Source organism: Aspergillus lentulus (assembly GCF_001445615.1).
Source record: "Aspergillus lentulus DNA, contig: Alt12, strain: IFM 54703, whole genome shotgun sequence".
In the NCBI taxonomy this organism is placed as follows: Eukaryota; Fungi; Ascomycota; class Eurotiomycetes; order Eurotiales; family Aspergillaceae; genus Aspergillus; species Aspergillus lentulus.
This window is the reverse complement of record NW_028322115.1, coordinates 47-966,556: the sequence shown is the minus strand read 5'-3', so window position 1 is coordinate 966,556 and position 966,510 is coordinate 47. Positions and strand designations below refer to the sequence as shown.

Here is a 966,510-nt window from a genome sequence, read left to right as displayed (position 1 = left end):
GTCTATTATTTATGATCCTTCAAAAACCTAAGGAATCATCCATTCAAAGCTCTAGTAAGAGAGGTAGCTCTGGTATATGTTGATCAGACTGAGACTGGCGACGTCATCACGTCAATTGGCTCTCACCGCCTACCAGAATCAGCATAGAATCCTTGTGTCGCGCGACAGTCTGTGGGGTGCCTCAGGCATTCACTCTGGCTGCCCAATTCGGACGGAGGAAAAATCCGGCGTCGAGTTACAAAAGGACCAGCTACGAATTCTGGGGGTACCCTCTGCAGAGTTCCAATTTACCAATTGCAGTATCTTCAAGAGATCCGCGCTTTGAGTCGCAAAGGAACAATCTAACGTTTCAGGCTTCCTTGATTGACGGCTGGAGTCTGCTTCCTTCCAGCCCAATCTTCGCAGTACTTAGCCTTAGCGTCAGTTGCGCCCCACGAACCAACTTTTTTTTCTTCCTTCTCGTTCTCCCGCTCTTTTTCGCTCTGCCCACAGTCCTCTATAAATAATAACCTCCGTCAACCTCCAACGGCTGCCTACTCTGCCCGACGAGAACAATTTCATCAATTCTATATCCCTGACATTGTGAGAAACTTGTCTTATTGCTGTTACTTCTCTGTCTTTGCCGTTCTCTAATTTTCCGTCATAAAAAGGCGACCGCTCTCGGACCTTGCAGTCTATCTTTGCTCTTGCAGATGTCCAGAGCTGTGGCCTCGCGCTACGTCGTGCTGTTTTGAGCTCGATTTGACTTTGCCTTCCATGAACCCAAAGGACTTGCTGCGATTCTTGTCTAAGCCAGCAAAGTAAGCCTTTCTCCTTCTCCCCCATTTTCATGCGCTGGGCGCTACCGATCGCGTCGTGGCCATGACCCCTCGTCAGGCACACAGTCGACTGTACTGACTCAATTGTTCCTCCAGGCCTCGATAACACGACTCACGTCCAGAGTCATTTCCTTCCACGTTTCCAATTATCTTCTCGTTTCTTTCCAAAAAAGCAGATACTCTCGTCTGCTAGACCCGATACTTTGACCGGTATCGGTATCTTCCAGTACGAGGGTGCTCGGCATATAGTCACAATTCCTTTTTCAAGAGGCTTTTTCCTCCTCTCCCTGTCCTTTCGCCCTCCCTAGCATTCCCTTCGGGCTTGTGTTGAATTTCGTCCATCTGGCCTGTGTGCCATTCTCTTTATCGCGATAAAGGGCCTTCTCTCTCAGGCGGACATAGCCCCCCCTGTTCGTCTGGGCAGCAGATAGTGCTTCCTAGGCTTCTGTGTCTACGGTCAACTACATATACACCACTGCGCTGCTCCTCGTTTCAATAATCGGTCTCGCACCAGCATACGTCACACAATTCATTACGTCAATCAGCGGAAATGGTCTACATCGGCATCCCCAAGAACTACACGGCTTCGCCGTCTTCCTTTGCCGGAACTCCGTCCTTGACGATCAATTACCAGGCGACGCAGGATCTTGATTCTACCAATGCTTTTGAAGGTATGTCTACGCCGGTGACGTGTCTGAAAGCAGCATTGGGCAGAGGCTGACAGTCCATAGGTCCAGAGAAACTCTTGGAGGTGTGGTTCGCGCCTTCCGCTCAGGAATTAGGTCCGGCGCAACCTGCCGGTCTGAAGGCTGTGCCCGAGGAGATCTGGAAGGACATGCTGGATCTCGTCAATTGCCAGGTCCTTTCTATTGTCTCGTCCGAGGATGTGGACGCCTACCTGCTCTCCGAGTCCAGCATGTTCGTCTGGCCTCACAAACTCATCCTGAAGACCTGTGGTACCACCACTCTTCTGTCCGGTCTGCCACGCATTCTCGAGATTGCTGCTCTGTTCGGTGGCTTTCCCAAATCTACCGCTCCTTCTCGCGGAATCTCCGTCGCCGCCGCGCCCTACCGCGTGTTCTACAGCCGAAAGAACTTCCTGTTCCCCGACCGCCAGCGCGGCCCTCACCGCAGCTGGAGAGATGAAGTCCGGACTATGGATAGACTCTTCCTCAACGGCAGCGCCTATATGATTGGCAAGATGAACGGCGAGCATTGGTACTTGTACCTGACCGAACCTCATACCATGCTCACTCCGCCAACGAGCCCGGGAGCGAAGACTGAGTTTACGGAAACGGAGACCAAGGTCCTCAGCATACCTCAGGGCGCTGCTCTGCAGACTGATACTGAGGATGAGACTTTGGAAGTCTTGATGACCGATCTGGATGAGGAGAACGCCAAGCAGTTCTACCTCGAGCATGCCACCGCAGTTGCGGAGACCCGTTATCGCAACTTCGATGCGGAGAAGAGTGACCATGTCGATGTGTTCAGCAACACTTCCTCCGATATCAGTGACCTGGACTCCGAAGGAAGCCGAGTTCTGCCTCCGGAATTGACTACCGAGGGCCACGCGCTCGGAACCGTGGTTTCTGAAGCCTGTGGACTTTCCGACGTCTATCCTAAGGAGAAGTATCCCGATTCGCGCATCGATGCCTACCTGTTCACACCATGCGGCTTCTCCGCCAACGGCGTGATTCCGCCTCCTGAGGGAAGGACTGGAACCCACTACTTCACGGTGCACGTCACTCCAGAGCCGCATTGCTCGTATGCGTCCTTTGAGACCAACGTGCCGCACTCGCAGAACGGCCAGACTACCGCTGGAATCATCAAGCAAGTGGTCGACATCTTCAAGCCTGGCCGCTTCAGCGTGACTCTCTTCGAGGCCAAGCCAGCGCTGAGCCAGGTCGAAGACGAGTGGAAGGAAGCCAAGTACCTGGCCGCTCGTCGCACCGCCAAAATGGAGCAGGTGGAGGGATATCGCCGGGTGGACCGGATTGTCCACGACCTCGACGGCTATGAGCTTGTCTTCCGCTATTATGAACGCCTGGACTGGAAAGGGGGGGCCCCTCGGCTGGGAGAGGAGAAATTTTGAAGACCAAGCCATAGCACGTTGAGAAATCTTTCCTTGCGGAATTTGGTCGGACATTCTTTTGAGATCGGAAATAGTTGCATTCTACATATTTTTTTTTTTGCTTCTGTCCATTATTCGCTGAACAGCCTTTGCTCACCTCATTTGAGCTTGCAGATAATTCGTCGAGAACATGAGCGTTCGTTTCGTGTACAAAGCTCATTGACTCCCTGTACTGTCCCTTACTCTTATGATTTTGCATTGAGCTACCCGAGCTTTTGCAATGAACATCTGATTATAATTCGTATACATACTTTCTTTCATTTGTATGCGAAAGATATTCTATCTAGAATATGTATCCGAGTTCAAAAAAAGTAGGAATCTTCGTAACATGTGTTGATCCGGTTGATGGCCAGCGCCAACTGGCATCGATTACGGATCGGCAGACCTGCCAGATCGGTCCGGAGTTTCTTTCTGCTGGGGATCACATCGCAGCTGCCGCATACCTTCACGTTCAACTTTCATCGACTCGCTGCGCCAAAGCTTGACCGCGAATTTCTAATAATTAACTACAGCAATTATAGGCATTCGCTTACTCTCCTTGTATTCTACCGCGGTCAAGTCTGTGGAAGAAGCAGGAACAGCACGGTCAGCCAGACGGCCGACTGATATCAAACCAACGAGCAATCTCCGTCAAGGCGAGCATCAACCAAGCATCCAAAAGCGCCTACAGGGGCTCATATACTTGACTCTTTTGTCTGCTTTTTCTCTATATCACACCACACAATGTCATCACCGCCACCTCACCCAACGCCGACAAATCCCCTCAAACGGCCCTCCATCTCCTCCTCCGCCTCTCAACCTCTCGGCTCCAACCCGAAACGACCACGCATGCACCCCCTCCGCCAGACGTCCTTTCCCGCCAGTATAGACAATGACCAGCGCACATTCAGTGCCACTAGCGATGCGGGCAGCGTGACGGGCAGTTTCACAGGTAGTCTGGGCGGCACGAGCGCGGACGGGGTGTTCCTGGGGGCAGCCAAGAAGGGGAAACGCGGGCGCAAGAGTAAAGCCGAGAAGGAGCGGGAGCGAGAGCAGCGGGAGGATGCGGCGAGTTTGCGTGGGGAGGCGCGACTGGGGTCTGTGGATGCGGATGGAATGTCGGTTCGGGCTGGTGGGCCGGCGAGGGGAGATGCGGCCGGGGACGATGGCGACGAGGATGAGGATTTTGATGATGAGGGTGAACTGCTGAGGGGTGAGGAAGGGGTGACGGATACGGAGGCCGAGAAAAAGAATCTTGCGTATGTTTTTTGTCCTGTTACTGACACTCTGTGCTTCGGAAGGCTGACGTTGGATTTCTACAACAAAGTTTACTGGTGGATGCGTTCAATCCTATTCAGTCGGAGCGATACGATTTGTTCAAACGGGCCAAGCTGCGCAAGGAGACTCTGCGGCGAATTGTCAACCACGCGCTGTCCCAATCTGTTCCCGCCAGTGTTGTGACAACCATCAACGGCTTTACCAAGGTCTTTGCGGGCGAGATCATCGAGAAGGCAAGGACCGTTCAGGCTGAGTGGGCTATTGCGCATGATCAGGCTGCGCGCGCTGCCTTTGACGCCGAAGAGGCCGAGGCTGAGGCCAGGGCAGCTGAAGCAGCGGCGAAGGCAGCGGCATCCGCTACGCCGGCGACGGGGGGTCAGGGACAGAGCCCACCGCAGCCGTCGGTCAAGAGGGAGCACTCGGACAGCAATCGCTCAACCCCAATCCCTCCTTCATCGTCATCTCCGATGCCGCAACAGCAGGCTTCGCAACCGTCCACGCCATCTCTATCTGGTCTTCCGCAGCAGCAGCAAGAACAGCAACACCCCCCAGCACGACCGAAAAGAGAATTCAAACCGCCGCCTAATCCTCACCGGGGCCAGCTCCTCCCTTCTCATCTTCGCGAGGCATTACGACGGTACAAGCGTGATGGCGAGGGCGGCGGTGTCGGTTTCTCGGGGTTGAGTATGGGCAACTTGGGAGTGAGGGGATCAGTCACTTGGAATGCGGGAAGTGCTGGAGGAAGACGAATCTTCCGATAGTACGCCTTTCTCAATCTCTCTTACTTTTTGACAATGATGACATGATCAAAGCACTTCGGTTGTATATAGACATACTCTAATATATTGTAATGATCCATCGGACGGCATGGTGTTCATCATTAATCATGTAAGCGTGCATAGGGCTACTGTCCCGCTTGTTAAAGGACTGGCTCGTCCCGAAAGACAAGTACACTACAGGCGATTGAATTATTCTTACTCGACCGTGCATATGCTTGCATTTATCTCTAACCTGATAGCGACATTGTCCTCCAAGCTCCCTAAACGGTTGATACCCATCTGCACCTGCAACATCTCCTTACATCACGAAACCATCCTCCCCGAAAGACCACAATCCAGTAGTGTCAGTCGATCAACCTATCCTCAACACAATCAGCTAAAGGCCTCCTCTACCCAAGACATAGTCGACTTACCTAGCACGACGCAACGAGCCACTGCCAGCCCAGATCTAGAAAGGAAATCCAAGAATATCATCGTCGAAGCTGCGACGGCGACGGACAAGACGAACTCTCTGCGGGCCGTGGATCTCGTTGTGCTCGCGAGCGTGCTGATCGAGGTAGACCTGCACCTGACGGATGAGCACTCTGAGTACATCCACGATAGCGAGGAGAATGATGATCTTGGCGGCTGTGTGGAGGAAGAAGACCAGGCTGGCGTGTTTGGTCATGGGGGATTTGAGAGCGATTAGCTCGGTGGATGTTTTATTCATTGTGTCTGTGCTTGTTTGGTCAGTCTCTCTCTCTCTTACAGAGCTGAGGCTGGATGAATGGTGTCTTGCTCACTTACCTTGAAGAAATATGTGTGAGTCTGCTTTGGTATGATGGCTTAAGCCGAAGTCGTGATGATGCTCACAGGACTGATTGCTTAGGATAAGGATTTGCACGCTGCTATGCTGTAGTGATGACTGCTCAGGGAGAAGGGTAGTAGTCTTTCTCTCCGATGCTATCAGAACACATCGTTTGTTGTGGGAGAATAGCCTTTGGGCTCGGCGTAACGGTCACGCTCGTTGCCTGACGATGCGATATGGGCATACAACGACTCAGCGAAATCGTCTCGCCTGATTTGCCGGTTCCCAATGGTAGTGAAGGTTTTTCTTTCATGGTGAAAATGAGAGAATCAGACGTCCAAGCCTGCACTGTTCATTCATCTTCATTTCCTCCTCCTGGATGCCGTACTTGTCTCTTTGGATTCTTGCACGCTCAATACATGCAAAGAGGCCTTTGACTTGGAATCATCCTTTTTCTTTGTCTTCTTCTTTGTCGTGCTGTATTTGCCTGTTGCACTCTATCCAAAATGTCTGACAAGATTGAGGAAATCCATGAGATAGAGGAACCAACCCAGAGCCAGAGTGAAGAGAATGGCACTTCGTGGACCAAAAGAACCCATGTCCAGCGCGTGGAACGTCCTCTGCCAGAGCTTAACTCGAAGAATGGAGACACTTGGACGTACGATGAAGAAACGTACCGCCGAGGAGGCATTCTCATCCCGGTCGAGGTCCCAAGCGACGCCGCTCCGAGTGACAACGTGGACGTCAAGAGTGCAAGGCTCATTCTTCTGTTCGGTAAGTTTCCATACCAAAGCGTAGGCTCAAGAGAAATCCCTTCCGAGTCAGGTCGACTAATTTAATTGTATCTTCATAGGCCCCCCAGCTGCGGGAAAGAGCACTGCCGCAGCAAACGTGGCCGCCGAGCTTGGATTCATTCACATTTGTCCCGATCAAACGATCGAGCGTCTGGGGGAGACAGGACCGTACATCGCTTGGCTGGCGGTTGTCCAGGCCATTGAGACAGAGGGATCTGTGCCGGCCGAATTGCTGTTTCGTCTGCTGAAAATGGACATCCAGAGACACATGGAGTTTGGAGCGACTACCTTCATCATTGATGGATGGCCACACTGCTCCGAGGACTTCACTCTGCTGCACGAAGTGAGTTACCCGTGACCATTGGCTCTGTAACATCCCATTCGCCTTGCTTCACTTTCCCATTAGCAGACATTGACTCGAGATCGTCTAGACCTTCACTATCGTGTCAGCTTTTCATCTGTACGCAACTCAAGACACGCTTGAAAAGCGCACCATGCAAAACCCCATGACCTTTGATGAAGGTACCAAACGCCTCAAGTCCTTCCGAGACGGAATGGTGAGATATTACCAAGAGCTGGGTGATCTCCTCACTCTGGACAGCTTCAAAGACGTTCTGATCCCGGTACGTATACAGCCACGATTATCGAGAATCTGACAGGATCCAGGGCTAACTCCCTATGAGATGAGCGCCGAACACGATTACCAGGTCTTCTACCCACAGATCAAGTTCATCATCGAGGTAGGGATCTGGCACCACAGCTTTGCAAAAGGCGTTCATTGACAATACATAGAAAAGACTTGCTCGGGTTGAGGCTGCTTCGGAACTCGCACAGACTGAGACCTCGTCGGAAGAGCATGAGCATGAGCATGAGCCCAAGCCCGTTGGAGATGAAAACCTTGAATAGGCGTGGTCGTTGATCTTGTCTTCTAGGGAACAGCCACTGTTTCTTGATTGAGTCGTTCTGCTCTTGCACATTTTGACGAGCTTTTCCAGCCTGTCTCAGGTGAGCATATTGGCATTGGCCTTTGTGATATCTCGTGTGATTTCAGAATGGAGGATGGCTGCCCGTTGCTGGATGTTGAATCCGAAGCTCTCGTCACTGTTGTCGACTGCAACGCAGACTTGCTGTCAAAGCAGCCTCTTTAGGATAACGAATGAAGAGATACTGTATTCCAAGGAAAAGATCCTTTACCGTAGGAGAAAATACAAGAAGATTAAGCGCCTCATATTGTACAAGTTGCAGATGGACCGTCACAGCTGATACAGCAAAACCAAGAGAGAAGAATTACCCCGATGCTCACCTTTGCTTGACCTTAAACGCTGAGCGTGCCTTTTCTCTTTCGAGCTCCAAGGCCTTCAGGTGAGCCTCGCGGCGAGCATGATTCCTCTCCTCCCGCTTCCAATCCTCTTCCTCCTTCCTTCTCCTCTCGTAGTCGGCTGCCAACTTGAGATCCTTCTCGCCAAGTCGAGGAGGCTCAGCGATAGTCCCATCCGCGTTCTTCACGGGGGCCTGACCACGAACGGCGTCCAATTTCTCCGTCGTTTCACGCTTGATGTTCTCTTTGGCTTCCTTCAGGTTGTTCAAGGCGCGATCAATAAAACTAATCTCCATACTATCAGGAGACTTGTGCTCTTCCTGAATCATCTTGGCTCTTTCGGCCTCCAGATGCTCACGAAGCGTGCGGATCGACTTGCTCTGCTGCGAAGCATCATGACCCGGGGACTGACCGTTTTTAGGCTGCCTTACAGGGATGGCGATGTTCATCGATTTTCTGAAGGTATCGGAGCCGAGAAGGTAGGCTTGGCCCAGACCAAATAGACCAGTCGTCACGAAATAGAGCTGAAGGGCGCTGGGGAAGAAAGCCATGAAGACAAAGGAGAGGGCAGGCAACCCAAACATGAGGAGCCTGCCTAACGTTGTGCCTTGGAGCTGGTTCACGCCATTTTCGCCTCCTTTCTACACAAGGATGAAGACATTCACAGTCAGTAACCAAGCCAGTAGCCCAAAGGATGAACGTCGACTTACCCGGATGCTCAGGTACATGAACAAAGAGGACGCAGCGGGGAGTATGAAGTATGGGTCGGCAACGGTAAGATCCTTCAGCCAAGCAACGGATTCCAGGGCCAGCCCGGGCACTGGCAAGGCTGCCATACCCTTGACGACTCTGTAGCAACCGAAACCAAAGGGAATCTGAAGCATGGGAATGAAGGACTTCCATGCCACGATGCCTTGCTCCTGGTGAAGCTTCTGGATTTCAGCTCGTAATTTCAACATTTCTACTTGGTTGCCATCCTTTCCGCGCATAATCATCTGCTGACGCAGAGGTTCCGTGATGGGCTTGATATTCAGCATTTTGGTCGAGGTGTCCACGGCGCCCAGCGTAGGATACAGAAGTGCTAATCGGAGGAGAAGACCGGTTCCCACGATACTTGCCCACCAGGGCAAGCCTCCCCACATGTGGATATGTTCAACGAAAAATTGAATGATTGAGGACGGGCCCCAGCCGTAGTCGAGCCCTAGGTCTTTGAGGTATCCGATGTGCTCGGGGATCGAGCTGAGGTCAGCGGCAGACAGATCAGAAAGGTCAGCTACACCCATATCGGTAGGAGCGTCCGACAAGTGCTCGCTCGCAGTGGCATCGGTTGCGGAAGATGTCGATTTGAATCTTGCGGAGATGACTCCGGGTATGGAGGCAGCGGGCTTCCATGATATTTTCCCGGAAAGTGTCTGGGTCGGCCCTCCATAGCGTACAGGGAATCTTGAGCTCTGCGGTCTAAACGAAGAAATCTGCAGTATACCGGGTCAAGTCAGCCATACGTCTACTTGCTTGCCGGCGGAGAAGAGGATATCGGGGGACAAACCGATCGGCTGGAGCGAGGGAAAGCAGTCAAATGTTGTCGAGCAATGGTGGGAATCCCACCACGCCCCTTCAAACCAGCCCCTGCCAGCATTGTGATATTTGGCCGCAGGAGATACCTAGTGGTTCACGAGCGACGGCGTTTTAGAGTGAAAAAACAACGGCTATATCCGCTGCCGACTCGCGGAGATTGGACTTTTTCGCGCCAAGACTTGTTTTCTGCCGGGCGGCCGGAGTTTGTTCCTGACCCTGATATCAATATACGTCCGAATACTACCTGGGCAACAAGAGAGGAAGAGGATTATCGTCCGTGTAGAATATCGTTTAATTTGGATGAATAATTCCACACCCGCAACGCACAGCAAAAGATGGACCGTGTCTTCGATATGCAGAAGTCGAATTGCTTCGCCCGACGCCGTCCAATCTGACCTACTGCTGGTGCCTTTAGGAATCTATGTACACATATACGCAGCCCATGCTGAAGACAGAAAAATGAACAATCGACTAATGGACCACGAACATTGGATATCAAGAATTTGCGCAGAGAGAAATCTATATTTGGTGCCTGAAGGCGCGCAATCACTCCAATGATGTAGTATCTTGCAGACTTCCGGCTCTAGGCTGGCGCCTCGATGGAAGGTCGCGAATCTCCATGCCCGGTCCCATGGGCCTTGACCGTCGATAAGTAGGGAAAATCTAGACGAGACAATGATCAGTCCAGTTCCGTTGGAGATGAATCAATGTGCATTGGCGGATAATCGTAGGGAGACAGATACTGTACCCCTCAAAGCGATTTCATGGAATGTACCTTTGTGTTAGACCAGCCAAGGCGAAAAGCAGCCTCATGTGCAAACAATTCTCCAAATCCCAGCATCAACCCGTTGACAAAAGGGAGGATCAAATTGATCGCCGCCCCCCGCAAGATGCCCCAGATCGACGGAGGCTTGTACAGAATCAAGGGCGAACTAGATGCCGACATAGGCGATGAAGCTTCATGATTGGCAGAGTAGATTTCCGAGTCTGAGGGAACCGTCAGACCCGAGTCGTAAAGCTCGACCCTTGAGTGGGAGTGCTCGTCGGCCATGCTGCGGGGAGAAGAACGCCGGTTGAAGGGAATCGAAGCAACAGGAGCTCGTAGACGGTAGAAATCGGGCGACTATCGAGGATATACCTGGCACAGCTTGATTCTCCAGTACCCGATCAATATCTCTTTGTACCTTGCATGAAAAACCGGATGGGCGAGATGGTGTAGTTGTCGCAGCTAGATGATCAAGGAAGCTGCATCGCCTGCACCTGAAGCCAAATCGTTATGTAAGCGAGAATAGTACCGGGTTACGCAATATTAATGTCGGTCAAAAGCCAGCGACGGAGGACTTCCTCTTCCCATATTTCTAGCTCAAATTAAATCCCGATAATAGGGACTTATTTAATATCTAACATATTTGCACTAGATGCAGTTTTGTAAGATTAGGGTACTTTGCTGACGGCCAACAGCCTCTTGTTTTTGTTGATAGTACAGGTAATAACAATAGTAGTGTTCCCTGCCAATAGGCGGAGCTTCATGAACCGACCATATTTCGAGTAGAGACGATGCTACCAGAGGTATAGGGGACAAATATACATGCAGTAGGTACAGAAGTCGCAAATTATGCTAATATCTAAGATCCAAATTCGATAGCTCGAGTAGTGCAAGTCACAGATTGTAAGTAATCAAGCACCTGAGGCATCAACATCTACTGCGTACACCGGGAGAACTCTTCGTCCGGATGACCAATCAGGCAACAGTGACGTATCCTCATCAGCGCGGTGTTTGTCCCTCACTGAAATCGGAGTCCAGTGATAGTTTGGCATTCACTAATTCCTTTTTCCCCGGTCACACATTCATCTCACACTGCTTTCAATATCTCAGTCCGGTGCTCTTCAGAGGCTACACCTTTCTTTATCCCAAACTCAGCGCTCGATAACTGAACCGAGCTGTCAACTCATATCCTATCAAGATGGAGCGTAACCCCGCCGAGAACGATGAGGTGGTTTCTCAGTTCTGTGCAATGACAGGCACGCGTCCTGCAGAGGTAATTCCTTCGCGCTGATCCCGTGTGATGTCTGAGGAACTGTTTCGCTGACAACTATATTCAAAGGCGCAAGAGTACCTGGCAGCCAATGGGTGGGATATCGAGGCAGCGGTGACAGAATTCTTCGCGGAACAAGACGAAGCCATGCAAGGTGCAAACACAGTTGGTGGTCGGTCTCTTGGAGGAGCAGATTTAGCTGCATCAGCAGGTCGGTCACTAGGCGGCAGCTCTTCCCAGTCCGGAACTGCTACACCGCAGCAGTCTTCCTCTTCATCGCGCAAACCGACCTCTAAGAAGAGATTCGCAACGCTCGGTGATTTTGCATCTGGAGGCGGCGATTCGTCCGATGAAGATGACACAGAGAATCAAGATTTCTTTGCTGGTGGTGAGAAGTCAGGTCTGGCTGTGCAGAACCCGGATGACCTCAAGAGAAAGATCATCGAGAAGGCCAGAAAGTGAGTCTTTGTCTTACGTGATTATGGTCAAAGTTTGACAGAATATCTGACGACTACGTATAGAACTCAGCTGCCGTCTTCTGATGAACCCCAAACGAGACGATCCCACTTTACCGGCACTGCACGCACTCTTGGCGGGGACGACGCCCCCAGCCGGGTCATAGAAAGCCCGAGTGCGCCTACACTACAAAGACCCCAACGAGTACAAAGAACGCTTCACTTTTGGGCGGATGGATTCTCTGTCGATGACGGCGATCTCTTCCGTTCGGATGACCCACGAAATGCGGAAATTCTTGATGGCATCCGACAGGGCCGTGCCCCGCTATCGATCATGAATGTACAACCAGGTCAAGAAGTCGATGTCGAGATCAAGCAGCATGAGGAGAAATATGTCAAGCCTAAGCCGAAATACAAGCCTTTCTCCGGAACAGGGCAACGACTCGGCAGCCCGACTCCGGCCATCAGAAGCCAAGCCCCTTCTGAGGCTCCCGCACCTAGCCAGCCAAGCGCAGAGTCAGTCAAGCCTGACGTGGATGAGTCGCAGCCGATCGTGACCCTACAAATCCGACTTGGTGATGGAACTCGCCTAACATCTCGATTCAATACCTCGCATACCATTGGGGACGTCTATCAGTTCGTTTCCGCCGCCAGCCCATCCAGCCAGAGCCGTCCCTGGGTGTTGATGACCACGTTCCCGAATAAGGACCTTACGGACAAATCTGCTGTCCTTGGTGATCTACCTGAGTTCAAGCGAGGTGGTGTGGTCGTCCAGAAGTGGCAGTAAGCTGCTGTTGTGGAAGTTATGGCTCCTGATAGATCTGGTGTCCACCTCAACCCATAGAAAAGAGACACTTCTCTTGCAGGGAATCATATTGTGATCTCCTGACAGAATTTGAGCCAATGACACGATTTATGTAATCCCGATATGGACGAGTAAATAGGAATTCTGGTCAAGGACGACTCGCATATCACGAACGTTCCTGCGCACGTGGACTTTAGAACTAATGTCTTTTTCCTATCCATTGCAGCTTGTAGTCGAGTCGACGATATCTTATCTATAGACGACATACCTCTCGTAAGAGGTAAATAGGTTAAAACGAATCTCCGGATTGATAAGCAGTGTTCCCCACATGGCGGGATGACGCAGAAAAAGTAAGTGAACTGCGAAATCGGCCGTTTCGCCATCACCTTTTCCTCTGTCTCCGAGTAGAAATTGAAGTCTCACACCTTCAAAATTGTCAGATAGCCGGCGAGAAATGCCTCTCGACGGAGTCAAGAACATTGTGCTGGTGAGTAGCGTTTTCCCATGTCATTTCTTCCTGTCCAGCACAAACCCCTCATCGCATCTTATCGATAACGATTCCTCGCCTATGAGGGATGAGCAGTAGAGGTATCCATGAGCCATACTGGGGCAATACAGGCTGTTTTGACTGAATCTGAATTGCTTCTGCTTTGAACGACTTCTTCGGGAATTGTCACTGACGCTCGGCGAATATGTAAAGGTCCTCTCCGGCAAAGGTGGCGTCGGCAAATCTTCCGTCACCTTACAACTCGCCCTCGCACTCTCTCTTCAGGGTAAATCCGTCGGTATCCTCGACATCGATCTAACAGGCCCATCCATCCCCCGCCTAGTCGGACTCGAAGACGCAAAGATCACACAGACCCCGCGCGGCTGGCTCCCCGTATCGGTACACCCGCCGGCAAACACAGCACAAGATGGCGCACCACCGCGGGGCGCATTGCGGTGCATGTCTCTGGGTTTCCTCCTACGTGATCGAGGAGACGCGGTGATCTGGCGTGGGCCCAAGAAAACCGCTATGATCCGCCAGTTTCTATCGGACGTTTCCTGGGGTCCCACGGATTATCTGCTCGTGGATACCCCGCCCGGCACGAGCGATGAGCATATAGCGTTGGCGGAGCAGCTGTTGACGCTGGCTTCGACGGACCCGGCTGTGGCGTCTACGGGCCGGCCGCGTTTGGCGGGTGCGGTGCTTGTGACGACTCCCCAGGCCGTTGCGACGTCTGATGTGCGCAAAGAGGTCAATTTCTGCGTGAAGACGCAGATCCCCGCGCTGGGTGTGATTGAGAATATGTCCGGTTACACATGTCCTTGTTGTGGGGAAGTGAGCAATCTATTCTCCAGTGGTGGAGGTAAGGTCATGGCGGAGGAACTGGGGATCAGATTTTTAGGTACTGTGCCTGTGGATGTCAAGTTCGGCGAACTGGTTGAAGGGAAGATGGTTGTTGATAGTGACTCCGATGAGGAAGATGGGGCTACACAGGCTCAACAGCCGGAGTCCGTCGACAACAGGCCGCTTGTTGAGCGGTACAGGGACTGCTGGTCATACTCTCGATTTGAGGAATTTGCGAAGACATTAATATCTCACATTGAGGAGGAAAGCGCGGCGAGTTGATATCCTCTAATGCCTTGAAATGAATAATACTCTTCATCACTCTTCATCACTAGCCTCGTTTGTTTTCTTTTATATACCACTATTGTGACGCAATCAAGCGCATTACCAGCCAAAGTCTGTATCGTCTCGAAGCTTATCTTGAATGAGACCATCATCCGATTACTTTCACATTGCTCAGTGGACCTCTCAACGACTGCGCTAGGATAGATGGCACAGAAAGGAAAGTTTCTGGTTCTTTGACTTCCACAGATCAGGCCACAGGAGATTTGAGAGAAAGAAGCTGAGCAATTTAATGGATTGAACATTATAGAAGGGAATAACCGTACAGAATCAATGCCATCAATCATTGATGTCTAGCCTGTGCTCCTTGACGGATGCTGTTCATTCTGTCTCTCAAGCATGGCACGCAGCAGCTTTTCAGCGGATTGAGGTTGACCGTCTTGAGAAGCATTCCTAAGCCAGTTGAACAGCGCTTGCACATCTGTCAGTACAGACGGTTTATCTGACTGTCCACGATCCCTTGCTGTGGTATCACCGTTATCCCCTGCGGACAGCTGGCCTTGGCGAGAGTCAGAAGGAAAGGTGTGCAATGAATGTCCGTTGGCTTGTGCCTCGAGGAGGATCTCTGCCACAAGCGCAGGTGTCAGGATACTCTTAAGCTGGTCCTCTGTGATGCGTTCGTTCTGCTTCCCGAGCAATGTCCGACCGTTTGAGTTCGGCTTCGACATGAATTCCCTAGTCGCAGGCAATGAATCTGCAACGGGGTCTGAGGTATCTTCATCAAGATCGGCAGGGTGCGCGAGGACAGACAAGCCCTCTGCGACGGAGAACGGCACGAATGAGTGATACACCATTGTAGAGGGCGTGATTGTAGATGGTCCGGTCTGTTCTAAATAACGATATTGAGGCACAGTGGTGTAATCCCGCACGCCCATGACACTGTTACTGTCATCGTCAAAGATTATCACAGCATCATCAGGTTGTCTTTCATGGCCCGAGCTGGCTTCCTCGACAGTCAAGAGACCGCCAGGGGGAGCCCGAATCTCTCCCAAGGGTGCAATATGACTCCCATACTCGTTGGCCAAACTGAGTTTGCTACGGCCGCATATTTCGCCAATCGTGTCCAAAGTATTTCGAATTTCAGGCTCGATGGCTCGCAGAATGCCATCGATACTAAAGTCCTCTTCCGAGGGAAGGCTTGGGCCACGCTTTGGCGTTCCAGACCGAACTGAAAATGGAAATGACCGCCGTGAAGGCATATTGGATGTTCCTCCAGTGTCATCTGTGATTCCAGAATATGCCCGAACCAGTACTGGCTGAGACGCTAACGTCGAGGACCGATTGCCAGAATGACTGGCCTGGCGATTGATCCAGGACAGAGGTCTGTGACTCCCATTGATTTGACGTAAGGCAGTGGTGCGGTATGCCCGTGCGGAATTATCTAGAGCAAGGCCGTAACGGCAGGAGCTTGCTTGATGAGATGGACCAACAGTCTCGACCACCGGACAGGAGTGAGACGGTGTGAGCTGTGACCATCTCTGGCGGGAGAGTGAGGACGATAGTCGGACTCCATCATGGTGGGATGACACCCTGTCTGACCTATAATCCATTATCAACAAAACAGGGTCCACAAAAAATATTAAGAAAGTTTCGATTTCTGGTTTGTTGTCAAATCAACCCATCAGTCAAGGACGATTCTATCCAAATGTATTCGTCGTACCTGTGATGCAGGAAGACGGGGAGGGAATACGGCCACCAGAAAAACCCCGCCCTCATGCTGATTCGCAGCTGCGGCTGATCCTCCAACAGTAATGGGGAGTCGAGCAGCTGCCAAATCACAGCATGTATAAGGCAGGACACGTATCTACGCTCGAGGTTCATGCGAGACGATCAAACCTGCATTGGCCATGAGAAAGAGTGCCATGTTGGCATGTATCTGAGAGACTCGGAAGACTCCAGTGTGAGAAAATTTCCAGGTAATGGTAGCTCCTTCGGATGCCACTTTGCTCCAATTAGTCGGATTTCGAAAAAAAATAATGTAGTAAGACAATGCGTTGGCATGCGACAATGACAGCGATTCCTTGTGGTATCACTTATCCATCTACTAGCGGACGGATCAAGCCACCCGAGGGGGGCAGTTATGCGGACGGGTCGTTGTTGCTACTACCTACTACTACCAACTCACAAACAACATGTCTTGAGGCCTTGATGAGCCAACCGGCTATGCTTCCAGTCATTACTCTTTTATCTGTGTTTGATATTCAATCATCATTAATCTGCACGAGGGTTCCTCTCAATCCAAATGAACAGGTTTCGTGTATGCAAACACTCCGTGTATAAACCCCATTGGCTCCCCCGCCCAAGACACTGACAGTTCATGCTTATAGTTTGACGACTCCGAGGAGTCGGCCTCAGATCTTGACGATGATACCTCCGACCTGCCATTCCCTGAGCCTCTCACTCGATCATCATTCCTCGCCCCCGACTTTAACCCCGCAGACTACCTCTCGTCCTTGACCAATCGGCACCAGAGCCTCGAAGACCTCCGACAAGAACTGCGGAATTTAGACCAAGCGCTCAGTCGGGAGTTGTTGGATCTGGTCAATGAGAACTACGGCGATTTTTTATCTCTTGGCAGCGCATTGCAGGGGGGCGAAGAGAAGGTCGAGCAGGTTCGGGTTGGGCTGTTGTCATTTCAGAGGGAGGTTCAAGCTATACGGGATAAGGTAGAAGCGAGGCAAAGCGACATGGAAAAGCTCTTGAATGAAAAGAGGCGACTAACAGGGCATGCGAACCTCGCTCGGGCTCTGTTAGACTTCGCAGAGCGTGTTGAGGACCTGGAGAAACGTTTGATGATTAGCGATGCACCGGCCCAGTACCGACGCGAATCGGCTAACGGATTCGAGACGGTCTCGGACCTGCTGGACAGCGAGAGTGAGGAAAGTGACGAAGAAGATCTGCCCACCGGCTCATCTGCAGCGCCGCTGGTGTCTCTGCGAAGACTGGAAAATCACATACAAAAATACGTCTACCTCACCCGACTTGCTTCGCGGATTGGCAGTGATCATCCATTTTTACTTAACCAACGACCCCGATTAGCAAAGATCAGGGCCACGGTGCTCGTGGACCTGAAGACAGCACTTGAGCAAGGCAGTCATGCTAGAGTGAGGCGGGATACGAAAACGATGGCCGTGTTGCGACTCTACAAACTAATGGGCGAGGATACCAGTGCAGTAACTGCATTGAAGAACCTGAAGATATAAGCTTCTCCCTTGTGCGTTGCGCGAGCTTCATTTTGCATAGCAGAGGCGTTTAGGATCAGGCTTGAGCTTCTAGAAATATATGTTCTCAGAAAACACCATTATGCACCGTGCTGTTCCCAAATAATAACGTCATCTGTACAATATACACCCAAGAAAATGGTCCAAAGAAATCACATATGTTACAAGCCGGTCAAAGAAGCGGTGTCAGGGGAATTGTCGGACTTGAACTCTCCATTCAGACTGAAGCCCGGGCCGTTCGTCGAGCTCAGAACCTGGTGCTGGTTAGTACGGATTGCATAATCGCGAATCATAAAGCCCGACTTACAACTTCGTAGATCTCCTTCACAATACGATCGTTGAGGCTGGCCGCGTCCTTCTTGACCTGTTCGATCGTCGCGCGCAAATTGTCTCTCAATTGTTCGGGGGAGAAGGCCAATTGCCCAATCGGTAGTCGAATAACGGCATCACGCTCTCTATATACTGTACCACCACGGAGCATCTCAACTCTAGCGGCTACATCTTCGACCACAGTACCGGTTTTGACGCTTGGCATCAAGCCTCTGGGACCAAGAATCCGGCCCAACCCGGCTTTGTTCAAGGCGTCCAAACTGTCGGGGTGACATATAAGGCGATCGAATTCAATTTTGCCTGCCTTGACCGCATCGAATACGTCCTGTTCACCTACCAGAACAGCTCCAGCGGCGCGGGCCTCCTTCTCATGTCTTGTTCCAGGAGGGCACACGACACAGATTCGCGATTCGGTCTGGACGGAGTGAGGAAATCGGAGCATGTTACGGATGACCGGCCCGTCACGTTTTGTTTTCAAACGGATATGGATTTCGTATTTGGAGACAGTCGGTTCGCGACCAACTTCGAAGGCGCGGAGATATCTGCAGTGAAATAGCCAGAGATTAGCGAGATACGCGAGTGAAGCGCCTCAGCCCAGACAATATCTACCTTATGGCATCGCAGAGCGCGAATTGCTCAACATCCTTAAGATCTTTCTGCTTGAACTCCCGGGGACCCTTCTTTTCCTTCTTGCTCTTCGCCTTGGCCTTCTTATTTTGGGCCTGAGGATTGCTCTTGGCTCCTCGCACCTGTTGGTGAAAGCTCGAGAGAAAAGGCGCCATTGTTCTTTGACGGAGAGGCAATTGACATGTTGAGAGAATACTTCTTGCCGCCGACGGCAAGATCGAGCCGAAGGAGGACATGGTTTGGAGAGTTAATTGATGCGAGCCTTCTTCAAACTCCTGGGAGACGGATATGTTTTCTTCTCCGAAAGCTCTCTCTCGGCGATGCGGGCGGAGAAACGTGACGCCGGCGGAGTCCCTTTTGAGTCAAATGCCCCTCCATACTGCTCAATTTTTGGGGAAACTCAACAGCCCACTTGTTACGCTCTCGGACGTCGATTTCACTTGAGGCGATTTTGAGGGCCGCAATGTCTCAGTATCAGCTTACCCTGGCCACCAGGGCCAATCAGCCCTATGTGCTTCCTGTCCTGCTGGTCGCAACTTCTATCAATGAGGCACGACCAAGCCCAGTGATATCGATCACCTATGAGGATACTGCGGTTCTTCGTGAAGGAGATAAGGCCGTCGTGCAATATACTGGTGCCAGCGGTAATCCTGTCTTTGGCCTTATCAATGCTATTCAAGAACTCCGCAAAGACTTCCCCTTCCTGAACAGCAAGGATGAGAAGCTGGTAAGAGGCGCCATGGAACCTTACCGTTGATGAGCACTGATAGGAGATGCTAAGACATATTTTCTAGGAGAATGAGTGGCTGTCTCAGTTAGAAGCATTTGCTCCTCTCGATTTCAAAGCCCTTGACCCTGAATTGCAGCGCCTCGATACCCACCTCCTGCTGAGATCCTTCGTCGTCGGTTACTCTCTCTCCACGGCCGACATTGCCATTTGGGGTGCCATCCGAGGCAACCGTGTCGCAGTGGCCGCGATCAAGAAGGGCTCACTTGTCAATGTGACTCGTTGGTTCTATTTCTTGGAGGATCTTTGCCCATGGGCCACATCTGCACTTGAGGCCTTGAACCAGGCTGCGAGAGAGAAGAAGGCCGCCAAGGCGAAGGAGGGAGCCAGCTACGACATCGCTCTTCTCAACACTGAGAAGGGAGTGGTGACAAGATTCCCTCCCGAGCCTTCAGGTTATCTTCACATCGGTCACGCAAAAGCTGCACTGCTCAACGACTACTTTGCGCACGAAAAGTATAATGGCACTCTTCTTGTCCGCTTCGACGACACAAATCCTTCGAACGAGAAGCTTGAGTTCCAGGACGCGATTATTGAAGATCTTGCTCTCATGGGTATCAAGCCCGACAAGATGAGCTACACCAGTGACTACTTTGACGAGCTTTACCAGTACGCTCTTCAAATCATCAAGGACGGCAACGCCTACGCCGATGATACCGAGAAGGAGGTCATGGCTGAGCAGAGAATGAATGGAAAGCCCAGCAAACGTCGTGATGCATCCGTCGAGGAGAACCTTGCCCGTTTCGAGGAGATGAAGAAGGGTACCCCTGAGGGTCTCCGTTGGTGTATCCGAGCCAAGATGTCTGTCGATAACCCCAACAAGGCCATGCGTGATCCTGTCATTTACCGCTGCAACCCTGCCCCTCACCACCGCACTGGGACGAAGTGGAAGATCTATCCTACCTACGACTTCGCCTGCCCTATCGTCGACTCAATTGAGGGTGTGACCCATGCCCTCAGAACTATTGAGTACCGCGATCGCAACCCTCAATACCAGTGGTTCTTGGACACACTCAAGCTTCGCCATGTCCAAATCTGGGATTTCGCTCGCATGAACTTCATTCGCACCTTGCTGTCTAAGAGAAAGCTTACCAAGCTCGTTAACCAAGGCGTCGTCTGGGGATGGGATGAGTAAGTCTACCTTCACTTCAAATAGATTCTTGTCTTACTAACGATATCAGTCCTCGTTTCCCCACCATCCGAGTAAGTAACAGGCCCAGTCATGCTTGCGGATCCCCTTCTTCATCCGTCATTTTTGATTGTCTCACCTATTTCCCATGGACTGTTAACCTCCCAGGCTAACCATTTCATAGGGCATCCGACGAAGGGGAATGACCATCCCTGCTTTGAGAGAATTTATCCTTAAGCAGGGACCCAGCAAGAACATCACCAACCTTGACTGGACTCTGATCTGGGCAACCAACAAGAAGTACATTGATCCTGTCGCACCTCGTCACACTGCCATTCTCAAGAAGGATATGGTCAAGGCGATCGTCAAGGGAGGCCCGGCTACACCTTACACGGAAGAGAAACCTAAGCACGGCAAGAATCCTGCAGTTGGCATGAAGAAGGTGGTTTTTGGTAACACAGTCATTTTCGACCAGGAAGATGCCAAGGGCTTCAAGCAAGATGAAGAGATCACCTTGATGAGCTGGGGCAATGCCATTGTCCGTAAGATCGAGACCGATCCTACCTCAGGCATCGTCAAGGAGCTGGAGCTGGAGCTCCACCTGGAAGGTGACTTCAAAAAGACCGAGAAGAAGGTCACATGGCTGTCTACTGAGGGACAGGACCTTATTCCCGTTGAATTGGTCGATTTCGACTACCTCCTCAACAAGGACACTCTGCAGGAGGACGATGTCCTCGAGGATGTCCTGAACAAGAACACCGAGTTCAGAGAGGACGCTGTTGCTGACTGCAACGTCGCTGAACTGAAGGAAGGTGATATCATCCAGTTTGAGCGCAAGGGCTACTACCGTGTTGACCGCGCCTATGCACCGGGCAAGCCGGCCGTTTTGTTCAACATTCCCACTGGCAAGACGGGCAAATAGACGAATAGTTAGATATTTGGGACTATGAAGCCATGCATGGGTCTACGACGATGTAGATTATAGAAGCACAACGAAAGAATCGAATTCATACTGTCAAGATGCTGAATCGTTGCCTTACGACAGGTCTAAGTATTATGAATTGCAAAAAGATAAATACTTATTAGTTATCCCTTCTTCTTTGCAGCAATGATAACTTTATGCTCCCTAAGCAGCTGAACACTTGAAGGAAGCTTATGGTTCTTTTAAGGTGGGCGCTATCTATACGCCATATACTAGTTGCCGTGGTCCGTGCATGATCTACAATCTCCATCGCTCCACTTCATTGATGGATCATCTTTTTCACCACATATCTACTACGAGAGGTATCAGAATTTACCTTAAGTTTCTCCCAGCTGCAGTGGAGACATGATTTCACGAAAAGCCAAAGATGATCTTCATGACGTCGAAGACAATACTACCTTACCTCTTGAGCGGACACGAGCCATCCGGCGAGAACCGAGAGCGTTGTTCCATGGCTTACCAGTTGGTCTGTGGTCTTTTGGGTCTATTTGATCGCCCTTTTTCTCTTCCTTTCGCCTTATTCGCTTTGGATCTTCTTCGTTGCTTTGTAGGAACTCCGTTTACTGTATGTTTCTACTAAATCGGGGGTTTATCTTCGCTCACAAACTAGCGGAGGTAGACCTTCCTTTCAGTTCAGCGCCAGACCAGTACTGATTTCTATGACGAGAGACCACACAGCATAACGAGAAGATTACGTCTAAACCATGGCAAGATCATATAGAGTATCATAATTTGAGTTCAGAAAGCCAAAAGGGCCCCATAAAACTGAACTATGTTAGGTTTAACTGAACTATGTTAGGTTACATACAACAGCCCGGATCTTTCGGGAGCGCTAAACTGGCATTGCAACGGGCTGTCTGGTACTCGACAACATGCGTCTCTTACCCCTTGGGTGTACTCTCACTGATTACTATCTACAGGCCAGCATCCTACTCCACAACCCTATCGATGCCATCCCCACACACCTCTTGGTGAGCCTATCGGGGTCTTGAACAAACCTGCGCAGCAAGAAGAAGAGGAACAAGCTTCAGCGATAGCTTCATCCCGATTCGTCACTTAACCGCTGTCTCCATCGTCTCCTGTCAAGCTTCCGTGGTTCCCGTGGGGCCTATGCCGATGGTATCCCACAGCTCAAAAGGTTGAGAGATCACAGCAGTGTAATGCTGTTTTCGCTGCTTTCTTTGAGTTAGTCGACTCTCATGGTATTCCCGATCCTAACCAGAGAAATGACCGGGACGTATGGGATACATTACTTGCTTGGGGACTACCTAGGCGTAGTCTGGAAACTTCAGCGGGATATGCCACGGTGCTGTCTCATACGTCAAGACCATCAGCAATTGCCGAATCACCAGTCAGTACCCCTAGGTTACCCGTAGCCTCTGACTGAGGTTGAGGATACAGCTGCTAGCAAAGGTCCTGATTAGCCTGCTCTTCGTTCCGCCCCAAGCCAGTCTGTACTACGTCAACATTTGCTGCCTTCGAACGCTGCTTGCTGGCCAGGGTAATGACCTGCCCCAGGCCCCTGCCTTTCAGGAAAATTGGTCATTATCCTTACATCTTGCGTGGGAGCGAAGGGGAGTTCTCTCACTAACATAGCCCGTCGTCTACCGCTCTTTTCTCCAGGGCCTTGCATTGCTGCATCTTTTAGGGACTGCGTTTCGTTCTCTACTTCTTTTAAGCCAAGGGAACCTGGGCTTGGAAATTCCTTGAAACTCAGGGACGTCGGTTGCAGGAGGCCTTTTTTCTGACGCCCTAGGCACTAGGCAGGTTGCAAAGGAGCAAATATGGCTGAACAAGCTCCCTCTCAAGGACAAGGTCAAGGTCAAGGTCAAGGTGATGTCGAACGCGGCCCATCCCGTATCTCTCAACAGTCTTCAAGACGTATCTCCCGTGTGTCTTACAAAGAGGATTGGGCGAACCTTGACGAGTATGGCAAGCTTGTGAAGTATGTCTCGACCTACCGCGAGCCTGGAAGGGAAGAGGGTGTCGAGGAAGAACAAGTGAAGCGAGTGTGGTACGCTCCTTGGAAGAAGCGCAAGGTCAAAGTCAAGCAAGTAGATAAAGAACCGGGCCAATTCCCGCCAGAATGGCTCATTACAGACATTCGTCAAGGCCTGCCCAGCTCGGAAGTTCCTGTCAGACGTCGCGCCTCGGGATGGAACGAACTCACATCTGAGAAGGAAAACCCGATCGCCAAAATCCTGTCCTATTTCAGAGGCCCAATTCTCTATGGTATGACTTATAACTTCGATTCGTCAGGAGTTAAGAGTACAATGATTCTAACCCTGCATCTTCACAGTCATGGAGTTGGCCGTCCTTCTTGCGGCAGGTCTGGATGACTGGATTGACTTTGGCGTCATTATCGGTATTCTGTGTCTGAACGCCTCAGTCGGTTGGTATCAGGAAAAACAGGCTGCCGACGTTGTTGCAAGTTTGAAGGGAGATATTGCAATGAGAGCGACAGTCGTTCGTGACGGTCAGCAACAAGAGATCTTGGCCCGAGAGCTTGTTCCCGGTGATGTGGTAAGTGGTACTCCAACATAGCATAAGCTGTCTTTCCTTCATACTACATGCTAAAGCCCCTTTCTAGATCATTGTTGGTGAAGGTCAAGTGGTTCCTGCCGATGCAAAGATTATCTGCGATTACAATGACCCCGACGGTTGGGAAGAATTTCAAAGAATGCAGGAACAAGGTGATCTCAGTAGCACTTCTGAGTCCGATATTGAGGAAAATGAGAAAGAAGGCAAGGAAGGGGAGGATGAACAGCAGTCCTCCCGAAAACGCAGCCACCCCATCCTTGCCTGCGATCATTCGGCCATTACAGGAGAGTCACTCGCCGTCGATCGTTATATGGGTCAATTGATCTACTACACGACCGGTTGCAAGCGCGGCAAGGCCTACGCAGTTGTTCAGACCGGTGCGAGGACTTCTTTCGTTGGCAAAACCGCCTCCATGGTTTTGGCAGCTAAGGGTGCCGGGCATTTCGAAATTGTCATGGACCAGATTGGTACATCCCTTTTGGTTATTGTCATGGCATGGATTCTGGCTGCCTGGATTGGAGGCTTCTTCCGCCATATCCCCATTGCTTCGCCTCCCCAGCAGACACTTCTTCACTATACACTGTCACTACTGATCATCGGTGTCCCCGTCGGTCTTCCCGTCGTTACCACCACCACTATGGCTGTTGGAGCAGCTTATCTGGCAAAGAAGAAGGCTATTGTGCAAAAACTGACTGCGATTGAATCACTTGCTGTAGGTTGAATTCTTTGCTCCGGAATGGATTGAATAGCGTACTAAAAGCAATGGTCACAGGGCGTCGATATCCTCTGTTCTGATAAAACCGGAACATTGACGGCCAACAAGTTGAGCATCCGAGAGCCATATGTGGCAGAGGGTGTGGACGTCGACTGGATGTTTGCCGTGGCAGCCCTGGCATCATCTCATAATATCGAATCGCTTGATCCCATTGATAAGGTTACCATTCTCACGCTCAGGCAGTATCCTAGAGCAAGAGAGATTCTTCGACGGGGTTGGAAGACCGAAAAATATATCCCATTCGATCCTGTTTCGAAGCGAATCGTGACCGTGGCCACCTGTGATGGAATCAAGTATACCTGTACCAAGGGTGCCCCCAAGGCAGTGCTTTCTCTTACCAACTGTCCTAAAGAAGTTGCCGATGTCTACAAGAACAAGGCGCAGGAATTTGCCCACAGAGGCTTCCGATCCTTGGGTGTTGCGGTCCAGAAAGAGGGAGAGGATTGGACGCTTCTTGGTATGCTTCCCATGTTCGATCCGCCCCGGGAAGATACCGCGCATACGATCAATGAAGCCCAGAATCTTGGAATCAGCGTCAAGATGCTTACAGGTGATGCATTGGCTATTGCCAAGGAGACATGCAAAATGCTCGCACTGGGAACCAAGGTGTATAATTCCGATAAGCTCATTCATGGTGGCCTGAGTGGCGTCATGGCAAGTGATCTGGTTGAAAAAGCCGACGGCTTCGCGGAAGTCTTCCCAGAACATAAATACCAGGTGGTGCAAATGCTTCAGGAGCGAGGACACCTGACGGCCATGACCGGTGACGGAGTGAACGATGCGCCATCGTTGAAGAAAGCTGATTGCGGTATTGCGGTAGAAGGCGCAACCGAGGCAGCGCAATCTGCGTCGGACATTGTGTTCTTGGAGCCTGGATTGTCTACAATCATTGACTCGATCAAGGTGGCTCGGCAGATTTTCCACCGCATGAAGTCCTACATCCAGTATCGTATCGCGCTTTGCTTGCACCTGGAGATCTACCTGGTCACGTCCATGATCATCCTCAACGAAAGCATCCGCGTGGAGTTAATTGTCTTTCTTGCTCTTTTTGCGGATTTAGCTACTGTGGCAGTAGCCTATGATAATGCCTCCTTTGAACTTCGTCCTGTGGAATGGCAACTCCCTAAGATCTGGTTCATCTCCGTGCTTCTGGGCCTGCTGTTGGCGATGGGTACCTGGGTCGTACGCGGTACCATGTTCCTTCCGTCCGGCGGTATCATCCAGAACTGGGGCTCTGTCCAGGAAGTCCTGTTCCTGGAAGTCGCCCTCACGGAGAACTGGCTCATTTTTGTTACTCGTGGCGTTGAGACTTGGCCGTCCATCCACCTGGTAACAGCCATTTTGGGCGTGGACGTCCTGGCAACCATTTTCTGCCTGTTCGGTTGGTTCACGAACGAGACAATGCCGACCAAACCGGCCGACTCGTTCGTTGAAACCCGCAACGGCTGGACCGATATCGTCACCGTCGTCCGTGTCTGGGGCTTCTCGCTCGGTGTGGAGATCGTCATTGCACTCGTATACTACATGCTCAACAAGTTCAAGTGGCTCGAGAACCTCGGCCGCGCCAAGCGAGACAAGGGCGATATCAAGATCCAGAATCTGCTCGGTCACCTGGCTCGGTTGACCGTCGAGTACGATCAGCCCGGTCAGCCCAAGGGTCGCTTCTTCCTTACATCCAGCAAGGAAGAAGAGGAGGCGGAGTAGATGCAGTTGATCTAGAGGTTGGCTAGGTATAAAGATGTGTTTCTTCATATCTGCTAAGGTGGACCGTTCGTCTGCAATAGCATATCTCGCCTATTTGTCACGAGCGAGGATGCGTACTTGAGGTGTGTGGGAAAATAATGCTAATATGATGATTTGAGGGCGAGGAAGAGAGTGTAGTGTGGTTGTGCAATAATCAGTAATACTTGAATCGTTGGAAGAGGGTAATTCCTTATACCTATGTTGCACACTCTAATATCAGAAGCTTGGATGATACTTCGGATTACTATCGTCTCTAGCCCTACAGAACTTATGATATGTAGATTTGTGATGGTGAACGTATACATCCTAATTTAGACACGACGGAAGCGCTCCCACAGCTTCTCCAGATCGCTTCCCATGCGTCTCTCTGCTTCCTTCTCCATGGCCCGTTTGGAAGGCAGAGTCCTCTTGGACACGGCAGCCCGGGATTCCTCGCGGGCCATTTCAACTATGTAAGATCATCAGCGCTACGCCCAAGTTCAACATTTGTAGGGGGGAAAAGATTCATACCGTGAACAAAGACAGCAGCTCTCTTGCCGCTGAACATGGCATGCGGCACGTTGGTGCTCCCGTCGCTATTGGCATCGCCGACAGCGAAAACACCCGGCAGGCTCGTCCGCATCCCATTGATATTAGTGTCGATTTTGTTATCCTGCATTTTCAGACCCAAATCCTCGGGAATGGACGAGCGCTGCTCTGAGGGGAAATTGGTGATGAATGCATTGCGGATGACGGAGGAGCCGTCGGCGAGGTTAACCCTGAAGATATCGAACTGGCGGCCCTCGTCATCATGGACGTCCTCGCCGTTCTGCAAGCGCTCAATGGACTCGATGGTCTCATTGTTCAGCACGACATTGTATTCCTCGAGCTGCTTCTTCCAGTTGGGGTACTTGTCGGCCAGCTTGGCCTCGGCCTCGGGCGTCTGTGTGCCGTTCACGAAGGCGATGATGTCCGTGTTGAGCGTGTACACTTCCAGCACGCTGCCCACGACGTCGACGAGGGAGCCCAGGATCCCGAACGGCTGGTCGCGGTGCTCCCAGCCGTCGCACCAGGGGCACCAGTACACGCCTTTGCCCCAGGCTTCGTCCAGCCCCGGCGTCTCCGGCAGGATGTCCTTCATGCCGGTGCCGAGGATGAGCTTGCGGGCTGTGTAGGCTTCGCCGGCTACCGAGGCATGGAAGTAGGTGGTGTTCCTCTCCTCGTCGCTAATGACGCGGACGGAGTCGACCTTTTCGTTCACCCAGGTGGTCTGGTTGTACTTGGAGATCTGGCTGCGGGCAAGTGCGCGGAAGTCGCTGGGGACAGCTCCTGGGAATACCAATGTTAGTCTGCAGCTTCTAGAAAGCTGGGGAAAGGGGGCGGTTACCGTCGTTGCCGATGACATCGTGCATGTTCCTTGTCGGAGCATTGCGATACTCGCCCGAGTCGAACACGACGTTCTTGCGGCGTACCCGCGACAAACCACTGGCGGCGCTCAGGCCAGATGGGCCTCCACCGATGATCATCACCTCATAGTCAGTATGGCGGACTGACGCCGCCAGAGCGACGGTGAGAGAGGTGAAGAGGGTGTACAGAAGAGACGTGGGAGCCATCCTGACGACACGGTAGAAAAGCGATGGAGGGAAGGGGGTGAACAGCGACCTGGGAACACTCTATCTATCCGTCTGGGTTCAAGCACCGTTTAAATAGGCAAGCTCAGCAGGGATGGCCAGAAGTGATGCAAGATAAGTGGTAGTCGGGATCGCAATCGACACGACGACATCGTGCATCCACCCTTTTCTTTCTTTTTTCAAAACACAACCAAGGAAAGAACCTCAGCTGCAGTGGCTGGCTGCGAAAACGGATCGACATCTGCACGCCAGGATCAGAACTTGGAAGTCGATGGCATTGCATAGTTCGCACGGGCGGGTCTGTCACATTGCTTTTTCTCCCTGATATCCACTTTGGTTTACTTATGAAGTTATCCACAGGCCGGCTGGCCCTAAGCAAAGATGCAACGAATGTCAGACAGTGTACAGGGCAGACACAAACAGATCTTGTGCAAAATAGTTTAATGGTGATTTCCTGGCGACATACATGACGTAGCTTATAGGTATCGCATCAGAGGGATACCTGCCTTTGTTGCTCCGAGCAAAGAGAGAAGCATGCATGTGTGTGACAGATCTACAGTTTGCATACAAAGTAACCCCACAGCAGAGTAGCATTGACTATTGAGGGATGATCAGCTTCAACCGAAGAAGATAATGCATTTAACAGGGGCTGGCTGGTACCGCAAGTTCGCAACGTGTAGCCAGTCTAAGTTCGAGGAGGCAATATCTGCAGGAAGATCGGCAGGGCTGAGAATCAATAGTTCGGCCCACAGACTGCACATCTTCCAGTAGCCACACAGCCTAGTTTCCAAGCTAATCTGGGTGTGATCACAAAGTACGGAGCAGATAGATTGTTCATTCATGTCTTTTCATTGAGTTTCATTAGTACTCCGTACAGCGTAGGGACACCAAGCATGATATATTCCGGGATGGTGAACTAGTCACAAGTCGCAATCCAGTCGACTGCACGGTCAAGGCGATATTCTTACTGACTAAGTTAATTAATATCCATGCACGCATTCAGCAGCACATCAATCACTTCAAGATGAACATGGCAAAAATATACATATAAACAACCAAACCCCTCCATATGCAGATCTTCGACTAAACATGTGCAGATAAGAAAGTCAGATACCGAGACCAAGCAAGCACCGCAGCTCTTCAAAACCAGCCGTAAGGTCGATAGCTGAACGAACGGCGAACGCGGGACGCAGTCTTGCCCAGCGCTTGAACGACACCGTCGAGGAAGCCCTTGTTGCCGTAGGCCTGGGTGACATCCCACATCATCACGCCGCCAAAACTGCTAAAAGTCTTGCTGTATTCGATGATCGGCTTCAGAGTCTCCACGGGCACGTAGCCTGAGCCTGCTGCCCCAGTGTTCGCCGGCACGCCCAGGAATACCTTGGCCTTCTTGTTCTGAGAGACCGTTTTGGCCCAGTTGTCCCAGACGTCAAAATTGAAGCTATTCTGCTTGCTTGCTCCGGCCTCAAACGAATTCAATCCACACCAGTTGTTGTAGAACTGGACGAACACAGCGTCAATGGACACCGGTCCATTGAGTATATCCTTATCGGCGGCGTCGGGGTAGGGGCATTGGGGTGCAGCCGTCAAGAAATATTGTTTGCTATGATCGGCATCCATCAATTCGCGAAGCCTGTTCGCGAAGGGAGCAACATTACTGACAGAGGCTTCGAAATCAAAGTCGAACCCGTCTACTGACGCATTCCCGAACGGTCGACGGGCCGTCATGTTGACGGAGGGAGGCCCAAAGGTCTGCCAGACCAATTCGGCGCCAGCCTTTGCAGCGGATTCTGAACTGAAGCCTCCTTCACTGTATGTTGCCCCACCAATAGAAAGCAGAATGGTCTTTCCTTTCTTCTGACACGTCGTAATATCCTCCCTGAATGGGTTGTTAGCGTTTCAGTGTAAAAAAAGCACAACAGCGCGGAGCTCACCCAATCTGAGGGCATTTGTGAAGGTTGGTATCTTGGAAGAGTGTACAATTGTCGTTCGCATTGGAAAAGTTGATTTCAGGAACACCACCCTGGCCGTTGATTTTCATGAGAAATGCGAGTTCAAAAACCTGAAACCATCGTGAGTCATAGCATCATCTGAGCGTTATATCATCCCATACATCAATCTTAGGGTCTAGTGAGGTTCGCATCAGCATATTAGCCTGGGAGTATAAAAACAGATTGACCCACCATCACAGTAGTACGAAAGACGCTGCTGCGCCAAATCTCCAGTTCCCCGAAACGAATTCTGACCTGTGACCGATAACGCGTTTACCAGATCAGTCGAATATTCCCAAAATCACACGGAAGGTTGAGACATACCCCAGTATACTGCGACGTTGGAGGAAGACGAGAGATCGAGTTTGGCGTACACTCCTACCAGAGAAGCTGCCGCAGCCGTCAAGGCAAGAAGTTGTGTTCGATAAGACATGGCGGAAAGGGCAGACAGATTGACTTATTCCCAGTCAAAGCTTGAACTGACCTGCCTACGGAGTCAAAAGAGCATAGGCAGTATTTCAAACGATAGGACGGGGCTGAAGGCAAGCCACCGACGTCCAAGTGCACACTGGATGATCTGATAGAATGGATATCAGTGCTCAGTCAAGCGATTGTCCGAATCGACATTGCTAGACATACTTATAGCTCATTATTGCCATTGTAAATATCTGTTGACCGAGCCTGTTTCCCCTTCGACTGACCAGACATTCCTTCCTCCTGGTGCCTTCGATTTGTGAAAAGTGTCATACTCTCTGCTCATCAAAACAGAATGCCAACTTCGATCAATAAACCTGTTTTTCAGGCGTCTAGTGCTTTCGATCGGTGCAGAGATGAGCCATGGCATGGCATTCCAGAGGGTTGTCGGGGGACTCATCCTGTCTAAGGAATGCTGGACTTTCTGTTTCGGGGTCTAAGCTTGCAATATTAGTGACGACTGACGACATATGCTGACGACGCTCGTAGTTGCTGACAAGCTTAGATAGAAAATTTGACGATACGGACTGAAGTGAGTGCGCAGTTCGTCAGTGGAGTCAAGAAACGTGGTACCGTATCAGATCTCCGCGAGGGCCACAAGAGAAATATGCGATAGAGAGTGTCTCCGGTATGATGACCATTAGATTAGGTCAAGAGATTAAAGTGCAAGAGCTCGAAAACATGAATGCAGTAGCTGTAGTGGTGGTTAACGACTAGACGAAACGGGATGAAAAGCGATGAGTGTAGTTTCGAAGGAAGACGGGATTTGTGTCCGATATGATTTTGCATTACTGAGGATTAAACAACATATCATGCTCCAAATCACATGGCCCTGGCAGATCACCGGGGAATGCCAATCACTCTCTCGGCGGCTTCATCGTTCGACATCCCGGGGTCAATGACCCCAGCGACCTTGAGGACGTCCACAACCCCGTCCACAACCTTCCGGTCCACCCCCCTTGTACTGCTGGTAAATCTGACATCCTTCAGCCACTCCCTTGCATCTTCTTCAACGTACGTGCAACCCAATTCTCCTGTACCCAGGAGCCTCACAACTTTATCGTGATCGGCTTGGAATTCCTTGATACCTTGGTCCAGAACATGGAACAATTGCTGGAGTTTCTCGTCATGTTCGGGGTCAGGGAAGACCGAGGTGGACGCGACAATAAGCCAGGATGGCCATGGGGTGAAGATCTCACCGATCTTTTTCAGTGGCGGGTGAGGCTTGTCCGCGTCCGCGTGGAAGTACGGCTTCGTGGTAAAATGTTCCCACATGAAGAACTCAGCCGCGGGCGTGGGTTGATCGGGATGCGACGAATCGTACCCCGTGACCCCATTCCGCAAAGCCTGGAACGGACCCAGGACAGCCGGTGTTAATGAGTCGGGCTTCCAACCTTGCTTTTGTGCCAGCACAAAGGACATGATATGGGAGCCACTGTGAGTCAAGTCAGCCATCTATGCCGAGGGACCACGACCAAGGCAACCCAACTGACCTTCCGAGGCGACTGACACCAACCCTCTTATCCTTCAGATCTGCCACAGTGTGAAGCTCCTCTCTTTCCCGGCCGGTGATAATGGCCCATCGCAGCGGTGTATCAACCCAATGGCCAACCACCTTGTAACCCCCCGAGGCAGCATCCTTCTGAGCCTGCTGCTTACCAGCCAATCCAGCAATCCATCCCTCGGTCAGCCCAATTGCGACATCAATCTCCTTCTCCCGAAGGGATGTGATCATGTGCCCCGTTCCAGAAGGGAACGGAACCAACGTGATCTTGAATGGAAGAGAGGAGGCTGCTGGCGAGCGAAGGGCCAGGTGGAGAGGAGCGAGGTAGTGCTCTACACATTGTCAGAGAAGAATTTCAATATAAGTATCGCGATAAATATGCGACGTCAGTCTATTGTCGGTTGAGCATATTTTATGTGACGGAATCATCGGCACCGCGGGTTGCGTCCATTATGTCAAATGACAAGCAGAGCAGATGATGGGAAAAATGAAGGCGATGATAGGGCAGGATTACTTACCAGGCACGTAGCCAATTCGGATTGATGCCATGATTGTAAGTAGGTATGGTCTATCGCCAGGAATAGGCGAGCGATAGTGATATTACTTTTTATTTAACCTCTCACTTTTGACGAGTCAAGACAACTTGAAGCTTGTTTTCTTAAGCAGCGGGGTAACCGCGGGGAGCCGATCGTATCATGGCCCGCGCTAGCAGTTATCAGCAGTAGTCACATAACAATGGAGTAAAGCCTGTCATACGGATCAACCAAGTGAAAGAATTAAAGAATTATTAATTGCAAGGAAAAGCACTTGAATTCATTGATATTAGGTCAATCGTGAATTTGTCTATTCGTTCTACATATCTATTAAGTTGACCTCCTACGCAAGGTCTGTATTAAGTATATCTACAATGCATCATGCTCTCGTGCGCATTATCAAAAGCTGTCATCATAACTTAGGTCATCCGTATGTCTTTCTCCTCGGCTGGCCAGCTGGCGGTGTTATGCCTAGGGCCGCCTGCAGCCCTGAGTGTATGCCGCGCATACATCCAGAATTGTACCCCGAGGTAGAGATCACAGACACACTGAAACATACCGCACAGCCGGAAGGCCCAGGGAATCACTTCTTTGCTGCAGAAGAAGTAACTCATTTTCATCACATCACCAAGAATCCAAGCTACCAGCACCGAAACCCGGAATCCTTTGCACGAACGAGTCCGGTGATTGGCAATGATCTGAGGAAGAGGCAGGATAGCTTCTACAGCCAGACCAGCATAGCCCAGTAGGTTCACGTAAAAGTCCGACCGAGCGATGGGCGGCAGAAGAATCTGGACGAATGATAGCGCCCCGACAAAATAGGCCAAGCACATCCAGTACCTATGTAGACCCAAAGACCATTAGCATCAAACCCGCAGGCCACGCTTAGAAAGCGATCGGGAACAAGACTTACGGCTTTGCGGACTTCCACTGCCAGAATTCGTATGGTCTGGCAAACCCCTTCTCGTCCAAATTGCTAAACGGAACATGCTCCACGCTATTCTTGACTCCTGGAGACGGCCGATTATCCAGTGCAACTTTGAGCAAGACGATCTGGACCCCAATCATGATCACGGCTTGTACGAGCAGCGAGAGCGAGTAGTAGTGACCAAACCAGTAAAACACCCTAAAGACAGGAATGTTAACGTCATCGTGCCTTGAGATGAGCCAGCCGCGGTAACACAGGTGCCCTTCTTACTTGAGGATGGATGCGACAAGCATGATCAAAGGGATATCGAGGGAGAAACCTCCGGAATTCCTTGATCGATGTATACTGAGGATCTGATCCGTATAGGACGTGAGGGGGGAAGTAATAAGACTATTCCACGCAAATGTCCGCAGTTAGCATTCCAATGCCACTTGAAGATTGAGTTGCACCTCCCCAAAGAGTCTGGGTTACGATAAATGGGAACGTACAACAAGGGGGCTCCATATTCAAGAGCCAGCGATATGAGATACATGGTGTATCCGATCAGTGAAAAAGAGTATCCGATGTCCAGAAGACGGTTGTAGTAGTTGATCGAATCGCTTGCTGGGTGCTCTTCGCAGTAAGCGGGACCTCGCGGAATTTCGAGAGGATGATGATTGACCGATGATATAGGGGTCGCCAAGAAAGAGATGGTCGAGGAGAGGATATGACAGGATCCGATGGACTCAAGAGCTCTCCATGGAACGAGGATGTTGGTTATACCGAGCAAGTTGAATCCAAGACGCTTGTCTGCGTATCGCAATGCGCAAAATAATAAAATGGGGACAAAGCCAAGCACTGCTGCAGAGATCAATCACGAATAAACTCCTTGGAAAAACATGTGCCAGGGCCGAATGCGTCTTGTCTTGTTTTGGATTTTCTGGCGGATCTGCTTAGCTCAGCGGCTCCATAACGCTTACCTATTATGGGTTAGGGCACTTCAATGAACCCTGATTGCCTGGAGCTTCAGGCATCACATCCTACGGTGGTTAGGATATAAGATGAGCTGAGATTTGAGCTTCGATGTTGTATTATTATTCCCTGTCGCTCGCACTAGCACCATGGAATGCACGTAACAGAATATCATTCACTTTGCATAGTGTATGTTTGTCATTCCAATCATGTGTATATACTCCGGTTTAACACAAACTCTAGAATTCAATCTTCCATGTCTTTCCAATGCCAACATTGGGTTTCTTCACGACAGCATACGCGGCCTTGCCTGCCTGTTGGGCGTAATACTCCAAGGGAGCGGTAGAAGCCACCTTTGCACCGTCTTCGATGACAGTCACGGATGCCCTTCCTTGCCACTCCGTGGGAGCGTCGACAACAACCACCTTTTCAACCCGGACATTCGCCATGCTCTTCAGGTAATCGGCTGTCTTCGAACCCTTGATTCCGACGTCTTCCGACGAGAGGGTAGATTTTTCAAATTTGAAGCGGCGCTGTATGTATCCACCCTGCTCGTAGTTGAACGTCTCCCCATCATCAACATAGAGTGTGCCTTCGGCCTTCCCGTTCTTGTCGAGGACGATCACAAGTGTATAAGGATCCCACTTCATCAGCCCGCTGCTCCGACGTGCGCGGTCCTTGCGAGGGATAATATGACCACCCTGCATCAACAACGGGACCTTCTCAATGGGGGCAGGCACCGTATGTCTCTTGCCCGCTCCTTGGTAGACAGTATAATCATAATAATCGTAGTACTTCTCATCATCAGCGATGTAGATGTCTGTCGTGGTGGCACCCTCCGCAACCACAGGTTTGGTCAGCAGGCCAGTAGATCCAAGGTAGAGTTGGTCATCGATGGCAAAGCCTTGTTCGTCCGCCGGGTGGACATAATACTGGGGCCGGACAATGGGCATTCCATTCACCGAAGCTTCATGGAATGCAGTGTACCAGGCAGGCAGCAGTTGATATCTCAAACGGATAGCCTGGGATATGATCGACCTGTATGGTTCTGCGATCAAGTAGGGCTCTCGTCTGCGAGTGTCAATGTGCGCATGCGCACGGAAGAAGGGATACCAAATGCCGGTCTGATACCACCGGGTCAAAAGTTCCTTGCTTGGGTTCTGGAAAAACCCGCCAACGTCGGCACCAGCAAACGGGAACCCGGCAATGCCGTTGTTCAATACCATAGGCAAGGATGCGGCCAGGTGTTCCCAGGTGGCTTGATTGTCTCCCGTCCACATGGCAGATACCCGTTGAGCCCCGGCGTAGAATGATCGGGTCAAAACGAAGGGCCTAAGGACCACGCCTTTCTTTCGCTCCAGCAAGGCCTTGTATGTTGCGTTGACAAAGGTCAGTCCGTTGACATTGTGCACGTCGCGGTGTTCCCAGTTGCCATAGTGTATATTGTCCTTGGGCATAGTGGTTTCCGGTCCATTGAAGACGGAAGGTTCATTCATGTCATTCCAAATAAAGACGTTCGGCTGGGTGCCCTTAAATTTGTCGTACTTGAACAGGCCAGTCCACCATTTGATGGCTTCGGGGTTGAAGCAGTCCACCCAGTGAGAAGAGCCAGGCCAACACCAGCCGTCGTAGATCTCCCCGTCCTTATTCTTGGTAGCTAGATTATTGCTCTTTAGCTCTTCAGAGATGGAATATCCCTCCTTGTTTTTAATGTGCGGATCAATGATCACCACGAGCTTGCGCTCAGAGTCATCAAGCTGCTCTTCCATACCCTTTGGGTCAGGGAAAGTCAGAGGGTCCCAGGTAAAGTACTTCCTGTCATCCGTGTACTCAATGTCGAGCCAAATCACGTCGTAAGGGATCTGATACTTGTCAAACTTGCGATCAACTTCCTTGACATCCTCGTCCGTGACATAGTTCCATCGGCACTGATGGTAAGCGATAGCGAACTGTTGAGGTAACTGAGTGTAGCCGGTAAGTTCACCGTAAGTTTTGCTGATCTCTTGCGGAGTGGGACCCAAGAAGACAAACAAATCAATACGTCCTGATTCGGAAAACCAATGGGTTTGAGTGTCTGTCTTCGAACCTATTCCAAGAGAAAGAGGGTTGGCCGAGGACTTCGACTTGACAATGTCGACCCAGGTCTCCGCAGCGTTGAGCCAGAAGACACCCACAGTAGAGTTCTTCTTGTGGGCCTGCATGAACGGGATGGCGCCATAGAGGGTCATGGGGCTGTTGAGCTCATACTCAAAGACGTCTGCATTGTACATGCGATAAGGTTCCGCATGGTTTCCATCACCGCCCCTTCAAATTGATCAGCCTTGCGTCTCCAGAGTGGCGGGGACATTTAACACCTACCTAGTTTCCTTCAGGGACATCGAGTCGGCATGCTCTGGAATCCCAAAAACATGGCTGTAGCCAGGGAATGTGATGTCCAGGCCGATACTTTCTGGACCTTTCGGCTTGGAGTCGGTGTTTCCACCAAAAGTCTCCTCCCACCAAGTGCTTTCATCTTGCTGAGATTCTGATTTTTCCTGAACACTGTCACCCTCTGCCACATCCACCTTCGGCCGCCAGTGTTCCACGTTGAGGTAGCCCTTGTGATTCACTTGGACATGGCTCTGGCCATCGCGCTGAAAATCGACGCTGAACGGCGCATGGCGAATGATCGCCTGAAACTTGTTATCCGGCCCGTACAGTACCTTTGTGAATCCAGTTTCGGATTCTGTGTCCACAGCGGCAGTTTTGCTCGAATCCAAACCACCCACCAGCGCCCATCGCTCTGCTTCGTTGTATCGCTCTTTGCGCACTTGGCTGTTGTGTCGGAGGTCAATTTCGCCCTTCATCCGCTTCTCTTCGTCGACCACGATGCGCGTAGCTCCAGACTCCAAGAAAGAAATCACAAGTGGCAGCTTGACTTTCTCATTGGCAGATATTGACTTGAGAATTGTCCCTTGCAATTGGCCATCTTTGAAGTGAATTGAAGAGGGATCGAGTTCATATGGTGAATTCCAAGACGCGCCTTGGGCGGAGACGTCATCTGCGAAAGCTCGGTTCCGCTTACAGAACCCGGATTGAGAGCATTTCTTGAAGTTCTCATGCTTCACAGTAACTGGCAGACTTGGTCAGATGGCGGTACCATTGGAATACCTTAAGTGCATAGAGCTCACCTCCGGGTACAACAAGACACCCGAGAAGGACAACCAACGCGAGCAATAGCGTCCATCTGGAGAGAGACGAGCTGCTCGGGGCCATTTTTGAGTGAACCGATGCAATCAGAGCCACTCAACCTCTGAGAGTACCGTAATTTACAAAGATTTCTGTGCTCACCTGCATCTACCAGAGCGGGAGGCCAACACGAACAATGGGATAGATAACGCAGGTGATGATTCCAGGCTGGCCAGATTGGCAGATCGGGGGGGATTCGGGGTAAGCTAACCGCCTACTTGGGTTAGCGTGGCGCTAGTACGGAAAGGACCTAGGCAACCTAAGGTTAGGCATCTTATTATATAATTAGCTCTTGAAACTCGAAACCTGAGGCATACAGGCATCCGGGCTGCCCCTCCTGCTCCACTCGGTCTTGCAGTCCCCTCCTTATAATAATTTCGCCAACTCACCGAAAGTCTAACTCTTCTTCTTTTTCTCTGAGCTGTCAACCACCTCAATCGTTCTTTAGTATCCCCATCATCTCTTATCAATCTCTCAAAATGTCCAACGAGCAGACGTAAGTTACATTTCCATCCCACTTCCAAGCTCAATCCCAAGCTTTCCCCTTATTCTTCTCCGACGCTGCTTCGGGGTTGTTCCTTTTATCAGTGCGAGTAAAGCTAATAAATTCCTGCAGCTTCATTGCCATCAAGCCCGATGGTGTCCAGGTATGAGGCTATGGCCGTCTTGCTTATGTTCAATGGTCTGTACACCTTGAATGAGCACGGAACTGACTTGATCATCCTTTAGCGCGGACTCATCGGCCCCATCATCTCTCGCTTCGAGAACCGTGGGTATGTATTCTGGAGCTCAATGGCTATTGCTTGCGCTAATTGTGCACAGCTTCAAGCTCGTTGCCATGAAGCTGGTCTCTCCTCCCCAGTCCCAGCTTGAGCAGCACTACGCCGACCTCTCCGACAAGCCCTTCTTCAAGGGTCTTGTTTCCTGTGAGCTTCCCTTCCACATCCGAAACTAATGGCTTCTTTCTTTGTGAAGGTAACTAACCACTACATATAGACATGCTCAGCGGCCCCATCTGCGCCATGGTCTGGGAGGGCCGTGATGCCGTCAAGACCGGCCGTAGTAAGTTTCCATCAATCGATGTGTTCCAGACATGCGGCGAGCATATGCTAATGGTGCGACAATAGCCATCCTCGGTGCCACCAACCCTCTTGCCTCCGCTCCCGGCACCATCCGCGGTGACTACGCTATCGTAAGCTCTTTTGAGACCTCAATATCATAGTTTGTCGCTGACATTGCATTAGGATGTCGGCCGCAACGTCTGCCACGGTTCCGACAGCGTCGAGAACGCCAAGAAGGAGATTGCCCTCTGGTTCAAGCCTGAGGAGCTCATCTCCTGGAAGAGCGCCGCCTTCGACTGGATCTACGAGAAGGCTTAAATTTCTCCGTTCGACCTTTTGTCTGGACGTCTGCTATCCGTTGCAGCTGAGGTTGTAGGAGGCAGTGTATGACATACATCAGAAAAGTCCCAGGAGAAATAAAAATATACAGAACACCTATGGTGCCAATGGCCTCACTTGCGTCTCGTATCCTTCGCCGGAATCTGGGAGTAGTGCAGATAATTACCCGTTGCGGAGATTTGCATAGAAGGTTCCATCACAAACTACTTTTTCCCAAAAAAAGCTCCGACGCCCCTGCCTACCGGAGCGAGAACAGATCTCGCAAACCATGGCGTTGCCCATGCACTAGCGACTATCCTTATGGGTAGTAGAGCTTTCGTGATTGCATAGGCCGTCGCGAACTCAAGCACAAGACGAACGCCTTTTCTGTCTTCCGGTCTCAATTGAGATTGACCGGGCGATCCAGTAGTAGAATCATTGCCCGAAGCAGACCCGTCGGACTTCACAATATCCACGTCAGCATCCTCCACCCAACCTTTCTTTCGCAGCCAGCGACCGAATCGTTGGACTCCTTCGTCAAAGCCGCTTTTTGAGGTGAAATCCGGCAACCAATCTCCGTAATGGAACGAAGCGACCAGCCCGAGCAAAGGGACAATGGCTGTAATCTCGTGTAGTATCAAAAAGGACGTTATATGTGTACCCGGGGCCCCCAGTAACGGGTTTGTATAGGAGCGTAAAAACGGCGGAAGACGATCATTCAGCCTGCGGAGACGAGAGCGGTAGTCATTCGGACCTGCTGAGGGCGGTGTCGCCAGGCCACGCCGCAAGCACGAATTGGAGCGCAACGATGGACGAAAAAGACGCGAAGTCGAAGTCGCTAATGAACGCCATAAAGCCATCTCACCCAAGCTGTCAATACCTAGTTAGACACGACTTGGAGTGGTTATGGCGAGTTCAACTGAGGTAGAGAAGGTTTATTGCTGGCTCTTGGACAGATTTTCAGTTCTAACTTCAAAAACAATGGCAGCGAGAGGTCAATGCCATTTCTGACTCCAGTGAGACCTCAAGGCTGACCCTTGATTGATGATTCCTCGCCATCTCCAACCGACTCGTACTGCGACATCGACGGAGCTTGGACAGGTTTGTCTTGTTTGCATTCTGCACAGCCATATACAATGTAGTGGACAGGACTAAGGTGTTGTTGCGTATCGGAAACGAGACATTGAAGAATGCTCATTAACAATCAGATGATCCCAAGGCGTAGCAAGTGTCATGGTGTATCCCCTAGCTTTCTGGAGAAAGAATGAGCTGTAAAGGGCGTCGTCAACCTCTCGTTGTACTGACCATAATCGGCAATCGTGCGTGTTTCCGTATCCGTTGATCGGAGGGGCCAAGTCCATCCCTCCCGCATGCGCTGGCTCAAGTTCTCCTCCATCAACTTCAATTATCCCCGTTATTTTTCTCTCCACAGAGAAGAAATTCGGGTCAAGATGGAAAAGATCACAGACAAGATCGCGGCATTGCCGCCAAATGAGAATTACTTTTCGCTCGAATTTTTCCCTCCCAAGACGCAGATGGTGGGGTATCCCCGCACTCCGCTGACTCTTCTGACGATGCGACCAGTTACTGATGATATTTTGAATATTGTAGGGCTTCTCCAATCTAACGGCTCGTTTAGAGCGTATGTCACAAGCGCTACGTCCCCTGTTCGTTACTGTCACTTGGGGAGCCGGTGGAAGCACTGCCGCCAGGTCGCTGGAACTTGCAGAGATCTGCCAGCGTCAATTGCAGTTAACCACATGCCTTCATCTAACATGCACAAACATGAGTCGAGCGTTGATCGATGAGGCCTTGGAGGAGGCCAAGGTTCTGGGGATTCGAAACATCCTGGCGCTTCGCGGCGACCCGCCACGCAGTGAAGAGTACAACATGCACGGAGAAGATGACAGCAACAAGGACTTCACATTCGCGGTGGACTTGGTACGATACATTCGCAAGAAGTACGGTGATTACTTCTGTCTGGGCGTTGCTGCGTACCCTGAGGGGCACCCGGTCGATTCTTACCAGGACGTACAGGATCCAGTGAGGGATCTACCATATCTGGTCGAGAAGACCCTGGCCGGTGCGGACTTCATCATGACTCAGTTGACATACGACATCGAAGCCTACACAAAGTTCGAGGAAATGCTACGAAACCACGAGTCCGGTGCTTTTAAAACCATCCCGATTATTCCTGGGTTGATGCCTATTCACAGCTACAAGATTCTGACAAGAACGACGAAACTGAGTCATGTCAAGATTCCACCACAGATCATGGCGAGTCTGGAAGCAGTGAAACATGATGATGATGCTGTGAAGCGCATCGGCGTGGATGTTCTCAGTGATTTGGTTGAGGCTATCAAGAAGATACCCTGCCCTGGATTTAGGGGCTTTCACTTTTACACCTTGAATCTTGAAAAGACAGTTTCTTTCATCATCGAACGATGTGGTTTGATACCTGATTATCCAGAAGACACCAATGCTGTTGTGGACGACGACTACACTACTGCTCCCACTGGAGCTCAGAATCGTTCTCTATCCCGGCGCAGGGCTTCGTCCGTTAACTCACACCCACATAACCGTGTCATTGTCGACAGGTTACAGGTGCCCTCAGACGGGTCATCGAGAGCATCAACACATGAGGCGCCCGCCGCTAGCGCTGGAATGCCTGCGATGCCCCCAGATCGCAACACAACGCTCCAGATTTCGGAGGGTCAGGGAGCGCTCGGCAGAGAAGCGACGTGGGACGATTTCCCTAACGGTCGTTGGGGTGACGCTCGCTCGCCGGCTTTCGGAGAGATTGATGGGTACGGCCCTTCACTACATGTTTCGGGCGCTGTTGCGCGGCGCATCTGGGGCTATCCTGTGTCCCGCGAAGACATAAGTGCACTATTCCGTCGCCATGTCTCTGGCGACCTCTATATCGTTCCCTGGTCCGAAGGCGGGGCGGAAGAGAATAGCAGTGGCTTGAATGCTGAGACAGAAGTCATCCGACCCGAGTTACTGAAGCTCATTGACAGCAAAGGCTGGTGGACTCTGGCATCCCAACCGGCTGTCAATGGCGTCCGAAGCGACGATCCAACCTTTGGATGGGGTCCTCCAGGCGAAGGATTCGTCTTTCAGAAGCCATTCGTTGAATTCTTCTGTCCTAGCAAAGACTTCCAGACAGTGCTCAAACCACTCTTTGCAAAGCACGGACATGAGAAGCTCGCATGGTTTGCAACCAACGTGAAGGGCGAATTCGAGTCCTCTCTTCCCGCTGACCCTGCCCATGCCGATACCATTGAGATGAATCCCAACAACGTCAACGCTGTGACGTGGGGTGTCTTCCGCGGCAAGGAGATAGTCACTCCAACCATCATTGAAGAAGTCAGCTTTAGGGCCTGGGGCGAAGAGGCGTTCCGTATCTGGGATGAGTGGCGCCGGGTCTATCCCCGTGGCACTCCGACCGAGCGCCTTCTTGAAGAAGTCAAGAACGACGTTTGGCTTGTGTGTGTCGTGGGTCAGGACTTTGGAGCTGGTACGGAAAACGGGTCGGAAGAAGAACAGCAGGAGACGAAGTGGATGTGGAATGTGTTGATTAACAGCCAGTGAGGTCTACAAGTACCGAGTTGCACGACCATTGTACACTCGACCGTGACAAGGGAGAATTTTCGCGATGTTCATATCATGTATGCTCGTCCTCTACCCGGATCAGAAATGTAGTTCTCTTGTACTTATGTGTGAGATGGACATAGCATGATATAGATTGAATGAAGTGTGAATATCTAATGACATGAATGCGGTGTTAAGATTGTCTAGACTTTTCCTTGGATCATTCGCAAGTCAGTCGATGTGTGGGCGATTGTAGTACGTTACCACCACCTCGCGCCACCGTCGTCGAATGACAAATGCCTCGATTCTGAAATAGAACAAGACCAACGCCACGGCGCCAGAAGCCTGAATTACGCTACTTTTCGGACACCTCTCTTTTTGACAGGACAATATATCATGACTGAAAAGAAACCACACCGGATCTGAATAATCTAAGTGGAGGTTTTCTGCGCAAAGCCATGTGCCTCTAGACCATCAGCGCCCGTATCTGGCGTGGCAATAGACGATTCCGACTCTGCGAATTTCTCCGCTGCGTCGTCGAGACGACCATACACGCGGGGGAAGCGTCGGGGTTGGTGCGGTCCAGCTGCGGGGAGCTGGTGGCCACGGAGTCTATATGCGGAAGTATTAGTTGATCAGGGTCAGAAGATGGCTGGTCCTATGCAAATCCGTGAGCTATACGCACCTGGGGCCTTCGCCGGTTTTCTCTGGTAATTCTGGGGCGTAAACTCTTTGAAACACGTCGGCATCTGTGTCGAAGGTTCCTCGCTCGATGCTTGCTCTAATAGCGGAGAAGAACTTGTCCATGGTGTGGTGGTTATGGATCTGGAGTAATGTCCATGCGAGCATTTCCTTTGCGGATAGTAGGTGGTGGATGTAGGCGCGGTGGTGGTTTTTGCATGCGTAGCACTCGCAGGACGTGCTCAAGGGTGCTGTGTCTACTTTGTATGACGTGGACCACAGGTCGAACGCGAGAGGTCGAGGTTCGCTTGCAGTCGTCTCCGCCGTGGATGGGGCTGGGAAGGTGAAATCCAACGCTATCCCCGCGTCCGAGGTAGCCCCCAGGAAAGGAATGGTGAAGATATCGGCGCCGAGAGATACCTGACGCAGAATGTCGTGTGGTGTAGCTGGATCACTGAAGAGTAGTCGGGGCAGGTTGCCTAATTTTTCCGGGAGAATTGATAGCGACGCCGACTCGTGCAATGCGAGACCGGAGATGTGAGGGCGTAGCTCATGCTCAAGGTCGGCCAGGTAGAGCGATTGCTGTGTGTTCTCAAGTGGCAGCACAGGCGCAAAGTATGCTGATTTTGACCGATGTTCTTCTGGTACTGTTTGACCATAGAGCTGCTCCGTTGCATGCGAAGTGAATGCATGGGTTCTGTCAGCCATCTTTACCCTCCTCTTGGTGCCGGGAGTTTGCCCCTGGGCCAAGTCTGCTAATCCCACCACGATGTCCGGCCGTAGCTTCCGCACTGCTTTCACATATTCGCCGGCCTCTAGCTGCCTGAACCCGACCGACGTCAATATGGAGATCGAATTAGGCGTGTTGTTCGGGGGACAGGCTATCGAAGGCACCCGTCGCGGACCGAGAATGAGCAGGAAATTCTCAGGAACACTGATGAACTTGCGCAAGGCCGACTCATGCGGCGCAGCTGGTACATTGTATATCGGGGGCGTTCCCTTCCGGAGCGGTCCTGTATTTGCTTGCTTTTCTATGACTGATCTGAGCCCAGGTGGGCATCGAACATCGTCAGCGTCTATCTTCCTTGCTTAATGCACGTCAGCGTGGACATGGACCTACAATCCTCGAGACCAATAAACAGGCTGCCGATCGCAGTCTGGTCGCGCATCACATCATGCGCAATATGAGGTACAGCCCCTCGCGACGTGAGCGGAATGTAATTGGGCGTCGGGATAGCTTTTCTGCCCGCAACAGCCAAATTTCCCAGCCGCGGGGCTAGGATCGGGGCAGTTGCAGGACTGAGGAGAGTGAAATTGACCATCTCATCGGGAGACTGCGACGATGCTTCAGGTAAGCTCATGACGATCGACAAGAGTGAGCTCGTGCCAATGTCTTGCGTTTGCGAGTGGTGATCGTGTTGAGATAGAAAAGGAAGCTGGAGCTGAACGATCGACGGTACTAGTTAATGCTAGCAATCGATAAATCCGCTGGACTAGACACCGCAGTTCGCTTTGTTTCTCCTCCGCGTTTTGTACCACACGCATCAGCCCAATTCTCCACTGTTCTCAATCACAATTAGACAGTATTGAATTGATACTTCAAGTGATATTACCATAAGCAATTCGGACAAGATGAACAGTCTGCGGAAACGTGGAGCTCTCATTGTTGTCGAAGGCCTGGATCGAGCGGGCAAATCCAGCCAATGTGAACGTCTACGTGACTCGCTCCAAGCATCAGGGCACTCTGTGAAGTATATTCGGTTTCCAGGTATCTATTTCTCCTCAACTGTGCAGGGAAACTCCCTTTGCTGATCGCGCTTTAGATCGAACAACTCCCATTGGAAAGTTGATAAATAGCTATTTACAAGGCCAGTCCCAAGCGGACGACCATTCCATTCATCTCCTCTTCTCAGCAAATCGCTGGGAGATTGCGAAGAGCATTGAAGATGATATAGCCAACGGCATCACTGTCATAGTAGACCGTTACTCCTACTCTGGTGCCGTTTACTCGGCTGCAAAAGGCAATCGTAATCTGTCGCTGGAGTGGGCATGGCAGCCAGAAATCGGATTGCCGCAGCCGGATATGTGCCTCTTCCTCCGCATATCCCCCGAAGAAGCAGCGAAGCGTGGCGGATTCGGCGTCGAGCGCTATGAGAATGAAACTATGCAAAACCGCGTGCGCGAGCTATTCCAAACGCTCTTTGGCCTCCAGCAGGGTGATTCTATTCACACAATTGATGCCGGAAGGTCCTTCGATGCAGTGTCGCAGGATATTATGAAGATAGTGACAGACTCTATCGAGAGACTTGATGCCATGGGGCCTTTGAAGAGGCTGGGACCACTCTCAAACTAAGGCAATGGCTCATGTGTCCCAGCAGAATTCGGAAAAAGGAAGCTCTTTCACAGAATTTCAGCGTCGTCGCACTCGCTGTCCTCGATAACAGTTTCTAGTTTCGGGGCAGCTTTCAAAAGGGCCTTCAATCGAAGATCCGCGTCTGAGTCTGACTCTGACGCCAATCCCTCCCACCAGTCTTCATCCAGAAGAAATTCATCTTCGGCATTTTGACCGAAACGGTCATCTAAATCGACTGATACGGATCTTCGACGCGACGATTCAACCTTGCCAGTCACGACACTTTGTTTTCGATCATCTCTTCTCTTCCGTTTCAAAATTTCCAACAGCTCTTGTTTTGCGCGACTCCGGAAGCTCAGCTCCTTCATCATCAATGGCCACTCGACAGTGGCCTCACATGCAGGACAAATTCCGTGCCTTGGAATGAATTGATTTGGCTCCTGGGCCGCATCAAGGAACTTTCTCGATAGGCATAGTAGATGGCAGGTACAGTGGCATTCTGCCTGTGGGCAGACAGTTGTCAACTCTTCCTTTGGGACGATTTGCCCCTGGCATACATGACAGCGAACATCTTTTGGGTCGTCGAGAAGGAATATGGCTTTCTCTATATAGTCTCGGATTGTGGCATAGGTTATCTTGGCATTTTCAACGCCACCAAACTTGATGTCATTCCCACCGGCGTGTGCGCCGATCTCAGGACAACTCCCGTCCAAGATGACCTTGACAGGGCTTCGAAGACGAACATCGACTCGATCATACCAAGCATTCCAGGATTGATAAAGGTCGCCCGAGAAAAATCTTATCTTTAAAGGCCAGTGTGAGAAGTATGTCGACCTCAGCAGGCGATGTAAATCGGAGAAATGGGTGTCCAAGGATCTCGGGGGACGAGGACGTCTTTTGCTTTTCTTAGGTGTCGCCTTGTCTTTGGACTTAGCCGAGTCGCAGTTAGAATCGAGAGACTCCGGATCCTCAGATTTCGCTTTCCTCTTTCTCCTGTGCTTGACCTCTGCAGGAGCCGAGCTTTCCTCTGATCGTAAGTGGCGCGAGTACCAAGGATTTTGCCAAGCCCATCTTTGGGAGCGTTAGATTCTGTAGGCAAGATGACTAGGGAGAGACGTACTCAAACTGCAGAGCTGCGAGGCGGCTCGTAAACCCTTCGACCACCAGAACCATCTCCCACGGCCTCAGCTTCTCGGCGGCAGTCCGACGAGCGCCGCCCTTGACGACGCCATTGTGCTGAATCAGTCGTCTTGCAGGATTGGGCGTGGACCCGATATAGAGAGAGGCATGTCTCACAGTCGAGCGGAGTAGATAACAGCAATAGAAAATTGGGATAGGCCTTGGATGCTCTATTTGGATGTCATCCATGGCACTGTTGTCAGTATTTAGGAATCGGAGGCGACGTCTGATAAACAGGTAATTTGGCCCTAGTACTCCGTATTTCAAACCCTTTCAAGCTAAGGCTACGGTTCGACATTCCTTTCAAACAACAATAATGACTAATAGCGATAAATACGCCAGTCTTGTTGATATCAGGTTACTGTTTATTCTGTTATTGATGGTCCAACATCAACAAAGCAAATCACATGATGAGTGCAGATAAGCATCACCGCTTCTGCCTAAGGCATCACATCATTCCAAACACTGAATATTACTATTACGCACCATTAGCTGGAAATGACAAGAAGAAAGCCTTTCGAATTTAGCAGAATCTGCACTGCCAGCCTGCAGGTAATTACTATACATGTGTAGAGTACCACCCTATTTTGCTCTATAGTGTTACGGAAAGCTGCCTGCAGATTCATCCAAGCCTTGGGTTACCAGGGATAGGCTTGAAATGAGATGTGATGTGAGAACAAGGGAAATAATGAGTCAGTCAAGATGACGATATAGAGGCTCTTCGCGAAGCAACAAATTGCCGCGGCCCAAGTATATGATACTGTCATTTAAGGCTTTTTCTGAAGAAGAAGAATGATGATGATTTGTAGTCGCATGCAGTCCATGGTTGGCGGGTCATGGAGATTAAGCACACGTCGATATCCAAGTAACGCAGGGAAATACCTCTTGTAAGGATACGACGACCATACCATGAACCTCAGTCAGCTCGGATCACCGAGGCTTCGCACCGAGGCTTCGAGTTTTGTATGGAGTATACCCCCCGTAGATAGATTACAGCCTCCTGCTCCACCAGAGATCACTTAACTGATCGAAGTCCGCATAGCTAACAAGCTAAGGTACCTCAGGGAACCAGGAGGACATTTGCAAAACCCCACAGTGACCCAATCCTTGTACCTCGAAAGTGAGATATGTATCGAAGTTCTTTACCTCGACTTACAGGCCTCGTACGGTTAGTACGGGGGCATGTAGGTCCATACATTAGTCCTCTATTGACCTGGGCTGATGTGGGCAGGTGTGCATGTGGCTAAGGTAATGTACCTAGACTACGAAATTAACCGCAGAAGGTGGCTTAATCTACAGCCCACTCTTCATGCGAAGAGCACCTAATAACCTGATAACTCTCCAGCCGATGATTAGACTCTATTAGTCAACATAGGAGGTCTTGCCAGTCATTTAAATTGGTACCTCAAGACCTGAACTACCTGTCCGTTCTAGGTCACCTTATCGTCCGTTTGCGGCATATTGTAGGTAAGATACAGTAATGTAATGGTTGGTATTGTTTTCATCTGTAATTAATACCCGTATATTTACCGTTTTGGTTCTGTATCCTGGAAGGGTTCGCTACCAGCCGTAGGTACTATCAGGTCTCATTCTTACTCAGGCCATTACTACGACTACTATGAGGCTGCGCAAAGCCATGATCTCCCTTTCCGCTTCGGGGCGTTGTCCACTTAATCTCCAGTGATTTTCCTTCTTTTTTTTGCTTTTTTCTCGTAGTATTCAGACCTTGTCTCAATATTATTATCATTTTCGTCTTTTCCTTTGAGTGTCCGGAAAACCGTACTTCAGTTTTTCCTTCTCCTTTTGTCGTCCTGCTCCTACAAGTTGTAGTGCTAGTATATATCTCATAGTAGCGAGGTTGATAGATACACTTCCTACATCAGCCTGACCAGCTCATTACTATGTAGTATGCGATAGTAGTGAGATGTGTTTTAATGACTCTACGCTTCCTCATCTGTAACTAGTATTAAATGTTAACTTCACTTTATTATTCATTCATTCATTCATTCATTCATTCATTGATTGGGCTCTCGAGACTACCTGAGTAGACTGCTTCCAACCACCGTACTCCGCTGTCCTGACCTGCCTGCTTGTTCCCTCTTCCGAGATTCTCCACACTAAACCCTCCCGGGACCATCTCGGCCTCGCCTTTACTTCTCTCTCTCTTTCTCTCTTCCTTCGCTCGCTCTACTAGTGTCAAGTACTATTATTTCTCCGCCTCGATCATCACCATTTGTCTCCTATTTGCTGCCCATTTCCTTATTCAGAGGACACTCACTATTATACAACAACCACGGGGACAATTATCGTTTGTGTTCGACTCTTCCTTTCATCTGATTTAGTCCTCAATGCGCTTTTCGCATCGGACTTCCTCTCCCTTCCGTCCGCGATAAAATCACGCGCAACATTACCTTTTGTCCCCCGGCTAGCTGTCGTTACCTAGAGATGGTGGCTCCGGCCTCTACGGGCGCGATTTCGACAGGCGTACAGCCTCCAGCGAACCGTCAGCCCACTCGATCGTCGAGCACCCACCCGTCGCATTCTCACAATGTACCCTTGAGCGCTCGAAGGTCGGCACCCCTCGACTTATCTACGGTCGAGCGACGAGGACAGCCCAATGCTCCTCGAGAGCCTAGCAAACGAATCCGTCCACATGGCTTACAGGAAGCTCCGACGTTCCGTCCGACAGAGGAAGAATTTAAGGATCCCTTGGAATACATCCGCAAGATAGCGCCCGAGGGCAAGAAATATGGAATCTGCAGAATCATTCCACCAGAGAATTGGCAGCCGCCGTTTGCGATTGACACAGAGGTATGCGAGTTGTAATTCTCATCCCTGTGCTCGCTTCTACACACCCTGCTCCCTTCCGTAATTCTTTGAGGCCACGGGATCACCATCTGGGAGATCCGATGCTAACATCCACCGTGTTCCAGCGATTTCACTTCAAGACACGTCGGCAGGAGCTTAACTCGGTTGAAGGAGGTATGCCCCCGCGTTCAGCCACTTTCGCTGCCGGTGCAACTCCGCAGCCTAGTTCTGACCCGGACTCAGGAACCCGTGCAAACTTGAATTATCTCGACCAGCTGGCCAAGTTTCACAAACAACATGGCACCAACCTGAACCGATTTCCTAGCGTGGATAAGCGTCCCTTGGACCTATATAAGCTCAAGAAGGCCGTCGAAATACGTGGCGGGTTCGACCAAGTCTGCAAAATGAAGAAATGGGCAGAGATCGGGCGTGATCTTGGGTACAGCGGCAAGATCATGTCCTCCCTGTCGACCTCACTCAAGAATTCGTATCAGAGATGGCTTCAGCCTTACGAGGAATACCTCCGGTTGGTCAAACCGGGAGTGCAGCAGCAACTGGAGCTAGAGCATGGTGGTCCGTACACGCCGTCTCCGAACCAGTCGCCTATGGCTAAGAAGCCCGTCTTGTATGACCACATCACACCATCCGCTACGCCCCAAGCTCCTCCGAATATGCCGGCCGCTGGTGGTTCCAATGTTACTCCAAAGGAAATTGAAGCCACTCCTGATAAGCCCACCCCTCCAGTGGAAGCCGCGGCCCCTCGACCTATTATGTCCGGCTTCACTCCTGTCAATGCCGGTGGCGGCGGTTTTACTGCTGTCAATCGCTCTCCATCTTTCGTCGCCGTTAATAGCGGCCCAGTTGTCAAGAAAGAGGCTGAGACAGGCTCGCTTACGCCGCAAAGCGTTGCTGAACACCCTCAAAGTTCGACGCCTGTCCCCAACGGCAATGGAAGCCATCCCATGAAACGCGCCATCAGCCATGAAAGTGGCTCGCAGACTGAAGGTGGAGAAACAGACGCAAGTGGGCGAAGAAGCAAGCGCCTTCGAAAGGGTAAGCATATGTTTTATCGACGTTTGTCGTGGCTTGATTTGTCTGACTTACCGCTAGATGCACCACCACCCACCGTCGCGGGTTCACACATGAGTCTCCTCCGTCCTGCTCCGCCTCGGGCACGCAAAAGCGACAGTCGGAAGATCGGCGATGTAAGCATAAAATCTCGGGATCATTGAATGTGTAACACTATTGACTCTCCTTAGAAATGCGAGGTTTGTGGCAAGTCCGAGGATCGACCTTCGATACTTGTTTGCGACAGTTGCGACCAGGGTTACCACAGAAACTGTCTTGATCCTCCTTTGACGACTATCCCCGAGTATGACTGGCACTGCCCCAAGTGCCTGGTCGGCACAGGCGAGTTCGGGTTTGAAGAAGGCGGAGTTTACTCGCTCAAGCAGTTCCAGGAGAAAGCAAACAGCTTCAAGAAGAATTATTTCGCCTCCAAAATGCCCTTTGACCCGGTGTTGAATACTCATCGGCGAGAGTCTGAGGACGACGTGGAACGCGAATTTTGGAGACTGGTCGAGAGCTTGACTGAAACCGTCGAGGTTGAGTATGGTGCCGACATCCATTCGACCACACACGGCAGTGGCTTTCCCACGATTGAACGCAATCCCCTTGATCCCTATTCAACAGACCCCTGGAACTTGAATGTCCTTCCTTTCCATGGCGATTCACTCTTCCGTCACATAAAGTCGGACATCTCCGGTATGACAGTTCCTTGGGTTTACGTGGGCATGTGTTTTTCGACATTTTGTTGGCACAACGAGGATCACTATGCCTACTCCGCCAATTATCAGCATTTCGGTGCAACGAAGACTTGGTATGGTATTCCAGGGTCCGACGCAGAGGCATTCGAAGAGGCCATGCGCCAAGCGGTTCCAGAGCTTTTCGAGGGTCAGCCTGATCTACTTTTCCAACTCGTCACTCTGATGCCACCCGACCAGCTGAAAAAGGCTGGTGTTAACGTATACGCTCTTGATCAACGGGCTGGGCAATTCGTCATTACCTTCCCCCAGGCATACCATGCTGGTTTCAATCACGGATTCAACTTCAATGAAGCCGTGAACTTCGCCCCTGTTGATTGGGAGCCTTGGGGCGCAATGGGCGTTGAGAGACTCCAGGCTTTCCGCCGCCACCCGTGCTTCTCCCACGATGAACTGCTTCTGACGGCAGCCGCTCGGGATACTTCGATTACGACGGCTAAATGGCTAGCCCCGGCTCTTCAACGGACATGTCACCGAGAGGTTGCACAGAGAGCAACATTCATCCATCGACATCGTGAAATCGCACCGCACAACTGCGCACTTGGTTCAGCGGACTCGTCAGCTTCTGGTGAATGCCAGCTGAAGTTTGTGATTGAGGAAGAAGATCTTCCGGAAGAGGACTACCAGTGTCAGTATTGCAAGGCGTATACGTACCTGACTCAGTTTCGTTGTCACAAGTCTGGCAAGACAGTGTGCCTGCTGCATGCGGAGTCTTTTGATTGCTGCGGAGACTCGCCCTCTCAGCGGCTGTTAGGCCCAGACCATACGCTGCGTTACAGGATGAGTGATGACACACTGAGAGCCCTCGTGCAGAAGGTCCAGGAGCGTGCCAGGATCCCGGAAGCGTGGGGGGAGAAGCTTGACAAGGTTCTGGAAGATGAGCCGAAACCCCAACTGAAGGTCCTTCATAGCCTACTAAGCGAAGGTGAGAAAATCCCATACCACCTGCATGGTCTCCAAGATCTCGCGGCCTTCGTCCAGCGCTGCGATAAGTGGGTTGAAGAAGCAACCAACTACATCACCCGGAAGCAGCAAAACCGGAGGAAAAACGAGAAGGCTTGGCGCAAGAGTACTTCTAAGGCCGCGCAGCTGGAGGAACGTGATCGTGAAGTTCGCAGGATAGAAAACATGTACGCCCTTCTTGCAGAGGCTGATAAACTTTCCTTCGACTGTCCACAGATGGCGGCTCTGGAAGAGAAAACCCGCGAGATCGAGAAATTCCGCCAGGACGTTAACGTTGCCCTTCTGAACCCCCATATACGGTCGATCCAGGAAGTGGAAGAGTTGGTGGAATCGGCTCGCAATTTCAATGTGGAAATACCCGAAGTGGAAGGATTGGAGCATATTCTACGACAAATGAGGTGGAATGATGAAGCGCGTCGCAAGCGTGATCAGTACATGACTCTTAAGGAATGTCAAGAACTCGTCCAGGCTGGCGAACAATTGGGACTCTCCGAAACCAACGAACATCTCAGTCACTTCAAGGAGTTGTGCCGGCACGGTGAGACTTGGGAAGCGAAAGCGAAGGAGTTGATGTCTGTAGAATCGGTTCACTATCAACAACTCGAAGCGTTGTCTGCGCAGGCCCTACGCTTTCCTGTCTCTCCTGAAACGCTCTCGGCCGTTGACGCGATATTGACCAAACAGCGTGAAGCGCAGAAGAAAATACAGAGTCTATACGAGCGAAGCAAGAATCCAGACTTCAGAAAGCGTCCAAAGTATAAAGAAGTCCGTGAACTGATGGATTCTCTGGAGGCATTGAATAGCCGGCCCACGGGAGCAATTGACCTGGAGCGCGAGCAGAAACGTCACGAAGACTGGATGCGAAAGGGGAAGAAACTATTCGGGAAAGCCAACGCCCCTTTACACATCCTGAAGTCTCATATGGAGTATGTGGAAAAGAGGAATTCTTATTGCTTTGATTTGGAAGATCGCTGCCGGCCACCTGTGGAACCCTCATCCCGAGATAACACCCCCGACGGTCTTTTGGAGAACCACACCACGACAACCACCAGCAGCAGCATGTGGGGTGGTGGGAAGTCTCGAAAGCGGGATGTCTTCTGCATTTGCAGGCATTCCGAGGCTGGGATGATGATTGAATGTGAGGTCTGCCATGAGTGGTGAGTGTATACTTTTTCTTTACCTGTAGCTCCAAGCTGGCTGACCTGGAGTCATGTAGGTACCACGGTAAATGCTTGAAGATTGCAAGGGGCAAAGTCAAGGAGTTTGACAAGTATACTTGTCCTATCTGCGACTGGCGTCAGAAGATTCCCCGAGATGCTGCTCGCCCCAAGCTCGAGGATCTCCAGGATTGGCAGGCCGAAATTCCAGGCCTCCCTTTCCAGCCTGATGAGGAACAAGTCTTGGAAAATATCATCAACCAAGCAACTACCTTCCGTGATTTTATACAAGGCTTTACCAATGCGGCCTGCACAACGACGGAAGAAGTGCCTACGTTAATTTTCTACCTGCGCAAGATCGAGGGCGCCGAGGTGTTGTTGGCGTATGAGACGAATTTCTTCCGCCAAGAAATCCATAAATGGGCACCTGTTGCGCCGGAGCCGCCACCAATACTGGAGCAGTCACTGTCTACGCGCAAACCGCGGCCGACAAAGCAGCAGAAAATAATGGCGCAGTTAGGCGTCGAGCGTCCAGAAGACCTTCCTCCTCATCTGCGTACTAAGCAACCGAACCATGCGAAGCGAAAGTCTCTCGAATCGCAGACTCCTCGACCTGCAATTCTACAGCCTACACCTCATACTCCCGGTGAAGACTCCAATCGCACCGGCCCAGCTTTGACTCCCATGACGGATGCACAGAATCCTCCATATCCTTTCTCTGCCAATTACTCTCTGCCTGCTAGCGACTCTACTCCGGCATTTGCACCTGGAGCGTCGGCATTCCTGCCGCATGTTTCAGCGCACTCTCCTTCATTCCCTCCGCGATCTCCATCACCGCATCATGGGCTCGACAGCGCTCTGTTCAGCTCCCCTCGCTTTAATCGAGATCCTACCGATCCTCCAGTAGTTGACGTTGACAATCAGGACCCTTTTAACAGCAGTCCTCGACACAATCTGGATGATGTTTTCGCGGATTTGACGAACCAAGATGCGGAGCCCGAGCCAGAACCGGAGCCTATGGAGAACACGCACGCTAACGAAGCATTGGAGGCCCTCGATGCAAGTAATGGCGGGGACCACTCTGACGCCATGCAAGACGAGTCTCCTGATACTGGAATAGATGGTGACATGAACGGCCAAGCCGACGCCGGAGATACAACAGAGAGTTCTTGATATGACCTTACAAAATGTTTTCACGAGTTGAAGCGCTGTTCCGATTATATTCCTCCATCCGGCATCCTTTCTGATTCCACAGATACCTATCTCCCTTTCCACACCTGGATTTACGCGCACCATATGGGGATGTGAAGTCCACACTGGGCTTGTTTTTATTTTTAGAAGGGCATTCTTGCGGCGTTTACATCGGAACCGGCGACTTGTTGCGGCGTTTGTTATATGCCGGTTCTTTTTCCTTTTCCTCTTTTCGCTGATGACTTCTCTGCTTGTTGATTTTCTATTTAATGATGCTCTTTTGAACGCTTCATGTGCTCTGTACGTTGGTTGCTGCTTTTGCGCATGGTGGCGCGTATGGTGTATGAGGAGGGCGGGGAGTTGGGTCCTTTTTTCACTTGTGTTGTTTATTTCTTTCGGTGTCTTCACGGTTCTATATACTCTTACGGCCCCGCGGAGGCTGATCCCTGATGGATGACGAGTGAAATCACATTGTTTCTGTGATGCTAACATCCTTCAGCCTCTCTGTTTCTTCGCGCCGATTGCTCCCTTTGGGCGCGTTCGATGTAATACTACCCAAAATACCTTATCTGTATTTCTTATCAATAGAATCAAAGTTCTAATCTTACTGTTTAATCTCTTGCCGCTATGATTCGACCATGTCTGCATAGGCGCTTAACGCGGCCTGTCCCCCAGTGTGGATGAAAAGCACATTCATGAAGTCGGGGCGTTCCCGGTCTCCCGGACGAAGTGACCAGTCTTTTGCCAGTTCCCCTTGCTGTACCCAGTGCGAGAGTCCACGTACGACCTTTGAAGTGTATACGGGATCGAGCATTATTGCCTCCCGTTTTGCCATCATGTCCAGCGCCGTGCTTGTCTGTGCATCTAGAACACCATATGCGGTGCCAGCGAACCGATCATCAAGCCGAACATCCTCCACGGAAATGTCCTTTTCGGCATCCAACCCAATAAGAGCAGCTGCGCGACGCGCAAACGTCAGCACCCGTTCCTCATGGTACTCCCGACGCTTGGTAGGCGAAGTCAATATCCCAATGACCTTGCGAGGTGGTTTGCTCAACCCGGTTCTACCTTCCTCCTTCTCCAACAGCTTAAGCCCGGCGATCAGACCGCCCACTGTACTCCCACTACCACAAGCAACAAAGATATAATCAAAGCGCCCACTCCCATCCAGACCCTGCGCCTGCTCCTGCATCGCAATCTCAAACGCACACCGCGCATAACCCAATCCACCAAGAGGATGCAGACTCGCCCCGGAGGGGATCCAATACGGCGCCTTGCCCTGCGCGCGTATCTCCGCCAGAATCCTAGGAATTGGATCCTCCTCGCCGTCTGCGGGGACAGTCGACGACTCAAGCATCCTCACCTCCGCACCGAGGAGACGGACAACTTGCGGGTTACCCGTGCGTAGGAACGAGGCTTTATCGGTTGAGGCGGCGAGGCCGCCGCCTGTGCCTTTGTGTAGGACGACGACTGCATCGAGACCGAGTCGCTTCGCTACCGCGGCGACCTGCACGGTGTGGTTGCTCTGGATGGCGCCCTCGGTGACGAGGGTTGGTGGGGGTCCATTGGGAGCGCTGTGAGAGGCCCGGATGTCGGGGATGATGTATTCGAGCTTGCGGTACTTGTTCCCTGCGCAGGCGAGTGGAGATGAGTGGTCTTCTCGTTTGGCGTAGAGGGAGATATACGGTGTTTTGTTCTTGTTGTTACTGCTGTTGTTGTTGTTGAGGTATGTGGATAGAAGCGTGAGGGGGTGAATTGGGGATGGATGGGGGTATAGCAGAGAGTATCGAGGAATCTGAGCAAATGCTGCCGGTAGAGGGACTGCCATCTCAAGGGTAGACGTAGAGAATGCGGATTGTTGACTACTCGTAGGAATTGACCGCGATATATACTAGAGGTGTTTCACTTGCTTGTACACAGAAAGGGTATCTAGATAGCTGATTAGTTGACTGAAAGAGAATATACGCAGGAATTGAAGCTTACCATGCAAATTACGATGTCATAAATATGTACACTCATCCACAACTGATGCCAGACCTGGCATTGGAAGGTCTTTGAGCCTTTGGATGTTGTCCATTGCTGACTGGGCGGTGTCGTTTTGCCGATGATGTCAATCATCACGAGCTTCCCTTTTCGGACTTTATTGACTTCCACAAAATCCTAATGCAAATGCGAGTAGAATGGCTCGTTCGCCGCCCTCTTTACAGAGTCTATTACAGTTTCTGAAGAAGGCACGTCAGACACATCTGAATTTCATTTCTGGAGCTCTGTCATCCTCCTCGTGGACAGAGACTCCCGTCTACGTGGTGGGAAATCCTTCTGCCGATCTTGACTCCGCCGTCTCCGTCATTGTCTATTCCTATTTTGCTCATAATCGCATTCCAATTGACAGCCCTCGACCTCATATTCCCCTGATAAATCTACCAAATGTCCCCTCTGGTCCAGAACTGCGCAGACTCCGTCCCGAGTTCGTAAAGGCTTTCTGCCTTGTTACTACAACCCCCTCAGTTGGGGGAGAGGACGTATGGGATGAGACCCCCGAATCTGCGGGAAGAGTTCTCCACGAACACGTTCTCACCGTTGCAGACTTTGCAGCCCTTCTAAGGCAATATCATGCTGAGCCCACGGACCATCGGATAACCGCAGATGCCACACTCCTGGACTGGAACGCACTACCCCACCGAGCGCCCAACGGCCAACAGGGAAAGGGATCGATAGATGGCTTGCCCTCCGTCGACTTCTGCACGGTGGGCTGCATCGACCACCACGTGGATGAAGGCTTTCTCCCGCCCGCCGAGTCCCTCCCGCGCGGTCAGCCGCTGCTTGTGCGGCCCGCTGGCTCCTGTACTTCGCTTGTGGTCTCGACACTGCGAGAGCTGGACCTCTGGCAGGCTAACACCGAAGGCAACGCCATCTCAACTGAGACGATGCAACTCGCCAAGCTCGCCCTGGCCCCTGTTCTCATTGACACGACCAACCTCACCGCCAAGGACAAAGTCACCGACGCTGATACAGACGCGGTACGATTCCTGCTCTCCCAGATTGACCAGTGCAAGTCTACACCCGGCTCAAGCTGGGACCGGGACGCCTTCTACGAGCAGGTCCTCCACGCAAAACAAAACAGCCTCGATTTACTCACCGTAGACGAGATCCTCGGCCGAGACTACAAGCAATGGACAGAGACGGCGCACCAGGACTCTAGTTCCATTCAGATCGGCTTCTGCTCGATGGTCAAGTCGATCCCGTGGATCGTACGGAAAGCGGGCAGCCCGGAGGCGTTCCTGGATGCCCTGCAGGCGTTTGCAAAGCGCCGCGAACTAGGGATCGTGGTAGTCATGACGGCGTTTACATCTGGGCAGGACGGCAGGTTCTGTCGCGAGCTGGTTGCCTGTGCTCTACACGATGGGCCGGCGGTTCAGGCGCTGGAGGCGTTTACTGCGCAAGCTGGCCCGCAGCTGGGGTTGCAAGAATGGAACTCGGTCGAGGGCGACTCTGAGGATCATTCGCAGGCTATCAGGTCTGCTTTCAACAACAGTGATGCCCCGGTATGGAGGCGTATCTGGCTTCAATATGATGTGACCAAGAGCAGGAAACAGGTCGCTCCTTTGGTGAGAGATGCCGTTACAGGTCAATAAGAGGTCCTATGAGTCTGGAATTTGCATTCATCGCAAGGTTATTGATGGCAGTTGGCCACCTTGTCCCTCGAATGTTGAATGTCTTATTTCACACAATGATCAATTCTCAAGGTCTCCATTTCCAAGGTCTCAATGGTCTGCACACGCAAAGAGGAAATCTATCATTTGGCTTGCCGCGCCTGCGACAAGCATGCTCAATTCAAATTCAGACAACATGACGGATGCACATACAGAATGATAAAGAAAAAAGAGGTCTTACATGCCAGAACCGCTCCCCATGACCATTGTCCCATTAACTCCAAACACGTAAACGCAAGTACGTTTACATCAGTAGTCCCATCAAAAGAATGGAAATGTAAAAGAAAATAAAAGGAAAAGGGGATGCAGCAGAAAACCAGATGCAACAGATGAACAAATGCCATGCTCCAACCCGGTGTAGCCGATGCAAATGCAACCATGGCGTAAAGAGAAATACAACGAACAGTTGGCCAGAAATGCGAAGAGGCAACTGATAGTCATGTCGTCCACAGGCCATGACTTGGCTCATAAATTTGGGCGAAAGAACAGTCACCATATCAAGACATAAAGGCTTGTCGTATCTAGAAACATTCCCATTCACAGAAAACACACCACCGGGCAACGCGGTCGGCGAGCACGAGGCCTCTCCAGGTCCCGCGCTCCCCGATCTTGATCACCGTCTCCCACACGCTGCCATCGGCGGCGGGATCCGAAGAGTCGCTGCTGATCATATGATCTGCCTTGCGAGTGAGCCGGAGGATCTTGCCGGATGGCGACTGGATTGCCAGCTTGGCCGGTTTTTCCCGCCCGGACGATGACCTGGTGGACGATATGGCCGACGTAGAAGCCGAGAATTCGTTGGAAACTGCAGAGACCGAAGACCCGCCTGCGGAACTGGAAACCATACTGAGTGCACTTGCGGGCCGGGCAAAGATCGACGGCGAGACGCGCCCAGTAGGACCCGACTCGCTGCCGTTCGTTGGAGAAGGCAGCGAGGAAGGATGCTGCCGCACAGCAAACACGAATGTATTGTTGACCGCAAGTTTCGCGCACTGAGGCTGTATGATATATAGGTCGTGCCGTTGAGCATGAGGTGTCGGATGGCGTAGGACAAACTCATAGGGAGGGTTCTCGCCAGTGTGGATTATTGGAAGGGCAAGTGCCAGCGGATGGGGAATGTCTTTGCTTGAGTGCATCAGGCCCTTTTTGCCGGCGTAGATTTTGACTGTGCCTTGACCTTCGTCACCAGGCAAAACAGCTTTCACAGTGAAGCGTTTCTGGCCGCCGACCCAGTCTGGCTGCACCAAGGCACGCTTGCGAACAACCTCCCCACTCTCAAAGAAGTCACCGTCGGCATCCCGAGCGAAAGCGGGCGCTTCGACTTCTGCCGCACATTCCACGTCCGGCGGCACGAGAAGGCGGATCTGTAGAAGCTCCAGTCCGTCAATTCTGATCAGGCTGGTATCGTAGTCAGGAAATTGCAGGTTCATCTTGAAGTAAGGTGGGCAAGCTGTAGGAAGAGCCAGCAACACATCTGGCGAGATGGGCGGACATATGTGTTGCTCCTCTGGATGCAATGGCACATGGGTATAGCAGATCTCAAGCGGACGAGCCAGGAAATACCAACTTTCGGCTGTTGACGAGCCACTGGTGACGAATTGATTCCTTCGCGGGTTGGTCGGGTTTGCCAATGCACAATCGATAACGCGCCATTCGCCATCCACCAGGACTGTATTCCACCAGTGGTTTGGCCGCGAAAGACTGTCCAGCTCGAACAATTCACCGGGTGTTTTGAGGAACCCTTGCACTACCTCCGCGTGAAGACCGACTGCCGCGCACATTTCCTTGACAAGGAACGCGACTTCCTGAGGACTTCCTCGTCTCGTTTGCAGAATTCGTTTCAAGTCAATTCCGATCTCCTCTACGGGCTCGTCCCAGGCAACTTTTTCACTGACCCAAGTGAAGATAGCTCGCAATCTCTGAACATCGCTCTTGTAAGGTCGGCACACATAGCCCTGCGCAAGGCTCATCGGGTTGGTCATTGGTGGAAGGCTGTTGACAAACCGAGCACTTTTATCGACGAGGCTCAAGTTTACGGTGTTGAAGTTGGTGGGCTCGCTGATCGGCAGCCCGTCAATACTTTCATCACCTTCGGCGGTCTCATGAAGCTCCTCCACAGCGTAGATCACAGGATGGTCCATCATTTGGCAGCGCTCGGCTCTTTCGATGCGTTCGTTGCGGCTCGGCGAGCTTGCTCGATTCACGTCACGTCGAACCTGCACCCAGTCTACCGTGCCAGCCCCTGCGTCGCGAATCGTGTCGCGTCTAATCGGAGACATTGCCCTGCCTTTCGTAGGTGAATAGGATCCACCACTGTGTCCCACGGCGATACTGCTTCTGGCATTAGCGGCACCGGTCTTGGCTGATTCGAAAATCTTCTTGAAAAACCCATGCTTCTTCGCCTTTGGAGTCGATAGCCCGCCAAAAACAGCGGTGGATTCGCTGGTATCGGCAGCGGGTTGAGACCACGGTATAGCAGATGAAGCGCCTTGCCGAGAGGTGTTGTGACTTGAGTGGTATGATATACCAGTAAGAGGTGTCTCAGGCCGAGGCACGCGTGAAACATCGCTGAAGCCTCTTGAGCGAAAGGTTTCCATGGCTGTATTTGGCCTTTCATTACTGGTCGTCAGTCCTCGCCTGGCATAGCTTCCTGCACTTGTTGCGCTGAATGCGCCCGCCGACGGGCCACTCATCAAGCTCTGGCTCGTTTGTTCTGTGCTGGCTGTCATAGCCGTACTGATACTTTGCACTCCGCTTGAAGAAGTGGTGGTACTGGATTTCGTGTGACTTCGATTCAGAGCGTCTTCTCTCAAGTCCTGCCCCGACCTTCGACTTCTAAGGTATGGATACTGCGCAGGGATTGAGTTGTGCCTTCCGTGGTAAGCGAGATGCTTAGGTGGCGGAGGTGGAGGCTCTTCGTCATCCTCCGGTGGCAGTATGTCTTCCGATCCTCTGCGACTCTGTTCCTGCATCTGACGCAGCCGGCTTTCCATTCTCTGTACGTAGTTGTTCAATTGCGGCGGCCCGTCAAGGTAGTGGTCATGGCCGTACATGGTATTTCGATGGATCTGACTGTCGCGGAATTGATAATCCTGTTCACCTTCAAAACCGAGGGATGTCAAAGGTCTGTGACCATGCCGCGCAGGTCTGCTGTCGCGAAGGCTATCAAAAGCCTCTGGAGACCAAGGATTATCAAATACCGGGGCTGGCGAGGGTGAATGGGCTCCCCGCGACAACCCCATGTCTTCCAAGGATGTCATGACATCTTCCATCGCGTCGCGGAGAGGTGACGGAGTGTTCCCATGGGCGTCCGAATGAGCAGCTGGAGATGGAGTCCTTGACATGGCCACGTAGCGGTCATTCATATCCAGATGCGCGGGGACACCCATGTCCATGGAAGGTCGCCGGTTGACTGCAATTCGATGCGGAGGGGGAGGAGGCGGCGGCGGCGACTCCTCGCGCTCTTGAAGCTGCAACGGGGAGATCTCGTGCGACGGAGGGTGGACTGACGGAGGTCGAGCTAGCGGGGTCTGCCTGACAGGCACGGACGGCGGCAGAAGATCCATATCATCTGGGAGGCGAGGGGACGGCGCGCGGGACGGAGGCCTGGAGCGCGAGACACTCTCTCTGGCTGGAACGGGACTTTGTGGTGGAAGATCGGCGACCGGCGGCGCGCGGGGGGAGACCCCACGGGAAGAAGGCCTATGTTGCGAGGGAGGTCTGGAAAGAGAGCTCTGGGTTTTCACCGCAGTAGTTGGTGTGCGCAGAGGTTTGACACTCCGCACACGGCTGCCGTTTCGAGGTGGCGTTTGCGGAATTGAGCTTGAAGCTTGTGTCGTCGTCGTTGTCGCGCTCCGGGCCAGCTCCGCCGGGGCCAAAGCTTCCTTGTGAGCCTGAAAGGGTTTTCTAAATACAGTCTTCTGCTTCTTCGGAGCAGAAGTGGGATTCGTGATTGGGGAGCGTCCGGCAGGAATCATGGGACTCGTTGCTCTAGTGACAGGCACGAAATCTTCACCCAGAACCTCCACGAAATTGGATGGGAAAAGCCCGACCATGCGCCTGTCACGGCGCAGACGACCCATCCACCATTGCCCGTCTCCTGCATTCAAACACTCAATAAGATCCCCCTCCACAAAGCCAAGATCGCGTTTTGTTTCACCTCCCCATGAGTAAATCGCACGACACCAGCACGGGAACCGCGTAGGTAGCTGAGGTGCCGCGGGCGACATTGCGGCTGGGGTGCCGGCGCAATGCAGCCCTGCCTTTGAGTCCGACCGGAAGATCTAGGAAAAGCGTGTACAGTTTTAACTGGTAATCTGCAGATTCTGTATTAGTACACAATAGTTATGCGGAGAACGACGAGTACTCCGTCCGAAGGTTTCGAAAGACGTACCGTGGTTCGAACCAGTACTAACAAATGAGTGGATATTATTAGGACCCATACAAGGGAATCTCCAAAGTGTGCATGGTAGGAAGGGTATAGGAAAGTATAGAGGGGCGCGATAACAGACAGCTACCAAGGTGTCCCAATGAGAGGGGAGTGAGGTAAGGATGTGATAGATCAGATCGATAAGGACAGGGATCGGAAGAATAAAAGGGGAAATGAGACAAGGAAACGGGATGGAAGCTGTGGATGCTGAGAGAGTACGGCTCCGTACAAAGGGAGAGAAGGGAAGACACACCGAGCGAGACGGAGGGAGAGAGAGGGAGCTGGCTGAGCTGAGCTGAGCTGAAGTCACGGTGAGGCCCGATGGCTGTTTTGGTGTTTACGTGGGCTCCCGATTGGGCCTAGCGCCATATGGTCTCCCTTATCGATAAGCTTAATGTGCACGTCCTCATTAGTATCCTTCTTCCCAATCATCACCCCCAGAATACAGAGGAGATCCCTTCTATCTATTTATTGAGTTTGTCGATAGTTCATCTTTCATCGGATGCACCCTATCTCATAGATCCAAGCCATTTCAGAGGTCCCAGAACTGAGGCATGAGCGCAACGCTCTAGAATCTAGATATGTCTTCAAAGTCGATCCATGGTTTACAGACTCCGCTTCCCGCAGGTTTACCCATGGACAGCACAAGGCCGGGTTCCGATGGAGCCACAGTGGTGACCTGGATCGGGTACTAAGAGTGAAACAGCAATTGCCAGAACTAGTGGCTGACGTACTACTCAAAACAACATATTCGACTCCGGTTTTTGGTGTCAGCCTGAAGTACAGCATGAGAAAATCTTCACGGAGCTTTATAGTGGGTCTAGACAGCCATGAGGTATCATTATAGCCAAGCAGCAATTGGTGGACAGTACTAAGAAATGTACAGAAAAGTCCGATCAGAACGCGAGTATGCGAGGCCGTCACAAGATGAAAGAAGGAAAAACAATAAGGAAATGCATCCAGAGGCAGTTTATAGTAGGTATTCACGAAATGACCACGTGGATAATACAGTCAGTATTGTACCCCGGAGATGCATGGGAATCCAATTCGATCATCAACGTTAGATACGAATGAAGTTCGCAATGCAGAAAATGCCAAACTGCTCAGGGAGTATGACACCCATAAGCTTGATTACAGAGGCACCTCAGAGCTAAATCGCAATCCACTGCCTCGTCCTGAGTACCCGGAACCGTTGTGATTATTGATCCCTGGGCTGGTTGGACGGCTATTTGCCGCTGTCCACTTCGGACTTCGTGGCTGCGTGCTCGTTGACCTGGTCGAAGGTCGGTTCTTTCGAAATTCTCGCAGCTCATCCTCCTTTCTACGCAACAGATCTTCGCGAGATGCGAGCATAGCTTCCAACTCTTTGACGCGCGCAAGATGTCGCTGTTCATCACTTTGAATGTTAAGTTCTCTGAGACGGCTGGCATCGCCCGCAACCTTGCGCTTCAAGGACTCATTCTCCTCTTTAAGCTGCAGGATCTCGTTCCCAGACTGTGCAGCCACGTTGGATGCGGTCTGGTACTGTTCGCGTGTGTACTCTGCTTGTTTTGCCTCGTATTCTGCTTTTCGCTCCAGGGAAGCATTGTCTTTGGTCAGCCGACGGATCTCCTCCTGTGCTCTTTCCAATTCTGCCATGCTCCCTCCTCCGGCCTTTAGAGCCTCCCGTGCCTTTTCGAGCTCATGTCGTAAGTGAGTGCGCTCATCCTTTAGTTTTATAATATCTTCCTTTTGCTTCTCGAGTCTCTGCTCAGACAGAACTTTGGTTTCCGCCAATCGATCACGCTCTTGCCGCATTTTGTGTAATTCCTTCGTGCGACTCTCATAGCGATGTTGGAGTAATGAGAGAATCCCTTCTCGTTCTTGTAGACGAGATTGTGCATCGGCCAAGGCTTTTTGGAGTTTGTCAAGCTCAGCCGCATGAGATGTTTTCAACTGCAGCAGATGTGCCTCCAAAGCCCGCAGATCATTATCCAATGTTTGGCTGGGAAACTTTATGGATTCCTTCGAAGCTTCCGTAAATTGACTGGCTTCTTGAGACTCTTCCATCCTCGGCCTTTTAGGTGTCTGTTCAGTAGTATCTTCCACCTGCTGAGAACGTTAACCGGCCAATTCACAATTGAAAGAGGATGGAGAGTGACTAACGAATAAACGCTTTGGAATCTGCGGGGTAGGCAAAAGCGCGGTTTCGGGTTGGTTCTGATAAGGACTTAACGCGGAGTTGAGCTCATCAGAGCTTACGATGTGGAGTGGTTCGATAGAAGGTAAGGACCAGTGAGCATTGAAATTGTCCGAAAGAAGACTCGACATGATTTCTTCGGAATCTTCGTAAACGCCTAAGGCATCATCCTGCAGATCGCCTACCACGCCTCTGAGACGTGAGGTGTATTGAACCACTAAGCGTAGACGCTGAGGTTCTGGGTAGTTGGCAAAACATAATTGAACATGCTCGCTGGAGTTTGAGACAAGCAGTCGAATCACGGGCAGGAGGTTCCCATGTCGAGCATAGGTTGTTCGCATGTGTTCGACCGAGGGACTCTTTGCGTTGAAGGAACTGTCAAGCGCGATGATTGCAGCCGGGGGTTTGTAAGTCTCCATAATGCCATCGTCGATTGTTGACTGGATCCCAAAACTCAGTGATTCTTTCACCATGGAGACTTCCAAATTCGTCCCAACTCCCATCTCGTGGCGAGGCCTGGTGTACGAAAGGCCCTTCCCCATAAGAAAGCGCTCAAGTATCTTCAGAGTCTTCGCTCCGTGCACCATGATAACCAAGTGCAGATCACGGCTACTAGCATTGTTGATCAGGTATCCCAGGAGTAAAAACTTTGCGCTTGAGTATTCAGCCCACGCAGCCTCTTTCGCTAGGTCCGAATCCGAGTCCTTAATATGTTCGGTGATGTTCAGATCAGGGTGGGTTGAAGCATTGCTCAAGCGCTCAAGTAAGCTATTCATTCTGGGTATCAAACGCTCTTGCTGTTCACCATTTAGATGTTGACTGGCGAGATGGAGGGCGGATTGAACTCACCTCTATCCTGGACGTTTCGGCCTGAAGCGCGAACGTCTTAAGGAACTCGTCGATGCTTTGAGCTTCGTCTTTCAATATTCGTTCATAATCATCTTTGACCCTTGAATCCATCGGGAGGGGGACGGCAAATTCTGATGGCCCAAGCTGGACAGAGCCTGGAATCACTTGCTCTTGATGGCTGACCGTCAAGGCGCTGGGTTGGATTGTCTGCAAAATAGGTTGTTGAGGAGGACCCATTTCCGTGGGTCGTACCAGCAAGCCGGGATCACTTATTTCTCCCTCCGCGTGAGCTGCGTGTGGAGCACCTTCTCTGTCGACCCTAACGCTAAGAGGTGCCGTAACTTCGGGTATGAGCAGCGAGGGCGATGGTTCAATATCTCCAGCCGAGGACGGAGTGACGCTAGCATCAGCGTTCAAAGGAGTCCCAGGATTGGTTTTCGCACGTATTTGAGCATGTGCATTTCGAATCTTTTCCAATGGCGTCGAACCCTCGTATTGGCTATACTTCTCCATGGTCTCCGCCAGAGACGGAGTCTCCCTGTCTCCCCTGCCAGCATCCATTGCCACGGCTTCAGTAGCCAAGGATGCCGAGGCCGTCCGTTTCGAGGGTGCTGGTTGGGGGGCTAGACTTTGTCCAGGTGATTGACCGGCGTTCTGCGACTGATGTGAAAGAACCGTCTCTGGTACGGAACTTACGTGACGAACAGTGTTGTTACCGGCAAGACTGGAACTTCCTGGGATGCCTAGAGCTGTTAGCCTGGTATAGAATAATGAGAAGTGCGAGATCAACAACCTGCTGACCAGGAAGTACCTGATAACAACTGAGAGCCTAGGCTGCTGGAGTTAGATTTTTGACTGATTGCGATAATTGATGTCTGCGAACCCGAACTCTTTGTACCCGAGATGACGCGTGTACCCTGGCTTTTCGGAATATCTGTCACGGAAGGTGGCGTCTCCGCTACCTCGTCCACTGGTCTGTTTCGGTTGCCAAGTAGTGCTTGAGAGGGAGTCTGGGTAGCGCGAATAACACTCGAAACCACCTTAGATTCAACAGGAGAATTGGACTCTGTGAATTCGCCAGGAAGTCTATATCTGGACGGTATCGAGGATCTAGTAAGGTACTCGAACACACACCCAGAATGGTTTGGTGTGGTGACGGACAAAGGAGGTCTGTGCTTGTTTTCTTTGGAGGCGCCTGGTCGGGGAGCTTTCAATTCCTGGGAGAAAGTCGGCGCCCGATCGGGTTGCGTTAGCACTTCGCTAGTATTCTCCTCTAGACGTGGTCCTTCGTCGACCGGTACGAATAATGGCGAGGGCGGACGGTCGCCAGATCGCGGCGGCTCAATTCGGCTTTCCGCGCTGATAGGGCCGGGACTCAGTGAGCTCCGACTTTCGCAGTGGGAGTCAGTTAAACAAAATGGCGATGGATTATCGGGATGGTTTCTGGACAGGCTGTTGTTCGTCTCCTTTTTCTTGTCTTCCCACACTTTTATCGCGGCTTCGTTGGCGTTTTCTTTGGGTTCCTGTCCGTATGTACCCCGATTAGATGACTAGCACTTTGCCTTCAAGCGACAAGTGTTCAAGACAGACGCTTCGCCCAACTCACCCACGTCGGCGACCAGGGGCCCTCCCAGTCAATAAGGTATTGTGATTCGGTTTCGTCTAGGATGCAGTTAATGTACCATTCGTCTTCGTCCAAGCTAGATCTGCTGTCGTCGTTCTCGTCGTTCTCGTCGTTCTCGTCGTTCTCGTCGTCACTTGACGAAATGACATAGACGTGTTTCCACCTTTTCTTTCTGGAGTTATCTGCAGGGTCTGAAGATGCGGGTGAAGCGGCTTTGCGCTTGCGCCACATCATGCGCGTTCGATGAGCTCAGCCAGTTTGTAGGAATCCATGACGGAGTGAGAGCTCTTGAAGTGTAAGAAAAGATGGCGGGGTTAAATATGAGAACTAGTTGCTGAGTCAGTGTATTGTTGTTAGAACAAAGGAGGGACCTATTGACATACCGAGCATCAATGGGCCTTTCAGAATAGAGAGGGAAAGCGGAGTGAATTATTTAAGTATGAACAACTCGGTCGACAGGGAGCTACGCGGATGATCGCCAACACGTGATAGGCTTGCGCTTATCAGTACCCAACTCCACCCTGATAGCTTCAGTGTCGTGAGTCGTGACTCGTACGGAGTATAGCTCGATTCACAATACACGGAGTTATTGCAGAGGAAATCAAGAGGGAAGTTCTGTCTATGGTCTATTCAGTTATATACATGGTTCATACAACATCCCTATTCTTGCCTTTCCTTCCAATCCTCATCGTAATCGAAACCAAGTTCGGCGACGGATTTGATATTGCGACGCTCCTCGCCCTTCTCAACGAAGGCCCTTCTGATCTCTGGGAACTTTTGTCGCATCCACCTCTGCTTCATTCCCCAGTAATTGCAGTGCTTGCCATGGCCGTTATTGGCCAGACCTTGGCGCGTTTCGGCCATATCTGCCCAATCATGAAGGAAGTTCATATAATCAGCATCCAAAGGAAAGTGCATCAGATGGAATTTTGTGACGTCGCCTTTTGTGGCGACAGTGGATTCCTCCCATTGTTTCATTTCTGCTATGGATGGCAGAGTAAGGCGTCCTGACCAAACCCGGGCATAGACTGCCGCTTGATTTTCCGATAACGGGAACGGAATCACTCTCTGGGGAAGTACAGGGAATACGAGGGTAGGATTGTAGATGTAGAAAAGATGTTGATAGGTATTCAGCGTCCTGCGGCCGTCACCGATAACAGGCGGGTTGAGAGACGATAGGAAGGGGAATGAGTACAAGTAGCCGGTACAGAAAACAATGGCATCGATGTCCATCTCAACCCTGCCATCTGCGAAGCGTACTGCTCGTTGATGAGAGTCTGGCGGGAGAAATTCCACGATTTCGGGGAAGTAGCTCTTGTCTGCGGGAGTAGAAGGCGTCAAGTACGACTCTGTTCGCTGAGAAACGAGCACTTTGCCCTCGCTCACGCGGTTTATTTGAGCTCCGATGTCTACCGCGGAGGCTGAACTTCCGACGACAACGACCTTTTTGTCACGAAATTGTTCTGGAGCATCGAAGTACTTGGAATGGGAAATGACGCCTGGATATTTCTTATTCCATGGTTCAATGCCTTTGATGTCTGGCAAGTATGGCACATCAAAATGCCCACTGGCCACCACCACCGCATCATAGGTCCCGGTCTGCTCAGCCCCGGTACGCAGATTTCTCGTTGTCAGCGCCCAAGCCTTCTTGGTCGGCTCTTCTAGTCTGACATCAAGTACTTGAGTTTCGAATTGAATGAGGTCTTTAACATCTTCTGCATATTCTTCCAGATACTTCTTTACTGTCGAATGCTTCGGTAAGACTTGGCAATCAGCAGGGAACGGTTTGTCAGAATACGCCATCAGTTCTTTCGGGATATTGGTATCCAGGGTGCTATAGATGGGAGAAGTGAAGATGAGCTGACGGGTCTTCTCTGTCTCCCCAGATCGATACCATATAGGCTCTTCAAGTGGACCATCTGGGTTCAATTGCGGCACCCGGGTCACCAGGCCTGTTTTCAAGGTACCGGGAGTATAGTTCCAGACTCCGCCAACTGAGCCTCTCTGTTCAAAGACATCTATCTTATCAAAGCACTTCTCAGCGAGGAGATATCTAGTTTATTGTAAGTAAAGAATTAAGTAATGTGACCGTAAAACGAGCCACAGTATCGGAAGTCCTCGTACTTTACCGCAGAAAGACCAGACGGCCCGGCACCGATTACGGCTATCCGACGAACGGGCAGTGAAATCGTCATGGTCAGGGGCCTGTTAGGATGAGTATAGGATAGATCTGATACAAGGAGCATCAGACGGACTGCAGTCCGGCTCCTTAACCGAGTGAGACCAGGATGCTAAGGAGACAAAAGTAAACCACCCGCATCTCATCGGCGATTTAGCCCCGCTGATGACATTGAGATGCCGTGATTCGGCATTTGGGCGTCCGATAGAAGGCTCCAGCCAGATATACTGCAGACAGGATCGTTTGCGCTCATCTCCTGTTTCATTTAACTCCAGAGACTTTTTGTTTGAACTTACTCAGTAGCCCCTAAACCTTCACGAGCCATGTGATAGCCATGCTTTGAACAATACAGAAATTACGTCTCCTTTGGGGTTGGAAGAGCTGTCGTATGGTATTATTACAAGGATAATACCTGCCTCAGTGATGTAACTTAAGAGCCTTCCGAAGCTTTACGCAACAAACACAGGAAAATCATCGTGTGCTCTCCCCTTGGGATCGTTGGTCTTCCAATCCCAAGCACATTGTGCTGTTGCTTTAATAATCTCGGTTTCTTCTCCACAGATGACTTTCTGACGAACGAGCAAATTCCTTCAACAGCAGGGAAAATGCAACATCGTTGATCAAGACCTGATCAATTCCGCTATTCCGCTCCGCGGCCGCGACGATGAATTCCCACGAACAACCTCCGATTTCTGAACCTCTGCGTTCGACTGCCTTACCTATTGCGCAAATCTCCCCAGAAGTCCATCGAATCTCGGAAAAGTCAATACACGCGATAGTTACCCTAGTATGGCCTTACTCGTCGTCGAACAAATGTCTCAGCCTTTTGTTAGCTGAGCCCGACTTCCGCCTCCGACGAAACAATGGTCAAGTAAAAGTGGTTTTTCGTGGACGTGCTGCAGAAGCGGTAGCCAAGTCTCAAGTTGGGATCGGCGACCATGTGTATCTAGCCCTGGCTGGCTCAAAATTCGTGCCCAGTGAGGCAGTAGCGCAGACGCCTGGGAAGTGCGTGTCTTGGGATGTACAACTTGATGACCGCGTGCTACTTGAGGTGCGTTGAGCGCGTAGCAAAGAGGGAACAGCAGTGTAAACTGATCAGAGCTTTAGATCTGGCGTTCGTCTCAACACTTCTCGACCGTGAAACTTGACCCTTCTACAGTTCCAACTCAGAATATAGAAGATGCGATTGCGCCGCCAGCTACACCGATTGCTAATGGACGTGTTGAGCGTGGCGAGGCGACTTTAGCTACTACACTTGAAGCTTGGAGATCTCCCGCCTTCGTGGAGCGAACACGTTCATCGTTTGGTGGTCTCGTGAATTCGGCCTATGATCCGTTCGCTGAAGAAGATGGTTTTGTTCCTGGCAAAGGCCGGAAACGACCTCGTTTTAGCTTTCGAGGCACTGGTTGGCGTGTGCTTGACGAACCCGCAAGCCCCGGAGAAAAAGAGGTACCGGCAGATTGGACGTGGATGTTTGAAGAAGATGGAACTCACGACTCCGATATTGGTGGAGAAGACCATATAGACAGCGCCGCACTGCCTCAAGAGATTTCTACAGCGCCTACTAAGGTGCCAAATGCTCCAGAAGGCGCCGATACTGTCGCAGACGTCGACAATGAATCACTTGATGTTGGTTTACTGAGCACAGAACGAATGACCGAACGGCCAACCAGGCCAAGTCCTGAAGTTGCTCAACCACTACGTGCGCCTGGATTTCCCCAGCACATTGCCAGACAGCCCTTTGCAGGTTCCGATTTCCAATATCCAACAGACACGCCACGCCTGTATCCTATTCCTTCTCCTGGACTGCCGATTCCATCACCACTGATCACAAGGTCGAGTAGTGCGCGTGACTACTTTCCACCTGTTGCTTCCAATGTACAAACACCATTAGATCAATCCGCTGCAGATGGAGAAGATGTGGAGATGACTGAAGAAGAAAACGTCGTCATATCGAGGGTCCAGCCTGACGTCCCCACAAGCCAGGAGCTCCAACCGCTTGTTACGACTCCTCAGCAGGTCGTCACAAGGAATAAATCGGATTTCACGTCTCAAAATGCTTCTATCAATCTGGAAGACGGTAGTCAAAGGAGCATGGAGGGTACTTCAGCAGCCAACGCCATGCCCTTCGAGGATAGAGAACCTGCGCAACACCCGGAAGACGTTGAGAAACAAATACCCAACGTCCCGCTGGGCTCTGTGGATCAGTCGTATGCGGAGAAGCCCGCCGAGAGTGCGAGCCGCGATATTAGGGACGTCATTGAGGAAGAATCAGAACAAAGTGACGTCAATCAAGAGAGAAGAGAAGTCCAGGACGAAGAGAGCAATGAAGATAGCGAAGATGAGTTGGAAGAACAGTCAGCAGTGGAGTTAGAAGAAGAGTCAGTTGAGGAGGAAGAGGACGAATTAGTCGAAGAGTATGGATATGAAGATGTTCAAGGACAACGAAGTCAACGACCACCCGATGCCTTCGGAGCCAATGACTTTCACCAAGATGGTACAAGGCGTTATGAAGACCCCCAGGTCGAGGAGATTGCAATTGGTACCAATAGAGCGCTGGAAGACGATGATGTGTCTGATACCGGTTCTGAGGTCTTTCCAGCTGCAGAACGACAGGCTGCTGAGGAAAGTGGGTTTCCCCATAATTTGGAAGAGGAGAGCGGCGAAGACGAACACGAAGGTTATTATGAAGACGAAGGAACGTTCGATGAAGAGGACATCGAGGGTGGAGATGAGCGGGTGGAGGTACTGGACGAAGAAGAGGATGAGGATGAGGAGGATGAGGAGGATGAGGAGGATCAGGAGGACGAGGATGAGGATGAAGATGAAGAAGAATCGGTGCTTGAGGACGAGCAAGAGGCGTCCGAGGATGACTATGACCGTGTGGATTCTGAATCGGAGTCATATGCAGGTGCAGATTCCGCAGCTAGGCTGGAGAAAGTTGTTCATCCGGAAGTCATCGTCTTGGACAGCGACAGCGAAGACGAGGCTGTTGTCAGTGCTCCGACGAACGCTCATATGCCATCGGCCGAATATACTGCTACAGTTAACGATGTAGAGTCATCTGCAACATCAGCTGAAGAGGATGATGTGCATGACAGAAGCTCTGTCGGTTCAGAAGCAGAAGAATGGCCCGAAGATGAGCTGGCTGAAGATGACCAAGTGGGGGATGACGAAGCGGAAGGAGAGTCCATGCAGGACGAGATAGCCGTGCACGATGATGCTGAAGATGAACTCATGGAGGATGCGCCTTCAGAGGAGGATTCTGTAGCAGAAGAGCCAATCGAAGTGCAGGCGGATGCCGAAGAAAATTCGGCTTTGGCGGATCGAGTGCAAAGCGAAGTTCAGCAGGAAGCTGATATTGAAAACGACTTGAGCTCCGAGACACCTATCGAGGTGCTACAAGCAACTTCGGGTGCACCGCAAAGCCCAGAGGGTCAGGACACCACCGATTTTCGGGTCTCTGTCGCGCAATCTACGCAAGGACCTTACACCGATTCTGTATCTGGTCCGCGGTCTCAGGATTTAGCAATTGGTCCTGAGCTGTATCGACTAGGAGGTACTGGCGAGGATGAAACGCGCAGTCCGGAGACCGATGCTCACGCTGAGCCAGGGCCGGTAAAGCCCAGCTTGGAGGATGAGGGTATCAGAGAGCCATTCTTCGATAGCGCTGCCTCCCCACAACTCGTTGACAGTTCTGCAGAACTTGCATTTCCAGTCCAGGAGCCTTCACCTCAAGCTCCACAATTGGTCACTCCGGATGCTTCACAATTGCCTGCGGCTAGGCATCATCTTCCTACCGCCATTCCAGTGGGTGACTTCCCTCCGACACCCGAACAGACACAGGAGGTAGTCCAGGGTCTCAGTACACAAAACGATGGTCATGCCGATGCTCCGGAACAAACGGTTCTGCACATATCCACCACGTCCGTAGAGACTGGTGTTTCATCAACAACCGAGTATAATGTGCAAATGAGTCCGACTCCGGCCGAACAGCAACGGCAGACGCAGACCGACGGGGCATCTTGCCATGATGAAGAGTATGCGATGTCTTCCGTTGGAGACGAAATCCCAAATGAAGTCCATGATTGGGGGGTCTCAGCACAGTCATTGGAACGAATGTCTTCGGCTGTAAATCGTGACCATCCCGGTTTGCGAAGCAAATATTCTTACTTTGCTCCTCTTGCTACGCTCATCGACCATTACAATTCGCTGATAGATACAATCTCTGTTGTGTCCGAGATTTCTCCAATCAGTCGGGCCACTACAGGAAAGAAAGATTTTACATTGTCACTCCAGGTTACCGACCCATCGATGGCAGGCACTATCGTGTATGCACAAATATTTCGCCCGTACAAATCTGCACTTCCTTCGGTCAAAGAAGGCGACGCCGTATTGCTTCGCAACTTCCAGGTCAAAAGCTTCAACCACTCTATGATGCTGGTCAGCGTCGACACTAGCGCATGGGCTGTTTTCCACAACGCCAGCAAAGAAGCGCAAATTGCCGGCCCTCCGGTCGAATACGGCGATGAGGAAAGCGCATACGCCATTGACCTACGGCAATGGTACCATGAAGTTGGGATCGCCATGGTAGCGGATTACCAACTTCAGGCTTCGGTACTGACGGCTAGCAGAGAAGCAACACCTGTCAGTAGTGTTGCGCACAGTGACGCGGGTAGCGTTGACTCGGCATCTCGAGAAGTACGCGGGGAATCATCTGTCTCTAACAGAGGCTCGAAACGAAGGAAATCCCACCGGAGGATAACAATTCATGAATTGAGGGATGGAAGACGGTATGCCGAGGTCGGATCGCCGTCCGACAAGGAAAGTATACATGAACTTAGGGATGGGACATTATATGCGAATCTCTGATCAACGTTTTGGTCTTGATAATCCTGTGGTGTATTGGTTCGTGGTCAGACAACATCGTACTGGAAGCTGGCTTCTTGGAGAATGGTGATCAAATGACCCACCCCCATCATAGGCTAGGAAGTAAGGTATTATTATCAAACAATTTTGTTCGCGAGTATCTGCGTCATTAAATTCCCCGGTCTATGGCTCTGTCCTCGTACGCTATGATCTATAAGTATTACGGTCTATACAAGACACTGATATATACAGCATTGCTGAGAGGCCGTGAAGAACTTGTAAACCTGGAAGAGACACCAGAACCCCTACATCTTTGATTCTTTCGAAGTGATGTAGTCTCCCGTGATGGCTGCCCTTATGAGCTGGTGAGCTATGGCGGTAGGAGGAGGAAGTCTCAAACCACCCTTGTACTCGGGACCAGCCGTCTCTCCCAAGGCACTCGTTCCAATCCTCAAGGCTTCCTCCACCTCCTCGATTTCGAACCACTTTGCATCCTCCAGCTCAGGGTCATGCAACAGACTAATCTTCTCATGCTCTGGATCGCTGACTTGAGCAATTGCACCGATCATAAGATTGGCCGGATACGGCCATGGCTGAGATGAATGAATTACGACACGCGAAAGCGTGACACCAGCTTCCTCCCACACTTCTCTCCTAACAGCGTCCTCGACGGATTCTGCGGGCTCAATAAAACCAGCCAGTGTTGAGTACCAGTTCGGCGGGAAGCGCTTGGAGCGGCCGAGGAGAATCCGCTTAGCGTCGGCCGAGAGGACAGCGACAATGATTGTTGGGTCAGTGCGGGGGAAGGAAAGATTTGACAACGTGGTGCGAGTGTTGCACTCAGGTCGCGCCTTTCCTTGTTCTGTGAGAGCGATATCCGTCGGCGGACACGCACGTTTCGTCCCCGAATTCACGGAAAGGGTAGGATAACCGCAGGTGCCGCAGAATGTATTCCGGGTGTTCCAGTCAATGAGCGCACGGGCCTGCGCATAGACGGCAGCTGGATGTTGCAAGTCAAATTAGTAGGCTTCTCACTGTTGTCGTTGTTGGTAGTTCACATACCCTCGTCCGCCGAGAACGTCATCACCACTCTCGACTGGTAGAAGCTGAGGCCCTTAGCCTCCATAGTGCTGATGATGTCCTTCGCGTGGGCTTGCTGCTCCTCCGAGCCTTTCGGCGTTACATCCAAAGCGAAATAAGGAGCTCCAGTGTAGATTTTGTAAGCCAGACCATCCTGTTTCCGCGTTTCATCAAGTCCCAGGAAGATGAGCTGAGCACTTGTCTTTCGAGAGTCAAATTGCTTGATCATCTCCTCCTCCGACTTGTCGAAGGAGTCCTCGGGCACAAGTTTCCGTACTTCGTCATACCTTGCGTAATATAGTTCAGAAGGGCTCTTGGTGAGAGGCGCAAGGTCTTTCAACAGAACAAAGCGAGTAGATGGATGCTTAAGGGCGGCTGAGAGGAACGTATGTTCAGTGCGCAAGAATGAGAGACGGTTTAGAGGCGAACCTGTAGGTGTCAGTTAAATATCCAGCAAGCAAAACAATTATGCCACAGAAGAGATCCTCACTAGAAAAGTAGTTCACTGTTTCTCTTCCGAAATGCCGCGAGAGCATTGAGTCAGCCAGTATATGGGCGGGTGCGGGGATCTGGGGACCGTTGGACATAATGCTGTCGCTGCGACGAATTTCGCTCGTCTTTGCAATCCTTGACGTATATTAAAGATTCGTCTTTCTGAGGCTTGAGAATGATCGAGTAGGATGGAATCCAAAATGGCAACCCAATAACATCACACTAGCGCCACTCTTTCTCAGCTGTCCCTCATAAGGTTAACTTAACAGATAAGAGATGATTAATCATCTTGTTATGGCCGAGGATGAGCACAGCCCAATTCCGGTTGAAAGAGCTCGTAATTATTACCGTATATGGGGGATTTCCGCCTTGAAATTTCATAATTTATGGTAATGCAGAAACAGCCGCGGGGCACAAAAGAAACTAAGCTACGGTAGGGAAGCTCCCCACACACGTGATCTGCGTCATGGTTACTTTCCGCGCAGTCTCCAATATTTCTTATCTGATACGCATTTGCTTAGCAGAGGGTGGACCTAGCTGAAGTGGACTCTGATCAGGCATTGTGCTATCTTTGTAAAAGGTATCTGTTCTTCATTGATGGCCTGGAAATGCTGCATCGATATCTTGCTATCTCCTTTGCCAGATCTCTGAGCAGGGAGTTCAATGCGAGCATTTCTTGGTTGGCAATGAGTCTTTATGTGTACTTCAGGACTGACATATAAGTATTCTCCCTAGGCGTCCATCAGTGTCTCAATTTCTCTGGATACTGAAGCTAGTTCAACTGGTAGCCTGAAACCTGCAACCTGAGTCACAATGGGGCATCTTGTCACCCTTGCAACATGGTATGTTCCTGTCTTTGATCGATTACTTCTATTCTTGCGAAGGATTAATGCTAACTTGTTCTCTTGCAAAGCTCTCTTAACCAATGGGCTTTGGATTTTGAAGGAAATGCTGAACGTATCATTGAGAGTATTCGGCAAGCCAAAGCGGCCGGGGCTACTCTACGTGTTGGTCCGGAGCTCGAGATCACTGGTACGGACCGAGCGCCGTCCCATCTTTCACCGAATGGTTGTTAAATTCTCTCAGGATATGGTGTTCTCGATGGCTTCCTAGAAGGCGATACGTTTCTACACTCGTGGGAGATGCTGGCTCGTATCATTGATCACCCAGACTGTCAAGACATTGTGGTTGATGTTGGCATGCCGGTTCGTCATCGGAACGTGCGATACAACTGCCGGTGAGTTGGTTTCTACTCTGCTGGAATTGCTAAACTAACTAGCGTAGTGTGATCTTTTACAACCGAAAGATTATCCTCATTCGCCCGAAGATGTGGCTTGCCAATGGTAAACTGTTCTTCTTGCCTGTCTTTCTTCTGCCCACATAAGTACAGCTTTTCACTAACTATGTTGCTGCGAGATCAGACGGGAACTATCGAGAGCTTAGACATTTCGCCCCATGGCAGCGCCCTCGCGAGATTGAAGACTATTACCTGGAGCAGATTGTGGGCAAAATCACCGGCCAATATAAGGTGCCTTTTGGTGACGCGGTCATCAGCACACGGGACACGTGCTTAGGGCTTGAAACCTGCGAAGAACTTTTTACTCCCAATGGGTACGTGCTGACCTATACCGCTGTCGATCAAGTTCACTGACTTACTTGAATCAAAGCCCTCATATTCCGTACGGCTTGGCTGGTAAATACTATCTCTGGTCATTGCTAAACAATCAATTGCTCACATTACCCTCCAGGCGTTGAGATTATTTCGAACTCGTCAGGAAGCCATCATGAGCTGAAGAAGCTTGACACTCGCGTGAATCTGATCACACAGGCTACTAAACTGGTAAGCATGTTGCTTGTGTGCCTTCTAGTTTCACGAACTGATACACCGATATAGAGCGGAGGCATCTACCTCTATGCCAACCAGCAAGGTTGCGATGGTGATAGGCTTTACTATGATGGCTGTGCAATGATTGTCATCAACGGGAATATTGTTGCCCAGGGTTCTCAATTCTCCCTGAAAGATGTGGAGGTCGTTACGGCTACTGTTGATATTGAAGAAGTCTGTCACCTATAACGGTCTTACTTTTGTCCCTGGTACTGATGTCGGCAGGTTCGGACCTATCGCGCTAGCTCTAGCCGCAACATGCAGGCTACCAGGCAACCTCCGTTTGTTCGGCTTGATCTCGACGTACGGCTTTCCCGTCCGGACGATGATGCCGATCCTGGCCTTGTGCCATCTGAGCCGATTTCACCAAAGTACCACGCTCCAGAGGAAGAAATTTCCCTCGGCCCAGCTTGTTGGCTTTGGGACTATCTGCGAAGAAGCGGCGCTGCTGGTTTTTTCCTTCCCCTTAGCGGAGGTATTGACAGCTGTGCTACAGCTATTATCGTACACTCTATGTGCAGAGAAGTCGTCAAGGCAGTCTCGGAGGGCAACCAGCAAGTTATCAAAGATGTCCGTAGGCTGTGTGCCGAACCTGAGGGCTCGACCTGGCTTCCCAGCACCAGCCAGGAAGTATGCAAGTAAGTTTGCTCCTTGGACATCGGCTCTTATGACTTTCTTTGGACATAACGAATATTAACATTGGTCTAGCCGCATATTCCACACCAGCTTCATGGGCACCCAGAATTCCAGTAAAGAAACAAGAGAGCGTGCCAAAGGGCTCTCCACCGAGATAGGATCCTATCATATCGATTTTAACTTTGACACTGTTGTGACTGCTCTCACGAACTTATTCACTGTGGTCACGAATTTCCAGCCCCGGTTCAAAGTTCACGGCGGTACTGGAGCCGAAAATGCGGCGTTACAGAATGTCCAAGCTCGTTTGAGAATGGTCCTGTCGTACTTGTTTGCTTCGCTGCTCCCAACTGTTCGTCAACGTCCAGGTGGGCTACTTGTGCTCGCATCTTCCAATGTAGACGGTAAGAGATAGTCTTGACTTCATCGGTTGAACGTTCAGGCAGGTTCACTAACAGCTGTCTAGAATGGTACGTGCGAGAGGTGATGCATTAAACAGCCGAGCAATTTTGAGTTCTCCATAGCTGGTCCTGACTAACTTAATCTAGTTTGCGTGGCTACCTGACCAAATACGACGCGAGTAGTGCCGACGTGAGTCAATTCCTTATCTCAAGTCGAGAGAGCTTCTGTTCGGGACCTTGACTAAACAAATCGTGAAATAGTTGAATCCTATTGGGTCGATTAGCAAGGTCGACCTCAAAAAGTTCATCGCCTGGGCCCGCGATTCATTCGACCTTCCAATTCTGCACGAATTCTTAACAGCAACCCCAACCGCCGAATTGGAGCCGATCACAGCTACCTACGTCCAGTCAGACGAGGCGGACATGGGCGTGACATACGCGGAACTAGGCACATTCGGCTACCTACGCAAGGTCGCAAAATTGGGACCCTGGTCAATGTACGAGAAGCTGCTCCACGTCTGGGGGAACGAGTACAGCCCCCGCGAGATCTATGAGAAGACTCGGCACTTTTTCTACCACTACGCTATCAACCGGCACAAGATGACTGTCTTGACGCCCAGCTATCATGCTGAGCAATACTCCCCTGAAGATAACAGACACGATCTTCGCCAGTTTTTGTGTAAGTTACTCTCCCAGACTGAGTGTTTGTTTGCCTAGGTCAACGCTGACTCAATGTCAACTAGACCCCCCGTTCACATGGGCCTACAAGAAGATGGAAGAGAGTGTCAAGTACTGGGAATCCAAAGGGTGGACTGCTGGCAAGGCACAGAAGAAGAGTGTCAAGGCAGACTAATAGTGCCACGCTTCCGACCTGCTTCCACAAACTGTGACATTTGCGAATGTCCACAGTATTGGCACAGATGTACAAGGATGAAGAATAGAGGATTGATTGGGTTTGGCAGTCTGGATCCTCTCAATATAGCTATATACTTTCACTTAATATCTGGAAGAAAATTTTTGATTATGATGCAATGATCCGGCGCCAATTTCATCCACTGTTCATATATCATCCACGTAATGCGGCGCCCAACACCAGAGGATAGTAATTGAAGTATGATATGTTCAAATCCTGAGCCTATTGCAGAAAGGAGACGAGAAAGAATGACAAGAATGAGACAAGGAAAAAACGCCAGCAAACGCTAAATCCAATGCGAACAATAAGACAAAAGAGACGAATTCGCCCCCCGGAAGAGTAGTAGTATGATGCTCTTAATCTCAGTCTCTCCAAAACCAGCCTCTCTTCTTTTGATTCTCAAGAGCCTCCTGACCAGCAACCGAAACTTGAGATTTTTGAGGTGGATTCATGACTTCAACCGATTCATTTGTCTCTTCCCGGCCATCCGCAAACCGCTTGGTCTTCACCGTCTTGGTCTGGATCGAGCCGTCAGGAAGACGAATGCGCTCTGTCGACGTCCGGGTGGAAACTACGTAGGTCTGTTGTTCTGTGGCCGAGCCCGTTGGACTTGTCTCGCCCGTGGTCGATAACGCCGATGCCGGGTGGGGGGCAGTCTCAGGAACGGTGTTCTTGTCGCCATCAGAAACGAGATCTATCCAAGAATCGGTATCTTTGCTCGTGCCCTCTTTCTCGAACGGCTCAATTTCTTCCTTCACCCGTCGTCTCTCCTCCAAGAGAGACCGCAGGAGGGGACTTTCGTAAACTCCTTTAAAGAAATCGCGCTCGCGCGCTTCGATGTCTGCAAGGAATTGGTCGTACATGTCCAGTTCGGTCTCGGGTGCGGACTTTGCATCTTTCCAACTGGCCTCAGCCGGTGTTTGCTGTGTCGGACTTTCACCAGGTGGAGAGCGATCCTTGTCTGTCGGCTCGACACTCTCGAGCGTGATCCCTGACCAACCCTGGCCATCCGGCCCCGAAACATACTTCCACCGATCGCCAAGACTGCCGCGTTGCACCAGGCCCTTCAGCCATTCGGTCCCGGATTCTTTCTTGACTAGTGTTGTACTGGGTTCGCGGTCCAGCATCGGTTTTCCGTTCTCGAGTCGAAGAAGATCCTCAAAGGCCTCACGCCACTGCGGCTCGGCAGGGTCGCGTTCAGAAGAAGGCTTCAATGACGACATGAGTGAAGAGAACACCCCTCGCTCTCTGTGTGCTCGATAGGATGCCTGACGCTCCAAATGCAGTGGTGAGTACGGGCTGAACATCAAGTATGCCAGGGGCCAAGTTGCGGAGTCGTCGTTCAGCATGTTAAAGAAGAATGGCTGATGGAAGGGATGAAAGAAGCGGGAGAAGAAGTGATCATCGAACCAGAATCGATCGAAGAAAGAGTCGAAGAAGGAGTCAAGACTGAAGAAATCGAAAGGTCTGTCGGATCTCCCATGGTGATGTGTATGCCAAGGATCATCAGACCGCGGCCACCGAGAGCTCGCAGGTGGCTTGTCGTCCTGCCCTATGTTGTCTGTGCTTCCAGAGGCGCCCGTCCCAGAGCTCGACGGATATTCCCCTTCCCTGCCTTCGCCAGTCTGTCGCTGGCGGTAGTTGGGCTCTCTATAATTGTTTTCTTCGGCGAAGATAGCCCAATGATTTGAATGAGGAGCGGAGATCGAAGATGGAAGGCCCATTACAGACTGCAGCATGGACGAGATCTGTTCGTCAGCATAACGCCGGAACGCAACAAACGGGTTGTGGTCGTGGACTCTTTCCGAGGATGGAGCAGGGTTGTTTGTCCTGTTGATGTCTTCTTCTTCGCCTGCCATCGTGTTGAAGATTGGATATTCGGCGTACGTAGTTCAAACTTGCATCGAATGTGTAGTGATGTGAAAATGACGGCTTATTAACTGTAAGATGCCTTCTAAATCGGCCGAAGCTGTTGGGGATCGCCCCACTTGTCGTTCAATCGTAATCACCACGTGATGTCACGCAAAACACAACAAACTTTCGGTTCCTTTCTGCGTATTTCGATCGAGGACATTTACAGTGAAAACGATATGAAATGACGGAAATATTTGTCTTTTCCAAGAAGTACACTAACTACATACGATCTCATCCAAAATGACATACAAAGCTTGGCACTGGTAAGGACATGCTCGGAGATTCAATTGCCGTTTGTTGGGAATCGGGTAAGACATTTATTATTGCAGCTCTACTAGGCAGACCCACCCACCTTGATTTAGAGCTAAACGCTAGACTAACGAATCGCTCAAACCATACTTCAACGTCCGAGGTTGCAGAGTACTCGGTAAATAGACAAATTATCCTGAATTGAGTCGCTGTTGTGACATGGAACGCCAGTTGAATTGCAGGACCGGAGCCTACTTATCAGTCTGCGAGCCCGCTGTCAATTGGGGTATAGGCCGTAATGGATTGATTCATATCAAAACACTCAGTTTCTATGGGACCGCAGTCTCATAGGCGAGGTCGGTCGTGGAAGTCCTTCCATGCCTCTTCGAACCCTGTCGAGCGAACCCACATTGTATTCATTTGATCACCTTTGGTTGAGTCGATAGCTATTGCGAAGACGGTCATCAGCGAAGCCCTGAAACATGGTCTTAAGAGTACAGCGTATCCAGGTGTCTGCCTTACCCATGTTTGCAATCTTCAGCCACATATCACCGGTAATCAAAAGTCCTAGCTCTTCTGCTCGAGCCTCAAACGGACGACAGACTTTCTCGCCATTTGCTAGAGCTCTGACAAGCTTGGACAAATGACCGTCGTCGCGCGGGTGCACACTGCTCTCATGGAAGATTGTTTTCCAGTCGTTCGGAGCTTCATATGTAGTCACTTCTTCTAGCAGCAAATTGGGAACTCCCCGGGATACGTAGAACACCAGATCTGCACGGCCCTTCCACTCAAGCACGCGCAGCTTGGTGCGGGTATCCAGATACGGAAGAGTGACGATCTTGGAAAGGAATATCGAAGAAGTCACACAGTGCATCAAGAAGAAGTCAAGCTTGACCTGCTTTGGCGGACGCTGAGCGGCACCTGTAAAGTAAGCTGCACAGATAGTTAACCATCTTGCATCTGGAAGCTCATCATAGAAGCGGGTATGAACTCTTGGGGGCAGCGATACTTACCGACTAGATTGAGGAGTTCAGCAAGCTTTTCCTCCATTTGCTCTGCGGAGACGGAAACTTGTGCTGCATACTTGATCATCTCATCTGGTGCTCGCTTCAAGACGCCGTCTCTGATTTTGTTCCCATCTTCCCATTTGACGGATCCGGCTAGTTTCTTATCAGCGCGGATTTCGTTCAAGATTTGCAGCATCGTTTTCTTTCCCGGCTTGCCGATCCCTCCTGCGGCCTTCTCTACCGGTAGGAGGTATAGCCGACCAATCCAATCCTCATGGACTGCGGTCTGTGCGAGAGCCTCAGCGACAATTGCGGGCTGGTCGAACTCAAGCCCGAATCCAAGGTGAATCAGCGGATGAAGGAGTCCTGACATCGGTGTCAATCGAAGAACAACATGAACGTCTGCATGTCCACTCACCTCCAAACAGCCGCGCAAGCATAGTCTCGGCGCACTCGCTCCCTGAAAACAGATACTCGTTAAGCACATCCGCCACACCTTTCTTCTCAATCTCCTGCTGAAAGAAAGCCAAGTAATTGGGAAAATGCTTTTCATTGCCGAGGTGCTGCTGGAACTGGGTCTTGTCATGCATCGACTCAACTACACTCTGGGTGGTCGGCAAGACAGGCCGCTGATACGTCTTATTGTGATCATAAGCAGCCCTGATCTCATCCGGCGTCGCACCGAGCGCATAGATCGTCAGAATATGGTGGACAATATGATCTGTGCAGCAGTAAAGGCAATATTAGGTTTCAATTGCTCTGTCGGTATCAGAACTCCAACCCGCAGACTCACTATGAAATCCGCTCTCGTTGAAGAACATATGGTGCTTCTCCAGATCCTCTTGCAGCACCTCACTTGCTGCGCGCGCAGAGTCCTCCTTCAGTTCGACGTTGAAAATGCCCGAGTTGGCCGTCGACAACTGAATCTTCCTTGCCGTAGCCATCGTTGAGCTGTTGCGACTGACACTCGGACCAGGTATGTTCGTTGATGGAAAAGAGTACCGCGTAGGGCAAGACCTCGAATATGTACGCTTAGCCGCAGCAGCCGAAAAGCTCACTCGTGTATCAGACACTGAAGCAGCAGTCGACACTGTCCTGGAGCCGAAACGCAATGGACCTAATATATCCTTTCTCTGAAAGACGGACGAACGAGATGTTACGAATCGATGACAAAGATCAATGCATCTAGACCCCGTTCGCGGTGGATGCATGAATAAACCGGCATATGACCCTGCAGATCATCAAGCTGTATTTGTCGTCCGGGGACAAATCAAAGCAATCACTATTTGTTATTTGACTGTTCTAGAGCTTTGATAACATGATATTCTCCTCTTGCGCTCGAGCGGGGGTTCGGCATCTCGGGGCTTGGATGGCCGACAATACGTCATTTGAGGTTATTGATATGTCAGCATCTCGTACAATTGTTGTAGTGTGAAGTTGACAGCGTGGGGTAACTCCTCATATTCATGCTGCTGCAGCGCATGATGCTCAAGGAATTAGCAAGCGTGTGCTTCCAGATCTACGAAAAGATCCTAGTTTCAATCTTGTTGCTTACGATTCGTCTCCATGGTAAGGCCTAGGGTTACATGACGGAAACTTCCAATGTCCAGCTAGAATAGAACGATCGGCCAGCTCACTCGCGAACTTTATGTTATCATAATATGTATTCGAAATGATCTAAGTTCATTCTGATTCAGAACGCGAAAGGTTGCAGTCTCCAGTCTTTATGGCACGAGTTGTACGTAGCCAATCACCGAATAATATCTTGAAGCTCCTTCTTCCGCTTCAGGCGTTCACGTTCCAATTTTCTGAACAGCGGGTGGTGGCCTGCTTTGTCCTTCAATTGCTTGTTCCTACTCTTGTTGTACTCAATATAGGCCATATCCTCGCCACCGGCCAGTCCACTAAGGGTCGCTGCGCTCCTCTTAACACCACCCTTGGCCCTACCCTTCGGTCCGCCAGAGCGCTCCGAGAACAGATCGTCCGTGACGTTCTCGACCTCGGCAGACGTCTCGTTCTGCAGCATGACTTCCTGTAATAGTTCGCGGCGCTCGGCAGGGGTGGCATATGCGAGCCCTTCCAGATTTTCGATGCCTTGGAGATGGGTGATGACTTTGAACGCATAGCCCTGGTCAACGAGGAAAGCTTGCCGTTTCGATGAATAGAACATTTCGTCAGTGTCCTTGGACACGAGTGAATAGAAGAAAGCATTGAAGCCTTCGTCATTACGGCGCTTAGCTCGCAGGATTCGACCGAGTCTTTGCGCTTCTTGACGTCGGGAACCGTAATGTGAGGAGATCTGAATCAGACAGGTGGCTTCCGGCAAATCCAACGATGTGTCTCCAATCTTGGAAAGAAAAATTGTGTTGACTTGCTCATTGTGTTGGAAATTTTCCAAGATCCGCATTCGTTCATTCTGGGGAGTTCCACCGTAGATATAGGCTTTGTTTAGTTTGAGCGCATACCGTTCAAGAGCGTACACGTTGTCAGAGAACACAATGACCTTGTCACCTCGTTTTTCGTGGTAGTCAATCAGGAACTGGCAGGCCTGGAATTTTCGAGGGTTCATGATGTAGAGTAAAGCGGCCTTTCGAGACTTTTCTCTCATGTATTCCGTGTAGAATTCCGTGGTCATTGGACACCACACCTCAGCGCACTGGACCTTGGCGATATGACCTTGCTCAGCAAGTTCCATCCAATTAGCCTCATACAATTTGGGTCCAATCAGGAAATTCAAATCCTTGATCTTGTCGTCCTCACGCAGCAGAGTCGCGGTCAAACCCAGCTTGCTTTGCGTCGCAATGGCCGAGGTGACCTTCCGGAACATGGAAGCTGGCACGACGTGCACCTCGTCGAGAATCATAAGACCCCATTCGCGCGATTGCATCCAATCCATCATCTTCTGGGCATCGTGCGACCGAGCTCTTGTCTGAGATACCATTGAATATGTCGACACAATGATGCCGGTGGATCGACGAAACTTCTCTTTGTTGTCGGAGGTGAAAATTGCAATGTCACCCGGGTCGATATTTGACCAGCGCAAGAACTCATTCCTCCACTGGACAACCGACATGGAGCTCGTGCAGAGAACAATCGTCCCCTTTTTGATCGTGCAGGCAGCCGTGATGCCTACCAACGTCTTTCCCGCACCACATGGCAGAACGATAATGCCACTCTTTGCACGCCCGTTACCGAACATCTTACTCAAGCTCTTCTCCTGGTAGCTCCGAATTCGGGCATTGGGCTTCAGATCGATATCCAAAGTCGGGTTTATTTCGTCATTTCGGAAATCATACTCCTCAAGGGCGGGGCAGCCCATGGCCTGGCAACGCGCTTTGACAGACTCCACAGCTTCGTTCGGAATCTCAAAGCTATGCACTTGGGCTTGTTCATCGTCGTCATCATCATCGCGGATAGCGAGGAGAATATCATCCTCTTTACGCTCTTGGCCCGGGACACCGTTCGCTGGCTTTTCCTCCGAAGTCTGTTGTACACCAGCAGCATCCTTGGTTCCTGGAATCACAAGCCCACCCATTTTTGGAGCCGCTTGCTGGATGATCCCCTCAGAACCATTCACTCTTTGTTGCCCAATAACCTCATCTTGAAGGAGCATCTGAAGCATCGCAGGGTCCGTACTTTCGACAAAGAAGCGGTTGTGTTTCAAAACCACCTTAATCTTTCCGAAGGACTTGGTGAAGTCGATAATGAACGACTTGACGGTATCTGGCAGTGGCGTCTTGGACAACCGATCAAGGAAGTTGATGATGTCAGTGGGCTGCAGGCCGACGGACACGGCCGCATACAAACTGTTACCAGTCAAGCGGTATTCGTGCAAGTGCGTCGGGCGAGAAAGAGGTTCGGCGATCGTGGTCAGAAAATCTTGTGCCTGAGGCGCCAGTGGGGAGAAACTCTCCAGCGTGATGGTGCCTTTCAGCGGATCAATCCACAAAGGACGGTTCGCATGGTCCGGTTTCAGGGCGAGCGAGGAGAAGTCTTTGTAACCAAAGTTCGGATCGTGTTTCGAAACAGACGGGTTTTTCTTGTTGCTGAAAGACTCGAGGGAGAATTTGTCCACGACATCTGTATAAGAGACTGTCAGCAATCTGGCATCGCCTGTTACAAATATGAGAGCGCTTGCCTTTCAGATTATCGTCCTTCTCATCCACATAGTCCGAGTATTCATCGCTGCTGCCGACGTCCTCAATCCCCGGCACAGGAGTCGCGCGTTTCGAAGCCCTGCTTGACCGACCGCCTAGCTGATGGTCAGCCTTCCATCCAGACATATTTTGTCACTGGGCCCATACTGTCTGTAGCCTTGCGTTTAGGAGGCATGACGTTTGAAAGTTTTCTTCTATTCAGGGAGTGCTATATATCGTCTATGCTATAGAGTGTGGAAATCTTCCGTGAACGAACGAAACGAGTGCAGATGCTCGATGAGGCTACCAGCGCCTCAAAGTGACTGTTCGGGAGGTAGTCATTCCTCAATAAGCTGCAAGTCGGCAGACAGCTTGAGTCTCTAAGACGAGTACCGAGGCGTCGAGATGAGCGATGCGAAATGCGCAGCGAAGGCGATGATGAGGGTGAAGAGAAGATAAAGGATGAGAGATGTTAGAAATCAAATGGAAAAGAAGCATGACGCCTTTCTTCTGTGACAGCCTCAGGCAATAGGCAGGTGGCGGAGTACGAGAGCTCTGCGGTGATTGGTCGAGGTGGAAGTGGCCTTCGGCCGGTTGACGTAGTGAAGATCTCCGAGCTACCGTAGGTACTTCGATTTCCCTTCATCGGTACTGCTGCTTTAGAATTTTCACATATTGCAACACGTTCAAGTCACATTTTGAAAATGAATACGGTGCGTACTGCTCTAGGAATGGACATCGCTGGAGAAGAATATTAACATTGACTCTGTTGGGGTTCTCTTGATATAGATTCGATCAACCTGGTGAGCAGATACTATCTGCACAGTTCCCTTCAGCAATTGTAGAGAGAAGGAGACGCCTTGCTAACTTCAATTCATCATTGGCATGTCAACAGGGTTGGCTGGGGAGCTCTTTGCGTCGGTAAGTTTCCCATTCAATTTTTGCCTCGCTAGTCAACAATTGCAAGTTATTCGAAGAGTACCAGCAACTGACAAGCCTGCAGCTGGCGGCGGAGCCTACTACTTTGCCAAAAAGTCAATAAATGCAGACCGTGCATCCAGATATGAAGCAGAATTGAAGAAGAAAGCGCAGCTGGCCGCGATGGAAGCAGAACACCGACGCCAATCTACTCTCAACGAGCCGATCACCGGACCGTCAGAAAACCCCAGCTTGAAACGGGCGAACATGGCTCGCTTCCAGAGTGCTGCGGATGATGTCGCTTCCCCTAGTGCAGAGGCAGGACATGATCCTGCACCGACCCGTCACGAGCCTGAGACAGAGGCTGAGCGGGTACTCGAGAAAGGGAAATATGAGGCTACTCAGCCGTTTCGACCTCCGAAGGGCAACCGACTCTAGAGCGATGTATTGATTTTGTTCAGCGAGGGCACCTCCGACGAAGATGTATGAGGAAGCCACCTAAACGGTTGTAATAATACACCGTCGATGGATGTGATAAGCTATGTACCATATTCTCCGTGTTTTGCTGCTCTCTCTCCACCTCATATATCATCCTACCACCAATGACTGTTCTTACCGAAGACCAGTGAGAGTACAGGCATCATGTCATCATCCAGATGCATCCAATAGTGAATGCAGTTGGTCACCATCAGCCTGGATTGTGGATTAATGTTCTTGTTTAAGACGGATATTGTGTCTTATTTCCAAAAAAAAAAAAAAAAAAAAAAAAAAAAAAAAAAAGTAATTGAAAACAAACTGAATATTCATTAATCCCACTGCACCCCATAGAAGCAATACCAGAACACCAGTAACGCCCAACAACTATGCATGGCCTGCCCTATTAGAGTCCCATTGACCGTTTCATATATTTGCGTCAACGCCGCCAGTAACCCGCTGACAGCGCCCTCGGAGGGTAAACCGGAAGACGTAATAACGATCCCAAAATTGAGGGAAAGTAGCTTAGTCGAAAGTTGTCAAACCCCCATAGTTTGTGCACTTCAACGAGCATGGAAGCAAAGGGGTGGATGTGGTCTGAGACAACATCAGTATTCTGATTAGCGAATTGGCGAGTTCAGAGTACAGGGAAAGTTCACTTGTTTGAATAAGTCTTGTCCTTTTCGCCGCGGAAGCTCTCCAGCGCCGGAGGTACAAAAGGGAGAAGCACTGCAGAGACAAGACAGGAACTGGCTATGAATCTGGAAGTGCGGGTGTCTGGTGGAGGACGGCGGACAGAGAAATGGCGGATTGCTGGACGGATGGGGATTGAAACGGACATTTTGACGATGAGCTTAAATAAGGAAGGTTGTTTGCGTTGAATGGCTCTGTTGCAGAGGTAGAGGATCAGGATCGTTATGCCTTCTTCAGGCGCGTTTGGTTGTTTCGGAAATAATAAGTGTGCTGCTGGTGGAGGTGTATACTGAGGGATTCTGCGTGTTCCGCGTGGGTAGTATCGAGAGAGACTCGATAGTGATTCTGTAGTCTGAGAAAATGCGAATAATACAAGGGACAGCCGAGATTATATGAACATCATATCATGGGTTCTACATGCCTAAATATAAATCACTCTGAGCCTCTCAGGGTACTTACAACATGCAATCCAACCTCAGTTGCAACCCTGGTGGAGAGAGACTGCGGGGATCCATCAACAATGACCCACTTTGAGTGATGATGGCAGGGGAGGAAGAGTGGCGTGAACTTGAAAAGGGGAGGATAAAGTCCCTCGCGAGCGAAAATTAATTGTTGTAAATGAAGGCGGAGCTGGTCCGCGAAGGTTAGAGTCAGATCAGATCATCCATCTGCTACACATTCGTCGGCATATGATCGGAAGGCGGGGGCCGAGTGGTCTCACTCTTTCATAAGTACCTCGAGCTTCTTAGTGATGGAGACGACTTGTGACTTTGGACTCTTCATGTCTGGTACTCTAGATACCTTGGTGACAACAACAAATACGACATCCAAGGTAGCTTTTTCGGATCCTAACACCCTACTACCATGCTCCTGGCCAAGTACACGTAATGGAGGTACATCCTCACGCCATCGACAGGCAGATGATGGTGAGATCCAGCCGAACGAATCATTGCGGGGCCGGCGAGAAGCGTGCTGTGGCTGTAATACCAAGGTAGACATATCGTTCTGATACTTAGGGCCATGCAGCCCATGGAAGCTGTTGAAGCAATTCTCGGCGAGTCATGGCTTAGGGCTGATGGCGGAATTTCGTATTCCGAAACTAGCATGTGTTGACAGCATCCATTTGGTCCATTATTGTTGCTGATGAATCTGTCGAACCTGACTCATCAGTGAAAATCATATCATCGAAAGGATCTTTGTATCTCGAGGTTGGTGGCCTTGAGAGTTTCTTTTGGACTGTGTCTCGTAACTGTTAGTGCCTGAGGCATGCTTATACCTCAACATCCGAGGTGATCATGCCATTCTCTACAACTTACAACCATCTGGGGATTCAATTCATGTATCCTCCGAAAAAAGACGTGAGCGATATTAAATGAGCTCTGAGAGCGCCCACGTTCACCCTTGAAGGCCTTCAGCGTAGATGGATTGAGAAGTGAGAGAGCTATTGAGCAATGTAAAGTCAGGTCACGTGTAACAGAACGGATCCCGCAATCGAGTCCGAAACGTCGCTTGGAATCATATTCTTCAAGCTGACAACTCTCCTGTTCCTCTCCTACTTACCACAGCAATGGCCTCTCATCAAGTTGCCATTGCAAAGGCATCCTTTTCGGCTGGGCTTTTACGCCCTGACCCCACTTCCGTCCCGCGCGATGAAATCACTGCCTTCCACACTCTCCTCGACACGGCGCTGTCGCATTGCTCCGTAGCGAACATCCAGGTTTGACTTGTCGAGTCCTGCCCGTCGGTGTTACTGGAATACTAAACTTTTCACTCCCGACGTGTATTAGAAATGCAAGACATGGCTCTTGAATTATGTCGTCTCGTCATCTAACCGCGTGGGTGTCTGGGCAAAATACCTGGTTGCTTTGTCCAGTTCGTTTACCAGCGGGGAGAATGGACAAACGTCCAAGCCGGCAGAGGCTCGCCCTGGCACCTCGTCAAAAAGGAAGAGGCTGCATATTCTGTATCTGCTCAATGATCTTTTCCATCATACCAAGTACCATACGGATACCCCTGCAGCGTTCTCCACCCTGAGTGGTTCACTACAACCGCATATCGTGGAACTTCTGGGTTACGCTGCATCCTACGATCGATCCAAGAACCCAAAACACCACAGGCGCTTAGACGATCTACTGGACATATGGGAGAAAAATGGGTACTACGGTGCCGACTATGTCAACAAGCTGCGCGAGGTTGTCAAGAACTCGGCTGTGTCTGGGCCAGTCAAGTCATCCATCGATGTGGAGCAGAACAACACGGACACGATCAACCGACCCGTAGAGAAGAACGTCCCTTTTGTGATGCCGTCGTCCCACGGAGATTCTTCCACTCCCTATTATGACCTCCCAGCCGGCAATCTTGTCCCGCACATCATTCCCGATTCGACGGTTCCCATACGCCCAGATACCATCAAGCCTTTGCAGTTCCTGGCTGGACCAGCGGACGAGAAGCTGGTGACGGCGCTCAAGGCATTTCTTAAGGATGTCGATCGGATGTACAACTCGGGACAAACAGAGCAGAAAGGGACCGAAGTAGTGGACATTGATGAAATGGGCCAGACAATTATCCGAGATAGCTCCACGGGAGACATCGTGGGCGGTGACACGTACTACGGATGGTCGCATGCCTTTTGTCAGCAGATGAAAGAAAGACGAACGAAGGGCAGCTCCAGAAACCGCACTCGGAGTGGCAGCCGCAGCCGCAGCCCGTCAAGGAGACGCCGCTACAGTGGCAGTTCAGAGAGTGACGACAGCCGATGGAGGAGCTCAAGCTCGCGGAGCCGATCGGCTCCGCGCAGACATGAAGCTAATGACCGGCGTTTTGACTCTCGGTCCCGTTCTCCACGAAGATCACGGTCCCGAGAGAGGTCATATTCTCCACGCGCACCGTCCCCTCCTCGATATTCACCCCCTGAACACCCAAACCCCCAGTACAGCAGCACAGGGCCTCAGGGATTTCACTCTTCTCGCCCTCCGCCTCCCCCGCCTCCCCCGCCTATGCATTACCCCCCGGGCGGGAACGTGCCGCCTGGTCCACCTGCGTTTCCGCCACGGATGGCACCAGGCGCTCCCCCGCCTCGCCCACCAAATTATCAAGGCCAGTGGCCTCCGCCATTGCCATCGATGCAATATCCTCTGCAGGGCTCGGGGATGAACCCGACTGCATTTCCGCCACCTTTTAACGCACAAGGACAGTTCCCTCCGTGGAACATGGGCTCGGCACAACCGATGCCCTCGGGGTCAAATCACTTTCCTCGGCCTCATCCTGGGGGACAAGGACGAGGCACGTCAGGTCAGTGGAACCAATATGGTGGTGGATACCCGCCGTCTGGCCGCGGCTGGAGGTAACACTAGGCGGGTCATGAATCTGCTGTACATTACCTTTACATTCTGATGGTGCACGAAATATATTTTGAACGAGTATGACACTCCAGCAATCACAATTGCGGGAGAGAAGTAATATTACAATTCAGTCTCCAAACCTTGCAAACTCGGTATAATGCTATAGCACATCAGAATAATGTAAGAAATGCAACAAATTGGCTGCAAGCACGAAAAAGAACGCTCGGGAGAAGAACAGCGGGCCAATGGATATCCTCACCATGGCCCGCCCACATCATACTATTCCACACGAAGAACGCTTTATGCCCTCCCTCATTTCATCCATCACAAAAGTCCACATTAGACCCTAGTCGGCATCGCCGTCGCACTCGCCCTCGAGGAAGACGAGCCCATCAGCCCGACGCCGACTGGCGTCGGACTAGGCGTAGCAGACTGCGACATTATCATGCGCTGGTACTCCAAAAGCCGCCTCTGCTGGCGCTCGATCGCCTCCCGCTCATGCTTCTTCGCGAGCGCAAAGTCCTGGCAGGATGTCTGCATGAGATCGCCTCCGCCCTGTGAGAAAGTCAGCTCTCACCAATTCCCTTCATTCCATTCCCGTCCTCGCGGAATTGAATGCACTCACAACAGCCGAAGAATCACAGCACATGACTGCATTCGCGCAGTCGGTTTCTGGGGCCGCGTCGCGCATTTTCTCGCCTGTTCAGCAGCACACGCGGTCAGACAGGCTGGATACACCGAATCATAAAAGGAAAGAACTTACACGACAAGCCGACTATCGAGCTTAGCTCGATGGCGCCCACGAGCGGAACGATCATCCCCAATGGCTTGAGGAGGTCGTCGCCTACCTGGCTGAGGGTTGTACAGCATTGCTTGAATTTGTTTGCGGGGCAGGAATTAGGTCCGGTGACTGTTGGCGTGGGTAGACTCGCTGACCCTGTTGACGATGGGGTTGATTTTGATGCGCTGGTTGAGTTGGATGCGTGGGAGAAGGGGACTGCGAGTGTGGTGGAGAGTGCAGAGAGGGCGCAGAGGATAGTTAGAGGACGCATCTTGGTTGATAATCACTCGGTTCGTGAGTCGAGGTTTTAGTTGGCGCGTTGGCGAGTTATGTTGGATTGAGACGCGAGTGAGTAGGTAGGAGGTCTGAGAAATATACAACCGTTCGAGGCGGGTTTTCGAAGGGAAGGCGAAGGTGAAAGGTCGAATCGGTTAGTTGGTGAAGGGGTCGATTGTCCGAGACATTGCAGGTAGAAGTGTCGTTATCCTTGTTCAAGGTTGGCAGAAGCAGGTGTTTCATTGAACTGTGAACCATACCACAGTGTTTGGATCACACGTCCAAAACAGGTATGGATGGACGTCAGTGGTATAACCGCGTCTTTGAACATGTATTTTGTTTCTATGGAATGTTGTCTGAATCCCGATCTAGTATGAATGGAATGTCCGTGAGATCCATCGGGAGCTGCTCTGACGGCAGTGTAGAGATCGGGATCTGAAAGCGAATGAGAAAATCACAATTCTGGCATTGAAGCAGCAACTTTAAGGTATATGACTGCGACTATCCTGTGTCTCTACAAGGCGCAGTCTCTGATTCTATCAAGAGCGGAGCTGTCGCTGTTGGTTCATGCTTATCCCTTCCATACATCCCGGAATAGAGTCACAATGGCTAGTGGTCATGCTTACTGCAAGGTGAGTGATCGGTCGAGTCGGCCACCCTGCCCATGCAAGGGACTGACTACATTGACCAGAAACTCGAGCCCTCCCCTGGGCCTACGTTTCGAAACGATACCTACAATTGGTTCAGCGTCGACCCTAGTTAGCCCGGAATGACCCAATAAGACATTAATACCATGCATAAAACCTCGAGCGCCGCCCTAGATTCACGAATAGTAGCCGCGAGTCACATAGAGAACACATTATGAGCAGGAAGGTCGTAGCATTGTAACAAGAAATAGTCAGTAACGGGAAGACCAGTTCCCTTCGACCCAGAACGACCAGAAAAATCACGCTGGCAGTAATAAAACAGTGTTTTATACAAAGATCCAACTCTCTCTCCTCCTGAGAAGCTGAATCATGGACCAGCAGAGATATCCTGGGATGAGGTGCTGTTGTACCAAATTTGTTGATTGACTGCCTGCTGTCAGAATATGAAGACATACACCGAACAGCTACAATCAATAGGTGAGTGCGAAACGGTTAGGTGCCTCTTTCAGGCCGAACGAATGACAAGAAATGAATATGACGAAAAATCATAGTAGAAGGGGGGAACGGTTAGCAACTGGGGAGCCATTTGATAAAGCCACCTTGAAGGGATTCCCAATCAACCTCAGAAAGAGGTTTCGAAGGAGAAAGTGAATTCTGTCGGAGATGGTTGGTTTCTACTACGCCATATGCATAAGATGCCAGGAGGCATCTGAGAAGGGAAAAAATAAGCATCGTCGGATCAAGTGTAGGAAACAAACGTGTTCTAGTGGTACGGAAAAATCAAAAGGGGGCGATGATCTCGGCGGCAGAGATCGAGAAAACACGCTTGGAAAGGATCGCCTCGCTGTCGCTAGAGTATTGTAGAACGCTTCCTCGCTAACTCGTCAAAACGCCGGAAAGATCGACTAGGAACAGAGTTCCTGGACATTGAAGCTTCCCATTAAAGCACCAACACTTCTTCCATCGAAGAAAGAAAACACATCGCATCATCATCGTCATCATGGCTAGTGGTCAACGACATATGAGAGGAATTGGATCTCGCAATACCACCCCGTAGTCGTTGTCGCGGCCCACGAACATGGAGATTCAAAGTCCTGTCTTCGGTTCGCCAGCGTGCTTCACGGGCTGATGACCGGGTGACTGGGAGTTGCGATGGTGAGAGGCTCCCAGAGAGGTAGGAGCTGCAGCCTGACGGGCCAGCACACCACTGGTTGAGACACCACTATTGCCGCTGCTGTCGCTACTCTGGCTGCTGCGACTGGGGGGAGGGCCGCTGTCATTGCCCATGTCCAGGAAGGTCGACATACGTCGCTGGGTATACTGCAGCATAACGCGGTTGTAGTCTTCAATAGACATATTAGGATCCACCGATCGTTGGCTTTCTATGTGGGTCTCGCCCGGAGGTCGACATCCCCCTCCGTCAACGGGGAAAGTTGGGTCCGTGTTCTCGGGTTGCTGCATGGCCGCGAGTTTGCTTTGCGTTGTTTTCTATGAGACGCTGTCAGTCTTGTTGATATCTATCATTCTCCCAGTGCCTTAGCCACTCTACAACATATCAGCCGGTGATATGGGGGGGTTGCGAGGGACAGGATCGTCATCGTCGTCCATGTTGTCGAGTCACTTGCTAATGACGTGACGTAGACGGTTTCAGATGTGCTTCAGCCCCTGTTGCTGCTGCCACTGCTAGTGCTCCTCGACAGCAGCAAGAAACAAATAACAGAGAGAATGCCGGGAGGAGGGGACGGAAAACTTGAGTGGAACACGATAAAATTTTGCCTGCTCACCTTTTCCGCGAGAGAGTCAGCAAGGGGGACAAGTGCCACAAAGTACGAAAGAGAGGCGGTTAGACGGCCTCGAAGTCGTGAGAAGCAGCGAAGAACAAGACGATGTCAAGATGAGGATGAACGGGATAGTAAGGAAACGAAGCACAGGATGTGTCAGGAGGGGAAAGACACGCAAATACCCTAGGGTCAAGATATGACTAGTACGGATGTGGCTTGGACACGGGGTTTTGATGCAGACACAGAATGGGTAAGACAGATGTCACTTGAAATATTCTATCTTCGTGCATCAATATTTTCGAAGGTAATTCTCGAGAGTAAGGGCATATATCCCCCTTCGGGTCTGATATGAGATCACAGTCCCAGTGACAGTCATTCCCCAAAGGCAGAGGGTAAGAAGGAGCTTGACTGGCATATCTCATCTGGACCCACAGGCAGGCGAACCATCGATCAATACTCAAATCGGGGGGATACCCACGTCCAGTATCGCTGGAGACTAGAGTCCTCTGGGGCTCGAATCGGATGACATCATTGGCCAGGACGTCCAGCCGACAGTACTGACACAAAATTAGACGAAGAAAAGAAAGAAGGGAAAAGGATATTGGATGTCTTTTTTTTCTGTTTGCTCGGACTAGTCAGTAATAATACCATCGACGGGACGCTGTCATGTAGTTAATCCTTTTTAGGGGCACTGTACACTGAGAATGGCTGGGATTGGCAATAATAACAGGCTCCACCACAATCTTATGGGTTGGCGGGACCCCCAGATGGTCTTACGGGGGACAGGAATGAGGTCACTGGAGGGTCGGGAGTGGACCACAGGAAATTGATGGCGCTTTTCGATCGACAAGACGAGGCAACCCGTCCCTGCAGATCACCACTGGGAACAATTCTGTCAATGCGGTCGATCCGTTGTAATTGGAGTCTCTGAGGCCCAGATGGTGGTCGAGGCAGGCATTCAAGAAAGTTGCTGAGAGATTGTTGTCTGCATGGTTATCCGCGCGGAGATGAGTGCCTGGAAGCTATTCATGATCCTACCCAGGCAAACTGTGTTATCCGTTCTAAGAAACATAGGACTAGAGGTGCCAATGAATCGAGTTTAGTTGTCATGCTAAATCATTAGTTCAATGCGCGTTTGATCCTGATGGCTCCGTGCAGTGTATTCAAAATAGCTTGAAAGCGAGATAAGTGTTCCTTGACCCGTTGGGGAGAACTCGTCTGTTGAGGGACGAATAGGAAGCAGTCCATGCAGAGAGTATCCCGCAACAAATCGAGTATAGTGTCAGGCTCATGGCCGTTAGAGGCCTAGAGCTATGCTGTAAAACAGGTGGATAGGCCGCATAGCGAAGACAGATTGGTACTGCACAATTGTGCACTGACGATTCATCAGGCAGACCGAGAGATCAGCCAATGTGAGGTTGTCAGGGTCGGTTGGTCAGTTCGCTCGATGATAACCTAGGCTACCTAGGTAGGCAGGTGGATGAAACAGAGAACTGTCTGTGGTTGAAGCTGTACATCGGACCCCTCATTTCTCTTGGTGCTTCCTGTGCATGAATTGAAGATGACATGCCTGTGTCTGTGCTGCTCTACGCCATCAGCCTGGGTGAAGTTTCGATGGACTTCCATCTTGTCGTTTCTGGTGGTGGAGAAAAAGCACGAGCCTGGGGTGTCTGGAGTTACTGAATGATGTCATGTGGCTTGTGCCACAGCCTACGGGTACATTAGGTATACTCGGAGGAGATGCTACCTTGTATATCTGCAGGAAGCCAATGACTCCTGTAGATGAATAGAAATATGAGCATATTGAATATGAAATCTCGATCTCTATCTACGACATTTTGCAATAATTGGAAGACTGAATGTCTTGGACCCAGGAGCTCGGAACTGTTGACAACGATGATCAGTGTGCGTAGTATGGATACTTACCTACCGCAGCCACAACCTTTGAGTTTGTCAACACAGTGGACATCATGCAAATCTGGAGGCGATACTCAAAAGAATCTTATGGCAACAATTTTAAAGTTAACGGTTCAATATACGTTGGTAATCCCCGGCCAAGCCATGTCGGCAAATGGTGAATCTCGCCTCTCCGCCCAAGATAGTTAAGCTAGTCCAATATATATTGTTCCTTTCCCACCCCGTCCTTCGCAACCCTTTTCCGAAGCCAATAGAAGCCGATGGTCTTCCCTTCGGCCCGTGGATCGTGGACCGTGGAGAGAAAAGTAAGAAAGGAAAAACAAAAAGAACAAGAAAAGGGAAAAGATGCAGTAATTTTGCCACCTTCCCCCCACCTCGCTCATGTCTGTCATTTTGTCAGCGCATCGCCAACTTCCGCTCGCTAGGGAATGCAACGCGGATATCCTGACTGATCTGCGGCCTACAGCTGTCAATACGTCAGTAGTCGACATCGACATCGACAAATCTCGGAGACTGGAGTTGAAGCACCTAACCTAATGTGGTCATACACTTACATACTAGTTTCATGGCGCATTCGCGACCTTCCGATGAATTTCGTGGCCCATCAGTACAGTACCAGCGGACGAGGCTAATGACGCAGAGGAACCGCTCTAGGAGACGTTAGCCTCCTACCTCCCTGCTGGGTCTTTTGCTGATTGATTGGCACCAAGAAAACCCAAGTGGGAACGGCACCATATTCGAAAAAGGGCAGATTGGCATGTCCGCTTGATCGTTAGCGAGGTTCTAGATTCCATGATGTTCGTCTCGACACAGCTGTGGATGTTGCTGGAATCGGATGAAATCAGCGGTATCAGATCTCCCCCCGGTGAGGCAAGTCACTCTAATCCTACGCCGTACCATCCATCACTGTTCGCTTCTCTGAATGCCATCTTTTCATATCCCGAGTCCAAACCGGAGTTCATTGGACCACCCCAAGAGCGTGGTTATCCACTGAAGATCCAAGTTAGAAACCTTTCGAGTACGAATGGTATTTCGTAGTGTAGGTAGCACCCAGACAATTGTCATGATTGTCGTAAAAGCTGTAGAGCAATACGGTCCCAAGCACCACTTATGATGTCCCTGATGATATCACACTGTTTGGGATGGATGAAGGGTGAAATCACTGCGCGACGCAGAATTTTGCCTAGCAACAACACCTGAAATGGCAGGCCTGTAGGACAACGTCATCTGCTGGAGTACTCCGTACTATTATTCTCTCTGACTTCTTGAGAGGTATTCACTGAGACAACCCGAGACACCTGTAGCCGGACTGCTGGGATGGTTCAATTTCTCCAACCTCAGTGGGTCGACTTTAAGACCAGTACTGGAGTGATACAGAGACTCTCCCTTACATGAGAAACGAGAGGATGTACGGATATCTAACGGTAAGTGAAGTAAAAAAGGATGAAGTTGAAAAGAACAGAGATAACAAAGGGGAAAAAAAGTAAAGCGCCCGATGGGGGGCTCGAACCCCCGACGTTCAGATTAACTGGATGGGAATTAGCAATGTGCGAAGGAAGATGATGACTAAGAGGGGTACGAACAAGTCTGACACTCTAGCCAACTGAGTTAATCGGGCCATTAGATGGAAAGTTCCGAGGTTCTTAGACTTGTAAGGTACCAAGCTAGGCTTTGCTTTGCGCATTGACAATATTTGCTACCTACATCTCTCTCTCGTAGGGAGAATGTATCGCCTGAATTTTGGATGGTCGATAAGGTACGTTAGTGTGTGGGTTGTATGGTATACTTCACATACTATATCACCTGCATATCTATAATTTTCTCTCAAAACTCGCGCAAAGGCTAATGGGAAAAAAAAGACCACCATTACCTCAGTAGGCAATCAGTATGATGGAGAGGGCAAAAATGAAACTCGCCCGATGCGAGGGTCGAACTCGCGACTTTCAGATCTCTTACCATAACTGAGATATCATTAGCGGTGGTTTGGCGGATTATTAATCAGAACTAAGAACTTACAAGTCTGACACTCTAACCAACTGAGTTAATCGGGCTACATTGTTTTTTGCGCTGCCAGAAATATAACTACATCTTATGAGCAGCACGTAACTCTGATTAGTCTGCTTTGGTATCGGGATAGGTGTAGCAGTAGCAATTTGGTGTGAATTGAACACCCGACAGAGATGAACAGACCTCGGTCGTCCTAGCTTATTTGCATAACAGATTCAGGCCATCTTACTCTTTGAGGAAGCTCCTTGCGAAAGCGCGGTCAAGAAGCCCTAGAAGCGCTTCTTCTGGAACTTGGATCTCAGCAATATCAAAACGATCGACCGGTTTATACCATTTCGGATACTTCAACCCATCCTCCTTGCTTGTTTCATGTCACTCCATACACGCAACAGAAAATATGCGCCCATTTTTCATCGATCCGCTTTCCAGCAATAGCGGGTCTCGGATATTGCTAGGTCTTTTCATCAAACCAGGACAAGGATGGACACCCAACACACACTGAGGGTGGGAAAGTTGTAACACTTGTCCCAGAGCTTCCTTGCCAGGCCCATTCGAAGTTCTTCTTGTTCTGTGGGTTCTCCCCCATATTGAACAAAGCTGATCAAGCAGGCGACGGTCATGTATAATGTGAGCGACAGGAAAATGTATTCCACCGCACGTGTATACAAACGCTCAATGGAGCAAACATTCAGGGAACAGACGCTCAGCGAGCTACTCTATGTGGTATGCATTAGCATACCACTATTGTATGGATATAGCAGCTACAGTACGGCATAACTGCAGAGGGTTTGGGTATAGATGCAGGCATGGGCGCAGCTAGTCTGTAGTATGGTCACTTGTCACACACTTAGTGCGCACTCACCTTACTAGGAGAATTATGCCTCTAGTACTGACTGTATAATAGTAGGTAGAATCAGGAGAATAAATAGGTTACTATCCTAGATTGTCGCTATAATTAAATCACTTTACTAGTTTCAGTGATAGCTGGGATGTTGTCATCAAGATATAATTAGGTATATGCCTCTGTGCATTGTGACATCCCAAACCTGTTCCTGGTCTGGGGCTTCTTGACATTGACTTTTAAATAGACAGACAGACAAGACTGAATGTTTCCAATGCTAGGGCAGACAATTCCACTGATGAGCACATGCTCTAACTCTACGCATTATACTGAAACCACTCATCTTTATTCTCTACATAAGGAACACCATCTGACCTGATTCCTGAGGAAGATCGCTTCGCCGTCTTGCCCTTCTCTCATAGATTCCTCCTTAGCCGCTACTCTGTACACATCGTTTAGTTTCGTTGCCCTGAACCGCTTATGGATCCAGTGAGGTCATTCCTTACATACCTTGTTGTACAGGTATTAGTTGAAACCGGATGGAAAACAAGAGTCGGGAAAACCCCATGAGCGTTACAAGGTGCGCACTAACGCGGAACATGATATCTTTACCCCATTTAGGAGTACGAAAGCTTGCTACGCAATGAGTTTCGCCCTGCTCCACCCAAGGGCTAGAGGTCGCCTGGTCATCGCTACCTTCGTTTGTAAGAGAAACAGGCTTCAGCATCAAAGGTGCGCTAATTCTAGAACCTATGACAAGGGGATAGATACAATAGTAGACACCACAATTCAACTGACAAAACCATATTATTCATGTCATTCATCACACGTAGCCTGCAAGGACGTCAGTCAGATGTGGACTTGAATCAAGGAAGGGAAAAAAACAATAGATTCAAATATGATGCCGGCTTCCATGGCCACGTAAGCATGGGAATACGTACCTTTCCGTGCGCCCTGGAAGAAGAACCGAACAATAAACACCTGCAGACCAGCCATGGACACCATCATCAAGCCCTCAATCACACTGAAGTTGAAGATCCGCCTCTCGGTGCTGCGAACCGTGCTGAAATTGCGGTTCTCGCGGGTCCGGAAGTACTTCTGGTTGCGGGCAATAGTCGACAGCTGAGCGGATAGTTTGTAGATGGACTCTTCGAGGGCCGATGCCTGCTCGGGACTGGCACCTTGTCGTGAAGGCAATTGCGCGCGCTCCTCATTCTCGACCTACAATAAATCTCCGAGTTAATCAATGAGCCCCCCGATATAAATCGTGCCACTGTGTATCCAAGGACCCGAACATACAGCAATCTCAAAGTCGACCATTTTCTCCGCAAACGTTGACATCTCATTGTTGAAGCAGAATCGGTACTCTCCAATGCTCTGAGCTGTGAAGACAAAGTCGCCTTGCCGTTCCTTGGTTCCGTCTAGGATAACCTTCTCCCCAGGGCCAACAACTGAATAATCGACATCGAAAGAGCCGCCGGATTGAACCTGGAGTCAACGCATTATCAGCCATGTTTTCCGTTTATCATTTTCTTGCGCTTGTCATTTTCTGTTCCCAGGGGTGAGAAGACGGAGAGCATACGGCGAAATAAAACGCAACCTTGGCATTCCTCTGGTCAACATAGTTATAGAAGCAGGCCTTCTCGTTGGCCTCGAGTCTGTACGTTAAAGCGGTCGCCGTCACGGTCGAGACCAGAGTGGCCAGGAGAGCTATCAATACAGTTGAGAATTGCATTGTGGGTTAGGAAAGAGAAAAGAGGGTCCGTGGTCAAACGGGGCGGCTCCCTTCACAAAAAAACAGTTGACTCCAAACACACGCGACTTCAACGGAGCTCAGGAGGAGTGGGAAGTTCTGGACAGCTTTGCGTTCCGCCGCCGTTTGTTGTGTTTGCAGTATACCACAATTGGACTAGTCCCCATCAGGAAGCTTATTTTTGTATATGGTCCTCCCCATAGACAGATGACAACAGGCGTGGAGTGATAGGTGCCATACTAAAAAAACTATAATACTAAGAGCTCGCGAAGAAGCAGACTTGGGCGGTTTGAAAGTGCTCAAATCCTTGTACCTTCTGCAGGAACGGACACTAGGCCAACACTGAAAGAAGATGTAAACAGTATAAGAAAACGCCAAGCCTTAGAAGTTGTTGGCACAAGAGAGCTACAAAGCCCAGCAGACCTTGGAAATATTCAAACAAGAATATGGTATTTCTCAAGTATGAGGCATCAATAGGAATAGCATGCGTGCTATCTATAAGCATAGGTTTGATGGTCGGAATTGTCGCCACCGAGTACATCGCATAGATCACCTCATCTATCGAATGAAAAAAGACTCGCTCCTGCTCCAAAAGCTCCGGCTTTTATTTACATGGTCCAGTCCCAGCAGATCGTCGGATTCGCCAACAATGTCGGAAAGGATATCATCTGCGATGGTCACATTAGCGCCTCCATATCTTGATTTTGGAAGGGAAATGCATGACTTACCATCATCTAGATACCGCGGGTTAGAATACATTGACTTGGGAACGACAGCAAATTTGATCTTCTCAAATTGTTTGCCCTTGATGCCGGTTCGTTTGGAGAGTCTCTCCTTTGTTTCCTTGAAAATCTCGCCCTGAAAGGTGTGAGCACTAGTGAAAGCCAAAGGCACAAAATGGGATATGCATACGGGTTTCATGACAAACTTGAACGGGATACCATGCGGCCTGCTCGGCTCTCGGTCAAAGCTGAATGCGTTGATTGTCCGTTCGCCGTCCTGCATCTGAAGCTCTTCCTCGGGTATCCTCTCGGCGTATAAAGTCACATACTCATTGATGCCAGCGATCTTAGCATCTTCTTGGTACTCCTTGTAGATTTTGCCGCTGTGGGCCTCGAAGATCCGCATTTCTCGAACCACATCATCTTCAAGATTTGCCTTTTTCTGCAGACCCGCCAGAAGATCCGCGAAGGTGCCGTCCCGAGGCACTAGGACTTCAACCAATTGCTGACGTAAAAATGAGCATAAATGACCCTACCGCTCGATGATAGGGCAAACTTACCTCTTTCACAATGCCCTCGGCGAGTAATGTTACTTTCAGTGTAGTTTTCGACTCGTAATCACTGAGACTAGTCTCAAGGACTTCGTAGTATAGTGCATCTTGGCGATGCATACTATAACCGTAGCCACTGACCTGCCCACTAAGGATGTGGTACAGCGTTTGGTTGGCCTGGTTAGGATTGCGTTTAATGAACTGCTTGGGCTTTCCGGTACTAGCAAGAACAGGGGCGAAACGCAGGTGAGTGGATTCCACGTTGAGGTGCTCGCCGACCTTCTTCGAGAACTGATCGTATGTCATCTTTCGGCTCAGAGTGAGAGTGAACTCGTCGCCATCAGTTGCTTTGATGGGAGCGAATGTGATATTTATCCTGTTCAACAAGTAGTCATAGTACTGCCTTGCATCCGTGTATAGTGCAGTAGATGGTAAGTCGGATTCTTTGACTGTGCGTTGGAACGTGATTATGTCGCCGTCTTGAATTTCAGACTGCTGGAAAGTCTGCTTCGGCTTCATCACATCGATCATGTTGTGCTTGATTTCCTCAAAAAGCATGAACTCTGTCCCGGCAGGCCAATTCATTTTCTCGAGAATTGTCGGGGCGAGTTCTGCGACTTTCTGATTCTTGCGGACGTATACGGCACCGACTCCAGAAAGAGTCTGAGAGGGGACGTCAAAGTTCTTCAAAAAGACGAGAACAGAAGTACTGCTGTCAGGCCACGAGATGGTTCCATCCGCAGATGGTTGCCCAACTTCCATCCAGACTTTGAACGGGTTCCCTTTGGTCCCAAATCTGCTGTAGGCGTCTTCCACCGTCATTTCTGGGTCTTTGATGGCTTGGTCCGGGCGAGTCGTCTTGTTTTGACGGTTCACCATCACCCACAGCCTGATTTGGTTTGCATTCAGAGCCCGTTCTTCCGCAAGCTGCTCTACGAACTCGCCAACCTTCTTAGCCCGGAGAATCCTGTACTGTTTCGGCAGGGCAGGATCGCCGGCCGGTAGGTCCGTGCTCGTCAGATCGAATCCATGATGTGACTTGTACGACTCGTCCGATAGAACTCCCACATTGATATACAGGTGAGCCTCTTCTCTCTCCTTCTTTCTGCGGAGAAGCTCTGCCCGCTCCTCTACTAAACGCTTTTCTAATTCAATGTCAAAATGTCTGCTTGCGGAAGAAGAGAATGCAAGGGCTTACCAATGTGAGAAGGAATATCGTCCTTTGTAATCGGTAGAAGGACATCATCCAGGCGTGTTTTCCGAATATAGACCAACATGTAGGCATTCATTGACCGTTTGGTCGACAGACCCCGTGTATGTGGTTGCCGGACGCCGGCCGCACCATTGGATAGTTCATATTCACCACCATAGTTCTCCTCAAGTACCTCCTTGTCAGTGGCCCGGGTCACACGGTCGTCATCAAATTTGTACCAATGGCCGTCCTTGGTAGGCTTCAAGAATGCGTAGTAATGGCCAGCGTTCAGATCACCACTATGAACGAGAACTCCGTGCAGCTGATAGATCCACGGTTCTGATTTGTCGGCAGCATCAGAGAGATATGGAGTCGCGTCGAATTCCATGGGGAAAGCGTGACGATCATTGATCTTCATCATTGCATCGCGATTAATGTCATATTCGAAACGTTTCAGGTGCAGATGAAGCACAGGAGGGAAGCTCTCGAAGATGACACCTTTCTTGGCATCTTGCAAGCCGTAGGGGGAGCCTGCATCGTACTTGTTCTCGCCCTCGAGGGTTTCCACCTGAATGTAGTCCTTGAAACTGTCGTCAAGTGTCTTGTTGCCTCTGACATTGAGTTGGATATCCCAAAAGTCTTCCACACGCGACGATTCGTAGTCGACGTTAATACAAGAAATATAAGTCTTCGTCTTGCCGACGAAAAGTTCAGGCAGTGCCTTCTCTACTGGTGTCGCTTTCATCTTCTCTTCCAATCTTTCCATGAGCTTTCTGGAAAGTTCCTGGACATCTTGCTGTTCGAAGATTTGCCGCGATTCCCAGCCAAATGATGCCGTCAACTCTGTTGTCGAGACAGAGTTTTCGCTCGTTTGAAGATTGTAGAAGAGCCTCTGGAGTGTCCAGGCACTGTTCTCTCGCGTCGCTTCTTCTTCTGTGGGAATTTGGTACACGGCCTTCAAAAAATAGTCAATATCTCCAAAAGATAACTAAGGAAGGAAGCCCTTACCTTGCGGAAAGCATTTGTGAAATACAGGGATTGCAGCAGGGAGTTGAGGTAGCACGTTGCGCCCTGATTTTTCAACCCCACCATGCCAGTCTCCTTCTTCGAGTCGTAACTAGGTCGAGTAAGCGTCATGCGACGCTGACTTATTCAAGGCAGTACATACTTTTGAAAACTGTGCCAGAGTACCCCAGTCGGGTCCTTCACAACACGCACGTAGGCAGTGACTTTAGCTTCATCATTCTGTACCAGCGGGACTCCACGGCCTTCCCACGGCATGTTGAAAAGCCTGCGCAGCTCACAGAACCTGGTAAAGCCCCAATCGCCCTCGTCGGCATTGAAACGGTGCGTAGCGACTACATTGAGGTTCAGAAGGACGAAAACAAGAGAGCACAAGGGCCAACGAGGTACATACCATGAGATACGTAAATTGATGGGTCATTGACGTTCCACAGTACCAGAGCAAACTGGACGCATGCATACCAGTTTTCCGGAGGCTCTTTTTCCCAGGCATGCTCCAAATAGAAAGAGGCATAATCGACATGATTTCCGTAAGGGAAGAAAAGAACCCGCCTGTTAAGCAAATGTCAGACGGCGAGAGCAACCGGAGTGCTTTTCAAATCCTCTACTAACCATGGGAATCCCCCACACTGAAATACTGGTCCATGTTCCTTCTTTTTCAACTTCCGCCAATCCTGGATGTGCCATGTGTGGTATGCCTCGTCCGCGGTTTCCAGGTCCGGATCCTTAGGAAGTATGCGCGCCATCATTGCCGGAACTATACCAGTGCTTAGTACAATGCCTTCGAGTCATTGCGAGGGACGAGGTGTGTGGATCTAGGCGCCAGCATTGACTCTTGGATATTCGACCCTTGCGCGAGGACCGAGGTAACGATCCAAAGCCATCTTGAACAAATGTGGGAAAGTGTATAACATCTAAATGGCACGGTAGACAATCTTACAGTCATCCGCAAGGGGCTCTGGTTCCGGCTCCTCTGATCCGGAGCGAGAAACCACGACATCATCTGTCCTGTCATTGTGATACTGCTCATATTCATCGACGAGCATCTCATTATCCGCAACCTATAAGACGAAAAGTACACATGTCAGATATTGGTAAATAATGTCTCAGCGACTCTGGATTGTTTCTCTTCTTTTTTATGCGGAGTCAGAAATGAACGGGGCACTGACGTTGTCCATGAAGAAAGAAAAGTGCGCTCAAGCACGTCACCTGAAAATACCGGCACTCAAGGACGCGTTGGGGAGCTACCCAGCAAGCAAACAGAGGAGAAGGCGAACAACAGTCAGAACAGTGATAAGATGAGAAGAATATGAATAAGAGAGTGACACAAGACAATGAGTAAGTGGTGAAAAGAGATCTGAAGGACCAGATTCCGGTTCACAGGAGATGAAGCTAGTGGCGGAGTTCCAGAACCCAATAAAAACAGGTGGGACACTTGAGACCGCCTATGAATAAGGTCCGCTGCAGAGTATTGCTCCAGTACAGCAATCTAAATGTAGCACCTGCAGAAGAGAGGAATGAGAGATTAAGTGCTTGATTTATCAATGTAGCTGATGTTCTACTGGTCTGTCTTGCATTATCACCTGTGTAAATTCTCACTTAGGTAAGATTAGGACAGGTTATAGATGTCTCAAGCTTGACGGTATAGTCGGGTGCAGCGACCACCAAGGCGTTAAAAACTATGTTATTCTGTTATCTTTTGACTCTTACTCGTCAGAATTTCCCAGAATCTATCATCTTGCACCTGGTATCTCAGAGTGAGAGCATGAGAAAAGAGAGTGCACAAAGGTAGACCAACAACTGGCTACACAGTGTTGTCCTCGAAGATTATGTCACTCGTGATGCAGGCCCCAGACAAAAGCCGAGGAATAACCAAGCACCACGAAGTACTAAGCTGGGAATGGATGCTGCAGCCACAAGCCTATCTAGTCATGTGGTAGGCTGTGTAGCATGGATCAATCATTGTATCTCATCACGTAATTCCCAGGTGTCTGTACTTTATTTCATACCAGAAACCTGACATTGGCTTAGTCTTCTAGAGATATGCTCCGACAGTGATAGGATGTAAAGTGATCTTCAATGCTCTTACATTGCTGTTGATGCTGGTTGCTGAAAATCAACAAAGCAACTGGAAGTCTTCATGGATAGTGTCGACGTCACATGTCAGGACAAAGCACTCACCGCCCTAGATTAACTGTCTGTCACTGGCACCTCTACTCACCTACTCATAATTTAATTTACATGTCCAGCAAGATGTCATGCCACCAGTGAGAGACAAGAATTGTTGGTAGCTGCTAATTGCAGATGAGCCATGTACGGAAGACGCTATATCTATCTTATACTGGTCAATCGTCCCGGCTGAGTCAACATCCACTGCGGAGCGATATCCTCAAACTTTAGAAGCTCCGTTGCGCCTTGAGTCAACCGCATCATGCAGCGAAATCAACCATTTCGGTGTTGGCATGCGCTTCGACTGAGTTACAAACCTCGAGTACGGTGCTACTCCAGTGTTGACAACTCACATAGCCCGCCTCCGTGGAGACCTGGCTCCGTTCTCGACGAGTATGCAATCCTACCAGCATAAGTACAACTGCTGCTGACTCTATGCGTGACAGATGGGTCGAGCGCGAGATTCGGCCTATTAGTCTGCGGCAATTGACCTTCTTTGGGCGGACCTTAACCGAATCACGCCTTATCAGTTCGGCCAACTATGTGCGAACAGAGCTGCCAACCAGGTCAGTATGCGCTTTCCCCTTGCATGCCTTGAGCCATGCCGGCCTGACTTGCGTTTGTGATTGCCAACACCAGAATTGCGCATCGACTGCGAGACATCCAGAAGCTGCCGTATGTGGTTGTAGCAAATCCACATCTTTCCCTTGTATATGAGCTCTACTACAAGGCATTTGAACGGTTTCGCGTCATACCGGAGATCAAGACTCTAGAGGATAACGAAAGATTCTGTGACATCCTGCGTAAGACACTCAAGGAGCATCTCGTCGTGATTCCGAAATTGGCAATGGGTGTTTTGGAGTGTCGGGATCTTGTAGCACCAGGCGTGATGGATCAATTTATGAACACTCTCCTTCGATCGGTATGGAGATCTCCAAAATCGGATGTTATACCGCTCTTGCTATGCGAGTGGCTAATTTACCCACAATCTCTAGAGAATTTCCCGTCGGGTCATTGCAGAGCAGCACTTAGCCTTGACAGAGACTTTCAGTTCTCCCTGGCACTTCCCAGGCTCGCAGGACCGGACTGATATGAACGCAGACTTTGTTGGCGAGGTATTTCTCAAGTGCAATGCGAAAGAGGTGATTGAACGTTGCGGGAAGCTTGCGCAGGATATGATGCGGCAAAGCTCGGGAACAGATAAGATCCCCGAGATCCTTGTACAGGGACATCTCGAAGCAACTTTCCCGTATATTCTGAGCCATTTAGAGTATATCATTGGCGAGCTTCTGCGCAACTCCATCCAGGCTGTCATTGAAAAATACAGAGAGTCTTCCGAAAAGCCTCCGCCCATCGAAGTTCTTATCTGCGAGGCGCCACAACATGTGATCATGCGAGTATCGGATCAAGGGGGGGGATACCCCGTGAAGTTATGCCATATCTATGGTCCTTCGACAAAGGCCCTCTGAGCAAATCACGACTCCAGAATTTGAAACAGGTCCCTGCGATGGCAGCTACGATGCAAGAGCTGACAGTGTCCAAGGAGCGGAAACACGCCGACAGGGAAACATACCGAGAGGGTTCCCTTGACTCGCTCACCTCTCGTCCACCTAATCTACGCCTTGGAATTGGCCTTCCTATGAGCAGGGTCTATGCAGAATATTGGGCAGGCAGCCTTGAGTTACATAGCCTTGAGGGCTATGGAGTGGATGCGTTTTTGCAGATATCAAAGCTCGGCAACAAAAACGAGCAAGTCACCACAAGAGCATCCATTGATGCTGTTTGATTGTTAGGAGTCTAAAGTGCGGACCCATTACTTGCACCTCATGTTACACTTTCACGTCACACCTCACGTTTGTTTAGGTTGTGGAGAATTTGGAAGAAGCATGAGTCGAGGGAGTTGAGAAACTTATCGGAGCGACATGTAACGGCACGTACATGGGCGCACAATATAACCACCTCTGTGGAGTACAGAAATGTACACTCATATAGCACATCCTGGCTAGCACTTTCTGTCTAGGCATGTCCAAAACAGGAATATCCCGTAGCAAATAAATGATCCGCGCTCGGAACATTGCGGGATGACATCAGTGCTTCATAAAGGCCAATATGTTTCTGCCTTCAGCCCTACCGGTCAAGTCTCAAGCTTTTGGACAATTGCGCTGTCCTAGTTTTGGCCTATTGTATGATTGAATCATACTTCGTTGGTGGCGTGGCGGTTGGCTGCTGATCCCTCTTTTGCCTTCAAACATACAAAATGAAGCGTCTCAACTCCTCTATTGATGACAACACTCCAATCTACGTATTTATATTGTTGTTCGCAATCCTATTTCTCAGCTTCCTGGGAACGTCTTGGAGTTCAAGCAGATCATCAGTCAAATCATCAGAAACTTAGCAAAGTAGACTCTCCCTGGACAAAATGGCAGGCACGGCGTCAATGCTCTGTTTGATTTTGGTCACTCTCTTCAGTAAGTCTCCTGTCACTCTTCTTTACACAGACGAAATCCCCATCGATCAGACGAAGTCTAGCCTATTTGGTTGATTTCGTTCAAGTAGTATCAACAGGAAGGATCATTCTAACGTGGATTTGATTGCTAGTACCTCCTCTCGGCGTACTTATGATTTCGGGCTGTAGTGTGGACTTCTTCATCAATATTCTGCTCACGATCCTAGGGTGAGTGAACATTTCTTTAGGTTTTGCAGGCGGTACCTTCTCCATTTGGCCGTGCTTTGATATTTGAGGCGTATGGAATAGTCTGCTGATAGACATAGATATTTCCCGGGTCATATCCATGCTTTCTACCTGGAATACGTCTACTATCACAACAGCAATACGGACCCAATGACTCGAAAGCGCGCTCCTGGGGTGTATTCGCAACGTATTCTGCAAGGACACAATGAAAGATCATATGGTAGCACTGTTTGAGCGGCTCATCCCACTACGGCCGATTCAGGACAACAGCGACCGATTCAGGATACGAATGACGAACACTATACGGACTACCACAGGAAGAGTGTTGGGGATTAATGCTCAGATAATGACATGTTACTTTGTGTATAAGTTTTCCCCTTTCTACACCTTAACCCGGCCCAGCCCTAAATACCATTTTCATTAAAATTTCATTATTATGGCCACTTTGGTTTCACGTCTACATTATTATATTTTCTTACGGTTCTGGACGACTCGAGAAGCTTATAATGGATATCTCAACAAATGAGACTGGCAATCAAAACTGCCCTTCATTGTTCATTGACATACTGCTAGACTCTAGGCCGTCTGAGCACCCGATGCAGCCGCCTTAGTAGCAGAGGCCTTGCTTCCCTTCAAAGCAGGAAAATCAAAAGCCTCGCTGTTGACCACAGTACCGACGGTCCGGGGCACAGCACCAGAGCCGGGACTCCACCACAACGCACCAACCCAGGGCTGGACATTCCAGCCCACAGAGAGCGTCACGTTCCTGCGCTCCGCGAGCTTCCCTGTAATGTCACTGATCTGGTACTTAGCCCGTTGGTTGCTCAGACGGAGCACGCCCGGCGCGAGAGTCTCCTTCTTTGAGGCCGAGGTTTTCTTCGAGGCGGAAGTGTTCCGCTTCTGGTTCTTGCGGGCCGAGGAGGACGATTTGGCCGGGAAAAAGCGCTGGCGGAGGGCATTGAACGAGTAAGGCGATTCAGGGGCGGAGATGATGGTGTCCCAGATGATGGACTCAGAGTTGGGAAGAAGAGAAGACTTCTTGTCGGAGGACGAGTACGAAGTGTAGACGTAGACGAAGATTTGTTTTGTGTTCCAATTGAAGAGCGAGGAGAGGTCTGAGAGGTCTAGATTTAACTCAGGAGTCGCAAACGGAGTTTATCAGATACGTACCAGCATTCAGATCGAACCTGATCTGCGCATACTCTTCCTTCTTGGTTGAATAGTAATTTGGCCGGCCCTTGATCCTACCATTGGAAAAGCCATTAGCAACCAACATCCGGATGGAATCAATCATCAACAAACGTACACCTGGACATTCTTCAACGAGACCTCAGCCTTCGCGTCATGCGCAGGATACAGCAGCACTGACAGTGCAGCGACTCCAGCAACAAACAAGGCGACAGTGGTGAAGAAGCCGAAGACGCCCTGCGCTCTGTTCAGGGACGAGTGCATCTCGTTTAGTTACACCGGGTACTCCAGTGTGATGAGCTGTCTTTGGTTTAACGACTGGTCAATTGAGAACAACAAGTTAAATCAGAATACGGCTTAGAAATGAACAGGAGGAGCCAGCGTCCCCGATGATGCCAAGGGCAAAGCGGCGCGATGATGCTTGAAGCCACATGGGCCTTTTCGATGCGGGCGGTCAATAAACAGTGGCGCAGTTACTCGCACTAGCAGTGTCTTATCGATAAGCGGTGGGTCTCCTCTTTCTATCTCAAGGTTTCCCCTCATTGAATCCATGAGACTAGAGATGAGATCATGAGGCTATGAAATTGGAATTTTAGAGATCCTTTGTTAACAAGCATCTCCTGCCGCACAAATCAGTAACCGTTGCAAATATCTCAAATTGCGCCTTCTTTTCAAGCCGCAGCCCGGAAAAGTTTCTCTCCCCAAGCTCATCCTACCAGCTCTACCTTACCGTCATCTACCGTATGAAGGAAAGAAGTACCACTGAGTACACCAGATAACCAAATATGGGCGACCACGTCCTCTTTTTCTACGGTGAGCTATTTGCCCACGACCACTGGCCCTGCACATAACCCAACGAACATCACTCGCCAGATGCCTCTCCCACTTACCCCAACCAGTCCCTCCAGCACACCAACTGCGTAAACCCCCAAATACACAAACCCGTACTAACAAACGCAACCCAGGAACCCTGATGGCCCCTCAAATCCTCCACAGAGTTATCCACGGCCGCCCGGACCCAGAACCCTGGCAAAAGGGCATGCTCTCATTCAAGCCCGCCATCCTGCACGGCTACCGCCGGCACCGCGTCCGCGGAGCCGATTACCCCGGCATCGTGCCCTGCCGGAATGATATTGAAGATTCGACAGGAGACTCCGGTAGCGCCTCGGTACTGGGGACTGTCGTATCTGGTTTGACGGACGGGGACGTACACCGGTTGGATGTCTTCGAGGGGTCAGAGTATGTTAAGGAGAGGGTGAGGGTGCGGGTGCTGGCGGAGTCGCTGAGTGTGGGTGGGCGGCAGGAGGCGAGCATTGCGAAAAACCCGGATCGGCACCTGAAGGATGTGCTTGATGCGGCTGGGGCGGAGTTTGCGGATGAGAGGGAGGAGGTGGAGGCTTTGACGTATGTTTATGTGGCTGGGCAGGATCGATTGGAGGATGCGGAGTGGGATTTCGAGGCCTTTAAGAGGGATAAGATGGCGTGGTGGGTTGACGCGGACGAGAGCGAGTGGTGACTTGGGTGAGTCGGACGAGCATGGACGCAGATATCGAGGGTATTTAGATATATCATACTATAGAGAACAGCCAGCATAGAGCTGTTGACTGCCAACCTAGATCATCTTCGTTCCGGAAAGTCTTATTTAAGGCAACTTGAATACATGCCCATTGAGCTTTATGATGGCGAAGGTGACATCATACGTATGCAGCTGAGTGCTCATATCGAAGTAACAAATAACTCATATGCAATGCTTGGTATCTCATGCATCCCGCAAAAACAAATGACCTTCCCTACCCGTATCATCCGAAACACCAAACAAGAGAGAAAATCGTTTATGTCTGCTTTCAATGTGAGGTATAATCCGCGTCCTCTCAAGTATGCTCAAGCCCTTTTCTTGAGCGACCTCGGGCTCTTTCGAACACCATCCTGCTTCTCTGTTGACAACCCCGGCGGTGGCGTCCCAAGGACTTGAACCTCAACAATGCTATCGTCCGCTGATTGATGAGGTATCTGTATTTGCTCTGCGTCGTCTTCAACAGGTTTTGCACCCTGAGGCCGAGATCGCGCTTGTCCGCCTTGAGAGTCTTCGACGTGAAGGAGACAATGTGACGTGACATCCTCCTGTTGGACTTGTTCTTGACTGTCCGGGACCTCGACAACCTCCTTGCGCGTAGTGCTCCCTAATGTACTTGCTGCCAACGTTTGAGGCGTTGATCTTTTCGTTTTCGCCTTACTATCTGGCGTACCATCTCTGGACGAGCTCCTAGTCACGGACCGCGACTCCCCTAGTTTTGCCTTCTGAGCAGGCTCTAACCCGGACTTCTCAGGCGGTGGATTTCCGTTAGGCGACTTCTCCGATGCATCCTCCATATTCTCAACTGCAAGAACGGTCTTGTCTTCAGAATGTCCAAGGAGATACGATATTGGCTGTCGGTCCGCCATGGTAGCCCTTTCAGCTGCCTTCTCGCGACTCAATTGTTCTTGTTCATCATACAATTCGTCAAGAAACTTCCGCAATCGAGAACGAAGAAGCCCTGATCTTAGAAGAGGCCAATCGTCCTCCACTCTCATATCTCTTCGGAGCAATTTCGTCACAAATGTGTCCGGATCCTGTACGAATTTCTCCACATATGCGAGCAGATAGAGGCCACAATCCGAGTAGTTGGGCTGCAATGGAATTTCTTGAGCTTTCATCCCCTTGACCAGGGTTGTGTCAATATCGACCCCACGTTTGGATTGGGCCTCTTCCCGGAGATAGTTGCGCAGGACGCTGATCGTGGGGGAGCGTGACAAGTTTAGTGAGTCAAACGTGATGACCGTCGGCTGCCATACTTCATATCTTGGACCATGGCGCTTTTTCTTTGGCTTCCGTGACTTCTGACTTCCTGAGACCGAGAATTGGCTGGCATCTTGAGAATTGATCTGCTTGGAGGGCTCCGTATTTCTTGGAGGACTCGAGAGCTTTGCGGGAGAGGATACCGGGTTCTCCTCTTTTTCTGGCCACTCTTCGTCAGAAGCAGGTACTTCCAGCTCCCCCCTCTCCTTCATCTCCTTTTGGTCCAACAAGCTCATGGCAGCCAACGACTCCCTTGCCAATTCCTCTTTTTCCGGATTTGGTGCAGAACGAGCGCCACTTTCAGTCTCTCCGCTGTCGGAAGGTATGTTCCCAACAGCCTCCGGCGTGTTCGGATTCTCCGAATCGTCACGCTTTGGTGGAGCTGAAGGCTCTGTATCTCTTTCCGCAGGTTCGTCCACCACCACTTCTTCCTGGGCAATCCCCGGAAGTTTTGGTAGATTGCATATGATCGCAACATACCAATGCGCTGCTTCATTGATAGGAACCACGATATAATCGTAACTGAATATGTCGACATTTCGCGTCCATTTTTGAACGCCTTCGTAATTGATGCCTTGCTTACCTCTAGGCGGGTTCGTAAGTGTTGCAAAAAAGTACGAATTGAAGAAGTAGACTCTTTTTGAGACTTCCTTGTTGTTTCGTTCCAGATGATCCTCCAAGAAGCGTATGTAGAAGCCGATCAGGTTGTCGTTCAAGAATTCGTTATCACGCAGTCGTTCAAGATCTTGACCGTCAACTTCAGCCTTCTTCTTGCCGAAACGCGGGTATACAAGTGGCCTATCAAGTCCATTAATCCTGCAAAGCAATGACTGAAGCGGATAGTGTTCAACAGACCTCTGCCACTTTTGGGAAATCTTTTGACATTGCTGTTGAGGCGAGTTTTCCTCTTCATCATCGCTGCGACGCCAGGTTAGCAAAATTTATTTCTAGAAGCTAGCTCATACTCACGAAACCACTGTTGCCGGCAGCATACGACGCGTTGTGGACCTTGTTGCACGACTGGAAGCTGTGGTCTCTCCTGTGTACTTCTTGACTGGTATCTCCACCGCCTCTTCAGTACCCGCTTTAACAGAGGTTGCTTTCATCGCTTCATCGGAAGCTGTTTCTCGGAACTTCTGCGCAAGTCCAGAACTTGAGGACGAGTCTCTTGGACCGGATTGCGAAACTACGTTAGATTTGAGGTCGTTTTGCAATGAGGCTGAAAGCTTTGGCCGTTTCGGTACTTCAACTGTGGTCTCGGAACCCTGTTCGGGAGCCCTCGCAGTGCATGATCGCTTGATTCCGTTCAGATACCTTCCTGAAGTTTTCGTATTTTCGTTTTTTTTGAAAGCATCATCCATCCATTTACTAATTTGGTGAGCATGGATTAACAGCTTCAGTAGGAGAGATACGTACCCATCCTTTTCCACTACTTTAGCTCCACTGGCAGCGAGTAATGTGGAAAGGTCCTCCTTGGCTTCAGAGGATGTGAGATCTATATCCACCGATTGATCACCGGTACCTTCTCTGAGAGCGAGCCTAACTTTACAGCTTGGCGACGTCCCTCGAAAGATCTTGAAAACTTTATTGTAGGGTATCTGAAACGAATTCGCGGGGTCGGGTCCGGTCATTTTGATTGTCTCATTGATTGGATCAACATGTACCTCGACGGTCTTGTCGCCCGAGGAAGGTCCGGTGGTAGTACCGAATCGAACAGAGGTTGCTTGAAAACACCGGTCGGCACTAGGACGTGTCCCAGATTTGGTAATCTTGCGCTTGAATTTTCCTTGATGCGACGAAGGGACGAAGACAGTCGGTCGGATGTCGGCTGGGGAAGCCTTTCTTTGGGCCACTTGCTTCCCAGCGTTGAAGCCGCCCCTGACGTCTTTCTTACGAAATTCGAGGGAAAAGTCCTGGGCGGGCTGCACCGTTGCCGCCCCTTGCAGTTCATCTGGACTTTCTCGCGACTCTGAGTCTCTTCTTTCATTCGTCGGATGACCGTGAAGGGATGGACTCCCGGGCCTATCGAGTCGCTGTGGCTTTTGTATCTCAACACTCTGAAGAACTTCATGCTTCACGCTCGGTATTGAAAAGCGCCTTTCCCTGGCAGCGTTTTCAGTGAAGCACTGCTCGAGTTCGTCCTCCGGGGAAAAGCGATGGCGAAATCTCTTGGCCCCTAATCTGGGGCTAACTTGCGACCTCGTAGCCTTCATATTCTTCTCAACCTGTCGAAATTCATCAACTGCGTTGCGATTGGATCGTTTTGACTTATGACCTTTTAGTGACTGTTGGCTTGATCCGGGCGACAGACGTGCGGTGTTTCCAATGACCGACGACGACTCAGTAACGGAATGTCCTGTTTTATTATCATCGGAAAGGTCGATGATACTTTCGGTTGGAGAGCTTTGAACATCTCGACGCCGGCGCTTTACGGGTCTCTCCGAAAGGTCCTGCTCTAGAAGGGTCTGCGGACGAGGTATATTGACCCCAGATAATGTCTGATACCCCCCGCGGTTTCCCTGCATTCCCTGTGCCCGTACCGGGCCGCTCTCTCGAGCTTTGGAGGAGAGCTTGTCCACTGGTTTCAAGACACCCTTGACATTCTACCAATACTCAACGTCAGTCCCGTCATAAGAGAATGAACGCATTTCGAGAGCACCATACCTGAAAAGGGTCCCTCTTCTTAGATGTCTGTCCTGGAGTTTTCTTGAATGTCTCCCCCGGCACTATCGGTACTCCATTCGGACTTGGACTAGAAGAGAGTCCCAGGGTCAGCTCCCAGCCGCACAAATATTCCCGACATATAACAGCTTCTTCGTGACGTACCGTGTAGAATAGGAAGGGAATAGTCTCTGCTCGTCCTGGCGCGAAATGGCGCGGTCCCGTCGCATCGACGCATCTTGTGTAGACCTGTATCCTTCGTATAAGCGTTGTCCAATCCGTATCCAATGAGTGAGGTTATATTTACAGACGACTCATCCCTAAACGTAATCGAGGAATGGTCTGACGTAGTAATAAACGTACAGGTCGAGTTTCTGAGGAAGGTGGAAATCTTTCGGCATAGCGATGGAGATTCTAAAAGATCCAATGAGTCTCGTTGCGTCGCTGCAAAGGCAGAATGAAAAGGAGCATGTCCAAAGCGTATCACGATTATTCAATGTATACGCAGGAGGATATAGGCAATAGGAGAAGAAATTAGAACAATTGAAAGGGCATAATTCCAACTCACATCGGAGCCTTGAATAAGTGGTTCAATCCCGGATTGAATGACAGACTCCAAAGACCCTAGACGAGGAGCATCGCTTACGCCGGACACCTGAGTCCGCTGTAGCTCATCAGAGGTGGCATCTGATGGCGGAGCGGGGATGGGGTTCTGACGATTTGAGCGGCGACTGGGAGAAATCAGCGGAGCCAGAAACTCTGATATTGTCCCCAAAAGTGGCATGTAAAGAGAGCAGGTTCATTAAAGTTGCGGAAGATCTACCATACTCCGGATTTCATGAGGAGTGGGCAAGAAATAATAAGACCGGAAGCAAGAGGACATTATTGGAAGAGACCCCGGTATCATATCTTGCATGGATAACAACAAAGGCGGTCGGCCGGTTATTTTCTGCCCTGCGGGTGAAAAAAAAAAAAAAAAAAAAAAAAAAAAAAAAAAAAGAAAAGAAAAAGCACGCGGAAGCTGCAGTGATCCCGCATCGTCATTGGGTGGAGATCATTTGAGCAAACAGACCAGGACTACCTACAGAGCGTGGGTAGTAGGTACCTTACACGTAAAGAATAGCCTCTGATTTAGGCTATCCGAGCATGATCTCATAGAATCAACGGTAGGCTAGTAGTGTACGGAAGCTTCGTGTGAAATTATGATTTTACATTTTGCGCTTGATCCAGCGCTGTCCGTTGACCTGCATCACATCTCGCATTGCCCAAAAGAAATGAGAAAAGAAACCATGAACCACGAGATGAGGAAGAAGAAGAAACACAAGTTGAGAAATGAGAAAGCAACCAGAAAGTCAGCCGCAATGATTCGCCCCAATGCCCCGAGCCCAGAAACGTCCCAATGTTTTCGTCTTCCTTACTATACAGGACCATTCAATGAGAATCAAACCATGTAAATCAAGACGCCGCTGCTTTTCCTTTATCTCCCATGGACTCGTCATTCGCTGTAGGTCTTCGTCGGTCCCCTGCGAGGTGGTGGTGATGATGGCCCGCGTTTCCGGCCGCCTTCTCCTGGCGAGCCTGGTCAATTGCGGAGCGCTGAGCAATACTGTCGTCGTGGCTCTTCCATACAATGTTGGTGTCGGCCGGGAAGGCAAGCAGACGCTTGATCGTCTCCCTGCACAGAGTGAGCCGCGGCCCTTGCCAGCCAAGAGTGAAATATGACGACAACTTACCTGATCTTGATGTTGCGCCCACCGTCAATCCGGGTCCAGACACTCAACACATCCTCTCCGCTTCGTACACTGAGAACAGCGCCACAGACCTCATCGCTAGCCTCCGCGAACTGGTCACCAATCATGCCCAACAAAAGATCCTCCCAATACCGGTCAGCAACCCCCTTCTTCAGCCGAACAATCCACTTTCCACCCTTCTTATTGGCATCGTCCTCCCATACAGGACGAATGCCTTTCTTGAAAATGTGATAGTCAGAGACGGTCGGAAGGAGCGATGGGCGCTTGAGATGTGTGTATATAGACCAGAAACTCTCGACCGAGGATATAGACGCAAGGGGAATGGTCGACTTCTCGTAGTCAGAGTACTTGGGCGTCGGGGGACGGTACCAGATCACCCACGTAGACTTCAGAGCATGCTCCTTCGGACCCGTCAAGGAGGAGGCTGAAGCCTTGGCCTTGACTTCCGCTGCCGAATCCTGCTCCGAAGCTGTCTCTCGCTTCTCCCCCAGCGCTTTGGACGAATTCAGGTCTGACGCATTGGTGCCAGGCGTCTTGGGAGTACCAAAGGACGCGAATGCGCCCGAACCCAAGCCGAATGCGGAGGAAGCGTTGGTGGAAGGAGAAGACACGCCACCCGAGAGGGGGGATAATGCATTGAAGGGATTCGATCGACCGCCGTGCGAGCTATCCGGGCCGAAACGCTTTGATGTGTGACCGCGGGGAAGATCGACTCTCGCGCCACCGTCCTTTCCGTCGGTTCCTGTCATGGACAGAGACAATTTGGCGGAACTGAAAGACACACGACACAGGTTAGTCTTGCGCCTAACGGTATACCTTGCAAATGACGAAAATCCTGGACATACTTGGCCCTGCGAGTCCACAAGTTTGCATTATCCATGGCGCTAGTTAATCAGACCGTCGAAAAGCAAACGGTCATCAGGGAGAGAAAAAGGCGCGGCAGGCGGATGCGAGGAGAAGCTGCTATCGCAGGGCGAAACCAGGACAAGCGGAAAAAAGAGTCGGCAATACCAAGGCCTCAAAAAGAAGGCAGGAAACGGCCGGAAATCTGAAAAACAAGAGAAAGCTAATGGGCGAGAGCGATGCTAGGTAAAATAGACAAACAGAAATAGTAAAAAAAATTCGTGATCGTAATCGTTAACGAGGTGTGTGTATGTGTAAGTGTGCGAGATTGTGCGTGTGAGGGGAGAAGAGGTAATGCGGGTTTACTGTAAGGTAGGTAATAGGTCAAGTAGGGCCGATTTCGATGGAATACTAGTAGTAGTAGAGCAATAGCAGAGCGAAGGTAGGGTGTAGAAGCCTAGACGGTAGTGGTAAGGGTGGTGATGGTGCTGGTGGTTATTGTAAGTATGTAGTAAGTAGGTATAGAGTCTTAAGAAGATGCAGACCTCGAAAGCAGAATCATCACCACTCAAGGAACTCAAGGGCCGTTTCCACTGCCCAAAATCCGCCGGTTATTGGCCTTTCACGTTTCCTTCGAGCTCTGCCGCTCCCCTCCTCTGGCATCCAGCCAATCATCATCCGTCCCGCCCTTCTCCGCCCGCACTATCGTTTTTCCTGCTTTTTTTCCCCCTTCTTAAAAGGAAATCCTCTCTTTTTCTCCCTCTTCTTTTCTTCTTCTTTAACCCAAGACCACCGACTCAAATCATCGCTGGCTGCGTATCGTTCTACCGCTTCCACTGCTCTGGCGATTCCGATGAGTGCGTCGAGATGAATTCTCTACAGAATCCCCGCGTCTAAAACCATCATCACGAGGGCTTTCCAGCTACCCATGATGCGGTGATGACCTGATCGACGGGACATTCCACCCTCTAGAATACCCCATTTATTTAATTTGATCCAATATGATTTGGTTCCAATTGCAGCAGCTATGCCCCTTCTTGAATTTACTCAGTGGTAACAAATAACGATTCATGTTCGTTTGTAGAGCCGGTGCGTGTGTTCCTTTCCGTCCTCCACCGTGGGCCACGTTGGCTTTTCCTGTTGTCCTCCTTGCATGCATGACGAAGCACTCGTACTCTGGTAATCCGAGGTGCTCAACCGCCTTTATCCTGCTGTAATGGCCTGGCTGGTTGAGCGTGAGGTTCAATGGCAAAGTCTGATTGTCGCAGGAGGTCAAAACACTTCATGACTGCGTTTTTGTTTCTTCATTTCTCTGTTGCTGACAAGGTCGTTACGTAGTATGTAACTTCTGCCCTCCATTTTTCTGGATTCTCTTGGTGCTTCAATGCTCTAATTATATGACTCGTCGCTCTTAACATCTTGCAAAGCGACGGAGCATAAGCGTGAGGTTGTCCGCCTCTCATCCGCTGCTGTCATCTACCCATCTACCGGGGAAAGAGTATGATCATCTTTAATGTCTCTTACAATAATTCGGATCGAATTGAAGCTGAGTCTATACATTTTGCCTGTCACGCAGGCTCGCCATTGTCAATTCGTAATAGAAGGATATCTTAGCTAGATCGAATCCGTAGATCCTGCTCATGTCACCCATTAAACCACAGAATTAGAGTACTTTCTCTCGCTCCCTCTTCCATTCAGACAGAGCAGGCGAGATTCGAAGCAGGATGTTTGCTCGTAATGTGAAGACGAAAGTCTCATCAACACCTGACGCCTGTGGCGAGTCAGGCAGTGGATTATGTAGTGTCGCTTATGTAGTGTCGCAACGACAAAGACAATTCCATGACTCGTATGGAGCATATATGCGGCGCAGAAGAGCACAAAGCATGAAACTACTGTTTAGTAGGCTGGGCCGAGGGCTGCGGGTTCTCCTCCACGTCTTGTCTGACGCGTTTCGTCTCCCTTTCGCTTTGCGGAGCCGACAAAGCGGCTTTCCTTTTCTCTTTATCTTTCTGATACTCTGCGCGACGAGCTTCCTTGTCCTTCTCCTTGCGCAGTGCTTTGGACTCAAATTCGTGCCAGTCGCCCTCGATATTTTCCAACCTGCAACTGTTAGTCATAGTCCAACTGAGAGAGATACTTAGCGAACTTACTCGATAGCTTGTTGCGGAGCTGGCTCCTCTGACACAAAATAGGAGTGCGTCAGTACTTCCTCCGCTGAGGGACGCTTTGAAGGATCGTATCGGAAGATCTGAGAAACTAGGTCCAAAGCCGCTGGTGACAGTACTTCGCGGTATACGTCTTCAAAGGCTCGCTTCTTGCGCTCCGTCGGTCGCATGAGCTCAAACCAGGGCATCTCCACAAGGTCAGGCCATTCAGCCCGCGTAGGCGTTCCAAGAGAGGCATAGAGCTTTTCAAGCTGACTGATTTCGCCCCCTTCTCCGGGAAAGACAGCCTTCTTTGTAAACAATTCGACAAACACACAGCCCGCGCTCCAAACGTCCACGGCAGGACCATATCTGGTCTCTCCGAGAAGAAGCTCCGGTGGCCGATACCAAATCGTAATCACACGGTTGGTGTAATCAAGTTGGCGGCTCTTAGAGAAAAATCGCGCCAATCCGAAATCTGCGAACTTCAACAAGCCCCTATTGCTGATGAGGATATTTGCTGCCTTGATGTCGCGGTGCAGAACGCCCCGGTGGTGGAGGTAGTTCAAGCCGTCAAACATTTGCTTGGCGAGATCCTTCTTGTGAGCAGCGGTGAGGGTGAAGGTCGGGTGATTAATGAGACCTGTGAGATCGTGCGAAAGGTATTCGAAGACCATAAAGCACTCATTCCTCTCCACCATAACTTCGAGTAAACTGACCACATTATGGTTGCGAAGGTGCTGGAGGAGCTTGATTTCTCGGACAGCCGTAACAGGGAACCCGTCTTTCTCGCCTTCCATACGTATCTTTTTGAGGGCCACCTTCCTTTGGGTATAGACGTGTATTGCCTTAAAGACTTTTCCGTAGGTGCCAGCACCAATGACGGACTCGTTACCTGGCTTTCGGTAATAAACGGAATCGGACTTCGCGTACTCTTCTGGGAGAGTAGGCCGAGGCTTTGGTCGGGTTAATACCCGGGGTTGCTTCACGCCTGGAGAACGTCCCCGAGGACCACGAGGTGGACGAGGGTCCTGCCGACGATCATCTTTCCTGCCTTCGTGTCGCTGGTCAAAGCGGCGATCTTCTTTTCGGTTGTCGCGAATATCTCTAGGCTCACGGAAATCACGCGACTCTCGTCGAAAATCTCTCCGGTCGCGTCTCCCTCTGTCCCGATCACGATTTCGGTGCCGATCCCGGTCTCTGTCTCGATCGCGGCGGTCAAAGCGTGGTTCAGGTTTGAATCGCGGCGGTGGACCGAGAGGCACTCTGCTGCGAGGAGGCTCAGCAACACGAGGTGGAGGTTCTCGAGCCTGCATCCTCTGTGCCAAATCTGGAACTGGCTTGGGGGCAGGGGCAGGTGTGGTTTTGGCTTTGAAGGCGAAGCTAAACTTGCCGCCTTTATTCGGCGTGGAGTTGGTGTCGGACGGTTGGGTAGGTCGAGACATCTTCTGAAAATCCCCATCCTCGGAACATGGTTTTGAACCTTGATCCACGCCTTGTAGATCTCTGCTCGGAGACCCGAAAGCGTGGTCTCTGTCTCCCTCCCCTGGGAAGCTCTGCTCTTCTGCCGCTGGGAGAGGCGCAGGACTTTGTGAGGGCTCCGCATGAGTGGTATGAGGGCTGGGAGAGCCGCCGCGGCCGCGAGCACTCCATTGGAAACTGTTAAAACGGCCTCGCCCGGACGGCCCAGTATTGTAGGATGAGTGACCAGAGCCAGAAAATCGCCGGTCGCGGCCATGATTTTGGAAGTTTCCACGATAACCTGAATGCCCACCACGGTAGGAAGGACCCGAATACGATTGAGGATGGTTGGCTGGACCAGTCGGCGGAACTTGACCCTGATTGTACTGGTCTTGCGAGCCGCCCTGTGAAGGATAATTGTTTTGACGATATGGAGATGAATGTGAAGGCCTGTTCGCAGCGTAGTGTTAGCCTCGCGCTAATGTTGATGTGCTTATGATTTAGTCAAGAAGAAAGCTCACCCTTGCGGCCTGTGATAAGGAGATTGCCCACTCAGACCCGCACGTCCTCCAGGGTGAGGTGACGTAGATTGAGGGGATCCCTGGTAGGAATTACTTGATGGGCCGTACTTTGGTGAGGTGGAGTATTGACTCGTGTCCGCCTGTGGTCGTGAGGGGTGAGAGCGCAGGTTATTATTGGCATTCAATGCCCGCTCTCCATGGAAAGGGAACGTTTCACGCGCACTGGGGTCTCCGTCTGCAGGGACGCCGGTAATTTCAGCATCGAAGCTGGGGACTGGTCGTGGGGGGGATGGAGATCTGAAGGAACTGTCCATCGCAGACTGAATTGGCCTAGGATTCATTGTTGCGTCAATCCTGGAGCTGTGACGCGAGGTCGCTGAAAATCTTGAACCAGCTGAGATAACGGAATGGCGAGAAGGCGATCGATGGCGATACTCTTGGTCGATATCGCCTGCAGGGTCCGGGCTGTTAAATCGCTCGCGGGGGTTCCTCGGTGACCTGGGGCCACGTGGAGGGGACTTGAGACCCTTGAAGCGATCGGATTCCTTCCTACGCCGGTCTCTTCCTCTTCTAGGAGACCTTCGACGCGCCCTGCCACGCCCCGGAAATCGTCCACGTTTTTTATGAGGGTAACCCCGATCGAATTCGTCAAACTGCTCCGAGGCTGGATGGTGATGGCTAGGGTCTTGTCGAGGTGAGTAGGATCTCACTGGCGACGGACTCTGCGTTCTCTTTCGCTTGAATGGAGGAGGTGCAGATGGAGAGTTGTCCCTTCGATAATCTCTTCCGGTCGGTCTCTCGCCTTCCAAAGGCTGAAGCTCGACAAGTTGGTGATGATCTTGATTCTGGCGTTGTCTGGGCTCAGAGTACTGCAGACCGGATGAACCACGCGGAGAGGTGTTATTGGGAGAGAATTCACGATATGAACGAGTTCCTCCAAGCTCTGATTGGGGATGAGCACGCGAAGGTGGCGGCGACCGTAACGGGGGAATAGGTGCGTTCCCTTTGGACCGGCGACGACGCTCTCTGTCGCGGAATCTGTCCCTCCCTCTATCACGGTTCGACCCTCGAGGCCTCTGCCTTCCTCTGTCCCTCTGATCTCTGGTATCGATGGGGGCGCTCCACTGGTCTCTCAACAGCGGACTGTTACGGGACCCAGCCATGAAAATTTCTTGAGGTGCATCTGGCTTTAAAAACTAGTATAGTATGAAATAAAGGCAGTGGGCATGGGATGAACCCGCCGACTGGAGAACGGATGAATTAGCGTGTAAGTGTGATCGTAGGATATTCCGGTGGAGCCTTGTCCTTCGTCTAGTCAATTCGGAGCGTGTGTCGGCCGCGTTCACTTTTGGTAAGTTTAGTTGGGCGGGAAAGAAGCATGAATGGATAATGCGGAGGGTGGTTTTTCCGAGGTGGGAAGGGCCCTAGTTGGGAGTATATCACTGTGAGTAGTGCGCAGTGACGAAAAAAGAAAGAAAAAAAGAAGTAAGGGAACATGAGAAGGCAAGCTTCTCAGTCAAAGGTAAGGAAGGATTAGTGGGGAAAGCCTGGGTGGAAAATCCCCTGAGAGAAGACGCACCTGGGGATTTCGCTCAAACAGAAAAGGCCACACTTGAAAATTATGTGACTTGGTGAACAGTAACTGTCACGCCGACCAGTGACAGTACTGACTCTACTAGTTGTTCATCTATGGGGTAAGGTGCTGCGTGGGAAGTCGTTCGAGCCATCATGTGTACGCCTGGCATAGCACGAGTGCACTTGACGAGTCGACAAGCTAATACTCCGCTTTTCCCACAGTTGAGCTTCCACTGCCGAGTTCGCCTGACACACTGTCGGATCTACTACGAATGTTGCTCGTTGAACCCTGGCTTCAAGCAGAGGGCGATGGAAGACCGAGTCACCATAAGTACAATGCTGCTGCCACGGGTTTTGCTCACTCAGCTCGGGCAGCATGAAACACTGTCCTTCCATGAAGAAGGCCCCAATTATGCCTCGAGTTTGGCCGGTACCATCGGCTAGAAATGGCAGAGTCTGGAGATCGTTGACTGCCCTGTTTCTCTCACTCTTTGCTCTTTCCGTGTCTTATACTCTCCCTTAACCAAATCTCAGGAAAAATGTGATGCCCGAGCTGATACTTGTGCGTCATTCTTTTCCAGATGGTCAGCTTCCAGGTTCTTCCCGTGCCTGGCTCAGGAGCCTCTTGCTGCGAAGACATCTTTCGTTGCTCCAATGGTTGGAATAAAGCCCCTATCTACGGCAAGCAAAAGACAAGCAACGGACAGCGTGACCAGGGAGACGCTCAAGCACGTCTAGGACTAATCCTGGGCAACGACGTCTGAGTGTAAGACCATGGCCCTCCCTGGTTTTGTTAGTACTTGATCATCAGCCTAAGCTGCAATGAAACCCTCAAATATAGTCGGTTTTAATCCGCTGCCACCCGTATGCGCTCAGTGGACGAGACATCTTCAGCTGTGCCCAGAAGGGACAGCCTGTCCGGAACTTCTTATCGATCCAGAAATTGGGTGCATCAGCAGAGTGATACTTGGTCTTTGCTGTTGATATCTACCCACGAACGACAAAAACACACAAACAAGTCGACATATCACCTAGATCATCCGTCTTTTACTGCGAATATTCGCATGTTGGTGAACTTCAGGCGAAGCCGGTAAACCAGAATTTGACTGATAAACGTACAGTGGAAGCTCAGTATACTTAGCCGAGTTCCTTGTCACTCCGTGAGAGACTGTCTGTGGAGTTGATCTGTGGACTAGTCTTTGTACTAGCAGTCCTCACATCTTGAATGCAACCATGTGAGAAGCATACCTGGTGAATAATCACTGAAATAAACGTGGGTTTCTTGCATGCATGGATAGAGGGATAAAATCAAAAGTGAGAACACGAATTGGCGTAGAGAATTCAGTCCTCCCAGGCAGCGTCGTTGCATTTCAACGTCTTGGTTCGTGGTGTTGATGTGCGGAACAACGGACACGGTGGGTTGGGTCAGCGCAGTGCCGAGGACTGCCCGGCTGGCGACCATCGACCATCCTAAATGTGACAAGCATCAGAAACAGATACAGTAGTATTCTCCCCTTCTGATCCGAATTCTATCTTATGGTGATATGCCATATCTTGGAACCTATTGGCAAGTATACGAGATGATGGTTGATGGTGTCTGTGGGGAGAACGTCAAGTTGTGGCTTCCATTCCTGCTCCGACTCGCGGAGACAAGAAAGACCGCTCCGACGGCACGTGATTTGACCTCGGCCAACCCCCCTCCAACAGCTGTTGACGGAGGATGGTTGAGTACTTTTCTCATCTTAACAGGTCTAGGTAATTTCATACAAAAGATGAATCTTACATGGTGCTATTTAGAAGTATTGAGTACTACTTACATCGTCCGCTTTGAAAGAGCGATACCATATTCACACTGACAGAAACCGCCGGAACCACCCACGAAGCTGCACCGATTCTCCCAATCTTAAGTCATCACCTACATGCTTTGAACATAACAGGCCTGGTTGTACCTCAGTCATGCAGTCGTTCAGTCATGAAGTCATTTCACGTTCACGATCTGCATCCAAGGCAAGTTCCCAAACTCCTTCATGATCTCCTCATGCCACCTGTATGGTGAAGCATCCTCCTTGGGCTCAAGCCCATCAGATAGAATGATGTCCACGTACATACGCTGCACGTCAAGGTTCCGGCCTTTGATCTCCCTCAAAACAAGCTCGTCCGGTCGCTGAAATTTGACATTTCTTGCCATTCGGCCGTATCCTTCCCACTGTAGAGAACCAACTTCATTAGGTGGCACCCCGAAAACAAACAAACCCGCTTCATGTGCCCGGGGGATATACTGCCAGCGCACGTATGCCTTGAGTGTCTCGTAATGCGTAGTCAACGCGCCCTCCCTGAGTACATCCGACAGCAGAGTCAAGCTGGGCTGGGCCATGAGCAGACGTCTCATGCTACCTTGCTTTTTCCTCGCGCGGCTGTCCGTGAAGAGCATATCCAGCTGCACGATGAAATAAGCTGCGAGGAATAGATCGTTGTCAGTCCACAGTGTCTTCTTTCTGATTGTCCAGGTCCGACGTCTGTTGTCAGGAATGTCCATCAAGAACCAGAGCTTCTTCACAACCGTGGCACATCTGTTGGGCAGTTTCCAGCCCTTGTCAGCCATGCGCTCCATGATGTCCTTGACGACCGCCTCGCGGAACAAGATCATCTTCAACCACCGAACTGAGGGTATGATGTAAGTTACATCGTTCAATTTCAGCCCGGGTGGCGCCGACCAGCGATCACAAAGTCGATTATAGCAAAGAAACGGAAATGTGCACAGTGATTCGGGCGCTTTCTGTGCCGCCTTACGCATGACGATTATTGCGAGAACGCTCCTCACAAATTGATGGACACGCTTGCAGCTAAGATGCAGATTGACCACATCCTCTATTTCAAGATAATCAAAAACCAAAAACGCCAAAGACGGATGGCAAATGAGGGACTTGAGCATGTTGTAATTATGGCGCCTGCTGCTTTTGCTTGCGTTGCGAGTGTGCTGTGCGGCGTTGTTTGCGCTCTGCGCTGCGGCAGCCGGTATGGCCGAAGACTGCCTAGTGTCTGTGCCATTGGATGCAGACCTATGCCCGCCGTTGGGAGGCTGAGGCGCAGTATGCGGTTGGAGAAGCAGACGTCTGTGCCCGGTTGCCTGGAGTACGGTCTTCCGAATGCCAGTATGGTCAACTTGATTTGCAAGGACCTCCTCAGGCTCAGGAGACTCGGTTTTGATTTGGGGTGCTTTGCGCGACAGACGCTGTGGCCCAGCAGTCTTCTCAGGATTTCCATCATGTCTCGCTATCATATTATTTGCGGGCAAGTTCACATTTCTTTCCGCTATAGTCCTTGCGGGTAGAAAATATGGGCCTTGAGGCTGCCGCCCATTGGGCTGCATAACCGCTGGTAAGACCACTCTGTTTTGAGCAGGCATGTTTGCATCCAAACCAGCCATTGCTGCTGCGTTAGGATGATCTCTGTTCAAGGGTCGTTGAACATGAAATTGGCCAGCTTCCTGTGGCATCATAGGCCCAATAGGAGGACAATGACACTGAGGTGCTCTAGCGGCTTGAGCAGGGATACCAGGTGCAACAGCAGGATACGGAACACCAGGTGGCGCCGTAGGTGCCGGTACATTGGGTATGTTCTGCTGAACAGGCAACATCGGAAACGGGTGAAACACGCCGTTGAATGCCGCGGGAGGTATGACAGGAGCATAAACACCTTGGTTCGTTATCTGCACCAGTGGTGGGACGGCTTGACGTCCATGCTGCGGTGGTCCTCTCATCATGATAATGTCTTGGGGAGCCACACCTGCAAGGATCTGTTGTCTGATCAGATATGCCTGCAGCGCCTCCTGGCCCGTCAAAGCAACTCGCTGCGCTGCGGCTGGGTTGGCGTTCCAATAGGGGCCCGCTTGCATTGCCGGCACGGCAGCATTCGCCGGTTGCTGTGGACCGGTTTGAGGCATCTGCATCCTGCCACCTGCCTGGGCCAATGTCGTGTTCTGACGAGGACGAGGATTGGCATTCGCGGGCACACCCCGGTTGTTCTGCGTTTGGTAGTTACTCTGATCGTTTTGTGTCTGCATGTTTGTGTTTGATGGCTGCCTCGGGCCTGCTGCGCGCTCTCCATACCCCCTGGAGAGGAGGATTAGAGCTTCGCCGGCCTCCAACTCATCAGGAGTGCGTTCAGGCCTGGTAGGTGCTTTGGACTGTTTGAGGTCCGCTAAATATACCTGTTGTTAGCGGCAATACTTTCCCATTTCATGAGCACCTGGAGTCAACTCACTCTGAATAGTTCGTGCCATTGACCTTTACTCCTAGACACTCGGGTGCGATGAAGGCAAAGATAGCCTAGTCGTAGGTAAATGAGCACTGTCTATAGGAGATGCCGAGCAAGATACTGACTTGAAGGAAATGTTTGTTAAGAGATACAGAGGATGGGTAAAGGCGCGTCAAGAGAAGAGCGATAAACAAGGAAGAGATGTAAACAAAGGACTCGAGATCCTCGTGCAGTGAATTTTGACGCGCGCGTTGAAAGTGAATATCCAGAACACCAGCACCTGACTAAGACCAGCCGTCCAAAGCACGATGCTTGAGCCCTCACTACTGCGTCACCACAGTTGGAGATGGCAGATCTCCGTTGACATTCACCTTTCCAACTGAAGGTGGTTAGAGCACAAAATGGGCCATGGACGGTTTTACCGTGTTAGGTATCAATCCAAGAAGATGCGTATTCATCAAAAAGTTTTGTAGCGATGAGCTTATAGTATGCAGAATATGTAGTAGACAAAGTCAGTTTCTGAACTTGCAAGTGATTGCAGTGTTGAATCAATCAAACACGCCAGCCAAGCGACTAGGTCCGAGTCCAACATCGAGGATATGGTATATAGGACGCCTAGATGTTAGTGAGGATCTGTATTTCGTTCTATCTGTCTTTGTCCTGGCACCCATCAACAATCCTCCAGCTCTGTGTGTATAAATAAATCAAAATTCGTAAGATGCCTCGAAGATCCGGACCAACAAAGACGGAAGAGAAAATTATACATAGTATTTGCATATGCAAAGATGAAGAGGGTCTTTTGTGTGTAATAAGAAAAACAGAACTCCTTGTTCACGACATCATCCAGGAAACAGAATGCCAACACCCGACGACCTGTTGAAAGGTAACCACCATAAACTCCTTATGCAAATCGTTAATGTCATCCACTGTTAAAATGGGGTAACAAATCCTGAAAACCCAGATATTCTGAGTCAGTATGAGCGTCACTTTCTATTGAGGAGCGTCAAGAACTCTTCCCGAGTCTTCGCGCTGGACCGCATGCAACCAAGCATACAGCTGGTTGTCGTGGTGCTGCTGGTCTTCTGTACACCACGCATCACCATACAAAGGTGGGAAGACTCCATAACGACACCAACGCCGCGGGGCTTCAGAACCTCCGAGATGGCGAGGGCAACTTGCTTGGTGAGACGTTCTTGCACCTGAAGTCTTCGGGAGAACATCTCCGCCAGTCGGGCTAGCTTAGAAAGACCGAGCACCCGACGGTCAGGGATGTATCCAATATGCATCTATATCCCAAGGAATTTCATCAGTGGACATATTCGAAAAGCATGGATGACATTCTTACCTTTCCAGTAAAAGGTACCATGTGATGTTCGCAGAGTGAGAACACCTCAATATCCTTGACAATGACCAGCTCATCGTGGTCCTCATGGAAAACTGCTCCATTGACGAGATCCCTGACATTTTCTTCGTAACCTTTGGTGAAATAGAGCATAGCCTTGGCATATCTCTCGGGGGTCTCCCGCAGACCTTCTCTCTCCGGGTCCTCTCCAATGCATTCAAATATGGTTCTTACAGCACCTGCAAGTTTCTGAATGCGCTCTTCAGTTTGTTCAGGAGTAGATTCCAAACGTGCTCTCGTGCCGGGGCCTATTCAGAAGTCAATTAGACAGCAATCCAAGAGCCAAGCCCACGATAGGGACTTACAAGGCCAACTCAACCCGTCGAAGTCAATTGGAGGGTTCGAAGTGTACGGGCTAGACGGTCGACTGGCACTTGCCGGGGGGGTTAAAGCACCGCCCTCATCTCTGGGGTCTCGTGGGGGATCGCTCAAGGTAGGCCTGGATGAAAAGGATCAGCTTTGTTCTGTTTGATCAGCAAGAGCTGATCTACCTGACAAGGCCTGAACTCCGAACAGGTCCATTATAGGTATCGGCGGCATCGCTGACATGATGAGGTTCTATTTCCGGCAAGTTGAACTCAGCGGGGATGCGAGGAGCAAAAGAGGAGCGGATAGATGAGTTTAGACTCTCGCGCTCACGAGCGTCACGACCGCCAGTGGTATTGGAAGGGTGAAGAGGAGAGCTACCATTCAAAAGGTGAGATGGAATAGCAGACTTCGGCTTTGGGCCTGGAGGAGGAGATCCGGAGCTCATGGCTGATCCTGGAGGTAATCGAAGATACAAAAGTGGAGGGGCGATAGGGAGGGTGAGATTTGTTGTGGTAAGAGGATCGGCCGGACGGCGCCTTGATCACAGAGTCAATCAGATGGGTAACCGAATCGAGCGCTCAGAACAGGACAATAGAGGACGTCCTAGATTGAGCAAACAAGCAGCGAGGGAATAATAATCATCATTTATTGCGAGGAGAGGGAGAGGAGGGGGAGAAAGTTCAGGTCAACGGTCGGCGTTTTGAATTACTAGGCCGTTAGCTAGTAATTCTTCTTTTTCGGAGGAACTAGACCCCTCCGAAAGTCGTCCAACGCCGATCTGATTTCATCGGCGACTCTCACCGCCTGGCTCAGGAGACAAAATGATTGGTGCATAAACAACCGTTGGAGAGATAACTGCAGGCGGGGGGTTTTGGCTAGTCCCAGATTGGCGTAGTTCTGGTTAGATTAGTGGCCTGAGGCCATTGCCTCCTGCGCTGATTACTCTGCTTATAACACTCAATTAGTCAATTGCTCATAGGATTAGTTGACTCATCGCCTATGACATGCAATGACGGTCATTATATTGCCTCCATTTGAGTCTTGGATAAGGAACAATGTGAGATGGAAACGAAACATCAAGTTCTGTCCTGAATTAATTCAAGCGTATATATGGCGTGCCATCTGCCATGCATGGTTGCAGTAGCCTCGGCATGCCCAGGTATATGACGGCAATTATTGTTATCTTCAACAATGAGAAGTCAGATATACTAGAAGTGTATGGATATCCAATTGAGGGGAAAGGAGTGTCCGACTCTTTTACGGTTTGGCCTGACCTGTGCTTGGTTCGCAATGGATATCTAGAGAGGCATGATCGAGTCATATAACAATTCTATATTTCTTCCACCATAGACGATCGAATAGTTGCTGAGTTACGAGGAAGAGAATGGCACCCCGAATTGTCCTGACCAGGGGTGGCAGATAAGGCCAGTCTAAAACTCGGTTGTTCCCCTGTTTGTTTTCGCTACAATTTCAATCATCGAAAGGAAACGTACCGGATACATTCAGCTTTTTTTCCCTTTCCTGAACGTCTTCGCACTTGATATTTTAACAATTGCCCTAATATGCACAGATATGCTGTATACTGTAGACAATGTAATTGACTAGACCTCACCGTACAGGTATCAATATTCTGGAGATCATCCTCCATCAAGTCTCTAAATCAGGGTTCCAGCTCCTCGGTTGGCACATCCTCCAAATCCTTGCCAACAATCGCATCGGCGACCTTCCATACTTGGAGTAGATTGTCCTCGGCAGCAGAGCAAAGAACCCACGGATCGTTCAGATTCCAACTGAAGTCAGAAATGCGGTTGGTATGCCCGCCGTGCTGGAAGAGACTGCACAGGAAATTAGTATCGAGTAGACGAACAATAGAAACGATGCTAGATTGACATACAGCTCTGGGGGGCCGTCTTGGGCATCTTCAGGAGTCTGTTCCTCGCCTGCCCTACTGAGATCCCAGAAAGCGATCTTACGGTCATAGCTCGCGCTGGCCAGAACAGCTTCTTCGAAAGGATGCCATGAGATTGAAGTAACCGAGTCAGTGTGGCTTTCCAACGAGTGCAGTTTAGTTTTCAAGTTTCGCAGATCCCAGAGACCTATCGTTTTATCGGCAGATCCCGTTGCTAGAACGGTCTCGGCGGCGGGATTGAAAGCAATGGCATTGATGGCGTCGCGGTGTTGACCCTCTGCAGATGCAGCTGCACGAGTTGTCTCTGATTCTCGAATGTCGAGAATCTGAAGAGTGATGTCATCGGATACAGTGCCAATAAGGGACGAGTGAAGAGGATGATACTGAACGTCGTTGACGATGGACGAGTGGTGAGTGTAAGTTCTGGAAGGCTTCAGTAACTTGTTGCCCTTTGAATATGTCGTCAAATCCCTGTGTCAAACGATCAGTTACCAGTGCAAGCAGAGCGAATACAACTTTCTTACCAAATTCGGACAGTCTTGTCCTCGCTACCGGTAACCAGTTGTCCCGCAGTATGCGGACTCCAGCTGAGACCGAATCCTTCTTTCGTATGGCCGATGAGCTCCATCTGAGGGTTGACTTGGCCCGTTGGCAGACTCGGGTGTTTCGAGCGATCCCAGACCATGACCCTGCCGTCTGTGCACATGGTAGCGATAATGTTGGGATTCTGTGGCTGATACCGGGCCTTGTTGACTTCACCCTTGTGATCAATCTTCTGCACGATGTTGAACTTGATTTCCATGGGCGCCTTCTTAGAGCTGCCGCCATACCCTCCGATTTCCCCGCGCTCCTCATCGTAGTCGTCCGGATTGGGGGCAGATGGATTGGGGAGTTGGACATGAGCAATTTGCAAGTAATTTTGCGCATCGCTGGAAGTGTGTGTGCCGATCAGTAGGCGATGAGTAGAATACGGTTTATCCGGGACCCTGAAAACGAGTCAGTATATTGTTGCGCGCGAAGCAGATGGACGATGTACATACTCTTGCTTATCGGGAAGCCATTGTGTTGTGAGTGTGGGCCATTCTAGTGCTGTGCTCAGGATCATGTCGTAAAGAAAAGGTGCATTCTTCTTCCATGTCTTGTATTCTGATCAAGGTCCGCATTAGTCACAACTAAGCGACGCCAGTCAACGAGGTCGATCTAGAATACCTTCGTTGATAATCTTCTCCTCCGTACGCTCTTCTTCCTGTTCCTCATGCTCCTCAACAACGGCTGCGACGAAGAATGTCAGTTATTATCGCACAAAGAGAGGTAATTCGGAGGATGTACCGTCGTCGTAGGGCTCCATGATGTCCTGTTGGTGCACGGAATACTTTCTGAAATCCAAATAGACTAATTCAGCCCGCAGAAAAGCGAATATCAGGGTGATTGGCAAGGTATAGGAGCTTCAATGGGATCGGAGTAGAGCTTTGACTTGTGCATCGAGCTCTCACACTTGAGAAACGCGACCTTCCCGTCGGCAGCGCGTTAATTGGCGCCGTAGTCGGCCATTCCACCTTAGGACTAGCGGCTTGGCTATATGGCCTCGGAGCCGGCTCTACTCCGTAAAGGTCGCAAAGCGGTCACTTGGAAGAGTCACTGCTTCAGATTCATTATCACCACATTATTGAACTGCTATTCCTCTAGAAGGCGCCTCAGCCGCCTATTTCGCTTTTCTAGGCTTCCAGTGCTAGTATTTTTTTCTTTTATTCTTCGTCTTTGTGTCTTACATTCCCTGAAGATACCCAGTCGTTCCTTTTTTGTCTACGACTATATTACCATTCAGTGAATGGTTCGCCTCCGAGCTTGGGTTCTTCATCGAGTTTTGACGACCAGTTACGACGAACGACGACGACAACTGTCTGCGACGCTGCCGCGCCTGATTTGACTGACCAACTTCATTCTTATTAGAATACACTTCGCATTCATTCGCCATGGGTGTTCCCAAGTTCTTCCGCTGGCTCAGCGAGCGCTACCCCACGATCTCCATGTTGATCGCGGAGAATCGGATACCTGAATTTGATGCGCTTTATCTCGACATGAACGGTATCATTCATAATTGTACACATAAAGACAGCGATTCTCCCACGTTTCGCATGACGGAGGATAAGATGTTTATAGCGATCTTCAACTATATCGAGCATCTGTACGGCAAGATCAAGCCAAGGAAATTGTTCTTCATGGCGGTTGACGGTGTCGCTCCTCGCGCGAAGATGAATCAACAGCGTGCGAGACGGTTTAGAACAGCCCTGGATGCTGAGGTTGCAAAGGAGAAGGCCATAGCCCAGGGAATAGAGATGCCGAAAGAGGATCCATTCGACAGCAACTGCATCACTCCCGGTACGGAGTTCATGGCAAAGCTCACGCAACAACTGAAGTATTTCATCAACAAGAAAATCTCAGAGGACAAAGATTGGCAAGGGGTAGATATTGTGCTGTCGGGTCATGAGGTACCGGGAGAAGGTGAACATAAGATTATGGAGTATATCCGGCATGCGAAAGCGCAGCCAGGGTATGACCCCAACATTCGTCACTGTCTCTATGGTCTTGATGCGGACTTGATCATGTTGGGCCTTCTTAGTCATGATCCTCATTTCTGTCTCCTTCGTGAGGAGGTGACATTTGGTCGCCAAGTCCAGAAGAAGCCTAAGGAACTTGAGCACCAAAACTTCTACCTCTTGCATCTTTGTATGGTTCGAGAATACCTGGAATTGGAGTTTCAGGAATTGGAACAGGAGGGAGTTCTGGATTTTCCCTTTGATATGGAACGGGTCATCGATGACTTTATCCTGATGGCTTTCTTCGTTGGAAACGATTTTCTACCTAATCTTCCTAATCTGCACATCAACGAGGGAGCCCTCTCGCTAATGTTTAAGATCTACAAGGACGTCTTGCCAAAAATGGGTGGCTACGTCAACGAGGGAGGTGTCATCAACCTGAAGCGCCTCGGTATGCTTATTGAAGCTCTGAGTGATGTTGAGTTTCGCTTCTTTGAAGCCGAATACTCTGACGCGAGGTGGATTAACGCCAAACGGAATGGCGTCGAGAACGGTTCTGAGTTCCAAGAGAAGCCAAAGGGTTTGACTCTCACGCCAGCCCAGAAGGAGCTTTTCAAAGAAATCAAAAAGTATGTTTTGAACAGGCCTGAGAAGGCATCAGGTTCAAAACCCCTAGATCTTCCTCCCACACTACCGGCTCGTGATCGCAAGTTTGTGGAGCAACTTGCAGACGACCTGCGACTACCGTGGACCACAGTTGCGGACGAACACGGAGACCGATTCATCAGACTTCAGCTGCCTGCCAACGAGGATGACGACAGCGAAGAGGAGGAAGATGAAGAGGCGTCTATGGCCGTACAGCGTGTCATTCGGAGATATGACAATGCGAAGGTCCAGGAGATTTCCCCCGAGGAAGCCCAGAAAGCAGCAGAAAAGAAGTACGAGGAAAAATTCCAGGACTGGAAAGACAAATATTACATGAGCAAATTTGGATGGGGTCTCGACAATCACGAGGAAATGCGGAAACTGACGGAAAATTATGTGCAAGGTCTTCAATGGGTTCTGTATTATTATTACAGAGGCATTGCGTCTTGGCCCTGGTTCTTCAAGTATCATTATGCGCCCATGATTTCTGGTATGTGCTGGCTACTCATCTGAGATAATAACCTTTCTTCTCCCAGTTGTTACCACGACTTTCCTAAGCATCTCACTCTTTTGCTGACCATGACTAGACGTGATCAAGGGTCTAAACGCGGACATGAATTTCAAACTGGGCCAACCGTTCAAGCCTTATGAGCAGCTCATGGGTGTCTTACCTGACCGAAGCAAGCAGATTGTGCCTGCCGCGTTCCGGGACTTAATGACGTCCCCAGAATCTCCCATCATCGACTTCTATCCGCGTGATTTTGAATTGGATATGAACGGCAAGAAGATGGAATGGGAGGCTGTTGTCAAGATTCCATTCATTGATGAACGTCGCCTCTTGGAAGCTCTTGCCACCAGAGAGCACCTCTTGACCCCGGAAGAAAAAGCGCGAAATGGGTTTGGAGTTAGTCTCAAGTTTACTTACTCTCCGGAAGTGAACTTCACCTACCCTTCATCTCTCCCTGGTGTCTTCCCTGATATCCCCAGCTGCCATTGCATTGAGAACATTTTTGATCTGCCTACCATGGATGGCTTGGAACCTTATATTGGCTTGGTCGAGGGTGTCCAGCTTGGAGCGGCTGCATTGGCTGGTTTCCCAAGTTTGAAGACTCTACCCCACGTAGGCCAGCTTGGTTTCCACGGCGTGTGCGTTTTCCAACAGGAGAGTCGCAACGAGAGTATGGTTATCACTGTACTCGACCCGGGGAGCAGATCGAGTATTGAGCTGGCTAAGCAGAAGCTTGGGAAGCGTGTCTTTGTCGGCTACCCCTTTCTGCAGGAAGCTCTTGTCATCCGTGTATCTGATGAGCTGTTCGATTATCTCCTTCCGGAAGGAGAGAACCATGTGGTTTCCATTCCTCACACTGAGGCCCAAATCGATCAGTGGAAGAAGAAGGCAGATAAGATCGAAGGGATGTACAGCCGCAGACTTGGCACTATTATTGGCCCCGTTGAGTCAATGGTGCACGTTCAACTTCTCAAGGGTCTGATCAAAACAGACGAGGGTGCTACAATCAAGGAATTCGCCGATATTCCAGGGCAGGAAACCGACTATGCGCTACAGCTCGTCGTGGACGAAGTTATCAACCCCGATGAGCGCTTCATCGAACGTGATGCCCTGCCCATCGAGAAGGAATTCCCGGAAGGCTCGCGTGCCTTTTTCTTGGGCGATTTCAATTATGGTAGACCGGTGCACATTACAGGACATGAAGACGGCAAGGTTAATGGGTTGATTGCTGCAATCAAGGGCCGCGAGCCAGAGTTTGGGAAAGATCGCGCTAGAGAAGCGGAGAGGCTATGCCCCTATATGCCCTCATTTGCTATTGCTCGCAGCCTGCGTTTGAATCCATTGGTATTGGCAAAGATCACCTCCTCATTCTCTGTTGACATGGAGGGGCAGCGCGTCAATCTGGGTCTGAATCTCAAGTTCGAAGCGAGAAAACAGAAAGTCCTTGGCTACTCCCGTCGCGGGGAGTCTGGCTGGGAATTCAGTCCGAAGGCAGTCGATCTTCTCCAGCAGTACATGATTAAATTTCCAGAGTTCATTGCTGGTATCCAGCGTAACCCTCAGAAGGACCGTTACCAGCCGGCAGATTTCTACCCGGAGGACGTCGCACTTGTGAAGATGAAGGAAATCAGAGATTGGCTCAAAGCGATGGAAGCCAAAAAGTTTGAGAGGGTTCCTCTTGAGGCTGAGCAGTTGGATTCTGATGTTGTGAAGTTGATCGAACAGGACGCGGATCAACTTGTGCAGAGTCAACCTCCGATGCAGCCTAAGAAGATCAGAGGTGTCCCCCGAAGCGCGCTTCTGCGGCCTTCGGATGTCGAGCAGCGTTTGCAGAATCAAACTTTCAAGCTTGGAGATCGTGTGGTCTATGCTCAAGATTCTGGTAAGGTGCCCATTGCCACTCGAGGAACAGTTGTCGGCCTCACTCGGACGCCCCGAGCCATGTTGCTTGACGTTGTCTTCGATGTTTCCTTCATGAGCGGAACCACTCTGGGAGACCGCTGCTCGCCATTCCGCGGTCAAACTGTCTTGGCGTCGTCCGTTCTCAATGTTTCCTATCGTCAATTACTCGCCAGCACACGGGCTGCCGCCAGTCAACAGGCACAGACCCAACCTCCGCCTTTGACTGTGGCAGGATACGGTGCTCCGCTTGGTCCTAATGGGCTGGGCCAGCTGAAGGAGGCTGCGGCTCCTCCTCCATTGACCAACTCATACCGTGGCGCTGTCTCGGGCTTGGGTAATACACGAGGAAATGGTGCTCCTCATAGAGGACGTGGAGGTCGCGGTGCCGCGAACGGAGGATCGCCGCAAACTACTTTACCGTTCCGCCCCCACCCTACCAGCGGTGACGGCGCTGAACAACGCGGCGGCAGGGGTCGTGGAGGCATGTACCGTACTCGTGCGGGGTATGTATCCGTGGATAACAGCAACCCCGAGGCAGGTGTGATCAGAAACAACCCTCACTTCCGGCCTCAGAATTACTCCCAGGTGCCGCCTCCCAAGGCATTGAATCGTGGCAGTGGACGTGGGGGCCGGGGCGGTTTCCGCGGGTCGGATAGAGGAAGCGGGTCCAGAGGAAGGGGTGGTCACCGAGGAAGAGGTGCAGCTATTGTAAACACTGAGTAAACGATGTGTTATGGTGCTCCAGTTGGACTTTTAACAGGGTATCATATCTCGGTTATGGCATGGTTGGGTGTTGACGGTAACTTGTCTGTCATTTGACCGGCTTTGTGGCATAAGGCATAGATGACCATAAACAATTTACTGTGGAGAGCGCTCTCCTGTACCAGAGTCAAATGTGAACCAACATTATTCTCTTCCATAGTTAAGTCCGAGAGGTTATCATCTGTTAAGCATTTTCCCCCCACGGTAATCCGCGCTCTGGATGTGGAGAAATATCCGCACTCATAGTTGGGACGATCGACCAACCGGATATTGCAGTATCTTTGGGGTAGCTCTTTGATGCGGGGGAGATATGCAGGATGGTGCATTGTCTATTATTGCAGTGGTCTTCTTCTTCATTCAGCTGAACTGACTCTTTTCTATAATTACCTGTGCCATATTCCAGAAAAGTATACAGACATGGCATCTGTAACCACTCTCCCCACCTTCGACAACCTCACCATCGACCCCTCAGGGCCACCAGGGAACGCATGGGGTCTATTTGGCAAGCACAACGAGCTGGGGATGCTGAACCTGCTCACTCCCGAAACAGTGCGCAGGGCAGCATCAGAGGAGATTCGAGACGGCGTACGATTCTCGCTTGATCTGCCACTCGACCGAATCAAGAACCCCAGTTTCGGGCGCAAGCCGTTTGCGCAGGAGTTGGTCAACAAGGCGCCACGGATTGTGAATGATGATATCCTTGTCTTCAATACGCAGTGTAGTACGCAGTGGGATGGATTTAGGCATTATGGTAAGCTTGTGCCTGACCACCAGTACGTTGATGCGAGTTCGAGGAGTAGGCTGAGAGACGCACTGCGCGGTAGGGAACCATACACATAAATGCTACTTTAACGGGCATTCACTGGGGGACTTGAAAACCTCCCCTGTGATAGGGATTGACGGTAAGTCTGCCTTACACAATCCGATACACTTCCAACTCATAGCTCTAGCATGGGTCAAACACGGCGGCATCGTCGGCAGAGGCGTGCTAATCGACTACGCCTCGTGGGCAACCAAGAACTCCATCCCTCTCAGCCCCTTCACCACAACCAAGATCCCCATCTCAGCAATCAAGCAGATCGTCAAAGAGAACGATATCCGATTCCGCCCCGGCGATATCCTCTTCCTCCGCACAGGCTTCACAACCGCCTACGACAAGCTCTCCCCGGACGAAGAGCTGGCCATCTCTCAGCGTGAAACGCCTCAATTCGCAGGACTCGAGGCCGGAGAGGCTACTCTGCGCTGGCTGTGGGAGAATCAGTTCGCTGCCGTAGCGAGTGACTCGCCTAGTTTCGAGCCTTCACCCATCGCGGGCCCTCAAGGTCCGCCGGAGTTTCAGCTGCACCAGTGGTTGCTGGCAGGCTGGGGGATGCCTATTGGGGAGTATTTTGATCTCGAGGGAGTGGCGGAATATTGTGCGAAGACGAATCGGTGGAGTTTCTTCCTGTCGAGTGTGCCGTTGAAGGTGAGTCAGCTTGTTATGTTGTGCTTTCGAATAGTGGGTGAGTGGGTTGTACTGACGAGATCGATCTATACCAACAGGTTCCTGGGGGCGTGGCGAGTCCTCCTAATGCGGTGGCTATCTTCTAGTCATTTCATACATATATCTTCATATAGGGAGATCTGATATAATGGGTCGGATAGTTGAGACAATGAAATGTTTCATTTGTATTCCCTTCGTCTGCGCTAGGTAGCATGGAAAATAACCGAAATAACGGAGATGCCAGTTCACATAGGTGCCCAATAAATGAGTGGTAATTCAAAAATTCAAAAATTGAAAGCAATATCCAGTCTGACCATCTATCCTTCGAAAACTCCTTCAGGAAACCATACGTCCAAGTGAAAACCCAAATCTCTGCCATCACTCCAGTCTCCCCTATCAAACGACGTCTCTCTTCTTGAGAAGAATTTTGGCGTGCATGTTGGGCATAATCTGCTCCCCAAGAGTGAGGTTCCTCGGTCTTCTGTTGTTGTCATCCTCGAACTTGAACTCGTAGTCTGCAATCAAGCGACTCAAGATCGCCTTGTTCGTGTTCGCAGCGAAGAAACGGCCAGGGCAGGCTTGTCTACCGTAGCCGAAATGCATGTTTGATGGACTGATGCTGACAAGGCTTGTGCTTCTTGCTTCGGGACCTTCGCACCAACGGAATCCTTTGAAGGTAAGAGCATCCTCAATAATAGAGTCATCCATACCCATGGGTTTTGAAGGGAAGCAGATGTGCGTGCCTTTCTCGAGAACCAGGCCATCAGAAAGAACCATCTTCTCCATAACCATGCGGTGAGTAGACACTGACAGGGGCAAACTGTTAGCATAACGAGTACAACGCTGCGCATGAAAAAGGATGCACTCACGTTCTCCAGTGGGGTTGAAACGCTGTGATTCTCTCATAAAGCTGTCCAGGCGACGCTGAGAGGCGAACGAAGCCTGAGTCACCTTGTCCCACCCGTCTTTCACAGTCTCGCGGACCTCCTCCCTGAGAGGCTCAATGTACTCGGGTCGAACCATAAGATCGTAGATAGCATGGGTCATCAGCATAGAGCTCGTGTGGACAACAGCCAAAGCCATCACAATAAGCAACATCTGAGAGATGTTGGCAGGGTCCTTATCGAAGCCATCCTCTGCAAGGTCCATCATCCACTGAAGAAAATCGTCCGGCTTCTGATATGCGGGATCATTCATTTCTGCCTCGCGACGTGCCAAGATCATCGGGATGAAAAGCTCTTTCTGAACGAAGCGCAGCTGAGTGCGGAGTTTCCTGACGCTGGGAAGCACCTTGGCAACCAATGGACGCATGAAGTTGGGGAACGGACGGAGCAAAATAACAGTGACCCCGAGATTGACCGTGTAGCTGGTGACTGTTTCCAGCCACTGTGGGTTGCGGCAGATGCTCTCTCCAACAATCACGCGAGAAGTAGCCCGAGTGACAAGGCCCAGGATCATGTCGTAGAGGTTGACCGGGACCCAGTGATCTATAGCGGTGGTCAGTCTGGTGCTTACCTAGCTGATGAGGATTGAGTTGGACATACCATCACAGTCAGGCACTTCAACCTGGAATGCGAACTGAAGTTCATCGAGAAGACGAGGAAGAATTCGGCCTTGAAGTTGCCTTTCGTCAGCCTTAGACATTCAAGCAGATGTATACAAAGCATGTACTTACCGATAGCTGGAGTCAGACCCTTGTGAACCGTCTTCACAGGTAAATGGCTATCAACAAGAACATTGGTGTATTTGCCAAGGATGTTCTAATGCGAGGCGTCAGTTTATTCTTACCTCAAAGTTAGAAAGACCGCAACATACCTCGAATTGCGCATCGACGCCGCTGAGCTTGGATGGAGGCAAGTGACGAATCTCCGGAAGATACTTTGGAGGCAAAACAAGCAAGTCGCCGTCCGCTTTGAGGACACGGTAGGGCTGGTCTCTGTACTGCAAGGCCGGTCAGCTGAGAATGATGAGAATGACAGATATGAGCGGAAAAACAGGTAAGTACCTTCTCGTAACCGTACTTGATCAGGTAAGGCGCCACGAAAATGAACATGAGCCGGTTAATGAAGTCTGGAAGGAAGCGACTGAACCGGACAGTGGGGATTTCGGCTAAGGCCTCGCCTGGTGGATAATGATAGAAATAGAGAGACGAGGAGAGTAGTAGGGCAAATGGCCAACAAGGCAGTTCGAGCACCTGGTCAGCCATGACTGACAACTTGACAACCTGATGGTGCGAGGCTGTGCTAATGATGTTTCATTCAGCGATCGATCGATATGATGAAGCGCTATGGGGGTATATGAGCAGAGTAGTGGCGTAGGGTGAAGGAGGTAAGAAGAGAGAAGCTCGCGAGATGCATCGATAGGGAAGAGTATTTCTATGTGTGCAGCAAGCGAGGCAGATTGAATGAGCAAACGATCAGCCACGGAGAGAGCCGCTAACGAAAGGAACTAGAATGCTCGATATGTCCAGAGCAGTGAATGTTGTGCTAGATATGCAGTTACCAGACGGCATATTTCCTTATGTGAAGTCCCTAACGGGCATATCCGCATAACAGTGAGCATAAGTGAGAGCCGGGCTCATTACTTTCCGCTATGGTGCTATTGAATGAGAACGTTGTGGAAGACAAATGTCCAAGGACGAGCTTGCTAGATCATCAATAGTCTATTTGAACGGATATGCTATTAGCACATGCTATCCAAGGAACAACAGGGCTATACAAAAGACTCCAGGACTTTTACTTGCTCCCTTTTCCAGGTATATCAAAACAATCGAACGCCAGACGCAGATGCAAGAAGAGAAGATGAGAATGCGAGAGGAAGGGCAAATGAGGTGTATATAGGTACAAGACGAAGTGAATGAGATCATTCGAGGCCAACCCATTCCCCCTCCTTATCGTCACCATCTGCATCAGACATGCGCTCATCCTTGCCGTCCATGATTATAGCATCATAATCCTGAATAGCTTTCGGAGCGCCATTCATTCTATCTGCAAGTACCGGTTTCGAGAGGAGATAACTGAGATCGTACACATTCTTCTCCGTCAACTTCCTCAAATTCTCCCGAATGTCATCAACAGCCCGCTGTATGGCACGCAGTTCTGTTGCGAGCGTGCCTGAGTTATCCTTGAAGTAGCGACCATGGATGCTCAGGAGAGATTCAATCCACCGCAAGTTGAACTCCAGGTGAGGCGTTTCTTCAGCAGCCTGGGCTACGAACCGCAGGAAGCGAGAAAGGTAGACAGTGGGCAGTGCGCGTACGACAAGAGAAATCTCTGAGGGTGGAATAGCCTCATAGACTGCGCGAATCAGTTTCGACTCGTTAAGACGGAAAGCCATGACCAGCGCTTTCAAGAACGTATTGTCATCGTCTGCTGTGTTGGTCGAGTGCGCCTTCTTGGCAGCGTCAAGGGTGGCAAGGATAGTGGTGGGAGTGATATCGATATCGAGGTCAAACGGATCGAAGACAAATTCGGTGTCCAGACTGTAAACTAGAAGACCTTCCGTCGAAGCTGCACAAAATGCGCGCCCGGTTGGGGAGAAGTCGACTGCAGTGACACGCACTTCGGGTCGAGTCTTACGCGTCCCAGCATCGCCACGCTTCGCGCCGGGAAGGCTGCGGTCAATGCGATCTTCCAGATCTGAGGCTTCGCCTGTCTCGTCAATGAGACCTCGAGGGCCAGCCTCTGTCAAATCACGACTATTCAAGAATTCCTGGGTGCCGTCTAGAGAAGTGTTGACACTGACTGTGTATTTCTTCAGCAATGCGCCCGATCTCACATCATACAGGCAAATGTGCTTGCTGTTGCCTCCAGCCAGGATACAAGAGCCGTCAGCGCTGTATGTGATGCAATTGAAATGTTTGGTTGCCGCTGAGTTCGCGGCCGTCACACGATCGCCCATCTTGCGGCCACCGGACACATCGCGACGACCGTCAATGCCTCCTTCCTGGACTGCGTTGTCCACAGACCAAAAGGTCAACTGACCGTCAAGAGTAGATGCGGCAACCTGCTTCCCGTCAGGCCGGAATGCCACATCCAGAATATCTGACATGAGCTGCAAAGGTTCGCTAGTCTGCGTCCTTCCGAAAATGCTCCATACTCGGACAGTACGGTCCCAGCTACCGCTAACTAGATGGTTGCCGCCCGCCGCAAACGCGAGAGACGATACGGGCCCTTCGTGACCGGACAACTGGTCAAGAAGCTGTCCTGTTTGTACTGACCACACGTGGATATCGAAAGAATCCGGTGACCCGGCGCAAATGACCTCACCACTTGGGTCGACGGCAAGAGAGGTGAAAGACGTCCGGGATGGTGCAGTGAAGGTTCGGAAGTTGCGATAACGAATGAGATCCCATGCCCTCACTGAGCCATCCAGAGATGCGGTAAATAGAACACTTCCTTTCTTGGCAAACTGGCATGCAGTGACTCCGCTTGAATGCTCAGTGAATGTGACAATGCAAAAGCCGGACTTGACATCCCAGACCTTTACTTTTCCATCATCCGCGGCAGTAACGATCTTTTGTCCATCTGGGGAGTAGGCAAGAGCGTTCATCGAGTCCAAGTGGCCCTGTTGCTTCAAGATATAGGATTCTGATTGCCATTCCCACACGAGCAATTGACCATGCTTCGACGAGCCAAAGGCCAACCACTCACCGGACTTGTTGACTGTCACGAAGTCGATGTTACTCTGAGAAACGCTAAAACGGGTCAACCTCACAGTTCGCTATCGGATAACAAGAGTCATACCTCAGTTGATGGATCGGGTTGAAGTCCGGCAGATCGTACAGGCCGAAAAGGCCGTTGGAGAAACCTACAACCAAGAGATTCGAGGGGGCGTGAAAAGTAGCACAGTTGACCTTGGCGTCGTTCTGCATGAAGTAGTCCTTTTTGACAATCCGCCAACGAGCTTCGGCAATATCTTCCATCGTATCCGAATCTTTCTTAGTCACGTACTCCCACCTGAAAAGAGCTCCATCCGAACTGATTGTGTAGATCTTGGATGGTGTCAGCAAACGAATCTTGTAAATATTTCGATTCAACTTACGGATTCTTGATCCGCTGTGAAATAGGCTGCCTTCACGCCTTGACGATGGCCGGCCAGGGTGGTGGGTTCGAAGCCTTCTTCCGGATCTAAACTCCATATCCGTGCTGTGAGGTCTTTGGATGCCGTAAGGAGGAAGCGTGAGTCTCTAGACCACTCAATATTCTGGATGACATCGAAATGGGCGGCGAGATCTCGGTGCAGAACAAAGGGTGCGAATTCGATCTCTCCGTTATTATCGGTACCTGGGGTCGATGGTGTGTGCCAGATCTGCAACCGTCTTCCCACTCCGACAGCGAAATGACGACCCGTTGACGAGAATTTGAGCGCAGTGACTCGATCTTTAAAAGAGAAGTGGTGGATTACAATCCTGCGAACGAAATTCGTCAAGATAGCACGACCATTCTCGTCAACGGAGAGGAGAAGGTTGCCGCGGGGCGAAAGATCTAAACGATCGATATTGGTGCGATGAGAGAATGGAAGTGTGTAGGATGTGTTCCTTCAGCACGGCCATTGAGTTAGCTCAAAAGATCCGACGAGTATTCCATAGCATGCAAGAGACCGAACATACTGGACAAGGTCGAAAACTGTGACCTTATTGCCTACTGGGGAAAGCAAGCAGTTTCCATCAGGCGTGAAGAGAAGATTTCCTTTGCGATATACCGTCCCCAGAAGGTTGGAGAACTGCGATTGAGTCAGAACTGCGGTCGCAAGGAGGGAAAGAAAGAAAGTCACCTTGAAATCTGTCTTCATTGTCTCTGATAAGCGTGCGTAGCTTCTCAGTCTTCGCCTGGAGTCGATCTTCAAAAAAATCGTCTTCCTAAACGGGCGATAAGAGAGCTGATCATTTGTTAATCCGAGGCCGAAGACGCTAGCTCCAATAAGGACTAGCGCTATCCGGGGCCTAAAGGTCACGTTTGCTTGTTTGCTGGTGTTTGCTTCTCCACCGGGTCTGTGATTCAGGGGCAGCAACAGCCAATTCCAATCCATACCAGACCGATCCATACCAGGGAGAACGTTCTACTACTACTGCTGAGACAGGAGAGAGAAACAGTCCCTTTCCGACGGCTTTTCTCCCCTCATTCTCTAGGTCGTCTTAATCAATTGACTTTTGATTCGCAACAGTTGTCAATTTTAATCAATCAGTTGTCTTCTAATCCGATTTCACCTCCATCTACCTTCCCCCTTTACCATCATGGCCACGACTTCGGAAACTGCTTCCCCTATTGGCATTGCCAACGTAAGTACTCAATCAATGCTTTGGGGATGGATTTGAATGGAAGAAGAGATTTTAACTAGTTCTTTATGACAACAGCTCCCTAATCAGCGGTGTGTACCAACTGTCACGCAGCTTCGATCAGCCGAGAATGAAGCGTGGATAAGTCTAACTGAAGCTATACAGACACAAAATTGTCGCTAAGCGGGGTGCGGCTTTCACTATCATGGTCTGTCTCGAGCCAGTCAGCCAAGATGAAGCTGTATGCTGATTTCGAGTATAGGTTGCTGGAGAATCGGGATTGGGAAAAACCACGTTTATCAACACCCTGTTTTCGACCACTATCAAGAACTATGCCGATCACAAGCGTCGCCATCAGAAGCAGATTGACCGGACGGTTGAGATCGAGATTACTAAGGCAGAGCTAGAGGAGAAGTTCTTCAAAGGTTAACTTTCGATTCCTCACCCTCGTGAATGGTTACTAATGTAATGATGCGGCCGAGTACAGTCCGTCTAACCGTCATTGATACCCCCGGCTTCGGCGACTATGTCAACAACCGTGACTCCTGGCAACCAATTATCGAGTTCCTTGATGACCAGCACGAATCGTACATGCTTCAGGAGCAGCAACCCCGCCGCACAGACAAGATCGATATGCGTGTTCACGCCTGCTTGTACTTCATCAGACCCACGGGCCACACTTTGAAGCCTCTTGATATCGAGGTCATGAAGCGGCTGAGCTCTCGAGTCAACCTTATTCCCGTTATTGCCAAGGCCGACACTCTTAGCCCTACTGATCTTGCCCGTTTCAAGCAGAGAGTGAGACTTCCGGATGAATGGCCTCCCGTACTGGTAGATACTGACTAGTCCAACCTATTCTAGGTCAAAGCTGTTGTCGAAGCCCAAGGCATCAAGATCTACACCCCTCCTATCGAAGAGGACGACGAGCACGCTGCCGCCCACGCTCGCAGTCTGATGGCTGCTATGCCCTTCGCTGTGATTGGATCCGAGAAAGATGTGAAGACCAACGACAACCGGGTAGTAAAGGGTCGGCAATATGCCTGGGGTGTTGCTGAAGTCGAGAACGAGGACCACTGTGACTTCAAGAAGCTGCGCTCTATCCTGATCCGCACTCACATGCTTGATCTCATCCATACCACCGAGGAGCAGCACTACGAAGCCTACCGCGCACAGCAGATGGAAACAAGAAAGTTCGGCGAGGCCAGACCGAGAAAGCTGGACAACCCCAAGTTCAAGGAAGAGGAGGAGGCTCTGCGGAAGCGTTTCACCGAGCAGGTCAAGGTCGAAGAACAGCGATTCCGCCAGTGGGAGCAGAAGCTCATTTCCGAAAGAGACCGCCTCAACAAGGACCTGGAGGCCACTCACGCTGCGTATGTGCACCTCTTCCTGCAATCCTTATTCTATAAGGAAGTATGGAGACAGTACTGACTGAATACAGAATCAAAGCGCTCGAGCAAGAAATCGAGGCGCTGCAGGGCTCGACCACCCGGAGTCACGGACGCCGTTAAATTGGTCTCGGGCACCTTGGGTACGGCGACGAATTTTGAACGCGCGGTGGAAAAAGGAAAACTGCTTCGATTTGATTAATATTGTCTATTCTTGATTACCCCTCGAGTTTCTTTTCGGCCTATTTTTTTTTTCTCAGCATTCGGGGGACAAACATATTTGATCTAGGCCGTTTGATGCGCTATCTTCCACTGGTGCATTTATTATGCTGTATCATTTCTTTAGCCGCTGGTAGCTAGCGATGATCTCGTTACATCCTTGATAATAACCCATTTGTATTCAGTAGCGTGTCAATACAGAATTAATCTTTGCCCATGATTTGGTTATACCTTAGAGCTACTATATAGGAAGCCTTATCTGGTGGGGCTTACTTCAAGCATGAGCGGGTCGGTTCGAGGTGACATAGCTCTCTTCGGCGGAAATAACAAAGCCTCTCCGCAATTGTTACTTCTAAGGCGAGAACCTTCGTTACCTAAGATCTACCTCTTCGTTGTCCTTCATCCCTATCTTACGCCGAAAAATCTGAGCCATCAATGCCGGCAACAAAACAATTTCCCACGAAGCTTGTCCATACTCTCAAAACGCACAATGGTGAGCTTCTGCCCCATCCCCTAGCCACGCTCTTCATCAACTAAGCAGTTTCAGGACCGGTAAATGCTGTGACTTTCTCTAGCTATCCAGGCACATATGTCCTCACTGGCTCAGCTGATCGCGCCATTCATCTCTCGCGCGCCATCCCGAACAACAGCTCTACCACTGGTCACGAGACAACTTCTCCAATCCAAAAATATGAGGCGCATGGGTACTCAGTCCTGGACGTGGCTGTCGCAGCAGACAATGCGCGTTTTACAAGCGTCGGCGGAGACCGCCAGGTATTTTTGTGGGACGTCGAACAAGGAATCACTACACAGCGATGGACCGGACATAACGCCAGGGTCGAGGCCGTACAGTTCGCTGGCGAGGGCGATTCCGTGGTGGTATCTGGTGAGTACCCTCTCGAGCCTTTCCTGTCTATTGCTGTAGTAGAACAATCCGCAATTCTGACTTTTCTCGCAGGAAGCGCAGACACAACCATCAACCTGTGGGACACCCGGTCCAAATCACACAAGCCTATCCAGACCCTCACCGAGGCCGGCGATACCGTTTCCTCGCTACACGTACACATGCCGACGTATTCTATCGCGAGTGGCAGCTATGATGGCCGCGCTCGCATTTACGATGTCCGCATGGGCCGAACAACCGTTGACGTCCTTGCTCACCCCGTGACGAGCGTCCGGTGCTCTGCGGACGGCAATGCCCTGCTGGTTTCTACCCTCGACAGCCGGATCCGGATGTTGGACCAAGCAGACGGAAAGCTGCTCAAGGCTTTTGGGGGCGAGGAGGGTCTCGAGCTAGGCCCTACTGGTGCGAGGGTGGCGTACCGCAATAGCGAGCTTAGGATTCGGTCTGTCTTTGCCAAGGGAGACGCTGTCGTTCTTAGTGGCAGTGAGTCGGACAAAGGTGATCCGTCGCCACAGGCTCATGTCTTTGCTTGGGATGTGCTCAGTGGAGAGATTATTGCAACTGTCCCGGCGGGGGGTGGAGTGAAGGTTGTTAGCTGCGTAGCATGGAATGAGAAAGGAGGCTGCTGGGCTGGGGGCTGTTCCGATGGTATGTCAAACCATGTCAACCTTTGTACTTGTATGCATAGACTGCTAATAATGGTTCTTTGCAGGCAGCGTCAAAATCTACGGCTGAACGAGAAGAGGATCCGGATCGTTGTGGCCAACCAGGGAGCTCCTTGTGACATCGACTGCAGCTTTGTCAATTCATGCCTTCCAGCGGGGACGACACAAGGTTACCTTCCCTACCTCGCGTGTATCCTGAAACAAAAAGTTCTTCAATGGCCTGCGATCCGAACCGACACAGATCCACCGAAGCCATTCTCCAAGAGCACCAGATTCAACCGCTGGCCGCCCACCAAAATAAATTAATGAGGCCAGCTGCAAGGTCAACCGGCAGTCCATCCCCGCGCACAGAAATGTCCAGAACGTCATGCAATACAAACCCCTTTCGGACCATGCAGCCGAACACCGTAATCTGCAACCTCTGTCGCGCACGCAATCAGCCCTCAGCTCAACGTCCACATTGCAAACAGAGCTACATCGTCCTGTCAACCTGGCCAGCTGCTATTGGACCACTGACCCGCTGGCACATATCGCTGCGTAGTGCATAGTGCATTCTGCATATCGGCATCGGCATGATTCTCGTCAGCCGTCGCAAGGGGATTTCTCTCTTCGGATCACGGCTATTGATCCACGAGTGTGGTAGGCTAGGTCTCGACCATGCGCCGTGCTGCATACACAGCAAATGAGCCAATGATGAGGCTGCATGGTGACGTGTCAGTACCGGACGCCGGTCGAGTTTCAAGTTGCAGACCTTTGTTTGTCTACCCGGTAGACGAGATAGCTACTGCTGAGTCTCAAACTGGACTTGGTGCGAAAGATGCTGAGACGTCACTGATACTGCTGCACCTCGTGGCGATTGTTTGCTGAAGCCATCTGGCACCATATCATACGTTTCGAATTGGAGTGGATCTTGCGATATGCATGTACTGCTCGCCTACTGGATGGTATTTGTTTCATTTCACTTTACATTATGCATTAGTAGGGACTGTACCTTAGTCAGACAGGGAAAGAAAGAAAATCGCCATCATCCATCTGCGCATCCTTCACACAATGTCATCATTTCCACCCAAGGGTATCTTCTGAGTAGAGTGTTTTTCTGCAAGTGAGTTTGATATTATACAGTAACCGTGCATTCTCGTCCAAAACAGTAACCAACCAAGATGCACTGTGACCCCATTCGACCGGGGTAACATGATTTTAACAAACTTCGATAAACACCAGAAACCTTTTTGAGCCAACAATTCCGAAACGCCGATTTGCTGTTTTGTAGTTGATCAGATCAAAAGTCAACGCGTTGAGGATATCATTTTTTGAGTCATGCAGCTGTCGTAAGTTTTTTTAGGTTTCGCCGAGCAATTATAGACCACAGAAATGGAGGAAGACGGCGACATGGATGTGACTAAAGCAAGGGTCACACTTCGAGCACACCAGCCGGTAGGTCCGGTTCATGGCTTTCGGCCTCGAGCGCATCCATTGCTCGATGTAGTTCGTGTTCACCGACAAGGATTGTCCCTGCACGTGCAGTGCTAAGGAAGCTGATCTCGACGGCCTCCAGAGACGTGTCAAGGTCTGGCTGCAGATGATGGGTTGAGAGTGTGAACGGATCGCCATTGGGTGTTCGGTGCGCGGGATTCTGAGCAGGGGGCCTGACTGGTCCTCCAGAGTCCACACTGGACGAGAAGTAGCGATTGAGAGAGCTTTCAGAGGAGAAGGCACCGTTAAAAGAGTGCGACAAAGCAATGGTCGATGCTTCGGTGCTTTCATCCCAGGCGGCATGTGTAGCGTCGGCCAATCGACTGGCAACACCGCAAACAATACCGGTGGCCTCAAGAGGGAGTTTGCGTAGATCCAACGTGATAGGGACGAGGATGTCTTCCTTGGACCCCAGAAGCAGGCTTGTCTCATCAGTAGACTCGGCAGACGAGGTACCATCATTCAAGAATCGGGGCAGGAGCCGCTGTTCCAACAAGAGCGAGGCTGCAGGGTCGGCAGCTGTCAGAGTGAGTGAGAGGAAGCGTGGTCTGTCCACAACCAGTGCAGTCGTCAGTGCCGTGCGGAGGATTGATATTGAGCTAGCATCACTGCTGTATGGGTGATGGGCCGCACATTGCACCAAGCGAAGGGATCGATCGACAGACGGCACAATTTGGTTCTTCCGCAGGGAGGCAAAGGTTCGTCCCTGCAGTTCGTCGAGTGTCGAGGGAGGAGGAGTTGCCGGCGGAGAACCAAGACTACTCGCGGAACGAGATGAACCCGGACTGCTATAGCTGCTGTACTGACTTTGATTGTGATTTATGAAAGCCTCGGTGGTGATTTCGAACTGAAACCCTCGCTTCTCCAACGCTTCAATGACCTGTGCTTTACTGCGCAGCGGCACAATGATGTAGTCGGAAAAGTAAGTGGAGATAAAGAAGATAGAACTGCGAGAGTAAAAGTCAGCAATCGTCATATAAACGGAACGGAGTTCGGGGACGTTCATACATTCCTGCCATCGCTAGAGGACTCGTCAACTCAAGCACGCGTTGGCCAGCTTCCAGACCCTCGCCGTACACCTGCATGGCTATGAAATCGTCCTGACTGATGGACAGGCGGCTCTGGGTAGAGGCATGGTTTTGAACGAAGTTATCGATCATGGGTGCAAAATACTTGTTGGCAAGCTGCCTAGGGCACATGATGGAGCATTCTACCGGGGTGATAGAGAAATTCAAGAAGGCGGGTTGCGCATGCTTGAGGCCATCTCTGGAGCCGTTCTTCAAGACCTCCACATGACTCTGGTCAACGGGGGGTACCTCGTGGAAGAGGACCTGTAGTATCGGAGTCAAGAAATACGGGTAGAGATCCAACGGTATATGCACCAAAGCCAGTCGGTCGTCCTGTGCCTCGATGGTTGTGGTTAGTAAAACAAGCCTTGCACAACAATAATCTATACGGATCATCCTGACGGGAGATGGATAGGCTGATTGATGAACAGCAAGATGGAGACTTACCATAAATTGGACGTGAGCAGAAATAAGAGACAGTGAATGATCCATCATTGCTCCCGGTCAGATAACAAATGATATCAATAGGCTGTTCCGTGGGATCCAATGCTCGGTCTTCCACAAGCTGGATCCTAAGGAAAAGTGAGGTACTCTTGATATGAGACCTCGAGTGATTTGAAAGTATAAGCAGCGGAATCGAACTCGTAGGTACAGTCGGGGGAAGATCCACAAAGAGAAGGCAGTAGGTATGGAAAGGCCAGTTTGAAGTTGTACAGATGAGGCTGTCTCAGTGGACAGTACAGTTGATGTTAGGGCAATAGGCAACAGTGTCACTGGGACGCGAATGATAATGAAAGAAACGGGTATAAATATAGATCCGAGTAAAAGCCAGATTCCATGGAACAAAGAGCGCGGCACACATCAATGTAGTAGTCGTTTCTTTTTCCTCCTGTATGTTCTTGATGGCCCGAAGCCCTGTGTCTTCATTGTTCTGGTCTGCGGAGTGGAGTTACGCCATTGTTCGGAGAAATGATAGGATCGAAAAGAGCCAGCACGCAAGAATGCCGCGATGTTGACGATGTTATTTTAAAATGTAGACTGGCAAAAGGGTGTAGGATCGAATGCAGTTTAGATGATATGTAGGCTGTAAAGCAGAGCGGAGGAAGAACGGAAAGGATGGATGGTTGTATCTCCAGTTAGTGGTGACTCAAAGTGGCCTTCCTTTTTGGGCGAGGGTAAAGTGCATTAAGGTTCTTCTTTTCGCTTCAACACCAATTGATTCTTGCCACACTCAGTCGACGTTCGCACTGGACGGAGTACAGAATGTTGAATCTGAATTTCTGATAAATCGATTCCAAGAATATGGGGAAGCAAAGGAGGTGGTTAAGAGGAAAAAGCAAAGAAAGTCTTATTCTTTCTCTGCCAGGAAGCTCCACTGTCGAGTAGATATACCGGGAATGGGATAATGAATGAATGAATATATATGATTGTCTCTGAAAGTAAAGAGTTGAGCTAGTGATTCTTTATCCTCACTTATAACCTTTTCAGCAAATCCCCTCTGCAAGGCGATTCTCAGCAGTGACTGGTCCAAAGGGGCTCTACGTAGTTCCTTTAGGTCAAAAGGTAGACTTTATCTCCAGCTTTTATGGCTCCACCTTCGCTGCTTATCAGAGCCATTATCAGTAAATTATTATTCCCAGCCATGACCGTGACCATGACCATGACCATGACCATGCTGACCAGCAAATCTGCGTCCATCGCCACCCCGCGCTAGGCGCTGCTTCCGTAGTTTTACTGTGGGGGTCATTCTAGTCTATAGGAATAATAATAATACTAATAATAATAAATACTTAGATGATACTAACTAAATAATAGTAAGAAAGTATAAGCTCAGAATAAAATGGTGCGTTATGAGTTATGACCCCCTCCCCCAGCGCACGGTTCGAGGGAGCAGCTGACGGTGAATGGTTGGTCTTCCTGTTCATCCGCTCCCCGCATTTTTCCTCTTTCCTCTCTGCTCGATTTGCAGGGTGTTGTAACTTTCTGTGAGGTGGCTAGTCAGGCACCACACTCGCTTGCTATCAATCCATTTGCTGTCTCTGGCGCATACATACACATCCATCAATCAATCCTGCATACGGCGTATTGTGGCAAGCCAATGGATGGGGCTAGGAAGGAAAATGGGCTAACTGCTTGTCCCCCCTCCACCATTTTCTAAAATTTTCGGGGAGGTACTGTGATGGACTCGCTCCATTAGGGCACTCTATCTGTTGGGGAAAAGCTCCGACAGCTTGGGAGATACGAGGTAGTTCTATTTAGTGAGACCATCACCAAAAGGGTCACCGTGACACAGTCATTTGAACAAGGTGGAGTCAGTGCTCGAATAGTCAAACTTATTCCTCCTATCTACTAGGTACACTACTCCGTACTACCTCTACTAAAGACCTCATCACGAACAGGGGGATCCATCAGCAACATCAACCAACTCGATCAGGAAATGATGCCATCGCAATGGCGCCATCTTAATGCTTTAGACTGCATGGAAAAAAAAAGTGTAGTGCCTAGTCTATACACCTCCTCACTCGAGCTCATCCCGTCTCAGAAGTGACACAATCCGCTAAAACTCAATGCGCCATGCAGCTGGACTGTCATATTTCCCAATCCAATCCAATCCCCAACACCTTTTGCGATTGCGCTTGAAGCGCTTCAATCAGAATCTTACTCTGCTGTTCAATGCGATCGTTGTTTCATAAGTCATGACTATTCAAGCTAGCTAGCTGCAAGGTTCGCACGGGCTTGCCGAGTCGGATGATCATTCCTCCCTAACCCTACGAACTGGTATCTTCCTGTCACTCGCATCAATGATACTTTGGTCTGGTCGGCGACTGGCCAATCATCCATCCCTCATGGGCGATCATCCGGTCCATCCCTGTTGCTGCTAGGACTGCCAGGTGGGTGGTGCTGAGTCGCTGCAAGAATTACAACTGTCTATCTGTCTAGCTATCTATCTCTGTCTGGCGACCCCAGATAGCATCCCCTCTTTGCGATTATACCCCATTACTCCATCCCTCCTCCAAACGTGGCGCCATCGATGGGGAGTTTCAGCTCCCTTGGGGATGATGTAGCCGTGCAGATAGGGAAACGCGGCACCGTCACGGAGATAAGGGAAATGGGGTGTCGGGAAATCCTCTCATTTGCATTTTTGCAACTTGGTGTAGATATGTTCATGTTCGTAGTCTCAAACATGGAAGCGATGTATCACGAGCTCTTTTCTTGGAGTCGATTCTTCTTTATTTAGATTCAGAGTGTTGATAGGAACAGGATTACCCATGCTTCGATCGCCTCTCCTTGCTTTCTAACTGCAACCACAAAGCGATTTACCCATCAAATGATAGCCTTTTCAAAGTAAATATGGTTCCCCTTTCGTAGATACAACGTAAGGACAAAGACTGCAAACGCCCGCAATGCATGAACCATCTCCGAATAGGTGGAAGTCAGGAGGATACACGAGACAAGATCCCAGGAAAAGAGATGTACGAATACGCGGATACGCTTTAATCATCATCGACTCTTGCGCGCTTCGACCCCCGATCCTCGCGCTCGACTTCCTGGATCCCGTAGCGCTTCTGTCCGGCTCCCCCGGTTACGTCGGCGATCATGCTGTCGATGCCAAAGGGGTCTGTTGTGTCTTTCTCAAACTGAACGGGACCGTCACGGGTCTGCGAGGAAGGATAAAGTCAGCTGAGTTGTTTGACTACACGGTGATAGTTCATGCAAGGTTTTCTACGAGAAGGTAAAACGAAAAGGGAAATGGAAATCTCACCTCAGCCTCAGCTGCGCCACGGAAACCTTCTTTGGCCTTGCCCAGAACTTCGAAGCGATTGGTTTTCTGAATCTTACTCATCTCTCCTTCAGCTCCCTCCTCGTCATCCACATCCAGCTGAGCCCGAGGTCGGTAAATGCTGTTGATCGCGTCCTGCGCGGCAAACAACGGCTTATCGTAGGGATTATCCTCGTTGAACCCGGACTGCATGCCACTTGTCTGGTTAAAGAGCCGAGAGTCCCACATGGACTCGGATGTCTGGGTGGGCTTGGCTAACCCGAGCGCGACCTTCTCCGAGATGTCACGGTTCTGCTCACGGGCCATCATCTGGATTCGTCGTTCCGTGCCCATACGAGACTGGCGCAGCTGTCGCTCGGCGTCCTGGCGGCGCTCGCGACGAATGCGCTCACGCTCCCGAGCCGCTTCCTCGTCATCGCTGGGCGTGGCAGACCGCGAGTAAGCAGATGGACTGCGGCTGACACTGCGCGTGTGTGACCGCGCACGAGAATCGCGACGGCTGCTTGCGGCTCGCTCCTCGCGGGCCTTCTGCGCCAGGGCACGGAGATGCTCCTCCTTCTGGGCCTTCTCCTTCTCCGCCAGCTTCTGCTGCATTTGTGCGCGCAGCCGTACCTCCTCACGGGCATGTCGGTCCGCGGTAAACAGGGCTTCGGCGAACTGAGCGAACTTGTCGTTGATCGTAACATCCTGTAGTCCCCGTCCGTCCGCAGCGAGACGCTTGTCCAGAGGGACCGTGTAACCCTTGGGATTTTTCCAGTTCGACACGGGAGGTGGGATCCGCCAGGCCTCCTGGTCTTCTGCCGTCAGCTTTCGAGGCGGAGAATGCATAACGGGCGGAGGTGGCGAGGGCGGGCCGCGGGGGATCTTCTTGTGCTTGAACTTGGGCGGCTCCATGGGATCCTGCTGTCTCTCGACGATCTTCATGATCCGATCGTTTTTCCGCGTAGTATCTCCCATCTGGTTGGCAGGCGTGTACCGGACAAACGTAGGCTCTGCCCTCCGACCACCCCTAACGTTCTTCGGCTTCTGCGCCGCCACAGCGCCCTCGACCAGGCTGGTCAGCGCATTCTTGGTCTTCTCCATCTGCGCCTCCACCTCTTCCTCCGATGGACGGTCTAGGGAGATTTCTCCCATATCCACCCGCTGTCGGAGCGGAATCAGATCCTTGAAGGAAGCATGGACGATGCGGTTCTCGCTGTGACCCCGGCGGGCGATCGCGTCGTACTTGACTTTTCCCTCCGCGTCAACCTGCACCGCAAGCGCGTTCGATGTCGACGCAGTACCCTTGCGGCCCATGTCGAGGGGATACTGTGCGACCAGAATCTCGGGGAACGCGCCACCGTCGCCGAAATCCTCAGGTGCTCGAGGTCGCCATCCTGCACGGTTGCCATATGGGGGAGGACCGGTTCTCTATACATCGTAAACCAAGATAGTCAGCACACAAGTAAAATAAAAACTATTCTGAAGTGTAGAGACGGATTAACCCACCCTCAAAACAATCTGAGTCTGATCAATCTGGTCGGCGCCCACGATCCGCGGACCACGGGGTTGGGCATGTTGAGGCACCTCCTCATCCTCGCCGGTATATTTCGGCTTTGGTAAAGACTTAAAAAGTCCCTCTGCAATGGATGTCATTGTCGAAAGGGGGCAACGGTGGAAAGGGTGAATGACGTTGATGGTCAAACTTTTGGATGGCGATGATTGCTTTTCGTTTGGCGGCCAACAGGCGGAAGTGCGCGAGTGGTTTGTGTGACCTACCGTAGTAGCTATTCTTCCTCACAGCAATCGCCTGCAGCCCTGGACGACTGAGAAGACTTGACTGATAGCTAGAAGTTATAGGATTACTTATTTGATTATACACTTGTGCTCTTGCTGACAATTTCTATAACTATGTAGTTGTGATATTGTACAATGTAACATACCAACAACACCAAGAACAAAGTGACTAGTCTCTCAATCCTGTCCAAATAGGGATAATGACATGTCTATGGTACTCACTAATTATATGGCCATATCGAAAAAGCCAAGTCTTGCGGTCTTGAGGATGACGATAATTTGAGCGGGATAAGGGTGAAAAGAGGGGAGAAGATGCGATGATTATAGGAGTAGAGACAATATAAAGAGAACGCTTTAGGATCAAGCGAAATCATCAGATCAAATTGATCAGATCTCGTTCAACCAACTAGATGTGTGCGCATAGGACATGCAATGCCCTCCGAATCGTTTGCTTCCACGAAATGCTCTTTTCCCCGATATGTATACCAAATCTTCAGCTTCTTCGGGAGAAGAGGCGCTGGATCGTAGAAGCCGAGAATTTGGAACTAATGAACGGTTAGTGAAGTCCATAATAGTGTTACTGCACGGTGCTGACCTTGACTGTGTCCTTTGTTATCACCAGCTGGCCGTGGTCCACCAACGCAGCGACAGGTATCGTCACATCGGCGATCTCCAAATCCTTAGCGGCATTAGTGCTGTCATTTGTCCACCTCTTCGGCGACGGATAATGGCCATATTCAGCTTTGGTGATGACCAGACCACCCTGCTCTTCCTCCCTCGCTTGCCGCCGGTGTACATGTTCGGCCATAAGTTCGATTGCCTGTTGGCTTTCTGCTTTCTTCTTCGGAATCAACCTCTTCAGCTGCTTATGCCGCCGAGCAATGGCGCGGCGGCGCTGCCTGCGTTCTCTCGGGCGGATGTATCCAAATTCTAGCGCGCAGTAAACCGCCCAGGGCAGGATAACTGCAAGCGCGGCGGCATCTGCATTAACAACATCCATTGGACAGACCGCAACGGGGAGGGAGACCTTCTGCCCGAGTCTGCTCCAGGAGGCTGTCATGACGAGGCCACGGCCTCCTTGGACACCGACTCCGAAGCCGACGCGGGTGAACCTGCCAACCTGGCGCGTGCCGGAGATGTTCCAGGCTAGGGACAGGTCAACATTCACCGAGCTCCGGACTTCAACGCGCACAGACCGAGGCTCGCTTGCGGGCGGCAAAGAATAATGGCCCTCGGAGCTCCACTCAGAGCGAGCAAGCTCGCTGGCTGCCTTGCCATTGAAGATATTCCGAGCATAGGTGAAGGACAGTCCTGCTTCCTGAGGTGATGCAGTGACCACCGCCTGCCAAGACTCGGCAGCATTTGCCTCGCTGCGCGCTTTCCTGCGGATCTGTCTAAGTTCAGCTTCCTCTTCATCCTCCTCCTCCGCCGCCGCCGCCGCCTCCTGGTCCTCGTCGTCACCCAGCACAACTGTATTCCTGTTTTGTTTGGGGACGGACAAGAATCCCAGCTGGAATTGACTCGGCTGAGTAAAAGCAGTCATTGATATGGCCGACTCTGTATCGAGCCCAAGGTTGGCAATCGGGCTGAATAAGACCTGCAGCACCGTTGGCCAGGAGATGGTACCACTGGACCAAGAGCAGAAGGCATGCTTCCTCTCACCAATCTCCTTTGTCACCTGCATTGCAAGTATAGGTGGCGTTTTTAGGAGCGAGTTGGCGATAATGGCGCTCGTGTTGACCTGGAACGGTTTCGTTCCTGGAATCGGCTGTACTGCTGTGGCAATAGTTCCTTGCAACAACGGAGTCGGCAGGAGTGCCGCGTTCAACGCAAAGGCCGAGTCTCGTAGAAAAGCAAAGGGGCGCTTGGCCAGGATCCCTTTCATGCTCGCGACATCTGCAAAGCGTTGGCTTATGCCGGCGCCCAGACTAATGTCTCTTCCCGCAATGAACAGGGGTAGAGGAACCTGCTGAACAGTCAGAGAACAATCCAGCATGATTGCGGAAGGCAGTACATCTCTGAACATACCGCTCGCATCATCATCTCCCCGTCTTCGAACTGAAATTGCATCTTACGGAAAGAGCGCCGGAGATTGCCAGAGATACCTGCATTGAACATAATCTCCGGCCCTTGAGCCTCCTGATATGAATTGACTTTCTGGTGAGTCGATCTACCATCAGGCTCTTCGTCATCGTCCTCGTCCTCGGCCTCTTCTTTTCCAAAGAGAACCTCCGACGTGGGAAGTGGCGCCTTAAACGAGTATCTGATAGCGTAGGAAGACAAGCTGGGCGAGGGAATATGGATATACACCTCCCCGGCATCCTCGTCAACCTCAATCATGTTGGACGCATCAACTCCGAGAGTCAGCGAGCCCTGTCACCGTTCCACGCCGCAATCAGCACGACATCACGCGACAAACCCAAGCAAGACAGCAAAGGGGAGGGACAGGGGAGAAAAGAACCCACCCTACTCTGGACCAAACTATTCAACACTTTCCTCTCCCGCCTCTTCATTGTCTCCAAAAACCACCCCCGAAACTCCTCCGGCGTCTGAGCCCTCACACCAATCTGACTCTCCGCCTCTCCACCCCTTCCCATCGACCCTCCAGCACCCCACTCCCTCCGCACCCCCTCCGCCCCAAGGAGATCATAAACAACCCTCTTCTTCGGGTCAAGCAGCGTCTCGTACGCCTCCTGGATCCGCGCAAATTGTCGCTCCGCGGCCTCCCGCAGCTCCGCAGGCTGTTTATCCGGGTGAAAGCTGAGCGTGAGATTGCGGTACGCGGAGCGGATCTCCGCATCGCTAGGGGCGGGAGTCCGGCGGAGGCCTAACAGGGCGTAGTAGTCCTCCTCTTCGGCGGGGTAGGACATGATCATGCTGTAGTCTGCATCTTCATTCAAGTAATCGTTATTTCCGGAGGCGTCTCTCGTCAGCTGGGGGTGTGTGTCATCGGTGTCCGCTCCCCCTCCTCCTCCTCCTACCCAGTCCTCGCTGGCGGAGGACATCGTAGCTAACGCAGCGCAGCGCAGCGGACGCCAGAACGTCTAACCAGGCCTTGATACGTGGGTAAGAATCGCGTGCACAGATTCCACTAGCGCGTCCAGCACCGGCAGTCCATTTTCTTATCTCGTGGAGAAACCGCAATTGTACTGCGTGACGTTTTGTGTCCGATTTCCATTCATTTCTTTGCTTCGATGACGTCGGGAGAAAAACAGTGCACGGCGGTCCGGGATGCCGTTGCTCCGTCTCCGCCTTTGTTTTCGTCCTCACTCCTCCCTTCATCTTCGTTATTTCATTCGTCCTGTGCGGTATCATCAAATAAGATGCAACTTGTCTAAAGCTCATGTTAACGGATGTAGTGAGTGACGTTTTGACATTTGGAGTATCTCGTTAATATGAGCGTCTCGACATAGAGGTGAAGTCGAAAGTAGACTGATAAGTGGATGGGCCTGAAATCCGAATGGATACTGGTTGAAATCGACTTTTATGGCAAAAGGCAAGCTTGAGTGATAGTAATTGAAGTAGTTGCTCTATTACATTTTCATATAGGGGTTCAGAACACGCCATGCGACCGCCATAATCAATGGTGCTTCTTCAAAAATGGATAGCTCAACTTTTGACGCCGACAGAGCAAAACTTGGCTGCATTTCACATTACTGTATTGAGTAAGGATCTCAGAACAGGAGGTGCGATCATCATCTACGAATCATCAAATACGGATATCATACGCAGAAATCAAGGCTAAGGCAAACCAGTGCTACTATTCTCCATGTCTTTGAATCAAGCGTTAGGTAGACATCAGATTCATCAATAGTATACATCATCAATGCGCACAGCAAAACAACCCCAACCCGTAGTCATCGCTTAAAAACCGCTCAAGCATGAATTTGATACGCCTTTTGGAGCTGGCAAGATATATGTCATCGAAATCGTTCACCAGATAGATATTTGATTTGGAAATGGAGTCGGGTTGAACCCGGGGATTGGTCACGAGGAAGGAAAAAGTCGTGTCTTTTAATACAGGTCGTAACAGTGCAAGGTGCATGGACGACGACAAAGCAGAGTACAATGACCTCTTTCAGTCCGTTTCTCTGATCCAGAGTATATTGGATTCTGTCAATGAAGTGTCTTCCGGCCCCAACGCACTGAATAGTCTGTCATGGGGCAGAGCGCCATAGAATAGATCATCGGTGATTGGAGACTGCTGCTTCTGGATCCGGCTGTCCAAGGAATGACCTCTCGCAGCAAACACCATCTTCTGGTCCAGCTTGGTCGGGTCATGGAGGATTTCCATCAATGGCTCCAGACGAGCCTCGATGAGAGACACTAATGGTAGCGAGCTCTCCCAGAAACGACCCAGCTCCTTGACGGCCTCAAGGCCACCTCTGATGAGCTTGACGCACTCAGGCATATCAGCTACCAGCCCAGCTGCACTAAGGATATCGACTGCGGATAGGATCACATAACCTAAGAACGGGTTGAGAATAGTCGCTTGCGGGGGTGCGGAGTCAACGGCGATCCGCGATGCGTCATATTCACCCGTGTAATGTGCTAACGCGAAAGCAATCCGCAGGGTCTCTGCCGCATGGGTCCTGGCCATGCGGACCTGCCTGCTCACAAACTCCGCGCGATAGTCCTGGCCACGCGCATGTCTATTCAGTTTCATCATTGTTGCATGATATAACAGATGTATCGAGAAAAATGGATCGGGTTTCCTTGCCCGAAAGCTTCTCTCCATATTCAGGGTGCTGAATCGCAAATGTTCCGGCAGCCTGGCAACCCAAGCGTCTGCACGCTGGCAGATTGTGGTATAGAATTCCTCAAAAGGTGTAGTGGATGACTCCATCGGAACCAGCGATAAACGGAATACGTGATCCGTTACTTCTCCCCAAAGAGATACCATTTCTATCAAGAGAGCCATAGCACTCAATTCTGAAAGCTCATCATCGGTTGATGCGGGCGGCTGGTTGAGGAAGCTTTGGAAATATGGTACAGTCGTATATTGCTGAGCCTCGAAGACTTCTTCGCGACAAGGCATTCGAAGATAAGCCGTCTGTGAGGGAATGAATGCTGACGTTGAAGAATAAAAACATGACAGGCGCTAGACAGAAAGACAAAAAATGGTTAGCTAGCTATCAATGTCGAACTACGGTGGTCGCAGGGGAATAGCACTCACATCCATCAAGAAGGCGACCCAAAATGTCCTACGACGGCATTCTATTAGGGCCTGGGGATGCAAGCCATACTCGCAAACCCGGTCTCGATCCACAATAACCCCTCCCAACTCAACGTTATACCGCAATCCACATACAGTTCGAACTGCCGCGCCAACCGCATCCCAGGACTTCTCTAGAGCACCGATGGCGTAATACCAAAGACTCATGATAATCCGAGATTGTGCGAGCTGCAACGAGAGGTTATGACGACTATGTTCCACGGCGTAGCGGGCCGTGCGTGAGGCCCTTTTCATGGCCGCAAGCCTGTCAGGCCGGTCCGAGAAAATCGCTCCCAATGTCATCATTGAATAAAGAAGCATTTTGTCCTCCAGCGATTTCGTATGACACGACCTTAACCACAAGAGAAAGCGCCTTCGGGGAAAGATATAATACAAGCTGTCGTTCACGTAAGTGAAATAGTTCTCGACGTAGTGAGTTGTAAGTTCTGCATCGTTTTCGTAAGGATCGGTGTTCCACTCGTGCGCAAGGGGATCGTGAGGGTCCAGATCTCTCATTTCCATCAAGATCTCAGAGTAATCAGGCGTAGCACGGGCTGAGTTGCCTTCCACAGACCGTCGGTTCAGATCCTCAACGCCAGTAGATGGTCTGCCGAGGCTCTGTCGTCTCGATCTGTAATGTGAATCCGAGTCCAAACTAGGTTCGTGGGCACTGTTGATGGCAGGGGGTGTAAGCATGGAGGCGTCAGACATTGGTGACTGTGAATTGGTGCCAGGTAGGGATGCAGAGCTTTCAGAAGCCCTTACGGCGGAGTAGATCGAGTTGGCAGAGCTAGAAGGATGATGGCCGACGAAGGAGGAGGAGGAGTCTCTCGTGTCGTATCTGTTGCCATGCGTGTTGGCTTTCGCTGCTGCGCGGTGGCCTCGTGGTCTGTAGGGCCATTTCATCAGCATCGAGATTCTCTTGGGCAAACAAAAATATCTTGTGTCAGTCACTTACGCGCTCTCAAACCGGCACTCCCTTCCCGACTTCTGACATTGGTCGCACTTTGGCAGATTAGGTTGGCACTTGATCTTCTTCTCCCGGCAGGTAAGGCAGGCTTGTGCCAATCTCTTTCGCGGCTTTCCAGCCTTAGTCACGCCCCAATTTGCATTCACAGGCACACCGTCAATGGTCTTGGGACAATGGGACCCGTCAGCGTAGATGTAACACCAGCCTTCACCCTCTATATACCGCTCGTCGACCACGTGAGGGCGGACTTGGGCCGTCTGTTGTTGATTTGCTGCCCCGCTTCCAATCTCGGGAGTCACAGGTGATGAATTGTCTTCCCTTAATTCCTTATCATGGCTCGCACGACCCTGGGGTGTAAAGGGAGAGTGGTGCGCTTGTTGATGTGGAACATCTGTACGAATACCAGCTTGCATACTAGCCTCATTTCCGGCTGTGTAGATAGACATCTGTGAGAGAGAAGGCAAATTTCCGGCCGTCGGCCGCGAGAAGGGGTCTGCGCGGGCCTCAGGTCTTCCTTGAGGTGTTCGTGGAACAAGACCAGTATCATGGTGGCTCGCCGTATGGGGACTCAGACCGGGCTTGGGGCTTTCGCCTGTAGGATGGTAAAAGCTGAACAGCCGTGAGCGATGGGGTGACGCCGATTGGCTCGAACGAGAGGATGGGGTCAACAGCTCGCTGACGGAAGGAAGCTGTTCATTCATAGCTGGCTGGTGTCCATGAGCGTTTGAGCCGAGTCGGGAGTCTCCTTTTCCTTCCTGATTTCGCCGGGACAGAAAGGGGTCTGTTCCAAATTGCAGAGACTCCATTGTGCGCGGTGGGGGAAGTTGGTAGGGATGGTTTCCAGATACTGGCTCGTTAGCTGAACGCTCTGGTTCCCTTTCCGGAGAGTTTCGGTCGGTAACAGGTAACATACGCCCGAAAGGTCCTACATAATAGGTCGACATGACGTTCATGAATGGAAAGCTGATCTCGAAGCAATCTAATGTAGAACGCCAGATAACAGCAAGTCTTCCAGTGTCGATTTTGCGAGGATCTTGAGGGCGGGGTGGAGGTAAGGAGAGAGGGCCGGCGGGCTGCGAGATTCGATCTTAACTGTCCTGAAAGGGAAGGATTCTCGAGAGTTATGAAGCAAGCGAGCGACAAGGGAACGGGTCTTGAATGGACGAAAGAAGGACGACGATAATGTTGGATCTGGATACGGTCTCCTTCCCCCGGCTGCTCGTCTTGATATCTGATGAACAAGGGAGTATTTGTGTAATGAGCACAAGCTCTTTTCGAAAAATACCCTCCGCACAGCTTCTATGGCTTTGTCTTATCCTAGGAGACACAGTATCGTCTCAATGATCGACTGAACCAGAGCCTCTGACTGCGAAGAGAAGCTTGCACGGAGCAATTTAATAACTCCTCAGAGTAAGGCAATGTTGACGATGTGGTTATATTATCGAACCGAGTAAGCGCCACGAGAACTCAAAGTAGAAAACCCACATACACACGTTGGTAGGTGGGACAGAAAGAAGCACGAGGCGACGGATGCATCTAGATGACCATGATCATTGTGCAAACGGTCCTGAAACTTTCCTGGCGAAACGACTCCTCCATAGCAGGGTTGCTGCAGAATCCCCGTGGATCGTCCGGAACTTTGAGCAAACAGTGCCGCAGAGGATGATATCGGATTGTGGGTCAGAATTACTTGCTCCAAGTGCATTCAAACCATATCCCAACCACTCTCTCAAAGCAAAGGTCAGGCCAGGGGACCGGGAGGATCGACTTGGTAAAGGGTATTAGGGTAGTATGACTGTATGAAAGAAGCGTTGCCCAGCTGCAGCTGGTGACAGGGGTTGTAAAAACGACAAAACACAACAGGAGGAGGAGAAAGAATAATGATTAGAGGAAGGAAAAGTCGCCTGTCGGTAGACTCCGTGTCCAAGCAGGACAGTGAGCGAGGAGCAATAATCGCAGCCGGAATGACCAGAGTGTCGGGATTTCTCTTGTGTTTCTTCTTAATTATCTTCTTCCTCTCTCTCTTCAATCTCCCGTTAGACCCTCCTCCTGTTTTCTTTCCTTTCTTTTTATTTCTTTTTTTCTTTTCTTTACAAATCTGCCCGGAGAACCAAAGCCGTTGAGCCTTGGGAGCCGCTCATACGTACCTCAATGACTAGGCTTTCTTGGGGTTGGTGAGGGAGATAACTACCACTGAAAGGAGTTAAAGAACCCTAAGTAGCAAGAAATAGCGTCTCCGCGGTAGATCTTGACGGGACGAGTCAGAGGATGATTTGCTACAGGGAGTCCAGACGTAGTGGGTTGTAGTAGTGGCTCCGGGAAGGCTTTCTGTTGGTGCTGGAAAGGATGCACTGGTACAGGGTCCCCTGTAGAAGACCAGGGTAGGGGAGCGGAGTAGACAAGCGAACGGAGGCGGAGGGGTGTCTTGAAAGGAAAATGTCAACGAGAAAGAGCAGGGAAAAATTGCGCAATGTTAAAAAAAAACGAGTAAGGGAAATAGGGAAAAAAGAAAAAAGAAAAAGTTATCCCAGACAGCAGTTAGATAGACAAGAAAAGGAAGGGGAAAAGATAGGTGTCAGAGAAGTGGTCGGAAGAGAAAGTGAGTGGAACGGGTACACTGGTCAGGCAGATGGGGGGGGGGGGGCAACAATTATTGCGGTACATCATTTCAGGTACAGTACAGAGTAATGAGGGATGTATAGCTCTTGTCTTTGTTAGTGCTAGGCCAGTCCAACTAATAGTGATAATAATAAATAATATTCTAGTTATCATTTCTGTTAGTCAAGGTATTCTCGTTGGTTGACGCAAATGCCTCCATACTTAGGAGATCACCCGAGACTTGTAAATATCTCGTCCTTGAAGGACAATCAGCTTGATGGTCGACTATTTCCCATTCCGAATAACGTCCCAGTGTTTGAATTCCAATGGGAACAAGGTGGTGTTGGCAGATCAGACTGATGTTCAAGTATCCGCAGGGGCTCTCAAACACGTCGATAGGCTAGAGAGCAGTCGAGTTGAGATAAGACGTGTACTTGATTTCAGATCTTGATCATGCAATTCACTGCGGAGTACCTCTCTATAGTTACTTAGTATTCCCATGACATTAATGTCTACGTAAGATCATGTTGTTCCTGTACCTTGAATATGTAACCGTACGCGTGTCTACATCATCTATTGGGATACACTCCTTCTTGTTAGGTAGGTATCGGAGATTACAACTGCAGTCTATATCCTTCCATCTACAGCAGAAGAAGAAAGCCACCAAATGATCGCGTAATGTCAATTACTCTGCCCATTCCTTCAACAACCCAAGTAAGCAACATCTCCGATCCAGCATTTGCCTTCCACAGAACGGAGTATCTACGGAGTAGATACCTAATGAGCATCCTCATCCCCCAGGTGGAACTCAGTTACGAGCCTGTTCCTTGGGAACGGCAATTGTAAATAACTTTGTTCTTATTGCCGACTAGTCTTTACCATGCCGGACTGTTTTTTGGCTCAGGGCACGGCAGTTCAACTGTTCCTCTTATTTACAACTTACAATGCAAGCACCTTTCCATCGTCGACTCCATAGCTGTAACCTTGTGCGCTTATTATCTACGGAAGACGCAGCCCATGGTAACTGCCGAAGTGTGTAAGAGGATAGTTTCACCATGACATGGTCCGAGTGAATGTTGATTCAATTTCACGCCACTGACTATGGAGGATCCATTATTGTCCACTTCAGTATCGGCCGGACAGCGGCTTTCAGGTTACTTATTTGCTTTTGGATTGGGGGAAGAAATTCTGAACGTCGATGGAGCCGATGGGGAAGATCGAATCCTGAATCCATCGAGAACAGGAAGTGGTGCTCCGTAGCTCCTCGGCCAATTCAACCTATCCGGAATTAGGCTCTTAGCTGAGCCAGATGCCCACAGGCCTACAGGGCTTATCTTTAGACTGGACCCAGAGCTCTTGCAATCAGCCATTCGGCGAAATACCTCCCAAACCCACTGCCAACTCTAGTATCGGGCAACCGTCGAAAGTGGGCTCAATCCAACTTTCGAAAGAGTCCAAAGGTATTGAGAATTCGGACTTGGGGTTTGGGCAAAGATCCTTGGCTCTCACTTATTTACTCACTGTTTGTACTGGCTGTTATGATTAGTTACTGCCTCTGCGGAGTAATCTCAGTCTTGACTCTGAGCATTACTGTACTTAGGTCTACGGCGCACATCCCGGAGAAAGGCCGGCTCTGAGGGCCAGGACGATCCGATCTGCGTGCCCGTCCGTCATGATATTCGGAATTTCCGGTCCATATCCCGTTTCCAGTCTTCTTCAGTCTCTTTTCTTTTCTTTCTTGTGTCTGAACTTTGACCAATCGTCATTGAGTGATCTGACAGCATTGTCTTAATAGCCTCAAACCACCAATTTTGGTGACTGTGATTGTCTCACCGAGCTGCCATGCTCATGATCGTCGCTCTCGGTGACAAATTCCGGGCGTGAGAGGCTCAAGGTTTCAGACTCCGAAGCCTAAACACCAACCATGGTCCCGAACTCAAATGGGAGTTGGAAACTCAGAAACAAACCAGAAGAAAACTAGCAGAACATCAAACCATCTGCCCAATCTGGATAAAGGACCGCTTGCAACCAGCATCATTGGTGCGGTTAAGTCCACCAGATCCAGTTTTCCCGAACATATACCGAAATTTCCTAAGGACAGAGGAGATCTTTTCTTCAAATGTGCACAATTGCACCCACAAAAGAACCATATATTCAACCGAGTTCTGTTGATTTCGGCTTGATTATGGACATTCCATTATTATTGTCCGAATAAACCAGTTGCAAATTTCTAAGCTTAAAAGGGCGACATATTTCGCCAAGGATTATCTAGACACAAGGTCTCGATGCGATTGTATTTACAATCAACACTTAGGGAGTAGATCATGGACTGACTCCATTTGACTACTGCATCTGCCGCGCATATACTCCTTGTTAGCGGGAGCTGGTCTTCTCCATCTACACTAGCAATAATCTTAAAGGAGAATCACCTTGTCAATCTATTTTCCTAGATTGGGCCTTAATAAGAATACGAAATAACACCAGCGATTCGGAAGAATCACAGCAAGCCTCTTTCTGCTTCTTCTCCGAAGGGATCGTCGAGCGCGCCAACGGTCTGAGACAGAAAGTTTAACCATCTTTGGGCCAAGGTAATATTAACAGAACTGGCTAACTGGCAATAACAAGAGGCATTGTGCACCCGTCACTACGGATACCAAATGTATTGGAATACTATCCGCATTCCGATCCTCGGCCGTAGGAATTTAAACAGTATCAAAGTACGCAAATCGCATATGCAGCCATGAAATCTTCTTATCTAATACATACCCCGAAATGAATTGCGCAATCAATCTTTAATAAATAATTAATCTATACCTCAAGGTCAAGACACTTAGCCACCTGTCCAGTTCCTATAGATAGAGACACTATCCCTATTCCCCTAGAGCAATCTAAATTTTAAAAGTTAAACCTCTGCCGAGAATGAGTCTAGTACTGTCCCGGCTTAATGTCAATGTCGACTGGAACTAGATCATCAACTAAACCAAGCGAGGTTACAGGTGTTGTTATTATTCTTTTTGCCTCGCACTTTGCAGCAATTTACGAGAGTACAACCTCGGACCAGGCATAGTAATTTCACCGAACCGAAGCATTCTTCCGCTGCCGCTGCGGAGCTCTTGCGGATATTCAAGGAAGGTAAATAGTTTGAGCCTCGGATGCAGAATAATAACATTGTCTGTTTGGCAACGTACAAGGGCAGATCTGATTACCTAGGTAGATGAACCCTTACACGTGTGCTCGAGTCATGATCTGACTTAATTTAGAGAATTATAGCCCACAACGAACGAATACTACAAACGAATACCACGTACTTGATTGTTAATATCTACTACCTTATGGATCAGTGAGCACTGACTCTCCACCCTTGGTAAGACTGTATGAGAGTAGACGGTTCTGAGGATCCTAGTACGTAGTAGCTGCTGCCAACATCCGCAGTAATATCGCCGCGCATGCACCATGTCTGATCCTCGGCTCCGTTACCCCCACTGGCACATAGCAGTTACTAGGGTCTATGGTCCACCAGGACTCCTGAGTCCTGACGTCCCATATGATCAAGGATCTTGGAGCTGTGCTCAGTGCTTTGCATATTGGCTAGATTTGCTAGACAGCAATCTAGGGGATTGACTACCGCTGTTGCCGTCCAGGGTCCCGCATGCCTCCATTCCCGACACGGAAACTTCACCTTTTCTCCATCGTGCCCCATTCGAATCCGATTCCTGCTGATCAATCACTTGCAGTCTGCACCGTAACATTGCTGGGTGATCTTTCATGATCGCAAAACCGTTGCCGACATCCCGACGGCGGATGGAGTCTCCCGTCCTTTGACGCCATGCTGTTGCACACCTCTGCTGGTGATCGTACGGTAGCGTCGGTTCGAACCATGCTGATTCCGAAGCCTCGCAAATTGCAACGCTCATGCAGTGACACTTACGTCGTGACAGTTGATGCTATGCTACTAGTACTTCGTAGGAGCTATGATGTTGGTTCGTTCCTGATCCGAAAGTATTTGTCAAAGCTTGATTCGAGCATCGGTTCTCCGCCCTCTAGTCCTCATCCCTGCAAGCAAACAGACTTTTCTGTCTCTCTGAGAGCATGTGAAGATGGCGACTGGACCAGGTCCTAACATGTATGAAGCAAGTACAACCTGGATAATCAAGTTTCACTTGAAGTACAAACTATAGACTTCCTTCGAGTTACGGCCTCGGAGCCGTCTCTGGCAAGCAAATGGGCGGCATCGCATTCATCTAGATCAGACCGACACTGAGACCTGATCGACAGACAGTCCGAACCGAGCTTGACCAGAGCTAATCAGTGATCACTGACGGACAGTACCGTCAGGCGTCAGGCGTCAGCTAGTGTCACCGAGGGAATATTCAAGTGCCTCGCTATCTATCATAGTATCATCTAATATGCCGTAGTTTCAGACAAGTGTCTAACCCAAGACAGATGACAGACATGCTGATCTCGCTCTCATCAAACCTGGTTCGGCCCCAGAGTTCGAGTTAATCCACGTATAAATTTACTCAGTCATAGCCAGTTTGAAACGGGTCCAGCTTGGCATCCAATGATCCAAAAGCTCTTCTAGCTAATCGTTTGTGGCCACTACTAGGTAAGGTAGCAGCCAGCAGCCACTTAGACGTCTTGCCTCCACAAGCGACTGCCATAATTGTCGTCAGTGTCTCACAGCCAAATACTCTACCCAGTCCCCATGGATATCCGTCCTGCAACAGCTCAACAACGACAGCATCTCAATGTAACATGAGAGATAGCACCCAGCCGGTAATATGCGATTCTCTGAGAGAGCAATTTACCCGGAGCCAGCGACTGTCGACCAGGATCCAGCACGGCTACAGACTACAGCAGACTAGATACGTGCTAGTTAGTTACTCCGTAGTCCGTACATATGAGCCCATCAAACCATATCCATTTGTGGCCAACTGCCCGGTGAGGCAAACCAAATCTGTACCTAGGATCCATGCAATTGCATACGTCCGCAGCACCGGCACCATCTAGTGCCTTAGGTTGCGAAGCAGCCATCCTCTAGTCTTCGGGCCCTCGTATCAACAACCTTACCAAAGACGCAAGACGCATTGTGCCCTACGGCGCAGTCACTGTCAATGTCAGCGTCAGCGTCAGCTCAAAACACGGACACACAAGCCGAACAAGCTGAGCTGAGCCACGGCATGCACTACAACCTCCAAGTCTCATCTCATCGGCGAGTAGGCCCGTAAGGAGGGGAAGCAAACAGCCAAGGCTGGATCTGAATCTGAAGCACCGCAATCCCCAACCGTCGATCCGAGACTTACCTACCCAAGGTCTCTGGCTCTGACTCTGACTCTAAGTCTGGGCTCTATCCACCTTAGGTACCAAGCGTGAGCGTGCGGGCCAAACAAACAAGAGAGAGGTAAATTTAAATAATCATCGGTACTTTTCCGTCCCTGCACGAGCCAGGACAGAGCTCCAACGGCTACGCAGTCCCGAAGCAAACCGTCCAGACTCTGCCCTGCCCTGGACTTTTGTTAGTTGTTACAGTCGAACACAGACAGCCGCCAAGGGGCCACGATCCGAATCCGAATCCTCCTGCTAGCCCAGTCCGTCCTGAGGAGCCAGTCAGAACTCGGCATATATATTAACCTGTTAGTTATCCCAGACAACATCCTAGACAGACCTGACAAGCACAAAAAATGGAAAAATTTCGAATTAGGGAAAGGCGGGGGCACGGATCAGCGGTTGTACATATTCTGAGGTACATAAATGCATGGTAGGTATTGTTTTTTCTCCTGTGGTTATGAAGAATATACATGAGACTAGGTACGGAGAATGACCGGATGGGGATGTCGCATGCGCAGATGCTAGCAAGCAAGAATAGCTGCCAAAGCCTGCGCCAGAGCCAGGGTCGCCGGTGTAGATGCTTGTGATTGTGGGACTATATATAGATACCTTACCTCGAACCGAAGCAACGTTGTTAATATGTTAGTCCTAAGAGAGGTAAATTATCGGGAACCATCGGCCGACTAAAATAACCGAGCGTCTGAACGACCGTCGGGGCTGTCAGCACCCTGTTTAGCTCGCTGGATTATATGAATATGTCGCATCCATGGCTATAGTCGTTGGGTTGCATATGTCGGTTATATTAAAGCCTAGGCAACCTCCCGTGCAACTCGTATGACGAAACACTCTGGAGCAGAGTCTAAAGTTGATTGTGTGTTTTGTGTTTGCCGGTCCGCCGTATACCCTTTCAGTATATGTTGCGAGTCGACAGCTACTTTGAGACTTATTTGAAGGGGATATGGACCGGGATTGAGAGGATTAGATTGCTTTGGATAAACACGGTGGCAGAAGCTTGGTTTACTTACTCCTGACTTCAGTATCCTCTTCTCTGGATACAGGTTTCAGTTGCATATGTTTGTCAATTAGCAAGCTCTTGTTGGAGCTTCGAAAATCGACTTTTACGCAGATTGAAAAAGAGAGCTCATGTTACAATGATACCAGGAGTTACTCATACTCAATCATATTAACATAATGGGTATTGCAAAAGCATAGATTCATTTGCGATGGCTACCTTTTTAACCGTAGTAAAAAACAAACTCGTGTCAGACCCTAATCATCCCAGACCAAATTTACTCCTCGTGGAGAGTGTTCATGAACTCCTGGGCAGGACGAGCAGGCTTCTCCTCAGACTCAACAGGCTTCTGGCCCAGCTTCTCCTTGGAGAAAGCAGCGGCGTAAGGGTTGAGGCGGAGCATGACCTGCTTGTTGCGCAGAGGGTTCTTCTTCTGCACAACGGTACGCTTGGTACGAGCCTCGCCCTTGGGAGCGCGCAGCACGGACTGGATTTCAGAGGAGTTGATCAGGCGGGCCAGATCGGCGTTGGCAACGAGGTTCTGGGGCAGGACGTAGTCCTTCTTGAGAGCAGCGGGGGTGGTGGTGCTGCCATAGACCTGGTCAAGGGCCTCGAAGGCGGCAGAGGTCCAGACGATGAAGCGACCGAGGTGGCCACCGGGGGCGAGCTGGAGGAGGTTCAGGGAGAAGACAGAAGAGGTCTCAACACCGGGGATGTTGCGGAAAGCACGGACAAGCTCCTTGCCGTCAACCTCGGGGTTGTAGACGACGAGGGGACCACGGCGCTGGCGGAAGCGGCGGTTCCTCAGCTTACCCTTACCGGCGCGCATCTTCTTGGACTTCTGGACCTTGACGAGTTCGGCGCCGGCACCGACAGCCTTGAGCAGGGCAACGGCGGCCTTGGTCTTGGCAATGGCGGCGTTCTCGAAGGTCTTGGACTCAACGACCAGAGGAACCTCAGGAACGTTGGCAATGCGGTGACCGCGAGCAAACAGGAGAGAAGGAACGGAAGAAGCAGCAAGGGCGGAAGCGGTAGCGAAGCGCCTGTGCAATTCGTGTTAGCCTTTCATCACTCCCAACCATCTCATTCGAGCGTCTCTTCTCCGACCGCTCGATTCGTAGAAAAAAGGATTGCATACTTCTGTCCCAGGTTGACCTTCTGGTGCCACTTTCTCCAGACCTTGGTGGGAGCGAACATACGACCGGAACGGCACTGGTTACCGAACGCAGCCTGACCAGCACGGTGAGTACCACCACCAGAGACACGAGGGATACGAGCGACGGCACGACCTGCACTCAGAATAAGTATTCTGGCAAAACCTCCCTCTCAATCTCTCCAAATCGAGCAAATTCAACATACCGGTACCCCAGGACTCAGCGGAGGTCTGTTCACCAGCCTTCTCGCTCACGGCATAAGGTTGTCTCTTGTTCTTCGCCATACCGGTGTGAACCTGCCTACAATCACAAAGTCAGCCCAATAACTTTCTCTCCTCCATCCCCTTTCCTCGCGTCATTCTCCTCTCCCCCTGTAATTTCTGGATTGCGGTAGGCATACTGGACGATATCAGGACGGATGGGCGCAGTGAAGACAGCAGGCAAGGGCAGAGTAGCCCCGCTGGGCTTGCCATCAGCCGTGGCGATAGTGACGGTAGGGCGGGACGCCATTGTTGTCGACGGTGAGCTGGTCGTTGTCGTCGTTTTCGGAGTTGAAGATCGAGTCTCGAGCTCACGATGTGCTGAGGGAAATTTTCGCTTAGCCCGCGCTCCCGCGGTTGGTGGGTGCGAGAAACCCTAAACCCTTCCTTGCCGTTTTTGGTTGGCTCGCTGCCGAGCGCCAAGACATCCAACGTCCAGCTGTACTCTGTATTCTGTACGATTTGGAACAACCCCAAAACTCATCAATTACAGGATCTGTCCTTTCAGACTCGAATAACAATGATAATTGATTTGATAATGAATCAGCAGATAGCATTTCTAAATTGCGAATTTCTGTATCCTAACCTGCTGTTGAGTTTGAACACGATTTGCGATCTACCAGGCGACATTGTGCCAAGACAACAGCAATCTATTGACCGACAGGACTTTTGCTTATGATCAAGACACTATCCATTACGGAGTACGATCACAGGGAGTAGCTACGAAGTTTTTCAAGATGACAACAAAAAGCGTCAATTGCTCATTTCTATTCAAGTATCGCTAGCAGACTCCCGCCTAATAAGCCACATTCAACGCCAGGAAATGTTCTTCATTGCTTAGGATGATACAGGAGCCAGGATAGGCAAAGAATGAGATTGACAAAAAGAGGGTCCATTGCAAACTACACTTGCAAACGGAAACGAAAGTAGAGAAATTGTTTTGTCGCGTCAGACTTCTTTTTTGCTGAGCCAACGTATCTGATGTTTCCATATCTGAGAGTAGACGATTGCTTGTCGCCCGAACCAGCGGAACACAAACACTCTCTTCCCATGAACGTCGAGCTTAAGCGTGGCGGTGGCCACCGTGAGCGCGCTTCCTGTGGCGCATGGCGTTGATCATGCGAGGCTTCAGAGCTGTGGCCGAGATGGCGAAATTCGCGTTCTGGCCGACGGTGCACTGAGTACCAGCCGCCATCTGCTGGGTCGCGGTCCATTGACCGTTGGCGCAGCGCTGGAAGGAAGAGCCATCGATGCAGTTCCAGAGACCCTCGGTGCTGCAAGAGCCAGTCAAAGCTCCAGAGCTCGAGGAAGAGGAACCGGACTCGGAGCCACTATCGGAAGGCGCAGACGAGGGTGCTGCGGACGTCGTAGGGTTCGCAGGGACGACAGTAGCCGAAGTAGGAGCGAAGACACCGGGAGCGCCTTCAGACTCGGCAGGCTCGCTGCTGCTGGGTTCAGGCTCAGCGGTGGGAGTAGCAGTAGCACCGACAGTTGCGCCGACGCTGACGCTGGCACCGGTACCAGCAGGAGTGGAAGAGGAGGTTGAAGGGGTGGAAGGAGAGCCAGAGCCGGCGCCGACAGTCCACGCGGGAGTACCAGAGCACGCATCTTGACCAGCGGGCTGGAGGTTGCTCGGGTTTCCGTCGTATTCGACAACATCACCGGGGTTGGGGAAGCGAATGTCAACGCCCTCTTTGGTGGTGCAACCATTGATGTTGGCGACGAACATGGCGGGGAAGTTGGCGGAGCGTTTCTCAACCTCGACCTTCTCAGCGACAGGGGCTGCATCCCGCTTGCTGGAGCCGCCGGTGACCGTGATGGGAGCACAGTTCATGTACATCTCACGGTTACCGATGCGGTTGAACCAGGTCCAGGCCAGAGTATATTTGCCAGGCTCAATACCCGCAGGGATGGTGTAGTTGAATTCGAACGGATCCGCGACGTCAGCACCACCTGACATATTGCCGTCCACGTTGGCGGGACATCCACCTTCAATAGACTTGATAACCATCCACTTGGAGTCCTTGGAAGGCTTGAGGTCGGTGGTCAAACTGACCTGGCAAGAACCACCACCGTGCGTGGCGCTGCCGGTGAAGGTCAAAGGCATAACCTCGCCGATCTGAGCGATGGTCTCCTGGGAAGGAGGCACGAAGGCGTTGTCCCGGAGCTTGCAGGGGAAGTCACTTCCGTCAGCAGCGAGAGGGGAATTGTTGAGGCTCGAGTCGCTGTAGGGAGTGGGTTGCCTCATCTTCATGTGAGCTTCGACTGCAGAGGCACCCAGCATGGCAACAGCCACGAGACCAGACTTGGAGAACATCATTTTGACAAGGGAGTGTCGGTTGTCCGACTTTCAGAATGACTGTTTGACAGCTGAAATGAAGGAGGGGCTGCAAGGCTCTCTGATCGTACCAGACGATTCAGAAATTCTAGAGAGTGGAAAGTGTGAGCTTTCTAGGGATAGAAGTTAGCCAAGGAGGAAATCTCGCGAGAATGTTGAGCGATTTAAAAGTCCTCAACAGCAACACCTCGTCATTGGTAAGATGGTGACAGTAGTCCTCTAGCCCGCCTCTATTCATATGCTCCACAGAAGACCAACAATAGAGACCGGTCACAAGGACATTGCAAGAGACAAGAGAAGACATTGAATAGGGGAGTAAGTAAATAGGACAATACCTTTTGTAGCGATCTCAGAAGAATCAGCGAGACCGTTGAGATGTCTCAGAAAGAAAAGCTTTGTTGTTGTCTGACACTTGTGTTTCTCTGCTTGCAGGAAAAGGAATGTAGGGGTTTGCCACAGGCAAAACACCAGAGTATCAAAAAGGAATGAAGAAAAGAAAGTCAGGAACTGGCCTGTAAGAGACTGTCGAACAGTGGTAAGTCTGGAAAAACCGAAGCGCTCAGCGTTATGAGAAGGAAAGAATGCGAAGAGAGATCATTTCAGCATTATATAGAACGCATTTACTTCACTGACTACCGTAGTGGGGTTAGACATCAGCTGCCAGTAAATCGATGCGATGAGCGCAGTTCCACTTGGTCGATTTCATTTTTTCTACGAATCTCCATCTCTGCAGGGTTCTCGAATGACTCGGGTCCAACAATAATCCAGCAATATCGAAAGGCATTACCAAGTAGCCCCAGGCGAGCTACTCCGTACTGCCGTACAGGAAGAACATCTGGATCCTCAATGGATGCAACAGGGACAACCTGAAACATCTAACAACACGAAACTCCACTCGCGCATTTTGTTCTGCCGATCTGTAGAAAAATTTCAGGTACGCAGCGGTAGCATACGCCAGCGGATTGGAATTCTCAGCCGGACCCCTCTGCGAGAGATGCGCGCTGAATCGACCTGAGTGGCTGATCGGGTTTGCCAGGGGAGAATGTGCATTGACGCATTGTAGCGAGTCAGCGATCAGCATGCTGAGGGCGCCAAGATACCACAGGTGCTTTTGGCCGTGGATGTCGCACCATTACCCAGGTGCAGGGTACCTGACCTTAGCTCGAGGTGCACATTGGCTGGGGACGTTTGGCTGTGGGCGCTTTGCGAGGACAGCGATGGCAAACAGCGCATCGCCGGCCAATCAGATTGAGAGTCCATGTGTCTTTGCCTATTCTTGATGATCCTCCGTGAATTATAGTTCATTTTTAGAGGGAGACAGCGGGACAATGTCCAGACAATGTTATTATTAAATAAATTATTGTCTATGGTGAGGTAGTATTTGTTACTGATACTTATTCAAAGAGAAATATGTCAATGGTTAATGGCATTGAAGCTAATCTCATTTGACCAGCATATTGCGGATAGATCGAGTGAATCAATATCGGTTCATTTGACAGGATACACTTGGCAACCAGCACTCCAAACCTACGTGAATCTGCAATTCTACCTAGTGCCAAAGAATTATGATGGATGACTCGAAATCAGGCAGTTACTTCGCTTCGGAGAGGAGTATACCCCTCTAATGACCATGCCACAAAGCCGCGGTGACGGCCCCATTTAACCCCAGGTAGATTTTACATCTAGCACTCTACAAGATGTCTCACTTTTCTCGGGCCACGGGATAGAGTAGCATCTGAAAGTCATTAGATACCCAGATAGAGTATCAACGTTGCATAGAATTCAATTGCTCAAAAGATTGGTCGACATATCCTGGTCCTCGACATAGGCTGTTCGGTGCTCTCAATGGTGCGGCTTAGCGCCTTCTGACGTGGACTCGACTTTCCAATGTTAATTACAGCACCATGGCCTGCAAGTTGATGTCAATGGTCATAAATTTGGATTTGCCAACAGCAAGGACTGATCATGAGCACTATCTAGATAGGTCGACAGAATATTAGTATGTATCTAGTAATTTCATGTCCAGCCTCCTCTCCCAGCCATGGATCAATTCTCCGCATCCGACCCATGAAGTGAGATTATCTGGAACCAACCGACGGAAGTTTCAAGGCATCACAGATTCAAAAGCATGTGATTTCAAGTAGAAATTAATACCAAGAAACACATCTCGCACGAAATGAGGCCATGACCAAGCGAAAGCGATGTTTCAAGGAGTCGGGTTGCCCCTATTGGAGACTCAAAATCGCGACTGATGAGCTTGTGGAGTCTTGGCAAGTAACCTCATGTTTCAGATAGATGTTTCCAATTACCGTGTGGTTCCTTCCCGCCGCTTGTTGCCGATGACTCGGTACTTGTTTCCTCGCTAAGAGAGGCTCATGATTTACTGTGCTCAAGATGAGTGCCCGGTAAACCGAAGGCAACTGATACAGTAGTGGGTGGCTATCTACCCTTTGGCGACATGATTCATTGACTGATCAAGTCAGATGATCGAGTCTCGATGCGAATAGCATATCTAAGGCAGGTGTGAGTGTCGCTGTGCTGTCAAAACTACGGTGACATATTTCGATAAGATGGGTCAAGTTGCGATGATTGCATCTGCACAATCAGGCTGCAGAGTGCCTTGTGCGACCAGCGGATGTATCATTTGCATCGCGTCGGGTAGGCAGGTACCACATGGCCATTGCAGCCCATTTACCTGTCAGGTACCGTGTCGTGTTGTACTATCGTGGCCACTTCCATCTATTAGAGTCCAGCTGGCAAATAAACGTGGTACTTCCCACTCGTAGGTTCATTCAACTAGAAGTCGACGCACTACTCGTGATTAATTTCTTCGCCTTTCATGTGATGTGGAGTCATGAGCTCCCAAATGTCACCTCAGGCCATGAGCCCAGTAGGCACCAGTACAGCATCGAAGAGTACTGATCTGGCTGGCAAGGTCAAGACCAGACTGGTCGCTAAGCCGTCCCTAGCGTGTTCGTCTGTTTCAGCGGCTGCGTCGAGGTGAGAACTCAATTGATACATTGCCAAGTGGTCCCATAATCGAACGGTAGGCAGCGTTGGTATCAAAGTCTTCAATTTTCCTGGCGGAAGTGAGCCAAGCTCCCAGACTCGTCTAGATCGTCAAGGTTCTGCTTTGATTATTTCGCCCGACATTGCTGTGGATCAGCTCAGCCGTTTCGTTGATGGTTCGACTGTCCATCAAACTGTTGCATTCAGACTTTATGTCATGAACTGATGGAGATCTCGTGGGCCATGCACTGTTCTTTGATAGAACTGATTCTTCCCCTGGGACGCTCGTCAGGAGCAGCCGTAACTCCAGTAGACAACTATAGCTGAATGCCGTGGCAGCAAATCCGCCGAATGAGCCATGTCCTGCGCAGAGGAAGAGCAATCATTTCTTCCCTTTCTTTCGACCCTTTTCAGCAGCCCCTGTAGACCCCTTGACGAACCCACCCTTGATCAACGCATCCCGACCGACGGCGTTGATGATTCGAAACCGGTCCGGCCCAAGGAGAATCCCACCGTACCATCGCGATACGACGACAATCACATCCCACACATCCATCAACTGCATGAGGTGGAGCAGTCGCCCACCGGCAGCCGTCTCCCCATCATCGTCGCAGTCCTGCACAATCATCTCTGCGGACTCGCCCTTCCCATTGGCTGGTTTCTGCTGTCTAATACGCCAAGCGCTGATATTGTGCGTCGCAGCAGCAACCTTCTTATCCGTTGCCAGAAGATGGTCCAGATACCCCTGAGCCTGCTCCAAACTGGTAACATGTGCAGCCCGTCCCACAAACACCGATTTCTTCTCCGTCACCACATCCGACAGAACCCAGTCGGGGGAGCTGTCCAGCCCGAATGCATCTTGTAGTGACAGGGCGGCGATATCCTCTGCGTCCAGCCCATGGGATGCCCTTGTCTCTGCCTCTGCTCCCTTCTTCTCACTGTCCTGGTTCTTGCTGCTGCTGCTGCTGCTGTTGCCGCCCAAACTGAGGTCTCGGAACGCCTCGACCGCCTCGTTGATGACATCGAACAGGCAAACTGCGCCAGTCTGGTATGTCCTCCCTACAATATCCTCCAGTACATCCACGGCTATCTTGCCCTCACCGCGTGCACCGGTCGATGCCGTCCCGAGAATTTTCGGCGGGGTATCTGGGTATGACGCATCGAACCCGAGGAGGAAGGATAGATTGGGATGATCGGGTATTTGCAGTTTGACCGTAGTGTTTGATAAGTCGCCGGGTGCGGAGCCGCCCAAGTCTAGTGTTGAGTTGGCTGTGGCTGCTGATGCTGATGTTGCTGCGCGGTGTACGGTGATGGTGTCAGGTTCGTAAATCGCATTGATAGCTTCGATCTCTTCGGCGAGATCATTATTCGAAAGTGACTCAATTCCTGATGTCATTATGCCCGTAGCCTTAGCAAGAGGTACTTAAACAATTGCTCGAAGCGAAGAGACCGTGAGACGTAGTTTTCTTCATAGTAGTGATCAGTTTGTGGTCGGATGGTCACATGACATGAGCTTGGGATAGCTTCCACTCTGCAATTGTTCAAGCAATTATGGATGATTGCTCAGTGGCATTATGCAGACAGTGTTAGTATTCTGACTTCAGTGCATATTATGTGTTTTCAAATCAACGATGCTCATTTCAGGGGGATGGTGGTGGCCGGTTCACGGTTGCTTTGGCATTCCATTCACTCTGCGAACATATATTTTTGGTGTAGAGGTAAGAAACTACATGTGCAACATGCTAATATCCATTATTCTCAAGGATGACTCGATCACGCTTTTGTGAAGGAGAATATCTCCCTAGAGGGATCTTGACTGATAATGAATCGCTAACCAATTCATCTTGATGCTGTCATGCACAATCAACAACCAACTCCCATCATATTTCCCACGCCTTCTACCTGCAAATTCCTGAACTTCTGCGATAATTCCTCAGTACCATCCAAGCCATCCAGATCCTTCCTTTGCCAGAATGCGCGAAAACCCTCCACCAGTCTGCGGGTAATCACCGCCACATCCTTTTCAGGCATCGGGGCAAAACATAATCGGAAGTACTGCCAGGCTTCGTCCAAGGCCTTCTGTGAGGGCGCAAACAAGTCGCCCGGAACTATAAGACACAAAAATGGCTCCTGTGTCATGTGCACCCACAATGCCTTGGACAGCGTTTCAAGCGAATATTTGTCATACAGAGGATGGGTATTGAAGAGTACCTTGATCCAGACAAACATACCCCCCATGGGCCAAGTGAAGTCATACATTCGAACTTTGTCAATCACCTCCCAGCCACTTTCCTCGCTCGACTCAGAAGGCTCCGACCCATCGCCTTTGATGAAATATTTGCCTTCTTCAAGACTGATGCACATGGCCTGCATGCGCCGCTCGTATGACCCTCGAAGACCCTCAAGCCAGCGAACCCAGCCATCCATCTTCCAGCCTGATCTACTTTTGCTTTTGGGACCTTTGACATCTTCATCATATTGTTGACCTAGGATCATCCCCGCCACCATGGCCTGGACAAAACCGGATGGGAATTGTGTCGAAGTCTCAGTAAGACGGGTGATCCTCTCGATGACGGCAGGCTGTGCAGTAATCCAACCCAAGCGGCAACCTGGCGCAATGGTCTTCGAAAATGTGTCCAATCGGATGACTCGTCCATCTGTGTCTAGAGACATAAACGATGGTACAAGAGAGTCCAAAAACGGGTATCCGGACGAATTTCCATGAGCATTATAATTTTGCGTGGTAAGTGACTCGTCAATGGGTGTGTTACGGTAACGAGCCGCCATTCTTTGGGCAGATGGATACTGCAAATTCCAATACGGATCGTCCTCGACAATGATAATGTCGTACCGCTGGCATAGGCCGTAGATCTCTTTCCTCCGATGGATTGACATTGTGCCTCCCGTGGGATTTTGACCAATCCTGCAGCCGCGCGAGAAAGGGCGGGATCGTTAGCTGCATGACGTGCACCAAGTATTGCGACAGCCAATAACGAACTTGACTGTTGAACTTACGTGATGGTATACAACAAATGAGGACGACGTCCTTTGCGGTAATCCCAGTTTACGAGAACATCGGCCAGACCACCTTTGCCGTATGCCAGTATACCTTGGGCATCCATAGTGACCGCGGCTATGTTGAGGCCACGAGGCCGAGCTGTTTGTATGGCATTCATGTAAACAAACTCCTCGCAGAGGATGCCCTCGCGCTGTTGAATCGGGTCCCTATCTGGATTCCAGGTGTTTGTGAAAGTTTCAATAACTTTGTTGAATCCGTCGGTCGCACCGCAGCTGAGCAGAGTTTCTGGACCTCCCGCATACGGCACATTGGGGTGAAGATGCTCCCTTGTGAAATTCCGAACGAATGATGCCATAGGAGGCAATCCCTGAGCCGTGCCGTACTGCAGGGCAGTGGTGATGTCGATTTTCTTTTCCAAATCGACCGTTTTGCTCTCTTTGGGGACAACTACGCGGGTTGGTGATTCTGTATCCTTCTCCGGCGCCGATTTGCCATTGTCCGGGTTAGGGTCGAAACGCTGAGGATGCGCAACGGCAGCTTCTAGTGTGTCATACGGGAAATACGAAGCGTGAGGCATGCCTGGAGGAAATGAGTGAAATGCATTGATTAAACGATACTATTAGAAAAAGCTCGCCCTGCATACCGCCAGAGAGGTTTCCCATGCCTGGGATCACATAGTACTTGTATAATCTCTTGAGATTACTCGACTCACGCCGAACGGTAGTAGAGGAGAAGTGATGCGACAAGTCCAACGGAGCAGAGAGCTCCATTTGCTTCAACCGAGCCATCGTGAGCAAATTAAGCCCTTTCACAGCAATTTGAAAGAGGAAATGGTGGATGGGGGGAAAGAAGGACAAGCGCCATGTCAGCCAGGGGATAAGAAGAATCAGGGCAGCCTTATAAAGGAACCATGGATCCTGCCCGTTATCTCCTACTAGTCAACCACGGGAGAATCATCAGAAATGTCATGATTGATAAGCAGCTTCAACGGTTAGATAGTGGGCCATCCGGGGGCGCCGTTGCTGGCCCCCCTGCCTCTTGGCCTCGGCAAATCCTACGGAGTATCTATGAATGACTCGTGGACGATTGCTAATTCAGTAATTATTAGCCAGAGGAGCAAAATAGGTTCAGTCGAAAGAGTGTCCACACTCAACGCTCAATCTGAATGAACAGTCGTCCCAAAGTCAGATATGATGACCGTTGTTGAATTGCGCAATGGTAAATCCCCGTAAGAACGTGGGGTGATAACGGTCAAACAAGCCTGACAGCATTATATCAACCACTACGGAGTAGATGTTAGGGTCTACTTGGCATATCTAACCAGTGTTGATGTGCGGCAATGGTCTGCAATTATATTACAACTGCATTGTGCTAAGAATGATGCAGATCTGGGGAAATTCAAAGCTCCACATTTTTCATATGTTGATAGTCACAGTACCACTCAACCTGTTTGCATAAGCCGATCTGTTTAACTATAGTCCTAGTCCTCCTGTACGGAGTAGAGAGCTACTTTATTCTTCTTCAGCAGCGAATGCTAGTAAATGCTATTAGCCTACTACTTCATCCTGATCCTATCCGAATATCTCTCTTTGCCACCTCCATGGAAATGTCTTCGCGCCACGAGCTTAGATAATCCAGTGTGATAGGCCCATCTCAAGGCAGGTGACAGCTGATGACCAAGGTTGCTGTCGATCTTCAGTCGAACAATGACATCCCCATCTTGTCCAACTCTCACCTTTCTATCGTTCTATCCTTTGGAATAACCCAATATACCCTCATTATCATCTGTAACGTTGGAGGACATGCCTTTCTATTCCACAAGAGAATGAGTAGTGTTCTTTCACTGGCTGTGAAATTCATTCATTCTACTACTAGTCCTATTGACCCCACTCCGGCCATCTTATCGACTTAGATCGATTAGCCTTGTCTTTCCGCCGTCTCCCAGTCTTGATATCTGTCGCTGGCTTGATATTTGTGTTATAGAGCCATCTCACAATGATTGGTGAAGGTCCGGAGGACGGTTCTCGAGTCTATATCACACCAGTTCTCGACTCTGAGAATCGTGCGACCGATCCCGATACTTCCGACGACTGTTTGCTCCCTCGAGATGAAGAGGCCGGCCCCAGTTATGTCCCCGTCTGGTTACGGGAATCCTCCAAGTCATTTCGCTGGGGCTGGGTACCTCTGCCTATTCGAAAAGTTGGACGCGCTACTGCGAATTGGGTGAAGGGTCCGAATCCTCCACATTCGCTGCTGCTCAAACCGCTATTTCCACAAATCCAAGAGCTTCCGGTCCGGTGCCTGAACCGATTGTTCCCTAAGCGGAAACACAAGATCTCTTTACTTGTACTCCTATATATTGCTTGGTTTACTCCTTGGACCCTTGTTCTGCTTCACTCTCGTTCGGCTGGCTACATCGAGGGATATGGACGACCGCAAACCCTTTCGTGTTCGACGACTCTTTGGTAAGGCTTCCTTGCTTGATTTGTGTTTAAGAGCCTGTTCTGACAACCTATCAGGGAGTATGGAAATGGATGCGGTCTCAACGGGAACGACTGCCGTCCCTTTTCTGCCTCAACCATTGCTTTCCGTTGCCCGGCAAACTGTCACGATGTCAAATTGTTGCAACCTCACACCGTTGGCAACCAGACTTACAGCTACCGAGGACTAGTCGTCGGAGGACCACAACCAGATTCGTCCGAGCCCGGTGTGTACCGAGCCGACAGTTTCGTGTGCCAGGCCGCTATCCATGCTGGGTTCATCACGAACGCAGTTGGCGGCTGCGGTGTTGTGAAGCTAGAGGGAGCGGCACACTCATTCCCCGCTTCGAAACAGAATGGGATTCAGTCCGTGGGCTTTTCGTCGACTTTCCCAAAGGCCTTCAGCTTCGTCGACCTGGCTTCGTCCCAAGCTACTTGCCCTCCAGATCCGAGATGGACTCTTCTGGGCATAACCATTGCCGCCCTCGCACTTCTGTGGCTCTTCTCGACGTCGCCGCCGGTCCTGTTCTTCAGCACCTTTTCCATGCTCTTTTGTCAAGTGGGATTGGTGTCTGATCCGCCCTCAATGCCCCAGTTCACTGACCTTGTGTCCACTTTACTTGCGCGATTATTACCGGCATCGTTCGTAGTCTACGTGCTGTACAAGTATTGCGCGCGTCCTCTCCTGACGCCGCTTTCGCAGCCCAAGTTCCAGTTGACCAAGGCGTTCTTATACCTGCCGCCCGCGTTCATCGGCGCCTTGAACAATTACACTTTTGCGAGACTGATTCCGCTAGAACGTCTGACCCCTCACGATATTCAGCGGCAGCCGGGAGCGAAATTGGCGTTGGCTCTGGTGATTCCGACCGTTGTCATAGTTATCCTCAGCCAAGCCTGGCAAATCCGCCAGGGTGGCTTGATGCCGCATTATCTCAAGGTGTACTGCACCATGGGTCTCATTCTTTTGATTTTGCTTCCACTACCAGGGCTTCGCCTTCGGATTCACCATTACATTCTTGCCATCCTGCTGATGCCGGGAACGGGAATTCCCACGCGACCGTCGTTGATCTATCAAGGACTGCTACTCGGGCTATTCATCAACGGTGTGGCGCGCTGGGGCTTCGCATCCATAATTGAGACACCGGCAGCCTTAGGAGAACTACCGGGGTTTGACGGAGCCAAGGGTTGGTGGGGGGCAACATACCCCAACATCACCGATGCGTCTGTCATGATTTCGCTTCCTGATGCGGGCTCCCATGAGTATCGTGGCAATGGTAATATTACTTTCGAGCTATGGGAGAGAGAACGCATGGCTCAGCTTGATGTCGATGGAATCAGTGTTCTGGTCAATGACGTGGAACGCTGGCGAGGGTACTTGGACGAGGATAAGCGCGGAGAATTCACCTGGCACCGACATGGACATAACGGCCTCGAACTGTTCCACGGTCCTACCATTGAAAGTGACCCGGACGCCGGCGTCGCTGTCACCGATGTGAAGGATGACGACAAACCCGAGGATCTCTTCTTCCGCTTCGCCTTCCTTCGAGGAGCTGAAGCGGGCAAGTACGGACCAGCAGGGGTTTGGCTTGAAGACGGGTCGTGGCTCCCACCAGCGCCCCCGAAGGCTTAGATGTGATAGATACCCTTATATATCGTACCTTGGTTATGATTCGACGACAAAGACTCGGTTAGATGGTCCAAATGATTAGATCATGATGAAATGATTGGATATTAGGTTCTGTTCGGCTGATATTCGTTGACAAGATCATAAATTCTTTGTCCCGCGTTTGTATCTCAGTTGATTTCGGTCTATCCCCGCATCCTTCTCAAACAGTCTAGTAGCAATATTTTCGTCATACATCTATCCATTTACTCCGTAGTTTACTTTTTCAAGCACAACCTGTCGCAGCAGCTCCCACCTCGGTCGGATAAACCGCAGTCTGACCCGGCTGCTCACACTGGCAGCTCGCCGTCGTCGTAGGGATCCCCTCGCTCGCACACGCCGCCGGCGAAGTAACGCAATACTCGTCGGTGGAGGTCGCAGTGCTCATCCCAGCAGGACAGTTACTCGACGGCATGCAGAAGGTATCCACAGTCGAATGCCCAGGCAGCAAGGTCATACTGTACCATTGATCTCTGGCGCAGGAGCATGACACAACTATCATTCACCATTAGCCTTCCCTCTTCGTCATCCTGGACCCGCAAGAGGAGCCAGGGGTTGCGTAGGGACAACTCACTACTAATCGTCGTGCTAGTCGTCTCACCGGCAAGCACACCCTCATACAGCGTCGACGTCGACCACGGGATCCCGCCATTCGAGCACTTGGTTGTAATCCAGCTCGCGTCCACGGGGTAGCACGTCGAGGCCTCGATGCAGTGGCCTGGGTGGTAGACGCCTGGGAAGAAGCCCGCGGAGCAGGAGATCGGGGGCGGCGCGCTGTAGCAGTAGGAGACGGGGGTGCCCATTGTGCAGTCTGTTGTGTGGATGAGGGTGGAGCCGGGGCCGCAGGTTGGGGTTGAGGCTGCGGGTGTGGTCATGGGGGCTGCTGTTGTTGTTGCTAGGGTTGTTGGTGTTTGGGTTGGGGTTGGGGATGGGAGGGTTGAGGCCGAAACAGCTGCTGCGGCTGCGAAGAGGAGGGAGAGGATGGTTGTGGTCATTTTGGTGGTGTTTGGGTTTCTTTACTGGATTAACGAGTGGATTGGTGTGATTGTGAGGGAGTGATTATGAGGGGATGTTGTCTTTTATATATAGGTTGTTTTTGTTTTCGTTGAAGGTACCAGAGTAGTAACGCAGAGTAGTACCGAGCTATATTCGGCTCAGTCGCTCAGGGCTGAGAGGACGAGTACATCCTTACGAGCTTAGCAAGGCAAAAAATGTCTTAGACATGCAGTGCCAGGGCTGTGACGGCAGTTGAAGCAGGCTGTCGAAGCCACACACGTTCGACGCGTTGATTGGAGCGTTGGTGTTGCAGGATTGATCGACGGCCAAGACTGCCCGACACAGGTTTGTGGTTGGGTGACGGGGTGGCCGGGTGTCTCACTACAGTCAGCTTGTCATGATGCTCAAATGATCCAGTAAGAAAACCATAATAGTACTATTTTTAAAAGCCCCCCAGGCCGAAGGGAAATACCGGATTTCTCCAGTCTTGATTCAATTCATATATCCAACAGGACTTATCAGCTCATCGAGCGAATGAACATGACGCTGTCCAGCCTCCTCCCTCAGGGACAAAGCGGTAGGTTGCAAAATGTACAGAAAAAGTGAAGAAAATTGACAACAGGAAGTTTGATAAAAAAAAAAAAGGGGGGATATCCTGAAAATCAAGACGCGAGAAACATAATCTGACGTTAGTCAGCATCCCAAGACAGCCCAATACGGACTTGAGTCAGATGTTCTTGCAGAGCTGAAACATCAGGCAACAAGAACAGGGTATCCTAAGTAGAAGATAGAAGGCGCCTAGCTCCTTTGGTGAAGGTGGCCGTGGCCATGACGCTTGTGGACGTGGTGAACATGCTCTTCTCTCTTCACTGGCGTGTCCGTGGGAACAGTGACAACAGTCGAGACGACACGGGTGGTGGTGCGTGTGGTGGTTGACAACGTCTCTAGGCTACCAGTACCGGTCCCAAGGATGTTTTTCTGGCCGTCAACCCAGACGATAATCTCCTGCTCGACATACACAACCGCTTGAGTGACGGCACTCTCAACATAGGACGTGGTTGGAGTCGGTGTCCAGGTCGAGGTCGGCTTGCTGATTTGCAGGTTGTTCCCAAATGCGCTGACATGGAGCGACAATTCCGCAGAGGCCGAGGCAACCGCGTGAGTGGCTGCACTGAGCGCGCTGGACACCACGGAGCTGACGGAAGCGGAAACATCGCTGGCATAGGCGGGCCCCCACTGGACTGCGAGGTGGTTGGGAAGACCGCCGCTAGTCAAGGTCACCTTTTCGTGCTTCAAGGCGGGGGGCATATCGAATGTGCACTGTTGTTGCTGGTCCTCGCTTTGAATATTGAAAACAGCACAGTCCTCAACCTCACCCGAAGGATTGGTGCACTGCTCCACTGCCTGCTGCAGGACCCCCGATTCCCAGCCCTGCATGAAATCGCCATGATAACCGTATCCTGTAGGGTCGCCGTTGGCGATAACGAAGTAGCCTTCCTTGTCCTTGAACGCATATGTATCCCAGATGCTCTCGTAGAAGAGAGAAACGAGACGTGTCTCGAAGCCCTCGGGACATGTCCCGTCCATAACCAGCGAGGGATAGGCCACGTGTGACTTGTGATCATCCGAGTCGACATCCTTGCCGTTCCAGCACGAAGGGAACATCAACTCGAACCGGACACCGTCGGTGCAGTGTTCGTCCAGATACGTCTTGTTGGGAAGGAAATGGCGGCCAAGCGAAGGTTCGGGATCTAGAGCGTAGTTTAGACAGTTGAAACCGATCGCCTTCTGCCGAAGAGCCTCCTGCGATGCTTGCTTGCCTGTCCATTCCGACTTGGGAGGGTCAGGGATCGGCCAGGGAAAGTCGCGCAGGTATGTGTCGCCAGCAATCATGCGGAAGTTGTCCGGGAACGCGGTCACGTTCTCTCCGTAAAGCAGGTAATAACTGTTGTCGGCGCATCGTCAGCTAGTGCCTGCGTTTTAACTTGGAGACCACACTTACGCGAGCATGCCTCCAACCTGATTGACGATTTCAGCATCGCCATTCTCATGCATAAAGTAGAGCGCTGGAATCCAGTACGCGGACTTGTCCTGAGTGACGGCGCACGAGGTACAGCTGGACGCTTTCAGGTCAGCCCCGCTAGCCGACATAGAAAAGCCTATCAAATATGAGCATCTATACAAAATCGAGCGCGTATAAAGACCATCCCACTAACCGCCAGAACCATGAACTGCATGCACGTGGGACGAAGGCTTGCCAGGATCCATGAGAGGGTCAATTCTGGCAAGACCAGTCCGTCCACGGCAGGGAAGACGCCAGAAGGCGTCAGTGAGACCGGACAAGGCCAGTAAACCGGTCACGAGGCCGACATGCAGCCTCATCATTCGAGCCATAATAGTCGTCGTTTCTAGACTGTGGTTTCAATTGTAAATGAGCGGATCTGACGTCGTATTGTAATGAGCGAAATGGTCGGCTAGAAGCGTCACCAGGAGCAGTGAGTATGAGCCAGACACAGAAATTCAAGCAAAAGAGCGGAAGAAAGGAATGAAAGGCTCAAAAAGAGACCGTTCGCGTTGTTGATGCCGTGGAAGTCGGGGGTACATGAGGTGCAGGTAGTATATCCGACTACGCGCAGCAGCTGGCTGGAGATAGTAAATACCAGGCAGTCCAAGGCCAGACATCAACGTCAACAACAACAATAACAATAACAATGGCATAACTTGCACATTGCACATTCAAGGCACAGCGCACTGACCAAGATCTAGTCAGGAACATGCCCCACGGTACAAGGGAAGAGCTTGAAAATCGTTTCAACCCAAGTGGTTCATCTCTGGAAGTGGAATGTCCCTTGCAGCGAGGGTGGACCGTCACATTCTTCGTTCCATCACAGCCCCACGAGGCGTACCAGGACAGTATAGAGAAAGAGAAAGCATGATCAAAGAGCATTGGCCAGCTTGAAAGAAAGGGGACAAGGAAGGTAGAGCAAATGGAAAAAGGTACATACCCTTCTGTCGAGGGGCTGTTCTTATTGGACTTGTGTTTGTTGTATTGAATTCTTGACGGACGGAAAACCGGATAGTCGATTCGATGTAATGTGGACGAATGAGACTGGAATGCAGGACCTTTCAAAAGCCCTTTATGGAGAAAGTTGCTTGGTTTAAATTCCGAAAAGCTCAGTTGTGCTCTCAGACCAGCCGCTCACCAGAGGCGTGTGAAACGAACGATGGGAAGTGGGAGAAGCAACGCTGCGATAGAGAAGGACTGAAATCCGAAGAGAAGTAGTCAAAAGAGTGGAAAAGACGACCAGAGCGTCTAAGAATGAATGAATAAAATAATGAGCGAAGGGGGAGCACAAGGGATGGTCGCAGGTCAAGGTAGAAGAAGACGCAGAAGAAGGGAAATGAAACCAGGGTCTATGAAGTATGTAGCATCCTTTCTGTTAAATAAAGCCAACTACGAATAAAGGAGAAGACGTATGGAGTTCAAATGAACTGTCTAAGAGCCTAATTCAATTAGCTCTATGGAAACGATTGTGAGTCTTGGGTCTGAGCTTTTTTAGCGGTAGCAGTAATAATTTGTAGTCGCTGGCGATATCCAAATCCAATCTCCAGATATTAATGAGCGGCATCGCCAGATCATTACGCGAAGACTTTTTACCAGGAATCCTTTCACCTGTCCCGTGTGCACTCTTTACTACTATTATTATTCTTCTCAAATCACCCCCTTGTTTCTTGTCTTCTCCTTGAGCAAAAAGTTTGAAGACAATACGTGGTCGTGCTTGGCCTGGGACTGCTAGGAGCCCAATAGGCCTTTGGTGTTTGACCAGAGCGACAATCACCCACACCAGAGTCAAGCCCACGATATGATAGGAAGACGCCGTATCATGACATCCACTGACCAAGACTCCAAGCTGCTCAACAATACCAATAACTGACGACGCAGACTATCGCCGACGCGTTCCCAACAATGGGGCGCTATCGAGCCGCGGGGGTTTGGGAAACGGGATCGAGGGGCTCGGGGAGGGGGTTGGGTTGGCTGGAAAACTATTTCTGAGCGTTAAAATTGATGTGAAGATCGTGTTCAGCGGGTCTTTATCAATGAAAATTGACTGATAAACTCGAGATGATCAAACAGAATAAAATTAGGAGGATGATTCAAAACTGATACACATGCGGCGTTATTGGTAGGCGTTTCAAGACACCAGCAGATGCTCTCTTAGCGAGATAATCAACACACTACCGAGTAGATTAATAGACACTAGAGGCGCTGCGCCCCCGACGGCGTCTTAAGCGATCTCCACCTTGATTAAATAGTGTGTGCTGTTCTTCATGATTCATGATTCAGAATTCAGAATTCTTGTTTGTTGAAGTTGCAGACTTGCATGCCCCTGAAGATCGTTGATACTACCCGCCATTTGAGGATCAGATTCTCAACGTTGATGGAGCCATTAATTTCTTGATCTGTAGATGCTCTGATCATCATGTCCCATGCCAAAGTAGCAAAGGAACAACTCCAGGTACTCGTGGCGCAGATCGTAAGATGATTCCTTTGTTCCTGACTAGTGGGAGGCAACAGAGAATATGACTGGTGATTGGATATTGTTCACGCAGATTGATGCTTGGCGGCGGTTTTTAGCGGTTTCATATTTGCGCTCATCTCCCTTTTTTTCCTGATTTCCTTGCGTCTATTTTGCTCTGGCTTCTGAGAGTTTGTTAGACTCAAGTCTGAAACACAGTGACATCAGTGCGGATTGATGGGGCGCTTGCCCAGTTGGCGGGCTCTCTTGTATGGAAGGAGACATAAGTTATTATTGTTGATTCTGCTATACGTCTCCATAGTGCTCGGCTTCCAGGAAGTTCAAAATCGATGTCGCCTTTGAGATCTCATCGATCGCGATGCATGTCTCAGTTATTCCAGAAAGCCACATCGCGAACGGTGGACCAATTGCACCATATCTTGATATACACAAAACAGCCTCCATCTCGCTGACGAAGCTTGATATAGACAAGCACTCGAGTCAATCCTGATCTGGGTGTGAGTCAGTGAAATCTTATCCCCCCATAGCAGTGGATGAGCAGTGTGCTTTACCTATGATGCAGCTATATTTATTCTTGCCACTTCCCGCTGGTGGCATGTTACCATAAGATGTCTTGCCACAAGCTGTTTCACTATACTGATCGTACCCTTCTCCATGATTTAAATATGCTTCGCTGTTTACAAATCCTTGGGCTCGCAACTCCGGTCAAGTCCTTCCCCCTAAAGCCCCATGATCACTACATCCTATTTATATCAGCCAAGCCCTGACACAGCGTTTGAATCTTTCTTCGTTTCGCGTTGCGCTCATAAAGTCAGACCAAGGTCTGGAGGGTTTCAGCCCCAAACGCTGCTGTAACGCTTCGCACTGGCTCTATGCTGGCAGATCCTTGTCCAGCATGAAAGATTTTGGTATACTGTGCTGCTGTCCTTAGGGTCATCAACCTCCTCTCGTTTGTCGACCAATCCTGCTCAGTAGCCTCCACGCGTGTTGGCCTCTTGGACACCGATACCGTCTTTTTCTATAGTTTCCGTTTAGCCAAGAAAAAAGTAAGTTACTTTATGAAAGTTGACCGACGTGACTGATCAGGCCACTGATGAGGGGCTGGGACCTGCCGCACTCCTTACATCCTCGATCTCACCAAATGGAGATTCTCTCCTCAGCACACTGTCCCAGAAAAGCCCAGTCGTCGAAGACCCTCCTGTTCAAACAATTTTGTCTTTCGTTACAGGGAAACATGGCCATATAGCGATTAGCGGCCCCGTCTCCGTTCGGGGAGCACTATCCCAAAATAGTAATGTTGTCCCAGTTCATCCCACAACGAGCAGCTGCAACCACGAATGAAACAGGCATCTCCGTATTCTCGGGAGTACCCGGGATGCTATTGTTTGACGTGACTACGTTTCATACGATATTGTTGTGCAAGAATAATGAATCCTTGCATGCGCCGCCCTGCTGTTTCTAGAGCAGAGTCGATGGCATTCTTCCTGCTCTGTGGTCACAGCCTACAACTGTTTCAGTCGAACATGGTAAAGCTGGTCGAACAGTCTGCGAACGCGAAGTCTCTAAGATCTGAGATCTGCAGACTTCGCTGTAGGCTTTGCCTTAGTCAAGGTAACTATTGCCTGCCTTGGCATGGATCGTTGCCTGCTGTGTTAGTCTGCTAGCCTGCGGGGAGATTCCGTAACCTCCCCTGTCTAGGTATTCTGTCACGAGATTACAAGCCATGGGATCAATTCACCACAAGGTCCACCTTGGAACTGAAGACAAGCAATGCCAGAATAACAGCGAGCACTATGGAGTCAGGAAGTCGGTATCTTGCTCAGCGTAATTGGAGGGAAGCCATCTAGGAGTGAGTCCGCAGGTATTGACCACTCGTATCGAGATGCATGAAGAAACATTCATAAGCTGCTCGGGGAACGGCACTACTTAGTCAATGTTTTGTACAATGCCGTCATCGCCTCGGAACGTACAAATCAGAGACCTGGGCTGCGGTGAGATCCGCAGACACCAGTCTGAAAACTGCAAAGCGTGCATGTTGGCGCCGCGGGAGGCTGGAGAAAGCTCGGAACTATAGCCGACAAAACATTAATGCCTCCGTGTTTCTTTAACACAGCATACAACGTGAGACGCTGATCAATATGAGCATTTTCAGTCTACTGGTCTCAGAATGCAATTGTAATTGCTGGCAAGGGTCATGTCCATATCATCTTGTGAAAAGCGCACCAGTGCCGTGACTCGTGAGGATTGTGTCGGCCCGAGCGAGCAATCTGCTCAAGGCCGAGCCGAATCTCGTGGCGGATCACAACTCCCGAATACCAGCATACATGGGCGGAAATGACGTCCTCGCACACACAATCGAGAGACAGTAAGTTGGCACCAATACTTCACTAGCAGTCCACGGATCCCTTATTGGCGATAGAAAGACATTGCAAGTGCGATTATGTCATCCCGTAACCAGTCAAAAAATTTTGCAGTGGAGCCACACGCAGCAGTGGAGAGAAGCGCCACATCTGGAGTAAAAATCTTAAGGATCAGCCAACGATCGTGGTAACCAGACATATGCAATCAGAGTCGCCCTCTCAGTTGCCCCAAGGGATATCCTATCGGAAACCAGGCAAGAGATCCGCTAGGCTTCGTCTCCGTTTCCTCTATTGGCTTCTACTAACAAAGGACAAATGAGAATGCAGCGGTCCTCTCGGTTCATCAATTCAAAGATTTCTCAAGACTATGACATAGTTTGCATTAGGAAACTGTCCCTGGACAGCTGTATGCAGTTATTTAGGATCAAACAATCAAACGCTCAGCAGTGGGGAAGTGGGCACTGTACTCCAAACGGAAATGAGCAGTGCGAGCACTATCTACCAGTGAGCATGAGCATGAGAATATCAGCAAAAGTCTTTCACTGCTTATAAACTCACCTTCATCCCTCAATCCCATTCTCATCTCTCTTCCCAATCCTCCCCTTGCTTCTTTTACCCCCTCTTTACCTCGCCCCTCTTCTCCGCATACCTTTCCACTTTAGCACTGCAGTGCAGGCTCATCCTTTGCTGCCTTGATCGCCTGTGACACAAGGCTTGTCTAGCAGTTCGTTCTGGTCAACACTTTCCGGCTTGTTGATAAGTCAATCAGACAGACAATTGGCAATATCGGTTTCGTAACCTTGTTCCCGTCTGGTATCTTGTATCGTTGTACCCTGTATCGCCATCTCGATATTCGTGTCCGCCTGCGACACCGGTTCAGTCCTATTTGCGTCTCCGGCCAGCAGTGTCGACGCCCATAGCAGCAATAACATTAAGCTATCCCGCAGCGGCCACCTTGTCCCTCCCAAGTCGAAGGCTTGTACGACGATACGCAACAACCCCTTATGCGACAGTGATTTCGGTCGCCCCATTCAAGGCTTCCTATCGACGCCCCACGCGGATACCCCAGCAGCTCGGCCTGGAATTCCTCATTCGACTCGAGTGCTATCCGTCCTCCATTGTCTTTGCTGACCTTCGCTTGCAACAATGAGCAACCTTGATCTAGAGAAGAAACCGAGCGTCAAGCCGGGGTCTAGCGACACCTCGTCTGGATGCGACGATGCCGACGCGATTCGACTTGCTGAGATGGGCTACTCACAGGACCTGCAGCGCAATTTTGGCGTGATATCTCTCATTGGTATTGCGTTTTGTATGTCCAATTCATGGTTTGGTATCTCGGCGTCCTTGGTCACTGGTATCAACTCCGGCGGCACAGTCCTCATCGTTTACGGTCTGCTGTGGATCACTTTCATTTCGATGTGTGTTGCCTCATCACTTTCTGAGCTCGCCAGTGCCATGCCAAATGCTGGAGGCCAATACTTCTGGGCTAATGAACTGGCACCCAAAAAGTACGCTCGGTTTGCGTCCTATGTCACAGGCTGGTTTGGCTATGCTGGGGCTATTTTCGCCTGTGCCAGTGTTGCTCTGAGTCTTGGGTCTGCTGGTGTCGGCATGTGGCAGCTTGGTCATCCTGAATTGTATGCTTGATAATCCATCGTCCCTCTTCTCTGCCGAAATGGCATCTTGCGCGTCGGGCTGACACTCCAGTTCAGTACGGTTGAGCCATGGCATGTGGTTGTGGCTTATGAGATTATCAACTTCTTCTGCTACCTGTTCAACTGCTTCGGAAAATCGCTGCCTTTGGTAGCGAAGGCCACCCTGTACATCTCATTGATCTCCTTTCTGGTGATCTTGGTCACAGTCCCTGCTTGTGCCAAGACCCATCCCAGTGCATCATACGTCTTTGGTCACTTTGTCAATTCCACAGGATGGAAGCAGGACGGCATTGCGTTTATCGTTGGCCTGATCAACCCGAACTGGATCTTCGCCTGCTTGGACTCCGCAACGCACTTAGCGGAGGAGGTACCTCACCCCGAGAAGAACATCCCGATTGCGATCATGGCCACAGTAGTGATCGGCTTCGTCACTTCCTGGACGTATTGCATCGCCATGTTCTTTGGACTCAACGACCTGAGCAAACTGTTGAGCACGGCAACCGGAGTCCCCATTCTGGAGCTTTACTACCAGGCTCTCCAGAACAAGGCAGGCGCTATTGTCCTTGAGACCTTGCTGCTGGTCACAGGCATGGGATGTCTAATTGCCTGTCATACATGGCAATCCCGTCTTGCCTGGGCGTTTGCACGCGACTGCGGGTTGCCAGGCCACAAGTGGCTTGCTCACGTCAACAAGACTCTGGACGTGCCACTGATGGCACACACTGTGAGCTGTTTCATCGTTGCCGCATTGGGTCTGCTTTATCTAGGATCGTCTACTGCGTTCAACAGCATGGTGACAGCATGCATCACACTGCTGTATCTCTCGTACTCGTGCCCCATTCTCTGCCTCTGGTATCGTGGTCGCAATAACATCAAGCGTGGACCATTTTGGCTGGGTAAATGGGGCCTCGCGGCCAACATTGTCACCATAGCTTGGACTGTTTTCTGCCTGGTCATGTACTCATTCCCGGCGACCATGCCAGTCACAACAGGGAGTAAGTGTTCTCTTACGTTACTCAACCGTAAAGCCCTTTGCTAACATCCTCGACAGATATGAACTATGTTTCTGCAGTGTATGGTGTCGTCGTCGTCATTGTCCTGATCGATTGGTTCGCTCGAGGCAGACGGTCTTTCAGAGGCAGCCAAAGCTGTTTGGAGGATGCAGCGGCATCTGAAACGGAAACAGAGCATTAAGTATGAGGTTGAAAGAGGGCTTGTCATTTCTTGATAGCGTTTATGCTTGTTTCTTGAGGCAGAATTCGACTGTGCCAGTGAGCCCGGAGCTCGAGCAAGTCATGGATCAATGTATATAGACGATACCCTACCGTGTTACATAGAGAATCAATAGACTGCACGAGTCCAGAATGAGGAGTTCATCTGCGTAATCCCAAAGCAATGCCCCCCGTGAGCTGACCGTTCTCGTAACAAGGACCAACTCTCTATCGAATGGAAGGAGGCCTACAACGCTGTAGCCTGTACGGGTCGCTGAAGAAGAAAAGAGACGTAGGAGAGGAGCAGAATGAACTCCAGCGACCTTGTGACCGATAACTATTCCTGTTCTGGTCAATTAATAGCCTGAGGTTGTATCCTTATCAGATGGAACAGTCACTACTCGACGTGACCACGCCTTAGCTCTAAGACGACGTAGGTGCTAATGAAGGGTTGGTATGAGTTGTGAGATGCGGCAGGGGAATTCTTTCAGCTTAATAGCTGTATTGGTATATCTTTCGTCAGCGTGAGTTACACTGCTTGAAGTTCTGGATGTCTTGATAGGATTGTGGTGGTAGAAATTAACTAAATTTCCATGCCCACAGCCAACTGGTGAGCTTCCTACCCGTACAACATTTAGAAGCCAAAATATCCCTATCTAATGGCGCATAGTGTCTTTTCTGATTTTTTCTGAAATCAGCATGAAAAGAATGAGTCTCATTGCGAACAATATTCCATTTTGAGGGCTGTGGAATTGTTGACAATTGATTTCCGTACAGTGGGGCGCATGTTAAAAGTTACGCCGTACCACACGAAAAAAATCTCTCATTGCGCTGGTTATTCACGGCCAACGACCGAAACCTTGAGACTTCTGCTGTACGTAATAGGACAGCCGTTGGTTGGAGTAACTCCAATTCTCCCCAGAATGATCTGAATGAGAGCGCTTCTAGAACTGATCCAAGGCTGGATGAGTTCTTCTCTCTCGTAAGCTTATGACTTGAATGAACTTTGTGCCTGGATTCAAATACCGTCACCCCGCAATCAGCGTCCCGCTTGTGTGACGTGAGCAATCATCAAGAGTCACTAAGACAAGTTCTGAAGGCGAACTTGCATGTAGAATACTTTGGAGACTGCGATTATCCTTTGACGCATCAAGTGGGCTTGTCTGACAAAATGACGGCCGCAGAGGCAACCATTCCCGAGCTGCTCGAGGAGCAAGCGGACTCGGTCCCCGAGTCCAGAGTCTTGATTATCATGACCGGAGGGACGATTTGCATGAAACAGTCGCCGTCAGGGTTTGTGCCAGCTCGAGGATTCCAGGAACAGTGCCTGGCCCGCGTGCCTACTTTCAACGATGGCTCCTCCTCCGCGATGATGGACGTTGTGGTCAATGCAGCGGGAGAGATCAGACCTCATCCGAGTCTACGAACGCCGCAGACGTTGTACGGCCGCCGGGTGAGATATACAGTGTTTGAGTTCGAGGAGTTACTGGATAGCAGCTCCATCGACGCCAAGGGTTGGACCGAGATCGCACGGACGATCGAGCGGAACTACACACTCTTCGATGCCTTTGTCGTGCTGCACGGCACCGACAGCTTAGCATATACGTGCTCCGCGCTGAGCTTCATGCTCCAGAACCTCGGCAAGACGGTCGTTCTTACGGGAGCACAGGCTCCGATGCTGGAGCTACAGAATGACGCTACGGATAACCTCCTGGGTTCTTTGGTTGTGGCGGGCCACTTCGTGATCCCGGAGGTGTGTCTGTATTTCAACAACAAGCTCTTCAGGGGCAACCGGTCGTGTAAGGTGGCGGCCAGTGACTTTGCGGCATTCGACTCGCCCAACTGCCCGCCGCTGGCGGTGACGACGTCGATGCGCACCAATGTCAACTGGGAACTTGTCAACCGGCCAAAGAATATCGAGCACTTCAGCATTCAGACAAATCTGGATACCACGCACGTGGCGTGTCTTCGCATCTTCCCTGGCATCAAGCCGGAGATGGTGGACGCCGTCCTGAAGCTTGAAGGACTCCGAGGATTAGTACTGGAGACCTTTGGCGCGGGAAACGCACCGCACGGCCAAGACAATGCCATGACTAAAGTCCTCGCCGATGCGATCAAGAGAGGGATCGTGATTGTTAACGTCACTCAATGTAAGCTCTCGTGCAGGGAATTTGCTACGAACGATGCTGACCACAACCAGGCCTGACCGGCAGCGTGAGCCCCGTCTATGCGCCGGGAATGAGTCTTTCCCGCGCAGGCGTCGTTGCAGGTCTCGATATGACGACAGAAGCCGCTCTGACCAAGATGTCCTACCTTCTGGCTCTTCCGAGTTCCACACCCCAGTCTGTGGCCAAGGCCATGTCGGTCTCGCTTCGCGGGGAGTTGACTGAAGTGTCGCAGCCGATGTTCCGCCACCCTGACGGTGCGCTTCCGGAGCGGGTGCAAACGCTCACCATGCTGGGATACGCGATCGCGCAGGGAGATTTCGAACGCGTTCAGGAGATCTTCAAGATCGAGCATCACTGGATCTTGAACGACGCAGATTATTCCGGAAACACCCCAATCGTACGCATCTGTCTATCCCTGGGTCTTCAGAGAATGAGCTAACGTGTAAATCGCAGCATCTTGCCGCAACCTCTCCGTCCGTCGAGATCCTCCGCTTCCTTCTGCTGCAGGGAGGGTCAGTGCATATTCGAAACCGCAACGGGCGTACACCGCTGTTCCTCGCCGCCAATGCCGGGCTATCAGAGCATGTCCTCTTGCTGCGCAAGTCAGGCGCGCATCTGCATTCTGATGAACGACAAGCGGCGGAACTCCTTGCACGGCGCAGGCCCGCCGTTTGGGGTCTAGCCGGTATTGGACCGAGGGAAGTAAGCGACCGCGAGATGGAGGAAGAGGACGAGTCGCTTCTGGGACGACGAGAGATCCCGAGTCGTATGCTGTTTGGGTCTGCTCCGTGATCTTCTAGACCATTTCTTCTCCGCAATAGAAATAGCGTGGTCAGTCACTTGACCTGTTCGTCTGGTTCTAGATTAGGGGCATGACTGCTCCTTTATCCAGCTTAACGACTTATAGACGTCTAACGATACTAAACTATAGGATTTAGTGAACTTATTATAACAGTTTAGTGCAATGGTCCTTCCAGCCCGTACCTGTCCAGAGGTGTAGTGTTTCAGGCAGAGTCGACCCTCCAAGGATTTATAAAGCAATATAAAAACGTGACTAAGATCCGCGGAGATAGTCATCCCCAGGCGATAAGCCTGATCGCCCTAGCCAGAGGCAAATTGATAAGATTGCGTTCTCACTCTGCAAGCTGCAACCTTTTCATTTCTACGGAGTAACTCTCTTCGATCCTCGTACCTATCTCGAGAGCCTACCCTAACAGTCCAGACACAGTTACAGTTTACAGTTTACACTACAGTCTACTCAGTCTAGCGGCTAGCTCCTTGTTGTCCGGGGAGTACCTTACCCCGCATCCGGGAAATGCAGTTATGCACCATCAGGAAGATAGTTCGATTTACACTTTCCAGCCCGGCCAGTAGAGACGGAACTAGTGGGAGTACCTCGAGAACCGGTGATCGAGCGTGTCATGTGGTTGATTACGAGTTTTCTAGATGCGAACTAGCCCGTTCTACGATGTTACCTATCGGCGCTGATAATGATATTACCTGAGGTGATTTCGTGATTAATTGATTGATTGATTTCTTCGTGGTGCGATTTGGATGGGCAATGGTGAATTCGAGGATGCGACAATTGTCAATGACGAGATGAGCAGCCAGAATTGATGAAGATTGTGTCATTGCTGTATGGGATGAGGATGAAGTTGTTTGTTCCAGGTGGAAGGTGCCAGCATTGAGAGACACCGTCGGCAGCAATGAAGAGGAACAATCAGCTTCGATCCGGAGTCCGGAAAGGAGCCGGAACGACTGCTGTAGGCTCTGGACTTGTCACTTGACCATGAGCCATGACGATTAACTAACGTTAGGATTTTTATGCTAATTGTGGGTTGAATATCCGCTAGAATAGACACCTGTAGTTGTTTGATGCTTCACCAGAGTATCAAATACCGGCGATTGATGGATCAATAGTCGATGCCGTGCAAAGTGCAACAGTGACCTCGTGGGTAATTCCAGCCCAAGATTGGCTGTCCGCTTATCCCGGCAGGCTCAGGATGGACGCCGGATGGGTCTTGAAACAAACGTGCTCTGGAAGGAGGATTCTGCTGGTCCTTGTTGGATGATGTTCGATATTATTCAGGCTCTTGAGACATAAGAGTTAGAAGGAAGAAGCTCTTGGCGCAATTGTTGATTAGCACCAGGACCCAGGTACAAAGTGAGCCTGGCTAGCGATGGAGTATGCATATGACAAGGGTCCATACTTGGAACCCACGTTGCAGCTTGATGCTGGCTTGCTATTAGGAGGTAAGAAAACCAAAGATTCTACATAGATTATCTAGCACATATCAATTCAATGAGGTTGAAGTCGAGCAACCTGCAATGACTCCCGTCGTCATAGGAAAGTCCTTGAATGCTGATTGGCCAGCAGGTCGATCACCCTACAGCAAAATACAGACAACCATCAAAAATATGCACATTATAAGCATATATTCCTGGCGCATGAATAATGCCAGCGTCGAAAGACCTATTGTTTTTTTATGGCAAGTCTTTCCTAGCAGTGATATGATATTATTTATGGATACCTACTCCAAACTCCAAATTTCAAAGTTGCATCGGCAATGTCTCTGCCAGCATCCCTGAGCATCGCAGTGCATCCCGAGTTACGTAAATTAAAAGAACGTGTATGGCCCAACGTGCCACCACTGCCTTGATTCCAGCCAGCATCTCAGACTTGTCGGTACCTAGTAGTGAAGATTCTGGTGAATTCTGCCCTCAAAGCGCGGTTATTGCGATCATGCACCATCGACTCGAATTTCCTGTCTAGTCCTGCTGCCCACCTGCCATCCGGTGCGTTGTCGCCGGTGCCATTCCGTCTTGGGTCCAGATTCATTGATCAATCGGACCATGTGGATTCTTTTACTTGAATGATAGGTAAGGTGCTCGTCGTAGCAACTCTTTGGTACGAAAATCAACATAGCGGGTACTCTACCAGCCCACGTTTCTCAATCAGGGGCTACCTGTAGGCAAGTGCGAGCTTGTCAGAACACAGATAGATAGTCCAGTAGACAGACGGAGTGAATAAGGTGCTGCCCGAAGTCAAATCCTATTACTCGATAGTTTCAGTGGTTCGGACCTGAATCGGAGGCAATGGTGACAAACCGCGACACTCTATGACACTGAATGAGAGACAACGACGATGATTCTCTGTGATTCCTTCTCTCTCATCCGAAGTTTCTACTAGTAACAGTCGATAATTGTTGGCAACCCCAGACGATCCCAATCCAGACCAGTGACTAGTGCCTCTAGTATTATTCTTAGTGGGAAGGTCTGAGACTCTCAAGTATTGACCCATTCTGTAGATGGATAGCATCGGTTCCTCGCAGATTTCAATACACGTCGCAGAGTATATAAGCCCAGTGTGTGTTACAACAATAATTTCTGCATTTTCTGCAGCCAGAAACCCCCTATACTTACACCCAAAGATCTCTTTTCTACTCGAGAACAAAGAATAAGGACAAGAACATTTATATTGCATCAGTCCATCAGAAAAGTGGGCTGCGAATCTCGGAACCGACAGGCGCTTTGCACTGGATCCACGGCCAGCGTCATTTTTTTTTTTTTTTATTTTGAAATTTTTCTACTTTGCTCACGGGGTCTGGAGTCTTTTTGCGAGTGCTGATTTTTCCCCTATCAATTCTAGTGCGTGACCCATTTGCGCGCTTTATTATTTGCTTAGCTCTATTTTACAGTATTAATGGGTTTTATTCTTTGGAGTAGATATATGATTTAACGACGGAGTATACTTAATCGCTTGGGCGCTGGTCAGCATCGGCCGGATTCAACGTCACCAGAATCATTACCTTGGGGGCACGGAGAAGACCACCTTGGGAGCGGCATACGACAGTTGTCTATGTTCTTATTTCATTGCACAATTCGCTCAGCTGATTGCGGCAGTATTTTATGGTTGCGAGAACCACGTTGAGGGGCATCAATTGATTCCCATTACTACATCGCCCGTACTACTACTAAGGTACTATCAACTAGTTATACAACTACTGCCCCCCTCTCCTCCTCCGCCGATTTACCCCACCGTGACTTTTTTTTCCCTTCTTGCCCTCATCTTAGTTTTGATGCGGCGCCTTTGGGGTCGAGGATTTCCTTTTCTTTCAAACACTGACTGAAGGCTCTTAGAGTCAATCTTCATACACAGAACGATCATACGGGCCATTGTCTTCCTTATAGAACCGCTCCAGACCTACTCCAAACCATCTTTTGCGGTCTCCGATCTCCAGACTCACCGTTACTCTATTGGGTCAGCCTGATCCTCCGGCTTGCTTCCCCTTCCGCCCCTTTCTACCCCGCATCCTCTATTTCCGCCCATCTCCTTCCAGCCGACATCGTTCTCGGGGTTGAAGAGCTCGTCGCTTCCGTCTGACTGTCGCCCGTCCCGTTTCAGAGATCAGCACTCCGAATGACACAACAAAGAAAAACTATTGCCGTCGTGAATGCGACGGGCCGTCAGGCTGCCTCCCTCATCCGCGTCGCTTCTGCCGTCGGTCACAATGTTCGAGCTCAGATCCATTCCCTCAAGGGAATCATAGCAGAGGAGCTGCAAGGACTTCCCAATGTCACACTCTTCCAAGGACCGCTGCTCAACAACACCGCGTTGATGGACACCCTGTTCCAAGGCGCGAACCTCGCGTTCATCAACACAACATCACAAATGGGGGACGAGGTCGCGATTGGAAAAGCACTGGCGGATGCTGCGAAACGGGCAGGGACCATCCAACATTACATCTACAGCAGTATGCCAGATCATTCGGTTCATGGCCCGTGGCCTCCCGTACCCCTATGGGCTCCCAAGTTCACCGTCGAGAACTACATCCGACAACTTGGACTGCCTGCGACGTTTGTGTATGCAGGAATTTACAACAACAACTTCACAAGTCTACCCTACCCTCTCTTCCAGATGGAGCTCATGCCGGACGGGAGCTTTGAATGGCATGCGCCATTCGACCCGGACACTCCATTGCCTTGGTTAGACGCCGAACATGACGTGGGGCCCGCGCTGCTTCAGATTTTCAAGGACGGGCCCAAGAAGTGGCACGGTCATCGGTAGGTTACCCGAGAGAAATACCCCGGCCATGGGAGAGAGTTGCTGATGGTTCTCTGTCGCACAGGATCGCCCTTACATTCGAGACCCTATCCCCCAACCAGGTGTGCGCAGCTTTCTCGCGCGCCTTGAACCGTCCATGTCGTTACGTGCATGTCCCCAAGGTTGAAATCAAAGTCAACATTCCTGCCGGATACCGGGAACAGCTGGAAGCCATCGAGGTGGTCTTTGGGCAGTGCAACGCGCCTTATTTTCCTCAGCCCGAGTTCTCCCGTCCTGCGGCCGGTTCGCCCAAGGGGCTGGGGCCTGCCAATGGTAAAGGCGCCGGGGCGGGAATGATGCAGGGCCCCGGAGGGGTCGTCTCACTTCGAGTCACCGACGAGGCTCGGCAGCTGTGGGAGGGCTGGAGAGACATGGAGGAATATGCGCGAGAAGTGTTCCCGGTAGAAGAGGAAGCCAACGGGCTGGACTGGATGTTGTGATACAAAGCACAACTTGAATCATCGCTCCAATTTTCCAAGCGTGCACTCATTGTTGCACTGGAAAATCGTTGGCGAGTTGTGGAACACCGTCGGGGTGCCTGTTGAGAACGCACCCCTGTCATCAGCTGATAAGAAAAAAAATATACCCCGAGGCCGTTGCGTCCAGTCGCTGAATGAGACCCGATTGGCTCGATACGGAGGTTGCATTGTCTATGCGCCACTAACGATGCTGTGCCCCGTCCTTATCTCTCTCTCCGTCTCACCTCCTCTTAATCATCATCATCATCATCGCCTTTTATCCGCTCTCACAAATCAATTAATTTCCAACCGCATTGCTGGCGAACGGGTTTCATCTAACTTTCTTGGAGACTCTCATACATGAAGGAACCACGCACACAGCTGCCAAGCAGACTAAAAGCCCTGCTCACTGCTGACCTTGTGCTTGGATGAAAATGGATGTCACGAACTCTCTTTCTCTATTTAATGTTCTTTCTCTGCGCTATGACCGACTCATGAAAAGTTGACCGCAGGTATCGCTGCGGTTACGACCTGCCACAAAAAGTTCTTGTCCTTTTATTAAGTACTATATTCCCCTCTGGAGTTTGGTAACCAAAATCTCATCTTGGTGGCTGTTGTGGCTCTTTAGTTAAACTGTACTCTTTTCTCAGTCAACCTTGACTTATTCTCACTTTGGCCTCAGATAGCATAGCTCACGGCTGAATCTTTCACTTCAATTTAAACTTCAAATTCATCCTCCGTGCATCGCGTCAGGAACACTAGAATACGTACCATAACCGGGAGACTTACCCCGGTCCCAATTCAGGATGAACCAGCCCACAACTCATCCCATTTCCCCGCAATATCTAGATCTAGTAACCAAGGTGCTTAGTCTAGTGGCAATATAATGTAGTCAAGATAAGCGAAAAAGCAACGCCCTCTAAGATTCATGGGTGATAGTCTAAGGTAGTCTAGTCGGGTACGGAGTTGAGCCGAAGCCTGCCTGCCCTCATTTCTTTTTCCAATGTCGATCATTGCGTGTGGTGTGGCGTGTGGCGTTTGGTAATGAGAATCTTGAGTCAGGGTCATGTTGATACTTCTCAATCTCTATCCATGGATGAAAAACCGGGTGTTTTGATACTATAGGAGTTTGTACAAGGGATTCCTGTTGGTTGTTGGATAATTCGACCGAGGTAATGGTCAGCGCGAGTTTGAGACGATATCTCTTCTTTCCTTGGGTCTTGTAATTCCGTGTAGTCTGATGAGTGCTACGGTTTCGAATTTGGTTGTTATCGCTCAAAGAAGAGTAAATTTACACTGATGGATCTCAGGCAGACCGATTGTCGTGCAGATGTGACGTGTACCAGGGCATTATGTCAATGCTCAGCTGAATCATGATATCCTTGGTACTCAAACTTGAGAGACTAGAAAAGAGAGAGATACAGGTATATTCTAGAGAGGTACCGGTATGAGATCGATAACGTAACATTCCTCACATTCTTCTCATCTAAATATGAGGTATACAAATGAATACCTCTGATTGGCTCTGTCCCTTAGTCAGGAACAGCTCCAACGGTGACATCACCTGACCCTAAAGCGGCCATCCGCCGAGTCGCGAACGGGACAGGAAATTATTGCGATTGCCCATCTGCTCGGCGTTACCTTACCTTAGCAGAAATTTTTTCTACCCCTTCTTCTCCAACTTTTTCCTATCCCATCTGCAACTGATTTTTCACTTGCTTGATCTTGACAATCTGCTCAATTGATTGCTCTATAGCCCTGTACCCCAGCTCGCTCACTGTTCTCCTTCATCTCCCCCTTTTCTCCTAGCTTATCGCTCCTCATCCTTATCGGTCATCATGGGTGCCGAAAACGGTCAGAAGTCGCTCTCTGAGCGCATTGAGATGCCTGAGATCCCCATGGAAGTTGCGCGGGAGTTTGCGCTCCTGGAGCAGAGATTTATCCGCGCTGAGACCGACCGCTGTAAGTTGCCCTCGCCATTCATATCTCCTTGGGTGTTACGCGTCCACCTCATATGAGCACCTGAATCTAACTGTTTAGTGCGCCGGTCTACTGTTGAGAACCGCCCCCTGTGGGAGAAGCGTAGCGAAATCATCTCCAAAGTCCAGGACGACTTCTGGGTTCGCGTCCTCTCCCACGCTCCCGCCGAGATCGACGAATACATCCAGCACTCCGACGCCGCAGTTCTGGGCTCCGCTTTGAAGGACCTCACTGTTGAGAGATTCGAGGTCGACGAGAAGGGCAATGGCGAGCCCCGAAGCCTTCGTTTCACCTTCGTGTTCCGCACCGGCGAGGAGAACCCTTTCTTCGAGAACGAAAAGCTCGTCAAGGAGTTCTACTGGCGCAAGAAGATCACCAAGACTCCCAAAGGCAAGCGCAGGACATGGGAAGGCCTCGTCTCTGAGCCAGTTCGCATCAACTGGAAGGAAGGCATGGATCTGACCAAGGGATTGCTCGATGCTGCCTGCGATCTGGCCGAGGCCGAGAAGAAGGGTGGTGACCGCAAGAAGCTCCCCGAGTTCGAAAAGCTCGCCGAGAAGATGGAGGAGCTCGAGGCCGCTGCCATGGAAGATAACGATGAGGACGAGGAAGACTTCCCCACCCCTGCCGGAACCAGCTTCTTCGGGTTCTTTGGTTACCGCGGCAATGTTGTCTCCGCCGAAGAGTCCAAGGAAGCCAACAAGGAGGATGATGAGCGATTCGAGAGGGCCCTTAAGGGAGAGAAATTTGATGATGAGGAGGATGACGATGACGAGGAGGACGACGAGGAAGACTCCTTCGATGAGATTGAGATCTTCCCTGACGGCGAGGACCTTGCGATCGCTCTTGCCGAGGACCTGTGGCCCAACGCTCACAAGTATTATGGTAAGACACTCTGCTGTAGAGACGATGCGACGGTGTGACTGACTCGATTCCAGGACAATCTTTTGAGATTGGCGATGATTATTCTGAATTCGATGAGGACGAACTCGAAGATGAGGAGGACGAGGAAGACAACTCTCGGCCCCGCAAGAAGGCCAAGGTTTAAAGCCTTCGTCCTGCTTTGATTTCAAGTAAAATGCCATTTCGTTACTTTCGTGCCCATGGGTGGATATCTGATCTCTAATCACAACGCGATTACCAAAATTAGTAGTAGCACGAGGACGAAGATGAGAGCCGCGATGCAGAATGAAGACATTGTATCTAATGAACCAAATGATTAGTTAACTGCTTTTGACTACGTTCTCCCGGAACTTTATGCAACGAACAGACTGAGTACACTTACCTTCGTTCTTTCGCACGATGTGCTTTATCCGTGACATCCCGTTGCTCAACTTGCCCCCAACCCTATCAGCCAATGTATCCACCTCGTCGATCATGACTGCCTGCTCTTCCAGTTCTCTTCCCATATCATCTGCCTGTTGTCGTAGGTTGCCCACGGTCCGAAATACGCCGTCCAGCTGTTCATCTTGTTCATGCATCAGCTCCATCTGCCGCTGCTGCTCAAGAGCAGCGTAGTAATCGTCCCCTCGATCATCCGCCGAGGGTGACAGGACATTATCAAAGTCGGCCGGATTGGGCAGTCCTGACGTAGAGCCTGTAGCTGCCCTTGTGCCGCCAGCTGTGTCGGCAGTTGTGACGACCCTCTGCAACTCCTCTCTCATCTTCTCAACCTCATCTCCAACCTCGTCCACTAACTTTCGTCGGCGTGCGACTTCTTCGATTTCGAGGCCATATCGGTACGGGTCTTGCTCGATTGCGCGGACACTCTCGACGAGATCATCCAGATCCGCGGTTAGGTCTGTCAGCGTAGCCTCGAGCTCTGAGCGGGCTTGTTGGAGTTCTGGATTTGATGGCGATTTGGCAAGAGATCTGATGCGGAGGTATGAGGAGAAAAGGGGTCTGCTGGATCGCAGCGTCGATAGGACATCTCTATAGCCGGCGAATGGTTAGATTTCCTCCGCCGAGTCACCTAACGCGGGTGAAGTAGTCAGGCTTACGCTTGTACTTGAAGGAAAGGGTCTGTGCTATCCATGTTGTATATACCAGTAGATCAAAAGGGCACAAATAAAGACTAAGTAGAGCAACTGTAGGGTCGCTTGCTAGTTCAAAAGGTACGATTGACGTCGTGTTTAGATGAGCTTGAGTTATTGACACCAGTCCAGAGAGCTGGATACAAGTTGGTTCGGCGGTGTGATCAGCGGTAAGTCGGGCACCTTCACGTGACACCTCCAGTACTCCAATTTCAGCAAGACAACTCTATTGTCTAGGTAGGATCTATACGACAAACGTGTCAGAGTGTATTGAAGTAACCCATGGTAAAAGCACGATGGAGACCAATATGCCTTTGATTCCACATCTCCTTTAGATACTTCTCCGCTGCTCGGTTGAATTCCCGCCCTCGAGCGTCAATCACTGCCGGCTTCACGCTCCAGCTGCGGACGCGGCGTCTACAGTCGCAATCGTGACATCGCAGCTCCAGGTCATTCTCCCACTCCTTCCAGTAACTGTCCAAGGGATCCGCAAAGCGACACTCTCTGACGCCAGCATCAGTAGTCTTGTCATCTAGATGACAACATTCCTCTTGAGGACTTAGAAACAGCTTCGCTAACGTCCTGGGCGTTTGCTTCAGGATGAACCATGAAATCAGGCTGTATTCGTTTTTTGCATCCCGGTACCAATCCTTTGGGCCGTGTCTAAGAAGCATGCGCTCCATGAGCTCCCGCAGCATTCGTAGAGCAGCGTGAAAATCAATTTCATTCTGTTCGTCAAGATAGCTCCTCAAGCAAAGCCGTTTCCTGCCGATTTCCGCTTCCACATGCCCCCATTCCAACACTGCGTAGATATGTTCGATATTCTTATCGAATGTCATCGATTGGCTCCTATGCTCTAGAAGGTCGTTGTACAGGTCCGATCCCCAAGACAGTACTAGACGCCGCCCAGGGCCATAGGTGGCTGGTTTCGTCCCATCTTTCACTTGCGGCATCTCGGTATCATGATAGGCATCTGCAAAGTGAAAGAGCACATGTAAGCCCCGTTCCAGTGTTTGTGCGAGTTGCAATTCAGCGTTGTAATCCATCTCAGGATTTCCGTCATCAATGTACGGGCCCCATACAGAGGGAATGATACGCCGTGCTAAATGACTTGCGGTATGTTGACGGTAAATGAATCTTGGGATTGTGTGCACTGTGACAGGTCGCTGGCCGCCTGTCTGCGGATCCAGTGTGATAAGAGGAGCAAAAGCGTTGATATTGTGCAGGCGCATGAACCAGCGGCAGATATGCGGCTCGATTGATCCAATCGTCTCATATGTCGATTTGTTGACAAGGCGGAGGTTTAAGACCGCGCTTATGTCTCCGTTTATGATAATTTGGTATAATACATCAGCGACACGGCCGAATAAGTCTTTTGTTGTACCCATTTGCGCATCTGAATTCTCCTGCATGTTCGCAGGTTTAGCACAATCTTTGGTTTTCCCAATCCCAAGGCAAGAGATCAGATTACAAGTTATATCTTACCTCGACACGGAAGTCCACTTATGTAGGTCCCAAGATCTAACATTGCTGTTCGAGATTTGCACTATATCCAATAAAGTGGCCAAACACATTGGCCCTCCTTGCAGCAAGGGGATTATGAGCTGATGTGTACAGTGTACTTGGGCAAACGATTATAAACGGTGTGACGCGTTGAATTTCTTGAGTGCGTTCTTGGCTGTTATGTTTCTGTCGGGAGGATTGGGTATGTTATGCGGGTCGTCAGACGATCACAGCTTGACTGGTCAATTTTCAAAGTGAGAACTCAAAATAAAACCTGACCCTTACCGGCTCACAAAAGATCTTTCCCGTGGGGGAAATTGAGTTCACTTCAGAGAATCGCAGGCTCGGCCACGCCTCGCGCCATGACAACGAACAGATCCTCGTAACGAGGTTCGCCGTTCCGTCGCTGCATGTTCATCAATGCCACGGCTCCCTTGCAACATCACACGGAGCGAAAGGAACATCGCGACTGAAAGCTAAAGTGCCTAGCTCTTCCTATATGGTCGGCATACAGAGTAGGATCAACAGTTTGACAACAACTATCGCCTGATGGACTCAATAGTCCGCCCATTAGTTGTCAGAGTGGCTTGGCGGGAACAAGTCCCGGAGCATGCGCTACCGTGAGGCATAAGAGAATACTCGGAGTACGGCGTACGTTGGATCCTCAACTCTGTAAAAATCATTATCATAATAGGACTGACGGCAAAAGGGCTTGGAAAGGTATCGGATCTGATGTCTGCTGGTGGACGAACTGTCTCCATAGTTCGGTTTAAACTACTCTCGGCCTAAACCCAATCGGTAATTTCCCCTCAGGCACAAAATTTCTGGAAAAAGTTGAAATGTTTCCCCGCAATTTCTCCATCTCCAATTTATCAAGTCAAAAAAGAAGCCTGCCAACTCAATCGGAGTTAGTTGGCGGTTTCATGAGTGTATGCGACATCCATAGCGATCTGCCTCTGACTTCTATATCCCCGTTCAGCGCACGCATGCCGCGTCCTCGACCCCTCCCACTCCCCGAGGAGTGGACAGATCCCGACGCTTACGTTGACGCCCTCCTGTCCTTCACGACCTCGTCTGAGCTATTCATCCATGTGTGCGGGGGTGTACATATACTTGACTTTCTGACTCGCGAACCCGATTTGTACGATTCACTTCTGCCACTGCAGTGGCGGACATTCTTCGAGAAGCACGACATTCAAGATATACTAGACCTATTGTTGAGAGAAGATATACCACCGCTGTTGCAGCAGAGTTGCGAGTTCTCTGAAAGCGATCCGAGTCGAGATGTTGACGCTAGTTGGAGAGGGCAGCCTCTCCCTCCAATCGACCTTCTGCAATACATTCATCAGATCCGTCGTCTCAGCCTGGGGAGAGATTTCACATCAAGACAGTCGGGCAAGGTGTCGCTACCTCACCATCTTGCGGTGGGAATGAATCAGAAGAAATATCACGAGGTTGCGCACTTTTCCAAATATGTTAATGATCTATGTGACACCGTTGCGGAAGAACGGGGCGAGGCCATATCGCACATTGTCGACTTCGGATCAGGCCAGAACTACCTTGGACGGACCCTAGCAAGCCCTCCTTACAACAGGCATATAATTGCAATCGAACGCAAACACCAGTTTATCAGCGGCGCGAAGGGTATGGATATTCATGCAAAACTGGCGAAGAAGCAGAAGAGAATCGTCTACAAGACCAATGGCAGCAGGAACCGCAAGGGCTTGGAGGATGATCAGGATACGACGCCGTCCACTCCTGAAGTGGAGGTAGTTGAAAACGTACCTAATGATGCTTCCGCCGAGCCTGGCGCTGGCGACGGTGAAGATAGCACGTTTTTCAACGTTTTGCTGGACATTGATATCCAACCGGACGAGTGGGGAACTAGTCCTTACAAGAATGGGCCACCCAAGAAATTTGTGGGTAAGAAAGAAGATGAACTTGTGCTCAAAGGAGCCATGGATTACATCGAGCACGAGATCAAAGACGGATACCTGGAGCCTATAATCAAGGATGTGATCAAATCTCAATCGTCAGAGACCGAAGGCTCCCAAGGCTCCGTCGTTGACCGAAACTCAAGATCCGAGGGAAAGGCAGAGGATCCTAACGTCATGGTCATTTCCCTTCACTCGTGTGGCAACCTTCTTCATCATGGTGTCAGATCTTTAGTACTCAACCCGTCTGTCAAAGCTATCGCAATGATAGGATGCTGTTATAACTTGGTGACTGAGAGGCTAGGCCCGGCCACATACAAGCTCCCCATCCTCCGCACTCAACATCCGCGCTTGACTCAGGATGCCTGTGCGTATGACCCTCATGGGTTCCCCATGTCGAAACGTCTGGAATTGTATGAACATGTCAGTGGGACTGGCGTGAAACTGAATATCACCGCACGTTCGATGTCTCTACAAGCACCCTACAACTGGGGCAGAGAAGATAGCGAAGCGTTCTTCACGCGGCACTTCTACCGAGCCCTTCTCCAGCGCATTTTTGTCGACCGTGGCGTGGTAGAGAAGCCTGTTAACCCGACGGACCTCTATGGTTTGGAGACTGGCGGTCCTGATGCGGTAGGAAATCCTTTGATTGTCGGCTCGTTGCGAAAGGCCGCTTTTACGTCGTTTTCTGCATACGTTCATGCCGCAGTGGCAAAGCTGAGCAAGGACCCGCACAATGGAGAGAAGGTCAAGGCAAGGATGGCCGGTATTACAGAGGAAGAAGTGAAGCGCTATGAAGCGGAATATTGGCCCCGAAAGAAGCATCTTAGTGTCACTTGGGCTTTGATGGCTTTCAGTTCAGCACTCGTCGAGGCCCTCATCGTCGTGGACAGATGGCAATTCCTACGTGAACATGACTCTGTCAAGGATTGCTGGGTTGAGCCGGTTTTCGAATACAGCGAGAGCCCTAGGAATCTTGCCGTAATCGGAATTAAGAAATGATTCCGTGACCTGTTCTTGGCAGAATACTGGACGAATACACGCTTTGACGGTCCGCCGTGAGACATTGGGACGACAGCTATTCATGGCCATCCATCTAGCATGGCAGCGGTCGCATTGCCCTTCATGACGCATAATCGGTGTTCTCATTCCTAAGCTGGACCAGGCACAAAGCATGGAGCAGAGACGAGCTCCTCAAGACGGCTCATCGCGATGCGGAGGCCCGATGCGCGTATAATACCGCGAGGCGACATAAAAATAGACCCTGCACTTTCTGCGAAACCAACAGAGCGACGGCCAGCTAGAGGTCTCCTGAGTTTTCTATCATCATTTATGTGGAAGAAGGGTAGAGTTACGATTGATGACTGTATAGACATAGAGTGCGATAGAGGTCCTTTGAGACTTTATACCAATGCATTAACGAGCAAATGGCAAACGGATGCTTCTTTCTCTTCCGATGTGGCTATCACTCGAGATACATGGTCAATTGCCCCCACATTCGGGGGTGTATTTGGTGTGGTTTGAGCTGTCGACATCGTTAACTCCTTCAGCGTCATCGTTGTTAGGAATACCGTGGTACCCCAAGAAGACAGTAGTAAGCAAAGTGATGACTGACTGGGTGCCCGCCTTTTCGGAGTCCGCGGGTTCCGACGCCACTGTCATTCCGATACCCAAGGCAACACAATTCGCAATTTGACGATAGCAAGACTACTTCATCCTCATATGTGCCGAGTGCCGACAAAGATACTAGTCGCTCCAGAGTCGATATGGCTGACAAGCAACAAATGGAGGCCGAGGGAGCCGAATATGACAGGAAGGAGCTTCTCAACAAGCGCGCGGTGAGTGCAGGGTAGTATGCAAGGGATTGGCATTTGCTAACGAGCTGCAGTGTGACCAATGTCGTCTCAGAAAGGTATGCTAACTGGGGAATTGGTGCCCTGAGCGCTTGGGGTCACATTGTATTGCTGTTTTTTTGAATTGACCATGCGTACTATCGACAGATACGTTGCGATAAGCGATCACCATGCTCGAATTGTCGCAGTGCAGGAATCGTCTGCCGCTCAACAGGTGCAGGGCAGAAACCCAAGGAGGATCGCAGGCGGGTTCTAATTTCTAGCCAGTAGTAAGTAGGAGGCATTTGGCCCTGTCAATGCTCTTGTCTGACTTGCTACAGCGAGAAGAAGATCGATCTTATCGAGGAACGTCTGGGTAATATTGAAGAAGTCCTTCTTGAGTTGAAATCTAGCCTTGCTCGCAATCCCACTACCGCTGAGCAGTGCTACCACGCGACTCCTGTCTCGAAGCAAATGTCTCCAGATACATCTGGCTTCGCTTCCAATACAACAGCCGCGTTGGAACATGAGTCTGGTACTGGGTTTGAGGGCAACTCATCCCTCGCGGCTCATTCCGCCTACGCAAGTGCGTTTCTAGAGACCGTCGTTTCGCGAAGCGCGCCTCAAGTTTCTACCCCGAAGATCAATGCAGCGCTCGCGGCACTAAGGCAGATCGTGAACATGCAGAGTCACCCACCTGGGTCTTCGTCAAAAGACGTTCCATTGCCGAATCAGAAAAGCGGCCGGAGTTCGAACTTGCGAGACTTGGTCATGCCCCCAACTGAGGTGGTTCTGCCAATTTTGCGCCAAATAAAAGGTACTTTTCTCCAAGCGTTCCCATGATCAGAGTGAACAAGGTTGACGCATAGCTAGAAAATCTTCCTTTGGCCTTCGCATGCTACTTTCCTTTCCTCAGTGTTGATGACTTTATCCAGAAATGCCGCGAGGTGTACTTTGCAACAGAAGATTACTCTGACGCCACTTTCATGGTAGTTAATTGCGGCTTGTATCATATCTTTCTTGAGTATAGCTACTTTGCGGAAAGTCCACGGATTCGAGACGATTACCAGAAGTACATCCAGCTTTGCCGAAAAAATTTCGAATCCGTGCTAGCAAACTTGACATTGTTGATGCCGGCAAGACCGGAGTTAATTGAAGCGCTTACCCTGGGAGTAAGCTATTCGCTCTCGCTGTTGCTCAGCCAAGTCAACTAACCGTTCCTTCTCTTAGGCTATTCATGCCATTGAAATATCCAAACCTTCGTTTGCCTGGACGCTGACGTCAAATGCAGCTCGGCTGTGTCAGAATCTTGGATATCACCGGAGTTCATCGATGAATCAGTTTAGCGACAACGAGAAAGCAAAAGCGCTTCCGCTCTTTTTGTGTGTTTACTGTCTCGACAAGGCTCTTTCACTCAGACTAGGACGTGCATCATCTATACAGGATTATGATATTACCATCCCTGAGGATTTAGGAGGGCACGAAGTCGACGAACCTTGGAGAACAATGTATCATCTATGGGTGAAAATCGCTGGGATTCAAGGAAAGGTTTACGAGCAGCTTTACAGTCCGGCGGCTTTAAGTCGACCGGAATGCGAAAGGGTACTTTGCGCTCGTCAATTGGCGTCGGAGATGGAAGTAGCCGTCATGGAACCATTCAAGGTAGGCATTCCGTGGAGATCAAGTCACCACAAGGGAAGCTTTTTGATTGACGGATCCCCAGGAGCTCGAAAGGTCGTCTCGTCCTCTATCGGAAACTGAAGGCTTCTTGATTAAATCGGATGAAGTCAGCAGGTTGGCTATATTGACTTTAATATACAGAGCGATTCCTGCATCAGGGGCATCCACCACCACTTTTGTAACCGAATGCATAGAGACGGCACGGGCTGCATTGGAGTCGCATCAGGTTTGCATGACAAGTTTGAGGGAAAGTAACGAGGCTATGAAATGCTCATATCTGCATTGGTGAGTGTGTCTTGTGTTGTCTTGGTGAAAAGATGTCCTCTTTCTGATGATTCTTCAGGTCCATTCTCTACTCGCCGTTTGTCCCATTTATAGTTCTCTTTTGCCACGTCATTGAGACTTCCTCTCGAGACGATCTCGCGAGACTAGAAGACTTTGTGTCCTCACTCGGACCTAACTGTTTCCTTTCCGAGGCCATCACGAAACTACATAGCCTTTGTCAAGTACTCAGCAACGTTGCGACGCTATATGTAGAGGCGAGAGCACAGGCCCGGATACAGGAAAACCAGGATCTAGCATCTGTGGGTCAGGAGTTCGATACATATCTGAGTGCTCTTGGCTTGGCCCCTGCATCAGGAGGCGGCGGTTTCCGTTGGAATACTGCTGCGTCGGATTCTTTGGCAGCAAGGTCTATGCCTGCACTTGAGAATAGTATGGAAGGACATGACCTTCCAGCTGGCGTCATACCACAGACACAACTGGGAAGCTGGTTTTCTGGAAACCAGCATATGATGGGATTGTTGGAAGAAGATATGTCATTATGGGATCCGGCTACATGGCCTTACTCTTGAAATGTGACCACAGACGAAATCGGTCGTACCGAGATGATTCGCTTTAGATCATATACACTTGCCACCATCGACGATCATCTCCGTGCCGTTGATGAAACTGCCCTCGTCACTGGCAAGGTACAAACACATATTCGCCACATCATCTGGGTCGGTCAACCGGCCGAGGGGCACATTTCCGATAAACTTTTCGCGGTTCTCAGGCGTGTCCTCCATGCCGGTGAACATGGAGAACAGACCAGTCCCAGACAAGAGGGGACTGACTGTGTTGACGCGGATATTGTGGGGACCGTACTCAGCCGCAAGCCCTTTGGTGGCCTACTGTTGTCAGCTGGTAGAGTTCAACAAAAGTCAAGCACAGGAGTCATACATTGGAAACAGCGCCCTTGGATGCATTGTACCACACCAATCCCGGTCGCGGCCTCGAGGCTCCAGTGGAGGAGATGTTGATCATAGAACCTCCTTGGCCCTGCTGGATCAACCGCCCCATCAATGCTTTCGATGCCAGGAAGATGCTCCGAACATTGACATTGAACACACGTTCCCACTCCTCCTCGGTGACTTCTAAAGTGGGCTATAGGGCACGGACGTCAGCCAAGGGGCACCTTAATAAGATTCACACCGACATCACCCATCGGGAACAGGCAAGCCGTTGTTCATCTGGTAATCCGAACCTTATTCCTGTATGTAGTTCCGGCATTGTTGACCAGCACGTCCAATCGACCGAACTTGGCAAAGGCAAGATCCATGACATCGTCCCAATCCGAAGCGCTCGTGACGTCCATCTTGTGAAAGACCAAATTTTCGGGATTTTGTGACGCAATCTTCTCTCCGTTCTCAACATTGATATCGGCGACAATCACCTTGGCGCCCTCCTCACCGAAGCGCCGAGATATGGCCGCGCCGAAACCCGAGCCTCCTCCTATGCCTGGTCAACGAGACTTCGCGGTATTGCAGTGGTGCGTGGGGAATCTAAGGAATACCTGTTACAATGGCAACCTTGCCCTGAAGACGGGCACCGGCTGGAGCTTTGGTCATTTTGATTCCAGCGTATCTTGAACCAAAATAGATCGACAGTGGTACAGCGTATATAGCGTATAAATAAAGGCAAAGACAAGGCGCCATTTATATACCCAAAGCCTATAGCAAAGAGGGGTTAACTCGTGCGGAGTCACCACGGCGCAATGCCGACTCCCGAGTCGATCCTCAGCATCGGCAGTCTGTACCCCTTTCTCCCATGAATGGTACAACCCATTCAGGTCCACAAACTTTCGAACCTACAAGTACAAATCCAAGAAGTTATTGCTCTTGATCGCAGTTGAAGGTGGCGTGATACGACAACAAACAATGCCAACCCTGCGGGGTATTTTCTCTCATACATCCATTTCCCCGGGAAGATGGCCGCAGCCCCCAACACCTCCCGGAGTTACTCCATAGCCGTAACTTTACCATGGACGATTAGAAACTGAGGTCAGCCATAGTTTATATCAGTCGTCTCTCAGGTGTGCCCAGGCTCGATTATCCGATCTGTCTCAATTCCGATTAGTCTCCAGACCAGTCTTTGGTATTCCAGTGTCCTTACTCCTTACGCTTTGGCAGGCGCAGAAGGAGTAATTATTAAGCATTTCATTTCCAAAGTATGTTCAATCCTCGTGTATAGAATAAGTACAATGTTATGTTCGTAGTAGAATATTCATCGGTAGAAGTAAGAAAAGAAAGAATAAAGATGGTGAGGGTATCATCCGCGTAGCCAATATTAACCAACCCAAGCCTGTACCTCCTTTCGGCCCCTAAACGTAAACGCCTGTAGTTTCTGTTGACAGACGCTTAGTGCGTCGTCACCGACGTCGACACGTCCACCGTCTTCATAATACCCATAGCCTCCGACGGGACGATCCGCCGCGACGACGTATCTCCCCGAATCGACGTCTCGATCTTCGGATCCCCCTGCGCATTGTGCATGAGGACCTCCTGATCGGACCCGGTATCCAAGTAACTCATCTGGTGTTTGCCGCGGCTCAGTCTCCGGTCCGTGCGGCTCTGCTTCGTCACTTTGCTGAGTTCGTGTGTGGAGGTATGCGTTGCTTTGTTGCTGGAGTATTCGTGGAGGACTCGGCTGAGCAGAGCGGAGAGGGACGGCAGGCAGGCGCAGATGACGCCGATGGCGATTTCGGCATTTCTGCGGGAAGGATTCGCTGTTAGTCCTTTTGCCTGTGTGGTGTCGGGGAATGAAGGCGAAGAGGAAAAAAAACGGGAACGCACCCAAACATATTGATCCGCATAAACGAATACGTCCCGTCTTTGGACTGGCCGGTTTTGAGAATGAGGATGAGACGGACAACGCTGGATGCGCAGGCGAGGCCTCCGGCGCCGAGGATGCCCATCACGCGCAGCTTCTTTCGCATGGCCATTTGCAGGCTCAGAGTTAGCGGGAGCGGCAGGATGAGGATGATCATGTCGCTGACGACGCTGACGACTGCGTCGGCGAGGATGATTGCTGACTGGTCCAGGCAGGTGCCGTTTGTGTTTTCGTTCCAGAATCTTGCGATGGGATTGCAGATGCGGATCTTGACGATGACGGCGGGGATGTAGTAGAGTAGCATGATTACTAGAAAGACATAGATAAAAAGAACGGCTTTGCGGTAGGGACTAAAGACCCTGGTCATGATCCAGAGAAGTGAGATTTTGGTGAGAAATGCCGTCGGTCCGTACATGACCATTGTCACGTAGACGGTCTACGGTGGTTGAGGTTAGGGACTGATGAATCTGGTAAGAGATTGGGGAATTGACCAGACCTTATGAAAAGGGATCAGGTAGGAGTTTGGCACATCACTCTGGTGCAGTCCTCCTCCATAATGTCCCACTGCGAGCTGTTAGCTGCCAGAGTTGCAATTGGAATTCAAATACTAACTGATGAGGGAGATGATGGAGTACATGACTCCAAGGAACTATATCTCCCACCAACGTCAGTATGGATGGATAAGTCATAAGCGAATGGCTACAACTGGTGAAGGAAATTGTATACCCAAGCGCCCATGCAAGTCCCTGTATGATGGTCAGTATCTCGCATTGGATTAAGCAATTTTTGACCACGCACAGTCTTCCTTCCCGAACCCATTAAGAATGAATATCCGAGTGTAGACTCGCAACCCGAAGAATACAGTCATGGCCACGATACATAGTATCTGAGTCGCCGTATTCCAATTCTGCATCGACGTGTCCACGGTATCGCCAACATCTCGCCCAAGCATCACTGCGAGAGCCATGGCAATGGCTCCCCCGCGGTACACTTGAATAAGAGATACAGTATCTAGTGCTGGATCCGATTAAGGAAATCTTGAGCGCGGAAAAGAAAGGACATTAAGAAGGAATCATGACCTGATGGATCACATAGGAGTGATATTTGTATGAAACAGAACTGTGGACTACAATTCACCTATGAGGGATGCGCTAGACCTTCATCTAAGAGCGTTGTCTGTGTCGATTCTCCATTCTTCAAGATCGATTAGGCAGTTCCCAGCTCCACACCCCTGACCATCGGGAGAGTCGCCTATTGTCCAGCACCACCAGAACGGTAGACTCGACGATCGACGTTGACACGGAAACTCTTGGCCTGTCCTTACAGAAGTTAGCTGGAAAGTTCCCTGCAGTCCGGTCATACGACAATACATGAAGTAACTGACGATCAGGGTAGTAAAAGTACTGGGATGATCTAGTTTATACATCAACATGGAGGTGAGGATTTAGTGTAATGATACAATTATGTTTGACAAATTAATGAAATGCTCCACAGTGTGTTGGGCTTCCTACCGACCCGTAAATTTCTACAATAGAGGCAAGTATTCTGTGTCAGCAGGGGCAGCAGGGCAGCATTGACGAGATTTATCTACCTCTTGTCAGACATGAGCATACTGAACTATACTTTGAGTAGTTAGAGTTTTGACCGTATACCATATACGGCAGGACGTTTAACATGCCAGGAACGATCTAATGAAGTCCACATAGGAAGGTCGTATTGCCTTCGACACTCAGGATTCTGGCAGGATTCGGCCGGTCTTAAGACAGCCAGGCTATCTTGATAGTCGGCGAAGACTGCCTAGATACACGGGACGGGCTTATTCGCAGAGAAGAGTCCAGGCAACTTCCAGGTTATCAGCCAAGCAAAATTGATTGGTTTCAATAATTGCTCAGAGCAGGGCTAAACAGTCGTGGAAATGACTGTTTTAGTCAATTTGGCTGAGCTGCTGGTTTTCGTCCTACAAACAGAGAAGCTTCAGAGACTTCACTCTTGCTGGAGATCTGACCCTATTCATAAACTTATGTTGCCGCTTTCAATGGTCCATGCATTTAAGATGAGATCTATGGTACTTTGATGGTTCATCGAGATAGCAGAGCCATGGTAGCACAAAGTGCAACCGTGCAAAGCATGGGCCGATGGCAGTCAATTCATCAGAGGGAAAACGCCACCAGCAGCCACCCATTCCGGCCCCCACCACAAGAAAAAGCAAAGTCAAACAAAAGAAAAGAGAAGGAAAATGAAGAATGACAAAACGGGATAAAAGACGGTGATCCTTGAGGTTTCTCTGACAAAGGCATTATCATGCAAGCTTCATACCCCCTGTTCCTTAGTATCATTACGAAGGATCATTTTTAAGACCAACAATAGGGCAGCCTTAATACCAGCTTACCCCACAGCGGGGATCGGATCCCACTTGCCGCCACCGCGCCGCCGCTAGGCTGTGTCCTTTCCTAATTGGGATAAAGAAATGTGAGCTACCATTCACCGGCGAGGGATGAAACGGTAAGCTTTGGTATTACACCAGTAACTTTGGTGACGGTCGATCATTGGGATCCCAATCTACTTGAGTTTACGGTGATATAATCCGTCAGATTCGCTTAGGAGCTTGACTTCCGGCATATAATACCATCAGCATTCTAAAATGTGTGGCTCTCGACGGACGATACTGAGGACAGTACTCTTGAGAGTAGAGAAATTTCAAATGTCGCAGTAGTCTCACTACTATTAAGACTAGTTTCGGACGATAAACTCTACCCGCCTGACATTTGTCGATCACTTATGAAGAACAGAAACTGCCGGATTGACCACCACAGACCAGGATGGCGTGGTTTCAGGGCATGGGGCCGTTTTTCAGGCTTCTACAATAGAAGCTCACATCTTGCTTCCGAGGTGTCGTTCTTTAAGTCTCTCGTAGGTTCTCATCATAATTCCGAGCTGAAACAGGTCTCAGTTTAGTGTCAACGCCGGAGTCTGTCCTAAATTCCCGAACTCCGAGGTAAGTGCTGAATGCCGAGTTCCAGTCGCGTGTCTCTGGCGGTTTAAAATTTTCAGTCTGCAGGAAATAGGGAGACTGTGGACCCCTTATATGCCAGGCAGGTCCAGACATTAAAGTACTGAAGATGGTCGCTGCTTTTTTGCCCACAGGAAGTTCCACAATGTATGTCTGTGGTTTTGCATTTGGGGTTTCACTTGGAGCTATCAATTGGAGCTATTGCTTGGAGTAATACTCCGTAGAGGTTGCATACTCTTCTCCTATTCGAGCTGTCCAGGACAGGAAGGTCATTCTGACTGTTGCAATGCACCACAATAGACCAGTGGATAGTCTCGACTGGGCTTGGGGAGTGGACCAGTGACTGTGCTCATCTCGGTATTTACTTATAGCCTGAACGGTGAGTAGTGCTCCGTTGAAACGACTAGCCTACTCTGTACATCGACTTCCGTCTGTGTAGGAACTACTCCGTAGTAGGGGCATCATCATGAATCTGATACGGAAACAATTGCAAAGCTTCATGTTAGACATAGTTGTCATTCCTCGATGTCATCCCAGGGATTGTGGTTCACATGTCATGCCGCTGCCTTACGTAGTCTGGCATCGTCGAAATTTTCTTAACGATCAGTCGATTCTTCCCTATCAGTACATAATCTAAAAGATTGCCATCATATTTGGAGGAGACGACACTCCACCAGGCATGTTCAAGGGCACCGAGGCGACGAAAAAACTCCAGCGCTGGAGCTCCTGGCATGTGCGCGCGAGCGCTTCCAGATCGAAAAGTTCTCCTATTTATCGGTAACACCAACCATTAGCACTGCACTTTGAGTTGCTATCTCAGTAATCAGAGGGTTGACTTACCAATTGGCATTCCCCATCCGGCAAGCACATACTCATGCAAGAACACATCAGGGTTCTGTGGCGGATAGACCTGTCATATCACGCAACGTCAGCCAAGTCCACATCTTTTTTTGGTTCAACGGTCGTGTCTCACCTCCCAGCTGATCGCATCACTAGCGATCGCCGCAAACCCAGTATTCCACAGCCATCGAAGCACTTCAGTGGTTGCTTCGACTCCGGCGTGCTCTGGGCTCGGGTTATCCGAGTACTGCTGCTTCTGCGCATCGGTCATGATAGTATCCCATTCCTTGGTGACCCCGACCCGCACAAAAAGGATATCGCCCTTTTGGAATGTGATGTTGCATTCTTTGGCAATCTCCAAGATGTCCGACAAGCGTACCTGGTGCGTCGAGAAGGTGGTATATTTGATCCCCTTCTTCTCTGCCCATGTCGCGTAGTCAATCAAGACTCCTCGTCCTAGTTTCATACTCAGTAACCAGGTTCCATTGACATGTGAATTGAAGCTTACCTGCAATTCCCTCCTTCGCCCAGTGCTGCAGACCAATTCGGTCGTTCTTACGGTCATTAATCTCCTCAACCGTCGTGCCGCCATAGAATACACGCTCTTTCTGACCAGGGACAGTTTGCGAAAAGTGCCTTAATCCATCCCATTGACTACTCTGCTCTGAATAATGACCGTTAGCCCCTGAAACTTCAAAAGCTTGGCAAGACCTACGAGGATTCATCGTATATATATCATCAAACGCGACTCCGCCAAGCAGCGGAATGATCTGATGATTGCAGGGCTGTCGGTTCAAATTCGGATAGTCAAGCTTCGTCATATCCCAGTTCATTGTGACTCGTCGGCCGGTCTTGATCTCAGCTGCCGCTGCCTTGGCCACTACCTCTGGTGTCAAAATGGCGAGTTTTCCCAGTCCCTCTTCATGGCTCCCCGGCTTTCCGACCCAGACTTGTCTAGGGTTGGGGAGTTCATCGAAAGGGATATCCCAGGGAGAGTGACTTCCCATGATGCGATTCTCCAGAGGTGAATTGGGCCAAGATATATGGAAGACAAGACTATTCAATGTTAATTTTAAGGTCTATAGCATGCAGGGTTCTGCAGCATTCTACTTCTATCGCGCACTAGCCGGAGTAACTATCAAGCGATGGAGGGGTCAAGGAGGGGAAGCTGGTCTTAGTCTGTAGGGTTGAATCAGATAAAAGCGATATCAGCACTCAACACTACCTAAGCTCAAAGTACGAACTCCGGCGTACAGACTACAGAGTCCGGACGCGGCATTTGGAAGCCGCTTTAAAATTTTATACACCAATTGAGCGCCAATTATAATTACGAGCAGCTAGCTGGTAAAAACCAGGATCCTCTTCTTAGTGCATCCTTGGGCGCCTCTGAGAGCATGTTGCGCATCACTTGGAGTATTTTAAAGTCTGCGAGTACTTTCTGCGACTGATTCAAGTCCTGACTCCTGAGGCATTTGGATCGCAATAGGAGCGCTTTGGTTTGCATAGCATGTCTCTTGTCAATAGTCGTCTCTAGAACATAATAACCAGCTTGATTAATGAGCGCCAAGCTACACTATGGAGTGTCTAGTGTATTAAGGTACTCTTGAGCATACGAGGAAGGTGAGAATTGCGCCAGGTTCTCGCACGATGGGAACTACTGTATTGTAACAACAATACAAACAGTGGTAAGGTAATGTAATCGAACGACCGGGATGGAGTGGGGACGGATGTCAAAGGGCGGAGCCTGCAAATTATAGAAATATATGATTGGCTACATTGCGACGGCAGACCCCAATAAGTCTTGACGAGACTCAGTTTTGGCCCCTCTGTCTCTGTTAATCATTACCAGACTATCTTCTAGATGCATGGGAGAATGTACTACGACTGAACGGCTGCAGTCTAGCGATGGTCTAGCAGCAATCTATGCGCAAATAGCGAAGGACTCAACCTTCTGCACCGAACCCTCAAGGCTTAATCCTTCCTTTCTCATCAATCTGCAGCAAGTGGACCGCGACCCCTCGTCTCCTTGGCCAATGATGCACACAGTATGGAGTCATTTAACGCAAATCAGGCCATTCTCAAGGCTGGACCGACCAGCGAGGAGCAAGTGCAACCAGAGGGGTGGAGGGGAGAGCTCAAAGCTCCGTTCGCTCTCGCAAATCAGTCTCTTCAGAGCTACTGCAGGGCAATAGACGAGACTATGATATTGGACGCTATGGCAGCATGCATGACTTGAAAGTTTTTGAGCATTCTTGGTGCTCGGTATCAGGATTTTCGGTGTTGACAAGCGAATCGCTTCTTATCTTCACGCGGAAGCTACCTCAGTCGTAACCTCTCCCGATTTGATATCCCTTCCTTTCCCCCTAGAACCGTACTCGAACTGTCTAAGTGAGGGGCTGGATCAGAACTGCTGTGAAACCAGGAAGTCCGAGTTCCCTCGTTCAAGGCCCGCCCGGTCTTTTCCGCTTCCTGCAATCTTTTTTTCTTCTTTGTGATACAGGTCATATTTGCAGGGGTCAATTCCTGCATTTGCGGCTCAGCTTGGATAGCTTTGTGTATCAATCAATTTTGACACAGTATGGGGACTTTCGGTTCACAGACCAGTACCTATAACAGGCTGGTCACTATATTTGTAGCCATTGGGTCAATGGTCAGTACCCTGGATCCATGGGCTATATCGGATATCATTGCGTCAGCTAATCTGCTCTCCAGACCTATGGTTACTGTGCTTCCGTCATCGGTAGTACAATTGGGCAGCCGGGATGGTATAGCTTTTTCAAGCTCCCTGCCGAGGGAGAACCGGGATATGCCTCGATCACAACGCCGGCTATCTCTACAGCTAATGGTGTCTTCAGCGCCGGAGGTGCTGTCGGCACATTGTTCATCATGTGGTCGTGCGATTACTTCGGTCGTAAGGTGAACATCCAGTTCGGTGCCTTTTTCTCGCTCTTCGGTGGCGCGCTTCAGGCTGGCGCAAACTCGCTCGCGTATGCCCTAACTCGCATTCTTGGTCAAGGCATAGCTGACATCCCGCAGAATGTTCCAAGCGGGTCGGTTTGTCTGCGGTCTCGGTATCGGTATCCTAGTCACGGTGTGTCCCATGTACCTTTCGGAAATGTCAAGCGCGTTTCGCCGCGGCTGGCTCGTCGGTCATCATGCTATTTTTCTGGTCTTTGGTTATATGCTTTCTGGTTGGGTTGGTTTCGCATGCTACTATGCCGAGGGTATTGGTTCGTTCGGCTGGAGGTTCCCGCTGGCCCTTCAGTGTCTGCCGCCTCTTGTGCTCCTCATCGGATCGCCATGGCTTCCGCGCTCTCCCCGTTGGCTCATCTCAAAGGGCAAACATGAGGAAGCCAAGGTCGTCTTGGAGCGGCTTCGTCAGTCCCCCGATGACCCGGACAACCTGGTCGCTAAGGAGGAATATTACCAGACTGCAGAGCAGATTCGTTTGGAATCTGAGAGGCTGTCCGAGTATGGCAATGTGTGGAAAGCAGTTGTGAAGAAGAAGTCGTACAGAAAGCGAATGGCCATCGGGTTCCTAACTCAGTGGGGAGCAGAATTTGGTGGGCCTCTGATCATTGTTAGTCGTCGAATTGTCAAGATTGAACCTAGGACTTACAACCTGATAGAACAACTACGCTGTTTTACTATACACGAATCTCGGCATGAAGGGCGGTATGCCTTTGCTCCTGAGCGCGGTGTGGTTGACGACAGCTGGTGAGTACATGTCAATAAGCTTTGGGTGCATAGCTTACACCTGCAGGTCTTATCTACAACCCCTTGGGTGCTTGGCTTCATGACAAGGTCAACTCGCGGCGCCGTATGTACATCATCGGTTTCGTTGGAATCATTATCACCACTTCATGCTTGGCTGCAATGACTGCCGAATATGCCGGCACAACAAACAAGGCCGGAAACGCCTTTGGTATTCTTTTCATATATCTCTACCTGGCGTTCCAGGGGTAAGTTTCTCCGCAGTGCTTGTGTTGTGCAACACTAATCAATGTAAAGAACTTTCTGCGACACGACCATGTATCTCTATGTCTCCGAGATCTTTCCAACTGAGATCAGACCTATCGGCATGGGATTCTCTCTTTTCGGGCAGTTTGCCGGTATGTTCATCTCGGTTGTATGGTCCGACAGCAACTAACAAGCATGCAGCTACCCTGGTTTTGCTTGAGACTGCCCCTATGGGCTTCAACAATATCGGCTGGAAGTACTACCTTGTCATCATCTGCTGGTCTGCATTCTTCATCCCAGGTAAGACTAACATGCAAGTGCTCGACGGACATCCAACTAATACCTCAAAGTCATCTACTTCTTCTTCCCAGAGACCGCCCGCTTGACTTTGGAAGAGATCGCGAAGAACTTTGGCGAAGAAGTTGCCGTTCATCTCACCGATGCGACCGACGAAGAGAGAGCCCAGCTGGAGCGAACTTTTGTCGATCGGAAAAGCAGTGTGCCATCTGAGCCAACTGAGCCGACCAAAGTGTTTGAGGCAAAGGCTGCTTAGAGTCTGGATATTGACCTTGACATCAATTATCGATCGTTGACATTCGTTATATAGTAGGGCCCTTGTTGAAGGCACAAAATTCGCTGCTCACAAACCGAAGTACAGTTGGATTTTGCTTTCAAGACAGCTTTACAACATGTCTGTACCGAGCTCCGCTTCGAGGATGGATCAAACATAGATCATATTATAACATCGACAGTCATTGGATAATGCGGGCGAAGCTACCTTTACTTTCCTTTTCTATTGATAGAAGTGATACCTATACCCTCTTTGATGTGTACACATATTAATATATCAGAATGAAGGGCTCGGAGTCTGTTTCCAGGCAGCCAAGAGACCATTTCTGGGCCGAGGAACCAGCTGGACTAATCCAGGTAAATGAAACACAATTGTCTTACAATTCTTCAGTCACACGTCCCTGATGCTCAACGGCCAAGGCTGCAGAATTCGGCCTTCCCGCTGGTCATTATTATTGTCCATGTTTCAGACAGCAACAATTCCTTCATTATCAAGTCGATAGATATCACCGGATCTACATCATGATTTCCTTCTTGAATGTAGACCTGTCTAGCGGTCTAATTTTAATGGCATCCAAACAATGGACTAACCATACTGTGCAGAACGCATCCTTCTTGGCGACGGTATTCTTAGCATCGCCACTATACAAGTGACCTCATGTCTCACTTGATGTGGAGAAAACTGGAGAAGCATGATACTATCGCCTCGACTCTCCAGACCACCTCAATCCTCGGTTGGCTTCCGAGACATAGGAGAACACAGGGTATATAAGGAGCTTCAGGACCTCTACCGATAGCATCGCAACATCAATATCAGCACCTCTCATCTCAACGAAAACTACTATACAGTCAATCAACAAGCTATCAAAATGAAGCTCACCACCGTTCTCTCTCTCGCCCCCCTTCTCGGCGCCGCAGCCGCCCAGGGACAACAACAAGAACCCTTCACCCTCAACGTCCGCTGGTCCAACAGCATGGGAACCCTCCAGGGTCCCGTGAACGCCAACGCCGGCGCCTTCTGGGTCGGCAAGCCTACCGCCCCCTTCTGCCCGGAGACCGTCAAGGACTGCCCAGCCGCCGTGAACACCACCTCGTTCGTCTCTCAGGGCTCGAAGCTGTTCCTCAACGCCGCTGTTCCCGGCGGTCAGCAGGGTATGTCCCCATTTCCCCTTCCCCCATAGTATTTGGCAGCGTTAGCTAATGATGGTGTACAGTCTACTTCTCCCCCGAGGGCGAGCTGACCTACACAATCCCGCACAGCGGAAACATCCCCGACGGCTCGCTCACTGACCTCCCCATCATGAAGGACGGCTTCCTCAACCCGTTCCTGACGCTGTGGCTGTGCTCCGTCGACAAGGACGCCAAGCAGTGGAAGGTTTGGGCCGAGTACACGAATGGCACTACGGGTGCGATCACCAACAATGGCTCCAATGGGCAGAATGCTTGCACGAGGATGTCGCTCGAGGCAGAGCCGTATAACGGAGAGAAGGCTTGGGAGTTCTAAGCTGAAGCCGTTGGATTCCTTAAGCGGAGCTGGTAGCTGTTGGGGTGTCAATTTGTGAGGTATTAGATAGATAGCGAGTTACAGTAATAAGATCAGTTCTTACTACATTGGTATAGTTTCTTATTGAAACACCGTGGTAGTTGCATTAAGCGTTCGAAGCAGACAGAGTCTGTTCTCTACATCTAGCTAAGGCTACCTATGGCCTATATTTTGATCACCTTATTATTGCATGGCCAACGGGATTCTGTCGGCACCGCGAGTATAGCGACTTGACTAGCATGGTAATAATATGATTGGTGGCTGTTATGTTGAGTCGTCGCAGCAGACTGGGTCATCTTATCTGATTATGCCGAGTCTGGTAGAAACCTTCGCATGGAACCATATCGGGCACCAAGATGTCTTATTAAGATCCACACAATGAGATCTCATGAGGCATCAATGACTACACTCACCCAGTGAACCTGGAAAAGATTTCCTTCACCCGGAGTCATTTTCGGAATCCTTGGGCAGCATGACACTTGATGGAGGGTAGCACAATGCGACGACACAGCCTGAATAAGGTGCTTGATGAGACAATTAAACTTTCGAAAGCACAAAGGAGCGGCAGATCTCGTCGGATTAGGAATGGCATCACATAGGTAGCATGTCGAGGACAGGTGCCTAGAAAGCGGGATCCTCCCTGCTAGGCCGACTCAGAGACTCAAAGCAAACCCCGGAGTCTTCACTTGCGGAATGCTCCCCGAATGACGAGAGACAAGAAAAGGGAGGATCCGCGCCTCTCCGTGATGTGGGAGAGCGATTTCCCAGAGGAGAATCCTCGGAGGTATGTGTTCTAATAAGCTCTCGGGAACCGGGATAATTTTTTGGCGAGGCCGTAGTAGCTGTTTGAAGTTCAGACACGCGCAAGGAGCTGCCATGATGGACTGCGCGTGTGAGACAAGAGACGACTCACATATGACATGGACGTGGATGGCCAAAGTTCCAAACACATTCTTCACATGACCAAATTCCGGATGTTTTCGATAAGGTATTCGAAGAAGGGCTAATTGCTGTCACTTACGATCCTGAAATAGTTCTCGTCGTCACGACTCTGCTTACTGACAAGAAACGGCCTACCAAAGAGAGTTATCGCTTTCAGCGAAGACCATGGAAACAAGCTCGAAGAAGCCCATGGCAGAGATGACAGCCAATGGCTTCGATGGCTCATGGCTGTGCTCAGGCCCACCACAAGGACGGACGGCGATCACGGAAAGCAGGATCGACCTTCTGCATTCGAGAATCAAGGATATTGTTTCAGTCCAACCGATTCTGCGGGATTGCAATCAGCTGAATCAAACAAGGTGGTGAGGCCGCTTTGGATGGTGGAAAGTTGATAACGCAAGAGTGGACCTTCGATCGCACTTGGCGTTACATTGACTTTGGAGGAACAGAAAGCACCAAGTCCTGCCATGCGTTTCACCGCGACCGTGAGTCTATGACCTCGAGTCTTAAAAGCTACTTCTCAACGGGTGCCAGAGGTAAGTCCTCGCCGTAGTTACTCCTGAAAGTCTCATGGTATGGTAGATGATTGATTATCTGCTCCGTATGGGGCCAGAACAGTGAATCGTCACTAGAATTCCGGCCTCCACTAAAATACGAGGAGGCCCCTGAGTCCAGGTTTTGGTCGCAGTTGACGACTATTGGTTAGATAGTTCTGCTGCAGGGCATGATATATCCTCTTCGAATCAGAGACAAGCAGCCAGACACTTCTTTCAGCGTAGACTCGGCATTAGCCTGCTTTAGTTTCGCAAAGCGATCCCGCTAGAAATCGGCCGATAGCGGCCACGCATGATTGGGGAAGAATCCGGCAATCGAGGATGTAGAATAAATGGTAGAAAGCAAAGGAAGTCAATGGAGGATTGCCCCAATACATAACTACTATTGCTTGTCGCGACTCGAGATGGGTGCGGTAGAACCGCTGACGAGAATCTGGATCCGAACATCATTTGTTAGCAACCGTGGGGGAGAGTGGCCCACTGTTCCCAGTCAGACACGGGTACGATCGGGGCTTCAGGCAAGTGGGAACTGGACGCCTCGAGTCTTCCAGGATCGAGTCGAATCACGAATAAGAATAGCCGAACGAGGCATTTTTCCCTTTCACACATTTCTGGGATGCGGATTCTGGACCAGTCGCAATCAGCCGGGCCTGTGTGATTCTAATGCGATGCACAGGGTAACCTCCACTGACTAGACTAAGGCACCGGTGGTCATGGATCGTCTTGCCAAATAATAATCATCCACGAGGCACCAGGACCACGAGGAGAAATTGGCACAGCATGATCACCCACTAGGGTCGATCATTATCACCATATCGTCATTCATCCTCATCCATTGGCAATAGCTCAGGTCCTGAACGTCGAAACTGGTTTCGGGACTGGTTCTGGAATTGGAATTGGGAGCATACGGATCGACTCCATCCGTGAGGCTGATCATCGAATTCCAAGGACAGAAGTTGAGTTTGTCCGTCAAGAATAAGACTTGGAGATAAGACTAGGGGTGACTCGGGTGAGGAGTGAGGACCGCAGGTGGAAACGAACAACAAAGTTTGACAATCTTCCGTAAATCTTAAATGGGCTGTTAAGAGGTAGGTACTTCCGTAATAACAATAGTAATAGTAATAACAATGGACTCATGATGAATGCTTTGAGCTGAGCTCAGTACTCCGTAGTCCGTACAGCGGTCGGGGACTGACTCCCCAGAAATTGTCCCCTCCCCAAGAATAAGAAAAGTAAGTGATGATGAGCATGAGCTTCCTACTCTTCCCCCCGCCCGATCCGGTGATTCGCCGCTCATTTCTCTTTCTTTCTCCGACACAACATAACCTCCTCATCACTGCAAGTGATTGCAACTGATCCCCCCTCATTATTATCTATCTATCTATCTATCTACTACTTCTCATCTATCCACCTCCTCAATATTTTTCCATCCGATTCTTAGTATTTTTGGATGGTGTGTCACTAAGTTTGCCGTAAAAAAGTATCCCATCATCCCGGTCTCATCTTTTTTGCTTCTGTCGGGATTCCTAGCTATGATTATTACCGTTCGAATCGATCGTTAATTGTGCCCCGATTTTGGCTTATTATCATTATTCTCCGGTCAAACCACTGGTCTCCTCTACCTCCTCCCCATTCTCAGCTTCATGTCGCTGCCTTTTAGTTCGGTATCGTGACTCTCCTTCTCATGGAGATGCATACAGTGGTGTTACCCCCCGGAAAGCCTGCTCCTCCGCCAACTGCGCAACCCCAAGCCGCCGCGGCTCCTGCGCCAGAAAAGAAGAAGCGCGTGCGTCGATGGCATCGCCGTGGGTTTACAGGTTGCTTAACCTGTAGGCGACGTCATGTTCGTTGCGACGAGGCCTCTCCTTCATGCAAGAATTGTACCCGTTTAGGCCTCGATTGCGATGGAACTCAAGGTCGAATGACTTTCAAAGTGTATGGCCCATCGCAAGGTGCACAAGACGTGTCCCAGAGCCCGAACAATAGCAACGCGGCAAATGCAATAACGGTCAAAAATCAGCAATTGGATATCAAGCATGTCAAGCAGGAGCCCCAGGACGATAAGGATGATCTCGTTGATGGCATAGTGATTTCTCCGACGACCATTACCGACTCGGCTCCGGTCAAATATCGATTCCAAGACCCCATGTCTCCTTCAGGCTTCATGCCCTCGTTAGATTTCGTAGAGGGCCGCTACTATACCCATTTCATCGAACAGGTCGCAACGTTGCTCCTTATCTACGATAATTCGAATAACATCAACCCGTTTCGACAATACTTTCCCGAACTCGCTCAGTCCTCACCATCCGTGGCAAGCGCCATGCAAGCGCTTGGCGCGTTGCACCTCGCAAATACATCCACAGGCCCAAAGCGCAATGTACATTTCCAACAAGCAATGGGCAAGTATGGAGAGGTGGTAAAGACCTTTAGGACGAGGTACACACATCCCGACCACGAAGTTCAAATCACAGACTTTGCAACTTGTCTCTTGCTGTCTTTATTTGAGGTAGGTAACTCCGCGACGGCACCAGTCAGCTCCTCGCTAACCTTATCTGATTTAAACCAGATGATGGATTCCGGACATGATAATTGGGCGATCCATCTCAAAGGCGCTCGCGAGATCTACAAATCGTTATTTTTATCGAAGAGAAGCGACCCTGCAAAAGAGGCCCAACGGCTAGCGGAATCGAATCATCCCCTTCGACATTTTCTCATTTCCCTTCTTTCCTATCTCGACGTCGCGGGCGCATGCAATACCAGCGAAGGCACTGTAGTGGAAGGAAGCTACTGGAGGACGCATGGAGGCGGATGGGAATACAATCTAGGCACCCCGAGTCTGTCATCGTCCACACCCGGCGATGACCGGTTGAACGAGCTACGGCAATGCTGGTCCATCATGATGGAGATTCAAGCCGACATTAGCGCTTTTGGAAAAGCGAAACATGAGAAGTGGCTCACGCCTGCGCAACAAGACGTCATTTACGGTGACTTGCTGAACCGCCTCGTTCAATGGCGCGCAAATGCACCGCAATGCATCCAGCAGCTAGGCGAATTAAACGACGAGAGCCTACAACAATACCAATACCCGGAAGTTATGGAGTATGCCGGATGTATCGAGGCCTATGAGAAAGCGACGATCATCTTCTTGCACAAAGTGATCGCGGCTGAACGTCCCGATCGTCCTCCCCAGACACCGTTCCTGCAGGTGCTGGCCACTCGCATACTCAATCTGATCAAGAAGCTGGCGAGAGATGTAGGCCAGTTGGCAGTGATGTGGCCGCTCTTTATTGCAGGGCGAGAAACCCGAGATGAAATGCAGCAGAAGGCAGTCCGCCAAACAATGGTCGACTGCCAGCGGTTCGGATTCAAGGCACGTCGGCCCGATACCCCGTTGCTCAAGTTGGCACATGAACTAACTTGTTATATAGAATGTCGATAAAGCCCTCGAAGAACTAGAGAGAGCCTGGTTTAAGCAACGCGCTTTCCCGGAGGGTTGGGTCGACAGGATGGATGATATTCGCACATCGATCCTTCTCCCGTAGATGGCTCTAGGCCCACTGGATTCTCGGCGCCACTTTTTATTGAATGCTTTTTGGTACTGGTACCAGCATGGCTCGGACGGAAAATTTCAGTTGATTCGTTCCTTTTATTAGCGATATGTGGGTTGTTTGGGTTACTTTTTTCACGCTGGCGGGCGTTTGGTTGGGCTGGGCCCTCACGACTTGATTCATGGATTTCGCTTCCTGGTTCGTTTCTCATTTAAGGACACCTGGGTGTCTGGTTATCGTATATAGGACTGTTATTTACTGGTGGGACGGAAGGAAGGACATATGGGATCATTTATGGAATGGGCAATAAGGAATAGACAGGGTGTCTTTGTTCACCATTACCACATTAGCGCTCTCGAACTTGATATTTTTTTTTTCCCTCACGCTATATTACATGCGTTGCTGAAACGCTTCTGCAGCCACCCAAAATGACGGCTAAATAGGAGTATATACTACTTTTGGATAATGTACATTCCATCTCATTCGAATAACTTTTTTACTGAGCCGCTGTTCCCTCATGCTGTTCCCTTCTTGGCGAACCGACTTCCTCTACCGTCTCGGAGACGGCACCCTTGCTGTCAATGAAATGCGAGATACGGTTCCGGGGTAACCAGGCGTCCTCGGGCATGACGAAGTACGAGATGAGAGCGAGGATCGTCACGCCTGCCATGATGATGGGGGCATCTATTCACAAATCACATTAATAAACCAGCACAGTCTTGATTTACGAGGGATAAATGATGCGGTATCTTACAGTTCAGATTCTCCCCCGTCACGGGAAACGCGTACGGAGAGAACAGAATCGCAACGACCCAGGCATTCCAGAACACGCCGATGAACTGGAAGGGCTTGCTCAGGCGGCCCAGACTCCATTTGGGCTTGGGGAAGCGCTTGGGCGTGCAGAGCAGGCGGCCGAGGCAGATGAGGCCGTATGCGGCGGCGCTGGGGACACCGGCTGCGGAGACGAGGGATGTGAAAGCCACGCTTGATGGGAGGAGGGTGCAGGTGACGAGGGCGGCGACGGTCCAGACGACGACGACGGCGTTGCGGGGCTGGCCGTTGTGGACGCGGGAGACCCAGCCGGAGAAGGGGAGGACTCCGTCACGGGCGACGGCGAAGACGAGACGCGAGGCGGCGACGATGGCGATGGCTGTGTTCTGCGGAAGGGTCAGAGTTTGCTTTTGGGGGGTGTGGTGAGTGAGAGACGACTTACAAGCCACAGAGCTACAATGCAGATGATGTTCATGAAGACGTGGCCGCCTTTGCCGAGGACAACGGCATATAGGGACACAAATGGCTGGGGGGAGCCAAATGAGAAGAGGGTATCGGCGTCCGGCTGGAAACATCAGTAACCTATGCGTACATGAATCGGGGAGAACGAACCGCGCAGAAGAGGAAAAGGATGATCGTCGCCAATCCGCCGACTCCACTTGCGACTGTACTCCAGAAAATACCACGAGCGGCTGTAACTGACGCGTTCTTGGTCTCTTCCGCGACGTGACCCGAGGCATCGAATCCAATCAAAATACCTGCAGTTGCCAGGTAGGAAAGACACCAGTTCCAGGCTGGCGGGGCACCGGTACCGTTGTAGGTGGACATGAAGGCTTCGTGGGCAGACCGGAAGCCCCAGGTGTCATGAGCGCCGATCGGAAGCCAGATGATGTTCAGCACGAAGTCCAGCAAGACCATTGAGGACGATAGGTAGAAGACGAATCGGAAATATTTGGCTAGAAGAATCAGTACAGACTAAACAAGGATTATCACGATCAGCTGGAGCTACGCACGAGGCAAGAAATTGAGCAGTGCAGCCAATGCGAGCAAGATCTCGGTACAGATCCATTGCACTGCCCGAAACTTGACATCACTAGTGTCAGTGGGAAAGTCGACATTGAAGACTGTCAACTCCTGTTAGAGATAGGTCAGCTCGGCCCCTGGTTACCTGGTGAACACACTTGCAAGCTTACCGAGAGCATATAGTTCACAGCGGCCTGAGTGTTACTGGCGCAAAAGGTAGTCCAGGCAGTGGTACTCCACCAAGCAACGGTGAAGCCAAGAAGTCTTCCAAACCTAGGACCGCCAGCTTCGGCAGCCCATAGATAGATTGAGCCTGCAGACGGGGACGCAGAGCATACTTCCGCGATGACCGCGGCGGTGATGAATGTGAAGACCATAGTAACCAGATAGCTCGTCCTACTCATTGTCAGTTTCAATGTATCTGAAAGAGCGCTCCTGACTTACCAATAGGCTAGATTACCACCAGCTGCAATACCAGTACTGAAAGTCACACGAACTCCACCAACGAAGTAGAGCGCAGCTGAGCATGGTATGTCAGTGATGCTAGGGAACGAGCGCTTTGACAAGAGCATATCTCACCAAATGTCGTCGAAAAGTTCTCAAGGAGAGTGTATGTTCGATGAAGCACCTGAAGAGCGTTGTAAGCACCAAAGCTCCACCTATTATATTGTGGACCGGAAGCATACTGGCTTGTAGCCCATGGATTTCTGCAATTTGAGTCAGTATTGATATTCTCACTATCATTATTGCAGTTCATCTCCTTGCTCGCAGGAGTAGAAAGTCTATCCACTAACCAACAGAGCCGCATCATCTTGCGAACTTGTTTCGCTTCTGTCTTGTTCACCAATGACAGGGACCTCATCTGGGTCGACCAGAAGGTCTGAATGGTTTTGGGTCGTGGGAGCCATGGCTGTTGTAACGCCTTGACGAAAGACCTCAAGTAATGACAGTGTCCAAAACCCTCACTCCTGAGGCTCAAAGAATACAAGAAGGAAGGAAAATTGAAAATCAAAAATTCCAATATGTTATCGTCTCTTCGTAGATGATTTGAGTTTTGTGGATATCTTTTGCACGTCCCGCCCAGGACCTGCCAACCCCACTGTTAGCGGCGAGGAAAAGTTTAAACGGCAAAAGGATATGCAGGAGATAGTCCTTGGTTCGTTTTGGAGAGTTCAAAGCCTCCAATATGCCGCGAACTAACGAACAACTTCATTTGCCGAACGAGGTAAGGGCCTAGAAGAAAATTCTTCACTTACTCGCTACCCAGGACTACGTTGAAGCCTTGTCTTCCAAGCTTCGATTCGGACCCCGGAGATGTCTGGTCCGCAGGAGATTCAACGACTGAGCACACTAAAAACGAGGCTAGGGACGCTGAGGCCAGAGCACTGCTTTTTCTTTTTTTTTCGTCTTCCAGCCAAAAAAGCCAGGTGGTGGAGTCTCCAATCAGAGCTCACTGGACGGAGCGCACGTCCGTGGGTCATTACCCGGGAAGCTGTCCCTTTAGGATCAAATTTGTTGCATCCTCGAAATGAACGACAATGAAGCCAAGGGGAATCTTGTCATTTGCTTTCTCAAGCCTGTTGGATTGGCTCATCGCCATTGGTGCTTTTTCAGCATTATGCTCGTCGAAAGGACTGGTTTGGCCATCATCTTGAGGCCCTCAGATTGAATGACAAGAGCTGGAAAGATGCGGGACTAAGACTGGTTGAGCCGATCACATCATCGACAGTTATCGCCCCACCAGTCATGAAAGACAGGACAGCTTGAGATCATATAACCCATCTTAGATTGTGCAGTATAGTCATACGATGGACTAAACTTGCATTGATTTGCAACAATTCGATGGAACCATCATCTTCAGTATCATTTGTGCTAAGAGGGAAGAATACAACTGATGTGACCGTGAAGCGTCATTAGATCAATAAATCACGTGATATACACTGAATATCAGTTATCCTACAATCAATCGCCGTTCTCTTGGCCCCATATTGACAACTTGAATAGAAGTGCACATTAAAGAATCATTGTCTCAGATGGTCTGTTGGCTGAGTCATTGGCTCTCATTTTGGCTTTCATTCTGCCAGATGAAACATACAAATTTTACAAGCCTGACATATTTGGCGGCCCCATTGCTGGGCTACAACAAGTCTGCGGTAATTTCTCCTCCAGGATGATTATTCAGGCCACTGCTGCAGAACAGCAGTTACTGCCCGGCTAAAGAAGCTCTACTTCTCTTCGAGGATGAACTTGGCAAACACTTTGCGGCACTGACTGCTAACAATAGCCCCCAAATCAATAAGGGTGAAGGTCATTTGAGCTGTGCTTCACTCACATCGGATGGAGAACACTTTGAAAGCAATGTCTGAAGACGGCATTCAGGCAGTGAATGACAAAGAACCCTCTATCTACTAGGCTATGACCTTCCTCTATCTCTCGAACTCTCCTCCATCTACTTCTCCCACGCCAATCAACGACGTACACTCCTCTTTGACCGAAGGACTTCGCAAAGCATTACTTCAGCACAATGTCTGAGATTGAAATTGATATCAAAGTAAGTCATATGCTCATATCCTCATAAACGCAATGATTACTGACTTCCAATTCTCGTCCAAGCTCACGGGCTTGCCAGAATTGGTCCTTGGCGGGTTGCAGGAACTTCGCAAAGAGTACATCACCGACTCTGACGGCCCTGAGGTCAACGCTTCAGAACCTGGACAGCGCTCTGTCAACTGAGACTAGAAATTGCAAGGGACAACTCACAGAAGACCGTTCGCGTTCTCAAAAAGGAGAAGAAGAAGATGATAAGGTCACACAAAGTGATGGCCTACATCAACTCAGCCTGCGAACGGTCTCAATCATTGCTTGCATCATACTTTCCGTTTGATATGGATGACTCCAGGTATGAGAGGCAGGTCACATTGACTCTAAAGGTCACCATCAAGCCGTTACTTGCGAACACAGATGCCGCTACCAAGATCTATGTGGTGAGTTATCCAGCTGCTTGGGTGTGTGTATCTCTCTGAACCGGGCCCTGGGACAGGATATCGACGAAGATTTCTATTAAAGGCTTGGTACATTCTGGCTACATTGCCTGGCCACATGCGAGTGCATATGACTCTGTTATGTCGCGCCCTCTTCGTCCACAAAAAGGGTTTTATGGAGTCCAATGAAGGAAGGCGATACTTCAGGAGAGACGCTAAATACCCAAATCGAATTTGAATACTGTCCTCCTTCAGAGAGCTTTATCTTTCGTATGCCATGATTGATAATCTTGCGAAGTACACGCACCCTTGCAATGAACTTACTGGATCTGATCAAATGGCGAGGCCAGAAAGCTCCAGGAGATGAGTCAGGAGATTTTTTGTAATAAACACAAGACTTCCTTTCCAGCATTAATAAATGGAGGTCAACAGCAGTATATTCTGCTTCCACTTAGGTCGTATCTCGCATGTCCGTCTTCATCCAGACACAACATCAACAGTAGGCGACTCGGCCATCTTACCAACTTAAACGCAACTCCAAAAAAAAACCCTAGCTTCAAGTCCCAGCTAAAGGCATCAAACACTTGAGAACTCGTTACTTCGCTTATGAAACACTTAGGAGAACTGCTACCTACAATCCATTTTTGAGCTCTAAAATTGATTCTGTAACTGTTACTGAACGGATACTTTCAGCAAACTTGTCAATAAGCCTTGGGCGGTTGCCGAAAGATCCTAAAGTGCGTATTTCTTTTTCGTTTTTGTGCATATCTGATTGCAGTTGTACTTACAGGAAAATGAATCAAGTCTGCCGATTCGCGTGCAGTCCATGACTTGCGAGGGTTTGATATTCTGCCTTGGCTTCTTGTTATCGGTACTTGATACAAATTATAGCTCAATCGGGTTTGTGCATAGGAAACCACGATGTAGCCCGTCTACTCATTTGACGAGAAATACTTGAATCATCCGAAATACTATGGGAATAACACTACATCTGCATTGATCTCATGGCAGACAAACACTCTTGTATTATACTGACTATGTCATGGTGTATATAGAGCATGCAGGCATATACAGCAGATATACAGCAGATGCAAAACGAATAACAAGTCATATCAAATAAACCCAAAAGCAACGATTCCTGCAACACTCTCACTTGCGTGCCTCAAGTCCAGCTTTGATGGCTATTCCTAGTTAGCATTTGCCCAAGAGTTGACAATGAGGAAACTCACCATCACAAGAGGCTTTCGCATCTCCAAACAACATCCTCGTACCAGGCATGTAGAACATGGGGTTGGGCACGTCGGCTACATTCTCTTAGTGATCCGTTTCGGACAGGGTGAAAGAACTTACCGTATCCGCTGGACATGCCGCGCTTCATCACAATGACTTCCTTGCTCTTCCAGGCATGCAGGACCGGCATGCCAGAGATCGGAGAGTCGGGCTCCAAGGCAATAGGGTTGACGGTATCGTTTGCACCGATCACCAGGGTGACATCTGTGTCCGGGAAGTCGTCGTTTATCTCATCCATTTCGAGTACGACTTTGTCGAGTCAGCCCTTATTGTCTGGAATCTCGAAATGTGTGGCAGGACTTACTGTCATATGGCACTGAAGCTTCGGCGAGAAGCACATTGCATTGTCCGGGCATGCGGCCAGCTGCAGGATTAGGTCAGTCAAGATCCTCTAGAACCCGCTGAAATGAACTGAGATGAAGGAACGTACCAACTGGATGGATGGCAAATCGTACTTTGACGCCTTTAGCGCGCAACATTCGGACGATTTCTGCAAGCGCGTATTGTGCCTTGGCCACAGCCATGCCATAACCGACCACCTGGAGCACAGTCAGCCTTGAGCATCGAAGAGTGAACATCAACATACAATAATTACGCTCTCTGCATTTGATAGGGTCTCCACCGTATCGTCCACCGTAACTTGAGTAACCTGGCCCTCGATCTTCTTCTGACCCTGTTGCGGGGCCGCAATGCCACCGAAGAGGACATTGGTAAGAGATCGATTCATAGCGACACACTAACTCCAGTCAGCAACATCCGCGGGTAAGAACATAAAGGCACTAACCATGATGTACGACAGGATCGATCCGCTGACCCCAATCAACGATCCAACGCTGGTAAGTAGTGGATTGTTGAGCATAAAGCCCTCGGCAACCAGAGCGAATCCCGAGTATGCATTAAGGACAGTAATAACGACAGCTACATAATGTTAGTGACCTTCTCCAGTGTGATGCGCGGGGGCATACGCATATCAGCTCCTCCAATGGCAGCAGTGGTCGTATAGCCTTTCAGGAAGCTTAGGACGGTATTTGCACCCAAGCACGTAGCAGCAATGAGCGGAGACGCAGGGCCCATCGATACAAAAGCTCCCATTGTCGCCAGGTTTGTCCCAAGCAAAGTCGAATTAATAACGTGGCGGCCGGGAAGAATCGTGGGTTTTGACGACATGCGGCCAGCAAGCTTCAGGAAAGCTACAATGGAACCTGTAAACGTAACGCCACCTGTCCAGCGTCAGTAGTGTATCAATCACCTGAATCTGGGATCATACCAATGAGAACACCAAGATACGCAGTCACCATATGCAAGGTTGAAATGTCACCAATATCAGCCATCACGCTTCCAATACTTGTCAGGACAGCAGCCAGACCGACGACTGAATGAAGGGCCGCCACAGTCTGAGGTAAGCTAGTTGGGGTGATGCGGCGCCCAATTAATGCTCCTGTAAGAATGTGAGCCAAATCCTTGTAGTGACCATAGATAAGTTCAGCGAAACAGGCATAACATACCAACTAGAGCACCACCACCAGCCATTGCTCCGAATTGAGCCAGGACCTCTGGTGAAAATCCTACAGCAGCAAGAGATGCAAGTATACCAGAAGCAACTCCCAGAATACCAAGAATGTTTCCACGGCGAGCAGTTTGCTGGGAAGCAAGGCCGGAAATCGAGCCTGGTTGCCTTTAGTACACGGATCGGAACGTTCGTCACAGCTCCACTTACTGATGCAGAGAAGAGTGCTGACAAGATAGCCAGCACTCACTAAACCAGCCATTCCAGTGGTAGCTGCTGCTATGAATCCACCACCGAAGATAACAGCGGGTATCGCGTAGAGCCATGGATATTCGGGCGGGTCAGTCGGGCCTATATGACGGTAAGTGCTTCATCTTCAATCGGGGTGAAAGACTGACGCTTGAACATGTCTAGCATGCGCTTGGTTATAACAAAGCCTCCAGCAACGTTCATCGATGCCAACAAGACCGAAACCGCTCCGAGAGCTTCAGGGATCGTGCTAGGCGTATAGCCTCCACCCATGACGAAAAGACCACCGATGCCGACCATGCCTAGAATCCATGCGTGAGGATGCTACAATAACACTTTGGAAATATCATACCTACTCACCTGAGATTGCATTTGTCACACTCATCAAAGGAGAGTGGAGAGCTGGAGCAACACCCCATACAGCACGATAGCCGACAAGACCGGCAAGCCCAAAGGTCATCATGTTGCTCATGAAGATGGGACCAGTGGCTTTTCCTAGGGCAAGTGCAGTTCCCATACCAGCTGTAACAGTTGCAACATCGCGAGTAGCCTTTTGCCAGGGTGTGAGCGATAACTCGGCTTGGTCCTTGGTTGGAGTCGCAGCAGCTGCGGGTTTAGGTGGCGGTGGTGCTGGTCGAGGAGCTGGGGGTAGTATCTCGCCGTTGAGGGTAACAATAGAGCCGCGCACAACCTCGTCCGACAGGTCAATGCCGAACGATTTCTCCTGCGGTGCCATGGATAGAAGAAACTTGGTGATATTGTTCGAATAGAGTGTGGATGCTTGGGTCGGGAGGCGTGACGGGAAATCAGTATACCCTGAAATGGTCAGCATGAATTACTGAGATCGGACAGGGTTGAACTCAAACTTACCAATGACAGTGACACCGTTGTAATTGACCAATTGTCCTGGAACCGTTGCTTCACAGTTACCGCCAGCCTCAGCTGCAAGATCAACAATGACAGATCCAGGTTTCATGGCAGCGATCATCTATTATGAATCAGCTCGTGTCGCAAGGACGAGGTTGGGAATCACTCAGACCTCCTTGGTAATGAGTTTCGGTGCCGCCTTGCCTGGAATCAGTGCTGTAGTGATAATGATATCAACGTCACGGGCCTGTTCCATGAAGAGCTTCATCTCTGCGTCATAGAATTCCTTGGACATTTCCTTCGCGTATCCGCCCTGGCCAGCGCCTTCTTCCTGAATTTCGACCTCGATGAATTCGGCACCTAGAGATTGAACCTGTTCACGGGCAGCCGAGCGTGTATCAAAGCCACGAACAATGGCGCCTAAGCGACGGGCCTATGCATCGTTGGTAGAGAACTTTGACTATGTCAAGCAGTGCGGACCTACCGCAGCGATGGCGCTCAAACCAGCCACACCAGCGCCAATAACCAAGACCTTGCTAGGAGGTATCTAATGCAACAATCAGTAACAGCTCCCTTCTCGTGGAGGTGAACAACCTTTCTAAGAAGCATGGGTTAGCAGGTCAATATCTCAATGGGTTCCGCATCTCTTACCCAGCAGCTGTAACTTGACCAGTTAAGAAACGACCAAAGTGGTTCGATGCTTCTAAAACAGCCTTGTACCCGGCAATATTGGCCATAGAACTTGCCTCCCCGTTAGCATCGACCACCTTTTGATCTGGTCTGCTCGTAAGCCCGTGGTAACTCACCTGAGGGCATCGAATGTCTGGGCACGAGATATCCGAGGAATCATATCCATGGCGAAGGACGTGACTGCGCGTGACGCAATAGCCTCCACCAACAGCTTATTCTGGGCAGGATACAAGAACGATATCAGGGTGCTTCCCTGGCGGAGGGCTTCGACTTCATCTATGGGGCCCTCCTGTCGGGGACTACGGACTTTCAAGACGATATTACTTTCGGACCATACAGTAGCTCGGTCGACCAGGGTAGCTCCGGCTTGTTCGTAGGCCTGGTCATGGATCTGGGCTTGTTCACCGGCGCCGCGCTCGACTAGTACACGCGAGAAGCCTTTCTTCAGTAGCAAGGTCACATTCTGTGGTGTGAGAGCCACGCGGCGCTCGTTGGGCCATGTCTCGCAGGGGACGCCAACAGTCAGCGAGGAGTATGGGACAACGGGTACATTTGACGGGGCAGAGGCGCTGCTCGCGGTTCTCTTGGTGATTTGCGACCACGGAGGGATGAAAGGGAGCTTATGGTCGTTGCTCTGGCGAAGTAGGTAGCATACCTGTCGTGTCTGAACCGCTGAAGCTCAAGCAGAGTTAGTACTCTAACAGCAGACCCTTCAGTACCAAGAGAGCTGCTTACAAAGATGCTTCAGGGAGAAAAATGACTTCCAGGGGTGGGATCTGCAAGCCGCCCGAGACGGCCCCAGAACCGGCCGCAGGGTCAAAGGCACACTCATCGTCAACATCAACTACTCGAGGATATAGTGTCGCGAGCCGTCCGACAGAGATATCATTCCTGGAATTCCCAACCCATCGACAGAGGAAAGGGCGTGCTGCAAACCAAAGGTAAGATGGAAGGGAGGGGAAGGTCGGTGGTAAATAGTGCGGAGTCGACGCGGATAAGAGGTACCCGACCTATACAGGGATAAAGGAAGAGGTCAATCCGCGATCCCTAGAACTGATTGGATTAGGTGCCTACCTTTTGATACGCGCTGTGACTCTGCTTACTTGGCCCCGGTCTAGCGATAGGAGCGACGCAAATCGAGAACGAACATTGGATGGAGTCTGGACGGACTCCCGCAAAGAAGGGGAGGAGGCTTCTGGGGGTTGCTGGGCGTGGCGGGGAAATAATGATTGATCAGGCGCGACACAAAGAATGAATTCCACGAGTGAATCCTCAGGAAGAGGTGTGATCTATCCAGACTGATCATCCTGATTGGTGTGCTGCGCCCCCGTACTGTACATCAATCGATCGATGCAACAGTGGCTGCCATGCATAGTATCCATTATCCATATTATTCCTTGCAAGTCCAAGAAGAGAAAATGAGGGGAAAGCTGGGGATCATGTGGGGAAGTTGCCGGAGTCACTCCACTACTACTATTACTATGCTATGGATCCACACAATTACTGGGGATTTATTATCCATGGTCATCAAAATGATACTGCCATCAAAGGCCTGAAAATGAATATTTGAAACGAATTGGAAATGTTGGCATGGTCTACAAATGTCAAGCTTCATACCTGTAAGACCCTCATCGAAATCATCCCGCAGGTGATACAGACCCCCACAGTCCCGCGTACTGACAGACAACTCGCCGATAAGGCAGCCATTTTGGGGCAGCGACTCATATGCATCCAGTCTTCGATAAATTCAATGCCACAATTGTCCAAGTGGAGAATATGCACTTGCATCGTCTCACATTACTGATTATACGTGTTATGGACGGGCCACATGAAACAGCATCCCTAAGACCAGCTGACGAACTACTCTTCATAACAGCGACATACACTAGATGCTTCCGTCTGAAGACTTCGATTGTTGAACATTTGGTGAAGACATCAACGAACAATCGAAGCCACATGTCAAGCACACAGTGCCATGCTGGTATCTCCATACATTATTCAAATAGTTCTGGATGCGGCTTCAAGACCGTCAGAACTATGTATAGAGACAGCCGGATTTTCAGCGAAGAGGACTGTTGCTTTCAGGGCTTAGACATGACCACGACAGTTGTTGTTAACTGTGTACTCGGCGTAGGAGCTGATATAGTCAACGTAATGGCAGGTTCTGAAGGAATGAACGTAGTATGCCTCTGACAACATCAAGGATTCCACAAGAAGGGCGACAGAGCATTTACTCCGTATATAGACGTGTGTTCGATCAACTCATGGTGTATATAAGTAGTACATAGTACCATGGCAGAAGAGCAGGAAAGATGAGCATCATGATATTTACAGGCAGTATTGCCAAGCATAGAGGGCGCTCTGAGACATCATTCTTTTGTCAAGACAGTACTACAAAGCAGCTCAAACAGGGGGCATCTACCATGAAAGAAATATGTCGTAGTGCATCTGCAACGTCTACACCATAAAGTTACTACAGGACGTCAAAGCGACCCTCCTTTTGCGGATACCAGCAGACAGCGCATGGGCTTCCATTAGCAAACAGAATGAAAACCTTCAATTCAGTCCAGCAACGGATTCGCCAAGTTGTGTTGCAGAGCTTAGAAGGTAACATGGACAATCAGTTGAAGAGAGCATGGCTATAGAATATGCACAGGATAATGATTCCTGTGGTTATGGCTGGAATGGTAGGTCGGCCTCGCTAACTGTCAGATTGTCTACGACGATTGCTAATCTAAGGAATATTGTACGCGAGATGAAGGGAGCGATGAGAAGCGCTGCACAGCTCAATATATTGAAGCAGAATAATCTTCATTCCAATTCTTGCACTTTGTCATGGTAGTCGATGACAAAAAAGGACTCCAACCTCAGTCCAGGAGGCATCCAGCGATGATTGATCTAGTCAATAGACATTATACAAAAAGAATTAGACAATAGGGTAGACAGAAGGGCAGTACAGTTCAAAACCAAATTTCCCCAAATCAGAAAGCCGCCATAACCAAATTAAGGAGGATATCGCTTGAAGGGTAACGCCTTTCGCCAATAAATAGAACCCAAGAGTGAAGAAAAGAAATGGGAAAGAAGCAAGAATGTAAAAGCCATGCTACGATCGATGGTTCCAGATGCTAGATTTTCTCCTCCCTCTCAGCATAAAGCCCATGATGCTCTTAGCGGTGGACTGTTCCTTGCCCTCCTGCTTCGAGAGCTTGCTGCGCTTCAGGCTCTTCTTTCGGCTCATAGTAGACTTTCCTGCCTGAGCGACTGGCTCAGCTGCATCCATACTGTGGATGCTCTCCACTTCCGATCGAAGGCTGCTGGAGTAGGATGACTTGAAAGAATGCATGGTGGAGTTCCGCACTGGAGGGGGTGGGCGATAGCTGGTCGGCGTGGGTGCACTGCTGTTGCTGTACACAGAACCGGATCGGTCACGACAGAAAGTCGGCGAGGAATAGTAAGGAGTAGAATTTTGAAGGATAGGAGAAGGAGTGCGACAGGTTTGTAGCGGGGATGACTGTTCAGAGCTCACGCGCGTGTGGGATGCGGAGGTGGATGCTGTGCGAGTGTCCAAGCCCGCAGATGTGGAAGCGTGTCTGGCGTGCGAGAGTAAGACGCTCGCACTACTCAAACTTCGCAACGAAGGGGGGCGTCGGAGGGATTCGGCGGGTAAACGCGAGCGTACCGCAGTATATAGTGAGGGCAGTTTCTGCGCTGGTGACGCTCGTGTACCGGAAAATGTCCTAGAGCGAGAGCGCGGCGACAGGGGCTGGGGAATCTCGGGGACTTCGGACAGCGACTGCATCGCGGCACTAGACTTTGGCATCTCAATGCGTTTTAACTCCCTAGCCGATCCCGATGAGCGCCCGGCTACCGAGACACTGTTGCGTTTGAGCTGCTTTGCATTCGCTCCATCAGACTCGCCTGTGCTAAGCAGAGGTTGAGACTTGGCTGCCTGTCTGAGCGAGTAGATACCCTCGCAAGCATCCTCATCGGAGGCGTTGCTTGAGCTATGTTTGCAAAAGCTGTCTTGCTTCTCGTCAGCCGACGCAACAGGCTGGAAATAAGATTGCTCGGGACTGATTTGAATTAAGTGAGGTTTGGAGATAGGTTCCACATATGTGACCTGCTCAGCCACGAGGACGTCGGTGTCTTCCACTGAGAAGACAGAGGTGGGAGTCGGCGATCTCATCGACCGAGCAGCCGATGATCCGGGCGACCCCGGGGGCACATAAACAGTTGGCTGTAAGAAGATTGGTGACTGAAGTGGTGACATTTGATCCGGAGGAGGCAGCTCGATAATCACATCATCATCGTCGTCGTCGTCATCGTAGACGATGGAGTCGGTGGCAAAGGTTGCATTACTGCTTCGCTTCGCTGTATCTATTGATACGGGACGCGACTTTCTTCCTCTCGACGGGTAGGGAGCAAGTAGCCGGGCAACTTGACGGTTCTCTGGCTCAGGCTCAACGCCGCGAGATAGCTCTTCCGTACTCATATCAGAAAACGTCCCCGTAGTGTCATCAACGGGTGAGAAAGCGTTATCGTGTCCACCATGTTCCGACTCTGATATCTCTTCCTCGTCCGACTCGTAACGTCGTGGCAAGAGCTGCTGGTTTGTGTAATCGAGACTGAGAGAATCCGCGGATTGGTACATTTTCTATGTGAAGGTAGAATAAGAAGATGACCACCCAACAGGCCACTGAAGGAGACTTCTTCAAGAAAATAAGGCAAGAGATTAGTAAATGGAGATTGAAGAAGTCCAAAGGTCTCAGATCCTGAAGGTCATCAAGGGTGGACAAAGGAGTGCAGTATGTCAAAAGAGCGTGGTGATTGACCCAGGGGAACAGGGGAAGAGAGCAGTAGTTCACGGGATATAGACAAGGATATATTAATTCTGGATATTTTCTATCTCCTCTTGTCCCACACGGGTCGGCATGCTCTAAAGGAGTGGATCCTACCCTGGAAGGTTTTTTTTTTGAACAAGGAGGAGACCACCCTCGATGCCATCAGATTATACAACCGCCAAAGAGGACGGACTAACAAGAGCTCGGTCCACACAGTCGGGTTAATCAATATCAGCGCAAAAATCGAGCAAACAGCCGTTCACACGTGCACTGGAGAAGAATTGTTGCGTCTTTTTTTTGCCCTCTTTTTCTCTTTCCCTTTTCTTTTTCCATGCTGGGCCAGAATCAGGACAGACTATGTTGGAACTGTAATGGACAGTGCTTACGTCGGCGGTTCGTCCTTGCTGGACTCCTGCAGGACAAGGAGGGAACCGTTGCCTCAAGATTATCCGGAGAGCAACCCTTGCATTTGGAGTTCCTCGCTAAAACCCTGCATTATCGCCGAGCCGAATTAAAAAAAGAAAAATAAGGCTGTGAGAGTGTGAGCGTTAGACCATTTCATGTAAAGTGTCATTGCGCCAGTCATCAGAATCATATGGGGCACCACGAAGGTTGGAGAAAATTCGACGTATCAAACGTGAGCTGTCATTTGATAGGAGATCAGAGGTCAATGCTTGCGGAGCAAAAAAGTCCAGGGATAGCGTATTCTTAATGCAAGCTCTTAGATTAGGAAAAATTTGGCGGCAACAGCTTGATTGCAGGTCTGCATTGTCCACCTCAACGGGCATAGGAAGGACGTTTGGGTAGCGCTAACAGGCAATCCTCTCAGACATGCGGATCTAAGACAGGAAGATGGACTCGGCCAAGACGCGCGCTAAGTAATTCGGGCCAAGAGCCGGGGCCATGTGGTAGATAGGCTGTACTACTTTGGTACGGAGTAGAGAAGTTTACATGTTCTACCCTCTTGCTGATCTGCCTGTCTTCATGAGAAAGTAAGAGTTGCGTCGCTGATGGAGAAGAAATGCCCAGTTCGAAGTATGATCGATCCACAACAGGTTGAGCGATGTGGACTGGTGGACTGGTGGTCGAACTGCCTTCTTGAAAGCCCGTTTGCCTTCTTTGTCCGTGATCAGTTCCTTCGTTCTCTGCCCTGATTCTCATGTCGATATCTCAAGCCACCAAATGCTCTGACCACCCATTATCATTCCACAGTTGCAATTGGATAAGTCGGGATTATCCGGATGGCTCCACAAAGCCGCGTACATACGAAGCAGTTATACCGCAGCATTAATGAAGTACACAGCAGATAGATAATAGCAGATCATATCATATCATATCGTTCTGGCAAAAGCTTGCCGAGTGTGATGTGTAAGATGTTCCTGACGAGTTGCCAAGGTAGACCCGCTGCTACACCATTGTGGGGCGTCTTTTAAGTCAAACGCACCATCATCCACCATCCGCCCAGCGAAAGCGAATTATCCTCGAGTCCGGTTGTTTTTCGATTTTTGGGCGGGCGCATATTTGTGATTTTCGGCTTATTTTTGGGCACATCGAGACGACCAAAAGCTCGACGGAACAACCGAGAACGAATAGGAGATTTTGAAAGCTCCACGGTAGATAATAGCTGGATGGCCTCCCTGCAGGAAATCCATCCCAACCCTTGCAGCAACCATCCAAGTGGACTCGACTCTCATCACTGACAAGCGGCAGTATGGCCAACTTCGGATATCCCAGCCGGATACGGCGGTTTCAGAAAGTCTTAGAGTGGTTCGCTCGCAGTTTCGAACTGTGTCAAGACAGAACGATGCTGAACTTAAGCGGAAAAATAATTGAACACCAACCGCAATAAACCTAGGTAGCTAATTGGAAAATCAATGGAAAATCATTCAGGTCTGAGTGATCGAAGTAGAGATTCTGGCTCCGTGCCGACGTGTTAGTAAGATAAGGTAGGGACGATACTTTCTACGGTGGCTGGTCGGCACTCGTCCGCATCGTCACTCTCTTCAGCGCCAAGTGTAACAGACTGACTCAGAAACTCTACGTTCCCTGTAGTAAGGAAATGGTTCTGGCTGCTGAACTCTCAGACCCTCCGAGAAGCGAGGAAAAAGCAGGTGGGATTGCAGATGGTTCGTTGTACTTACTTGCACCATTGGTACGTGTCCAACTGTGGTTGCAGTGTGAAACATCATGGTGCTGTGGTGCATCTGGGGGATGTGCTTGTCCTTAATGCTGCATTTGCCAAGGACCTACGCAGCAGACAACATAAACCATCCCCTTTTGTTGTCAATCCTGATAGTCCCAATGCCGTGCTAATTCCCCAGTGGATTTCTTGCTTGAAGCCTTGAACGCTTGGTGGCAGGAAACATCATTTCCCCCCCCCCCCACCAATTCTTGAGCGTCGAATATCGAATAAGACGATATGGAGTACATGGATGCAAGCTGTAGTGGCACTTCGCATTTTACGCTTTTCTCCTTGCGTCAACCTCCTCCACGTCTGCCGCGTCCTCGATGACCAGCACTCCTATCTCCAGCTTTACCGTAGTATCAAAAGCAAAACCCAGCGTGTTGATCAGCAAGATCATCATCAACAACGTCCGCTTGAGCGTTGAAACTGCTGTCATTTACCAATGAACGGCGGATGATCATGCATACATCACAATCACTCCAACTGACGCAGATAATTCCCAAGTAGCCATGCATACTTGGATCTATCATCTGCACCACTTGATCGTGGCGTCGTGGTTGCTAACAACAAACTTGATTTCGTATGTCATCAGATGGCTGGTTGAAACGTCCGTAAGCTATCGAATCAGAACATGTCATCTCCTCTACGTTGGTAGCTGGTACTCTATTTCCTCCTTGCTGCTCAATCGAACCTGTATAAAAGGTTCTTCAGGACGACCAAGTGCCGTAGGGTCTCTGTTCTCTTTCTACACGGACAATCACAACTGCCACTCCATACGTCTACAGCTTCCAAGGTTTCGGACTCTTCCCCTGAAGTTCCCCGGCGCAGAAGGCACTACCGAATTGCAATCAAATAGTGAACTCATATCCCGTCTCCCGAGTATCCAGTAGAGGCCCCAAGCTACTGTACCTGACACATAGCTCCCCCCCGAGGACCGCAATCCTAGCGCTTAGCGACGTTATTCTCCACATGATGTCCTAAGAAAGCAACTATCAATTCCAATGCCTTGAGCTTTGCCTCTACCGGCAGGTTCTCCGGCAATCCCCTTTTCTGCTAGAGTATGGCGTAGAACGCGGATACTGACCGTTGAAGCGTGGGTTATACAGTGGCCTTGGAAAGACCACCGTTGACGCTCAAAGTAGATGTCTCACCTTAGTCCTCCGTAGTCGACGAACTAGAATTTGCTAGATTGCCCACTCTTCATCATCCAAATGGTCATGTGGGTATCCATTGTATTATTCCGTCTATCGACCTAGAATGATTAGTATCTCATACTTACCTATCATCGCCCAAAGTTTGTCCACGGGCGTCACTGAGCCTACAAGAAAATCAGGATTCCTCCTTCATACTCTCAATGTCAGGGTCTACAGTCCCTTCATGTGCCTACATTCACCTTGGAGACATGGATATCCTCGTTGGCGCCGAGGGATGAAAACCACAACCCAAGTATGAAGGATGAAGTCGCCTAGTTAAATCCTTACAATCCTACTATTCACCCTTCACATTCATGCTCTCGTTAACCACGCTACATGCCACACCCTCCTCATCATGTCTTCATTCCACATGCCATGCCCCTGCAGGATAATGTCTCAAACCCTACCCTTCACCCCTTGCTACGGTTCAGTCCGACCTGTCACTGTCATTCCAAGTCCACTCCAACCTATCATGACCACGGTGCAGAGTTGAATATAGTGATATAGACAGCTTTAGGTATCCTTTTTCATCTGACTTACTCCATACCCACACCTACACAAACACCGTAGGGAAACCGACCAGGCACGAAGTACTGAGCCCAGAATGCAGGTACCAGGTTCTGATTCAGCGTCACACATACGCATCCAGTCCAGTCCCCACGTTAACGTCAGTGTCAATGTCATTAAGGACCATGCCCTTGCTTGCCTTGCTCGATTCCCAACTCAATCTCAGCCGGCCTGATCTCTGATAACCATAACCATCGATGACAATTGTCCAGAAATCATGCCCATCCAGCACCCAACATTTCCCTGAGTGTCGGTGTCACCATGATGAAGATGGCTATCTGCCGTTGACGCCTTGCGACTTTTAATCTCACACTCTCTCATCTCTCATTGCTATACCAACAGACGAGCGCTTGTTATCTACCTCTCCCCAAGACTCGAGACCAAAGACGCGCGTACCCGAGTCGCTTTTGGGTATGCTGAGTTCTTGGAGAATAATGATTCACAATGTTGAGGCCAAGGGAAAAGTCTCGACCATAGGCTGTCATGACAATGTCGATCGAGATAGCGATCTGTCACCCCGATGCGATGAACGGTTTCTCATCCATTCATGCATGATGTGGATTGTTCAGAATGCATACGGATAGATACCTCTAGGCGCTAGTATATGGTAGAGATAATCCTTTATACCTGTAGATAATCTTGGCCTGTAGTGTTAGTATTATCTGACTGTAGGTATATATATATTTATATATCCTATACGTAGGCATTCCCAGGTGGCTATAACGAGTAGTCTAAGAACGTTATAGAGTGACATAGCTAGAGCATAAATGAATGTAGAAAGCATTATCATTAAGAGCTCTGTAAACTGCTACCAGCTATAAATATGAAATAGCAGGACAGCATTCGGTTAAGAGCATTACAGCTCAACCCACGACGGGCCTCAGATCTATATGCGACCAGACTACAACATGATCCAATGTACAAAGGACACAAGGTATATCATCACCATTACATTTATTTACCTGTCATCTATAGATACTAGAATAAAAGCAATTATGAATCACAAGCGTGAATAAGAGGACAGAAGGAGGAAATAGCTGCAACCAGCAGCATGACATGAAAAATCACAGAGGAAGAAAGGTAACGCGTAAAATACAACCTGGAGACCGTCAGAGCAACTATACCTTGTCGCTCTGCCAAGTCTCTGGGCAACGAACTTGCATTCCTCCCCAGACACTCGTAATCCACCCAGTGCTGGCCCTGCACCTGCCCATGCTGCAAAGTGACACCGCCATATGAGCTCATTGCAATGCGAAAGCGACCAGTATCGTAAGGTCATTCATTAAACAGTGATAAAAAAAAATCTAGGCAGCAGAAAAAACATCTCTGAAGCAAAAGTAAATGGGCTCGGATTTTTTGTTTCATGCGCACGAAAAGCGGTTCGCGTGGTGTCGATCATCGTCAGGGAGTTCAGACCAGTTGAAGATATGAGGCACATGGGACGATCTTTTAGGAGGTATCTTGAAGAGGAACCGCTGAGGGTGAGTTCGACCCTTCAATCACCCATAAACCGCTCCGCATCTAAGCCTTGCGAGAACGAGTGGCAGGCCCATTGGAGCGACCACTTGCCACTGCCGCTCCGTTCGGCGTGGCGCTGCCATTGGCAGCAGGAGTGACGGAGGGGACCTCAAAGTTCTTCATGTCAACCAGGGACTGCTTTCCAGTGTTGCGACGAGGGCGACCAGTCTTGGCGGTCTTCTTGTAGGTGGCAATGTAGAAGGAGATGAACAGGAAGAGGTAAGAGCTGATGATAGCAATGCCGGAGAAAGCGGCAAACTCCTCTCCGGCACACTTGCCCATGTTGGGAGCCCAGGGGAAGTAGGTAGAAGAGAAGTAGGTGTAAGAAGCGAAGTAAACAAAGCCTAATGTTTAATTAGCATGCGTGTGTGACAGAGGCATATTTCCGGAGTACTTACCAAGATCGATGACGAACTGGATAATCTGGAGACGGGTGATCCACTCCTTCCACCAGATGCGAATGCCACGAGCACTTTGGAAGTAGTACCAGTACATAACAACGTGAACAAGCAGATTGATATCAATGACAACCCATTGGACAGCAGTCAAACCGATAAGCTGAGTGTAGCACAGAAGGGCGGTGGCACCATGGTGGTAGGTATGAAGGAAGGTCAAGGGCTTCTTCTTGAGGAACAGGAAGACGGTATCGAGAAGTTCGAGGTACTTGGTCAGATAGTTGAGCTGTCTCTCTGTCAGTTGGCCAGCACTTCAAGCCTCGAGGTCAGAAGATCACTTACATAGTAAAGGACGATGAGGGGCTGGGTCCATCCACCCTGGTGATCGCAAATGGTGAAGAAAAGACCATGTCTGTAGAGCGTAGGCAAGAGCTGCTCAATGAAGAGAGCGAGTAGAGTTGCGCTGATCGCGGTCAGGTAGAAGTTGTGGATCATAAACAGTGCGTTGAGCTTGAAAGCCGGGCGGTTCTTCATCAACTCGCGACCACCGAAGATGATGATGTAGTAGGCCACGAGCGCAATCGCTGTCTCCTTGAAGGTAGACATCGGCGTCACACCCTCGACAAACTTGAACTCACTGGCTGGGTAGCCCACAACGACCTCGAAGGCCTTGTCGAAGATGGGCCATAGGTGAATACCAAATGGCCGATCAATTGTCGGACGGGGCAAGTTCTGCAGAAACTCGAGCGCCATGATGAATACTGCGAGACGTATCTATTACCGAAATAGATCGTAGATAGTGGACAGTACGGAAACGTTCACTGGAAAGGAACCCCTTAAAAGCGACCCCGACTTTTTGTTGGTGCCGTCAACGCGGCGAGCAAAGAGCGCAAACAAGAAGAGCACTCAAGGAGTGACTAACGAAGAGAATATTGCAGAAGAGAAAGGGAAGTAGTAAAAACAGGAGGAAGAAGGAGAATAAGAAGAAGAAATACGGTGCAGGAAATCTGGGAGGTTGCAATGAGATAGATAGAGGGAAGAGAAAGTGGAGTGAGTTTTTTTGAGGACAGCGATGAGACGAGTCGTGAAAGAGGCTGCTTCCTTAGGCTGGTACAGGTAGGTACCTTAGGTTTGTCCGCAAGGAGAGAGGAAAATCAAAAGTCATCGAATCAGAAGCGCCCAATGGCCGATCGTCCCCTTCTTTTTTGGGTCTCCCGGCGTGTCCGCAGCCGCCCAACAGGGACTAGCGCTGCCTCGGTCGCCTGAATATTAAGGAAAATAAGGGGCACTTTCCAGGTTTCTCTCTTAGCGGATCATGTGCTTCCGAGATTCCGCGTGTATCCAGCACGCAAAATCATAAGTATTATTTATGTAGATTCTGCATCTTCTGTGTCCATATGCGTAGTGAGGATGAAGAAGGTATTTATATCAGTCCATTGATCCCACTCCTGGAGTGTCACTTTCGCTATTGATCCCCATTCGGTTGATATCATAAAGGAGCACGGGGATCAGTCGTCTCGAACCACACATCAAGCCGGCTTTCACATGCTCGATTTGCCAAGTATCACAAACAATAGTGCAAAAGAAAAGTCGAAACTGAAACAAACTCGATTTCAACTGGTTGAAGCTATCTTGGCGTTCTCAATATCATTGCTCTCCTACAGTTGAGAACTGACTGCCATGACTGGTCAAGTAGCACAAAAAGAGAGTCGACGGTAGTACCATGGTAGAAACTTTGAGCTCGTTCAACAATGGGGCGACTTGTTTTCTGGTTTAAGCTGATATCCACATGTTAGCTGATCGAGAATTAAAGGAAACCCGGACTAGCTAAAAAAGAGGCTTGCGATGTGATGCTTATGTTGCACTCTAGGTTTCAATGGCCAAATGACTGCGAAGTACGGAGTAGGAGGAACGGACTAGGCCATATGTTACATCCATTGATGTTCGACTCCTACTACACATTCGTTGCATTGATTACTTGAAGTATCCAATGAGTTACTACACTGGACCTTTTTGTATTTTCGGCTTCTGGCTGGGCCATAGTGGACTTGAGACATGCAGTGTTTCGCCTCTGACGAAACGTCGACGCAGCAAAATGTTGATCAGAAGACTGGAGTAACCCAAAATTTTAGATTCCCAAAGGAGGCAGCATGTATTTCAAACTGACATCCAGCGTTCAGGCCAAATGATAGCCAGTGACACGTTCCGTGGTGGTCAAAGTGCGTATCAATCCGGCTATGCTGTTGAACATATTCTTGCAGCTGGGCTGGTCTTGTCCGCGGGCAGCTGCATCGACAGAGCAATGAAACTCAACAAAGACGCTTTGATTGGTTCGTTTCTGCCAGGGGAAAGACTAATCTTTGGAAATCAGCAATAATGCGACGGATGACATACATACAGGCGATAGCTTGATGGTTTCCACTAGTCATCTACCTCTCTAGATGTGAAATTGCTGGTCTGTTCTCGGAATAAGGCTACAACTCACACGGTAGTTACACTGGAAAGGCTGATGCTGCTAATTGTTGCATATGGTAGAACGGTGAATAAAGTTATCAACTCAATGCCGAATAACCATGGTCAGCACTGAGGATTTTGACGTAGTCAAAGTAATCAAGATCTCGTCCATCAGCAACTGCCCAGCGACTGAAAACTGATGATATAACAATTGACCAATCAGATACCCCAATTGCATTGACCATGTTCTGGCCAATCAGAAATAACAAAATGCAATCAAAGCCGGTAAACAGCCTATATGCCTGAGGCAGCTACAGCGTCGGGCATGCACGGGAGCCGCAAATGGACCAGGTGTGGTCAATCATGACAGCGACCGGAGAAAACCTGAGGCATCCACAACCTCACACCACCCGCAAAATCCTAGCGGCAGCCGGCTTGTCCTCTGACTTCCAACCTCGTCTACGTCTTGCCGTCGTCCTCCACTCCACCCAAAAAGCACGTCTATTCAACCACCCTCCCCTCCCATTTCACTCCTCTCGCAATGGCGTCCCTGTCTATCTTCCGTGTTGCGACACGCGCCGTCCGCCCTTCCGGCCTCATCAGAGCTCCCCAATTCCCCCGGTCCCGCGTGAAGGTCCCGGCTGCTCTCGCCCTTAGCCGTCCTAGCTTCAGCACCACCACCAAGCGTCTGTCCGGTGCCCACGAGGATGAGACATACGAGGAGTTCTCTGCTAGGTATGCTACCACCATTAGCCAGCCATTGGGTGCGATTTGAGCAAGGAAAGGCATGAAAGGGCGATCGCAGGGAACTTCTCCCCCGGATCGGATAATACTTTGTGATGCCGATTCCCGACTTGGACGAGCAGCCGGTTAATTCTGGGAAATTGTCACACTGACTCGGCATTGGACAGATTCGAGAAGGAATTCGACGGCGTTCAGGATGTCTTCGAACTCCAGGTAAGCCTGACCTGACCCTCTCGCACATACGGCAAATTCGTGTCACATCACCATCCGCTCTCGAAATCATATGATGAAGAGTAGCAATTCGCAGAGTCTTCTCTCGTCTCCATGATATGTGACGCTGATCAATTATCCGCTACAGCGTAACCTCAACAACTGCTTTGCCTATGATCTCGTCCCCTCCGTTGAGGTCCTCTCCGCTGCCCTGAGGGCTGCCCGCCGTGTCAACGACTTCCCCACTGCCGTCCGGGTTTTTGAAGGTGCGCCTCTTTCTTTTCTTCTATACACACAGACACTCATGTATTTGTACGTCAACAGGTATCAAGGCCAAGGTTGAGACTCAGGACCAGTACAAGCAGTACCTCGAGAGCCTGGAGGGTCTGCGCCAGGAGCTCGGTGTTTCTCTGCGGGAGGAGCTCTACCCCAACGAGGAATAGATGCGTTTGTTCCAGACAAAACACCCACAAGAACTCTGTCTCTTTGTTAAGTTGATAAGATAGGAAAGCTGTATACATACCTTAGAATACAGTTGGAGAAGGTCTCCACGGTCCGGTTGGTTGCTTAATTATCCATTTCTGACCTGGTGCCTGTCGACTCGGGGGTGAATGGAGGTGCACATGTGCTTTTCTATACCAGTGCTACTATTATAAAGCTTGTGACATTTGCGTGTACTCTGTACTATTGAGGATAGCGAAGGAATCTGAGAGGTTGTCCTTTTTCTACTGTCACCAAGTAAAGGCCCGAACTCAAGATGTACATTCGACAAAAACAAACTAAGAAAGACTTTGATGCCAAATCCCATTAATTTCTTAGTACATGGAGATCGATTTGGATATAAGAATATAGGTACAATGAAGGCCGGTCCAGCGATCCTCTCAAGGTAGCAACACACGGCTGACATATAAATGACAAGTATTAAGACAAAGAAAATACAACAAGAAATTCAGAACCACCCCCTGGGAACGCCACTATGATCTTGAAAAGAAAGTTTTCAAGCACTCATCGTCATCAATGTTGGGTATGATATATGGTATGGGTCATGACAGCTGCCTCTGCAGTTATACAACATTGCATGCCATGAGACGAATCTTCAAGAATTAAGAAAGAAACATTTTCATGGGTTAATGCATTCCCACATGCTTGAAGTAGCTGGGTCTGCAGTCTTCCTTGGCGAGGAAGGGTGCGCCCGCATAGAATTGCCCAGGGGTGCATTTAGAGCATTTGGGTGAATTGGGACAGTTGTAGTAGGGAATGTGGTTGTATCCAATGTCTCGGAACCTGGGGGAGAAAGTGAAAGTTAGCTTTGAGCGTCGGCTCGATCAAGTAACAACATACCAGTGAACCTTGGCTGCGTCCGCAAACAGTCCCAACCCGATCGAATGAACGGGAGCGTCGCCCCATCGCTCGTAGAAGAAACCACCGGCACGGTCAAGATGGTTGAAATAGGCATCGTACTGCTCTCCTCTGAAGAAATCCAAGTCGCCGATCTCAAAGTTCGACCAGAAGTGGCAGGTAGAGTATCCGTTCGCCGCCTCCGTGTGGTCTGGCCGCAGTGAGTCGTCCGTCAACCATCCCATCATGTTGTTGCTGGAGAGATAAGAAGGGTTTGCAGCCAGGAACTTCTTAGTCTGTGGCCAGAGGGTGCTAATAGTTTTGGGATCGTCGAAAAGATTGATGGTGAAACCATAAGTGAGGTTTCTATCCTCCATGAATCGGAACACATCATAATCAACGTTGCAGAAGAACTGAACCTTCGGCTCAACACGCCAGTAGTACTTGTAGTTCTTAAGAGCGGGATGCTTGTAGAACATGCCACTGTTCCACCGGCACATTTGATGATACGAGAGCTTGTCGCTGTACTGGATCTTCTGCTCAGTCAGAATCGCCGCAGACTCGCGGAAGAGTTCCATGTTGATCCATTCCGGAGGGTCCCAGTGTTCCTTTGGCACTTGCTCTGGACACTGTGTTAGGTTCCTTTCATTGAGTAGAAATAAGATTGGGCGCAAATACCATAATAGCACTTGGCCTTCGTCTCTGCTTGTGTGCGCTTTTTGAATTCCTCCGTAAAGGGCTTGTCGTTGAAGAAGATCCAGGGGTAATTGAATTTGCCATTCCAGGTCCGCTCCAAGTCTTTCATCGTCGGAATAAGATCGTTCAGCTCTTCATTACGGACGAGGGAAATGAGAGCTGCGTTCGTGCGGGCGGAATGGGCGCTGTCGGGGGCGTAGTCGTTGCCATCGGCTCGCCATAAATGACCTTCGGGTTCGCCGGTCGCTGTAAAGGTGATTCCATCAGCAAGTGCGAGAGTCGCGGAATTGAAAAGACAAGTACTAAGCAAGGATTCCAGAGAAACCCAGGTGAGACTCACGATCTAAAAGGGGATCTCTCTTCATGCCATTATACTCTTTTGACCCCTTACTAATGAAGGATGGGCCGTGACTTTGGTTGACCTGAAAGATCAGAAAGAGACACAGTAGAATGCATGCTGCACCTATCATGCGTATAGGCCTCGCCACAGCCATCTTGACTGCTAGATTCCGAAAACCGATAGCCAGGGGGAAGTACGAGAAAAATTGGCTGCTGTCGTCGACTTCTTCCCTCCTCTGGCGACTCTATCTCTGTTGGACCAGATGCCGCTTATCCCAAAGAAGGATAGCGTGACAATAAATAAGCAACACGTCACGTTCACGGAGCAGGCGGAGAGAGACATTCGTCTTGACGTCTACAAGCCTGGATGCCGCGTAACCCGGGGCTCGATCCAAGGTCCTAGGAGCCACCAGAAGGGGTTGTCGATGAAACAACGATGGGGGATCCTCGGGGAATATTTCTCCTGACTTCCAATTGTTACGCTTACTTGTTGCAAATGCAACACGCGTCGACATGACTCTCCCCGAGGATATTGGTGTGTTAACGGATGAGCTAATTTTGGCTATCACAAAGATCGATCCTACTGTATGGGGTACTGTCATTGCTTTGAGCGCTCCGCTGTTGCTAATGTTAGCATCTAGAATACATCACGACTCAAACATCTAAAGCATCGTGTCGAAGACACGCTAAAATCCGCCTCTCATGGCCGGACTGACCAGTTTGCAGTCTCAAAACAGCTAGAGGGCCTGCAGGAGAAATTCCAGGTTCTCAATAGAGATGATCTCGCGGACGCACTCCGGAGTCGCTTGACTGAATTAGATGAACACCATAGCTCCTGGTTTCCCGAAATATTATCTTTCCTTTTACAGCTCTCTTCTCGCCCTGCTGTGTTCTCGCGGGTAGACCGACTCCCAAAGCCCAAGGTTGATGAAGACGCGAAGCAACTCTCCTGGACGGAGTTGGATGCTTCGGGATCCGCGTATTGTGATGAAGATATCTGGGAGTGTGTAAACTTTGATGCAGATTCCTCATCCGAAGAAGATGATGATCTTGTGTCTTCGGGGCGCAGTGAGGCCTCAATCCCGCAGACCCTTCCTTCCAGTCCCGTTGCCTCCGAAGAAGACTATGAAATTCCTGATGAAGTCTTCTCTCCTGGGACCGATGTGGTTCTTGTGGATTCCGTTAGGGAGGCACAATTCTGGAGGCCTAAGAAGCATGCAGAACCCAACCAAGTCGAAAAGCTTTCCTGCCGTGTGGTCACGGAGCTTCAAATTGTAAGAGAAACACTGTTTATGTTGCAGGGTTTGCCTACGTCTTTATTTTGGCGATTCGATGACAACATCGAGGTCGATCGACGGTATGCTCTTACACACACCTCGGCCGAGGCCCTGTCCTCGCTTTTGCGGTCATTTAGCATGATTGGCGCCAAGGTAGATGTTATAAGACGCTTCATCAAGATCACCCAGGTTGTTCCCTATATGCAAACCTTTCACCGATGTGTTGAGGACTGCTTGAACCAATTCGACGCGTTTTTGTCGGAAGTGCAAACTCAGTGCATTTCGCAGGGAGCCACTTTTTCCGTCAGCCTACTACAACTGGCCGAAGACGTCCGCAGCGCATCAGCGATGCTCGTGCTTCTGGCCGATTTGATCTCCAATCTCAAGTATAACTCTCCAGACAACGGTGTACGGTGTCTTGACCTATTGTACGATGTGGTATGCATGAAGCAAGCTACAGGGGACGATGACGAGTTCAGATTTCTGGCAAACTTGTTCTTTTCATGTCTCGGAACCTACATTCGTCCTATTCGTCGTTGGATTGAGGAGGGACGACTGGATTCAAGAGAAGGGATATCTTTCATCATAGACCAACGTGGCGATAAAGATCTGCGGTCCCTTTGGCGCGAATGGTATGCTGTGGACGACTCATTTGGGCTTCCACAATTTATAAGACCTGTTGCTCAAAAGATCTTCACCGCGGGTAAAAGCATGGTCTTTCTACAACACTTGAATGCTCTGGAGACTCTCGAAGACTCGAAGACGATTCCACTTACCTTGGAAAGTATCTATGGTGATGACTCAAGCTCCTTACTCTGCCTTCCCTTTGCCGCCATATGTGAGTCCGCTATTGACAAGCTCGTGGAGGCTAACCACTCCTTTGCGTCCGATTTGCTACGAAAAGAGCTTGACCAGCAATGCGGGCTGTGGAAATCACTCCAAGCCTTGGAACACATCTACCTCTGCAAGGACCTCAGTGTGTCCGCTATTATCGACAACAAGGTCTTTGACCTCATGGATCGCGGCAGAGGCGCCTGGAGCGACAGGTATCTCCTCACCGAACTCGCACAGAGCGCGTTTAGCAGCATGTCTTTCATCGACCACTCAAGAATAATTGTCCGCTCGCACCAGGATCCGCAAGGGCGCAGCCGCTCAGTCAAGTCCCTCAGAACCATCTCATTCGATTACATCCTCCCCTGGCCCATCGCGAACATCATCCCCAAAGACGCCATCCAACGCTACCAGCGCATCTCGACATTCCTGATGCAGATCCGCCGAGCAAAGCACTTGATCGTAAAGCAGCGTTTGAAACATACCAATGAGACGGACGATTACTCCCATGACAGGAGCAGCAACGCACTAAGCTATTCTCTTCGGCACCACATGCTCTGGTTCCTGAACACCCTCTACAGCCACATCACGGACTTTGTCATCTCCACAGCGACAGAATTATTGCGCAAGTCCCTCTCCGCCACCAAGGACGTCGACGCCATGATCGCAGCGCATCGCGCTTACATGTCCTCACTGGAAGACCAGTGCCTCCTCTCCAGCAATCTATCACCTCTCCATCAAGCCACAATCAACCTCCTAGATCTCTGCGTGTACTTTGCAGACATCCAAGCCACACGCTACGGGGACAAGCTGTCCGATCAGAGAACGCCGACCAAATACGCCAAATTTTCGCAAAGCAGAAAGAGTCTCAGCAGGAAGCATCAGGATACATACACCGACGACGCGGTACGAAGTGATTATGACGATGACGACGATACACAAGACGAGTCGGACGAGGATGTTGGCAATACCACCAGCATTTCCTTTTACGAAGCACCCTACGCGCATCGCCTGAGGGACATCAAAGGCCACTTTGACCAGTTGCTTGCATTTCTGGCCGCTGGTTTGAAGGGTGTGGGGCGCGTGGATGGTCAGATCAGTTGGGAGATCCTAGCTGAGAAGCTAGAGTGGCGTAAGAAGCGTTTGGCTGTTTAGTGCCGGTCTTGTTCTTATAAAATGAGGCGCGATGACTCTACTAATGATATGATACCTTGCTATGATATCCATGTTGTTTTGCTGTTCAATGGTTTGGAGGTCTACATGATAGAATATGAGCGATATGGCTTACTCAAGGGGTGCAATCCGTAATTAAATGTTGAGAAATCCCTGTTGAATTCATCATAAGAATTTGATTTGATCATCCTAAGGCCTCGGACTCATCATGCAGAACATAACGTGTAGATGATTTTATATACCAAGAAAAAGTACCCTCCCGATCAGTTTTGGTTTTCGCTGTACATCACATCACGCCCCAATCTTGGACCAGACAAGAGAAAAAGAAAGGCAAGTCGCAAACGAAATCCGCACGTTTAACCAACCCATCTTCTGGCGCTGAAGAACACACGGCCCCATGGACCAATGTCACCCCATTCTTCAGCATTAGGAGGCAGCCAGCTGGCAATACCGCCCATCACGGTCCGCTCGGGGTGAGGCATGATGGCCAGGACACGGCCGTCGGCGTTGCGAATACCGGCGATACCCTCGGGACTACCGTTGGGGTTGAATGGGTACTTCATTGTGGGCTTGAGAGTGGCGTTATCGACGTACTGGACGGGGGCCAAGCCTTGACGAACGAAATCCTGAGCGGAAGTTCCGGGAGCCGCCGCGAACGAGGCGCGACCTTCTCCGTGAGCGACAGCGATAGGCAACGAGGAGCCGTTCATGCCGTGGAGGAAGACGCTGGGGTTGGCCGGGTCTGGATCCGATATACGGACCATGCAGACACGACCTTCGTACTGCTCGCTGGCGTTGCGTTCGAAGCTAGGCCAGTTGGATGCGCCAGGAATCAGTTCCTTCAGACGGGAGAGGAACTGGCAACCGTTGCAGACACCGAGGGCAAATGTGTCGGGACGCTGGAAGAAGGTCTGGAACTCTGTGCGGGTATTCTCGTGTAGCAGGACTGACTTGGCCCAACCCTGACCGGCACCGAGAACGTCACCGTAGGAGAAACCACCACAGGCGGCAAGACCGACGAAGCTGGACAGTGAGACGCGGCCAGAGATAATATCGGTCATGTGGACATCAACGGCAGAGAACCCGGCCACATTGAAGGCAAAGGCCATCTCCGCTTGACTGTTAACACCTTGCTCACGCAAGATAGCCACACGTGGCTTGTTGCTGAAGGGAGACTTGAGGCTGGTGAGAAGGGGCACGGCCCGGTCCTTGGGGTCGAAGGTGGGGTTCCATGACAGACCGGGGTCGGTATCGTCCAGGATGTTCGAGAATTCCTGTTCCGCGCAGGCGGCGTTGTCACGGATCTTCTGCATGTGATACGAGGTAGTAGCCCAGGTCTGCTGGAGGTTTGCGCGGTTGTTGCGGTATACAAGACTGGCCTTGTGGTAGATGGCGAGGTTCTGCTTCGGCCTTTCGGAGACACGACCGATCTTGTGGATCAGGCCAGCAGGGGGTCCGCAGGTGGCAAAGCAAGAGCGGAACTGAATCTCATGCTCTTTGCGCACCTGGAAGACCGCACCCAATTCTTCCGTGAAGAGGGTCGATACAAGATCTTGTGTGCTGTTGGTGGGGCAGATGTTGTCCAACATAATTTCCACACCGCAGCGTCCGGCAAACATCATCTCCGCCAGAGTAGTGAAGAGACCACCATCGGACCTGTCGTGGTAGGCCAAAACGATGCCTGCCTCCTGGAGCTGCTGAGTAGCGTCGAAAAAGTCCCTAAAGATCTCCACATCGCGGAGATCAGGGCATTCATCTCCAACCTGGTTGAAGACTTGAGCCAGGGCTGAGCCGCCCAAGGTCTTTCGGCCGAACGAGAGATCAACGAACATCAGAACGGTCTCACCGACATCCTCAACACTGCGGAGGGCCGGTGTCCAGGTCTTACGGAAATCGCCAACGGGCGCGAAGGAAGAGATGACAAGCGACATAGGGGCAGTGACCTCCTTGGACTCCTTGGTGACTTCATCGGTCCACTTCATCTTCATTGACATGGAGTCCTTTCCAACAGGAATGCTGATGCCAAGTTTAGGACACAAGTCCATACCGATAGCTTCAACTGCCTCGTAGATAGCGGCTCCCTCACCGGGGTGGTTACTAGCGGACATCCAGTTGGCAGAAAGCTTGACATGGTTCAGGCGGTCGACCAAGTCCGCAGCAGCAATGTTCATGAGGGACTCCGCAACTGCCATTCGAGCCGATGCGGCCGGAGAGATAAGAGCAAGAGTTGGCCTCTCACCCATGGCCATAGCTTCACCAGTCTTCATTCCCTGAACCAACGCAGTAGCCGTGACGGAAACGTCAGAGACGGGGGTTTGCCATTTTCCAACCATCTGGTCCCGAGCAGTAAGACCACCCACGGTGCGATCGCCGATTGTGATCAGGAAAGACTTGGAGCCTACAGCAGGCAAGGAAAGGACACGGTTCGCAGCCTCGCTAATCAGCTCGACGCGGTTCGGCGCAAGGGAAGGAAGGTAGCTGGTAAGGCTGGCATCGACGGCGGGGAGTTTCAGTTTGCGGGAGTCCACAGTTCTTGTCATCCGAGGAGGCTTGCCAAAGAGAACTGACAAAGGAAGGTCGATGGGTTTGGGATACTCGGTGGAGTCTCTGTCAAGGAGGATGAGTCTCTTGTCCTCCTCAGAGCCACCCTCACCACGGCCAACAACCGAGAAACCACAACGCTCACGATGAGCGATGGCGGTGAATTTGTTCATGCTTTCTTCGCCAACTGCGAGGACATATCTTTCCTGGGCTTCACAGCACCAAATTTGCATGGGGCTCATGCTCTTGTCAGCGCTATCAATCTCACGAAGCTCAAACGTGGCACCGAGGCCGGAATCGTGAATCAGCTCGGGAAGCGCGTTGGAAAGTCCACCGGCACCAACGTCGTGAATGAACTTGATGGGGTTGTTCTCCCCCATGGCCACACAAGCATTGATAACCTCCTGAGCTCTCCGCTGCACTTCAGCGTTGCCTCTCTGGACACTAGCGAAGTCTAGGTCGGCAGATCCTTCACCAGACGCAATGCTGGAAGCGGCGCCTCCGCCCAGTCCAATAAGCATGGCAGGACCTCCCAGAACAACGAGGTAGGAGCCGGGCTTGACGGTCTCGGGTTTCTTGATAGCATGCTGTGGTCGGACTGTCCCAACGCCGCCAGCAATCATAATAGGCTTGTGGTAACCACGAACCTCAGTCTGTCCGCTACCGACGTCAATCTGTGTGAGGAGAGTACGGAAGTATCCAAGTGTACAGGGCCGACCGAACTCATTGTTGTAGTGAGCGCTGCCAATGGGAGCCTCCAGCATGATGTCCAAGCTGCTCGCAATGTGGTTGGGCTTGCCAACATCGAGCTCCCAAGGCTGCTTCAGATCCGGAATCAGGAGATCAGAAACGCAGTATCCAGCAAGACCGGCCTTGGGCTTGGAGCCTCTGCCGACTGCACCCTCATCACGAATCTCTCCACCCGAGCCGGTGGCAGCGCCAGGGAAAGGAGAGACGGCAGTGGGATGGTTGTGAGTTTCGACCTTAGCCAGGAAGTGGACGACCTCCTTTGTGTGGTTCCATTCGCCGGTGAATGGGTCGGGAGCCCAGAATGCAGCGTTGGGTCCCTCAAGTACGGCGGCGTTGTCACTGTAGGCGCTAACGGTGTGTTCGGGGTGCTTTTTATGCGTGTTGCGAATCATGGCGAAGAGACTGTTTGGCATCTGCTTGCCATCGATAACCCAGGAGGCGTTGAACTGCTTGTGACGGCAGTGCTCCGAGTTGACCTGAGCGAACATGAACAGTTCGACATCAGTAGGGTCACGGGCGAGAGGGCCATTGGGCCCGTAAGCATCAGCGAGATAGTCAATCTCCGATTGTTCCAATGCCAACCCTAGCCGTTTGTTCGCTTCTTGTAGTACTTCTTTGGGAGACTTGTCGCTGCCGTGAAGGGGGATCGTCTCGAGGGGTTGAGGAGCATGTTCGGAAAACATCAGGTGCAGGTCGGGCTCGGTTTGGCTGAGCAATTGGGTCATCCGATCATGCAGAACATCTTCGAAACCAGGTTTGAACTCTTGTGACTTCTCACGAAGACATGAGATCTTGATACCCCGCTCAATGCGCTTCACGTACTGACGCAAGCCACAAACATGCGAGATACCAGTAGCTTGGGAACTCCAAGGGGAAATCGTTCCAGTGCGGGGAAAGACATAGAAGACATCGAAAGAACCGTCCTCGGGACCGAATGAGGCGGGAACATCGGTGATATCGCCGTAACGGAGCAACTGCTCCAAGACGCCCTGTTGCTGAGCATCCAAAGGTCGTTCAGCGTGGACGTAGTGGATCCACTGAGCTCGAACATCCTGGGCCCCGATGCTGGCTGCAATTGCCCGTCCACGAGAGTGTGAGAAGGCAACCGAGCCTGGGATGGCCAAGTATGTGGAATTGGTGGATGTGGAGGCCATTGTGAAGTGGCACCTTTTGTCCCCTCCTGTTAGTATTTTTTTCGCTTCCGCGGACAACAGGATGGCGAACCTGAGGAAGACAGGGAGACAGGAAGATGAGAAAGACGGATATGTGATTCAAATCTTCACAGAAGTGCCAAAGAGACACTTCTAACGAGAAGAATCGGCTGGAGCACCACAGCGACGGGGCGTTGAGCTGCTGGCCGTCGTAAAATTACACATTTGAGTCAACTCGAGTTCTTTTTGGGAGGCGTCGAAATTCCAACCCCGCGCTAATCCCTTTCCGGCTTATCTCCCAACGCTCTCTGCTTATCAGTCATGTGACTCCTTCGGACTAACCTGGGCCAGAGGATGCCTCAGGATTCAGCATGTCTTCCTCCTGTTAAGAAATTAAAGCTCATGGGTTACATCTTAGGAGTCGGCATCATTTGCATCTTGCTCAATGTCTAGTGCCCAAGACTCAGAGCGCCAAGTGAGTTTGTTACTATAGAAGCCCACGGTCATGGCACTGAGAAGATCCTCCGTTTGTGTCCACTATCCCGCATCATTTAGTGGAGATGGGTGAGACATGGGGAAGCAGAACCGGTCTTCTAATACACAAAGTGTTCTCGACAAGAGAATACCAGGCAATGAGATGATATGCAAAGCAAAGCATGTTTTATATCTTGTTAGATTCGGAAGAAAGTATGAATCTTGTGGCGGTACAGACACAAAGGGCTAGATCATCGGCTTTGACTGTCGATCTATCAACCACAGGCTCACAGGGTATTGAATTTAACCATGATTCCGAATATCCAGCACAGACCTCACTTCAAACCTTGCGTGCGACTTATATGCCTTTGAGGCTTGATCACAAAAGCCAAGGGTTTCCAATAATTATTCGATAATAATGACAAGACGCATAACTTACTCGAGCGAATGCATGACTTATTCGAAGACATAATTTACCTCTTAAGGAAGGCAAACCCGCTTTGCCATATTGGGAGAAACGTTCCGACGTCACATCAACCGTCCGATGCCAAGAATTACTGGCGGCGGAGCTTCCTTGGTGGTGGCTCTTTTGGCAGCAAATTTTCTCGCCAACATTCATGGCCGAGTAATACTAGGTATAATGACAACATAATTGCAGTTATGCCAGTCTTTGAAAACTTTGTTTTAGTTACAAGCTGGATAATTGTCATATTCCATATCTATGACTTTTGCCAAGAAACAGTCAAACATAGGATGTTGCTTCGTAACCTACAGAGTTTTTAGGGTTGATAGTCCTCTCAGTTCTCTAGGATGTCTTTAAAAGGAAGACATGAGCTCTTAAGTATGTGAGGAGCCCTCCGACTATGCGCAACATTGTTTTCAATAATGGGGTTCCATAGATCTAGATGATTTGGTGCCCAAGGTCCAGAATACACAGTGCAAGCTAATCAGACCCACTTCGCCATAAGCAGGTAACTTGACCAGGCTCATAACTGAGAGGGAACACTGAAACAGTCCTGATAAGTGGCTGATAACAATTCCTGACCGACCTTGGTGGTTCGTGCTCTTTCTGAGCCGAGCTTCAACAAAAATTGCAGATTGCATAGATTGGTGATAGAGACGCTCACTTCCAATGACAGAATATGGGTTCTAAGTATCAGAGGGACAACTGGTCATGTCGATTGAAGAATTTCCACTAGGAGCACTCCGTTGAACCAGCATTCTGTACGAAGTACAGCTGTATTCACCCGTCTCTTATATCCTCTCTTGTTATATCGAAAAATGTGTCCGAGGGTGATTTCAATGCCTGGCTTGAACGGACTTGCGCCACAAGGCTATCAATCAAATGTTCGCTTGATCACCTTTCTTCCATCGTTTTTGCCTCATCCAGATTTGGGATGCTTTAATGGGGGAGTATATTTACCCCTGAGTAGGCTGAGTGTCTGCCTACCTAAATAAATGTCAAGTATAGGCTCTAGTCTAGACTCTATCTAGTATCGAGAGATAGAGACATGGAAAAAAGCCCCCATGGTTGACAGCGGGACGTCATGATAAAAGCAGTGGCCTCGAGGCATATTGCCTGAAGAGGTTAGTAGGTCCACTGCCAGATCGGGCAACCGAGGGACCGCCGAGGCAGATCCGGGACAAGCTGCCGTCCTTGGTATCATGCTCTACGATGTTGACAATGAAAGATCCATTATTACTCCTTTCTTGCATCTGGCCCGCCGCCCTCCCCGACTGGTTCCACAGGTTCGATTTCAAATGGTAAAAATGGATCGACTCAGCGGTTATAAGTACTTGCTAGGATCCTCCTGGATGTATCTCCCGGTTACCGACCCTGCTCAGTACTACATCTCCATCCTAACCAGGATATCTGAGAGTCGCTAGTGCATAGCTCGACATGTCGGACCAACAACACCATCAGGATGCCACGCGAACCCTCTCCTTGGGAACTGGCCAGGGTCAGTTCGACCCCCTGGACCTTCCCCTCCGCCAAGTAACCAATGATGCGAACATGGAAGAGTACACCGCGGAGACTGCGACGGGAGAGATCATCAAGCCAGTCAAATCTTCCGCTACCGGCAAGGTAGAGGACTGGAAGCTGGTCACATTCAAAGTCGATGATCCCGAGAACCCAAAGAACTGGTCCAAGGCCTACAAATGGTACTGCACTATGATCGTCTCGTTCACATGTTTCGTCGTCGCCTTCGCCAGTAGTGTGATCACGGCCGACCTTGAAGGGCCATCCGAGGCCTTCAATGTCTCCCATGAAGCCAGTCTTGTTACGGTTACGGTCTTCGTCATTGGTTTTGGTGTCGGTAAGTCTCAATGAATAGAATCACTGGGAGCTTGTCCCATGCTGACTGACTTCAGGCCCTATGGTGTTTGCTCCTCTTTCGGAAATGGTTGGACGTAGGCCTGTTTACGCTGTTACACTCCTGATTGCGGTTATCTTCGTCATACCTTGCGCGGTTTCCAAGAATATTGGTACCCTTATCGTCTGCAGAGCTATCGATGGTATCGCGTTCAGTGCTCCAATGACGTTGGTCGGCGGTACTCTGGCTGATCTGTGGAGGAATGAGGAACGTGGTGTCCCCATGGCTGCCTTCTCTGCCAGCCCTTTCATCGGTCCTGCTATCGGTCCTCTTGTCGGTGGTTATCTCTGCCACGCTGGTTGGAGATGGCTTTACTGGATCCAGCTCATTCTGGCCTTTGTTGCCTGGGTCCTGATTACTTTTACTGTCCCGGAGACCTATGCGCCAATGATTTTGCAGAAGAGAGCAAAGAAATTAAGGAAGACTGAAAACGATCCGAAGTACGTCACAGAGACAGAATTGGACGCGCGCCCCATGGGCGAAAAATTGCGTATCTTCCTCCTCCGCCCATTCCAGCTCCTGTTTTTGGAACCCATTGTTCTGTTCATCGCCATTTACATGTCCGTCTTGTATGGCTTGCTATACATGTTCTTCGTTGCGTAAGTTGGCACTGCCTTGCGAGTATTTTCGAGGACTGAACTGACAGGCCATTTCTAGCTATCCCATTGTCTACCAAAAAGGAAAGGGATGGGGCTCCGGTCCTACTGGTCTGATGTTCATCCCTTTGGCCATTGGTGTCTTGGGTAGCGCTGCCTGTGCTCCTCTCGTCAACAAGCACTATCTTACACTTGTTAAGAAGCACGGTGGAAAACCTCCAGCTGAAGCGCGTCTGATCCCTATGATGCTTTCATGCTGGTTTATCCCCATTGGTCTCTTTATCTTCGCCTGGACGTCCTACCCCAACATCCACTGGATTGGCCCTTGCATTGGTGGCTTCCCCGTTGGATTTGGCTTCATCTTCTTGTACAACTCTGCGAACAATTACCTCGGTATGTTCTCTTCAATTTCCTCAACGATGGTATAGTACTAATTGTTACCACAGTGGATACATACCAGCATCAGGCAGCCTCTGCCCTTGCCGCAAAGACTTTTCTCCGTTCCATGTGGGGTGCTTCCACAGTATTGTTTACGGAGCAGATGTATGACCGCTTGAACGACCGATGGGCCAGCTCATTGCTAGCCTTCATTGCCCTCGCTTGCTGCGCGATCCCCTACGTCTTCTACTTCAAAGGCGCTTCCATCCGTCGGTACTCGAAGTTTGCCTTCTCCGACGACGAGGAGCAGCAGGGACCAGGAGAGAAGCACTAGAGATCTCGGATGCATAGCTCCCTGCTTAGGGTTCGAACTTTCGAAAAATGTTATTCCATCCCCATACATTCTTTACTAATTTCCATTCGGTTTATTATGCATGTTTTGCTGGGGTTTATCTTTTTGGTTACGATTCTGGTCATCTGAATGGCATACAAATGGCATATCAAAAAAGCGGAGTCCTCTGGGTTTGTTTTCGGAAGCATTGATAGATATCATATACCAATTACAATATTTAGATTAGTAGATATTTTATTCAACTAGAGAGGTACTTCTTTTATTCCTTTTGCTCCTATGTTACTTATTTGCTAAAGGTCTGGGAACATCGCCATCATTATTTCATGTTCGCGGTTTCAAGACGTCATCCCTTTCCTCTTTTGGAGTTAGGGTTGGGCTTCCCCGCGCCAATCACGTGCCGTGCTGATTTCTGCTTAGTAACATTGGGTTCTCCAACTCGGCAGCTCAGGCCGCCCGCACCACGGCTTTCTCCAGATGCGACTGCTACCGTGCAGAATGCTGAGGACTGTGGCTTTGAACATTTAAGTCTAGGTCTGTTACTGGAAAGTGATGTATTTCTCTTGACCTGACTTCCTGACGCTGCCGTCGATTGATACATCTCGCGCCGCATCCGCTCCTCCGCTTTGCTCCATGATCTCCGAGGTTGGCTCAGCCGGATCTCTCATCGAATCTTTATAGCCACAGAAACGCACATAGCACTCGGGAATTTCTCAATAGAGTGCCGATCTTGATATTTCCAATGGCGTCCCCCTACCCAGCCTCAATGTCGTTCTCACCGCCCGCAGCCGGCTCTGACATGACCGCCGCTACCTCCCGATCCGTATCCGACCTCCCGCAGTCCCAAGTTGACGCGATTATCCGAACAAAACGAAAGGCGCGCGAACCTAAAGCCTGTTATCCCTGCCATGCACGCAAAGTTAAATGCGACCGTAATCTGCCGTGCGACGGCTGTGTCAAGCGCGACCATCCCGATATCTGCTCGTACGAGCGGCCGTCCAAAAAAAGGATTATAGCGAGTTCAGTCCCTCCGTCATACAACGACAGCCCCGCCGGAGCCTCTCATCCCGGTGTGCCAGAGCATACGGTGTCAGCTGCCCAGGAGGAGCCTCGTCTGCGGATCAAGCAGGAAGCCGGGGCAAGTCGGATTAACTCCTTGGGATCGGGGAACCGTATATCCATTGCGCGGGAGGAGTGGGACAATGTTCGCAACAGGCTGAAGGAGATGGAGAAGACTATTTCGAACCTACGAGTTGGACTGGAACGGGCCGAGGAGGGCCCCGGTGGGATCCTGGAGACGGGCAGTGCGCATAGCGCTGATGGGAGTAATCGGTCCAAGGCTGCTTCTCCGGAACGGGAGGGCATCCATGCAGCGAACACGTTGGGCGAAGGCACTGTGCACTTGGGATCTCGATCCGTCCTGGCGTACATTCTCAACAACAAGTCCGGGTCTGATCAGCTCCAGGCGCTCCTTGAGGGTGGGATCCTGCCGAAGTTGGGTCTCGACAATGAGTCCGCTACATATCCGTTCGTTGATCTGTGGTCTTCGGATATGTCGACATTTGACATTAGCGCAGTCTGTAGTGCGCTTCCAAGTGATCAGCAGTGCAAGGAGTCAGTTCTTTACCTTTGGCTGGGATGCTATGGGCCTCGTTGAATGCTAACAGATGGCAGATTTTTCTTCTACTATCGGGACGTCGCAGGCGCCATTTACCCTGTCATTGAGGATATCCAGCAGTTTGAAATGAATCTCGATCTTTTATTACGGAGTAGAGCATCTATGGGCGGCGTATTCCGAACGGACACGGATCAAGCACAGCGGCCTTTCGGTGTGACTATAGCCTACTTGGGCCTGCTCTTCGCCGTGCTGGCTTCCGGCTGTCAATCATCTGACTTGCCTGGAAAAGAGAGAGAACTGACTTCTCAAGTCTATGGTATGTTTCGAATTTACACTTGCGCGATCTTTCTGACTCACTACTCACTGAATATAGTGTGCTGCTCCTACCAATGTCTCCGGATGACCAATTTCCTATCGCAACCTACCATCGACGCCATTCAAACTCTGCTGGTGATTGGTAACGTGTTGTCGTACAATATGAACCCAGGTATCTCTTATGTCTTGCTTGGTGAGTGAACCCGGGGATCTTTTCTGTGGACTCGTGGCTGACTGGCGTCAGGCATGACACTTCGTATGGGGCTTGCGCTTGGTCTCCATGTAGAATCGAGTCGCTTCTCACTAGAGGAGCGCTACCGTAGACGACATGTTTGGTACAGTCTCTCAGCTTTAACCAAGGGCTTCTAACATTCTGCTAATGCTGTTTAGGTGGTCTATGGCATGGCAGGACAGTCATTTCTCTCTCTCTTACGATCGACCGTCAACCACCGCCGTCAGTCAGCCTGATATCGCGTACCGCGAAGACTCGAAGCCCGGGGAGCTTTCGTACTTTGAAACTCTTTGCCGCATAATCTCTCTGGCCCTCGAAGTCGTACGCTCGCGGATGCTTAGCTCTCACTCGCAAATGAGCTTTAAAACCATACAAACTTATAAAGAGAGGATCCAACAAATCATGATTGAAGCCAAACCGCATTTGCGTGACCGCAAGTACTGCCTCTCATCGACGGAACATTTGGAAAGAGTTGTACTGAAGCTGCATTCTTCCTACTTTTCTTCCGAGCTGCTGCGTCCAGCACTCAAGTCCCCACCCGAATCGAACGATCCAACTACCAGCAGTATGCGCGCTGACTGTGTGAGGAATCTGATGACAACTGTCGAGGCATACATCGAGATGCATACAATCAGTTCTCATGCGTCCCGCTCCTGGATTACTTTGCAGCGAGCGATCAGTTCAATGTTCCTTCTAGCAGTCACGGAGGAGTCTAAGACGGACCCTCAGTTTTGGACCCTGTTGCGCCAGCTCAAGAACATCATCGGCGAACGCGCCAATGAAGAAGGCACAGCGTACAATACAGTTCCCGGAGCTGCGAACATGACGGGAACTAGTCCTGCTGCTCTTGACCCGACCTCTCCAGAGTCTGCTCCCATACCGCTTGAGGCGCAGACCCAGTGGGCTAAGCCTTTAACCAAGACCTACCGTGCTTTAGAAAAGCTAGAAGCTGCATTCCTTGGCAACCGCGCTGCCGCCCACAATGGCAGCTCAGCATATCGGAACGCCTCAGCGGGTTCAGCAACCGCAGCCAATCTTGTTCCTCCAGTAACTGTCGGTGCTATGACACCTAGCATTGGGTCGCTGCCGCCTCCGACGCCTGAGAGTTCCACGAGTGGGGAATGGACCATACCTACTATCCTTGACCGCGCGTCCGAGTACATTCATCCTCCGCTTTGGAGCTGATTTTGATGCGTTGGACAACATGTTAAAAGCATGATAGTCTCTCCTACGATACTAAGTCTTTTTTTGCATTGATGGGGGTTTATGGGTATGCACAGGTTTTGTGGTGTCATTTTTTCAGATCTGTCATTCCGATTACGGTCTGTCTGTTAGGCGTTCTGATGGTTCGACAGTTGGATGGCTTCCATGTTATGGACCATACTGCGTGAGCACTCATCGCGTTTTAGCATTTTGAATCTGCTTTCGAAATCTTATTTCATATCAGTCAATATGAGTCTATTGTACACGCCAGCTTCATCATATGACAACACACAAAGGATCTGAAATGTTTCTTTTATGAGTGATGTACATCTAATGAACCGCCCTCGCCGGCTTCAGGTTACCAACGCGGAGGGCAGATCACCATCCTGCACGAAGTGTCTCGGCAACCCATCCGACAACGCCAGAGGCACCTTCCCGCCCTCCGTGATCTCAAGGAAACATCCATGGCTCCCTCCTCGGGTCCACTCACCGTCCCCATGCCAAGCACATATCCTGTGCGTAAGTCACACACCATGCTGGCAAGATGCGCAGACGTCACACATCTGCCGCCAACCCCAGAACAGATCCTAAGCGCGAGGCTCGCTCAGCAGCGCCGTGGACGCGTCATGCTCCAGGTCGACCTTCGTCCTGATGGCGTTGTTGAAGTCAACAACATCCTGGAGGTGTTTCCGCAGCGAGACGCGGGGTTCGGCCAGCGCGTCCAGAGTTACGATAGGGGAGATGGTGGTTCCGAAGACTTTGCCCTTGAGTCGGCCAAGAGAACTTTCAAGACCTTGGATGTCGCGGGCTGTTCAATTCGAGGAGGACTGTGAGCTATCTCTCTGTCTGGATATTTTCGAAGCGGAGGGGACTCACTGCTCCAGTTGTTCAGAAGCGCCCGCCTGAATATACGCTGGCCTGCCTCCTAGCACATTGGGTTTGAGGATACTGGGGTGATGATGCCACTCCAAAGGGATGTTGTTGATGGAGAAGTGATGGCTTAAGCTGGCAAAGTCATGGCGGTCTCTGTGTTGATGTTGTGGGTATTAAGAGAAGTGAGCACCATGGTAACAACTATCCAACGTTGAGAAAACATTAGGTTTTAGTGTACCGTGCCTCGTTTCTGTCCACATCCCCATCGCCCGCTTTTTGTCTCCTGTTCTATTTCAACTCCCATCGTTTAAGACGCCTTGCTTTCCATCACTCACCCGACAATTATAACTGCTATCAATTAATATGGCCCTTTACAAGATAGCAAATCTCCTTTATGAGTCGCCGAATTCTGTTTCCGCAGAACTCGATTCAGTTGGGCGACGAGCAAACGCTGAAGCTAGACTACCGACTACACTGACAATCACACAACATGCACTCGAGGATTTGGACTTTAGCGGATTTTTTTACTACTAAGTTCTATTAATACTTCTAAGCTCATTCACGGACGAGTGTTCCTGCGTTTTGAAGGGTATAGCCGTGGGATCAGACCTGACAGCAATTGAAAGTAAATACAGAGTGACCACCCAAGCCCAATGACTGCTTGTCTTACTCCTTATGCTCCAAGACTATAGCCATTCTGCCTAATCATCACAAGTGATGATTATTCTTCGTGCGGTTCGTTCCTTGGGATGGCCCGACTCATTGGACTGGCCATGCAGATGTAGTCAGCAGTGTCAGCTTACAGCTGGCCGATGAATTCCTTCACACTCGTACTCCTTCGCGATCAAATATCAGATCAGTACCTTACTTTCTAAGCTCAGTCGGTTCAACAGACTTGTCTTTGGAGTATTCGCGTTCGTGGTTGTCAGAATCGCATTATTGACTACACTCAACGATCAGCATCCCAGTCTGAAACAGACGAGAAGTTGTCCTTCACCATGTCGTCTACCCCGCCCAAGAAGTACTACAAGGTAGCTGTTTTACTCTTCGAAGGAGTAGACATCCTTGATTTCACGGCCCCTATGGAAGTCTTCACTCATACATCCCACAACCGAAACCCGGATAACCCGGACAGGGTTTTCCAGATCAACACCATTGCTCGATCACGAACAGTGAACGCCAAGAAGGCCCTCACGGTCCAGACGGACCTGCTCCTGGAGGACGCAATGCAGGGCCTCGCGGATTTCGACATCATGGTTGTCCCTGGTGGGCCACCATCTCTTCTCAATGCTCTCGTCGCGTCCAACCCCCCGGAGGTAGACCTTATTCGCAGCTTTGCCACACTGCCTCCCAAGACGCCCGATGAACCGCGTGTGCTTTTCTCAGTTTGCACCGGAGCGTTTCTAATTGGAGCGGCTGGACTTATGACTGGGGTTTCAGTCACGACTCACCATCGTGCCATTGAGAAACTCCGGGAGTTCTGCATCCGGGTAAATGGAGAAGGGGCTCCTCCTCCCGAGGTGTCGCACAAGCGCTACATAGATGCAGGAGTTTTAAAAGTTGGGTCCGCCAGGCTCCTGACGGCGGCAGGAGTGAGCAGCTGCTTGGATGCATCCTTGTATCTCGTTAGTCAGTTGACCTCCCTTGATATGGCAGCATTTATCTCGCGTGTGATGGAATACGACTGGAAAGGGCAGCCTTCTGAGTAAGAAGTCTTAGAAGAGGTGATCTAACTCTGGTACAAGCTAGCTGAGAGTTCTTTTGGTGAGGGATGAGTTCGATGCGTTCTCGACCCTCCTCTATTGTCTGTTGGAATTAAAATTTTGTCTGAAAATCTTCTTTCAGCCTGTTCTGTAGAGTCAGCCTGAGTCACATTTCTACAGGATCGACCCTAAATCCTGGTACAGCCTCTCTCCAGTAAGACAGTGAGATCGTGCTCTCGAGAGACGGTCTCTGCGTATCTGCTACTACATGTGGGCACAGCCCGGCGCCCCTGGCCAAGGGCCTCGCCCTGGATGCTGTGCTCGTAGAGAACGTGGCGAGCGTGTAACCCTACAGACAGCTCAAACAGTTCCACAAATCTGCAGCATATCTGATGACTGGGTCGTCTTCAGCAGCTGAAGCGTTCAATGTGAATTTGGCCTGACAGTGACCAGACCCCTCAAAGGCGCTTGGCTCCGCATTGGGTGCCGTGAGACGACGCGCACATGGGTTTGACTTGAAGGCACTGGCAGATATCTCGTTTGGCAGAGCTGAGGATATCTGCCTAAGCAGCTGCAGGTCTTGTCATCTCCCAAGGCTCTGTGTCAGCTACCTCGTGTTCTCTTTCGAGGCTTCTATCGGATGAAGGTTCAGCTTCACTGCCATGCCCGGGTACAGAAGGCACGGATACAGCTCAGCCTCCTGTAGATTTCTTCTCGCACTGGGATTATTCAGCTATGGATGATGCTGACTGCCAAAACACAAGCAGAGAGGGTGTGCTCGTAGCGTATGAGAGAAACGCAAATACAGAAAGGGATGCTTGTTAGTCAACAATGTCACAATGGTTCTGAATCCTCCGCTCTTTCGACGTCATTGATGATATAGCTGACGAAGATGCGTTCTTCTCACTACGTCTCGCCTTGTCTCTTGCTTTCTAGAAAGATATAAAACCGTGCATACCGACGGATTGAGCTAGGCCGAAGTCACCCTCGGAAGTACAACAACATAGTACACAACATACCAACTGAGAAACCAACTCATCAGTCTTTACATAGATTATCATTCTTCAATCGTGGTTCACCATGATCGCCATACTGCAGAACCCACAGGACGCTGCCGTCACATATTCCGGGGAGCCACAAGAGAATGACCTACTTGGCTCGTATGGAACAAAAGCCCTCAACGTTGAGACGACTGAAATCGCTGCTTCCTCCTCCTCCTCCTCCGAAGCTCCTGAGGATCTCACTGAGGAGCACCATCTCAGTGAGTCCTCTCTGCAGCAGCCGTTGAGCGACGTTGATCGGCACGAGCACCCTGCCGCAAACGGAAACACCGAGTTGGACATTCCTCCTGTAACCGTCTCCACCCCCGAAAGCAGCGACAATCCGCTTGTTGAGTCAAAGGAGGCAGTCCTAGTCACGTCCAAGCATGAGGACAAAGAGACCAAGGATGACACGCCGTACCTCCTAGCCGAGGCCCTCGAAGCCACCAATGGAGAGGAGAACAGTCCCATCTCCGAAGACAAAGCAACAGCAATTGCTGTCTTAAAAGTCGTCGAAAGTTATGGGGTGAATTTTGAGAAGACTGGCGAGTCCTGGCAGGGACTGACCTCGTTCATTCCCACCGTGGTTGAGCAAGTCAAAAAGCGGGAGCCGGTTCGCATGATCCTCCCGGCTTTCCCTTTCAAGTCCCCCAATGCTCGAGACAAGGTCTTGGGTGTGATGCCAGATCTCGGAGAGGAGCTAGCGTTATATCATCTGAACGGCTTGTGCGAGAACATTGGAAGAGTCTACGAACCAGGTGCAGATGTATATATCAGCTCGGACGGGCTCGTATACAATGGTAAGTCTCTTGTACTCACTACGGCTTCAACATGCTAACCATAATAGATATCCTGGGGGTACCTGACGAGACTGTCTGGGAATATGGAGAAGCCCTCCGCCGGATGGCCGTTGAGAAGGAGCTTCATCATGTCAAATTCATCCGACTGTTCGAGCTTCTCGAGCACCCCTGGATTCCTCTGACCAGCGCTGAGCAAGCCAAGTCATACTATCTGGCACATGCACAATGTCTCCGACGAGAATTGATGTACCGATTCGAAGACCGCAACTTCGACGCTGATGCGGCCATCCGCAGTGACAATGATACCTGCCTGACATATCGCGGGTACATCAAGTTTCTGACCAAGGACCTGGCCCCTCAAATGGACACGCAGTATACAAGCAAAAAGGCCAGAGCGGCTCATATTGCCCAGATTGCCCGTAGTATGATCGTCCGCGGAAAGATGTTCGCTGCTGCCATCAAGGCCAACCGCGCCGATTACGTCCGTCTCTCCATCCACGAGTCAAACGGAGCAAAGAAACTGTCCATCTCGCTCGTCCCACAGGTCCGAGGCGCCCTCGGGTACACACCATGGCATTCGTCGATTGCAGTGGGCGCCGACGGCACATTCCGCACCGTTCATGCGGAAGATGTGCGTGAGACGCACGAGCTAGTCTACAAGAACGGCCAGCCATACTACTTCCGCGAGAAGTCCAAGCTCTTCGACTGGGTCGAGGACGGCCTGCGGGTCAAGTTCGAGCACCTCTACCCCTGCGGTCTCGTCATCCGGCCCAGCGACATTGACGACTCGCGGCCCCCTCCATCCATCCGCGACCTGCCAATGCACAAAGTCCGCCAGCTCTCTAACGGACTCTCCCCGGTCGTCCTGCGCGGCTTCCGAGAAACCCTCGAAGAAGAGCTATACGTCCAGAAAGCATCCGAGCTCGGCACCATCCTCCCCTGGAGCTTCGGCATAATCCAAAAGGTGCGTGACGCAGGCCGCACCGATAAGCTCGGCAACAACGTCACCTCCAACGAGGCGATGCCGATGCACTACGACGGCATGTTCAAGTTCGAAGAGGAGACAGACCCCGTCACTGGCGAGGTGAAGCGCGTCCAAAAGCCACCAGGCTACCAGTTCTTCACCTGCCCCGCCACCGCACCCAAGGGCAGCGGGTACACCCTCTTCGCCAGTTCCCGGCTCTTCTTCCGCTACCTGCCTCTGCCGTGGACTGCGGAGCGGCTGCAGAAGGTGACCTGGGCCATGGACAACGACGGCTTCTGGGATGCCAAGCTGAAGAATCTGCCTCTAGTGGTGCCGCACCCTGTCACCGGGCTGCCATGCATGCGCTGGCATCAGCCGTGGGATTCCACCAAGACCAAATTCTCGACCTGCGCGGTGACTATCGAGAACGACGAGCAGGGTCTTGTCTCGGTGGTTGATGACCTGACGTATGACTACCGGGTTTGTCTGCGCTTTTCGTGGGAGCAGGGTGATCTGCTTGTCAGTGACAATACGGCCATGCTGCATACCCGGACTGGGTACAAGACTGATTGTGATCGGGAACTATGGAGAATCCACTTTGACTAGTGTTCGCTAATCTGTTGGGGTGAGATTGCTTTTGTGCAGATCAATGGCTTCTGGTCACTGAAGTATCTTTGTTGATTCTCTTCGTTCCCTTCTCATTGCATCCCAGTTTCTTATTGTATTAAGCAGTCAGGTAGATTGTTTCCACATTCCTTTAGTACTTAGAATCAATTTCTGGAAAGGTCTGCAGGGCACGTTCTCCTTATATCTATTCTCAGAAAGCCAAATAACTTTTGGCGTCTCATGGCAACTATTAGATTTGAATTGAGCGTCAAATGTGAATTGCTCTATGCATCGAGGGAATACAGGATGCTCTTAAACCGCAGAGAAGAAATGATCGTCAAAAAAAAAAAAAGTATTTATTCCAAATTCATACAAGAAAGTGGTAAGCATTCCAATCCAGCCATCAGGGGCCAGGGCCTTGTCACACCATGTGTGGTCTATACTACATACCTCATCCGTCCAAATTTTCACAAATAACATCACATAAACATAGATACGTAAGAAGCATAGAATCAGGGTTAAAATATATATGACTCAAAGCATCATGGACTGAAAACTGTCCAACGATGACGACTGTGAAGGATGCAGTGGACAGAACGGAGTCGAAGACGGCGCGTTCATCCATTCTACGGATGTTCCTAGATCAGAGGATTTGGAACTGCGGTCTTGTCTTAGGCAGTGGCATCCTGGATTTTGCAGGTTTAAATTTCCGTTCAACGTGCTTCTGAGGCCTGTGGAGTCTGCCGCGTTTGCTCCTGTGAATGGTGTTGGGGAATATCCATGTCCATGCGGTATCAAGATGATGGCCTTGGGATGCGAGGTTGCGCTACCCAATGTTTGCATAATATGCGGTAGGGAAGCCTCTTTAGCAAGACAAAGTAGTTAGTCAGTTATCAGTTGATATTAGGACAGTCGTCTCACCTGTCGCTACATAGTAGTGAGGGCAGTGTGGATATTGTTGGGAGCCTGGAGGGTCAGGATATGGCGAGTAGTTGAATTCATTCGGAGTGTGAAGCCCCGTCATGCTTAAGGATGCGTCTAAGCCAAAAGGACTGAGCTGAGACGATGAGGAAGAAGAGTTCAAGAGAGTAGAGGATGATGAGGTGGCGGAGCCAACCCCGTCGGCGAGACCAAGGTCGAACGGCAGAGGTGACGGTGGGGAGGGCAAAGGGGACGAACCGGGCATCTGGTCGAGTAGGCTACAGCACGAACGACAAAGACTCGAGGAGACGCTCCGTTGGGTGGCATTCGAGATTACTGGATCTTCTGAAGCAGAAGCCAACGGGCTACTATCAAAGTCACCTTGCGGCTTGGATTCCATCATCGACGCAGCTGAAGGACTCGCTTGGTCCCATCCATTCAAAGTTGCAACGGCTCTGAGCTCGCTAGCGATAACACGTTCTTGAAGTTTGGCGATCCTGTCCCGGATCTTGCGGCCTATTGACTGGTGAGTAAACGGATGAGGAGAATGGGATTAACAAGACACATGTTCCACTGACGATGATTCCTCTGGGATAGCCGATTTTGAAGTCTCCTTCGTTCAATAGCGTCTTGCTTCTCGTTCGAGGAGTCATCTTTGGACTGCTCGTCCTTTGTGGTCTGTGAATGCATCGCTCGCTGATAATGGCCTTTTGACCTTGTATCTTTCGTTTCTTTCAATGAGGCAAGTTTTGAGGCAGTAATTAGCCACGAGGTTTCTATACAGGCCCACCTATGTTGAACAGGCGCCGCCCTCTATACCTGCTGCTCAGAATGAGGAGGATTACGCAAGAAGCCTCAGCACTCAGCGATGATCAGCCGCGCCAAGTTTGTATTAAAAGGATCAAGGACTTCCCTGCCGTTACTGCATTCATTTATAGCTGCCTGACAAATATTTTAATTAACGTACCTATGAAGTTTCCAATGCGAGCCGGGGCTATGTAGTCGACAAGTCAACACTAGTCATCCTGGAAGTAAGACACCCCTGGGGTCTTGACTGATGCAAAAGTGTTAGGAGCGATCATTGGCTCGGTAGGTTCTCTCAATGGCAAACGGGGCGGTTCAGGTGAGGTTTGGCATTACCTCATCCATTTACGAACGAATCATATTGACCATATTAATATCAGCGGCCAAGGCTACTGATAATGGCAGCTGCAATGCACTGCAGAGCTAAAGAAGTCAAGGGCCCGTGAGGCCACGCGAGTTCGTGTTTCTCTCTGGCCAATGCAACGTCGTCCCATTTTCGTATATCACAGCCGCGACTAGTGCAGTTGCATTGTACCCCATAGGGACTATAGATTTGGGGTCTGACGTTCAACCATTGTAAACTCAGCAAGTATCGACGTCTAAAAACGCGGATGCTCCGATCTAGGCTGGTGGTGGCGCATGAACATCAGACCAGCCTCCCTCGTCTGTACTCTTGAAGATTGTCGGGAAGATCTTGTCTCCTCATTTCAATATGGCCGGCTCGAGGCCGCAGATCCGACGAAATGGCGGCCTTCTCGGCGTGGTCCGAGAAGTCAATGATCCCAAGGTCTTCATAGAGCGATGCATCCTTGAGACGCGTCCACATGACGGTATGACATACAGGATACCCCTGGTAAACCATAGAATAAGCCTCCTGCAGCTCGCAGGATAGGGAACACTCAGTAAATACGAACTTGTATCATAAAGTCTGATTCTCTCCCAAGGTTGATCGTGTTGCACAGAGAGTGGCCGGAGTGAAAGCATTCAATCTGACATCATCTTGGAGAGTTTTTGGGATATGGCTATGGGCTCAAGGGTAACCCATAAAATACCTCGTATACCCAAGGCTCGGCTCGAAAAAATATTGGTCAAGCTGGAAAATTCAGATCCGTGCCGCGGCCAGGCAACAGTGCCGCAGTCGAGAGAACTATCAAAAAAGTACGAGGCCTTGAACAGCCCAAACAGGACGCCCTACAACAGTTTCTGACAGGATTCACCAGTGTTCAAAGAGATCAACCAATTAGCGCAGCTAGCAGGCAATCTGCCGTCAGCTAACATCCTCGTGTTCGTTCGTTGGTCAGTTGAATACGCGAGACGCGTCAGTAGCTTGATGGAATCCGAAATAGACGGTTTGAAGCATAACCATATTGTTGAAGAAGTGCCTCTGAAGGACCTCTCCTCCGAGAAGTCCGTTGCTTTCCGATAGTAAGGCTGGATAAGATGGCGGGGATCTGCCCACCATAGATGCAAGTAATCGGTCGAGGCTTCAACAGCCTAGACTGCAATCGATCTTGGCAGTGGAACACGAATCTGTGTGAGGGGCACTCGTGTCACCAGCTGATGATGAGAAGCTGATACGAATATGTCTCTAAAAGCCAAGAGCTGAAGAAGAAGGAGCGTGTCTTGGAATCGTATCTCACCCTACTTCTCGTACTCTGCGATCCTTTGGTCATTAGTAACAAGTTCTAAGTAAATTGTAGAGGCTGAGTGATACGTATGGGATGGATGGATTCAAGTGCAGTAGTAGTATGGATGATAGGATGAGTGTCTAGTTGATGCTGAGAAGGGTGCAGGGAGGAGTTGTGACAGGACAAAGGAAAGGTTCTTACAGGGGCCTTAAGGCAGCCATATTTGCCTGTGGCACCAGTTACTTATTTCTGGCCTGACTTTCTTACAGCCTCAAGTCTCGACTTCTTCGTCTTCTTTGTTAACCGTTAAAGAGTGACTGTTTTCTTCTGAATCAATCGACACTATTTCCAGGCTCTAAACAGTCACTTTAATTATAACTATAAACTCTGACACTACAAGAAAACATGCAGGCAATCCTTGAGACTGTCAGTAATCTGCTTCCGTATCATCTCCTCTCATATGGAGCTCTTCTGGGGACAGAACTCTTTCAGGTGAGGGCGCAGAACTCCCTCGAGTCCATCCCGATCATGAATTCGAATTGACACGTCGTCCTCTTAGAGCTTTGTCAACACTAAAGTCTGCTACCAAGCCCTTCCCATGAAAGAGTTTCTCGCTCTCCAGAAACGCATCTTCCCAGCGTATTTTCGCTGTCAAGTGGGATTGGTCGTTTTGACTGCGGTCACTCGGCCGCCTTATAGCATACTCTCTTTCTCGCAACATATTTGGGACTCTGTTCCTTTAATTGTGGTGGGTGTCACCGGGGCCCTGAATTGGTTCGTTTTTGGCCCCCGGACCACGAAGACTGCTTTTATTAGGAGGGCGCTTCACGGTAGGCTATTATCCATAGTCTCACTTACAGGTAGCTGACTCTGCAATAGAAAGTGCCATGAATGAAGATAACCCTACTGCGACGGATCCAGCGAAGCTCAAACAGGCAAACAAAGCATTTTCCCGCAATCATGCTATGTCAATCCATCTGAATGCGATTTCCCTTGTCGCAACCGTTTGGTATGGGTTTGCATTGTCGTCAAGCCTTCTGAAAGGGCTGTGATCGAATGGCTTCCGTAGACTGGTGATCTGTTCAGTCAGACCTCCTATCAGTATTGACTTAGCTACATGGGCGAGGGATTTGTATATATATGACTGAAGCATGAATGCAACAATCGCAACTCTTTCTATATCTGATGGTCTCGACACTGTTACAGTTTGAAAGTCAGTGGGAAGGATAACCCAACTTTCTGAGACAATCCATTGTGAAACTAAGTATTGAATCTAACTTCGGCTCAAATAAACAAATGGCAGAGAATCACTCTTGCAGTCGCAGTTCTAGGATAGTCCCCGATTCAGGCCCTCCGTTTGGAGTTTTCCAAACCTTCTCCAACACCAACTTGGGACTGACCATCTGGAACAAATGGTTCCACTGCTCCAAAGTTCTCTCCTTTCCATTCAGAGCAACAAGCATGTAGAGATCAAGCAGGTTATAGAACCGGGAACTCTCCTGACCCAAAAAGCTAGGAACGATCGCATCGTCAATGAGAATCCGCGACTTTCCCGGTTCCATTGCATCCACGATATTCGACAAGATCTTCGCACAACGACTATGACAGTTAGCTACACCCCTTCTTTCATATTTGCGTCGACTAACCTGTCTGGATGATCATGCAGGATGAATCGCAAGAGATACACATCCGCCCCCTTGACCGGCTGCTCATTGAAGAAATCATGCGGCATGAACTCGATTCTATCTTTGACCGCTTTGGGGACACCTTCTGCCTGACCGGCTTCTAGCATAGACACATCGTCTTGCACGACGAAGTTCAGACCAGGGGCCTTCTCTGCGATGCGTACACTGACATGGCCCCGGCCGCCTCCCACGTCCACTACCTTTGCCCCCTGTGGAAGAGACTCGAAGGGGAACATATCCTCCGTGAGGGTCTTCATGATCTCGCTGCCTGCCATGCCGAGGGCAAAGCGCTGGCCGCGAGCGATATCCTCGGTGTAGAAGTAGTCGAAAAGGCCCTTGTTTGCTACGAGGATTAGCACGAATCGTATGACGTTGGGGTATACTGGTATACTCACTTTTGAAAGCAAGGCTAAAGGCAGTGTTTTCTGGGTCATCACTTCCCTTCCAATCAGTCTTCTTGAGAGAATCGGTGAAATGCGCTGCCATGCGCAGTCCATCGTCACACCTAGCGGAGTCAGCTCAATCGTTCAATTTACGGACCACGCCACTCACGCATGACTGATGAGCGCTTGCACAGGAGGCGCAAGGAACTGCAAGGACACTCCGTTGTGAATAAACTGCTCCGGCGCAATCTCATCAAAAATCAATCTCTGCGTGCAAACACGCATGATTCGCTCTGAGGGTTGTCAGCTTCGACTTCACAAGCTAGGTCGTGGGCGTCGCATACTCAGAACATCCTTCGAAGCACCCGTCGCCTCTACAATCTGATCGAGAGACGTCGGTTCAGGCCCGGGAGCAATGATGTCGTAAATTCCCATGTCCAGAACGGCACCGACGCACGCGGCGTCGAGGAACGCCATATTCTGGAACATGAGCCATTGAACCGGACCCTGGACCAGTGCCATAAGCCGTTCGCAGAGGCGCAGGATCTTTAGCCGGGCCAGCTGCGCGCCTTCATCTTGGATGATCTCGGGAAAGGGGTTGTCTAGGTTGGGTCGTTCGGCGCCGATTGTGTCCAGCCTTCCGATGAAGGTTTCTACCGTGCTGGAGATGTTGACGGCGAGCTCGTACAGGTCGTTTGTACGGATGGACTTGGGGTCTTGCTGTGTGGACATGGCGTTGGGTTCACGTCGTACGATGAACTATTGATTGTTACAATTTCTGATAGTGATATCCTGGCTACCGGAACCTAAGTTAACTTTCTTATATGCTCTGGAGGCTGGAGGCATATTGGCTATCCACAGAGTATCTGCAAGTATAGTCATAGCAGTCATCTTGACTCCGCTTTATTCGGCTACTATCGTCATTGTCAGCCCCGTTGCGATTACGCCTGCGGCTGACATGGATTGCTTAGTATAAATCATGCACTCGCATACAAGGTGGCGTCCGTATACACCGCGCTGACACAATGGACCAGCTACAGTCAGCATTGGTCGCAATTCGTACTCTGCTGACACAATAAAATGATGAATTCATCGATGAATGACATAGCTAAGCGCACCCTATCGAGTTAACAGTAACAATCATCCAACATCCTCAATCCAATCTCATTCCAGACCCAACCAACTCAACCCCTCAAAATCTCGGCGTAAACTGCAGCTCCCTACCAAACCAGTCAGGTACATCAGCTACACCCCCAATACACAACCACACGCACACACTAGAGAAGTAAACTCACCTCCGAAACTGCATCGCCCCAGCCGTCAACATCCCACCAACAATCAACTTCGGAATCCCCGGCGGGAAAATCGCCCTCTCCTTCGGCTCCAGGCCCCGAAGAAGATACACAGCCGTCCACAAATGCCCATAGACCTTGACATCAGCCCTCCTTCTCTCCTCCTGCTTCTTCTCCAGACCACGAATAGTCTCAATCGGCACCTTGCGGCCTAGCTGGTTGACGAGGTCCTCTTCGAGATCGTACTGCTTGTCAGTTAGTTCGTGCAGGTCTGCGAAGGCTGCTGCTATTTCCGTAGAGAGGAGCTCATTATGCTCGGCGGCAGTGGCTAGCTGCGCCTCCAGCGCGGTGATACGCTGATACAGGACATCGTGTGCGTCCTTCTGAGCTAGGAAGCGGGCATCGTGTTCTGCGAACACGGGGAACCAGATCTCGTCGATGGAGGTGAGTTGGTCGCGAAGGACGTGGAGGGTGTACTTTGCATAGGTGGTGAAGGCGTCGATGTTTGCTGGTTGGACTGTGGTTGCGTGCTCTGCGCAGGCTTTGAGGTTGCGGCGGATGACGTTGTGGATGGCGAAGAGGGCGAGGCTTGAGGAGACTGTTTCCTTTCATTCAGTAGGTTCCGTATGTAGAGGTAGGATGGAGGCTAGAATACCGTGGGGATCTTTGAGATCGAGGTCCTCTGCTGAGAGACGGTCTTTGTGCATGTGTAGAGCTTCGGTGGCCATTGTGCTAGACTTGGATTTGGTTACGGTCAAGAGATGATGGCCTTAGTGCTTGCTGTTCGTCAGTTCGTCAGTTTCGAGGTCATATATGTTTAGGTAGTTTTTGAGATGACATCAGCTCGGATTTGCTGACTTGGGATGCATACGCTACTACACTCATCACCGAGTACGATCAGCCAGACGAGTCTTAGGTCATGATTTGTATGCGAGAATGCGTTTTGCCAAAAATCGTGCATACAAGAGACAGAGGACCGCCACCACCCATCTATCCACTAGCCTTTACAGACAGAAATCAAAGACATCAAAGACATCAAAGCAAAGATGATACTCTACTACCTCGCCTCAATTCCCCTCACCCTCATCCTCTACCTGGCATGGTACCTCCACGTCCCGTGGGATCTGCCCTCACTCCCCCGAATCCCCTTCTACGTCTCCATCCTCGGCCTCTGGAGCTCAATGGGCCAAGACGAGATCTACGAGCGCTGGCTGCGCAAACCCCTCGAAGCCCACGGCGCCGTCCTCATCTGGTTCGCCGGCCGATGGAGCATCCTCGTCACCCGCCCGGACCTGCTAACAGACATGTTCCGCAACGAGGACCTGTACGCAAAAGCAGGAAGCCAGAAGAAGATCCCCTGGTCGGTGATCGCGACGCTGGTCGGCGACAACATCATCAACTCGCACGGCGACACCTGGAAGCTGTACACGGGAATCATGAAACCCGGGCTGCAGAAGAAGAACTTCGACACCGCGCCGCTGCTGATCAAGTCGCGCCGGTTCGTAGATGAGATTCTCGCCGAGCAGGACGCCGCCGGTCGTGGCACGGGCATTCTGGTGAACACGTACGTCCAGCAGTGGGCGGTGGATGTCATGGGAATGAGCTTTTTGGATCTGGACCTGCGGAGCCTGGAGAAGCCGCATGGCGCGGTGCGCCTCGAGGCCATCCAGTCCGTGATCAAGCTAATGCTGTTCCGGCCACTGTTCTTCAATTTTCCCGATCTGGACCAGTTCGCGTGGCTGATCAAGTCGCGGCAGCGCGCGTACGAGATCATGCACGAGTTCGGAGATACACTCATGGCGGCGGTGTTGGGGCATATCGACAGCGACCGCGAGAAGGGCGTCAAGCCCGCCGAGGAGATGGTCGTGCATATGCTGGTCGACGCCTATCGCGACGGCAGACTCACCGAGAAGCAGTTCAAGGATAATCTCAAGATTGTGTTTCTGACAGCGCACGAGAACGCGCAGCAGCTGGTTAACTCGATGTTTTGGGAGATCGGGAAGAATACCGTAGCCCTTCCCTTCACCCTCACTTGCTCAACTGCAGCTGACCTGGTAATATGATTGAAGGAAGTCCAGACCCGCCTCCGCGGCGAGATCCTCTCGACAAACACTGCCACTCCAACGTCCGAAGTCGTCAACGCCCTGCCCTATCTCACAGCCGTCGTCTACGAACTTCTCCGCCTCTACCCCCCCGTCTCACAGCTCATCAACCGCGTCACGGTCCGCCCGGCGATGCTCGGTAACGAGATCCCGATTCCGGCAGGCACGTTTGTGGGCTGGAATGCATACGGGGTGCACGTCAACCCGGCGATCTGGGGCCCCGACGCAAACGAATTCAAGCCGGAGCGATGGGGCCGCACGGTGGGTGAGATGCATGCGCGGTTCCGCCGGGAGACGGTGCGCGGCACGTATATCCCCTTCAATGCGCATTCCAGGAAGTGCCTCGGGCAGGGATTTGTGTTGCTGCAGATGAAGATTCTGTTGTTTGAGGTGCTGAGACGGATCGAGTGGACGGTGGATCCGGGGTATCGGTTGAAGATGACGCCGGTAAGTCTCTTGAATCGGCGCAAGACAAAGAGGCAAAGTACTGATGCATGACAGGGCGGGATTTTGGCGCCTCTGGGATGCCGCGTGATTCTGAGTGAGGTCAAAGAGTGACACGCAGCAAAGGAGCTGATAGACATGAGGATTCAGGTGAAAGCATAGATTAGGTAAAAGATAAGAAGATATACAAACATCCGCATACTGCTAGCTGAAACCATGGTATCGTAACGCATCAATTTACCTCTCATCACACGCTCTGTCGAGGTCCTGTCAACGCAAACATCCCCAACGGCTTGGTGCTGAACGCTCCGTTGTAATTGACTCCTCCAACTTCCGTCTTGTAGTTCTTATCCGCCAACACAAAGTCCACGTCCTTCATGATCGTGACTAGGATCATAAACGACCATTCCCAGGCGTAGCGCTTGCCAAAGCACTCACGCTTGCCGTTGCCGAAACCCTTCTTCACACCGGACGGAAGTCGGTCGTACTTCTCGCCGACCATGCGCTCGGGCTTGAACGCATCCGGATCCTCGAAGACCTCCGGGTCGCGGTTGACGGCCGCCAGCAGCGCAATGAGCGGCTGCTTGTTGGGGACCTGGTACTCGCCGCCTGCGAGGAGAACGGGCTGCTCCAGATCTGGAATGGGCTCGATGTTGAAGCCCGGCGCGGTAGCGGACAGACGCAGCGACTCACGCAGGATGGCTTCGCAGTAAGGCAGGCGGGCGAGATGCTCGTGCTCGAGCTGGGCTGTTGGGCCGCCGACCACCGCGTCGATCTCCTCGCGGGCGCGGGCGATTTCGTGCGGGTTCTTCATGAGATAATACAACGCGAAGGAGACGAGGTTGGCGGCCGTAGCGCTTCCAATGAAGATGTTGATGATTTCGTCCAAGTGCTGGCTCTCCGTGAGGGCTTTGCCGGTCTGGGGATCCGTGCCGTGCATAATGGCATGAAGCATGTCCTTCTTCTCGGTCGAAGCAGTGCGACGCTTAGCGACGATCTCGGCGGCGTAGTCGCGCATGGTCTTGATGTAGCTGTCGAAGCGACGCTGGTAGATGAGCCATTTCAATAGCTTGGGGCGGGTAGGGCGACGCAGGGCTTCGAACGTGGCAGCCTCCATGGCCTGGAGGACCGAAGGCTCTGGCCCCTCGAGGCAGTGGATCCGCTGGTCAAAGAAGCAGAGCATGTTGGCGGCATGGTTCAGACGGTCCATATCATTGCTGACGTTGATTCGCTGCCGGGGGCCCGCAGTCCATTTCTTAACCAGATCTGAGGCGGTCTCGCGCATTCCAGCAAAAGCGTCGATCACGGCCTCTGGGGTCATCAAAGGGGCCATGATCCGGTGGGCAATACCCCAGCTTTCCTCATCGTGGTACGCAGTAAACAGACTGTCATGGACTGCCTCGCGGATTTCCTCAATGGGGCCGGTCACACATTTGCGAAACCGTTTCTCATCGCAGATCTCCTCAAGCAGTTTTGCGCTGGTGATGAAGACAATGTCGTGGCCAAGAATAGTGATTTTGAAAATTGGGTCTGTTGAAGAATAGTGTTAGTAGTGTTCGCGGTGATTGCTGCCAACTGGCAACCGGTAAATACGCGGGAAACACACAAAAGTTCTTATTATTCACCGCTAGTTTATTGAAAGAACCCCAAGTATTGCCAGGGCTAATAGAAAACAAATTTCCCAGGATCGGAAGACCTGAGGGGTGAGGAATTGGAGTCGGCATATTGTCGTCAGGTGTATCACTCAAACAAGAGAAATTCCCAAACAAAGCTGAAAGGAAACTGACCACGTAGGAAGGGGATACAGCGACTTAAATCCACTACACTTCCCCCAAAGGCCTATGACGGCAGATTCCTTTGCACCTGCTAGCTTGTTTGTGTAACACATCCCCAGCTGAGCTCACCCTGCATAGCTGCATCACAATCCTGGCGATGATTGGTCTTTCAGCTGTGAATGCAGATCTGGATCGCGATGATCCTTCGATAGTGGGAGGGCTCTGCCGCTTTTGGTGCCCTTGGAGACTCCACCAAGTCCTCTCCGAGACTCCTACTGGAGGGACTCGTCTGCTGCACGGATCATGGTTCGTCACGGGCGCTCGCTCCTCGCTTTTGGAGCAGCCATTCAGAATGGACGGATTGTCATAGCGGACTGCTGTGTTTGACAAAGTGACATCGAAGAAGACAACGAGGAGAAGCAAGGGGAAAGTCGGGTGGCTGGGCTGTCAGCTTAGAGGTATGACTTTATCAAAAATGGAGATCAAGATTATATCCCACGAGATTGACACTTTGACAGCGATGACTTGATGAATTAACCACGGTTCTGTTGAAGATAAAGGGTCAATGAAGGAACGGACTGCCGCTACGTGTCACTAGTCTACCAAGTAATGCCTCAGGTGCATATTTAGCGTGCCCTCCGCGGCAGACATCTCCATTCTCCTGTTGTCTGCAAGAAAAGAAAATAGGCGAGAAAGAATCTATTTGGTATCATCGAGAGAAAGAAAATGGCTCTAATACAATCAGTGGTCATTGTCATACGCCAAAATCCGTCTTGCTATGTTGCCCAGCTCGCTAAGCACTTCAGTATCCAAAGAACCAAAATGGTCAAAATGAGTCGGCAGCGGTAAAGTCAAACATTCGCTGACTCTCCAACAACGCAAACGATTCGTATCGCAGACCTCGTTCAGCCTGGTGCGGGTCGGAGCCCTTCGGGATGGTGCTGTTCCACACGCTCTCGTACCCGTCGAAGAGATGACGCCAATAGCACGCCTCCGCGGCTTTGGTCAGGTATCGTTCGCGAAATGTCTTGACGCTATTGTTGGCAATGTGGTGCGCGACGCTGGTGTCCTGCATGAGCGGCTCCAGTTTGGCGGCCAAATCGCTAAAATCGCGCTCCACTTCCACGTAGTTCTGGTTCGGTCCATCGGCTGCAAGGAGATAATGATGATGCTGTATGTATTGTAGCTTATGTGCCACGATGACGGACTTGCAGGCCTGGCGGTATTTCAGGGAAGCCGAGTATGAGCGACCTGGAGCAGTAATCAGTATCATCCAGACGAAAAGAGGAATCCAGAAGACTTACCCTCCACGTGCGCGATAAACATATACTGGCAGTGATCCTCCATACTGAGAACATTGGTCCGATCCGGCCAGCTGACTTGCTTGACATCGCCCCACGGCTGGTCGCGCGCGGCTTCGATCAAGGCCCGTCGCAGCTTGGGTGCAAAGCTCGGCTTACCACGCCAAACCAACTGCTGCTTCTTCGCTTCCCACGGAATATCGGCCCGCTGGATTCTCGCGACCACTTGGTCAAACGGTCCGATCGCATTATCTGGATTGTCCCAGGCCCAGTAGCCAAAGTCAGGCATCAGCCAAACCGCCTCCTCGTTTGCCGCGCGAGCCAGGGCCCAAACCGGATACTCAGCGCTAGTCACATCTTCCACCTTATCCTCCACCGAGAAGACGAACTCGATGTCGCGACGGGTACTCCGTAGGGAATCGGCGACCAGCGCACGATGAATAGCACTGAGCACGGCCAGGATCTTTCGTCGGTGGTCCTCGCCCTTTGATCGGGCCGCGACCACATACAGCTCCCCGCGGAGAATGGCCGCTCTTGCCATGCCGGGCTCCAGTCTAATCCGATCGAGATCCTCTGCAGCGAGTGCGCCGTGCGAGCGCCAGTAAGTCACCGCGCGAAAGACATCTTCGTACAGACCGGGAAAGGCAGCATCGCACTGCTGCCGACTGAGGCCCTCATTGTTCCCATCCCGCTCGTACTCGAATACCCATTTCGCTGATGGAGTCAGGTGTGTGCTCAGGCTGGGTTTGGAGCACGACAGACAGCTCGCGCATTGGAAGGTGGTCGAGGTCTCGCAGGCGCAGTGACCGGCAGGGATCAACTGCGTGAGGAGCGGGTGTATATAATCTCTGTCTGTATTCATGCCGTACCACATGGCTACAATAAAGCCCACGCTCAGAGCACCGATGACGTAAAACAAGCAGAGGAGAACCCCCTGCCGCGGACGCAGCAGAGAACAACTCGGGAGCACCATCGCCGATGGGACCAGGACGGACGATTCAATTCAGAGGGCGGGTTTCATTGTAGGTTCGCGGGGTCGCCAGTTGCAAGTCACAATCGCAGCAGGCAGAAGAGGACGGAAAGCGAGGGGAAAGAGGTTCTCAAATGAGGAAAGAGGCAGCACCAGGCTCGCTGGGAGTTCCTGTCTGAGGCGCCGCCTTTGGGGCTAACAAAAGGGGATTTTGGCCCCATGCTAGAACCGTAGCTTAGAATTATTAGCGAAGGCCATTGCCACTATGTTGGCCCTATGGGTCTCACAACGCAGCCTCAATGGAGAGATGGAGACCCTGACGCCTCGCTTTGGCCTCTTGGCCCCTTAGGGGTCTGAAATTCAATTATGAAACAGCCACCGCAGGCACAGTAAATCTTTCCATGAGAGCACTGATGGACAAGCTTTCGTGGGTCATCTGTTGCTGGTTATGGCTCTCAGTGGTTGAATGGACGACGGTCGACTCCATCCATCCAAAATGTTATTTGATTCTCGACCATTCAGAGCATCGCACAGGGGCCTAAAGTGAACAAGGTGCGTACGTAAACGCCCAAAGTTAGTGTCCACTATCAAACGTCGTGGCGGTGGAGTTGTTGGACTCGTTTCTCTCTGTTGGATCCAATTTGGAGAAAAGACAAGGCTCTTCGTTTGAACACTGAAGAGGCTGTGTGCAGACTACAAATCAAATCAAATTGATCATATTAGCTCCAAACAGACAATGAATAATGGCTTGTGAAATACCATACCATCATAGTCTTCATTGATAATTGATTTCGTCTAAACTGAGACATGTAGAGTAGCCAAGCTGCGGTGGAGTCAGTCCGTTGATCCTGTGGTGATCGCAATTTGCGGGTGACAGTAAGGCTGGTGCCTGTCAGTCTACAAAATCTTGAACTACATCAAGCGTCTTAGAACTCTTATCAAAGGATTAGCCTATAATTTTTATCTGAGATAGTTCCTCTATTATTGTTGTGTTAATTCACAGCAATACCTCTCTAGATTGTAGGTAAAAGAGGCAGAGGAAAAGTGCCCGAGAGGCTGAAGCTGAAACAATAATGCGGCGGCTCGTTCCGTCTACGGAGTATATCAGACTAAAAGGAGCCTATCCAAAAATACACCCTAGGATCCTGATGCCTAACAGGCGTGATACGAGGAATGTGGAAATGTACGTATCTCAGGCCTAGACTTCAAAGTCCAGTAAAGGAGTGACGCTGGCCGATATAGATGGTCTCGATGACACCACTGCGGACATGACTCTACTGGTGATGGTAATTTGATGGTAATCCTAGTGAGAGAAGATACCAAGATAGAGAAGCTGGCATGTACAACCAGCACTACAGAAAATGGAAAATAGGAATGTCGCGTCAATCTCCATCAAGCAATCTAATGACCAATGGAACCAAAAGGAAACCTTGGGTATATCCATCAAAACGCCCAGTTGCAATGCACCCAAACACACCCCACCATCTATCAAACATGGTCACGCATGATCACGAACGGGCCCTGGACCCTCGACTACGAGCTCCAGCCGGCCCAGGGGTCTCAGTGGCCTCAGTGTCGGGGCTGAAATCAAGTCGTCGTCTTCCTCGCCCGCCGCGAACCCGACTCATTGCATGTCGTAGTAGCCCATCTGCCTCGTCATCGAGCTCCATCTCCACCTTTTGTTCCAATGTCTCCGTTGCAGGGCCCGTGGTCGGGACACTAGCTTGAGGGACTTCATCCGTCCATTCTTCCTCCGTCATGCCACGCCGTCTTGATGCCTTTCCCTTGCCCTTGTCGCGCGAACGAGTCGAACTGCGGCTGGTGGTCACTCGCTCAAAATCCTCTGGTGGTGCAGACTCCCCCTCATGACCCTCCAGAGCCCAGGTCTCCAAAGCACGGGAGAGAAGAGTGCCAGCGATACCCGCGCCGCCAGCCGCATCCCCGCCTCCGCTGGCCCCAAGGACGCGAACGGCTTCATGAAGAGCTGTTACCGCCTCCATGGTCCGTCCAAGTTCCAGCAGCACAAGGCCACGCGATGTATGAAGTGATCCGATCAAGCCACGGTCTTCGTAGCCCCCAACACCCGACGACGCGACACCCGAGGCGCTGCTGCCAGTGCCGCCCAAAAATGGACCGTAGGCGACGCCTGCCCCGCCCGCACCGATCCGAAGGCATTCGTCGAACTCAGCAAGCGCCTCGGCTAGTCGTCCGATACGGCGCAGTGCGTGACCCAAATTCGCCCGTGTAGCCACCCAGGCACCCGGCTCACAATGAAGTGCCGTCGCTAAAGCCAGCGATTGATTAAATAGCTCTACAGCACCCTCGAGATGGTTCTGGTGATAGAGTACCACACCGAGTTCGTTGAGAACCAGTGGGTCACCGCCATGGGCGTCGCCGGAAGGGTTAGCGGGAATGGATGGCACTGTGCCGGCAGCCGCACCCGTGGACATTGCGTAGGCGGCAGACAGGTACTCATGGGCCAAGGACATGTTATTCAGAGCCAAATGCTGCATACCAAGGAACAGCTGCGGTAAGTGGCTGCCTTGGAACAGCCGAGCGGCCGTGCTGTATGCGGCTATAGCTTGATCATGCTCTCCTTCAGCCGCAAAAGTATGTGCAAACCCAATCCACGCGGGTGCAGAGTGCGGATCCAGCAAGGATGCTTTCGAGAAGAACCGCCGTGCTTCGGCAATCTTCGACACAGACAGATAGTAGACGCCAATCGCAAGGTACGTGTACGACTCCTCTGGCGCATGGTCGGCCAGCGTGTGAGCGAGTAGGAAGAGCGCATTTGTCGCACCTGTTTCGTATAGGCAGGCCAGATGCAAAGGGTAAACCGCTGGAGGATGCCCGAGGTGACTTAGAGCCGGTACATTGGGTGTGGTGCTCGCCTCCGTGGCCAAGATCGAAGATGTCAGCTCAAGCGCCTCCGCAAACCGGCACTGGGTGTAAAGAGCTTCAGCCCGAGAAAGAAGAATATCAGGGTTCTCTGCAAGGTTGTAGTGCGTGGACAGGGTCTCGGTCGCGTCGGACAGGATGGCAGGCGACGAGTACTTCGACAGTCGGGTTGTGTAGAGCATCTTGGTGAAATGAGCCGCTTCCTGTGCGACAGACGGATCGGGCGAGGATACCGCATCAAAGTCTAAGGATTCCAGAAACTCGAGCTCTTCAGCCGGCGACATGAGCGAGTTCTTCATCAACTGGTCAAAAGCCTCAAAGCACTGCACGTCAATGCGCACAGCGTCTTTGTAACAGTCACGGGCGCGATCAAAGGCATTCTGCTTCGCAAAACAGAGTCCTCGCAGGTAGCACATCGCCGCCTCAAACCGAATGTTATTCGCATCCTCCCTTTCCCTCTCCTCATTGCGGTCAATCCGCGATGCTGTAGTCTTGCCGTTGCGCAAAGTGAGGTGCTGCAGCTTGCGACGGCTGTTGCTGCTGCGGATCAAATGAGTCGGGTTATGGTCGCCGAGCACTGACAAGGCCTGTTCAAACTGATTCTGTTTTATATAGCAATGGCCGGCGAGATAGCGGCAAGCGGTACTTCGAGAGATGAGATCTTTTCGAGACAGGAGGGCCAAGGCGCGCGTGTAGTTGTTGTTAGAGAAATGGACTTGGGCGAGCCAGAAAGCATCGGAGTCGCTGTCTTGAGAGCACATTAGCTTATTACTCTTCCAAGAATCAGTTCAAGTCGACTCACTCGTCAATGCGAGCACTTTGTCGCCGATGTAAATGGCAGCATCGTGTTGGCCTCGATTCAGCGCATCCTGGCGCCAGGAGCGCAGGAACTTTTCCATGACCAAGCACCGATCGTAGAGCAAGAGTCAATCGCGACACGAGAGTACCGAGAACCACCGCAAGGGCAAAAGCACATTGAGGGTGAGCAAGAGTGTTCAGTTGTATTGGTGGAGACAGTGGCCAACACTGTGGAATCGGGCAACTTGATTTCGAGACACAGACAAGTGTCTGCAATTCGTGATGGGTATTCGCTTGCGCTCCAACTATCTTCTAATGGGAGAAAGCAGGAACAATTTGCAGTGCTGGCTGCTGGAGCAATCTTTGTGCATTACCATCATCGATGATCTTCTGTTGATCCAAACGCGTCAAAATGGCCCGTGCATCCTGCCTGATCGGGTAATCTGTATCCTTAACACTTTCTTCAGTTTAAGATAGTATAGAGTGCGCATGGTACCACTCTAGCTATGAATCGATCAATATAACAATGGAGAATCTCTAGACTTATGAATAAAGTATGACTGCACTTTCTCCATGTCTGCTTCCTCTGGAACTCTAGGCAGACAATGTACATGTACAATATTCTTTATGCTCATTGATGATTAATAATATCATGTGACTTGTGCATGCCTTATCGCCGCCTTGTCGCCTCCAGCATTTATCTCTCACACTAACTTGAACATTCAAGCCAGCATCTGCTGATCAGCCACCTTACCTTCTGTCTGAGGCTCTTCGACAGTCTCACTTACAAATATCTTTCCTACGCAGTCGCGATAATCAGACTAGCACCACAGCGCAACCATGTCCGAACGAAAAGTGCTCAGGTACGTCTAACCCACATCCCAAAATGAACCCAGAAACCATCTAACATCGCGCAGCAAATACTACCCTCCCGACTTCGACCCGTCGGCGATTGGCAGGACGCCAAAGCACCTGAGACAGACGGGTCCCAAGGTCATAACCGTGCGTCTCATGGCGCCTTTCTCTATGAAATGCACTCACTGCGGTACGTCCTCCTCTCCGTGCTCACCCATACAGTCAGCCCATACTAACCCGTACAGGCGAATACATCTACAAGGGTCGCAAGTTCAACGCGCGCAAAGAAACCACCGACCAGAAATACCTCAACATCCCCATCTACCGCTTCTACATCCGCTGCACGCGCTGCAGCGGCGAGATCACCTTCCTGACGGACCCCAAGGCAATGGACTACAAGGCGGAAAAGGGCGCAAAGCGCAACTTCGAGCCATGGCGGGATGCCAAGAACGATATCGAGGAGACGGAACAGGAGACGCTGGACCGGCTGGAGCGCGAGGAGAACGAGGAGCAGGAGCGGTTGGAGCGGGATAAGATGGCCGAGTTGGAGGAGAAGATGCTCGATTCGAAGCGGGAGATGGCGATCGCTGATGCCCTGGATGAGATCCGGACGCGAAATGCGCGGATCGAACGAAATGAGGCGCTCAGTGGCGATGTGGCGTTGTCTCATGTTCGGAATGAGGTGGATGAGGCGCGGTTGAGGGAGGAGAAGGAAATCGAGGAGGCTGCCCGCAGGGCATTCACGACGGAGACGGGGGAGAAAGTGAAGAGACTTGTGGAAGAGGATACAATCAGTGGGACGACTCCGAGCTCGAGTCAGACTGACACACCACCTCCGCCCTCATTCGCTAGGGTTAAGAAGCCCAAGAAGCCTCTGATCAATGGTTTAGGCATCAAAAAGAAGCCCAAGCCGTCTCTGATATAACTGTATATATACGCCGATTTTTGTGAGGGGCAGATGAAGGTTGCAGGTATTTGGCGTTTCCGTTTACGGCTATGCATATCAGGGGATCCTCCGCACAATAACTTGTAGATACCAATTATGATACACCTATTTCAATTGAACCTATTTCGAAACACATTAAGAAAAAGTGGCTGCCAATGCAATGCCCTGTAAAGTTCAAACACTGGAAAGAACTGCAGACAAACGTGCGAAAACGGAATGTGATATCATAAGCATATCCTCAAGTAATCAAATGTGTCCCAGGGCGCCACGCTAGAATAAAAACTAGTAGAAAATCCAAGTCCAAGTATGCCCTTCAACTTTTCCCAAATTCCTGAGACCTCCTCCGCGAACCAGATGCCATCCCCTTGAACCGAGTCAAACAAACGCCAGGTGAAGAGTACACGATAGAACATGGACGAAGCAGAAACCAGTCGACGTACGACTAGAGGTACGGCATCCAGAGTGCATCACAAGATGCCAGGTGCTGAGGATTCACTGCCTTGGAGATCAGGTCGATGGTGGTTTGGTTGGCGGGCAAATTGCCCTCTGGCGGGCTGGCCAGGCTAACAGCCCGGTTGACAATGATATCACTGTTGTTGTACACCAGGTCACGAAGCTGTTGCACTGGAAGTACACCGCGATGTTGCGCTGTGGCCCAGAACATCATCTCGTCACGGACGAAGATGCTCAGTTGCTGCTCGAGCTCATGCCGCGGTTCGGTGAGGCAGCGGGCGATCGCCATCAAAGCGCAAGCGAAGAGACCTTCAGTTGCGATTGGTCCCATCAGTGTCTGGATATTAGGCGTAAAACGGAACGGCACCTGTTCCGGGTTGTAGAAGAAAGCCTTTGCAGGGTTAATCGCTGGTATCAGCTCCGTGCCCCAGATGTCACCTGTAGATCTGGAGATCATTATCTTGTTGGGATACCGGTTGCCCATATGCATCACATAGGTCATAAATGCGATAGCCGCGTATTGATAGGAGAATTGGCGACGGAACAGCCAGAAATTTGCAAAGTTGGGATACGTCTTCTGGAAGTAGTCCTTCACAATCGTACTGGGCACCCATTTCTCCTGAATGGCCGTGAGAATCTCCGTCCGAAGAACCTGCTGCTGGTCAGGGGTGCGCTGGGATATGTTAGCTCGTTCCACCATTAAACAATATGTTTGACGTACATTTTGCTTCGTCTCTGCCAATGACCGCATTTTCTCCATAGTAAACAGAACAGGTTCATCCTTGCTGGTTCCCACTCGGCGGCAATAGTCCTCGAATATGCCCTGCATAGAAATGTATGAAGGATCATCGCGTACCAAGCGAATGTGCGGCGCGAGGGGAACCATAAGCGGGAGATGGAAATAAAGGTTACGGCGCCGGCTTTCCTTGCGTTTGCCAAGAAGCCCGTTGAAGATACGGAAGAGCTGCAGGATGCGCTCTTCTCGTCTACAGTGCCGAGCTGCGGGATGTTGAACAGCGAACGGATGCACGCTACCGTCATGGCCACGAATCTTGAGCCGACGATGGCAAACGCCAATACCCCGGACAAGATCAATATCTGGCAGGAACCTGTCGATGCGCACGAAATCCTGGTTCTTGTCCTTGTGCAGCAGATATTGTCCCGGCACCTCTACTTCATCAAATTTCAAGAAGCGGAACTCGCTCAGATGCGGCGAATACGTCTCCAAAAATTGATACTGGCCGCGTCGATCCAGCTTCTCCTCGAACTTGTCACGCCAGCGACGCAGCTTATGGATGTATTCGTACATGGTTGGCTTCTTGACGACGAAATCGGCTTCGAATGACTTGCGAATGTGTGCGGGGAGAATCGTTTCTGCGAAGCGTGTGATATTGGCTTCGGTGGCGGCAGGTAATTTAAAGTCCTGGGCGTATGAACCGGGCATGCGACCCACGTAGGCCAATCCATCGTTAAGCAGGGCGACAATGAGACGATAGGCATCCTCGTCAGGGGGGCACTTGAAGTTCTTGTGAATCTGGTCGACCATTGTCTCCATCGACAGTGCAAGCAAGGGGAAGGCAGTCTTCAGGCCGGACATGATTTCGTCCGAATACTCCCAGGGTTTCTTAAGAGGCTCCTTTTCTGGCTCGGTGGCAGCAGCCTGGGCCTGCTGCGGCACGCCGTTCTGCCCAGGCACTTGCAAATGAGCCTGTTGGTGATTCTGAGGTTGCTGCATTTGTCCTTGCCCTGAACCTTGGGGTTGTCCAGGAGCTGCACCAGAGGGTTGACCTTGTCCTTGGGGCTGAGGTTGGCCTTGAGAGGGTGATTGTTGCTGGGCCTTGATCTGGCCCTGACCTGGACTCTGGCCTTGGGGCAAACCTTGTTGCTGGCCTTGGGCTTGACCTTGAGATGGTTGGCTAGTCTGACCCTGAGCAGGAGTATTTGTATTAGCAGGTTGATTACCCTGTGCAGGAGAACTGTCGGCCGTCGCTGGAGAGGGCTTGGTGTGGGGCGAGGCCTGCTGCTGCCTAGCACGATTCAACTTCTCCTGCTTCTGGTCATGCTGTTTCTTGATACTGAGCATGTCCTCCCGGTTCGTACGGAGCAGGAAGAAGAGCGCCTGAGGGTACAACTTCGCTATCTTCACCAAGACTGCCTTGCAAAGGCGTGCTTCGCGATGTGACAGGCTCGTAAGAAGCTGCGGTATGAAGGTAATCCAGTACCAAACAGGGGTGTCTCCCTTGAAGTTCTCGAAGGCTCCAGCAATTCGTCCCTCTTCATTGTCCAAGCTGAGAAGCCAGAGAATCCGGCTGAGAAGTTTTCTAGACTTCGCATTCTTGTAAAGGCCGGCAGCCTCAAGGTAACAGCTAACCGCATTGCTAGCCAGTTCATAGTCTGATGGATCGGCCTTGAAGCGTTGATCACTGTACTGACCCCATTCAGACCAGGCCTTTGCGAGTCTCAAGTCGTAGTACAAAGCGACTCCAAATGCCTCATTGGCCTCATTGACATGGTTGAGCTTGGCCAGGAACATGCCTTTGAGGGTGTAGAACTCTGCCTTCTGTTGTGCGCCGAAGTAGTTGAGATTTGTGTTGTTGATTACATCCAATCCACTGTTGAGTTCCTTGGGATTTTGATAATGACACTTTGCCTGTTCTCGCAGCTTCAGGAAAGCCTCTTGGATTTCAATGTTCGGTAGGGTGTAAATCCGGCTGAGCTGGTTGATACAGACTTCGGGCATTTGGTGCTTTCGAGCAACATGGGCGAACCTGTTGATGATCCATGCTGTCTCGTGATAGCCACGATAGGCGTAGGAATTACTCGCCACGTTGTTCGTCTGTGGGGGCAGTAGACTTAGGTACGTCGCGTTGATGAGCTGGAAAATATGCTGGCGCCAGGTGACAAGATCCTGCCAGGCGTTAATATCGTCCCAGAGATTCGGAAGACGATCTCGCCATGTTCCAAGCAGCAGCTTCAACTCAGCGGACTTGGTGTCCAGGTTTCGCTCATTAGTTTGGGATAAGCTTGCACAGATATGGCTGGCATCATGAAGCTCGACGAGAAGTTGGAAATGCTGCAATATCGGAATATGGGCATTTGTAATATTCTTCGGCAGCTGCAGCCATTTGCGAATGGATAACTGGATCGACTCATCACACACGCCATTGAAGTCTTGCAAATTCTCTTTCTTGAGATGGAACTGCAAAAGCGACATGAAAGCTTGGAAGAAAGTCCGCCTGGGCGTAGGCGCATCGGACACAGATTTGATGAGCGATTCTATCTGCTCCCGATTGCCTTCGCTTTGCCAGTTCTCGATGTTCCTCCAGGCAGCCTCCAAGAGGAGATCATTAAGATTCTCGTGCTTGGCAAAGTCGCTCAGAATCTCCCACTGCTGCAACTTCTGGGCGCAGATCAACCAGTGATCTTCCCACAGATAGTATTCGCCTTGCGAAAATGGCATTGCACCGGACCGTGCCTTGATCTGAGCATTTTCGTAAAGCTGCTGGGCCTTATCCCACATTCCCTGCTGTTCATATGAGAGGGCAGCGTTGGTTTCAACGAACTTGCATCGACGCCGCCAGGTACCATAGAAGAAGTCATCTTCTTGTAGACCCGCATATACTTCTACCAACGCATCCAGGTTACTCTCACGTACAGTCGGGGTATCAATGATTGGACTTATTGCGGTTTCCTCCAGATAGCTGGCAGCCGTGTACCACGCGTCATAAGTCCGACTGAGGTACTTCATCACATGAGGAGGGATTTTGAATCGAGGCTTGGACCTGACGGCACCTTCAAGCAGAGCTTGCACAACATTTGGCCTCTTGTCCAGCTGTCTTTGATGGTATTCGCGCGTGATGAGTGTCACCATGCCCTTCTCCAAGTCGATACGGTCCTCCCTGGACAAGGTAGACCAGAAAATCGGGAACAATGTGGTCCACAGACTGTAAGCGACGTTTGGGTCCGTATGCTGGAGTTGGCAGAGTGGTTCCATCAAATCTCGAGTTCTCACGTCGCCTATATCGGCTATAAATCGCTTGCGATCGGAGATAAAAGCCTCCAGCTGAAGATCGACCATGACATCAGTCTTCCTTGGGTCTTTTTCAGCATTGCTCAGAAGGAAAGACAGAGGATAGACGGTGAAATCGTCAGGGTGAAGCCTAGCCGGTGCTGTCATGTCGACACATCCCAGTATGAGATGGGAGGCTTGAGCGAGCCAGAAAGAGTCCGCGAGAGTGTCCCAATTCTGGCAGGTAAGGACATAGCTTAGCCGGGAGCTAGCTAGTCGGGTCAAACTCCGATCGAAGATGTTCATGAACCGATTACGCATTTCAACATCCTGCGCTCTAGTGCCAATCAAGAATGCATGCTCCAGCCTAACAGTCAGCTCGGTGCGTGTGATCTTAGAATCTTCGTATATCCTGATCACCAGATCCAAGAACTTCTTCAGCATTTTCTGGTCCGATCGAGTCTCAAAAAGTAGCATCTTGTGTAAGACGGCAGTCTTCTCCTTCAAGGTTGGCCAAGACTCCGTGGAATGGAAAATCCAGGTCTCAACCATATTCAGTACTTTAGTGCAAAGAGCCTCATTCTGTGACCTTTCCACTAACTGCGCAAGTACACTCAGGAAAGGACGTCTTTGTTCACCGAGGTGGGACATGCGCACGGAGATCAACTGGATTGTCTTAAGAATCAGGTCAACCCCGATTTCATAATCCTGTTGATCAGGCGGATTCTCTGCAGGTTTGGCGGCTCCGGGTGGATATTGTGCTTGCTGGTTGTTCGTCGATGCTGCAACGTGCTCTTTCGCCAATTTCTGGGAGAAGGCCTTCATAACTGGGACAATATGGGCATCCATCTCAGCTGGTTTGTTCTTTGAAAGCGTCCAGAGGATGTTGAGACTCGAAATGTAGTTGTTGGCCGAAAGAGTCTCTGTCGCGATGGCCGACAGGTAGGTGACAAATTCAGAGGGCGAGTTCTCAACATCCATAGCGTCCTCCTCCTCCGGTTGATCTTCCGGCAGAGCATCAAGAACGCGACGTACCGGGGGCGGCAGTTTGGGAGAGATATCCATGCTATCCTCTACGCCATGAAGAGAATCCTGAATTTCCGGATTGTCTGAGCGCAAGGGCTTCTCGAATAATTTTTGAACGAGCGGAAGACGAGCAGTGATCCATTCATCGGGCTTAACCGCGAGAAGCACACGCACGACTTGCAAAGCATTAATCATGCTCGTGATGTGCTTCTCGTCAGGCTTGTCCGCCTTTTCCCCGGCAAGAATTGGCTCAGTAATCTTCTGATACAACTCAATATCAAGATCGCCCCAGTACTCAGGAGAGAGGAGATTCCTCAGCAAGAACACGGCTTTCTTAACCATGTCGCCAGTCAGGATGGCCGGCTGCTGTGGCTGTGGTTTTGACGAAGGTAGCTCGCGGAAGCGAGCAGCTGGAACGGGAAACCTCTCGGGTACGGTTGTAATGAATGTAATCAGGTACTTCGTCATTGCAGCTCGCAAGTCCGAAGGTATGATGTACTCAGTGCGTTCGTGAGAACCAGGAGGACCAAGCGCTGCAGAAGGTGAAGATGTGTCTTGCGTATCTTCAAGTTTGCGCTTCCTGGCATTTGGCGACTCCAAGATGCCATTGGTCATAGCAGTACGGCTGCTGGTAACCCTCCTCTCTTCCCAGTGCCAAATCAGACCAATTAGATTCAGAGCAAGCTTCTTGCTTTCATTATTCGAATTCGGAGGTGCCGCAATTTTGATCAAAGAGGGAACAATGAGTGGAACGAAGTGCTCTCTAGACTCGTAAAAGAGATCGGGATGCCGCACAAGGAATTGAAAAATGCTCATGACTTGTTGCAGATTCGCAGTCTCTTCCGCTAAGATGCGTCGAGGCCACTTCGCCCACAACGGATACCGTGTGTCGGGTGCCTGAGCATTGCTCGTTGCAGACATTATCCTCGAAGGCAAAACGGGCGCCAGAACGTCAAGAGCCTGAGTGACAAGGGCTTTGCCCTCGTTTTGATGTGCTCGCAACAAAGCGACGTAGACCTGAACCACAATCTTGAAAGGTGTCTCGTAGTGGGCAATGAAGTAACTGATGAGGACATAGGCACCATACTTGTTGATTATATCTTCAAGCCGAATGTAATTCCAAGCAAACTTGATGATGTCCTTGCGAGAATCTTGAACGGTCTGATGATGGTACTTGATCAACAAAGCTGACAGCTGGAGTAATTCCATGCGTGAATGGTCCACGCCAGCTTGAGTAGACTCCTCACTCAAATCAGCTAACTGAGGCCTCCAGAGACGGCTCTGAATAGATTCGGTCATGCTCTTATCCATCAGCTTCGGGCTGTTGGAAGGGCTATTCCATGTTGTTTGGACATCCATGGCGAATATTGGGTTGACCAGATTGTGGAAGGCATACGTTTTCGTCTTCTGCGAGCAAGTTCGTTGGCCGTAAAGATCGAGGCAACGCATTATCACTGACCGCCGGTAGTCGATGGATTCGTTGGTGATGATGTGGCGGTAGATGAACTTGGGGAATGCCAGCGTACGCTTCAGTTCTTCTGCCGATAGACCGTCTATCAGGTCAAAGAGGAAATCCAGGTCCTGCACCGACTCGGACAGGTAAATGGTGAATATCTCCATTAACTGGTCCTCCGCTTGCTCCACCCTCAGACGTTCGTTTGCTGGAAGCCGATCACTGCGCAGCTTTCTCTCAAGATCCCGTCCAGCATTGAGCAGCATGGTCTTAAGATCGGCGTGCGAGACCAGCCAGCGCTTGGTGGCCGCGTACGAGCAGACAGAATGCACGACGTAAATACCGTTAATGGCAGCAGTATTCCTGCCATCGGCTGAGTCTTGTCCAAAAACAGCTGACTTGAAGCCCTCGGTGTCTGCTACAACTGCAGCACGCAACGCCTCACTTTCCGGGTCCGCGAGAATCTGGCCAAAGAATCGTCCGAAGCGCTCCTCTTTAAAGCGAGCTTGGAAGAATGCCAGGCTCTCCTTGGGATAGCGATTGAGATACTTGACAAGCGGTTTCCGGAACGGGCTGTTAGACGTCCGGCGAAGCTTCTCTTCCAGTTCCAACACTTTATTCACAAGGTGCTCCATGAATGATGTGGCGGCTGGAGGAAGAAGGTGGAATATGTTGAAAATCGCGGTGACAATCTTGATTGTCTGATTCTGCTCGACAAGGCTAAATGATACCTTTTGCAACACCGCATCATCCGCTATAACCTTCATGTGATCCAACAGCCGGGCACCAATCTCGACCTTGAAGTAGTTTGTCAACAGGGTAAGGAGGCGAGCAAGGCCATCCAGTCCAGCCACACTAAGGCGTTTGGGATCCTGTAGGTTCATGAGAATTGGACGAAGGCCATTCTGAAGTAGATCCTTAGGCAGCTTGTTCGTCTGCGTGAGGACATCCCTGAGACCTGCGTTGGCCGCCTCGATGACATCGTGGGATCGGGAATAAAGGGACTTGAAGAAGACGGAGATGATGCGCGCACGGCTGGTGTTCTGCGGTGTATTTGCGAATTCCGGAAAGCTCATTGCCATCGACAGCAGACGCAGGCAGGCCACACGGAGATTGACAATCATTTCCGCATTCTTGAACTCATTCGGCTTGGATGCGAGAGACTCATCATCAGCATCTGCAAGGGCAAGGGACTCTAGCATCAATCGGTTCAGTGGCTCATTGAAGGTGACAATGTTGTTGTGGAGGCTTAGGCAGAAGGTTATGGCATCAATGAAGCCGATCTGAGTGGGAAAAGGCAATGCCCGCAGAGGCTTGTTGAAAATCGACTGCAGAAGCCGGTCTTTGACGGGGAAAATGAGCTCGTGTACTTGACAACCAAGCACCTCGGCAATCGTGGAAAAACTCCTTCGCGAAGCCTCACGAACATGCTTGTTCATATGCGAAAGCTCGTAGACAAAGAAACCGCAAAGGGACCAAAGTCGACTCTTCTCGTTCTTCATGTCATCCTTGGACACATTCTTGCAGCATCGTCTGAGAATCAAGTCCAGGGTGTCCCCCGCACTGACTCGAGTGCTAGCCGGCAGATCAGCGGGCGTATCCTTGATAACATACATCAGTGCCCGTGCGAATTCGAACTGTTTATCAAAGAGCCAAGAATCCCCAAGATCAAGTTTGGTTGCGAAGAGGTGGATACCCAGGCTGCCTCCGGCCTTGGTGAACCATTCCTCGCTATGACAACTATGGCAGAAAACGCGACCCAGGTGCTGGAAGAATGGCAGTTTCGCAACTCGTTCAGATGCTCCAAATATGATCCCCGCGGCATCCTTCATAACCTGCATTGCCGCCTGAGCGCCATCGCGGACACGATGGTTATCTGATGAGAGACTTTCAACGATTGCTTCAGCGAGAATCCGCGAGTCCAAATACACGGGACCTTCTCCACTGTGGACATCAAAGGGCTTCCGATTATGTCTGGCTAGCGCGAGGGCCCTTCCGACTTCGACAACTGCAAAATGCTTGCAGACATCAGCCACGAAGGCGGTTGCGCTCTGTTCGATGTCTGGAAGGGTGGTGGCGAAAATGCAAGCTTTCAGGAGCTGCTTCAGTGTGCCCTCCTGCGCCAACTTCTTCGCAATTGAACTAGACCTCTCAGATTTGTCCAGGATATCGGCCATGGCTGTAGTTTTGCCCTCGAAGAGGTCATTAGCGTGCAAACGCAAAAGAGCAGCTAGATCTTCCGGAACATTCTCATGACCAATATAGAGCTTCAATTGGGAGGAGAGCATGCGGAATGCCTGTTGCTTATAGTAGCCATCAGAGGCCTTTGCGGCGGCCGTCTTGGGAACCTCCATTAACTTCCTGATCGCTAGGTCCACCCCAATTGAGCTGGGGAACGGCCGTTTCTCACTTGGCCCAATGAGCTTGATATCGAAGCTTGGTGAATCATCAGAAAATTGCTCGAATGTAAGCTCAGGCGGATGGTTCAAAAATTTCCTGTTACGGCCGCCTAGCTTGCCCAGAATTCGCATGGTTGTATGAGCGTGGAAATGATTGTAGGGATGCGGTCGCAAATGATCCCATAGAGCAGTCATCAATTCGTCCATAATGGGAGCCATGATGGGGTCCAGGTAGTCAGCCGTGAGATTGTCAACGCAAAGCTCAAGGGTTCGCAAGCCCTGCCCTACAAGGTCTGAGTCTGCGCGCAATGCTACAACGATAGGGCGCATTAGGTAGCTCAAGTGAGGCAGAAGATGGGACAAACGCGCGGGCACAGTGAGCGTCAGTTCGACATAGAGATCACGCTCTTGCGGCCTTCGAGCAGCCAGTAACAAATTGTTGAACGTCTCAAGGAGCATCTCCAGCAATGGAAGGATTTCCTTGTACAACAACTCGAACCGGCCCCCGCCAATACTGCGAAAGAGTGACCGCAGGAGGAGGAAGTAGTTCATGGGTTCTTCAGCGGTGACTGATAGCTCGATACATTTCGTGACGATCTTGGTTACATGAGGGTGCAGTACCTGCTCATTCTGGACGGAGAAGAGGGTCACGGCCATGAAAGAAAGCTTGAACATTCTGAGGAGAATTTTCGCTTTCGTCATGTCAGCAGTCCCCACTTCATGGATACGATCCATGAGGTACTGTAGCACCATCCCGGAGAATGCAGGAGAAGTGGCTTCGCTGGCGAGGAAGAATTGAGGCAGGTGAAGCAAAGCCCCATGCTCAAACATGAGCTCATGGAGATAAGGGATCTCGGAGTGAAACACCTCGTGGAAGGTGGCCGTATCAATGCAGTGGAAGACTGTCCCAAAGCTCTCCAAAAGCTCTTTCTCTTCCCGCGACATAGGCGCCGTATACTGACTGGCAAGGAAATCGAAGGGGGAACTATATGTCACTTCTGGCGCAGGCTGATCGACGCCATAATATTTGAAGACACGCGCTCCCTCATGGAACAGCTTCTTGATAACCCGTACTTCCTCTGCATTATAACCGTAAGAGACTTCAGGCCAGTTGATCGGCACGTTATTGGGGTCGATCTGAATATGCTCTGGGTTGCAGTTTTTGAGCTGATGGAAGATGTTTTTCAGTCCGTTGATGAGGTTTTTGAACAGGAAGATATTGTCCGAGACAGGGTCTCCTCCACGATCACGAGGGTTCGAGGTCTTGATGGGCGATGCCGAGAATATATCAATCTCATCCCAATCTGGAGGGTTCTCCTTGTCCGCGAGATATCTTTCGGAAGAAGGCTCAATGTCTTTCTTGCCTGCCTTGTACGCCTTCGACACCTTGACGGCATTATCAAATTGATGATTGATCCAAGCAAATTTATCACCAATAGCATCTAAGATCATGATTAGGAAATAACGGGCCTCGCGCTTATCGTCTAGCTTTGCAATCCTTTCGGCCATGTTCAAAAGCAACTTAGCACTCATAGTCTGAAAGCTTGTTCCCGGGAAATCATCGTGGAGATTCTTTGTGTAGACTTCGACTGTTCGCCGAATCTGATCGCGAGTGAGGTGATCTCGGACATGGTGAATAAGATCTGCAAGCATGCTGTAGGCGAGTGGCCGCATCGTCTCGTACACAGTTAATCCATCGCCGATGAGGGTTCTCTCGTCAAGAAGTTCGTCAATCTTCTCCAGGAAGATCTTCCGGTAATTAAAATTGATAATGTGCCGGATGGCCACAAGAAGTTCCTTCCTGGCGCTGGATTTCTCCCTGGGGCAATCTTGCAAGAGTCGAACCACAACGGAAGGAAGCGTAGGGAGAAAATCCTGGAGCTGGTGCGCATACATACGGAGCAGGTACGCGAGAAAGCTCATCGTCTTCACTTGTGCTGTGATGAATTCGCCAAAGGCAGCCCGATTTTTGATTTCCCTACATACGCCTGTAAAGATTGTGCCTTGTGCTGCTGCCTCCGCATGCGCGCGCTCCTGCGGCTTGGCTTGAAGGAGAAGAATACTCTTTATCAAAGGCACGAACAGCTTCACATTGGCCGAAACTGAATTCCGATGCGTCTGGAAGATGGACACGACGATGATTGGGCACTCCGCCAAGACCTTGAATGACTGCATACCCTTGAGCAGGACATTGCTGGATTGTTGATCGGGTCCGAGATCCGACACCGACGTGGCAGGCGAACTGGGCCGAGGCGACTGGAAGTTCTGTACTGAAGCACTCGGTGTTGACGGCATTCCAGACGGTGTAGCCTGGCTTGGGGTATCAAATGTATCACGGACGACCTGTTCCATCGTCTGAAACATCTCTTGGATGAGTTCCAGGAAAGGCTGTACACGGGCAGCTGTGGCAGTTGCTTGGTTCCGCTCCAGATCCATGATCGTCTTCATGCAGAGAACCGCATTCTCCTCATTCTCAATGCGCACAAGATCCATAAGCAGGTCAACCATATCCGCAGCGTAGGGTTCGACATCAGGAGAGGCCATTGGCAGTCGGTGTAAGGTTTCGAGGACGCAGTTTCGTAATTTCTAGGACCGAGACACCCATATGAGTTCCAGTTTGGGCAATCTCCCCAAATTGAGAGGGGAAAGTGCGCGGAGCTAAGGCGACTTACCTGTTCGAATGACAAGTTTGTGAACACCGGCTCGCCCTTCAGAATATTCTTGAAAACTGGCCATAGCTTGGAAAGGAAAAGCGGATAGCTTGCACCAGAGCATAAGGGCTCAATGTTGTCTCGTAGCTCGACCGCGACGTTGGCTCGGATTTTGATATCTACGTCGCAAACTGGTTAACACAGGTCGAATGGCGCATATCACTGAAAAGATTTGCGCCTCGAGTGAAACGGTCTCGTAGTCGGTCTAGACAGCTATGCATTGAGGTAGGAACGTACCAAGCTTATCGTCGCCCAGCTTGCTGGCGTATATATCAATGCTTCGCTCCATGGCTGCGGTTGATCCCTGGAGGAGAAAGTATCAATATGTCGAAGGAATTGGATCGCTGCCAGGCCGCGAGGCCGGCTAATTATTGAAGAGCCAGCACAACCGGTTTCGCGTGCCCTTCTCACATGCGGGACATCGAGGGAGGAATCGTCTCTCGACTCGCTCGACGGAAACGCTCTAGCTAGATGAGCAAAAGAAACACGGTCGTTAAGTCATTAAATTTCCCCGCTTAGTATTTGGGGTGATAATCAAAGGGAAAGTATTCGCTCCAAAAGAGGGTATCAAGAAGTAGGGGAGGGGAGCGTGGAAGGAAAGAAGAATATAAGACCTCAGACTCATGCCTTGGGAACTCCCAGAGCAGAAAGCTGTAGAGCAGAACGCGGGTATCGCAGAGACCCCGAAGGAAACACTAGGCCAAATTAGGAAATTTCGGATAACTGTTTCCCCGTTCCGTCTGCCGCGCGTCTACTGCGGTAGTCGCGTCACATAACCTATCAAGACCAACGACTACATGTCAGTGTGCCTGGCCCTGACTTTACCCATTGAAGGCACGTGCATCCGCAAACAATACGAGGAAGCATACGACGGTCCATAGAGTGACTGGAAGTCTTTATTATGGGAATTCAAAAAGTTGAACCGACAACTAGGTCGATCAAGCGAAACGCCATTCGCACCCGTTTTCCAGACCCGAACAGAGTTCTAATAGTCCAAATCAAATGTCCGCTTGGTCAATTGCGGGGGCTCTATAAGCCTCGCGCACTGTGAAGGATATTGAAAGTCATGTACAAAAGAAAGAAGAGGGGTGGGAAAGAGGAAAGCGACCAAGGCAGAAGGCCCGCACGGGTGAACGGCTTGTATCGTATGTCAAGCCAAACAAAGTCAAATACACTTTCATCGCAGCTCATAGTCGCTATGCCATCATTGCACAAAAAAGAAAATCTAACGGAGTAGTCATGTTACCAAACCGACCATCACTTGAGAGAGTTGCTCCGCGACAAAAACGATACGGCGTTCGAACCAGCCGACCGTCGTCGATCTACACGCGGTCGAATCTCGCTGCCGCTACCACTTCGTCGCCTTCGCGTATAAGAACCGTCGAGAGAACCTCGGCGCCGTCTCTGGAGCAAACGGACGTTTCAACGTTAGAATCACGCTTGCTAGACGCCGAAATACGCAGAATCTTAGCAACATATACAGAATGCCACACAGAAATCAGAGTAGATGGTCCTCGATTAAGAGTGACAATCACACGAGGCAAACGCGGACACAAGAGCAGTCAGGGTAGGATGCTACTTACCGTAGTGGTTGCACCCTCTTTCCGCTCCTTGTTTGCCGCAGAATCTTCCAGTTTCAGGGCGTTGAGACGCTTCTGATTATCCTGAGCAAGGGCATCAACCTCATCAACTTGCGCTGGCACTTCTGCAGGTGGAGCTGGTGGCGGTAAGAGTCCGTTCTTCCTTTGCTTGGCTCGCTCCAAGACCTTCTCCCATCGCTCTTGTCGAGCTTTCTCACGCTGCTCGGCGCTGTTCTGCCGCTCATTATATTCATGGGAACATTCGTCAAATAGTTGAGGGTTGATTTCCATGAACATCTTCATGGCGTTGTACACCATGCTGTGAATTGTTCTATGAGAGGGTAAGTATGTTAGCGATTCTGACATAAGAAGTACATCCAAGACTCTGATGAGCAACTTACCTATTCCAATGGCCCTTGGAGTTTTCGTAAAGCGGCGCGAACATAATGGGTAGGATCGTCTCCACATTGTCACTGACCAAGTTGCAGAAATACTCATTGTTCCAGAAGTAGAGCGCCCGTTCCGCGACCTGGAAATGAGGACTTGCAACTGACTTGGCCAGTTGTTGAAAAAGAGGTACTTGAACCTTGGCAAATTCCGCCGGATCCATGACTTCGAAGATATCTTCCACTTCGTTGAGATACATGACCTCCTTCGTGCTGTTCGTCTTCGGCCAGTAGCGTAGCAAGCCCAGAACGACCTAAAATCACAGTTATCAGGAGAGCTGTGGAAGGGATACCACAACGAAAAAAAGCCTCACCTCTTCAGTCAAGGTAGAATCCTTTTCAAGAAATTGGACGATGCAATAAGCGAGTTGTGGGTGATACATGCTGAGACTCTTGACTTTGTGTAAGGGGAGCAGCACCCGGGTCAGGAAGAGCTTATGCTCCTCCTTCAGAGGCAAGGCAAATCCGTTGATAATTGACCCCAGAATTTCTAACAACTCGGCTATACCGTTGAAGCGCTCTGTCTCGTACGTGAATTGGAAGAAAACGTTGTTGATGGATCGACGGATATAAGACCGCAGATTCAGGAACTTTCCGTAAATCCGATGCAAAGTGGTCTTGAGGAAATCCCGTTCCCGAGGGTCTTCCGAATCGAATAACTCCAATAACTAATGACGATTAGTATCGCTGTACGTGGTTCTCAGGGGGGAAAGAAAGGGCTTCGAGGATTCAATTGTACCTGGAGGACAAAATGATGATCGATATATGCCTTGGCGATGTTGGTGTTGAAATCTTGACTCTCGATAAATCGCAAGAAGAACTCATATACAACCTGGATATGCGGCCAGGCCACTTCCAGGACCGGCTCATCCTCTTCGGGATCAAAAGCCTCGCCTTGGGGGGTAACTGGGGGAGGGATGGGTCGAAAGAGATTTTTGGCGAACATCTCGACCACTCGAGGGTACATGGGTTCGGTGATCACTGAACGGTTATTCGCCACGTAGTCCAGGAGCTCGTGGAGCGCCAGTCTCTTGATCTCCTTGGACTTCATGTCGGCTGTAGGATCGTTGAAGTCGAAAATGATGTTGCACTGGTCAATCTTCTGCATGAAAAGCTCTTGGCGCCGATTCGGTGGCACTTCGTGGAATCCGGGAAGTTTCTCCAACTCCCGTTGGCGCTGATCGGAGATATCGAATCGCGACGAATGCTGGCGCTTTGGAGTCCGAATCCCCTCCGACAGATCCTTGGGTGTAGTCTGGAGGCGATCAAAGACATGAGATTTTCTCGGAGGGGCCAAGTCGCCAGGCATCGTCTCTGCGGCACCAGGGGGAGGGACATGCTATGGAGATGGGAAAGTCAGCACTCATCGGTTGTTCCATCGATACAGTCACGGCGCGACCCCAATGTCTCCGACGGACGTTGGAGCGTTGCTAGGAAACTCACCGGCGGTGCGCTTGGGCTGATGATAACGCTAGGCGCAATCGGCTGCCCTTGCTTGGTCGGAGTCCCCGCTCCATTGTTCACAGGCTGTCCAGCGACACCTGCACCATGCGGAATATAATGCTGGCCAGCGGGGTACACTCCCGCTTGCGTGGCATTATCCGGTGACTTTCCCCTTATATCATTTACAGAGGTCGTAGATGAAGTCGGCGTGCCGTGGTTCGGAGACGCGGATTGCTGGGCCTGGTGAGCGGCAAGGGCGGCCTGATTCTGGGAGTCTTTCTTCTTCGAGGACTTATTGGCTTCTTTTGCCCTCGACAACTGCTCATGCTGAATAATTATTTTAGCCAGGAACTTGTGGTATCGCAGTCCGTGGTGGTCGCCAGGCATCAAGGCGGGGAGGGGGGCGGCGATCGTTGAGCAGACTCACCACTCTCTGTCTGAAACCCTTCATTGTCAAGACTATGTAACCAGCCACATGTACTCGGTCGAGGTTCTCGATGCCAGTGCAGCAAGCTGCCGCACACTAGCAGGAGGCGTTAAGTCGGGCAGCGCGAGCGCAGTTCAAGGAGGAGCCACAGCGTGATTTGTTTATGTTCGGCCTGGGATGACCACATGAGCATGTTCCAACCACAACAGGTAGAAAGCGACGGTGAATTATCAATCGAAAAATTGCAGGATTTCAAATCATTCAAGTCGGAAGATCGAAGATTTCGGACCCGAAAACCAAAAAATAGGAAGTGGTGGGTTGAACGAATAACCCCAGAGTTGAGGGTCAAAATGGGGGGAAGCGGTAGGTTAAGGAACAAGCGGACAATTGTAGCACCAGGGGCAAACAGAAACGTTGAATCCAGTCACAAGAATCCATTGCTGCACAACTTACCTCAGTAGAGTATTCCAGAATCTGACAATGCGGATATCGAAGCCGAGTGGAGGAGACTCAAGTCTGATCAGATAGATCTCTCAGTTTTCTTTCGGACGCGAACCCAGTCGGTTTTCGATAGATAGATAGTCAGGAGCAGCTATTAGGTCGGTTTGGTTTGGTCTGCTTGGGCCGATCGTCTGTCTCCTTGTCGCTTAGCGGCTGGCTGGCTGGGAAGAGCGGGGTGGGTACAAGAGCCCCAGAAATTAAGATGAACAATGCGGCTTGCAACAAGGAATGAGATAATAAAAGGTTATTAATATCAAGAAGAAACCGTAATATAAAATCTCAGGAACGGCAATTGCAGAAGATTGCTGCACGCTGAAGTAGATACACAGTAGAATGCTAGCGATTGTTGTTGTGGTGGTCCTTACAACGGGGATGAAACAGACTGTCCTGTCACCGGTGGCTGAGGAGCGCTTGGGCTGGTAAATCTGCAGAAGTTCACACGACACAAGGACAGACGCTGCAGGTATCCAAGCAGTTGTCTATCTACGGAGTATCTACATACTATCTAGACCTCACTGCTCACACTGAATAGATCGCAGTCTAAATCAGAGACCGGTTAGATTAAATCACACTCGAGGGACAGAATCTCTCAGTAACGTCTGGCCTCGAGATAAGTCATGTGACCCGGCAATTCTTAATCACCAGTAGAGACAAGGTCCCAGGGCGATACCTCAAGATTAGATTCAGCGTCACTATAGACATCGTGTATCAACTGTCAAAGTAGCCTTCCATATGTCTAGTCTCACAATTTGAAAGACTAGTTCTACCATGTGGAGTTGGCGGATTGCCGATTCCAATACATCACCAGGTCCCATCCGTTATCCAGTGGAAATATACATATCTCGCCTCTCCTTGATCACGGCTTCATGATTTATCCTTGACGCCAACATTTGGTGACGATACAAGGCGTGATGGAGGATCAAGAATTCTCAACCAGTCCAGACAATATGATGGACCAACAAGGGACAAGAACAGCACCCTACTACTCAATCCCTGCTCGTCACATCGTCAGCGTGGAGCACCCAGCCATCATCAAGGACGTCGACAAGGCAATTGACACTCTACAAGGCAATGCAGGCATCTCAAAGGTAACATTGCATCTACCATAGTGCATTAAGGAATAATGCTAACAAAATCAGATTCTGAACCCCCCAAAGGCTGATACCCGAGCCAAACTCTTTCTGCGGCCAGAGGATGCCATGTCTCGACCACTGCAGTCGACGAGCTCGGCTTCAAACAATATCCTTCTCAAAGTGACAGTTCCCAAGAGGACCGGCCGGAAACGTAAGAAGGGCTCGGATGAACCGTTCTCTGGCGTTCCTGTCACGACTGTCCATGAACAGCCTCAGCGGAGGAGTGCGAAGCAGCTACTCCGAAGTCTGAGTGACAATGTGGGCAAGTATAGGGTTGAGCCGGTTGGGATGGTTAACCGGACGCACGTGTTTCGGGGTCTGTATTGCCATTGCCCGTCTTCATGAGAGACAGATGATTGATACGTCCTCTAGGAATGCCCGACTTTGTCTACTCGACCACCGGGAGCGCATTCACCAATCGATTCCGGGAGCAGATACTCTCTTTTGACTGTAAGCATTGCATTCCTGGATAAAGAGTGTCATGACTAAGATTGAACCAGATGATAAGATGAAACAGTTTGATATTGACATGAGCAAGGGTGCCACATCCAATGTTGATATCATACCGCCGCCCTCTCTCAGTCATGGGGATGTCCCATTTACCTACATGTATGCCTCTTGCACCACATGTCCATTCATCAACACTAACCGAGCCAAGTTACCGCCAAAATCCAACCGTCCGACAATCAGTCGACACCTCCGGCAACCTCACCACCGTCAACACCTCCCAAGCCGCCAAAGTGCACACCTATCTACTTCCCTTCGATGCACCCGTGCCCATCAAGCCGCGCGAAAACCTCGCCCCCATCGACACCCTCGAGCCAACCCTACGAGAAACCATCGCCCTCGTCGAAGATCTCTTCAAAGAGCGCCCAGCCTGGACCCGCCGCGGCCTCCGCAACCACCTCAAAACCCCCGAACAGCGCTACGCCCTCCGCCACGCCGTCCCGTACGTAGGCTATATCTTTCGCTCCGGACCCTGGCGCGACGCCATCATCAAATTCGGCCACGACCCGCGCACCTCCCCCACCTACCGCATCTACCAAACCGTCATGTTCCGCATCCTCTCCGGCACCTCGGAGCTCGCCCGCGATGCCGGCAGCGGCAGACGACACACCATCCCACGGCCCAACGAGGTCCCCACGGGCACCGACGCCTTCACCCCCTTACCAACAGACACACACCTCTTCACCGGCACTCCGCCCCTCCCACCAGACGGCCGGATGTGGATGTTCTGCGACATCACCGACCCCCTCCTGCGCTCCATCCTCTTCCCCGATCCGCAACCACAAGGCTTCCTACGAGAAACCTGCGAAATCGCTGTCGATGGCTGGTTCGGCAGCGGCACCATCGGAAAAGCCAGGACGATCATGCGCGCCAAAGTGCAGAGCATGCTCGACGGCCGCGCCGCCGACGAGCGCGAGTTCGCCCGCGTCCTCCGCTTCCCGGACCATGTTGCGCCGGATAGCTCCCTTGCGGACTTCACGCTCGATCCCGAGGGGATTTCCTCGCGGGAGATGCAGCTGGCGACTGATATCCGGGCGTCGATTAAGGCGTCCTGGAAGGGTCAACTTGATGCGGCGGGTGCGAGTGCCCGTACAAATGCTGCTCCTTCGGCGGGAGGGGTTGCTTCTGATGCTGCGCGCGAAAAACGCGTGCAGTGGAGCGAGGATGTAGGCGAGGAAGAGGAGAGCGAGGGCGAGGGCGAGGAGGAAGCGCTGGAGGAGGCGGAGAGGCTGGAGGCTCAGGTGGCGGCTGCCGCGGAAGCGGTAGAGGCTGCTGCTACGGCGGCGGACGAGGATGAGGCGAATGATCTCGACCAGGAAGAGTCAGATGCTGCAGAGGATATGGATGTGGACGAACCGGCAAGGCCATGATCCACTTCTCAAGGTGTTTTGCCCTAATTTGATATATTCTGCATTGTGACTCCGTAAGAAGCGGGTATTACCCAAAATCGGGATCGAGACCGCTGTCTTTAGCATATAATAATAGGCTTAGGAACTGGGCGGCTATGGTGAAGATGACGAGAGCCAAAACACTAAGCAGAACTGCAACAAGGAAGCTAGGCAGGAGTGACTACAAGGATGATTAAGGAACTAAGGTCGTCATGACGGACCCAATTGCTGATTATGGAAAGAAAAGAAATGAAAAGATCAGGAGAGGGCAAGAGAGGGTATCCAAATTCGAACAATTCCAGAAACAGGAACCATTTTCTAACGCCATGCAAATGTGTCCAACCCGCTAGTTCAAACGCCGGTGCCATCCAGACTATTATTAACAGAACAAATGATTATTTCAAACATTAATTAATCAGGCCGTTGATGAAGAGAGCTCGTCGCTGGGGTAGCTCTCTGTCGCCTTTTCTGATTCATCTGCAGTGCTCTGGCTTTCCCAGATCTCAATTTGTGCCTCAGATTTTGTAGACTCTGTAGTCTTGGCGGGCTGCGTAGCTGCAAGGATCGAGGATATGGACGATACACTTGACAACTTTGTCCGAGTGGGATGCGTAGGGTTGCGTGGAAGGGGAGGTAGGGTGGTCTTTGTTTCCGAGGCGGTTTCATCCTCGTCGTAAACCACGGCATATGAGAAGGCATGGCAGTCTTCGCCATAATAGTCCGCAGCATTGAGCTCACCGAGCGGAGAGCGAGACTCGTCCGTCATCTCAGTCTTTCTTGAGACGGAAGTCTCTCGCTCACGGGTCCGAGACAGGTCAATTCCCAACTCAGACGGGGGAATGTTCTCCTTGCCGCGACTTGACAATTCCGCCTTGCCCTCGTCATCACTGATATCCAGCACGCAGGTGGAGTGCTGCATCAGATTGGTCATTTCTTCCTGCTCCGAGTCCACGTAAATCTCGAAAGACCAGGACGCTGGAGTCTTAGGGGCGGCCTGGGTCTTGGGCTGCACATTGCCCAATACTGTCGCGATGGAGAAAGGCCGGGATATACTCTTTCTGCCTATAAGCTCTGGCCGACTCTTGCTGATGGTAGAGCGACGAGCAAATGCTTTGCAGGATTTGCCCTGAGGCGAACGGCCGACAGGCTTGAGAGCTGGAGTAGATTTTGGTTTCGAGAGAGGCGCCTTGAAGGTTGAGGAAGGCATGGGAGAAGTAATGTTCGACTTCACGACGGTCAGAGCCACACGAGAGGTCTTCAATGGCTTGGGAGAGTATTTGCTGGGATCATGGTCTTCTTCGTCGCAGCCGCGCTTTCGCTTTGTTGACATGTTTAGGGTGGCCGGGTCAATATTCTCCGCATCAACCTCGGCCAAAGGCTTCCTTTTGGCAGGGGACGGACCTAACGTGAAGCAGAGTGTTAGAAGGACGTTGCATGTATGGTCAAGGGCCGAGGAAAGCTATACCATTTTGCTGGTTCTTGATGTTCATTTTTGTCTTAAGCAAGGAGCGCATACGCGGTGCGTCGAGGCTGGCAAAAGGCTGCCGCATTGTGGTAGGAGTCATAGTAAGGGCGGCCATACTTAGACGGATGCTGAAACGAATCGCACCCGTTGAAGATCTTGCTGTCAAAGCAAGAATGATTTCTTTTCGATATTAACCAGGTCCTATCTATTATAACAGTCGAATGCGACCGAGGGAGTAAGACGGAGCTGTGGCTGCCTGGATTTGTTTTGATTTCGCGGAAGTGGGGGTCCGCAAGGGATTGGCGGTCTAAGCTGATGATCCCGGCTGATGGTACTGGTAGATAGATAGATGATAGATGGATAGATCTATCGATCAGAGAGGAAGTAAATGATGATTGGAGCAGGATTAAGTGTGGCTGCGACGGAGATAATACAGCACGGTCTTGTTGGATGTATGATATGGTACGATCTGATACTGCTGCGGATGTACAGGACGGGAGGGATGGGAGAAGACCGTGGTAGTGAGGATGTGAGGATTAGGAGGATTAAAGAAATTAGCGATCAAGAACGAGGCAGACGAGGCAATGCACAGAAGATATATGGTCGGTGAGGAAGTATGGAGGATGCAACAGAAAAGAAGAGGAGGCAAGGGCAGCAGACAGGGCAAATTCCTGGCGATATTGGAGGGCAGGAATTGTTCTGATTGACAGGTACAACGATGCAGCAAAGGGATGCTTCAACGGCGAAGAATGAATGAAGTAGTAGTATGATAATCAGAGATTGATATCATCTTCATGCCTGGAGGAGGGACGAGGGATGCAGCGAAGTATTTGAAGCGTGTCTGATGGACCTCCTCCACTCCACACTTGGACCGTGATCGTGATGGAGCGCGTCATGTTCGTGTTGGATATCCTTCAAGTAGTTTTAAGGTGTAGGCTGCCTGGTCCTACGACTAGACTAGATTACAAGCTATGCAAGGCGCGCACCTTGTATTATCAATTATTGAATCAGCATCTCATTGGACTCTCGAGGATCCCACGACTCCAGACAATCCAATTATCCTTCTTTTCATAGTAGCTTCCCCTCACTTCCTCCCACCATCTGCTCAATAGATGAAGGCTGTCGACGTGCAGCAAGTCGCGTCAACTCGTGTCTCTTACTTTTCTTCATTCATTCATGATTCAACCCTTGATTGTCTTGGATCATCCTACAGAATAGATCTCCTATCACCCTTATCTTCATGGTAGCCGTGATAACGACACTACTTCGTAGATGACTGTCAACATAATTGTAGATCATCAGTATGGGTTCATTAGTTCTAACAAAGATAGTCCTCAATGACAATATAGGTAGAAACATAGATAAACTACTACTACTTATTCAGTATAGTACTCCTAGGAAGTACTTGATGACCACGACTCCATCCCTTCGACGCGTCCCACGGACTAGATACCAAGAATTAAACCTCCTCAGCTTCAACTTCCAAGAATCAGGAAAGTCAGATCCCAATGCGTCCAGCACGTCGCGTCCTACTCTCGCGCACTGTCATCCTCTGTTTCAGCCCCTTCCTTGAGCAATGCCTACTTCCACAGCCATGATTCGGCGTCCACCGACTCTTAGTCTTCTAACTGCTTATCTCAGAAACCGGGCGTCCTTGCATGCATCAGGTCAGAATATAGGCAGACTGTATCCATCGCTCAGCAGAAGCCGCATCTGACTCGGTTGAGAATCCATGCTGATTTGTCAATGACACGGTCAAACTAATAGACCTAAAATTTAAGTCGAATCCTCGGTTGTTCTCAGCCAGTGGTTCCCTGCGGGACGAGAGACAATATGAAACGGACGACGGACAACTCATCCCCAGCGGCTGCATCGAGACTATCGTGATTTAGTTGAAAAGCGTCATGGAGACGCTAGGACGGTCTGTCTATTGCGTGTATTCTGACTCTCGAGAGGTAGTCGAGCTGGAAAGGGTAGATTCTTACGCGCTGGCGATTTGCCGCCGTTCAATTGATCTACTCTTGAACGTAGTGTGTAGGCCTAAGAGACGAGCACCTAGTGCTGCTGCACTGAAGAATGAAGGCTCTGAATGCTCAGCTGTTCGTTCCACAGCCCATCTCATTCCTACTAGAGTTCCTAGGAGTAGTTTTCTTAATGCCCGCCACTGATCGTCGTTCCCGATGACCTGTGGTCTGTCACCCGGTCTTATACTTTATAGTCATTTGCCCCATTTTTCAGTGTTCTCGTGCAATGGTATGGTATGTATACACGCTCTCGATGGAACTGCAGTTCACCGCATACCAAGCATCGTCATATCTCGTTCGCCCAAGGAATGCTGTCCATCGCTCCCTGTCGCTCTACGCATCGTGCTGCGGCGCGGGTCGCCAAACTCATCGCCTTGTCCATGACCTCTTGATACCGATATGGCTTCTCCTCTGCAGCCACGTCTTGTCCGGCTTTGCCACTCGCTCGTCGTGACTCGCGCCAGCGCGCCACTTCCACGGCATATGCACCAAGAAAAGTATCCCCGGCCGCCGTGGTATCCAGCACCTTGCTGACCTTCGCGGCCGGAATCTGTTTCGTAAACCGATTGACTCCATCCGCAGGGCCAGACGTCCCCGCATCCGTCGCACTATACCAAACGCCCTTGGACCCCAGCGTGATAAGCACATACGTCACGCCCAGCTGGTGGAAGTACCGCGCCACCTTCTCGTTCTTGCTCTCCTTCTCTACACCGGGGACAACCTTGAGCAAGTGCTCCTCAGACGGACTCATCAGCCCCGCCTCCGTCTCGTTCATAATAATATGGTCGACGGCAGTGTACACTTCCTCGGGCAGTCCACCAGGCGGCGCCGGCGCAGGGTTATACATGACGTCCGGACCAGCCTCGATCCCCTTCTTCCCCTGCGCTCGATTATTCGCCTTCCACGCCCTAATATCCCGTAGAATGCCCACCACCGTGTCAATGGGGATCTCGCCCTGCATGACAATCACATCCGGCACCGGCGCCGCAAGCCCCATCCCCAGCACGTCCCCCGTCGCGCGCATCCCCGTGTAATTCGCCCCTGGCGAGAACAGAATCCGGTTCTCCCCGCCTGCAGACGAGTCCACGATGATCACCGCGACCCCTGTATACGCATCCTCCACTACCCTCACGCGCGACGTGTCAACGCCGGACCTCTCAAGCGTGGGTTTCAGCAGCGCCTGGAAGTGTCCGTCCAGGGCGCCCACGGCGCCGACCATCTCGACTTTGATCTCCCTCTCGGTATCGCTCTGGTTCTCGGGCTTGGTGGAGGTCGAGGTCGAGGACGGGTTCCGCCGCGACAGTCGCCCGCATGCGACGGCCTGGTTGGCGCCTTTCCCGCCGGCGCTGGTGAAATATGAGGATGAGGTGATTGTCTCGCCTGGTTCTGGGAAGCGAGGGGTTACGGAGACCATGTCGGCGTTGAGGGAGCCGATGACTCGGATTGTAGGTGCCATGGTTGTAGTTGTTATCGATTGTAGGAAGGGACTCTATGTTGTAACTATTGTCAGGGCGGGGATGCGGGGTGAGTATTGTGTAGATCGGTGGGTCTTCGAGACGGTCAATTCAAGACGTAGCGATTGACTAGGAGAGGACACTTACATTATAGGTATTATATCAATATAGATTGTGTTTGCTGGAAGGGTTGCAGTCTTGAAGAAGGTTCTCCGTAGAATCATGGAGATATCGACTCCGTCATCGACGGGTTGCTGCGGTGGGGACCTTTTGCGAAGCTCCCCACTTGGGTTCCTCTCAACAGCAACCCGCAGTCGCTCAATAGAGAAATACAGTAGCTGGGCAATTGTGTCTCAGGCTGCAAAGTACCGAGCTCATTCACTCATGGCGGGATATATTGATCTAACTAGTCATGCAAATCCATACCGAAAGAAGCTCATGCGCCATACACCGTTTCAAACCCCTCATGCCCAAGTATCGCAAGGTCAAAATGTACTCCTTCCCCCTCATTTAATACATAACCCTTGATCAGAATCAGAGAATATACGCAATTGGATTGCCGCGTCTTCGCAACATGTCCAACGAACTAAACACCATGACGATAGACCTGTGATCCACCAGAGCGGATTTGGATCGTATCGCGTCTCTGGAGAACCACTAATGCTCTGTTGAGAGCTTGCTCAGTGTAGCCTCTGCCATCGACGAATTCCCGTCTCAGAGTGGCCAAACTCGTACTCCAGCCAATGGGGAGACGACGCTTCAGCTCATCCTCGATCTTGCTGACCTCCTCCATCAGCTCTTTGCTGCCCTGGCCTTCACCTTGTGTGACTGCATCCATTGTGGAAGCCAAGAAGAGGCGGATGGCTTCGTCGACATGCGCCTCGGTGGCGATTGGCGACAGGCTTAACTTGGCCAATGACTCGGTGATACGAACAATGGCTTCCAATTGACGCACGGTGATGGGAATGGAGGAACGGGTGTTAGCATCCATCTCTGCCCGATGGACCTGCTTCCGGATGGACACAAAGTGCGAGGAAAGCTTCTCCGCAGCTTCGGGTGAAAGACGCGGGGCACACCGGCTAGGTTCACTTCTTAGCTTGATTTCTAGTTTGAAAATATGCGGTAAAAGACATACCTTCGACAGTAGCTGATGTAGCGCTTCATCTTCTCCAACGGAATCTCGGCCTCGACTTGTTCCTCGATACCTCTGCCACCCATATGGACTCCCATGACGTGCCGGGCAATGTTCTCGTCACGATTGCGGTCGTGGTCATCGCGAACGATGAAGATCATATCGAAACGTGACAGAATGGTCGTTTGAAAGTCAATGTTCTCTCCAGGTGTTTTCAAGTCATCGTATCGGCCAAATATAGGGTTGGCAGCCGCCAACACCGATGTTCGCGAATTCAGAATGGTCGTGATACCGGCTTTGGCAATGGAAATTGTTTGCTGCTCCATAGCTTCGTGGATGGCGACCCGGTCTTCGTCGCGCATCTTGTCGAACTCATCGATACAGACAACACCTCCATCAGCCAGGACCATAGCACCACCTTCTAGATAGAATTCGCGCGTCTGCTGGTCTCTCTGTACTGATGCGGTCAAACCAGCCGCTGACGAACCTTTACCGGATGTGTAGATAGCGATGGGGGATACTTTTTCAGTAAACTTCAGCAATTGCGACTTGGCAGTACCGGGGTCACCAAGGAGCAACACGTTGATGTCTCCACGAAGCTTCATCCCGTCGGGTAGAATCTTCTTCGAACCACCCATGAGCAGGCACACGATGGCCTTTTTGATGTCCAGGTTACCCCAAATAGAGGGGGCAATGCTCCTGGCGAGAGCTTCATACAGATCCTCTCGGCGACTAAGCTCCAGAAACTCCTGCTCTTCTTCTTCGGTGAACATGGCATTGCCCTTTGCTGTGTGGTCCAGATCGGTGCTGATGCCAACTGCCCGCAGATATGGGTTGCGAATAGCCACAGCTCCGTCTTTCTTGCCCCCCTTGGAGTAAATAGAGAAAATACCCATCACTGTGCATCGAGATCCAGGTACAACTCGGTTGGCCAGGTATCGATCGGCCGAGATGAGGACGTGTCTGGGCAGCTCACCCACCGGCACCTGGTCGGGCGCTTCCTGCAGTTTGAGAACTTGCTGATCAACAAATTGGCATTTCTCGTGGGCAATCACATAAGGATCGAGGGGGCACTGCTCGCCAGGCTCTTCACCGGGTAGCTTTTCACGGCCACACCGTCTGGGAAGCGTTAGACCAGAGAAACCGCCTTCCACTCGGATGTTTTCGCTGTGGTCGCAGCCCTTGCACCGAATGTGGACAACCGTGGCCTTGGATGATATTGTAGACGCGCCAATCACAATTCCTGGAATGCGAACAAGGTGAGAGATGTTTGTAGCGTTCAGGTCCCGAATGGAGATGTGTGATGCAGATGAGTGAAGCAAGAGCTGGTGGGATGGAAGGACAATGTCTCTCTGAGATGGATAGACAATTCGCTGAGTGCATTGTTGGAGAGCTGCCTCGAACTAGAAAGGAAGGGATAAAATGGTTAGAGCCAGCCGTTCTAGACAGTCCGAAGGCAATACTCACAAGGGGGATGATATCGGCAGGCTCAGTTGTGAGCTTGTGAGCGAGCTCCTCGTTGTACGATATTAAATGGGCAATATCAATGTCACAGTAGTATTGCTTCACGAGAACATTCTGCCGCAGTTGATCACTGTAAATTCGGTTAGTCTGTACAAGGTTTTATTGTTCATCGGGCAAAATACCGGTAAATAAATGCGTTGTCAAGTTGGAACTCCAGTACAAACTCGCGCAACCTTGCTTGGATTTGTGTGCGGGACTCTTCTGCGCCATCTGTGCTGGGAGCAAGAACGCTCAGAGTATAGGGAGTACGTCTGTCCATATTGAAGACAGCGATAGAGGCTGATGGGAAAGGGGAAGATTGAGTGGATGACGGAGCACCTCTCTATCAAGGAGAAGATGCGGACAACTTTTGCACAGTTAAAACACGAATGCAACGCGTCGCGTTCGACCACGCGTTAATTGATTTTGGCCTCAGGCAGACACAGGCTTTGGCCTGAGCACCGCGGCGATGCCGGGAATATGTTCACCCGATACCCAAAACAGGCCTAGGTGCCGCGGCCTCGGGGCCTGGCGCCTTACCCGATCAGGATGCGCTGTCATGATCCCAAAGAATGAAGCCCCGTATCATTGCTCGGTGGAATCTGGGTGACGTTGCGGCCTGTTTTCCTTGTGTCTTTTCTTGAAGTTTGGTCTCTTCCCCCGCTATTGACAGGCCGACTGCGCAGTTGAAACATCGTTGGTGGAAAGACGGCTGCTCTGTCACTTCTAGAACGATTCGAACAGCTGTCCCCGTGTCATGTTAAGATAGTGTTACTCTCCAACTTCTGGCCGCCGGAGTCGGTCATTAGGCCTGTACGCAATGTCCTCTATGAGCCCACGCAAATCGATCGACAGCTTGGCCTCGGGTATATCCACGCCTTCGATTTCTCAATTTTCGCTCAGTCAGATCGAATCTCCCCGTGCTCCGCCTCAAAAGTACCCTTTGCGAAGAGGATCAACTGCCAGCTCTATAGCTAGCATTGCTAGCATTGGAGGGGTGCTTGATCCATCCCAACACCATGGTTCAATCGCGGAGTCAGGACAAAATGGTGCGGAGTCTCTGGTCTCTCATGCTTGTTCTCATCACTAATCAATGCGCCGTGCAGCAATTTCCACCCTTCTTCAGCCCCCTATCGTCCGCACAGGTCTTGTTCCACATACCGCCGTAGCATCTACCGGGTACAAGCCGCCCAGCACACGAGATATCCCTCCGGTCACATTGACAAATATTCCCCATGTTGACTCCAAAGCCTTTCAGCCGTACCTGTCGCAGGTTGGGTCACTGTACGAGGTGTTTCAGCAGGCAAAAGAGTCTACGGCCGACCAGGATGCTCAACTAGCTCGGGATGGCAAGACTGCTTCGAGGCCAGACGAGCATGGCTCTCTGATGCCCCTATCTACGGAGCGACGAGCATCCGTGCTGTCGACGAGTTCCCGAGCAACATCGCCTTTCGATCCACGGGGCAGAAGGCGGTCATCTGGTCGCGGCCGCGGCCAGGGCATCACTCCGCTGTCTGTAATTCCGCCGGTCTATTTCGAGGATGACTTTCGCCTCGAAAACCCTCGGACGTTCGACGTCGTATCTGAGAAGTCGGAAGTTGTGAGACCGCCAAAGCTACCTGGAAAGGACGGCCAAGGGACCATTGAATCGGCCGCTGAGACAGCAAACACCGGGAGAAAGGCGCTTGCCACAAATGCAATCCTCCAAGAAAAACTCTCGTGGTACATGGATACTGTCGAGGTCCACCTCATCTCTTCCATCTCGAGTGCGTCTAAATCGTTCTTTACCGCGCTGGGCTCCCTGCGTGAGTTACATTCAGAGGCTGCCGATTCGGTCAAAAGGATACAAATCCTACGGAAAGATCTTCAGAAGATTGACCGTGAGATGGCGTTGGGTGGTTTGAAAATCATCAATCTGCGACGCCGCAGGGAGAATGTGCGAATGCTTGCGGACGCGGTATCCCAGCTGCGAGATGTGGTTCAGTCAGTTGCCCGATGCGAGGAATTAGTGGAGAACGGGCAAATCGAGGAAGCTGCAGACAGTCTTGAAGAAGTGGAGCGATTGATGGCTGGGGAGCAAACTACCAATAGCGGCGAGGATGGTGCGTCTCGAGATCGATCCAGGAAGCCGATCGACTTGCGGAGACTCAAGGCCCTTGAAGGCGCTTCGGATGACCTTGCGCAACTGAGATACCGGATAGGCATAGGATACGAGAACCGTTTCTTGAATGACCTACTTGGGGACTTGCGCAAACACGTCGAGAATGTGCCCTCGGATGTGACACTTCAACGCTGGGGCTCCTCGCTCCAACGACAACGCGGAGCGCTGCGCTCGGGTGCCTCGTCATCCCCAGCTTATATGAAGTTTGACGAAGACGTGAGATCACGGCTCCTTACGAATCTAATTGGACTTGCCCGTGCGCAATACACGACACCAGCAGCGACGTCGTTCAAGACAGCAGTTCTCCGGGAGATGAAGGGCCTAATCCGCAAACATATGCCTAGCTCCAGCGATGATGACAACGAGTCGGTGGTGTCAGTCTCTACGCACAGGTCCCAACAACGTAGTCAACAAGAGAAATCATCCATACTGGCTCGCAACCTGCGCGCTCTAGACTCGGAGGATGCCTACAACATGCTTATACGAGTCTATACCGGTATCAGCGAGTCACTGCGGAGACTTAGTGTTCAAGTCAAAGTACTTCTCGACATCGCCAGTGGGCTTGAAAATCCTGCGGCTGCTGGCCTCAGTTCACCCCCTCGAAGTCCTGACCCACAAAGTATGACCAACCCTATGGGTTCTCGGCTGCCAGCGACGATTCAAGCGCAGGACGAAATCTTGCAGGTTCTGGACATGTCCAGCCTTCTTGGACAGGCTGTTGATATTGCTCAGTCACAAGTTACAAAGGTATTGAAGGTCCGGTCGGAACAGACATCTCAATTGCCCAAGGAGGAGTTTCTCCGCTACTTCACACTGAATCGACTTTTCGCCGACGAATGCGAGGCTATCTCTGGGAGAAGCGGCACAGCCCTGAAGACTGTTGTCAGCAACCAGATCCGCGACTACATTAACAGATTTGGGGAGAACCAACGGCACCGTCTCGTCGACGTGATGGACTCTGACCGATGGGACGCGCGCGATTTTGGAGAGACTGAAACTGCTATTCTCAGCAAAATTCTCGATGCAAGCACCAAGGATGTTGAAACCTGGTTAGCTGCCTCTAGGATCTGGTCGCCGCAGCAACAGCAGAACGAGAATCCGAGACGCGATTCTGCTGCTACCAATGGCGCAGGCAAGGACAAGGTGCGCAGTGCCGTGATCGATGAGCAGAAGTATATCCTTCCCGAATGCGCGGTGGCGATGATGAAGAGCATTGAGGAGTTCCAATTTCTTATGGCCAATATTCCAAGCATGATACAGGATATCGCCCCTGGTCTGTTGGAGTCATTGAAGTTATTCAATTCTCGATCTTCGCAGCTCATTCTTGGTGCTGGAGCCACCAGAAGCGCGGGGTTGAAAAATATTACCACAAAACATCTCGCTCTCTCCTCACAAGCTCTGAGCTTTATTATCGCGTTGGTACCTTATATAAGGGAATTTGTGCGACGGCATGCTCCGTCCAGCCCCCTGATGGGCGAATTCGACAAGGTCAAGCGGCTGTACCAGGAACATCAGTCTGGGATCCACGAGAAACTCGTCGACATAATGAGCGGCCGGTCTTCTGTGCACGTCAACGCAATGAAGAAGATTGACTGGGATGCGACGGCGGGAAATAATGTCAACCCATACATGGAGACCTTGACCAAAGAAACGGGCACACTGCACCGTGTTCTGAGCAAGCATCTGCCGGAGATGACAGTCATGATGATCATGGACCCTGTGTTTAGAAGCTACCGCGATCAATGGACCCGAGCTTTTGAAGAGGTCACCGTCCGCACGGAAGCCGGTAAACAAAGGTACGTCGCTTGTGTCAATTTCGTGTCCATCTGTTCTAACCACTCCTAGGATGCAACGGGATGCCGAACATTTTCAGAGCAAGCTAAGCAAGATCGACGGCTTCGGAGACTTGGGACAGCGTCTGCTTGAGTTGGTCCAGGGCAAGAGTACTTCCTCGCCGGACGAGAAGCCAGCCGCATCAACCGAGTCACCGAAGGAATCGCCCCGGGAGAACAGCGAAGAGAGTTCGAGGAGTTCTTCTTGACCTTAGGACGCATGGCATGGCATGGCATGACATGGTAACTTTACTGTCCGACGGCACCGCTAACCGCCGACATGTTCATAATATTAATAAGGAGGTGCTACAGTGCTGGGACTTGTATATATGATGCTACTACGTCCTCAACCCACGAAACACATATACTTCATCCATGATTTCATATAGATTTTATTTCATCAATGAATTGTATACTTTACAGTTGAATCATAACGAAGCCCTCGCTTCAATGAATGCATACCATACAGACCAGATCAGATCAGACCAGGCCCAAACGCACCGCGTAGACCCAGACCCAGACCAAACTCCAGCAAAAACCCGCATGCCGGTTTCCCCAAATCTAACACACTCGAAGTCAAATATTACGCCTTATGCGCACCAAGACCCTTGTTCTCGCCTAGGGTACGAGGCTCATGACCGCCCTTGCCGCTCGAGTGGCCGGGGGCACCGCCGCCGCTGTGCATGCCGCCGGCAGGGACATCGGGGAGATCAGCCGTGCGGTTGACGCGATCGAGGTGGTCGTTCTGTTGTTCGTCAGTAATCATACTTTTCTTGTGAATGTGAGACTGGGGGGTGCTTCAGGTGAAGGTGGACATACAGCAGAGTTGGTACCGTGGACCTTTGTCTCGCCGGCCTCGATGGCGTTGTCGGACTGGGGGATGCCGTTGTCGTATTCTGCTCCGCGAGGCATGATTTCGTTATCTCTTTGAAGGTATGTAGATCTGGAAGGTGTTAGCTAGCTGGTTTTGATTGAGCGTTTGCGTGGGATCCGTACGATATAGAGAGTTGACGAGAGGATTGGTATTGTAGTGTAGTGTAGTGTAGTTTGTGGTCTATGAATTGAGTTGAATTGGAATCGATAGTAGATGATGCCAGCAGCACAGGGACTTCCGGGCTCTATATAGCTCTCTCTGAGCTCGATGGAACCGACCGACGTGGTAGATATTCTTGGTCGTAGTGGAAGACGACACTGACAGCATCATGAGGTCATTGTGGAGCGAGGACGAGAACCAATGACTTCATCTGTCCGGTTGAGGTACGATGACAACAAAGTGAATTAGTCATTGATAGAGGGTCTGAAGGGTTCCATTACGATATTTGAGATATATTTGGTAGGTTAAGAGGTATGATTTGGCAAATGGACACGCGAATATGGAGCTAGATGATTTGAGCATGTATCGTGTTCGGTGTACCTGATGCTTCAGGCAATATTACCCCGCCAACTGGCAAATACACCGCAGATAACTTCGACATAGATCTTTTGCCTGAACAGTTCAGCCACGCTTGGTGCAGATAAGAACCGACAACTCGTGAGCAGCTGAGCATGCGTTGCTTGACTCGCCGTCGAGATATATCATATGCTGCATGCGCGAGGAGGGATTATGCAGGAAGGGTAAAAACTGGACCGTCCTCCATCTCACCACAACCTAAATCATGTAGTATGACACCTACCAATCCTTCCAGATAAGAACCCTACGGATATTACTTAATTTGAAGGGGAAAAATGCCCTCAATGAAAGCCATCATCCTGCATACCCCCGGCCCCCCAGCTGCTCTCAAACTCACTCACCACCCCATCCCAATTCCTAAACCAGGTGAACTCCGCATCAGAATCAAAGCATTCGGCCTCAACCGCTCTGACCTCCTCACCCGGCAAGGCCACGGCCACCACCCCATCACCTACCCACGAATCCCCGGCATCGAAGCCGTCGGCATAGTCGATGCAGCGCCAGGCCTAGAAGACACCTTCCTGCCGGGTAGCATCGTAGCGACCGCCATGGGCGGGATGGGGGGTGTTTTCGACGGGGGCTACGCCGAGTACACATGCGTTCCGGCGGGGCAGACGCAGCTCCTCCGGCCCAAGACGACTCTGCCATGGGAGATTCTCGGAGCGATTCCGGTGATGGTGCCGACGGCGTGGGGGGCGCTGATTCGGTCGCTGGGGCTTAAGGCCCGGGATCGGTTATTGATACGTGGGGGGACGACGTCTGTGGGGCTGGTGGCTGCTGCGATTGCGAAGGTGCATGGGGCGTATGTGGCCAGTACGACGAGGAAGAAGGAGCGGGAGGCGATGTTGCTTGAGAATGGGGCGGATCGGGTCTGGATTGATGATGGGGCGGTTGCGGAGCAGATCCGGGAGGCTGGCTCGGGCGGTTACTATGATAAAGTGCTTGAGCTGGTGGGTGCGGCTACTTTGGCGGACTCGCTGCGGTGTGTGAAGAAAGGGGGTGTTGTATCCCTGGTTGGCAGGCTGAGTGAGAATGGGGATCAGGAGAAGCTGGATCTGTTGGAGTTGATCCCCTCCGGGATCAAGCTGACAGTGTACCGGGGGACGTCTGAGGATTTCATGAGCACGCCGCTGGATGCAGTACTGAGGCTTGTTGAGCAGGGAAGTTTGAAATTCAAGTTAGGACGAGTGTTGCGGATGGAACAGATTGTGGAGGCCCATCGGTGTATGGAAGAAAATGAAGCGGAAGGGAAGATTGTGATTCTCCCTTGAGGTAGACGGTGCAACAGCTTTCTTCTCATTGGACTTTTGACTATAAACAGATTCTAGATATAAAGTAGATAGAGGTGATGAAATAGAGCACTTGGATATCTATATTTCTAATGCACACCAGGCTCCACATCCATTTTCTATCCTCATTAGATCTGGCATCTTTCGGGTAGGGGATCAAGCTGGGCCAGATCTTCGTGCTCTGAAGACTGGAGTGTGTAAACGACAAGAGAAACAATAGAACAATAAGGTCAATATGCATGTTCCTCGTGCGGTTCTGCAGCGGCACCACCAGGTATGCCAGCGTGTGACCACCGACTGGCTCGAGAAATCCACCTGTATCAGTTTGGGGAAGGCGAAAGTATAACGGCGCTCTAGATGGAGTCGTTGGTGCCTGAGCCATGGAAGCCCCTGATTGATTCCATCGAGTATACGCGGGGGAACCACGCCGTTGTCTTGGTCGCCGGTACCTCTGCTGTGCCAGGCAAACCAGGCATGGGCATGGTCTGGCAGCATTTCTCGATAACAAAACGATTACTGTGTACTGCACCTGAGTTGGTTTTCACGGGTATGTGTTAGTTATGCTTTTCATTGAACCTGCTAACTCTCGTTGCTTTCGTCATTGTGGGATCGGAGAACCTCTCAGACGAGGCCCCATGTGCAGTGATTCGCAGTCAGAGCAAGATCTATACAGCCTGCGGCGATGGCAATCCCCTTCATCAGTGCCATTGACAATGCGGCAGTCGCTTTTCGAGCCCTGGCAGAACCCCAATCACACAACTGTGATCACTGCATTCTAGGACCAGAGCTTTCTCGTATGATCAGATAGCCGAGAAGCCGATTGCGATCCTGGGCCGACAGAACAAAGTTATTTGGGAGTCAGGCTTTTTTGAACGGCACAAATGTACCTGTGTAGCTCATGCCTCTAACAGTCAGAATAGTTAAAACATAAGTGGTGACCATGGTACCTCTCTATAATGGTGCAAGAATCAAACACGCTAAAAGTGGTCAAAACCTGATTGGCAGAAAAAAGTCACATGCTATGATCCTGACGGGCGGATCATGACATCATAACCCAGCAGCTTTCCCCAGATCTGCTGTCCGGTTGTCGAGCGGGGGATTCTTAGTTAACAGTTAGTACCTGTGAGGTATGCTACTATGATGCACCATCATTACAGAGCCATGATCAAAAAATGACATGACCTGTTGATCATCAATCTCTCGTTGGATTAGTTCTGCGATGGTGGGAATTCGAACGATCGACAGTTTTATGTAGGAGGGCGAGACCCTTGTAGTGGCAAAGCTCAAAATTAGCGCCAGTTACGGAGGTACATTGAGAGGTACTGCATGAAATAAAGGCGCAAAGCTACCATTGTACACCGAGAACATTTCTGGTCTACTCCGATGCAAATTAACACTGCTACTAAAATAGTCAAGTACTCAGTACTCAATTGTGGGAACAGAAAATAAAAGTAGTATAAAAGGCAGAAGAACAGTGGTTGCACAGACACAAAACCCTGGTCAAGCTTGGCCGGGCTAAGGTCCAAGGCCTGCAAGAACGGTAGCCTCTCTTCCTTGTCCTTGGTCTAGGTGCGCAACCACCCCCCAACACTTTTAAGCAAGTAGCAGGACAGTACATTAAAAAGGAGACGAACTAAGGGAGTGCAGAAATCTTCTTTTTCTTGTCGTCAGATAAATTACTGGCATTCCAAGTTTTATAACTCTACCTCTTCGCTATATTTTGAACTCCCTTCAAAACCTCTTTATCCCTCCCTCTTCTCTTGCGTTCCTCGGGTACCTGAGACAAGACGAACCTCACCCGCAGCTGAATCTGGACAAACGCAGAACCAACCTCCCACACTAGACTAATCCCCGCCACTCGGACCCCCGCACGGTCGAAACTACCTTTTCTTGGAGAAGGGAGAAAGGAAGACGGGAGACGAAAAGCTGCAGGTTCGTGCCTCTTCCATTTCTTTTCCTCAGCGCCCACCTTTCTCTCTTTGTTACCTTTGACCCCAGCTGGATTGTGCTTCGTGCTGGTCAGCTCTGCCTGAGATTAGCTTCAATTATTTTCTGCTTTGATTCTTACGATATTGCATACTCCTACACCTTCTAATTCACAATTCAAGGCACACAATGGACAGCGAGGATACTGGCCCCGACCCTCCCAAGAGAGATGTGCGCAACCACATTCTCTTTGAGATTGCTACCGAAGTCGCCAACCGAGTTGGCGGTATTTACTCGGTGCTGAAATCTAAAGCTCCGGTCACTACGGCTGAATATGGCGATCGATACACCCTGATCGGCCCTCTGAACCGGGCCTCTGCAGCCGTGGAGGTCGAGGAGCTGACTCCCTCGAATCCCCGCATGGTGGAGACCATGAACTCCATGAAGGAGCGTGGCATTGACATGGTGTATGGTCGCTGGCTGATTGAGGGTGCACCCCGGGTTCTCCTCATCGATACAGGAACTGGATACAAGTACCTGGATGAGTGGAAGGGCGACCTCTGGAATATTGCCGGTATTCCGTCTCCGGCGTCGGATACAGAGACCAATGAGGCCATTGTCTTCGGTTACCTGGTGGCATGGTTTTTGGGAGAAGTACGTGCGCTTCCGTGGACGTTGGCAGCAGATTGAGCTGCAATGCGATGATGCTAATTGATGGCCTTAGTTTATCGCTCACGAACGCCGGCGTGCAGTAGTCGCTCATTTCCACGAATGGCTTGCCGGTGTCGCCCTGCCCCTGACCAAGAAGAGGCACATGGATTTGACCACGATCTTCACGACACATGCAACTTTGCTTGGTCGGTATCTTTGCGCCGGATCTGTCGACTTTTACAACAATCTACAGCATTTTGATGTGGACGCCGAGGCTGGCAAGAGAGGCATCTATCATAGGTACTGCATTGAGAGAGCCGCCGCGCACAGCGCGGACGTCTTCACTACGGTCTCCCACATCACTGCATTTGAAAGTGAGCATCTACTCAAGCGCAAACCGGACGGGGTGCTTCCCAACGGATTGAATGTCAAGAAATTCGCAGCAGTGCATGAGTTCCAAAACTTGCACTCCCAGTCCAAAGAGAAAATCAACGACTTCGTCCGCGGCCACTTTTATGGCCACAACGACTTTGATCTGGACAACACACTCTACGTTTTCACGGCAGGTCGGTATGAATTCCGGAATAAGGGAGTCGATATGTTTATCGAGGGCCTGGCTCGTCTCAATCACCGCCTCAAAGCTAGCGGGTCCAAAACAACCGTGGTGGCCTTTATTATCATGCCCGCGCAGACATCGTCGTTAACCGTGGAGGCCCTCAAGGGTCAAGCTGTCGTCAAGTCCTTGCGAGATACAATCGAGATGATCGAAAAAAGTATCGGAAAACGGATGTACGAGCGCTGCCTAGCCTGGAAAGAAGGCGAAAACATGCCCGACGAGAAGGATTTGATTACAAGCCAAGACCGTGTGCTGCTGCGTCGGAGACTTTTCGCGATGAAGCGGCACGGACTGCCTCCGATTGTGACGCACAACATGTTCAACGACCATGAGGATCCGATTCTCAACCAAATTCGTCGGGTCCAGCTTTTCAACTACCCGACGGACCGTGTCAAGGTCATCTTCCATCCGGAGTTCCTGAACTCCTCCAACCCTGTTCTGCCTCTGGATTACGACGACTTTGTCCGTGGTACGCATCTGGGAGTCTTTCCATCGTACTACGAACCCTGGGGTTACACGCCTGCAGAATGTACCGTGATGGGCGTTCCAAGCATCACCACCAACTTGTCCGGTTTCGGCTGCTACATGGAGGAATTGATTGAAAACTCCTCCGACTATGGAATCTACATTGTGGACCGTCGCATGAAGGGCGTTGATGACTCTGTCAATCAGCTGACCGAATTCATGTTCAACTTTACCCAGAAGAGCCGGCGACAGCGCATTAACCAAAGGAACCGCACGGAACGTTTGAGTGATCTACTCGATTGGAAGCGTATGGGGTTGGAATATGTCAAGGCTAGACAGCTGGCTCTAAGAAGAGGTGAGGAAACTCATATCCCCCAGCCTTTTACTTGACGCTAACTCCAAGTGTAGCCTACCCTTCATCCTTCGATGGTGCCGAAGACTATTTCGACGTCATTGGAGGAACAGAGCAGAAGCTTTCGCGTCCATTGTCAGTCCCCGGGTCTCCGCGGGATCGATCTGGAGTGATGACTCCGGGTGATTTTGCTACCATCCAGGAAGTCAAGGAGGGTCTGGACACTGAGGACTATGTCGCATGGCGTCTACCGTTAGTCTCCACCTGAATCAGGGCAATAGACAGGACATCACTGACAAAGACACAGTACTAGCGAGGAGGAAGAGCCGGATGACCATTACTTCCCGCTCACTCTACGGACGAAGAAGTCTTCGGACCGACCTTCGTCGCCACTGGATAGCATCCCCGTTAACGGTGACCGCTGATTCCGATGGCAAGATCGACGGGTGATCGCGGATCCAACAACTCCAATTGAGCATGATTGAAAGGATCAAGTCACCGGCAGCTGTAACCCCACTAATTGGCGATCTGCATTTTTTTCATTTCAATTTTCATTGTTTTCTCTCATTCTGCATCAAACCTGCATGTCCTCTTTCCTTGTTCTCTGGATTATCATTTCAGCTACGTGCTATATTTCTTGGAGATGATTGATGTGGACATATTCGACCAGACTGTTTGTTGCGTCAATCTGATCATGATCACCTAATGTTTGAATGCCGTGCTGCTGCTGAATTCTATGTCATGTCTGCATCTGTTCATCGTGTCATTTGTGCCTTGCTCACTACATAGCGTGCTGTTTCATTGTTTCCCCTGGAATATCCATACTGGTGGATTCTATGTCAACGGAGATGAGACCTTACCCTGAGAAATTGCATTTGTATGTCTCGAAGTGTCTACTGTAATCAAGTATCTAGTCACATTAGCTGGTATGTCGACTATTTGAGCAGTAATATGAGCATGATCCATGGGGTTGCAAGGATACTCTCATATTTGCTTTGCGTCCCAGCATTCCCTATTGGAGGATTCCGTCATTTATTCACAGGGTCTGTCCGGCAATTATCGGATTGGAGAGGAGGAGGGGGCCCACGATCATAGTGATGTGATGAGAACGGTAATACTGCACATACCTTAAACCAATCAAAGTAATTGATTGTTTTCGTAGCCCACAGTGGATAGTAACCTTGAACTGAAGTAGTGGGAGTCATCCCGGTGAGACTGATATCTGTGGTCATGGTGGGGTAATCGGCCTGCTCCCCTCCGCTCTGCTATTTCTACCCCTCGTCCTCCTCCTCTTCATCTGCATCACCATTCCATTACTCTATTTTCGCTTCACCGTGTCAATTCATTGATAGAAACTTCTGACATCCCTCTGGTAGGACTCACCATGGGGCCGCGCAGTCAGGATGACCCTCGGGGTCATTTTCGCTAGGGGTTGATATGGGTCAAGGTATCGTACATTGTATAATAACAGTCACTGCTCGCGCATGACAGGTGTTCGATCTAGGTTTCTATCTGAAGACTGGTGCTTTCGTTCGGCATGCTCGACCCGTCTGTGGTCATTTCGACCTAGACAGGCTTGGATTCCTCGCATACCGATTGACGGCCCCAGTCATCAGACAGAAACCTGGTCGTTCTGAGATTATACTGTCATAACTTGATCTAGATAATACTAGCGAAAGGACATGCGTGGCACTGATTGTCCCCCTACCCCCTTTATGAAAGACGAGGGGGCTTGTCTCTCTGTTTGCTGACTGATTCCAGAACAATTGCAATTGCCGTCAAGTGAACCCGTGTCAAGATGTCTACTGACAAGATCACCTTTTTGACCAACTGGTACGGCTTGCAATTGTTCTGCCACCGATCTCTGTTTGGCGTTGTGTGTTTGTGAGACCAGCTTGCTAAGTGGTCTGTCTTGTGTAGGCACGCGACGCCCTACCATGCCCCTCTGTACCTTGCCCACAGCAAGGGCTTCTTCAAGGAAGAGGGCCTCAAGGTTGCTCTTCTGGAGCCTAATGACCCCTCCGATGTGACCGAGATTATCGGCAGCGGCAAGGTTGACATGGGCTTCAAGGCTATGATTCATACTCTGGCTGTATGTGGCTGTTTATGTCGTTGATGGTTTGATGCTTACAGTTACCCAGGCTAAAGCTCGTAACTTTCCCGTCACCTCGATTGGCTCTCTGCTCGATGAACCTTTCACTGGTGTTGTCTATCTCAAGGATAGCGGAATCACCGAGGACTTTCGCTCCCTGAAGGGCAAGAGAATCGGCTATGTCGGAGAGTTCGGCAAGGTTTGTCTTGTCTTTTCCCTCTGGAAGAGGGACATGTACTCACTGCGGTATTATAGATCCAAATCGATGAGCTCACCAAGTACTACGGCATGACCGCAGACGACTACACTGCCGTCCGCTGTGGCATGAACGTCACCAAGGCCATCATCCGCGGCGACATTGACGCGGGTATCGGTCTCGAGAACGTGCAGATGGTCGAGCTAGCCGAGTGGCTTGCCTCTCAGAACCGTCCCCGCGACGACGTCCAGATGCTCCGCATCGACCAACTCGCCGAGCTCGGCTGCTGCTGCTTCTGCTCCATCCTCTATATCGCCAACGACGCCTTCCTGGCCGCCAACCCAGACAAGGTGCAAAAGTTCATGCGCGCCGTCAAGCGCGCCACTGACTACGTCCTCGCGGAGCCCGCCAAGGCCTACGAGGAGTACATCGACGTCAAGCCCATCATGGGAACTCCCGTGAACCGCAAGATCTTCGAGCGCTCATTTGCGTACTTCAGCCGCGACCTGAAGAACGTCCAGCGTGACTGGGCCAAGGTCACCAACTACGGAAAGCGTCTGGGTATCCTCGACGCGGACTTCGAGCCCAACTACACCAACAAGTACCTCTCCTGGGACCTGGAGGCGGACTCGACCGACCCGCTCGGTGACCAGAAGCGCATGGCTGAGCTGCAGAAGCAGGTCGCTGCTGAGGGCGGTTTCAAGCGCCTTCCCGTGTCTGCTACTGCTTAGGAACTTTTCTCTGGGTAGTAGGACTTGATGTTGGACCAACGATCTTTTATGGTTCAGATAGCTAGTCAGTCGCTCAGTCGCTCGTTAGTCTCGCGTGAGACAACCAATGAACAATCGATTGAAATAGCTGTAATACGTCTTAGGTTTAAAGCCTGATGGCTTTTTGTCCGCCTGTTGATGTAAGCCTATCATTGCGCTTTGCGAGATTGCCTCGAGTCCATTGAGAGGTAGGTATCAGTAGCACTAGAGTAGCATATAACTCCAGACTGCTCAATCATCACTATCAAACTCCCTTCTCGAATCCGAATGCGACAGTCGCTCATTCCCCAACAGCGAAAACTCAACCCCCTCGACCTCCCCCTCGCTAAGATCATCCTCATCCCCATTGAACTCATCAACAGGCTTCCACCCACCCCGCTCCCGGTCAGTCTCTCGGGCCCCAAATCGCCGCCGGAGAAACCACGCACACACAGCCAGAAGAACAGCAGAGGAGAATCCCACAGCAAAGAACAGGAACGCGCGCACATCAATCGAGGACGAGCCGTCGTCGCCGTCCCTGTCCCCCGGGCCGACGGCGACTTCCTCTGACGCTGGGTCCCAGCGCATCCATGCCGTCGCGCCGAGGATCCGGCCCGTAGCGTTGAGGGCGAGGACGCGCAGGTAATCCTGGGATGTGTGCGCGGGGATTGAGATGATAGTTTCAAACCCGGATTTGGGGACGGCGGTGAGGAAGGTTATTGACTCGTCTTCCTCGGTGGGGTCACGCGTGTCCGAGCCCTGAAGGACCCATGTCGCGACCTCTGTGGCTCCATTCCAGCTGACGGCTGCTTCGTAGCGGTACAGTGCGAGATCTGGGCTGGTGCGCGGGCGGCCGGTCCAGGCGTGTTTGAAGACGCGGTAGGAGAGGATGTTGCCGGCGCCGAAGGTGGATGCCGGGCCGAAGTGGACGTGGCAGAGGACGTCGCCGGCGAGGGTGTACTCTGTCCAAGCGGCATTGGCGCCGTAGCCGAGGAGGACGTTGCCGGTGTCGAGGAGCTGGACGGACCCCTGGGACTGGCTGCTGATGGGGTGCGGGTTCCAGTACTCGTGTCGGACGCGGACGGTCATTTGGTGAGTGTCGATGTCGAGGTAGAGGCCTCGGCTGGTGAGGCGCGGGGCGCCCTCGCCGCGGGAGGCGTTGTCGAAGAGCGTGATGGCTGTGCCGTTGTCGCGGAAGCGGGCGTGGTGCTGCCAGGTGAAGTTTGTGGCGGCGCCGGCGGAGAGGTCGTGGAAGTCGTTGTGTTTGCCGCCGAGGCGCCAGATGATGTTGCCTGTGTGGCCGTCGATGTACGTGAGGCAGCTCATGTAGCGCGAGGAGACTAGGAAGTTGCCCGCCGCGTCCTTGTCGACGCTGTTGATGTGGAAGAAGTCCCAGGGGAGGTCTTTGGAGTCGCCGGTGCCTTCGCGGCCGCGGTAGCCGTCAGTGAGGTTGAAGTGGTCGGATGCGCGCCACTGGAAGAGCAGCTGGCCGGTCTCGATGTCGACCTCTTGGAATGTGCCATCCCATATCCAGCCCTTTTCGGGGCCGCTTGCAGACCGTAGATCTGCGGGGACGACGTCGTAGACGGTGAAGAGGGCGGTTTCATCCCTGGTGATATGGAACTCGTGGAGGTCTGCCGGCAGGCCGTTGGCTCCCCGGACGGTATATGCCTCTTCGTAGGCCGAATCTATCTATACGAGGATTGGCATCTGCCGCCTGTCTACTTAGACACAGACACAGGGCTTACCATGTAGTATGTCCCGTCGCCATGCCCCACGATCCCATCGTTGCCCACCCAGAACGTGAGGTAGTCCTGGCTTTTGTACGTGTACACGTTCACGTTGTACGTCTGCCCGTAGTGTTTCGTCCAGACCAGGTGACCATCCTGATCGATGATCATGGGCCCCGGATTTCGCACCGCCATTCCTCGAGGCGCAATCAGCGTGTATTGCCCATCCTTGCATTGAGGATTTGAGTCCACATAGTTCAATATGGGGCCCATCAGAGCGGAAGAACGATATGTCTCCGTGGGCCATTGTCCCAGGTCCCCAGCTTCAAAGCGACTCGACTGGAAATACGGTCCGCGATCTGCTTGTACAAGAGTGAATGCCGGTGCGACGGCCAACCATGTATGCCGCAGCCTCATCACATCAATCAAGAAAGGTGTCCAGGATATGGTACAGCAGACCGCGGCCACTAACAGGGTATCGACTGTCCCGAAGCCAACATGTTGGTTGGCTCATATCTTTAGAAAGGAAGAGAAGAGAGAGACATAAAAAGGCAGTCGATGGCTCGAGCGGCCAGCGACCGAACTGCGACATCAAAAATCGGAACTATTTCGATAGACGCGTGGACGTCCACGTCTCCACGACAGCAAGCACCATCTCGTCGCCTAGGTCCACCCATTCGAAGCCGTCCTGTTTCGTCGCTTATAATGGACTTGGATGGCCTGCAGTTGCCAATGATTGTTATAATCGACGCAAAGTCATTCCATCTTCCTTGATTGTCTGCTGCTTGTCTCATTGAATCGGCAATCCCAAGATTGTACGCCGAGCGGGTATCGCGTGGCTGGGTGGAGTCAAGATCTCCATCTTTTGGATTAATCAATACGCTAGAGCTTTAGCGATGGTTTAAGGAGCAAGCGAGAAAGCGGTGGCAGCAAGATGGACTCTATCTGCCAATTGTGTTTGTGCTTGGATGAAGCTACTCTCTGGGTCAGTGCAAAATGATGACGACGATGCTTAGGATTTCTTTGATGACGAGTCCGCCAATATCTCAAGGCTGAAGCGCACGACTTCTGGAATTGACTGAGGCACTTCTGGTTTGGAGTCGCTGAACTGACTGTCTCACGGAGCTCATTAGTTGACGACAACTCGAGGAGATAAGAATGCGCGATGGAGGCCGAGTCCTGGAGGTTGCTGCAACTGTCTGCTTGCCGAAGTTACGCGGAGCACTATGCTGCTTTTCCTTCAGCTACCTTCGCATTGCAAACGTTCTCTTGCTCTCAAAATGAGAGGTTATCAAGCTGGTCTTCTAATACAGCTCTGTTATGATGCGCAGCTTCTCAATCAATGCCCTCCGAGGAGGAATGAGAAGAAGCCTGCAGCAACCCGCTTAACCTCACCGAGAGCGCCTTAACACGCCGTTTTCTCCTGACGCCACATTGGCTGAGACAATGACTCCAAGGTCAGAGTGGCTCAGCCTTCATATCGCCTATGTGATTGCCTCGCCAGTCGTCTCTCATCCTGGCTTCTTCGGTAGGGCCGATTTCAAAGCCAACTGACGGGCGCTGATCTCGTCATTGGAGGGACCAACACTGCTTGAGCGAAGCAAACAGACTGATTTCGAATTACTTTCACTTAGGTGTTTGCCATTGTCGAAGCAAGTGGGCATTCATGCGTTAGCACGACTACTCGCGACAGGTCCCCAGTCCGCCAACATCTGGCCCATCTCCTGATCAAGTACAGTTCATCCCTTGCGGCATTGTGCTAGATCAAAAGCCTCTATAAATGCATTAAATATTTGTATCAAGAAAGCATCTGTCTAACAACATGAGCTTATGAACTGTGTATACATGCAGGTTATAGCACGTCCTGTAATCATTAGCTGTTCTATGTGTTCGGTGGGGGTATGAAACTATATGAATCAAGGCATGGTATTAAAAGACAGAATGTAGCATGCCCCATACTTTTAGTGAGACTACTTGGTGCGCTTGTAGATCTTGCCAAGGAATGCCTCGAAGACCTCTTTCTTCAGGCCCTGACTTTCGTCAATGGCTGCGATCTTGCCGCGAAGCTCACCAACGGTCTTCTCCTCATACTCCTTGTAGACCTTCTCCAAATCGAGTTCCTTGTAGAGCGCCTTGACCTTGGCCTCAAGCTCGCTGTCCTTGCGGCCGTAGGCGGTATCGAGGAGTTTGCGCTGCTCAGTGTTGCAGCGCTGAAGAGCTTGGTTGACCAGCCATGAGCACTTGTTGTCCTGGATATCAGTGCCGATCTTGCCGATAACGGCCGGGTCACCATAGGCGTCCAGGTAGTCGTCCTGGACCTGGAAGTACTGACCCAGCGGGATCAGGATGTCGTGGGTCTGTTGAAGGTTCTCGGGGGTGGCAAGTTCGAGGTAGAGCAAAGCAAGAGCAACGGGAAGGTAGAAGCTGTAGTAAGCGGTTTTGTAGGTCACGATGAACATGTACTTCTCCATAGAGAAGTTGTCCAAGTCAACCTTGTCCTCAGGGGCTGTAATGAGATCGCACAGCTGACCGAGTTCCGTTTGCCAGGTGGTCTCGTGGAACAGCTCAATGAAGTCGACGTAGGCAGGGTGAGAGCGGAAGTGCTTCTTGAGGATAACGTAGATGCCGGACTCGAGCATGAACGCGTCGTTGATAGCGATCAGCCCAACTCCGGGGTGGCGGTACCAGCACGGCTGGCCGCGACGAGTGATCGAGCCATCCATCATGTCATCGCTGACCAAGAAGAAAGCCTGGAGCAGCTCGGTCAACCAACCCAGGATGCTGAGATGCTTGAACTGCTCGTCGGTCAGGGGCTTCTGCAGTAGAGCGAGGCCGGTATCTGGAACGGAGAGGCCGCGGTTGAGCTTTCCACCAGGAACATTGACATTGATGACCTATTGAAAGAACATCGGTTAGCTTCAAGATCGTTCCGAGATCAGTTGTAAGCGAGCGCGTCGACCGGGGGCTCACCTGTTCGAACCACTTCAACGCATTATCAGGCAGATTATATTTCTTAGCATGGGCCAGGAGATCTTCAGCCAATGTGGGGAAAACAGCCTCGAAGGCTTCACGACTGGTGGTAGCCGCCATCTTGCTTATATTGAAAGTGTCTTTGGAGAACAATGCGAATATCTTCGAGCCCCTTTTTAAGCAATTGATGTTGCAGATTAATACCAAAGAGAGGGGCGGAAATAATCTACGATAACGGAAGCCCCCCTCGGAGATGGAAATTTGCAGTATTTGCACTATTTGATCTGTTTGCTCTCTAGCTCAAAGCGGGAAATGGCCCAATCGGGAAATTTGTCAGTCAACTATGATGATGATCACTCCTCTCTGTATTGTCAGATTCTCGCTCGCAGCATTTGTGGTCTTTAGCTGCTGAAGTTGGAGATAATACGGCTGTCATTACCAGTAAACAGTCTGGACTTACATGGGATCAGCAGCAGCTCTCTCGTGATCATCTCAACCTCAACGTTGCGCGTCGGCCATTTCGCGATTTCGAGCAAGGCGCGACAATAGACTCAACGCGACGGTTGAGATAGCTAGCGCCGCTCTTGATCCGCATGAGAGACGAATGTGATAGCGACCTAACTACCAAGGAAGAAGCTTCCCCGCGCGCCCATCGACGTATGCAGACAAGCCATCGGAAGCAGTCCATGCGATAAGATCTTGGAGGATCCTCAATCCTGACCAAGATGGCGGTGAATATAACGGAAGACAATATCAAGGATCTACAGTATCGATTCGAAGACGCGACCATCAAATGCTCCGAGCGATGTCTTTACCAATCTGCCAAATGGTACAGGCCAAGATTGACCCTTTGCTAAGCGCTAAACTGATTTGGTCTCCTCAAACACAGGGCTGCGGAGATGCTCGACTCCCTCCTGCCGATTGATCAATATGATACAGATCCCGACTCGCCAATGGAAATAGCCGATGCCGCTCCGACTCCCCAGAATCCTTACCTTCGCAGCCAAGACCGTCTCGAACTTGCGTTAGAGGCCCAAGAAGCTCATAAATATCTGTTGGCGAAATCCTACTTTGATACGCGCGAGTATGACCGCTGTGCTGCTGTCTTCCTTCCACCAACCATACCCCCTGTTCCACTCTCCAGCACATCACTTCCTACGACATCGCCGAAACCGAAAACGAGACAATCATTGACTCCGCAGAAAGGCAAAGCCAAAGCTACTTCGTACTCGAGTGTCAAGGAGAATAGCACGGCAAGGAATCCATACCCCAAGTTGAGTCAAAAGTCACTGTTCCTTGCCTTGTACGCCAAATATCTAGCGGGGGAGAAGCGGAAGGATGAAGAGACCGAGATGGTGCTGGGCCCGGCAGATGGCGGGATGACCGTCAACAGAGAACTCCCCGGCTTGGCTTGGGGGCTTGAAGGGTGGTTTGCGGAGAGACGAGAAAGAGGCCTGGAAGAGCGCAACCAGGGCTGGCTGGAGTATCTTTACGGTGTTGTTCTTCTAAAAGGTCGTAATGAAGAGGAAGCCAAGAAGTGGCTTATCAGGAGTGTTCACTTGAACCCATTCCACTGGGGTGCTTGGCAAGAGCTGAACGATTTGCTTTCAAGCACGGAAGACGTATGTTGCCTTGCTGCTGATTGATCTGATGGCAGTTACTGATCCTTCGCGCAGCTGAAACAAATAGTGGACCTTCTCCCTCAGAACATCATGACCCTCATCTTTCACGTTTATTGCAGCCAAGAGCTCTACCAGGCGACCGAAGACACCTACCAGGCCCTCTCAGAGCTCGAGACAATCTTTCCCACCAGTGCATTCCTAAAGACACAAAAAGCGCTTCTCTATTACCATTCGAAAGGTTCTGTTCTTTCCATTCCTGTCGCTGACCTTAGGCTAACTATCCGATTAGACTTTGAAGAAGCATCACATATATTTACAGAGATATTGATAACATCCCCTCACCGTCTTGACAGCCTTGATCATTACTCCAATATACTTTACGTCATGGGAGCGCGTCCACAGCTAGCCTTTGTCGCGCAGGTCGCAACCGCCACCGATAAGTTTCGCCCTGAAACATGCTGTGTAGTCGGCAATTATTACTCGCTAAAATCCGAACATGAAAAAGCCGTGATGTACTTCCGGCGCGCCCTTACACTCGACCGAAACTTTCTCTCGGCCTGGACCCTCATGGGCCATGAATATATCGAAATGAAAAATACCCACGCGGCAATCGAGTCCTACCGGCGGGCCGTTGACGTGAACCGCAAAGACTACCGTGCGTGGTACGGGCTGGGCCAAGCGTACGAAGTGCTGGACATGTCATTCTACGCCTTATTCTACTATCAGCGCGCAGCAGCGTTGCGGCCCTACGATCCCAAAATGTGGCAGGCGGTTGGATCCTGCTATGCCAAGATGGGCCGTGTTGAGCAAAGCATCAAAGCGCTCAAGCGCGCCCTTGTCGCCGGTTCATATTACGCAGACGATGCCTCTCAGGGCGGTGGATTGGGCGGACCAGGGCGCAAGATTCTCGACCCCGAGACCCTTCACCAGATTGCCACCCTCTACGAACGGCTCGGGGATGAAGAAGAAGCCGCCTCATACATGGAGCTCACGCTACAGCAGGAAACTGGGCAAGGGCCCGAGGATGAATCCTTTGTCTCAGACAATGACAATGACGATGACCAATCCGGCGGTGAAGGTCAGCAAGGCGCACGGCGTGCTCGACAGTCCTCTTCGTTCGGCAACCAGAACGATAGCGAGGATGGTACATATCATGGTACTGGTGTGACGGCTACGACATCCAAGGCACGTCTGTGGCTTGCGCGGTGGGCCTTGCGCCACGGTGACCTGGAACGAGCAGATCAATTGGCGGGTGAACTGTGTCAGGACGGAGTCGAAGTTGAAGAGGCAAAGGCATTGATGAGAGACGTCCGGGCCAGACGAGAAGGGGGTGGGTAATTCCAACGGGTTCATCCCTACGTTGACGTACTCTTTTTCTGAAGTTTAGCGAGGGCGTTATGTCGCAGAATGGGTAGGGTATAACTTGATGTAGACCAATATGACGCACACTCATGGCCGAATATATAGCGGACAGCATTGCATGTTAAGGAATCAACCTCGTCTGCATTCTCAGCGTGACGTATACATATACACATTACAGTCTATCCTCCAGTGACTGGCTGGCTTCTCCCTTCAATCGTCTTATTATATACACATCCGACCGTGAGCATATCATTCCATGACTCGCCCAAAAAACTCATGTATATAAAAAGCTCTCCAGAGAGTCCCTCCAAGCAATAACAAATCCCTAACTCCTTTCCTAGGGGTATAATATGAATGCAACATAAGGGATGGATCAAGAACTCAAATCTCCCAAATTCCCCAATTCACGGCTGTCAAAGGTTATAGCGATATGCGGTGCTCTCACAGCGCTCTGTGGCCTAATCAACTCCCGTAGACATAACCGTTGACCTCCTTCACCATCCACTGGGGTCCCGGGTATCTCTGAAACACAAACGTCATCATTCGAGTTCTCAACGCCTGTCTCTGGGCTCCACGATACGCAGGCGTAGAAGTATTCTCTCCCGATAGTCTCCCACGTCATGCGAAGGAGAAGCCTGGGGTCGTCTAGTCTTGCCTTGAGAGTGAGCAATTTGGCATCAAGAATGAAAATCTTGCCGTTTCGTGGAGATTTACGTCTGTTGGATTTGAGGGCTGTTGAGACCTGTTGGCTGAGTTCGAGAAGAAGGTTCCCGAGCGAGCCTTGCGATATTGTTGCTATATACAAGCCCAGGGCAAGGCCATGATGTACCGTACTGGGATTGGGGCTCCTGGTAGGATAAAATGGTCTGTTTGAGCATACTTTCTGTACGAAAGTCTGAATATCCTTGGCGAGATTGGAGGAGTTGGCGGGGATTAAGCTGTTGGCAGAGTCATCATGAACCAGGTCCTGATGGAAGCATAATGGAATCATTGTCAGCGGTGACTCGATGCATGGACGTTGGTTGCAAGAGCTAGGAACGACAGGAGCGACACTGGCAGCATGATTCTCGGCGAGCTTTCGGCGCTTCCTCGGTTGCAAAGGTAAAGTTATGGAGGTTGCTTGCACATTTGAGGCATTCGATGGAAACATGATTCCATTCTCCTCGCCGTAACTAGAACTGTTACCTTTGGACGGGTCGGAGGAAGACTCCTGGTTGTGTCTTGTACGACTTTTTTGAATGGACGATAAGTTGTCATTGCTTCTCAGAAGCTTTCGAGGCGGCTCGAATGGTTCCGGGGACGATGCAGCTGTTGTCGAATCATCCACGAAAATGGGAATGGGATCTGCTGGTACACGCCCCTCATCGACGCGATTCGATTCCTGGAAGGAGTCCCTCAATGAATGTTGCGGTTGGGTTCGAATAACAGTCGTGGCGATAGCTTCGAACGACGATCCCTTGCTCGGGCTAGATGCTGTCATCGGACACGAGCTTGTCCCAGAGGATGTCGTCTGTGACTTGGTCACGATATAGTGCGATGACACCTGTCCTTGCTGGAGCTGTCTTCTCCACTCTTCCTCTTGATGCAAGTCTTCTGCTGGTACCATCCGAGCTTCTTCAGCTAATAGTTGGAGTTCTTGGTACGAGGCTGCCTCTTCAAATGACCTGTCCAGGAAAATTTTTTGAACTCGAGGAAATCGAAGTGTAAAGTATCTGGCACCTGATGGCTTCTCGAATCCACCTCCCAACATCTCGACCACGAACGGTTTCTTGAACACGGTATTCATGTCGGAGAGACTATCCTTTCCAAACTCGATCCGGAACCCATGACCTGAATCCAGACCGCAGGCACCAAACTGCCCAAACTGATTGAGAATTTGCATACTTTCCAGGCTCATGGAGTTATGGTCAATGACATCCATAACTTGAAACTTCGGCTCAGCTGCGGACTGCAAGACCGCGTCTTTGTTGACCAGACAGCCGATGTGAAAGTGTGTCCAAAATATCTTCGTGGATAAATTCAACGCAGCAGCATCCCGAGAGTCATATTTAGCGCCGATTAATGCCAGGTCTACGGTGTCCCCCAACCCTGGTATGTAGTCCTTCTTGAGCTTGATCCAGCGACCAGCGGAGCCGTTCCCTGAACCAGGAAAGATGGAGATGTAGGGATCTTCACAACCTTTTAGGACGAGTCCTTCCCATCTTTCCCTAACTGCCTTCGAGAATATTGTTTCGAGACGAGACCGACCATCGGGACGGGAGAATTCGACGATGTGTTGCTCTGCAATGTCCGCATATCCATCTATTACTTTGACAACATCCTTTAGAAGTAGTCGTCGCTCGCGATGTGGCTTCCTAAGGCAGATGTCGTCATCAAGAAGCAGAATGTCGAAGAACACAATCATTAAATGCTCGTAAGTTTGCGGTCTAGCGCAGGTCAGCAATGGTTAATGCCGTGTGCTTATGCTCCTTCACTTACGGGGAATCATTGTCTATTCCAATGTAGGTGCCTGATCGAGCAATGAATTTGCGCAACTTATGAAAATCTGCGATCTTGCCGTGGTTGTCGCTCCAGACAAGTATTTCACCCTCGAGGATGCACTGGCGAGAGACTTTGCATTCAGGCTTACCCATATTCAGGGCGTCCTTAATCACCGAGAGGATTCCCGCCCTGTCATCGGTAGAATCCTTGCCACTTTTGGAGAAAATTTGGATGGGATTGGGGCGCTTGGTGAGGTCAATGTGTATCTGGCAGTATTCCCCATCATACTTCCTTTCTACGCTCATTCGACGACGGCCGATCATTTGGCAGCAGTGTTTGATACTTCGCGCCTTATAGTACTCGGGCCGGCCTACCTTGGTCCCAACCCCGGGTTTGAGATGCTGTATAGCCTGCATACACAGATCTTTTGCGAGCTCCGGAATCGGGTTCGGTGGATAGTGGCTAAGAGGTTCGGAAGCAAGCATTTTTATAGCAGAATCGAAAGAATCCTGGAAAAGCAGCAAATGCGGAAGCAGGAAATGAAAGCTTTTCATCGTGAGCTTTGTCGGCAACACAACCGGATGATAACTCTTTAGGATCATTCGAGTAAGCCATTTTGCGTCTCTACTGCTCATGCGCCGATATAATGGTCTCAGCGTATCCTCGACGTCGACCGCGCTATGCTGCCTTCGGACCCGAGAACCGGAGAATCTGCATCGGGAAGCAATCCTGTTCAATGCCAGGTCTATCTCTTCAACAGTCACCTCCTGGCCGCTGATGATGTCGAATTCCGCTTGTCGCATGACATTTTCTACACATTGTCCCAAGTCGGTACCTCCCGCGACGCGCCATTGCTCAAGCTCCTGCCGTCGATCAGAACCTAACAGAAGACAACGGCCTATGACCCTTGAAAGATTGGTACACTGTAGCCAGTAGACTCTGTCCGTTCGTTTCTCTGGAAATATGCATGACAAAAGAGCTATTCGATCCGTGTCGGAAGCATGAATCTTTTTGACATGCTGGGCAAACCATCGGATCACGGCTCGATGATCAGGATTCGAGACTTTCGCTGCGGCAGAAGCCTTCAAGACTCTATTGCGCTCTAACTCTGAGAGTAAATCACACAGGTAGGTAAACTTGAACACCATGAATGGGTATGAGTGATGGTCCTATCGTGGTTGCCGCTTCCTAGGGCAAAGACCATGGGTGGACCTAGGGTTTGAGGGAGCTTCGCAAGGTGTCTTTGGCAGGCTCACAGATGGCAACCACATGCCTCTTGGGTGATTTCGTGCGATGAGCAGAATTTGCGACGTCTCCTGAGCGAGAGAGAATGACGCGAGGCCAAACCGTGGGCGCGTCCATGGGTCACGAAAACACGTGACCCTGTACCAGATTCTTTGAGACTCTACGAGATCGTTATATACTTATGTTTTTGGAGAAAGATTGCATTTCTCGATGTCAATCAGTTCTAAATAGAGTACATAAGGCGCAGGGCCGTCATAGTCATGTTGAGATAAAATAGTAAAACCCAATCAATACCGTCCCAACGAGCAAGTTAATATCATATGCTCAAAGAGAAGAAGACCGCTTAACTCCAGGCTTTTACTCTAAACGGACCAAACCAAGGAACGAAAGGCACAATGAGCAGAAGGATCACAGAATACCCTGCTTTTGCAGACTGTAGCAAGTTAGCATCGTTTTGCTTCTTAAAGGAAAGGGAAACGTACTCAAGGTAGATCCTTTCTGGCATCACATTACCCTCGGCATCCTCCATCTGCACCACGTTATCGCGAGAGTCCCGTTCCTTCTTACGATCCTGCTCAAGTTTCTCCCACAGTTTGATAGCGTCTTCAATCCGGGTAATTTCTCGGAAGAGATTAGTATTCGACGTGATTCCCAGACACTTCAAGCCGAAGATATGTAAGGCTTCCGAAAAGTGCTTGTCGAAAGCGCGCCGACCCATGTAAACGAAGTTTCCGCAAATCTCACAAGGATACTCGACGCCCAGGCCGTGCAGCTTGTACAGCCAGTAAGGAATAGGCTTGCCGTCCCATGCCAAAGGAAGCTTGAGTGGGTTGTAAATCCTCTCGTCCCCTTCATCATCGGACTGGTCGTTGCGCCCAGGACCGCCAGCGTTTTCAAATTCAGCCATCAAGGCCTCCAGTTCCATCTGCCGCTCGCGCTCAGTCATGCCCTGCCTCCGCTCAACGTTGATACGGGTCGCCTGACGTTCAGGATCGAGGACCTTGGCTAAAGAGCGAACTCGATGCTCGCGCTCCGCAACTGCGCGTTCTTTCAGACGGTGGGCCACAGAGGTAGTGCCACCAACTGACGGTGGTGCACCCGCGCCTGAGTCACCTGCAGCTTTGCGAGCTTCGGCGGCCCGAATGTGCTTCTTGCCACTCAAATGATTCTTATAAACGTTTTCGTTCTTAAATTCTCTTTCACAATCGGTGCACCAGATGCCTTCCCCCGAGCCTTGTGTCTTTGGAGCCTGAGTACCATTCTCAACGCTGTCCTCTGTCCATCCAGGCACTTGGTTTGCTGCCCATTGCTTCTCGAAGTCTTCGTCAAAGCTTGCGAAAAGTTTGTCGAGATCCTGCAAAGGTTTTGTGCGTTTGATAAAGCTTTCCAAGTAGCCGGCAAGCTCTCCGACATACTTGAAGTACTTGTCCGATATCTTATTCGTTCGCTTGATAAGGAGATGTGGGGGTACGAATGAGTCGAACACGTCGAGATATTGAATGTATGTAAGGCGCTTAACCCCGGGAAGGTTCAGATAGTCCTCGTGTAACGTTGTGAGATCCAGAAACTGTCCGTAGGCCTCCTCGCCGGAGAACATCGTGTCGATTTCTACTCCCGTCGGTTCGCCCTCACCAGGTTGACGGCGCTTGTAGGCTCTTTCGAGGTTTTCAACCGGCTCATTAGGATAGCGCTTGTGGAAGTCCTTGATCTCGTCCAGCTGCCGGTAAAACTCGTCGAACTGCTCACCAGTGGAGATGGTTTGGATCTCCTTTTCGCGGGCTTTGTCCGCATCTTGATAGATTTCGAGTAACCTCTTCGACTGCTCTTCTATGCGCGACAAGAAGTGAGCAATCTCGTGGTCGCGAGCAAGGCGCTCCCGAATCTGAAAAAAAAACCAACAATCAGCTCTGACCAATGTAGGCAAGACAGACGGATATCTTACGTTACGAGGTTCTTCAGCGACGCGGTCTGCGATTGCTTGTTCTAACCTCTCGAGGTCCTCATGGATAAATCTCTGTTCTTCAAGAACCATGATGAAAACACCTGCGGAACGGTCTTCCCTTTAACGAGTGTGTTTATCTTCGATGGCCTGGACGTTATGCGGCAGATTGGCGCCGCTTTGAGCTTTGCGGCGAGTATCATCACGTGATTACGGCAGTGGCACTCGCGCCGCAAACTCAAGTTGCGCTCTCGAACTGTCACTCCTCCAGGCCAACATCAATCAAGCTGATCGCAATCTCTACAAGCTTCCTGGAACAGACAAAATGGCTGACGGCATTGATCGACGAACAGATGGTATGCGGTTGATGGATCTTTTGAAGAGATATGGGCTAACGGCGCAAATTCAGACAGGCTGGAGTTCAGCACCTCGAAGGAGGTCACGGTTGCCCCGACCTTCGAGGATATGCACCTGAAGGAAAGTCTTCTTCGTGGTATCTATGCTTACGGCTACGAATCTCCCTCCGCCGTCCAGTCGCGAGCAATTGTCCAGATTTGCAAGGGTCGTGACACGATCGCTCAAGCGCAATCCGGTACTGGTAAGACCGCCACATTCTCGATCAGTATCCTGCAAGTTATCGACACTGTTGTGCGCGAGACACAAGGTATGTCACTTAACACCCCTTTTGTACCGGTTGAAGCGATCCTAACCAGTATCAGCTCTTGTTCTTTCGCCGACCCGCGAACTTGCGACTCAGATCCAGTCGGTCATTATGGCCTTGGGAGACTACATGAATGTACAGTGCCACGCTTGCATTGGAGGCACAAATATTGGGGAGGATATTCGGAAGCTGGACTACGGCCAGCACGTTGTTTCGGGTACACCAGGCAGAGTCGCGGACATGATCCGTAGACGCCACCTGCGCACTCGGCACATCAAGATGCTGGTCCTTGATGAGGCTGACGAACTTCTGAACCGCGGTTTCCGTGAACAAATCTACGATGTCTACCGCTACCTCCCTCCTGCTACACAGGTCGTCGTTGTTTCCGCCACTCTCCCCTACGATGTCCTCGACATGACCACCAAATTCATGACAGACCCCGTCCGCGTTCTGGTCAAGCGTGACGAATTGACTCTGGAAGGCATCAAACAATACTTCATCGCTGTTGAGAAAGAAGAGTGGAAGTTCGATACCCTTTGCGACCTCTACGACACGTTGACCATCACGCAGGCCGTGATCTTCTGCAACACCCGCCGGAAGGTCGACTGGCTGACTGATAAGATGCGCGAAGCCAACTTCACGGTATCCAGCATGCACGGCGAAATGCCACAGAAGGAACGCGACAGTATCATGCAAGATTTCCGCCAGGGCAACTCTCGCGTCCTTATCTCCACCGACGTTTGGGCTCGTGGTATCGACGTTCAGCAAGTCTCCCTTGTCATTAACTACGACCTACCCACCAACCGTGAGAACTATATCCACCGTATTGGTCGAAGTGGTCGTTTCGGAAGAAAGGGTGTCGCCATCAACTTCGTCACCAGCGATGATGTGCGGATTCTCCGTGACATTGAATTGTACTACTCTACCCAGATCGATGAGATGCCCATGAATGGTAAGTCCCTTGGCTTTCACTCGCTTTTAACTCTTGAATGACAATATACTAACCCCTGTCTAGTCGCTGATCTCCTTTCCTAATCGACCCTCATCTTGATATTTCCAAATTTTATCACGAAAATCTGCCATCATTCCTGGGCCATCTCACCTTCCATCAAAGACACTACCCGATGGACTTACCAGTGTGCCTCGTTGCAAAATACCAGGAAGAGAAGAGGCAGAACCAGCGCGGGGGAAAGGGGGAGTTTTACCAGAATGGTAAGCTTCATTGTTTACCTTCCAAATCAGATTCCCAAGGATGAAAAGTGCGAACTGACATTATCTATTCAACTAGTTCATACAAATTTTGACGGATATCAGACCCATCACAAGAAAACACCAGGGTCATCTGATCCATGACAAGTTGTAAAGCATCAATCTCGTCTATTTTATCTCGGAGTTCAATCTAGTCATTCGGGGATCTTGCTTCCTTAGCTGGTTTGGGAATACGATGTCGATTTGAATAATGCCTTAAGTTTTTCTGGTGCCTGGATACTGGATAACATAAAAGTAATTTCGTTGATGTCCATGGTGATTGTAATCCTGAGCCCACCGGCCCAATAATGTATGCGAGGATTTTACGATAACGATAAGGCTGAGCAAATGATAAGAGAATTATGGATTTCCTTGATATTTCGCAGAGAAGAAGCCAATGTCTCCAAATACACTTGCCTGACCCGTTCCTATAGTTCGCCGCAACCCGCCGAGTCTTTCGAGCCCACGAGAAAGAAAAAGCCAAAGAGAAAGCATTGTATGTAAGCTGGTGATGATGTATTCATGTGCAACTGCCGACCACGAAGCAATCCATCAAAATGCTCGCAGCGAATGCAAAAAAGAATCTGTGAGACCAAAACCAGGGCGCCTGCTTCCTATATCATATGAAACCACAGCCAGACTAATGATGTGTATATGCTGTTAAGAGTGAAGAAAATACTGAATCTAGGAATGAAGGGGCGATTCTGTGTCTTTTCGTTGAAGGCTCTTAGGATACCTTCTTGCGATGCCAGCCAGATCTTAGGGATGAAACAATTTCGCCGAGCGGGGACCAGGGGAATGTGCTCAGAAACTTGACGTTGATCGTAGTGCACTCGTGCGTGCGGAGCCATTCACTGATACCGCCTCGCCTTTGCTAGCTGGGGCATATCGCTGCATGTCACGTTCGCGGGTCCAGCTAGAGTGTCCGTTAGACGATGTCGATAGAGGTGGAGGAAAATATGACTTACATTCTGACAAAGCAGTCATCACCTGCAGATGCAAACATGCCAGGATTTGTAGGATTCCAGGATATCGCGTTGACACAACCTGAAATATGACCCTCTAACGTTTCTACTAGCGTACCATTTTCTTTGTGCCATATGTAGACCCGTGAATCTGCAGACTGTCAGCCTAGTACATGCATGCGAAGGCGGGTAAAAGACTCACCTTCGCTGCCACTGACGACAAAGTTTTCAGCTGCGCCACCAAAGGCACTTCGGATGACGAAGTGACCCTGTTTTTGTCCCTGAAAACGCCTGATAACCTCTGTAGTATCAAGGTCGATCAGCTGTATCTGACCTTCAGACAGGTTCACGAGCATATATCGTGAGTCTCTGCTGACAGCTACAGAAGTGGGTTTGCTCTTCAGTGCGAGACAATATTCCTCTTCGTGAGTCGCAAAGTCATAAACATGAATCTTTTCCTCGACATCCGCAGCGATCAATCGGCGTCCGTCGGGAGTGATGGCGCAATCTTGAACCCTGAAGCCACCGTGCCATGTATACAGAGGATCGCCTCGCATGCTCCAGTGACATAGTTGGGAGCTTAAATCAAGGGACGCGGTCACAAAGGACTCTCCATCTGCAGCCCATACGGCAGCCGTTACAGGCTGCCGATGATGATTGATGGTCAGAAGGCAGCGGCCGGTCTGTATTTAAGTTTCAGTTAGAGACGATAGAGGGATACCAGAGATTAGTGAAGACATCCATACCTCAACACTCCAGACGCGTGCTTTCTTGTCCTGAGAGCACGTGATGAGTTTGCTATCGTCCGGACTCCAACTGACGTGCGCAACACCCTCCTCGTGCTTCTCCAACTGCCGGTACACAGAAAAGTTGGTTGTGTCATAGATGTATACGTGACGGTCCCGCCCTGCTGTGACCAACTTTGAGCCGTCATGGGAAAATTGGCAATACCAGACCTCGTCTGAATGCTGACTTAGTTCAACACCAGTTCGAAGTGGAAAATCATTTCTATCGCACATATGGTCCGAATATAGCGACGGAGGGGCTGCAGTATTATGATATAAGCAGCGGTTGATTTGATTTTGCTTGACATGATTTAGCAAAATTGCAAGACGGTTGTTTGGAATCATCACGGATGGAGATATGGATTCTGGAAGGAGATCAGCACTAGGGTCACCCGATGCCCACGAAGGTTGATATCTGTACTCACTTGACAGTTCAGATAATAGCCGCTCTCGAGAAGAGCTTATGGGCCCTTCCCAGCCAGCTTGGTGATGCAGATGCTCAGGAGGACACATCAACAAGCTACCAGTCCGATCAGTACCACTGGAAATATAGGAGCTAGGGTAGGGTCTTCTTCTGAAACTCACCTCGAAAGAGCATGAAGACGCCCAACGTCATAGTTGAGAGGTGTCAGTTCGTGCCGAAGCACGGTCAAGGCCGAGCCAAGGTCTCGTGCTTCTAACAATTCAAGAAACTTTTGTTGCCGTAGGTAGAACAGCATCTCATTCTTCTCAGCATTTTCCACCAATAGCAGCTTCTCTGTGGTTGCAGGTTTCCCAGAGCTGAAGCCTGTATCTCGCACATCTACATCAGGTGTGAATGATTTAATCAGGATATCCTCCGCCTCAGCCCAACACCCCTCAAGAACTGCCTTCCTGAATATACCAACTGCCGGACTTTCCAGCTGATAGCCGCTTTCCATGGAAAGTAGCGAGGCAGCCCCGTCGTATCCAAGCTCATACAGACTTTGTATCAGTATCCTAGTCACTTCTTCTCGGTCGTGCCCGAAATAAGAGGAAGACCTCTTTGACGTTTTCGAGGAGCCATTCTTCTGAGTTTCGCCATTTGAGGATGAGTGTGCTGGCTGGCTGTTGGAAGAGTGAGCGAAAACTGTCTTCCGCGACGGAGATGCACTCAGGCCGTTTGACGCCTGGGAGAAGCCATTTGCACTCGAGATACCATCGGGCCGCATGTTTGCCAGGCGCCTGCGCTTGGGGGACGGTGGATGTTCTTCCGGCGAATTATCAGACTGAACCGAGGCCTGTTCCTGACTAGGCGTATAATTTCCCGAAACACCTCCTGTTCCCCCAGTGAAAACAGAGGTGTCGATCGTACTGAAACGTCGACGTCGGGTACCAGCGGATGTATGAGGATTGTCGATGGAAGGTGCTGTACCGTTACTCCCAGCACCTGACTGTAGCCGGGATGACGATGGGATGCCGTCTGTAGAGCTCCTCGGAGGAGGAGCGGAAGTAAATGACGTGGGCTCGAGTGGGATAGGAAGGTTGGGGCGGTCGGGAGCGACGGAGGAGGGTGTATTAGAAGAAGAGTTGTCTGCCAGGTCGAAGATCGGTAGATCTGCCCTTCCTCCTGGCTCTGGAGCAGAACCAGGCGAGCAGATCTGAACCAGTGGCGGGTTCACCGATACTCGCCGGAAGCTTCAGTTTCACGTGGAAGCTTGTCACAGGCCGTCAAGCTCGACGATTCCTGTGTCCCTGAAACTGGATTATTGATGTCTTTGTTGTAAGAGAGAAATCCAAGTTGTAGGTTTATCTGAGCAAAGAGTGGAAAGACGTCGATCGTAGACTCGATGGGCGGAGGTCTTATCGGGGCGTGAGAGTGAGACAGCGGTCCGGGGGAGGGGGAGCCCAACGGGACCGGTGACGAAGGGGGGCACTAAGGAGCTGGAAAATGGCTGGACAAAGCGGAGCAGCGTGGTTGATAAGCTGCGAATGCACGAAAACAATTAACCACAGCGAAGGAGGAAATACGTTGCAAGGAGAGGTGAGGTGGAATAAGACGCCGATTTAGTGAAGGTTGAGGTTGAAGTTGAAGCAAGCGCCTGATCTCCTCCTCGGTCGTGGGGCGAGGACAAGTGACTCTCGCCTTGGGGGGACGAGTAATGCCCATCTCTCAAAGTCTTATCACTGTGAATGTCTACAAAATACCTTATGAACTACTTCCTTCACAAGAAATTACGTCTGTGATCTTGAGGTTATGATCTCCATTTCATGACAGACAAGGAGCCCATGACCTCCAATGTTGCTGTTGGAGTCACAGTCCGGCATGTTTGCGGGAAAAGAAACATCATCACCATCATACGTTAGCTTTCTACTCCCGATACAATTGAATCTTCGACATCTCTCAATATTGTTCTATCTACTGCCTCGGAAGTCGAGAGACTGCTCTTAGTCAACCGGACAAACAGAGGCAAGTTCAGGGATGGCAACGGTCGGAAAGAAGCTTAAACAGGTGCATCTGGATCATCTGAACAGGATCCCGTTGATAAGCTGCACCTGACTATCCAGACACTGATATCACGTTGAAGATAACATCTCTGGTCATTCATAGGTGGGATACAGTAGAGCTACGGATATTCGAGGGGAAGGTGATGGAGCTCATTCAGCACGACACATCAGCTGCCCACTCAGTGCTGTTGTCTGGTCACGTCGCGTCATTCTCCGTTTGAATCGATGCTGATGATTGTTTCAAGCGTTCCTGGACAACTTCTTTCACAAATGGGCAATGTCCAAGTCTATGTTGCCTTTTGGGTTTTTCACCTTGCCATCAAATCACTATTGTACGAATCATCGATGAACTAACTATGAGTAACCCCGCCTACTTCCCGCTCCTTCTTCGAAAGTTGGGGTTCATCGTTGGATCTCAAGCCATCTGGTACCACTCCAACATACCCAGGTCGCAGTACTATTCCTGAGACAGAGAGACAGGCGTCTCCATTTGCTGTTGGATTCTCTCTGGCAAATTATCCTTTAGACGACCTCCACGTCTTACCCTTTGAGAAGGCGAAACCAAATGGAGTCAAATTGCTGAGGTTAAGTGACAGATATATCTCACCAAGACAGACCGGCAGGAGCATCAGGCATACGTTTCAGAACAACGCCTCGTATTTTGCACCCAGGGTCAAGCACATTCCACCAATTTTCTAACCAATCAAACCACATTGAATGATTCGATTTTCGGAATGCTTCACAGCGGCAAACCACAATGGAATGCGCCCTCTGACCTCATCATGATGCTGGTCTAGAACTCGGCTATTGCCGCCGCAAAGTATATAACCCTCCAGCCGTGGCCCTCAATCAATTCCCACACGGTACCCATCAAGTTCCCAATCAGGATACTCGGATTCCACTTCCTCTGATCAATTCTACTTCTTGAACATCTTATTGAACATCTTATCCATAATGGGAGACACCTGCACCTGCACTAGCTCGGGAGACTGCCCCTGCAACGGACCCCAGTCCTGCACCTGCAGCAACAATTGTGCTTGCAAAGGTTGCGGAGTACGTATCTCTTGGACTATCTCTCAGGAAACTGGTGAGGTGACATGATAAAGGATGGATATGAGGGCTGACCTGCACTTGGGTATAGAAGTAAACCTTTAGTCTTTTTGGTAACTGCAACGACGTGCAATTCGTTCGAGTAATGCTTGACGGGTGGTGACGATGATTGGAATGTGGAAAGTCTGTACTATACCTATACCATATAATCAAATACCATTGTGATTTCATTGTTTGATCTTGTCCTAATTGTAATTCTCGAATGGTGTAATAGGAGAGTCTCTATTGTAGGCTAGTCCAGACGCACATATACAGACAGTAGAAAGTAAGAGCTGTAATTCTGTTCCGGGACATCTGTATTTTTTGTAGATTCTAATTCTTACCATCCAAGGCTGCTCGGGATGCCATCAAAGCGCCTGTAATGGTAAAACATACAAATGGCGAGAGCATATACATAACCTGTTAGCTAGTTAGCATTCTCTCAATCTACTTCAAGAGACAGGAGTTCCTTACAGTCAGAGTCTTTGCGACAGCCATCTTTTCTGCTTCTGATATCTTTGCCAGTTCCGCAAAGCCTGATATCACCAATGCAGGAGGCCCGGCTGGCATCAACATTAAGCTGAACCACAAGATTGGATCATAGCGGACAAGGGCGGTTCGTTTGGCCAGCATGTAGATGAGAGAGATGCTGATCCTGTAATTTCGGCGGTCAGTGCTGGGTACAGCCAGCGTCTCGACACCAAGCACTCACGCAGGCCAAATGACAAGGCGAACCAGGAAAATTGTCACGATTGCTTTCTTAGGTATCTCCCCGGAATTACCACTGGCCTTCATCCTCTGGAAGCTAGCGCCCAGTTTTCCTCCCACAACAAAGATCTGCAAGGTCGTGAACAACTTGCCAATATTCTTAACACTCGACGTAAGCCAGGCGTTGAAGATCCCGCCTTCTTCGTAGGGTCTGAAGAATGCTCTGTGCAGCTGAGGGACGAGACCAAGAGTAGCACCGATGATAGTGCATAAGATTGCGACGTCGGCAAACGGCGACTCGAACGGCGCCATCAGTTCCTGCTTCACACGCTCGGGCAAGAAAGCCGACACCCAGCGGCCTACACGCCTGAACTTGCCAGAGACCTTGCGCCGGGCCTTTTGCGCGCGCTCCGGCAGAAGCGAAGTCTCCTCGCCGGCTTCCTCCTCGTCGTCGTCTGCGTCGTCGCCGATATCACCCTGTCCTGCTTCAGCGTCGGTGTACTGTGCATCTCTCCCTTCGTCCTGGTCGTTGCCATTCTGCAGCATTTTGGGTCCAACGGCGTAGCCGATGGTCTTGCTGACGACAGCGCAGAGGAGGAAATAGCTCTGAGCACGGGCAATTGCGCCGGACATGGAGTCACCTTCTTGAATAATTAGTTTCAAGCTTCCCACGCTCTCAAGAGATTGTAGGAGGAGCAATGGCAGCGAGGTTGTGTTGTTGAATGCGCATGCGGGCGTTACCCAAACTGGGAGTCCCAGGCCTCGTGATACAGCGTGAGCGAGTCCGATCGAGGCAGAGGTGTACACAGCCGCCCAGACTGTAGATTGAGCAATCAGTTCTCTAATTGAACTACTATTGTCGGTGAAATTAGGGACTGTGCGGTAATGCCTCACCTAAGACAGGAACATAATCCAGGACAATGTCCGCGTGCAGTTGTTCGCCTAGATGGACAACAATTAAAGCTGGAAGAAAGAGCTTCACGCCCAGACCAGCCATATCACTTATCGAGCTCTCCTTCACCAGTCGAAGCCGTTCAGCTATGGCTCCATAGCTCATGGTAAGGAGGACCGAGACACATGCTTGGAGCGCACCGAGGAACGGGGTGATAATTGGGCCCTCCAGCATGACGGACTACAAGGAATTGATAAAGCTCCGAGAAATTAACTTTGGCTTGTCCCAATGGCGTGTTGATGTGCCATTGCATGTTTTATGAACTTATCCAATGCTTATCCAATTCTCACTGGTCGTGATGGATGTCGTCATCGTGGCGAAACAGAACAGGGGCACAGTGGACCTGGCCTCCAGCTCATGCGACAAGTTTCCAAGTCTGAACAGCTTGGTCTTACTGTCACTGCCATGGACAGGCTTCCATGAGTCAGGAGACCTCCAATTAGACATGTTTCTTCATCTACTCGGTGGATATGACCAGTCCTAAATTCACAGGACATTCTAACGCAACTCCGCAGCGAATTTACTCGTAACAGGCTTGCCTTAAATCTGCCCTGGAGAAGTGCTCTGCTTCCCATCCCAAGGTTTGAGGACTTCTAACCCCTGTTGGAGAACGTGCCTTAGAGACGTCGTAGTTTATTCAGTACGTGCATAATGCTGCCCAACAGTGTGCCAGCAGCAACAAGAGCAAACAGAAGACCCATGAGCGCCAGAAACTCTACCCCACGCTTGGTCCGCTTAAGTGGTTTGCGTTTCCCCAGTCGTGTGGTACGAGTGTAGAAAGGTACATATTTAAATTCGAAGAATGTCTCCCCCCCGAGCCCTTCGTCCTTGTCACTGATTATCTTAAAGTATTTCTTGCGACGAAACTATGATCCATCAGCACAAAGATAGTCGACAGTTAGTGACTGAGCAAGACACGCATTCTCACCTTAATCATTGCTTGGTCAATAGAGGGGAGCAATCTGAAAGTATAAGCAAACCACATCCCTACAATGCAGTATCCATATACGAGCGCCTGGTAATAAAGGTTGGGCCGCGGAATACCGAGCTCGTCAGACAGCTGCTTGCCGTTGAGATGCCGAGCCATGGCCTCCATGAACTCCCTGGATGCGTAGGTGGGGGGTGTGTTTTCAAGACTCAGGATAATGTTTTGCGCCAGGACCTTACTCATCTCGGTGGGATCTATCTCCGACGCAAGGAGGGATTCCATCATGGCCTTAGCCTTAGCCCTCGTCTCGAGGAATTCATGCGGCGTGCCCATATAGTACGCCACCAGCCGCCACAGGGAGAGGTAGTCATCAATCTCTCGCTCTCGCAGCAGGATACCCTGCCGAGGCAATCCAATCCAGACTACACTTGTCGAAAAGGTATTGATGGTGGCTATGCAATCAAGGTCATTAATAGGAACGCCGAACTTGTCGACATCGTAATATTCAGGCTTGTTCTTGACCAGGTCCAATATCCTTGAACGGACAGCGGCGTGAAGCAACCGCACTCGAACCGATGAGGCGTGACCAGCTTCTCCTGGTCTCATGGCATCGACGGACCCGGCGACCTGAAGAACGTGCTGAAGGGTTTCCAGCATCCTGCGTCGTGCGACATCTGCGGCGAATCCTCCAGTCCTTGCTAAGGTTTCGACGATGCGTCCGGACCCCCTGCCGCAATTGTTAGTTCAGATTCATTGCTAGTATCGCAATAAGGACTCAGACATTCCGCCCAATAGACTCTGAAAAGTAAGCTATATATAAATGGTGTTGACGTTAGTCCACAAGTTGAGTCTACAGAAAAATGTTCCAATCTTACCACGTTGATCACTGCCATTCCATAACGGTAGAATACTTCTTGTCCTCTCTTAATCCGTTCCCAGTCAACCCAGTCAGGAACGGTGTTGATCTCATTCCAGAATTCTTTGATCTTGAGATCATCGTCATGATGCTTTTCGAGCAAAATGTATAGGTCTCTCTTTGCTGGCTTGGACGTCGATCCTTCGGTCTTAGTAGTGTCTCGATGAGGTACAGGCGATATTTCATTTAGCTGTTGAAGACAGTCATTTGCAAGCTTGTCATAAGTGAACATCAGCGGGTGTAGCTGTTCCGCGGATCGATGAAGATCGCTCCATTCGAACTTGTAACCCCAGTATTCGCGCACATTCTGGGCTTCCTGGCTCGATGAAATCATAGCTTGTAGCACAGCAAATAAATCTTCCCCCTATGTCTCGATATATCATGTAGCGTGCTGTATTGTCATGATATAGTGTTCGGGAAAGGTTGTTTCCTCTGAGCCATCCGGCAACAATCTGAAACATCCCTCTCATATATACAGCGCTGCTGGCATGCACCTGCTCACATGAGTTGGAAGCCCGAAGGCCATGTTTTCCGACGAGCCAAACCAAAGCTGCTACCCATGGATAGGCAAGTCACTAGCGGCTAGGCGGCTTTGCGGTTCGACATGTGAACGCAAGGAATGGTAGAGCAGAGTAAGGATTCTGTGAGTGAAGTTTGGTTGATCCTATGTATCTGATCAGTATACAGCCCTTGAATCCTACTCCACTAGTTCCATGATAAAGATGGACTAAGGAGGCAAGTTGAGTTTCCTGACCAGAGCTGTGGGTCTGCCCCAGGCACCTTATCATTTTCAAAGGCTCTTAAGACGCAGTCCAATCTATCGTACTTCTTCAGAGCATTACTCCAGAAACTGATTGCTGTAAGGTTCAACCTTCTGTCCCTTACCATCTACTTACTGACGGATCAGCAGTCACAAGGTGTGCTCTTGGACTAAGTTCACTCGGATGATTTTAAGCCTTACAGTGTTTGAAAGTGGTGTTAGTTGCAGGTAAAAGATTGCATTAAATATTCTGTTAAAGCCCAGGAAAGCTCCTTCTACCCGCGAAGTGCACCAGCAAAATCTGAAAGTAAACGGCCAAATGCTAGATAGTGGTAACAGAGATCATGGTAATCAGCACTTGTTTTGATTTAGTGCCAATACAAGACTGGGACAAAGACAAGACCAAGCCCGCTCTGTAGGATGGCTGAGTAAACTTACGATCCCATCGAATCCTGTGGTAGTTTGAGCGCATTGCAACATATGTATCTTTCTTGTATCAAGAATCAATCCCGCATACAAATTGATGCTGGGTTTGGGTAGACCTCGACTCAAAGCACGCCCCTCCTTGCTGGACCTGATTGCCAGTCGCGGCGTGGTTGATCTGTCCGAATCCAAGCCGTCATCACCGCCCGGGCCAGACGAACTGCCACCGCTCCCCGTTTCGCCCACTTCAACGACCTCTAGCTCCAGTAGCAGCAACAGCAACATCGAGCTCCCCTCATCCCCGTCCTCTTCATCCATACACACACCAGTTGTACGAATAATGGCTCCTTCTGGTAAGGACAACACTGGTGAGGACCAGCATGGCATTATTTTCTCCATATCTGGCCCCGTCGTGGTGGCCGAGCACATGATCGGCTGTGCCATGTATGAGCTGGTAGGTCATTAGTGACGCTTAACTTCAGGATATTGTCGAGCTTAGTTTAGCTGACTGAAATTTTTTTTGCTACTTCAGTGCAGAGTCGGACACGATCAGTTGGTTGGTGAGGTCATTCGACTCGATGGAGATAAGGCTACCATTCAGGTATACGAGGAGACAGGTACAGCTCCGCATCTACACTATGACGAACCGTTACTGGCAATTACGAGTCTAACGTCTTACTCTTTCGCTCTCTAGCTGGTCTAACGGTTGGCGATCCTGTTATGCGTACGGGCAAGCCTCTCTCGGTCGAGCTTGGTCCCGGTTTGTTGGAAACAATCTATGATGGTATTCAGCGACCCCTGAAAGAGATCGCTGCTCATTCGAAGGGCATCTACATTCCCCGTGGTATTGCAGTGAATGCTTTGGATCGCAAAAAGAAGTGGGACTTTAAACCCGGCAAGTTCAAGGTCGGCGACCACATCACCGGTGGTGACATTTGGGGTACCGTCTTTGAAAACAGCTTGTTCAACGACCACAAGATCCTCCTCCCTCCCCGCGCTAGAGGTACCATTACCCGGATAGCTCCCGCTGGCCAATACACCGTTGAAGAGAAGCTCCTGGAGATTGAATTCAACGGACAGAAGTCGGAACATGGTATGATGCACTCTTGGCCTGTTCGTGTGCCCAGACCGGTCAATGAGAAGCTGCCGTCCGATGCGCCCTTCATCGTCGGCCAGAGAGTGCTGGACTCTTTGTTCCCCAGTGTACAAGGAGGTACTGTTTGTATCCCGGGAGCTTTCGGTTGCGGAAAGACTGTCATTTCTCAGAGTGTCTCCAAATTCTCCAACAGTGATATCATCGTCTATGTCGGTTGTGGTGAGCGGGGTAACGAGATGGCGGAAGTTTTGATGGATTTCCCAGAGGTACGGGACCTGAGACTCCTGCCAAGATGATCGCACGCTGACGAGTCTCTATACGTAGCTGTCCATCGACGTTGAAGGTCGCAAAGAGCCCATCATGAAGCGTACATGCCTGATCGCCAACACATCGAACATGCCCGTCGCTGCCCGTGAAGCTTCCATCTACACCGGTATCACGATCGCCGAGTACTTCCGTGATCAGGGAAAGAACGTGGCTATGATGGCGGACTCTTCCTCTCGCTGGGCCGAAGCTTTGCGTGAACTTTCTGGTCGTCTGGGAGAGATGCCTGCGGACCAGGGTTTCCCCGCCTACCTAGGTGCCAAGCTCGCCTCCTTCTATGAACGTGCTGGCAAGAGTATCGCTCTCGGAAGCCCCGAGAGACATGGCAGTGTCAGTATCGTCGGTGCCGTCAGCCCTCCCGGTGGTGATTTCTCCGATCCCGTCACCAGTAGCACGCTGGGTATCGTGCAGGTATTCTGGGGTCTCGACAAGAAACTTGCTCAGCGGAAACACTTCCCCTCGATCAATACATCGATTTCATACAGCAAGTACACGGCCATTCTGGACAAGTTCTACGAAAAGCACCATCCCGAATTCCCACGTCTACGTGACCAGATCCGCGAACTGTTGTCCAAGTCTGAGGATCTAGACCAGGTTGTGCAGTTGGTCGGTAAGGCGGCCCTCGGTGACTCAGACAAGATCACCCTGGACGTCGCAGCCATGGTAAAGGATGACTTCCTGCAGCAGAACGGTTACAGTGACTATGATCAGTTCTGTCCTCTGTGGAAGACTGAGTATATGATGAAGGCTTTCATGGGCTTCCATGATGAAGCCCAAAAGGCCATTGCTCAGGGGCAGAGCTGGAGCAAGGTCCGTGACGCCACAGCTGACATTCAGACCTCTTTGCGTAGCATGAAGTTTGAAATTCCAGACAATCAGGCAGCAGTTTCAGAGAAGGTCAGTCCAATATTTCCCATTGAAATTGGTAGTCTCTCGCCACTGACAAATCTACACAGTATGAGAAGATCCTTCAGACCATGTTGGAGAGATTCGCTTCGGTGTCGGACGAGTAAGGAGACGAATGTCCGGAGAGGAGATACTTTCTTTTATGTTTATTAGAAGCCTATATGTAGCAAGTTTATGTCTCTGTATTTATTTGAGTTGACTTTTCTTGTTCCGCAAGCTAGTGCCGACTGTCGAGCCCTTTGTGACTTTCTATACACTTGATTTTTGATTAAGGGCTATATCCATGTGCACCTAAATGGCACCAAGTTTATCTTGTCTCTCGCGCCAATTACTTGAGCGGTTTTGTGTAGAAAAGAAGTGGTAGAGATGGGACATAAGAGTCTCCATATCGTAAACTACCCCATGATGTGTACAGAACTTGATGCCTGTTGGTCGCAAAGCTGGTGGCTGATGTTAGGCACCACCGTAAAAGCGGTCTCGGGTGGCCACAGCCACATGACGGGTGCAGCGATGGCTCTCGTGAGCGACAACGTTAGTTTGGACTTCTGTAAAAAGATCGTTCTCCGTGTATTTCATAATAACTAGTACTGAAGACCTTTATTCCTAGGATAGATACAAGGAGTGTCGCCTGGCCGCTGCAGTGTCCATAAGTTGGTGCTATCATTCCTCCGTTGCCCATCTATTTCTATATTGATCTGGACCACAACCGAAACTCTACACTTGGCCGCAATCCCAACTCTTCCCGCTCTTTCCTACCCACAATCACCGCTTCCTCCAAGCGAAGGCCATACACTCGAGTCTCGTCCTCTTTGAATCGAAATCTTCTGTTCTACTGCAGAAATATTCTGTGCGATCGCTTTCTCTACACAGTTGCCAACCATGGCAAGCCCGACAACAACCTCGTGCGCAAGCCCCCCTGTTCCCCCGAGGCCAAGCTCCGGAAACATTAACTAACTTGTATGATTGTGGGCAGTATAAACGTTAATGATCCCGGCTTGATTTCACTGGTGAACAAGCTTCAAGATGTTTTCTCGACAGTCGGTGTAAGTGTCTCATCCACAGTTTCGAGATCTCTCTGCCTTATTCCTGCGAGCCCCTCTATCCGATACTGACACCGCTTGTCTGGTTAGGTTCACAACCCCATTGATCTGCCACAGATTGTAGTGGTAGGCTCGCAATCCAGTGGCAAGAGTTCAGTTCTCGAGAATATTGTCGGAAGGGACTTGTAAGTTAAATGTTCCTGCGCCTGCGTTCGATGCTGTGAGTCGTCGCTAATTAAGGTTGCCCGCTCCTCCAGCCTCCCTCGTGGATCGGGAATCGTTACTCGGAGACCCCTCATCCTACAGCTCATCAACAGACCTTCAAGAAACTCGGTAACGAACGGAGTCAAGGAGGAAAAGCTAGAAACTACGGACAGCGAGGCGAATGTCGACGAATACGGCGAGTTCCTCCACATCCCCGGACAAAAGTTTTACGACTTCAACAAGATTCGCGAGGAGATTGTGCGGGAAACTGAACAGAAAGTCGGTCGCAATGCTGGTATCTCTCCAGTGCCTATCAACTTGCGAATTTACTCACCCAATGTCCTGACCCTCACACTGGTCGATCTGCCCGGTCTCACCAAGGTCCCAGTCGGCGACCAGCCCAAGGATATTGAACGGCAGATTAGGGATATGGTTCTCAAGTACATCAGCAAGCCCAACGCGATCATCCTGGCGGTTACCTCTGCCAACCAGGATCTTGCCAACTCGGACGGATTGAAGCTGGCGCGCGAGGTGGACCCCGAGGGTCAGCGCACTATCGGCGTGCTAACCAAGGTCGATCTGATGGACGAGGGTACAGATGTGGTGGATATTCTTGCGGGCAGGATTATCCCTTTGCGGCTGGGTTACGTCCCTGTGGTCAACCGTGGCCAGCGTGATATTGAGAACAAGCGTCCCATCTCATACGCACTAGAGCACGAGAAGAACTTCTTCGAGAGCCACAAGGCTTATCGGAATAAGGCTTCGTACTGCGGAACACCGTACCTTGCCAGGAAGCTGAACTTGGTATGTAGTATTGACTGAACCATTGTCATCGGTGGATTTTAGCTGACCCTCCGTTCTCTAGATCCTTATGATGCACATCAAGCAGACTTTGCCCGATATCAAAGCCAGAATTTCCTCGTCTCTCCAGAAGTACACGGCCGAGCTCTCCCAGCTTGGCGACTCGATGCTCGGGAACAGCGCCAATATTATCCTGAACATCATCACGGAATTCAGCAATGAGTATCGCACGGTTCTGGAGGGAAACAACCAGGAGCTGTCTAGCATCGAGCTTTCTGGTGGTGCCCGTATCAGCTTTGTGTTCCACGAACTGTATTCGAACGGTATCAAGGCCGTGGATCCATTCGACCAGGTAAAGGATATCGACATTCGGACAATCCTTTACAACTCTTCTGGCTCGTCTCCTGCGCTTTTCGTCGGAACGACCGCCTTCGAGTTAATCGTCAAGCAGCAGATCAAGAGACTGGAGGATCCCAGTTTGAAGTGCATCTCGCTGGTTTACGACGAACTTGTGCGCATTCTGGGCCAGCTTCTGAATAAGCAGCTGTTCCGGAGATACCCCATGCTCAAGGAGAAGTTCCATGCTGTTGTCATCAGCTTTTTCAAGAAGTGCATGGAACCGACAAACAAGCTCGTCCACGATTTGATCTCGATGGAGGCCTGCTACATCAACACTGGACACCCCGATTTCCTCAACGGGCATCGTGTAAGTGACCTTTGGTTCCAATCTCTTTTGTAAGCGATCCTGACAGAATGCAGGCTATGGCAATTATCAATGAACGCCAGCAAGCGAGCAAGCCTACGCAGGTGGACCCGAAGACGGGCAAACCTCTGCCTCCTCGTGCAAACAGCCCGTCGGTCGATGCCGTAGCCGCCGCAGAGAACAGTGGTTCTGGATTCTTCGGCAGTTTCTGGGCATCCAAGAACAAGAAGAAGATGGCTGCCATGGAGCCTCCTCCACCTACCCTCAAGGCATCTGCCACTCTTTCTGAGCGTGAGGCTACAGAGGTCGAGGTGATCAGTAAGTTTCGAATAAAGTCTGCTAAGACAGCAAAATCTAATACGCGGATAGAGCTTCTTATCACCTCCTACTTCAACATTGTCAAGCGCACCATGATTGACATGGTTCCCAAGGCCATCATGTACACCCTCGTTCAGTAAGTGGCATCGACACCTTCAACTGATCTTTGTGCTAATTTCTCGTTTCAGGTTCACCAAGGATGAGATGCAACGTGAACTGCTGGAGCAGATGTACCGTAATAACGAGCTGGACGAATTGCTCAAGGAGAGCGACTACACCATTCGCCGACGGAAGGAGTGCCAGCAGATGGTGGAGAGCCTGAGCCGCGCCAGCGAGATCGTCAGCCAAGTTCAGTGATTGTCCAACGACACCCTAGCTTGCCGGCCCCATTGCTCCCGTTGATTCACTTGCCATGCCTACTGGATCTTCCTGGACTTTTTTGGAGCGGATTCTTGTGTCGGCTTTGAGGAGTTATATCCTACGTTATATTCTTCACGAGGGCTTCTCAAGGGCTCTAGAGATGCATGTCTTTCCAGATGTCCGGTTGTCAAGAGATTCTATACCACGAATTTGTATTGCCTAATGATTGCTGTGGATGATTCTTTTTTCGTTCTTGGTTTGTTAGAATTAAGAGAGACGTTTATGAGTTCAGCATGATATCCTTTCCTTAACCTGTACATATCACTGAATAAATCCTATCGCTTGATTCTATCATTTTCTGACTTTGACTACTTTATTCACCTATTGTCCGTCCAGGTGGCGCAGCTATTGTGTATTCACCAAGTGTACCTGAGGGATAATGTGGCTGAAAGATTACTAAATTGTTACAAGAATGAATAACACACGTCAGCCTCACTAAAATAGTTTAGCGCCAGCTGGTTAAGGTGCAGCACGTGTCATTATAGCGCTCAGTTAGCGTCATAAGAGTAGCCAATGAGCGTTCAGCATCGTGAACTGCAGAAAGTATACTGATTAGGAAGTATATCAAGTTCGGATTGAACCTCGACACGGGCATCTTGATACTCAGATTTGTAGGAAGAGACAAGAGAAGTGAGAACTTATAGATAATACAATTCAGTGAGGTGAAACATGTAGTGAATGGTGGGGTTAGCGCAGATGTCTTCTTATTCTCTCTCACTTCCTCGTCTTCGTCGTCATCCCCTTCCTCTCTTCTCTATCTGCCATCGAGGAAATTAAGATACCTCCTTATTCTCTTGTCTTTCTACTGCATTTTTTATTGCCTTACTGCTTCTCTGAGCTGGTTACGAACCGAGTCATCTTTGCGCTGTATCATTTGCCTCGTCTCCGCAGTGTTAGCAAGGTATGCTTATTCCGATTCCGCTGCTGCCGGTGTCTACGTAGCATAAGCTAACAGGACCCCAAAGACCGGAGTAATCTCTCTAACACATACAGTCTCAAGTCTAAACCTCTATCATCTACGGTAAGAACGAATCGAATCCTCACTCGATTCGGAGCAGATACAGATAAAGCTGATATATATCCACCAGAACCCGGACGCGGGCAAAATGTGCGAATACCTCCCCGTCTACCACAAACCCACCGGCTGCGTTGCCTTCCCCAAGCACGTGGTCGAAGTGAAGGTGTACCTCGCCTGCTTGGAGATCACCAGTGACCCGACTGGCGCGAAGGAGCGCTGCGAGGACAAGGACTGTCATTTGGCTGGGTCGCTTGGCTCGACTCGGACCCGGGCGGAGTGTCCTCATTGTCTTTGTCCTCCTTGGGGGGTGATTGAGCCGTTGTATATTGTAAGTTATTTGATATGAATTTGGTTTTGGGTTGGTGCTGATTTTGGGGGTAGGTGATTAGGGACCAGGAGTTTGCTTCATTGATCACTCAGGGTGGTTTGTTTTGATTGGTTACAGAGCAGGGCCCGATCTCGATGGATGGAGCGATAGGTGCATGGTTGACATCGTGACGTCTCGTTGGGGTACCATTTGTGGAGCGAAGCTTGGGTGTGATGCAGAATGATGATAACGGCCTTTTGAATCTAGTTGAGCGTGGCCTGTAGCGCCAACAATGAGAAACGTCTTATGAACAAGAAAGCTGCGTCTATTTTGTAGTACTATGGCGATAGACATAATGCCAGCCTTCCTTGGCCATGTCCGCGCGGACCCGGTAATTCTCCTCGGCAATCTTCAACAGCCCCATATCCATATCCACCACAAGCACGCCTTCCTCTCTCCCCATCTTACCCACGGGCCCGACAATGGGGAGCGTGACGCGGGACATCCCGAGGAACTTCTCATCGGCACCCGCCGCATTGACGAAGACAACGGCGCAGGTATTCTCGAAGCAGCGAGACGTCAGCGTCGACTCAAGGAAGAGCGCTTCTGAGTCGGGGTTGTATGATAGCGCCTCGGGCGAAGCATCGTAACGAGTCCCTTGGTGGTCCGGTCAATCGTTAATTCACAAAAACAAGAAGAGAGAAGGGTCCACATACAAAAAGTAGGAATAATAACCACCTCCGCCCCATTCGCAATCAGTTCCCGGAATGCCTCCGGGAACGCCAGATCCCAGCATATCAGCAGCCCCACTTTCCCAATTGGCGTGTCGAATACCTCGTGCGGCGCTTCACCGGATGAGGTGAGGTGAGGCCGCTCGGGATGCCAGATGTTTTTCTTCCGGTAGGAGCCGAGAATGCTGCCGTCGTTGGAGATGAAGTATGCCGTGTTGTAGAGGCTGTAGCCTTCTTTCCTTTCGGCTTGGCTCTCGTGTCTTTCGACGATGCTCCCCGGGACGAGGCAGACATTCAGCTCCTTTGCGAGGGCTTGGTAGGCGGATAGGTACTTCTTATACTCGCCTGCCTGCTCGGCCCACAGGGGGTCCTCTGGAGCCCACCCGTTTAGATGGTATCTAGTCCGAATGAGTTAGAGTTCTTACGATGCCTCCTGAGTAAGGCAGACCAATGACTTACTCTGGTAGAACGGCTAGCTCGGCGCCTTGCGCGGCCGCATCCCGAATGTAATTGCATGCTCTGGCGTGGTTTTCTTCAATTGCGAGGTCCTGATGAATTCAGACGTTAGATCAAGCTTACGGGGGGACTCGGAGCGAATAAAATTCACGGTGCGCTCCAGATAGCAGTCACCGTGGTGCCCTTGGTAGTGACGTAACTTGCCTTGATGTGCCATTGGATCACCGCGACTCGACGGATTGGTGCCATTTCGGACGTTGTGGGTTGGGACACTCAATACGCGATTCTGAGAGTCTTTCGACGATATGAATCAGGGGGATGTACGCGATGGGTCGATGTACTTAGCTTTAAGGAAGTTGGAGAATCCGGCTGTTGGGGTAAGCTGTGGGGTTGAGCAACTCCATACCCCGCTTCGGGGTACCTCTGCCCTACGGAGTACTCAACCGTCAGTTACATCCAGTCGTCACCTTCGTAATTGCTGCCAACAAACAATCTCGCCTAGATGGCTATGCCGGTCGGCCAGCTGGTTATCCGATGCGAACATACTGAGAGTTGAAGCAACCTTTTGCCATGACCATCATTCAAACAGTGACTTGACTGGCGCCGAATAAGCTTCGAATGACTGATTTCAGGAGAAAAGACGTCTCATTATCATAATATTATTCGGTCTATCTAGCTTCATAAGTCATACGTATTAGTGACCGCTTACGCGGTCGTTCTTAAACAATATGTCGTAACTAGGCCATCGCTCCAGCCACCGAGAAAGTCGGCTTCTTGCTCACGCGATATACCAGCCTGTCGGTCCAGAAATGCGAAAAGACAGCATGAACTGTTGGAATTCCACCAAAGACAGTTCCTGCAATAGGAAAGCAGACGCGCTCCGCTAGCTGCGCAGGACTCCACCAGACCCGTTCTGAGAACCCTGCATCCGCCACGTTTGCTTCTTGCATATCTGTTTTCCGCGTGCGCACACAGAGTGCATGCCATGGCTCGTACAGGAAAATGCAGATATTCATTCCGATAAATGACGATGCGCGTAGGAGGTTGGTAAGGTCGAACGCCCACGCCATGGTTGGATGGAGGGAAGCTGGAGGCGTCAACAGAGTATAGATAGTAGAGAATAGCATGAGTATGATCAGATGGCAAGGAAGGAAGTGAGCTTCCCAGAGCAAATGTACCAGGGCAAGGTGCCTGGGCCGGAAGAACAGGCAGCGGCAATGAGAGCGAATGTAGCTGATGGTACGCCGTGCGGCAAAGCCCGAGTCAAGTGCACCCCACATATGCCTCAATGCCTGTCGATAACGGGCGCGGCAGGTATCCACCGACCGTCGCCAGCCTCGTCCAGTATCACTTGAGACGTTGCACTGGCTTGCGGGGACGTAGACCGGGCGAGTGATCACGTTGCCCGCAGTCTCAAAATAGCACTTGAGCATCATGTGCATGTCCTCTCCGATCGCAGTAGAATCACTGTCCCAGCCACCAATCCTCTCTGCCAGAGACAGCGGCAAAGAGTACACCGATGTCGGGATTGAAACGCACGTCCCAGGGTACGTGGTGGACAAGCCGGCGAAACCCCAAAGCAGATCTGCGCAACGGACCAGAACCGGGGTCTCGTGCGAGTTACGGTCAAAAATGATAGGGCAGCAATACAAAGTCCGATCTGCTTCTGAGATGTACGCATAATGTAGGCGCCGGATCTCTGTAAAGTAGTCCTGCCAGAAATGCGTATCGGCTACAACTCGGTTAGCGCCATAAATTGACCAGACAAAGGGACAACACGTACCATCCATAACAGTAACAATCACATCACAATGTCCCGAGTCCAGCTCTGCCCTGTGCACTTCCATAATGTGTCGGGCCGCAAAGGCCACATTTGAGCTCTTCCCTGCTATTTCCCCAGGTAAATTCGCAGGGTGGAAGGTAGCATGGATATGGCGGAAGGACGGTTCGAATGCTGATGCCAGCTTGGCTGCTTTTTCGGCGACCCCGGCTTCTTTCTGCTCCATTGCGAGGTATATCTGATTTGCAAGGTCCAATATTAGTTGCAGGAAGCCCGAATAGTCTCATTCAACCCACCTCATACTGTGTCCGTGCCCGTGGGTGGCTCGCCAGAACATCCAGCGTAGTCCGCAAAGTATGTAGATCCTCACAATAGTTCGGAACAATTATCGCGTGAATGACCTCCAGTCCATCACAATCGTGAGCAATGTCGCTCATCAGTGGATCAGATACATCTGAATCCGTGTCTGTGAGCGTTGAACTGTCCGAGAGCCACTTATCTTTGTCCACAGAAATGCGAGGTTGCGCGACATTTCGCCGTTGCAGGGCCTCCTTTGTCTTCCGTGTGACACTGAAAAGGGCCCATGCTAGACGCGTGGTAAAGGCGAACATGCTGACATGGACAAGGACGGTGTATATGACAAACAACTGCTGGGCCAGGTTGAGATGGTGCGGCTGGCTTCCCGGAGAATCTTTCGGCGATGATGGCAACGGGCCCTTCCATTTCCAAAAGGCGACTGCATCGCTGGAGGTCAACCGAAGAAGTACAATCAACGCAATAATACTGAAGCCAGGCAAGCAGCGTGATGCCCAATGGAAGACCATTTTGTGATAAGCCTGTTTAGTAAATACCTGCTGCAGAGTCCTTCACCCCGCAGAGGGGGGAAACGAATCAGTTCCCTACAAGAGGCCATGGTATATAACCGTCAAGAAGCTAAGAAAAAGGGGCCTTGGACAAAATGGCCCTATTACTCATGACCTCCACAGGGACACACTAAGGTAGCGGTCCGCTGGAAGCGCTGGAGTATATTGAGTATAAGGGCCTGACGAATGGACCATTGACAACATCAGAATAAGCATCATGGCCCTATCATTCGACGGTTCAGCTCTAGAAGGCTGTATATGATGATCAGCAATAGAGACAAGGTTCGTTAGCTGTGGTAATCATTCGAATCTGATACGGACATCAAAGCGCCTGCGAATGTTCAGTGGGCTGTGATTTTCAGGCGGATTAGCAGAAGCACCGTATCAGGTTCTCTCGCTTGAGTCAGCAGGTCAAACCCCTTTTCCACGTGCCTGGCCAAACTGGAATGAGGTGTTAACCATGAGCGGCAAGGACTCAAAAACGGCTTCAGAGTCGGAGGCTAGCAGAAGAAAGCTCCTTAGCAGTCCTCTGGGTGACAATGATCGGGCTCTTTCCATGCTAGCAACGCTCGGATCGGCTGTGGACTCTCTTAAGCTTTGAAAGCCAATAAAACAGGGTGTCAGGAAGGGGTCAGTTTCAGACCGTCTGTCCAGCATAGCACTCTCTATGTGAGTCAGACAAAAGCCATGAACATCCTTTGACAATCATCCCATGACCATTCGGAGTATACTCCCGAAAGGGAGACCATCATTTCCTAGGCGCTGTGAAGTAGTTTGGGCAGGCAACAGTGAACTCGACCCCGTGCAGTAGTGTCTAAGTGGAGGAGTTGAAGCGCAATCGTCGCATACGAAGTAAAGAATGGCAGCCAAAGCAGCGCCTGAGGCACACACATAACAGGCTTTACCCTTTTGGTAACTCGCACCGGCTACAAGAGAGGAATGGAGCCGGTCCACGTGTAGATCGCCACGCTGATTGGCTCGCTTGTGTATCTTGGGCCAATAGGCTCGAGCCAATGAGGAAGCAGCAAAGACCGCGTGGGCCAGTTGATGGATCAATTCAGTCCCTTGTCAGCTTCTTATTTCAACCCGTCGGCTTATCTTTACTCATCCAGCATGCTGATCAAGAGGGTAGAGGGTCACAGGAGGCTTGAGAAGATTAGGAAATGCACTCCATTCAGCCGAATGCTCGAGTCGGTCATGGTCCTAGTGAGTATATGGATTGACCCGTGGTTATGTCTTGACCCAAGATCCCGCGATAGACGCTCGCCCACTTTCAGGAGTATCTCAGCTGCTCCGACTCAAGATGAAAACAACCCAATTGCCTGTAGCTAGATGTCCAATGACCTTCAAGCAAATACTCACATGCAGCCAATCTTGCCTTAATCTCTACTTACACATGTCTGCTGCCACAGACATGGCTAGACAAGAGTTTGACGCTCTCAGACTATACTTCAATCACGGGGTGCATGAAACTTAAGGAGTAAGCGAGTTTAACCTGTGTGACCAGTCATGGTGCAATAGATTTAGCTGGGATTCAGGTCACTTACAGAAGAGCTCGACTGTCCTGACTACTAACTGCTAGAAGCTTCTTGATCTCGGTTGCAAATGTGAAGGCAACGTTATCTCAACACGAGCTGATACTAGAGGGCTCTAAACGTCTATCCAAATATCTAACAGTGGGTGAGCGAATGGCTGCGGCAATTTGCATCTTCGACAATGATAAACAAGCATAATTCTCCGGGTACCACTGGAGCCCAAGTCTACCCGAACAGTAAATCAGGCGCATTCTGTGGTCGAAGAAAGGGGTGGCGGTCTACATCACTAATGAGAACACAGTCTCAAGTCTCCCTGATTACCCCGCTGATGGGCCACAATGCCGCAAAACACCTTGTTGGGATATGTATAGATGACCCTCGCCGGACCCGGGTCTTCCTTGGGTTTCTTCGAGTCAAACTTATAGTCGTGGCCATCAGGGAAAGTCGGGAACTCCAGGAGGTAGTGGTCATCCTTGCCCATGCCGTTCTGGCTGTGCTTCGGGGGACGGTCACAGTCGGCTTTACCGAACTTAATGGGCGTTCGACCCTTGATGAGCTTCCCATCCCCGTCGTAGCCGTTGGTGAACCAATGCGGGTAGCTGCTACCAGTCTTGCCGTCGGAGAGAGGCGCGTGGTGAGAGTTGCTCTCGGCTTTGGCTTGATTGTAGAGAAGCCGTTTGTCTTCCCATTTGTTTGTCTTGGGATTCAGCTGTTGGTTGATGCAGGTCCAGGTCTATGGGTTCATGTCAGTTATCCTCTCGAAGGCCTCTTAAAGCGACGCTTACCGCACGAGTGTCAAGAGGCGAGGGAGCAGCTAGAACAGACACGGCTGTGGCAGCCAGCAGGAAAAGGTTTTTGATTGCGACCATCTTGGACGTAGTCAGGACGATTTTGACGATGTCATCCAATTTGATTGCGACAAGCGAGAGGATTCAGCAGTTTTTATATCTGGCATTGCTCGTTCAAGAGATGGGATTGTCCCGAAGATGCGTCTTTTGTCCCCTGCGCACCTAAGATGATTTTTGGTGGACACCCCTGTATGTAGAGGTAATTGTTGGGGCCAGAAGACGCCCCTTACAGGGTAGATCGGGCCTTGGACTGTCAAGTGGAGTGCGAGCTTTTGAAGTCAATGTAACATTGTAAGTTTAGAGACATGAGATGTTTTATCCTTGTGGTCAGTTACCTAATAAAGAGAGAAGGCATGGCCGTAAGCTGATGGAGCGGATCATTGACCCAAGCTTCATGCATGTCAGCTCTGAAGACTAGGCCTGGATTGCAACATGTAAGAGCTGAAAAGCGTACTGCCTGACCCTTGCAGGTGAGACAGTGAGCATATTCCAAGGGACACAACATGTTGGAAATACCTCGTTGTTGCCTGATTTCATTTTTTGGCCCCAAGTACACATGCCATTTGAAACACGACCTGATGTCAGATTCCAAGTAGACACCGTCAGAACAAATTGCGCCTCCAAAGAACTGCAACAGGAATACATCTCTACTCATCTCTACTTTAATTTTCTTTTTCTGTGCTTTTTGCTTCTCTTGTCTCCTTGTTGTGGTTCATATCACGCACTCTGTCACCCACCGTGTCTTCTTGTTCCCCGCTTTCTCCTTTATCACACCCGCTAAAACCATCATCTTGAACTCCAGAGTAAAGGCAGCTACTATCTCACTATGACTTCTCTCCATCTCGAATTAAATGACGACGATCCATGGTTCATCGAGGAAAAAATCTTTAAAATCCTGCAGGACTACCTACAAGATCCCACCGCATCCCCTGCAGCCGCAGCTCAAGCACTAGATCGACTGTTTCCTGCGAACCGTCCTGACGAGGATCAACCTGCAGACGAGCCCCGCGAGGAACCGGGAAGTTTTCTCTGGCACTTCTGGGGGGTGGTTCATGATGTGGCCCGGCAGATCCCCTACACCGCTCCTGAACAAGACAGGCTCGCAGAGCTGATCAAAGCCTTGAAAGGTCTATCTTCCCAGACCAAATCTGTCTACCTGGCGGCATGGGACTATACCTTTGACTTGTGGGGAGATTTGCCGTTGTTAGGTCCCACGTTCAGGGAGATGTATGATTGTACGTGTAGATTCATGCGAGCCGCTGCATCGTGATCTTCCCATTGACAGATTGATAGGTATGGTCTTGGATGATAAGGAGGAGCGTGAACATTGGCAGAGCTTGAATGCTTATGCTGCTCGCTTGACTAAAGATGGCTTAGCTGATTTGATCCTCTTCGCGAAATTTGCAATCGAAGGAATGTTAGAAGAGGATTTGGAGCACCGGCTCGCCGATAACGATCCCGGATCTATTCTGGAATGTAGGATAGCTGCGGCAGCGGAATGGGTCATACACTGCGGACAGAGACTTGTGGCCGAGGAAGATGAAGGGATTAGTATGGAAAATTGGCAGAGGTGTATGGAGAGGTTCAGCAGCGTCCCAGAGAATGCTTCGATGAGTCCACAGACTCGGGAAAGAGCTCAGAAGGCAAAGCAGGTTATGGAGTCTCTACACCCGAGATGAATATGTATTTTTACTGTAACTCGGCAGGAGATGTGTGTGTGCCATACGAGGTAGATTCGGAGATGCGATTGCGACAAATGCTCACAAGATCTCACATCTAAAAAAAAAAAAAGAGAAACATTCTATTTCCAGGAGAAATCTGCCCTGAACATGTTTCTCCACGAATTCATATGAGGTCATTGTCTATCGGGCATCACAAGGTCGCGTGACCCACAGCTGCTAGTGACGCTGTCTCGGGATCGGGCGCCAAGAGAGAAACAAGGAACAAGACCCAAGAAAGACTGCGGCCAGACCTCGGGAACGCCGGCTGCATCTTATAAAGTGTAAACCTAAGTTAACTCTCGAGGCCTGAACAGCAACCTAAAATGGCGCCTCTAACAGCTCAGGAGATCATCGCTCATCCAGCATATGAGACTGTAGACTGGAAACTCCCTCCCACCACCTCGGGACGGGCCCTGGTGGCTCAGAACAGGCGCGGGGGCCCGATCAACCTCAACTACGAGATCCATGGCACGGGACCCGTGAAGCTAGTTGTCAGTATTTCATCGCTTTCGTGCGTGCAGTAATCCCACTGCAAGTTATTCTCAGGAAAAGTACGATGCTAATTCCTATCAGTGGATCATGGGCCTAAATGCCGTCCTGAAAGACTGGAAGCGCCAAACCAAGTACTTCGGCCACCTCAACGGCTCGAAATACTCCTGCCTTGTCTTCGATAATCGCGGGGTAGGCCAATCCGACAAACCCACCTGCTTCTACTCCACAAGCGAGATGGCCCGCGATGTCGTGGACCTTGTCAACTCGCTGGGCTGGATCGACCTGAAAGCTCCCGCGACACGCGCCATCCACGTCATCGGCGCCAGCATGGGCGGGATGATCGCCCAGGAAGTCGCAATGCTCATCCCGGACCGACTCGCCAGCCTGACGCTCTGCTGTACGGCTCCGCGACTCGTGCGCACAACGCCCTTCTTCGAGAACCTGCAGCAGCGCGCGAGCATGTTCATCCCGCGACATGTGGACGTGGAGATTGACCGCATCGCGGCGACGCTGTTTGCGAGTGAGTTTCTGGCGCAGCCGGATACGGAGAATGAGGATCCGGTGTTGAATTTTCCGACGAGGAGGGATCGCTTTGCGGCGGGGCATTTGAGGAAGAAGGCGGATACGGAGTCGTATACGCCCAAGGGGTTCTTGTTGCAGGTGACTGCTTGCTACTTTCATCATAAGTCTCCGGAGCAGTTGAGGGCTCTGGGGGATGCGGTGGGTAGGGAGCGGATCCTTATTTTGCATGGGACGGAGGACCGAATGCTTACGTTTCGTCATGGAGAGCTTTTGAAAGAGGAGATTGGTGAGGGGATTACATGGAAGGGTTTTGAAGGCGCCGGGCATATGCTGGGGTGGGAGACGGAGCATGAAGTGAATCAGTCGATACAGGAATTGGTGGACCGGTTTAGTTGAGGTTTGATTAGATCTATTGTATATAAGCTGCCCTATACTCCAGAAGCTGAGCTTTTCCATCATTCTTAATTTAGTCCCTATGTGTTCTTTGTTTCAGGGATTGATGCAACGCAATCATAGAGAAAAGCAAAGAGGGTCTGTGCAATCTGCAGAGTCCTTAATACTAACCAGAGAAAGCGAATTTTGAGATTGGATATGATCTCTTTGCTTACCTGTTGTGATGCATCCGATAAACACGAGGCAAAATAGTAGGGCTGTGTAACCACCAAGCCCCCTATCAGTCACCTGCCGCAGGCGGCTGATGACAGCCTCAGATGCTCCTCAAGACGCATGCTCATCTCATCAACTCACAGAACCTTTCATCTGACCTGCCACTACCGATCACTTGATAGTCTGACATTTTGAGCCTCCAAGTAGCATAAATACCGGGCTTCTTCCAATACCTGTCCTTGTCCATTACCACCTACAACTCTGTCAAAAATGGCAGAAGTCACAGATTCCAAGGAACTTTCTCTTCGCAAAGGCGATTACCGCCCAGCAGAACCTGACGATCTACGGGCTCCGTGCCCCGTTCTCAACTCGCTCGCAAACCACGGGATCATCGCACGCAATGGCCGCAACATCACCGCCGCCGAGTTAAAAGCTGCGCTACGCTACCTGGGCATGGGCTTCGATGTCACCGCAATCCTGGTCAACGGCGCATTCAAGGTTCACTCTAACGACCCGAAGAAAGGGGCCCGGCTCGGACTACGAGATGAAGACCAAGTCAACGAAGACGGCGTACCCGTTCTGAACCTCGACCAGGTCGGCCGACCTCACGCCGTGGAGCACGATGTTTCTGTAACCCGACAGGACCGCGCGCTAGGCGACTGTATGCGCATGAACCCCGACCTTCTGGAGCAATTCCTCGCGGCTCCAAAAACAGAGAGGGGTTTCAGTGCGTCGGCTTTCGGTAAGTATCGCAAAATTCGATACGACGAGCAGAAGAGAGACAACCCGGCCTTGGAGTTTGATAAGATCAATAACTTCAGTGGATGTGCGGAGCTGGGAGCGGTTCAGTGTATATTTGGTCGGGGCTTCCCGTATCGTGTGCCGGAGGAGTATATACAGGTGCTGTTTGGTGAGGAGCGTTTACCCATCGAGGAGGGATGGAAGCCGAGACGATTGCCGCTGTTGTTGCCCGAGCTTGCGCCTGTGATTCTGAGGATTTCACATTTTGCGTCGCCTTTTTGAGATTACTATTGATTAGAATAAGCGGTGGGCAAGACTGAGCATTTGAGCGTAGTTATGCTGAGTAGCCATTGGCGTGCAATGAAGACTTAGCCTTCGCAGTCTGTTGCATGAATGAGTCTGACCGCTAATAGATTGACTTCCGGGGAATTTTTTCCTTTTCCCCGTCAGACATGTCCTGCGCTGATCACTTTTGTACTGGTGCATCGGATCAAGTCGTTATTTCGAAGACAACCCGTTTCTCCGATCTGCTGCGAAGTCGCTTGAGCTCAGCCACTTACCGAAGCTAGCGCGCCATGCTCAGGAATAAGGTAGCTCAAGTTGCTCAACCTAGTGCTCAGTTCTTGCCAGCAGTAACAGGGCAGTAAGGTACCGGCTAGGGGTACTTGGGAATGATTTGGCTTCCCTGGGCCTGTCGGAAAGTACCCAGTGATGCGGGCCGCAGCAGAACAATCTAACGAATAAACCTTTAATCTCAAAAAACTTTAGAGGTGGCTCCTACAATATGGAGAAGAGCATTTGTCTGCTCCAATGTCTGTAAAGAGTGATATTTCATGTAGACTCTAGGGACATACCTAGGTAGACTGAAACTGTTTGTGCGCTGTAAAGCGCAACAATAAATTACAGGTCAAAGCTTAATCTATTTAGAGTGCGTATTTGTGGTACCGAGAGACAAGTGCATCCCCCCCCACTTGAAACGTCCTAGGCAAACTGCAAAAGGCATGATGGAACTGAACTCCCAGGTCACAAATCAGAGTCAAGGTATTTTTATTTGTATTGAACGTAAATTACCGTCCCTGAGTTTTCACTGCTCTTAGGTGTTTCATCAGTATGTAGTGGAACTATCTTGAACGAGTTGTTATCAGTGGCTTGCATAGTGTATACCGCCTCTATTATGATGTCCATCAATCTATCAATAGCAGGATTGATATTACCCAGGGTGATCAACATCATGACAGCAGCCTGCAGGTATTAGCGTGGTGATATATGCACAAATCCTTGTATGGCCATGCCGAGAGCACAGCCGCTATCCAAGCGGTGCAGCCAAAGACCGTAACGATACATTCCTCAGGCATGCCAGATGGTCCAGTCCGGCCGGTCGCAGCCATCACAGTGCTGACCCGATGGTCGGGACTGGCCATCCCTCGGCCGCTACCGCTACTGGTAGGTGTCTGCACTGAACAGTCACCTATGGAGTGCTTCTCTACCTTAGGGGAACATGGAACAGAATAATACACCAAGCTTGCTCCGTACTGGATTTGTTCAAGTCTGGAATCTGGATTTGACTCCGCAGATCCACTTAAATCAACGCCCCCAGTGAGCGATTAATTAATAAATTATTCGGTTCCGTCGTCATGTTAGTTAGCATTTATTTTGATTTTTGATAGGCAAAATTTCGCACTCCCCGTCTAAACCTATTCCTGAACCAACCCCGGTCTATCGCAATTTTCTCCTTAGTCTTACGACTGGCCATTGCCATTTCTTCTCCGAATTTCCTTTCCACTTCTCTTCTTCCCAAGTTCTACTCTTTTCTATACCTCTGAGTACTGAGATTGGTTTTCTTATGCCTTTTCTTGCCTCTGGGGCCACCACAATTCTCAATTCAGTTCTGCCTGGTTGTCCTGCTCCACAATGTTCTTGGCTTTTATGACTGCTTGTCTTCTCCTGAACTACTACTTTCCAGTGACTCGAGGCTAACACTGGCTGGTTCTGGGAGTTGTTCTGCGCCCATAACTTGCGCGCAGCTTCGGAGATTTGCAGTGACGGAATTCGTGCGGTAGATCTCTCGTGTGGCGGCGGATCAACGTCCTTTCAACCCCAACCCCTCCTCGAAGAACATTACCCCGTTTCTTCGTTTTCAGGGAGTCTCGTCGACGGCTTATTTGACCGCAGAGGTTTCTTCGTGGACAGGATCGGGTGGTCTCTGCGAGACGCCCGCTGTCCTCCAGTTCCTGCCACAATGTATACTCCGGTGCTTCGGCGGTTGGCTTCGATGAAGTCCCGCATTCCGCTGATAAGCGGGCTTCATCTCAACTTTATCTCAGTGCATTACATCTACATCATCGCCATGACACTGATCACTTCCATTATGCTGTATCCAGGAGGTGATCTTGCCTATATTGACATCCTCTTCTTCTGTTCCGGCGCGGCAACTCAAAGCGGTCTCAATACGGTAGATTTCAACAAGTTAAAAACGTACCAGCAGGTGATCCTCTACTTCAGTTCCATGCTCACGACGCCGATTTTCATCCACTCCGTCCTCGTCTTCATCCGGCTGTATTGGTTCGAGAAGCGGTTTCAACATATCGTGCAGGATACTCGAACGATGCGTTCTACCAGAACGAGAATGCGAACACTGAGCCGCGATAAGGATGCAACTTCGTTGGGAAGGGAGGAAGCTGGTATTAGTTCTCGCCCGATTGTTGTGCTGCGCAATAATACCCAGGGATCCAATGAAAGAGGCCGCGAGGCGGCTGCTGGAACCCCCGAGTATGGATCGACTCCAGGCTCGCCTTCCCGATTGGATAGGTCGGACAGTTCGGAGGTTCAGACAGGTGGTCCGAATAGCACCTTAGGGCTCGGCTTGGGCAGCCTTCGGGTGCCGACGCAGTTGGATCCGGAGCATCACATTGCTTTCCTGGAGAATCAACGGAAGAATAAGGGGGCATTGCGCATTCCCAGCCCTCGGGAGTACGACCGTGGCGGTGTTCCCGAGGTCCTGGAGGAAGCAGATGATGAAGGCGAGGGATCCAAGCGGACGCATAGCAGCGAATCTGACGACGAGAGCTCTCGGAATTCGGAGGAGTCCGACCAAGTTGGACCGCTGGAAGGGCCGCACATCACCATCAACGAACCGGACATACAGCAGACGAGAACCAGAAATTCGACGTTCCCCCGTCTAGACACACGTCCCACTTTTCGGGACACGAAAGATCTGAACGATACATCAGCCCTGGAGCGTTCAAGGTCACGACGCCCTACTCTTAGCAATCTTGTTCGCTCCTTGACCCAAGAACGGGAGCGTACAACACTTCCATATCTCAGCTGGAACGCTACTGTTGCACGAAATTCTAACTTCGTTGATTTGACCGAAGAGCAGCGTGATGAGCTGGGAGGCATCGAATATCGAGCCTTGAAGACTCTGGCCATTGTACTCACTTCTTATTATCTCTTTTTCCACATCCTGGGAATGGTCTGCCTCGTCGGTTGGATCATGACCACTCGCTGGGGTCAGGTCGTTGAGCAAATCGGACAAGGTCGTCCTTGGTGGGGCATCTTCACCGCGGGATCTGCTTTCAACGACGTCGGCTTCACGCTGACCCCGGACTCCATGACCTCGTTCCAGACAGCTATATTTCCTCTTCTCCTCATGACTTTTCTTATCATTATTGGCAACACCGGCTTTCCCTGTATGCTCCGGTTGATCATCTGGGTTCTGTCGAAAATTGTCCCACGCGAGAGCGCCGTCTGGGAGGAGCTCAAGTTTCTATTGGATCACCCTCGCCGATGCTTTACCTTACTTTTCCCGCGAAACGCGACCTGGTGGCTGTTCGCCATCCTCGTGGCGCTGAACGGGATTGACTTGATCTTCTTTATTATCCTCGACTTGAACGATCCGACTGTTACCTCTTTGTCACCCGGCATTCGGGTACTCGACGGCCTTTTCCAAGCAGCATCCACGCGGACTGCTGGATTTGGCGTGGTGAGCGTAGCGGACCTTCACCCTGCAATACAGGTCTCCTACATGATTATGATGTATATTTCGGTTTTCCCCATCGCCATTTCCATGCGAAGAACCAATGTCTACGAGGAGAAGAGTCTCGGCATCTATGCGGGGGATGACGAAGACGAACCACAGGCCCCCCCAAGTTACATCGGGTTCCATTTAAGAAGGCAGCTGAGTTTTGACCTGTGGTATGTCTTTCTCGGGCTGTTCATAATTGCCATCGTGGAGGGCAGCCGCCTACAGTCAAATACCGACTATGCTTTCCAGATGTGGGCAGTGCTCTTCGAGATTGTTTCCGCGTATGGTACCGTTGGCCTGTCGTTCGGATATCCAGGTGTCAACACGTCTTTCAGTGGCCAGTTCAAGGTTTTGTCAAAGCTCATTATCATTGCAATGCAAATCCGTGGTCGACACCGTGGTCTCCCATACGCCCTCGACCGTGCAATCTTGCTTCCATCGGAATCTCTGAAGGACAAGGATCTGCAGGATGCAGAGAGACGAATGCGTCGGCGGGTCTCCAACCTCAGCGCCATGTCTGGGATGGACCGTACTCATTCGCAAGCGCGGACAGAGAATGGTGTCGCAACAGGCGCCGAGGATAAGGACAGGGGTGCAGCGCAATGGACAAACGGGGACAATATCATCCGCCGGCACTCGACAATGCGGTCGCAAAAATCCCAGAGATCCCAGCGGTAGGAGTTTGTCATTTGAAAGAGGGATAGACCAGTGCTCTTTAATTATATGGGTTGCCTGACGCGTTTCAGGTGTCTGGTGCCGTACTGTTGGGGTTGCACATATTATTCGAAGTCTTCACATATATATGAGGGATTTGTTTATTGAGCGTCTGTTATTTGGCGAGGCCTTATTATTATTGTTTCGATATCGTCACGGCGGGAGATCCTGTCAATAAATAGATATGGTTGACCACTTACCTTTATATATTGAGCAACACAGCTGGCTGTTCATAATCATGAATTGTTCCATGTTAAAGCTCCGAGACATCACTACACATTGATTAGGGCAAAATAGTATGTTACAAGGATCTGCCAGTCTTCTGAAACAGCTGAGACAGAAATTGAGATCGTCCAAGGCTAGCCCAGAATTGTATATGAATAGTCGGTGGACCACTCCAGGCAGCAACCATTGAACTGAATCTCAAGATAAGGTATGAAATCTGCAAAGGACTTTACTCGACTTTCTCTGCCTGTGTAATTTCTGTCCTTGACTTTGAAATTGGCTGACATCGAACGCCAAAATTTGCAAGTTGCACTGCATGACGCAAACGGTGCTCCGTACCTGTATGTATACACATCCTTAACAACAGTAGAAGTCAACTCCAAGGCGTGACATTTTCCGTTCCCAGTTACACCATGAGGGGCCTGCAAGGGTGAGTAAAACTATCATCAATATCTACTAAAGATTCGTTGGAATTACGACATGGACGTTATATAGGGTATGGTGTATTATGATCTTATAGCGCCGCTTTGCAGTAATTTTCTGATGTTGACTGGGTGATTGCTTCCCACAGAAAGGGCTTGTTAGTCTTGGCGGAAGCTTCGCTTTCTCTCTCGCCCTTGCCTCGCCCTTGCCACAATACAGAACACTACCGTAGTACCTCGGTTTTGATGAGCAGTCCGTCGAACAATTACTTTGTTACTTTCTAACTGACGACGCCTTTTTTGGGTGGAACCGACTTCTGGATTTGTTGCCTTGCAAAAAGCAAGAATACAGTGCTGTATGAAATGTACTTAATGTCAGGTACCATGCCTGATATGGAAGCCGTGTCTGTTTTAGGTCTAGCGTCAGGGACCACAGTGCATACATTGCTTGTTTCAGACGGTTCCCACGTCTGGTGGACACTTTTGGCTCTCTGTACGGAGTACACCTTATTTGGTTGATATAAGATTGAAAAGAAAACATGAAAGTGATCCCTGAAAGACTTCATATTGGGCCAAGTGTACAAGACTGCTTGACTCGATCCTAGATCACAGATTGTGCAATGTAGCGTATCTCGTGCTGCTGCATGCAGCCGTGCATGCCGGCTTCCTAATTGGGATATGATCGGTGGCAGCTTCTCATGTTGTGCATGACGACATCCCTCGCTTCCTCGCAGCGTCTTTCGTGACAGTCCACCTCTTCCATGGCCAACTCCATCCATCATACACTAGCTCAGCACTGTTCGAATTCAATTACTGATATACTTTGCGTTCTGACTCCCCGATAATCGTGTACTCGCAATAAATCCGCAGCATATGGCTGAAAAGCCGTACACCGGCACCGCCGACGACTACAGTCGATATGGCGGCGTCTCAACGCAGGTCGCTCATTTCGGAGTGGATGAGCACCAAGCGTCAAAGCCTGCTTCATTCGGCGTTCAAGATAATTTTTCGTCTGAGGCCTCCAAGCCGTGGTGGAACCCTCACGGTTGGTCGCTGCGCACGAAGCTCATTGCGGGCGCAGTGATTGTCGTAGCTCTTATCGCTGCTATCGTAGGGGCTGTGGAGGGAACGAGGGCCAATCGGTATCCCGACTATTCAAGGCTTGACTATAGATTGTTGGATACGTATTCAGGGCCGACGTTTCTGGACAAGTTCAATTATTTTTCGGATAAGGATCCTACGAATGGATTCGTGCAGTAAGTGTTCCCTTCTGCTTTCTATCTTGGGGAGCTTGGGTTGATTCTCGGCCAAGATATGTGGATAGGATCACAGCTGGAAAGCTGAATTTGACCTATGCTACGGAATCCTCTGTCGTTCTAAGGGTAGACACATCTAAAGAGTCTCCCAGCAATGGCAGACGGTCTGTTCGACTGGAGTCGAAGAAGTCTTACGACACTGGTCTTTTCATCTTTGATATCGTCCATACGCCTTATGGCTGCGGGACATGGCCCGCCCTGTGGCTCAGTGATACGTACAATTGGCCATTGAACGGCGAGATTGACGTTGTGGAGGCGAACAACGGAGGCACTGAAGGGAATGCGGTCACTCTGCATACGACACCCGGTTGTGACATGCAGGCCAAACGGAAGCAGACAGGGCATGCGCTGTACCACCAGTGTGACAATAGCACGCATGGCAATGCGGGCTGTGGCGTCCAAGCTCCACCTGCCTCTTATGGGCCCGAGTTCAATGACAACGGGGGAGGTGTAAGTCTTTCTGTCCGGGGCGGTTTCTTTTCCCCATGCTAAGAAAATCAGGTTTATGCTCTGGAGCTCCGCACTGCTGGCATCCGAGCTTGGTTTTTCCCTCGAGGTTCGATCCCGAACGACGTTTCAGATAACATCCCGGATCCATCAACCTGGGGAACTGCCTTGGCCGACTTTCCTAACACCAACTGCGATATTGGGTCCCATTTCAGCAACCAGAGTATCATCGCCAATATCGATCTCTGTGGCCAGCTGGGCGCGCAGCCTCAGTTCTACACTCAGTTATACAACTGTCCGGGCACGTGTAGCAGTTTTGTTGCGCGCAGTCCTGCCAATCTTACCGAGGCTTACTGGGAGTTTAAAAGTTTCAAGGTCTATCAGGCTCAGTAGTGTGGCGCTTTCTGCATTTTCACGGCGTTTGAAACAATGGTTGGTGATGATTTGACTCTAAGGCAGTTTATGTCCCTTTTCACGAATAATGGCGTTCATTCAGGCTTTGGGTAGCCACATAGTCCCCTGTCATGCAAGTCGACGAATTGTATAGATTGTGTTGAAATGCGTTTGTCTCTTAGATTACTGACAATGCCACGACAAGTTCTATGATATTCCTTGGCTCGGCATATTCACCAGATATTGCTGAGTTGAGATATTAATAGTGGTGTAGATGAGATCATCAGCTGCGATTGCGCTATCTAAATCTGTCTTGGATTGATCCAGTCGGCATTTGCACATAATTCATCAACTGCGTAGCACCCATGTCTAATGTAGCTAGGTAGCATACAAAGTACGAATACTCATCTGAGTTCAAAGTGCTGCGGTACACTGGAGATTTGCATGGAATCATATTGGATATTTATAGGTCACTTGGATTTGTGATATATTTCTCTCGGCATCATACCTATGGCCAGACTAGTAAGTACACTGGGATTAAATCACCAAGCATGTGTCTTGATCTTGAATGAATACGATGGAGTCATATCATTCTTGATGGGGTAGAGATCCCCTCCTCCAAACTTCATATCCCAGGCATAGTACTCGACGTTCACCTCCTCGCGGGAAATGTCCGTCGTGACGAACCCATTAGCAGCAGACTACGAGTTCGCCCCCAGCCACTTGGTGTAGGGGGCCCAGCGGCAACCCATAGTTACAGTCCCCAGCCTGGGGATACCCCGCGCCGCCGGCGAGAATAAAGTTCGTGTTATTATTGTAGAAGTGCGCGAGACAGTGGTCGTGGCCGTTTTTGAGGAGGACGCCGCCGTGTTTCTCGACGACGGCGATCTGCGGCGCGACGTCGGTGTTGTTCGTCGCTGCGGACATGTACCCGTGGTGGAGCTGGAGGAATTTCCATTCGGCCTTGGAGGCCGCGAAGGTCTGCTCCAGGAACGCGACCTGCGTGGCCCGCTCGGCACGCGTGACATTGCTTCGTGTAGGAGTTTTGGTAGACGGATGTGCTGGCCTGGTACTTTTCGACGAAGCAGTCCAAGTCCAAGTCCACGACTACAAACGTCGCGGTCCAGTCTGCGCCGTGTGGGTTGTAGGTGTAGTATGGCCGGCCTGTGGTGCCGAAGTACCAGTGTGGGTCGTAGAGGGGCGCGACTTTCGTCTCGAAGTCTACGCCGCTTTGGCCCTTGACGACGTCGTGGTTCCCTAGGCATTGGTACCAGGTGGCGGTGTCGAAGACGCCGCCGCAGTACATGTCTACCCAGACTTTCTGGAAGCGGATGATGCCGCCGGTGGTGAAGTCGACGCCGCTGTTGTAGAAGTTGCCGCCGACGGAGAGGAAGGCGCTGCAGTTCTTCTTTTCGCAGACTTTGCCGATGTAGGCGGCGGTGTCGGCTGGTCGAGGGTTAGGAAAGCAGGCTTAGGGTTTCTGAGGGGCTGGTACTGGGACTTGCCTTGTAGAGCTGTCGCGTTGGAGATGGCGGCGCGATCGCCCGGGTCACAGTCGTTCTGGACCTCCCGGGGGATGGTGATGTTGTTGGCGATCAGACGGGGCATGACTCCGTTACAGAATGATAGGGGAGCGGGTTTCCAGCCTGTCCAGCCAAAATCTTGTATATTGTTAGCATGCATGAATTCGATTGCGGTACATGGTGCCGTAGTGTCATACCGCCGATGACACCAACGTCATTTTGGTAGGAGCAGAGGAGGCCAGGATGGTTGAGACCAGGCTAGCCAAAGTGAGAGTCATCTTCTTGAATTTTGCCATGACTATGGATGTGAGATGACTGAGAAGAGATATGAGCGGTGCGGATGTGTAGAATAACAGCGAGATGATCGACTGCACGATAAATACCTTTTCATATCACGGTGGGATGACCAGTCGAACGACATCTACGAGGCCCCTGCGGGGAACTAGACAGCGTTGCTATCATCGCGATGATCTACCGAAGCTCATCCCATTTGAAATTTGATGGGATACCCAATGCAAATGGGAAGTAACTTCCCCTTTGTTGTGGGAGTAGTTAACCTTCGACGGACGCCGCCATTGCCAAACCCCAGCAATCCAATGAGCTTGGCAAAGCTTAGAACGTGATCGAAGAACACTGTTGCCTGTTGGTGTACAAGAGTATATTACTGCAGGAACCGAAGTGCGGGAAATAGTGCCGGGTTGGAAAAAGCTTGATCTTTGGAGACGGCAGCGTTGGCGTAAGAGTGGTGCAATATCGTGCTCTGACTGCTCGAGTCCAGTGCCTTGGTAACAGACTATCTTACCGTGAGATTTGAGAAAAGGATAAAGCTAACGGCTGGAATGAACAGATTGGAGATTTGATATTTGCGCACGCCTTGGTATCAATGTTCACTTTCCCGTCGGGCCTTGAGGATTGCCATCTCAGCTAGATGATAGAGGTCGCCCATAAACTCTTCCACAAGTCGGACCTGGGCGGTAAATGTGGTTGGCGTCTGCCTCCATATATGCTTCCCAATATGTCCAAGTACTACTCTCATCAAAGATAAGTCAGTTTCGCTTCGGTCCTCTAGAGGACACATCAGGATATTGGAGAAAAGGTGGATGGCAGATGTGGAGAGCTCTGGTAAGCAAAACCTTTCAGAGATATTAGTATCGGGAACATTGATCCAAACATATGATTGGTCGCCTACAAGAGAAATTGTCCCTCGCTTTGTGGATCCGTTTCCAGGAACTTTCGTAACACAGACCGACTGGCTGCTACGCTGAGGGCAAGACTCGAGCCCGCCGCGCGGGTGTCCTGGTTCCGAACCCAGGCAGTGCACCGGCTGCTTGTCTGATGGATGGCAGCCATGCAGTAGTGGTACTGCATTTCAAAAAGGAAATCGGCCATGCGATTTTCGTTCTGTCTAGGTAGGCCCGAGAACGTGGGCACTGAAGCCCGCCATTCGTCCAACGCGATGTCCAGGCTGCGAATGGTAGCTAGGAGATCCGCATCGCTTTGGCGCTGGGCGGAGAAGGAGTATAGGCCATGATAGACCTTCGACTGGACTAGAGACAGGCGAATGAGGGTGAGAAACATACTGTGGTTGTGTTGATGATAGAAAGGCTGCAAGCTTTCCAGCGGGCCAGTCACCGTCTGCATTCGAGGAAGCGTTAGATCGCAATTCGTCACGTCGATAAAGGGTTGAAGGCCTGTGCGCAAGCTGAACATCTTGTCGAGGGTGAAACAGATCCAAAAAAGATTCCTGACGTGCATTTTTGCACTCAGAGTACCGCCCTCTATATCCTCGGGGTAGACGTTGCCTTTGAGGTGAAAGACGAAGCGTGTGGCCGTGGACAACATAAGCTCTATACTGAGCATATCTCCAGATGTGGCCTGACAGCAGAGGCACTTTTTCTCAGACTGTTAGCTAAGTATAATTATCAAGGTTCCCATACACATGTGAGCGATTGAACTAGAACGATGGTCTTACCAGCATGGTCAGTGCCTGCAACCCGTCCAATGTTACTGACTCGTTGAGCATCTCTGGTAATAGATCTTGAGCCTCGCGGGCATATTCATCGGCAGTCACGATTTTGTCAACATGCGGTTGACCGGCAAAGAATGAACTCAGGGCCATAAACGCAAATATACATACCCTGGCGCTGGAAAGCCCAGGCGAGATGTCTGACAATTCATTTTCGTAGGCCGCTCGGATAGTGTACTCAAAACATGTTCGGTTAACAAGAGGCAAGACCTGGCCGCAAATTGATTTTTGAAAAGCCTCTATCTGTTCGAAAAGAAGCGATTTATCAGGCAGTGATAATCGTCGGTCGCCCTCGGTACGTTTCTTAACTAACCGCGGCCAGGTAATAGGCCTCATGCTGCAATATCGGTCTAGGAATCCATCCTCGCCGGTACGAGCTCGAATCCATTCCAACCCGCTTGGAGAGAAGAAAGGCAAGCCATTGAATGCACAAATATTCCCGAGAGTCTGTCCAGCAAGGCATATATCGGTCCCGAAACCTTGGGGCGCCACAGCCTGGGGACCGCACTCTGGAAAGGGTACTTCAGGCAGAAGTTTTCTTTCTTCAAGCCATGCAATGGGCAATGTTAGTATAGTTGAAACACTCAATGTTGGGGTAGATATGAGTTGTGTTCAATACAGACATACCGTGTCTCATATGTTTACTTGCATGCGGGGAAGGCGAACTGCTGCTGGAAAATCGAGTCAATACGGATCACTATCGATGTAACGTAACTGTCAGGTATGAATAGAAATGGGATATAAAAAAAGCCAGAGTTTCATACTTATCACTCCGAGTTTGGCGTGAGCATGAGCGCGAGGAATCTCGGTTGCGCGTGAAGGTACAGGGGATGTTATGATGGTAGCACCAGTCACACTGGGGCGTTGCGCGGTCACATTTGATCTAGATGAAAAATGGGATACCAGATCCCACTGGTTAGAAGAATTTCTAGACTTTTCAACCCGTAGTCGGGCGCAGACCTTCTTGATGCTGCAGGAGTCGCAAGCATATGTACGTCGGGTACGGCGTGGGCGGTTGGCGCCATCATTGCCATTCACCCTTTGAATGGGCATCGCCCTTGCGGGATGATTCATATTGTTTCGACCAGTAATTATATCCCAGGTGTATGGTCACACTCATCTAAGCAGGACAAGTACCCGCAATGATGCTACCTCTGTCACTCTTCGACCAGTGGAAAACAACCGCATCTGAGAAGTGTGTTGGTTTCCTCCTCAGCCAAGTCCATCCCAGCTTGGAGAAACAGCAAGGTCCGATTACTCAACAACGATGGTTTATTTAGCGCACTTACAGATTGAGGTACGTCCATCGCTCAGCTTTGCTCAGTACGCCGGGATGCAGTACGCCGGGATGACGAGGAAGCGGAACCCGCTTAATCATCGGCTTCTGAGACAGATGATCGACTGATCGGACAGTAATGGTTGGACAGTGTGGGTCCTAGATTAGCAACGTGCGTATTCCCGAGCATCCAGAAGAGATGGTGGACAGTTCTAGGCGTCGGGACCGGGAGAAGACATAAATTTCGACCCGACCGCCGAACGATCTATTGTTGATTTACCCGACCCCAAAAAGCTGCATCTTTATGCTCATTCTCCAGTTGGCGTCGGGGTTATCGTGGGAACGCGCTGAGTCAGCGGAGTTGTGGCAGTGCCAAGCATTTACTAGATCCCCATCCAACTACTTTGTGTACTCGACTACCAGACCAACGTGCAAGTTGCAAAGTCTATCAGGCAATAGTACTTCGTTAAACCCTGGGTGCTTTTGATTCAATTGGAAACTGCGCCTCTCGGTCCCGGTACCTCGATATCTCCGATTTGACCTACAATTGCCCCCGAAATGGATGAAAGACCGACTATCACCCTCGCGGTGCCACCTGTGTATCCGTGGGATGACTTCATATTCCTAATTCTCGGAGAAAATGAAGGTACAAATGTCCGTTGGACTTGTCGGAAGGGTAGCTTCCGGACGAAGAAAGGCGAACGGCCGTGACATTATAATACTAGTAGTCAACTACATTTCCCGCTCAAGGCCTTGGAGATTGTTATTCGACAAGGAAATTGAAACAGAGATACTGGCTAGTTGATCGGTTCTGATTGCAATCAATACTTTTCCCCTATTCCTTCACCTTCCTGGGTGTATCAGCGGTCAAGCACGACCATATCATGAGCGCCCCCAGTCAGGACAAGTACTTACTTGAGGATCCTGGATCTCAAGATGAGGAAACCACTTACGAATCTACGGTCAGATCTCCCATGGACCTTATCAGACCAGATGAGACAGAGAACCTGAGGCGGATTGCCACCCAGCAGTCGGAGAAGTCGCGCAGACGGTCAGAGGCAGGCGCCCCAGATGTGCATACCACGCCCGCTGTAGCGGAGGATGACCCTGCGTTGGATCCGCAGTCAGTGGAATTCAATCTGGAAAAGTGGCTCAGAACTATCGTGGCAGACGCTGAAGGGAGAGGTCTTTCGCCTCCACAGGCCGGGATTGTCTTCAAACAATTGAATGTCTCTGGATCTGGGGCCGCTCTTCAGCTACAGGACACGGTTGGTTCGACCTTGGCGTCGCCCTTTCGACTCCCGGAACTGCTTCGCCAAAGGCATTCTCCGTCTCGACTGATCCTCAAGTCCTTCAATGGCCTGATGAAGAGTGGCGAGCTGTTGCTGGTGCTTGGGCGTCCAGGAGCAGGTTGCAGCACCTTCCTCAAGACACTCTGCGGCGAGACTCATGGACTTGACGTTGATCCGACAAGTGTTCTACATTACAACGGTACCGATGTCTTCTGAACTATTCCCTGCTCCTATTCCTCCTCACTAACGGATCTTTGAAGGCGTCTCTCAAGCACGCATGATGAAAGAGTTCAAAGGCGAAGTTGTCTATAACCAGGAGGTAAGCCTGCAGAAATCGTGCTCGCACATGCGCTTGCGCTAACATCCACTGTTCTTCCTTGCAGGTAGATAAGCACTTCCCCCATCTTACTGTGGGACAAACACTCGAGTTTGCAGCCGCCGCTCGCACTCCCTCACACCGGTTCCGCGGTATGTCCCGGGACGAGCATGCCAAGTACGCAGCACAGGTAATTATGGCGGTATTTGGCCTGAGCCATACCTATAACACGAAAGTTGGAAATGACTTTGTTCGTGGAATCTCCGGAGGCGAACGCAAACGAGTCTCGATAGGTATGTTCCAGTCTGTATCTGCTCTCTTTCCCAGAGGCACCGCTAGTGTGCTAACTTACGAGTGAAGCGGAAATGGCTCTTGCTGCTACGCCTCTCGCAGCTTGGGATAATTCCACTCGTGGACTGGACTCGGCCACCGCTCTCAAGTTCATAGAGTCTCTCCGACTACTGGCCGACCTTGCAGGAACTGCGCATGCCGTCGCAATCTATCAGGCCAGTCAAAGTATATATGACCTCTTTGACAATGTCACCGTCCTCTATGAAGGGCGTCAAATCTTCTTCGGGCCAACGTCCGCCGCAAAGAGCTTTTTTGAACGGCAAGGCTGGGAATGCCCTCCTCGACAAACGACAGGCGACTTTCTCACCTCAATCACGAATCCGCAGGAACGACGCCCCCGCGCTGGTATGGAGAAAATCGTTCCCCATACACCAGAGGATTTTGAGAAGTACTGGCTCCAGTCACCAGAGTTTCAACGTCTACAGGAACAAATTGAGGAATTTGAGACCTCACATCCCCCAGGCGACGATGAGAAAGCTGCCGCTCACTTTCGAAAGAGGAAGCAGGACGTGCAGTCCAAAAACAGCCGGCCAGGATCACCGTACCTGATCAGCGTACCAATGCAGATCAAGTTGAACACGCGACGAGCATACCAACGATTGTGGAACGACATCTCCTCGACCCTATCAACGGTGATCGGTAATATTGTCATGGCCCTCATTATCGGTTCCGTTTTTTATGGATCCCCCGACACTACAGCAGGCTTGTCATCACGGGGCGCAACGTTGTTTTTCGCAGTCTTATTGAATGCATTGACAGCGATGTCGGAAATCAACAGTCTGTATTCCCAACGCCCAATTGTTGAGAAGCAGGTGTCCTACGCATTTTATCATCCTTCAACAGAGGCAATCGCCGGAGTGATCAGTGACATTCCAGTTAAATTTATCCTTGCTGTGGTCTTCAACATCATCCTATACTTTCTAGCAAACCTTCGCAGGGAGGCATCACAGTTCTTCATCTACTTCCTAATCACTTTCATCATCATGTTTGTCATGAGTGCGGTGTTCCGGACCATGGCTGCGGTGACAAAAACAGCTTCACAGGCAATGGGCCTCGCTGGCGTGTTGATCCTTGCGCTGATTGTCTACACCGGCTATGTCCTTCCAGTGCCCTCAATGCATCCTTGGTTCGAATGGATCCATTATATCAATCCAATCTACTATGCCTTTGAGATCTTGGTTGCAAATGAGTTCCATGGCCGTGATTTCCCATGCGCCAGCTTTGTGCCAGCTTACGCAGACCTCTCTGGTGACAGCTTCTCTTGTTCTGCTTCTGGCTCTGTAGCTGGCCAGACCACTGTGAGTGGTGACCGCTATATCTTCTACAACTTCAAGTATAGCTACGATCACGTTTGGCGGAATTTCGGAATCCTGATTGCCTTTCTCATTGGCTTTATGTCCATCTACTTTCTGGCTTCAGAGCTGAATTCGTCCACCACCAGTACCGCTGAGGCATTGGTCTTCCGGCGCAATCATCAGCCGGAGCATATGCGTGCAGAAAATGTCAAATCCACTTCAGATGAAGAGAGTGGCGTCGAGATGGGTTCCGTTAAACCTGCGCATGACACAACCACGGGCGAACTGACTCTGCCACCACAGCAAGATATATTCACGTGGCGTGATGTTTGCTATGATATCGAGATCAAAGGGGAACCACGACGCCTTCTTGATCATGTTTCCGGCTGGGTTAAACCTGGAACTCTAACCGCATTGATGGGTGTAAGCGGAGCAGGTAAAACTACCCTGCTTGATGTCCTGGCGCACCGAACCAGTATGGGTGTCATTACCGGGGATATGTTCGTTAATGGAAATCCCTTGGACACGAGCTTCCAGAGAAAGACGGGATATGTTCAACAGCAAGATCTCCATCTTGAAACCGCTACTGTGCGGGAATCATTGCGTTTCAGTGCCCTACTGCGTCAACCACCTACGGTCTCAATCCAGGAGAAATATGACTATGTCGAAGACGTAATTCGCATGCTGAAAATGGAGGAATTCGCTGAAGCCATTGTTGGAGTCCCCGGCGAAGGATTGAACGTCGAACAGCGCAAGTTACTGACCATCGGCGTGGAACTTGCTGCAAAACCGAAGCTACTTCTTTTCCTCGACGAGCCGACAAGGTAAGCAGATAACGGCGTCTCATACTTCAATGAATTTGTCTGAGCTAATGTTTGAATTAGTGGCCTTGATTCGCAGAGTTCATGGGCTATTTGCTCATTCCTGCGTAGATTAGCTGATAGCGGGCAAGCTATTCTCTGTACCATCCACCAGCCAAGCGCCATTCTCTTTCAAGAGTTCGATCAGCTACTGTTCCTTGCCAAAGGTGGCAAGACTGTCTATTTTGGTCCTGTGGGGGACAACTCTCGCACCCTACTTGACTACTTCGAGTCAAACGGGGGACGGAAATGCGGCGAATTAGAGAACCCTGCGGAGTACATGATCGAAGTCGTCAATGCCAGAACCAACGACAAAGGACAGGATTGGTTTGATGTTTGGAACCAGAGTCCTGAGAGCCGGGCGGTCCAGGAAGAAATTGACCGCATCCACAAAGAAAGGAAATCCGCTCACCAAGAGGATGATGATCAGGCGCACACCGAATTTGCGATGCCTTTCTGGTTTCAGTTGTACGTCGTTTCGCGTCGTGTCTTCCAGCAGTACTGGCGAATGCCGGAATACATCGCCTCCAAATGGGGTCTGGCTATCATGGCTGGCTTGTTCATCGGCTTCTCCTTCTTCGATGCCAAAACATCGCTAGCGGGCATGCAGACAGTCCTTTACTCCTTATTCATGGTTTGCTCTATCTTTGCATCTCTTGTTCAGCAGGTAAGAACCAGATAAACACGTCCCACTGCGGATACCATGATATTAACTTCCTTTCTAGATTATGCCCCTATTTGTCACCCAACGATCATTATACGAAGTGCGCGAACGACCCAGCAAGGCGTACTCATGGAAGGCCTTCTTGATTGCCAATATCGTGGTGGAACTCCCATATCAGATCGTCATGGGGATTCTCACCTTTGCCTGCTACTATTTCCCCGTTGTGGGCGCCAGTCAATCACCTGAGCGGCAGGGACTGGTTCTTCTTTACTGCATCCAATTCTACGTTTACGCCAGCACCTTCGCCCACATGGTGATTGCAGCAATCCCAGACACGGAAACTGCCAGCCCGGTCGTCGTCCTCCTGTTCTCAATGGCGCTGACGTTCTGTGGCGTAATGCAAACCCCATCCGCCCTACCGGGTTTCTGGATCTTCATGTATCGCGTCTCGCCCTTCACATACTGGGTCGGAGGCATGGCGTCCACGCAGCTCCACGACAGGAACGTCGTCTGCTCAGCTACCGAACTCTCTGTCTTTAACCCGCCCGCAAACCAAACCTGCTACCAGTACATGGCCGAATATATGAAACTTGCCGGTGGCCAACTCCAGAATCCCGATGCTACCTCCGACTGCAAATTCTGCTCCTTGACCGTTGCAGACCAGTACCTTGCCGGGAGCGAGATCGAATGGTCCCAACGCTGGCGCAATTTCGGGATAATCTGGGCCTATGTCGTGTTTAATATCTTCATGGCGACGGTCTTGTACTACCTTTTCCGGGTTAGGAAGTGGGATCTTGCGAGCATTAAGGCGAGGTTCGGGAGGAAGTGACAGCTTCACCTTTACCTGGTTTGTTGGCTCCTCGCTCATTTGGACGTGTTCTTTCTTTTCTTGTCGTCTTTCTTTGCTTCGCTATTTCTGTCCGTTTATTATTCTGACTTTGTACTATTCACATTCGGCGACGCGCCATAATCACTTACAAGATAGACTTTACTTCCTTTACTCAAACTGGTCTTTACCTGTTCTCTCATGAACTGGCCACTCTATGATATTAAAGACTCTTCGCAGCTATCAGGGGCAGGTACGGAAATCGTAATAGCACTGTTAAGGGCTGCAGACTTGTGGGAGACATCAATACGATACGGCCATTGAAAGTGGCATGTCTCAGGGGATCGAGAGGGTAATGCACTGGAGTTAACATTTGAATTGCATTCATTGAGTACTCCTACAGGGTATCAGATGTACATTGCATGGAAATCCGCGTCGATATGCAAACATGGAGCTGAAGCCAGAAAAGAGGAAGCAAATCAAAGATGGTAAAGACCCGAAATCCAGTTGTATGAGTCATGATGACACCAACGCCAGAGTGCTAATGCGCATCGACAAGTGGAAGCAAGATCGTTATCGTTAAATGGTACTATAGGTTCCGTAGCAGGCTGCCTTCGGCGAACGGGTTGGGGGGCGTGAGATCCAGCATTGGCTTCGAGGCGTTCCGGTCGCCGGTGGCCACGCCGTGGCCGACTGGGCCGCTGCTTTGTGCTGCAGCGAGCTGAGCGGAACGTGCGAGGAGGCTGTTTGCGAGGAATGGGCCCTCGGAGGGTTGCGCATTGTCCACGGGAGTGACTGGGGACGCAGGCGCAGTGTGCTGGTGTCGCTGGTTGCTGGTGCTGCGAATGGTGTTGGAGCGCTTGCGGGTCTGCGTTTCTGTAGTCGACGATGGTTCCGCTGGCACGGGTGGGCGTCTCCAAGTTGTTGATGGCGGGACGGCGATGGCTCCCAAGGGCTCCGGTCCCGTGGCTGCATCGATCAATGGGACGCCCGGTTCAACGGCAACGCCTCTCCCCTTGCGAGCGTGCTGTGGAGGTTCTTGGTAAGCCGGAGTCAGGTCGACCAGCGGTTTGCCTCTGTTCACAGACAGAGACCGCTTGACAGCACCAGCACCCATGTCCGGAGCCTGCGCCGAGGTCATCGTGTTCGACCGACTGGCTGGCTGGCTGACTGGACCGCGACGTGTGCTCATACTTCCGACCAGTCCATGAGCAATGAACGGCTCTTCGTTGGCCCTCTTTTCCTTCTCTTCTCGTTCCTTCATAGCCTGTTGACGTTGCGTATATGTGCGACCCAGAAGTCCTGATGAGGCGAATGGGGAGCCGTCGGTAGGCTGCATTGCAGTGTCCGGTTCCGCCAGGGATTTCGGGAAAGACGATGGTGGCGGTCCACGCTCGCGCGAGCGTCTCGGTCGCGAGAAGATATCTTTGGTCTTGCTTGATTTGTGCTGGTCATCAGGTGAAGAATGCTGTGATGGCGCTCGCTCTTGCTCCGCAACAGAATCCAGATCCACCAGGGGTTTGAATTGAGGTTGCTGACTCGACTTGGAATGAGAAGAGCCAATCCTCTGCTGATGGACGCTTTTGACCTCCTCGTCATCTTCACTCTGGGCTGCGCCTTTTTTGTGAACGAGATACCAGCTGCGCCATGTTTGCACTGCTTGATACCACTGCTCGGCGACTGCCCTGTCATTGGTAGAGAAGAAGTGGACAAAATTCTCCGTCGAGAGGAACATGCTCGACTTTTGCTGACTCTTGATTGCCTGACAGACCTTCTTTGGTGGATCAACGTTCTTTCTCAGAAAATCCGGCGTGGGAGAATAGATATCAAAATCGGAAAGATGGCAGGCATTTGTTTGGTCCTTGCCATGTTCCTTTTTAGAAACAGTGATCTGCCCATCCGAACGAAGGGTGACAAAGCGCTTGTCCCACTTACGGGGCCGTTGTGAGTAGTAGATGTGCACTGTTACATCCGCGGGCGGCGCGATCGGTACATTCTGCGCTTCAAGCGGGCGCAAGGACTCGATGCTTGCCGCAGGAACAATAATCAATGTGTTCTCTCCATCATACGCCCACGAGTTCAGGATATCCCTCACACACTCGTATCTGCGCAAGGGCCGCTCCAGCCCCAGCTGGCTAAATGACTCCATCATAATGAACTTTGGGGGATCGATCTCACTTGTCAGACACTCCGAGGCAGCAACTAGCAGATCTTGAACCCGTGTCGACGGCATGACGGGCATCTTGGCCGACATCCTCCCATATTGGACCAGAACGCTGCGCTTTCCTGAATTCACCGCAGAAAGAGGCGCATCCACCCCAGTAAAGTGATTTCCTGTAGGAGGCTCTGGAGACTTGACGGCGGACGACTCTGTGCTCGACTTGTCCTTGGGTTTAGCAAGCTTCATTTTCTCCTTGAACGATCGACGCTTCGGCTCAGAGGTTTCGTCCGACCTGTGATGCCGCCGCGACCCCTCCTGCACATCATCGTGCTTGCGCCGACCCTCTGCGGTCCGCGGAGTCACTCTCCGATGATCTGAAACAGCTGGCGCGGGTTTTGTAGTTTCCCCTGTTAAGCGAGCCATCGCCTCCTGCCTGTGTCTCTCGCGCTCAGCTTCCGAGTCCTCAGTGGCCGCGGCGTCATCACCGAACGGGTTCGTTGTGGTTTTCGTAGGTTCCGTCATGCTTCGAGCCATCGCCGGTACCTGCGCTGCTGTCGCTGCAACAGTCTGATCCTCGGGAATGCGCCCCGGGTTGTGGCCGTTCAATAGCGTTTTATGCAACGGAAGGGCTGGGGCCGCAGGCTGTGCCGTCATAGCAGGGGCTGTCGGAGCGCGCTGGCGTCGGTATCGGGACATGCTTCGATTGATTGAATCAGCCGTAGGTGTCGTCCCACAGTGGAGTCTAGTCGCAGGAGCGCTGGGGGGGCTGGGGGCAGAAGGGATCGAGGTATGCAGCTGCTTGGGCTGCTTCTGTGTGGCTGCTCTTCGGACGGATCGATAGCGGGAGAATTTCAATGAGCCCTGGTCGTGGCCAGCCTCCACGCTGGTGGTCTGCGTTTCCATCGCCATGACGATGGGCTCTCCTCTAAGGCACGTTTCTTACACGGATCGTCTTGTAGGTGCGGATTGCATTGTTTGGCATCGACGCGCTTGTATTCAGAGTGTGACCAAGTGGCCAGGACAGTCAGTCTCCTCGATGGACAGGCTCAGAACAGTGCTCGTTCCCAACGGTATCAGAGATGCTGTAGGCCGTAGGTTGAGTTCCGAAGCCAGGCAAAAGTAAGGAGAATAATATCGAATTGGTTGGGAAGACGGTCGAAGGGAGGAAGCGAGGGAAGGAAAAGTGAGAAATGAGAGGGGGGGGAAATGAGGCGAAAAGGCAAATAACTCCGGCACAACAAACCCCTTGGATGCTGTAGAGATGTTTCACAAATGCTCAGGCATTCCCTGTCCTGTCAACTCAAGTCAGAGAAGCCCTAAAATAGAAGAAGAGGGCTTGAAACGAATCAGCGCGACAATAATATTTTATACCATCTACGGAGTACACCGTAGATAGAGCACGAGACTCCGATGGCCAGGATTGCGGAGGGTCCGACACTCTATCTCTTTTGGGACCGGAGATTAATTAATATAAGTTAGTTACTGACAGTTTAATTACTGCGACCAGTCGCTTGGCGTCGCTTCCCTTTCATCAAGGATGGCGCAGAGAAAAGAGTCTTAGACGAATACTGCGCCTTTACCTCCAAAAGAGATGCGTTCATCGAGGGGCATGACTTATCTATCTATACTATACGCAGAAATCCTGATTCCAATGGGAAAGAATTCCGGGAACGGCACAGGGAAAAAGACGGCGAGTGGCTGGAGGAATGAAATCAGGCACTATCGATGTACGATCTAGCGTCATCATCTTGGCAGCAATTATTATTCTCAATTATTGTTTTGAGCTCAATCTACGGAGAATATCTAGGTCTAAATCTAGTATCTATGAGATGGAACTACTACTGATCGGAGATCGTCCTGGTACCTGACTTGCAGGCTCACAAGGCCGTATTGCAAGGACATGAGAGGATGCGATACGGATCGACATACCCACAATCGGGTGATTAACATAGTGACTCATGACACATCCTGCTATGTCGGTTCGCTCAAGAGCAATTGACTTGGATCATTTTCTGGATTCAAATCAGAGGTTGGTTCGAGTCTCTGGTTGTTCATTTGACTCCGTGTCGTACAGCCCCGGCTGGGTTCCTGCATCGGTCATTCTGCCCCTGCGTCCGTCTTTGCATAGAGCGGAGGATCTATCTACTGTGCCTTGCGACGATGCCCATCATTACTTCGTTGCAATATAGTCTTTATTTTCTAGCAAAATGCTTTTTAATCATCTCATATTGATCGAGGGATTCCGTCATGTCCCCTTGTCCTTGGGACAAGTCAATCATTTCTTGTATGCTCCCAGGTGCTTCCGCCTACATCCAGCATTAGTTCTAGCCATGGTCTGAGAGGCCACATACAGCAGGTACTTACCACCATGCGACAAAGTCGGTCGTCTGGACATCAATGCCCAAATCCTTTAGCACCTTGGTTGAGAGGTGTGTATCATACGGCCTCTGTACAGATGCGTTTGGATCATTTCCTTGCTTGTTCCTGATCATCCCTACCAGCGAAAGACCCAGGACCTCCGCAAGTTTCTCGCAAATTTCGTACTTGGTCATGCGGTCTTCAGACGAGAAATGAAGAATCTTGGGGAGTTCGTGGATTCGTGACCTCTCTTTGAGATATTTGATGACAACGTCACGGCACACACGAGCTACGTCCTCGGTGTTTGTCGGGTAGCGCTGCGCCCAGTCGTCCATCTTGATACCGGCGTTCTCATCCTGAGCCTTCCAGACCGCATCGATCAGAGTATTCACGGCGCTCTCGGAGTTACTCTGAGCAGTACCATACAGCAGGGGCACACGGAGAACAATCCCTAACCCGGTATCCTTTGTGGCTTCTAGCACCGCGATTTCGCCGTCTCGCTTAAGCTGACCGTAGTAATTCGTCGGGGAGGGCTCCGCATCGGCCTCGTAAGGAGCCTCTCCCGCCTTTCCGGAGAAGACATAATCGGTTGAGATGTAGACCAGCAACGCTTTTCGGGCAGAGGTCTCTTCTGCAAGAGTGCGAGTGGCATCGACATTGACCCGACGAGCTTGCTCGGGGTTCTTATCACATAGATCCGGAGATCGGTTGGCGGCGCCTAAACCACAGTGGTCAATATCAATTGCAGATGTAATGAGTGTGCTTCGGTGTCGTTCGCATACAATGGACAACAATCTGCGGTCTGGTTTGCAAGATCAGTCCTCAGCTCAAGAATGAATACATCGGAGCATCGCCGATGAACACTACAAAAGAATCAATGACAATGCAATGGCACTAACTTTGCTTCGTCCAACAATCTCTTGATATCCTCCGGCTTCTCCAGATCCGCCTTGAGAATCGTCGGCGGGGTAGCTCTAGAGTAGCCTTGACCGACAACAAAGCAGCCAGAATGCTTGAATGTATTGAAAACCTGACGGCCCAGCAAGCCGGTAGCTCCAGTAATCAAGACAGTAGTCGACATTTTAGTTGCACTTCCGTTCTATCGGTTGTCTGGTTCGAATTGGGTGCTGGAGGCTTATTGAAATAGCAATCCCAGAATTCCCCTCTGCCGTTACCGGTCTGCTGTGTCTATCCACATGACGTAACGACCCTCATTACGTCCTGTTCCAGAAGATGCGCAGAAGATCAACGCAGGAACAATAATGACGAACTACTCTTAAAGTTGAGCGTACAGTCACTTGATCTATGAGAGGAATAGGGAAGATTATGCATATCCCTGAGGATCTGGCTGCGCTACTGAAATCGCAAGGACTAGCAAGCAATTCGCCTCAAGGTCATGCCTTGGAATGGTGCAATCGCCTAGAATATCAATCGGTCAACTTATTGCAAGGATAGCTTGGCCTCAACCTTGATAGCTAATAAGAATTACTCTCTGGCGTTGGTTATAACAGAAGATCATTGCTCCTGTGCCTATCTGCATGGTATTGCTCTGAGAAGCTTGACAGTTTCTGCCCGTAAACCGCATACGGGCGACCAGCGAGATGTCTATAATCTCCACGTCAAGCCAATCTTTTCCAACTTGATGTCAATTACCTGCATGGCTGGCCCTTGACGGCTCCTTTCACCCCACTCTCCCCTCTTAAGCTCTCGAAAAAGTTGAGACTGTGCTCATAGTCCACACTATCATATCACGTGATCTTACCAACTCATTTTGTTGTGATTCCATGCGTCGCCGATCGTCACCGCCTTCGCCATGATGTAGGCAGTACGCCAACGGTGAGCATTTTGGATCGCCGGGTCCTCGCCGACTTGAAACTTATCGAATCTCCCATTGTCGGTGTCAGAGACAATGTCGAGCGCCAGAAATCTTTCGGTTGCCCTCCGACGGGCGCGTATACCCAAGCCTCGCTGTTGGGTGCGCCCCTTCATCGCCAACGGTGCTTCTGTGCCGGCCACAAGATCTTTTAGTGTCAGCTCCGTTGTCGGAGGGAATGCGACAAGAGAAATCAAATACACCACCAATGCCTACCCCGAACTCAAGCGCAACCCCAGTTTCGCCGAGATCACAGAACAGGATGTGAAGTACTTCAAAGAGCTACTTGGTGCTCAATCGGCTGTAATTGATGGAGTGACAACAGATGCTACGGACGATATCGAACCATTCAATGCCGACTGGATGCGCAAATACCGCGGCCACACGAAGCTCGTCCTCAAGCCACAGAACAAGGAGGAGGTTAGCAAGATTTTGAAATACTGCAATGAGAAGAAGCTGGCTGTTGTTCCTCAGGGAGGTAACACCGGGTTGGTGGGAGGTTCCGTGCCTGTGTTCGACGAGATCGTCATCAATACTTCACGCATGAACAAGATCCGCTCTTTCGACGAGGCCTCTGGTGTGCTGGTTGTTGATGCCGGTGTCATCCTCGAGGTAGCTGATCAGTACCTCGCGGAACGCGACCACTTGTTCCCCTTGGATTTGGGTGCAAAGGGTTCGTGCCACGTCGGAGGAAACGTCGCAACCAACGCCGGAGGGCTCCGTCTGCTGCGTTACGGCAGTCTTCACGGCAACGTGCTTGGTCTTGAAGCGGTCCTGGCGGATGGTACTATCGTCGACTCCCTATCCACTCTGAGAAAGAACAACACAGGCTATGATTTGAAGCAATTGTTCATCGGCTCTGAGGGTACTATCGGTATCGTCACTGGCGTCGCCATCTTGTGCCCCCCTCGGCCCAAGGCGGTCAATGTGGCCTACTTCGGGCTCGAAAGCTATGACCAGGTTCGCCAGGCTTACAAGGAGGCCAAGGGTCACCTTTCCGAGATCTTGTCCGCTTTTGAGTTGATGGACGGACGCAGCCAGAAACTCGTTCACGAGTCGACCGGTTCGAAGTACCCGCTGGAAGGGGAGTACCCTTTCTACTGCCTAGTCGAAACGAGTGGTTCCAATGCCGAGCATGACATGGAGAAGCTGGAAGGCTTCTTGGAGCATATTATGGGTGAGGGAATCGTCGCCGACGGTGTTCTGGCCCAAGACGAGACACAGTTCCAGTCCATCTGGCGTTGGCGAGAGGGCATTACAGAAGCCCTGAGCCACCTGGGCGGTACTTACAAGTATGACGTCTCTATTCCTCTGCCTGAGCTGTACCAGCTCGTGGAAGACTGCCGTGAGCGCTTGACGAAATTGGGATTCGTGGGCGACGATGACTCTTTCCCAGTCCGGGCCGTCGTTGGCTATGGCCATATGGGCGACTCAAATCTCCACTTGAACATTTCTGTCAGGCAGTACAACAAGGAGGTCGAGAAGGCCATTGAGCCTTGGGTGTATGAGTGGATCCAGAAGCGCAACGGCAGCATCAGCGCAGAGCATGGGTTGGGCCTTGCCAAGAAGGAGTTCATCGGGTACAGCCAGAATGACACCATGCTCAAGTTGATGAAGCAGCTGAAGACCTTGTACGATCCGGTAAGTCTAACTCATTTCAAGACATCTTTCGAGGTTGCTAATAATCTTCTAGAATGGGATTATGAACCCTTACAAGTACATTTAGGCATCAAGCGCTTGCATGGCGTTAATATTTTCTAGCGGGTACGAATTATTGAAAGTATAGATAGATCTTTATGACATCAATCGGCGAGTCTGACATCATGGATGTCCTTAGATGGCCTTCTAGAATATCAAGGATTCGATAACCCCTGTAGATCTCTGTACCCTTACTGCCTTAATGTACCTTACGGCCCTAAAGACTAAGGTAGGTACCTATCATCTATCTACCTTAAGGTACCAGTGGGGCATTTTCCCTAAGCGGGCAAGCTCCACTTTGCTGCCTTAGGCGGCTGGGCGGCGTTCGTTGCCCAGCGAACCATGGGAAAGGTGCGGCTAGCGACCACTGGATGTGATGGATCCCAAGTAGATACAGTACTTGCCTCCCCTTTCATCCAGCTCAATTAGCTGTTTTCTGGTCACTGGGGGTTTTGAGCGTGCTCGACTTGTCCAGATCGGCCATCGAATCTTGCCGGGGCAAGAACTGCTGGTTGAGCTGTGCGAGTTGCGCCCTTGTGTTTTCCGCTCGTTGTTGTGTTTTGCGTATCAGCCTCGGATCCGGCCACCCCCCTGAGCTACGACTCGGGTAGCATCGCGCAACCATGGAGGGAGATATGGCCAGTCGGTATCAGATGATGGAGGAGCTGGGAAGTGAGTGGTTACCAACCGCCCGAAAATTGCAATTGGCATTTTACTGACGAGGGAATTGTTGCCGGCAGGTGGGAGCTTTGGGACTGTGTACAAGGCTATTGAAAAATCTACCGGGGAGATTGTCGCGATTAAACATGTGCGTTCTCACGAGTCTATGATTTGTTTTTCCTTCTCAATTGACCGTCTGGAATGGGATACTAGATCGACCTCGAATCGAGCGAAGATGATATTCAGGAAATACAGCAGGAAATCTCCGTCCTGGCCACATGCGCAAGTCCCTACGTGACGCAGTACAAGGCGAGTTTTCTTCGGGGACACAAACTGTGGATTGTCATGGAATACCTGGGCGGAGGATCTTGTCTCGACTTGGTAAATATATCAATTGTTCAAGTGTTATTGGAACTTTCCGATCGCTAACTGGTACCTAGCTGAAACCCGGTGTCTTCAGCGAAGCGCATGTTGCTATTATCTGCCAACAGCTGCTACAAGGCATGGAATATCTACACAGTGAAGGCAAAATTCACCGCGACATCAAGGCTGCGAATGTGCTGCTCTCCCACACAGGAAAGGTCAAGTTGGCCGACTTTGGGGTTGCGGCGCAGCTTACCAACATCAAATCGCAACGCAATACCTTTGTCGGAACCCCATTCTGGATGGCTCCGGAAGTAATTCAACAAGCTGGATACGATTATAAAGCGGACATTTGGTCACTGGGGATTACTGCGATCGAGATGATCAACGGAGAGCCACCCCATGCGAGTACACATCCGATGAAGGTTCTCTTCCTCATTCCAAAAGAGCCGGCCCCTCGACTAGAGGGGAACGAATATAGCAGCGCTTTTAAGGACTTTATCGCCCAATGCTTGACTAAGGACCCGGAGCGGAGACCCAGCGCGAAGGAGCTTTTGAGACATAAATTCATTCGCAATGCAGGGAAGACCGAGGCGTTGCAGGAACTCATCCAACGGAAGCAAGATTGGGATGCCGGCAAAGGCGTGAGGCAGAACGTCAAATACTATGCGGAGTCTCTGTGAGTTCTCGCCCTTGGGCATTGAGTTGTCACATTCGCTAATCATATTCACAGGAATACTATCACGCGGCTGGAAGACGACGATGGATGGGTCTTCGACACTGTCAAGGCACCTCCCACGTCGATACCAGAGGATTCGCACGACCTAGCATCTGATCGGGATACACGGGACCGTTTGTACGACGAAGCCTCGGAGTTGGTGGACAATCTGCACATGTCCACTCCACCTGTCCCGCCGAAACATGCCTCAAACTCGACCGTGCGACGAACTCCAGCAGCTGACAGGAGTCCCTCTGTGCGACGGCCGAAGCGACGATCAAGTGGTGTAAAGCAGCCCCTGGGCGTCGACTTGACTTTTGGCAACAGCCCGTCGACAGTTCGCCAGTTCCGTCGGGTGTCGACCGGGCCCGACACCTCGTACAGCAACCAGTACCAAATCGCCGTTGATGAGAACGCAAGCCCTAAGACAGTGTATCCGGATTCGAACAGCAAGGAGGCTCAGCTAGGGCGTCGGGCTTATAGCAAGGCTGTCGGCCTTGCTTGCCAGGAGGTCCTTGGCACTACTGCAGACCAGGAAAAGAGAGAAGCCATCTCAAGACTGGCGGAGGCCTGGAGCGACCTGGAGATGGTCGACCCCGAGGGCCTATACCATATTCTCAAATCTATGAATGAGAAACTTCAGAGGTCGGTAATTACAGATTCGCGTGTCCGTCACTAGCGTGGCACTGACTGACTTTCACCTCCTTTTCAGTGATTCGAAACTCGCAACTCTCGTCCCGCAAGCTCCACAACCCGAATCCCCACAGAGACCACGGCTCGTTTTAGCACAAAACAATCCACATCTAAAGAGCCACCGTCGCCGTCAGTCTGCAGCAGCGCCAGACTCCAATTGGCAGCCGGCGCAGCTGTCTAACCTTCCCGGTCAGCAGGTGCCGGGAATGGAACACACCAAGCAATTATCGGATGTTCTTTACCAGCGTTGGTCCGACGGCCTTCGTAACCGCTGGCCTGGAATCTAATTCCATCTATCTACTCTTTGGCTGTCCTTGCTGGATCACTTTGTCTCTCTCGCTGTATAAAAGGTTCTGGGGCGTCTCCGGCTTCGATATATGATCTTCTTCTCTACCGGTTTGCTGGTTTGCTATTTTTCTCGGTGTCTTTGGCATACAACTGTCGCTCTCAATGTTCTCACTAGGGGCGTTCGTTTCTTCACTTGGCTTTTTTTCTCTGATGGGTTGAACTGCTGGCCGATGATACCCACTTCGAGAGTTGTCTGTCCTTTGCTGCGGTGGGAGGGCATGTATGGTAGATTATCTGCCTGCGGACTTGACTTCTACTCAGCAGCTGAGCTTGTTCTCTCTCTTTTCCTGGTTTGCATAAGGATTGGTTCTGGTGTTCCCATTTCTTGACTACTTTCTGGTGAATCTGTTAATTCTTCGTGTGTGACTATCGGAATTCCCCTGTCCAGCATTGTTTGTGTGATTACCTCTACTTCTGTTTCGTCATAGACCCTGTGTCCTCGAGTGTCCTGCGTTGCGGAGCACCTTACTACTTCTGTTCTCTCTGTCATATATGTGTCGCTGGTCATTAAATGTAGTTACTGAGATTCATTCCTGTATGTTGTGTTTGTTGAGGCGTGGGTATAGCGAGTCTTTTGCAAAAATAATCATAATCCGGTGTATTCTGTTCATCGACCTGTCTGTCGAGCAATCTTTCGGGATGCGTTTTCTAAAACCTCAGATTCCACCTTAGAGGGAGGTTGCTCGGTGCATACCGCTACATAGCGCAGTATTCATCAACATCAAGCCGCAAAATGAGGCTTCCTGAAGAATCATCCTTTATTGCTGTGGGACTTGATTATGACCGACTTAAATCAAGATGGAAACTGCCAATTGGAGCCACCGACCCGAGGCGATCGTGCCCCTGAATGGATGAAACGCGGCCGTCGAGGCTGGAGGCGGAAAGGATGCGCAGTGGGAGACCCGCTGCTTTCCTGACGTCCTCCTGAGTCGTCACTCGGCAGGCTAAAGGCTAGCTAGACTACGGGGAATTCTGGGCCAGGCGGTCTGTTAGTTTTAGTCAATTAGACTGTTAAATTAAGGTGGACTGCTTGGTTTAGATGGGGGAGACGAGGCTGTCCTCATATCTGTCCAGGTGATGCTGTTTGGCTAGACCTCTCTGCATAATTTCTCCGAGTCTTTCTTCTTTCTCTCTTCCGTGGCTTCATTTCTTCGCTTTCTTCTCATCAGTCCATTGCTATTATTTGGCTGGCCAACCCTCACGCTCATTTTTGTCATGATCGATTCACTCCCTTAAGTACAATCGCTTCGTTCTACAGTTTATTCTGCCCCAAAGATGGGGAGCTCCCCGGGAACGGGCGACGCGGAACCTGCGCCGGAAGCGTCCCAAACAATGTCGCCATCATTCCAAAGTCAGCGGGAACTGCCAGCTGAGGCTTCACCTGTGATACAACGTCGTCAAGAAATCCAGCAGAAGCGATCGTCTATTCCCCCCAGACCAAACGGTGCTGCTCGCCACGCAAAACGTCTGACCCTCAACTTTCCTATCAACGTTGTTCCGGGTCTTGAATCCGATCCTAACGTCACTTCCCCTGAATCTATGACACCTGCCACATTCTCGGCGGCCCGTCCATCTCCCCTCCCTGCCGCTGGAACCCCGGTCGTGTTCGACGATCAGGATGATGGCTCTAGCCTTCTCACTGCCATTGCGTCACAGGAACGGAAGGTGCTGGAACTCCGCGAGGAGCTTCAGCGGGCGGAGGCGGAGCTGGATACTTTGAAGAAACAATGGGCTTCCTCGGAGAAGACGAAGAAACGCACGGAGATCAACCACCGAGCGGAGCCGCTGCTTCCTCTGCGGTCGCCTGACCGCGCGACCCATGACGAATCGAGCCAGCATGGTAGAGAACGCAGTGCAGGCACCGCGGATGGCTCTTCGGCCGTGCAGGCTCGACGCAGCCGCGATCTTGAGCGACGCCAAAGCCTACGAACCAGTGTAAACAGCGGCACCGTGATATCTGCGAATGGACGGCGGGTGTTCCAAGGATCTCATACGCGGGCATTGTCGTTGCTCTCGCCCGTCAATGGTCCGGGTGTCAACCAGCAGTTTGGTACTGATGCGGACGGCAACCGTGCGACCAGAACGCCGCGGTCGGCGACCTTGCCTTCTGTTGAACGCGCTGCAACGACCGAGATGAACGAACGGCCTACGGAGGATATGATCTCTCAGTGGCGGAGGACCATGCCGCCCCCGTCTCGGGAGGCACTGGTGCGTACCGGTAAGCAGATGGCTTCCGATCTGAGAGAAGGTTTGTGGACGTTCCTGGAGGACATTCGACAGGCTACGGTGGGAGAAGAGGGAATCAATGCCACTCAGTCGAGAGGAGTGCCGCCCGCGCGGAAACGAGATTCCAGCTCCGCGTCCCGAAGCAGAGACCGGTTGTCGGTGCATGGAGGCAAATCATCGCGGTCACCGTCGTCCTCGCGGGGCAAGGCGGCAGGGACACAATTATCTGGTAAAGACACTGAATCGGCGGACATAGACGTGTCGTTCTGGAGTGAATTCGGCATTGATACAGCTGGGCAGAAGTCCACGAAAGCTCGCGGAGCCTCAAATACCCCACGCGGGGCGACCGAACAAGAAACCTCCAACAATCTCGACGTTGAAGAGAACTGGGATGACTGGGATACTCCCCAGCCCAAGAAGACGCACACCCCTTCGTCGAGCCGCTCCACGCTGGAGTCCAAGCATGACCAGTCTCCGATGACACAGAACAGTAGCCCTCGTACAAGCGGCAGGTATGCTATTTAAATTGCACCAGGCTTGAGACTCGCAGTCTGACTGATTGATATGCGCTGACTTGGATTAGTTTTGGAGACTGGCGCGCCACACAGGATGACTTCGTCCCCGACCCCAGCGTATCAGATGGCATTCCCTGGCCTGCAATCACCAAATTCGCTCCCTCGAAGCTCACCCGGACAGCATCCAATTTGATGGCCGAGTGGGAGCGCAGTCTTTCACCCTCACCTGAGAGAAAGAATCGAACGAGCTCTTCGCCTCTCAATAAGGACGATAAAAAAGACTGAACCCGTCCGTGGGCTGTCCTACTCCATGACCCTTGACCTGATACATGTTTCTGTCTACTTCAGGCTACACTGTAAATACAAACATATATGGACATGCACTCTGCCTGGCTGGATTGCATGGACCAAGTACAAAGTAACGCAGGGCTACGATTATCGTTTGAATACCCTCACGACCACAGCGTTTTCTTCACCAATCTCGTGGATTTGCCATTCTATGACTTCTTTTCTTCGTTTCTTTTGTTACAAACGTGTTTGACGAAGCCCAATTCCGACACGGATTATGCACGGGGATATTATGTATACATATGTCGCTTTTATATTTCTATAAATTTGCAATTTCATGTATTAGAGCCAAATCTTCTCCAGCTCAATAAATGTCTCGACAATATGTGAAGCCGAACATTGTACAAGGTCATGTGACATGCGCTTTTGGCCGCTCTACCCTGCCGTGAAATAAATTTGTTTTCGCCATCTCCGCAAAATGTCCGAGGTTGATTATCTGGAGTCAGCAACCTATTTCCATTTAGCGACTTGATTTTCTCTTTTCTTTGCTAGAATTTTGCTCGCAGAATCTCTGCGTATACATTACAATATACAGCACTTGGGAACTTCTACGCCGAGACACACCCCAAATCCAACATGAGTTTCCCAGGAATGACTCCGCCCATCGGCGGTATGGGAGGAGCAAACAATATGCAGGGCATGAGTGACCAGGAGCAGGCAATGGTCAAGGCGGTTCGTATGCCGACCTCATATTCTACCGGGCTACATGCTAACGTGGAACACAGATGCACGCAGCAATGGAATCCTGTCCCGTCAAGACCGCCATCTCCGGTACAATGGGTTTTGCGCTGGGCGGTGCCTTCGGCTTGTTCATGGCTAGTGTATGTGTCCACGCCCCCGATTCAAAAATACAGAATACAAGTATCTGACCGTGCTCTACTCAAATAGATGTCCTACGACTCCGCATTCACCCCCCAGGGAGCCGCCCTCTCCGACCTCCCCTGGCGCGAACAACTCCGTCGCGGCTTCAAAGACATGGGCGCCCGCTCCTGGTCCTCGGCCAAGAACTTCGGTATTGTTGGCGCCCTCTACGCCGGCACAGAGTGCTGCATCGAGGGCTTGCGCGCGAAGAACGATCTTACGAATAGCGTTGCGGCCGGTTGCATCACGGGCGGGATCCTCGGTGCGAAGGCGGGTCCGCAGGCTGCGGCTGCTGGCTGCGTTGGCTTTGCGGCGTTCAGTGCGGCGATTGATGCGTATATGAGGATGCCGTCGGAGGAGTAGTGCCACTTGCTTCGGTTGCTTCTGGTTTGAACAGACAGATGGTTGCTTTGCAAAACGTGTATAAACATTGGCGTGGCGTTGGGTTGTTGTCATTGTGATTTGATTGGGATAGATATAGGCGGCATCTTCGGCGTTCTTGGGGTTTTTTGTTTCGTCGATGCGGATGAGGTGATTGTCCGCGTGCATATACTCCGCTTCTGCGCTTTGTGCATATGTTAGATCTTGAGTGGGCGATGGCTTGTATGGTATGGGTGCGACTCGCGACTCAGGTGTACAATACGTGATACAGTTATAGAGGGTGTGGATACAGGCATATACTCCGATCTGCATGGCTACCATTACGCTGTATTGTTGACCTTGCGCAGAACCAGTAGAAAGCAAAGAAATAAATAAACTACAATATCAACTTGATCTGAAGAAGATTATAAAAGAACAGAGGTTTTTCTGTCCTATAAACAGCATGACATTCTTTGCCCCACGAGACGCACGTCGGCTTCACCCATGACGTAGGGGGCAACACTATATATATTTGCATACCTCTCGAAGGTACATGACATCCCCAAACACGTTGTCGATAATGTCAACTGCGCCAGCTAACAGCCTAGAAGATGACCTGTACGGTAAGTTTCCAAAACGTCAAGACGCGATCAGTCGTAACTCAATCTACGGAGTAGCAAATCGAGCATTCTGTCGATAAGCCGCTGAACCGGGAGCCGCCCGTCAAGCAACTGGTCGCGAGGTATGTTTCCCTCCTCGACTGTTATCGTAGCACAGTGGACGGATAAAAATAGGACAATGATGCTAAAAGTATGAAGCTTCCTCACACCATCTGATATCTCCTACGATCGGAACCATGGCCCCATCCCCCATCTCTCAGCAGACGCCCATAAAGTGCACATCGACGGCTTAGTTTCGCATCCTCTCAGCCTATCCGTCCAGCAACTCGCAAGCGAATTTCCCCAGCATGAAGTCATCTGTGCGCTGGAATGCGCTGGCAACCGGCGGCACACGATGCGCACGATGCTGAAGGAAGTACAGGGGATCGACTGGGGGGATGCAGCGGTCATGAATTGTAAATGGAAGGGGCCGAGATTGCGGGATGTGTTGCTGCGCGCGGGGGTTAGGGAGGACGGGAAAGGTCTGCATGTGGAGTTTTCGTGCTATCAGGTGAAGTGTCAGGAGGATGAGTGGTTTGGCGCGAGTGTGCCGCTCGAGAGGTGTTTGAGGGAGGATGGGGATGCGATTCTTGCGTTGCAGGTGTGCTTTCCTCGTTCCTTTATCGTGCCTTGAAGTGAGACTGACGATGGAATAGATGAATGACGCTCCGCTTCCCGTGAACCACGGGTATCCCGTGCGAGTTATCCTGCCTGGCATTGTCGGCGCGAGGTGGGTCAAGTGGCTGGACCGCATCACGGTCTCGGACCACGAGTCGCCGAATTTCTACCAGCAGCATGACTACAAGGCCCTGCCGCCAGCGGCGGTCGATCAAGAGTCAGCGCAACCGTTTTGGGCGCAGACCCCCGCCATGTCGGATATGCCTATCAACTCTGTTGTGGCGGTTCCGGAAGATAATGAGACGGTTCCATTGTCGAGTTCTGGGGTTATGGAGGTGAAGGGGTATGCTGTTCCGCATGGTGCGGATGGACCAGTTACTCGTGTGCAAGTTTCAGTGGATGGGGGGACGACGTGGGTAGATGCCAAGATTGAGGAATCTGGGGAGGGGAATAAGCGGTGGTGCTGGGTGTTGTGGACTGCAGCTGTGTGTCCTGAAGTAGGAACAGGCAGGGAGGTTTTGAGCCGAGCTTTTGATGCTGGTGGGAATGTACAAGTAGAACACTCGCAGTGGAACCTGAGGGGTGTCGGGTATAATGGGTACGGGCGAGCGCGGAATCTGACAATCATTTAGTGCAAGGGCTTTCGAGGTATCCAAGAATGTATGGCAAGGCCAACTCTTTGATTGACTGAAGGACAGAAATAACGTAAATCGTAAGTATATTGCACTGGTCTATCACTATACATACAGCCAATCATGGCAACACAATGTATTTCTCCAGGTGCTTGGGAATCGAGCTCCTGAGGCCCTTGCTCTGAAGCCAGGTGTTGGAGAAAAGCCGGTCAGCATACCGGTAGGCACCATCGCACAGAATGGTCACCACATTGCTACCCTCGGGGAGCTGCTCGGCGACCTCCTTGGCGGCGACGACGTTGAGAGCGGAGCTAGCGCCCAGGTAGAGTCCTTCCTCATCAAGGCAGCGGTAAACCATCTCAATGGACTTTTCGTCGCTGATGGTGAGCGATCCGTCGAGCAGATCGATGTCGGGCTGCAGGTTGTCGGTGACACGACCCTGGCCGATGCCCTCTGTGATACTGCTTCCGCTGCGCTCGATCAGGTTTCCGCCGCTCTGGATGTAGCTGTGGAGAACACTGCCTGGAGGATCGGCAAGGAAGCACTTCACGCGTCCATCGCTGGCGGTCTTGAGGTACCGTGTGATACCAGCCAGAGTGCCTCCTGTTCCAGTAGCGCATGTGAACGCATCGACCTTTCCATCAGTTTGAGCCCAGATCTCGGGTCCAGTGGTCTCAATGTGGGCCTGGCGGTTGGCGGTGTTGTCGAACTGATTCGTCCATACGGCGTTTTCCAGCGACTCTGCGTGTCTGCGCGCCTGGTGGTTGTAATTTTGAGGATTGTCAAATGCAACAGCGGGTACAGGATAGACCTCAGCTCCTAGAAGACGCAGCAGGTCGATCTTACCCTGCGACTGAGTGTTGGGCATGTAGATGACAAGCCTGTAGCCTTTCGACCGGCACACATGCGCCAAACCAATACCGGTGTTGCCAGCTGTCCCCTCAACTACTGTACCGCCTGGTTTCAAAAGACCTTTCTCTTCGGCATGCTTGACGACGAATAGCGCCGCCCGGTCCTTGACGCTGCCACCGGGGTTCTGGAACTCGGCTTTGCCGAAGATATTGCGTCCGGTTTCCTCAGACAGTCGCTTCAGTCGGATGAGAGGGGTGTTCCCGATAGCTGGAAGGACAGAGGCTGATTAGCATGCTGCAATTGCTCTACCACCGTGAGATGTCTCTTATACCTTCCGTCAAACCGTTTACAACGCCCTGAGCTCTGGATACCCGCTCATGGTAAGCGGTCGATGCCTCCACGGCGCGGAGGGCGGTTGTGCCAAACCGGCGTACACTTTGTCGAAACATGCTTCCCATTAGACCACAGGTACTCCAGAACACCCGTCAACGGTATGCAAGCCGGCGAAAGACGAAATGATTTGCGAGTATAAGAACCCCAGATTCTCGGACGCCGAGGATCGGCATTAGTCATACTTGGTCACGTGAACTATGGCGTGATGAGGTTTGTAACAAGTAGCTGGGCGTATGGAGCCAGCCATTTCCTCTTCTGTCGAGTTGGTCTTCGCAATATAACATGACTTTGTATATGACTGATACGAGAAGAATCCAAGCAAGCAGTCTGTTTCGTGGCTATGTCGTTGTTCAGGTAGATGGATGTTTGTACCCCTCCAAAATCCGTAGATGCATGGAAACCACGTGCCCAAAGCCCTAGCCCTTATCGTAGTGCTTCCCGTTTGGGCTGTTTGTTTATCCTTTGGGCCCCGTGACGGCGATCTGAGTTAGGAGTGGTACCTCCGCGCTGCTGAAAGACGATGGTCCATCTTGATCACGACTCTATCCATCCACGCAACTAATACTATACAGCAGTAAATGAGATGCAAATGACTGTCTGAGATGATCCAAGTCTTGTTCATTTGACAGAATCTCACGCCACCCCTCAACAACCAAGATGCCTGGTCGAGTTTCCGCCCGTTCGACCTCTGCGCCGACACGCAGGTCGTCGGCTCAGCCCTCAGCATCGGGAGGTCGCGCCGCGTCTGTGACCCCGTCGTTTGTGATTCCAGAGGAACCTGCTCCGCCCGAAGCATCGCCTAACCTACGTCGCGATGCTTGTTTGATTTTTGCCGACGCCCAGCGTTCAACGACCGGTCATCGAAAGCTCGTGGTGCGATTAAGGAAGCTGCAGGAGATTTGCTGCGGAATTTCTGCGAAGAAGACGAAGAAGGACGGCAAGAACCCTGAGGTTCAGGAGGAGCTTTTATTGCCGAGCGAAGAAACCGTTCCGGAGAAGGAGTTCAATGTGGAGGTTGGTCGCTGTTTGTTGCGGATACTGCCAATAAAAAAGACCGAGCCGGTTGGCGATCGAATTCTGCGGTTTGTTGGAACTTTCCTATCTCATGCGACTGAGAAAGATACCGAAATCCTCGCCTCCGGAAATGACGAGGACGACATGCAAACTGTCATCGAGACCCCAACTGCCCGTCTGGCGACTCATCTGATCAGCGTTGTTGTGCCGTTGTTGTCGGCAAAGGACAAGATCGTGCGTTTTCGCGCGACACAAATTGTCACCCACATTGTTAATTCTCTCGAAACGATCGATGATGACCTCTACCATACCATTCGACAGGGACTATTGAAGCGAATTCGAGACAAGGAGCCCTCAGTGAGGGTACAAGCGGTGCTGGGGCTTGGGCGCCTGGCAGGAAACGAAGAAGAAGATGACGATGATAACGACGATAGCTCCAAAGCCCTTCTTGAAAAGCTCATTGACATTATGCAGAATGACACCAGTGCTGAAGTGCGGAAGACCTTGCTGCTCAATCTGCCTCTAGTACCTGCAACTCTCCCTTATCTGCTCGAACGTGCTCGAGACCTCGAAGCAACTACTCGACGAGCCTTATACTCCCGCTTACTCCCCACCCTGGGTGACTTCCGCCATTTGTCGCTTTCCATGAGAGAGAAACTGCTTCGCTGGGGCCTTCGAGACCGAGATGAAAGTGTTCGAAAGGCCACTGGAAAGCTGTTCTACGACCGCTGGATTGAAGACTGCGCTGGCACAGCCAACGATTCTGAGAATGGCCCTTCCACCCAGCGTTCTCCCCCAAACATCCCGGCACTGCTGGAGTTGTTGGAAAGAATTGACGTCGTTAGCTCTGGAATGGATTCCGGAATCGCGCACGAGGCCATGCGCAGTTTCTGGGAAGGCCGCCCCGACTATCGAGAGGCGGTTGTTTTTGATGAGCCATTCTGGGAATCCTTGACGGCCGAGTCAGCCTTTCTTCTACGATCCTTTAACGATTTCTGCCGTGTCGAGAACGAAGGAAAGTTCGATAGTCTCGCCGACGAGAAGATACCTGAGGTGACAGCCTTCGCGCATTTTTTGAAAAAATACATGACCGAGCTTCTACAAAGGAAGAAAATGGCCAAGGATACTAGTGAAGCAAACGATGACGACACGGTTGAGAACGAATTTATCGTTGAACAACTATTACATATCGCCATCACACTAGACTACAGTGACGAGGTCGGCCGCCGGAAAATGTTCTCTCTCCTTCGCGAGTCGCTAGCCGTGCCCGAGCTACCCGAAGAGTGTACTAAGCTCACTGTCGAGACTTTGAGATGTGTGTGCGGACCAGCTGCTGCGGCTGAGAGTGAATTCTGCAGTGTTGTTCTCGAAGCTATTGCCGAAGTCCATGACACTATTGTGACCGAAGATAGTTTTGTTTCGGCCAAGTCTGAAATCAGCGATGCGACCTCCAGCCGCCAACGGTCTGAAACCCCGGCGGACAGCGAAGCTGAAGTTCCCTTCAATAAGGAGGAGGCAAAGGCCAAAGTTTTGCGCGAGATCGTGGTCAATATGAAATGTCTGCATATCGCGCAATGTATGTTGCAAAACGTGGAAGGCAATCTGCAACAGAACATGAACCTGGTTACTATGCTCAACAATTTGGTCGTGCCAGCGGTTCGAAGCCACGAGGCTCCGATTCGTGAAAGAGGTCTAGTGTGCCTTGGTCTCTGCTGCTTGTTGGACAAGGTGAGTTCTCTATACATTAACATATTTGCCCAACAAAGTGCTGACTCGTTACTTCCCGGGTTCACAGACTCTCGCCGAAGAGAATATGACGCTCTTCATCCACTGTTATAGCAAAGGCCACGAAGCCCTGCAGGTCACCGCCTTGCACATTTTGTGTGATATGATAACGACGCATCCCTCGCTACTCGCCCCTGTCCCACAGTCTGACGGGGAAACCGTTTCCCCGCCAGCATTCCAGAAGCCACTGCTCAAGGTCTTTGCAAGAGCTCTGAAGGCTAGCTCTCCGAACAGTGTCCAGGCCGCTGCCGCCACCGGCCTTTCAAAGTTGTTGCTCACTAATACTTTTACACCTTCTGGAGCAAACATCCCACAGGCCATTCAGGAGTACAACGAGTCTGCTGTGGAGACCCTGTTGCAATCTCTCATTGTGTCTTTCTTCCACCCACGTACTCGGGAGAACCCGGCCTTTAGACAAGCGTTGGCCTATTTCTTCCCCGTGTACTGCCATTCCCGTTTGGAGAATACCCAGCACATGCGAAAGGTGACCGTTCCCGTTATCCGTGCGGTCCTCAATGCGGCGGAGGAGTACTACTCCCTAGAAGCCGAGGAAGATAGTGATGGCGAGATTGATGAGACTGTTGGACAGAGGGAGCTGAAGGCACTGATGGCAGGTGTCGTGGGCATGCTTGCGGAATGGACAGATGAGCGGAGAGTGGTGGGCCTGGGAGGAGAGAAGATTCTTGCGGGCGTTCCGACGAGCTCCAGCCCCTGTGGATTCGTACACTTGGCCCTGGTGAAAGATATTTTGGAGCGCGTTCTGGGAATAAGCACCGGTCCCAACCGGTGCTCCAAGGAAGAAAAGAAGCTTCTCTTCTCATTGTTGAGCAAGCTTTATATATCACCTCCTGTGGTACCATCCCGATCTGGGTCTAGGATGCCCGAAGGCGATGATCAATTCCGCTCCAGCACCCAGAGTGCCAGTGGGGGCGAAATCTCCCCTGAGAATGTGGCTCTTGCCCAGGAAGTCAAGGAATTACTGGACGAAACCATCCAAGAGGGTGTCGCGGCCGAAGCAGCGGGTCGAAATGCGCTTGTGAAGGTCAAGAATGCTGTTCTCAAGCTTCTCTCAGCTGCGCAGGGCACCAGGTCCGACAGTGTCAGGCCGCGCGAAGGCACCGAGGAACCCGAGAGTGATGCCATGAGCATCCGCTCTGGCAGTGTCCGGCCGTCCATTGAGCACCCAGGCAAACGCCGGCGGATGTTCTCAGTAGAGCCCAGCATTATGGAGGAGGATGAGAACGATGACAGTCGAGGAACGATCATCAAGTCTGAAGCTCATGACGACTGAGGGCGTAAGCCCCTGGTGCTTGATTCATTTCTTTCTGTTGCGGCGTTGAATGATGGTCATGGGTTGAGATGGGATGGGTTATGACATGGTTATGAGGTTTCATGTAATTATTGATTTGGTCTATTGGTGTATATGATTGACGCTGCTTCATTCCAATTTATTGCACCTCTTGGTTTCAGGGATGATCTACTTCGATAACCTCATGACTCGTACGGTGAATGCTGACTACTAATGAGATATGACTACACGACTATCAAATAAGACACGCAAAGGTGTCCCTCGGATACGAGACTGGCCGACCCAGGGATGGGAGGTTCAGTTGAAAGACACTCAGAAATAGGAGATAGGTTGCCTTTGATTGATTTTAAATAACCTTGATAATCGAATGTACTGCATCAAAGCATGGGTTGTACATCTCTCCTGTCCTCCTTGTCTAACAAGTCTTCGCGCGTTTGCATTTCGTTGCTGGCATTGTTTTTGCAGTAAGATTGGATTCATAGATTTGTCCAGTCTTAAGTGCTCCATCCCGCTATCTTTCTATTTATATTTCAGGTTTTATGTTGCAATTCTCTTCTGACTGGTCAGGATAAATACCTCTTACACTAATCATATATACAAGGAGCATTTCTTCTAGTGGCCTAGCTGATTCCCTGGTCCTTTCTGTTGAGACTAAGGACCAGGGAAGAAACCTGTTTGCTACTTAGATTGGTACTTTTGTATGATAGACACTGTCATAGTGTAGATACCGTTCGTCCCACCTACCCGGCAAGGATTGACAACTATATCAAGAAATAGAAAAGGAGACCTTTGCTAAATGCTTTTTTCCCTTCCATATTATTTAGAGTCAGACCAGTTACCAGGTCCTCTTCCCGAGCAACATGAAATGGATCACGCAGCACATTGTCTCCTCACTATCCGCAACCCAGATTATGGTGGACGTCTTGTCATAATTAGAGACCTGTATGTTGTCAGATACGGGCCATATGTGGCTGAAAATGAGGGCTATGCGTTGCTTTCTATTGAGCAGGAGCTTTCCATCCCGGCACCACGACCCTACGCTATGTATCGACAAGTTCTATATCGTCATGCAATATATCCCCGGGAGTACCTTGGGCCAGGTATGGCCCTCCCTTTACGAAAAAGATAAAACTGTTCTGCTCGGCCAGCTTCGATCCATCTTCGCAGACATGAGATCGCTCCCTTCCCCCCGATTCTACGGGAGTGTGACACAAGGCCCTGTTCCCTTTCGATACTTCTTCTCGCGAGAAGGGAATCCCGCAATCACCGGGGTCAAGATAAATATACTGGTAACCTTCTAGTGGTCTGGCTAGTTCCGGGGTACTTCTGTTGGGACTAAGGACCAGGATGGAAACCTGTTTGCTACCTTGGATAGTACTTCTGTATGGTAGAATGGTGTACAGTCTAGTCATCCGCCTTATTAATTTCATTACGCGAAGGGCGCTGACCAGCTGGAACTATCTACAATACGAACTTTAGTTTCAGATTCCCATCATGCCATATGTTGGCAATTCACTCGTTTACTGAGACTATTCAACTAGATTTATGGCACTGGCCATCACTCGTCTGGGAAGCAGCAAAGACACCGACAAGAAAATGAACCAGGTATTCCAATATAAGTACATCAGTGTCCTCCGGGTTTATCCTCGAAAGGCCATGCCTTCTTCCACATCACCCGCTCCTCTGGGGTTGTTGATTCTCGATCTAAGAACCGTTTTCTGGCAAGCTCAACTCGCCTGACAACTTCATCATGATCGCCAGGAGATACAGCTCTATTCTAGCTTGTATACACTCCTATTTCGTCAATCACTCGTGCTTTCCTCTCGACGTCCCTCTCCCATTTAGCGTACTCCTCATCCTGTTTATCCAGGTCATGTTGCGTGTAGTTCAGGGGACATGATACATGTGGATTGCCGTGATTATTCTCCCCAATAAGCTGCTTCCATACATCATCTCTCGTGAGATCAGCAAGGAGCTTTTGGACATGCGGCTCCCCATCGTCAAATATCGACCCGATTAGACTTAGTAACTCAGATTGCAAAGATTCGCGGTACTCAAATGCGCGAATCAAATCTTGGGCTTCTTTATAGACTTGCGTCTCATAGTAAAGCCAGAGTGTCTGTGCAAGAAATAGCTCCGTAGCAGCCCTTCCATCTTGGACACTAAGCTCTTCGATATTTTCTGGCAGACTAGGCTGAATGCACCGCTCTGGCTTTGGACCGTCATACTCTATGAGCGACGGATGATGGTCGACAAGAAATATCGGATAAACAGGGATTGCTTGCCAGTCGATGATACTGGCTATTTGGGTAGGGTTGTCCTTGTCAACGAATATGTTGTCTGTGTGTAGGTCGTTGTGCCAGATGATGCCCTTATTGAGTGCATCGTCTTTTGGTGGGACATAATTGATAGATCTTGAGAAAGTCCTGTAGGACGGAGACTTTTGCTTCTTTTGTAGGACGGTAGCCACCGGGCCCATTGAAGATACCCTGTTGGCAATTCCGAGGAAATTCTGAAAATTTATTAGCTATCTATATAGATATTCCTATACTAGCTAATACTTACTATCTAACTCTCCTAGAGCCAGCCTGGTCATAGTAGTAAGCTTATAATAATAAGGACATAGACATAGCACACACTTATTCAGACAGGCTAGTTCCCGCTGAACCAGCGCCTTCATGGTGCTCTCCGTACTTGACCCTGGTAGGAGATGGCACCAGCCCAACTAGCACGTAGTTAGAGAGATGGTATACCTTACAGGGTCCCCTATGCACATCGACTTCCCCTCTTCTGTCATCAAACCACGCGCGCTCTGTTGTCGGGCCGATTGCGAAGGTATCATCAATCTAATACTTTCGGACTCTGAGACGTCTCGACAGCGGCATAATGAACCGTGAAATAAAAATCTCGCCCGAGAGAGTGTGGAGGTGATGGAACCGATCTGCTTCGTTATAGACAGTTTGTCCCGCGGCTTCAGGCTTTCCCACACGCGACCAAGCTCGATACCTTTGGCCTTCTCCATGATGATATACTCTGAGCCTAGCTTACTCCCGACAATCCGGGAGCAATATGAAAGGACTCTAGGAATAGGAAGTCGAAAATTATCTCTTGCCTTTAAACAAGGTAGCTTAACCAACCTATTTTTATTGGTTGTTCGTTTCGTTCGAAACTGTGGGATTTCGCACATATTGCATTGTTGCCACTTCTGACGCAGTAGTATAGTGGCTAGCACCTGGGTTTGGGATTTGGGATCTTAACAACTAACTCCAGTCCGTCCTGCATGGTGACAAGGAAAGCCTCGTTGAAGTTTCCCTCGGGCAGCTTCGAGACGTTGACGCAAGCCGCATTGTCTCCGGCGGCTTCCTGCGCAACTTGTATTAGAGCATCCAGGTTCAATGAAACACATTGCTTCGCAGCTGCTGTTCTTCATTCCAAATCCATCGCTGAGCTGAGTAGGTGTAGAGGTCCTCCACATTACAATCTAAGACTTTGTGAGCATGCGACACTTACTGTCATGAAGACACGATACCGGATAGTTTTGTTTCAGAGATCTGCCCTGTCCGCCTCAGAACAGACAGTGGTCGAGAAACAATTGCTTGTAAACGTGAATAATCAACAATAAATGGAAAGAATTGTTTCTTTCCGATGCTTAATGGCATTTCAAGTGTAATTTCTCCCCAGACTGTAGGATTGTCATTCAGTTCTCAAGGATTCTAACCTCAGATGCTGTATGAAAATGCTAGAAAGAAATGTCTGCAGCAGCTGGTGTTTGGTCTTTACAAGAAAGTATGTGACTGTCCAGGTGGACTCGCAACAGGAAGTGATGGACGTGGAATCTGAGATTGATAAGATAGCTGGTCTTTGATTTGTCAAGTATCAGTTCGAATATCCCAGTTCTTTAAAAGCTGCATTGACGCGGTACCATTGATAGTCTGGGAAGAAGACTGTGGCATGATAACAGCTGAGAAGACCAGGAGCCATAGTTCTAGCTATTCTGGCTTATAACCGCAGAAAAGAGAGATGCCGATTGTTTAGTAATGGCTCGGGATAATTGCTCTTGCATATGTCAGTCAGTGACAACCTTCCCTACTCGTTAATGAACAGCAGTCGATACCCCTCATCTTAGTAAGGATATTGTGTCTCTGGTACTGACAATAAGATGGAGTAGAAATAGGAGAAATGAATACCTGTCCAGCTTACGGAGAACTAAGTGGTCTATTCCAATCATTACAATCCACATGTTTTTTCTTCGCACCGTTGTAACTTCCTAGAACCACAAGATAAAACCACTATCTTCATAGCGTATCTAGATGAATTGGGATTCCTGATTGCTTCCGTTCTGATGCTTATTAGCTGCATTTCTGATTTCTGTCATTAAGTACTCCAGTAAGCTAACTATCCATGTGTGTCTGCTGTCACCGGTGTAATCTCCACTGTGTTTCCCCTCAGACCCGAAACTTTTCTTTTTTTTTTATTTAATCTCGACGCTCCACCACACCACTAAGAAACCACCAAACGGACTCGTCCTTTACTACAGGCTACCTACCTTAACTAAGGTACCTTGACCAACTACTGCTAGCTTGGCCTGGGGCCTTTCTCTTCCCTTCTCTCACCTCTCACTCTCGCTCTCTCCTCTCAATCTCCCCTCCCCTCAATCCTACTTCTCCTTACCCTTCACTTTCTTGTCCTTTTTTCTGCTTGTTCATTTTCTTAATTTTTTTTTGTTTGCATCTTAAATCACGACAGTTTATCTGTTCGTGATTTAAGGTCCTCTGCTTATCTTTGCAGAGACTTTTTTTGCCCACTACTTTCCCCCAATTCACTTCCGTCCCGTCGTCCCCTTTCCGTCGCCGCTCCGTTGGCAGTGAGAGTGGAAAGAAGACAACAATCTGAGCGATGGCAACCGTCTCAGCACCTACCCCTAAGCTGGATCGCTACATTGTCATCCACGTCGCAACCACCTGTGATGAACATGGCGTCTACGTCACCAAAGATTCTGCAGAGGTGATCGAATTGGGGTGGATTCTGTTGGATACCAAAACCTGCGAGGAGGTGGGCTCATTCTTTCTGAATCAACAACACTCGGCCTTTTTCCCTCTCCTCTCCTCTTTGCGCCTCACTCCCCCTTTCCCCTCTCAGTGCCTTGGCCAACACCACCGCTGTTCGTCCGCCTGTCGCTGACTTGGACTTTTGTTCCCTCCTTAGCTTCATCGCGAAAGTGTTCTCGTCAAGCCCGTCAACACTCCCATTACGCCTCTTTGCAGTAAGTGGTTCTTTTCCTTTTTTTTTTTTTTTTAATCTAATCATCTACCCAATTTCAACCGAACACGCGTTCTTCTTGAATCGCGACTCCCCCTGCCCCTACACCGTTCCCATGCACTGGATGCATCAGTCTGTTGGTTCAATGGCTGACAGTGTCTGACAGCAAGCCTTACAACTCTGACATGGGAACACGTCCGCTCGGCAGGTACCTTCCGTGACGCAATCAACCGCTTCGATGCCTTTGCCCAGGAACACCTCATCAGCAAGAATCTCGAGTTCGCCTTTGTGACGTTGGATTCGTGGGATCTCCGAGTGCAGTTGCCCCGTGAGGCTCGTGACAAGGCTGTCGTTCTTCCCCCATATCTTCAGCACTCACGGACCTTTGACCTCCGCACCGAGTACCAGAGATGGCAGACCCATCACCCCGAGTCTCTCCCTTTCGGCCCCAGCTCGCTTTCCAACATCTGCGCTGCGCTTGAAGTTGAACCTGTTCAGTCCTCCGCTCCGATCAAGCATAACCTCCCGTTCCACCTTCAGGCATTGGCCCCCGCCTCTCCTCGTCGGGCAATGGAGGAGGCTATCACTTTGGCTCGCGTTCTCCGCGGCTTGATTCGCAAGTCGCAGCCGCCGCACGAGCACCCGGAGATCTTGACTCGACCCATGGATGCCAGAGCGGATGTTCGTGCCTTTTTGACCGAGCGCAGTAAGGTCCTCCATCTGAGCGGTCTGCCCCACGACACTACACAGTCGGAATTGGAAAGCTGGTTCACCCAGTTCGGTGGTCGTCCGATCGCTTTCTGGACTCTCCGGACGCCGGATCAACACAAGCCCACTGGCACGGGCTTCGCCGTTTTCTCTTCCCACGAGGAGGTATGTACTCTTCAGCTTCTCCCTCTTTTCTCTATTGCATGATCCTGACACCGGGTGGTAGGCTGCTGAAAGCCTCTGTATGAACGGCCGCGCCTTGAACGAGAAGGCCATCGAGGTTTCACCCTCATCCAGTCGTGTCCTGGACCGTGCTGCTGAGATCTTGACTCCCTTCCCGCCGTCCAAAAACCGTCCCAGACCGGGCGATTGGACCTGCCCCTCCTGTGGCTTCTCCAACTTCCAGCGCCGTACGGCTTGCTTCCGCTGCTCGTTCCCCGCAATGGCTGCGGCTCCTGACCCGATGGGTTATGGAGCTTACGGCTACGGTCCCCCATCCATGATGCCCTCGCACATGGGCCATGGCCACGGAATGGGCCATCCTCGTGGTATGGGTGGAAATGGTGGGGTGGTTCCCTTCCGTGCCGGTGATTGGAAGTGCGGTTCCGAGGGCTGTGGCTACCACAACTTCGCCAAGAACATCAACTGCTTGCGTTGCGGTGCTCCTCGTTCGGGGGCCGCAGTTGTCGCTGACTCTGCGTTCCCCTCCCCCATGGACCCTCCGGCTGGGTTCGGCATGGGCCCCAACTCCATGACCAGCACCCCTGCTCCCGGTCCCTTTACTTCGGCAGCCGGTGGATTTGGTGGTTTCAACCAGCAATTCGCCGCGCCCCCCAACAACTATGCTTTGCCTTCAGGTCTTGGTAGCGCCCCTGGGGCCTATCCACCAATGGGTCAGATGAATGCCGGTTATGGCTCCACCAATGCCTCGCACACGACCTCGTCTTTCTCCAACCCTGCCACCCAGGCTGCTTTCAGTGGAGCTGATCACACCACCTCGACGAGCGCCTCGAATGGCGGATTCTATGCGACAGACGGATCAAATGATCCATTTGCCTTCCTTTCAACTGGCTTGGGCGGCTTGACCGTATCTGACGATGCCCACTCCCGTCGTAATGGCACCGGCGCCAGCAAGTCCCCTGCTTAAATAAAGCGGGTACACTTCTTTGGGTAACGACGAGACCACAGATGGTTTCTCATCAGCCCGATTCCCCCTCGCCTCAGTGGTTTGTCAATATGGAGGTCTGAGTCTGTTGGTATATGTAACGGTTGATATTCGTTGAATGCGCGTTTGTATAAGGGAATCTGCAGTTCTGGTGCATTGGTTGGGAGGAGCAGGCTGGTAGCGTGTCGTCGTTTCATCCTCGTGTTTGTTTTTTGTTGATCTTTCACAATTGTCTCGCAGCCTTTCTGGTCCACCACTTTTCGGCATGTTTTACTATTGCGTCTTTGGAAGCGATGTTTGAGGGTATAGAGAACTGTCTTTGGTACAGTCAATGGCAGATGGGCAAGGGGCGCTTTTATTCGTCGATTGTCCTTCGACTGGTTTTGATCATCATCCTTCACTTTGGGTCGGTTTGAGCTTCGCGCATTCTTCTCATGGGGCATCTTTCGACGGAGCGTTTTTTCTTCTCCAACCGCATGACTTCGCTCGAGCATTGCAACCAGTGGTGGACGCTCAAACTTGGCATTGCATTCTAGATATTGCTGTTTCTTCTGCACTCGGAATTACTGGAGAATCATGGTATTGATTACGGATGGGATACAATGGGATGGACTCTCGTTGGGGGTGTTGGGGTATTTCTTCTGCGTCAGCAAAATTTCAACACATTTGGGACACATGTGAGGCACAAAGATCGGGTATTGCGAGTGCAAGAAGATTGTTCTATATGTCTATAATTCCTCTGTTCCTCTCATGTTGTCTTTTGGCCAACATTGTTTACAATATGAAAAGTCGATGTTATGCTGTAAACCATCTCTGGAGGATTGCTTTACCAGCACGATTTGGTGCAAGAAAGATTAAATCACGATGGTCTGGGCTGGAGCTGTTCGAAGCATTCGCATACTTCCATTGATGTAGCATCATTAATTTTAGCTGAGGAAGAAGATAGAATGGCTGTTTAATGAGTTTGGACTGTCATATACCTGACATGGAAGCTTGGCTGATGTAGCAAATAGCCGCGCGCCAAGCGTCTGAGAGCTCTGAGGCAACCGCGGGACTCGCGTTCACCTCCATCCCGTCATCACCCCAAGGTCGGAGATACAATCCTCAGCATTCAGCGAACTACATTACGAGCCATCCATTTACGTCCTCGCCAACCCTTTCTATCGCCATTTCTTTCATTCCGTACCTATCTCCTCTAGACGCAGCACTTCTCACAGCCCACAATGTCGGGATATGACCGAGCTCTTTCAGGTAAGGCAGCTTAGCTACCCTAGCTACTTGCATCATTGGTCTAGAGGACAGCTTATTCTGACAGAGATATAGTGTTCAGGTATGTTCTGGTATATGCCAGAGCTTTAGAAACAGCTTTCTGACCATAATAACAGCCCCGACGGGCACGTCTTCCAGGTGGAATATGCCATGGAAGCTGTGAAGCGAGGTAGGTCAATCTGGCTTCTGAAGCTCCCAAACTTCATTCTGTTCAATCTCACTGACTTATCTCCGTGCTGAACAGGTACCTGCGCTGTCGGAGTAAAAGGTAAAGATGTCGTCGTCCTGGGTTGCGAGAAGCGGTCTGCCCTCAAGCTTCAAGATACCCGCATTACACCATCGAAGATTGCCCAGCTGGACAGCCACGCCGTTCTCGCTTTTGCTGGACTGAATGCCGACGCCCGTATTCTCATCGACAAGGCCAGATTAGAAGCCCAGTCGCACAGACTGACCGTCGAGGACCCCGTTACCATCGAATACATTACCAAATACATTGCTAGTGTGCAGCAGCGGTACACACAGAGCGGTGGTGTCCGGCCTTTCGGTATCAGTACTCTGGTTGTAGGATTTGATCCAAATGATAAGGTGCCTCGACTATACATGACCGAGCCTTCGGGGATCTACTCTGCCTGGTATGTGACTTCTTGGCTTGAGGCGAGTGATTTGGTTGGGTTAGGAACCGTGCTAACTTGGATACTTACTCTACAGGAAAGCAAATGCTATTGGTCGTTCCAGCAAGACCGTGCGCGAATTTCTTGAGCGGAATCACCAGGACGATATGGACCGGGAACAGACGATCCAGCTTACCATCAAGTCGCTGCTGGAGGTGGTGCAGACCGGCGCCAAGAACATTGAGGTGGCTATCATGGCTCCCGGCAAGACGATCGAGATGTTGCCTGACGACCAGATCGAGGCCTACGTCAAGAGCATAGAGACGGAGAAGCAAGAGGAGGCCGCGAAGAAGAAGACTGGCCGGACCGGAACCACAACGGCGGCCATCCTGACGCGGCCCGGCGGTGGAGAGACCGGGGAGTCGACCCGTGAGTCGGCTGACTGAGACTCTATACGGGACATGTGCAACTACAAGACCTGACTACAACTTTCCTCCTTAATTCATGAGACTTGCGCAGCGTCATGCTCCTGAAGAAATGGGCACTATATTGTAGAACCAACGAGTGTGCAACAGGTAGTCTATGATGAATCTGTTGGGATGCGGAGAGAGTGCAAGCATTAGATCGTAATTTTCGTAAACCATCGTGATCGATCCAACTCAGCCTAGCCGATCCGATATATCCTTGAAATTGAATATTGACTTTTCCTTGTGTTCCCGTACACGGTCGTCCTTGATCATTCTAAAGCGCGAAAAGTCAGCATCGTCCATCGAGCGCACACAACACTATCTCAAAAGCAGCACCAGACGGAACCAGACGGAAGGAACATACCTAGAATCAATCCGAGCATCATCACCCTCAACCTGCAACGCAGCCTTGGGCGTAACAGCGTCGATCACAAAATGGTTATCGCAGTGCGGGCAGTACTCGTCACTACCGTAAACATCAGCACCTGACATCCTCGCCTGAGAGCCCCTCGGAGTCACAAGTGCACTCCGGGCACCCCTGGGCCACTGAGCATGAACGCACCTCTCATCGAACTCCGTCGCGTCCTTCCGGAAACACTTCTTGCACTTTTTACAGGCAAATATCTGCGGATAACGATTTAGATCTAGGCTGATTTTTGCGGGTAGCGGGGGTTGTGGGTGTGGGAATACCATTTCGGTGGATTTGGTGAGCGGGTGGGTTTCTTGTTCGAGGTGGCATTCGGCGCAGTCGAACCATTTTCGGCCTGGGGGGATGAGGATGGTGAGTATTGAGGATAGCTACGGGTTTTGCGAATGCGTGTGGTGTGGTGTGCGTTGCTTACAGCAGGGAGAGCGGATGGCTACTTGGGCGTTGAGGACGTGTTTGCTATGCGGTGGTTAGAGGAGTAACGATACGGTGGTGGTGATTGGAATGGACGTACCACATTGTGAGGAGTAAATGAGTGTGATATGGAATGAGAGTGAGGATTGTATGTCTATGCTCTACTTCGTAGAGAGGTTGACTAGATAATTGATAGAGACTAAAAGAAAGAAGCTAAAAATAAAGGTCACCGTCTTGGCTGATAGAATCAGAGTACGGAGTCTGGACGGAGGTATTGTCAGTGATGGATCGGATCGCAATTGTTAGGTTATCGTGGTCATCGTTATGGATTGATGCTCAGAAGAGATAGATCTTCATTCCCTTCCTTTTCAACTCTGGCCTTTGCTCCTCTACTGCTCTGCTTTCCTTCATTGATGCTCCCCTCTACTCCTCCTCAACCCCCCACTTGTTAATCGTCATCCCTTTGACTCTCCACACGCTTTTGCACCGCCCCCTGTCTACTTCTGGTCGATCTTCATCCTCGCCTTTTCCCCGAGTGCTCATCTCCAGCTACTATCTAAGTATAACTCCAGCTGCGGCTCAAGATCTTCGTCAGATGACTTCTGGACGGTCATTTCTCCTCCTCAGTTTCCTTTCTCGATCCATTCTCGCTCATTTATACCCAACGATCTGCACCTGACTTCTTGACCTGCCCGCCACCATATTTACTTCGAGTCTCTTCTCGGCTACTTGTCCCGACTCTCAATACCGCGACATAGAATAATATTGCACCGGACGCAAGGTTCGAGATTCGACAAAGGCCTATGATTCGTATCTCCCCCCCCTTCCTGCGCGCGATCTCTCGTTGTGGTCATGGAGGGAAGCGGCAAGGACAAGGACGGCACGGATAATGCTCCCATTGTATGAGTTGCGCTTCCTATGCGAGTGTATGAGCATCTTTTACTGATCCTGAGAATTTCCACAGAGACCGGTTTCCTCCCTTCTCTCACATTTCGAGAACCTGTCCCATCGCCGATCACCATCCGCCTTTACAGCTACGAGTCCGCATGATTCGACTCCCTTCTTGAGGACGCCCGAACCTGTCGACGAGGTGCGCTCCGCGCGCGCTTCTCTCGACCTTTCTCGGGCTCAATCTCCATGGAATGCGACGGCAAACCCTCAGAATGGCCAGCGGTACGATCGGACAAATGGCGGATTCTCACGGCGAAGCGGCTCCCCAGGAAGATCTCCAGGCAGGAGGCAGAGCAGACCCATGTCGATGATGTTCCACTCGTCGCCGCAACTGGCACCGACTTTGACGGTTGACTCGCCGCGATCACCTCCGCGGGGATTTGGATCCCAAAACCACGCTGAGCATACCGTCAACTCCAGGATGTCCCGCAGTCCGCCGGACCCCTCCCGGGGCTCATTACCGCCGCCGACCAACCGACCAACAACGCCCAATTCCTCGACGTTCCAGCAGCTGCCTGGTCATTTGTCGCCAGCGCATTCTCATTCGGGGAGCTTCATCGGTGAGAGTCCGCCCGATCGAAAGCAGAAAAGCTCTTCGTTGCCTCCCCCCATCGATCGGGCGGAGAAGCCGAAGGTCCCTGCAAAGCCGGCAGCCTTAGCTTCCCATGAGAGCGCAACTCTGGCACCCAAACCAGAGAGGACAACGCCGGAGGATCGGATATCACCGTTCAGCACGCCCCCGGGCAGTCCCGAGAAGCCGTCCGTCAAACCATCATCTTGTGGACGTCCGCAGATGCCACGCTCTCCTTCTCGGCCGACGACTGAACCCCCAAGTCGTCAATCGTTCGATGACAGGAGCCCTGTGCCGTCTGCGCATGCTCTTCGGGATGCGCGCGAGCTTGGCTTTTCGCGCAGGAGACCCATCCCGGAACCGACGCGGGACATGAAACCACTGATGGTACAGGTCCCACCACATCCAATGAAGCAGACGGAGCCCTTGTCAGCTGCGCCGTTGTCAGCTCGCAGGCTTCAAGCGACCGATACTACCACCGAGCCTCCCAGCCTCCCGCCACGGCATTCGTCGTTGGCGCAAAGGAGTGGCGCATCTCCGTCTCGGCCGTCGCTTCATCTGAACGGCTCTTCGCATCCTGAACCATCGCCTAGGCCGCAATCATTCCAACTGCCCCCAAGGGAGGTCCAGACGCCCACGCAAATACACCGACAGCCGTCGTTCTCCAGAGATGCTAAGCCAGGGCAGGCGCCTTCTGTTCCTGAACGGCAGTTGGCCCGCGCGGACACATTCGGACAGGATCCCGCGGACGAACCGGCAATCTCGCGGACTGATTATCCTGACGCATCAACAACTAATCGTCGACCGCCTCTTCTTAAGAATGGACCGAGGGAGATCCATACAAGATATGACACTCGTTTGATGGATGTATGCGGCAAGCATGTGTGTACAACAGGTTATTTGACGCGGGTATGGGATCTCACGAACGGAGAACAAATCATGAGTCTCAGCCACGGTGAGACTGTGAAGAGTCTATCGATAGCATTCAAGCCAGGTACCGGCCTGGAAGATGAGGGCCAGCGACTATGGCTGGGTATGAGCACGGGAGAAATCCATGAAGTGGACATCTCCACTCGATCCATTGTAGCAACACGCTCCTATCCTTCGCGTCGTGAAGTGATCAAAATCCTCCGACATAAAAAAGAGATGTGGACCCTTGACGACGAAGGACGATTGCTCGTCTGGCCACCGGATGAGACTGGGACCCCAAATCTTCAGTACAGCTACCACAACCCCTATGACCGAGTCGCCCGGGGACATACATTCTCGCTGGTTGTCGGAGATACATTATGGCTGGCCACCGGCAAGGAGGTCCACATATATCGGCCAAACGCACGTGACGATGCCTCATTTAAGGTCTTGAAGAAACCTCTGGGCTCGCAGCACACTGGCGATGTCACGTCCGGTATCTACACGACTAGAGATGGGGGCCGTGTGTACCTGGGCCATGCGGATGGCAAGGTTACCGTGTACTCTTCCACAGATTACGCTTGTCTAGCAGTCGTCAATGTAAGCGTTTACAAGATCAACTGCTTAGGCGTGGTTGGTGATTATCTTTGGGCGGCCTATAAGACCGGCATGATCTATGTCTACGACACAAGGACCAACCCGTGGGTGGTTAAGAAGGATTGGCGAGCGCATGATGGCCCAGTCTCTGGCTTCCTACTGGATTTCAGTAGTGTCTGGACCATGAACCGTCTGCAGGTGACTTCGTTAGGAGACGACAATTGCATTCGTCTCTGGGATGGAATGCTGGAGGATGATTGGCTAGGTAAGTTGATATTCCTTCATGTTGGATGGCGGAAAGTGAAAACTAACGGCAACAGAAACCCGCATGCAGAGCAGGGACGTAGAATTCTGCAAGTTCCGTGAGATTTCGGCAGTCATTGTGACATGGAATGCTGGGGCTTCTACGCCAGGTAGTGTCCGCTCCAGCAACTTCATTCAGGAGGCAATTCATCCCGAGAATCCACCCGAGATTTTGGTCTTCGGCTTCCAGGAGCTTGTGGATCTAGAGAACAAGAAAATCACAGCTAGTGAGTATACGTCTCGGCTGCCTCGGTTGTGCATTTTACTGATTCGTCTTTAGAAAGCTTGTTGTTGGGAAGCAAGAAGAAAGAGAGCGGAGAGAAAGAACATATGAGCCGTCAGTACCGGGTATGGATGGAGCATTTGACTCGCTGTATTAACGACTGCATGCCCCTCGAGGAGTCATATGTTCTTCTTCATTCAGCGAATCTCATTGGTCTCTTTACCTGCGTCTTTGTCAAGCACAAGGAACGACAAAGGATCAAGAACATCGGCGCTGCAGAGGTGAAGCGGGGTATGGGCGGATTGCACGGAAACAAGGTATGTATTGAGGGACTGCGCCGATTTGGGTCCGTTTACTGATTGCGTAGGGTGCCCTGATTCTCCGCTTCATACTGGACGACAGTTCTTTTTGTTTCGTGAATTGCCATTTAGCAGCCGGGCAGTCACAAACGGCGCACCGCAACAACGACATTGCAGCCATTCTTGAATCCGAAGTGCTTCCGGTAGAGAACAGCCTTACCACTCGGGCAAACCACTTTGTCAGCGGCGGTGATGGCACGATGATCATGGATCATGAGATTTGCATTCTGAACGGTGATCTTAATTACCGGATCGACTCAATTCCACGGAATGTAATCATTGAGGACATTCGCAATAACAACCTTGCAAAGTTGCTCGAGCGAGACCAACTGCTGGCATCGCGACGCAAGAACCCCGGCTTCCGACTCCGGTCATTCACGGAGGCGCCCATCACGTTCGCGCCGACGTACAAGTACGATGTCGGCACGGACGAATACGACTCGAGTGAGAAGAAACGGTCCCCTGCGTGGTGCGATCGCGTACTCTACAGGGGCCTAGGTCGGATCAAGCAGCTGGATTATCGACGACACGAGGTCCGAGCCTCCGACCATCGGCCTGTGAGCGCATCGTTCAAGCTCCGCGTCAAGACCGTGCTACCGCAGGAACGTGCCGCGGTGTGGGAATCATGTCAGCAGGAATTCCAAAAAGAGAAGCGGAGGCTGGCTTCTGAAGCTAGGTAAGCTATTCCCACTGTCTTCCTGTTTAGTCTTTACTGACGTGCGTAGCATTGAATACCTGATCAGCGTCCTGGGGACAGATCCTCAGCAGGCGCGAACACTGATTCTAGGCACGGGCAGTCAATGAGCCGTTGCCTAGTTTTTTCTTCTCGTTTTCTTGCATTGCGTTTCTTCTGTGGTGACCAGCTTCTTTGGTACAGGTAAAAGTTGGTCGGGAAGTGAAGTGTATAAGACGGTTTGCTGCGTCGCGGTGTTGTTACTGTGCTGTGCTGTGGTCTTGTTGTACGACTAATGATTTCACGATAGACATGTATCATGAAGAGAGCCCTGGGCGGTAGATAGATTCACTGCTATGCAGGCAGGTGATTAGACAACTGCATTCTGATCATAATTTTTCATTATACTATTTCATGCAGACATTACAACCCCCGCAAAGATAACCATAGACAGTGGTAAACTCCCAGCCCTTGACCCTAAGGGCTGCAGTCCATACGTCACATCAGCATATACGGGCTTATCCGGCTGTCTAATGCAATGTCTAATGCCCAGCTAGTCACAAACATGCATTTCACCTTCTCGTTTCAACACGGTATACAGTCCGTGCTCCGCCTTTCAACCCGCACGGAGTATCTGCCATGCAACGGTTACAATATATTGCCGAACTAGACATAGCGCTAGCCTCCAAAAGCCAGAAGCTTAGGCTGTATTCTCCAAGAGCAGTCATCCCGGATCTGGTTGATTGGTTCGAGGACATGATGATCAGCGATGATGTACATCCCTCGGCGTCACTTGTCGCGGATGCTTGTTCGGTGGTCTGATGCGGGGAATGTTTGCTATATACATACTCCGCGTACGGCGTACCTCTATCAGTTGTGTCCACACTGAGAATCAGATCGAGGGGGCTTGACTTTTACTTCGTTTTTCTCTCCATTAGGTATCAGGGAAGCAGTCAGTCGACATGACGAGGTTTCTCTCTCTGACCACTGCAGCTGCAGTAGTAACCCTCGCTCGAGGAAGCAATGCCCTTGTTAGACCGGGCAATGTGGTAAGCTGCTCTTCTCTTCCAACATCTGTACGAGCGGGTCTGAGACTCAGCAGGGAAAACTACCAGCCCTAGGCTGGAACTCGTGGAATGCGTTCGGCTGCGACATTGATGCGGCCAAGATCATGACTGCCGCGAACGAGGTCGTCAATCTGGGCCTGAAGGACCTGGGATACGAGTATATCAATAGTGAGTTGCCTCGTCCAAGTCCTACGATGACGTTGGTGTTGACCGGGGTAGTCGATGATTGCTGGTCCGTCAAGAGCGGACGGGACGCGAGCACGCAGCGCATTATACCCGACCCTGACAAGTTCCCTGAAGGTATCTCGGGCCTAGCAGACCAGATCCACGATCTGGGGCTGAAAGTTGGGATTTATAGCAGTAAGTGGGAGCCACGGCTAACAGATACGTACATATGAGCAAGGGACTGACAAATGAAGGTGCTGGGCTGACGACTTGCGCTGGGTACCCTGCCAGTCTGGGATACGAGGACATTGACGCGCAGGCATTCGCAGAATGGGGTATCGACTGTATGTTTTGTCCCAAGACTTACATCTCAAGGCCCCTAGCTAACTAACCCGCAATCAGACCTGAAGTACGACAACTGCGGCGTCCCCTCGAACTGGACCGATGCGTACACCTACTGCGTCCCAGACCCGGGCAGTAAAGCTACAAACGGGACCTGTCCCGATAACAAGAATCCCGCGCCGGCGGGCTACGACTGGAGCATGTCGTTGACAGCGGAGCGATACAAGCGGATGCGCGATGCGTTGGTCAGCGTGGACCGCACGATGCTGTACTCGCTGTGTGACTGGGGTCAAGCAGACGTAAACGCCTGGGGCAACGAGACAGGCAACTCCTGGCGCATGTCTGGGGATATCACTCGTAAGCTCACGCCCGGCGTGTGCCCATACATGTGTCTATTATCTAACCGAGACCATCAGCATCCTGGCCCCGCATCGCCGCAATTGCTAACGAGAACACCTTCCTGATGAACTACGTTGATTTCTGGGGCCATCCTGACCCAGACATGCTGGAGGTCGGCAACGGCAATCTCACACTAGCAGAGAACAGAGCACACTTTGCGCTCTGGGCGGCGATGAAGTCGCCCTTGATCATCGGGACTGCGGTACGTTTGTCTTTGCAATAGGATTTATCAATATAGTGGACATGTACTGACTTGATTGTCAGCTCGACTCCATCAGCCAGGACCACCTCGCTATCCTCTCAAATAAGATTTTCCTAAAGTTCCACCAGGATCCGGTGGTGGGCCGTCCTGCGCACCCGTACAAATGGGGGTACAATCCTGACTGGACGTTTGACCCTGCTCATCCGGCAGAGTACTGGTCCGGCGCATCGTCGACGCTGGGTGGCACGCTGGTGCTGATGCTGAACTCGGAAGACACGAAGCAGACGCGTACGGCTGTGTGGAATGAGGTTCCTGAGTTGAAAGATGTGCTCAGGAGGCAGGGAAAGCGGCGCACTGGATTTCGTGTGACGGACGTCTGGACCGGGAAGGATTTGGGTTGCGTAAGAGATCATTACCGTGTGGAATTGGAGAGTCATGATGTGGCCGCATTGGTTGTTGGGAGGACATGCTAGATGGTAGAATCTCTTCAGCCAAAGTGCCGACGGTTCGTCTGAGGATGTCCAGTGAACACTCTGTTCATAGTCCTCAATTATCCAGTCCACTCTGGACTATCATGAAGGGACTTTGTGTAAGACCTGCGTACAAGCAGATGTTTTCTATCCAACGTATATCGACACTCAACGGAGTGCAAAGGGTTAAGTCCCACCAACCTGATGAATAGCATTCCCGCTACGCTATCAATCGTACCCAAAACAATACCTAATCCATCCATCAACAAAGCCGAAAGTATTCCGCGATTTGCATCAAGTCCGAAGCGATACTCTTCTCATCCTCCACCCACTCATCAACAAGCATAGTCGTCAAGTCCTGTGCGAACTCGGGAAACTCCTCAAGAATATGCCTCGGGAAATTGGGATCAAAGTGGCCCCTTTCGCCATGGCTGTGTAAGGCATCCAACGTAAAATCGACAACTACATCACGCAGAAGCCGATGGTGTATCGAAGTCGTTGTATAGACTTCCCTGACAGCACGAGGGTATACGGTTGGAAACGATGCTTTTCTGAGAATCTCTGCAAACTTCTCCTTGGCCAGGTACTTCAATCCTCTGATAAGAAGCCGATCCGCGAGGAGGAACACGTGTATATGAACAGAGAGCTCACAGCAGTGGAGACGATCTGTAGTTCCATAATGTCAGGAATGCACCTGCTCCGGCGTTAGGGCCTGGACTGACCGACAAGATCGCCCGGTGGGCTTTGTCCTTCAGCTAAGAACGATGTAGGAAAATCATAATCCAGGTAGAAGGTGTAATCGCTTGAATAAAGGTAATCGAGCAGCAGAAGGACGATCAGCGGGTGGTCAGGGAGCCTGATTCGCCCCGTGCAGGCTTCCTGCAATATCGTGGTCAGAAGGCTTGCTTGTTAGAGACGAGGAAGCAACTCGGTAACCAACGGAGAAATGCGAGTCAAACACTTTGGCGAAAAAGTCGGACTGTGAGCAGATGATTGCCTTATGGGCTGGAAAGATATGACCACCGCAAAGAATCAGGAAGTCGCTGTACTTGGGGTTCGCCCTCAGACTGTTTGGACAGGTTTCCTTAGTAGATCTATAAAATTGTGGCCTCACGGAACTCACGTTGCGATGGAGGAGGACATCTCGTTTCTGCGATTGGTTTCTGCGGCCACTTCTCGCTCTGATGGATCCTCCTCACCGTTCGTTCCATCCAGAGTGTTATCATTGTCTGAAACGACTGCAGCCATCGTCTAGCTGCTCTCAAGACAGTGGAGAGGGTTCGAGATCGCAGATTCCTGTCTAATACTGACCGTTCCGAGAGGAGATAACCATAGTGAGATCGTGCTGATATTGGGATACCAAGACAGAAAATTAGTGGAGGATGTAGGTGGTACAAGCGAGTCTAAGAAGCGAACAAGGATGAAGTCTATTTCGGTACCATAAATGGAAGGAGGTTGTCCAACCTTCCGGTCCCAAGATCAAATCCACGTATCGTAACAACAGCTCAGGACAATCTTTGGTCCAAATGTCTGACCCAAGAGAAGTGTCTCTGTCGTGGGTTCTAGAGATTCTCTTTTAGCTCCAGCGCTTTGCTTCTGGGAGATGAAAAGAAACACGCCATCTATATGAAAGCCCACGATTCAGCAATTCAGGGTATATCATTATGCCATTATTCCGTTTTGGTCATATATCACTTATATCACATGCGCACGTCCCCTTGGAATGATCAGCAGAATCACCGCCACAAATCTTGCCGACTTTGACGCCGCCAGCCTCCACTACTCTTCGGGCGATCCTCATCGACGGGTACGGCGAGAAATCCGCCGAATCCATTTCCGACGAGGACACTCTTCCTTGCGTCTCCTCCCCAGGATCGACTCAATTGTGCGTCATGGAAGCTCACCGGCCGTGTCGTGCTCTCCCGCCGGCCGCGCGTCTGAGGCGGCTCGTACGGAGTAAAGTTCCATTCAAGTTCGTCCAATCCCTTGCTGTACACATTGAGGGGCTGCGAGAGACCGCCAGCAGGGATTTGCGGGCCGTTTTCACCACCTCCGAAGATCCGAGGTGGAGGTGCAAGTAGCAGCGCTTCTGGGAAGCTGGCGTCGCGAACATACAGATCGCGTAAAGCTGGAAGACAATTTGACATTAAAGAAGAGATCAGGTAGGTATAGTATGAGGCTGCAATAGGTGGTAGACCATAAGACGTGTTCGAAGAAGTGATCTCATAGTGCAGCATGTTGAGCGACGTGGACGCCAGGGGCGGCACCTGTTCAGTGGGAAAGGATCGGGACACTTCTTGAATGAAGAAAAGCCCTTGCAGACATGGCGCTGATGCTAGAATTTGATACAGAGTGGATGGAAGAACTCCGGTGGCCGACAAAGTCAGATAATGCAATGATTTGCGATTCACAGGAAGGGAGAAGAACGCGGCAAGCCCGCTTGCCGTGACCTTCGGGGTATCTCGAAGTGTAAGCCGTTGGACGGCGGGGAATGGAGGCAGTGATTGAGAATGTCTAAAAGCGGAATCATCAAGCCAAGGGAGGTCTTCCAACGTCAATTCACGCAGCTGGGGGAAAGCGCCCAGACCAAAACGAAGAATGTTGGGCTCGATTTGCAGTCGCGACAACTCCAAGATTTCCAAGTTCATCCACAAGCGGGACCCAGGCAACTGCGAAAAGCTTCCTTCGGAGCCATGGCGATAGGCCATGCGGCGTATATCGGGACAACGGGCCATGAGCTCTTGCTTCAGGGCAAGACATGTCGGGTCATCGCTGTATAGGCCAGCCGGCAAGTCCACGTATCGGAGGTTGGGGCACACCGAGATCGTTCGGGCAATGCCCGCCTTATTTGCTTCACGCGTCATGTACGGCATTCGCAGAGACAAGACCATGTTTCCCAGCTCATCCGAGTTTCGCACTGAGCGCATGAATAATTCCAACCGGGCCTGGGGTGCATCAATGGGGTCGCCATTGCGGTCAAAGAAGGAACGGCGCTTTCGCCTGGCTGCCAGTTGGACTTCAAGTTCGCAGTAGTGGACGGCGTCGATGCGGACATGGGAGTACCTGTGTATTGGGATTCAAATGAGCAACGAGATCAAACGACACGGAACAAGAGTAGACCAGAGCGGAGAAACTTACAATACACTTCGAGCAGCCGGATACCACCGCTTGCACACCACAGCACAGTGTGCTAGGTCGCGCATGTCACAGAGCATGCAGCCATCCTCGGTCATGGACTCCTCCGAAGTCGCATAGCTGCTGTCCGCTGCATGGGGACAAACAAAAGCAAAGATTCGCGCCAGAACCGGAGGAGGAAGAATCTTGGTGAAATCTCGCCTTAACGAGGGAACTGGGGGGACACTATGATCGGGAGAGATGCGGAGATGTTCATAGCTGGCCGCATTCCCCGCACGGCTGTGGCTCTTGGAACGCCGTCTGAGTCGATTAAACAAACCCATAATGATTATGATATTATTGCTAGAGGCGTTTTGCGGAGTGGGAGAAAGACGACATTGATAAGGATTGTTGGGTTAGAGAATCACCAAGGGGGCTGAAATTTGAAGAGTGATCAACTGGAAATTAAATAAAGATGAAGGAGGGGGAGGACCGGAGGATCATCAAAACTAAAGGATAAGCGAGGCTGCGAGACAGTCGGTTATGATTGGGACATGCACTTGTCTTAGTGAGTTGGATTATCGGACGACCTTGGAGGATTGGACAGTTGGAAAGCAGAGAGATAGATAGCCCTTTCTGATGTCTTTATCCGTCGAAATTCGGGTTCATTTTTCCATTGAGTTTCGACCACGGAGTAGACAACGGCAGACGGAAAGTAAGTTCGTCTTTTTTGACGGCTGGAGGTGTGATAATGTGATTGGGACCAAGAACGATGGACACGCGCTGGAGGCTTCTTTGTCGCTGGTCTTGGCTATTTGGCTGGTCTTGAATGGAGGAATGAAGGATTCTGATATTCCCCTTTGGGCTTGTCTATTTATATCGGTCCTATCAACGAGGTCACTATCCTAACAGTACATTTGCCGCGCATGAGTATTTCAACGTCCTTGTCGATTAACAGCTGTCAAATTGTTTGACATGTACAGGGATATCCAGCAGCTCTTTCAAAGTTTTGATCCGACATTCAAAAGTGATGCCGATTGCCAAGCTAGGAGCTTTGTACGAAACGCGGGCGGGTGTTTCAAGTTGGCAGTCAGAACTGGCCGATCAGACTTAAACCAGTGGGGTTGTAAATGAACGACGTTTCAGCCTTTGAACCGTTCCTTTCGAAGTAGCCAGTCATAGTCTATATTATCCAAGTTAATCCAGAACCTTTTTTTGGGTCAATTAATAATCAGACAACATAACTGGGCTGGGGATCAGTGCAGCATTTTGAGAGCACGTGAGCAACGACAGGGGTCTAGATAATCGTACACTACGAGGTATTCTCGCGAAAGTGTTGAAAGGTGGCAGGAGTCCCGTTATTAAAACAATCTTGATCGATATCACTAATTAGTTAGTTTTGGCTGCTACGCTAGCCATCGACTTTAACTCCGATGCTCACGTGGCCTGATCGTCACCAGTTGGCCGGACTCGCTCGTATGAGGTCAGATTGGGTTTGAAATCTGCAGGAAATCAAGAAACTTTCATTCGATTCTGGGGAAGCTTGATGATAAGGTTATGTCTATATCCATGGAAGTCCCTGATATATTCAGCCGTCAATCAGGGAAGTCAAGGCATGTATGTCCAGTATCAATTTGCCTGACATCGTCATGATGTCATTCAATCATGATTGAATACATTCAAGAATGCCATGAAGGACCTGATTGTCCATGGTATATAAGCCGGTCCAAGAGAGTCGCATCGAACAGATTGAACATTGTCCTCTCTGGAAAACATTCATCTTCATGCTTTGCACAAGGTTCGCAACCGCTCGTTGTGCTACCAATTGGTCATTCTCGACTGCAATTCGTTCAGTTAAGCATCAACAGACAATCAAGCGGGTTTACCTGACCAAAACTGCTCGGACTGCATCACAGTATCGTTTCCAGGTCAGGCCATTTTCAAAAATAACAGAAGATATGCCAGCGAAGGGATCGTCAATCCCCAAACCCAATGTTTCCAATGCGTCATCTGAGCGCCCTATGGAGAATGAGGAATGGAAACAACGTCCTCCGTATCTGATTCAACCCCCCGAGGAGTTCGGTCCGGTGAAGTGGCGAGCCAAATGCCAGTGTGGTCAGGTCACCTATAAGATTAGTCGAGAAAAGCCGCTCAAGGCCAAGTACTGTCATTGTCGAGGTTGCCAAGTCATGCATGGTGAGTAGTCCATGGCATATAGTCCACACAACGTCCAAGACATTGAGAGACACTGACCTATTTGCAGGAGCTCCTTTCCAATGGGCTGCAATTTTCCACAAGTCTGATTTGACATTCGACAAGGGAGCCCACGGTCTCTCATTCTATTCTTCCGCTCACAGCACGAGAGAATATGAGGTTCCAACAAAAGTATCATGTTCATTCTGTCGGACTCCCATCATGGATGAAGGACGAAATGTATGCCTCATTTTCCCAGAAGCCATTGTCGCCGGTGATTCGGACGAGGAGCGCCAGAAGTGGAGGGAGGCTTTCGCACCTGAGTATGTCATCACTTCTCAACGATTGCCATCACAAATTCCTGGCTAACTTTATCACGCAGTTGTCATATTTTCTACGACAAACGTTGCATAGAAATCTTAGATGGCAAAACTAAGTGGTCAGGGATGGATGAAGAGAGTGATCTCGTGGACGACTATGGTAATAAGAAATCAGAATGAGCATATATAGTACATATTTCAATCTATATGTTGGATCTACTCATAAATTTTTTTGAATGATATCTTCAAGATTATTCATGTCTGTTTCTATACATCCATTCCCGCGGTCTGCCTATACTGGAGTGCGGAAGCCAATGAACGCCATCAACGAGAGCATGTTCCTCTAGCAACATAATCTAATTACCGATTTATGCTAGTGTAAACCTAGCTGTCACAGTTTCACTCGGGGCCCTGGACCGCATTGGGAAACTCGTCCTAGAAAATGGCCCCAAGGTGAGCTTGTGATCGACACTATCACTGATTATTCGGCTTCGGCTTCTCACTTGAGACAACCATGCATGATGAGCCGTTCTGATTGCCTTCAGCTGCCATCCATCAGCCAATCTCGTCACTTGGTTCTTGGTAAGCTTCTCATTAAAGTAACTAATTTCTTCACAGTATTGGCACCTTGGAATGTAACGCGAGCCGTTCAATCTAGGGGCATCAACAGAATGTTACCTTCTCTTATGAGCTCTAGTTCACACTGGGATCTGTCCCTTTAGACGTTCATCTGCGGGGATTTAAGAGATGAGATTTCCTCTGCACAGATTGGATTTGATGTATACTCCTCATCCTGGGCAGCAACTGTGAACGGGTACTAAGAATTGTAACCTACCATGTGGTCAAAACTTCATTTCGTCAGTCTTGCTGCACTGTCAGCCAGGTTGGCAGCAGCAGTCACCCAAATCACAGACAATGAGATGAGCAATCTTCTGAGTCAAGGAGGCGTCGAGCTTGCAGACCGTTACGCCCCGCTGTGGTTTTTCGGTCAAGCCCAGAACCAGCCTCCATGCTATCCTACATGGGCCTTTGGGGGCTCTCCCACTTCGCCTGATACCTACGATGACGCTCACAAAACACCGGCCGCGCCACAGTGTGACTATCCCAATGTCGGATGCAAGTGCCGCAACCCTGGCGTGGGGATCGGTAACCGGGGACCGGCGTTCCCAATATACTTCACCTACAAGAGGTGTAGTGACACTGAAGTGCGGGTGGTGTATAACCTGTTCTATGAGAAGGATGGTGCTGAGGTCGTCGGTATCGAAACTGGTCATGATTAGTGAGTATATTGAACTCTCCAAACGACCAATCCGAGGAGCTAATAGGGTCTAGTGACTGGGAGAGAGTGATCATCATCCACTCGAGAGACGCAAACAACATGTGGGCGCCATCCCGTGCCCTTCTCTCTGCGCACAGTGGCTACCATGACCTTGCATGGGGAGATATCCAGAACACGCTTACCACCGACGAGATCAATGCCGGGGACGCCAAAAATCCCAATGGTGTGCAGAATAACGACCATCCAAAGGTCTATGTTGCTTGGTCCAAGCACGCTCACTTTGATGACCGCAATACCGGCTGGAATGATCCCATCAGCCAGTCAACGGATAACGCGTTCCGCAGCGATGACTGGTGGTATTATGTTGACAAGAGCTATTATGTGAGTTCTTCGTCTGTTTCTTTATGACAAGTTCGGAGTTGTTGACAAGCACCAGATTCTGTCGGACGATACCACAGCTGCTGGCAAAGCTCTCGGGTCTGCGAACTGGGGCGATGCAACTAGTAACCCTCCTTCTGTGCATGCAAGTGTGTGCTCTGCGCCATGATAGTAAATGATTCTGTATGAGGTTGGCAATTAGGTCGAATTGATCAAGAGTCCTACTTCATCTGTGCGCAGCCAGTCTTTGGGGGCTATATATACAATAATGCATCATCGCCATAAAGTGCGAGTTGTGCAATCACCATTGACAATAGCTGTGTGAGGGACCGACCCCGTAGTATGACTTTGCCGAATGACGTCGATGCCCAAACCAGCGAGATCCCCACCGTCGCAACTCGCAACTCAACAGTTGACTCCAGCAGACATTTTATAAAGCGACTGTACAAACTCATACTTCAAACGTAGCTCAATTGGCTCCGAACCAATCAATCATTGAATCCCTCGTTATCAATTCCAATCTACCACCCATTCGCGCTCCAAAGAACCCCGCAACACCATCCCACCAACCAAAAATCCATCACCTAACAGCATCAACCACCAGCTCCAACCTCAACTTCAAACGCGAAGCAAAATGTCCTGGTTCCAAAAAACCTTCACCCTGCCCCCTCGCTCCCGCGGCTCCTACCTTATAACCGACGAAGTCCTCTCCCAACTCCCCGAAATCCGCAACTACAAAGTCGGCATGCTCAACCTGTTTGTCCAGCACACCAGCTGCGCGCTCTCGCTGAACGAGAACTGGGACGAGGATGTGCGCGCCGATATGAGCGATGCGCTGGACCGAATTGCGCCGGCGGATCGGAAGGGGAATCTCTATCGGCATTCGGCTGAGGGGGAGGATGATATGCCGGTATGTTTTTCTTTCCTTTCGGTTGTGAATTGAGTTGCGGTGGCTGATATTGGGCAGGCTCATATCAAGTCCGCTCTTGTTGGGGCGTCGGTTAATATTCCCATCACGAACGGGAGGTTGGCGACGGGTACGTGGCAGGGGATTTGGTATTTGGAGTTTCGGACGAGTCGGCACACGCGCAAGGTTGTTGCGACGATTCAGGGTGAGAAGGCATGACTTGATGGAGGGGTGAACAGTACCTGGGGGCGTCTGTGATTGTCTTTGAGCGGATGGTGACAACTACGAAAGTCACTAAATTTATTAGTGGATGTAGATGCATGGGCGCTACGATAGCTGTGGAAATGACTTGTTGATAGTATATGAATGCTTGGTGTATATATCATAGCCGCAGATAAACCAAGCGGTATGATCCAGTCTTATGCCCATCGCCCTAAACGGAAGAACAAGTCGGATCTAGAAGAAGTGAATCTAGCAGTTCATTGATCTGGTACAAATCTGTACATGAGCCCGGCAGGGCTAAAGAATATCAAAACAATTCATCAACGCCAACAATGAAAATAACCGTTCTTCTACCGCTGCTCGAATGCACCTTCGGTAACACGTTGCGTCTCGTTCACTTCAGTGGCCTCACCGGTGGGTTCGAGCGGGTAGCTGGTAGCGGGGAGAGACTTGAGGTATGCACGGTGCTGCTCGTGGGCCTATAGATCATTTGTCAGCGTGTCCATGCTCCAAATCCAGAGGAAAAACTTACGAAAGGAAGACCGCAGTAGCCGCAGGTAGCAATCTCGGGCTTGTCAGTGTTGATGAAGATACGGGGGTGACCCAATGGGCCGCCGCCTCCGTCACAGCTGACGATTCTCTTGTTGGTCCAGCGCACGGGCTGCTTGTGGATAAGTTCGATGGCGGCCATGGGTTGAGGCTAAGGGATCCATGTTAGATATATTTCATGCGTCCACGTTCCAATGAGTTCCTGCAGAAAGTCCGTTACACACCTGAAGCTCCATGATGGTCTGCTCAAAACGAGGACCGGTCATAGCCTTTTCCCGAGGCTGCTGGCTAGCGGCCCATGTAGTGGCACGGTTGGGGGCCTGAAGCTGGCGGTTACGCTCGCCGGCCTCGGGCTCCTCGCGCATGGGAGCATCCCATACACCCTGTGAGTCGGTAGGGGTGGCATTGGTGGCAGAGACATTGGGCTTGGGAGTTCGCGGGGTCGGGTCGTTGGCTTGCATGTGGTTCTCTGACAGGCGAGGCACGGTTGTTGTGTAGCTGGCCCGCGCAACGAAGCGGGGAGTCCATGCCGTGGAAAAGGCCGCGACGCGGCTTCGAGCACAGGACAGCATGCTGGGCAATTGAGGTCCCTGGTGGCACAAAGGAAAGGTGTGTATTGGGCGGCGGAGGGCGGAGGTTGTAGTCGGGATGAAGGGTGAGGTTTGCGGGAGCTCGCGCGGCCGCTTGTCTGACCAATGGGAGCCGCCCCTGCGGCTGTTACGGCGAAATTCTGCCGCTCGCGATGAAATAATTTCTTGCCTGTTTCGGTCACTGTTTTAATGTGGTCGTTGTTTCTGTTTGAGAAGGCCTCACTCGTCAAGCCAAGTTTAGGAATTGAACCAAGTACTACCTGCTCAAGGGTTTGATTCAGATTCACGACTTCTTTGTATATGTTATTTGCGTCCTCTTCCATTCAGAAAGCGTCATCATGCCTCCATCTACATCCTCTGGCTCTAAGCCAGAAAAAACCATGTCGTCGCGTTTACTAACTATGAAGGTGCGCCAAAAAATCAATATCCTCTACAAATTGTCCCTCGGTTAGACTGACCAAGTATTGTACAGTTCATGCAACGAGCTGCTGCCACCGCTGCAAGCAAAGAAACACCGCAGACTTCCTCCGCCGCAGAATCCACCACTTCAACACCGAAGCGACCAAGGCTTTCCAGTGAGGGCATATCGCAAAGTCCCGGTGCAACACCATCGTCAGATTTAGAAGCTATCTCGGCCGCTCTCGCGGCTGAGGAAGAAAAGCGAAGGGAAGCCATCGCGAGGCAAGCTGCAGATGCTGGCGAAACTGAATGGGTGCTCGACTATTCTGGAGCGGAAGATACGGGCAATGAGTATGCAGCACAACCTCTTGTTATTGCTGCGGACTCTCTGGACGCGGACGACGATGATCTGGCCTACGGTGGTCGACAGGCGTATGGAAATTTCAAACGCAAGAACAAAGTCGAGGTTTGTGATTGTCTTCGTTCTACTACGATTATATATAACTAACAGTGCTATCCACAGCATTCCGATGCTAGCGCAGATCCGACGGATCCCGAACACATTAATTCCATGATCAACAAGGCGAAACAAGAAGCCAGACAGAGACCTGTGAAATTGTCTCAGCTATCAAGTATTTCTGGAGGCCGTCATAGCTTTGGTGGGGGTGACAAATCGCAGAAGAAGCGGAAGCATAAATAAATTGATCCCTCGACGACTGCTTATCAGCTCAACTAGGCATGCTCGGTGCTCAGGGGTGTGCTAATCGTGGCCAAACGATGCCGAACCCTGGCTTTCTGTCTAAATTGCCAATTGCCATGTGTTCAGGAAACAGCTCCCTGGCTATGATGTGAGGCCCGCGTTTTCCACCTGGTTCACTCGTTCTGGGTCGGACTTCTTGAAGATGATGGGTACATCTTCAAAGCCGAATGAATACTCGTGGACTTGACCAATAGACCCGAATCTTCGAGTCCTCGGGAGCAGTGAAAGGAAGGGAACGAAATCCGATTTCGGTTCGCACATTTTCCAGCAATGTTGGCATGATTTCCACAAAATGCGCCGATCTTGCGTCGTACGGAGAGCACCTTGTGAAATTCTCCAAGGCATCACACGGACGAGACTGCAATGGCGAATGAGCCTTATCTGAGATTGACGCCTGCTTTCCTCGGGTTAATGTTGTCTATGCCCATAACAGCGATCACCTTACTTGAGCAGCGGGACCTTTAGGGTCACCAGTCGAATGAAATCCTCTTCGATAGGTTGGAAATAACGCTGCGACGTGCATATCTCCGTCGACGGACTGTTTGGAATCAATGCCCAAGGGACGCACGCCCTTTGGCAAAATTGAGCGTGCCTTGTCAACATGAGACGTCACTCGAACCACGCGAGATTGCTCCGTCTCAGAGGATTCCATGCGACTAAAACAAGGGCAAGGCATTTTCTGTGGGACTACCTCTTGCGTCTCAAATCCAATTGAACTATAGGAGTGTGAAGGCAGCGACGGGTACCATGATGATCTTATAAATTACCAGCACTTTGTGGTGCAAATTAGTTTGGTTCGAGTTGCTATGTTCCTACAAGAGGCCAGCATGATGGCTTGATGCACCTCAACATGATCTGTTGTTTGCCAAAGCAAACACAGGGGCAGATTCAGAGAGTTCAGCTCATGTCGAACCGATCTTGGCCTCCTAAGAGAGCCCTGTCCAAACACCCAGCAAGTGTCTGATTCCTCGAAACATTCGTTTGCTCAATCCAAGCTATTTATATTACAGAGTCTATAGTTCCCTCTAGAACGCGGCACAGATCCCTGGGGCTTGCTTTTAGTCCCGCAGTCGTTTACAAATCAATACCTCTGTAGACTAGCCCATCGCTTCAAATCATAGCTTGGCCTTCTCTTCCCTCTCTTTCTTCTGCCAGCTCTTTTGCGTAGCGAAATTCACTGCCAGATTCCAAGCCGCGACGCCTACTCCCAACGGCGGTGCCAGCAACAGAACCCACGCCCACCACTTCGGGCTCGATGCCTTAATCGTCTCCATCGCCTTGCTGACCTCCCTCTCCAGGTCTGCCTTATCCCCATCGTTCCACACAATAACCCCCCTCGCCGACCCCGTCCCCCGAAACTCCGCCTTCTCAACTTTCCCACGCACATCCCCCTGACTCCTCACCCGATTCTCCGCATCCTCAGCCGACAAATGCGGATCCCGCGCGCGCAGCCGCGCCATCTGCACCGCCGGATCCCTCACGCCCACAACCACCACCGTCCCACAGATCAAGTCCATCCCGCTCTCAAACAACAGCGGCACGTCAAGCACAACGGCCCAGTGGCCGCGCACATAGTAGTACATCAGCGCCTTGTAGATCTCCCACCGTACCGCGGGGTGCACGATCTTGTTGAGGATCATGCGGTCGCGCTTGCGCTCTTCGCTGGTTCCGAAGACGCGCCGGCCGAGGGCCGGGCGGTTCAGTGGTCGTTGTGAGCTTGTGGCATCGCTGTCTGAGGAAGGGAGGAGGAGGTCGGGCGTGCTGGGGCCGAAGTAGTTGACTATTGCTTTGTAGGCTGGTGTGCCTGGTTCGACTACCTGGCGGGCGAGAAGGTCGGCGTCGATTATGGGGAGGGAGTATGGGGGTGATGAGAGGAGGGCTGAGACAGTGGATTTGCCGGTTGCGATGGAGCCCGTTAAGCCGATTATGAGCATTGTGTGTTTGTGTTTGATTGTTCCGGTGGACAGAGGGGGAGTTGTGCTCTGCGGCGGCGAGGCGGGTTGATGCGGAATCAATCTATTGTCTATGGAACTGACTGGAGTTCGTGAGTTGTTGAATAAGTTGACTATGTAGATCGTCAGGATGTCGTTGTTGTGAATGATGACGTTGAATGTTTACGGAGGTAGAGTTGGAGGTGATTTCGGGATGCGGGGACTCCCGTCAGCCTCGGCCGAAGTATGTCTCGGATAGAGAAGCTGCTAGCTATCACGTTTACAATCGTGAAGAGTAGGAAAACTCCACCAATATTGAGTTACCGTGTATACGTCTTTCATAGAGTAAATAGGTATCATCGAGAGGATATTACAAAACTATCGTCACTTTTCGTGAGGCCGCACAGGTTCGTCCAGAACAGCCATGTGGCTGGGTGTTGAAGGGGAGATCGTGACACCACACTTCTCAGCTCCATCGTATCTGTGACGACAAATCCAGCCCATGAAGACGATGTACCGGAGCGGGGCCATGTCAATTAAGTCCCCCTAGAAGCTCGAGGACGTTCCATTGGTTGACCTAGACTGGCACGTCCATTTTGAACCAGCTTGCAGTACAACCAGAATGAACCAAAGTCAGGCTCTTGCTCTCAGGCAATGCAGGCGCTTCTTAGCCGCCAGTCATGGCAGTACGGCGAAGTCTGCTTCTCAAGAGCACAGGTACTCGACGCAGGTCCGGAGCTAACTGAGATTGCAGTAGCAAATCTAAGCTTAGGTCTCTGGAAGGCCTGTACTGGGATCTTGCTGCTGGCCCTTCCAACCAATGTACGGCCAACCCTGTGGAAGAGTTGAATACGGCGGCAGCACATAGCGCCCAGCGCATTCCCTCTCATTCGGACATGTCAAATCGCATAAACCGAACACCTTGCAATAGCATTCTTCCGCCGTGGGGCAGTGCACTGGTCCCTGGCCAAAGATCACTGATGGCTGTTAGCACCGCATTGCTCTTCAAAGACACTGTGACGCAGGGGCCGGGGGTCGGAAACATACTATGCCACGAGTACTCCATAATCCGTCCACTTAGGTCATCCTTGAGGGGCGTCTCCGACAACCACTTCCTGAACCGCACATAGTCACTCTTGGGCCGTTGGCGGACCTTCCAGCTTGTGACTCCAAACTGCGCGCAGCATGATACTCCAACCTCGTCCGGTACATCAGCACCAGGAAACAGCTCCATGAAGCCGTTCTTGAAATACTCCCCCGCATGCACGTCGTCACGGTGCGTATCGGTGTGCGGGTGGATCTCCGCCGGACATCCGAGAGTCCACGCACAGCGCAGATTGACATAGCCTTGCTTTTGGAGATAAGGCACTTGGAAACGACGGAGCATGGGAACTCCATCGTAGTAGGGATCGTCGTTGTGCCATTGAAAGCGCTGCGAGTGGATGAAAAGCATCACGTCCGGCAGACGGTCATAATTATCAATTATGTATCTATCCTCTGCAATCAGTACTAGCCTCCGCGCAAAGGATAACAAACCAGAGCAAACCACATACGTCAAATATACCATAGACTCCCGTCCTTTGTTCTGCGCCACGGTCAACTCCGCATTCTTATCGTCGACCACGTAGACGCTCTTATGCCAGTCCGGGAAATTCTCGAACAACCATGAGGTATTATCGCTCTTCATGCTTGCGACCACCATATCTCTCTCGATTCTCTTGGTGTCGTGCGACGGGGATGCCTGCCCCGAACGCGAGTCCCGGTTCGCCGCTTCATCGTGTACCGGATGATGAGCCGAGACCGCTGACTCTCGGTCCGTGGAGCTTTTTGCAAAGAAGAGAAAATATAGAGCGTAGATGATGACAATTGTGAAGAAGATCGCCTTTTCCTTATTGCGACGGCGCGGGCTCTGGACTCCGCCGCCGAAGAACAGCATGGTTGTAGACGCAGGTGAAAACCCGAGAGTGGGGGCTTTAAAGCAATTCCGCTATTACTGATGAGAGAAAAGTATCAGCAGCATGGAGCAGCGACCATCGCGGCGTGTTGAACAGATGTTGAAAATGCGCAGAGTCGGCTCTCTGGCGGAGTGGCACAGGGTTGTAAGGGTGGATTCAATTGCGTAAAGACGTTCGAAAGGATTGCGCGCTACTGGTCGTTAATCATGGCAGAATTAATATTATATTCAAGCAAATGAGCATTTAGTAAGTATGCACTCCGTCGAGCCAGCTTCCACCAGCCGATGATCAGATCAAGTGGATGAAGCTGGGGATAAACTCCAGGTGTCCAAGTCCAAACCAAACAAACTTCCCCCAGAACCACACCTGTCCACTATGTGGAGCCAGAGATGTGTACAGTTTATTCCTACCAACTGACATAAACCCCAGTATAGAAATGGTTGCTTTGCAGGAAATAAGTCATCAATTCATTCCTCGTTCATGAGTCCAAGCCTAAGCTATGTTGGCCCTTTTATATATCCAAAAGCTGTTATATACTGCGATTATTGACAACCATCAATATGGCCGATATACCAGTTATGGGCCTCAATGCTGGTAGAATCCTCTCCCGCATTTCCACCACTTGAGTCGATTCCCTGGACGACCGTGACATCAGACGCCGTGACAGGAGCGTCGTCACCGCTCGTGATCCAGTACTCTGGGCTGATGTGGCTGAAGCCAAAGACTCGGGGCGGGAGTCTGGGGACAATATCGTTTGTGTGTGTGACACGGTAGTTGGAACCCTGTCCGGTGATGAATGTTGCCAAGGCCTTGTTTCCAACACGGGGGGATCCGTAACCATACTTCACAATCAATTAGTCCCATTACGCCCTTACCTGATTGACAAGGGATGACTTACCAGCTGAACAGGAATCCCAGCTTTCCGCAACGTAGCAGCCCCCAGTGTTGCAAGGGCAGCGCCGAAGCTATGTCCAGTAAAGACAACGGTATAGCCACTGTAAGTTGCAAGGGCAGAGTTGAGCTCGGTCGTTAGTGCATTGGCAACGACTTCCCAGGACTTCCAGAATCCCCCGTGTACCGCGCATCCGCTGCAGACATCACTGAGACTGTCCAGACCAAAGTCCAGGTTCGCCACCCAGGTGTCTATCGTGCGACTTCCTCTGAAAGAGACCACAAGTAGCTTGTTGGTGGTGTCTGCAACCAAGAAGCCTGCCACGTCTCCATACGCGGAGTCACTATCAACTCTGTTAGATATGCGAGCTACTCATGCATGGGATCGACCTACTCGTAGAACTCCGAAAGGGTCTTAGTGTTGGCGGCCTCAACCAGCGGACAGTTTCCAGAAGAGCACGTCAACTTGGTACCCGTGGAATTGATGTTGTTGGTACAATAAGAGGCAGCAGAGTATTGCGCAAACAATGACAGGTTTTGCAGCACCGACGAGGACACAGCTACTTGGTAGTTAGCACCACACATAATCCAATCGTAAAAAGCGTGGGACATACCTCGCTCCGCCAACCTTGCTGGCGCGGCAGCACCCAGCGCAGCGAATGCCGCAACAGCCAGCGTACAGACAGACTTAAACTGGACCATGATGCCTAGTCTATACTCAAGACAACCCTTTCAGAGAAAACGCAGGCAGACTCTGCGCGATAAGCCCCCAGAAGACGACACGAGACCTGGATCCTCATCCTCAGCGGTCTGCAGGAATGCGGAGAATTTATACCCAGCCAAAGCCCCCATAGCGACTCAATAGTCGCACTCTCCACTCTCCAATGTTCATCCCGCCTTGCTCGTCAGCTGAGGGCATTTCTCGCGAGCAATCCAGGGCGGGGTAGATAGGCCCAGTCAGCCGTCAACCAACCGGCCTCATTGTAAACAAGGCCCAACGCTCCTCTGCGGCCAAGCTGACACATTCCGGGCGATTTCCCCATTCCTCGCTGACTCGAACAGGATGTTGGCCCGTCGCCAGCCATGAAAAAAAAGAAAAGTACTGGATACTACTCCGTATGCCAGGGTGCTAAAGTAGCGTGTGATGCTCCCCACCAATCCCGGGATAATCCCCGCAGTCTGCAGAAGCCCCAGACGTTCCGAAGACTAGAAAGGTGTGAAGAACGGGAAGATCAGTAAGCCAGGCTTGACGACGTGGGGCTGATTGGTCTAATTGTTGTTTTCCAAGGAATATAGTTCATCGGTGGCCGGACTCCGGCAAGAGGAATCAATCATAGACTCCATTCCTGGCTCTCTAGCGGTGACAAGTGATGAGAAAAGATGGCTGGCGGCTAGCAAGAAATGGCTCACGCCAAGTTCCGGGCCAAGTCATCCTACCCGGTGGTATTGAGGAATCACGCTGGCGGTGTGGATGGTCCATAGCAACTGAATGGTGGAAGATTCCTCGTTGCTTGTGTTTGCTGCAGGGGAAGGGCCAACCATATGGATTGTCTTAGATTGTCTTATACGAGGTGTCGTCACAAAGCATGCATGGCGCAGGCTGAGTCGTGCTGTCTAAAGTATATAGCGTCGGCATATGAATTCCAGCAGTCCTCATGACCATGTACGAGCGGTGGAGCACATGAAGCCGAGACTCGAGGAAATTGACTTGCCGCGCGTATGCGATGCAACAGTACCTATGCCGTCCAACCTTGACCACTATGTAGTGAGGCACTTTCCACGTGGTGCTAGAACGTACGAGGCGACTTGGCCGAAGCTACTCGGGGTCTCATCCAGCTTTGGATACCAGCACCTATAATTCACTGACAAACCTGATTTTGACTTCTAAAGGATACCCTCAAAATCCATCAATTGATGCTCGAAATGCAAATTATCCATAATACCCAGGGAAGGAAGAAGCAGGAATAAACAAGGCATACATTCGCTCCGTAGAACGCCGACCATGTACAGTAAGAAATCATATCTATCTTTGATGGCAAAGCTAGATGGGAGTTACTAGGCGGGGTAGTATCAATGCTGTGATCCAATTAGTTTCTACACTTGATGGGCAAAAGACAAATGGAGCCAGAAAGATATCATGCCGACATACCGGATCATTCACTGGATTGCAGGACCCTTGAAGGCCTTTAATGCTATCACTGCGCGTTCTCCCCTCCATTCTCCCCACCTTCAGTGTAGTCCGTCATACCGGCGTCCTGCCCGTCGTTGGTTTCGCCTGCGAGAACCTTGGTCCGCGGGATCTGTTGCTCGGGCAGAGGCGCCCCCGGTGTGGCTGCGACAACATTGTCGTTCTCATCGACGAACTCAAAGTTATAGCGGGATAGCAGATGGGGAATGGCTGAGAGTTGCGGGCCGTAACGCGCCGTATTGTCGTACAGCTCGAATAACGGCACGGCGAGCAGCTTCATGTTCTTCGGGACCGAGAGGACCTCTATCATGTTGCGGTTGGTTAGAACTCTCCTAAAGAGTCGGAAAGACCTAGTGAAACGCGCAAACTTACTCTTCTTAGGGAGCTGAATGAAGTACAACTTCTTACACTCCTTAGGCCGCGTTACGTGTCCCGGGAGAAAAGGATACATAAAGGTCTCGAAATTCGGCCGCCACCACTGCGCAAGCGTATCGCCAATCTCCCAGTCTTCATTGACGCCTTCACCTGAGAATTGGGATCCCACGGGCGCCAGACGCTCGTTCAGTCGCTTCTTGAATCCTTCAACCTCGTCATCCTCGAAGTGAAGGTAGTCACCTGGTCTTTAGCACGCGGAGCATTAGTTTGAGTTCGTTCGCTGAGTTTGGGTAAGAGGTTCGGGTTGGCTCGCGAGACTAGTCCAGCTCGAAACCTAGCACGACGTACAACTTGAAGAATGCGTTTGCGATCTGCAGCATCAGAACATGAGGGTGGTTGTGCTCGTGGCAGACAAGGACACCCTCGCAGGTCCGTCGCATGCCATGTTTCTCGTAGTGTTCCTCCAGACGCTTTAAACGAGCTAGGACTGAGGGATCCTCTTCGGGTTGTGTCTCCTTGGTGCCGAATGTGTAATTAGAAAGGGGGTATAAACGGATAGTCTTGGGTTGCTGTGCGGAGAAGTCTTTGGGAATGATAGGTCTGATAGGAGTCATACAATCAGTATAAATAACGAGCGCAAAAGGAAGACAGGCAATAGAACCCCAAGGTGTAAAGAGGGCAGGGTCCAAGCCAGAACTCACGGATGAGAGCTTTGCATCGACGTTGCTGTAGTCGTTGACATTCTGAATGAGGTATATTCTAATAGAATCCAAACTTGTTTTCTGTGGTCCAGAGGCAAGAAGTTCCTTGGAATTGGAGGTGTTTATATGTAGCTTGCTTGTCGCATGTCGAAGCTCTGTTATGTCGCAGATCGGAGCTGCCCCGCGAAAACGTTCGGCCGGATTCCGGGTGTTGCTTAGGTGTAACGACGTGACAACAGATTTCGATGTCGACCACTGAACCAGATTTGCCCTTGGTATATTTCAAGAGATGCCTTTTATATCGAGGGATGTCCGCGAGATTGGCAGCTATCCTGTCACTTCTAACAAACGGCGCTGTAGAGGATCAAAGATGATATGATGATATTGACGAATCAGGAAAGACACTATGCTACAGGACAGTCTTACGAATATGGGTTGGATTGAATCATTCCATTCAAGGTTTTCTATTACTAGAGCATGCTAGTCCAGCCTCCAGTGTACAGTATGGATCCTTCCCAAGAGAAGAAGAAAGAGATACATAGTATAGTAAGTGCAAAGAGTCAATAGAATCGAGGGGTTGCAAGTCAACTATTCGCCCGCCTGCCATCATCACGCATTAAAGTTGTCGAAGATAGCCACATCCTTGATCTTCTCCCAGATAGCATCGATCCGCTTCACGGCATTTGCGCTCAGAGGACCCCTCTGAATCGCCGCGACCGTCTCCTCAAACTGACTGATCTTAGACGCTCCGACTATGACCGCATCCCCTAGATCCTCGCGAATATGCGAATGGAAGAAGATCCACCGATAGGCCAGCTCCGCCTTGGTGACTCCCTCCGACGCCGCAATCTCAGCCCAGTCATCCAGCGCCTCCAGCATTGCAGGCTTATTGTACAGCTTATGATAGATCTGACCAAATACGCTGTTTGGATCCCAGCGTCCCTCGCCGCCAGCGACGAGCTGCTCTTTCGTCTTAGTCAGGAAGCCACCGGCAATGGGGCTGTACGCATAGAAGCGGATGTTGTTTTCCCGCAGGACGGGCAGTAACTCCGTCTCGGTGCGGCGGGCTACAGCGTTGTAGTTGCCCTGGTAGACGGAAGGGAGGACATAGCCCTTCTCCTTGGCGATGCGGACAACTTCCTGCACCTCGTCCGGGCGGAAATTTGACAGGCCGAAGTGTCTGAATTTCCCTGCCTTGTGGAGCTCGTTGATGCCCGCGAGGGTCTCCTCAAGCGGGGTCTGGCGATCCGGCGCGTGAATATAGTACACGTTCACCTATGATCATGGTGAGTCCGTGCAATGGAAGTCAGATGAGACATGGAAGAGAGCTTACACTATCCGCGTCCAACTTTTTCAGACTCTCGTTCCCGATTTTGATCACATTGTCTTTGGTAGCGTTTCCGGGGACAAAGCCACCACCGAACTTGGTGTCAATGACGAAGCGCTTCGCGGCTTTGGTTTGTCCCAGCAGTTCCTCGCTTGCGCCGTAGATCTGTGCCGTGTCGATAGTCTTAACGTTGTTCCGTTCTAGGACTTGAAGGAACTCTTCCACCTTCTCCGGAGTGGACCACTCAGGTGTAGTACCAAGTGTACCACCGCCAAAGATTATCTGGGCGTGAGATTTGGCCATTGTGTATTACGGTCAGAGGAATGCCTGAATTAAAAAAGAAGAAGCTGTTGATGTTACTGGATTGAATCTATATGGAAAAGGTCAGTCTGCTTAGTATTTATACATCGCTCGATGGCCAGAGCTGGTTGATAGTTTGGACGTTATCCAAGAGTAAAGTCCGTTGATCAAGCGTTATCTCCATACATCAAGAGCCTGAATCGTCAATTTGACTACAAGAGATGAAGCCATTGTACACGAAACAACCAATCGTAGTGGTTTGGAACGGAAGAAGGTGATAGAAATAATCAATAATACAGAAATACGAGAGGTAATCGGATTTGAAATCAACCTTGAATACGACTCCGCCAATCACCGCACGATCTGCGCCTCTACGGGGTCCATCTATTTTTACCTAAATGCTTAGGATAAGCTGCAGTACGTACTACTGATTATAAGGTGGCGACGTAGGTACCTTGCCTATACGATGGACCCAATCAACGTCCTTGATACTTCGAGCAGCTTCTTACATCCGAATTCCGAGTTGTATATGGACTCATTATTGATCAATTTGACATCATCACTAGCTGATTAATTTGCTTCTGTACTGCTTGCTAGCCGTATGATCTTGATTTGTAATGAAGGACCGACATAGAAGCATCCAGAAGAACTCTCCGTGGGTGGCAGATAGGTCAGGGGGGCGGTCGAGGTCGATCAAGCCCTGCTACTGGGAGAGCATGGGAAGTTACAATTAGGATACGCTAACCCAAATCTCATGGGACTAACTTCACTTAGTCTAGCAATCTGAAATTGAATAGTATATTTCTGATACAGTTGCCCAACTCTTAGTTGCATCTATCAAACCTGGAAGCACCATGAACCCCCGAAATGCCGACCTCCAACCGTATGCGACATACCCAGCAAATGCTTCTAGGTTGAATTAAACCACATCTATGACAAACACCTGAGGATATACTTCCGCAGATATCAAAGCTTGGCGTCGAAATCCTCAAACTCGGAAATATCTGTGACCGCGATGGGTCCAGCGCTCATAACCATGCGTGCCTTGAACTCAGGCACGTTGGTAATGTAGGTCACCTTTCGATCAGTCTTGGACTTGCCAACACCATTAGTCACAGGCTTGGAATCCTTGTCGGTAGTTTCAATGCCAAGTTGCTTGGCATGCAGACCAATGTTCTGTCGCGCTTGCTCAAGCACCGGTGCTGTCTGCTGCTCTGATAAGCTCATCTCAGACAGCAAGAACTTCTTCAGAACGGCGAGAATCTGATCTGCGTCACTAGCAGAGAGATCAGCGCTCTCAAATACGGAGCTCAGGCGGCTCGTATCCACGGCAAAGCCAGCGCTCTCCACTTGCTTTCCAAGAAGTGACACCAGCCGTGAGAGCTGGTCTTTGCCTTCGACTTTGGCGTGCGCACCCCCTTGAGCATTAAGATAGATCGAAAGTTTACCGCGGGTGGGTGAGCGAGGGTCAATAAGCTGCTTATAGAAGTCCACAATATCAGCCTTAGTCAGACCCCTGACATTGGCCGCATCGCTTTCATTCTGTAAGAAATCGAAATATTCCGAGCCGATGTGACTCCAGAACCGCGATGTCTCGGAGCTCAGATTCTTCAGTTTCTCCAGTCTCTTGTTGATCACGCTTCGTTTGTGACCCTCGAAATCCTTCTCGGACATATTTTCCAATGTCTCTCCTGTCTGAATGAGGAAGTTATCGATACGCGACTCAAGATACTCGGCCGTACGCTCACTCTGGATAATGACTCGATAACCAATGGTCGTAGCGGAATAGCGTGCACCACTCCAAACAACGTATCCAAGCTGCTCCTTGCTTCGAAGTTGGTCAAAGGCGGGTTCATCTGTCATCTGCGCAAACAGCAGAAGCTTTGCTCGAAGCATGTCATCCGTGATACTTCCAACGTAAACATAATACTCAATGCAATGGTTGATATTGGCGGGGTCTCGGAGCGTGCGTTCATAGACATAATTGCTTCCAGGAGGGATGATAATGTTCCGCCTCACGTGCCATTGTGACTGGGGCAGAGGGCGGCTTTGCAGAATGTTTTCCACCAAGTCCGTCATCTTAAGGGCATCCTCCTTGTACAGGTTGCCATGCGCAAGGACCTCGATATGATTCTGGCTGAGTAGCTGCGGGAAGAAGTTCGAGATATCCTCCGGTTCGATATGCTCTAATTCAGCCGCGTATTGTTCGTTGATCCATGTCTTCTCAGAGGTCAGATATCTGGTATAATCACCGACCTGGTAGAACGGCTGTTGATACTCTGCATTGCGATATCCCCGAGACAAGCGTTCCTTTATGATGTGGAAGCGATTCGGATTAACAACCAAGTCGCGCATGCTCGTAAACACTTTTTCCAGCAGAACAGCCATCTTGTCGTTGTACCCTCCAACAGACACGTCCAATCCAAAGACACTGGCAGAGAGGTGATAGTCAAGCCCAGCCAGTTCAGCATCGTACGAGTATTCCACCAAAGCATCCTTGACAAGTTCACAATACAGCTTCGCCTTCACCAAGTTCGCAGGGGTGGCCCACGCCAGGGGGTTTCTGAGCGTAATATGAACGGTGCCTTTGGGTACCCAGAAACGGTCATCCTTCTTGAACCAGAGGCGCACATGGTCATCATGACGAATGAGTTTGGGCGTCTTTGCTGGCTCTGCTACTTCTTTCTTCTCCACTGAGAGTCTAGTTGGGACGAACTCGTTCTTGTGGGGCATATGAAGTTCAGACAGTCTAGTCTCTGGAGTGGTGTCCAAGGCTTTGCGGATATCGGCCATGAAGTCCTGGGGTATCTTGCCCACTTTGTACTCGGTACCGTACCACTTCTCCTTGGAGTCCCAGTCTCCTGGATACTCCTGAGAGACAACGATCAGCCGGAAGTTGTCAGGCCGAAGGTATGACAAAGCCTTCTTGATAAGGTCGGGGTCGAACTTGCGCAGGAGGGAACCACTGAGAAGCCATTCCCTGGGAAGGGGCTTCTGCATGACGCTGCTCAGTCGACTGGTGAATCGGCTGGCGGGGGATTTCTGTTTGAAGCGGAATTCAACCTCGGCTAAGTTCTTCATCTCATCGAAAACCCACTGCTGCGGCTCCCTTTCCTGCAGCATCGCAATATACTGGAAGACGACCTTGGCTACCTCTCGGTACTGCTGCAGTCCCTCTTTTGTCAATCGAATCGAGATGGTGAAAGCGGCTGCTCCGGGACAGATGGGCATGACGCCGGCAGACAAGCCGTTAGCCCATCCCTTCGCCTTGATATAGGCCAAAATGCTGCCAGGTCCTTCGTGGCCAATCAGGTGACTGATATACCGACTTGGCTGAGACTCGTAGAGGGTTTCCTCATCCATGAACGGGAAGTAGATGTCCAAGGAGCGGGTATCCATGACGGGCTTAGCGAAGATTTGAATGCCCAAATCCTCGTCCCTCCAGGGTTGAACATCGTCCCATCGATTCTGCGGCAAGTCCTTGTTCTCCACTTCGGAGAACAGCTCTTCGACCCATTTCTCAAGCTCATCCAAAGACTCTCGCCCGAGCACACATAATCTCATTCGGTTCGCTGAATAGTGCTTCTGGTAGAACTTAATAAATTCGCTGCGGACTTCTAAGCCGCGTTGCTGAGGGTCCTCCTTCAAGGTCTTGAGGTTACCGGTCGAGAAGTGGTGATAAGGGTGGGCGGGGTTGGACAATGATTTGTTCAACTGCATCAAACGCCATAAATCACTCTGGAGGTTCTTCTTGTTCTCCGAATCCACCGCCCGCAGCTCGCGATCCAGAGTAGACTCCAAAAAAAGGGGAGACACAAAGAACTGTGCGAAGCGATCGAGCGCTCCATACAGAGGGGACGGGGGCTCGGAAGGGTCTGACTCCGCTAACGCATGGGCGCCGTTGGTTGTTCCATTGGTTGTTCCGTTGGTCGTACCGTTAGTTGTGCCATTAGTTGCGCCATTTGTAGTGCCATTGAGCGTGCTGTTGGGCTGTCCATCCCCTGAGTCGGCCGTAGCAGAGACCTCAAAAAAATAATTCGTCTCCGTAGCTGCTGTGTATGCATTCGACGAGCCAGAATGTGAGGCAAGATATTGATTGTAGGCATTTTCTTTCGGAAACTATCAGGAGCGCGGCAAGGTTAGTCATTTGAACTTCATCAAACGAAACCTGATGTTCGACATGTTTATTTGCAACCTACCTTTTTCGTTCCCATGAAGAGCAAATGCTCTACAGCATGAGCCATTCCTGGCATATCATCTGCATCTGAAAAATTTCCCACATTGACATTGACGGATGCGCTAGCCTTGTCCGTTTCAGGATCATGGACTAAGAGCGCCTCCAATTTGTTGGCCAAGCGAATAACTCGATAGGAGCGATCATCGAGCTCTGGCTTTTCCAAATGCTCCGTAATGCGTTGGATGGAGCCCATGGTGACGGCTGCAGCTGAGAAAGGAGCGAAAGTAGACCGGGGAAGGGAGTGACGAGACCAACAGCGTGACAGCAGAGACTGAGGGCAATTCAAGCGACGACGTGGCGACGAGGAGAAATGAGGGGCAATCGCCGCAGAGGCGATAGAAGGCGCGAGTGAGAATGAGCGAAGATGACCAGGATTGAAATAGAGGAAACCTCGAGAGTTCCACAGGCGGAGAGATGGAGAGAACCTTGGAGGCATGCGATGCGCGAGGGTCGCCCAAGGGAAAAGCCGCTAGGCAAATTGCTGGCGGAGTTTAAACAGTGGCCCCGGAGCTAAGTACTGGACTATTGCGCGATTACGCAAGGACAAGATCTGGAGGAAGGAGGGACAGCACAGAGAAATTCATGAACGGAAAAAAAAGAGGCGATATGTACATGTAGTTATGGAAAGTAATTGAAATCGAAGAAATCAGACATCCGTAAGAAATAGAAAACGGAGAATAAATTTATGATGAAAATCACATATGCAGGTGATAAAATTCCAGGTTGATTAGGATGATGAGGGATGATGATGAGAGTTGACGCGAGACACAGCCCATTCAAGGAGGCGGTGAGGCATGATGCCTCGGGCAAGCAGGCGGTGAACCAGTTGTGAGCTCACTCCTCCGCCATCCTCAGGAATGTTGCATTGTTGATCATCAGGGGAGAGTGAAGGGTCTGAGACATATCTAGTCCACTGGAAGAATCAGTCGGCTTGGAATCATATGTGTGTTTCTGTGGACGCACTATGCCTCTCAATACACCTAACGTATGGCAGAAGATTTTCAGAACTATGCCAATAGGGGCTGGGGAATATAATATTGATAGCTGATGGTATAGTTTCTGTTATAAGAAAACATAGCCTTGGTTTATTCTGATAGTATACTGGACCTTTCTAACATATACATAAGTGGTTACCCTCTTACGAGGGCTATGTTTCCTTGCCTAAGGAAGCTGGAGATCCAGAGACCATACGTACACTCAGTCAAGGATTCCAGTTCTACAGTCGGTTATATGCTCATGTGCTTCCTATGAAAAACAATGTCTGAGAACAGAGATACAGAAATTATCTGTTTAGCATTGCTTGCTTAAACGTTACACACACACTTGGCTTATGCAACGCACCCGTACTCGCACGACCTCGGGTTTTATGCCTCCGATATACACAGGTAATTAGGCACGGATTAATGCATTACTTAGTGGGTGATCCTTAGGAGCACTAGAAGTATCATGGATACATATCTAAGATCTGATTAGCACAGGAGCTGTTTCTGAAACATGTTTCTCCAGGTTTGCATTTCTACAGTTGATATAGAGACCGGAGGCTGATCCCTGTATAGTCAATATGCTTATCTGAGCAAAGGGAATAAATGAGACTCAACACCAACCTAGGTTCCTAATCAAACTCACTCAAGGATAGATCCAAGGGCCCATTCAACGGTAACGGCTAGTGGCTCCTCAACATTGAGCACTTGTTAGGGTAGAATGCATAAATGCATACCCCACCTTGAACTGATGACTGCGGAGAACCTGCATCATCATGTACATCCTTCACCACAGAGTCTGAGTTCAAACATCACCCACTAGATAACAGTACCAGACCATCATCGCCATGGATATAGCGCAATCTCTCCAGGAGATGGGCTCCAACCAGCCCATCCGCTGCATCGACATGCACACCACCGGAGAGCCCACCCGCATCATCTACTCCGGCTTTCCAACCCTCTCCGGGACTCTTCTCGAGCAACGAGACCAGGCCAAACAACAGCACGACCACATCCGCAAACGACTGATGCTCGAACCCCGCGGCCACAACGGGATGTACGGCGCCATCATCCGCCCCGAGACCGAGCTTGTCTCTTCCGGAGCCGCCCACATCGGGGTCCTCTTCATCCACAACGAAGGGTTCTCGACCATGTGCGGACACGCGACAATCGCACTGGGTCGATTCCTCGTCGACACGCACGACTACTCTGTATTCCCGCGCCGCGAGGACCTCGTCTTCGAAGCAGACACGCAGACAGTCAGTCTGAACATCCACGCCCCCTGCGGCCTGGTGCAAGTGACGGTCCCCGTCACGGCAGATGGGGGAAAATCCGATCCCTCGCGGCCGGTGACGTTCCTATCCACGCCTGCGTTTGCAACACGCATTCAGATGGCTGTCCCCATCGCGCCAGCGATCCGATGGCCTGAGCTGAGGGGCAGAGACTTCATCGTGCTAGACGTCAGCTACGGCGGCGCATTCTACGCCATTGTCCAGGCGAGCGAGCTCGGCTTCAGCGGCGGTTTGCGGGATCTGGACCTCGATGCAATGACGCGCTGCATCCAGAAACTCAAACCGTATCTCATGGGCCTGCCGGAGGTTCAGGCTGCGGTTCGGCATCCCCACGATCAGCGCTTATCGTTCCTCTATTCGGTGATGGTTGTGGACTCCGCGCTTGGATTTCAGCCGGGTGGTGTGCAAGGCACTGAGACGGGTCTGTGCTATTTCGCAGAGAATCAGATCGACCGATCGCCGACGGGGTCGTGTGTGACGGCACGGATGGCGCTCGCTTATGCAAAGGGGGTAAGGTCTCTGGGTCAGCGCTGGGCGTACAACTCCTTGGTCTCGAACCATTTCGGGACAGGAGCTTTCGGCGCTGAGATTGTAGAGGAAGTGACTGTTGATGGACTAGATGGTGGGAGTCTCAATGCAGTCATTGTCCAGGTTGAAGGCCAAGCGTTCTATACCGGGGCGTCAGTGTTTGTGGTGGAGTATGAGGATAGAATATCGCCAAGCGGGTTTACAATGGAGAAGGTTGCCCTTGGCCCGAGTGTGAATGTTTAGAATGTTAAACGTACGGGATAGATATACAGAATCTTCCCACCTGCAACGGGGACGTCTAGGATTTCCTTCAGATAGGGCACACATAGTAACCTTCTGATGTACCTTCTCCCCTTCATAGACTGAGGGAACCAAATAGTCTGCTTCATGGTTAACAATGCGCAAGCTCCATGCCAAAATTCTTGAGAGAACACATAGGTCTCTGTTCTATCAAAGTGGGAACCATCGCCGAAGGAGCATATACTTTATTCAAACATTATCCATTATTTGATGAAAGGGTCCTAACTCTCATAGACAGACTTTCATTAATCACCACAATCAACTCGTCCTAATCCCGTCTCAGATCCAACCAGAATAGACTCAACAGACTAACAACTCTTCGCACAAAGCGTAAGGACAATATCCCCATTCGCTCCGCAGTTCTTGACCTGGCTACCACCAGGCGAGACGCCATTCGGCCAGCAAATAGACGGGCAGGTGCCTGTAGCCGGCTTCACGACAAGAGCGCTGCCGGAGAACGGGTCACCGAAGACGTCGCTCACGTCGTACCAGACGGTCTGGCCGTCGAGGGTATATGCGTAGTTGAGCTGGGGGCTGCCGTCGTAGAGGCCGTTGTCGGTACGGGTGATCTTGAGCGCGACGCCGCCGGACGCGGGATCGTGGTGCAGGGCCTCCGAGTAGGACTTGCCCGGCTGGATGGTCTGCTTGGGGCCGACGGAGCCGCCGACGGACCAGAGGTAGACTGGGGCGGCGCAGTTGTTTGTCACGACGGCATTGCCCACGGCTGAGGCCAGGGGGATGAGGGCCGCGAGGCTGAGGAGAGGGGTGGTGAAGTGCATGTTTAACTTTGGTTCTTAGGATGCTTGGTCTGAATTCGATGTGGTGGTGATGGTGATGGTGATGGTGAAGATGGAGATGGAGCGAGAGTCAAGGTGGTCGACGGGGGTTCTTATAGATGACGGTTCGCCATGCTCGAAGCTCATGCGAGCTCGATGCTCCTCTGCTACCTCTGTTGGTGCCATGACATACTTCGCGATGGCAAACACCGCGAGCATTGCCATCCCGAGTCAAGTCATGACTGAGACATCTCGTGTTGAGAATCGTGGATCGAAAGCAAAGAACCGCACCTGAAACCTCAGGATCATCCGCTCCATCCGGCGAAATCATGCAATTAACCTGGCCATCCGTCCTTCAATCCAAGACATTACCATGAACGAGTTGAGTCCCATCCACTCATATTCTTCTTCACTCATCGTAAGGCCACCGAACCTGAAAATCATCGCGACTTCTCCACTCGCCTCCTCATTCCCCTGGTCCTCCATTAGGTCTCATTACTAAAATTCCGGGGTCAAAGTAGACCCCGACCTCCAATGAGCAAACAATCCCTCTCCAAAACGGCATTAAGCATGCATGTCTCAACTTCCCAGGCTCGGTTGGTCATGTCATGGTATATCGAAGGATCTAGCAATGCAAGAGCAGTCACCTGCAAAGTACCAGGACAGCAGTCGGACTCGACCTGCCAAGGCAGTAAGCGAGGAGCAAGCGCATCATTTGCTGAAGGAAATACCGCCCTCGGCCTGATTCGTTTAGATTCAACTGCCGATGACAAGAATGATGTACCCCGCGGGGCTCCAACTGAGACAGTTACATCTGACTAACATGTCAATAGTGGATCAGATCATCACGACCTGCCAGGAATCTAAAAATAAGTTGGGTTTGGCGTTGGACTTTGGATGAACTGACCAGGGAACCGAAGACTGCCATGCGCTGGTTGGTGAGGTGTCACCCGTGGTCCCCCTCGGGAAGCCTTACCTGCGTTCTGAGCTCGTATAGGGCTGGGCTTTCGTTGTTTCTTTTTACTTTTCTCTTTTCTGTTTTTTTCCTTTCTTTTCTTTCAAAGCGTTTGGGACTTTTGCATTATCCTAGTTTGGGAGTTGAGGTCATCATCTGACTTGTAAGGATTGACATTAAGTGTTGTTCTATGACTGAGACAGTGTCGTGAGTAGCTGTTGGGGCAGCTTAGCGATTCCATGCAACATCCCAGTCGTAGTGCAGTGGAGATCGGAGACCTGAATATCAAATGGTGGAGGAACAAGACACCTGCAAACATCATCTTACGCTAATAGATCTATTGCTTTCCAAGGAAAACTGCCTTGATGGCGTTCCATTATGTCGCATCCCGCGTTCAGCGTGCTGGATCGAGTGAGACACCCTCGAGATCAAAGCTCCCTTCAAATCCGAGGGGAAGAATAAAAAAAGAAAAGAGAACATTAGTATGATATGTACTATCCCAAGACCAACACATGCCCCAATATCGCATTCACCGCTCATCCAGGCCCAGGAGGAAGCTCAGCCGGCTTTTCCTTCGTCGGGGACCGGCTCTTGCTTTTACTCTTGCTCTTGGTCTCCTCCTCTTCGCTTTCTGCTTCATCAGCTCTTTCTTCAATCCACTTGAAGACCTCGTCTTTATGATGCATCAGCATCTCACTGAGTCCGGCCTTGGGCGACTGGATCAGGTGTCCGTAGCGCTTAGACGGCTTACGCCGTGTTTCCACATTATTCCAAACACCATGCGTATGGGACACAAAGACAAGTGAGTTCTGCGCGAATCAATCAGTTTCGAGTCTATAAAACAGCGGCATAGGGCTACTCGGGAGAAGGCAACACTCACATCTTTATACCATCGTGAGAGCCAGACCTGAGTGTGGGAGGCTATTGCTCGAACGGGATTTTCAGCGACAAAGGAGATAACGCCATTGACGCGTTTGTAGAGAGTGTCTATCTTGGTCAACTGCTGCTTCAGCCATTTCTCTAAGGTCATCCTACCTCTGTTGATCAAGAGATTCGCGACTCCGTAAAAGGCATTGCCGATGCCGACGAAGAATATCTCAGTTGCCTCATTGGGTCTAGAACAGTCAGCTGCATCATTTACGAGGAGCCGTCTTCGAAACTTACTCAATGTAGTTGTCCCACAGATATCCAGCCAATTCCTCGGTAGCCGAAGGCCGATTCTCATCTTCGTCCTCATACTTTCCGGTAGTCTCCAAGTCATCAGCCCGAGGAACATTTAGAAAAGTCCATGTTACTTACTGGCTCCATCGTCACGTGCTTAGGAATATTGACATCAATGACAGCGTAGCCTTTCCCGACGGCCCATCCGATATAGTTCTTCATGCAATCAGCCTTGCCCTTGTTAGCATACGCTGTTGAGCCTGGTGACCGTCGCACATACCAGCCAGCAGTTATGGGCCTCAAGTTTGTTGGTGACTGGATGAGGCAAGCCCATGATTTCTGGCCTGTTCTATGTTAATCAATTCCCTACTTGGCGGGATATGGTGAGCTTACGGATCATGGAAAATAACAATCAGAGGCACGGCTTGGTAGTAATTGGCACTGGATAGAATCAGCACATGTGTCTCATTTGAGTATGCTTCTACTGACCTCGCCAGGACTTGATTCTCGAACGATTTCGAGATCGATGTCCGATAGATGTATAGCGAGGTGAGCTTGAAATTGTCGTACAACTGCTTGGATTGATAGGCACGAATGACATCTATAGACTGTTAATCCCGTGTCCAGATCTGGGCCTGGTCTGGCTTACCGTGCAACCTATCAGTCCAAAGTCCCTGCTCCAGCGGCCCTTTCGGGTACATACAGCGCCAATGCCGAGACTGGATCATCATGACACGCCTCACAGTGGAAGTTGCCAGATCTGAAGGAAGTGTTGAGTGCAAGCGGTCAGGCGGGTCACCCATGAGTGTCTTTGTGACCGCTAGAGCAGACTTGGAGATTGATCTGAAATTGTAACCACCCTAATTTGTTCAGCAGTTGTCAAACTGATATTAAGGTTGCAGCACTGACCTCAAGACACACAGCAACTTTGCCATGAGCGAGAGTCATAAGCATATGTGTCATATGAGCGTAGCAAGAGGGTGTCACAAAGCAGCCTCCAAGCTCATCACCAGCAGCGGCATCGAAGCCGGACGCAACTGTCTAAAGTCAGTCTCGGTAGGTGCTTATTGGGATGCAAACCACTTACCGATCACCAGGTCAGGATTGAACTCCTGCGCAATGGGCATCACAATCTGTTGGAAAGCATACATGTAGTCGCCATCGCCCATACCTTGGCTAGGCCATGGGATGTTGACATTCCTAAACGGGGTATCAGCGCACAGAGCTCGCTTCTGCAGATCTCTGGATATACATACTTTCCAATACCAGCGCCAGCTCCGCAGTGGTCCCAGTCACCCTCGTCCCCTCCGGGATAAAACTTTCCGTCTTGATAGACATGAAGGGAGATGTAGAGAATATTGGGGTCGTCGTAAAACGCTTTCTGAATACCGTTGCCTATAAACCATGAGATTCCATACTTGAGTCTGATAGTTGTGGGTACCCTTCATTACCATGATGAACATCCCTGACCAAATTAGCAAGGTTTTGTTTCATTGTGGGGAGGAAGACGTACCAATCGACGATCAAAATTTTCCTGCAGCTTTCTCCGAGTGTATTCTGACAGACACGCGCCGCAATGGAAACATTGTTGAACAGACAAAATCCCATAGTCTTGTCGTGTTCTGCATGGTGCCCCGGCGGCCGAATGACAGCTATGGCATTCTTAACCTTGCGAGTGGCTACAGCTAGGCATGTCTCAATCGCTCCTCCAGCTGATAAGAGGGAAGATGCAAATGTCAACTTGTTGAAATAGATCGAGTCACGCGTATGCTCCAAAGCAATGAGCTCATCATCAGACATGTCTGTGGTAATGATCAGAACTTGAAGTAGAAAGAAACTTGAGCCCACTGCATTCGCTTTTACCTTTTGTACTTTCAACAAAGTTGAAATGATCCGGGGTGTGAATGAGAGAGATCTCAGCCTCGGTGGCATTGCGAGCATGAATACGTTTGAGAGGTCGTGCGACAAGCGGTCTTGAAGACTCCGGGTCATCAACGAGCCCTGCTCGGCATAGCTCCTTGTAGATGTAATAGATTCTCCGCGGGTCCTCAGGATGAACATCCGCAGTTGGTCGCACCTCACAATGGTAGCGCATCTGAACATCATAGCAGAGCCCTGACGGTAGAGATGCGAGAGGAAGCCCTACACGCGCCCCTAAATCCTCCTCAGACCAGTCTGACAATTCCTCAACGATGCTGTCTGCTCTGTGGGCGGGCTCAGTAATAGCAGCACTAAGTCCAGCTGACTTTTCCGGAGCACTTAATGGCACTGTGGGTTGTGCTTGAGCAACTGGTGCAGCCGCATGCTGACCGCCCGATTGAGCAGGCAGAGGCAGATTCATAGACTGCCCCAGAAGCGGTGGAGCCAGCCAAGGGTCAATTCCCCCATTGAGTGTCCCTGGAATTGCTGGCACGCTGGGATTGCTGGTAGGATGGCCATGTGAAGCACTAGCGCTGGGGTGATGGGGGCCTGCCTCTCCCATCAGAGTGTCACCATCCTGCTCCATAGCCATTTGGGAGGATGATGCGATGATCTTTTGATTTCTCCCTAGGCTTGAAGATTTAGTCGTCTTAACATGTCATTGGACGAGCCGGCAATCTGCTCAAAACAAAAAAAAAAAAAGGATGAGTATTAAACGACCCTGAAATATCCTCCAAAGATAAGTGCGTATTCCGAGCAAAGCAAGAAATGAAAGCAATATAAGGATTTGCGGTGGAAGTTGTGAGATTAAAAAGTAATAGATAGAAAAGACAGGTGAAACTGCGAAAGAAAGATGGGAGCTCCTGTAGAGATATGAGAAGAAAGAGCTAGACAAAGAGATAGATGCCGTTTAGCTTAGTCGCTTAGAGACAAGGGTCCCGATGTAGAACAAGTCCAGCTCAGGCAAATCAGTAGATGGCAGGGGAAAAAGTGTACAGAGGAAATTCACTGGGGATCTTGACATCTAATACACGTAGACCACAGAATGATTTCTGATATGGCAATCACTGCGGCCAGCAGGAAGGCGCTCTGGCTTAGGAGTTTATTGGTTTATGTAGTGTAGGAAGCTCTAAAAGGCGTGGCCTATCTAGCTTCCAGCTCACGTGACTTTGGCAGAAATCAAAACGTCGGGTAAATTGGTAGGCCACTCTGGAACAGGAAGGGTGGTAAGCAAAGCAAAAGAACTCTCGATGCTGTTCGCAATTGGGACAAATAGTGGAGCGAAAGAGTTGGTATAGCAGCCCAAAAGATCCAGACAAACTGAAGGCTCCTCCAAACTGCTATACTGAGCTATGTTATCGTCACGTGCGTATTCCCGATTGTTTGCCGATCTTTTCCCGGCTATGTCCAGGAATGACTGATCACCGACCTCTTCGCTCCAGTATTCATGTTGGCTAAATGATGCTACGTTTACAGGGGAGCCCCTTAGACAAGAAGCATAAGTATGTAGGATTTGGCAACGTCAAGTCATTTCATTAAATAGTACGTTATCATGTGCTTTTATGCCCAGAGCCATGATCTCCAGTGCGTTTCTGTCCGCAGGGCATGTTGTATCCGACTTCGGAATGTCTCTATTTCACAGAAGACTTCTAGTTTCAACTTTCCGTCCTGATTCCTACTGGGAATCGACCTTGGCGATGTAGGCTAAAATGACGAGTCAGTATACGGCAGACCTGAGCACTAGGCTGAACTTAAACTTACCGATGAGGTCAACAACACGGCGAGAGTAACCCCACTCGTTGTCGTACCAGGCGACGAGCTTGACGAAGTTGGGGTTGAGGGAGATACCAGCCTTGGCATCGAAGATGGAGGAACGTTCATCACCGTTCAGGTCACTGGAGACAACTTCGTCCTCAGTGTAGCCGAGAATGTCTAACAACAAACAGTCAGTAATATTCACAGTGAAAGAAGATCAGCAGTTCCCTTACTCTTGAGCTCTCCCTCCTCGGAGGCAGCCTTGATGGCCTGCTTGATCTCGTCGTAGGAAGCACCCTTCTCGAGGCGGCAGGTGAGGTCGACAACGGAGACGTTGGAGGTAGGAACACGCATAGCCATGCCGGTCAGCTTGCCGTTGAGAGAAGGAATGACCTTGCCGACGGCCTTAGCGGCACCAGTCGAGCTGGGAATGATGTTCTGGGCAGCAGTACGACCACCTCTCCAGTCCTTGTTGGAGGGAGCATCGACGACCTTCTGGGTGGCGGTGTAGGAGTGGACGGTGGTCATGAGACCCTCAACAATGCCGAACTTGTCGTTGATGACCTTGGCCAGGGGAGCAAGGCAGTTGGTGGTGCAAGAGGCGTTGGAGAGGACCTGGATGTCGGAGGTGTAGCTGGTGTTGTTGACACCCATGACGAACATGGGGGCATCAGCAGAAGGAGCGGAGATGATGACCTTCTTGGCACCACCCTTCAAGTGAGCGGAGGCCTTGTCCTTGGTGGTGAAAACACCGGTGGACTCGACGACGTAGGCAGCGCCGGTCTCAGACCAGGGGATCTGAGAGGGATCCTTCTCAGCATAGAAGCGAATCTTCTTGCCATTGACAATCAGACCCTGGTCGTAGGTCTCAATGGTGCCCTTGAACTGGCCGTGGGTGGTGTCGTATTTGAGCATGTAGGCCTATAGTATGCGTATCGTCTTCGGTCAGTCTCTGGAGTCAAAAGATGGACGAGTCTAGCTGAATGGCTTAGAGCACGTACAGCATAGTGAACCTCGATGAAAGGGTCGTTGACAGCAACAACGTCGACCAGGCCGTGGCTGAGGCTGTTCAAATCAATTTATTAGGATAACCAATCCATTGATGTTGATAGAAGCTGCTACTTACGCGTTACGGAAGACCTGTGATGGCTTGTTAGCTTCTGGATATCCAAAAACACCGGAACAAGGTTTATCAAACTTACGATTCTTCCAATACGACCGAAGCCGTTAATACCAACCTACAAGCGAAGTTGAGTATATGGCACAATGACGCATTGAAGCAAACAAGCTTCACCGAGATCAGAATCTTCATACCTTGGGAGTGGCCATTGTGTAGATTTGTCTGGTACTGAGTGGGGTAAATGTTAGTCAAGCTTTGAGAGAGACACAGCAGTGAAGAGGACACTATTGTAGACGGGATTGAGGGGGAGATGGATCTGTTCTTACTTTATAGAATGATAGCGAGAAAGAGAGACAATAGAATAGTGATGCTGATGATGGGAAGAGAGAAGAAGAGGAGAGAAAAAGGGCAGGGGCGGGGGAGGGGCAGTAGAAATGGTAATGGCTTGTTGTCTCCGACTGACGCAACGACCTGATCACTTTGGAGCTTGCGCTCCAGTCGAAACCGCACACCGGGCGGACAGACGGGGCTAAAGGCCAAATAGCTACTCCAGCCTCTGTACTACAGCCTTCCCAGTGTTGCTACACAAAAATTGATTACTACGGTAATGGCTTGAGGACGGGTCTTTCTGGGTCAGCTTGCGTCCTGGATTCCCGATATGCGCCGCCCAGCAGCTCTTCAGCAGCTTTTCCGGTTTCATACACCGGGCAAAGCAGGAGACTCACGATATTTGGGTGGCCTGCCTCCCCTCGGTAGCTGCCGTACTGACCAATAGCCGTGCTGCGTGCTCGTCCAGCCGGGTACTTGCTCCTACAAATCTCGTGAAGCTGCTACCAGCTCTTCGGAAAGACTGGTATTAGATTACGGAATACCTAGGTTATCAGGATAGAGAAATTCCCGATGCACTGGCACCCGCTTACAATCGCTTCGGAGGGTGAAGGAGGACCGGAGTGCCCTCTCATTCATAAGGTAAGGTGGGCAACTTGTGTAGATGATGTAATAGAAACGGAGGGACTTTGTCCAGTTGCACCGCACTAACCCAAAACATCCCACCAAAAACGCTCTGGAAGAGGGGCTGTCCAGCTTTTCCGCTTTGCGACCATGATTTGATTCCTACATCGGAACAATATTAAATCCACAACCTCCTATTCAAGGCTTCTAGAATGTGCGGAGCTCTTAATCATACCTTAGCTTATCTCCATCACTGCGTGTCTCTCACCGAAGCTCGAGAGGGCTTGAAGGGCTTCTCCGTACTCCAGAAATTCTCACCGGCTGCAAGTTAGATTATCATGTGCTACACTACTTTTTTTTTCCCCTTATGTTGTTTTCCCCCTTTGTCTCCTGAGGGATTTGAAATCTCTGCCTTTTAACCGGCGGACAATTGGTACGTGTTCATAAATACCTGGTGCCTTGCAAGCTATGCTTTCCTCGTCCAATTGAGACTTGAGACGCCTGCAAGCATTGCATGACATTTTCCGGATGCACTATGGTCTCAGTTTATTGGATGTAGTTTTCTAGCAACTATTGTGCAGTTGATATCAACCCTTATAGTTTCATCGAGTACTTGTTTAGCAGAAGGAGTTCGCTCTATCCTTCTGATGAGACTTCCAAGATGACTCCTGTCAATCGTGTTCTCATCGCTGAATCACCCATTTCATACGCATCTGCTTGAAAATAAGCAAAGCCTTTTGAGACAACTTTCGTTGACGCTCGCCGGTTGCGAACAGTCGTCTAGATATCAAGGGAGCTAATCCAACACAGTCTACACTGAAGGGGACAAGTCTTCGGATGAGCTCTCATACATAAGCTGATGTTTATGTAGCGGTCAGGAAATCAGTGACATTCTTAATTCAATGTGATCGATTGCGACTATCACGCTGCCGTTAATCATGTCCTGGTCTAGCAACCCCGTTGCAGTCTGGATCACCTTCCAGAGTCTGCATTGAAGTCGCCTCTATAAATACAGGTGAATGAAGAAGTTCTTGCCCACAACTGTCATATCTACTCCTCCTTGACACCGCCACGGAAGTTCTTCTCGGCGTTCTCGACGGAGGCCTTGTCGCTCTTGACCTGGCCCTGGCTCAGGAAGCTGTTGGCGGCCTTGAAAGGACGCTGAAGGTCTCCAGTGGCGGGCTTTCCGAACACATGGATCTTAATGAGATTCGACTCCAAGGCGCTCTTCAGAGGGATGATCGACTGAATCAGGAGGGGGTTGGTGTACTTGAAGTACAGGTGCATGACACCCATCATACCCACTCCCATGAGCTGCGACTTCATCAATTGGCGCAGTTGTCCCTTGTCGTAATCCATGTTGGTGGTCGTCACGGGGCGAGGCTCCTCGCCGCTGCCCATGGGGGCAGGCTCGACGTACTTCAGAGTAGTCATATCTGTAGTAACTCAATTAGCTTCTGCCATAATCCCCGGTGCAACTGCGGATTGTGCGTACCCTTCTTCTGATTGATCTTGGATTGCGTATACATGTAAAGACCAAGAATGATCACATTGGACGCGAGATATATGCAACGGACGAGGAAGAGGACGTCCGGGTTGTCAAAAGGGACCTTCTTCGCCAGCTGCATCATCACAAGGATGATGGCCAGGTTAGTTCTGCAGAGTTAAAAGCATGGTCAGTCTTATTCGACCTCTGTCAAAGAAAATAATTACGGAAAAGGGATTTCTATGCCAAAGAGAAGCAAAGAAGAAAATGCGCTGAGACGACTCACACTTGAGGATTCATTTTGACGACAAGGTCCTTTGATGAGAAGATCAAATATTGGCAGGACTGGAACTGAAACTGAAGGAGTCGAGGAGGGAGGCGCGTGCAGGCAGAACTTTCTGACAAAGCGCAAACCTGGAGCCCCAGAAAGTCGAACAGCTGTCCAGATGGTGTGAGATCACGTGAAGAAATTCCTTCGCTTTAGTGGCCAAAACGTGACACGTTAGCTTATCTTTAGGTTGGCCTGATAACGCGATATTGCTTTAGTTTGTCAAGGGGCTGCGTCCTCAGGCACAGTGGTGGTCCAAGGCATCAAAGTCACCTGCTCAGTTATGTAATATGCGCCCCGACAACCACAACACTCTGCAGCGTCAATTCTCATCATCAAGTTTGCTCAGCTGCTTGACATGAGCATTCACTCAGCTACGACTATCTGAGATAATTATCTTCTTCAGTGACAACATGGGTTGAGACATATTCAATGTCGGATGATCATTGACAATGAAGAAACATGGCTGAAAGCCGTACCATACCTGAGGGGCTGGCTTCAGCCATGCCGCGAAGTCTCAGCACCATCATGGATGGGCCATGCTTATTCTACTAACCAATCTTTACTGACTAAGATACAGACAAACTACATTCGGTCAACTTACTTGATCGAGTTGAGGCTTGCCTGGCGTTGTGACTTGCTCAGTATGCCTTCTCACCTGGCCTTTCGAAGCATCCGAATCGAAGCTGAGCATTGTTCCTAATCGGGATTAGCGCCCCTCCACGATCAACGCCTTTAGCGACCAGGATGGGCTGTGACATTTCTGACTCCTTCATCCATCAACAACGCGCGTATCTGAGGACATTTGAACCATCACAACATCCACACCCGTTGGCCAAATCATCTGAATCTTGCTCAACGCGACATTTTTATCTCTGCGACCCCGAATCTCGACAGTTTTCAATATGCCCGGTGGAAAGGGAAAGTCTGTTGGCGGAAAGGCTGGAGCAAAGGATGCTGCGGGGAAAACCCAGAAGTCTCACAGCGCAAAGGCGGGTTTGCAGGTCAGTATATCATGTGTTTCTCAGTACTATGCACAGCAACAATATTTTTCATGCCTTCTGGTATCTCTGGCAACGGCTTCTTTGTGATGAAGTCGAAGTTGCGGAAGATTTCTTGGAAGAACGCGTCTTCACGTCCGATGTCGAGGATCTTCTTTACTTGTCAATGAGTTTCATCGGATTGCGAATGTCAAACCGTGAAAGACGCGACATCTTTTGAGACTCTGCTGCCATCGAGATCACAATATCTTCTTATCTTCAGTCGATGACCTCGTTTGACGATTCGTTTGGACAAATTTGAGCTAACATAAGTCCTCGTCTAGTTTCCCTGTGGTCGTGTCAAGCGTTTCTTGAAGAACAACACGCAAAATAAGATGCGAGTTGGCGCTAAAGGTATGATTACCATTCTCGCGACTCCTTCATCTTCCCCATCGACGTGTTTTTTGTCTTCATTCACTGACACGCATATTCTAGCTGCGGTCTATGTCACGGCTGTTCTGGAATACCTGACTGCGGAAGTCCTCGAACTTGCCGGTAACGCCGCCAAGGATCTGAAAGTCAAGCGTATCACGCCCCGGCACCTGCAGCTCGCCATTCGTGGTGACGAGGAGCTGGATACTTTGATCCGCGCCACCATCGCTTTCGGTGGTGTCCTGCCACGTATCAACCGTGCGCTGCTGCTCAAGGTCGAGCAGAAGAAGAAGAACAAGTCCGAGGCTTAAAAAACGAACAAAACGGCAAATACCCCACGAATACGGCGTTTGATCTTGATGATGAATAAAGAGGTTCTGCTCAAGAGCCCCGGCTACAGCATTTCTTTTTCCCGCTTCATGAGGCCGTGCCTGAAAACAGCCATGCTTGAGCGACAATCCTTGCGGCAATAACTTCAGGCGCATCCTCCATCGTCGTTCCGCACCTCCACCACGCTGCACCTGGGATTGTCCATCTCCCTTTTTTTGCCGCCTCGCGTACCTCTTTCCTCATCTCTTTTTTTGAATCGGCTCTTCCATCTTCCTAGTCAGTTTATACCGTTTGCGTGACTTGCCTGGGCGCTGTAATGGGGATTATGGGGATATCTCGGTAGTAGGAAACGTCTTTCTAAAATGCCCGTTTTTCTTTACTTTCTCTTTTCTTTAAATTGATCAACGGTGTTGTGAGTTTCATTATTTTACCTATTTGTTATATTTATCCTTAGTCATTTTTGATGAAATTGTATCAGTAGGTCTCATGCTTTAGTCACTACCGAATGTATACCTAGAGAGCAGTATCTCAATTGGTCCATCTGGGTACCCACGCGAAATACGATGGCTTAGCTTTGGTATCTTTGAAGCAGAAAAATTTTGTACTTGTTAACGACATATATCTAACAAATTGAATGAAATGATGCCGTCTTAGCCCTGTATACTTTAGTCGACTAGTCATGGATTGTCGCAAGGGGTGGCATAGGACTATGCATGACATATCCTTACGCTGCATGTCTTGTAATGACGAACCAGTGCTAGACTCTCGCTTCGCCTGTCAATCCACTATTGGTTGTTTTACTCATGTGCTACTCTTAACACTGGCCGCTACATAACTACTACAGAGATAGAGATAGAAGATAAAGTGGCTGCTAACTAACACATACATTGATTGGAGACCTTGAGAGATATGAGAACTAAAACTTCGGTTTCAGGAACAAAGTGAAAAGGGAACAGAAACCACAGAAGGGCAGAACCTCGAACAAGACCCGCCGGATTGTAAATGATGCAGAGAGCCACCGGGTGAATAAATCGTAATACAAATCATTGAGTCGAGTACACTCGAGCAGACGGTCGATTTATTTGTTTCTTCCTCGTTTGCTAGCGTTCCGGTACAACGCAAGGAGAATTGCTCGGTTGTTCGACAATGGCGATTGGACATGTCAACTCGAAAATGCAGCGCAAAATGTCCGATTGAATATGGCCTTCGTCCGTTGTCATTGACATGCAAACCAGCCACATATGCAGGCGAGGGAAGGGGAGACGTGATGTGATAAAACATATCCGTCCAGTATCGCTCAAACAGCTCAAATCACGAGTGAATTAGAGAAGAATAGTGCTGAAGATTAAAACAAGAAACGGAGAAGAAAAATGAAATCGAGAAATCAACATTAAACGATGCAAATCGCCCTTAGAAGTAACAATATGCGAATGCAGGTATGCCACCTCTCTTGGTGTTAGTCAAAGACATGAGATATTTCTTATTGTCGTTCTTCGTAGACTTCCCTCCAGTTAAAACAATTTTATTGTGCTTTCCGCCACAAACGCAAGATCGGAACAAATGACACAGAAATGAAAAGAGAAGGATGTTTTCTCGCATGCAAGGCGCCCGCATCTCAGAAGTTCAGAGCTTTCTTTTTGCGATGGTGTTCTGAGAAGAAATGAGAAAAAAAAGTACCGAGTCCGTCCAAACAGTGTGCCTGATGGGCTGCCCCAAAATAACGTCTAAAACTTGACTAGATCAGAGAAAAAGTTTCTTTTGATTCTCTTGGTGTCATCGCGTCATCCCTCATCGAATCGTAAGCCAGTAATCGCACATCGGGATTAGGCCTCGTGATATAAGAGTCGTATTCATCTCGCGGCAAAGCAATCTAAACAAGTTCCGTTGTCTTCGTCTCTCATCGATCATGTGCTTTTTTTTGGTCCAGCACCTTACTCCACAATAATCTCCACTCCCGAATTGGTGCGCAATTCATCACTTCCACGCGATTGATGTCCGTTCGATCGGCGGAATCCCGAGCCTTTTTCAGGCATTGGGCCTCTAGGCTGCCTAATGGGCATGCGCTCCTGTGACTGACCGTCAAATCCAAGTCCGATGGATCGGTTACTACCAATGGGACCAGCGCTGGAAGGCTGACTTTCCGGCTGATCCCAAGAGAACATACCCCTCAATCTCCTGGGGCTCGCATTCGGCCCTCCGATTCCAGTGCCAAGGGACAGGCTGCTCAGACTGTTCACCAAAATATTGTCGTCCCGTTGCACACCAAGGGAGGAGCCAGACGGGGCTGAAGTCAAGGTGGGGGTGTTCGACGCGCCGCTGGTCACAGCCTCATAATGCTGTAAACGTGCGCCATTGGATTGCAAGGCTGCCGGGAAGCTTGCGGAAGAAGGCACGGGAGAAGGAGTATACGAGCGAAGATCGGCAAATGACTTGGCCGCGCGGAGATTCTGGGTATTTCCGTAGTTGCCAGGCGAATCAAGAACGCCAAGGAAGCCGGAAGTCTGTCCACGAAGATTGTTAAAAGGACCAGGTCCTCCCTCGTTCCTGGCCTCGCTGAAGTCAATGGTAGCTGCGCGATTCAGTCCACGACGAGCGGTATCGGCTGGCTGAACCGCAGTCGGGATGGAGGTTAGAGGCGGACTGACGTTAGAGCCGGGTGCGACTTTAAAAACCTGCACCTGCCGCTGTTCGCCAGTACCACGGGAAGCATGACCAAGTCCCATGTTGTGTGCAAGAGTGTGTACTGTACGGCGCTGGATAGGGCTGAGAGTGGACGGGAAGAGCACGGAATCGCGACTGGGGTCTTCCTTGAAAAGAAGGAGCTGAGAGTAATAAGAGAGAGTTGTGCTGTCATTCAAATCGACCTCTGCAATGAAGTGAAATTAGCACAATAGAACCGGAGGAAAGCATCGGAACTGCTAAACAGATTTGGCTCGCTCTGACTTACCCAGCTTTTGGCCACGCTGCGAAACGGGAGAAGGAGACGTCGCAGGAATATGGGACGTGAGAGACGACATGGAACTCTGAGTCTGAAGCTGCGAGGCAGCCATGGGCCTGTGCTGTTCCTCCAGCTGACCGCGACGTTCGCGCTTCTCCCGCTCGATGCGCTCGCGCTCCTGGAGAGGGAGCATCTTCTTATACTCCACCCGCAACTTCCGACCTTGGAGCTCGAAGTGGTTGAGAACCTCGATAACGGTGGCGGTTTCCTCAGCAGAGGTGAAATTGGCAAAGGCCAAACCCCGGAACACGCCATTGTCAAAGTGATAGTTGAACGCGTAAGGAAGCGGGAGGTTCAGCTCAGTCATCAATTGCACCAACTGCTCCTTCTTGACAGCAAAAGGGATGTTCTTGATAACGATCGCGGTCGGAATCAACTCGTCCTCTCCCTCCGAGGGAACTGTGGTTTCGGAACGCACCGCACCACTTTGAAGAGGTCCGGGTCCGAGATTCGAAAAGGGACTGGGCATACCAGGCTGCTGATCAAGCCAGGTCTGTATGGTTGAGTTAGCATAACAAAGATAATATCTTTGGGAATTTGAAGTCAGCACATACCGTAGGCAAACCCGCCCGACCAGTGCGAGAAGTGGTCTTCAGACTGGCCGAGGCGGAACGGATGGCCCCCAGAGTCTGCGCGTTGGCAAACCCATTTGGATTCCAAGTCTGAGAACCTGGAAGGTCATAAGCATAAGAGTTATTGTGCAATGACGGATTCAAGCGCTCGAGACGGCCGGTGTCGTAGCGAGCCATTGAATCATCGTACAGATTGACAGGCATTGGGCCGTATGCATCGAATTGTCGCGAGGGCTGACGGTGGAGAGGCTGCTGGTGACGCTGAGAGCCAGGGGAACGCGCAGAAGAATTGTCGTGATACATCTCCTGTGATTGTTGATAACTCATGGCGGCCGAGAAACGAGAATTCCCAACTAGCGACCAACCGTGGAATGTGGGCACCGGAATACCCACCACACAACAAACCCGAGAAGCCTAAACGACAGTTCTCAAAACATAGGAACTACCTGGCGCAGGCGTTGTGAACTGGAAAAAAACGGCTTGCCGACAAAATAATAGCAGACGACCTGGTCGAGAGGGGGGTTGACTTTGGCTCCGGGGAAAGCGACAGAAAAAGTTTCCACCGGAGAAGGCGGTTGATGGTCTGTGATTTGAGGAAAAGAAAACGAGAAAAATAAAGACGTGGGTGTATCTGCGATACAACCCAGGCGACGAAAAAGAAAAGAGAAACGAAAAAAGGGATTCTCTAGATAATCGCTCTCACTAAGAATGAAAATAATCAGTCGTCACACTTGATATCATTAAAGACCAGGGCTTTCAGGTGTTGATTTTCCTGGGTCTGTCGTATCCTTTCGTCCTCCGCGAATAATCCGAAGCAAAAGAAGCGACGGTCTCAACGGAGGTCGTCAGGAAACGGAAGAAGGGACGAAACGAGAAGAGAGAAGGGGAAAGGTAAATCGCCACTACCCGGAACACAGACCACCTTCGCGAAGCCTTGAGACTGGATGCGGATGTGGTTGTGATGGTGGTGGTAGTGAGGGGGGAAGAGAAAGAGAGAGGGAGAGAGACAGCCACAGTGAGGGACTTGAGGGGGGTGAATGTTGGACACCTGAGGCAGAAAGATAGGTTACGATTAAGTACTTTACGGTCAGGAACGTAGGTATCTTGACCACCGTCCCAGCCTAAAGTAGGTCATAGCCCACCTACCGTCCTCAGTTCTGGAGGGTAATATGCGGTAATGGTAAGGTAAGAATGTCCAAGAGTAATTGGTCGGGAGAAAGAAGAAAAACACGCACCAGGAAATCCGGCAGCCAGCGTACCGTTCACTCACAACGACTCAATGAAAAGCAACTAAAGTGAGGTATTGCGTAGTACGAGACTAAGGTAAGTACTAGAGGACCCGGAGATCAACGAATCCACTTCCACGAAACCAAACCGCCAAGGATTGGATGCAGCTGCTAGTTTCGGTAGGCTAGATTCGATAGATCAGGGCGATTTGTGATGCTTATCAGTTGCGTAGCAGCAGTTCCAACCACAACGCCAACAATCCCAGCTGTGACTTCAGGACTGCGATTGGTATGATACCGGCGACAACGCACAAACGTCGACGAAATATTCTCTTGTAGGGATTACCGTCGAACTTGGTGTTATGTAATGAACTCGAGTGTTGAAACAGACTGGTTATAGAGGCGGCGCAGGAGTCGGGCTGGGAAACAGAACCGACTGCTCTAGTTTGAATATTTCGATGCTCGCTGGTAATGAACGCTTTATTGGACTGACAAAAAACAACGCAACCTTGTGGATGAGTATGAGCGTCAGTGATGACGGGTTGACGGGTTGATGCTGACGGGGGACGGGAGGACGACGGGACGATCGAGAGACGCGCAGTAGTGGATAATTTGGGTTTGTTTAACCTGACAGAAATCGATATCTGATCCTGACACAAGTCCACTTGCAGGGTTGCAGCAATGCTTGACTCCTGTGTTCTGCTTGATGCTTGATCCTCCTGTTTGAGGTTCTGGGATGCAACAAAGAGGAAGAGAACAGAGGGCAAGAGGATAAATGATTCAACAAAGTATAAGTATGAATCCAATTAGGAGGCCTTCAGATTTGAGACTCGGGGTCTGTAACACAATCAATAAGATGAGGAAGGAAAAGCAATATCGAATTATGACCAACCAGAAGAGAGGAACCAGAACGCTGTACTTATAGATATTCAGGTCATGTAGGTACTAAGACAGGTGCCTTAGCATTTGGCAGCAGATGTTCTTTATATTCCCCGTGCTGATTCGGACGACTTTCAAGCCAAGTAGGAGTCTACCTGGTCTATCTGCCTTGGTATTATTGATTTTTCCTTACGCTCCGTCTCTCCTTTGCCCCTGGACCCTCTTGTGTCTTGGAGCTCCTTCTCATCCATTATTATTAACAAGCTCTTAGAAATGTCCCACTCTATCTATTAATACTATACACGAGGAGCGCTGTCCACTAGATAGTACGGAGTACATACAATCAGTCTAATCATGTAATGGTCTAGTCTGGTTCCCAGGGATCTGGTCTGAATTTCTCTCTCTCTGAATGGTGAGCTCTCCGAGAGTCTATTCCTGAACGATGTCTTACTGAGCCTTCCTTTCCGCCTGTATAGATACCAGTCACAAATCAGCCAAGGGAACGTCTCTTTTGTCCTTCCACGACACCCCGCCTCCTTTGTGAGTCTCCCCTCCGACAGCACGGGGCAGGAACTGAACTTTGGCAGTCGGGACGCTCTGACTTGCCTGCAATCTTGTGTTCCCCTTACCCCCTAACCGGAGCTTTTTCGGCAACTTAACCGTCTCGTTACATTGTTGAAATAAGTATTATGAACGGCGGACGATCCATCTTGAGACTGAAACTGATTACTTCCCTGGCATTACCAGAAGTACGTATTTCTTTTGGGACTTTCAATTTCCGTGGTGATAGTCATCTCTAGCTCCCGAGTGACAGTTTCTCCCCTGAGCCGGTGCCTGGGACACTGATACCAATGCGCGTTTAGAGTCTGAGCTAGATTCCACGTAGGATCCGCCACTGTGGGTTGAAAGGGCCTGTCTAATATAGACTACTGCTAATGTATGCTTCTCCTGGGCCAATTAGTCGGCCCAAGCTGATCAACACAAGCAGACACCCACACGAGCTCTTGCTACTTTGCTCAATTTGGGTTGGCTGCAAGCGGATGATCAAGACCAATAGCTGCCTGATAGACAGAGCTATGAAAAGTAGTCGCATGGCAACATGGACTGTCTAACAAAGTAAGTATCGTGATCCCGTTACACCGGGCTTTAAGCCCCTGAGCTCGTTGTAACGGCGGGAGAAGACTACTGCACTGTCGTTGTGAAAACAAAGAAAAAGCTCGTCAACTTGAACAACACAGAATTACACAAGAACATTTCCCCGAGGAACACTTAAATCAAACAGTCATTTATCTGAGGCACAAGGCTTCTCGAACAATTTCCCTCATGGCTCCCCGTTGACCGTCTGTGTCAAATATCAATAGTACCTGGAATGGGCCCCGTCCGGAGTACATCTTCCGTCCCCGTAACCCCTATTCTAACCTCGCAATTCTCCATTGAGGAGAAGCTCCAGAAATGATCCATCACCTTTTCGACGAATGATGTCAAGCAAATGCCATCAGCTCCATTCAGAATATTCGAAGAAGAAGAAATGACCTTCTGAAAGTGATCCGCCCTCAATCCCCAATTTCTGGCTATGGGAATGGACTCACTCCTTAGACCACAAGCTAGAAGACGCTAGAGTGCGACCAGAACTCATGGCATGGTGATGTTCAATTAAAACTGGGGCCTTCCAAACCTCGTCAACAGCTTCACTCTGGGAGGTTCAATGGTCGGCTTCATTTAAATAGCTTGTTCACCTCTATTTAGCAGAGTAAGTTAAAATCCAGTTCCACAGTACGGAGTAGCTCTTCATCTAAAATATGTAGGTAACTTCACAATAAACCTACTCCTATGCAGTACATAGCATGCCTTGCAGCTTACAGGCTGCCACAGGGCCAGACTCCCGGTGCTGTGGCCAATTCCACTACTCGCCCCAGCAGTCCCGCCTCACCATTCACCACTATTCGTTAGGTAGTGCTTTTAGTTAGTCCCGCGGCGTGGCTTCCGGAGGCACTGCCTTCGAGGATCCCGGCAACGGACTCTCTAAGCGTATTCATAGAATATTCTTAGTCTGTTCGCAGCTGGAGAAAAGGAATGGCCAATTTACTGTATTAATTAATCAAGCCACCATACCGAGTGAGAGTAACTTTACCAAATGAAGGCAGTAAGCCACAGGATGAGCCGAAATCGAGATCCCCTATAACAGATCCGGGATACTCGAAATCCAACATGACTGTGAGACATGGCAGGGTGTACGAGTGCAAATCGTGTTGCTCGATCTCGTCACGCTCAGCACCAATGGTAACAAAATCCATCATCCTGTGAAATGTAGGCCAAGGATTTCTCATTAGTATTGTCAGGTGTGTGTGTATCTACAGTGACATTATGATACGGTGTCACCCTGCCATACATGGCAGCAGAACCGAATGATCCACTTCGTCGTGGCGAGGTTATGACAAATCTCATAATACACCAACCCCTAAACGGGGCATGACTATGGAGTATGGACTTGACTCCATGCTAATTACTTTACGGCAAGGTTGCCAATCCTCCGAGTTCCAGTCAGCAGCGTCAAGAAGCGTACAGACTGCCGTCGCTCATCTCGCACATGGTCGTCGTCAAACCATCATGGATCTGATGCTTATGCCTCTGCCTATACGCACAGAGTAATCAGACTTCTTCCAGTGCTGTCCAGCCATCATTTCTTATCAAGAACTGAGGTGCGAGTTATCGCCGGAAAACGCATGATCAAGGCCAAAAAAGCAAAAAAGGAAACTGGTCATCTCGCACTCCGACCTGTACCATCTGGCACTTGCACTGCCACTGGGAACCAGGGCTAACGGAGGAGAGGAGACGACATGATCATCAGAGGCCGCTGGCCCGCTGCACGTAGAAGGTCCAGTACTGCTCACCAAACATGTCATCGATGCGTGATCTCAAATTATCTGTCTACTGTCGCGCTTTTCTGGTCGATTATTGATTCGACTCGGATGGTGCAATCGATTGATGCAGACGGAGGCATGAGCAGGGGAGATACCTTAGCCAGCCTACATCATCCCTGCTCGCCACCTGATAGCTAGTAGAACGCCACAAGGCGCCTCTCTAACTTATCATAAACAGGAACGATCGACCACAGGAACAGATATGTAAACGGTAGGATAGGGTGGCAGCTGACAGTGACGCACAAGCTCATTTTCTGATTGTACCCGCCGTTTTGGGCTTGTGTGCTTGTTTGATGGATGTTAGGGTTGCATGCACTCTGCTTTGAACCCGAGTACAGTAGTACCGTATGGATATATACTTATCCTATCATAAGTGGTTGGACCAACTTGGATATTATGATATCAGATCATGTATCTGCAGCATAATCCCAGATATTGATTTCAGCAGCAACCAGATGTGATGTGACTTTAGGATTGAAGTTCACTGTGCTTCTTGGAGCAGACTATAGCCAGCCCTTGCGTTACTACATCTGAGTCTCATGGTGCCGAAGTATCAGATTGTAGTATGATAACACTCAGCCAATGGAGTAGTAGGCCTCAGGCGCTGCACTCGAAATCCAGAGAGACTGACTGCACTTTTCCCGTAAGCCTCGCTCATGCACTTTGCTTCGCAGCTGGATATCAATAAATATCCAGGAAGAGTACGTTCTCTCAAGGAAGTGCACATATATATATTGACTCGCTTTCTACTTGTCAGCCTAATGGCATCATCTCAAGAAGCGTACAGGAAAGAAGAAGCTGATGGCTTCCTCACGTTCCCCTTGAATTCGTTTATAATCCTTACGATTCTCGGATATGAGCTGAGAATTAGTTATATATATGGACTTCTCAGGCCTCTTTGGTTGATGTATGATATATTCTGATTCCAGTCAACCACGCAACTATGTCAATTCAACCTTGCTATAGACTCGAAGTTAAATGAGATCTTTCTGTGCTGAGCAACCGGACATGGCATCCCCTGGGATCTACCAAGTTCAATAAAGAACCAACTTGAGTCAGTAAAAATTCCCCGCTAATGTACTCACACACCGTATGCAGTGTGCTGTGGACGAAGTAAGGGGCTAGTAGAGGTGCTCCACAGGGCATTCTCCTACACTCCACAATGATGTAGATGGATTCCTTATCGAAATGAAATATGCGTTCTTGAAACAAAGTTCCTGAAGAACCCCTGTTCATATAGAGGGGTAGATACTGATATATGCGCATTCGACCGCAGTTTATAGAATTAGCAGTCGATAATGTACATATCTTACTCGCATATCGTGCTTTCTTTTACATCAGGAATGACACACGGATCGGTATAGATAAAGTCACTTGAATTATTGGCTCTCCTATAAGAAACTACAGCTCATGTTGAAGGCTGAAGGTGTAGACAGGTACCTGCGAGGAACATCATAAAACTCAAATCATCAGAACGAGTATGCAGAGCATCATGTCATCAATCAATATCAGGTGGATCATTAAAATTCTGGCTCAAAATCCCTCAAATCTAGCTCGTTTCGTCGTAGAGGTGGTCATTGAACAATCCTCACAGCCAAGCAAGACCGATCAATCCCACAACGGCCGCCACGGACGCAGCTTTCGGGACTGTAGCGCCAGTCGCCGCATTGTTGTTCGGTTGAGCGTTGCCGCCGTTGTTGGTGTTGCTGGACTGCGAGTTACCAGTATTACCGCCGGATCCAGTCGAGCCGCCGGCATTGTTCGTCGGAGTTGGGCTGATAGTACCCGTAGCAGTGCTCAGGATAGAGGTTGCAGCAGCCGCGTTATAAGTAGTAGTGGAGAAGGAGCAGGAGGTGAGAATGTCATATGCATCTATACAGATATGTATCAGTTTCTATTCATGGTTTGGGAAAGGCACCTGTCATGCGTAAGCCACCATACCATTGTCATGGATCCCTCTGCGGTCGTCATGGTCATCATGATGATCATCGTCACGGTCATGGTCTCGGTCATTGTCACGGCCGTTGTCATTGCGAGTGCCATTGCGAGTGTCGTTTCTGAACTGGGAGATGCATGCTTCGCAGAGGGGAACCAAAGTAGGTGCCTGGTTCCAGTCGCAAATGCAATTCATTTCGGCCCTGTCGTCGTCGCGATGCATGTTATCGCACTGCTGGGCGATGCCCACCACTGGACTGCAGACGTCCCAGCAGCGGTTAGGCACATCGTCACGGTCGAGCTCCGCTGCGAGCGCAACGTTGCTCGCGAGCATGAGGCCAGAAAGAGCGAGGAACTGCAAGGGGCGCATTGTTGCTGAATCGAGTTGTAGAGATGAATTGGACTGATGGGACTGAAAGTAGGATTCTGTATGTTGCTTGTGTTTGAGGATGTAGACTTTCCGGTGAATTGCAGGGCGTTTATATATTGATCCTGTCCATCACTTCTTGGCGTGCCTCCCTTGATCGCCAGACTCCGAAACCAACGATATCATCGCCCAGGGTCCATATTCCATAGCGGTCTGTCTGCCGAGAAATTCAAAATAGAACAGGTGAAGTGGATGATCGGCTCCAACGGTCAGCTGTGAAAGAGCAAATGCGTCTCTAAGCCTCTGCAGATTCAAATGCCAAGCATCATGTCTGAGCAATGACTCCAATGAGCCTGAAGATTGACACAGGATATCCATCTTCTCCAGCATCGGAAAGCAGCTGCCTGGAAGTCTGATAATCCATTGATCCGGTTATGCCTGCCGATTATGCGTTCATCGCTGCTAGACAGGCAAGGCGGGGACTACCGCCATTCATGGCTGCAGATGAACCCTGGAGATAATTGATGATGGTTTGTGATTGATCGAGAAACTGGAGAAGTTGTGGGTCAATTATTGTGGCTGCGTCTGCCATGAGTAATGAGTTGAGAGCTCAAAATCCAAAATCCTAGCATCCTCTTGCATTCGGTCGAGATGATCGTTGCAACGGATACCATAGTTGGAAAATGCGTCCAACTCAGCGGTCTTGGCTCCTGTAATCACAAACAGCGGAATGGATCATCTCTTTAAGGTGTGACTGAGGAATGCATTAAGTTCATGATGTCATTCCAAAATCGCTGTTCTGTTTCAAAGTTAAGTTACCTCTCTATTGCATTGGAAGAAACCATGAGCGACACAGCGATGGATTGAGAGAATCCTGATTTAGAAAAATCAGTGATGTGATAAGATCTCTCTCCTGCACAGGATTTGAAGCCCAAGTCCAGGGTCCATCAAATCAATGCAAAACCGCAAACTGGGGTACTGCACAGCCTCTCCGCTATATATAGTTTGTCCCCAGTACAATGATGTTGTCATTAAAGTTCTGACAACCAGTTAAAGGGAAGAAAAAAAGATGTTGCCTAGCTGGAAGGAGACGGCGAAACCCCAGAAGGTAGCCATCAAGCGATGTTCTGCATGTAACATAAACTGTAGTGAAGGAGCATTGGGGCTGATGCTACCGGATATCTCGGCGGACAAACGGCAGGAAAATCAGCGGATTCATGAATACCATACTGGAAGAAGCGTTTGCTGTGTTTTTGATACCTTGAAACTGGACCGAGATGCACTTGTAGAAGGAATAATCGCAATGATCGCTGAATATCTCTGCATCCCAAATGTCGGATTTCTCCCCGGCATCTTGTCATGCTCTGATATCTTCGAATTTGATTAAATTATCCTTTTCAGAAAGTCTTAGAGCGGCACTTAACTATGGCTTTCTGCTCAAGATGACTTAGATCAGGATGAGGTCAAGTCACGTATATATGTCGATTCCATGATTGGTCCGGAATCAACAACCCCTCCGCCCAATCCACCGAACTTGTTCCTCGGACTATCGGTCACAAACATCTCAGGATCTGAAGTTTATTGACAGTAGCCTTCGGAACTGCTCCGTGTTCTGTTCGTGGGTCCGATTGTGAAAGTTACTACGTTTTCATGGCACGAGCTGCTATCGGTAAGATGCCGTGGGAGAAATACATTCTGCGTTCAGTGCAAGAGGCACCGCCTGTTCATCTTCCGCTCTTTCTATACGGCACAGCGTGGAAGAAAGACCGGACAGCCGACTTGGTGTACCAGGCATTGAATGCAGGATTCAGAGCGGTTGATACGGCTGGTCAGCCAAAGCATTACCAGGAGGATTTAGTAGGAGAAGGTATTCGCAGAGCCATTCATGATGGAATACTTCGACGGGAGGATTTATACGTGAGTTGAAGCCTGAATATGATGGTCCCTTGACGCTTGCTAAAGTAAGAATAGATTCAGACAAAATTTACGTCCGTTCAAGGGCAGGACCCCAATAAAATGCCCTATGATCCCAGAACTTCGGTGACCGATCAGGTTCATGCCTCGGTCAAGTCATCTCTCCACAATCTTCGCGCGTCAGATGCCTCGTCGAGTGCTGAAGATGATTACATTGATACGTTTCTTCTTCACTCGCCTCTGTCCACAATGGCCGAAACTATGGAGGCTTGGCTCACGCTTGAATCATACGTGCCTCATCGCATCCGCAACCTGGGTTTATCAAACTGTACCTTACCCATCCTGAAGGAACTGTATGCCCGTGCGACGGTTAAACCGGCTGTGGTCCAGAATCGCTTCTATCCTGATACGCGATTCGACGTCCCGGTGCGCGCCTTCTGTCGGGCCCACGACATCATTTACCAAAGCTTTTGGACTCTAACGGCCAATCCGGAACTAGTTCGATCGGATGCGGTTCGATCATTAGCGAGTCAGGCCGAAATCAGTCCTGCAGCAGCATTATACTGTCTTGTCCTGGGCCTGGGTAACACAACTGTCCTGAACGGTACGACCAACAGGGCTCGGATGGATGCGGATTTGGCTGCTGTCAGGAAGGTCGACCAATTTAGCAAGGACAGTCCCGATTCATGGCAGATGGTACTGGACCATTTCAAGAGACTCATAGGCGACGATGTGACACTGTAAAGAAGTAGTTCATTTATCTCACTGTATTGATCCGACATTCGATAGGATGTATCGGAGTTTGTTCGTCCCTTGCAGGAGGAGTCGCAAATACACAGAGGGAACGTGGAAATCAATGGAAATCAATTGAAGCTTCTAGATCCGAAGATCGAAATACGAAGGGAGCCCAAGATAGAGAAGTATGGGAAAAGCTTCAGAAAAGTTGACCGCAAATCTTTGGATCAAAGATATGCCTTAGGCCAGAAACAGTAAAGACGGCGACACGGTTCTTTTGATAGCGCGAGATGATTGGTCGGCAAGTTAATTGAAGTGGGCTGGCACTTTGGATAGGCATCAGGTGGGCAGTCCCAGTTTTGGGAACGATACTATATAGCATTTCGAGGATGACTTTCCATAATGAGGCCTCAACTCGATTTCAATAACACAAATACTGCAATCGCAGAAGTCCAGCAGCCTGAAAGATAACACGTATCGACCTTGCAGCGGTCAATTTCTGCAGCTTGTTGATGACCTTCAGATAATTTCGGGTTTCAATGTGAAGCGGGTCAGCGGCACGTGCTTTGGGCACTAGAGCGCTGACTCATCACAGGAGCCAATCGGCAGGCGAGATTTGGGCAGTCACAGCAGGATTGACCTCATTTCATCCGCCGCCAAGCCATCTTGACAAGAGGGATTTGCCAGTTCGTTGGCCGTCTTGCGTTTTGCTGTTCTTTCTGCTAAGCATCCCAAATCGACCTGGAAGTTTTCCCCTCATCGTACAGCCTTTTATCATCGCCATCTTGATTGTGCAGCGGCCGTTGGCATCGTGTACGTCGTGTCTGTCAGCTTTTCCGACCCACAATCTCCGTTCGTCAGCAGATATTTGGGGCTCGCAGTGCTCGACCGCCTAAGACGGGACAGGTTCAACCCATCCCACTGTCATTATCCTTGGTCGTTGCGGAATTGTCTCCCGGTGCTTCCTGTCCATTGTCCATCGTTGCATTCAGACCTGCGAGAGGCGTCTGTCGCGTCTGCCGCGTCTCCGCCATCCATAACTCTCGTCTTTCCTGCCGTCAGCAACGCCGCTCTCATCCCGCTGTCGTCAGGTGTTCCCTGGTTCTCTCTGGGCGATAAAAAGACATTTACGATCGGGCTTTTGTTGCCATTATCCTGACAGGCTGTGCCACTGCGCCATTTCCTTCCCCTCTCCCCGGCTACAAGTCACTCGAGTATTGGAGAAACCTTCGAATCGATTCACATCCTCTGGCGTCAAATCTTAGAAATATTCAACGTCGCCGTGGCCAGATTCCAACCAAAAAATACCGCAATAGTTGTTCGAGCGATCACTTCCGACCAAGCAGAGGTCGTCAAGTCTGTCGCCTGTAATGAGTTCTCAAGGTGTAACTCGCAAAAGACCTGCTCCTGGCACAACCCCTAGTGTTCATCCCCAACTGAGCCCAATTTCGAATTACCCCGCCGCGGATCCCGGCTCTCAGTTATCGAATGATCAGTTTTTGCAATGGGGGCAGAACCCTCCCAACGTCATAACACCACCTTACACTGATGCCGGCTCTTACAACGTCGCGCCTTATACGACAAATCAAGACGTTCCGGGAGCGACAGTCACCGCATCTAACCAGCTTGCTCGCCGACAACTGCCGAATCAGCTAGTCAATAGGGGTCGCGGTTATGAACAAACGCCGTCTGCTTACTCCGATCATAGCAGTGGCGCTGGAGAACCTGGAGGATGGGGAGAAAGCCTGGATGAACTCTATCGGCGGGCATTGGTCGCAAAAAGAGAGGCGCAGGCGAAAAGAAAACAGATACCCCCTTTTGTACAAAAGTTGAGCAGGTATGCCACTCCTGAGATGGGCTTGTAAAAACGACGCTGACTGCTATGATTCTAGTTTCCTCGACGAGTCGAAAAATACCGATCTTATACGATGGTCTGACGATGGAAATTCCTTCATCGTGTTGGACGAAGACGAATTCGCCAAAACCTTGATTCCCGAACTCTTCAAGCACAATAACTATGCTTCTTTTGTTCGTCAGCTGAACATGTACGGATTCCATAAGAAGGTGGGTCTGTCCGACAACTCGATGCGAGCCAGCGAGCGGAAGAACAAGAGTCCCAGCGAATATGCGAATCCCTACTTCAAACGTGGCCATCCGGATCTACTGTGGTTGATTCAAAAGCCCAAGAACACCGCCGGGCAAGGCAGCAAGTCAGGAAAGGGGAATGTGCGAGTGAAAACGGAGGAGGTCGATGAGAACGAAAATGATGACTATGGTGAAGATGGTGCGTCCCGGGATGATCGTAACCGCAGTCGCCAACTCTCTTTAGTCCCCGGAAGCATGATGCCCAAGGACCAACTTGCGGGCGTCTATCGGGAATTGCAGGCCATTCGGCAACAGCAGCAAATAATTTCGAACACAATCAGCAAGCTGAGGAGAGAGCACGAACAGCTCTATGCGCAGGCTGCCAATTTCCAGGAACAACATAATCGCCATGAGAATTCCATCAATGCAATCCTTACTTTCCTGGCCACTGTGTATAATCGCAGCCTTCAGGGACAGGACGGACCGCAGAATCTTGCCAATTCTTTCGCGGGTGTCATCTCACAAGATCAAGGTAACGTGGTCGACGTGGGCGAAGACTTTCCACTGAGCGCGCTAGGTGCGGCCAATCTCAATAGCCCTAATGCACAGCGATCGATGAAGAAACAGCCTTTGCTGCTGAAGGCTCCTCCGACGACTGAGCGTCAGAATGGTCGCGCTACAACGCTCTCCCCCGCAGGTAGCACCTATAATCGCTCACAGTCTCGAAGCCATAGCCGACAACCCAGTGTTGCTCAGGCTGGCCACGTCGAGGAGGTCTTTGAAACGAGCCCTACGCAGAAGGATGCCACGAATTCGCAGAACCGACAGTATCCCCAGAGCGACATAATGTCTGTCATCCAGAATACGAATGCGCGGAATGGTATTCCCACGACCTTTGCTGAATTTCCCAACGTGCTTTCATCCCTCGAGACTTCTGGCGGTAATTCTCCACTCACCCCAAATCAACGTGCAGATATGCTCCGACTCATGGCCAACGAGTCTCACACGGATCCAAATATTCCAGTGCCTTCCAACAATGCTTTGATAACTCCGACGCCTCCACCCATGCCGCATAATTATAACGGCCGTCTTGCAAATACTCGTGCCGAGATAGACAACTTGATGAAGATGCAAGCCGAACAAGACCGTTCTGTACAGAACTTGACCAATCTCTTGCAACCGCTTAGTCCCACAGGGACCATTCCGGGACTTGCAGGAGGAGAACATGGAAACGTACCCCCACCCGCGCTTGATCTTGACCAAATCTTCAATAACGACTATTTCACGGATATTGGAGACCTTGAACACAATAAGCCTAACATAGATTTTGGCGATACAACAAGCTCGGTTCCCGCGCACGCACCAGTCGACGCGCCCGTCACTACAGGCGCGGAAGACATCAAGGATGGAAGCGACCTGTTCGACTTTGACCAAATCCCTCCTGAGGGCGATCTTTTCGATACGTCGACCGCCCCGCAACAGCAGAGCCCCGCTTTCTTCAATGGATATGACGGTGCTGGCTATCATGCTGGCTCCGGGACGAACGGGCACACACCCATTGGTTACAAGAATCACAACGGAGATTCCGGACGGATTGTCGAAACTCTCACCGACAGTGAAGCAACCAGTCCCAGCACTAACGTGGACGAGGTACCACAATACACTGGCCCGGGCGGGCTCAATGAATCTCACGGAGGTAAGGGAAATGGCGGCAATGCGAAACGACGCAGGAAGGCTTGATGTTGCATGACATCTACTAACTTGGCTTCGAGTCAATGAGGAAAGCGAGGAGGTAACGGTATGAGCCAGAGACGCACGAGCGGAACCAGGTCGGCAACAAGGAATCCCTACGGCGTGGAATATTCGGTGGGCGATCTGAACTTTTACGAAATTCAAGTCATACGTTTCATGACACCGTCTTCAATTTTATGTCACCCTCTCCCATTTTACGAGTTAGCAAAGTAGAGCAACAAAGTACTTTGCGGTCGATAACGGCACATAATGACGACTCTAATTTCTTTTCTTTTCTTTCCGTTTCCTTTCTACAACTCTATTTTTACCAACATGGGCAACAACAACAACAAACACCTTGATCAAGATTATGAATTTTTTGGGGCCGGATGATTCTATCTTGGAGGCCATCTCAGCGAGTCCATCCAGAAAACGGAATGATGGGGTCTTGGTGCTGGGGAGCAATGTTTATGTCTTGTGATGTATGACTGGTTTCATGATTTAAGTACATAGCAACCTTTCAAACATGGCAAATATACCACTGTTCGTGTATATGCAAGGCTCAATTATCTGTATATTTCTGGCCGGAATTTCTATGCCGCCTCACTGGCTGGTAGTTGGCCCTTCTAGAGAGGATCTCTGTGAGAGACAGGGTTAAGGGTTAGGCTTCACTAGAATCTATAGCTCGCGGGACTCATCGAGGGAATAGACGTTGTGAAGGTATACTTCAAGTTCCATTGGATATATCATTACATCAAGGCTTCTCCCTTCTCCTCCGATCCCATTCCTGCTCGCCAACACGCTCCCGCTTGCGATCCCGCTCACGATCACGCTCAAGGCCGCGCCGCTTCCCACCCACGAGCTCCTTCTCGCGCTCCCGCGGATCAATCACAACAAGGGAGTCGACATCGTCTGGGTGCTCGCGTTTCCACCGCAGATCTTTCCCGAGCATGTCCTTCCCGAAGCGGAGTTCGTGCGTCAACCAGTCCCGGTCGTCATCGGCGGCGGCGGCTGTGTCTGCGACGCCTGTGTCATCCCATGACTTGCATGACTGGCAGTTAGCGATGAAGTGGAGGTCGCAGAGTTGGGCCTCTTCGTCTTCGGGTTCGGTGGTGGCGGTGGCGCTGGCTTGTTCGGAGGTGTGTTTCGTGGTCTCTGAGGCTGAGGCTGAGGTTGAAGTCTTTTCGTGAGGCGCGGACTTGGCGTCTGCGCTTTCGAGCTTCGCTCTGAAGGCGTTGAACATCCGCAGGGTTTCGTCTTCGGCGGCGCTGCTGAAGCCCGTTACCCCGTTGGTGCTGCTGCCGCGGCCGGCGCCGTTGACGGTCCCTGGGGGTGGGCGTTTGCGGCCGCGGATGGCAGTCTCGGGGATCATGGCTTCTAGTGCGGATTTCTTGCGGCCGGTGTCTGCAGGCCCTGTAGCGACGGTGCGACGCATCGAGGCTTTGAGGTTCTCGATCTCGGCCTTTGTCCGTGATAGGATCGACTGTCTTGCTGGAGGCGATTGGGGTGGGGAGCGCGCGGGGCTTTCAGGGTCAGGGAGGGGAAGTTGTGTTAGGGGATCTGGAGTCTTGGGACGGTGTCTGCGCTCGGCGGAGGGGGCTCGTTTCGGGGAGGGCGAGCGAGGACGCTTCCGGGTCTGCTGCTCCGCCTCTGGTGATGTCTTCTTCGGTGCGTCGTTAGCCGGCGGAATGCCGGCGTCGACGACTAGAGTCGGGTTGAATTTGGGCTTCGACGGCCGAACAGGGACATCTTCGTCTCCTTCGTCGCCGCCAAAACTCAACAGCGTCTTGCCCCCTTTAGCCTTCTTCTTCTTCTTCGCCGCAGGCTTTTCCTCCGCCGCCGCCGGCGCAGTAGCTATCGTCTCCCGCTTCTTCAACTTCCCAGCAAACGGGCCCAGTTCCCCGACCTCACACGAAACCACCTTCACAGGGTAAACAGGGCGCTCCGTCCCCTCCACGCGCTCCGCCTCCGCAATCTTCAGCACATTGTAGATACTGTCCCCCTCGACGCGCCCAAACAGCGTACACTGCCCGTTCAGCTCCCGCTCCGCGTTCGCCAGCGTGATGAAGAACTGACTCCCGTATGTCCCGTCCTCGCTCTTTGCCATCCCCACCAGCCCGCGCCGGTTGAAGCGCAATCGGCTGTGCAGCTCATCCCGCAGCACGACCTTCTCGTTCGGGTCGCGCGCTTCCGGGTCGTATTCGAATTCGGGGTACTCGTAGATCGAGGTGCCGCCTGAGCCTGTGCCAGTGGGGTCGCCGCCCTGCACGATGAAGTCCGGCACGATGCGGTGGAAGATTGTGCCGGCGTAGTAGTTGTCCAGGCAGTGTTGGAGGAAGTTCTTGCATGTGAGGGGGGTTTGGTTGGCGAAGAGGGCGATGTGGATGGGGCCGAAGGAGGTGTGCAGGGTGGCGGAGGCGGTGGGCGGGGGCTCGGTGGTGTAATGCGCTGACATGTTGTATTTCTAGGATAGATATAGAAGGTTTGTAGAGCTAGTGAAGTGGTTTCTGTGATCTCAGCTCTACCAGTCGGAGCCTGCGGGTTGAGCTTTACAGCAGTAACAGCTCCGGGCGTAATGAAAATTTAGGCTCAATCGATGTGTATGAAGTCAGAACCTGCAAGCCATGTGTAGACTTGGAAAGCATAATCCAAGTAGCCTCTGGAGTTGGCGGGGGAGAGCGTAGGTTGGTGGTCGGTGCCCGGAGACGAATTTGCGGGAAGTTGTTGGAGCTTCTTTGGGGAACTTTCGAGGTCACGTCATGTTGCCGGCGCATGTTTATCCTATCGGTACTCTACATCAACAACTCTAAAAAATTATTTAATACGGCACTTAACATATCAACAACATAAACTGCTTTTACTTTCGAATAGCTTCCGGTATCTTCAAGCTTCTTGCTTGATACCGGGACATATTGGCTACTGACGACACAACATCGAAGCATGCTTTCATGTCCTCCTAGTTGTTGATATTCGTTTCCAGTAGCGAGAACTAAGCTACGGGGGCCAAGTCCCATGTGTCTTCTAGTAATGCAGATTCTGACTGCCAGAGCCTTCATAACACCGGGATTTTCATAAAGGTATTTCGAGTCTATGCGCGGGGGAGATTGATCACAAGTGGTCTACTAGCTGGAGGAAGGACATTAAAGCCGCGATCGGTATGGAAATGCGAATCTGGGGATAAGTAGGAATATAATCACAAGTCCATCCACGTCATCCTCCTCCCAGACGACTAGAAGGCGGCTGCATCAGCGACACACAGGCATAGATGTCGTGGACTCCTGAGCGATCATCATAGCCCTACCCATCTCTGCCCTAATCCTGCGCTCATGTTTCGAGCCTGTCCGAGACGGCAACGACTCAGAGTCCAGTCCAGCGTGAGCGGCTCAGGATCATCAGGAACGCGCAAGTCTCGTCGCTTCGTTGTGCCATTGTGTCTCGCCAATAAGCCGAATCTTAAGAGGAAAGGTTGCACTATGGATTGGTTTAGGATTAGACTATTACCGACTGGATGCGGATGGTGTGGATCCTGACATTGCTCGTGCCGTGGTTGGTGATCATTGTCAATCATAGATTAGTGATACGTCAGCGGTTCGGAGTATAGTTGTTTAGGGCGAAGTCATCTCAAATCTAAGGAGACGATGTATGGTAAATGGTAAGGAGGCATACGTAGAGTGTAGACGCGGCCGGAGAGTGCATGGTTTTTAGAATAATATCATTGGGGGAGATGGCGGAAGACTCGGCGTGGATAGTTACTTGGAAAGTCGCTAGACTCTAGTCTAGTGATCAAATAGATCTTAAATTACTGGAGGCGCACACTATCTATCTAGATAGTTAATAGTTGGATATTACGTATTAGCATCTCGAGTAGTATTCAGAATAGGAGCGGTGTTTAGTGCTTGATGTTAACCACTACCCATGCTATGTGAAGATTTACACCCTGGACAAATGTAGAAAAGGCCGACGGGCATTATAGTTAGTAGGATAGCTTGGCATATCTTATTTGTTCAACCTCTTTCCTTTATGATTGAATTCATATGGACAGATGCTTGATCTTATGGTGCCCATATTGCTGGGACAAGTGCCTTCGCAAGTACTCTGCATCAACACTTTTCTTTTCCGCTTTATAATTCATATCAAGTCATATATATGCAGGAGTATCATATATGCATATCTCATTGAACATATCTTAATTGCTAGTACCATTGCAATATCATAAGTCTCGCCTTTAAGTCATTCAAATCCTCTCGTTATTTTCCTTAATCAACATCAAAAGTTGATGCATCTCCTCAGATCTTCTTAGAACCCTCAACAGTTGTGGTCTCAACTTCAGGCACAGCATTCCGCTTCTTGGTGATTCTGAATCCACCGAAAAGCAGGAAGACCGCTTCCAGACCCAAGATCACTGCCAGAGTGACCATGGCACCGATAACACCAGCGACAGGTCGCGACAGCCCACCCTCGGAGGACTTCGAGCTCGCAGTGGAAGAGTCGGATCCAGTAGAGGAGACAGTGTAAGCGGCACACGCGCCGTCCGTGTTTCCGCACGCCTTGCACCACTGCTCGTCGTCCGTGATGGCGATCTTCTCGGTCTGCGCCACAAAGTCGGACCAAGGGATGGTGGCGCTCGACTGGCCGTACAAGGGGTATTCGGCCGGGGTGGACGTGCCGCTGATGGTGCCGTTGTGGAAGATGAAGCGGACGCTGATCTCGGAGGCGGAGGGGAACTCGTCCGAGGTGGAGTTGGTGACGAGCTCCCAGGCCATGGAGGAGGCGTAGTCCGGGACGCCGGTGAAGTTGACCGTCGCGGCGGGCAGCTGCGCCAGGCCAAAGTACGAGAGGAAGGTGCCGTACGAACCGAACTGGATGTTCAGCTTGCTCTTGCCCTTGGAGGTGATGGTCTTGTTGAGTCCCTGGAGCATCTCGCCGGCGAGGGTGGAGCCTGCGACGGCGCGGATAGGCTCGGAGGCGTTGTAGGCCAGATTGTACTGCTCGATGTTGGCGAGCAGGAACAGCTTCTCGCGGATCTCCGCGGAGGGGTAGTCGCTGCTTGAGTTGTGGATCGAGGCGACGTTGAGGAAGTCCCAGATGGTGTAGGCGGACTTGAAGCTCATCTTGGAGTCGGTGAAGGTGTCGTTCAGATATGGCGAGAGCGACTTGTAGAAGTCGCTGGTGGAGGCGAGCAGATCCTTGTACAGCGCTGAGCTGTAATAGTTGTTGCTGCTCACCTCAGCGTTTTGGCACTGGGTTGCATCCTGCAACCAAGTGTTGCTCTCGCTGTTGGTACCGGTCTCGATGAGTGCCAGAGGAATCAACTGGTAGCCGTTCAAGGGCGCCTCAACTGTCGTGCCATTCCCCAGAGTTTGACTGGCCACGGTTCCGACGGGGGGATAGACACCCTGCAGGAAACCAGTGGCCGAATTCTGAAGCACGTTGTCCGAGGGCGCCGAAGCACTGATCTGGCTGAGATTGACAATCTCCTCGCTGATCCCCTGAATGTAGTGCGAGGAGTTGGAGTTGATGTAGCGGTCATGGTAGTAGCTACCGGTGAGGAATACTTCCTTGTATCCCAGGTCGGTGAGTTGAGTGTTGCCCAGCACCTTGGGGGTCCGATCACCATGACGAGCGAAGATATAAGCTCCAAGAACCTTTTCGGCAGATGCGAGGGGCATGGCCATGAGGGCCAGCAAAACGCTGGTGGGTTGCACCGAAGTCCGCATGGTGAGGCTGCTCAGCAAGTTGACTTATCGGCGCAGTAGAGGGGAACTAGATTTTTCGAGATCTTTGAGGGGGTATCGCGATCAATTAAATATTTTGATCCATCACCAAGCAATTGGAGAACAACCCCGCGGAATCATGCCGTGGACTGTTATCATGATGACCTCGTTTAAAGTCAATGCACAGTGGGGACTAGACCAGAACCACTGGTAACTACTCAAGTCTTCTTCTAGCTCAGACTGAGGGGTATCTCGGAGCTTGTCTTGATGATTGATTGATAAACCTGTCTAGCACTAGACTAAGGTACTCATGTCCCAAGGTAAGTGCTGCATCTGACCAGTAGCATTTTCGAAGGAGAATTGCAGGGCCAACACGAAGGGCTTACTTGCAAGCAATGAGTCAAGAAGAGGAGAAAATTTTAGCTAATACCACCTATCAGAAAAGATAACGGCAAGTCAGTGGTTGACTGAGTGGAGAGAGCGATGCCCTGTTCCCGTATCCTTGTGATTGTCCACTTTAGCTGGGAAGCGGAGATTTATCTTTAAGGCTCGAGAGACGAGGAGGAAAAATATGGAGACTCTAGGACTCCTACCTTACAGCAGTAGATCCACGAGAAATGCATGGTAGAATCGCTATCGGGGAACTCCGCGGACATCTGTACCTTGTTCTCTGGCGGGACAGACAATCCATGTTTCTCCTCGGCGCTGCCTCTAGTGGCATCTTCTGCAAAAGGGTGTCTAGGTATAGGTAGTTAAGCTCAAATAGTCTGATTAAAGAGTTGCTTCCAAAATGGGTAGACGTTCTCATACAAAGATATCCTGTTTGAGTTGACATTTGAAGCCAGAAAGTAGCAAGCACCCCACTTTACTCTATAGACACTCCATATTTGATCCTGGTTGTCCCTGTGTCCATCTTGAGAATGCTCATTATTCTTATTATTGCTCACTCTCCAGTCTGAAGCAAGTGGGGTTCCCATACAATTAATTTATTGGCAGGAAGTATTCTGCATTCCAACTCAATCTCTCTGGTGTTTCTCCGACGCCTCTAAAGCAAATGGGCATTACAACGAAGGTATAGAGGTATCGAAGTACTCTCCGTATACTGTATGGGTATATTGTGAGCGCCTAAATAAGTTTCGGGCTGCCCAGATCCTTGAACTATCTAGTCTGTGATCGAGGAGCCATGCCTCTCGTTCCTTGACTTCTGTTGCCCGGAATACCGGCTATGATGCACCATCAACGGTCTCCAACCCTATGACGGCTGGCGTGCTTGTAGGTTGAGACCTTGTCTGGCGAGTGCTGCATTGTCGAAGCTGATCCGCTTATGCATTGCGAGAGCACAGAGCCATTGGCTCTTTCATCGGAAGTGTTTTCCGAGGAATTGTTCAAGATGCTTCATTATTCTCTACCAACGTCAAATGCCCGAATCACCGAGCTTTTGCGTCCATCAACTCGCACCCATTTCGGATAACGCCCACCATTCCACCGGTCTGCATGGTCTCTGATCCACCAGCTGAAAGCCGGAATTCAATATCCGCAAGACCTTCTAGCCAAGTGATCCTTGTCTGAGGCGGCACTTCCAGCTGTTGCAGCTGTTCTGCCAGAGCTGAAAGTATGTCGGCCAAGGCGAGACCCTTGTTGGCCTTCAGTGTGTTGAGAGTATTAAGACAGGATGTGATATCGCTGGTTGAAAGGAGTGTAGTCATGATCTCCTGGATATCGGATGGATGTGGTGCAGCAATGCAGTCGTAAATCGTTTCGTTCGTGATAATCTCCGGTTCGGATTGTGGTTCATCCTTCATTGAATTTTTCATCGGCAGCGGTTTGCCTAGGTGGTCACAGTCAGTATCCAATTTCTGCTTTCGGAGATAGTAGAATCCTTACTGCTCGCATGGCAAGCTTGAAGTACGTTCAACGCGCGACGCATGTCACCCTTGCTCAACCTCACTAAGCTACTCACGGCTTCTGGCTGGATATGGATTTGCTCCTTTTCAATCACCTGATCTACCAGCGACCGGATATCCTGCTCTTTCAAGGGGCTGAAGCGGAACCGAGTACACCGTGAAAGCAGAGCCGGTGACAGTTTGTGCGTATAATTGGCGATGATACAGAATCTCGTATTCGCGGTATATCGCTCCATGATCCGTCGCAAAGCCATCTGGGCAGTCGAGGTCATCGCATCAGCTTCGTCAAGAATAATTAACTTGAAGGAAGCTAGTGAAGAGCCACTGGAGGCCGACGGGGCCGCCATGGAAAAGATTTGCTTCGTGCCTGGTTGATGGGTTAGATGTTCCATCCGAGAACCCAACAATCAAGGTGCGATATGAACATACTGGCAAAAGTTTTAATCTGCTCGCGCACCACATCAATACCTCTATCGTCACTAGCGTTGAGTTCGAGCACCATTTGTCGCATATTGTTGCTGCCATAGATTCGTCTTGCAAGCGCGAGGATTGTGGATGTTTTACCGGTACCCGGAGGACCATATAGAAGAAGATGGGGTAGTCGCTGCAACCAGATCAGCATGGATACATCTCGATGATGCCTTTGACGCATACATTTGCTTCGATAAATTTGTTAATGGTAGCGAGGATGTCTTGATGACCGGACACGTCGTCTAGGGTATTTGGCCGATACTTCTCCACCCTGCGGGCTCAATTAGCGATGTACTCAGAAATGTATATGTCAAACACTGACCATGGTAGGTTATCTTGAGCTTCAACTGGCAAATCTGCAGCTGGTCTCTTAGCTCTCTTGCTGGCGTTGTCGGAGCTGAATTGAATCGCGGTCTTGGGCGCCGGGACGTCAACGTCCATCTCATCCTCGTAGTCGGACATTTTGAGAAGTCAACCTTAACCAGCAATGTCGGCGGGAACAACAGGAACAAAAAGCCAGAACAATGCTTTCTAGCGTTCTGTAAATGGTACTCTTGGAAATGAAGCTTGACGCGTCGAAACTCCGCCCGCGCGTAAAGAGATTCGGAGCCGGAAAATCATGGGGAGGCAGCAAAGGTATGGTTTGCCTTAGTTGGGTTTAGGCGCATCTGGTGATGACATGAATGGGCACCTCCCGCTGTCTGGCAGCAGCACCGCCTTAAGAGTTACGACAACTATCCCGCTCCGTTTATTGCTCAGAGGTTCCTCGTTACGCAGGTCCTGACGGATTGATTATATTTATCGCTATAGGACAGAATGCCGGTACGAGCATTTCAATTGAACACTGTAGCAGGCCATTCTATGTTCTCTCCTGACGCTCATTAGGCCTACCATTCAATCTTCCTTGAGGACCGGGATGTTCCCGTAATAGGTACGAACGCATGAGCTTATTCGCCAACCTCTCTTTCAAGCGATCCATGAATTTCTCCGCCATGCTGCGACAGAACCCATCGCTAACATCAGCTCTCACCGTCTACCCTTAGGCAATTTCCCTGTCCTCCCCCTCCGCACCCGTACTCGCGGCCCCGCATACACCCTCCCCCCGCTGCCCGCCGATGTCTCCGATATGGATGTGCCTCCCGACAGCGAGTCGTACGACTGCGTAGACGAAATCCTGTCTCTTTTCCGCGCCAATGTGCTCTTCCGGAACTTTGAGATCAACGGACCTGCAGACCGCATGCTCATCTACGGAACGTTGTTCATCAGTGAATGTCTGGGGAAGGTCAAACCGGGCATGACCTCCCGCGAGGCTGAGAAGGTACTATTGCGACAGGAATTGCGTTAGAGGGTCTGCTAATGGGCATATATCAGGCTTTGATTAATGTTTCGCTCGACCATTTCGCTATCCCCGGTGACGTGGCCTTCCCTTTGAACCAGGCGTTCGAGCCTCCCCGAGACCGTCAGGATGCGGAGACACTGAGACAGTATGTTTCAATTTCTTTTACAAGCTTTGAGGCGCTGGGGTTAATACGATTTGATTATCAGATACCTCTCTCAAGTACGACAGGAGATCGCTATTCGACTACATGCTCGGTTATACGCTGGCGGTGAAGGGCCTTCAAAGGTAAGCTGGTATTGCCCCCTTTATTGAACAGACTCGGTATACTGACTTCTTAACTCTCAGTGGTGGCTGAGCTTTGCGAAGAGGAAGTTTATGGGAAAGAGCCTCTAGATTTTTGAGACATGGACATGCTTTTTTTGCTTTATGATCAGCTCCTGTAACAGCAGCGTTCTGAGATATTTCCTGGATCCCTCGACCGAAGGGCTGCAATTATTATTTCACTGTGACATATTCTAGCTTGACCGGTCCCTGCCGCGCGCCTGTTTTAAGGGTTGATCGAGTTCACTTGGGGTGCCAGTCACCACCTAGGTCTCGGATACTCCATCCCTCGAAGGAGGCGGAAAGTCTAATCGCATACAATGTGCAACATTATGTGATGCATTTCTTACACTTGGTTGCGGAATTCGTATGACTTTGTTAGAAGGATGTATGTTCACTGCCCCGGGATTCGCGTCTCTATGTTATGATATATATCATGACTGCATTTCAACGTCCACGCCGGTTCCACTCTCCGCTGGTGTTGCGGAGTCTTGTTGGGCGGCCACCTTCCTCTTCTTCCGACTTGGATTACCCGCAGCCTGGATGTTCTGATGGGATGGAAACACGCGAATAGCATGGAAAATATAACCTTCAGCGCCACCACGCCCCGACATCAACGGGTGTGTGCGCCCAGGAAGTACTTGCCATGCGCGTACCCGGGACGTCTCAATCGTGGGCGCCAGTAAGAGGGAGGGGTCGATTGCGAAATCCTTATCTAATTCTGAGAAGTCCGGTTCTTGAGGTTTCTTCTCGCTATCCTCGCTCTGTCCCTGCAGAGACTGTTGTAGGCTGTGCTGTGCGATAATCTCTCGTTTTCGAGTGATGTAGGCCGTCCTCCTGGGAGTCGAATATAGATCGGCCAGCTCGGTGAGAGGCTCGATGGTAGGAGAATAGACTACAACCGGAGCAGAACCCGCCAGTAGTGGGACGGTATGTTTGAGTACACTTGCCGGCTCCATTAGCGTTGCGACAATGAGGCCGTCAAAGTTACCGGCTCGAGCCTCGTCGACAACCCGTCGTACCCGCTCCCACCGACTCCGCTTTTTATAGTATGCGCTGCGCCTGTTGGATTTGAATGTGGCAAGAGTCTCGTCAGGGATTACTTCTGGTTCATTGGCGTAGATTGTGTCTGCATGAGGGTCCAAAAGTTGCATCCACGAGACGGTCTTCATATGCTTGTAAAGAGGATGCGACTCGTCGGGATTGTCTTGATCATAGCCAAAGTATCTCAGTAATGATAAGCTAGGCTGCTTGTTCGCATGAATGACAGTGATTGAATTGCCTGATGCAGCCATATGACGGCGACGGGCCAATGCCTGGGCCATGGCGTTCGTCTGTTGTCGCTCGCCACTTTCTTCCGACCCCTCGGCGAGTTCTTGGTCTTCGTCCTCTTGGTCGTGAGGGTACAGTATGCCCATTCTTTCGGCCATGGCGGCAACTACCAAGCCACCTGTTTCGTCAATCACCAGGTAACGACCGTTAGGTTTTGACGCAACAGCCCCTTCGAACGACGACTGTCCTCCGTGATGCACATTACCCCAGCACCCAATCAGACCTATCGACTCGTCGCGGAGCTCCATTGTTTTCATGGCCTCTTTCCCTTCCAGCATATAGTTAGTCAGAAGACTAACGTCCACGGGGAGGACTGTGAATCGCTTCAGGAACTTCTTCCGTTTCCGTAATGTGTATTTCGCGAGGGAAAATGCCGTCTTCTGGTCTAATGCGGAATGCGACTCCAATAGCTTCTCAATGATCTCTCTCCCTGCGCCTGTAGAAACTTTCTTCAGAGCCTCGATCTCTTCTGCGGTCATTTTCTGGGTTGATGCGTCGTCGACGATCTCGCGATTGGTACGTATCGGAATTCCTTCCTCGTTCACCTCCACGTCGTCGCCATCACCTTCCCCATCGGCGATGAGAGTCTCCGCGTGCAGCTCAGCTGGAGAAACAATGCGAAGGCAATTGTCATTGTTCTCGCCCGAAACGTCAACGATCTCAAAGGTTAGGTAGAAAGGACGGCCAATAATCGTGTTGGCGGGGAAGCTCCCGTATTTCCCCAGGAATACTACTCTGGGCCCAAAGTCAGTATACAATTTATGGAAAGCAATTGCGGACAGTAACATACGTATTTGGCACGAGTCTGACAATCTTTGTGAGCTCAGACGGAAGTCGCAGAGCGACATGCTGGTAAGGACGAATGTAGGAATGCATGGTCGGAAACTGAATTTACGAGAATCAATTCAAGCTTCAGTAGTAATACATGTCTTGCCGTAGTCGTGCCGCTACAGTGGAGTGCGACCTTGGAAATGTTGCGCAACAATCTCTGCTGTATCACTGATATCCAAAGATTGCCCTCTCTTTTTTACTTTTTTCAATGATTCTAACGCACGGGCCAAATCAGTATGCAATCTTGATAACAGATTACATAATCCAACTGTCATTGTAGATCTCGGAAAAAAGATCTTACAATTTAAGCCACGATGAGATGTGGCTGAGGCAAGTATTTACCATACAATACCGACAGAACGCCACTTCAGAGCATGCTCCAGGCAACAAAATTGGATCCTTGTAACGATTGGATGTACGGACTGTCATTCTCCACAGCGCCAACCCCGGAGTCTCTGGTAACCTAGGTAGAGATAGCTTATGGAAATCTGGATGCCTGCTCCCAACTTGTTGTATATGGATTTGTTCAATTTCCTCCCTTGGCCTTTCGGAAGGAATTCTGAGTCCTGATTCCTGCGAGCTCACTGTCATTTGTAATAATCAATGGGCACAAGCCGGTATGGCGTTGATATCCCACCCATCCTAGTCCGTGGCTGAGCACTGTTGCCCGCTTCTGAGCCACCGGTTACGTATACATCCTCACCTGTCCTGAACAATAATATCAAGCCACCTGCGACTCTGCCACCGTTCTATATGCATCCGAAGAGATTTTCGAGGTTAGCAGAGTTTACCCATCATCTAGCTCCTTTCACTTTAAAGCCATTTTTAGGTATCTGGTCATCCTGCCCTTTGTCCAAACAAGGCGAACCGTGCACCACTGGCGGGCCTCAAGAGCTTGTCTTCATCAGATTGACGCCTAGAGGCTAATCATGCGGCTATAGGAGAAATTCGCCTCCATGGTCCTTCGAAAACGTGCACCGCCGCATCTGTACAGTCTCAATCTAGGAAATGCTCGCTCTGAACCTCGCTCTCCAATCTCACCAACCTCTCCGACTGCGAAATCAGCTACCTCACCTTCCCCCAAGCGCCTAACTCGTCCCAGAAGGGCAAAGAGCTCTCCTCATCCTTATCAAATACCGTCGGAGGATTCTATTTACTCCCCAGATCTCAATACTTCGCCAGCATTCGACTTGATGCCTTTGGAACAAGCGCAGAAGTCCCCTGTGGGGACTCTGTCCAGTGATACCGCCAACCCGTGGGCGGACGATGTAGTGGAGAGGCCTGACAGGAGCCATTCTGTCCCCGAACATCCTCTGGCCCATGCCGGGGAACCACAGCAGGGGCCGCCTCTAGATAGTAGAAGAGGCGACCGCGTACCTTCGATCGTCGTTGCGGGCACTCAGAGAAGGATGGCTGCGAACGAATGGCAAGAGGTAAACAGCAGTGCGAATTGGGAGCCACCTATCCAACTCCAATCCAACAACCCTTTCCTGAAAGCGAAACAGTCCGATGAGAATCCTTGGGGTTCGAATAACCTACGAGCATCACAAGGAGATCATTCGAGTGATCGACTGAGTCAGAGTACGTTGTTACCGGCCACACTATCTTTGGTGTCACTGCTTATACAATTATAGGCGAAGGTTATATTCCAATGACTGCGCGCTTGTCGCTTCTAGACCAGTCAGGATCGGAGTCACCATGGGCTGAAGAACGCCCAGAGGCAGCTACAACATCTTCCGCTTGGCAAAACAGTCGAACTGGCTCTCAAAATACGCCGTCCATGCCTCATGCGGTCCGTGAAAATGGCTCGACATCTCCTTTCCAGACGTCATTCATAGGCAATGAGCATGGGTACTCTTCGCAATATCTGCCGCAAACAGATCATGGGTCGCTTGCTCCAGGGAGCGGCATTGAAACTCCTTACGCGACCGATTCTACCATCACGACTCCATCGTCACATGAACTTATCGAAGTCGATGAGCCCTCTCACGCCAGCGCTGAGCCCACTTCACAGCTTCTACCACAGGAAACCTCCGCTGCACCTGCGCCACCTTTGCCGCAGCGCCCGAACGCAGATGCAAATCAGGCCCCACCACTACCATCGAGAAACGCTGCATTGTCCGAACTGGATGAACAGCAGCAGAACGAGCAGAGATCCGAGACATATTCGATCCGACATGTCAACTGGACAGACCCTACCGGGAAATTGCGAGAGTCTCCAGTCCTAGTTCAAAACAAGAACGGGCCATGTCCGCTACTAGCCCTTGTCAACACGCTAGTACTGCGTGCGGATCAGGACACGCAGCCACCAATTGTTAGAGCGCTGCGGACCAAAGAGCAGATCTCTCTCGGTCTGTTGATTGAGGCGTTGTTTGACGAATTGACGACCCGCGTGGGGACTGATGGTGAACTTCCGGATATTGAGGCACTCAGTCGCTTCCTGACGATGCTACACACGGGGATGAACGTCAACCCTCGACTTACTCTGGTATGATGATCACTGTGTGCAAGGCTCACGAGAAATCAGTACTGACAGTGACGCAGGAATCGGATGACGCCCCAGGCACCTTCCAAAATACAGACGACATCAGGCTCTACGGGACTTTTGGCGTTCCGCTCGTGCACGGTTGGGTCGCATCACCCGCAAGCGAAGCTGATGGCGCACTGAGACGGCTGGCACAATACTATGAAGATGTCCAATTACTGCCCTTTCGCAAACAGGAACTTGAAGATCGTGTCTTCCGAGGGGAGACACTAACTTGGGACGAGGAACAAGCCATGAAAGATATTCACGCAATCGAGGGATTTACTGAAATTGAGCACGCGACTCAATTGAGTCCATTTGGCTTGGACCACCTTACCGAGAAAATGCGTCCTGGGACTTTCTCAATATTGTTCCGCAACGATCATTTCTCGACTGTCTATAAACATCCTCAGCGGCATCAGCTGTTTACCCTGGTCACCGATGCCGGCTATTCCAATCACGCGGAAATTGTCTGGGAATGTCTCGTTGATGTGAATGGATTCAACGCAGAGTTCTTCTCGGGCGATTTTCGCCCCGTTGGTCATGCTCCTTCCGGGACGGATCCATCCGGACCACGAAACTCCAGCAACAGAACAGACGTTCCTCCCGTCGCAAGTGAAGATAGAACAAGTGCATTGTCTCCCCAAGAGCAAGCCGATGCTGACTACGCCTACGCACTTTCTCTTCAGTACCAGGAAGAAGAACGCCGGGAAAGAGAGAGCAATAACCAGTCACGCAGTCAACGAGCTTCGGCCCCAAACTATCCCCGACGAGCTTCTTGGGGCCTAGACTCCGCTCACCAACGTTCAGCGAGTGTAGCAAACGGTAGCGGTAGTGGACCCACGTCGGACGGCCGCTCGTCAAGGCACGGCCAAGGCCCTGGCGCCAGTAATAACACTGAAGATCTCCCTCCTCCATCCTACGAACAGGCGGCTACCAGTCCAGCACACTCACCACAAGGCAGTCCTTACAATGCTTTACCTCAGCAAGCTCGATATCAAAGACACTCATTGGGACGACGAGTAGCTCCAGGTACTGTTGCAGCAGGCCCAGGTGATCGGGTCAAGGATCGAAACAAAGACTGTGTGGTCATGTAGTGCCCACACTATATCATCTTACAAATGATCTCGAGGGCGCATACCGAGACAAGCCATGGTGCATACCACGAACCCTATCAATTTTCGGCAACGCTTTTTACTGCTTTTGACGACGCAACGACATGATGCTATGTACTTTATATAGATACCACGGGACAGGCATGTCTGAACATTCACTCAATGATAGATGACGGATTCGGAGTTTTTGTAACGAGCTGGTTCACCTAATAGTACACCTTGTCCTTCGGATACCTCCGCATATATTTAGAGAATCGGCGCAGCAGCCAAGGAACCTACGAGGATCGACATTCGACTTGCTTTGGGTCATGGCCTTGCTGTAGCATATCACATGATGATCCCCGGTCCCTGCACTATCAGCACTTCCAGCCACCTCGATCTCTTTGTCATCAAGAAGATGAAGCTCTCTTGATGACAATAAAATATTCAATACAGTTTGGCCACCGATGGACGAACTGTCTCAATGTGGATCACTTGATGCACTCCAACTCTCCCCTACATCAAAACGTCTCTCACGACATCCGCTCAGGGTCTGCAACAAACAGAATGATTTCACGCTTTCCCTAATCCTCCACGGGCAGCGACTTCGATGCCGGGGACCTCGAAGATGCGGGGTTGCGGGGGCCAATATCAGTATGAGGATGTATTTATCCTTAGCTCCTTGATGCAGCTGTCTTAGTTTTAAGTGCTAACCACGTTTTGTGCGTAGTAACCAGGAGTCTCTCCGTGCAGAATTTTTGCCAATGCTCGACATCAATGCTACGGTGAAGATCTTAACCAAGTAAGGCATCATCCCTGATTTTTGACTCTGAAACAGTCGTTCAGACCTCGAATCATGTTGTTCTTCAGAAATTAAAGGCTTGGGGGTCCACAACACGGATGATTGATCCTGGTGTTTGTTTTCTGATGCTGTTATTGGAGGAATTATCTTCATGCAGGCGCAGCACATAGGCTGTCCGGTGACGCCAGTCTATCAATCCTTGGATTCCTTTCGCGGCGATGTTCGTCACAATCTAGCTTCGAGACATCAATTTCCTTTTCCAATGGAGCTTGGCCGTATCGATTTGACCGTGAGTCCTTGACAATAGATCCGGTCCGCCGGTCCGCCGGTTGATTTGACTACTTCTGTCAGTCCACTTTGTCCACGATGTCGAACGATCATGGTCATGCGAAAGGTATAGGCTCTACTGAGCCTCTTGCAAGCAAGGATGTCCTTCTTGCCCTGTGTGCATTCAGGGACCTGCTGCAGGTAAACAATGCCGAGCCGGGACTGGATCTTCCGTCACGTTGCTTCGGATGGCCCCCCGGCGTCAAATGTAGATTAGTTCCAGTATCATTTCTTGCAATGTGCCATCTGGAATATTCCCCATATGGAGTCTTCGGCTGATGTCCGGCTGAAACCGCTCTATCTTCTCCACATGTCGTTGTCGCTCGGCTGAAATACATAAATGCGTCTGGCTCCTGGTCGCCTTCTCAGGCCGGGGCCTCGATATAGATCTAGGAATTAGTGTTTTGTCAGTTTACCCAGAATCAAGTCATGAAGGGGTTGCGCGTTGCTGTCCTTGTGGCACTTTTCAGAAGTGCATGGGCCCAAGCAGGCAATTGTCCGGGAACCTTTACGTCCATATCCGCTGCTGATTTCGTTTCTCGTGTCCATCCGGGGTGGAATCTGGGCAATACTCTTGACGCTATTCCTAACGAGGGCTCCTGGAATAACGCTCCAGTTCAAGCATCCACGTTTGATACTGTCAAGACGGCTGGATTCAAGAGTGTTCGACTTCCAGGTGAGTTCCATTCGGTGCTGCTAGCACCTACTACTCCGAACCTGCTGCTGACAACATTCAGTTACATGGGCGAACCACTTCACTGGAGAGTCGCCGGACTGGACCGTTGATCCAGCATGGCTGCAGAGAGTCTCTGACGTTCTGGATATGATTACATCCCGCGGCCTGTACGCAATTGTCAACGTTCACCACGGTGAGATATGCTCCAGTGAGATCGTACCCGTTCTCAAGGACTGATTGAAACGTAGACTCGTGGATCTGGGCGGATGTCACTCAGTCAGGAGCCAACCTTACGATGATTGAGGAGAAATTCTATCGACTCTGGTATCAGATTGGCACCAAGTTGGGTTGCAAGTCGAACATGGTTGCCTTCGAGTCAATTAATGAGCCACCTGTCAACAACGCTCAGGATGCTGCCGAAATCAACAAACTGAATCAGATCTTCCTTCAGGCTATCAATAAAGCTGGAGGATTCAACTCCAAGCGAGTTGTCAATCTGGTTGGTGGTGGCGAGGATAGCATCAAGACCTCGCAGTGGTTCAAGGCTCCTACTGGCTTCTCTAACCCTTACGCCATTCAGTTCCACTACTATAGTCCCTGTAAGCGATCCCCTGCCCCAACCCTACTTGGTCAAATACTAATTGATACCCAGATGACTTCATTTTCGGCGCATGGTGAGGAATCTTGTTCAATCCATCTGCAATATTCAAAGCTGACACCTTTTCAGGGGCAAGACCATCTGGGGCTCGGACTCTGACAAGGCTGCCCTTACCAATGATTTCAAGTTGCTTCGAAACAACTTCACCAATGTGCCCATCATCCTCGGAGAGTACGACGCATCTCCGACGAACACTGAGCCAGCTGCACGCTGGAAGTACAATGACCTTCTAGTTCACGCTGCTGCCCAGTACAACTTTGCCACTATTCTCTGGGACAATGGCCTCGACCACCTTGACCGCACAACAGGCAAATGGCGCGACCCAACCTCCCTCCAAATCCTCACCAAAACAAAGTCCTCCACCAAGAACAGCCTGCCCGACAGCACCACAGATGCCTCCGCGACTAGCCAGTCGTCTTCCGCCTATATCTTCCACCAGGTCGGAACGCCAGTCACAAGCCAGACCCTCCCCTTCATCTTCAACGGCAATACCCTCCGGTCCATCAAGGATTCCAGTGGCACCACCCTGAAGCAAGGAACGGACTACTCCGTCTCCGGCTCCAACATCGTTTTCACGGCGTCGTACCTCTCCAAGCGCATCTCCGCGTCTACGAAGCCTGGCATCATCACCGACCTCACCCTCACGTTCTCCTCGGGTGCCTCCCCCGTCGTCCAGCTCGTGCAATGGCAGACGCCAACACTGGGCTCTACGTCCGTGGCCGCAACCTCCGTCTCCGGCGACCTCTCCATCCCGATCACATGGGGCGGCGTCCCTAAGGTCGCGGCCGTCAAAGCTGTTACCACGGGTGGCAAATACCTCGTTGATGACTGGACACAGGTTCTGGGCCCGTTGCAACAGGCCAGAACGGTACGTACTTTTTCTCTTTATGCAAGTTTGTAGCTGATTGCTGACTCTCTTCTGCGTCCAGACCTATAGCAGCCAGTGGAAGTTCGAGGGTTCGAATGTCATTTTGACATCTGGGGCAATTGACGCTGTGAAATCTGCTGGTCAGACTACGGTGTTTACGTTTGAGTTCTATCCCCGTGTTGCTGGTGGTGCGAATACGGTCAACTTCACTGTGACTGTTTAGATAGTCGTTTGGCCAATTGCATCTATGTGCGTATATGTGTCGCACAACAAATGCCTCTACTTCTACCAACCTTAGTTCTAGAGTAGACAGACAAAGGGAAATCCCGAGGCTCTCATAATTCATCAATCATTAAGCTAGTATCCACCATTAACATAAGAACGGTAGCCCAGCAAACAAGATCATCGTCAATCAATAAAGAACCTTCAGCTCCCAAAGCGGAAGACTCGGATCATACTTATCCCAGACAATCTTATTCTTCTCATCCAGATGCGCCCCCTCATCCGTAATCGGAATGGAGGGATGCGTCTCAATCACCTCCTGGTGACTAAACCCCCATTTATCCCTGGGGATCCACAGCGTCGGCGTGCGCGCCCAAATACACGGCTCGAAGTATGCGTTCCGCTCCTCCTCCTCGGAGTATCTGATCTCGACATGGTCCCGGCGCACTTTCCGCCGCAGCGCCGCGTAGTCGCTGTACAGGTTCGGGTGAAACCACTTCCAGGCTGCCTCCCAGCGGGTGCGCGGATGGTGCAGGAGGGCCTGCGTCTCGTCTTCTTTCGACTGCTGCACTTCTTCTTCTGTGTCGAGGGTGCGGGGGAGGAATGTGTAGAGCGGGGCTAGGGCCTCGTTGAGAGACATGTGTGCTAGCACGGTGAGGACAGTAAAGAGGGCCATGATGATTAGGGGGCCGATGGCGGCGCGGATGGCGAAGAGGCCGATCATGCAGATGTTGGCGAGGTATATGCCTGTCAGGAGATGCTGGAGGGCGCGCGGGTAGACGAGTCCCTTTGTGTCTATTTCGATGTCGTAGACGAAGAGGAAGTTGTAGCGGTAGGCTTGGTAGACGAGGTAGAGGCCTACGAACGCGAAGCCGAGGATGAGGGGGGCGATGCAGGAGTATGTTAAGGCTGGAGGAGGGTGTGGTTAGTGGTTGGGTTGAAGGGTTGAATGCGCGGTAAAAGAATCAGAAACGTACCGATGACACCCATGTTGGTGAAGACGGGGAACACGTTCCCCCAGCCGATTCCGCTGAGGGATGCCCAGCGTTGGTAAAGGAGGCGTGGGGAGCCGTCGAAAAAGGTGCTCATGAATTTGAATACAATGACGCCGGCGACCTGCACCACTGCCATCGAGCTCATTGTTAAGCCCTGAAGCAAGAAGTATGATATGTAGAAGTTGGTTGCTTTTGGTAGGTTCTGAGCCAGGAGATCTTTGGTCGACAGAGGGTCCTTGATGATTTGGGCTGTTGCGGCAGATGCTGCCGATGTCAGGGTTGTCACAAGAAAGACTTGAACGACCTGGAAACAAAAGTGTGCGCTCTGTGTGAAGAGCTCTACATGGGCTGTCGATGGGGCACCTGCTCGTCTGGCGAGGACTGGATAGAAAGCTTGTCAGCACTGTTTCATTTCCTTTTGGACTTCAGTCTTGAGGGACTTACAACGACAGATTATCGGAACCAATGACATGAGGAGGACTAGAGCTGCGGACGGTAGCAGTCCTGCAACCACTCCTTTCAGTAATGAAGGTAGCTTGTCAATGAAGCCCAAGAAAGGTAGAAGGTTGGTGAGGTATGTGATGTTCGAGATCGCCCCAACAGCAGCGGAGGGGATGGACCAGAAGATAACCAAGGCAGCAATTCCACCCTGGACCGCGAACTTGCGCACAATGCGCTGCCACCAGCTGAGGTTTAAAGTAGTCCAGACAACCTCTTTAGGGGAGATACCAATGAAACGAGGCGTCATATGGAGCGGTTGGTGATGAGAGAGCGTCTGTAAAGCGATCTGCGCATCGGACTGGGTGTTGAACTCGATGAACAGAGCAGAAAGATTCTTCATATTCCCATTTTTGTGCTGTTCCTGAAGGTACTCTACGTCCTTTGATACCTTCACAAGCTCGTCGCGTAACCAACGGATGGAGTCAACTTTGGGTCCAAACAGCTTCACACGGTGACTCGGTCTGCGAATCTTCTTACGCCAGCTATGTGTCCCGCTTTCGCAGTCCAAACACGTGTCAGAAGTGATCACTCCATTTTTGAATGCCTTGAGACGGGCCGAGTTTGCTGCTCGAATCAAGTTGGTCTCCGCTCTCTCCAACCGATAAGCTAAACTGTCCCGTTTGCGGACTTTCTTCATGAGCTCCTTGCAGTCGGATGTAATCCAGATCCTTCGAATAGAATTGCCAAAGACTTGTCGCAACTTCTGCTCGTTCTTGTAGTCTTCTGGCACGGACATGAACAGCACCGTCCGCGATGATATACGACGAACATAGGCAGGGGAATTGAGATACGCCTGTCGCAAATTCGCATAGAAGAGACTCTCCCGGGTGACCACGTAAAAGACATAGGCTGCAGCGTCCCAAATTAGTGATACTGCTTGGAAGAGCCCCCAGAAGCACTTACTGAATAGGACACATGCCGTGATAGCATGTGCATAGTACCGGGTCGGTTCTATCACGTTGCTAAAGCTGAGTGCGTCCAGCTGAGTGTTTCCTGCACCGCCGGTGATGTGAATCGGGATCAGGATAGGCCATGTGACGAGGCAACCAGTAAAACAAGTAGAACAAAGCACCCTGAGGAATCGCAGAAAGAGGTATCCGTCCATGGAGGAGGAATGTAGAACATGCGCATCAGATATCTTGAGAAACTGCCCAAACCAGTTGATGAAGCCTCTGGGCAATTGGGGGCTTCGTTCACTGCACATGTTTCAGTAAGCGGCGCAAACAACGATGCTGTAGGAGCAATACATACTGTTGGTGCCAGCATGGCAAGTGAGATCTTGGAGCATACCAACGCAGTTGCGTACGTCGACATATCAAGAACAGACCGAACCAAAAAACCGCGATGACCAACGCGGGAAGGAGTGTGGTCAAGAGTGCTGAAAGTGACGTTGAATCATTGACACCGAGGTTTTTGATTGCATCGGAGGTCTTCGACGACGCATTGCCTCGAGCAGAACCGATATTAGGGTCATTGTTCGGATCCTACATTGTGAGGGTTAACACAGTGCGTTATGAGGCTCCAACTCGGTATACATACGAGGAGGTCTTGTCGTTTTACCAGGGGACCAACCCATATTGGGACAGCCATGGTAGGCAACATGATGATCCCTCGTGGTCCTGCGATATGACCGTTATACGAACCAATGTCCGGGTGCCTCAGTGGTTATACGGAGATAGTCTAGAATCAGAATCTAAAGGCACAAGGATGCAATTGCCTACATATATCTCGTTTGTGATCCGCCACTAGGACAAGCGGACGGTATGGCGCGTTGGACTTGTCATTCCTGTCATTCTGCATGTATGGTACAGGCTTACAGCACGCCAGGCCAGTTGCCAATAGTGTTCCGAAAGTAAACCTTCGTGTGACAGAAATGCCAATGGTGGGCCATGCAAAGCCCAGGTGGTCGGGGATGCATTATTTGGAATGTTTACACCGTAGTTCCAGAGCTTCCGCAGGTTTGAAAGTACTGATGATCCGTCGATCAATGCTCAGAAAGTCCGAGAAGAAATACTGTTAGCTCGCTACAGTACAATGAACCATTCGCGAGGTTGTCATTTCTTCATGTTGATCCAATACGTGGATTCGCTCCAGTTCGTGTTCCCGTTCGCTGTTGATCGGTGGAGAGGACGCATGGACGCCCTCCGATTAGTAGGTAGTAGCTTAGTAGTAGCAGGCATTAGTGGTCACTGGTCCCTGAAAGATCGTTGACTTCGCATCCAATTAGACAAGGAAGTCGCAAATCAATCTGCCAATTCCTAAGACATCGGAGAATGTTTCGCGGTCCCTTGAATCATGACGCCCTTGAATTTTGATCTCTTTGTTTGAAGAAATAGCTGATCTGAAGGATTCCGCTCCTGATTTTTGAGATGGACGACTTCGTAGTACTGTAGTATGTCACCTGAGAGCAGAATTTCAATAATCCCATATTGATCAAACAGGAATTTCTAACAAAGCGTGCCGACTGGGAAAGATGAGTTCGAGATTCTTATCCCGCGTCACGAACTGGGGTGTGTTCAATGGCGGGACCGAAGCTTAATCTGCAAGACTATTGATTGACGGTCTGTAATTGCCTCTCGACTAGACGGCTTTTAGGTGATAACGCTTTCCAGCTGCATACCGCAGAATGAACAAGCACGGGATAGATAATGCATCCTTAATCGAAATTTTGGAGCCTGGAGAAGCAGTACCTACTGTCAGTCTTCCATAGTAAAATCATTCCCCTGATTGGGTAAAAATTAGTCGACAGTCTCTGAGGTCGACAAATCAATCAAGCAAGGGGTGAGTGCTTGTCCAAGTATGACGCTCAAATCTCGAACGGATGACCTGTTTTCATTCTAATCCATACTCGACCTCTCGGAGCCGAAGATTGATTTCCTCTCTGGTCGTAAAGCGAAAGAAGAGTGGACCTCAGAAGTGATGTAAAAAAACCTCGCTTACGTGGTACACAATCCGCACCGCTTCCTGCGACTGGAGCTGTATGGTGCATCTAAGAAGTTCTTCCTGGTGTCTAACGACGAGATAGTTGATGTATCTACTGTCTTTATCCTGAGTGACGACAGACGAGAACAAAGCCAACACATCCATTGTTCTCACGAGCGGATGATTGGCTATATGACAAAAGGTGAAGTGGCTTTGGGATCGCCTTGTGTGGAAGCGGAAACTGTAGATCTGATCTGAGCGTCAACCACGAAACCAGGAAATGTATTTTGGACACGGAGAAAATGGATCCCAAGACAGAAGGAGTCTCCTGAATTTTTCTAGGCTATGTCGTGGGGATTTCTGGCCAATTGTGGATGACTTTGGACAGAGCACGACGATGCTAAAGAAGGGACAGGCTGAGCCCAAAGGCTTTGAGCTATCCAGATACCTCTGGCATCTTCGTTGAAACTCTGAGGAGCCAACATAGCAGTCAAGATATAGGTAGACTGGTTAATCGCATGATGTATGTTCAAAAAGCCAACAGGATGAGCATTGAAGAGTGGTATGTTCCTATCACCCTGTTATCGCAAGTGTACTCTCTCTATGCGAATATATGTATTCCACGGGTAGGGAGGTATATCCTCCCAAGGTTTGCTGGTCACATCCTTAAGTCGCTCACTGGAGGATATATCTTTTGCGAGTTCGACCCATCTTATGAGCGAGATTATGTAGTCTCAAACATAGTGTTTGAACGACTTGAATTATTATTTCTCTACGGAGTACAAAATGAACATATCACCAGCAGTATAGAGATTGAGCGGTAAGAAGCGGCAGTATAGTGATAAGCTAGGAGAGTGTTAATTTACTTCAGTATTATTATCACAGCTTAGTTTGCGCAAGACAAATCGATAATTAAGCATGTCAACTCCCGAGATTGGCGACGAAAAGCAGTCCCGATCTATTGATGACGGCCGTGGTTCTGCACGCATCGTATCGTCCAGAGAGTCAAAGCAACCATTCCCACCTCTCCCCGCGGATGGATTTGCTACAGCAATACAAGATGTGCCAAACAACAGCTACCCAGGGCTGGGCGACTCAGACATGCTTTCGCCTACAACCGACGATCTTGCAGAGGGAGAGGAAGAGGACCCGGACTTCCACTCCAGCTATTCTTTAGACAATCAGTCATTCTCGGACACCTCGATGGAATCCGATGAGGAAGCTGCCGAAGATGGCATTGCCATGCATCACCCGTTTCGCCAGTCTTCGAGTTCCCTGCACGGGCCTAATGCTTTCGCTCCTCCGTTCTATAACAGACCTCCCACACCCCTACCGCCGTCCCCGTCGTTGACGTCGCTTCTTCGTCCCCCTTTTTCGACTACTACTTCCCGACCGACTACCCCTGATAGCTCGGACGTGGAAACACCGAATGATACTGAGGCGGCTGTCGCAAAATCTGCCCGTCGTGCAACCACGGTCCCTCGTGCCAGCCCGAAAGTACCGACATATGAGTATTATGGCTTTGTCTTATACTTGGCTTCATCGCTGGCCTTCTGTGAGTCGAACCGATGCGCTGCAGGAAGTGATTACAATTCTAACACGTTAATCAACAGTAATCTATGTACTCTGGTCCTACCTACCGTCCCCATTCCTGCATCAGCTCGGTATCTACTACTACCCAAATCGGTGGTGGTCGCTCGCTATTCCCGCATGGCTGGTCATGCTGATCATCTACATCTATGTCGCTCTGGCATCTTATAACACGGGTTATCTGACCCTACCGATGAATAGTATCGAGAATATCGTTGACGAAGTCGCCAATGTAGCTGTCATTGACGGCAAAGGCCGGCGACGACCGGGCGGTGCTGCCAAGATGAAACCTGGCGCAACATCGTATCAGATAATGGGACCGCAGAATCGCAAGGTCAACTGGAAAGAGATCTGGTCCGAGGGCACTGATGCCGTTATGGACGTGCCTGTGGGAGGAGTCTGCGAGGTATTGTATGGACAGGAAAGAGACGATGGTGAATTGAGTGACGGCCACGCTGGGGTTGCAACTGGCACAGCAGAGACGTAGCCGGGGTTCGTTTGGGTTTGCAGACTGTACCTTATCAACCCGGTGCTCGTTGCTTATCTGTCCAAGATGAACCCATGATAGCTGCCGCTGTGATCTCCTGAGCCAATCACAAGGCGCCAGCCGCAAAATCGCATCAGCTTATCATCACGTGATGTGGCGCTAGGCTTCCAACTCTTGACGAATGACAACCTGGGGGAAATCTGCGGTTGCGTTGCTTGCTTTTGATATAGTCACTAACAAACCACCATGGAAGCCGAACGACATTCGACGCCGCCGCCAAAATCGGGCGCTGACAAGCCCGGTGAGCTCCAAAGGGGTCCGCTCACTCCCGAACAGTTGCGGAGAATTGTATGTGATTCGCTAAAGAGCCATGCTCTGCATTGTTGAACTAACGATCCGTTTACAGGAGATCAATCGTATGAAAGCCAAGGCGATCCGTGAACAACGAGAGGCCGAGGAAGCCAAAAAGCGAGCTGCAACACCCAGCAGTTTAAGTAGCGCCAGCGGGATAAAACGAACATATTCTTCTATGACAGCGTCAGAGACACCAGCGACATTACGAGATGCGTCGGCGAACCGCCCCCTCGATGCGATCAAGCCAGCTCGCAATTTCACCAAGTATGTGGAGTATGACTTCAGCAAGATGACCGACACGAAAGGAGGTTTCTTGACTCAAGAGGATGATCCATACAACAAGGCGTTGAATGTCCGAGATGGGAAGGAGGATCAGAAACCTGCGCATATGACGCAGAAAGAATGGGAACGACAACAGCTGCTCGACTCCCTTCGCCGCGAGCGAGCAGGGCCGTTTGAACCCGGACTGAGTGTACTAGAGGATAAAAGCAAGCAGAAAAAGTGCCGGGAATGTGGGAGTGTTGAGATTGACTGGAAGTGGGAGGAGCTACTCCGATGCTGTGTATGCCATGCTTGCAAGGAGAAGTACCCAGAGAAGTACAGTCTTCTGACGAAGACGGAAGCGAAGGAAGATTATCTGTTGACCGATCGTGAGTCTATCCTCGAACGCGTTTTATATCAAAGATGGATCACTGACACCGCGCTTCTCTCAGCCGAACTCCGCGACGAAGAGCTTTTACCACACCTGGAGCGACCGAATCCTCATAAGTCGACTTGGAATAACATGATGCTCTATCTACGATACCAAGTTGAGGAATACGCATTCTCCTCAAAAAAATGGGGGTCTCCAGAAGCGTTGGATGCCGAATTTGAACGACGAGAGAATGAGAAGAAGAGGCGGCGGGAGGCGAAATTCAAGACCAAGTTGCAAGATCTCAAGAAGCGCACCAGAGTTGAAGCATACCGACGGAATCGTCAAGGTGCAGCTGGAGGAAATTTCGGCGATGATCTGGGGAAAGGTGGTCGACATGTACATCAATGGGGCCGATCTGTGGAGGATCCTGAGACGGGTATAGGGGTCAAGAAATGTGTTGACTGTGGCATGGAGATTGAGGAACTGGAATTCTGATGCTTCATCAGATAGCATCCATCACGATATTAACGATTTACAACGAAGTCAAAATGACAGACGGAGTCTTTGGAAGGGTCCGCGGTCTTCTCACCGTAATGACAGTTTTCCGTGGTCAACAACCACAATGTAGTCGATCTGCTGCCACGTTTGTCGCAACGTCTATAACTATATAGCCAGAAGAACACAGCAGCGAATAATGGACCACCATGACAGGTAAGTCCATTGAATGTCAGTCTATATAATCAATGCTAGGACGAGGTTGGGAGCCAGACTACCCCAGCGCTAAAGGCGGTTAGACGGGGCGAGTTGTGCGTCTACGGGAGCCAACAAAAGTCCAGCAGCGGCGGTGCGGTGACTTTCCCCGACCTCAGCGAGGAGAACCTAACGCGCGCCAGCTGCCAGTCCAGCTTCGACAGCATACAGCGACCATCCTCCTTTTCTCCTTTCGGTGATCCATACCCTTCCGTTGACGGAGTCATAATAATTATTGTTCTCCACCCGGTGCTGACACGGCCTGGAACGTGGTTTCCTGCCGTTGTCACCCGTTGAGATTGGGGGTTGCTTACATCAACAAACTTGCAGCATTGCGGCCACGAAAGCTCTCCACAATCGGCGTCATTTCTTGTCACAACTGGGGACGCAGAAGCTTAAACAGCTCTGCCGCTTGTCCTGAATTTATTTAAATTCTGTCGCTTGTTGATTTCGCATGGCTTGGCAGTCTCCCTCGGCCATGGCTGGGGGCGGAGGGTACATCGGGCCTGGGGCTGATGGGTCGTCGAATGGCGGACAACCTCATGGGACGGAGTATACATTGCAAGGTGGGTGCAGGGAGACTCTGGCCTTGGTATTGGTGTTTCTTGAAGCTAACTATTCTTCCCTCTGCGATAGGTGTGATGCGCTTTCTGCAGACGGAATGGCATCGGCACGAGCGAGATCGCAATGCCTGGGAGATAGAGCGCGCGGAGATGCGGTCTCGGATCGGCAGATTAGAAGGTGATGTACGAACAAGCAAGCGGCTGCACGAGTCATTGGGCAAGCATGTGAGGCTGCTTGAGGCTGCTCTGAAGAAAGAGCGTGAGAAGGTGAAGAAGCTGAGCAATAATGAACCGATCGAGGATACGAGGGACTCCAAGGAGATCGCCCGGGAGAGCATCAACGAATTGAAGTGTACGATACCAACTCGTAAAATCCCCGGTGTTGGTGGATTGCTGACTTGTCTGCAGCGCAACGGTCCAAATCCCAGGCCGATCTCACCACCGATGTTGACACCGACCACCAACCTGGCGTCCGACAGGAGAACGAACGGGAGAAGTCGCGTCTGTACCTGTCAAAATGCTCGCAAGAGGTTGCATTTCACGTTATCCCTACGTCGCATCCTGCTCCCGATGTAAATGACCTGGAACTCTCGAACCATATGTACGCGAACCACAACATGCCTCAGCAGAGTATAGAGGAAGCCTACATTCAGCAGCAGCGCCAAAAGCAACAGCAGCAGCAACAGCAGGCAAATCACATGATGGCGCGCGAAGTAGCACTACAAAATCACCAGCCTATTGTGACTCATTATTCGGACAATTCCAACTTGTCTCGCGCTCCCAATCAATTCCTCCCCCCTGTGGCGCGAGATTTCATGGACAAAAGACCGTTGGAGGCACAGCAGACCCCCGCTACTGCTATTGACAGCAGAAAGCAGGCGTTTGAGTCAGGCCTAGCGGATGAGCGCGCTGGTCCTGCAAAGCAACAGTACGATAACACACAGGCAGATGCTAAGGAGGAGGCTCAATCCCAGCAGGCGGAAGATCAATTACAAGATACAGACGGGTGGAACTTTGATGAAACCCCGGCTCAGGAGTCCCGGACTGCCCACATCCCACCTCACCGACCAGACGTGGATGCCTTTCCCAACGCGAACTTCGCCGGGTCGAAGTCCCCCTCACGGGGTGGATCAGTATCGCATCGAAGGAAGAGCTCTGGCTCCAAACGTAAGAGCGAAGGTGCCATAGATGTCGGTGCGGGAGCAATGCAGAAACAGGATCCTATTTTCAAAGTTCGATTCGCACTCCGCGGCCACCTGGATGTTATCCGCTCAGTGATCTTCACGGGCGGTGGTAGCCCCTCCGAACCCGAGATTTGCACGTGCAGTGATGATGGGACGATCAAAAGATGGATCATACCAGCATCATACGGGCACTATGGGTCGCACGGAGGGAACTCCGGCAACGATCTGGATATAACGAGTTACTTCACCCATCGGGGTCATGTTGGAGCAGTAACTGCACTGGCTGCGTGCTCCCCGTCCCAAAATTTCTCAAATGGCGGCCGTGCCCTGGGTGACGGATGGGTATTCTCCGGTGGACAGGATGCCAGCGTGCGTGTTTGGGAACGCGGACGGGTTGATCCCAAGGCCACACTTGACGGCCACACCGATGCTGTTTGGGGCCTTTGCGTTCTTCCTGGCACGGCTGGTACTGTGTTTGGGGATTCATCCAGTCACTACGGAGGTCCAGATCGCATCTTGCTGGCGTCGGGCGCTGCCGATGGGCGGATATTGATCTGGGCTGTCAGTGCACCTCCCCAGCTATCATCACCACAAGCCGGTTCTAGGCGAGCTGGTGGAAGTCGGCGCGCTAACTCGATATCATCTGGGTCTAATTTCCCATCTTCGCCTCAACCTAGCACCGCTACCACCACGCCTTTCCACTATACCCTCGTCCATCATATACTTCGGGCCGACTCTCCCTCACCAACTTGTATCAGCCCTCTGTCTCTTGCAGGTGTCAATTTCGTCGTTTCATACACGGATGCTTCGATCCTTGTATATGACACGAGAACCGGCGAGGAGATTGTGGGCATGGCGAGCTTGGAAACCTACGATGGCACTCCCTCAACGGGAGTCAACTCTGTCGTTGCAACCACTATTGGCTTTGATGGGTCTGCAGGCCTCGATCCTAGTCGGACGTTGGCTGATGAAGAAGTTGTGCACGGAGCTACCGGCTCCAGTGCCGTGGAAGGGGTGATCATAAGTGGATACGAAGACAGATATATCCGTCTCTTTGACGCCAATAGCGGTACGTACTCTGCTACCCACGGCTGTTTTTGAATGGAAGCACTGACATTTTCTTGCCCTGTTGTAGGCCAATGCACATACACGATGCTGGCCCATCCCGCGGCTATTGCTGCACTTTCCTTATCTCCTGATGGACGTGAACTAGTGTCCGCTGGGCATGACGCCAGCTTACGGTTCTGGAACCTTGAGAAACGTAGCTGTACCCAAGAGATTACAAGCCACCGATTGATGCGTGGTGAGGGGGTGTGTGCCGTCACCTGGAGCCGCGACGGCCGCTGGGTCGTCAGTGGTGGAGGAGATGGGGTTGTCAAGGTCTTCTCAAGATAACGACGGATTCTGCTTGTCCATGCATGAAGTCTGATGTTGTCCGCCGATCATTTCGTTAGGCTAACTCTTCCTGAATGAGCGCTTGGTCAGTTCTTGAGCATTTGCAATGGTGTCAAATTACCTGGCATTTGTTCCTTTCTAGTGTTGTGTTATAGCTCCTTTGGCATTTTCGTTCTTCGGCCATCCTACTTGCATGCACGAGCTCCTCTTTCGAAATGGTCATTTTGGCTCCGCCTCCAGGTTGCGGCTGTTCGCCTTTTCTCACTCCCCAAATGGAAGCTTTTGACGATTTGTTATTGATGGTGTTAAATTACCACGACGTTCAAGCCCGACAGCTTGCAGCTGGACTTCGATTTCTGTTCGCCTCCATTTTCTCCCTACATGATGTGTGGCCGCTTGGCCTCGAGATACCGTGTGAGATGGGTTCTGGGAATAATCCTACCCTGTATCCATTTCGCAATTTCAAATTCTCCCGTCTCCCTTGAAGGCATGCTCAAGTATGCCTTTCTTTTGGCTTCTATGCGTATATGTTTATGTATAACAAATTAGTTCCTATACCACTGCCCCAGCTTCTGTACCTTGAACTTGGTATCAAATTCTAGCACATTGAATAGACTTGATTTCTGTATTGACCTTATGCTCCATGCAGCGTGTGAACTACAAGGCAACGCTCGTAGTATACTTTCAACGAGAGCACTGTCACGCATCTAATCTCAATCCGGAGCCAGTCCACTCCGGGGAAGCACAGAACGGATCAATAAAAGGTATCATATAAGAAGACTATCTACAGCACCATCGAAACTCCTAGAGACTCGACCTCCAAGCTTCCTTGAAAAGCACCCTCAACTTATTCGCCTCATCGTAGTCCTTCAATCTCTGCTCCAAGAAGCCCTGTAAATCATCCCAGAAAGCCTCCGTCGCCACAACACTCTCCCCACTAGGCCCAACAGCCGGCTTGGGAGGCTCATAACTCTCCCTCTGCTCAGCACCTGCCCCTTCACCCGCCCCCGCACTCGGCGCAACCTGCGCCCCGCCCATGATCATAACGCCGAACTCGACCTTATTCCCTCCAGATAGCATCCCCGGCTCATCAGCAAGAACCTCCGCGATGGTCTTCCCCGTTACGGGTTTGCGCTTGTACAGGATCTTGATCTTGTCGAGGGAGACTTTGTTGCCCTGGGCGTCTGTTACGCGCTCGCGCACGGCGTCCTTGAGATCCTGTACGGAGGTCGTGGCGAGGGCGGTGTTGGGGAGAGAGAATTCGAGGGCCGGGTTGCGGGCTGATTTGAGGTGCACGGTTATGGATTTTGAGGAGCCCGGGGCGAGCGGTTGTTTGGTCTTCTTGGGCATTTCGGGGTGGGCTGCGTTCAGGCGAGGGAGGGTATACTGTGTCGGTTAGTACATGGCCCTAATATATGGCTGAGCCATATGGGATACGAGGCGGACGTACTGGGACACGTAGTCCGACTTGCGCTGGGTCGAAGACATGGTCGGAGCGGAGCTTGATGGGTCGAGAGTCGAGTGCTGAGAGGAAAGTCTTGACGAATGCTACTTCGTTCATGATGATGGTGATGGTGCTCCCAGAATGATTGGAATGGGTAGTTGTTGTTTGCTTCGGAAGGTATTAAAGGACGTGAGATGGAGGGTTGTCGTCACAGTCGATCGATCAATTGTGCTCATTACCCAATCGGGAGCTCGTGAGGCCAGAACCCCACGGTCAGATATTAATGCCTCAGGCCACTAAGACAACTAGACCGCCTTCCGGAAAGGATCTGCCAGCGTTGACCGCCTGAAAAAAGAAGAAGCAAAAGAAAAAAAAGTTTGGCTTTCCATGATAGAGACATATTAGCAAAACCACAATTTCTACCCTGCACCACACAATTTGTCGCAATGGGAAAGGGTCGCCGTATGAAGAAGCAGGGCCCTCCGGCCCCGCTGGACGAGTCGAAAATCACCCTGTACAAGAAGCGCAAGGCGGGAGATGTCGAATCAAAGGCAGAGTCGGGCAAGAAGCGGAGGAGAGCCGAAGATGAAGAAGAGGTTCTGAAGGCTGTGCCTAAGAAGAAGGTTAATGGTGCGGTTAAAGGAAAGGAAATCAAGGCTGAGACTGCCGCTGTGAGCAAGAAGGATGCGAAGAGCAAGAGCAAACCTGCAGCGAAAGAGAAGCCTACATTTATGGACTCGGACGACGAAGATATGTCGGATCTCGATGACGATGAGATTGAGATGGGCGAGGATGAATTTGATGACTTGGATGGCGTCAGTGACGGATCTATGGATAGTCAGGAGGAGATTGATTCTGATGAGGAGGAGGAGGAAGAGGACGAAGACTCGGTCATGGATTCAGAGGAAGAGGACCACCCACGGGAGGCCATGTTCTCCGACGACGAGGATCTGTCCGATGCGGAGGAGAAGCTCACAGCTGCCAATATCGAGGGACTGTCCCGGAAATTGGATGAGGCCAGACAGGCGGAAGAGGAGGAGGCGCAGCGCGAGTTACAGGAGTCTGCTATGCAGACTAACATTGCAGGCGACCGCCCGGATGTCTTTGCTGATGCCGAGGGCAAGCCTGGTCTGGCCCCTGATCTCCAATTGCTTCGCACGAGAATCACAGACACCATTCGAATCTTGGGCGACCTGAAGACGCTCGGACAACCGGGCAAATCCCGCGCCGATTACCTGCAACTGCTCCTGGACGACATCTGCACCTATTACGGCTACACCCCATTCCTCGCGGAGAAGCTGTTCAATCTTTTCACCCCTATGGAGGCGTTCGCCTTCTTCGAGGCCAATGAAACTCCTCGTCCAGTCGTCATCCGTACAAACACCCTGCGTACCAATCGACGATCTTTGGCACAAGCCCTCATCAACCGAGGTGTGGTCCTTGAGCCCGTGGGTAAGTGGTCCAAGGTCGGTCTGCAAGTCTTCGAGTCCGCGGTGCCTCTCGGTGCCACTCCCGAGTACCTGGCGGGTCACTACATCCTGCAGGCAGCCTCATCTTTCCTTCCCGTGATGGCGCTGGCCCCACAGCCCAACGAGCGGGTTCTCGATATGGCCGCCGCCCCCGGTGGTAAGACGACGTACATCTCGGCCCTGATGCGCAACACCGGTTGCGTGATCGCCAACGATGCCAGCAAGCCCCGTGCCAAGGGTCTGATCGGTAACATCCACCGTCTCGGCTGCAAGAACACGATCGTGACGAACCTGGACGCCCGGACCGCCTTCCCCAAGGCCCTCGGCGGCTTCGACCGCGTCCTCCTCGACGCCCCCTGCACCGGCACAGGCGTCATCTCCAAGGACCCCAGCGTCAAGACCTCCAAGAATGAACGCGACTTCCTCGCCATCCCCCACATGCAACGCAACCTCCTCCTCGCCGCCATCGACTCGGTCGACCACGCCTCGAAAACAGGCGGCTACATTGTCTACTCCACCTGCTCCGTCACCGTCGAGGAAAACGAAGCAGTCGTGCAGTACGTCCTCCGCAAACGCCCCAACGTCAAGCTCGTCGACACCGGCCTCGGCGACTTCGGCTCCCCCGGTTTCACCAGCTACATGGGCAAGAAGTTCGACCCCAAGATGACCCTCACCCGCCGCTACTTCCCGCACCGCGAGAACGTCGACGGCTTCTTCGTCTGCAAACTCAAGAAGACCGGGCCCACCCCGACCTCCAAGCCCTCCGCCGACGGCACCGCCCCCGCCGCCGCCGCCAATAAACCCACCAAGAAGGCCGACGACGACGAAGTCGTCGACAAGACGCCCATCCTGAACGAGGACGGCACGACCCTCGACATCGAGGGCGGCGCCTTCGGCCCCTTCGACGAAGAGGAGGATCAGGAGCGCATTGCTCGTGCGGAGCGCAACCGTCTGCGCCGGAAGGGTCTCGACCCCAAGGCTGTTCTGAACAAGCCCAAGAAATCTGCGTCTGAGAAAGCGGAGGCCTCGAAACAGGAGGAGAGCAAGAAGGAGTCTACCGTTGAGAACGAGGACGAGAAGGACTCGAAGAAATCTGACAAGAAGGCCCACAAGAAGGCCGACAAGAAGGCCGACAAGAAGACCGACAAGAAGACCGACAAGAAGACCGACAAGAAGACCGACAAGAGCAAGGCGGACTCCGACGCCAAGAGCAGCAAGAAGAACAAGAAGGCAGCGAGCAGTAGTTCGGGAACGAAAGCCGGCAAATAGTCGGACTGTACTGGAATGTAGCATCTTGTCTTTTTCTTTTCTTCCGTTGATCATTCCAAAAGCATCATCTCATGTTTAGGTACGGACGGCGCATCACTGTTTTCATTGTGGTTTGACGTAGATAGCTGTGGTAGAATATAATGATACCATTTGTGATCGGTTGATAGCAAACTTGTGATACGTAGTTTACCTCTTACTCGTCCTGAATCCATATAAATGTGATATATTCATGTAAGAAACCATATAAGCAGATATCTGAACGTCAAAGTAACTCCAAAGGCACCAATTCCAAATTCTCTCTCCGTAACACCCGGGGTATGCTGCAGTCTCCAACGGAAAAGAAATATGTATGTTTATCAACTCCATCAACACGCTTGGCCTCCAACACCCAACCTACACCATCACGGTCCAGTCTCGCAGGCGCAGCGCAGCTCCCCTCACGTTCTATAGATCTTGACCACGCTGATGATGTTCTTCCGACAGATAGGGCAGATATCGACCTGGCGGGCACAAGTCACACAGGCACAGACATGGCCACAGTCATAGAACAGGGCATCCTGCTCCTCACTGTAGCAGATCTGGCACAGATCCATCTCTTCGTCAGCGACTTCCCAGTAGCTGATGCCCTTGCCGTGTCGTTTGCCGTCCTTGTAACCGCCGACATATTTATTGCCTGTCTTCTTCTCGACGAAGGTGCCCTGCCCGTGGCACTGGTCTTCGTACCAATCTCCATCGTAGGTATCCCCAGTGGGGTACTCCATGGCACCGCTGCCGTGGCGCTTGCCGAAGACAAAGTCGCCGACGTAGGTGGCGGCCGAGTCGGAGATGTGCTTGCCTTTGCCGTGGTAGTAGCCCTTCAGGAATTCGCCGCTGTAGTACTCGCTGTTAAAGGAGGCATCGACAGTCTTGGTGCCGGTGAAGGCCCGAGTTGGGTGATTGCGCTCCGCTGCGAAGAGGTAGTGGACCAGCCGATCAGGACTGGAGAATAGACCCGCAACGCTGAGTTCCGTGCGCCTATAGAACGATGAGGTTAGGATTGGATCTCTATATCGGGGTGAGTACTATGAACACCTACTTCTCCTTGCTTAATTTGTCACCGACAATAAAACAGGTCCCATCTGGCACATACGTGTCGAATGTTCCCACGCTGGACATGGTTGTGACAGTGGTACCGTCAACCCGCTGCCAGATCGCGAAATCCTTCATCATCGGCCACTTCAAGTGTTTCCGCAGAGCGGTCTTGACTTTCTCCTCCTTCCGGGAGAAGAATGAGCCCGCCGTACGCAATGCTTGTGCCTCGACGTCGAAAATTTGAATGAAATAGTAAACGTGCTCGACGGGCAGCGGAACTTCGGGCTCTTCCGAAGTGGTAGACACAGTTTCGGGAGCTGGAGAAGCAGCTCGCTGCTGTGCTGGTTCGCTTTGAGTAGCGTCATCGGAGGACTGCTCAGCCGGAGCGGGTGATTCCTGAGCCTCCTCAGCGAGCTCGATTTCCATCTGCTGGACATCCTGTGCGATGATCGCCGCTATGGCCGCATCATTTTCAGCACCCACATTGCTGGGCTGAATCTCAGCAGGGGAGTTGGAAGTCTCCAGGTCAGAGCTCTCCGTGACCACAGCCAACACCCTGTCACCGTTGCTGAGATCGCTTTCGGTCACGTTACCAGATGAGCTGGCCTCAGCCCCTCCGCTTCGGACTTCAGGAGTATATTGTCTGTCGTCCGAAGATTCAGAACCAGCGCGTTCGACTACCGCCTCTTCAGCCTTGCGCTGAGCGACTACAGTGTCGCGGGGATCTCTGATGGCAAAGTACTTTGCCTCATCTATGGATTTATGCATTAGTCGTGTCCCACAACTATCGATCTGAAACAATGACTTACCATCAGAGACAATCTGCATCCACAGCCGAGCAACTGGAACAGGTAGATCAAGGGTCGACTTCAGATCCGAGATCCGCTCGAACGCAAGTGTTGGCCCGTATCGATCACGAGTATGTCCAATCTGCCAGAGACGGATATTCTCGGGACTGGCCTGGGTCTCGCTGGCCGCAGAGGCCCAGAGAGCGATCTTCTTGCGCAACTCGACAATATTCTCGGAGCGGGGAACAGTCATATACATCACCCTGTTGGCCGCCTTGGCCTGCGACATCAAATCGTAGGAGTCAAACAGACTAGGCAACTGGTCATACTGCGGCGGAGCATAGACCTCTACTTGGATTTCCTTCTCTGCGGCCTTTCCCCCGGACACGGAGGAGAGAGGGTAGACGCCGGTCTCATAATACTCCTTCAGCGATGGCGAAACGTCCCACGGACCCTGAGGGCCAGGGAGGAACTCTGCGACAACGTCGCTTCGTATATACATGACGGCGATGGCGACATCATGACCAGACTTGTGGTCTACTTTCTGAGACTCATCCAGGCCCAGATGCGGCCCCAGGGCCGTCTTGCGTGTGAGGCATTCAACACGATTATCGCTGCCGTCATCGAATGCAAGCCATCTTGTTCCGGGCCCACCAGGACGAAGAATGCTGAAGAATTTGCCCGACGTGCGCCGTCCGCGGTGGACAATGTAGCCATAGAGGACATAGTTTCCACACTGGCCGTCAACCAGGTAGGGAGTCAGATCCAACTCCTCATCCAGGTCAACCTTGTTGTAGACAAGGCGCCACTGACGTGCCGCCTTGTCCAATTTATGGCGGTTCAGCTCGACATGGAGAACAGGTGGCAATGCCCAACGGCCGGGTTTCTGCGTCAAGTACCAGCCCAACCCTTCGCGCATCGTTTTGGCCTGTTCAGCAGGCACACAAATGCGTGAGTTGAAGTCCTTTGGGATGGTGTTTACTGCATCCACTCCAAAATCGGCAAGGGAGTCAGGCGAGGGACTGTCAAAGATCTTGGCCAGCTCCTTCGGAGCATCGGTGTCCGACAGTTCAAACTCGATGGTCCGACGCAGGCGCTCCCAGAACTCACAGACATCACCTGAGTATTCATGCAGATTGCGCAGAATGGAAGTGATAATGTCCGTATCCACATATTGCAGGGACTGACCACGAGAGCGCAGACGCCAAAGGAACTTCTGTAGCGCATCGCAGAGCGGCTTGGGCTTGACATCGCAGTCTGTGAGATGGTCCAAGACCTTGGCATTTTGGATTATCTTGCACAGAGGTGCTAGATGCAGCCATGAGGCCAGTCCCGCAACCTCGGCACTGTGATTGATGACAGAATCACCCAGCGGCCGGTAGCCAGTCAAGCCCAGGCTGTCCCAAGTCGGTTCAGAATCGCTCGCATGCCACCACAGAGAGCGGGTGGGGTCGTCAATAATGCGGATGTACGCATCGAACGCAAGCGTGTCATTGCGGAGTAGCGCCTGGCGCTGGCCCCGCTGTCGGCGGTGGATCTGGTCCCACGGGCCGTGGAAATTAGTCCAGCCCCAGTCAAGATTGTGCGGGTTGAATTGGTGGCACGAGGACTGCATCCACCCCGTACGAGGCTCGTCCGGGTTGTACAAAATGACACCAATCTGTGCCGATACTCTCCAGGTGTCCTTTGGAGAATCTTGCTTGCTGGCAGCCGCAGCGGGGTACTGTGCCGTGAAATTCTCCAGCCAGCTTGCCGAGTCGTCGGTTCGGGCAAACTTCATGTCCACCTCGGGAGAGGCGGTGTTGAGCCCCGAATCGGCCGGTCCCCGCAAGACTTTGAACTCGGTCTCTGGCAATGTCTTGTCGGGCTGAGGCAAGGTCGGGGAGCATTCGATGTAGATGCTCAGGGAACCCACGTTATTACCACGCGGGAAAAACTTGATTGTCCACCAGTAACCGCCGATGAAAGCAGGAGGGGAACGCATGATCTTGCTGCGGTTGGGCGCGTCTTTGGTCCCTCGCACGCCCTTGATCTTCCATGTCAGGCGGCCTTTTTCAACCGGCTGATACTCTGGATCGTCGAGATCTGGGTGGAAGTTCTTCTCCCAATAATCGTCTGCGATGGTCAGCATCTCCAACCTGCTTTCGTCCTCGAATCATAGAAACTCGCAGGAAGACCTACACTCGTATGCACTATAGTCCCCATCCGCCGTCGACTCGATTTCCTTCATCTCCGCCTCATCAGGTACCGATGTGTCCTCCTCAATCTCGGCCCAGTACGCATGTTCGAGCTCAGGTTGGGGCGGTTCGGGTGCAGGAGTTGGATCTGATGGTTCATCTGACTGGGGATGGATATTCTCTAGCGGAGTATTCGCAAGGATCTCTGTAATGTTGTTTCCGCTGGCAGGCTCTGGAAGCTCTGCGCCAGCAGTGACTGTTTCTGACGAGGGAGCATCGACACTCAGTGTGACGGCAGGGGGGAGCTGCTCCACGGTAACCGCGGTATCCATTCGAGTATCCATCGTGGAAGAGGGTGAGATCCGTATGTACGCAAGAGGCTATAATCGAAACAAAAGATCGACAGAATATAGCATATAAAGACGACAAACGCACTGAAGTCCTGTCTCTAGCAGGTCAGAGGGTTATATGGAGGAACGACGCATACAATGCACAGGTCACTGATAAGTGAATGATAATATATGTATGAAGCCAGAGAATGAAAGACAATGAAAACAACAACAAGAAAGAAAGAAGGACAGGTCAGATGCAGAGTAAGAGGCCCGGGGGATAGATAGGTAGATGATTTCCCGATAAGAGAGAGCAGGCGGTGCTTATCAGGGCGATCAGTGGGTTGGTTTGTTGGGGTAAGAGAAAGAAAGGAAAGGAAAGGGACGAGAAGAAAAGAGAAGAGAAAAGGATAAAAGGAGGTGAAGAAGGCTAACAAAAAGAAAAAAGGATCAAAACGAGGAAAAAGAAAAAGAAAAAGAAAAAGAAAAGGCGAACCAAGAGACCGCAGCACGACAGAGCTCCGTATACGGATACCATGTCCATGCCTTAGTCTACCCCGTGAAGCTGCTCCCTGTAGAAAATGAGGCGGCAATGCAGAGCGTGTTCTCCCCTCACCGCCGAATGATGGAGACAGCCCCCCCCGACCGTTGACCATTAAGGATGCAAAAGGCGGATCAGCCTCTGACTTGGTCGTCCTTTATTGATCAATAGGTAATGAAATTAATTAATGAAACAGATGGAAATGCGATGACTGCCTGATGTGTTGGTGATGGCCTAGCCTCCTCTATCCGCCTCTGCCTCTATCTCTATGTCTACCTACCCTACTCGTGGTTCTCCTCATCAGGAACATAGGCACAGTACAGCCTTCCTCGGTACAGTAGGAATAGACTTTTCCCTATTCTTTCGGCTTTGCTTTTGCCCTTCCGCTTATCCCTTGGCCCTGTCTGTCTTCTCCCGCCCTTCCGGGCTGTGGCAAATCAATTGGAGCAATCAACTCCAGCGCCTGGAATGATCCAAACGGGGCACGACGATCATTCTGTGGGACAGCCCATTGGCATTCAACACTCAAATTTTTTGTGATTCGTCCACCAGACTCAAGTTTCTCACAACTTCGCCTCAAAAAAATTTAATCCGATGCTCTGGTTCGGTAGTCGATAGTCGACACTGGTGTTCCTCTTTTCTCCATGCCGATGCCGCTCGACTACCTTATGGGACAAAAGAACGGTTCGCCACCGCCGAAGTTTTCTAGAAGACCTTGGGTGGACGGATATTCTTCAAGTGGTGGGGCCCTCTTCTGTCAGAATGCCCTATCGGGGGAACTCTGATCGACCCAGGCAGGGTCCCTGAGTTGAAACAGGAGAGGCAAGTTTCAGGAGCGGCAGAAGAATGTCCAGGGGAACTTGAAGCGACGCAAGTCACCCACCAAGTATTATTGAGTCTAATGAAGATCTGATGAGGGGTAATATCGGATCCCAGAGTCGCTGACTTTCATCCTCATGTGTCATTGTCTTCTCAGTTGTTGTTGTGCGAGTGTTCGGCCGATGGAGTTGGGCTGGACCGGGCAAAAGAGGCGGCCACTATCATCGGGAAGACCACCGTCGCTTCCGCATACACTTTAACCGCCTTTGCATCAGCCTTAATTTTGCCCCAGCTGACAGCTTCGTCCGGCCGGGCCCCGGCGTCGCTGCCATCAAATTCCTGAGCGGTGTTGATGTAAACTGCATGTTCAGCACCATTACGCATCAAGCATGCATTAGCAATGTGGTGTTTGATCACACCACCTCCGAGAATGATCATTCCTGCACGGGCTGCCCGCACGGCCATCGTGTTGATACGGCGTACATCGTCGACAATATCTACACGCAATCGCTGCGGGGAGGATCGATAGGTATGGAAGTACAGCATGTCTCCAAGCGAACCATCTGTGAGTGCTGGGCAGAAAATCGGGATGTTGTTCCGCGCCGCCCAGTAGAGTACGGAGCCCTCATTGTCAATCTCACGACCCAGGCGTTCAATAACGCGGCTAGGTGTCCAGTGTAGCTCATCCTCCTCGTCCCCGGTCCGGAGGGCCTTTTTCTTCGCCTCTTCCTGCTCCTCTAGCATCTTGTCGAGAATGGGAATCAGCCAATCCTCAAACGCGCAGTAATTGCTGTTCGGAACGACCAGGTTCCCTATCCGGTTGAGTCCTTTAGCCCGCAGCCCGGCACCTGGCGTCGAGAAGCTACCCATGTATGTGGGAGCCAGGCACTTGATCAGATCCTCCTCGACTCCTCCAGCTGTGGTAACGATGGCGGAGACATGGCGATGACGGACGAGATAACGGATGGTGTCGCGTAGTCCGGAAGAGATCAGGTTAGAGGTATATCCGAGGAATATCGTGGTTTTCTCTCCTGTTTCGGGGTGACGATATGCCCGCTGTCCACATCAGCACGCGCTCATAGATAGCACCTGAAGTAATTCATCTTACCATGTCATTGATGATGCGTGTAGCCTCCGCGACAGCACTTCCTTGAAACCCCATATGCACCATGTTGTCCACCATTTCCGCAACGGTAATATCTCGTCCTTGGAAACGATCAAAGTCGACGCCGCGGACCTCGTGTGACCCTTCAGGGACGGGTTCGGAGGCGACAAGAACGGCATTGGTGGCAGATGACGGGGGCAAAGCCTCTGCTGACGCTGAGTGATTGTTGGTCATCTTTGAAAAGAATATAGAAAGTTATGCGGAGTTGTTGCTAGAATCTATGCTCTAGCAGGGGTATTTCGACTTGTGACTTTTTTTTTTAAGCATGGATGGCGGGGAACAATCCTTTTGTTTCAGGCACCAAAACTAGGTTGCGCTTGGATGCCTCAGGAAACTCTGTCTGGAAGAGTCTAGCTGTTTGTGGACTAGCTCCAATCCAGTTCGTGATCGACTCATCACATCTCGAGGATGCCTGAGGCATACAGACGGGTGGGCTGTTCTGGCCTCAGGCACAAGGACTGATTGTTCCCAGATCCAGGTCCAAGGCTGAAGGCAGAGAGCATCCTGCTGCACCATGGTTTCCATCTCTGGTGATTTTCCTCCTGCGAATTTCTCCTTCTGTCTCAACCTTGTCCTTTGTCTGTTTCGCCTTGCGATCTAATGCATGTTGCATCTCCATTTTTCATGATCAGCGAGCTCAAGTGAAGAAGTCTTAGTTCATCTACAAAGCAGGTCCCTCTTGTCTTGGGCAACCCAACTCCTTGCAGCTGTCTACCACTATTCTGATTGCTGGAAACGTGGAAAGGTACAACGCCTGTTATTGTCATTACTCGTACCATTTGCTGCTGTTTATTTTTCTCCTCGATTCGGTGTTCGTTTGATCATCCTAAATCCCGACGTGGTCGATGTGTGCTTCGACAACTCAACATCGAGGTCACGTCGTGGTGACAGCTGAGTTTGAAGGAACGGGAGCCAGGCAGATAACTGCTCTGGGATTATCGTCCTGCATATTGAATTTGCTACAGAGGTACATACAGTGGTTGCAAGGTACCATTGACTGACTTGGTTTGTGCAGAAAAAAGATTTCGCGGATCGTGACTCGAGGACCATTCTTGACATCCCTTGACGCCCTTTCGAGTTGAGGCCGATCCACGCCTCGATCGCTAACCCAGACATCTGAAACATTTAATTCCGCGCCCCCCCTCCAGTGGCTGCCGCTAAGCACTCGATCGTGGGACATTTGCTGATTGCTCCTTTTCTGGGATCGGCCCCGATTCGGCCTGGTGCACGTTTACGTAAACATTTCAAGGTGGTCCGTGCTGTGTGCACGCCCTTCACGATCACGTGCCTCCCCACACCTGTTCAGTGGCCTGAGGCCTCACGCTTGGTCATTATTGGGTCGTTTTCAATTTCGGCTTGTTCTCGCCTCCCTTTGAATCACTGAAAGTCTGACACGGGCTTTTGTACAACCTCACACCTAACCTGCTGCAGGCTGCCTGCCAGGTTACCTTCTTTCAATCTCTTTAGTTATGACCTGGTGATGTCTTCACGATATCCTCCATCATCTGGGTTCAATTCCCGCGACCGTTCTCCCCAGCGTTTTGGTGACCGTCGCCCACCCGCTGGCCCTCGTGGTTCCGACGATGCGAACTTGGCTCCATTGGGCAGAGAGCCACCTCGCGGCCCCAAGGCCCTGATCGATCATCCACGGGGAGCCCCCTTTGGTGGTCGAGGTCGAGGCTTTCCTGGTCGGGCTGAGTTCCGCGACCGCGACCGTGACCCTCGGGATCGGGACAGGGAACGAGATCGGGATTTTCGAGATCCTCGCGATGGACCACCGCCTTTTCGTCGAGATATTGACCGGGACTGGCCCCGACGCGAGCGAGACTTCGATCCTCGAGATTCACGGATCGGTTTTGGCCGTGGTCGCTCCCGTTCGCCTCCGCCTCCGCCGCGCGACTTCCGTGATATGAGAGAGCCCATAGGGCGCGACTCGGATATTGTTCGAATGCGGCGTGGCTCACGAGATAGCTTGGTATCGGTTTCGTCGAATGCTCCGGATGGCCCTACCCTTGGTCCGAATCATCTCCCCCGTGGTGGCCCGATGCGTGGTCGTGGTCGGGGAGATTGGGAAGTCGGTCGTGGTCGCGGTCGGGTTCCGTACCTGGACGATCGGGACTCCTTTCGCCGGCGGAGTCGCTCACGGGATGGCAGGCGTGACTGGGATCGTGACCGAGAACGCGACAGGGATCGCGACCGCGAAAGAGAAGTCAGAGATCGAGTCATGGACCGGGAGCGCGATCGGGAACGGATCGTTGACCGGGATCGCGAACGGGATATTGACAGGCGCGACCGCGAAAGAGAACGGGATATAATCGATCGACGGGATCGGTTCGAGCGTCGCGACGATTTGGACAGACGGGCCGATCGCGATGAGCGAGACCGACCAGCAGAAGCATGGAAAAGAGATCAAATTCCAGCTCGGGCTGATGCACGTACTAGCTCTGGACCCTATCCCTTCGCGTCCGTGGGCCCTGTCCCTGCAGCCTCGGATCGATTACCAGACCATCCGATCGCTGAGCCGCCCCGTAAGCCTTCTATGGCCGAAGCTCGTCGAGACTCGATACGCCCTGATTTGGCTGCATCGCGCCCAGACTCGGTCAAAGAGCTACCATCACTACTACCGATCAAGCGGTCACCCCCTCCGGCAGCCCCTCAGGTACCGGCCTTTGGCTCAGTCACCGCGCCGATCCCCGATCTGTCTACAGACAAAGTGGCCGTCGATACAACTTCGGCCGAGGTTGCTCCGTCAGTTGTGGAGAAGGAACGCAATGAACCTCCGTCGCGTGCGCCCGTGCAACCCCCCACGGGCCGGAAAGCAGAGCGCGCCTCCGTCCAACCGCCACCAGAACCAAGATTTCGACGAGAGGAGATACGCCGCGATGAAGGCCCGGAGACGAGCGAAAAGGACAATTTTATACCACGCGCACCCAGAACTCACGCCAGCCCTTCTCTCCAGGCGCGGAAGCAGACTCCAGAACTCTCTCCACCGACTGCACCTGCGGCCATGATTGGCAAGGAAATGAGCACACCGCATGCAGAAGTGTCGTTGACCAGCAGAACAGGTAGTATAGTCAGCTCTCCCGAGCTGGCCAAGGCTCGCACCCCTTCGATCGGTGCGACGTCTCCCGGTTTGCACATTCCTACAGGGCCTCGCGCCCTGCAGCAACGACCCACGCCGACCCGAGGACCTCCGAAGGGTAAAGCGCAGTGGGCTCGACCTGGTTATAATCGTCACCCAACCGGAGCTGGCGCCGTACCACTACCGAAACGGGATTCCATCGATGGGAAAGAGCGAAGTCTGTCCATCAGCGAGGAGGTCAAACGGGAACCACCAGCTCCAGCCGATGACCATGGCAACGAACTGGAGGCAGGTGAGATCTTGCCCGACAAGGAGATCGAGGGCGACGCGCGTATGTCCCCTGAACCTTTTGAGTCTGACGCAGTTCGTCACGTCACTCCTCCACGAGCGCCAGAAGCAGTTGCCGAGCCTGAGAAGAAGGTTATCCCGGAAGGCAAACCCGCCATGCAGGAAGACGCGTTGATACCAGACTTTGGCCGATCAAGCGATGAAGACGAAGACGAGAACGATGTATTCACACAAGAGTACCTTGAAGAACGGAAGCAAATCTTCGAAAAGGACATGAAAGCGCTCCGCGCCGAAATGCCTCCTCCACCCCTTGAAGATCCGCATATCGTTTCCCTCTTAATGCAGATCCAGCTTCTAGGAGTTCTTGCCAATGAGCAACCTGCAGGCGAAGCCGCGCTTCCCCCTGTTCCCGCGGTCGAAGTTCCCAAATCGGCAGATGAGGCAGAGGAACCTGCACCTGTCGCGGTCAAGCAAGACGCTGAATTAGAAACTCCCGAGACGTCACCAAAGCTCGCTTTAGATCTAGTTCCCCCAGTGGATAGCATTTCTGTCAAAGACTTGCCATTCTTGCAGTCTGGTCCGCCTACACCGATATCGGACCTTGACGTTTACCAGGAAAATGCAGCGATACACGCTCGTATGAAGGATATGTTCAGTCAAGAATTGATTAAACGGAGGAAGGAAATTGCTCGGAAGAACGCGGAGCTCCGCGAGGAGTACTTGTCGTACTACAAGCCTTGGAGGCTGCACGTGTGGGAACTGGATCGGGCAAAGGTCAGAGCGTCCGCCACTCCAGGTGCTGGAACACCTCCAGCTCCTCCTGCTGCACCTACGCCCCCGGCCGCCGAGGGAAGACGATACAAAGGTAACAGCGAGCTCGACTTTCAGAACGCGCTCCGTGCATCCGAAATATCTGCGCAGGAAGAACTGGAGCGCCGTCGGGGAAACAAGGCTACGGCGCAGCCAGACCTCGCCCGGGAAGCCGTCATCCCAGACATGCTCGAGCCAAGGGAGGCAAAGGCGCAGATCTACAAGGATACCAACAACTCTGTCGACCCTGTGAACGCCATGGATGTCTTTGGCTTCGTGCCTCCTCCCAACGACTTTACGCCCGAGGAACACGAGATATTCACTGATGCCTTCATGGCGTACCCCAAGAAGTGGGGCAAGATCGCCGAGTCGCTGCCTGGACGGGACTTCCAGCAGTGTATCATTCATTATTACCTCACGAAGGAAGAAATCAAGTACAAGGCGAAGTTGAACAAGAGATGGAGTCGCCGCGGTCGTGCTCGAAGATCCGCTCGGCCCAAGTCCAATGCTCTCATGAAGGATCTCGGTGTGGTCAAACCCGATTACGATGGCGAAGAAGAGCCCGCCCCTGTCACAGACACTGGTCGTCCGCGGCGTGCCGCTGCGCCTACTTTTGGGGACTCATCCGCTGCTGATACCGATTCCAACGGTCGCCGCGGTGCTGGCAAGGATGGTGAGCCAGGTGAGAAACCCAGCAGACGAGGTGGTCGCACTGGCACAGGTGCTCGTGGCAATCGACGAGGCAAAGCTGCTCAGCAGCAGCAGCAGCAACAGCAACAACAACAGCAACAGCAGCAGCAGCAGCAACAGCAACAGCAACAGCAGACCCTGCCCCTACCCCAGCCTCCGACCGAGGTGTCGAAAGTACCGCATCCAAGCCCCCCAGAACAAGCTATGCAGACCTTGCCAGTCCCAGCAGTTACCGCTCCTCTTGTTCCCGCGCCTAAAACAGAGCCACCCGAGACATTCATGGCTGGCATGACTGAAGCACCTGTACGCATCAAGGAAACGACAGAGAGAGAAATCCCCGAGGCGCCTCCGCGAGCGAAGGCCGGAAGAGGTCGCCAGAGGGAAGGCATGTACGTCTTCGAATCGGCGGAACAAGAGAGTTTGGGATCTGCCAGGCCAGTCGAGGGTGGCTACGGATCACTGCAACCTACTAGCTACTGGTCTGTTCCCGAGCAGCGTGACTTTCCACAGCTGCTCGCCCACTTTGGCAGAGACTTCGAGGGCATTTCAAACTTTATGAAGACGAAGACTACTGTTATGGTAGGCATCTTCCATTGCTTTACTTCTGCCTATCGATAACAAGTTACTGACTCGTTCTAGGTCAAAAATTACTTCCAGAGGCGCATAGACTCGGGACAGAAAGATTTCGAAGACATCGTCGCCGATGCAGAGGCTAAAAAGGCTCGTGGTCAACCCACTGGTCCTCTGCCCGTGCCTAACTTTGCTTCGAAGCGACGTTATGAAGCGACACCGTCGTCGATCATGCCTCGACCGCTGGCACCCCACACTGACACTGTGGCGGAGACGGACGAGGCGCGTACGGCGAAGACCAAGCATGCTGCCACACCGTCTCAACTTGCACCCTTGCACGCGCGACCTGCTCCAGAGAAGGAGCGCACTGTCTCCAGGTATCCGCCGCTGGCACAAGCCAGCAACGTACCGATGTCGACAGTGCCGATGCTTGGCGAAGATCAATCTCGGGCTATCCGGTCACAGGTGGGCCTACCGCCGCGTCTGCAGGGGCCACGCCTGGGCTACTTCACCGAGGAGAGGCAGGCTCCGACCCTGGTGGCACACGCAAATGTCCGAACCCAGGAACCACCGCTCTCTGCACGCCAGACTCCTGTACCGGTATCGGAAATGGCCAGGATGGAGCCACTCCACGCACAAAGTTTCAGGACCGCAAGCATGGATATGCACGGGTCGCCGTTACTTGGCGCTCAGGGCTCGATTCCTCCGTCGCAGCAGGCGTACATGCAGCAACAGCAACAGCATGCATTTATGCCGGCGCCCACTCACTCCCGCCAAAGCAGCCTTACGAAACCGCCCGGTTCGCCTGCACAGCATCTGCAACGGCAGGAGGCGGAGGTATCGCCCATTCGACGCGACTCCACCAGCCAACGGCCATTTTACCCACTCCCCGGTCAGCATGCTGGACTGTCCCAGCCGCCGATTTTGTCCCCGCCCAAGGAGCCGCCACGGCCTAGTTCGACTCCCCTGGAGCCCGCAGAGGCACCCCGGCAGGTGCCTGCGAAACGATCCAACATTATGAGCATTCTGAATGATGAGCCGGAGGAGCCACAACCTCGGAAACGGTTTGCCAGCGACCAGGCCTCGTCCAACGCGCCCGGTAAACCGGCGGAGCCCTCTCGTCCCATTTACTCAGGAGCCCATTCACTGCCTCAACAGGCGCTGTCGCGTCAAGACGAGATGTTCATGGCATCCGCTGGCGCCCAGAAGCCTCTTTACGCCCCGCACAGTCAGTACCTGCCGCCGTCGCGTGCTTATTCGGACTATCAGGCCTACTCCACGGCGCCTGGAGGATCCCCCGGCCCGCCAGCGAACAACGACTGGATGGCTCGGTTCGACCCAAGAGGCCAACAGCAACAGCAGCAACCTGCGCCTCCTCAACCCCCGCAGCCGAATCGACCGGCCACAACATTAGCGGCGCAGCCGTCGTACTCTCCATATACCTCTGGGCAATCCCATCCCGCTTCCTCTCTTCCCAACCTTACCGCTCCATCTCCGGCCCCTACACCGTCCCCGGCTCCGGCACAGCGTCCCTCGTATCCAGGATCGGTCTACGCACAGTCGCCGTCCACACACACGCAGCCAGCGCCTAGTGGCACGCGCGATATGGGTTCGCAGAGTCAGCTTTTCCGGACCGCAGTTGGATCCCCCACATCACGCCACAACTCCATCGCGTATGGCTCACGACAGGGGCCGTCGACGCCCGTTCAATCACAAGCAAGTCTGCATGGGCTTGGGTCTCGGCCGCCCGCGCCAACCGTGTCTGCGCCAGCCCCACCGAGTCATCTGTCGGCTCACCAGACCTATCAGCAGCATGTGCAGACCATGGTCAACGGAGCCCATCAGCAGCAGTCACATCGCAGTCCGCTGGGATTGAGTGCTGGTTATGGCCACAATACACCGCAACCTCAAGGACAGGCTTCCCGTGCGACGGGACTGCCAGGACCGCCCTCTCAGTCCGCTACCATGGGCCGGTCGTATACCCCGCCGGCGATTTTACAGCCGAACCCAGCGGGCTACGGTCCTAGCGGTCCATCGTCGGGGATGCATCCTCTCCAGGCGCGGCCGTCTGGTCCTGGAGGTCTTGGTGAGCCTCATTCCTCTGGCCATAATCCGGGACATCAACGGGGGTACAGTCAAGGATCAAGTGGAATGCCACAACAGCATGGGCCACGCTAGTCTTCTTTGCATATATGTCAGCCGATCGGCTATGTATTGTAGGAATTGTATACCTTCTGCACTTGGGTTCTGGCTACACGTTGAAGCAGTGTGGCCTATGATTTGTATAGTAGATGATCAATGCATGAATAACTTATGATTATACTGGGCCGGTCGATCACGGGGACGCAAAGAATACTTAATCTGACGAGCTACGAGTGACACGCATGTCTCAGATATGCGAGGACGCAAAGAATACTTCAATCTAGCTAGCTATGAGCGCCAAGCATGCATGATTTGCAGATATGACAAGCATGGCGTGCATGTCCGGCAGATAAATAACTCTAACTGAAACAACCTGAAACGCCCATCGCCACAGTCCATCTGGGACGTAGATCCTAGACCTATGCCATCTACCCCAGTCTCCAATCCCACTGTAACGTTAATCTATTTATGCATGACGCGGCTCGTGGACCCTCAACGCAAGCAAGAAGTCATGTGCCGGGAGCACGTACGGAGTATGTATATAAATGTATAGAGTATCCCCAGCAATTGCAACTGATTGCCACTTGCAGTCTGCAACTTATCAACCCACAATTACCTAAAGTTCAAACAGAGGAAAGGAATACATACCACACACACCGCAAATCCGGAGATGGCATGCATCCAAACCGATATCGAGGAGGCCAAACTCGCTAGACGGCAGACCGAGTATGCGGTTCTGAGGGACGCGTTGAGGAGGGGGATCCCTGTGACTCACATTCCGTTTTTGGTGGCTGCTGCGTCGGCTCGCGCAGTTCCTTTTCAGTCTGCGGATGCACGCATGGGTGGAGGGTATGTGTGTGACGATAAGGTGTATCCGCATCTACGGGGGGGTTATCGAGGTATTTGCCCTATCTTTGTTTGCACAAGACGATGAGATGGGATGAGATGAGATGGGCTGAGTGAGTACAGTGTCGGTACCGGTACCGGTGTCGGAGGGTGCACCCTCAATACGACAGAGACAGAGACAGAGTGAGCATGGCGCTCAGCCTGTGGTGTATCGACGAGTGCAGCTGGATGATAGCTTCCTGCGCAGGGCGTATAAGCGGCGGTGGGGGAGAGCAAGGGCTGGGCTGGGGGCGGCGATGTCTACGTCTGTGTCTGTATCTACGTGTCCCCCTGCGTCTGCATCTTCTGGACAGGTATATTTCCATCATTGGGTGCCTGGGGGAAAGAAGACGAGGACGTATCGGTAGTTGGTTACGACTGTTTCTTTCTGTCATGTGTTGTTAGCGAGGCGTTGGGCATGAATATGATGTTAGTGTTCATTATGAACTGGATTGCATTGGACCGTGGATGGATCCTGAGGTCAAGTAGCAGAATGTATATCTAGTCTCTCGATTGAAACTGCTATACAGAGCGTAGCGGTGACTCTTGGGTCTGTTCATGTATGCTACGGCAAGTGGAACAGAAATAACCAACATGCAAGACAAGACGTATATCGCACTTTCGACAGCACTGGATAAAACATGTCTCAAAGTCTGGTTCCAGTCGATTAATTAAAAGCTGAAGGGTGCTTTTGAAAGATTATCTATATATCTACATAGTCAATAGAGGAGCTCTCTGATTAGGATCTCAAATCCCTCAGAATCGGGATTCATTAAGATTTTATTGACACTGGGAAAATTCTCATAATGGGATTATCCACAGGGCTATACAGGATATTAAAACTATATAAAGAGTCTCTATTCTTCTAGCAGTGGTTTCTCTTAGAGGAATATCTGGACGACGTCAAGGCTTGAGTGCAGAATAGGACGAAACCCAGGGTGGACAAAGAAGACTTTCTCTTCTTCTTCTTCTGATCTCTCTGTATTGTCGATATGTTCATGAACTTCTTTCTTCCTTGTCATTAATTCAGACCAAAGTATCAGCCTCAAGTCAAACCAATGGGCTCATATAGCCGCTATTCAACCGCAGCCATAATTCATCCTCCGCACTGGTGAAGAAAAACTGGTTGACCGGAAGGCATAATCGATCATTTAAGATACCTACGGAGGAGAAGTCTAATTATAATTATTATAGGCTTAAGATGCGACCAATATATTGTTCATATCTACCTCCCGCTCTAGTGGTAAGAATATCCCCACGCACCCGAGCGGAAGAAATTCCGAAATCCCGCAGTCCTGTCGCGTCCTCGGTTGTTCAGGATTGACCAATCCCACCATCTCTAATTGAATGGAGATGCAGATGGACTGCAGCGACTGGACAACTCCGCGGATCCTTGCTGAGGGTATGACAATAACATACACGGAATAGGCACACCGCAGGGATGACATCTGCACCACTGCGGAGGGAATGAGGGGTGACCTCGACGGCTCTACCTATAAAGACGGTCGCATCCGCTGCTTCTATCGCCACTTATACCTATGTCATAGCTCACTATAACGAACCTCATCTAAAGAAATATCTCATGGCCCAGACCATTGTCATTGCCGTCCTCGCGGCGGTGTACTTTCTCATCCGCTACTTGAATCGCACGGATATCCCCAAGATCAAAGGCCTTCCTGAGATTCCCGGAGTGCCCGTGTTTGGCAATCTGCTACAGCTTGGGGACCGACATGCCACTGTCGCCGCCAAATGGGCCAAAAAGTACGGTCCTGTGTTCCAAGTGCGCATGGGCAACAAGGTTAGTCCATTGACTCTATTCCCACCTTTTTGTGAGGGTGGGGGTTCTCTACTGACTGATGCATCATTCTAGCGCATCGTATTTGCCAATAGCTTCGAATCAGTGAAACAGCTGTGGATCAAAGACCAATCCGCTCTCATCTCGCGGCCCACCTTCCACACCTTCCACAGCGTCGTGTCCAGCTCCCAGGGTTTTACGATTGGCACCTCGCCGTGGGATGAGTCCTGCAAGCGACGTCGAAAGGCCGCGGCCACGGCGCTGAATCGCCCCGCCGTGCAGTCGTACATGCCCATCATCGACCTCGAAGCGACGGCCAGTATCAGGGAGCTGCTCAAGGACTGCCGCAACGGCGCTGTGGACATCAATCCCACGGCCTACTTCCAGCGGTTTGCGCTCAACACTAGTCTCACCCTCAACTATGGGTTCCGCATCGAAGGCAACGTCGACGATGCCCTACTCCGGGAGATCGTCGACGTCGAGCGCGGCGTGTCCAACTTTCGCAGCACCAGCAACAACTGGCAGGACTATATCCCGCTGCTGCGCATCTTGCCCAAGACGAATCGCGAGGCCGAGGAATTCCGCGTGCGGCGCGACAAGTACCTGACGTTCTTGCTCGATATGCTCAAGGAACGCATCGCCCAAGGTACCGACAAGCCCTGCATTACCGGCAATATTCTCAAAGATCCCGAAGCCAAGCTGAACGAGGGTAAGTAGCTTGTCTGTCATTTCGATGGTTTGTCTTACTGATCTTCCTGGCCCGCAGCCGAAGTGAAGTCCATCTGCTTGACCATGGTCTCCGCCGGTCTGGATACCGTTCCCGGCAATCTAATCATGGGCATTGCCTACCTGGCCTCGGAGGACGGCCAGCGCATCCAGCAAAAGGCCTACGATGAGATTATGAAGGTCTACCCCAACGGAGACGCATGGGAAAAGTGCCTGGTCGAGGAGAAAGTGCCCTACGTGACGGCACTCGTCAAGGAAACCCTGAGATATTGGACCGTCATCCCCATCTGTCTGCCCCGCGAGAGCACCAAGGACATTGTCTACAACGGTGCCACCATTCCTGCGGGAACGACCTTTTTCATGGTAAGTAGTTAGTCACTCTGGACCCTATCCAGCCAAATACTGACGGGATAGAACGCATATGCCGCCGACTACGACGAAGATCACTTCAAGATGCCCGACAGGTTCATTCCTGAGCGGTACCTCGACGTCAGCGAAGGCTCCGGCACCCCGCACTACGGCTACGGCGCTGGATCACGCATGTGCGCGGGCTCCCACCTGGCCAACCGGGAGCTGTACACGGCCTATATCCGCCTGATCACGGCCTTTACGATGCATCCGGCGCGCGATCCTGCTGACCGGCCGATCCTGGATGCGATCGAGTGCAATGCCATTCCCACCGCGTTGACCACGGAGCCTAAACCATTCAAGGTGGGATTCAAGCCCCGGGATGCGTCCAAGCTGCAGCAATGGATTGCAGAGAGTGATGAGCGGACCAAGGAGTTGTAGTACATATATATTTGGAAGTAATGTTGTTGTGTAAAAAGCGAGTTTTATGTAGTCCACCTAGCATGTAAGCTATTATTTGACCGTCATGAAATCCAATATTTCGAGAGTACCAACTCGTAATCTATCTCAATATTCACAATATCATCAGGAAGTGTCCATATAGTACTATCAGGCACGCAGGCACGCAGGCACCAGCACCAAGGCACTAATTCCGCACCCCGGACGGAATCCCCGCGTTTCCCATCTGCATTCATCCCTACACAGTCCACACCTGAATCCTTCATCATTCCTATCCTACTCATCGCCGTTCAAGACGATGGACCATTCTCAAACCCCTCCAGTCCCAGACTCATGGCCAAATACCCACGACAAGGCCTCCCAGCCCCGGAAACGACGGCCGAAATACATCACCAAAGCATGGTGAGCTAGTCTGCCAGCCACCACCAACCTACAACAACAATGACTGACCGCATAGCAACGAATGCAAACGCCGCAAGATCAAATGCAACGGCCAATCACCATGTCAACGCTGCGGCCGGCAACAGATCGAATGCGTCTACGCGGGGAGAACACGCCCAGACTTGACTGAGCAGCAGTATGTCCATTGATTCATTCCATACGAGAAATTCATACTAACAAAGCAGGAATATGTCGCGTCTCATTGAGCAGATGTCCGCCATGCAGGAACAGATCTCCGCGCTCTCGGCTGCGGTCTATGCACTCTCGCGACCGGGCAACTCGCCGCAGGATCAGGGGCGGGTCTTTCGTCGGCCTATGTCAGCGAGGGAGTTGAGCTTTCAGGGTCCGACGACTTCGGCGTTTAGTTTTGATTTAGCTAAGAGTAGTCTGCAGCGTCGGGGGATTGTCGATGGCGACGGCGGCGAAGCTGCCGATGAAGGGGACGACGGGGACGACGGGGATATCACGCCGCCCACACGGGATGACACCCCGCTCGGGATGCTAAGCGACCCCCTCTGGACGATCAGCAAGGCCGAGGCGATTAGGCTGTGTCGGGTTTACGAGGAGGAGATGGGGATCATGTACCCCGTGCTGGAGCTGGAGGAGTTACTGCGGCAGGTGGAGAGTCTCTATGGGCTGTCTCCACGACTTCCCCTACGGTCTGGGGATTACGACGTGCATATCCTGCGGTTGGTGTTTGCGTGTGCACTGACGGCGGAGGCGAGCGGGCGCAGTGAGCTGGCTATACGCCTGTTTGAGAGCGTGCGTGATGTGGCGGACGATTGTGTCTGGGGGCCGCCGGAGATCGACCGGATTATCCTTTTGACTCTGGTGGTGAGTTTTCATCCTGTTACATGGCGGAATGCTAAGGGTTATTAGGCGATTTTCTACTTTCAAATGGACGATGAAGCGCTGGCGTGGCGCACGATCGGCATCGTCGAGCGCATGTGTCTGGAAAAAGGCCTGCACCGGCGCGAGACGCTCTCCCATCCGACAGTGGTAGCGGCCGGCCGCGATCGAGTCCTGCGGCTGTTCTGGTCGATATACACGCTGGACATGCGCTGGAGCTTCGGCACGGGGATGCCCTTTTCGCTCGAGGACAGCGACATTGATCCCTGGCTGCCCGAGCCCGAGGAAAAGACGCCGTACCTGCGCGTGATGATCCGGTACAGTCGCATCGCGGCCAAAGTGTGGAAGTTCATCGCCGCCTTCAACAACACCGGCGAGCTGAAAAAAGACGAGATGAACTACCTGGACTGGCAGGTATTGCAATGGGCGGCCGCCATCCCGGCGTCGTTGCGCCTGGAGGAGTCCAACAAGCAAGTCGCAGAACCGCGCAGCATCCGCCGGCTGCGCTCGCTGCTGTACCTGCGAGCTAACCAGCTGCGCATGCTCATCCACCGGCCCGTCCTGCACTCGGCGGGCCATATCGTGCGGTATCCGGCTGAGTGCCAGACGGCCGTGGACCTGGCCAAGGACACGATCCGCTTCATCACGCGGCTAAACGAGACGTCGGACATTTACCAGCTGCAGCAGGTTGCGTTCAATTGGTTTCTGGTCTCTGCTCTGGCCGTTCTGTTTCTGGCTGTAGTTCAGGCGCCGAGCCAGTTCAGCAGCCGGTGCAAGGAGGAGTTCTACATGGCCCTGGAGCTGGTCAAGGGGTTCTCCACGCAGTCGTACATTTCTCGCCGGCTGTGGAAGTCGATCAAGAGCTTGCGCAAACTCGGGCCGCAGGTTGGACTCCGGCAGTCGGCTACTGACCAGCGTAGATTAACTGCTAATCAGACGGTGGATATGGCGCCGGCCAGCACTCATAGTCAGACACCGCAGGACGGGACGCAGATGACACAGGAGCTGATGGAGTGGTTTGAGGCCGTGGGGACGCTGGAGAATCAGATTATGGGAGTGACGCAGGTCTTTGACGATGGCAGTGGCAGGATGGCCAATGGGTATATGTATGATTATGGGGGCGATCTGTCAAGTGTCATGCGAGATTTGTTTTGACTGCACCCACGCCACTATCAGATCCCACATATGAGACTCTATTCTACTACTGATGCGATACATCGACTGGTGGATATACCGGGCGTATCAGCTACACAGGCAACGCAATCCCAGCCCTCTCTCTCAGCGCCTCCAGATCCCCCGCCGTCCAGTCCGTAACGAGCATATTCCCTGGCTCATGCGAAAACACCAGTCCCTCGATCTTCTCGCCCGCCATCTCCACCGCCAACTGCGGCGTCACCCCACACGCCTGAAGTCAGTCAGCAGGGCTCTGCACCTCAAATACAGCCGCTGGTGTGGGTGACTTACCCAAAAAACAGGCTCTTCCCCTTCCTCAAACACCTGCGCCTCGCCCCAATCCGGTGTCTTAATATCCTTAATCCCCAGCCTCTCCGCCCCGTCCCACCCCCACGCAACCGGCTCGCCATGCGTCGCTCCGTACGGCCTCGTCACCTCCCTCACCCGCTCCACATCAGACATCTTATACGGCCTCATCGAAACAACCATGCAGGCCTCGCTGAACACGCCCGCAGGCATGAGCGGGACAGTAGTCCGATACATGGCCACCACGCGGCCGGTAATCTGGTGTCTAGGCGTTAACCCGGCTTCGCACAGTGCATCCTCGAAACTGAACGAGCAGCCGAGGAGAAAGCCTACGTGGTCGAGGGTGTATACATCCGTGAGATCCTTTCTGGATGCGATGTGGCGGCCGGACTGGTAGACGCGGTACTGCGGGCAGTCGGTGCGGAGGTCAAAGTCGGGATTGATGATGCAGGCTGCTGGGGAGACGGTGTGCGGATTGCCCTGGGGGATGATGCCGAGGAGAGGGCAGGGGACGGGGTTGCGGAGGCAGAGGGCGTGGAAGTCTGGGGCGTAGCGGGAGGGGAGGATCAGGAGGTTGGCTTGCAGGGAGCCGGGGGAGAGGCCGGAGGTGTTGGTTATGATGTTTTGGCGGGCAAGGAGGCGGGTGGTGTAGCTATTGCTTTTGCCCGTGGTGATGCTATTGCTGTTGCTGTTGCTGGGGGTGATGCTGCCCATTTTGCTAGTTGATAAGGTGGTTACGAGTTACGAGTTACGATGTAAAGTGGATATACGTAGGATGCAGCCCAGATATCTACCATCACTATCATATGCACTGCATCTATCTCTCTGGTGGCCATGCGGTAGCTGGATACGGATACCCCAGATATCGGCATGTGGGCTCCGAGATAGGCATTCCCCTGGTGAGTCGGTATCCAACATCCTATCAGTATGGTTGATACTCATGCCGATCCACCGGATTGAATTGCCGCCATTAACGTTGCTTTGACTCCAATTCTCCAACAGCCACGGACCAAAATGTCTCCATCCCCACGTTGCTCCACCGTTATCACCCCAATAGCTTGATTCCATCGGCCCGATGAGGGGAGGATCGGCCGACGACGATGATTGGCATGGCAGTTTTCATTACGGAAGATAATCATTGCCGTGGGCTATCTGATTCCGGGGTAATGCTATCATAATATCATTTACCGATCTGGCCAGCTCTTATAAGACTAATACTCGTGCATCCACACCTGGTCATCTATATTCCATAGTCAGGACCGTCAACGAAATGACCGAACCAGACCACAAACCCTCCCTCCAGGAACCATCGAAAGACGCCCAAGAAGACATCGCCCAGGGCATCGACATTGATTTGCAGAATGTCGTCCTCGACCCAAAGAAGGAGCGCAAGCTCCTCCTCAAACTCGACCTCGCCTTTGTCCCCATCATCATGCTAACCTATCTGTCCTGCTTTCTCGACCGAACCAACATCGGTATTTGCGCCCTCTCACCCACCTGCCAATCTGGCTACTGACACTTCGACAGGAAATGTCAAAGTAGCAGGCATGCCCGAAGCCATCGGCGCCTCGCCCAGCCAATTCTCCACCGCCGTCTCCATCTTCTACGTGACCTACGTGCTCCTCGAAGCCCCCTGGGCCGTGCTCATGAAGAAGCTCACCCCGCGGAACATCCTCACGGGGCTGTGTATAGTCTGGTCCATCACCACCGTCTTCACGGGGTTCGTGACAAATGTCCCCGCGCTGTACGCTACCCGCCTTATCCTCGGCGCCTGCGAGGCAGGCCTCTTCCCCTGCCTGAATCTGTACCTGACGATGGTCTACCGGCGCGAGGAGCAAGCAAAGCGCGTGTCGTATCTTATGAGCTGCGCCGCGATTTCCGGTGCGTTTGGCGGCTTGCTTGCGTATGGACTGTTGCATATGGATGGGATTGGGGGGAAGGCTGGTTGGAGGTATCCCTCCCTTTTCACTTTTCTTCACCTGAAGTAAATGCTAATGCTACGTAATAAAGATGGGTCTACATAATCGAAGGCCTCTTCAGCCTCATCTGCGCATTCCTCATCTGGTTCGGCCTCCCCAACGACCCGTCCAACGCTTACTTCCTCACCCCCGACGAGAAACACATGATGCGGGTGCGCAACGCCCAGCGAGCCGCCTACATGGGCAGCGACGAGTTCAGCTGGGCCGAGATGCGGATCGCCGTCACCGACCCCAAGCTCGCATTCAGCGCCATCACGCAGTTCTGCCAGGATATCCTGCTGTATGGGTTCAGCACGTTCCTGCCCACCATCCTCAAGGGGATCGGGTACGATTCGCTGATGAGCAATATCCTCACCGTGCCGGTGTACTTCTGGGCGGCGATTGTGTTTGTGAGTGTGGCGTGGGCGGCGGATCGGTATAGTCGCTTTGCGATGTTCCTGCTGGTCACGAATGTGTTCGGGCTGGTGGGGTATATTCTGTTGCTGGCGGTATCGAACAATGCGGTCAAGTACTTCGCGACGTATCTGATCGGGATAGCGACGTACACCGGGGTCGGGCTGAACATCGCCTGGTTGAATGTGAATGTGGCGCCGCATTACCGCCGCGCGCTGGAGATTGGGCTCCAGCAGACGATTGGCAATCTGGCGGGGATTGTGTCTGGGCAGATCTATCGGACGTCGCCGTATGTGCTTGGGAATTCGTTCTCGTTGGGGGCGCTGGTGGTTGCGCAGGGGGTGGTGCTGGGGCATGCGGTTTATCTGCGGAGGGAGAATAACCTCAAAGTAAAGATTGAGGCGGGGGAAAAGGAGGATACGAGGCGTGTTAGGACGGGGGATAAGGCGTTGGATTTTGTGTATCATTATTGATCGCGGAGCGTTGTCTTTAGTATACTGCCTGTGCTTGCGGTGAGGGTATGCAGGACTACTTGACCAAGTATATACACATCCTGCCACTGACTGAATTTCTCACTATCACAGATTCTACTTACTGTAGAGATGGTCTGGACACTTTAACCAGTGGTAAGTGGTGACTAAAGATAACTGCATATAAACTATGTGCAATATTCAATTGAACAAGACGACCGTGTATTCATGATAGATATAGATACATACAGATACACCAGGCAACTACCTTCTATCGTGCGACTCCTGCCCCAGACTCAAGCTCTCATACTTGCTCAACATATCCCTTACCCCCGACGCCGCATAATTCCTCATCCTCTTGCCATCCGCCGCCGCCACGTCTCTCCCCTCGCCTTCCCCCAACTTATCCAGCCCATCCTCATAGTCATCCCATTTATCCGGCTTTGACGAGGGGGGATACCGCCCGAACAGCTCTTTGATTTCCTCCGGCACCTGATCCGACTCCAGCACGCGCGCCTCCTGGTCATGTGCCCTTACCGACTGCCGGAAGATATGGAATAGATTCCGGCCTACCTGTGACCGGCACGCGATGACCGAGAATGCGCTCGTCAGGGCAAGGAAGTCACTGTCGAGGATATCGAACGAGGCGTGGTCGAGCATCGTGAATAGCGCGACCATGATTGCGTATGTGGTGAACGGGTGCGTGCGGCCGATGCCGTATTCCTCGCGGTGGAGGCGGACCAGGGCAGCGATGGCGCGTGCCGACGCGAGACTCTGCTCGGTTGCTTTGTCGCGGACGTCTGCGGGGAGTTGACTGGAGGGAGGGACGGTGGTTTGCGTTTTGCCTTCTTCCTCGGAGAAGAAGGTGTGGACGCCGAAGCCGTCGCGCGAGAGGCTGATCAGGATGGCGTGGTAGCGCATCCTACGATGGTCAGTAATTCTGAGCTCGACTAGAGGCCAAGCCAAGGGAAGGAAGGGGACAAACCTGAGTAAGAGGATATGGGCCGGGGGTTTGCCGGCTGGGTCGAAAAAGTCCGGGAGCTGGGCTTCCCACTCCTGCAGCTTGTCGTAAAATTCTTTCTTTCGCTCGTGCTGAGTGGCGTCGGGGCGGGGTTCTTGATAGAGATGATGGGAAATGTCCCTCGCGATAAAGGACAGTCTGCACGCTTCGTCAAAGTATTGGCTGAGGAACGACGGCCGGGGCGCTCTACCTGTTGGATACGGAACCCATTCCTCGCTGGGCTGGCTTTCGTCGCGGTCGATGCGCTTGACGCATACGCGGTGGATTTTGCTCGGTTTGCGAAAGTTGGTATGTACGACACTATGCGGTCAGTAGTCAACAGAAGCAGAACAGCCGAGTAGGGACCTACGTGTCGACCTGGAATAACCCCCAGGCGGTTCGTTGGATCGAAGATCGCATCTCCTCGGACATTTGCAGCTTGTCTAGGTCGAGATCTGGGCCGTTGATGATGCCCAGGGACTCGGCCATTTCGATGGCGCGGTGCAACATGGTATATCCCAGATCATCGTCGCCGGACATGGAGTACCTGTACAGTCAGTACGTGAAAATGCTCTTGGGGAGACAGGACCTACCTTTCATACAGAAGCAGTGTCGCCTGCAGAGATGCCAGACGCACACTCCTCCCTCGTTCGAGCTGGTAGCTATGCATATGTCGTTCTGCTTCGGCGAGGAAGTCACTCCCTTTGGTTTTCACATCGCCCGGTATCGCATATGCCTCGGAATATTGTGAATAATGCTGGTGTCTGTCAGCAGCTCAACATAATCACCAACCAACAGGAAACATACGCATGCATTGGCCAGCATGGCATTGACCAGAAACGGACTGCACAAGTCCGAGTTCGTATTCCTGCCCTGCATATGCCGGACAAACGCCCGCAAATCGACAAACGCATAGAACGGATAATCCCAGGTGAAATACAACGATATCAGATGTGACACCAGCGCGTCGTCATCCGTCACCGTCGTCCACGGCCTCGCAGGCACCTTGTACGGCGCCACGTCGCACAGATATTGAATATCCATGACCTGGGGCCGGAACGGCGGCTCGCCGCTCTCGATGCGCACCCGCATCCGCATATCCTGCAGCCGCTTGACGGTCTCGCCATCCCGGCCGGCATCCTGCACATCCTTCAAGGTCTTCTCGACGAATAGCTTCATTTCCTCGATCGAGCAGTCGGCGCGGATCATCCCCTGCAGTGTCTGCAGGTGTGCGTTGTCCACCAGGCGCATCACATTCAACAAATCCCTAAGCAGACCCCCGTGGTAGCTAGGGTCCTCCATAATCAACTTCGTCGCGACATCGTCGACGTCGTCCTCATCGTTTTGATTCGTATTTATAGGTGCGTCTGGCCGGTCTAGCCCGGTGCAGCCGGTGCAGGGGGCAAGCTCCACGCTCTGCTTGTGGGAGACAGTTAGCGCATACTTTCCGGTCAACCCATTTCTGATGTTAGTTTACCCGCCTTGCTCGTAATTCCATCGTTCTTGCTCTTATCCTCGGTCTCATTCTCGATCAGGGTGTGGCTGTCGGTGTCGCGGGCATTGTTATTGTTGCTGGACATGGTGGGCAAGCCCCGGGCACATTGCCCACTGCTTGTTTCGGATGGTCTGCTGTAAGATGGGGATGAAGATTGAGCTAAAGATGCTAAAGATGGACGCGGCTCTGGGGACGAGGCACGGATTCAGACAGAAAGTTCTCTTCCCAGGGAAAGGAAGCAGTTGGTGCTGTGGTTCCGCGGATGATGCGTAATGACGTCACTGTCTCGTCTCTTGTTATTCGAAGATATTACAAGAACCTTTGGACTGTCTCTCTTACATTCCGTCAATCTTGGAAATTGTCCTCAGGACCTGGGGAAAGAGTGGATTGCTCATCCGGGTACACGCCTGATTTGTGGGTGATCAGCCGGAGGATGGAAAGGGCAGTGGCTGGCGTGGATCCCCATAGCATTGCCCATCAGGTTCATGTCAAGCAACAGGTATCTGGAAGTTAATCTTGATTGTCTTGAATGACAGTGCATCGTAAGATATTTTATGTCCATTTCCATAACTACAGCCCTATATGCGACTTCAGTATGCTGGCAGCTGGATAACGCCATGGCGCATTGACACGGACCAGCCATATCTTGGCAATACGTCACGAGACCAGACCATCAAGTTGGGCACAATTACAAGTTATGTTGCATTGAATTTGACCAGTTCATAAACTAACATTACTTGTCTTTCTTCAACAACCCCCTCAACGCCTCCGTCTCCCCTTCCAACTTTGACACCCGCATCTTCAACTCGTCCCGCTCCCGCTTCACCTTCTCCAGTTCCGCCTCCAGCTCGTTCATCCGGTCCACCCGTCGTTGGCGATATCTGCGTGCAGCAAGGGTATTCAGCTGACGCTTGGAAACCCGGTTCGGGGTCTCCTTGGACGGGTGGTTCATAGAGGTCGATGCTGCAGTAATGGACACGGGCGGGGGTCTCGAGGCGGGCATGAGCAGTGGTGGAGTCAGCGCTTGAACTTGGCCTTGGTTGATTTGTGTGTCTGCTGATATCAGTATAATCCTCGCTTGAGGCTGAAGGGACATACCGGAATCTGTGCCCGAGGAATCAATATCCAGAAAAGGCATAGAGTCGTTCACATCAACAGCAGGAGTCGAAATCGCAGTCAAGTCAAACGAGTCGGGCGCATACGGCGAACTGGAAGTCCCCGTTGGTAGACTTGCATAGTCCAGATCACTGAGGCCAGCGAGATCGGGGGGTAGAGGTATAAAGGCAGATGGGTCGGTGTCGTAGAGTGACAGTGACGGGTCGGGGAACGAGGCAAGATCGAGGTTGGTATCCGGAAAGACAAAATTCGGAGAACAGAACGCCGGGTTACTATCGTAAAACTCAAAGGGAGAAAACTGATGATGCGGTTGGAGGTATCCAGGAAGAGAATTATGCGAGTTGCTGAGGCTGGAAGAAGACTGGGCCGGTCTGGCGGGCCACCTGCACGGATATGGCGGTGACCGACATTGTTCTATGCTTTAGGCCGGGTCTGTGACCCGGCGGGTTTAAGACAGATTCAAAGAAAAGGGCGTCTGGTCGTCGAGAGCGACGATGATGGATGGGAAGGAGAAAGACGGAGAGTAAGCGGGGGATGGCGCTTTATAAGTTGCGGATGCACCAAATCCGCGGGTGGGGCGCAGTCTTACACTTAATTAATATCGGTTATCTAGTCTACAGAAACGTCTAAAGATAGAAATATTATTATATTGAGTAATTGGCCATTCATGTTCTTTCCTTCTACTCCATGCAAAAACAAACAGTTGGTCCTGGATATAAAACAGTCAGTGGCAGATCATTAAAGGCCTCAACAATAGACAGAACAAGAAGGATCAAGTCAGAAGATGTCGACTCGTCACTTGAAGATGTCTTCCATGATTCATCTTCAAGAGCTTCAGAATGCCACGCATATCAGCTCGGAGGGTATAATCATTCTTGTTGCATAGGGGGCAGTATATGGGGTATTATTGATGACTTACCAGAAGCTTCTTTCAACTTATTCCTCTATCTCAGGCACAGTATCAACGCCTCTATCTCTACTTCATTTACTCTTCTACAGCCATATTATATGACATTGTCTGCATCTCTCATCCAACGATCATCTACGCTCATAATGAGTCTCAATGACCACCATGATCAAACAAGACATTACTCTACTTCTCAGTAATTATTCTACTTCTCAGGCCTCACTATCATCACCATCATCCTGTATCATCCTCACTCATACTGTATAACCTCATCTATCGTCAACATAAGACGGCGATCTGATTGGCCAATTCCAGCCTTCCGGAAACAGTTAGTCTGATAAGAATCCAATGCCAAGAATGAGCCAACATGACTCATGCTGACTCATGCTTTTGATTGGCTGAGTGTTTCAGTCTAGACGCCGGTGCGGGGCAGATCCACTTCTTACTATTTCCTAATCAGGAACCGCACATCGCTTACCCTCATTTGATGGAACATGAGCAGGCTGTGTTGCTTCACGATGCATGGCTAGCGATGTATTAGCAGAAGCTATGCAATAGATGCTGTCTGTCAAATATCCCATTATTTCGTGGAGTCCATTCTTCTCTCCTGATGGAAGGAGTCGTCAGATCTCTCTCGAGCTACAAACGCAAGGTTCAATGATTATGGCTACCAATTTGGAGTCATCTCTGTCATTGATGAAACTTTCTCTGTTTACAGGTCGTCGCGACTCTACGTTCTACGCCACTATGGGTTACATGTCTACAGACTGCCAGGATGTCTCAAGATGGAATCAATGAGTGATGATATTGCTGCGATATAAGCCAGTAGTAAGACCAAACAAGACACAAACCAAAACCAGAACCAGAACCAGAACCAAAACGAAAGCAGAACCTGAACAGGGTGAGAGAACATACCGAATGTCTTTTTTTTGATTTTCTTTTTTCCCGTTCTTTCGTGGTTCAATGTTCGACGAAACCTGCAGTATCAGCCCCGAAGCGACTCAGAGTACGGAGAAGAGGCGGCAGAGGAAAGCAAACTTGCCAACTGAAAGTTGTGCGCCGCACTCGCGAACCAAGCCGCGGTCCTCCCACCAACCTCCATCCGCGGATCAGCTCCATGGCGGAGCATCCACCTGATCGCATTTGTCCGATCATGCCACTGCTCGGCGGCAGCGATCATAAGCGGCGTGCGTCCGTTCTCCGCGTTGCCGTTGTTGATTGCCTCAGGGATGCGGCCGTACAGATACTCAAAAAAGTCCATGTTATCGTTGGACTCGGCAGCCGCATGCCAGGCATTTCTCCCCAGGAAGGGCAGGATACAAACCGCAATGTCGACCCCGTCCTCAGCGAGATCCCAGGCCAGAAGCGCATCTGCGTGTCGACACAGCTGGTACTGGGCCACCTCGGTGACTTGGGCCTGCCAGTTCGGCAGACGGCGGACACGCTGCCACATCCTGCTGAACATATCGGCGCTGTGGTAAGCGGCCAAGGTGAGGAAGTTGGGCGGCTCGTTCCGTCTTCCGACGCGACAGACGCCATATAACAGGTCCTCGGGCTCCATCCTGGCAATAAGGTACTTGGCAATGGCATTGTTGCCCCAGGCGAGAGCCAGACCCAGCAGACGCCAGCCGTTCAAGCTGAAGGACATCAGGTCCAGACCAGCCTCGACAAGCACCTTCAGGATCTCGAGGTAATTAGTCCTGATAATACCAGCAATTGTGTCGGGGGCACGAATGAAGGGGACTTCGCATGGATGGCGGAGGTGGCTGGTTGGGAGGACGTTATCGGGGAGCCTGCCGCCGTAACGCTCGAGAACAGCGGCCTCATCTGGAAGGGTGTAAGTATTTTTCTCTATGAAGCGAAGTTTGATTACCTCTTTGGCGTGCGAGGCGAGGTCCTCCACATCTCGCACGATACGACGCAGCTCTTCCTCGTCGAGGAAGCCCAAGCTGTGCTGGAGGATCTCCGCAGGGAGTTCCAGCAACGAACGACCTCTGGGTGTTTCGTTTGCCATTTTGTTGTTGGTGGGTTTGACACGAAGAAGTTTCAAGGGGAATTGTGTGGAAAGCTGAAGAACCTGGCAAGAATGCCGATGATAATCGTACAGGTAAGAGGGTTGAAGAGAGTAGATGATGATAAAGATGGAATAGATTGATATTGTAGAGAATGACACTCCTTATATACCTTCGCTCATCTCCAATGTCTCAGTCGTTCTCCTATATACAAGACATACCTCTTCAACATCTGAATGAAGCTGTACATGTCTTCCAACTGTCGTTGTTGTATAAGACATCTACTTTGTCTGCATCCTCATTATCACCTGGCGGAGAAGTCCATGATAGTAGAACCCAGGAGCATCAATTGTCTCTATTCCAAGACAGCACCGTACGGGACAAGAATTCTCCCTATCATGCCAGTAGGCCGGGCAGACAAAGGCATTGTCCTGCATGATGTCTTGACAAAGGGAAGACATATGACAAAGACATGCGAACAAAGCATTGTCTTATTTGGTACAACCGAACCAGCGATACAGAAGAATATGCAATTTGATAGCCCCTACAGACGCTATTCGTTGATACAGAGTAGGTAGGTGTCTTTCAGAACCATTGTTCAACGGAGAGACAAGAGTTAGTGAATGGAAGAGACTACCTGGTTCAGATATGAGATTTGTAGCCTGGTCTGGTTGTCTTTTCGCTATTCTGGATACACTAGAGCAGGTCACTACAGCAAGCCTCACTGCCTACGTTCGTTGTACTCTTCTTTTCTCAGTATCTACCGTCGGCATCCCTCGGGTCAAGCTATTGTCAACCTGAGTACAGATGAATACACAGGAGTAGCATGCAGGAACGTGGCCAATACTAGACCTATCGAACCAAGGATACAGCTAAGCTGCAGATAATACTTATATATACTTAGGAACATATTTACATTTTGACCAAAGGCAGATCACGACTGCCTTCTCTCCTCCGTCTGCCCATTCGCGTCCTCTGCGGCCTTATTTTCAGTCATCTCCGTGGGCGCATGCGCCGCCTCATCCAGCTCAAGCGTCGGCGCAAACCGACTCTTCATCCTAAGCCTCTTCCCATAAAGATAGAAGATAACCGGGATCGGCACCAGCGCGGTAGCAACACACCCCAGCAGCGTCGCAGCCCACTGAATCCCCATATTATTGAACATCTGCCGCGAAAACAGCGGGAAGCTAGCTGCCAACACGGACCGACAGAAGGTATTTGCCGCGATGGCGGAGGCCGCACTGCACTTGTTAGAAGAAACGCCTCATGCGCCGAGAGCAGGGGCATAGACTTACAACATGAGATACGTATCAATCAAATAATTAAACAACTGGATAAACACAATCAACAGCCCGAACCCGGTGAATAGCCCGCTCAGCGTCGACACAATCCACGGCACCTCAGCCGTGAACCCCGTCCATCCGAACCAGAAGATGCCCGCCGCGAAGAGCGCCCCGCCAGTAATCACCGGCGGAAGACGCCATTCGGGCACCGGCACGCCCGCATTCTCCTGCAGCTTCTTGTTGTACGATCTGCTGGCAAAAACACAGATGTAGGCGCCGCCGATCAACAGCCCGACGACCATCCCGAAGAGCGGCAGCCCGCCGACACCTGCGTTCATGTGGTACACGCCCTGGTAGACGAGGCCATACGCCGTCAGGAAACAGTACAGCAGCCCGTAAATGAAACTGAGGTAGAGCGTGACGGCGAGGATGAGGGGTTCGTGCACGAGCAGGCGCAGCGGGCGGGAGAAGTTGTTCACGAGTAACTCCTGCAGGTCGATTTCGATTTCCTCCTGCTTGGCGTGGATGCCCCAGTTCTTTGTGCGGCGGCGGAGCTCGGCGGCTTTGTAGATGAGGATGACCGGCGGGTAGGACTCCTTGAGGAAGAAGAAGTTGAGGATGAGGGCGGCGTAGCCCATGATGGCGGGGATGTAGGCGGTCCAGCGCCAGCCTAGATATGACATGTTGATGAAGCCACCGATGAAGGGGGCGAGGAGGGGGCCCAGGAAGACCATGCTGGAGAACATGGCGATGGCGATGCCGCGGGACCGGTTGTCGAAGATATCGGAGAAGATGGCGGCCACGACGGCGAGCGGGCAGCTGCCGAAGACGCCGGAGAAGAAGCGAGAGATCAGAAGGGTTTGAAGGTCCTTTGCGACGGCGACGGCTATATTGAAGATCCCGAAGCCCAGCATCCCGATAAGGATGGGTAGTCGGCGGCCCTGCAGTTCGGAGAAGGGCGCCCAGATGAGCGGCCCGCAGGCGTAGCCTAGGATATACAGCGAGCTCGACAGTGTGGCGACCTCGACGCCGACGCCGAACACGCGCGCGACGTTACCGGTGGAACTGGAGAAGACGGCCGAGTCGAAGGTGGAGCAGATACTCGTGAAGGCGAGGATAGCACCCGTGCAGAGCCTAGAGAGAGTCACAAAGGCTAAGAAAATCAACCGTCACCCCATCATGTCGTGGGTGGCGAGGGGAATCAGGAAAAACTCACTTTCGGCGCGTGCTCCAGTTCTGAGGATACAGCGGATCGTCTTCCCCGTCGAACTCGACCACATAGTCTTCCCGATTGGGCAATTGGGGGGGATATGGCTTGCCGGCTCCAAACGCGGGGAGAGGCCCACGGGCAGACGCTCGGCTCTGCGTCTTGATGCTCTCTCCGACGGTGAGCGCATGCTGCAGCCGCTGCGTTTCGATCCGATCTATGACCTGCGACGAGGTCTGCCACCGTTCGAGGTCGGTCTCGGTGCGTCGCGAGTACATTGTTCGCAGCCGGGGCTGGGATCCATCGCTGCTGGAACTGTAGGAGGAATCGAGGCTCTCACGCGAGGAGACCGGAACCGCATCCTCCTCGGCGCGCTCGATTGCATGGTCTGCTGCATTCATTGTGCAGTCTATCTCCTGATGGATCAACACACCAGGACCACGAGTGATAAATTTTCGTCAGGAGCAGCTTATATATATTGGGTTAGAGAGCAGAAACCCCTGTGCTCAATAGTCCGCCCACTACGTCAAGGCCGCTCCAAGGTGGGGTCAGCCTGTATAGTTTTTCTTCTAGTGCGCCAATCGCCAGGATGGAACCTGGATAGACCCGCTACGAGAGAGAGATCCGCCCCGGATTCGGTTCTTTAGAGGAATTGCATTGCCGACTAGACTTATATATCTATATCAGAGACGCATATACCTGGATGTGATCAATCATGCAGGATTCATGTAGACATCGAATGACACATTATTATCTCATGCATGACTGATCCGCAGAAATCATGAATGATGAATCTAGATTGACCATACGAGGGAATACTGCTGCCTTACCACTCGGGCACCATTCAGGCCGCAACTAGCGTACAGAATAGTGGGGCGCAATGTAACGGTACCGTACGCCTTCTCGGAACTCGGAACGGAAAAAAGTGGACCACGTGCTGAATCATTTCTGAGTAATCGTGGATATAATTCACTCCGCTCTCACTTACACAATCTGGAGATATATATCATTGCAAAGCTTCAATAAGAGGTTAACTCCCTAGACAGAGTCAGAGCCTCACACACGAGGTGAGGACACCTATGAGAAGAGATACTTTCTCCAAGAGGCAGATTATGCTTCCTATTGCTGCAAGCCTGCAACTACTGCAAAGTGTGCAGTGATAAGGCTGTTGTTAATGGAATAGACCTTAGGAGATGTGATAATGCTATATAATAGAGTAAGTAATGACAGAAGGCACAGATGCAGAAGATAAAGTCAGAGCTACTGGAATGTGGACCTATATTCACCAGCTAGCTAATGAAATACTCAGACAATAATCATTACTATGAGTCCATGACAATCTATATGCAATGCAATGCAGATATCTGAGATAAAAAAGACAAGGCATGTCCTAGTGCAGAAAGAGTCGCAGCCACTAAACAATACCCCAACACCATGCTATCCTAGCCTCATTATTGTGGAATGAGAGATCGCGCTATTCGTTAAAGAGGTCATACCATTCCTTGTCATGCCTACACCCTCACCATCCTCCTCTCAAAATGCCACGTCTTCGTCTCAGTAGGCGCCTGTCCACCGCCAGTGCCAGTTGGTGATCCCCGAGTATGACTGTGACTGGGGGCAGTACCCGTCCCAACAGGGGGCGCCGGCTTGGTAGTCGTTCCTGTGTCCGTGGTGTGCGTGGTAGCAGTGCTCGTGGGTTCAGAAATCGGGGGAATCACGATAGTGGTCGTGTAGCCGTAGGTGTTGGTGTAGGTGATGGTCTCGCAGTGCTTGCAGTGTCCGGAGCCAGTACCAGTACCGGGACCACTTCCGCTGCCTCCACCGGGTGCTGGTGCCTGGGTGGGCGTCCCTGTATTCCCGCCGCTGCCGCCGCTGCCTACAGTGACGGTTACGGTGACTGTGGATGGAGGAGGGCAGCTGTTTCCTGGGCCGGGCAGGCTGACGGTTGTGGTCTGGGGAGGAACTTCTGGGGCCGCAGTAGCTGGTGGAACGTGGGTGGTGTAGCAGGTGGTTGTCTCGTAGGTAGAGGTTGTCAACCAGGTGCTGTAGTAGGTGGTGCCGCTCTGGGTGTGAATGGGAGTCGAGCAGGGCTTGAACGTCGTCTTGGTGATGGTCTCAGTGACGGTGGAGACGGAGCCAGAGTCGCCGCCAGGGACGACGGTCGTTGTAGGCTGAGGATGACCAGTGCCATTGCCATTGCCACCGGTGTGGGTAGGCTTACCGCCACCTCCGCCTGTGGGAAGCAGAGTATAAGTGGACGAGTGGTGAGAGGGGATGGTCGAGTTGGAGAAAGTGTGATGACCAGAAAAGGCAAGCGTAGAGCCTGCGAGGGCAGAGACAACGAGCAAAGAGTGCAGTATCATTTTGAATTCCTCTCACTGTAAGAAACAAACTTAATCTATTGATGGGGAGAATATCCCGAACCAGTGTGGGAGTCAGGTTTATATACTGAAGTCTTCCTAGCTTTGCCGGTAGCAACTACTTAGGGTTCTCCATAGAAATACTGCATCCACACGCCCCATGCCGGGTTGATTCGATTGAGTAAGCTAGTACATCCAGTTGAGGTGAGTTAGGCCTCCATCAGTTTAGCGAGAGACGGAACTATTGACTACCGGTGAAACTATTCATAGTCCGGCGAGACCGGTGTTGCCTAGTATCCCCACCCGTATCTCTAAAGCCGAGAACATGAGATCACATCAAGGCGATTAACAGCACGGATTGTTCTTGGAGAAATGCCGTTCGTGATTAACATTTGGTCGGTGCAGCTGTCATGGGGTGATTGCCGAGTTGCACCGCCATTCCGTCAATCCGGTCCTGGCGCGGTAAAAATAGATCGCGATTCCATGGTAAAAGTGAGACAACATTCAGATGTCATCTAACGGCCTGAACTTGTGGCTAATCAGTATTTGTGGCGAGAAACATTTGTAAGACATTTTATAGTAATCGGATATAATAGTTCAGCCACTGACTCGGATTTCGTTCTGCTGACGGTCAGACTGTCATAATCACTCACCGTTAATCAACATCGGGCCATAAATCTCGAGTCGTAATCGAGTTAAGACTGATCGATACTGCTACACATACACATTGAATGATAGTCATAATTGTCTCGCGATAATGGTTGATCCATATGTCGCCTATGAAAAGTCTATATAAATTCTAATCCAAACAGGCCTGGAGAGGGTGTCCAGAACAGCCACGCTCTTGGGCTCCCCGCGAACTAGCTGCCTGGATACTTGTCATGGAAGATGGAAGAAGGTCTTCTCAGCTCAGTTGTCTCAGATGACAGAATTGGTGATAATCATAATTGGTTCTGTGTCAAATAGCGTAGATGGGCTACACTTCACCAAGCGACAGAAAGCCAAAACGGCATGTGATGTAGTCAAAGATAGAGCTATCTCACCATCAACGGTGAGTTTTGGATCCATTGATTGTAATTGACATTCTTCCAGCTCTCGTTTCTGTTTGTCACACTTCTGTACTGCTATAGAATTGACATTCGTTTCCGGTCTTTAGCTCTACCCTCCTCCTGGTAATCCGATGGGCCGGTTGCTCTGCCAACTTGTCAGCTGTGATTCAGACAGCGCTGCCCTAAGACATCATTTGTAATACAAAAGCCAGCTGCAACCGGTAGCTTGTGGATGCCCTGAGTCAGGATAGGAACGCACTGGCTCAATAACCCGCAGCCCAGCTGTTCCAAATTCCATTCCATGATTGTCCACAACCGCCATGGCTTCGTTTCCACACCGGTCCTAGACGTAAACGCTGGATGAAAGGTCTTGCAGCCAGTATCTCCGATTACAGTCACTGCATCCGGATGAGTATCAAGGACATGTGATTATCTATAATTATCTATACTATGTACCTCAAGCACCCAAGAACCAAACCGGATTAGTCAAGGCCAGCACCTCGTCTGTCGTGCCATTGCGAACCTCCACCCGGACAAACTTGGCCCCAGACGGCACATCCTTCTTAATCCGTACTTCATCTTTGACGGTAGTATTGTAGAAGTATCCCTTGTCCGAGACAAAGCAAGCCTTGAGCTTCGACAGCCCCTCAGTGACCAATACAGCCCTGGCACCCGCTGCACTCTTTCGGAGCTTATCACCAATCTGCGCAGGAGCCTCCAGCGAGGGAACGCGCACCTCGAACGAGAGATCCATGCCCGGTCCTTGAACCAAATACGCCCGCCCCGCCTTGACACCCTCCACAATAGCAGCTTGACTACGCCCCCTCGCCTTGACGATAGTCGTCGGCCACCCGTTCAGCGACGGGGGAGAGTGCGAATCGCTTCCTCCGATGGCGGTGAGGAATTTCCCATCTACAAGCAGCTCCTGCCACTTCTGGACGGCCTGCTCATCCTGGTCGTCCCATTGTGCGTTCCAGACCTCCACCGCGTCGGTCTCATCCCACCCGAGGCTCCAGTTACACGCAGGGCAAGAGGCAAAAGGATGGTTGGCTGAGACGAAGCCACCCGCGCGGTGGACCTGGTGCGCGGCGGCAGCAAAGCCAGGGTTATCGTCGGGCTTGTACCGCCATTCGATGATCTGGCCGCGGTCGAGCCCGACGGCCTGCCAGTGGCCGTAGCGGGTGGTGACCTCGATGGCGCGGCCGATGAGCAGGTCCGGTGCGAGAGAGGCCTGGTACGCGCCGATGACCTGGTTGCTGGTGTCGGTGTTGTGGTCGCTGAAGAAGATGAAGGAGAGATTCTGGGCCACGGCGTTGTGGATTTGCTGGTCAGGCGTGTATTTGCCGTCCGAGTAAACGGTGTGCATGTGAAAGTCGCCGCGGAGCCAGGTAAACGCTGAGTCTTCCTGGCAGCCATTGCAGAGGGGGTCTAAGTTGGTGGTGGCGTAGTAGGGGGAGAACCACGAGTCGACGGGGTCGAAGGACAATTCGATGTCGAGCTGCCAGTCGATACCGTCGGGGACGGAAGCGTATGGGCCCAGGACGACGTTCCAGGTGCCTGGTTCGATAGGGCCGGGGTTGTAGCCGGGAGTGGCCCCGGAGGGCGTGATGGTGAAGTTGTTTCTACTTTGTCAGATACGAAACAGTAAGATGGACTTAGGAAGACACACCTGAAACCGCCGGACCAGCCTCGAGAACCTGTGGCACCATTCTGTGCGTCCATCATCTGGTATCCTCGCTGATCAAAGATCCCCAGATCAAGGGCATTTCCCTGCCCTTTGTTCGAGTAGTTCTGTAGGACATAGATGGATGTCGTCCCGACTTCCACTTCAAAGGGCACATAGACAAAGGAGAAGACTTGCGAGGGGTCAATATGACCAGTCAAAGTCTTCTTGATTGGTGCTCGGGCAGCGGCGGCCGGTTCCAAAAGAAGAACCAGCCAGGCAATAGAACAGATACTCTTCATCTTGAGGAATTGCTTCTATTCATCCATTGTTGACAGGGAGGGGACCTGGCAGGTTTTATGCGAACTAGGATGAAATAATCCTACACGTGCTAGAGGACTGGGTCTAGCATATCTCTGTACTGTGCAATTGATTGACCCGATTAGGCGAGGACCGTGTCATTTAAACAGGCTCGTGTTGACAGGATCTCCACATGTCGATCTCCACGTGGGGTCGTGGTTGGATCAGCATTAGTTGACTTCAGGATGCTAATTACCGGGATATAACCTTCCTCATAAAGCACGATTATCAAATGCCAAGTAGAATGCAATTCGGTGTCATGGTGATGATATTGTGTACCCTGAGCCTGCCAACCTTATGGGGAAACTCAAAATGACCGAAAAATCTGCCACCAGATTCAAGCTGCATTTGTTCACGGTTTGTATTCCAGAATCCAGAAGAGAACGTACTCATCCAGATAACCCAGGATTAGTACCTCGAAAGTGTAGTAACCGCGGTTCATTCTATGGTAGAGTGATTAGCCAAGATGATGGTGATATACATATCTTTCCTTTTCCTGAGACAGAAGGCACCCATTTGATAGTACGCCCATTATAAAACTGAGATATATAACTCTACAGCTCATCTTTCATCCACCAGAAAGACCTTCAACTCTTTAGACAGCAGATACACCTATTCAATCGGCAATAACCTCGCCGCATCCTCTATCCTCGCCTCGTCCAGCCATTTCTCAATCTCCTCACGCTCTCCGTCACACCAGTAAAGCCAACCATCTACTCATTCGCATACGGGGGGATGAGAGTCTGTGCATTCCGAGCAGCATCTGTGATGAGGAGCTGTACCCTTGGTAGATACTAGATAGTGACTGACTGTTGGTGGGGGAGGCGGGTATTTGGCCATGGATTAGGGTTATACAACTGACAATACCTAAGATTAGAAATGGATAGTAAAGTAAGATCAGTAAAAACAGAGTAAGACAACTATATATTAACCAACTTCCAAGTAAGGAGAACTAATTACTAAGTTATGAATACTAAGTTATAAAATCCTTAGTGACCTACACAGATACCCATAGCTTATTACATGATTTAGTAGGTCTAACTCTCCGCACTACTAGTATTAGCGCATTATAGTCCACTGTAGTCCTCAAGGCCTTATAAGATCTTGTATTCCCACAGATACTCCTTTTAGCCTTATACTTAGGTAGCAAGGTGTTCACAATCACTATACAGATATCACCAATGATATCAGTGGCCATATCTACGCCAGTGTAAAAGGCTTCTAAGTGGATTGCAACTTCAACCCGAATGCACCCCGCAATATTTCGGTATACAAGATTCGGGCGCATTAGTTGAGAGAGCGACTTAACCGCAGTAAGGCCTGGTAGGTAACGGTACAGTTGAGAGACAGACCGTTGATGCGGCTGCAAGAGGTATCTAGTCCAGGTGATTTGGCTACAAAAGGGTACATATACAGGATCCAGTCAAGGTGATTCAGTTACTGTAGTCCTTGTTTTTTTATGCGTTAGTGGCGCCCATGGCGTCAACCAGCTAAACCCTTCGCAGTAACCTGAGCATTTACAGAACTTCCTAGAATTTGGGGTTGACTAATCGGATCCCGAGAACGCTATCCCCAACTTGACTGGTTGTATCGTATTCTCGATTGATTTCCTTTTTCCTTGCTTAGGGTAGGACATGGTAGTTAAACTGCCGAATATATATTCAGAAGCAGCTTGACCGAGGTGAGTTATATGCTACCTTACAAAGTCGCAAAAATCCGCTGGCAAGTTCGAACCTGAGATGTTCCAGAATTCCAATTCCCGCCGGATGTCCGCAAGATACCAGCAGAAAGCCTGCATTGCCTGCGCAAAGTCAAAGCGCAGGTGTGACAAGCAGCTACCTGAGTGCCAGCGCTGCTTGGACAAGGACGTGGAGTGCGTATATCCGGAGCCAAAGAGAAGGCGAAGGGATCCTATTGTGGGTGACAACCAGGCTGAAGAATTTCCAACCGACCCTGATGCACTGCGGAGCTATCTTACTGATTTCGAAGATTGGGGCGCTATATCGGGGGCCGCAGACCTTAACTTCCCCTTGTCAGATGTGATGGTACCATTTGTCCCACCATTGTCGATACCAGCGAATAGTGTACAAGCTCAGGATGCTGCACTTCCGAAATCCGACATCGTGAGCACGCAATGTCCCTGGTTTCTCCGAGATGAGACCTGGACTATGCGGCACAGCAACGAAGAACCAGCCTGCAAAACTGGTATTCAGCTGGAACCTTTCATCCGCGCCGTAGAGGGAATTCTGCGGTCGTGGGTTAGAAATGGCTATAATAGCTTCATTCATCGACGACTGTATGAGTATTGCATGCCTACATGTGTCCAGGACGCCTTCACAACTCTTGCCGCCTATGCTGTTTGTACCCCAGCGGTGAAGGAGACCATACTGCAGATAGTCGAGGAGCGCTTGTCTGTACTTGTCCACCAGAGTCCTCCCACCTATAGCCGTGCACATGGTATTCTAGACCACCTGGGCCGTGTTCATGCGCTATTTATCTACGAATTCATAGCACTTTTTGATGGCTCCGTGCGTCTGCGCGCAACTGCTGAGAAACATATTCCAACTCTTCGACAGTGGGTAACCCAGATGTGGGAGGCAGCAAAATCAAATCGAGGGGAAGACTGGCCCTGGGACAACCCTCCCCTTCAATGGACGGCAAGTGAGTTCGACAAGGAATATGATGTCTGTTCAGCGATGTGGCGGCAATGGGTTTTGACTGAAAGTGTCCGGCGTTCGCGTCTAATCATTGACACTGTCATGAACGTATACGAAACCACGACTAAGGGATGGGCTGATTGTACTGGAAGTGTTATGTTTACTTCGCGCCGTGGCTTGTGGGACGCTGAATCTGCAATCAAGTGGTTTGACCTATGCCGTCTGAAACCCCCACTTCTAGTGGATTCCTTGCAGCCTAGAGCTTTGATGTCACAGTATCCAGCCGAGGAGCTAGACGATTTAGCAAAGTTATACTGGACATTCATAGTGGGCGCGGACAAGATACAATGTTGGATTGATAGGAGCTCTATAGCAGCGGGAACGGATTAGCCCCCCGCTAGAATCGATTCGGAAATCCTTACCTTTAAAAATTTGCCATCTTATATCTTGTATGATGTGTATTTACCTAGAGTATACAGATGAGGAACCATGCCAGGTGGGCGTCATGGCGGACAACATGCGGATAATATGCGGGCATATGCGGTATGCGGCCAAATTGCGGAAAAGTTGCGGGAGTAACAATGTCGAGCTCATAGGACCGCACCATGATCCAAAACAAGCCCAGCTAAATCCCCTCATAGAATGGATTTAACAGGCATGTATCCAGTGCTAACTGTTGGGAAGGACTATTTATAGAGGCCTCTCCAAGCACGACTCATTTCGCAGTGCCTTATTCTATACTCACCCTGCACTTCCAACGTCTCTTTCCATCCAGCATGTCTTCCGGCACGCCTGTCAATATTATTCTTGGCACACACACAGTACGTACACCATTCAGCTGCGACTATTTCGTTCTGACCAGGTGGCGATAGGTTGGCGATGCTAATGAGAACCCCGGGACTGTACACTTCGATAACGCGAACGATGTCCAGGCCCTATTGGACGCATTCCGCAATCGCGGCTATAGGCATATAGACACCGCGAGTAATTATGACGGCTCTGAGAAACGCCTTGGCCAGGCTGAAGCTGCCTCTCGCTTCACCATCCATTCAAAAGTCCGCGGTCGGGGTCCCGGGGACCTCGAACCTTCAAAAATTGATTTAAGCATTAGGCAATCGCTCGATGCCCTCAAGACTTCCGCTGTGGAGACAATGTTTCTACATGTGCCTGATCGGCAAACACCATTCGAAGACACTGCAAAAGCAATGAACGACGCTTTCCAACAAGGAAAGTTCAAGAAATTCGGATTGTCGAATTACACTGCCGCGGAAGTGCAGAAGTTTATCGATATTTGCGAAGAAAAGGGATACGTCAAACCCAGCGTGTATCAAGGACACTATAATGCGATTGTGAGAGGAGGCGAGAAGGAGCTATTTCCACTGCTGCGTAAACATAACATCGCCTTTTTTGCCTACAGGTACGCCGAGATGGCGCCCCGTTCCTGGATTTAGACTGACATTTATTCGCATTAGTCCTGCAGCGGGTGGTCTTTTCTCAGGTGGTGCTAACACCGCGGCAAGATGGAGTACCGATGTAAGCTCTCAAAGCATTTCACCTCCGGATAATGCTAACAATATCCTAGAATCCTATCGGGAAGCTGTACACTGCCCTTTATCGTCAGACCGCCCTCCAGGCCTCCGCCGTTGTTCGAGAAGTGGCCGAGAAACATGGTATCAGCGGACATGCGGCTGCCCTGCGATGGACTGCGTTCCATAGTGTCTTGGATGGAAAGTACGGTGATGGGGTGATCTTTGCGGTTTCCAATATGGAGCAGCTCCACAAAACTCTTGACGCACTTGAGGCTGGACCCCTCCCTGCCGAGCTCGCTGAGGCTATTACAGCCATCTACGCAACGGTTGAGGGCGCAGAACCACCATACCATCTCTAGAGGTAACTGGGTAGCGTATATATTACAATAATTAGAATAAACCACTTAGTTCTCTCTAAGCTATCGAATTACCCTTATTTCTACTTCATATAACTATGCAGAGTTCAGAAAACCTTATCATTAAACGAGGCAGTGGTCCACGCCTGTGGCTTGCTGGAAGTCTAGGTGACAACCAGTCTTGTTCACTATATGCAGGCTTGCAGCTCTCCTCATCTTCCATAGTGAATAGTGATTGCACCAGGAGCTGAGTGCTCAAGGCAAGTCTCAAAGCTGCATGAGTTTTTGGAGACATATCTTCTCTCTCTGCGCTCTTATCTTCTTGTCATATTCAGACTATTTTCCCTGGCAGAATAATTCAGAGAAAGGAAAATTTGATGAATGTCCATTGCCCGCGTGTATGGCCTATGACCAATGCATCTGGACTGTTGGCCACGAGGTGAGCGCTGCCCCAGTGAGTCGGCCTATTACCGGCTGGCAGCCAGAGGAGTTTCTGGCCACCTCTGACCACCCAGTTGTCTGATATCATGATCGCGAGTTCATCCCAGGTGTCGGGCGAATGTGGGCTCAAGCTTATTGGACCAGAACGGTCTGTCGGCTCATTGTGCGGCTCTCGGAGAAAGTAATAGTTGGACAACGAGCTGTAGTTCACTGTGCTCACATGTGCCCCTGTCGTAACATCCCATGTCTTGACCCCATGTGACCTTTCATAAACGTGATAGTATGCAATCCCAATAGTGCCATCGTCTGAGGAGAAGGTCAAGTCGCGGATGCTAGACTGGGGTATATCCACACTGAAATTCAGGGCAGCGGTAGCCACATTCCAAACCCACACCGTATTGTGGTTCGAGGCTGCAATTTGTTGGCCGTCATGGGAGAAGCTCGCATGACGAACCACAGACTTTGGGCTCGCATCATCGAACTCAACAACGAACAATAAGTCCCTAGTGCGGATGTCACAAACCTCTAGCTTGTTATATTTGATTACTACTGCAATCATCTGATGGTTATCAGAGAGGGATATGAGTGAAGCCCATTCCGTGAACTCAAACTGCTGTCGAAGTGCCCTGGTAGCAGGTTCCCATACCTCCACGATACGGTCCGTGAAGCTCATTGCAATCACCGTTCCATCTGCTGAAATGCCCACCGCAGTGATTTCTCGGGCTTTGCTTGCGAACATCCCACTGTCCGCGGTCAGGTCCCAGAGCCACACCACGCTGCTGGCTGTTGCGAATATTTTTGAGTCGGGAGAGATAGTAAGGTCGTAGCCGTACTCTGGTCCGCTTGGGAAAACGTGGCGTTCGGCGCCAGTTGCAGTATCGCAAAACACCAGAACATCGAGACCTTCAAAGGCTATCAGTTCCCCATCCGGCGAGAACACCACAGAATGAACCTGAGTCAGAAGCTTGCTGTTCATGGTCTGCCTTTGGGGACCGGCATCTTTCGTCAGATCCCAGGTCACAATAGTATTTTCTGCGCTGAGCACCGCCGCAAGCCTTCTGTCGCCTGAGAGGAACTTGATAGCCCTGATACCAGATTCATAGCCGGGAAACTTCACAGAAATATCGGGAATTTGTAGCGGCTGCAATCGGGCGCCTGTTTCCGCATCCCAAAGCTGGATAAGGCCTTCACCTACAACTGAGGCCAGAATTTTGCTATCACCGGAGAATGCAATTTCTTTTATGAATAATGGAGAGGGGACCATTAAAGAGACCACGGAAGCGGTAACTTCCATATTCCAGAGCATGATCTGGCGGCTCGTGACCGCTGCGAGCTTTTTGCCATCGGGCGAGAAGATAACACGGAGCACACTATCCTCAAGCTCGAATTTCCGCTCGATAGAGCCGGTCGTCACATCGAAAATCACTACTCTCCCGTTATCTGTTCCTTGCACAACCCATTCACCGTCAGGGGAGAAGGAAATAGCGTTCAGGCAATCCGCGTCCCCAAAGTCCACTTGGAGAGTCCGTTGGTGAGCACCAGTAGCCACGTCCCAGAGCGTTATTTCATCGAACAAGGGGCAGGCGATTATTTGGCTGTTTGGTGAGAAAACAAGGCCTACACCGGGCACCACCTTTATATCCAAGGTTGAAAGGCACGGATCCCATTGAGCTCTCGTCCCCATTGCATCCTGAATCAAGGGAAGCCTCGTGTTCCAGCAAGATCCTCTGATCTCCGTCTGTGTCGGGCAGAATACAACTGCACTAGCATATATCTGGAGGGGCGCTCGCTCTATTATTGCTCTGGAGCTGAGAAGCCACCTTTCTGCATCTCTCAAAAAGCCGCCCAACAGGGAGTCTGACTTATCTTGTGTCTATCAAAAAGTCAACATCAAATTACTCACATATGCAGCTATCGACAATACGTACCGAAATAAAGTTGAGAAAGCTCCTAATGGCTATTATTCCATCGGAAAGCTTACTAATAAGGCAACAGACCTCCACCCAGTGAAGGAAATGATTCTCTAGAAAGGTGAGGATCCTGTCTTCGTCCACATTGTGTTGTTCGCCTTCCACAGAGTGATGAATCCAGTAAAGGGAAGCGTACCAGAGCTCAGAGGGGATACTCCGGGTGACAACATCCCTGACGTCCTCAAGCGGCTTGCTAGGATCTTGAATGTTGCCGATATCTCGCCTGAGCGTCGCCTCCATTATTTCAATGCACCTTGTTGCTAGTATACGATGCGTCTCCGCGCTGTCTACTTGATAGAAATCGTGGGCCATTTCTGTGTCATCCAGGAGAAAATCGCTAAAAGACTTGTGCAGTAGGGTTATCGGCGCGTCTTGGCCATCAGGAAGGGTCAGGACTGCGTGAAGTTTTCGAAGGTAACGGGTGACGATATCTCTGCGAATAGCCAGAAGACTCGACAGGACTGCGGCTGAGACAGGGGTCGCAACAAGGACAAGAGCCGCTAGAATCCTCATTCCCTGCTGTCTCTGAGAGCTGATATCGCGCTCCATATCGACATCGCGTCTCTGTCCGCTGGAAAAGTACTCGTTTAGGATAGGTTCATAAATCTGGCGCAGCTGCGAGGCGTTTCTGTCGCACTGCTCCAGCCAGCGTGAGAGTCGCTCCAGAGGATCATCCAGTTCGTTTTCTCCATTGTAGACAAAGCGACAAACAGTCGCCGCGTAGACAAACAAGGGCGACGGTGTTGTGGCTAAATCGACCAGACGATTCAAATCCTCTTCCCTTGGCCAGGGATCATCTAAAACGCCACTATCCATCTTTATTGTTTCGAAGCGTGATCTCAGAAAGGTGGATATGTCGGCCTTGGTCTCATCAATGAAATCATTCTCCAAGGCTAATCTGCGATAAGCATTCGCAGATTTGTCAAGACTCTTGAACGTGTGCAAAATAGTATGTGATGATCTGCTTGTGACAAGCACACGCAACTGGATATTGCGAATGTTGCGGAGGCGTAGCAGCAGGTTGATAATCCGGGGAATGTGGTTACGGCGCACACATTCGTCCAGGGCGTCGACGATAATGACGCCGGACATGCGGTTTTGCGGTCCAGCTCCGTCGGCGGCTGCGCGAGACAGTGGAATTTCAATAAGGGTCTCGAACTGCTCCTCAATGGCGGATTTTTCTATGTTGACGCTTTTCAGCCTTCCTAATGACTTCCTGAGGTGGTCATTGAACCCTGGAATTGACGAAATCAGCTGGCTAGCAATTGTGGTAAAGAATCTCTCTGTGTCGTTACGACCCGGCTCATTCGTGTTGGAGTTGAAAAAGTATCCGGCTGCGAGTCGGGACCGACTCAACAGGGAAGCTGCGACGGTACGGGCGATGGTCGACTTCCCAGTGCCCGCAGGGCCGGACAGCCAGAAGATCGATTCGCTGGTGATGCAGTCTGTCCACTCCATGATTTCCTTTAGAATACTGACTCTGGTATGTTCGTGGCACTTGTCCTCGTCCTGTACTTCAGCACTTCTATAGCGGGCATTGTCTATCACTGGGAGACCGACAGCGTCGAGCACGTCAAAAAGCAGATCTCTGCGTTGATGTCAGAAGAATCTGGACACCTGCGTCGACGACACATACCTAAGGCCCTGAAACCCCTGCTTATTCACTTGTAGGATTTCATTCTGCGTCTCAAGTTGCTTTCCAGCAACCGCCACGAGCTCCTGGAGACATTCCAGTGACTGGTTGGCACTTTTGCTGATACTCTCCAGTTCTTGTCTCACCCGAGAGTCATTGATTTTCTTAAAATCAAGATGAATGATCGTCTCTAATTTCTGAATTTGCTCCAGCATCTGCTTCCATTGATCCTTTCCAATTATGGCTCTACCAAAGTTCCGTCGCCGGCTGCGATAGAAATGCAAGACACTTTGCAGCTGAAATTCAAGAATATGCTGGTAAAGATCGACAATGTGGGCTTCGAACTCCTTCTTCGATTCCTCGGACAAGGTTTTATGAGAGCTTGAACCCGCATCTCGTGGCAGAATGAGCGGTTCAAGGGCCACATAAAAGCGCATTCGTGCAGTCACGTAAGTAAATCCATCTCTCCTTGCTGCCTCTGCAGCGCTCGGCTGGGTGAGCAGCGGCAGAATGAGGGAAACGCCCGCCCATATTAATGAAGCCTCCGGGGAGGCTTTGACGGCCTCATCAATCAATCCTTTCGCCCATTGCACCAAATTCGCAGCCTGTGCAATCTGCTCCTCCAGGACCATCTCGTGGCCCGCAATTGTATATGCGATTTTCTTCTCTTCTACTCGCTGCAGGCCACTCTTGATTATCGTTTGCAGTTGCATCTGACGGTCCTGGGCATTCTTCTCAATGGAGTTTCCGGTCTCGTCCAAGCTATCCTCGTCAACTGACGAGCTATTTTCCTTTGCCTTTGGAACTGGCTCTTTACTAATTAGTCAGTGCGATTTATCACATCGACTGAATTGCCGGCATACCTGCTGTAGGCAACTCCCTGGAGAGTATTTTCTCGTAATCGTCCACCAGTCGCTTATTTTCGGCGCCGAGGGCGGCGTATGCCTGGTCCCAAAGCGACTCGTTACCACTCTGGTCATTGACAAGCAGTGCATTGCTGTTGTCTGTAGCAGTTGCCTCAGTCTGCTTGTGGCCCGGGGTTATGGCCGCTGTGGAGCTGGCAGCCGCCTCGGAGATTGGATCCGGAACAGGTTCGTAAGGAGGTTTGGCAGTAGATACTTTCTCAGGCCCGTATATCTGTTCACCAGTGGTTGTATGGTTTGCTTTGATTTTTGAGTCTGCATCCTGTCGCTCCGATAGCTCATGGCTCGAAACTTTGGCATCTCGCCGAGACTTGGAATGCCTGTGAAGGAGGCGTCTCAGCATTGTGACTATAATAGAAGGGCTCCTCTAGCATGAAAGGACTTGTGTTGTGTGTCTTGCCTATTCTAAGGGTTGTCAGAGCTTATAATCCTCCTGTCCAAGGTTAGCTTTTTAGCGCGGGGTAGACAGTTCACCCAAGTGCAGGGATACAGTTGTTTGCTCCCTCGCAGTTTTTAGTCCACGGGAAAATAGATGATATTTTCACCAATAACCCATTTCCTGTTATACCCATTTAGATGTACATTCATGAAAATAACTTGTCTACACCTTGCATTAGTTCTCCTGCTACATATTCTAAACTGTTAAGCAGTGGCCTCAGATTTAGACACATGCATTTGATAGCTGTTGGGTTTTTGTGTTGAAGCTCGTCAGGGAGATCCAACGGCTTGTGTCATGGCAGGTGCTTCGGGCATCACTAAACAAGCTCCCAGCACCCTGGCCAGGGGTAACACGCTGGATCGGCATTCGGGGGCCAGGTACTTCAATTGGGCACCAAGTGGTGGCGTGGCAAGAGTCTTTCATGATGAATTGGGTCAAATTGTTTGTTCCTGGGGGTTTCCGATCTTGGCTTGGAGACATAGCAGGTTCTTTGCGCTGGCTTTTTTGATGGAGCGGAACATGGAGAGCCTGGCCTGTCAAGTTAGCCAACTATTCGTCAAAGGGAGACGATTAAAATGTCTCCTTCCAAACCCTTGTACGGCTGCATCATCATTATCATCATTAGTCTCATTGGTAATGACTGATTTAACATGCTAACTAAGGGAAATCACTAAGATCTTAGGTGGTAGGTTACAGGTTACCTAAAACTACTACCAATTAACTTTAATTGCTTAGCTAGTTATCCCCTTTATTACTCTGTATAACTTTATATCCACCCGATCAGGAAGAGTGGTCTACCCTCTATCGTATTAACTAGCATACTGGTCTACTCAACGACCTGGGTCACGAATACTGAGGGAGTTCGGTCGGTCAAACGTGGATGGGGGGGTATTTGGTTAGTAGGTGATGGAACCAGATGAGATTTAATAGGAAACACTCAAAATGGGGGGCTTTAATGGATACTATTCATTCTGGTGGAGAGGCTTAACTAAGCTAAGATACATGCTCGCTCAGCAGGAATATGAAGGATTTCTAATCATGTGATCGTGTTACATGACTAGCTGTCAATACTAAATGATGAAAAACCCTCATATCCGCCATAGCCTGGGAAATTTGGAAGGGCCTCCCCAACCCACACATCATGTTGAAGAGGATCTTTTTTGACTTCTGGAAAGAAACGTGTGGCTAGTTTTCTATCCCTGTGTTTGCATGCGTAATAAAAGGCCAACCCATAGTAGAATGCATAATCATAGTGATTGATATGCCCTAGCGCAAGTTCCATAGTTCATTCTTTGGCGCTGGTACATGCCCATTTAAGGGTCTTTGAAATTTTGTTTGGGCCCCAGGGTTTGGAATAAGTGCCTGTTCCCTTGGCCGTCTTGTAGAGATAAGCAATTATTTGATAATAGAATCTCCATGATGTTCGTGCAAAAGATGAAATATCTGTGACTGAGTCCAGATTCTGCAATAAGTCGCACAAGTTTAGGTGGTAATGTCTCCAAAATGGCGGGGTAACTAGCTACTGATTAATTTTAGCAGTGAAAACACACCAAATCAGACTGGATCTTAGTTCTAATCTCTAAAATTTTAACTTGAAATCGTAATGGTTCAATGGTTCAGTGTCAACAAGTGTTGAACTCACCTGAATTCAGACCAAAAGCAACTCTACACTCTGGGCGCAGCAAACTGTTCTAATCTGCAATTACCACCCTACTTCAGTCAATAATATTCCAGACAGGGGCCGCTTAGCAGATCCCCGTGTCATCGGATTGTGGGGTTGCGGCATTATGGGTCTCGGCTATTTACCGCGTCATAGATATGTTCCAAAGTTGCATGACCACATCGTGCCTTAGACAATCAAAGTATCTAGCAACTGGACAGGAACTAGCTTCAAATTCCTCAATCATTATTAGTAGCATCAAGTAGAATTGTACAGTCACAGACATCACACCCCTAATGGCCTCCAGTGTTAGTGGCCAGCATGTTTTGCTAACAGGTGCAAATGGCTTCGTTGCCTCGCATATCTTATCCATCTTGCTAGAGGTACTAATAGCATTCCTGGCTTATAGAACAGAACTAATAGTGTGTGTATAGCGTGGATTCACCGTCACGGCCACTGTACGATCTCACGACAAGGCCAACAATATCATCAAGACACATCCCTCATGGAAGGACAAAATCAACTTTGCCATAGTGTCAGATTTCACTTCTCAGCGACCATTTGATGAAATATTTAAGAACAAAAATGTGCCCTTCACCTATGTTATCCATACAGCATCCCCTTTGAAGTTCAATATCAACAACATCCAGGAAGCGATGATCGAGCCTGCTGTTAAGGGGTGAGATATAGCTCTTTGCACATGCATATTTGACTGTAAAACTAATGCACTATAGGACTACAGAGATGCTCAAAAGCGCTCATAATTATGGCGGCACGACTTTGAGGCGCTTCGTACTGTTGGGTAGTGCTGTCTCTGTCCTCAACTCGTTCGAGGACATCACCCGCGAGGGCCGTCCTTACAATGAAAATGATTGGAACCCAGTATGTTTTTTTCCTTGTAATAGAAGAAACTAATGCTTTGGTTGATACACAACAGGTGACCGCTCAGCAAGCCATTGACCGGAAAGACACAGTGCTTGGCTATAATGTGTCCAAGACCCAGAGTGAAAAAGCTGCGTGGGAGTTCATGAAGACCAACAGGCCCAACTTTGATCTAACTGTGATCAATCCGGACATTATCATAGGCCCTATGATTCATCCCATCTCGGGACCAAGCTCTATCAACGAAACCAACCACTTTGCAATCGCGAGCTTCATTGATGGGACACACAGTGCCGTTGAGGATGTGCGATTTCCGTTTTATCACTTTGTAAGTTTGCTCATCTATTTTCCATTCCAAGAAGTCGGTGGTGTATCTAATGAAGAGTAGGTCGATGTCCGGGATGTCGCCCAGAGCCATGTGGACGCCTTGACTAACCCTGCTGCGGGGGGTAGGCGGATTCTGCTTATCTCTGGATTAATCACGCCGCAGTTGGTTGTGAACATCATTCGACAGAACTTTCCCAGCTTGAGGGATCGTGTTCCGGAAGGAAACTCTTCACAAATTTTGCCAAATGGAGTACATCCGACTGGCTGGGATATGCAGGTCAGCTTGGATATCTTGTCCAAGGGGAGAGAGGGAGGACATTGGAAGTATATTCCGCTGGAACAGAGTGTCACTGATGCTGTGCAGTCAATGATTGATCAAAATGTTCTATAGTCACCATGTTCGCCCCCTTTGGAATATATTCACTCAAGGAGCGTCATTTCTGTCTGATAAAAAAAGAATACTAGATGTTACCAAGTTGAAGCTTTCAACAACGATAATTCAGTCTCAAACGAGTATGGCATAATAGGACAAATGCTGAGATAAGGTCTCATCTTCATGGACAAGGGTAATAGACAAATTGCAGTTATTACGGCTACCATTACTTTCATATTTCAATATACTTATTTACCATAGGTCTCTCGACATTTCGACTAAAATACATTTACATCCATCACTGGGGTAATACGCTGTAGAAGGAAGCCAGGGCATGCACTAGGCTATGCTTTCTAATCGCTGTCTATTAGGGGCATTAATCTGATGGCAGATTTTTCAGCTATATTATCGAGCTGGGATTGGATAAGCCCCACATATCAATGGCATATGAACGAAAGGATATAACAACTGATGTAAGCTGGGTGCTCTAAGGGTGCAGTTGAAGGGTTTTAGGAGAAAATTTATGCTTGGTGGTTCATGGTATGTTTACAGATTTAGTGGTGGCTACTGACTTGATTAGTTTCAGAGAGAAATTTCGACACAGACGGCCCCATTCTTGGGGAGAATTGATGGGAAAAGAGCCCTTCAGGTTATTGCTAGTTATATCAGCAGATTCTTCTGACCTGTTTTGAAGGAGAAGAAATATGACTTATTATATCAGTCCAGTTGGGAGATTCCTGAGGGTACTATTGGAGAAAATTAACTCCAGTAAGGTACCTAGTAAGGGAAATACTAAGATACAATAGTACATTCATAGCCTGATTCAGTAGCCTCATTCAATACCTATAGCAGCGAGTGAGGGCTAAAACAGACCTTAGTTGGCCCCTCTAAATGCAGGATACCAGATAACTCGTCCTGGCCTTTTCAGCCACCTCTCCATAGGTTTTAAGGAGCAAATCACATGGTAGACGCTAGGTCAGATCCCAAGGCTCTGAGTGACAGCGGACATAGATCCGAGGGTGTAACAAAATGAACCGCCCTGCATGCTGCGAGTAACCAGTATCATTTTGACATTATCACCCACTTACGGACTCACCGGCTAGATTAGTTGGATTATAACCATTGTCATTGGACGTCCACAAGGGGGAAATTTGTAACCAATAGAGCTCTTTTTTGACAAGGTCAAGAAATTGTTGCCTAATTCTCCTCACGGCATACATAAACAGCTGAATTTGTAGCTAATCCAAATTGTAACTTACTTTATATTGCCAGTGTATCCATTCTGAAACCTAGTGTAACAAGCACATTGCGACAATCATGTTCTCTTATACTGGTAGTGGCCCTTACTGCTATGCCCACAGCCTGTACATGGTCCTACAAGCTTCGGGCTACGATCCGCAATCGCTACCTTCGTCAGGCTTCATTGAGTGTCTCACAACAATGCCCTTTGGCAAACTCTTCATTTGCCTTGACGCTGGCCCGGTTTCCTTTTTCAATAACCCATACACCAATCCGGATGACGGCATCAATGTGGCCCTGAAGACGATGGGCTGGGCATGCAATAACCACCACGGTGGTGATGCTGCTTCAGCCTTGCGTGCACTGCGTGAGGCAGTCATCCATGGGCCTGTTCTAGCTGGCCCTCTCAATATGGGCTACCTCTCTTACAATCCGAACCATACCGCGCTTAGTGGAGCCGACCACTTCGTTGTGGTCTTGGGCGTGGACGATGACAAGGGAATGGTTCTGCTACACGACCCAGCGGGATATCCAGCCGTGCTCCTACCGCTAGAAGAATTTATTGAGGCGTGGCGTGGTGAAGGTATAGAGTATATCAACCAGCCATTTGTGTTTCGCTCTCACTTCCGCCACGTTGAGGATGTTTCCCGGCCTGTCATGATTGAGCGCACGATTGGCATACTTCAGGACCAGATTAAAAGCAATGTCATGTTTCCTGGTTCATCAGGCGGGGTCTCAGCGCTGCGGTTAACTCTGGATGCTGTGGAAAATGGGTTGCCGAGTGTCGTGGATGACCTTGCTGTATTCACTCTCCCACTCGCGGCAAGGCGTTACCTGGATGCGAGGGACTTCCTAGCTGAGGCTGGCCTGATGGATGCTGCTGGAATTATGGAACAACAGGCATTGTTGGCTGGTAAGGCACAATACCCGGCTGCGCACGGAAATTGGAAGGAGGTTATCCTGGTTCTTGAGAGACTTATGGACCTTGAAGATCGGCTAACAAAGTCCTTCAAGGCCATGACTTAGCCTGAGCCTAACTGTAGGTAAATATCAATAATTCAAATATTATCGTTGAGCTGTTATATATAGAACATTATCGTTCTTACTAAGGTCTTGTATATGTGTTTTTAAAGGAAAAGTAAAGGTCGTAGATCTAGTAAATAAGCTTATCGCCAGGATTCATGAAAGTAACCCAAACATTTTGCTTAGAAATCACTGATCTCTAGAATTTATTTGAAAATATTTATATCGCTAGATAGCCTAGTATCTAGTCTACCTAAATGTGAAATATTAACTCAAAATATCTAGTGGTTGCTGAGATATAAGGGAGTAATCGTTTCTGTCATGGCTTGGAAAAGTGGTGATGATATATATATACATATAACTAACCCCGATAATTCCACTAACATGATCCCAATTGACATAGATTCCACTTTTGACTCAGTCCCGCATCCAATCACCCCGCGCAGTGGTGGGCCTTCTTCCGATATTCTTCTGGACAATCTGTACATTCAGAACTCAGCAAGCATGGTCTTGATCCCGGGTGGTGAGACTACTTCGAAGGAACACCTGGAGAATTATACATTACTTCTTGGATCTTTGGAAGAAGATACACGTCCCTGGATGGCAGTGGAACATGTACTCATGGCTTGCTTGAACCCGCTTCCCAAAAGCCAGAAAGTCTGCTGGACCCGGATGGGCACTTTGTGCGGTCTCGCCCGCAGTATGAGAGCTATGCAGCATCCGATATGCTTTTTACCGTCAAAGGTCCAACAGCCGGCGCCATTCTTATGCAGTGGAATGTCCATGAGTCCACCCAGGGTTCAGGTAACTTGAAAGAGTATCCAATAGAGATGTATTAAGAAGAACAGCTAGAATAGTTTGATTCCTCATCGCGAGACACCATCCCATGAAGCATGGTTGACTCAGCCGAGTATTCGTCTTACGGTAGTTCGGCTGGGAGGTATCAAACCTTTCCACTGGGCATGTTCTACACGATATCCAAACAGCCAAATTGACAAAGCGAAGTTACCTATCTTTCTTGATAGCCTAGACACCAGACGCCAAGCAGAAGCAAGCTTTCCATTGTTAGAAGTACAGGCCTGCCCCAAAGCTTGTGATCAACAGCACAATAACTCCACCTTATAGCCATTGGGAAAGTACTTCTGCTGGTTATGTTATGAGAGTTAAATCTCAAACCTCTTTAAAGAGCGTCTAATTATGTACAAGTCATGTGCATATCAAATAGCAGTGAATACATATAAGCAATGAGTCAGATGAAGATGGTGGCGCAGCTTTATATTAGTCTTATATCAACATATTATTGCACCTAATAGTGAATGATGAACATTAAAATAGGTAACTGTTAATGAAAGTGTATCCCTATATAGCTGACAAGCACACTCATATTATGATCTATCTGAACTGACTGTTCTCATCATCATCACCTCAAATTTATACCCACTGTCAACTGGACTCGAATATCCGCCAAGACGCCAAGACCGCCAGTTTTGCCTCAAAAATCTTTCCTCCGACGCAATATAATCATCTCCCCATCTTCAGCCCGATGCCCTCTATATCGGATCGGCTGACGGTGATCATCACAACCTCACCAGCCCCATCAAACCCCGCCACAGATCTCATTGCATCGGTCTTACAGTCCTTCCAGCGTCACTGCGCTGGTCTGACCGACGCCCGCGTGGTCGTCGTCTTCGACACCTTTGATCGCATCACCTCCCAGCCGCGTCTGAAAAAAGGCCATGCCAGCCCTGAGCTAGCTGAGAACTACGAGCTGTACAAGCGCAACATCAAGGAGCTCATTCTGCAAACATATCGTCATGAGCAGGACGGCCAAGACCAAGCCGTGAGCGAATCACGCGCCGAGGCCGAATTCGGCTTCGATGGCAGCGTCGAGCTGCTCATTAGCCAGACTGGCAGTCGTAAAATTACGTTCATTGAACCTGTCGCCCGGCTGGGTTTTGGTCTGGCTGTTCGCTCTGCCCTGAGGGTCGTCGAGACGCCGTACGTCTGGGTCCAGCAGCATGACTGGGCGTTTGTGGCGGATATTCCCCTCGAACCTCTGCTGGACATCATGCAGGGAAGTGAGGGCGATGACGCTGTGCCTGTCAAATATGTCTCGTTCCCATCGGTGCGGATGAAGCGGTATGCGGTGTCACCGCACGTCACGGACCACCCTGGGCTGCGGGAACTCACCACCTCCCTGAAGCGGGATTTTGTGGTCCAGTCGCAGCCAGATGGGAAGATTTCTCTTACGCCGCTGTTTTTCTGGTTCGATAAACCGCATGTTGCCTCTACGGCGCATTATCTGGCCCGGGTTTTCCCGACGCGGCTGGCGATGCGGCGGGGCGAGTTCATCGAGGATAAGATCGGACAGCGGGCAAGGGCGCAGATGAAGGAAGGGCAGTGGGCTAAGTGGGGGACTTGGCTATACTATCCTGATGAGGGAGACTTGCTGTGTCTGCGGCATCTGATGGGGAGGACCTGGAGAGGGTTTGCGGGTCCGATTAATGTCAAGGACAATGTTACTGTTGCTGAGGATGACGAGTGTTAATTATACCCATTGCTATGTTCTATCTAAAAGGGGTGGACTGGAGCAGCTGGATGTGGTGGGCATTTGAAGTTACCATTGTCGGAATGTGATTCTGCTCGCAAAACCTGTCCGTCCAGGTTGTCCATATCAGGCCGCAAGATGAATTCTGTAGCAGCAACTCCTACCGTATCTTGCATGAGGCGCAGAAGCGCAAGGCGACTGACCAGTTCAAAGAACAAAGAGCAGCAATACCTGGCACACCAGGATAAAGGAGTACTACTGGACTGTGTCACCGCCGCCATCACTCGTCTCATCCTGGTCAAGCTGAAACTGGCTGTATGCAACCACGAAGGGATCGAAAACTGGTAATGTCTGTGCGCAGCGACTACCGGAAGGTCTTGAGAATGTCCGCCATCTTACGTCCAGATTGCGACACAAGGCAGTTAGTTGGTCCCTTGGAGTGCTGAACATGCCGTGATGGGGTTGCATTGCTCAAGACCAGAACCGTTGCTGTCAATGCCGCCAGTGACTTGAAGGACCGGCTACTTCTAAGATCAGCTATTGGAGACTTGAAAGTGGGATTGATCACTGCGGTGGGAATGACACACATAGAAGGTGTACCCGCCTTACCAGTCTCGCCCTTGCAACGGATGCCAGTCGACGGTGGCCCAAACGGGCTGGTCCAAGTCAAAATCCATGGTAGGATGTGTGCTCGGATAGCCCGTACTGAAAAAGCCTGGTTCTTCCAGCCCGTACGGGACACCATAACCACCAACGTCTATGAAGGTGGACATAGAACTGTCGTTCAGATTCGCTGTCGATGCACCAGTAGAGTGCTCAGTATTCCCTGCCAGTGTGGTTGGGCCCTGACTCATTTTGGATCTCACGTCCGACACAATGTGCGGTGGCTCTAGCGGCTTGTCAAGGTCTCTGGGTAACGCCTCCCGTGCCTCCCAAGCCTGTAGAAGAACACGTGCAAGGTACTCAAAAAAGGGGTTCATTTTCTTCATGGCTCCAAAGCGAGCGGCGTAGTTATCGTTCAAGACTGTCCAACTCCTTTCCGCGTGTCCTGCCGTAGGGCGCCTTTTCAGGTCTTGAGCAATGTGAAAGTACGCCGGGAACGGGAAGTGGAGGAGAAGGAACCACTGGTAGCCTTTTGTGAGAGGCGAGTTCATCAGCTTGGTATCGCACTCGAGCATGCGCAATGCGTGGGAGACCACCGCGTCGCGCTGCGTCTCTGTTCGCGGTACGGACGGATACCTGGCATAATGATCTAGCAGACGATTCTTCGCCAGGTGACCCCGTGTTGTCCAGATTGTCATAAAGTGAAGAGGGTTCTCTGGGTTGCAGGAGGCAAAATAATTCTCTTCAATCATCCTTTCGAAAGCAGGCAGACTACCAGCAGCAGGAAGAGGATTTTCCTTGGCCACAATCTTCAACGCAGGGTTTGTAAAGTCTAGATGAAACGAGCTGCGGCGCACAAAATTGCCCAGCTCGCTGCGCACGACGACGAACAGTGCCTCAGAGGGATTGCCGTGCGTGGCCGGCCCGGTCTTCATCTCTGGTTGTAGGTCAAAATCATTCACGTTGAGAGGAATCTTACAGTCCCAGGTGGGAAGCAGATTCGTGGCCTTGTGGTCAGCCATCTCGCAAATCCGATTGTCGAACAGGACGAGCGACCACCACAGTCTGCGGCGCATTTCACCTTCTAGAATAGTACATCTGCTATAGCTAGACTCGGAATGGATACCCATGCGTAGTGCGATACGGATGGCGACGCTTAGGATTGGCGAGAGAGAGCGAGGATCTGTTTGATGTCTAACCGAGATCTGGAGGCGTCAGGGGTTTGCCTGGTGCAGTCTCGATGTGCTTACCAGGTAAAGGTACAAGGCCGTCAAGCAGTCACGGTCACTGGTACGTAGCACCTCGCAGTTCAGGAGGGCTTGCTGGCAGGCAAATTGGTAGCCTTTCAGGAGATCGTCCCTTGACGATCCAAACAGAGTCCGGCACTCGTCTTCTGACAGACTGAGAATGGCGAGGCAATAGATGCTGAACATGAGTGCTTCCAGTGTTGGTGTTATATTAGCCACGTCAGCGGCCGCGTCGATGATCCGCGCCTGCAAAGTGGGAGTATGGGTTACTTTTAGCAGCGGATTGACATTGTCCAGATAGATCTGCCAGAGTCGAAAGATCTCGACCTGACTTGGGTGCAACGTTGACACTTTAACATCAAACTTGCGTGCACCAAACAGAAGGGTTTGACTGCCACCATCGTAATGCTCTTCCCAGGCCTTTCTGAAGACGGCCTCACGGGCACCGAAGCGAGATTTATCATGCTCGTTACTCTTGTCGCTCTCGTTGGTATCGTCCTCTTCGGGATCAACTGACTATCATCTACGTCAGTTGGGTTCGAGAATGAGACTCAGAGTATTCACACCATTTGATTCATAACCCGCCAGAAGTTCCTATAGAGAGTTAGTTACAGACAATGATGACTATGATGGAAAGCTAACTTGGCCTCATATTTTGTCTCTGAGCCCGGGGTCCCAACTTCCGACGAATCTCGTTCCAGTTTCTCATCAATACTTCTCTCATAACCTCCATGGTCTGTGCTAGAAGAGGCCTGTTCCATAACAGAATTGCGCAAGGGCTGAAATTGTATGTTATTCTGGCGCAGCAGATCTTCGTATCTCCGAACGCTTTCCAGCAGCTCCCGCTCGGGAAACCTGCGACGTCGGCGGACTTGTGTTGCGGGCACACACTGCACTTGAGCTCGCACACAATTGGCACAGGGAAATCTTCGGTCACATTTGACCTTGCGTTGTTGACACAGGACGCAGGCCAGGACACGTGTAGGCCTGTTCGTCGCTCGCAAGGACGACCTCGGTGAGCTATGCTCTGGTGTTGACATTTCGACTAGAAGAATAATACGAGTGTCCACAGGCCCGAGACCTGCCAGTGGAGATAAAGATGCCAATCGTCAAGCGGTGCGTAGATGGACAAGTTGGGATTTCCTCTTCATGCGAGGATGAAAGGTGAGTAGGACGTCGGGAGTTAGTAAAGCCCGAGGCTCCGAGCTGCTCGACCCTCTATATGTCACGTGACCGAATAAGGTCCAATACACTATAAGCCGGCTATATGAAGTAATTTGGGTGAAATTATGTTTATGAGGGGATCATCTATTGATAATATGATATTCGTACTGCTAAATAAATCCTAGCACTTTTATCTGTGCTGTGCGTCGAGATACCCCGTAGGCAGACGCTTTAGAGTATATGTTGGGGACTGTCAACTATTCTTGAAAAGCCCTAAGTCCGACTCTGTCAAATTCTAAGTCCAGAGGCAACCAGAGAAAGAAGGGAAGAGAACACGAATATCAGTACAAATTACTGGTAGAAATACTACCAGTAGGATGGCGTATGAGCTGTGGTCTTCTTGAAATATACACGCTCAATAAGCTAGCTACTAGGGCTTCACCCACAAGGGGTTCTTTAATTCTTGGAAATAATTTCCACCTCTAAGCAGAGCTGGTCTGCTGAGTAGATTTTCCAAACACATGGTAGCCTATTGTGTCTCTGAAGCAATCCCGTATGAAATGGTTCTTGCTCTGTTATTCAATGCTTAATTACTGCCCAATTGACTGTTCAAGCGTCGTAGATTTACAATCAAGCATCTGTTGGCTTACAGGCGAGGATTCCGAGCAACCTTGGTATATCCCAGCGCTTCAATGGGCTCGGATCTCGCCCGATACTCAAGGTCTGTTGGTAAGTTAGAAACTAGGAATTTCGAGGAAGCGGACTTCACATGGGATGCTGAGCGTGGAAAGAATCAATGTTTCCCAAGCCGTTGATAGGGTTAACTCTCACTCATTAGCTCGATGATCTAAACATACGTTAATTGGATAAATGAAGCTTTTGCGCCCGTCTAGTGCCTAGACATGCTCGTAAATTTTAGTAGCCATCCAACACAACTCTGAAATATCTGATTGGAGAGAAGAAAACACTTCAAGACGCTAAGAAGGCCGCCATTATCCTGCGCCTGGGTGTGTACATACATACAGTAGCCGCCCAACAACAATCTCGCCGCAGCGACAACATGACTGGCACTCGTAAGTCCTTGGAATCTATTTCTCGCCAAGGGGACACTATAGATTGCCCTGCATGAATTAAAACCCATGACAGCCAGTACAATCTGGTCCTCCGCTCATCTGCAGTCCAACGCGCCATGTTGGCTGTCCTGTTACTGGGGGTAGAATTGCGGCGCAGGTGAGGTAGTGTTTCAGCCTGATGGTCTTGCATCTCATCACATGGAGATAGACAGTGCCGTAGTGCCTAGAAATACTCTGTTGCTGTCCTACCTTGCATCTTGTACAATACAACGATGCGTTCTCTTCCCGGAAGTAGAACTCGAAGTCCCAAGTAAATCCAGCTTCGGTTGTCACTCCTAGGCTTCTTGCTCCTCGCTTCCCACCACCATGGCACACTTTATGGATAATCCTGCGCAAATGGTCCTCTTCTACGCTTTCATCATGGTTCTCTCCATTGCCTCTGCCACCACCGAACTCGTCGGCTGTGGCACCCTCGAGTGCGACTGCCAGGTTGAAAACCGCACCCTGAGCGCCCTCGGCCAAGCGTCCTTCAACTCGTCCTACATCGAAAACGGCACAATGCCCCTAACCTGGACGCTTGGCCTCCAAGAGACACAGGACCCCGACCGGCCGTCCATAGACCTCATAGATCGATCCTTCTATCTCGGTCTGCCACAAAACGTTAGCCTCAGCAACACCACCGCGTTCGGCGGGTGTGCTCTGTTCTTCACAGATATGACTACCCTCCTCAAGTTCAAGTTTGTAGTTCCAGAGAACGGAACCTGCCAGGATATAATGGGTGCAGACTGCGTTCGGGATTTGATATCCCTAGCTAAGCAGGAGGCGAGCCCCGACAGCTCCACGTCGAAGAACCAGACCCTCGATACAGAGGGGTTCTGTCGCGAGCTCGCTGTAGCGCTGTATGACAAGACCCCAAAGTCATGTAATCCACTATGGCTTGGGCGCTCGCAGGAGAGTATCCATGTGGATTGTATGTCTACTGAGTATATAATCCGTGCATCTTGAGGTACAAACTGCTGACTATAATACAGCCCTGACTGGCCCGTCCGCTTCTCGGCCCATCGCAGACTTGCGCGCCTGCCGTCCTACTACCGGGAAGAACTACAGTGTCTCCATGGTAGACAGCTACCAGTCGGCGGTCTCGTACGAAAACCCGGACTTGAACATGACCTTGCATGGTGTGACTCCCGTGATGACGCTGTTTTATCCCAACTCGTTGTCGTCGCAGCAGGCTATGCCGGTTGACGTCCACTTGTCGTGCTTAACAGTAGTAGGAAATAATTATTCAAGTACACTTGCGAACTCGGCCGAGGGGACTGGCGTTCGGGCAGTGAATTTGTGGAGTGCTGTCGGACTGGGCCTGATATCTGCAATGTTCTTATGGTTTTAGAAGGCACTTCGGAGGGAATGGCTCGGAGTAAATGGCAGAGGCGATCTCGAGTATGTGTTTCAATGTCGGGTTCTGCTATTGTACTCTTTCGGGCTTCTCCATTGAGTGTATATTGGCCATCAGGATGACTTGAATCTAAGGTGTCTATTGGCTATTTTCCACACGTCAAGGTATTTTGATGGTTAGACCATATTTGCCGTCACCTGTAGGAAACAACATGGTCAATCAAGAGGCGACATTTACGAGTAGTGGCTAGGTACTCTCACAATGGCCAGATGCTGAGCTTAGGATATGATAGCACCATAGGTCTTGGAATGCAAAACAGCTGAAGACGTCCACATCCTTGAGAACCGCTTTCCGAGACCGTGCCATGGGGAGATAACTCTTTCTGAACGCGATAGATAGCTAAATCATCCATTGACTTGTAGTTTCTGTGATCCGTGTCCAATCAACTAAGCAAGTCAGGAATCAAGTTCCTTGGCTACAGACGACGCTAGTAGCTTCCAGAATTCGTCTTGCCAGCAAGGACGGGCGTTAGTGCAGTTATTGTGCAGATCATCAAGACTTGTTGAATTGTCGTTGGAGACCTGTTGGACGACCCCTGCGCCGCCGTTGCCCAGTTGCCCCGTTGCCCCGTTGCCCTGCTGGCACGCTGCCCCTCCCCGTCACATGACTCTTGCATTCCTCCTTGCTCTCTGGATTCAAAAGCACCTCTTCCATCTGCTATGTTGCTTCGATGGACAATCATGGCGGCCCATAGTCCTCAAAATTTTCCCTTGGTCAACTTTCCCTTGGAGCTGATTCTGAGGGTTGCGGACTATTTAGGATCTTCAGATCTCATAAACTTGATTCTCAGCATTCCCCACGTCGTCCCCCTTCTCCACTCTCGGCATCTACAGGCTAAAGACGAGAGTGGGCACAACCTCTTATATCACATTGTGGAGCATGGGCTTGAACATCTGATTAAACACTTTGCACAATGGATCCAAGAAAGCTCCATCCCCGACTGCGGATGGACTCCTCTCCATCAAGCAGTCAGGAAGGGTGATGAACGGATGGTAAAAGCACTTATTGATGCTGGTGTGGATATATCAGCCCGGGGTAATAGCGCAAGAACTGCCCTTCATCTTGCCTGCGAGGCTGAAGAGGCTAGGATTGTCCAGTTGCTCCTGGACCATGGTGCAGACCCATCCGCGGCGGATTACAACGGACGAACACCCTTGCATGAGGCAGTTGGACGGGACACGATTATCCTCCAGAAGCTACTTAGAAGAGATGGTGTGGACCTTAATCCCCGAGAGATGCTGAATGGGCTGACTCCCCTTTTCTATGAAGCTTGGCTGGGTCGAAGAGATGCTTTCACAGCGCTTATTGACGAAGGAGCAGATGCAGACATTTGTTCAGTGAATGGGGAGACTGTACTGCAGCGCGCAACCCTCGGTAACCATGCTGATATTGTGCGACTATTGCTTGACCGTGGTGTTGATATCAATGCGCAAGATAACCATGGCTACACCGCAGTTCTGGTTGCTGCGATTGCTGGGGCAAATAAATGTCTGCAACTGCTCCTGAAGGCTGGGGCAGATATTTCGGTGGTGGATAATTATGGACGCAACGCATTGCATATAGCAGCTTGGAATGGACGTAAGTCCACAGTCCGGCTGCTTCTGAGAAAAGGAGTTGACTCTAAGGCACTGGACAACTGGGGCTCATGTCCGCTGTGCTGGGCAGTTGAAAGCAGGCATGACGGAGTGATTCAAATTTTAAAACATGCGCAAAAGAACCCCGTTTCGAGGTTTATCGCTACGCTGCCATCATTCCCCTGGCGAGGCAGGGGGAAGAAATCCTGCGCACCGGTGTCCTTTTGTGCCATTGCTCATCATCATCATAGTACTTGATTGAGCGTGCTAGTATATTCAGGGCTATTCAGGGCTCAAGACTTAACGCACGCAGAAATGGGGCCGTCGAACCCCAGGACAAGGAAGAAGAGGACGGACGGGAAGAACAAGCGAAGACAAGATGTAAAACTGGCCAGAAGAATCAACTGGCGAGGTCACTTCCAATGCATCACACTCTTATACTCCTCCTCTGGAATTTCCCTCCCGGTAAACACATCTCTGGCATGAAGTCCTATACCTGGAACAGTCCCATTACTCGCCCTCATCGCCTTCAAGTCCACATCAAAGCACCCAGTAGGAACAGCCTGTGAACACAATGGCCATAGCTCTCCGGTGCACATGTCGCAGAACAGGCCTTCCTTGGTTGAGACGAAATCCGGGCCCGCAGCCGAAGCACTCTTGCAAAGCTCACTGGCCGAGTGGTCTCCATGCTCACTCACTACCACAACCCGATGGTCCGCGAAGCAATCACGGCCGTTCTGCCTGTCTTTCTCAGATCGTTTTTTGACGCCATACGTCGGAGCGGAAAGCCGTCCACCAGTCCACTTTTGCAGCTGCAGGATCTGCTTCGCCGTGGGTTTCTCGTTCGGACCGGGACTGCACATCACCTGTCCGGGGGTTTTGAGGGCATCAAAGCTTGTATCGGTGCCGTCGTCGTTATATTTCAGCGGTGGGTTGAAAATCGGAAGGCAGTTCATCTCGGTCAAGGAGGGATACAGCGAGAACCGGGGCGCGCTGCCGCACATCGTGTCACGGGATTCCACATACTGCTGGACGCGGGCATTGGTGGCTGCAAAATCAAACAAATGGATCCCCGCCCCCTGGGGGAAGTTGCCTGTGGTCTTTCCATTGTCGTGATCGGGCGAGTCGATCCAGAAACACTTAGGTTTGAAGGGGTCACCCCCCTGACGCTGGACGGGGAGGTTGGAATGGTACCACGGGGCGTTGCATTCCTTGGGGACGTCTCCGAAGAAGGCCCAAAACTCCTTGCTAGGTGGCGTGATGTAGATATACGCTATGCAGAGGGCGTCGTCGCCACTGCCGGACACGCTGAGGTACGCCGGCGCGCGATTGTTGCCCTTGTTGATGGGGTCCACGACGATGTCTTTGAAGTTGCCATCGCCGATCTTGCCGTGGCGGGCGCCGCTTTTGAAGCCGATGCGTTCGCCGCTCTCGTCGAACAGCGCGATACTTGGCGTATTGCCGCCAGTCCTAGCGAAGTCGCTGTCTCTGGGCAGTGACAAACCGGCGGCCACGCGGACGACCGTAGACGATTCCGAGGGGTGTGGGAACATTTCTTTGACCATGGGGATCATTGTCAGGGCGGTTACGAGGAAGGCAACTGCGTTTGCTGCCATGGTTGGTGTCTTGGTAGGTGCTTGAAAGTATGAAGAAACTTGTATAACGATGACTGGAACATGATGGGATGAGGGAACAATCAATGATTTATATAGCGATGCTCTGCCCCGGATACCTTCTACATACATAAACTCCGAGTACAGCCTGATATCCTTGGCTCAAACTACACTTGAACAGTTTCACTGTGATATGTGAACCAATCAAGGTATCAGGACTATGGAACGGAGGACGCCCCTTGGATACATATTCTATGTTTTTCAAGCCATTGTTACTGTCTCGGACAAATCCAACAGTACTCGACGATGGGCATACGGGCTTGAAGCACTTTTGCCTGAGCATGTAGAGATATGGTGTTGGTGTTGGAAGCTTCGAGACATCGTCTGTCCTACTCTACCAAATACCCTACTACGTTGGAAGAAGGCCCCCAATCTTGAGCGGCGCAGCTAAATTGACTGTTCACCAGCTCGGCCATGATCCGGGGATACGCCACCAGTTGGGCTGGGTTCGGTTGGTGTCATGTCAACCATGCTATTGGCAGGGTACAATACTCGGCCCTGATCCCTGGGCATCCTGAAACTGGCCTAGAGGTTGCTATACAGTCGTTTCTGTGCCACCCAACTGCGCTCAGGACAAGAATAGACGCACCCTGGTCCCTGGGCAGAACCCGCTTTCTCTAGGTTGGGTTCATCCTTAACTTGAAACTCGGATTACATGCGTGTATATGCAATTCCCTGCTCGGCGGCCCGTGTCAACCTTGTCGTTGGTGCACTTAAAGTTGGAGAGGACAACTAGATCAGCCGACTCAATGAATCGCAGCGGACGCAAACAATGGGCGAGAGTTCATGAACTGGGACACATCACGAAGGGGAGGCATCCAATAAGCTGTCTTCAACCATCTGGATTGGCAACGCTGAGGCCGCTCTATCCCAACAGCTTCAAATATTTTTGTAATCATTTGGCACACAGGCTTTGGTGGCTAATCTGCTTTGACTGACTTCTTTATAGGACACTACAGTGATGGATGTGTGGTATCCCTAAATGGCATATACTACAAAATAACGTGTTCGTCCTCTCTATAACTACTGTCATCACATCTCATCCCACTAAATACGAAAGAGGACGAGAACGCCTCTGTAACATATAAGAGAAGGTGCTTATTGGCCCAGTCAAGAATGCGGCTCGTGGCATCTCTATGGGGAGGCGCTTTGTCCACATAGTCCTGCCCCGAGCCTGTGCGTTGCGAAATACTACTTCAGGGTCCGTTTGGGGCCCAGAGGGTGCAATGCTCAATACCGCGGCCGGACCGAGGGTAAGTAAGTAGTCAATTAAACCCGACCAGTGAGGTCTCCATCTCGTTCTTTCCACGCAGCAAAGAAGTCACAAAAGGTCCAAACGCGCCAAATGGCATCGTTCAGTTCCTTCGAGCGGGTCGAGCACGGGTTCAGAAGTGCACTATAGGACTCCCTGCGGAGGACGGTCCGGCAGTAGTACAAGAGGAGACTCTTGAAGTGGACGAGTATGCGGAGCTCTTGTCGGTAATGGCGCAGGTAGAGATTGACATGGAGATTCTGGCCTCCGGGCTGCGTCTGGCTTGCGTAGACCCGGTCGGAGATTTCGCAGTGGCAGCGAAATGCTGTGGGCCTGGTTTGTGCGGCAGCGGGTAAGTCTCCAGCTTTGACCGTGCTTCGGGCTTCACATGAGTGACTCGTTGCTCGACCTATAGACGGTATCGTTCGCTAAATGGGCCTGAGAGCACATTCTCGCCAGCTCGCTCTCACTGCCCAACAAGTCTGTCTCAGCGAACGCCACCCTCGGTAACGGTGGTAGGGACTTGTCCTCCATCGTATTCCTTAACACTGGAACTGCCCGGTTGGCCTGTGTCGTTTGTGCCATTTGAATTGAATGCCAATATATGCCCAATCCATTTAAATTTTAGCCCAAACGACAAGACGACATTTCAGAGTCGGAGGGGTAAATGCTCGACATACTCAACGTCGCCACTTCTCTGACTGTTGTAATACTGATCAAGTCATCCAGGTGACTTTTGTTCTTTTCACAGCGGACGGAGAACTTGGATCGTGGCAGGTAGTTTGGAAACATTTGCATTGGCGTAGTTCGAGGGGTTTCCATCTCCTGACACTGACATCGAACAGGCTCAAGCATAATTTGCAAGATATCGGCCCTGTATCCTGGATGGATGGCAGGTTCAGCAGAAAGACGATAAGCACGGAATGAGCAGCTCTCTGTACAATCCACTGTGAATATAGTCGCCGTTTCTCTTTCTCCGGGAGCTCTTGAACAATCTTCGAAATTGCGCTATTTGGTCTCTCTTCGTGGGCAGTTGGCTGTTCAATCAACTCCCACACTTAACGAGCTCAATCGCGGCTCGACGTGCATTCAATTCCGTGGATGTCTGTACTAACATTACAATCCACTTAATAACCCCGCAAGATGCGAAGGGAGCCAACCGTACATGCCTGTTTGGCGCCGAATAATCAATATCTTGTTAATTGCTCTCTAGCCTCGTCAAGCCTCGTCAAGCCTCCAGCTTGGCCCGGGCATGCTAGCTGTAGGTCTGAGCCCCGACATAAGCACCTAGTTTCTCCTCGACGGACCCTTATGCAGGGAGTTGATACTCGAGAAACGCTGATAGCATGGTATATGATTCTGTCTTGTCCGCGGAGAAGTAGGCTGTCAATACATGAGGGTGCCAATAGGGGTATTCCGTAAAGTGGTGTTGGTGATAGCTTTGGCGCTGTTGGGTGGACGACAGGGGCCTTAGCTAACTGTTGATGGCGAAGCTACCCTGCATGCGTCCATCCAGAGCTCCAAACCTTTCTGGAATTGATTCTATAGCTGCTGATAATTCCATTGGCTATTTCTCTTTAACATTTGCTTGGGCTCGTTCTTCAGATACATTGGTGATCGGACCGCACGGGGCCAGCCTTTGGTAGTTTCAGAACACCAACGGTGTTGGTGTCTTCCGCGATTCCAAATCCAACGTACACAGGGGAGAATTAGGTAAAGGCTTCTATAATCATGGGCAGTAGTCAATATGGAAGGAATGTAGCAGCCTGGCGGAACTTGCTGTAGACCAGGATAATTGAGCGTTCCCTGCACGTTTGAACCTCAGGATGCAAGGCAATGCATCCACATGACCCTTGATCGGTCCAGCGGTGGAGTTAGCAATGTAACAGTCTCTGATGCTCGCTGAATTGGTCTCTTGGTTCCTGTGTCCGAGGTTGGCTTGATTTTGTTCGCGGTAAAACGAGTTGGAATCGAGAATGCGGACGACATTCTTTCTTCCTAAGTGCTTTGAAGGGCGATATTCGACGCCCTACATGAATAGGTGTATAGATCTTCATTAATTCGAACAGATGAGGAGCATATTGTTACCAATAGCATTATGTGGTGTCCCTTGATCCTCGTAGAAAACAGCCATTTCTACCTGATCTGCTGGTCCTGTGTGCCGGTAACAATATCACAAACAGGGAACCTTGAGCCAACTCGGTTGGCAGTCTAAATTTACATCTTGAAACCAGACTATGTTTCACACTAGATGGCCTGGACAAGAACGCTCATGGGCCAGCGTATCGGAACGAAGAAGGCCGCCAAACACCAACGAGCGAACTTGCGATTCTCTCCAAAGAACGAGCACGATCACTATCCACCCTACGGCGCAACACCCAGAATCCTTTCCAAACTCCTCTTGAAAGGGTAACTCTTGAGGGGACAAGCTGCTGGCCCTTAATGTAACATTCGGGGCGAGAAAGAAGGAAAAGATGCTGCCCGGTGTCCGGAGAATAGGTTAAATACTAGTCCTATTTCTGCTTCAGACGTGAGTTTTGATCAACAGCTTTCTCTATACTTTATTCATCCAGAGTTCTATCAGTATCGTCATTGCTAGCGCTGGCTCGATAAGATCTGACAATCCCTGAGCCATCATTGTGCAACCAGCCCAATCCAGCCATGTATACACCTTTCTTTCAAAAGCTTTACCTGCTCCTTCTTGTGGGACTCTTCCTGACGTGGCAGGTTCTGACCCATCCGGTCCATGGGTGAGATTGATTCCTCCAAAGGCGTTCAAATAAGATCTGCTGACCTCTCCGAGCAGTGAAAACCATGCTCTATCCTTGATAAGCGCAACCCTCGAGCCTTCTGGACCCGCTGCACTTCATGTCAGGGGAGGCAAGCTATGCGGCCTGGCTTGTGGACGAACAAAGGGGGGAAATGGAGAGAATGACAGCGGCGGTTCGCCCAGGGGTGGGAACAATATGCAGCTTCAACCCCACAACAACCAAGGAAATCCGGCCGCCATCGGTGCAAATAGCCAAACGTTCGCACTTTACGCCGAAGCAAAACGTAATAAGAATTTCTTTGTGCACACGGGCCAGAGCAAATTCTGGGAAATCAATCGGAGCCAGCGCCAGGTGTACTCGACGGGTGCCTGCACCGGATGTACCGTGGTGGTCGTCGCGTCTGGAAGAGGCATTTACTTGCATCATTTCCGACAGGAGTCGGGCAACTCGATGCCCTTTGCAAACCCCGATTCGCCGGCGTTTGTCACACACGTTTCGGACCCATTTGATGACGGCATACACGCAAACAGCCGGGCGTTTGACGGCCAGAGGCCGTACATGGTGGTTGCAACACTCCCCGAGTACCGGAATGCAGTGAATCGCCTGGAAGGCATCTTTTCACGCAAGTTCGACGACGGCAGAGTGAGGATACAACCATATTCGAGAAGAATTCTTGATAATGATGAAAATGATAACACCCCGTTTGGGAAGGTCGTCGTCGAGTGGTTGCCTCCTCCTTCCAACGGCGGCGATCATCGGTTGATTGTGCGTGTGGAGGAAAATGTGGTTCTCGATGCACATTACAATGCCGATGGTCAGTTGCTGGGTTAGCATCTTAGGTCATTTCTTGCCTTGGTGCCATGTGGACACCTAAAGTCGTTGAGACTCATCACCTGAAGTGCATCCTTGCCTCTTAGGAATCAGAATCCAATACGCTTCAAGCCCCATCGGTCGTACGTCTGGGATGCGGATGGAATTCAGGGAATCATGTTTTGAAGTTGCTCGTATATCATTTTTGTCCGTTTCGATTCTTTCAATCGTTGGATCATTCTAGATAGTCACATCTAGATACAATTGCAGGATCGTTTTGGTCGTTGTTGCTACTTGTCGTCGCTCCTTTCCTAGCTGTTATGGCTTCCCGAGGAACATTTTGGGCTAGTGTATTCCCTCAGCGCACCGCTTATAATACCACTCTCATCTGAACGGAATGATCCGTAGCTCATCGCCTTGTAGGGCTTAGGGAGTGGTACAAATTCTGGGACCCTTCAGCAGTCCAAGCGCCTCAGCTGGTGGGATATTTTGATAAGGCCACCCGCTCTATCATTATCAGATCTTGAAGGCCCCCTTTGGTACTACGCCAAGTTAAGAGGGAGGGACTCCAATGGTAACTTGAGCAGATCTGTAACCAGGTGATCTCCGGGCCTTGAATGGTTACCAGCTGCTCATAGCCCCCCGAGAGCTTGTCCTAAGAGAGGTTAGGCATGGCAACGCTATAGTAATGCTGGTTGGCTATTGAACTAACCTCATTACAGTATTTCCAGGAATGAGCACAGGCTGCACAACCAACACTGAGTGTTGGAATCTGCCGATGATCAAATGCTAAGAGGGGCGGAGTTAGCAAAGCAGGGAGCCTGGTAAGGCGTTCATGTGGGCAAATGTATCAGGCGCATCTCAGACGACGCATGTGAATGCCAGGGATTGTCCTGCCAGCAAAGGATGGGTGCCCTTCCACTTGTCACGTAGACTCATCGGTTTGATGGGTTGTTGGAGAACTGTTGGATGACTCCTGCGCCGCTGTTGCCCTGTTGCCCAGTTGCCCCGCGGGTCACATGACTCTGATTCATTTCCTCATCGCTGTCTTAATTTCAAAACCATTTCTTTCCACCAGGTATTTCTTTGGATGACAAAATTATGGCGGCCTATAGTCCTTGCACCCTCCCTTTGGAACTTATTATGATGGTTGCAGACTATTTAGGACCTTTGGATCTCCTAAATTTGATTCAGGGCATTCCGCGCGTTGCCCCCCTTCTCAATTCTCAGCATATCCAGGCCCACGATGAAAATGGACATACCATCCTATATCACATTGTGGAACAAGGGCTTAAACATCTCATCAAACCTCTTACAAAATGGATTCGGCAGAGCTCCATCCCTAATAATGCAGGATGGATGCCCCTTCATCAAGCAGTTAGGAACAGTGATGAACCGATGATAAAAGCACTGGTTTATGCTGGTTCAGATATATTAGCCAAGGACAATAGAGGAAAAACTGCTCTTCATCTTGCCTGCGATGAGGATGCAGTTGGGATTGTCCAGATTCTCCTGGACCACGGTGCAAACCCATCTGCGGTAGATTGTGAGGGGCGCACGCCCTTGCATGAGGGATTTGGACGAAACACAGCTATCCTACAGAAGCTGATTAAAGCTGGCGCGGACCTTAACCCCCGACGGATGCCACGAGGGTTGACCCCCCTTTATTATGAAGCTCGGCTGGGTCGAGAGGACGCTGTTAGAATCCTTCTTGAGGCTGGAGCAGATCCTTCTATTCAAACAGAGACTGGGGAGACCATATTGCAGCGAGCAATTCCCCATACCAAAGTTGTGCAGCTCTTACTTGATGCTGGGGTTGATGTCAATGTGCGAGAATTCCACAATGGCCTTAATGCTATATTGACGGCTGCATTTTTGGGAGCAGATGATTGCATTCGACTGCTCCAGAGGGCTGGGGCGGATGTTTTTGCAGTGGATCACCATGGACGTAACGGACTGCATTTGGCAGCTAGGATGGGCAGGTTGTCAACTGTCCAGCTGCTTCTAAAAGAAGGAGTCGACAGCTCTGCAGAAGACGACCGGGGCTACACTCCGCTACGCTACGCAGTTGAAGGGGAAGAAGATCATCGAGCGTTAGCCGGTTGGGACTATGAAGGAGTGATTCGAATCCTAGAAGATGTGCATAAAAGCCCATTTTTGAGGTTTCTGCATTGGATGCGCGCCAAATACTACTGTACAACAAAGCGTGGGAATGATTAGATATGGAGCCCTGTGTCAGAGTTCTGAGCGTCTTGCAGCCTTCCATTTAGATTAGCCTTATATACCTCTCCTACTAATGCTCTAATGCTTGCCAGGAGACCTCCAGTTCGGATCTGGCTGCACTTGTAAACATGCATCATACACGAACCCTTGTGATATCACTGCTCAATACCATTCACAAGTGACATGTCAGGACAAGGGTACTTGTGGGCTTTACTGCATTGAATATTCTACATTGGGAGATAATCTCAAAAGTGATTTGGGCCAGGACAATGGTACTACCACGCCACACCGGGCTGTGCGTCGTCAGGAGCGTCTGATCGCCCACAAACTATTCAATGTAATCATCTGGGATATGCAACAAGGCTGCGTTGGACATGGACCACCAGGCCTCCCCGGACACCGACACCCAGATGGTATTTTGACTTTTCAGGGCATTCCGCTGCCGTTATTCGACTGGCAGGGCAAGGGAAGGCTTTCTATGCACAGTTGTCCGGTTGTGCCGTTACTCGTCGCCATAGTGCTGATTGAGGCTGCTGGTATATTCGGGGCTATTTATGATTTGCTCAAGTTCGCCTGTTCTATTTGAGTTGTGGCTTATACAGTGGCAGAGTTGATGTTGTAGTATAGTCAATATAAGCAGAGAGGCATTATTCACTAAAATATGTGCTGTACATTCTCGAATTCTATTCCTAGTTGACATTATAACCAAGACACCAGCGATCAAAGAAATGGAGAATCTCAGATCATCTCGAGAAAGGCATTAGACAGTACTATTGCTCCTGTTTGGGAGCGTCATCACCATTCTCAACTCCAGGACTTGCCTCCGACTTCTTGAGTATACTCACCCACTCCAGTGAGGCATTTCCCAGAATGGCCAAACAGGCCACAATCAACCCGATCTGAAACACCTTCCGCAACGCTTCGTTATAAGCCGTCAATACCGTCCCCCGGAGATCCAAAGGAACCAAGCTCAATAGCGATGTCGCACCGCCCGACGTAACAATATCCGAGTCAATTCCCGGAACCCCAGACAGCCTCATCGTAAGCTGGTTAGCCAGGACATTCTCGCCCACAGGGACAAACGCCGCAGCACCAAGCAGCTGGCTGAAGAACATGACTGCAATTCCGACAGGCACATCTTTTTTCGGTAAGACGGTCTGCGCCGCGAGGTTGGGTTGCTGGAAGCACATGCCCATGCCGAAGCCGTAGAGGATCTGATAGCCTATCCATTTGCCGTGGCCAGTATGGATTTGCAGTGTTGTAAGGAGCCCGGCACCAATCGCCATAATGCAGGTTCCGATGATTGCAAAGGGGGTGTAGTATCCGATCTTCTGGGTTGTGATGCCAGTGAGAACGGACGCGACGACCATTGAGAGCATTAAGGGCAGGAGTCTGAGACCCGAGTCCACGGCCGAGACGCCTTTGATTGATTGGAACCAGATTGGGAGGAAATAGACTAGCCAATGTTAGTCTAGGTAGACCTTGGGGTTCTGGTTATTCCTACTGAATATGTATTGTGATGCACCTATACAGATGGTCGCCCACACTCCGGCGAAGATGCTGCGCCGTCTGAAGATGCGCAGAGGAACAGTCGCCGTCCTTGTCAGAAGTATCTGAACCGCAACGAAACCAAGTAGCAAGACGCCCATGAGAGTCAGTAGCACAATGATGCGAGAATTATTCCACTATCGCTGTCAGTACGCAGGTCAAACATGCTCTTTTGAGAGAAAACTCACATCATATTTCTGCCCACCCCACTGCAGTGCTAGCACCAGACAGACTACGCCGGGGACTAAGCAACACAGTCCAGGGACATCAAGCTGCTTCAGCTTCTCCATCCATGAAACCTTGGTCGTATTTCTGTCAGGCACCTTGAGACAAAATGGGATAGCAGCCATTGCCAGGCCACCAAACGGGAGATTGATATAAAAGCACCATCTCCACGTTACATGCGAGGTAAATGCACCACCGACCAGCGGCCCTACAATCGAGGCCAGACCGAAGACGGCCCCGAAAAGTCCTTGGATCTTGGGACGCTTCTCGAGAGGAACAGCATAGACGATACACACAACCTAGACAGTCAGCACTTGCACTTTGAAAGAAAGAGACCACTCACAGATCCAGCAAAGATTCCTGCGGCAGCAACACCAGCGAGAGCTCGTCCGATGATAAAAGCGGTGGAGTTGGGCGCAGCTCCACAGACGACAGAGCCAACTTCGAACAAGAGGATGCTACCCAGCATAACTGTTTTCACGGGGTAGAAAGTGTAGATCTTTCCGAATAGCAATTGGAATGCACAGCAGGTCAGCAGATATGCGCTTCCGTACCAGCCGACGTCGGACAGGGAGTCGAATTCATTCGTGATTTGAGGGATTGCCTTGCTTCTAGTCAGCTTAATGTTCTGTCCGTTATGTTTGTGGCTCGCTATACCGTTGAGATGATCGTTCGATCTAGAGCAACCAGAAACATAGTCATCATGATCGAGACAAGAAGAAGTACGACCTTGGTGGTCGACTGTTCCTGATACGTGTCGTCCTGGTCGCTCGTGGCACGCTTGGTTTCCTCATCATCGCAGGTCTCACTGCACTGAGTGGTCTTCATATTTATTGGATTTTCAGTAGATTCCTCCTTTTGAGGAGACACCGAGCTTTCGGATTTCGTCATGACCGTGCAAGGTATGTATCCGCTCAGAGCCAACGAGGTCTATACTTCGCAGATAGGCAGAGACAGTTGAAGTAGATGTCGAATTGACACATTTATGATCACAGGCAAGACCATCAATTTATATTTAAAAACCCTTCCTCGCTCGGGGTTGTTTCGGATGACTCTTGTTGGAGGATGGCCTGTCGGGGGATAGAAAAGCCCGAGATCGTTATAGGGGTCGGGTTCAGCAACTCCCGAGGAATCGACCACAATACGAGTGACATATTCATGCTCATTAATTACTATCATCCAGCTACATAGAATGCTCGTAAAATGAGCCAAATTTTTTCAGATAGGCTGTCCTCATTTCCGGGCTTAAGTTAACCGCTATCCATCTCCCCATTCGAGCCCTACATCGAAGGCTCCAACGCTTACCCCGACGGTCTACCGCTACATATCTATCAGCCATTCAGCAGCCTTGAAGTCTTCATCACTGATCTTTGACAAGATGGGTTACTGCATCACTGCAGTAGATACTGTTTGCTATCGATCATCGAGCGGATCCCGCAGCAACAAACTCCGACGGCGCAATCGCAGGAGTGGTATCATACATGGGATGGCTTGCTGGATAGCAAACGGGGAAGTCGACGACTTTATTCGCGGTGAATCGAGGTTTCTGAATGTGAGATTCGTTGCGAATATGGGTTGTCATCGACTGTAAGGCCATAAATCCGTTGAGTGTTTACTCTATCGGGGTTTACGGATGTAGTGCGGACTTATGGAGGCATATCTTCGATGAGAGCCAGGAGAAAAGGGAACAAAACAATACCCTTCCTCATGAGTACTGAAGTCAACTGAATACAATGGCTTCCAAAATCGTCCTCATCACCGGCGCCAACACCGGCATTGGTTTCCAGGTCGTCCGCGCCCTCTGCAACTCCACCCAAACCTACAGCATCATCGTGGGCGGACGATCCCCAGCAAAAGTCCACAGCGCCATTAGTGCCATTCAAAGCGAGTTCCCAAGCTCCCAAAGCCAGCTCTACCCCCTTCAGATCGACCTCGAATCCGACGACTCGATCAAACACGCCTACGAAGACATCAGCACCAAGTTCGGAAGCCTCGACGCTCTCGTCAATAACGCAGGTATGTCTCTTGCCCTCCCCTCTCACTCTCACATTCTAACATCCCAGGCGCGTGGTTCGATGCCCAAGCCAACACCACAATGACCGAGCGCCAAATGTGGACCAAGACCTGGGACGTCAACGTTACAGGCACACACCTCCTCACCTCCGCCCTCATGCCTCTCCTCCTCAGAAGCTCCGACCCCAGGCTGCTCTACGTGACATCTGGTGCTGCGAGGCTCGCAGGCACCGACGACCTCCGTCTTTCAATCAACCGGTCCCCACCGGCCGGCTGGCCCAAGTCAGCTGGGACAACTGCCACCGCGTACCGCAGCGCGAAGACAGGACTCAACATGGTCATGCGCGAGTGGGGGCGGATACTCAAGAACGACGGGGTAAAGATTTGGGGGATTGCGCCGGGTCACCTGGCAACTGGGTTGGGGGGTAGCACGCCGGAAGAGATGAAGAAGAACGGAGCGGAAGATGCTGATGTAGCCGGGCCATTTATTCGGACGGCGCTCGAGGGAGATAGGATGCTGAGGTTGGGAGGGTGATTAGGAGGGAGGGAGTGCAGGAGTGGTGAGGCTTGATGTTGGCATCTATTTTCTACCAAATCTGATATCGGTTCACCCTCATACTTTATCGCACACGGTGTGCATTCTGCCCCTGTGCAGCGTGCAATAGACAATGTGACGGCAGCACCAGCACGTAGCATTGCGAACTCGAGTACTCTGTATCTAGGGGGCTCTGTCGACTGGGGATACTAGTATGCTGAAGCAGTTTAGTCTGCATCCATAGGAGGGTGTACTCGGATATTCAGTAATCGATTCTGGAGTCTCCAAGTACTTCCATTTACCAAAGCTGCCGTCTTGGTTAAGTCGTCCAATAACTTGGACAATCTCTGAGTTGTTCTTAAAAAAGGTTCAAACCCGGTCCCACCCAAGTGTTTGCCTTCGGATGGCTGAACCAGTGACTGGCTGATATGTTCAGTATCTAATAGACTGTTCTTTAATGAATGACGCAGCTTGTTTGAAAAAATAGCCATCATGCTCCTAACTAATGAGATAGCTCTTCGGCTCTCAAGTATCTGTTTCCTGTAAAGCTTTCGGGTCTCTCCAACCATGCATGTAGTTATCGAGTTGGTGGGCGAGTAAGGACTGAGGCCATTGACCTCAATTCCTGTTAGAAATTTGCCATACAGGAGCAAAAGTTACTGTATGTTAATTTTGAAAGATGGTAGATGGGTAGTGAGGCTGAGACTGCGGCTATGAGGATTATATGGAATCAAGGAAGTAAGGCACTTTGTTTATAACTACCCTACACTAGTCAGCAGGAAAGGCAATGCTTAATAATACATACAAAGCATAATATCCCAGGATCCTTACAACTACCCCCTTGACAAGTAAAAGCCACTAATTTGCAAAAATACTCATGTGAGCTTTATCACAGAGGAGAAACCTAGAAGAAAGGAAAAGGCCTACTATATCAAGTTTACAGGTCCCCCTTTTGTCCCTCTTTGTCCATGTCTCTGCTTTGTGACCCTTTGTGTCTTCCTTTATTCATAAAGGCCCTTTTATAACACATCACTCACTACACAAGATGAATGTTTCAGAACCAACCTTCATTGTCTCAATTACGCCCAGGGAAGGTGTAGACAGTATCTATAAAATCCAGCCTTGCAATGGAAGACGCTGGCAAAGTGTAGAGGTAGTCAAGCCCAGGAGGGATGGACTATAGTGTCAGCACTACCTATAGTTACGGCCTGATGGACATATCGTACCTTGACAGGTCATAGGCCAGCAACCAATGGGCGCCCGAGCCGGTTCCGGCTGGCTAACCGGAACCGGCACACTATTCAGGGGATATAAGCAATGTTTTGTATGTCGATAGTCCAAGTACCAGGTACATGGGATACACACTTGGAAATCCTCAGTATGCCAGTGGTAATGGACAATATGAATGACAACGGTGGCCAGTCGGGAAACCATGGCGATGCAGTTGCTGGACGTGCAACTGGCATTAAGGGCAGTGAACCAGAAGGAAGCCGACACATGAGAGTGGGAGATGAGAATACCACAATTTCTGCTAGGGGGCAACAGGAGGGGAAGACAGAGGAGAATCTACGTCCACAATCAGAGACAGGGTCCACTGGGGTACATCCTTCTGCGCCTGCAGCAACAACAGACACCAGTACAGCAACAGGGCCGCCATACTGCATACTACCAGAAGGCGAAAAGATCTTCATTATTCTCTTGGTCTCGTTCGCGGCCATCATATCTCCCATCTCCAGCGGCATCTACTTTCCGGCTCTGAACAATCTCGCAAAGGACTTGAATGTCTCCATCTCGCTCATCAACATAACCATCACAACATACCTGGTAGGTAATCAACCCATTGACAGGAAGCAGTCAACAGAGTGGTACTGACGCTGGTAGATCTTCCAAGGAATTGCCCCTTCACTCATAGCAAACTTTGCAGATACCCATGGCCGACGACCCGCCTACCTCATCTGCTTCACGATCTATCTAGCGGCGAATATAGGCCTCGCTGTCCAGGATAGCTACGCATCACTCTTGGTCCTGCGTTGCCTGCAGAGCTCTGGCAGTAGCGGGACAATCGCACTAGGAAGCGCAGTCGTCGCTGATTTATCAACCAGAGCAGAGCGAGGCAAGTATATAGGATACGCTAGTATGGGCGTGACCCTGGGGCCTGCCTTCGGGCCGATCATTGGGGGTTTATTGGACCATTACCTGGGCTGGCGAGCAGTCTTTTGGTTCCTAGTTATTTTTAGCGGTGTACTCGGGACGGTCATCGCTATCATTTTGCCTGAAACCTGCCGCGCGGTTGTGGGCAACGGCTCTGTCCCTGCCGCAAGGTGGAACCAGTCTGTATGGCAGATTCTAGTGCAGAAACGGGGTTCCAGGAAGCAAAAGCCAGAGCCGGACTATCAGACCATCGAGAAGCGGCGTCGACGCGCAAATCCGTTCGCGTCTGCCCTAATCGCGACTGACAAGGAAGCGCTCATCATTCTGATCTACGGCTCGCTATTGTTCTCCGGGTACATGGCCGTCTTGAGCACCTTGACCTCCCAGCTGCAAGCAAGATTCCACTTCAACTCCATCCAAGTGGGACTCTGCTACCTCCCAGTAGGGATAGGCAGCCTGACCTCCCGCTGGACGGTCGGACGGATTCTAGACTGGAACTTCCGCCGAGAAGCTCGACGCCAGGGCCTCCCGATCGAAAAGAACCGACAGCAGGATATCCAGCATTTCAACATCGAAGTTGCCCGCTTAGCCGTGACAATCCCCATGGTCTACTGCGCCTGTCTGTGCATTATTGCCTACGGCTGGGTCATGGAGTATAAAACTGCGCTTGCCGGCCCAGTGGTCATGCTCTTCTTTACGGGCCATCTGACCTCCGGGGCCTTCAGCTCAGTGAGTACGTTGATTGTGGACCTTAATCGGCGGAGCCCTGCTACTGCAGTCGCTGCGAACAATCTGTTCCGATGTCTGCTGGGTGCGGGAGTCGTTGCGGCTGCGGATCCAGTGATCCAGCGGATAGGGATCGGTTGGACGGCCACGCTTATTGCGTTTCTGTGGGTGCTTTTTAGCCCGCTTCTGTGGGCTGTATTCAGATGGGGCCATCGATGGAGAGAGGAGCGTGTTAGTAAGGAAAAGAGGGGGGCAAGCCCAGCCGAAGAGCTATCCAAACAAGTGGGGGAAGCTCCAACGGCCAAGGATGGGGTCTGAAAACATGGATCCTCCGCTGGGTTCCGGAGACAGAGAGGAAGTAACTGGTGGATGAAGTAGATTATAGACAGTGAATAGACTACACTATGTTGTATTTTTGGATGTACGCATGACCTGTCGGGGCTATAAATTATAATAGCGAGCATCTGCTGGTACAGATGCCAATACATTTCTTAAGGCATGTCAATCTCATTAAAATGTCAATGGTGGAATTGGCATAGGCTTCCTTCCTGTATCTGACTCTCTTATTTACAATCTCAGGCCTAGGAAATATGATGTGACAATAGGCCATAATGAGTGCTTGAACCTAAAATGATGCCATATTGAGCCAAAAAGGTATATTTATGCATTTGCATATTATGCAATTTAGCTAAGTGCAATGCTATACTTATGGATGTGATTGAAATTCTTAATAGTAAGCTACTCAATGGTACCGGTACCTGACTAACACGCGTGAATTATCGCTGAGAAATGGAGTGGCGTTTCAAACAAAGTTTTTGCAAACTTATTCTACGTATTTTCCGGTGGCGATTCCGATCTCGGGGAAAAGCTTGATAGGATAAGGGATTTATTACTTTATTAGACGGCTGACTAATCTGCTGGATGAATTGTCTTGAGGAAATCCAGCATAATAATTAGCAGTTGCAGTCCATTCAGGACGGAGGTATGAGCTATCTTATGCTAGTTTGATTTTAATGGTCACCAAAGTAAGGACTGTAGTTCAGTCTTCAGCAGTCTAGCTGCTATATGAGTAAAACCCTAGACAAAGCAACAGCGGAAAGCATCCGAGAACCCGCAAAAAGACCGAAGATAGATAATCGTGGCCGACTGTGGAGAAGACAACCACCAATGACGCGACGGCAACCCCCGATGTCGTGATTGTGGGCTCCAGGCCAGAATACTTTTAAGGATTTTCTCCGCCATCTTTTCCCCATGGCGAACGCTCTTCCTGATACCTGACATCTTCTCAATCATTAAATTGGTTGTGCATGTGGGGAGGCACCGCATACCGACGCGAGATGATCTCCCACACCGGCCACGCCTTGGAGAAATCCGACTCCAAGATTGAGACGGATCGGTCCCAGCCATACGGGGAAGAGGTTGTACCCTATTCTGAGAAGGATGCGCTGCAGCTCAATGTTGGTGGCCGGGGTGCCACCCAGCGCCGCCTGAAGAACTACCAGGTGACGATGATCGGGTTTTGCGGGGGTATTGGCACGGGTCTGTTCGTGGGAACGGGCGCGGCCTATGCCAAAGCTGGTCCTGCTGGTTTGCTACTGGCCTATGCCGTTGTTGGTCTGGTGCTGTGGTGCGTGATGCAGAGTATCGCCGAGTTGGCGACGCTGCTGCCCACCGCTGGATCGTTCCCGCACTGGGCGACACGCTTCATTGATCCCTCTGTTGGTTTCTCGCTGGCTATCTCGTACGGCTACTGCTACACCATTGCCATCGCGTCGGAAGTGTCTGCGGCTGCGGTGATTGTCTCTTACTGGACGGACATCACGCCCGCCGTGGTCATCACCGTGGGCCTGGTACTGATCCTGGCGATTAATCTCATGAGTGTGCGATTCTACGGTGAGACAGAAGTGCTCGCAGGTAGCATCAAGGTACTCTGCTTCATTGGCTTGGTGATTGTCTCCATCGTCATCACCTCTGGCGGCGGACCGAACCACGAGGCCATCGGCTTCCGTTACTGGCACAATCCCGGCGCCTGGACCAACTACAACGGCATCACCGGATCTACCGGCCACTTCCTGGGCTTCCTGTCCGCCTTTGTCAACGCCTCCTTCAGCTTTATCGGCGTCGAGACCGTCGTCATCACCGCGGCCGAGTCGGTTGACCCGCACCGGGCGATTCCCAAAGCCGCCCGGCGCGTCACCTATCGCATTGCCTTCTTCTACATCCTCGGCGCGTTCCTCATCGGCATGATTGTCGATCCCAGAAACGCCGATCTTGTTTCCGGATCGGGAAATGCGAACAGCTCTCCTTGGGTTATTGCCATTCGCCAGGCCGGCATCAACGCTCTGCCTTCCATTGTCAACGCCTGTATCCTGATTTCTGCCTGGTCCGCGGGCAACTCGTACTGCTGGGTCGGCTCGCGAATGATCGTGGCCATGACGACCGATCACCAGTTGCCCCAGGTATTTGGCAAGGTGACCAAGAAGGGTGTCCCTTATGTGGCTGTTATCGCCGCTTGGCTGTTTGGACCATTGGCCTATCTCAGTAAGTCTCCTTAATTCTGCTGATCGTACAATAACTAACAGGTCAGGTCTTGGATCTGGCGGCGCCGCGCAAGCCTTCAGCTGGCTTCTGAATCTCAGCACTGTTGCTGGTCTGATCGCATGGGCCACGCTCTCCTTTTGCTACATTCGCTTCTATGCCGCGCTCAAGGCGCAGGGTGTCCACCGCGACACGCTGCCGTGGAAGGGCCCTCTGCAGCCATACGCCGCGTGGGTGGGATTCATCGGCTCCACCATCATCACCCTCGTGGCCGGATTCCCCGTCTTCCTCAAGGGCAACTGGAATACCTCCGACTTTGTCGCTTCGTATATCGGTATTCCTATCTTCATTGTGCCGATCATCGGATGGAAGTTGTGGTACCGCACCAAGGTTCGTCCCAGATTCCCTGCATTTCGAAAACGCAGCTAACGGTTGTAGTTTGCTCGCGCGGCCAATATTGATCTATGGTCTGGCCGTCTTCAAGAAGGAGAGGTCATCGAGAAACATAGGCCGATGACATGGTGGCGTCGCATCCTCGATTGGCTTTTCTGAAGTGCTTTCTTGTCTTTTGTGTTATACTATATAGATGCATAGAGGTGATACCCAATAATGTATAGAACATTTTCCTTGTTGATCGATCACTCGCTTTTCAGCTGCTCTGCCAGTTTTCGAATGTCGTTGTGCGAGGCTTTGCAGCAGCCTCCAACCAGGAACGAAGTAAAGGGACCCTTTGCGCGAGCATTTGTGACCACCTGCGCCAACTGGGATTCCCACGGACCCTACTCCAGTCAGCATAAAGTATTTGAAGAGCGGGAAACCACATACCCTTTCATCACTTGTATAACCCTCCGGCTTCTCCCACGTCTGCGTGGTCGTGTTGTAGACCTCTCCATTGGTGCCATCTGGATACAGCACCAAACTCGGAACAGCGCCTACTTGACCCTTGCCAACAGCACTTGCTATCTGCTCGCCAAACTCACGAACCAGTCCATCCAGCTTATAGATCTTGGTGCAGTTGATGCCCAGCCCCCACGGCACCGCCGCACCGTCCATTTCCGCAAGCGCAGCCAGCACAACCTGTCCGATCGAACTGTCATCGGGCAACGTCGCCTCCTCCCCGGGGAACACACACGCCACCCAGAACGGAACATCCAAACCCGCCGCGCGAATGGCCCTCCTCACCGCACGAATCTCATCCAGCCGCGGCAGCGTCTCGAACGCCACATACTGCACTCTCTCTGCCAACTTCTCATCCGCCTCAAGGAATAACCGTAGTCTCTCCAAATGCCATTGGAACAGCGTTTCCTCACTATCATGCTCCGCGTCGTAGTTCCCGCTGTATTCCTGCCCCGGGATCATGCACGCGCCGTACGGGCCCAGACTGAGTGCGATTTTCGCGGTGGATGTGGGCACCCGCGCTTGCTCGGCGACGGCCAGTGCGGTTCGGAGATATTTTCCGATAGCCGGGCGGGGAATGCCATCAGGGAACTCGGGGGTCTTGGTGCGGGAGAAACCTTCGATGGAGACTTGGTAGGTGGCTGTTAAAAGGACGTCGCTGCCTGCTGTTACGAAGTCGCGCTGGCAGGCGAGAAGAGTGGTGGGGTCGGAGACGAGGAGGTGGGATGCCCAGAGGGGGGTGGAGGAGTCGAAGGTGACGCCGTGTTGGTCTTGGAGGGAAGTTCCGAGTCCTCCGTCGAGGATTTGGATTGAAGTCATTTTTTTGGTGCTATTATGGGATTGGGGGTGATAAATTGAGGTTATTCCCTGGAGAGGTAAAGAGGGAGAGAATGAGTGTGGAGGGAAATTGTGGGATTTGGCTTATCGCACGTGGGGATAACCTTATCTTATCAATATGCCCCTGTTTGATGCCTCGTTTCTGCCTTGTTTCTACTACTTCAATGCTCGAAGCATCATATGATCATTGCAGGACTTGGTACAGTTGTTGCCTGCGTTGACTGCATATTCTCAGATTCATTACCCAAAATAGGAAGTATACGCAGCGGCTAACGCACCTCAGACTCCGCCAGGAAATGGCTATGAAGATCCGTCAGCACCTATGCAAGGAGTTAGACGCTGTCAGCTTTTATGGTCAGATGGATGCAACGTCGAGTTTCGGATGAGCCAGTAATCTCTGGCAAATTCTTCAACAGAGCTGGTTCATGACGGTGAGTGGCAGAAGTCCCTGGTCATGTCAGTCTCGACATTGAGACCTGACTGTAATACAGACTTCGTCCTCAACATATAAAGCAGTCGAGTTCCGCGAAAGAGTGATTGACTCTCAACCATCTTTCCAAGTTCTTAAATCGTTGAAATTCGAACACAAACTCAACATGAAGGTCTTTGCTACTCTTCTCCTCCTAGCCGCCACCGCCACTGCGGCTCTCGCTGCTGTCCCTGCTCCCAATGCTGGCTGCTCTCAACCAGGTCAATACTGCAACGGCGGGACCTTCCTCTGTTGCAACAACCGACGATGCAGTAACAATGTGGTTGGTCTATCTTGCCGGTCAGAGAAGTTCCCAAGACGGTGCCGCATGCTGACAAAGTCCCTTTAGTGCCAGTGATCTCCAATCGAGCTGTAGAGGGTAGCCTGCTGTCCACAATGGGGCCTTACTTTTGTCAGAGCTTCATTATGCCACCAAGGCCAATTGGTGCTTGTTGTCTACCTGGCTTGTGATTACAAATGTGAAAAGCCCCTCTGTTAGCAGCCTGAAGAGCAATCGTATTTGATTGGCATTGAACTAGAAATTTAAACTGCTAGGATCTCAGGATATCTACGTTTCCAGTACCCTTTTAAACCAAGATTAGCCATTAGTCCTGTAGATATGCGTTCGATGAATAGGTATAGTCACTCCACGCAACCTCAAAAAGAACGGTGTCCTGCGTTCCCTGCCCTAAGCTGTCGGCTCTGATTTACTTGAGGTAATTCTCTTTCCCTAGCTTGTATCGTCTTACCCCGCGCCACATTGCTCCGCTCATGCTCCCTCTTATGCCTACTCGGCTCATCGGACCGAAAGGGCTTCCAGTCAGCTCAGCATGTCAATCCCGGATGTGGTAGAAGGGCTGTTTATCAGCGCGCTGATTAGTTCCTCCTGATAGATGGAGCAAAAGCCCTTTAACCTGTGGGTATACGATGGGATACACCACACTTAGGACCAGGAGACCATACGGAGTACCATCTGGGCAAATCGCTCAGACTTACAGTCTGTAGTACATGGGCATAAACGCAGTGGGACGAAAAGGCGTCCGTCGATTCTTCGTCGGCCATACATTCCTTTTTCTCTGCTGTGAGCGATGTGATCAAAGGAATTGGCATTCTTAATATGCACAGGACATGTGTTGATTAGCTAAATGAGGATACATAATATACCACCACAAACTGTCAATGACAGTAGCTAATGTCATACTGTTCCGACTGACAAAGAACCAAGAAATGATAAAAGGAGTGAAGAACAGAAAGAATCCACTTTTGCCTTGCTGTTAGATGTCCTCAGTATCATGTGCTATGCCTTACAAAATATCTGGCGCGAACAGGACCTCGGAGTGGCTAACAGTGATGAAAGGTCAGCACAGAGCAGTCAACCCAGCATAGGTCCACGTACCTCACTCTTTGTGAATCTGCAGCGAAATAGCACTCGACTGATGAGTCGTGATTTGAAGAGAGTCCCACTGGGCAGGTCGGTAAAGATACTGCTGTGTGCCGTTGTAGATAACCCAAAAGAGATACCCGGACTCGACGCTCAGGAACTTGAACCGTTCCCAGGAATCCAGCTTATCCGCGTCAACTGCGATATCCCCATTCTTGTTCGCCCCCAGCAACCTTCCGGAACTTGCGTTGCGGAATCCAAAGCCACCGTCGTTGGCTTCCGCCACCCACAGCTGGTTTTTGGCGTTTTCCCAGGATCGGATGTGGACCTCTTCGTTCTTGTATTTTCCCGGGACGACGCTTAGAGCTCCACCTCCAGGGACCTTGATCGAGTATTTCTTCCCGTCTTGGACCAGGGCAGAGGATATAGAAACTTCGGCGTCGGACATGGTGAGGATGTTACTATGCAAGAGAGACAAAGTCAGAAGTGGAAAGTTGCCTGCTGAGCGGGAGAAATAGTTATGGGGAAATAATCCTGTTTGACTAAATACAACTGTGTGGAACCTGACTTTATATCTCGAGGCTGTGTCTATTCTTCAGCTCAAAGCAGGTTTAGATACAATGACAGAGAAGAAGGATACATGGCTGACTTCTTGCAATTCCCAGTCCATGGTGATATCAGCCGCCTAACGCTGTCAGCAAGCCGGCTGAGAGGTGCCACGCGCCGATGAATACGCCACTTTGATTCTGTCCTTCTGGGCGTGCTCGATAGCTGAAACCGGGGCTGATACGGGCTCCAGAACCGGCATCTCGAAGCAATCAGCATTTGAGAGGGCATTAGCTGGTGATGATTGCCTAGGACCCAGCACCAGCCGCTCGAACCTGGCTTTAGATCTCGGCTGGATCAGCGGGGGACGGGGGACCTCGTCATCCATACGCGAGGAGGTCAGCCACTTCGTGCTCTTCTGTACGCTTCATCGATAAGGAATGGGTAGGTGCGCTTCCACGCGCATTCGCAGATTTGCCGCATTCCTCTATTCGGACTTCCTTTCTCAACGGAAACATGGACGGCACTCCTCTCTGGAGTCTGTGTCACCTGAAATTCTCCGCTTTGAGCTGAAAGCCGATGTATTTGAGCCAAGCAATCACCCATAGGAGGATCGAGGTAGAGACATGTTCTAGGCCCAGGGAAACGGACCACACATGCATGCCGAAGCATGATCCCTGCTAGCGATAATAATGCCATAATATCTCTATGTAGTTGCTTACCCTGCTAAGGGATGGAAAGTATGCAACACGCAACATCCGGCACCGACACATTACACATCGGACTTGAGCGACAACAACTCCACGGTGCGGTTTTGAATATCCGCCCGTGGATCAGAACGGACGGGTCACTTCTAACTACATGAGCCCAGTCTGCAACATCGTCAGCCTCCATAATGCGGCTGACGTTCGAACATGGTGTGTTGGCAACGGCATTGGCAACGTTCTCGGATGCAGCATTAATGTACTATGGTTTAGGATATTGTCACACGATTTACCTTATTCTTGATCGTGCATCAGAGTACTGGATCACGACGAGCTTCCCCGATTACAGAGATTGCGCAGTCTCGGCTCTATGATCAGATTTACTGATACCTAAGAGTCCGCGAGGACTAAATACGTAGAAGCAAAGGTGATACTTTGTGTCATAGTTAGGTATAAACGTATATTGACTGCTCGTGCGATGCTCTCGATGCTTGACGCATATGAGCACGTTCTACGCTGTGATAAGCAGGTGAGGGAGGAGGGTTGCAATAGGGCTAAAGAAGCTTCAATAGTTGATATTCCTGCTGCAAAGATACCTCTGGAGGCTTTCTAACCTGACGGTGTAGTTGGATTCACCGTTGAGGATGGCGAACGACCTTGTGAGGTTTGCTATCAATATGTATGTTAACCTGCTGGCTCAGATTATCCCCCTCGTAGCTCAGTTGAGTTCCTCTATCGAAGAGAGAGGGGCCCAAGTCAAATATCTTCCCCAGCCGGTGGGCGATCCAGCTGTGGACGGCCAAATATAGCATTGGCAAAGAGAAATCCATTGTGGAGTTACTCAGGGATTGAGGAGAACGGTTGAATCGAATAAGAGGGAACAAGAGACAGATAGGCCAAGATGTTCACTCCTCATCTGTCTACACTGTATACCCTCTTGCCTTCAAACCAAGTCTCGCACACCTTGCCCTCCAACAATTCTTCTGCTTCCCACCGCATATCCAACACCACAAAATCCGCTCTATGTCCTTCCCTTAAGCACCCTGTCCATCCCTCTGCAAACCTAGCGTACGCCGCCCCCTCTGTCGCAGCCGTGACAGCCTCCGCCAGCCCTAATCCAAAACGTGCATTCGTAACGGCTGAGTCCCCCGGATCCAGCGCTGACCGCCGTGTAGTCGCATTATACAGATTCGGCAACGGCAAATGCGCCGCCGTAGGCGCATCCGTGCCGATCGCAAGCCTCGCCCCTCCATCCACAAACTCCCTATACGCAAAGGCCCGCTGGCACCGCTCACCGATCAAGCCCGGCCACGCACGGAACAAAACCGGATCCGAGTGCACCGGCTGCACTGATGCAATTATCCCCAACTCGCCCAACCGACTTGCATCTTCTGAGGAAGTGAGCTCCAGATGCTCGATGCGGTGGCGCCGGCCTGGCGTGCCTACTTCCGCTAGGACGTCTATAGCCTGCTTCACGGCTTTGTCGCCGATGGCGTGGATGGCGCATTGCAGGCCGGCTTGGTCGGCGCGTTGGACGACGGCTTTAAGCATGTCTGCCGGCCAGATCGGCTCGACGGGGTCGGTAAGTTTGCCGTAGGGTTGGCTCAGCGCTGCTGTGCAGCCGTCTACGACGCCATCGCAGATGAGCTTTATGCCCATGATGCAGAAATCGGGTGAGTTGGTGGGGCTGATCTCGGCGTGCAGCTGGATCGCGCGATCGACGTAGTGGAAGTTGGTTTCTTGGTTCTCGGAGAAGGGGACGAGCCAGTATGCGGCGACGTGCAGGGGTGGATTGTTGCGTTGTCGGTAGAGCTGGAGAACGTCCCAGGTGGGTTCGTCCATGGCCATGTCGACGAGGCCGGTGTACCCGGCTTTTGTGTATGCCGTAAAAGCTTGGTCAAGGGCCTGTAACTTTTCCTCTTGAGTGCTGATGTTGGCGAGAAACGGCCAGACGATGTCGACGACGGCACTTTCGCTCAGGAGACCTGATGGCCTTCCGGTCTCGTCGCGGTGAATCGTTCCCCCAGGTGGATCGGATGCAGTGTAGATACCCATTTCTTCCAGGGCGGCTGAATTGCACCAGACTGAATGTAGATCCAGGGATTCAATGTGGATCGGGCGTGGATCCAAATCATCCAGCATACTTGCCAGAGCGATCCCACTGGTTGTCGATTGAATCCATCCTCGGCAGAGAAGCCGAGGAAGGGCAGGGTGACTCGCTGCAAAAGATTTGATTGCTGTCTGCATGTCCTCTAGGCATGTACATTCCATCAAGTCGAGCTTGCCCAAGGACAGACCAAAGTTGAGAACGTGCACATGGCCGTCGATGAAGCCGGGGGTCACTAGGCGGCTCTTCAGATCGATTATTTTGTCCGCGGAGGGAGCCTGCTTCCGTGGGCCGACATAGACTATTTGATCATCTTCGATGATCATCGATTCCGCAAATGCATTGTCTGCAGTTAGGTTGTGTGAGGGAGAGAATATGCGGCCGTTGATGAAGATGGTCTTCATGGTGGTTCAGTTCAGCTGTTATAATCCAGTGAATCAATCTACTATTGCCATATATATGTAGTTTCCTTTCTGTCATATGTCAAAGATGAGACTCTCTTCCAGTTGCCCTTTTGAGCGTTGCTGAACAGTGAGATGTGTTGATATATGTCAGCAATTGTGATTGGCTGATAAGAAATACAATTAGAGGCGAATGGCCCCACCTTACCGCGGAAAGTGACACCATTGGTCAGGTTGATTCTATGTCGTATCATTATGGCTTCTTTGATATTCCCAGATGCCCTGTCCAGCAAGAATACACTCGGTTGTCTCTGAAAATAGTGTCATGATCTGCCAAACTGAAGCAAGCTAAGTATCTGACAGCTGGTTGTGTCCATACCGAAATCAGCATGTCCATCCGAGCAGTGCACTCCGCAAAGATATAAATATGCTGATACGCCCTCACATCTACGTTAATCCTACCCATAGTTGACAGTCAATTTCTGTAGTCATGGCCTCCAAATGCTGCTCTGGAAAGCGTCGCTCTTCTGCATTATCTACCCACTCGCTAGGTATGCCTCACTCTCCTCTAACAAGTGTGCCCTACTAATATGTTAGACCCTCTGTCCGCTGATGAGATTACCACCGCTGCTACGCTCCTCCGACAACATGCACACCCAACCACCCTCAAGTTCAACTGCATCACCCTCCACGAGCCTCTCAAAGCCGAGCTCAACGCCTTTCTAAGTGGAACGGGACCCCGTCCTGCCCGTCGTGCCTTTTCCATCGTCCTCAAAAAGGGCACCCCTGAGGTCTCCGAGGCTATTGTCAACCTGACCACAAAGAAGGTTGAATCATGGAAGAGCGTCAAGGATGTGATGCCGACGCTGACCCTGGACGACCTCAACATCATCGAGCACATTGCCAGCAAGGACCCTAGGGTAGTTGAAGCATGTCGGGAGATTGGCATAACTGATATGTCCCGTGTTTATTTCGATGCCTGGGCCATTGGGATTGACGAGCGCTGGGGATTTGAGCGCCGGCTGCAGCAAGCACTGCCGTATTACCGCAGCTCCAAACGTGACAATCAGTATGCGCATCCGCTTGATTTTACTATCGTCGCCGATACAGAGACACAGGAGATCCTCAGCGTGGACGTCAGGCGTGTGAATGGGGAACGCACTCCAGTGCCTCTGGACGAGCATAACTATCTGCCTCAGTTTATCAAAGATCAGTACCGTCCAGAGCGCCTAAAGCCCATTGAAATCACGCAGCCGGAGGGCGTTTCCTTCAGGATGAACGGCAATGAGATTGAATGGGCTGGACTTAAAATGCATGTTGGGTTCAACTACCGCGAAGGCATCGTGTTATCCAACATCCGGATCGATGACCCGTACGAGAACCGCGAGCGGAAGCTCTTCCACCGGGTTAGCGTGGTGGAAATGGTGGTTCCGTATGGCTGTCCTAAGCCCCCTCATCACAAGAAGCACGCCTTTGACGTGGGGGAATACGGTTCTGGGTTCATGACCAACTCGCTGAAGCTCGGCTGTGACTGCAAGGGTGCCATCCAGTACCTGGACGCCGTTCTAGCCACATCCACCGGCGACGCCACAGTCATCGAGAATGCCATCTGCATTCACGAAGAAGACAACGGACTCCTGTACAAGCACACCGACTTCCGAGACGGCAACGTCATCTCAGCTCGCGACCGCAAACTTATCATCTCCCAGATCATCACCGCCGCCAACTACGAGTATGCCTTCTACCACACCTTCACACTCGACGGAACGTACAAGCTCGAAGTTAAACTCACCGGCATGCTTAACACCTATTGCCTACACCCCTCCGAACAAGCCGCCCCCTTCGGCACAGAGATCGCCCGCGGCCTCGACGCCCAGAACCACCAGCACATCTTCTCCCTGCGCGTCGACCCCGAAATCGACGGCCCCAACAACACCGTCGTGCAGAGCGACGCCGTCCCCATGGCCGACCCCGTCGGCTCTCCCGCCAACCCCTACGGCAACGGCTTCTACGCAAAGAAGACATCCCTACGGACCGCCCTGCAAGGCATAGCAGACTACTGCCACGAAACCTCCCGCGGATGGGACATCACCAACCCCTCCCGGCTGAACCCCTCCACCCGCAAACCCATCGCCTACAAGATCCTCAACAACAACTGCCCCGCGCTGCTCGCGAAACCCGGAAGCACAGTCCATAAACGTGCGGGGTTCGCGCGCCATGCCCTCTGGGTCCTGCCCTACCGCGACCACGAGATCTTTCCTGCGGGACAATACGTGTGCCAGTCAACGGGGGAAGAGGACCACCCGCACAACGCGACCATCGTCGACTGGGCGGCGAGGAACGAGAGCATCGAGGATACGGATATTGTGTGTTATATCCAGTTTGGACTGACGCATTTCCCGCGCACGGAGGACTTTCCGATCATGCCGGCGGAGCCGGTCAGTGTCATGCTGCGGGCGTCGAATTTCTTCCAGAAGAACCCGGCGCTGTGGGTGCCGCCTTCGGATGTGGTGAGGAATTTGAGTTCGAGGAATGCTGTCGAGGCAAGGGAGTTGATGGAGTCGCCGAGGTTATAGTTCGGTAGAACCGTTGAGTCTCCTGTGTTGATGTAGGTTTACACTCAAGCATCTGAGCCCTCGGGGTGCCTAAGCTAGGGAGGGCCACTAGGGATTGTAAAAGTAGTCATTAGCTGTTCAGGAAAATGGAAATATTAAATCACAACCATTCGATAGTAATTATAGCGCCTATCTCTAGAATAGAGATCAGCATGTTGGTACACCGGCAATTGCCGAGCTCCACTGGCTCGCGTGACTGGAGCGTGGCGATGATTAACTAGTTTCCCCCTAACGTTTGTTTGCCAGGGAAGACTATTATTTCCATTTGTTTGAATATCTACAGAAAATATGTGAGCCATTGATATATATACCTGCGATGGCAGACACGGGCAGGACACAAAAGTCCTACCGGCGACCTCGACGGCGGCCAGCTCATTTGCGGACGAAGACTGGATGTTTGACCTGTAGGTTGCCCTTCAACACATGTTCCGAGACGTGCTAATTATTTAGGCCGATCACGGAAGAAGAAGTGCGATGAGATTGGCTCGCCATGCTCGCCGTGCTACAACTGCCTCAAACGAAATATAGAATGCATCTGGCCAGCTAAGACAACGAGCCATGTCCATGATCAACTGGCCCGTCCTGGGAGTAGCAGTATATCGGCAGAGTCCGCCTCAGTCACAGAATGCCAACTGGTCAATACTCCTACACTATCTGTAATCACTCTGCCAGATGGACCAGCGTGCTACTCCCCCGTCCTAACTCCTGACAACAGCCAGCTATTTGACTTTCTGCAAACCATCTTCCTTCCACAGCTCGTTCATCCAGTAACCAAAGGGGCTGTGAATGAGTTGGTGACCAGAGAAAGCCTCCGATGGGCATTCCAATCTCCTTTCTGTATGCATGCACTTCTCGCCTGTGCTGCAGCAGAGATACCTGTCACCAACCCGCAGTACCGACGGATGGCAGAGATGCATTACCTCAAAGCTGTTTCTGGCTTGCGACAGAGCTTGATAGAAACTAGTGACTCGAGTGAATGGACAGTCGTCCTGTGGACGGTATTGATGTTATGCATTTATGAGGTGAGCGACAGAAGCAATGGTCTGATCAAACTAACAATGACAGCGATCCAAACCTCATCACTCGCAAGGCGTCGATGTACATCTCGCTGGGGCAGCTCAGTTGATTCAGCTGTACTTCCAGAAGAAAACGCCCGATGCAAGTATTATTGCGACAGGTGCCTGGGCGCGCTTATTTCTCGAATCATTTATGTTTCACGTCGCGACCAGTATACCCTTTCAGCTCACATCTACCCAATCAACTACCATCGACTCCGCCTTTTCCCTTGCGGAAAACATACTGGAGGTCCTCTGTCGACCGCAAATCTCCGTGGATGCTACCTCGCCAGTCCTCGGAGTCCCTCCAAAACTGTTCCACTACATCTACACGATCGCGCGGATGTACCAACAGTACCCCTGTGGCGTTGATATCTCCTACTGCAACGAGTTGGAGCAGGATCTGAGACGATGGGATACCCTAATGACAGGCACAGCAACCCCTGAGGTCCTTACAGGACCTAGACTGTATGTCTTGTGTTCGCGAATCCTTCTCAATCGGCTCATGCATCCCGGCAGTCAAACAGACAATTTTCTCAGTGAGCTCATTTCGCACGCCATCCTCCTTGTGACCCAACTGCAGCCAGCACAAGATTACTTTGCCGAGTACTATAGTTGGCCATTCCTGGTGCTTGGGACCTGTGCAGAGAAACACTCAGACCGGCAGATATTGCTGTCACAAATACAAGGATTCTGGCAGGCGACGAATAATGGCACCATGAAACGGCTAGAGAGCATGCTGACGGCTTACTGGACTAATGGCAAATCAACCGCGCAGAATAACTTGTGGTTGATATGAACATTCTAAATCCAGACACTGACACCATTTCCCTTTTTCGGCAATGTAGATTAGCCAATAGCGGTTAAGAATGGATAACCGACCAATGGCAATACACTTGAGTGGGCCATAATGCCATATTCCCGGCATTTGTCAGCTTCGTCCCTATCCGATATCCGTAGACCCTCTTTCTATCCGATAACTTGGAAGACAGTCGGCCGAGTATATATACAACGCAATCATGTCTTCTCTTTCCTCGCTTCAGTTTTCACATTGGCATCTGCGCAACAGCATTACCTGAAGCAACATGGGTTCCAACGCCTTCCAATCCCCCGCCATCACCAAGTCCTCCTCCACACCCTACTACACTCCCGCCAACGACGGCGGCGCCGCCCTCCACCCCAACGACCCGAAGACCCCTACGCTCTTCCGCCCGTTACAAATCCGCAATGTGACGCTCAAGAACCGCATCATGGTCTCGCCCATGTGCATGTACTCCTGCGAGTCGGACCCGTCCTCTCCCCACGTCGGCGCCCTAACAAACTACCACCTCGCGCACCTAGGCCACCTCGCCCTCAAAGGCGCAGGCCTGGTCTTCATCGAAGCCACCGCCGTGCAGCCCAATGGGCGCATCTCCCCCAACGACTCTGGTCTCTGGCAGGAGGGGACCAACTCGGAACAATTCCTGGGACTGAAGCGCGTGGTTGAGTTCATGCACGCGCAGGGCGCCAAGGTCGGGATCCAGCTTGCGCATGCAGGACGGAAAGCGAGCGTCGTTGCGCCTTGGCTGGCGGCGCAGGCGGGCAAGCCGAGTCTCAGGGCGGATGAGAGCGTTGGCGGGTGGCCGACGAATGTGGTGGGTCCGTCCGGCGGGGAGGAGCATATCTTCAGTCCTGTGGAGGATGCATACTGCGTGCCGCGGGCGCTGAGCACGGCAGAGGTTCGTGAGCTAGTGGCTGCGTTTGCGAAGAGCGCGCGGTTGGCGGTGCAGGCTGGGGTGGATGTTATCGAGATCCATGGGGCGCATGGCTATCTCATCAACGAGTTCCTGAGTCCGGTGACGAATAAGCGGACGGATGAGTATGGCGGGAGCTTTGAGAACCGGACGCGGATTGTGCGCGAGGTTGCGGCTGCTATCCGTGAGGTTATCCCCGAGGGGATGCCGCTGTTTTTGCGTATTAGTGCCACGGAGTGGTTGGAGGGTCAGGCTGTTGCCGCGGAGTCGGGCAGCTGGGACATGCAGAGCTCACTGGAACTGGTCAAGAAGCTTCCCGAATGGGGCATCGACCTGGTGGATGTCAGTTCCGCGGCGAATCACAAAGACCAGAAGATCAACCTACACACGGCCTACCAGACGGACCTGGCCGGGCAGATCCGCCAGGCCATCCGAACGGCTGGAGCGTCGACTCTCGTAGGTGCCGTGGGTTTGATCACCGATTCGGAACAGGCGAGAGGGCTGGTCCAGGGAGCGGATGAGGCGACTACAGCCGAGGCAATGCTATCGGGACCTGAACCCAAGGCGGATGCCATTCTCATAGCCCGTCAGTTCCTGCGCGAGCCGGAATGGGTGTTTTCCACGGCGAGAAAGTTGGGTGTGCCGGTTACTGTTCCGGTGCAGTTTGGCAGGGCCATCTAATCTGTAGATAGAAATAGATATATGCATTTCTCCTATTTCAGGCAGAAAACCCAAATACCCTTGTAAATGATAAGCATCGGCGGCCTCCGATGCACAGCTGACTCAGCCAGTTATACACTGCATCAGCCCCGCCATGACGCCTTAAAGCTCCCCGCATCCCCATTCCCAGCATTATTGACCGATTTCCTCCTCACATCAATCCCTCACAAGAAGATATACTGTCCAGAGATACAAGATGGCCCTCAAACCAGGCGACAATTTCCCCGACAACGTCGTCTTCCAGTCCGTCGCGTCTCCCCGCATCCTGCCCCATTGACTCCACTAACTCAGCCAGGTACATCCCCTACGCCGAAGAAAGCAGCGACATCAACGCCTGCGGCATCCCAATCAACTACAACGCCTCCAAAGAATGGGCCGATAAGAAAGTCGTCCTCTTCTCCGTTCCTGGTTCGTTTACTTCACCATCAATTGCAACGAGAAGTCTAACAGCACAGGCGCATTCACCCCCACCTGCTCGGAGAACCATCTACCCGGATACATCAAGGGCCTCCCGCAGCTGAAGGAAAAGGGCGTGCAGATTGTGGCTGTTCTCGCGTCGAATGATCCGTTTGTGATGAGTGCGTGGGGCAAGGCGAATAAGGTCACGGGGGATGATATCGTATGTAATGCCACTGCTTGACGGGAGATGGCTGCTAACAGATGTTGTAGCTGTTTCTTACTGATCCCCAGGCGAGGTTCTCGGATAGCATTGGGTGGGCGAATGCAGGGCGGACGGGCCGGTATGCGATTATCATTGACCATGGGAAGGTGACATATGCGCAGATTGAGACGGAGAAGGGGGCTGTCAAGGTATGTATCTGTCTTCAGCGTTGATGATAGAAGGATGCTGATTGGGGTAGGTTTCCGGTGCGGATGCCGTTCTAGCGCATCTGTGATGACCGTCACACGAGTTCAGGGGACGATAGAATTGTGTAGTTCTTGATATATTCTCAACTGCTCATACATTGTTAGACGCGTCCTTCGCTGGCGGCCATCTATGATCAAACGCTGTACCGTGGGATAGTATACGTATGCGACGATAGTGGGCGCTGTAAGCTATGGATGCAAAGCCTGGCTAGATACATGCAATGAGTATGAGTGTAAGTCAGAGTCTACTATGCTAGGTTAAATATTTGACAGCAATGAGCAGCTCGCAGGCACTGTAACTTGCTAGACTCCCAGAATGTGTGTATGCTCCCGAACCGATATATAACTTCGTGGCATATATTCTCTGCGGAAGATAGGCAACTATATCTTGATCCAATACACACGAAGACTCAGTCTTTAGATAGTGTCATAATTCTAGTATAATATTTGATATTCAATAACGTGGTTGTAATCCATAAAGACAGAACACTCTAGAACAACCGGGCGGACACCTGACAATCCAGGCATCGAATAGCCGAGGTCACCATTGAACAGATTGAATTGCAGTTCTACTCGAGCTCTATTATTCTTGATAACAATCGAGAGACACAATTCGACCCGTGTATCAGATTGAGACCATATCCACGTGCCTGGGATGACGGAGACTTTTGTCGGTGTCGGGGCAACTTTGTTTTGGCAGAGTCCACACAGTGGAGCAGCGATACTCAAGCTACGGTAGCTTCAACGAATGGCGTCCTCAATTGAGTTCATCTACCCGTGTGCTGTCCATTATCATTAGTAGTAGTGGTATTATTGTTGCATCCAGAGCATTCTAAACCCAAGAGCAGCCCCGCAGCAGCTGTTCACCAGTGATGTCATCAGTGATCATCCCGTACAGTATATAATCTTCATAACCCTCTATCTACACCCTCTGTTAGGGATTGTCGACTCCCATCAAAATAATAAGCAAAATGGCCCCCAAAGTCCTCATCGTCTTGACCTCTCAGGACAAGATCCCTTCTAACGGTCATCCCACGGGCTGGTACCTGGTATGTCTATCTACACCCACAGAACACAAGACGCAAAATGACTGACCCCCCGCAGCCCGAATTAGCGCACCCATGGGATGTCCTGCACGACAAGACCGAGCTGGTCATCGCCTCTCCTAAGGGAGGTGAAGCGCCGCTTGATCCCGCCTCCGTCAAGATGTTCGAGAACGACCCCGTCGCCTCCAAATTCCTGAACGAGCAAAAGTCCCTTTGGACGAATACAGTCAAACTTTCGGATGTGCTACCTAAGGTGTCTGATTTCGATGCGATTTTCTACGTTGGTGGTCACGGCCGTATGTTCCCTTATTCCCCTTACAAAGAGTTGCAGGGCTGACGAAAGTAGCAATGTTCGACCTCGTCAACGACGAGAACTCTATCGCTCTGATCGAAGCCTTCTCCGCCGCCAAGAAGCCCATCGCGGCCGTCTGCCACGGTCCGGCCGTCCTGCTCAAGGCCAAGGCACCGTCCGGTGTGCCCCTGCTGTCGGCTTGCACCGTGACCGGCTTCTCCAATACAGAGGAAGACCAGGCGCAGTTGTCGTCTGCGATGCCGTTTATGCTGGAGGATGAGCTGCAGAAGGTGACGGGGAACCGGTATGTCAAGGCCGACGAGCCATGGGGCGAGAAGGTGATTGTTTCCAAGGCTGCTGGCACGGGCGCTACGGTGATTACTGGCCAAAACCCGGCTAGCGCGACGGGAGTGGGCAAGGAGATTCTCCGGGCGTTGGGTGTGGCTTGATCATTTCAGCGTGTACATAATTCCAATAGTATATGATCGTTATGACATGGAATAATGCTTGATCTGTCAGGTTACATTCATATCATAAGAAACGCCGGCGGTCTCCGGAGAGAGTTACCCCTCCCTTTCTACTTTAAACGTGCGCCTGTCGATCACTGCGGGTCTGGCGAATCAGCAGTGATTCTGGCTGGGCGTGGCCGAGATATTGATGCCAAGATCCAGCCGATAAGTCAATGAGATGCCGCCCTTGCCTGAAGATGCATTATCTCTAATATTCACGACGGGATAACGAGGAAATATATCCTCAAATAGACTGGTAGTATTGTACATGCAGCCAATCATTCTCAGTATGCGCCTTGATCATATTGCCAAGGCGCCTGGTATGCTGCAGGGGATCCCCGTGAAGATTTGACTGGGTAGGCTGCGAGGGGTTTGATAGACGAGGTTTCTCGTAGATATGATCTCGAGATATATAAACGACTTCATCCCGCGATAGATCAGTCTTGAACTTCTTCTACAGGGCCTCGGAGTATCAGACAAGACAACATGACTCGCCTTCTCCTCTCCGTCCTCCTGGGCATCCCCCTGGTTGCAGCCATCCCAGTTGCCCTCCCAACTCCCCCAGGCATCCCCTCTGCCGCTACCGCAGAGTCCGAGCTGGCTGCCCTGACCGTCGCAGCCGCAGGCTCCAACTCCGGCTACTCGCGTGACCTCTTTCCCCACTGGATTAGCCAAGGGGGGTAGGTACACCCTCCTCCCTTGGAAGATTAAGCTAACAGCTCAGCACCTGCAACACCCGCGAGGTTGTCCTCGCCCGCGACGGCACCGGCATCGTCAAGGATTCCAGCTGCTATCCCACCAGCGGATCATGGTACTCCCCCTACGACGGAGCCACCTGGACGCAGGCCAGTGACGTGGATATCGACCACGTCGTTCCCCTCGCCAACGCCTGGAGAGTAAGTCACCCCATTCTCTATGACTATCCCTGCTAATTGCCAATAGTCCGGCGCGTCTGAATGGACGACCGCGCAGCGCCAGGCGTTTGCCAACGACCTGACCAACCCGCAGCTGATGGCCGTGACGGATAACGTCAACCAGGCCAAGGGCGACGATGGACCTGAGGCGTGGAAGCCTCCTCTTAGTATGTTCTCTTTTTCCTCTGGTGGAATGATGCTAACTGGCTAGCTTCGTATTATTGCACGTATGCGAAGATGTGGGTGAGGGTCAAGTATGTGTATGATTTGACCATTACCTCGGCGGAGAAGAGTGCGCTCGTGAGCATGTTGGATACTTGCTAGTGAACGTAACTGTCTGGATGAGAAGGTTATCAGCTAGTTGATGGGAGAAAAAGGTATTTTGTAGTCAGATTGTGTTGAATTAGATTACCATTTACTGAATGGAGAAATTTAGCCATTCCTTCATTGAACCTCCCTGTACAAATGATTTGGTTAAGCTCATTAGGATGCTACATACAGAATATACCTTTAGGGGCCGAAGCCTCAAATCAGGCAATTCTGGTAGCTGTTTGGGCGGCTTCTGCCGTAGCTTTTTGCTCGGTAGGTATGATTTAACTAATGGGTAAAATACAGTCTTATGCCCTAATTGATAAGATGGATAGCCTCTGCTGTCCATCTTGTTCTGAATTTACTTTTTCATAAGAGATGAGTGCCCCTCCTTCGCTGGAGCCTTTTGCGTATTTTCATAACGTCCGGCAGTGCTTCTTTGTCGTAAGGGGTGAGGCGCATTGCATTCCGACTTTCAAGGGCCATATCCCAAACCAAATCCGCACATTTATTATATTCAAACCCTTTGGATTTCCAAATCATATGCGTGAGCTCATCCTTTTCCCTCTCACTCCAGTACTTGATATTCTTGACGACTTGTTGCAGGATAGCTCCAGTAACCTTGTCCCGATTGCTGTGTTTAAGCAGGCTGTTAAGTATGCATAAGGCCTGATCAGGGTCTTCGTTTGCGGACGCCGCTATCAGATCTTTCTCTGTAACACGAATTTTGCGATTGATTTTGAGAAAAAGGTCGACCAATGAATCTCCACAGAAGGCGTTTTTTGTAGCTCTTGTCAGTAGTCTCTGCCAAATTGTCAAGGGAATATCTCTTTGAATATGCAGCAAGAGGACCGACACCATTAGGCCGGCTGCTGTTATATTTCTAACAGAGGAAAACAAAAGCTTCAGTAACTTCTTTGGAGAAAGCTTGGGAGTTCTTTTCAAGAGTGAATTCATGATGATGCCACTCCATTCAGCCGCAATAAGTGGTAGTGCTTCATCATTCACAATAATCCTGTTGTTCTTCAAGAGGCGTCTCATATAAGAATCGGTTGGTTTGTTGCCAAAATGATATTTAAATGAAAATGCCTCCACCAATTCTCTGTTGACTTTAATGGGTACCGTGGAAGGCCAATGGGAGAGTAATCCACGTAAGATCTGATCCTCATAGTCCCAATTGCGGGTAGCAGCTATAAGTGTTTCGGTACTTAACAATGTCTGTGGCTTAATGTGAGGAGACCCCCAAATCGACAGCGCAATATCGATGTCTTCACTGTCTTCGAGTGCTCTGGAAAAGTCTTGGGGCCGGACATGCACTTTCCGGTGCAAAAGGGCTTGTGCGGTACGAACATGGTGATATTTGATTGCTAGACTGAAGCAAGTCTCGTCCTCCTTATTTGCGTTATTGACATCCAATTCGGATTGTTTAATAAGTGTTTCAATAATCGAGCTCAATCCAAAAGCACCGACCAAGAACCACGGAGAAGGTGGGGAGGTGAGAACATCCACGAATGCGCGACGATGGTGCATGTCCAGTCCTTGCATAGTCTCAGTAATGAACTTCTTGCACTTTCCGTGCCACCATCTATAGTCCGATCTTTTTCCGCGCAGTTGAAGAAATTTTCTGATCATGTCTTGGAGTTGAGGGTCATCAGTAGCCTTGCTCCCAAGAGACCTCACGTACAAGAACCAAAAGCATGCACTGTGGATCACAATTGGCCTGATGGAATCCAAGCCATGCTTTCGAGCCATTGCGTTGTCACATTTTTTGGTGTCGCTCAGAATCTTCAGGGAGTGTCTCGCCAGGTACAGGTTGCATGCCTCAGCGCTGAACTGATGTTCTAGGTATTCCCGCGCCGATTGATGGGAAAATAGAAAGACTTTTGTTCGCTGATCGTAATGCAAGAAACATGAACAAGCCTTGCTGATGTATTCAATTGTCATGTCCTCGGGGGGAAATTGGATTTTGCCATTGTCTTCATCTTGGCAAACCGCCGCAATCAGCAGTTGGGATGAAACTGGTACTGGAGAGACCATCATAAACTTAAAAGCTCTGTGTGCATATTGGCATGTCCAGTTGTTGCCGTTGATTTTATTCATCACCTCCTCGTATTTTTCTGCGAGCCCATCAGGCAGCCTTGATATGCAGCCCAGTCTTTCAGAATGGAGGTCACAGTCGAGGATCGAATCGGCCAAAAGGCAAGCTAATAGAATTCTTCGGGTCTGTCAGACAAGTTTACCACATCGCCAGGGAGGCACTTATCATAACTTACTGTCCATGACTCTTTCGCATGATTTGGTCAATAAAGGAAGCCTTATCTTCGTCCGATATAGGACTCAATAAATAGCTACTTCTTGAATTAAACCTTGCTTGGATGACAGCTCGTTCATCGTCACTTCGGTCAAGAGTGTTGAGGTCAATGCACGGCTTATCTTTCAGCCCAATCTTGATCTGTTGGGATTCTCTGCTCGAAACTAGCACACTGAGTTGGTTACACTTGTTCACCAGCTTTTTAATCAACTCAAGAAGTTCGCTTTGCAAGGCTGGGTTCAACTCATCCAATCCGTCTATAACCAGAAACGGCTTTGATTGCTTCAGTAGCATGTCGGCCAGAAGCTGCTCCCAAGTACAAACTGAAAACAGTTCTGTTCTGCCCCCTGTCTCTTGACTGCGGCGAAAGGCGTCCATTAGCTTGCTCGGAATGTTCTTCGGGTCGATTATAGCAAGTTGCCTCATGAAACATTGAATAATGCATCGCAGATCCCAGCGAGTGGGCCCATTTCCACTAAAGAAGAGGTACACCACTGTGCGTTGCTTATTATGCTTATTATCCTGAAGCATTTCAATGATTTGCGAAGTAAGTACTGATTTCCCGGCGCCCACTAAACGAATTCCGAGTCAGCGGGCCATCGCTTTCGTTCACCCTGACTTCTTTACGGCATTTTACTTACCGATCCCATAGATCCAAAGAACAAGACCTTCCGTGGTGGTAGTCCAATTTTGGAATTGTTGGTGCTCGAAAATCCAATGTCCGGTACATTCTAGGCGTCTGTCCTTCAGACGCTGGAAGTCTTCCTCGTACGGATGACTACAAAGGGACTGAAGCATTCTGTTCACCTCTTTATGTCTGCGCTGGCCCTTTTCTCCGTCGATATCAAGTTGACGCTCAACATGATGCTGCAAGCTCTCGATTTCACCAGCAGCATCCTTCAAGATCCGGGGGGGGAAAATAGAATGGTATATCCTTCTTGCTGGATTCGCGTCACAAATCAGTATGACCTGGGAGAGATATTTGAGAGAGATTCTGTGAAGGTCGTTTATATCTTGTACAACCTCTCCATGGATTAGAGCTTGGGATTGCTGCGTATATAGAGGATGATAACGTTTCGCTTTCTCCATATCCCGGCATACAGACTGTATAGATAGCAACAACTCTTCGCTCGCACTGGTTATCTTCAGTCATTGTCAGTTTGGTTCTCGCTCAAGTTTTTTCGGATTTATGAATTACCTTAGCTACGACTCGGAGGGCAGCCCATGGAAAGCCGGCATAGAGCGGAAATGCAGCTGTAGCGGCTTCTCCAAATGGATCGATGACTCTCGTCCACTCCATTATTCTATATGCAATAGCTCGAAGTCCGACAAATTTTTGCCGATCACGCAAAATCTTCAATCTGTAATTCACTTCTTCTACTATTCGTGAGAGTTTCTCGTCAATCGTGCCCGGCGGCCCTATGATATATGGACGGAGTCTGTCCTGTTCTTCACCGGAAAGCTCATAAAGGGCCTCATCAAACGTGAGACGCCTGCAGTATGCTGGCATTGATGGGCCATTCGAACAGATCTCAGGAAAGCAGGGCGAGTTATATGTAGACATATCCAGTCAAAGTGACAAGTGTCGCAATCAGATTCGAATCGGTGTCCGCTGCCAAAATTGGTCTCTCACCAGGTTGAATCAAATTGATCTTAAAAATACATCAGATTTCTGGCTCAGAAATTTTCTCTCCCGTGTAGAGTGGACAATGTTTGAGTGAGATTATCCAGAGGAGGAAGTTACATTAAATACCTTCGATACTCTGGTATGGTTTGATTGGCTAAACTTAGACGCCTTCTTATGCCTTGCACTATGCCTTGCCCAATCCAGAATCACCACGTAAGATCAGCCTACAGCTCAGAGGCACAGCACAGCCTCTTCCACAACGGAAGGTTCGCCCGGAACATATGTTTGACGAAAAGCAAACATGGGAAGGCAAAGAGATGGAGTATACGTCCAAATGACCAAAACAGCCCACTCATGATAGCTAATCCTAAGACAAAGGTTACGTCCACTAGATGCATCCTCAAAATACGGCTCAGATAGCTAGGTTGTTCACTTTATTCTTGCTTATTATAAGCTCAAATATGACAAAAGACGAACTATTACTGTGCTTTCTCACTGGTCCAACTGAGTCTTAAAATTGCACCCCTGGCGGTCATGTACAGAGGATTATGTTCACAAAGGGTGATCTCCTCCTCGATTTCTTCAACGTCAATGAGAAGGGCTCCTTCTCGTGTCTTTTTAGTCTCCTTGTCGTCAAGCCATTCAATACGATAAGAATGGCTACTGGAGCCTGCGATATCCTCGACGACGATCTCCATGGGCCCAGCAGAATAAGGCTCAGATGTCTCTTTGGGGCCCACGCTTCCAGAGATTCCGGAACCTTGAAGTATGATTGCATTGCTTTCAGGTCCAGGATTTGCTTCTGTTATGCAGGAGGCGGACTTATCGGGAAGATCGGAAACAGAATTTGTACGTTCTGTACATTCCGATCTTTTGACTGATCCCGTGCTCTCGCCTGGGTCGGGATCTTGGTTTAGCTCTGGTTGGAAGGATGCGGTCTCATGGGCCGGTGGACCGGCATTTGTAATGCCGCTGCCTTCCAGTGAAGTGGTAGTCAACGTAGTCGTACCAGATGCAGGGAGGGTGAAAAGTGTACTTTCAATTGGGTACGGATGAAGGACTTTCCGTTTTGTTGAAAGTAGCGTAGTACAACTTTTTTGAAAGTTGCCCTGCAATGATTCGCAGAACCTTTGTTCTACTTCTTGAAGCTGTGGCAGACAAGGCAAACGCCATCCAGGATAGAGCCTTCCGTGGGATCGGGGAGTATGTAGCTTGCCATGTACTTTGATGAACAAGTTGCAGAGAAAGCAAGCATCTTTACTGGAACAGATAACTCGCGGGAGAGTCAGCGGCGGGTGCAATTCAAAATATGCAATGATCTGGACTTCGGAATGGATTTTTGCGTGTCTTAAGATATTCATTACCTGCCGGCAGTATTGGTCTCTGGCCTGTTGCTCACTCAAGCCGAGCACGCGACAAATCTCTTTCAGAAGCTTCTGTTGTCTTCCTTTTGCGCTGGCCTCGGTGACTTTAACGAGCAGATTCGGGGTGTATGAGTCGATGGAAGGAGTCGTGAATGCCTCTTCGGGCAGATGGACAGGTACCGTCTGCATGTTCCGAGCTAAAGGAACATTCTTTGCCGTGCGGTATAAGAATCGAGCAGCTTCCCGGTATCGCGAGACTTTCCCAACAATGTTTATAAAACTGTCTCTCGCGCTAGGCTCCATATGATTATTTGGTATAACGTTGATAATGCGCTGAAGCTGTTCGATCTGTTGTATGCGATAGATACTCTCCACAAGCTCTATTAGTCGTGCAGTGACCTGATGTCGTGACCATAAATCCACGACTTTCCTAACCTCCTTAGTCCTGGTCAATAACATATCTACAGCTTCCAATAGGCTTCTATCTTTTAGTTTGTCCCGGCTGATATGCGTAAGAGCCATGGTCAGCTCCTGCAGAGTATCCTTGAAAGATCTCTTCATTTTTCTGCACCCAGTAGGACCCAACCGCAGTCGGGAAAGGATACGAGATGAACACATCGAGACGACCATGTAGAAAACCTGGTTTTTAAGGCTTGGGGAGTGTTCTGGCCACAACATTGTCAATAAGCGAACAAGCCCACCCAGATACTACTTACCGGTAGGCACCCGCGCAAGGAGTGCAAAGATCTCATCAAAACCCTGCTGGATAGAGTGAAGCACATCGTTTCCATCAGAATATTTGGCCTCATTGACTGCAAATATCACATTCAAAGAGCCCGTTGCTGAGTCTTCCCCAATGCACACTGCCGGGATATGTTCAGGACCTTCTTGATTATGCGCAAGGAAAGCCAGAGTGCCAGATAGCTTGCGCTCCTGGTCAAGGGAGAGAACATGTTGATCTTCTGATATACGGTGCATAACGTTCGAAGACGGTGGGACGGGGATATTATGAAACAATGAAGCAATGGCTATGCCTTCAGCACACTTAATTGCAGGATTAGAGACTCGAGGCATTATTCTCAAATTTGAGGTCACGGTGGTGGCAAAGAGGCTTGTCTATTAACTATGGCTGATCGCACCCTACATCCTATCCTGGTTTGCTTTTGGTAAGAATGTTTCCTATGTTTTCCTTAAATAGCTATCAATTATTTAGTCCAGTCAAACCATGTGATAAGCTCAGTAAGGAAGATCAGGCGGGGTTGATTGACAGCTGTCCCTGTATGACAGCATTTGTTGGTTGGCGGGCAGTCCTTGTTTGACAGAAGTCCCTGTACGACTAGCAGTTTCCCTTTCAGGTCAGGTCTATGCTCTACGGTGACAACAAGGCCTCTTGGCACGAACCATTAACCTTAGATATAACCTACGGCACCAGGCTACAAGCATCCAGCCATGGTCGCAGCTCACCTCCCTCACTTCGGACACTGCCTTGCTCACCTCCTTTGCTCACCGTGCCTAGAAAAGTTAGTCTAGATTATTTACACTTGCTGGAGTGCTGTCAGTTAACTCTCCCCTACTAAGTCTTTCTTCTAGACAACTTCCTAGTAACTTTTATTTTTGGATTGGTTGGGTTTGGTGGATATTTCTATGGGCAAGAGGAGCAAAGAAGCGCCTGAGACACCCAGCCAACAAGGTAACACGCAGCTTCTCTTAGGATAATTGAGTTGCTAAGCCTCATGTTATAATATATGGGTCATTAAAACAGGAGCAATCTTCGCGGTCTGAGGATAAGCAGGTGATCAGCCTGAGTTCAAGCCTTATGCGTTAGTGCTCTTTTTTCTTCTTTCTTATATATAAAGGATAATTCCTTTCTGTGCTGATATTAGTATCTGTTGCTGTTTATAAAATTAATAGGCTCCTAGGTAGTTAGTGAATATATCTATTAGTTTTAGGCCTACTCCTTTCATGTTTTATCTTGGTACTCTGCATTTAGATAATTCAGTACCAACCACTCAGGAGGGTTTCTATCTTCATAAAATTTTATGTATTCTTAGTTCTATACAAGATATCATTAAATAAATAACCAGGGGATGAGCACTGATCATTCTTTCAGATCTGTGATAATCTGACTGGATGATAAATGCACTCCTGTTACCAAATTCTATCTGAGTTAGATACAAAATATCAGGCTTTTACGCCTTAAAGCCTCCGTGCGGTCACCATTCCTGACTACAACCATACCTATCTATTGCATCACTTAATATCCGTGATGATTCTGAAGATCAATAGTAAACCTGCAGAGTGGCACTACTAGCAAAGTACCTAGTCCAGTGCTTTAGATAACATGACCACCGTCAATTAAAATTAGGAAAAAAAAAAAAAAAAAAAAAGAAGTGAGCCGTAGCTCACAGATGCTTGTGTCTAACTTGAATTTAAACAGTCTTGGATGTGCTCAAGCAGCGTACATGAATAATCTCTTTCGACCCTAAATAATTTGAATATCAACAGGCTCTGACGCTGGTAATAGCTGGATGTAATACCGGCGCAAGTGTTTATGCTCCTGAATACTTTCACGTACCCCAATATGAAACACGCTAGGCCACTTTCCGACAGGCAGTGCTATGGATTGAAGCGAATAGCGGTGATATCTTACTAGCGATTAGTATGAGCAGCTAGACCGGTGTGTAGATCTCCGCCTCGATAATTCCCAAATCGCCATCCTCCGAAGCAACCGTCACACTCTGCCCGACAGTAGCATTGAGATCCAACGTCGCATAACCCAGAGAAGTCGGGGTACTTCCTTTAAAGACCACCTTGTCGTCCACACTGATCTGAACTGGATACTTTGTGGTCCGGAAGCTGTGGAGCTTCATAACCACCTGCGACACATTGACTGCATTATCCCAAGTGTACTTGATCCAGGTGTTGTTTCTGTCATTGTCACAGGACCACTCCGTTTCCTCATCATCGTCGTAGGAATCGGTCATGTTCTCCGTGTCACATCCAGCGGTGACGTTCTGAACCACCACAGCTTTGCGAGATATGGTGTATGATTCTCCTGACGGTGTCGGACCGCGAGAGAGAACAAGAGGGAGATCTGCGCCGGGGATGACGGTGCTCAAACCACCCTTATTGACAAATGGCTTGGTGTTGAGGGTGATAGTAGCTGATTTGAGCCCGTCGGATGTAGCAGTCAGAGTCACCTTGCCGGATTTTGTCGTAGACCGCAGCATTACCCGGTTGACTCCGTTTTCGACTGGGAGACTTGTCGACAGGATGCAGTTATCCACACACTGAGCGATCCCCCCCCGCCAGGAAGCTTCGCCAGAGAGAGAAAAGTCAATGACGTTGAGAGCAATGGGGTTCCTCTGACCCTTTGCATCGATCACCTCCACATCCACCAAGGCGATATCCGCACCGTCAGCCACAAAGCCAGACGGTCCCGTACGAGGCGTCAACCGGATACTGGTGGGCTCACCCGCAGTCGTTTTCGTATCCAGCACAGCTTCACGACCGTCCAATTGTCCCACAGCCCTGATCATGCCGGGCTGCCAAGCGACGTTGGCAAAAGTGAAGAGGAATCGGCTGCTCTGCTCCCCCTTGCCCAGAGACTTGCCGTTGAGAAACAGCTCCACGTCTTCCGCCGTGGACACTACATAGACATCCTTGACCGTGCTGTCGTTGTAGTTCCAGTGGCCGATGATATGGCCCGCCAGATGCTCGATATCGACCCAGTTATCCCACATCACCCTGTGCGCATACCACCCATCTTTCGGCAGCCGGAGGGCGTCCACCTCGCCAGACCGCCGGTAATTCTCCGCTCCTCGATGGTGGGTATTCGTATCCGAAAATACAATATTCACCCCACCCGCGTTAACCCTCGTCCCCGTCCCCGGCCGCTGCTCGAAATAATCAAACCACCGCCGCACATCCTCCACCGCATGCGAGTCCTGGTTGCGGTTGTACTCGCTCGCATCTTCTCCCTTGTACGGCGGGCCCGCCCCGTCCACATGGTACGGCGGCGACCAGTTGTCCCAGTACCTCCTTAGCGCCTCGTCGCGACTATACTCCATCTGCCAGAAGGGGATGCGCGCGCCCTTATTGATATACAGCATTTCGCCCCCGTACTCGGCCACAGTGCTATTGAGCATCTCGCGCGACCCCGCCGCGCGCCCGCCATGCGGATCGTACGTATCCCGCAGCGCCTTCATCTCCGCCATGTGCGCCTCCGAGATCCCGTGGTTGCCGGACTCGTAGAAGATGACGCTGGGACTGTTCCGGTTGTAGATGATTGCGTCGCGCATGAGCTCCGTGCGCTGCGCCCAGCGCCGGCCTGTCACGTCGCCTTCGGAGTCGCCGGCTGGCAGCGCCTGTAGCAGGCCTAGGCGGTCGAGGGACTCGACGTCTTGTTTCCATGGGGTGACGTGCATCCAGCGGACGAGGCTGCCGTGGCTGGTGAGGATGAGCTCGTTGGAGAAATCGGAGAGCCAGGGTGGGACGGCGCAGCCGAGGGCGGGCCATTCGTTTGTTGTCCGTTGGGCGTAGCCTTTTACGTGGAGGGTGCGGTCGTTGAGCTTGAACGCGCCGTGGGCGAACTCCGTCTTGCGGAAGCCGGTGCGGGTGGTGACGGTGTCGGTGACCTGGTTGTTGAGGATTAGGGAGGTCCGGACGTCGTAGAGGTAGCCGTATCCCCAGCTCCAGAAGTTTAAGTCGGAGAGGTGCGTTGAGACGCGGATGGTTCGCGTCTCGTTCGGCTGGAGGGTGTACCGGTTGCCGTTGATGGTCTCGAGTTTCTTGCCCTTCACGGCATCGCGGATCTCGACTTGGTACTGGAATGTCTTGGCTTGTGGATACTCATTGCGAACTTGTGTTTCTGCATGGATGGTAGCGCTCTTTTGTGGTATATCCAGGTCGGTGGCATAGACGTACACTCCGGTGGTCTGCAGATTCGAGTACAACGGTAGCGTCTGGTACAGTCGATCCGTAACGTGCAGGAAAACGTTCTTGTTGATCCCGCCGTAGTTGGCATAGAAGTTCTTGTCGTTCCATTGGTACGGCGTGTTGGTGGCCTTCTCGCGGTACGTCCAGCTATTGTCGATTTGCGCCGCGAGAACGTTGGTCTGATTGTAGAGCGCGACATCGCTGACATCAAAGCCAAAGGCCATGACCCCGTTCTCACTGCGGCCGATCCACTTGCCGTTCAGATAGAACTCGCCGGCGTGGCGAATCCCTTCAAATTCAAGAAAGACTTTCTTGTTCCGGTTCGTGGTCGGCAGGTCAAAGTGCTTCCGGTACCAGGCGATTCCTGTGGACAGGTTGGCGATATCGACGCGGAAAGCATCATCTTCGTTCCAGGCATGGGGGAGTGTTACATCCTTCCAGTCGTCGTCGTTGAATGAAGGGGACTGTGCGGATGCAGGATTGCCCACGAGTACTTTCCACCCGGGGTTGAAGTTGTATTTCATACGACCATCACCTTGGGCTTGGACGGTGAACAGGAAGGCGAAGAGGATGAGAACTGAAAAAATGGACCATTCCATAGCGTATCCTCGACAGTATCGATTGAGGCATGAGTTTGTGTAATCGCCCTCAACTGGTAACCTTATTTATAACTTTGCATTATCAGCTATTGTGAAGCCATCCCCCCACACACGAATGTTTTTGATGTCAGTTACCGATCCTTGCAACGGCAACGGCATAAGATGAGGACCTCATTAATCCACCATTGGTAAGCATACCCGATATGAGCTGGGAGAGATTTCATTGCAACAATCGGCTGCTCAAGGATTGAGCAAAGGCCGAGGTCCCTGAGAGGCATTGATTCTGACTTGTTTTCACGAGATCTTCATCGAATTAATCTATTCCCGCTTGGCAATCGGCAAAACGAGGCCAGAATCTGGGAGTGATATGCTACTCCCCCTCATTTCGGGTGAAACTGTCCCGACACTAATGAGAGCCCTGCATTCCTGGCAAGGAGGTGAGCCACTCTAGCCAAACTTCCAAAATTGCTTACTATATGCTGTACCCGGTATAAATCAAGCACATGCAACCACAGCATATGGAAAACAGGGCTTCCCATCCACAGCCATACTTAATTTGGTATTATGAACGCGGCCAGAGGCTATATATGCCCTTAAAAACCCGCTGCTTTACAGGTGAGAGCTACTAAGCTATAGGGTAAGTGAAGGTAAGCTAAGTAATACTATCTGGTAGCATATTCATTCCCGCAAACCACGCTGAAAAGTATTGTTTATGTCATTGCATAAGGATATCCTTAAACGAAAGTGTACGTGGAGAATTTCCGTGTGTTGCAGCATCCTCTAGCATAGATAGCTAGGCATTTGACGATTTATGAGATCAGACATCCCAGAATTTTCAAGCTCCATAGATTACTACAGATGTTTTGACATGCTTCACAGAATGAATGGAGAATCTGCTTTCAGTGTTGCACTTTCCTCCATATTTCCAAAACTAGTCATTGTTACTTTTGTTCACCCCAAGATGGGCGCTTCTTTGAACTAGGACCTAAGATTAATTAGTACGAATTTAGGGCAGATGATGACCTGTCATCGGTGACTTATCCCCGGACTGGTCAAGATGCCGAGTTATGTTTGTTCTAAGCTTAAACCCCATGACTATTCAGTCCTAGATAGGCCTAGGAACTTAAGGCCTGTTTGGCTCTTCCCTTATGGTTATTTTAAATACACTCCTGTGTGTCTCTCATTGCTCCACTGTGACTGAAAAGCTGGAACGTCCATTAAACCGCAATGAGCGAAAGAATTGACTTTTCATCATCTGCCGCAATTTACTCCACAGAATTTGGGTTACACAGTAGCTATTCGACATAGTAGGCTTAGAGTGAGTTCATGTGGAAGTCCTTTGGAGCAGGTTCACTCAGGAAAGAAAACATCTCTCAGTCTAGGCGTGATTGCGTTTGTCTTCTTTTCAGCCTAGCCCAGCTTCTGATTGTCGCTGTGCCTGTTGCACCGATTTGGCTACCAACACATTTCCTGGGGTTGAAACCCAATCTGCAGGAGTTGCTTCCTTCGTCATAGCATAATCTAATGGAGAAAACCCCAAAATATCCATAATAGAAGGTCAGCTCCTACATCAAGCAGTAACTTTGTAATTAATAGCAGGCCCTAACCTAGCTATGCTATGTAGGGTGACACTACTATGAGGTCCTTATATATTTGGTTTAGTGCTAGTCTATCAGCTAGCCAGAGGTTGACTGCTCTGGCCTGCTTACGTATAGGCTGGGTTTGGGCCCTGGAAATCTAGGGGTTAGGTTAGAATAGGAGAAACCAGCCCGACAAGCAAAAATAACAACCCTAAGCTTAGTTTAGCTATTTCTTTATTAGACCTTCCTGTACAGATTATTTGGCCAAGATGATCAAGATCATTAGGATTCCACTAGAAATCTATGGAATTATGATAATGGAATCGATATTATAGATAGAATTACTTCGAACCTAAATATACTTATTTCTTAGGTATAAATATGGCTTAGATAGTCAATCATTGGGAAGAATTGGACAATTGTTTGATTTCAGTCATCTAAAAAAATTCTTGGTCATCTCAGGGATTTGAGAGTGTATTGTGTACCTTAATTCAATAGATTCTGTGCCTAGAGTCATGCGAGGCTGCTTGCTGGATTGGCCGATCTTCTTCTTGTAAGACAGCTATTTACTATAAACATAGGTATAACTCAGCAGTCGAATGTAGTGATACTCTGCAAGATACTTGCCTGGCAGTCCAATTCGTTTCTCTTTGTCTCTCCTCTCAATATCTAGGTCATCTGTTTCCACGGAACGCAGCAATGGAGGCCATATCCAGCAAAAAGTCACCCTCTTGCCTCCCAAAGAAACTAGTACATATCAATAACGACCCTTTTTCTGCAAAATGAATACATACCTGCGAACCATAATACTAATCCGTTTTACATTCCTCAAATCCAACGGCTCCGCATTAACTTCCCTCCCGCGATACGTCGCTCGTAGATCCCCCCATCTCACTCTCACAATTGCCCTCTCCGCCGTCCGGAACTCATACTCCCAGCTAACCGTACTTTGCTCACGTCTATCAGGCCGATTAGGCAATAGCCTGTCTTTAAGAACTAGAGTGTACACTTTCCCATCCGAACCGGCGATGTCCAGCTCGAGCCCGTCGGCGTCAGATAGATCCCAGGATAAGTCGTCCGTGGTTCGCTGGGAGGCAAATCCTGCTCCGCCGAGGGTGGTGATGTCCAGATGTCCGTTGAACCGGACTGTGTTGTTTGGGAGAATATTAAGGCTGGAGTATGAGGAGCCGCCCCGGACGCGGTCGTCTGAGGAAGTCCAGTTTGTGGGGGACCATGGTCTATATCATTAGCTATGTTAGGCACCATGCAAGGTGACTTACTGGTCACCTCCAATGAGGAATTTTTGGCATGATGGAGCCATTGGGCTGGACGTGTTATGGAGGATTGTAGTCGATGCGGACATCAACTGTTTATACAGGGTCGATCGATCGATCGGGTTACCAGGTGGATGACGTAGTAATCGCGGTAATTCAACTCCTTCAGAGAACCAATAGCGCACATCATATTCATAGTGACAGTGGATAGATATCATCTACAGCTTGTGCTTTCTCTGACCGGGACTACCATTCTCCTACAAAATCTGTGCTGATCTCGACGGAACCGACAAGGGTCTTCCTATTGGCACTCTTAGGATCTCATCCACGGTCTCCACACTCAATCTACTTGTGCCACACATTCTTCTCCCTACCCGAGTCTGTCAGCTGGTTCCGAAGCTCCACCCGCCCCCTCTGGACCATCTCCCGCCAAACCATCAATACGCCTAGATGTCTCTATCGCGAATACAATCCGGCACACCAATCATTCCCTATCACATAGACCATCTCCTTGATGCGTTCCGTAACGGCGGTGAAGCAGCCCCTAAACCCACGTGGCGAACACTCTCCGGGCTCATTGTACACCACTTCGCGACCTGACTCGGGATCGACGAAGATATCTGGGGCTACCGGGTCCATGGTACTGGATAAGTGGTATTCTAACGGAGTACACTTCCATTTGCAGCAATAACCTATGCTGCATAATCTGCATTACCTCGTATGAACCCATTGTTTTTAATAATTGATCAACCAATCAGCATGCGTCTAGCACCTCAAAACATCGTGTCAATTAGTCAGGATTCGGCCTCGCAACATTTCGTGTCCCGAGATCTCGTATAAAGTCATAGAACTAACGCGGATTTGGAAATGCCAAAGATGCTGCCCGTCTCTCGTAGCTTATTGATTAGGAGGGTTCCTCGGCACATAACCTGGGGACCCTGCATCGCGCGCTGCACGCACTCGACCGCCTTATCAACCCTGCACGGCATTCAGCATCCCAGCCAACTTGCATCATATAGAAGAAACGGCCAATTCATACCACAGTCTCGAAGAGCGTCTTCTACAATGCCAGACAAAGAGACTAAGACACGGGACCAGCTCCTCGTCCCCTCCCTTCTCCCTCGCATCTACACCTTCTGGTTTCAACATATCCCCTCGAACGAGCGCCTGCTCCTCCCCTCCCCGGAAGACTGGATGAAATGGTTCGTTAAATCCGACGACTTCGACAGCGCCTGCTCGTACGTCCTTCCCCTCATTCCCACCATGTATAGCTCCAGCTAACCCTCCAGATCCCAATATTCTTCCATCCTCACCGCCATCCGCGAGGCCAATCTCTCCGCAGAGGAGATCCTGTCTAGAACTAGGCCCTCCACCCCCCAGGACTGGCTAGCCCTCATCATCCTCCTCGACCAGCTCCCCCGCAACACCTACCGCGGCGAATCCTCCCGCATCGTCTTTGAATTCTTCGATCCCCTCGCAAGAGCTATCGCCCTCAAAGCCGGCGAAGCAGGATCCCCAGCCAGTGGTGGCAATCCCTTCCGCTATCGCCAGGGTCAGCGCATATGGTTCTACATGCCGTTCATCCACTCCGAGGATCTAGACATGCAGGAGCTTGCGCGGGTCAAGTACCAGGAGATGGCGGAGGATTTCACCCGTCTGCTTGACGGGGATGCGACGGGGTTATCAGATGACGAGGCGGAGTGCCGCCGTATTCTGTTGGAGAACCGGGCGAGGCTGGAGGAGCAGCTGAAGACCCATTTCCGCGTGCATAGGGAGCATTATGACCCCATTGCGCGGTTTGGGCGGTTTCCGCATCGGAATGTCGCGTTGGGCAGGGAGACGAGTGACGAGGAGAGGAAGTTTCTGGAGGAGGGGAAGATGTTTGGGTAGTGAACTCTCTATCTCATTGCAACTGTACTCGTAAATAATTTGAAAAAGACATTACTGATTATCGTAAATGAAGGGAATGTGGGAAGTACAATGCCAGATATGGTTATCAGCGTGTTCGTCAAATCTGGCTCAACCCTTGATCAACACCCGCACACCCTTGCTATCCATCCTAGGGAACGGAATGAAAATTTCGTGCTTGATGGCCACGTCTTCTATGGTGGTTTCGTACAGTTCCAGGTCCATTCTGCGGAGGAGGGCCGACAGGGACAAGAGGATTTCTGCTTTGGCGAGGCTGAGAGATCCTGTTAGTAAATGTATACCCAGACGGAGAACAGACGTACTGCATTCCGATACACTGGCGCGAACCCTTGGAGAAGGCGACCATGTACTTTTCCAGGCGTTTGCGCTCGGCGGGGTCGATCCAGCGCTCGGGCTTGAAGCGATGCGAGTCGGGGAAGACGGTTTCGTTGTGGTGCATTAGGAGGCAGCTCATGCTGACGGGGGTCTTTGGAGGTTAGCGACGGTCATTAATAAGGTCAGGGTGCATACTCCTGGGGGAATGGTCCAGTCTCTGAACTTGAGGGCGTTGTAGGGGGCGATTCGCGGAAGACGGGCAGACACGCCGTAGGACAGTCTAGATATATTAGACACACTCTGGACGAACTCAGTGTAGTCCATACCTGATTCCTTCCAACATGACACCAGTCTATTCAAGTGTCAGCCTCGCCCATATTCGACAGATCATTTGGCTCATTTGACTCACCAGGTAAGGTAACTGCTCCAACTGAATGAGTGCCGGATCCTCGCCGACCGTCTCCAACTCCGCCTTGAGCTTCGCCATCGTCTCGGGGTCGTTCAACAGGTAGAACAGAATGTAGGTGATCGCCTTGGCCGTGGTCTCCGCCCCAGCGGAAACAAGCACCTGCATCTCCTGCGCCAGCCGGGTCTCACTCTTGTTCTTCGCCGGCAGATCACTCCGGAGGATATCGTCGAAGATATTCACGAACCCCCCATTCTGCACACCCTGGTCGCCCTTCTCATTATGAGCCGCAACAATTCGCTTGATCATCTTGCGGCAACGGCGCTGGAAATCGAAAAACAGCTCCATCCCGGGGTTCAGCCACGCGGTGACCCCCTCCGGCAGGGCAAGCAGCAGCGGCAGGGCCCACGCCACCGGACGGATAAACACCATCGTCTTGGCGGTGCCGTTCAGCGTGCCGTGCCACTGCGGGATGAAATCCGGTGCGTCGAGGTAGCGGTACCCATCGCCCATGCTATAGTCGGTGATGACATCGGTGGTGTAGCAGGTGAGGGCGTGCTCAATGTTGAGCGGCTGGCCGGTGTTCTTGAGCTCCTCGAGGCGGCGGCAGAGCTTGTCAACGAGGGCCTTGATGGCGGGTTCCTGGCGGCGGATGCGCGCGCTGGAGAAGAAGGGGTTCAGCTGGGCACGGAGCTGGCGGTGCAGGTGGTGATCGATCGTGTTGAGGAGAGCCAAGGGGGCGTTGAGGGTCTTTTGGTAGTATTCATATTTGTTGCGAGGGCTGTCGCGCGAGTAGAGGACTTCGTAGTAGTCGGGGTCGTTGATGTGTAGTTCGGTCGGGCTGATGCGAACGATGGGGCCTGTATGACATTAGTACAAGTGGACCGTCAGAATGTCAAGCCGACAAGGATAAATGCCAAGAAGTGATCTATCGAACTTGACCGGGTGCATCCAAAACGCAGCCGACGGTCAGGGGTTTTACACTGACCGTATTTCTCATGGAGACGACCAATCTGAAAGGTGAACTGTCCGCAGCAGATGGTATCCCAATAAAACTCGTACAGATGGGTCAATGCAGCGAGTTTGGGTCCGGGGAAACGGGCAATGGGAGACAGATACAGCCGGTCGAGAACCACCCAGAGTAGATAGACTGCCCCGAGACCGACAGCCGAAGCCACGGGATGCGAAAGCAGGAGACGTAGCAGTTCCATTGTTGACGGGGAGTCAATTGCAGGTGTGGTTCATGCAGAAGGGAAACTCCAGCTCACCAGAACCATGGTGCCGGGTCGGGTTGGCCGTCGACAGGTTTTAAAAAAGTTGAGGAGTGCCATTCACTCGGACTGTGGCCAGTGCTCTGACCCATCAGACTGGCCGGGGGGTGCAGGTGCACAGGGCGTGTGAATTCAGTTTTGAGTTCCCATGTTGTATTAGCTTTTTGTGGGTGTCTCATTCTGTCTACGGAGTACTCCGTAGAAGGGAGGCAATGAGTGGAGACCGAAGATCAAGGAAGACAGCCGTGCATCTACTTCCAATGATGAGCAGTAGGAAACTCATCCAAGGTTTTCCAGGCTCCCCAAAAGACCCAGCTGCAGACTGTGAAGTATGCCCGTGCTTATTCTTCACGGCAGACGGGTAGCCGGATGGAGACTCCGGGAAACATTGCAGTCGTAGTGGATTCCTGGAGCCCACGGGCCCTGTTTCTAGCCAGTCAGAAGCCATGTGTGCGTTGGCTCGGGACCCAGTGCATTGCAGGATTGCCCTATTGGGAAGACAATAGCTTTATCGTGGGCTGCTCACAGACGCTAGCGAGGTTAGTCTCCCTTCCTTCTACTGGTCTGTGTGGCTCTAGCCTTTTGTTAGGGCGTGATAGGCGTGGAAGTTGTAGGGAATCTATGGTCGGAGCCATCATAACCGTTCTGTCGGGTCAAACGAGATGATAATATTGACATGGTTGAGATATGTACATTTGCAGCCTGCATAGAGAACAGAACAGAACCAACGAACATGCATACTATCCTTCATTTCCTCTGGTTATGATCATTATTAATTACGATGAGCATCCGGACGACCCGCGTCTCGACCCACTGATCCGTCGCGTTCCTTTCCCGTTCCGGGCTGGGCTGAACTTATCCGGGGAGCTGGCCGCTGCCTTCGTACTTCTGATCCTTCTCATTTTGCCTGGGTTGATTGGCTGTCCGCCTCATGGCATGATGGTGTGAACTTCTCTTCCAGGTTCGTGCTGCCATGCTCCGGAATGTCGCCTTTCCCGTTCAGTACCATAATCCATACCCACAGTCGTCTAACCATCACTGAAAACTTGACTGTTGGTCATCAACGATAAGCTTCCTGGTCCTTCAGAATGATATGGTGCTTTGGCAACTTGTCCCCGACAGAAGGCCCACTGTCCAGTCGACGACATAGTAAGAATCATACATCGGGAAATGTCACGGCAAATAAGCCGCTGAAAATGAAATGTGTCATAGCTGACTTGGCCTACGAATCCAAATTTACAAGGCTACAATGTCTTCCTTTTGAGTTTTGTGGCACCCTGGTCTCTCCCGCACAGTGGAGTATCACTATCCATGGTACAACTCCGGGGGTTTCCAGTCGACCTTGATGTGCTAACTGGCTAGGCTACCTTATTATGAGTTGATCAATATAAACAATGCTGTAGCCGGTCGTTTGTTGCCTATTCTATACCGTCTATGGCGGCATCTAATGATATTCATTAACTCAAGACTGCAACTGACACTATAAAGTCAGCTGGACTTACAGTGTCGGTCAAGGCATGCTGAAATTCCTGCTCTTCTGCCACGTGCGCTTCTGAAATGCTTCATTATGCATTCACTTAACATTGATAGTCCTTTGACTGGCTATTGCGCAACACACGATCCATGGGGCTATTCCATATGACCGTCCTGGATATTTCTCGTCTGTTCGACAAGAACAACACTCATTATAAGTCAAATGGATCTTTGTATGATCGGTGCAGGGGTTATCGGCCTACCGTCCGCGCTGCTGCTGGCCGAGCCAGAGTACAGGGGATCAAGTGGGTACTTCACTTTTTAAGATTTCCGCCATACTTGTAACTGACTAGACTGTGGATTGACCCAACACTTTGACAACAGCGACAGGTACTCTAGTGTCTGGTAAAAGCGCGTCGCTCCCAGATATCGCCTCGACCTGCACGGGGCCTCCCATCAATGCGACTTTCTGTGTCAAGTATCAGTCCATGACCCCGATCCCCTATCTCCTCCCACGCCGAACAAATCACTCGAATCGATTTGTTCGATGTTTCGGCGGAGATCAAGTCGGCCGACGATGCATGATATCTAACGGAAGCGTGGTTCATAGTCGACCTGGAGTAGAAACCATCGAGACAAGGCTGTTGTTCCTGTCAAGGACGGGTGGTGCTGATGAGTAGTGACTTCAAGGGACGATCCCACAGATGTATACTGGGGGTATATCCATAGGCGAAATAGCGAAGACAACCCAACGGCCGTCCATCCAGACACACGCTCTGGCGAATTGAAAACGTCGTCTGACTCTGTCCCTCAGAGGCATGTCATTCAGCTTCTAGTTGGATTCCGAGCTTGCAAAAAAGTGGGTACGACTCGAGCGGGAGGGCGATGTGAGTCTCGCCTACGGTCAGCACCCTCGGCTATATATACTGCATGAAGTCCTAGACCATATTCATATCATTCCACCTCGACGGGCTAATGAAATATCTGTATACAATTCTCCCACACGTCCTAAGCAACTTCTGCACTGAGATCCTCTTCAAACCAGTCAGAACAACGCCACTCTCTACATCGTACAGCTCTCATTCCGAATCTTGACACTCATGCCCCTGATTAACTTCCCATGGTAATCTGTCGAGCGGTATACTCTTCACCGTCTCCAACTGCTCCTCCGCCCGACAGGAGACCCTATTAACACTGGTCTCGAACCCAGCGCCACAAGCTGCATCGCCTCGTCTTTCGTCTCCGCGACTGATTACACGAGCCCACCCGCGGCCGTCTCGAGCGGTGTGGCTTGCCGATCTCCACAAAGTCCAACAGAGCCTCAAACACGCAGGAAGAGGAAGAGCTGCAGCTGCATGCATTCCAACAGCAATATTAAGCTGCTCCCTGAATGCGCGTGGTGCCTCTCCTTATCGGAGCGCCCCACATACGCATAGTCTAGCCCCATGTCGCCGAAGGCAACTAGCGGCGAGGTGGATTAACCCAGCTGCTCGTTGCGAAGGTGCTCAGGGGTTGAAATAATGTCTTGTCGTCTGCGAGGTGATTTCGGCAGCAGGGCACAAGTGCTCTCCGAGGGTCATTGTGCATATGTTGGGATATTGCTTGACTGTTTAAGGTTCTCGTGCGCCCCGGCTAATGTCATCGTGGTGGGGATAATTTGCGCAACTTTGTTTTCTAGGGGCGTTGGAGCAGCTGAGCGAAATCGGGCTTATGGTATCGTCTTCCCTGGTAGATGAGATGTCTTGGATTTATCCAAGGTGAAGAGTCTACTGCTGCCTGTGCGTAATAGCAGATCCCGTGGAATGAGATGCCATACATCAGCGTACTGAAGACGGTATACGTCCGTGGCTGTGGACATTATTTCGTGCAGGAAATATATTATGACGTGATGTGTCGGGATTTGATTAGTAGCATATTATTATTACTCCATTATGATGTTAAATCTCATCTGGTTCATGTGCGACCTTTACAGAAAATATAAAGGAATCAAGCACATCTCTCATGGACAATGATGTGATGTATGCTGGGAGGTAGGGTTACTAAGAATCCAGAGCATCAAAGCAGTTAAGTGTCCCAAGACAGTATCTGTATATACTCAATCCTCCAGAGATAGACCAGTCGACTGAATGAGGCCGCTCCTTAGCCTATGTTACCCCTAAATCTGGACAGTTATACTTGGGGATGACCTTCGGGCAGCCCTTAAGTCAACGTATCCATGTTCACTATAACTAGAGCAATTATAGTAGTAGTAGAGGCTCGGTAGTAAGACGAGAATGAGTGATTGCGATGTAGAGGGTCCCTTCACATGTTATGGGTCATGGCGAATTAGCACTCCGCATAAGCCTAATTCGGCATTGGAGATGTAAACTTCCCTGCTACAATTCACGCAAAAACCCCCATTCCAATGCCAACTGACTTATAAAAACCGGTGTATGGAGTAATGTTGACTTTGACTCTTTTAGTAGGTGAATATCCATCTATAATAATATGTCATGCATGACACGAGTCAGTCACCGGAAGATTCTGCCGTCATGCATCACCAGGCTTCAGCGAAATCCTTGCCAGCAGTGTGCCGTTCACCAACCGGATTCCCGGCATCGATTATGGCTATATCGGGTGGCTCTGATCGTCTTCTCGGGATATTCCAAGGAAATATCTTGAACAATAGTCGGATGGTTCTGCCCTGAACTGATAACGGATACTATCGGCCAGATTCGGACAGACGCGGCTATCCTCGCTCACGTGCCTCGGATGGAAAATTTTCACCATTTTAGGACGATTCACCAGCCACAGTGCCGTCCATAGCCGATTCTTTATCAACTGTGCCTGGCAGCCTGGCGAAAAGCCATTGGACAATGCTTGACGTCGGAAAGTCCCCTGTGGCTGATGCAGGCTGGTGTGCCTGTGTTCTGGCCAGCTTCTATAAATGTTATATAAAACTTCGGAAAAGTATGGATCTCGTACATCACCATGAGCTCCATCTGGCAGCCATCGATGGCAACTGACACCCAACCATGAAAAAATTGTCTGATCCACCGCGGCCTGAACGTGGGAGGATGGTGTTATATACTAGAGACAAGTCCGTAGAGCTGTAGAAGCGTAGACTCCAAAGCAAAGCAGCTGCTCTCTGACCGGAGAATGGACCACCCAGAGACTTCGACTCTGGATTCGCATTCGCCCAAAGCTTTCCATGATGACCACCATGGCAGCCAACCCCTCGACAGCGCCAGCGACTGCCTCTCCGATGAAACGGTAGACCATCTCGAACCCCTCGAACTCACTCGCATCAACACCTACCGACTCCAGCAAAAGACCACCGTGGGCTCCACACGCGGCCCTGTACCCCGCGATGCATGGCTACCGATGGGCGCCGGCAAGGAATACCCTCCGTTACTTCCCGATCCGGAAACATACGTCGTCGAATTCGATGGAGCGGAGGATCCCCTACACCCGTATAACTGGTCCATGACCCGAAGGTAGCATTGTTCATGCCTAGTTGCCCAGGAAGATGCTAACGCCGATTGACAGAATCTTCCTGGTCTGCATTCTCTGCTACGGCACCTTCGCCGGCTCATTCGCCAGCGCCGTCTTCTCTGCAGCCATTGCCTCCGCCAGCAGCGAATTCCACGTCAGCCAGGAAGTCGGCTCGCTCGGCGTCACGCTGTACGTGCTCGGCTTCGCCGCCGGCCCAACTATCTGGGCCCCCGCCTCGGAGCTCATCGGACGGCGCTGGCCGCTGTCCCTCGGTCTCCTGGGGTGCGGGATTTTCACTGTGGGCTGCGCAACGGGGAAGGACTTTCAGACTATCATGATCTGCCGATTCTTCGCAGGCTTGTTCGCGGCTAGTCCGATCGCAGTCGTGCCTGCTGTCTTTGCGGACCTGTTTAACAACGCGCAGCGTGGGATCGTCATGTCCATCTTCTGCATGGCGGTGTTTATCGGTCCGTTTGCGGCGCCGTTTGTGGGCGGGTTCATCACGATGAGTGCGCTCGGCTGGCGCTGGACGATGTACATCTCTGCCATAATGGTGTTGGTGGGATTTGTGCTCGTTGTGCTCTTCCTGGATGAGACGTATGCGCCAGTTATTCTGGTGCGCAAGGCGGCGACGCTGCGTCGCCAGACGCATAATTGGGGTATCCATGCGAAGCAGGATGAGGTCGAGGTTGATTTCCACGAGCTGATGCGGAATAATTTCACCAGGCCGTTGAAGATGCTGTTCACAGAGCCGATTCTGCTGCTTATTTCGCTGTATATCTCATTTATCTACGGGCTCATCTATGCCCTGCTTGGTGCTTACCCGGTCGTCTTCCAGGGGGTGTACGGGATGAATATGGGTGAAGGTGGACTGGCGTTTGTCGGCTTGATCGTCGGAGAATTACTGGGTGGCGTGTTCATCCTGTTTCTCCAAGGCTCGTATATCAAGAAGCTGGCTGCGAATGGAGACGTTCCTGTGCCTGAGTGGCGCCTCCCTCCTGCTATTGTGGGAGGAGTTACCTTTGCTGCGGGCATGTTTTGGTACGAACTACCCACTGTGCTACGTACAGAAGGACTTTTACTGACTGCTGCAGGTTCGGCTGGACTGGCTATACCTCATCTATCCACTGGATGGTCCCCATTTCCTCCGGCATTCTGACGGGCTTCGGCATCTTCTGCATCTTCCTGCAATGCTTCAACTACATCGTGGACTGCTATCCTACTTTGTAAGTCTGCTTCATTCGCTATACGTATCCCCGTACTAATGGTGCCAGGGCTGCCTCCACGATCGCAGCAAACACTATCCTCCGATCCGCAGTGGGATGCGCATTCCCCCTCTTCTCTCGACAGATGATGGAGAATCTTGGCGTGCAATGGGCTGGGACGATGCTGGGATGCATTGCGGCAGTAATGGTGCCCATTCCAATTGCATTCATGGTGTATGGTCCCTGGCTGAGGAGCAAGAGTCGATCAGCCGGTGCTCCTGTCTATCCAGAGACGAAAAAGCATTACGATGTTTGATGATTGCATAGAGTATAGACTAGATACCTCGATATGATTAATGATATGAGACATGACGAGTAATACACTACTTGAAGAACCTCATTCTTGCGGATAGTGTACGCAAGCTGTCCAAAGTATACATCGCTCCTGTAGCTCATACTCCTTTCAACTAGGGTCCAATCCCTCTATAATGTCTCTTCGCTTCGACTCGTCTTCGGGGAAAAATAATGTATGGACGGGGCTTTGGTCAGGACAGTCCCGCGTTAGATTCACTGCGGGATCACTTGATTCTGAACTCTTTCGGAATTCAGCTACATTGAATGGTTAGGTTACAATTCACATGATTTCAAGAAGGTGACTGTCACCATGTAGTTATGATATGCTGTCATTATGAGCTACTATTTTTGTAGTCAGCGACTCTTAGGGTTTAATGAACCATGGCACACCCTAATCCCGGGTTCAATATGTCATCGTCATTACTGAACCTTTTTGGGTCGGGATCTAGACAATCTAAAATAGAGAATTAAGCTTCTGAAATTAATAACGTTATATTAATTCATCATGATCCCCCCATTTACCAGAAGCATATTGTGGGGAAATCATGACACCCTAGATCAAAGCTAGTTATATATCTAGAAGGCCTTTCGACACCAAGGGAAACTCAATACTTTATTATACTACAAGTTACACAAACTTGATTCATTAGTTTATCTGTTCTTCATCAAGAAGATGTATAAGTATTTTGTTGCATTGCCCAGTATTACCCTGCTTTATTTATCCTTCCTCATAGTTTTAATACTACCTCAATGTAAGTAGCTTTCTGCTGGTCTTCACTACTTGTACGGCAGTACATGTGCTAAGCACCAATTTTCAGCCCTTGCCAAAGCAGCTTCAGTAGCCACCACTCCTGTCAATCGGGCATTGCCTAATGCGCCCAACGGATACACCCCTGAAGGCGAGACCTGCCCTTCGAATCGGCCCTCAATCCGAAATGCCACTGCCCTATCGAGCGCCGAGACGTCCTGGCTGAAAACCCGAAGAAACAAAACCAGAGACGCGCTGAAAGCGTTTCTCAGCCGAGTCGACTTCGGTTCTTTTAATGGATCTGACTATATTGATAACCATTCGGGTAATACGTCCGCCTTGCCCAATATCGGGATTGCAGTATCTGGCGGTGGCTACCGAGCCTTGATGAATGGCGGAGGTGCGCTGCAGGCGTTTGATAATCGGACCACGAACTCGACTCTCAAAGGCCAATTGGGGGGTATCCTACAGTCGGCTACTTATCTGTCGGGACTAAGTGGTGGGGCCTGGTTGGTTGGGTCAATGTATATGAACAATTTCTCGGATGTATCGTCGCTGCGGGACAATGGTTCCGTGTGGCAGTTTCAGGACTCTATCTTCAGTGGTCCGACTCAAAGTACGGCATGGAGCATCAGCACGGCGAAGTATTATTCTCAGTTGCTGGGTGCAGTGAATGAGAAATCGGATGCTGGCTACGAGGTCTCTATCACAGATTACTGGTATGCTTCTCTTACCTTGCGATTTGAAGAAAAGAAGCAACGCTCACTATTTATATCAGGGGACGTTCTCTCTCTTACCAACTCATCAGCGCGCCTGAAGGTGGTGTCAGTTATACCTGGTCATCAATCGCTCTGAGCAAGGATTTCCAGTCTGGAACGATGCCTATCCCCTTGGTCATCGCTGATGGTCGAGCTCCGGGAGAGATCCTAGTACCCGCGAACACTACGGTCTTCGAGTTCAACCCCTGGGAATTTGGGAGCTGGGATGAATCTCTGTCCGCCTTTGTCTCCCTAGAATTCCTGGGATCGAATTTCTCAAAAGGGACACTACCAACGGGTGAAAAGTGTGTTCGAGGATTCGATAACGCAGGGTTCATCATGGGCACGTCGTCATCCCTATTCAATCAAGCATTCCTCCACATAAACGATACCGACGCACCTCCGGCCGTGTCCAACTCAATCAGCGCCATTTTAGGCAGAATCGGGTCCGAGAACAATGATATCGCCGTCTACAAGCCTAACCCTTTCTATCACTATGCAAGCCAGTCCAAATACACAACATCTCCCTCGTTGACCTTGGTCGACGGCGGAGAAGATCTCCAGAACATCCCGCTAGATCCCCTTCTGCAGCCCCAGCGCCACGTTGATGTGATTCTAGCTCTCGACTCGTCAGCCGACACAACTACAAGGTGGCCCAATGGAACATCCATGGTAGCCACATATGAGCGAAACGTAGGCTCATCAGGAACGAACAGTGGCCTCCCCTTCCCCTCTATGCCTGATCAGAACACATTCGTCAACCTTGGGTTAAACAATCGCCCGACATTCTTTGGCTGCAATAGTTCAAACATCACTGGCTCCGCCCCGCTTGTCGTTTATATTCCTAACGCCCCGTATATATACCCGTCCAACGTCTCCACGTTCGATTTGCAATACAATACCAGTGAACGCAACGCCATCATTGAGAATGGCTACGATGTGGCAACAATGGGAAATGGAACACTGGACTCTATCTGGCCGTCTTGTCTTGCTTGCGCTATATTAAGTCGGAGCTTTGAACGGACAGATACAACCGTGCCGGAGATCTGCGCGAGTTGTTTCAGGAAGTACTGTTGGGATGGGACCACAAATGCCACTACTCCTGGCGATTATTATCCGACGTTGAAACTTCACTAGCACTAGGTAAGTAAAAAACCAGCAGAAGTGTAGGTGTATGGCGACAGAAAGCGCGATGGTTTAATTGATACGTATCAAGGTGCCTCTTCGATGGCTGGAAGCGAATGCTGAGCATGCTTAGTCGGCGCCACTTGGGACGAAGGGAAGGATATTTTTGACTCTCCATTCTGTATGTGAGAGCAGTATATAATGGTTGCTAGCAGACACACAACAGAAGAATGAGGTATATGACAAGACCCCCAGGCCTCTAGGTACATTACAAAACAAAAGATATAGGAATATTGTAAGCTTCGTGGCCGCTTGTGGAAGGATGAACAGCCCATTTCTCTAATTAGGGCAGCAACACATTTGCCTAGCTAGAATAGTATTTACTTTCAGTAATGCGTATGTACTTTTGCAAGTCAAGCTACATACAGAGGTCACTGAATTATACACAAGCCGCGCGGCTTATACTTCTCAACCAGCACCTGATTGCCCTTATATTGTGTCTTCTGCTTACAAGAGGATGACTAGAGATAGTCTCCCCCATATTGATTGGATTAAACTTCTCACCGTTGCTCAAAACAATCGCGTCGTCACGCCGCCCAGCATACCGCCAGAGGCCTTTCTTGTCCGGGTGAGGAGTAAAGAGGTCCCCAGTGCGATATTTCCGTCTTCTCCGGTAAGTAGGGAACACGGCGTGTAGAGTGCGGCCCTTCTCGCCGCGCACCACTACAAGCTCGTAACACTCACCTCCAGCATCACGCATCTCATATCCAGCAAAGGGATTAAACTCGAGATACGGCCACTCATCCTTCTCTGGATACTTCAAGGCGCCGAAAATAGCAAATTCGCTAGACCAATCACTTACTGGAGATGGACGACCTCAGCAATGCGATCGCCGGCTTCGCGAGCCATGGGCGCACCACCAAAGACAAGCATGTCAAGTGTCTTCAGGCATTCCATGCCCATCTCAGATTCGCAGAGCTCCTCAAGCATGGACGGCGTCAAGACGGCAGTCCGGGGCTGCCCGTGCTTGATGACTTCAGCGAGATAGTCGATCGTCAAGCGCTTTTCGTGGGTCAAGACAAATGCTGTCGCCGATATAATTGGGGCCATCATGTTGAGTATCCCCATAAGATGAAAAGATGGCCGATGGTAAGCATCCTTTTGCCTCTCTCTGCAACAGCAGCCCAGGCCCAGTGTCATGAGCTGGACATCTTCCATTTCCGTTGTCACTCTTGAAAGGCATGGCATCCATACCTCAAGCCCTGATTGTCCAGAGCATGACCGTTTGACCTTCAAGCTCCAACGTATACAGGAGATCCTGACAGCGGGGCTGCCTTCCTAGGCCTTATCATGTGCATGAAATGGTCACTATCTTGCTTACGCAGCAAAACCTACCCTCCTCCTACTGTTGGAAAGGATTTGGTCACCCAGTTCATAAAGCGCCATGGTCCAGGTTCAACCAAACACCGGTATTACATGTTGTCCAAAAGGTAGAAGCCTAGAAGCGTGTTTCGTCAGTTCCATATCCTAGAATGATCCTATTCCATGGGGTTTACTCACAGTACCCTCCGAGCTCGTCCTTCCACAAATATTGAACGTTGAATGCTGCATCAAGAGCAACGCGCTCCACCTGAGCAGGGGTCCACTTGCCACTCCGCCAGAACAGGATCTTTGTTGCTTTCGGCAGGTGGATGGGATGTTGCCCAACGTCAAGAGTTACGTGCAGTTTCGGGGAATACCAGAACAGGAGTTCATTCTCGGTAGTATCGTACACCAGGGTACAATCCCAGTCTTGCACATGGAAGGCTTTGTGGCCGAGCAGCAGATTGGCGTGATATAAAGGGTGAAGCATGAAAGTGCGCGCAGGTTTGCGGTCCGGATTATAGGCATTGATCAGCCTTTCTTTGTTGGAACAGCAGTCAGCAGAGATCGGGAAGCTACATGCTAAACCAACAGTCTTGCAAGCTTCACGAAATTTCCGAGTAGAGCACTAGCTTCCAACTGTCGTTTTGCCACCGTATTCCCGACCCATAGGAAGTTGACATGCGAGATTCCCCACTGATCTAGAGCTGCAGAATTCGTGAGCCAGTCCACGCAATCTTCGTACGTTCCAATGATCCCGGTGACTCTGATTGTTGGATGGTCTTTAATGTGCGCTTTCAGGGCATTGAGGCTATTTGACAGTGCCTCTGCAGAGACATCAAGTGCATGATAGTGGGCTTCCCTGCCCTTTTGGGCAAGAGCGGTGAGGATGCAGGCTGTCTTGTATAGGTTTCTAGAGCGGTTTCAGTACGACCAGGTCGATGGAGGCGGTTCACATTGGTCTGCAGCGGAATTGCCTACCCGCAGCCTAACTCAATCATGGCGAATTTCTCTGGAAGTTCCTGTGCCATGTCATATTTGTACGTATCAAGGATCTCCAACTCCCGCGCCCTGGGGTAGTAATCTGGGCTCATTGTCCATTCATTAAAATTCTTCAGCCCTTGATCGTCCCATAGGAGGAGAGAGGGAAGCGTTTTTGTTTCGGCCCTGAGCCCCAATAAGACGAAGTCACGGAGGTTCAGCAGCTCGGCTGATTTCCGGATATCCAGTAGGACAGGTGCATTGCAGTCGGTTGAAATCGAACCCATTATTAGTGTAGGGAGAGGATCGAATTCAATTTCTGTCACGATGGATGGACTTAGACAAAGAGCTTATAGAGAATCCCAACAATACTATCATATATGATCCAGTGGATCCAGTTGCTCATTCTTGTAGTTTGGGTGATCGTTCCTGCTCCTGAAATAAAGCTAAGGACTGCCCGATGAAGCCTGCATCATGCGGCGAGTAACCTTGCGTGATGGGGCAGCTATTGCTAATCTCGCCCCAACAGGCCCTACCCTTACATCTGAAGAGGTAGTGCAGTCTCCTCCTTACATTATATGGCGGTGTGAAGTAGGGAAATTTGGACGATTCGTGGTGGCTTGAACAGGTTATTTTTATATTGCTTATAGGCTAGCCGGTTACAATTCCAAGGACTTCAGGACTTGCGGTCTTCTTCAACGAGCTCAGCATCTCAAGTGCGTGCTTTTTGTCCAATTCCTCTTGCGATGCTTGTTTGAATTGGGATCCAGCCTCGCTGTCCGTACCACTTAAACAACAATTCTTCAGCCCGCTTTCTCGGCAGGATCTCCGCATAATCCCTGCCTTCGCGCTCCGGGGCCGCTGGAAGTCTGTTATTTTCAGGTCGGAGGCAGCGCAGATATTGAAGGATATCTGTCCAATTGTGCGGCTCAGCAAATGCGAATACTCTTTCCATTCGGACAGCGGGATCCAAAGCCGCAATCGTGTAGAGGCGGGCAACATCTTCAACATCCACAAACCATTCTATTTTTTTTATTGTTTGGAGAGTTAGTGGATATAATGCTTCACGGGTGAGTCGTCAGTGCTCGACGTACTTGGAGGAACCAATGAAATGACTTCTCCTTTACCCTCTAAAAGATCTTTTACCCATCTCATCGTTGAGCCACTGATCTCTTGGTGCAGGATTTTCCCAACCTACAAAAGTGAGCAATCCAGTCACATATTCCATGGTCAAGAGCTCGACTAGTCGTATATAATTTCTAGACTTACCGTGTACGACGCCACCACGACATTTAGTTCAAAGAGAGGTCGATGCTTTTTGACCCAATTCCACGCCGCTCTTTCTGCCTCAGTTTTACACGCAGCATAGATCGCCAGCCGTCTCTTCCATTGTAACGCGTCGTTGGAAGGGGCAGACTGGTCACAAGCCCAAGCCTCTCTAACAGCCTCGTCATTCCATGTATCTGTGTATTCCACAGGCTTAGAATTAGTTCTCTCCCATTGACTATCTGGAAAGGAGAAATGGACTGACGTTCAGTGATCTGTATGCCCTCTTGGTTAGGCATGCTTGTGTAGACGGCCATCGAAGAAGAGCCTAGAATGACCCTTCTGACGGAGCGCTGTAGGCTTGCGGCTTTCAGGACGTTGACTGTCGAGCAAATGGAGAGCGGAATAACGTTTTGTGGGCAATCCGTGATAGGGATGTCCCCCGCCTGCGGTTCTCAGTATTCTGCTGCTTCGTCACACTAATTAAACCACTCTAGCGGTGCAAGAGACTTACCAGGTGTAGGACGCCATCCACTCCATCCAAAGCGTGCTTAATCAGCCCAACATCATCAAAACCGGACAGGATGCATGTGGTGAATTTATTGCGTCCATAGATTTCCGCAAAGAACTGGTCTAGCCACGGCTTTTCATCACGGACAGTTCCTCGGACACGATAGCCAGAACGCAGAAGTTCATTGATGACTTGGCTAGCAATATATCCATTAGCCCCGGTTACAAGAATTAGGGAGCCAAATGGTAATGCCAAAGTGGTTCTGGTCATTTGAAATCCGTCCTAGCTAGCTGGCTATGAGCCCATAGAAGTAGCCATGGGCTACCGTTCGTCCTATAAGACTAATTTTTCTCCTACAATTTCTGCTGTTTGGCCATGGGTGGGCTGAAAGAAGCACCGAGAATGCGCCCTTACTTAACAGGTATTGTCTGTACCTCTTCTAAGGAACTTATTGCATCATATAGAAAATATAGCGCCCCACGTGAGTCACCCTTGCATCACCCACCCCCACCCATTTATACTCATAGTTCTGCTGGTCAAGGTTGCATACGATTCTTGAAGTGGTAGTTATCTGTGCCCACACCGGGAAGCGGTGTGGGTGCGCTATGAAGGCACAGATATGCCCTGACTTGCGTTGCTACATACCTCCATTCGTTTGGCCTGCCACATTGTGCGATAATTGTAGCATTGATATCCACCGCTTGAGGAGAACGGCCACGACCTGTCTAAAGAGTAGAAAGAAAAACAAGAGGGGGAATAAGACCCCGCTTCTACAGTGACGTTTTACGACGGTGGTGTTGGTGGGTGGTATTCATACGCTGACCGCTCCCTCGCCTTCAGAGATATGCAGGATATCAAGATATTGCAAGTAGATTCCTTCCCCCATGCTCAGCTGATTCACTTAATCTTTTATGCCAGGTTGGAGACATAGTGACGTGTTAATTAATTGATAACAATGAGACGCGGTCAAATATACAGTTCCGAGTTTGGGTGTCCAGCCCCAGTTGGAACCAAACCTGATCTGTTCTAATTAGGTGAGACGCCCCTTGGCCTAGATAGGCAGTCATTAACTAACGCCGGTCAGATTTAGTCTGGTTTAGTTTTAATTTGGGTTAGTTTTAGGCCTAAATTTGAATGGTTCTCAGACCTCAATTTCTCCTACGCCTAGGGCCTACCAAATATGCTTATATAAAACTATTATTTTTATATGAAATAAACAGTGATTACCATCATACGAACCTAGATCGAAAATATCATTCAATATCTAGAGGGTTGAATGGGCGGTGGGTAAAAGTCGTTTGTAAACCAGTGTAGATGAAGGTTGATGCATGTATATATATGCCATCCGCGTCATTGGATTTACGCTGTTCTAGAATTCCTCCCAGAAGCGGGCAGGGCTATTGTAGATGAACCGGGCTACAGAGAGAACGCTGCGGTGATCTTTCGAGACGTTTTGTGGCGATGGGCGATGCGTTTTGGTTCTCTCAATCTCAGCCAAAGCACCTTGTAGCTGTCAAGGTCATGGTTGGAAGACGCTAATATATCCTGCCAAATTCGGCTCTCACTCCTTGTGCCCTGCCAAGCGTGCAAACATAGGTAACATCCGAAATTTCCAAGCAAACTGGCTCCAGTGACCACATATACCATGACTGACGCCAGTATGATGGAGGACTCGAGCAATTATATAACCACCAAGGGTAGTGGTCTGTTTGCACTTGAGTTGTGGTTCAAATATACCCACTTTTAGCCACTTTCGAACAGCATATCATGATCGCCCCTTACAAGGGTATGAGAACGGCCCTTCTGGGGGATTCTTAGCAGCGTCTACTCTGCTGATTTATTGCAGGATTTCTATGCTAAGCTGATCTCAAATGTGGTGATTAATCGACCTTGTAATCCAACCCGAAGACCACAGTACCGCGACTACTAGCTTGCAATAGACGCCATAACGTATACCTTGTTCAATCACAGAGAACCGGCTTTGACCAGCCAAGAATCCGGCCTGGCTGCTGTGACATGACGCTGCGAAGAACTCTAAGCACTAGACTCTGGCTTCTCTTCAGAGTCAGTATTCCAGTATACGAAGTGCAGTTGTGCATGATTCCTAAGTCTACCGCATTTGTGAGCAGCTCAAGTTGACCATACCCAAGACAAGCTTAATAATATGGAGGAAGAGACTTCTTAGCATCAAGACAATATACGCATCCAACGCAAGCCCACTCAACGTTTAGTTTCTGGTATGCACCAGCTTTCCCTGAACCCACACCTTCTTCACATTCCGATCGTCACCACTCCACATCCACTTCTGAATCTGCTCCTGCCAAGTCTCATTTCCGAACAAATTAACGTTGCCCACAGGTCCAGACTTGGCAAGGATCCGACCAGGGAAGCCATGCACACCTGCCACATCAGACGGGCTCACAGTGTTATTATCCACAGCACCCAGCTCAATCAGTTGCGCATCCCAAATCATCCCCTTATCGAACCCGCCAATGTCATCCGCCATGTCGACGACTGCTGCACCGCCGCGCGTGGCTAGATAAAGACTCTCCTCGACGGAAAGCTTCTCATGCCCCGTCGATGTTGAGTTACCTGTCATCTCTTGGAAGTCGGTGCTATATCTTAGCAATCTAGACACCAGGCAAGCCTGTCGGGCCGCTTCAAGGATGCTTGGGCTGTACCCGCCACTCACATCCGTGCCCAGACCAACCGTGAGGCCTTCATCGAGCATGATGCGGACAGGAGCAAGTCCAGAGCCGAGGGCGGAGTTTGACGCTGGGCAGTGCGATATCTTGGAGCCACGCTCGCGGATGAGGTTGCGCTCGTTGTGGGTGAGGTGCACCCCGTGCGCGAGGATGGTGCGGGAGGTAAGGAGGTGAGCCTTGTCATAGACGTCGGCGTAGCTGGTTGCCTCCGGGAACAGTTGGTGGACGAGGTCGATCTCCTCGGTGGTCTCGGAAATATGTGTTTGGATGTGGAGCGGCGGGTTGTAAGATGCGGCCAGTTTGCCTAGGCTAGTGAGGGAGTGGATTGAGCAGCTTGGGGCGAATCTGGGAGTGATTATCGGGTTGATCAATGCTCCTTTCGGGTCAAGGGCCCGGATGTAATCGATTGTCAACTTTGTGGCGTTCAAGCCATCGTCGGCGGACTGGTCTACATAATATGGCGGGCATTGATCGCGGTTGTCCATGCAGACGCGGCCGATGAAGGCGCGTTGGCCGCGGGAGTGGCAGAGTGCAGCCAGGGCGTTGGTGGCCGGGACGTGGATGGTGGCGAAGTAAGATGCGCATGTTGTGCCATGGGCAAGAGTACGAGCGACGACTTGATCATAAACGCGCAGGCTCTCGGGGGGCGTGTCTTTGGGATCAGTCTCTTGGTTGTTTGGGTCTGACTTGGAGCCAAAGCTAGCTTCTAGCGGGAAGGTGTATTCATTCAGCCAGTCCAGGAGGCCTGCCGATCCAAACAGCCCAGTGTTGGGGAACTGCGGCGCGTGGATGTGGGTGTCTATTTGGTCAGTACTAGTCAATGGTCAACGAAGTAGATAGGACATACCGATGAATCCGGGAAAGAAGAACTCGTTTCGTTCGTCGACTGACTCCACAACTTTGACTTTGGTGGGTGGAGCGGCATTGTCATTAGTTGTGACATCGGCGTCAGTCCATCCATGGCGAGATAGGAACGACTGGAAGCTGGAATCGTCGCGAACTTGCCAATCATAGCCCTTGATACGGCCATCTCCGGAAGAGACCCAGAGGACACCTTGATTTCGGGCCAGCTCCGGCTTTGATAAACTCGAACTAAGCCGGGGGAAATGAATAAACGTACCGCGATAGACGGTATATGGATATGCGGTGGCCTTTGCCCCGGTGCCACAAGCATTAAGCAACACAAGGCACCAGCACAATGCAGGCCACACCACGGAAAATCTGGAAACATTCAGAAACATTGTAGAAATGGGTGCGGATCGATGGTCACTGTTCGGATCAGTCCATGATCCTAAAGGGGGCGCATATTGATATATCCTGAGAATGCTGCGGAAATGAACAGTCAGACTGAGCAGTACCAGAAGGGACACGCCTAGCAATTCACCGTGGAGTGTAAACATACATCAGCTGGATCTGAGGGCGGTCTTCGCCGCTGCAGCATGGCAATCTGAGTTCATGTAGGGACTTCATTGGCACTGAGCCTTTTGAGCTCGGCGTTCGGCCGTTTCCGACAGATTGTGCGTATTAGGGGCATATCAGAAAGAATGGCAGGTAAATGATGCGGGAGTGTATAGTAAGCTAATCATTGGCAAGAGGTGCCCTGAGATGTAGTCGCATTCGAGTAAGTGCATTTATACAAAGTATGATAAGTTAACTATATAGCTGGTCTTTTTGCACTGGTGAATAGAATACTAAATATGATAATATAAATGGATTTTGAGGTTAGGACTCTATGCGAGTGTAAACTCGCAAGGCTTCTGTATGCTATGACTGAGGGGTCCTCTTGTAGAGAATGAGTCAACTAGAAACTGCTTCATAAGGTTGGAAAGACACGCCCGCGCATGCGATGCCTGACGAAACATGAATAAACTAAAATGGAGAAAAAGGTCGGTAATTAAAAGTATTAACTTGCAAATCCTTTCCGTTTAAAGTGAGTGAGTGCTATCCTCGACGCACAACCCCTCTTCCGCACTGACCCAAACAACCAATTCTAGCGAAGAAAGTATTTTGAGGGGACCTTGCACGAGGGACATTTCTAGGGAGCCTGAGTCAATAGTTCAAACATGACTGGCTCAGCCCCTCTTGTCATTTATATTCCTAATGCCCCAAACATGTACCCATCCAACATCTCCACATTTGATCTGTAATACTATACAGTAAGTATAACACTATTATCAAGAATAGCTATAATGTGGCAACACTGGGAATGGAATACTAGACTTAAACTAGCTGTCTTATCTATCTTACACTATATTCAGAGTTTCGGAAGGACAAATACATTCTGGAGATCTGCTTGACTTATTTTAAGAAATTTTGCTGGAATGGCACCATAAATGCAACTACTCCTGGAGACTATTATCCAACCTTGAACTTAAATAGGTAAGGGGAAATAATTGAAGAGGCGGAGCTAGGGCGACAGAAAGCGCGATAGTTCATCGATGATTACTGATTTGGCTCTTTTACGACTGGCAATGAAGGCTAAGTATCTGGAAGACGAAGGATAAAAGACGTTACGGCACTTTTGACCGTCCGGAAATGTATAGGCTTGATATGACGCTGCCTGTGATCAATATCTTTGACGGGGCAAGGGCTGAAGACAAATGAGATTTATGCGCCTGGGTACTTACAATGTAGGCTGAGGGTAATGAGGCGGGCTAGGATAATGTATGTTTGATTAATCCAGAAGCTGCGTACATACTCATTCTGACATGGAGGAGTTACAAGCTGACTCTCGGCAATAAAAGGGAAATGACAATTTCAGGCCTATAGGTAGAATTACAAAATTACTGTTGTTAGGAGGTTTCTCTGGTGAGCGTCATAGCCTCCTGTGAAGGATAAATAGCCCATACTCGTCATTGGATAGATTGATATTATGACCTTCAGGATGGATTATACAGTTTCACAAATCAAGCTACATCCAAATGTTACTTAGATTATACACAGCTCCTGCAGCTATAGTCCTTCAACCGGTACCTAATTCCTTTTACACTGTGTCTTCTCCTTCCGTAGGGTCAAATGATCGCCAACAGAACCATCATCACCGCGGATAAACTCCCACTTGACCTCCTTCTCACTCAGCACAGTAAGCTTACTGATGCCGAAGTGCGTGGTGTCCAACAAGGCAGTGATATTCTGGAGGCCCTGGCCCTTGCTGAACTCACTGTGGCTCTCGATATTGCCAGCCATTCCGTTAACGATGTGGGTGATGGATTTGCCCGGGTTGGTGCGGTAGGTATGGTTGTTGACGATCGACGCCGAATCGATGGTTCCGTTGGCGCCGAGGGGGTACATGCGCTCGTACCAGTGGATGTGGCTGCCCCGGTTAGTATCTGCGTTGATGGCAAGTGAATGAGGCAACATACCCAGAGAGATAAGCATCAACACCATACTGCAGGAACAATTGCTCAAAGGCAGCACGGAGGTTCTTCTGGTAGCTCGAGTACGCGGAACTGTACATGGGCCGGTGGCTCATGACAAACACCCAGGGGGTCTTCTTGCGGTCGACGCTGGCGAGATCGTTCTTCAGCCACTTGTACTGCGCGTAGGACTTGGTATCCTTGAAGCTGCCGTCGACGGCGCCAAAGGGACCGCTGTCGGTGATGTAGGTCTCTGAGGCCTTGGGGTGGGTCTCGTTGCCCTTGATATCCGACTGGAACGGCCACTCGGGGCTGTAGGCGAAGTCGGTCTCGCCGTCCATGGAGATGAAGTGAGCGAGGCCGTAGTCAAACGAATACCAGAAGTTGCCGACGCCGCCGGTCTCAGGGCCGGGCATGCGGAAGCGATGCTGGTACGCGGTGAAGTTACTGCCTGGGTTAGCTGCTGCTGGGGACAGCGGGGGATGGATCTTACCGTTGGGATGGAGGGCATGTATAGTAGGTCAAGTTGGCCTTGGGAGCAGTGCCGTTGGAGACGCCGTTGTTTAGATAAGCGGTCAACGCGTTGCCGGGACCATCGAACTCGGCGCACGCAGCCTCGTGATTACCAGGTAGAACCATGTAGGGAATTTTGAGCGTGACATTTCCCAGCCACTGCTGCCACAGATCCCAGTTGGATTCGTAAAGCACACTCATATCGCCTCCCTGTGGACCACCCTGGTTGGGGATTTCACCCGCCGGCAGAGGCTTTTTGTACTCGTCCGGGATGGGACCTCCTCCTGGCAGCTCCGTGCTAGTGCCATTGTAGCAGAGGGGCCAGTCATCTTCACAAGGTAGGATACCTGAATACCAGTCATCGGCGTAGCTGATTGTATTTCTTAGTCACGGTTGACAAATAGATTGAAGGAGATATTACCTGATGTCACCGCCGTGCCAGGCAAAGGCGGTGCCCTCGTTGGCGGCCTTGACGAGCTGTTTAAACGAGCCGCCTGCATTTGTGTACCCCATGTCGTTGAGAACAGCCACGCTGAAGGACCGACGATCTCCCGCGCGCTGAGCGGTCTTGAAGCTCAGAACTTCAGACTGAGTGGTACCATTGGCAGCAGGAATCTGGTAGTAGTACGTTGTTCCGGATTCAAGCTTGTCGAGGCTGACCTCGTGGAAGAACTGGCTGCACTGAGTGACGGCTTTGATTTCGGAGCACGGTGGCGTGCGGTCATACCTATGAGAGTTAGCTTCAGTTTCCTAATTCAGTGGCAAGAACGTACGTGTGCGTATATCCATGAGCGATTTGATCGAGGTGCTTGGGATGCTTGCCCCATTTCACAGTAGGCCTCACACCCAGTCCAAACGGCGTCTGGTAGTGAATGTGCATACCACCCGGCAAATACGACAGCGAAATCACATTGACATTGTTCTTGGGATTCGCCGTCGCAGGCTTCACGGCAGGAGGTTCCACCAGACGGGGGAAGCCTTTTCCATTGCCATTAACGGTTGGATCAACCCAATCGCCGACGGGAACTGCGGGACCGGTGTACGGATAGCTCTCGTCCACCACGGGACGGGCCTGAGCGGCCGTCGCAGTAAGGGAGACAAGCAGAGCCCAAGCGGTGGTTGTCTTCATTTTGCGGCCTTAATGAAGACAGTTGATCGATTGACAGAATTCCGATCCATTGAAGCGATGGACAGATTTAAATCAGTCCAGCTGCTTATCTATCTGTTGGAGACGCAATCTCCGACGGAAGTCCGTTGTCAACAAGCGTGTCACACGTGCAAATGCCGAGATCAGCAATTGGCCAAGACTAACAGGGAAGTACTAGTGGCTTTAGTGAGCTCGTATCCAAGATATCTAACTTGGCAAAGCTTCGGTTAAGCTTGGGTTAGCATGTGCCGGCTGAGAGCGATCACCATTGGCTGATAACAATCAGGGCCAGGTACCTCCCAAGTGGACCAGCCGAGAAAGCCATGCCCATTGGACCATGGACATATTGTTGCTTGCCATTGATTGGTAGTGACATGCTGTGGTACTATCTAGAAATGCATACTTCCTGGACTCTGTCATAAATGATGATATGTCGTGAATATCATAATATCTGCCGGACTTTCCTAGGACGCTTTGATCCTCTTTCATTACGTTAAGAAAGCCCTGCCATACCATTGGGTCTTATTTAATAGTTCTAAGTGATGTCGACGGCATTGTTTCGATCCACCTGCTCAGTTATAAGAGGTTTGGCGGTAGAGCAGCAAAAAGTGTATATCGTCATGATCTCCAAAAGGGGAAGGTGCTCACAACTCTTGGCCCCAGCGGAACATGAGGCGTGAAAAGGATCGGCAAACTCCATGAGGACATAGATCTTATCTTGAAAGATCATGCAGCAAAAATGTGCCGATCACGCTGAAATTGATTCCTTGAGGGCATTCAACTCCTGCTGGCATTGTTGGACCGCCTCAACATTGTCCGCCTCTCCTTGCAATACCCTCTTCAACTCGCAGATTGCCATCTCCATCTTCTTCACCTCGTCAATCTCACCTATAGTGCCATTTGGCATCAGACCAATCTTTTTCTCCATAGTTGTAACTGCTTTCTCTCGCCGTTAATAGCGTCGCCCGGAATGCCGTAGTCTCGTTCAAATAGTCGGTTTCCTCTAATGCAACCTCCCACTCTTCCGACATCAGTTCAATAATATCCAAACCCTTAGATATATGCAACCATCGACGTTCGTCAAGGCCGGGGAAATGTACGAGTAGGTTGCGCCCTTTGCCGTAACCTTTGCAGATACACGAGTATATTGAAGTTGAAAGCTATTTCAAGCGATGAGTTGTCTAATAAAGTACTCATCAATTGTGAGGATTTCTACCATGCTAGAATGATGTGGTCTGACAACCGGATATGACAGTCGTGTTGCCGATGGGTCTAGCACAGCTTCCAATACTGGAGCGAGATTTTGTAAGATTAAATCAACTGCTTAAGCAATTGTACCGAAAGATTAATAGGGTCCCGACTAAACTGAAGTTATCCGCGTTGTCAGATCATATTCCGACAGCTTCAGATAAATCAATGTCGGACGCTTCTCGGCATGGGTTCTGCATTACTTGAGATACGTCCAGGTTCGTATCTGAACGTCATCCCACGCTGTTGCGCGCTGGAATAGCCGCGATTCCTTCTTGGAACAGGCACTAGCCAAGAGCAATTGGAATTACCATTTTGGATACCTGGACTACTTGAACTTAACCCCAAGCTCGATATGAATGACTAGAGATTTTCTGTTGAACCATTCATGTACCTCGATCACTACAACGCGTGAGATACAACGTTTATGGACTTGGAGACTGAAGCTCTAGAGATTAGTAGACCACGAGCCAGGAAAACACTTCAGAGAAGGCACTGGCGCAAACAGTCCATCTGCTAGGCTAGGAAGAGTGCCACTGGTGGCTTGGTAGTGCACATTGCCTGTGCATCGCTCCAATACAGAGGTATTTGACGTCGTACAACCTTGGTTTTGCGATACTCAATCAAACTGTTCAGCACTCTGGTGGCTGGTGAAACACCGTCGGTAGCTGTAGCCCTCTAATAACGGGGTTGAAGCCTTGTAGACTGTACGGTATGCTGTCATACCCTGCACACCTACATTAATATCACATGTAATTCTGCTTCTTGTTGCAACACATTGAGATGGGACTTGATGATTCCCGAGTGTTGCAAAGCTCCTGCGAGCAAGTACGCCGAGCCAAGATCATTGCTGTCCCTGATATGGTAGTTGTCGGGGCACTGGTCAGTGCCCTTGTGAAAACAGCAGTACAGTGGTAGAATCCATGCAGATTGGCAACTGCATTTTTCTGGGATGACAGTGTGTCAAAAGTTTAATAGTGCCGGAGACAGATCACAGTAGCACAAAAGTTGTCCATATCGACATGTCGGCACGGAATGTTCGATTAACAATGTCCTAAGTCAACATGATCCACGGTGATAATGCGGCAGACGCTATATATTAGCATCATGTAACAATGCGGAAACAAATGAAGAAGTGGCCAGATAGGAGATATCACTTCCCAGATCCCTGGCTCCTTTCTACAAATTGCTCGCCGTGACCTGTGATGTAGGAACGCCACTTATATGAAACTCAGAGCATTGCGGAAGTGGTTCTGCGATCAAATATGCCCCGCGGCACAATTGCTTCCAGTCTCTTCGACTAGACCCTATCACAACATTTGTGGACAGGTGGCAGATTGGTCATCTCTATAGTGAGTATGTAGGGGTGTATGGTATAGTGATTAAACTAGCATCCTACCGCGGCATTCAGCTCTGCAAACCTATCTGTATATTGTCACAATCCCAGTGTGAATGAATACGTCTGATACTGGATCCAGTTACTGGTATGTCTGTCATATGAGCATGTCAAGTTGGACTGAGCATATGTCATGCAGGACTCTCTACTGCGAAATATTTTTTGTGACACCACTCGATGGAACGGTAGTAGCTAGCAGACTCTCGGAATTATCGACGTTGAATTGCCTCATGGCTGCAGACTTGCTTTGTTAACCGAGGTCTCTGGAGGGGTATCCAGATTCTACCTATATAATTACGCTTCATCTCGCAACAATTCCATTCAACCGCCTATTCAAAACTCAGAGGACACTCTCACTGAACATCGCCAGTGGAATCCAACATGAGGATCTTTACGATTCTCAGTGTCCCGCTTCTTTCTGCTGCTGTCCTCGCAGGACCAGTGGCAGTCTCGCCCAATCCCCTGGAAGTCAATCCCCTGCCCTTTCCAAATCCAGTTGCTCTTTACTTCCAACTCATGGGAGCGCTGACTTGTTCGGTACGCTATCTCCAGCCCGACTACATAACTACAAACGGACTAATGTAGGTCTACCAGTTCGGATGCATCAATCGCGCCATAGCAGCAACTCCCGACTGTACCGGAGGCGTGGTGGACATTGGATGCTTTTGCGGATCCTCTGATTTCATGACCGGAGCTTGCTCATGCGCTGCCGATGATGCCTGCAGTGCGGAGGATTGTACCAGACTCACATCAGCTTTTCAACTAGGGTGCGGTTTGGCCCGTTCTCCCATTGGAGGTGGTGGAGCTAGTATTTAAAGTCGGTGAAACGTGGGGTGTCTAAGATGCTTCAAGTCTTAGTTCTACACTTCGCCCGCAGCAATGACTCTTTTGGCACCGGTGTTCGAGTCCTATAACTGCAGATAAATAGACGTCGAGTCCTTCTTTTCAAGGACAGCGGGTTGCTGTATTGGTGAAACCTTGTCCATTCCGGTATTGAAGTAACAGCAATTATATATGAGATACAGATTCACTGGCATTTCAAGTCATTATTTATAGTTGCAGATGCGATCATCGTTTCCCTTCATTGTGGCCGTAGATTGTTGCGGAATGCTTCACAATCTATCAAATGTCAGCATGATTCCTTAAAAAGCTTGCAAAGAACCAACATACCTTTTTCATCATGAAAGACGATTGCCAGCTGTCTGATGTGGCGACCTGAACTCGACATTGACATGGTTGAGTGGCGTGAATCGTTCGACATCATGCTGCCAATGCTTCCCATCGAGTTCCGTCTCGTTATGGCCTCTCCCTGCAGTTGAAGCCTGGTTGATAGCTTAGAGTACTTGAGCTCAACGAATCCGTCCACTGCGGTATTCAGTAAGTATATTGCAGGTCCGATCAGAACTTAAAAGGAATAGTACCTACAAGGCCATTCCAAAAAGCCCATCTTTGCATTGGAGCCGTGCTTGAGTTTCCCAAAATAGAGTAAACTCCGTGCTGATGTGAGCGGATCCTGGAGGACACGGATGGTCTCCAGCGAACAATGTTCCTCTACACCGTCGGCGTTGATATATTTGACATCTCCGCAGTAGAGGATGTTTCGTCCTAGGAGTATGCTCTGGAAAGTGACAAAGTCTGGACCCCCGATTAGAAGCTGTAGTTCTGAATGAGATAGTATGGCTCACCAGCCTGCTTCCGGCAGATATATACTGGCGAGATGGCATATCGTTCGATAGCGCCATTTGACTCGATCTTAACACGGTGAGAGCCCTGAAAGCATATCCTGAACGGACTGCTCGGATCGTTGACAACATGCGCACTTTCGATATATGGAATCATGGAGCTCTGGGCTCCTCGAAATGCTGCTTCATGGATTCGATGAGTTATTTTTACCGTGCCAGTCACATCCGTTGCCTCGATGAAGCCGACATCGCGAGAACGGTGATGCAGGTAGACGCTTATTGTGCATTTAAGCGGTTTGTGCAATTCGTGGTTTTTGAGATTCGGATCGGGAAAATGTCTGTGTCAATATAAGCAAGGCACAAATAAATCTATATCTCCTGATCAGAAACATACATCGTTACAGGACATTGCGTCTCTACTCTGGTACACCGGTAGCGAGTACTGATCGGCTCAGTCAGTGGAGGCGTGGGCGGCGGTTCCCCCGGAGGGTCATTATCGGACGGCGAGTGTTCCCTTGTAGCTGGGGTGATAGCTCGTTCTTGGTGCAGGAGCTGAAATTTGACCCAGTCGCTGAATTTCTCCCACTCATCAATCTCCTTGTTCAAGATTCGCGCGGGCTCCTTGGGTTTGGTTGGTGCGTTCAACGCCAGTTGACCAGGAACGGTGACATGCTTGAACCCAGCCTGATTCAAGGCGCCACGAATATCCGTTCGAATCTGGTCTAGAAAGCCGACGACGGGCATGTCACGGCGCATTATAAGGTGCTCTAGCTTCTGGGAGACATCTTGGATGCGAAGAAGGGGTTTTGACTCCCGCTCGTCGGATCTTGACCCGTGGAATTCGAGCAAGGGACGCTGCTGTTCTGTGTCTCGTAACCGTGGCAAAGCTCGCTGACCAAGTTCGGATAAGAGTCGACTTTCCAGAGTGTTGTCTCCATTGTTAGAACTATGTCCCGGCATGCATTGACGAAGGATGAACGATATCTGTAGACTCATGATTCTGCAAGGTCAGTCAGTAACAGTTCGGGAATTAAGACGGAATGGTCTGCAGTATACTTGATTGCACGCAGGATTTCCAAATTCTCCTGCCTGTTTTCCTGTCTATTCTGTTTCTGCATATCAATCACGGTATTGGTTGCCATCAAGTTCGCTAGCTGGACATTCCGCTCAAGCGCACGGCGCAGTCGTTCGGCCTCTTTGCGCTCTATCGGCCACGAAACTTGGTGGAAAAGCGTCTTGACCCTGTCCGAGACTTTGTGCCATTGTAAAGGTTCTTTCGATCCGCCTGAATGTATATTGTTCGCTAGCCGTTGGTGCTTCTTGACGAATTCGGTGCATTCGATGATCGTCTGCTGATATGACCGACCGAGGGCAACCCTCTTGGAGACAGGGACATCTTTTTCTGCCTCTTGTAGCTCTTCAATGGTCGCTCTCATCAACTCGAACTCTGCTTTGAACTGTGCAAAATCGACCTTTGCATTTTGAGTCCCGTCAGCGATACACTTGTAGACATCCCAGGCGATCTTGGCGGCTTGTAACACATCTCCGACGCTCCAGCCGAAGCTCATCCCGTATAACGTCAATAGTTAAACAATAGCTCTGAATTTCACAAGGTAGTAATACCGAAGAGGATCAGGATGCATCCATGGATCAGCAAAAGTGGAACTCGAAGAAGGAGCATGGGCCATGGGGGGAGAAACGACATGCGAACTGTCCCCACCCGTTGTGATAGCCTGGCCCGGGCACTGACAAGCTAGCGGCTCAAAATACGCCTGCCTCCCACGCGCGGAGGAAGAATACATGTCCCGTCAGCAGCATGTCAATGGACGCTTTGTGGCAGTGAAGGGCATTCATCATATACATGGTCATCCACCACACGTGGTGGCGCCAAGGGGACTAGGCTACGGAGTAGCACCGATGGCTTCGTACCCCCGGTCCAATAGCCGCCGTCGTCTACACAACGTGCATCAATCCAACTGCGTCTTTGGCGAGGAACTTCGGAAATTTCGATTCAGTCGTTAATATGTAGCCTATCGTCTCGAGTTGCAGTCTGACAGATGTCTCGGGTATGTGCAGGGCTGCCGGCCTCGTGGTCCACAGGACATGTTCAAGTCGATCGACTCCGCCCCTGAATTTTGATATGGGAGATTGTGTGGCTGTTGCCCGTCGTTCGTATTTTTGCCTGGGCGAACTCCTTCCAGAAGTAATGAGGCTCCCTGAGTCTTGAGAAGGGTCGTCAGCCTCGTGATCGATAATGATTTAGGGGCGGGGAATGGCTGCCAGTAGGCAGCGGGAGAAGACATCGCGTCTTTGCAACTTCCTGCTAGGATCTGATAAAGATCGTACATCGAATCAATACATCAAGAGATATGCGATATCCTCGCTTAGCCGCTCTGGGACTGCGAATCTACCCATGGAAGGAATATCAGGACTTCCGGCACCATACAGTGAGGATCCATGGATGCAAAAGCTTAGCCGTACATGAGTTGCTAACCGTAAGAACAGCCCGCTCAAAGACATGCCTACATCATCGGTAGACTCGAAAGCGCTCGACGACGGGAGTGGATGTGGATCGTCGCCGTCGCAGGTATCGGTTTTTTCACCGATGCATATGGTGTACGTGACGGCACCCATCGGACAGGATTCATCAACTGACTTTGCAGATCTTCTCTGTCAACATGGTTCTACCCATGATGAATATTGTCTATTGGAATCATTCGAACTGGATCGAGCCGAATGCAGTCCGGCATGACTATGAGGTGGCTCTCAGTATAGTCACTTTAGGCGGTGTTATGCTTGGCCAGATCGCCTTTGGCGTCGCTGCAGATGTCTGGGGACGAAGCAAGATGTACGGCATGGAGTTGGTTATTTTGATCTTCGCCACCCTGGGACTGGCATTATCTTCCTCAGGGGCTGAAAACTCCATGTCCGCTATCGCCCTTTTCTTATTTTGGCGTGGCCTGCTCGGGATTGGTTTGGGTGGGGATTATCCTCTGTCGGCAGTTATTTGTTCAGAGTAAGAGCCTATTCGGCATCCCGTAACCGCAGCTGACAATCTCAGGTTTGCGCCGAGCCGACTACGAGGGCGACTGCTTGCAACAGTCTTCTTTTGCCAGTCTCTCGGACAACTCGCCGCGCAATTGGTTGCTCTCATCGCGGTGGCGGGCTTCCAACGCCATCTCCCCACCAACCCTGATACGACCACATGTACAGGAAACTGTATTCGAAGCCTTGACACCATTTGGCGCCTGCTTGTCGGATTAGGAGCTGTGCCTGCCTTTATCGCATTGTGGTTCCGACTGACGATTATCGAGTCCCCTCGCTATACAGCAGAAGTAACCAAAGACAGTCTGCAGGCCGTCAATGACGTCTCTCAATTCTATCAACGTGTTAGTATTGACAGTGCATCAGTGAACAGTGTAGAACCTCCCTCTCCAGAATCAGGTTCATTCCGACTATCGCCGACCCAATCAGCCGAGCAACAGCCAGATCGGCCTGCTTCTGCTGCCCCGTTTGCGGAACAAGATGCCACCTCCCCATTGGCAATCTGGAAAGACTTCAAACTCTTCCTCAGGCAGAAGGACAACTTCAGAAAACTGGCTGCCACATCCCTCTGCTGGTTCTGTCTCGACCTCCCCTTCTATGGGCTAGGGCTCATCAGTCCGCGGATTACGCGAACCATCTGGTTCGGAAGCAAGCTGCCCCGGACTAGTTTGTATCAGCTACTCTTTCAAACAGCATATCAGAGTATTGTTGTTGTCTCCTCTGGCGCTATCGTTGGTAGCCTGTTATCAATCCTGACGATCGACAAATTGGGTCGGCGCAATATCCAACTGAACGGATTTTTCTGGCTATTCTTGCTCAATGTGGTTATCGGCGCTTCGTTCCAGCATCTGGTGAAACATGATGATCCGTCAGCGTTGGTGGTGTTGTATATTCTCTGCCAGATATTTTTCAACTTTGGTGAGTATATCCTTACGCCATGTGCCTGACGTTGCTAACCCGCTTCCTAGGACCCAACACAACAACATATATGGTAAGTCTCCCTATTCTCGATTCAGGAATATAGCTGACCACCAGCTCCCTGCTGAACTCTTTCCGACTCGGTTCCGGTGCACCTGCCACGGTATTGCGGCCGCCTTTGGCAAACTCGGTTCGGTCCTTGCGCAGTGTTTCCTGGCATATGTGGATTTCGGCAACGGAGCAGACTATACCAACGTACCGGATTGGTTGGGATATGCACTTCTTTGGTAGGCTCTCATTCAGAGAAGCGTGTGATAACTTCAAACTAACAAGTGGCTAGCCTATCTTTCTTCATGCTCATGGGTCTAATCATCACATATTTCTTCATTCCTGACGTCCGAGACAAGGATGGACGCATCAAGTCGTTGGAGGAACTTACAGATGGGATGATGCCAGATGCGGAGTTTTCCCAGGCTGTGGTGAATGGATATCCTGCACGAGGGGCAAGCCCTCAGATGACCCAGGTTGATGGGGATAGTATCAGGGTATAATGTTGGATAGTTGCGGTGTTATTGTGCGACAGTGATAGGCCCGGTCGCAATGGAGCATATGTTTCCGTTTTCACCAGTTGCTATCAATTAGGAGCATATGCTGTCTGCGCAGTAGTAGAAGGTAAATTCCAGGCCAAGATTGTGTTCTCCTTGCGGTCAAATGAAAGGTAGGATCGGCGAGGTGACAGTTAACAATTATCATCCCATACCATCCGTCAGAGGGACTAGGACGCTTAAAATAGTAATAGATAGATCGCATTGGAAATAAATGTTTGGGGGTCCCAATTGCCAATCTAAGTGGAGCCAATGCGATGCCTCTGACCCACCAGATCAGCAACTATAATAGGCCCTCGTATTCGTAATGTTCACCTTCTTGGGTTTGTTGGCCCATACCATCGGTGGGTAGACTGAAAATCGCAGTTGAGTGCTGCGAGTTTCAGCCATAGGGGCTGCTGTTGGGGACTTCCGGTACCGTATACACATTAATAAGGATCAGTCTATGATCCTGCGATGTACAGCAGGAGACCAAGCATTATATTGCCCAAGCGCTGTCGGATTACTGAGAAAGCAACATCCTTCTGTATATTTACCCTCTATAAGCTGATGTTGGCCCAACTACTGCTGGAAGTCTGATATCTTCTTCCCTTCTAATTTATCCTTTTGCGCTTTCCAATTGGACTGATGAGAGTGGAATCTCTGGGGACCCACCTTCTTGAGGCACGGAGGCAAGAGCCTTTCGGATCCACAACCGCCCTTGCAAGTATGAAATATTGATAGCCTCTGCGGCAATCTGCGGAAGTCCATAGTTGCGTTAGCCCAATTGAGGTGCAAGGCTGAGATCCACTGCTCGTAGTTCGTATCAAAGACCGATTCGGGTTACCTATCTACCTACGCTCTATGACAAAGTGATGTTTCACGTGGCGCTAAAGAGGTTCAAACCGGCAAATTGTACGAAGTAGCTTGATGCATTTTGTTTATTACGACATTCAGCCCAGATGAGCCAGTGCCAAGGTTCCAGGCATCTACAATCAATGAGATATACGTAGTATCTGGAGTGGAGCAGCAGAAGTGGTAACCGACTGTTGCTGATTTATATTTGTCTGCATTGTCCACCATTTCTCTCTTTGACGGTCAAATTCAAATTTTCAAGATAGCAGTAAGCTGTTTGCCCCATTATTTGAGTGCAAACTCCTCCTGATCCGTGTTCTAACTACAGCAGCCACGTTGACATTTTCGTTTGCATACCCGGATCATGGCATTCAAGCTTTACCACTACGACCCTTCCGCAGGAGCGGCTGTTGCGTTTGCCGCAGTTTTCGGCTTAACCACAGTTGTCCATATTTGGCAGATGGCAAAGGCAAGGGCTTGGTTCATGACTGCTTTCATTATCGGTGGCTTTTGTGTGTAATATTCCCTTCATGCGTGGTTTGGATTGAGGGACTAGCCACGAAGCTAGTGGCCGCTATAACTTGCACGGGCTGACGCCATTGTTGATTATAGTCGAGGCTATTGGCTATCTCTGCAGATACATCAGCGCAAAGCAGACCCCAAACTGGACGACAAAGCCGTATATAGGGCAGAGTTTGCTCCTTCTCCTTGCTCCAGCGCTGTTCGCCGCGTCTGTGTACATGATACTGGGCCGGATTATCCGGCTACTGAACGCGGGTTCCCTCTCGCTGGTCCGTCCAAATTGGCTGACTAAGGTCTTTGTGACGGGTGATGTTATTTCCTTTTTGATGCAGTGCGGAGGTATGCGGTCCTTTCAAATGTTTACGAAACATAAACCGGACATCATGGCTAATATATTCGCGGCCAGGTGGTGGCTTACTGGCGGGCGCCAAAACACAAGACAAAGTCAACATGGGAGAACATATGATCATCGGTGGTCTGTTTGTTCAAATCCTGTTCTTCGGCTTCTTCATGATCGTCTCGGTGATTTTCCATCGCCGTATGCTTGCAACGCCTATGCACCACATGATGTCCACGCAGCTGCCGTGGAACCACTACATGAAGATTCTGTACACAGTCAGTCTTCTGATCATGGTCCGGTCCGTCTATCGTGTGGCCGAATATGTGCAAGGAAGCGACGGGTATCTTCAAAGCAAGGAGGTCTTCATCTATGTTTTTGATGCGGCACTAATGTTCACATGCTGCATTATCCTTAATGTATCCCACCCGAGCAAGCTCTTGTCGCATAGTCAGGCGGGCCACAAAGTGGATTCTGATCTGGAGATGCTGAACCCGGAACGGTAATAGGCGGATGCTTTGACCAGATCTGAAAGGTGTATTCCTTGCCTGTGTCACAAGGACAGACCTTGTACAAGCATCTCAATGTGAGTTGGCGCCGCTTTCAGGATGATAATAAATAGATATTTAACGATACAGAAGCAGTTAGAATATATACATATATTATCCTAGGCCTATACAGGACGGCTATCATCCTGTTAATGCCTTGTGAACCATCAGTATGGCCAACATGAGATTTGCCCATTTTGAAGGTGCAAGCAGACAAAACGTACAGGCTGCATGCTGCACATGTCATTTGCAGTCCTGTTCATCTTATTCGCAAACTCCAATACTCTTCAATATCCAATGCTACTTAGGGGCTGTCGACCTCTGAACGCGTCCGGTGGACTACGAGCAAGTCGACCTAGTCGTCTGTGCTTCCCAGATGCAAAACGGCGGCCATCCTCGCTGTCAATGGGTATTGTGTATGTGGAGCTGGCGTTCCGATAAACCCATCTACCTGCAACTTGAAATTTTATGGGTGTTCTTCTGCACCTTGATGCTACTGGACCAACAGAAGCCCCTGAAATTGAAGCAATATCATTGCTTACACTGTAGCATTCTCTCCGATGTCCAAGCGTAACGCTGCATTGTCGCCACCATGAATTCTGTAGGTATATATAACGTTATTGCCTTCGGAAGCAGAGACGTCGGCACCTGCAGAGACGAACAGTGTGCTGCCTGGAGCAGTGCAGCAGACACCTATCCCCTCCACGTTATTGCATTCGGCCTCAAGTGAACCGATATGACAATCGACCACTTTGAACAAGTCTATGAAGCATTTAGTGATAACTTCTCTTTATGTGCACCGGAAGTCAATCTATTTGAGGCCGAACACGAGGCGATGTCCTACTTCTTAAAATGGTTGGGTTCCTGTTCCCAGATATGTCAATGGATTGAACAGCACCTGCTGTTTTACATATGGTAATCGCTGTAAGTCTCATAAGGATTGTAAGTATCATAAACGCTTACCCGCTGTAAGCATCATAGTCATGATAAGCACTGTAAGCTTATATGCACTGTAAGCTTATATAAGGACTGTAAGCATTGTAATCATCATATGATTAGCCTATGTTTAAGCTTGACGCTTCCAGTTCAATAGCCCTAATAAACATGGGGTTTGGTTTATTGGCTTTGCCGACTCAACAGTCTGTTGTGGCTTGTGCTGAGGACTACAGTATATCGAATTATCAACTAAAGACTGTGTAAAAATGGCCCACTGCCACGTAAAATGTTTGGCCACACATTGTTGACTGTCATATTTGTGCACTTTCTCCGTTTTAGAATTCTCCTGTTTGCAACAACATGACATTTTAGGAAGATAACGACAAGGGTCGGGGCAGATACGTGACAGATGTATCGCAGTTGAAGAGCTTAGAACGAGGCGGGCCGCCCGGAGAAATAGGCCTACGTATACATTTACGAGGATGATCGAGAAGACATTTAATAATGTGTCATTAATGCTTGTAGGAAAGGTACAACTCAACAGTGTAGGGCAAATAACTCCAGGCAGGGGGGCACAAGTAGGTCATTTTCATAGCTGGGGAACATGTATTACCTTGCGCAGGCACTGGAAAAGAGCAACCCCTTATCCTTCCCTGAGGGCTATTGGGCAGATTAGCCCTTGTTCAAGGTTCGAGATCCTCTCGCCCCAGAACTTCATACAATTTGCACCCCGAAGAGCAAGGGCTGCCGTCTCTTCATGGTCGGAGCTGCTCAGCTCATCCAAGCGTCTTTTCCAGAAGTGCCAGCGCGAGATGCTGAATCCGGTTGCTGGGTGAACACCATGGTCCTTTGCAAGGCTACCAATGGTCGAATCATCAAAATCATGATTTGTAAGACAAAGACTTTCAATCTTGTGGCCACATAGCTCAAACCACACCACGGCTGCTGGTACCATGTCTGCAATTGGTGGTTGGTGGTTCTGTGAGTCTGCAGCCGTTGAAGCCAATGGTCTCGGGGTCTCCAGCGCATCTCGTAAGATCCAAATAGCACACAAGCACAAGGCAGGATCCCGGGCGCCCCAGGACGCGAGGCGAGCTATAAAAGCGCTAAGATTCCTGCGTTGGCGTACCGGTAGTTCCAGGGCCTTTCTCCAATGCTCGTATATTTGTTCGACGAAAAAGGGCAGATCACTCCAAATCTTGCCGTCAGATGTCAACGCTTCTTCCTCAATCCATTGGCTTGCCCCTTCTTCGTGTGACTCTATGACTGAGGCCACAATCCTGCGAGTCAGCGTACCCATTTCACGGGCGTGTAAAACTTCGGCTGCCAGCCGGTCTTGAGCGGGGTGTTTGGCATCCGTGATTTTTGCACCCTGGATCAACTTATACCACAGTTCCCGCAAGTCATACTCATAGAAAGCTATTGGAAGACCGGACCTGGAGTATCGACGTGATATGTTTTGGACAGATAGTCGTATTTGGTGCCAGAACCTGTTATCATCGTTGTAGCCTTCTTTCACAACTTCCGCATCGATTGCCGCGATGTGGTGAACACGGAGAGTTTCGCGGCTGTGAAGTGCTTCTTCTAAAGTAGGCAACATCGGTAAAGTTTTGTTCTTTTTGAGAGGCAAGGCGAAACTTGACATGAAGTGGGAAAGGAGTTGTTATAGACGTGAGGCGGGGCATTTTGTTTTATGTATGCATTGACTGGCGCCTGTGGTCACGGTCCCCCGGACGAGCAGAAAGATGAGAATTAGGCAGGGCATATTTTGCGCGTAATCAACACTTGGTAATTCCATGGATAATCTTTACCTTAAGAGTCTTTCAGTACGGACAGAGAATATTCGGAGACGTCGAGTTATCAATTCTTTACTATCTTCCAATACCAATCATCTGAGCTGATGAAGAAGCTGAGTACCGAGTAATTTTCTGAAATACGCCTAAGAGCATACACAAGGATACCTAACACCTGGTTCATCCTGGTAGACGCAGTAGCCATTATTTGCGAGACACTATAGGTATTAGAAATCACCCGTTAGTTTCTGACCCTTTAATCTATCCACTAAATCTTACCGGTCTCCCAGCACTACAACGACAGGTATCCACAAAGCCTTCATCAACGTCGAATGAGCATAACTGAGTCGCAGGGGAACAAGACTTGGTAGGTTGGTTAGTTATAACAGTTATGGAAATCTCTTCAAATATGAAAGGTGACGTACCCCCTCCCATGCTGTCTCTTTTGCAGTAGTGGCAGCCGATCCAAACTGGAAAATACAAATGAAAAGCACTGCCTTAGTGATTGCGCGCATGATATTCTGGAAGACTTGTATGATATAGCTAGCAGTATTAAACAGTGACACACACCGGAAACATAAAGGTGCGAGACGAAGGTTTGGGTTCTTATACTTAGTGAGGTGAATCCAGCAGACATAGTGTTGCTCTGGTTCATCAGTCTCCCTAAGCAGAGAAAGACCCTTCACCCTGTGGTAACGACGGTTTATTACGGAGGCCTACTAGCTGACATTACACGGCCGAGGTTTCCAGTAAGCATTTGCTAGGTCTGTGTCAGCTCACCAGCTTCAACCTTCTCACACTGTATACCCATGCTGACACCGAGAAAGCCGTCAAAACCAGGCCTGCTAGTTAAGCAACAGAAACATTATTTTTAGCATCATGCCCGGTTACACTAGGACCCACAGCGCAGGTTAATACAGGTCAGCCCAGTTGAAAGTATTTAATTACAGAACTCGCTCTCATACCTTCTCGACTGCTTTGGAACTTGAACCAAGGCGCCATCATCCTAATATATCGTTTCAAATTCAATTGACCCTACTTTCTGAATATGCAATTTGCGGTGTCTATCTTCATCACGGCCCTGAGTCTATGTGGCTTCGTACTAGGCCAGAAAGGACCTTGTTACAACCAGTATCAAGCCTCAGTCCCATTTCGATAGATATACTGACCGTCACGCAAAGGGCTGACCCGGATCGTGGTCTTGGCAACTACTGTTACTGTAGTGGAGATGGTATGAAGCTCATCTACTGTCTAGCCTGGTGTTCAGTTACTGACTTGACACCCTCAGGAAGGTGTTATTTCGCCTCGTCGAATGATTGTGACCCTCCAACAAGTGATACTTTCCCTTGCCCTTAGGTAGAACGGGGATCAGTGAGTCTTCAAATACATTCTCTCATTGCAATGGGACCTGTGCTAATCAATCTAGCAGATTTATGTCATTACTCCCCCTCGGCGGATAACCAGGACCATTCGTCTACAACAGCCTGATTGGGACCTAGCTTATTATTCATTTATGAAGGAGGAAATGGCATGAATGAGCCTATAAGACATGGTGCTGTTGTTCGGCGAATGCTATCCGCCATGTGGGATAAACTAGGTGCTCAGCAAAGGAATACAAATCGACTATTTTACCGTATCTGAAAGCAGTGGTCATGGTTATGCTCATCTCTCATCTCCTTTAAGGGCCTCAGCTTAGGATACTACCAGGGTAATCGAGCTGTCCCTGATCTTCAAATAGCTTGGCCTCTCCTATTCCACAACAGCAGCTTCGATCATTATGCAAACAGTGAGAAAATGATAAGCCGAGGTCCATACATAGGACTTAGATGAGTACCTTTAAATTGCCCGTGTGATGGTCAACGCACCTCCAGTACCGCTGCTTGCAAGCGTAGCGCACCTTGTTCTAGCCCGGACCCTTGTAGTTTTCCTGTTATTTTATCCAGTTCATTCTGGGACTGCTTCTCATGTGTCATTTCAAGTTTATGCTGATGTCAAAGCATGCGCCACTATTTCCTCTACTCCAGGCCTGCGTTTGTCCCAAATCAGGAATGGCCGGACGCAAGTTCGCTGTCTTGTGACTCTGTACAGATTAAGAAGACTAACTACACAATACTAAAGGAGCCATAAGAACAGTGAAACAAAATAGGGTGAGACGGCCCGCGAGGGCGCTCATGCACCAGGTAAGTGCCCCAACCGCCCCCGCTCCCTCCCACTTCCCTCGCCGGCCGGCCAGTCATGCTGTGTCTCCGGCTTGTATTCTGGGAATTTGATGCAGACTCATATGTTACCTCGTGCTAAACAGGTGCACCATGCATGCTAAGGCGGGCATGATCTTGTAGAATTCTTTGGGAGATAATGCTGAATCGCTCATTTGATAAGATATAGTATCTCATTTGAGGCAGTAGGCACGGCTCGCAGCGTGGGACTACAATCTGTCAGTTCATTCGTCCATGTCTTATAGGGTTCACTATGTGTGAAAACGATGCGTCATGAACAATCAGTACGCCAATGGGTTTATCAGATAGTAATTGAGGTTTATAAGGCAGCAGGCGAGTGGATTTAGTATTCCTAGGGGGGGTAGCTGAATTCCTCCGTAGTGTCCCTGGTGATGGCATTTACGTGGAATTTCTGTTAGCCTCTAATTAGGATTCTCTTATGGGACAGGGCGAGGAAAGCGCGCCTTGGCAGGTGTTCTGGCCCGTAACTGAGCTATATGAATATCCCTGTGCGTTGAGGGTGATATTTATGGTCTATATAGCGCGATGTAACATAGAGCATGGTTGTTCGCACTTTGTCGGGCCATTCAGCCCCGCATCCATGCGCGAAGGGATCGGGGGTTCCATACAGGAAAGACCATATTAATTTGTACGACGGAGTAGTTCAGTGCTGGTAACAGGCGTTCAAGATTAACACACCGCAAATTATCTAGGGGAGTATTTCTCGCATTAGTGCCGCTTTGGATATCTGATATGATGGGCCATACCATACCACTCAAACTTTACAGCCTAAGTCTAGGTAGAGTGCCCGTCTAAATTGCTTTATTACTTCCCTAATTGTAAGAAATCGAGCCTGTTTCTCTCAGAAGTTACGCAGAAGGTAAGCCTCTGTGTTAATGACAAGGCTTCTTGGCTGCGCCAAATGTGGAGTGAGCTTGGTGTGCTTGTATCGGAAGAAAGTCCGGGTCTAAGGTAAGGGACAGGTCCCTTCTCCTAGGGATGCCCATTCAGAGTAATTTGTTAAGCGCTGGCATACAAATCGATATATTACTGAGGGGTCTCGGGTAGCGGCTTGCAACTGACTGCCCACTGTCCACTGACTCTCTTCTTCGAATTTATCCGATTGGCCCTCGCCTACGAACTAAGTCTACGAAGGGAGTAAGTAGTGCGAAGTATGATTTGGGCTGCACCGCTGCACCCGATCAAGCCAATGTGTGATCCAGTCATGTAAAAGCAAAGGCGCAGCACTTCTCTATCAGATACCAGGTAGACTTTAGAAGAATTTATTGCGTGCTACTATGGAAAGCTTTCTAGTGAACTCTCAGAGCAGAATGTAAAAGGGACAATTAAATGAAGGGCTTTAGAAAACGCATGAAAGCATACTAATCCTTGCTTGACATGGTGGTCATTCCATTCGGCTATCCACCCCTAGGCGGCTACTTCCCCGTTATCTGAAATCCGAGAAGTCCTACCGAAAGCCGGTGACTGCGCCGCATCTTTCTGCTAATTGGTTTCCAACGCAATGGCATGGAAGGCAATTGGACTGTTCATATCAATCCTAGGTAGTCGGTAGTTGGGGTTATTATTTACCTGAGAGAACAGCATTCATAGACTGATTCCATGTCCCTGTCCGGACCATTCAATCACTATATATGCCCTCCACCCGGTGTGACCATATTTTAGGGAACTGCTTGTGCAGCAGACTTCCACGAGATCGCCCCTACCGTACTACTGAGGTCCCATGATCCTCTTACTTATTGAATATTACCTCATGGATCCATTTGAAAGTTCGAATGAGAATTTGCTCGGGGATGCACCCAATTATATTCACAGGAGGAGACTGCAAAACCGCCTCGCGCAACGCAGATATCGTGAGTCAATAAAATGACTTCCCAAGTTATTCCTAACCTGGTGTCAGGCGAAAAGGCCCGATCACAAAAACTAGCTATGCCTAGGTCCGGAGGAGATAGGGATGGAATATTAGCCGGCGGACAAAACAGAGGGAACCAATCTGGGCACGCATCGGCTTCAACAGAACGCGCAATACCTGAGGAAGAGCCCACTGGTCTGGTCAGTCAGAATATGGTCGATAGCCAGTTCACTTTTCATGGTGACGTACAGGCAACAACGCACCGTGGTAACTTGCCTAAGGACGCCTCGACGCGAAACCCTATCACTTCGTTACTCTGCGACCCAACGACGCAAGATCCTTTCTGCGCTGAACAAAGCGAAGATGCATTTCTGTGGGTCAGTGTTATGCGCGGCCCTTTTGGACACATGCTTAACAGCCCTCGCAGGACACATGTTTCCCTATGCGTGGCACAGCATACCCATCAAAGCGCCCAGTGGATCAAACCGCTGCGGAGGAGGATATTGTCCTTTTTAGACCTGAAATAGAAGGTTGTCCAAAACATAACACAAGCATTGGCGAGCGTGTAGGATCACCAATACCAGCGATGTTGGACACAGCTGACAATGCAAGATGCAGATGAATCTTGACGACTTCGAGTCAGCCGGCACTGTTATCCAAAGTCAAAGGCTGAAGCTCTGTAGTAAAGCAGAGGAGCTCGTCGGAAAATCAATATCATTGTATGAGTGTGGAGTTCTGCTAGGAGTCATTCCTTCAAACCCACGCCTTCGGTATCAGCTCGCGAGTGCACTTGAGATATTTCGCTTTCAATTGGCTACCGAGATGTCATCCAGAGATGGGAGTTCATCAAGCACAGCATCAACAACCTGAACCACATCAGCATCTCTGTTTTTGGAAATGTTTGTTATGAAATGTATGTGCAGCAGATGACGTTAGTACTTGCAAGATCAATGATCCGGCCCACCAAGCGTATGAAACTTTGGTTTCGATGTGTTAAATGCATATAGCCGTTGAATATAATTGCTGGGTGGACTGGATAGGCGGCGGAGTATCTCACACTGTATATCCCCATTCCTAGGGCGTAGAGTCATTCCAAGTTTATTTAGCAAGCCGACTTTCTGGAGACTCGAAAGAATATCGAGGTTAAGGCTAGGTGACGACCAGGACAGCAAATTTCGATCCATGTATCTTAGCTTTGATCGAGAACGGTTACTTTGGTTTCGTTTCCATTAGCTCGCTTACAGCCCACTGTGCAACTGTAATCATTGGCTTTCAAGTCAGGGCTACAGCTCAGCTTACTGCGCAGAATATCCCTGTCTGACTGTTAAGAGAATGGGCATTACCCAGTAACCACTACAGATTTTGCACTACCCAATAAGCACTATGGCGTAAGCACCATGCAGTAAGCACTATGTAACAAACACCGTCCACTCCGGACCCAACAAGCACTATGTACACAGTAAGCAAACTGCGTGGAGAAAATGAGATCCAGTGTTGCACTGTAAAGACGGAGATGGTACAACCCTATACACCTGCTAATTACTCTACTCATCCTGTCAAGTGCACTATTCACTTTACTAGTCATGCATAAGGAGATACCCTAGGAGCAAGTCCCTAGGTTGCTCTGTGGTAACTACCCCTTAAACTAGCAGTAACCGAGTGCTCGCTAAGATGATTGCAGTAGATAATGTAAGAGGTGCTTCAAATTCGGCTAACGAAGTCATCTTAGTATTTGAGGTATAATAATGTCGAGGCTTCGACCTCATAACACACAGGAATCTATCATTTTCAAGGTGTAAAGGTGATTAAGATCCATCTACTCATTTACTCTTGGATCATCAAGTTTATTGTTATTCACTATTTCTCTATCACATTCCCACTTTTTCTTTGTTATTCCCCTTAACTGGCTCTATCCATATCATCTTATCATGTTGTTTCTGTTTCTTTTGATATACCTTCTTGGCTTGGGCCAGGTGCAAGCCAAGGCTGTCTTTGCCCATTTCATGGTATGGTGATCATGAGGTTATTTCCATTCTACTGCCACCTCTAACTGCCGGATCAGGTGGGCAACACGGCTTCTTTTGGTGTTGCTGACTGGATTAGAAATATGAATCTGGCCATGGAAGCTCATATTGACGCTTTTGCACTCAATATCGCAGCAGGATGGGTGGACAACGATGCGCAGATTGCTAATGCTTTTACTGCAGCCAACTCTTTGGGCTTCAAGTTGTTTTTCTCCTTTGACTACGCAGGAAACGGACCGTGGGCTGAGTCCAATGTTTATAACCTTATTCGAACATATGGGTCGAACGCCGCCTACTATCATTATAATGGTGCCCCTTTTGTGTCAACTTTTGAAGGCACAGATAACGCAAATGACTGGATCACCATCAAAGCAGAGACAGGTTGCTTCTTCATGCCAGACTGGTCCTCCCGAGGCGCTGAAGTGGCGCTCAAGCTTGGAGGGGGTGTTGCAGACGGACTTTTCAGTGAGTACTGGTAGACAGTAGAAGGCCCTGAGGTGTCGTGCCATTGCAGGCCCAATCAAACTAACTCAATCCGCTACTATCTCCTAGGCTGGGCGGCATGGGCGTGGGGGTCTTGGAATATGACCACCTACGTGGACGCATCGTATAACCAGACCCTGAACGGCAAGCCCTACATGATGCCGGTCTCCCCATGGTTTTTCACAAACCTGCCAGGATATAAAAAGAACTGGTTGTGGCGCAGCGATGATCTATGGTATGATCGCTGGCAGCAGGTCTGGTATTTCCAGCCGGAGTTCGTGGAGATCATTTCGTGGAACGACTTTGGAGAATCTCACTATATCGGGCCACTAGATGATACTCAATACAGTGCCTTCAAGATTGGGAACGCACCATATAACTATGTCGAAAACATGCCACATGATGGCTGGCGCCAACTCCTTCCCTATGTGATTGACACCTATAGAAACGGGCATGCAACGTTTGATACAGAAGTTCTTGTGACCTGGTATCGCCCGACATTGGCAAGTGCATGTGGTGATGGCGGAACGACAGCAAACACTGCAAGCCAACTCCAGATCGAATACCGACCAGTGGATATTGTGGACGATCGTATATTCATTTCTGCCTTGCTCAGTGAACCGGCCTACCTGACGATCAACTATGGCGTAGGTGAATACGGTGTCGACTGGGATTACACTCCAGAAGGTGGAGTGGGTATCTACCACGCAAGTATGGCCTTGAATGGACAAACCGGGTCCGCCACGATCCAGCTTCTGCGGGACTCTGGTGTTTTCATTTCGTATAACCCGTCGCAGGGTATCTCTACGACCTGTACAAACGACATTACCAATTGGAACGTCTGGGTAGGCTCTGCGACGTACACACTGACCAGCACCATTCCCCCTCCCCTCTCACTGAGCAAACAAGTCTGCGTACAAGGCTGGGGTGTAGGTAACTTTGAGGGGCTCTGTGAGTTTACTTGTCGATATGGATATGTATGCTATGACTCTGTCTCCCTTTATCACTGCTCAATTTCGTGCTGACTTCTGCAACGTATTAAGTGTCCGGTTGGGGCATGTGTCTGTACGAATATGGGACGGCAGTTGACACTACCCAAAGCGACAGGAGTGGTGGGCTATCCAGCAAATGGTGACGCTAACTATGCGGGCCTCTGCAGCTTCGCCTGCAATTATGGCTACTGTCCCTCCAGTGCCTGCAGCACCACCAAAGTCCCCCCTTATATCCCCACAACATCGCCATTCAATCCGCCCGCCTGTACTGGGGGTCATGGTGATGGTGGTTTTGCAGGCCTTTGCAGCTTTGCTTGCAACTATGGATACTGCCCTATTCATATTTGTACTTGCACCTCCACCGGGGCCTTAGTAGAGTCACCGCCCACTACTGATGTGGTTGGCTCTTCGATTATCGGCCCAGACAATGGATTATGCGCATGGGCGTGCAGCCACGGATACTGCCCCTCAGGTGCTTGCTCTAGTGGATCGACAGGATCCTCGGGTAGTCTGGTGCCCACCGGGTGGTATGGCTTTTACTCCCACCATACCTGCGAAATGCTGATATCGGACAGGGTTTCGTTTGGGGATTCTTTTAGTGCCGGACCTGGAGCGGGACATTATCTCGACAGCATTACCAGCGGTTGCCTCAGATCCAATAACTCATATCCCATGCAGCTCAATAAAAAGTTGCAGGGACTTGTGCCGAACAGTCAGTGTCAGCGTTTCTGGTCCGGAGATCCCGTCTAACAATGGACCTCTTCTAGATTACGATTTTCAGTTCCTAGCATGTTCAGGGTCTCTAACTAATGATAAGAAAATGGCACACCAGCTCGAGTCATGGAACAATGTTACATCCAATTTTGCGACGATTACTATTGGTGGCAATGATGCTGGATTCTCCAAGGTTCTCATTCAGTGCATCCTCCGTAAGTTATCTCACACTGGGGTTAGTCGAGTCTACTGTATCTCTGACCTGGAGCTCAGAACCGCCCTTCTACGGAAAGGGGGGCCACTGGTGGAGCGGCGAGACGTTTGATTGCGATGGGGAAATCTCCAACGCGCAGGCTGTCATTGCCGACAAAGATTTCACAGGTCATCTATCCAGCCTTTATCAACAGATCCTAGATATTCCGCCTGCTGATCATCAATTCGCCCTCTATGTGGCTGGCTACAGTCAGTTCTTTGATACAACCAACAAGGCTGATTGTGGGACACTTGGTCTCCTTTGGTACAAACCTCCGCTCACCCTCGACTTGCGGCAGAAGATCAACTCCCTCACCCTGCAAGTCAACGAGAAGATTCAACAAGCCATTGCAAATGTGACACTTCGCTCTCACCGGAGTATCACGTATGTGGATTGGGATCCGCGGATGGATGGACACCGCTTTTGTACTCCTGGCTACAGTGACGAACCCATCACGAATAAATATGAAGCCGCTCACGAGTACTTCTTTCCGTCATACGATACCGAAGACAATTATGAGGGCGAAGAGGACCAGTGGCCCCCGTCCAGTAGCACAACATATCCAGTGGACAGTCAGACGTATTCCTTCTCTATCGATCCCAAGACATGTGCAAACAATCTAGACAACCCAGGTGACATCTTCGACCCCGATGAACTTTCCAACATCTGGTGCACGTGGGCCATTGAATCAGCCACGAACGCATCCTTTGCGGCCGCAATCGAGGCCTACATGACTCCCCAGAGTGCCAGTTCCGCGAATGGAAATATCACGGTGGCCTGGACTGGTGATGAAATGGTGGTGACCTTCTCGGGCTCCGCTTCTCTTGGTTCAACAGCACAAATCTTTCATCCTAAGAGCCTGGGACACGCCTTCATGGCCGAAGGCTTTCTGGCCGCGATCAAGAGCAACCACTAGGCTGGTGGAGGAGTAAAGATCATGGATCGAGATTGGGTGAAGAGTCAGCCCTTCATTCTTCCTTCTGGTCCATCAATTTTCCATATAAGTGACTATATCATTGGGCTTTGCTTAGATGGAGAAATTTTCGTAAGAAATTGCTATCCAAGATGCTGCTTGATGGGTGCAGATGTCAGGTGGCATTCATAAAAATAAACCACCATGGTACCACCCACCATCCCGATCTGCCGGTAAGCAATAATAAGCACGAGTGATGCAGTTAAAATAATCATTTGATGACATGGGGTAAGCATGGCTCAAAGTCCGTCCAATTAAATGATATGTCACCTGAGAGATGTCGTTCGTGTATAAGCTTCGTATGATACACAGAAGGGGAGAGGCGGGGTTGGTCTAGTAACCAGTTAGCGCGGCGCCTTAACAGGACGGTTATTTGCATTTAAGGAAGTCTCCCCGCCTGCGAAGGTGCAGGCTGCAGCTTCACTCTTCCACCTTCCACTTTCAATGTGCGTCCGTCTATCATGGCACCAACTTGGAGATTCCAGCCCACTCCTACATTTATACTCGTCACCTCACTTTTATTCTTCCTGGTCCTGGGCACCCATTTCCGTCTATGGTCTAAAAATGAGGCCAACCACGGTGAGCCCAATCCCCCAGCGTCGACAGAGGTGGCGGGAATCGGGATAGACTTGACGGGATTCTATGGGTATTCATTCCTTCCCTTTGTAGTGAGTGTAAATGAAAGATTCTAACTGAGTATGACGCCTTCCAGGACAGCCGCTGTAAGCTTTCCCAACGGGACGGTGGTTAATATCGGAAGGGTAGAAGGGTCATCCCACTACGAGGAGACTATCCGTCGATTATCATTGCACTCATCCACGCACCTCCAGTCTGTCTATCTCTGCTCCGGGTGACATAGTACCATACCGACTAATCAGACTGACCTAGCCCCCCATATGTCAAACCGCCTGAGCAGTTTCAGGACCTTCCTCGCCGAAAACTTCGCTCCTTTCGCAAATGGCTTGGACTCCCCGCGTCAGGGGACGTCGGGGCCCTGGCCGCTATGATTCGAGAGCTTAAAGTCCAAGTGGAAGACGCCCTCTCCGTACCCCTCGCAACACTACCCATCGTCATCTCTACCCCTCATCTTATTGCGCTCTACGAGGAAGACATCCACGACGCATTTGAGTACCTCAACCTCCCATTCCCCGAAGACATCCACCACAGGCGCTCCTGGGCATGGGTGCGGGACACTGGAGCAGCATTAGCGGGCTATGGCCATTTTCTCTGCTCTGATTATCGAGACTATGAAGCGTGTGACTCAGAGATTGATGCCATGCCCCTGGCTAGCGTCATCTCCATCCTATATACAACGAGTGCAGTTAAGGTGCTTCGGACCACAGTCAAGTCCGCTCACATCGTGATTGGGTTCTGGGATGATGAGGACCAGTGGACGTTGGGTTATGCATCGCGAGAGGAGGAGGCCTATTGGGATCGGCTGGCCTTGAGACTGATGGATTGGAAACGAAAGTATCCCGGCTCCGGAATGCCTGATCGGGTTGTGCTCTTTGGTGAGAGTGCCACCGATAGGACATTCAGATCAGTTGTAGAGAAGGTCTTTATCCAGGAATTTGGTAGTGTTCCACAGGTCCTGGGTGGGGCTGACGAGTATGTCGCGGCCCGGGGGGCTGCGGAGTTTGCCAGACTTTCAGTCTTTGGCATACATCGGTGATGGTTCCAGTGGGCCAGCTGCATAGTACATATATTCTACCTATTGTCTTAACTGGGAACTTTTCAGATTCTGATGATTCACTGATCAAGTAGTTGCAACTGGCTTGTTTAATTCCTTAGTGGCCAGTACATGTGTATATCAATGTAGAAAGGTAAATTCTAGCAAAAAAGAGAAATAAGCAGATTTCCATTATGAAAAGAAATCTTACTAGCTATTAGGGCTATAATGATAATCGTCATTTCCCCATAGTCATCTCTGTCATCCATGTCTCTTGTTCCATCACCAGAGTGCATCATAAGTACGGCATCTGCAGTTTGCAAATACATCAGACCTCCCTTCCCCAGCCCCCGCTGAGGTCCAGAAGTGCTCCTTCTACGTACTAAAGGAGTATCTGGTTTGTAGCGGTATGTTTCTGTTGACAGGCAACATGGGTGATGTACTGCATATCAGTGGAGATTGATGAAAGTCTTATTCTGATTGCATAAAGATATGATAATGGAATCTGAGAGTAGTTAGTTCAATGGGTTGAAACACGAAATTAATTTACACTTTCCAGTTCTATAATGAGAGCATGCAGACACTGGTACTTTAATAGTAGACAAACATATTACTCAGGTAATGTCAAACTACCATGGATACCAGTCCTTGTATGAAATGTTTATGAAATCCTTACAGTATCAGTGATGTGCCTTTCTACATGATTTGGGGGGTGTGGGATCTACCTATCAGGGTAGATAAGTCTGTTAACTAGGTAAGTATTGGTAACCAATGGCAATAAGTACAGGTAATATATAGTAGATCACTGAAATAAGAGCAGGGTACATAGCCAAGGAGGCTGGAATTGGAGACAATTTTTAGAACGGCGATATCCATCCATATTCTGCACCAGAAATCACGTCATATTCAACCATGGAACATCACTCTGCTCGCTTCCCAATTTCTTGAATCAAAGCTCCGATCAATAGGATGGTAAAGATATACATAAGAAGGATCAATGACCGGAATCACCAAGGCCTGACAGAAGTATCAACGAACTTTTGTCTATATCATGCATTCATTTTTCGCGACAGCAATCTGCAGATGCCAAGTAGCGTGCAAAGCACCATCAGCGAGCAGAGTGATGTTCCATGGTTGAATATGACGAATCATAAATCCTGCTTGCAGGCAGAAAAGCAGCTGTCAAAGGTCAAGGTGGGACCACAGTAAGCCTGTTCATCGAATGCATTGGTAGAACCCAGTTTCAACCATCCATCCCAGCTCCCACCCTCGTCCATACGAAGACACTGCGTAGCACACGTGTTGCTATGCTCATGGCTGTTATGAAGATAATCCTTGATGGCCCTGATGACAATGACATTATCATACTGCCCAGAAGTACCACAGTTGGGCCTGGACGGGTAATATGTCCACTTCAGACCCTCAAAGGTCCCGTGCATGGTATGGCAATCGCCCTTGTTCCATCCCCCAATCGAAAGGGCCATATTTCGGGCAAATTTGCGGACAAACTTGGTAACTGTTTTGTAGTTCCCAGCAGCTACAGTTGTGGTGTCCCAAATAGTTGCTTGAACTATGTTTCCAGCTTTCAGTTCCCCATTGGTGCTAGAGGACGAGCTGGATGCCAGCGATAAAGTCGCGATGCAAGTGACTGCGACAAGCACATTCTTAGTCAATAACATAGTTTAGACTTGAATAATACGATGTACAAAGGCAGAGAAAATGGCTGATTTACAGCAGTATAAAGAAACTTATAGAAGTTCAACTCCTTTGATTTTTTAATTCCTTGGCCTTATATATCACTTATTTGGCTCGGGGAATTTCCGGTCCCTTTGTACCCACATTCGTGGTTTTCCCAGGTTAGCCATATCCACTAGGACATTGCAGGTGGGCCATTGGTTTCGCCCTTTGAGGCTATGTATCTTATCACAATACCCCATATACAACATTAGACCAGCATAACATCCGCTTTGGTAGTCAAATAAGACGGCATAATATATTCAGCTATGGGTCATTGGCACCAGTTAACTTTCGCCTATTTACTTAACTAAATGCGAAAGCATCACTCCTATGAGCTCTTAAAAACTGGTTTCTCTTGTGATTGGGTCTGCGGCCTGGGCGGGGGCAATAGTGGGCTGTGCTAGACCAAGCGGGTGCCTAGGGCTGAAATAGACAGCATTGGATGACCATGGATATTGGCCAAGGCTAATCTCTTAGCTGGCTTACAGTAAACTATAAGATCACGAGTACTATTCACACAAGCCAGGTTTTCGCAACAGCTAGTAGAAGGGGAATACAGCCATACGAGGTGTGTGGGAGAATAGGTTGACCGTCAATCGGATCGTTGGCTGGTGAAAAGCCTCGTGAGCTTCGGATTCGGCTATTTTATCCCGTTTGTAGCGCCATATGCAGCCACGGCTGACTCCGCCCCCAGCCTCGCATTAGGTAGGCAATTATAAGTCGTGTGGCCCCTCTGATTAGCATCGTCTTCCACCACAGATATGTAGCGATTTCATGGCATATTGTAATTTTTACCTTCTTGTGCTGCTACTGCAGTCGCTCCCCGTGTCGGCACAATATGTCGTCTCCTCCACCGCCGCCTGGTCCTCCCAGATCATTGCCTTCTGGGGGGCGATCATCATAGCAGCGCATGTCGGCAAGGTCGCCAGTGCGGGAACGGCTCTATTCTCCAGTGTCCGTATGGCCCTTCGCATCCGGTCCATGACCAACGCGCTGGCCCGCGGCAATTGGTTTCTACACGCGGGTTGGGTCACCAACAAAGTCCGGACGGATGTTGCTGTGGTGTGCTGGCGCACCCCCGAGGATTTGCAGGGTTTAGTCCGCCGGGTGGCTATGCAGATAGAGAGCTTCGCCGCCGGCGGTGACTGGCAGGTTCTCGTGGTGGGCTGCCAGCTGAAAGAGCAACCCTCCCGTGAGAGCACGGTACATTGGATCAAATGTCCTCGGAGTGAGAGCCTCTGCGGCGCAAAGGTCAAAGAAACAAACGAGAATCTGTTTCCGCTGCAGGAAGCAGACCTTGCTTTTGCGCTGGACATGCTGGAGCAGTCGCCGCCAGCGACGACAGAGGAAGTCGTGCGAGAGTTGGAGGCGAGGATGGATGTGCGCGCGTCGCGGTGTACATATATTAAGGAGCAGCAACAAGAACTGCAGGTTACGGAGGCAACACTCTCGTGGGGTTGGATATTCACCTCCGTAGACCATAACCTCACGCCATTCTTGAAGCTGAGGAAGTGGACGAGTCCCTACGGCAGTGAGCGTGGGGCGCGAATGGCCTGCGCTACGCGAATGTATCTCCTTGTACATCTACTTGTTGCCTGTGCTGTTGGACTCATGGCTGCCGCGACGGGCCGTGGTCTTGCAGTCTGGTTCATGACGGTGCGGCCCACCCTTGCGACAATGGGAGGCAAGAATGTCAATGGGAACGATATCTTGCAATCGTTGCTGTGCATGGACGAGGCTGTTTTTCAGTACGAGACGGCAGATGGATCGCCTTTGTTGGCGGGCGACGTTCTAGCTTCTTCCCTCCCGTGGTGGGCTACTACATTAGCCTTTGCCATGCCTGCTCTGGAAATGGCCCTTATCATCGCAGGATGGCTGTACGGCGGGCTGAATGCGAAGAGACTGGCTCCCTCGGGGGTTGTTGGTCACGGAATGCTCTGGCTGTCTGTCATCGTGGGACTTTCGCTGTGTATCCGTGCCCTCTTCACGCTGCGCAATCAGGGGAAAGGCCGTCTAGTAGGGATTTGGCATAAGCACGAGTTTGCGCAGTACACAATTGGCGCTGAGTCGCTGGAGATCTCCGCTTCCGATCTCGCCCGTATGGCAGGTGAGCCATCTCCGATCGGTTTGCTAGTCCGTCTCATTCGCGAGAACAACCCGGATAATATTCCCGTCATTGAAAGTTTCCTCCGCTTACCTATTTTGGCGGTGCTGGTGGAGTACCTTCTGGCCACGCGAGTCCTGCAATACCAATACCAGGGCGATGAGATTGTGGCGAGAGGAAGCAGAGCTATCTCCCCAAAGTCCGAGTCCCCCTGGCGTCAATCCTACTGCTGTGTGGCTGTGACTATGGCTTGCGCATGTTTGTCCGCTGTTTACGCATACTACCCACTGCCAAAATGGGTGAAGCTGGTCACGGAGATGCTTCTTGCATTGAGTGCAGTCTGGTTCAACTCAATTGATCTGGTGGGTAGTTTCATGCATGAGAAGGAAACTTCTGTCTGCTTTATGGTAGCAACTCTGGTTGTGTCGTCCGTTTGGTATGTGGGATTGGATAATGTAGGTTGACGAGTGGTTAGGGTTAGTCTCCTCGTATTTCAGATCTGTGGTATCAAAATACATTCGTTTTTCCATGGCATCGTTCCAGGCATTTTCTAGACATATTTATTGTGACGACAACGACTAAATTTTGATACATCGACAACACCTTGGCCAGTGAATGGAGGGCAAGCCTTTCCAACTTAGGGATCAGAAGAGAGAAGATTGGTCGTGGTGAACTTTTTTGAGTGAGCGTCCTCTTGACGGAAACTGTAGCTAAATGTAGTCCAGTTACTGATTCAGAGACAGATCCAAGATAATCTTTCCTCTAGCGTGTCCCTCATCCAGTCGCTTAAAGGCGTCCTCGAACTGCTCCAGCGGCCAAACACTGTCCACGACACCCCGACACTTGCCCTCCTCCACCAGCTTCGTGACCTTCTCCAGGTCTGCTCGATTCGCCGACACAATGAAGAAGAAATTCCGGGCATTCTTCCCCTTGCACTGCTCAGGCTGCACCTGGTCTGGAGGCTGGCAGATGCTGATCAGAATCCCACCCTCCCTGACACACCACCACGCATCTTCCAACGACTTCTTGCCAACACAATCAACCACTAGATCAACCTGGTTCTCCGGCGTCTGCCCCCACTCTTTCAGGTCCGTCTCCCGGTAGTTGATCACCTCGTTTGCTCCGAATGACTTCACAGACTCGACATTCCGCGGCCCACACGTCCCAATCACCGTTGCACCCGCAAGCCGCGCCAACTGCACCACCCAGATCCCCACACCGCCAGACGCAGCCGTAACAAGCACCCTCTTCCCCTGCCATGCGTCATCGCCCAGCTCTCCAATCCCAGACTGCACAAATAGCGCCTGTAGCGCCGTCTGCGCACTCAGCGGGATGGCGGTGCTCTGCACCCAGCTTAGGTTCTGCGGGCGGCGCGCGAGATCTGCGCCAGATATAACGGCGTAATCGCGTGCGCAGCCGGGACGCAGATAGTTTGACCGTGCGTAGACTTCTGTACCCGGCTGGAAGTCGGAGGATGGCGGTGCGGTTACTACTGTTCCCGCGACGTCGTAGCAGGGGATCTGCTCGCGTCCTTGGAGGTCAGGGAAAAACTTGGCCCAGTTGAGTTCGTTGGCGCACGGGCTAACGCAGTGCACGCGGATGAGATGCTCGTCTGTTCCTTCTGTGGCTGTTGGGACAGGGTGGTCGGGGGTGAGGACCAAACGGGGTTCCTCAATGGAGGGCTGGAGGAGGGCGCGCATTGTTTTGGGGAGGGCCATCTTGATACTAGTTGTGTTTTTTGATGCTATTTTTCGAGGTGCTGCTGTGAATCGTTTATGGTGGTCTGGCGAGAGGACTACGAGGACACTTATATAACCTCTGTGAGCCTGTTATCAGCTGTCTCTATAACCGGATTGCCGATCAAATACGAGCTGAGATAATACCAAGCCTGCCAAGCAGTCAATGACTCACGAACAATTAAATTCATACAGAAGGGAGAGCGTAAATGGAGTGACGTTGAGATCTCGTGTAGGCCCAGCCGGGTATTTGGGTGGTTCCTTGGATTCCCGGATACCCGATCTCCCGCAATAGGATAATGGCCTGTCAGCACTTCGGACGAAACGTATTTACTACGTCCGACACCGAACTTTTGCACAGATAATTCTGGTTCAGTCTAGATCCAAGTCAATACTGGGCTCCAATAGCGCGCTTTTTTTTTTACATGTCCTATGGTTTGTTTTGGGTCTCGTACTTGGGGCTACAACTATCTGATCACTAATCAGGGCGAACAAAAAGGTATAGCTTGCAACGCTGTTTGGATGTGAATAAGCCCTTCGCTAACCACTTTTGAGCAGTTTCATATACAGCACTCAGCCACCCCCAGATCATGAGACAGGGCATCGCGAATAGTCGCCTCATGATAGTCAATGTCAAACAAATCGCAAAAGTCCAAAGACTCAACAGCTATGTCCGGTGCAAAGACAGACGCAGGAATGTCGGTCATTACTTCAGGCACACCTGTTATGGCATGCTGTGGTCCTTGCGACGCGGACGGAGAGGGCAGTGGCCGGTCCAGTGATAATATCTCCCGCGCAATCACGCTGATTTCCTGGTACGTCCGTTTGCCAAGTGCCCAGTGTTCACCCATGGCCTTGAGAGTCCCCATGGTCACTCTGATCCGCTCTCGATTGAGTCGCAAGTCCTGTCCCTTCAAGACATAGCGGCAGGCGGAGAGGTGGGTGACGGCCACAACGGCAATCATGCAGATAATGAACGGAGTGTGACTGACCATGTTCGTTGGGAGGGTCAGCAGGGATTCGAACTGCTCGATTGAGTGCAGAACTCTCCTGGTGTGTAAATCACTTTCAGGGGAGTTACTTTGGAGGAGACTCTCTGGTGGTGCCTGCGGGCAACACTTTGACACACCCTCGATGGCGCTATACGCTAGTGTTGACAGTTGCCGGTGGAGGTCGACAATCCATCTACACATGATTAGTAAGACTCTCAAGGAAATGAAGATGGACCCACGTATGAATAATGGCATGTGCCTTGAACAGAATCTCATCCAGGGAGCCGTTGGGTCTAAAGACAGTCCTCTTTGAAGCTGGCAAAAGTGACGTCCATGAGACGTGGATCGCATCAACGTTAGCACAGACAGTGGTGATGTTCTTCATGTCAAGGTCTTTTCTTGCGGCAAGTGCCAAGTCCAAACTTCGAGTCAAGCCTACCATCTCAGCCAACGAAGAGAACTCGCGTTCATCACCAGCAAACTCTCGCATATCGTACTCTTCCAGAGTTCGCGGGTTTGGAATATCCTATGATCTCAGTCACAATAACGTACTCGAAGGAGGACCGCCTACCCCAGACTCAAACTCGTCCTCCTCGCAGGGCAAATGAACATCCATATGGATCCCATTCGTCCGGAAGGGATAACTGTGCGTACTTCCAGCGATATGCGCGTCGGTAATATAGATTTGCCACCAAGTCCGTCGCCAGCTTTCCTCGAGGATCGGATCGTTCCTCCCGTGCTCGGTGGCAAAGTCACTCCAATTCATTCCAAGGCCAAGCGCCATCCGAATAGCTTCCTCAAGCAGGTCTAGGCCTTTTCTCGTTTCGTCACACCAATAGACTGCAATGGAGTAGAGGAGCACGGCCTGGACTGCGAACGGTGAGACTACATGGTTGGTACTCCGAACGACAGCCAATTCCGCCTCAACATGATCTTTCAACTGCGATGACGGGATTAATGCGTTATGCAGAGAGCCAATGTACTTCATCACCGCATAAAGTGGCTGTATTGCCTGGCGGTCGCTGACGGCATAACGCTGGATTGCAAATCGAGGTACTGCGCATGGATGCGCACTATGAAAGTAACGATAATACAATGAGAGGAGCTGGTCGTCCACAGGGTCGCTCGGATCAGCTGATTTGGTAGTCAAAGTGACGCCTGAATTCATTTCCCTGGTCACTGTTTGTGATAGGATTGGCAGTATCGATGTAAACGATCCGTAATCTAATTTCGTCCCGTTCATTGGCGAAGTCAGTGTGCTCAAGACCCGGCGACGACCTCCCCGTCGCGACTTGACATACACACATTCTTTGTCCTCTTCGAGGCACCGAGTGCACCGTGGTAGAGCCGCGTCGCATCGTACATGTTTGGCGCGACAGCCCGTGCAAGCGCGGGATGAGCGATGTTTGGATGTACCCAGGTCTGGCATCTAGATAGATAAGGGGCAACAACAGATTTGATGCAGAACTGGATATATTTGGTTTATAGAAGGTTTTATGCTGGAGATGGAAAAAGTCACGAATATCAAGCAGTGTGTCAGCGCCGGAGTACCCCGCTAAAATACTCTATTTTAAGACCGATAACCTTGATTTTATGGCCGGGTGTGATTGGTTCATGACGCAGTAAGCAGACCATATTCCGTTCTGGGCAACTCAATAATCACGTTGTTTATGCACTCTTATCAAAATGGAATCTCAAACCAGGTGTTTACTTTTGCTCTCCTCAATGTCTGTTTGCAGACTGTGCAATATTGAAATTCTAGAATTCTCCTTCTGGGCAGAGGAGATCTACTCTCCGGCAGTTCAGATTTATGCTGATCTCCTGACCAATATATATATACAACCATCCCAAAACCTCGGCTTGTGCATATTTCCCTCCAATACCAAGCAGATAATTGGTAACTTGCGGCGGGATAACAGTCAATTAGTAGTCCCCCCCCCCCCTTTTTTTTTTTTTTTTTTTTTTTTTGGATCTCAATATATTCAAATTGCTGCAAAATCTTCTATATCCATGTGCATGTGCATCTGGGCAAATGAGTATGAGAGTGGCTCTTCAGATCTAAAAGCTGCAGAGTTCCAACAGCCAATCAAATAGCTCAATTGGTAGCATCATTGGTCTAGTGGTAGAATTCGTCGTTGCCATCGACGAGGCCCGTGTTCGATTCACGGATGATGCACTACTTTTTATCATTCTTATATTCTTATCTACAGTGTGTGTCTGTCTTTTTGTACTTCATTTTCCTTCTTTAACTGGCATCACTCCATACCCTGTGACATTTTCACAGCGTGTGAACTTCCTTCCACCTCTCGATATAATCGAGAAGACCGCTTTGATAGAAGCCTGAAACGTTTGGTACTATAAAACAGGGATGACGCGCCCAGGAGAAAGGTGGTTTGATCAGAAATAGCAGTATTGCGAGTCTCGCATCACCTGGATGGACCGCACATAAAGGGCTGGCTTTAAGAACACACTGTACCCTTTCATTACCTATGACCGAGTCCAGATCGCAAACACTCATAGACAATCGTAAACCTACGAGTAATGTTGCATTACAGGCATGACTTGTGCTTAGCAATATGCAGAGTGGATAGAGAGCTGCATGATGGGTCAAACCTGGGTATGCGTTGCACAGTGAGACATTGACTTCGATGCTCTGCCAATGGAGAGCAACGACCCTCAAGCCTACAGCTGCTTTCAGCTCAATGGCTTAACCTCTGGAAAGTTCCAGCCTGGTCTAGTCAACCCTTGAGGTGAAGCAGGCGCGGCACCCAAGTCTTACCAGAAGGGTCAATTACGCGAAGACCTCGACCTCTTTCACTCAATTGCGTAGATCATGATTCGGGGACAGCTTCACTGACCGGAAACAGAATAGAGGATACTGTGAGTGTGTCCATGAAGAGATACTGTCCAGTTAAATCACGATGTAGTCCTGATCCATGATGCCCTCTGGGGCTCATGCAACGTTAGAGGGAATAGAAATGTCATCGACGTCTGCACTGAACGATGAGATCGAGGACCAGAGGCCTCTGATAGGATATTTCCATGAGGTCTCGATCTCTAATCTTCAACATCACTTCCGTTTTCGACAGGAGTGTCTGGAATTATCTCGTAATGCAGTCGGCCTTGTCCGGATTTCAGCCTGCCATGATCTTCTACACTTCCGAGTGCAACCCTAAGGACACCTTCAACTGGTACTGCAGCTCATATGTATCATTATGGTGGTAATTGACTCTACCATTGCCACAGTGCTCTTCTGAAAGCGTCAAGCGCTTCTATCATTGCCACATTGAGCCAGTAACCTCATCCTGAGTGCTGACTTCATAGACTGTGATCATAGGAGATTGAGTCTCCTAATGCACTGACTGGGGACTGGGAGTCCATTGCATCAGTGATGCGTTCAAGATCTTTCAAGCCCCGAGGCATCCCTATCCAAGTAGGAAGAAGCAAAGCTATAAGTACGAGGTAAAGCTCGTTGAAATGAGGCTGCAATGATCTGCCATCAAAGACATATCTACAAATCACAATAACAAGGATTCCATTCTTCCATTATCGAAACTTTAATCAAAATGCCTGCCCTTATCAGCCGTCAAATCTCCACCACGGAATCTATCAACTCCGTTAAGAACGGCACCAAGGTGCCGTCCACCAGTTCCTGTGGCCTTCTCGTGAACGCAGCCCGCAAGGGTAACGTCGATATCATCAGATTCCTAATCTATCTCGGTGCCGACGTCAATGAATACTACGACGGTGTCACCCCGCTCCTCGCGGCAGCCATAGCCGGCCAGGAAGCCGCCATGTTCGAGCTCCTTCGGAATGGCGCGAGCCCCACAGACCGTGATAAGGAAGGCTGCACCATCTTCAAGCTCCTCCTTGACAACGGTCACGACGACATCGCGGAGATGCTGATTAAAGAGTACCCCGACCTCACCGTGACGGACCCGCGTCTGCCCAAAGGTGAAAAATGGCTCCGGGAGCAGTTCAAGGAGATCTCAGACAATGTCAAAGACCCGAAGAGCAAGCCTAGCGAGGAGGTCCTGGAGTATCTCATTTCAGGTCAGCTCCCTCGTGAGGAGGGCCGTTCCGTCTCGGACGTCTACTGGGAGCATATCTTGCTGCGTTATATCGGGGATGTTCCGCTGGATATCAAGCGGAACTACTCCCCCTCCCTGCGTCTGTCGCTGATGGGCACTTTCGACAGATTCTTCCTTGGACATGAGGGGATCAAGGAGTCGGCTAGGCTGCTTAATAGCAAGTTGCCTACTACTGCTTACACCATCGAGGGCACCGTGGTGGATGGAGAGGGGGGATGGGTGACGGAGCGTTGGAGCTACCATGATGCCTATGGCATCGACGTGAGAGATGGTATAGATTCGTTCTTGATCGATAGTGAGAAGGGAAAGATCATGGTGAAGATGATTAACTATAACGTTGGTAAGAAGACAAAGTGTTGGTAAGTCCTGGCTGACATGTGTCTTCTGTCCGATTGCGTGAAAAACCAAGAAAAGTATCCTTTCGTTTTCGAACTTTTAGTTTAGTGTTACCTCAGTACTAATGAGTTGAATTTGTTATAAAAATATGAATTAATTTGGTTGTGGCTTCCTCACTGCAGTCTTGTCGGTTATCCAGCTGAATATGGATAGAGTTACCACGGAATCAGAGTTATAAAGGCTGCATAAAGGCTGCTTGACAGAGCAATGGTCCATTCTCTCTCTCTATTTAAGCTCAAGAAATCTAACCTAGAGAAGAAAGTCATGTTGACTTCACAAAATCTATCAACGAAGAAATATCGTCACCACCATGACCAGCCACCACTGCCTTCTCCATGAATTCCTTCATCGGCCGAATAAAATCCGCAGAGACTTGCTGTGCCGCACTGGCGTCGATAATATTCTGAATAGCAACCAATTGCATACCGAGATTTGATCCTTCGCTGGCGTAATTTCCCTCGTCAATCTGCTTCGCCATCCCCTTAGTGTATTCGGTCATTGCCCCCAGCCAGGGAACCAGGAGGTCCACGAACTTGACCGCGGGCGTACTTGACCTCACGAGCGCGGTTGCATGCAGGAAGCCCGAGAAGAGACCGTACATGCCACTGAGCAGAGCCAGGTCATGCAGAGACGCGGAGCCCGCATCCTCGCCTAGGAATATGCACTTGGCTAGAACCGACAGATCGGCCTCGGCGGTCTTGAATGCATCCGGTGAACCGCTGTACAGGACAAGGGCATGAGGCGAACCGATCATGGACGGGGTGGCCATGATTCCGCCGTGGACATATTGAGCGCCGTGACTGACGATCAGGTCTGACAGTTTCCGAGCTTGGTCGGGTGTTCCGTTTGTGAGGTTGATGATTGTCTTGCCGCGGAGGTGCTCAAGAGCGCTGTTGAGGGTTGCTTGAACAGCGGCGTTATCGAGGAGACAGATGACGATCAGATCGCTTGCGTTGATGCCATCCAATGCCGTGTGGGAAAGAGTTGCACCCTTCTCGAGCAAAGGGCTTGCTTTTTCTGGAGATCGATTCCATACGGCGACTTTGTACTTCTCTTCGAGGAACCGAGAGGCTAGGGCTGTGCCCATGGCTCCGAGACCGAAAATGCTAACGGATGACATTGTGACTAGGACTTGAGGAGAAAGATAGATCTGTGTGTTGATTGATGCATGTATTCAGCGAATGTCCACTGGATTTATATACCACCTCCCTTCCATGTCGTTCCTTCTTGATATCTGTATGCTTGGCAGCCAAGGGTTGCTTTGAAATCACTGTGGGGATATCTCGTATTTGACAAATCAACCATAGATTGCCAAGAGAATTGACTCATTTCGTAGTATTTGCATGTGTAACCAATATAGAGATGTTCAGGACAGAAGTTGGAGGTATGACTTTGCAGTAGGACGTGAGGAAATATCACCGAGATGCCCGAATCCGGACCAATATAGTGGCGCACAGGATACATCCCGAACAGACGGAGGCTAAAAAGCCATCTAATACCTCAAGTGTAGATTACGGAGTTGGATTTTTATTAAATTCCAAATACCTCTCTCAGTAACAGAAAAAGTTTATGCGAAGTATACCAGGTTCAAATTAGACAAGGACGATATGCTGGTTGGTCTTGGCGCGTACTGCTGAGTCAAATGTTGGATTAAGTACAGACCAATAATGAACTTCAAATGACTTTTGTGCATCTTTCATCCTTCTACGGCAGCCGAGAAAGACACAGGGAGCAACTGTACCGGTCTCAATGAGCAAAAACAATGGTCTGGCCGTCAGGTTTTGCCTGTCCGGCGCTGTAGCTGACGCCGTCCACTTTGAGTCCGTATTCATTGACAAGAGTGATAGTGTCGCCATGAGTGGAAAGATGACAATGGGGGATGTCGAAGACTTTTGTCGCCATAGCGTCCAATGCTGCATTAGGAGGTAAAACCTGGACTTGGCCAGCTGAGTTGTGGATCTGCCACGTCCCGAGGGAGAGAGGTTTGCTCGTGAGGTTGGCGAGAGTAACGGATTCCCGGCGTTCCTTTGAACCACCCCGTCCAGAAGCTTTAATGTTTGCCTCTTTGATGGCCACGGAATTCTCAGTAAGATCCGGCTGCCCTCTTTGGTCGATTAGGTAGTCACTCCACGTTTCGGATGATATGGCATGTCCAGTCCGATCATCGGTATGGGCTGCTTGGGATGCAAAGCCGAGGAAAACGCCGACCCATCGGTCAGGATTTGTGAAATGAATTAAGAGAGCCCCGTCTTGGAAGATGCCATCATCCTTCTTCCAGCTTCCGCTGTTGCCCTGGTTCATATGGACATCGTGGATCCCATCTCCTGTGTTGAAACGCGAACCAAACACATAGACTTCAGCTTGGTGTTCAATGGCCTGACGGACTTCGGGTTCCAACACGTCAATAATATCGTTATCAGGTCCCTCAACGTCATGTGGAAGAACCCGGCCGCTGTTGACGCTGAACAAGTTACTGCGGATAAAATCAATCCTTGGACCATCAGGGCTTGGCTTCGTATCTTCGAGTAGATGGAATCCCGGCTCCAGAACACTGAGCCTGTCGATGATGGGATGTTTGCTGAAATCGCGATCTACCCAATACACGAGGCGAGAGTCCTTCTTGTCTCCAGATTTGATATTGATTGCAGCTCGGAAGAGCCCAGGAATTTCCTTTCCTGTCCGGCCAAGGTTGCGTTGAAAGCCCTCCTTGCGATGTTGCCCGCTGTCGTCATAATACAATGAGAGATGGGGTGACCGTGGGTCATCTTCATGATGTTCAACTATGTAGTGCACAGGGTATGCCTTCCAGACACCGTAATCTTGGATAGGCATACTGAAAGGTAGATTCACAGTTTATCAGCGGGTTAATAGTGATATTATGCAGTGTTAGAACTAAGTATTCATTATGTTTCAGGCTCTAAGAGGAGTTTAAGGATTTTTATAAAGCACGATAGCCAGTCCATTATGCCAGTATGTGAGTCTGATGACGCATGATGATGCATAACATGATTACAAAAAAGTTATATAAATTTCCACATACCCTCTCTTTTAAGAATCAGAGTGCAGATATCAGGTGAGCTCAGGTCTAGAATAGTCGACAAGAGTCAAGCCATTTCACTTGGCGAACTGTTAGGATTCCTTGAATGCTAATGGACCTATGCATGTTCTTCTGTTTTAGCTTATATGGCCTTTGGTGGCTCCGCGGTTTAGACTTCCACAGTCCTCAGCTGAATGACGGTTGCGGTATCCTTGCGTCAAGCTCACGAGATATTTGGAAAGCGTGCAATGGTTCGTAGCTTGGCATTCAACGAGGAACGCAAGGCAGACTGGGTCAGCTGAATGCTGTCAAAGGTAGTCGAGAACAGGAGTATGCTCCCATAGGTGCGGAATTCCCGGCTTTATAATAAGTGACTTGAAAGATATAATAAGAGTGCCATCCATAAATATCATTCCTGCTTTAATCCAATTTTGAGCTAGAACATGCTAATTCTAACTACCGAACATGCTACAGTCCACCAATATTTCACGCTCATTAAATGACAGGACCGAGATTCTCTTTTACACCGATTGTTTCGCGCATGACCATCTATGGCTGAATAACCCCAATCTCCAACCTTAGTAGACTATTTCCAACGAGACCAGTCTCCGGATTGACATAAGGTATGTTAGTCATTCCGAGTTAGAGCTTATCTTTCCCCTATTCGGGACTTGAACTCCTCCTACAATGCGAGTCCTTGTTGGCATCTTCAGCAACGTTACCAGAGCTAGGGACGGGAGCATAGGGATGTGGAATGCTCTCTCGCAACGGATGCGCCGTTCCAGGTTCGATAGTCCCTTCATCCGTCGCTTTATGAGCTGCAGCAAGAGCATAGTCACCAGAGTCGAAGTAGGTCCGATGCTTTGACCGTTAGATCTTCTCTTTGTATGGTCGTTGCCCAAGAAGTAGCAAGTACCTTGGCCGCTGCGCCTAGCAGCCCTTTGTGAGGTAACTTCCCATAAATGCTGAGGAGGTGCTTTTCGCGCTCTGAGAGCGGCTAAAGGAGACAAAGAGATGAATTAAGGGTGCAGATGTGGGACTGGTCAAACTTACTTCTGTAGAAGGCTTTTGGCTCTGTTTCGGATTCATTTCATTGTTGAACCTGAGTGGAGTCCATGATCAAAGAGCGTGAGGGGTGATAATTCCAAATATGCTTCGAGTCGCCACAAGGATCAGTGACATCACCCGAATGTGGGCTGACACTATATATGGGCTATACTCTATACATACTAGCGCAGGAGCATATCAAGATACTGCCCCACAAAATATTGGCAGATCTCCTGACCCTCAAAGTTAAGCTGGATTAAGTTTTTATGCAGTAGAAAACTGACATACTCTATGTACACAGAGTAGATTAACAATAACAACAGCTTCTATACCTATTATCTAACCAAAATAATAATGCATCAAAGAGATAAGCAGTTGGTATTCTTTCCTGTTGAGGCTCATCTCCATGTAAGTAGCCATGGAACAACCTTATCATCTCTGTACCAGGTGCACATACATCATCAACTGGCAATGTCTCGACTAAGGTCCGCTAATCCTAATTTGGCAATCGAGACTATTCAACATCATAACACATCGAAGAAGGCAATTATATGATCAAGCATCTTCAGACCTGCTCCAACACATGTTATGAGGATTTCAACCAAGGAGAAAAAAATGGCAGCACTAATACGGAAACGGAATGACCCATCTCTACATACACCCCACCTCACGAGACCTTCCAACTTCGCTGACTGCGTCGAACTCGATCTGGAGCAAGACGGCCATGTACATGGGGCTTTGCGATGTACGGTTGCACGTACGAAAGCGACTCGGATTGGGATGAATATATAAGACGTCTACATATCCACACCGAGAAGACCATGAAATCTTACAATGATCTAGACATGCGGGGTCGTCTTACTCTTACCGTCTTCGACGACAAGACCATCTTTAATTGCGCAACCACATCCTAAGGAATCAGCTGCTACAGCTCCTCAGGAAGAACAAGGTACCGGTCCAGGGAACGCCCAATGCTATAGGTACTGTATCCAGGTCACCGATGAGAGTTAAATTCCATTATTCGAAAAGCGCCGCCTTCAGAGGAACTAACGATCAACACAGAGGGCTTTTTCAACATTATCGATGCGAGGGAACCATATTCGCAGTGGGATGGTGACGAAAGAATTGAAGACGACGAGGAGCCACTTGAAGGCTGTACTCTGCTGGATGTGGGCTGGACACGAGAGAATTATGATCGAGTCATGACGGGTTCTGATTATTGTTTACGCAACAGCTACGCCTTGGATTACGAGTATCATAGACCACCACAAATCGTTCAGCAATGGGGATTTCAAAAGTGTTTACGGCTGCGTGTCGCAAAGTTGCCCGGTGTTGCTGCAGGATAGAAGCCTTTCTGATAAAGACACTGTAAGTCAATTCTTATGATACTTTCCTTGTCAGGTATCGGCGGGGCGGATTTCGTGAAGGAACTCGGTCTACACGCCCTCCATGTAGAAATATACCACGCATCACATTTAACGTTCAAGCCATGATTGAAATTAAAGCCTTCTAGACAAATTGACCTCGAGAATATACCTTATGTCCCTGTATTCCATTCTGATTTACCCATAAGACGCCCGTTCCATTAAAACCAAGTCTATATCCTACCGCATCGGCATCCACGGCTCACACAACTCCTGCGGCAGACTCTTCACCAAGACCGACTCGGATAGCTTCACCCGCTCTGCCTTGTTGTCTTTCCCAACCTGCACCAAGGCCATATCAACCTTTAGATAGATATCATCACCCACAGCCGTGAGCTGGAGTTCCCCTTTCGCACACTCCAAATCAACCTCGACAATGAACGAAAGCTGCGGGTTTCCCGTGAACGCTCCGACGCAGAGACCCGCGACGCTCACTTCCATGACGGTATCGAAGCTGAGGTGGTTGATTGTCCCGGTGACCTGGTGTTTCTTAGCTGGATAGTTCGACTATAGCCAAGGGGATCAGAAAATACATTGATGGTTCCGATAGTGGTGTTGAAGGATGCCCACTCGTTTTTCGGGGGTGTTCCGAAAAGGTTCAGCGAGGAGGATTGTTTGTTCTGGCGGACGTGGTACGTGCCGCTTTTGGATTTCGTGGTGGTGAGGATGGCGCCTATCCTGTAAGTATTGTTGTTGCGAGGGACTGGTGCGAGGAATGCGTACCTGTGAATAGGGCGGATTCTTGTGTTTCGACTGTGGAGTTGAGGGCGACCATTTTGGAGTATATTTGAGAATTCGAATGGTTGCCAGCGGATAGCGGATGGTGTGAGTGGATAGTGTGGCCTTGGGTTTGAAACTGTGGGAGTTGAGGTTGAGGGAGTGGATGTCCGGACTCTTTTAGAAGACTGGATAGTTGAAAGGGATAGTGATTGTGGCATCCCTTGCATACGGGCTCGCCTTTCTATTGGCGTCGATCAGGTACATTTAACATATTTGCTTTGTGGAATGGAACGAAATAATGTCATGGAAGAGAGATCACGCTGCAGAAGCTGCAGTAAGACAAAGCCACGTCAATCATATTGCTTCTTCGATAGGGGTTTCAATAATTGAGTACATTCTAACTCTAATGCAGCTTACTGCAGAGCAGTTGGCATGCAAATGTGATTGATCACACGTACCTTTAGGACGTCGATCATTGATGACCGCCCAGGCTCAATGAATAATAGGTTGCCTGCAGGCATAATGCTTGCATTTCACTGCGGCAGAGGTGGAGAATGCGTGTCAGTTTGCATCAGGATAACTTTACGTCCCCACTATCTACAACTCGCTTTTCAAACACTTGTCTATGACCTTTGCCATTTCCAAACATTCTTCATCTCTCATCGTGGTTGTGAAGACCTGAATCGAGCATGGTGCTCCTTCCAGCTGCGCAAAGTTGTCTAAATGATTGTCAGTGAGAAGAATCGGCCCCTAGATCAGCAAAAGTACTCACATGTTGGTCCAGCCTGACCTGGAGCAAGCTCAAAGGCCTCCTGAGCATCTGTCGCGTTGACCTGTCCGAACGGGATGATGCACGAAGGATACTAAAGGTCGTTAGATGAAGCTTTCAGGCTTTGAAAACTAGCTTACGTCAAGACAGTTTAGAAAAGTCGTGTACGGTGCGAGTCCAAACATATCATGCGGAACAGCCGTGTTTTGAGCCGGTGGTGCGAGACAAATATCCAGATCGTGGCTGTTCCACATCTTCCTCCAGGTTTCTCGAAGATCGGCTCTCTTAGCACTGAGAGCAGCGAGTTTTCCTAGCCGGTCCAAATGACTGAAATCAGGTAGATAAGTTTTCCCCGCCTGCTTCAGTATCTCTACCTGGCGCTGGATGTGGACGAGAGCAGGCACCGGTGGCTCGCCGGCCGCCTGTAAATGCTCCATTGCTCCACTGTCGAGAGTAAAGATATTCCATGCGACTTCGTTGATCTCCATTACCTTACATTCCTCGGCCGACAGCTCTATGATCTCATGGCCTTGAGCTTTCAATAACTTGGCTGCCTCCTCTAAAGTCCTTCGCACTGGTGGGTGCAGAGGGAAGATAGAATCTGGGGAAACGACGCCAATTCGCAGGGGTTGTCTAACGGTCGCCTGTCTCCAGGGCACATCGATGACCGAGGAATCGTACAGACCGGGTCTCGCATCGATGACTGTCTTCAGAAAAACCTCAATTGCATCCATATCCAGAGCTAACGGCCCTGCACAAGACAGGATGAACTTCATGCCGGGGGTGCTACAGCTACGTCCGCCACCATTCGGGATACGAGACGCACTGGGCCGGAAGCCGTACGTTCCGCAGCATAGAGCGGGAATACGGATTGAACCTGGCTTTGTTAGTTACTTCCTGTCGGCCGGGAGCTATCCTACCTCCAATATCGGTTCCGACGCCGAGGGGCGATCCTCTCATGGCGATAAGAGCACCTTCACCTCCGCTGGATCCACCGGGTCCTAAAAGAGTGTTATGAGGGTTCAATGTACGACCAAAGACATTATTATGCGAATCAGCCGTCTACAGCAGGAAAATGTTAGCTTTTTACCGATCCGAAATTAGTAGGTCGACGTACCATCATTGTTTGGGGAATATTGGTCTTGACATAGATAACAGCTCCCAGGTTTAGCAGGATATCGACCAAAGGCGAATTGTCGGTCGATTTCTCGTCTAAGAAGGAGATCATTCCAATAGACGCATGCGTTCCTTTGACGTGGAAAAGGTCCTTAATGCTGACCGGGAGGCCATGCAATGGTCCCGCAGATTTCCCTTGCGCCTTGAGGCCATCTAAATATTTGGCTCGCTCTTGGGCTTCGGGGAACATAGTCTCCGTGAGACAGTTTACCTATCCAACATGAGTATTTGCAATATAGCGACGGGAACATCCATACCAGCTGCTGCGCCACTGCAGCTCGCTTGCAAAATGCTAATGTCACCTCGAGCGAGGTCAGTCGTCCCTCTGCCAATGCTGACAGGAGGCCAGACACGGTGTATTGCTCTGTGATTTGCAGTTCTTGTTCGGTTAGGATACCAGATTTGCGGACAGCGTCTCCCCGGATAAGGTCATTTTTGTTCTCGGCAAGTGGTAGCTGTAGGGACGAGAGGAGGCTTTCGGGGATCTTCCACTCAGCGGGGATCTTCTGCAGGCATTCCTGTTGCTTTTGGGCGACTCTGTGTTGCCAGTTGCACATGGAGTTTTGAGAGTCCATTTGTATAATGCGGTAATCTTGAAATAGTTGACGAGTCTGTAGTATATATGGCGGGTTTAGAAAGCTACTAGCGAGCGCTCATGGGAAGTTCTCCTAATATATATTTATATCGCCCGCCTTGCGTAAGTTGTGAAGTCTCAACACGAGCACACAGCATAAGTCTACCTGCCATTCTCCACCAGATCAAAGATAAGTAATACCTCGGCCCCCCACTGCAGCAGATTGCTGACACGACACCAATTAGGAGAACAATCCATTATGTGAAGAACGAGGGGTAAGGATGGCGGCCAATCACACCATACTCACTCCAGCCGATATAGAAATCTGATTGGCTTGTTCGGCTACAGGAAGCATTTATGGAAAGGTGGCGTCTGGCGCATATATCTGAAGGTCCGCGGTTCGATCCAGGGGTAGTCCCCTTTCATGTCCTTTTTCACCCAGCATCATTAGTCTAATGGCAGAATTCGTTGTTGCCATCGACGAGGTCTGTTCAAGTCATGGATGATGGATTGCTTCTTTATTTTACGTCCATATGTCCAACCCAGCGTCCCTTACATCTGGCGAAGAAGTGATTTGATCATTACTGCGACTGGATCAGGAGCGACACATTCTCTCTCTATCCACTTGCCTGACTATAGCTGATCGACGGTATAAGATTCACCAATCCTAAAGCTAGGCAGAACGAAGAAGAAACAGGATGGAGCTTGCTAGTTTGCCTCAACCAAAGTGGCAGAGAACAAGACGATAGAGCTAAAGACAGCCGAAGTAACACTTGGCACAAGGTGTATGAATTAGGAAGAGAAGCGGTCGAATGTGGATGGGACTAGGATCTGAGTCTAGCAATTACAGGGCACTTCAGTGGAAATGCTCTCATGAATCCAAAACGGTCTGGGAACTACCAAGAGAATGTAGCTATACAATCAAACATCGACGTCAGCCAATCTATTCTCTATCTAACCAATTCTCTATTCCAAACCCCATATGCCCTCGAATAAGCATAATAGTCGTGGTCGTCATAATTGCCTCCAATATCTTCAGCATGTTAGGCCCGTGAGTTCTGTGCCTTGAGTTCAGTCAAGCTCAATTGACTGGATCGCTTGATGGACTTCCAGCTGGTCTGATCCCAGTAGCCACCAAAGCAGTATCCTGGGTGCAAAACAGTCAAGCAAAGAGTAGCAATAACCATCATGGCGCCCTCAAGGATCATGAATGTCACTTCGTCATTTGCCAAGGGACCGTCGAAACCCTCTCGCAGTTCCGCCACCCGGAAGACGGACCGGACAAATATCGCTAATGTCGCGACGGTGAGCCCTATAGTTGTCAGATATACATAGCGAGATGAAATGCAGGGAAGGAGAAGCCTACCGATCAGGAACGCCTTCCACTTGAGCGTCTTGCGAACATGATACATCGATTCCTCAAGTTTGTCCGGGTTCTTGTACACACGCCAGGCAAAATCGGCGCAGAGACAGAGGAAAACACCCAGAGATGCCACTTGGCTGGCAAGACCCGCTATCATAATGTTAATGCCCGTCTGACGCAGGTCTTGCTGATCGTGATCCGCAGTCGAGGTAATGGCTCCTCCGGCAGCTTGGAGCACAAGCGAGAGGAAGTCGCAAAGGACGAAGATGATGGTGTAGGTTCTTGGTTTTAGACGGGAGATACCCTCGCCGTAGACAACAACGATATGGCCGAGGCAGATGTAGATAGCGGCACTCAAGAAAGCAGGACCAATAGTGAGGCAGATTAGATATCTAGCCAATGCAAGTCAGCTCATCCTCATATACTTCTCGGGGAAAGGTTATTTAGGGAAACTCACTCAAGGAATGGATCGAATGGAAATGGGTTGTAGTGAAGCTGGACTCTTCCGACATAACCGATGACTTCAAGAGCCAGACCACCGATCATTCCTACTAGGTATCCCCAAGTACGGTAATATATCCCAAGTCCCAGGTTGGCCACCAACATCGTACCGAAAAGCACCAGGTACAGAAGGTTACCCGCCAGGTTGGGAACATAGTTGAAGTTGGCGAGACTCAATGGACAAGTATCCAGCGTACAGTAGTCTGAGGGGTCTGTACTGTTGCTCATTATGACGAAGACTTTCCAGGATATGCTTCAAGTAAATAATAAGCAAGATGGGAGGATGCGTGGGTAGAGATGAATGATCCCAGTCGCAAGTCCCTGCGTGGTTGATGCTATATAAGTAGATGCCGATTACTTCGGTGCCTACTCAACAGCTTGACTTCAGTTGCTAAGCAATTTCCCCAACGCATGTTTCTAGCTCTTAGCATCATCGGCTCTCACTGCGGTCGACACATCAACAACAATTTAGCATCCTACACCGTAAATGTGGGCGAGCACTGGGGCATTGGCCGCAGCTTCTAGTACATGATTTGCTGCACAATGCGCATCAACCCTGAAGGACTAAATTTAGACCCATATTGTCCGAATGAGAAGCAAAGCAAAGCAATCTGTTGGCTTGGGCATGTTTTGAGGCTGAAGTTAATAATTGAGCTGCCTGAGTCAGTAAGCCCTAGAGATAGAACGAGGTAGGCCCCTTGAAACAAAGCCGTGTTGTTCGGGCCCGGACACGGACAAGGACACGGGCTCAGGGTCGGGATAAGAACCCCGAGAAGACCGCGGCCATACCGACAAAACAACGCGTCATTCTGCTGAGGCGCAGCGTCAGCTTCTGTGCTGACACCCGCTGTCAAACGGATACTGACCAGTTGTACCCTCAAGGTAAACAAGGGTAGCCAAGAAAATCTCGACTTGGCGTGTCAACTGAGCCACTCTGAGATAATCAAAAAATATATATCCAGTCCCTGCTCCAGAACCAGGCACCAAGATAAAAGTCAAGTCTTGGCTCAAACTAACCTGAAGACCGGAGACCAGCCGAGCGTGGGGTTGAGGCCCTTGGCACATCTGACCGACAGCGCATATCATCAAGAAGAATGGCTACAGACACTCTCTGAAACCGCTGCTGCTGCTTGATTCCCTTGTGGATGTCTAAGACATCGCCGTATGGTCTGAGTAACGACAATATGGCCGGTGATCCTGGACATTTCACGGCGAGCAAGGGTACTATATTGTTGCCTGAGGCGGCAACTTCTCACGCCCATCAGCGCTAAACTCTTCCATCCCCTCTCAAACTCGGGCATTTAACTATCATCAAATCCATCAAATTTACATGTCGGACACATCAATGACTCCCGATACGAGCTCGGATGCAACCACACCGCAGATCCCCTTGGTAAAAACTTGCCAGAATTGTGCTCGTGGCAAGATACGTTGCCTTCGATCCGCAGATAGCGGAAGTTGCCAACGGTCAGCATAGCACAACAACTGATCCGTCATCCTCAGGGGGCTGACGATTAAAGATGTCAACGTTTAGGAAAAGAATGTGTCTTTCGTCAAGCACGCTCCAAGTCCGATGGAAGTCGGCGCGACAAGTCAGCACTCTGATGAATGTTCCCGCCGCTAGAAATTGTGCTGACTGTGGGGCGCTGCGCAGGAGAATTGACATTCTTGAAGAGAAGGTTGACCGGCTCCTGGCTAGATCAGAGACGGCTACATTCAAAAGACAGATTAATCAGGCAAGTTCCATGATGACCTACTCTCAAAGTAGTGGTGCGATTAATACATCCAAGAATCAAGCATATTCGAGCACATCGCGGAGTGAAGCGTCTGAGAACCCCAACGCAAATGAAGATGTTATTGACAAAGGCATTCTGTCCATGGAGGCAGCAAATGCTCTAATCGACACGTACAGAGCAACAATGATGCCGAATTTGCCGTTTGTTATCATTCCTTCAGAGCTGAGTACCGAGGAAATACGTCGAACGAGACCAGCAGTATTCCTTACAGTCTTGACAGCAGCCTTGTACGATAACATGCCTTTGCAGCGTGTGCTAGAAGAACAAGTAAAAGTTGCCATTAGCGACCGCATGGTATTTAAGGGAGAGATCTCCTTCGATTTACTCCAGGGTCTTCTGATATACCTTGCATGGTGTGTATGTCGGAACTGGGATTTAGACCGTACTCTAACAGGAGCAGGAGCCAATATCATTCGCGTCCTCGCCGATTCTCACAGTATCTGCATTTGGCAACCAGCATCGTTGTCGACCGTCGACTGGACAGAGCTCCTGGCATGCGGTTGTGGCAAACGAGGGTTGGCATAGCTGATAACGACTCAAACCCAGTGTGTTGGGGCCAGGATGAGCAGAGAGCCGTTATTGGATGCTATTACTTTTCGTCAAGGTACTTCCCTTTTTCTATCTATGTTTGATACTTAAAACTGACAAGGTGAAAGCATATCTCGAATCCTTCAAAAGCTATCAACCTTTCCACACACGCCATACATTGAAGATTGCTGTCAATCGCTTGCTCGAAGTCCAACCTGTCCGTCAGACGCACAATTGCCTCATATCGTACATCTTCAGCGACTTTTCGAAGATATTGATCACCTATCGCCTCAGAATGCACCAGAAATGCATGCAACAGATGCTGTCCTCGAACCCCATTTTCGCAAGATGAGGGCCGAGCTAGACCAGTTCAGAGCTGATTCCCTCGCTGCCTTTGCACACAATCGTATGTCCAGTGCTCACTTACCTGTTAAGCTCTCAGGCTGACCAAAGCAGAGTTTATCGTCATGCAGTTCCACACAGCAGAGCTATACCTTTGCCAAATCACCCTCTTTGACCGGAAAACATCGAATGACTCGATGTACTGGTCATCGCTCCGCGTCGAAGCTCTATCAATGGGACTCGTGGCAGCCAAACAGTTCTTTCAATTTTATCTCGCGCTCCCATTGCGTGCAGAGACTGTTTTCAATAATACGCAGTGGGTGCAAGGTGGACTTTGCTTGACACTAGCTGCAAAGCTCTCTGTCGCCGCGTCAGATTCCTCGATCGACCGCCAAGTAGCAAAACTCAGAGACTCATTAGACGTCTCTGTGATACTCCAGCAGGTTATCCTACGCGTCCAAGCGTTAGTCACGCCCCTGGTGGACGCACGGGGTGAAAGAGACGTATTTTATCACTATGAAAATCGCCTCAAGCGCTTACAGTGGTGGTATGAAACCCAGATGACGCAGATTCCCGTCCAGCGCCAACATCATGCTTCTCCAACAGCAATGGCATTTAACCCTGTTACCACCGCGGGGCCGTCTCCAGTTCCGGCAGAGGATTTGCATGCGCAGTGGCCTAGCATGTTGCCTGATGCAACAATTGATGATCTATTCAAGGAGTGGAATTCCGACGTAGGCATTTATTTTGGCATCGCGTAAATCCGGATGCCATGATATTGAACGTGCCTCTTCTACCGTTGATCGCTATTGGACCGAAAGTGCCGAAGCTCCTAAGCGTGTAGCACAAGCTCGCTACATGCTAGCAAAGGTTGACAAGATAGTCTGAAGAGTGTGATATTGTGCTGGGTACTCTTTCAATTAGAAGTCATTGTCTTAAACTGTAAGCGCGCTCGCATCTGCCTAATAGCAAGCCAGAGCAGAGTGCTGAAGTTTGATGTCGATAGTAACTTGAACTGTCCTCTCTGCGTCAGTTGACATTCTCTTTAGCTGACGGTGCCTGCCGGTTCTTAGCTTCGTTCCCACAAGCAACCCAAGCTGCGCATTGGAGAATCATGATCTCGATAGCTAGTATAAAATCCCGTCAGGATGGAGTTGGATTCACCGGGGAAGAGCCGTTTCATTTTCGCAACGTCGAAACTCTGACGGAGGGCAGCAAACTTTCGACCGCGGTTTGTGTATATCTGTCTCCGGATGTCAGCTTTAATCAGCCCGGCCCGTAAAGCCTGTTTGTGACACACCACTAGAGCGGGTAGGTAAGGCATCTGCGGAAGCCTCCCATAGACGAACGTGATGTACTCTCCTCCTGCACCATCGATGGCAAAATCCGGCCCCTGCTTGTCATCGCAAAGACCCAGTTTCCTGGACGTGATGGGGACGCTGTCGGTTGAGAAATGGAATTCGATGCCCCCAAATCCGCCTTGGGATCTTGTGACGGATATTCCGGTCAAGTACTGAAGGTACGACCCTCCTGGACCACCGAACCAGACCCAGAAGAGGAGATTGTGGCGAGATTTCGTGGGCGATTGGCCCACTGAAAACCCCTCTTCCATGCGTAGTTTGTCTGGGGGGAGACATGGATACCATAAGGCAGTATGAAGGAGAGACCGCCAACTTTTACGTTTTCGCTGGTTTGGCCGGCCCAGCGCCAGAGAGACGAGTTTGAAGCCCTAGTCTGCCATTAGTACAGGTGGTAAATGGGCTGCAAGGCTAGCGAGTATCCTCACATCAAAAGAAGCAGTCATTCCGACAATCTTCTCTTCCGACTTCAACATACGTGTTTGAGGGCATCTCTCGTTCGAACCGAACCATTTTGTGGCGTCGGAGTCTTCGTCGATTATCTGCAACCCATGGATTCCTGCCGTCCCCACTGCGACAATGAAACCACCAAAGGCTACTATATCGGCTGAAGGATTGTTCCGAGATCTGTAACCGAGTTGCGTGCTGGTCCCGTTGTCGAAGGAAAGTTTCAGACCTGTGATGTAGCCTGTGTCCTCAATGTCAATGCATGAGGCAGTGATTTGACGCAAATGACTAGAGAAAATCACGCGCTGTGTGTACAAGATTTGGCAGCCCTCAATGTATTTTTGAGGGTCGCCGGTATTAGGAGCCTTGATAGGCCAAGGGAGCTTCACCCAATCCATGCCCACAGGGTCCATGGGGTTGTTAACGATAGTTGTTGTGTCAGGTTCAGATAAGTCCAGGATGCCTTTCAGACACTGTCCCAGATCCCAGATCCTGGCTCTGTTGTGTAAAGCAGCAGCACGCTGAATGCATATAAAGCGATACAGCCAACTTGAGTTAACAAACTTGCTGGGTTCCAGTTCGTGCACCTCGAATGCGAAACCACACTCCTCAGACTTGATTTTTGATGTCCAAAAGTGTGAGCTCTGCATCATGGTGCTCAACTGCCTTGACAGGAACCGTAATTTCAGGCAGTCGTGCACTTTCAGGTAAGCACATATTTCAAACCAAATGTCCAACGGGAGCTGATCAAGACAGCTAACACTCTCCGGGCGCGATTTTACTCTCTTGATCGGATACGGCTTTGATGCTTTGCGATTCACGGACTTCTTGGGTCTCGTGGCTTTCTGCAACGCTAACCTCAAGGCCCGATTGCCATCAGGAAAGGGATTTTGTTCCATCGGCCGCCAAGTCTCATGTCTCCCAGTTACACTGTAATGAAGCACACCTCTGCCAGATATCTCAACCATCCCGCCATACGAATGACCCCAATTAATCCTAGTACAGGACAGGTGACACAGCGAGTTGCACACATCCAGTAGCCGAGTCAGTGGTACAGCCCTTTGGCCGTAAATACGTCTCAGGAGTGACCAGCATGCTTCGTGCAACAGGAATGCGGGCATCGAATGGACGTGGGCGAAATAGGGGGCGAAGTAAACTTCTATGTATGCAGGCTCCGGTTTATCGTTCCAACAACTGTTCGCGGCACGAGGGACTGTCCACGTCATCTCCGCCAAGCGAAATCCCAAGCCAGAGATTTGTGCGCCGTCTCCAGACTGAGAGACTGGGCCTGTGTCAGCGGTGCTGCAGCGGCCATCGGACAGGCACTTCACTCACCAAGTCGGAACATGCTTGTCCATTTCCTGTTGTCTATACATCCTGCAGGGGCATTATGACCGCAAAGAATACAGTAAGGGGATACCCTAACGGGAGGCATCGTTCGTACTTAACGTATAGACAGCTGTAGCACAAGTTGTCTCTGCCGTACGAGGAAGGATCCAAGCATTTAACTGGCATTTTGAAAATTCTTTCGACGGATATGCAGCTGGACTAGTACTGCGTCATTTTGACAGCTATATTGATATGCTACGCGGGAATCATGGCACATCATCAACAAACCATGGTAGGTTCACCCAGTCAATGAGTTCGACTCCTTAAAAGCACACTCCTTGACATAGAATGATTGAGCATCGGGGGACCTTGCATGTGAACTTGAAAAGTATCAGGTAGCATAAGATAAGTCGATGGGTTAGCGATGTATGTGAAGGGTCAACATCCAAGCCCTTCCCCACGGGTCATTTATTTCAAGGACAACATTTCGCATGTTAAAATTAGGTTCGCCGGCAAAAGGGACAAAGATGCCCAGTTTCGAATACGTCCTTATCTCTGAGAGAATTCTTTTCGGACCGAACTTAGCTTCCAATTTTGCTTGGATTGAATGCTAAATAAGGTTCCCGTCTGCTCTCAGATAGCGTAATCAGAGACAATAGACCAGATGCTGTAATGCGGTCTTCTCTTGCCTTGATTTATGAGATGTTGTTGATCTGTATGGATATGCCACTGGGTTGTTACACAATGTAACAACCTATCACCCCAGGCAGTAGTATGAGGCAACGTCGCTGTCGTCGTCGTCGTAGTAAATTAGTAATACTCTGTAGGAGTGGATGGATTCAAGAGGATCCGGAAGAATTCAGCAGTGCAGCACTGCCACATATTTGATATCACTCGTTTTATTAGGGGATGGTACGGGTCTGAAGGCCCTACAGGGAGCGGAAGGCCTAAGGGGCTACAGCCCAATGAACACACTACGTAGAGTAGGCCTTTTGATTGTGGTACATATTGCTGAGCCAGCAACAGGATCTGAACGATCTGAACTCATTTCCTTAGAGTTTCGACAAGATAGTCTCCCACTAATTCTGTGTCCCAGCCGGGGAATTATGCCACGGCAGTACTCTGCCCCTGCGCCACCATGCTGGTACTCTCGGGCACGTGCAGAGTTGAGAGAAAGGGCATAAAAATGCGATCTTCCCTTTCTAACACGGAGGTTCAATCAAGCCATGTGTGTCATGTATATCTCAATGAGAACCACAAAGTCCCTCCTGGCCAGCCTTTTGCTGGGGCAGGCCATCGCACACCCCGGCTGTCCCGCCGGTCCTGGCGGTCCCGCTCCTGATCTATCAAAATACGACAACGCCAGTACCATCGAACGCGATGTTGCTATAATCGGAGGCGGAGCTTCTGGCACCCACGCCGCTATCCAGCTCCGCAAGATGGGCCACAGCGTCGTGGTGGTCGAACGGGAACCCCTCCTAGGCGGCCACACCAATACCTACCGTGATCTAGTCAGCGGCCAGCATATCGACTACGGCGTCCAGGTCTGGCAGAATATCCCCGAGGCAAGAGACTTCCTCGCCCATTTCAACATCTCCACGACCACCGTGCAATTGGGACGCTCCAATAGTGCCCGCGTCGATCTGCGCACGGGACAAACTGTGCCCCCTCCGCAGGGCAATGTGACCGAGGCGATGATGCGGTATGCGATGCAGCTGCTCCAGTGTCCCTTTCTCGAGCAGGGATGGAACCTCCCAGATCCTGTGCCGGCGGACCTGCTGCTCCCATTCGGGGAGTTCGTGAAGAAATACGACCTCGCACCGGCGGTGGAGACCCTGACTCTGTATGCGCAAGGTCTCAATGACTGGCTGCAGTACCGGACCATATACATCATGAAGCATTTCAGTCTGGGGGTAGCGCTGGGCGCGCAGAATGGGTTCCTGGCCTCGGTGGACGGCAACAACGGGGCCTTGTATGAGGCTGCGCTCAAGGAACTGGGTGCTGATGCATTGCTCAGCAGTACCGTGGTTAGCATGGAGCGTCCAGCAGACCGACCGCATCGGATTTTGGTCCGAACTCCAAAGGGCTACCAACTCATCAACGCGAAAAAGACCGTCATCACTGCTCCGCCGAAGCTGGAAAACCTGGCGAATTTCGACCTGGACGATACCGAGCGTGGCGTCTTTGGCCAGTTCGAAAACACCTTCTACTACACCACTGTGGTCAGAGTCCCTGGTTTGCCAGCCGGACTTGACATCCTCAACCGCGCTGCCGACACGCCGTACAATATCCCTCATCTGCCGGGAGTGTACGCCATGTTGCCGTCTCGCGTCCCGGACGTCTACACGATCTACTACGGTGGCGGGGAGGCCAAGACCGAGGACGAGGTGAAGAAGAGCATCAGAGACAGTGTAATGATGCTACGTGAAGCGCAATTCAATACCTCCGAGCCTGAGATCCTGGCCATCAACAATCACAGTCCCTTCGCGTTGTTCGTTTCGGCCGACAAAATCGCCAAGGGCTTCTATAGGAATCTGTATGCATTGCAGGGACAGCGGAACACATACTATACCGGCGCTGCGTTCCATACGCATGACTCTGCTGCCGTCTGGAGGTTTACCGACAATCTGTTGAAGACTATGTTTGCTTGATGTGCTGCAGATTGTTTAAGTGGTCTGTAATCGTGTATCATAAGGGACGATCGCTTCTTTGTTTGCGCACAGCTTAGCTTAATATCAGAGTGTTATTGAGGATCCTGCTCCCGAAGTCCGTTCCGCAATAGCTGAGTAGTACTATATTGTTAGCAGTATTAGAAGATAATGGCGAGGAGTAGTAACTGTAGAAGGGAACCGCATACGCCGAAGATCCTGCAGTGGACTTCTTGGGCAACTTATGTTCGTCTCCTAGTGCAGAAACGCAAATAAGGATTTCAAGTGAGGAAGCGAGATGGATTGCCCAAAAGCTAAAGATATTAAGGGATAAAAGCACCCCTTGAATGACGATATTTTTGGCTGTTGTGAGTCGGCAACACTTCGGAGCAGCAGTCATACAGTGTGCATGGATGCGCTGTTCACGCAGTTTAGACCACCTTGACAGCTTAGCCAAGAATGAATCCTGCCAAACGATCGTTGTCTATTTGTTACACTTTCTTCATGTTCCTTCAGGGGCGATCACTGGACTTTTCATCGCTGTCTTTGAAGGAAGTCCGGAGATGGGCAGATTGAAAGGTAGCGAGCGACCGAGAATTCTTGGGAATAGCATGTGAAATATATTAGAATGATAAATTGGTCTGAGATAAGCTATCTGAATAGATTACGCTCCGGGATGATTGCAAAACCCCCCGGCTGAGATAAACATATGGGACAATCATCAGGGGCATGGATATCACCAATCAGGCTGATTGACTTGCCTTCCCCTCTTCCTCTGGCCTGTCCGAGTCCCACAAGAACAGCCGAATGTAACCATGATCAGGGATGTTGATCCGCTGCCGTCGCATATTCGTCCGGACTCCGGTCTTGGCTGCCGATCGCCAATTTGTCTTGAGCAAAGCTTGGGTCGTCTTGACGATTCTTCCACCGGAAGAATGCCTGGACTGGGAAGGTGATCTGATCGATTGATGCATGTTCGATAACAGCGTCGTATTCCGACGGCGGTAGAGGGTCATAAGGCTTGTTCCTGACGAAGCATAATTGATATGAAGCGGATATTGGTTCAGACGATGACCCCTCGTCTTGGCGTTGTTTCGCAGTTTCTGGTGTTATAAAGAGGGATCGCCCAATGGCAAGGATGTACCACTCCCGTGTATCGGTAGAATCAGGCATTCGAGGTTAACAATGTGGTATCAAAAGTGGTTGCTCCCTCTCTTGGTAGCAGGGGCCAGTGCTGCCCCGGCCAGCACGGCCAGCGCAGCCAAAGACAGCATCTCGTCTGTTGTCAAGAATGGCGTCAAGTATACTGTGTTTGAACATGCTGCGACCGGAGCCAAGATGGAGTTTGTCAAGAACTCGGGTATCTGCGAGACCACTCCCGGGGTGAATCAGTACTCTGGATATCTGTCTGTCGGGGATAACATGAACATGTGGTTCTGGTACGTACTATGCAATGACATCGATATGCAGACCTAATATGCGCAGGTTCTTCGAGGCCCGCAACAACCCGAAGCAGGCTCCCCTCGCTGCCTGGTTCAACGGTGGCCCTGGTTGCTCCTCCATGATCGGTCTGTTCCAGGAGAACGGCCCTTGCCACTTTGTCAACGGCCAAGATACCCCCTCGCTGAACAAGTACAGCTGGAACAACTATGCCAACATGCTGTATATTGATCAGCCCATCGGCGTTGGCTTCTCCTACGGTACAAACAAAGTGTCCAGCACGGAGACTGCTGCTCCGTATGTGTGGAAGTTGCTGCAGGCCTTCTACGCGCAGTTCCCGGAATACGAAAGCCGGGAATTTGGCATCTTCACCGAGGTAAGTCCCGTCTCTGAGCTTGCGATAGCAGAAAAAGCTGATCTTCCAGTCCTACGGCGGACACTATGGCCCCGAATTCGCCTCGTACATTCAGGAGCAAAACGCCGCCATCAAAGCCGGAACGGTGTCTGGCGAAAACATCAACCTGGTCGCATTGGGAGTCAACAACGGCTGGATCGACTCGGCCATCCAAGAAAAGGCGTACATCGAGTACAGCTACAACAACACCTACAACCAACTCATCGACTCTTCCGATCGCACCCGTCTGCTGAGCGTCTACAACAGCCAGTGTCTGCCAGCGATCCAGAAATGCGCCAAGACAGGCACCAACGCCGACTGTAGAAACGCCGACAGTGTCTGCTACTCCAACATTGAGGGGCCGATCAGTAATTCTGGTGACTTTGATGTGTACGATATCCGCCAGCCAAGAAACGACCCTTTTCCGCCTCAGACATACAGTACCTACCTCGCCAACGCCGACGTTGTCAAAGCCATTGGTGCGCGTACGAATTACCAGGAATGCCCGGACGGACCGTATAACAAGTTTTCGCAAACGGGAGATAGTAAGTTCCCTCTTGCTTCCTAGGAGTGCACAGCTGACGACGTAGACCCTCGCTCGTTCCTGTCCACTCTCTCCGACGTGGTCAAGTCCGGAATCAATGTTATCGTGTGGGCGGGCGACGCCGACTGGATCTGCAACTGGCTTGGTAACTACGAGGTTGCGAATGCTGTTGCTTTTCCCGGACAGGCGACGTTCAAGTCCAAGAATCTGGCGCCGTATACGGTTAATGGCGTCGAGAAGGGCTCGTTCAAATATGTGGACAACTTCTCGTTCTTGAGGGTGTATGAGGCCGGACACGAGGTTCCCTACTACCGTGAGTTTACCCTGCTGCTGCGCATGGTCAAGGGCAATGCTAATATGTCTCCGTAGAACCCGAAGCCTCGCTTCAGGTCTTCAAGCAGATACTTCAGAAGAAGCCAATCTTCTCAACTTAGAAATTCCGTGCGCTCACTTAGGACATATGATTGGATGTATATACCTGACATATGATTTAATCGCAAATTAGCATTGAAGTACGAGAAATAGTGCCATCGTATGTCTGTAGATCCTGCGGGGTTGAAGCCGGCTTATACCTGGTATACTACTGCCGATCAGCCTGGATAAATGCATTCTGGCTAAATTCCTGGTGAGGGTCAGGGATATACATGACACCTGGTGATGTCTGTCTTAGGTGCTTATATTACTGAACCCCCGCACTTCGAACTATGAAATATATTTCACACGATTATGGGCGGGGGAATAACGCATTTAGTGACCAGTTCAAAGCATTGATTGGCAAACACCAGCAAAATGTGGCTCACCTCAGCACTGGCAGCCCTGGTTACCCTCTCCCCAACCCTCGCTTCCTCATTCAATCCCTCGACATACACATGGTACACCACCCCAGCTGGGGACTTTGCCTCCGCCCTCCCAATCGGCAATGGCCGTCTCGCAGCCGCAATCTGGGGCGGCGCAGTTGACAACATCACCCTAAACGAGAACTCTATCTGGAGTGGTCCCTTCCAGGACCGCGTGAACCCAAAGGCGTACGAAGGGTTTACGGACTCACGGGCTATGCTTGAGGCGGGCAACCTCAGTGCTGCGAACGATGTTGTGCTGCAGGAAATGGTGAGTATTCCGAGTAGTCCGAGGGAGTATCACCCTCTTGCATCGTTGAGATTGGATTTTGGGCACGACGCGGCTGGTGTGCGGAATTATACGCGCTTTTTGGATCTGAACGCAGGGGTGGCGGGTGTGAGGTATCAGGTTGGGGATGTGGTTTATAGGTAAGTTGCTTTTCTCTGGGAATAGAGGAGGGCTGACGGGTTAGTCGGGAGTATGTGGCTAGTCATCCCCATGGCATATTGGCCGTTCGGCTGCGGGCGAGCAAGGGCGGTGCTTTGAATGTGGTTGCGTCATTGGAAAGAGGTAGATATGTGGAGAGCTTGATTGCTGGACGTAGTAAGGGCATGGGTACTCTGACCCTGAAGGCGAATAGTGGGCAAAGTACCGATCCTATTAGGTTTACTGCGCAGGCGAGGGTGGTGAATCGTGGAGGTATGTTCATCTTTATCCCCCTTTTATGCGTAAAGGCTAATAATGTTGTAGGTCAAATCACTACCAACGGAACCGCGGTTGTGGTCACTGATGCCTCGATTGTGGATATCTTCTTTGACACCCAGACATGCTATCGATATCCCGATGAGACTGGGCGAGATGCGGTAGTCAAGAAACAGCTAGATGCCGCGGTGAAATCAGGCTACCCAGCAGTGAAGCAAGCTGCAACCTCAGACTACCAGTCTCTTTCTGGCCGTGTCAAATTGGAGCTGGGCTCATCCGGATCCGCAGGAAACCAGCCCACGGACATCAGACTCAAGAACTACAGAACCGACCCCAACAGCGACCCCGAATTGGTGACCTTGATGTTCAACTTTGGCCGGCACTCGCTCATTGCATCCTCTCGCGCAGGATCATCCTCCGGTCTTCCCGCCAACCTTCAGGGTATCTGGAACCAGGACTACTCACCCGCCTGGGGAGGCAAGTACACCGTCGACGTCAACCTGGAGATGAACTACTGGCATGCGCAGGTTACCAATCTTGCAGACACGTTCGAGCCCGCCATTGATCTCATGGATAAAGTCGTTCCGCATGGACAGGACGTTGCCAAGAAAATGTACCACTGCGACACGGGGTATATCCTGCACCACAACACCGATCTCTGGGGAGATGCTGCCCCTGTCGATAATGGAACCAGGTGGACCATGTGGCCCATGGGCAGTGCGTGGTTGTCGATGAATCTGATGGACCAGTACCGCTTCACCCAAGACAAGACCCTCTTGCAAACGCGTATCTGGCCACTCCTCAAGAGCGCAGCCGATTTCTACTACTGTTACCTCTTTGACTTCGAAGGCTACTACACCAGCGGTCCGTCGATCTCCCCTGAGAACGCGTTCATAATCCCAAAGGACATGACTATCCCGGGTGAGACCACTGGAATCGACCTGGCACCAACAATGGACAACCTTCTACTCCACGAGCTCTTCGCAGCCGTCATCGAAACCTGCAAGGTCCTAGGTATCACAGGCGACGACCTGACCAACGCCCAAAAATACATCTCGAAGATCCGACCACCCCTTATCGGCTCCCACGGCCAGATCCTCGAGTGGCGACGCGAGTACGAAGGGACCGAACCAGGGCACAGACACATGAGCCCCATCCTAGGCCTCTACCCCGGCTCCCAGATGGCACCGCTCGTCAACAAAACCCTAGCAAACGCAGCCAAGGTCCTCCTAGACCAACGCATCACCTCAGGCAGCGGCAGCACAGGCTGGTCTCGCACATGGACAATGAGTCTCTACGCGCGTCTCTTCGATGGCAACAGCGTCTGGCACCACGCGCAGTACTTCCTGCAGAAATACCCAACCGACAACCTCTGGAACACCGACCAGGGGCCTGGCAGTGCGTTCCAGATCGATGGCAATTTTGGCTTCGCGGCGGGAATCGCGGAGATGCTGCTGCAGAGTCATGCGGTGGTGCATCTCCTCCCGGCGCTGCCGGACGCTGTTCCAAATGGTCGTGTGAGTGGTCTGGTTGCGCGGGGGAATTTCGTCGTCGATATGGAATGGAGCAATGGGGTGTTGAAGTCCGCCAAGATTGACTCGAGGAGCGGAGGAGTGCTGGCTTTGAGGGTGCAGGATGGGAAGCCGTTTACTGTGGACGGGGAAGAGTATACGGGATCGATCCGGACAGTTGCGGGAAAGGCCTATACAATCAGGTTGAAATGAAGGACGTTCCTGGAGGAGGAACGGGATGCAAAGTTAACTGGACAGCAGACATGACTGTGTGTCCGAGACAGGGAGCAGCCAGGATGCTCGGCACAGAAGACAGGCTAAATATATAACACAGCCTCGCTGCAAAGTGGCTGATCATAATGCCAAAGCGGCCAACGCGTCGATGTCTCACTTGCGTCACTTTTCCTACGGAAGGAGATCGGAGATTGTCCCTGAGACTTGAACCGGTTGCAGTTAGTTTCAGGATATCTGGGGTAAACCAAGGCCGTGATGAGGTTATGCTACACCGGAATATAGTAAGGTGAAAACCAGTAAGGTCTACTATGCAGTATCAACCATTAAGTGACAACCCCCAAGAGTACATATTGAGAATGATTGGGGAAAAGGGGTAATATATTAGAAGGAATGATTTTAGAGTGGCAGGGGGAAATTGTGAAGGATTATATGAGGTTAATAAAGTTCCTCGAATCCTTGAGGATCTGAGACCTTTGCATGCCCAGAAACTAGTCTCATATTTTCCAATGGACATCGTCTATCTGGTCCGGTACAGAAGCCCAACAGCTCTGCAGAAGATGACAGACTACGGGATTCAAAAACATGTAAACCCCGGGGCGCCCTACTCTTCATCCCATCCACCAACACTGCCTTCAGTCACACATTCAGATTGCCTTGAATCACAGAGTATCTACACAATGAAGATCACCACTGCCATTGTCTCTTCCCTCCTCACCGTCTGCGCCGCCGCGTTTGACAAGAACCAGCGTAAGTCAGACCCCATTCTCACCACCTGCCCCGAGACTCACCAGTACACGCCATAGCATGGGGAAAACGCGACTACCCCTGCATCAACGTCTTTCAAGGTCTCCCCGATAATGCCACCGTGGGTTTCGGCGACAAGATCGAGTTTCGCTGGAATCGCAACCCGACAGGCCACTGCCCTGATCCTCTGTGCGAGTATCCTGGCAGCGACTACAAGATCGTGATGTATAACAACCCTCAGCCTGGCCCCACTGGGGTCAATGCTGAACAGACAGTCATTCTCTATAGAGGGATTAAGGAGGAGGATGGAAAATTCAGGGCCCAGATCCCGAAGTCACTACCTGATGTCGAGGATGACTCGCTGTGGTATTTGCGGATCGAGACGGTTTTGGAGACGGCGCCGCAGGTATGCAGCCCTTCTGACATGGGGTTGACTAGAGTATAAGCTGACTGAGATTATAGATGCCAACCTTGTTCAATGCGGCTGGTCCTTTTACCGTCGAGAACTACTAGGGGTTGACATGATATTGTCCCTATGCGGAGTGGACTCTATATGGAGCTTGTCTCTTGTCTCTTGGCTTAGTATAGAATATTGTGGGAAATAATTTATTTGTCAGAATCATGGGAGGACATTAATGTCTATATACATCTGTACACAATAATAGATCCCGGTTCAGGCCCAATATCGGCGATCGGCCAGATCATCCTTTAAATAATAAGCGAATGATACCTAATACCCCACATTCCGACCAGCCACACTGGCGCGTAGGGACCCATGCCTGGAATTGGATTATCCCTGTGAATGATATTCCACTACCGTTCCACTGATCGTATAATTGTTCTCCAGCGAATAAGTGAATATCCATATCAAAATGACCAAGGATACCAGGACATTCAAAGTGCTCCTGGTGGGAAACTCCGGTGTGGGCAAGGTATTGTGATTCCTCATCTCCACCGTGGGCCTTGGCTAACCAACGCAGACGGCCTTCTTGCACCGATATCTCAAAAAGAGATTCGAGCATTCGTTACCGGTAACGGCTAATGTTGAGAAACATGATATCCTTCTACACACGGTAAGTTCTTCCGCCTGGCCATAATACAATTACTCATGTTCTAGACCGTCGGCCCGGTGAGGTACGAGGTCTGGGATGTCAGCGGCAATCAGAAACCAAACACCCTGGCTTCGAGTGAATTCGACGAGATCGATGCTGCGATTATCATGTTTGATCTGACTGATCGAATTTCGTATAACAATGTACCTAATTGGTACCGTATGTATAGCACCTTCCATACTGGGCCATCGCTGACGGAACCGTAAAGAAAGCCTCGTGAACAAGGACGGGATGCGTCTTGGGAAGTATATTCCCATCTGCATCTGTGGGAACAAGGATGATGCCCCGATGGATGCCAAATTGCCGCCAAAGGCAATCACCTTTCCCAAGAAGAAAGGAACGGGCTATGTGGAGATGTCTGTCATGGATCTGGGGAACATACATGAACCGTTCATTGATCTTGCAAGGCAGCTGTTGAGGAATCCTACCATGGTATGTACATCTGCCATGCTATTGGTCGACATGGCTAATACTTCCCAGTGGTATAAACCGCTGCCCCATTTTGGACCGGCAGTATTGGAATCTCAAACGGTTCGGCACCACCGGTCGCCCCGGGAAAATGGATCCCAAGATTCTAAAGATGAATTTGGACCCCGTGTTCTGGCCAAGGAGATGCCTGCTTCTGAATTACTGCCGCCAACAACATCAGATATCTCGTCTGAAAACCCCCCAACCGCCATCGGGTCGCCCAAGAAGGCGGATTCACCTAACGGGCAACTGAAGTTTATCAGTACTACTAACAAAGTACAAAATGGGATTAAACCGCTTGTCTACGGGACTGTTTCAGTGTCCAGCGAGACCAAATCGGCAGTCAATAGAACCCTCCCAGTTGCAGAAGCTGATGAGACAAAGCTGCATATTGTGCCGACGGAAGTGCACGAAGCTACGAAGAACCACGAACCAACAAGGGAGCATCACGAACCTACAAAGGAGCATCACGAACCAAGAACGGAGCATCGTGAATCCAAGAAAGCACTCGAATCCACAGAAAAGCGACCAACGTCGCTCAAAGACCAGAGCCTCTTCGTCCTGTGCATCCACTGCATCAGAATGGTGCTCATCAAGTGCATCCAGGGAACGCCCCTAGCTCAACTATCAAACGACAGCCCCTCTTTTGCCCTCATCACGACAGCATGCCGTTCCTGCTGCCACGACTCAAAAAAGCCCCAGTCCGACGAAGTGCGCATGTCTCCCGATCTAATTCGGTATACAGCCATGTATGACTGTGCGCGCAAGGTGGCCGAGGATGAGGTGGAGGTACTCGCGAACAAAAAGAGTGTTGCGCATATCTCTCTGGATAAACTGACGAATAGTATTGGCCGCGAGTGCCAGATTCAGGGGATCTCGACCAGTTCGGATACACTGCAGCGGTTAAGGCAGCTGGCGAGGAAGGATGTGTTGTTGGGGTATGTGCCGGGCGCGTTCCTCTAGATATGGCCTTGATCTACGAAGTTGTATGGCCTAAAGACAGAAATGTTGGACTTTCTTCGTTGCGTACAGAATTCACGTTCATCGAGTAGATGTAAAAAGGTGTCTGGACATGGTCCTCATCAGTCCAGGATCTCATATCCATACCTTAGTTGGTGTAATATATCTCAACAGTAGAGAACTCTGCTCCCCCTATCTACTCTCACCATAACCGCTGATTCGAGGGTGGTAACTGCTGTAATTGCAGTCCCAATTTCTTACCAGGGTAGCACCGAGGAATTTGACTCGGCTTCAATGGGATTTTAAGTGAATGGATCGATTCATAATGTACAGGGTGTGCCTGAGGCCCGCCATGACTTCATAGCGGGTGGATTTCCGTTTTCAGACTTCCGAAACCATGTGGAGTAGTACGCGATGATCCTAAAAGGGGTGACGTTCCCCCTTTCAGGATCAAGTTTTATCAACAACCTTCAATTACCTTCATATATAGAATTGTTCAGAATCCTTTATTTTTTTTATTTTTTTTTTAAACGTTCTATTTGAAAAATCACAATGTTTCAATGGTAAGATACTAGGCACGGGCAGCGAATGACACGCTCACACAATATGATATAGGTACCAGCGGAGTTTAGTCCAGCGTCCTCTGTTGACGCAAAGCTTGACGACTGCGGTTAGTTCTATCCTCAGGAGGAATTTGAATCAGTTATTCATTGCAGACAGTGTCTCTTCGCTGTCGGAGACAGCCTCGCCCAACAAGCCGTGGAGAAAAGGGGTATCGCTCAGCATGATGTGATCCGTACAGGACGAATGGCTCTTTACGGTGGTGGTAGGTTAACCTCTTCCTTATAACCGTACCCTCCTAACAGTGGTAGCTGTTTTCGGTCCCCTGGCCACAAAATGGTTCCAGGTCCTGCAGAGGCGCATCAATTTGCCCTCCGCACAACGGACTGTGCTTGGACGCGTAGCAGCCGACCAGTTACTATTTGCTCCCACCATGATCGGAGTTTTCCTGTCCAGCATGTCCGTCTTGGAGGGCGGAAGTCCCAGTGAGAAGCTGGAGAGATCGTACTGGCCAGCGCTGAAAGCGAACTGGACGGTGTGGCCCTTCCTGCAGCTGGTGAACTTTGCGCTTGTGCCGCTGCAGTACCGGGTGCTGACGGTCAATGTTTTGAATATTGGTATGATCTGATCCCTGTTTACGGTTTGGTTCTGATGCTAACTGAGCTAGGATGGAACTGCTTCTTGAGCTTGCTGAATAATGTTGGCCCGCAAGATGTGCCGCTTGTTGCTTGAGTGGAATTCGTGCTGTCTCTAGATATAGAGTGTACCATATTTGCATTATAGACTGCCATAGAGCAAGATGACATTTGCCTTGCATGAGAAGATTTTTTCAGGGGCGACCTTCCTATTGCGGTATCCCGCTTGCTTACTCACCATGGCGGTTTTCCCTTCAGTGTCCCGGCTGTCCCTTTTATTTTGTCAGGGATAATAACCAGAGCTGAATTACGAGCTATATTGCAAGTCATAAAGAACGCAAGGGGCTGGTCTATCAATTTGATTGTACGTTCGCGTGCGCCGAGCAGAGCTCGAAATGGGAAATGCCCCATCGGTAGTCTGGCCAACGCATTGAGCATTTTCATCGAACAAGTATCTGGATAAAAGCTGACGCGGTCTATTGTGGACCCAACAAGCTAGTAGATTAGACTGAACAGTTGGATACAATCCCAATGAACCCACTCATAAGTGTAAAAGCTTATCGGGTCAATTTAGCTATGGGGTTCCCGATCGGTGGAGGTGGTCCGATCTATATGGGGTCTGCTTCTCGCCTAATAAGAGAACCATTCTCCGTTAATTAATTTTGTGGTAAACAAATGTCTGGAGTAAATTCAGTTCGCCGTTGAAGTCTGCACAAGCCAGGGGGTTTTATAAGCATGGTCAAAGAATTGAGGTGGAATAAGCACTGTGCACTCGACATTGTTAACATATTGCACCATGCATTGTACCCCCCTAGAGCAATTATTTCACCCCACATGACGAAAAAACAAGCTTCCCATCAAGCCACCAGACACGATGATGAATCGAGAGACTTGGCTGCGGTCATCAGTGATAGCTAGTGAAGCTTATTGGCGGGCCATCGACCTGTCAAAAGTCGCCGTGGGCTGACCGGTTGCGGACGATGACGGCAACGACGCGCTCTTCCCCGGACTGCCCCAGGATCCGCCACCCACAACTGCTGCGTCTAGAACCGAAACTTTCTCTTGAACAGGTCGTCTAAACTCTCTGTTGGTGGGTCGGCGGAATATTCGCGATCTCATTCATCGGTTTCTTTGCGATTGTGGAGGAACAGGAATTGCTACTCTGTACCACGGAAGTTGCGGGAATTCGACCCTCCACGTGAGCAGGGACCCAAGCGGGGATCACCGACGATGACAGGATGATTGGGACTGAGGCCGTGAGGCTGCTAGGATGATGCTTCTTGTGATGGCACAAGGCGTCCCAACTGGGCGTGCTTGTGTATGACCTCATTGGGGCTTGGCGGAGAATTTGTATTATATAGGACGCTATTACTTTCTGTAAAGCTGCGAGAAGGACCCACGATCCGTCGTCCACTGCAGAGCTGACTCCCACTCTAATCAAAAGAACTCTAATTGGACTAAAATTCCGGTGATTCGTAGTGAACATGCTGTTCAAGAAACCCAAGTTGCCTCAGGCCAATCCTGACGCCTACTACCAGGATGACAATGTGGCATCCGATACGCACTCCCAGACTGCCATCGCGGGTGATGACGGTCAGTTGGTCGATACTCATATTCCCCTCTTGACTTGGCGGTCGTTCATCATGGGCGTGTTTGTCTCCATGGGCGGTTTCCTGTTCGGCTACGACACCGGTCAGATCTCGGGATTCCTGGCGATGAACAATTTCCTGCAACGGTACGGTCAACAAAAGTCGGACGGGACGTTTTACTTCTCCAACGTCCGATCCGGATTGATTGTCGCGCTGGTATGTTTACTTCAGTTTCCCCTGGAAATGTTTCTCTTCTGACCAGTGAAAGCTATCGATTGGAACGTTGATCGGAGCTTTGATCGCTGCACCTATTGCGGATCGCATCGGTCGGAAGTGGTCCATCACTGGCTGGTCACTGATGGTCTGTGTTGGAATCACCGTTCAAATCTCCTCTCCCAGCGGGAAGTGGTACCAGGTAGCGGTTGGCCGTTGGGTTGCCGGATTGGGTGTCGGTGCCCTCTCCCTTTTGGTCCCTATGTACATGGCAGAGTCCGGTCCTCGACATATTCGTGGTTCTCTGGTCAGGTAAGTCGTTGAATTCCGTGTGCTGCCAAATACAGCGCTGACGGCCACAGTACCTACCAATTGTTCATCACACTCGGTATCTTCGTAGCCAATTGCATCAATTTTGGCACTGAAGCACGAGCCGATACTGGCTCCTGGCGTATCCCAATGGGCGTCACATACCTCTGGGCCCTCATTCTTGGTACCGGCATGGCCATGTTCCCTGAGAGCCCTCGATATGACTACCGACATGGTAAAATCGATAAGGCCATTACAACGCTCTCAAAGATGTATGGCATCCCGAAGAACCATCGCGCTCTGAAGCTCGAATTCGAGGAGATCAAACAGAAATATGAGGAAGAAGTGGCTGGTGGTCAGGTCACCTGGGTTCACCTCTTCCGGGCCCCGCGTATGGCGTATCGTGTCGCGGTGGGTGTCTCCCTGCAGGCCCTCCAGCAGCTCACCGGCGCCAACTACTTCTTCTACTATGGAACGACCGTGTTCAAGGGCGCTGGTATCTCCAACAGCTACGTCACGCAAATGATTCTGGGTGGCGTGAATTTTGGAACCACCTTCCTAGGTCTGTACCTCATCGAGAACTATGGCCGTCGTCGGTCCCTCATTGCCGGTGCCCTATGGATGTTCGTATGTTTCATGGTCTTCGCCTCTGTCGGCCACTTCTCGCTTGACCGTGAGTTTCCGGAACGAACTCACACCGCCGGTGTGGTCATGGTGGTATTCGCCTGTCTCTTCATTCTTGGGTTCGCGTCCACGTGGGGTCCAATGGTCTGGACCATCATCGCGGAATTGTATCCATCCCAATACCGAGCTCGCGCCATGTCCTTGGCGACCGCGTCCAACTGGCTGTGGAACTTCCTACTCGCCTTCTTCACACCGTTCATCACCGGTGCAATTGATTTCCGATATGGTTACGTCTTTGCGGGATGCTTGTTCCTCGCTGCTGGGATGGTGTACTTCACCGTTATGGAGGGACAGGGAAGAACGCTGGAGGAGATCGACACGATGTACGTGTGGAAAATCAAGCCGTGGCACAGCTCCAAGTATGTCTTTCCTGACCAGGTGGATCCCCGCAATGAGTCCGAGAAGCGCGCCGCGGGCACAAATGAGCACATGGAGACGTCTGGTGCTCAGCCTGAACCACAGAGTGTGTAGAAGCTGGATACTGGATCTTAAAATTCTCGTCATGTCATTACAACAGAATTGTACCTACTCTAGCAGAACATTTATTCGGATATTTGTATATTAATGTATTATGTATTTTCTCTTCGCTCACGCTTCAATGACTATACCGGTACGACGGCCCCTGTCCGCTTGTCATCCAGTCACCTAGTTACTACTGCAAAGGTTGACAGCGCAACTAGGCGAAAGGATCTCTTGCACAGCTTTCGAGCCGCCTAAATATCTTTAATTGACTTGTTTCAGGGGCATATTGCGAGTATATATGCCTTGTCCATTGCAGTGTAGCTTAGTCTAGGTATACTAGACAGTTCAGTTCGTCCTATTCGAAACGTTGACGAAAGTCAGTACCACAGTAGTCGTAGCTGCTACCTTACAAAAGTTACAAAATGGTGTAGGTCTAGCGCAAAAACTCTATGATAGGGGCACTGCCACCCCGCCCATTTTATGGGCGACAAAGGAGATTGATCCTCTTGGCGAGTTATCGACGATTTAGCACTACAACCTTCCTAGGAGAGCAGTCGCCACGCCATCGTCCGGATTTGGCAGGAGATATACTCAGCATCCATGTCTTGGGAAAGGGGCTAGCCAATACATGCTCGGAGTATCCTTTCACCCGAAGTTCGACACCATGGGGAGGAAATAGTAAGTTTGCAACTGACATTAAGTTTATGAACATCAAACTAGTAAGATCAGGGAACAACAACTGCCGTGGGAGCTGCGATAGCTGGGGAGGGACATGGACAAATGACAAGCATCTTCAATACAGGCCAGATCGGCCTATCTGCATTTACACCTTTTGAGCTATCCTGCACTGCATGTTGTAGTCTTTGCGCTAGTGGCAACTTTGAGCAATAGTATGTTGACACGCAGTACACTACTATTTCAACTATGCTACATATGGTTGTCTAGCCACGTTTGATGTCGCGTGGTTGGATATAGTATTCGATAGTTGCACATCCTCTAAGCTTCTGGGGACACCGGTAGCGTCGCTAAGTCCATTTTGAAGTTTCAACTTTCAACCATGGAGTTATCGCTCTTTTGGCGGGGATTAGATTAGCTCCAACATTTTCAGTGGGTCTTGTCCAAATGAGCCATTGACCTCGGTAATATGCTACTGGAGATGTCCCCCTACAGGGGACTCCCGAGGGATGTACAAAGGTAGTGGTGTATAGAAATGATGTACAAGAGAGGATATGTGATGGAAATGTCACAATTCCCATAGATTTCAAGCACAAAGAATCAGAAGGAGACCAACCCCAGCCAGACTTCTAGATCTCTCTGTAAAGAACAAGTAGATAAGCTGTCTGCAGAGCGGGAATAAGCATAAGTGTTAATGCCGTGTCCTCGGCATTTGCTCAAATCTAAACAAGGTGCGAGGAAGCCACGCCGAAGACGACGACCCACTTGCGCTGTTTCCCCCGCGTTTCCCCGGAAAAGTCCCCAACGGGAGTATTGAGATCGCCGGGATGAGGCAGGGCGATGTATCGCATGATTAGTTGATGATGGAGCCAAGGGGAATCCATACACTAAGAGGAAAACAAGATTTCTTACAATTATAAAATGCCGTCCTTGGAATGCTTGACCGGAGGTGCTGCCCTGCTTTTCTTCACCAACCATCTAAATTGCTTCTGGCTATATCCTACCAAACATCATGTCAAACGGTGTGATCAATGAAAAGTCAGACGAGCCTCTCCGCCGCATCCAAACGGCGGAGAGCGTTTTCCTGCCTATTTCTCGAGAGGCATTCGAGAAACTCTACTTGAACCCGAAGAGTCCCACGGTGTCAGGGGATTTGCGCAAGAAGCTGGGAAATCCTACACCAATTTCTCTGCTGGGTTTCTTGCTTGCTTCTACCCCGAATGCGTGTATCGTCATGGGGTGGAGGGGAGCAGGTGGCAATGGAGCTGCTATTATGTACGTGGATCCTGTGTACAGACTTGAATGGCAATACTGACCCTATCTAGTCCTGCCTTGATTTTCTTCGGAGGAATGGTCCAAATATTCGGTGGGATTGGGGAGTGGATTATTGGCAACACGTTCTCATGCGCACTTTTCTTCACTTACGGTATGTACGCCCAATTACTTTCCATACAAGGCAGAATACTTATATCACCCACGACAGGAACCTTCTGGATTGTCCAAGGAACGACACTCATGCCATTCTTCGCTACTGGAACCCATTACTCGTCCACTGGCAACTTCCTCGAGGGACAACAGACACCCATGTATAACGCCAGCATAGGTTCGTTACGCACAATCAATTTAACGTTAATTGTGGCTGACTGGTTGAAAGGATTCTACTTTGTGGCCCTGACGGTCCTAACCTTCATATATCTGATATGCTCCCTCCGAACCAACGTCTGCCTCTTCTCCGCGCTCTTCTTGCTTAATATCACCTTTGGTTTATTCGCCGGTGCTTTCTTCTCCATTTCCGTGGGGAATCTCCATTTGGCTGAGAAATTGCAAGTGGTGAGTGCATATCCCCTCGTGTATTTTGCTTGATTGACAAGTTTGTTTATAGGTCGGCGGCGCTTTCAACTTTGCACTATGCATACCGATCTGGTGGATTTTCATCACACAAATCCTCGAGGCCGTTGATTTTCCCATCTCGCTTCCTGTTGGCGATCTCAGCACGGTCATACCAGGACGGAGCCAGCGGATGCGTTTGAAGCAAGCTGAGGTTTGAGGAGAAGCAATATAAGGTTTTTGGACTGGTGCAGAACATATAATAATCGCCAGTTAGACATATTAGGTATTCATGATGGAGGTGAGGGAGCTGCTAGATATCTTAACGTCGAGCGACGTATTTGGGGTATTGTATTGGCATGATATCCACTTGGTAGAAAGTGGAAGTGATAGGTGCCTGAACATAAATATATATATTTCTGTTCTTCTTTCATATATTCCAAGTCTAGCGCCATATCAAAGCGCAAATCATTTAGCTTGGACTTCTCTCCTCACCTAGCCAAACATGATACAGCAGCTTCCCAGCATCTACCTGTCCGACCGCCGAGTGCCTTCCCCTGAACTCATACCTCCAACCATTCTCCCAGGCCGCGCCAAGTCGGTCGATGCTCGCTCGCGTGTTCCAGCCCGTTTGTTGCTGAATCTCTCGCAGAACGCGGACGCATGCATTCCGCTCGGCGTCTACCACGAGACATTGACCCGCAAGTGTAAGGAGTTGGACGGCATTCGCCCATGCAATGGTGCATCGATTCGCCAGCGAGTTGCCGATAATCTGACGCGCGTACATCTGCGCTCGGCGACTCACATCGGGGCTGGAGAGCACAGAAAGGCGACCACTAGCCTGCGAGAAAGGCGTGCAAATTGTGAGGATGAGAAACGCAGTGTGCAGCATTTGCCATGCGGCGGACACGGGACCGTTCAAGTATCGCACGGACTGGAAGGGACTGTCCTCTCCATTTGGAGGTAGAATACTTATCGGTGAGCACGCGGCTGGAGCTTGGCACTGGAGGCGTACCAGTTCGGCTTCGAGCTCCTTCCATCGGGCATCGTGAGGTTGCTTAGCGTGTTGCTCCATGTCGTCGGGCGTGCGACTCCAGAAATCGTGAACCATTCCGAAGAGAAAAACGACTTTTTTCTGCCATGACTTGAGTGTCCACGTGGGAGGATCAGAGAATACACCCCCTGGAATCCATTCTTTCGGTTCTAATGCTGCCGGCTTGCCGGCACAAAGAGACGCCAGAATAATCATCCTGCAGTAAATCCAGAATGACTGTATATTCAAGATTCCCGGTTAGCCGACATCATCACAGCATGAAAAATAGGACATACAGCCTGTGCCAAACCACCGCTCATCCCATGCCAACCATGCATCTTGAGAAGATCCCCGGTCCCCTTGAGGTGCAAATCCCAGGCCGTAGCCTTGCTCTCAACCATCTCACAATGAGCTATAAGCAGACAGCTCGCAAATACCGCAGGGTCTGGCCCGCTATCCTGTAGCCGCTTGGACAGCAGGTGGATAGCCGCGTTGTAGTATGTCAAAGCCTGCTCGTGATTGTGTTGCTGCTGGTCATTGACGAGGGAGTACTGGCGGGCTGCAACGGCGACACAGGCTAGCAGGACAAGCGGGTCGTTTAGAGCCAGCTGCGGCACGACTGTCGAGAAATACCGCGGTGCATCGTCGAACATGTCGAAGCGCGGCCCGATGAAGTCGATGTATCGCCAGAGGAAAAAGGCGTCCGTGGCATCTGTGACGGGGCAACCGTGGCTGGATAGTACAGGCCGTGGCGTCGGGTGCTGGTCTGATGAGACGCTCGAGGCCTCGAAGCTCGCACTTGTGACCTGATATAGGTCGGCGACCTCTTCCGTTTCGTCCACAAAGGTCGCTGTTACTCGGAAGGCGTTAGAGTGTCCCATGCGGTGACCCGTGAATGCTGCTAACCTGGACCTCCTACTGTCTTTGAGACAAGGTTCAAAAAGCCAGCCGCGGGTGCTTTGAACTCCAGCGCGGTAAAAGTAACATCTTGACAAAAGGAACACTCAATCCCTCGTCGCTTGCATAAAGCGCAAGGCCGCGATTGATCACACTTGGCGTGACTCTTGCGACACTGCTCGCAGGCTTGCCATCAAATATCAGCGTCCCTGTTATGAACGACAATGACATCTCTCATGTTCCAATGCCTACCTAACTTGGATCTCGAGCTAGGCCCTCGCACTTGTTTCGAGATGGATTCCCGAAAGGGCGGCATTGCCGAGTGCCGAACTGCCGATGGCGCAGTTTCGCGAATTTGCGTGTGTTATCTATATTACGTGCGCAACTAGTGCATGTGTCCTTGAAGAGTATAAAATTAAATGCGCGGACCAGGCTGGGATCCCTGGCGAGAGAACAAAGATTGAGTTAGTCCGAAGGCATGAGAAAACCGGGACAGCGGCTTACAAATCACTGCACCATTCCCATCTTCGCACTCAACATGAAATCCAGATGATGATTTTCTCCTTGGTCTTGAGTGGCATATGTGTGTGTACATTCAAGAAATGAATGAATATAATTCATAGGCGATAGATCATTGTGCATATGCTTCATCTGTGAGTCGCTGCACCCCGGATTACAGCTATGGCGGGGTTATTCCGGGATGGGAACGGGCCAGTGACATGCAGAAGGCCAAGAGTAGGTATAGATTACTTGTATAGAAGTATTTATGCTTAAAGGTGTAAGTTTAGTTCTGAAGAGGTCTCAGTAATCATTTCTTGAGCGACTTAACTAGGTACCTAACTGTAGACATTAGTCCTTTAACCTCGTTATTTCCTCCATTCTGTGGCGAGCAGCTATGCTATGAGTTGCACAGAGAAGGGAGAAGAATCATCTCTGTTGTGCATTTCACCTCCTCCTCCGGAAAGTCTCCCCAAAACTGTCGTCGACGTCAGTATCACGTTGCTGGATAGCTGGATAGCTCTGTAATGTTCAACTTACCTGAGCAACATGCTGTCGGATTCGGTACATATTCTTGCCCGGCTGGATCTGGCCCACCACCCCTGGACGGTCCGATTCGGTCCTCTTGGGCACAATCATGGGTCGTCCGACGAAGCACTCATGCGTCAGTAGCGCAAAGCCGAGAGCTTCTTTTGCGCCGATAGGAATCCCAATCTCGGAGATGGGAACAATCCGTGTGTTGGGCATGCTTTCCTTTAGGTAGTTGATGATGTTAGAGTTATACGACCCACCGCCACCCATGTAGATCTCGTCGACGCCCCCCGGCGGACCCCAGCGTTCGTAGGCGTCGGCCAGCGACTGGGCCGTGATGCGAGTTATCGTGGCGACACAGTCCTCTGGCGTAGCGCCCCCTGCAATGCACCTTCTGTCAGCTGAAACAATATATATATATAGTATCCATTGGAGTGGTCGGACTTACGCGCCAGCATCTCATCGCAGATATCTTCCGCCATCCGATCCCCAAACGTCTCTCGGCCAGTAGTCTTGGGTATATCATGCACAAAGTACGGCCCCTGCAGCACTCGATCTACAACAGACTGGTCCACCTTGCCCTTCTGGCCCATGGCACCATCCTTGTCATATTCCTGTTGACCGTTGGTGAAGTACCGCACCGCAGCGTCGATAAACACGTTGCCAGGTCCCGTATCGAAGTCGTAACACTCTTCGACAGCGCCTCGGGGTAAGATGGAAAAGTTTGCGATGCCGCCAATGTTCTGCACAGCACGATTGAGCGTCGGGTGGCTCAGGAGGAGGGAGTCGAGCGCTGCAAATAGCGGGCAGCCTTGTCGGCCGAGTGCCATATCTGACACGCGAAAGTTCCCAAGCGAGGTGACGCCCGTGCCCGCGGCGATGACGGCAATCTCACCCATGTCGAGATGTGCTCGGCTTTGAATGCCCTCAAAGAGCTCCGGTAGGGGTAGGTGCCAGATAGTTTGGCCCTGGCCACCAATCAGATCGACATCCGTTGCCAGGCTGAAGTTATTCTCCTGCGCGAACCACTTGACGGCGTCGGTAATGACCTCCCCCAGCTGGATGTTGACGATGGCCATTTCCTCGGGCGTCGTCTTGTTCTCCTTGATGAGCTTCATGACTCTTGCCTTGAGTTTCTTAGGCATCGGGAATTCTCCATAGTGCAGGAGCTGCATCTTTAACGGCGTTCTCGGGCTGTCCTGGGTGAAGTGGACATGGACGAGGTCGACCCCATCCATGGATGTTCCTGCATTGTGCCCAATGACTTTCAGGGAACTGTTGGGAGTTGAGTCACATGTCAGCAATGTTGAGGACAAAGCGTCGAGTGCATTTGACAGGTATGAACACTTACAGTGGGATGCCGCCGGAGTAGTTCAAAGCGGAAGGCATCGTGTGGTGCAGCGTCAAGGAATGTGTAACTTAAGCCACGGATCATGGAGTGAAAGGACATGACGATGCTGCGCATACTTTATATATCTTGCCGGGAGAAACCTCGATGAAATCAGGCCCCCACCTCACACACTCACCTTGAACAACGGGCACATCGGACTTGGTTCCCTTCCGGAGACAGCGTCGTTTCTCCTACTGCCATTCCCCGCATTTAACCTTCTCGCCGCCGGTGCAGTCTTGCAGATGTCTATAGGGGTTTTCTGTTTTGAGAGTCTCGAGCCTAATCAAAGTCAGCATGGAGCTGTGGAGACAAATTGAGGTGGATCTACTCTCGGGGATGATTGCCTTCCGCGATATCCAACCTTCTCGGAGCTGCATGCCTTCCGGGGATTTTATAGTTTATACTCCCCGGACCTTGCTTGGCCTGGGGTTTGGCACTAAGGTCCATCATCAAACCCCAGATTCTGAAAATCTATAAATTCAGGTTGGTTGGAATCAAGCAGGAGGGGCAGTTGCTGCTCTGTGACATGTCCTGGGTCAAAATCCCGTCGTGTCTATCGCAATCATGGCCATCTTCCCATTGACCAGATACACCACCCACATGGGCGCGTCGGGTCTGACGCTCAATTTTCTCGTTGCAGGCATTGCGACATGTGCATTTTGGCTTTTCGGCTACGACATGAGCGTTATGGTATGCTGCCTTCCCAATGTTGACACGCGCCCGGTCTAAGAGTAAATAGGGCGGTCTCATTACCGAGGAGTCTTTCACATCTGTCTTTCCCGAGATGACCAACGCCAACATCCAGGGCATCGTGATCGCCTCTTTTGAACTTGGTGCGCTTGTCGGTGCTCTCGCCTGTTTGGACCTTGGCGATCGCCTCGGTCGTCGTCTGACCGTTTGGTTCGGCATGTTCTTTATGTTGATCGGCGGCACGCTCCAGACCAGTGCCTGGGCTCTATCTCAGCTGACACTGGGTCGCGTCCTCAGCGGCATTGGGCTCGGTTTACAGGTAGCCACGGTGCCGTCATGGCAGTCGGAGTGTGCGAAAGCGCATAGTCGCGGGCGTTGGGTCATGATTGAGGGTGGTTTACAGACATTTGGCGTTGCTTGTGGCCAGCTCGTTGGTTATGGCTTCTTCTTTGTAAAGGGTCAAGCGCAATGGCGGGCACCCGTCGGCATCCAGCTCTTTCCGGCCTTGATCGTCTTCATATTCATCAATTTTCTTCCCGAATCCCCTCGCTGGTTAATCAAACACGGTCTAGTTGAAGAGGTGTGTATCTCGTTCTTTTGCAGACGGTGGTGAAGACCTCTCGCTGACCGTACAATGATGCAGGGCACACACAACCTGTCAAAGCTTCGAAACCTGCCCGTCGACCACCCGGAGCTGGTCTTTGAACGCGGTGCAATCATTGCCTCTTTTGAAGCCCAGAGCGAACTCGCTCCATTCTCCTACCGAGAAATGCTGGCCAATGGAAAGACCAAGATGTTTCATCGAGTCGCTATTGGATTCTTCATGCAATCTGCACAACAATTATCTGGGATCAACTTGGTCTCGACGTACGCCAACAAGATTCTGCAGGAGTCGTTCGGCCTCACTGCCAGCACATCCCACCTCATCGCTGCCATGGGAGGGTTGGAGTATGCTGCATGCTCACTTCTGTCCGTTCTACTCATAGAAGGCCTTGGACGCCGTCGAGCCTTCCTGTGGACTACAGTCGGCATGTCCTGCTGCTTTGCCGTGATCGCTGGGCTTCAAAGCACGGACTCGCGCACCTGCCAACTGACCGCTGCTGGATTCCTCTTTCTCTTCAACACCTTTTTTGGCCTTGCCTGGGTGGGTGGACCATTTTTGTACAGTGCTGAGATTGCACCGCTGCGATGCCGCGCCCAGGCGAATGCCTTTGCCAGCGCTGGCAACTGGTTGTTTTGCTTTGTGGTGGTCATGATTATCCCGCCTGCTTTCCAGAATATCGGCTGGAAGACGGTAAGACCACTACTTCTCCGTTACCGATGGCCATCTAACGTGCGTCTAGTATATCATTTTTGCCATTTTGAATGCCTGCTTCGTACCCATCATCTACTTTTTCCTAGTCGAAACAAGAAAGAGGAGTCTCGAGGAGCTTGTGAGTACCACGGCCTGCCATGAAGATAAAAGAAACAAACCCAGTAGGCTAATATTTTGGTTTCCAGGATGTCATCTTCGCTGCGGGTGGTGATCCAGTCAAAAAGGAGAAGACGATGCCGTACAATATACCTATTGAGGATGCCCGGAGGATCCTTGGTCTTTCGGAGACTACTGGTATTGCTGAAGTATTATATCACGATGGGAAGCCATCAGCTTGAGAGATAACCCTCAAGTCTATTGAAGACACTACAATGATCGCTCCAATGGACCAGCTGCATTGCATGTACAGGCAGTAGTACAGCATAGGGATTAGGGAGGCGGATGAGTTATTATCAGAATAATATACCACTAGGCCAAAAGGGTGTCCGGACTATATCCCAGTCAGGATAGGGTCTCATATCTGTAATCATAGCAGTATTCTATTTTCTAACAGTTATTTATCACGGGCTGAGGAGCGCTACTGCCTCAGGCACTATAAGGTGGCCTGGGCCTAAGGTGTCTGGACGTCCAGGCTTACTAAGCTCCATGACTATGCCTTAGGCACCAATAAGTGAAGTCAGCCAAGCTGGATACCAACTGTCACGTGACTCTGCTCTTCTTACAGGTACGTACTACTAGTACTAGAGTACTCGCCTCTACTATTCCATGCCCTTACCCCTTAAAACCTAAATAGCCTGATGCAATTCCATTTTGCGGGGGCAAAAATCAAGACCCTTGTGGCAATTGATTTCTCCCTAATCTACCACCCAACTCTAGACGACTAATTAATTTCACGAATCACGCAAGTTAATCCACACTCTATGTATTATTCATTATTTCCGGCAGCGACCTAAGCTACCTTAATTCAGTCCAGCTCAATATCCAGTGACGACTCCAGTCATGCCTCCCGCTTTGGCTGTCCGCTTAACCTGCCAGGCCTGCACGCGCCGCAAAGTAAAATGCGACAAGAAGAGCCCCTGCACAAACTGTTTAAAGCATGGGATTTCATGTGTTGCTGTTGAGAGGCCGCGGTGGCCTCGCGGCCGGTCGGGAAAGCAGACAATAAGCCGAGAGCAAGACCTGAGCAATCGTGTAGCGAAGCTAGAGCAGATGATACAGGAATTTACCCACTCCAAAAGAGAAATGGAAGATGTGTCCAGCAGCCGTGGAGATACTACCATAGCTAGGAGTGGACGATCGCCAAAATTGCAGTCGGAAACGGCCAGACGAGAACGAGACACAGAGAATCACCCGGGGCTACCTTCGGAACCAGTGCGTCGGAGGATACTCGTCGACATCTTTCTTCGCCAAGTTGACCCGGTCTTGAAGATCTTGCACCGGCCATCTCTGTGCGCCTATCTCCTGCAGGGAAAGCCCTACTTGGACTATGCTCCGGGGCATCCGGTACCTGCGGCTCTGGCCTCTGCCGTGTTCTACATGGCCAGCTCGACCCTGGCCGAAGACCAATGTCTCGCTCTGCTGGCCGAGAGGAAAGAGACGGTACTGGCAAGGTACAATGATGAAACCAAGGCAGCCCTCGCAAAGGTCGACTTCCTGGTTACAAACCATCTGGCAGTATTGCAGGCATTTGTCCTGTCATTGGTCAGTGCCTTGCCGTGGCGGGGAGACTGCGAGGTTCGCTAACTGTTGGTGCAGGTGGCTGCAAGAACACACGATACCAGCCGAAAGGTCTGGACGATGCTCAGCGTAGCCCTTCGCATAGCGCAAGCACTCTCGCTGCACATGACCGACCCCCCTTTTCCAGTAACGCCGTTTGAACGCGAGATGCGCCGCCGCCTGTGGCACTTGATCGGCTGGTTGGACCTTGAGGCATCGCTAAACCGCGGATCGGAAAGCATGATGCGGTCTGCGTGGATTCAGACACATTCCCTCACGAACATCAACGATGATGATTTTGGATTCGACTCGAAGGATCCCTTACCGGCTGCGCAAAGCGGGCCCACGGAGGCTACCCTTCTCATTATGTTTGCGCATGGCCAATGCGCTCTGCGTACCTTGGACTTATCCAACTTTGCCGAACCGGGAATCACCGACGTCCATATGCGACAGCAAACGGTGGACCACTTCCGTCGTACTACGAAGGAGCTGCTGGTCGGCTGTGACCCCGAAAATGTCTCGTTCCACTGGTTCATGAGCCAGATTCAGGAGCAGATATCTGCCGTTCTGCAACTTATCGCTCTCCGGCCCCTCCAGAGGAGTCCGACCTTTGTCCCTGCGGAGCTACCAGTGCCCCAAATGCTCGCCCTCGCAGCCGACATTTTAGAACGACGTCAGAGAATGTTCAGCGATCCTCGAGCACAGCCCTGGCGCTGGTTCGAGCTGCTATACTTTCCCTGGCATGCGCTGGTTGTCGCCATGACCGAGGTTTGCGTCTGTACTGACCGATGGGTGATAGACAGATACTGGCCTACGCTTGAGCGTAGCTATGACCTCTTTCAGCAGCCGGCTGTTGGTACACACTATGACTGGCTTTTGGCGCCAATGGAGAGATTGATGGACAACGCGCGAGCTGCGCGACAAAAGCTGGTCGACTCCGACACGACAGGGCTTCTAGCGCCCAATTCCCACATCTATATAGGCATGGCGTCTCCCGAGGGCCCAGTCCTGTCGGAGTCTCTACCTCCTGTACCTGAGGCGAGTTTAACAGCGGAGGAGCTTACTCAACTACAAGACCAGGAGGCCAGCGCCTGGGCGCAGTATGGGGATTTTACCGACCGCTTCTATGAGCTGCAAGCGATCTTTGACTGTGGGCTAACCTAGCATAATATCTCACGACACTCAGCCGCTGAAATCAAGGGATCTGGCTCGGCCATGGAGTCTAGGATCTTGTACTACTGTAATTGCTCATCTATACAGAGATGGTAACGTGAACAACATGCTCTTCGTAGCTATCTCTTCTACTACCAGTCGTCATCCAAGCAACCATCACTCGGGTCTATATCCATCTCGGCTCGGAATGAAACCCGCAACACCCTCGCCGTATCCCTCCCATCCATCGAATTCAGTCACATACTTGATGGCCGCCTTGAGGTAGAAGTCATCCTTACGACCGAACGTCTCCTGGAAGACCTTCGGAGCCCGCACCACTTTGAAGAAATGGGCATCCAGAGCCCACTTGTGCGCCAATGCGGTATCAACCACCCAATTCCAGTCCCGGCCGTCTAGCTCGACGGCCTCAATCCAGTCGAGGGAGAAGCGCGGCCGCAACTGGCAGATGTAGGTCATGATTCCGAAGAGCGCATACTGTTTCAAGATCGATGCGCGGAGGTCAGGGGGGAAGTAATGCCACAACACTCGCAACGCGTGGGCAACAGTCATGATGTGGACATTGAAAAAGTCAAACGAGTCCCGCGGGTTCCCATTGCTCAGGGCCACCAGGACGGCCAGGTCGCAGCATTCTTCGAACTGGGCTAGGAGGTCGGTGACTTCCCAGGCGTTCCAGTGTTCCAGCACGACAGCAATGTTTTGCTCCTGGTAAAGGACGTCGAGGTTGCCGATGCCAGGCTCGGAGAATACGCCGTCCAGTCGTGGATCCTGCCGCACTTTCTCAAAGACCTCGGCCAGGGAAGTCGTTTTATACTTCGATGTGTCAGGAGGCGCCTTGTCAAGGACGGTATGCATAGGATTGTACTCCGTGCACGCCTGACTGAGGGCTTGCGACGCTACCTCTTTGCTGCGGGACTCGTACGCATAGGCGAGATGGATAAATGGGTGGCCCACTATTTCGCTCCCCGGTCAGCCACACTTGTGGTCCCTGGTATCAGACGAGAGTGGATCACATACAGCCTCCGGTACAGCCGTTCACCAGTGGTTCCGTGCCGGAGTAGAGATACTCCTCAAGCACCTTTCCCCAGTCTCCCTGCTTTTCCTTTATTTCTTTATCGAAGAAGTCCTGGTATGCCACAGTGTACCTAGCTGGATAGTGAGTAACTTGTTCCTCCCTGTAGGGACCAAGGCAACATACTCTTTACGAGTCCAAAAGTCCCTCCAGTTTTCCTTGGAAATGGCCTCGCCTCGTATGAACCCTCGGGCAATAGGGACCAACTCGGTGATTTCATGTTCATATGTCCTGGTCAATTGGTCGCTATTGGCACCCAGAGCATACGCAGAGCCAAGGAGCTGAGAACAGAGTCAACCGACGAACTCTCATGACCATATGTCTAGGACAAAGAACATACATGCGGCAGGTGACTGTGCAGGATCAGTTCCGGGTCACGCAGCGGCGCAACCGTAACATGACCTTGTTCAAGGAGGCTTCGCAGCTTCTGGGTTCGCGGATCGGGGAACTTGGTCACGTCGTAAACAGGGACCGGCGGGAGGTCCCTTAAGCGGGACGCGGGAGGCAGTCGGATTGACTTTTCGCTAGTGCTGGGAGTCATTGCTTGAATCTGGACGCTTGGATACGCTTTGCGTATGGTAAATTGGACTGTTGAGTTTCTAAAGATATTGCTGAATATGTCTGTTTAAATAATACGTTCTTCTACCTGTTGATGTCAGCGTTTATATACCTCTCGTTCTCCCTGATCAAGTCTCCCCGTTGTTACCAACCCACCCACATGCTGCAGCGACAATCTCAAGCAAGCATTTGGTCTTGTGCAGCAGACTCTGACGATCATCCTCTGTTGGAGGTCCGTCGGATGTCCCTATCTCGGGCTTAGGAACTCTCAAAGTCCGAGCCGGTGAGGAAGCAAGAGATCTCATGATATTCGACTTGTTCCACAAACGTGACTCTCTGCTCCAATGGGAAAATATCTCTAGTGACCTGAAGACTCATCAGAACGAATCATACGTGCTAGGCAAATGATGTTTCTGGCAAGTAATGACGTCTACTCTACAATCGGGAAAAGGAAAGGTACTATAAGTATTGAGATATTTGGCTTAAACACCATGGCAACAATGGATATACATCAGATGGACAGGCAAATTTCCTCACACTTCTAGTCTAGTGTATTCTATTCTACGCTGATCTGCAGCCCTTAGGATCATTTCGTACCACCTCTACATGCCAGGATCCACCACTTCAGACGACACTACCACCATTGGCTCTGAGAACCTGGCCAGAGATCCAAGCGCTATCCTTCCCCCACAGCAAACTAACCGCTGCGGCAATTTCATCCGGCTCGGCAATTCGGTTGAACGGGTTATGACTCGCGATCATTTTCGCATGAGCTTCGTCCTGGGCCTTGTGGAAGGACACTGTGCTCGTCGCACCTGGGGAAACGGCGTTGACGCGGATTCCCGCGCCCGCCAGGTCCCGCGCCAGGACCTTGACCATCTGGTTCATCGCTCCCTTGGTCGATACGTAAAGAAGGAAATGTGTTGGCACGGAAGACGCATCTGTAAGGTCCGTCGATATGAAAATGATCGTACTTCCCGGCTGCATGTGAGGCAAGGCTTTCTGCGAGGAGTGGTGTTAGCGTCCGTCCCTGAATCTAGGCTTACACGGGTGCACCAACCTTCGCGAGGAAACAAGGCCCCTTGACGTTGACAGCAAAGGCGCGGTCAAAGTCCTCCTCCGTGACACTCCGCACGTCGCTCTCAGGCACATAGGCCGCATTGGGGACCAAGACATCGATCCGGCCGAACCGAGCTACTGTGGCTTCGATAAGTTCGTCAATCTCCGCGGTCTTGGAGATGTCCGCCCGCACGGCAATGGCACGATCACTTCCAATCTGGGCAACCAGGGCGTTGGCCCCCTTGACATCGGTCATGTAGTTGATGACCACCCTGGCTCCCTCGGCGGCGGCACGCAGGGCGATGGCTCTGCCGATGCCCTTGGATGCGCCGGCAACGACGACAACACGGCCGGATAAAGTCATGGTGAGAGTAGGATGTCGAAGACTTTGCACGTAGGAAGGTATGTCGACTCTGCAGGAATGAAAGATAATTCCCGTCTGCCCAGCAGCAAGGCAAATATTTAGGTAGTTCGGCAACCTCGGACTCGGACATATTTCTCCTTGTTCGGGGGACTAATCACCGTGACACCGTGCCACCTCATCTGCATTGGATAGTGGATTCTGAGAGGAGCGTCCACGCCTGTCGTGCAGCACCCGCTTCTTCAGGACTACAATGGTGCGGGTCTTTTGTTCCCTATTTTTAATCCGAAAATAGGCGGCTACAGCAAAACGCGTGCTTGAGTGTCCCTGGTAGTGGGGTAAAAAGTCATACGAAACGTCAAGTGCACTTTCTACAGAGATGATTGGGACTTATACGGCAGTTCTATGCTTCTTGCACCTTTTTTCCCTTCTCACCTGGGTGGTAGTGACGTCTATCTGCAGCATATCCCGGAGCAGGAACCTATTTCTCTTGTCGAAGGATTTTTAAGACCGGACAGCGCAGTTTGAGAGTAGTGGTCCTTGTTTACTCCGTTCCACTCTCGCTATTGGGCAATCGGGTTTTGCGGCTTTTGAGTTGGGATGAACGCTATCTCACCAATCCAGAGACGAAGTGGCTAAACCAATTAGACTTAAACAGGCTTACAGCTATGCAAGGTGCTTACAGCTTGCCTATCATTGGTTCGGATGATCCCCATGCAATGTGCTTATATTTCAATCGTTATTGGCCGAACGATATTTGGTCTAGTTATTGTACATTGGATTTGTGGGGCTTCACCCTCATGAGTGGCGATATCAAAGGACTGCGGGTCATTGCAACAAATCTCTTACTTTCAAATGAGACAATCATCAACGTCTTTTATTTATGGTGCATCTATCCATATAGCCGAGTTGGCCTTAGACTCCAGCAGCTCTAATCAAGGCTTCGCCGATCACAGTAGCACTGGGTGGGTTTTGACCAGTGACCAACTTCCCGTCCTTACCGCTAGCAAGGACCTTTACGCCAAAGAGGTCGTCGGCCTTTTCGTAAAGTGCACCGTTCTTGCGTAAATCAGACTCCAACAGGAATGGCATATCCTTGGTGTATTGCATAAATTCCTCCTCAGCGTCGGAGAGCCCGGTGACCTTCTGACCAGCGACCAAGTAGCTACCATCAGACAGTTTCACGTTGACGAGAGCTGCCGGGCCATGGCAGACGGCAGAGACGACTTTTCCGTTCTCGTAAAACTCACGGATCAGGGCATGAGAAGTTGCATCATTGACTAGATCGAACATTGCTAGGAGAGGTTGGCTAGTGAGCCGTTGCCTAGGCGCAGGAGTAGAGAATAGATGTCGACTTACGACCATGGCCACCCACGAAAAAGATCCCGGCAAACTCTGAGGTCTTGCCCAGAAGGGACTCAAGCTTCAGGGTATTCTTCCAAACATCCGATTTCTCCTTGAGAAAAGCCACGCACTCAGGATCCTCTTTGGTGGCTTCAATTGAGTAAGGATCGAGCGGCGCTTCACCACCGCGGGGAGATGCAACGACGATCTCAAACAGTGGAGCGAGCTTATTGTAGGGATGAACAAATTCTGGAAGGTACCATCCCGTCGGCGTGCCACGAGTGGGGAGATTGCTCTGAGAAGAGAGGACAAAGAGAAACTTTGGCTTAGCAGACATTGTTGAATCGATTGATGGTAGAGGCTGCCCAAGCTTCGTGTATGAAAAGACGCAAGAGTATCTATCGCAATCAAAATGTCGCAGGAAAGGTCGGTGACGAAATCTTATATCTACAGAACTTATCGGTTACATCATCATATGTATAGTTTGGTCCTCTCTTCCACGTTCTAAGTAGATACGCCATCACGTAGATGGCTGAGCACGTTGTCCGCTCCGCCGCGAGAATTGGCAAGCAATGATCACGCCTATTGATGTTTCTGCTGCTGACCGGAGTTAAAACACGGTAATAGTCAAGGTCCGCACCTATAGGACCAGCCAAGTACTGTAATCTCTGTTTCCTGGTCCTTTCACAGTCAATGCATTCCACAGAGGATGTCTCCATGGCTCGGTAACCTTGTTTTGGATGGAAGATTGTGGCTTGCAGAACCAGCGGAAAGTCCCCGAATATGGGCTGACCATTGGGGCATGGACTTTGACGGCGATAGAATGTCTAAACACCAGGCCCCGGCCTGCGGGTAAATAAGATTCATACATAATTGTGGTTCCCCAGATCACCCAGTCGAGATTTTAAGTCTGTAAACACTGTTCAGTTACTCTCTATTTAGCGTTCCTCATTCCTGCCTGTTCTCTACCTTTCAGCTATCTGAACTGATATCCATCGAGTCTTTAACATGGCTTTCAGCATTACCGTCGTTTTCCCCAACGATGCCGACGCCGAGTACGACATCGACTACTACACAACGAATCACATGCCGCTCATTGAGAAGCACTGGTCCAAGTTTGGTCTCAAGGGTTGGTCCGTCACCCGGTTCGTTCCAGGCCTGGATGGTACCAAGCCCCTGTATGCCTTTGGCAGTGAAGTCTTCTGGGAAAGCGAGGAGGGCATAAAGAATGCATTTGCGAGCCCCGAGACTGCAGAAATCATGGGCGATGTTCCTCGCTTCAGCAACAAGTCACCTATTTTCCTGATTGGGGAGATCGTGAAGCCTGCCTTCAACTTCTGAGTATTGTGAGTTTAACCTTTCACCTTTCTCTAGTACAGAGTGTGACTTATTTGTGTGTAGAGAAACATATGGCCTAATGTCCCTGATGGATTATCTTATCTGTCGCTTGACCAATCGTTGCTATTATAGTGGTGTGGATTCTCTTCAAGGGTATAGATCTCCAGTTTAGAGAGAAAACTATGGGGTTTGCAGGATGAAGTTCTCCGCTTCGCCTTTCCATTCCTTTTTTTATGTTCTTTAACTAGAGATCTATATCCTAAAACTACTGGCTTCGGGAGTACTGGTGCAGGTAGATAATTTGATCATTAAGATAGCAGCAGAGCACAGCGGAGTTAGCACAGTATCGGCTGGTAACGACCCAGGTCCTGTTACTGAAGGCCATGTCTCGAACCTCTTTGATTCGCCCCGAGCGACAGACTGGCGTGTACCTCCCTGATCTCTGCGAGCATAGTCGATCGTTGCGGTAGAAGGTATGTCTCTAGGCAGAGAGCTCAGCTGAGGATCACGGAGATGGTCCATTTGGGAAAGCCGACAATGTTGAATGGTGATACAAAAAAAATTCAGGTAAGAGAAAGAAGACAGTGGGGAAGCGAACGAGTCGATACAGTGGAATCAAACGGGACTCAAATTATTGTAAGGGTCAACTTGAACGAGGGGACAGCGAGATCTTCTCCCAGGGTAGGGACCCTGCTGGACCCCTACCAGGTAGGCAGCAACATGGATTCTGACAGGCAGACAGCCCAATATGTGAATTCAGAGATCATACCACCCAACAAGTTGAGTTTTTCTGGATATATGAGGCATATATTTTCTCGAATAGCTTGGATGATCTTTCGACGGCGGTCCCAATGATGCCTGCACCGAATTTGAGGTGGTATTTGGCAAATAATATCGCAGGGAGTGTCTGGCATTGTCTATATAAGACATCTCTACGGCGCTCTAATTTGTAAAGAACAGAAGCGAAGCACTCTGGCACCTTTAGTGATTTCGGTCTCAGTGGATTTTCAACTGCAGGATAATGAAGTCTTTTAAATAAAGCCTCTCTAGTGACTTCTCTCTAACCACTACTCCTGTTTCTCCTCTCCTCTAAGCATCAATCTAAAAAGAATGAATAATGTATTAGAGCATTACATAAAAGATATAAAAATAGTAACCTATAGTTTAGATCTGAAAACCAGTTAAGGTAAAAGTCTATAATGAATACAAGTTTAACTGGCACGTATTAGTATCAGAATCATGTCTTTCCTCATGTGCTCTCCTGTTCATCTTCTCTGTCAGTACATATATCCCCTCAACAACATGTTTAGGACCATCGTTCGGCCGTTCAGTCGCTCAGCCCGAGAGCAGATTCCCACCAGTCTCTATCCTCCTCGGAATACTCTAACATTTCATCTAAACCCGACAAGACAGCCTGTTTCTGCGAGTCATCAAGGGTAATGGTCCCCTGCGAAGACAGGATGTTGACTAGCTCTTGCGCGTCCTCTGCATCTTGCTTTTGCTTTTCAGGTGTGGCCGCATGCCACAGCTGTTGATTTTGTAGACAAGGAGGTCCACCAGGGGAAGAAAAGGAAGATGGTTCGGGTCTACCTCCCCCAGGGTTGCCGCGTCAGCCGGAAGGTATGGCGGCTATTAGTGTGTTGATCAGCCTTTGTTATCTATAATGGGAGAGAAAAGATTGACTGAAGATTCAAGCGAGCTTACCAACTCCTGTGGGATGAAGTCCACTTTGATCGTGTCCGGGATATTGAGGCAGGAGGATACTGGCTCTGGTACGTCCTCGAACTCGTTCGGGAAGCGGGAGGCTAATCTAGCCCGGACATCCAGAGTACAGATGGGATGGTCCCGATCAAAAATTAGGATATCAACATCCTGGAGGGTGAGCTTGGAGCAGGGTTGGTGAACGAAACCAAGGATACCAACTTACCTTTGTTGGCCGGTAGCCTGGAGCGTGGTGTTGAAGTGCGAGACCCCCTATTATGGCAATGTTAGCTCGTTGTAGCTCTGGAGCCTCTGGTAGAGCTTGTAGTGCGGTAATAACAGTGCGGGCTGCTTCTGAGAGATGCTCCATGATGAATTAGACCTTTCGCAGTTCAACGCTTGCTTGTGAATCCCATAAACCTAGACGATCCCATCTGCTCTTTATTACAGGAGATCATGCCTTCTTGATGTGTCTCTTACCGCGTTGCTATTCATCCTATCTACAATGTGGTAGTATGGAGGTGAGACGCCTGTACAACCAAGCTCATTGTGAATAGAAAGCGAAACCAGTCTGGCACCTCTGGTCTGAGTGGATTTTCAGCAGGAGGATAAAGAAGTGTTTCACTCAAACAAAGCCTCTCCGGCGTCTTCTCTTTATTCGCCACTCCTGTTTCGCTAAACATCAATCTGAATAGAATCAACAATGTATTGGGGCGCGATGTAACAGACATAAAAATAGTAACCTTTAGTTCAAAGCTGAGAATAAGTCAAGGCAAAGGACTACAATGAATAGGAAAGTCTAACCAACATGCACCAGCATCAGAATCATGTCTTCCCACTGGCGCTCTCCTGTACTTCTCCTTCTTCCTCCTCCTGGGGGAAGAAATTTGCAGTCCTCAATTCCGCCGCCAGTGCGGTGCTATAACGAAACAGTGGGTGATAACCGTCGGGGTGGTACCGAAGCGCCCAGAAGCGTTGAATGCGAGGTTCAAGATCAGCCGGCTCCAGCTTGGAGTACAGACCAATGTAGGTCATCTCACGCAGAAAAAACCTTGCTCGACGGTTGCGCTGGTCACCCCCAGGACTCCGCTCGCGAAGATAGCCATAGGCTAACGACTCGGCGTAGCGCGGAAGCGTGGGCATTTTGACGGGGTAGTGAGTATGTGGCACTCGGCCTGTCCTTGATATTGGATTATACTCGTCGAGCCGATCATCGGTGACCAGCATGTAGTTGGGATCATCCGGGGCTGGCGCGCCTAGTGGGATGTCCGGCAACGCCCACAGCAGTCGAGACTTTTTGTGCAGCTCCAGGCGAAACGGATGCCAAAACCCGGTTTTGCCGTTGTGGTCGTGGGGTTCTGGGCCCCTGGCGTCAAGGATGAAGTGCGCGTAGGAATGCGGGAGTCTGCAAATTGGCTGGACGAGGTGACAGTCGTCCCCTTCGGGGCAGGGAGGGAAGTTGGCTGCGAGGAGGATCTCGCGCGCTCTGTCGATGTGTGGGTCAGGGATAACAAAAGTAAGGTCCTGTAATGGATTCACGGGTTATTAGTGTCTCAGCCCCGGATATCTAGACTGTGCTGGGACAGAACTCACCTGGATCCAAAGATCCGCTCCATACCGTTCCAAAACGTAAGGGCCCCACATGACATTGGGAATTCCGTTGGCATCCAACATTTTGGTGATGGATGCAATGAGATCCACGTCGATCTTGTGGCCGTCGAATTTGAAGTCGCTCATCTTGATTGGGTTCTGTCGGTTCGTCCAAGAGCCTCGGGGGGCGATTGTCTTCGGGGCTGGGTTGCCTGGTCATTTATATACCGTGTTGGCAGAATCACCGGATGAATGACAACAGGTAATCGATCCCTAGTTGAAAGGAGACGACATACAAGCTCCCTCAATTGAGCAGCCCTTGACCAGTGTCGTCCTCGAGAACAAAGGAAGTTTAACTCGAGTCTCCGTTGCCACGGAACTAAGAACCTACTATGATACCGGATCAGACAAAGAGACACTAGATTAGTCTTTCATTATCCAAAGACTCATACATGCCGTCCTCGTCGGTGAAAGAGAGACAAAGGAGGACAACGTAATTTCTCTATGAAAGACTTGACCCGGCTTGTGGTCGTCAAGTGGTCCATGATATCACCTCAATCCCTAATGTTGAAGGATTCTCACAGGGAGAATTGGTGGTTGCCAAGATTAGTGAATAGTCGCTTTCTGCAACTTGACACCACATTGGAGACTATTTTTGGTCCGGAAATCAGGATTAAGCTCCAGGAGTAAATTCCAGTTAAAAAGTATGCAGTCTTTGTTTCTTGCACAAAAAGCCGATACCATGGCCTCACCGGCAGTCCCGGGATAGTTGCACGGGCTCGATACCTTCACTAGAGAGACATGGTTTATTCATGTAGAGTAGGCTTTTGCCTTGTCGATGCGACTTCCAGTCCTGTACAATCTAGGTTTGAGCACAGAACTTGCAATCCAGCACCCTCCGCAGCATTCACCGTGGACATCAACATCCACGGTATTCTCAACACTATCATTAAAAGCATCGGCATCAGCGCGGACTGCCACCAAATCCTGCGACTTGCTCGGAGCCTATTGTTTTCGATACAGCTGATGCCTTCATATGAAAACTCGGGCTCTAATCTCTCTGTGGTCGCCCTTGAATCTGCCTATTGTGGCAATGGTATTGTGTGGCTGGTGGTGGGCTATGCTCGTATTGATGTGGCTTGTCTGGTGACTTTGAGCTATATAAGGCCAGACCTAAAACTCTTACGATTTGCTCAGGGAAGTGAACGATGTTGCGCCCGGATACGAAGGGTCTCAAAGCACTTAAATCTACCAGATGTCTCGATGACTTTCCATCTGCACTCATCATCGTTGCGCCCCGGTCTGGATGATAGAACCAGACAACTTCATGGGACCAGCAATATGGGTGAAACGACATGAGGGAGGAAGCGATGGAAACGTCCACTACTCAACAAAAGACATCGTGGGACTGGTGCTTTTTGGAGTCGGATGTCTATGGTGCATTGCATTCGGAATTTTCTGGTACAGAAACAAGTCGCGCGAGTTCAAACATTTCAGCATGTTCGGCTTTTCAAGGGCAGTGCCATTGTCACCACCGCTCCTGAGAATCATGATAGAATCATTACCACCGAATATACAGCGGCACGATTGTTCAACGCAAAACACTCAAAATGATGATGCCAGCATGCCAGCACCCCCAAATCCAGCATATCCACGACCTTCTCGTGTTCGACCGCGTGTGCAACGGCCGGATTCACCTCGGCCTTCAATGATTCTGATGAACAACGAGACCCAGAACGAGGCCAGTCAGTTCCATCATCAAACCGTCGAAACACTCCCAGACGGACGATTACCGGATCAGGATGAGCCAGAGCAGCTTCCGCCGTACGAACCGGCTCCTCCCCCTTATTCTCCTCATCTGTAGCGAAGATGATGGAGAGCAACTGGCCTAACTTCTGTGACTTGACCTTTCCCATTTCTAATGTACCATAAAGGCGCAATCGGGCATAGTTCAAAGACTTCATGTTAAGAGGGTAACGAACGATTTCAATAAGCTTGTGATATCGGATCGTCTATGCGCCGTCAATGGAACTTGTTATATACATTAAGATGGCTCTCTAGTCATCCACTACCACTGACCTAAGATGAAATGGCGTTGTAGTATTCTCGTGGGGAAACCTTGGTTTAGCACGGCGGGAGAGATCCAACTGTTCGGGTCATTGATTGTGCAGCAGGCTAGGTAATATTATACTGGTAGGGTACGTTCTCATAACCTTATATCGGCGATCTTCTGCTTCTTGAAGCGTGTCTTCCTAAGCTAAGGTGGTTCCTGAGACCGCCCATAGACCCTGTTAATGGGTATTCCGTGCTTCCAGTCCTTAGACGATGGCATCCATGAGAGTGCTTTAGATATCGTAGCATTCAAATGTCAAATCCTCGTTCTATCCACCATTAATTACATATTAGCATAGCTTCAAGCAATGTATGGAATTGAAAGGGATATGCTTACCAGCTGAACATCCGGCTGGCGTGGGTCACAGCACTGGAGTGTGTGGTCCACAGACTTACAGATATCAGCATCGAACTGATCCTCGACCATAGTGCCTACGAGTATCCATCATGAGTTAATGCTCAATTTAGACGCGATTAAGCCGTAATTACCATTTCCACAGATATTGGCTTTAGGATTAGGGCGCACTCCATATTCGGCGAGAATGTCTTCTGGCAATGCCGAGTATGGCGTTACTCCCGCGCAGCATTTCACGTTGCCAGAGCATGAGTCAAGGTTTTGGGCCACGGCGAGCGTGATAATAGGGAGAAGGACAAGAATGGACTTCATTGTGGTAATTGGGATAGATAAGTTGACTTTGTAGGACTCCGCTGGTACAGTAGTGTAAGAGTGCGCTATTAGCAAGGCATTCGTCGCATTTAAATGGTATTCCTGTCTTCCAGCCACAGGGGATCTACATATGGCTCATGTTTATCACATTGCTGCGTGGGCTAAAGGGAAGCAAGGGGATATACTACACGTTACACAGCAGAGGCGCTATTGCAGCCATCCCCTTCCCAGGGCAAAGCAAGCATTCAAGCTGCTCACGTTCTGCTGCATAAGTGGTCGATGTTAAATGGCAAACATTGATATCACTGGCTGATTAATCTTAGCTAAGACAATTCTAAGGCCCCCGTGCCAAATAGTCTGTGGGGCTGCATGACCTAACACCTACAAGCTGATTCCCAATCCTAGAGAAGTAAAGTAAGTCATACTCTAAACAAGACCACTGACCGCTGGCCTGCATGGAGAGCTGAATCTAAGGGATCACCAACAACTAATGAAACTTTTAATTATATAGTGTTATGTTTCTTATTTACAGGAGCGCCCGTCCATGTCTGAATTCCAGAGTTAAGCATGGGGATGCGTCCCATAGCTTGTCCAGCTGGGTGAAGACATATAATGCGGAATAGAGGGAAGCAAGATACCCCTTCTGGTGGCATTGTTATATTCGTAGGGTTTTCTCGCACGAGAAAAAGGGGGAAGATGCACTCAGGCAGGGCCTCGAGTCCAGCATTATATTCGCCTTGCCATCCTTCCTTGATTGGCTAAATTCACGATGCTGGTGTTGAATCTCTGGTGTAAACTCTCCTTCCTAACACCGAAATTTGATTGCGACAGAAAGCTATCAAACAGTGGGGTTGCTGACACTTTTTAGGCTGTCTTTTCGCCGCCACCTTTTTTATCGATACTGAGTCATCGGCGTAGAGGACTCCATGGGACTTCGATAACTTTCTTAGCATCCACAGGCACTTTGCCTGTAACTAGGTCGGGGACGTTGAGCCAAAGGGCAATCAATGACAGGTCAACTTGTCAGGCTCATAGCCCTCTTACAATACCTGCAAGAAGCCGTAACAGCAATATTGACATACAAAAGCTAAACGACCATAAGTTTCGATATGAGCTTTGCTAAGTGCTTCCTCCTCGTTACCTCTGAGATGCGGACTCAGCAATGAGACTCGAAATGACACCGTAAAGCGAATGTGCTGAACAGATGCGGTACATCAAGCATCAGGCCTCGAGGAGTCAAGAGGTTACAGGCAGTTTGGGAGTCGCTTGCCTCCAGCCTAACAACCTCCGGATTCATTGCAACATATTTCTTTAGAGGCGGGTGGAGTCAGCGACCATTCAAGTCTCTACGACTCTTCGTAGGGTCCTAGCATGAGCATATGGATATAGGCGATGACCTACAGCAAAGCGGCTGTTCGAGGTGCGCGGGTGCAACTGTCCCTGTCAGGACAAAGAGCGATTCTGGCTCGAATTGTTGCCAACTAATGTCTTCTTGCTGCCGGCGTTTCCATCAGCCCTGGTGGTCGATCATCTGATCTGACTCATCCCGTGATACCAGAAGATGCTCTCTTGTCAGATTGACCACACCAATAAACCTTTCCAGGTTCAATTACGGAATCGTGGCTGATGTATATAAAGCTGACAAATGGAAGTATGCAGTCCGCCACCGAGATACGAATCTTGTCACCGAGAGAGTGCTGACTCACAGTCACATATCCCGAATACGACCATGCCACAACGATTAAACGCACTCCGCACATCGTGATTGACGGCGCAATTTAGTACATGCCCTCCAATGACGTCGATGAAACTATCGGCACTGTATATCCGGGGTATCGCCCCTAGCGACAAACAAGGGAAGCTAACTACGTCTATGAAGTGGCAAGAGGCCTAGAAGAAGAAGTCGGTGTGCGGATATAATGATTTCGTTGGATATTAGTCAGATGGGAAACTTCCAGTGAATTAAATTATGGTCAATTTGTCCATTACAGCTCAATGATTGGTGAAACAGCATCGTTGGCAATGGCGATTTCATTCTATCCTGGATGTCGACTTTGCGGGCTCACCGAACTACCCTATTTGTTAGGAGCTGATGCTCTACAACGTTCTGTCACCTTTAGACCATATTCATAATAATAGTATGCATTGTAGAGTACGTCACCTGATAGCTGAACAATGATATAAAATGATCGCAGCTACACCACTACATGAAGCCCCAAAACTCAGCAAGGTTCATCACTCCTGTTCATTCAACAACTCAACTGAGGATGACTGTGAAAGTTGGCATCAACGGCTTCGGCCGGATCGGTCGCATTGTCTTTCGCAACTCTTTCTCCCATGACGATGTCGAGGTCGTTGCTGTCAACGACCCGTTTATCGATCCCAAGTATGCGGTATGTCGGATTCATCCTAACCAAGTCTCTACAGCGCGATCCATTAACAAGGGAATGTGCGACATAGCAATACATGCTCAAATATGATTCCACCCACGGCCGCTTCGAGCACGAGATCTCCCAAGACGAGGGCTCCCTCACCATCCAAGGACGCAAGGTGAAGTTCTACGCGGAGAAAGATCCCGCCAGCATCCCCTGGCACGAAACCGGAGCCGAGTACATCATCGAGTCCACCGGCGTCTTCACGACAGTCGACAAAGCCAAAGCGCATCTTCGCGGCGGAGCCAAGAAAGTCATCATCTCCGCCCCGTCCGCTGATGCCCCGATGTACGTGATGGGGGTCAACGAGGAGAAATACGACGGCACGGCGGATGTGGTGTCTAACGCATCGTGCACCACGAACGCCATCGCCCCGTTGGTCAAGGTTATCAATGAGAAGTTCGGGTTCGTGGAGGGCCTGATGACTGCTATCCATGCGTACACTGCGACGCAGAAGCTGGTTGATGGGCCTTCGTCCAAGGACTGGCGGGGTGGGCGTGCAGCCGCGGAGAATATCATCCCTAGCAGCACTGGTGCGGCGAAGGCGGTTGGTAAGGTGATCCCTGAGCTGCAGGGTAAGGTCACTGGCATGTCTTTGCGGGTGCCAACCTCGGATGTCTCCGTCATCGATTTGACGTGCCGGATTGAGAAGAGTGCGACTTATGAGGAGATTGTAGCTGCGATCACGGAGGCCGCTCATGGGTCTCTTAAGGGTAGGACCCGTCTTCCATTCGTGCCGAAGCATATCTAACTGCTGTCCAGGTGTTCTGACCTATACCGAGGATGATATCGTGTCCAAGGACATAATCGGAAACCCACACTCGTCCATCTTCGATATCAAGGCCGGTATTTCGCTGAATTCCAATTTCGTGAAGCTGGTGAGCTGGTATGACAATGAGTGGGGATACAGTCGTCGAGTGCTGGATCTGGTGGCCCATATCGCCAGTGTGGATGCTCGGAAGTGACCTCGACCTGGAGAGGAGTATTGGCAATCGGCTTGCTTCGTCTTTATTGATTGTTTTCTTGCGTTGGTGGTTTCAAAGTATAAATGAATGGCGATCAAGTGTAGCTCGCTTGTTTGATGTTCGCTCGTGCCTCTAGCTGAGTTGCGTTTATTTTATCCAAAGCATTCTGACACATCACCCTGACCTGCTCCCACCTCCTTCGAAGTAAGGCTACCTTGTTCTTGTGACCATCTTGCTCTTCGCTTTGGGCTCCTAGTGATTCAAGACCCTCTATTGTCGTATTGCTCTCTTGGAGGTAGATTTCAATCCACTCGCGGATAATATTCCAGGTTTTCCGCGTGTCGAATGCCTTAGTTTCTCGACCTTGTACGTAATTTTGAAAATCCTTGCACGGCATGTACTTAACACACGCCGCGTTAATCGTGCGAGGGCAAACGCCAGAAGGCGTGAGTTGGTAGTCTCTGCCGTTTTTGATCAGCAGGCTGGCGCAGATGATATGGCGACCACTTACTCTAGTCCTTGCTGGGAGGCAAGCTCTTCCCTTTCCGCTTCAGAAAGGTTACTCGAGATGATATCATCCAGGAATATAACGTCGGACTCGTTCTGATCGAGGAAAAATCCATCTTCTTCAGGTCAGCTTTGCGGGTCCCGTAGAGACAAGTGTACTTACACTCGACAAAAAGAAAGTCGTTGGAATGAGCTCCGTAACTCATGAAGATCTCCTCTCCTTTCTCTAATCTACCGGGTCAGATGTACACTTTGACGGTATCGGCATAGTCCTACCGTATCGACGAGAAGCTGTAAAGGTGTACTTGGCTCCATCAAAGACAACCTCGCAATCCTGCTCATGGCATTAGCTTCACCGGTTGCGACACCTTAGCGTAAGATGCACTGACAGCATCATCCGAATGATTGAAATAATCTGCAAATGGCACAAGGCCTATGGCGTCATTCCAGTCTTCAGGAGGCTCTTGCCCGGGCTTGACGTAGTAGAAGCTCCTTGTATTCAGAACTAACCAGTGGAAGGAGAATTTATCCCAATCCATGTTAGGGAACACGGTGAGTATGTTCCGCCATGCGTCCTGGAGTCTTTTCTCCTGCTGCGCGAGCAGGTTCTGGCTTTTGGACTCAAATTTTCTATCTTTCAGGTTGCTTTCAAATGAGTTCCAGATGCCAGAAGCTGAAGGAGGTAGCAGAAAGGGCCCCTCGCAGGGAATCTGCTGAAACTCGGAGTTCGACCTCCGTAAATTCTCCGGCCACAGGATGGGCATACTGTCTTCAAAGTCCTTGCGCGATGGCCAGACTTTGCGCCATAAATCCCATCTCTTCAGGAATCCATGATCTCCCTCTGTCAGAAATGCGGCAAGGATTCCATGAATCGACGCCCCAGTAGGAAACTGTTTGATGAAGGAGGCCGGGATGGAATCGATTGTGATCATCAGATCCAAAGGGACTGTGATCATGACCTCACCCTCCTGACGTATGGATTATGACGGTCAGCCATCAATGCTATAGGTTTAGTGCCGCGTCTCTACGCACCTCTATATTTCTCGTCGCGATCATCCCCGACCCACGGCCGGGTATGTGCGCGGGCGTGACGCCATTGATCTTGACCCCTTGGGATTTGGCCCATCGCATGAAGTCAGTATGGTGTTTACCTAGCTTTGTGTGTGCCATTGTTTGAGTATTATGTCCTACGGGGTTGTTGTCCATATACTTGCTGCTTTGTTTGTGGCAGTTGCTTTCGACAGCAGAACATGTCGCGCGACGCGTCAAGTCACGTGATTTTTGCCTTACAATTACGGCGTGCATTAGTCTACTCCTGAACCCAATTTGTTGTCCATTGATATCAGCAAGGCTTCTAAGATTCGTTCCTCAGTCAAAATGGATCAATGAGTCTTAATAGCCTTAATTCGTAAGTAGTTTCCGGCGCCTTTCTCACACGATGCGAGCTTCCGCAGTTGGCCATGCGGAACGTGGATCATTCCGATTATGTGTGAGTGGATGGTACTCTGTATCACAATCATGACAGAAGATTGGTCTTTGAGTACCATCAACAATATGTTGATCAACCTCGTTAAAGATAGTCCGGGTATGGTAGGTGCCTACTGGCCGGATTGACCAGGAACAACCTCGGAAGTCGTACAACCCGGTCGTAGTCTCATTTCCACCGCATGCAAGACTGAACCGTGTTACCTGAGTTTGAGTTCGAAGCGATCCTCCACCGGACGTCCCATGTTGCGAGCAAGTGGAAAGGGCAAGCTTTACCGGCAGCGTGATTGACGTTGAGATGATTTGACTGAAGAGCTCAGCTATTGGGTCGTAACGCGTAAGATCTGACCGGTAACAGCCTAAAGTTCTTCGGGAATCCCGTCTGAATCTCCGAGAGGAAGACGGTCATTCCAGCCTCCTTGAAGATCTTCTTGAACTTCTCATCGGTCCTGGTGACGCTGCTGTCCACCTCATCGAACATGTCCTCGCCGTTGATATCCGTAGATTGGTTCTCCTTGACCACCATAATGCCAGTCTCTGTCAAGGCAGCCCGGCACCGTTTGACATATTCAAGCAATTGCGCATCCGTCAGATGTCCCACGCACCACTGCGTCCAGATCAAATCGTATTTCTTCTCCGGATTCCAGTCCTCAAGCCCAACAGTGTAGATATCCCCGACGGTACCATCTTTCTTCAGAGAGCAGTTGCGCACGACCTCGGTGAATTTCGCGACCGGTTCCACCACATCCACAACCTCGCAGACCTGGCTGAGGAACCCATCCGTTATCCGTCCCACTCCTGCACCACAGTCCACCCCAAGTTTGAGTTTGCCTTCTGTGCTGCAGGACGGTAAAAGCCGACGCACTTTGGCCAAGAAGGCCCTCGATCCTCGTAGGTCGATGCGGGAATACCACGGATAATCGCCGAGCATGGCCAGCATGCCGTTGGAGGTAGCAGGGACATCGTTCCAATACTTCAGTGACGCTGCGTGATCGATCTTCGAATCCGGAGTCGATTCGGGCTGCTCCTTCGAGCCTTCCTGCTTTGCTGCTGCCATAGAGGACGACATGATTGGTCAATTGGTGAAGTTGTTCGAATGTCCTTTGGCCGTTCCTAAGAAGCAAAAATGGTGGTGGGGAGCTATCAATCACGTGATTGTTATCACCACGTATTTCTGGAGTGACAGCAACCAACCTGTGCGGTCGACCTCGGTGCTCGGTCGAAATACCTGTTGGCATTCTAGGTAGATACTTGCTTGTATGATTCTTGTCCGAGTACGTGAGAGGTGTTCTCCCCGTGTCCTAACACTAATGCTATGTATGGGCCGAGTTGCGGACAATGTGCTACAGTATATATTCCTCCGACTGCTTTGTAGATCACCGAATAGAACGCTTGTTTAAAGCATATGTGATCTTACTTCACGTAACTTCCAAAACGACAGTGAGAGTGCAGAGGATTGTCACTATATAGAATCTGGCGGTATCTTATATCACTTCAAAAAATGCGATGGAGCCTTCTCAAAAACAGAAATGGCCTCCTCTAATCGCTTCTCATACGCCTTCAGCTCCTCACTATCCTGATCTTCCACATTCTGGGCCGATTCGTCATGGGCCTGCTTCTCATTCTCCAATTGTAATTCCACTTCGTCGGTTCCTTCGCCTCTAACAGTGTTTACGGACAAGACATCACGATACAACCCCATTGAAAGTGGTAGCTTCACGCTCTCCGCACCTCCCTTGCCCACCTTGACAAAATGAGCATCTAGTAAGCGGTACTGAGCAGCCCAAACATGCTGCTCAGCCAGTTCCATAGTCATCTCCCAGGAGTTACCCTCGCCGAGACTCAGAAACCCGCCCACCGGTACGCTTGAGAGCGCACCGACAATGGAAGCGGAAACCCCTGCGGATATCTTACTGGAATTATGGCGAGAGACCATTGTACGCGTCTCTTCAAGGAGATAAAGTCCAGTCAGCATCCACACCTTTGGACGACGTGCGAACTTGAAGTTCAGGACGTAGGCACTCCGAGCGGCTGAAAGCCATAGTTTGAGCTTCTCCTGCGCCTTGGGATTGCTGAGGACTGATGTTGCCAAGAATCCTTCGGGACTGTGCCATGTGAGGATGCATAGTGGATGCCGTGGAGGGGTCAGGAAACGTACTCCTTCAGGATTATTCGCGCTCCCTTTTTTGCTACTACGACGCGCTCAGAGTCCTTATTCCAAGCGAGAGTGAGATCGATGATGTCCCCGCCGCTGAGGCTGACGCCCGGTGTCAAGCGAGAGCGCCCATGGAAGACCACGTTGGACAGATTGCTGACGTAGGCATGCTCCTGGAGTGCTTGCTGGCTATCGAGGAAGTTAGACGATGACTGTACCAGAGAGTAGGGGCACAGACCTTAGTAATTCGTGGGTATAATGTCTTGCAACCAGTGGTTCCCAGTATCTTTCTAGAACCAACGACCCGAGGGTAAGGGCCTCGGGCCTTTCACCCATACCGTACAGATAGAACGAGGAGTCATCACTAGCATCCATCCTGACATACAATATCGTTGTTGAACTGATTGAAATTACAAATAGATTTTAAATAAATAGTCCCCCAGTAGCACTGCTAACCGATCTCAGATACGTTAAGCGCTGAGAGGTCACAGAGTCGACGCGGGACGGATGGGGACATCTGAGCCAGACGAATTTCTGTCGAATCTTGTCGCCTGATGGGCGCGGGGGTTGATTATCATCTACTGGCTGGGATAGCTGCGGTGGCTGAGACGGCGTCTCGCCTTGATCCCGATGTAGTAGCGCTTGACGGAATGGGCACTTATGAGCACCGGAGCCGTCCGGCGCCTGTGCGCTGACAATGCCATTGTGATGTATGTGTTTCTATAATGAATTTCAATCAATTTTTGGATATATGTGGAGGATCGTTCTTCCCAGATGAGTACCGGGGCGACCTGAATGCTGCCTGGCAGGAACTGCAGCGATGTCGTCCCAAGTATTTCGCGACCAAACCCCAGGATAAGGCAGAGTACCTGCGTCGTTCCGCGATTTATTTCATCATCGCCGGTAATCTAGCAGAAGCATATCGAGCGTTAGAAAAATTGCATGCTCAGCTCGGCACTCTGCCGGCAGAATGGGGCTTGCGATATACCATCTACATGCTGTTGGCGGATTATACGCGCCAATACCCGCCAGCCCTTCGATTCTACCACGAGCGAGGAAAGCCGGTGAACATCGCCATGCTCAGTGATATCTCCGGTCCTAAAGAAATGAGCGCTAGGTTCATGGACAGAGTTCGGATGTATTTCGAAACCGGCTCGATTCACGATAAGGTCTTATGTCAGATCCTGTGCGCGGTCATGTGGTTCCCCATGCTGGCGAGAAAACTGAATGCTGAGCTTGATCCTCTATTTCCCGGTGGCTTGTTCCATAATACAAGCAGAGACCCCCATGCGATAATCGCGCAACATGCTGCCAGCTTGATCAAACGCCGTGAAAGCGCTGAACAAGCCGGCGAGATGCGGATCGCAGCTTTCCTCGCTCGGTTGCTTGTGGAATTGCGTATCGCGTCTCAATCATCAGACCGGATGACTACGTTGAACGACTTATATAAAATATATCACCGTCAAGAAGATTTTGCGGGAATGGCCAATTGTCAAATGATGAAAGGAGACGGTCTCCTAGGTCCATCCTTCACCAGTCCCGTGGCATTGAATCTGGTGCTTGTTGACGCCACCTCGGCCATCGGGGAGGACAGTTTATGGGATCCTGTTGAACGTGAGCTGAAGGATCGGTATTCCCCTGAAGTCAAGGAATGTTATGAAACCGCTTTGAAGTTGTTCGGGAGAGCCAACTGTAGGAGAGGTCAAGCAGCGGTTCGGCTGCGGCAAGCGTGTTGCCTTCATATCGGGGCGCAGCGACTTAAACCAACTGATTCGCGTCGGACTACCCTTATTCAAGATGCCCGTGCCAAATTAAAGCAGTCAAAACAACTCTTCGGGAAAGACGAAGTCAATTGCCACATTGTAACCGCCCACCAGATCCTCCTCGACATTACCAGCGGGGATAACCGCAGTGTCAAAAGGACCGCAAGGGGCATCGGAACATGGGCAGCGCAAGCAATGAACCAGTCTGTGGGCCACTTCCTTGGTCTTCTCATATTCCGCTTCGCTCGCCAGGAATGGTGCACGTTCGCTCGAATGGACAATGCCCTCGTGGCATGGGAATGTGCTTATGAAATCTTTGAGAGTATTGAAGATGTCCTGCCCATGTTTCAGTCGGTCGTCTCCCGCGCCTGGGTACAAGGCGAAATGTTCAACCAGGCCGCGCTCAAAATCCTGGTGGACAAGGCCGTAGGCATGGTTGATAGAGTTCGTCAATATTACGACACCGTGGCCAAGAGCATCCCGGACACCAAGGTGGAAGAGGCAGATCGACTCATCGTCCAGACCAGCAAATTCAATACCCTTTCAACCTTTGGGTCAAAGGCAAGCACGATGTACTTGCGTCTAGAAGATCCCAAGCTGGCGCGCGAGTGGCAGTCGAAGTTTGCAGGGATAATGGAGAATGATGAAAGCTTTCGAGAAATGAGGGAGCGAATGGAAAAACGTTTGGATTTCCAGAGCGTCTCCCCTGCATTATCCTGCTCTAAAACGAGGCTTAAAGGTTTGTGGCAAAGAAGGGTTGTAGAAGATGCCATGGCTGCCAAGTTTCGCGACGCCAAGTTCGCGTTCCAAGAATGGCTCGACAGAGGCGATATCGGAAGGGCCGAGGCAGTATATCGTCGGTTCATGGATGAGACAAAGAACACGGACTCATCTTATGCCCGGAATGCCTATCGGCTCCTATTCTGCAGGAGCGTTGGAGATCAGACATCAGCAAGGACGATCCTTGACAGCATGGACGATAATGCACTCTTTCAAGGTAACCTGAAAGATTATCAGCAGGGCGTCGGAGTCAAATCTACCTTTGCCGGAGTGGCGGACAACGCGCTTATGTTCTGTCTGCTGTCCCGGGACGAGGCGAGGGCCTATCGCGTTGTTCAAATCATCCAGAAAATCGCACCAGCCTTCTATGACACCATGGATGATAATGTCATTGACCTTTCCTTTCGTCTGAGCTACTATGGCGCGACCATGCTGTATAATGGTCACTCGCAGGTCGCTCTCCGCCGTTTGCTCGAAGCCCGCCAACTGATTGAACTTCGGCGTCAACAGACTACGGATGTCGACGCTCGAGTTGGCACGTTCAGCCCGGGATGGATCGTGGAGGTATATCTCAATCTTGCTCGAGCTTGTCTCAAGTGCACCGATGCAAGGGTTCCATTACATATGCTGCAAAGGCTTGATCACGGTCATCCGGGTGACGTGTCATGGGAGGAACATGCCCTGCTGTTCTTAGAAGAAAGCAGAGCCCGTGCCGTGCTTGAGGCGCTAAAGACGCAGTTTGCTCATAACCAAGATAAACACAATTCCTCGGCTCCGCTGTTAGAACTGATGCATAAACGCAGGCTACTTAGGACGCTACTCGCTTTGAGGCACCGAACACCTGAGCAAGAACAGGAGATCGGCGAGCTTCGCATCCAGATTAGCCACATGGAAGCTAGTGAAGTTTGTGCAACAGCCAGCTCTTTCATTGATATGGCGAATTCGATTGTAGCACCTAAATTGCTGTACCAGAGTATCGACCAAGATGCAGTGGTGATAGAAGCAACGTTCGGCTACCAGGGCATGGTTGCCTTTGCCGTGACCAGCGATGGAATTCAGAACATATACCAAGATCGCACTTGCAGCGTCGACATCCGGAAGCCTGTCATGCAGATGATGAGGGTTCTAACGGAAATGACTGGATATTTAGGGGATGAAGAGGAGCAAAGGAAAAAGATGTTCAATGAATATGCCCAGCAAATCTCCAGACACCTGGTCGAACCGTTCAAGAAAACAATCAGGCAGAAGAAGCATGTCATCTTCTCTACCTCTGATCCGTTGACCGCGTTCCCCTTCTCAGCACTTCTCTTGGAGGGTCAGCCTCTCATGACACGCTTCGCAGTGTCACAGGTCCCTAGTCTCGCAGTCCTGCATCATGTTTCTCAACGCCAGTCTCGATCGGCTGCTCCAACCGTGTCGGTTTTTGCCCGGTCTCCCTCCGCGTTCAGTACCACGAGAGACAGACAAGAGGCTAACTTGCACTTGGCGGGAATTGAAGCGGTGAACATTGCGAAAACTTTCTCAACGTGGCCAGTTGATGCAAGGAATGTGACGAGAGCCGAATTCAGCAAGTATGTCGAGGGCAGTTCCTCCATCCTTCACATTGGCACTCATGGCGACGTTGACTATCGCAACCCTCTTCTCTCGTCTATTTCAATTGGAGAAGACTTTCGCGTCCTTGACATGTCCACAGTAAAATGCAACGTCAATCTTCTCGTCTTCGCGGCCTGCCTAAGCGGTCTAGGTCGAGCGACCACTGGCAGCGAGGTACTGGGATTCTCCCACGTCATCCTTAGTAGCGGTTGCCAGGCGTATATCGGGACCCTCCGTAACGTCAGCGATTTTGCCTCGATGCTTCTCATGACATCGTTTTATCGAATATTGAAAAAGGCACCTTGGATGCCGCTTGCATATGCCCTTCGACAGGCACAGACAGAAATAGGCCACTTTGACAGCGTGCACGCAGCCCGTTACCTCGATCAGTTGATACAGACCCCGCCTTCAGGCGACGGTGACTCTCGCGACCCAAAGGACTTTGTGCCAGATGCGGACTATCTGATCTCGATGACAAAGATGTTCTTGAAACAGCTGGATTGGTCTAGTCCATTCTTTTGGGCACCTTTTGTGCTTATGGGATATGGCAGCTTGCGATTTGTGACGCAATAAGCTTGATAATGGGCGACGATTATCGCGTTCTTGATCTTTGAAGGTTTAATGTCGACCGAATATAGAACTCTCCAGGAGTGCATGCTGAATACGTGCAACACACGCATGGTGTTGCTGCATGTATTGGACACGAGCACCGGGGTTCTGATGCTTCTTGTTTTCCCGACGCTGTCGGGCCTTAGGTTTACGATGATCTGAGCTCATGACCTTACAACGTGCACTGTTTATGACACTCTATGCCCCAACGACCATGACTATGATATTATACATTAGCAGTAGATAGGCCTTATACATATTGCGCAACTTCTATGACAAATAACATAGTACCTTGACCTAGCAAACCAATATCGCTGATCAAGCCACTGCCTGTGCCTTGGCCCGCTCAGCAACCGAATAGATGCCCACACGCCCATACACGTCCTTGTACTTCTGTCGCACGTAATTATCCACCGAGATAGGCGCATACTTTTCATCCTCCGGCCTCGCGCGACATGACTCGATGCACCGGATCACAAAGTCCGGATTCCCATTGTAGTTGAACGGGATGGAGTACCGGTCTACATCCGACCGGTTGATCACCCGGTGCACGTTGGACAGGTACTCGTCGTTCGTCCACTGCTGGAACAGATCCCCCAGGTTCACCACATACGCCCCCTCGATCGGTGGCGCAGGGTAATACGACTGCGTCTCCTCATCCCACACCTCCAGCCCGGGGACATCCCCCTGTAGGAGCAGCGTGATGACGCCCAAGTCGCGGTGGGCGCCGATACCGCGTTGCAGCGGGTCGGCGTCGGGCGGCTGGGGCGGATAATGCAGCAGCTTGTAGAAGGCCATGGGCTCCGTGCAGAACTCGTCAAAGTAGGACTCGTCATAGCCCAGGGACACCCCGATGGCTTGCAGGACTTTCTCGGTGAGGGCGGTTACTTGGTTGAGGTAGTCCATGCAGGTGTCGCGGAAGTGCGGGGCCAGCGACTCGGCCCAGAGGTTCGGTCCGTGGGCGAACTTCTTGGATAGGACTTGCGGGTGGTCCGGGGGCAGGTCCTGGGCGACGTAGTAGCCTTCTTTCAGGTCGGGCTTGGTGTCCTTTTCAATCATCTGACCGTACATGACTTCGTAGCCGCGGTTGTGGTCATTTTGGGCTGGGGATATTAGTTAAGTTTATACGTTTGAGAGGCAAGGAGAGGGGATACATTTGTCCAGTTTCATCTTTTCGTCGAGGGGAAGGGCGAAGAACTCCTTGGACAGTTTGAACATCTCCTTCTGCAGGCTCAGTGGGATCGGATGGTTGATGATCTGAAAGAACCCCACGGTGCGGCAGCGTGTCCAATGGCCTCGGTGCACTTCTTCTTGCGCTCTGGGTCACCACAGAGGAAATCACTAAAGTCAGCGATTGGAGGAGAGGGCATTATATCGGGTAAACCATTGATCTTTTGAGGCTACGCAGTGATGGATTGATACGAGTGATTGAGGAGAACGTCTCGCAGCTTATATAGCTATCTACTCGTCATACTCCCTCGTCTTCAGATGATACTTGCTCCGCGAGCGGATTCGCGGCCCGAATCGATAAAACACCCAAGGTAATGGCGCCATCGCCAGAGCCACGAATCCCAACAGACTCGTTGCCCACGATGTCCCTAGGGAATGATACAAAGACGTCGAGAAGAGGGGAAACACGGCCCCAAACAGGGAACGCAGCACCGCATTGGCTGCCAGAGCACTCGCACCAAACGAGCCGTAGCAGTCCGTCAGATATGACGTGATCCCTAGGAAGAGCAGGATGAGGCCAAAACCAAAGGGCACACCGGCGACGATACCTGAGATCCAATGGGTAGGCGGCGATGCCGTCCAGGCAAACCAGAACAGGCTGACGGGGATTAGCCAGGAGATGACGATCAAATGCGGGAGGCGAGCCTCCGGCTGGGGACCACCCAGGCGTCGCACGTAGATGCCATGGATTTGATTGACATATGGCGAGATCAGGGTGGCGATGGCCATGCCGACACAGATACCCAAAAAGGAAAGTCCTGCAATGCCCGCGGACCAGCCTCGTGTTTCGCGGTAGACGACAGGATAGGCCGTGAAATCCAGATAGAGGATACCGTAGACAAGAGCCATATACAGGGACAGCAAAAACAGGATTGGCTCCGTGAAGAGCATCAGCCAGGGCCGCGTGAGTGTCGTGTACAGCATCTCCTTGATGGGGGGTTGATTGGCTGGGGAATAGCCCGGCATGGATCGTCGTTTGTCCATCAGCAGCTTGGGGGGATATGTCTCGGGAAGAAACACCGTCATGGCAACGTAGCAGACACCACTGAGGATCAGCACCACCCAGAAATTCCACCTCCACGACGTATACTGACAGATGAAACCGCCCACTGTGGGTGCGATGACGGGGCCCAGGAAGCTGGCCGCGGAGAAGAGGGCCAGGGGCACAGACCGATTATCCTGGGGCCAAATATCCGTGATGGACCCGCCAGAGTTAGTGACAGTGGGAGATCCAAAAAAGCCCGAAAAGAAACGAAAAACGATCATCGACGCCACGTTGGGAGCTAGAGCACATCCAATCTGGAACAGGACGAACAACCCCAGAACGAGCCGGAAGATTGTATTGCGACCCCTGACCGGTTGCGTCAGCGGATTCCCCTTGTAGTAAATGAACGAATGCCATGCCTGTACGTACCAGACCTCAGACAGCGGTGCAAATAACAGGGGTCCGGACGCGAAACCCAATAGGAACGTGGTAATGCCCAGCGTTGCGACCGTTGACGAGCAGCCGTACGCATGTGAAATGGACGGAATGGCGGCTGTGTAGATGCTAGAGCAGAAGGCGATCGTCGCAGTCATCAACACCAGAATCCCAGTACAAATCCCTGTCTCGGCGTCAGTATAGGTCCAGAAAGACGTTAAATTCTTACTTGCATTTCTTCCGCGCAGACCAGCATCTAGGGTTTTCTTGTTCCTCGAGCAGGACAGGTTCGTCCGTGGGAATGGGGACTTTTGCTTCGATGTCCGCTTGTGGCGGGAGACAACTTGCCGGGTTCATGGCTGCGAGGAATGAACGAGCAAACTGCTGGTCAAGAAGTGCGGGTTGAGACGTGTTTAATGTCTGTTCTGCTGATACTGACGCAGGGTTTAATGACGCGATCTGCCCTCCGCCGAGGGGTCCATGAGATCCGTCCCCTGGAAGTGGATATAGCGGCCTTGATTAATCAAACTATGGATCAGGGACGGTGATGCTTCAGTGGTACGACTTCACCATCACTTGGCCTGTGTGAGGCAGGGATTTGTGTGTTTCCCTTTCCAAGTAATTAATACATGCCCTGCACAAGGCCAAGGCGGCTATATAAGACATGGAGCAATTCTTGGTCTTCAAAAGCTTACCCATTATGTGATTATTAATGGTGCTACTTCACCGTAGATTCACGCCACCCGTAACCATGTTTGGATAGCCTTAGAAAGAGAATCCCTGTCATGAGCAAATAATAGTACCCTATGGATCTACATGCGGTGAACCTAGATTGGCTAGGTTTCTTTCATGGTCAAGAGGAAAACGCAAGCTTTCGGCTGAGTCTTGAATGCGTTTCTGTACTTTTGATAAACCATAATAACCAAACTAATGCATATCTACGCCATTCATATTAAAGAACAGACTTTCGACTCTTACCCGTGGAGCACTTCACGGAGTGGCCGAGCGATATCCAGAACAAGTAATAGCCATACTGGATCAGGGAGTATCTGCTTACAATGGAAGTGAAGTGACTGGTGCTACACCTCAAGGGCATCAATGTGATCTCTCTCCTCCATCTTCCTACACTCCCCTCATCTTCTCCAGAATGGAAATAGGTATCGTCGGCGCCGGTGTAAGCGGTCTATATACCGCACTTCTTCTCCAACGAGAAGGCCACCGAGTCACTCTCTATGAAGCCGGTTCCCGCATTGGCGGACGCATCTACACTCATCGCTTCCAAGCCCTTAACTCCGATGAAGATATCTACTTCGAAGCCGGGGCGATGCGTATCCCCCGTTCGAGTCTGCATTCGCGTGTGTACCAGTTCATCCGCTACCTCAACACCCACGGGCGCCACGAAGACAAGATCGAACTCATCCCGTACGTCCTTGAACAGCGCAACAACATCGCCTTCATCCGCAACCGCAAGGCGAATGTCGATGATCTCACCCTCGCGGCCGAGTGTGGCCTGCCGGCGGAGTATCAGGGGAAATCCGCACGACAACTGCTGGGCGAGGCCGTCACCCCGTGGCTGAGCCTGCTTCACAAGGACTTCCAGACTGGGTTTGGACAGCTAATGAAGCTCGACGAGATGTCATTCCGGACGTACCTGCGCTTCGTAGATGGGTGGCCGCACGAGGTGATCGACTTCGTCGAACTTATAAACAGTCAGACAAATCAGTACGATTTGAGCTGCACAGAGATCATGATGCAGAATCTTGACTTCCATACCCGGGACTGGAGCACAATCCGCGGGGGCATGTCGCGGCTCACCGAGAGCGCAGCAAACCTCATCGGCCAGGAGCACATCCACCTCAACGCGCGGGTCGACTCGATCAAGGAAAACCCAGACGGAACAATCACGCTGTCTACTAGTGCACACTCTGCCACGTTTGACAAAGTCGTTCTGGCAATCCCCCCTGCAGCGCTGCATAGCATCATCGAACGCCCCACCTGGTCCTTCATGAAAGAGCAGGCCCTGCATGCGACGCACTACGAACCCCTCTATAAGATCGGCCTACACTTCCGCACCCGCTTCTGGGAGAAGCTGCCAACCCCTTGTCTCGGCGGACAGAGCGTGACGGACCTGCGCTTCCGCTGGATCGTGTATCCTTCGAATGATATTGGAAGCTCGCGGTCCGGTGTGCTGCTGCTGTACTGCTGGATGAACGATGCGTACCGGATGGCCTCGCTCCCTCCGGACCAGCGCGTGTCTCTAGTGTTACACGATCTGCAGAGGTTCTACGAGGACACCGGCGTCAGCATCTCCGACGAATTCATCGATGCCTTTGACGTCTGCTGGAGCCAAGAGTCTGCCACAGGGGATGCAATGTTTCTCCCGAGGCAATTCAGCCGGTTTTATGGATCTTCCCGCCGCGCAGAGGGCAGTGTCTACTTTGTCGGAGAGCATTTGAGTCGACATCATACCTGGATCGCGGGGGTGGTGGACTCGGCGATCCAGACGGTGGGGGAAATGTTGGGGGTTAGCGAGATCAGGTCGTTGGGCGAGGAGTACTCCCGGGTGAAGAAAGGGGGCGGCAATGTGCAACGGCCCTGTGGGCAGAAAAGGTGCAGTTATTCGATTCCGCTGCATAATAATGTGCAGTACGTGGAGGATCTGGAGAGTGCATGGATGGCCAAGAGTGGGAAAGCGACGGCAATTTGTTCGAAGACATAGATTGATCTAACAATGACAAGTAGAAACAGCATGTTTAATTAAGAACATGATATATGATTGCTCTAGATGCACTAAGTGTGCTTGATTAAGTTATCTTCGATTACTACCTTCATTGACTCAATACTATTATAGACGTAGTCATTACTATACAGTAGCAATATTGATAAATAAACCCCTCTCTCATCCAGGCAATATATATCCACAAATATAAGAAAGAAAAATTTGAAAACGAAAATGGTAAAGGAAAGCAGCTGGCGTCATGCCAGTGCCAGAGACCAGGCTCAAAGTAAATGAAATAAGCAAAGCAGAACATCCATACCAACAACAAAATATCCGAATGTTTAAGGATACTCCATTTGCGCCGTAGTCTGATACCCAGTGAGCTCAGGTCTCGTCCGCAACTCCATCTCCTTCTCCTCCTGGATCAATGCACAGCATCCACACCAGAAAGTCTCCAGGACAGGATCCCGCAATGCCATGCTTCTGGCGCATTTCACTCCGCCGAATGGTTTGAATGATCCATTGACAGTATCCGAGGGCGAGAACAGTGAAAATAGCGCACTGCAGGCGAGGGTTAGATTGGTAAACCATTGGTATCATCCGAGGGTACCTACCTCCGAGTTAATACTACTATAGTTTTGTAGAGTGGGATCCTGGACCCTGGCCTGGGTTTTGCCAAAGGTAAGACATGGAAGACACCAGCTTGTGAAGCCTGATTGATATCAAGTCAGCTTGAGGCGGGCGAAAAGGACGTGGAATACGCACAGAGCGAGCCTGGTGAGAAGCAATCAAAAAGTGAATAATGCCATTCTGGGTTGTGGGTGATAGCTCTGGCCGCATCTGATTCGAAAGGGTCATCCGTCGGCCCTTTTGGCACTGAGCGGTAAGTCTTGTCGACTGATGCCATCTTGAAATTCGAGGGAATGTAATATATGAGATTTGGTCGTAGTTTCCGGTGTGCACTCAGTGACCAGGAGGAAGGATCGGAGGAACATCTGGCCGATTCCCTGAAAGCGGTAGCTTATATACCCCTGGTGAACCAATTATCCTGACATGAATGTTATAGAATTTAGCCCCTATACCCCAGGCTGGAAGTTCGCATTCGTTATATCGAGTTTCCCAATATGGAATAGGACTATGGGGAATGGGGAGGCTAGGGTAGCCTGGTGGATCCTGGCCAAGTGGAGTTTCTAAATTTCCTGAGTTGTTGATTAACCAAGTGAAGTCCTCATTGCCAGTAGCATAGCTAAACTTTACTATTCGCGACCCACATTTGGGAAAGTGTTTCGTGAAGAACATGAATCCGACTTTCTTGTCCCGCGTGGAGGCTTCGTCTCAGCCACAGGGTCTTGTTCGAAAACGAGTCTCCCTTTTGGTCAGAGACCCACTCTGACATTTAGGTAGGGTTCGGCATCCCAATCCAAAGGATGATCCAAGACATAAGGCGTAGTGTAGTTTAGGTGGAACATTTCCGGATGTCTTGCCAGCGTTTACTCTAGCAGGCAGCTCGCATTCGTATGTGTGCCAGTGCAGGTACTCGCTCAATATCAAACTGTCTGGGCTAATATTGTGGCACCTATCCAGGAGTATAAGTACCACGATATGGCCTCTGCAGGATTAGACATTATTGCAATACAAAATCAGAACTTTCAACAATTCATCATTCCTCCGTTGCGATATCGAAATCATGAGCCATATCGGCCCGGCCATAGAGTGCTCCCCATCCGCGATTGCCACACCAGCAGTATACGGTGCCCAAGTCCTTTCCCTCGAGGCGTCATGGGTCAACAACTTCACCCTCGATGTGCCTGTTGATTTCAACTACAACCATGGTGCTCAGTCGGTGCAAAATGTGGACTTCTGCAACGTGACAGTTACCTACACTCACCCAGGATATGACGACCGTATTACCGTCGAGACTTGGCTGCCACGCAACTGGAACCAACGCCTGCAAGCCACCGGCGGAGGTGGCTGGCGTGCAGGCCGTTTCGTGCTCTCCCAGTTCTTTATGGGCGGCGCCATCGGAGAGGGCTATGCAACCACAACCACAGACGCAGGTCTCGGGGATACCATGCCAGATACTTGGGCTCTGAAGAGCCCCGGGAATGTCAACCTGGAATACCTCCATAATCTAGGCTACAGATCCCTCAACGACGAGGCAATTATCGCCAAAGACCTCGTCCGCAGCTTCTACGGCGTCCCTCCGGCGTACTCCTACTGGAGTGGCTGCTCGCACGGCGGACGCCAAGGTCTCATGCTTGCGCAGCGGTACCCGCACGCCTATGATGGAATTGTTGCTTCTGCACCCGCGCAGTCGTGGCCTGAGTTTGTGACTGGGGTTTACTACCCGCTCCTTGCTCCGCTCTGGGCCGGGGAGCAGTCTCCCTTGGGCTGTGAATTGGAGTTCCTGACTGAGGAGGCCGTCAAACTCTGCGATCCCAAAGACGGGACTGTGGATGCTATCATCTCGGACCCGGACAACTGTGACTTTGACCCATTCAGCGCGGTGAATAAGACTTTCTCCTGCAGTGCTACTGGAAAAGCCATGCAGCTTAGCAGAGCAGCAGCTGTCACCGCGAAAGCGGCTTGGTCAGGGCCTAGGACTGTCGCCGGGGATTTCCTCTGGTATGGCGTGAATCCAGGTTCGGACATCTCTAGTTTGGGAGTTGCGCCAGGCCAAAACATCACAGCTACCCCGGACGAGTGGCTCAGCTTGTTTGTGCTCAAGAACCAGAGCTTCGACGTCACCCGGTTGAGTCATGAGGAATATGACACGCTTTTCCGTCTCGCTGTCAAGGAATACACTGATGTTATGGCTGCTAATGACCCGGATCTTAACGCGTTCAAGAAAGCCGGAGGAAAGCTCCTCACATACCATGGCATGGTAAGTCATTGAACATCATTTGAGCAGGTTCCTAGCTAACTGAGCAAGGCCGATCAAAGCATTCCAACAAAGGGCACAGAGCATTATTATCGCGCAGTTAGCCGGTTGATCCCTGACGTACAAGACTTCTACCGGTACTTTGAGTCTCCGGGTCTGGCCCATTGTGCTGGTGGCAGGGGCGGGCAGCCAACGACTGCGTTTGACGCCTTGAGGAAATGGGTGGAAAATGGCACTGCCCCCGAGTTTCTCCCAGTGCGCGTCAATGGGACGAATGGAGCGCACGACCGGATTCTGTGCCCTTATCCAGCCAAAGCGATCCAGCAAGGTGGAAATGCCTCCGACGTTGGAAGTTTCCGTTGTGTCCATTGATCTAGCGTCTGCAAATGTGTGCACAAGACCTGTACCCATTTTTACTCCTGACCTGTCCTTTTCTTGATCGAACACTTGTAATCCTATTAACTTAGTTTCTCAATTCACGTATGCGTACTCCACGCGGCAGAGTGGGATAGAATAGCGAAAGAATACAAATCCATCGATATTTTTGAATGACGAATCCATCAAGGAACATCTATCCTTGACAAATGTAAACCGTTGGACAGTCGCTTTATTTGCTGCATGGGCCACTGGGCATATCCCTGATGAGACTCATCAAGGTTGCTAAAAATGCTAGTCATGATATGTTCAGGCCAGTCGCGGATAAACCACGCCGCGTCGAGTCGCTTCAGCAAGACCGCAAAAGAGGCAAACACCACCAAGGCAGCTGGCCTGCGCTGTTGTGCGTCTGCTAGAAAGAGATCCGGCAGTGTATATAACCAACTAAAGATCTGGGGCCAGAGTTGAGCCTCTGGCAGCTGGGAATAGCCACCGAATACGACATCGTAGCAGTGACAAAGTCGGTCCAGCGCCTGGGAGTAGTCTGTATACCCGGGACCGCTGACTGAGAAAGTTGCCGATATCAGATGCCGTAATTGGGCCAGGTGGTCTCTATATACTTGCGAGACCTGTTGTTCAATGCGAATAGGAGGTTCCTCGGGTTGGGAATTCTTGTCTTCTGGATCCTCAGCATGGATAGAGGAAAAGTTGACCGAGAGAGTTGCGCTACAAATCTCCAAAATTGACCGCAGACCCATGAATAAGGACAAGCACCCTGGATTACCGTCGTCGCGGTAAGCTAGATACTCCCCAGGCAGGGGTCCTTTTGCAAGCGAGCAGAGAAATATGAAGATTGAAGACGCATAAAGTGCTGGACTAGTGATTGCGTCTAGTTGTGGAATCGCGCATGTGACCTCGCGGACAGCGAGGTCATAGTGCTGTTCGGCGACAGCGTACAAATCACTCCTTGAGCCTAAGAATGAATGGTTGGCCGAGGTGCGGGCCAGGTGAAAGCCTGAAAACGCGAGGAGAAGACGCAAAACATAATGGAAGGTGAACCCTAGTTGAGACAGCTGGGTTTGCATGTGGTTTTGAGAACCTCCCAATTCAGCTGATGTGATGAAATGATGGAAGAGGGCCATGTCAGTGGCCGTGAATTGGAACGGCTTCTTTGCCACAGCTTGATCCAACAGGGGGTTTGGCTCGTTAGGCTGCAGTGTTGACAGAGGACGTGAACTACGTCCTCTCCTTGGAGGACTGAAATTAGACTGGGACGAGGAGATAAAGGTGTAGCTGCCATTGTGCGATGTGGGTGTGACTCCCTCCTCTGTGGACGGAGTGGAAGACCTTTCTGGATTCAAGGCATAATCGCAGTCAACTGAGTGACGCAGACAGTTTCCGCAACTAGGCTTCACTTCATCACACTAGAGTACGTTGTTTTAGTAGACGGCGTCATTGGTTGTGTAGGAGGCTAACCTTGACCCTGCGCCTTTTGCAGTTTTGGCACCCGAGACGAGATTTCTGATGGGATCGCCGCGAGACCTTGCCAGTGTAGGGGCCAAGTCTCGGAGGCATCCTGTAGTCGCGGATTGGGCCTAGTAGTAGGTAATAAGTTTAGAGGGGAAAGGTCACACTGCTGAATAAAATATTGGCGCAAGATTGCTCCAGCAGAGAAATGAATTCTTCGGTGTCTCGTTGGTCCGTCCCTTTTTCGATCGAAGGTGGGGATCGGTCAAGGTCCGATTGTACGGGATGTCAATACTAAAATATTTTGTAAAAGCTATGCTACTGGCCTCATTTGAATAAACTAAAGAATTCAGATTAGGAACTGAAAGATTCATCTTGCTGGCTGACCACAACTTGATGAGCTTTTGACGAACAATGGGCCGTAGGTAAGAATGCAGGATTTCCTTACGGCAGTCTGTGTAGTCACCGGTCAGGGTAACCGTCGTCAACATGGGTAATATCCGCCATTTTCCAAGGCCAACCCTCGATGATCTGGACACAGTCTATAATCCTACTAAACCGTTATCGCAAAGGTAGTTCTGAGACCGAGGCGTGCAATTCTCTAGACTTGTTATTCTTCGGTCCGGCTGCCCTCCAGACAGTTCTGATCAGAGGAGTTATTTCCCAAGGAAAGTACAACAGCTGAATAAACCCACGAAAGCCTCAGGCTAAGCGAGAACCTGTCAACAGGAGACCGAGGCGATACTTTCTTTGAGGCACGAACATGGAGACTCCTCAGATGCCTGCTCCATTGTCCAAACTAGCAACCGAGCAAGGCGTTTTTGTCTCGTTCCCCTGAGGCTCTCACAGCAGGAACACCCACAATCTAACCTTGGATAAAGCTAGGTGATTATGGCAGATTACTAGCTTGCATATACGCGAGCTCTGTCCCCAGAATACGAGAGATATCTGGAGACACGGCGCTTTTGCCCTCGTATTCCGAGCGTAGCGCATCCTTTATCAGACTCCAATCTGCGAATACGACAAGCATTACGACCTAGGTCTCACAAGGCAGACTCGCCTCGAGCATATTCAATACCAAGGACATGGGGTATATATACCTCCTGCGACCATCCTATCGCTCCCTCATACCTCCAAGCACATCAGAAATACTATCAACAACCACAAAATGTCCACTGACACTCTCGTTCCCATTGTCATCTACCTCACCGACGATACCCGCACCAACGATGTGGTTCTCGTCGACGAAAACGTCTCCTCCTTTGAGGAATTCGCCGCGTCGCTCTACACCAGTCTTCGCCCCAAGATTCCCGATTACTATCTCGAAAGCGGAGAGCGGTCCATCACCCAGGCCTTTGTGACATGGCAGCCTTCGGATATTTTCCCCCAAGAGACTGAGATTGTGGAAGGGAATATTCGGGCTGTGCTTCGGATCCTTGCGGCGCGTAGGGGGATTGATACCGTTCGGGTGTGGCTTAATGAGATTGATTAAGTCATCGGGTATGTGTGCTTGAAATGTGATTGAGCGGATATGGCTGATTGTTTCTATCAGAGCATTTTCTCGTCTGCTCAGATGGATTTGTCGTTATGAGGAGTGAACGGATATTGTCCGCAGCCAGGAGTGGATTGGATTGCGGCGGTTGAAGATACTCTCATGGCGAATTTACCAGATGCTGGTTCATAATCAATGTACATAATCATCTATTGATAATGCCTGTGGTAGATATCCAAATTTACCTCCAAGCTATATACAAGGAATACTCTATGTCCAGGATACACTCCCTCATCTGCCCGGACAGTAACAGTATCATGGCAGCTACCAAAGAATGTTAAACTTAGCGAGCCCCTTTCTAGGCTGTGGTTCCGGTTCCTCTTCATCGTGGCTCAAATAGAACTGGATTAGACCGACCAGCGGTATATTCTCCAAAGCGATGATGTGCGTTTTCTTCCAGAATTTGTACCCGTAGTATAGTCCGAGGACTACTGGGATGTTAATGTACGATGCGACAAAGGTTTCCGTATCCCAGTGGCCGCTGATGAATGTGCTAAAGCCACCAGTAATAAGCAAGAGGGTGAACAGGATCAGCGATGCCCAGGTAAAGTAGGGCTGGAAAGGCGCGGCCCATGGAAGCTCTTTGTGTCGGTCGACGCCTTGCTTCTTGCAACCGTAGTAGAATCGGAGGTAGACGATGCAGACGATTATCCAGTCTACTAACGTGGCGACCGACACGACATCACGCAGCCATCGAAAGACTATGGTTGATGAGTGGGAGAGGGTCATATATCCCAAGCACATGAAGAGCCCGATAAAGCTAATAGCCACATAAGGCACAGAGAAGTGGTTCAGCCTTTTGAATACGGCTGGAGCATGGCCATGGACCGCCATGCCATACAGAATCCGGGATCCAAACAGGATGTATGAATTCCCGGCGGACCAGGCGGAAGTGAGGATAGCAGCATTGATGATTGAGGGCACGGTCTTGATCCCTGCCCGGCGAGCAGCGATAACAAATGGGGACTGAGAAGCCGTGCCAGTCAGTCGAAGAAGAGTGGGATCATTAGAAGGAACGACCAAGCCCATCATAAAGATTGACAGGACATAGAAGAGGAAGATGCGGTACAAGACGCGCCTGGTTGCCTCTGGTATTGAATGTCGTGGAAACTTGGTCTCAGCCGCGGGAATCGTGATATTCTGGATTCCCGAGTATGCAAAGACCGCATTATTCAGAGTTGTCCAGAAACCAAGGAACTGGCCGAGGGAACCTTCAATCCCAAGATACTGAACAAAAGGTCCTGGGTCTCTCCAGTATCTGAAACCAATGGATTCACCATCTGGTCCTCCGCCGCAAGTAATCACCAGCGCCATGATGTTCACTCCAACAATTAGCAGAATTTTCAAGATGGCGAATGAAAACTCGAGCTCCCCATAGATCCTGACCAATACCAGCGCCGTAGCGAGCACCAGGACGCTGAAGACGGTAATCCAGATTGCGTTGTTGACGGTGGTCCAAAATTCAATCAGAACCGAGGCTGCTACTATTTCAGCAGGGAGAGTAACTGAGTATAAGTATACTTGATTCCATCCGTTGGCAAAGGCCATGGCCGGGTCGAAGAAGTATTCCGCATAGCGGACGAGACCGCCGCTAAGGGGTACTAACGCACCCATCTCTCCCACTGTCAGGACGACGCTTGAAACAGCAAGGCCGACAATCGAATAGGCAAGAAATGCACCCAGTGGGCCAGCCGTTACAAGGGCTTGGCCGGAGCTGAGGAATAGACCGGTGCCAATTGTGCCAGCGAGCGCGATCATCTGCATGTGGCGCTGGTACAGGCCTTGCCGGACAGCATGCACTTCTCTGAAGCCACGCCTGATGAAACCTATGTCCCCATCGGATGCGCTAGACCCCTCTCCTTCTGAAAGTTGAATCCCTAATTCTGATTCAGTAGGCATGGTTGTGATAGATGCCGACCAAAAGCGGCGTATACGGGCCAGAAACCCCAGCCAGGAGCAGGACGGAAGAAAAGTCGAGTTTTCCCCGCTCCAAGGAGTTCCGAGGTTGCCCAGACTAACGGAGATTACATTTGTGGGTATATCTGGCGCTACCAGACGCTACCGTGGAATCCTGAAGCTTAATGACGGACATCTCCGCGTAATGACTCTAATATGGTTACAACGCCGTCCAAATCATGCAGTTTCATCTTTTTATAAACATTTCTATTTATATTCGTTTATCGTGACCGCTAATATCAAATGACAGCTACTGCCCCTTGAACGCCGCATACTTGCGGTAAATGTCGCGGCGGAATGTCTGCCTTAGCGCCATCACCGCGTCCGTATTGAACGGCAGCGAGGCTTGGATGGCGCAAACACTGCAAAACCCGTTCTTGCGGTCGAGAAACCAGACCAGAGTCAGGCCGCCGCCCCAGGTCAATGTCCGCTCCCCGTACCCGCCATCCAGATCCTGCAGGGTGAGCAGGCCGCCCAAACTTTGTCCCAGTTCTGTCCCAGCGTCGAGGCCTACGCGGAAAAAGGGGCCCATAGGAGATGCCAAAGCAGCCTGGTGTCCTGCTGTTGCTTCAGGACTTAGGTGAGGCTTGAACAGATCGTCAACAGTCGCGGGTTTGAGCAGCTTTCCGTCGTTGACCAGCAGCGAGTGGAGGATTTTAATGTAGCTTTCCCCTGACATAAAGAGTCCATGGCCACCAAAGTCACCGCGTCCGCGCTTATTCATGTCCACACTGCCGCCGAGCACCGCACGCCCTTGGGCTTCAGGATCATCCGGGTTAAGGTCCACGAGTCGGGGCCGCAGGTCCTCGCGTGTGACGGGGTAGAATTGAGCGTCATTGATGCTGAGAGGGTCGAAGATGCGCTGCTGCATGCGTTCGCCGAGTGTGAGCCCCGTCACCCGCTCCACCACCTTGCCGGCCCAGTCAAGCCCTGGGCCGTACATGAAGCTGGTGCCAGGCTGGAAGCCGAGCGGATACCGGAACATCTCCTCAACCGAGAGGCTCTCACCCTCTTGGGGAGGTGCAAACTTGTCGCGCCACTGGCCGATGTGAGGCGTTAGAAAGTGGTAGCAGAGGCCAGAGCTATGGGTGAGCAACATCTCCAGCGTGACAGGGCGGGCCGGGGGCTCGAGAATAGGGGTCTCGCCGTCATCCGAGAAGCCAGCTAAGACCTGCTTGGCAGCCAGGTCGGGTGCGACAGACGATAGATCGCCGTTTAGGCTAAGTAGTCCATCCTCGACGCACTGCAGGGCAGCAATGGCGGTGACCAGCTTGGTTGCCGAGGCCAGGTAGAGAACATCGTCGAGCTGCTGTGGGCGCTTTTCGCCGGATAACAAGGTACGCTGGCCCAGAGCCTTGTTGTAAACAAAGTTACCATCAGTGTCAGTGGTACAAATCACGGCGCCATTAATTTTGCCAGCATCGATGGCGGCCTGGAAGCTAGTTTCGATATCATCGGCCATTTGGACGATTGTCGTTAATTGGAAGTGGTTGGGGTGCAGAGACTATTTCATCCTGTACCCCTCAGTCACTCTATTTGTACCAGAAATACGCGGCCTCAAAACCCTGTCGCTGGGGAATAAGCACTACTTGCATGACTCATGTCTTACTCCATCTCAGTCCCCCACTATCAATATGGATAATTAAAATGTGTCTCGGTACTGACTCACTTTATTAACAATGTTTCCAAGGGTTTCTGACTGATGCCTTTTCTATCTTGGGATATCAATATAGTTATATCCAGAGTTTGGCGGAGTGGACACTCTTGATCTAATTTTTGATGAGATCCACTGACCTTTCTCACGCTGGCTATCCAATAGATTGAAATTAGATTAGTTCGTACTATTACAAGAACTAGCACGTACTCTCCATGTATTATCTAACGATGGTGCTTCCCATTTCCATGTGTTGATTCGGATAGGCCTCCTCGCTTTGACATTGTCTACGTTCTCGAAGCCAGAGTGATTATCTTAATAATGTTTAGCAGAACAGATCTTATTACTCATCTACAGCCCAGTTTCCCCAGAAAGAAGTTGTACTGAAGTACCTGTCCACCGACAATCCCCAATAATTTCTCCATATCGTTATACTCGCTTGTTCCCCGGACGTCTCTGGAAAGGCAAAACAGGAAACACTAGAGTAGCCCAAGGGACAGAAATTACTGATTTAATATGTTTCCTTCTCGATATAATTGCGTGGTGTCGAATATTTGTACTGTACAGTCTTATTCTTGTTGTTATACTGACGCCATCATAGTTTATCTACAATGAGCTTGTTCGAACTCCCTTCCGCTCACATGTAGTTGACGAATGGATAAACAAGCTCTCTGCAGCAGTGCCTTAACCTAGCTAGCTATCAATATAAACCAGCAATATAAGGATACTAAAAATGGCCGGATACGAGGATGCAACATCGGATAATTCGCGCTATCTACCTATGAATAGCAGCATCCGGCGAGGAACACGAGGAAGCGGGCTGCGCAATACGAGAGGCCATGACGATCCCATGTATAAGAACACGGCTTTTCAGCATTCCTCTCGGATGACGAAGCCAGTCTCAGTTAACAAAGAAACAGAAACAAAATGAAGTTCCTCACTCTCGCAGTTGCCTTCCTCCCCTTCCTGGCCGCCGCTGCCCCCGTCGCGGATCCTGAAGCCGAAGCGGACGGAGAGCTGGACCTTGAGAAGCGCGTATCGGCGCAGACTTGCAAGATTGTCAACGTCGATCACTATGTCAACTGCCGGTACGATGCGAAGCTAGACGCGGGCGCGATCTTTGGGTTCCCCAAGGGAGATAAACTCACCTTTGCATGCTGGAAGCACGGTGATTGCTACAACGGGGTTTGGTGAGTATGACACCTGCTTATGATGAGCTGATGCTAATGGAGTAGCTCCTGGGACCAAGTCACTTATCTCAAGACGACGTGCTATGTCAATGGGTACTTTACCGATAGTAATTGCTCGAGCAGTATGTTCCCTGTTCCTGGTATCTGGACATGGCTGATGATGTTAGAAAAACTCCCCAAATGCGATTAAGCTGCGGCGGTCCTCGATGTCCCTATGATATGCTGCTAGAACCGATATGGGTTGGATGATAGAACCTAGATGTCATCTGGTCGTTGTATTACTATGAGAGTCGCCTTCAAGTCCACGTTCCTATACCCCCGTGAATATGATGTCGAGATGGAGACAATACCTGGCGTTAAACCTAGCTTCTAAGATTCCCAGTAATGAAACACCACTAACGCCGTAACGCAAAAAGTCGTCATGGGTATCTTTTCAATATGTTATACAGGAGAATCTCGATCAATCCGACGACCGAGGAAGATGCTTCGTCAACCCCTCCTTGAACCTCTTTCGCCAGCCGCGACGTTTCCTATCCTCTTGAGAAGTCCGGTCTGTGACCGTTCTCGTCCGCGAGTTCGTCGTCCCCTCATTCCCTCTGAAGGCAAAATCTTGTATATCCGACCGGTCCGACGCAGAAGACATCACCGCACTACTCGCATACTCGCCGTCGTCCTCCACCGAACTCGACCCCGGCTCGCCATAGAATCCATACCGACGTGTCGAGTCACTCCGACCGCAAGGATAATCCTCTCGCGCGCATCGATTCACCCGTATATCATCCGCGACAAACGGCCCAGACATAGCTTCCTCTGGCAATAGATTGTTCAAACACGGCATGGAGAGCGGCTGGACGCGCGCAGTCGCGGATGATCTTCGCAGGAAAGGTATGAGGATGGAACCCCGCAGGAGCTCCTTGATGTTATTCACGACCCGATCGAGTATTTCGGGTGGAGGAGGGTCATCCCCGTGCTTGTGGAACTGCTGCATCAGCTGCGATCGGATGTCGCAGGGGATATTAATCTCGCGCTCCCCGTGAGGGCGAATATATTGGTTGATCAGGCGGTTCCAGAGCCCGGAGAGATGGGCCTTGCGGACGGCCTCGCATGTCTCGGTTTTATGCTCGAGCCAGTGGTAGATGCGTCGGTAGCGTTCGGTTTCTAGTAAGAACTCGACGGTTTCTAGACATTGGTGCTCGGAGAGGAAGGCAATGAATGCGCCCAGAGTGTAGGGGAAGGGGGCCACATCGTTTAGGATGTCATCCAGCTGGGGTTGGAGGTGATATAGACTGCCTGATCGGTCCCTCATGGATGGTGGATAGGGTGGGTTTGCACATAGTTAATGCTAGTAGAAACGGCTATTTCAGGCCTCGTGTATTGGCGTCTTATAAAGTAACATGATGATTAGCTCTGCAGCCAATGATGAAAGTGGAGGCGCGTGCCATGGTTCGGACTTGGCGGATCTGGGGTTCTGAGGGGATGGGGCTGTCTTCCATCAATGACACGCTGCGTTGGACTTTTTGGCCAGGTTTATACTGTTCGCTTGGCATATGCTGCTTCTCTACTGGATGCTTGAACCTGGGTTCACATTCGACGGGTCTAGCTACTTTAGTCTATATGTAACCATCCAATCGCCCGCAAAAAGGGTCGCACGGTCATTAAACTCCCTGCTGTGATCCCCAGCCCGGTCTCTATATTCGACCATATCGAAACCTGCGTTGTTTCGTCTGCGAAAGTCAGTCAGTCCGTCATCACTGCCAGTGACGGTCTCAGAGCCTCTTACATAGAAATTCCCGACTCTTCGACAGATGGAGAAACGGGATACGAACAATGACCGCGGTGCTAGCACTGGGGCAATGTCAGCTTTCGTCAGGTCGAGCAGGAGAAGTAACATACACGCATCCAATAGATAGAATGCCAATGACGGCCATCTTCGTGTGTCGGTCCATCTTTAGCCTCCCGATCATGAAGGCGGGCAGCAGTCCAATCGTAAAGTCGCATACCGCAGCAGCCGCACTGTACATGTAGACGATCCCCAGGAGACTATCCATGTTCATGCAATGCCCCTCTTCCGTCATTCGGTTCCAGTAATAATCGACCGGAGTGCATTCGAAGATGGTGAAGAAGAAGAAAATGGTCCCCGCGACAATGGACAGTATGGTGGCGGCACCAAGGATGCTCCGGTGGAGGTTGTCAACGGTGAGGCGCACGAGGGTGACGGTGATTGACAATCGCACGAGGACGGAAGTAACGACGTAGAACAATTGTCCAAGCCAGAAGCACTGCGGTCCGTCAGTAGTGAGCTTGCGTCGCAAATCCATATCACCCACCAGCATGGCCTTGCGAAAGTTCTGCGGCGAGTCCTCAAAGTGAACCAGTTTCTTGCCCATGCCAAACGTCGCGCCGAGTATCGTACACGTCCCGAAACCGATATTGAAGAACTGCGTTCCAGTCTGCTCAGAATTGCCCTGTTACATGGGTAGGAATAGACTCACCATTGCAGTTACCATGATATAGTCATCGCAGCCCGCGGCATGAGTCAAGCGAAAGCGAACGAAACATCTCAAACTGCCCGAGATCAAGGAAAGAGCCAGGAATATGGCCGTGACCACCACAATTGCCTCACTCCGGCCACTCACCATGGTCGTAAGGCCTGCGAGAGAGGTATGATATCCCGCATGTCTTCTGCGGTCGCCAAGTGTAGGAGAAGATAGAATTTCGCGGAGTCGGACTCTGGACGAGCAATTCCAGCTCCACAGAACTTATCTATGATACGAGGTGGGGTTATTAGACAGTTCCGGCCGGCTGGAAACTCTATAGATGAACCGTTTTGCTCTCAAGTCTGGGTGGTGGTGCCGTCTGGTTGGATGGTTCTCTCTGCCGTTGCAACGTTGCGTTCATGACGTCAAGACTTGAGATTCGCGGATCGGCCAAGACATAGATACATATACAATTAGACTAGGTAGATCTGATTATGTATGTAAAGACAAGTCAGTGTTTCCCATTTGTAGCTCAAGTAAACTATGGTTCGGGTGAACAGCCTGTATATCAATTTGCTTCCCTCCCCGCACTCCCTGACAATGGAGAAATGACCAAGAAACCGACCGAGCCAGACGTGAAATACTTATTCAGCATCATTTTTCTGGAAGATATCGTCCCATCCAGTTAAGGGGTGATCCACCTGTCAAGATTAGTAGCCGCACTGTTACAAATATATCCACCAGCGATTAATGTTCGACCTACCACTTCCACATTGTTGCCCAGCGGATCCAACACAAAAGCCCCATAGTACTCTGGATGATACTCTGCCCGAATTCCTGGAGCGCCATTGCACTTTCCCCCAGCTGCTACTGCAGCCTGGTGAAAAGCGTCAACCGTAGCATGGTCTGATCATCAGTCAGTCGCCCTCCAGGGACGAGAGAAAACATACCACGCGCGATAAAAGCAAAGTGGGAGCCACCGCACTGCTCGTCAGTCTCTGAGATCCAGAAGTCTGGATGTTCAGAGCCGAGTCCGACAGCTCCTGGGAAGCGCATCATTTCCCTGTAGTTCAGCGGGGCCAGAGCCTTCTTGTACCAGTCGATAATGCTCTCAAATTGATCTTTTGGGGCGCGGATGCCCACATGGTCGATTGTGCTAGGCATGATGAGAGTTAATGCCGATGGCAGTTGTATTTCTGAGCTGTGTCTGAGTGCTGGATAGAGAATCGCAGGACCAGACTACGGGGTTTATATGACCGTTGAATTCCATATAGGCGTCGACGGCCAAGAAGCACCAGACCGCCACAGATGGCTATACGAGGTCTAGGTTAGGCAGCAGCGTCATATCACTCAATATACTTCGTAGAGAATCCAGACTTCACGGCTCTTGTATACGAACATGAGTGGCGCATGTCAAACCCCAGAGACGGAGCAACGGTCATAGTTTCCATGTTGGCAGACTGTCACTGGAGTTGAGAAAGCCTGGGGAAGGACAGCGTTGTCGTGACTTTTAACAGAATGGCGTACAGCAGGGTAGGTTTCAGTCCGAAAGCGAACATACGATGAGTTGACGAGTCGTAGGGAGGGTTTCCATCAGGAAGCGAAAGGTTAAGAGACCGTGACCTGGTATGCAATCCGGAAACTGTCGTGTCTCGACACCTACCAGCACTATAAATAATTGTCGCGCCCTGCAACTATTGCCGGGATCAAGAATCCGAAAAAGAAATAGTCATATGGGGATGTTGATCCTCTCTCTCGACGACCCCGAGTACAGACAATGTCTATTATTCGCGACTTTAGGCCCAATCTGATATTAAGAAAAGTCGTTAAAAGGCAATACCTATAGACGTGGTGCGGACAACCGTTGTGGTAGCCTTGCGCCCAGCCTCATGCGCGGGGCAAGAGACTTGAGCCAATAAGCTGAAGACGGATGACTTGGTGCATGCCACTAGTCAAGGCTAACAAGTCCACTCTCAGAATGTGCTGACTCCGAGAGCCATCTACAAGTTATCGGATATACTGGAGTATGAAACCATGACACCACGACACCTGTTCGCGCTGCCGGCGGAGCTCATCATCGAGATAGCTCAATATCTCTCATCGCCGAGCCTGTCGGCTTTGGTTCGCACATGTCACAGTGCATACGACCTCCTCAACCCAGTCCTCTATTCCGTGCCTGTCAAACGGCTCTACGGCGTCCTTGCATGGGCGAATCGCGTGGAGAAGCAAGGGACCATGCACCGTCTTCTAGACCACAACCTGATCAGGGTCTTGGAGGTTAAACATCTCGCCCTTCGGTACGCTTGCTCAGCTGGCTCCATTGAGATCGTCACACGGCTTCTGGACAGTGCTCCAGATTCGCCATGCGATTGTGGCCCAATCCTCCCCCGCGTCGCGGGAGTCAATCGGAAGCAGATCATTATGATGCTTCTGTCTGCCGGCACGGACTTGGCTAGGTACGACTTTGACCAGGTGGGCAAGCTCCTCGGTGGCTGGGCCTCGGAGGACCTGGAGGCCCCTCGAGCTCTCATCAGATATGGCCTCGATATCCATCTGGTTGACGCCGACGGTGATAACCTACTGCATCGGGCCGTCAAGAAAAACCTACCGATCGCGGACATTTCTTTCCTCCTGGACGAGGGACTGGACATCAACCACCGCAATGTCCAAGGCCGTACTCCGCTTGCCGCCGCGATCGCGATCGATGACAGCGCTCTGATTGAGAAGCCGGATATACTGGAGTTGCTGCTACAGCGAGGAGCAAAGACCGACCTTCCAGACAACCGGTCCTGGTATCCTCTGCATCAAGCGGTTGTCGACGAGAAAACCTGGGCTGTACGACTGTTGGTGCAATATGGAGCCGATCTTGAGGCTCGGACTTTTTACGGCGAGACACCACTTTATATGGCCTGTAGCGTCAACTCGCAATGTGAGAAGGTCATCAAAGCACTGCTGGACGCTGGGGCATCTCCGGCTGCTCATGTAACAGCACGCCGGGGAGAGAAGCGGACGCCTATGCACCTAGCCTTAGCGAAGCGCGATCCAATCCGCCGCGGCATCCGCGTACGGTACCTGTTTGACGCCTGGATGGCCATGTCTCCGGCGTTGCCGTCCACAGATGTTGTCTTTGTCGCCGCGGCGGCACTGGGAGAGGTGGCCATTTTGCAGAAGCTGATAGAATCCAAGACGGTAAACATCGAGGGAGCGGACGGGGTAACAACGGCTCTGATGGCTGCTGCGGGCGCCGGCCAAGATAAGGTTATTGAGCTTCTCCTCCCACTTGGAGCAAACGTAGATGCGGTCGACGAACTGGATTGCACGGCTTTACAATACGCCGTATGCTCCGGGACCGAGACCACTATTCAACTTCTTCTCCCACGGTCGTCGACGGCGTGGGCTTCTTGCAGGTCTCGTGCAATGCTCATCACCTGCGCAATAGTGTACCAGCAATCGCCCGAAGTCCTTCGCAGCCTGCTCGAATGGAGGCGGCATCGGCATCCCCAACATGAGATCGATTGGAAACAAGTGCTCAGTTACCTCCGTCACGATGCAAATATCGTGGACAAGGCTCGCATTATGTTCGAATATATGGAGCCGGCTGATTTACAACCCTCAGCACACATTGTGCCGCTCATATTCTTCATTCACAAGGGGTGCATTGACATTGCGCTGGAAATCATCCAGCAAGGGATCGGGCTGGAGGGTCGTGCCGAGGACTGGACACCGTTAAGGATGGCCGCTTCAAAAGGTGAGCTGGCCGTCGTCCAAGCGCTTGTTAACGCGGGGGTCGATTTGGAGGTTCGATCAGCCAAGGACGCGGGGACAGCACTATCTCTAGCCGTTGTCAACAACCACAGTGAAGTGGTCCAGTTTTTGCTGGCAGCTGGGGCAAACATGGATGTACCTGCAGGTGACCCGGCCGGCAGGTCGGTTCTCCAACACGCCGTGTTCCATGGATACATGGACATCGTTCGCTCGCTGCTTACTGCCAACGTGGATGTCAATACCTGCGGTGGAGACAACAGCTATACGGCGTTAACCTGGGCTGTTCTAGGGGGGAAGCTTGAGGCGGTACGTCTGCTTCTAGCCCATGGTGCCAAGGAACAGCTGGAGCGGAGTGGCAAGGACGCTTTATACTGGGCTATGCATGACGGACGTGAACGTATCGCTGCGTTCCTGGTAGACGCCGGAGCTCCGATTGACGAGAACGATCGCTATGGCCGTACCCTTCTTTCACAGGCCACCAGTCGAGGAAGGACGGCCATCGTCAGAATGCTCCTGGACGAAGGGGTCAGGGTCAATTTGCCTGATCGCCATGGACGCACCCCATTCCTCATGGCAGCCTGTCGAGGACACTGTGAGATTGCTCGACTGCTCTTAGAAAAGGGAGCGGACATGCATCAGAAGGATTACTTTGGTCGCTCGGCGCTGTCACTCGCTGCGGATCAAGGACACACTGAGATGGTGGAATGGCTCATAGAGCAAGGGGCAGATATAAATGAATGCGATCGGATCGGTCGAACGCCGTTGTCATGGGCAATGCAAATGGACTCAAGCGAGGCGGTTGAAGCACTGGTGTTGGCTCGTTGCGATGTGCTCAAACCGGACCATTATGGACGAACGCCATTGCAATGGGCTTCCAGTGACCGATGCATAGCAAAGCTCTACTGCTCTTTTCCAGTATATAGACCAGGCTGCGACGTCGTCTCCAGCCAGGAGCTGGGGCATGTCACAGGTTGTATGCCGGATTATCCTGCGGTCGCCGGATGACATAGAAAAGAGCTGGGAAGTACACAGCTCGTCGACTATCTCAATGCATGCCTCCTTCTAGACTTCCCCTCTTTGTGTAGGACTCGGCATGAACAAGTATCAAAAGTTGTCCATTCAGAAAGCACAAAGTATACCGGCATGTAGTCAGGGACTATATGCCGATTATGTTAATAGGATTGTTGATGCCTCAAAAATCAGTGGGTTTCCAAGTGAAACTAGCGCATCGAGCACAAGCCATTTCATCCTAGGGCCATTCTTAATGCAGGTACTAGTTATCCTTGATAGGATGAGTCAGTAATACCAAGAAGCTACGCTATATAACTCCTTTTTGTGCATCTTGGCGGACGTGTAAGTCTGGGAAGAGTTGCTCCATTCAGCCGACATGATGGACAGAAAGAGAATCCAGACCGTGACAAATCATGGCACCAGTGGAGATCTTTTTCCTGTCTTGTTCTTTCATGCCGTTGGAAGTGGATTATTGTGGACCTTCTCAACGGCCAAGAAACCACCAGCCAGTGTAGCGTCGTCTGCCAGGCTGTTATAGCCGAGGGGCAACAAGTCTGAAGAATTGCTAGTTAGGGCAGGTCGACGTGAAACCAAACCCTGCGAACTGCTTGTTTCAGTAAGCCCATGGATCTGTGCCATGGTTTGCATAATTCGCCAGATTCTGTATCCCTCTGTATCCTCATCCGTCACAGCATGTGAAATAAGCAGAGTTTGAAGAATTTCCCGAGGAGATCAAGGCTATTTGAGCAGTGGGGACCGGACGAGAAAGGGATATTATCCCCACTTAGTCTCCGACACCAAGAGAATCTTGTTGATCCCATTGATGGATACGAGGCAATAGTTACGTAGCGCTCACGATGATTTGTCCCTGCTTGTTTGAAAAAGCCCCCTGACCCCTAGTCCAACCATCCGCGTTAGCGCAGCGACAAGATTCCCAGAGAAGAATACGGTTGTGCCTCGACTGCTAAACATAGCCAATGAAGAGGATCGTCGACCGTCAGACATGGAGATCCCTCCTTTTCGATCGACATTTCTGTCAGGACTCTGCAGATCGCTAATTCGCCCAGCATGATTCCATGGGCACGCTGGACCGGTCGATAGGAATTTTTCTAGCTGACGTGCTGCCCTCGTGCTCCATATTTGACGGCTGTCTCAGGCCCTGAAAGCTTCTGTCATAACTTCAGAAGAATCGTATGATTTTTTTCTCTCATCTACCCACAGCTAATATGCTTGTTCGACGGATATTGATTGCGGCGGTTGTCGGCGCAGGGTTTACTGCTGTGGCTTCGGCTGCGCAATCTAGCCTGCCTCAATGTGCGGTATGTCCCCGCAAATGGCTGGGTTATTTGAGAGTGGAGGACTAAGAGGAGTAGGTCTTGTGCCAGGAGCAGGTCCTTGCATCCAATGTGACAGCATGCAGCTCTTCGGATGGGCTGTGTCTTTGCGGTGACACAGCTTACCAGAATGCGCTCAGCACTTGCGCCTCCGCGAAATGCACCGTCAGAGAATCATTACGTACGTCTTAACCGCCCATGATCTAGGGTCCAGGCTGACTTCATAAGTTGCAAAACGCTTGAGCGACCGAAAATGCAATGTCCCTGTCCACCAGGGCCGGCCCGAGGTGGAAGCTGCCACGCTCGTCCCTTTGATCCTTGCTTCAATCTTCTTCTTTAACCGAATGGCCGCCAAATCCATGGGCCTGGCAGGTGGTTGGGGGGCCGACGACTACACCATCATCGGCGCTTATGTACGGCATCCTCTTTGAATAAGCTGGCAAAACCAGACTGACTGACCATCTGCAGGTGCTAGCGGTAGCCATCTTTGCCGTCAACATCACCAGTAAGCTATACCAAGTATTGAGCGACCTCGTGTGCTAATCTAGCTTCAGTGATTCAAGTCGGCTTTGGCAAGAACATGTGGGATGTTATCCCCATGGACAACATTACAGATGTGAACAAGGTAAATCTCTGCCGTTTGTCCCTTAGTCCAACTGCCAGCATAACTTACATGTCATCTCAGCGCTTCTTCGGCTTCGTCGTCTTATACAAGACGCAAATCTCCATGGCCAAGATATCCGTCTGCCTCTTCCTCCTCCGCATCTTCCAGACCCCCACGTTCCGATACACGACGTACACGATCATCGGACTCAATGCTGCCATTGGAGTTACATGGGTGCTTGTAGACTCGCTGCGATGCAACCCAGTCCATCTAGCATGGGACGGTTGGACAGGCGAGACGCCGGGAACATGCATCGACTTCACCAGCGCGACGTTCGCCAATGCTTTTGTCAACATCGCCGTCGACACTGTCATGGTCCTGATGCCTGTTTATGAAATTACGAAGCTGAACCTCTCGGGAAGAAAGAAGCTCGGTGTGGGTGTCATGTTCGCCATGGGTCTAGTGTAGGTGTTCCTTGACATGATTGTGGATATCGACTAATCGACATGCAGCTTGACGGTCGTCGCCATTCTCCGTGTCGTCGTCTTCTATCTCAATCGCTGGGGGAAGAATCCTACCGGTTAGTGCCCTGGGCCCCTACCATTCTCTCCCAATAATATTAACCCACATACTACAGTGGAACTGCAACCAATCGTCCACTGGTCCGTCATCGAAGTCAGCATCGCCGTGCTCTGCGCCTGTCTGCCAACCGGCCGCGCCATGCTCGCCCACTTTTTCCCCGGTCTGCTGGGTGGTTCCTCCGATAAATCGTACCCGCAGCCCACCAATCCCTCTGCAAGGGCTCTGGGTCCCAGTCGCCAAGGACAGAGGAGTCAGATTGCCAAGACCATGTCGTACTCGGTCGACTATCAGACCAAGCCTCAGAAGAGGGACTCGAACAGCTTTGTGCGGCTGGTGGAGTTGGACCCTCTGAAGGAGGGGCTGCACACTAGCTCGTAAGAGCATATCAGGATTAATTCATAGAGTTCCTGGATTTGTTTTGCGGTTTTGATTAACAAAATTTATGTAACACAAGGCTCTCTGTTAATACATACGAACAAGATACCTCATCATCCAAGAGTAGGGCTTATACGTCATGAAGTGCCTCTAGCACGTAAACAGAACTATAAGGCTCTCCCGGTTTTGAAAGCAAGCTCTTGCCCTCTGCATCATCGTCCTCCAGGGTCTTGGATCGAGTCATTTGTCCAGTATAGAAAGGCTGAACGACCGCAATTCGTGCTGTCGTCGGTCGGAAATAGACTATGGGAAATGAATTGGCATGGCAAAGGTGGACTTCGGGACGATTATGTCTCCCAGCCCGACCTGCTGAACAATATAGGCAATCAGTGCCCGGAACACGGAATTAAAATGTAGAAAACAGTCTCAGACCTCGAGAGAATGGATACTTCCACATGCGATACGTAACCAACAGCGTCAGAAGCGCGACGAGCAAGGACGGTATCCCGATGATCAGATTTAAAACAGCCTCTGGTGAGAATGAAGCCATGGCTCAGAGAACATATATATATATTGAGGACTGTTGTGAGAATGATTGGAGGTATACGTGAGCCATTACGCGGTGGAGTTTACAATTTATCTTCTCAAGTAGCTTAGCAGCAAGTGCTCCTCTCAGAGCAAAAGATCAATGTGAACCCTCGAGACGCGACGGGATGCATGCCGTTAGTCTATGCAGCGCACCATGGGTACGAAGGGATAGCGCGATCGCTCCTCCACTCCAGGGACATTGATGTCAATAGCCGGAATTGCTACGGTCGCACGCCTCTCTCCTATGCTGCAGCAAGTGCACATGTGGGAGTTGTCAAGCTACTCCTCGCGGCGGGTTGTGATCCATCAGAAGTTTCTCTTGATGGGAGGACAATGCTGTCATATGCCATGGCAAATAATCAAACAGAGGTGGAGAAGGTGTTAAAGAGAGGTTACCAAATAATTAGTGTAAGCGAAGAGAATGCATTTTGAAGGGGAGTCTTGATCCATAGTGAAGGCTACTAGGTTCTTAAGTGTCTTTCGCAGCTTCGGCGTTCTATTCTGCTACATAATCCTCGTTATTCATCTACCGATTAGAAGAACGCATATTGCGGCAGATTGCCTTGATAAAGCAATCAAACAGTCCTAACTGAAAGCTTGGACTGGCCCACTCCTACGACGAACCACTGTCGGCTGGATGAGGAGACATCTTCAGCTCCATTCCTTCAGCCTTGCCAGCGCAAACTGGGCGATCACAACCGAGCAATGCATGCACCTATTGGACACTACTAGCTCTATCATGGTTTTACTCCTCATCACAAGATACAAATGGCGCGCTCCTTTCCCTTGACCTGTCAGCCTCTGGGATGTGGAGGCTGATATTCAAGACCCTGATTGCCGGGTAACGACCACCAGGGGCGCCATGCAGCTCTCAGCGTCCGCTCATTTGCCACGTTCAGCCACAACATGTTGTTTCTCGTATATGCAGGAGACTATTTGACAGTCGATAGCAGCTGAGAGCCTGAGCAAGAGTTAAATCTTGCTCCTTTCTCTGTGTTCGAGCTGCCTGGAAACAGCTCCCCTGGGTTCTGGTCACACCCTTGTTGGCTGGAGGCCAATATTTGATCTAAACCCTTTATATGACCATTATATCTCAGAAATGGCAGTGGCAAAGGGTCCATCAGACTATGTTCCAGTCCATATTCACAATTACGAAGCAGTGCATGAAGGTTCATACCAGCCAACCACCATGCACCACTACCGACCACCGAATGACCAAGAGAAGATAAGATGGTCGCTTTGGGACTGGTCGTGGGAACTTGCAGCATGCGTCGTTGCGATCCTCACGTTGGTCAGCATTATCGCGGTCCTGCGCATCTACGACGGAAAGACGCAGCCAAACTGGCCAGCAGGGATCAACCTCAACGCCATCATCGCCCTGCTGACGACTCTCATGAAAGCTGCCATGGCCACGTATATCGCAGAAGCTCTGTCGCAACTCAAATGGACTTGGTTCAAAGAAACGCGCAAATTGAGTGATCTTTCTGCGCTCGATTCAGCCAGTCGGGGTGCTTGGGGTTCAGCACAGCTCCTTGTTCAATACGTGCCTCGGTGCGCAAATCCCTCGCTGTTAATTGTCACCAGGCTAATGAGCTGACAGTCACCTCGTTTCTCTCGGGGCCTTTGTTCTAGTCTTCGCTGTGGCAATTGGTCCCTTCACCCAGCAGGTCATCGATGTCCGATCCCGCTCCATTGCGCGCGAAGGAGGCGCCGTCATCCGGGTATGCAACACAAGCATCTATGAAGACTGGGGGGCGGGTCAAGCCCCGGGGATGAACCTGGTGCCGTTGGAGACAACAGGGGCGATATACAATGGCATCATGCAGACGTCGCTCCATGATCAATCCTCAGTGACTTGTCCAACAGGCAATTGCACATTTGCACCCTATCAATCGCTCGGCTTCTGCAGTAAATGCGGCGATTTGACCAGTGCACTCACACTGACTAGTTCAGACGACAGCACATACTCGTACAACTACACGCTTCCGAACGGCCTTTTCTTCAACACCACCGCGGCGTCGCCGTATACCATCAAGGCAACCACGAATGTCGACCTCGTCCGTCTGGACACAACAGGTTTGCCGCTCATTCTCAATTTCTCGGCTATCACTACTCCGGGAAAGACCATGCCACCTCAGGTGACGGCCATGGAATGTGCATTCTACTTCTGCGTCTCGACTCACCAGGCAATTGTCAGGCGAGGCGATCTGACCGAGGAAAGCTTTCCCACAACAACCATGTCCAACCATTCCACCACGAACGTGACTCTGAATACCGTAGCATCGCCACAGCCTTGTTTGAACGACGACCAGTGCAACTACGCCATCAATTGGCTGAGCATCCTTGCAATGAGCAATACCCTCAGTCCCCTGATTTCTGGGTTCGGAACGTTGCCCGTAGTGAATAGGCCATACTTCACCTCTGATACCCTGCGCGCCTTGTACGGCGGGTCCGGCAATCTGACCCAGATCAACGGGACATTGGCCTCCATCGCCGCGGCTCTCACCGCAAATGCCAGGAATCGGGTCTGCCAGGGAACGGTGTCCGGCGACGCGTGGACGAATGTATCATACATCCGCATCCGTTGGCTGTGGATGTTGCTCCCTATTGTATTGGTCGTCATGAGCATATTGTTCTTCGTCGTCACCGTCATTCATACTCGGAATCAGTACATTTGGAAGTCCTCTCCGCTGGCGCTGCTGTGTGCGGACCTGCAGATTGATGGCTCAGTACAGCCATTGAAGTCGGGCAAAATAGATCCAGACCAGAAGAGATTGGATGAGATGGCGAAATCGGCAAAGGTTCGACTGGAGGCTGGGTCTTGGGGGTCACTGGTGCATGGCCATGTAGTTCATCGGTCCTGAATCAACAGGTTTCTGGCATAATACTCTCCAACGGGCAAGAGCACGCTCTTTTCCAAATACCCCATAATAATATTTAAAGTCTGGTACAAAGGGATGCACTAATAAACCGGAATACGTGATCAATGGTACCCCTGGACAACAGGCAACTTCAACCAATCGCGGACTTGTATTCTAAACGAACACACGAATACGCGTATAGCCGATGCGAGTCTGCCAGGATAGTCCGCTGTCTAGTTTCTGCGCTAACAAGCGCTATCGACATTAGAGTGCCCAACTGCACTCGTTATTGGTTGCTATGTATGGATGAATCGTGGTCCTCATTCCAGAAAAACTAGGTCCATCTCGTACATTCGTTTCCTGGCTTGATTGCTACGATAGGGCATAAAGTGATCATAATGGCGCAAAGGTGAAACTGCTGATGCGATAATAATAGCCACCAGATTGTAGTGGATTGATTTATGAATTGGTGGTGCCTGAATCGATGGTCTAGTCATATATTCATAGAGATCGACGTCTGAATGTCGAAGTCAACCGCAACAACTGTTTCTCATAGTCGAATCTCAAAATGGAGGCGCGCAATGGAACCACAGATGCGGCATCTGATGCCAGGATCGATTTCGCTTTTTATCGATATGATCCTAGCATGGCCGGAGCCGTGATCTTCGTCATCCTATTCTCGATAACCACACTATGGCATGCCTTTCAACTTATTCGCACAAGAACCTGGTTTTTCATTCCTTTTCTCATAGGAGGGATCTGTTAGTGTCCCCTGGAAGAGTCCTCAAACAATATTCAAAACTGATGATACAGTCGAAACAATCGGGTATGTCGGACGAGCCATGTCAAGCAGCGAGTCGCCCAATTGGACTCTGGGTCCCTACCTCCTCCAGACGATGCTTCTACTCCTCGCTCCAGCCCTTCTGGCGGCGTCGGTCTATATGTTGCTCGGACGGATAATTCTGGTTCTGCGTGCGGAATCGCATGCGATGCTGAAGAAGAAGTGGCTGACGAAGGTCTTCGTGACTGGTGATGTCCTCTCGTTCTTGCTGCAAGGCACAGGTAACAGCCTTCTTAACCTAGTCATAAGGTTCAGTCTGACCAAACTGCTAGGTGGTGGCATTCAGAGCAGCGGCGGTCTCGACAGCATGAAGTTCGGCGAGCACATTATCGTGGCCGGTCTTATCGTTCAGATACTCTTCTTCGGATTCTTCATCATAACCGCTGGCAGCTTCGACATGAAGCTCAGAAAATATCCGATCCCGCGATGCTTCGAGGGTCACATACCATGGAGGAAACATCTCAATATACTGTATGCGACGAGTGTTTTGATTCTCATCCGGTCCGTGTTCCGACTGGTAGAGTATCTTCAGGGTAATGATGGGTTCTTGTTGCACCATGAGATCTTTCTATACATCTTCGATGCGGTGTTGATCTTCATCGCCATGGTCGTCTTCAATATCTGTCACCCCAGTGAAATTGCCAAGTATATGGATTCGAAGGAGGACGTCGAACTATCAGAGGATTATAGCAGTTTTGCCAGGTAATATTTGAGACGCCAGCTTATCTTCCGATCTGAACAGCGGTGCGATGCCATTCAGAAGCCGTCGCAGCAGTTAAAAAGTCATAATGTGTTGTACCTATGACTTCTGTTATCATTCTTGTGCATGGTGTGTTTAATAGGCTGTTTAATAGACTGCTTAATACAAGTCGCTCATGTTTACGAGGTTGCCGAGAGGTTTGGGTATTATATTGGCGTGTCCCAGGCGAAAGCTAGTAGCATAGGAATAACTATCAGAATGACTGTGAAATACGAGCCGATCGAGAAGATGCCAATCATTCATGAATACTTGCACAATTTAACCTTTTGATGATTTAGAAATCATAATGCGTCCAGGGATCTCGGGCTGTAGAACAATTATCATTTTCTTCCATATAATTCTTAATATCCCTCACGTTGCATTTGCCGGCTGTGAATAGACAAATCCATTCACTGTAGTTGTCAACGTGCCATTTGCCTCGAAAATATTCTTCATAGCATCGATAGACATGTGGAATCCGCCGGGGCCTGTACGCTTGGTAGCCTGCACAGCCCCTGTTTGGGTTAAATCCGAGTACCAATCCACATGATTCCACCACGGATTCGACGCGGACAATGTCAAAGCCACCGTTTCCCGGCCATGGATAAAATGCCGGCCGTCGTCGCTGTAGTTAATGTAGTTCACAGCTACACTCTTGAAGCCTTCGAACTCTGGGTACGCGGTGAGATGAACTTGAGCCGTGCCATGTGCTTTTCCGCGAAGAGTATAATTTCCAGGTGGTAATTGATATGGTGAAGGGGTCGTAGCGCCGGGAGGAAAAGCCGTCGCCCAGGGGATCATATCTGGTACTTTATAGACCGGCGCAGGAGCAGCCGGTTGTCGACTGGTGAGACGGGCCAGCATCACTCGGTATGTACGACCACCTGGGGCGGTGGAGACAGGACAAGGAAGAGGATTCTGACCACCGCATGCGGGGGGAATGACCAAAGCCTGCCAGAAGACGATTTTCGTACCGTCCGGGGAGAAGGCAGGGTCTGCGCGCCCGTTCCAGTTGGGATCGTTGACGCTGCCACTTGTGCCGTTACCAGCAGCGTTGACCCGTTGGCCAAAGTACGATCCTCGGTCTCCATATCTATCAACCAAAATAGGCTGGAAGAAGCGGCGAGCACCGTTGTTACGGGTGGATGAGGCTGCAGTCACGGTGACCAGGTCGATCAGCGGCGGGATATATCGCATGCCTGACATCCACATCTGGCGGTTGGATCCCCGCGTATCCATGACCACGAACCATTGATTGTCATGAGAAACGGCGGACAGCACCGGATGTGACATGTACTGCGAATAGGTCAATATTGTTCGCCTCTCTTGTCGGACCAATGTATAGAATCTCATCCCCAGCACCACTAAAGCCGCGCAGCTCGCCAACAACAATTGCCTCGTCATGCAATTTGGCCTCCTGTCCCTCCGCCATGATGGAGGAGCGGCCTTTTGGATCGACCAGAATGTTCACATTCACCAAGTCGTACCGAGGAACGACAGGACTTCCAGTCGTCGGGTTCGGGTTGAACTGCAAACGCCCGAAGAAGGTGTTCTGGCCTCCCCTGGTGAAAGAGCTCCAACCTATGTGGACATCATCTGGATGCATGCGCAATTCTCGCATACTACCACTGGGCCAGTGGATGGGATAGATATACGTTGTGTTCGGGGTACATTCGTCGCTCACAAGGGGAGCATCACCACAGTCGAGTATGTTGCGGCCCCATAAAGCCTGACGGCCATTTCGAGCAGCGTGAGGGTAATCCCTTGCGGGGTCAAGACTCTGTGCTTGCTCGGGAGGGACGCCACAGCTGAGACACTTCCATGGATCCCCGTTAGGGAAGAGTGACCCGTCAGTCTTGACAGCAATCAATTGCTGGCCAGTGTAGATACTGGCGGGGTCCGGGGCCGTTGGCGCACCGATGAATTCGACATTCACAAGAACGTGATTCCCATCGGGTGTAAAATCGCCAGCTTGAAAGCTGTCCGAAGTAATTCCTATGCAACCAGTCCCATGTGGGTTAATGCTCTTTGTACAGGCGCCTGTGCTGTTGCTGGGGGCCACGGGAGGTAAAGGCAACTCAGTCACTTCAATCGGTTCTGGCCGAGGGGCTGGAGGTGCCTGTGCTTGAATGACAGGTATGGAAACTACCAACACAAATGCAATCCAATTCATATTTCGCCGTTTCTGGTTCGGGGTGTTGGTACAGTCAGAGCTGCTTGCGCTGGAATCATCATGACGGGCGCGGAAATCGCCCTTTTGTAGTTCTGCTGATCATCTCCAGGCAGCCAGATACAATCTGAACCTCATCAAGCGTCATAATTGCATGACGACAATTTTTGTTGTCGCTGCAGGAAATGGGATCATCTATGGGTGATCGTCCTCGTAATCGTATAATTTACCGGTTTGAGGAAGAGACACGAGTACGATATGCGGGCATCTCTGATTGTCTCGGGGTCGAGATACGCGTTTAGATACGTCGCGATTTCCATCCAATGGTCTATAGGGCTTCTTGACGCTGCCATTTGATCAGACGTCAGCAATTTCTTCTTGGTTGAAGTTTGATAAAACCGTGCATTTTGTCCATGATCTTCGAAGATTGAAAGCAGCCGTACCTAGAATCTATTGCTCGGTCATTATTAAATTGCTCCGCTCGGAGATATGCACCTTCATCTGCGCGATCATCGAGCATTTGCCAAATGGTGGGAAATTGTGCCATTATGAATTAAAAAAAATGTGTTGATTGGTTTTCAGAGGTCTTTTTCGCGCAGTCCTGTTTGATCTGGCTGGATTCAACGGTGCCATCCTGCTGCTGGGTATGCCTCTTCTAGAGGGCACATTTGTGAAAAGATAACACACAAACAAGAGCCTTGAGGAAATGGACTTTCAAGAATTCATTATCAGATCGTCAGTCTTGTCGATGTCCTCTGTCGGAATGGACTTTCCTTCCCCACAGGTTACCTAGTCATGACATAAAAATATGATCTCGCAGCAAATGATTCATTCTTCGCTTCCTTGTCATTCCTTTCAGTTGACCGTGACCAATCGGAATCAGAGGACCATTACCCTTGGGTTGTATCTCTGCTGCCCCTTGCCGTAGGTTACTTCCATCAACTATCCCCGTTCTTGGCACACTCGGTTGCTCAAATCAAGGAGTATCCTGCTCCTAAACATGAAGACTCGGTTCGACAACACGAAATGGGTTGCAAGACATGGGAGGCACAAGGGTCAGTGAATAGAATTGCTGACTGGTTCTGATAGCTCTTCAGGGACGCTTCGCGATCAAGGGAGGTCATCAAGATAGGTGCAGAATCACATAAGCGTCGAATTTGAGACTGATTCTGCTTGAAAACTTTCTCAAGAACAACTCATAGACAATATATACTAGTAGACTACTATCACATAGTCCAAGCCAGCAAAACTAATAGGTAGAAATTCAAAGGAAATCGCCGCTATGGCTGGCTGACGGTCTGTCCGCTGGTAATTAGAAGAGCGTAGTACTATGGGCTCAATAGGCAAAGCTATTGTCACTTCAAAGCAGCAAATGATGTAGTAGAAATTAAAACCTGGGTCGTCTATCTTCGTCTATTGTAAAGTATTATGGCAGTTACGCTAAGCAACGTTAACAACAAATTCGCATGCGTTGGTGGTGGAGTGGTGAGTGGTCAATATATATATTTCCCACATCTCATACTCCAACATCCATCAACAACATACAATATATTCGTTTCTACGTAACAATTGTCATTCTTACTAGGTGAGATCCATGGTCTTAAAAAAACTATGCAGTACAGTTGTTACCTATCAAGATTGCAGTGAGCATAAGATTGAGAGATCAGGACCTATACTGCATATCAACTACAGTGGCCGACGGGAAGAACAACTCGAACCTGAACTATTATACTCCATGGCTCTAGAAATCATGTAGAATAGTGGCAGAGTTGAACATTTTCTAAAACAATGTCTTCAGCTACTAATTTCTGGCTGTCTGTCAGCTGCGGATGTTCCAGTGTTTCATAGTCAACGCCATTGACTGGAACACCTCTATCGCTTCGATTGAATCTATATAACAAAGTAGTCACATCAAGCGAAAGCATCAAATGGAAATGAGCAAGCGCAGAAAAAACATTCATTAATCGTAGTCAGTAGGAGAACAAGAATCCTGGCATCACCACTTCCGCAGACATAAACAGAGGCCACTTCATGCATCCTCCGACGAGGCAAATTGATGGGATTGTTGTCATTCTCCAGGCATAGTTGAATTGCATCACTGACGTATCTCAGTTTTCTTGGCAGGTCTGAATGCGTCCAGAGCCGCGAGGCATTCCTTGCGACGTCCACCGAACCCCTGGCAATATCCCTTGACAGTGAGTGCAAACAGCACCAACTACCAGAGCGCCCCCCCAAGAAGTCGATCGAGCAAGTAGAGAGTATTCAAAGTGGACAAGGTTGGTTCTATGTTGATTTGTATCTATATGCTTCTAGAATGACCAATGAGTAGGGCGATTGACCGGACTGTATGCTCGCCACGACTCTGGCCTGGCAGGTATCTCTAAGTAGAATGGCAACCATCATTCTAGCAATTTGTCAAAGCCTCATAGTGCCACTACATACGACAATAAGACATTAACATTGGTATTTCCAGCTGAACTAATAGTGGCTAATTGACAACAGGAACTCCACGTGGGACAACAACAAATAAACAATCAATGCAGCAAACCAGGGTAATGTTTCCGCAAACGCAGGGGCAAAAAATGGGTTATCCCGATATGCGAGCCTCAGGAATGCCAAATCTGTTGTTTACATGACGTCTGGAACCTGCGGGGAGTGTTGATCCTCCTGGAATTGGTTGAGAGCGGCTATTTGTTTACCTTGATCGACAAGTTGACTGCTGTATGCCATCCGAAGAATGTAAATGCAGTCGATCGTCCAGAGCTGTTTAGAGCTCGAAAAAGGTATAAAGTCAGCTTCAATGTCTGCCAATTCATCCTGGAATCATCAACTCGACAGACGACAACTTGCCAACTACCGCCACTCCAAGCCGACATCGATTCAGTCGAATATCCTTCAGTCTTTAAGGTGTCCATATTTTTCTACTATTGTGATTATATTCTAATCCACACATCAATGTACGTGTCGCCGCTATTAGTGGGGTATGACTCCGTACTGACCTCCACCCAGTATCAAGATGCAGTTCACCCTCAAGGCTCTGTCCGTCTTCGCGGCGTCTCTCCTCTTCTCCGCTGTCGCGGCTGCCCCTCAATGCCAGCCCGGAGACGCCTGGCCTGATGTTCACGACTGCCACAACTTCTTCGAATGTGCCGCTGGCGGCATCCCAGTCCTCAAGACCTGCGGTCCCGGCACGGCTTACTGCCCCGTCACCGGTGTCTGCGACTACGAATTCAAGATCCCCTCTTGCCACCCCCACGGCGCCATCCCCAAGGGTCCTGAGCATGGCAAGACCCCTCAGGGCTGGGGCTTCCCTGGTGCCCACGGTCGCCCCGGTGGCCAGGGCCACTAGGTGTTGAGGAGCTGTCATTGAAGTTTGACCCCGCTCTGAGGGGTTGAGGATGTGTATTTCTTTTCTGACTTGTTGTCCTTAAAAACTTTAATTAATTCGGCTTGGATGGTGTGGTGTCTGGCCATGGATTATGGTTGTCTATGTCGATACCCAGGGAGGATCTGCCCAGCATGACTGGCGGATCACGGTATAATTGAACATTTTTATCATTCTAAATTTTATTCGCTGGACAGTATCCTGGTATTATTTACTCCCATATCATCAAATTCCTCTTTGTGAATGACTGTTGAGGTGTGCTTGAGAAATTCGGGTTGACACCAGAAGTATGCATTGCAGAACAATCTAATATACAGGAAGCAAATCATCAATGTCTATGTATGGGCAGGACTCATGGCCCCGGCAAAAATCAGCGCGAACAGCACGCTCACTGCTGTCTTGCGCTTCTGCCACTCGCCTGTAATCATGCACACAGCAGTGGCCATAATCATATCATGCATCCTTGCCGGCGTCGCTCCCTTGGTGCGAGCCAGTTCCATGTCTTCTGGCATCTCGTCGATCCCCAGGATCTCGCAGATTTTCGCGTCTTCAATGACTAGAGTCCCGTACTCGTCTTCCTCGGCACTGCAAATAAAATACCCAACGACCAGCTCCTCTTCCTCATCGGCCACTTTGGCCGGTAACATTGCGACCAATTTCAGGTGATGCACCGGCATCAACCGCCTTGCTAATTTGCAATCCTCTGGCAAGTCCTTGGTACCTTTCCACACAAAGTCGACCCCTTCATAGCTGAATGCATATTCTCTGGTCCGTTTCGAGAACGGCGCAGTCCACGTCAACAGGCACCCCTCCGTAGCTCTTACAGGTCGATGACCCGTAGAATCATCTTCAGTCCACTGCCCCTGCTTCCGCTTCCTGTTGACCTCGCGATGGTACGCCTTCCGGGACTCGCCCCATAATCGCCAACTGCGCACCCGATACCCTTTTAGGTCGCCATCCGCCTTGACACTGTTATCGGCATTCGTCCGTCGTTGCCACTGCACGACTCCCCTGGGGTCAATTGCGTCCCCGAGATCCCTGCCAAACTGCAATCGCCACCGCCGCCAGCCAGCGTAGCTGTGGATGAGGCATATAGTCCGTCCGTCCTTGGAGGCCCCGGAGCGGAGGGTCCGGGGCGGGCGGGCGAAACTGCGGTATGGTCTGTGGACGAAGTATCCGTTTGGGTCGTGGATGCTGGACGGGTCTTCTTTTTGCTTCTTTCGGCGCGCCTTTTGTGTCTTTGGTTGTTGGGTGGTGGTGATGAGCATGTGGTCGTTTCGCTCGCGGTAGATATAGTAAGTTGAGGATTGCTCTTTGACGGGTGACATGTCGTCGCAAGTACTTTGTTGTAAAGGGTTGGTCGGTAGAAGGGGATGATCGTCGTTGTGGAAGGTCATTGTGGAATGAACTTGGCTTAATGGATTGGAGATTCGTCCAAACATCCAGGTCTGCTCCGTTCTTATACTCTGAGGAGAATATACACTATTGCTTGTCGACAGGGCGAAGCAACGCCTTTTGCTTCATGCGCCCAGCAAATACGAGGGACTTGCTAGAACGGGAAAGATGAGGGTCAATTCTAGTCTTCATCGGGCAAGTCCCGTATTCGCTATGGTTAATAGATGTGGCATAGATGTGGCTTAGCCGTGATGCTTGCTAGCTCAACCGTATATGGAGGCTTGGCTCGTCCGGATACTATCATGTGATAGCACCCAGAGTCCAAGATGAAAGTGTCGTAGGATGACAATAACTATGCGACCCTGCCTCTGTTATTTTTACTTAGGGTGGATCTTCGACCCGAGGGTTGCATTCATTCCAGCATCCCCGCGAAGAACTAGGTCTTATACAGATGTTAGTTGAACATAGCGACAATATCTGTCTAGTATCCCTTCAATCTATAACTAATATACAATTATCGCCAATAAAAGCAACCTAAGAAACAGGACACAACCGCCCATTATTATTCCACGAATAAGGCACAGGATCCGTAACCTGGACCTCCCAATCCTCGGCGCCGACAGCAGTCAGCGCAAAGAACAATCCCCACGGATCATACCGCTGCTTGAGGCTGTACAGGCGGTCATAGTTGGCGCCGTAGAACGCCTCCTGCTGGTTCGGCTCGAGCAGGTCTCCCTCGCTCATGTAGGAGCCCGAGTCAGGGGCAATGTCGCGCAGGACGTCCATCCAGCTCGTCACGAACAGAGACTTGTCCTTCACTGTTTCCCAGCTGGCATCGGATGTCCACTGGGTGCCGACGATGACGTGTGCGAGGGCGTCACGCCACGCGGGGAGGACGGAGGTATCGGTGGGAGGGGTGACGGCTTTGCCGGTGCCGGTGATGTGGAAGCCAGCGACAAAGAGGCCCTAAACATTGTTAGCGAAAGTCAAGTCAACTGGCGGGAGGCTTGCCTTTTCGATGGCGTCCTTGTGGGCAAGGAAGGTTCGGCTACGCAGACTGTCGTCCTGGAAGACGCTTCGGGGCATGAGACGGGAGGCCGTCTTGACCAGAGCAGTTCCAACATATTCCTGAGGGAAGGCAACCGTCCACACGTCGTGGCTGCATACAGTTAGCTATAATTCCCGTACGGGCAGGGAAACCTCACAAGTTGTCGGCGTGGTTGTACCACGGAGTGTAGGTGATGTTCTGAGCGTCCAGCACATCGAACCACGGAGCGAGCAGAGCCTTTGTCTCGTCAACCGTCATGTTGGGGGCAACAAACGACTCCATGCGGAAATAGTAATCGGTCGACCCGGCATAATCGGTACCGAGCTGAAAGGCAGATGCGCCGACGTAGTAGTAGCCGTAGGTACCGGCATCGACAAAGCGCTCAAAGTTGTCCAAGTACGACTCGACACCCCTCCAAAAGGCGTCGGCGCTAGGGGCGTCTTTGATGGTGAAGTTAAAGGTCACCGTTGTTGTCGGCAGCTTCGGCAATGCCTTGACTGTCAGCGAAGTGACGACGCCGATGGTGCTGCCGCCACCACCACGGAGCATCCAGAAAACATCCGAGTTCTGCGTGGATGTGGCCGTGATGAAACGGCCATCGGCAAGTACCACTAAGAAGCAAGTTAGCCGACGCGACTGGGCTGACAATGAGACGAATCCTACCCTCCATCGCAAGAACCTGGTCCGCGGCCATACCGTAAAGACTGCTCAAGGGCGAATGACCACCACCGGCGGTATAACCACCTCCCATGCCAACAGTGATGGCTTCACCACCAAGGACAGTAACGCCGTTGGCCTTGGCGTATTCATACGCCTCCCACACCTGCACACCAGAGCCGACCTTGATAGCCGGGCCGACGTAGCCATTGGCGGCCTTGTACTGGGGGTAGAAGGCCTTGTCCTTCAGCCAGTGCGTCCAGATCGACAGAGCACCCTTACCGGCTGCCTTGCCGTTGAAATCGTGGCCGGTGTTCTTGACAACCAAGCGCAGGTTCAGATTTCTGGCGAAGTTGACCGCCAGCTGGATCTGAGCTACGTTTGTGACATTAACCACGTAGGCAGGATACCCGCCAATCTCACAGGTGTCAGTGTAGTTGAAGCCAGGGGGCATGCACGTGCGGCCCTCGTACAGGGGCAGCATGATTGAAGCAGGATCGGCCATGCTGTTCCACGTCAGTTGCGGCCCAGGAAATATGTGAAGCACTTACTGGAGATCAGAAGTGATCCATCCTGAGGTGATAGCGGAACATTTTGCCGCATCATACTCGGGCCACTCAGGGTAACAGTATGCTGCCAGTGGTGTCGTCTTTACCAGACGGTTGCCAAGAAGAAGATCGAAGATGTCCCAGATCAGATCGTTCGGCCAGGCCCAATCACCAGGCATAACCTTGCACCGGTGCAAGCTTCTCTTCGCTAGGGAAGAGGAGTTGGTGCTGGCAAAGGTGAACATGCTGGAGACAGTCTCATTACGAATGGTGTCAGCCACATTGGCGAGAACCGCATCAGTCAACTGGACAGTTTCGGATGGGAATAGAGTTGCCGATGGTGAGACAGTTGTTGCAGCAGGTGCCAGGGATGCCGACACACTGGCCTCTTGCGCTGCGACCGCAGAGGCCACGGCCAAGATAGCCAGGACTCTGTTCATCATCTCTATGTCCGGGTACAAGGGTCAACGAGGGAGGTAGCCTGTCCATGTCAACACCGTGCATGCTATGTGGCGATATTTAAACACTCCGGGAACGGAAATTAGGAGATAATAATGCATCATGCATGTCGAATCTTGTATCTCCAACCGAGCCGACTGTTGCGACTCGAGCAAAGCAAGTGGATCCTGGTCTCGGAGAATTCGATGGATTCTGACCCGGTACGCAGAGCTAAGTCAGTAGCGGCACGACGATGGCCTTTTAGCGCATGGACTACTGCAGAAAAATATATGTTCTCCACGTACTAGTCGAGGCACTGACTCGCTGAGATTAAGATGGGAGTACCTCTCTACTCGTACGCACATTTGCCATTACTCTATGATATGGTGACCCCGGTCAGGCCACGTTTTGTGGCACTGGCTAACAAGGACTATTGATGTGGCTGCAAGAGAAGACTAGAGCTCCTGCGGCCTGCAGGCGCTGATATCGGTAATTTGATGTGCAGCGAAGAACATAAGGAAGAAGGAAAGACAAATTAATGAGAAAAGAGAGCCCAACGCTAAACAGAGACTGAGGAATGTCCAGTGGATTGAGGTGTCCTGCTGTTACTGTGTACCAGCAGTTGGCCGTCGAACATGTACCCAGAAAGACTACCAACAATAGCAATGAGACCAAAACTAAAGCTAAATCGAGACTCAAGACAAGCTGGGACGGGGGTTGTCTTCCGAAACCCTTAGTCTAGGCTAGTCTATGTCGTGAATAGTGGAATTGTGCCAGGAGAGTTGCCGACTTGGCTTCGCTTACACCGAAGCAGACGATTCTCGGCTCAGTTGGCGAAGGACTGTCACTACACTATCATGCGGGGCAATCTATTTGACTTTGCTACCGTCGAGCCTTTGTTCTAAGTGGCCAATGAGTGACTTCTTTTGAGGAGAACATCCGAGACTAAGATGGGGGCGCGCCCAGCCCATGTGGATGAAATGTCTTGGAGTGTCGTCCGGCAATTTGTCGGCGTCTCACCAGGACAGTCTGGATTTAGTCATTCCAGGTCCTTCAGCATATACTATTTGACCAAGCATCCCGAGTGGACGGAATGCTTGCCAACTTCATACGATGATGGAAGGAGGCACAGCTACACGAGTTCTCTAGCTGGCGAACAGCGTGGCTATAGAGAAATAGACATTGATATTGAGTCAGCACCTCGCAAACTAGCGGGACAAACACATGTAGCCTTCAGCAGAAGATGCGAAAGAAGGCAGAAGGTTGCGTTGCATGAAATCTGCAAGGAAAGTCAGCATGAGCCTCGGGAACCCTAACGTAGAACTCTTCTCCTCCTTTCATCTGTGGCAATTTCCGCTCCTCTCATAAGGATCTGACGGCCACTTTCTAATAATCTATTTCTTTTTCTTTCCTTCTTGTCATTACGTCCGATGGATTGCGAAACTTCGTGATGACTGCACCAAGCGATACTCTGCAGCCCCAGGCGATTGCGCTGATCTTCGCATTTCCCGCGGCGGCAACGATTGTGGTGGGCCTTCGCATCTACAGTCGATTATTGACACGGACGTTCGCAGCGGGTAGGTTCCCAGATCGTACTATATCGGGTCAAGGCATGCTGATCACGACGTAGATGACTGGGTAATTTGTTTTGCAGAGGTGAGTGACATGCTTTTGTCAAACGTACTCCCGCTGACCTAAATTAAGGTCCTCTATTGGGCTGAGACGATTACTTCCTACTATGGTATGTCAATACACGAGCTTTTCCCTGCAGTAGCTAACATATTCCAGTCATCAAGTACATGTATATCGGCTATCATGTCTGGGACGTTCCCAAGGACTTTCCCGCCGCGCTGGGGGCAAAGTTTTCCTACGCTGTATGATGGACTCGATTCCTGTCAACTACATACTGACTTCTTTCAGACATTGCTTCTATACAATCCAATTCTCGCCCTCATCAAAACCTCCATCCTCCTCTTCCTATTACGCTTGACCGGTCAGAAGGTGAACGTACGGAGAGCGATATACGCCCTGTTGATCCTCAACGGGATCGCCATGGTCGCCACCTTCCTCATCACAATGTTGCATTGTGTTCCCATTGCCTCGAACTGGGACCCTGTGTCATACCCAAACGCAAAATGTATCAATTTCGCCAACTTTGTCACCGGAACCGCCTGTGTCGCCATCTTCACCGACGTCCTGGTGCTGATCCTTCCAGCCTGGATTGTGTATAACCTGAAAATCGCGCGGGGTCAGAAGCTGATGTTGATCGGGATTCTGTCCTTGGGTTGCATGTGAGTATTTATTTACTCTTCAGAATGATTTACGGCTGATGTGGGAAGATCGGTTATCTCTGGGATTGTACGGGTCATCCTGCTCGACGACTACGACCGCAACATCCCAGCGGACTACACCTACTCGCTCCTCTTCTGTATTTCCACCATCGAAGTGGGACTCTCCATTATTGCGGCATGTGCGCCGGCTCTAAAACCACTCTTTGTCATGATTATCCCCAAAGTCTTCAGCAGCAGCAAGAGCCGGACTGGTCCACAGTATAACAGGTACGGAGCCAGCTGCAGCGGGCCAATGGGGTATGATCTCGACCACATTTCGCGGGCATCCAGGCGAGGACAAGGAGAGACGATGATTGAAGCAGGGGACGATGAAACGGGACACAGGCTGTCTAAGAATGGGATTGTGCTGACCACTGAGATGGAGGTGCACTGGCATGAGTCACGATCTGGACGGCCGATAACTCAGGGCAGTAGTACGGAGAGTCTAGTGCAGCCGAGCAAATCATGAAAAGGGCCATGTATTGCTAATGTATCGTTAAAGTACTCTCGAATCTGTATACATAGCAACCCGATAATCCTCTTCTCGTCATAGTCCCCAATTTACTCTTGGCAGTGGACCAGGAGCTCAAATTCTGAAGCAGTCGGTCGAGTAGGAGCTCACATCGTTGTCGTGACCAATGTCGTCGAAGTTGAGGAACTGGTTGCGGCAGAACGAATAGCCAAAGTCGCCTTTGCAGCCGGGGCTGTCGTATACCCTAAGACAGCAGCGGGTGGTGCCCTCCGGATTGTCCGAGTAGTACCTCATCGAGGAAATCTTCTGGTTGAGAGGGTCGACGTTGGAATGGCACTTGAACCCGGGATTTCCAGGTCCAGCATTGGTGATAGATGGACCCTCCTCCTCCTTCAGCTGGTAAAAGTACACGCGCCAGGCGGACACGCTGGGGACGAGGGCCAGGGCGAAAGTGGCGGCAAGAGCTGCGATCTTCATGGTGCCTGTGCAATTGTCAGTCCAGGTCGTACGAAGAATGAGAGAGTTGCATACTTATGAAAGTGATATGCTTGCTTCTGTCAGAATACCGTTGATGCGGTTGAGCTGGCTTGAGGATGTCAACTTTGAGCGGGACAGGAGAGCCCTTATATAGATTTCTTCTCAGAGGTACTTGCGCTGAAGCTCAACACGAACTGGTACTGCTTCCCAGTACCATTTCGATGCTCTGTTCATATCAAAAGTGATGCCAAGTAGTCGATGACCGATTCCAGATGTCAATTAGTTTGGCCAAGACATTAAGATCTCGTATACACAGCGACGCCCTTCCCCAGGTGTGCATGTACCGCGATAGAAGGACCATAGCTGCTTGGTGCTCGTATTCGGACGATATATTGTCTGCATCTCCTCCAGTCTTCTCTCGAGCTTTCCGCACGAGTATAATCTTCACCACTGTATGGACCAAGCCTATATATATTGACCTCCCCTCTTTCGTATTTATCCTGCCTTCATGCAGGCCTGCAAGTCTGGATCTCTTGCTGCAATGGCCGGCAATGCCGGAAGCAACTTATGCATTTGTCATCTGTTGCTTTCTGGCAAAAGACGAAAGCAGAACGAGGATTCTCGGATGCTCAACCTCCCTGCAGTGAATCCTATGCCAGCCTGTACTTGTCACCATGACCGGTTGGCACTCCTCGTTCTTTCATGCCTGAGAGACAAGCATCTTTCTGCGCTCATCTCATAATTAGAACAAGAGATAGCCTACTCCGTCGAGTAGCTCTAGATAGTGATTCCATCCAGAATGCAGCATCATGAGGGCCATGCGCGCCAACTGAGCTCTGCCTCTATCCCCTACCACAGCTGTGGTCGTTTCTAATGGGCTCAAGGAAGATCTCTGGCTGGCAGAGAGGTCCCTTTCTCGCTGTCCGAGGAGGGCTCACTCCATCGGCAAGCGGGACAACTGCGGATTGTAGAATTGCGGCATCTGACTAATACCTGGACAGCATTCATACCACAGGTCCCCGATGGCGCGAGACGGTGAACAATATTTCCGAGCTGATGCTGCCGACAATACGTAGATAGGAGGTCAATGGGCCACACAAAGTCGCCATTCAGATCTCATCCAGAAAACTCAAATGAAACTACTTACACAAAGTCTTCGAGATCACTTCCCGAGCTACCTCCGAATCCTCGCCTTAGAATGTTTCCCTAGCCTATGGCGAACCTTAATAAGCCCCGATAATGCGCCAGGAGATGGGTCTCGACGGCTACAAAGAAAGAGGTCACCGGGCAGACATGATTACGACGTGGCCTGATTCATTGTCTATGATAGCAATTTAGACAGTAAGCATCCAACAATCATCCGGACTCTCTATGGAAGAAACATCGAACGGCAAAAAAGGACCCGGTGGCGCGGCTGAGGACGCGGGTTCCGCGGGACCCGAAAGCTGACGGCCAAGATCAGGCAGCTCTGCCTGTTGTCGCAGGCAATGTTCAAGTTCAGAGTCATAACATTGGGTGCCAAGTGATCTGGAATCTTTCCGGATTCTAGATGAGATCATTTTCTGTTTTAATAAGTGGTCCGCGGGCGGCCGAGATAGATGGGTGGCATACTGGTATTCATGGTTAAATATCCCAGGGAACGAGAATTTCTATCTTCCTGGTGTCTGAATTGTAGGATCATTATCCTTGCAACGGTTGTTCTATCGCTATGGCCCTGAACTCGACGGATATCCGTTGGTCAACGGGGGAAGGTACCCCTTCCGAGACTCAGGTCCCAGATGGTGATGAACGCCTGGATGCTGCTCAAGATGAGAAATTCACCCCTGAAGATATCGACCGGCGGTTGACAAACCTGGTCCGCAAGTTAAGCGCCCAATCCCAACAGTCCCATCATTCATACCTCTTTAGCGCCGATGAAAACAGCAGTCTCAACCCCCAGGGCCCTTCGTTTGATGCGAGGAAATGGGCCCGAGCCTTTTACAACGCGCGTTACTCGCAGGACAATGGCCATACACCTCGGGTGGCAGGTGTCGCATTCAAAAATCTGAATGTATTTGGGTACGGCAGCCCCGTGGACTATCAGATGAGCGTTGGTAATGCGCTCCTGAAGGTGCCGACGATGATCCGACAGGCCCTGGGAGGCGGGAAACAGCGGGTCGATATTCTGCGCGACGTTGAGGGCCTGGTGCTTCCCGGGGAACAGCTGTGTGTCCTTGGTCCCCCTGGCTCCGGTTGCTCAACGTTTCTCAGAACGATTGCGGGCGAGACGCACGGCCTGAATGTCGATTCGGCGTCGTATATCAACTACCACGGCATCAGCCCCAAACAGATGTCCACGGCTTTTCGCGGCGAGGCCATCTACACGGCCGAGGTCGACGCTCACTTCCCAATGCTCTCTGTGGGAGACACGTTGTATTTTGCCGCCCTTGCTCGGGCACCGCGAGTGATTCCTGAGGGTCTCTCCCGACAAGAATACGCCAGACATCTGCGCGATGTGATCATGGCCATGTTTGGCATTGGCCATACAATCAACACGCGTGTGGGGAATGACTTTGTGCGTGGTGTCAGCGGAGGTGAGAGAAAGCGAGTCACCATTGCCGAGGCCGCCCTGGGGTACTCGCCCCTACAATGCTGGGATAATAGTACCCGAGGGCTTGACAGTGCGAATGCTGTGGAATTCTGTCGGACGTTGCGCACGCAGAGCGATGTCTTTGGAATTACCTCATGTGTGGCCATCTACCAAGCCCCTCAGGCGGCATATGATGTGAGTGAATACGACTGTAACCCGCTAGGTACCTGCTGATGGACAGATAGTTGTTTGACAAGGTCCTTGTTCTATATGAAGGACGGCAGATATACTTTGGTACTGCGCATGAGGCCAAATCCTACTTCGAGCAGCTTGGATTCCAGTGCCCTGAATCACAGACCACAGCCGATTTCCTCACCTCGATGTGCAGTCCGGTCGAACGCATTGTCAAGCCCGGGTTTGAGCACAAGGCTCCTCGGACACCAGAAGAGTTTGCGCAGCGTTGGAAGGATAGTCCGCAACGGCAGACCCTATTGGGCGCAATCGAAAACTTCAGCACCGAGCATCCGCTAGATGGACCCGATCTGAACCAGTTCGCCCTCTCACGCAGGGCGGAAAAGTCACCCCATCAGCGGGAGAAGTCGCCATACACCTTGTCCTACTGGGGACAGGTGAAACTGTGTTTGTGGAGGGAATGGCAGCGTCTCAAGAACGACCCCAGCGTCACATTAGCCATGCTCATCGGAAACTTTTTCGAGGCTCTGATCATTGCCAGCATCTTCTACAACCTCGCCGGAGACACATCCTCCTTCTTCTACCGCGGCGCCCTTCTCTTCATGATGGTCTTGCTCAACGCCTTTGGGAGTATTCTTGAGATTCTGACATTGTACGAGAAACGCACGATTGTGGAGAAACAGAGCCGCTACGCATACTACCACCCAAGTGCGGAGGCTGTATCCTCCTTCATCATGAGTCTTCCATATAAGTTCATGAATTCTTTCTTGGTCAATCTCACGCTATACTTCATGTCAAACCTGCGACGCGAGCCGGGCCCGTTTTTCTTCTTCCTGTTGATTTCCATGTCAATGATGCTGGCCATGTCGATGTTCTTCCGCTGGTTTGCATCCTTGACCAAGACAATCGACCAGGCCCTTGCCCCTTCGTCTATCATTCTGCTGGCCCTTGTTTTATATACTGGCTTTACCATTCCTGTCTCGTACATGCGCGGCTGGGCTTCGTGGATACGATGGCTCAATCCCGTGTCATATGGCTTTGAAGCCGTGATGGTCAACGAGTTCCATGGACGCGAGTTCCCCTGTTCATCCTTTGTACCAGCCGGGCCAGGCTACGAGGATGTATCCGGCACGCACCAAGTATGCTCGACTGTGGGAGCAACTGCTGGCTCGGATGTCGTTTCTGGAGACGCGTTTGTCCGCTCCTCGTACGGCTACATCAACGGCCACCGCTGGCGCAACTTTGGGATCATCATCGCCATGACCGTCTTCCTTGCTGTGTGTCATTTTGTGACGACTGAGCTTGTTGCTTCGAAGCGATCAAAAGGTGAGGTGCTTGTATTCCGACGTGGTAGCGCTCATATCGCGCGTGCAAAGCAAGCGCAGTGTGATGAGGAACGGCCCACTGGCTCTGCTGTGCAGAATGAAAAGTACACTGAGGCCCCAACCCCTGTTGCGGGTGTTGAGAAGCAGACATCCATCTTTCACTGGGAAGATGTGTGCTATGACGTGAAGATCAAAAGTGAAACTAGGCGGATCCTTGATCATGTCAATGGATGGATCAAACCTGGTACACTGACTGCTCTGATGGTAAGTCTGCTTATGTCCGTCCGTGCATTCGAGAGGGCTAACGGTACTGTCCGTAGGGCGTCTCCGGCGCTGGGAAGACTACCTTACTTGATGTCCTGGCCAGCCGAACGACTGTCGGAGTCGTCACTGGCGAAATGCTCGTTGACGGACGACAGCGGGACAGTTCGTTCCAACGAAAGACGGGCTATGTGCAGCAGCAAGACCTCCACCTGGCTACTACGACCGTCCGTGAGGCACTCGAGTTCAGCGCTCTCCTGCGGCAACCACCCCAATACAGCCGGGCGGAGAAGCTGGAGTACGTGGAAAAGGTGATTGATCTTCTGCATATGCGGGACTACGCCGACGCGATTGTCGGCGTCCCCGGAGAAGGCTTGAACGTTGAACAAAGGAAACGGCTCACTATCGGTGTGGAGCTGGCAGCCCGTCCCAAGCTACTCTTGTTCCTGGATGAACCCACGTCAGGTCTAGACAGCCAGACGTCCTGGTCGATCTGCAACCTCATGGAGACGTTGACTCGGAACGGCCAGGCAATCTTATGTACTATCCATCAACCGTCGGCCATGTTGTTCCAGCGCTTCGACCGGCTTCTGCTCCTCGCCAAGGGAGGAAAGACCGTCTATTTTGGCGAGATCGGATCGGGGTCCAGGACCTTGATGGATTACTTTGTTCGCAATGGCGGCCCCCCCTGTCCGAAAGGCGCCAACCCGGCAGAACATATGCTCGAGGTGATTGGAGCTGCACCAGGAGCTCATACGGATATCGACTGGCCAGCTGTCTGGCGCAATAGTCCTGAGTATCAGCAAGTTCGTCAGGAATTGTCTCGCTTGAGACAGCTGGCTGGTCAACCTTCGTCTGTGCATTCGGATGACCCGTCCAGCTACTCCGAGTTTGCGGCCTCGTTCCCTGCCCAGCTGGGCCAAGTTGGTCGTCGAGTGTTCCAGCAGTACTGGCGGACGCCTTCGTATATCTATTCCAAGGCGATTCTGACTGTCGGCTCGGTAAGTACTTTCTGGTCCATTCATTAAGTATGTGTCTAACAGTTATGCAATTGCAGTCTCTTTTTATTGGTTTCTCCTTCTTCAAAGGCGACAATACCGCCCAAGGACTACAGAACCAGATGTTTGGTGTCTTTGTTTTCCTCTTCGTCGTCATCCAACTAATCTTCCAAATCATTCCGACATTTGTCACCCAACGAACTCTCTACGAGTCCCGCGAACGCCAGTCCAAGACCTATTCCTGGCAGGCGTTCGTTCTCTCCAATATTGCCGTGGAATTCGCATGGAACACGGTAAGTCATTGGCATATATGCCCAACACAGACACAGACTAATCAAGGTGCAGATTGCGGCCGTTCTATGTTTCCTGGCGTGGTTCTATCCCGTCGGCCTCTACCGCAACGCAGAATACACCGACACGATCCATTCGCGCAGCACCCTCGCCTTCCTCATCATCTGGGCCACCTTCCTCTTCGCCAGCTCCTTCGCACACCTCCTCATCGCCGGCGTCGCCAGTGCCGAACTCGCCTCCGCGCTCGCAAACATCATGGGCATCATGATGTACGCCTTCTGCGGCATCCTCGCCGGCCCGCATGCGCTCCCCGGTTTCTGGATCTTCATGTATCGCGTCAACCCGTTCACGTACCTGGTTTCAGGCCTGTTGTCGACGAGTCTGGGTGATGCGCCGATGCACTGCGCTGCCAATGAATTCCTGGCTTTTTCGCCTCCTGCGAATAGGACTTGTGGCGAGTACATGGAGGGGTACATGGCCTCGGCTGGGGGGTACTTGTTGGATTCAGCGGCGCGAGGTGACGACCAATGCCAGTATTGTCGTGTTGATAACACGAGCCAGTACTTGAGGAGTTTTAGCATCGACTTTGCGACGCGGTGGAGGGACTTTGGGCTGCTCTGGGCGTATGTTGCGTTTAATACTTTTGGGGCGGTGTTTCTCTACTGGCTCTGTCGGGTTCCGAAAGGGAAGAAAAGACTGTAATTTGTAGTGATGGATAGAATATAGATTAGATGGCACGGGACTGTTGCTAACTGGATAGAGGGCTTGCTTTGTGGGATCTGAAGCTGGTCGAGTAGGAGCTGGTCGCGTCCCTACCGGGTATGGATACATGTTATGTTTAATAGAAGAGAAGTATCTCTAAAGTTGGTAGCTTCTGCAAGAGGGCTTTCACTATTTACAAACATCTCTATATAAGAGTCGAACCACAAATGGAATCTCACGTGGACTTCCAATCATTATTAAGACAAAGGATTTGTATGTGGTCGAGATAGAATCAAGTAGAAGAATATATGATTATATCAAACTGAAAAAGAAAGGAATCAGGGTGGCAATTGCTACGAACAGCAGAGCAAACGAAGATCCTGTTGCCGCTGCAGGCGATGCAGAGCCGGTAAAGAGTGCTGATGCAGCGGTACCTGTCCCGGTGAGGGAACCACTTGCTTGAGAAGACGTAGAGAGAGTCGCGGCGCTGGAGCCAGCGGTCGAAGTTGGACTAGAGGACACGGGTAGGATTCTGGATGCCGTCGATGTCCGAAGGCTGGTTGGAATGCTTGCAGGCAACGTCTGGTTGTACTTCGATACATCACCATGAGCCCCCAAAGCGGCGACATCTTTTGCACCGGACGATGCAGAGCCCGCGATGTTGTAGGGCGCAGTTTCGTGTGCACTAGCCCCAGTACCGAAGCCGGATTGTGCTTCATCAACAGTATCAAAGCTGGAGGCGGAGCTCGTGCTTGAGCCACCGCCGGTATCTTGCTCATTGGTAGAGCCAGGAGCAGGGATCGTGGGAACAGCGGTAAAAACTGCTGTCCTCTCGACTGTGAGCACAACGGTAGACGCTACTAGAGTTTCCGTAGTGACGAATGTACTCTTGGCTGTGGCGGGACAATTGACGACTGTTAACGGGCAAGCTGTGACAGTGGCAGTGCGGGTGGTCAAGACGGTAGAGGTTATCATATCGATAGATTCGCCTACTGGCTGAGCGTGTGAGCCAGTAGTTGCGACGGATCCAGGGACTCCGGTGATTGTAGGTCGCTCGGGAGCGGTAACTGGACAAATGGTGGTGGAGACCAACACTGTTTCCGTGGTGGTATATGTGCTCTTATGGGACGCGGGACAGCCTGTCACACTGGATGGACACGCGGTAATGGTAGCAGTGCGAGTGGTGAAGATAGTAGAGATGGTAGATTCACCAATTGATGGTGGGGGAAGATCAGTCGTGGGGTTGGCAGACGTGGTGGCCTCGGTAACTGGACAGATCGTCGTTGCAACCACAATAGTCTCAGTGGTCAGAAAGGTACTCCTGGCTGACGCAGGGCAGTCGGGGGCAGAGGATGGGCATGGGGTCACTGTAGCAGTTCGGGTCGTCAGGATAGTCGATGTGATGAACTGTAGCGCGGACGTAGGACTTGCAGACGACTGCCCGGATGCAGCGGTAGACGATCCTGGGACGATACTGGGAGTGGATAAGAGATTCGATGGGGTTAGCAGCCCACTGGATAATGGGACTTGAGAGGATGCTGCGCTGGACGAGGGCAGAATCTGAACAATGCTCGACGAGGGTGAACTTATGGAGGAGAGGCGGTCACGTGGCGAGCCTGAGGAGGTGGGCTCTAACACGACGGAAGAACTTGGGGGTGTCACAGCAGGGACGGACGAGGAAAGTCTGGCGGAAGGATCAGGCGACGATGACGGCGATGCTGGCCCAGGACTGAAAGAATTCGGCGTGGCGCTGCTCGATTGTGGAAGAGAGGACGATGGGGTTGAGGTGGGTACTGAGACTGGGATAATAGAGAATGACAACACTGGAGAAGAGTTTCCAGGCGAAGGCAAAAGGATGGCCGAGCGAGACGGGACGACCGCAGAGGAAGTGATCAGAGCAGCCGACGAGGACGCAGAGACCACCGGAGAGGAAACCACAGGAGAAGAGACTACAGGCGAGGAAGCCGCAGGCACCGGAAAGACGGAGGACGCTGAACTTGAAAGTGTCGCGCTCGGAGTCTGCACCGGTCCAGACGGAGAAGCGACCACTGAGCTGGACTGAACCACCGAGGACGATAGAAGCATGGCCTCACTCGAGGGCGACGGCGTGATCACAGCACTGCTGGAAGCAGCTGGAGTAAGGACCGGCGTCGAGCTGGGGGTTAGTGTGACTGTCGAGCTCACCGTCACAGTCGAGCAGGTCTCCTGCGCAGGACCCAGCAGCTTGGCGTTGTCAAAGTCGACATTCGTACGGTAGATGTTGTAGAGATTACAGAAGGCCCACATGGTAAATGTGTGTGAGGTCGAGGTGGCAGTGAATGTTGCTGACAGGGTCTGCCAGGTTGGAGCCACGGTTGGCGAATATGGCGTAGTTGCCCGTGTCAGGACGATAGTGGTATCGTGCGCAGCGTAAAATATACAAGTAGTCGACCCCTGAGGTCCGGTCGACTGGCTGATTTTGTAGTCATACGAGAAGCTATAGGTCGTGCCCACTTGGAGCCCCGTCACCGTCTGCGACATGGCGTAGTTCGCGCCTCCAGTCCAGCTGACCTGAGCCGCATACTGCCCGTCGTCCGAGTCATCTCTAATGACCGAGATGGCACCCGTCAACCTATTCCACGGACTGGTTGAGCCCGTCTCGAAGGACGGATTGATGAACAGATTGACAGACTCGGTCGTACAGGAGAGTTCGGTGCTGGTGATGACCTCTATCTGTGCCTGGGAAAGCTGACCAAGGAGCACCAGGGGCAGCACAATGGCTGCAGAAAGTGACCGCATATTGATGGTTGCAGTTGATTGCAGTAAAGAAAGGACGAGGTATAGACAACCTCACAAAAGGCCCGAATATCCTACCACGGATCCAACAGACATGCCGCGGGGGATGGGGTTATATATGGAGAAAAAGCTGTCGCTCTTCTCCTTTCGTGCGATATCTGGACCCATTTCGCTGAGGCGATTCTGTCTGGGAGGGAAATGTATGGCGACGCCCCATCGTCGGCCATATCTGAGAGAGTTTTCTTATGCAATCGTGACCGTACCTCGTCTAGAATGACCAGAATCAAGGTGTCCAAGAGCATGGGCTACACTAAGCCTTTTGGTCAGGAGATTGAAACATAACCTGGATTCTTTTAGCGAAATAGCGCAAGTTAAAAATCAATAGCCTATTTTGCAGCGAAATCTCAGCGGTTTGTTTGGATTTTCTCGGCTTGGTTTATCCTAGCCTCGACAATAGCGTGATATGAGGCTATCCACACCCCAGATCCGATATTTTTGCCGACGGGGTTCTCTCTAGAAAAGACCTTAAATATTTCCGTTGCTCTTGGTTATGGACTCACTTGCCGTTGAGTAACGCACTCAACAACTATACAGAGATGAACCTATTCTCATTTGTCTATACAGGTAAGGATGGATGTTAACTGACCGAGACAATAATAGTACTAAAGACTGCTTACTTATGTCATGTCTGCCTGGAGCCAAGACAATGTCAGCCTTGTCAACACAAGCAAATAAATAAATAGACCCTCTTCAACCTCCCCAAACTGTCTCATCTGGACTATCAAGAATCTCATTCCTGTTCTATCTCTTTGTCATTCTCAACCATGTCTCAATCACCGTCTCTATCGCTCCTCACCACCGTCCTGGGAATCGTCCCCATCGGCTTCGGTATCAACGCCATCCTGCGTCCCGCTCATGCCTTGACCTTCTTCGAATTTGAACCACCCGTCGCTCCCCGCGACCGAAGCCTCGTCGACAGCCTGATGATGGTATATGGCGCGCGGGATATTTTCATGGGGCTCGCCCTCTACGCTGCGGGCTTTTTCGGCACGCGCAAGTCCCTGGGTTGGACGTTGATCGCAACGAGTACGGTCGCCATTGCCGACGGGGCCGTGTGTTGGAGCAATGGCCATGGACAATGGAATCACTGGGGATATGCTCCTGTCCTTGCCACTATCGGGGGCCTTCTGATCCGGTCCGACAGCAAAGATAAAACCAATTGAATGTCCAGTTATATGTCTTACAGTGATGTATGCTCAGGAGTCTATTATGGTAGTAAGGGATAGACATGCAATTCATGACCCTTCAACATCCGTTCTCTAACGCAATGCTATAACCTCTGAATTATCGGCGTGCTACGCAACACAAAATTCCCGACTTGCCCAGGAAGTAGACAGACCCAATAAATCGAAAGATAGACAGTCCAGCTGTCGCCCACAAAATCACTTGGAAATAATACTGCGTTCGCGTGGTGGATGTGTTCTGTCTCAAGGTCAGCAACTATCTCATGCGCGTCCAAGTGACGCAAGGCTTACCGTCAGACACATCTTCCTGATGCCGTCGCTCGTAATGAGCAGCGAGACCAGCAAATTACTCAAGATCCAGAGCAGCACCAGATTGGTCCGGAAGTTGCGGTAAGAATCATCCATGCTGATCGTCGAGTCGTCTTTTGGTTCCTGATACGGCGCCAGCGCCCGCTTGACGGTTGCCTCGAACTGGCTGTCGATATCCGCCTGCGGTTTATCGACCTCCTCGATGAAGTTGCTCTTGCTGCCGTCGGCCTTCTTGGTCTGCGCCGAGGGCAAAGCGTCCGCCTTATCGGAACCCTTCGTACCCCAGGAGACATCGTGCCAGTTACAGAACGCATACACCATGAGAATATTGATCGACGTGGTCATGCCCAGGAAGTACGCCCAGGAACTGGTCAGGATGTGCCAAGGATCCATGTAAAGAATGCTGGCGACGATGTAGATGCCGTAAGTGGACACCAAAGCGATCAGGACGATTCCTCCACCACTGGAGCTGAAGAAGGAGGAGAGGAAGTGGCCCACGCCTTGGTCGAAATTAAAGTCCATCATGCCACCCATGAAGGCATTGGCGACCAGGTAGAAGGACAGGATCAGCACGTAGAACTGCACCAGAGAAAACCAGAGGAAAGACATGGTGTAGGCGAATTTGGTTCTGTCTGTGTTAGCAGTTTCTTCTCCGCTCAGGGGTTCCCGGGAACTTACCCTTTGGGTCGGTTTCCCAGAGCCAGCACAAACTGGAGCATCAGCACCAGAAGGTAACCGTATTTGACGAAAAAGTTGACAATGGGAGAGGCGTCGTTGCCGAATGGCCACGCCTTGTACTTGTTATGCGAGCTGGGTGTCCCCACGAGGTCCATGATGACCGAGCTGGTCAGCCAGTAGGACGCCAGCGAGAACCAGGTCATGATGAGCTGGCAGCAGTTGTAGATCATCTGAATATGCAAGAAGAACATTCGAACTAAGCTATGGCCGCTCTTGTAGATGCGCCCAAAGTGCATGATGGCATACAGACTCGCAGCAAAGGAGCCGTTGAGCCATCGTCGCCGCTGACTGATGAATTCCGGCGCCGCCTCGGGGACATCCGTCTCTCCTTTGGAAGCTTTGACGTAAGTGAGATGCCATTTGAATCCAGCTTTAGCCACGAGTTCAAAGCATAGGATGCGATCTTCGGCAAGAAACATATTCTTTTTGAAGATATTCATTCCCTCAATGCCTTTCTTCCCCAGCCGCTTGGACAAAGTATGATCACCATGGAAGTATTGCTCCAACGGTCGGCCCATGATCGCACGGTAGCGATATGCCGAGAAGGCACCTGGTAGCACACTGACGTAGCCAAAGGCGCTTTCCAATGGTTTGTCCAGGATATTGGAAATTTTGTACTCGAAATTCTGTGCTGCAACGAGAGGGTTCAACACATTGCGCCATCCCTTGCCCAACATCGCATGGATTTCGCCACACGCTCCTCCAAGTGTCTTGTCATTATAGAATGCTTCCCATAGGGCAAGCAAGGATTTGCTGCCGGGCTTCGTGCCGGCATCGAGCAGGATGCATATTTCCGGATTCAAAATCCGACTAAAGGCGTTAAACAGCCATCGGTGGGAGTTGATTTTCTTGCTGTTCTTCTGCTTGAGGCAGAAGATCATTTGGACCGGGGGTAGATTCCGGGGATCATTGGGCTGTGGTCTGACCAGCTGCTGCGTCGCGGTGACAGATAATTGTGTCGTATATTCGAACTGGGCGATGGTCAGTGGTGTTTCTTAGACGAAACGCGCTGCCTTGCATGACTCACAATATGTGCGACTGTCTCGCGCCCGTCCACATCCTTTTTCATCACCCCATCCTGATACACACCAATCGTGGCGAGGACATCCAGAGTATTCTTATCGCAAGGCTCAATCCCATCAAACACGAGACACACCACAATCTTTTGCCATGCCGGTCCTCCCTTGTTCCAAAATTCTGACTTCTTCAGGTTCACAATGTCTCGGACGTTCTGCATCACACCATGCAGAGTTCGGGCGGTCAGAACTTTATCCTCGTTATAATAAGTGATCGCGATGAGCAATTCGGTATGACGGTTATACATGGCAGGACGAAGATTGTAGCCGTTGCGCAGGGTGAACTCATCCGGGTCGCAGGTGGCGGCCGTATCTAGACCTCCTTAGTCGACTGTGTGCGATCGCATTTCGGCACAAGTACTTACACCGCATATGTGTGAACTCTTCATGAAACGCTTCCTCGGCATCCCGATACTCCGCCTGGATCGCGTTCTGAATCGCACTCGGAACCGGGTAGTCAACGCTGAGCACCGAACCCTGGACAAGGTTGATCTTCCTTGTCCCATATCGCCGTAGCGCACTCGGTTTCACCCCTTGTCGTCTTTGCCAGGCATCCATCTCGATTCCACTGTATTCCGACATCCGTGCGCTGTGTACGTCGGCGGCTTCAGACTCCGGGTACGGGGGAGCAAATGCGGTTATCCCGGGATCATGCAATGTGTATCGCCGCAAGGAGTCGGTCGATACATTGGGATCATCGTACGACCAGTCATTAGGGCTGGCTAAACTGCGTCGAAGGAGGGTCTGTTGTTGATCTTCCGCGTCATCGCGACCGTAGGTAGGCTGCTCACAGCAAGGTCAACTTTTTCGCCGTTCTTCACCATATGGCTCTGGTCAAACACTCACGGTCGGAGACTGAGAGGGCTGAGAGTAGAAGCTGCTTCGGCTTTCCTGCGGTGAATGCGCCGAATAGGGCCTTGGAGTGCCCATTTTGGCAGTGGGCGCTTGAATTTGACAGGCTGGACGTCGGTATAATCGGTCGGCGAAGATGAATATTTGCAAGACTGAAGAATTGTACCTGACTAAGAAACTCAAGTGTCGCAATTATATGCCGCTCGTGGAACTGATCTTACCACGGATCAGAGACAGATGGTTCTATTGTTAGATACGACCTCAAAAGAGGTCTTACTGGAGGGTTTGTCGATAAGAGACACAGCGTTTGTCCAGGCAACATTGCAGGGCAAATATTTTCATTATGATGGGCCTGTTCAACCGTCCCACCTCTGTCATTGTCCAATCTTGATTGATGACAGTTTATTATTAGGAGTTTGATTAGTGAGAACAGCGCAGCCTGCTTGGATGATGACAGAGTTGGCACATTCTGATCCTTGGTTCTGGGTCCAGTGGAGCAAGGACATCCGGCAACTTCTCACACGTCGCTATTGTTTCCGAGATGACTTCGCTGCTTGTCGACATCAACGCTTAGGGTCCTTCCCACTCCCGGGACCATGTTCGTATGCCTATGCCTGCCCCTGGCACTCCTGATCACAATCATTTCTAGATCTTGAAGTTGGAGCTGCTCCCGAGACAGCGATCATCCACTAGCCTGGGGAACAATCGTCAGCCAAGAACCGACCAGGGATTTTCTATCGATTGTCGCCGCCAGTGGCTGACGACACCCGTTGTAAGGCTTGGTCCGTGCCATTATGGTCGCAATTTCGCAAGGTTTAAAGATGTTTGATAGGACGCTTTGCGGCCCACGCCACCGTTGCTGCTGGTCGAGTTCTGGACGACGCGTGGTGGTGGAAGGGAAATTTGGGACATTGACAACGATGATTTGTGGCTTGTTCTCGGCTGTGGTGCGGTCACTCCACTAAGAGTGGGACACTGGCAAATACAGACCAGCAAATGAACAATCTCATCCAGAATTAGTTCACACAATTCGTTTGGAATCAGATTGAAAAGACATCAGAAATGTCCTATGGGCTTGAAGACAAATATTCCGATGCATGACTCCAGGTGTTGTATCTATATGTTGGATGAGATCGAGAGAAAACACGACGGAGAAGAAAACAATGAAAGTGGCTGATTGTGCGTGGTCACGTGTCTCATAGTCGGCAACCTCGAAGCCGTAAGAGAGATGAGGCCTTGCACCGAAGAGCCATTCATCCAATTCATTTGCTTCGAATTGTAATATATGTGGCCGTCAAGTCTTACTGGGCCATATTTCTCATATATGGATTCTATCATGCGGTAGTGTGCTATGTTCTAGCCACAGATTGTGATACAGATATATATATATCGACAGATGGTATGTCTCACCAGCATGCTCCATCCAGTTGCAGCCAAGAGCATCAACCATTATAAAAGGGAGAGATTGGAAGGTAGTGATGATAGTGATGCCATTACAAAGTCCCTACATAATTTTTAACAACAAAGAAGGGTGGACACTAGATGAATGGTGGATGAGCAAGTAGGAGCATCGAGCATTGAACAATATGCTGTCAAAAATCATCTCAAATCACAACAGGGGAGAATCTGAGCCGTCGTCTAGAGGATAAGTTGCAGCAGAGAGATGGGTAATAGAATCACACAACATATACCGTCGAGAAGTGCAAACTATATCGCGCATAGATAAAAAATCTACCTGACTGTGGTGCCGGCGGAAGTTAAGGAATATGATTGGCGGTTAAAGCCTCAAGCATGGACGAGTCGATCAATAACCTCGCATCATCCCACCAGGAAGAAAACAAGGTTGCAGATAAGGTCACGTCGCAGCTTAAAGATTGGCTGGAAATTTTCTTACATGCATGGAGAGGGATTTATTGAACGTCTCAAGAAGCTCAAACTGATATCTCAGCCACCACCGACGCAGCTGTCGGCTAAAGAGCTATGGCCATCATTAATCGCGCAGCTTTCTATGCCACGAGATGTTTCGTTGCTATACTCCTCGTGGACAGATGCACATATTACCACATGGTCTATGGATTTAGCCTGAGAGCTATAAAGAGAGAATCCTCATCCGACTCTGGAGGACCAATATCACGGATCCTTGGTGTCCCTCTCTTGCCGCAACTTGTTCTGAGAAGATCGCTTTGGGCAACAAATGGACCCGACTGAGCACAATTCTGCCGATGAGGAAGTTACGCGTCTGCGATGGCAGGGTGAAGACGAAGAGTCGGGCAATCAGACAAGGAGCAGTCGTCCTGAACTGATCCGCACTGCTTCGGCTGCCTCCAGCTCGCATGTCTCTGTCCACAGTCGTCATAGGAGAACCATTGTCGACCCTTCCGTGTCGTTGCCAATCCACTATCGGACCATGTACCTACAACCTCTCCTGCTGCGTTACCTGAGGGATGAAACTGTCTAATGCGGATCAAACAGCTCATTTGATATTGACGAAGCCAAAGAACGGGAAGAGCGTGAAAAAGCAAAAGAACAAAGTGGTGTCGCAGCAGGTATGGAAACACTCAAAACTGCTTGCCACTGCAGTAGGTGCACTATACTAACAAGAATCAATCTCAGATCTTTCTCACCTCGACTGGCATACAATCTCCGTCGAAGAGCTCCAGAAACGATGGCAAGTGGACATCTCGCAAGGTCTCTCCCCGAGTCAGGTCCAGGAACAGCTCCATCAATACGGCAAGAATGCGCTGTCACCTTTGCCGCATCAATGGTTCTGGCAGATATTCGGCTACTTCTTCAAGGGATTTGGTGCCATTCTCCTGATCGGATGTATTCTCGTGTTTATTTCCTGGAAACCCCTCGGTCAACCACCTGCTCTGGCAAACCTCGCCCTAGCGATTGTTCTCCTTGCCGTCTTTTTCATCCAGGCAGCCTTCAACGCATGGCAAGACTGGTCATCGTCCAGAGTCATGGCATCCATCACGGCCATGCTGCCTGAAAGCTGCCTGGTCATGCGGGGTGGTTCACTCGTAGTTGTGTCAGCTCCGGATATCGTGCCGGGTGATGTTGTGCATCTCAAGGCGGGCAATAAACTCCCAGCAGATATCCGTTTTGTCGAGGTTTCGAATGATGCATGCTTTGACCGATCGATACTTACCGGTAAGTGTCGTCTGGTCAGGCGTGCCTCGGGTGTGTTGCTCACGAACGGCAGGCGAATCGCTTCCCATCAACGGGACAGTGGACTCGACAGATGAGAACTACCTCGAGACTCATAATGTCGGTCTTCAAGGAACGCATTGCGTCTCGGGAAGTGTGGCAGGCATTGTCGTGTCAACCGGAGACGCAACAGTGTTTGGTCGAATCGCGAAGCTCACCAGTGAGCCGAAGACGGGCTTGACCACCTTGGAAAAGGAAGTCTTACGATTCGTCGCTCTCATAGTGTTGATTATGCTGACCATGATTATCGTGATTATTATTGTCTGGTAATGATAAATTGACCATCACGGCAAGACGCACCGATCGTTGACTTGTCAATAGGGCTACCTGGCTGCGAAGAGATCACCCGGACTGGATCAACGTTCCAACGCTGATAGTGGACTGCGTCAGCGTTGCCATCGCGTTTATCCCTGAAGGCTTGCCGATTGCTCTGACTGCCAACTTGACCATTACTGCCAATCTGATGAGCAAGAACAAGATTCTTTGCAAGTCCCTCAAGACGGTTGAGACCCTTGGCTCGGTATCAGTGATCTGTTCCGACAAGACCGGTACTTTGACCAAGGTAATTACGCATTCTAGCTCAGAAGATTCCGATTCTATCTCGAGATCTTCGCTGACGTACTGCAGAATAGAATGTTCGTCACCGACTGTGCGGTTTCTATCTCCACGTTCACCTCGGACGGAGCAAGAGATGAAATGGTCCTAAAAGGAAAGGCATCGGCGATTCATCAACTTCGTGCAGTTGCTGGCCTCTGCAACGCTGCCGAGTTTGATGCGGCCACCATGAATCTGCCCGTCCACGAGAGAAGGGTCATCGGTGATGCCACTGATCAGGCGATTTTACGATTCTCCGAAGGATTGAGCCCCGTCTCCGAGCTGCGTAGCATGTGGAAGAAGACATACGATCTTGCCTTCAACAGCAAGAACAAGTTCATGGTGCGCACATTCAGTCTGGTGGACAGGGCAGGACTCGGCCACGCCATGTCGCCCGCTGAGTCGACCCAATTTGGTCATGATGATACGTGAGTTAATCAATCTCGCTCGACTTTACATCGTGCACCATTCTGACCAATTGTACAATTGTAGATTGCTTACGATCAAGGGCGCTCCCGACATCCTCATTGACCGCTGCACGCATGTCGTGAGTGTTGATGGCAGTGTGCAGGCACTGAATGCCAGTACACTCAGCCGATTGAAGCAGATTAAAGACCAATGGTCCAACGAAGGCAAACGCGTGATCCTGCTGGCTAGGAAAACCTTCTCAGCGGGCCAAGTACAGAGTTCACCCTTCTCTCACTTGTTCGAATCCGAAGTGATGAACCAGATCAAGACTGGTCTTGTCTTAGTGGGCCTGGTCGGTATTGTCGATCCTCCTCGAGACGAGATTCCGGACGTGATAAGAACACTGAGGCGGGCAGGAATCAGAATCTTCATGGTAGGAGTTGTCCCAACCCATTCATTCTATAAATGTGGCGATTGGCTAAGTGAAGTTGCAAGGTGACGGGTGACTTCGGCCTGACAGCTCTCGAGATCGCGCGCCAGTGCGGTATCGTCACCGCAGGAGTGCCTGTAGACGATGCAACGGCCCTGAAGAGATATTCTTCAGTCAATGACAAATTCAACGAGAAGGCCCGATCGCCTGCAATCACCCTCAGTGGGAGTGAATTGATGGCTCTGAACGAACATCAGTGGGATCAGCTCTGCCAGTACAAGGAAATTGTCTTCTGGAGAACCACGCCGGAGCAGAAACTGCGGATTGTTCGCGAGTTCCAAGCGCGAGAGGAGATTGTAGGAATGACAGGTGACGGCGTGAACGATGCCCCGTCCCTCAAGGCAGCTGACATCGGCATCGCGCTGGGAAGCGGGTCAGATATTGCCATTGAGGCGTCTGACATGGTTCTCCTGGATTCCTTCTCGGCTATTGTCGAAGCAGTGCAGTATGGAAGAGTTGTTTTCGATAACTTGAAGAAGACAATCATCTACTTGCTTCCTGCTGGCTCCTGGTCCGAGTTCTGGCCGGTCATGACCAGTGTGGTCTTTGGCCTTCCGCAGGTTTTGTCCTCGTTTCTGATGATCATCATCTGGTATTCCTAACACGTTGCTCCCGTTATGGACGTTGACTAACCGATACAGCTGCTTCACCGACTGCGCGGCGGCCACTGTTCTGGCGTACGAGGCTCCCGAAGCGGACGTCCTGCTTCGACCGCCCCGCAGACCCAAGAAGGAACGACTGGTGAATTGGAAGCTCATCCTTCAGGCATACGGAGTCATCGGCATGCTGGAGACTCTAGCGTCGTTTGCCATGGCCTACTGGTACCTGCAGCGCAATGGCATTCCATTTTCGGCCCTGTGGTTCAAGTTCGGCGCGGTCCCTGCCAACGTCGATCCTGACTGGTACACTGCCCGACTGAACGAGGCGAGTTCAGTATATTTCATCAACTTGGTTGTAATGTATGCTGTGCCCAATAGTGCGTTTACGAGACCAGAAAGGTTAACGCTCACAGGCAATGGTTCAATTTGATGGCCATCCGAACCCGCCGATTGTCGATCTTCTCGCACCCGCCCGCCTTCAATAAGAAAACGCAGAACCTGCTCTTATTCCCGGCGATCCTTTTTGCCCTGGGCATTGCTGTACTCTGGCTGTACATTCCGCCCTTACAACGGGTGCTGGACACGACTAGTGTCCCGGCCGAGCACTACTTCCTGCCGGCCGCTTTTGGTCTGGGAATCCTTGGTTTGGACGAACTGCGCAAAGCCGCCGTGAGGAGATGGCCACAGGGTATTTTGGCCAGGATGGCTTGGTAAGAGTCGAGCAAGCATTGCGTCAGCTGTGACTGTTCATCTGTTCCCACTGCATGTCAGATGAAGATGCATACAAGCACGATTCCTATACGGAGTAGACTTTGTGAGTCGATCACAATGGGAGATCCTCAACTTTAAAATGAAAATAGTTGATTTCGAACAGTTGAGTCCTACAAAAATAGATGCTGTTTTAAGAGGTCAACGCTCGAAGCAGCAGCAGTCAGAGCTGGGCCATTCCATTGCCGGTGACCCCAACAGGTTATTAGCCTAACGGAATCGCTTAACGGATTCTATATCTGGCTGCGAGATGTTTATATGATTCATTTCCTCCTTGAGACATGCGCATTACTCGAACCAATCATCTGCTGCTTTGCATATACCCATGTCCTTGTGGCGTTCTGACTAGACAGGGGCATATGCAAAAGACCACGTATGCCACATGTGAACATGACTCGGCTCAGAGTAGGACAGAATCAATAGCATAATATATCACTCGATGGACTATTCCGGTATGGCGTGATAGGCATTAATTCACTCTCTGATGTAACGTGAAGCCATACATAAGCCAATCGTGTGGCTTCACGTCTCCTACCCGTTAAACTTCTTACTTGTATATTCATAATAGCAACACGCCATGCAGCCCAAATTTCGCGTAGAGGTCGTCAGTGAGGATGACTTCCCCGAGCTGTATCGGGCGCTCTGGGAAGCCTTTGAGAATCCCTACCAGGGCATCGTCCGCTTATTCTTCCCCATCCACAACAATGATCGCGAGGGCAGTCTCAAGGCGTGCGTCCAGGCTCAACTGGAAGAGTACAAGAAAGAGCAGCCGCATGTAACCTGGATCAAAGTCGTGGATACGGAAGCCAACAAGATCGCCGCCGCGGCCAAATGGTACTTTTACCCGGAGAACCCTTTCGCCAAACAGGAGGGCCCGACCGTGGCAGACTGGTTTCCCGAGGGAGTGACAAGGGAGTGGGCGACACAGGCAGTCAAGCAGTTTGAGCATCCGCGGGAGAGCATGGCCCGACGACCCCATGCTTGTAAGTTTGCCAGTTAATCCGGGTATATGGGAGACTCTAATGATACACCTCTAGTTCTACACATTGCGTTTGCTCTCCCCGAGTATCGCGGCAAGGGCCTCAGTCATCTCTTCATGAGATGGGGCGTGGAAAAGGCCGACGCGCTGGGCTTGGAAGCGTGGCTAGACGCCTCGGAGTTTGGAGCGCCCGTTTACCAGAAGTATGGCTTTCGAGAGGTTGTCTCTAATAGCGTGAAGCCGATTCCGACGCGCAGATTGTCCGATGAGGAGCAGAAAGAATGGACACGCTGCGAGGAGACTTTCCTGCCCATCGATGAGAGAGTGATGTGGCGCCCTGTTTTAGGCAAATATGTCGAGGGAGAGACGCCATTGGCACGGCTCGATGAGACGGACCAGGTCTAGGAGGGAAGCGAATTGAAATGGGTCAAGTATATATTATAGACGCGCCTCTTTTAAGTTACATAGCTTTTCAAATCTGTACAGAATCACGGCGGAACGAATGCATTGCTTTTGATAGCCCCATCCCAAATCTGTCTACCGAGGGACAGTCTCAACAATTGGCCCTTCATAAACATGACGCGCTCGGAGGACATAGTAGACGACGCTCAGGAGAATCACACTGGCGGTACCCACCGAGCTGAAGTTCATCGTCTGCACTGTCACTTCGCTGAAGGTGGGCCACATGCTGAAGAAGATAGCAATGAGACAGTAGATAATAGCAAAGACATTGATTATGATTCCCCAGATACCAGGAACGCGGAAGGGACCCCAGACTAGTCTGGCTCCAATTGTGTTCACGGTCTCGTCAGCGCCAGCAGTCAGCGAGATGGCACCAGTCATACGTCTCCAGAGGAGAAGGACGGCGACCATGATGTAGGAGAGGAACAAGCCGGTAATGGACATGGCACAGAGGTCATTGAAGGCGACAGTTGATCCAATGGGAATCAACGCCAACAGGACCGATACAACGGTGGTGACTGCGACAGACCATACGGGAATAGCGGTAGTCGGAGAGACCTAGACGAGCATATTAGCGCGAGCGACGGCTCTATCAAGAAAGGATAACGCACCCGACTCCATAGTCTCCAACCGGGAACACCACGATCGCGCGAGAATGACCAAAACTGGCGAGAAGTCGCAGCCATCATGCCGGTGGCCGAACAGATACAGACGACAATGACGATGGAGACCATGGCGGCCGCACCTCCGAGGGAGCCGGTTCCCTTGTAGAAGATGTGCATGAAAGGGTATCCCGTGGGAGACTCGAGGGCTTCATTGATGTCTCCCAAGCAGAAGAGAAGGGCGAGGAGCATGCCAAATCCCAACAGACCGTTGATCAGCACGCTGAGGAGGATCGAGCGAGGTACCACCACGGGAGCATTCTGGATTTCCTCCGACATCTACAGATATGAGGAGCTGGCGATTCATGAGAGATGAGTGGTAAACTTACGTGCACTGCAGCATCACCTCCCACAAAAGCAAACACAGAGCCGATCAAGCCAACAAAGAACGATAGCCCCTGGGTCGGCCAGCCACCTTGATTGATAAATTCGGTGAAGACGTCCTTGGCGGAGCTAATGTCGGCCAACGAGACGAGCGGGATGAGGATGGCGAAGAAGCCGAGAATGTGGACCACAAGAATAAGGCCCTCAAACTTGGGAAGGACATTGCGACCGACCACGTTTATACTGACGGCGAAGGCGACGATGGCCCAAAAGTACAAGGTAGGATGCCATGATTGGGGGTGGTAGTTGGGACGCGTGAGGACCGCGACACCTTGGACCATAGTACCGCAGAGGTAGCACGCTGTGGCAAAGGTGGCCTGCCATCCAATGACGGTGAGCCATCCAGACATGTAACTGAGGAATTTCACGGTCGATCGCGGGGCCAACATGGAGATCCAATGGTATTGTCCACCGGATGTCGGAGCCCTAAGTGGTTGTCAGCAACCGCGTTCGATATGAGATACATCTTCTGAACAAACATACATGGACGCCAATTCAGAGAGGACGACAAAGATGCAGGCAGTGCCTGCCCAAACAAAGAGGAAACCATAAACAGCTCCAGCTGGACCACCACTGTCGTTCATTGTCAGCGTTGAAGACGATTAGATCGACAGGGGAGCGTACTTGGTTAGTGGCTGGAGGAACAGTCTGTTGAGCGTGTATTAGCAAGATCCCTCGGGATTTCTTATCAGATGGATGCATACACTGTAAATCCTTCCCAGGTCACTAGAATCGTACAGCTGAAGCCAAGCATGGAAAGCATCCCAAAATTGCGCTGCAACGGTTGCGCGTCAGTGACGAGTCACAAATTTTGTGTGACCGATCGAGAATCAGATCAACTCGCCTTCAAAACGGGTCTTTTTCCCAGACGAGCCAGGTGGATTTCATCAATGTCTTTGCTCGACAGTGAGCCGCCGAGCTCTTGAGGACTCGACGGCTCCAGGGTCTTCATCTCGTGCGTCAACATTGCACAGGAGATTGATTGACTATCAGGAGGGGATTATAAAGAAGATTGTATCTGAGGAAGCAAACTAGACTCCCCAGACGAGGTACAATATAAAGGAAGGAGACGGTGGGGGACTGAAAAATCAGAGTCCGGTCTGGTCGTTCAGGGACCTTGACTTGGCCACTTCGGCTAGTCCTGGTAGATGAACTGGGGAATGTGATTACACTGTTTGGAGCAGGTCGTAGAGTAGTGAGTTATTGAATTGCATGGATGTTATTCACTAATGCATTGCCGGTTCAAATCCAGTCCAAGGCACCGCATCCACCATACGACTCGGTTAGAAATTAGCGGCTTGTCAGTTCCAAAACCGAAACCAAGAATGAAACAATGCTACATATGAGACAATTACTGAGGATGGAATGGAATGCGCTTGGTCGGTACCAGCCGATCTGCTTCAGAAGCCTCGTGGGAAGTGAGCTCTATGTAGACTAGTCTCTCCTGTACAAGTGTAACCCCTGAGCGACCTCCCCTCCTGGGACTTCTGACTTGTGACTGAGAGAATTGATGATGCGCAACGTGTCTGCGTATCGTTGCATTCATTTGTCACTTCCCTGCAGATGTTTCGATACGCCACAGCTTGGCACCGCAGGGATGGTGATGATAGATACAGTCTGCGGACATAAGAAGGAATCGGAGAAACGTCCCGATCGGAGTTAGACTTATCGTAATATATTAAACACAGCCTGGCTATTTCCCGCGGACAATATCACTGCCAATGCTGACTGCTGAAGTGGCATCGTATCCTTGCAAGGGGCGTCTTTAGTGATGGCCTCTAGACATGGATAGACAGGAGTCTGCATATATATCGCTGTTTCTTGGTAGTCGAACAATTCCGAGACAAGAAGGTCCAAAGTCCGTTACTACTCGGGGCCAAGAGTGTAGATTGCACAACTATCTACACAACAATAATCCTATGGAGGGCGATGTGCTGGTCCAGGGCGATCAAGGGTGTTTGTGTGGTGGAATATCCCACTCCCCACTGATCCTCGACAGCTTAATTACGATTCCACGAATCCACCGTCTATTTTATGTTTATCTACGGAGAATGGAGACGGCCATCGAATATGACCTCCTTAAAACATGACTAGATCATTAGACGTGGACCGGAAGAGAAGCCTGTTGATCCGATCAGGCCGGGCGCCGTTTTAGCGGGACGCCAGGATCAGCGCCTGTCTCAGAAACAACACGGCACAGGTCTTGGCCTTATTTCTGCTGGTGTAACCCTGTCTAGGGTATAGACAGACTAGATCAGAATTGATTGCGCATAGTGCATTGCGGGTCTGGACAACTGCAGCACTTCAGTGGCGTAGTCTTCATCACACCCTACTGGTGCACTCATGTCGATTAATATCGTCTACTTGATATCCCGAGTCCATATCACTGCGTTTATTCGTCGCTTCTCTCGCCATGCTAGACCCTTTTGGACTGAAGGATCAGGCAATTGATGCAGAATCCACTTCATCTTATTGTGCATCAACAGGTTTCCCAACATGCAGGTCGTTTCGATGAGCAACTCCTCCCAGGAAACCAATAACACGAGTCCTACTCTCTAGTGAATGTCAATCTGCGATTTACACGTTCGATGAGACGCATCCGGGGCTTCACAGGACAAATGAATCCTAGTTCGGGATCCCATCACAATTTCCATATGCACAGGGACCACCAGTCACCACATGCCAGCCGAAGCCTAGTCCGTAAAATGATATGAATCCCACCGCGCCGAATGATGGATAGTCTTTTGTACCGCGGATAGCAATCGAAAATGGCTGACGGCCCCTGTTCGGCAGATGCAGCCGAGAAATCCTTCTGCGTGGGGGGTGCACGAGGTTCCCTGGCCATGGTCTCGGTCTTATACGCGCCCTGCACTCCTTTACTTCAGTCTTACGGTCATGTCTGTCTCTTTTCTGGGTCTTTTGGACAGATTTGCTCTCCGTCATGTCCTAGGCTCATGTTCATGATCTCCCATTCAGCCTCCTGGTCACCCCGCCATCATGACAAGGTATTCCCCAGATAGTGAGGCGCCAGCGGTCATCGTCTTGACTTTGTTCTTGATGGTGACTTCCGTCCTGGGCTCGCTGGCAAGACTCGGGACCAAGTGGTGGAAATTTGGCAGTCTCTTTCTGGATGACTACTACATACTCCTTGCCCTGGTGGGTGAAAGCGCAGAGATATGCTGTTCCAGAGTCTGACTGGTGTAGCTCATGTCAATCGCTCAATCAGTGGCCGTTTCAATGGCCGTCAAGAATGGTTATGGAGATCATTTGATATCGCTGGATGACTTAAAAGTCGCCAGAATCATGAAGGTACGTCTCAGTGTATTAGACCAAGCCGTGCTAGTAATTCATATACCTGGGTCCTAGTCGCAATACGTCGCCACCTTCTTTTACATTCTCGCCATCGGCTTCTCCCAGCTCGCCTTTCTCTGCTTTGTCCAACACCTGACACCAACTTCTCAAAGCCGGGTGGTGTTTCTCGCTCTGCAGATCATCATCGCGGTCTGGGCAATATCGGCGGTCTTTGCATCCGCATTCCAGTGTCATCCGCATCAATGGGACTATCTGCATGGTAGTTGCTACGACCGAGTAGGAGACCATGACTGCATACATAGACTCTGCAAAGGCTAAGGCTTGTACAGGGAGCATTCTTCATCTACGTCGGGGTCTCGAACATCTTCACCGACGTAGCCATCATCGCGCAGGCGGTCCAGGTAATCGCCACTGTACAGACTACCTGGAAGAGAAAAGCCAATATCATAGCTGTCTTTCTGTTTCGCGTCATGTAAGTGTTTCTTCTTCGAACCAGCAGCGTATCAAGCTGATGAATCAGCGTCCCTGGAGCATTGATGGCCCAAGTCTATTTCATACACAGCACCATCAACTCGTCCGATGCCACCTCCGAGACCTGGTCGGCCACTGTTGCCTCCCAGTTGGTGCAGTGCCTGAGCATAGTGACGGCCAGCGCGCCGCAGTTTATCCCCTTCCTCAAGCAACTCCAGTCCACTGGCATGAGACTCGACGGCATGACTCGCTACACGCTTTCCAGCCATCATAAGTCGGCCCGCAGCAGGTACTACCTCTCGACCGATCGAAGACGCACTGGCAATGAGTCCACCCATGAGCTCGATAATATTCCCCTGGCAACAACCAAAACGATAGTCACATCGAATGTGAATGGTCCAGAAGATGACCATGACAATGAGAGTCAGTCGAGCCAGACAGGTATCATCCGCGAGACTCGGACGTGGACGGTGACTGAGGAGCATACATGTCTACCCGGTCACAACGGTTGATCTACAGGAGAGGTGATGTCTGCTTCCATTCACTTGAAAATATTTCTTTGCATTGTCTCTGTACAGTAGATGTCACGAATATAAAATTCCTTTTGTCCTGGTATGACCTGTAACTTCTAAATATCTGCATGAGATTCCTTGTATATGATACTTGAGATGGGTCACTGCACTAATGATACCAGATTATCAGACCTTCAATCTATGCAACAAAAGTCTCAAAATCCAATTAGGTCTTCCGTTCTGTCTTTCCAGTGACCGGAGAGAATCGTCGATCCGATCCATCAACACCGACAGCGTCTTTTCCGTGTACTCCATACTACCAGCCTCGCGGATATGATGAAGCGCACACTCTTTCAAGGAGATATCCAGCCCTCCACTTATCCGAGACTGTTGCAGGATTCCTCGCAACTGGAGGTTTTTGGGCCGTGAGAACAGAGCATGGACCAAGGGAAACGAGAATTTTCCTTCGTCAAGATCTTCACAGAAGCCTTTCTGTCCAGTATACTACAGAGCAAGAGTCAGTCCCTCTCGTTCCAGACCAACGGCAAAATATTTACATACCTCCTCGGTCAGGTTCTTATAGTCGTCTCGAATCTGAAAGTACTCGCCAAGCTGACCAGCCAAGGACTCAAGTGACGTATGCAGACTATGGGACACCGGGGTTAGAACTCAATCCGTCACACAAAAAGGATAAGGGGGGCATACCTGTGATTCTGGAATGGGTCTTTTTGTGCCATCAACCGGGCGATCAATCGGAACAGACCTCCGGTTTCTGTCATATGAACACAGTCAGCCTGAGGGCCATCAACTAGGCAGAGGGTGGTCTACTTACTGTTGCGTATCATCACCAAATACTCCTCCTCCGATGGACACTCCCCCTGTCGCGTCCAGTACAAATCGAAGCTCTGGCCGCGGAAAAGAAGCCGCATTTCTTCCATGAAAATATCCATACATCGTGAGTCACCCAATTGTCGCACTTGATCAGCGGCCTGAATCAGCAGGAAATTGGCGGAATTGATCGTCTGGCCGACACCGAAGACCGTGTGCGTGGCCGGTCGTCCGCGGCGCAGGGGTGACGAGTCCTCGATATCATCCAACCTATCATCAAGTTCAGTCGCGTCGTACTCTCAGCGCTCCCGCCAAACTTACATTAATGACGCATTGTGCAAAGTCTGGGCGATGCTTTTCAGCTGCGCGATAGTGCGATCGGGAAGCATTACCCATACATTGAGAGCATCGACAAAGGCTTCCCGGACACCTTTGGAAGGCAGAGAGCTGATGTACTCTGCAGGGGCCAGTAAATGCTGGTACATGTCAGTGATCTTTTACATGCAACAGAAGACTTGAGGGAAAAGAGCTGAAATGATATAGTGAAAAGGATACGCACCTCATCGCCCAGCTTGACCTGCTCCAGCGACCACGGTTCGCTGTTATCAGAGGGAGCTGATGATATGGATGACCTCTTCGAGACGGACCAAATCGAGGAGCTAGCCGAGCAACTGTCATCCGATTCGCTGGGGCGCCGAGCACTATCGGCAGCCGGTATATCATGGGCTGTCTCTTGATCCTTCGCTTCCCCCTTCGATTCTTTTCGGCCCCTCTCTAGGAAGGCACTTGCGTCGTCACACAGCTCAGGGTGATATCGCGGACATCGCAGACTCCACGCAACATTTCCCGGGATTTGATGGCCGAGAGCGTGTAGGTATATCTTGAGTTTGTCGTTGCCTCTACCGTCCTTTGCCAAGAACACCTCCATACGCTCCCTGTACTCATCTTCATATTGGTTTGTTACTTCTCGGACGCGTCTCTTGGCCTCTTGGACGTCCACTTGATCCCATTGCATGAACAACCAGACAAGATTCGTCATGGTGCGCTTGCCAGAGGACGCCGACTGAAACTCCTGCCACTCGACATCAAAGGAGAAGTAGTCGTTTGCCAACCCCAGGGCCGCATAGCAAGGTTTTACAATCGGTGCAAGACGATTCTCCTCTTCGGACGTAAGACGGATACCCATACCAAAGCGCATCAGTGCATCCACGAATCTGTGAGCGTGTTAGGACTCTATAGTGCTTCGCACTGCCAGAGAATATCACTCACGGTGCTCCGGTATCGATAATCCGATAGTCGACGTACTCTTCCAAACTCGAAAATGGGCGGGCCTTGTCCAGCTTGGCAGTCGTGGCGATCATGGTCTTCCACACGTCAATGACAACCTCTGCGCAGAGCTTGTCGATTGACAGCAACTCTATGATCATCTTGGATTGAATCTGTTTGGTTCCAAGGGTCGAGCGCACCGTCCGGTATTCCGTCTCATCCAGACCAATGTTATCTGCGTTGATGTTCAACTATGCTATTGTCAATTCCTGCGTTCAAGCAGCAAGGGCATACAATACCGTCGACTTGGCTGCTGATTCTACTACATTATCATACATGAACGCATCTGCTGTCCGTCAGTATTAAATTATGATTATCTCTCGGGTGGAGCCGTACATTCCAAGATATAGGAGATGATCGCCAGTCTTTCCGGCTTGCAAAGGGGAAGTACCACGGCAGCGAAATTACCTTCCCATGGGTTACAGCAGCCCCATCGTTCAATAGGACCGATAAATTCGACCCAGTCCCCGCGACATTGCCGTGCACCTTTGTTGGATTCGTCTTCGAACCTATGTCGCCGCAGGGGATATCCCTTACAGAACCCTTCAATGTCTGGCGACGAGCGCTGTACGAGATACGATGTTTGATCGCTGGAAGTGGGATCTTGCTGTCGCTCCATCTTGGCCGTTTATCAAGTGGAAAATATGCTTCTGAGCATATACCTAGCATCACCCATGGGGTTTGCTGCTATATATGCCCAGAACAAATAGCCTTTGCACTGACATCAAGCGCCTTTCTCGCCTCTCAAGCCTTGTTTTGGGACACATTTAAGTTTCATCATACAGTTTGACTCTCCTTGAGTGACTGAAAGCGGCCGAGGAACAAACTAGGCTGGTTCATACTTCAAGTACCAGATCTTGGAACCGGGATCTGATGCCGATCTGCGCGAACGACCGGCATATTTACACCGAGATGATGTTATACGTGTGTATATGCGTTCATCCCAGCGTGGTAGTGATCGTCGATTCGTCGCAGGGCGATCCACGGGGCTCCACCAGTTCGTGGTGAGCACAACAGCCTTTTCTGGCCGGGTCATAGATCCGGTATCAGCACAGATACGTCTTGAAAGTCCAGCCCATCGTCGTATTGATGTCATTCAGAACGCAGTCGAATATTGGTACTTGGAATTCCTCGGTTGTGTCAGTCATGATGTGTAGCTGCAACTTGGCAGAAATTGATTGATTCGGAGAATTGTGGAGAGCAAAGACAGGTTTCTGTCGTTTGACCAAGTCAAATGCCAGCTATGGCATGCTGGATGACTTTAGATCTTCAAATGACTGTTGGAATAATATTATCAAGCGCCTGGTGGGAGGAGGGGGCGCGGCGTGATATATGTGCAGATACTCTTCCCGATCCGGCATGATCTGATCAATGTTGTACAGGGGAGCGATCCTCGACGCATTCGGAGCCTGCCAACAACTCAGGCAACTCCGCCCTTGCATCTCTTATTAATGCCTATTAATGGACAGACCCTATCCTCCAGCAGTCAACCTTGGACAACACGATCAAAATAAAATTACCAGGCAAATGGCTGCGCACGAGACAGCACTATTCGCTCAGTTCTCCAGGCTGTGTGCCGAGAGGGGTCTATTGCAGGGCTGCGATGATGTGAAAGAGGGCGATCGCCCGGATGGGGTCGCCGACGAGACAACTCTGCGGTAAGTGACTGCTCAATTCCTAAATCAGAGTAGGATTATGGTCGAACCAAACAGGCGCTTTCTGCAGGCCAGACGAATGGACCTCTCGAGCGCCCTCTGCCAGTTTGAAGAAGCAACCCAATTCCGCCGTGAGAAGGACGCGCTCCGCGTATATGACCGGATCAGTGTTGATGATTTTGAAGATACTCGCAAACTGGTAAGGCAATCCGTAGTTCTGCTCATATGTCGCAACTGACGACCTGCCACATAGTATCCGCACTGGACGGGTCGTCGAGGCAACCAGGGATTGCCCATCGTAATGCTTGAAACAGTCCATCTGGACCAAAAGGCGATCGCGCACTGGCGTCAGACACGAGAGCTGTCGGGTCAGAGCAGTTCACCCGACGTGGCGCAGCGAGCTCTCGCGCACTTCGATTATCTGACTCGGTTTGTCTTTCCGCTATGTTCCGCATTGCGAGATCGATCACTGCCATCGCAGCCGGTCACCAAGGCGATCTACCTGGTCGACGGATCGTCTCTCTGTCTGCGCCAGGCCTGGAATCTCCGAGATTTTTCACAGGAAATTAGCGGGATCTTAGCCACTTGCTATCCAGAGACAATCGATCGGATATTCGTAAGTGAGAAAGACAGGGGACCATGAGCCTTCTGACTGACTTGCGTACAGCTCTGCAATTCTCCGTCGTACTTCGCCAAGATCTGCAATATCCTGAAGAAGTTTATCGACCCGGTGACTGCGGAGAAGATTGTCCCGTTAGACTCAGCGGATGTCTATGGCACCCTCCACAAGTACATCCATCATGACGATATTCCTGTCCAGTTTGGGGGCGCATTCGAGTATACCCACGGGATGCTGCCAGACTTGTGTCCTGTTACTCGTCAAACGTTACGCTGGTCCCCTCAATTCAATGGGACGTTGCCTGCAGGCCCGATCAAGTGGACAGAGCATGCTCGTGGCCAGATAAAAGCAGTGGCTACTGGAACGGTTGATGGGGTAGAGAGGGGATTGGAGGTTGTCACGTTGGACATTGGGGAAGAGAAATGAGAGCATTCAAAAGGCTTTTCTATATCTACTTGATAGTAAGGATATCATTGACAATCTTATCAAACTTCGCTTTCATCCAACACGTAAAACTCCAGTTCCGCAATCATAGTCTTTGCAGGAATGGTGATAGCGATGGGGAATCCACCGTAGTCCGGGTCTTCGTTGGGCATGATGGCAAACTGGCCGCTGCGGGTTTCGTCTCCATTGAGCACGCGCCGAGTTCTCAGCTCCCCGGCCTCCTTGTTCACCACGACCTTCTCTTCGAATCGGAGGATCCCTGTGTATGCAGCGGTCGGAGACAAGGAGGTTGCGCGGACCTGGAATCCCCATCCAATCAAGAGGAATTTGCCTTCTCCACGATGGATAACCATGCCACAGCCTGGACCTGGCTTGCCCAGGACGAAAGCGCGCTCGATGGTAATCTCATAACCCCCGTATTGCCGTGTGACCGGTTTGGAGTGATCGGTGCCGTCGGCCGCCAGCTCGTCGAAAAAGAATCCCACCGATGATCCAGGGCGTTGCTGTGCCTCCAGCACTATCTGAGAGACGGATTCCAGTAAGGCATAATGCTTGATGTATGGATTTGCTTCTGGCTCCAAGGTATCGAGAGCAAACGGAGAAACACCGAGGGCCTGGTAAGAGCCAATTGCGGCCCAGCTGCGGCGTGCCCCATACTCGTCTCGGCGTTGTTCGGGAATGAACAAGGGCTGGCCGCGATGGCAGTACTTGGAACAGCATCTTTCATAATCATTGAGATAGATATCGGGGGTGAAAAAGTCCACAGATGGCGCAAAACGCTGCCAGATGTCCAGGACGCTTGGTATGCAGCCCCCAGAGGGATAATCACCCGGCATGCCGCCGCCCCCAACGATAACCGGGACGTCATTATCGCTGTCTTCTCCGGCATAGTTTTGCCACGCGTTTGTGTACAGCGGGAGCGGATACTCTTCTCGGCCTGCTGCGGCGACCTGGTTGACATATAAGGCGTAGTGGTAGGCCATGAAGAGCTCGTCGGTGTGTGGCCCTTTGCCAAACACTCCCGCCCACGACCCTTGACGGTTGGTCTGGGCTTTAAAGCGAACCAAGTTGCGTTTGAGGTCCCGATGAAGAGAGTCCCACTCGTTGGAGAGGAAGTTGACGAGATCATCGGGAACTGGTTTGGAGAATCGCTCTTCTGCTGCGGCAGAGCCATCGCGAGAGTCACCCAGTAAGCCAGTTTCGTTCTCGACCTGGACCATGATGACGGTTGAGTGATCTCGGTCAAATTCCTTCAGGTGGCGCATCAACTGCTTAAAGGCCCTGGCGTCGCACTTCTGAGCTTCCTCGTGAAATACTGACAGGATCTCGGTAGTCTGTAGGACACCTCCTGCCTTTCGCAATTTCATCCGGGGGAAGCGTTTGGGGTTCGTCTTGACCCACGCGGGAGCGTACGTTGACATTCCTGTAGGCGATTATTAGCTTTTTCATCGAACTGCAGGGCATATCTATCGACTGGTGGAAGGCTACCATTTTTGTACGAGCCGAACCACAGCAATACAAGATGAAATCTGTGCTTGCGCGCTCCCAGAATGATCTTGTCCAGTTCCTTGAAGTCGAATTGGCCTTCTACGGGCTCAATCATTTCCCAAGTGACGCATCCTAGCACAGTGTTGACATGAGACGCTACCAGATTTGGCCAGACTGTATCCATATGCTCGGCCGAGGTAAGCGACGAATTCTGCAGCTCTGCACCCAATATCAGGAATGGGCGACCGTTAACGATCAGCTGCTTTCCACCTTCGATGGAGCGGAGATGAGGGATCTCGACGTTTTGTGAAGCCATGGTGGAAGAGCAACAGGATGTCAAAGGTCACTTGGCTAGGTATGATGGCGATTACGAGGTTCGAGATTACGAGGTTCGAGGTCGATTGAAGGGCGGCTTGGGGCTTAAGAACAACATCTTTATATCTCATCTAGGCCACAGTCCCTGGACCTCCCACCGGGAAAGCACTGCAAAAGGCACCGACTGGTTCAGTTCGTGTCTCACAGTTGATGCCAGGTTTGGCAATTCTCCATTGGGTGATATCACATGGGAGGGCACTGCGTTTTGCGGAACACATTTCCTGGCCCTCTCCAAAGGCTGCGAGGGGTCGAGGGGACGAGGCCCCTCTGGTTCTCATGCTTCAATTCCGGCTAAATACGGTAGTATCGACCGAATCTGGGCATTTGCGGGGTTTCGCCATTGAATTGTCCCTATTGGTCAGTGTGAAGCTCAGTCTCAAAATCCAACCACTAGGAGTATCCGTAAACATGGTGTATTCCAGAGGACCCAGACCGCCGGATCGCTTTATCCACTATGGATCGATCAGTCGATCAGACGATCATCTGGATACCTTCTCCCCAGATTTTCAAATACTTGTGCTCTACAGTACCACAATAATGGGTATCACGAGTCGCTCCTGAGCGGCTTAAGACCACGACACCCTGCCAAGTCTGTGCGTGGCCAACTACGTACTTATAGGGTCGGTTCTATACATGTGGACCCAAATAAGACTTCAGCAATCCTACCGCATCTATGTTGGGCCCCTTTACGGCAACTGAAATCATAGCGTCCGTGCTTAAGATTTCTCGTGTGTCTCTGGTATCATGATCCTTCCAATGTGGTGAAGAGTGCCAGGCGCTGACTATCCCAGCTCAAATTCGGGTCCATCGTTGCACCTTGGACTATTTTTGGGATGGTCAAATATACCTCAGCGGGATCATGGGGAAGTGGTTGAAGGCAAGTGGCCATGCCAGGCATTCAAATCGTCAGTATCTTGCTCTTTCCCAAAGGCGCTCGCTGGTTCTGCGACAAAGACCGAAGAATAGGCCTTCAAACACACTGTTCAGGGTGAGTAGAGCATACCATCGCTGGACGTCCTGGGCTCACATTAAAATCAATATCATGCCAATATGGATCAGTCAGTTGACTTCTACGGTTGCGAATACCTTTCCATTGCATGAAGGAGATGAAAGATACAGTCAGTTTGGGGCAAGAGATTCTCGTTTACGGCGGTGCCTCTTCCCCCAATGATCTGAGAACGGACTTGCCTCTTATTACCTTCACTCCATCTTGAGCTCCAGTGGAATCGTATCCTCTTACGTCCAGGCCGTCATCACCGGCGAAGGTGTGGTCGTTTCTCGTTGCCATCGGGCTGTCGTCCTCCCCAGTGTGTGATTTTTTAGGCGATTGAAGCTCTTCCGGATCGCCGCAGTGGGATTCCTGGTCACTTTCAGCATCTGGATCGGGTATGAACCGTGGCGAAGATCCAACCACGAGTATTAACATAGCCTCAGATGCTCCACTGCTTACGCCGAGAGTGCTGATTCCAGGGCCCGAAGCGCGGTAATTGCCATGCTTTTTCAGTTTCATCGGTTCGTAGGTTCGCACGGCCCGGGCTGACTGGCGCCTCCTGCCCAGAGATCCTGGCCCTCAACGTTCTAGCCAAGCTGTTTGCAGCAAATTTCGCTCCGACCGTGGATATTGTTGTGAGATCATCATCGATCGCAATTTTAACCAATTTTAGCTGCCGCGGAAAAGTTGGTACTCCCTGCGGTATGTTCGGATGGTTGGAACCTTTCGTCGCTTTTGAGAACCCAGACCACTAGGGGTTTATTTTTAAGTTACCGAGCCACCAAAAAGGGATGCTGAAGAGGATCGAACTCGGCAATGGGCAATTCCCAAAGCGCGTCTTGAGAGAATGGATGGGATAATGTGAAGTTTCCGATGGAGGAGGTCCAACGTTGACTGCAAAATGTAGCCACCTTTATGGTGTGTATGCATTGTCATGGTCATATGAAGTGTAATTGCACCCTTCTCAGAGAAAACATTGTTTGATATACATTTTTTGATAGAGATGGACATGTGGAGATGAGTTGTTGATCGAGACTGAGCGACTCTTTAGAGTCACCTGACCGCTATCACGTGGACAGTCTCTTTTGGCCCGATTCCCCAGGCCCAAAAATGACGGGCCTACACCTCACCCTCTGATGTTTCTCTTGATCGCCTGACATTATTCTGAGAAACGATAATTATCTGCCATGGAACTTTTGGTTCCTCAAAGTCCCTGGTCTGGAGAGAGGTTGCGTCCTGGTTTGGGGGTCGTATTAGTAGGTAGCTTCACAGATATATATCTGCACTGATTCCATCACCACGATGCGTCCAAGACAGTCCGACTCCTATATATGATACTCTTCAAGGACTCACAGGTTTATCCAAGTTATATTGACTCAGAATTGTACATACCCCATGGACCGAAATGGAACGTGTTGATAAATCCAGAGTCGAACGAAGCTCGGTCTACACGGTTACAACGCGTCCCGAAATGCCTCGGCAACCCCGCATAAACACCAGATACATAAATAGCCATCGTTATCCGTCTCACATCAATCACGGCATTTTCATCAATTGCAAACCAAAAGAAATCTACATTCTTCCTCAAAACAACAATGTCCGGACCCGGAGCTGGTTACGAATTTCCCCCCCAGGAAGTCTCCTGGCTCAAGCGGGATGTGTTGCTCTTTGCCAACAGCGTCGGGGCAACCGCCGACGAACTGCACTTTCTCTACGTATGAAGACCCTCTGCCGTTGCGACACTCAGGCCCATCATTAACAATTCGAATAGGAGCTGCATCCCAATTTTGCTGTCTTTCCGACTTATCCGATTATCCTGTGTAAGTTCCGCCGACAGAGGGAGAACGCTGCATGATGAATTTGGCTGACGTGTCTTGCAACATAGCATTCAAGCTCACAGACTCCGAGGTGACCGACTTCTATGCTCGTCAGAAAGCCAATCCAGTTCCTGGTGTCCCCAAATTCGACCCCAGACGGTCGGTCGATGGCCAGCGCAAATTGACCGTCCTCAAGCCCCTACCACCGACTAGTGCCGGAAAGCAGTTTGAATTGCGCAACAAGGTCATCGGGGTCTACGACAAGGGCAAGGCTGGTTCAGTGATGGAGACAGAACAAACCATCGTGGACAAATCAACGGGGGAGATCTACACCAAGATAGTGAGCAGTGGGTTCTTTGTCGGGCAGGGTAATTGGGGAGGTCCCAAGGGTCAGTTGCTTGCCTCCTTTTTCCATCTAGAATTGCAAGGCGTTAACTTGTTTTCTAGGCCCTAGTACTCCCAACTATCCTCCCCCAGAAGGCCGTAAACCCGATGCCACGCATGAAGTGCAAACCACACCCGAAACTCCGCTTCTGTATCGGTAAGTCGTCGCAACGCGTGCGCTGGTCGATGGGAACTTGACTAACCAGTCCTCCTTAAAGTCTGAACGGCGACTATAACCCCCTGCATGCAACACCCGAGCCAGGACAGCAGATGGGCTTTGGAGGCACCATTATCCACGGTCTCTTCAGCTGGAACAGTGCTGCGCATGCCATTCTCAAGGCGTTTGGTGGCAGCAACCCCAACAACTTTCGTGAATTCCAGGCCCGGTTTGCATCTCCGGTTAGGCCAGGTGACCGTCTCACCACGGAAATGTGGAAGGTCGGCGGTGCCACAGATGGGTTCGAAGAGATCCGATTTGTGACCAAGAATGACAAGGGCAAGGTCGTCCTGAGCAACGGTCGGGCTCTGATTAAAGTAGCCAAGTCGGGATCGAAATTGTAAGATTCTAGAGTTAAGAGCACACCAAAGTACAATGTCTACCAAGATGCTCGTGCACATCTCGACTGATTAAGATTATGGCTGAAGGTAGTTTGACATACAACAGTCCTCAACAGCAACGCTCCGACAAGAACAGGGCAATGTATATACATCAGTGAGAGAATATCTACGCAGCATCAGCAATAATGACGTCGGCCGCCTTTTCGCTGATCATATAAATGGGAAGCGCGATGTACCACCCCGGGATCTTGGGGAACACCGAAGCATCCACGACGCGCAGGCCATCCACACCACGCACTCGAAAGTCCGAGTCAAGGACAGCGTTTGGATCCTCGTCGGCCCCAATGGCGGCGGTACAGCAGGCATGATGACCCCAGGCCTCCCGCTTGATAAAGTCCTTCAGGTCCGCCTCGGAGGTCACGTTGGGCCCGGGCCATACTTCTTCAAATTTGCCGTCCAAAGGCACCAGATCATTGAAGATCTTGCGGGAAAACACCATGGACTCATAGACAGCCTGAAGGTCCTTCTCGTCTGCGCCGTTCTCCGTCACGCCGCTATCGAAGGAGTTGAAGTTGATGATCGGGGTATCTCTAGGGTCCGTCGAGCGCAGTTCCACCGTGCCGGCATTGTTCCGGCTCTGGGCCTTCAGGGTAATCCAGGTCCAGTGTTGCGCATCCTTCAGGCCCTCGTACGAGTAGTTGGGATAGTAGCCTGGAAAGTTGACTGGAGCTCCTGAAATGAGAACATCGGGCTTTCCTTCGGCCGTAGATGTCTTACGGACAATAGCGATGGCAATGCCGTTGGTTGTATAGGTACCCTTGTTAACGGCGTTGTTCTTCCACTGGTCCAGGCAGGGATCAGGCATGCTATACATGAAGGTGCACTTGCTTGTGAGGACAAAGTCCGTGGGGGCCTTGCCCACAACGCCGGTCTCATATCGGTCCTGCAGGTTCTTGCCCACGCCAGGCAAGTCCACCAGGGTGCGGATGTTCCACTTGCTCAGCTCTTCCTTGGGCCCAATGCCACTGAGCTTGAGCAGCTGGGGTGTGTTGAAGGTGCCTGCCGAAAGGATCACCTCCTTGGCAGCGTTGACACTGCCAGGAGTTCCTGCGGATGCTTTGCTTGCACGGGGATCGGCGCGGTACAGGCTCTGGCCCCGGAGATAGTCGACACCGATGGCCCTGGGTCTCTCACCGGTTGTATCAAAACGAACATTTGTTACCAGTGTATTCAACTGGATGTCCAGGTGGTATTTGCGAGAGCCGTCCTTGTTGACACTGTTGACTGTCTTCATGAGAAAGTCACGAGGACCAGTGCGTTTGTACTCGGGTACGTCTACCGCGATGGGGACCTGAAAGAGCCCAGTCTCCTGGTCGCGGGTGGGCAGCGGGTTGTTGAGGTCACGCAGCAGGATCTCCCCCAATCCAGTGACGGTCGTGATGATCATACCCAGCAGAGACTTTCCCACTGCGGTGGCTGCCGCAATGACCAAGGACAACAGCTTCTGATCCTCCAGTACTAGGGTCAATTGGGTCAGACTGGTGGTCAGCCAACCGTCGAAACCATGACCTGTCAGGCTGCTGGGAAGGTATCGGTTGCGCTCGAGGCGTGTAAAGTAGCCGCGCATCTTACGAGGGTCCCAGGAGTCATTGCCAGTAAGCGTGGCGAGATCTTGCCAGTCGCTCTCATACGGGTAGATGGTGCTACCAGAGTCAGCATACAGCTAGGAAATCTCATGCAATTAAGGAGACTCACATCATGGCGTTGTGCGCTGAGCAACCACCCAGTGTGCCTGCACGTGGATACAATATGCCCAGGGGTTCCGAGTTCGCTGGAGGATTCTGACCCACATACAACTCCCCGGCAGGAGTCCGGTAGGTCATCTTGGAGTCTTGCTTCTGACGCTCGAGATCCGAGTAGTGATTCACAAAATAGTCCCATCTCATCGGCTCATACTCGGTTGATTGCAGCTGAAGAGCGGGAACTTGCTGTTGGAAAGCATCTCCTTGATCATCTCCGGCATCGAGCAACAGCACCTTGAACCCGGCAATTGCCAGCCGGGCCGCCAGAGGGCCTCCGCCAGGTCCAGAGCCGACAACGATATAGTCATACTCTGCGGTCCCATTGGTCGCTCGTGGAGCATTGTATGTTGACCGAGCCTGGGGTACGTGATACGCTTGGTGGCTTGCATCATGACCACTAAAAGCATAGAATGAGAGTGTCAGCATTTGTCAATTTGGACGACCAGAATCAGGCTGCGTACCTGACCAAAGTCCCGAAGAGGAGGGTACATATTGAGAAGCCCTTGTTGATGTGCATGTTAGGCCACTGACTTTGTGCTCAAGGGACTTGCGATGCTGCCGGACAAAGAGACCCTAACAAGGAGCACAGCACTGATTCCAGACGAGTTTATATCTGCAGAACATCAGAAGCAGAGTCTCCTGAATTGCAGCTGTCGCAACGTTTTCCATCACGCAGCCAACGTGAGCACTGATCGACATTCGCAAACGGACGGTCGATGGCCCGCTGTTTCTCGTTTTAGCGATGGCACTGAGGTTTCGGGTTATCTGGCGCACATAGGCGTACCTGACTAGGAGCAATAATACGAACGGACTGGCTCGAGCTCGAGAATATTCAAGCCTCCTGCACCGGCCTGGACCCAAAGGACACTAGACCCAGTCTGCGTGACTAAAATTCGTCCGCGTGTCCCCTAGTCGACCGACAATGGTAATGCTCCCCGGACGGGATGTTTTACGCGAAGAACCCGATTGGGTTGACAAAACAAGCCACGATGCGCATAGTGTATCCTTAGCAGAGAGAGAGTCATTCGTCGGATCAACTCTTCTCAATCCATGTTCCTGTTGCTATTTTCCTGTTGCTATTGTCGTTATACAATGTCCAAGTGTGTGAATCATTCCCCAGTCCATGACATCGCTGTCAGACGTATCTGGAGTGATCATTACCCGAAGCATCAAGTAGGTACTTCCCGCACCTAACCGACAATATTCATATTAGGTACTGTCGGATCCTCTCCGCAGAGGGTCTAGCTTTGGACGATCATTCATTTCCCCGACCCCTTGCCCACCAAGAGAGCCCATACCTTGTGGAGTCGAGAGAGTACTGTTGTGGAGCATTCAGAAAGGTGGCGCTCAACAAAGTTCGCGCCGTTTTGACGAACGTTTTTAGACTTAGCGGGCTGTCAGTGCCTAACCTAAACGACAACTGACGGCGCGCTTTGTAATACAAGGCTTTTTCCGCGAGACAATCGGCAGTCCCACTTTCTACTAATGGCAGACATGCCGTCGTGTCGCTTACTGAATGGGGAATTTTGCCCAACGTGTCATATTGCAACTAGCGTATCTCACCTCGAGGCCATGCCTAAGTGCCGTTTTGCTGCTTTCCGTTGGCGAGTTGAGAAATTCAGGGTGACTGAGACATTGCTGCTGTTTGAGCTTCATTGCAACGGGATGTATAGTCTATGGCAGTGCGCAACGTAGATTATCGACAAGAAGCCAGTGGATACTACCGTTCTAATTTGATTAATATCCGACGCTGATTATTATGAAAATACTGGTGTTTTGTAGGTAAAACAGAGCCGACGCTGACGTCAATGGAGTCTTGCGAAATCGAACCCCTTGGAATATAAGAACGATATGTCTTAACAAAGGGAAAGAATGAATGTAAACAAGACAATGTCTGGGTCATGCTGGACGACCGGCGTCTCTTGGGGGATGTTCCAAGTCCACCAACGGCACAAACTTTCCTTCTGACCAACCACTGAGGCTCGAACGATTGAGAATATTCCCCTCTCCTTTGGAAGCAGCTCTCCCCGACCGAGTCCCGCTCTGCTTGGAAGCTGCGCGAGTAGTGTCTCCAAACAGGGTCGGACATAGACGACGCATTAAGGCACGAATGGCCGGCAGACAGGCGCAAATGATGCCCACATGGACCTCGATCGTACTCCAGTACCCGATCTCGACATAGTCCCCTGTGGCACAGAACAATTGTCAGACAGATACCGTGCAGTTCACTGTCCTAGGATTGGACTTACAGGTAAGATTATTGGTCGCGGCAAAATGGATGAGTGAGTTGAGTCGGAGGATACTGACCAAAGTGACACTGTACGACATCAGCTGCGAGAAGAAAACGTATGCAAGCAGAAGACTTACAAGACTCCTAAGCTGAACATGGACATGACAAAAAGCTTCTTTCGCAGTGAGAGGTTAAGCCGATACAGCTCGCGCAGTGGCAGGGCCATAACAATCAAATCCAGAACCATGTTGATGGCCGCTGCAGACCAGCCTTGCGCATTGATGTTGTTGCACGAGTAGTGGCCTTCCCCGTCCCAGTGCAGCCAGGCGCCCTTGATGGGCCTGCATTGGAAGACCGAGATTAGGACGAAAACAATCAGGTAGCCCGCATTCAGTCCGATTACGACATATGTCGTGATTCGAAAAGGACGCGCGGGAAACACACGCAGGTAGAAGAGACAGATGGAGATCTTGGTCAGAGGGATGATACTGAGATAGAGTAGTTCGTCGTAGAAGTAGATCTTGTGATTCTGTCAATATCAACCCGGTGCCACTGTCATCTGAGGACACTCACATAGAGGATATGCGTGATGTTGTCTGGCGGCACTGTCCAGAGGTCTTTTCCCAGACCCGAATCGGCCACTGCGATGTCAGTCAGTATATACACAGTACTGTTGAAAAGGCGAACCAAGGGTTACACACAAACAACCGACAAGGCAGAAAGAGGGATGACCAGTGACTGAGCGAATTAGCTTGACTCAACTGCGCAAAGCCAAAGTTTCTCACCATCGTTACGATCATTGCTAAATCATCCATTCCAAATTGACCACCACAGCATGGAAGCCTCGCGATCATGCGCAAAAAAAAAGCAACCAGTGCCAAAACGCCTCCAGCAACCCCGGCAATGGAGACTACACGGGTTCGGTCTCGAATCGGCAGTCCACAAGCTGATGAAGTCACATTCTTCGTAGCTGATCCAGTCAGTCATTAGGACGCTCAGAGCCTACAGACATGGTCTTACCTAGAGATTCGCGAATGGTACAGTTTGCTTGGACACATATCTCAAGTGTGCCGGTAAAGACTGGATCGGTACACATACACGTTTGGTTTGTGAGGGTGCAGGGAGAATGGGGGATCGTCGACACCATGCATTGCAACTAGATATATCAGCATGCTCCCTCCAAAGCCGACGACATACCGCTGTTAACGTACTGCGCACGAGGGCAAAGCTGCCGCCAGCTTCTCCATGTTGTTGGCCGTAACATAGCCAGCCCACGAAAGAAGGACAAGGAGAATCCCGAGCACCTTCATTCTGCCGAATGCGTATGTTTGGGATAAACACCTGGATGTGGATCGAACAACATGCGAGCCTTCCAGCTACAGCGAGATGAAAGAGAGAACCCCAAACATAAAGCGAACCTCCTTAATGCATTCCCACGGTGACTCCTACCGGCAAGTGTCGCGAGCATGAAGCGGTTACAGCCCGACAACCACAAAGCCGGAAAGGTATGATCACCCCGCGATTTCTTTCGAGCCTGCTCCTATGCAGCACACTAGTTCGGCATATCGCCGGGGCTTTGCTATGCAGCGAGTCGTAACAGATTGTCCAAACCCCCTGTTGACTAAAAGCATTTGCAAAAGCTCCGGTGGATGCGATGATTGGGCGTCTCACCTGCTGATCTGGAAGTTCTGGATTCCCCCTATACGCCGCAGAACCTTTGGCCTTGCAAAGCAGTGGATATATGACAGTTTCTGCCTACACAGTCCTGTGGAACCGTGGCGTTACACGACATGAACTTTAAGCGAAGCACAGACTAGCTTTTCCGTGTTATCAAAGGGGTAAGCACTGAACCGACACGGGCCATTGTATCTTGCCCCTTTTGGCTTCCACCTTTCAGATATCTGAATTATCAGGACCCCAACTTGAAGACAAGCAATAAACTATTACCTAATGGAGTCGAGTCAGGTTCGACTGCTTGTTGACTTATGTACTATTACGATCGACACCGTGCATGGCAGCTACTCCAGAGCGGTGCTACTTCAGAGTATTCACTGTGGGCTTCTTCCAGCTCACCTGGGAAGCTAGTTTACTCAGGTCCTATCCAGCATTTGAGGCCTGACCGATTCAAGCATTTTGATGTTTGTCTTAATCGGAATTCGAGGGGCATGCGAATACCAGGTCTATTGCTAGCAAGCTTGTTACAGATAAAGACATCTCCGCATCATATACACTTTCGCGAAAGAATGGTCATGCCATGCAGATGTCCTAAATCCAAAGCTCTGCTTAAAGCCCTACTTCATACGACGTAATCTTTGCCAGTGTGGTACTTGTGCCGCAGCTTCGATAGCAAGCCGTTCTGGAGACCACCAAGCCGTCCACTGCCAATACTAAATTCTTTTCCGTGCTGTCGTTTCTTGCCAAAAGTCATGATTGGTTCGTCTGCTTCTTGCTAGAAGCCACAATGGAGCCCAAATGCATGCAGCTAAGCCTAGGCGCTGGGTTCGCTCGTGTTCGGTGCGGGCTTACTTCGGAATTCAGGACACCCCTTTGTGGAAGGTATCTATGTGCGGATCTTCGACAGCAACCTAAGCGACGAGGGTTAGTTTTTTAAACGGGTCTGATCGACGTTGGCCGGTTGCTGTAGCGGGATATCTGAGACGCCCGCTGGTGGGACTACGGCCGCTTTAGGTAAAGGCAAATGATACTAAAGCTGAACCAGGCTGTTTCTTGTGACCAGAATGGAAAATGCGGCCCTCCAGAGTAAATAGGGTTCAAGGAAGAGGCTTCCGGGGGTGGGTTCCTTGTCTGTTGGGGTTCTAGTCTTCCAGAGCTACGGTGTCCGATTACCGTGTTGAAATTGGCATGAGACCCGCCTGTCATTTTAGACTATGAACTTATTCAATTTGCCCTTGCGTGGCTATAATTTTCCGATGACCCTATGTCCCAAGGATCCTTATTATTTTAACTCATAATGTAATTAGTCGATTGGCACATGGAGCCCTGTACGCTTAAATGACGACCCCCTGTTTTGGGTTCTTGCTAGTTGCTACTTTTTTCATATCATTTAGAACCATGATGGTCAGACTTGCCGTGTAGCTGAATTAGGAACTCAGTGCGAGCACTTCATGTTCCGATCGACTCAGGGGAAGGTGATTAGTAAAGGGTAGAGTGATCGCCGTCGCAAATACTGAACCTCTAGGAGCATACCCTCGGGTATGCCACTGAATTCGAACCATTGCGTTGCTAATCGTCTATTTGTATAGAGACAATTCCAGATTCCTCGACGAGAGTTTCCCAGCCGGTGCTTTACTGTCACTTTTCCTGGCAAGCTTTTTCTCTTGACGCTGCTATTACTCCTTGTGGCCGCGAGACCTATCTTCCAGGATGAAAGCGATTGTTTCCTTGGCCATTCTGGGGCTGGGTTCCCTGGTCTCAGGCTTTCCTGATCGTATGGGTGGATCTGCTCATACGAACTGCCCATACGCCGCGCTGAAGGGGCGAGAAGATCCAGAGCTGGGAAGGCGATTCCTGTTCGACGCGATGTCCAAGCCCATTGATGGTATATTCTGTTCTTATCCCCGTTGGACTGGGGGGTGTGAAAATGGCCCTAATAGAGCAACAGTGACCGGCGCACACGCGTTCCAGCCCCCGAAGGAAGGGGACCAACGGGGTCCTTGTCCTGCGTTGAATGCACTGGCGAATCACGGTTATATCCCTCGCAGCGGTGTTGTGTCGGTACGTGGTCCTTTCCGATAGAGAAGCTTTGGCCCTGACATAAGGCAGTTCGCGGAGGTTATCGCCGCCATCAACAAGGGTAAGGATATCCAAGTGACATCTGTTGCTTGGGCCTAGGCCGTTGACCTTTACAGTGTATGGAATGGGGGTGGACCTGGCCACCGTCCTGGCTCTCATGGGACTCGTGTGGACGGGCAATCCGCTTGCTCTTGTCCCCAGTTTCTCCATCGGAGGGCGCGATCCTGGTGTCAACAATCTGCTGAACAATCTGGGGGGTCTCCTAGGTATGCTCCCAGTTTCACTGCTGACGAATATTCCGCGACTAACCCATTCTAGGTGAGCCCCAGGGCCTTATTGGTTCGCACAACTTTATCGAAGCCGATTCCTCCAACACGCGGGACGATCTGTATGTCACTGGGAACAACTACGCGCTGAACATGGACAAGTTCATGGAATGGTACAACATGTCGACGGACGGGACTTTTGGCATGGATCTGATGGCTGAACGGGCCAAAATTCGCTTTGAGCAGAGCATTCAGACGAACCCGGAATTCTATTACGGGCCAGTGACGGGTCTGATTGCTCGGAATGCTGGTTATATCTTCCCTGGACGAGTGTTCCGCAATCATTCGCGCGAGAACCCCGAGGGTGTCTTGAGTAAGATTTGAATGTCCAGAGGGTGAAATGATCAAAACTGACAAGCAAATAGCCAAGGAGATTGTTCGCAACTTTTACGGCATCTATGAAGAGGAAGGAAATCTGACGTACCGCGAAGGATGGGAAAGGATCCCTGAGAATTGGTACAAGACTCCGTTAGATTATGGCCTGGTGCAGCTCAATATTGACTTGGTGGACTGGGCAATCAAATATCCAGAACTTGCAAGGTGAGTCTCTTGCTCCTGTGGACTCCGTCGCTTCCAACTCTGCTCATCATGAGTCATCTAGTATCGGAGGGAATACCGGCACGGTCAACAGCTTCACCGGGGTGAACTTCGCCGATGTGACAGGAGGGGTCCTGAATCTCACCACCCTCTTGGCGGGAAATAATCTGTTGTGCTTTGTCTTTGAAGTTCTCAAGTTTGCCAGTCCTAATGCTTTGGCTGGACTTTACAAGACCCTGGCAGCCCCGTTGGACTTGATCAACAAGATCATCGCCGTGCCACTCCTGGACATGTCGTGTCCGGCGTTCAAAGACCTGCAGATGGGCGGTAGGCCACTCTGGGATGCCATCAAGGACGATTTCCCGGGTGCCATGAAGAGCGGCGGTGCCCTGTGATGGTAGTTATTTCTTTATCCGCCATACTACTTCAGGGTCACCTTGCATTTTCAGTTTATTGTATACTATGGTGTGCTGTTCCATATATCCGTCAGCTCATAGGTGCGTTAGCCTGAGCCCAATGCTTATTGAATCATAATACACAACTGTTGTCAATAAGGTATTCGTACGCATCCAAATTGAATAAAGAATGAATCAGACGGAAGCATAGTTGCACATGTTGATCGGCAGGAGCCCTAATATACCTTAGTCTCCTGCTGAAGTCCATCCCGACGTCTTGCGATTGGCGGAAATATTTAAGGACTCGTCATGTCTCCGCTAAGAAAATGCCACAAGACTCGTTGAGTAGACGGCGCGTTTCTTATAGACCAGTCACGGAGAAAGCCTCGGCCACTGATCATCGCTGGATTCGTCACGTTCTCGGTCACAAATCTGCTACGAAATAAACACCATCCCACCGGGCGCGGGTATGGCGGTGAGTTGATAACCTGCCAAGGGGCTTATGAATATGCTTCCCCCATGTGTTCTGCTTGAGTTGACAAAGCTTAGGACTATAAAATGCCGAGATTCCTTGTCCTTGTCCGCCGCGTGGCTATTGTGCAACGCATCGCTCAGACCCGCGCAACATGGCCTTCCTTCTAACTCTCGTCACTCTCGGAGGCTTCGCCCAGGGAGCCGTGCTGCCACGAGCGAGCATCGACAGTGATGCGGTAGTAGGATTCCCCCAAACTGTTCCCAGTGGTACTACCGGAGGGGTCTATCTTGCCTATCAGCCGTACCTCAAGGTGGTGAACGGTTGCGTTCCCTTCCCCGCAGTCGATGCAGAGGGCAACACCAAGTAGGTTTTCCCACGGCACGGCTCAGTGTTCTGTTGGAGCGTTGGAGCTAATATCAACAGCGCTGGCCTGGCCCCGACAGGAGCATCCAACGGCGACTGCGCCAGCAGCACCGGCCAGATCTATGTGCGCGGGGCCACGTATGGCGATTACTACGCCCTCATGTACTCGTGGTATTTCCCCAAAGACGAGCCTTCGACTGGGCTGGGACATCGCCATGACTGGGAGGGAGTCATTGTCTGGCTCTCATCGTCCACGTCCACCTCGGCTGACAATATTGTCGCCGTGTGTCCGTCCGCCCATGGTGGCTGGGACTGCTCGACAGATGGATACACCCTCAGCGGCACCAAGCCTCTCATCGACTACTACAGCACCTGGCCGGTAGATCACCAGTGTGGCCTCACCTCGACTGTGGGTGGCACACAGCCCTTGATCGCCTGGGAGAGTCTGCCAACAGTAGCCCAGACGGCGCTGGAGAACACCGACTTTGGGGACGCCAATGTGCCTTTCAAGAATGCCAACTTTAACTCCAATCTGGCCAAGGCGACTTTTTGAGGGAGTTAACACGTTGTCGAAGGGTGAAAAATGGATGGAGGATTCTGGCTTTGTTTTGCTGCGCGATTTTCGAATTATGTGCGGAGGGGAGCACGACGATGATGATGCAGCATCAAGCAAGTGCTCGGTTGTTTCCCATCTTTAGTAAGCGGAAGTTGCAAGCTTCCTTAAATCCACATCATTGTCAAACTAGAGAGGTCCTCGTGTGTGTCTACTGTGTTTTCCGGCGTTGATCCCTGCCTAGCACATCTTCTCGGTTTTTGTAGTGGCCGAAAGCCGAGTGGGATCATGAGACTTTCAATTGGATGCATGGATCGCTTTCTTTTTGGTCATGTTATTGCTCCTCATCGGGTGATCGACAGTTTGACAGTCCAATAATCGGCCGCACTTGGAAAGCAAGCCCTGTCAAATAGGTACTCTTTCGGAAAGAAACCGGAAACCCCCACTGCGTGTGGGCGGACAATCAATCAGCATCGCCCAGCCGGGACTCTGGGTGAGGTCGATGACGAATGGACCATGCTGCGGGAAAGCGGGGAGCAACATTCTTCTGAGCAAGGAAGAATGAAAGATGAAGAGGAGAGACCGATGTATAAATACCCCGTTAGCTCGATCACGCCATCTGACAGCGGGATGCAGCCATCATCTTGATCTCTCATTGATCCTTTTTCTGCTGCTATACTGCTGATTTTACCCATCATGGCTGAGGTCAACGAATCGCCGGCCCAGTCCCGCTTGCTCCTCATCAGTGTCCCACGCACGGCATCGAATCTCATGCTCAAGCTCCTCAATATCCCTTGTCAGAAGTTGGTCACATCCGAGAAAGGAGGTTATTTCTTCTTCAACGCCTTTCTCAAGCTCGCCTGGAATGGCCGCCTAAGTATACCCATAGAAGAGCGGAATGAAGCCGAGAAGCAGGAGATTCGCGATGCCTTCCAGGAAGCGGTCGATGGTCTCGAGGACTGTTCCCAGCGAGCAGAGCAAGAGGGGAAGATTGCATTCGCCAAAGAGCACGCCTTCTGGCTCACTAATCCAGCCGCGTTGGGGAATAGGACCGAAGACGCCGCCGCCTTCCGACCGCGCATTCCTGACAAGTACGGTTCCTCGCACACGTTCTCCCCGCTTAATCATACCGTTCTCCCTGACGAATACCTGCGGACCTGGAGAGTGACCTTCATTATTCGTCACCCAGCCTTGGCGTTCCCATCTCTCTGCCGCGCCATGGAGAAGTTCCGGCAAAACGGCCTTTTGCAGTCGGAGGACACCATCGGGTCTCAGGAAACCAACTTGACCTTGAAATGGACGCGAATGCTTTACGACTGGTGCCTCGAGCATCCTGACCTGCCCGGTAAGCCCCTGGTGGTAGATGCGCAGGATATCATCCACAATCCGCAGGTGATGGTCCGGTACTGCGAAGAGACCGGGCTCAACCCAAATGCGTTGCAGTTTGAGTGGGAGACCAAACCGCCAACCGTGGCCTCTGAAACTGAAGCTGTAAGCGTTAATTCCCCGATCCAGAAAATGACAGACTCCGATTTTGACAAGGCTGAGGCGATCATGCTCTCGACCCTGTCCGCGTCCACGGGGATCATCAAGGACAAAACGCCGACCGCGGTAGATGTAGAAGCCGAGGCCAAGCAGTGGAAGGAGGAATTTGGAGAGCAAGTGGCCGCGAAGCTGGAGACGCTGGTGCGCGATGCCATGCCTGACTATGAATATCTCCGAAGTCAACGAATTACTGTCTGATCAAGGGCTCGCCGTGGGATGGTCGGATTCTTTGCTGTGTTTATAGTAAGGCTTACAGACTCGTATCAAGGGAAGCTTGACAGTCTTCTAGGACCTGTGCATGTGTAACCAATGTAACCAAATAACTTTGACTTGTTGCAATACTCCAAATGAGTCCTCTTCAACTAGATATGCTTCTAACCACTTTGAGCGCGGCGATGATTCCGTTACATGAAACGGCCCCTGGAGTTTCGCCCCGCAGAGACGTAGACGGACTAGGCGACTCGAAACCAGCTGGCCCAAGCTGATTGATACAAGAGTTCGACCATAAGAGGATATGAGGCTGTGACGATTTAAATCCGTAGATGCTTGGTTGGCGCGATAGCGCGAGCAGAATCATGAGACCACTGCAGCGGATTGTCTTCATCCTCAGTTGTTTGTTCCTTATATACCTGGGTCTACGGCTTCGAATCGGAGGAAATACACCTGGCAGCCCCGCGCCTCAATCCTTTCTTGGAGAGAAGGCAAGCCAATCTTCATTCAGCAATCTATCATTGTCTCACGCCCAATGTGCTGCCGCTTTTCCTGGCCTATTCAATGAAATCGAGGGTGCTGTTTCTCGCGGACCGTTTCCTCTCACATGGTCGCGATTAGGAGAGCCGCTGCAGGGACGCATCAAAGACAATCAGGTAGGCTTGCAGATCACGCAGTTGCATTTCACTGACAACAGGTACAGTTGTACATCTTAAACTGGCAGAAAAAGGCGTTTCTATCACAGCAGATGCTCAATGTAATTGCTCATCATGGCCAGTTGTATGGACGTGGACATAACGCTCTCCCAGGAACGGACAGCAGCTCTGAACCAACTCTATCGCGCAATTGTCACTTCTTCGGAGCCCCTCCCAGACACTGTTTTCGCCTTGAATATTCAGGATCGGCCGATGGCCCAATCATGGTCATATGCGCGTGCAGCAGATCCGACGGCCACCAAGGCAGGGGACTTTCTCATGCCACACTTTGCGTTTTGGGCATGGTCGCTCAAGTATATTGGATCCATGGACCGGGCACTGACTGCGATCACCGAGATCGATACAAACCAGACCTTTCAGGCTAAGATTCCACAAGCGGTCTGGCGCGGGACACCTTGGTTCAATGATGTGCAAAACCACGATCTGCGCAGGCGACTAATTCAGGTTACCACAGGCAAACCATGGGCGGACGTACAATCCTTGAAATGGGAAACCAACGGCCAGGCGGCGAGTAACGGACTGGCCATTGAGGACTTTTGTCGGTACAAGTACATCATCTACACAGAGGGGGTAACCTACTCTGGACGGCTGCTCTTTCATCAGGCTTGCCGCTCCATCATTCTGACGCCGCCCATGGCGTGGATGCTCCATACCACACATCTCGTGCGACCGGTCTTTTCGAGCACATTATTGCAAACAGAACCCAGTTTGGGGCCTCCCCATCAGTCGGATCGCATCAAGCGTGCCTGGCCAACTGATCTCAATGCCGACAATGCCAATCTGGTGATGGTCTCGCCGGACTGGTCCGACCTCGAGGCTACCATCGCATGGTTGGAGAATCATCCAACAATGGCCGAGGGCATTGCAGATAGACAGCGTGAGCTGTTCTACGAGGGAGGATATCTGAGCCCTGCCGCCGAGACATGCTACTGGAGAGCATTAATCAGGGGCTGGAGCAAAGTGGTTGAGCCAGAGGGCAGTGAGTGGAGTGAACAGGGCGTCAGGTGGGAGCTTTTTAGTCTAGGGGAATTCTAATGTAGGAGGTTGGGAGAGAGTCCTGTGTCAGAGTCTAACTTGTCCACATCGTCGGTTGGGGGAAGGAAAGATAGTCCAGGCTTATGCTAACGATGGGGCAAATCTCGGCCTACATTGTCAATACGCCAACTGCGCTTAGCAAGAATGCGTCGATGGGTGACGGTACCTTAGATGTTCTTAACCCTATTGTAATTGTCTTCGTTCCCAACGCTAATGTACTTGACGGGCCCCGGATCGACGCAGCTGTTCTTTGCTCGAAGGGCACCGTATGTAATTCTTTTAGAGCCAAGGAGGTAATACTTGAGAGATTAATAGAACATCAGTGAAGTTGACTGTAACTACCGCCCGAGTTGATTCATGATATCATTAATATAAGGCTCTAACATAGATCCGGACATGATGCCACCACCAAGAGAAATCCGGCCTAGAAACACACACCCCGCCAACACCTGGTGTCATTAACACGTACCATAAGTAGGGTTTCAAGATGACGAGCTGAGTAGCATGGTGTGGGACGTACCAAGCTGCCTTTTGAAGAGGAGGGCTTAGGGCCCATCTTCTCCTGGTAGTGGATGATGAATCAAAGGAGGAAATAGATATTTTTACAGCTAGCCCAAGATAACATACGACGAGAGTCCATATAACTTTTGACCATCCTACATTAATCTACAGCTGATGGAATTTACTATTATTCAACATCTTAAGAGCGTACCACGTTCTTACAGGAGGTAAAACATAAGTAATTTTTAAAAAAGTTGCAGAAATACCATTGAGATCCCTACTCACGAATACACATGAGCATGACTCATTTACCACCATGTATACATAACTCAACCGATATCGCAAGCAGCGTCAGCAAAGTCCAGCAGACTAGTCCCTACCAGCATTATAATGACTCATTCCATACTTATTTCTTCTAAAATCTACAGGAGTCCAAAATGATGGTCCGACAACGGAACGTTCTGACAGCATGGAGAGCTGGTGATACAACATCCTTCCCCTACCCCAACTCTTCTTCTCAGCGAGCATTGTTGTTTTTGATCTTTGGATTCTTTCTTCCTCGGCCGCTTCTCTACAAGTCTCTAGGAGATTCAAGACGTTGCAAGCCCAGCAAATGGCCCCAACTGCCGGAGCATTCAACATGTCTTCTTACCGTCAAGGGGGTCGTATCACCGCGTTGTTGAACCAGGCTCTTAAGAAGCCGAATGTCAGGAGCACATTTTCTGTCGTGACTCAGTCAATGTATCTTACCTCGTGCTATTTTCAGTTACCATAAACATATGCTCCGCAAAGTATTCGTCATCTAATGTTTCACATTGACAGGCGAGCAACCCCAGCCGCACACTTCAACCGATCCAATGCACGGTCATCCGATCCACGACAGTCGCACAAAGCAGGAGATAAGTCGTATGGGTGTATCCTGCATGGAGTCAATTAGTGATGGCTAATCTTGCTCTCTACAGGTTTCTTGGAATGACTGGAGGCCAGATCTTCCATGAGATGATGAGACGACATGGCGTTAAGCACATTTTCGGGTACCCAGGAGGGACTATTCTTCCTGTATTTGACGCCATATACAATTCGCCGCACTTTGGTTTTATTCTCCCCAAGCACGAGCAGGGCGCAGGACATATGGCGGAGGGATATGCAAGAGTTTCAGGCAAGCCAGGAATCGTTCTGGTTACGTCCGGACCTGGAGCGACCAATGTGGTGACCCCAATGCAAAATGCTCTATCTGATGGAACTCCCATCATTGTTTTCTGTGGCCAAGTTTCAACCTCGGCAATCGGAAGCGATGGTTTCCAAGAAGCCGACATGCTGGGCATCTCCCGGTCATGTACCAAGTGGAATGTCATGGTCAAACATGTCTCTGAATTGCCGCAGAGAATCAATGAAGCCTTCCAGGTTGCCACAAGCGGAAGGCCAGGCCCGGTTCTTGTCGATCTTCCCAAGGACGTCACGGCTGGCGTGCTCAGGAAAGAGATATCCATGATGTCAGCCATGCCGAGTCTGCCTTTAGCGCAACCGAACCAAGCAACACTCTCGAAAACCTTTCATCGCATAGCGGAACTCATCGACATGGCGAAGAGACCTGTCATCTATGCTGGTCAAGGGGTAGTAAGCTCCCCGAACGGATCTGAGCTGCTTAGACAGCTTGCTGACCGATCATCGATCCCGGTCACCACTACCTTGCAGGGACTGGGAGCATTTGATGAACTCGATGAAAAGTCGCTTCACATGTTGGGAATGCACGGTTCAGCCTACGCCAACATGGCCATGCAAGAAGCCGATCTCATTCTTGCCCTTGGTGCGCGCTTTGATGATCGAGTGACTCTGAATACCCAGAAGTTCGCCCCTGCTGCAAAGGCGGCAGCAGCAGAAGGTCGTGGGGGTGTCATCCACTTTGATATTACGCCGAAAAATATCAATAAAGTGGTGCAGGCAACCGAGGCCGTTGTCGGCGATGTGTCTGACAGCCTTGCGGAGCTCTTGCCACATGTAAAACGGAGAACAATGGCGGATCGGCGAGAATGGTTCGAAAAGATTCAAGGGTGGAAAAGTCGGTGGCCGCTCGATTTGTACAAGCAGTCAGAGGGGCCCTCCCGCCTGATCAAACCGCAGTATGTGATCCAGCAATTGAGCGAACTGACGGCTGATCGCAAACATGAAACGATCGTCACCACCGGGGTTGGACAGCATCAAATGTGGACGGCACAGCAGTTCCGCTGGCGGTACCCACGTACCATGATCACCTCGGGAGGATTGGGGACCATGGGTTATGGGCTGCCTGCAGCGATTGGGGCCAAGGTGGCGCGCCCAGAGGCGCTGGTGGTTGATATCGATGGCGATGCCTCTTTCGCAATGACTCTGACTGAGCTATCGACGGCGGCCCAATTCGATATTGGCGTCAAAATCATCATACTGAACAATGAGGAACAGGGGATGGTAACACAATGGCAGAAACTTTTTTACGAAGAGCGTTACGCGCATACCCACCAGTTAAATCCTGACTTTATGGAGTTTGCCAAAGCCATGCACGTCCAGCACCGTCGGGTCAGCGAGCCTGATGATGTTGTCGATTCCCTGAGGTGGCTCATTAACACGGAAGGGCCCGCCTTGCTAGAGGTTATTACAGAGAAGAAAGTGCCTGTTTTCCCAATGGTTCCAGCTGGCTGTGCGCTACATGAGTTCATTACGTCGAATGCGGAAAAAGGAACCGGAAAGAAGAAATCTGATGCTTGAAAGGACAGGTGGCCTTCATGGACAGTTCATTTCAGTTCACACAGACATTTACGAGAGCGGGAGCAACAATAATATCATTTAGTTCGTCAACAGCTAACTACGTGCATGAGCACAAAGTAAGTCAATCATCTTGGCTGGTAATGAAGTTTGCAATGGGAAAGTCTCCCATTTGATGGTCCTCAAATCAGTTAACCATTGCTTCTATATTTCTTGTACAGTCTACTAATAATTGTTTCCGTGAGCTTTAGGCCAGGTCTGAATCACTATTGTATTCGTACCATCCACCTGTTTATGGTTACCCTGTACTGGCAAATCCGGTGATAATGTAATATCATAATAGCATACAATACGATCATCGCCGTGGTCGTTCAGGACTGTATGTACTGACATCAATGACTCAATTTTCAGAGGTTGTGGCGTCCCTATTTCCCAAAGAGATGGCGGAGGGTCCTGTTGCCCTCTGGTAGCAGAGTAACAGAAGGAAGTGATAATGGTGGCTATAGAAGAGGACAGGCTACAATGTGATCCTCTCAACATGAATCTGATAAGAAACAGGCATTAAACTTCTTTGCTAACGTGACATTATAACTTGTCGAGGCTGTTACACCTAGATTATCAGGACCAGTGAAATAGACGCCGAAAATGACCACTACTGAGGCCATAAACAGCCGCATTTCCACCTGTACCATTTGACTTCTACTATGAGTGCTCTGGTATGTACCCAATGACCTCTGTGTTCCGCCTCCTCTATTTCCTCTTTATGTACTCCGGTTGATCCCACGGTAGGACCTTGTAGGGATTCGAATCTTTCAAAGCAATGGAACTACGGCTGGTACTACTTTCCAGATTAGCCACAGAACGAAGCAGCAAGACCTCCCATCTTAATGACCCCGTGGGATCATTGGCCATAGAAAATATCAGATAACCAAACTCTGTAAAATTCGACAAGCCGACAACCTGCACACACTTATGGGCCATTGATATGCGGTGCTACAACCCACAAAATTATATAGGATGAGCTGGAGAAGCTCCTACTAAACCTATAACGGCTCCTCTACCCTCTCCCTCCGCCAGCGAGTCGTCCCCTCCATCGCCCCCGGGCAAATCGCCAAACAACCGCCCCCATTTCTCCAGGGACCCCTTCGTTATCTCCCACCCCCTAATATCCCACGGCGGCGACCCCACAATCATTCCATGTCGCTCAACACCAGCATCACCGTCAACATGTGCAGCATCAGGCAATCCCTCGTACAAGCCACCAATGCAATCAGCCCACAATTCATCCTCGTCAAGACTACCAGCCGCAACGGCCAGAATCAGACGGTCTCGACCCTCGGGAGAGGGGAAGAGGTCGATCCAGTCGCCGTGGGGCACTGTTTGTTGCAGTGCTGTCGGGAGAAGTTGTGGAGGAACAAGCTGGGGGTGTGATGGGTAGGGGATGACATGTGCGACTTCCTCGTAGCAGTCTAGCGGGGTGGTGAGGATTCCCGAGATTAGGGTGCGGTTTGTGGCGAGCGCGCGGATTGTGTTGAATTGGAGGAGGGTTATTAGGTGGTCGGGTCTTTAAGCTCTGTATTTATAAGTTATTGAGAGACACATCCATTCAGAAGATGATTATCTAAATATCCTAGGACATTGCCAGTGGATCGGATGGCTTGACTATTTCGTTGATTAAAGGGCGCATAAAGGGTATGCGAGACTGAAAGCGGTTCAGCACAGTAGTCTGTTCCTTTCCAGCGAGGATAAAAACCGTGAGCGTGCTGATACCTAGACTTTCTTGGAAGAGAAAGAGATGCGGAGGAAATTGATGGACATGGAGTCGAGTTTGTTACCCGAACCCTCGACAATCGAGGTCGCTCCTTCGAAGCAGGCCCCGGGTATCGGCGACACTCTCTTGATCCGAGCTAACTGTGAAAATACGCATGAGCCGGCTGCAACGGAGCCCAACCAGTCCTTCATTACAACGGACAATACGAGCCACGACTTGATATCCACTGGCGAGGAGGCCCCGGTTCCGCAAATTCCGAGTTTGGGTCCTCAGGACGATTTTACCATGGGCCTGGATGCTGCAAAAAGTCTAGAACCAAACATACAAGTGGTTAAGATAGTGCGACAGTTCGCTATAGCTACGGGATGTTGTGGAACATGAAAAATAGAGAGGGGAAGAGAACATTTGTAACTGGACGACTGAGCAGACTTTGCAAGGAAGCTAGATGAGACGAAATGAAGTATGTACGTCTAAAGGTCGAAGCGGGAAAGTGGGTTGTTCTGCGCATTCTCCTTCACAGCGGTCGCTGCAGTAGTCGTCACCTCCTTCGCAGCTTCCTCAATGGCCTTCTTGGCCGGAGCAGAGGGCGGAAGACTCTGTGTAGACTGTGCAATGTCCTCGACTCGCTCTTCCATCCCATCTTCTATTTCTTTGCGTTTTGCAGAGGCGATACTGACGATGTTGGCCGATGCATTCTGAGCCCAGCTGGAAAGCTGGGCCACCTTGTTTGTAATTTCGGCTTTGGACGACTCCACACTCAGACCGTCAATCATCTTCAATCCGGGTATGATATTCTCCTCGGAAAGCTCTTTCCACATCGTGGCAATGTCTCCGAAGGTTTCAAAGTACGCCCGCAGGATCACAGCGTACTTGTAGATCATCTGCATAACCGGTCAATGAACTCGCCGCCAAGGTGGCTGATTAGTCTTTTAGACTCACCGATTTTTGCAGGGTACTGAGAGTGAAGTTGCTCATCTGCAGGTCGCTGGCTCCACTGGTGATCGTGTCGATAAAGTCGTTCACAGTGTGTTCCACAACGACATCAATGGTCGAGCTGATGGCGTTGAAAAACCGGCAGAGCTGCATGATATTGTCCTTGACGACCATTATAAGTGAGATGCACTGACGAAGAACACTCTTGATCTCGGTCTGATACACCACAATGTCAGTTACCAACGGATCCACGGATAGTACTTGGCTACAGAAGGATACGCTTACCAATGATGCCTCTAGCGTCGTCTGGCGCTGGAGGTCGGCTTGGATGGCTGTGAGTTTGTTCTCCTGATCAATAAGGGTTGATGAGGCCTCCTGATAGATTTTTTGTGTAGAGAGGAAAGTTTGCTGGGTGGTGTGCAGTCGATCCTTAGCCGCGTCCAGGACAGCCTGCGCCTGAGCGGATTTGGCATTGGTCTTTGCGATCTGGACGGCAGGGTCTTCGGTGGTAGTCGTCATCAGAGGAGCCTAACAGAGCTTGTCAGAACAGCCATGCTGACGTAGCATATACGACTAGAAACTCACTCCACCAGAGTTTACCCCAGGAAGTGTTTTGGCAGTAGCGGCCAGACGAAGCGCTTCCAGATACTTCGGACGAAACTTGTCTTGCCAGCCTTTAACCAGCTCCGAGTCAGCCTCTGGCGGATCCTTGTTGATCTGCTTTAGCTTGGCGGCTTCTTTGGTAATTTCGTTGGCAATCTGGCCGTCGCTGTTAGCCATCGGTTACGAGAGACGAGCATAATTTCACTCTCGGAACATCTTTACCTCAGTAGCGGTCTGGAGAACTCCCAGCAATTTCTGACTGGGAGGATCCTCAGTGGCTGACTGCTCGAACCGCTCCAGGGTGTCCTCCAGCATTTTGGAAGTAAAGGAAGCAGTCTTGTCCGGCTTATCTTGCGAGTCAACAGCACTGTCCCAATTGACACCACCGCCTTTCCCTGAGGTCAACAGGGCATTTAGGACTGTAAGATACACCATGGCGGGCTTGACCTGAACATATGCCGGGTCATCACTGTATTGGGGAAGAGGACTCTTGGGCTTGGGGGGTGCTGGGGGAGGCGGGGGGGGCGCCTCTCCATTCTTTGAGGCGTTTTTGCCTCCGTTGACGACATCCTCAAACATCTCAACCCCTTTCTGGGCTCGAGCGACCGGGTTAAGGTTGGAGGTATATGCAGTAATTGCCTGGCCTAACGCAGTTGTTAAGGTGTCGGCAAGCTCGCCAACGATTTGCTGGCCGAGAATATCCCAGCTTTCAAGCGTGTCAGTATACCCGATGAATCGGTTGGTTACTGTGGTTGCATCACTTACCCGGAAGGGAAACTATCAGAAGCCTTTTTGTAGGCTTCGGAAGCGACATCTAACTGCTTTCCTAGCTTCTCCGATATCTTCTTCGCTTCGTCGACGGTGTTCTTCTGAGAGTCGAACTGCCTTTGGGCTACAGACATGTTGACTTCTGTGGCCAAGCGTCTTTCTTCATTGCTGGACTGCTCTTGGACACAGTTCGAGTGAAGATCAGCCGCGAACCACAGCCACTCTTCAAACTTCTTGTCCATTTGCAGAGCACGGGTGTGACATTCGTCGGCGGCCTTTTTCACACTGCGCAGCTGGGGCACAAGCATTTTTTGGACATCTGCTGGATCAGGGCTCCCAATAATTTTTATAATGTCGGCAATCTTCAGTTATAGCTCGTTAGCGCTATCCTTCTGTCGCGTGTACACCTTGCGTTATCGGTTATATTGACCGACAACCACGTACCTTGTCGTAGATGATATGGGAGATATTATTTATCCTTAACATGCCATCCTCGGCATCCAGGAAGGCAAAGCGCCCCCTGTTGCTGCAATCGACCAGGTTCGCCCTTAAGGAGGTGAACCTGTATTGTCCATCAGCACCAGTGATTCTGGCCAGCCTTGAGCTTGCCAGGAACTTACTGCAAGAACTTGAAGCCGCCCTTCGGAGGCGTGAACTCGATCGTGGTGGCTGTCTCCGATGAGGAGGCCACGAGAGCCGCACCGAGTGCATTGATTGAAATCGGAGCTGACTTGAGAAGGTCTTCCCAGTTCACCTGAAAGATAGCTGAGCTTTTGATTTCAGCCACAGCCTCTTTGGTGATACCAGGCCGATTGTCTCGCTTATGTTGGACTTCTAAAGCAGCCAGCAATTCCTTCTGGTCCACCATTTTCACGTCGTTTGATGCTCGAATACTGATAAAGATAACGGAATGTAAGAGAAGAGTAAATGCTTCGTCCGATGGGTGCAATGTTCACGCTACAGCCCAAGTGCTGGAGCCAAGGGGTTCTTATATCTTTGCGTTCGAGCTGTCTCCGCCATCAGAATCCATGTTTTCAGCTCCCTTTTTTCTGATATCTGCAGATCGCAGCAGGCAACCTTAACCCCTCTTTCCTGTATTTGCAAGTCGCAGGAGGCAACTCTTGAGGATCTGAAAAAAATGCCGCATATTCTTCCTGACGCTGCGGTGACGCATCATTCAACGTGGAATGGGACTTGGCCATTCTCCAGGCCCATCAAGCGAGAGCGCACCACCAGTGATGTCAGAGTATGTATGTCTTGCAAGGCTTCAGATCATCCAGGAGCTCGAGGCCAGCAACCTCGATGAACCCCGCTTTTGGCCACCTACCGCTGTTCAAGGATGAGTTCCAATTTGCTCTGCTGCTGCAACAATGGCTTCAGCTTCTACAGGGATTCGACTGCAGGTTGTTGATCCATCACTCTACAGCCCATACCTCTTATACGCCACTGAACTTTATCTGCGCTCCAGTGACAGCGTGATTCAGCTCATAATGTATCCGATGCAATATAGCGTCATATTGGGTTCATCTAGGATTCTACTGCGGCGATGTGGATGGCTGAATATGGGTCATTTGCTGTCCTGCTCCTCAGACGGCACTTCTTTCGCGGCTGTATACGGTTATACAGCAAGCCACGTAGCTGATGGCAATTACCCCTCCCATTTGTTCTGGCTTTCTTGCTGTATCCAACGCGTCAAGAGGTATGAACGGAGGGGCAAGCGATTGCTCGAGCCTTACATAGCTTTGCTCTTGCTCTTCGCGAGATCCAAATTATATTTAAGCCTAAAGGTCCCGTGGCTTTCAGTCTAGCCACGCTGTCAAACTTCCATAACTTCGTTAAGATCACGCGCATAAAGTTACACTACTAAAGATGGTTGACGTCGATGCCATGAACTCGGAACTGGATCAGATCTCTGACCAGTACCAGTCTCTGTTTCGTCGCTTGAATAGCGAATCCCCACGGGATGTGCAAACCGTTGCTTTGTCTCTGAGTATTGCATTGTCGCAGCTATACCAGCTGGCAATTTTTGTGAGAGGAGACTATAACCAGAGAGCGTTCGATGTGTCGCCCGAAAGAGACTCACTGGTGGCTAAAGTCAAGGAGGCGTTCGAGCAGTTGGCTCACGCTTCAACGACAGCCCTGGAGCATGTGTCGACGCTTCAATCAGAGGTATGGCTACGTCCAAGGGGCTAAAAAACCAGATTCGCTGACAAAACGGACCTAGAATGTCGACCTCTTGTCCTCAAAGATGCACGTATTCCAAGAACGCGTCAAAGCAGCGCATGGGGAGACAATGGCAAAGGTTGCTGGTTACAAGGATGCGGTAAGTGAGGCCAGTAAGGCAGTGGAGAAGGAAGAGAATGCAGTTAGAGAAGCCAGGAGTAGTCTGGAAACACTGGTGGAGAAGCTCGACGACGCTCGGAAAGCTGGCGATGTGGTTGACGGTGTGGTCAGTATATCTTCTCGTATGATCACGCCCGGTCCTTTAGATCAGGAATTAATATCTTGACCAGGTCAGCGCCATAATCCCCATCTGGGGGATAATTGGGCTCATCGACCATACAAAGTCTCCCGGCAGCGTCATTCTGGAAGGCCAGATTGGCGCTGCAAGACAAGCGGTCGATAGCGCTGAACATACCCTTGATTCCGCGCACCGAAACGCTCAGAAATCCCTAGATCTCCTGAACGGGGAGCAGCTCAAGTTAGATCAGCAAAGTGCCATCCTTGAGAGACTGGGACCCCTCCAAAGCGCTATCCAGTCCGCCATTACGAAAGCGCAGGAACTAGAGAAAGGTTTAATTCAGATGAAGGACAGCACTACCGAGATGGTCCGTCGAATGAACAAGCTTAGCGGCCGAGCGGAGAATGGCGCGGAGCTCTCAATCATGAAGGAGGAGTTTGTGAGCGGCATTTTGAATGTTGTGGAGCTCGCCATCGTGGAGCCCAATACAGCCAAACAGATTAAAATGATCCTGGCTGAATTGCGCAGTTCGTGGGGTCCTTCTCCAATGCCTCCAGCGATCCAGTCCCGGCTGGATGAACTCGATGGCAAGGCGGCGAAGATTGCTGGTTGACATTGGGTTTCTTCTCTGTACCCCAAGCAAGGCGCATTGCTGTCTCCCATCAGGATGTTTGGTAGTTTGTATTTACCAGTGTGGCTTCGACGTGAACAGTACCCTTTTGTCCAATCTATCATCTGGTCACCTGCACAACGTAGATCTGGAAGTACGCAGCGGGGATGGGACAGGGGTAGGAGGGCTCTCTGTGGTCTGAAGAGCATTGTAGACCATGCAAATCCATAAATATACTGAGGTTGGTGCAGGAGGCTACCCTGGAACTGTGCCCTTTTCACGCACTAGAGTTTGTATTTTATGCACTATCTACGTCATAATACTTAGTGTTAGTAACTTATTGTCGAGAGTGGTGCATGAATTAGCTTCTTTATTTATGCTTTAACAGTCTCAAGTTTTTGGCAAGCTCATAGTTCCATTGTCCATTCTTTCCAACCCATATCATTCCTACTGAATTCCTGGCATTACTAGGTCTGATGTACCCTCGTTTCAGTATCAGCACCTACAACTATTTTGAACTGGTCGAGGAACCGAAAAGAATTGATGCAAAGCTGGTTTCTGTTGGCCAACCGATGGGTGATCGACAAAATACGGGATTCAACAGAAAATACAACTTGTTTGGACAATCGGTTATACAGCGTGAGATTGCAGTAACATCAGAATGGAACTACCTTTTCGAAATCAATGTAGAAAACCGTGCTTTGGCTTTCCTGGACTGATGAGTTCTAGCTGGATGTCACGCGGCCTCGGTCTTATGCAGACTCCAGTGGCAATCACAGACGCCACACTGACGCTTGTTTGGTACACCATGAACTGCAGCCCTGATGCACAGGTCAGCTCTGTCCTGTTGCACAACATCTAGACACCATCAAGCAATCCATCTGCAGGAGAGCACAGCCAGTGGATAGGTTCCAGCAGCAGTCAAATCAAGCGAACGTAGTCGTTTTTTAACTTTGGGATGTGGACCAGCAAAACTTGCTAGCACCCAGACTGACTGTCTATGACGTCCTGCTATGGATTATCCAATTGCAACCACCTGTAACGCGCTGTACTCCAAATATCCCTGACCCCGTTCATGTTTACCTTTTTAAGATAGGTCGTTTCTGATATGCCCCACGTGCGGGGGGTTAGGCGACCAGCGCTGCAAGCCTTTTCGTACTTCTCTTAGCTCATAGCTTTCGGACCGGTCCGTCATTCCCGCACCTGAAATTTACCTATCTATCTGTAGTGTTCCGGTCTTGTGTATACATGGGGCAGTAATACCAAACTAACTGTCCGTGGTTGTTAGTTTTACCACTAATACAATCAAGGTGCCATGAAGATAACGCAAGAAAGCAAAGCTTGACGAGCTGTATACCCTTAAGTAAAGAAAAATATAAGCACCCATTTTTTATTGAAGCCTCGGTTATCATGGCTGGGGATTATAAGGATTTATCCCTTTGGTTTATAAGTTTATACTTCATAGTAAAGGGATTCTATCCATTATTCGGCGGCCGATACATCTGACTTGTGGCAGGGTTCAGAATATTCTTTTCACTCCCGCGAGGAAATTAGGAATGAAAGTAGGAAGATCACAAAATCCTGTGGCCATCGTGCTGTGCGTAGCAAACTGTCATTAACACGTACTTCATGAGTACATCCCTGCCATATTTGTGGATGCGATGTAGAGTGGTGTGGTAAGGCGTCTGTAAGTACCTAAATATTGTAGATTCTACGGAGGATATAGATCGCAGGCGGCGTAGTAGGATGCATAGTCAACCTTGGCGGACGTGAGATCGAACCCAATGTCAATCTCCTCAATATCGAGTTCTCGTGAACCCTTCATTGTGACTAGAATGGGGTGGTTATTCCCTTACGGACTAGACCTACACATAAGCTGAGATATCCCTACTCCGCACCCTGTGAACAATCTCTCGGTACTAAGTGGCACCCATATAGAATAGTCGGGACCAGATCGACAAAGCGGGGGCTGGAAACTCGAAGACCTAGTTGCTTTTTTCTAGAAGTACACTATGCCTAAATTCGCCATAATTTCACTAATACAAACAGGCAGAGCGCCAATAGCAGCCATAATGGGCTCATGTCTCTCGCCTCTGCTTGCCATGTCAGGGTCATTGCAGAATGTACATGCACATGTGTCCATAGATGCGCATTGACATAACTGTGGGCGAATCATATCATCTAGCAGAATCCAGACTTTTGACCCTTGGCGGTGACCAAATAACCTGCATATTTAGTAGCTGCCGTGGCTGCCTGAGCAATCGAACACCCCATGTGTGGGCGTATGGCATGGCTAACAGGGAGACTTGGGCTATTAGTGGGAACAGTCTCTGAAACTGGTCGTAGTGATTGACAGCATCGTGCTGTTGTCGGGACAGGCCATTCCCACGCCATACCTACCTTAATTCCCATTAAATTGAGTTATATATTGTGTGGTGACTGCAGTTGTCCCCTGCAGGGGAGATGGGGTGTGGGGGTGGTGGCATTATTCCGCGTATAATAGGATATATAGATCCACCTTCAGCTTTGGTTTTCAGCTCCGCGGCATAGCATGTTGATTCGGAAAACTTAATGACGCGTCTTTATTGGCTATACAGAAAGAGAGTTACAGTATATTTATCAGGTACGCCATATTGACTCTTCAGCTTGTGGTGTTTGCATGCTGTTCCTCTGATATTCGAGTTTAGCTTCTTTAGCTTCTTCAGCTGAGAACGACGTCGATATGGATACGCCATGGTCTGATGGCAGAGTATTTCAGCTGAATATATCGGGAGTTTCTTTATTGCTCCATATCATTATATTTGATTACGTATACACAATTTGTAATATCGGAATGCATGGTTTTTGAGCATTGCAAATAGAAATCTGTAACTTACCACAATATATTCAATTTAGTCACATCCATTTGGTGGGTCCTTCATGTTTGCGCGAGAATACGCAGCTGTTTCATTGCAGAGCAAACATCTCAGCTGCATCATCCGAGGAAGCAGCGAGTCGCTGGCTGCCCAGACAGGCGATTGAATAATCGTGTGCGCAACGCTGGCTGAGAATCTCGACGCTATTTGCGGACAGGAGCCAGACAAGGGGCTGTTCGAGAATACAGCAACCAGCAGCCAGCAGCCAGCTATTCCGTGCGGTTTTACCTCCGATACTAAGCCTTGGCTTGAGCATGATTACTCATCTCCAGAATACCCTGATGCAGACTGACGCAGTCACACGGGCAATCAAAAGGTTTTTGTTATTCGAGACTACTCCTCGAAGAAGATCCACCGGTCTGGCTTTGGACGGGAAGCATCGGCAGAGTTTGACCCTCCCATGGAGGAGATATACGTGGACAATCTGGCGAACGTATTTACTAGTCCCTTTTCAGCTCGGTCATCAACGCCATTTGTCCTACTTTGCACATGGACTACATCAGGGGCAGGCCGGAGGGAGAATTGTGCGCGAAGAGATGGAAAACATTCTCCCTAAGGTTAATCAACAGGCACAGACCTAAAAGGTATATGCTTTAATTGCTTAAAGAATTTTTTTTTAAAAAAAAATAAAAATAAAAAAAGAAAAAGGAGAGAGAAAATAAACGAACTATGGTTTACAAGCAACACAGCTTGTGCCCTTCCAGTTGTCTGTTTCTTCCAGTGCAGCAGCAACCACGCTGACAATCTGCTCGCTATCCTCCAGCCCAACACTGAGCCGGATAATATGCTGTGGCACGCCATATTTCGGAACCTTGTCCCGCTGCCAGTAATTTGCCAATTGCACATAAGGGATAGCCAAGGTAAAGTTTGTGCCAAAGCTCGAGCCCTTGCACACATTCAGAACATTGTAAAAGTATTCTGCCCGTATGGGAGCATGGAAGATGATACTAAGAACATTCCCATAACCGCCATCTTTGCGCATCAAGCTTTTATACAGTGGCGCCGTGGGCCCAATGGATGGGTGGTTGACTTGGGCAACCAAAGGGTGCTTCCGCAGCAAATCAACAACGGGGAGAGTGTTTTCATTGCACCGAGCAACCCTCCAAGCAATATTTCTGCAGTTTACAAGAAGCGTATCGACATCTAGAGGGAAATAGGTGTTTTCATAGGCAGCCGACACAGCGGCGTGGATCTTGTCGTGATGAACCGAGCTGGGGTTTAATACAAGACTAGAAACGTTATACATATTTTCCAATTGGTGGGAATAGCAAATGGAGAAATACCTTCCTCCCGTGACATTGGAATAGCCACTGAAGGTCTTTGTAAGACTGGACATCATCACATCCACATACGGAATTGCATCGATGTTGACATAGCCGGCAACAGTGTCATCACAGGCTACAATAAAGCCATATCTATCCGCAAGGGCGCGAATGCGAGCTAGATTTGGCGAGGACAGTTTGATGTTACTGGGTAGCTCGGTAAATAGAGCGTGGAGTTTCAGCCCGGATTCCAATTCTCGCTCAAGATGATCCAGCTCGTCCTCGGTGCCGTTTTTATAGAAGAGGCGCGTGGCCCAGGGGCTTCGCCGGAGGACTTCGATTGTTTCGGGATATATCCACCTTGAAGAGACGGAGGTCAGAGCTGATTATTCGTTTGTTTTTTTCCGGCTGGAATTTCTTTATTTCTTACCCATATGCGGCAACATTGGACTCCGTTGCAAGAGAGGCCAAAGTCTCCGAAAGTGCGTATATGGCATTCATCCCATTGGGATATAGAAACACATCGTCTGGGCTCACTGCTAGCTGCCCAGTAGCCAGCCCTGCGATGACTGACTTCAACTCTTCGGCTGCGGCAGACGGAATCTCAGCTAGAGGGCTTGGGCGTTTCCGGGCAGCTACAGCGCAGAATGTCTTAGTCGTTGCTGAGTCGGAAACTAGATAGTCAAACTGAGAGAGACAGAACTCTGCGTGTCGTGTGGATATCCCTGTTCCAGTATCGCGCCAGAAGCCCATTGCTTGTTTGAGCAGATCGAGCGGGAATAAAACCGCACTGAAACTAGCCCAGTTAGGAGCTGCATCTGACTCTGGATGCATGGAAAACCGGATGACATCAACGATATACGGACTATCAACGGGGTCGTTTTCGAGTATTTCAGATAGTTGCAGTGCAGCACGAGGCGAGGGAAAAATCATGCAGCCGATGTTCCCGTCGGTGATGCGTAGTCGTTGCAAGACGGCATTGCAGAGGTCTTTGACTGGCTTATTGATATAAAACCTTTGTATGTCAGCAATTCCCCTTCCTGAATATCAATTGCTACACAGATTGGCCACACCGTGGATAGCTCCATTCCAGAGTATCCATTACCCAAGTCTCTTTCCGAGACAGTCCAATAACCGCGTCCCATGTCGGCAAAGAGACGCTGACGGCCTAAAAATGGTCATTAGCAGGTCGTTTTGTCTAGATTGATGTCCTCACATGCGGATCACCAGCAGGGACGATGTTGGCCTTTCCTAAAGGGAGTGCCAGGGGCACTTTGGGAAACATGCTGTTCTGGGGACCAGCGTCACCCATGGCTATTAACTTCCAGTTTGAACCGAGTATCGGTTTGAGAAGATTTGAAGCCCAATTCGAGAGACCTTAGGGAATTCCAGTAAGACACAGCAGATATGTTGACTGCCAAGTATTTATTCGATGCAAAAAGCAAACAACAAATACACCACTCTTTGAGTTCATTTTTCGTTTTTTTTTTTTTTTTCCCTAGACCCTAACCCTTGCATGAGAATGAATCATCAGACTTGCATTGAAGATGTACATGTCTGGCTACCTAGTGTTCTGTACAAAACCAGACAGACCTTGCCTTATTATTGTGAGACGTAACATACAAGTATTAATCATTTGTGAATTGATAGAAGAATAAAATAATTTTAGCTAACTAGTAAAAGTTAGTCGAGATCTGTTCATAATCTACTCTGTATTGACTCGAATCACTGACGTGGGTCCTGACAATGAACTGCAGCGCCTGGCCCACAGTTCCCAGCCCACATGTGGTTCCTGGAAATTGATGCACAGATCATAAGCAGCCACGTCATACCCATGGTTTAAATTGATTGAAAGCACGCTTGGGTTAAACTTGATACTAGGCTTGCGAGGTTAATAGCTACTACGTCTAAAATACCAAACCCAAAGAGACACCTGCAAATATCTACTGATTCGGTATCTTGTTGAGCACCCTCGACTGTACAAAGATGCTTTTTAATGGAAACACATTGAATTCATTTACGTAACCGATATATATGTATATGCATGTTTCCTGCGGCCTATGGAGATCTTCAGCCAGCCATCCAGGCAACCACAAACGTGTGCATTCGTATGGTTGGAATCTGAAAGCTGAAAGTGGATTTCTGCCGATCAGTCCACTGCACGGAACGCAATTCTGATTTATGAATGATGTCCCAGTCCATCCAGATCAACGTGATCGATACCCTAGATGATAATTGGCAAGATTGTTACTGTATTATTAGCCGTCAGGGACTTGGCAGGCGATCCTGCATCTCGATCCATAAAAAGGCGCCCTTGCAAAAGCTGCCATAGCTTCCCCAAAACTTGTAAACTTGTTATTATATGCAGTCACTGCTTCAGGCGCAACTAGCGGTGAAGAAGATATGAGAGGAGTTCACTTGACCGGTGGTGTTTTAAGGTTCGAAGGGTCCACTAAACATGTTACAGGTCCTGTCGTGCCATCCCTGCTGTGTTAACCCTACTGCTACTACTACTATCATCCCTCCTAGCTAGAGATGGTCGTCTGGGCACCTTTTTGGCTGAGTGGGAGATGTATGACACGTCCCACAAATAAGAACTACACCTGCGTGCGTGCATATTTTTTTAATACAATAATACATATGTAGAGAAGAATACTTAGATTACACCTGGAGCAGTCAATACCGATTCCGATACAGCGTGAACTACCTTGGCATACCCATTACCTAGGAAGCAAGTTAGATTGAATTAGATGTTAGCTTTCCGTGTTCTTTTTAAACCAACTACACTCACTCTACACCATATCTTACGCCTCCATGTCCATGCGTAGAGCCATGGCAACTTACAGAGCTCAGGCCAGGGCTGAGACAACAAAACGTCTTATCGCACAACTAGTCAACGAAGGACTGGTCGACACAGAATTGTCGACATGGTCTTTATCTGCTGAAAAATCACATCTTCGCATTACAAATAAAGGCGACGCTGTGCGGTCGATACAAGTCACTGTGATCGACCGCTTCGAGTCCCGGTCCCAGTGGAGGCCGAATGACTTTGAAGTTCCTATAGTCCTCAAACTCTGTACAATTGAGACGGAAGAAGATGATCCAGGTTCTGTCTGGGAATTTATTCATTCCTGGCTCGATTGCGATTGCGCAACGAGCAAAGAAATCGCGGGCGAGCTGCGCAACTCAGCGGCCATGTTAGGTACGTATACCTTCCATTTACGGGGAACTACGTAAACCAACCCTGAACACTTGAAAAAACAAACAGAAAAATGGATGGAAATCGCGACCACACAGCCAGTGCTGGACTTAAAAGCTGGATTTCTTTCCTGGGAGAGGTCTCTTATTTCCGGCCACCCAACTCATCCGGCATGTGTCCTGTCGCAGCATGTCACGAGAATACTTGCTAACCGCATGGAAATTGACTCATATTTAGTTTCACCGCACATGTTATGCTCATGAGATTTTGAGTCCTGTTGGACCCGACGAACTGCCGGCGATGCTCAACCCGGGTCTCTCTTTTGTGGCCTTGCCCCGTTCCTCCGTCTGCGTGTTTGGACCTTTTGAAAAACTCACTCAGTCTCTGCGGCAGCTGTTCGGCGGAATCGAACTTAGTGCTTCAGACGGAAAAGAAGAGATAATAGTACCGTGTCTTCTACAACAGCTCCCTGCAGTGACAAAGTTCTTCCCAAACGCCGAGGTCGTCAAATCCATTCCAAACTGTGGCCTGGCCCAGGCGGCAATACGCACAATCACAGTGCCCGGCTTCCAATTTGACATTAAGTTCTCACTCGCCTGCCTGCTAACATCGGCAATCCGGGCCCTTCCATGCTGGGCTGCAGCTGTCGCGCCCGACGTGACAGATATCCTGAAAAAGGTTTTCCCCGAGGATCTATGGGTATTTGGAGAAGTTGCCGCCGTGACTGGAAACCAAGAGAAGGTCGCCGAGGCCCGTCATTTGACCTGTGTTCTCCGGGAGAATCTCGAGTCCAGAGCGGAAGAAAATAACGAAACGCTGATACTGGCGTCGGCCTTGATGGAGAGACCGCTCGGCAGCCACCGCACATATGCAGAGATTCTTTTTGATTTGGAAACAGAAGAGGATAAAATCAAGTGGGTTACTAGGTAATATTGACACCTTTTGCAGTTATCTTGATCCTGGATAAGAAACACTGATATACATTGTAGTTATATTCGACCCCTTCTACGCCTTGCGTTAGATCCATTGCAACGGTTCGGAATCGGCTGCGAATTCCACGCCCAAAACACAGTAGCCCGGATTTGCCGCAAGACAAAAGCCGTCAAAGGCTTTGCTGTACGTGATTTGGCGGGGATTAAAATCCACAAACCGACGCTCGAACGCCAAGGAGGCTTCGACTTGAGCAATATCGGTCCGCTGTGCTCTGATGATCTCCACAGAGTTTGGGACAGGGTGCACCATGCCCTTATTCAGAACAATATAGGGTATATGCTGTATGCTTTGGACTTGGAGAAAACAGACAAGGTGTGGGCGGTTGTCCGGTCTGTGCTGTATGATTTACTTGCAGACGGTGATCACATGGCACAGGACATGTATCATTATTTTGTCCAAGACACAATGCCATTCAAATGTTTCCTAAACATGAGAATGAGCGTCTCGTTTGGAAATGTAAGTCTGCGTCTCCGAGTATTCATGAACTTGGCTTCTCATATACGACTAGTCGATCGCATTACGTGAGAAGAACGTGCCAAACGTTCTATCCAAAAGGCCTCGCTGGCTCACTCAGTTATCTCTGGCTGCTGCCAAGGGCACTGCAAACATAATGATGCCACAAGACGTCGAACGCGAGATTCGAGCCATAGATAAAGAGGCAATAACAGCAAACCTCACCAATTGTGTCCGTCCGTACGGAACTATCCCTGACACCTCGCGAACACTCAACCCGTATCCGGCCCTACTTCCTCAGCAATTCATCACAGACCTAGAAAGATTCAACGAGGTGCTAGCTCTCGCTTATAATAATATCATTCCGCGGTGGTGGAAAGACACCGAGGCGAAATTTTCCAGTCGAATGCCACTGGACCCTCAGGCTGAGGCTTTGCTCCGCGTAAGTTTTACATTCCCTAAACATTATAGATGGCTGATTCTTATGATCTCAGTGGGTAGAAGAGATGACTGACGAAGGGACCATGCGGTCCTTTGTGGGCAATCAGGGGAATCTGAGACCTGATATATTGATTCCAATCGGTGCCGCCGGGAATGAGACTCTCGGGTTTCGAGTGTGTGAGATCAATGCGCGCTTCCCAATAAACTACCTCCACTGGGTGGCGACTGCATACGAAGCATTAGTAGGGTGTACAAGGCACATTGAATCCGTCAAACCAGCGTCAAATCACAATCGATTATTGGACAGTTTACTGGAGCTATTTAATCCCGAGCTTCCCATCCACTTTGTTCGAGATAAGGCAGGCATGTCCCAAGACGGGTCTCTCTTCGGCTGGCTAGAGTCTCAGACCGGAATAAGGCCGAGGATAGTGAGCCCTAGCGATCTCCGACTTGTGCCAGACGCCACTACGAAGACTGGCTTCATGCTCTGCTGCGTCTGGGGCGCCGATCCCGTAGTCAGAAACGCAGTTGAAAGAGGCAAACCCGCACCAAAGCTGATACAAGTGAACGGAGAACTGGTCGAGCAAGTGCACCAAATCGGCCTCCAACTATTCGACTACGAACTCTTTGCGCTCCCCACGGAGATGGCGCAGCACATAGCCCTCTGCTGCCGCAACGACCTCCGCAGCGTGTTTATCGCGCACGACAAGCGATTCCTCGGCATAATCCTGCAAGAGCTGTATGCCCTCGTGCACACACACCGCGTGCTCAGCCCAGCACAGGCTCAGCTGCTTCGAGAAGGTATTGTCCCGACAATCCTGCCCGGCTCGCCCGAGTTTCAGGAGCTGGCCAGCCAGGCGCACAGGAACCCCGAGACGAAGAACCGGTACATCCTTAAGCCAATCCGCGAGGCGCGCGGAGCGGGGATTCTACTGGGCAGGGATATTTCCGCGACTCAGTGGGATGCGATTTTTACATCGATGGAGAGCAGCTCTAGCGGGAGTTATTCTGCTGGCGAAACAACGTATATCCTACAGCCGCTGATCAAGCTGCAGTCCTTTGACTGCTTCTGGGACGAGGAGCGCAGGGTCCGCAAGAGCCGTACGGTGGGCACGTACTACTCGGTGAATGGGAGGTTTGTGGGTTTTGGAATGTGGAGGACGGGGTCTGCGGCTGAGAATGTGATATCTGCGTCGACCAAGGATGTTACTACTGTGTTATCGGCTGTGTTGGACTGACTTAGAATAGAGATATCTGCTGACGTTGGAGAGTTATCTAATCTAACTAACATATAGTACTCAAAGCTTAGTTGAGAATCGTAACCAAGATGCGTCTTCGAAGCCAAACTACTCTAGGAGTCTAGAGTTATGATCCAGATCTTAGTCCAAGCCTCTGGGACCAGCCTATGGATGCTCTATGGACCTAACCACCCTAAGGTACTAGACGCAGCCAGCCTCATGGTAGATGCATTCAACCAGGTCCACTCAGTGTGCAGAACACAGGAGACACGACATAGTTGTCAACCCTCCTTACAGGACAGGGGGGATATGACATCAGGGGCTGACAGCAGCCTGTGTGGTGTGCGGTCACGATAGAGAATATACACATGATTAGGATAGAGATTGAATACGTCGTCAGGATGATGATGGAGATGGACGAGGGGACGGAGAGAGGCAAAAAATAATGGAAGACTGCAGGAGATGAGATGGCTGTCTTACGTGGTCACAGGTGCCTCAAAATTGACGTTTTGCTGGAAGCAGACAAATTCACCTTCAATGGACGATGCTCTCTCCCTTCCTTCTTTCCTCCCCTAGGAATTACGTTTATAAGTTCCTCGTATAGTAGTGTCCTACTCTCGATTATAGACCTTTCCATCCGCAGCCCGACCTACTAGGTCTCAATCTGCACAGCCCACCACTGGCAGTATGTAGTCTCTCTAAGGCCCAGTAATGTTCTGTCACATGGGCGAGGCTACTACTATCTACCCCGCTGGAAATTGGAGACCTTGGTAGATGCCAAATAGATGCCACCGTGGGGAGACGAGCCTGTCTATTTGGGGTTGACACATGTTTCGGTTGGGTTATGCGGAACACATGCCGAGGTCTAGATATTCGTCAGGCTACTTTGTTAATATAACCCTGCCATCGCAGGGTCCGACGGATAGTGAACGTAGATACAAGCACGTCGAATTCCTCTTATAAGGACTACCATAACGGGTGTGATCATACAGGAATGGCCGCCCGGAATTGGGGATGCAACATTAATATAAAGATGGTAGGATTCTATTCGACCAATAGTATTTATAGTATAGTTATCTAATTCAACTTAGTAAAAGGGCCTGACCTCCTATACTACACATATTTCGCCTACTTATATTTTTGTAGAAGCTCGGTTGAGCTACTGAAACATTGCCACACTGATAATTTCTGGATATGTTGAATGTCGCACATAGTCTTCCCAATGGACATAATTTATATCAACAGATGCTTTCATCTTCTCTCTCCTCAAGCGGCGTATCGATAAAATCATTACCTAATTAGCTTGCTGAGCCTGCCGCCTCGTCTCCATCGCCTAATCCTAGTTCTGCAGCAGTTTTGCGGGGCATGTTACAACCAGTTAATCAGGCAATTAAGCGAGAATGATGGAGGAGATGTATTCCTACTTTATGTAGAGAGGAGCACTGGCATTATATCTCCCTGTGTCCCTTGATTCTTATAATTATCTGAACACTCATTCCGTCCGTCTCCTTTCAAATTTCTGTTTATTCTTATCGAAATTGACTTGGCCTTTTATCAAGATGCTGTTCACTCCCATTGCTGCTGCATCACTGCTAGCTGTGCTTGGCACACAGCCAGCAGGTGTGCTAGCACAGGATGCCGAGGGCTGGTACAAGGCTCATCCAGGCATGGCGCGTATCAGCCAGGTGAACCAGGACACGCATCAAATTGTGGATGAATTCGGCCGTACGCGGTTCTTCCACGGAACTAATGTTGTGATGAAGGAGCCACCGTGGTATCGGCCGTTGGAGTGGGCGCCTGGTGTCTCATCGTTTGGCGAGCAAGATGTCCAAAACCTGCATGATCTAGGTCTGAACATTGTGCGGTTAGGCCATAGCTGGGCTGGTGCAGAACCTGTGCGTGGGCAGTACAACCAGACATTTCTAGAAATCATGAAGAAGCAGACCAAGATGGCTGAGGACCACGGCCTCTATGTTTTGGTGGACGTGCACCAAGACGTCCTGGCGCGGCAGCTTTGTGGTCACGGCGTACCTGACGTAAGTAGATGCATGGCCATGTTGGCACAGCTGATACTGACACGGCTGCGTAGTGGTTTGTTAAGAAGGACTGGGTACCAGGCTGGAAGATGTTTCCTTTTCCTCTCAAGCTAACGCCGTTCCCTGTGGATAATAACGGGTTTCCATCGCCGCAATCGCTTTGCAGCACCGTCGACTGGTCTCTGAGCTACACGTCGGTGGCGGTGTGTAACGCATTTGGGCGTCTATACAACAACTACGACGGGCTGGGCGATGCGTTCGCGGCGTACTGGAAAAAGCTGGCGTCCGAATATGTCGAGACGACCAACGTGGTCGGGTATAACCTGCTGAATGAGCCGTGGGTGGGCGACTCGATGGCCGACCCGACGCTGCTAGTGCCAGGTGTTGCCGACCACAAGGTCCTAGAAGGCCTCTGGAATCGCGCCGCCAAGCAGATCCGTACCGTCGACAATGACACGCTCATCTGGTTCGAAGGTGCCACCATTGATATCTTGTCGGGTTTCAACAATGTCCCTCTTGGAGACGGCTCGAAGTCAGTGCACTCATTCCACTACTACAGCCCGCCGCAGCTGTCGTCTATTTCTACCACGCTCGACAACCGCCGCAAGGACAACGAGCGTCTTAGGACCGCCGGTGTGCTGACTGAGCTCACCTTCTGGATGGGCGATGACAAGCAGATGCAGGGCCTCGCAGACGCCATGTCGGTGACGGACGCAAATATGGTTTCCTGGATCGGCTGGGCGTACGAGAACCTGTACAACGGCACATCTGGTCAGCCTTACCCTGAACTGGCAAAGCACTACAGCCGTGCATACCCCGCCGCCGTCGCCGGCACTCCCAACAGCTTCAGCTTCGATGAGAGCTCGGGCACCTTCAAGCTGCAGTTCACGTCTGAACCAAGTATTAAAGCGCCCACTGAAATTATCCTGCCCCCATCCACGTTCCCCAACGGCTATAAAGTCCAGGTCTTGCCTGACGGTAGCTTGCTACAGTATGTAGTCAACAAGCGTACCCTGGCCTTGTTCACTTCTACTAGCATCAAGAACGCCATCAAAATCTCCGTCACAGTCTCTCCTAGATAATCACATCTACGGCTTACATTTAAAGTTACTATGTATCCGTAGTAGTGGAGCTACTCTGCTATACTCTACTCTAGTCAGGATGGTGATCATGAATCATATTGGCCCTATCAAATATGTCAACTACCTCACATCCTCTATTCTCTCTTTTTGTTTTCCTAGATGATTATATTATTCACATTTTACCATCTAATCAGATCATTCTGAGCCTTTGTTAACAAAGTCTATGGCATATCAAAGTTAAGGCATTCACAGTATCAATATAATAGTCCTAATAGGCCAATAGCATCCGCCGGCCTAATTAACTTGGTTGGCACATAAAAATTCTGGGGTCCTGAGCAGAGTGGTTAAACCCAACCGAAGGATGGGGATAACACTAACTATAGGTAAACTTAATAAAATCTATACTATTTAATAGAGCTTAAGAGACTAACCTAATAATAATATGATTATAAAAATATTGAGCATTAGTAGAGTTATAATAGAACAATGTAATAAAAATTAAAAAAATAGCTAGACTTCTAACGTATCCTAACTATTCTAAATCTCTATGTAGGACTTGCATTAAAAGCAGCCTTATATAGGCGTTGGCAGAAGCCATACAGCAGCATGCCATGGTTACAAAAGGGACAGCAGGAATAAAGGACAATGCAAATAAATATAAGTATTAATGGCAACCTTCCTCCCTTAAATAGCACCGCCAGAGAACAAGCCAGACATACAATAAAAGACGAGATCCCATCGATGCCCATCACCGAACAAGAGGTGCATCAAGCCGCCAAACCCTTGAAAGCAACTGGGGGAGGACGGAATGCCACTCTAGTGTAGCAATGCTTAAACAAGAGATCCTCATGGACCTTCACGTCCTTATGCGCTCTCAGCACCAGGTATCTAGCTAGTTACTATTACAGAAGATATGGTGATGAGGTTAGCAGCATTCTAAACACCAGCTCTTAATGCTATAGCAAGCTCAGCAAGTTCGCAAGTGATAAAACATCACACCATTGAAGCTTGTCACTAATGCTATAAGCAATAGTCAGGAGCCATACTTGCTAGAGGAAAAATTGGGTATGCCGGGCATCTGGCTCTTTCTCTCAACTATACTTTCCCTGATTCCACATATACCTTTCACTGAAATTACCTCAATGAGGCCTTATTATCACATGGTATCTGCTCTAAAACCATGAAAGCCGCTAGAGCATGGTCCAGGCTGATCAATAAATGCCAAACCCTGTACACTAACCACATTGTGAGTGGATCCAGTAACTAAAATTCCTTAAAGCAGGTATACAGATACTGGAGTCCCATGGGTTCTCCACTGCTGCTAAGCTTAACACTGAAATAGGTACTTGCCTGAGAAGAAACCTGCTCATTAGACTGGGTTGGCAACCCCACAAGAAATACCTGAATGCTAGCGTGTCTTGTATTGTCCATGACCAACCAGTCTGAGAATAGAATTAAAATAGCTCTTTAGCCCGTGTCCTTGTACTTAAGAGATGCACTTGAGTCAAGATAAAATTCCTTTGAAAGTATTAAACTCGCAGATCTTCTAGCAAGATATCTGATTCAACTTTGCAACCTTGGGTGTGAAGCCAGATCCGAAAACAGTAAGCAGTCACGCACGCACACACACACAATGGTGGGTCTTGCTTTGCCTTGGCTAATGTTACCTCGGCGGCGCTTTAGACTTGGAGGGCGCTGATGGAGGACGAGAATACGATTCAGGGGCTATGGTATGTGGTGGGATGGAGGGTGGTTTGGGCTGGGTGGGCAGTTTGGGTGTTGTTTAGGGCGTCGTAAGTGAAAATCAATCATTAATAAACACTCCACTTTCTCGAGTTCCACCGGAGCAAGAAACTGCACCTGAAGCCCCGCAAGGGATAGATAACTTGATGGAGAGGGATACGAGCTTCGTGTTCTACGGCAGTATCACCGACCGGCCTGAGGTGACATCGCTCCACACTTAGACCTCACGAACAGTGAAATGGGAGCTAATATGTACTTGGCGGCAAAGAGTGCTTAACTCCTCCTGGATTGATTTCACGACCTGTCTCACCATTGGAGGATTTAAGCGACATATCCAAGATTCCGCGGTCAGAGTTCTATATATATTCCGCCGATCTTCGTGTTTCTCGTATCGCCTTTTAGCCCAAGCACCTGTATGCTGTGCAGACCACCCTGTAGCTGAGAAGGAGATGCGTCCCCGAAAGGTCTATTTAACATCGAAACTATCCAACCTTGAAGATCTTATGTATACTCCCTAACCTTCCCTTCCCCTCCCACCCCCAACCGGAACGCATCCAATCCTCCAGTCACCATGCGAGTCACCCTCTTTGCTCTCATCACAGCCCTGACGAGCGTGGTTGCGCAAATCCCCAACTCCCCCCGATTCGATCTCACAAAACCCTCGTACGACCTCTGGCGGAACAAGAGAACCGCCGCCATAACCGTCCAACAATCATTCACCTTTGACAACGTCAACCGCCGCCTCTTCATCGTAAACCGTCGCGACGGCTCCGCCCTCGACTCAGGAGACTTAACAATCAGCCAACTCGACTTCTCAGGAAAGGTCCTCGGCTCAATGGACCTGCTCGGCTGCGGGCACGGTGTGAATATCGCCGCGGAACCAGTCGGAAGCGATACATATATCTGGAGTGAAACCGACGCCGCAGCAAGCGGGTACGGGAGCGCATTGTGGAAGTTCAAGTTTCAGAATGGGAAGACGTTGAATAGCGCCACGGATAAGCGGAAGCGGATTGTGCCGTTGCCGGGGTTTGATAGGGGGACTGCAACAATTGACCCCGTTTATAAGCGGTTAATCGTGCGATACCAGACTGGATCCGTGCAGCATATCGCCGCATTTGACCTTGCCCAGGCAAGCGCAGGCAATTTTTCGAATCCGTTGGCGAACTGGAAGATTCCGCATCTCGTTAACGAGCTCGGGGCAAAGGTTGATGTGTTTCAGGGGTATGCAGCTTACGGGCGGTATATCTATTTCCTGACTGGGGAATCTTATGACGCTAGTGGCGGTAAGTTGAATTCTGAGGTTATGGCTCTGGATTTGAATACTGGGAAGCTTGTGCAGGGGCCTGTCATTACAAAGGCTGGCTCGACGTTGAAGTTTCGTGAGCCGGAGGGGATGGCGATCTATAAGACAGCCAGTGGGGAGGTTAGGCTTTTCTTGGGGTTTTCGTCGGGGGTTGCAGGAGACCGGAGGAGTAATCTCTTTTATAAGAACCAGTTGATATAAGGATTGTTGATGTTGTGAGAAGCTTGAAGGAGTGAGGGTTTATACATCATGTCTGGGGATATCATACCAGATGGGTCCAGCAGTGCATATATATCTTTGCTACCTAGTAAAGCGCGCCGAAATATGCGCCCTGAATAAGTTCTTTCTTTAGCATACTTAAGACCAGACCTCTTCTGGTAGGCTCTATAATGCCTGTGTGTTGCTATATCCTGATGTGCTGCAAACCTTACACACATACCTTGGGGAAAATGCAGCTGTAGTTGGGCCCAGATTGCTCCTCTGACTGTGTGACACTGTTATGCTAAGGTGAACTAGGCAAACAAGGTAAAAGTAGAGGGTAATAGGGGAGATAAATAACTTTAAGTTCCTAAGTCTATATAGGGACTCATAGGATTAGGTTAATACCATGACTATAGTCAATCTTGATAAAATTGATATCATTAATAGAGCTTGAAGAGACTAATCTAATAATAATAATATTAATATTAAGAAATATTAGCAATCAAGTGTCTATCACTCGGCACTTTTGCATTTTCGCGCTCCTCTGTAGACAGTGGCGCATTGATGATTGTCCGACTAGCGTCACTGTTCGGTAGGTTCTCTCCAAGTCGATCTAATCGCCTCCAAGTCGTAGTTATCCGAACTTCTCTCTTTCGCAGCTTGCCCTGAGGCTCGGGTCGACATCCTCTCAAGCACAGATTGTTGGCTCGGCGCAGTGGTGTATTGAGTGAACTTATCGCCTGTGGGCCTTGCACGCTGTGCCTCAACCTCTGCCATCAAGCACCTCCTTCGGACGGACCAAGCACTGCTGAAGTGGACGACAAGCCACCAAGCGAACAGAATAGGTAGAGTTTTACCGAGGCTCGAACGGCAGCCGGACCAAATTCCGACTAGCAAGAGCCAGATGTCGTGCGCGGGTAAGGCCCAGCTCCAGTGGTAAAAGCCTGGTGTGAGGTCGAACGGGTAGACGGTCGAAGCAATGTTCAGGATGACCCATGTGAGGACGAAGAAAGAAAGGAACTGCATAGGAATGACGGTGCCGATGACGGTATCGAGCAGAAGATAGTTGATGTCCATGTACAACCAGATGCACATCCACGTCTCCAAGAATTGACCGGATGTCACACCCCAACCCTCGCGGAACGCCCAGAAATAACCAGTCGTTACTAGAGAAGAGATAAAGGTGTAGATCTTGCCCGAACCTAGTCGAAAGACGTAGATGTCGCGCTTGGACTGGGTCTCTAGTACCTTCGCGTTGCCCATAATGCCGTTCAAGGCCATTTGAAAAAAGAACTGCATGAGTATCGGCATCACCATTGACACGGTGTTCAGGAGAACTCGAGTTCCTTGGTTGGTTGGCATGATATCCCAAGCGGTTGCTTCGAAAGGGTTGAGCAGAGCGCCTGCAGACATCGGGTTGGTCATGTTGACGGCTTTCAAGGCATCTGGAGACGCGAGAGGGTAAAGCTTGGCCGCGACGCTGAGTAGAGTTTGCAGGCTGCCCTTGAGGGATGAGGCAATCGCAGGATAATAGGCGCCATTGAAGATATAGGTGACAGCATCGCTGGGATTGTAGACCGTGGTGTTATCGCCTTCGATCGCAGTGAGGAGTCGTTTGGATGCGCCAGAATGTGTATAGATGGCGCCCCAATAGCCACGATCGCAGACAGCCTTGCGGACTGACTCGGGCGTCCGGTACTCTGACGATGAGCCAAATTCGAGGCTCGGAAACTCGTCAGACTTCAAGTTGCTGTAGGCGCTCGATATGGCGTTTCCGATATCACCGCCGTCAAAGTCGATGGCCAGGATCTTGAGATTGTGCATGCGGGTGGTTGACTTGAACAGGGCGCCGAAAAGATATGACATGTTGCCGAGGAAGAGCAGCTGGAGTAAGAAGCCAGCCATTATCATGGGCATGATGTAGGCCTTCCATTTCCCAGCCCAGAACGTGGAGTGAGCGGTCCGACTGTTGGTTGATTGGGGAGGTAATAGCGACATGTTGTTTGTTCCTCTCTGTCTTGGCGACCTGGAGAGATCGAGACTTGACCGTCTTGGAGGCGCGATACTGGGGTTATACGTCGAGATCTGAAGGTCCGCCTCGGAGATTCGCCCTTTTCGCGCCCGATGTATCTATTATCTATCCAGTTGGGCTCCACGATGCCCGAGGACTACAAAGAGACTGTTAAACAGTCATGGTAGTTAGTTAGTTGGGCACGACGATTGACTAAGCGGCAGTTTCGGCTTGTGGGAGATCGCCCGAAGCCAGGCACCCCGCTGAAGAAAAGTTCCGCCAGAACCTAGAAATTTTTAGACTATCCGGAGTCGCCAGCCGTGACCGCCGATCCAAGGATTGGACTGCGTGGGAACCTGACGTCCTGACCAGACGATTAAGTTTAAGGTACCTCAATAGTTAGTTAACTAGGGAAAACCTGCTGAGTCAGCGGAACCAAGACCGCCGGCCCGAACGTGCTGCTAAGCCCTAACGATAGCATGGATGTAACTGTTTTGATCCAACAGGACCGAAACCATTTATGTGGATGTATTAAGGTCACTATTTTCAATTGGTTTAACCAAGCATCCCCAGTTAAGAGCCATTACGTTAAATAGTCCAGATACGCCAATTCGCCTCTTGTTCTCCGTGTCTATAATTCCGTCAGCGAAGTCGCATTGGAATCTCCCTTTCTTTGCATCACACACTCAACCATGTTTGCAGTAATCGTGCTCCTTCTTCCACACCTGGCCAGGGCAGCAATGTTCATCCCTGAAAACGGTGCTCTTTTTTCCAACGGTGTAGTACGTGATGAATCCTGCCGAAGTAGTTTACCTATCCTCAGAAACAACTAACATGTGCTAGAGCAGGCACTTTGGCCGTTCCGTATAACCTGACGGCATCTCTGTTGAAGAGCCCTGGGTACACTGCGGGTTCCTTCTGGGCCTCCTTATTCATCCATGCGTCCGACAACCACGACTATATAGTCATTTCACATGTGTCGGGCGGCCCTGGACTCCCAGGCGGTGCGTCTCGATGTACCGACGGACATCACAAATCCATCGCAGTATACACATTTTGAAGTCTTCTCAAACATTATATAAATATCAATTCATAATACCTAGTGGTTTTGGAGATGTGAGGGAATAAATATTTTGATTAGGGATGCTATAAAAGTGGTCGTAGTTTATATATATATGCGTTAACCTTTGATAATCACTAGTATCTGGGAATACTTCTTAACCACCATCCATTCACTCCTATAGATATTAAATTATTATTTCAGGTCTAGACTAGTATAATGATAATGATTATATATTTCATATAACAATATCAATTTCTATAGGTATAGTATTAGTATGGTAGATAGTATGGCAATTAATGATTACTTTGAATTTAAAATAAAAATCCACTAAGAGGTAGTGGTTTCACCAAGCTAAAACCAACTAGATCTAACCATGGTTAGTTAATAGGGGTGTAACTACTAACTAGGCCCATCTAGACCTAGTGGCAGGTTTTTGCAGTTGAAGTCAAACTGAATCAGAATGGATCAGGTTTCTCGAAGTCGCGTAAGGGTTCGGTGCCAACTGGTTTTGAGCTCACGTGAACTCGGACCGGATGCATCTCTAATTGCTGATTATTGCATTGATTCGCCTTTTTAAATAGTACATTGGATGGTAGAGAGAGGTATATCGGATGGTGTATATGGGAACGCTTATATCACCAGCTAATGGCTTGTAGCTCACGGATTGGAGCACGAATAATAGGTGTAGCTCCTTAGATTGCGCCATCTAATTGTGTTGGAATAAAATTAATTGCATATGCGGGCGTTGAGGTTGGCAGAATAATCAGAAATGGAGAGCGGTGATTCTAGCGGCAAAAGGGGTCCAAATAGTTTTGAACCCCCACTGTATTTACCCCGATAATCTTTCTTTTTCGCCCCCCGTTCATCATCACCACAAGGCGTGGCCAAAGGCTGACATAGTTCTGGAGCGCCATGGGACGGCAGAGTACAAGAAAGGCTCAATCAAGCCACTATCCTTCTCAAGTTAATGAAGCGCGGGATGCGCAGCTCCTCCGAGTTTTCAGCAAACCAAACAGTTGGGTTCAATCAGGGACGAAGCCCTCCCCGCTTCGTACAACCGCGCGAAAACGGGGCAGGCTGAGGAAAGCTGCTGGGTTCTTTGATACTGTGCCCCATGAGATACTAAACATGATATTGCTCAATCTTGACTACCTCTCACTGGCGAGACTCTGCACGACCAACTCAAAGGTAGAGGTATATATCAAAAAGCAACCCTTTTATAGACTTGTGGTGGAATACTGCCAAGATACTCTGCGGAGCATGACGAGGCTAGACCTACACCGCGTTCACGACGCAAGGCACGTCTATAAGGCACTGATCGACCCGAAATGCTCTGCGCCGGGATGCGGAAGATTGGGAAACTCGCTTTTCTTACCGAATTGTCGCCGGTCATGCCCCAGTTGCTTGGGACGTACACCCATGTCAACAGTACTCATGCTTGAGGCTGCCGAGACCAAATATGGGTTAAACAAAACGGCTATTACTGAGAATATTCTTTGCTTCAAGCTTCCCAACCTCACGGAATGGTTCGTGGTGGCTGCAGAAGCTATTGACCTGGCCACTCGTTTATACGGCAGGAGGCCGGACGATTCTTGTTCACCAACGTTATGGTCAGACATGGTTCAAGTTCCATTCCCGTTTCTCGACCCGGAAAGTAGGGAAATGGAGTTTGGGAGACAATGTCGTGCGTGTAATATGGCGTACGTTGAGCACAGGGATATCTGGACCAAAACCGAGATCAGTCCCACCGAGTCCGAGAGTGAGGACTGGGAAAGAAATTTGAGAGACCTCGAAGACCTGGGGCTCACTGTTTTTGGAATCAGGGAGCTTTTGAGGCATATCCGTAGCGGCGACTGCCCAGAGGCCACGGTGTTCTGGGCACAAGAAATACAGAACTTGTAGGGTGGTGGGGTTCTGTTATGCAACTAATCCCCAGTGCACTAGAAAGGAGACGTATTTTAAGAGGATAGACAAATGACATGAATTCTCACTGGTCACAAGAGGCGACACAGTCTGGATGTCCAAACTGCATTCAGTCCCTTGTATTGTGATAACAGGGGTATAATCCTTGATTATGACTTACCATTGAGCAGATCTCATTCTTTATAGAAAGCTCTAACCAGTATCCGGAGTACTCGCCCATTAAGCATCTATTATCTCTCAGACGTCTGATGTGAGCAGTTTGTCTTTCCCCTGGGACCTCCTGACTTTGTCCATTGTTATTCCTCGTCTCTAGCACCTGCATTCCTCTAGATGCATATTCTCTGGCCTGCGCTGGCGTTCAGCGCCACTGCTTGAGCCTAAGTAACGGGATCCAGTCCCTGGTCTTCACCCCAAAGTGTAGCCCAATCCTCTCAGGTGGCTCATGGAGACATGGTACTTAGTAGGTCCTGCATCGCTGGCTATTAATATCATACTCTGCACCATAACTGGATGGGACAGTGGTGCTCAGGAGGAAAATGGCGTTATCCTGAACCAGATGGGGATATTCATCTCCCCGTTCCAACTCTGAAATGATGCTCTATCCAGATTTACAGAACCACAGACAATTACTCTCCTGGGCTGCTTGTGGGACCTTATACATAGCATGAACTATTCAAGAGCACGACCACCTGTTCGACCTATATAATCCAGTGATAAACGGTAAAGGCCTGAATACTATTCTATTTACCACTATGTGGCTATGTCTAAGTCTCCTACTAGGTCCTTTCTTAATGCTTACTTATCAGACCTAATCATCTCATAGTCTATACCTCTGCTAGGTGATTTCTGTCTAGATTATTAATCCCGCCATGCTTATTGATAATAATGGCAAGGTCGATATTTTATCTAGTAATTCTCAGAGGAATAGATAGAACATCTCGCTTTACTCGATGAGAAGGGGACAAGCTCCCTTAAAACAGATTACTAGTCAACAATAATCCGTCAACCGTGCTCTAATTTCCTCCATTTTCTGTCTCACCCAGGTAGCTCTTCCATTTCTCCCTCGCTTCATGCGATACTCTGGGGTGATTCGGTTTGAATAGGATATCCAGCAATGCGGACGCGGTTACTGTGTCGACAATGCCACAATTGGATGAAGCATTGCGATTATTATCTAATGCATGAGAATAACATATTTCAGCAAACCCCAGCTTCTGCTCGATTCTAACTAGCATTCTTGCGCTGAGCTGAATCGGCATCTCAATTTGCATGTCTCGATGTTCGTCCAAATCGAAGCCACCAAAATGTAGACCTGGAAGCACAGATGGAATTGACGATGGCGAGGTAATGTCCGTCCTGATGGCCAAAGCGGAGTAGATCTGGGAGAATATCGTATCGTACGCCTGAAGCAGCAAGGTGTAGCAGGTGAGGATGGTAAGTGTTGTAGGCATATCTATCGGGGTGGATAATGGTGCAGACGGGTTGGCAGGAGGACGACTAGAAATGGCCTTTTCCACTTCAGTCAACTCCTCGGGGTTCAGTATCGTAGGAGTCGGATTGCAGGGGGGTCTTTCCACAATAGCGACAAACTCGGCGTCATCCCAGTAGTCGGAGTAGGAACACTCTGAGTCGGCGGATGAGGTGGGACTCAGACGGGGTTTCAGACCCTGGAGGATATCCAGGAATGTCTGAGAGCTCTCAAGCGCCCTGCCAATGGTATTTTGAGGGATGCGTACTCCCTGATTGATGTTATTTGTGTTGCGACACGAAGCAAAGGACAGAAGTTCTGACAGTATGACGAAGTGGTCTTGTCGAAATCATGGAAAAGTCGAGAGCTGAGCTCTGAAAGGCGCTGGAGACACTATCGGGTTGGGTCTACCGGCTGACTTTCCATGTTCGCGAAAAAGGCTTGCGTGTCTTCTGCGGGCAGACGATAGAATACTGGGATAGCAGCGTTCCCCTGCTCAGGTGGAAAAAATACATCTATCACCAAGCGGTCATCGCAGGAAAGCGTGTTCCTGCCCAATGAATTTGCATCCCAAAATCAAGATGATGATTGGCGGTGAAAGAGCTGTGGTGGATGGGCTTGGGGTTTTTCGTGGTACTGAAAAGAGGAGGGTCCAGGTTCTTCGGTGAGGGTGACTCTGCGGTTAGATTTTCAATGTCTCGGGACCTCCTCTTTGCCGGCCGTTCTCCCGAGTGCCGATGCATGCTTGCCATCGACATATGATCATCTAGAGCCATGGGAAACGGTCCACGGGTGGTTCCAGCCTCACTGGCCTTCCGCTCGTGCCTGGTGGTTGGCGAACTCGCCCAAACTCAGACCGAATGCAACTCTAGTCTGGTATTATTTAGGCATTAGTTAGAATAGGATTATAGGTATAAGTAAGAAGCAGATCTTAATATATATTAATTTAGTGTCTACTAGTATTAGCGTATCTAATAACTATTACTGTACGGGTTATATAGTTAAAAAATTGCAGCTTGTCTAACTTAAAACTGCACTAAATCTAACCATGGTTAGTTAGATAGGCCTAGCTGCAGTTTTTTGTTGTGAAATTGCAACCAACCTGGATTGGGTTTGATTTGGTGCTGAGTTCTAAAATTTAGACCTGAAACTGCAGCAGTTCAGGACCGTCCAACTAAGGTTGAACTCACCTGAACTTGCACTAAATGCAACTCTAAGGACATATAAATCTTTATTAACCGTATCATTAATCTTCTAGACATCTGCCAGAGTTTCTTTGACTATGTGTAATTCATTTTTAACGCCACCAGGGTCTAGCTAGGCCGCTAGCGAGAAAGAAATCCCTATGATCTACTAGAAGCTGAGATCTCGTAGATGAGTCGATGCTACTGGGGACCATCTCACGTGGACCTAACTCCAGGTCTTATCACAGCCGTGACATGAAGCATGGAGAAGCTTCGTAACGTAAGCCGAATGGAGATTCGAGAAGTATGTCATATATTTCAACAGATAAAACGAAGCTAAAGAATTCCCCAAAGGAACCCCCCTTTTCGCGCAAGACGCTCTGTGAATTCTGTTTCAAGTTGACCAATTATTTGTGATATTTGAAAAGACATACAAACTTTCTTCTGCCACATACCATCTTAAGTGGACACCAAGCCTGCAACATTTCCCCGCACATCCATTACCCTTACATATCTGGAACAACACCCTTCATTGGAGGCCCAGTCTCGATCTCGTCATAATCCTCAAGTTCAAGGAGAGCCTCTTTCACACTCGTGATACCGCGAAGAAGATCCGCCTCTGGAATGTTCAGAGCCACACCCATGCGTACGCGGTCTCCATCTGGGTAGGTGAGAACGCCCTTGTGGAGGCACAGCATGCTGAGTCGTCGGGTGGTGTGTCGCGGGCTGCCAGTACGTTTCAGGTAAAGGCCCAAATCAGCACCACGGTTTGTGGTATAGTCAAGCCATGGCATGTTCCAGTCGGCTGTTTCCTTCTTCCAGATCTGCCCGATCCAGGTGGCGCGCTCGACGAGTCTCTCCTCGTCCATGATCTGCAACGTCGCACGAGTGGCAGCAATAGCCGCCGGTGCCATGCCGAAGGTTGCCACGGACTCATAGCCGCCGACCAGATTCATCACCTCATTGTGACCGAAGATGTATGAGGTAGGATAAGCTCCGCCGGTGATGGACTTTCCCATAACAACCATGTCGGGCTTGTTCTCCGGACCCATCCAGTCAGAACAAAGGAACTTTCCGGTTTTGCCCGAGCCCATTCGCACTTCATCAGCAATAAATAGTATATTGTATTTCTTGCAGAGCTGGCGCACGCCAATTGCAAAGTTGAGCTCTTCCTCAAAGGAGCTGCGCCGTGTGGTGTTAGTTTTTTGAGACGAACCATGATAGTCTGGATTGACTACGGCCATGAGAATTACCAGGCCCAGACTTACGGTTTCTTTCCATGGATACACTCCATGATTATTGCGGCCACACGTCCGTGAACGTCAGAAAGGACTTGCTCGAAGTCTTTCAGGCATCCGTACTTCAGGAGCTCCCCCGTCTTTGGGTTGGTATTCCGAAGATTCTCGTTGACGATACCATAATCTGACATACCTGTTAATTCTGCCGCACAGGATCTAGAACCCTTCTTTCGACATTAAAAGAGCAAAACAAAAAAGACAAGTAAAAGCGAAGCACGCAATACTTACCCGATGACTGGCCCATATCATTCATGATGGGCCAGATTCCGGAGCCAACGCCATGATAGTTGTCCGAAACCCCAAGTACGAGGACATCGCGAGGCGGAATGCCCTTTACTTTGATTCCCCATTTTCGGGCAAACTTGACAGCTGCATCGGCACCCTCTGTGCCAGAAACCATCCCTGCCATTTTGTCGTAGCCGAACCGTGTGCACATATCCCGCGCGAATTCGGCCCAGTCTCCCACTTTGGTGGCAATATTGGTGAGAGTGACTTAATGTTGATACGGTTAGCTTAGAAGCTAGTGCAGTCCAATTGCTGGACTTCCACAGCAGAGCGTATGGACCATGGACTGGTACTTACTGGTCTGCATGGAGGTGATCATCGCTTCGAGCAATTTCGGGTGGCATTGGCCCAGGTTGGTGGCGCTCAACATGCAGATGAAGTCGATGATTTCATTCCCATCGACATCCTAGTAGCTCTCAGTCATCTCGCCAATAACATTATATTGAAGAAAGGGGCCGGAAAATGAAGCACTGACCTTCAATATAGAACCCTTGCCGCTCTTTATGAAGACAGGAAGTGGAAAGATACCTCCCGCGGAGTGTTTGCTATCGATTTCCAGGAGCTCGTTTGTCTTGGAGGACAGTCGCACGACCTTACCATCTCTCTGATTTTCCCGAGTCATGATTTTCCCCAATACTCTGTTAACTGATAGAAGGGTACCACGGAAATCCGCGAAGTGACGGGATAATTACGTGGAGGTGATGGCGGTTGGTGTAACAAAAAGAGAAAGACTTCAGCGGGCATCTGAGGGAATTTATACAACACAACCTCGGAACTCGTTGCTATGTATGTGTTGTCGGTATCCTGCTGCGGCCACTTAATCCACTCACCTTCCAGTGGTGCGTTGTATTGCCGAACTGCCTAGGAGCCCATCATCTCAATGCATCATTCCGGTGAACTTTGATTCGAATCGCCTGGTAATACATACTACCATTGAGCGCAACGATGTTGTCCTTTCCGCGTTCTTGGCCGTAGAGAGATAGGGTACCCACCTGGGCAGCCGTTATAGGCAATTAATCTTACCATGGGGTACAGAGAGCGTCAGATTACTGGTGGAACAACAACCTTGGTAGCCCTTTTAGCGGTAGGAAAGTAAGTTGCGGCTGGGGTAAAGTCTGATAAGCGCGGGCATCCCCCAGATGATGTTGCATTCGACCCACAGTGCTAGCGGCCGGGTTCCAAGCTGCGGTTGGTCGTGTTAGGTAACTTTCCGACCTGATCTACTTGTACTACGGACTACATACAGAATAAACTGCGTAGCCTCGCATATTCTACCTGCTGGCTGTGACAAGCCGGCACTCTTTTGGTAGCCCGGCTTACCATGGACCGAGAACGTGAAGGTCAGCAGATTCCATCCGCGCCCAGCTGCCTCAACGCAACTGGCTCGCTCAGCACGGTTAGCGGGCACTTTCCCCGCTCTTTCCCGCGATAATCATGGATTTCGATACAGAGGAGTCCCGCTGATGTATCAGCATCCGTGGCCGGAGATATATCTCGGCAATGGGTAAGGTAGATGAAGTTCATAAGGGAGTCCGTCGGCAAATTCGAGTGCCGAATCAACATGGCGCACTACCAGCGACCCGAAAGTGGAATTGAAGTAATACATGCTCGGCCGATTGGCATTGCCCATGATACTAGGCAGATAGGTTCGGGGGAACCTCGTCCGACCGTTTCAGGAAGTCTGTCTTCTATAATGAGCTATATATCCCCTCGTGTTGAAAGATATCCATGTTTCTTCCGCAGTCTTCATAGCTGGAACTCGATACCCTCTGTTCCAAGGAAGTATCTTCCTTTCCCCGAATTCCGTTGTCAGTCCGTGGATCTTAGGTCCTCCGCTTCTTAGCTTTTGAAATTTCCTCTCAACTTACCCTCAGTCTCCTTGCGGCCGACAAAGTATTTTGATACGATGATGAGTACTTCCATGGCTTGTTTGAATTTCAATGTACGCCTATAATTTCGAAGCCGTCTGCGTTCTTGCTCCCTGGCGCGGTCATTCTCTAGACTTGTGTTCATCAAAATGCATGTTTAACATAAGCCAAGCTAATGTGTTTACTCTAGAAATTCTACAATGTCATCAATGGAGAAACTGTATCCAGTACTGCGACTCAGCATGGTATCAACCCGGCCAATAAGGAGTCAAACCCCCCGGTTCCGGTTGCCAGTTCCACCGACCTTGAGAATGCTGTCACTGCGGCTCAAGTTGCGTTTGAACAATGGTCGCGATCCCCGCTTGAAGATCGGCGTAAGGCTCTGTTCGCGTACGCCGATGCAGTGAATGCTGAAAAGGATGGGTTCACCAGTCTGCTTACGAAAGAGCAAGGCAAACCTCTCTCCCAGGCATCAGTCGAAGTTGAGATGGCAGTGGCATGGATCAAGGGCCTGGCGAGCTTGGAGATACCTGAGGTTGTGCTGGAAGATTCATCCGAGCGACGAATTGTCCAACGATTCACACCTATCGGAGTGACAGCCGCGATCGTACCATGGAATTTTCCAGTGCTCCTAGCAATCGGAAAGGTTGTCTCGGCGCTGATCACTGGAAACAGTATCATTGTGAAGCCGTCTCCCTTTACTCCATATACGGCGCTGAAATTAGCCGAGTTGGCAATCCCTTTCTTCCCTCCGGGACTGTTCCAAGCTCTCAATGGGGATGACCGACTCGGGCCATGGATGACGAGACACCCGAGAATCCAGAAGGTCAGCTTCACCGGCTCAACATTGACGGGAAAACGTGTTGCTGTAGCGTGTGCCGAGAGCTTCAAGCATTGTACCCTCGAGCTAGGAGGCAACGATCCTGCTATCATATTCAAAGATGTGGATCTCGACGCCTTGGTCCCTAGAGTAGGTTATTGGTGCATTTTAGTGACATCTTTGCTCGAGTAGAAGAAAGTTGCTGACGCTTGGGTACGGCCAGATTGCTCCACTTTGCTTTCTGAACTCTAGCCAGGTATGCATGATGATCAAACGTGTCTATGTACACGAAAGCATTTATGAGGCATTCCGAGATAGGCTAGTTGCCTACGTGAAAACCTTGCTTGTCGGTAATGGAGTCCAGCGCGATGTGTTTTTCGGGCCGGTCCAGAATGAAATGCAATACAACAAAGCTCGGGACTTGCTCAGCTCTATCTCTGCAGAGGGGCTCCGTCCAGCGCTCGGTGGCATCGTGGAAGAGTCGGCCGGCTACTTCATTCATCCGACCATTATCGATAACCCACCTGACACTTCTCGTGTCGTTACCGAGGAGGCATTTGCCCCCATTCTACCACTGATGAAGTGGCAGACGGAGGAGGAGGTCATTGCCAGGGCAAACGCTGGCCCGACCGGACTCGGCGGTTCTGTCTGGAGCCGAGATCTCGATCAGGCCCAGCGTCTAGCGTCTCGCCTCGAGTGCGGCACGGTCTGGATAAACTCTCATTTCGCAGTCGCCCCCCACGTCCCCTTTGGCGGTCGTAAGGAAAGTGGCCAAGGCGTAGAATGGGGAGTGGACGGCCTTAAGGCCTACTGCAATCCCCAGACTGTTTGGATCTTCAAGAATGCCTAATCTTTGCCATGAGTTGTAATGGTGTGCTGATGGAGTTTTCCCTCCCTATGGTGAATGTCTCCGCGGTTGTTGCCACGACCAGCGTATGCTGGGTGTTTCCGTTGTCGGATTTCTCCTTTTGAGGCCTATATAGGCCTCTTGCTTCCTTTCTTTCGCTTTCTCTTCTCTAGATGCTCGAATCTAGGACCTTCTCGCTGTTCCTCCTTCTGCTTACTGTGCATGGCCGCTCTGTCACTCGCTGACTATCAGCATCTGTAGTCGCGAAGGACTTTCTCTACCGCATCTCACAGCCCACCAAGTATAAGCGATCAATCTCTCGCAATTTCTCCTCAATCTAACTCGTAGTAGTCTAAAGTGGTGATCCAGTCTAATTGTTGCGGACGCCTCCGCTACCCATTGATCAAGATTCACAGGACGCCGCTAGAATAGATTTGCCACACACCAAAGGGTTAGAAGATGGGATAACTAAGCCATTGTGAGTTATTTCGATTGTAAGCGTTTGTAAGACTTAGTCGCCAAAAGGTGGAACCACCCCGCCAACCAGAATCATCGATGTCCATGACAATGAAGCCGGAAGGGAGTGTACTAGATGATTGGGAGGGGAAGAGAGCGATGGGTTTACCGTTCCTTTGTAAACGGGAAGAAGAACCTTGACCGGATTTGACGGCCATCTACTTCGTACAGTACCAGAGTACAGGTACAGATACGAGGATACTGGAGATGTACTGTAATTGAAAGTTTGAAGCGTGGCTCTCACCCCAACCCTATCCCCATCCCCATCCCCACTTTTCTTCTCCCTCCCAACACCCCCGCTCATGCCCATTCCCCACCTCCCATGATAGGTGCAACTGCACTCATTACTATATCTCATTTTACCTTATTTTATATCGGGCCAAACCTATCTGAAGGCTAGGTGATTGTGAACTCTTTGACAGAATCCTGATCTAATCTGCAGGATGCCTCGTCAACGAAGCAATGGCTGCATCCCCTGCAAATTGCGTCGAAAGAAATGCGATGAGAGAAAGCCAACCTGCGTTGCTTGTGCGCGTAATGTCCTTCTCTGTGCCTGGGGCTCCAATCCACCGGCAAGCAAATCTCACAAATCGGGTGGCAAAGGGTTGAAGACCAAGAGCCAGCGGCTGGCACGACATCAATCAGTGCCAAAGAACATGAGAACGGACATGGCATTGTCTGCGGCGCCAAATGCGATACACCCTCAACTCGCCCACCCAAAGACAAATTTCCTCTATTCATTTTTCTACGCCCAAGCAGCACAAACCCTGTCAATAAAAGAGGGGGACGGAAACCCCTTCGTGTATATCCTGATGCCAATGGCTGCTACTAGTGACATAGTCTTTCAAGCCATGCTTGCCTTCAGCGGAGTGATTTATGAACAGCAGCATTCCGATGCCTTAGCCGCAACCACGTGGGGACATTACGCGCAGGCGATTCGCAGCTTGAAACATACGCTCACGCTCTATGTTCATAATCAAGTTGACCGGGGGACTGAACTGGTCGCCACCGTGCTTCTACTGTTGTCCTTGGAGGTAAATAGGATGCCGCACCCTGTGATCTATTGGTCAAAGTACCTACAAGTGTTTTCTGATCTCTCATCCTTTAGGTCATGAAAGCAGACTCCGATGGTCATGCTTTCCGTCATCTCAGGGCATGTCGAGAGTTAGTGTCAGGAACTTTTGCCCACTGCCACAATCCTCACTTGTTGGGCTTCCTGGCAGAGTATTATCTTTACACCTTGTCGCTCCTCCCCTCTAGCTTGATCGAGCCTTCGGATCTGATTGAAGAGGATATCGACTTTGCATTCCGAACCTTGCTGAACAACAGCGTCCCTGCAACCGGCGTTTTATGTGGATGTGCCCCGGAGATGTTTCGCACCATATCGAAAGCCACGATGGTGTCACGTCGTTTGTATGATGAGTTCACTGATGAAGCTGGCCCTTCGGTTGAATGTCTTCAGGAACGCCTCGATCTTTACGACTACATCCAGTCTTGGTTGCCAGAACATGCCGACGAGGAATATGCCATGATAGCGCGCGTCTATCAAACAGCTCTTCTGGTTCTTCTTTTGCAGGCTGAGCCCGGAGCTTCTGAAAATATGGCTATGAATGAACTGGTCACGAATCTCATTAGTCTCCTTCGGATAATTCCGGTCGAGTCCAGCACAACCACAGTTCTAGCTTGGCCACTTGCGACCGTGGCACCGTGCGTCAAGTCTAGCACAGACCAGGAGTTTATCCAACAGTACTTTGGTGCTGTTGTACAAAAATACCGATTTGGCAATCATCGCCAGACCGAGCAACTACTTCAGCTGATTTGGTCGGGCCGAGATTTGCAGCAACAGGGTCCATATTGTATACCCCGCGCGATGGAAGTACTGGGCTGTCGATTCTTACTCTGTTAGTCATGGCTCCACATGTGATGCGCCGCGTCTTTCGGTTTCTCTTTTCGAGAGGGAGACCGGGGGGGACTTCCATTTCATTGCTTATGTTCGAGAGTAGACTATCGTTCCTGTGGATGTAGGTCAGGTTATATATAACACTATTTATAATCGATTGGGGCCACTAGGAAATAGTGAGCTTGCTTTCAGTAGCGTGGGCTAGAGATTCAAGAGAGGGCCTCAGATAAAAGATCGTCGTAAATACCACCTACGTTCTCAAGTCAGCGGCCCAGTGAACCTTTCTAGAACCTAGTACAAGCATCCTGAATTTTCCATTGGGACAATCTAAGTCACAAATCTTCCTCTACTTGGTAGAGGCTCAGAGCCGTATCAGCGTAGGGCAGTCAAAGCTTGCGTAAATGTTAACCTCATGCTGACTTCTACTAGTCAGCCACACTGGCTCGTGCCCTACTCTACATGGACATGAGACACCTGGACCGCCGCTCCCCATATTCAGGATTCAATTTGCGGGGAGGGATTAAACCTCAGACTTTGCATGAGGCATAAAAATGCGGGGGCTGACTCAGTGATAGGGTACCGTGGGCTAGTACTACTAAATCCGTGGTATCCACCCAGTAATGTACCAGCTACGGGTAGATAAGCGCGGGTCTGCAGCAGATTGGCTGGTGCGAGATAATTCCTCTGGGTTAGACCAGTTTGATTTGGATTGGAAAATGGAGAATGGAGAGGTTTCATCCTTCGGGACTTGACACCGGCTGTTCGAGTGACACTTTTGGAAAAGCTGACTTTTGAAGATTGCGGGAACTGATATGATGCATTCAAGCAATGACGTGCCTATTGACTACGAGAGTTTGACCCTTTCTTGTGGTCTCTTGAAGCCACTCTTTCCCCAGCACACTCATGCTCTGGGGTGGCGCCTCCTGTTTGATTTATAAAACGAGCTCCCTGGAGGTTTCCGCTCCGAGTCGGTATACTTCTTCTTTTCAACATCAAGAGTCCGTTTTTTACAACTATCCTCTTGTCATCTTTGAATTCTGTCGTTCCCTGCCGTTTGGACTTGTCAGAATGACCACGTCCTTCAGCCCATCCGAGACGGGATCACCGAGCCCAGACATGCTAACGAAGAACTTCTCTCGAATGTGAGTGACCTTTATTTCCCGGAAAGACTTCACCAGAACACATACTAACACATCCTTCGCTCCGTTAGATCCCTCCTCGGCTTAGCATTCATTACCTTAAACGTAAGCCAGTAGGCCGTGGAACAGTTTCCTCGAGGCGATTATCTGCTGCTGATCAACACCCGTTGCAAATGCCAGTCATGGACCGCTTTTGCCTCGGCTTTGCCGTTGAGCCTCACATCCGGAGGCCCCACGAGCATCATCTGGGGTACGAAGCCTTTTAGCCCTGGTTACAAGGATTTGCGAGTACTGACCCATCCCCGAACCAGGTCTCTTGACCTCGGGCTTTTGTACACTTTGTATCGCCGCCTCTCTGGCAGAATTTCTATCCGCATATCCTACGTTAGTCTCTCGGCATCCCATTTCATCTTTCATCAACAATCCACTCCTTCGTAGCGGGGAAGATTCAAGGAAGCTAGTTGGGCGACGCTGATATTCGGACTTGGACAGTGCCGCAGGACAGTACCGTTGGGTGGCTGGTAAGATTTCCTTGCGGGTGATCTATAGTTAAGTGGTTTGGAAAGATATTGACAGACTTTCCGCGTCACTTTTATACAGCCGGTACGCGACCCTAGTGACTCTGCTCGATTAACGTCTTGCTGATTGAAGCGCCAGTTTCCTGGGATGACTACAGGCGGGTGCTCTCATGGGTTACGGCTTGGGCGAATGTCACCGCGTGGGTATGTAAGATCCCTAGCATACCACGGGGCTATGCCTGCGCCATCAAGACTTATCAGGAATCTACAGATCTGTCTCTGCGCGACGGCGTCGCTTTTTGGGAGCCAACTAGTCATTGACATTGTAATCCTAGCTCATCCGGTAATGCACTCTTCTCCTGTCCTCAGAACTTTACAATCTCCCCTTGATTAGGGTCAGATCTATCCCTGACCTTGCTTTCTAGGAATTTAACTTGCAAAGATGGCATGTGTTTCTCATCTATGTCGGCTTTAACATGATAGCTCTTTTGGTCAACGCCTTCTGGAACAGAATTTTATCCGCGCTGAACAGAGCAGCCTGTAAGGTTTTTCCGTCCAGACGATGACTGGGTTTATACACGCATGACTAATGCAATAAATATCTAGTGATCTGGTCCCTCTGTGGCTTCTCCATCATTTTCGTGACTGTCCTGGCTTGCGCATCGCCAAATTACAATTCTCCGAGGTACGTTGCAGCTAGCACAAAGCTGTGTCGCGTGGTCCTACTATTTCCACATCGCGAGTCGATCTGACGGTTCCGTCAGATTTGTGTTCACGAGTTTCATCAATGAGACTGGATGTAAGTTCTCTTAAGTTCTGTTAGATCGTCTCCTTCGCCCTGGTTTCAGTATAGCTAATTATTGGCAACCAGGGCCCGATGGCTTGGCTTGGCTTTTGGGGGTACGCCCAACACTTTTGCTCTATCTTTGAACTTGAAGACTGATCCACAGTTTTCAGCTGCTCCAAGGTGGACTGTGCCTTGTCGGAGTTGTGCGTATTCGCGCCCATAGATACTTGATATTCTTGACTAAATAATTGGGACCAGGACGCAGTTGCGCACATGATCGAGGGTAAGACCCTTCTGTATTCCGTGCTACGGCCTGCCTCACCTAACATCAATCATTCTTTGACCAGAAATTCCCAAGCCAACCGTAGATGGACCGCTGATTATGGTCGCATGTGTGGCAATTGGCCTCACCACCAGCTTGATCTTAATTATCGCTCTTCTCTTCGTGTCTCGTGATATAGACACTATCATCACCTCTGGTGCAGGGCCTCTACTTCAAATCTTTTTTGATGCCACAAACAGTGAAGTAGGGTCCATTTGCTTGCTAGTGTTTGTATCTCCCCGCGATTTCACGTCACTATGTCTGACAGCTGATATTTTCTTTCTGCAATCCTCCAGTTTCCCGATTGGGTGCCTTTTGCTAGGCGTGGTAGCCATAACTACCACGTCTAGTCGGATGATCTATGCTCTTGCTCGGTACGGACAAGTCTCAAATTCAAATCACTGGAAAATGAACTTTCCTTATCTCTTCCAATTTATCCTTGTACTAATTGAGCATACAGAGACTCTGGGCTACCATTCTCTTCTGTTTGGACTACTTTTAATGCCAGGCTCAAAACACCTGTGAATTCCCTGGCTCTAAATACTGCAGCAGTAATCTGCTGCGGCTTTATCTTCCTCGGCTCTTCCAGGTATAGTCTACTGCTGCTGGAGCCATTGTCCACGTTCACGAGATTTTGTCCAACGGCTAACCTATGATATCACTCATCTAGTGCATTCAATGCACTGAGCTCTGCGACCGTCATATGCTTTGACATATCCTATTGCCTCCCGATTTTGATTCATTGTATACGGGGGCGCAAATTGCTCCCTGTGGCCCAATGGAGCCTCTACCCTGTCGTTGGGTGGATTGTGAATATTGTATATTATATCTTTTCTATTCATTTCTCCCTCTGGCCCTTTACCCACGACTAATCCTGAAATAGGTGTCAATCGTGTATATTTCATTTACGACTGTGCTCTTCATATTTCCACCTGCCCGTCCAGTAACGGGTTCGACAATGAGTGAGGATGTCCGTGCTCGAGCGAATTTCAAAAACTTGACTAACGGACGGTTCTGTTGTTTGGTAGACTATGCCATTGCGGCTACCGGCGGATTCGCGTTGCTATCAGCAATCGACTGGTTTGCCAGGGGGCAAAAGCGCTTTATGCTGATCGTGGTGAATGCAGAAACTGAATTCCCTCAAGCCAGAACGTCAATTAGTCCGATCAAGCCGGACGTATGATTCGGGGTTTCGGACTGGGATATTGGAGCAACTGTCTGTTAAGCTTGTTGCTTGAGTTCAAATTGGCACTGTTTTGCTCAAGGTACAATGCCATCGCTCGCCATTTTTCGCCTTGGTGGCTTTATGCCGAGCAAATTAACTGGCGGGTGGGAGAGAATATTGGAAAAGGTTGAATCGAATTATGGTCTATATAATTGAAACCTGCATAGCACACCAATGCGTAGTTAGTCTCGGCGGTTGGGCCAAGTCAATTCCGACCATTCTTCGGCTGGAAACATTAGTTGTGATGAGTGGAAGAGGCGGTTGGCAGCCACCTGCGCACAGTCGAATTGCTGGCATCTCTAGTGGAAGATCACCAGGTTATTCCCCGCAAATAATCCTGCTACTACAGGAGGGTTGGCAAAATGTATCATCCAAAGGTATGGGCCTCGATAGTGATACTACAAGTAATTGTGGGCCACTATCCAATAAATCCCCTATTGACTCCCACAATGTAAGCTTCCACATCAGGTATCGTCTAAGAAAATGTTTCTTCACGGACATGCGTATGTGGAATCTATTCTCGTGGATGGCGAATTCGAACTGACTAGGTTGAGGACTTGCAAACAGCTCGTGGGCGCTCAGTTCGCCGGATCATTACGACTTTTGCATCAGGCAGGACAGTTTTCCCAAGTCATGAGCCATGGCGTCCGTGGCACAAAGGCAAGCCCCCTCCGCGGTCCAACAACCTCATACTGATTCCTCGCGCTTTTACGCCCGCCTCCAATCCTTCGCCTCGACCATTAGTTAGTCTATCAATCATGCGCACAGTGTTATTGAGCGCTCGTTCGGCGGATCGTGTGCGTGGCGGCATATGGATGTTCCATGCGCAGGGGCCCCTGCCAAGAACCCACTTAGCTGTTTCTGTTAATTGTATCCGCCAAGAATAAGAGGTCGTGGACGATTGACTGTGATGCTTTTCCTGGTCGTAGTCTAGTCGTCTGTGACAGCGAGAGTATGACCGAACGAGTTTGCTTCTCATATCGCTGAGAATTTATTGACGCGTTTGAGCGAACGAATATCGTGTACCGCCGCACTCATCTTGCGTTTCACCCCGAAAAGGTGAACTCGAATGCAACTTACACAGTGAAACTGTTTACAAACATCCAGATGACATGTAGCTGGTTACCTTGATGACACCCCTCTGCATCTTCTTTCTTTGGGCACCCACCAATCCCGCTGCTACTACGTATAGGGACCCACCGTCGTCGTTAGGCTGTTGCAGTGGGATTTGGCAGGCCCCTCACCCAGCAGCCGCATCGCCCCCAGACCCCCGCCCCCGCCGTTGCAGAGGGACAACTAGTAGATCGTTTAGTGTATCACAGCCGCCTGCCTCTGATGGTCCTAGTTGCAGTGTCCTAATCTGCTGGCATGATGGTGCAATTAGCCTGCCCCTGTTGGGATTTCGCCTGCACTGCTGTTGAGCTAGGTGACCTGTCTTCCACACTAGCCCCCAGGCTCCCAGGATTAATGCCTGCCATGCACTATAATCTAGGCTATGCCCTAGACTGCACTATAATCTCCCTAGCTTTAGGGCTCATAAGATGGTTCCTGCCAGGTGTGGTAGCTCCTGCACTAGAGGCATACCTAAACAGCAGAGATATATATCACTGCATCCTAACTACTGGTTCCTGGCAAATCCACTGGTATCGAGCTCGCTGTGTAAGTAGCCAGCTACCACCCCAGCGCCACCAAGTATTACTTGTCCTGGAATGCCGGCGGGTACGGGCTTCATATGTCTGTCCACTATATAGAGCGAGTAATTGGGCCATGTCTGAAAACCTGGACTAGTAGTGTTGTCATCACCATCATAGCTGACTCTTCTGCTGTGGGAACAGAATGTGATCTCTGTGGGGCCATAGCAATCGATCAATTCCAAATCTGATTTCTCCAGCTGTCGGAAGGCTAGAATCAAGGTATCAGTCACCGCTTCCCCTCCACTGACGGCGACACGCCGGCTTGAATGTCGCAGGCCGTCCGTGTCACCATAACGAAGCCAGCTGATGTACTCCGACGGAGTAGCTTTCGTAAAGGTGATTCCCTCAGTAGCGATCAGAGGGGATATGGCCTGTGGGTCGCCACGTAGCTGTTTTGGGACAATTCGCAAAGTACCACCGTTTGACAAAGCCAGGAAGGTCTGAGATAGAGACATGTCGAAACTGTAGGAGCTTTGCTGCAATGCGATTTCACTTCCGTCGCGGAAATCCCATTTGTCTGTGGAGGTTTCAATGATATTTCGGAATGTTTGATGCTGCATGAGGATCCCTTTGGGGACTCCAGTAGAGCCACTGGTATACATAATCACCGCCGTGGAGCTGGGACGGGCGGCGTTTGGTACTTTGGGGTCGTCAGAGCGGGAGAAAATTTGGTCGACATTCACACTGGAGCCAGGAGTTTTGAGGGACGCAATATCCGACGCACTGATATTGTTCACCAGCGCCAAATCAGGCTTGCAGTCTTGCGCAATCGTCGCGAGGCGTACCAGTCCCATACGACTGTCCAAGGGAATGTATATCGCATAGAGACGCAAGATCGCAAGGAGAGAACATGTCCAGTCGGATCTTGGCTCCATGAAAACGCCGATTTTGCTTCCGGGACCAGCGCCCCGCTTCAAAAGAGCCATGGCAAGGGAATTCACTCTCTGATCCATTTGCGTGTAGGTCGTCTTCCGCCCGTTACCATCAATAAGAGCCACATGCGTGCCATAGCGCTGCACCATAATGTCAACACGTTCGGGTATTGTTTCTGGCCATTTGTACTTGTATACGGGACCTATGAGTAGATGCAATGTCAAGTTAGGGGAAGTCCTTGAAAGACACAAGTGGAAGAGAACTGGCCGTGTCCGAGCTTTATGGAAAACATTTCACTTCCTCGGCTTCGTATAATGCCGGTCCGTCAAACCGTAGTGCGGGATTGCGAGCAAATACAGTGAGAAGATTCCGATAAACGCGGCCCAGAACATCCACGTGTTGTGCATCATACAGAACTGATTGACCGGCAATGATGACATGGCACTCTCCATCACGATTATCAATAATATCCAAACTCACGTCATACGGAGCTTGGCCTTGTTCGAACGCAGTGGCCGTACTCTCGCAACTACAGAAGGTCCGACTCTCAGAGACAGCTGCCCGATAGTTCAGCAGAACCTGGAAAGGGGGCTGTGGAAAGCAGATCGAGGAACTCCAAGCTCGTTCACGATGACATCGAACGGGACCTTGGAATGAGCGAAAGCGTTCAGTGACTTTTCCCGGCAATGTGCAAAATATTGGTAAAAGTGTGGTCCATCTGAGGCGTGAAACGGAGCGGCAGGAGGTTCAAATACAGGCCCACGCTCTGCGACATGTCTTTTCGGTACCGGTTTGCAGAGCTGATGCCAATGCTGAGATGCCCCACGTCCACAAGGCGGATCAACATGGTGTAAAAGACAGCCAAGTGGAAATGAAACGCTGCCACTTTCATCGGATGGCACGTATTTTGAATGCATTCCAGTAGTGCAGAATCAATACGGTATTCCGTCGTGTGAGTTTCATACGCCGTCAAAGTGACCCGGGCAGACGTCCGAGCCATAGGAAGGGGGGCGCAAGGGACAAGGGATCACCTCGAACTCCCTCATCCAGAACGCAATATCACCAGCCCACTCGCCAGCCTGGTATTCTCGTCTCTGTTGCTCTGAGAAATCAGCGTACTGAAGGATCCGGGACTTAGGAATTTGGATTCGTAAGCCATCTGCAGGTCCCCGAGAAGCACCTCCAGGCTTGCTCCATCCAGGTTAATGTGGTGATATGCAATGATGCGCTGGAACGAAATACTTGACTTTTGAAGGAGGAGAATTCGCATGTTCTCCCCTTCTTCCACCTTGAATACATAACCTCCGATTTCTTGATAGAGCTCGTCAACTTCGTCGTCACCCGATATAGCTCGCTGCTCCAGAATCAAAGAAGAAGCTACAAGAACCTCTTGCTTTATGGTACCCTCTTGCTTTATGGTACCTTGCGTATCATCGGTGACAAACCGCGTACGCAAAGCCTCATGGGCTGTCCAATGACTTGAAAGCACGCGCAAAATCATCCACTCTTAAGGGGCCGTCAAGGCGAATAGAAACCGTTATGTTGAATGTGGATGGATCTTCGAGATAGTGTCTCAAGAACCAAAACCTGGATTGAGCAAATGAAATGGGGACACTCTTCTTAGGCTCCACGGCTATGGTCATGGGGATGATGTGGCTGGTAGTTATGGACGATTTTGAGGAGGAGAGCTCTGTCTTCCCTTCCGATTCATCGATCTCGGACCACGAAGAGGACGACATGCTGGAAACTAGAACGTCTTGATCAGGACGATGTTTGCTGTCTGTGCTCAGATCAATTGTTGCAGATTCCTGCAGGGAAGAGTCTGAATTCTCCGATACATTTTCTACGCTAACTGAGCTCACAGACTTGGTCGCGTCAGGAGAAGGCGTCGCTGCAGGCAGATCAATCTCATGCCGACCGTGTGTGCTGTGCCCTAGTGTAGAGGCATTGTCTTCAGCTACTGGCAACTGTTGACTCGCGACTGATGCGGAGTTGCTGAAGTCGTTTTGTGCCATACCAGATTTGTTGGAATGCTGTGGTTGCTGGACTGTCTGCTTGGGCTTCGAAGGCTTCGATGATGCGTTTGGATCCAGCTTTGGCGTTAATTCTTTAGGGAGCAGTTCCTGGGCCTGGACAAGGATTTCGTCCACAGTCGCTCCACTCAAGATCTTGAGAACACGTATTTCGACGTGTAATTCCTTGATAAACCACGACCGGATGTCTAGCGCAACCAGAGAGTCAATCCCCAGCGTGTCGGCCGTCAGACCGGCAATTGGTCGATCATCCTCCACTTATAAGTTGGTCTTCAGCTTCATAACGAACGCATCTGCATCATTGATGTAAGTCCATCTTTGCGCTTTGACACCAAAAGACAAGGTATACCTAAGATTATGTCATGCACATCCGCCAGACTAACGGCTTCTAACAGGCGCACTTTAACAGGAGCCCAGGATGTGGAGCCCTCAGCAACAAGTTCTGTCCTTCCAGTTTTCTTAATGCAATGCTGAAACATGGGGTTATTAAACCAGGTGATCACTTGCGACTCATCGTTGTCGATGATCTTCAACCCAGTAGATAACTCGTGACGACATCCCCATTGATGCTGTCGAGCATACAGGGCTTTCGCAAAAAGCCAGCAGAAGTCATGCTCTGATAGCCAGAGATTACCAACCTTGGGTAAGAATTCCGGCTGGGCCAGAGTCGGTTCTCGAGTCACATAACCATTACCAAAAATAGCACCAATATGCACAGCGGACGCGTTCAGCCCCTCCTAGCAACATTGGTTTGCAAGGCTTGCCATGAACATATTCGCCGCCGCATAGGCTGACTGACCAGGATTGCCACTCACTGCATCCATCGACAAGAAGAAGACAAAGAATTCCAGCTCAATGTTTCTGAAGATTTCCTCCAAGTAGGTGCTCCCCTTGATTCTGGGAAGGAACACCTTATTCATGCGCTCCATGTCGAGGTCCAAGAACATGGTATCATGGAGAACCATAGCTCCCTGGGCCACTCCAGCTCTTAGGAATTTTTGATAGACTCTCCTGTAAACAGACTGGACGGAGTCACACTTAGATATATCACTAGTTAAGAGATAGTCAGAGTAAATGGCGTTCAAAATCCATAAAACTCGAAACCAACAGTTTTAACTGAACTTGAATCAGTTTCACCATACCTAAACTAAAACTGAAGTAATTCCCTAGGCTAGGAACCGAACCCTCACCACTGTGTGTTCGGCGAGGGTTGGATTTGATTTTAGTGGTTCGGTTATGCAACTCTAATCTCCATCTATCTTATTTAATAATTTATTAAACCTTGATTCAGGTGTAAAAGAAGATAAATTGATTAATATTAGATTATTCTCAAGATCATAGAAGTTATTTAATAATAACATCCTGAACTAGTTCATAACTAGTTAAGAAGATAAGATATATAAAAGTTCAGAAAGTTTTACAGAAGTTCAGAAGATGAATAAGGAATTTTATATATTATATAATAAAGGTTGGATGACCCACTTAATAATTTATCCAACCTACTTCTAGTTTATCCAACAATTCCAACCCTTTCCGAAGGGTCGGCTGACCTGCAGTCTGGAGATCTTCTCCCATGTAGGTGATATATAGTTATTAATATTTGAATAGAGTGGCATAACCAACCTGCAAAAATCGAACCTAAACCTCACCGAACTCGCAGCAGTGCGGGTTTTATGTCATGACACTCAACACGCCAAGGATGTGTTTGTTAATTGATGAACTGTGTCTGTTACACACTGTATCGAAGCTCAGGCTCCTGGGAATATGTGGGTCGGAAGGTTTTGATTTATGAATATAAGTCCATCGCAGTAGCATCTAGCATGGTTAGCCAAGGTATCTTTTCCGACTCGATCTGCAGAGAATGTATCTCTTATGGAAACATGTGGAAATGACTGCCGAGGTTCTCTGTGATCCCGCCAAGTAACTGTTGCAATAAATGGATAATCCTCCCCGAATGCAAATCCTCACGTTAAATTTAGTTTCTCCTGTCTGTGGTGTTTCCATCCCTCAGTCCAGATTCGATCTCATCCCAAAATGGCGTTCAATATTTCAATGCCCCCTTTCCCTGGCCCACAACTGCTGCTTGGCTCGCTACCTTTACTGGTGCTCTCAGAGTCAAGATCTCGGTCCCATGCCGGAACAATGCTTTTTAAAATGCTCTCCTCAGTAGCCTTTCTTATTGGCCCGCTTCTCACAACCTCTAGTGAATGGTCCCCATATCGACTTTCGATTACAATCGGCCTTGTCTTCTCCCTTGCTGGAGACTTCTTCCTGCTCCCTTCCCGAGGCGAGTTTTACAATTCGTCCTCTTCAGTCCAGGGCCAGGGAAAACCAATTTCGACCTTCTTCCAGCTGGGGGTAGTCGCCTTCGCATTGGCCCATATCGCCTACATTGTTGCCTTCCTCCGAGACACCAAAGGCATTTCGTTGGGCACTCTTACAACTACATTCATCGCGACCATGCTCGTTGCGAAGTGGCTCGGTGTGATCTACCCACCTGAACAGTCCTCGGCTCGTAGCAACTTGCTCAACCTCACCATTGCTCCCGATATGAAGCCTCTGGTATTGGTATATGCAATGATCATCAGCTCGATGTTCGCTGTTGCTCTGGCTACAAATCCGTCGACTCCAACCACAACCTGGCTGTCCCAACGCGGGCTAGGGGCTGTCATGTTTGTGGTTAGTGACGTCTTTGTTGCGAAAGATGCGTTTGAAAGTTCGTCTGGTCCCGGGAAGCTGGGCTGGCTTAGGATTGCAGTCGGATATGGTCTGTACTTCTGGGGGCAGATGGTCCTAGCAGGAACAGTAGAGACGACGTAGCTTCGAGGTTTCTTTCGAGCCACTTCGTTATCAATCAAGTAGCGGAAGACCAAAAATGGTTTCATTAGAGACTATCCCAAGCAAATTGCTTCTAAAATATACTGTACAATTGGAGCCATCCCGGTTGGGCTGCGTCGTTGCTTCTTCTTCAATCAATGCTACATGATTTTGCCCTGCAAAAGAGTATGTTCTTCGGATACCATATATACAAGCTTTCCGAACCAGATTTCCTCTCCTCCTGTTGACGACCAGTGATATAACTTTGAGTTTTATTTGTGTTAAAAATTCTGTTTGTATTCGAGCCTTGACTGACTCTTCCATGCCTTCTCTTTAACCGATTGCTCCTTCCACTTGAATTCTTGGCAACGATTTTCGTGGCTTCTTTGGCCAGCACACGAATGATACAAAGTCCTGCGATTGATTACTATAGCTCATCCTCCAACTGACCTCGTAAATCCTGGAACCTTTGCAATTTTGAGTCAGGTGGTTCTGGCTAATCGCGAGTAGTATGGCAATTGGCATTCATCACCAGCACGGCGCTGGGGTTGTATTCTATCGCTTGAAGTCTGGGTCCAATTAAACGACGAAGGTGCGCTCTGTCCAGCATCCTTACTTTGCAAACGTGGCGAGGCGCCGAATCCGTCGCAGTCTCGCGCGTATCCCGCAGACCCCAATTGGTTGTCCGGGGTGGCCGATCGGACCTGGATTGTTTACCCCTCGTCTGGCCAAGGTGAGGGAAATCCTTAACCATAAAGCGGCCCTGCTGTTATCGATCTCATCGTCAAATAACCACAAACGTGTCTATGGCGCTGGCTATCCCCGCTGAAGTCTGCGAACTTGTACGTTCTAGCCGTGGGAAGGTGTCGTGGCTAACAGAGCGCACAGGTCATCTCGCACATCCTGACACCGGACGATTTCTACTGGGCACCGACTCGTATCCTCCCATACACGCTGGAGCCAGATGTCCGAGCCTGCTTGATCAGCCTGCGTCTGGTGAGCAGAACATTCTGCGCCAGCGCTTTCCCTCAACTGTTCCGACATATTGTCGCGCTGGCCCACTCGTCAACGGCCAGCAACTGTACAGTGGCAGGTAGTTTAATCACTGAAAGAGTTTTTATGATACCTCCGGTCAGTTAATTCTGAAGAATGTACCTGGAAGTCGTCATTATGATCGTCATGCGCTAGGTAGAAATAACCTAGTAGGATCAGGTCTAGGATCCTGTAATTCATAACTGCCTTGCCCCTTCGATGAACTGGCCGAGCTTGGAAGAACTTATTGCACCAGCAGTTAAACTGTGGGTTCCTCTACCCATAGCTCTATATATATAAGGACTCTCATCCTCCTGGTCCTGGCATACTTAGATCACTATCCTCATTCCTCTCCCTTCCCTCTTCCCTTAACACCTCATCTTCATCCCACTCATCGCCCTCCTGTTCCCGTTACACAAGTGCCCACAATCACCCATCCCCGATATCAGCCGTCTAATTCTCCCAAGATGACTAGTGTAAGTTATTGCCTGGACTCCTTTTATCCCTGGAACCCTTTTCATGACAACCCAGAAGCCCTGAATATGCCTGCTAAACTTTGTCGTTACCCAAGCCCTATCTCCATGACAACCACTCCGACTTCTTTATCTTGTGATGATGCACCAAAGACGCAGAGTTATGCTGACATAGCTTGACGACATCCTCTTCCTGCCCGCCTACCGGAAGAAGTGTGCTTGAATGCTGGAACTAAGTGACAGTCTCAGTCGACCCTGTCCGATTTCAGAACTTTGCAGCAAACTATCACTGTGGAGCATGGCCCCCCGAACTTCCTATTCCAAGGAAACCGTCTAAACTCCGGAGATTGAAGATACCACCGCGCACATCGATCCCGCAATTTTGAATGACAAGCTGGCCTTAAGTGTAGAATATATAACTGAGGCTTCCCCCTGCCAGGAGCTTGCTCTTGCAGGCATTACAGAGAGCCCGTCTTCACAAGCTTTAACTGTCGACACTATACTTCCAGCCCCACAACTCGGACAACATGCCTCAGGGAGCTCTGCCACTTCGAATAGGCACACCACTTCAGTGAAGAAGAGCTGTTATATCCGAAAGAGACCCATGGGAAATGGCTCTAGTCGGCCTCCCTTACGAGAAACTAATCCTCGCAGGTGGGAGACTCATGGCCCTACATTTTTATCTTTTCATTCTTAATTCCTCGCAATGTCATTGCAGGATCGGTTGCAGTTCGTTTCCTGGTTGTTTGAGAGCGCCCTATCCCAATGCCTTTCTCAGTCTAACAGCCCCGGTACCATGCCTCTATCAAATTGTGGAACAGGCTGTGATCATAATACAATGTCTGATCCTGTGCACTAAAGCTCAATTATCGAGGGCATGCATTCTTTCAACCAGTCTTCTCACCGTGGATTAGAGTGTGGACCGCAGAACCACGGAGAATCACCACAGATCAAAGACAAAGATCAACAAGACGATGATCAGCTTAAGTATGAAATCAAAAAGATCCTCGCACATAGACAAGGCGCGCTTGGTTCCATCTCATACCCCGTCAAGTGGAAGGGCTACGATGAGACTGAGGCCACTTGGAAACCAGGGGTTCACTGCGAGATACGGTTGCATTAGAGGATTAAGAGTTACAACTAGCCATCACCGCGGACAGAGCTCATGCGACACATAATGCAATTGCGGCACCGGCCGTGCACAAGGCAGGAACCATTCTTATTCCCATCATACAGACTCAGTTGCCAAGCATACATCTATGCGCCATAAACCTCCTACAAGAAAAGGTCTACCATGGTCTCCGGATGAATTCACCCTTCTGTCAAGCTCAGAGTCGAAGACAATCTCCCTCGGCAATCTATCGGGAATTCTCACGGAAATTCCCTGGTCGGACTAAGGGCTCCCTCCAAGTGTATTAGAGCACAAAGAGAAAGGGAAATTTACAAGATGCGTGATTTGACTGATAGCGATGCTTGGTTCACCTGTCATCTCAGGGGAAAGAAGAAAGGGAGTAGTTTTATTGGGGTTGCCTCATGTGATATTAGGGTGAGGTAAAGGACCTGACAGTATTTACATGGGGCTCACGCCCAGGGACTCATAGGAGTAGAGGTCTGAAAGCCGCTTCATCAAGCGGCACCAGACCCTGTCTCAGACTTGCGGTCTGTCATAGCTTTAGGGCTCGATATGGACAATAAACCTGATTAATAATAATACCCTCATCTCAACAATTTCAACCCCCATGAAGTTCGATAGTGTGGTTCATCAGAATCAACACTCTTTTCTTCTCATCATTGCCTTCCCCTTTTCTTTTTGATTCCGTTGCCCTGGCTGGCTAGTAAATCCAGTGTATTTCCATAGCTATATACCCAGATTGCTACTAGATTCGTAGCCACCCTTGGAAGCTATTTCGAGTTACAAGTCATGCCATGCCGTCCGTTCGGAACATATCTTATCTACAGTAGCCATCCGACAGCGAAGACGCCTCTTACTGGAGAAAATTCATGCCTAAAAGACATGAAAGAGTTTGCTCTACCAGTCCTATGACAAGTAATTACTCAGTTGAAGTCTGCCCTGACGAGCCCACTCTGAGCACACATGGCTCGGAAAATCCCCCCAGCTTCCCAAAGGCGCAAAGGCGTGTCCGATTCTACAATCCGCCCATTGTCCATCACACACACCCGGTCATAATTAATGATTGTCTGCACCCGGTGCGCAATGCAAAGTAAGGTGCGCCCCTCGAAACGCGTCCGGATGGTCTCTTGGATGCGATGGTCGGTCTCCAGGTCCACTGAGGACGTCGCTTCATCGCAGACCACAATCTGACTGCCACGTACGAGTGTTCGCGCTAGGGCCATCAGCTGGCGCTGGCCCAGCGAGAAATTCAGTCCCTCCTCTTCTACGGGCCCATCCAGACGGATACGTGAGGGATCCTGGCTGTCGCTCTCAGACGTGAGTCCCACCTGCCGAAGCGCGGTCGACAGTTCCAGGTCAGTGTGCTCGTGAAAGGGATCGAGATTGGACCGCACCGTGCCCAGGAAGAGGGTTGGGTCCTGCGGAATGATGGAAAGTCGAGACCGGAGCTCGTGGCGCGGGACCTGGGCGATATCGATGCCGTCAATTTTGATGCTCCCGCTCGCGAGGTCCGTCAGCCGGAACAAGGCCGTCATTATGGAGGACTTGCCGGCCCCAGTGCGGCCGACGATGCCAATCCGCTCGCCTCCAGTGACGTACAGATTCAAGCCTTTCAGAACCAAAGGTAATTCGGGCCGGTACCGCATGTCGACCTGATGAAAGTCGATGGCGCCTGACTGAGGCCAGGACTTGTCAATTGCAGAGGGAGAATCGTGGTCCCCGGGATCTTCCTCTTGCGCCAAACTGGAACCGTAGAAGTGAACCCGCTCTGTGGCGTTCATAGCGTTTTCGACCTCGGCAAACTGTTTTACCAGTAATTGAATCATCTGCACGATGGCGAGAATATATGAGAAGACGAGGCCCGAGATACTCGGGGAGACGACATGGCGCAGGGTGACTACCAGCACTCCGGTGGTGGCGACGAGGAGGATAGAGATGGTGTCCAGGCGCGTACTCAACCACCGCTGATTGCTGAAGGTCAGGTAGTATGCCGAGTTCATTTTATCGATGGTCTGGCGCAGAGTGTGTGTGAAACGGCCCTGTAAGCCGTAGGCGCGGATGCTAGCGGTGCCAGAGATGGCTTCGCTAAATCGCGCAAAGACAGTGGACCGCAGCACTGCTTCATGCCGCTTCAGGTCCCGAGCTGAGGCGCGATAATACGCGGCCGCTATGAGGAACAAGATGAGCAGTGGGACGATGGCGATCCCGAAGTAGTGAAAATAGACGATGAGCAGAATGAAGACACTCAGGATCATGGCCAGGGTGTAAAGATACATGCGAATAGCGTCGGCCAGAGCGTTGTCCATTGTGTCTATGTCCTTGGAGAAGCGATTGACGATGCGACCTAGAGGCGTGGTATCGAAGAAGGCCATCGGGGCGCGCAGGACACATGCCAAGGCGCGCGCCATCATTGCCTTGCTGGCCCGGGTGGCCATTAGTGAGACAGACAAGGAGAACGAAAACATCAAGATCGCCTGACTGAGCCCTAACCCGACATAAACGCCAATGTATTGGGCCCGGGAAAGGTTGAACTTGTGATCCGTCCAGTAAGACAACCAGAGGTTGGTCAAGATGTTTGATGTCTGAGCTAACGCGAGCAATAGGAGCGGAATCAGTCCGTACCAAACCGAGCCCGACGCACGGAGATATGCTAAGTAAATACCCCAACGAACACTGCCTACGGACCGGTCTTCCTCCTGGATGAGCGTTCCCGGATCGGAGGTCTCTCCTTTGAGCCCTGGCTCGCTCTTCCGAGGTGACACTGCTTGCGTCGCTTCTTCGGCGCTGTCTGCGCGACTGGTCGAAGCCAACAGGTTCCGAAAGTCGATGTTAGCAGCCATAAGATTCTCATACGAATCATCTGCCTGGATGCGGCCCCCATCCAGCCAGATAATTCGATCACAGCGTCGGAGGATGTCGTGCCGATGTGTTACCAGAATACGACAACGGTTGCGTAGCAGCCCGCAGATAGCATGCTCAAAAAGATGCTGTCCCACATGAGCATCCACAGCAGAAAGAGGATCATCCAGAAGAACGAGTGGGCTGTCAAAGTAAATCGCCCGCGCCATGTTCACGCGCTGTCTCTGCCCCCCGCTTAGAGTTATTCCCCGCTCTCCAACCTCAGTCTCATCGGCAGAGGGCAGCATGTCAAAGTCAGCCTGCAGCGCACATGCCTCAATCACCTGATCATACCATTTGCGATCCATCTCTTTGCCGAACAGGATATTGTCACGGACTGTGGCATTCTGAATCCACGCAGATTGGGGGCAAAAGGCCCTTGCGGCTCCCATGGTCACGATCCCGCCAGTTTGGCGCATTTCGCCCGCGAGCGCAGATAAGAGAGAAGACTTTCCCGAACCCACAGTACCAATGACGGCAACGAGTTCATTGCGCCCGATGGACAGGCTGATGTCTTGGAGCGTGAACGGGGGCCCTTCCGCTATATCCGGGGACTTTGTGCCAGCCGCCCGGCTTGACTTCCCCATACCATTCTCAGTCGTTTGCGTGCAGGTCTGCTCCCAAGTGAAGGAAGCTTGTCGTGCCTCAATCGCCCATTCCGCGTTTGGGTCCCAAATAATATTTTCTTGATGCTCCTCGGCCAGCAGATAGCCTTCTACCCGGTGCAAAGATGCCCAGGCGTCTGTCAACTGGCCGATGACCACCGGGAGGAGATTGAACGGCACGCGCAGAGAATTGAAAATGGAGAGTGAGGAAAAAACCACCCAGGGAGTCAATTCATGTCCGGAGACAGAATAGACAATGAAGGAAAGCATGGAAGCGAAAATCGGCAAGGAGACCGAGATGGCATTCATAGCATTGCGCAGCGCCATCAATTTCTGAATCATCAAAACTTCTCGCTGTCGAAACGTCCGCAGAGCCTCGAGAAAGGCTCGCTCCCAGCCGTAGAATTTGACAAACCGGATGGAGCGCATGATCTCCTGGGTCAGCGAGAGGCGAGCATCCGTCGTCGTGTTGATTCTACGACGTCGGCGGATCAGCTTCTTCATTGTGATCGTGAGCAAGGGAATACCGCAAAAAAGCAATGCAAACCCTGCAAGAGCAGAGTGGGACATGTTGACGATCAGCAGAGCCAAGGCAAGAAAGATGGTCAACGGCGAGACCCAGAGGAGATGAAACATGCCACAGGCTGACTCGATACGAGACGTATCGGTTGACATCATGTTCATCACTCGCCCAGGGGGCCAACCAGTTTCACTAGAGCTATTCTGAGGGTCTCCTGCCGTTCCGGCGCGAGCTCGGTTGGACAATTTCAACGTCTTCTCGAAGATTGCGGTTATCATGACGCTCCGGGCCTGTGCACCGACCATAAAGCCACGATAGATAAATTGGTTCGTGCCAATGCTCTGGATCGCCTGCATAACCATGATGCCAAAGACCAGGCCGATCTGTTTTCCAAACCCTTTGCTGTCATCTCCGGATGCTTTGTCGGTGTAGGCAGCGGTGACCCACTTGATGAGATATCGCAAGACGAATGGCGTCATGACCTGGCAGATAGAGGAGCAGAAGACAAAGAGCGCCCCAAACCAGAACTCGCGCCAGAAAGTGTCGTGCAGTGCGAACAGAAGGGGATGAGCCTCGTGGCGACGGATGCGCGCCTGGAAGGATGCCTCAAACCGATCGGACAGCCGAGTGATATAACGGTCAGGGTTGACCTCCCAGATATCATTCATCTCCAGAGGCCGGCGGTAGCCAATGCTCATAATTGGCGTCATCCATTGGAATGTCAATTGACTGAGCCAGTTGGCTCCGTGCTCGCCCGATACTGATCTATGGGTGGGAACAGGAGGAATAGGACCCCGTCGCAGCGGATTGAGCGAGCGATACCATGGGCGATGGGATGTCTTAGCAGCCTGGGCTGCACCCAAAGGGGCATCCTTACAAGAAGGTGAAGGTATAATTTCTGACTTGTCTTCATCGTGCACGGTTAGGCGTATGCCCGACGATTTGTCTGCAGAGAATTCAAGGCATCTGCTGGTCTCTTCATCCAAACATTGAGATGAGTGTGATGAACTCATACTTTCTTCTGGAAAAATCAAAGGCCATGCATGGAATAATGTCGGAAAGTAAAGAATATGTGATACAATGGCTTGGTTAGCCAGACTTAATCGCTGGGGCCATCCACGTGTGGGAAGAGGCTCGGGATCGGATATCGGAGCCCTTGTCCGTGTCCGCTCATTCACGCATGTAACGTAAGATCCTGGTATCTCGTCGTACATACTGGAGCCTGGAAGAAAGATACCATACAATTTGAGAACAGTGCCTCCCCTAGTGATATTGTGTATTGATTCTGAATTTCTGGTTGGTCCCAGAGGTAGTTGCGGGAGGTGAGCATCTGTTAGGAATAAAAGGATCGACATGATATCAAATCGTATGGAATACCCATAGAAACCCTGTATCCAAGCATCTTGCCTCCTAGGATCTATAACATCCGAGTAATGGCTCCACTCGTGGGTATTTCAACCCCCATGCATCCTCGCTTGTTCAAGAGGAGAGTTAGTTACCTCAGTCAATTCATTCATTCAGGTAGCTCAATACACTCATTCCTCTCATCTTTCCTCATTTTGATCCCTGGCCTCTGATTGGTCAGTAAATATCTTGTATTTCATTACTAAACAGCCAGGTTACTGGTAGCATCTGATGTCGGAACAATAAATGACTGTATAGACTAAGAATGTTGCCCATGGTGCATTTTTAATCTAGCGGTATTGTGCCCTATCTGTGTTCGACATGTCTGAGCAAGCTATGACAGTATGGGCTAGTAATCTTGGCGAACGAATGGGCAATGAAGAGAGATCAAGCGAAACCAATTTGAGATGACTGAGTTCGATTGATTGAAGAAAGAACGAATATCAGGGGCAGGTTGAAATACCCCATGGATGCCTAGGTACACAGTGTTACGACAGCCGTAATGCCCAGAATACCAAATTACTATACAAAACACAAAGGAAAGTGAGTCACTAAGTATAACCCATGTCTTAGCGGTAAGTTACCACTCCATGTCTTGACATCTGATTAGCCTTAGCACCAGTATTATCTTCCAGTAGTCAACCGCCACATAACCATTTGCTAGTTTAATCACTTTAAGCATGCATAAAATGTTTATAGTGTGGATGTAAGACCAGTAGTCCCATAAGCCAATAGCAAGCTGTTAACTACACACTGCTTCTTATTACCAACCACTCTACTTTGATCGCTTCAATCGCTCTGCTTTAGTCGCCTCCATTGCTAGCTTTAATTGCTTTATATTACGGATTAGATAGAGTCTCCTCCCTTTTATGTACAGCCTTAACTCAAGGTTCCAACCAGCCGAACCTTCCAGTTTAGTGGTTTAGCGGGTGATTCTTAAAAATCCAGAGTTACTTCCCTTACTATGCATATGTGGCGGAGTGGCCCGGATAGGCCGCCGTACAGGTGATCACTGACTGTATGGTAAATAGGACATGAAGGACAGGACTGCAGCCTGAGCACTACTAGCCACCGCCGTGGGCGTGGAGTGGGCCTATCTGAGGTCCCAAGCAGCCCTTCTCGCAGCAGACGAACCAGTGGCCAGCTCCAATGTGGTTATCGTCTTAACCTTTGCCATGGCCCATGCGCAGATGGTAAATAAGTACTACGCTTTAACGTCTTCCATGGCATCTTGGCAGGGGGGAAGTTTAATAGTGCCAGGAATAGCATGCTCCTTGACTTGTAGAGGACATGGTTAATTTCTATAGTTGCAGCCGCATAGTCAAGTTATATTATTGTTGCATTCGCTTAGCGCATTACGAGGGCCAGATAGCAGACTATAGAGGGAGCTCACCCTCAAGTAATGCTAGCTCACTGCTAGCACTGTTCCCAGCGCTAATCCCTGGGAGTTGCATTTGCCACTAACCGATTTCTCCGTAGACAATCAACTTTCAAGAATTGGCAGTGGATAGAGAAGCTCCCTGTCTGAAGCCATCTGGGCTGATGTATGATGAGCTCTCCGAACGTAACAAATTAGGATGCTAAATCAGATGCCTGTAGATCAACGTTTGTAGATCATAGCTTAAGAGGCGGGCGTGGGCATGGAACTAAGGGACCTGAAACCGCCGCGCAAGGACCAGGCCGTTCAGCATTGCACCAGTGACAACATCTGCAGTAGCCTCGCAGGCACTAGCGCGCACTGGTCCGAAGAAAGACAGTTTAGCACGTCCGGCTACTACGCGAAACGACTAATGCGCTTAGTCAGAAAAAAAAATGTGGAAATAGGAATCACAGATAGAGATTGGTTTTAATCCGTAGCGGCGGGCATGATACTGCCTCAGCCACCAACACGACAGTCCTATGTGGAGGCGGTATTAATGGGACCCCAGGCGAGACAACCACTGCTGAGCAAGGGGAACGGAATCACAGCCATCGTCGGATCCCATGTTCCCAAGCACATCCTGGCTGGTCTTAGCCCTCTGGGTCTTGGTATGTGCTTCTTCGGCCGTTGGCAATCAAAGCGTTTGTGCGGGGGGAGCGATTGGGCCAGAGACTCTGTCCAAAGTGTATAGTAACACCGGCGTAGATTGGGCGCAAGAAAATGTACTACGCTTGACCTCCATCAGGAAGTATGATGGGCCCGCCAGGGATAGTAATCAGTAATTCTTCGAATATTCCGCCTCAACAATCTATCAATTCAACATTTGGTATGGTCACCATCGGCTATACTGATTACCTGGTATCTTACCTGCGTGGATTGAACAAGACAACTAAAAAAGCCTCGTAAATAAATTCTTTTTGTAAAATATAATATGATTTTCAGTGGTTTTCAATCAATTATATGCGAGCTCAAACATTTGAGCTCAAATATTACCGGCATGCCCGAGTACAACATTCTGTATGAGTTGATTCGGAGGTGGTTCTGTGGAAAAGCGAGGCTTGAACAGCAATTGACCAGTGGCCGGCTCCGCTTGCGATGTCTTTCTGGGTTCACCGAGATTAACTCGTTTCTCAGGGCAGAAAGAGAGCCTTCTGCCTCGTACAAAAAGAGTCAAAAGACCCCAAAATCCATTCAAGTTTTTCGAGGAGAAGCTCTCTTCTTGCTCTTGTCCTGCGTTTCTAGCCACTAAGAATCTCGTACAATGACTAGTTTGGCCTGGTATCACTCTTATGAGCGTCACTAGACCTGCCAAGGATGAGAGTTCTCCAGGAGTATACCTTATTAGGAAAGAGCTGGTATTGGATGTTATACCGGTCTATCCCTGCAAAGCCTACTGAACTAGTAAAATAAATGCGGTCATTCCAGATACTGCTCCATGGACGTGGTGATCGTAAGCAGGAAATTCAAATCTAGACCCCATTTGTGCATGTTCGTTGTTGGGGGTTGCGTGGTACTGGATTCCAGCCGCCCAGTCCCTCAGGGAAGCCAGCATGCATTAAGTGATCAGATTACGAGGCTCCTATAAATTGATAAACTCTTCTTGAGTTGGTTGAGGATTAAAGAAAAGATTGCCATTGTTATTGCTGGGCTGTGCTATCTCAACCATGGCTGTGATTCTTGTTCATTTCATCCACGCGTGGAAGACGCTTCTCTACTCATACCTCGCTCTCGCTGTGACCTACTATCATAAAGCCCTGGGCCGGACGGCGGTTGGACCAGCTCATGGTTCTCTCACAGTCACGGACAACCGAACCAAGCGAACCTACCATCTTCCAATTGCCCATAATGCTGTTCGAGCTCTGGACTTCCGGCAGATCACGGCGGCTCAACCAGGGGCTGACTTTGTTGATTATGTGGACAGCGGGCTGCGGATTATCGACAAGGGGTACCTGAACACTGCATGCATGGAATCCTCCATCACCCTCATCGATGGCAAGCGAGGCTACATTCAGTACCGCAACCACTCCATTGAAGATCTCTTCGAACACAATGACTATGAAGAGGTCATTCATCTTCTTATCTGGGGAAAACTTCCCACTGCCACGCAGAAGCAGACATTGCGTCAGAAGTTAGCCATGGAAATGAAGCCCCATCAGTGTGTTATCGACGTGATTCAGGCATTTCCGTAAGTGAATACTCTCACATTCGCCAGGAGAAGATAGTCCAGGCGCGCTGACACACTTAGGGCCGACTCGCTGACCTTCCCCATGATTCTGGCCGCTCTCTCTGCCTACGCCTCGGTGGATGAAGGCACAAGAGCCACCCACTCCAAAGGCGAGCCACAATACCTGGGAAGACCGCAAGCAATCGACAAGGCCGTGATTCGGACCCTCGCGATCTTCGCCACAACAGTGGCCTTGGTGTACTGCCACAAGCGTGGGCGAGCATTCCAGCCCCCACACCCGGAGGGATCGTTTATTGGCAATGTGCTGCTGATGATGGGGGTAGTTGAGCCGAATAGGCAAAAGCAGCCCCCAAAGCCCAACCGAAAGATCGAAGCGTGCTTCCAGCGGCTGTGGATCCTATACGCGGACCACGAAATGACCAATTCGACGGCGGCGTTCCTGCATGCAGCATCCACGTTGACAGACCCGCTGTCGTGCTGCGTGACAGGGATTGTTTCGGCGTACGGACCACTGCACGGCGGGGCCATCGACATTGCTTACCAAGAATTCGAGAAGGTGGGAATTCCGGCCAACGTGCCAACTCTGATTGCGGCCGTCAAGGCCAAGAAACAGCGGCTCTTCGGGTACGGACATCGAATTTACAAGGTGGTCGATCCACGCACCAAGTTCATCCGGCGACTGATGGACGAGCACAAAGACCAATTGCGGGCTAATCCCCTTCTTCAAGTGGCTTTGGAGATTGACCGAGTGGCGTCCGAAGATGCTTACTTCACCTCACGCAACTTGAAGGCGAATGCAGATTTGTACGGCTGCTTTCTGTATACTGCATTGTAAGTGGGCTATTGTCGTTGGGCTACTTTCTGATGATATGATGATCTAACTCGGACGACACACGTTGTAGGGGATTTGAGACGGATATTATCGTTGCTCTGGCGAGTCTTTCTCGCACTCCGGGGGTGTTGGCGCATTGGCGCGAGGCAATGGGTCAGACTCCGATGTTGTGGCGGCCGCAACAAATTTTCACTGGGACTGTCGAGCCAGCTGAATCAAAGTAGGAAACCTATACGAGAGCGAAGTTTATTTCAAGAGCTCGGAGTCTGAAAAAAGCCGGCGGGGCGAGGTTGGTGAAAGCCTTGTACATACTTGGTCTGGGGGAGTGCCACAGTGGGAGTGTCAGGGGTGGGGAAGAGAGGTAACCCAGGGGCGGCTAAGCATTACATCTACTGTAAAGGAAATCCACCGCATTGACCATAGATCCTTTCCTTGGCACGGAAACACCCATCGAGCCGTACGCTAAGTTCTAACCAATTGCAGTAATCAGTATCCGTTACACGAGCAAGATTATTTATTATTCGCGAGCCTCGTAGTCGTTGTGATCTAGCAAACCTCTTGTCTTGGCGTTTCATGCAGACGGGCAGGGTTATTACATTAGACTAAGTCACTGATTAGTTGCGAATAATTGACTCAAGTACCTTGGTCTTCTGTGTGTCTCACACTTGGCTGACCGAATTCGAACACAATAATCTTCGTGTAGCTCAGCCTTATCCAAGTTTCATCTCTAGCGTTTGACTCCGATTAAAAACCCATTAAGTAGTCTACAGTACAACTACACCGTTACCAGCCACGCTATTCTACTACGAGTGGTATTCTGATAAATCAAACTCGTTTCCACTAATTCTTGGGGACCGGGGGCAGATATCAAAGTGGTATTCACTGACTTGAAATCAATACTAATTCCCGTTGATCTGGTAAGACATCTGACTAGCTAGGTGGCCCGAAAGGGGGGGAGGGTAATGCCCAAATACTCCATTTCTTCATTTGGCTACTCCTCTTCCTCGTGACCATCGTCAAAGAATGCAAACAGTCGCACTTCAATGGACCGACGTGCTGGAGCATCTTCGGGGGTCTGGTCGTCTTGAAAGCCTCCATGCGGAGTCCCGCGGACCTGATCCGTACGTGAGTCATAATCCCGGAACATGATGACCTCCTCGGGGCGTAGCTGGCTCACATAGCGAAACACATAGTCCGCATGGGGCTTGAGGAAATTGTCATGGGCCTTGTAATACTTGGGATCATTGTTGCGGTAGACACGGGCCACGTGGTCGGCGAAATTCCAGTCGGGGATGTGACTGTGATCGACGACCAACAGTGGCCAGCGCTGAACGGGCCTTCCCACCGGCCGCCAGACATTGATAATTGCCCAGCGCTTGTGTTTGAGGAGAAGACGCTGAGTCTCGGCCTCGCCAACCTCGCGCTGCAAGTGGCTCAGCGCCGTGGTGTGGTCGTTGTCGATGTGCAGGGTAGAGGCGGGCTGCGAGATGCCCGTCTTCATGAAGAAGATCTCATCCGGATGGTAGCCCAGGGTCTGATTGCGCAGACTAAAATGCCAAGGGATCACTCTCGCCGCCTTCGTCTTCTGCGCGATGAGCGCATGCAGTTCGGGCCAGTAGCGGTCCTTGATCATCTGCTTGCCCTCTGGGGTACGGTAGGTCATGAACTCCTCTTCGGTCAGAGACGTAGGGTAGATCTGTGTCTCGTAGCCATCGCGCAGAAGCTGAGGTGCCGGGACCTGGACCCGAATATCCTCAATCCTGATGTGGTGGATCTTTTTGGGCTTTAGGTTCGTCGCCCCGGTCGAGGTGTCAAGGTAGGCCTCTTTGCCGTCGGTTGTGCCGTCAAACATTTCCACCACGCCAGTGGTGAAGTGCTTGGGCACAGGTTCGACGACGATCATGGTGATACTTTGAAGGACAAAACAAATAGATAAGTAATTGGAGTATGATCTTGCGATTCGGGGATAGATGTGATGGGAGGATTGCCTCGCGAGATAATTCTTGTGGGTCCGTTTTTATACCTCCTCTATCCCATTTCCAATAAATGGCTTACTCCATCCAAAATTGGCTCCTATTGGCTGTTACTCAACCATCTCAGCTCTCATCCTAAAATCATATGATTCTTTTACTTTGAAAATCTTGCTGACACCAAAAAATAGGAAGAGAAGATATACTTGTGTATCCAGAACGGAAGTACCCATACCTTACCGTAATAATACGATCCGTATGACCCGTGTTCCAGTACGGTAAATACCACCATCGATGTACTGTATCGCGCGAGGCCTCGCGCAGGAAGCGCACATGGCGATGAGCCAAAGTACGAGCCTCGTCGCATCAGCAACCTACCAATAGCGGAGATTAATTTTTTTTTTTGTCCCTACATGCCGCGAAATCCCTCGGAGAAAATGATACAAATTGCGAAAATGGAAAGTCCATCATCGACTTCGCCACGCTCCGTATCTACGTTTACAAATATAAAAGACCCTAGAAAGTGTCTACTCCCCTGAAAGAAGGTCAACTTAGACCTACCATCACATCCATTGCACCCACAGAATGTCCCGTCTCATCGACAATGTTCCCGCACCCAAGAATCCTTTAAAAATGGAGATTCTCCTCCTCGGGATGCCTCGTACTGGAACCATATGTATGTGGGCTTCCCTATCCCCTTACCAAAGACTAACTCAACTACAGCGATTCGCATGGCATTTGAAATCCTCAAGTACCGGCCCTTCCACGGCCGCATGATGGATGAAATGCCACACTTGTATCCCTTGTGGACTGAAGCTCTGGAGGCGCGCTACCTGCACACAGGCAAGGACTATACGCGCGCCGACTATGACAAGCTCTTCGACGGATTCAATGTCTCGTGCAACATCCCCGGTACGCTGGTGGCCGCCGAACTGATCATGGCCTACCCAGAGGCCAAGGTGGTGGTAAGCACGCGAGACGTCGACCGATGGCAGCAGTCGATGCGACAGTCGGTGGACGCGGCAGTTTCGTGGAAGTCGTTCGATTGGTTGGCACCTTGGGATCCGGTATGTTTTTTGTTCCTTTGTTCGTTTCTTTTGTGGCCGCTCTTGTTCCTTGTCTCTAGTGGTGTTGCTGCTGTTGCTATTGTCGTATACGTACTTCAACCCTAATAACCCCCGGTTGATTGTCCAGAACATAACTGATCATCCACGGAACAGCACGTCATCGGTCCTTGGTGGGAATACCACAAATTCCAACACAGGTTACGACCGCTGATTGCCCCTCAAGGCGAACGTCAGGCGTACCTGGACTACTATGCTTGGATTCAAAAGGCGGTGCCAGCGGATAACTTGTTGGTGTTCAACCCGCGCGACGGGTGGGAGCCATTGTGCCAGTTTCTGGGGGTTCCCATACCAGACGAGCCCTTCCCTCACGTCAATAACACCGAGCAGTTCCTGAACGGCCGGCGGCGGCGCTGGTGGCGCACCGTCGGACTTTTAGTCGCCAAGGTGTCGGCGCCGGTGCTGGCCGTCGTGGCGGCCGCTTGGTGGAGTTGGGGGCGGAAATCAACTTTCTTGGTCAGGGGGTAATAGTTCATGCGGTGGCTAGAGAGGTGTTGTAACAAATTAGAAATGTGTTTTTTGGTATCGTCTCATGTGGAAACTCGAATTAAGAATTGATTTGTCGCCAGCCTCTGGAGGCGAATGGCTAGTCGAAATTATGATCTGTGATAGGCATGGCGCTGCAGCACAGTAGATTGGTACTTATGTTGACAATGGACAGCAGATGCATAGCGCCATGTCAATATGACGCGAACAGTAGTGAGATCAATGTCAGCAGAACTCCACTCTTCCCTTGAAAACGCCTAAATGTGGCCATCCAAGCGGCTTCTCATGGCCCAACGAGAAAGCGTCAAGACCTAATGGACAGGATGGATGTTACAGCAAGGTTGCTATTTGCTGCCAATTCGAAAAAAATATTAGTATAGCGCAAAAATCCCTTCCTCGCGATTGAAGTAATCTGACGACGCTGCAATATCGAAAATATATATACATATACAGAAGAGGCATCTGATTCAGCTGCAGAGATTTTCCCATGCACGACAAAAAGAAATTGAGTCTTCAGAGGATAAACAGTCCAACATCAACTCATATCCATCTGGGACTACCTAAGCCTTGGCTTCGTGTTCGGCGCTCACCTCAATCAACTGCACTTCGCAGTCGCGCGACCGACGAAATGACCATTTCGTCTGATCCCAAAGGCCGTCAAAGCAAAAGCCAGGATGGAGAATGGTCATGCAGATAACAGCAATGGCAATCATTGCTCCCTCCAGAATCATAAAGAGCACCTGGTTGTTGGCTAGCGAACTGTGGAATCCCTCATTAAGCTCCGCCACTCGGAAGACAGATCGCACAAAGATGGTCAAAGTAGCAAGAGCCAGACCTAAAAGAACATAGTCAATTCTCCGAGCAATTAATCCAGTGGACTGAGAATGGTAGTCTTTACCTGCCAGGAAGGCCTTCCAGCGGAGGCTCTGTCGGAGCTCCCGCATGCGGGTGTCGGGGTTGAGGTCCTGCGGGTTCTTGATCACTTTCCAGGCGAAGTCGAGGCAGAGGACCATAAAGAGAGCCAGAGACGCGACCTGGCTAGCGAGTCCGGCAATCATGATGTTGATACCATCCTGAGCGAGATCGTACTGGTCGGCATCTGCGATGGAGGTGATGGCACCGCCCGCCGCTTGTAAGATGAGAGAGACCAAGTCACACCCAACGAAGACAATCGTGTATATTTTCGGACGGAGGCGAGAGATACTCTCGCCGTAGATAGTCACGATGCGTCCCAAGCAGATGTAGATGGAGGCGCTGAGGAAGGCTGGCCCAATGGTCAGGCAGATGAGGTACCTGTTGTAGGGATCAGTATTAGATCAAAATTGGCTGTGAACGGCGTGGTGACATACTCCAGATACGGATTGAAGCGGAAAGGATTGTTATGCAATTGAATCCGTCCGAGATACCCGATGATTTCCAAGACGAGGCCCCCAAAGAGACCTGCAAAGTAGCCCCAGGTTCGATAGCGGACCACGAGCACCGCTTGAGCGGCTAGTAGCACGACAAACAAGGCCAGATAGAAAGCATTGCCAGCCAACGATGGGACATAGTAGATATACGCCTCTGTAATCGGGCAAATGTCCAAAGTGCAATAGTCTGAGGGATCCGTGGAGTTACTCATGATCGCGAAGATGGAATGGTAATTGAGCTTGTTTCCTTTTTCAGTCTTCCTACCTGGATTGGTGACCGACGATACTTAACTTAACGACGTTTTTCGTTGCCTGGAGGCTAGATAAAGAGGTCACAAACTTAGAAAAGCCATGTCCATGTTTGGGGTCTCATTGCAAAACGAACTGTAGGCCGGGAGTCCTTGTCCGTGTTGGCATGCCCGTCTGTACCTGCTGCGTCCAGGGTCACCCTGGCGTATTCGGTGCTAAGTATGAGACAATACCGATACGCACACATGCACTTGGATGTAACTTAAAACATGAGTGGCATCAATGCTTGACTGAGTGGATCTGTTTAGTGCGATTGCCAAGAGATATCGCCGCGCGGATGGCTGGGTTGATCCGGACACGGACACGGACATGGACACGGACATGGACATGGACACGGACACGGACAAGGACAAGGACATAGGACTGGGCTACAGACACAGACATGGTGATATTATGGTTGTTGATTTGTTGCCAACTCGTTCCCATAGACACGCTCGGACACGGACACGGAATGGAATCATCTAACTGCCCCACAGGCACAATGCAGGCCTAAACCGTCTAGAGTGCTGCTATGAGCTGTGCTGCTAACCAGATTTCATCTTCATCTTACCTGTCGGAAATTGCTTCACACACACTAAGCAACGTCCGTGTCTTGGCGAAGATGGCTTTGTTGTGGGGGCAGAAATGCAAAGGGCCCAGCTAATTATTGCTGATGGTTGATATTTTTTCCCTTTCCGTTTCCTCTGACCATGCTCTGGGCTGAGAACGTCTTCTCTTTCTTCTAATTTCCGGCTGTCTGAGTCTACCAGCACGATGCTCTCAAGCGGGAGACTAAAGCAAGTTCACCGACGCACTCTGGATCAAGTCTTGAAGTGCCAGTCTTGGCTTCCAGCTCTATCATTGTCACCCAAACTGGAGGTCATCTTGACTCGAGCCCGTCAAGGGCCCCTGATCTCGTGTCTATCGGTCTATCTGCTCGTCGTATGCCTATCATGGCTCGTCTCTTTCCTACAATTTCGAATGATGTTACATGCCAACCTCGTCGCGACTGAGGACCTGCTCCCTAACGCAAGCTGGGCAGCTGGGCTCCAAACAGCACACATCGAGCCCGTCCAATGGGCCCCACCATCCACCACTGATGAGACGGCGATGTTGAATAGCTCTGTCGCCGGCATCCCCCGGGTCATTCATCGGATGTGGCAACACCGCACGTCGGAGACGCCAGAGGATTGGACTAACGCGACTGCCTCCTGCCGCGACCAGAACCCCGTTTACCGGCAGTACCTGTGGACATTTGACACAGCGCATCAATTCATACGCACCCATTTTCCCTGGTATCTTCCAACATATACGAACCACCTTCTGCCGGTGCAGCGGGTCGACGCGCTTCGCTACTTTCTTCTCTGGCACTACGGTGGCGTGTTTCTCGACCCGCAGATAGGATGCCGCCAGTCTCTGGAGCCGCTGCTGCTGCTAGGGACAGACAAGGGCCAGGCCCAGGCTCAGGCTCTGTTGCCCCAGAGCTGGCCGTATGGCGTCACCAATGAGTTGATGGCGAGTACGCCGAGGCATCCGTTTATGATCAAACTGGCCTTGACATCCCACGAACATCACTGGTCGGCCATTCCGGCCTATTTCATGGCCTTGGTCAGTTTGGGACCTGTCCTCGTCAGCCGCGTTCTGGCCGCGTGGCTCCGGTCTGTTGGCGGTGCGCCGGCCGCGCTCGCCATCTTGCCATCGGCGCTCTATGATGATAAAGCAGAGCAAGCATTTTTCTTACGGTTCGAAGGCCAGATGCCGCACGGAGATGAGGTTGCAGTTTCATTGCATATATTCGGCAATTGGCTCGGGTGGTGTGGAGCGGCTGTGTCGTTGATTGTCATGGCTTTTGTCATCTTTGGCGTTCGGTCCGGACCCAAAATGCGACGAAGACAGGATGTCTCTGATACACCGGAACCATTTGTATAGATCACCGAGACCTATCAGGTTGTGTTATCTAGTTTAGGTACACCATAGTATAGTACTGTGAATGAGCTTTCATCCCTGTGCAAAGACGTCTACTCAAATGCTGCGGGTCCTTGCGTCATCCAGCCTGCAAAAAGGTCATCAAAAGCGGGACTGGGAAACAACCCTGGCCATTGAAAATCAAATTCATCGCGTGGGATGGTAGGATAACCTTCTAGCCCTTCCTCCGATGGCATTTGAGCGATACTTGGATCAGACGAGCCATCCATGGCGACCGTGAATGACTCATTCTGCTGCGATCGCGACAGTGTCCGATTTTCAAACCACCATTGCGCCCGAATTAGCCGTTTCTCATAGTGGTAGAACACATCACGGTCACCTCGTGCATCCATATGGGATGTGACAAGCGCTTGGATGCGCAGGACGCACCGGCTCAACATGTTTGAGAGGTTCAACGAGCGGGTCAAATCGGCCGTGTGAGGGTGGATGGAGGGCTCCGATGCGGCGACCACGAGCTTGCAGGCCAGTGTCACGGCAAAGCCGAGCTGGATCCAGCCTGCATTGTTGAAGGCAACTTCGCGACGGAGGGGAAGGGAGATATAGAATTCCAGCAGCGTGCGCGCTGCGGTGAGACCCATACGTAGAGATTCGACCTGGAAGGGCGAATCATGTCGTGGATGCTGGGCGCTGGGCTTGTAGTCGAACAGGATGACTTGGCATAGATAGAGTTCCACCGTATGAAATTGCATGAAGAGGAGATCTAGAGTCCGATTTTAGTGACATGTCGAGGAACCAAGTCCTGTCTATGGCCGGGTGGTCACCTACGGTTTTCGGTGAGCATAAATGGAAGCTGAGCTCGATACAGATCCAGTTCCGATCGAAGCTCGCGATAATAGTATTCAAGTGTATCTGCGTGATGGTTCTCGGAGGCATGCTGGGAGGATATCAGAAGGATCTTTTCGGACAGGCGTTGAAGTTGGACGATGTGCAGTAAGTGGCAGTCCGAGTTATATTCGGCGTCCGATGCCAGGAGTTCACACGAGGCTTCTAAATACGGAATATATGAGAAAGAAGAGCGCTTTTGCAAGATCTGCGAGATGCTGGAAAAAATCTTAGCTTGACCTGGCGGACCATTCAGTCGTTACTCTGCCTTACCCAGACGAAAACCAGAAAAATCCAATAACAGCTCTTCTCTCTTCTCTGCCCCATGAGATGGCGTTCTGGTCGGCTTCGCCATCAAAGTTCACTCTTGTTCGCCAGAATCGATCTTCTGGGGCACGGTCGAGCTGTAGATCGGTGATGATGCTGATTCCGAGATGCAAATACTGGGAAAATCGGCGTGGCCTTGAGTGGTACTGGCACCTACGTCGAGTTGAGTCACCATGACCGGGGAGAGTAACAAGATACAAACAGCGGGTCTCACCACGCCAGATGGACCAAAATACCCTGGAGCATCTCAAATGTAGCAGGTCCGTCAAAGATCATAGAGTGACTGATCGCCCGCTTGACCTCAAGCTCAAGTGTTCGTTGGAGGGGCATGTTGTCATACAACGCCGCTGTAAGAATAGTGAGAAACAGAAAGGGCTTCTCCTTGCGCAGGGCTGTTGCGGTCGCTTGCGGTGGGATTATCACGAACGGGCAGTACGGCATGAGGGTGGTTCGATACTCGTGCAGCAGCCGGTTCGCCGCGTCGATGGTCAAGTGTCCCTTACCGATCACATCTTCGGGTTGTGTTGGCGCACTGGCAGTGCTTTTTTCATCGATACTCCCTTCTGACGCAGTTGCACTGCGTGATTGTGCGAGGAGTCGGTCCAACTTGGCTTCCCGCAAATCGATCCTTCGATTCTTGCTATCGCTTGGACTGGCAACCCCGGTCGTTCTTCGCCCTTGCTGAAAATGGCAGACCTTCCCCAAGCGATCGCAGCTAATCATCATTAGTCTTTTTTTGAATCGAATTAGTGAGTTACATGGCGCAGACCGGTCGCAGCTCCCTGTGGTGGTGGAGCGAATGCATCGGATTTTGCCTCGTGCACAGTTTTGACAGGTCCGCGCGGAGCCATTGGAGTAGCGGCTCGCCCTGGTGTGGTCACTCATCTCCCGACATTACGAGGCTGTTACGCCAGTTGCAGTGGTGATGAAAATGAAACGATGTGCTCGGCGGGGAAGAATCAGTGCTTTGGTGCGGTGCAGGCGGTCGACTCCGGGCTAATAAAGAACCCAGCCGTAAGCGCAAGGTGGCAGGACCAAAAGAAGGCTACTAGCTTGATAATGTCATAGGTCAGGCAAGCCAAAACAATGAAACTAGTCCGCTCTTGTACACAACACACACTGAGTGGAGAGATTACTATTACTAAGGGGGATTGACATATGAGTTCCGCGGCAAGGGGAATGATTGGATTGATCGAAGAAGAACAAGCTGCTGCTCAATGAGCGATTTTGCCACCCCTAACCGAGTAATGCTCAGGGCGAATCCATCCGAAGCATATCATTAGCATTTCAGAGTTATTGTAGATGTTAAGTTATGTAACTACAGTATGGCCTTGTACGCATTTGATGGGTCCTGAGAAGCAAGGGGAACCAATCTGAATTGAGATAATAGAGATGATTTAAGAAGAGACCAAAACATCGAGGACTTGTTGAAGTGTCCTTGTTTATATATCTGTATATAAAGGGTTGAGCCTTCGGAACTTTCCGGGTGTCGCAAATCCTTTGATAAGAGGAAGAAATCACCACTAACGCTAAGTCAAACTTGCTCTAGTGAGCTATAGGTGTAACAGGAGATTAACTAATTCTGATACTAGTAGTGAAGGAGTAAGGGCTTCTAACGTGGAGATACTGGTTAAAGGACGCAGAAATACATAAGGACGCAATGAAGCTTGCATTAACTACCCATCAGCTGGTACTAGCAATGGCGACACTGGCGTGTCATACATGCATTAGCTCAACATAAAGCTTCTAAGAAAAAGTTGTCACTGGCAAACACTACCCCACCACCTGTGAAATGATGACCAAAGCTGACACCGACCCCTCCAGCTCTCCATAACCATGGACGGTGAGGATCGGTTGCAACCGCTCCTTCAGGCGGAGACTAGTGGGTTCGATTGCCTGGTCTCCCGTTAGTTTTTTGTAAACTCATCCAGAAAAGCATAGTGGGATATACAAGGACTTACCGGATAGGCCAATTGCTTCAGCGAGTAAGTGCTGCGCGTAATGAGAATGGCGCCCTTCCGCATGCGACTGACCACACCTAGAAGGAGGCTCTCTTTCTCCGCACACATGGATCCAACCAATGCAGCAAAGTATACCGCATCATACTCACTCAGACCAAATTAGTCTGCGGCGTCGGTGATTCAGTGAGTGGTCCACCCCGCCAGACCCAGTTTCTCCAAAACTTGCTCCGATTGACGTACTCACGAGGCATAGCGCTCTACAAGGTGGAAAGACACTGCCTGGCCCTCCTGCTGCGCGAGTTCCCGGATTCAGATGGCCGTCAGAGGCAGAGGGCCTGAGCCCAATATTGCCATCTTCTGGGGACACTGCCGGAGCACAGTACGCACCGCGTTCCATTCCATGGCGATAAGGAAGTCATAAAGGTACAGAAGCGGGAGGGAATGTAGAGCGCGATTTCCTGTAGCAATATGAATACTCTTCCGATTTTGGCAAGGTGATGGGCTCGATGTTATACCTTCATCTACGCTGGTCGCTGCAATCACCTTGGCGGCCCATACTTCCTCAAACACGCATTCGCAATCGGAGAAAATGCGCCGAAGATGTGGAGTGATTTTCCTTATGCATGCGTCGTTCAGAATCTATGACTCATCAGCGCCAGAGTTGATGATTGTTCCGACAAAAGGGGTCTATATACCAACTGCTCCATCTTAGGGTCAACTGTGGTGTGTGCAATGACCCCATACAGCTTTCAAAATACCAGCATGACCTCTTTCTCTATCTTTTCATCTCCTTCTAGAGGATAGAGATTCATGATCCCATGGTAGCAGTCCAGGATGGTGTGCACATACGCTTCAGCGCTTTGGAAGTCGGGCGCGTCTTCCGCACCTGTCTTGGAATATAGAATGCCCATTGTAGAATTGGAAAGAACTCAAACGCTGCTACCAAAATACAACTTCCTTGGTTAAAGAGGTTGCGAATTCACAATGGAGGACATCTGATTTATCTTGTCATCTATATACACATCGACGAGGCTCTATCTTACTGTCTTACACCCTAAGCAATGCATGTCTGACACCCCTCCTCGTCAGTCCGGCTCGGCTACCTAGGTACCCTTGTACTAATGCCGCTGGGGCAGGGGAGCCATGCCCGTGAATTCTCGGTTAGACATACGGCCAGGCTAACACTTCGTCCTGCCCACTGTACCAGGCATACGATAGCGGGACGGTGCATTTTCGCGATGTACAATGCTCTTATACTTGCGTGTCAAGTCTTCTCCTATCAGCAGGATGTCCTCCCACCAAGACACAAACAACAGGAAAGTAGCCAGCCACCACCAAGTCGACGCTTCATTCCCGTAGGATTGTCCACTGCTCAACACAGCAATGCTCTGGACAACGCTTTGCGTAAGGCTAGGGTGAGTTTGTTGGAGTTCACCCATGGGATCCATCGTGCCTGCAGGCAACCGTCTAGTGATTGTGACTGGGTCGATCTCAGGATGAATCTGCTTGATGAGGCTGAGGTCCACCACTACAAAGGTATTCATGACCATGGCAGCCCCGTGGGCACCACCGATAAAGCCCTGAGACAGCATTCCTACTCGCTGCCAGTCCTCCACCGCGCACAGAATCTGAAGCGCCCAGTAGTCCTCCCCATACGTGACCAGACTGGATGTACAACTGTTATAGCCCGGGGGGCGTGCATTGACTTCATGTAAGTAGACCGAGGGTTCTGATGTTTCTGAGTCGGGTTTGACTTTAGCGGGACGTAGATCGAGGGAGCCAAGGTCATCATCCAGTTGCTGGAAACGCACATAGGACTGGCGGACTCGACCCTCAACATGAAATACCCCGTGCCGGAAGCCTTGGCGGCGAACGCTAGCCCCCATACTCTGCTCAATCAATGTCTGCTCACAGGCCGGAAGCACGGATGGCATAACCACGCGTGTCTCTCCAAAGTGCGGCGCATCGAACCCAAGACCGCTCTGGTGGTCCGCGGCCGAAGGGAAATCGTCCGAGACTTCGCAGGAGACCACCTCGCCGTCACAGAGGACCAAATTGACATCAAACCCTGGTCCATCAATATAAGGTTCTATCAGCACCCGTCCTGAGTTTCTATGCCCAGCAGCTCTGACAACTGCTGCTTCGAGCTCCGTAACATCCGTGACTTTGAAGACACATTCGCTCCCGTCGCTGTTCACGGGCTTCACCACTACAGGATAGCGAAGGCTCTCTCGCAGCTCGGCCCGCGAATTGAGGTCCTCCACGCCGGAGACCAGAATGCTGGCGTCGCCCGGCTCGAGTGCTCGAGTCTCAGATTTGTCGCATGCGATGCGATACGCCGTCGCTGGGGCAGTAGGTAGTCCTAATATCTCGGCCGCGTCTGCAACAGCGATCAGCCAGTGATGGCCGGTGGTGTAGATACCGTCGATCAGTGACGGGTAAGAACGCACCGCGTCCACAATACGCGTCGCCAGGCCAGCATTGGGCGTGATGTCCGTCACAATGAATCCCTCGCGGAGGTAGCGTAGTTCATGACTGTCGGGGAACCAATCGCCCGTACTGATCACCACCAGGTCCACTCCCAATGCGGCGGCACATTCCCACCGTCGTCGCGTCTGGAGGACATTGAGTGGCTCCACCACTACCGCAATGCGCTTGCGTGTGATTGGGATTGATGATAGCCAGGGGAGCGAGATTCTACACACGAGATCGGATTCAAGACGGTCCAAAACGATGACATCCTGTCCAGCAAGGTTGATCATGGCCACAGCGGATGACATGCCGTCCATGAGCCCCTCACTGCTTGTCCTGTTCCATATTGGCGGAGATACATGCTGCAAAGGCTGCAGAAAGCTCCTGACCTTACTCACATAGCTTCCAACACACTCCAGCCGCTGTGTCAGAAGGTCGGATTTGACCACATATCCCGGAACGCATGGGAGAATGAGTTTCAGGAGAGTCGACTCTAGCGGGCGTCTGGCCAATAACAATTGCTCTTGAACATATTGTAGGACCGGTAGAGGTTGGTCCAGGGTCACCGTGTCTACAATCCCAACACAAGACTCCCGACTCTGTTCACTATCGACCTCCCAAGCAAGAACTAGGTCCAAAGAAGCTCGCGGAAAGCCATCAATCGATTGGTAATATCGCCACTGGCATTGGTATCGGCCTGCTCCAATTAGTTTCTGGTGATACTGTGACTCCAAGAGCGAACCGCCGCTCACCAAGACTGGTCACTAGAGAGCATCGATTCCAATGCGCCATAGCTGTAACACTGTATACGTCGCAGCTTACCGCATGGAGTATCCGGCTACAGCGAGTATCAGCCGTGCCCTTTTTATGGGAGATTGACTCTGTTCTACTGCAAGTTTCTGACCACCTGCTGACGATCAGCGGCTTCCGCACGCCAATCAGCCCAAGGGTATGCGACTGGCACTTGCGCCATTGCATGGTGCAAGGGTTGTGAATGCAACATCATGACCGGCTATATTGAGGCCTGGCCCGCGGTGGGGAGTCATTGGCGGGATAAAGCCTAGCGGTGACAGGGATATACTGGCTGTTTCTTTTGTCTCACCCGGCCCCCCCACTCCTATCGCGCATGGACATGTTCCGAGCGAAATTGTTACTGCACTCTGCTACAATTGCATGTTCCATCATTTCCCTCCAGGGCCTTGTAAGATCGCTTTCTCATCTCTGAACTGTGGCAGCTAGTCCCTGAGAAGCACTGCGCGCTAGGCCTCTCAACATGGCGGAACCTTCTAGCAAGGACGAAAAAATCAATGCACAACAACAGTGTATCCAGCAGTCCCAGAAGTGGTCCTGGGGCCGCTGGCGATGGGGCAAGGTCCAGCCTATCCCCAGCGAGCGTGAGGTATCGAAGGAGTACGGCGCTGGGTTCTGGAGCAAATTAACATTCTCCTGGATGAATGAGCACATGAGTGTATGTCCTTGGAAGCTTTGTATAGCCAAGCACTAATCTATTCCCATACTGGATATCATAGACCGTTGGAGTATGAGGATATCTGGCTGGTGAACCCAGACCGTGCTATCGTGCCACTCTCGAGCAAGCTGCGAGAAAGCTTTCAACTGCGTGTCGCCCAGAAGAAAAAGCATCCACTGCTTGAAGCCATACACGATACATTTCGGCGCGAGATCTGGCTGGATGGGATTTGCCGTCTGTTATCGGACGTCCTCTTGATCTTTGCTCCCTTTACTCTCCGTTACCTGATTGCGTTTATGCAGGATGCGTGGAACGCTCATCATTACGGGGAACCCATCCCTAAGATTGGAAGGGGAGTAGGCCTCATGCTAGGCATCCTGGGGATGCAGATTGTCCAGAGTCCCGGCGACACACACTTTCTCTACCGGTCTATGGTCGTGGGGGGCCAGACGTGCAGTGTGTTGATATCCGCCATCTTCGAGAAATCCCTACGACTGTCTATGAGAGAAAAGGTTGGGGCGACAGGCAAGAGCAAGTCAGAGTCAAAGTCTGAGGGTTGGACGAATGGCCGTATCATGAATCTGATGTCTCACGACACGCAGCGGATCTTCCAGGCGTCCAATGTGGTTCACCTCGTCTGGACCAGTCCCCTCGCTATCCTACTTGCTGTCATTCTGGTTATTATCAACTTAACCTACAGTGCCCTACCGGGGGTTGGATTCCTGGTCATTGGCCTGTTCAGCCTGTCACAAGTGGTAAAGTTTCTAGCAAGTCGGAGGGATATTATCTATGCTGTTGCAGACCGCCGGGTGAGCTTGACCCAAGAGATACTCCAGGGGGTTCGCTTTGTCAAATGTTTTGCTTGGGAAAGAGCCTTCCAAGATCGTCTGAGCGAGATACGAGCACAGGAGATTAGGTCAGTTCAGGTTTTGCTGACCATGCGGAGTGCCATTGGAGCAGTATCGATGGCCCTTCCTATCTTCGCCACACTGTTTGCATTCATTACCTTTGCACTTTCGAACCATGCACTGGATGCGGCGACTATATTCTCATCGCTTGCGCTCTTCAACTCCCTGCGCACTCCGCTGAACTGGCTCCCCGTGGCCATGGGACAAGTGGTCGATGCGTTAGCCTCCGTCCGACGTATAGAGGAGTTTCTACAGGCAGAGGAACATGAAGAACAGGCTGTCTGGGAATTAAATATGGCCGCGGCGGTGGAACTTCGCAACGCGAGCTTTACCTGGGAGCGAGGCATGGGTACTGACCAGTCTCTGGCGCCTGAATCCGCCTCAGCACCGCAGCCAGTCTTCGAGCTTCATGACCTGGATCTAACAGTCCCACGGAACGAGCTACTGGCCGTTGTGGGCACCGTAGGCGCTGGCAAGACATCATTGCTCACTGCGTTGGCCGGGGAGATGCGCCGCACAGGGGGCACTATGGTTCTTGGAGCCTCTAGAGCCTTTTGTCCCCAATATGCCTGGATCCAGAACGCTACGGTTCGTGATAACATTGTATTTGGGCAGCCGTTCGATTCGGACTGGTACTATAAGGTGGTCGATGCGTGCGCTCTTCGAGCGGACTTTCGCAGCCTGCCTGCAGGCGACATGACGGAGATCAGAGAGAGAGGAATCAATCTTTCTGGGGGTCAGAAACAGCGAGTGAACCTGGCGAGGGCCGTCTACTCGCGCACAGACATCATGCTTATGGACGATCCATTGTCCGCGGTAGACGCACACGTTGGTGAGCATATCTTCAAGCACGCCATTTGTGGCCTGTTAAAAGACAAGTGTCGGATTCTCACTACCCATCAACTGCATGTTCTCGACCGTTATGATCGCGTGGCACTGTTGCATGAAGGAAGGATCCGAGCTATTGAAACTTATACTGATCTCCGCCAGCACTCCGCGGACTTCAATCGCTTGATACTTTGAGCGTCCAGCGCGAGGAAGGTGATGAAAAGGCAAAGCCCAAAGATGAAGGGAAGTGTGAAGATCGTATCGAGCATGTCGACTCCACCGTCTCGCTTCATGATGATGGGGCACTCATGACTGCAGAGGGCAAAGCGGTAAAGAGTGTTCCATGGAGCGTCTACTTGGCGTACATCCGCGCATCAGGAAGCATCCTAAACGCCGTCTGGATCTTCCTGTTGCTTGTCGGCTTCCGTGGGGCTAATATCATGACGGGCCTCTGGCTGAGTTACTGGTCGGCCCAATCTTTTGATCTAAGTCGGAGTCAATGGGTAAGATGCTTCTCATTCTACTGGGGGTTGGTGCTAATGGTATAGATTGGCATATACGCTGGACTGGCATGTCTCCAGGGAGTTTTGCTGTTTGCCTTCTCCTTGTGTACAAGTGTGGTTGGTACGAATGCAAGCCGCAAAATGCTCAATCAGGCTACCTGGCACGTCTTACGATCCCCTATGTCATTCTTCGACACAACGCCTCTGGGTCGCATTACCCATCGATTTACCAAAGATATTGATGTGATGGATATGAGCCTCACAGATTCCTTGCGGATGTATCTTGTGGTGCTCAGTATGATCATTGGTGTCTTTATACTTACCATTGCGTACTTCTACTATGTAGGAGAGCTGGCCAGCCTTAATATATGAAGAGCACCACCACTAACGGAACTTAGTTTGCCGCCGCTATTGCGCCCCTGACCGTTCTTCTTGTGATATGGACAGCGTATTACCGGTCCAGCGCACGTGAATTGAAACGGTTCGAAGCTGTGCTGGATTCAAGCGTGTATGCCCGGTTCAGTGAGGCGTTATCAGGGACGTCTAGCATTCGATCGTATGGGCGACAACAGCAATTTACTTCACGCGTCCAGTCGGCCATCGATGACATGAACAGCGCTCACTTTCTAACATTTGGCAACCAGCGGTGGCTTTCGCTGCGTCTGGACAGCATTGGCAACGCGCTCGTCTTCACCAGCCGCATCCTAGCTGTGGCCGAACGATATAACATCTCCCCCAGTATTTCTGGTCTAGTACTGAGCTACAGTCTGAGCGTTGTACAGCTCATTCAATTCACTGTGCGACAGCTAGCAGAGTTAGAGAGTGCGATGAATGGAACTGAACGCATCCATGAATATACAGGCCTAGAGCCAGAGGGTCCGTTGGACTTGGGGATGGTGCGTCCGACCTGGCCTGAACAGGGACAAATCACCTTTGAGAACGTCACAATGCGGTATTGCCCTGGGCTCCCGCTGGTCCTTAACAGACTAAACCTCGCCATCACGGGAGGCGAGCGGATCGGAATCATCGGTCGGACTGGAGCGGGGAAGAGCTCGATCGTTTTAGCACTGTTCCGACTGGTCAAGCTCGCGGAGGGCTCTATCACCATTGATGGGGTGGATATCTCTCAGATCGGCCTGCATGAACTGCGTGCACGGGTTTCCATAATTCCCCAGGACCCGACGTTCGTCCGGGGTACAGTGCGGTCCAATCTCGATCCCTTCAATGAACACACCGACGCCGAGCTCTGGAACGCCCTGCTACAGAGTCATCTCGTGGATGCGAACAATGCGACCAATAATAAATCACACGAGTCGGAGAAGGATGGGTCCAGCATGTCAAAGATAACCCTGGATGGCCCTGTGGACGAAGAGGGATCGAACTACTCACTCGGCCAGCGACAGCTTCTAGCCTTCGCCAGGGCCAAGGTACGGGACAGTCGGATTGTTGTGATTGACGAAGGAACCAGTTCGATTGATACCGAGACCGACATGAAAATCCAGGAGACCATTGTCAGTAACTTTCGCGGAAAGACCCTTCTGAGCATTGCTCATCGTTTACGAACGATCATTGGATACAACCGTATCTGTGTCATGGACAAGGGCGAGATAGCAGAGTTAGGTCCGCCGCTGGAGCTGTGGAAGAGGATGGGCATCTTCCGCAGTATGTGTGACCGAAGTGGGATCCGGAGGGAGGATATTGAGGCTGCGAGATAGCCTTGACGGTGTTTTTAGGTGCACCTCACTCCTTGTGAACTAAATCCATTGTTAATCTGCTTATGAGATGGAATGCCGTGTACCACCTGTGCACTCTGTTAGGCAATACAATTTGCTGGAAACGACAGCCCCATGCGCTAGGGCAAATAGTGGCACTGGCGGCGCTATTCATGGTTCCTCCAGGATTCGTAATGGGCAGCACTAAGGTAGTATTCGTGGGCGAGTCAACGTTACAGCGCCACCGGCCACCAATTATTGCCCTCTGTAGCGCCATAGAAAATGATATTGCCCGCTTTATTGACCGTCCACGCGCCGCCGCCACATTCATGTACTGCACTGCCAACATTATATGGAGGGCGCAGGATGTTTCGGACATCGCGACTGGACTCATCAATCTGTAGGATACCCCTGCGCCCATCTGGCTGGACTTCATCGACAAAAAGAGGCTGCTGGGCTCTTGGCTAGGGTCAGAGACTCCTCCAATTTGTAAAGCGGGATAATGGCTCACATGGACTCGCGTACTTCCAATCGAATTTGTTGTGGCCAGGACATCTGCCTTAAGGGGGCTGTCCCAATGTCCGTACTCCCTCTTCGTAGCTAATCAAGCGCGTATCCGGGATCTGATCTACCATTTAGACCTATTCAAAATCTTCTCCTACTTGAGTTTCTTTTTTTAATCCCGTGGGGCGCTAGCTGACAGCCTCAGACTTTTTCTTCCTGCACAGTCACCGGCGGTCGAGATTAGCCCTGATGACCGTGCTTTAGTTTGCTGCATTGTCAGACAGTTGCGTCATCGGTATTTGGTCTTGCTGCTGCGCCATCTCTCCTCGTGTATTCATTACTCTCTGTTTAGTGACTGTTCGTAGCTTCTGATTATAGTTAGCTCTCCTTTCTTTCATTCTACGTTTGAATAACTCAGTTCGCATAAATGCACCTTATCGCTCGCTCTATGCTTGGGAAGCATCGGACGCCAGAGAAAAACGTCAAAGTCGTGCAACGATGTCCACTACAGCTCCATCTGATGTATGTGTACCCAAACCCTCTCTCTCCCACCAATGACATGAAATTATACAGTAACGCTCACGACTCTAGTACTCCCGGCTGATAGTCATATCGTCCGTCTACACGGATCTGCAACCAACAGCTCTCTCTCCAGCTGTCCATTTGAGCCGGCGATTAGGATGTCGAGTCTTCCTGAAGCGCGAGGACCAGCAATTGGGCTTTGGTCCGCACGTACGAGGCGTCTACAACTCCATTAGCCAGATATCTCGTGAAGATCGGTGGAGAGGTGTGGTGGTATCGTCACTTGGTGAGGGCCTGATGTTCTCAACAGGATACTCCATCACTGATTGCCTGCATATCATTATGCGCGAGGAGCCGCATGGGCATCACGTTTGCTCCAGACGCAAGCCGTCATTATCGTGCCGGATCACATGCCCGCGGGCGAGATCCACGAACTCGAAGAACTTGGCTGTGTTGTTTTGCAACGGCCGGCGTGTGGCCCTATTACTCCACTGGCGTCGGCATGTCAACAGCAAGCTCTTTACATCAATCCGTTAAATGATTGCCACGTACTTGCCGGCATGGGAACGGTAGGTTTGGAGATACTGCAGCAAATCAAGGATGTTCAAAATCTGGAGGCCGTCTTTTGCAGTGCGAGAGCTGGGGGCGCACTGGAGGCTATTGGAATAGCTATTAAGCTATTTGCTCCTCAGGTTAAGATAATTGGGGTAGGTTTCCAGTCGTCAGCGGCAGCATCGTTACCATCTTTCTCGATATCAATAATAGACTCCATTGCGTCTCGGACGCCCGAAGGCACCAGTCCCAACTCTATCAATGGTTTGAATGTGCTGCAGGTGCAGAAGAACTGGCTCACGTTGTCTGAACAACTGGAGACTTCCGCCACTAGTAGCCATACTGAGGAGGAGGCAACGTCAGAAGCGACCCGTATCCATCCTAGCGTTGTGGACGAGATCATGTTCGTGGAGCCCTACGACATATCCCAGGCAATGGAAGATGTCTTTGTTGAGTTTCGGGTACTGATAGATGCGGACGGGTCCTTGGCCGTCGCTGGGTTGAAGCGCCACGCATTTTCAAAGGGGCTTGGAATGGAGACGCCATCGTTGGTAGCGATTATTTCAAGTACCAATCTATTTGTTTCCAGCAATAGTTGCAATCCAACCCCTGAAAATGGACAATAATTATGTCAGGCATGATGCGGGTATAGAAAGACTTGCCTAGCGCAGGTCGAGGCATATGTATACACGCAAGAAGTGTAAACGTGACTCGAGACTCAAAAGGGATAACTTCGCTTGTTCTTAGACTGGAGAATGCTACTGCCCCTCAATACGTTGAAATTCCAGCTGGGACTACAGAGATTTTTAAACCGAGTCTGCTGGGGGGCTCAAGCAAAGGTAAGAAACGTAAATCAGACACCGTCTCGTGGGCTAGGACGGTCAAGGCCGTTTTGGATTTTGCCGAGGCGTCACAGCGGTCTTGGAGTCGCGCTACGGCGGACTATTTGTAAGGCAACCAATCATGTGCATATCCTTGACTTGGATTCCGCCTGAGGGGCGCCTACATGTCTGTAAGTAGCAGAACTATACATGATACGTCGTACCCACTTATTGAATGGAGCTGAAGGAATTTCTCATTCTGGAAGCCATGATTCGCAGAAGCGAGTAAGCGCTTCCAGATCTCCTGCAAAGCCCCCGAATCTTTCCTCCCTAAGCATCACACGATTGTCACCGCCTCCAATATCAACTATCCATGCTTTATTTGTGGCTTCTTCAATTATGATATTGCCCTGGTTGATGTCTCCCCACATGATGCCAGCCTGATGCAACAGGTTCATGGTGCAGAAAAGTTCGTTTCTCCACTGTTGGGATTGGCGCCGGCGACACTCTTGGGAAATAGCGGAGATGGCGCAGCCTTCAATCCATTGTGCTAGTATCCCAAAAACTTTGCCTTCAGAGGTTATTGCCAGGCCCTCGATGGTAGGAACGCTGATTTCTATGCCCTCAGTGCGGAGCTTAATAAGGCTTTGAACCTCGTCAATGAAATATTCTTCCATGCCAAATATATATGGTTTAAAGAAGTGTGGAGAGCCGTCGAGCATGAAGACTTTTTGCAGCATATGGTTGTGTCTTTATTAAAGACTTGCTGCAAAGATCTCCCCAGCACTTATTTTAGGAAGAGATTCATCATGGAAGGAACATCTATCAAGAGGATGTATATTGTAAGCCGGCAGAACCAATGGACCCTCCTTGAGCACCTTGATCGTTAATTCGCTTTCATCACGCTGGATTTTCAGTTCAAATGTTTTAACGCTCAGATATTCCTCCAGGGATTTTGGTGATTCTGTGTTGTTGGAAAGTTGAATTATCAACAGTAAACAGACTGACACAACCAACTGACATAGCTCCCACCATGGATGCTGATTGTCAGGCTGTGAACTATGACAATTCATGAATTCAACACACTGTTTCTGGAAATGTTCAAACTGAGAGTTTGGTGGTGCCTTGTCTTTTTGTTCTTCAAACTTAATGAGGAATTGCATCCCATAGTAAATTAATAATATAGAGACACTGGCACCCTTAATGGCACCATAGGCCATATAATTCTATAATGAATAGAGGTCAAATGGAGTACTACTAACTGACTCCATTATGATCTGAAGATATGAATGGATGCTATGAGTGTTGATACTTCTGGAATCCAAATGATCTTTAAATATCTATATAGCAGCAAGGCATTACCCCCTCTAAACTTGTCCCTAATTCCCTGAGAGATACCCCGCTTCTGGCCCCCTGCAGGACACGTGCACTGTCAGCAAATGCTCAGGAAGAAGACAAGGTTAGGCGCACCCTTCTCTATAGTCAGGTCGAGTCCGACCTACGAGCAAGCTCCGGCGGTCCCCGTTGGGCCCTTTTCTATGGGCCTGGGTACCCTGGTATATGGCCTCTGCTGTCACTGGGTCTGGTCCCCCTGGGCATTGAGTGGGGCCTATCTTCTGATAATTAGTTCTTGAGATCCTAGGCTATCTTATAGTACTAGATAGGTACCCTAGATCTAGTTACCTATAGAGAAATCTGAAGAGAAACCCTAGAATTCACATTTAAAAAATTTTAAGGGGGGTCATCTTTAGATATTACTAATTCTTATTATTTTTAGTAGATAGGCCTAATTTATGCTAACCAAGTGATATCTTATATATCTAGTGATATAGAATCCTAGATTTTTAAAAATCCTTTAAACCTAGGATTTCGCCGGCGGGTACTACAGGGAATGCTAAATTTTTTTAGGATCTACTAGATCTAGATATTTTTAGTAGATAGCCCTAGCTCCTACTAGTCTAGTGATATCTAGCACCCTTAGTAATCTTAAGTCTAGAATTTTTAAAAATTCTTTAGAATTAGGATTTTCCAGTGGCTGCAGCTAGTAACTATGAATTTTGAATAACTTAATATCTACTAAATCTAGATATTTTTATTAGATAGCCCTAGATTCTAGTAGTCTAGTGGTATCCAGCATGCTTAGTAATATTAAGTCTAGAATTTTTAAAAATTCTTTTTCCCTATGGCATCCGCCGGCAGCTGCCGCCAGCAGTAGCCGCCGGCCACTACTATCTAATATAGTCTATATCTACTAGTTCTAGATATTTTTAGTAGATAGCCCTAGGTTCTACTAGTCTAGTGATATCTAGTATACTTAGTAATATTAAGTCTAGAATTTTTAAAAATTCTTTTTCCCTATGGCATCTGCTGGCAGCTGCTGCTGGCCACTACTATCTAATATAGTCTATATCTACTAGTTCTAGATATTTTTAGTAGATAGCCCTAGGTTCTACTAGTCTAGTAATATCTAGTATACTTAGTAATATTAAGTCTAGAATTTTTAAAAATTCTTTAAACCTAGGCTTTTTTCTGGTGGCTGCTAGTAGGTAACTATAAATTCTTTTAGGCTCTATTATTTATAGATATTTTTAGTAGATAGACCTAATTTCTAGTAGCCTCATAATATATAGCATGCTTAGTAATATTAGGCCTAGAATTTTTAAAAATTTATAGAAGTAAATATTTTATAGATTTCATATAGTAGACTAGTAGAGATATATATTAAAGAGAGGTAATACTACTAGGCCTAGTAGGCTAGATAGTAATTAAATCTAGTTACTAGAATAGATCTAGTAGGGATAGAAGATATATATATATCTATAGCTACTAGGTTAAGGTAAGGTAGAAGAGAAATATATATATTTAGAAAGATAGAGATAAGAGAAATCTTAGAGAGTAAGCCTAGACTAGATAATATAATATGATTTAGTTATATAACTTAGTATAGCTATCTTAGAAGTAAAATATATATCTATAGCTATAGTAGATAGAGGTATATTATTAGAGAATTATATATATTTTGTTAGTGAGAACCATAATCATTGATCTTATCTTATTAATGAAAATCTGCTATGGTTGATCATTAACTATATTTATGGTTCTTATAGCCATGGATTATTATTAATAATTATTAATTTTAACTATTAGTAAATAGTGATCTAATCTATGAGATCACCTAGCTATAAGACCATTTAATATTTAAATAGCTTATACTAGAAGAAATCACCTATTAATACACCCTTAAATTACTCTATAGCTAGTTAGAATAACTAAGGAATTAAGATATTTAGCTAAGGTATCCTTAGCTACTTTCCTTCTACTATTCTTCCTATTCTTTCTTTATACCTAGGTAAGCTATCTATTCCCCTTTGTATTTATGAATTTTCCTAACACTATAATGTCTCATCAGGGGGGGGGGTGATCATACAAATCCTAGGGTTGGCAGGGGGGGGGGTGATCAGGGTAACCCATCACCCCCCCCTAAGTTAGTCAAATGTTAATATTTTTGAATGATTGAAAATAATATACAATTCTAATTAACTAAATTATAATATTCTAATATTAGATTCTAGAATATTCACTAGGAAGGGGGTTAGACTAGGGGGGTCAGGGTAAGGTTGAAATTTTTTGTTGGGGTCTGCCAAGACCACTATCTGCGGGAAGCCTATACCCTTTTAGGCCACCATCTAGTATGGATAAGTGCCTGAGGTGTCTGTCAGCCTAGTAGGGCCTTAGAAATCAGGCAGAAACTATAAGAAAAATATTTTCTAGTATTTACTAAGAGTCTAGTACTAGATAACTAATTATAAATATTTTTAGTGAATAGTAGGGACTTTTAGCTACAGACTGATAATAGACTGATTAGGTAAGCATACTTCCTGATTTTTTAAAAATTCTTAGAAGACACTTTAAAATTTATTACTAGCTGACTAATCATAATTATTTTTAATAAATAGAGCTAATTTTAACTAGTCTAGTAATATATAGCATGCCTAGTAATATTAAGTCTAGAATTTTTAAAAATTTATAGAAGTAAATATTCTGTGGATTTTAGTTAGTAGAGATATATATTAGAGAGGGGTCAGACTAGGGGCCCTAGTTAGTTAATTAGATAGTAATTAGATCTAGTTACTCTAATAGATCTAGTAGGGATAGTAGATATATAATAGTCTACTAGGTAGAGGTAAGGTATAAGAGGAATATATATATTTTAAAAGTCAGAGAGAGGGAAGAGAAATCTAGAGAGGAGGTCTAGTTATATATTATTAGATTCTATAAAATAAGAGATTAAGTAGTATAGAAGTATATATAATTAGATTACTAACTTCTATAATACTATAATATATAATTAAAGAATAATAGAGTCTAATAATAAGAGTAATATAAGAAGTAAATAAATATAAGAATAAAAATATTAACTATAGATATACTTAATTATAAAATACTATTAAAGAAATATATATTTAAAAAAGAAGAGTATAATAAGAGTTAATAAGAAATATATATTCTTAGCTTAATCTAAATAGAATAAAGTAGTATAAGAATATAAGTCTAAATTAATATATATAAAGAGAATAGGTTATAATATACTATTATAGAAAGATATATATTTAAAATAAAAGAAAGAGGTAAAGAGAAAGAGGTAAAGAGAAAGAGGTAAAGAGAAAGAGGTAAAGAGAAAGAGGTAAAGAGAAAGATAAAAGATATATTATAGAGAAAAAGAGAGAGAAAGAGAGAGAGTATATAACTATAACTACTATAAAATAAAAAATATAATAAAAATCTAAGGAATAGGCCTAGACTAATAATAATTAATTATATAATTTAGTATAGCTTCCTTAGGAATAGAATATATATCTATAACTATAGTAGATAAAGATATACTATTAGAGAATTATATATATTTAAAAGTTAAGAATATAATAAGAGAAATAAAGAGAATAAAAAAGATTAGTACTATAGATATATATAGTATTAGATTAAGATAAATAAGAGAAAAAGAATAAAAATATAAATAAATAGATTATTTAGAAGTAGTTAATTATAAAAAATAGTAATATAAAAAGATATATAAAGAATAATAAAAGAAGGAAGTTAGAAAGTACTTTAAGTAGACTAAGATATATACAAGTATAGAGAGTATAAAGATAAGAGATATTAAATAAAGAAATAATAATTTACTTAGGTATAGGGATTAGTAGATATATAAAGAAAGAATAGGAATAGATAATAAGAAAAATATAATAATAGATAGTACTAAGGAATATATAAAATAAGAAGAAAGATAATAAAGGATAGTAATATAAAATATAAAATAAAATTATAAAGATAAAGATTAGTAAAGTAATAGAGGGTAGATAGATTAGAAAAAGAAGAATTAAAGTAGAGAAGTAAGTAGATATAGAATAAAAAGAAGAATAATATATATAAAATTTAAAGAATAATTAAGATAAGCTATAGAATAAGAGAGAGAGAGATAAATAGTCTAATCTCTATTAAAAAGAAAAGATATAAGAATACTACTTAAGATAGGAGTTTAAGTAGGTAGATAATAGTATAAAGTAATTATATAGTATAGTAAATAAAAGGGGATAGTATAGAAGGTATAAAATAATTATAATCTATAGATATAATTAATAATTAATTATAGTAGATTAATTTATTAATAAGATAAGATTTATAATTAACTATACTATAATTCTTACTAATAGAGATTAGATAATAATATAAAGAGAGAGTAATTAGATAGTAATAATTAGAAAAGGATAAGAAAGAAGAGTATAACTATAATATCTATAGATTAGATAAGGTAAGAAGTATAATAACTTATAGTAGATAGGATAGAGGGTAAATAGATTAGTAGGATAGATAATAATATAAAGTATAAAATTAGGAATTCTATAGAGATAGAGAAGAAGAGAAGAATTATAAAGTATATAGAATAGAAAAGGATATAATATAAGTAGTATAGAGATAGTAAAGATTTATAATAGTATAAGACTAATAGGTAGTAATTAATAAGAGAATAAGAATGTAGAGAATAGCTATAATCTCTATAGAGGAGAAAAGGGATTAGATAAGAAGGTTAAATTAAAATAGATAGTATTATAAGAGTTAAGATAGAAGGTAGTAGGATTAAAGAGGAAGAGAGAATAACCATAACCTCTATGGGTTAGAAAGGGGCGCGAAGCGCAACCGCTATCAGGTATAACATATGTAGGGTTAGGG

At 50.5% G+C, this 966,510-nt stretch overlaps 321 protein-coding genes and 3 non-coding genes across 324 annotated transcripts; 157 read left to right on the top strand and 167 right to left on the bottom strand.

The window, feature by feature from the left end:
• Positions 1 to 1,368: 1,368 nt before the first annotated feature.
• On the top strand, positions 1,369 to 2,910 carry ALT_6276 (adenosylmethionine decarboxylase SPE2; the record flags this gene model as incomplete). Its single annotated transcript, XM_033560375.2, has 2 exons — positions 1,369 to 1,489; positions 1,550 to 2,910. The coding sequence occupies 2 exons, from the start codon at positions 1,369 to 1,371 to the stop codon at positions 2,908 to 2,910; spliced, it is 1,482 nt and encodes a 493-aa protein (XP_033416266.2).
• A 762-nt stretch (positions 2,911 to 3,672) lies between these two features.
• On the top strand, positions 3,673 to 5,673 carry ALT_6275 (transcription initiation factor TFIID subunit 11 family protein; the record flags this gene model as incomplete). The annotated part of the gene is made up of 3 exons (XM_033560376.2): positions 3,673 to 4,187; positions 4,256 to 4,890; positions 5,225 to 5,673. The coding sequence occupies 3 exons, from the start codon at positions 3,673 to 3,675 to the stop codon at positions 5,671 to 5,673; spliced, it is 1,599 nt and encodes a 532-aa protein (XP_033416267.2).
• A 605-nt stretch (positions 5,674 to 6,278) lies between these two features.
• Positions 6,279 to 7,472, top strand: ALT_6274 (adenylate kinase family protein; the record flags this gene model as incomplete). Its single annotated transcript, XM_033560377.2, has 5 exons — positions 6,279 to 6,546; positions 6,626 to 6,909; positions 6,998 to 7,189; positions 7,250 to 7,306; positions 7,359 to 7,472. The coding sequence occupies 5 exons, from the start codon at positions 6,279 to 6,281 to the stop codon at positions 7,470 to 7,472; spliced, it is 915 nt and encodes a 304-aa protein (XP_033416268.2).
• Positions 7,473 to 7,567: 95 nt separating this feature from the next.
• ALT_6273 (membrane insertase OXA1) lies at positions 7,568 to 10,510 on the bottom strand (the record flags this gene model as incomplete). The annotated part of the gene is made up of 5 exons (XM_089600047.1): positions 7,568 to 7,667; positions 7,870 to 8,525; positions 8,595 to 9,335; positions 9,387 to 9,545; positions 10,235 to 10,510. The coding sequence occupies 5 exons, from the start codon at positions 10,508 to 10,510 to the stop codon at positions 7,568 to 7,570; spliced, it is 1,932 nt and encodes a 643-aa protein (XP_089455509.1).
• A 913-nt stretch (positions 10,511 to 11,423) lies between these two features.
• ALT_6272 (protein phosphatase regulator SHP1) lies at positions 11,424 to 12,737 on the top strand (the record flags this gene model as incomplete). Its single annotated transcript, XM_033560379.1, has 3 exons — positions 11,424 to 11,498; positions 11,565 to 11,953; positions 12,017 to 12,737. The coding sequence occupies 3 exons, from the start codon at positions 11,424 to 11,426 to the stop codon at positions 12,735 to 12,737; spliced, it is 1,185 nt and encodes a 394-aa protein (XP_033416270.1).
• Positions 12,738 to 13,209: 472 nt separating this feature from the next.
• On the top strand, positions 13,210 to 14,367 carry ALT_6271 (Mrp/NBP35 family ATP-binding protein; the record flags this gene model as incomplete). The annotated part of the gene is made up of 2 exons (XM_033560380.2): positions 13,210 to 13,242; positions 13,456 to 14,367. 2 exons carry the CDS (start codon positions 13,210 to 13,212, stop codon positions 14,365 to 14,367), a joined length of 945 nt encoding a protein of 314 aa, XP_033416271.2.
• A 353-nt stretch (positions 14,368 to 14,720) lies between these two features.
• On the bottom strand, positions 14,721 to 15,626 carry ALT_6270 (uncharacterized protein; the record flags this gene model as incomplete). The annotated part of the gene is made up of 1 exon (XM_033560381.1): positions 14,721 to 15,626. The coding sequence occupies one exon, from the start codon at positions 15,624 to 15,626 to the stop codon at positions 14,721 to 14,723; it is 906 nt and encodes a 301-aa protein (XP_033416272.1).
• Positions 15,627 to 16,669: 1,043 nt separating this feature from the next.
• Positions 16,670 to 17,630, top strand: ALT_6269 (COG2 family protein; the record flags this gene model as incomplete). Its single annotated transcript, XM_033560382.2, has 2 exons — positions 16,670 to 16,684; positions 16,755 to 17,630. 2 exons carry the CDS (start codon positions 16,670 to 16,672, stop codon positions 17,628 to 17,630), a joined length of 891 nt encoding a protein of 296 aa, XP_033416273.2.
• Positions 17,631 to 17,809: 179 nt separating this feature from the next.
• On the bottom strand, positions 17,810 to 18,760 carry ALT_6268 (mitochondrial 54S ribosomal protein uL1m; the record flags this gene model as incomplete). Its single annotated transcript, XM_033560383.2, has 3 exons — positions 17,810 to 17,902; positions 17,956 to 18,520; positions 18,588 to 18,760. The coding sequence occupies 3 exons, from the start codon at positions 18,758 to 18,760 to the stop codon at positions 17,810 to 17,812; spliced, it is 831 nt and encodes a 276-aa protein (XP_033416274.1).
• Positions 18,761 to 19,068: 308 nt separating this feature from the next.
• On the top strand, positions 19,069 to 21,443 carry ALT_6267 (glutamate--tRNA ligase GUS1; the record flags this gene model as incomplete). The annotated part of the gene is made up of 4 exons (XM_033560384.1): positions 19,069 to 19,332; positions 19,400 to 20,523; positions 20,574 to 20,595; positions 20,706 to 21,443. The coding sequence occupies 4 exons, from the start codon at positions 19,069 to 19,071 to the stop codon at positions 21,441 to 21,443; spliced, it is 2,148 nt and encodes a 715-aa protein (XP_033416275.1).
• Positions 21,444 to 23,287: 1,844 nt separating this feature from the next.
• On the top strand, positions 23,288 to 26,523 carry ALT_6266 (putative plasma membrane H(+)ATPase; the record flags this gene model as incomplete). Its single annotated transcript, XM_033560385.2, has 4 exons — positions 23,288 to 23,735; positions 23,803 to 24,026; positions 24,094 to 24,756; positions 24,817 to 26,523. The coding sequence occupies 4 exons, from the start codon at positions 23,288 to 23,290 to the stop codon at positions 26,521 to 26,523; spliced, it is 3,042 nt and encodes a 1,013-aa protein (XP_033416276.2).
• A 350-nt stretch (positions 26,524 to 26,873) lies between these two features.
• Positions 26,874 to 28,154, bottom strand: ALT_6265 (NAD(P)/FAD-dependent oxidoreductase; the record flags this gene model as incomplete). Its single annotated transcript, XM_033560386.1, has 3 exons — positions 26,874 to 27,010; positions 27,073 to 27,870; positions 27,929 to 28,154. The coding sequence occupies 3 exons, from the start codon at positions 28,152 to 28,154 to the stop codon at positions 26,874 to 26,876; spliced, it is 1,161 nt and encodes a 386-aa protein (XP_033416277.1).
• A 1,158-nt stretch (positions 28,155 to 29,312) lies between these two features.
• Positions 29,313 to 30,596, bottom strand: ALT_6264 (glycoside hydrolase family 18 protein; the record flags this gene model as incomplete). Its single annotated transcript, XM_033560387.1, has 5 exons — positions 29,313 to 30,051; positions 30,107 to 30,234; positions 30,286 to 30,299; positions 30,356 to 30,418; positions 30,488 to 30,596. 5 exons carry the CDS (start codon positions 30,594 to 30,596, stop codon positions 29,313 to 29,315), a joined length of 1,053 nt encoding a protein of 350 aa, XP_033416278.1.
• An 881-nt stretch (positions 30,597 to 31,477) lies between these two features.
• ALT_6263 (PQ-loop repeat-containing protein 1) lies at positions 31,478 to 33,895 on the bottom strand (the record flags this gene model as incomplete). The annotated part of the gene is made up of 5 exons (XM_033560389.2): positions 31,478 to 32,072; positions 32,131 to 32,473; positions 33,234 to 33,514; positions 33,588 to 33,800; positions 33,873 to 33,895. 5 exons carry the CDS (start codon positions 33,893 to 33,895, stop codon positions 31,478 to 31,480), a joined length of 1,455 nt encoding a protein of 484 aa, XP_033416280.2.
• An 897-nt stretch (positions 33,896 to 34,792) lies between these two features.
• ALT_6262 (glucan 1,3-alpha-glucosidase ROT2) lies at positions 34,793 to 37,808 on the bottom strand (the record flags this gene model as incomplete). Its single annotated transcript, XM_033560390.2, has 3 exons — positions 34,793 to 36,857; positions 36,912 to 37,665; positions 37,724 to 37,808. 3 exons carry the CDS (start codon positions 37,806 to 37,808, stop codon positions 34,793 to 34,795), a joined length of 2,904 nt encoding a protein of 967 aa, XP_033416281.1.
• Positions 37,809 to 38,260: 452 nt separating this feature from the next.
• ALT_6261 (nucleoside-diphosphate kinase) lies at positions 38,261 to 39,160 on the top strand (the record flags this gene model as incomplete). Its single annotated transcript, XM_033560391.1, has 7 exons — positions 38,261 to 38,277; positions 38,398 to 38,428; positions 38,511 to 38,554; positions 38,604 to 38,707; positions 38,778 to 38,843; positions 38,909 to 38,973; positions 39,026 to 39,160. 7 exons carry the CDS (start codon positions 38,261 to 38,263, stop codon positions 39,158 to 39,160), a joined length of 462 nt encoding a protein of 153 aa, XP_033416282.1.
• A 1,451-nt stretch (positions 39,161 to 40,611) lies between these two features.
• Positions 40,612 to 42,754, top strand: ALT_6260 (methylenetetrahydrofolate reductase (NAD(P)H) MET12; the record flags this gene model as incomplete). Its single annotated transcript, XM_033560392.2, has 2 exons — positions 40,612 to 40,698; positions 40,772 to 42,754. The coding sequence occupies 2 exons, from the start codon at positions 40,612 to 40,614 to the stop codon at positions 42,752 to 42,754; spliced, it is 2,070 nt and encodes a 689-aa protein (XP_033416283.1).
• Positions 42,755 to 43,185: 431 nt separating this feature from the next.
• On the bottom strand, positions 43,186 to 44,796 carry ALT_6259 (tRNA-ribosyltransferase family protein; the record flags this gene model as incomplete). Its single annotated transcript, XM_033560393.2, has 3 exons — positions 43,186 to 43,366; positions 43,440 to 44,472; positions 44,556 to 44,796. 3 exons carry the CDS (start codon positions 44,794 to 44,796, stop codon positions 43,186 to 43,188), a joined length of 1,455 nt encoding a protein of 484 aa, XP_033416284.1.
• Positions 44,797 to 45,067: 271 nt separating this feature from the next.
• On the top strand, positions 45,068 to 45,788 carry ALT_6258 (bifunctional thymidylate/uridylate kinase; the record flags this gene model as incomplete). Its single annotated transcript, XM_033560394.1, has 2 exons — positions 45,068 to 45,203; positions 45,259 to 45,788. 2 exons carry the CDS (start codon positions 45,068 to 45,070, stop codon positions 45,786 to 45,788), a joined length of 666 nt encoding a protein of 221 aa, XP_033416285.1.
• Positions 45,789 to 45,835: 47 nt separating this feature from the next.
• On the bottom strand, positions 45,836 to 47,156 carry ALT_6257 (structure-specific endonuclease subunit SLX1; the record flags this gene model as incomplete). Its single annotated transcript, XM_089600046.1, has 3 exons — positions 45,836 to 46,291; positions 46,346 to 46,859; positions 46,909 to 47,156. 3 exons carry the CDS (start codon positions 47,154 to 47,156, stop codon positions 45,836 to 45,838), a joined length of 1,218 nt encoding a protein of 405 aa, XP_089455508.1.
• A 2,256-nt stretch (positions 47,157 to 49,412) lies between these two features.
• ALT_6256 (lid2 complex component lid2) lies at positions 49,413 to 54,891 on the top strand (the record flags this gene model as incomplete). The annotated part of the gene is made up of 5 exons (XM_089600045.1): positions 49,413 to 49,778; positions 49,901 to 50,828; positions 50,886 to 50,980; positions 51,035 to 53,718; positions 53,778 to 54,891. The coding sequence occupies 5 exons, from the start codon at positions 49,413 to 49,415 to the stop codon at positions 54,889 to 54,891; spliced, it is 5,187 nt and encodes a 1,728-aa protein (XP_089455507.1).
• A 643-nt stretch (positions 54,892 to 55,534) lies between these two features.
• Positions 55,535 to 56,737, bottom strand: ALT_6255 (1-aminocyclopropane-1-carboxylate deaminase/D-cysteine desulfhydrase; the record flags this gene model as incomplete). Its single annotated transcript, XM_033560397.2, has 1 exon — positions 55,535 to 56,737. One exon carries the CDS (start codon positions 56,735 to 56,737, stop codon positions 55,535 to 55,537), a length of 1,203 nt encoding a protein of 400 aa, XP_033416288.2.
• Positions 56,738 to 57,089: 352 nt separating this feature from the next.
• ALT_6254 (putative exopolyphosphatase) lies at positions 57,090 to 58,544 on the top strand (the record flags this gene model as incomplete). Its single annotated transcript, XM_033560398.1, has 1 exon — positions 57,090 to 58,544. One exon carries the CDS (start codon positions 57,090 to 57,092, stop codon positions 58,542 to 58,544), a length of 1,455 nt encoding a protein of 484 aa, XP_033416289.1.
• A 599-nt stretch (positions 58,545 to 59,143) lies between these two features.
• Positions 59,144 to 62,851, bottom strand: ALT_6253 (putative SH3 domain protein (Cyk3); the record flags this gene model as incomplete). Its single annotated transcript, XM_033560399.1, has 1 exon — positions 59,144 to 62,851. One exon carries the CDS (start codon positions 62,849 to 62,851, stop codon positions 59,144 to 59,146), a length of 3,708 nt encoding a protein of 1,235 aa, XP_033416290.1.
• A 1,331-nt stretch (positions 62,852 to 64,182) lies between these two features.
• Positions 64,183 to 67,934, bottom strand: ALT_6252 (uncharacterized protein; the record flags this gene model as incomplete). The annotated part of the gene is made up of 5 exons (XM_089600044.1): positions 64,183 to 65,139; positions 65,197 to 66,027; positions 66,080 to 66,822; positions 66,891 to 67,629; positions 67,686 to 67,934. 5 exons carry the CDS (start codon positions 67,932 to 67,934, stop codon positions 64,183 to 64,185), a joined length of 3,519 nt encoding a protein of 1,172 aa, XP_089455506.1.
• A 429-nt stretch (positions 67,935 to 68,363) lies between these two features.
• ALT_6251 (putative flavin dependent monooxygenase) lies at positions 68,364 to 69,898 on the bottom strand (the record flags this gene model as incomplete). Its single annotated transcript, XM_033560401.2, has 2 exons — positions 68,364 to 69,756; positions 69,828 to 69,898. 2 exons carry the CDS (start codon positions 69,896 to 69,898, stop codon positions 68,364 to 68,366), a joined length of 1,464 nt encoding a protein of 487 aa, XP_033416292.2.
• A 648-nt stretch (positions 69,899 to 70,546) lies between these two features.
• ALT_6250 (uncharacterized protein) lies at positions 70,547 to 74,754 on the top strand (the record flags this gene model as incomplete). The annotated part of the gene is made up of 2 exons (XM_033560402.2): positions 70,547 to 70,933; positions 70,990 to 74,754. The coding sequence occupies 2 exons, from the start codon at positions 70,547 to 70,549 to the stop codon at positions 74,752 to 74,754; spliced, it is 4,152 nt and encodes a 1,383-aa protein (XP_033416293.2).
• A 302-nt stretch (positions 74,755 to 75,056) lies between these two features.
• Positions 75,057 to 76,418, bottom strand: ALT_6249 (NAD(+) diphosphatase; the record flags this gene model as incomplete). The annotated part of the gene is made up of 3 exons (XM_033560403.2): positions 75,057 to 75,751; positions 75,814 to 76,260; positions 76,322 to 76,418. 3 exons carry the CDS (start codon positions 76,416 to 76,418, stop codon positions 75,057 to 75,059), a joined length of 1,239 nt encoding a protein of 412 aa, XP_033416294.2.
• Positions 76,419 to 77,136: 718 nt separating this feature from the next.
• On the top strand, positions 77,137 to 80,095 carry ALT_6248 (glutamine-dependent NAD(+) synthetase; the record flags this gene model as incomplete). The annotated part of the gene is made up of 14 exons (XM_089600043.1): positions 77,137 to 77,165; positions 77,237 to 77,355; positions 77,410 to 77,560; positions 77,608 to 77,666; positions 77,745 to 77,934; positions 77,991 to 78,016; positions 78,072 to 78,163; positions 78,218 to 78,382; positions 78,434 to 78,846; positions 78,917 to 79,245; positions 79,284 to 79,311; positions 79,390 to 79,432; positions 79,504 to 79,921; positions 79,986 to 80,095. The coding sequence occupies 14 exons, from the start codon at positions 77,137 to 77,139 to the stop codon at positions 80,093 to 80,095; spliced, it is 2,172 nt and encodes a 723-aa protein (XP_089455505.1).
• A 422-nt stretch (positions 80,096 to 80,517) lies between these two features.
• Positions 80,518 to 82,014, bottom strand: ALT_6247 (uncharacterized protein; the record flags this gene model as incomplete). Its single annotated transcript, XM_033560405.1, has 1 exon — positions 80,518 to 82,014. One exon carries the CDS (start codon positions 82,012 to 82,014, stop codon positions 80,518 to 80,520), a length of 1,497 nt encoding a protein of 498 aa, XP_033416296.1.
• Positions 82,015 to 82,663: 649 nt separating this feature from the next.
• ALT_6246 (questin oxidase family protein) lies at positions 82,664 to 84,269 on the bottom strand (the record flags this gene model as incomplete). Its single annotated transcript, XM_089600042.1, has 5 exons — positions 82,664 to 82,764; positions 82,817 to 83,251; positions 83,332 to 83,691; positions 83,744 to 84,046; positions 84,119 to 84,269. The coding sequence occupies 5 exons, from the start codon at positions 84,267 to 84,269 to the stop codon at positions 82,664 to 82,666; spliced, it is 1,350 nt and encodes a 449-aa protein (XP_089455504.1).
• An 806-nt stretch (positions 84,270 to 85,075) lies between these two features.
• Positions 85,076 to 87,657, bottom strand: ALT_6245 (TFIIH/NER complex ATPase/helicase subunit SSL2; the record flags this gene model as incomplete). The annotated part of the gene is made up of 3 exons (XM_089600041.1): positions 85,076 to 87,405; positions 87,446 to 87,577; positions 87,630 to 87,657. The coding sequence occupies 3 exons, from the start codon at positions 87,655 to 87,657 to the stop codon at positions 85,076 to 85,078; spliced, it is 2,490 nt and encodes an 829-aa protein (XP_089455503.1).
• A 905-nt stretch (positions 87,658 to 88,562) lies between these two features.
• ALT_6244 (uncharacterized protein) lies at positions 88,563 to 88,817 on the top strand (the record flags this gene model as incomplete). The annotated part of the gene is made up of 1 exon (XM_089600040.1): positions 88,563 to 88,817. The coding sequence occupies one exon, from the start codon at positions 88,563 to 88,565 to the stop codon at positions 88,815 to 88,817; it is 255 nt and encodes an 84-aa protein (XP_089455502.1).
• A 2,296-nt stretch (positions 88,818 to 91,113) lies between these two features.
• Positions 91,114 to 92,893, top strand: ALT_6243 (RNA polymerase II-binding domain-containing protein; the record flags this gene model as incomplete). Its single annotated transcript, XM_089600039.1, has 2 exons — positions 91,114 to 91,263; positions 91,334 to 92,893. 2 exons carry the CDS (start codon positions 91,114 to 91,116, stop codon positions 92,891 to 92,893), a joined length of 1,710 nt encoding a protein of 569 aa, XP_089455501.1.
• Positions 92,894 to 93,226: 333 nt separating this feature from the next.
• On the bottom strand, positions 93,227 to 93,939 carry ALT_6242 (uncharacterized protein; the record flags this gene model as incomplete). The annotated part of the gene is made up of 3 exons (XM_033564595.1): positions 93,227 to 93,442; positions 93,513 to 93,586; positions 93,651 to 93,939. The coding sequence occupies 3 exons, from the start codon at positions 93,937 to 93,939 to the stop codon at positions 93,227 to 93,229; spliced, it is 579 nt and encodes a 192-aa protein (XP_033420486.1).
• A 1,738-nt stretch (positions 93,940 to 95,677) lies between these two features.
• ALT_6241 (uncharacterized protein) lies at positions 95,678 to 96,199 on the bottom strand (the record flags this gene model as incomplete). The annotated part of the gene is made up of 2 exons (XM_033564596.1): positions 95,678 to 96,079; positions 96,179 to 96,199. The coding sequence occupies 2 exons, from the start codon at positions 96,197 to 96,199 to the stop codon at positions 95,678 to 95,680; spliced, it is 423 nt and encodes a 140-aa protein (XP_033420487.1).
• Positions 96,200 to 99,778: 3,579 nt separating this feature from the next.
• On the bottom strand, positions 99,779 to 99,907 carry ALT_t114. The gene is made up of 2 exons: positions 99,870 to 99,907; positions 99,779 to 99,814 (listed from the first exon to the last, which is right to left on the bottom strand). It is a non-coding gene; the product is annotated as a tRNA-Thr (tRNA).
• A 295-nt stretch (positions 99,908 to 100,202) lies between these two features.
• Positions 100,203 to 100,340, bottom strand: ALT_t113. The gene is made up of 2 exons: positions 100,303 to 100,340; positions 100,203 to 100,238 (listed from the first exon to the last, which is right to left on the bottom strand). It is a non-coding gene; the product is annotated as a tRNA-Thr (tRNA).
• Positions 100,341 to 101,960: 1,620 nt separating this feature from the next.
• On the bottom strand, positions 101,961 to 102,872 carry ALT_6240 (p24 family protein; the record flags this gene model as incomplete). The annotated part of the gene is made up of 4 exons (XM_033564597.1): positions 101,961 to 101,971; positions 102,079 to 102,358; positions 102,437 to 102,625; positions 102,720 to 102,872. 4 exons carry the CDS (start codon positions 102,870 to 102,872, stop codon positions 101,961 to 101,963), a joined length of 633 nt encoding a protein of 210 aa, XP_033420488.1.
• A 576-nt stretch (positions 102,873 to 103,448) lies between these two features.
• Positions 103,449 to 107,127, bottom strand: ALT_6239 (ubiquitin-specific protease UBP15; the record flags this gene model as incomplete). The annotated part of the gene is made up of 9 exons (XM_033564598.2): positions 103,449 to 103,558; positions 103,619 to 103,748; positions 103,803 to 104,117; positions 104,173 to 105,308; positions 105,362 to 106,310; positions 106,364 to 106,472; positions 106,524 to 106,713; positions 106,773 to 106,930; positions 106,991 to 107,127. The coding sequence occupies 9 exons, from the start codon at positions 107,125 to 107,127 to the stop codon at positions 103,449 to 103,451; spliced, it is 3,234 nt and encodes a 1,077-aa protein (XP_033420489.2).
• A 1,682-nt stretch (positions 107,128 to 108,809) lies between these two features.
• On the top strand, positions 108,810 to 110,016 carry ALT_6238 (protein kinase PKP2; the record flags this gene model as incomplete). Its single annotated transcript, XM_033564599.2, has 4 exons — positions 108,810 to 108,940; positions 108,994 to 109,113; positions 109,187 to 109,469; positions 109,543 to 110,016. 4 exons carry the CDS (start codon positions 108,810 to 108,812, stop codon positions 110,014 to 110,016), a joined length of 1,008 nt encoding a protein of 335 aa, XP_033420490.2.
• Positions 110,017 to 111,815: 1,799 nt separating this feature from the next.
• On the bottom strand, positions 111,816 to 112,691 carry ALT_6237 (signal peptidase complex subunit SPC3; the record flags this gene model as incomplete). Its single annotated transcript, XM_033564601.2, has 3 exons — positions 111,816 to 112,354; positions 112,410 to 112,483; positions 112,546 to 112,691. The coding sequence occupies 3 exons, from the start codon at positions 112,689 to 112,691 to the stop codon at positions 111,816 to 111,818; spliced, it is 759 nt and encodes a 252-aa protein (XP_033420492.2).
• Positions 112,692 to 113,212: 521 nt separating this feature from the next.
• Positions 113,213 to 113,943, top strand: ALT_6236 (gamma-glutamylcyclotransferase family protein; the record flags this gene model as incomplete). Its single annotated transcript, XM_033564602.1, has 2 exons — positions 113,213 to 113,240; positions 113,393 to 113,943. The coding sequence occupies 2 exons, from the start codon at positions 113,213 to 113,215 to the stop codon at positions 113,941 to 113,943; spliced, it is 579 nt and encodes a 192-aa protein (XP_033420493.1).
• A 365-nt stretch (positions 113,944 to 114,308) lies between these two features.
• Positions 114,309 to 118,325, bottom strand: ALT_6235 (uncharacterized protein; the record flags this gene model as incomplete). The annotated part of the gene is made up of 7 exons (XM_089600038.1): positions 114,309 to 116,061; positions 116,119 to 116,181; positions 116,233 to 116,631; positions 116,680 to 117,866; positions 117,928 to 118,015; positions 118,090 to 118,173; positions 118,288 to 118,325. The coding sequence occupies 7 exons, from the start codon at positions 118,323 to 118,325 to the stop codon at positions 114,309 to 114,311; spliced, it is 3,612 nt and encodes a 1,203-aa protein (XP_089455500.1).
• Positions 118,326 to 119,379: 1,054 nt separating this feature from the next.
• ALT_6234 (eukaryotic translation initiation factor 4E) lies at positions 119,380 to 120,555 on the bottom strand (the record flags this gene model as incomplete). The annotated part of the gene is made up of 3 exons (XM_033555497.1): positions 119,380 to 119,599; positions 119,658 to 120,446; positions 120,521 to 120,555. 3 exons carry the CDS (start codon positions 120,553 to 120,555, stop codon positions 119,380 to 119,382), a joined length of 1,044 nt encoding a protein of 347 aa, XP_033411388.1.
• A 1,852-nt stretch (positions 120,556 to 122,407) lies between these two features.
• On the bottom strand, positions 122,408 to 125,807 carry ALT_6233 (putative protein kinase; the record flags this gene model as incomplete). Its single annotated transcript, XM_033555498.2, has 3 exons — positions 122,408 to 122,618; positions 122,669 to 124,573; positions 124,645 to 125,807. 3 exons carry the CDS (start codon positions 125,805 to 125,807, stop codon positions 122,408 to 122,410), a joined length of 3,279 nt encoding a protein of 1,092 aa, XP_033411389.2.
• A 2,390-nt stretch (positions 125,808 to 128,197) lies between these two features.
• Positions 128,198 to 130,501, bottom strand: ALT_6232 (uncharacterized protein; the record flags this gene model as incomplete). The annotated part of the gene is made up of 2 exons (XM_033555499.1): positions 128,198 to 130,419; positions 130,483 to 130,501. 2 exons carry the CDS (start codon positions 130,499 to 130,501, stop codon positions 128,198 to 128,200), a joined length of 2,241 nt encoding a protein of 746 aa, XP_033411390.1.
• A 958-nt stretch (positions 130,502 to 131,459) lies between these two features.
• ALT_6231 (GTP cyclohydrolase I) lies at positions 131,460 to 132,632 on the bottom strand (the record flags this gene model as incomplete). The annotated part of the gene is made up of 4 exons (XM_033555500.1): positions 131,460 to 131,762; positions 131,822 to 132,126; positions 132,184 to 132,317; positions 132,370 to 132,632. The coding sequence occupies 4 exons, from the start codon at positions 132,630 to 132,632 to the stop codon at positions 131,460 to 131,462; spliced, it is 1,005 nt and encodes a 334-aa protein (XP_033411391.1).
• Positions 132,633 to 133,847: 1,215 nt separating this feature from the next.
• Positions 133,848 to 135,444, bottom strand: ALT_6230 (WD repeat RBAP46/RBAP48/MSI1 family protein; the record flags this gene model as incomplete). The annotated part of the gene is made up of 6 exons (XM_033555501.1): positions 133,848 to 134,022; positions 134,082 to 134,567; positions 134,621 to 135,082; positions 135,137 to 135,242; positions 135,306 to 135,368; positions 135,426 to 135,444. The coding sequence occupies 6 exons, from the start codon at positions 135,442 to 135,444 to the stop codon at positions 133,848 to 133,850; spliced, it is 1,311 nt and encodes a 436-aa protein (XP_033411392.1).
• Positions 135,445 to 136,069: 625 nt separating this feature from the next.
• ALT_6229 (chromatin-binding exonuclease XRN1) lies at positions 136,070 to 140,411 on the top strand (the record flags this gene model as incomplete). Its single annotated transcript, XM_033555502.2, has 2 exons — positions 136,070 to 137,768; positions 137,866 to 140,411. 2 exons carry the CDS (start codon positions 136,070 to 136,072, stop codon positions 140,409 to 140,411), a joined length of 4,245 nt encoding a protein of 1,414 aa, XP_033411393.2.
• A 456-nt stretch (positions 140,412 to 140,867) lies between these two features.
• On the top strand, positions 140,868 to 142,040 carry ALT_6228 (uncharacterized protein; the record flags this gene model as incomplete). Its single annotated transcript, XM_033555503.2, has 4 exons — positions 140,868 to 141,201; positions 141,275 to 141,352; positions 141,401 to 141,915; positions 141,993 to 142,040. The coding sequence occupies 4 exons, from the start codon at positions 140,868 to 140,870 to the stop codon at positions 142,038 to 142,040; spliced, it is 975 nt and encodes a 324-aa protein (XP_033411394.2).
• Positions 142,041 to 142,329: 289 nt separating this feature from the next.
• ALT_6227 (cytochrome P450) lies at positions 142,330 to 144,139 on the bottom strand (the record flags this gene model as incomplete). Its single annotated transcript, XM_033555504.2, has 6 exons — positions 142,330 to 142,739; positions 142,803 to 143,420; positions 143,478 to 143,546; positions 143,609 to 143,693; positions 143,749 to 143,874; positions 143,939 to 144,139. The coding sequence occupies 6 exons, from the start codon at positions 144,137 to 144,139 to the stop codon at positions 142,330 to 142,332; spliced, it is 1,509 nt and encodes a 502-aa protein (XP_033411395.2).
• A 656-nt stretch (positions 144,140 to 144,795) lies between these two features.
• On the bottom strand, positions 144,796 to 147,726 carry ALT_6226 (snoRNA-binding rRNA-processing protein PWP2; the record flags this gene model as incomplete). The annotated part of the gene is made up of 4 exons (XM_089600037.1): positions 144,796 to 146,629; positions 146,679 to 146,926; positions 146,977 to 147,472; positions 147,545 to 147,726. 4 exons carry the CDS (start codon positions 147,724 to 147,726, stop codon positions 144,796 to 144,798), a joined length of 2,760 nt encoding a protein of 919 aa, XP_089455499.1.
• A 442-nt stretch (positions 147,727 to 148,168) lies between these two features.
• Positions 148,169 to 149,718, top strand: aspC (septin CDC12; the record flags this gene model as incomplete). The annotated part of the gene is made up of 7 exons (XM_033555506.2): positions 148,169 to 148,213; positions 148,289 to 148,302; positions 148,376 to 148,418; positions 148,473 to 148,635; positions 148,698 to 149,008; positions 149,072 to 149,580; positions 149,649 to 149,718. The coding sequence occupies 7 exons, from the start codon at positions 148,169 to 148,171 to the stop codon at positions 149,716 to 149,718; spliced, it is 1,155 nt and encodes a 384-aa protein (XP_033411397.1).
• Positions 149,719 to 150,249: 531 nt separating this feature from the next.
• ALT_6224 (WD40 repeat domain-containing protein) lies at positions 150,250 to 151,453 on the top strand (the record flags this gene model as incomplete). The annotated part of the gene is made up of 4 exons (XM_033555507.2): positions 150,250 to 150,307; positions 150,362 to 150,700; positions 150,773 to 151,366; positions 151,431 to 151,453. The coding sequence occupies 4 exons, from the start codon at positions 150,250 to 150,252 to the stop codon at positions 151,451 to 151,453; spliced, it is 1,014 nt and encodes a 337-aa protein (XP_033411398.2).
• Positions 151,454 to 152,794: 1,341 nt separating this feature from the next.
• On the bottom strand, positions 152,795 to 154,319 carry ALT_6223 (ACT domain-containing protein; the record flags this gene model as incomplete). Its single annotated transcript, XM_033555508.2, has 2 exons — positions 152,795 to 153,803; positions 153,865 to 154,319. 2 exons carry the CDS (start codon positions 154,317 to 154,319, stop codon positions 152,795 to 152,797), a joined length of 1,464 nt encoding a protein of 487 aa, XP_033411399.2.
• Positions 154,320 to 174,880: 20,561 nt separating this feature from the next.
• Positions 174,881 to 176,267, bottom strand: ALT_6222 (60S ribosomal protein uL4; the record flags this gene model as incomplete). The annotated part of the gene is made up of 4 exons (XM_033555512.2): positions 174,881 to 175,646; positions 175,742 to 175,892; positions 175,963 to 176,057; positions 176,158 to 176,267. 4 exons carry the CDS (start codon positions 176,265 to 176,267, stop codon positions 174,881 to 174,883), a joined length of 1,122 nt encoding a protein of 373 aa, XP_033411403.1.
• Positions 176,268 to 177,080: 813 nt separating this feature from the next.
• ALT_6221 (lytic polysaccharide monooxygenase AA11 family protein) lies at positions 177,081 to 178,337 on the bottom strand (the record flags this gene model as incomplete). The annotated part of the gene is made up of 1 exon (XM_033555513.2): positions 177,081 to 178,337. One exon carries the CDS (start codon positions 178,335 to 178,337, stop codon positions 177,081 to 177,083), a length of 1,257 nt encoding a protein of 418 aa, XP_033411404.2.
• A 3,409-nt stretch (positions 178,338 to 181,746) lies between these two features.
• Positions 181,747 to 182,760, bottom strand: ALT_6220 (IMPACT family protein; the record flags this gene model as incomplete). The annotated part of the gene is made up of 1 exon (XM_033555514.2): positions 181,747 to 182,760. The coding sequence occupies one exon, from the start codon at positions 182,758 to 182,760 to the stop codon at positions 181,747 to 181,749; it is 1,014 nt and encodes a 337-aa protein (XP_033411405.2).
• A 467-nt stretch (positions 182,761 to 183,227) lies between these two features.
• On the bottom strand, positions 183,228 to 185,171 carry ALT_6219 (putative aromatic amino acid aminotransferase; the record flags this gene model as incomplete). The annotated part of the gene is made up of 3 exons (XM_033555515.2): positions 183,228 to 184,287; positions 184,380 to 184,962; positions 185,027 to 185,171. The coding sequence occupies 3 exons, from the start codon at positions 185,169 to 185,171 to the stop codon at positions 183,228 to 183,230; spliced, it is 1,788 nt and encodes a 595-aa protein (XP_033411406.2).
• A 1,207-nt stretch (positions 185,172 to 186,378) lies between these two features.
• ALT_6218 (LCCL domain-containing protein) lies at positions 186,379 to 188,493 on the top strand (the record flags this gene model as incomplete). The annotated part of the gene is made up of 2 exons (XM_033555516.2): positions 186,379 to 186,848; positions 186,903 to 188,493. 2 exons carry the CDS (start codon positions 186,379 to 186,381, stop codon positions 188,491 to 188,493), a joined length of 2,061 nt encoding a protein of 686 aa, XP_033411407.2.
• Positions 188,494 to 188,927: 434 nt separating this feature from the next.
• ALT_6217 (uncharacterized protein) lies at positions 188,928 to 189,521 on the bottom strand (the record flags this gene model as incomplete). The annotated part of the gene is made up of 1 exon (XM_089600036.1): positions 188,928 to 189,521. The coding sequence occupies one exon, from the start codon at positions 189,519 to 189,521 to the stop codon at positions 188,928 to 188,930; it is 594 nt and encodes a 197-aa protein (XP_089455498.1).
• Positions 189,522 to 190,320: 799 nt separating this feature from the next.
• Positions 190,321 to 191,916, bottom strand: ALT_6216 (DUF1996 domain-containing protein; the record flags this gene model as incomplete). The annotated part of the gene is made up of 3 exons (XM_033555518.2): positions 190,321 to 191,467; positions 191,525 to 191,681; positions 191,739 to 191,916. 3 exons carry the CDS (start codon positions 191,914 to 191,916, stop codon positions 190,321 to 190,323), a joined length of 1,482 nt encoding a protein of 493 aa, XP_033411409.1.
• A 5,650-nt stretch (positions 191,917 to 197,566) lies between these two features.
• ALT_6215 (putative choline transport protein Ctr) lies at positions 197,567 to 199,269 on the top strand (the record flags this gene model as incomplete). The annotated part of the gene is made up of 3 exons (XM_033555519.2): positions 197,567 to 198,057; positions 198,133 to 199,070; positions 199,127 to 199,269. 3 exons carry the CDS (start codon positions 197,567 to 197,569, stop codon positions 199,267 to 199,269), a joined length of 1,572 nt encoding a protein of 523 aa, XP_033411410.1.
• A 1,188-nt stretch (positions 199,270 to 200,457) lies between these two features.
• ALT_6214 (putative lysophospholipase) lies at positions 200,458 to 202,246 on the top strand (the record flags this gene model as incomplete). Its single annotated transcript, XM_033555520.2, has 3 exons — positions 200,458 to 201,436; positions 201,487 to 201,851; positions 201,908 to 202,246. The coding sequence occupies 3 exons, from the start codon at positions 200,458 to 200,460 to the stop codon at positions 202,244 to 202,246; spliced, it is 1,683 nt and encodes a 560-aa protein (XP_033411411.1).
• A 3,628-nt stretch (positions 202,247 to 205,874) lies between these two features.
• Positions 205,875 to 206,998, top strand: ALT_6213 (NmrA family NAD(P)-binding protein; the record flags this gene model as incomplete). Its single annotated transcript, XM_033555521.2, has 2 exons — positions 205,875 to 206,518; positions 206,584 to 206,998. The coding sequence occupies 2 exons, from the start codon at positions 205,875 to 205,877 to the stop codon at positions 206,996 to 206,998; spliced, it is 1,059 nt and encodes a 352-aa protein (XP_033411412.1).
• Positions 206,999 to 208,854: 1,856 nt separating this feature from the next.
• ALT_6212 (histone chaperone napB) lies at positions 208,855 to 210,044 on the top strand (the record flags this gene model as incomplete). The annotated part of the gene is made up of 3 exons (XM_033555522.2): positions 208,855 to 208,978; positions 209,057 to 209,881; positions 209,935 to 210,044. 3 exons carry the CDS (start codon positions 208,855 to 208,857, stop codon positions 210,042 to 210,044), a joined length of 1,059 nt encoding a protein of 352 aa, XP_033411413.2.
• Positions 210,045 to 210,122: 78 nt separating this feature from the next.
• Positions 210,123 to 211,031, bottom strand: ALT_6211 (SNARE domain protein; the record flags this gene model as incomplete). Its single annotated transcript, XM_033555523.1, has 3 exons — positions 210,123 to 210,199; positions 210,282 to 210,928; positions 210,997 to 211,031. The coding sequence occupies 3 exons, from the start codon at positions 211,029 to 211,031 to the stop codon at positions 210,123 to 210,125; spliced, it is 759 nt and encodes a 252-aa protein (XP_033411414.1).
• Positions 211,032 to 211,289: 258 nt separating this feature from the next.
• Positions 211,290 to 212,441, bottom strand: ALT_6210 (uncharacterized protein; the record flags this gene model as incomplete). Its single annotated transcript, XM_033555524.1, has 1 exon — positions 211,290 to 212,441. The coding sequence occupies one exon, from the start codon at positions 212,439 to 212,441 to the stop codon at positions 211,290 to 211,292; it is 1,152 nt and encodes a 383-aa protein (XP_033411415.1).
• Positions 212,442 to 213,518: 1,077 nt separating this feature from the next.
• Positions 213,519 to 215,468, top strand: ALT_6209 (uncharacterized protein; the record flags this gene model as incomplete). Its single annotated transcript, XM_033555525.1, has 1 exon — positions 213,519 to 215,468. The coding sequence occupies one exon, from the start codon at positions 213,519 to 213,521 to the stop codon at positions 215,466 to 215,468; it is 1,950 nt and encodes a 649-aa protein (XP_033411416.1).
• Positions 215,469 to 216,232: 764 nt separating this feature from the next.
• ALT_6208 (uncharacterized protein) lies at positions 216,233 to 218,832 on the top strand (the record flags this gene model as incomplete). The annotated part of the gene is made up of 8 exons (XM_033555526.1): positions 216,233 to 216,304; positions 216,355 to 216,378; positions 216,467 to 216,588; positions 216,640 to 217,115; positions 217,172 to 217,470; positions 217,529 to 217,960; positions 218,022 to 218,263; positions 218,322 to 218,832. The coding sequence occupies 8 exons, from the start codon at positions 216,233 to 216,235 to the stop codon at positions 218,830 to 218,832; spliced, it is 2,178 nt and encodes a 725-aa protein (XP_033411417.1).
• A 48-nt stretch (positions 218,833 to 218,880) lies between these two features.
• On the bottom strand, positions 218,881 to 219,867 carry ALT_6207 (SDR family oxidoreductase; the record flags this gene model as incomplete). The annotated part of the gene is made up of 4 exons (XM_033555527.1): positions 218,881 to 219,147; positions 219,200 to 219,403; positions 219,504 to 219,751; positions 219,813 to 219,867. The coding sequence occupies 4 exons, from the start codon at positions 219,865 to 219,867 to the stop codon at positions 218,881 to 218,883; spliced, it is 774 nt and encodes a 257-aa protein (XP_033411418.1).
• A 789-nt stretch (positions 219,868 to 220,656) lies between these two features.
• Positions 220,657 to 222,095, bottom strand: ALT_6206 (putative integral membrane protein; the record flags this gene model as incomplete). The annotated part of the gene is made up of 4 exons (XM_089600035.1): positions 220,657 to 221,008; positions 221,092 to 221,564; positions 221,625 to 221,692; positions 221,927 to 222,095. 4 exons carry the CDS (start codon positions 222,093 to 222,095, stop codon positions 220,657 to 220,659), a joined length of 1,062 nt encoding a protein of 353 aa, XP_089455497.1.
• A 2,676-nt stretch (positions 222,096 to 224,771) lies between these two features.
• ALT_6205 (uncharacterized protein) lies at positions 224,772 to 225,985 on the bottom strand (the record flags this gene model as incomplete). Its single annotated transcript, XM_033555529.1, has 5 exons — positions 224,772 to 224,905; positions 224,979 to 225,048; positions 225,112 to 225,434; positions 225,487 to 225,642; positions 225,694 to 225,985. The coding sequence occupies 5 exons, from the start codon at positions 225,983 to 225,985 to the stop codon at positions 224,772 to 224,774; spliced, it is 975 nt and encodes a 324-aa protein (XP_033411420.1).
• Positions 225,986 to 227,556: 1,571 nt separating this feature from the next.
• Positions 227,557 to 229,491, top strand: ALT_6204 (putative MFS sugar transporter; the record flags this gene model as incomplete). Its single annotated transcript, XM_033555530.1, has 8 exons — positions 227,557 to 227,628; positions 227,691 to 227,965; positions 228,015 to 228,558; positions 228,608 to 228,695; positions 228,742 to 228,940; positions 228,990 to 229,090; positions 229,140 to 229,238; positions 229,289 to 229,491. 8 exons carry the CDS (start codon positions 227,557 to 227,559, stop codon positions 229,489 to 229,491), a joined length of 1,581 nt encoding a protein of 526 aa, XP_033411421.1.
• Positions 229,492 to 230,377: 886 nt separating this feature from the next.
• ALT_6203 (uncharacterized protein) lies at positions 230,378 to 231,012 on the top strand (the record flags this gene model as incomplete). Its single annotated transcript, XM_033555531.2, has 2 exons — positions 230,378 to 230,660; positions 230,723 to 231,012. The coding sequence occupies 2 exons, from the start codon at positions 230,378 to 230,380 to the stop codon at positions 231,010 to 231,012; spliced, it is 573 nt and encodes a 190-aa protein (XP_033411422.2).
• Positions 231,013 to 234,231: 3,219 nt separating this feature from the next.
• On the top strand, positions 234,232 to 235,986 carry ALT_6202 (fungal specific transcription factor domain-containing protein; the record flags this gene model as incomplete). The annotated part of the gene is made up of 4 exons (XM_089600034.1): positions 234,232 to 234,333; positions 234,381 to 234,390; positions 234,440 to 235,053; positions 235,114 to 235,986. 4 exons carry the CDS (start codon positions 234,232 to 234,234, stop codon positions 235,984 to 235,986), a joined length of 1,599 nt encoding a protein of 532 aa, XP_089455496.1.
• A 605-nt stretch (positions 235,987 to 236,591) lies between these two features.
• ALT_6201 (putative amino acid permease) lies at positions 236,592 to 238,797 on the bottom strand (the record flags this gene model as incomplete). The annotated part of the gene is made up of 10 exons (XM_033555533.1): positions 236,592 to 236,779; positions 236,850 to 237,252; positions 237,309 to 237,431; positions 237,479 to 237,822; positions 237,880 to 238,000; positions 238,060 to 238,285; positions 238,334 to 238,409; positions 238,469 to 238,517; positions 238,576 to 238,596; positions 238,684 to 238,797. The coding sequence occupies 10 exons, from the start codon at positions 238,795 to 238,797 to the stop codon at positions 236,592 to 236,594; spliced, it is 1,665 nt and encodes a 554-aa protein (XP_033411424.1).
• Positions 238,798 to 240,472: 1,675 nt separating this feature from the next.
• On the top strand, positions 240,473 to 240,953 carry ALT_6200 (uncharacterized protein; the record flags this gene model as incomplete). The annotated part of the gene is made up of 3 exons (XM_033555534.2): positions 240,473 to 240,583; positions 240,652 to 240,873; positions 240,930 to 240,953. 3 exons carry the CDS (start codon positions 240,473 to 240,475, stop codon positions 240,951 to 240,953), a joined length of 357 nt encoding a protein of 118 aa, XP_033411425.2.
• A 1,066-nt stretch (positions 240,954 to 242,019) lies between these two features.
• Positions 242,020 to 246,305, bottom strand: ALT_6199 (putative nicotinamide nucleotide transhydrogenase; the record flags this gene model as incomplete). Its single annotated transcript, XM_089600033.1, has 20 exons — positions 242,020 to 242,051; positions 242,100 to 242,174; positions 242,221 to 242,409; positions 242,465 to 242,524; positions 242,591 to 242,699; positions 242,747 to 242,896; positions 242,945 to 243,078; positions 243,126 to 243,380; positions 243,428 to 243,598; positions 243,666 to 243,827; positions 243,878 to 244,018; positions 244,066 to 244,218; positions 244,277 to 244,732; positions 244,787 to 244,904; positions 244,956 to 245,216; positions 245,268 to 245,330; positions 245,375 to 245,381; positions 245,435 to 245,524; positions 245,590 to 246,145; positions 246,209 to 246,305. 20 exons carry the CDS (start codon positions 246,303 to 246,305, stop codon positions 242,020 to 242,022), a joined length of 3,279 nt encoding a protein of 1,092 aa, XP_089455495.1.
• A 2,271-nt stretch (positions 246,306 to 248,576) lies between these two features.
• Positions 248,577 to 250,124, bottom strand: ALT_6198 (uncharacterized protein; the record flags this gene model as incomplete). Its single annotated transcript, XM_033555536.2, has 1 exon — positions 248,577 to 250,124. One exon carries the CDS (start codon positions 250,122 to 250,124, stop codon positions 248,577 to 248,579), a length of 1,548 nt encoding a protein of 515 aa, XP_033411427.2.
• A 5,656-nt stretch (positions 250,125 to 255,780) lies between these two features.
• ALT_6197 (elongation of very long chain fatty acids protein) lies at positions 255,781 to 256,925 on the bottom strand (the record flags this gene model as incomplete). The annotated part of the gene is made up of 3 exons (XM_033555537.2): positions 255,781 to 256,121; positions 256,176 to 256,458; positions 256,515 to 256,925. The coding sequence occupies 3 exons, from the start codon at positions 256,923 to 256,925 to the stop codon at positions 255,781 to 255,783; spliced, it is 1,035 nt and encodes a 344-aa protein (XP_033411428.1).
• Positions 256,926 to 259,167: 2,242 nt separating this feature from the next.
• Positions 259,168 to 260,023, top strand: ALT_6196 (cytochrome c oxidase subunit VI; the record flags this gene model as incomplete). The annotated part of the gene is made up of 4 exons (XM_033555538.1): positions 259,168 to 259,361; positions 259,538 to 259,583; positions 259,729 to 259,846; positions 259,905 to 260,023. The coding sequence occupies 4 exons, from the start codon at positions 259,168 to 259,170 to the stop codon at positions 260,021 to 260,023; spliced, it is 477 nt and encodes a 158-aa protein (XP_033411429.1).
• Positions 260,024 to 260,707: 684 nt separating this feature from the next.
• On the bottom strand, positions 260,708 to 262,108 carry ALT_6195 (glycosyltransferase family 15 protein; the record flags this gene model as incomplete). The annotated part of the gene is made up of 4 exons (XM_033555539.1): positions 260,708 to 260,864; positions 260,922 to 261,540; positions 261,597 to 261,860; positions 261,955 to 262,108. The coding sequence occupies 4 exons, from the start codon at positions 262,106 to 262,108 to the stop codon at positions 260,708 to 260,710; spliced, it is 1,194 nt and encodes a 397-aa protein (XP_033411430.1).
• Positions 262,109 to 262,466: 358 nt separating this feature from the next.
• On the top strand, positions 262,467 to 265,216 carry ALT_6194 (uncharacterized protein; the record flags this gene model as incomplete). The annotated part of the gene is made up of 2 exons (XM_033555540.2): positions 262,467 to 262,538; positions 262,595 to 265,216. 2 exons carry the CDS (start codon positions 262,467 to 262,469, stop codon positions 265,214 to 265,216), a joined length of 2,694 nt encoding a protein of 897 aa, XP_033411431.2.
• A 374-nt stretch (positions 265,217 to 265,590) lies between these two features.
• Positions 265,591 to 269,679, bottom strand: ALT_6193 (phosphoribosylformylglycinamidine synthase; the record flags this gene model as incomplete). The annotated part of the gene is made up of 1 exon (XM_033555541.2): positions 265,591 to 269,679. One exon carries the CDS (start codon positions 269,677 to 269,679, stop codon positions 265,591 to 265,593), a length of 4,089 nt encoding a protein of 1,362 aa, XP_033411432.1.
• A 2,371-nt stretch (positions 269,680 to 272,050) lies between these two features.
• On the top strand, positions 272,051 to 273,833 carry ALT_6192 (MFS transporter; the record flags this gene model as incomplete). The annotated part of the gene is made up of 4 exons (XM_033555542.2): positions 272,051 to 272,468; positions 272,524 to 273,124; positions 273,183 to 273,514; positions 273,568 to 273,833. The coding sequence occupies 4 exons, from the start codon at positions 272,051 to 272,053 to the stop codon at positions 273,831 to 273,833; spliced, it is 1,617 nt and encodes a 538-aa protein (XP_033411433.1).
• Positions 273,834 to 274,614: 781 nt separating this feature from the next.
• Positions 274,615 to 277,198, top strand: ALT_6191 (putative C6 transcription factor; the record flags this gene model as incomplete). Its single annotated transcript, XM_033555543.2, has 5 exons — positions 274,615 to 275,462; positions 275,523 to 275,782; positions 275,840 to 275,974; positions 276,026 to 276,116; positions 276,172 to 277,198. 5 exons carry the CDS (start codon positions 274,615 to 274,617, stop codon positions 277,196 to 277,198), a joined length of 2,361 nt encoding a protein of 786 aa, XP_033411434.2.
• A 551-nt stretch (positions 277,199 to 277,749) lies between these two features.
• ALT_6190 (uncharacterized protein) lies at positions 277,750 to 278,049 on the top strand (the record flags this gene model as incomplete). Its single annotated transcript, XM_033555544.1, has 1 exon — positions 277,750 to 278,049. One exon carries the CDS (start codon positions 277,750 to 277,752, stop codon positions 278,047 to 278,049), a length of 300 nt encoding a protein of 99 aa, XP_033411435.1.
• Positions 278,050 to 279,087: 1,038 nt separating this feature from the next.
• On the top strand, positions 279,088 to 280,139 carry xanA (isonitrile hydratase-like protein xanA; the record flags this gene model as incomplete). Its single annotated transcript, XM_033555545.2, has 2 exons — positions 279,088 to 279,794; positions 280,073 to 280,139. The coding sequence occupies 2 exons, from the start codon at positions 279,088 to 279,090 to the stop codon at positions 280,137 to 280,139; spliced, it is 774 nt and encodes a 257-aa protein (XP_033411436.2).
• A 733-nt stretch (positions 280,140 to 280,872) lies between these two features.
• On the top strand, positions 280,873 to 283,202 carry xanB (isocyanide synthase xanB; the record flags this gene model as incomplete). Its single annotated transcript, XM_033555546.2, has 2 exons — positions 280,873 to 281,632; positions 281,680 to 283,202. 2 exons carry the CDS (start codon positions 280,873 to 280,875, stop codon positions 283,200 to 283,202), a joined length of 2,283 nt encoding a protein of 760 aa, XP_033411437.2.
• Positions 283,203 to 287,862: 4,660 nt separating this feature from the next.
• Positions 287,863 to 290,643, bottom strand: ALT_6187 (sterigmatocystin 8-O-methyltransferase; the record flags this gene model as incomplete). Its single annotated transcript, XM_033555550.2, has 8 exons — positions 287,863 to 288,154; positions 288,202 to 288,583; positions 288,636 to 288,745; positions 288,793 to 288,916; positions 288,968 to 289,382; positions 289,483 to 289,489; positions 289,919 to 290,513; positions 290,571 to 290,643. 8 exons carry the CDS (start codon positions 290,641 to 290,643, stop codon positions 287,863 to 287,865), a joined length of 1,998 nt encoding a protein of 665 aa, XP_033411441.2.
• A 318-nt stretch (positions 290,644 to 290,961) lies between these two features.
• Positions 290,962 to 292,575, top strand: xanG (cytochrome P450 monooxygenase xanG; the record flags this gene model as incomplete). The annotated part of the gene is made up of 3 exons (XM_033555552.2): positions 290,962 to 291,924; positions 291,985 to 292,464; positions 292,519 to 292,575. 3 exons carry the CDS (start codon positions 290,962 to 290,964, stop codon positions 292,573 to 292,575), a joined length of 1,500 nt encoding a protein of 499 aa, XP_033411443.2.
• Positions 292,576 to 292,708: 133 nt separating this feature from the next.
• ALT_6185 (bifunctional P-450:NADPH-P450 reductase) lies at positions 292,709 to 296,510 on the bottom strand (the record flags this gene model as incomplete). Its single annotated transcript, XM_033555554.2, has 3 exons — positions 292,709 to 293,991; positions 295,104 to 295,487; positions 295,541 to 296,510. The coding sequence occupies 3 exons, from the start codon at positions 296,508 to 296,510 to the stop codon at positions 292,709 to 292,711; spliced, it is 2,637 nt and encodes an 878-aa protein (XP_033411445.2).
• A 1,505-nt stretch (positions 296,511 to 298,015) lies between these two features.
• ALT_6184 (anaphase promoting complex subunit CDC16) lies at positions 298,016 to 300,304 on the bottom strand (the record flags this gene model as incomplete). Its single annotated transcript, XM_033555555.2, has 2 exons — positions 298,016 to 300,153; positions 300,208 to 300,304. 2 exons carry the CDS (start codon positions 300,302 to 300,304, stop codon positions 298,016 to 298,018), a joined length of 2,235 nt encoding a protein of 744 aa, XP_033411446.2.
• Positions 300,305 to 301,043: 739 nt separating this feature from the next.
• On the top strand, positions 301,044 to 301,983 carry ALT_6183 (Saf4/Yju2 family protein; the record flags this gene model as incomplete). Its single annotated transcript, XM_033555556.2, has 3 exons — positions 301,044 to 301,066; positions 301,121 to 301,248; positions 301,304 to 301,983. 3 exons carry the CDS (start codon positions 301,044 to 301,046, stop codon positions 301,981 to 301,983), a joined length of 831 nt encoding a protein of 276 aa, XP_033411447.2.
• Positions 301,984 to 302,446: 463 nt separating this feature from the next.
• Positions 302,447 to 314,344, bottom strand: ALT_6182 (histone acetyltransferase TRA1; the record flags this gene model as incomplete). Its single annotated transcript, XM_033555557.2, has 4 exons — positions 302,447 to 303,130; positions 303,179 to 313,930; positions 314,017 to 314,174; positions 314,293 to 314,344. The coding sequence occupies 4 exons, from the start codon at positions 314,342 to 314,344 to the stop codon at positions 302,447 to 302,449; spliced, it is 11,646 nt and encodes a 3,881-aa protein (XP_033411448.2).
• Positions 314,345 to 315,377: 1,033 nt separating this feature from the next.
• ALT_6181 (protein phosphatase 2A regulatory subunit RTS1) lies at positions 315,378 to 317,911 on the bottom strand (the record flags this gene model as incomplete). The annotated part of the gene is made up of 6 exons (XM_089600032.1): positions 315,378 to 315,521; positions 315,639 to 315,966; positions 316,037 to 316,335; positions 316,396 to 316,749; positions 316,821 to 317,420; positions 317,525 to 317,911. 6 exons carry the CDS (start codon positions 317,909 to 317,911, stop codon positions 315,378 to 315,380), a joined length of 2,112 nt encoding a protein of 703 aa, XP_089455494.1.
• Positions 317,912 to 319,399: 1,488 nt separating this feature from the next.
• Positions 319,400 to 321,462, top strand: ALT_6180 (transcription factor TFIIIC subunit TFC1; the record flags this gene model as incomplete). Its single annotated transcript, XM_033555559.2, has 5 exons — positions 319,400 to 319,540; positions 319,592 to 319,901; positions 319,958 to 320,035; positions 320,086 to 320,194; positions 320,244 to 321,462. The coding sequence occupies 5 exons, from the start codon at positions 319,400 to 319,402 to the stop codon at positions 321,460 to 321,462; spliced, it is 1,857 nt and encodes a 618-aa protein (XP_033411450.2).
• A 433-nt stretch (positions 321,463 to 321,895) lies between these two features.
• ALT_6179 (uncharacterized protein) lies at positions 321,896 to 323,060 on the bottom strand (the record flags this gene model as incomplete). Its single annotated transcript, XM_033555560.2, has 2 exons — positions 321,896 to 322,881; positions 322,946 to 323,060. 2 exons carry the CDS (start codon positions 323,058 to 323,060, stop codon positions 321,896 to 321,898), a joined length of 1,101 nt encoding a protein of 366 aa, XP_033411451.2.
• Positions 323,061 to 325,255: 2,195 nt separating this feature from the next.
• ALT_6178 (ribokinase) lies at positions 325,256 to 326,425 on the bottom strand (the record flags this gene model as incomplete). Its single annotated transcript, XM_033555561.2, has 1 exon — positions 325,256 to 326,425. The coding sequence occupies one exon, from the start codon at positions 326,423 to 326,425 to the stop codon at positions 325,256 to 325,258; it is 1,170 nt and encodes a 389-aa protein (XP_033411452.2).
• A 584-nt stretch (positions 326,426 to 327,009) lies between these two features.
• ALT_6177 (MCM DNA helicase complex subunit MCM5) lies at positions 327,010 to 329,338 on the bottom strand (the record flags this gene model as incomplete). The annotated part of the gene is made up of 4 exons (XM_033555562.2): positions 327,010 to 327,502; positions 327,559 to 328,958; positions 329,023 to 329,149; positions 329,202 to 329,338. 4 exons carry the CDS (start codon positions 329,336 to 329,338, stop codon positions 327,010 to 327,012), a joined length of 2,157 nt encoding a protein of 718 aa, XP_033411453.1.
• Positions 329,339 to 330,151: 813 nt separating this feature from the next.
• On the top strand, positions 330,152 to 333,260 carry ALT_6176 (vacuolar protein sorting-associated protein 54; the record flags this gene model as incomplete). Its single annotated transcript, XM_033555563.2, has 2 exons — positions 330,152 to 333,015; positions 333,065 to 333,260. The coding sequence occupies 2 exons, from the start codon at positions 330,152 to 330,154 to the stop codon at positions 333,258 to 333,260; spliced, it is 3,060 nt and encodes a 1,019-aa protein (XP_033411454.2).
• Positions 333,261 to 333,634: 374 nt separating this feature from the next.
• Positions 333,635 to 333,963, bottom strand: ALT_6175 (uncharacterized protein; the record flags this gene model as incomplete). Its single annotated transcript, XM_033555564.2, has 2 exons — positions 333,635 to 333,796; positions 333,871 to 333,963. 2 exons carry the CDS (start codon positions 333,961 to 333,963, stop codon positions 333,635 to 333,637), a joined length of 255 nt encoding a protein of 84 aa, XP_033411455.1.
• An 813-nt stretch (positions 333,964 to 334,776) lies between these two features.
• On the top strand, positions 334,777 to 335,772 carry ALT_6174 (quinone oxidoreductase; the record flags this gene model as incomplete). Its single annotated transcript, XM_033555565.2, has 1 exon — positions 334,777 to 335,772. One exon carries the CDS (start codon positions 334,777 to 334,779, stop codon positions 335,770 to 335,772), a length of 996 nt encoding a protein of 331 aa, XP_033411456.2.
• Positions 335,773 to 337,905: 2,133 nt separating this feature from the next.
• On the top strand, positions 337,906 to 340,225 carry ALT_6173 (glycogen [starch] synthase; the record flags this gene model as incomplete). The annotated part of the gene is made up of 4 exons (XM_033555566.2): positions 337,906 to 338,370; positions 338,441 to 339,803; positions 339,857 to 340,052; positions 340,108 to 340,225. The coding sequence occupies 4 exons, from the start codon at positions 337,906 to 337,908 to the stop codon at positions 340,223 to 340,225; spliced, it is 2,142 nt and encodes a 713-aa protein (XP_033411457.2).
• A 1,373-nt stretch (positions 340,226 to 341,598) lies between these two features.
• Positions 341,599 to 342,819, top strand: ALT_6172 (NMT1/THI5 family protein; the record flags this gene model as incomplete). The annotated part of the gene is made up of 4 exons (XM_033555567.2): positions 341,599 to 341,633; positions 341,721 to 341,892; positions 341,942 to 342,091; positions 342,148 to 342,819. The coding sequence occupies 4 exons, from the start codon at positions 341,599 to 341,601 to the stop codon at positions 342,817 to 342,819; spliced, it is 1,029 nt and encodes a 342-aa protein (XP_033411458.2).
• A 270-nt stretch (positions 342,820 to 343,089) lies between these two features.
• ALT_6171 (arylsulfotransferase family protein) lies at positions 343,090 to 344,984 on the bottom strand (the record flags this gene model as incomplete). Its single annotated transcript, XM_033555568.2, has 2 exons — positions 343,090 to 344,529; positions 344,586 to 344,984. 2 exons carry the CDS (start codon positions 344,982 to 344,984, stop codon positions 343,090 to 343,092), a joined length of 1,839 nt encoding a protein of 612 aa, XP_033411459.2.
• Positions 344,985 to 346,537: 1,553 nt separating this feature from the next.
• On the bottom strand, positions 346,538 to 347,657 carry erg20 (bifunctional (2E,6E)-farnesyl diphosphate synthase/dimethylallyltranstransferase; the record flags this gene model as incomplete). Its single annotated transcript, XM_033555569.1, has 2 exons — positions 346,538 to 347,461; positions 347,538 to 347,657. 2 exons carry the CDS (start codon positions 347,655 to 347,657, stop codon positions 346,538 to 346,540), a joined length of 1,044 nt encoding a protein of 347 aa, XP_033411460.1.
• A 605-nt stretch (positions 347,658 to 348,262) lies between these two features.
• ALT_6169 (anaphase promoting complex subunit CDC23) lies at positions 348,263 to 350,497 on the top strand (the record flags this gene model as incomplete). The annotated part of the gene is made up of 4 exons (XM_033555570.1): positions 348,263 to 348,366; positions 348,427 to 349,159; positions 349,214 to 349,397; positions 349,449 to 350,497. 4 exons carry the CDS (start codon positions 348,263 to 348,265, stop codon positions 350,495 to 350,497), a joined length of 2,070 nt encoding a protein of 689 aa, XP_033411461.1.
• Positions 350,498 to 350,894: 397 nt separating this feature from the next.
• ALT_6168 (ATP dependent DNA ligase domain protein) lies at positions 350,895 to 353,487 on the bottom strand (the record flags this gene model as incomplete). Its single annotated transcript, XM_033555571.1, has 2 exons — positions 350,895 to 352,947; positions 353,000 to 353,487. The coding sequence occupies 2 exons, from the start codon at positions 353,485 to 353,487 to the stop codon at positions 350,895 to 350,897; spliced, it is 2,541 nt and encodes an 846-aa protein (XP_033411462.1).
• Positions 353,488 to 354,655: 1,168 nt separating this feature from the next.
• On the bottom strand, positions 354,656 to 356,279 carry ALT_6167 (SF3a splicing factor complex subunit PRP9; the record flags this gene model as incomplete). The annotated part of the gene is made up of 3 exons (XM_033555572.1): positions 354,656 to 354,680; positions 354,730 to 356,129; positions 356,190 to 356,279. The coding sequence occupies 3 exons, from the start codon at positions 356,277 to 356,279 to the stop codon at positions 354,656 to 354,658; spliced, it is 1,515 nt and encodes a 504-aa protein (XP_033411463.1).
• Positions 356,280 to 356,511: 232 nt separating this feature from the next.
• Positions 356,512 to 357,882, top strand: ALT_6166 (ATP-dependent RNA helicase eIF4A; the record flags this gene model as incomplete). The annotated part of the gene is made up of 4 exons (XM_033555573.1): positions 356,512 to 356,542; positions 356,596 to 356,850; positions 356,906 to 357,799; positions 357,863 to 357,882. 4 exons carry the CDS (start codon positions 356,512 to 356,514, stop codon positions 357,880 to 357,882), a joined length of 1,200 nt encoding a protein of 399 aa, XP_033411464.1.
• A 1,017-nt stretch (positions 357,883 to 358,899) lies between these two features.
• ALT_6165 (putative WD repeat-containing protein C343.04c) lies at positions 358,900 to 367,238 on the bottom strand (the record flags this gene model as incomplete). The annotated part of the gene is made up of 14 exons (XM_089600031.1): positions 358,900 to 359,011; positions 359,064 to 359,211; positions 359,263 to 359,743; positions 359,807 to 360,021; positions 360,271 to 360,365; positions 360,431 to 361,439; positions 363,745 to 363,820; positions 363,875 to 364,055; positions 364,113 to 364,926; positions 365,003 to 365,240; positions 365,705 to 365,926; positions 365,989 to 366,715; positions 366,770 to 366,798; positions 366,864 to 367,238. The coding sequence occupies 14 exons, from the start codon at positions 367,236 to 367,238 to the stop codon at positions 358,900 to 358,902; spliced, it is 4,722 nt and encodes a 1,573-aa protein (XP_089455493.1).
• Positions 367,239 to 368,187: 949 nt separating this feature from the next.
• Positions 368,188 to 373,836, top strand: ALT_6164 (V-type proton ATPase catalytic subunit A; the record flags this gene model as incomplete). Its single annotated transcript, XM_089600030.1, has 12 exons — positions 368,188 to 368,541; positions 368,620 to 368,704; positions 368,782 to 369,449; positions 369,508 to 370,404; positions 370,464 to 370,516; positions 371,387 to 371,456; positions 371,544 to 371,638; positions 371,711 to 372,461; positions 372,523 to 373,164; positions 373,218 to 373,479; positions 373,531 to 373,615; positions 373,668 to 373,836. 12 exons carry the CDS (start codon positions 368,188 to 368,190, stop codon positions 373,834 to 373,836), a joined length of 4,131 nt encoding a protein of 1,376 aa, XP_089455492.1.
• A 1,169-nt stretch (positions 373,837 to 375,005) lies between these two features.
• Positions 375,006 to 375,352, top strand: ALT_6163 (uncharacterized protein; the record flags this gene model as incomplete). The annotated part of the gene is made up of 2 exons (XM_033555579.1): positions 375,006 to 375,245; positions 375,299 to 375,352. 2 exons carry the CDS (start codon positions 375,006 to 375,008, stop codon positions 375,350 to 375,352), a joined length of 294 nt encoding a protein of 97 aa, XP_033411470.1.
• A 197-nt stretch (positions 375,353 to 375,549) lies between these two features.
• ALT_6162 (carbon-nitrogen hydrolase family protein) lies at positions 375,550 to 376,660 on the bottom strand (the record flags this gene model as incomplete). Its single annotated transcript, XM_033555580.1, has 4 exons — positions 375,550 to 375,881; positions 375,941 to 376,353; positions 376,415 to 376,503; positions 376,586 to 376,660. 4 exons carry the CDS (start codon positions 376,658 to 376,660, stop codon positions 375,550 to 375,552), a joined length of 909 nt encoding a protein of 302 aa, XP_033411471.1.
• A 488-nt stretch (positions 376,661 to 377,148) lies between these two features.
• Positions 377,149 to 379,015, bottom strand: ALT_6161 (glycosyltransferase family 2 protein; the record flags this gene model as incomplete). The annotated part of the gene is made up of 3 exons (XM_033555581.2): positions 377,149 to 378,143; positions 378,195 to 378,429; positions 378,488 to 379,015. The coding sequence occupies 3 exons, from the start codon at positions 379,013 to 379,015 to the stop codon at positions 377,149 to 377,151; spliced, it is 1,758 nt and encodes a 585-aa protein (XP_033411472.2).
• Positions 379,016 to 380,875: 1,860 nt separating this feature from the next.
• aspf1 (major allergen and cytotoxin AspF1) lies at positions 380,876 to 381,458 on the bottom strand (the record flags this gene model as incomplete). The annotated part of the gene is made up of 2 exons (XM_033555582.2): positions 380,876 to 381,322; positions 381,375 to 381,458. The coding sequence occupies 2 exons, from the start codon at positions 381,456 to 381,458 to the stop codon at positions 380,876 to 380,878; spliced, it is 531 nt and encodes a 176-aa protein (XP_033411473.2).
• Positions 381,459 to 382,263: 805 nt separating this feature from the next.
• Positions 382,264 to 383,116, top strand: ALT_6159 (DUF3632 domain-containing protein; the record flags this gene model as incomplete). Its single annotated transcript, XM_033555583.2, has 2 exons — positions 382,264 to 382,672; positions 382,731 to 383,116. 2 exons carry the CDS (start codon positions 382,264 to 382,266, stop codon positions 383,114 to 383,116), a joined length of 795 nt encoding a protein of 264 aa, XP_033411474.2.
• Positions 383,117 to 383,481: 365 nt separating this feature from the next.
• ALT_6158 (alpha/beta fold hydrolase) lies at positions 383,482 to 384,568 on the top strand (the record flags this gene model as incomplete). Its single annotated transcript, XM_033555584.2, has 2 exons — positions 383,482 to 383,649; positions 383,732 to 384,568. 2 exons carry the CDS (start codon positions 383,482 to 383,484, stop codon positions 384,566 to 384,568), a joined length of 1,005 nt encoding a protein of 334 aa, XP_033411475.2.
• A 480-nt stretch (positions 384,569 to 385,048) lies between these two features.
• Positions 385,049 to 385,801, top strand: ALT_6157 (putative peroxidase; the record flags this gene model as incomplete). The annotated part of the gene is made up of 1 exon (XM_033555585.2): positions 385,049 to 385,801. The coding sequence occupies one exon, from the start codon at positions 385,049 to 385,051 to the stop codon at positions 385,799 to 385,801; it is 753 nt and encodes a 250-aa protein (XP_033411476.2).
• Positions 385,802 to 387,758: 1,957 nt separating this feature from the next.
• ALT_6156 (potassium ion transporter) lies at positions 387,759 to 390,221 on the top strand (the record flags this gene model as incomplete). Its single annotated transcript, XM_033555586.2, has 1 exon — positions 387,759 to 390,221. The coding sequence occupies one exon, from the start codon at positions 387,759 to 387,761 to the stop codon at positions 390,219 to 390,221; it is 2,463 nt and encodes an 820-aa protein (XP_033411477.1).
• A 1,556-nt stretch (positions 390,222 to 391,777) lies between these two features.
• On the top strand, positions 391,778 to 393,060 carry ALT_6155 (glycoside hydrolase family 16 protein; the record flags this gene model as incomplete). The annotated part of the gene is made up of 3 exons (XM_033555587.2): positions 391,778 to 392,160; positions 392,217 to 392,670; positions 392,722 to 393,060. The coding sequence occupies 3 exons, from the start codon at positions 391,778 to 391,780 to the stop codon at positions 393,058 to 393,060; spliced, it is 1,176 nt and encodes a 391-aa protein (XP_033411478.2).
• Positions 393,061 to 393,750: 690 nt separating this feature from the next.
• Positions 393,751 to 396,997, bottom strand: ALT_6154 (uncharacterized protein; the record flags this gene model as incomplete). The annotated part of the gene is made up of 9 exons (XM_089600029.1): positions 393,751 to 394,126; positions 394,176 to 394,506; positions 394,614 to 394,721; positions 394,781 to 394,841; positions 395,386 to 395,417; positions 395,475 to 395,716; positions 395,773 to 396,473; positions 396,556 to 396,852; positions 396,923 to 396,997. The coding sequence occupies 9 exons, from the start codon at positions 396,995 to 396,997 to the stop codon at positions 393,751 to 393,753; spliced, it is 2,223 nt and encodes a 740-aa protein (XP_089455491.1).
• A 1,772-nt stretch (positions 396,998 to 398,769) lies between these two features.
• ALT_6153 (putative ABC multidrug transporter) lies at positions 398,770 to 403,492 on the top strand (the record flags this gene model as incomplete). The annotated part of the gene is made up of 6 exons (XM_033555590.2): positions 398,770 to 399,376; positions 399,438 to 399,496; positions 399,561 to 399,786; positions 399,854 to 401,963; positions 402,024 to 402,666; positions 402,725 to 403,492. The coding sequence occupies 6 exons, from the start codon at positions 398,770 to 398,772 to the stop codon at positions 403,490 to 403,492; spliced, it is 4,413 nt and encodes a 1,470-aa protein (XP_033411481.2).
• Positions 403,493 to 404,078: 586 nt separating this feature from the next.
• On the bottom strand, positions 404,079 to 406,559 carry ALT_6152 (uncharacterized protein; the record flags this gene model as incomplete). The annotated part of the gene is made up of 1 exon (XM_033555591.2): positions 404,079 to 406,559. One exon carries the CDS (start codon positions 406,557 to 406,559, stop codon positions 404,079 to 404,081), a length of 2,481 nt encoding a protein of 826 aa, XP_033411482.2.
• A 1,366-nt stretch (positions 406,560 to 407,925) lies between these two features.
• Positions 407,926 to 409,089, bottom strand: ALT_6151 (dTDP-4-dehydrorhamnose reductase family protein; the record flags this gene model as incomplete). Its single annotated transcript, XM_033555592.2, has 4 exons — positions 407,926 to 407,956; positions 408,015 to 408,726; positions 408,791 to 408,810; positions 408,908 to 409,089. 4 exons carry the CDS (start codon positions 409,087 to 409,089, stop codon positions 407,926 to 407,928), a joined length of 945 nt encoding a protein of 314 aa, XP_033411483.2.
• Positions 409,090 to 409,917: 828 nt separating this feature from the next.
• Positions 409,918 to 411,607, top strand: ALT_6150 (FAD-binding oxidoreductase; the record flags this gene model as incomplete). The annotated part of the gene is made up of 2 exons (XM_033555593.2): positions 409,918 to 411,522; positions 411,575 to 411,607. The coding sequence occupies 2 exons, from the start codon at positions 409,918 to 409,920 to the stop codon at positions 411,605 to 411,607; spliced, it is 1,638 nt and encodes a 545-aa protein (XP_033411484.2).
• Positions 411,608 to 412,202: 595 nt separating this feature from the next.
• ALT_6149 (STE20 family serine/threonine-protein kinase) lies at positions 412,203 to 414,300 on the top strand (the record flags this gene model as incomplete). Its single annotated transcript, XM_033555594.2, has 6 exons — positions 412,203 to 412,251; positions 412,320 to 412,387; positions 412,453 to 412,620; positions 412,680 to 413,281; positions 413,336 to 413,965; positions 414,033 to 414,300. The coding sequence occupies 6 exons, from the start codon at positions 412,203 to 412,205 to the stop codon at positions 414,298 to 414,300; spliced, it is 1,785 nt and encodes a 594-aa protein (XP_033411485.2).
• A 1,336-nt stretch (positions 414,301 to 415,636) lies between these two features.
• ALT_6148 (DUF4048 domain-containing protein) lies at positions 415,637 to 417,387 on the top strand (the record flags this gene model as incomplete). The annotated part of the gene is made up of 2 exons (XM_033555595.2): positions 415,637 to 417,099; positions 417,171 to 417,387. The coding sequence occupies 2 exons, from the start codon at positions 415,637 to 415,639 to the stop codon at positions 417,385 to 417,387; spliced, it is 1,680 nt and encodes a 559-aa protein (XP_033411486.2).
• Positions 417,388 to 418,026: 639 nt separating this feature from the next.
• Positions 418,027 to 418,674, top strand: ALT_6147 (translocation channel protein TIM22; the record flags this gene model as incomplete). Its single annotated transcript, XM_033555596.2, has 3 exons — positions 418,027 to 418,122; positions 418,176 to 418,271; positions 418,339 to 418,674. The coding sequence occupies 3 exons, from the start codon at positions 418,027 to 418,029 to the stop codon at positions 418,672 to 418,674; spliced, it is 528 nt and encodes a 175-aa protein (XP_033411487.1).
• A 608-nt stretch (positions 418,675 to 419,282) lies between these two features.
• ALT_6146 (putative sulfite oxidase) lies at positions 419,283 to 420,580 on the top strand (the record flags this gene model as incomplete). The annotated part of the gene is made up of 4 exons (XM_033555597.2): positions 419,283 to 419,294; positions 419,349 to 419,413; positions 419,490 to 419,931; positions 419,987 to 420,580. The coding sequence occupies 4 exons, from the start codon at positions 419,283 to 419,285 to the stop codon at positions 420,578 to 420,580; spliced, it is 1,113 nt and encodes a 370-aa protein (XP_033411488.1).
• A 121-nt stretch (positions 420,581 to 420,701) lies between these two features.
• On the bottom strand, positions 420,702 to 421,881 carry ALT_6145 (cysteine synthase A; the record flags this gene model as incomplete). Its single annotated transcript, XM_033555598.1, has 2 exons — positions 420,702 to 421,699; positions 421,764 to 421,881. The coding sequence occupies 2 exons, from the start codon at positions 421,879 to 421,881 to the stop codon at positions 420,702 to 420,704; spliced, it is 1,116 nt and encodes a 371-aa protein (XP_033411489.1).
• Positions 421,882 to 422,482: 601 nt separating this feature from the next.
• ALT_6144 (condensin subunit YCG1) lies at positions 422,483 to 425,915 on the top strand (the record flags this gene model as incomplete). Its single annotated transcript, XM_033555599.2, has 2 exons — positions 422,483 to 424,567; positions 424,635 to 425,915. The coding sequence occupies 2 exons, from the start codon at positions 422,483 to 422,485 to the stop codon at positions 425,913 to 425,915; spliced, it is 3,366 nt and encodes a 1,121-aa protein (XP_033411490.2).
• Positions 425,916 to 427,710: 1,795 nt separating this feature from the next.
• ALT_6143 (uncharacterized protein) lies at positions 427,711 to 428,412 on the bottom strand (the record flags this gene model as incomplete). The annotated part of the gene is made up of 1 exon (XM_033555600.2): positions 427,711 to 428,412. The coding sequence occupies one exon, from the start codon at positions 428,410 to 428,412 to the stop codon at positions 427,711 to 427,713; it is 702 nt and encodes a 233-aa protein (XP_033411491.2).
• Positions 428,413 to 430,829: 2,417 nt separating this feature from the next.
• On the top strand, positions 430,830 to 433,047 carry ALT_6142 (putative RNA binding protein (Arp); the record flags this gene model as incomplete). The annotated part of the gene is made up of 4 exons (XM_033555601.2): positions 430,830 to 430,985; positions 431,139 to 431,196; positions 431,359 to 432,065; positions 432,127 to 433,047. The coding sequence occupies 4 exons, from the start codon at positions 430,830 to 430,832 to the stop codon at positions 433,045 to 433,047; spliced, it is 1,842 nt and encodes a 613-aa protein (XP_033411492.1).
• A 1,241-nt stretch (positions 433,048 to 434,288) lies between these two features.
• On the top strand, positions 434,289 to 435,391 carry pre6 (proteasome core particle subunit alpha 4; the record flags this gene model as incomplete). Its single annotated transcript, XM_033555602.1, has 5 exons — positions 434,289 to 434,316; positions 434,389 to 434,395; positions 434,451 to 434,503; positions 434,579 to 434,966; positions 435,043 to 435,391. 5 exons carry the CDS (start codon positions 434,289 to 434,291, stop codon positions 435,389 to 435,391), a joined length of 825 nt encoding a protein of 274 aa, XP_033411493.1.
• Positions 435,392 to 435,604: 213 nt separating this feature from the next.
• On the bottom strand, positions 435,605 to 436,358 carry ALT_6140 (CHY zinc finger protein; the record flags this gene model as incomplete). The annotated part of the gene is made up of 6 exons (XM_033555603.2): positions 435,605 to 435,686; positions 435,777 to 435,878; positions 435,975 to 436,036; positions 436,103 to 436,176; positions 436,255 to 436,298; positions 436,354 to 436,358. The coding sequence occupies 6 exons, from the start codon at positions 436,356 to 436,358 to the stop codon at positions 435,605 to 435,607; spliced, it is 369 nt and encodes a 122-aa protein (XP_033411494.1).
• A 747-nt stretch (positions 436,359 to 437,105) lies between these two features.
• ALT_6139 (putative inositol polyphosphate phosphatase) lies at positions 437,106 to 440,970 on the top strand (the record flags this gene model as incomplete). Its single annotated transcript, XM_033555604.2, has 6 exons — positions 437,106 to 437,153; positions 437,218 to 439,546; positions 439,602 to 439,811; positions 439,865 to 440,124; positions 440,175 to 440,842; positions 440,892 to 440,970. The coding sequence occupies 6 exons, from the start codon at positions 437,106 to 437,108 to the stop codon at positions 440,968 to 440,970; spliced, it is 3,594 nt and encodes a 1,197-aa protein (XP_033411495.1).
• Positions 440,971 to 441,801: 831 nt separating this feature from the next.
• On the top strand, positions 441,802 to 443,487 carry ALT_6138 (glycoside hydrolase family 27 protein; the record flags this gene model as incomplete). The annotated part of the gene is made up of 7 exons (XM_033555605.2): positions 441,802 to 441,888; positions 441,942 to 442,074; positions 442,126 to 442,266; positions 442,326 to 442,415; positions 442,474 to 442,770; positions 442,830 to 443,014; positions 443,077 to 443,487. The coding sequence occupies 7 exons, from the start codon at positions 441,802 to 441,804 to the stop codon at positions 443,485 to 443,487; spliced, it is 1,344 nt and encodes a 447-aa protein (XP_033411496.2).
• Positions 443,488 to 443,746: 259 nt separating this feature from the next.
• ALT_6137 (BTB/POZ domain-containing protein) lies at positions 443,747 to 444,817 on the bottom strand (the record flags this gene model as incomplete). The annotated part of the gene is made up of 5 exons (XM_089600028.1): positions 443,747 to 444,150; positions 444,207 to 444,363; positions 444,425 to 444,551; positions 444,608 to 444,722; positions 444,796 to 444,817. 5 exons carry the CDS (start codon positions 444,815 to 444,817, stop codon positions 443,747 to 443,749), a joined length of 825 nt encoding a protein of 274 aa, XP_089455490.1.
• A 403-nt stretch (positions 444,818 to 445,220) lies between these two features.
• Positions 445,221 to 446,942, bottom strand: ALT_6136 (F-box domain protein; the record flags this gene model as incomplete). The annotated part of the gene is made up of 2 exons (XM_033555607.2): positions 445,221 to 446,547; positions 446,623 to 446,942. 2 exons carry the CDS (start codon positions 446,940 to 446,942, stop codon positions 445,221 to 445,223), a joined length of 1,647 nt encoding a protein of 548 aa, XP_033411498.2.
• A 1,614-nt stretch (positions 446,943 to 448,556) lies between these two features.
• Positions 448,557 to 450,937, top strand: ALT_6135 (GFA family protein; the record flags this gene model as incomplete). The annotated part of the gene is made up of 8 exons (XM_033555609.2): positions 448,557 to 448,794; positions 448,862 to 449,114; positions 449,174 to 449,271; positions 449,509 to 449,564; positions 449,834 to 449,925; positions 449,995 to 450,390; positions 450,444 to 450,771; positions 450,827 to 450,937. 8 exons carry the CDS (start codon positions 448,557 to 448,559, stop codon positions 450,935 to 450,937), a joined length of 1,572 nt encoding a protein of 523 aa, XP_033411500.2.
• A 465-nt stretch (positions 450,938 to 451,402) lies between these two features.
• On the top strand, positions 451,403 to 451,894 carry ALT_6134 (YjbQ family protein; the record flags this gene model as incomplete). Its single annotated transcript, XM_033555610.1, has 2 exons — positions 451,403 to 451,678; positions 451,736 to 451,894. The coding sequence occupies 2 exons, from the start codon at positions 451,403 to 451,405 to the stop codon at positions 451,892 to 451,894; spliced, it is 435 nt and encodes a 144-aa protein (XP_033411501.1).
• Positions 451,895 to 452,247: 353 nt separating this feature from the next.
• On the bottom strand, positions 452,248 to 453,018 carry ALT_6133 (zinc-finger domain-containing protein; the record flags this gene model as incomplete). The annotated part of the gene is made up of 3 exons (XM_033555611.1): positions 452,248 to 452,376; positions 452,430 to 452,597; positions 452,671 to 453,018. 3 exons carry the CDS (start codon positions 453,016 to 453,018, stop codon positions 452,248 to 452,250), a joined length of 645 nt encoding a protein of 214 aa, XP_033411502.1.
• Positions 453,019 to 453,374: 356 nt separating this feature from the next.
• On the top strand, positions 453,375 to 454,135 carry ALT_6132 (uncharacterized protein; the record flags this gene model as incomplete). Its single annotated transcript, XM_033555612.1, has 3 exons — positions 453,375 to 453,443; positions 453,509 to 453,901; positions 453,959 to 454,135. 3 exons carry the CDS (start codon positions 453,375 to 453,377, stop codon positions 454,133 to 454,135), a joined length of 639 nt encoding a protein of 212 aa, XP_033411503.1.
• Positions 454,136 to 455,310: 1,175 nt separating this feature from the next.
• ALT_6131 (putative dephospho-CoA kinase) lies at positions 455,311 to 456,129 on the bottom strand (the record flags this gene model as incomplete). Its single annotated transcript, XM_033555613.2, has 1 exon — positions 455,311 to 456,129. The coding sequence occupies one exon, from the start codon at positions 456,127 to 456,129 to the stop codon at positions 455,311 to 455,313; it is 819 nt and encodes a 272-aa protein (XP_033411504.1).
• A 765-nt stretch (positions 456,130 to 456,894) lies between these two features.
• Positions 456,895 to 458,062, bottom strand: ALT_6130 (DUF3431 domain-containing protein; the record flags this gene model as incomplete). The annotated part of the gene is made up of 3 exons (XM_033555614.2): positions 456,895 to 457,103; positions 457,174 to 457,616; positions 457,680 to 458,062. The coding sequence occupies 3 exons, from the start codon at positions 458,060 to 458,062 to the stop codon at positions 456,895 to 456,897; spliced, it is 1,035 nt and encodes a 344-aa protein (XP_033411505.2).
• A 561-nt stretch (positions 458,063 to 458,623) lies between these two features.
• ALT_6129 (lipase family protein) lies at positions 458,624 to 459,674 on the bottom strand (the record flags this gene model as incomplete). Its single annotated transcript, XM_033555615.1, has 4 exons — positions 458,624 to 458,923; positions 458,980 to 459,316; positions 459,367 to 459,532; positions 459,587 to 459,674. 4 exons carry the CDS (start codon positions 459,672 to 459,674, stop codon positions 458,624 to 458,626), a joined length of 891 nt encoding a protein of 296 aa, XP_033411506.1.
• Positions 459,675 to 461,167: 1,493 nt separating this feature from the next.
• ALT_6128 (cleavage and polyadenylation specificity factor subunit 5) lies at positions 461,168 to 462,277 on the bottom strand (the record flags this gene model as incomplete). The annotated part of the gene is made up of 4 exons (XM_033555616.2): positions 461,168 to 461,463; positions 461,533 to 461,780; positions 461,884 to 462,135; positions 462,237 to 462,277. 4 exons carry the CDS (start codon positions 462,275 to 462,277, stop codon positions 461,168 to 461,170), a joined length of 837 nt encoding a protein of 278 aa, XP_033411507.2.
• Positions 462,278 to 462,845: 568 nt separating this feature from the next.
• Positions 462,846 to 463,866, bottom strand: ALT_6127 (aldo/keto reductase family protein; the record flags this gene model as incomplete). Its single annotated transcript, XM_033555617.1, has 2 exons — positions 462,846 to 463,511; positions 463,570 to 463,866. The coding sequence occupies 2 exons, from the start codon at positions 463,864 to 463,866 to the stop codon at positions 462,846 to 462,848; spliced, it is 963 nt and encodes a 320-aa protein (XP_033411508.1).
• A 963-nt stretch (positions 463,867 to 464,829) lies between these two features.
• On the bottom strand, positions 464,830 to 468,293 carry ALT_6126 (A-factor-processing enzyme; the record flags this gene model as incomplete). The annotated part of the gene is made up of 2 exons (XM_033555618.2): positions 464,830 to 467,982; positions 468,063 to 468,293. 2 exons carry the CDS (start codon positions 468,291 to 468,293, stop codon positions 464,830 to 464,832), a joined length of 3,384 nt encoding a protein of 1,127 aa, XP_033411509.2.
• A 1,635-nt stretch (positions 468,294 to 469,928) lies between these two features.
• ALT_6125 (putative proline racemase) lies at positions 469,929 to 471,143 on the top strand (the record flags this gene model as incomplete). Its single annotated transcript, XM_033555619.1, has 1 exon — positions 469,929 to 471,143. The coding sequence occupies one exon, from the start codon at positions 469,929 to 469,931 to the stop codon at positions 471,141 to 471,143; it is 1,215 nt and encodes a 404-aa protein (XP_033411510.1).
• Positions 471,144 to 471,508: 365 nt separating this feature from the next.
• On the bottom strand, positions 471,509 to 471,979 carry ALT_6124 (putative BYS1 domain protein; the record flags this gene model as incomplete). Its single annotated transcript, XM_033555620.1, has 1 exon — positions 471,509 to 471,979. One exon carries the CDS (start codon positions 471,977 to 471,979, stop codon positions 471,509 to 471,511), a length of 471 nt encoding a protein of 156 aa, XP_033411511.1.
• A 5,708-nt stretch (positions 471,980 to 477,687) lies between these two features.
• Positions 477,688 to 479,096, bottom strand: gpdA (glyceraldehyde 3-phosphate dehydrogenase GpdA; the record flags this gene model as incomplete). Its single annotated transcript, XM_033555622.2, has 7 exons — positions 477,688 to 477,716; positions 477,774 to 477,944; positions 478,001 to 478,688; positions 478,769 to 478,832; positions 478,894 to 478,907; positions 478,970 to 479,005; positions 479,082 to 479,096. 7 exons carry the CDS (start codon positions 479,094 to 479,096, stop codon positions 477,688 to 477,690), a joined length of 1,017 nt encoding a protein of 338 aa, XP_033411513.1.
• A 1,792-nt stretch (positions 479,097 to 480,888) lies between these two features.
• Positions 480,889 to 481,624, bottom strand: ALT_6122 (PHO88 family protein; the record flags this gene model as incomplete). Its single annotated transcript, XM_033555623.2, has 3 exons — positions 480,889 to 481,274; positions 481,334 to 481,494; positions 481,611 to 481,624. The coding sequence occupies 3 exons, from the start codon at positions 481,622 to 481,624 to the stop codon at positions 480,889 to 480,891; spliced, it is 561 nt and encodes a 186-aa protein (XP_033411514.1).
• Positions 481,625 to 482,557: 933 nt separating this feature from the next.
• htz1 (histone H2AZ) lies at positions 482,558 to 483,375 on the top strand (the record flags this gene model as incomplete). Its single annotated transcript, XM_033555624.1, has 3 exons — positions 482,558 to 482,656; positions 482,977 to 483,046; positions 483,128 to 483,375. The coding sequence occupies 3 exons, from the start codon at positions 482,558 to 482,560 to the stop codon at positions 483,373 to 483,375; spliced, it is 417 nt and encodes a 138-aa protein (XP_033411515.1).
• Positions 483,376 to 485,325: 1,950 nt separating this feature from the next.
• ALT_6120 (RNA-binding post-transcriptional regulator cip2) lies at positions 485,326 to 487,291 on the bottom strand (the record flags this gene model as incomplete). Its single annotated transcript, XM_033555625.2, has 3 exons — positions 485,326 to 486,260; positions 486,342 to 486,885; positions 486,947 to 487,291. The coding sequence occupies 3 exons, from the start codon at positions 487,289 to 487,291 to the stop codon at positions 485,326 to 485,328; spliced, it is 1,824 nt and encodes a 607-aa protein (XP_033411516.2).
• A 6,287-nt stretch (positions 487,292 to 493,578) lies between these two features.
• Positions 493,579 to 494,295, bottom strand: ALT_6119 (putative GPI anchored protein; the record flags this gene model as incomplete). Its single annotated transcript, XM_033555626.1, has 2 exons — positions 493,579 to 493,862; positions 493,932 to 494,295. 2 exons carry the CDS (start codon positions 494,293 to 494,295, stop codon positions 493,579 to 493,581), a joined length of 648 nt encoding a protein of 215 aa, XP_033411517.1.
• A 1,647-nt stretch (positions 494,296 to 495,942) lies between these two features.
• ALT_6118 (putative aldo-keto reductase (AKR)) lies at positions 495,943 to 496,950 on the top strand (the record flags this gene model as incomplete). Its single annotated transcript, XM_033555627.2, has 2 exons — positions 495,943 to 496,209; positions 496,264 to 496,950. 2 exons carry the CDS (start codon positions 495,943 to 495,945, stop codon positions 496,948 to 496,950), a joined length of 954 nt encoding a protein of 317 aa, XP_033411518.2.
• Positions 496,951 to 498,311: 1,361 nt separating this feature from the next.
• Positions 498,312 to 500,766, top strand: ALT_6117 (heat shock factor family protein; the record flags this gene model as incomplete). The annotated part of the gene is made up of 2 exons (XM_033555628.1): positions 498,312 to 498,778; positions 498,834 to 500,766. 2 exons carry the CDS (start codon positions 498,312 to 498,314, stop codon positions 500,764 to 500,766), a joined length of 2,400 nt encoding a protein of 799 aa, XP_033411519.1.
• Positions 500,767 to 501,511: 745 nt separating this feature from the next.
• On the bottom strand, positions 501,512 to 503,212 carry cwc27 (putative peptidyl-prolyl cis-trans isomerase; the record flags this gene model as incomplete). Its single annotated transcript, XM_033555629.2, has 1 exon — positions 501,512 to 503,212. The coding sequence occupies one exon, from the start codon at positions 503,210 to 503,212 to the stop codon at positions 501,512 to 501,514; it is 1,701 nt and encodes a 566-aa protein (XP_033411520.1).
• Positions 503,213 to 505,043: 1,831 nt separating this feature from the next.
• On the bottom strand, positions 505,044 to 506,474 carry ALT_6115 (histidine phosphatase family protein; the record flags this gene model as incomplete). Its single annotated transcript, XM_033555630.2, has 1 exon — positions 505,044 to 506,474. The coding sequence occupies one exon, from the start codon at positions 506,472 to 506,474 to the stop codon at positions 505,044 to 505,046; it is 1,431 nt and encodes a 476-aa protein (XP_033411521.2).
• A 1,424-nt stretch (positions 506,475 to 507,898) lies between these two features.
• Positions 507,899 to 509,308, bottom strand: ALT_6114 (replication factor C subunit 3; the record flags this gene model as incomplete). The annotated part of the gene is made up of 5 exons (XM_033555631.2): positions 507,899 to 508,299; positions 508,356 to 508,742; positions 508,805 to 508,979; positions 509,030 to 509,117; positions 509,169 to 509,308. The coding sequence occupies 5 exons, from the start codon at positions 509,306 to 509,308 to the stop codon at positions 507,899 to 507,901; spliced, it is 1,191 nt and encodes a 396-aa protein (XP_033411522.2).
• Positions 509,309 to 509,662: 354 nt separating this feature from the next.
• ALT_6113 (actin-related protein 2/3 complex subunit 3) lies at positions 509,663 to 510,578 on the top strand (the record flags this gene model as incomplete). The annotated part of the gene is made up of 6 exons (XM_033555632.2): positions 509,663 to 509,668; positions 509,732 to 509,777; positions 509,890 to 510,164; positions 510,218 to 510,330; positions 510,392 to 510,470; positions 510,531 to 510,578. 6 exons carry the CDS (start codon positions 509,663 to 509,665, stop codon positions 510,576 to 510,578), a joined length of 567 nt encoding a protein of 188 aa, XP_033411523.1.
• Positions 510,579 to 510,940: 362 nt separating this feature from the next.
• trm6 (tRNA 1-methyladenosine methyltransferase subunit GCD10) lies at positions 510,941 to 512,714 on the bottom strand (the record flags this gene model as incomplete). Its single annotated transcript, XM_033555633.2, has 2 exons — positions 510,941 to 512,573; positions 512,629 to 512,714. 2 exons carry the CDS (start codon positions 512,712 to 512,714, stop codon positions 510,941 to 510,943), a joined length of 1,719 nt encoding a protein of 572 aa, XP_033411524.2.
• A 911-nt stretch (positions 512,715 to 513,625) lies between these two features.
• ALT_6111 (MINDY family deubiquitinase) lies at positions 513,626 to 516,290 on the top strand (the record flags this gene model as incomplete). The annotated part of the gene is made up of 3 exons (XM_033555634.2): positions 513,626 to 514,250; positions 514,304 to 515,157; positions 515,214 to 516,290. 3 exons carry the CDS (start codon positions 513,626 to 513,628, stop codon positions 516,288 to 516,290), a joined length of 2,556 nt encoding a protein of 851 aa, XP_033411525.2.
• A 1,555-nt stretch (positions 516,291 to 517,845) lies between these two features.
• On the top strand, positions 517,846 to 519,841 carry ALT_6110 (putative extracellular endoglucanase; the record flags this gene model as incomplete). Its single annotated transcript, XM_033555635.2, has 6 exons — positions 517,846 to 518,092; positions 518,154 to 518,285; positions 518,341 to 518,691; positions 518,745 to 518,766; positions 518,820 to 519,618; positions 519,680 to 519,841. 6 exons carry the CDS (start codon positions 517,846 to 517,848, stop codon positions 519,839 to 519,841), a joined length of 1,713 nt encoding a protein of 570 aa, XP_033411526.2.
• A 189-nt stretch (positions 519,842 to 520,030) lies between these two features.
• ALT_6109 (uncharacterized protein RSN1) lies at positions 520,031 to 522,938 on the bottom strand (the record flags this gene model as incomplete). The annotated part of the gene is made up of 6 exons (XM_033555636.2): positions 520,031 to 520,749; positions 520,818 to 521,216; positions 521,280 to 522,185; positions 522,240 to 522,532; positions 522,588 to 522,820; positions 522,876 to 522,938. The coding sequence occupies 6 exons, from the start codon at positions 522,936 to 522,938 to the stop codon at positions 520,031 to 520,033; spliced, it is 2,613 nt and encodes an 870-aa protein (XP_033411527.2).
• Positions 522,939 to 525,176: 2,238 nt separating this feature from the next.
• Positions 525,177 to 526,335, top strand: ALT_6108 (meiotically up-regulated gene 84 protein; the record flags this gene model as incomplete). Its single annotated transcript, XM_033555637.1, has 2 exons — positions 525,177 to 525,813; positions 525,872 to 526,335. 2 exons carry the CDS (start codon positions 525,177 to 525,179, stop codon positions 526,333 to 526,335), a joined length of 1,101 nt encoding a protein of 366 aa, XP_033411528.1.
• Positions 526,336 to 526,581: 246 nt separating this feature from the next.
• On the top strand, positions 526,582 to 527,818 carry rad14 (DNA repair protein RAD14; the record flags this gene model as incomplete). The annotated part of the gene is made up of 3 exons (XM_033555638.2): positions 526,582 to 526,683; positions 526,742 to 527,339; positions 527,403 to 527,818. 3 exons carry the CDS (start codon positions 526,582 to 526,584, stop codon positions 527,816 to 527,818), a joined length of 1,116 nt encoding a protein of 371 aa, XP_033411529.1.
• Positions 527,819 to 528,527: 709 nt separating this feature from the next.
• Positions 528,528 to 531,215, top strand: ALT_6106 (cell differentiation and development protein Fsr1; the record flags this gene model as incomplete). The annotated part of the gene is made up of 4 exons (XM_033555639.2): positions 528,528 to 528,639; positions 528,710 to 528,988; positions 529,045 to 530,889; positions 530,956 to 531,215. 4 exons carry the CDS (start codon positions 528,528 to 528,530, stop codon positions 531,213 to 531,215), a joined length of 2,496 nt encoding a protein of 831 aa, XP_033411530.2.
• Positions 531,216 to 532,019: 804 nt separating this feature from the next.
• On the bottom strand, positions 532,020 to 532,776 carry ALT_6105 (uncharacterized protein; the record flags this gene model as incomplete). Its single annotated transcript, XM_033555640.2, has 2 exons — positions 532,020 to 532,601; positions 532,666 to 532,776. The coding sequence occupies 2 exons, from the start codon at positions 532,774 to 532,776 to the stop codon at positions 532,020 to 532,022; spliced, it is 693 nt and encodes a 230-aa protein (XP_033411531.2).
• Positions 532,777 to 533,105: 329 nt separating this feature from the next.
• On the top strand, positions 533,106 to 535,397 carry ALT_6104 (rRNA (cytosine-C5-)-methyltransferase NOP2; the record flags this gene model as incomplete). The annotated part of the gene is made up of 1 exon (XM_033555641.2): positions 533,106 to 535,397. One exon carries the CDS (start codon positions 533,106 to 533,108, stop codon positions 535,395 to 535,397), a length of 2,292 nt encoding a protein of 763 aa, XP_033411532.2.
• Positions 535,398 to 535,834: 437 nt separating this feature from the next.
• ALT_6103 (putative MATH and UCH domain protein) lies at positions 535,835 to 539,777 on the bottom strand (the record flags this gene model as incomplete). The annotated part of the gene is made up of 4 exons (XM_033555642.2): positions 535,835 to 536,411; positions 536,473 to 537,220; positions 537,278 to 539,371; positions 539,438 to 539,777. The coding sequence occupies 4 exons, from the start codon at positions 539,775 to 539,777 to the stop codon at positions 535,835 to 535,837; spliced, it is 3,759 nt and encodes a 1,252-aa protein (XP_033411533.2).
• A 1,498-nt stretch (positions 539,778 to 541,275) lies between these two features.
• Positions 541,276 to 542,461, bottom strand: ALT_6102 (deoxyhypusine synthase; the record flags this gene model as incomplete). Its single annotated transcript, XM_033555643.2, has 2 exons — positions 541,276 to 542,178; positions 542,231 to 542,461. 2 exons carry the CDS (start codon positions 542,459 to 542,461, stop codon positions 541,276 to 541,278), a joined length of 1,134 nt encoding a protein of 377 aa, XP_033411534.2.
• A 1,306-nt stretch (positions 542,462 to 543,767) lies between these two features.
• On the top strand, positions 543,768 to 550,902 carry ALT_6101 (MYB DNA-binding domain protein; the record flags this gene model as incomplete). The annotated part of the gene is made up of 4 exons (XM_089600027.1): positions 543,768 to 547,736; positions 547,797 to 549,813; positions 550,460 to 550,718; positions 550,839 to 550,902. 4 exons carry the CDS (start codon positions 543,768 to 543,770, stop codon positions 550,900 to 550,902), a joined length of 6,309 nt encoding a protein of 2,102 aa, XP_089455489.1.
• Positions 550,903 to 552,336: 1,434 nt separating this feature from the next.
• Positions 552,337 to 554,064, top strand: ALT_6100 (cytochrome P450; the record flags this gene model as incomplete). The annotated part of the gene is made up of 4 exons (XM_033555645.2): positions 552,337 to 552,552; positions 552,625 to 553,258; positions 553,316 to 553,638; positions 553,690 to 554,064. The coding sequence occupies 4 exons, from the start codon at positions 552,337 to 552,339 to the stop codon at positions 554,062 to 554,064; spliced, it is 1,548 nt and encodes a 515-aa protein (XP_033411536.2).
• A 316-nt stretch (positions 554,065 to 554,380) lies between these two features.
• ALT_6099 (putative C6 transcription factor) lies at positions 554,381 to 556,527 on the top strand (the record flags this gene model as incomplete). The annotated part of the gene is made up of 4 exons (XM_033555646.2): positions 554,381 to 554,484; positions 554,540 to 554,659; positions 554,709 to 555,357; positions 555,403 to 556,527. The coding sequence occupies 4 exons, from the start codon at positions 554,381 to 554,383 to the stop codon at positions 556,525 to 556,527; spliced, it is 1,998 nt and encodes a 665-aa protein (XP_033411537.2).
• A 91-nt stretch (positions 556,528 to 556,618) lies between these two features.
• ALT_6098 (DUF1445 domain protein) lies at positions 556,619 to 557,565 on the bottom strand (the record flags this gene model as incomplete). Its single annotated transcript, XM_033555647.2, has 2 exons — positions 556,619 to 556,777; positions 556,837 to 557,565. 2 exons carry the CDS (start codon positions 557,563 to 557,565, stop codon positions 556,619 to 556,621), a joined length of 888 nt encoding a protein of 295 aa, XP_033411538.2.
• A 556-nt stretch (positions 557,566 to 558,121) lies between these two features.
• ALT_6097 (allantoate permease family MFS transporter) lies at positions 558,122 to 559,696 on the top strand (the record flags this gene model as incomplete). Its single annotated transcript, XM_033555648.2, has 3 exons — positions 558,122 to 558,326; positions 558,379 to 558,802; positions 558,862 to 559,696. 3 exons carry the CDS (start codon positions 558,122 to 558,124, stop codon positions 559,694 to 559,696), a joined length of 1,464 nt encoding a protein of 487 aa, XP_033411539.1.
• Positions 559,697 to 559,957: 261 nt separating this feature from the next.
• Positions 559,958 to 562,273, bottom strand: ALT_6096 (transcription factor domain-containing protein; the record flags this gene model as incomplete). The annotated part of the gene is made up of 6 exons (XM_089600026.1): positions 559,958 to 560,615; positions 560,679 to 561,014; positions 561,064 to 561,240; positions 561,287 to 561,450; positions 561,501 to 562,060; positions 562,171 to 562,273. 6 exons carry the CDS (start codon positions 562,271 to 562,273, stop codon positions 559,958 to 559,960), a joined length of 1,998 nt encoding a protein of 665 aa, XP_089455488.1.
• A 648-nt stretch (positions 562,274 to 562,921) lies between these two features.
• ALT_6095 (bZIP transcription factor JlbA/IDI-4) lies at positions 562,922 to 563,714 on the bottom strand (the record flags this gene model as incomplete). Its single annotated transcript, XM_089600025.1, has 2 exons — positions 562,922 to 563,602; positions 563,667 to 563,714. 2 exons carry the CDS (start codon positions 563,712 to 563,714, stop codon positions 562,922 to 562,924), a joined length of 729 nt encoding a protein of 242 aa, XP_089455487.1.
• Positions 563,715 to 565,196: 1,482 nt separating this feature from the next.
• ALT_6094 (ankyrin repeat protein) lies at positions 565,197 to 566,225 on the bottom strand (the record flags this gene model as incomplete). Its single annotated transcript, XM_033555651.2, has 1 exon — positions 565,197 to 566,225. The coding sequence occupies one exon, from the start codon at positions 566,223 to 566,225 to the stop codon at positions 565,197 to 565,199; it is 1,029 nt and encodes a 342-aa protein (XP_033411542.2).
• A 932-nt stretch (positions 566,226 to 567,157) lies between these two features.
• Positions 567,158 to 569,114, bottom strand: ALT_6093 (MFS transporter; the record flags this gene model as incomplete). Its single annotated transcript, XM_033555652.2, has 3 exons — positions 567,158 to 567,464; positions 567,519 to 568,640; positions 568,723 to 569,114. 3 exons carry the CDS (start codon positions 569,112 to 569,114, stop codon positions 567,158 to 567,160), a joined length of 1,821 nt encoding a protein of 606 aa, XP_033411543.2.
• A 1,110-nt stretch (positions 569,115 to 570,224) lies between these two features.
• Positions 570,225 to 571,076, bottom strand: ALT_6092 (extracellular proline-rich protein; the record flags this gene model as incomplete). The annotated part of the gene is made up of 1 exon (XM_033555653.2): positions 570,225 to 571,076. One exon carries the CDS (start codon positions 571,074 to 571,076, stop codon positions 570,225 to 570,227), a length of 852 nt encoding a protein of 283 aa, XP_033411544.2.
• Positions 571,077 to 572,579: 1,503 nt separating this feature from the next.
• ALT_6091 (PHP domain protein) lies at positions 572,580 to 574,087 on the bottom strand (the record flags this gene model as incomplete). Its single annotated transcript, XM_033555654.2, has 2 exons — positions 572,580 to 573,744; positions 573,792 to 574,087. 2 exons carry the CDS (start codon positions 574,085 to 574,087, stop codon positions 572,580 to 572,582), a joined length of 1,461 nt encoding a protein of 486 aa, XP_033411545.2.
• Positions 574,088 to 575,884: 1,797 nt separating this feature from the next.
• On the top strand, positions 575,885 to 577,192 carry ALT_6090 (Zn(II)2Cys6 transcription factor domain-containing protein; the record flags this gene model as incomplete). Its single annotated transcript, XM_033555655.2, has 1 exon — positions 575,885 to 577,192. One exon carries the CDS (start codon positions 575,885 to 575,887, stop codon positions 577,190 to 577,192), a length of 1,308 nt encoding a protein of 435 aa, XP_033411546.2.
• A 386-nt stretch (positions 577,193 to 577,578) lies between these two features.
• On the top strand, positions 577,579 to 578,690 carry ALT_6089 (aldo/keto reductase family protein; the record flags this gene model as incomplete). Its single annotated transcript, XM_033555656.1, has 4 exons — positions 577,579 to 577,623; positions 577,675 to 578,219; positions 578,275 to 578,335; positions 578,385 to 578,690. 4 exons carry the CDS (start codon positions 577,579 to 577,581, stop codon positions 578,688 to 578,690), a joined length of 957 nt encoding a protein of 318 aa, XP_033411547.1.
• A 355-nt stretch (positions 578,691 to 579,045) lies between these two features.
• Positions 579,046 to 583,997, bottom strand: ALT_6088 (uncharacterized protein; the record flags this gene model as incomplete). The annotated part of the gene is made up of 4 exons (XM_033555657.2): positions 579,046 to 580,818; positions 581,126 to 582,686; positions 582,735 to 583,542; positions 583,595 to 583,997. The coding sequence occupies 4 exons, from the start codon at positions 583,995 to 583,997 to the stop codon at positions 579,046 to 579,048; spliced, it is 4,545 nt and encodes a 1,514-aa protein (XP_033411548.2).
• Positions 583,998 to 586,049: 2,052 nt separating this feature from the next.
• ALT_6087 (putative oxidoreductase C513.07) lies at positions 586,050 to 587,353 on the top strand (the record flags this gene model as incomplete). Its single annotated transcript, XM_089600024.1, has 5 exons — positions 586,050 to 586,136; positions 586,188 to 586,432; positions 586,488 to 586,635; positions 586,691 to 586,963; positions 587,024 to 587,353. The coding sequence occupies 5 exons, from the start codon at positions 586,050 to 586,052 to the stop codon at positions 587,351 to 587,353; spliced, it is 1,083 nt and encodes a 360-aa protein (XP_089455486.1).
• A 1,299-nt stretch (positions 587,354 to 588,652) lies between these two features.
• Positions 588,653 to 589,600, top strand: ALT_6086 (uncharacterized protein; the record flags this gene model as incomplete). The annotated part of the gene is made up of 1 exon (XM_033555659.2): positions 588,653 to 589,600. One exon carries the CDS (start codon positions 588,653 to 588,655, stop codon positions 589,598 to 589,600), a length of 948 nt encoding a protein of 315 aa, XP_033411550.2.
• A 1,540-nt stretch (positions 589,601 to 591,140) lies between these two features.
• ALT_6085 (uncharacterized protein) lies at positions 591,141 to 592,145 on the top strand (the record flags this gene model as incomplete). Its single annotated transcript, XM_033555660.2, has 1 exon — positions 591,141 to 592,145. The coding sequence occupies one exon, from the start codon at positions 591,141 to 591,143 to the stop codon at positions 592,143 to 592,145; it is 1,005 nt and encodes a 334-aa protein (XP_033411551.1).
• Positions 592,146 to 592,168: 23 nt separating this feature from the next.
• On the bottom strand, positions 592,169 to 595,035 carry ALT_6084 (uncharacterized protein; the record flags this gene model as incomplete). Its single annotated transcript, XM_033555661.2, has 7 exons — positions 592,169 to 592,343; positions 592,405 to 592,486; positions 592,545 to 592,666; positions 592,755 to 593,953; positions 593,999 to 594,511; positions 594,562 to 594,589; positions 594,638 to 595,035. The coding sequence occupies 7 exons, from the start codon at positions 595,033 to 595,035 to the stop codon at positions 592,169 to 592,171; spliced, it is 2,517 nt and encodes an 838-aa protein (XP_033411552.2).
• Positions 595,036 to 596,598: 1,563 nt separating this feature from the next.
• On the top strand, positions 596,599 to 599,357 carry ALT_6083 (ankyrin repeat protein; the record flags this gene model as incomplete). Its single annotated transcript, XM_033555662.2, has 4 exons — positions 596,599 to 597,202; positions 597,264 to 597,410; positions 598,448 to 599,266; positions 599,314 to 599,357. 4 exons carry the CDS (start codon positions 596,599 to 596,601, stop codon positions 599,355 to 599,357), a joined length of 1,614 nt encoding a protein of 537 aa, XP_033411553.2.
• Positions 599,358 to 599,675: 318 nt separating this feature from the next.
• On the bottom strand, positions 599,676 to 600,878 carry ALT_6082 (uncharacterized protein; the record flags this gene model as incomplete). The annotated part of the gene is made up of 1 exon (XM_033555663.2): positions 599,676 to 600,878. One exon carries the CDS (start codon positions 600,876 to 600,878, stop codon positions 599,676 to 599,678), a length of 1,203 nt encoding a protein of 400 aa, XP_033411554.2.
• Positions 600,879 to 604,848: 3,970 nt separating this feature from the next.
• On the top strand, positions 604,849 to 605,789 carry ALT_6081 (uncharacterized protein; the record flags this gene model as incomplete). Its single annotated transcript, XM_033555664.2, has 2 exons — positions 604,849 to 604,937; positions 604,994 to 605,789. 2 exons carry the CDS (start codon positions 604,849 to 604,851, stop codon positions 605,787 to 605,789), a joined length of 885 nt encoding a protein of 294 aa, XP_033411555.2.
• Positions 605,790 to 608,761: 2,972 nt separating this feature from the next.
• On the bottom strand, positions 608,762 to 610,592 carry ALT_6080 (putative MFS aflatoxin efflux pump; the record flags this gene model as incomplete). The annotated part of the gene is made up of 5 exons (XM_033555666.2): positions 608,762 to 609,447; positions 609,517 to 609,676; positions 609,728 to 610,063; positions 610,108 to 610,368; positions 610,422 to 610,592. 5 exons carry the CDS (start codon positions 610,590 to 610,592, stop codon positions 608,762 to 608,764), a joined length of 1,614 nt encoding a protein of 537 aa, XP_033411557.2.
• A 905-nt stretch (positions 610,593 to 611,497) lies between these two features.
• Positions 611,498 to 612,312, top strand: ALT_6079 (putative short chain dehydrogenase; the record flags this gene model as incomplete). Its single annotated transcript, XM_033555667.2, has 2 exons — positions 611,498 to 611,780; positions 611,828 to 612,312. 2 exons carry the CDS (start codon positions 611,498 to 611,500, stop codon positions 612,310 to 612,312), a joined length of 768 nt encoding a protein of 255 aa, XP_033411558.2.
• A 1,380-nt stretch (positions 612,313 to 613,692) lies between these two features.
• Positions 613,693 to 615,507, top strand: ALT_6078 (MFS transporter; the record flags this gene model as incomplete). Its single annotated transcript, XM_033555668.2, has 2 exons — positions 613,693 to 614,136; positions 614,194 to 615,507. 2 exons carry the CDS (start codon positions 613,693 to 613,695, stop codon positions 615,505 to 615,507), a joined length of 1,758 nt encoding a protein of 585 aa, XP_033411559.2.
• Positions 615,508 to 616,496: 989 nt separating this feature from the next.
• Positions 616,497 to 618,279, top strand: ALT_6077 (putative amino acid permease; the record flags this gene model as incomplete). The annotated part of the gene is made up of 3 exons (XM_033555669.2): positions 616,497 to 617,730; positions 617,777 to 618,117; positions 618,166 to 618,279. 3 exons carry the CDS (start codon positions 616,497 to 616,499, stop codon positions 618,277 to 618,279), a joined length of 1,689 nt encoding a protein of 562 aa, XP_033411560.2.
• An 86-nt stretch (positions 618,280 to 618,365) lies between these two features.
• ALT_6076 (homocysteine S-methyltransferase family protein) lies at positions 618,366 to 619,443 on the bottom strand (the record flags this gene model as incomplete). Its single annotated transcript, XM_033555670.2, has 2 exons — positions 618,366 to 618,506; positions 618,553 to 619,443. 2 exons carry the CDS (start codon positions 619,441 to 619,443, stop codon positions 618,366 to 618,368), a joined length of 1,032 nt encoding a protein of 343 aa, XP_033411561.2.
• Positions 619,444 to 621,327: 1,884 nt separating this feature from the next.
• ALT_6075 (uncharacterized protein) lies at positions 621,328 to 621,759 on the bottom strand (the record flags this gene model as incomplete). Its single annotated transcript, XM_033555672.2, has 1 exon — positions 621,328 to 621,759. One exon carries the CDS (start codon positions 621,757 to 621,759, stop codon positions 621,328 to 621,330), a length of 432 nt encoding a protein of 143 aa, XP_033411563.2.
• A 1,714-nt stretch (positions 621,760 to 623,473) lies between these two features.
• On the bottom strand, positions 623,474 to 625,072 carry ALT_6074 (amidohydrolase; the record flags this gene model as incomplete). Its single annotated transcript, XM_033555673.2, has 1 exon — positions 623,474 to 625,072. One exon carries the CDS (start codon positions 625,070 to 625,072, stop codon positions 623,474 to 623,476), a length of 1,599 nt encoding a protein of 532 aa, XP_033411564.2.
• Positions 625,073 to 625,559: 487 nt separating this feature from the next.
• Positions 625,560 to 629,538, top strand: ALT_6073 (peroxisomal primary amine oxidase; the record flags this gene model as incomplete). Its single annotated transcript, XM_089600023.1, has 3 exons — positions 625,560 to 625,620; positions 625,667 to 627,579; positions 628,750 to 629,538. 3 exons carry the CDS (start codon positions 625,560 to 625,562, stop codon positions 629,536 to 629,538), a joined length of 2,763 nt encoding a protein of 920 aa, XP_089455485.1.
• A 286-nt stretch (positions 629,539 to 629,824) lies between these two features.
• ALT_6072 (NADH:flavin oxidoreductase/NADH oxidase) lies at positions 629,825 to 631,153 on the top strand (the record flags this gene model as incomplete). The annotated part of the gene is made up of 1 exon (XM_033555676.2): positions 629,825 to 631,153. One exon carries the CDS (start codon positions 629,825 to 629,827, stop codon positions 631,151 to 631,153), a length of 1,329 nt encoding a protein of 442 aa, XP_033411567.2.
• Positions 631,154 to 631,388: 235 nt separating this feature from the next.
• ALT_6071 (peroxiredoxin family protein) lies at positions 631,389 to 632,088 on the top strand (the record flags this gene model as incomplete). The annotated part of the gene is made up of 5 exons (XM_033555677.2): positions 631,389 to 631,435; positions 631,488 to 631,600; positions 631,648 to 631,811; positions 631,862 to 632,002; positions 632,053 to 632,088. The coding sequence occupies 5 exons, from the start codon at positions 631,389 to 631,391 to the stop codon at positions 632,086 to 632,088; spliced, it is 501 nt and encodes a 166-aa protein (XP_033411568.1).
• A 942-nt stretch (positions 632,089 to 633,030) lies between these two features.
• On the top strand, positions 633,031 to 633,846 carry ALT_6070 (type 1 glutamine amidotransferase domain-containing protein; the record flags this gene model as incomplete). The annotated part of the gene is made up of 3 exons (XM_033555678.2): positions 633,031 to 633,108; positions 633,164 to 633,401; positions 633,452 to 633,846. 3 exons carry the CDS (start codon positions 633,031 to 633,033, stop codon positions 633,844 to 633,846), a joined length of 711 nt encoding a protein of 236 aa, XP_033411569.1.
• Positions 633,847 to 634,392: 546 nt separating this feature from the next.
• Positions 634,393 to 635,144, top strand: ALT_6069 (HNH endonuclease family protein; the record flags this gene model as incomplete). Its single annotated transcript, XM_033555679.2, has 4 exons — positions 634,393 to 634,586; positions 634,631 to 634,802; positions 634,849 to 634,987; positions 635,032 to 635,144. 4 exons carry the CDS (start codon positions 634,393 to 634,395, stop codon positions 635,142 to 635,144), a joined length of 618 nt encoding a protein of 205 aa, XP_033411570.1.
• Positions 635,145 to 637,333: 2,189 nt separating this feature from the next.
• On the bottom strand, positions 637,334 to 638,238 carry ALT_6068 (uncharacterized protein; the record flags this gene model as incomplete). Its single annotated transcript, XM_089600022.1, has 3 exons — positions 637,334 to 637,352; positions 637,403 to 638,012; positions 638,082 to 638,238. 3 exons carry the CDS (start codon positions 638,236 to 638,238, stop codon positions 637,334 to 637,336), a joined length of 786 nt encoding a protein of 261 aa, XP_089455484.1.
• A 1,308-nt stretch (positions 638,239 to 639,546) lies between these two features.
• ALT_6067 (uncharacterized protein) lies at positions 639,547 to 641,409 on the bottom strand (the record flags this gene model as incomplete). The annotated part of the gene is made up of 3 exons (XM_089600021.1): positions 639,547 to 640,043; positions 640,467 to 641,096; positions 641,148 to 641,409. The coding sequence occupies 3 exons, from the start codon at positions 641,407 to 641,409 to the stop codon at positions 639,547 to 639,549; spliced, it is 1,389 nt and encodes a 462-aa protein (XP_089455483.1).
• Positions 641,410 to 643,100: 1,691 nt separating this feature from the next.
• On the bottom strand, positions 643,101 to 645,968 carry ALT_6066 (putative cell-associated beta-galactosidase; the record flags this gene model as incomplete). The annotated part of the gene is made up of 1 exon (XM_033555682.2): positions 643,101 to 645,968. The coding sequence occupies one exon, from the start codon at positions 645,966 to 645,968 to the stop codon at positions 643,101 to 643,103; it is 2,868 nt and encodes a 955-aa protein (XP_033411573.2).
• Positions 645,969 to 648,222: 2,254 nt separating this feature from the next.
• Positions 648,223 to 648,869, bottom strand: ALT_6065 (CIA30 family protein; the record flags this gene model as incomplete). The annotated part of the gene is made up of 3 exons (XM_033555683.2): positions 648,223 to 648,295; positions 648,343 to 648,786; positions 648,829 to 648,869. The coding sequence occupies 3 exons, from the start codon at positions 648,867 to 648,869 to the stop codon at positions 648,223 to 648,225; spliced, it is 558 nt and encodes a 185-aa protein (XP_033411574.2).
• Positions 648,870 to 649,887: 1,018 nt separating this feature from the next.
• ALT_6064 (DUF924 family protein) lies at positions 649,888 to 650,712 on the top strand (the record flags this gene model as incomplete). Its single annotated transcript, XM_033555684.2, has 2 exons — positions 649,888 to 650,060; positions 650,112 to 650,712. 2 exons carry the CDS (start codon positions 649,888 to 649,890, stop codon positions 650,710 to 650,712), a joined length of 774 nt encoding a protein of 257 aa, XP_033411575.2.
• A 129-nt stretch (positions 650,713 to 650,841) lies between these two features.
• On the bottom strand, positions 650,842 to 652,683 carry ALT_6063 (cytochrome P450; the record flags this gene model as incomplete). The annotated part of the gene is made up of 6 exons (XM_033555685.2): positions 650,842 to 651,004; positions 651,054 to 651,217; positions 651,262 to 651,346; positions 651,393 to 651,418; positions 651,476 to 652,332; positions 652,461 to 652,683. 6 exons carry the CDS (start codon positions 652,681 to 652,683, stop codon positions 650,842 to 650,844), a joined length of 1,518 nt encoding a protein of 505 aa, XP_033411576.2.
• A 4,671-nt stretch (positions 652,684 to 657,354) lies between these two features.
• On the top strand, positions 657,355 to 661,892 carry ALT_6062 (lysophospholipase 2; the record flags this gene model as incomplete). The annotated part of the gene is made up of 6 exons (XM_033555686.2): positions 657,355 to 657,692; positions 657,745 to 658,731; positions 658,785 to 658,916; positions 658,965 to 659,127; positions 660,010 to 660,716; positions 660,776 to 661,892. 6 exons carry the CDS (start codon positions 657,355 to 657,357, stop codon positions 661,890 to 661,892), a joined length of 3,444 nt encoding a protein of 1,147 aa, XP_033411577.2.
• A 352-nt stretch (positions 661,893 to 662,244) lies between these two features.
• ALT_6061 (uncharacterized protein) lies at positions 662,245 to 662,993 on the bottom strand (the record flags this gene model as incomplete). The annotated part of the gene is made up of 3 exons (XM_033555688.1): positions 662,245 to 662,298; positions 662,392 to 662,697; positions 662,757 to 662,993. The coding sequence occupies 3 exons, from the start codon at positions 662,991 to 662,993 to the stop codon at positions 662,245 to 662,247; spliced, it is 597 nt and encodes a 198-aa protein (XP_033411579.1).
• Positions 662,994 to 663,352: 359 nt separating this feature from the next.
• On the bottom strand, positions 663,353 to 666,270 carry ALT_6060 (aldehyde reductase 2; the record flags this gene model as incomplete). The annotated part of the gene is made up of 9 exons (XM_033555689.2): positions 663,353 to 663,378; positions 663,441 to 663,778; positions 663,835 to 664,155; positions 664,224 to 664,559; positions 665,009 to 665,246; positions 665,318 to 665,417; positions 665,493 to 665,686; positions 665,755 to 665,935; positions 666,004 to 666,270. 9 exons carry the CDS (start codon positions 666,268 to 666,270, stop codon positions 663,353 to 663,355), a joined length of 2,001 nt encoding a protein of 666 aa, XP_033411580.2.
• Positions 666,271 to 668,227: 1,957 nt separating this feature from the next.
• On the bottom strand, positions 668,228 to 669,946 carry ALT_6059 (putative guanine deaminase; the record flags this gene model as incomplete). Its single annotated transcript, XM_089600020.1, has 2 exons — positions 668,228 to 669,504; positions 669,553 to 669,946. 2 exons carry the CDS (start codon positions 669,944 to 669,946, stop codon positions 668,228 to 668,230), a joined length of 1,671 nt encoding a protein of 556 aa, XP_089455482.1.
• Positions 669,947 to 671,678: 1,732 nt separating this feature from the next.
• On the bottom strand, positions 671,679 to 673,703 carry ALT_6058 (purple acid phosphatase family protein; the record flags this gene model as incomplete). Its single annotated transcript, XM_033555692.2, has 5 exons — positions 671,679 to 672,018; positions 672,068 to 672,508; positions 672,555 to 672,944; positions 672,996 to 673,301; positions 673,348 to 673,703. The coding sequence occupies 5 exons, from the start codon at positions 673,701 to 673,703 to the stop codon at positions 671,679 to 671,681; spliced, it is 1,833 nt and encodes a 610-aa protein (XP_033411583.2).
• Positions 673,704 to 677,446: 3,743 nt separating this feature from the next.
• ALT_6057 (uncharacterized protein) lies at positions 677,447 to 679,615 on the bottom strand (the record flags this gene model as incomplete). The annotated part of the gene is made up of 6 exons (XM_033555693.2): positions 677,447 to 677,484; positions 677,536 to 677,730; positions 677,791 to 678,000; positions 678,051 to 678,385; positions 678,442 to 679,047; positions 679,104 to 679,615. The coding sequence occupies 6 exons, from the start codon at positions 679,613 to 679,615 to the stop codon at positions 677,447 to 677,449; spliced, it is 1,896 nt and encodes a 631-aa protein (XP_033411584.1).
• An 801-nt stretch (positions 679,616 to 680,416) lies between these two features.
• ALT_6056 (phosphate permease) lies at positions 680,417 to 682,561 on the top strand (the record flags this gene model as incomplete). The annotated part of the gene is made up of 7 exons (XM_089600019.1): positions 680,417 to 680,494; positions 680,553 to 680,663; positions 680,711 to 681,042; positions 681,109 to 682,010; positions 682,061 to 682,083; positions 682,128 to 682,297; positions 682,351 to 682,561. The coding sequence occupies 7 exons, from the start codon at positions 680,417 to 680,419 to the stop codon at positions 682,559 to 682,561; spliced, it is 1,827 nt and encodes a 608-aa protein (XP_089455481.1).
• Positions 682,562 to 683,813: 1,252 nt separating this feature from the next.
• ALT_6055 (RTA1 domain-containing protein) lies at positions 683,814 to 684,814 on the top strand (the record flags this gene model as incomplete). Its single annotated transcript, XM_033555695.2, has 3 exons — positions 683,814 to 683,961; positions 684,062 to 684,310; positions 684,378 to 684,814. The coding sequence occupies 3 exons, from the start codon at positions 683,814 to 683,816 to the stop codon at positions 684,812 to 684,814; spliced, it is 834 nt and encodes a 277-aa protein (XP_033411586.2).
• A 1,621-nt stretch (positions 684,815 to 686,435) lies between these two features.
• ALT_6054 (DUF3632 domain-containing protein) lies at positions 686,436 to 687,392 on the bottom strand (the record flags this gene model as incomplete). Its single annotated transcript, XM_089600018.1, has 1 exon — positions 686,436 to 687,392. One exon carries the CDS (start codon positions 687,390 to 687,392, stop codon positions 686,436 to 686,438), a length of 957 nt encoding a protein of 318 aa, XP_089455480.1.
• A 6,207-nt stretch (positions 687,393 to 693,599) lies between these two features.
• Positions 693,600 to 697,053, top strand: ALT_6053 (mutanase Pc12g07500; the record flags this gene model as incomplete). Its single annotated transcript, XM_089600017.1, has 7 exons — positions 693,600 to 693,677; positions 693,734 to 694,160; positions 694,248 to 695,155; positions 695,222 to 695,697; positions 695,746 to 695,882; positions 695,938 to 696,099; positions 696,158 to 697,053. 7 exons carry the CDS (start codon positions 693,600 to 693,602, stop codon positions 697,051 to 697,053), a joined length of 3,084 nt encoding a protein of 1,027 aa, XP_089455479.1.
• A 518-nt stretch (positions 697,054 to 697,571) lies between these two features.
• Positions 697,572 to 698,782, top strand: ALT_6052 (uncharacterized protein; the record flags this gene model as incomplete). The annotated part of the gene is made up of 3 exons (XM_089600016.1): positions 697,572 to 697,756; positions 697,823 to 697,939; positions 697,999 to 698,782. The coding sequence occupies 3 exons, from the start codon at positions 697,572 to 697,574 to the stop codon at positions 698,780 to 698,782; spliced, it is 1,086 nt and encodes a 361-aa protein (XP_089455478.1).
• Positions 698,783 to 701,290: 2,508 nt separating this feature from the next.
• On the top strand, positions 701,291 to 703,084 carry ALT_6051 (uncharacterized protein; the record flags this gene model as incomplete). Its single annotated transcript, XM_033555699.2, has 1 exon — positions 701,291 to 703,084. The coding sequence occupies one exon, from the start codon at positions 701,291 to 701,293 to the stop codon at positions 703,082 to 703,084; it is 1,794 nt and encodes a 597-aa protein (XP_033411590.2).
• A 261-nt stretch (positions 703,085 to 703,345) lies between these two features.
• ALT_6050 (NADP-dependent oxidoreductase) lies at positions 703,346 to 704,338 on the bottom strand (the record flags this gene model as incomplete). Its single annotated transcript, XM_033555700.2, has 1 exon — positions 703,346 to 704,338. One exon carries the CDS (start codon positions 704,336 to 704,338, stop codon positions 703,346 to 703,348), a length of 993 nt encoding a protein of 330 aa, XP_033411591.2.
• A 578-nt stretch (positions 704,339 to 704,916) lies between these two features.
• Positions 704,917 to 706,713, bottom strand: ALT_6049 (putative C6 transcription factor; the record flags this gene model as incomplete). Its single annotated transcript, XM_033555701.2, has 4 exons — positions 704,917 to 705,541; positions 705,588 to 705,874; positions 705,920 to 706,482; positions 706,650 to 706,713. 4 exons carry the CDS (start codon positions 706,711 to 706,713, stop codon positions 704,917 to 704,919), a joined length of 1,539 nt encoding a protein of 512 aa, XP_033411592.2.
• A 740-nt stretch (positions 706,714 to 707,453) lies between these two features.
• ALT_t112 lies at positions 707,454 to 707,524 on the top strand. Its single transcript has one exon. It is a non-coding gene; the product is annotated as a tRNA-Gly (tRNA).
• Positions 707,525 to 708,914: 1,390 nt separating this feature from the next.
• ALT_6048 (ankyrin repeat domain-containing protein) lies at positions 708,915 to 709,802 on the top strand (the record flags this gene model as incomplete). Its single annotated transcript, XM_033555702.2, has 1 exon — positions 708,915 to 709,802. The coding sequence occupies one exon, from the start codon at positions 708,915 to 708,917 to the stop codon at positions 709,800 to 709,802; it is 888 nt and encodes a 295-aa protein (XP_033411593.2).
• A 295-nt stretch (positions 709,803 to 710,097) lies between these two features.
• On the bottom strand, positions 710,098 to 710,955 carry ALT_6047 (NAD(P)-dependent oxidoreductase; the record flags this gene model as incomplete). Its single annotated transcript, XM_033555703.1, has 1 exon — positions 710,098 to 710,955. The coding sequence occupies one exon, from the start codon at positions 710,953 to 710,955 to the stop codon at positions 710,098 to 710,100; it is 858 nt and encodes a 285-aa protein (XP_033411594.1).
• Positions 710,956 to 711,581: 626 nt separating this feature from the next.
• ALT_6046 (uncharacterized protein YukJ) lies at positions 711,582 to 712,667 on the bottom strand (the record flags this gene model as incomplete). Its single annotated transcript, XM_033555704.2, has 1 exon — positions 711,582 to 712,667. The coding sequence occupies one exon, from the start codon at positions 712,665 to 712,667 to the stop codon at positions 711,582 to 711,584; it is 1,086 nt and encodes a 361-aa protein (XP_033411595.2).
• Positions 712,668 to 715,523: 2,856 nt separating this feature from the next.
• ALT_6045 (uncharacterized protein) lies at positions 715,524 to 716,118 on the bottom strand (the record flags this gene model as incomplete). Its single annotated transcript, XM_033555706.2, has 3 exons — positions 715,524 to 715,823; positions 715,877 to 716,016; positions 716,067 to 716,118. The coding sequence occupies 3 exons, from the start codon at positions 716,116 to 716,118 to the stop codon at positions 715,524 to 715,526; spliced, it is 492 nt and encodes a 163-aa protein (XP_033411597.2).
• Positions 716,119 to 716,660: 542 nt separating this feature from the next.
• Positions 716,661 to 718,583, bottom strand: ALT_6044 (putative general amidase; the record flags this gene model as incomplete). The annotated part of the gene is made up of 6 exons (XM_033555707.2): positions 716,661 to 716,782; positions 716,836 to 716,926; positions 716,973 to 717,709; positions 717,753 to 717,894; positions 717,950 to 718,219; positions 718,266 to 718,583. 6 exons carry the CDS (start codon positions 718,581 to 718,583, stop codon positions 716,661 to 716,663), a joined length of 1,680 nt encoding a protein of 559 aa, XP_033411598.2.
• A 1,042-nt stretch (positions 718,584 to 719,625) lies between these two features.
• ALT_6043 (RTA1 domain-containing protein) lies at positions 719,626 to 720,674 on the bottom strand (the record flags this gene model as incomplete). The annotated part of the gene is made up of 3 exons (XM_033555708.2): positions 719,626 to 719,894; positions 719,949 to 720,337; positions 720,403 to 720,674. 3 exons carry the CDS (start codon positions 720,672 to 720,674, stop codon positions 719,626 to 719,628), a joined length of 930 nt encoding a protein of 309 aa, XP_033411599.2.
• Positions 720,675 to 723,118: 2,444 nt separating this feature from the next.
• Positions 723,119 to 723,873, top strand: ALT_6042 (uncharacterized protein; the record flags this gene model as incomplete). The annotated part of the gene is made up of 2 exons (XM_033555709.2): positions 723,119 to 723,176; positions 723,227 to 723,873. The coding sequence occupies 2 exons, from the start codon at positions 723,119 to 723,121 to the stop codon at positions 723,871 to 723,873; spliced, it is 705 nt and encodes a 234-aa protein (XP_033411600.2).
• Positions 723,874 to 724,181: 308 nt separating this feature from the next.
• On the bottom strand, positions 724,182 to 725,570 carry ALT_6041 (uncharacterized protein; the record flags this gene model as incomplete). Its single annotated transcript, XM_089600015.1, has 4 exons — positions 724,182 to 724,355; positions 724,413 to 724,841; positions 724,899 to 725,415; positions 725,482 to 725,570. 4 exons carry the CDS (start codon positions 725,568 to 725,570, stop codon positions 724,182 to 724,184), a joined length of 1,209 nt encoding a protein of 402 aa, XP_089455477.1.
• Positions 725,571 to 727,481: 1,911 nt separating this feature from the next.
• Positions 727,482 to 728,897, top strand: ALT_6040 (amine oxidase, flavin-containing superfamily; the record flags this gene model as incomplete). Its single annotated transcript, XM_033555711.2, has 1 exon — positions 727,482 to 728,897. One exon carries the CDS (start codon positions 727,482 to 727,484, stop codon positions 728,895 to 728,897), a length of 1,416 nt encoding a protein of 471 aa, XP_033411602.2.
• A 1,182-nt stretch (positions 728,898 to 730,079) lies between these two features.
• On the top strand, positions 730,080 to 731,706 carry cp6 (carboxypeptidase S1; the record flags this gene model as incomplete). Its single annotated transcript, XM_033555712.2, has 5 exons — positions 730,080 to 730,333; positions 730,380 to 730,710; positions 730,760 to 731,273; positions 731,319 to 731,585; positions 731,642 to 731,706. 5 exons carry the CDS (start codon positions 730,080 to 730,082, stop codon positions 731,704 to 731,706), a joined length of 1,431 nt encoding a protein of 476 aa, XP_033411603.2.
• A 355-nt stretch (positions 731,707 to 732,061) lies between these two features.
• On the top strand, positions 732,062 to 734,535 carry ALT_6038 (glycoside hydrolase family 95 protein; the record flags this gene model as incomplete). The annotated part of the gene is made up of 3 exons (XM_033555713.2): positions 732,062 to 732,537; positions 732,582 to 732,808; positions 732,860 to 734,535. 3 exons carry the CDS (start codon positions 732,062 to 732,064, stop codon positions 734,533 to 734,535), a joined length of 2,379 nt encoding a protein of 792 aa, XP_033411604.2.
• A 698-nt stretch (positions 734,536 to 735,233) lies between these two features.
• Positions 735,234 to 735,813, top strand: ALT_6037 (uncharacterized protein; the record flags this gene model as incomplete). Its single annotated transcript, XM_033555714.2, has 3 exons — positions 735,234 to 735,303; positions 735,360 to 735,706; positions 735,763 to 735,813. The coding sequence occupies 3 exons, from the start codon at positions 735,234 to 735,236 to the stop codon at positions 735,811 to 735,813; spliced, it is 468 nt and encodes a 155-aa protein (XP_033411605.1).
• A 359-nt stretch (positions 735,814 to 736,172) lies between these two features.
• ALT_6036 (putative RAN small monomeric GTPase (Ran)) lies at positions 736,173 to 737,843 on the top strand (the record flags this gene model as incomplete). Its single annotated transcript, XM_033555715.1, has 5 exons — positions 736,173 to 736,232; positions 736,281 to 736,373; positions 736,418 to 736,571; positions 736,621 to 736,844; positions 736,893 to 737,843. 5 exons carry the CDS (start codon positions 736,173 to 736,175, stop codon positions 737,841 to 737,843), a joined length of 1,482 nt encoding a protein of 493 aa, XP_033411606.1.
• Positions 737,844 to 738,392: 549 nt separating this feature from the next.
• On the top strand, positions 738,393 to 742,302 carry ALT_6035 (high-affinity fructose transporter ght6; the record flags this gene model as incomplete). Its single annotated transcript, XM_089600014.1, has 7 exons — positions 738,393 to 738,403; positions 738,456 to 738,510; positions 738,561 to 738,666; positions 738,713 to 739,018; positions 740,516 to 740,841; positions 740,894 to 741,150; positions 741,201 to 742,302. The coding sequence occupies 7 exons, from the start codon at positions 738,393 to 738,395 to the stop codon at positions 742,300 to 742,302; spliced, it is 2,163 nt and encodes a 720-aa protein (XP_089455476.1).
• Positions 742,303 to 743,980: 1,678 nt separating this feature from the next.
• Positions 743,981 to 745,015, top strand: ALT_6034 (putative plasma membrane ammonium transporter (Ato3); the record flags this gene model as incomplete). The annotated part of the gene is made up of 5 exons (XM_033555718.2): positions 743,981 to 744,243; positions 744,294 to 744,394; positions 744,452 to 744,571; positions 744,623 to 744,798; positions 744,851 to 745,015. 5 exons carry the CDS (start codon positions 743,981 to 743,983, stop codon positions 745,013 to 745,015), a joined length of 825 nt encoding a protein of 274 aa, XP_033411609.1.
• Positions 745,016 to 745,267: 252 nt separating this feature from the next.
• ALT_6033 (uncharacterized protein) lies at positions 745,268 to 746,709 on the bottom strand (the record flags this gene model as incomplete). The annotated part of the gene is made up of 2 exons (XM_089600013.1): positions 745,268 to 746,065; positions 746,125 to 746,709. 2 exons carry the CDS (start codon positions 746,707 to 746,709, stop codon positions 745,268 to 745,270), a joined length of 1,383 nt encoding a protein of 460 aa, XP_089455475.1.
• Positions 746,710 to 747,623: 914 nt separating this feature from the next.
• Positions 747,624 to 749,143, bottom strand: ALT_6032 (anhydro-N-acetylmuramic acid kinase; the record flags this gene model as incomplete). Its single annotated transcript, XM_033555720.2, has 4 exons — positions 747,624 to 747,701; positions 747,764 to 748,134; positions 748,203 to 749,029; positions 749,106 to 749,143. The coding sequence occupies 4 exons, from the start codon at positions 749,141 to 749,143 to the stop codon at positions 747,624 to 747,626; spliced, it is 1,314 nt and encodes a 437-aa protein (XP_033411611.2).
• A 565-nt stretch (positions 749,144 to 749,708) lies between these two features.
• ALT_6031 (MFS transporter/GAL4/fungal specific transcription factor domain-containing protein) lies at positions 749,709 to 754,029 on the top strand (the record flags this gene model as incomplete). The annotated part of the gene is made up of 7 exons (XM_033555721.2): positions 749,709 to 749,834; positions 749,884 to 750,414; positions 750,478 to 751,128; positions 751,178 to 751,267; positions 751,335 to 751,454; positions 752,185 to 752,850; positions 752,905 to 754,029. 7 exons carry the CDS (start codon positions 749,709 to 749,711, stop codon positions 754,027 to 754,029), a joined length of 3,309 nt encoding a protein of 1,102 aa, XP_033411612.2.
• A 165-nt stretch (positions 754,030 to 754,194) lies between these two features.
• Positions 754,195 to 755,648, bottom strand: ALT_6030 (questin oxidase family protein; the record flags this gene model as incomplete). The annotated part of the gene is made up of 4 exons (XM_033555723.2): positions 754,195 to 754,988; positions 755,053 to 755,180; positions 755,234 to 755,388; positions 755,448 to 755,648. The coding sequence occupies 4 exons, from the start codon at positions 755,646 to 755,648 to the stop codon at positions 754,195 to 754,197; spliced, it is 1,278 nt and encodes a 425-aa protein (XP_033411614.2).
• A 641-nt stretch (positions 755,649 to 756,289) lies between these two features.
• ALT_6029 (putative oxidoreductase, short-chain dehydrogenase/reductase family) lies at positions 756,290 to 757,088 on the bottom strand (the record flags this gene model as incomplete). Its single annotated transcript, XM_033555724.2, has 2 exons — positions 756,290 to 756,667; positions 756,726 to 757,088. 2 exons carry the CDS (start codon positions 757,086 to 757,088, stop codon positions 756,290 to 756,292), a joined length of 741 nt encoding a protein of 246 aa, XP_033411615.2.
• A 912-nt stretch (positions 757,089 to 758,000) lies between these two features.
• ALT_6028 (type 1 glutamine amidotransferase domain-containing protein) lies at positions 758,001 to 758,766 on the bottom strand (the record flags this gene model as incomplete). The annotated part of the gene is made up of 2 exons (XM_033555725.2): positions 758,001 to 758,380; positions 758,445 to 758,766. The coding sequence occupies 2 exons, from the start codon at positions 758,764 to 758,766 to the stop codon at positions 758,001 to 758,003; spliced, it is 702 nt and encodes a 233-aa protein (XP_033411616.2).
• A 671-nt stretch (positions 758,767 to 759,437) lies between these two features.
• Positions 759,438 to 759,770, top strand: ALT_6027 (uncharacterized protein; the record flags this gene model as incomplete). The annotated part of the gene is made up of 1 exon (XM_033555726.2): positions 759,438 to 759,770. One exon carries the CDS (start codon positions 759,438 to 759,440, stop codon positions 759,768 to 759,770), a length of 333 nt encoding a protein of 110 aa, XP_033411617.2.
• Positions 759,771 to 761,094: 1,324 nt separating this feature from the next.
• On the bottom strand, positions 761,095 to 761,838 carry ALT_6026 (uncharacterized protein; the record flags this gene model as incomplete). The annotated part of the gene is made up of 4 exons (XM_089600012.1): positions 761,095 to 761,295; positions 761,358 to 761,396; positions 761,472 to 761,639; positions 761,695 to 761,838. 4 exons carry the CDS (start codon positions 761,836 to 761,838, stop codon positions 761,095 to 761,097), a joined length of 552 nt encoding a protein of 183 aa, XP_089455474.1.
• A 455-nt stretch (positions 761,839 to 762,293) lies between these two features.
• ALT_6025 (uncharacterized protein) lies at positions 762,294 to 763,205 on the bottom strand (the record flags this gene model as incomplete). The annotated part of the gene is made up of 2 exons (XM_033555728.2): positions 762,294 to 762,992; positions 763,062 to 763,205. The coding sequence occupies 2 exons, from the start codon at positions 763,203 to 763,205 to the stop codon at positions 762,294 to 762,296; spliced, it is 843 nt and encodes a 280-aa protein (XP_033411619.2).
• A 1,400-nt stretch (positions 763,206 to 764,605) lies between these two features.
• ALT_6024 (uncharacterized protein) lies at positions 764,606 to 765,837 on the bottom strand (the record flags this gene model as incomplete). Its single annotated transcript, XM_089600011.1, has 3 exons — positions 764,606 to 765,070; positions 765,508 to 765,602; positions 765,660 to 765,837. The coding sequence occupies 3 exons, from the start codon at positions 765,835 to 765,837 to the stop codon at positions 764,606 to 764,608; spliced, it is 738 nt and encodes a 245-aa protein (XP_089455473.1).
• A 2,267-nt stretch (positions 765,838 to 768,104) lies between these two features.
• ALT_6023 (type I glyceraldehyde-3-phosphate dehydrogenase) lies at positions 768,105 to 769,234 on the top strand (the record flags this gene model as incomplete). The annotated part of the gene is made up of 3 exons (XM_033555731.2): positions 768,105 to 768,230; positions 768,298 to 768,982; positions 769,032 to 769,234. 3 exons carry the CDS (start codon positions 768,105 to 768,107, stop codon positions 769,232 to 769,234), a joined length of 1,014 nt encoding a protein of 337 aa, XP_033411622.2.
• Positions 769,235 to 769,328: 94 nt separating this feature from the next.
• ALT_6022 (SET domain-containing protein) lies at positions 769,329 to 770,872 on the bottom strand (the record flags this gene model as incomplete). Its single annotated transcript, XM_033555732.2, has 6 exons — positions 769,329 to 769,695; positions 769,746 to 769,857; positions 769,905 to 769,967; positions 770,018 to 770,075; positions 770,131 to 770,709; positions 770,774 to 770,872. 6 exons carry the CDS (start codon positions 770,870 to 770,872, stop codon positions 769,329 to 769,331), a joined length of 1,278 nt encoding a protein of 425 aa, XP_033411623.2.
• A 670-nt stretch (positions 770,873 to 771,542) lies between these two features.
• ALT_6021 (N-terminal protein methyltransferase) lies at positions 771,543 to 772,295 on the bottom strand (the record flags this gene model as incomplete). The annotated part of the gene is made up of 1 exon (XM_033555733.2): positions 771,543 to 772,295. The coding sequence occupies one exon, from the start codon at positions 772,293 to 772,295 to the stop codon at positions 771,543 to 771,545; it is 753 nt and encodes a 250-aa protein (XP_033411624.2).
• Positions 772,296 to 772,715: 420 nt separating this feature from the next.
• ALT_6020 (uncharacterized protein) lies at positions 772,716 to 773,756 on the bottom strand (the record flags this gene model as incomplete). Its single annotated transcript, XM_089600010.1, has 3 exons — positions 772,716 to 773,331; positions 773,385 to 773,570; positions 773,620 to 773,756. 3 exons carry the CDS (start codon positions 773,754 to 773,756, stop codon positions 772,716 to 772,718), a joined length of 939 nt encoding a protein of 312 aa, XP_089455472.1.
• A 350-nt stretch (positions 773,757 to 774,106) lies between these two features.
• ALT_6019 (CHAT domain-containing protein) lies at positions 774,107 to 778,090 on the top strand (the record flags this gene model as incomplete). The annotated part of the gene is made up of 1 exon (XM_089600009.1): positions 774,107 to 778,090. One exon carries the CDS (start codon positions 774,107 to 774,109, stop codon positions 778,088 to 778,090), a length of 3,984 nt encoding a protein of 1,327 aa, XP_089455471.1.
• Positions 778,091 to 778,444: 354 nt separating this feature from the next.
• ALT_6018 (putative MFS-type transporter C530.15c) lies at positions 778,445 to 781,133 on the bottom strand (the record flags this gene model as incomplete). Its single annotated transcript, XM_033555736.2, has 5 exons — positions 778,445 to 779,229; positions 779,281 to 779,444; positions 779,601 to 780,707; positions 780,771 to 780,905; positions 781,006 to 781,133. The coding sequence occupies 5 exons, from the start codon at positions 781,131 to 781,133 to the stop codon at positions 778,445 to 778,447; spliced, it is 2,319 nt and encodes a 772-aa protein (XP_033411627.2).
• A 790-nt stretch (positions 781,134 to 781,923) lies between these two features.
• ALT_6017 (flavin monoamine oxidase family protein) lies at positions 781,924 to 783,495 on the top strand (the record flags this gene model as incomplete). Its single annotated transcript, XM_089600008.1, has 1 exon — positions 781,924 to 783,495. One exon carries the CDS (start codon positions 781,924 to 781,926, stop codon positions 783,493 to 783,495), a length of 1,572 nt encoding a protein of 523 aa, XP_089455470.1.
• Positions 783,496 to 785,182: 1,687 nt separating this feature from the next.
• Positions 785,183 to 786,748, top strand: ALT_6016 (putative feruloyl esterase; the record flags this gene model as incomplete). Its single annotated transcript, XM_033555739.2, has 2 exons — positions 785,183 to 786,379; positions 786,428 to 786,748. 2 exons carry the CDS (start codon positions 785,183 to 785,185, stop codon positions 786,746 to 786,748), a joined length of 1,518 nt encoding a protein of 505 aa, XP_033411630.2.
• A 188-nt stretch (positions 786,749 to 786,936) lies between these two features.
• On the bottom strand, positions 786,937 to 788,326 carry ALT_6015 (Zn(II)2Cys6 transcription factor domain-containing protein; the record flags this gene model as incomplete). Its single annotated transcript, XM_033555740.2, has 2 exons — positions 786,937 to 788,175; positions 788,228 to 788,326. 2 exons carry the CDS (start codon positions 788,324 to 788,326, stop codon positions 786,937 to 786,939), a joined length of 1,338 nt encoding a protein of 445 aa, XP_033411631.2.
• A 1,060-nt stretch (positions 788,327 to 789,386) lies between these two features.
• Positions 789,387 to 789,710, top strand: ALT_6014 (uncharacterized protein; the record flags this gene model as incomplete). Its single annotated transcript, XM_033555741.2, has 1 exon — positions 789,387 to 789,710. One exon carries the CDS (start codon positions 789,387 to 789,389, stop codon positions 789,708 to 789,710), a length of 324 nt encoding a protein of 107 aa, XP_033411632.2.
• A 324-nt stretch (positions 789,711 to 790,034) lies between these two features.
• Positions 790,035 to 791,669, bottom strand: ALT_6013 (putative amino acid permease; the record flags this gene model as incomplete). The annotated part of the gene is made up of 1 exon (XM_033555742.2): positions 790,035 to 791,669. The coding sequence occupies one exon, from the start codon at positions 791,667 to 791,669 to the stop codon at positions 790,035 to 790,037; it is 1,635 nt and encodes a 544-aa protein (XP_033411633.2).
• A 307-nt stretch (positions 791,670 to 791,976) lies between these two features.
• Positions 791,977 to 793,188, bottom strand: ALT_6012 (serine hydrolase domain-containing protein; the record flags this gene model as incomplete). Its single annotated transcript, XM_033555743.2, has 1 exon — positions 791,977 to 793,188. One exon carries the CDS (start codon positions 793,186 to 793,188, stop codon positions 791,977 to 791,979), a length of 1,212 nt encoding a protein of 403 aa, XP_033411634.2.
• A 1,119-nt stretch (positions 793,189 to 794,307) lies between these two features.
• Positions 794,308 to 794,760, top strand: ALT_6011 (putative MBL2-like secreted peptide; the record flags this gene model as incomplete). The annotated part of the gene is made up of 2 exons (XM_089600007.1): positions 794,308 to 794,570; positions 794,616 to 794,760. 2 exons carry the CDS (start codon positions 794,308 to 794,310, stop codon positions 794,758 to 794,760), a joined length of 408 nt encoding a protein of 135 aa, XP_089455469.1.
• A 270-nt stretch (positions 794,761 to 795,030) lies between these two features.
• On the bottom strand, positions 795,031 to 797,209 carry ALT_6010 (regulator of G-protein signaling domain-containing protein; the record flags this gene model as incomplete). The annotated part of the gene is made up of 6 exons (XM_089600006.1): positions 795,031 to 795,856; positions 796,192 to 796,294; positions 796,351 to 796,415; positions 796,464 to 796,849; positions 796,898 to 797,008; positions 797,063 to 797,209. 6 exons carry the CDS (start codon positions 797,207 to 797,209, stop codon positions 795,031 to 795,033), a joined length of 1,638 nt encoding a protein of 545 aa, XP_089455468.1.
• Positions 797,210 to 797,691: 482 nt separating this feature from the next.
• On the bottom strand, positions 797,692 to 798,211 carry ALT_6009 (VOC family protein; the record flags this gene model as incomplete). The annotated part of the gene is made up of 3 exons (XM_033555747.2): positions 797,692 to 797,748; positions 797,811 to 797,953; positions 797,998 to 798,211. The coding sequence occupies 3 exons, from the start codon at positions 798,209 to 798,211 to the stop codon at positions 797,692 to 797,694; spliced, it is 414 nt and encodes a 137-aa protein (XP_033411638.2).
• An 870-nt stretch (positions 798,212 to 799,081) lies between these two features.
• On the top strand, positions 799,082 to 801,817 carry ALT_6008 (Ankyrin repeat protein; the record flags this gene model as incomplete). Its single annotated transcript, XM_033555748.2, has 1 exon — positions 799,082 to 801,817. One exon carries the CDS (start codon positions 799,082 to 799,084, stop codon positions 801,815 to 801,817), a length of 2,736 nt encoding a protein of 911 aa, XP_033411639.2.
• A 1,232-nt stretch (positions 801,818 to 803,049) lies between these two features.
• On the top strand, positions 803,050 to 804,721 carry ALT_6007 (CFEM domain-containing protein; the record flags this gene model as incomplete). Its single annotated transcript, XM_033555749.2, has 8 exons — positions 803,050 to 803,142; positions 803,197 to 803,338; positions 803,386 to 803,570; positions 803,626 to 803,662; positions 803,712 to 803,782; positions 803,843 to 804,225; positions 804,274 to 804,341; positions 804,399 to 804,721. 8 exons carry the CDS (start codon positions 803,050 to 803,052, stop codon positions 804,719 to 804,721), a joined length of 1,302 nt encoding a protein of 433 aa, XP_033411640.2.
• Positions 804,722 to 806,405: 1,684 nt separating this feature from the next.
• ALT_6006 (DUF3176 domain-containing protein) lies at positions 806,406 to 808,170 on the top strand (the record flags this gene model as incomplete). Its single annotated transcript, XM_033555750.2, has 2 exons — positions 806,406 to 806,857; positions 806,907 to 808,170. The coding sequence occupies 2 exons, from the start codon at positions 806,406 to 806,408 to the stop codon at positions 808,168 to 808,170; spliced, it is 1,716 nt and encodes a 571-aa protein (XP_033411641.2).
• Positions 808,171 to 808,735: 565 nt separating this feature from the next.
• ALT_6005 (RTA1 domain-containing protein) lies at positions 808,736 to 809,714 on the top strand (the record flags this gene model as incomplete). Its single annotated transcript, XM_033555751.2, has 3 exons — positions 808,736 to 808,928; positions 808,981 to 809,229; positions 809,281 to 809,714. 3 exons carry the CDS (start codon positions 808,736 to 808,738, stop codon positions 809,712 to 809,714), a joined length of 876 nt encoding a protein of 291 aa, XP_033411642.2.
• A 405-nt stretch (positions 809,715 to 810,119) lies between these two features.
• Positions 810,120 to 811,920, bottom strand: ALT_6004 (uncharacterized protein; the record flags this gene model as incomplete). The annotated part of the gene is made up of 2 exons (XM_089600005.1): positions 810,120 to 811,043; positions 811,135 to 811,920. The coding sequence occupies 2 exons, from the start codon at positions 811,918 to 811,920 to the stop codon at positions 810,120 to 810,122; spliced, it is 1,710 nt and encodes a 569-aa protein (XP_089455467.1).
• A 3,013-nt stretch (positions 811,921 to 814,933) lies between these two features.
• On the top strand, positions 814,934 to 815,266 carry ALT_6003 (carbohydrate-binding module family 14 protein; the record flags this gene model as incomplete). Its single annotated transcript, XM_033555753.2, has 1 exon — positions 814,934 to 815,266. One exon carries the CDS (start codon positions 814,934 to 814,936, stop codon positions 815,264 to 815,266), a length of 333 nt encoding a protein of 110 aa, XP_033411644.1.
• Positions 815,267 to 815,637: 371 nt separating this feature from the next.
• ALT_6002 (uncharacterized protein) lies at positions 815,638 to 816,699 on the bottom strand (the record flags this gene model as incomplete). Its single annotated transcript, XM_033555754.2, has 1 exon — positions 815,638 to 816,699. One exon carries the CDS (start codon positions 816,697 to 816,699, stop codon positions 815,638 to 815,640), a length of 1,062 nt encoding a protein of 353 aa, XP_033411645.2.
• A 532-nt stretch (positions 816,700 to 817,231) lies between these two features.
• ALT_6001 (FAD-binding oxidoreductase) lies at positions 817,232 to 819,393 on the bottom strand (the record flags this gene model as incomplete). The annotated part of the gene is made up of 5 exons (XM_033555755.2): positions 817,232 to 817,663; positions 817,772 to 817,856; positions 817,903 to 818,356; positions 818,409 to 818,908; positions 818,954 to 819,393. 5 exons carry the CDS (start codon positions 819,391 to 819,393, stop codon positions 817,232 to 817,234), a joined length of 1,911 nt encoding a protein of 636 aa, XP_033411646.2.
• A 1,445-nt stretch (positions 819,394 to 820,838) lies between these two features.
• ALT_6000 (uncharacterized protein) lies at positions 820,839 to 822,187 on the top strand (the record flags this gene model as incomplete). The annotated part of the gene is made up of 7 exons (XM_089600004.1): positions 820,839 to 820,965; positions 821,019 to 821,044; positions 821,093 to 821,129; positions 821,177 to 821,262; positions 821,309 to 821,679; positions 821,728 to 821,946; positions 822,010 to 822,187. 7 exons carry the CDS (start codon positions 820,839 to 820,841, stop codon positions 822,185 to 822,187), a joined length of 1,044 nt encoding a protein of 347 aa, XP_089455466.1.
• A 117-nt stretch (positions 822,188 to 822,304) lies between these two features.
• On the bottom strand, positions 822,305 to 822,667 carry ALT_5999 (uncharacterized protein; the record flags this gene model as incomplete). The annotated part of the gene is made up of 1 exon (XM_033555757.2): positions 822,305 to 822,667. The coding sequence occupies one exon, from the start codon at positions 822,665 to 822,667 to the stop codon at positions 822,305 to 822,307; it is 363 nt and encodes a 120-aa protein (XP_033411648.1).
• Positions 822,668 to 824,375: 1,708 nt separating this feature from the next.
• On the top strand, positions 824,376 to 829,005 carry ALT_5998 (putative ABC multidrug transporter; the record flags this gene model as incomplete). The annotated part of the gene is made up of 5 exons (XM_033555758.2): positions 824,376 to 825,431; positions 825,482 to 827,017; positions 827,074 to 828,015; positions 828,072 to 828,305; positions 828,358 to 829,005. 5 exons carry the CDS (start codon positions 824,376 to 824,378, stop codon positions 829,003 to 829,005), a joined length of 4,416 nt encoding a protein of 1,471 aa, XP_033411649.2.
• Positions 829,006 to 829,317: 312 nt separating this feature from the next.
• On the bottom strand, positions 829,318 to 831,783 carry ALT_5997 (uncharacterized protein; the record flags this gene model as incomplete). The annotated part of the gene is made up of 1 exon (XM_033555759.2): positions 829,318 to 831,783. One exon carries the CDS (start codon positions 831,781 to 831,783, stop codon positions 829,318 to 829,320), a length of 2,466 nt encoding a protein of 821 aa, XP_033411650.2.
• Positions 831,784 to 832,604: 821 nt separating this feature from the next.
• Positions 832,605 to 833,003, top strand: ALT_5996 (DUF4267 domain-containing protein; the record flags this gene model as incomplete). The annotated part of the gene is made up of 1 exon (XM_033555760.2): positions 832,605 to 833,003. One exon carries the CDS (start codon positions 832,605 to 832,607, stop codon positions 833,001 to 833,003), a length of 399 nt encoding a protein of 132 aa, XP_033411651.2.
• Positions 833,004 to 833,124: 121 nt separating this feature from the next.
• On the bottom strand, positions 833,125 to 836,077 carry chsC (chitin synthase C; the record flags this gene model as incomplete). Its single annotated transcript, XM_033555761.2, has 6 exons — positions 833,125 to 833,262; positions 833,316 to 833,961; positions 834,012 to 835,042; positions 835,099 to 835,460; positions 835,513 to 835,930; positions 835,994 to 836,077. The coding sequence occupies 6 exons, from the start codon at positions 836,075 to 836,077 to the stop codon at positions 833,125 to 833,127; spliced, it is 2,679 nt and encodes an 892-aa protein (XP_033411652.2).
• A 2,116-nt stretch (positions 836,078 to 838,193) lies between these two features.
• ALT_5994 (cation-translocating P-type ATPase) lies at positions 838,194 to 842,014 on the top strand (the record flags this gene model as incomplete). The annotated part of the gene is made up of 10 exons (XM_033555762.2): positions 838,194 to 838,408; positions 838,472 to 838,545; positions 838,613 to 839,152; positions 839,205 to 839,475; positions 839,531 to 839,771; positions 839,837 to 840,231; positions 840,296 to 840,644; positions 840,707 to 841,293; positions 841,343 to 841,660; positions 841,714 to 842,014. The coding sequence occupies 10 exons, from the start codon at positions 838,194 to 838,196 to the stop codon at positions 842,012 to 842,014; spliced, it is 3,291 nt and encodes a 1,096-aa protein (XP_033411653.2).
• Positions 842,015 to 842,645: 631 nt separating this feature from the next.
• Positions 842,646 to 843,452, top strand: ALT_5993 (putative GNAT family acetyltransferase; the record flags this gene model as incomplete). Its single annotated transcript, XM_033555763.2, has 2 exons — positions 842,646 to 843,051; positions 843,106 to 843,452. 2 exons carry the CDS (start codon positions 842,646 to 842,648, stop codon positions 843,450 to 843,452), a joined length of 753 nt encoding a protein of 250 aa, XP_033411654.2.
• Positions 843,453 to 843,584: 132 nt separating this feature from the next.
• On the bottom strand, positions 843,585 to 845,139 carry ALT_5992 (putative GABA permease; the record flags this gene model as incomplete). Its single annotated transcript, XM_033555764.2, has 4 exons — positions 843,585 to 844,067; positions 844,121 to 844,450; positions 844,501 to 844,981; positions 845,039 to 845,139. The coding sequence occupies 4 exons, from the start codon at positions 845,137 to 845,139 to the stop codon at positions 843,585 to 843,587; spliced, it is 1,395 nt and encodes a 464-aa protein (XP_033411655.2).
• Positions 845,140 to 847,552: 2,413 nt separating this feature from the next.
• Positions 847,553 to 848,850, top strand: ALT_5991 (uncharacterized protein; the record flags this gene model as incomplete). The annotated part of the gene is made up of 5 exons (XM_033555765.2): positions 847,553 to 847,711; positions 847,760 to 847,864; positions 847,922 to 848,143; positions 848,197 to 848,339; positions 848,388 to 848,850. 5 exons carry the CDS (start codon positions 847,553 to 847,555, stop codon positions 848,848 to 848,850), a joined length of 1,092 nt encoding a protein of 363 aa, XP_033411656.2.
• Positions 848,851 to 849,036: 186 nt separating this feature from the next.
• On the bottom strand, positions 849,037 to 851,623 carry ALT_5990 (bifunctional terpene synthase/polyprenyl synthetase family protein; the record flags this gene model as incomplete). The annotated part of the gene is made up of 9 exons (XM_033555766.2): positions 849,037 to 849,354; positions 849,412 to 849,496; positions 849,556 to 849,622; positions 849,683 to 849,948; positions 850,000 to 850,154; positions 850,238 to 850,892; positions 850,948 to 851,195; positions 851,244 to 851,290; positions 851,341 to 851,623. 9 exons carry the CDS (start codon positions 851,621 to 851,623, stop codon positions 849,037 to 849,039), a joined length of 2,124 nt encoding a protein of 707 aa, XP_033411657.2.
• A 908-nt stretch (positions 851,624 to 852,531) lies between these two features.
• ALT_5989 (CRAL-TRIO domain-containing protein) lies at positions 852,532 to 853,704 on the top strand (the record flags this gene model as incomplete). The annotated part of the gene is made up of 4 exons (XM_033555767.2): positions 852,532 to 852,662; positions 852,717 to 852,858; positions 852,913 to 853,275; positions 853,327 to 853,704. 4 exons carry the CDS (start codon positions 852,532 to 852,534, stop codon positions 853,702 to 853,704), a joined length of 1,014 nt encoding a protein of 337 aa, XP_033411658.2.
• A 59-nt stretch (positions 853,705 to 853,763) lies between these two features.
• On the bottom strand, positions 853,764 to 855,526 carry ALT_5988 (putative beta-galactosidase; the record flags this gene model as incomplete). Its single annotated transcript, XM_033555768.2, has 2 exons — positions 853,764 to 855,145; positions 855,211 to 855,526. The coding sequence occupies 2 exons, from the start codon at positions 855,524 to 855,526 to the stop codon at positions 853,764 to 853,766; spliced, it is 1,698 nt and encodes a 565-aa protein (XP_033411659.2).
• Positions 855,527 to 858,171: 2,645 nt separating this feature from the next.
• On the top strand, positions 858,172 to 859,338 carry ALT_5987 (putative peroxisomal dehydratase; the record flags this gene model as incomplete). The annotated part of the gene is made up of 5 exons (XM_033555769.2): positions 858,172 to 858,291; positions 858,348 to 858,396; positions 858,462 to 858,782; positions 858,841 to 858,934; positions 858,996 to 859,338. 5 exons carry the CDS (start codon positions 858,172 to 858,174, stop codon positions 859,336 to 859,338), a joined length of 927 nt encoding a protein of 308 aa, XP_033411660.2.
• A 163-nt stretch (positions 859,339 to 859,501) lies between these two features.
• Positions 859,502 to 861,654, bottom strand: ALT_5986 (GMC family oxidoreductase; the record flags this gene model as incomplete). Its single annotated transcript, XM_033555770.2, has 3 exons — positions 859,502 to 861,038; positions 861,091 to 861,534; positions 861,599 to 861,654. 3 exons carry the CDS (start codon positions 861,652 to 861,654, stop codon positions 859,502 to 859,504), a joined length of 2,037 nt encoding a protein of 678 aa, XP_033411661.2.
• A 1,382-nt stretch (positions 861,655 to 863,036) lies between these two features.
• ALT_5985 (putative integral membrane protein) lies at positions 863,037 to 864,677 on the bottom strand (the record flags this gene model as incomplete). The annotated part of the gene is made up of 7 exons (XM_033555771.2): positions 863,037 to 863,323; positions 863,387 to 863,454; positions 863,505 to 863,887; positions 863,941 to 864,008; positions 864,080 to 864,337; positions 864,388 to 864,523; positions 864,579 to 864,677. The coding sequence occupies 7 exons, from the start codon at positions 864,675 to 864,677 to the stop codon at positions 863,037 to 863,039; spliced, it is 1,299 nt and encodes a 432-aa protein (XP_033411662.2).
• Positions 864,678 to 866,751: 2,074 nt separating this feature from the next.
• On the top strand, positions 866,752 to 868,378 carry ALT_5984 (peroxidase family protein; the record flags this gene model as incomplete). Its single annotated transcript, XM_033555772.2, has 7 exons — positions 866,752 to 866,926; positions 866,990 to 867,102; positions 867,151 to 867,181; positions 867,237 to 867,386; positions 867,439 to 867,759; positions 867,812 to 867,986; positions 868,048 to 868,378. 7 exons carry the CDS (start codon positions 866,752 to 866,754, stop codon positions 868,376 to 868,378), a joined length of 1,296 nt encoding a protein of 431 aa, XP_033411663.2.
• Positions 868,379 to 869,004: 626 nt separating this feature from the next.
• Positions 869,005 to 869,769, top strand: ALT_5983 (NPP1 family protein; the record flags this gene model as incomplete). The annotated part of the gene is made up of 2 exons (XM_033555773.2): positions 869,005 to 869,216; positions 869,277 to 869,769. 2 exons carry the CDS (start codon positions 869,005 to 869,007, stop codon positions 869,767 to 869,769), a joined length of 705 nt encoding a protein of 234 aa, XP_033411664.2.
• A 696-nt stretch (positions 869,770 to 870,465) lies between these two features.
• On the top strand, positions 870,466 to 871,512 carry ALT_5982 (uncharacterized protein; the record flags this gene model as incomplete). The annotated part of the gene is made up of 1 exon (XM_033555774.2): positions 870,466 to 871,512. The coding sequence occupies one exon, from the start codon at positions 870,466 to 870,468 to the stop codon at positions 871,510 to 871,512; it is 1,047 nt and encodes a 348-aa protein (XP_033411665.2).
• A 782-nt stretch (positions 871,513 to 872,294) lies between these two features.
• ALT_5981 (acetolactate synthase, mitochondrial) lies at positions 872,295 to 876,518 on the top strand (the record flags this gene model as incomplete). The annotated part of the gene is made up of 3 exons (XM_089600003.1): positions 872,295 to 873,244; positions 874,599 to 874,682; positions 874,739 to 876,518. 3 exons carry the CDS (start codon positions 872,295 to 872,297, stop codon positions 876,516 to 876,518), a joined length of 2,814 nt encoding a protein of 937 aa, XP_089455465.1.
• A 1,005-nt stretch (positions 876,519 to 877,523) lies between these two features.
• On the bottom strand, positions 877,524 to 878,442 carry ALT_5980 (DUF3425 domain-containing protein; the record flags this gene model as incomplete). The annotated part of the gene is made up of 2 exons (XM_089600002.1): positions 877,524 to 878,079; positions 878,351 to 878,442. 2 exons carry the CDS (start codon positions 878,440 to 878,442, stop codon positions 877,524 to 877,526), a joined length of 648 nt encoding a protein of 215 aa, XP_089455464.1.
• A 314-nt stretch (positions 878,443 to 878,756) lies between these two features.
• On the bottom strand, positions 878,757 to 881,458 carry ALT_5979 (uncharacterized protein; the record flags this gene model as incomplete). The annotated part of the gene is made up of 8 exons (XM_033555777.2): positions 878,757 to 879,167; positions 879,226 to 879,435; positions 879,505 to 879,747; positions 879,805 to 879,978; positions 880,045 to 880,528; positions 880,588 to 880,952; positions 881,035 to 881,152; positions 881,211 to 881,458. 8 exons carry the CDS (start codon positions 881,456 to 881,458, stop codon positions 878,757 to 878,759), a joined length of 2,253 nt encoding a protein of 750 aa, XP_033411668.2.
• Positions 881,459 to 882,459: 1,001 nt separating this feature from the next.
• On the top strand, positions 882,460 to 883,664 carry ALT_5978 (uncharacterized protein; the record flags this gene model as incomplete). The annotated part of the gene is made up of 3 exons (XM_033555778.2): positions 882,460 to 882,759; positions 882,815 to 883,039; positions 883,104 to 883,664. The coding sequence occupies 3 exons, from the start codon at positions 882,460 to 882,462 to the stop codon at positions 883,662 to 883,664; spliced, it is 1,086 nt and encodes a 361-aa protein (XP_033411669.2).
• Positions 883,665 to 887,243: 3,579 nt separating this feature from the next.
• ALT_5977 (putative cystathionine gamma-synthase) lies at positions 887,244 to 889,150 on the bottom strand (the record flags this gene model as incomplete). The annotated part of the gene is made up of 5 exons (XM_033555779.2): positions 887,244 to 887,805; positions 887,860 to 888,198; positions 888,269 to 888,853; positions 888,912 to 889,006; positions 889,055 to 889,150. 5 exons carry the CDS (start codon positions 889,148 to 889,150, stop codon positions 887,244 to 887,246), a joined length of 1,677 nt encoding a protein of 558 aa, XP_033411670.2.
• A 1,502-nt stretch (positions 889,151 to 890,652) lies between these two features.
• ALT_5976 (uncharacterized protein) lies at positions 890,653 to 894,162 on the top strand (the record flags this gene model as incomplete). Its single annotated transcript, XM_089600001.1, has 5 exons — positions 890,653 to 891,040; positions 891,513 to 891,963; positions 892,027 to 892,486; positions 892,539 to 892,925; positions 892,978 to 894,162. The coding sequence occupies 5 exons, from the start codon at positions 890,653 to 890,655 to the stop codon at positions 894,160 to 894,162; spliced, it is 2,871 nt and encodes a 956-aa protein (XP_089455463.1).
• Positions 894,163 to 895,721: 1,559 nt separating this feature from the next.
• Positions 895,722 to 897,280, top strand: ALT_5975 (putative endoglycoceramidase; the record flags this gene model as incomplete). The annotated part of the gene is made up of 2 exons (XM_033555781.2): positions 895,722 to 896,198; positions 896,252 to 897,280. 2 exons carry the CDS (start codon positions 895,722 to 895,724, stop codon positions 897,278 to 897,280), a joined length of 1,506 nt encoding a protein of 501 aa, XP_033411672.2.
• A 2,314-nt stretch (positions 897,281 to 899,594) lies between these two features.
• ALT_5974 (putative FacC-like extracellular signaling protein) lies at positions 899,595 to 900,527 on the top strand (the record flags this gene model as incomplete). The annotated part of the gene is made up of 1 exon (XM_033555782.2): positions 899,595 to 900,527. The coding sequence occupies one exon, from the start codon at positions 899,595 to 899,597 to the stop codon at positions 900,525 to 900,527; it is 933 nt and encodes a 310-aa protein (XP_033411673.1).
• Positions 900,528 to 901,109: 582 nt separating this feature from the next.
• On the bottom strand, positions 901,110 to 902,525 carry ALT_5973 (SNG1 family protein; the record flags this gene model as incomplete). Its single annotated transcript, XM_033555783.2, has 1 exon — positions 901,110 to 902,525. One exon carries the CDS (start codon positions 902,523 to 902,525, stop codon positions 901,110 to 901,112), a length of 1,416 nt encoding a protein of 471 aa, XP_033411674.2.
• A 2,510-nt stretch (positions 902,526 to 905,035) lies between these two features.
• On the top strand, positions 905,036 to 905,503 carry ALT_5972 (uncharacterized protein; the record flags this gene model as incomplete). The annotated part of the gene is made up of 1 exon (XM_033555784.2): positions 905,036 to 905,503. One exon carries the CDS (start codon positions 905,036 to 905,038, stop codon positions 905,501 to 905,503), a length of 468 nt encoding a protein of 155 aa, XP_033411675.1.
• A 1,034-nt stretch (positions 905,504 to 906,537) lies between these two features.
• Positions 906,538 to 910,381, bottom strand: ALT_5971 (putative acetylornithine aminotransferase; the record flags this gene model as incomplete). The annotated part of the gene is made up of 6 exons (XM_089600000.1): positions 906,538 to 907,231; positions 908,687 to 909,358; positions 909,445 to 909,598; positions 909,703 to 909,966; positions 910,057 to 910,165; positions 910,235 to 910,381. 6 exons carry the CDS (start codon positions 910,379 to 910,381, stop codon positions 906,538 to 906,540), a joined length of 2,040 nt encoding a protein of 679 aa, XP_089455462.1.
• Positions 910,382 to 911,665: 1,284 nt separating this feature from the next.
• ALT_5970 (aldehyde dehydrogenase family protein) lies at positions 911,666 to 913,297 on the top strand (the record flags this gene model as incomplete). Its single annotated transcript, XM_033555786.2, has 3 exons — positions 911,666 to 911,701; positions 911,818 to 912,597; positions 912,704 to 913,297. The coding sequence occupies 3 exons, from the start codon at positions 911,666 to 911,668 to the stop codon at positions 913,295 to 913,297; spliced, it is 1,410 nt and encodes a 469-aa protein (XP_033411677.1).
• Positions 913,298 to 914,253: 956 nt separating this feature from the next.
• Positions 914,254 to 915,716, top strand: ALT_5969 (Zn(II)2Cys6 transcription factor; the record flags this gene model as incomplete). Its single annotated transcript, XM_033555787.2, has 2 exons — positions 914,254 to 914,844; positions 914,919 to 915,716. The coding sequence occupies 2 exons, from the start codon at positions 914,254 to 914,256 to the stop codon at positions 915,714 to 915,716; spliced, it is 1,389 nt and encodes a 462-aa protein (XP_033411678.2).
• A 5,603-nt stretch (positions 915,717 to 921,319) lies between these two features.
• Positions 921,320 to 925,248, bottom strand: ALT_5968 (uncharacterized protein; the record flags this gene model as incomplete). The annotated part of the gene is made up of 5 exons (XM_089599999.1): positions 921,320 to 922,470; positions 923,388 to 923,735; positions 923,884 to 924,558; positions 924,651 to 925,038; positions 925,117 to 925,248. The coding sequence occupies 5 exons, from the start codon at positions 925,246 to 925,248 to the stop codon at positions 921,320 to 921,322; spliced, it is 2,694 nt and encodes an 897-aa protein (XP_089455461.1).
• Positions 925,249 to 926,443: 1,195 nt separating this feature from the next.
• On the top strand, positions 926,444 to 927,121 carry ALT_5967 (lysoplasmalogenase; the record flags this gene model as incomplete). The annotated part of the gene is made up of 1 exon (XM_033555790.1): positions 926,444 to 927,121. One exon carries the CDS (start codon positions 926,444 to 926,446, stop codon positions 927,119 to 927,121), a length of 678 nt encoding a protein of 225 aa, XP_033411681.1.
• An 803-nt stretch (positions 927,122 to 927,924) lies between these two features.
• ALT_5966 (uncharacterized protein) lies at positions 927,925 to 928,258 on the top strand (the record flags this gene model as incomplete). The annotated part of the gene is made up of 2 exons (XM_089599998.1): positions 927,925 to 927,960; positions 928,007 to 928,258. 2 exons carry the CDS (start codon positions 927,925 to 927,927, stop codon positions 928,256 to 928,258), a joined length of 288 nt encoding a protein of 95 aa, XP_089455460.1.
• Positions 928,259 to 930,678: 2,420 nt separating this feature from the next.
• On the bottom strand, positions 930,679 to 934,791 carry ALT_5965 (oligomycin resistance ATP-dependent permease YOR1; the record flags this gene model as incomplete). The annotated part of the gene is made up of 1 exon (XM_033555791.2): positions 930,679 to 934,791. The coding sequence occupies one exon, from the start codon at positions 934,789 to 934,791 to the stop codon at positions 930,679 to 930,681; it is 4,113 nt and encodes a 1,370-aa protein (XP_033411682.2).
• Positions 934,792 to 938,266: 3,475 nt separating this feature from the next.
• Positions 938,267 to 939,843, top strand: ALT_5964 (citrate synthase; the record flags this gene model as incomplete). Its single annotated transcript, XM_033555792.2, has 3 exons — positions 938,267 to 938,787; positions 938,848 to 939,618; positions 939,690 to 939,843. The coding sequence occupies 3 exons, from the start codon at positions 938,267 to 938,269 to the stop codon at positions 939,841 to 939,843; spliced, it is 1,446 nt and encodes a 481-aa protein (XP_033411683.2).
• A 767-nt stretch (positions 939,844 to 940,610) lies between these two features.
• On the bottom strand, positions 940,611 to 941,522 carry ALT_5963 (uncharacterized protein; the record flags this gene model as incomplete). The annotated part of the gene is made up of 1 exon (XM_033555793.1): positions 940,611 to 941,522. The coding sequence occupies one exon, from the start codon at positions 941,520 to 941,522 to the stop codon at positions 940,611 to 940,613; it is 912 nt and encodes a 303-aa protein (XP_033411684.1).
• Positions 941,523 to 942,174: 652 nt separating this feature from the next.
• On the top strand, positions 942,175 to 943,181 carry ALT_5962 (sulfotransferase family protein; the record flags this gene model as incomplete). The annotated part of the gene is made up of 3 exons (XM_033555794.1): positions 942,175 to 942,265; positions 942,313 to 942,656; positions 942,810 to 943,181. The coding sequence occupies 3 exons, from the start codon at positions 942,175 to 942,177 to the stop codon at positions 943,179 to 943,181; spliced, it is 807 nt and encodes a 268-aa protein (XP_033411685.1).
• A 578-nt stretch (positions 943,182 to 943,759) lies between these two features.
• On the bottom strand, positions 943,760 to 944,820 carry ALT_5961 (RTA1 domain-containing protein; the record flags this gene model as incomplete). The annotated part of the gene is made up of 3 exons (XM_033555795.2): positions 943,760 to 944,034; positions 944,098 to 944,492; positions 944,549 to 944,820. 3 exons carry the CDS (start codon positions 944,818 to 944,820, stop codon positions 943,760 to 943,762), a joined length of 942 nt encoding a protein of 313 aa, XP_033411686.2.
• An 850-nt stretch (positions 944,821 to 945,670) lies between these two features.
• Positions 945,671 to 946,825, top strand: ALT_5960 (glycosyltransferase family 32 protein; the record flags this gene model as incomplete). The annotated part of the gene is made up of 1 exon (XM_033555796.1): positions 945,671 to 946,825. The coding sequence occupies one exon, from the start codon at positions 945,671 to 945,673 to the stop codon at positions 946,823 to 946,825; it is 1,155 nt and encodes a 384-aa protein (XP_033411687.1).
• Positions 946,826 to 946,914: 89 nt separating this feature from the next.
• ALT_5959 (fungal specific transcription factor domain-containing protein) lies at positions 946,915 to 950,903 on the bottom strand (the record flags this gene model as incomplete). Its single annotated transcript, XM_089599997.1, has 10 exons — positions 946,915 to 947,582; positions 947,648 to 947,922; positions 947,978 to 948,184; positions 948,246 to 948,746; positions 949,848 to 949,927; positions 949,993 to 950,140; positions 950,237 to 950,283; positions 950,380 to 950,450; positions 950,508 to 950,631; positions 950,751 to 950,903. 10 exons carry the CDS (start codon positions 950,901 to 950,903, stop codon positions 946,915 to 946,917), a joined length of 2,274 nt encoding a protein of 757 aa, XP_089455459.1.
• Positions 950,904 to 951,170: 267 nt separating this feature from the next.
• On the bottom strand, positions 951,171 to 952,781 carry ALT_5958 (uncharacterized protein; the record flags this gene model as incomplete). The annotated part of the gene is made up of 1 exon (XM_033555798.2): positions 951,171 to 952,781. One exon carries the CDS (start codon positions 952,779 to 952,781, stop codon positions 951,171 to 951,173), a length of 1,611 nt encoding a protein of 536 aa, XP_033411689.2.
• A 956-nt stretch (positions 952,782 to 953,737) lies between these two features.
• On the top strand, positions 953,738 to 957,886 carry ALT_5957 (ABC transporter C family member 1; the record flags this gene model as incomplete). The annotated part of the gene is made up of 5 exons (XM_089599996.1): positions 953,738 to 953,932; positions 954,004 to 955,672; positions 955,831 to 956,171; positions 956,250 to 956,513; positions 956,570 to 957,886. The coding sequence occupies 5 exons, from the start codon at positions 953,738 to 953,740 to the stop codon at positions 957,884 to 957,886; spliced, it is 3,786 nt and encodes a 1,261-aa protein (XP_089455458.1).
• A 999-nt stretch (positions 957,887 to 958,885) lies between these two features.
• ALT_5956 (threonine dehydratase, mitochondrial) lies at positions 958,886 to 960,413 on the top strand (the record flags this gene model as incomplete). The annotated part of the gene is made up of 4 exons (XM_089599995.1): positions 958,886 to 958,909; positions 958,979 to 959,195; positions 959,261 to 960,008; positions 960,209 to 960,413. 4 exons carry the CDS (start codon positions 958,886 to 958,888, stop codon positions 960,411 to 960,413), a joined length of 1,194 nt encoding a protein of 397 aa, XP_089455457.1.
• Between the last annotated feature and the right edge of the window lie 6,097 nt (positions 960,414 to 966,510).